Source organism: Uranotaenia lowii, chromosome 3 (assembly GCF_029784155.1).
Source record: "Uranotaenia lowii strain MFRU-FL chromosome 3, ASM2978415v1, whole genome shotgun sequence".
NCBI lineage: Eukaryota > Metazoa > Arthropoda > Insecta > Diptera > Culicidae > Uranotaenia > Uranotaenia lowii.
Window position 1 is genome coordinate 202801635 of NC_073693.1, and position 1153433 is coordinate 203955067.

Consider the following 1153433-nt stretch of genomic DNA (forward strand, 5'->3'; position numbering starts at 1 on the left):
TCAAAGATGGCCAGTCAGTCAGTCGGGATGGTCTTTAACAAATGGTGTCATCAGATGTGTATCTCTCTTTTGAAGGGGGGCTTTTTCCTCCCATCTTCTTCCTCTTCTTCTTCATTTTTATGGAACTGATTTGATGTGTTTGCCTTAATGGCGGTCAGAGCCGTGATTTATATTGCTATTAGTTACGTTTCATTTTTGGCCCGGGCGCATGTCACTGATGGACGAACGAATCTGTTTTTCATGGAACTCATCATCTTATAGACGTTCATGTATGAAAGAGGTTCGCGTTCGATGGATGGGTGTGATGGAGAAAAAAAAATACCCTCACCCAGGGGCACATTCCAAACAGGTGAAACCAATTGGAGATTCGAATTTGTCCATCCGCGTGAACGTTAAGCGAAAAATACAAACCTCACGCTTCCCTTCTCCAGATATGATGAATGCCTGTCCGTGAAATTAAATCGCATCCGTAAAGCTTCTTCTTCTCTCGCTCCAAAAGACCCTTTCTATGAAAATAAACGAAACCGAGTTGGCTTAATAAAGACTCAAAATTATGATTATAATCATTATCCTCATGCGCCCTTCCATTCTAGTCGAGCACAATGCACTTTCCTTACAGATATCATTTGCCACAATTGCTTTCTATACATATTTTTCGGGAAGGCGAAAGAAAACGGGAAAATTGTCTTCATTTCCCTCATTCTTTCATACCCATATTTTGTCATGCTGCAATGTGCGCTTCTTCATGCTCTGGCTGCTGAAGAGAACAGTTAAGTTACACGGCTTTAAACTACACTAGGACCCTGTGCTAGAACAGATAAGCCCTAAAGGCAGCTTGAATTTTTTTTGTCAAATTTTATCACACTTTTTCCTTCCTGGCTTCAGTATCCCATAAGTTGGATCTTCATGAACTCGAGCTGCATTCAAGAGAGGAAAAACTTTGCTCTATTACAGGAGAAAAAAGCGGAAGAAAAAAAACTTACTTGCCTTAACTAGACAGCAGCTATGCAGAATGGGTCAAGTACTCCCGGGAGTACTGTGGGAGGAGGAAGAAATAAGTAAACTGACGGAAGCCGCACTGCAGTTGAAAGCTGTTATTAGTAAATTATCTCAAGTATTCGGCGCTTATGTTTATTCTTTTCTTGAGTTATGGTGCCTGTAGTGCTACAGAAATAGTAATTGGCTCAATTTATTTTGTGCGATTTCCTAAGGCTTTCTTCAATACTCATTTTCAAAGCAAAGTTTTAATATTTTGAAGTGTAAAGGGTGATACGATCAAAATTTGGTCAATATCAACTTGACGTATTTCTTTCAATTTTGCATTTAAAAAACCTGAACACCCCTCATTTTGAAGGTGGGTGTGTGTAGAATGTTGCTCCTATTTTGATTTTGGAATTCACTCTTCAGTTGTCAAAATGCCGTCCAAGGAAGAAGAGCAGAGTATTAAAATTTGCTCGCGCATCGCGAAAATCCGAGCTACTCGCACGCAAAGCTGGCAAAATCGCTAAAAGTTGCCAAATCAACCGTTACAAATGTAATTAAAGTGTTTGGGGAACGTTTGTCGACAGCCAGGAAGTCTGGATCGGGTGGAAATCGTAAACCGGAAGCCGCTGAGACGACAAAGGGAGTTGCCGGTAGTTTCAAGCGAACCCCTAACCTCTCTCTCCGAGATGCTGCAAATAAGCTGGGTGTATCGTCTACAACCGTGCATCGAGCCAAAAAACGAGCCATCTGTATCTGTGGCTTGAAAATCAGCATTTTCATAGCTTCCGGGACTGTCAACCAAGAAATTTACGTGAAAAAGTGTTTGAATAAACGTCTGCTGCTATTCCTGAAGAAACACGGTTGTTCCATACTTTTTTGGCCGGATTTGGCATCTTGCCATTACGGTAAAAAGGCCATGGAGTGGTACGCCGCCAACAACGTGCAGGTGGTTCCTAAGAACAAGAACCCTCCCAACACGCCAGAGCTCCGCCCAATTGAGAAATACTGAGCTATTGTCAAGCGGAACCTAAAGAAGACCAAAAAAACTGCTAAGGACGAGCAGCAGTTCAAGGAAAACTGACTTTCTGCGGCGAAGAAGGTGGACTAGGTGGCTGTACAAAATCTGATGGCAGTGGTTAAGCGTAAGGCCCGGCAATTCGGATTTGGAATAGCGGAAGTCTAACTAAATATTTTTCTTGAATTTAATACTAATTAAACTTGAAAAAGATATTTAATTAGATTTTTCAAATAAACGATTTCACCGATTTACACGCGTTTTTCCTTGACCAAATTTTAACACCCTTTAGTGTAAATGACTTACAACAAACAATAATGATTCAATGGGTAGACTAACCTTATATAATCCTTTTTGAAAGCTTTCGATTCTTGAACTTTGTTGATCTTATTAAAATTATGGGGTGTTTTTTTCGGAAGGTTGAAGATAGATATTATAAGTCAGCTTTTAATTGTGCTCTTGAATTTCTCTAAAGTATAGAAAATTTCGAAACACATATGACGTTTTTTAGAGAGGATATTGAAAAAAATTGTGATTATTTTCTCTTCTTATTGAATTGTGCCTTTATTAGATTTCAAAAATTGTAAGGTACTGTAGGCCTTAAAACAGAAACTGAACAAATAGTATGAGAATATATGCGTTAATTTATTAGAATCACAATTTTGAAACAAAAGTTTTGTCTAGGAACATAAAAGAAGTTGTATGAACATTTCTTTTTCTGATGGCATTTTTGTTCAACTTTGCTACTAGTCACTTTATCTATATATATAAAAAGCAATTATCTGTATGTTTTTTTTTTTTTTTTAATATGTCTTTATTAGTCTTTTAATCATTACATTTAAGTTACATTATTCAAGTTAAATTAAAGTGTTCAGATCAATTATGATCAGTTCAACTCTTTGATACAGTTAATTTTAAACATTGTTTATTTGATTTAAATTTGCTTTAGCAATAAATAATTTGATTTAAAGGAGAATATCCTGTTAAGCAAAAAAAAAATGTATAAACTTAATCCTAAATCCTATAAACTAACTTAATTGTAAAGAGAACGAATCTCTGCGATGGAAGACTGCATCGATTTGCCTCTGAAGTTGGAGATGATTTTGTTGGCCATCTCTTCGATCGATTCTATGCCTGCAATCCGATGAAGATCTTCGGTGCTGTGTCACGGTGGAAGCCGCAAAATCATTTTCAGAACCTTGTTCTGAATCCTCTGAATGGCTTTCTTCCTCGTCGCGCAGCAGCTAGACCAAATCGGAACTGCATACATTATCGCTGGTCGAAAGACCTGTTTGTAGATTAACATCTTGTTTTGCAGACACAACCTGGATTTCCTGTTGATGAGAGAATAAAGAGATTTAGTGTATTTATTGCATTTAGATTGAATATCTTCAATCTGATTTTTAAAAGTAAGATTCCGATCAAGTGTGAGTCCCAAGTACTTCACGTGATCAGACCATTCTAATGAAACCCCATTAAAAGTTATGGAATGATTTTCATTAGGTTTTAAAAAATTTGCTCTTGGCTTATGGGGAAATAAAATAAGTTGAGTTTTGGAAGCGTTAGGAGAAATTTTCCACATTTTCAAGTAATTCAAAAAGGAATTTAAATTTTGTTGCAATCTACTGCGTACCACCCGTAAATTTCGACCTTTGGCTAAAAGCAAAGTATCATCAGCAAATAATCTTCTACCTTTTCCTTCTGGGACATCAGGAAGATCAGAAGTAAAAATATTGTATAAAATTGGCCCAAGTATACTGCCCTGAGGGACCCCAGCTCTAATGGGAGTCCTTTCAGAGCATGAATTTTGATAGCTTACTTGTAAGGTTCGGCTTGTCAAATAATTTTGAATAATTTTGGTGAGATATACAGGAAAATCAAATCGAGCTAATTTAGCTACTAAACCTTTGTGCCAAACACTGTCAAAAGCTTTTTCAATATCAAGAAGAGCAACACCAGTTGAATAACCTTCAGATTTGCTAGCGTTAATCATATTAGTTACACTCAAAAGTTGATGTGTAGTAGAATGTCCATGACGGAAACCAAATTGTTCATCAGGGAAAATAGAATTCTGATTAATGTGAATCATCATTCTATTCAAAATAACTCTCTCAAATAGTTTACTTAAAGAAGGAAGCAAACTAATTGGTCGATAACTTGATGGCTCTGAAGCACTTTTTCCAGGTTTCAAAATTGGAGTTACTTTGGCATTTTTCCATTTATTGGGAAAATAAGCCAAGTGAAAACATTTGTTGAAGATTTCAACTAAAAAATTTAAAGTGCTTTCAGGCAACTTTTTAATAAGAATATAGAAAATCCCATCTTCCCCCGGAGCTTTCATATTTTTAAATTTTTTGAAAATCAATTTAAGTTCATCAATATTTGTCTCACAAGAACTTTCAAACACATTTTGCTTTGAAAGAATATCATCAAATTCTAGGGAAATTTGAGCGTCAATAGGACTAACAACGCTTAAATTAAAATCATGAGCAGACTCAAATTGTTGGGCTAATTTTTGAGCTTTTTCTGAATTAGTTAAAAGAAGTTTATCCCCATCTTTCAAAGTAGGAATTGGCTTCTGGGGCTTTTTCAGAATTTAAGTTAATTTCCAAAATGGCTTTGAGTAGGGTTTTATGTCCTCTACTGCTTTAGCAAAATTTTCATTACGAATGAAATTTAAACGACGTTTGATCTCTTTTTGAAGGTCACAATAAATAAATTTTAAATAAGGATCCCTAGTACGTTGATACTGGCGTCGACGAATGTTTTTCAGTCGTATCAAAAACTGAAGATCATCATCAATTAAAGGTTGATTAAACTTATGTTTAACTTTAGGTATTGAAGCGGCTTTAGCATTGACTATTGAAGTTGTCAAATTTTCTACAGCCAAATCAATATCTTCTATTGAATTCAGTGGAACGTTTACATCTAAATTACGTTCAATAAAATTCATATATCGCTCCCAGTTAGCCTTTTGAAAATTAAAAGTTGATTTTAAAGGGTTTTCAATGGGACTTTGGGATAAAGAGAAAGTTACTGGAAGGTGGTCTGAATCGAGGTCCGCATGAGTAACTAATTGACTGCAATGCTCGCCTAAATCCGTTAGAACCAAATCAATTGTGGAGGGATTTCTAATTGAAGAAAAACAAGTATGCCCATTAGGATATTCAACAGTATAATAACCTGCAGAGCAGTCATTAAACAAAATATTCCCATTTGAATTTGATGAAATATTATTCCAAGATCGGTGTTTTGCATTAAAGTCACCAATAATAAAAAATTTAGATTTATTTCTAGTGAGTTTTTGTAAATCTCCCTTCAAAAAATTTTTCTGTTCACCGCTACATTGAAAAGGCAAATATGCGGCAACAATTATAATTTTCCCCATAGAAGTTTCTAATTCAATTCCAATTGTTTCTAAGACTTTTGTATTGAAAGAAGGAAGAAGTCGAAATTTGAAACGACTATTGATGACAATAGCTACACCCCCGCCTTGTCGATCAAGTCGATCATTTCGCAAAATTTTAAAGAAAGCATTGCTTTTCAAGTTAATGTCTGGCTTTAAAAAAGTTTCAGTGATGGCAGCAATATGTATGTTTTGAGTTTTCAAAAATAAAAAGAATTCATCTTGGTTAGCCAGCAAAGATCTAGCGTTCCAATTCATAATATTTAAACATCTATTTGGATCCATGAGGGAATCGCAAAGTCATAATAATTTTGTTAGCATAATTAAAAGAAGTTTGGAAAGCTTCAAACATTGAATTTGCTTTCAACATAAGTTGCATCATTTCCATTAAATTTTGATGCAAAAATTTTAATTTTTCCTCAGTAATCTCACCCAAATCAACAAAATTGTTAGGATCAGAAAATGAAGGAGAAGAACAAGTATTTGAATTTCGGGGATTTTCCCAAGCCTTCGCATGAACGTTGAGACTTCGTTTTTGCCCATTTTTATTAGTTAAACCTATAGAGGGAATCCCATTTTCAACCACCTCTGAGAACGATAAACAACGAGTCTGGGGCGCAGAATCAGCACAGGTAACATTAAAATCACTTCGGGTATTACCCAGCCGTGATTCCAATGTAGACCGAGGCTGAATGCGAACAGGCAGGTTGTTTGCCGGCCCGACGTGTGAAGACGAAAAAGACGAAGGAGGAGAAGAAACTTTTCTGGAAACTTTGGGATTTTTCCTAGAAGCAATAATTTTTGCCCTGATGGGACAGTCTAGAGAATTCGAGGAATGATTACCTGCGCAATTCGCACACTTAAAAAATTCTGTTTTTGGCTTATCACCACCAAAAAGGCATTTAGATTTTTCATGATCGAATGAGCCGCAAAACATGCATCTGGCATTCATTCTACAATTTTTAGTGCCGTGACAAAAAGCTTGACAACGACGACATTGCGTAATATTTTGTAAAAAATTGGTAGTAGATTTACGAAAAGGTTCAAATTTTACTCGACAATGAAACATAAGACGAGCCTTTTCCAGAATTTTTAAATTATTAACCTGATCCTTTTTAAAATGGATCAAATAAAGTTCAGGAGCAAAACCAACACTACTGGTATTATTCGTGTTGGTTCTTTTCCTCATTTGAATTACTTGAATTGGAGAAAAACCTAACAAAGAATTTAATTCAGTTGTGATCTCATCCGGTGTCTGATCGCCAGTGAGACCACGAAGTACAACTTTAAATGGACGATCACTTCTAGTGTCGTACGTAAAAAATTGGTGTTTTTTATTATTCAAATAATTTAAAACCTTTTGAAAATCATTAAAAGATTCCGCCAATATACGAGCAGTTCCCCTTCGACCGATCTGAAAAGAAATCTTCACATCCTTGACGGAAGTGACGATTTCTTTTCGAAAGGCATTGAAGTCAGGAATCGTGACCGTTATTGGTGGAATCTTTTCGTTTTTAAGAGTATAAGAAGAAGAAGAAGGTTTCTTAGTACTCTTATCAGAATTAAATATGAATATTTCCTCATCACCGATGTTATGAAGGACATCGAATGAATTGGAAATTTCAACTTTTTTGGCAGATGGCCCTGGATTAGGTTCAGCAATCCGTTTTCTTCCGGCCCTTGAGCCGGCCGAAGACTTCCCCATGCTGGAAAGAAAAGAGAAAATATGAATAAAAGAAAATGAAAATAATTTTAGCACTGAAAAGTGCTGATTGAAATACAGGTAAGGAAAAAATAAATAATGTAAAATGTTCCTGCAGGTACACAGCAACGATACGATGCTCCGGCGTACGTGTTGACGGCTCAACGGTACAGATGGAAGTGGATTATCTGTATGTTTGTTTGTTTGTTTGTTTGTTTGTTTGTTTGTTTGTCCTCTATAGACTCAGCCGTCTTAAGAGCTAGAGATCTGAAATTTCGCATGGATGCTCATTAGGACCAGGAATGATGAAAAATGTTTTTAGATTTTTGGACGACCCCTTCTGAAGGGGGTCGTCCATACAAGACAAATATTGTTTTTGCGACATTGGCGTTATTATACACCGGATTGTGATGAAAATTTGCAAATGAGTGTTTTGAGAGACGAGCAATCAGTTACAGTTATCAAATTTAGGGTCAGGGGTCGGCCAAAGGGGTCGTCCATATTCACTGATTAATGTTTTTGCGATATTGGCGTTATTAATCATCGAATTTTGATGAAAATTTGCACATGAGTGTTTCGAGAGACGAGCAATCGATTACAGTTATCAAATTTAGGGCCAAGGGTCGGCCAAAGGGGTCGTCCATATCCACTGATTAATGTTCTTGCGATATTGGCTTTATTTTACATAGGATTGTGATGAAAATTTGCACATGAGTGTTTTGAGAGACGAGCAATCGATTACAGTTATCAAATTTAGGGTTAGGGGTCGGCAAAAGGGGTCGTCCATATCCACTGATTAATGTATTTGCGATATTGGCTTTATTTTGCATTGGATTGTGATGAAAATTTGCACATGAGTGTTTTGAGAGACGAACAATCGATTACAGTTATCAAATTTAGGGTTAAGGGTCGGCCAAAGGGGTCGTCCATATCCACTAATTAATGTTTTTGCGATATTGGCGTTATTATAGATCGTATTGTGATGAAAATTAGCACATGAGTGTTTTGAGGGACGAGCAATCGATTTCAAGTTTCGAATTGCAGATCAGAAGTCGGCTGAAGGAGTCGTCCATACCCAACTTTAATGTTTTTGCGATTTTGACGTTATTCTACATTGGATTGAGATGAAAATTTCCGCAAAGAAGTTTTAAGCTCTTTTGCTTTCAGGTTTCAAATCTTGACTCAGGGCTCGGCAAAAGGGGTTATTATCTGTTCACTGTTTCGACGATATTCGCTTGATTGAGCATAGAATTGTAATGAAAATTGACACATGGGAGTTTAACAAAAAAAAAAAAAAAATGATTGATTTCAGGTGTCAAGTTTTGAATCGTGGTAAAAAAAAGGCCGTCCATGTTAGTTGCTCACTGTTTTCGCGATATTGTCGTGATCATGCATCGGATTGAGATGAAAATGTTCAGATAAGGGTTATAAACTATGAGCAATTGAGTCCAGGTAGCATGTTCCGTGTCAAGGGTCGGCAAAAGGGGCGTCTATATTCACTGTTCACTTTTTTAAACTTCCTGACGATATTTTACATATAATTTGAAAAGAAAAAATGGCACAAGGGAGTTTTGAGGAACATAAAATTGGTTTCAATTATCGAATTTCGGGCCATGGGACAGAAAAAGAGGGTTTCATTGAAAGTTCAGTGTTTTGTGCAATAATTTTGTTGGAGGCAGTTTATTGATACCAATTTAAGTGTGAAGGTCAAGCAAAAGAGTCGTGCACATAAACAAATAGTACATGTTTCTGCCATAATGTCTAGATTTTGCAACCGATCGAAAAGAAAACACTCTCACATAAATTTTAAGAAAAAGCCAATCAACTGTTTAGTTTGAATTTCAAGTAATAGTTATAGTAGCGATTTTTTTCCCAAAATTGTCGAAAGAATGTTTCGAATTCATTTTCTAAACTCATTTTGACGTACCAATGATTTAAAGCGAAACGAGGTTCGTACGGGATCAGCTAGTTATTTATAATTTTTGCAATCTTTTTTATTTTTCTTACTTTTGTATTTTTTGCAATTTTTGTCATTTTTGTAAATTTTGTAATTTTGATAATTTTGGAACTTTTTGCCATGTTTGTCATTTTTGTTATTTATGTTATTTTGTTATTTAGGTCATTTTGGCAAATTTTATCCTTTTTGTCATTTTTGTCATTTTTGTCATTTTTGTCACTTTTGTCATTTTTGTAATTTTTGTCATTTTTGTCATTTATGTCATTTTTATCATTTTTGTCATTTTTGTCGTTTTTGTCATTTTTGTCACTTCTTGTAATTCATTTTTGGCATTTTTGTAATTTTGTAAATTTAAATGCGGAACCAATTGGCTCAATTCGATGCAACTCGGAACAGTTGACCAAGCGTTATGGAAAGGGGTTATATCCGAACGATATTTTTTTCAGTTCAGCGGATAGATCTTGGTTTCTGCTTTCTAATGATGATTTGTAGAATATTTTAGAGTAAACCCTGATAACTCTAGAGCTGTTTTACTGAAGAAAGAACTCTGATCTTGAGCGGAACTATTTTGTACTGTCAACACATCTTTAATAGCTATCATTCCAAATCTTTGTGTAACTGTGAAAACATCAATTAAATTTCATCTTTAAAGATATTTAAGTTCAAAAATTGATGTTTTTACGTAATTAACAAAAACTTTGCCTCACAAAGTTGTTCTCAATATATCCGTTCAAATTTATTTCTTATTTCCTATTTAAAAAAAACAAATTTTCACTTTGATTCACTGTATCTTATTTTGAAAGAATAGATACTCTTGACTCAAATTTTACTTATTTTATCTTAAAAATTAGGTTCGTTAGTATATTTGAGTCATTATTTGAATGTGCGTGTTTAGAGTCATATTGCCCCGAACAACTTTTGAAGGTTACAACAAAATCAGTAGTACAAAAGAAGGTGCATTAAATTACAAATTTTGCAAATAAAACTGTTCATTGCTCTAAATCAAAGTGTTTTGAGAAAAAAAATCTGATTTTTTGTACATTTATCCCAAAATTCAGTGATGGATTTCTGTGATGCTAATTCCTTTAATTTCATTGAAAGTTTATGATAAATTTTAAAAGGTTAAATATTTTTATTATTTTTATTATTATTTTGATAAATTGCTTCATTTATTATATTCTAGTTGGAAAATATCAGTTAACATTGAAATTCTTATCAAACTTTTCTAATTCAAAGTAAGAAACCTAAATTTTATATAGACCAAAAATAATAATTTTGGATAAATATTCAAAATTCAAAAATTCTGTAAAATCTGTGAATATTTCAAATTTCTGTGTTTAATGATACAGATTCTGTTATGAAACTATGCTCAAAATTCTGTGAAATTACAGATTTTTCTTTGATTTCAGTATTCTTGCTCTAAGCAACTTATTCATTGAATAAAGTTTATAATAAATTCCAATTTCTTATGAATGACGATAAAATTAATTTATATTTAAACAATATGGAAACATTAAGCATTTAGCTCAATAGATAAAACACTTATTTCCCAAACCGATTTCCATGAGTTCCAACTCAAGTCTAAACATCAAACAGTAGGGAATCGGATAGGTTTTCAATACCAGGCCACCTATTCAATCGTTAAGTATTTTAAAATAGCTAACCAGGTGTGCTTTGCAACACATTTTAGAACTTGAGGAATTTGTGTTAAAAATACTTTGAATTTTTGTTTATTGGTATGTATATCGTTTTCACAAACACAAACAAAGACTGTGGTTTTAGACGTTTGCTTTGGTTTACGCTCCTCTCAAAAAGCTTTCGATAAAGTTGAAAAACTCACCTGGTGTATCGCTTGTTGTACCCATTTTGGCTGGTAGTCGCTGCAATCTGTCGCCCACCTGGAAACAGCTATCGGACCTGCCGCAGGACTTGGATTTTACCGGATTTCGGTGCAGTATTCGACGAAAAATTTCTTACTCCGTTCTTATTCTATATCGTAAACAAACGATTTCTGTCACCAGTCTATCGCAGAATTCTACCTCATTTGTTGAACCCGTTCCCGGTATCTGACACAGTCGGTTGTTTTTATTTTCGTGTGATACACTGCTGATCAAAAATTTGCGTATAAAGTGAAAATATTACACAATGGAAGATGAAATAAATATTTTCTGCTTCATATGCGAAAGTCTTGTTCAAGATTCAACCAAAGTGATTGAGTGCGTTCACTGTCATCGATCAGTACATTTTCGCTGTAAAAAAATTTATGGAAATAGCATTGCAAAGACGAAAAAAAATCCGTTTTTCTGTTCTCCGGAGTGCATCGACATGTTCACCCGTGTCACCCAAGCAGTGAATCGTGCCGATTCTGTTAGTGACGATATTCGCAAGCTGACGGAGTACGTTCGAGGGATCAAGGAGGACCAGTCATCTGTTCGCAGTGAAGTGCGGGACGAATTACTCAAGACCAGAGCAGTCGTTGATAGTTTGATGGAAACCAATAAGCACATTGAAGAATCTCAAGATTTTCTATCGAGCAAATTTGAAGAGCTCAGAGGGAATTTTAAAAGTATTGGAAAGGCTATCAAGGAAATGCAATACGATAATGAGAAGCTGAAGAACACCGTCAATGTATGGCAACAGAAGCATTACGACTTGGCTAGTAAAGTGGATAAATTAGAAACCGAATTGGATAAAGCCAACAGATCAGCATTGGAGAAAAATGCCATCGTGCTGGGATTACCGACGAGCGCGCAGGAGAATACAATGGATACAGTGAAAAAACTAGCAACTACAATCGGATGTCCACTGAAAGATGGCGATGTCGCCGAGGCGAAAAGGTTATTGAGCAAAAATTCATCGATGAGAACTGCACCAATACTTGTTACGTTTGAGCGTGCACAAACCAAAGAGTTACTTTTTCAAAAGAAACGTGAACACGGAGTTCTGCAGGCATCGCAGATCGATGAGATTTATGCGGGATCTTCGAACAAAGTGACAATTCGAGATGAATTGACTACTCTCGGGAAAGAGTTGCTGTCGGAAGCGAAAAGCATGCAGAGTGAGCTCGGCATAAAGTTTGTTTGGCCTGGACGAGATGGAAAAATCCTGTTCAAGCGCCATGAAGGGGCAAAAATTGAACAAATTGGGAACCGGAATGATATACGCATGCTTGCAAAATCGACACAGAAGCGCTGTTTGAATCACTCACTCGACATGGAAACGTCAAACACCTCACTTCCGGAAATGTCTTCCCCAAAACGTGTTGCTGGGTTAAGAGAAATGTAAAAAATCAACATTGTTCCTATTTGTTCCTGTATAAAATTATAATAATGAATGAACCAAATAAAAATATATTACACGATTCGTTAAATTCTCTATATACTAATAACCGAAACAAAAACAATCGTCACTTCTTAAGAGTTCTGCAACTTAACATCAGAGGCCTAAATGATCCAGATAAGTTGGATTCCTTAAAAATGTTGTTAGAAGAATTCCCTGCGTCTATTGATGTCTTAGTTCTTGGTGAGACTTGGTTGAAAAAGGAGAAAAAATACTTGGTCGCTGTTGATGGATATCGTAGCTTCCTTTCCTGTCGTCCAGATTCTAGCAGTGGTGGACTTGCTGTTCTTGTAAAAGAGTCCCTTATTGTCTCAGAGATCGAAAATTTACATATTGATGGCTTTCATTATATACACATACGTCTCGAACCAGGTTGCTCGCCAATCGACCTCCACGCAGTTTACCGACCTCCTTCTCAAAATGTACAGTTTTTTCTCGACAAACTTGATTCCGTATTTGCATCCTTGAAGTCAAATTCCCATTTTTTGCTGGTAGGTGACATGAACATTCCAGTCAATAAAACGAATTGCCCCGTAGTCGACCAATACGTAGATCTTCTAAGCTGTTACGGATGTCGAGTGTCGAATACGTTTATAACCCGTCCAGCAAGCTGTAACATTCTCGATCACGTTGTTTGCCCAGATTCATTATTCGAACAAATGTTAAATGAAACAGTTTCACTCGATATTAGCGACCACAGCATGGTTTTGACCACCCTGAATCTAAAAAAATCGATAGTTCACAGCAAGTTGGAAAAAGTAGTGGTGCAGCACGAAAAGCTTAACGAAGCGTTCCGTGTAGCGTTTTATAACCTTCAAGCGAACAGCCCTGCCGAGAAACTAGACAAGCTCAGTACATTGTATGGTCAACTAAAAGAAAAATACTCAAAAACGATATCTATCGAAGCCAAGGTCAAAGGATATTGCCCGTGGATGTCGCTAGACGTGTGGAATCTGAGGCGAATAAAAGAAAAAGCTCTTGCACGTAGCAAAAAGTACCCTGCTAACGATGAACTCAAAAATACTTTGATGCTAGTATCGAAAAATCTCATTCGTGCCAAAGCTGAGGCAAAGAAAATTTATTATCAGAAACTATTCCAAAACTCGAATCAGAAAGTTATGTGGAAAAACCTGAATCACTTGATAGGAGCGAATGAATCGAAAAGAGAGATGATAAAGTTAGAGCTAAATGGATTGGTAACGGAGGAAGGAAAACCCGTAGCCAATGCATTCAATAACTATTTCTGTAACATTGGGACTCAGCTCGCGGCCACTATCCCAAGAAATGTCCATAGTAATGAATATCGATACATTGGAAGTGGAAATAGTATCTATCTTCAACCAGCTACAGAGCAAAAAGTTGTTCTGAAAATTAGCAAGCTTGATTCTTCTAAAAGTCCGGGACCAGATGGGATTCCAGTGCACTTTGTCAAAGCAAATCACATCCTTCTGGCTCCTTTGTTAAAGGATATTTTCAACGACTGCATACAGAACGGTGTATTCCCAGAGTTCCTGAAAATGGCACGAGTTCTACCGATCTTTAAAGCAGGAAATAAAACGGATCGTAGTAACTATCGACCAATTTCAATACTATCGGTCTTTAGTAAGATCCTAGAACAGCTTATAGCAGATCGTGTCACGCAATTTCTAAATCACCATAAACTACTGTATAGCTATCAATACGGATTTCGAGAAGGATCGAGTACTCAAACAGCAGCAACCGAATTAGTTGATGCCATTCACAATGCTCTGGATAATCGCAAGTTCATGGGCGTGCTATTCTTGGACCTGAAAAAGGCTTTTGACACCATCGATCACACAATTCTCCTTCGAAAACTGGATGCTCATGGAATCAGGGGTAACGCGAACTCTCTACTTGCTAGTTACCTAGCTAACAGAAGGCAATACGTCCAAGTCAATAAAGCAACAAGTGATCTAGGAGAACTTCCAGTTGGGGTTCCTCAAGGAAGCAACCTAGGGCCTCTCCTGTTTATCATCTATCTTAACGATTTGCATGAGTTAAATTTGTATGGTAAACCCAGACTGTTTGCTGACGATACATCGTTATCATACGAACACGCCGACGTTACGACAATAACTTCCCAAATGTCAACTGATTTGGAAAAGCTGAAAGCATTTTTCGACGCCAATCTTCTCTCGCTGAACCTAGATAAAACCAAATATATGATCTTCAGATCAACAAATCGCCTGTCTGCGGACCACTCTCAGTTAAGAATTGATCAAACCACGATTGAACAAGTTAAAACGTTTAAGTATCTGGGTCTTAACTTTGACGAGCGTATAAGATGGAACGTGCACGTAAATGGCCTTCGAAAAGAATTAAGTTCAATACACAGTATCATCTGGAAAATATCGAGGTTCGTACCAACCAAACAGTTAACTTGTTCATACCATGCTTTTGTGCAAGCCAAGTTGCAATACATGGTTTCGATTTGGGGATCAGCTACGAAAAGTGACATCAAACCACTTCAGGCTATGCAGAACCGTTGCCTGAAAGCTGTGTACAAACGACCCAAACTGTACTCAACCCACAGCCTATTTCAAGAAGCCTCGCAGTCGATACTACCAATAGCCGCATTAAGAGAACTCCAAAGTGTCATTCAGATCCACAACAAGCTACATAATCCGCTTTTCCACCATAACCAACCAATTCAGTATTTGAGGCACAGGTTTCCCACAAGATCAAGGAGAAACCTAGTACACAGAAGAGCCAATACGGAGAAGATGAAGAGATCACCCGAATATTATAGCAAATTGAAGTATAATAACCTCCCAGGATTTTTGAAGCTCGTAACGAACAAACTCAGCTTCAAACGCCAAGTGAAAGCCTACCTAAAAACCAACTTAATGAACTACCTAACTTAAAGTAAACTAAAGCAAAAAAAAAATCAACTGTAATCTAACTCAGCTGTAAAACAAGCTCGCAAGTACCCCCTTAACAGAGAGTAATCTCACTGGGGGCTACGAACAGTCGAAATCCTCACTTGCAATTAATCCGTCACTAATCGCCACCATACCGTATTTTCTCTGTACCCCATCTCTGCTAGCCACCGCCTGCCGCAAACCGCCCCACCAACCGCCTTCACCAATCGCCCACACCAACCGCCAACACCCGCCACCAAACCGCCTCGAACCACAACAAGCAAATGAAAATTTATAATGTGATAGTGAAGAAAAGAAATAATGTTGAAATCCAAATATTGTAAGCATTAAGTAATGAAAAAATTATGAATAAATAGTGAGGAGGTTTTATGCCTACGGGAGCATGATTTTGAAGAAAAAAATCAACTCCCGCGGGCTTTTCCCTGCTCTTGAAAAAAAAAATTGGAATTTCAACATCAAGAACAACCTCTTTAAACGACAACTGCTTCTTAAAGATAGATTAGTAATGGCAATGAAGATTGATTCTTATTCCGGAATAATGACTTTACTTTATTGCCTTCATTAGTTCTCAAATTATGCCAAAAATATTATGAAAGCCTTCCTCCACCTGACCGTCGTCCCTCTGAAAGAAAGAATCGAAAAACATTTCTTGTACCCCAAAACAAACATTTTTAGTGCCTGGTTTGATTCGCTGTGACACCAATTAAAGTTGTTTTTAGTTTTACTCAAACGTTATTTTATATCTTTTCTGTCCCTAAAGCTGATATAATAAGAAACATAAAAAGGTGTTGTCTACATTCAGGGGTAAAACCTGCGTGTGAGACATAAGGTATAAAGCAGCGCACCTAGCGGTTTATTTCGGAAGCTAGTAGTTCCGCTCAAGATCAAAGATGGTTCCACTCAAGATCATATTTTACTTTTAAAAACTAAGCTATTAATCGATATTTTGAAGGAAAACTTGTTACAAAAACCCGAATAATGCTTTTTTAAGAATTTTTCTACCATTTTAGTCATTAAGAATCAGTTTATAAAGGCCAAGGGTTACATAAATTGACGTTCAAAGTCAGCATAGATTGGTCAAAATTGCAGCAGAAATGCGTATGTTTTAAAAACTTTTAATACCATTAATTCATTTAAAAAAAATTAGCAAAAATGACAAAGCTAGTTTGGAAAGATCTTGAAAAAGCGTTTTTTCAACATTTCGATAAAATTTATAAATAATCATTGCCTAGATCTTAGGAAAAGTAAATGGTTCCGCTCAAGATCAGATTTCGACTAGTTCCGCTCAAGATCATTTGCCCTATGTCATTTATGTCATTTTTGTCATTTTTGGCTTTTTTGTCTTTTTTGTCATTTTTGTCATTTTTGTCATTTTTGTCATTTTTGTCATTTTTGTCATTTTTGTCATTTTTGTCATTTTTGTCATTTTTGTCATTTTTGTTATTTTTGTCATTTTTGTCTTTTTTGTCATTTTTATCATTTTTGTCATTTTTGTCATTTTTGTCATTTTTGTCATTTTTGTCATTTTTGTCATTTTTGTCATTTTTGTCATTTTTGTCATTTTTGTCATGTTTGTCATGTTTGTCATTTTTGTCATTTTTGTCATTTTTGTCATTTTTGTCATTTTTGTCATTTTTGTCATTCTTGTCATTTTTGTCATTTTTGTCATTTTTGTCATTTTTGTCATTTTTGTCATTTTTGTCATTTTTGTCATTTTTGTCATTTTTGTCATTTTTGTCATTTTTGTCATTTTTGTCATTTATGTCATTTTTGTCATTTTTGTCATTTTTGTCATTTATGTCATTTTTGTCATTTTTGTCATTTTTGTCATTTTTGTCATTTTTGTCATTTTTGTCATTTTTGTCATTTTTGTCATTTTTGTCATTTTTGTCATTTTTGTCATTTTTGTCATTTTTGTCATTTTTGTCATTTTTGTCATTTTTGTCATTTTTGTCATTTTTGTCATTTTTGTCATTTTTGTCATTTTTGTCATTTTTGTCATTTTTGTCATTTTTGCCATTTTTGTCATTTTTGTCATTTTTGTCATTTTTGTCATTTTTGTCATTTTTGTCATTTTTGTCATTTTTGTCATTTTTGTCATTTTTGTCATTTTTGTCATTTTTGTCATTTTTGTCATTTTTGTCATTTTTGTCATTTTTGTCATTTTTGTCATTTTTGTCATTTTTGTCATTTTTGTCATTTTTGTCATTTTTGTCATTTTTGTCATTTTTGTCATTTTTGTCATTTTTGTCATTTTTGTCATTTTTGTCATTTTTGTCATGTTTATATATGATTTTCATTCATTTTATTCATTTTTATCAATGGTATTTTTTTTCATTATTTTTTTTTGTTATTTATAAACTTTTTTTTATTTTTTTTTTTAACCATTTTTGTCATTTTAGTAATTTTTGTTCATTTTGGTCATTTATGTTATCTTTTTCATCGATGACTATTTCCATTTTTGTAATTTTTATTCATTCATTCTATTGAACGTTTACATTCCCTTATTTCACATCCATTATTTCTCTAAATGTTTTGAATGCAATTGCCGTGAGTTATGTCATTCGCCTCATTTGTTTATTACGAATGCACTGCTAAGCAGCTTTCCAGCTGGCCTCATCATTGATGCGTGCAGTCCGGGGGCCAGAAAAGCCGTTTAAAAAGAACCAAAAATGATCCAAGCTCGACACAGCATCCAAACGGCAAGCTTCCAATAAATTTAATTAATCCGATTAACCGGAAACCGTTAAATCGCCCTTCTATATTCTGAACCGCCGCTTTTGGTTGTTGCCCAGCAGAGTTCGTGCACTTCTGTTGAACTTCAACCAGGCTCACAAGCATCATCAACAGCAGCCGTCGTCGTCACACTTATTTCGGTAGCCAAATAAGCGCAGACATATTATCAAATAGCATAATTTATGAGACAATGAAACGCACAGGCTGTGGCCTCCATTTGACCGCACCGTTCATTCATTTATTCATTCATTCATTCATGCTTGCCGTACACACTGCACTGCACTATAGACACATTCACATACTGGAGGTATAGTTGAGCTCATTCATGGGAAGTCAAAGGGAATTTCGTGCCAATAATGGCGCCTCGGGAAAGTTTTTTTGCACCCTTCCGGCACAACACCACCCTCCAGGGATAAGCGCCCGGCTCCAGTTCGCTATTCGTATGCCTCCGAAAAAGGAACTTTTGTTCAGTCGGATATTACAACACGAAAGACGGCTCAAAGAGGAAAAAAGTGATCTCATGCGGTGTCAATTTATTGCTATACCTACCATTATTATGTGTTTGCACTCTTGGCTGGAACCATCCGTCGAGAACCGCCAAGGATTTCCCTCCTTCCTTTCGCGGCGTCTGACTTGGACGAAACTTTCGCCCGGAGTTAGATGGATGGATAGATGGATCTATAAGAGGAAAACTTCCATCCGGGTGGCTGACTCCCCGTCGTGTTATGTGTGAATATGTGACTGTAAACGGTAACGTACAAAGACACATCCTGGAAGGCTGGAAGCATCCTCGGCAGCATCCCTGCGGCACCACATCAACAGCTCTTGGGCAAAGGGAGATGATGCTGAAGCAGCGGGGAGTGAAAGCCGTAATAAAATTAACCTTAACACGTAAATGTGATTCTAATGGGTGACATTTTTCTCGCGCCACATACTCACAACACCCAAAACGGGGGAAAGGCAGCCGAAAGGTGGCAATCACACTGAAAACAGCTTTCGATAGCAGGATCACTTCCATAACCTACGAATGAAATATTCTATTTTAAACGTGAGAAACCAGTTCTCTGCTTATTTTAAAAAGTGGTTGTTGGAAATTTCCAAAAAATATGATCATAAGGGTTATGTGTAAACAAGAAACAAAAAAACGTTACCCTCAACATGTCTTTTTGTTTGGCAAACTTACATTCGTCCACGAAGATATCTTATAATGGGGATTGTCTTCCAGCTAGACCAACACAAAATAAAACTGGTTCAACACATTCTATTTTTTCTTCGTTCAGAAGTTTTCCAACCTCAATTTTGTCCTATTCGTATCCACTTCGTTCTTTTACAATAGTTAAGTGCTTTTGTATTAAGACGCATCACTTTGTAGAAAAGGTTGCAATTTTTCAGAATTTCTTCAACACTGATCGAATACTTCTTTATATTCGTACACTTTCTGTCGATCGTCTTTCCATATTAAGCATGCTTAAATCATTTGAAATAACAGGTGTATAAATTGACCTTTTGGGTCTGCGGGGATAATACTAGATCTTTTCCGTTGTGATTTTTTGAGAATTAGGCAGAGGAGAGGATAATTTCAGAGCAGAATGGCTTTAAACGCCAAACGAGCTATTTGAGTCGACAGAAGCGAACGTCTCCATCGTGAATCATCCAAATCTTTGCATAAAATCCCGAGCGTGTATTGTGATAAGCATGAGTCAAGTGATATTCGACACTTCAGCTCAGTTAGGTAGATTAACGGTCAGGTCGTACACCTTTGAAACTCAAACGTACGATCTTATTGTTTTGAATGACCAACACAGTGTCAATTACTACTTCGTGATCATATATGAAGAGTAGGCTAGTAGTTTTGGCGTAGTGGTTAGAATTCAAGTAATTTAGGCTTATGTTCATGAGATCAAATCCTAGTCATGCCATAACATAGCACTTTTTCTATAGATTGGTGGTTATAGCATTTAAAAGTTAGTTCATTTAGAAATGGGACAGTTACGAATGCGTGTATCTCAAAAACCATTCATTTCATCGACATACTTTATATGAAGCAAATGAAGGTAATTCATGAACAAATTTGAAAAAAAGTATTTATCGTTTTTTTGTAAGAAAAATTTCTACTTTATTCTTGGTGTCTCCCATCGGCCGGCGAACACTTTTTTCAGTCATGATATTGATTAGTTTTTCCATCTGCATTCTCTTCCCTCAATTTCTGCTATATTTCGGTCCAATACTTCTCTTTTAAAGGAAATGGGAGCATTTAAGTGGATACAGCATTTTAGAAAATAACAAAACTTGATTACTTTTGAGCTACTTAAAAGCGTTTTTAATGGAATTTCTGCTGGGAAAATCTGACAATAACGAAGCTAAATCATCATTAGATTGAACTTAAAGTAAAATCGGTTAGTATAGATCGTAATTTGCGAAGATTACTCGTTTAAGGCTTTTAAAAAATAGCAAAAAAAACAATGTGATGTGATGTGATAATTCATTTGGACTATAATTGTTGTTTTTTCACAGGAGCTGAGTCTTGTCCGTACAGCACGTACCTTGAAATCCAAACAATCAAAAAGTGCACTTTTTCAGTCAGTAAAAATACTACAATTACATCATTCGCTGCAGAAACTAGCCCTTTTTGGAGATCAGTGTTGAAAATATTTATGAATTAAACCTTAGAAATAATCCAATTCATTTTGTATAGAAAGTCCTAAAAACGACGTCAAAAAATTGTCCGTACACTGACGCCTTTGTCAAATATTTGTCAAGTGAACAGTTATGTGTCAGTCTGTCAAACGCAGAAACGTGAGTTGAATCTCAGCAAAGACAGTTTCCAGTGGCCTGAGTGATAAATACGGTTAAATGAACTTTATTTAGCATAAATCAGTAGATTTCAACAATTTGTGGATTAAATTAACAGGAAAATGTCTGCTCCTCACAAAAAAAATATCCGTTTACATCCGGAAACTGATTGTTGACCTGAAGAATGACGGTAAAAGCTTGGCCGAAATTGCAGGTATAGTAAAACGGCCACGATCGTCGATTCAGTATGTCCTTCAGAATTTTAAGAAGACTATCTCCTCGGACTACTTTTCGTATAAGCTGATGGTTGGTTTGATCGTATTTTCGGGTCAGAACCAAACAATCATATTTATATTCCTATGGACGCGTAATATGACTGACAGCAAACCATTACATGGCCACCACCGTGCTTAACTGTCGGTCGCAAATCCAATTCAGTTTTTGAATTACGCCATAGTCTTACATGTCCGTTAGACCCAAAAATATTAAATTTGCTTTCGTCATTGAATATGACGCTCTGCCAGAACTCTTCCGGTTCCAGGACATACTTTTGAGCGTATTCCAGCAGCTTTTTCTTATTTTTAGCAGATATAAACGACTTCTTAAGAAGAACACGACCTCGGTATTTTTTCTCATGAAGTATGTTCCGTACCGTTTGAGGATTAACCTGTATGTTTTCTAAATTCTGCAGGCTGTCTTCAAGTTTCGGGGTACTGATTTTAGGATTCTGACTGATTTCTCTGACAATGATGCGGTGGTGACGATCCGTAAGCTTCAGTTTGCGGCCTCTTCCTGGAGTAGTCTCCATGGAGTTAGTCTTCTTAAAGTTCTGAAGGACATACTGAACCGACGATCGCGGCCGTTTTACTATACCTGCAATTTCGGACAAGCTTTTACTGTCATTCTTCAGGTCAGCAATCAGTTTCCGGATGTCAAAAGGTATTTTTTTGTGAGGAGCAGACATTTTCTTGTTAATTTTTGTGGATTTAATTAACAGGAAAATGTCTGCTTCTCACAGAAAAATACCCGTTGACATCCGGAAACACGAAAATCTACTGATTTATGCTAGGCCACTGGAAACTGTCTTTGCTGAGATTCAACTCACGTTTCTGCGTTTGACAGACTGACATATACCTGTTTACTTGACTAATATTTGTCAAAGACCTCAGTGTACGGACAATTTTTTACGTCGTTTTTTGAACTTTCTATACAAAATGAATTGGATTATTTTTAAGGTTTAATTCATAAACATTTTTGAATACTGATCTACAAAAAGGACTAGTTTCTGCAACGAATGATGTAATTGTAGTATTTTTATTGACTGAAAATGTGCACTTTTCGATTGGAGTGAATGTCGTGTGTTGATCTAGGTATATTTTGGAAGAACGAATCAATCGGGTAGGCTAGGGAGGCGACAAGAAGTGGTCGAGTGCGGTCGGTTTCGATTTTTGCTCGCTCATTTCATTTTATTTTTTCCCGCGTTGTTTGTTTTTTTTGTGTGAAAATTTAAGCGACCAAGCAGATACAAGGCTGGTGAATGTGAGATTGCAGAAAAACGGGAAGTTAATAGTGCGAAGTGTTCCAAAAATTCGAAAATATTGTAAAAATTTGAAATTTTACAAATGGCCGTCAGTGTTTTGGCGATTTGGTTTCTCCTATTAGAACGGAGTAAAATTCACATGCTTCGGCTTGCTTTATGATTGTTAACGTAGTTCAAACTTGGCGAATGTGAATCCTCGATAAATACGTTGGATTGGGCAAAAAGCAGTCGAAATAGTGTGTTGAATTTTTTGTCCAAGTCATTCAACTTTTGGTGATGGGCGCTGGGAGAAAACGGATAGCGGATAGATAGTGCGTGTGTGTGTGTGTGTGAGATGCTATCAATGAAAGTGAAAATATCACACACAAAGAAAGCGCAACTCGAACCGTCCATGACAATCATCATCATCAAATGGAGGAAGTACTAGCACGTTTATCTGCAGCATACAAATGACGAACAGCACCACAGCTAAGTATTATTTTAGATTTTAGATTTTTAAATTTTCACTGTAGCGGAAACATACTGAAAATTACTCCTTTATTGCCATTAATAACAGATGGAAGTTTTCAGATGTCATCATTAAACCTCTCGGTGCACACTCACACAACATAATTTTACGTCGATTGAATGATGACGATGGTAACGTAGGTGACGTTGAAACAGGAAAAGCTCAAATCGGTTTGTTTATTAGCATGGTTCAGTTTCGCACAAATTAGAATTTATCAATATTTATGTTGAATTTAAAGTAATCACGGGAGCAACTATTTTGCCTGTACAAACTGTTTTATGTAACACCATAGATATTAAATTTTTCATATAGTAGTCATATTTAAAGTACTATTTCGTTCATCTTAAGACATTAAGGGCTGTTACTTCGATCAGTTAGTTAGTTGAAATATGTTGGGAGAGAAACTATCTTATTATTGGTCTGTATATTGGTTGAACTGAAAAATTTTTAACCATAATTTCGTTAAATTTTGTATATATATTTTTTTTTTTGGTATGTTCTAATGACGCTTAAGAGAGGAATTTGCCAGAACGGTTGCATTGGCAAGCGGGAGGAAATCACAGGGAAGTGTGGTGTTCATGTAGAAAATTCTTGTGAATATGGGTGCATGCTCGAGTATACGGCGAAATTAGTCAATGGGTACTTGGATGGATCGCTTACTTCTGTTGCGCTTGGCCGGAAGGAGCGTTTTATTCAAGAATATAGTAAATACCGTAGTTTGTTTTTGAATGAAAATCGAAAATTATTTAATTTTTTTTCTCCAAATCATAAAATTAAGGAAAAGCAATGTTTACAATTGTATTCATATTTACTCAGCTATCATTGCTAATGGTTAACCGGCAATGTTACATAAAATTGTATTAACTGGTAAGCATCAACAATTATCCTAAATTCATTGACCAATGACCGACCATTCATCTAATTTGCAATTGTTAAAAGCTTTTGCGGGACGCATTTGGATAACTTGATGATGTTTTTTTATTGTGCCTTTTGTTCAAAGACAAGTAAGCGTAAGTAAACATTCTATACAAATACAGACTTTGTCATCGTGGCGCATTTTCTCGGTTGTTTCTTGTAAATCTGGCAGTTAATTACCTTTTTCTTTCATTTTAAAGCATAATAAATGGTTTTTGAATTGATTGTTAAAGAATTTGAATATTTTTCATTTTTCAGCTTGACGTTGAATCACTGGAGTTGACTTAGCGAATACCTAATCAATTTAAATTCTTTACAGCTTATCATCTTTAGTTCGAAAGCCACAGTTTAATGACACCGCTTACTGTGATCATATTTCTTTAAAAAAAATTCAACTAATCATCTTACTTAATCATATTCTTTTGCAGTAATATGTGAAAAAACAGCGGAATTTCAACGTACGAGTTTGTGCAGAAACATCATTTCAAAAAATCGTATGAAAATTGTAATATACTAACAGAGTGCCAACTTTTAGTATAGCTAACATGTTGAGTGCTGCAACTTACTTCCAAGCATGACTGGCACATGAGGCTAAAAATGTTATAGTTTTTTTTGTGTAATTTAATATTCAATTTCAGCTTTCCAGCAGAAAAATAACAGTCCACAAGTTGTGTGCCGATATATTATGGGTACATTTCCCATCGGTATATCGTCGTTTTCATCCATTTAAAATTGCCAAAAAAAAAAACAAATAATGGTTTTTTTTTCATAATCAAACATGTTAACTAGTTCATTGTAACACTATTTTGTATTAGTTTTTTTTTCATTTACAAACTCTCATTCTGTCATTTATTCTTAAAAATTCATTAAACATGTTTAGTTAGTTTTTATTGCGTTTCAATCTATATACTATTGCAGCTATATTTAAAATTATATTACAAAGATAAAACGTTTATAGGTATAGCTGGATGGCTTCAAAAATATCAAACTATTTTAGAATTTTGCAGATGTTAAAATAAAATCACAAGCCTACTAAGCTATTAAAACTGTATAAATAACCGTTTTACACGAAAATATTATAAGTTTATTATCTAACGATCATTGTATTTCAGCTCCTCTCACCATCAATTAAATATTTCAGTATTAATTTATTTTTTTTTTTCATTTTCAACCCATAGTATTCATAAAATATATTTAAAAAAAATCAATCTTTAAACTAAATACGCGTCCATCTTTTGTTGGACATATTAGGATACTAATTTTATATAATTAATCAATTATGTTCAATTTGTACCCAGATATGTCAACAATAGGAGATGGAAAGTCTAATCATAATTACATGACCCGTTTGGTGATGCGGTTATGATTAGGCGGGGCTTATTGACAAGGAAAGTTACCTCGGAATGTGCAGCTAGGTCTCTGTCATTCTGAAATGGGTTTCTGGAATTTCAATAGAGCTAACACCACCAGCACCCGCAACTGAACAATTTTAGTCCAATGGATTAATATTGAATCTTTTGCATAACATACCTGCCAGCTCAGGGGGTCGTTGGTTGGAACACACACACACACACACACACGAATCAATCGGGTAGGCTAGTATACTTACAGGTATTCCGGCATCCGTGTATATACCTGGCCAGCTGGCAACTGATTGAACATTCCTATTATATAGTCAGTTATAGGATGAAACACATCTTACCTGTCGGCCGCTAATGGGATTCGAACCCAAAAGTTTTCATGCCGGTACCGGGAATCGAACCCAGTACACCTGGCATACCAATACCAGACTCGCGCCAGCCTATCCGCTAGACCACATCGGCGCTTGTTTGGATTTCAAGGTACGTGCTGTACGGACAATTTTTTGATACAGTGTATATACGACGTGTAGACTTTCAGTTCAGTTGTATTCAGTACCGAGAGAAGTAAAGATTGTTAATTTATGAGAAGTATTATTAACCATCATTTGTAGTGTTTTATTATAGTAGCTTTAACATGATATCAGAAGTAGCCGTGTTTTTTAAGTGTTTTCCGGCATCATCAAGTAAAATCGCGGAAAGTTTTGGACCTCTTCGAACTCGCCAGTTAAAAGTCGCGCAGGTACGTTTCGTGTAACGTCGGCGGCCATTTTGGATCGAGTGGAAGAAATTTTTCTCTTTTGTGTTGGTTTAGGAGCACCTCAACAAAATGAATCCTAGCCAATTCCAAGCATTTCTGGAACATTATTCGAAAATGTTCGGGCAGATGCTGAAATATATATCAGTCATCGTTCAGCAGCAGAATAAACATCAGCACCAACAACAACCAACTACGTCCAGCGTCCCAGTGCCCCAGCCATCGCCTTTGTTATTGGAGGGCAATATGGCTGAAAACTTTGACTTTTTAGAGAAAAGCTGGCAGAACTACGAAAGTGCGATGGGGATGGATAAGTGGCCAGTTACAGAACATGCAAGAAAAGTGAATGTGTTACTGTCTGTCATCGGAGAACATCTTTCTCATGTTTCTGTATGTATGTATGTATGTTTGTTATCCACCATGGGTGCACGGATTCACCGCAGTTTCTGCCTAAGTATGTGCGCACATGCATTCTTTAGATAATTAGGTTCGACAAATCTCCAATGCAGCGTACACCATACCCGGACCCCATGGCTTTGTATGAAATGTTATGGATGAATGTAATGTGTTGATGTATGTTTATTTTGGAGTCAATCAGGTGGGCTAGTTTACTCACGGGTATTCCGGCATCCGTGTATATACCTGGCCAGCTGCAACTGATTGAACATTCTTATTATATAGTCAGTTATAAGAGGAAACACATCTTATCAGTCGGCAACTTATGAGATTCGAACCCGAAAGTTTTTTGCCGATACCGGGAATCGAATCCAGTACGCCTGGCATACTAAACCCAGACTCGCTACAGCCTATCCGCTAGACCACATAGCCGCTATTTTTTTTATCCTCACGTTTCTTCAAAATTATCCATTACCTTGAAAAACAAAAAAAAATCTTTTTCATAGCGGCCCACAACATTCCCTTTCATCGTTAACACTCGAAAAGTGGATTTTTTTTGCCATACATCACAGTTATCATTCATTAAGTTCAAAATTATTTCAGAATGCACGAGCTGAATAAGACAGAAGTATCACGAAAACTGTCTTTATCATCCCTATTTAACTGTGTCAGTTGTACTAAAGAAATCACTTAGGCGCTGTAGCGCGTTTCGAAGTATTTGAGATTTAGTGACAAGAAAACCGACATTTTGGCTTGTCAGAAACGTTTAGTAAATGTAACAGTTAGTCCGGTTAATGAAAACTCTTAGTGGTTAGGTACCTATGAAGATAATGTATATATTTAAATATTATTTATTAAGTAATTATTTTAATTTTTTCTCTGTTACCTTTTAAAACCGGGAAAAGCATGACGTGTTTTTCACTATTCCAGGATGCGCCCGTATTTTCATTCGTTTTATTTTTTTTTGCATTTTTTCGAAGGTCGTAAAACAATGGCTTACACCCATATTCAAAGCCATAAAAACGGCACCGTGGGGCAACATCACAAGGAAATGGTTGCCCGAAAAGTTGCAAAAACAACCCAACGTAGGCCACGTTGATGGCGGGAATTCTGCTCCAGGGAGTCACTCTTTCAATTTCGGAAAACGCCACGGAAGCGCTCAGCAGGATATGAGCAACGTGGATTCCTTCTGGTCGCGCGCTGATCCTGTTGGCGTCGTCGTGTTCGAATCTGCTATCCAGCCAGCTAACCAACCAACCTCGAAGATAAAAGATTTTACAACGACACCAAAATTACTTCCGGAAAGAGTCATGAAGACGATCCGAAGTGTGTGTATGGTATTTTTTCTCTCCTTTATAGATGCTGCGGTTGAGCAACAAGCTTCATCATCCAGACAGGACCATGCCGAGAGACGACAAAACGGTAAAGTGAAATAAGATCAAAACTCAACCGAACGGGAGATTTCCAGAAGAAAAGCGCGGCCTGTTGCCCTCGGTTGTCACCGCAGAAATATGTCAAGCACAGGAATATAGTCCCTAAACTTTGGGTTTTTCCGGCTTCTCTCCGTTTCTTCACACCATCAGCTTGGCTGTATGGATAACAAGATCCTATGGAATTATTTTTTTTCTTCTGGAAACCTGGAAACAGGAAATAGAGTTCTCTCAGGGGGATTTGATGAGCCGCATTCGATGTTGACGTTGTTGTTGATGCTGTTCTAAATTAGGTTCCCGTTCGTAAGATTTATGGCGTATAATAACGGCAACCTTTAGTCAGTACTGATTTTATGGGACGCATCAATGACACTTTTGTCTATGAGTCTATAATACACCAGTTCATATATGGAAAGCTAACAAATAGTGTAATGAGAAAAAATACAGTGAGCGAAACAAGAATAGTACCAACATGTATTTTGCTTGTTAAAATATGAATGGATGAAAATCATCAAAATTTTCTTCTAAAGTTTGTTCTAAATTGATCAACGGATAAATCAAGCATAAGTTTACTTTTTTTGGACGAAGCAATTGGCATTAAGGACAAAGCATATGAAAAAAATACAATATAAATACACATTTACGAAAGAAAAGAGTTGTTCTTTCACTTTCAACAACCCGTTTGCATTTAAATGCTTTTTGGTATCATCAGGAGAGCTTTTTGTTTTCGAGCCTTAGAAAACATATATATTTAAGGATTTTGAAATTAAAGTTTTTCTTACAGAAAAAAATGTCATATACAAACCAAATTTTGCCTATTTCATACCTAATAAATAGGTTTTCAAAAGTAGAAAACAGTTTTCGTAAATTCAAACTATAGACTGAGTTATTTATGATAATGTGCAAAAATGTATTATTGATCAAAATTACCCCGGTGATCAAAGTTTCCCCGTTTTACGGTACTATTTTAAATAACAAATTAAGAATAAGAAATTTAGAATTAAAAATTTTGAATTGAGAAGTTTAAATTAAGAACTCAGAAATAAGAAAATGAAATACAAAATTTGGAATTCAGAATTTAGACGTAAGTATTTTCTTTTTAAAATATAGAATTTCGAATTAAGAACTTGGAATAAAGAATTTAGAATTATGCATAGAGAATCTAAAATTTAGAATTGAGAATTTGGAACTTTGAATCTGAAATTTTAATTTTGGTATTCCGAACTTAGAAGTCAGATTGTAAAATTAAGAATATTGAACTCTTAAGAGTATGGACTCAATGTTAAATAATTGTTTTGTTATGAAAAACCCATGGATGATTTTTTTTATTTTGGGAAATACTTATTATTGGAGATAGAAGATCACAGTTATTGAGAATTCTAGGACAGAATTTTGAATTGAAATCTAAGAATCCTGAGTGTGGAATTCAAAATTTTAACATAAGTTATTTAAATTTCAAGCTTAGAATTTCGAATTTGATAATTTGACGTAGGGACTTTAGGGCTTTAAGCAAAGAGATTGTAATGTAGTATTTTAAATAATGAATTCATCGTTTAGCTTTTATTTGATTGAAGTTAATTCTAGTGAAGTGGAAAATTAGATCTAAGTTGACTTAAATAGAACAATCAGAAAAAGGCCCGTTGCACACAGGAGTACGTAGAAGAAAAAGTTGGCCAAAAGTATTTTTTAGTTTTCAAATCAATCAAATAGTTTATTTTGACTTATCGAACGTTTTTAAGATCATTTAAATTTTTTTTTACCGTTTTCGTAATTTTTCATAATTTTCTATTAGAAATTTTCTAACATTTATACCATTTCAAATGAAGTTCAGAGTCTGATTTGTGGGTGTACTTCATGTATCTTCCTACTAACTGATCCGGTATAATCCCGTTAAGATGGCCCGTTAACATTTGGTTCAAAATAAGAGATTGATTTTCTGTCAAATTAAACACCTGCTAGAATGTTTTCATATTGATTGCCTGCATCAGGCTATTATTAAAGAAACCTTCATTTCTTTAAATAGACAACTTCTGTTTACCAAGACTAGTTGGCCTTCACGCTTATTTGATATCAATTATCAATTGACCATTTTATGAAGCTAATATAGACGACCTGTTTTTACGTCCCATGACCCAAAAGTTGTTGCATAAAAGGTTTTGATCATTTTATTCCAATTTATGTTTTTTTTTTTATATTTTTTACTATCCAACCCTCCCACCCTCTTCATGATGTTTGCACTCCAGTATAAAGGATTTGAAATTTGTTCAGGCCTAACGTCAATGGATATATTAAAAACAGTGAACAGTTGATAAGGACAACCTGTTTTTTTTTCAACCCCCGATCAAATATTGGTTACCTGAAAATAATTGTCCGTCACTTAAAAATTTGAATGTAAAAAATTTCATTTCAAGCTTCTGAATAATTCTGAAAATATTGCATCAAAATGGGTCCGGAGAAGTTGACCGATTGCCTACGCCAGTTGTTGGTCCGGATCTGGGACACAGAGCAGCTGCCGGAGAAGTAGAAGGAGCGATCACTGTCCTCAATGGCGCCTACCAAGTGTTGTCCCGAATTCTGCTTTGCCGCCTAACGCCTTAAGCAAACAGATTCGTGGGAAGTCATCAGACCGGCTTCGTGGAGAGATGGTCTACAAAGTACCAGTTCTGCACATTACGGCAAATCCTCCAAAATGCCGTGAACACCGAGTCCTAACGCACAATCTTTTTATCGACTTGAAATCCGCATACGACACAATCGACTGTGACGAGCTATGGAAAATCATGGACGAACACGGGAAGCTGACCAGACTGATCAAGGTGGATGGATGGAACGCAGTGCTGTGTGCGGATTTCGGGTGAATTGTAGAGTTCATTCGAATCGCGCAGGGGACCTCCACAAAGCGATGGTCTATCCTGAATGATGTGTGACATGTGGATTTCACATGTCATTTTCATGCCTTCCAATTCTTACATCCTCAGCAGACCACACCAGTGAGAACATGCTGAGAAATTTATTACTAACCGGCATTGAACCTTCAGTTCAATGCCTGCACAAAATTCAGCATCAGCATTTACTGCGACGAACGAAAGTGTCGCATTTCAAATTTACTGAACCTCGCTGTTACCATGTGTGCAGTCATAGCTTTTCGAGGTTTCTGTCTTTGTCTCTTTCGCATGTACATCGATCACGGATTGGTGATCGTGTACATGGCTTTTACATAGAACGGTGCTTCAGGCGTCTCCAGTAGGAACCTTGTCAAGAACTTATCGAACAATAAAAAATCAATCTGAATCCAACCTTCAACGGAGTAAAATCGTATCAGATGTTCAACGTGGCGCTAGAAGGTGTTATTCGACAAGTGGTGGGGGAAATGCGGGGCACTATTTTCAAAAGATCCAGCCAACTTATCTGCTTCACGGGTGACATTGATATAGTCGACAGATCATCTGCGGCAGTTGGAGAGATCGGTCGCAAACTGAAACACGAAGCAGGAAGGATTGGGTTGATCATTAATACGTCCAAAACAAAGTTTTTGTTGGCCTGCGGATCCAAAACCGAGCTAGTTCGCTTGTCGAGTAACAATAAGGTCACGATCGACGGCGACAAGCTTGAGATAGTCGAAAACGTTGTCTATCTCGGCTCACTAGTGACCGCAGATAATGACACCAGCCTAAATTTTCCGCGGCGAATGATCAGCGGAAGTTGTGCCTACTATGGACTCCACAAGCAACTGCGGTCGAGAAGACTTAGCCCTCGCACGAAGTGTAACCTGTACACGACGCTCGGAGTATTTGAGCGACGAATGTTAAGAACCGTCTGGTGGCATGCAAGAGAACGGATTGTGAAGGCGAAAGATGAACCGCGAGCTTTAGTGGCTTTAAGGCGCACCCAGTATTGTAACTCTCCCTCCTTTCGTTACGCCCGCTCAGTCACAAGAGATTCCCCAAGATTCCCAGGGTCGGCTAAAGCTTGCCTTAATTAAGAAGGTGATAAGAGGAAGAGAAAATCACACTTTAGTTACCGAGTTTCTGGATTTCGGCATTTCGATCCCTATCGTTCCCTAACGTCCCTAGCTAAGTTTTTACAGATTGACTTACGTTTAAAGTGTATGGTGTCAGTGTAGGGACCCGCCGCTGCCGATGACTTGCTCCTTTATCCTCGAGGATCCGATTCGCCGATCGGAAAGCTTTGATTCGCTTAGGTTCGCTCGGATTCGTAACTGAATCCTTCGTATGGAATCACCACCACGAGGCCGTCGGAATATTGGTTTCACCTTCGGAGGGTTGCTTTTCTGTCGGTTGGGCCACCAATGGAGGATTCCACACCAGTCTTTGGTCAGTCCGACCACGAATCTTCCAGAGCGTATGGCGCTTTTCCGGGATTACCGAAAATGAGGTATTCCACCTGAGCCTTCTTCTCGACCAGAGTTCGGATTCGCGCTTTTCCTGGTAGAAATTTTACGCTACCACAGGATTAAGCACAAGCTTTTTGTAAAAGAGGCCACTACAAATTACTAGGCACTCCAGGAACTACGTTTAGTTTAAAGCTTAGATTTCCGAATAAATACTTTTTTTGAAAAGTGAGTGTTGCTTCTTTGCTGGTCCGAAACGAAGTGGAAGATCCAGCAAAAGTCTTCTTTTTTCCAACTCCGTTTGTTCCAGTTTTTGAGGAAGTTTTACCTAGGGCAATTCTATACCACTGAGGTAAAGATCTGTTGTGTTTAGTGGAGAGTGTGGTATTGTTGCTTTTGTCTACAAACCTAGCAGTGTACTGTATTTTTTAATTTGAAAGAGACGTTTTGCCGCAACCTACTCTTTTCTTTTTCTATATTTTTACCTCTGTTTTATTTTTATTTCAATTTTAGTTTGTTGGTTGGCTTTTTATTCTTAAAACTACCCTAAATAGCTTACTCGGTAGAAGTGTGATTTAACCTTATATTTATAAATAATAATTTTAAGATAATTGACAAATTTCAAATAAGCGAGTGAACGTTCAAATATAGATGGTTACAGCTGTGGTTACTGTATCGAGAAGGTGGCAAAGGTTGAACGGATACGCTTGGTAGGACATATTGCGAGAATGCCGCACGACTGTCCTGCAAAACAGGTATTCGCTTAGAATTCGGTAGGAACGAGACGAACAAGGGCGCAACGAACGAAGTAGTGAGACCAAATTGAGCTTGATCTGACGAATGTAGATGTCCGAGAAATTGAAGAACGGTTGCCATGGACCGAGTGATTGTGAGAAATATTGTTCATCAGGTTCTATCATGAGACGGAAAACCATGTAAATAAAATAAAATTTTCGCCAAATAAATTTCAAATAAATTTGTGCTGTTGCTCTTCGGATGACTATATTTTATCTATCTTACAAAATACAGAAAAAACTTAAAAAAAACGTTGTAAACAATACACTATCAGCTACCTTCAGGCAATTTTTCAAGCAAAAATACCAAATGGGTGATTTTCTACACCGTTTTCGAAGTTGTGCAATTTTTCAAGCAAAAAATACCAAATGGGTGATTTTCTACACCGTTTTCGAAGCTATGCAATTTGATGTGGAATACTAGACTGAGTCGATGAGGCGTCTTTTTTGAATTTCTTAAACCCTGGGGTCTGATGCTTTGTTTTGGTTCAAAATTCATCAAAGATTTTTTGCAGAATTTTAAAGTAACGTTTATATGAGTGAATTTGAACATTTATGTTTTATGGATAAACTGAATATTTTGTACGAATTTTCTACGAACGTTCTGAATTGCATTCTTCTACGCTTAATTTTGGAACTTTAAAGTATCCAAGATTTTGAATTTTGGGCTGTTTAAAATGTACATCGGTGCTGATTTAGCTTTAACGGAACTGTTCTAAGGGACTTATGGTTGATTAGACTGGATTTATAACATGATTTTGAATAGTGAATAGAATATTTTTGTCTCTGTTTTTATTCGTAGTTCTTATTATTTTTCTGATTGCTTGCATTCAATTCTGAAATCTGGCATGAATTTTTTATGCCTTTTTTTCTTTTCAGAATTTCAGCTTTCTTGTCATTTTTTCGCAATCGACTACCAAAGTCTAGATTAACCACTTTTCAAGTGAAAAGCAAATTATCATAGCCTGGCGAACATTTCAATTCAATTTTCACCGAATTCTGCCACAATCGGCTAAAAGCTAATACCGAAAAAGATAGACCATTTCCAGGGAGCGATTCGACAACTGGTAGAAACAAATATCTGCCAATCTAAAACAGCAACTGGGGATAAAGTAAAAGTGGAAAAAAAATGAAAGCCATCCAATGAACTTGGGTACTTTAAAAATTTCGATTTTCTGCAAATTGTTCCGAGACGAGCCGCCATTGAAAACATATCGAAAAATAGAATAGCGGTAGCGAATCGAGCAAAAAAAAAAATGCCGTTGCTTCCGAAAGGAAGTGGAAAAATATGACGCAACTCGGGGCACAAAGGGAAAAAATCTCTTGGCTCCCTTAAATGATTCCCCCCGGAGCTCGGAGGTTTAGCTCCGGTGTCTCCGGGAGTGGGGTTGAGGATTTTGAATTTGCTGACAGTATCAAACAGGTCTGTGGAGTTCGGATTCCGGAAAAGCCGTTCTGAATGGAAGTTATTTTACTTCGATCTCTTGTTGCCCGCCAAATTTTGCAAAGGAAGGAACGAATGAGAAGAAGTAGGGAAGTGGGGAGTGGGAAAATGGATGCGTTGCGTATCGATGTGATCAAACAACCGAATCGCTTGAAATGTTTTACATTCTTTCAATTCTTTTCTGGCGATTTTTTTCACTTTATTCGAGTAGGTAGCTTGACGTTAGCGCGATTGAAAAAAAAAAAAAGAATTGAGGGTGGCAAATGGAAATTTGTACCGTGAGGACTCGCCAATCGCCTCGAGTGTCTGGCTGTGGAATGATCCTTTCCGTATGAGTTTTTCTTATCCGAAGTGTACACAACACATGCACACGAAGAAACGGAAGTGCTCCGATACTTGATTGGTTCGGCCACTCTTTTCTTTGTGCTGTCTCACCGAAGTACTTGAAAAATTTGAGGGGTGGAGAAAATCAATCGAGGAATACATGTTCTTATTACTTTCGGAATGTAGCGTAGCAGCGAAAGATGGAAGGGCCTTAGTAATAGGTCGTATCGGTTGCTGATCCTAAGAATTGTTTTCTTCCTCTCTCTCTAGAATTGTATGCAAGCGAGAAGCGAAATTTGCCATTCGGGAATTTAAATGTTCTTGTACTGAACCGTGCAAATAAATAATAAAGTGTGAAACATCACATTTCCATCAAGGGTACCAAACGGAAGCAAACATCAAACACCCAAGCTACGCATCAATTGATTCAGTTTAAAGAAATTGAGTGTGAGTATATTACGACTTCGTGTTCTGGGTGTTAAATTTGAAGATTAAACTAGACTTAGTTAAAAAAACCACACACATTTTCGGCGATTTCACATTTGGATACGAACTACGAATGTACAACAAATCAATCAAAATTCATATAAAAGTTGAAATGATGAAATTTAGAAAATATGCAAAACACAAACAAAAAAAATATAACTTCTTCATTGATATGTGGTCTGAACACTTACCAAGAATCATCTAACATGCAGACGCGGCCAAACAGGACTTAGGGGAACATGCTCTAATATCCCAACCTAAGGAAATCGCTGATTTTCTATGTATTCCACGCACATTTTGTGTTAAAAACGAGTGTACTTGTTGAAGAAAAGTGTTTTCTACAAATGCCTATGATTTTTTTATTACTCAAATTCATAAAGTTGCTTTAAAAACTTGATTTTTAAAAACCATATTCAAAGCCACAGAACAAAACTGTGTTGCAAATACGCGTCGCTATAAATTCAATACGCGCCTAGCAGCCGAACACACCCGAAAGCAGCCGAACCAATCACGGAGTGCAACCATTATGCCATTGGCCAGGAAGGGCCGTAGGTGGAACGTAGTTGATAGCAAGCTCAAGCTCAAGTTATTATTTAAATAAAAAAACATAGAATACATGTTTATGCAAAAAAGAGATTTCAAATTAGTGATATGCAGTCCGAGATAATTCAATCCAATTCCGGTGTTCTAATACTGCTTTTAGATCCGGATTGTGACGCGTATCATCATGAGCACCACCGAGAAGAAACTCCTCAAAAAGGAACAGAAGCGGAAGAACCTACTGGATGCCATCAACCGTGTTGAGGACTTCCTGAAGCGTTACGACGAGGACCGAGATATTCACGAGGTTAAACTACATCTGGACAAGTTGGACAAACTCATGGAAACCTTCGAGGAAATTCAAGGCGAGTATGAAGAAATAGATGATTCCCCACAATTTATTTCAGCAAACTCTATTGTACGGGCAAAGGTAGAGGAACAATATTTTCGGGTTAAAGGTGGTTTGCTGTCGAAGCTTCTTGTGTCGGTTGTTGATCCCCAAAATTCTATTCCCATGCAACCAATTCCCCATGTTTCTAATTTGAGACTTCCAACGATTTCGCTTCCAAGCTTTGAAGGCGACTTGAATGATTAGCTGACTCATTCATTTCCCTCATTCACACATCAGCTGAGATTCATAACATTCAAAAGTTTCAATACTGCCTTGAAAGGGGATGCACTGCAACTTATCGAATCACTCACTATCAGTGCCAACAACTATGTCGTGGCTTGGGAATCGCTTGTTAATCGGTACTCTAATAAATATTTGCTCAAGAAAAAGCATTTGCAAGCAATCACTGGGCAATCTAAAACTTTCGGAAAGAATGCTGGAAATCTTCGAGCCGTGGTAGAAGAGTTTCAGCGTCATGTTGAAATTCTAAAACAACTTGATGAACCTACGGAATCCTGGAGTAGTTTGTTGGTCCAATTACTTTGTTCACGAGTTGATGACCAGACGCAAAGAGATTGGGAGGAATTCGTATCGGGCGGGGAGGAACCCACTTACACAATTCTTATTGAATTTCTTACTCGGAAAATTCGGACACTCGAATCTTTGTCGATTAACACTAGAAAGACCGCACCAGTCAAAATGACTGGTTGGACACTTTGTTTGTTGAATATCTTTTGCATACTTCGCTTTAAAAATTCGTAAAAAATACGACTTTTCATGAATTTTGAATTTCTACAAAACTGTGTATTTTTTATTTCACTAGCTCTTTTAGTAAGCGAAATAAATTTCGCCATGGACACTCGGACCGTGACCAGTCAAAATGACTGGTAAAATTCACAACCCTATAAATCAAACAAGATAAATTTTTTTCGCTTGCTTTTGGTTTCATTTGCAAGCTACATTCAAAACAATGAGTCCTTATTGATTTATGGTGGGCAGAAGTGTGTCATTCGTTATGAAATTATTTATTTTTGATGCGAAGTCGTGAAGATTTGAAGAAAAAGTTCTCGGATTGGCCACTGTGTGGCGCTCCAAGCACTTGACTCCCATTTTTTTTGGTCTGTTTTGTTGCTCAACTATAATAGAACTTTCTGTCAAAATTTGGCGAAATTTCATCAAGATTTGTAAAAGTTATGTTAGATTTAATACATGTCCATTCGAGTAATCGAGTAGTTTTAGGTAATAAATATGTTTTATACTAAACTAGAATGAGTAAAATTATTATGAATTGAGTGCTTATTTCTTCAAATTTGAAGACATCAGCTATGAAACTGAATAATTTAAATGATATTTCAACATGGGTGCACGATATATTCTTATATGTTTGTTATCCACCATGGGTGCACGGATTCACCGCAGTTTCTGCCCAAGTATGTATTCACATGCATTCTTAGATTATTAGGCTCGACAAATTTCCAATGCAAGTTCACTTACAGGTATTCCGGCACCCGTGTATATACCTGGCCAGCTGGCAACTGATTGAACGATCTTATTATTAGAGGAAACACATCTTACCTGTCAGCAACTTATGGGGTTTGAACCCAAGAATTTTCTTGCCGTTACAAGGAATCGAACCCAGTACGCCTGGCATACCTAAACAAGACTCGCGCCAGCCTATCTGATAGACCACATCGGATGCGGAAATTTCAACATGGGTGCACGGAATGGCTGCAAATTCGCCGTTGTATATTATATAGAGTGAAATAGTTTTCAACTTGCTTCAGAACACAACATATTTTTGAGTTAGATATGATAGGTACATATTTGAAATGCAATATTTGTCAATCGAAAAACTTTTAAGGAAAAACAAATCAACGTGTACATTTGACAACGTTGATTCATTATTTTTATTTTCACTGTTTTCCGTCGCACGACATTACTTGATGCATATAATTCCTAAAATTCACTCGGTCCATGGTAACCGTTTTCCAATTTCTTGGATGTTGATCAGATCTTATCAGATAATTATACGATTGCAAAAACCTGTTTTTTAATAATAAATAAATAAATTTATTATTTCAAGATATTAAAGATATTTAAAGATTTTTAAAAATTTGCAAAAAGTCCAATATTTGATTAAAGCGCGGTGAATCCGTGCACTCATAGTGGAAAACCATGTATATAACACACATTTTTATTTGAATCTTTATTCTTTACCTTTAGCATGTAAAAAAATGATTTTGGATGAATAGCGGTGAATCCGTGCACCCATGATAAACTGCTCTACTTATAGAAAAAATATGCTTCAAAACCTACAATATCAGGTATAATTTATAGACAACGTGTTGAAAAATTTCAGAGCGATGGATGCTAGAAAATATCTACTAAAACCAAATTGAAGTGAAACCGTGCACCCATGGTCAATACCCATAGCCATCTAACATGATTTTACAATTAGATTGATAATGTGTTTTAATTTTTTGATAATTATTTGAAATATTCATTTTATGACATACACGCATTCGTCAACTTTGCCAAAATGAGGTGATTCCGTGCACCCATGGTGAAAAAATATTTCCATTTTATAACAAAAATGATATCGAATAAATAACAAAACAATTTCAAAAGAAAAAAGTTAAAAATATAATGATATAAAAAATTTCCCCTTTACCAGTCATTTTGACTGGTCACGGTCCGAATAGGTATATTCAATTTGCCGGTCCTTCTAGTGTTAACTCAGAATAAACAGTTGATAAAAAGGCAAAATTTATTTCGGTAGATAAAAGGCAAAAACACATATCAAATCCACGGATCAACACTTATGCTAGTACGGATGGTTTTCATGCAGGTTGTTTAGCATGCAAACAGTATCATGCACTCTTCCAATGTTCAGTTTTGAAAAAATGTCGCTTTCTGATCGGCTGGATTTGGTCAACAAAAAGAAAATTTGCAGCAACTGTTTCCGCAATGATCACTTTGCACGTAAATGCACGTCCAACTACACATGTCGTATTTGTCGAAAGCGACACCATTCACTCTTGCACCCCGGATTCGAATCACCTGGAACAACGAACACAAATAGTAGCATCCAATATCCTCCAACTTCTAGTGGCCAAACTGCAGCAGTATCCTTGAACTCGGTCGGAATTTTCCAAGCAGCAGACGTTCTCCTATCCACGGTGGTAGTTCACGTACTAGATGGAAATGGCGGTTTGCATTTTGCGCGCGCGCGTTTGGATTCGGGCTCCCAATGTAATATTATGAATGAACAGCTGAGCAACAAGCTTCGGTTACCCAAAAACCCCATCGATAGCCCCATATTCGGTGTGGGTGAGTCCCAAATTCGAGCAGTTTGTTCTGTTTCGACTACAGTCCAATCCAGATTCAATTATTTCTCGTTCCCATTGGACTGTATAGTTTTACGCAATCTTACATCTCATCTCCCATCCACCACTACTCCGAAGACCTCGTGGAAGATCCCAAACAATATTGATCTCGCAGATCCCAACTTCAATGTAAGGCAGAAGGTCGATTTGATTATCGGAGCCGAATATTTTTACTCGTTCCTGAAAGGTGGCCGGATAGAACTCGGAAGTCCATCCGCAGTGTTAGTAGAGACTGTATTTGGTTGGTTAGTCTCGGGAAAATCGACATCGTGAGAAGAAAATCCCAATATTACATGCCACATTTCAACTCTCGAATCTATTTACCACACCCTCCAACAATTTTGGAAAATTGAAAGTCTTGATTCAGTAATATTGTCCCCAGCTCAACAATACTGTGAAAAATTCTACAGCGATACGGTTACCAGAAATGTTTCGGGACGCTATGTCGTCAAATATCCTAAAAGGGAAGGCATTTCAAGAATGTTAGGCAATTAATTTGGAAATGCTACCCGTCGTTTTTTGAACCTTGAAAGAAAACTGGAAAGGAATGTTGACCTCAAACTAAAATACCACACATTTCTGGAGGAATTCCTACTATTAGGCCACATGCGCAAATTAGATTCTAACGACGTTGATCCACTCACTACATTCTATCTTCCTCATCACGCTGTAATGAAGGAATCAAGTACGACGACAAAACTTCGCTGCGTATTCGATGCTTCAGATAAGACAAACACAGGGTTTTCTCTAAATGATACGCTCTTGGTTGGACCTGTGCTCCAAGACGAGCTCATTTGCCTACAAATTCGATTTCGGAAACACAAGATTGCCCTTCTCGCTGATATTGAGAAGATGTATCGGCAGCTTGATATCCACCCCGAAGACCGAGCTCTCCAAAGAATCGTGTGGCGTTTTGATAAACAAGAACCCATATCCAAATTTGAGTTGACCACTGTTACGTATGGTCTAGCCCCATCTTCCTTCCTTGCCACCCGGACTCTCAAGCAACTCGCAGACGACGAAGGCCACTCATTTCCACTTGCTGCTCGAGCCCTCGTTGAAGACATGTATGTACACTGCCGGCCAAAAGTTTGGGATCACCCACTAAAAAACATGCAAATTTTGATCGTTCATATCTCAGCCGTCTTAGGACATATTGAAAATCTTCTGATCTCATTTGAAAGATAATGAGCAATAGCTATCTCGGAGGTATTTTGCCCAAATATAATGTTTTTGTTTTGAACTTAAAACTTAACCTAAAGTTATAACATTTTCAAAAAATCGCACTCAATATTCAAAGCCGATCATCTCGGGATAGGGTGGACCAAATCTCAAAATTTGAGTGGCATTAGAATTCCTGTTCTTTACTTCTCAAAACACAATCAAAAAATTTTTTGAAAAAATTCAAAAACGTATTTTTAATTAATAAAATAGACACTTGAGTTGTCGTCCAAAAGTTTGGGATCACCTCTTTGTATGGTGAGTTTGGGATCATTCTTATAAAAACATGCAAATTTATTTTATTCATATCTTTCTCATCTAACATCGTATTGCAGATCTGAAAGGTTCATTTGGAAGCTAAGAAGTTGTTATTTTTTAATAAATTCATTCAAAAATTATAACAAAAACATTATATTTGCGCAAAATACCTCCGAGATAGCTAATGCTCATTATCTTTCAAATGAGATCAGAAGATTTTCAATATGTCCTAAGACGGCTGAGATATGAACGATCAAAATTTGCATGTTTTTTAGTGGGTGATCCCAAACATTTGGCCGGCAGTGTATATGGACGATTTCATCAGTGGGGCAGCGACCGCCACAAAGGCCAAATATCTGCGTATAGAAATGGATGAGTTAACATCGAGAGGAGGTTTCCCGCTACGAAAATTGTGCTCCAACGCAAATCAAGCCTTGGAAATTTGATCCGGAAGAAACGATTGAAATTTTGGGAATACCTTGGGAACCACTAACTGATAAATTTAGATTTGGTTTTTGCCCTCAAATGAACGAAGGGCCCATCACAAAACGGAACATGCTCTCTGATATCGCTCGATTATACGACCTTCTCGGATTTGTTGCTCCTATAAAAGTTCGAGCAGAGGTTATGCTACAACAAATATGGACTTAGTCTTTAGACTGGGATGATGAAGTGCCTCTTGAATTACAAAATTCCTGGACTAGATATTTGGAAGAATAGCATTTTTTTTATCAAATTTAAGAATTGATCGACATGCATTTTTTGACCAAGGAATTGAACTGCATAGCTTCGCTGATGCATCAGAAACTGCCTATGGTGCATGCGTTTACGGCAGATCAATCGGACCTAATGGAGAGGTGAAAGTTTCGTTACTCGCAGCTAAATCTAGGGTAGCTCCTCTTCAGAAAAGAAGTATCCCCCGACTTGAGCTATGTGCTGCATACGATGCTGCTAAACTACACAAGAAAGTTCACGATGCCCTTAAACTAAATATTTCCTCGTCAAGATTCTGGTCCGATTCAATGGTTGTCCTCCACTGGATTAGATCTCCCGCTAGCTATTGGAAAACGTTTATTGCTAACCGAGTAGCAGAAATCCAACAACTCTCCCATGGCTCGAATTGGTATCACGTTCCTTGTTCAAGTAATACTGCAGATTTGGAGTCCCGAGGAGTTTCGGTCAATCAACTTTTAACAAACGATCTTTGGACAAAGGGACCGTCCTGGTTGCAGCAGGGGGAAGAAAACTGGCCATCACAAAGTTTCTCCATACCCGACTTGTCCGATCAACTTCTAAAACGAAAACTGACTACTCTGGTTGCCCAAGCTCCACCACCACCTAGTCCAATAATCACCCGATTTTCCTCTTATCATCGCATGGTCCGAGTTATTGCCTATTGTTTCCGATTTGCCCAACTTACCCGAGAGAAAACCCGATCCGAATCATTATCATTATCTGTGCAAGAGTTGGAGAGGGCCAAATTTGCACTGATAACAATTGTACAACATGAGTGTTACGATGGAGAGATACGCCGTCTGAAAAAGGGAGAATTTGTATCCAATAAATCCAGCCACAAGTTACTCAACCCATTCCTCGACCCTTCTGGCATTGTTCTAGTGGGTGGCCGGCTCAAGAACTCTCGAGAATCGTTCGAGAAAAAACACCCCATACTTCTACCTGGTTTACACCACTTCAGCCGTTTGCTGATAATGAGTTATCATCGAAGATTAGTCCACGGAGGGATCTCACTCACATTGGCCACAGTTCGATCTGAGTATTGGCCGATAAATGGAAGGAGAGCAGTAAGGAGTGTTCTAAGATCCCCAACCAATGAACCAACCCGTTGGTCAATTACCATCCCCTCGCATTACCACTGGTCGTCCGTTTCTCGCTACTGGTATTGACTACTGTGGACCAGTCTTTATCAAATCTCCAAACCGTCGGGCTGGTCCAACAAAAGGCTACGTAGCTTTATTCGTATGTTTCCGCACCAAGGCGGTGCATATAGAATTAGTGGGAAACTTAACCACCGACAGGCGCGGTCCTATGGGGGGGGTGATCGGGGTGATCACCCCCCCCAAGCGGCAAAAAACCGTTATAAATTACCCTCAAAAGCTCGAATTTCTATAAAAAGTTGGAACTTTTCTTAGTAGATGTGCTTTAAATTTTCAAAATTTTCCACTCCGTGGGGGTGATTATTCAACAAAAAAGTTAATTTATCACTTAAAAGGCTCAATATTAGATAAAGTCGCTCCACCAAACTCAAGCAGCTGTAACTTGCGATTCCCTGGCCTGAATTATACCAAATAACTTTTCTTAATAAGTAACTCAACAAAAGTGTGTTGTTGAGTGTTGATTTTGAATTTTCTATTATTGAAATGTAAGGACTACTTTTCTTTAAATTGTCACTAATTTCCCTCATATGCCTGAATTAACACGAGCGAATCGTAATAAATTTAATATTTGCTTCAAATTCAGAGCTTCTAAATTCGTGATTTTCTTTTGAATTTTAATGAAATTACAAAATGGAAAAATTCACATAGGGGGGTGTGGCTAGAACACTGATGTACTTAATATATTTGTTCTGTTCTCGTCATATATTTGTTGCCTTCAATATGCAGTTTCATTATTATTTGCTCAGATTTAGAAGAAAACAATAAAAAAATCATGAAACTATAAACATACGGAATCATTTTCATTTTCTTTATTTTTAGAAATTTCTACCATATTAAATGGATTAACAGATTTTGGTCGTTCTAAGAAGTTAAAAAAACCCTTTGGTTTTCAAGTGTTAAATGGCCTTTATTGTCAGAAATTTAAATTTTAGTCAAATTATCCATCGGAGTGATCAGTTTTCCAGTAGGCTTTTAAGAAATGTATGACTTCAATTGACTGTCTAACTTTCTAATCTTGTTTTTGTCTTTTAGTCACCAATATTTCACTAAACAAATTCAATCGTAATAAACAACAAGTGTTGATGCCGCATAAAATTCATTTTTGATGAAGTTTTGAGCAGCGAAAAGCTTCCCATTAGGTTTTTTTTGTACTTCAAAATATTTTTTAAATCGATGGAAAATTATCAATTCAGAATCTGGAAAAATCATTACAATAAAACTTTACTTTAAGAATAAAAAGCTAATACATTACGGAAATTTAAATATAATTTGAATTAAAATTTCTTTTGTTAACAGCTGGTTTATTGAGAATTTGTAAACTTCATAAAGTCATATTAGATGTCTAATGCTAACCTCATTTTAAAATCTAAAATAGTGCTATTTTCACTTGGGTTTACAAGGAATTCACGACATATTGCAAAATAAGATTTCAGGCTCTGAATCATAGTAAAGATTCTCTTTCGTGAGTATTTTTCATCCTTAATTTTCCACCATTCAAATATGAACTATAAAATAAAAATTCGTAACCTATATTATGAAATTCAAAACAAAAATTTAAATTTCAGATCTGATTTTTTTAAATTTTGTTTGAAATGTATCACATCAAACATTCATATTATGGATGACCATGAAAAAAATGCAAGTTCTGCCAAAGAGAAATCTAATAAAAATATTCATAGTAAGAGTTTAAATTTAAGGAATCGTCTCAAGGAATTTCAGCAACAATAAATGGGAAAAGAGATTACGTGTTATTACTTTTGCGTTCCCTTTGAGTTTTTAGAACCAAAAAGGAACAAAAAAGTATTTCAATATGAAGGAATTGGTGTTGAGGATAGAGATTGAAATTCATCTCCAGAACCCAAAATCTGCATTCAAAACTATAACACAAGGAAACAAAATTCACATTTTCCGAGGTGCAGAGAATTTGAAAACTGATTTAGATTTATTTAGGAGCACTAAAGGCAAATTTGTATTTGCAATTTTTAGCAAAAGTGTAAAATATCGAAAAGATTTAGAAAAAAGGTTTTACCTTAATGATCAATTTTCATGAAGACTGTGAGTAATTTACCATGTGAAAAAATATAGAAGTAAGTTTGTTTCCCCATTCCCCAATCTGTATTGTCTGTATTTTTAACCAACACTCCTAGATTTCAAGATCTACAGCAATTATGTCACCGATACGGCTTTCAGCTCATCAACACAATAATATTGAAATTTTAAGTTAAAATTAAGCTTAAGGTTTGAAATTCTGGAACTGAAAGCTTGGCTATTTCAATTACAAATGATTGAGTTTCTCCACTAAAGAAAACTTTCAGGATAACCCCTTCATTTTTTTTATCATAATTTAAAATTATTTAAAAAAAAATAGGAATTATGTGCAGGTACCTCCATGAACAATAAAACAGACTAAAGACTTTTTTATAATTTATTTGCTGTAGTTCAATTAAAATTGAAAATATTGAATGATTACTTTAAATTCAAGAGCAAATTAATTTAAATTAGGTTCCAGAAGCTTCATGTTCAGAAACTGATTTTGATAATCGTATTTTCTACTTAATTCATATTTAAAGTGTTGATTTTATATATTGTGTTTCCAAATTTGAAAATAATTATACAATTCAGTGAATTACCCCAATGAAGAATTTAATGCCCGTTTGTTTTGTTTGTTAATTAGTTTATCGGGCTTATCGATGAAAAGAAAAATTATTAAATATCAGAGCGTCAACACTTAGAAGCTCAGGAAAAAAATGAAGATAGCTTGAAATATTTTTTTCTTCAATTTCATCTCTCAACAACCTGTGTATTATTTTTCATTAAAAAAAATACATTCATAACGAGAAATTCTATAAAGAGCTCTTAAAGTGATAATTAAAAAATACCAGATATACCTACAAATTAAAAAAAATATCAAGATTTTCTCGCAGAGGATGTTATAGATTCGCTGGTTGTTTTATAAAAGGATGTGTGTAAGTTGTGTAGAAGGATATTGAAATGAGTTTAAAGAGAAACTTTGATAAAGTTTTCAATATTCATCTCTTGTGTCATACCTTTTTAAAAATACATATTGTTCAGTGAAATTCATGGGGGAAGAAGGAGCAGTGTGCAGCTTATATTGTAGACTCATTAGCAACTGATCATCCCCCCCCCCCCCCCCCTCCGCAACTCCTCCTCCCTCCTTTCGCTCACTCAAATGATCGTTTTTTCACCAGATTCCTTTGTATTGAATGATTTTTGAAAACTGGAAAATCACCCCCCCAAGAGCCAGCTCTAGGACCGCCCCTGACCACCGACGCATTTTTGCAGCCTTACGAAGATTTATGTCCCGTCATGGTTATCCTCAGCACACTTACTCTGATAGTGCGACGAATTTCTGTGGAGCAAAATCCGAATTAAATGCTTTATTTAAAATGTTCCGCAATCGTGCTGACGTCGAAAACATTCAAAGTAGTCTCGCTACAGTTAGGATTGTTTGGCATTTGATACCGCCCAGAGCTCCCAACTTTGGCGGACTTTGGGAGGCTGCGATTAAGGTCGCCAAGAAACATCTTCTACGACAAGTGGGCAGCAGGCTTGCAATTTCTCTAGCGAGAATCACCGTTGTGTTCGGTTTTCGATTCTCGGTAGAGATTCTCTGAAACGCACCGCAGAGATTTTTAGCCGAACCTCTGTAGAGAATCTGTAAATCAACACGACAGAGCTAACACACACTACAGTGAAAAAATGTTTTCACCACGGAGAGCGACAGCGACGGCAGCTGGCTTGGCTTGTTGCGTTTACCAACACATACGAAGCTGAAACACTCGCCCAAAACATTCATCGTTTGTTGATGCTATTATTATGCACACCGTCGTGTTTGTTTTTGTCTTTGCTTTTTGGTGGCTTCAACTAGTCGGTTCTGTATTTTCACCGGGATGCTCTACAGTGACAAATCGTCGCACGCCGGAGCTATTGAAATTAGGTGTGTGTGGCTTTCGAAACCGGGGTGCGAATAATGTGTGGAGAGGATCGAAAAATCTCACCCGGGTGATTTGCAACTATCGCACGGGGGTGTTTTTTTCTCCGTTCTCCGTTTTTCTCGGTAGAGAATGGCATCTCTGGTGGGCAGTTCCTCGTTCTATTACGAAGACTTGGTAACGACGCTGGCTCAGATAGAGACATGTATGAATTCCCGACCACTGTGCCCTCTATCTGATGATCCGAACGATTTTGAGGCTTTGACACCAGGACATTTCCTGATAGGAGCTCCAATGATGACTCTGCCTGATCCTGACTACAAGGAGGTTCCTATAAATCGACTTGGGAGCACTTCCGGAATCGTTGGACCAACGAATATCTGGTGGAATTGCATCGCTACACGACTACGGACCCGAAAAAGGTTACTCAGAAGGTTGGTCAAATAAGTATTCTTCGTGACCAATTGCTGCCGCCTGTACGATCCATGGCCGTTGGCCCGTATTGAAATACTTCATCCGGGAGAAGACGGAATCACGCGAGTTGTGACGATTCGCACTGCAGCTGGAAACTTCAAGCGTTCGGTAGCCATGATATGTCCGCTACCATTCGAAGAAGAGTTTTCATCGAGCGACGATGCAACCAACTAAAAGGATAAAATTGATGAATGAATTTATACAGTGATAGTTATAAGAATGAATTGAAATGTAACATTTCAGGTGGCTGGTTCTATTATGTGTATAGCACCAAACCGAATAGCGACAGTTTTACTAGCGACACTTTTTACTAGCGAAATTCCTGTCACTCGAAGGCTTGTTATTCTTTTTTTCAGTCCAGTAGGCGATTTTCATGTAGTGCATAAACTTTGTTTATGTTATTTACTGTTGATTTTCCTTAGACCATCAATCGCATACTCCAAGTCTCCTTGGAAACTCACTACACGTCGTTATGATTTTCAACGTCGCGACGTATGCGCCGTGTCGCTTGTAAGCAAAGCTGCTATGATTACACTAGTTTACAAAATTTTAAAAAAATCGTGAACTCGATTAACTGACCAACATTTTTAATGTAAAATCGGGCGCTGAATCCGAAAATGAAATTCAAAAAAATCTCAGTAGAACCGTTTTTGAGTTATGCTCCAAATATGAAATTTCGAAAAAAATAAAAAAGTTCTTGTACTTAGATTGAAATATCTCGGACGACATAACAGTAATTTGAAATCTCTTTTTTGCATATTAAAGGTGAGTGAATTTTCTATCGATCATCTGAACACTGTTTTTGCGTTTAACCAACAGTATTGTTGATATTAGTGACTTTATGAGGAAGAAAATTATAAAAAACTAATTTTTTTAGAGAAAATTTTGTTTCAACTAAAGTTTTTGACTCGATGGTAGCATTTAAAAAATCTGATTTTCTTTTGCGCTTAAATGTCAGTTTATAACAAAGATTTCAAGTGGTTATCTATTAAAATCGGTTGAAAATTGAAGAAGTTATGGCTACTTTACCATAACTGTAATTTTTGAAGTTTTTCATAATTTAACGAACCGCAGTACTCTTATCATAGTATAGGAAGAATGAAACATGATAAATCTCACTCGCACCAAGTCAAAATTATTTATTAGCTTATCAGAAGGTCTCATACCAAGTTTCAGGAAGATCTGACCATACGGAGGGGTTGCTTGAGTCTCCAACGTGAATAAAATTTTGAGGTATTTTGCCCGGAAGGAACGAAAAATACTGGTTTTTCATCAATAACTTTTTTCATCACTAGCTGATTGTTTTTTATGGTTGATTTTCTTAAAGCCTAAAATGAGACAAATATTTCACCCGAAGACTGTAACTCGATTGGATTTGAAACAGAAAAGTTATTGCGGTTCAAAGATTGTATTTTGGTCGAAAATTGTCGTATAAAACGCAATGCGTAAAAAGTACTCATTGCGTGTTGGACAAAATTTGCGGCCTTTGAACCGCAATAACTTTTCTGTTTCAAATCCAATCGAGTTACAGTCTTCGGGTGAAATATTTGTCTCATTTTAGGCTTTAAGAAAATCAACCATAAAAAACAATCAGCTAGTGATGAAAAAAGTTATTGATGAAAAACCAGTATTTTTCGTTCCTTCCGGGCAAAATACCTCAAAATTTTATTCACGTTTGAGACTCAAGCAACCCCTCCGTATGGTCAGATCTTCCTGAAACTTGGTATGAGACCTTCTGATAAGCTAATAAATAATTTTGACTTGGTGCGAGTGAGATTTATCATGTTTCATTCTTCCTATACTATGATAAGTGTTCTGCGGTTCGTTAAATTATGAAAAACTTCAAAAATTACAGTTATGGTAAAGTAGCCATAACTTCTTAAATTTTCAACCGATTTCAATAGATAACCACTTGAAATCTTTGTTTTAAATTGACATTTAAGCACAAAAGAAAATCAGATTTTTTAAATGCTACCATCGAGTCAAAAACTTTAGTTGAAACAAAATTTTCTCTAAAAAAATTAGTTTTTTATAATTTTCTTCCTCATAAAGTCACTAATATCAACAATACTGTTGGTCAAACGCAAAAACAGTGTTCAGATGATCGATAGAAAATTTACTCACCTTTAATATGCAAAAAAGAGATTTCAAATTACTGTTATGTCGTCCGAGATATTTCAATCTAAGTACAAGAACTTTTTTAATTTTTTCGAAATTTCATATTTGGAGCATAACTCAAAAACGGTTCTACTGAGATTTTTTTGAATTTCATTTTCGGATTCAGCGCCCGATTTTACATTGGAAATGACCTTCAGTTTACTGAGTTCAAAAATGCTGTAAACTAGTGTTATTAGCGCTCATATTTTGGTTTATATCTGCATGTATAATATGTATCGTACAAGATTTGAATTAGCGCACAACATTTTAGAGTTCAATTTAGAATCCATCTCTTCAACTGTTATTTCCCTCCTGTCAGAAAAAATCTGTTTTCCCGCCTACAATGATAGAGCATTTTTGATTCCTTTTTCTCTTCTCTACCAACCGTCGAACAAACCGGTCACCTAGCCAACCTTTAGTAACCTTAAGTTTCCTAAGATAAAGTATTATTTATTGGTTTAAATCCAAGTGAAGTGAAGTTTCTTTAATTGTGACCGTGATCTATTTCCTGGCGATACAAATATCATGACTGAAAAAACTGTGAAATATTTTATTTTAAAAGAGTCAAAGAGTTCTTTTTTAATTTTCCTTTTTCAAATTGGTGTCATTTTTTAATAATCTAGTTTGTTTGGAACTGCTCGGATAATTAGTTTAACGGAGCCAAAGTCAAGTTTGTGTTTTTACAATGAAATTCTTAGAACTAAGAGTAAAATTGGTGTCTTCTCAGAAATTCTCAGTTTTTTGTGATTATTGTAACTTTGTTATTTTTGTTATCTTTGAGTTTTATTCTTAAGAAAATAAACATCTTTTATGTAGGACGACGGGCGGAAAGGAAGAAGAGAAAGCGATAAATGAGGATGATTATAAAATAGTACACTTCACTGGTTTTAATTTTACTACTTTTTGTCTGCTTATAATTGATGAAACCTTGAATCTATTTTTCAAAAAATCAACACAAAGTCCTGAGGTCAATATGATGAAAACGTAAGTTTTTGAAGCTAATAACCTAGTGACTTGAGTTTTTCATAAATCATAAGATGAGTTATGTCGCAACAAAACAAAATCAAACTCATGTGTTGTTGGATCTCCGACAACAACAATCCTACTGACCAAAATATAGAAAAAGCACTCGAGCAACACCATCCAAATATAGATACAATACTTCCGACAGCCCCCAACCCATGAGAAAGGCATGAAATTAGTACTCAACTTTACGACCCGATTGACACTTTGTGGTCACACCCCGACACCATTCGCAGGAACTAGTCCGAGAAAATGCAACAGAAGCATCAGAAGCAGCGACGGAGTGCGGGAAACAACACAATAGACCCATAAATTTTCGCAGCGAAGGCGTCCGTTTCTCCAGAAAAAAAAAAAAACAAACCCGGAAGTCCCTACTGGAAGAGGTTGTATTAGCGCATATCCCAGGCAGCGGCTGGTCCGGGTTTCCAAACTCCCTGATTGGAGGACATTTAGCGCGAGCGGGATAAATTAGAATTCCAACGGCGTGATCTCGTTTGTATTCGGTGCTTCGGTGGACTAATGAAGGGTTTGTGGTCGGTAGGCAGAACGAAGGGAAGGTTTCATGAATGTTTGCTAGCCGCCACACATATCGCGTCACGATTGCAGAAATGCCTTTTGGTGTTTCTGTTAGAGGATTGTTCGGGTAGTTTGCCGAAAGAGTAGGGAAATAATATAGAAAACGTGTGTCCAATCAGTATTAGGATTGTGTCGGCGGAATAACTTGTTTTTTTTTCTCAACTTCTGTCCTCTCTGGCCGCGGTCGGCGTACTGTCATCGAACATATTTATGGAACGAGCTGTCCTGCCAGAAGCATGCTAATAAGTGTGACCTGTAGGTTATTTGTAGGCGACCGAACCATTCAAGTGTCTCCACAAACGCAAAAGTGCCAATTTTGGAGAGTACGGAATTTTAACTGTGAAATTGTTACCCCGTTACGATTCGATGCACTACCGTTTTGCGTTTTTTGTTGTTGTCGTGTCCGCTGATTTATGAACTTTTACTTTTTGCTACCGTTAGAAATTTTTATCGGTAGGTATTATTTCAATTTCTTAGAGAAGGGATTTCACTTTTTTCTATCATCCTTTTATAAGAAGATTATCACAAGAGTTTGATTAATTATCTAGGTTTTGAGGAAAATAGTTTTCTTTATACAGGTGCCCAGGATTAAGGAACTAATTTAATCTAAGCGTGGTCCACTAAATTTCATTACACTTTTATTTGGATTTTCTCTTATGGCTCCTTATTTCGTAGATTTTATTTCCAAGGCAAGGACAAGCATGTTACATTAGAGTCGAGGCACTCAAAGATCCAATCGCTGTATCTGTATTACCAAAGGCAAACATAAAAGAGAAATGAGAACTCTAGGTAACCTCATAGTTTTCTTTCATACAAAACTTTTGTAAGTTAAACTTCAATTTTTAGGGCTAACTTTGGAAATTAGGATAACCGAGAAATCGCATATTGGACATGTGTGAGATTCAAACTGATCCATTCTGAATGCAGCTCACTCAGTATCTGCCTGACTTATTTTAAAAGCTGTTTTGTCGCAGTACGAGAAAAAATTAAACTTTATAAAACTACTGAAATCAAACATTCGCAGTAGTTTAAACGTAACGGACAACAATTTTACTGTAAAATATCGACACTTAGAATATACCTATTAATACCTCCGGGGGTCAAATGACCCCTAACATTTTTTTCACTAAAACTATCTTATTCCTCAACCAATTTTTACAAAACTCATAGTTTTGGAAAGTTTGTAACTCTACTCAAAAATGATTTTCAGACAATATACAATCATTCATTTTAAAGTTATTCAAGGTCTAAGAAAAAAAAAACCGAATAACATGCTTCGGGAAAAGGACCGTAAGTCAATTATCAAGTGCTCAAAAAATAAATTCACTTAGTGCTTCACTCAATCTGCATTTTCTGAGACAACTCATACACCTAAATTCGGCTTTGCACTGGATTCTGTGTATGATAACGACAAATTTGTAACAATAATTTCTGCTTGGGCAGAATCTATTATATAAAATTCTCTTGTAACGGTGTTTGTAGTACTACTCCTCCGAATTGACCCAAACGATTCGAATGAAATTATTTTTAGAATATTCTGTAGCCATGCGAATCGGTTTATATCGAATAAAAACAACAAAAAGTCGCATCAATTGTGCGTAATAATTAAATTTGTAGTTTTTTGAATGAAATAAAAGTCATGGCTTCCATTTTTTTCTAATTTTTTTTTCTTTGGGCGGTTTGTTTTTCGTCTCCAAGGTCGAGGCGTCGTGAGTAGACGTCGTTAGAAGATAGTAACCATGGCATAGCACACTGATCAGTGAGAATATTTTGGCGCGTATTTCTCAACCAAGCATATTTTCAATGCAAGTGGTGGCGATATGAAGCCTTGATGTGATTTTTTTGTTCTTGATTCCTAGCTCATTTCTACAGCACATGGTTATGAATGATGCCTAGATGTGACTCAGGTTGACATTTTGCTGATCGAATAAAACATATAATATTTGTTTTGCGAAAATCTGAAATGGAAAAGTCAGGCATCCATTTTTAGAGATTTTCATTTCTTCGAGGGGTTGTTTTTCGTCTCCATGGGCGAGGCGTCGCTAGCAAACGTCGTTGCAAGATTATAGTAACCAAAGCATACTGTTTGATTGATCGCTGGAAAAAATTAAAAATTAGGCGCCTATTTCTCAACCAAGTACCTATATTTCTTATGCACGTGGGGGCGATATGCAACCTTGATGTGTTTTTATTCTTGCTTATTTGTACACAGCACATGGTAATAAATGACGCCTAGATGTGACACGGATTGATATTTTATCGATCGAATCAAAACCATATAAACGATTTCAAATATTAAAATCATTTTTAATTCGTGTTAATTTAAGTAGTGAATTGTTGTCCAAAAAATATGAATTTGGTAAAGATAAATATAAAATAATGTTTGACACTTTGCGGACGTTTGAAAATAAGAAATTGGGAAGCTTTACATTCAATTTCGTATAATCCAATACGCCTAGAACGCTAGACACATTAACTGAACGAGAGTCTGTTCTTTGAAATAGATTAGATAGGATTGAAGTTTTTAAAGGCCGAATAAAATTTTCGATTTTTTGCAAACATAAGTTGAAGTTATCAATAAAATAATCTACTTTTCAATAACAAAAAGTGAGGATATGCATTTTCCGGAAGAATTTTCAATTAAGAAAGTAAACTAGAGCAAGTGCAAACTTTCAACTTTGACAAAAAATGTACACATTATTTCTTCACCTAAAAATTGTTGGGCCAGAAAAACTGTCGGATTAAATAAACTCAACCCTTTTTTTATCATTCATCAAAAAACTGTTTACACGTTTACTGTTTGTTTACACACAATTCAAGTACGAACTTAACATGTATAGTATGTTTTTGTTTAATATATTTTGGCTACATAGAAGAGACTTTTGATTCACTTTTTTGTTGACAAGTTTTTTTGTGTTCCAGGGGCAGCAGATTTTTATGATGAACTTTTAATAGGAACTGAAAGTGTTAAAAGTAATATAAATTCCTGTAGGTGGAATAATTAAAAATGCGCCATTTAGCAATGAAACATCTACAATTCAAGAATTTTATCTCCGAAATGGCCAGAAAGGATATTCCGAGTGTTGAATCTGAAACGGATATTCAAAATTATTATAAAGGTCTTTGTAAATCAAGGTCTTTTGGTTGAACAGCATTCAGCGGAATTGAAGTACCAAGCATTGATTTATTCCGGATAAAAACTTAGGATATATCAATGAAAGTTGATAAAACAGACAAACAAGAACAAGTATTTAATTCAGTTCAAAGTCTTTTCACTGACGCATCTAAAAAAGACCTATGTGTTTTCACTTGCCCCAATAAATGGGACGAATGTATACTTCGATATTTCTTTTTGTCAACATAACAAATATTTTTTTTGAAAATATTTTTTTTTTGAGAAAATATGAAAGTTGAACTGTGGTGATATTCGTTTGCATTTGCCCCGGTGTTTCATTTTTTAAATGAACTCACGAAACCATCGAAGCCTGAACAGATTATTTCATTTCGATCTATTACATTTTAAGAAATCTGCTTTTCAATTAAACGTATTAAATTTTAAAAATATTACATAATCCTAAATGAAATCACAGATCACCACCAAAAATGTTCAGGAAATTTTAAAATCAGAACATCCCAATGCTTCAATTAGAATCTTTAAAATAATGGGGGAATACATCTAAACATATGTTTTCCTCTTTTCAAAACCAATCGTTTCGTTGATTGGGTTAAAGTTCAAAGGAATTGATTTGCATTTTTTGCTTGAATAAAAAAAAGGAATTTGCAGTACCTATACAAAATCGTCAGATTTAATGCCATGACAAGTGCTGTTTGGGAACATTTTACGTTGAAATGTATAAAGTCTTCAACTTAAGTATCAGGCGAAACTTTTTGGAAATGATTTTGGTAAAAATATGGATTTTAATTAAAACTGCTTCAAGGCATGAGGGTGGTGAATAAAAAGCTGTTTGAAAATGATAAGTAAAAAATCTTTTCTTATGTGTTTCATTTCTTCAGCTCTAAAAAATACACCATCCAAAGCTAATTGGGAGCTGAAAGCGCTGCGTTAGGCAAATTATTCGGCAAATACTCCAAAAATTGTTCCGATATTCAAAATTCTATTTTAAAAAAGATTCATAAGCAATATATTCCAAAAAATTAGAAACTTTTTATTTCGGTTTAAACCTTAATGTGAAATCGAACAAAACGGAATAAATCTATTAAATGGAATTCAGCAAATGAAACATACAAATTATCAACATACAGTTATTTATGAAACAAGTTACAAAAATTATGACCCGTTGAGTTGAAATTCTTAGGTTTAATTTTGATAGAATTAAGCGGGACGATTCGAGTAAAGGGAAAGAAGGCAAATGTAAAGAAAATTAGGAAAAAATGGAAAATAAACGCCAAGTTGAACATGGTAAGACGAAGTTTACCGGGTCTGCTAGTATACCTAGAAAATCATGCATAAAAAACCATCTTGCAGGATCATAAAATCTCCCAGCCACTGTATCGCTAAAATTGCACCACAATTAAAGTCTGCTTCATTTAATATTGGAACAAATTCTTTTGCTCATTGTGGCGCTCCTAGTGGACGGATTTGGAAACTTTTTTCACCCACGTGTCGAGAAATTCATTACTTTCACCATGTATTTATGTCATAACACCAAACGATAGCATTTTGTAAACAACCGCCATGGAAGCCGAACGGAGAGATCAAATTGTGCACAGTTTTCTTACGAGTACGAGTACGAGAATTTCTTCGAAACAGCAATGAATAATTTTTTTAATTTTTTTTTATGAAAGAGTAAAGAAAATGCTACATTTGTATGAAAAACAAATTATGAATTCGTTAATAAATGACTGAACTACACGCAATTGTTTGTGTTTCAATATTAAATGAAGCAGACTTTACATCCGAACTTGGTCAGCACTTGGTCGTACAGCTTTCGAGCACGGATTCTGGCCACATTTTTCTGCTTCAGCGTCCGATTTGGCTGTTTGCTGGCTCGGAATGACCTTATTCCTTCCCGGAGACGAATTCGTCGCACCGTACTGTGAGCGGCCTGGAACTTATTGGCCAAATCGCGGTCTGAAAGATTGGGATTCCTCTTGACGGCCTTGATGACTTTCCCACGCAATTTCCGGTCGACAGTTTCACTCCGACGCTTCGAATGCGGCTTCCGAGCCGTCGTCAATGTTTCCTTGTACTGCTTGATAACACGCCATACGGTATTTCTGGGCATTTTGAGCTGTTTAGCTAGCTTCGATGCCGACAACAATGGATTTTCAGGAAAACTGTGCACAATTTGATCTCTCCGTTTGGCTTCCATGGCGGTTGTTTACAAAATGCTATCGTTTGGTGTTATGACATAAATACATGGTGAAAGGTAATGAATTTCCCGACACGTGGGTGAAAAAAGTTTCCAAATCCGTCCACTAGGAGCGCCACAATGAGCAAAAGAATTTGTTCCAATATTAAATGAAGCAGACTTTATATACGGCTAAAATCAGTCAAGCCACTCTCATATGCTACGGAACCATCTGTCAAAAGCAGTTCCTGTAGCCTGTGGAAAATTAACAAACCAGTATGTTCCCAGTATCGCTAATGCCTTAAGTGAATAAAAATAGCACCTAAGCGACATCTACGGCAACAACACGGTGTACTGCAATACGAGGCAGTAAGCGTGCCTTGCACGAAGAGTCATTTTGACCACGTATCAGTTCAGCAAGCTTTAGAAGTCAGCAGGCATCACAGCAACCGTTTGTCCGAATACGGGTTCGTATTGGTCAACAACAGGCAGGCAACAGAACTTCCTACATGGTCGACAGTCCTTGCACAGTGAATCGTTTCCGAAGAGAGCCAGGCATTTCGAATCATCCGGGAAAAGCATAAGTTCTCCAAACGAGAAAACACTGTTCATTGGTGGCTCCTGTGGTTATCTCGTCTCACCACGGAAACTGGCATTGGAGAAGCCAGAAGAAAAGTTCCGGGAATAGCATCAGTTTCTAAAAGAGAAAACACCGCTGGTGGCTTCTGTGGTCATCTTATCACACCACACAAGCTGACATTGGTTAAGCCGAAAAGGAAGGTCCAAGCAATCCAAGAAAGGTCCTCATAAAGCTTAGTTCTTTTAGAAATGGGACACTTTCATTTGCTAATAGCTCGTTAACTAGTTATTGGATATTAAAAATTTTGACAGCATTTTGTTGCCTGTAAAAAGTACTATTCGACCTATTTTTTTCAAAATTTAAAATTTACGCGTTTTTGAGATATGTACGATGTAAGAGAAAAAGAAAAAAATAATTTTGCACAGTTTCCTTTAAAGTTCGTCATTATCAAATTGATAGCTGACAAAACCGTTGATTATTCAAAGAATTACTGAGTTTTTGTGGTGGATAAGTATGCAAACACTGTCAATAATGTCCACAAAGTTCAAATCAAGCATTGTAGTGAAGAAAATGATCGGCAACAACGGTTAAGGATCATCAGGGAAGTCAAGTCTCATACCAGCATTTTTAATTTTCAATAAACGAAAAACTAAGGGTAGACCGCTGAAATATCCAAAACAATTTTCTCCGATAAGCTGAAAGTGTTGCCTAGTGATGACTCATAGAAATCCAACCTCAAACAACCATTTTTTGATAGTTCCAAAGCTCTTAAGCTGTAAAACCGGTACCGAAAAAAAAACGTTCAAAAATGTGGTCAAAAATAATCAAATTTGTTCATTTCGAAACAACTGTATCCACTTAAATGCTTCCAGTTTCCAGTTTCCAGAGAAGTATTGGACCAAAAATTATCAGAAATTGAAGAAGGAGGGTGAAGCCACCTAAAATATAGATTTTACGAAGTATAAGTTGGAGAAACTGATCAATACCATGACTGAAAAAAGTGTGCGCCGGCCAATGGGAGATACCAAGAATAAAGTAGAAATTTCTTTAACAAAAAACGGTAAATATTTTTTTTCAAATTTTTTCATGAAATATCATAACATTACCTTCATTTTCTTCATAGAAAGTATTTGGTTCAAAAGAATGGTTTTTGAGATACAGGCATTCGTAACTGTCCCATTTCTAAAAGAACTAAGCTTTAGGAGGGCCTTTCAAAATAGCTGCTGACTGTATTAGAAAACGCTTGAAGGGCGGCAATAGAAATCCTACTTACTGTTACCAAACAGTGTAACAAATGGTTTTTTTGTTGTTGATTGACGTGGTAGTTTTAGTTTTTAGTTTTTTCAGTGTAATTTCCAATCCCTTCCATTATCCCTTTTTGTTTCCCTTTTGCGGCATGGGTCAGTATTGAAAGCTGATGTTGTGAAAACGCATCTAGCAACACTGGGCGGAAAAGAGGGAAAAGAACGTGGAAGAAATTGGGCAGAAAGTTTGAGACCGTCAGCCAAATCGGTCGTAGATACGAACGCGCGCATTTGGGTGTCGTGAACCATCATCACGAACACCTCGTGGTCCGGCAGTTTGATCGGGAGGCCAGGGGCACCGGTCCTCAAGATCCGGAGTTTACCAGCCGTGAGGGCTCAGGTGTCGTTGCTTCGTTGCGGAGTAACTCGGAAGTCTCCTCGAGAACAGCCGACCACGTGTCAGGCATTCCTCCGTCACCACAGGAATCGCCACGCCAAATATCCACTGGTCATCAAATCCAGGAAGAAGTCGATCGCTGCAGCTCAATTCCCGGTCATACGAATCGAGGGTCCGCTAGTCACCCGTCGCCGGAAGTCCCTGTGTTGGTTCGGTATCAGCCATTACCACCGGAAGCAACAGGAAGGCCCACGTGTTCCGAAGTCACTACCAGGTATGATCAACTCAGCACACATTCGTACCCTAACGCCGTATGTTGACCCTTATCCTGCTACACTGAAAACTCCAATATATGTATAAAATGTAAATTTCCCCCTTTATGCACGTCAGTCCGAAATCCCCTTCTATTTGTTCAACCAAAGTCCGCTGTTGAGTGACCGTTATCGTGGTCGAGAGTCCGCCCCAGGCAAGTGAAGCCGATCCTGAGAAGAACAGTCCGGTTGAGCTAGTCGGTTGTTACATTACCCAAGCTAAAGCAACCAGTTGATCAGTTGGAGTAAAATCTCATCGGTGAGAAGAATGCACCTTGAGGACTCGAAAGGACAATACTACCAAGAAATAATACGGAATGCTGGCAAAAGTGGTAGCTGCAGTGGAGCAATACAGTTGTGAAATTGTGAAAGGATGCATGACTGAGAGGGGTGACATACGCAACGGCGGTGGGCAATCTAAACGCGTTTCAAGACGCATTGCTTTTTTCGAACATTGGCCAGCGAGTATGAGTGTGGGCGCTGACATACTAGGGCGACACGGGCGTTTATTTTGTATGCGAGTAGCCAACGATTTTGGAGAGACCGAAGGAGTGTGAGTGCTGTGACGGGACGGATAAGTGCATGGGTCCTTGAATACAGTATCACACTTAATTGCATGGGAGCAGAATGTTTGCATGTTGAGAACGAGTAAATGAGTCCGGGGCCCCGTCGAAATGCAGCTGAGGGAGCAGATTCGATTACAGCGGTACTATACAGACAGGTGCGATTCTAGATATTAATTAGTCATAGGCTTATAGTAGCAATAGAGTTTTATCATGACAATTATTGTTCTACCGTTTGCAAAAATTTTAGAACCACATAATATAAAGTGCTTTATGACGGCCTAACATAATGCTGTCTATGTTGAATTGAATTTCTTATAACTATTTCGATCAACTATTTTAATTTAGAAGTTGTTTCGGAGACTGGCTTGCTAGCAGTCCGATTGCGTGAGGAACCCTTAATCAGGATTAATGAAAGTAGTAACCAATTTTGGAGATAAAACAATGTGCAAAAGAAAGCAAACTTCATACCGGCTCTAGTGATGTGATTACATTGGCGGCAATAAACCAAATTGTCCCTGATATTGTTTCAAAATAAGCGACAATGTCGACAATAACAATGATAACAATGAGAGAACCCATGTTAGAGATAGTACAGAGACACTGGGTGGCGTACGTGGCCATTCTGACCGGTTCCGGAATGTAATATGCCAAAGTTTTCAGATCGAGACTTGCGGCCTTTAGAAGAATGTTCTTGACCTAAACATATAGAAAATTATCTCTATAGTAAAGAAATTGAAAAAAAAAAACATGGAGAAAATCCATAGGAGAATCGATTTGGGGAAAAGGGGTCTTGGCCGTGGCCAATCTGACCGGTTCCGGAACGAAAAATGTCTATGTTATCGGATCGAGATTTGCGGCATATGAGACGCAAGCTCTTGGCCTCAAGATGAAGGGAATTCAAAGGAGAAGCAGTTCGAGGACCCTGGATTGTGGCCATGACCAATCCAACCGGTTCCGGAACGAAATATGTCAAAGTTATTGGATTCAGACTTGTGGCATATGAGAAGAAAGCTTTTGGCCATGAAGAAAATCCATTAGAAAATCGATTCGATTCTTATTTAATTTTTGGCATTTCGGCGAGTTGTGAAAATTCAAGGTAGAATATTTAGAAAGAACATGAAAGTATTATAGGTGGAAAGATCAAAGCTAGAGCGCTTTGGGTAGAAGAAATTGAATGGTTGGTGAAAATGTGAGCAGGGCTTTTGTTTTGTGAACAGCTTTTGAACTACTTGCGTGATTCTTTGCCGCGCGCCGTTTCAATGTTGATAGGAAGCGATGAAGAAACCCAAAGCGCTCTAGCTTTGATCTTTCCACCTATAATACTTTCATGTTCTTTCTGAATATTCTACCTTGAATTTTCACAACTCGCCGAAATGCCAAAAATTAAATAAGAATATATCCCGGCGGCGATTAAAATAAGATAACAAAATCGATTCGAGGACAATGCTTCGAGGAGATGACCAATCTGGCTGGTTCCGGAACGAAATATCTCGCGTGAGCTTTCATTACGTCGTGAACATCTTAAGAATTCACGGAAAACTGCTGCAAAAGTTATCAAAACAGCTTTAAAATTTTTATTTCCCGTATAGAATATGTTGTCCAGGCTACATATATTCTAAATGGAAAGTAGTTGCGACTAGTTTATGTCAATTTTTGAATTTTTTGGTGATAAAACTCTTTGTTTACATTTTGTTTCATATGACGGAATGAAGGTTCGCGCGAGATATGTCAAAGTTATCAGATTGAGACTTGCGACATATAAGAAGGGAATCCATACACGCAGAAAAATAGAAATTGGTTTCAAAGCAAAGTGCCGCAAAACCAAAGGATTTTTTCCTTTGATTTTGGGACAAATAAAAATTCCTTCGTTTCAAATGCATTTTCTTTTGTTTCGAAGAAATGCTTTCCTTTGAATCAAAACATTTTCTTTGTTTCAAAAAACAAAATGCTTTGGATTCAAAAGCCTTTTCGTTTAATTTTATGAACTTTTCGTTTATTCCAACTGTATTTGGGCTTCAATTTCAAAGCATTTATTCTTCAATTCTACTTTTTGTTTCTAAAAATTCTAGTACTACATGTTAATTTTCGTCCTATTGGAAATAAAAAGAAATCAATTATGGTTTAAAACATTTTATTTATTTTAAAAGTTCATGTTTATATTGTCGATTTTTCTATAATTAGAGTTTTGAACCGGTACATCTGTAAATAAAGAGGAGAAAAAAATGAACATATAAAATTTTTACATAGCGCACATATTTGATACTAATTTATGACAAAAATGCTTCTCTTGTTATGAAGCTCACAAAAAAAACGATATTAAGCTAAATAATGCTAACAATAAAAATTTAAAATTTCATGGAAAGTACTTACTGAACGATGTTTGTTGGCGACAGTTCATTTCGAACAATTCATGATTATCCTTGGACCGGATCGGAAGGGATTAGTTGGATGAATGGTTGCCCTGAAAAAGTTTGTTAGGTTGGTTTATTTGAAATTAAATTGTTTTTGAAAGACCTACCTAGGAGTCCACTATCGTTTGCCCTCATAAAGCTGTCAAGACTTTCCTACGCCGGTTCTTGTGATTCCTGTGCTGTCTGGCTGTTGCGCGGAAAAGCTTCTCGCCGTCCCGTTCCCCAAACAGAAGCTTATAAAGATGTGTCGACTGTTTGACGAAAAAATACTTTGATTCAAAAGAAAATTCATCTAAATCAATGAATTTCCACATTGATTCTTAATCAAAAAAAAAATTCTTTGAATTCAAATTAAATACTTTGATTCAAAAATTTGGAACATTGGTTTAATGAAAAAAAAAAATCGGTTCAATATAAAATTTACTTGAATCAAGGAAAATGGATTTTGTTTCAATGTACACGAGGTTTTTGAATCAAAGTAGTATTTTTTTATCTCAATGGTACTACTTTTCGCTGCGTGTAGGAGAAGCATTCTTGAAACGCTAGGTCGTGGCCATGACTAATCTGGACAGTTCCGGAACGGAATTCGTCAATGTTATCAGATACAGACTTGCGGTATAAGTGAAGAAAACTCTTGGCCTCAAGATGAAGGGAATCTAAAGGAGAAGCATTTCGTGGACTCTGGATTGTGGTCATGGCCAATCTGCCGGTTTCGGAACGGACCGACTGGCTCAAACCACGAACAAGCAAATCCAAAAACAAATACGATGGCGTGCATAGTAATAGCATAAACAAACGATGAATGTTTCGGGCGAGTGTTCAGCTTCGTATGTATTGGTAAACGCAATGAGACCAGGCGGCGGCAACGCTATTCAAACCGTATGGAGCACATCTCTCAGATTTCCCCTTTTTTCCCCTCGTTTTGACAAATTTAAGCTTTTGACGTAGAATTACGTCTTACGGCAACACTATAGGGGGGCGAATAGAAATTCGCGAACGGATCTCGCGTCACGAAAAACGCCTCTTTCACGGACATCTTTTCCGAACAACATTTTGGGTCGGCTATGTGTTGGTACACCAATACTAATAACGCGCTAATACAAATTGGTGCACAAAACACCCGAGCGAAAAACCCCGATCGTCGACCCAAACTGCACTAGGCGCGAAGTTATAAAAGAGCAAGGATTGCCCCGACCCGGTTTTATTTGGTTTTTGGTCTTTCTCCCGGTCGGTCGGTTGTTGCGACCAAAAATGTGTGCAATGTTGTTGAGAGAAGGCCGCTTGCTAGGATTGTGCTGTTTGAAGTTCTTCATCAGGACGACGAGGACAACTATGCTCGGCCGAGTAAACCATTTTCACTGAAACCCGGAGCATTCACTATGCTTCACCATCATCATGTTGAACTGGTGCAGCAGTGGCCTGGCATAGGGTTGCCAGAACATAAACATAACCTTGAAACATTCGGTTCCTTTGAGAAAATCAAACTCAAAGGCCAAAAGCCCACCAAACCACATCAGCAGCATCGTCCAGATTCCACATCTGCGGGGTCAGTCAACTAAATGCTTCAGGTTACTTTACAAAGGCATGAGTCACTTGTAAAAAAAAATTCATTTTAATTTTTTTTGTATGGCCACTTGTAATTTTTTCAATATTAAAAAGTTTTACAACATTTGATTAAACGTTCTTCTATAGAGATGAAATTTGAAATAAAATTTTTATTGTGAATGCAAAGATAATTCCACGGTTCCAATCTTAAATCAGAACTTTGATAAAAAATTGAAAAGTAATCCGCGGTCCCGATTTCTGAACAGAAAAAACTCACGAAATTAAAATGTGTAGAAGTTTGAGTATGACACCATTCATTGACATATAATATATATTCAAGCAAAAAATTCCATTGGAAAACCTGAAAAACATTTCACTCTCTAAGTAATTTTGTATTATTGAGAAATACTGTTCAATCCCGAAGAGGAGTCTCAAGGCAAAGGGAAAGGTCGCCAAAGACATCAATCAGATGAAGACCTGGTTGAATAACTTAGCTGAAGCGATGGATGAAGAAGGTGTGCGCCTTCTAATAAACCGTGTTACAGGAACAATTCGAGAATTCCTTCGAACCCGTGTAAAATAATTTTATCCATATTTTTCTTAAAAGTTTAAAGAAAACGCTATATTTATATAAATCAAGATCTTGAATTCAATTATATACAACTGAATGAAATACAGGCATTTGTTTTTGTTCAAATTCTCTCTGAAGCTAGCTTTAATAAAAAGATTTTGGAAGTCTTTTGTAATTGTTTTTTTTTTAGATTTTTACAGTTGAACTTATCAATTCCGTATGATTTTCTATTCATTCCAACAGATAAAAAAAATAATCATATTTACTGCAAAAAAATGGCCTTAAAACCGAGCTGGTTGAAAAACAGTTAAAAGAAATGAGTATCTGAAATGATTAATGTCGAAAAAAAAATAGTAATATTGATTGAAAACTTTCTCGGAAAATGAGAAATTCTAAAGTTAAACAAATTTCCGCTTAGAAAAATGATTCATTTACAATAAAAATATGGCTTTTAATCAGTTTTGATAAGTAAGTAAATTATATTCGATGACAAATCCCGTAAATACCACCATTGCAAAGAATTAATTTGACAATTGAATTTAGTGAAACATAAATTGTCCTAATAGCTATCGACTAGTTGCAAGAAAAATAACGAAAAATATAAACACTTTAAACTCACTAGTGGCTTGAAACAACCCAGACTTGGTACGGCCAATATCCACCGAAAAACGATTTTTTGCGCGGCTTCCCCAGTGTCAAGTTGCTTCCGGTGCAATTTGTGAATAGACGTCGCGACGACGACGTAACAAAACGTTCAAAGAATCTTCGAAGCAACCAACATCAAAGTTGTACTTTTATGTGCGTTTTTATAGTACAGTCGAATATAATTTTTCTGCTGTTTTGCTTTCAACTCTCAAAGTTAAACTTGGCGCACTTGGCCGCTTCAAAGCGTAAAGCAAAAGGCAGAAGCAATCCATAAACAGACTTAAGACGACCAGAACACCTCAACAGACGAAGAAAAATATGCCCCGCCTAAATAGGATGGGAGTTTCTTATTTACGCTAATGAGATAACTTGGGATGTTTCAAATTACTTGTCGTTATGGTGGAAAGAGAGTAAATTTGCCCCAGCCTTGACACAGATATTTATGACACACCGTCTTTTGGAAGCGCGCGAGTACGAAGGGAAAAGTTATGACGGCAGGTGACAAACGTTTTTCGTCAGGATCGCTGTAACATTTTTTTTTCGGTTCCAAAACATCCCAGAACAAAAAAAAAACAACCCACAACTCCACGGAACTTCTTCATACCACATACACGAGGCTTAAAAGTTGAGTGATTTGCCCTGGGGGGAACATTTTTTAACCACGCACATGTCACCGAAATGTGGCCGGCAGGGCGTGGTGAAAACTTACGATTTGGGGACCATTCTGGATCAGTTGTGTGTCATAACTTTTCCGGGGAGTAAACGAAACGTTCGCTGGATTTCGGGAAGGTCGTCCGGGATTAGCGTTGACATTTGTCGAGAGAATGTGTTAGAAAATGGAAACAGGCTGGTAGAACTGGCTTCATGTTTCCAAGGAATCGCAAGCTGTTGATTTTTTATATTTTGAAAATATCACAAGCTCAAAGATGCGACGTGAGTTTTTCGACCACCATGGGGAAAGAAATTAACAGAATAAGAAAATGTATCTAAAGAATAACAACCTTAAACAGTCAGTTAAAATAAATTGACCATACAGTACAAACATTTGCATAAAATTATTTGTATCACGTACCTTTTTTATCAAAAGTCGAAATAACTTAACTTTAGAGAGTTTGGAAAAAAGTTATCTTTTTAGAACAAAAACAATTTTACTCATGACTATACCTTATCCTATGATATGCTTAATATACAACAATGAGTCCAAAAATTACGGTACTCAAAATGTAGTCAACAGGCTCAGAGACTTGAACTATTTACGCTTGAAAATTTAAATCAAACTCGTCCCATGCTAAATAGCTGGGTACACCCTTAGAAAATCGTACATAAAAGTATGTGAAAAGAAGTCAAAGCCACCCGTAAGGGCAGGAAGCCACTAGTATGTAAAAAGGATGATACGAAAAACTATGAATTAAAGCTGCTACGGAGGAATATGTAGAAAGTACTCGAAAATATGTTCTGCTTTTGAACTCAAAAAATATGTTGAAATCACATGCTGTAGGGAAAACTTAAAAATTCTGATTAGAAATTAAAAAGCAAGGATATTCCAAATTCAAGAGATTAAATTTTAATTTGTACACCAATATTTATTTGCTGAAATTATTATAGCATGTCACTGGAAAAAAAACACATTTTCATTGAGATGGAGATGAACGAACATTTTTCCGGAATATCCCCCTGTGGATGACTCATCCCCGTGGTGATGGAGCCACGTAGTGGAATGCAAGATCGAGGCCATTGCGCTGGTTCGTTTGCTCGGGCAATTGCTTATGGGGTAAAAATATTTTACTGCACGCAGATGAAGTTAAGAACCCTACATGTGGAAACGAAAAGATGTTGAATAAAATTGTTAATGTATGCTTTGAAAAAAATAAATTTACCTATGCTTTTGATGGTTTTTGATTTTGGATCGCTCAATTGGGGCCGCGGATTGAATACGAATGCGGATCATCTGATACTGCGCAAACAATAAGCTAACTCCCGTTAACGACAAGCAAACCCATTTTAAGCATTGATGAAAATGTTCCAAATATTCAGAAATTATTGAAAGAGAATAAGTTTGCGGTTCCAATCAGATTTATTATCTACTCTTGTAAAATCAATTGAAATTTAAGATTTAAGTTTAAAATTTTGTTTGTCATTGAAAATTAGTTCGTAATTAAAATAATCAAAGATCGAATTCTTTAAAATGAATCCAGATCTCATTAGATATTTTTTTTCCATTTTTATCTGATTTTTGTTTCCAAACTGACTCTGATTGAAAATAAAATTTTAGGCGTGAATCAAGAGCACAATTATAAAATGGCAATCCCCAGCAATTTTAATCTTTAAAACTATACTCCCATTGATATTTCAACCTATATAAAAAAAACTTAACTTCGAGCTCTGAACCTGAATTTTTAATAGAAAATTTAATTCTCAATTATGAAACTATTCCAGTTTTCTCAATTTCGGATCAACATTATGAAACTTTCTAGTTTTAATTATTAAGAAGATTTAAGGGTAAATATTTCAAAACCAAATCCCAAAAATGGTTTATAGTAAGTTCAAGTTCAAAATATTTTCTTTCCATATTCCGAAACAATAAGAATCGAATATGAAAAATGCATCTTACTTTAGTTTTAATTACAAATCCAAGGCTCGAATCAATATTTTGTCTTAAAGATGATCCAAACTGAAAATCAAGAACAAAAAACTGGATACCGATCTCGAAACATGATCGCAGACCTCGAATATAAATTTTCATTATAAAAATTATAAAATTTGTGACCACAAAATTTGGAATGAATCTAACCTAAGCTTACGAGATATTTTTTTCTCAAATTACCGATCCGAGCCAATCCAAGCTATTATGTTTTGAAACCATGCAAAATCCGTATATTTTTTTCCCAAGATCCTATCAAAAGAAATCTATGTATAGAACACTTGAAATTTATTTGATCGAAACACATCAGTCAATAAGAATTATATTTAAGCTTCCAACAAATTTTCAATGATTATTTCGATAAAATTTTATCGATAAATTTGTTTTGGACGCAAATTTAATAAAAATCCGGCCACAATCCGGACAATCTTACAAATTTAATCATATTAAACTTGATTTTCGGGACCAAATTTCTTTCAACATGTGGAGAATTTTTGAAAAACTGTAGTGACATGGGATAAGTTTTCGAGAATTTGTCTTCTGAGTCGTGATTGTCACTGTTTAGAAACTTAAGACGTTTATCAAAACTTGTTTAAATTTTTTGATGGTTTAACCCCCAAAACGCCCCCCGTTCCTGCGGCCATGGAGGCAAGTTAAAAAAAAGGTTACCAGATTGCTCGGTTTAATCCGAGTTTACCGGATTAAACCCAGCCCAGATTAGGACCCAGCCCAGTTATCCGGATTTTATTGAAACAAGCCAGGATTTTGCCCGGATTTAATCAGTTTATTTCAGTTTAAAGTCAAACAAATAAAAACTTGTTCTTGATTTTTGTTGGGTCAAATCTGGGTTAAGAAGAAAATATACCAGATATAGCCTGAATTTTTGGACGTCTGTTTTAAAATCGAATTCCCGGTTATTGCCAGGATTTTGACGGATTTTCCCGGCCCGGATACGTGCTTAAAAAAAATCTGGCAATCTTATATTAAAATAATCGCAACAGGCCTGTGCGAAGGACCGTTCATTAGGAGATTTTCGCTTGAAAAAAAAAATAGTTCCTTAATTACACAATAAAGAATGAAATTGATTTCTAAGCCATTTTCATTCTTTGACGAACACACGAATTTGAAAAAAATATAACTTATAATAATACGATTCAAATTAAATCAGAATCAAAGTTCCAAATGTAAGTTCCGGTTATTTATAAATGAATTATTCAAAAAGATTATTCATTTTCTGAACTAGAAAATAAATATTTTCGATATTTTCGAAACACCAGAAAACGAATGCGAATAAAAATTTCGAATAAAATCAGAATTTTAAACTTTTGACATGAGATTCAGATAATGGAAATTTGAATGCATGACATATAACATTAGATTTGAAAATAAATTAAACTCAAATTCTAAAAAAAAATTCAGTTCAGGTCAGAAATTAACCACGATTTAATAATTTTAAGTAAAATGATAATAATTATTAATTATTTATCATTAAAAAACATATTTCTTTTCTTTATTAACAATTGAAGAGTTGAATAAAAAATTTTCTGAATAATTTTGATTTTAAAATAACATTCAATTAAGATTTAATATGTGAATTTTCGATAAGGAACAAAAAAAATCCATTTTGAACTTTTGATTATCTATTTAAAACACATAAGATGATGTTCTAGTTTAATTTGATAAAATGGAAAAAAATATTCCAAGAGTGCCAGGTATCAAAGTCAGAGATAAAATTCTTAATTAAATTCAAATTCTTCCAGCAATCAAAATTAAAGGCTTCGAAAGGTTATGTTTGAATGAAGTTTTCAATAATAACTTTATATATTTAAAATAAATCACTGACAGAGTACAGGTTAAAAAATGGGTTATTTCTTGAATGAAAAAATACGAAACCAATAAAAAATAAAATAAGGAATTCCAAGTTTTGTCGTAAATATTAGAAGCACAATGAAAATACAAACTTTGCTTATATTAGACATTGAAATTGAGCTTGAAATTTGCTTCTTCATATCATTTTTCGAAATTTTCATAGATTAATCAAACATTTTAATCGATTCAAAAAAAAATAAAATTAAAAAGAATAAAAATCTGTGAAACGTATTTAATTTTTCCAGTGCTGTTATATTTGCAATTTCTAGCTATAAATATTTTGTCTTCGTCAATTATTATATTGCGTAGGGAAAATTTCAATTTTTTTTAATTAGATTAAATATAAAATTCGGTAAGTTTATTTGAATATTAAAAAAAAACTTTACACTGAAACTTTGTAAATTTATTTGAAAATAAATATAAAATGTCAATTTTATTCACCGGCCTTATCGGTAAAAATTTCAAGATTATGGAAATGATTTTTTTTCCATGAGGAACACTCATTTTCAATATCTATTCAATTCTTCTAACTTTAATTTTTTTTAAATAAATAACGGTGAGTAAATTCTTCATAAATTAAAACATAAAATATAGATGAAAACGATAAGATTTAACATTTAAAATAGATTTTTTTAGATAATCGTCGTAAACTAAGTATATAAATAAAATATCCGAAAACTTTTGAAAGCCTATAAAGTGAGCTACAGTTAAGCTTAATTTCTTTTTTATTATAAGATTTTTGATATAACATAAAATGTTTTATTTTTTAATCTTAAAATGTCTTGTTTTTCGAAGGCTTACAAACAAGCATCTCTCCTGATCAACTTTAAGCATTTAGGAGCAACTTCAACAATGAAATTTAAACTTTTTTCATTGTTAAGGTTTACTTTAAGTGTTATTTATATGGTCATTTGGTGAAAACTTTGTAAATAGAAAAAAAACGGTCAATTTCCATGAAAAAGCCCGTATATAAAAAATGGCTAAAACCCTATCAAATGGTTAAGTTTGAATAAAAAAGAACATAGGACCTAGAGAATTGCATGAACGTAAAATTTCATTTGTTTTTAAGACCAAAAAATATTGAGAAATGTTTATAAATTTTGCCTCTTAATGTATGCAGCATCATTGTCCACCTTTTGAGTTTACGTGTTTTTGAAAGAAAACGTTTGAAAATTCAATTGAGTCCAAACAAAAAAATAATGTTATCGATGTTTTTAGCCTTCTGTGCTAAATGGCATCAAAACAATAAATTTGAAGATGTGGAGATACGTAAAATCCATAGTGATCAAAGCTACCCCGAAACTTGAAATCTGGTTTTGTATCAAACATTTAATTGTATTCACAATGTCTTTTTAATTTAATGCAATCAATGAACATGTTTTATACTCCTCACCTAAGTAAGTGTTTTAAAACTTTTAGGTATTACGAAAAAGCAACTCTTCCATAATATTCAAAAATTAATGAAAAAAGTGATCAAAGTTCCCCCAGCTTACGGTACCTTTTTAAAAACTTACAGAATTAAATTGATGAATCAAGAGACAGCATTTTGTTGCCTTTAGTTTTGGCGTCCTGAACCAAGGTTGCGGAAACCAGAGAAAATGCTGTATTATCATAGAATTTTAATTAAAATTTCATCACAGAATCTGTGTTTCAGATCACAGGTTTTGTTTATTTTAAGAGAGTTTTTAGCTTTCATATTATTTTATTTTATTTATTTACATAGTATTCCGTCTCACGACATAACTTGACGAACATAATTCCTAAAATTCACTCGGTTCATAGCAACCGTTCTCCAATTTCTCGGGCACCCCACGTTCGCCAGATCACGCTCCACTTGGTCCAACCACCTCGCTCGTTGCGCCCCCGCTCGTCTTGTTCCTACCGGATTCGTAGCGAACACCTGTTTTGCAGGACAGTCGTCCGGCATTCTCGCAACATGTCCCGCCCAGCGTATCCGGCCAGCCTTCACCACCTTCTGGATACTGGGTTCGCCGTAGAGGTGCGCGAGCTCGTGTTCATCCTTCTCCTCTACACTCCGTCCTCCTGTACGCCGCCAAAGATGGTTCTTAACATTCGTCGCTCGAATACTCCGAGTGTACGCAGGTCCTCCTCGAGCAATATCCATGTCTCGTGCCCGTAGAGAACAACCGGTCTAATGAGCGTCATATACAGGTTACACTTCGTGCGAGGGCTAAGTCTTCTCGACCGCAGTTGCTTGTGGAGTCCATAGTAGGCACGACTTCCGCTGATAATTCGCCTCCGGATCTCACGGCTGGTGTCATTGTCTGCGGTCACCAGTGAGCCGAGATAGACAAAGTCCTCGACTATCTCCAGCTCGTCGCCGTCGATCGTGACCTTGTTATTACTGGACAAGCGGGTTCGGTCGGTCTCGGATCCGCACGCCAGCATGTACTTCGTCTTGGACGTATTAATCATCAACCCAATCCTTCCTGCTTCGCGTTTTTAGCTTTCAACTGTTACCTTCACACAGATCACTGAATTTTAAATGGTTCACAGGATTCACAGAGATTCTAAATTTTGTTTTGATTTTCAAAATTTTAAACTTTTATCTTCTTTTTATTTCTAACTATAATTCATAAAAGTATGAGACAGGTAATGTAAATTGATTTTTTTTAAATTAAAACTGTGGAAAGATCCCAATTTTTCAATGTTTTACATGAATTTCCAATGAACTGCATAAAAATAGCGTCTAAGAAAACCGTCACAGAATTTGAGGTTTCAATCACAGAATTCGAGATTTTTTTTTGTCAAAAACACAAAATTATTTTCGGCAACCTTGTCCTGAACTCGAATTTATCTCAGATTTAGTTTATCACCTCTTCATTTGGTGAAACGAAGATTGAAAGTTTAAAACTGTATCAGTTTTGAGTGAAATCAATCACTGATGAACATACAAATCTACTTAAAAGAATACAACTGATTTTGAATTTGTTCATTATGCTTTGTTCAATTGAGGAATATAATTTTGATGAATGATGATGACGATGAATGATTTGAAACAGTTAAATTCAGTGTGGAAAATTTTTAAATACATATTTCTGACATTATTGAAGAAAATAAAAAAAAAAGGTTTTATTTCATTAAACCAGTTGGTTGATGTCTATGAAACTAATTGATTCTTGCTTTTAAAACTATCTAAAATTCACTTAAGTTAACACCTCCTTAAAAATTCGTTAAAAATCTACCGTCATTCGGTGCATATTGCAACAGCAAGGTAAGAAGTAACATTTGTCAACCATAATACTTATTAAATTTTTATTTTAAAATAATGTAATAAAAATAATTAAATGATTATAAGATAGTTTCTCACATCGTGAAATAATTTTTGATTCTAATAGAAAATTAAAACAAAAATTGAGCAACGGATGTATTAACATTTTTTGATGCCCAGTTTGACGGATTGGCTTGATGATATCACCTAAAAAACTCATATTGCTTCTATCATCCTATATCAACACTGTTGGTGTAAAAATATGTTTCTGACAATCACCAAAGTATGTTTATAGTTCCGGGATAAAATGCAAACAAATGCAAATCAAAGATTCACCTTTAAAATCTCGTTTCCATGTGCTGGAAAATGATTGAATCTGAGGGCCTCATATATCTACGATATTAAAAAATTGTTGGTACACTCACTAAGAACTACTTATTTGCCAAAATTTATATGAAAGTGAATGGTTGAAGCATCACCTTCCTCTATACAATTTGTTATTTTCCAAAACCATACCACTGTCTTTTGCTTCCTCTGGCAGAATTGTTACCACGAAGAGAGCAACCGAACGTTGTTGGTGAAGTAGGAATAATTGACAGCTCAAAAAAGATTTACTATCCGATCCGTATGAGCCCTTCGATGTAGGTAGTTGGGAAGGACTTTTGCAAGGTGTCCTTCACTCACCAACCGAGAGTTCTACTTTCCACGGGGTTTTCTCAGAAACTCCTCAATCCCTTTTTCTCTAACTTTAAAGGATGACTGACAGGCTGACTCCAGCAGACAGTCAAAGTGCAATAACAGGCAGCAACGGCTCAAGTATCGAACGCTCCATTTTTTCCCCACTATTTTTCCTAAACCGATCGACCGAACGATGAATAGTAAAACCAGGCCGTGATTGATTTAAATGTTTACTTTGCATTAGATTCGTGTACAGTACGGTATTATATCTTACCAGACGGCCAAGGTAGTATATATACTTATAAGCATGTATCGACTGGTAAACAGACGATATTGAAAAGTATTCCCATCCAACTTAACATTTTTCCTTTCATTCATACATCACTTGACGAGCGCCATTCGATAGTTCAGGCCACGCTGCTGCTGCACTTCGGAATCAAGTTTTAAGCGCCGCCCGTCAACCTGGAGTCGATAAAGTCAGATGGAACAGTTCTCGTTTTATTTTTCCTTTATTCAATTCATAAAGCAAATACTACTACTCGGTTTTGAAGTGAATGTTGTGAACTGCAATCTCGTTTGCATAAATTAAGTTGTATTTAAAAACGGGTGAGATACGATCTAATCCACTTAGGACTAGTTTGTCATTATTTGAATATTTTAGCGGCGCGGCGTGCAGTTTGCGTGTTGATGGAAGAGAATCTGGAATTCAATTAGCCCCTTGATCGATTAAGCATCTTAACAGTAACGACCTTTTGAAACCGTATTGTCGGATCTGTGCGAAATATTATCTGATTTAGCCGGCTTAGAGGGTTGCACTTCAGTTAAAAATAATTTATGGAAGATCGAAGATAGTACGTCGTTAAGTGCTACTTGATAACATTTTTGCTGAACAATGATCTCGATCGTAAGTAACGCGATGTAAAGTAAAAGTTTTAAAGATATTTTAACAGAAGGAATCATTTGCGAATGTTCTAGAAAATGCCTGTTAAAAACACGATTTTTTCCGCTTAGAAATCACAGAGTTTAATTTTATAACTTGAAACAAAAATGTTTTTAATTATTATTTTTTGTTATCTTATAATTCAGTAAGTTATCTGAAGTAACATTAAACATAATTCAAATCTGAGTATTTTTTTAAACTTTGTTTCGATACCCTGGAATATAATAATATTGCATCATAGGGGCCGTTCACTAATTACGTAAGCACTATTTTGGAAATTTTCAACCCTCTCTACCCCCTCCCCCCCGGGTAGGACAAAGTAAGATTTTTCGAAGCTCCCCCCCCCCCCCCAGTAAGATCTTACGTTTTTCATTCTATAAGAAATTGACACGTTTTTTTCAAAAACCAGCTTGAAAATATTAAAAATGTGTTATCCACGCTTCAAAGCAGAGCACTTTTTAAGTAAAACGTAATAACTGCATTTGAAAAGCATAATTTATACAAAACGACAGATGTCTTAAACGATTATAGAAAACATTATGTTTTAAGGACATAGCATGTTCGGGGTTACAATAATCTTAAGTAAATTTCCACAATCGAATAAACAATATAAATTCTTAATTCAGATTGGAATACAAGTGAGAGATCAGGTTAGCACAAGGTACCTGTGGTATACAAGAGTTACAAAGAGATTTAGTCAAATTTAACGGCTGCATTAAATATCTTAAATAATATAGATTGGAATTTGAAATTAAGACGTACATTTTATTAGCCGTGTAGGATAGAGTTTATCACAACCCTGCGCTAAAATATGGTTTTACGAGTGAAAGAAAGCGAACTCATATACATGCTTGAATGAGAAAGCGAGAAAGGACGAGTAAAGGATGAGTAACTCATGAGTGACGAGTAGTCAGTTGATTGGAGAATAATGATGAGATCGGACGTGTTTGCTTCATCGTACGGGTTTGCAAACTGCAGGCCAAATATGAACGCCTAATTTCCAGGACCGGTTACGACAGTACCCTAAAAATGTTTTGTTTTTGAACTAAAAATAATAAAAATCTTAAAAAAATACTATTTTATGCTACTAGAATTGGTGCGAAAAAGTTTAATTACGTTGGTAATTAACCTAAAAGCTGAGCAATTCACTTCAGCGATAAGCGATACAGTTTAACAATTTTTTTGGTAAATTGTTTGTAAAATTTAGAGTTGGTAGTGGCTTGGTTGGTATCACTGAAAAAAAACTGTCTAGAAATTTATTATCTAAAAGCCCCCATATCGATTTTTAAAGACTTCTACTTGATGAAGCCATTTTCGAAATAAAATGTTTTCAAATCGTGGTGTCAAAACGCACCATTTCCCTTTTTGTTTCTATAAATTTTTCAATTAAAAAGATTGTTATGATGAAAAGCGAATAGCGACGATCTTTTTAAATAACGTGATTCAGTGTTTCTAGTGACATGCTGGTTTGAATTGGTTCTCTATTAATTTTATAGAACCAGCAATTTTTTTTATTAATTAAAACAGATTAAAAAATTAATAACATGACATCAAAAATTACCAACAAATAGGTAGTGAAAAATTAAAATAAAACCTGAGTAATAAGGTTTCGTCTGGCTTTGACGAATTATCAATGTAACATTTCTTACGTAAGATTTTTGGAAACTCCCCCTGACCCGTAGTAAAAGATCGTAAGCAAATGTGAAACACCCCCCTCGCCCCCCTATGTGCTAACGTTATTAGTGAACGGCCCCATACGTTTGTTGACATCAAATTTTCTTCCATATTTTTATTATTTCTTTTTAGGATTTTTTTTTGTGATACAGACCCTGTTCGTTTTTGCTTCATTCGATTTTGGCACATGGTCCAAAATTGAACAGTTTTTGAAACGACATTACCTTATAGTTTTCGCTATAACAGGACCAAGATAATTTATACAAACACATAAACTTAAAAAAATAATACTCAAAATGCTGAAAATTCATAATATAACAAAACCAATACAAACAAATGACTTAAAAGGACAAAGCTAACTGAAAACGATGAGGAATAACGAAAAAAGCAAATATGACAAAAAAAAAAACATTATAACAAAACAAGAAAGGTGCTAAAGGCATCAAAAACATGATAAGACAAATAAAAAATGACTTAAAATGGTCAAAAATTGACTCAAAATATGTTAATGATAATATCTTCTCGTTTACGGATTGATTTTTCTCGGTATATAAATAAATTAACTGCCGTGTTGTTAAAGTTTCGGATTACTTTATTTCAACTATCCTCAGAAGTAATTATTTTAAAAAAACGGAAAAAACGAAAAGATAACAACACCGATGACTTAAACATTTGAAGAGTTAATGATAAAAATAAAAGTTTTTTATAAGTATTAAGTAAAAAAACCTGTTTAATTTTGGCAACAGGCGATTAAAAGTTTGTTATTTACTCGGTTCAAATAATAACCACATAAAGGGTGATACGGTCAAAATTTGGTCAAGGGAAAATGCGTGTAAATCGGTAAAATCTATTATTTAAAAAATCAAATTAAATTTCTTTTTCAAGTTTAATTTGTATAAAATTCAGCAAAAAAATTCAGTTAGGCTTCCGCTTTTCTAAATCCGAATTGCCGGGCCTTACGCTTAACCCCTGCCATCAGATTTTGTACAGCCACCTTGTCCACCTTCTTCGCCGCAGAAAGCCAGTTCGCCTTGAACTGCTGCTCGTCCTCAGCAGTTTTTTTTGGTCTTCTTTAGATTCCGCTTGACAATAGCCCAGTATTCCTCAATTGGGCGGAGCTCTGGCGTGTTGGGAGGGTTTATGTTCTTGGGAACCACCTGCACGTTGTTGGCGGCGTACCACTCCATGGCCTTTTTACCGTAATGGCAAGATGCCAAATCCGGCCGAAACAGTACGGAACAACCGTGTTCCTTCAGGAAAGGCAGCAGACGTTTATTCAAACACTTTTTCACGTAAATTTTCTTGGTTGACAGTTCCGGAAGCTATGGAAATGCTGCTTTTCAGGCCACAGGTACAGATGGCTTGCCAAACCAGATATTTTCTTCGCGAACTTTGACAGTTTCATGTGCTTCGAAATATCTGCTACCTTTCCCCTTCCTTTTGCCGTATAAAACTCCTGTCCCGGAAGCTGATTGTAGTCTGCTTTGACGTAGGTTTCGTCTTCCATTCCAGCTTATTTGCGGCATCTCGAAGTGAGAGGTCAGGGTTTTGATTGAAACTACCGGCAACTCTCTTTGTCGTCTCAGCGGCTTCCGGTTTTCGATTTCCCCCCGATCTAGACTTCCTGGCTGTTGACAAACGTTCCCCAAACACTTTAATTACATTTGTAACGGTTGATTTGGCAACTTTTAGCGATTTTGCCAGCTTTGCGTGCGAGCAGCTGGGATTTTCACGATGCGCGAGCAAAATTTTGATACGCTGCTCTTCTTCCTTGGCAAATGACAAATGAAGAGTGAATTCCAAACTCAAAATAGGAGCAACATTCTACACACACGCACACCTTCATTTATCTACAGTTTTGAAGTTCGGATAGTGGCCCGTAGTCTCTTCTTGTATATCTTTTAAGTACACAAATCTTCGTATTGTTTTAGTCAGAGTTTGCGAATATACCGTAAATAATTGTAGAAAAGTCCTATATCGTTATTGAAACAATTATTTTGTTCAACAGCGTTCGATAGCTTAGTAAAAGTAACCGTCAGAACTGGCCATACACAGCAAAAAAAAATCTGAATCCATAAAAGCATTGAAAATGAAAACCCCTGATATTACATGACATAGAACGCGATTTCGTAATGTAAATTTACATAATCAAAACAATTGAACCTTTCACGGCACTGAAATTTAAATCAAACAAATTTTACATGACACAGAACACGATTTCGTAATGTAAAATTCCGTCATTTATGACGCTTCTTTTTATTTACATCATATGTGATGTAATTTTAAAACTTTTTTCCGTACTCCCGAAAAAATCTGAATTCTTAAAAGCACTGAATTTCAAAATCAATAATTTTACATGACACGGAAAGCGATTTTGTTATGTAAACTGAAAGCGTTCAATCTTTAGCAGCAATAAAAATGAAATTTTCTAATATTACACGACATGGAATACTACAATAAAACGTAAAATTCATGTAATGTAATTTCAATGATTGAAAATTCCATCAAATAAACTTCGACCAGCATCACATTTTGTTTTACGAAAAAGTTTCTGAAGAATGAGGTGTGGAAATTATTTTGATCAGTGTTTATCGAGTAATCTGCGATTCAAGCATTAATTCGTGGCATCCGTGGCATCCCCGTTCTACACCGTTTACACCGTTACACCGAAAGAAGAAAAAGCGGATGTAAACAAAATCGCAAAAATTCGAGCAAAAATGTTGGACGTTGCTCAACAACTTCAAAATTGAACAGTGTTTTGTCGTGCAACTAGTGAGATTGTCTGTTGAATACAGCTGATTTAGTTATACGGTAAGTTCCGGCGCCAATCTAAAACTAAATTTGTATTGATCCTTTCAGTATCATTGTTACTCTTCGATAGATCCGTCAAGACTGCGAAAATTGAAATCGGGCGGTTTGAGAACCCTTTCAATCAATTTACGATTGCAATGAGATACGCCAATGGCTGGCCCCATCCTCAAGAGCTCGGTAGTTGCCCTGGGAGATGCTGCCGGATCGCTATCGGGAAAACAGACGCCCATGGATGAAGGGCGAATTCATGGCTGGATTTTTCTGGTTTACCGACTTGTTGAACGAAAGGGAATGGAAAACATCCTGTACAATCGTGCATTGCATGCAGGTTGTCTATGCAAGCTATTATAGATTTAGTGCGTCCAAAATCCAAAACCGTCGAACCTTTCTTTTTCATAAAATGCCAGAGGGCAAATATTGAGGATTTGGTTAAACTAACGGCCAATATCTCTACCAACAAATTGAAGGTTAATTGAGAACGGCACGTAGGTAAAGTAAGTCTAATTTCATCGTTTAAATAAACTTTCAGAATACAAATTCATGATTTAGAACTTGGAAATGGAGAAGTTAATATTTAATTTATTAATTTCAAAAAACTTTAATGCTTGACAAATAAATTCAAGTGTATATTAACATTATTTCTTTTGAATTTTAGCAGAAATGGTTTGCATACAGTGGAACTACAGCAACTTTTGAAAAGCAACCTCGATTGACGATGACTGAAGGGCGACGAATAAATCAAAGTGTTAGATCATTTCTAGAGTTTGTTTTGATTAGGTCGTATGAGCCACTTGAGATGTTCCGAGAAAATCACGGTTTAAGTTTTTAATCATCTTTAAAATTCTCATTTTAAGAATATTGCTCAAAATCGCTTGTAGAACCGGTAGTCAATTCAAAGATAGAAGAAGAATATGCTGGACTACTTAAAGATGCATTAGGAACGTTCTTGGTAGTGCACAACAACTTGCGACCTTTTGTATTACTGATTTGGCGTTAACGTCTTTTTGTGAAACGATGAGTTCTATCTTTAAAATCGATTGATTTGATCTAATCCTTCGCAATTTCATTTGGAATTGCTTGTAAAGTAACGCTTAAAGTAAAAGGAAATAGAACGACGAAGAAATACCTGGAGGTAAGCCGCTCAATGAGATCCGACATCGTTGATGGATTGGACTGTCCACTGGAAATGTGGCTTGATATTGCTGGCCACTATCTGTGTTTCCGCCGACCGTTCATTGCGTGCGTGGTACTTACCTATCGCTAGCACCTTCTTGAAATTAGAAAATTGGAATTCCTTTTCACAGTCACAATAAAAACCTATTTATTTTACTTACCAGCAACAATTTATGGTCATCCATCATATTAGGAAATCTAAAATTACTTCAGCAAACGATTTTCTTTTGATATTCTTCAATTTTACTTGTAAATTCAGCACTTTTCACAGAAAATTTTGTAAACATACACAAAGGACGCATAAACCAACTAGCCAAAAAGATATTATGCGTCCTTTGTTTTGCACGACAAACCAGTGCAGTGCAAAACGTCGCAAAAACCAAATTACACTCGAAAATGAAAAAGTCATCATACGTCTTAATTTAAAATCATTTTTCCAAAGTTACTCATTCATTAAATTAAACCAAGTTTTAACCTGACATAGAATGCATGTTTTTTAATCGTTTGCAGCCAATATCCCAATTTTGTTTATATTGGTTTTTACGACCTAATCAAAACAAACTCTAGATTTGAGGTCTCGTCTACAAGACTAACCCGATCAGGATAGCATATCAAAATAATAACTCAAACGTATCTCACCAAGATATTTACATCTGATTCAGTTATAATTAAGTACTCCAAATTTTCGATTTTAAGTTTCTCCAATCTGAATTATATCTTATTCTGATTGACAAACTTGAATGGGGTTGAGCTCATATTCAATGATCAAGATTTTTTTCGGATTGTCCTAAAATAAAATGATTATATCTTATTTTGATATACGTACAACTTTTTCTGAAACACGGACATCAAAGTCAACGGCTCAAACCTTACATTAACGAGTTTCGCTCAACAGATTCATAAAATTGAATCAAATTTTTGGGAAACCAAAAATGGGGCATGGTTTTATCAAATAATGTGGTTAATGACCTCCCGATCAGGAGAGAAAAACAAAATTATATCAAGATGAGATATTTTGATACTATTTTTTTTTCTATCTAAATGAGTTATAATTCAGTACTCGTAGGATGTTAAAATATCTCAAATTATATCAAAAAATCTATACGATCATTATTAAATTATATCAGTTTTTGATATGCTCCTATCAAGATTATATCTGGTTCAGATAGCATAGTTTGATATTGGACAGAACAAATTAGATCAAAATTATAACTTATCAAGATATGAATGCTTCGAGAAAATTTTCTAGTGGAAGGTCAATAAACCACATTATTTGATAAAACCATGCCCCATTTTTGGTTTCCCAAAAATTTGATTCAATTTTATGAATCTGTTGAGCGAAATTCGTTAATGTAAGGTTTGAGCCGTTGACTTCGATGTCCGTGTTCCAGAAAAAGTTGCACGTATATCAAAATAAGATATAATCATTTTATTTTAGGACAATCCGAAAAAAATCTTGATCATTGAATATGAGCTGAACCCCATTCAAGTTTGTCAATCAGAATAAGATATAATTCAGATGAGAGAAACTTAAAATCGAAAATATGGAGTACTTAATTATAACTGAACCAGATGTAAATATCTTGGTGAGATACGTTTGAGTTTTTATTTTGATATGCTCTCCTGATCGGGCTTCCACTAGAAAATTTTCTCGAAGCACTCATATCTTGAAAAGTTATAATTTTGATATTATTTGTTCTGTCCAATATCAAACTATGCTATCTGAACGAGATATAATCTTGAAAGGAGCATATCAAAAACTTAAATAATAATTTAGCTATGATCGTATAGATTTTTTGATATAATTTGAGATATTTTAACATCCTACGAGTGCTGAATTATAACTCATTTAGATAGAAAAAAATAAGTATCAAAATATCTCATTCTGATATAATTTTGTTTTTCCCTCCTGATCGGGAATGCTGCTCTCGGGGCGATTCTATCATGTCCATGGTTATTGGGAAAAAGGATTCGAATTATCTTGCTACTCAACTCAACTCCAACTTTAGATCCAACTGCTGATAATGGTAATGGTAACCCTTAATATCTGAATTATAAAAGTGGAATTTGAAACCCGAACAATACTTAAAATTTTCGAGAAATTTAAACGTGAGAAAATTACTAACTTCAATTTTAACCTATTTAATTTAAGTATATTTATATTTTTATTCCTTCTTTTATAGGAAATTTTCCAATTGATAAGAGGAATCATTCCTGAATAAAAAAGTACAACTTATCAAAAAAAAGGTAATTATTTACCGGAGCCATCTATTGAAGCTAAGCAGTTTTTGCATTCGTGCGCAATTTGCGAAAAGCAGAACAGAGCGATAAATCTAGCTTTAAATTTCATTTAGATCTGCTAGCTTCTTCTAATAACGCATGCTTATATTACAGATTGTCGTAGTGAGTCTGAAGTTGTTTTCCATTTAATTCCGAAACAGTCAGAGCAGTCAATATAAGCCACCAGCTAACCAGATGAGTCGAGTTAATAAAGGCATGAATAAGTTATACAATGTAAGAGGATTCGGTTGCCATGGTGGCGGAAGAAGAAGGAAAAACGATGTCCGACGATGTGATCACCAGGGCCAGCGGAATATGAATTTAAAGAGGATGAAAAAAGACAAAATTGAGAATCAAGTTCAGAAAACGGAAGAAGCAATCTCTTGGAGAAGATTCCTGCGTTCTCATACCAGATCCTGAATTTTGAGGTTCCATCACGCTCTAGTTTGTGGCTTAATCGTAGTGATTTGCTTTCAAACACAACGTAAACAAAAAATAAATTTTGTATTTTTGACATTGTGACGGAATTTTCAGTGCAAATTAAATATTACACGCCTTTAATATTTTACATGCCTTCAAATTTCACACGTCAGTTGAAATTTACAGACGTGTAATATTTAACTCACACTGAAAATTCCGTCATATGTGATGCTTCTTTTTCTTTACATCATATATGATGTAATTTTACAGATTTTATTGGTAGTGTGTAACTTAGTATATATTTTTCTTAAGTTACTTTTAATTTTTAGATTCCAAAGGTACTTTTTTCGAAAATAAATTTTTATTTCTCAATGAGTTATTTAAATTTTTAATATCACAACATCAAAAAACGCTCTGATATGTTGCCGAAAATAATTTTGAATTTACTTACTTATCGAAAACGTAGAAATTATGCTGTTTTAAGCTTATGAAAAGAATTTGAAGTTTCAATTCTTCAAACATAAATTCCATGAGTGTGGATTCCTTATTGAAAGTTTAAGCTGGTCTAGATTTTTAAACGATTACAGCAACTTCACCTGCGAATAAGACATCTAAATTTTTATATAAAAAATGCATAAGATATTTAATTGCAAAAAAAACGTTCCAGCTACGCGTTGTATGAAAATATTTAATATGGGCGTATGTTCAAGCAAAGGCCTGGGAATCTTCTCTCTCAAGTGTCGATTCTCTGAGAACTTCCAACTCTGAGCCTTGAACTTTAATGTCAGAGTCAGAGGCAGGCTTATGTAGCGAAGGTATTCTCCCGATTCAGAAGAGAGAACCTAGTTGAGGACCAAAATGGACACGTCGAGTTATTGTTTTTTAACAAGTTCGTCGCCATGGGACCCATATTCGGGTGACGAGTGTTTTTCCTGGGAGGCTCCGTCACATACGGGTCAAAATACGGGTGACGCTCTCTTACTAATGATAGTCGCTCAGTTGAGCCACACGTTGCAAGGCTCAGTTTAGCCACACGAGATCTCGCCAATGAGGACTCGATGTCCAACTGACAGCAGCCGTGGGACAGCTCAACGAGAGGAAGGTGGACCCATCGTTTGATCCCGCACATCGGGAGCTGGATCAAATGAAGGCACGGTGAAGTGGACTTCTATATGACGCAATTCCTGACTGGTCCTGTATGCTTCATGAAGTACCACTACCGGTTTGGACATGTGGCTCCGCTATATTGCCCAAATTGTGGTGACGAAGAGGAAACATCCGAGCATGTGGTGTTTGTCTGTCCGAGGTTTGCGGCGGTACGTACTTCCATATTTGCCGCCTGTGGGCCCGACACGACAGCAGATAACGTTGTATAGAGGATATGTGCGGATTCCAACACTTGGCATGCGGTCAGCGATGGGTTCACCCGGATCATAACTGCCCTGCATAGGAGTTGGAACCAACGGCAGTCCGCGAACGGTGTAGGATGACTTCATCGACGGGGAGCATCTGAGTAGTGTGCGTCCGATCCCTTGATCGAAGCTACAAAGATAAGGCAACATCTTCTGCGTAGCGGAGGTCAGGGGTGCGCCGCGAACGTGTGTAGGATGCTCCACCTTCGGGGAGTATCCGAGTAGGGCGGTTCTCAACGACAGAAGCTCCGGGGATAAGACTCGACCTTCTTCGCAGTGGAAATCATTGGGAAAGGGTTATTTCACGTTCGGGGAATACCCACGGGTAAAGTGGCTCTCGACGCCGGATGAGCCACTCGAGTCGGAGTAGGATGACGTCTTCGTTGGGAATCATCCGAGTCGTTGCGTTAAGTCCCGCGCGTGTGCCGTGACAGGCGCGAGTCTAGGATAAGCTGCTCTCGATCAGGCACACGACGGGCTAGGTGGCAAACCTCGAACCCTGAAGATAAGAGGTCGGGCCTCGAGTCGTTAGAGGAGAGGTCAGGCCTCAAGCCTTTAGGCGGAGAGGTTTGTGTGGTCAACCCCGAGTCTTTATGATAAGAGGTCGGGTCTCGAGTCGTGAGAGGAGGGCTCTGGCCCCTTATTAACAAGAGGAGGGGTACAAGTGGTCACCTCGAGTCATTACGAGGAGAGGTCAGATTTCATTAGAGGAGAGATCGGGCCTTGAATCGTGCAGAGGTGAGGTAAACCTCGAGTCGATGCGAGGAGGGGTCGGATCTCGAGTCGTTAGAGGAGAGATCAGGCCTCAAGTCGCGAAGAGGAGAGGTTTGTGTAGGAATCTCGAGTCATTGCGAGGAGATGTCGGTTCTCAAGTCGTTAGAGGAGAGTTCAGGCGTCGAGTCGTAAGGATGAGAGGTTTTGCTGAAAGTGGTCTCGTTAATGAGTATTGCCTTGGAGCGCATTAGCGCGAATAGACCTCCCACCGTAGGGGTACTTAGTATCATGAGTCGTCCAATTGCACCCATGGACCCAGAGTAGCATACTGGGGGGACTCGGTCGCTCGCCGTACTTTGGAATGCAATCCGTAAAAAGGATTTACCACTTGGGTGATCAACTAAAAAAAAACACGTTGCAAAGCTGGGAGCTCTCCTCTTTTATTTTTTCGCTCCGAGAATTTCTTTGGATTCGAACGTGTCAATATACAGGATGACAGAAAAGTCCGGTCTCACAGAAAAATCTCTATATTTCAAAGAACAAGAAGAATATCAGAATCTGACTTTCATAGCTTTATTCAGTAACTCATCAAGATACTTCATAGACGATATCTCGGAATTACACCACCTTTCTCTGATCGAACCAGTTTCAGACGTTTCGGAAAGTCGTCGCAAGCGGCGCGCACGTTCGGTCTCGTATAATCTTTTTCAACCTTGGAGTTCTTACAGACCTTGGTCGTCCAGATAGTGTCTCCAGATCGTGTCTCCAGATCGTGTCTCCTCGGAGCCTCTGGTCTCTAGGTATCGATTTATGGACTATCCGGTTGATTACGAGCGGTTTTAGGTGTTTGAATATGTTGAATATGTGTCCGGGTTTGTATCCTCTCACAGATTCAGCGATAACAGCTGCTCTCAACTCTGCCACTCACAACTTAATGTATACAAACTGCGCAGAAACGAAACTCTGCCACTATGGGCAGCAAAGTTAGCCCTTTCATTTGACATATAGATGACACCAGAGAGATACATCGTATAGGCTACAGGCGACCCCAAAAAAAAAGTGTGACAGGATTTTTTTGTCACCCTGTATTAATCTACGTGTCTGAATGAATAAAAAGGTTTTAAATCATTTTAACATCAAGAAAACAATTTTTTAACCTTGATTACAGTTTTTTGCGTTTTTTTATTGATCATATCATACATGATCTTTTATACAAGTTTTTGAGAATGACAACTTTTGTCTTTTATTCGATCAAAGAATTCAAATATGATTCCAAAATATAACAAACTCAGTTCATCGATCTCAATTTGGCTGTAGCAGAATTGATGATGATGAGCATTGCCATTGGATTTCATCTTTTACAAAGCGCGGGAGTCGATTCTGACAGTAAACTTATGCATACGGTAGTCTTTATTTTTAGCAGCTTGAGGAGAGAGTGCGTGAGCTGAGAAAAAACACACAAGATAAGCTGGAAAATCTCATCACGGACCATCAACCACAATAACAGCAAAAACGGGAACCCTGACAAGCACCATACATCCGATTCTTCAAACAAACACAATATCTCCCGGTTGATTGACAGGCACATTCTTCAGAGTTGAAGTTATTAATCATATATTCAATTACCACTGACAGTCAGCGATACAACAGATGATCCTACAAACAAACCTCGCGGAAACGCTGGAATTCTCGTACTGCCTATGGTGTACGGGGGGTCTTTCCCCTTATTTTATTTAATTTTATTTTCTACCCGGCCGGGGAGGCGTCTTAATGAGCTAAGATCAGTGCCACGAACTTGAGAACGAGAAACGGTTGACATTGATTGTCGTGGAACGAGTTTCTCGGGCAGCTCAGTGATAAGCCAATCCGATATGGTTTATCATACAGGTTCAATTCAATTAAAATGGTCGTGGCGACTGTCAACTCTGCTTCGATAATGTTTAGAAGGATGAAATTTTATCTAGATGAAAGAAATATGTGCGCATTAATGTTCTGGAACTTCTATAAACCTACTTCAATGAAGGCAAAAATGTGATCGATATGAGTTTTTCAATTCTTATTTTATCGATTGCCATCCCAAGTAACAATTTTAGCTTTATTATGGTCAGCAAAATTTCTTTTGGACTATCGCATTAATCTTCATAAAAAGCTAAAGCGCATTCTATAACATCACCTGGACTCTAATAAAGCCAAAATCAGGCTATTTGGCCCTACCCTAGAAACGTCATCAAGACGTATCATTGTGTCATCAATGTTGGTCACCAAAGCTTTTAAAAAGCTATTTTTGAATATGTTAGAAATTTTTGTTTTTTTTCGATTCTGTGAGTTCTCGGAGTTTTTTTTTCCAGCAACCATAATGGTTGATGAATGATGATTGCATTATTCCGATATGGTCTGGTAAAATTAATAGCTAAAAACCAATGTTTTAACCATATATTGAGCGTCTTTTCTACTGCCAGTCAAGATTTTAGGTAAAATGTATATGAAATAGTATCTTAAAATAAATGCGCCTCGTCAAATCTGATGGTCAATCATGATGGAATTGTTGAAAAAAAGGCCTGGAAAAATATTTTCCAATGGGGAACATCCATAAATGACGTAGTATTTGAGGGGGAGGGGGGGAGTTTGACTTTGTGTGACGATGTGTGACGAGAGGGGGGGTAGGGGTTCAAGTAAAGCTACGTAGCTTTAATTAAATATCGAAAAAAAAAATCAAAATTGAGCAAAATTATGCCTAATTCAATCTAGTCTGAACATGTAGCTTTTGACTCCTACTGCCCGAATGTTGTCAAGCGTATCAAGGAGCGTACATGTAAGAAATGCAATTTATATTTTGCTTCAAATGTTCTCCAAAAGGAGCATATTACAAAATCCACAAGGTCTCAGCCTCGGATAGAAAGTTTCGTCCAAAGCGAATTGTAGGCAAAAGAGGACACGAAGTGCTGGTCATCACTCCGGAGGACGATAGAGAGTGAGTGGAGGCAGCTGACATCGCAGATGCAATCATTCCAGCCGAACAGATGATGGAGGAAAGCTGCCCAACGATTTCATTGGAACCCCGAATGGAGATAATTTGGACCGACGCTAATGATTGAATACTTTCTAGCTATCCTGTTTGTTGAAAGGTAGCTTGATTTTTTTGACTGATTGATATGCTTTTTTAAACTTCCATTTATAACTTCTTTCCCTTTTTTGTTATTTTTTGTATTATTCTTGCAAAATGCTGATAGGTAAAAAAAGTAAAAATTAAAAAACGATTTTTAAAAATGGGGGGAGGGGGGGGATTATTAAAGCTACGTTATTATCTAGGGGGGTCTTTGACTTTGTGACGAAATGCTACGAGGGGGGAGGGGGGTATAAAAACTCGTAAAAAAAAGCTACGTCATTTATGGATGTTCCCATGCTTGCATTGTGAATCCATCAACATGGCGTCATTTTGTGCCCTTCGATTTTGCAACCAACATGGCGTGAGTCAATTCATAGTTTTATTACGGTTTAATGATGACCCCAAAAAAAGCTATGATTTGACGTTTCTCTCGAAAGCCAACCAATTACACGCTAAGGTTGAGTTCCTCATTTCTGAGTTGTTAATCATTAGTACAGTAAATGAGGACAGACTTTTTGAATGAAAAGGGATTGGTTTTGAATGACCCGTGGAATAAATCATAAGTTGAAGTCAAATTTCGTTATCTGACGCCATCTTGAAATACAAGATGGCGGCTTCCGCTGAACTTTAAAATGGTGTAAATGACTTGAAATCGCATGAAACCCCAACAAAATGGGTATCGGGTGAAAGGGCTAAACGAGTAGAAGTTGAATTTCGCTATCAGACGCCATCTTGAAATCCAAGATGGCGGCATCCGCTCAACTTTTAATGCTTAATGCTGACAAAAAGTCGTATTAAACCACCACTATACGGGTATTGAATGAAAAGGCTAAGTTAGAAGATGTCGACTTTTTTCTTTCCGGCGCCATCTTGGAATCCAAGATGGCAGCTTCCACTGAATTTAAAATGCTGTTAATCAATGAAAATCGCTTGAACACAACTTTTTTTCATGTAATACTACATTAAAACTACTATTTTAAGACAATTTAGATCATTTTAAATCACTTTTATTATTTTTTCATTATGTGTCTAATGCATTTAGAACTTTTCTTATTTTGTTTATAGTTTTTGATTTTTTTTGCCATTTATGTAATTCTATTATTCCTATCATGCTATTATGTCTAAATTGTATTGGTCTTATTCTAGCGAAAACTATAAGGTTATGTTGTTTCTGTTAACCGTCTGATTTAGGCACATGTGCCAAATTCGATGTTGCCAAAAACGAACGGGTCTGTATTGTGGTGGTTTTTGTGGGATTTTCAGTCACTTACAGATTTTCAGAGAAACGCGAAAAGAGATATTTGACTTCTATCATTTAGCCTTAGCACCCAATACAATATATTTGGGAGTTTCATGCTATTTTCATTCATTTACAGTATTTTTAAGTTCAGCTGAAGCCACCATCCTGGATTACAAAATAGCGTCAGAATGCAAAAATAAACTTTTTTTGGCTTATCCCTATTGACAAATACCCACATTTTGGAGGTTTCATCTGATGTTCAATGATTTAGAGCATTTTTAAAGTTTATAGAAAGCTGCCATCTTGGATTTCAAGATGGCGTAAGATAGCAATATTCGACTTCTACCGGTTGATTTCTTTCAACTTTTACCCCTATTATATAGGTTTTCTGCGATTTTCAGTCATTTACAGTATTTTCAAGTTGAGTGGTAGCCGCCATCTTGGATTTAAGATGGCGACGGGCAACGAAATTTGACTTCTACTCGTTTATTACTTTCACCTAATAACCATATTGTGAAGGTTTCACGATATTTTCAGTAATTTACAGCTTTGAAAATAAAAGCGGAAGCCGCCATATTGAATTAATGATGGCGTCAAGCAACATTTTTTTCCTACTATTTGGGCCCTTTCACTCAATACTCATATTGTAAAGATATTCATACCACTTTCGGCGATTTCAAGTTTTCAAAGATGTATTTTTTTAATTTTAACTCAAAACCAACACGCATACTTACCAAAAATGTGTGAAAATGGGAGTTCCAATTCAAATATGTGCTATCTAATCTGAGCGTGTCCTGTTCTGACATCTTGATCGTGAACTGTCACTAAGTTTTATGGCGGTTTAATAATCAGGCACTGAGTGCTATTATAGAACATGCAAAAGAAAGCTTGGAGCAAACTTCTAAGTTTGTGTTTTATTATAGTTTAAAAAGAGCATTCATAACTCTTTCAAAATAACTAAAACAGTATGTTTAATAAAAGTTTTATTAGCGTTTTCAAAACCATCTGAAAACATATGGTCCAAAAAAAAAGCATTCTGCATGACCATAATAAAACCGTAATAAAACGAGCTGCACAAAAAATGCCATAATTAAACCAGAATAAAAATTCCTAATGCTAGTTGGCATAATCTGTGTTACTTGGGATATTACTGGAAGAGTTTCCGTACACAGTATTTAAGATTATATGTCTTTCTACCAATCCTGGTTCAGATCTAAAAGCTGTCTTTAGTTTCTCGGTACGACAACTCGACAACTAGAGGCGCTGTTGAACAAACCTTAATAAGGCTGGAACAAATATCAATTTCTTCTTTTGTCACCCCCCCCACCCCCCCTTTCTACGAAATTTCCAAAAAACCCGAAGGAGGAAATAAATAAAGTTTGAAGTAATTTATGCAAATTTCGATAAAAAATTCCAATATCTGTAAGATTACAAGACCAATAACCAAATTTAAGAAGATGGAAGTTACTTCACCTTTTGTTTTCTTGATTTGATTGAATTATTCGATAAAAAATTACTTGATTTATAGGTTTTGTGCAACGATATAGTATGCAATTTCGTTGCATACAAGCTTCCGTGCAATTTGTTTTGTGTTCCGACTCCGAGTGACAAAAGAAGAATTTGAAATTTGTTCCGGCCTTAATATATTTCCTTCAAAATGTTAACTTTAAAATGCTTTCACTGAGAAAAAATTATGTTCCAATTATTTCAGATTGTTATAACAATAATCGAAATGCAGTTGATTTTTTCGCATTCAACTACTTATATAATAGATTCAACTACAAACTCCTTATTATCCTTACGCAATCAACTATCAATATAATGCATTCAACTGTATGTTTTATTTTATGCATTCAACTATAAATACAATAGATTCAACTACAAACTGCTGATTGACCTTATGCAATCAACTATGAATATTTATAATAGACTCAATTGTAATGATATAATTGATTCAATTGTAATGGTATAACTGATTCAACTGTAGATATGATAGATTCAACTACAATTATATGATTGATTTTAGGCATTCAACTATAAATATAATAGATTCAATTGTAGTGGTATGATTGATTCAACTGTATGTATAATAGATTCAACTGTAGTGGTATAATTGATTCAACTGTAGATATGATAGATTCAACTACAATTGTATCATTGATTTTAGGCATTCAACTTTAAATATAATAGATTCAACTGTAGGGGTAAAATTGATTCAACTGTCAACATGATAGATTCAACTGTAAGGGTATAATTGATTCAATTGTAAATATGATAGATTCAACTCCAAATGTATGATTGATTCTAGGTATTGAACCATAAATATAGTAAATAAAACTATATTGTTATGATAGATTGTGTGTTACTTGAATACTATAGTGTTGATCAGCAAAAACAAAAAAATAGTAAGTGTGGGACTAAATACGTGTTCCCTGTAGCGATCGTATCGCTGTATTAGGGCTCATCCGATAGTTCCTTACATCGGTGGCAAAACGCAAGCGCTCTCCGATGATGGGAAAACATTTTCCTCTACCAATTCCTGGAATTGGGAAAAGTACATACACCTACTCTGGCTGCCCGGGAAACCGACGTGTCGGCGTTCTTTTACATGATCCTGGCAGGATCCCACAGGAAACTAGCATTATGGAAAGTCAGCGAATGATAGATTTATGTCATGATATTGAGTAAATTTCCCCCCCCAGAAGGTCAATCTTCGCCGGGTGCAGAAGCACGGACGTCTTCCGGCACCGATTAGTTAAGACGCACAATTTCCTGGGCAACCATGCATAAAATTGCAAAAAAAAAAACAACAGCGGAGGAACCAGGACGTGGATATCGAAATTTCTGGTCAGGTTTTCTATCATCATGGCGGCTGAAACGAACTAGATGCAAAATGCTGAAATAAAAAATTAATAGAAAATAAATCGTAGCCATAACATTATTCCGAAAAAGTGCTTCAGATATGATAACTTCCAATATAAACAGAAACTATTTGTACAATATTTATAGTTGACCTCAGTGAACTAATCATAGAAATAAATTAAAATCTATCGTATTTCTAATTAAATAAATCATATTTATATAATTAAATATATCATATTCATAATTAAATCAATTAAATTATTATAATTGAATCTTACACATTTATAATTAAATCAATCATATAATTATAGTTGATTCCACTATAATTATTGTTGAATGTATAACATCAATCGTGCATTATAGTTGAATTTATTATATTTATAGTTGAATGCACAAAATTAATCATACAACTATAGTAGAATGTATTATATACATTGATGAATGTACGAAATCAATCAGATTGTCTATTATATGTATTGTTGAAATTTTAATAATTCTAGTTAGCCGAGAAGCAATCAGATATATGATTGAATATAAGTGGATTATTGATCGAAATACTATACTTTTTTCTCCATGTTCTCTTATTCTTCCTTTCGGGAATTCACGATACAATAATCTTATGAATTATCTCTAAGACAACCAATCGAATCAAACAAACATTCGTTTGTTTTATCACATACCTTATTGGTGCCCCAGAGCTGCTGATCCAATTGACTTTCCTCGAATCCACTTTCCTTCTTGGCTTAGCTCTTTGATCCACTCTTCTTGAACATCGCCTATGAAGGTGCCGTCAAACCAGATCTAGATAAAAGTTCTATTTGACGCTACCTGTCCGCGAGCAAGAAATCTCATATTCATTCCTTAGTCTACTTAGCAGCAGCAACGACAAGACATCAAAGATGAGAAACAACATCACATCACATCAGAAAGTCTAGTTCCACTTGAGCGCACCTTCTCCCGGTAAACGGTTGAGCGCCTTAAAGGAAGCTGAAGAACGCGAAGAAGGTGGAGCTGGCTGGGGGTCTTCATAGATGAACTTAGATGGGTTCAGCTTTCAAACCGAACACAAAACACGATTCCCGGCCACTCGGTACATTAATGGGATGTTGTTTATCACACAAAATCCATCACCTGGTGTCATGTGTGAGAGCGACGTTTTCGAGGGGTCCATCGTTGGGGGGCTCGCCCAAGTCCAGGATGCAGTTGTTATCAGTAGCATCGGCAGCAACATCATCAGCCCCATCAGAATCATGCTTTCGTTCAGGGGAATCCTATCTACATAAATTATAATCGCTTTCATTTCGACCGACCACTGCTGGCTGCCCTACTAAGCTGGAACGTCAATGGGCATGGATTGAAGCAGCAAAGTCATTTGGATTTAGATCAAGCTGACCAGGTAGGTGGGCGGGTTGAGGGAAAAGAAATCACATAATTATAAATAGCCATTTTAGGGGAGAAGGTAGCCTATGAACTAGCAATATTAAGCATTGATTGGATGATAATATGAGCGATAATAATAACAATAAGTATTAAACATATTTTGCTTATAATTTTTGAAAATCTTATATAATGGTTCAAAGCAATCAAAGCAACCCATAGAACTGTCAAGACGTGAAGAATGCTCTTCCAAAAATTGCTTAAGTTTTCAAACAAATTGATTTTTTTTTTAAGTTTTTCTGTTAAGTTGGTTTTGAGCAACGGGGAATGAAGCCGGATTCATTGTGATTTGACAGAGGGATTTGTGCTTCTCAGGTTCCTGGTTCCCTAACCTATTAGCGAAGCATCAAATCAGGTGCCCTGGACCTTGGAACTAAAGACTGTTCAAAGATGAAGAAAGTTGGATGCAGGGATTTAACAGTTCTTGGACAGGTATTCAAAGATAAGTAACTTTTTTTTCATTATATTTTCATCACATGTATTGCATTCTAACGGGACGGCCGTAAATTGGTTTTTATATCGTAGCTTTCCTTAATCGTTTAGTGCATGTTAAACCATTTTCAAGAATATTGTATTCGATAAGAATATTTGTATTTGAAAATACCGCATTTATAACTTTACCTTTCTTTTTAAAATATGCGATCGAGTTTATTGAAAAGTAAACGAGTTTAAAGGGGGGGTAGGGTCTAACGGGTAAAAAAAACACCATTTTCACGATTTTTTTCTAGAGCTATCGTCCAAACAAATGTATTCAAATTTCGAACACTTTCGAGGATGCCTTTTAGAAAACAGGATTTGCGGTGGACACTGCATCTCAGCACAGAATCATCTGAAGTCAAAAAATCAGAGCAAAATATTTTTAATAGATGTTTTTCTGGACCCCAACGTTTTCATTTAACTTAAAAAAATTTTTATGAAATTTTTGTGGCTGTTTGAAGTAAAAACTACGATTTTTCACGAAAAATTCCGCCATTTTTCACCTGTATAATCTCCCCAAAGTAAAAAAAAACAAAAAAGAAAAACGTTAGGGTCTGGTATTTTATATGTAGAAAATATGTTCCAAATTTGAAAAGAATCGGATAAGTAGTTTTCAAATAATGATGTCCACGGACTTTAAAAATGTGCTTTCGAGAAAAACGCGTTGGAAGTTTCTGCTCTTGCTTTCTTGCAGTATTAGATAGGAGGAGATAAAGGCCTAAAATTTCTACAGTTTTGCTTCAATTGACTTGAAAATTTGACACAACATTCTTGAAATGTTTTACAATAAGAAAATAAAAAAATAAAAAAATCAATTTTTTGAAAGTGTAAGATCCAACACCCCCCCTCCCCCCCTCTTAATATGTCTCGTTTTTCTCACTATTTTTGTGATTCCTCAAATCCATATTCGTGAATCCTTTTTCAAAAGGACAATAATTTTCACCTAAAATTTTTTCGAAGAAGACCCGGATCACAATTTCTAAGAGGCTGAATTCAGAATCTTTGACCAATTGGTTGAAGATACTATAAGGTTCATCATTACATACATTTGAATGATACTTTGAAGAGGAAGGAAGAATGAGCTGAACTCGGTGAGATTGTTTAATTTGTAGGAATTTATGAAACATATCATTATTATTTTATAAACAAGTCCTACTTGCCATGTAGAATCCCCCATATCTAAAACCCTCCTCAATCCTTTCTGAAACAGGTTCATGGGTCGTATGAGTTCTCTGCACCTAAAGAGTTTATTTCGCTGTTTCAGAACTTCCCTATCATGATTACATTGACTTGCCGCGGTGTGCATTATAGTTCCTCACTGAAAATCAAAGCGGCACTTGGAATAAGTATTGAATCCAGACGCTTATTTTGGCATCTCGTGTTGGCTCTGATTAACAGTTGTACTTTATGTATCAGCCTATGCAATATGTGTGTAGTCACCCTGTGCTATTCTATGCTATGCTATACTACACAGAAAAAAAATCTGAATCCTAAACAGCACTGAAATAGAAAACCTTTATTATTACATGACGTGGAACGCGATTTATTAATGTAAATTTACAAAATAAAAAAAGTTGAATCCTTAACAGCACTGAATTCTAATGACACGAACATAACTTGACACGGAACACGATTATTTGATGTAAATCTACATCACATATGATGTAAATAAAAAGAAGCATCACATATGACGGAATTTTCAATGCGAATTCAATATTACACGTCTCAAATATTTTACATGTCTTTCATATTTTACAGGTCTGTTGAAGTTTATAGACGTGTAATATTCAACTTGCACTGAAAATTCCATTATATGTGATGCTTTTTTTTCGTTACATCATATGTGATGTAATATTACAACATTTTCGGGTCACACAAAATTCTTAACAGCACTGAATTAGAAATTTCTTAAAATTACACGACATGGAATTTTATAGGACATTGAATTTGAATTTAATTAATATTACAATACACTGAACGCGATGATGTCATGTAAAAATACAAACTGTCGAAAACAGGCAGACACAAATGTCAACAAAGTGTTGCGTCAAGTCGTGCCCAACAATATTTTATTGAAGAAGGTTTTCCGCGATTAAGTTAATCAATCTTGCTGGTTCCTGGAGATCTTCGAGAGGCAGGAATAGGAAAAGGACCATACAGAAAAATGTAAACAAACTGTTAGGTCAAGTCGTGCACCAAAGTATTTTGTCTAAGCCTTTTCCTCGCGCGTGAGTAAGCTTTTCGGTTTTGATGGTTCCCGGAGATCTTTGAGCAGCAGGGATGCGGTTCTGGAAGTTGCTGCATGATACCCAAATTTGGATCCGGTACTTAGGGGAAGAAAATAATTGTGTGAATGTGGCTCCTAATTAAATAAAATTGTGAGATGAAAAAATTTTGCCGCTTGATAAAATAAATTATATTTATAATAAAAAGATTTTATTTTCATTAACAGCTGAGAAAATTCCATTATTTAATCATAATAACAATAAATAAAACAAAACAAATTCCAATTGGAATGTTTTTCTTTTAAGATTCAGTGGTTTTATAATTTACATCTTTTTTATTTTACACGTTGCAAAATTTTACATCATTTTTCATTTTACATGTTGCAAAATTTTACTGGCGTGTAATTTCCAACAAGCACTGAAAATTCCGTCATATATGATGCTTCTTTTTATTTACATCACATGTGATGTGATTTTACAGATTTTTTTCGTTGTGTGTATGCTATAATTTTTGGAAAACTTATATAAGAATCAATAAACAATAATGAGAAAAACGATGCCTTAGAAAAAACAAAATCTCAAAATATGTTTATTTAACCTGGAGCAATTGGAAATTGGAATCATGGAATGTTCAGTCCAAATAAATAAGGGATAATTCCCGTGTATTTTTCAGGAACTCATGCAAACCACAGATTTTTGATTGATCGATAGTTTAGTACAGTGCAACGCCCTTTTCTTATTATATGTTCTGATACAGGGTTATGTTAAACCATAGGACGAAATTTAACGGAACAACAAACCTCTTATTGTGGTGCTTCTTCGAATGTTCAACATATTCTCACTGACTGTAAAAGTTACCAGGAATTTCGAAAAAAAAAATTATACATATATCAGGAACTATTTGCGATATTCTGATCAGCGATACGAAAAAAGGACAAAAAAAATGACACAATTGTTAAGAGAACCAAATTAGTTTGAACTGGTTCGATTTGTAGCATACCTTTCTTAATTTTTTTCAAAGACGCGAATACCCCAGGAGCGGTACCCAAGTAACACATATTAAGCTAACTAGCATTTGGATGTTTTATTATGGCATTTTTTCGTGTAGCTCGTTTTATGACGGTTTAATTTGATGAGGGATAGCAACATACATCGGTGAACCCCTCGTGATCTAACAGTGTTCTAAAGCCTACACACAACCAAAAAAATCTGGAAAATTACATCACATATGATGTAAATAAAAAGAAGCATCATATATGACGGAATTTTCAGTGCGAGTTGAATATTACACGCCTGTAAAATTATGCAACGTGTAATATGAAAGTGATGTAAATTTTAAAGCCACTGAATTTAGGAAAAATATCCTATTGGAATTTGTTTTGTTTACTTTTTTATTGATCCGATTCAATGGAGTTTTTTCATCTTTTATGACAAAAACAATCTCTTAATGATGAAATTCATTGTTTTATTTATCGACAAGCAAATTTATGGTTTTGCACAATTTTTTTTAAAGTCATTTTCACTTTCTTCCTAAGTACCGAATCTTATGTATACTTAAGTACTCTATGGAGTAGCGTGGGGCCGCTTTCAGAACCACTTCCGCTGCCGCTTTTTTTCGGAAATACCCGGAACCAACCATATTCACGGACTTAGAAGCTAAGTGCTTCAATAAATGACTTTGGTTCACGACTTGACTGAACACTTTGTTTACATTTTTGTATTCCTGTTTTTGACAGTTTTATTTTTACATGACATTATCACGTTCAGTGTAATTTAATATTAATTTGACTTCATGTCTTTATGATATTCCGTGTCGTGTAATTTTCAGAAATTTCTTATTCAGTGTTGTGAAGAGTTTGTGTGACAAAAAAAATTGTAAAATTACATCATATGTGATGTAACGAAAAAGAAGCATCATAAATGATTGAGTTTTCAGTGCGAGTTGAATATTAAACGTCTGTAAACTTCGAAAGACGTGTAAAATTTGAAAACATGTAAAATATTCAAGTCGTGTAATATTTTATTCGCACTGAAAATTCCGTCATATGTGATGCTTCTTTTTCTTTACATCATATGTGATGTAAATTTACATCAAATAATCGCGTTCTGTGTCAAGTAATGTTTGTGTCATTGGAATTCCGTGCTTTTAAGGATTCAAGTCTGTAAATTTACATTAGTTAATCGCGTTCTACGTCATGTAATATTAAAGGCTTTCAATTTCAGTGTTGTTAAGGATTCAGATTTTTTTTCTGTGTAGTCCACACTGGGCAACTTAAACTGTGATTTTGGTTGCGGAGACTTGTTTTTGTTTACATTTGATGAGATGCTCGTCTCAAGTCTCCCGACAAGTATGGGAGACATTCAGCAACCAAGATGTAAACATAAACAAGTCTCAGCAACCGGAATCGCAGTTCAAGTTGCCGAGTGTGGACTACACAGAAAGAAAATCTGAATCCATAACAACACTGAAATAGAAAACCTTTATCATAACATGACGTGGAACGCGATTTATTAATGTAAATTCACAAAATAAAAAAAAGTTGAATCCTTAACAGCACTGAATTCGTATGACACAAACATTACTTGACATGGAACGCGATTATTTGATGTAAATTTACATCACATATCTAGCGTAACATTTAAAAAGGGCGAAACTAGCAGTTAGCTCGAAACGAGAAAAACGCGTTTTAAAATTCGGAACACCTATTCAAATCCTATTCCTTTACTCGGTAAAGGAATTTTAGATCCTTCTGATTTATTTTCTTTAGGTTCCAATAAGGTTGTTAACTTCATTCGTGTTGTTCTTCCAAATTGGGAAAATGCTGATCAACAAGAAAGTGACACTACTGTGATCAATCAGAGTGATCTATCTTGAGAAGCTACAGTAAATAGGGGACAAACCACAAAAGATCTAACAACTGGTCGCAGTGGTAGGGACCCAACAAAAAAAAAAAAAAAAAATCCTATTTATAAAACCGACCACTTTTTGTCAACAAAATCAAAAAATGTGCATTATATTACCTTATTGTTCGATGGTTATCAAGAACTTTAACTTTTTTCGCGTAATTTCAGAGATTTTCGAGTTTCGCCCTATCATTGTTTTCGATTTCAGTTACGCCTGCAAGTTTCGCCCAATTGATCGGCCGTTTTTGTTTTGGTTTTGAAGTTACGCCCATTCAATCTACACGCAAAAACTAATTAGGCCGTTTTGTCACACACGGTCAACTCAGTTACGCCTTTTGGCTCTACACGAATAGAAAAATTCACTCCATTTTGAATAGGCGTAACTTCACGTTCCAACGAAAATGCATCAACAGGAAGTTTCGCCCAATTGAATTTTATCAATTTTTTGAAAGTTTTAAGTAATTTTAAGATGAAACCGCGTTTGATAGGTAAAAGGCAGTTTCGCCCTTTTGAAATGTTACGCTAGATATGATGTAAATACACACAAAAAAAAGCATAGTAAAACTACTAAATCCGTGGTTTAAATGAACAACAGGCAAACATATTTTTGAGTCAAATATGTTTTGTTGTTTATAATACCTTACGCATAGCTATTTTACCATGTGCTCAATTTGGCTGCGCATAGTAAATTCGACTGCGATTTAGTAAAATTGTCAATGAAATGATGCATTATTTTACTTCGTGCCTAGTAAAATTGATATATTTCATGATGAAACTAGTATGTGTTATGATAAAGATTAGTATGCGCGAGGAGCTTGATTTAAACCGTAAAATTACTATGTTTGTTTGTTTGTTTACTTGCATGCATGCATTATAACATTATTCAAAACATAAAAATTCACACTTCCGACACACGTCGGTCAATTTTAGTGTGTTCTCTCGATGCGCTGGAAAGATTTTCAAAGTTATAAAACTTGAAAGCCGCTCAAAATTTGTTTGTTTACTCACGGGTTTGATGATTAATGATCCTTCATTAGTACAAACAACAAGAATGTTTACCATGGTAAAATTATCATACGCACTGATGTTTTTGAGTCAATAATGTTTTATTCTCAAAAGTACCATGTGCGTAGTATTTTGTTGATAGGAACTGGAGCCACAATGTCTAAATTACTATGTGGACGCTAGTTGTAATAGAAATTATGATGAAATTATCATGACCATAGTATTTTCGACAACAAACATTGTGAGTTGTCGAAAATTACCAGGTATATAGTAATTTCAATAATATTTCATGCGCGCTTTTACAAAATTGATGTTATACTTTGCGTGGTTGAAAATACTATAACGCAGAAATGGTAAAGTTATCATGACAACGTCTTTGGAATACCCATGCAATTTTTTTCCGTGTAAAAAGAAGCGTCATGTATGAAGGAATTTTCAGTGCGAATTAAACATTACATGTCTTAAATATTTTACATGTCTTTCATATTTACACGTCTGTTGAAGTTTACAGACGTGTAACATTCAACGCGCACTGAAAATTCCATCATATTTGACGCTTCTTTTTCGTTACATCATATGTGATGTAATTTTATAACATTTTTCTGGTCACACAAAATTCTTAACAGCACTGAATTCGAAATTTCTTAAAATTACACGACATGGAAAGTTATAGGACATTGAATTTGAATTTAATTAATATTACAATACACTGAACGCGATGATGTCATGTAAAAATACAGACTGTCAAGAACAGAACCATAGACAAATGTAAACAAAGTGTCAAGTCCAGTCGTGCACCAAAGTATTTGTTTTAAGCAGTTTTCCCACGAGTGAGGTTCCCGGAGATCTTCATGATGTAGGGATACGGTTCCGGAAGCGGCTCCATTTTATCACTATGTTGTTCTCTGTGATGTTACTCAAGTTAGGATTCGGGGAAGAAAATGAAAGGTTGAAGTGAATTCTAATAAAAAAATGTGAGCTGAAAAAAAATTTCTGTCGCTAAATAAAATAAATTAATTTACGTATAAAAACGTTTAATTTTTATGAAGAGATGAGAAAATTCCATTATTGAATCATATAAACAAAAAATAAATTCCAATTGGAAAGTTTCTCTTCCAATATTCAATGATTTTAAAATTTACATCATTTTTATTTCACACGTTGCCATTTTTACATCATTTTTTATTTTAGACGTTGCAAAATTTTACTGACGTGTAATTTCCAACTAGAACTGAAAATTCTGTCATATGTGATGCTTCTTTTTATTTACATCATATGTGATGTGATTTTACAGATTTTTTTCGTAGTGTGTAGGCTTAATAAAAATGTTCTTTCTCGCTGCTGAACGCTTTACTGCGATTTTGATTCCATTCCGAAAAGTGTCGTCTTTGCGTTAAGTCGATTAAATAAAGCTTATACCTACATTAAACAATTTAGCGCGTTTTATTATTTCCTGCCGGATCATTGGGTTCCCATCATAATTATGGTCATTTTGAATCAACCTTTTTTTCAGGTAGTTTTGAAAACGCTATCAAAGCTCTTATTAAACATACTGTTTTAGTTGTTTTCAAAGAGCTATGAATGCTCTGTTTAAACTATAATAAAACACAAACTTAGAAGTTTGCTCCAAGCTTTCTTTTGCATGTTTTATAATAGCACTCAGTGCCTGATTATTAAACCGCCATAAAACTCAGTGACAGTTCTCGATCAAGATGTCAAAACAGGACACGCTCAGGTTAGATAGCACATATTTCAATTGAAATTCCCATTTTTACACATTGCTGATAAGTTAAGTGTGATTTTTTAAAGTTAAAATTAAAAAAAAACAAATATAAAAACCTTTGAAAACTTCAAATTACCGGAAGTGGAATGAATTTCTCTACAATATGAGTTTTGAGTGAAAGGCCCAAATAGTAGGAATTTTTTTTTTCGCTTGACGCCATCATTAATCCAAGATGTCCGCTTCCGCTTTTATTTTCAATGCTGTAAATAACTGAAAATATCATGGAACTTCCACAATATGGTTATTAGATGAAAGTAATAAACGAGTGGAATTCGAATTCCGTTGTACGTCGCCATCTCAACTTTAAAATACTGTAAATTGTTATTGTAATTGTGATTTTTATTTACGGGAACCTTCAAGTTACACAATAACTTAGTGACTAGGTCAAGGAAGACACTTAATGGAATGAATGTGTAACTAATGATTTTCAAAATAAAACAAAATTATCTCCTGTCTGGTGCCCTCTTGAATGAGGCCATGGTGGTCGTCGCCTTAGTCGAGAGTGGGATGTGGTTCCAATAAGATGCTCCATAGATTAGTGTACTTCTCTTCATTGTTGTACTGTGACGAGGAATGATGAAGCACTTAGAGCGATCTTGCCGGGTATGTTGCAGATGGTCCAGTATATATGGCGGGTGCAGTTGGTAGTAGGCATTCCACAGAAAACAGCCGATTCGTTGAAGATAGTGTTCAGAAAGATCGTGACCCAGGATGGTGTTCCGGACGTTCACTGTGGTGTCTCTACGTCGTAAGTCGTAAATAAATCGAACCGCTGACTTGAAACAGCGGTGAAGTTGTTCTTTAAGTTGGGCCGACAATCCAGGACAGTATACCACGTCGCAATATGAGAAGAGAGGCATAACTATTGCACGAACAAGCTTCAGTCGTGTGGCGGTAGGTAGTAGCGTTTTACAGTTGCGAAAGGTTCGAAGTAAACTCTGGATACAACTGAGTTTACTTGGTTCTTCCAGTTGAGGTTTTCATCCATCAGGAGCCCGAGGTTTTTCACGTGCTTTTCCAGGGTGATATTTACGCCACAAAACAAGATGTTGTTTGCAGGAGTTACGGAACCGGACTTCGAGAATATAATTGCTTGCGTCTTCTTGGGGTTAGGCTTAAGAAAATTTTGTGTGCTCCATCTCTCTATAGCATGAAGATCGGCGTTGATTTCGTTAATCAGATGATCGACCTCTGACACCGGACCAGATGTATAAATTTGAAGGTCGTCGGCATGAAGGTGATAGTCACATTTGAGGCAGGTTGGCAGACTGTTGATATAAAGCGCAAAAAGGAGAGCGCTTAAGCACGATCCTTGGGGAGTGCCATCGGTTAATGACCTTTCGGATGAAGTTGTTTGTCCGCATTTCACTTTTTGTACTCTGCTTGTGAGGAATGATTTGACCAGGTTTCCAGCTTCGGGAGAGAATCAAAACTCAGAACGAAGCTTAGCGTTCAAGAGTGGATGTTTGACACTGTTGAAGGCCAGGGTAAAATCGATGAGGACCATTACCGTGCATCGAATTCCGTCTAGATTTGAGACGATGTCGTGCTGTTGTGGTGCTGTGGTGTTTTCTGTATCCTGACTGGCAACGGGCCATCTCAGCAGGGTTGCATCCATCGAGATACTCTGCGATTTGGTCCAGCAGGGTTTTTTCCAAGATTTTGGACACAACCTGTAACACGCTAATAGAGTGCTAATAGATCGGAAGTCTTTTGGGTCGACTGGGTGAGTCGTTTTTGGAATGGGGGTCACAATTGTATTTTTCCATACTGTTGGAAAAAGTTCACTGTCAATGATCGCATTGAATACATGACAAAGCAACGGTAGTACAAAAGGACTTTCTGGACTTCTCTGGACTGTTGGACTTCTCTGTGCTATTGGCTAAAGGCTAAACTAAAAGAAGTAAGATTTCGCTATCAGACGCCATCTTGAAATCCAAGATGGAGGCTTATTATCACTGAAAATCGCATGAAACTTCCACAATATGAATATTGAGTGAAGGACCAAACAAATATAAGTCGAATTTCACTATCAGATCCCGATCAGGAGGGAAAAACAAAAAAATATCAAAATGAGATATTTTGATACTTATTTTTTTCTATCTAAATGAGTTATAATTCAGTACTCGTAGGATGTTAAAATATCTCAAATTATATCAAAAAATCTATACGATCATAGCTAAATTATATCAGTTTTTGATATGCTCCTATCAAGATTATATCTCGTTCAGATAGCATAATTTGATATTGGACAGAACAAATTAGATCAAAATTATAACTTATCAAGATATGAGTTCTTCGAGAACATTTTATAGTGGAAGGTCAATAAACCACATTATTTGATAAAATCATGCCCCATTATTGGTTTCCCAAAAATTTGATTCAATTTTATGAATCTGTTGAGCGAAACTCGTTAATGTAAGGTTTGAGCCGTTGACTTCGATGTCCGTGTTTCAGAAAAAGTTGTACGTATATCAAAATAAGATATAATCATTTTATTTAAGGACAATCCGAAAAAAATCTTGTTCATTGAATTTGAGCTCAACCCCATTCAAGTTTGTCAATCAGAATAAGATATAATTCAGATTGGAGAAACTTAAAATCGAAAATTTGGAGTACTCAATAATAATTGAATTAGATGTAAATATCTTGGTGAGATACGATTGAGTTATTATTTTGATATGCTCTTCTGATCGGGATGTCATCTTGAAAATCAAGATGGCGTCACTGATAATCAAATGAAATTTCCACAATATGAGCACTGACCATACTGACTGGACACTCGATTTCGTTTTCTGGATAATTTTTCCAACAGTACGCAATATCGATTCCAGAGTGCGCATCGATCGATTTGAAGAAATGCTATCCCAGTTAGGAAATGCCACCCAACTTTGAAAAAAACAGGCAATTTCTACGATAAAATCGGGCTAAACAGGTCCCTAAAGGGCATTTTTTGTCACATTTTTTAGGTTCGCTACCTGCCGTCGGTATTGCGAACCATAAAATCTGACAAAATAATATGGAAAAATGGAAGAATTTTTGTTCTATGAGAATTGGGTGGAAGAAATAACAAGAAGAAGTTGAATTTCGATATCTGAAGCCATCATCAATCCCAGATGGCGGCTTTCGCTTTTCTTTTAAAAGCTAAAAATTACTTAAAATCTTATGGAACATCCACAATACGAGGTATAAGGTGAAAAGTGCCAAAAACAAACAGTGCCTGGTTCTTCTAGATAAGCCCTTTCATCCATTACCAATTTTGTAAGCCTTTCGAGCGGATTTTAGTCATTTAAAGTTCAGTGAAGGCCGCTATCTTGGATTTCAACATAAAGTCAGAAAGAGGAATTCAACTTCTACTGGTTTTGCCCTTAAACCCCTTATTGTGAGCGTTTCATGCGGTTTTAAGCGATTAACAGTTTTTTAAAGCTAAGCGGAAGCCGCCATCTTGTATTTCAAGATGTAGCGAAATTCGGTTGCTCTTGGTTTAGCCCTTTACCAAATACCCATATTGTGGAGATTTAAGTCATCTACAGCAGCTTTTCGACCACTCTTGATGCTGATAAGGCAGGTGAAAAAACCCCAATTACTGTTCGGGTCACACATAAGAATTGAAGCTTTATGAAAGCTTTATTCAAGCACTAACATGAAGTTTTAGTGGTACAGTTTTAACGCTTGTTAACTTTATATAGTAGCACTATACGAGCATATCGTTTGGCTTCACAGTGTGATGATGTAAACATTTGTACCGTGTTTACCATCTTCAGCTGTCATTATCAATCATCACCGCTATTGTTTCAATTGCGAATTGACTCAAAGCATGCGGAACCAAAACAAACTGTTTTGGTTTCGCCGACGGGTCGGTCGGTTTTACTCTGCTGATTGGAATACTAATTGCGTTCCAAAACCGTTAGTTTCAACATGTAATTTTAAACTTCTTTCGATGTAATATTAGTCTTTTTTCCGAAATTGAATAAAAATTAACGGTTTTCATTTAATTTTACATTGCGTCATGCAATCAACTGGTCAATGAAATTTATATCACAAACAGTGTAAAATTATATCTTCTGTTTGATTTAAAAAAGAATGCAAATATTAAACTTGTGCCGTTTTATATTTCAAGTTAGTTTGCACATCGGGCACAAAGTAAAAAAGTCGGAAAACTATTCGGAAATGAGTCGTTCAAAGGCATAGCTACACGCTACCAAAAAAATCTGTAAAATTACATCACATATGATGTAAATAAAAAGAAGCATCATATATGACGGAATATTCAGTGCTAGTTGGAAATTACACGCCAGTAAAATTTTGAAACGTGTAAAATAAAAAATGATGTAAAATTTAGCAACGTGTAAAATAAAAATGATGTAAATTATAAAATCACTGAATGCTGAAAGAAAAACTTTCCAATTGGAATTTGTTTTGTTTCATTTATTGTCAATATGATTCAATACTGGAATTTTCACGTCTCTTAATAAAAATAAAACTCATCTATAATTAATATGATTCATTTTATTAAGCGGCAAAATTTTTTTTAACACACATTATATTTTATATCTTTTATTTTTTCCGCGAAGTACCGGATCCAATGTTGAACACCGTGGATCCGCTTCCAGAACCGCATCCCTGCTTTTCGGATATCTCCGGGAACCATCAACACCGATTAACTTACTCGCGCGCGGGGAAAATACTTTGGCGCACGACTTGACTTAACAGTTTTTGTCACATTTTTCTGGTCTTGTTCTTCACAGTTTATAATTTTACATGACATTATCACTTTCAGTGTATTGTAATATTTCATGTCTTGTAATTTTGAGAAAATTTCCAATTCAGTGTTGTTGAGAATTTCGTGTGACCAAAAAAAATTGTAAAATTACATCACATATGGTGTAACGAAAAAGAAGCATCACATATGATGGAATTTTCAGTGCGAGTTGAATATTACACGTCTGCAATCTTCAACAGACGTGTAAAATTTGAAAGACATGTAAAATATTAAGACGTGTAATATTTAATTCGCACTGAAAATTCCGTCGTATGTGATGCTTCTTTTTATTTACATCATATGTGATGTAAATTTCCATCAAATAATCGCGTTTCGTGTCAAGTAATATTTATGCCATTAGAATTCAGTGCTGTTAAGGATTCAACAGTTTTTATTTTGTAAATTTACATCAATGAATCGCGTTCCATGTCATGTAATAATAAAGGTATTCAATTTCAGTGTCGTTAAGGATTCAGATTTTTTTTCTGTGTATATCAGGAGCACTTAAAGGCCCTTATTCTGCGCCGCGCGTGACGTGATGATTGTCACCTCACCTCGGAGTCACCGTGAGATTTGTCACCTTATTCCCGTAGTCGATGTGGGTAAAGTGACAGAGGTTCATTCGTAGGTGAGTGACTGAGTGAGCTCATGTGTCAACTAGCTCGGTTTGTTTTGTTTTGCTCGCGTTTCCGAATTTTAAAATTAGTTTTTTAATGAACAACTGCGAATTTAGTTTCGGAAAATACCACAATCCAATTTTAAGGTGTTAGCAAGTCGTCCAGGTCAATGCTGTCAATTTAGTCAGTTTGTTTACTTTTGTAACTTTTTTTTCAATTGATTCCATTTTGCGAAATCTGCCAATATGTATTACAGGGTGGCCAACGAACCGGGAAAATCGGAAAAACGGGAATTTAAAATGAGACCGGGAAAACCGGGAAAAAACCGGGTATTTCAAATCAAAACCGGGAAAATTAATTATGGATTATATTCCCCCATAGATATATAAACCTATTAAATCCTAAAATTCATTCATTTCATCATGATGAAACTTTCTCTCAGAAACTTTAAGATCTATAGTCGTTTATTCCAGGATAGTTAACCATTTGTGAAGAGCAGAAAAAGGTCGGGATTCCATATTAATGATTAAAATGCCTGGAAAAGTCGGGAATATTTGAAAAATTGAGACTTTTGAATATAAAAAAAAGTTTTCAAATTAAATAAACGTTTCACAACTGTGAAATTTGAATACGTTAGGTCTTGGTAGTTAACTTTTACAGCGTTAATTAATTGAAAAATGTCTACGATTTTGCACTTTCTTTGCGAATACCTGGAAAAAATAGAACTTAAAAATCTGAATGAAGAAATAAGTGAAAGGAATTTAACAAATTTCTTAATGCGCCGACATCATAGTTCTGATGTGTATTCATACGTTGAAATCGTTTTCTATTGAATACACATCTCGAAAACTAAGATTTGAGTTTATCTATCTTATAACTGGAATTATTATACACTAGACCAGAATTGATAAAGTTCAAGTCTGCATCAGGAGCTCTTTTTTTCAGAAAAACACGAAAATTTAGAAAACTTGCTGAAACGAACCTTGAAAAAATTATCATATATCTAACAAACACTTTCAAACTGGGGGAGTTATTTTGAAGATTCCGACTAAAATATCGAATTAATTAGATGAAAAAATTTAATTTTAATAGAACGTTAAAAGAGAGATATGAATTCAGTGCTGTTTTGGATTCAACAGTTTTTATTTTGTAAATTTACATCAATGAATCGCGTTCCATGTCATGTAATAATAAAGGTATTCAATTTCAGTGTCGTTAAGGATTCAGATTTTTTTTCTGTGTATATCAGGAGCACTTAAAGGCCCTTATTCTGCACCGCGCGTGACGTGATGATTGTCACCTCACCTCGGAGTCACCGTGAGATTTGTCACCTTATTCCCGTAGTCGATGTGGGTAAAGTGACAGAGGTTCATTCGTAGGTGAGTGACTGAGTGAGCTCATGTGTCAACTAGCTCGGTTTGTTTTGTTTTGCTCGCGTTTCCGAATTTTAAAATTAGTTTTTTAATGAACAACTGCGAATTTAGTTTCGGAAAATACCACAATCCAATTTTAAGGTGTTAGCAAGTCGTCCAGGCCGGATTTGGAGCCGAAATTTGCAGCGGATGAGCCGGTAAGCTGACTGATTGGAGTAAAAAAACTAACCGCAAGTTATTTTCCTACACCGTAGCCACCACAAGGCCGCTGTGGAAAAGCAGTAGTAAGCAACCGAGGAAGGAAAGTTTTCAACTTTTTGTACCAATTGTGCTTGCTTTCCATTTTGCAGTGAGGCGGTGCTCATTTCTGAGGCTACGTGTTGTCGGAAAATGTAATCGTAGAGACAATTTCGCACCAACATCCGGAAATGTCCAATCGCCACGGAAAACCGTAAGTACAGTGAAGGAACTTCAGAGCAACATAAACAAAAATACTAAAAGTGTTCGAATTTCCAGCTGGAAACTACACCGAGCAGCTGCGGAAATCTGCCACAAGCGGAACATGATAGATGGTTTCCAATATGCCGCCTTGCGAAGTAACTGCCCATGATGCTGGATGATTCAACGCAGCTGTCTGAAATGTGGCAGCTCTCTGAAATTTGCAACAGGCAATCCGGGAAGCAAATTAAATTTTTAATAATTTTTGTCGGCTACCTTATAGTCATATTATGCACCGAAAAGGGTGATGTAAAATCTACAAATAAATTTATATATTTGACCATTCAATTCGCAGTACTGGCTCTTTTATGAATTATTCCGAAATACTCAGAATCAGATTTCAAATTTCATATTTTTCCCTAAAAACATTTTAAAAGCTCAAAAATTTTAAAATCGTTTCAATTTTAAGCAATTGTTCTTGCTTGTCCCACTGGATGCAAATTTTTGGTTAAATTATTGCCGAGTCGGTACCTGAATCGGTACCGACAATTGTCACCTAAAATCGTCACCCGAATGCGACGATTCTCACCCACGGTGACTACGAGGATAGGGTAAGAACTCACAAAGTTCATCCGAAGTGACGTTCCTCACCTAAACCGACTACTGGAATAGAGTGACTTGGGTGACTCGACTATCGTCACGTCATGCGCGGCGCAGAATAAGGGCCAAAGAGTCTTAAAGTAGTAATTTTATTAGAGGTGAAATGAAGAATGTGGTTGAAACTGATTAGTTTTCTCTCCATTACAGCAAGGTCAGATTTTTCGCAGTGGCTGGTATCCGGACAGTGATTATCCGGAGAAAGTTTTGTCAGAACAATTCTAGTGTGCAGGAGATGCTGATAGACAAATTATGATGTTCTGGAATCATTCGAGGATGCTGATGTCGCTGATCCGAAAAACACTTCCGTGCTGGAAATCATCGGATGCAACAAGAATTCCTGCCTGAAACTTTTCTTGATGGTTTTTTTATGTTCAGTTTTGAAAATAAATGTGAATTGAAAATTATACATGCGCCGTATCCATTCAAAGACAAAACAAAAACCTGAATATTTAGAAAAAAAAATTCAATATTTACGATAATAAAGTTTATAATTTGCATCCCTGTATATTTTTATACGACGGCTTTTGTGATCCGATCTCGTGCATTGATTTTGATCTAAATTTACATGCCTCATAAATTACATCCTTGAAAAAAATACACCGTGATAGAGTTTTACATCAAAATCGATGTTCCGTTTTCGTGCATCGTTTTAGATCTAAATTTACACGAATTTTTCTTACTGTGTAGAGAAGAGTTATCGTTTATTCACTTTTTCGTCATTCCCTTAAATATCCACTTATTACATAAGCGATAGTTATTTAGAATACTACACTGTATAAATATCCTCACATATTTATGTTCTCAGTTACGTGTGATATTCTGTCCGAGGTAACCACTCAGTATATCTGGCAACCACGAACCTAACTTGAGTACTTTCGCTTTATCGTGTGATGATGTAAACATTTCTACCGTCTTTACACAGAGGTGCCAGATGTCCTGATTTATCAGGATTTGTTATGACTTTCGAGAGACCGTCCTGATTTTTCAAAAAACTCTTAAGTTGTCCTAATTTTTGAAAAATGATCCCTAAAATGTCCTAAATTGTCCTGATTTTCATAAAAGCTTCTCAATTATAATCGAATTTGCAGTTAAACTATGATAAAATCGAATTAAATTATTATAAAATAGTTTAACCCATCAACAGATGGTAATTTTTGGTTCAAATGATATTTAAATAGTGTTTTTCGACATGAACTGCAGACCAGCTGCGTACTTTTTTTTTGCATAAAGTACATGTATTGCGCTTTTATTTATTCAAGCAGCTATGCTTACTATTTCCATGAATCAAGAGGTGTCCTGAAAAATCCTGAACTCTAAATACGAAGAATAAATTGATATCGCTGGACATTTAGTCTCTGTAACTAAACCATAATAGGAGCTAGTCGATAAAGCAGTTCCGAGTTGTGCTAAAAATAGCATCGGCGTGTTGAACAAGAAGAAGAACACTGATAAATCATTTCACACATTTTGCAAAATAGTTTCACACATTATTGGTAAATGTATGGAGCTGTCAAACTGGAGTGAGATTTTTACACACCGCGCAAGTTGTGAATTTACACACTATCCGAATTAGCAGCTTAAGAAGAAAGTGTGTGAAAATTACCTATCCAGCAGTTTGAAAACCATCAAGGAGACAAAACCAGTCGAAAATAAAAATGTTTGAATAAAATTGAAAACTGCGTCGTTAGAAGTAATTTCGGTAAGTTTCCGACATAAGATCAACATATAAAAAAAATCATTAACAATTGATATTAATATTTTTCAGATCGTGTCTATCGAGGTAGCTGCCAACAGCCGCTTGGGGGAATAAATCCTGGACTTCGAAAATATCTGCACTCTCCTCCATGCAGATTTGCAGCGAATTCTTATATTCAGCATAAAGCAAATAAAAATACTTTGAAAAGCATGTCTTTCGAATATTCCATTTAATTTCGAATCATAAATTAATATTGCGAACTCCCGGAACTCATATTTCACACATTTGGCCCGTTATTTTTTACATTTCAACATTTTCTCATTTCAAACGCTTTTCGCATAATGTGTGAAACGCTCACATTTCGTTTGCTTAAGCGATGTTTTACATGAATGTGCAGCAGTACCTTCACACATTTAATGTGTTGGTCTACTTATTTCCAAAATGTGTGAAATTTGACACACTAAAGTGTGAAATGATTTGTCAGTGAAGACAATTATCAATAGTTTCATTGATCGCAATTACAAATTTCACGGAACATGTGGGAATTAAAACAAACAATGTTTGAGAATCTTCTGCTGTATGGAAAACGGGTTTACCGGAGGATCCGAAAACGGTAAGTTCAACAAACACAAACAACCTTATGAACATCAAATACATATATTGTAAACACTGCTTGAACAGTAATCGTACTTAATGTTTAAAATATTCAAGAAAGTTGAAAAATAACAATCGAATGTGCTGTTCAAATTTCCGAAAATTTCTTGTTTTGTCACTTGTTTTAGAACAGATTGATTTCTTTTTATAAAAACGAATTTCACCACAAAGTATTTTTATCTATTTGCTCGATATTCGAACAAATCAATTTTGGGATAAAATACAGTAATTGACTGGAAGGAGAAGTTCGTAATGATTGTCTTCACTTTTTAACATAACTTTTTCGATAGAAAATTGAAAAAAAATATTTAAAAATAAAAATAATCCTTATTTTTGAACTCTATTAAGTAAAAACAATCAAATCTTTCATAGAGACATCTAGGTTTTCTGCTGGAAACTCAACAGTGAGTTCATCTTCTAATCTCTTTCGTGTTAGTGTCAAATCCAATTTCAAACAGATGTCAGTCGTTGTTCACTTCTGATTCCCATCGAAAATTGCTGCTCTTTTGCAGTAGCTTAGCAGCCGTTTCAGTTGACATGATTAGTGAACATAAGCTGTCCACGATCTTGGTATACAGGATGTGTGGGTGTTCAAACACCCAATATCTACGACGCCATCATCTGATTTCAAATTGGAATGTTGAGCAGCTTTCGACCTCAGTCCAACTTATTCCGATTGATGTTCGATGGAGGGATTGATGGCGAGAACATTTAGCAGCAACCGAAAGGAGCAGCGCTTATTTATCAGATTTGTTTTTCCCCCTAGCTGCCTTGATGGTAGGCAGTTAGGAAAACAATTGCGTACCGGAGAAAAAATCCTACCTTTTGTCGTTGACCCGAAATCGGCTTAAATTTCTCACTCTCCCACTGCCCACATCCTTTCTAATGGGCTCTCGTTATGCCGTTTTCGGACTAGCTAGGGCCTCTCCGTTTATGCCCTTATTCATAACAAATTATACCATTAGTTTCAATATTTCAATAGCTCATACACACATGTAGGTACGCATACACAGGATGACAGACAAATGTCGATATATCCAAATTGATATTTGATTTTAATCTCGTTATGTACGACTCGGACTCGTCGCTTGTAAGGCTTTTCTTCGACCACAAATTCCGGCCTTTGTATCTTGGGCACGGCTCAAAGTGTGACACAAAGTAGTTGTCTCGGTAAAAAAGGGCCAATGCGCCACCAGCAGTCGGATGACGATCCGGAATGGGAACGGAAAAGCCGAAGAGTCACGGATCAAAAATAAATCTTTCTTTTCAATTCTCTGACGAGCGCTTTTGCCTTTTTTTTTCTTAAATAAGGGACTGTGTCTCTTTGCCTCACCTTTCTATATGTCTACATTCGAGAATTTCGAGGTCTGATCATTTGTGCGACTTCAACTTGGCTGTTGGACGCCCTCTTGCATGAAATGGAAATCTCAGTGAGCTCTAATTTCTCGAGGCCGGAAGAATTATCGCTGCACGTACGTGAGGTCAATACCATCTGTCCAAGTCGCCGTATATTTGTGTAGCTAAGTACATTTCCCATATCTATCTACCGCGCGTTTACGAAAACGAAAGCTCCAGTGCGTTATTTGTCCGGAGATAATGTGGAATGTGGCACGACGACCGGATGTACCGGAAGCCATTAGCTAAATTGCTTCTCTATCTCTTGCTGTTTCTCTCTCTGACTTTCATTCTGACACCTTTTTAAATGTCTACCGATTATGTTGAATGCTGGCATGCGTAAAAATACAACAACTCAATTGCCCTTTGCCCACCCACTTCACTTACGCTTTGTTGAGGATGGATTTTCATCTTCTCGGCTAGGGCAGTCATCAGAGTAATTTTTTCAAACTCGGATTACATTATTAGAGTTCAGTAAATACATGTTGCTACAGTTTGTGAGCTAACTTTAAAAAAAACTCTTGATAGGAACAAGGGCAAAATATGTGTGGATTAAAAAAAAATCAAAATACGGTGAAACCCCGCTTATCCACGCTCCCCTTATCCGAGCTTCTTAGTTCCACGTTATCCGAGCCACCATTTTCATACTAAATCTAAGTAATTTTGTGTGCTCATCGTCACAGTATATATTTATGATTTTTTTTTATCGACGATATTGGGGATTTTTAAGTATAATTTCAACAAAAACGTCGATTAATTAGCATAAGAAAATCTGTCGAATAGCGCATCATGTACAGCAGGGTTAGATGCAAGATTGCCGAAATCACAGAAAAATCTGTATTATCACAGAATTTTGAGGAAAATTTCGTCACAGAATCTGTATCCCGGGCACCCGGGACATAATAAGCACTCCTCTTTTCTATTCAAGTACGTATTTTTTTTAAATAAACTTTCTATCATCTTTACAGAGATACTTAAAAAAAAGCTAGGTTCTTAAGTGACGAAAATATTATAATTTTTATAATTATTATAATTTTCGGCAACCTTTTTTAGATGCAACATTTGTATACTACAACACTTATTCAATTTTTAATTTTAATACAATGTTATAAAGTTATCACAATGAGCACAAAATTTGAGCAAAAGATGTACAAATTTTTATATTTTTCGATGACGTTAAATACTTTACCCAGTAGGACGGGCTTAATAGGTTAATGATATCATGATATTTATATTGCTTTTATTATCCTACACACTTTTGGTGTAATATTTATATTTTTACAATTCAGCTACCAATCTGGGCTAAAATGCATCAAATTGCATACCAAAAATTCACCTATTAAATCTAGTTTTGATATGCTGTAATATGATTATTTTGCATCATGCGTTTGTTTATTCCGAAATTTTATCCATCCAAATATTAATTTTTATGATTTGATAAATAGTAGAATTTTTTTAGTACTTTTTACTCCTAAATGTATGCAGCAGACTTATGCTTATCTTATATAAAAATGAGTTGGGCTATATATGTTTGTTTGTTTGTAAGCACCTTAAATTTAATTGGGTGGTGCTGATAGCCAAGAGGATTACTCTCGTGTTTCGGCTGTTCGTTGCGCTCAGGAGCTGATCCAAGCACAGACGCCACCAGCGCGGAGGATCGACAGCGAAGAGGCCATGATATGCTCCAGGTCGGCCAGAACGTGTCACTTGAGTTAGAGGTTAGCAGTATGGTTTCATATCCGACGGCTGGGAGGAGGAGGAACGGAGTTAGGAGGAATATACTTTTAGACAGGCGCGGTCCTATGGGGGGGGGGGGGTGATCGGGGTGATCACCCCCCCCCCCCAAGCGACAAAAAACCGTTACAAAATACTCGCAAACGTTGGAATTTCTATAAAAACTTCGAACTTCATTCCTAGTGGGGGTTCTTTCGAATTTTCAAAATTTTCCACTCCGTGGGGGTGATTGTTAAAATAAAAGAATTTAATAATTTCTTAAATTCTTAAAATTGGGTCCGCCAAACTAAAACAGCTGTAACTTGCAATTCCCTAGACCGATTTTCACCAAATTACTTTTGTTGAGGTACTTACAGTGTTTAATTTAATTTGCTGACCATATATGCTTTTTTTATACATTTTTTATACATTCATATCTATTCAATTTTCTAAAAACATCAAAAATTCTACTTCTAAAATTTGAGGTGATAAACAAAATCTGATTAAAAATTGAGTTCAAGAATAAACCTCCAAAAACAGTTTTTCAAACATAGGCTCCGAAAATATGCCTTTGTATCAATTTTTCCCAGATAAGATTAAACCAGTGATAATAATATCCCGTCATCACTCGACTGCTTTCTCGGGAACAAGGTAATCGCTCAAGACATTTTTCTAATTTTTGACCAACACGGCTGGAGTTCCAAATTCACACCAACTATATCGCCGATACTGCAGCTCATCAACACAATCATGATTAAAATTTTGAGCAGGAATTATTATTAAGCTAATATAAGTTGCAAATCCACGCTGAATCTGCGCTCCAATCTGAAAATTCCGTTATTTCAATTGGAATTGATTAGGACTTTTTCTTGGAAAACAGTTTAAGCTTTAAGAAATGAACCCTCTATTATTTTTTTAATTTTAAATTGTACAATAAGTTTGAAATTATTGAGTACATAATAATATACATATTGAGTAAACGAAGCAAAAATACGATTTTTCACTTTTTTACTAAATCATTCGTTTCAAATTTGTAACAATTTCTTTTGATTCAGTTCCAATAAATTTTAAAATCCATGAGAGCTTGAAATTTAAGAGAAAACAAATAAAAATGAAGTACCGAAAGCTGCATACCTAAGAATTTAATTTTAATGATTTTGGTTTAGAATTAAATTTATATTTAGAAATTGAAGCATCGAAACAAGAGTATATATTAATTCGTTTTTTCGATTCAAGATTTAGCAACATACTTTAAAAAAAAAATAAAATATTCAGTTCTAAATTCAAAGCAATTGTTAGCACTTTCTCAAATAAATGTTTGGATTTTCAGAGGTATTGTTGCTAAACGAGAATCACTAAAATATTGGTGAGAGTTATGCGGTGATATATAGATACTCAAGAAAAATATTTTAGATACATTGAGAATTTTTTCATATTTTCTTCTATAAAAATGTGTGTATTTTTTCATTTGTAAAATAACATTTATATCGGAAGGTTCTTTAAAGAGTTCTTAAATTGATAATTTTTTAAACTGCTGAATATACAAATGACGAAAATGATCTTTTTTTATCAACAGTTGTTCGCAGTGAATGTTAGAGATTCACAGATTGTTTTTTAAAGGGATGCATAAGTTGTTTAAAGGATATCAAAATATGTTTGTAGAGAAAGTTTTTTAAATTTCTCTAATTTCAAATTTAATACAAAACTCAAATTTAGTTCAAAGAAATTTGAAGGGAAGAGGAGAAGTAGTGTGCATCATGGTCGTGTAATATTGTTTTTTTTAAAGAAGTGTATCTTATCAAGTTCATCCAACTTTGATGATTAATCATTTAGATTAAAAAAAATGTTTGAATCATTACAAATTTTATGGTGAAATGAAATTTTTTTTTCAAAAACGCATTTTCAGGCACAAGGCCACAGAATCAACATTTGTTTAGATGAAAAGAATGTAAGAGCAAGTTTTGATTTTTGTTGGTGCCTGAAATTATTTTCAAATAGGTTAAAAATTATTTAAGTAAATTCTGCACTTTTCTGAAAAAAAAACTTTTAAACATTACAATTAAAATTCAAAATATGGGTTAATACCTTATTTCTTTCCCCAAGAACGCAAGTAATTTTGACTTCTGTGAAAAAAAATGAATGTTCTTAATTCTGTAAAATAAAAGACTTTTAACGAATGTTTAAAGAATCGTTTTCAGCCTGAAGCATTTTTTTTTAATGATATAAAATCTTTGTTTTTAAAAACATTCTTTAGTAATGTCAGAAATACTTTTCTTTCCGAATTATTAAAAACTGTAGATTTTTCCGAATCAGTTTTTATTCATGTTAACTTGTAAGTTAATCATTTATCGAATGATTGACTTCACTCAAAACTGTTTCATTTAAAAAATTTTAAACTCCATATCACCAAAACAAGAGGTGATAAACAAAATCTAGTTGAAGATTCGAGTTCATCGCAAAAAATCTACTAAATCAATCATTAAAACATAAACACCAAAATGCATTCTCTTGAATTATTTTGGTAAGACGTTTTTATTAGAAAAAAAAATCAAAAATTTTCAAATGTTTAAAACTAATCTTTTTTATCTTCATATTTATGAAGAGTTTAATCACCGTGACTTTAAAAAATTAAAAGAACATAACTAACAACATTTTAAAATTATGAAAATTGTTGGCAAATAGGAAGTTAGAAGAAATGTATGGATGTTGAAAATGAGAGATTAGAATTTTATAAAAAAGCATTTTAATCACATGTCATCCATTTTTTCCTCATGGATCCAAAAAATAAACAAATAAATTAATATGTAAAAATTAACGTTATTATCAATTATTCTGACCTGATCTGATTTTTTGTTAGAATTCAAGTTTAATTTTTTATCAAATCTGGCGTTATATTTGAAGTATTTTTCTTCTGGTTCAAATTATGGCTTCATTCCAAATTTAAATTCGCATTCCGTTTCTGATGTTTTGAAAATACTTGGTTTTTTTAAATACAAAATAAGAACCAACATTTCGAATAATATATTAATGACTAACCAGAAATAAAATTGATTTGTAATTTTGATTCTGATTTATTTTTGAAATTTGAAATTCAAAACCCCCAACCCATGGACGTGTCCTTTGCAGGGGTCTGGTGTGCAGCAAATATTTAAGTCTCATTTGAAACTGTAAACTCAACCCCCCCCCCCCCTTCCCTCCCCCCCCCCCCACTCGCTCTCTCCAAATGAACTTTTTTTCGCCATGTATTTAGATACGTTATTGACTGATTTTTGAAAATTTGGAAAATCACCCCCCCCCCCCCCCCCAAGAGCCAGCTCTAGGACCGCCCCTGCTTTTAGAGAGGGTTACTCTCGGAATGTGGAGCTATGCTGCAGTTAGTAAGCGTGAGCGTATCCAAGCCAGCAGTTTATTTTTCCTGTTGATTTGGGAGCAGGGGTCTCAGGTGTCCTGATTTTTCAGGATTTGTCCTGATTTTCGAGAGCCCGTCCTGATTTTTCAAAAATGCTTGAATTGTCCTGATTTTTGAAAAATGACCCTTAAAATGTCCTGATTTGTCCTGATTTTTAAAAAAATATCTTAGCTATAACTAAATTTATTGTCAATGTTGAGGCAATCAAACAAATCTTTAATAAAATAGTTTAACCAGTTTAACCGATGATAATCTTTGGTTCAAATGATATTTAAGTCGTGTTTTTCGATATTAACTCCAGGCCATCCAAGGTTCTTATCGCTTTAGTTGCATAACTTGAGGCGTCTTCAGCACCTGTATTTCGCCTTTAGTTATGCAATCTAAGCTGAACTGCATGTTATTTTCATAAATTTAGTGGTGTCCTGATAAATCCTGATTTTTTCCATCGCTGTGTCCTGATTTTTGTCAAAACCACCTAGCACCCCTGTTTGGGAGATATTTCAGCAGTGCATCGAAGCCAGATTGGGCGCATGCAACTGAAAGTTTCCTTCCGGCTTTTCAGAGCTTTTCAGAGCAATAAAATCGTTGGAAAAATTGGACAGTCCATAAAGCTGCAAGTCGAGAGAATTGTTCTTTGCACATGTGTTTAACATGCGTGAGCTCTTCTTCAACTTCTTCCTGAACGACGAGTACAGCCTTGATTTGTTGTTGGAGCCTAATCGAGACTATATTGTTCATGAACAGCTGGTCATCGACAATAATGTTCAGATCCCTCCCGAGGCTTTCACATCTGAGCGGTTAGCCGATGTGTTCTGGCTCGTACAACATCCTACACTCGAAAAGTTAGCCGACGTGCACGAAATCGAAATCACATCCGAGTGGTCAGCCGATGTGCCAACAACAAAACACACATCTGAGCGGTTAGCTAATGTGCCTGCTGATCTTAATCATACTGAGAGTATGGTTGTTGATGATCAAGGCGAGAGCGACTACGAGAGTAGTATGGAATTTCCTGAAGATGATGATCATGATTCCGTCAATCCAGTACCGACTCTGAGACGCAGTCAGTGAATCAGAAAAGCCACTAAGCGCTACGTGACTAACGTAGCTGCTGATATTAATAAAGCGCTACCTCAAATCATCAGCGTGCTCCAGCATCGGACAACAGGGTCTTCTGAAAGACAGCTATCGACAAATGGGTGGCAGCCCTGGAGAAGTACGCGACATGGGAGGTGGTCACAGGTTTCGTGACAACTTTTGATGTAGAAAGCTGAACGATAGTGAGGTTATCACCGAGCAACCGTTCAAAAAGTTAGATGATCGTTTTTTTTTCCAATATCTAGCGACTTCAACGACCGAATATTAGTGCTGCGGTTTGTACACTCAGCGAATACCAGGCCAGCCCGATGGGTAGGCGTTGGCAAGGCCTGAAGCGTGTTCTGCGATACCTTCGAACTATGACCGATATAGCGTTGGTATTCCGCAGAAACGCGAAATAAGAACCACTCATCGGATATGCTGATGCAGATTTTGCCAACGACTCCGATGATCGAAGGTCTGCATCAGGCTATGCTTACATGATCTTCGGGAATTTAGTTTCGTGGTCAACGAAACGTCAGCAGGCGGTCAGTCTGTCGTCGACCGAAGTTGAGATAGGAGCTCTTTGCCATGCAGTCAAGGAAGGTTTGTGGTTAACAAACTTCCTTAGTGAATTGAGTGTGGTTAGCTTTCCTTTCACATTAATGGAGGACAACATCCCTTGCATCCAGTATTTGGAAGAGGCGCGGACTCATCAGCGGATGAAACAGCTGAAGTATGCGTTCATCAGGGAGATCGTAAGAAGCGGTCAGCTTTCTTTGAGTCACATCTCTACTAAGGATCAGCCAGCTTCACGAAGACGTTACCGAGGGCGAGGTACGCGAAGCTGTTTAGCATTTTCAATTTACGAATTGAGGGGAGGTGTTGAAACTTACGGTTTCCTCCGGCATCCGGAATAGCTGCAGACTTCTGCTACCACGAGCAGTACAAAAACATTGTTTGTTTTGGGTACTCTTGCTATGTCCAATTCGTAATCGAGAACAATAGATCAACGATTGCATATGACAGGTTATGTTGATAAAAACGACACAAATGTTTACATCATCACATGGTTAAACGAGACTACTTAAATTGGGTTCGTGGTAATACAACAGTGTTGCCAGATATTCTGGGTAAGAGAATCAAAGTACTCATTCAGAAACGAGCACTTCCTTTACTTTATAGATGTTCAATCAAATAATATGTATTTTGAAGTTTTTGACTCATTTTCTAAATTTGTCGTACAAGTAAATTATGACAAAACGGTTTGAGCGCTGAAGTGGTGTAGCGGATAGGCTGGCGCAAGAGTGGTATGGGGCCAGGCGTACTGGGTTCGATTTACGGTACTGACAAGAAAACTTTGGGGTTCGTGAATCCCATAAATGGCCGACAGGTAATATTTGTTTCCTCTTATAACTGCTAGTACGCAAAAATTGAGTTCAGATGATCGATAGCAATCTTTTTCACCTTCAATATGCAATAAAAAATTCAAAGTAATTTACGCAGTCCGAGATATTTAAAACTAAGTACAATTTTTTTTTAATTTTCCAAAATATCATATATGGGCACAGCTCAAAAACTGAACCATTGAGTATTTTTGAGTTCGAAGTTCTTCGAAAGTCTCTGTTTTGTCATTAAACGACGTAACCCTCGTAGCATTTCATATTTCAAGTACTCGCAATCATTTTTTTTACCTCTATGATTATTTATCAATTGAAATTTTCAAACTCGTATTAGAATGAATCGACCATTTTTGGAAAAAAATACAACTTTGACGCGTAGCAACATAAAAATGTTGAAAAAGCACAACAATCCTATCCTATTTATTTGAATAGAAAACGATTATTTGAATGTATCTGAGTATAGATTAAGCTTACTAGATTACCCGTTTCTATCCGGGTTTGTCCGGATATTCAATATAAAATTTGGACAAAAGTTTGGTCCGGCCCGGTGTCTCGGATTTCATTAAAAAAAAAACCTGGAGTATGGCCGGATTTATTCCGTTTATTTGGCAAATCAAACAAAAAAAAAACAAATTGTGTTATAAAAAAATATTTTATAGTTACTTCCAGAACGAAATTGAGCAAGTTGTATGAAAATAATCTTGGAAGGTTTTTCAGAAGACGTAAAAATAAAATCAAATACGAAATAAATTCGCATGCCTTTTTTCGGAATTGAGAGATAAGATTTGAGCGCCACTAATGTGCCTTGGTAAAAATCACTTTTTTTGTTTCTTTTTCAGCTCTTTTCCGAATAAAAATCTGGGAAACTTACTCAATAAACAACGGGTTGAAAAGTGAATAGATACATGAAATTCAAATACAAAATTCCAAAACAAATTGCTAATTACAAATTCAAGTGTTACGCCTGCAGCCAATTTTTACCATTAGCACACAAATTTGGAATGTCTCAGTAAAAGACATATTATTTTTTTCATTTTTTGATTAAGAGTTAATCACCGTTGATTTATTTTTTTATCTTTTTTTTTAATTTATCCTTGAACTAATTTTGTCCATTAAAATAAACTTTTTTCTTAATTTTTTGTCACGAATTTTCAATGTAGGCTACAAAATCACATTATTACAGATTTATAATGATTATTCCGCAGATTTTTTTCTGTAATATAAGCTTTCGCATCAATGAATAATCTACAAAGTATTGAACTTCATTTTTCAATTAATTCGACGACCAAAACTGAAGAATCACATGTGACATAAAATGTGATTTTTGAATTATCCAGATCCATTAAATTCTGAAGCCACGTTCGCTTGATGTCATGAATCGGAAAAAATTTATTTGAAATTGAATTTTTGATGATTAAAATTTTCGACTTCATCAGTTTCAGTTGAATTTAACCTCATTCTTATGAACTTTTAAGAGGATTAGCTAAATCTGGGGAGTGCCAAAATTTCTTGATAATTTTAGTAAAATACATTTCCCTTTACTTTATTTTATAAGCTTTTCTTTGCTGAAAGATTATTCTGCTTATTTTAATATGTTCTTATCTTTTGCATGCAACGTATTAATTTATGCTTGATATGGATTCTAAATTTTCTTGACTCAATATTTGCCAATGCATTGAAATTGATATAAAATCAAACCAACCATGTTAGAAGAATTAACGATCTAGAAGAGAATCCGTTTGCTTAATGAAAAACAGAAACAGATTTAAAGGAAATATTCAGGAAAACTCTAATGGTTTAAAAGCTATTTTCATAAAATTACATTGATCATTTATATTTTTTATATTACAAATAAAAACAATAAATCTTCAATGCGGCTCTTCAAACTCTAAAATTTTGAAAAATTGAAGATTTTGGCTCTTCTGACTCAAAAGGTTGCCGACCACTGCTCTAGGATGATTCATCCCTTTTTAATTTCATAATCCGGATTTTATTCATTCAAAAGCTGTTATATTTTATGTATTCTGTATGTTTGCACTCTCAAGTATGTTCAATATGTCTTTTTAAGCATGTCCAAGTATGTGTTTATTGAAATTTGAATGTGTATTCCGTGTGATTGTGCTTCGGGTATTTGTTAATTTCTTGGAATTTATTTTCAAGCTGATTCCTTATTCAGAATAAGGATCATCGTTTTCAATGATTTTTTAACGACTTGCCGGAAAAGCATTGCTTTGAGCTTTGATACTTATTGATTTTGACTAGTATCAGCTAATTTATTGCTTATTCCAGGTTGTGATTTGGTCAAAAGAAGTAAAATGGTTTTAGAAACATTTTTCCTTATTTATTTTGCATTTTTGGTACTGTGATTATTTCATAGGTAGGTATACCTTTTTTTCAATTTAAGCCTTCTAGCAACACATCAAGGCAAATAATCTCTGTTTTGATAAGAAACCCTTCTAATGACTCGCAGCATTTGACCAGCTGGCCTTCGATTCAGTCACCCTACAAGACTTGCGGGGAAAAACAAATTTCAAGAGCGAATGTGGAGCTTTCCCAAGCTCTCAAGTAATTAATAGCCAGAGTGTTTATATTGCCCATCCGGCGCTTCCTTTCTCGATTGGTTTCGATTTTTTTTGGGGTCACGATCGTGGTTTTCGACCAAAATTCATGTGTGCTCTTTTATGTGCCGGAACTCGGCGCCAATCAAAGGGAAAATTCTCAGAAAAAAAGACAACAACAAACGTTTGCCGGCACGTTGAACGATTCCTGTGTGTGAGGGTGGAATGTTTTCCACCGAGTCATTTAACCATTCACGTTCGCCAAATGCCGGGAGGAAGCATCATTTCCGAAAAGTGCTTCGACCGGTATTGATTTCCGTTGGAACAACCCTTTCCTCCAACGGACATTTCCCTTTTTCGGGAATAAAAGCTGCGTCCTGGAGTGTGGCATGGCGGCCGGCCTTCTGCAAACTCATTCGCCTGAACAAACATGGATAAATTCACTGGTTTTTCAATTGCATCCAATGAGGGAATCGATGTTGAGTGGAGTTGAGTTGAGTTCTCATCGGGCCGCTTTTGCCATTGCTTTTGCCATCGTATCGCTTAGCTGTGTGTCATTGATGTGAAAATTGAACGCTTTTCCGTTGACACAGTTGAGTGGTTGTTGAATCGCTCGTCGAGTGTACACAGCAAAAATTATTTACTGTAGAATTACAGCAAATATCCTGTAACAAAAAGGAGCAGGACATTTACCGCAATTTTACAGGTCGTAAAAAAAATACACGACATTTATTTTTACGTGTGCATATTTTTTACAGGTTGCTTTAAAATTACATGTCGGTAATTTAAAGCCGTGTACACTGTACAGGGTTGTAGTTTCTTCCTTAATCTCAAATATATTAGGTATAATATTAATGAATGAAATGAAATGAGACATGATAAATACCAAAACGCAAATATTTTCAATGCTATGCAAAAGTATTTTATTATTCAATAATCAAAAAATGCTATTCCTCTGTCTAAAAACAGATGGTTATACTATCGTTTTCAATACGACTGGTGTTGCTTAAACAGTTCGGAACTAAACCCGAGGAGGCAATTCCATCCGGTGAATATAGTGGTGGATTTCCGTGAGAATATTCTCCAGGGAATAAACCTTTATTGGATTTCAGCTCTTGTATTTCTTAAACTTAAGCTTGGAAAATTTAGAATCTTCACAGAAACTTTGAAAATGATGGTCATAAACTTTCGAAACTTTCCCGAAAATGTTCAACATTCAGCAACCAATTAACGATGTCGCTTTTCGGCTGGTGGCCCTCGGTTGTCCTTGGTTACAGCTTTGGATGCCATCCAGATACTTGCAAACACGTTCAGAACCTTATAAGGGTTTTCTTTTTCAGAAATTTCAAACTGAAATATAAACTTCGTTTAAGAAAAATATATTGACATTTTATTTAAAAACATATCAACACGTTCGTTGCCAAGCGTCACCCAATATGTCCAACTTCGTTAAGCAAGAAGATCATCTGAAGACATCGTTTTGGCTTCATATTTCGGCTGGAGGACATAGGGAAATTTGGTAATAATTTGAAATAATCTTAAATAAAATCGATAACTCCGAATTGATGGTTTGACTACTTAAAGTAAGACGTCTTCGGTGTGTGTGACGCTTGACGACGTACGTGTTCAATCACTCACTTTAACGACATACTTCAGCCGGGGAAGAATCTGTGCTGCTGCCAGCGGTGCAAACCTGCACCGGGTTCAGCGTGACTGCACAGCCGGTATAATCTTGCTCAGTTATTCCCAGATGATACAGAACCTCATATAGTCGGTATGCTTTCGATGGTCCTCATATAGTCGGTATTCTTTCGAGGTCCGAGGCCGAGGAATTGAGTTCCAGTACCATCTGGTTGAATGATTGGGGCTTGTAGACCTGCCAGGCACATACCATAATGGTATTAGTTTTACCAGTAACAGCAGTATTGGTCTCCTGTTCGTCCTGTTGGAGTTTAAAAAAAACAATTAATGTGCATCATGAAAAAGATTTTGAAGTCTACCTCTCACAAAATATCAATAAATTACCTTATCTGAATCTTTTTTCTTGAAGCCATTGATAGGTGACTTAAGTAAGGTTTAAACTATCCTTTCCCGGTGGCCTCTTTTGAGGAGCTACTGTCCGGTTGCCTGAATTCGAAAAGAATAATATAATATGAATGAGAATGAGTGATCTAGAAAATCTACAAATCTGATTTGAAAGATTGAAATGAGGTGAACCAACCTTTTACAAAACTAATGAACATATTCAATAAACAAAAGAACAATCTTGTGGTTAAACGAATGATGAATGAATGGAAATCCGCTTTGATATGCTTGTTACCTTTTACGGTTCCTTCCGGGAAACCTCCAGCTCCTGGTTGGGTCGGAGTTCTTCTCTGAATTTGCTCCATATAAGTCGTGGTACTAGAATTTAAAAAAAAAATTTTAATAGCGAAACAAAACATTTTCGTTTCACTAAAAGGGCTTACCTGTGGTGCGGATCCCTCTTCCGTGAGCGAAAAGGTCACAGTGAATCCAGGTACCGTATCATTTCGCGAGTGAAAATCATCGGGGATTGTTTCTGGATTTCAATATTCTCGACCAGGGATTTTTTGATTCTGCATCGCAAATTTCTGGTGTTATGTTATTCAGCTAGCATTATAGGGGACACAGTAACTACTTAATTGATATGGCTACCAAGCAAAACACTCCGGTCATTGTGATCGGATTTGTTTCCAATTTTGGCTCCTATTTTCGTGTGATTGTGCCCAAATCAGCAATAGGCACGCAAATGATGATATAATAACTGTAACAATTCATGAAAAATTTAACACTTTCATTTTCATTTGCTAAAAAATTAACTTACCTTTATCTGTTAGACTGGTATTGCAGGATGTTTCGGGATTATATTTTCTTCTGGTTTCATTCGGATTCTCCATGACGGACCACTAAGATGTTTTATTTCTTTCTGTTGCTAGTGTTTCCATTTTTTCCCAGCGGAACAGAGGAATGAGAATTCCGTGGCACTCGGCGACGTTTCACCATTAGATCTGTAAGTGGTAACCAAATAAGCGGTGGTACCGAGCAAAACGGATCCGGTCGGATCTGTTTCTTTGTTTCAATTTTGACTCTTACCTTCGGGGTGATTTTGAAGTGCCGCTGTGCCCATATTCACATCCGGGTCGACGTTCACACTGAATTCACGGAACGTATGCGTATGCTTCATTGAGTGAGAGAAAACACATCAAAATACCTATAATAAAAAGGCCGACCATTCGTTGCACTCGATTGAAAATGAAGATAAACAAGCACTGCAAGTCAGCTGTTAGATTTTCTTATAAGAATTATTACCTGCGTACACCTACACGTTCGTGAAAAAGTAATCAAAAATAATTTCCTTTCATCCAGTTGGACTTTACATGGAACTCATGAGTATGTTAGAAAGTTTTGTGAAGTAATGCTTCACAACTACAAAACACATGTAAAATGGATCACATGCAGAATGATCTTAGTCAACGTGAAATTTCCCGTAAAAGGAATGTCTAAAACTGGTCGAGTTTATATGAACTTAAAATCAAAATTAGGTTCAGTGAGGATCAAACCAAAATTTTCACGGCAGATGATGCATCTGGATGTCCCCGTTCGAATCCACCCGGTGCTAGTAGTCGGTACTGTTGTAGCATCTTCCTGACCGGGAGAGTTACCTCAGCTCGCCAACAAAGCCATTGATCACTGCAATTTTCATAAAAGAGGTTTAGTTTTGATTTCATCAACAATGTGTGAACTGTACCAAATGATATGCATATTCCGCACAACGAACATTATATTAAAACGTTTAAACTGCATTCACAAACACTAGCTACAATCGACCGAATTTTACAGTCCTTAAATTCAAAACCAGCCTGTGAATAATGCTCTCACTTAAAAATAAATGCTACGACCTGTAAAACTACAGTTCATGTCCTGCTCCTTTTTGTTACAGCACATTTGCTGTAATATTATATGATTTAACTTTTTTTATTCAACCTATCAATTGAAAATAAAGTGATTTCGAAATTACAGGATGTATTATTTTAAAGGTGACCATTTTCAATGACACGTAATAGTCCAAATTTTTTTCTGTGTATGACACACATTAAAACGTCCGCCGTCGATATTCTCCGATTGGTAAGGGGGTGGAAACGGCAAGCAATTGAAAGTCATCCGAATATTAATCAACTGTATCGAACCTTGGAATCGTGCCTGTTCGGCACACCTGGATTTCCCCGATGGCAATTTATTTTTCATTCAACCAACAGCCACCAGCTTTTTTTCGTAAAGATTCTACATGTCGTGTTTTTCTCGTTCATTCGAAATTAACTTCCACTTATTGATTTCGAAGATTTTTCTGATTTTGAAGGAAAACAGAGCAAAAATATGATTTACAGATAAGTTTTGATCATATATTTTAATTTGATTTGACTGCAGAAGATCATGAAAACATGCTTCAGAAAAAAAGCTGTAGACCAGCAATAGTATTCCCCTTAGTCCATAAGAATCTGACGTTAGGAAATGTGAGTAATTTAATTATTAACATATACTTATTTATTTTAGGAGCATATCCACAATAAAAAAAAAAAAACCAATCGACAGACAATAGTGTTTCAGTTGAAACGAAGACATTTTTAAAAGTGTTATTCGTAGTTGACGTTATTTGATACATTTTGAATTACTGGATCGGATTGAATGACACAGTGAGAATGATTTGAGAAAATAAAGATTCCCAAAATTAACTTTGAATGAAGTGGGACATAAATGATTATAGAGAAATACTATCCAAATGTTTTTGTGTTTTAATACTTGCTTTGAAAAACCTAAGAATTTAGTACAAATCGTTGGAGAAAAAAATAGAGCAAGCTTTAAAACTCATTTAGCAGTTATTTTTATTATAGACTTACCAGAAATTATAAACAAACGATCCAAATAATCGTTAGTTGTGTCTTACCCAACACTGTACTATAGTTTGATGAAAATCTGTTATCTGTTATGCCAGACTTCGCACTTTTCCTCGAATATTACCCGATCAGAAGAGCATATCAAAATAATAACTCAAACGTATCTCACCAAGATATTTACATCTGATTCAGTTATAATTAAGTACTCCAAATTTTCGATTTTAAGTTTCTCTAATCTGAATTATATCTTATTCTGATTGACAAACTTGAATGGGGTTGAGCTCATATTCCATGATCAAGATTTTTTTCGGATTGTCCTAAAATAAAATGATTATATCTTATTTTGATATACGTACAACTTTTTCTGAAACACGGACATCGAAGTCAACGGCTCAAACCTCACATTAACGAGTTTCGCTCAACAGATTCATAAAATTGAATCAAATTTTTGGGAAACCAAAAATGGGGCATGGTTTTATCAAATAATGTGGTTTATTGACCTTCCACTTGTTCAGTCCGCAGAGCGGTCTGAAGTAAGGACGCGACGCGAAGAAAGAGAGCGGGGAGAAACAACATCAGCCAATCAGCGAGCAGCGCGCGAGGAGCCGAGATTATAAAAAGCGCGGTCCCGTCGGTCGCGCAAGTTCAGTTTATTTTCAACCGCCAACAAGAGAGCATCCCGAGAGAGCAGCGAGAGAGAACCAGCCAGAGAGGAAAAGCAGCTAAGAGGAATAAGCGGCTCGCACCATCGTCGTCGGGCTCGGACAGAGCTGATTACGTCGCGAGAGCGAAATGGTGATCGCTTATGCAGAGTGTTCGAGAAAGTTCCGGAGTGTAAATAAATAAAGTTAGAGAAAGTGAACAGAGAAAAATAAATCAATATGAAGTGCTAAGTAAAAGTGTTTTCTCCGTGCTGCTGCTCCAGGTCCTTGCTTCCGGTTCTCTGTTGCCACACCCCAAAGGGCTCTTTTCAGAGCCGAAAGAGTTTAGTTTCTGTGGCAACCACCGAATTGTATGGCATTCCAGGCAGCCTGTCCACCGACCTGCCTCCACTGGTTTGGCAACCACAGGGGTTGTCAAGTGAGGCCCAATCCCACAAGGGGAGCGGGCAGCCAGTGGTTGTTTTTCATGCCACCCACCGAGATACAGTCCACCCTCTCCACACTAGAAAATTTTCTCGAAGCACTCATATCTTGATAAGTTATAATTTTGATATAATTTGTTCTGTCCAATATCAAACTATGCTATCTGAACCAGATATAATCTTGATAGGAGTATATCAAAAACTGATATAATTTTGCTATGATCGTATAGATTTTTTGATATAATTTGAGATATTTTAACATCCTACGAGTATTGAATTATAACTCATTTAGATAGAAAAAAATAGGTATCAAAATATCTCATTTTGATATAATTTTGTTTTTCCCTTCTGATCGGGTAATCATAAACTTCTGCACAGTTGCATTACCCAGTGTGACCCAGAGTTACTCAGGGTGATATCTCCGCCAAGTTCAAACTCTTTTATGCCGAAAAGTTTGGAAGAAAGTGTTTGATCTGGCAATGTATTTGCAGCTGCGAACGAAAACCCCAGGTTTTTTGTGTCAAACAATACCATGGACTCCAAGATGTACAAGGAGAAGTGCCTGAAATAAATTATCTGTTTCCATTGAAGTTAACAGGTTAACATAAGATAGTAAATGTTCATTTTTTTTTTATTCCACTCCCTTTAAAGGAGGACCGACATTTTTAAAACCATTATGACCGAGGCAACAAGCAAACTAAAGCTTAAGCTAAAGTAAGCGGACGATTTTTTGAAACATAAATGTTTAAAATGTCGCCCTTAGGAATTTTCTAGCAATCGTATGCGTACACTCGGATAGCAAAACAAGACAAACTTTCGCTCACTTTAGCCAGCCTGATAGAAATATATTGCATCTCACTCGTTCGTTTGGGAACTATAGGCAATGGAAGCGAATAGCAAATTCAAAAGCTGGATGAAATAAGGCTGCATCCCACTCGCACTCATGCAAAATCATTACCCGAACTAAGCAGCGCTTCCTACGCACATTCCTTTCCTACAGAGAACAACGTCATCACCTTCTGCTGATGCACAGTGATGTATAATCAAAACAATCTTGGTCAAAATATTATTTTTGATTTCACATGGAAATGAAAACAATAAAAATTCAAGCTCGTTACAACATAGTATTTCAACATAGCATTGCAGTTATTTTTAATTTTAATATTTAGAGTATAATAATTTGAACTTTAAAGCAATTCCTTTCAAAGCGACACATATGCAGCAAATGTTCATCTTCAATACAAATCAAATGAAATCAAAATACGTTAAACCGTATTTTCAAATGTGGATTATTTTAGGCATGGATATAGTAACAACATTGAGATCCAAGATATCAATTCGGATCCGGAACCGGTAAATTAATTTATTGAGAGGTAAATTTTATTGAGAATAAAAGTTCTCGAAATTTACCATGAAAGAGCAGCTCAAATTGTAGTATTATAATTCTAACTAAGATGCCAAAAACGCTTGAGTCGGCTTGAGAGTCCAATATACATTCATGATATTTTTTAAATTAGTTCAATCATTCATTTTACTTTCGACCGGCTTTTCAATTTCCAGACCACTGTGCACCGTCGGCCGACGAACGGCCACCGGCTGCCGACTGGCTGCTATGTCGTTTTCACACATACATACATACTTCTATTTGTGGAATTGCATGCCAAGATTAGGCAAAAAAAATGTTCATATTTTCTTCAATTCTACATAGAAAATGTACTTTGTTTGGAGTAAGGTATGATTTTATATTTTTTGCCATGTTTTTCTGTAACCAGTGGTAATTTTTAGTGATTTTTCCATAGGGAAGTGTGTTTTTAAAATCAATACGAAGACGGCAGATGCACTAGCAAGGTAGGTTCATTTTAGATTTTTTCAGAAGATCATAATTTCATCTGCAGTTTGTCATGCGAAAAAAAAATTATCACGCAGTCATTTGGATTTAATAGTGGACAAATGCTATGCAGAATGTTGCCATATGCGATTTTCTTTTATGTTTGATTTTTATTCCATTTTTAGGCGTATGTTTGAAATGAAAATCACCAAAATGCATTTTGGCATGCCAAGATAAGGAGCATGCCAAGTTAAGGCTCACTTACCCTATAGGTGAAAAAAACCAAAGGCTTGTCAAAGTAGACAGAACCGATTAAGAGTCACTTTGAATTTCTCAGGGCTTGGGGTCTGAAAAGCTTTGTTTAGCTTCATCTATGGTTTTTAGAAGAATTTTTAAATAATGTTCACATAAGTAAATCTCAACTATTTGTGGAAACCGCATAAATGCCAACTCACTATTTGGATTTGTATTGGTAAATTTATTATGTTTTGTTCTCAAAAAACAACATGATTTTTTTTCTTCTGTGGGAACAAGCTTGTTGAAGGTTTGGCGCCAATTTATTAGTTCTTTAAAGTAAATTTTCTGCTCAATGAGGCTGGAACAAATATAAAATTTTTCTTTTACCATCACCCCTTCACTCCTAAAATTTTTCAAATAACCTGAAGGTGGAATGCATTAAGCATGGTTGTCCATTTCTCCCCGAGCGGCTTGAAAAATGCAACTCAGTGAACTTTTCGTTCTGAAACACTTTCTCAGTAGACTGAATCGATTTCATCATTTTCGTCATTTTCGATTTTGTCAAACCCCTGTGTTTTAATAGTTTCGTTTTGGTTCAAAACTCATCCATGATTTTATAAGAATTTTTAAGTAATGTTTACATGAGTAAATTTGAACTTTCAGGTTTGTATGGGAAAATTGAACATTTTGTACTGAAAAAACACCATCGTTTTTGTTTCTTCTGTGGAATCAACCCTGTTAAAAGTGTTTGTTCCAATTTATAAATGCTCCAAAGGAAATTTTTCGCTGAACAACTTTGTTGAAGACCGTATCTATGTATTTTATTAGACAAAAAAAATAATAGCTGTTTAACAGGGATGTCTTTTGGCATTTTTTTCTTTTTTTTATGGTTTTTTTTTCTTTTTTTGCATTGAAAAACAATAAACATCACAACAATTGACATCACTGCTTTGTGCCTAGTGAGGTATTGAAAGGCTTCTTTTCATGCAATACTTTGCGAGGCACATGCAGTGATACCATTTCAATTTGTTGTTTTTCAATGCCAAAAGACATATCCCTGGTAAACAGCTAATAACTTTTCTGCCTAATTAGATACGAAGTTACACACCCAAAATAATCCGCACGTCGTGGCTACGTGAAAATTACATAGTTTTTATCCAATTGATTTTCACGTAGTTTCGACCAATATAAAAGGTGAACGCACCTCAATAAGAATTCGTACTTTATGAAGTTCAGCTACAACTTACGTGAATTTCAAGTGAGATCGATACGATGTGAAGATGAAGAATACATAAAATAATTTTAGTTTTAAAATGAAATTGGGGTTCATTTAGTTAATGGTTTCTCTCTCTCTTTTGATTGTAATAAAATAAATGAAAATTTTTTATTCAATTTAATTTATTTTCACTTCTTCCAAACAAAACACAACCACTATCACTGCACTTGTTTCTATACTGCACTTAATCTAATATATAAAGATGAGTTGGACTATATATGTTTGTTTGTTTGTATGCACCTTATACAAATCCACACCGCTTAACCAATCAGCCTGAAATTTGGTACAGTTATGTGTTTGGACCATGGTAAGGTTTTAGTAATAGTGTTGAGCCCCTCCCACCTAAGAAAAGGGACCCTCCCATACAACTTTTGTTTTTTCTCCCACGAATCAAAAGTCATGGCACCCATTTTGTCGACCGATTTTCGTTTCCTTTGGCGGGGTTATTTTCACCATCACCATGGGCTGGGCATTAGAAACGACCGTCCAGAGAGTTCACGTGTACTGGAAAGCAAATCAAAGCTTGCTCAGCATTGAAGATTTGAAAGAAAAAATTTTGGCGGGTGTTTTTTGTACATTCTACTGTTGAAAGCACGTGGTATTGGTACGAGATTTTTGGATGCAATAATGAGCTTACATTTTGGATTGAAAAGTGCAAAAAGCCTGTTAAGTATTTATTGACTAAAATTGAAGTGGCTTTCAAAGTGCTGGGGGGCTTCGAGAGTCAACAAGAACATACATTGAACTAAACAGTGCATCGACTTCTTCAACTGAATAACTTTTTGGACTGAGTGCTGAACAACTATTTAACAGATTTTCAAAAAATACAGCTTTCAAGAACAAACAGTTTTCGTATTTTTAGAATCCCTCATAGAGAAAGAAAAAATAATAAGATTCAGAGTAAAATTTGAAGGATTCGATTTCAACGCTTTGATAGCCGTCGGGGAATTTAAACGAAGGATAATATATTTAATTGATAGGATAATTGAATCTAAGATTTTTTAGTTTTACATTTCAAATTCATTGGCCAGTTATTTTTTGTTATCAATGTATTCAATTCAACCATCCAATTTTGAGAAGACTTATTGTAGAATCTTTTGGTACTGCGAATTCAAACAAATGATATACAAAAATTTAAAATTGATCACTCTTCACTTTAATTAATGGGATGATTGGGTCCAAGAATAGAAACATTGAATTAAAAGTCAAATAAAATCTTTTTCATAACATTATAATGGTAACTTCGGTTAAGATGATTTGTTGTCGATGACTTAAAAAAGTTATAAGTGGAACTTTCAACATTTGAGAAAAACTATTTGTTTCATCAAACAGTGTTAAATAAAAAAGCTTAAAAAGGAAACATACAATTAAAAACATAAAAAGTGAGTTTTTTTTACATAGTTAGACAAGATTCGGAAGTCTATATAGAAAATTCAAAGAAAATAAAACTTGAATATATCCATAGTACAAAGAACTATCGTGAAAATCAAGAGATTTTTATTAGAGAGGAGGTAAGAAAAAAAAAATTCATCATTTGAAGTTAAAAAAAAAAAGATATAAATTTTGAAAATTTAATCGACTAATTTTGATTTATATTTTATGTGAACCCGAGCAAGACCGGGTAAAATCAGCTAGTAGGTGATAAAAATAATACATTCGATTTCCGCAGGCTCTTGCGGCCCAGCTTATTTGGGCTTCCAAAACCCTGAGAAAGATAAATTCTTATCTCAATAATAACAAAAACAAAATTATAATTGACAAATAACTCACGTGCACTATACCCTCTGGCATTCGTTCCAGCACGCACGAAGCTTTTCCTTCTCGATGAGGCGGAGATTCTCTTATCGTACCACTTTTCGACCTGAGGAAGAAAACATTTTCTCTCAGCGAGGAGAATCAAATTTTTATTGCTTTGACTTACCCTTTTCTTTCGGTATAAATGGACTTAAAAATTTCAGCATCCGCAACGTTGATGAGGTTCAGAAAAACCACGAAATGACCGAAGTAACGGAAAAAACGTCCAACCCAATGTTTACAACTCAAACAAGTTGATTGATCCAAGTTCTTTTTCTTATAAGAATTTACATCCAAACGTTTGAGAAAATTGCTCAATTGATTTCAGAAACCATTCCCTTAAACTTTACGTGAAATTCATGAGGAAAAAAATTAGTTACTCCGGATTCACGTAGAATCGATGGGATGCATCAAAACCTCAGTTTACGTGAAAAATACCGTAAATTTAATTTCCAAATTATTTTGGGTGCGGTTTTCAACAAAGTTGTCAGCGGAAAATTTTCTTTAGAAAATTTATAAATTGGCACAAAAACCATTTGCAGGCTTGGTTCCACTAAGAAACAAAACTGATGATGATTTTTCAGTACAAAGTATTTAATTTTCCCATACAAACCTAAAAGTTCAAAATTACTCATTTCAACGTTACTTACAAATTTAGCAAAAATCATGCGATAGATTTAGACCAAAACGAAGCTTTTAAGACCCCAGGGTTTGAGAAATTCAAAAATGACCCCGAATCGACTCTGTTAATCAGATTATTTAAAAGCATTTATATATCTGTAAACTATGTGTATTGAGTTGTTCATAACCTTAAATAGTGTAATATGAGTCGAAATACTTCGTAAAATGAACCAATTGCGAGAACATCCAAAAGAAAAATTTGGTTGGTTTGAAAAAAACAAATGTTAAAACTTATCAAATCAGATTGAACCGATTTAGAATTACTTTGAATTTATCAGGGCTTAGAGTCTTATAAGCTTCGCTTAACCTTATCCATGATTTTTGAAGAATTTTCAAGTGATGTTCACATAAGTAATTAACAACTTTTAGTTTTCTTTGCCACGGATTGAAACCAATTTTTGATTGTCCGTTTCGATATGCAATTTAATAAACCATTTATATTTAAACTCAAATCTTGACACACAATAGCCCCACATCAATATTAGTTTTTATTCAGAGGTGTTTGTAAAGAAATTCAGTCAATACTCTATTAGGGAAGGTGTTCCTAATTTGGCATGTGTACCTAATGTTAACATACCGTTCGATTTTGACTGTTTTTGACAATATTTTTCACTTATCACAATTATTAAAAAAAAAATGATAATGTCACGGATCATGTGAACTTTCATTTAACAAACAAATTAGTTTTCTAACTCACAGGATTTTTCGTTAAATCCGGATTGTTTCAAAGTATGTCCAAATTGAATGGAACACTATTTTCAATGTGTTCCTAATTATGGACATAGTCAAAGTTTCCCAAACTATTTCAAATTCATAGAATGTATTTGAAATAAATTTGATTGATTGAATTGTGTTTTAACTTTATTTTCAACGATCTGTTAAAATAAACTGTTTTGAGCTAATAAACATGTTTTTTTTTACTTCAGTGTATCTCAAAGCTAAAAATGTTGAAAAAATATTTTCGCCAGATTGTAAAGAAAGCATCTTTTGCGACAGAGAAGGAAACCATCAAGTTACAAAGAGCTTCTCAACGAGAACCGAATTGAGAGAAAAATCTAAAAAAAAACTGAGTAAAATACGTTGTATACCGTCATCTATGGCATCTAGCAACACTTTCAAACTTCAATGGCTTCTGAAAACCTAATGTCCACAGATAATCCTACCGTTTGTACATCAAAAGTTTTAAGGGGGACATAAAATTAACGTAGTCAGAAAAATAATTGGTTCCAACAGTTATTTTTAAATTTGCAAAACATGCGATTTTCACCCTACTAAGAAAAAGGGTAAGTTGCAAAAGCCTTTGTTTTTTAATGAAAAATAAAAAAAAAGTTTGAATAGTTATAGTTTTTGACATATTTGTGATGTCGTTACGCATAAAGCACGATCTGCAGTTATTTTTGATTTTGTTAGAATTAAAGCTTATATTTTTTTCTGTCATAGATTTTTTTAAAAAGAATGTATAAGGGTGCTGTATACATTAAGGGGGAAAAAATACTACAAAAAATTTTACTTCATATTCTAGCATATGGAAACAAGATTTAAACTGTGAATCATTGATTTGCATGTCGATGCATTTTAGCCCAGACTAGTAATGGAATTTTAAAAATATTTTTTTTAATAAATTAAATGATTGACCGGAACATATTTATACACAAACAGTGTTGATCTTATATATTAAAATGGAGGCGTTTTCTTTGTAACAACATCACGTTTAAATGGTCGGTCAGAATGAAGTGAAATTTGGTATTCGAGGGTTTTTGGGGTCAGAGATGGTTTGTATAATAGTTTCAAGAATCTCACTTTTTATGGAAGGTGGTCCCAATACAAATTCAACTTTATTTGTTACGATTTCCATAAGAATCGATTCGCGAGCACGATGAAGATAAGGACGTGTAGATGATTTCAAACATTTATTACGATTACATAAGAAGGTAAAACGAAGTTTACCGGGTCAGCTAGTATAGGATAATAAAATTCGTATAACGTTTGTAGGTAATATCATTAAGCCAATCCGTTACATTGTGTAAAGTTTTTTTCGGCGTCAAAAATGTAAAAATTTCGATTTTTCAAATCTTCTATGAGAATCAAAAACTTCCAAAAACTATCTCACGTTGTGAGACACTATGGCATCATCATTTTGTTATCATTAAATGATAATTTTATTACATTATATTAAAATAAAGGTTAAATATGTGTTGTGGTACACAAATGCTGCATCGAACCCTGCTGTCGCATGATGCTCTGTTTGACTGTACTTATTTGTATCCATTACAATGAATTTTCTACTTTTCGAAATATAATAAATGTATCCATTGGAAAAGTCAGAGTTCGAATTTTAATAAGCTCAACATTCATTACTTCCTTCAAAACCAGCGTTAAGGAATATTGTGTAGAATTCAAATAGTCCTCATTTCTCTATTCATATTTCAAAAACGTTGTAAAATTTATAAAAAGGTGAGTTTTGAAATTTTTCTCATTAAAGTATTAAAAAAAACAAACCCATATGCAAAATCAGGAAATAGTGTAATATTGGGTACGCTGATACATTTTTCATCATATGTTAACATTAGGAACACCCAAATGTTAACATTAGGAACAATTAGTGCCAATTTTGGAACATCGACACACTTTATAAAACATGATATTTTTCGAAAATTAAGGCTTGAAATGATCATTTCAAACAAAAACAGAGTTCATAAAAAAAATTTGGAACTAAGTTACCAAAAAAATGTACATCTAAGTATTAAAGATTCGGCGTAATATTATCATATCTAAAAACCTCTGACAAAATATAGCGAAATTAGGCTCACTTACCCTACTTATCTTTTAGAAAATCGGACATCTAAACAACTTTATTGAGGATAAGTAATATTCTTCAAGAAACCAATTCCAGCCTCAATTTTATTTTGTGATTTCCGTTCTTCAAAATGCTCAAATCCCCTTTCAAAAGGGTTTTGATAAATTATACAAGGCCACATAACATAACACATTTGACATAACTTTAAAATATTGAAAAAAAAATCAAATGAATGGTTTTTTCAGCTTTCCCCAAAACTGCAGGAAATTTTGACTTCAGCGAAAAAAGTTACAGAAATTATCTGTTTTTATAGTTTTCCCAGTTCTGTTAAAAAGCTTGAGCTTAGCTTGTTTGACAACTCACGTCCACCTGAATCATTGAATCTGAAATGCACCTAAGACAAATTTTACAATATTATTATCATAGAAAAACTTCATGCTCCTTTTCATAATCAGTTCATAAAATCATTATTACAAATAATATAAATGCATTTCGAAGCAGACGTGGCTCAGTGAAAATAAGTACACATCGCCAATGGTTGCCACTCCGTGATTGACCGAGGCCATCAATTTTGTACAAAGGTCAAAAGAATGGTACTTGGGATTAGTAGGTCATTTTCATTGTACAAAACTCTCTCTTCGAACATCAATAACGGCGCCGGCCACGTCCTAGTAGTCAAAAGATAGTTAGAAAGTTAGATAGGTAGAAAAGGGGATGAAAGATATAACTTTGCGCTTTAGTACCGAGGTCACCTCTGCATTCTAGCAAACAATTTGGTTTTGGAGTGTGGGTGACAGAATATAATCAGGACCTTCCATGTACCCATGACCCACCATGTATATCCCGCATGTGATCTTTCTCGCTATTGATCTCTCTTGTTTCTCTAACCCCACCCATCGACTCGGGATTTAGCCGAGCGAGCACATGGTCGATTGCTTCGGGTTTGCCGCAACTTACGGTCAGATGAAGAAACAATCAGTGCTGCTCAAGGTTCCGAGCAAACCAGTTACACAGGGAGGTGTTGCTCTGTTGAAATCATTACTAATGTTATGAAATCGCTTTGGTACATCTTTGTACCTGAAAAAAATCACATTTTCGTAGGTGATGGAAAGAATTAAAGAAACATAAGCTATCAAAGAACGAAAGAACAAAAGCCGTAAATATCATGAATTTTTGGTGGTTTGTTTACTTAGTGGTGAAAATTTCATCAAGATTTAAGCAGTCAGTCAAAAGTTATCGACGATATAACGCAAAAGGCGAGACAAAATTCTGCACACTCACGTAGAGAAACCGACGTGGTCAGGGGTAAAGATCGCGAAATTCCTGAAATATCCAAAATCTACTGTAAATTCGGTGCTGCAACGTTACCTGGAGACCCTTACGGTGGATCGAGCAAAACAAACCAGGCGTAAAAGTGGAACATATGACCGGAAGCTGCGAGCAAAAGTAATTCGATCAGTTCACAATAATCCTGGAATCTCCTTGCGTGATTTGGCGAAAAAGTTCAAGACGAACAACATTACAGCTCGACGAATTTGTTTGCGAGAAGGCTTGCGGTCGTATCATGCAAGCAAACACCCCAACAGGACGCTGAAACAAAACCTGGTTGCCAAAACCAGGGCAGAAAAGTTGTACGAGAAAGTGATGACCAAGTACAATGGATGCATTTTGATGGACAACTTACGTCAAAATGGATTTTGGACAAATACCCGGTAACAAATTTTACCTTGCGAAGCGTAAAGGGAATGTTGTGGGTAGATTCAAGTTTGTTTTTGCAGATAAATTTGCTCGTAAGTTGATGATTGGCTGGTAAACGGTGGATAATGTGCAGCACGAGACCCCATAGTGGTCATATCACCTCTTATTCACAACTCCTATCTCTACCTCCCCGCGGTGCCGGCTGGGGTGCGAGTAACCTAAGCGGAGATTGGGTACCCAACCCCGGTGGATGCTTTGGTCGCATGCAGACTGAGAAGGTGGCCGCACGCGTCTGTTCCCCAGGTCAGGGGCGGCGTGCAACAACAACCGAGCGTCTGTTCTCCAGGTCAGGGGCGGCTCAAACAGCGTCTGTCTTGCAGCAAGCGGCTGAATTTATGAAATGCGGCTCCCGCCAGCTAAGTCCAAGATGGCAGCCCCATCGCGGGATAGGGACTTTAGGCTAACAACCTACTGCTCCTGATACCTTGTATTGTTACAGAAACTGAGAGAAGAAATAACCGAATTGGAACTTTGGCAACGACTTTTAGCATGAAAACACGGACTAGAATTGGAACTTGGAATGTTTTGACCCTTGCCCAGCCAGGAAAGCTGGCTCAACTTGCTAGAGAAGCTAGCCGCCTCAAGCTAGAGATATTGGGACTGAGCGAAGTCCGTTGGCCTAACACTGGAGAACACAAGACACAGTCCGGGCAAGTACTGCTTTACTCTGGCATACGAGGAGAACATGCTACTCGGGAACGAGGAGTTGGTTTCCTGTTAAGCCCGCAGGCCCATGCGGCCCTCATAAGATGGGAACCGATAAACGAAAGAATAATCGTAGCCAGATTCAGAACACGGGTTAGAAACCTTACAATGGTCCAGTGTTATGCGCCAACTGACGTTGCCGATTTGCAGGAGAAAGAGCAGTTTTACAGTCAATTGAACAGCGTGGTTGAGAGAATTCCGAAGGGTGACATACAAATCCACTTAGGCGACTTCAACGCAAAGATTGGCTCCGATAATCAGGACTTTGAGCGCATCATGGGGCGCCATAGTCTAGGACAGATGAGCGAAAACGGAGAGCTGTTTGTAGAATTTTGTGGCAACAACAACATGGTGATCGGTGGATCGCTCTTCCCCCATCGACCAGCACATAAGGTCACTTGGGTATCCCGAGATGGCCGAACAGAAAATCATATTGACCACATCTGCATCAGTCGAAAATGGAGAAGGATCCTTCTTGATGTCCGCAACAAACGAAGCGCAGACATTGCATCCGACCATCACCTCGTCCTTGGCGAGATACGACTGAGGGTTGCGCGTGTCCAACGGCGCGAGGAGAAAGTCGGGTGTCGATACGACGTCCGCCGGTTGGAGAATCCAGAGGTGAATAGGGCATACGTTGAACAGCTAGAATCCCGAGCCTCGGAACTGCCGACAGACGGAACAGTCGAAGAACAGTGGTGTGGAATCAAGAATGCCTTTATCACGACGAACCATGGTACTCTCGGTAAAGTTTGTGGAAGACGAAGTGAATGGATGTCGGATGAAACCTGGAGGATGATCGATGATCGGAGAAAGGCGAAAGTTGGAATTGAGCAGGCATGTACCGGGTCAGCCAAAGCAGCCGCCCGCTTACGATATGCGGAGCTGGAAAAGGCAGTTAAACGAGCTTGTAGACGAGACAAGAGAGCCTGGACAAACTCCCTAGCCGAAGAGGGAGAAAGAGCCGCCGCCACTGGAGATATCCGATTATTATATGATATTTCTCGCCGCCTTAGTGGTGCAAGGACTAATGCAAGAATGCCGCTGAAAAACCGAGCAGGTCAGCTGCTGACAGATCGAACAGATCAGCTCAAGCGTTGGACTGAGCATTTTGATCAACTTTTCCGAGTTACAAATTGCAATGGCCAACAGAACCCGCAGCTCGAGGCGCCCACAGTAAGTCGCATTAATGGCGTCAACTCGGAAGCGCCCACGTTGGCTGAAATAGAAGCGGCAATCAAGGACATGAAATCCAACAAAGCGCCTGGAATCGATTGCATTCCTGCTGAAATGCTCAAAGCCGACCCTGCCTTGTCAGCACAAATGTTGCACCGTCTTTTCGCTGACATTTGGGATACTGCAACATTCCCGGCCGACTGGATGCAGGGTATCCTCGTAAAGGTCCCAAAGAAAGGAGACCTAACAGAGTGCGGTAACTGGCGTGGCATAACTTTGATCTGTACAACCCTTAAAGTACTCTGCAAAGTGATCCTGAACAGGATCCAGGAGAAAATCGACGCTACACTCCGACGGCAACAAGCTGGATTCCGATCCGGACGATCATGTGTGGACCACATCACAACGCTACGAATAGTACTGGAACAAATCAACGAATTCCAGGACTCTCTTCTGCTGGTGTTCGTTGATTTCGAAAAAGCATTCGACCGACTGAACCACGAAAACATCTGGGCTGCTCTTAGACGACGAGGGGTCCCAGAGAAACTAGTCCATCTCATCGAAGCACAGTACGAGGCATTTTCGTGCAAGGTCTTGCACGACGGTGTCTTGTCCGAACCAATCCCGGTAACTGCTGGAGTGAGACAAGGATGTATTTTGTCACCGCTGCTTTTTCTCATCGTAATGGATGAGATCTTGACTGGATCGATTGACTGTAGACCAAACCGAGGATTGCCGTGGAATCCTTCAACCATGGAGCAACTGAACGACCTTGACCTGGCAGACGATATTGTTTTGCTCGCCCAAACACAACAAGACATGCAGAGCAAACTCGACGACCTCACCGAAAGCTCCAAGGCAGCAGGTCTCAAAATCAATGTCGGAAAGACCAAGTCGATGGAAATCAATACAGAAAATCGTTCCAATTTCGTGGTAGCTGGACAACAGGTTGAGACAGTGGAGTGCTTCCAGTATCTTGGTAGCCAGATTACGCCTGATGGTGGTACCAAGAAGGACATCGAAACCCGGATCAGAAAAGCCCGATTTGCGTTTGCGAGTCTCCAAAACATCTGGCGGTCACGCCAGATCTCTCTACGAACTAAGATCCGAATCTTCAACTCAAACGTCAAATCCGTATTGCTGTACGGGTGTGAAACTTGGTGCACATATGCGGTGACGACGCGAAAACTGCAAGTTTTTGTAAATCGCTGCCTGCGGAACATCATCCGCGCTTGGTGGCCTGGCAACTAGATCTCAAACGTTGAACTTCATCGCCGGTGTCATCAAAAGGCGCTAGAAATCGAGATTCGGGAACGTAAGTGGAGACGGATTGGGCACACGCTGCGAAGAGATGAAAACGAGATTTGCAGAGAGGCGCTTGACTGGAATCCAGATGGGCATCGAAGAAGAGGCAGGCCCAAAAGCTCGTGGCGGCGAAGTCTAGCCGCTGAAATCCGCACAGTTGACGAGAACCTTGGCTGGCAGCAAGTGAAGACGCTGGCTCCGGATCGCCAGCAGTGGAGATCTTTTATCTCAGCCCTATGCGCCGGTCAATCGGCGCTGGACCCTTAGGTAGGTAGGTAGGTAAGTTGATGATTTGGCAAGGGATCTGTAGTTGTGGGAAGAAGACTAAGATTTTCATCACAGGGAACGCAATGAATGGAAATGTTTACAAAGAAGAACGTCTCCAGAAGAGGGTTTTGCCATTCATTCGGTCCCACAAAGGTCCGGTGAAGTTCTGGCCAGACCTGGTAAGCTGCCACTACAACCGGGATGTCCTCAAGTGGTATAAAGAGAACAAGATCGATTTTATTGAAAAAAGTATCAATCCACCAAACTGTCCGGATTTTCGTCCCATCGAGAAATATTGGGCAATAGTTAAGGGCAAACTGAAGGAATGTGGCAGAACCATGAAAAAACCCGCTCAAATGGAAAAGTGGTGGAACAAGATGGCGAATGAGGTTACCAGCAGTACTGTGCAGAAAATGATGGTATCAATAAAAACTTCAAAAAATCATCCGAAAGCTGATGAATGATTCTTATGTATTTTTTTCCCTTAAAGTGCAATAAAAACCCTACAAAATGACATTTTTACTTTTGTTGTACGTTATTTCTTTGCGGAGGAATGATCTATTTTATCCGACCAGATTCTATGTGAAACAGGCTTTATTTATTTGATTTAGCAAATAATCTGAATATACCCGGGTAAAATCTGAAAAATTTCAAATGAAATCTTGACATCCCAGTTAGATTTTATTTTTACTCGAATTTTATAGGATTTATTGGCAAGCCTGGATATATGAAAACAATCTGCCATAAACGATAATCAAAGTATCAAGCACGAAATATACACGGATACACCATAAGTTTTTGGTGATTTTGTAGTTTTTTCAACATTACTTTCGGATAATTTATAAATTATCCAACATCAGTTGAAAAATTTGACAAGTCGGTTAGAGTATAAAATTTGAAAAATAATTATTCGGCCCATTCGGCCTATTCGGCCGAATACTTGGCTCGGTAAGCCGAATATTCGGCTTAACGGTTTTTTGGCGATATTCGGCGCCGAATATTCGGCCGATCGAATATTCGGTACATCTCTAATCTTTTAGGCTGCTGCTCGGCTGCTATTTATCCTGCCGCTCTGGGTCCCTCGGTTGAGTTGCTCCTTATGACCAAGTCTTAATTTTGGTTTGAGTTAACACCGCTAGATAATAGGAGGACCAAAAAATAGCGTGATCCGAAATCAAACCCTTGGAGGCTGAAATTGTATTAGTCAAGGATTTAAGAAAAACTAAATTCAATAGAAATCGACCGATGATGTGAACGGTTATTGAAGTGTTAGTAGTTTTTCTGGTACAGTTTTGATGAACATACTGTGTTAACACGAAACGTTTAAAATGAATGATAAAGGGTGATACGGTCAAAATTTTGTCAAGGGAAAACGCGCATAAATTGGTAAAATCGTTTATTAAAAAAATCAAATTAAATTTCTTTTTCAAGTTTAATTAGTGTAAAATTCAGAAAAAATATTCAGTTAGGCTTCCGCTTTTCCAAATCCGAATTGCCGGGCCTTAAGCTTAACTCCTGCCATCAGATTTTGTACAGCCACCTTGTCCACCTTCTTCGCCACAGAAAGTCAGTTTGCCTTAAACTGCTGCTCGTTCTTAGCAGTTTTTTTGGTCTTCTTTATGTTCCGCTTGACAATAGCCCAGTATTTCTCAATTGGGCGGAGCTCTAACGTGTTGGGAGGGTTCTTGTCCTTGGGAACCACCTGCACGTTGTTGGCGGCGTACCACTCCATGGCCTTTTTACCGTATTGGCAAGATGCCAAATCCGGCCAAAACAGTACGGAACAACCTTGTTTCTTCAGGGAAGGCAGCAGACGTTTATTCAAACACTCTTTCACGTAAATTTCTTGGTTGACAGTCCCGGAAGCTATGAAAATGCTGCTTTTAAAGCCACAGGTACAGATGGCTTGCCAAACCAGATATTTCTCCGCGAACTTTGACAGTTTCATGTGCTTGAAAATATCTGCAACCTTTCCCCTTTTTTTTGCCGTATAAAACTCCTGTCCCGGAAGCTGCTTGTAGTCGGCTTTGACGTAGGTTTCGTCGTCCATTACCACGCAGTCAAACTTCGTCAGCATCGTCGTGTACAGCCTCCGAGATCGCGCTTTGGCCGTCGTATATTGTTTATCATCGCGATTTGGAGTCACTACCTTCTTGTAAGTCGATAGTCCGGCTCGTTTTTTGGCTCGCTGCACGGTTGTAGACGATACACCCAGCTTATTTGCGGCATCTCGGAAGAGAGGTTAGGGTTTCGCTTGAAACTACCGGTAACTCTCTTTGTCGTCTCAGCGGCTTCCGGTTTTCGATTTCCTCCCGATCCAGACTTCCTGGCTGTCGACAAATGTTCCCCAAAAACTTAAATTAAATTTCTAACGGTTGATTTGGCAACTTTTAGCGATTTTGCCAGCTTTGCGTGCGAGTAGCTCGGATGTTCGCGATGCGCGAGCAAGATTTTGATACGCTACTCTTCTTCCTTGGACGGCATTTTGACAACTGAAGAGTGAATTCCAAAATCAAAATGGGAGCAACATTCCACATACACACACACCTTCAAAATGAGGGGTGTTCAGGGTTTTTTAAATGCAAAATTGAAAGAAATACGTCAAGTTGATATTGACCAAATTTTGACCGTATCACCCTTTACATGGGAATCAATCCATTTTGAAATTGGGATTGGGTTGATATTCATGGGGTAGGGATAGGCTTATTAACGGCATGTTATTCAAACATCCGGGAAAATTGTGCCAAGCCACTATAAGTCATCTGAATGCGTCGTTATTTGTATTGACTGAATTTTTTCTGCAAAATAAGCACAAACAAGACTTTAAAGTTTTCATTAAAAAAAAAGTATAAAATAATAATGTTTTGTGCTTTAAGAACATTTCTTAACAAAAGCAAACTTTATCAAATTTTTTAAACTTATATTTTGTACAATTCAATGTGAGAAAAGTATTTTTTTTTAATTGGTTGTCATCTAGGAAATAAATTGAGGTTAAATAAACCATGCAGAAAAAAAAGGAAAGAACACAATAATTATATGATAATTCATGTCGTATTAAAAGTGTCTCGGTACTTTCCTGTTTGAAATTTCACCCCCTTTATTTTTCGTACCACAAGCTCTAAGAAACGGCAGAAATTCAATCAGCTGGAGTCTTGTTCACTTTTTGCTTCAGATATTCTTCGTTATCAACCAGCCAACAGTTCTCCAAAAGCAAAGATTATAAACAAGAATCTCCAAAATCACTTGCTGCTGGTAGGTTTGGCCAAAAGTCTCCGCCATGTATATCTTCGCTTGCAGGATCCGGAACTAGCCTCGTTCTGCTGCTGCTGCTGCTTATTTGAATATCTTAATAAAGTTACCCGGCTTTGGACGAAAACAGAAACATGGCACAGTGCTAAGAAGGAAATGTATCTTTCACATAGCTCAAGTGGATTGCTCGAATTTCCATGGATGATGGTGTGCTGCTATTTTTCGCTGGTTTGGTTTCATTTTTCTGGTGATGGTTATAATTTAAGGCGGACCGTATTTTCACTCCCACTCTCCAACTGCCAGGAAAACCGACCGTCCTCTGCGATTGAATTTCTTCCCCCCAATCCAAGCCCACCCCCGGTTTGTTGTGTTGTATGACCAAGAGATGGAAAAGTCTTGCCCAACCCAAACCATGTCTCGGAGCAGAGGGAAAGAATTTTCCGCACAATTTGAATAAATTTGTATTAGACTAGGATTTCCGTTTGCCACGCTTCTATCACTCTAGGCCTGACATCGGATTTCTTATATTTCTTGTGGCCGCAAAATTCTGCACTCAGTAGTATCCATCTATCCTTGAAGGAGATATCCATCTTTGTTACCTTGTTTTGGGGAACCACGAGGCATCACTCCCTAACAAGCTAGAGGTAGTGGCAAATTTTCAGGATGAATTCATAAGATTGCAGCGAACAAATTCTCCGGTGAGCAAAAGGAAGAAAAAAAAACAGAACACATATCCAAATGGATGAAATTTGGTTACGTTACCTGCAAATCAGAAGCTGAAAGATATACCTACAACATCAACAGCAGCAAAAAAAAAGAAGAAAAAAAACAGAAATGATGAGTTATTACATTTGCATAGAAAATGTTGAATATGTAGAGTAAATTATGAGATTTGCCCTTGTGTATAGAGCAGACAACAACAATTCCACAGAAAACCCCAATTAGTGTCGGATGGGAGAAAAATTTTCATGCTCAACATACTTTTGATTTATATGAATGATACCCAGTGGCACGGAAGTTAGTTGGATTACAACATCGAGGTAATGCATAAGGTGGTATTCAAGTATCTTTTTTTCTTTTTACTATTTCTTTCATGCGAAAAAAAGTATTTTTAACATATCGTAATATTCCACGCATGAAACGATGATAATTTCGTGCGACTTATCCAGAACAAAGAACTCAATTCTAGTTAATACATATGTATTAAAGTATAGATCATCTTAAATCTGGACGCATTAAAACGGGTCTCTCTCAGAGCAATGTAAACAAAATAAAAATGTTTTGTACTCAAAATGTACATTTTTATTGCACTTCAAAGGAAAAATAATAGAAAAATTATTCCAATGTGGTTTTGATGAAATTTCGCTGACCTAAGCGGCCACTTTGTTTCACCATCTCTTCATCTCTGTTGCACCCCAAGTTGTCCTACCATTCTTCTTTATCTTCTGCCTGACAATTGCCCAATATTTTTCGAAAGGGCGGAATTGAGGGCAGGTGGGTAGGTTGATGTCCTTTTTGATAACTGTTCAAATAAGTCTGTACTGTTTGACTATCAAACAAAGAATGATTTTATTTCCTAATTTTCACACGACATAAATTTCCATGTTACTGCAATCAGACTGCTCACATTTCTCCCTTCTATCTCCAGAACACCAGGTAAGGCTCGAGACGGGAGGGCATCCGGACGGTTCGTTGGGGCCTGACCCGTTCAGGAACGCTTGAAGATTGGTCGTTTGCTTGATGAGTTTCTTCTGCATCTACGAACTCTTCACTGCGAGCAGGGCTTTGTGACTCTAAAGTGTCCTCGAAAACAACAGATGAAGAATCTGATGTACCCTCGGATTGTTGGACTGGATGTTCAACCGGTGTAGTGGAATCGCTGGATCTTGAGCTTCGGTAGTGCAATTCGATGTTGGAGCCACCGATTGAGATGATAGACCAAACATGTCCACCAAATATTTAGTGGAGAGCTTGGATTGGTGGTTTCTTGATGACCGTTGAGCCGAGGTTTCAATTGATTGACATGGGAGCGAATCAGCTTTCGCCGGCCATGCCAGGAATCCAGGAGCACGTTGTAGGTAACGCTGCCGACTGCCTCGATCACATGTCGAGGAACCCATTTCCAGCTGTTGGCTTCGTGAATTTTGGCGTAAACCTCGTCATCAACCTCGAAACGTCGGGAGGGAAGCGTGCCTTCACTGGGATGCGACTGCGGCTTGAGTAGTAAATCCAGTGTAGTGCGCATTTTCTTTCCAATCATCAGTTCTGCCGGAGATTTCCCTTTGAGAATGGGAGTGGAGCGGTAGGTTTGCAGAAAAGTTTGAAGAATTTCTGTAATGTTTCCACCCTTGCCTTCCTCGATTTTGAGCATGGAGCGCTTCATCGTTTCGACAAACCTTTCTGCTTGCCCGTTTGATTGAGGATGGTATGGTGCAGTTCGCAAGTGTTGGATACCATTGGATTTGCAGAGAGCAGCGAACTGTTTGGATGTGAATTGCTTTCCGTTGTCAGTTACGATTGTTTCTGGAACGCCAAACCTTGAGAACAGCTCGTTCAGGAACTCGATAACCGAAAACGTTGTGGGAAAACGGACCGCTTTGGTTTCGGGCCATTTTGAGTGGGCATCGAAGACAATCAAAAAATGTTGGTTGAAGAATGGACCAGCGAAATTGAGATGAATTCGTTCCCAGGAATGTTTGGTTGCTGGCCATGGCTGAGGTGATACCTTTGGTGGGGATTTGGAATGTATGGCACAGCTGCTGCAACGTATGATGTACTCTGTGATGCATTCATCGATTTTGGGCCAGAACACGTAGCTTCGGGCCACAGCTTTCATCCTTTCAATGCCAGGGTGCCCTCGGTGAAGTTGCTTGAGTATTCGTTGACGCAAACTGTTCGGAATCACCAGTCTGTCGGCCATCATCAGGCAGCCTTTCACAACTGCTAGCGATTTACGATTGGAATGAAACTGTTTGACCGTTTCATGCTGGATACTGCTGAGATCGGAAGGCCATCCTTTTTGGGGAACTCGGTAACTTACTGGAGGACAGGACATTTGCTTGTCACACGTTGGACCAATTTGAAGGAAACAGGTAAAGATTCGATGGCTTCATTCAAAAGAACCTCAACGTCTTCTTCGAGTTGGAGGGATGCGATTATGAAATCTTCATCTGGCTTGGCGTGGCAACTGATCAGACGGGATAGAATGTCTGCATATCCGAATTGATTGGTGGATACGTACTTACTTACTTACTTACTTAATGATCCCGCGCCGATCCTCCGGTGCATAGGGCCGTGGTAAAAGACCTCCACTGTTGACGATCCGGAGCCAGCGTCTTCTCTTGGTCCCAGTCAAGATTCTCGTCGACAGTTCGGATTTCAGCGGCTAGGCTTCGCCGCCACGAGTTTCTGGGCCTGCCACTTCTTCGATGACCTTCTGGATTCCAATCTAGCGCCTCTCTGCAAATCTCGTTTTCATCTTTTCGCAGTGTGTGCCCAATCCATCTCCACTTACGTTCCCGAATCTCGATTTCTAGCGCCCTTTGATGACACCGGCGATGTAGTTCCTCATTCGAGATCCAGTTGCCAGGCCACCAAACGCGGATGGTATTCCGCAGGCAGCGGTTTACAAATGCAGTTTTCGCGTCGTCACCGCATATGTGCACCAAGTTTCGCACCCGTACAGCAATACGGATTTGACGTTTGAGTTGAAGATTCGGATTTTCGTTCGAAGAGATATCTGGCGTGACCACCAGATTTTTCGGAGACTCGCAAACGCAAATCGGGCCTTTCTGATCCGGGTTTCGATGTCTTTTCTGGTACCACCATCAGGCGTTATCTGGCTACCAAGATACTGGAAGCACTCCACCTTCTCAACTTGTTGCCCAACTATCATGAAACTGGAGGGATTTCCTGAGTTGATCTCCATCGACTTGGTCTTTCCGACATTGACTTTGAGACCTGCTGCCTTGGAACTTTCGGTGAGGTCGTCGAGTTTGCTCTGCATATCTGGTTGTGTTTGAGCGAGCAAAACAATATCGTCTGCCAGGTCAAGGTCGTTCAGTTGCTCCATTGTTAAAGGATTCCACGGCAATCCTCGGTTCGGTGCACAATCAATCGGTCCAGTCAGAACCTCATCCATTACGATTAGAAAAAGTAGCGGTGAATGCGGTTTGTATGATTTGGTTGAAGGAGGAAAATTTGGCTGTATTGATTTTTTGGCTCTGAATGTATTCAAGCATGGCTCAGAGAAAATGATTGATTTTCGGAACATTGATTCACACGAAAGCCTAATCCTATCACATGGAATTATCGAATATTTGGTATTTTCCTTCAAGGACCTTGGAGTCACTCACGAGTCAGCAGCAATATTCAAGCATATTAGCCAAAGGTAATAAAATTTTCGGAGTTATCACTAGAATTTCTTAAGAATTTAGAGATCCATACTGCCTACGATCTCTGTACTATTCTTTACTATTCTTTAATGAGATCCGGGCTCGAAACAGCTTCAGTTGTTTGGACCAAACGTATTGAGGCAGTTCAATCAAGTTTGTTCAAATATGCGCTGCAATTCCTACCTTGGAACAATCCTGATGCGTTTCTTGATTACAAACACCGTTGCTGCTGATTGGAATGGAAACACTATCTGAAAGACGCCCAAGAGCCATCATCGTGAAACTCATCGACGGTGACATCTATTGTCCAGCGTTGCTGCGGCAAGTTCATATGGACATCAGACCCCGACTCTTGAGAGGAAGTGAATTTCTTAGAATCGATTTTCAGCTATTGATGTTTCTAAAACAAGAATTAGAAAAAGTAGCCAGCTAAGTCGTCCTGCGACTTTTTAATAAACGAAACTTGTTTTATATAACGTAAGGTTAAAACTTGTCCCAAAATTAATGTAGACAATACTGTAAGATGAAGTAAAATACCAAATACAAATACAAATGGATTATTATTTTTATAATGGTTTAATAAAAGCCATATAAAAAGCTAAAATTTGACATTTCTCTCGCACGCTATTAATTTGACGCCTAGGATGAGTTAATAATTTCTGAGTTGTTAATCATTAGTTCAGTAAATGAGGACAGACTTTTAAAAAAAATAGGGATTGGTTGTGAATGACCTGTGGAATAAAACATGAGTTGAAGTCGAATTTCATTGTCTGACGCTATCTTAAACCCCAAGATGGCGGCTTCCGCTGAACTTTAAAATGTTGTAAAAACTTAAAATCGCATGAAACTCCAACAATATTGGTATTGGTTGAAAGGGCTAAACGAGTAAAAGTCTAAATTCCACTGAGCTTAAAAATTATGTAATACACTGAAAATCGCATGACGGCACCACAATATGGGTATTATGGGAAGAAGTCAAATTTTGCTATCGGACGCCATCTTGAAATCCAAGATGGCGGCTTCCAGTGAACTTAAAAATTCTGTAAATGACTAAAAATCACACGACCCCTGTTCAATATCGGTATTGGGTGAAAGGGCTAAACTAGAAGAACCAGACCCTGTTTGTTTTTGGCAACACGTATTAAAATTTATGTGGCCAAAATCGAATGCTGCCAAAAACGAACGGGGTAAAATATATTGTGGTTATTTTATGCGATTGTCGATCCCTTACAGTTTTTCAGAGTAAAGCGAAAAGAGAAATTCGACTTCTACTCGTTTAGCCCTTTCACTCAATACCAATACTGTTGGGGTTTCATGTGATTTTAAGTCACTCACAACATTTCAAAGTTCAGCGGAAGCAGCATCCTTGGGTTTTAAGATGGCGGCAGATAACGAAATTCGACTTCTTATGGTTGATCTCTTTCAAGTAATACCCGTATTGTAAGGGTTTTATGAGATTTTCAGTCATTTACAGTATTTTTAAAATAAGTGTTAGCCACCATCTTGGAATTTGAGATGGCGACGGACAACGAAATTTGTCTTCTACTTGTTTATCACTTCCACCTAATAACCATATTGTGAAGGTTTCATGATATTTTCAGTAATTTACAGCTTTGCAAATAAAAGCGGAAGCCGCCATCTTGGATTAATGAACTTGGAAAAGTTCTAAATTTTTACGAAAATCGTGCGTTTCCGTATATTTTTAACAGGGTTTTCTTGCTTGGGAGGGTAAATCCCGACCCCGGTATTTCATGATGATTTCTTCTTCAAGAATCATCTGAGAAGTTGTGATTGCAGTATGATAAGATTGAGTATTTAAATTTTTGTTTGGTTGGTAAGCTGCACACAGAAAACCATTTGAGTCTTCATATTATTATTCAATCATTTGCTCTGTCCTCTGTACTTTCTTGTTCGGCAAACAAAAATTTTCAACTTTAATTTAATTTTATTGGTTAAAAACAAAGTAATTATAGGACGTCCCAAACAATTTTGAAGTTTTGGTAACTAAATTTGAGGATAATTATTGTTCTAGTTCGAGCGATAAAGTTAAACGGTTTTAGTAGTTCGAATAGCTCAGCCGGAAGAGCTCCAAAAGCTTTTCCCACTAACAGTTTGACCTCGTTTCAAGTGCTTCCCACACAGAGAGTTAGTCATCCGGTTGTCGTCATCATCGAAAAGGTATAATAGTTTCTTGGCACCTCTAGGAAAATAAAACTTTGTCGTACCACCGACTCTCTTGGCTCGGGAAGTATTTTTCCATCCGTTTGAGATGCAATCGTTTTTGCAACAACCAATCATGGACTAAAGTTAAATGGCGTCAGTTTATTGGACTTTTCTCTGTATCCAACTCTATTGGTTGGATAAGCTGGATTGGAAGTGCTTCGGTCTACTTTATAAAAACACACTCCCATACACTCACATTTACACATTTCTTATCAACCGACCGACTAACTGACTGGATGCTGGAGGGCAAAATCATATCAAAACGTAATTGACAGTCTGACCGACTTGATTTGGTTTTGTCGGTAGACTCAAGTCCTATGTTCAGTCTGTGTCTCAGTCCCTTTGATGAACTCTCCTTCTGGTTTTGACCATTCAGTTACACTTCGTATTAACAGGCGGCAAGCGAATGAACGAACAAACGACTGGTGCTGCCTCCAAATGGTAATTTATAAACTTCAACTGATCCGCATCAAATCCAATTTAAATCCACTATGCACACAACGGACTCCGCCACCAGATACATTCTGTGTAGACCTTTGTTGGATTCTACCAAATTATTTTTCTGGGGGAGCTCCGAATGACAACATAAAAATTTATTATTCATAGCTGTCACTTCTGGTCGATCCTAGGGGTTAAATTTTAAAGGACTTCCATTTGCATTTCCGAGTAATATCTAAGACGGAAGTCCTAATCCCACATGCTAATTGATTGTAATCTACTGGGTAGGAAAGCTTCTCGGATCCCTTTTTAAATTTGGCTATTCCTCGAGGGTGGATTCTTACTCTATGTGGAAGTTCAGTAGTCAGCAAGATGAACCTCCCCAAATTGAAACTTTCTCCAGTTGGGATTATCTTATTATATTACGAGACTCTTCTCCATGCATTCACTATAATCAATTTAATCAAGGATGCGTCCATCTTCAAACTCTCCGCAGCGAATGGAATCTGAACTTTATTCATCGTTTTAGGTCAAGTCAAACACTTACAACTGGCTACCGGGTAATGGCCAAAAGATCCGATTCAGGAACTAAAGGAAAGGGAAAGGGACAGGAAGGACGGAGATTCTTCGGGTTTGCCTCGTTATCAAGCTTAATAGAATTAATGGAGAGGCCCCTCTTCAAATCGGGTGAGTGAGTGAGTGAGTGACAGTTGCTTGCACACATGAAGATAGTTGCTTTGAAACGCACAGATTTATTATACGTTAGTAAGAAGGTGGCACAGCGAAATCTTTCCTGCCGACAACGATGAAGGGCAGAAAACGAAAACGTTCCGATTCATTAGAGCAACTGCACCTACCCACCTAGAACTTGTACGAGAAAGGGCTTTCGAACAGAGATGATGCGGAACGTTTCTTGCTTTTTATTTTTCTTCACTTGATGTATCATCGGATCAGCATGAGCGCACCCGGGTGATAAATATTGGAAGTTTTCGAATTAATTGAGCGTTGATTGAATTCAATTACGATGTGGTACAGATAGCTTATACCTAGAACTCCCTTCCATGTTGGTTTATTTAAATACTTTATTCATAAAACTCTACAGGAAATAGAAAATCCATTACGTACTTTTAAGTCTATTTATGATTTATTTTTCACATTCAAGTTCCCTCATTATCTTACCAGCAGCCGAATTCCGGTACTTGAAGAAAATCTCCGAAAATCTCTTCTAGAAAAGAAATTCTAAAATTGTCGTTCTCTTCATAAAAATGTCTTTTCTTCTTGGCTGATTCCGAAAAAGTAAAGAGAAAGAAAAAAAAACCAAATGTAAGAGAAGAAAAAAGTATAGTTCACCTATTCACCGCTAGACGTCTTTGACGTTTGTTGTCGGTGAGACTTTTCAAAACGACTTTTTGTTGGCACCGTGTTTCTCCCATGTTTCCCGATATTTAGCATGGTAATTAGAATAAAATTATATTTGTAATACTGAAAACTATTTATAACAGCAATATTCAATATTGTTAGATAAAATTCTTCAAATCTTGCTCATCGTGCATGCAATTAAATATGAAAAAAACATATCGTTGAGTGTTGAAGGCATAATTGGAAGTTTTGAAAAATGAATCTAGAAAGTTACGTGTTTGTAAACAATCGGATGTGTTGATATGATTAAATATGTTATAGTTGTACATTCGAAAGTGTCATCCTTTAATGGGATAGCGTTCAATTGTTGATCCAGTAAGTTAATAAACTTCTTAGCCAAACATTTTGGCATTCGAAAGAGTTTTTCGAAATTTCCATCCGAAATATCAAATGGATTACTAATATCTCTCAAATAACGACGATGCCGAAGTAGTTCGATTTTTTCTAGGCGTTTATACCACTTTTTTTTACATAGTAATATGATCCAATCATTTGCTCCATTATTTTAAAGTTTTAATAGGTATTAACGTATAATTTAACAAAAATCCTCACTGAAAAGAAATGTCTTTTGAAATTTCCGAAGCAAAAATGCCGAAGAAATTAAAAATCTCGTTTTCTATTTCAAACGTCAAAAATTGTCTTCTTTGAATTGACCGGAATGTCAATCTAAGAAAATTTCGCAACGAAAAAAATCCGAAGAGATTGAAAATTATGTTTTCTTTTTTAAACGTCAAAAAATGTCTTCTTTAAATTCACCGGAATTCCAAGATAAGAAAATTTTGAAAATGTCTTCAATAATTTCTTTTCTTTCACGACATTTTTTGCCCGGAATTCGGCTGCAGGTCCCTTCTCTCAATAGAACACAGACTTTTGTCCTTAGTTCAGATATTCCTCAGACACAGATTTTGCCCAGACTTTCATAACTGAATGTTGAATCAATATTTATGAATCGAATTTGATCCATAAGTGCCAAATTATACTAGAAATCTCACTTGTATGCATTGGTATTTCACCAATCATTCCTTCACGGAGGAAAAACACGACAGCTGTTCCAGTTATTTCAGCTTGTTATACCAATCGTCGAAGTGTAATTGATACACATGCAACCAACTGATGATAAACTATTCATATTCAAATATTTATATAGTTGACTTTTTCATCCAGATAACATTTAACTATATTTTGAGTATCCGTGCATTAGAGTGTAGAGTGTGCGTGGTTTAATTCGACGGGAACGGAACAGCCGGAACACTAACATGAATCGAAGTCGACGGAACAGGGTCAGCGTGAAAAAAATAGATGCGAAGGTGCATAGGGAGACCGCCTGCTACGAATTAACCAAATCCGTGTTTCAATAGCGCATCGGAAAACAATTCTTCGAACGAAAGTTACTCTTCCACCACCTGAAAACAACGGATACCTGAATTTTGCGAAGCGACAACCATGTTTCCTGTATTCTAGGTAGGTAAATGAAAAAAAAAAACGGCAGCATCTACTGGATACTGGATTTTTACGGTAATCCCGTTCAAAATAATCACTCTAAACGATTTACTTTTTTGCAGTCTTTCGTAATGGCGAGATGGTAACCGGAGCAAATGTCGCCAGCATCGAGCAAAGTCTCCAAGGCCTATATGCGCTATCGTTGATACTCTAGAGCACACGCTGGCGGAGGTGATGGCTAAAGTAGCAGGTCCACAAATGGATTCGAAATTCGCGGGAGAAAGCACCAGCGATTCAAGTTAATAGATTGTGTACAGTTGTGAATTATTGTAAATAACTTTTTCAAACATGTCAAGATTAATAAATAAAAAATTGTTGGTGACAAAACCAAAGGAAAGCGAACTGTGAATACAGTTGTTCGAATTAATACGTTTTCGAAACAATCAATCGATTAAGTGAAGTATATTATATTTATAGTAAAACGCAAAAATCAACTAGATGAAAAAATTGAATCTATTATATTTGTTATTCAACGCAAGAAAACAATCATAAAAATATAGTTTATTCAACTATAATTATAGTTGAAAGCAGAAATTCAATGATAGACTATTGTTGTATCAACATTAATTATAGTTGAATACAAAAAATCAATCATTCTTATAAAGTGGAAATTACTATACTTATGGTTCAAAGCAAGAAATCAATTGTAAATATATAGTTGAATGTTTCATATTTATAGCTGGCTGAGAATCAAACATAAATATGATCGAATATAAGTGTAAATTGTTGAAAATACTATACTTTATTTTCCGTGTTAAAACTTATTTTTTATCGTGTTAGAAAACTTGGTTTTAGTACACGGAAAATAAAAAAAAAAGGTTAATTTACTATTTTGCGAGGTGATTTTTTTTTCATTTTTCTCGGTAAATTTTACTTTTTTTCAATTCACCTAGCAAAATGATCTGGGGGATGTACCGGAATGACGTGGAAAACACTTGGAAGCTCTGTTGGCCAATCTGTTACAAAAACAAAGTATTATGTCGAAACCAGCACAACAAAACAAATCTAAGAAAACATTTACCATTCTGTTTCAATTTTCACATATTGGGCACGAAGCAAAACTTGTTCCTCAATGACAAAACAAGTTGTTACCATTTTTCGAGATGATTTCCCAAGCAACCAAAAGGCTCGTTAAAAAGGTCGAACACAGCTTAATCAGCATAATCAATGTGCTGAAGTTCGTTTTATTCAGCCTAAAATTTAAGTTCTTATTGAAACTTTGAGATCCATTACAGATCTGAAAGGCCATCTATTCAGCCCACAAGTAAACGTTTAATCAGCAAAAAAAATTCTCCTCTCCTTATTTACTCTGGACACCACCAGCCCATGTGGTGCTGCCGGTTTCTCGGCATCCATCTTTATTCCTCCCATCACGTCCCTCAATTGATCTTACTTACTTGCTTTGTTTTTAACTTTGTTCGATACATGCCGCAACGCACGCCAGTTCTGCTACACAATTATTTGATTCGCTTACTCCAGCAATCAATAAACCTAATGTAAAACATTAGTCCTGGTACCAGATTTGAACTCGATCCTCTGAGGTGATCGCCAAACACGCTGCCACGACGCCACGCCCAGATGTTGCCTTACCGGCAGCTAAAATTCGAAGTGGTTATAGGCTTCCTAGAAAACCCGCAAGTGCAGCCAGCGGCCAGCAGCAAAGACGCATGTTGATTATTACTAAGAAACATTACGAAACGGCATATAAATCAAGCATCGGTTAAAATAAGATCGGTTTAAAAAACAAAAGAATTCCATGTATATAACTGTTAAGCATAAAATTATACAAATTCTTGAGTATTACTTGATATTTAATTAATGAATTGCTTCAACTGACTTTTTATGAGTGATAAATTCGTGGTAAGTAAATACAGTTGGAAGAAATTTTATAAAGTCAAAATATTTACTCTTTTCAAAAGCAATCATTTGTGAGTTAGCTTCAAGCTGTTCTGATTTGAAGTTTCAAAATAAATTATACATTTCAACAATTTCCAAGCTCCAAAAAATGATTAATTTACTATAAGACCTTTTGTGATGTTCGTTCACATTTCATATTCATGAAATGGCGGACATATCTCAAAAAAGGCTATTAGGAACTTTTTGGAACTTGAAGTTCACAAAAGGCTATTTGAAGAACATCTTTGAACTTAAAGTCTACAGAAAGCTATTTGAGAACTCATTTGTAACTTTTAAACTGTGTGGGTGCGATTGGCATGTCACAAAAAAGCTATTTGAGGAACTTTTTGGAACTTCAAGTCCATAGAAGGCTATTTGTGGAACCTTTTGTAGCTTTCATGCTCACATTCGAGAAAATTCGGTACCAATTTCCTTTGGAACCTTTGTTCAGTGAAATTCGAACTTTGGAGGCACGAGTTTAAGTAGATATGAGACTTTTGGTTACTTGGGTTGTATCGTTTTGTATAGCTCAATCCAGGTCAACATGACCTGATCGCTACAAAGTAACTTTCACCATTTTTCTCGGTAAATCGTACCTTTTTATTCGGTTCACTTCAGGTAAACTTCACCTTTCTACGTGGTTAGATTTACCTTTTGAGAATTCACTTTTTTCTCAGTGAATCGTAATCTTTTGTTCAATCACGAATTTTACCTCGCTGTGAACTGAGTTTCACCTCGAAGAAGTAAAAGTTACCTTCACGAGCGTTCAACTCGCTATCTCGGTAAATTTTACCTTTTTATTATTTTCCGTGTATCATAAATTTTCTGCTTTTACTTGAATATCAGTCCCAAACACTCACCTTTCAACAAAAAATCGGATTTGAATGTCCTTCTGTGAAGCCAAAATATGCAAATCAAAAACACACTTTTCATGTTTAGTACATACTTGAATTCGTGTATTATCAAACAGAGCAGTGTTTTAGTGATTAATTTGAAGAAATTTTGATTTATCTATTTGAGATTGTTTTTAGGTTTAAACATAAATTTCTACCATAAATTTACCAATTATTTTTTGTAATAGAAAAAAGTTGAATGTTTGCACTTGCCCCGGGGTACCTTATTTGATTTCAATCACTTGTTAAGTATGTTAATTATAAAAAAAAACCCGATTTAATACACTTGACGTTGGATTGTAGACTTTCTTACAGCCTGTATATTATATTTGGATACACATGACACAAAATAATAAACATATAAAATAGAAGAGGTCTTAAAATAAAGAAAAGAATTTAAAAAAAGATGCCTAGCCATGTGTTTCAAATAATTCAACCTCTCAAGTGAAGGCAGCATCAATTTTGTCGATTTTTTTTCCATCTTGTCAATTTTATCAATTTTGTCAATTTTAATAATTTTGTCAATTTTGTTAATTTTGTCAATTTTGTCAGTTTTTTCAATTTTGTCATTTTGGTCAATTTTGTCAATTTTGTCAATTTTGTCAATTTTGTCAATTTTGTCAATTTTGTCAATTTTGTCAATTTTGTCAATTTTGTCAATTTTGTCAATTTTGTCAATTTTGTCAATTTTGTCAATTTTGTCAATTTTGTCAATTTTGTCAATTTTGTCAATTTTGTCAATTTTGTCAATTTTGTCAATTTTGTCAATTTTGTCAATTTTGTCAATTTTGTCAATTTTGTCAATTTTGTCATTTTTGTCAATTTGGTCAATTTTGTCAATTTTGTCAATTTTGTCAATTGTGTCAATTTTGTCAATTTTGTCAATTTTGTCAATTTTGTCAATTTTGTCAATTTTGTCAATTTGGTCAATTTGGTCAATTTTGTCGATTTTGTCAATTTTGTCAATTTTGTCAATTTTGTCAATTTTGTCAATTTTGTCAATTTTGTCAATTTTGTCAATTTTGTCAAATTTGTCAATTTTGTCAATTTTGTCAATTTTGTCAATTTTGTCAATTTTGTCAATTGTGTCAATTTCGTCAATTTTGTCAATTTTGTCAATTTTGTCAATTTTGTCAATTTTGTAAATTTTGTCAATTTTGTCAATTTTGTCAATTTTGTCAATTTTGTCAATTTTGTCAATTTTGTCAATTTTGTCAATTTTGTCAATTTTGTCAATTTTGTCAATTTTGTCAATTTTGTCAATTTTGTCAATTTTGTCAATTTTGTCAATTTTGTCAATTTTGTCAATTTTGTCAATTTTGTCAATTTTGTCAATTTTGTCAATTTTGTCAATTTTGTCAATTTTGTCAATTTTGTCAATTTTGTCAATTTTGTCAATTTTGTCATTTTTGTCAATTTTGTCAATTTGGTCAATTTGGTCAATTTTGTCAATTTTGTCAATTTTGTCAATTTTGTCAATTGTGTCAATTTTGTCAATTTTGTCAATTTTGTCAATTTTGTCAATTTTGTCAATTTGGACAATTTGGTCAATTTTGTCAATTTTTTCAATTTTGTCAATTTTGTCAATTTTGTCAATTTTGTCAATTTTGTCAATTTTGTCAATTTTGTCAATTTTGTCAATTTTGTCAATTTTGTCAATTTTGTCAATTTTGTCAATTTTGTCAATTTTGTCAATTTTGTCAATTTTGTCAATTTTGTCAATTTTGTCAATTTTGTCAATTTTGTCAATTTTGTCAATTTTGTCAATTTTGTCAATTTTGTCAATTTTGTCAATTTTGTCAATTTTGTCAATTTTGTCAATTTTATCAATTTTGTCAATTTTGTCAATTTTGTCAATTTTGTCAATTTTGTCAATTTTGTCAATTTTGTCAATTTAGTAAATTTTGTCAATTTTGTCAATTTTGTCAATTTTGTCAATTTTTTCAATTTTGTCAATTTTGTCAATTTTGTCAATTTTTTCAATTTTGTCAATTTTGTCAATTTTGTGAATTTTGTAAATTTTTTCCATTTTGTCGAGTTTGTCAATGTTGTCAAATTTGTCGAATTTGTCAACTTTGTAAATTTTATCAATTTTGTCAATTTTTTAATGATGTCGATTTGGACAGTTTTTTCTGTTTCATCAATTTTGACAATATGTTTTGTCAATTTTGTTAATTTTCTTAATAACAACTTATATTCGACAATATTTAAAATATGTATTTTTGATATTTGTCTTCAACAACTAGTCAGTTTACCTGCTACTATTAGATGAATTGATCCCAGTATGACATTATTTTTTCCAATAAGATTATATTTTCCCTACCCAGCATGAATTGTCAGCTGAGTAAAAAAAACCGTTCGAAGACCTGCATTACAGCTCAATTTCTTCTTTTGTTTCCCTGAAATTTACAAAAAAAACCCGAAGGGGAAGATAAATAAGTTTGAAATATTTTATAAAAACTTTGAAAAAAATCAAAAATCCTAAAGGATACAAGATTCAAAATCAAATTTTGGAAGATGGGAGTTATTTCACCTTTTGAACTCTTGATTTTATTGATTTATTTGATAAAAATTACTCGATTTACAGATTTAGTGCAATTGTGTGATATGCAATTTTGTTGCACACAAACTTTCGGGCTATTTATTACAATTTGTTTGTATTTCACAATTTTTTTTTATTGACCCCCTCTTCCCCATCGATGTTCCAACAAGATTTGATTAAATCTAGAGTTTGTTTTGATTAGGTCGTATGGACCTCCTGAGGTGTTTCGAGTAAATAGCTGCTGAAGTTTTTCACTACATTTTTAATCCAACTGTTTAAAATATTACTCAGAATTGTCTGAAAATTTTGTATGAAATTTAAAAAATGATGCGAAACATGCTAGTGTATTCAACAAATATTTTAATTAAGTTGCTCGTATAATAATGCACTTACAACCTTTTGCATTACGTGTTTGGCGCAAACGTCGTTTTGCAAGTAGATAAAATTTATCTCAAAATTCGATTTATTTTAACTTCAACTTCGCTTATCCCTGCTCCCTAGCTCCAATTACGTAATTTCTAACATAATATTACTTTCTAAAAAGTGCATTATTAGCAAGTGATTTGGGAGGATTCTCCACATGTGACAATTTTCCAAACATCTCAAAAAAGAACATAATAGAAAGAGGACTTACGTTTGAATCCATTAGGTGTTGTCCGGATCCCTGCGGGTGATATGCGCTCTACAAAATCTTCATATGAATTGCACAACAATTGTATAGAGTGGGCTTTGTCCAAATCTCTACCCGCTTCCAGCGAAGCTATCCTTTCTCCATCGATGCTGCATCCTAATATCGGTGCGGCAAGGAACTGTCCATCAGGTTTCTATCCGGATGTAAATTTCTTACCAAAACTCTAACCGTTCAATTGCGAAAACTTTTCCAAATCTGGTTGCCACTGCGGTAACAAAATATCATGTTAAAATTTGTTTAGCCATGAAACTATCGTTCATTCAACTTATCCAGCATAAAAATGGAACCGTTCATCCTCCTAAAATACCTAGAACCACCATTGGTAACTAATTTCATTGAAAATTTCAAACTTTTAAAACTCACCGAAGCATTTTCTGGTGAAAATGCATTATGTCGCAAGAACCAACACGACGAACTGTTTTTTGCGACCTTTGTTTTGCACGCTAATCCAGTGCAGTGCAAAAAGTCGCAAAAACCAAATTGCACTCGAAAATGAGAAAGTCGTCATGCGCCCTAATTTCAAATCATTGTGTAAAAGTTATTTTATGATAAATTGAAACCAATTTTTTACTAAAGATAAAATACATGTTTATGAAACGTTTGCAACAAATAATTCAAAACCTAATCAAAACAAACTCTAGAAATGTTCCGACATGTTCAACGCGTTTTTCTCGTTTCGAGCTAACTGCTAGTTTCGCCCTTATGAAATGTAACGCTAGATCCGTTTACATTTGGCGCGTTCGCCCTTTTCCAAATTTACTACAAAATTATATGACAGATTCTCGCTTGCGTCGTATTGTTACCCTTTAAAATTCTAGCACAAAACGATCGCGGTTTGGGCATAGGCCAAAAGTTTGAGGCAATGCTACTAAATGGAGAAATTTTGTGCGTAAGATTCGGACGATGCACACCAACTCAATTTCTCTAATGCTGAATAGCATGACTACGAACGACATAATAGCTCGAGCGGTATGAGAGAAATTGAGATGGTGTGCTCCGCTCGCGTCCCGCATGTGGTTTCTCCTTCTAAGAGAAACCTTTGTTTGCGAATATAGCGTTGGGCGAAGTATCGAAGCCCGCCATCGCTGCAGAAGAATGGGATGTCGGATGAAAGACCCATCGGTTGGATATGTCGAATTCGGGGTCTTGGGCAGAATGACCGTGTTGTTAAATTCCCGAAAAAAAATGTCAAATTCCGGGTCGTATCCCTTAAAGATATGTGTTTAATTCAAGTGAGAGAAATCTGAATTCTTACCAACTAATTTTTGTCAGGTTATTTTTACATTTATTCCAAACCCTAAAAGAACTCAACTTCAACACCACGTAGACGCAACAGCAGCGCCTGCTTGTTGTAATTCTAGCAGGACGAAAATCTGGTGACTGAGACCAAAAAGTGGTAAGGGCAAAGTAGGCTATATGCGCCTATAGAATACACAAGAATACTGATATTATTAAATATTTTATCAAATATAGGCACAAAGCAGACAAATAATTGCTACACATCGGAATTATTTTAAAGTTGAAAACTTCTTCAGTTTTTTAGAGAACTTAGTACGTAGAAGTTTGTAGAGAACGAAACCGTGCGGTCTTAAAGCGCCTATTTATGTATGAAGCAAAATTTCAGTTTCTCTGGCAATATTATCGTTTAATTGTTTTGAAAATGCTTAAATCTTAAAACTCTCAGACGACAAAGCTGTAATTTTATATAAATATATGTCCTTTATAATTTTATGAAATAATATAAAAGTTTGGGTAAATGAATATAAATTAGAAAAAAATTATCAAATCTTTCTATTAAAATCTTCAATTCTCTCTCAAGGAGCTGATTAGGGCTTAAACTCGAAGAATAAGTTATAAAAAAAAAATCTATTTAACATGTTGTTTTAGGATAGAGACATTTTACAAACATGATGGGGCATACAAAAACACTCTCTTATTCCAATTTCCATTCATTATTAAAATTTCATAAAAGCTTAAATTTGCTGTATTTTTTATGTTTTTCACGATAAGAAACAAAAATAATCCAAGTTTTTGATTTGGACTGCTTTACGTATATCTAATTTTTAAAAGTCAAAATCCTACATCAAGAGGTATCAAAAATTTGATTTTTTTTTTGAGTTTGTAAATTCATAAAATTTATTCATGCTATAAGTTTCAAGCGTATTACCTTCAAAACCCAAGTAACAATTTTAGCTTTATTATGGTCAGCAAAATATCGTTTGGACTATCGCATTAATCTTCATAAAAAGCTAAAGAGCATTCTATAACATCACCTGGACTCTAATAAAGCCAAAATCAGGCTATTTGGCCCTACCCTAGAAACGTCATCAAGACATATAATTGTTGGTCATCAATATTGGTCACCAAAGCTTTTAAAAAGCTATTATAAAACATGTTAGAAATTTTTATTTTTTTTCGGTTCTGTCAGTTCTCGGAATTTTTTTTTATTTTTTCCAGCAACCATAATGGTTGATGAATGATGATTGCATTATTCAGATATGATCTGGTAAAATTAATAGCTAAAAAAACCAATGTTTTAACCATATATTGAGCTTCTTTTCTACTGCCAGTCAAGATTTTAGGTAAAATGTATATGAAATAGTATCTTAAAATAAATGCGCCTCGTTAAATCTGATGGTCAATCATGATGGAATTGATGGAAAAAGGCCTGAAAAAATATTTTCCAATGCTTGCATTGTGAATCCATCAACATGGCGTCATTTTTTGCCCTTCGATTTTGCAACCAACATGGCGTGAGTCAATTCATAGTTTTATTATGGTTTAATGATGACCCCAAAAAAAGCTACGATTTGACGTTTCTCTCGCAAGCCAACCAATTACACGCTAAGGTTGAGTTCCTCATTTCTGAGTTGTTAATCATTAGTACAGTAAATGAGGACAGACTTTTTGAATGAAAAGGGATTGGTTTTGAATGACCCGTGGAATAAATTATGAGTTGAAGTCAAATTTCGTTGTCTGACGCCATCTTGAAATCCAAGATGGCGGCTTCCGCTGAACTTTAAAATGGTGTAAATGACTTGAAATCGCATGAAACCCCAACAAAATGGGTATCGGGTGAAAGGGCTAAACGAGTAGAAGTTGAATTTAGCTATCAGACGCCATCTTGAAATCCAAGATGGCGGCATCCGCTCAACTTTTAATGCTTAATGCTGACAAAAAGTCGCATTAAACCACCACTATACGGGTATTGGGTGAAAGGGCTAAACAAGAAGTCGATTTTTTTCTTTCCGACGCCATCTTGAAATCCAAGATGGCAGCTTCCACTGAATTTAAAATATTGTTAATCAATGAAAATCGCTTGAACACAACTTTTTTCACGTAATACTACATTAAAACTACTATTTTAAGACAATTTAGATAATTTTAAATCACTTTTATTACTTTTTTCATTATGTTTCTAATGCATTTAGCACTTTTCTTGTTTTGTTTATAGTTTTTGATTTTTTTGCCATTTATGTAATTCTATTATTCCTATCATGCTATTATGTTTAAATTGTATTGGTCTTATTCTAGCGAAAACTATAAGTTTATGTTGTTTCTGTTTACCGTCTGATTTAGGCACATGTGCCAAATTCGATGTTGCCAAAATCGAATGTTGCCAAAAACGAATGGGGTCTGTATTGTGGTGGTTTTTGTGTGATTTTCAGTCACTTAGGGGAGAGGCGGGTTATATGCGCATATTAAGGATAGCACTCATTTTCTCCCATATTCCAATAGATAGGAGTCTGAAAACAATATACACATGAGTGGACATCTGTTTTACATACATCAGAGCAATTTTTCTGTTAAAATCTCTTACAGTTTTTGTTAAATTAATTTTATAATAAAAGAAGTCAAATTAGCCGATTTCCGAAACTGGCGGGCTAAATGCGCATATTTATATTTTAAGCTATATTTCATGAACACTTGCAATATTTTTATATTATTTAATTGAAAATGGTAGAAACGGATGTTAAGCATACGTCAAGGCTGAAATTTTGAGGAAATTTTTTGCATCACTAGTTCTTTTGCATGAAACATAGTTAAGTATGCCATATGGCCATATTTCATGGTAATATTTTGTTCATATCGTATTTTAATCGGATCAGTATAAAATTCTTCTTTTTTCGCTGTAAGATCGTTATTTGAGCGTAGATTTAATGTTTAAATGATAAAAAGTAAAAAATTTATAAGACTAATCTATTTTTCTTGATATAGGCATTTAACCTGCCTTGATATGGGCATTAAGAACCAGTCTCTTATTGCAATATCTTATCATCTACAACTTTGCCAAACGCTTCAATTTGTTGATTTTCCGATTTCCAGTTGGATAAGAAAGAAAAACCATTAAAAATTTTGTTCACAGATTCTGTACGCACGATAATTAAAGTTCAATATATTAGAACAAAACTGACAAAAATTTTGTTTGAATTTTTAAATTTTTTCGACTTTATATAACAATTTAATTTTTTCATGCCTTGTGTTAAAAGCGTATTACCCTCAAACTGCACTGATTAGATATGATGAATCTCCAGCCATATCGTCAATCGGCTGTATGCGCATATTACCCAATATGCGCATTTAGGAACACTTCCCCCTACAGATTTTCAGAGAAACGCGAAAAGAGATATTTGACTTCTATCATTTAGCCTTAGCACCCAATACAATATAGTTGGGAGTTTCATGCTATTTTCATTCATTTACAGTATTTTTAAGTTCAGCTGAAGCCACCATCTTGGATTTCAAGATAGCGACAGAATGCAAAAATAAATTTTTTATAGCTTATCCCAATTGACAAACACCCATATTTTGGAGGTTTCATGCGATATTCAATGATTTAGAGCATTTTTAAAGTTTATCGAAAGCTGCCATCTTGGATTTCAAGATGGCGTAAGATAGCAATATTCGACTTCTACTCGTTAAGCCCTCCCACCCACTACCACCTGGGTTTCATGTCATTTTAAGTCATTTATTACATTTCAAGTTTAGCGGAAGCCACCATCTTGGATTTCAAGATGGCGTCAGATAGCGAAATTCAACTTCTCCCGGTTGATTTCTTTCAACTTATACCCCTATAATATAGGTTTTCTGCAATTTTCAGTCATTTACAGTATTTTCAAGTTGAGTGGTAGCCGCCATCTCGGATTTAAGATGGCGACGGGCAACGAAATTTGACTTCTACTCGTTTATTACTTTCACCTAATAACCATATTGTGAAGGTTTCACGATATTAATGATGGCGTCAAGCAACAATTTTTTTCCTACTATTTGGGCCCTTTCACTCAATACTCATATTGTAAAGATATTCATACCACTTTCGGTGATTTCAAGTTTTCAAAGATGTATTTTTTTTTATTTTAACTCAAAACCAACACGCATAACTTACCAAAAATGTGTAAAAATGGGAGTTCCAATTCAAATATGTGCTATCTAATCTGAGCGTGTCCTGTTTTGACATCTTGATCGAGAACTGTCACTAAGTTTTATGGCGGTTTAATAATCATGCACTGAGTGCTATTATAGAACATGCAAAAGAAAGCTTGGAGCAAACTTCTAGGTTTGTGTTTTATTATAGTTTAAAAAAAGCATTCACAACTCTTTCAAAACAACTAAAACAGCATGTTTAATAAAAGTTTTATTAGCGTTTTCAAAACCATCCGAAAACATATGGTCGAAAAAAAATTATAAGCATTCTGCATGACCATAATAAAACCGCCATAAAACGAGCTGCACAAAAAAATGCCATAATTAAACCATAATAAAACTTCCTAATGCTAGTTGGCATAATCTGTGTTACTTGGGAACGCATTGATTTGATATGTTGTTTGGCCAGTCATTTCCCCAAAGGGCCGAAGGCGCATTTAACCCGTTAGGCGCATTTAGGAACACTTTCCCCTACCAAAAATTCCAGTGCGACGAGGAGAAAAAAAAACCTTTTCTCTGTGTGTTTTTCAAGCGTCGGGGTGTGTACTTATTTGCGAAAACTTAGGAGCAGAAAAAAGGGGTCACTCGGAAATCCCGCATCAGTCGAGCCCATTATGATGAAGGGGTGAATGCGACGCGACGCGACTAGTGTTGTTGTGTCCTGCAGCATGCATTGCAAATTCCTCAGTGTCAGCCCAAAACGCTCGGCTATTTCCTTTCGCATTTAACACAAGCCTCACTTTGTTCGTGTGAATAAACATTTGATGAAGGTGCCGGGAATTTTAATTTCTCCCGTATTTATGCAGCAGCCTTTCTTTGGTCCTAGCCTGACCCCGCGCTTTTCGTTTTAGGCGGCACAAAAACAAAATTAAAGTTGAATTGGACTCGCTTGTCGAAAGGCAAAGTCCGCCCTGATGAATGACTTAAAATGCGATCATGACGATGATGGTGGAGAAAAGTTTTTTTTTTCATCCTTAGCTCCTCCGCGTTTGCTTGTTGTTGGAGAAGCCATCACCCTGGAAGGGGTGTGATTGTTGATTCCGGCTCCGTGGAAGTATTTTAATTTCCACGCTATGATTGTGGAAATGACAGTCATCTTTGGTCGGTTGACTTTTCCAATTGGAACGTCACGTAGAACCGGGACAAGTATTCAGAAGTAATTAAACCCGGGAAAGTTGATTTTTTTATTTTTATTATGATAAATTATCGTTCGTTTTTGGTTTGTTTGTGTCACAAATTTCAAGGCAAATTAATTCCCGGTGAATGACTAGAATACGACTGACTTGACTTAGATGTTATCATCATTCCTAGAAACCCTCCGAGCTCCAGTTTGCCTTTCTAAAATTTGTTTGCATTCCTACCGCGCCCAACAAAAAATGCCCCCTGGATTCAAATAAAATTGATTCTGTCTAAAAACAAACAACCGATGCACTTGAATCTAAAACTCTAGCACAATGCAACTAAATGTAACATTGGGGCTACCTCTTGTCGAATCCGCATTTGCTGGCACCCAGTTGGGCTGATCAGATTTAAAGCCACCTTCCAACCTCAACCCCAATAGGTATCCAAGACTGTCATAAAATGCAAAATGACAAATTTATCGGAAGCGTGCTCACATAAATTGGCCCAGGGTGCAATTGAGCCCATGAATTGTCCCTCGCTTTTTGTGTCTGGCTGGAGTGCGGTTTAAAGGCTGGTGAACTGGTAGGTTGTCGTTAGGTGAGCAAAGTGTTCATAGTTTTTGTCATTCGGCCACTAAACAAACCGTTTTTAAAAGTTATGCTTAAAGTTACATTTTTCATAAAATATCAAACTAAGTCACTTAAGTGGTTTCATAAATAAAATCAACAACTAGGTGAACTAAGCGTGTCATTCATATGACCCATTCGAAGTTCAAAATGGAAAATTTGTTTGATTGTATTAAATCTTCCAAACTGGATTTCAAACTTTCTTAAAGTTAAGGCTTCGACGATCTTTTTTTTAATCTTTGTTTAAACCTGTATCTCATACTGTGCGATAGTTTTCGCCTACCTCAATTTAATGCATTAGCTTAAATCTTCACCCAATAAAATGGGTTTTATCTCGGAACTTTGTAAACGAAATAAAATGTTTTGTACTTAAAATGTAGGTTTTTTCTTGCACTTAAAAGGAAAAATAATTTTAATAAATATCCCAGTGTGGTTTTGATGAAATTTCGAATATTTTGTCGAATACCACTCATCATAGTTTGGACACCCTGTTCGCTGACCTCAGCGGCCATTTCTTTCCACCATCTCGTCATCTCTGTTGCATCCCGAGTCGACCTACCATTCTTCTTTATCTTCTGCTTGACAATTGCCCAATATTTTTCGATAGGGCGGAATTGAGGCCAGTTGGGTAGGTTGATGTCCTTTTCGACAAAATCCACCCGTTGTCCCGATACCACTGTAGTATCTCTTTGGTGTAGTGTCAGGCCAAAATTTTACTGGTCTTTTGTACGGAAGAATACGTTTTCTCCTCCTTGTACATCTTGGAGACCATGGTCTTGTTTGTCATAAAAACTGGGCCTTTTCTCCCGCAGCTGCAAATACCTTGCCTGATCAAACACTTTCTTGCAAAATTATCGGCAAAAACGAATTTGAACTTGCCGAGGAAATCACTTCAACCACTGGCACTGGCTTTAAAATATTTTTGGCCAGGAAGCTGTCCCAAATCCATCTTCACGTACGTTTCGTCATCCATGAGGATGCATCCGTCGTACTTCGTTGGAATCTTGTTGTATAACTTCCGGGCACGTCCGGACATTCTGCTTCAATGTCCGGTTTGATTGCTTACTGGCCCGATAGGATCGGATTCCTTCGCGCAGACGAATTCTTCTAACGGTGCACCGTTCGGCATTGAATTTCTTGGCTATGTCATAGTCCGACTGCCCTGAGTTTGCCCTGATCGTTCTTAAAACCTCCAAAGGCAGTTTCCGATTCTTAGTTCAACTATGACGCTTGGTATGAACCTGTCGATCAATAGTATGCATCTCACGGAAACGTTAGAGAACGCTGCACACAGTCGATTTGACTATTTCAAACGATATCGCGATTTTTGAACCCGACCACGTTGGGTTTTTAACGTGGGTGTCCAAAATTTATTTTCGTCTTGCGGCTTCCATCACGTGTAACTTTTTCAAACAAATTGTAGTGAAACTTTCAGCACTGATGGCGGAAACATTCCAAAACAAATTACTGTCAAAGCTCTCCAGATCCGACAACTAGGAGCGCCATGATATAATAAACAGTGCGTCCAGATTTAAGATGATCCATGCTTTAGCTATTTAGTACAGAGCAAAGACATGGGACAATTCATCGGAGCATGTATGTAAAAAAATCACTAGATCAATTTATAACTGAATAAGTAATTCCTCAACATATCCGGATTATCCGAAACTTAGTATTGTTTATTGTATAAAAATCAATGGATCAAATTTAGATCCTAATGATAACTTAATTATAGGTAACAAATAAAAATTAACATAAATCTACGTTTTTCTTGACTTGATCAATATGTTTTAACGGAAAACATTTCTGGGAACGCCAAAGTCAAAGTTTTCCGAAAAACGATTGAAGGTTTTTAGGATGCCTATAAGAGCGCTATTAGTTCCATAGTTATTTAGCCGAACGAGAGCGTAGAGTTGCAGATTCTGGTTTCTCAATCCTCGCAGTCGCTCGTTGAGAGGAATAGCTTCCAGCAGCGAGGGGCAGTGAGTCAATCCTCGATGTAAGGAGATCCGCAACGACCAATGCACATTAGGGTGTCCCAAAATTGCATAACTTCTGGGAATCTGGGGGCTCACCCTCCAAATGGTAGATTAGGATGTGCAGAACAAACTTTTGTATGGGGCCGACTGAAAAAAATATGTTTGGAGGTTCCGCAAGCGCGATCTTTGAAAAAAGTCCACTTTCAAAAGATTTGATTTTAAATAAATTCTGAGTCCAAAAATTTTCATGAAATTTATATATTTTATATTTTTTTAATTTTGTTCGAGTTAAATACTATACGTAAAAAATGAAAAATGAACCACATTTGTATCAAAATGTAAAACAAGCAAGCTATTTCCAAGAAAAAAAAATTGTTCGGTCCAAAAATTTGAATTCAACTGACCAAAATGTGTACCAAGGGTAAAATATTTTTGATACCAATGCCATCAAAAGATGCGGATTTAACTTTGCTAAACAAAGCATGTTGTTTGTATCATCGTGTGAAGAGCTATTTACGGTTCAATGCTTAGTAAAAATCACAATTTAGGATATTTTTTAATTTAATTTATCAAATTTGTCTTAATAAATACCTACTTTAAAATCAAAATACTTGCAAAAATAGACTTGGATGGTTTAAGGAAGTCTTCAGAAGGCCGTATGCCAAATTTGAGCGGAATCGGACAACAGGAAAGGGTTGCACTGATCTCAAGTGTGAAAGGGATTCTGAGACATAGTGTTATAAAGAAGCATAAAAAAACTGGTTTTTCATCATACATTTTTGTCTTTACGAATTTATTGCTTGATTATGTAGATTTTATAAAAATTTCAATCAAGACTAACATTTCACCTGAAGACTGCAACTCGATTAGACTTAAAACAAAAAAGTTATGGCTGTTCAAAGATTGTATTTTGGTTACAAATTGTCGTTTAACACACAATGAGTAAAATGTACTCATTGTGTGTTAAACTACAATTTGCCACAAAAATACAATCTTGGAACAGTGAAGTTTAAGTGCACAAAAATCCGCATCTTTTGATGGGATTGGTATCAAAAATATTTTACGCTTGGTACACATTTTGCTCAGTTGAATCCAAAAATTTTGGATCAAAATTTTTTTTTCTTGGAAATACTCTGCTTGTTTTACATTTTGATACATATTTGGTTCATTATTCATTTTTAACGTGTAGGTATTTATAATTTTGGACTGCTTTGCTGTATTTCAGTGTTTCTGTAATCTTTGAAATTGCCAAGAATAAAACTATCCAACGATGTATAAAAATGAAGGGGTTTGATTTCTCGAAAAAAAAAGCATGCAAGATAAGTCTACATTAGTTTAAAATTTTCAAGTACGAACATACACTTTTTCTGAAAAATTTGAAAACTGTAGAGGAATTGAGGAGAAAACAGCCGTAACTCTAGTTACCGTTACGTTTAGTGGCTGACAGAGCCTTCATTAGATCCACAAGATATGTCTCAAAATTTTCCGGAAAAGCTATTTCTGAATTTATTAAAAAATGTTGGGAAATTGAAGGCGATTTTACGTCATAACAACATTTTCTAATACGTACAGTGACTCAAATAGCCCTCGTTCGATTCCTCAAAAAAAAACCAAACAAGATAAGTCTCATTTGGTTCAAAATGTTCAAATCCGAACTTACTTTTTTCATTATTTATTGAAAAATATGAGGGAATTGAGGGTAAAATCAGCCATAACTCTATTTCGTAATCAACAAAAAATGTCTATTAATTCCAAAATTTTCTATTGTAATTTAGTGTTTTTCTGGATTGTTTACAAAATATAAGGGGGTTGAAAAAGCGTTATATGTATCTCCGTGGACCTGTGGGGTGCCTGAATTCCTCCGGACATTTTCACAAAAGGAAGGTTTATTACCATAAATTTGATTCATGTAGGAAGGAAGATATTGAATTTCCTCGGAGTTTATACACGTTTTTCTCATTTTGCATTTCCATTGTAAAAAGAAATAAATTCTACCATTTTTAGAAATTCCAATAGATATAATTACAATTTCCGACATCATTCAAGAAAATCATTGAATATATAAGACTAAAGATTTAAACTTATTTAACAACTTGGTTGAAGCCTGTAAAATGACTTGAATTATGCTTTTCAAAATTCTAAAAATTCAATTTTGTTTCAATTTCCTTGAAAAAATTTCATCAAAATTCGGTTATTTGTTTATTTGTTTATTCAATCAACGAACCAAGTATAGATCCAAATAACGACTTAAAGTTAAAGTTACATAAAATTTACATCTAATTAACGATTTCTTGATATTCTTAAAACATTTCTTCGGAAAACATTCCGCGAATCGTCGAAGTCGAAGAGCTCGGAAAAGCGGTTGAACATTTTCATGACACCGATGAATGCACTATTGGCTCCATAGTTGTTCAATCAAATGGGGACATACAGTTGAAGGTCCTGGTTTCTCAGTCCATGGGGTCTCACACTAAGAGGAATTGTTTCCAGCAGCGTAGGACAATCGATACGCGATGTCAGTAGATCGGCAACAAAAGAAGCTCGTGTTGCATTTCTTCGGGCTTGAAGAGTATCCATGTCTATAAGACGACATCGATGTTCGTAGCTTGGCATGTGGAACGGGTCTTGCCAGTTAAGGTGTCTGAGGGCATAACGCAAAAAGCGCCTCTGGATAGCCTCGAGCCGCTCATTACCGTTCTGGTAGTAAGGACACCAGACAGCTGAGGCGTATTCGAGGATGGATCGAACTATGCTGCAATACAGGCTCTTCAGGCAATACACGTCCTTGAATTCCTTGGCCACTCGAAATAAAAATCCGAGGCTTCTAGAAGCTTTATCGACGACGTAGTTCGTATGTGTTTTGAATTCCAGCTTACGGTCGAGTATTACGCCCAAATCATTGATGTGGTCCACCCGCGCAATGGACTCATCTCCTAAGAAGTACTCCGCGCAAAAAGGCTGCCGTCTTCGTGAGAAACTGATGACTGCACATTTACTGCGATTCAAAGGCAGGCAGTTGATGTCGAACCACTGTGCGAAAAGATTAAACTGGTTTTGCAGAAAATCAATGTCGTAATGACCGTTTATGGCGTAGAACAGTTTAAGATCATCAGCATAACAAAGTTTCGGGCCGTTAAGGAGTGTGAGCACATCGTTAACATAGATTAAGAAGGATTAGGAAGCAGAGAACTGGCTGGAGAGAGTGTCTCCAGTGCGAACTGTCAATTTACTTCCAGTTAAGTAACTGCGGAACCAGCCAAGTAAAGGTCCGCAGATGGTATACCGTCCGGGCCAGTAGAGAGGGAGTTTTTGAGCTTTGCCGCTGCTTTAGATATGACCGCATCCTCTACAACAATCGTGCTCATGCTGAAGCCGAGTGGCGAAACATTCCTAACAGCACTCTCCACGTGTTCTGGGGATGTTGAAGCAGTAGCAAAGGTACTCGAGAATTTTTTAGCAAAGAGAGCACAGATTCTGCCATCAGAGTTCGCAGTGTTGCCATCCAGAAACATTTGAGTTGGAATACCAGGTTCATTCCGCTGACTTTTGACATGCTTCCAGAACGATTTTGGGTTGGACTTGAGGTTACGTTGTACTCGAAAAAGATAATTGTGGTAACAAAGCTTACTGGCTTTTTTATAAGCGGAGTTCAGTCTTCGATATACATCCTTAGTTTGGGAGGATTTGAGCTTATGGTAATTTCTAAGAGCACATCTCTTCGCCGTCTTCAGTCGACGCAGTTCTTTCGTAAACCAAGGAGTCCGCAAATTCCCGGAAGACGTTCGCTTTGGCACGTGGCGGTCGATAACGTAATTCAAGATATGCGAAAAGGTTTCGGCCGCAGCATTGGTATTCAATAGATTGAGTTCAGATTCCCAGTCGATGGTGACCAGGATATGGGAGATAGCATCGAAATCCGCTTTCTTGAAGTCGAGATAGAAAGGTGCTGATTTTTCGACAGAAGCACGCAATCCAGTGACCTCGAGCGAAACCATTAGAGCTGGATGATGCTGAACTGCCTTAACGAACGGAGCAGGAGCCGATTCAATGGTCGGAACGCGAGACCCATCGCTAGCAAAGCAGAGATCCAACATACGGCCGTTTTCGTTAGTAACTCTGTTAATTTGACGCAAGGTTGCCGTACTCAGGGAGTCTAGTATGATGTTTGAAGGCGCCGAGAATGTAGAGCGCACAGGATGCAGGTACAAAAAGCTACCATGGTTGGAGCACCACTTCAAACCGGGCATATTGAAGTCACCAATGACGAGAATATCGTCTTCGGGGGCGCAGTGAGAACTCACTTTGGATATGCAGCGAGAAAGAGACTCCGCCAGGGTGACATCTCGTGTGCGATCAGGGGGCAGGTACAGCACTGCCCATATTTGATAAACGGTCTAATATGCCATTTTTTAAAAATGGAGAAAATTGTGCCATTTGATAGCTTATACTCTATATAATATCCCTACTTCATTCATTTTTCAAAAAATCCATTGGTAGAGGCATACAACCCTAAAGAAAATTTGTCTAATGTGCAATATATTTGATAAATTGTCTAATGTTGAAACAAGTTGAGCACCACTGCCTCTCAGTGTGTGCTGCACGGCTAACTTTTACCCAAAACACAAACACTCAAAACCCAAAACTTGTAGCAATTTACATTTTTACTTATACGACACATTAAAAACCTAGGCTAGCTTAACACAATTTCTACTCACGGGCCCGTTTCCTACCATAACATCCAAACAATAACAACAATCATATCACAGCTCGGACGGCACAGGTGTATCACAGCTTAATATCTCGGATTTTCTGGCAACCCTGCCTGGTTGCACTGCTCCACGGGCACGCACCACTGCCCGGAGCACTTCCGCTGTCTGCTTCCAGCTGGTTCTGTTGCGACTTGGCCAAACGAGCACTAATAGTGCGTTGTGCTCCCGAACAATGACACTCGGCTCTGCAACAACGGCCCTGTAGAAAACCAAATGTTGTTCCTTTTTCTCAAAAGTTTCATAAGCGCTAATCGTCACTCACCCAGTTGGGGCCGTTGGAATTAAGACTACCAGCACAGTCTACCATCTTCGACGCTGGATGTTGTGGCGAGATGCCTGGGAGTTGAAAAGAATGGATGTTTATCCAATCCGTTTGTTCCGAATTATTTTCGCTCACCTCTCGCCGATGGGAAACGACCGGTTCCTTTATAATTTACGGCTTCGGGATGCAACGGACTGCGCGACACAAACCGAAACGGTGAATTGTTTTGCTGTTCTATGTTGTTTTCTTCTCTTTTTGTTTATGTTTACACATGTGTTTTCGTTTGACAGGTTACACTCTTAATTATAAACATTGAATGTTGGCTTGAATTAACACAATCACTACACGCTCAGAACTAAATAGCCATCAAAAATAAATTACAATGCTACATACACTACCGCAACGGAAGAATTTTTCATGAATCGGAGACAAACGATTCATGAAAAATTCAAAACCTCTATACCTAGGCAACGATCAGAGACATCGGTCTGGCCACCCTAAGGCAACCACGAAACTTCGCAAGCCACAACAATGCTTGCCAGATCGAAACTTAAAGGCCCAAATCGAGAATACTACTCCAGCGACTTCTGGAAGACTTGACCGAACGCCAACGAGTCTTGGCAAATCGTCTCTGACCGTTCCTGTACCAGCTTTCAAATTCTTGCCTCCGCTACGGTTACAGTCACAAAACAGTAGCTTAAACATTACAAATTTGCTCAAAAACACAAAACATTGAACAAATATAAAAATTAAAAAGAGGTTAAAAATATGGTGATTAAAAAGAGGGAAAAGCAGCAAATCCGTGGAAAGGGAGAATTTAGTTCCCTGATCGCCAAGAGCCCGAATGGAGGTTTTACCGCGCCTCCAGATCGCGTTGCTTTTGAATGGAGGGTTTTCTTGGCGACCCCATTTATGCTACTTCCCTTGGAAATGACAATAAGTTCAGCATGCCTTCTCACAAACGGTTTCGCTTAAAGGAGCGATTTGCTGGTTTGTCACGTTCCAGTAACGGCGTGTTTGCATAACGCATGAACACGGTCAGTTTCTCCCGCCCTGACTAACGGCTGACCCGCAGGAGGTCTTACGGGTGCAAAGTGACATCTTTCGGTGCTGTATTGGGATACCTAGCTTTGGCATTCCAATACTATCTCTTGTCGGAATTCTCTGTGAGCTGCGTCCAGTACACAGAGTACGATTTCTCTCGGTTCGTGAACGGCAAGCGCTTCAGCGCTGAAGAGTCGTTTCCAGGTGTTCTTCGGTCTGCATGGTCCTGTTTGTGACCTCCATTTATAAAGGAGCCTGTCCAGACGGCAACCTGCACACTCCGTACTGCTTCAATATGCGTTGTCAATTTTGGGAGGTTACTGCTGTCGCTCAGGGAGCAGATTTGCAGAGTGAGTTCCGCACTGTCGCTGCGGAGGAGCTCAATCCGCTTGCGATGGCGTTATCTAGTGCTCTGGTTGGGCATATTGTCACGTTCGGTGTAGTGTAGTAAGTAACGCTGTGCGTGTTTTGTACGGTCGATGACGATTTCGTTGTTGATCACCCTAGGTGATAGACATAGCTGAAGTGTACATCAAGCGAGGAGGTAGTGAAATATGTTGTTGCTCACTGCGCTTGACGAAAGCTCGAATTTACCCGTTCGGCTTACGGTGTTTCTGGATCGATGACGATGTAGTACACAGACAAGGTTCTGTGGTCATAGCTTTAACAATATCTCACAAAAATGTCGGTCATGAGATGATTTTACGTTGATCATTTTTTGAAAAGCTTCTCAAAGAAAGATTTTCTTATAAAAAAATGATTTAATTGCATGCTGAACTTCATAAAACTTATGCTAAGATTAAAAAAATAATTTGATGTGGGTATCGATAAGAATAAAAAGTAGTATCAAATCCACAAAATTATAAAGATTAGCATTAATCACCAAATACAACATTAATCTCGAATTCAAAACATAAATCACAAATTCAAGACATATTTTAACTTTTGCGGTAGCATAATTTAGTGGGTTTTTGTGTTGGGCGCCAATGAAACAAGTTGAGCACCACTGCCTCTCAGTGTGTGCTGCACGGCTAACTTTTACCCAAAACACAAACACTCAAAACCCAAAACTTGTAGCAATTTACATTTTTACTTATACGACACATTAAAAACCTAGCCTAGCTTAACACAATTTCTACTCACGGGCCCGTTTCCTACCATAACATCCAAACAATAACAACAATCATATCACAGCTCGGACGGCACAGGTGTATCACAGCTTAATATCTCGGATTTTCTGGCAACCCTGCCTGGTTGCACTGCTCCACGGGCACGCACCACTGCCCGGAGCACTTCCGCTGTCTGCTTCCAGCTGGTTCTGTTGCGACTTGGCCAAACGAGCACTAATAGTGCGTTGTGCTCCCGAACAATGACACTCGGCTCTGCAACAACGGCCCTGTAGAAAACCAAATGTTGTTCCTTTTTCTCAAAAGTTTCATAAGCGCTAATCGTCACTCACCCAGTTGGGGCCGTTGGAATTAAGACTACCAGCACAGTCTACCATCTTCGACGCTGGATGTTGTGGCGAGATGCCTGGGAGTTGAAAAGAATGGATGTTTATCCAATCCGTTTGTTCCGAATTATTTTCGCTCACCTCTCGCCGATGGGAAACGACCGGTTCCTTTATAATTTACGGCTTCGGGATGCAACGGACTGCGCGACACAAACCGAAACGGTGAATTGTTTTGCTGTTCTATGTTGTTTTCTTCTCTTTTTGTTTATGTTTACACATGTGTTTTCGTTTGACAGGTTACACTCTTAATTATAAACATTGAATGTTGGCTTGAATTAACACAATCACTACACGCTCAGAACTAAATAGCCATCAAAAATAAATTACAATGCTACAATGTGCATGATGTGTTGGATCATCCATGGCAGCAACCGGTGTCTTTGAATGGAAAGTTTTTCTAATCCCTTCTTGTTGTGATCTTGTGGCTTGGTGGTTATGGGCGTGAGCAATCACAGCAATATTTGAAAACGTATGCACATCAGGCAAATTCAGAGCTATTTGTCAACTTTAGTTCACGTTATATTTGATAAAGTGGCTACTGAGATTGAAATTAATTTTTTTCATAAATTCTTTATCTAAATTTGCGATTTAACTCAACCGCCTATGTCCTACACCTACAATGATTGTTATGCACATTAATCTACTTTATTTTGAGTATCAGGATGCAGAAAAATTATAAAAACATTGATTTTGCGTTTTTCTCGCATTGGTGTTCATGGCACATTAGACCGTTTATCAAATATGGGCAGAGCACGCATACGTAGAGTTTTCGGTTGCCAAGATCGATGCGGGTCCACACAAGTTCCAAGTCGTGCCAGGAGTCATCGTCAATGAGCAGTGCATGGAAATTGGATTTTACAGCAATTAAAACACCACCTCCAGTGTTCTTCTTGCTATTACGGGGACTGCGGTCACAACGAAAAACAACGTAATCTGGTCCAAATATCTGACTCGAGATAGTACGGTCGTTCAGCCATGTTTCCATGAAAGCGAAACTCATCACGCGAGGGAATGGATCTTGAGTTCGAAAGGTACTTGCCTGTAAAGGCGATCTGGGGAGCCTCGTCACCAGTCACCACAGACGAACTCAGGGCCGGGACGACTGATGACGCTGGCTGGAAACGGCGCGACTGCAGATTTGCAGATTTGGAAAAAAATAAACTTAAAGTAAGCTTTTTTCCTCGAAGTCAAAATTATTCGCGGTCTTGGAGAAAGTTGAACATTCAGTTAAGGGGGCATCCATAAATTACGTAACGCTCCTAGGGGGGGGAGGGAGTAAGCTCGAGCGTTACGAATTGTGACATGGGGGAGGGGGGGAGGTATACTTATCGTTACGTAACGATTTTTTCTTACAAATTTCAGTTTCACCGCAGCTATTTTGATGTCATGCAATTTTAGCAGAATGATAAGCAAACCAAAATCAGCTTATAAATTGTGAGCTTCAACATGATTGAAACTGGATTGGAACCTTTTCTCTTTAAAGATTCTTATATAGATTTCTTAAAATGTGTATTGAATATCCGTGAAATAATTGTTGGAAAATCGAATATCTTATCCCCATGAACTCAATTCAACCTTAATACGGAAATAATACTATTTTTTCTATCAATTGATAAAAAAAAATCCAATTTTGGTTGCATAACAAGTTTTGCTCCTTGAACAAAATAAAGTAAACAAGATAGATCATCAGTTAACAAGCACAGAGCAAATCGTAATAAGACATTCAATTTATTTTATCAGAGAATTATCATCAAGCGATATGGATAGATATTGATTTCGTTATGAAGAACGTTAAGAACGTTATGAAGAATTTTATTTTTTTTTTACCATCGAAAATCAGTATTTAAAAATAATGGGGGGGGGGGGGGTAGTTATTAGCGTTACGTAATTTTCATAGGGGGGTACGTCGAAGCGTTACGATTTGTGACATATGGGGGGGAGGGGGTCAAAAAAGTGCAGTTTTTGCGTTACGTAATTTATGGATGCCGCCTAAAACCTTTATTTAAGAAACATTGATAATGTTCTATAGCATTGCCTAAAAAGTGCACAAATCTGTTTAATAAATTTTTACTTATTTTCAAAACTCATCTCGAAAACATAAGCTGATGGAAAAAATACTAAATGAATATGCACACAGTTGGTCACCTCGGAAAATGTGAATTTTGTTGCTTAGTGTTATCATTTTTTTTACCTTGATCCTTTTAAATGTGCTTCAATTTTAAAAATAAATTTCGCTCAAACATTTAGAAAAAAAAATTGAGCCCATTACTCGTATCAATTATGGAACCGACACGGCTTCGCACCGCAACAGCCATCTACTTCAGCGAGGACGCATTTGTGGCATCTGCTAAGAAGGACCTTCAACCCTATCCTAACCTACCTTCTAGGTACAATTCAGTCCATACCACTCTCGAAAATCCTGATTATTCATAAACGTTAATGACGTGTCCGGTGGCGTCCTCATACCCAAATCCTTTAAGGCAAGAGGGGTGGGCAAAACGAAAAAGTTGAACAAAACAGGAGAATTGCATTTCACGGTTCACGTTCACGTTCTCTCAGCGGATTACCTCGGACCTTGTTTTTGTTTGCATACAATCGGTTATTGGCATTTGTTGATGGCCGTTGATGAGCGAGCGAGCGAGGGTGAACTGAAGAATTCGTAGGCCTAGGCCTTCATATATGCGAATCCCTTTGAGAGCGTTGAGAAATTGAATACGCACATACAGTAGGTACCCAGCAATCTTTTCTGATGTTTAACGACCTTTTGGGACGCGACAGGGGAAGTGCGTTCGAAATTAAAACCATTTTTCCTGCAATTAAACGGCATGGAACCGCTGCTGAGTCACACTTTCTGGCATTTGATGACATTAAGCCAAATGGTTTGCAGTGGATGAAAAATGAGTGACGGTTATTAATTTGTCAATTTTCTCTTCTTCACTAGGAAACATATTAGATTTACATTTACGAAATTATTTAATTTGATAAATAACCGGGTCTCACCAGGTCTTAACTTCAAGGCTTCAAGTTGTCTTTATTTTAATATATATTAAGTGAATATATGATGAATTTTAAAGTTTTCACTTCCTCTCCTCTGCAACTTCTAAAAATGTGTGCTCCATACTTTTTGAATCATCATATCCATGCATCGTTGTTATAAATTAGATGATTTGATTCATTGATAACCATGTGCATCGCCTTATAGCTTGTTTTCGAATGACTTTGGGAAATCTAAAATGCATGTTTTTTTTAATGTACACTGTAATTTCAATAGATTTTGTTAAAATTAAGTTAAAGCTAGCTTCAGATAGAATAAGAAAAAAAACAATTGCCTTCATTTCAGTTATTTATTATTGAATTTAAGATTTTTTTATACAAATGTAGCGTTTTCTTCAAACTTTCGATAAAAAATACGGAGAAAATTATTCGTCACGGATTTGAATGAATTCTCGAATTTTTCCTGTAACACGGCCCATCAGGCGGCGCACACCTTCTTCGTCCATTGTTTTAGGCTGAAACATTTAGGCATTTCATGATTGCCCAATATTTCTCTTTAGGGCGGAACTGAGGGCAGTTGGGTGGATTAAGGATATTCGGAGAAAACAGGACCCCTTGCTCTTCATATCATTCTTAAACGACTTTACTGATACAATCTAGTGATGCCCTGAAAAATAAGAGAAAAGTGGCATCACTGAATAATGCACGATTTAACTATATGAGATTTAAATAATCACATTTCAACCCTAAGGAACAGTTTTTCTGTAACAGAGTGTAAAAAACCAAAAAATAAATATCAACAAAAAACAAAACAAATTATAGCAACCAAAATTTATCAAAATCTATCTAAATCTATTTATTTTACCACAATGCATATTATTTTCCTTATAGTTACTCTGGGTATACCTATCTATGCTACGGCCTCATCTGTTTTATAATCTGGCCACCGACGGGGTCTGCCTTTTGAAGTTCATGTAAATACAACAACACGAAAATAATAAAATGATTTGTATTGCTTGTATTTTACTGACTATAACTATAGAAATAAACCGCAAACCGATAGATAATAGAAACAATAAGAATATAATGTATAGAGAAGCACGTGTGCTAAACTGTGTTTTAAGTTAAGTTCAGTGTTTTAACCATTTTACTAAATATCAAGAACAGAAATGATAGTAAGAAATAACAATCATAATGAAAGTTCCAGCAAAAAATTTAAGACTGTGGCTGCAATACTTTGGGCAACAACAAAATGAAAAGAATTTTAACAAATTCTTAAAGGAATCAAATTCATTGCCAACCATCCTTATTGGATCTTATTACTTGTTCTGAAATTAGTATTCAACTTAAACGCTGTTGTAATTAACACGACCGACAACTTTCAATTTTCATGGCAAAGCATCAACTCAAAAATTGAAATTTTTTTTTAAACATCACTTCGCATAACGGCTTTCCGCATCTTGTATTTTAATCGATCAAAGCAACCGAAGTCTGTGGCGATGATGGTGATATCAAATATCAACTACTGGAATTTCGTGTGTGAAAACCACGACCAACCAAATTGCTATTTTGTATTGTATTGTATGAGGAGGAAAGAGAAAGACTAATGTTTACATTACCTAATCGAGACAATGCTGCTCCACTCGATGTGATTTAAGTGATTTAAGAAAAAAAAAGCACAGCAGCCAAATCGATAGGAAAGTGTCCAAGGTATAAAAGGAAATCGGAAAGCTCTCACCGGGTTTTCCTGTTCTTTTTGTCTCCGACTACCGGCCTTTGCATTAAGACATCCGTTTTCGTTCGCATTCTAAACTTTTTCAGCCACAAATCACAAATCACATCATCTCTTCTTGACTCGATAAAACAATTCTTCAATTTCTGTAAATTTCACCTTGAACTAAACTAAAACCACTAGTATTTTATTGAGAAAGAAAAAATGTAGCGCACGAGAAAACTGAAAAACGCGTCCGCACCCGAGCAAGGCCTACTCGGAACCCCAAGGATTGAAAATGTGTTTAGTATGTAAAAAGGAAAAGTCTCTTTCTACCTACGGTTTTCTGGAAAACTATAATTCGATAAGTTTTTGCAATTTTTGTATACAGCTGACTGGCTGAATGGAAGAACTTTAACGCAGCCATTCGAGCCGGATTTTTTTTTTTCATTTCAAGCTGTTCTGTCAGCAGTAGGCGAGGGACATTGTGCTCAAAAAATCAGTTTATATTGAGATCGTGTTGCAGCAAAGACCAGCACATATTTATGTATGCATATTATTTTAAATATTTTATTGATTTATGTGATTTCATAATCTCAAATATCTTAATTTTTAAAGTTAAGTTTACAAAAAGTACAAAATATCCGATCCGAAAAAAAACTCGAAATGCTGAGGTTGCGGTGCGGTTTTTGTGAAATGATATTTTTAGATTTTGTTTCCCAATAAACATTTTGGTTGCTTAAGGACGGTAATTTGCTGAACAAAAGCTGAGCTAAAGCTTTATTGCTGCTTCAGTTTACTGGTTGGATAAAGACAAACTGTAACTATGTTCCAGCATTTAAAGAAGTCTCAGAGCAGCCAATAGGAGAAGTAGAATATTTGCATCTATAACACTTTTTCAGCCTTTGTTTAACTATTCGCTACATAGAAATTTGACAGACTGTGAACTGTGATAAAACTACCCAGAATGATGGTGGCCTGATTGACATGAGAAGAAATTGGTTTTTCCTTACTGGTTTTTTTTGCTTTTTGTTTGAGTTTTTATTGATAAATCGCCTACTTTTAACAAAAAAGTGCAAAGTTTATTATTTCATTGTTCAAAAGTTTTTTCTCGTTTTCATAAATAGTTTAAGGTAAAGTTAACGTAGAAAGTTCGGTACTGGAAGCAGTGCTGGAAGGTTTTAGTTTTTAGATATCCATTAAATAGATAACCAGACATTGCTCTTCTTAAAGTAAGTCAAAGCCAATGGAATAGAAAACACATATACTAGAACCATGAGTATTATAAATTAAGCTTTCGAATGTTTTGATAAAAGAGTCTAAATAATTAAGTTTACTCGAGCTTATTTATACTTTATTTCAAAGACAATTACAATAACAGTTCAAGGCCTACAACGGGTTTGGGACAAACATAAATTAGTTCTATTCAAATCTTGTAACAGCTTGTTGAACAGTATGTTGCACGATATTCGAAAGAAAAATGCAGCTATCATGGATTTTTAACGCTTAAAGTTTACTAACAGTGTCTTAAAAATCATGAATTCTTTTTATTTTGGTCTGCAAAAAAAAAAACGCGCGTTAATTGTAGGACCTTTGGTCAAAATTGAGTGCCTCGGTCAATCACGGAGTAGCAGCCCGAAAATAATTTTGTAAAATTTATTGATAGTACATTTCGGGTTCAATGATTCAGGTGAATGTGAGAAGTCAATCAAGCTAAACTAAGCTAAGCTTGCCAAATCTGACCAGCTTTTTGGTATAGTTCCGACGTCATTGTCTTAATTGTAAAGGAAACTTTCGTTTTTTGCCACAGCTGCAATGCCCTGCCAAATCATAAATTTCCGTGCAAATTTGTCGGCAAATAAAAATTTAAACTTGGCTGGAACATTCCCCTGAGCCGTTGCCAAGTAAAATTTTGGACATGCGATTTGTCCGAAGTCAGTCTTGATACATGTTTCATCGTCCATCAAAAGACACCCGTCGAACTTGGTAAGCACCTGGTCGTTTAGCTTTCGAGCACAGATTTTGGCCACACTATTCTGCTCTTTGGTCCGATTTGGCTGTTTGCTAGCTCGTTACGACTTGATTCCTTCCCGGAGACGAATTCTACCTACAGTACTATGGACAGCATGCCCTTGCGAAGGACCCGTCCATGGAGGGGGAGGGGGGAAGGGGGTTCAAAATTTAATTTAACTAGAAATAAAATAAAACTGGTTTCTAAAACTATTTTAATACTTATGACAATGACACAGACAAATATTCAAACCTATATTTTTTCCCGGAAGTCATTAATTAATTGTTCAAATAGACGTTCCTAACCCTGAATTTGAAATTGGCTTGAAAATAGTTTTTTTGCAATATTATTTACATATTTGAAATCAAAATTGGCGAAACACTAGAAAACGAATACGAATTGAAATTTCAATAAAACAAGATTTTTTGTCTTCGGAAATAAAAATCAGTGCGGAAATAGATATGTTACATTAAAAATGAAACCAGTTTAATAAAGATATTAAATCCATATTTCAAAATAAATTTCAGATCATGTCAGAAATAAAACATGAATTTGGAAAAAATCATTTATTTTCGATTTGAATTTTGAATTCTCCATCAGCAAAAAAAAATCCATTTTGAATTTAAGAGAATTCATTCAAAACACAAACCTAGTTACAAATTAAATTAATTTGAGAAAACGGTGAACATATTAAATTTTGTTTCCAGGAAGCCAGTTCTCAATCTCAGATCTCTGACTTTTTTATTTTTTTTTTTATATTTTATTCTTTCAGTTATCATTATGAAAGGTTATGTCTATGCAGTTCACAATATTGTTTTTATATAATAATGATAAAAAATGTTCAATTCATCATTGAAAACTTATATGAACTGACAAAGTCTAAGTTAAGAACTGATTAATTGAACAATAATTAAGATACTGAAAAAAAAACAATAATATGGAATTCTAGGTACTTGTTCAAATGCTGAAAACAGAAAACAAATGCTTATTTAGTAAAAATTGTGCATTTATACTTAGCTTTAGAATTCGAATTCCTTTTCGAACTTTCCATAGATTAGTTTGAAATCAAGATTGAAAAAAAAATTTAAAAAAAATGGATATGAATATGTTGTCGCCGTCAATTTCACTAATGGGTGAAGGACAAATGATACAAACAATGTTTTTTTATTAAAATTGAAGGGTTCCTAAGAAAATTTTGTTTTCAGTACAAAAAATTCGATTTGAGAAAAAAGGCAAACTTATTTGAAATAAAAAATCAAAAATTTTCATAGTGGGACTGTACAATCGGGAAAATTTGTTTGAAAATTAATAAAGTAAACTTATATGAATTTTGATTTTCTTCAGTTTGTTAATTTAAAAAATTTTGTCCTGTCTATAAAGTTAGCACGTATGACTTTCCGGTCCAAAGTTTTGTTCACCGAACCCGGTTTTCACAGAGATTTTTTTTTGTTCACGAAGCAGTTTCCTCTCCATACTATCAAATCGCATTTCGTACTCTACAATGCTAACTTCTTCCATTTTCGCCAACTTCCCAAGTAACCATAAGCACTAAAACATAGCCCTTAATCAACACTATATTCCCATGTATAACTCTGTATTAATGCTTGTTTTGCACTGTATGCGTATATAATGCAGATTTAATGCTAAAAAGGCGAAATAGCGGGCTGATTAAGTGCTATCACAACAAAGCCTTTAATAAGCATTAAAAATGCTGAATTAGAGCATTAACCATGCATACTTAGAACACCTTTTGTTTATTTAATTATTATTTTTTGAATAATTAAAATGAAAAATAGTTATTATCTACAACAGCAATCCTGCTGAATGAAGGATAATGCCTACTTAATGAATTCTTCTGTGAAATGAGAAGTGATTATAATTGAATTAGGGATTACATTTGATGAGTCTCAAACCGAGGATCCCGCATCAGCCTTTATCTTTCCTTGCGCCTTTACCATTTCGACCAATCTTAATGCTTGTTAACTTTATATAGGAGCTCTATATGTGCATATAGTCGCAGACACCAGATACCCAGACTGATCAGTGGCGCTTGAATCCATACATCTACAAGTCGCCCAGAATCATACGCCATCTGTCGGGGCATCGTGAAACTACTGTGCTTCATCAAGAAAAAAATTACACTTGATAATTAACAAGCCAAATAAAAACCGTCTTGATTGAATCACCTATTAGTATTTAAAATTCTATCTCAAATCTTTTCATTATCGTTTTTGTCTTCAATGTCAATTGTTTAATTTAATTTACTGTATCATAATAAGAGATGAATGCTATACAAACAATGACTGTTGATTGATTGAGATGAAAAACCCAACGTTATAGCGGTCCTTAGTTCAGAGCCAATTAATTTTGAGATTCAGTTTTGATTTCAAAATTAATTTATCCGGCTGAGTAACAGTATGAAAATTATAATGTCTGTTATAAATAATTCATTGAGTTCAGAATTGTTCGTCTAAATCTGAAATGTTGACTGCGACCAAAAAGAAAAACTATATATAACTCCTTGAAAAACTTGAATTCTAATTTATCTTAACTGTCTCTTGGCTCGTACCTAGATAGGTTTGAGGAGTGAAATAAGTTATTGACATATATTGAATAATATTTAAATGTGATGAATGTATTGATAAGATCTTTAATCCTATTTGCCGCTGGAAGTGTTCGTGATATAATTCTGCTAGTTTTACTAAAACTTATAAATTTTTGGAAAAATAACCTCAAAAACGATCGTGTTTGTCGACCGGGTATTTTCCCTGCTCAAATGTGCGTGAGAAATGTCAAAAAACAACTGTAATGACCATTTCGCGTGAGCTTTCATTACATCGTATGAAACATCTTGAAAATTCACAGTAAATTGCTTCAAAAGTTATCAAAATAACTTCAAAAATTTGCATTTCACATATAGAATATGTTGTCTAGGCTACAAATATTCTAATTGGAAAGAAGTTGCTACTAGTTTAAGTCAATTTTCGTTTTTTTTTCGTAATAAAACTGTTTGTTTACATTTTGTTTCATACGACGTAATGAAAGCTCACGCGAGATTTTGGCATAATTCTTGACTGGACTGGAAAATCAACCTTAAAAGCGACCATGTTTTTAGACTTTTTTCCCCATCTTAATCCGTACACGAGAGCAAGTGCGCGTGTGAAATGTCAACTTAAAAATCTTTTATTCAAATAAAATTGTTGAAAAACTGCACTGAATTTGGAATATTTCAAAATGTATGCTTCAAATCCATTTCTCTTTGCTTCCGAAATTTTTTCACCTTTGACATTCAACCAAATTCTTTGATTCAAAGTTTTGTTAAAACCATATTTCGAAAGTAATTAGTTTTCTAAATGAATCCATTCTTCAAAAAGCTTTTGAATAAGGGTCATTTTAATGTTCCATAACCGATGCCAACTAAACTTATACATCGATTTCAATGCCTTTCCACACCACCAAAACGAATTTTGAATGGTAAAAGAACAGTTCTATCTTGATGCAAACGAAAGTCATTTTTATTTTCTTGCGTTTTATGGAATGTCAAATATCGTATTTACAAATTTTGCTAATATTACCTCTACTCTTTTTTTATCCAGTTTTTGTAAACCTCTATAAATGCGACAATTCGGCTAGGCGAAGGGTTTGGAGAAACTCTAACTGAAATGATTATTCAACAAAATTTTGTAAGAATCTCGTCCATTCAACTGATTTACCAGTTCTAAACAGTAATATAATTTAAAGCCACATTCAATATACTGTAGTTTTGCAATATACATCAGTGGAATGTTTTTACGATGTCATTTATCGTTTTCTCAACAAGTTCTAGATCTATTCATAACTATTTACAAATAATTGAGTTGTCACAATATTTTTCTACTTGGGAAACATGAACTTACCCTTGGCGGAGGTTTCGGGGTTAACGAAATCCTGCAGTTGAAAGTAATCTTCACACATGAAGCCAAAGATGTCATAAAATGATTATTTTTCAACCACAATGCAATAAGGAAGTGGTGCAGAAGATCTCAGGTTTTCATTCATTTCTGTCGAAGTCGATGTATTTTTTATAAGCTTTATGGTTGAATTCTAACCACATTTGGCTAATGCGCTCCAATTCAAAAACGGTTCTTCAGTGGTTTTCGAAATATATAGTGTTATTTTTTTTTCTATCAAAAGTAGGTAATCAAAAACGACCGTGTTCATCGCTAGATGTAAAAAAAAAACAAATAGCACAATGCAAATGTGTGTGTGATATATCGAGATTTTTCCTTTTGTGTATGTGGCCGATAGTTTCACGATAACCCGTAGATAGCGCTGCGGAACAAGCGCCAAAATCAGCCTTCAGTGGTCAGTCTGAGTATCTGGTGTCTGTGATATAGTGCTATCATTAGTGCTAATTTTCTTTTTTGCTTCTATGCATTAATAATGCTTATATAAAACTAAAAAGCATTATGAATGTTGATATAATGCCAACTTACATTAGAAATGTTGATTTCATGCTAACTTGCATTAGAAATGTTGATTTAATGCTGATTAAGGGTTTTGGCTTAATGCTTAGGGGCTGTTCATTAATGATGTCACGCAAAATTTGGAGAAAAATTTACCCCCCCTCCCCCCTCTGTCACATATTGTCACAAATTCCGTAACCCCCCTTTTGTATTACGTCACGTTTTCCTAACCCCCCCCCCCCCCCCCTGGATTAAAATTTTCAACCCTTTAGAAATTTGATAAAAAATGTTGCTTTCTTAAATTCATCGGTTTTATTTAAAGAATTGAAAAAAAGGTTACCCACTTTTAATAAGCCTTTAATCATTGCTTAAAACACATTTCAATCATGAGTCCAAGGATTATGTTGATGATTTTCCATATCAATAGCCGGGAAAGTCGAGGCAGTAGCTGCAGTACCAGCGACGATGTTGAAACCATCCAAATCTAGTTCCTCTTCTTCAATCCATTCGCAATCCAAATCTTCTCCACAGGTTAGAATAGCCAAGCACGTTTTGCTTCAATTTTAGTGGAACAGACTTTCCTGAGTGTTGCGTGTTGCAGTGAAAGTGTTCTTGTGAACGTTCTTATGCTCGTAACATTTACCAAAAGTGATAACGTGAATATTATTATTCATTAAATGAATGGTGCAAGTATAGTTTTATTGAGTTCAGGATAAAATTATTTGTTATTGTTTTGCTGAGTTTTTGTAATGATAAGTGATGTCACGCTCAAGCAGACCCCCCATGTCACAAATTGTCACAAAAATCGAAACCCCCCCCTCCCCCCCTAACGCGTGACATCATTTATGGACGGCCCCTTATGGTTACTTGGGTTATTATGCTTAGTGGATAGTAGGCAAAGTCTGGTAAGACGGACACCCTAAGGTAGAATCGCAATAGAAAATCAAATATGAGGCCTTTGGAGCCAAAGGAGTTTAAATGCATAAAAGCTTATTTCGAGAAAACACACTTTCAAATTGTTGTGTTCGGGCATTTTCCATATATTTTTCGAGAATTATCATTTTTCTTTCGAATGTAAAAGTATGAAAATAAAATTCAAAAAATTCGAAAAAAAACAATGTAATATGAAAAATCGCTTGGCATCATTAACTCAAAATCGACCATTTTGTCACTTTTACCTTTTTGGCGCTGAGGGCCTCATATTGCTTTTTTTATCGCAGTTTTCATGCAGATGGGAAGTTCTATTTTATTCTATTTTGTTTATTTATAGAGGATTTTAACCACCTTGGTCATTCTTCCTCTTAGATGGAAAGTTAAGGTTGTTTGCTATCGCATTGATTTGTAAATTTCTTTTATCAAAACTGTTTTATGGCAATCTAAAAAACGCTAACAATTTCAACTTTTCAAGAATGGTCGAGTAGAACGGAAACTGCGTAGAAATGGTACACCGTTCGCCAGCCAAAAAAAAGTTCAGAGAAATGTTCTTTATTTCGTTAAAATATCGTTTTAAAATGACGTTCATAGTTTGGTTTAATGGTGTTTTCTATACAAACATATGAGTTGAAATATAAATTTATCATTTGAAAAATAAATCCAATTATATTATTGTCATGTTGCTTTTTCATCTGTCTGTTGGAATTCGGAATCACTCTTGAATAATCAGGGTCATCATTCAATTTTTCTACAAATTCCCAAATATTTGACCAACATGAGTAATTCATGCTGCCAAATAAAAATCCCAAACATGAAGCATATTTCCACAAGTCATTATTCACGCGCCAATTCCGGACGCGCGAGCCGACAGAATCTTTCCGTCCTCCTTCCGTTGTTGTTCGGAACATTTACAATAATTTGAATTTCGGAATGGAAAAATCATCCGGGCTTAGGCATGAATGGAATTATTTACATATGAATGAACTCCTGGCCCCGTTTGCATTCGTCCGTTGATGATGATGGTGCTCGTGTACTCTGGCTTCCTTCCGCTCGAACATGGGTACGAATTTTTCGAAAAAAAAAAAAATCATGAAGCGGCACCCTTTTCCCTTTCGCTTTCCCATCCCAGCCAGGCAGGGGTGTGTTTATTCACGACAGACCCTAACACTCTACCCTCCAATCCAATAGGACTTGTCCGGGGACTTTCGGCCTACCCATGTGTGTGTTATCTTTCGTTCTGTTCCCAGTCGCTATCTTTCATCAAATTAATAAATGATTCAGCACCCAAACATAAATAACTTTCAATCTCACAAATTAATTCAGAACAAATTCGTTTACATTTGTACTTTTGTGTGTTATTGCTACCCGAACCCGGCTTATATAATGAAGGGTGTTGATATTCAAACTCGAGTTGAGACCCGAAGACTTGAGTCGGTTTTTTTAGGTGTTTTGTTTGAAGCTGGCGAATGAGATGAGAGCCAAGAAAAAAAGTCAACAGGAAAGTTGGCTTAGAGCACACCAGTAATTTAGGAGAGGATAAAAGTGGAAAGATTCTTGGGCGGAAATTAAGAAGAGTAGTACTTATCAGTCTGCAGATTAAGGTACAAACAAATAAACGGAGCTCTTGAAACAGTTGTAAAAGTGAAGGGAACAGGCCCGTGAGAAGGACCCGTCCAAGGAGGAGGGGGCATCGAAATCAAATTTACCTAAAATTAATAACAATACCAAAAATACACAGTGAATAAAGAAATGAATAAGCATAATTATTACTCAAAATAAATAAATTTTACTGATTAAATAAATGAAAAATGTCCTATACAAATCACAATGAAAGTTTCAAATCAATAATATTTTCGGGAGTTATTGATATTTTTTTTTCAAAAAGATGCTCCTTACTCTGAGCTATAAATCTGAGTCAAAATAATTTCTAATGAGTCTATTTATAAAATTTGAAATAAACGTTTCCAAAACACAGATTTCAAACAAAAAAATCTTAGTTTATAAATAAATATCAAACCAGGTAAAAACTTGAGCAATTGATAATTTTTTTTCTTCATTTTCAACTGAAGTATTGATTGAAAAATTCCACTAAAGTGTTTTAAATTTGAAAAACAAAAAACAAATCGTTAAAATGTGAAATTTTGATTACGAAAAAATGGTTTATGTTTTCGAACACAAAAATTAAGAAATCTACGCTCTAATTACAATATCACAGTGAAAATAGAAGAGCTTTATATTGATCGGATGAAAATATGATATGAACAAAATTTTCCCATGGAATGTGGCCATGTGACATCCCTTATTTTGTGTTATGCAAATAAACTGGTGATATCTAGAAATTCGCCAAAACTTCCGTCGAAGTACACTTTTCATCAGTTTCTACCATTTTAAAATAAATTATACAAAAATGTGTCAAGTGGAACTGAACTAACGCTGAAAATATAAATATGCTCATTTAGCCCACCCGGTTTCGGAAATCGGCTATTTTGTGCATTGTTCATTGTTTATTGTTTATTGTTTATTGTTTATTGTTTATTGTTTATTGTTTATTGTTTATTGTTTATTGTTTATTGTTTATTGTTTATTGTTTATTGTTTATTGTTTATTGTTTATTGTTTATTGTTTATTGTTTATTGTTTATTGTTTATTGTTTATTGTTTATTGTTTATTGTTTATTGTTTATTGTTTATTATTTATTGTTTATTGTTTATTGTTTATTGTTTATTGTTTATTGTTTATTGTTTATTGTTTATTGTTTATTGTTTATTGTTTATTGTTTATTGTTTATTGTTTATTGTTTATTGTTTATTGTTTATTGTTTATTGTTTATTGTTTATTGTTTATTGTTTATTGTTTATTGTTTATTGTTTATTGTTTATTGTTTATTGTTTATTGTTTATTGTTTATTGTTTATTGTTTATTGTTTATTGTTTATTGTTTATTGTTTATTGTTTATTGTTTATTGTTTATTGTTTATTGTTTATTGTTTATTGTTTATTGTTTATTGTTTATTGTTTATTGTTTATTGTTTATTGTTTATTGTTTATTGTTTATTGTTTATTGTTTATTGTTTATTGTTTATTGTTTATTGTTTATTGTTTATTGTTTATTGTTTATTGTTTATTGTTTATTGTTTATTGTTTATTGTTTATTGTTTATTGTTTATTGTTTATTGTTTATTGTTTATTGTTTATTGTTTATTGTTTATTGTTTATTGTTTATTGTTTATTGTTTATTGTTTATTGTTTATTGTTTATTGTTTATTGTTTATTGTTTATTGTTTATTGTTTATTGTTTATTGTTTATTGTTTATTGTTTATTGTTTATTGTTTATTGTTTATTGTTTATTGTTTATTGTTTATTGTTTATTGTTTATTGTTTATTGTTTATTGTTTATTGTTTATTGTTTATTGTTTATTGTTTGCGTCCAAGAAAGCTCAAGTTAATGTTAATACATATTTGTAAACTTTTGCAGCGCTTATGTAATTACACCAACAGAATCGGTATGAAATTGTCTTTCTAATCAATATGAATTTAATGCGGAAATATTCCGTTCATTTTCTCAAAATACAGTGCAAAACTGAATTTAAGTGTTGTTGGATAAATATCAATAAAAAAAAGTTTTAAAAATTCGTTAAAAAATCTTTTTTATTTGTTTTGAAAATCTGAAAACGCAAACATGTCACAAATAACTTGAACCTTCTATTCCGCTTTTTAAAATTTGTCTGGTTGAACTCAAATCATATTACCGGTTTTCACACCACTTTTTTTGCATTTTTTGCAGCCAAGATCTTGAAAAATTAAAAAAAATCCTTTGTTCGCAACGTATAGCTTCTTACTTCAGCTTTCTTGGACATAAGGTGTTTTTTTGTTTAGCATTCCGTAGCTGAACTACAGCCTTTTTCCGAAGCATATTTATTCGGAATACTCTCTGAAACAAATTACTTGAGTTCAATTACGAGGTTTCCAAAACTATAAATTTTGTAAAAATCGAATGAAAAACAAGTGAGATATTACAATTTTTAGCGAGGAGAGTCAAATTGCCACTCAAAGTCTGCGTGCACAAAAAAAGTAGTGAAGATTTTTAGACATCATTCAGGGTCTCAGAATTTTTTTTCGGATGCACACGAATAAAATTACAAACCCCCAAACTTCCACTCAAGACCAGATTTGGGTAAAATCGGTTTGCTCAGCGCAAAGGTGTAAAAAGAAAAGGATACAGCTCTTATCAGTTATCTATTAGCTAGTTTTATTCGACAACGTGACCTTCCGACAAAAGTCACTTACAAAACTACATAAATGCCACGAATGGGTTTATCTTTCCACTACAGCATTCAAACTTGTCGAATCAATCGCGCGTGATAAATTCCTCAGGTGCAGAGTTCGCCATTTCATCGAACTCTCCAGTATCACCTGCAGTGGATGAATCTTCTAAAATTACCTCTGATGTGCTTAACATACACACCGTCCATTGCATCAGTTGGGATTGTTGGATTTATGTCCCTCGAGTTGTGTCGAATTCCGATCTTCGAGTAATTTACCATGACCCATCGTGAATAGGGACAGTTGCGAATAAACGCGAAATCCGTGCGCCGCAATCGAGATGAAAATATTTCCTGACCTGGCCGGCCGGGAACGCGGGGATATTAATGGATAATTATTTGTGCGAATTCATCGTTACCAACCGCGTGCTGACATCGGATTGCAAATCCCGTCCGGAGATAATAAACAATAGCGTGCTGCTGCTGCAACCGACGACGACTACGGAATTCGACGTATTTTAACGGACCGAACAACTGAGCGGCCATTCAGCAGTCGAATGGCCATTCCGCGAGAGAGTGGATTATTTTCGAATGAATGCCTCGCGAAGTGGTTATAATTTTGTCAGATTTTTGTTTGCCGACCATAAACATTTCCGATGGGAAAATAATCTTGACAGTTGCCGCTATTTTTGTCATTGCAACCAATACGAATGGGATTGAATATTGGATCGCTAAATAGCCCTTTGCCAAATAAATGGTTCTGTTGACAAACGTTCAATAAATGTTTAACAGATTGCAACCTTAAAATGATACCAAAATCAACATATGTTTGATGTGTATTACGCAGCGAAATAACGTTGAGAAGCTCTCTTTAAAATAAGCAATGAGATAATTCAGTAATGGAAAATTTTACTCACAACTATTCAAAACGTTAAAATCTAATCTTGCAAAAAAATGAATGTCCATAGAAAACAAGCAAAGCTATAATGGATCTAAGCCATATGTTGCAAAAATCCTTGTTGGTGACATGAATATTCCAATTAATAATATAGCTACAAGCTAATGCCTGAAAGTCCAAAAAGTTTTTTTTTGTATACAAGTAATTTTGTATACAAACAACTTCAACTCCACTAGTTTTAGAGTAGAGGAAAAAATACAAATTTTGAAATATTGGCCTTCCTTTCATCATGCAAGTCTTCTCAATTTTCTTTTCTAAGAATCCGACAACAACTGTCAATCAAATCGTTATGAGGGACAAGATTTTTTTAAACGAGAGTGTTTTCCCCTATACAACAACGTCAGTTTTTCTTTTAATTTAATAATTTCGTTTCTGTTTACCTTCTGAAAATTGCGTTTTTGTTTTGATTCACGATTTTCCGCCCCTCGTCCTCAGTTCTAGATTAAAACGAAGTTTTTCAGGCTGCCCAAGTGTTCAAAAATAATGCGCACGTGGCCTCTCCAGCAAGAAGCGGTGCTCTCGTTCTTCGTACTGTTTTCATTTATGTAAGTGGCCGCGGCTATGTTTTAAAATCTCGGTTCCCTCCACATTTTATGATCCATGCCTATAGAGGATAATTCTAGCGCCTCTGCCGCCGCTTTACTTACTCTAATTTCAAAGGTTGGACGTTCGTACACGCATTTTCCCTCTTCAGTTGAAAGAATTAGGAGCGGGTTTTCTCGTCCAGAGGAAAATTCCCTCGCAAGAAAGTTACAACCCATTCACTTATTAATTTACGACCATTTACCGCCACTTCACTCTTGAGCACGAGAATCGTTAAACCCTTTTCGGTACAAAAGTGGGTAATCTAGCAGCAGCAGCAGCAGCGAAGCACTCATGGAAAATCTTAACCAAAACCGAAACGCAATGAAACGGCCGCAACGATGATGATACCCACTCTGATGATGGCGTCGTAGTTCAGTGGCTTTTTGTGGAGAAGGATGCAGAAGAGGAGTCTCAAGAGGCTCCGGGGATAAATCTCGACCGGGACGGGAGTGCCGTTTAAGAACGTAATAACACCGGTAGCAGAAGCAACGGCCGTTTGCCGTCATATTGGTTATTCGCTGGGTGCAATTATACAATGGGCTGAGATGGATTCCAATAGGAGTTTTCAATCAAAGAAAAGCTGATATATTACACAGCAAAAAAATGTAACGATGGACGATGTAATTTCTGGAGATGATGTAGTATTAGGGATTTCTGTTGAAATAATTCATCTAAACAATGTACACAATGTGAATACGTCGTGTGGTGTAATATCACAACTCTCTATGTGATATCGCTTCAAGTAGTCAATGTTTTCTTCAATTGACGTTCAAATATTTTTCATTTCAAAAAATTCGAAACGGATTACGGACCTCAGCTGTATTTGTTTGGCGTGTAAGTTCTACCAAAATAAAATAAAAATGTAAGCAAACCTAGCTTCTAATATAATTTCGTTATTTTTCAATTTAAGGAAATTTGGCCCATTTTTCATCAGCTGTACAATAAGTATCAAATGGTTTCAAACAGCCGGATACATTAATTAGATAACATTTGCGACTCAAGTTATGTGCAGGTATTTGATGTAATTTCACAACACTTTTTTTGCTGTGTATGTTAATAGACGCTTTTCTATGTAATTTTATTTAACGCTTTTCTTTGGAAATGAATAATCGGTCGGTTTTTCATGTCACCTTAATCAGCAAAGAAAAAATTAACACAGATTTTGGTAAATTCAGTTCAATATTTTTTTTCTGTGTAAACATTTTTAATAAGCTATTTATTAAATTTATTAAAACGAATGGTTTGATAAATCGAAGTAATAAAGTTCCACTTGATATTCAATGTTCTTCAATTATTCGCAAGTTATAATTCATTTGAATTCACTGATGTATCACTATAGTAGGATGTCGGCAAAGATACCGTCACTTCAAGATAAAGAAGTGAGCTTTGCCACGAACATTAATTCGACTTTCAACAAGGTTCATGCATCTAGCCATGGTAACCAATATGTGTCTTGGAAAAACAGATCAGCTTTAAAAGTATATCTGTTGGAAGTAAGTACTGCAGAGCCATCTACAATGCTTTAAATGGTGAAAATATATTTTGGTTGATCTTTTAGACGAGCAACCTTATATTGCCATCCGGAAAACACTTGATTTGAATTTGAATTAATCCGAAACTCAGCTTTTCTTATTGTACTTTGTTCAAGAAGAAAATCATCTATTGAAAGCTCAATTGGGAATCTTTTCGCTCATAAAAACAAGCATGTTAAAATTGATACCAACACTGTCTTTAAAGAATAGTAGCTTGCTAAATCGGTTATCCCATAACATAACTTCGAAAAGCGTTCCAACTGTGATAGAAAAGTTTTTCCGCAACTAGAATTGTTAACTGCTTTCTCGAGTTTCAATGAGCAGTTGTGTTATGCAGCAACGAAAATTCCTAAAATAAATTGAAAATTTTCTTGCAAATCCATTTAAATTTTTTATATTATAAAGGAGGTATGATAAAAATAATTTATGCAGCATAGTGTAATGTAATACGTACGCGTCTGTTCTCCATGTCCTGGTGGTGTTCGGGACCCAAAACAGCAACATCACGACAATCCTCCTGCGAGATAGTGGGGTTAGCTGCGGGCCTTGCGAGCCTGTGACTACAAAAGACATAAGCAACGAACAACGAACAACAAATTTCGGATGGAAATCGGCAAAGTGTAATGCAATTAAATAACTACAGACTCCGTTCGATTTTGGCAACACACCCGTACATTTTGTGTTGCCAAAATTGAATGTTGCCAAAATCGAACGGTTTTTTTCTAAACTTTTTTTTCAATTATTTTTACAAAATAACTATTATCATTATCAAACACAATATTTTAAGTCAATTTGTGACCACTTGTAGTCATTTTTTTTATATTTTTTTCATCAAGTTTCTTATGCATTTTGCACTTTTCTTGTTTTGTTTATAGTGTTTGTTTTTATTTGTCATAATTGCTGTTTATGTCATTCTTCATCATTTTTAGTTGTTTTTGTCATTTCCAGTCTTTTGTTTGAATATGTTTTTTAACTTTTTGAATTTTTTATCTTTTTGTCATTTTTGAGTACTTTATAAAATTTTTAAAAAACTTTCGTTTTTATTATTGCATTTTATCAGCATTTCAGAACATAAAAACGCATTTTATCAGCATTTCAGAACATAAAAACGTATTTATGGTATTTGTCTAAATTGAATTGGTCCTATTATAACGAAAACTAAAACGTAATGTTGTTTCTAAAAACCGTTCGATTTTTGCACATGTGCCAAAATCGGATGTTCCCAAAATCGAATGTTGCCAAAAACGAACGGGGTCTGTATTTACCATACAAAGAAAACGGGTTAACCGATTTGCTCCGACGTAGAACTATGACTAAGAGCGATTGGATTCCATCAGGGTATTCGAAAAGTCTTGGTACATTTCCGGGGGATTACATACAGCGAAGATATAATAAATTGCCATTGGATTAAATAACCACACCGATCCAAGTATTATAGCGCCAGCACTAAATTTTACTTCGGAAGTCCGGACGTCCGATCCCGAACTTACTTTCGAACTTTTGACAGTTGTGTTTAAAAAAATAACAGTGTATTACATGCAACGTTGCCACACATAAATTTGTATCCACCAGAGTATCTCTACATACATTAAGCGGGCCACAAACTACACAACATTGGTACAAATGCGATGAAAATCGATGAAATTTTGTCGCTGTGAACACGGTTTGCATCGTGTATGGCACTGCTTGTATGAGCGCCCAACGGTTTGAGTAAAATCGGTCGGGATCGAAATATTTTGTACAAACCACCACCCTCTGCCGGGGTGGAAATGTTATTTTTGGTGCTGTTGCTGTTTTCGCCAGCAATCGTTTGTGTTCGCGTGAAATATACTTTTACGGGCAAGAATGAGATACACAAACGATTCAAATGAATTTGTGGCAACGTTGATTTTATGTAAATTTGAAAACAGAAAATTTTTTGGCGCACGCTTGAATAAAACGACTCAATATGTTTTGGTCGGAAGTCAGCCATGATGCCAGTTCACCAACGACTCATTTTTTTAGAAGCATTTATGATTCTTAAATAACCATTTTATGATTTTTGCTTCAAAACCGCCAGTTTGGTTATTTTTCAATGATATTTCTAGAAAGAATTTTAACCATTTCGGCAGTTCTCGAGCATTAACCACAAAATGGTTGATAAAATTGGTATTTCTTCATCGCCATTTTGGAAATGATTGCCTTTTGCAGCCGGGTGTGAATTAATCTGTTGTGAAAATGGAATTATACGGCAAAAATTCTCTGCTGAAGGTAAGTCTTCAATAAATATAATATGCTATAATGTCTACCGTCTTCCGTTAGTCCGCAAATAATTTTGATCGCTTATTAGATGCATTTACCCCTGTGTGGCATCGTCACGCTGTTGCCTGTAGCATCCTGCTGGAATGCCGCTACACTTGCCTCATAACTGCTCCTAGAGAGCACTATTTTTCCAGAAACTACTGAATCTGCGCTACAAAAATATTTATTTTAGGTGTCAGTTTGAAAACAACAAACATGATGAAAACTTACCGTACTGCTCCAATTACGGTGTGACCTTAATATTTCAGCAAATTTTTGCTTATGGATTAAATTTATCACGATATCATTTATCACTTCTATAAACATTTTCGCCCAACAATAACAAATTTTGAATACAAACAAAAACAATCTTTACTTGGATAAATGCATACTGCATTAAGGTATATGAAAGTTTAACTTTGTTCTTGATTGAATGACGAAATCCTCTTTTCCCAATCTTGATCCGGTTTTATGTGAACGATTTCAATAAATAATTGAAATTTTTTTAATTGCACTCCGGTGCAGGCATAGATTTAACTGGCTCTGACATTTGGTTGGAAAAAGTTACTCCGCACCAGCGATGCCAGGTGTTAAGGATGAAAAATCTGGGCAACTTTGAAAAAAAGTCTGGGAGTGTCTGTGCATAAGGAAGATCACAAATTTTTGTACTAAACAAGAAATTTGGCGATGCGTAAGAGCGTGGGGAGGGGGGGTTTGTTTTGTTGTGGGTTCTTTTTAAGTTGAGAACTATATAACAAACACTGTTTCCTACCACGTACCATGCCGATCTTATTATTAAAAAAAATTGTTAAATGATAATTGGTCAAATACCAATGGATACAACCGAGATTTCAGTCTAATCTGGCACTTACGGATCAAATCCGATACACGAATATTGATTTCATCACCCAATTTTGAAAGTCTGGAAAATCTGGGCACTCTCAGCAAAAATCTGGGCAAAATCTGTGTCTGACCAATATCTGGAAGAAGGGTCAAAAGTCTTGGTTTTACAGACAAATCTGGGCACCTGGCAACCCAGCTCTGCACAAATATTTACATCATTAAAGACTAGTTTTAATGCAGAGACCTAATAATAGATTTGAAAAGATGTAAAATTCGATCATATTCAATAATAGATCAAATATAATTATGGCTCGAAGCGTTTCTGTCACGAGTAATTTTATTAATTTTTTGGTGTGTATGTTATTAAGCTTTTTGGTCCGTTGAAGATTGCATTTTGTCTTTTTTCTTATTTAATTAATGAATGCAACGTCGCCTTTAAGATAAAACGTGCAAAAATTAAGAAAAAATAAACTTTTAAAAGGTCTAGCTAGTAGATATTGAGTGTTCAACTAATTGTCATGATTTTAATTCAACCGGTTTACCATGTACAATTCTTATGTAGAACAATTGACATCAATAAACGATTGTTAAATCAGTTTTCTAAAATGCCAGTAAAAGATTATTGTTTTGTACAAAAATTTGTTTTTGATCACTTTATTGTAATAAAGAGCTTAAACTGCACTGACTTGAACATTTTCATGTAAGACTTTGAAATAATTTTAAAGCTTTGCAAATTTCAATGGGGAAAATGCACCTTTTTTTCTTACTTCGATTCTATATTTTATAGAAAAATCATTCAAAAATGCAACTTTTTTTGTACCGATCTTGAAGAGCAAGAATCCTTCTACGATACCATGTTATCAAAGTGCGGTACTGAAATGACAGTTCGGAAATTTTCTTCTCTTTCAGCCCCTTGGTTATGATCCCTCTTCTCAGAAGGGAGCAGCACTGAGCGTATAGAAATAATTATGGATAAGTTACATGGGTGTGATGTCGGTTTCTAATAAAAGCAATACTTAATAATTTTGATATTGCACTTTAAACGTCTGGAAAATATCTGATTGTTTTATCGAAACAAACTCATGGCCTCCTGATTATATCTGATTCTACAACTCGGCCATTCTGACAGCCACATCGTCCTCGATGTGTCATTCAGAAGTGTCAGGTGTCCTGATTTTTCAGGATTTGTCCTGATTTTCGAGAGACCGTCCTGATTTTATAAAAACTCTTGAATTGTCCTGATTTTCGAAAAATGATCTATAAAATGTCCTGGTACCGTCAACTGGGGCAACATGCAACAATTTTCAACTTCAATGGCTTCTAAAATCTAAATGCTTACAGATAATCGTACCTCTTGTACATCAAAAGTTTTAAGGTTGGTGGGACACCAAATTGACGTAGTTAAAAAAATTATTGGTTTAACCAGTTATTTTTAAATTCACAAAAACATGCGATTTTCACCCTACTAAGAAAAAGGGGTAAGTTGCAACAAACTCTGTAATTTATGAAAAATCAAATGAAAACGATTGAAAATTCATAGTTATTGATACATTTGTGATGTCATAACGCATAAAGCACCAATTGCAGTAAATTTTGGTTTTGTTCGAATTAAATTTTTAATTTTTTCTGACAAAAATGTTTTCAAGAAAAAAGTGTTAATCTTCTGCATACATTTAGGGGTAAAAAATACTCTGAAATATTCTATTAGCTCAAATCATGACAATAAATCTAGGAATGGATGAAATTTTAATGTTAACAAACGCATAATGCAAAACAATCATATCCCAGCATATGGAAACGCGATTTATGAGATTTAGGTCCGATTTGCATTTTGTTGCATTTTACCCCAGACGGGTAACTGAATTATAAAAATATTTATTTTAAAAAATTGAGTGACTGTTCGAAAAATATTTCCACATGATCAATGTTTGTATAAGATGAGGAAACCAGTATAAAGTTTGTAGGTAATATTATCAAGCCAATCCGTCATACTGGGTAAAGTTTTTTACGGCATCGAAAAATGTTAAAAATTGTACATTCATTGTTCGATTTTTCAAATTTTATATGAAAATCAAAAACTTAAAAAAACTATTATAAGATTCAAGAAACTATGTCATCATCATTTTGTAATCATTAAAAGATAGCTTTATCTCATTAAACTAAATTAAAAATTGAATCTGTGTGGTGTTATATAAATGTTGCATTCAACCCCGCTGTTGCATGATGCCCCGTTTGACGGTATGTCCTGATTTTTAAAAAAATTCTAAATTATAATTGAATTTTTATTTAAATGATGAAATCAGTATTGTAATAAAATATTTTAACCGATTATAATCATTGGTTCAGATGATATTTAAACGGTGTTTTTGATATTAACAGCAGACCGACCAAGGTTCTGCTCGCTTCACTTGCATAATTAGAGTCGTCTTCGGTATCTATATTCCGTCTTTATTTGTGCAATCAAGCAGAGTTGCATGTAATATCCACCAATTTAGTGGTGTTCTGAAAAATCCTGATTTTTGTTCATCACAGTGATCTGATTTTTGACAAAACTACCTTGCACCCCTGGTGGCATTTCATAAAATTCCTAACTACAAAATTTAAACTTAAAAACTAACAAATTAAAAAAAAACAGTAAACACCTTTGAAAACAAAATTTAAAAAAATATTGACTGATTAATTTTTAGATCTTCATTTTACCGTCATACAAGCCTAGAACTGCTGTTCCGGGTCAAACCAAACCTATCCAACTCCTCATATGATCTGTAGACTAAATTCCCGCGATCCTCGACTCCAGCGCTTCTTGTCCCACCGACAGCCTTCAGTGCCTGGAAAACTCTCTACCGTCGCATCCGGGACGCTCCTCAATTCATCATTAGCTGTTTTTTCAGCTGGTGAACCCTCGGGACAAATCTTCTCTGTTGTGGTATTCCATGGTGATTTCATGATTCAACCTCACTTCATACTTCAAATCGCTGGAACAACATCAGGATCGGATTCCTCCAACAAATTCATTATATTGCCGCATGTAGGAAAGTTGGATCTCCGGCATTTCTGGCTCCACAATTGCCAGCCATCCTAGCAGTGCCAGTGTCTGGAAAAGCTGGTCCTCAGCTTCTACCGACAGATCCGGAACTATTCACTGTTCCATAAGGACGGAAATTTCTTCCAGAACGAAATCTTCTTAAAGTTGCCAATTGTTGTTGACACCACCATCTTGTTTCTTATCCCACTTTTGATAATAAAGGATGCCGGTTTTCAATGAAAGCAATACTTGATAATTTTGATATGTATGTTCACCTCAGTTTCTTGTTCGCGTGCAATCTTTAGATTATTAAGTCCGACAAATCTCCAATGCAGTGCGTACACCATACCCGGACCCCATGGCTTTGTATGAACTGTTATGAAGGGAATGTATTGTGTTGATGTAAGGTATTATATTGGAAGAACGAGACCATCAGGTGGGCTAGTTTATGTACAGGTATCCCGGCATTCGTGTGTATACCTGGCCAGCTGGTAACTGATTGAACATTCTTATTATACAGTCAGTTAAGAGGAAACACATCTTACCTGATGGCCACTCATGGGATTCGAACACGAAAGTTTTCTTGCCGATACCGGGAATCGAACCCAGTACGCCTGGCATACTAAAACCAGACTAGAGCCAGCCTATCCGCTAAACCACATCGGCGCTTCAGCAATGCTGGATAATTTTGATATTGGACTTTATTATTTGGCGTCTGGAAAATATCTGATCGGATTATCAAACCAAACTCGTGGCCTCCTGATTATCTCTGATTCTTACACTATTTAAAACAAAAACATTGGGAACTTTGAACATTATATTTTTTTAGTTACGGGAATTTCACACGATGTTTCCTTCTTCCAAAAATAATTGTTTTTTAAACTCATTTCTGTTGGAACTTATATTTATACTATCTTTGCTTCTTCCCTACCTACAGCATTCTTTGGATAATAAAGGCACGAAAGAACGAAGGAACTTAAAAAGTTCATGGTTTATCAGTGTAACTTAAATCTTTGTCATCGAAATTGATTATTTTAAATTTTCAGCATTTTACGATCATAGTAGGATGTAGTCTCAAAGAAGAACAACTAACGCTAGTACCGTAAACTGGGAGAACATTGATCACTTTTTTAATAAATTTTCGAATATTTTGGAAGGGGTTGCATTTTTGAAACACAAATAAGGTTTAAATACTAACTAAGGTAAGGAGTATGAAGCATGAACATTGAAAGCAGAATGTTGAACCGACATTAGTGGCTCTAACCAAATGTTTGTAACAAAACCAGATTTGAAATGAAATTTAACCTTCATACAATTCCCTAGGTTGTCCCTTTGTTCCAATGTTCTTTTTTAATTCAAACTAAACCATTTGATAGGATTTTTAGCCACAGAAATAATCGTTTTTTTTAATCCAAAAATTATCATAGAATGATCATATAATTTACTCTAAAACTATACCTATACAAAAGAAAAAAGTTCAACTTTCATATAAAACATCCCAATCCCATTTAGATGCTATCAAAACAGATATCTTAAAACTTTAAATCTACATTTTAAGCAATATAAAAAAAAACCTCCAGCTACAAACCAAATTTAGTATACCTGAAACTCAATTTAAAGACTTTCAAACGTAGCAAACATTTTTCAGATATTTTAACTTCAGACTTAGTTAATAATGATTGTTTGCAAAAATATCATGTTAATCAAAGATATAACGGTAATCAAAGTTTCTCCACTTTACGGTATATATAAAACTCTGAACTCTGAATTTTTTTAAATCAAAGATTTCTGGTTAGGAAGAGCACAAAACAAATCGTGAAAGATGAAATTATTTTTCCTTTGATATTCGCGATTTCATGAAATTTTTTATCAAAGATAACTCAAAGTTTCGATTCTCTTCAAAGTGGAATGTATGCTATTTTATTGCATACAAGGTTTCATTCAATTTATTTCAGTTAATTGGTTTTTTGCCTTATTTTTTATTATCCTCTCCCTCGCGATGTATCAACTTCAAGTGATACAAGAAGGATTTGAAACTTGTTACAGCATAATTAAGGGTTTTTTTTAACAAATAACCGCATGTGAGAAACCATGCCATTGTTGTGAAAGTTTCTGATCAAGTAGATCATGAACTGTAATTTTGCAAGGTTACGCAGTGACTGGAATAATTCTGGTGGTTGATCGATTATTTATTTTTTTACTTTTTTGTGACCATAATCTTGCTATTCAAAAAAATCCTTAAGTACTACAAACAGTTCTTAAAATCAGCTTTCTTATGCACTAAGTGATTTTTTATAGCAATTGATAAGTGATCTCAAGCCTTTTTTCCGAAACATGTTTGAAGATGTTTTACTTCGATTACGAATTACATACAAACGAGTAGTTGTAGCGGAATATTGGCTGTGTATCATATTTGAGTTATGTTACAAGGTTTCCAAATCTATAAAGTATTTATGGGAGTGTGGGGCATCATGGGCCATTTTTTTTCTATGCTCCATAACTTCTTTATTATAAAAGATAAAATTAAAAACATAAATGGTAGGATTTATTTACATTTTTATTGCATCATTAGGCAATTTATTATTATAAGTTATTTTTTCCAAGTTCTGACTGTTTAAAAACAGCAATATATTTTGGATTTTGAAAAATGGTGAAGAATTGTGGGCCACTAAATCCAAATTGACCAAATATCATGCACAGTTTGTGAGCTTAACCTGTAATTTCATAATTCATTTCGTTATTTTTAAAGCAATTTCAGATGATGAAATCAAAAAAGAGTTGTGTATGATAGAATAGTTTCAAAAACCAGGCTCGCGAACGTCTGGCAATATTCCTTATATAATATTTATGTTATATCGCATTGATTAAAATTGACAAAAAATTTTCATAACTCTTCATTTGGCGTAAGAAAATTTTACAGATAGGATTAAAGTACTTTAAGATATGAATGTGTATAAAAGCACCAGAATAAAGGTGGCCCAAGATACCCCACATTATGTGGCTAATGGGTTGTGTTTAAGTGACTTATTGGTTTTTCATGAAAAATTCCTTTTTCATGTAGAGAGCAAGATAACACTTATATAATAAGCATATGAGCATATTTTTGTTATGAACTTTAGGTTCCCCATCGAAGCAATAAGTGGGTGCTTGTTTAATTATGTTAGTAAATTTGTATAAGCTAGTTACATAAAAGAAGCTTATGATGTGTGCTCAAGTTAACAACATAAAGAAATATAGGCTTACGCAAAGCGACGACGATGACAGTTGGATTGAGATTTTTATCTCAAAATACAGCTGAGATATTTAGAATGGTCCACTTTTGAAACATGCCAAAATCGAAAGGGGTCTGTATATACACGCTTTAATAGGTGGCGTTTACATATCATATGTACTATATTTCATTTCTTTCGTTATTTTGTACAGTTTATATTTTTTTATTGTAATATATTTTTATTTGGCACTATAAATAAATACACCGTTTCTATTGCATTTTTCGTTACCACGTGTCAAGTTTCGGGAAAAAACAGTTTAAGAAAAATTAGCGGTTAGAATGATTTGCAGTCATTTTTGAATTTCTCAAACCCTGGGATCTTAAAGGCTTTGTTTTGGTTTAAAACTCATCCATGATTTATTGCAGAATTTTCAAGTAACGTTTACATGAGTAATTTTGAACTTTTAAGTTTGTATGGAAAAATTGAATATTTTGTACTGAAAAATCAACATCATTTTTTTGTCTTCTGTGGAACCGAGCTTGCTGAAGGTACAAAAGAAAAAAATGAAGCTTATTTGTTAGTACAATATATTCAATTTTTCTATACAATCCTAGAAGTTCAAATTTACTCATGTGAACGTTACTTAAAATGTTGCAAAAAAACATGGATAAGTTTTGAACCAAAACGAAGATTTTTAGAGCCCAGGGTTCGAGAAAATTAAAAATGACCTCATATCGACCAAGTCTAGTATATCGTCTTATATTTTAATTCAGTTCTTTTGTGAAAATGTATCCTCCACTGTTTAAATTACATGGTTGAATCAAATCCCCTTCTTCCGACAACAGCCCAGAGTTAAGCATTTGAGTAGAGCACAACAACACACCATTTCTTGGCTACTGGATACACTTTACCCGGGGAAAGCTTCAACTTTAGCAGCTACAACATCACAGAGTTGGAATCTTCTGCTGACGATTGTGTGATGCTGCTTGGCTGCTGCAGTCTCTTCTTCTAGCTGATGGTGTTCATGTTCAATGTTTATCATCGTAAATGCTTTAATAAACAGAGAGGAAAATTACTGTTTAAGCACACTAAATCTAGTCTTGATCACGTTTTCCCGCCAACGTTTTCAATTTCCAGGAGGGATTTCGGATCGAATCTGTCCAACTGGAACTGGAGATGGGTAAGCTGCTGCAGCAGAAACGAGGAGGCTGAAATTAGATACACGCAAGCAGAAGTGATTTAGTTTGGTAGCAGCAGCAGGTCTCTTCTATATAGCTGGTTCCTGCATTCATTCCCTGAGTGAGAAGCTTTCTTCCTAATAGCTAAACCATCCAAATAAGCCACACCGACTAACCCTCGAGTGTTACTTCTAAAATGACCGAACGGGGAGAAGCAAAGAAACCAGATGAGGAAAACGAGGGCTAGCCTAGAACTCTTCCCACTGTAAATGTGTAGGATGAAGAAGAAGTTTTGATAGGATTGATTGCCATCCCCGCAAATTGCTCACGACCCAGCTGAGGAGAGCCCTAAGAGCCAATCGAGCTCTAGCGAGATTTCTTAAGTTTAACGGTATTTCGAAACTTTGATAGCCATTACAGATTGGTTCTGTAAAGGTTTTCGCGAAGAAGACGACTCAAAAGCGGGCTCGAATTGTTTCTCCAGGGGAAAACGGGGAGGGAATGATTTCCAATTCGGAGAAAATTGCTCGTTCTTTATTTTTGATGGATGCTATCTTGACGAGTGGTGATTTGTTTCTAGCCCCTTGTCACTCCACTCCTGGTGGGATGATAAATACTTTTTCCAAAGTTGTGAAAAACAATTTTGAAGTGATTGCACAGATTGTAGTTTATGATTATTTTGATATCTCTAGGTTTTGTTGATATTGATCGAAAAAATACGTTCATATAGATTTCTTTCTGTTACATTTACCTTAAATTTTGATTTAATAATTTTTGCCAATAAATACCAGAAAGATAATTACACTAGTTTACAGCATTTTTGAACTTAGTAAACTGAAGGTCATTTTAAATGTAAAATCGGGCGCTGAATCTGAAATTGAAATTCAAAAAAATCTCAGTAGAACCGTTTTTGTGTTATGCTCCAAATATGAAATTTCGGAAAAATAAAAAAGTACTTGTACTTAGATTCAAATATCTCGGACGGCATAACAGTAATTTGAATTCCCTCTTTTGCATATTGTAGGTGAATAAATTTTCTATCGGTTATCTGAACACTGTTTTTGCGTATGATCAACAGTATTGTTGATATTAGTGACTTTATGATAGAAAAAATTATAAAAAATGCATTTTTTTAGAGAAAATTTTGTTTGAGCGAAAGTTTTAGACTCGATGGTAACATTTAAAAAATCTGATTTTCTTCTATGCTTAAATATAAATTCAAAACAAAGATTTCAAGTGGTTATTTATCAAAATCGGTTGAAAATTGAAGAAGTTATGGCTACTTTACCATAACAGTATTTTTTGTAGTTTTTAATAATTTAACGAACCGCAGTATACTTATCATAGTATAGGAAGAATGAAACATGATAAACCTCACTCGGTCCAAGTCAAAATTATTTATTAGTTACCAAAAGGTCACATGCCAAATTTCAGGAAGATCTGACCATAGGGAGGGGTAGCTTGAGTCTCAAACGTGAATAAAATTTTAAGGTATTTTGCCCGGGAGGAACGAAAAATACTGGTTTTTCATCAATAACTTATTTATCACTAGCCGATTCTTTTTTATGGTTGATTTTCTTAAAGCCTAAGTTTAGACAAATATTTCACTCGAAGACTGTAACTCGATTGGGTTTGAAACAGGAAAGTTCATGACTGTACTTTCGAATAACAGATGCGTGTTAAGATGAATCTTTCTCAGTTGATAACCTCTTACCGTCATTCGCAAAGCGATGAGAGCTCCTGAGTTGGTGCATGACACTGGTTTGAGTTTTGACTGGTTTTTGAATGCTTCAGGAGAGAGTAATATGGTATTTTCAGAAAAAAAATTTGTGTAAAATTTAGTACGAAGTTATACCAAATATCAAAACACATTTATTTACGAATTAAACAATTCATTTGTGTTTGATGTTTCATATTATAATTATAACTTATTATATTATAATCATATTATAATTACTCTTAAAAATTACAAATTTATGTAGATTTCTAATATTTGTTTTTTTATGAAAAAATTTTATATCAATTTTAAGTGTTGAAATTTATACAAACTTATAGGTAAATTAAGGAAGCTTGTCCTTGTGACCGTCAGATAATAAAGTTGTCGATGATACATTCGCAAAAATTTGAAAACATTGATAATCGTTGTCATTATTCTGATATTAAAACAATTCATGTGCACATGTTAATGTAAATGTCATCATGTGTCATCATATCAAAATGTGTCTTCAGTAGGGGAGAGTGGGGTATCGTGGGCCATGGGGAAACGTGGGCCACTTTGATTATCTCAGATGTGTGTTTAGATAAAAATCTCAAACCAACTGTCATCGTCGTCACTTTGCGTGAGCATATATTCCTATATGTTGTTGACTGAAATACGCATCATATGCTTCTTTTATTTATCAAGCTAAAAAAAAGTTAGAAAATTTTACTTACATAATTCAAAAAACACCCGCTAATTTCATCGATGGGGAACCTAAAGTGCATAACAAAAATATGCTCATACGCTTATGATCTTAGTTTTGTCAGAATCTTTCACGTGGAAAAGGAATTTTTGATGAAACATCAAAAACTCACACAAACGCAAACAATTTGCGAATCATAGCTTGTGGGGAATCGTGGGCCACACATCTTGAATCACCTATATGTTTACGTTTTTATACACATTCAGAACTTAAAATGCGTTTTACCTATCTGCAAAGTTTTCTTATGCCAAATGAAGAGTTATGAAAAATATTTTGTCCATCCTATATGAGAAATTTTGCAAAACGTTCGCGAGCCAGGTTTTGGAATCTATGCTATCATACACAGCTCTCTTTTTTATTTCATCATCTGAAATTGCTTTTAAATAACGAAATGAATTAGCAAATCACAGCTTTTGGTCAACTCATAAACTTTGCATGTTATTTGGTCAATTTGGATTTGGTGGCCCACAATTCCCCACCATTTTTCAATATCCAAAAAAATATTGCTTTTTTTCAAACAGTCAGAATTAGGAGAAAATAACTTATTAAAAATTTAAAAAAAAATACCTTATGATACCTTGAAAATGTAGAAAACCGTACCATTTTTTATTTTCATTTTATCTTTTATAATAAAGAAGTTATGGAACAATGAAAAAAAGTGGCCCATGATTCCCCACTCTCCCATACATATCAATATTCGATTTTTGATTTTTTTTAAATTGTTTTTAAACCATGGTTTTTAAATTTGTTCGTATCTGGTTTTCATGAAGGTTTGTACCAAATTCTCGCTTTTTTTTAAAAACATTAATCGTATTCTCACTTTTGATAAGTGGGACTTCTTGATTCAAGGCATTTTTAGAAATCGAGTTAAAACTTTCCAGCTTAAAATCATTCCAGCTTTGCAACTTTGCCGGACAAAAACAATTGCGTTTTTTTTTAGTTCGGACACCTCTTCTTTTGGAGTTTCATCTTCAATCATCAATTTTTATTAAATCTTTGGAAAGTGTCAAATTTTGAAGACAAAAGTTCTTGGAATGTTTCTATAGCTACGGTCACTGTTTGAAAATTCGATTTTAAAGTTATATTTCATTTGAAACTGTAATTTGAATTGTTGAAGTTAGTTCAGTTTTAAAACTACATAATGAAGGCCGAGATTTTCATGGAATTCTGGAATTTGTGACCAAGAAAATTATAAAAATATTTGCATTTATTTATTTATTTATTTATTTACTCTTCATTTCACTATACTTAACCACACATTTAATCACAATAAAATCGACAATCAGCTGTCGATTAAGGGTATTTAAAAATCTGTCAATGAATACTTCAAAACAACCATACTCGCAATTTTCTGGTGTTGTTCCAATTTGTCTGGTTTGTGGGAAAAAAGAGAAACGAAAAGTAAAACAAACACATAAAAGTTACGTCTTACAGAAGTTAGTTGTCCTGGATTTGTACGAATTCCTGAGCATTTTGAAACGAGTTCCTCCGAATTCCGAGAGCAATGGAGAGCTACGAGATTCGGATTGCTTTCTCCCTGTGCCCAGGAAATACTCTACACAGAAAAAAAATTTGACTATTACGTGTCACTGAAACTGCAACCTTTAAAATAAATCAACTTGTAACTAACAAAACCTGTAATTTTCAATTGTTTTCCTTGAAAGTTAACGAAGATTAATTTATTATTACAGCAAATGTCCTGTAAAAAAGTTGTACTCTGATAATTAAATGTCACGTAATTTGTTTTTCGACCTATAAAATTACGGTAAATGTCCTGCTCCTTTTTGTTACAGGACATTTGCGTAATTTTACAGGAAATAATTTTTGCTGTGTAGTTTTTTTGACATTAGACAGTATTTCTGTAGTTCAGAGGGCTATGCAGCGAAATAATTGCAATTTTAGTGTACAAGGTGAAATACGACGACCTTGCTCAGCTTCATGAGTATAATTCTTCTTTGATAACATTGAAGTTTATCAAAGCTACAAATTTGCGTTCGCAAGCCACGTTTCGGTCACCCATGATCTAACTGATAGCTCAAAATGTAATAAAAGCAAAGACGATCGATTTCATACATCCCGAGAAATCCTATCGGTTATAGAAGTGGAAAAGAAGGCCAATTTTTTTCTGGTTTGACCAGCAGAAAGAAAATTACCCTCAAGGTTGTATGGAAATTTGATACCATTTGTTCAAGCAAAACTGTAAAATCCACTTTTTGCTACCGTAAAGCGGGGTAACATTGATCACCGGTGTAGCTTTTTTTTTATACTGTGTTTATTTGAAACGGCTCATACCGAAGGTTTTAAAGAGCCAAAAGGCGCCCGCACAATAGCCCGTCAGACGTCGCGTCGCGTCAGCGTTCCGTTGACATTTCATTTTGGGGATACCATTTTCCGTTTGAGCCACCACAATGGTGCGTCGCGTCATTGACAGCATTGTACTAAAACGCAAAACTTGTTCTAAACAGCAGCGTTTTCCAGCGTCGACGTTTTGGTTTTGAAAAAATCAAAATTGTCTCGCGTGAGCCAGCGTTTTGAATATTCCGCATTTATGTTTTATGTCGAATTTTGATACAAACATACCCAATATTTAAATAATAGCCAACTTTCTCGTTTTTTTTTTCAACATTTAAATGTTCTTTAATACCTTGGGTAAACCAATGGTATGCAGCCGTCACATGAAAATATTGTTTTTGTGCAAATGGATTTTCGGATATTTAATTTTTCTTTAACAATAGTTTAAGTCAATACATTTATTAATCAATTAATATTTATGCCAACCTTTCATGCTGCCTCTCCGTGCAGTTGAGTTGTTGAACTAACCTGGTCCTTTCCAGTTTCATTTTTTCCACCGATTCAAATCGCCCCGCACCCCATCGGCTACCGAATATGCGGCAAATTAGCTGGAGGCGGAATTCCTATGATGTGTGGTTTAACCTGAAACAGAAAAGAAATAACTATTTTGCATTTAAAATAAATTGGTTTTAATATTTCAGATCTCTTACCTTCTGTATCTCTTGATGTAGACCTAGTTTTCCAAGAAGAATCTCCCTTTTGTGAGGCAGTAGCCGTCCTTTAATTAAAGCTGCGTAGATTTCGAAGAAATAAAACAAATCAGACACGAAAACCAACTGAAAGCAAAAGAAGCGAATCAAAACAAACTTTTGGTTGCTATGATTCTTGACGCTGTATTGTGATGCAAAATTTTTCGGTTGCGTCGCGTCGTCGTTTTAGTACTTGACGACGGCGTTGACAGTTGACGTGACGCGACGTTCGACGCGGTATTGTGTGGCTGCCTAAACCCTTGTTTTTGTCTTTACAATTCATTTATACCGGGGTAGCTTTGATCAACATGAAATTTGTCCACATAACCATCAATAACTGAGTCTAAAGTTAAAATATCTTAAAACTTTTTTCTACGTTAAAAAACCTACATGTTGAGTTTCAAATTGGGAAAAACTTGGTACGTTTTTGAAAATTTCAAATGTAATTAAAGGCTCGCAAACAAATACCCTTCCTGATGAAATCAAAGCATTTAGAAGCAGCAGGTTGATTTATGTGACAGTTTAACTTATTTGCTTAGTAAATTTAAGGATTTGGTGTTGTTTTTTTTGTTGTATCTTGAGGTAAATTTTTGATATTTGAAAAATAGGGACGTTTTCCAAAAGTAGGCCAGTCTAGGACCAAAGGCTAGGAACCCTATCAAATGGTAAATTTTGAAAGGAAAAATTAATGAGCAATAGTGCGATAGCCTAGAGAATTGAATAAGGCACAATTTGTTTTTTTGTAGTTAAAATTTTATAAGTAACGCTAAAAAATTTCACCCCTTAATTTATGCAGCATCATAGTCCATCTTTCGATTTGAATTGTTGTTCGGCCTTAACACAAGAACTGCCTTAGTTTATCAATTATTGGCATTTGCAAACATTATGATGAAGGTGTTTTGTTTTGGGACTTGTGATATAGCTCAGTTGGCAAGTCAGTTGCTTTCTGAGCCGATGTCCGTGAGTTTGAGCCCAAGAGTAAACATCGATCACAGTTGTATCGGAAAAGTTTTTCCATGACTGTTCGCCAACTGCATCGCTGAAATAAGTCGCGAATGACATGAAAAAATTCCAAAAAAAAGATGAAATTGATTTTTAAATCAAATTAAAAGTAGTCTAATAAATTTCTGCAACCATGTTTTACGATCATAGGAGTCCAGTGCCGGATTTAAAAATCTTAAACATGCCACATTCCTGTTAACAAAAAAAATCGTTAAGTATTGAAAAAAAGTCATCAATCTTATCCCGTTTTACGGTACTTACTTTTTTGTACTAAATACGCTCACTGAATTAATCAGATTATAACTTGTTTAGTTTGCTTTGTTTTCGGTGGCCCTCAATTCCATAAAAGTTTTAAAATCCAGAAGTTGTTTTTTAAAACAGTCAGAACCTGAAGACAGTCAGAGATTGATGATGTTGCGAACTATTTTCTACCAAATTTTGTTAATCAATTTTTGACTGGACCAAAGTTCGTTTTCTTCAACCCATTAGATAAAATTATCCTTATTTTAGTATTTTTTAAACAAATTATACAAAAGTTTGCAAGCAACAAACTCGCAAACAATCTGCATCGCACAAAATCCGAAAACCGAGCTATTTAAGATCGAAAAAAAAATGATAACATAATTCTCATTTTATACAGTTTGACTAAAGCTATTCCCACTGTTTGAGTTTTCGAAAAATTCATCAAATTTTTCAGCAAAATACCTAAAACTTTATTAATTTAACTTTTCTGGGTCTTTAGCAACATCGAAAGGCGAGGAAAATTATATTTGATCCAGCTTTATTTTAACGATTTTTTTTTACAATATTTTAGATAAAAGATTTTTTTTGGAATTTTATTAACATATTTTTTAATTCCAAAGAAATATACAACTTTTCGAAAAATATATGTAAAATGGCGAATCACAATAATTTAAAAGTGTTTTTTTCTCGAAATAATCTTTGATGCACTTCGGCTCCAAAGGCCTTACCTGTACATAATGTAATAAGTTTGCATTGAAGACAACAGAGTTTCAAAAAAAAAAACAAATTATGTTAGTAGGGTAAGTGAGCCCTATTTTGGCATGGTCCTTTTCTTGGCATGCCAACATGTCTTTTCATGTTTTTCAGGTCCAAATTGAGCTTGAAAAATTTGAATATATTTTCATTGCGAAGAGAATAATTTGTTTCAAATCTGTGCATACCGAATTTTTTGATTCTTTGTACTTTAATAAAGAAGTTATTTTTTTTCGATCTGCATCCGTGGAAATTATGTTGGAAATCATCGTATGAAAATAAGATGGACTCACCTTTCTAGTGCAACTGTTAAATTCACATGCGATTTCAAACGCGGACAATCATTTGAAAAATTTGCAATAAATACTCATGCTTACAGTTAAACTCGGCAAAAAATCAAAAAATACTAGAAAGACCAAAGAGTGAATATTTATTGAGGTTTTGAATAAAAATTTAAAACTAATTTTGTTCCTTTTCTTGGCATGCAACTTCAATCGAAATACACCACCAGTGTTGGAAGCTGGAAAAAATACATGTTAATTAAAGAGGTATTTTTGGGCTGATGTTTTCCCCAAAACTTCATTTAAAACTACGCATGAATGTTTTCATACTAATTGGGTTGTATAATAAGACCGTTTCTATCAACTTAAGCTTTTAAATAAGTTGGAGAACATAAGTAATTCGACTAACTAAAAGTCATATCCAAGCATTGAAAATGCAAAAATCGCTATTTGGGAACCATGAATCGAAGGTACATTGGTATGCGTGCGAACAGCATTTGCATTGCAGTCTGCCGAGCAAAAGCCACGTGGTCTCCTACAGAACACAGTGGTTTGAAATATAAAAAAAAACTAAGTTAAATTAAGCATATCACAAGACTTAAGATGTTTTTCTTATCCAAAAATTGTTAGATCGATGGCAGTTTATGACTTTAGTATATAAAATACACAATTAATTGAGTTTTGGAATCGTTTTCTATTGTTTGGGAACCATATACTCAGAATTTATTTTATAGATTTTTGTTCTAATTTTTTTCTAGCAAACAGAAGCTGGAAGTTCAGGAAAATATCGTTTTCTTTCCAATTATTCCTTAAAATATGTGAGTCGATTTAAAAAATGTTTTAGCAAGGTTTACATTCTAACATCTTTTTGGCGTATCAATCCACTGCGCAACGCCCCGGGCATTCGAGATGGTTCTTGCCAGAAGCTCATAATCTCAGCTAACAAATTCAAAAGGGCAAAGTTTTAAAATACCATTCAAGGAATTTTTCAATTTCTTACTTTATGGAGCCAAACTCCACAATATGAAGACAGTTGTTTGGTAGTTAAAATAACCCTATGTGTCGCAATCGCATTGCGGAATTTCTGGACTTCCGACTTTTTGAAATGAAAGCTTATTTTGTGCTTCCCTTCCAACCAAGTTCATCAATGTTTTCAAAAGTCTTTTGGTTGTATGAGTGGCGCCCGGTGTTCCATCGTCGCATAGAACTTTACGTCCAGCTGACGTCATTCTGTCAGTGGCCTTATATTCAGAATAGCCAACGATTCTGTTAACTGTCAATTGAGCCTTGTTGGTAAAGATCTATTGCACTCTGCTGGTGGCCAAGAATCGGATCATAGAAACGGAAAACAATTGGTACGGCGGCCAAGTAATTGGAGCACCGCAGTGAGTACTTTGCATGCATTTTGCTCACATTAATGAAAGTTCCATAGAGAACACATATTTTTGTTGAACTCTAAGCAAGTTAGCAAGTAAATTCTTCGAAGGATGTTCTATTAGACTGAGTCGATTTGGGGTCATTTTTGAATTTCTCAAACCCTGGGGTCTTAGAAGCTTCGTCTTGGTCCAAAACTCATCCATGATTTTTTACAGAATTTTTAAGTAACGTTTACATGAGTAAATTTGAACTTTTAGGTTTGTATGGGAAAATTGAATATTTTGTACTGAAAAATCAACATCGTTTTTGTTTTGTCTATAGAACCGAGCCAGCTGATGGTTTTTGTGCCAATTTATAAAATTCCTAAGGGAAATTTTCCGCTGAACAACTTTGTCCAAGACCATAACTTCGTATCTTATTAGGCAAAAAAGTTATTAGCAGTTTAATAGGGGTATGTCTTTTCGCATTGATAAACACCAAATTCAATTGACATCACTGTTGGAGCCTCGCGAAGTATGGCATGAAAAGTAGTCATGCAATACCTCGATAGGCACCCTGCAGTGATGTCAATTGAATTTACTGTTTATCAATGCGAAAAGACATACCCCTATTAAACTGCTAATAACTTTTTTGCCTAATAAGATACAAAGTTATGGTCTTCGACAAAGTTGTTCAGCGGAAAATTTCTCTTAGGAATTTTATAAATTGGCACAAAAACCATCAGCTGGCTCGGTTCTATAGACAAAACAAAAACGATGTTGATTTTTCAGTACAAAATATTCAATTTTCCCATACAAACCTAAAAGTTCAAATTTACTCATGTAAACGTTACTTAAAAATTCTGTAAAAAATCATGGATGAGTTTTGGACCAAGACGAAGCTTTTAAGACCCCAGGGTTTGAGAAATTCAAAAATGACCCCAAATCGACTCAGTCTAATGTTCTATGGTACACTCAACAGGAAGGTTGGAATGTCGAAAAAAAGGGTAAACCATGCCTTAGGTGCCAAGGTCGGGTACATTTACCCTAGCAGTATTTCAAAAAAAAAAAAAACCAAACACGCTTATCAATCAAAACAAAGGCTTATCTCGTCACATAGCAGATTGAGTTCTTCCTGCAAACAACCGAATCATAATCTCCTGAAAATGGAATAAATCAACATCGAGCATTGCGCAATAAGCCACTCGCAATGCACGAATCCCGAAAATCAACAACATTCCCCCGTTCTTGATAACAAAGCGCTTGACAAGCGTCACTCAATTATTTCCACGTTGACACTTTTCATTCCCTTTCTTTCCCTCATTCTATTTCTCTCTCTATCTTCTTGATCCATGAAATTCAGACAAACAGCCAGCCATCAGCCGCACTCCAAATCTCGTGACATCTCAATCAATCTGTTTTGACAAATATAGCAGAAATGTAGCGATGGGAATGGTGATATGATTTCCCAATCTATCCAAATATCTGTATGAAGGTACTTGTTGTATGATGCTAACAAGTAGGTACCTATACCTTGATTCAGAATATTTTTGGCTTGTGAATGGAAACCCAATTTGAATAGAAGCCAAATGAAAAATGTAAATTTAGCCAAACGAAACAACTGGGGCGTCTCTACCTGGATGAATGAGGAAAGGGTAGAGTAAGTGGAAGGGTTGAACGCACAGAGCTAACTGGTTTTCCGGATTACCTACCAAAGCACGGGATGCTTCGTCACCGATTAGCGGCTCGAGAAAAGTTATGAGGTTTTTTTTTCTCGGTTGACCAAGTTTGTTGAAACTCTTAGCGATGAACTTTGTAACGTCGAGTGAGTTTTTTGGATGGTTTCCAAAAAAGAGTGGTGAAAAAGCATACCGAACATCTTAATAAAATTGGAATAAAAGAACAAGAACAGCATAAGACTTTTGCTATTTTTTTAAAAAAAGAAAGTTTTGAAACATTTATAACAGATGCCGAAAATCTGTCAGTCACATTTTGTTCAACTTTTAAACCATATTGAATAAATTCTGTTTTTTATTTTTGAAAGTAGCATTCAAAGTTTTTATTACATGCGCCTACTAAATGCGCAGCTGTGGCTCTCTAGAACTATGCTAGAAAATTTTGAAGTTTCTTTATATTTAAAGATAATCAGGCCTCAAATCTACTAACAAAGGATAATGAACAACAATAAATCTCGTCAAAATGAAACTTCCCAAGTAAAATGCCTTAAAAAAGCTTCTTATGATTAAAATGAAAAAAGGCCTCAAACTGTCTTAGTAATGAATTTGGCATTTAACTATGATAGTTTCACTACGGAATTTGGCATTTCAAATACTTTACAGAAACTCATCCAGAGTAGTCCCCCATCGCTAGTTTGAAATTTATTCGAGACTTAGAATTCAGCCCTTGCTTATGAAAGTTCTTGTGTTCCTTCCAAGTCTAATATTGTCTCTGATAGATTCGAAGCAATTTTTTCTCAGTTTGGTAAAATTTTCGTGTATCCTTTTTACAAAAGTTTACTTGGAAATGAAAACGCTCACTGGCTTTTTGAGAAATGTAATTTTCATGAATATTCAAAGGTATAATTTTGAACTTACTTATATATGTTTGACACTAAAAAAAAAAGTTATGAAGGAAATGTGTGAATATTTCCAAGTTACATTAATATTTTTCTACAATTTTTATACGTAAGTTTAAATTTATAAGGAATGATATTTTTTGAATTGATCGTCTATTCATATGCAAGGAATTGAAAAAAAACTGCTATTTATATATAACTCTACCAACACCTGCTGTTTTATATAAAATTCAGGCAAAATCCGGGTATTTGACTTCAAAACTGTCGACCACAGTCCAGGCAAAACCGGCAATTTTAGTCAAAAAATTGCTGATCCAAAATCTAAAAAAAGCTTAAAAACATTTCATGATTAATTTTTTGAAACTTACTGCAAAATTTTTTTTATGTATATGTATAAAAAAATTACAACACATTTTTTTTATTTTATTTAGAGCATGTTCACTGGTGTTGGGAAAAAGTGGTAGAAATTTTGTCACTATTAGCATGTTTTGAAATTTTTTTCATGCAAAAACATTTTCAAGATCTCTGGCCTTCAAGTTTTTTAACAACACGTGTTGTATTTTCGTATGCTGTGACGCAAAAATAATCTATCACGTACGGCTGAAATTGAAACTTGCTCACTTGCTCTTAGAATGAGAATGAGAACAAACCAGGGCTTTTGCAATGAAATCCGAGCAACCGGGTCGACCGGACTTTTAAAAAAAATTTTATTAAATATCCGGGCCAATCCGGTTCAAACCAGGCAAATTGGCAACGTAATCATAGAAACTCAGGTTTAAATATTAAATTTTAGATTAAACCCATTTTGGAGGGTTTGGATCCTTATTCCGATTACCAAAATTGTATTTTTGCATATTTTCGTATTCATGATTATGTATTAAGTTCAGGATGCTTGATTTTCAGTTTGAATAATCATAAGAAAATAGGAATAAAAAGCTGCTTTGAAATCCTGGTTAAAGTTCGGCGTTGCATTTCGTATCAAATTTGAATCATGTTTTTTGAAAATCACATGCATTTTCAATATTTTGATAAAAGTTTTCCGAATATGAATTTTGTTTTATATTCAAATTCGAAATTCTGAAGCTTTAATCTAACACCAAATTTAAACATTTAAAGCTTTTAAGTGGCGATCCAAAATTGAAAACTCAGATTCAGAATTATCATTTGAATTTCACATTTTAATTCAGATTCACAAAACAGATTTAAATAAATAATTGAAATAATGAATTAAGATTAAACCAGCGCAACAAAATTCAAATAATAGATTCATAGATAGAGCTTTAAGAATTAGCTCATTAAATTCTGATCTTATGAAGAGATCTGGAATCAGATTCGAAAATCGTATTTTTTGTACATATCAAGAATCGTATAGAAATTCAACATAAAATAGTTGCGAAATTCAAGAGAAGATGTTATTAAAAATTTGCTTGTCAATTCAATTTCCAGATTTCAAATTTTAAATAAGAATTAGTTAGTACACACAATTTAGCTGAAAATCACAAATAGAGTTGAATTACATTCTTCAAGTTTTTGATTCAAGCAAAATATCCCAAATTATATTTAAAAAAAATCATCCACATATTTTTATTATGGAATTGATTCTTCATGATGAATATGATAAAAATCTGCACAAAATTCTATATTTTCTATACTGAACTAGAATCATAAATTTGGTTCAAGTTTCCATCAAACAAGTTTGACCCGAAAATTTATTATCTTTTACTGTTTTTATTGGAAAATCTTATTTATCTTCATCAAAGGTTAGCGTCGTGAACTTGCAAAAGAGTAAGAAAATTGGGCTTGTTGGCTTTAAATATAGAATAACTTCTTTTTTTTTTAATTGAAGGCTACCCAAAAAAAATCCTATTTTATGCTCAAATCAAATAACTTCTTTTTTTTTAAACGAACACACACACATAGGATCTCAGTGAAACTTCATGTTTCTTTGAAGAGATCTTCTTTCATTAACTCTAAGCGTCCATCTTTTGAAGCTATGATAACTAGCATCTCACAACCGCTTAAACCACCAGATGCACTATGTATACCATGACCGGGATTCGATCTCATGAACTTTGGCGTAGATGACTTAAACTCTAACCACTACGCCAAAGCCGTTGGCTACTTTGGTCTACCAGACTCTTAAACAAGTTCAAAAAATGTAACCATCGATGAAAAACAAAATTATATTTTTTTTCTAGAGGTTTTCTTGAGGAAAATTATTAATTAGTACTTAAAAATAAATAATCATATGATTACGATCATAATTTGTTTATTTTTTTTATTATTCGTGTTTTGTTGGGCAAAAAATCATTGGTAAAACTAAGCCATCAAACCACACCCCCCCCCCCCCCACCCTGAAACAGCATACATTTTTTTGTGAATATTACTTCAACTTTTTTATGAAATTTTTACTTTTGCAAAAATGGCGATTCTGTTCGGTATAAAAAAACGAGTTAAATTGACTTCAAAAACTAATACAAGCAGTACACTTAAATGGAATAAAAAAATTTCTGATCATTATAATCACAAACAAAACACAATAGACAAACTTGTCGAATAAAGACTGTTCGAATCAAAAAGTGGTCAAACTAAATTGCGTGTAAATCAATTTATATGTGTTTATAAAGAAAAATCCAAGTATCACTTTTTGAAGTTAAATAAATATTTTTCGATTGGGCGAAGCTCTGGTGTGTTGGGAGCAGAGCAGACATTTTTCAAGCATCATATTTAGTTGACATGGTTGCTGATTTTCCTTCATCGTCACGTTTCAAATCTCATTTGACTTCTAGTCAAGATTCAAGAGACTGGAAAAGCTTGACTATCGTCACGGATTTCTGTTCACGTGACGGATGTTATTTTTCAAACGACGGTCGTCAAGCAAGTTGACGGCGTCGGTTCAAAGCATTTTATGTATGATTCGAAAAATTTTGTGTATTTGGATTGCTTGTTGGGCGATTTGCCAGTGTCAAAAACAAATAAAATTCGGATTCAAAAAATACTACCAATTGCGGAATTACAATATTGCAAAGGAATTTTTATATAGATAATTATGAAAGGCAATTTTTTGCGCATAGTCGATATTGTCCTTCTAGTCCCTAACGAATTCTCATCGGTCGTGGCAGTTGATGTTACGTTTGAAAATGTCCCGGTCCCGAACTATCCTGGACTGATCTCCAAAAACGGAAACGATGACCGTTGTTTTCCGATTTTTTTTCAGCCACGACCACAACGTAACTTGCGTTTTTCGGCGTCGTCTTAAGATGTTTTTTTTATCTAAACATTATTCCATCACAATCAAAAAGACGATGACGGGCTGAAGGTGACTATGATTATTCCGACGCTTCATTTGCCTGAAGGTTGAGGCGAGATTGTTTGCTTGGTTACTCATTTGAAGGCGTCTGTTGTGAATGCGACTGCTTTAACTTTTTCACAGTCACAGTTTTATGACTGATGACGGCGAATTTTGTATGCTCTGGTTTTTTATTCTTCGGCACAACCTGAATATTGTTAGCGGAATACCACTCCAAGGCCTTTTTCCATTATGGAAGGATGCCAAATCCAGCCAAAACAGCCGGTAAGGCAGTAAACGCTTTTGAAGACACTCTTTTGCGTAAATTTCGTGGTTGACGGTCCCAGCTGCAACGTAAACGTCGCTTTACAAGCCTCAGGTACAAATTGCATCCCAAACGAGAAAATTCTTGGCAAACTTCCCATCCGATTGCTGTATGAAACTTTTGTCCCGGAAGCTGTCTGAAGTCTGCCTTGGCGTGGGTTTTTTTTAAGTCCGAATCGTTTTTAGGCATCATGTACGATTGTAGACGATATTCCAAACATATCGGTGACATCTCGAACGGAGAGATTGGAGTTTCGCTCGGAAGTGCTAGCCACTTTTCTGTTCGTCACTGCGGCTCCCGGATTTCGGATTCGGAACACTTTTATTACTTTGATGACAGTTGATTTAGCCACATTCAACGATTTTGCTATGTCTGCGTGCGTGTAGTTTTGTTGAAAACGCAGGTTTCAGTGGTGCTATAGAGTTATCTTTATTCATGTTTCGTCTGTGAGGTCATTAGAATACAACTTTATTAATTAGCGATAGCTAATTGTCACTTTCCACCTCTTATAATCTCTAACCGGGAAAGTACTCATTTCTCAATGAGTACTTTGATACTCTTACCCAGAATATATCGCAACACTGTTGTGTCACCACAAACCCAATTCGAGTATTCCTGCCTGACCGTGTGATGATGTAAACATTTATACCGCGTTTATCATCATCACCTATCATCAGCAAACATTGACCTATTGTTCTCGATTGCGAATTGGAAATAGCAAGAGGAACCAAAACAAACAATGTTTTGGTTCTGCTGCAATCGGCAGCAATGTGGATCCACCGAAATGGTAAGTATCTACAAGTTAGGATTTTCATGACGCATGTACAAAATTTTGATTCGTAGCTCATCTTGCTTGGACGCCATTTTGATAACTAAATATCTGATGTCAAATTCCAAATAAAAGCATCATTCTACACACGATCATACACCTACAAAATGAAGTGTGTTCAAGTTTTTGTTAATATTAATGGTTAGAAAAAAGACGCCGAATTTCAGTTGACCTTTAAAGTGGTTTCCAAGGAGGTAGGATGAAAAACTGTTTGTATCAAATGAGTTTTTTGTTCGAAACGAAAATAGCGAAGATTTTGATATCAAAGCTATATCTGCATAAGATAGTAACATCTCATTGAGATGAGTTTGAGTAGTAGTTTGGATATGCTCTCTTGATCGGGAATCTAACGAAATTTAAAATGATCAAACAATTTACTCTACAACAAATTGTTAACACGTTCGTCGCCATGGGACCCTCAATCGGGTGACGGTTTTCTTACGCCAGATAGCTGTTCAGTTTTGCCACGCGCTGTAAATCTAGAGCTCTCTCGCTTTACTTTCATGATCCTTATGGATCAAAATTGACGCAATGGTATGGAAGACCCCCGCCAACCCTTTGTTTATCCTGATTTGAAGAGGGTGGAGGCCCAAATAATCATAAATCATTTCTCATACCTAAATAACAACCCATGTCAAATTTTTTTTTTTTTTTTTTTTTTTTTTTAATAATTCGTTTATTTGACACGGCTCAAACCTTTCAGTATTACGGAGCCAAGTTTCCGTTTTGCTTAATACATCAATAGCTTAAATCTATTTTACATAGTATCATTTCACACTATTTTCATTGGGAAGGTTTATACTATTGATTTAAGGATTCTGGTTTTTTTTATCTACAGTTCATTATTTAAAGAAGAAGGAAAGTAGGAAAAAGATACTTAAATACGGAGATCGATAGATTTAAGGTAAAGAAATATTTCGGTCATATAGTCAAGGTCTACCGCAGCCAACACATCTCTCACTGGAACGTTGGGTGGTCTATTTCGGGCCCGAAGGGAGTCTATCAAATTCGCCCTGGCGATAAGATGGTCCTCACAAGACCATACAACATGCTCGATGTCATGGTAACCTTGGCCACAACGACACAAATTGCTGCTAGTGAGATTTACACGATAGAGTAACGCATTTAAGGAACAATGATTGCACATGAGACGGGAAAATGTTTTAATAAATTCCCGACTCAGGTCCAATCTATTGAACCAGGGTTTAAGGCTTACCGTTGGGATAATCGAGTGAAGCCACCGACCGAACTCATCCTCGTTCCATTTGCGTTGCCAGTTGACAAGAGCGTTTTTCCGGACCAAAAAGTAAAATTCGCTAAAGGCGATTTGACGCTGATAAATTTCGCCTTCAACCGCACCCACCTTTGCAAGTGAGTCTGCCTTCTCATTGCCCACTATTGAGCAATGAGAAGGGACCCAAACAAAGGTGATGATAAAGCAGCGTCTCGATAAAGCACTCAACGTTACCCGTATCTTCTCAAGGAAGTACGGCGAGTGCTTTCCTTGCCTTAATGAACGAATAGCCTCAATCGAGCTAAGACTGTCCGTTACGATATAGTAGTGTTCCACGGGTCGTGAGGTTATGTTGTCTAGAGCACAATGAATAGCTGCTAGCTCCGCAGTATACACTGAGCATGGAGATTGGAGGCTGTAGGAGGCACTATAAATTTGGTTGAACACTCCAAATCCGGTACATTCGTTTATCAGGGATCCATCAGTAAAGTACATTTGTTCAGCATTGACGTGTCCATATTTTGCATTAAATGTTCTCGGAATAAAAAGAGCACGATGTTGTTCCGGAACTCCAAGAATTTCATGCTGCATGGACAAGTCAAACTGGACAGAGGAAATGTCGTAATCAGTGTGTAAAACACGAATTGGAGAAAACGATGAAGGATTAATTTGCATAGACATGAATTCATGATATACAGCCATATATCTTGTTTGATGATTTTGCTCAAGTAGCTTCTCGAAATTTGCAATCACCAATGGGTTCATGACCTCACACCTGATGAGGAGCCGTAAAGATAATGAATAAAATCTATCTCTTAGAGGTAGTACGCCTGCCAAAACTTCGAGGCTCATGGTGTGTGTTGAGAGCATACAGCCCAGCGCTATTCGGAGACAACGATATTGAATACGCTCAAGTTTAATGATGTGCGATTTGGCAGCCGATTGAAAACAGAAACTTCCATATTCCATCACTGAAAGAATAGTTGATCGATATAATTTGATAAGATCTTCTGGATGGGCCCCCCACCAGGTGCCGGTAATTGAACGGAGAAAATTTATTCTTCTCTGACATTTTCCTTTCAGATACTCAATGTGAGCTCGCCAGGTGCACTTGGAATCAAACCAAACCCCAAGATACTTAAAACATCTTGATTGAGTGATCGTTCTGCCTAGGAGTTGAAGCTTAGGTTGAGCAGGTCTATGTTTCTTAGAGAAAACAACCATCTCCGTTTTCTGGGGGGAAAACTCAATCCCAAGCCCCAAAGCCCAGGAAGACAATCTGTCTAAAGTATCCTGTAAAGGTCTGTGCAGATGAGACTCAGTAGATCCTGTGACAGACACCACGCCGTCATCCGCAAATTGTCTTAGAGTGCAGCCTTCAGAGAGACAGCTGTCGATATCACTTACGTAAAAGTTGTACAAAAGTGGACTCAAACATGAACCCTGCGGGAGACCCATGTAAGAGGTTCTTCTAACTGCAATATCTCCGTGAGCAAAGTTCAAATGTTTCTCACAAAGCAAGCTGTATAAGATATTGTTCAATAGAGGAGGCAGACCTCTGGAATGCAACTTGTCTGACAACACCTCTATTGAGACTGCATCAAAAGCTCCCTTTATGTCTAGAAACACTGAAGCCATTTGCTCACGTTTTGCGTACGCCATTTGTATCTCTGAAGACAGCAAAGCAAGACAATCGTTTGTCCCTTTACCCCTGCGGAACCCAAATTGAGTATCTGAAAGGAGACTATTTGTTTCCACCCACTTATCTAATCGGAACAAAATCATTTTCTCCATCAATTTCCGTATACAAGACAGCATCGCTATAGGGCGGTACGAGTTGGATTCGGACGCAGGTTTCCCAGGCTTTTGAATAGCAATCACTCTCACTTGTCTCCAATCTTCAGGAACAATGCTATGCTCCAAGAATTGATTAAATAAATTCAACAAGCGAAATTTTCCAACGTCCGGGAGGTTTTTCAACAAGTTGAACTTAATTTGATCCACACCCGGTGCCGAATTGTTACAAGAGAGAAGAGCAAGTGAAAATTCTACCATTGAAAAGCTTGAATCTAGATCGTGTCTATTTGAAGGCGCATTCCGGATGATTTTTTGCACAGGTGCGGAATCTGGGCAAATTTTTCGTGCAAAATTAAAAATCCACTTATGGGTATGTTCTTCGCTTTCATTCGTTGAAGATCGATTACGCATGCGTCGTGCCACCTTCCACAATGTATTTAAGGACGTTTCACGCGACAAACCTCCCACAAAATTACGCCAATACGCCTGTTTTTTACCTTTGATCAATTTTTTGAATTGATTTTCTAGAGATAAATAAGATTGGAACTTGTCAAGTGTCCCATGCTTTCGGAAGACTTTAAATGCTTTCGATTTTTCGGCATGCAATTTGGAACACTGGCTGTCCCACCATACATTGGGAGGTGTTCGACGAATCGATTGATCTGGGATGGGTTTCGTTTGAGATCGAACTGCACTTTCATGTATCAAGCGAGCAAGGAAGTTATATTCCTCTAAAGGAGGTAGGCCATCTACAGAATCTAAAGCTGTCATAATCTCATCCGCATATTTTTTCCAGTCGATGTGCCTTGTAAGGTCATATGTCATATTTGTAGAAATCGAAGTGCTGACCCCATTGGTGATTGTAATTTGAATAGGCAAATGATCACTACCATTGAGATCAGGGATTACCTTCCACTGGCAATCCAATGATAGTGAATTTGAGCAGAGTGAGAGGTCAATTGCACTTTGTCTTGCAGGGGGTTTAGGTACTCGTGTTTTTTCACCCGTGTTCAAAAGTGTTAAACTGAAACTGTCGCAAATGTCATAGATAAGAGTAGAACGACTATCGTCAATTTGTTCTCCCCAGACAGTTCCATGTGAATTGAAGTCACCCAGGATCAACCTTGGCTCAGGCAAAACTGAACACAGGTCCTCCAGGTGATTTCGATCCACTGCAACTCTCGGAGGCCAGTACAAACTGACAACACATAAGTCCTTACCTCTTATAGTTGTATGACATGCAACAGCTTCAATTCCGCCTGATAAAGGAAGGTGGATTCTGTAAAAGGAGTGGCGCTTATTGATCCCCAAAAGCACCCCTCCATAAGAATCGTCACGATCCAGACGGATAATATTAAAATCGTGGAATGAGATGTTAGATTGAGAAGAAAGCCATGTTTCGGACAACGCAAAGATATCGGAATTAGTTTTATGAAGTAAATAATTGAACGCATCCATTTTTGGAATAAGACTACGACAATTCCACTGTAAAACAGTGATATCTCTGACCTCTCGTGCTAAATCAGCCATCGAGAGATATAAACACTGCAAGAAGGGGCCAAGTTTGCATCAGTTGCTGAACAAATGTCTTTACAATGGGAAGCATAGAAGTCACAATACTTCTGACAGAGTCAGAAACATTAAATGATGAAAATAATCCATTTATTATGTCAGACAATTTGAAAATCCCCGAATGGTTTATTGACGATGATGTTTCCACGTTGGATATTGGTGGATTTGATGTTCCTGCGGCTGCTGGGTCATTTTGTGATGATTTTTTTACACGGAAACCAGGAGGAATTCCTCCTTGTTTTTCTGATGTTGCGGTTGATTTATTTCCAAAACTAAACACAGGGGGGACCGGGGGGATTTTTCTTGGGATTTTGGCAGAAGACGCTCTGGTGCGCTTTCTGGAGTTTCCTGTTAAAACAAATGGACGCCCTTCATCGGCCGAATCAAAATCCTCAACATCAACTGGCAGCGCAGCAAAAACATTATTAGATGTTGGCTGGGTCGGGGGAGAAGCGCTCTTCAAAATGGCGGCATACGAACGATTGGATCGTTCTTTCAAAGAGCGCCTCTCCTTATCCCAGCGACTCTTAAATGCCTCGCACAGGGAAATATCATGAGGTGAGCCCCCGCAATAGACACATTTCTGTTCTATTGCTGAGCACGCTCCTTCCTCATGAGTTTCCCCGCAACGAGCGCAGCGTGCCTTGTTGCAGCAATGGGACTCCGTGTGCCCCATTTTGATGCACTTTTTGCAGCTCATTGGGCGAGGCACAAAGAGCCGCACGGGAAGCCTTAACATTCCGTCTAACAAAACATAGTGAGGGAGGGCGGTACCCTCGAAGGTCACCCGAAATGAGCTTGACGCTGAATACTTTTTATCTCCGTTAACAGTGGTGGCAAATGAGAGTTGGCGGCAATCCAGGATTTTGACCGAAGTCGAATCAAGGCCTCTGAATTTGCCTACCCCTTTAGATAATACGTATTCATTCGTCAAGCTCATTTCTGAGATCACGCCCTCTATCTCTACGTTTCGAGAGGGAACAAAAACGTGATACTCTAATCGGAAAAAATCACTAGCAACAATTTCATTTGTGGCCTTACGGTTTGCCACAACGACACGTAATTTATTTGGCCTGACCCGAGACACTTCGGTTACGGAGGGCCATCTTGCCAGATCTTTCATTATCTGAATGACATTCAACGGTTTCAATTTGGGCCGGAAATAGACCACCCACGGACCAGCAAAAGTTGGGTCTTCTGGGTAGGCCCTGAGTCGGGAGGACTTCCCAACAGTTTTGACAGAGTTCTCCGAAACATCCATCAAAACTGCGGGGTTTGACCCCCCGCCTTCGCTCATATTTTACTACGGAGACTAGAAAGTCTGCCGTAATAAAATATGCGCGAAGCTATAAAATATCGAAAAAGATTAAAAAAAGAATGACAGAAATAGGGAAATGAAATATAGATGAGATAAATAATGAACTAATAAATAAAACTAACTTTAATTGCTTCACTTTCTTCCAATGGAGGTCCTTCTATTCTTCTGTTGAAGTAAAGCACAATGGCGGCTACCTCGTGGCGTGTCGGTAGAGATAAGTTTGGCCTTGATCGATTATCCAATGGAGTCGTGGTGTCTAGTGCCTCCGTTACCCGATAACGGCGTCCAAATCCAGATTCACCGGGAGCCCCGACGGTCCTCAAACCCGAATGTAGAGCGAACGAAGAGCACGTTTCTGCAGATTGAGGTGACCTTGGTGCTGGCTATGATGATAAAATCAATTTGCACCAATCGTTTTTTCTTTTCGGCTATTGACGACCGAAGCAGCAAAAAAAAAAACCTCACTCGGTGGAAGAACTGCACCATCCAACTTTGCTCGAAACAAAAGCACTCTTATACTGTGGCGAATAAAGAACGCGTCCGCACAAGCCGAACGACTGCGATCGAATGAACCCATGTCAAATTTGAAGCTTTTTGTTTGATTAGTTCTAGATTCTCGGGAAAAAATGTATGAGAGGCCCCTCACCCTTTTCTATCTCAACACTGGAAAGAGAGAGGAGTCTGAAAACATCTTTAAAGTATTCTTTCTAACCGTATACCCTCGCACGTCAAATTTATTAGTTTTCGAATTGAACGAAAAATTGTATAGGAGCCCCTCTCCCTGCACTCTATTTCCTTATTGGAGAGAGTGGTACCAAACCATTTTATGAATATTCCTCGAAACCAAATACACTCCCATACCAAAATTGGTTCCATTTGCATGATCGGTTCTCGAGTTGTCCAAATAAGCTTCTTTTGTTCTAGAGGCCCCCACTCCTTTTCAAGAGAGTGGGAAGGGTCCCAAATTATTATAAGAACCATTCCCGGTCCTCAAAGACCCCTTCTTACAAATTTCACGCAAATAAGTTTTAGTAGTTCTCGAGTAGGTATATAGAGAACAGACAGAGAGACAGACAGACAAACAGACAGAAATTCATTTTTGTATGAATAGATTTGATTTTTCTTAAATGCACAACAAAGCTGTGGGATTTACCTTTCAAATGGTGTATAAGAATTGTATATGAATAGTGCGAATTTTATATGAATAGTGAAAAGTGTGTGGAATGAGTCGTATATTTCCATACAAAGCTGTGTTTTAAGAACATGATAAAAAAGGGAAAACGTTGTTAAAATCTGAGCATTCAAATAATTGTTCATAATTTAGTGCTGAATTTACCAAAATGTCGCAATGCAATGAGACAAATTTATCAGAACCGATTTTTGACGCCCAACGTCAAAGTGATTGACATAACAATTTATTAAATTGATTCGTTTTTGATTTTGAGGTTTATTTTATTTGAAAACAAAATAAAATGAAGCACTTTCCAACTGGAAAATTTAAAAAAATTCGGCTCTCTCGATACGAAAGACTGCTTGGTTTGAATATTTGAGGTCTTTTAAAATTCTTCACCCCAGTGGAGAATTTTGCTTAATCTTCGTTTCTGAAAAATTTTCCCGACTGATTTAATCGAAATTCCGGATATTTGACTGTCAGCTTACATTAGCTGTAATGTTTCCCCCTCCATAATTTCAAGAAAAGACCATCAAATCTCATTATTCATGTACCTATCACTCAGCCATCAGCTTCAAGTCAATGAAATTCCCACGTTACTGTCTCATCGCCGGCAGGCGAAGCCAGCAATTGATTGGCCATCTCGAAAATGGTGCTCCAAAGTGCCCATCAAGATCACTCACAGTCCTGACCAGATGTCTTCCATCATCTTCGTTCATCTCACCTACACGAACCATGTCGTCCTGCCAGAGTTTATTCATAGCCTGAACATGAACATGAAACATTTTCAATAGTCGAGCGAGCAAGCGAGCGCATATTGTATACAGAGGGAGGCAACGTTACACGTTTTGTCTATGTATCGTGTGACCAACATCTTTTAAATAAGTGGTCGTGAATCTCGTTTTTAAGCTTTTTTTCCTCAGATTTAAGCTTTTTGCCTTTCTAACAGAAAGGTTTGGTTATCGGTCGATTTGAGAGATCATTAATTATGGGTCTTAGACATACCTTTATAGGTACCTATCGACTCAGCTCGACGAGTTCTGTTGATGTCCGTGGATTTGTATGTGCCATTTTAAAAATGTCTAGAACGTTTTTGCGAAACTGGGCTGCACAATTAAAATGATTTTAGTCTCAAAAGAATGCATTTTTTTTTCTACACAACCCTTTCAAAAACGGGAAAAAAACAAAATAGTTGAAACCGTTTTCTTTACCAAATACATATCATACTTATTATGGCATAAAAAAAAGTTGCTAGTGGCGCCTCGAAGCAGCAGCACCAGCAATCATTTATAAATTGAAGATAATCAAAATAAAAAAATAATATTTTTATTAACTCGAGAATTGAACCAAAACCCTTCAGATCCCAAGTTGCAAGCGCTATCCAATAAACCATCGGCACGCTTGATTGAAAGCGGCTCAAACTCAAATAGGTAAAAGGCATTACTAAGACGCACCGTGGTCTGGGCAGTTTCTCAGTCTGCTGGGGCAAATACGGCAACAGTGTTTATATCTTACACTTCTTGCTTTTCAATGCAGCAAATGGCGGATGGGCGTTTCCTTCAGAGTCCGCCATGCCTATAGACATTATAATTTCATTTATGAAATTATAGTGTCTAAAGCCATGCCGGGTGTCAACAAAATGCAGAGCCGTACAGGAAACTGCGTTGGGGGGGAATTTATATGAAGATCTTATGACCCTCGTTTTTTTTACTCGTGTTGAAGAATGAATTTATGTTTTTTTTTTCATTTCTACATACTCATACATAATTTAGATTCAACTTCAGATGCAGAATTCAGATTCAGTTTTCAAATTCAGGATACAGGTTTAGGAATCAGAATTCAGGATTCAAAATTCAGAATTCAAAATTCAGATTCAGAACTCATATTCAGATTCAGAATTTAGATTCAGAATTCAGATTCAGAATTCAGATTAAGAATTCAGATTCAGAATTCAGATTCAGAATTCAGATTCAGAATTCAGATTCAGAATTCAGATTCAGAATTCAGATTCAGAATTCAGATTCAGAATTAAGATTCAGAATTCAGATTCAGAATTCAGATTCAGAATTCAGATTCAGAATTCAGATTCAGAATTCAGATTCAGAATTCAGATTCAGAATTCAGATTCAGAATTCAGATTCAGAATTCAGATTCAGAATTCAGATTCAGAATTCAGATTCAGAATTCAGATTCAGAATTCAGATTCAGAATTCAGATTCAGAATTCAGATTCAGAATTCAGATTCAGAATTCAGATTCAGAATTCAGATTCAGAATTCAGATTCAGAATTCAGATTCAGAATTCAGATTCAGAATTCAGATTCAGAATTCAGATTCAGAATTCAGATTCAGAATTCAGATTCAGAATTCAGATTCAGATTCAGAATTCAGATTCAGAATTCAGATTCAGAATTCAGATTCAGAATTCAGATTCAGAATTCAGATTCAGAATTCAGATTCAGAATTCAGATTCAGAATTCAGATTCAGAATTCAGATTCAGAATTCAGATTCAGAATTCAGATTCAGAATTCAGAATCAGAATTCAGATTCAGAATTCAGATTCAGAATTCAGATTCAGAATTCAGAATCAGAATTCAGATTCAGAATTCAGATTCAGAATTTTTGTAAATTTATTTTCGGCATATCGGTGAAAAATTTAGATTCATGGAGAAAGAATATCAGAATTAAAAATTGATGAAGCTGGATGTTGCGAGGTAAAGTATGGTGTACGTTAATAAATTTTCCTTGCAAAAATGTTCTTTCGCTCTTTTCATCATCCGTAAAATTTCTCCTCACTTTATCAATTTTCAATTCTGGAATTGTTTCTCCAAGAATACCAATTTGCACAGTTTTTGATAAATTTGCGATGACTTAAAGATCATTACGCATGAAAACACGATTTTGTTTTGTGAAAACTTTTTTTCACAATTTTTCTGAAATTAAGTTTGCTGCATACTTTTAGGGGTAAAACCATACTATTAAAAGTTGTAAAATCCGAAATCATAAAAAAAAATTTGGATGAAAGAAATTTCAATGTTGAAAACCGTGTGATGCAAAACAATCAAAATGAGATTTACAAGATTAAGAATTCAGATTCAGAATTCAGATTCAGAACTCAGATTCAGAATTCAGATTCAGAATTCAGATTCAGAATTCAGATTCAGAATTCAGATTCAGAATTCAGATTCAGAATTCAGATTCAGAATTCAGATTCAGAATTCAGATTCAGAATTCAGATTCAGAATTCAGATTCAGAATTCAGATTCAGAATTCAGATTCAGAATTCAGATTCAGAATTCAGATCCAGAATTCAGATTCAGAATTCATATTCAGAATTCAGATTCAGAATTCAGATTCAGAATTCCGATTCAGAATTCAGATTCAGAATTCAGATTCAGAATTCAGATTCAGAATTCAGATTCAGAATTCAGATTCAGAATTCAGATTCAGAATTCAGATTCAGAATTCAGATTCAGAATTCAGATTCAGAATTCAGATTCAGAATTCAGATTCAGAATTTAGATTCAGAATTCAGATTCAGAATTCAGATTCAGAATTCAGATTCAGAATTCAGATTCAGAATTCAGATTCAGAATTCAGATTCAGAATTAAGATTCAGAATTCAGATTCAGAATTCAGAATTCAGATTCAGAATTCAGATTCAGAATTCAGATTCAGAACTCAGATTCAGAATTCAGATTCAGAATTCAGATTCAGAATTCAGATTCAGAATTCAGATTCAGAATTCAGATTCAGAATACAGATTTAGAATTCAAATTCAGAGTTCAGATTCAGAATTCAGATTGAGAATTCAGATTTAGAATTCTGATTAAGAATTTGGATTAAAGATCAACCTGGAATTTGAAATTGGAACTTATATTCAAATATTAGACTAAGTGTTGTAACTCAAAATTCAAACTTTAGAATCAGAATAAGATTTCAGATTTAGTTTACAGAATGAGATTAATCATTTAATAGTCATATTACTTTCCCCTCCTTTTGTGGGAATTTTTCCTCTATGCATGGTTGAGCTCTAAAAAAGGTATCATGCTAGGGCACGCGTCACGGCTATCCATCAATATTGTAGTTGGTTTTACTTATTCAGTAAAAAAAAAGCATAAAAAAACAGTAAGATTCGAACCGTGACCAGCAACGTGAAAGTTCTGGTTGCTACCACGGCACCATTTCAGCGTGTTATAAATCTTGGAAATTCTACTGTTTAAATACCATTCTTTCCATACATAAAATGAGCTCCTTACATACCAGTTCGCTTTTCCCCAAAAAAACGTATCAGGCATCATTTTTTTATATTGAGATTGGAATTTTTCGTGTTTGAATATCTGAAATCATACTTATATGATTCAGAGGGAAGGAATCTATCATGTATATTCTATATTATTTTATATATTTCCAAATATAATTTAAACTCTGTTAGAAAGGCTCCAATCCACTGTTAAGTGTATTAAATCGGGTTTTTTACCTTGAGAAGATAGGAGACGAAAGCTTAAATCCGAGGAAAAAAGCTTAAATCGGTCAAAACGAGGGGAAAAACAGGGGAAATCCAAAAGATGTGCTCCATACGGTTTGAATAGCGTTGCCGCCGCCTGATTGTATATTGGCCCCAGAAGTTGTTATACGGTACTCTTTCACCTACAGAGCACGCTACAACAACAACAGTTTGCGGCATATGACGATTGACGATAAAATTTCAAACATCTGTACTGGAAGGAGAGAGTCAACGACAGAAGGATGAAAAAAAACCTGTAACAGGGAACAGAACAGAAGTTATGCTCCGTAAGCAGCTTCGAGCAGTGCCGCCGTGCTCTTCAATAACGTCAAGTGCAATCGAAAATAAATATATTGTCGATATAATGGTTCTCCCCTTCCTCTCGCACTTTGCTGATCCAAATCTACTGTACGCGGAGAGAAGCAGGGGGTCACCTCAATTCGCATTTTGAACAGAGGGAGGCAACGTTACACGTTTTGTCTATGTATCGTGTGACCAACATCTTTTAAATAAGTGGTCGTGAATCTCGTTTTTAAGCTTTTTTTCCTCAGATTTAAGCTTTTTTTACCTTGAGAAGATAGGAGACGAAAGCTTAAATCCGAGGAAAAAAGCTTAAATCGGTCAAAACGAGGGGAAAAACAGGGGAAATCCAAAAGATGTGCTCCATACGGTTTGAATAGCGTTGCCGCCGCCTGATTTTGAACAGCAGCAGCAGCAGTAGCGACGTTTTTCCAGCACCAAAACGAAGGCAGTAGCAGCAGCAGATGATGGAACAGATAAAGTAGGTATTCGATCATGGCTGATTGTATCGAAACACTCAATAAAATTTTACCTCCCTTCGTGTGCGGGAAATCAGTAGCTAGCTGCTGGTGCTACGTTTCACATCTATTCATATATGAGCATGGTTGGCTACCATATCGTGGGGATGTTATCGAAATCTTTATTTCATTATAACTTATGAAAATAACTGGAAAAATCTGTTCACTTTTCGAAGGTGAATTACTATCTTCATCAACAAACAATGCTTTTCCAACGTGACATTTTCTGTATAAAAGGCAATTTCAATTCTGGCTTATTTGAAACCGAATTTTTTTTTCTAGATAAAATGGCGATGCATAACAATCTATCAACTAAATGAGAGCTAGGACGTAGTTGATATAACTGATCCAATTTGATAGTCCATCATGTAATTGATAAGTTACAGTTATAACTTTCAACCCAACTGTATACATTATGTAGCTACAGTTACAGTCATTAACAAAATCCACGTTTCTGGGAAACGAAAACCATTTTGAGACGTGTATTGACTCCCGTGTCAGTGTGCTGGAGATAAAAGGTTGTTTTTGATATTTTAACTTTCAGATATACCTTTATAGGTACCTATCGAATCAGCTCTACGAGTTCTGACGGTGTTTGTGTATTTGTGTATAAGTGTGAATTTTTGCACTAATTGTTTACGGCGTTTTTGGAAATCTGGGTTGCCTAATGAAATTGATGTTTATCTTTAAAAATTAGATTTTTTTTCCTCTTCAAACTATAAAAGAATGAAAAAAATACAAAATAGTTTGAAAAAAAATCCAAAGTAAATATCATTCAATGATCACTCCAAAAAACGTGTCCATTTGGCTTGCTAGTAACATCCAGCAATCACAACTCAAGATGATCGTGAATATGACCTCAAATTATATATGACGTTATAGACAGCCGATAGGCGATATCCCGCGCTTGAGTAAACGAAGGGGAGCCTTCGACAAAATGACAATTATGCTAAAACCAACATGGTTGAAAAAATTCTGGTTTGTTGTTTTTATTCCAGTTCAGCTTTTGGCCAAACTGGATTCAAAAATTGTAGCTGAAGCCTCGGTTATTATAAATTAATTTAGGATGCATGAACAATATTAAGTGTTCTCACTATAATTATATTCCAGTCCAGCTTTTGGCCGAATCAGTTTTAAAAATTTCGGGACTGTAGCCCCGAAATATAAAAATGAAAGCAAATTGTATTAAGAGGTACCACCCCGAAGTTGAATTGGTCTAAAGTGGGGACTTGACTCTCACATCATATTTTCCGATAGCGATAGTAAGTCCCATCTTTCATCCATCACTAGATTCTCAAGTACAGATTTCTCTACAGGTAAAACGACACGGGAACGCGGAGGATGCACGTACACCAGGCATGTCAAACTGGGGGTTCGCGGGCCGCATGCGGCCCGCGTAGCCCCGTCTTAAATTGTCACAAAAAAACACCACTGATTTTCATGTAAAATATTGTAGCAAAAAAACTAAAGCTGAATGTACCGATTTAACTGATTTTGGCTGCGGCCCTCTTCGTCATAGAAAATTTTTAATGCGGCCCGCACACGCACACCCAAACGAGTTTGACATGCCTGACGTACACCATCCCATCTCACATGCCGTTCGTACTCCGGAACAGTGCTGCAAATAATCAGTGTCAGCTTTCAATTTTCAATTGAATTTACTGCAGTGTACGCTCAGTTCATTTCCATCTGCATTCATCTGATAATGAACAGAAAGCTCACTCCCGAAAGCACTCTGCATACTCATTCACGAATCGGCAACATCGGTGCTCAGTATACATTCAGGCTCTTTGCAGGTTCGTGAGATTATCCAATATTCATTTTCAGTTTCAAGCAAACATTGCTGAAAGTGAAAAAAGCTCAATTCGATTATCATTAAGTTTAGTTGAATGGTGACAAAGCTTGTTCGATGCGCTAGACTTGCGGAAATTGAATAATTACTGCTGAGATTCCTATTTTTTAAGGATTTTGATAAGAAAAAAAAAGTGATAGTGTGTAGAGGTGGGAAAGTTGAGAAATAAGTGTTCGGGTTGGCGAGAAGAACGCTGGCGAGGGAGCGTGTGGCACGAATGTGGGAGACAAAATTACGACAAAAATGTAACAAAATTATGACACAAATAAGAAAAAATTTTGGCAATAAACTTCAAAACATGACAAATGTGGTAAAAGTATGACAAGATTATGACACAAAAAATATTCAAAAATATGACAAATCTGACTTAAATTTTACAATATAAAAAAAAACAACGCAACTCTGTCGAAAATATGACTGTGATAAAAATATAACAACTGACAAAAATGTGACAACTATAACAAAAATATGACGAAATATTGGCAAAAAATTCAAAAATAAGCAAGCGTGGTAAAAATATGACAAATATATAACATTAAAATGACAATATCATGACATAAAATTGTGATAAAAATAAAACAAATTTATGACATAAATAAGACAAATATGATAAATTTATGATTGAAATATTAAAAAAAAAATTGAAGGAACAAAAATGTTGTCAAACTATGTAAAATTATGATAAAGTGATAAAAATTTGACAAATGTCAAATCTTTCAGATTGGTGTCATTTTTTACCAAATTTGATTTTGTTATATTTATCAGATTTATGTTATAATTTGGCTTATTTTTAACACATTTGTTATATTTTTGACTAAGGTTTGTCGAATTTTTGTCATTTTATTGTTTAATCAATGTCATATTTCTGTCTTAATTTTGACATATTTTTGTCATATTTGTCAGATTTTTGTCATAATTTTGCAATTTTTTTGTCATGTTTTGTTATGTCAAAATTTCGCTACATTTTTGTAATATTTTTCATATGTTTTGTAATATTTTTATCACATTTGTCAAATTTTTATCTCATCTGTCAGTTTTTTGTCATGTTATTGTCATTTTATAGTTCATTTTTTGTCATATTTAGGCCATAATTTTGTCATATTTGTCAGATTTTGGTCATACTTAATATTGTTATAATTTTGTCATTTTTTCACCATATTCATTACATTTTGTCATGATTTTGTCATTTTTTGACCACAATTGTCAAATTTTTGTCATATTTGTCAGATATTCGCCATGTCGTCATCAAGAAATTTATATTCATCTCTCTTCCCGTCCCCTCTGAATAATCGTATAGTCTTAGCGAATTTCCAATCGTGTTTTCTTTTCGAATCCCCTTTCATAATTTTTGAAAATGGCAAAAACGAATGCCTACTGAAATTATCAGCAACTTTCGCTGACACTGATTGAATGCTAAAGCTACATTCACTGATCGAATGCAGTGAGTGACAGAAACGCCTAAGCGAAAGACGCTTTCGTAGCAGTCGAGTGAAAAAAGTTAGTTCGGGTTTACGAGTAAGCTTTCTACTGACTGATAGACATACTCGCAAAGCGTGCCGTAAGCACGAAGATGACCGAGCCGATCAGGAGCTTTTATATTCGTTGACTTTTCTATTCCATTCATTTCAGTTCAAGCTTTTTACACTGATAGAAAATCACAGTCAATATCATTCGTGCTTTCAGAAAATTTGTAGCACTGCTCCGGAAGTTTTTTCCTAAGCACGATCGACAGGACAGAATCTCGTTCGTGGAAGCAAATTGAATCCAATCAGATAAATGCTACTCAATGCTCTCGAGCTTTAAACTTTCGGGCTTTTTCCGATCCCCTTCCCCACTTCCTCTCTTCAGATCTTACGTTGCGTGATGAAAGCTTTTTGTTCACATTGAAAAACCTGTGCAACTATTCGGTTGTTGTTGGGGTTGGTGTCTAGAAAAGACGATGACAGGTTGGGAGTCAATCCGAACTCTCACTAGCTGAAGCCAATGGAAGATAATAACCAAACATTAACGCCACCAAGCCCTCCATAGCAGAGCAAAAGCTCCTCATGATATTTTTTAAAATATATATTGGTTAATATTATGTTATTAGAAGGTGCTTCCAAGACAAGCCGACGAAAAAAAAACAAAAATTTACGAAAATGTGCAAATAGTTTTCACATAAAAGCAGACATTTCAGAATATAATTTTCATTAATGAAATATATCTATTAAATAAAATTCTCTTGTAACGGTGTTTGTAGTACTACTCCTCCGAAATGACCCAAACGATTCGAATGAAATTATTTTTAGAATATTCTGTAGCCATGCGAATCGGTTTATATCGATTAAAAACAACAGAAAGTCGCATCTATTGTCCGTAATAATTAAATTTGTAGTTTTTTGAATGAAATAAAAGTCATGGCTTCCATTTTTTCAAGATTTTATTTTCCTTTGGGCTGTTTGTTTTTCGTCTCCAAGGTCGAGGCGTCGCGAGCAGACGTCGTTAGAAGATAGTAACCATGGCATAGCATACTGATCATTGAGAATATTTTGGCGCGTATTTCTCAACCAAGCATATTTTCAATGTAAGTGGTGGCGATATGAAGCGTTGATGTGATTTTTTTTGTTCTTGATTCCTAGCTCATTTCTACAGCACATGGTTATGAATGACGCCTAGATGTGACTCAGGTTGACATTTTGCTGATCGAATAAAACATATAATATTTGTTTGGCCAAAATCCTAAATTGAATAGTCAGGCATTCATTTTTAGAGATTTTCTTTTCTTCGAGGGGTTTGTTTTTCGTCTCCATGGGCGAGGCGTCGCCAGCAAACGTCGTTGCAAGATAATAGTAACCAAAGCATACTGTTCATTGATCGCTGGAAAAATTTAAAAATTAGGCGCCTATTTCTCAACCAAGTACCTATATTTCTTATGCACGTGGGGGCGATATGCAACCTCGATGTGTTTTTTTCTTGCTTAATTGTACACAGCACATGGTAATAAATGACGCCTAGATGTGACACGGATTGATATTTTATCGATCGAATCATAACCATATAAACGATTTCAAATATTAAAGCCATTTTTAATTCGTGTTAATTTAAGTAGTAAATTGTTGTCCAAAAAATATGAATTTGGTAAAGATAAATACGAAATAATGTTATGACACTTTGCGGACGTTTAAAAATAAGAAATTGGGAAGCTTTACATTCAATTTCGTATAATCCAATACGCCTGAAACGCTCGACACATTAACTGAACTGGAGTCTATGACGCATCTGAAAAAGACCTATGTGTTTTCACTTGCCCCAATAAATGGGACAAATGTATACTTCGATATTTCTTTCTGTCAATATAACTTATATTTTTTTGAAAATATAACTTTTTTCGGAGAGTATGAAAGTTGAACTGTGGTGATATTCGTTAGGATTTGACCGGTGTTTCATTTTGGAAAATTAAAATTTACAGTAAAAAAGACACATATTTTTTATTATCTTAACAATATAACATAATCCTAAATGAAATCGCAGATCACCACCAACAATGTTTAGGAAATTTTGAAATCAGAACTGCTTCAATTAAAATCTTTAAAATAATGGGTGAATATATCTAAACATAAGTTTTCCACTTTTCAAAACCAATCGTTTCTTTGATTCATTGAGTTAAAGTTCAAAGGAATTAATTTGCATTTTTTGCTTGAATAAAAATAGGAACTTGCAATACACAAAATCGCCAGATTTAATGCCATGACAAGTGCTGTTTGGGAACACTTTAAGTTGAAATGTGTTAAGTCTATAACTTAAGTATTTGGCGAATCTTTTTGGAAATGACTTTGGTGAAAATATGGTTTTTAATTCAAACTGCTTCGAAGGATGGAATAAAAAGGTGAATAAAAAGCTGTTTGAAAATGGTTAGTAAAAAATCTTTTTTTATGGCTTATGTTCATTCGTTCTTTGATAGGTCATGTCTCTCTAATTTTTTCCATCATCTACGAAAATGTGACTTTTCTTATGCTTTTTATTTCTTCGGCTCTAAAAAAATACACCATCCAAATCTAATTGGGAGCTGAAAGCGCTGCGTTAGGCAAAATATTCGGCAAATACTCCAAAAATTGTCGCGATATTGAAAACAATATAACAAAACGGAATAAATCTACTGAATGGAATACAGCAAATGAAACAGTTACATATTATCAACACACAGTTATTTATTGAACAAGTTACAAAAATTGGGTTTTAAAAGACCCGTTGAGTTAAAATTCTTTGGTTTAATTTGGATAGAATTGAGCGGGATGATTCGAGTTAAGGGAAAGAAGGGAAATATAAAGAAAACTAGGAAAAATTGAAAATGGCTGCCAAGTTGAACATGGTAAGACGAAGTTTACCGGGTCTGCTAGTGTATCTATAATAATCTAAATAATTTTGAACCCTTTTCCACTACCATAAACAAAATTTACAAAGCTTACAAATTTGGAAAAAATGACAAAATTGGCAAAAGTAGCCAAATTGGCAAAAATGAAAAAAATGACAATAATGACAAAAACGTCAAAAATGACAAAATTGATAAACATGGCAAAAATGTCAAAAATGACAAAAATGATAAAATTCATACAAATGACAAAAATGACAAAAAGACAAAAATGATAAAAATTACAAAAATTACAAAAATTACAAAAATTACAAAAATTACAAAAATTACAAAAATTACAAAAATTACAAAAATTACAAAAATTACAAAAATTACAAAAATTACAAAAATGACAAAAATGACAAAAATGGCAAAAATGACAAAAATGACAAAAATGACAAAAATGACAAAAATAACAAAAATGACAAAAATGACAAAAATGACAAAAATGACAAAAATGACAAAAATGACAAAAATGACAAAAATGACAAAAATGACAAAAATGACAAAAATGACAAAAATGACAAAAATGACAAAAATGACAAAAATGACAAAAATGACAAAAATGACAAAAATGACAAAAATGACAAAAATGACAAAAATGACAAAAATGACAAAAATGACAAAAATGACAAAAATGACAAAAATGACAAAAATGACAAAAATGACAAAAATGACAAAAATGACAAAAATGACAAAAATGACAAAAATGACAAAAATGACAAAAATGACAAATATGAAAAAATGACAAAAATGACAAAAATGACAAAAATGACAAAAATGACAAAAATGACAAAAATGACAAAAATGACAAAAACGACAAAAATGACAAAAATGACAAAATTAACAAAAATGTCAAAAATGACAAAAATGACAAAAATGACAAAAATGACAAAAATGACAAAAATGACAAAAATGACAAAAATGACAAAAATGACAAAAATGACAAAAATGACAAAAATGACAAAAATTACAAAAATGACAAAAATGACAAAAATGACAAAAATGACAAAAATGACAAAAATGACAAAAATGACAAAAATGACAAAAATGACAAAAATGACAAAAATGACAAAAATGAAAAAAATGACAAAAATGACAAAAATGACAAAAATAACAAAAATGACAAAAATGACAAAAATGACAAAAATGACAAAATTGACAAAAATGACAAAAATGACAAAAATGACAAAAATGACAAAAATGACAAAAATGACAAAAATGACAAAAATGACAAAAATGACAAAAAATGACAAAAATGACAAAACTGACAAAAATGACAAAAATGACAAAAACGACAAAAATGACAAAAATGACAAAAATGACAAAAATGACAAAAATGACAAAACAGAACAAAAATGACAAAAATGACAAAAATGACAAAAATGACAAAAATGACAAAAATGACAAAAATGACAAAAATGACAAAAATGACAAAAATGACAAAAATGACAAAAATGACAAAAATGACAAAAATGACAAAAATGACAAAAATGAAAAAAAAAGGAAAAAATTACAAAAATTACAAAAATTACAAAAATTACAAAAATGACAAAAATGACAAAAATGACAAAAATGACAAAAATGACAAAAATGACAAAAATGACAAAAATGACAAAAATGACAAAAATGACAAAAATGATAAAAATGACAAAAATGACAAAAATGACAAAAATGACAAAAATGACAAAAATGACAAAAATGACAAAAATGACAAAAATGACAAAAGTGATAAGAATGACAAAAATGACAAGACTGACAAAAATGACAAAAATGACAAAAATGACAAAAATGACAAAAATTACAAAAATTACAAAAATGACAAAAATGACAAAAATGACAAAAATGACAAAAATTACAAAAATGACAAAAATGACAAAAATGACAAAAATGACAAAAATGACAAAAATGACAAAAATGACAAAAATGACAAAAATGACAAAAATGACAAAAATGACAAAAATGACAAAAATGACAAAAATGACAAAAATGACAAAAATGACAAAAATGACAAAAATGACAAAAATGACAAAAATGACAAAAATAACAAAAATGACAAAAATGACAAAAATGACAAAAATGACAAAAATGACAAAAATGACAAAAATGACAAAAATGACAAAAATGACAAAAATGACAAAAATGACAAAAATTAAAAAAATGACAAATTTGAGAAAAATGACAAAACAGAACAAAAATGGCAAAAATGACAAAAATGGCAAAACTAACAAAAATGACAAATATGACGAAATAGACAAAAAATGATAAAAATGACCAGAATGACAAAAATTACAAAAAAGTAGAATTACAAGAACTTGTTAATACACGATTTATAGGGTTTTTGGAATTGTGAATCTGTGATTATATACCCACGTTAAACTGAATATCACCCATAACTTTTAAACAGTAAATCTTAAAAATCATCAAATCTTTCTAAAATCCAATGTTAAGATGTGGTTTCGATCTAAGAATAGAGCCAAAAGTCATCACAAAAAAAGAATCGTAACAGTTTTCATAATTACCCCATGGACAAAGGGGTAATTATGAACAGGCATTTCACGTCCACAAGCTGCAACTTAAAAATATGAAGAAAAAAAACCCTACATTGGAGAAATGAACCAGTCTTTTATTTTTGATAACTTTTTTTTAGAATTTAAACACCGAAGAAATACTTGTTTTAGTTTTTTGTATAAAAAACTGAGATTTAATGTTCATAACTACCTCACTTATCCCTATACAAACATAACATATGATAAATTTTTTAAAAGGTCATTCTATTAAGATCAAATTTTTGATAAAAATTTTGCCGTTGAGAATCTCAACCGTTAAAACAAAAAGTAATGTCGAGAATTTTGGTAATCAAGTAAAGACGGGAACATTAGATCATCAACTGTTTTGCTAACATCTTTATGGCATTCGCAACTTTATATCAATGTCGCAGTTGGCGGACAGTTATTTGAAAAACTTATCCGGTACAACTGTGATCGATGTTTACTTTTAGGCTCGAACTCGCAGACATCGTCTCAGAAGGCAAATGACCCAAGTAACCATAAGCACTAAAATCTAGCACCAATTCTGCTCTAGCGTCAGCTATAGAGCTTGATTCTGTGCATCATTTTAGCTCTGTGAGCCAGGTTTGGCGAAATTAACTGCTGCTTTAGTGCAGAAACTGGTATAACCCTATAAAAGCACTGCTAAAGCATTTTTTATAGCATTGGCGGGCATAATTCTGGGAAAATGCAAATGGCGTTCAAGCCATGCGAAAAAAAAACTTGGATTTTTGTTTGGTTTATTTTTCTGTCATGATACTGAATTTGTAATTATTTTTATTTTCGCTTATGCATATTGAGGAGATCTCTCGGATTGAATTTTCTACATGATATTTTTTTTATTTTTCAGCTGAAAATGACCTGGAATCGATCTCATGGCATGTATGGCTCTCAAATTTGACATTGACTCTGCCTGTGAACCTATCAGGTCCGCGTTAATTCTTTGAACAAAAAGACCTATTTGAATCAAATTTCTAGCAACCGGTGCCCTGAATTTGCATTGATTCAGCATCAATAAATGCTAATGTGCTTTGGCCTAATGCCACTATAGTGATTACACAGTGCTTAAAAGCATTAAAGAAAGCTTGTGTGATGCCAATTTAATGCTTAGAAATGCTTAGCATTTTGTTATTCTGATTTATAGCTATGTTGCATTTCAAAGGCATTGTGCAAAGCTGATAAAATGCAAGTTGCATTTTAAAAGAGTGGTATAATTCTAAAATGATGCAGCATAGCACTCGAAGGGCTGTTGTAATGCAAAATTGCACTAGATGTGCTGATATAGTGTAATTTAGCCCTTGAATGCTGGTGTAAAGCTATAAAAATGCAAAGCTTTAGTGCTTATGGTTACTTGGGGACTTGCCATCTGAGTTATATCTCAAGCCCCTGGCGTTTGGAAACTTAGTAGATAAGTGCTAAGAGAACAAATTTAAAAAAAAACAAATTGCATGTTATATTCAAAAATTTTGCGGTTTGTAAACTCAGCGGGCTTCTTGCTTCAATTAACCACAAACCATTTTTATTTAGAATAGAGCGTAAAACACAGTTCCAAACACGACGAAAGTGCTGCCACAATCAATCTCAGCCCGTGAAGCGATGGATATTTTTCAATTTACGCCAACAAAAAGCTTTCATCCCCTTGGCAGTTTTTGGGGAGCCAACAAGAAATGCCATCTCTCACTACTCCGGAGAACATTTTAACAACTCGCCTGAGGGGTCTCAAGAAAAAAACCAACCCCTGGAAGAACAATGAGAGTTGGCAAACTGGTGGGCTTTTACTTTTCTACCAATAACGTGTTTCGACAAACAAAGTGTCTGACGAACTCCGACGAGCCGAATAAGAAAATGGCAAAATTTTCCATTTTTCCTGTAACAATAAAATTCCGAAAGCCGCGCACATCTAAACCTATGAGAGAAAACTTGAACAATGGAGCGAAAAAGCCGAAGACGGACTTCTTCAGCTCCTTCAATATGTATGTAGAACTCCTACCTATAGTTTCTTCTTTTCATTCGGACGAAAAGGCGCAGCAAGGAACAAATTAAAATACCTGCAGGCCAAAAGTGTGTTTCCGTGTGGAGTCTCTCATTCATTTCCGACCAGATGGTTTAAATCCGTTTGGATTGATATGGGCTAAACTGGGGCCGTACTTTTCTTAAGGAAGATCTTTTATGAATAATTTTGATTGTGAGGAATAGGAAATTAAAAAAGGAGCTTATACTTATACTTATACTTATAATTATACTTATACTTATACTTATACTTATACTTATACTTATACTTATACTTATACTTATACTTATACTTATACATATACTTATACTTATACTTATACTTATACTTATACTTATACTTATACTTATACTTATACTTATACTTATACTTATACTTATACTTATACTTATACTTATACTTATACTTATACTTATACTTATACTTATACTTATACTTATACTTATACTTATACTTATACTTATACTTATACTTATACTTATACTTATACTTATACTTATACTTATACTTATACTTATACTTATACTTATACTTATACTTATACTTATACTTATACTTATACTTATACTTATACTTATACTTATACTTATACTTATACTTATACTTATACTTATACTTATACTTATACTTATACTTATACTTATACTTATACTTATACTTATACTTATACTTATACTTATACTTATACTTATACTTATACTTATACTTATACTTATACTTATACTTATACTTATACTTATACTTATACTTATACTTATACTTATACTTATACTTATACTTATACTTATACTTATATCTATACTTATACTTATACTTATACTTATACTTATACTTATACTTATACTTATACTTATACTTATACTTATACTTATACTTATACTTATACTTATACTTATACTTATACTTATACTTATACTTATACTTATACTTATACTTATACTTATACTTATACTTATACTTATACTTATACTTATACTTATACTTATACTTATACTTATACTTATACTTATACTTATACTTATACTTATACTTATACTTATACTTATACATATACTTGTAGCTATATCACAATCCCGATTAATTTTCTTAAGATATTAAAATTTATATAAGGTCAAGTTTTTTTTTTGTTTTGAATTTGTCGAAGTTCAAGTATGCATGTTTGAATAAATACTTTGTAGGTTAGCCATTGGTTTTTTTTTTCATCCTTGGGCTGTTTAGTCTATATTTATTTATAAGAATAGTGCTCAAAAAGTGTTAAACAATTGCCAATGTTCTTTTATGTTAGGTTACTTTCTTGAGAGATTTTAAACACTCCTCAATTAAGTCTCTTCGCAAATTCCAATGGAGAAACTTACTTCTCTCCTTGTTAAATAAAGTGGATTCACCAATATAAAGGGTCTATGTTTCCACGAATTGTAATTTTTTAAGTGCAAATTGACTTTTTGAAAATTGAAGAATTGAAAAATTTCAGCAAGCTACCAATTTGACCTAACAGTCTTGTCTGAAATTCAATCCAACAGTTTTTTACTTAAGAACGAAAAATTATGGCTATTTTTGCACTCAACTATGACCGCTGACGATATCAGTCCTACTTACCTAATGACATTTCTTGTCTATTTAATGTGTTTTTCTTCCAACTACAATTACATTAATTCAATCTTATCAATGAAAAGCAGGACGCCACTTCACTGTAGCTACACTCGCAATCAGATGACAGTAGCAGGATTTGTGAATGGATTTAGCATTTCTCCCGTCATCGTACCTAGCCGTGGCACAAAAATTCACTGTCTTGGAGTACCTTCGTGTGCTTTTTTTTGGCACTCTTGCGTGAATGATGTTTTTTTCTCATTCCCAGGACTGGACTGGGTGCGAAGCTCAAAGACCTACTAGCGTACGATAATCGCAATTGGGAGAGCAGGGCTGCCGGGAAAAGAAGACAAAGACTGGCGCCGGGATTTCACGTTGGCTTGTGCGGATAATTTATCCGGAATCCTCCGCATGGCCTACGGCTCAGAACCATTAGCCTCGCGTTATCTGAATGGATTCGCTTTCTTATTAATGTTGTTTGCGGAATTCATTAAAAGCGAGCAGCAGAACGCGAGAGCGAAATGTGAAATGCGTTGCTGCTGGATCGTTCTTGTCGTTGTTCGAAAAATTCTTGAAGCAAAACTTTCAGACTGACAGCTCTCATGACACGTTGAGGAGGGTTCGTTCGTGGAGAAAATCTTTTCCCGGCGAGATGAAAATGGGTTGACTCCTGTGGACTGGAAAGAGTTCTGTTTAATGGAGCTTCTGGAATTGGAAAACTTCCATTTCCATCAATCACACACTATCTCCCTGGCAGCGAATACACTACACAGTTACACAGCATCCACGTCTAGCCGAGACTGTCGGAGTCAAGCTGTGAATCTCCATAACCCTTTTCTCTTAAAATCCTCCCAACCACCCCAGAAAATAATGTACGATGCATATTAATTTCACTGTCACCCACTACTGCTCGTAATAACGGCGGGCGCTTTCAGATGGTGGCAGCGGAAAGGGGAAAAACTTCAACTCTCAACTCTCGATCAACTAAAACCATCCGAAGGCTGCACTTGAACATCGAGTTGCACTTTATAATAATTTTTAATACAGTATAACTTTTCCCGTTCCCTGATTATGGGGTACAGCATTTTCTACAGGGCAGCCTACATAGTTGACTTTGCCTGTTATGACTTTAGTTTGTGTTGCTACATCCTACTGCTAAGGAAAAATATGAGCCTTTTTTTTTTTTTTAATACATACATTTTATTTCCAGCAACACAGTTCACACAAAAACGAAGCTCTCCGGGTTTGTTTTGGATAAATAGTTGAGTGTCATATTTCGGTGTCGCCCAAATTATGGTGACGATTACATTTTACAGTTTGCAGTTGAGCGCAGCTGATGGTTCACATTTTAAAGATAATTCAATATAGAATGTTAAAAATCGAATCACACAACGAAATTGATGGAACTCAAAAAGAAAAAAAAATCAAACGCCTTATCATTAAAACCACACGAAACCCCAAATCACTCTTAAAATACACTTAAAGTTTCATATAAAAGTGAAAGTTCAGAGATTTTTTTTCATTTCATGTTTCTCATACATATTTTACTTGCTTCTCACACCGACACTTTGTATATACATATGTAGGGGATAACAGAGATACTTGATCCCCTTTTCTTATTTTTTATCATATCTTTTTGGGGAAATTAAGCAACTCGCCGTCTTTTACTTTGTCTAACAACGTGTGATTTCAAGTTTATATGTATGTATGTATGTATGTATGTATCCACCTTGAGTTTACGGCAGCGCCGCGGTTGAGGCAAAGAAAATAACCCGCGCGTCCACCTTGGTTACCATGCAAAACAATCATAACTACTCAATGAGACTTTCAAGGGAGTAGAATCGTGAGCAGAGGCACTTACGGTATCCAGGGTTGAAAGGGAAAAAGTCTCGAGCATCTATAACCATAATGTTGACTAACCAAGATAGCATGCAAATTATAATCCCGCCCTCAAGGCTTCCGAAAAGAGGGTGCGTCCTTATTTTGCAAAAGGTAAACAAATACTATATTTTCCTCAATTATGCCAACTTCCCTTGACATAAATTGAGGAACGTCCAGTATCCGAAACGGGAACTAGCATACACGGTAACCGCTCCTTTTGTAAAACGAGGATACCCAGATGCCCCTACCCTATATGTTGTAACATAAAATTTTATTTAATGTCATGGTATATAAAGTAATATAATATAATTGTTGTTAAATAAGGCCGGAACAAATTTCAAATCCTTCTTTTGTTACAAACTTCTAGTTCGAACCTCGCGAGTGAGGTGGAGAATAATAAATAATGAAAAAAAAAACAAATAATGCAAAAAACCAACAAAAAAAAATTTAATTATTCCCCCCTTCGGGTTTTTTGGAAATTTCGAAGGGGGGGGGGGGGGGTTGATAAAAGAAGAAAATGATATTTGTTCCAGCCTAATATAATGTAATACAATATGGCCGGGATTCGACCAGACCGAACTGAACGCCAATTTGAAAAAAATTGAGTTATCTATGGTAGCGGATGTGAAACATGATAAACTACCTGTCCAATGAAAATCAGAACATTTTTCCTATTTTTTCTGATTTTATTAGAAAATTTCAATGTTGTAGACAGTGGAAATGGTAAAAACGCGTTGCGCCAAAGTGAACTGAGAGCCACCTTAGAGGTAAAGACAAAAAGTCTGTTTTGGTCATGAAAACTAATTTTGTGCGAAATAATCTTATGTGTGTTGGTTTTTTCGATTCAAAACAGTTCTTCGACTCGCCTCGAACTAATATCTCATAAATTAAATGATAAAAAACGTTCCCGTGGCTAAAAACTTTATATTTCGGATTGTAAGCATTTGTTAAAATTTCGCTCCGCCAGACTGAACCGAATCCCTTGAGTATTGTTTTCCAATTTACTCAAGAGGATGTTAGAATTTTTAACATTTAACGATGAAAGATACTTTATTTTATTGCTTACTGTCGTTCAGAACGCAACCGGTAAGAAACAATCAAAGATATTCCGGACTTCAAAAGTGCGAAATTTGTATGGCTCGGTTCACTCTGGCTGAACGAAAAAAAACATTTTCCAAGCACCACCCATACTCGTTGGGTGCTGTTCGTAAAGCGCCTATTAGTAGGCTCCTACGTTTAGAACAAATTGCCCAGTCAAATGATAGCGCATGGTAATTTTTCAAACATTTTAGTTCGACCAGAATGAACTGGGTGCAAACATAATGCTATAAAAATTCAGTTTACTGCTTATTGAGTAATCAGAAATCGACCAGTATATGCTCGTCGGCTTTATAAAAGTCTAAATGTGATGGTAAAATGATTAAATAAGATATCTAATAAAATGGTATCTATTGGTAGGGCTGTGAACTTTGAACTCGATTTTCTCGAAATCAAGTTTATGGCGTTCAGTTCGGTCTGGTCGAATCGCGACCATATAATGGTATGATATAGTATAATATAAAGAACAATATAATGTTATAATATGGTATAATATAATTCAAATACATTATAAAAATAATTTGATGTATCGCTGAATATAAAATATACGGCTTAATTGAAAATAAGAACTTAAAGAAGAAGAAAATGTGCACGAAAATATTTTTCCCTTTATTGTATCTGCTTATTCTGAAAAGTTGTTATAGTATTAGGATAAAAAATGCATTTTTTTTCTACCGAACCTTGTTCAAAAATAAATAATGACAATTAAAAAAAACTCATTAAAAAAACCTACATCATATGCAACTTATTTGACAAACAAAAAACTGCAATCTGATGCTGAAAATAAAATTTATTAGTAGGTACAATGTACCAAGATTTGATAAAAATTCATTTATGTTATTTTGACAATTTGTGATTGGCTGAAAATGAAGTATGAGAATTAAATTATATTTAAATCAATTTCAACAATCAAACTCTTTATGAGAAATGATGATCTGAAACAGGATGAGATTATATTAAAGTTGGATTAAGTTAAACAAGTTAATTGAAAATATTTAGATAAACATAATAAATGAAGCAGCGAATCTATATTGATTTTTGAATCTTAATTAGAGAACAAACCTTCAACTAGCACTCATGAATCGATCATGAAGTATTGAAACTAAATATTAAAAATCTGTTTTCTGTGAAGCGATCCAGATTTTTCAGGAAGAAAATTATGCTCAGCGATCATCTAGAAGGAAAAAAAGAACAACACATATATTGAAAACTTTTTCCCGGGATTTGTTAATCGCTTCACTCTTCCCCGCTGCATCTCTCCCTTAGATCGACCAAGTTGAAATTCTCTAGAAAATCAATTATGTAACGCTAATAAGTTCAGGAAAATGAAAACGTAACATTAAATAATGATTCAGAATAAAGCCGTTTGTTACAACTAAATCACCTTGACAACCACATGAGTCACAGTTCTACCATCTGTCTCGGAATTCTCGTGTACAAAGAAAAGAGCCGCAACAGCCAGAAAAGCGAAAACACCCGTCGCCCTGTGTGAACTAAGCTTAAGTTAAATAAAAATGCATAAAAGTTGGTATCTGAAACATTGGACTTTTACTGTTACTTCGATTTTTCACTAAATCTTTCAAATTTGTAACAATTGTTCCTGAAATTAAAATGTTATTATAAAATTTTGAAGTATTGAGAAATTTATGTTGATACAATTAAACAAAAAAATTGGAATAATTATGATCATTGACAGTCTTTCATCCATCGTATAACATTCAAGCAGCGCACAAGAGATAGTACAGACCATAAGTTATATCACAACCATCAATATGAAATGAAATAGAAAAAAGGGAATAATTGGAATTTCCTCACCCAGAACATGCTCCTGCAGTCGCGAATGCTGATTCCCTTTGCTTACAAATTCAGGAAACATAATTGATGATGATGATGATGATAACGCGTATTGCGTCCAAGAGACACTGCAAAGGCGCGGACCCAGCAAGCGGGCAGCGCACTAGCCGCAAACTGCCCAAAAGTTTATTGAACAGCACGTTAAGGACGCTCCGTGTGTAGCCCCCGACTCTCTTCACAACATATTCGTTCACTTGCCCAAATAATTTCATTGATTTGTTTGGCACACCACACTCAATAATTTTTTCGCCAGCTTCTCACGTTTTCCATTCCGTTCGATACCGAGCTAGTGTATGTGTGTGCTGGTTTCCACACTACTATGACCCACACTGTCATACTTCCATGCTCCTATCCCCATCCTCCCCATCGCGGGCGAACTTATTTATTAATGCTCTCAAACTCTTGCGTTGCGTGCAGATAAAACATAATCACACTCTCTCTCTCACTCTCACTGAACGTCGTTGTTTCTCAATTTTTACATGAGTTCCCCCGTCAACACACACACATCTTTAGGCCACCATTTCATTGCAGCCGCCATGGGTTTGAATACGCGAATAATTCAAGAATCAAAGGTTTTTAATGATGCAAATCCAGTCACTTAATGTACCCGCGAATATTACGACGAGCCTCACTTTTCACACTTTAAACGCCTTCTGCAACCCAGAATCAAAAACACAACCACCGAATCCCACAGACTTCATCCATTTTGAAGGAAAATACCATCATGTCACCATCTACCGCCCAGTTAAGCGGTTTTTCAACTTCAAACATGTGTAATAAAAAAACGACGGCAGATTTTTATTCGCTTTCTTTTCCAATACATCTCAAAACTGCTCTACTTTAAACAAAAAATTTAGTGGAATGCGAAAAATGTACGCTTTTAAAAATAATTAACTAAACGTTGAGGTGTTCAACTGGCCCTATTACCGCCCACTCGACTTTTTCGGGTATCGATAATGTTTTCTTAAGGAAAAACTATCTAACAACACGGAAACTGTTCTTTTTAATATTGTCCATGTAACGAGCTGTCAAAACCATATTTTGGATCTTGAGAGAATACATTTTGTGAAATCTTTCCCGCAAATTTTGTACAAATTTTAACATAGTGCGTTGACTGACAAAATGATGATTCCCGGCAAACAGCCTCAAGTAATCGGTTACTTTCAGCGATAAAACATCATTTTCTAACGTAATCAAACTAAATGCTTCTTACAATTTACACTTTTGACACAATACATGCGTTAAAAACAAAGAAATTGTGCGTGACCGATAATTAGGAACCCACGCTTTTATTTATACACCAATTACCGCCCATCACTAAACGCTTCAAAAAACAACAACTATTGAAAAAATCGAAAATTTTCCGATGCAAATCTATTCTACAAAAATCAAACTATCGTTTCAAGTCGATTGTAGGACAAATAGGTACTATTTAGTAAACAAAACCCCTTTTTTCCCTAGGAGCACAGTTATGCTTAGTTCGCTAACAGGCGTCGAATTCAATAATTTGACCGGAAACAAAAAACAAAATATTTTATTTCTGGCTATAGTTAGCATAATTAAGTGATGATTTTTCAGTGAAATGGTCGAACAATGATGCCGACACAGAACACAGGTCTTATTTTTGGAGAAAAAATTCCAGTTTTTTCGAAATACACACAAAAGGGTGATTTTGGGCGGTAAATGGTGTCTGGGCGGTGAATGGTGACTTGATGGTACAACAGCGTTGGTTTTTTTCACAACATTTTTCTACATGACAGCACTTATTCAATTTGTACAGAAATACAAATCACTCTCTGTTCAACGACACTTCGAGCATATAAACACTTATTTCTTATTCAATTCTATCGAAATGATTGGTTAATCAGATCTTTTCATTGATGCCATAAATCTACAACCGATTGCCGATGTTCAATAATCGGCTGACGAGAGAAAAAAAACGATGCGCGCACGGCAAGCTCTCTAAGCTGACTGACGTGTGATTTCAAGTTTATATGCTCCAAAAGTTGGAACGATACAAGAGCCGGTAGATAAACTAGAAGCATTTTCGTGAGACTAAAAAAATGTGATATTTTTTAAGTTACAGGAGACTTGATCCTTTACTAAAGATGACTTGATCCTTTAATCAGGGTGCCAAGCCCCCAGGCAAAAATCTAGTAATATCCTAGGATAAAAAGTCAGTTGACTATTTTGTGCATATTAGTTCTCACTTCACAGTTTGTAATATCAGACATAGAGAATTCTAAAAGTTGGTCTACAGCCCTAGATTCATTACATACTTCAAGGCGCAATTTTCTAGTTTTTAGTTAAATACATAATTTTTAGTCCTTTTTAACAGATAATTACTGGATAAACAATAGTTATTGGACAGATATCAGTGATTTCATGATAACCAATGATCACGCTTCATTTATGGGAAAAATATACCTTTTTAGACTCTAAGGATCAATTATACCCATCACGTACCTTTTGGAAAACTTCTTCTTAAATAAAAATGGAAGTTCTACTATTGCTTTGGAAATATGGCATTATGAAGTTTATGTTATACTCTAACGATTGACATATTGGAATAAATATTTTTTATGTAATTTTTTCATGTGAGAAACATTTGAAAGTGGTAAAAAAAGATATTCGTTAAATTTTTCGAACAAAGCTCAATTACTCGAAAAATAAAATTTTAAAAATTGTTGAGATAATAGGTTTGTTGTTTTATTTTATTTGGCTCATTATAATTAAACATAAATAACATAAACATATGAAATTTTAAGAAATTTCTGTTTCGAGATATAGCGAAGGAATCAAATATCCTCAAATAGACGACCGCCATCCGTCCCGCAAAAGCAGGGCATGTCCCACTTTATTGTGAAATGTCCCGTTGCACACAGAGGTAAATGCACCTAATAAGCAATCAAAATTATATGCGGACAAACGGTAAACGATAGACATTTCATGTCTTTACAACATTTTCATATTTTTTGATGATCTATCGAGTTTCTTGAAAGAAAAATTTGATTTTTCCACCACAAAAAAACTATTTCTTAAGATAATTAGTTAAGAGATTTGATTTTTCCATTAAAGTTGAAGATTTTATTATAATAAAAATCTTTGTTGAAGACACCATCGAGAGCATTTTGAAAATAATACTAGTTATATTGAGTTTCTATTTAATATCTTTTTTAGTTTACGATTTACAAACTTGGTATATTTAAGAAAGTTGTTCAAATTGTTAAAGCATTTGTTTTGGATAGATTTTTTGCAAACTAGCAATCAACAATGAGCTGTTTCGTCTAGAAACACTTAAAACTCGAAAAAAAACCCTCAGTTTTTGCTGTTTTAGAGGAAAAAGCTCAAAATCGATTGTTTGTTTGCAAAATATGAATCCAAAATTAATATTCAATTTATGTATCATTTAGTTATTTTATTTTATTTACATAGTAAACCGTCTCACGACATAACTTGACGAACATAATTCCTATAACTCACTCGGTGCATGGCAACCGTTCTCCAATTTCTCGGGCACTCCACGTTCGCCAGATCCCGCTCCACTTGGTCTAACCACCTCGCTCGTTGCGCCCCCGCTCTTTTTGTTCCTACCGGATTCGTAGCGCATACCAGCGTATCCAGCCAGCTTTCACCACCTTCTGGATACTGGGTTCGCCGTAGAGTAGGGTTACCATACGTACTCTTTTAAGAGTACATGTACTCTTTTTCGATCGAAAAATGAACGTACTCTTCTTTTTGTGAAATTTTACCAAATGTACTCTTTTTTTTGTTGAAAGACATTTGATAAGAAAAACCAAACAATTCATTCCATTTTATGTAATTGTTCCACATCTTATACAAAAACAATGAAAGGAATACAGCTTAAAACAAACTACTTTATCTAATTTTTTTTTAATAAACATGCATTTTTAGTCGTTATAAACAATGAGCGCGATAAGCGCCTTTGAGTATGCAAACAGTAATCAAAATGCACAAAATCTAGGTAAGTAGTACAAAAGTACGAAAATATTTTGAAAGAAAGTTTATAATTTTCATTTAAGCCACATAACCTCCAAGACATTAACAGTAGTTGATTAAAATGGAATATCTCGGTGCCATCTCAGAGAGCACGAGATATGTACAGTAGAACTCCGCTCATCCGAGCCACAATTTTCATCCAAAATCCGTGTAAAAATGTGTTTTATCATCGCGATACATTGTTAAGTTTTTAATCTTAACTTGCCGCGATTGTCGATAAAATATTTTTTTTTTTTGTTTCGATTGTAGTCGTTTTATTATCTTTATGGCATTCGCGACTTTATCAACGTTGCAGTTGGCGGATCGTTATTGAAAAACTATCCGGTACAACTGTGTTCGATGTTTACTCTTGGGCTCGAACTCGCGGACATCGGCTCAGGAGACAACAGACTTGCCAACTGAGCTATATCACAAGCCCAAATAAAAAAATAAAATCCATGTAAGAACCGAGCTTTGCGCCTGGATGATATGCCAGACCAGAGCAAAAGCGTTTGTCAATGTGGTTTCACTTATCCGAGGTGGTCCGTCCCCCGACTACCTCGGGTAAGCGGGATTCTACTGTACATCGTTTTGCCTACCATCCGGGCCTGAAGCTTGATAATATATGGACGTTTTCCCTGACGTTTTGAGTAAATTATCTCAATGTACTCTTTTTGGTGTCACGGGATATGGTAACCCTACCGTAGAGTCGCGTGAGCTCGTGGTTCATCCTTCGCCTCCACACTCCGTTCTCCTGTACGCCGCCAAAGATGGTTCTTAACACTCGTCGCTCGAATACTCCGAGTGTACGCAGGTCCTCCTCGAGCAATATCCATGTCTCGTGCCCGTAGAGATCAACCGGTCTAATGAGCGTCGTATACAGGTTACACTTCGTGCGAGGGCTAAGTCTTCTCGACCGTAGTTGCTTATGGAGTCCATAGTAGGCATGACTTTCGCTGATAATTCGCCTCCGGATCTCACGGCTGGTGTCATTGTCTGCCGTCACCAGTGATCTGAGATAGACAAAGTCTTCGGCTATCTCCAGCTCGTCGCCGTTGATCGTGACCTTGTTATTACTGGACAAAATGAGATTTTACTTGTACTTATCGATATCATATCGCACTCTTAACAGTTCTTCCAAGCAAGTGTCGCGGCGAGTCGCTAGTGAACCAAGGCCAACCGCAAATTAGTAAAGGATTGTTAAAACAATGGCCCGGATTTTTCTTAACGATTCTAATGGTTTGCAAACGGCAGTTTTACCGCGTCCAAGGAACAAACGTTTCCGACAATCCAACCCAAGAGTAATCTTGCTCAAACGGTTGGAGTGGAAGCGTGAGCGTCGTTTGTTGGGTCTTGGTTAAAGCCCTATTGGCCACCAGATGGCGCTGTATGTTTACAAACGGTTAAGGTTAGACAAGTGCGATTCTGGCGTCTTATTCTGAATAATGTGGTTCATCATATTTTTATTTTATTTCGACAAACAGCTAGCAAACGGCAGAAGAACACAGTTCGTGAGCTAATTGTGTCCAGAAGTTTTGTATACCGTACAGCTAAAAGATACCTGGAGACCGGAATTGCCAGAAAACGGTATTGGGGGGGGGGGGGACGCCGACCTACTGGGGTGACACCTGCCATGGTGAAGATCGTCAAGAAGCGCCTTAAAAGAAATCCTCGTCTTAGTCCCACTAAATTGGCAGAGGATCTCAACATATCGGATCGAAGTCTCCGTCGGATCCTGAAAGATAAACTTCAGATCGAGCCCTTCAAGATCCAAAAGGTTCAAGACCTTTTGATGAAGCAGAAACAAAAACGGGTTTATTATTTTATTTACATAGTATTCCGTCTCACGACATAACTTGGCGAACATAATTCCTAAAATTCACTCGGTTCATAGCAACCGTTCTCCAATTTCTCGGGCACCCTACGTTCGCCAGATCACGCTCCACTTGATCTAACCACCCCGCTCGTTGCGCCCCCGCTCGTCTTGTTCCTACCGGATTCGTAGCGAACACCTGTTTTGCAGGACAGTCGTCCGGCATTCTCGCAACATGTCCGCCCAGCGTATCCGGCCAGCCTTAACCACCTTCTGGATACTGGGTTCGCCATAGAGTCGCGCAAGCTCGTGGTTCATCCTTCGCCTCCACACTCCGTTCTCCTGTACGCCGCCAAAGATGGTTCTTAACACTCGAATACTCCGAGTGTACGCAGGTCCTCCTCGAGCAATATCCATGTCTCGTGCCCGTACAGAACAACCGGTCTAATGAGCGTCGTATACAGGTTACACTTCGTGCGAGGGCTAAGTCTTCTCGACCGCAGTTGCTTGTGGAGTCCATAGTAGGCACGACTTCCGTTGATAATTCGCCTCCGGATCTCACGGCTGGTGTCATTGTCTGCGGTCACCAGTGAGCCGAGATAGACAAAGTCTTCGACTATCTCCAGCTCGTCGCCGTCGATCGTGACCTTATTATTACTGGACAAGCGGGTTTGGTCGGTCTCGGATCCGCAGGCCAGCATGTACTTCGTCTTGGACGTATTAATCATCAACCCAATCCTTCCTGCTTCGCGTTTCAGTTTGCGGTAGATCTCCCCCACCGCCGCAGATGATCTGCCGACTATATCAATGTCATCGGCAAAGCAGATAAGTTGACTGGATCTGTTGAAAATCGTGCCCCGCATTTTGCCCACCGCTCTTCGAATAACACCTTCTAGCGCCACGTTGAACATCACGTTGAACAAAAACGGGTAAAAAGAGCGAAGACGCTGCTGAAGAGAGCCGCGGAAGGAAGGTTGAAGAATATCGTGTTTACCGACGAGAAACTCTTCACCGTACAGCAGTTCGTGAATAAACAGAACGACAGAGATTGGTTGCCAGACAGATCACGAAGCCATGCCGACTTGCTGACGGCCACCCGGCGACAGAAACCAGCATCGGTGATGGTTTGGGCCGGAATCACCCGTGATGGCCGGACTCCGCTAGTTTTTGTCCCTGAAGGGATGAAGATCAACCAAAATACATATCGGGAACTAGTTCTACAGAATGTCGTCAAACCCTGGGCACGTCGACATTTTGGTTCCAGGTATTGGGTTTTCCAACAGGACACGGTGCCGGCTCACGAAGCGAAGAAAACCCAACTTTGGATTGCGCAATATTTTCCAGGGTTCATTTCGAGTTCCGAGTAGCCGGCGAGTTCGCCAGACCTGAACCCTATGGACTTCGCTGTTTGGAGTATGTTGGAGGCCGAAATCTGCTCTAAGAAACATGAAGGTGTGTCCTTGTGTGTGTGTTCAGTCCTGAAGCGACATCTCGTGGCAGCCTGGGATAAAATACCACAACAACACCTGCGGGCCTCATACGATGCGTTCCTCGACCGTCTGCGGCGAGTGGTTAAACTCAAGGGCGAACAAGTCGAACTTAACCAGTGAATTTTGAAAAAGTAATTTGTTTTCAAGAGAAATTGAATGAATTTGAAATAAAAAGCTTTTGTTTTGATCAATTAATATGTTTATTTCAATGTAGCCCTTCAATTGCTGGACCCTGTATAATGGATTTTCCAAAAAAGTGTGCCCAATTTTTTTCCCTTCTTTCGACTTCCATGTTTATTGTTTACAAAGTACAGTCGATTTGCGGAATGTCAAAAATAGAAACGTGAAGCTGACAAAATTTTAGACACGTGAGCGCCAAGAACTTCCTAATCCGTCCACCAGAAGCGTCACAATATGAGCAAAAGTTTGTTCCAATTCATTAAGAAGAATTTTGGTTTTATCGCCGCGATTGTTTATACTTCGAAGTTATCGACGTTTTTTCGGTGAGTTTTAATAACAATCAAACAAATAACCAGTTGTCCATACGTAGCCAGAGTAGCTCGAAACGTAATTTGTAATTTGTTTGATTATTATTGACACTCACCGATAACCGTCGATAACTTCGAAGTAAAATTCTCAATGAAGCAAGCTTTACATTGGTTAAAGACCTATTGATTAGTGGTATATTTAAATTAAGCTAAACGGTTTTGAAGTGTGTTACTTAGGAAGTGACGTTATTATGTTAAAAAAATGTTTCTTTGATCGAGACCATCCCTACATTCGAAAGGAGAAAGAAAAGATTTCATATATAATGTTTTTGACACATTGGACATATTGGATTAAGAGACAGGTTTTGAATGCCCATATCAGGCAGAAAAAAAACTTAAAACTTTGATATGAAACTGCATTCAATTATTTTAAATTAGTTCAAACTTAGTTCAAGAGACAATTGCTACGGTAATAATAGGATTCCTGCGAATGTGAGGAATAAACAAATATGAAAATTCAATCAGCTAAGAGTTGTTATGCCTCAGAAAGCTTTCTACCCCATAAAATCTGGTTTTTAATCCCGTTTAGACCATTAATAAAATAAAACCAAAAAACAAACTACCTACAAAATGTTTTGATTGTGCAATGCAATTCTTCCTAGAGAAGCTTAACAGCTTCCGGCCCGGTTTTACTTCCGCAACTTGTCAGGAACTCAAATATTAATTTTCCAATCAATAACTTTACAACAAGCTCCTCCCTGTTGCAGGAAGAACGGGAACATATTAGCACAAAATCCACTTCAATGCCTTTCGATTGCACAACCCTGCAAACAAGCAAATATTTGTCGGAATCATTTAAGCCTTTCCTATTTCCACAAATAACATCAGCCCAAAAGCTGGATGCAAAATGAAACACTTCCGAAATGTCGAAAGTTCATTCCATTCCGGGGCAGAAATTTCCTCAATCTCTGCTGTTCGCCTATGCCGAACGTTTTCATTCACGAAATCAGGAGGCATCATCACGGAACACAGCAGAGTTGGTACAGACACAGTAGTATCGAGCTTACAAATATTTGCCGCTGGTTCGGTGCCGATAGTCGGGTTCTGTGTAGATAGAGGCTAATGAAATCTCAGCCACAACATAATCTGATAACGGAGCCAATCATCTCTGGCCCGCCTCGTAAAAACAAAAGACCTCGGAGTCAATGGCGGTGGTTGGTGTTTCGGTGTTGGGGGTGGTGGGTGGCGCAAGGAATGAGGTCGGAATTGCCTTCGCCACATACATTTGTGAAGCATATCTCTGTGTACCCTACATACTTGCAGCGCATCATCTTACAAAGATCAAACAACGCCACTTACAGAGCAATTTATTCAGCTTAATGACTCGAACGTAGCCTAGTAGCAAGCAGCACCATATCTGAGTACATCGAATCACACATATGAACGACCCCCCGAAAGTCACCATCCACGCCTTCACATCCTCAGTATGAGCCAACATTCGATTGAGGAGCAGGAGATTCCTTTTTACTCGGTCGTTTGCCTGAGCTGAACTTTTCCCATTGCCGACGCCGAAAAGTAGGCAACCGAGCGAGTGAGCAAACAAACAATCGAATATGTGCTGTGCAGATTTCGGATCCTAATGGTGGCCACTTAAACACTTCCAAAGAGTGGCCGGAGCCGAAAACCATTGATGGTTGCTGTGTTGATATGAAGAAGACATTCCGGTGCAAAAATAAAATAACAACAAACAAACAAACCATCAGCAGAAGCATTTTGTAACTTTCGTTATGAGGTATTTTTTCGGGGACAAGAAAACATGGAATGATACCTAACACTTGATAAGCTTTGCCTTTGGTCAAAACAGAATAACATAGATAACCGATTCATGGGTTCATTCAAGGCAATATTTTTATATAACTACACAGCAATTTTTTTCTTTGCTGGAAACAAGCAAAATTTTGCTGGTTTTTGTCCCGCTGACTCTCCAGCAAAATTTTCAGCAATTTAAATTGCTGGAAAAAACAGCAAACTTTGATGCTGGTTTCCAGCAATTCAAATTGCTGGAAAATCAGCAATCCAGATTGCTGGAAACCAGCTATTTCTTTCAAAACAACCGGCTGTATTTAGTATTAAATTTATATTTCATTCATAATTAAATATTGAATACTGGCTGTGCATATTATGGGCAATAAGAAACAATAACTTTCTTCCATTTTTTCAATAATGTTTGTATTTATTTCCAAGAACTTTTTCTAAAAATTTTACAACACCGGCTCTAGAGTGGCAGCTTCGTGCCAAAGTGTTGATCATTCGCCACCTGAGAAAAGAATTCTGATTAGTATATTTTATTAAATATCTACATGTTAAATAAAAACTCACCCTTGATTTGATGTCTGGTTGCTAGAATATAGAGGAAAATAAAAATAATTATATTAATCTGACCAAAATTCGTAAAATAGTCTTACCTTGCATCAGCATACGAAAACAAACAGACTTCAATTTGACAACTCGATTGCTGATTTTCCAGCAAACTAGATCAATTGCTGGAAAGTCCAGCAATTTGGAAACAAATTGCTGATTTTTCAGCAAAAATGACAAGAACACAACCGAATGCTGAAAAATCCAGCAATTCGAAAACCGATTGCTGGTTTTCAGCAAAAATTTGGATTGCTGAACGTTTCCAGCAATTTTTTTTGCTGGAAATCGAGGCAAAAATTTACAGTGTAGATAAAGAAACAACCAAAAATGTGATGAATTTATAAATGAATAAGCATAATAATTGAAAAAATTTAAAAATAATCGTGAACTTTGTTGACCGACCGATATTTTTATTGTGAAATCGGGGGCTGAATCCGAAAATTATATTCAAACAAATCTCAGAAGAACAGTTTTTGAGTTATGCTCCAAAAAAGAAATTTTGGAAAAATAAAAAAAAACCTAAAACATAGATTCAAATAACTCACACAGCGTAACATTAATTTGAAATATCTTTTTTGCATATTGCAGATAAACAAATTTTGCATGAATCATTTGTTATTTTTATTTATATTTTTGTAATTTTTGTAATTCTTATAATTTTTGTCATTTTTGTAATTTCTGTAATTTTTGTAATTTTTGCAATATAACAATATTTGTAATTTCTGTCATTTTTATAATTTTTGTAATTTTTGTAATTTTTGTAATTTTTGCAATTTTTGAAATTTTTGTAATTTTTGTAATTTTTGTAATTTTTGTAATTTTTGTAATTTTTGTAATTTTTGTAATTTTTGTAATTTTTGTAATTTTTGTAATTTTTGTAATTTTTGTAATTTTTGTAATTTTTGTAATTTTTGTAATTTTTGTAATTTTTGTAATTTTTGTAATTTTTGTAATTTTTGTAATTTTTGTAATTTTTGTAATTTTTGTAATTTTTGTAATTTTTGTAATTTTTGTAATTTTTGTAATTTTTGTAATTTTTGTAATTTTTGTAATTTTTGTAATTTTTGTAATTTTTGTAATTTTTGTAATTTTTGTAATTTTTGTAATTTTTGTAATTTTTGTAATTTTTGTAATTTTTGTAATTTTTGTAATTTTTGTAATTTTTGTAATTTTTGTAATTTTTGTAATTTTTGTAATTTTTGTAATTTTTGTAATTTTTGTAATTTTTGTAATTTTTGTAATTTTTGTAATTTTTGTAATTTTTGTAATTTTTGTAATTTTTGTAATTTTTGTAATTTTTGTAATTTTTGTAATTTTTGTAATTTTTGTAATTTTTGTAATTTTTGTAATTTTTGTAATTTTTGTAATTTTTGTAATTTTTGTAATTTTTGTAATTTTTGTAATTTTTGTAATTTTTGTAATTTTTGTAATTTTTGTAATTTTTGTAATTTTTGTAATTTTTGTAATTTTTGTAATTTTTGTAATTTTTGTAATTTTTGTAATTTTTGTAATTTTTGTAATTTTTGTAATTTTTGTAATTTTTGTAATTTTTGTAATTTTTGTAATTTTTGTAATTTTTGTAATTTTTGTAATTTTTGTAATTTTTGTAATTTTTGTAATTTTTGTAATTTTTGTAATTTTTGTAATTTTTGTAATTTTTGTAATTTTTGTAATTTTTGTAATTTTTGTAATTTTTGTAATTTTTGTAATTTTTGTAATTTTTGTAATTTTTGTAATTTTTGTAATTTTTGTAATTTTTGTAATTTTTGTAATTTTTGTAATTTTTGTAATTTTTGTAATTTTTGTAATTTTTGTAATTTTTGTAATTTTTGTAATTTTTGTAATTTTTGTAATTTTTGTAATTTTTGTAATTTTTGTAATTTTTGTAATTTTTGTAATTTTTGTAATTTTTGTAATTTTTGTAATTTTTGTAATTTTTGTAATTTTTGTAATTTTTGTAATTTTTGTAATTTTTGTAATTTTTGTAATTTTTGTAATTTTTGTAATTTTTGTAATTTTTGTAATTTTTGTAATTTTTGTAATTTTTGTAATTTTTGTAATTTTTGTAATTTTTGTAATTTTTGTAATTTTTGTAATTTTTGTAATTTTTGTAATTTTTGTAATTTTTGTAATTTTTGTAATTTTTGTAATTTTTGTGATTTTTGTAATTTTTGTAATTTTTGTAATTTTTGTAATTTTTGTAATTTTTGTAATTTTTGTAAATTTTGTGATTTTTGTTATTTTTGTAAATCTTGCAATTTTTGTAATTTTTGTAATTTTTGTAATTTTTGTAATTTTTGTAATTTTTGTAATTTTTGTAATTTTTGTAATTGTTGTAATTTTTGTAATTTTTGTAATTTTTGTAATTTTTGTAATTTTTGTAATTTTTGTAATTTTTGTAATTTTTGTAATTTTTGTAATTTTTGTAATTTTTGTAATTTTTGTAATTTTTGTAATTTTTGTAATTTTTGTAATTTTTGTAATTTTTGTAATTTTTGTAATTTTTGTAATTTTTGTAATTTTTGTAATTTTTGTAATTTTTGTAATTTTTGTAATTTTTGTAATTTTTGTAATTTTTGTAATTTTTGTAATTTTTGTAATTTTTGTAATTTTTGTAATTTTTGTAATTTTTGTAATTTTTGTAATTTTTGTAATTTTTGTAATTTTTGTAATTTTTGTAATTTTTGTAATTTTCGTAATTTTTGTAATTTTTGTAATTTTTGTAATTTTTGTAATTTTTGTAATTTTTGTAATTTTTGTATTTTTTGTAATTTTTGTAATTTTTGTAATTTTTGTAATTTTTGTAATTTTTGTAATTTTTGTAATTTTTGTAATTTTTGTAATTTTTGTAATTTTTGTAATTTTTGTAATTTTTGTAATTTTTGTAATCTTTGTAATTTTTGTAATTTTTGTAATTTTTGTAATTTTTGTAATTTTTGTAATTTTTGTAATTTTTGTAATTTTTGTAATTTTTGTAATTTTTGTAATTTTTGTAATTTTTGTAATTTTTGTAATTTTTGTAATTTTTGTAATTTTTGTAATTTTTGTAATTTTTGTAATTTTTGTAATTTTTGTAATTTTTGTAATTTTTGTAATTTTTGTAATTTTTGTAATTTTTGTAATTTTTGTAATTTTTGTAATTTTTGTAATTTTTGTAATTTTTGTAATTTTTGTAATTTTTGTAATTTTTGTAATTTTTGTAATTTTTGTAATTTTTGTAATTTTTGTAATTTTTGTAATTTTTGTAATTTTTGTAATTTTTGTAATTTTTGTAATTTTTGTAATTTTTGTAATTTTTGTAATTTTTGTAATTTTTGTAATTTTTGTAATTTTTGTAATTTTTGTAATTTTTGTAATTTTTGTAATTTTTGTAATTTTTGTAATTTTTGTAATTTTTGTAATTTTTGTAATTTTTGTAATTTTTGTAATTTTTGTAATTTTGGTGATTTTTGTAATTTTTTTAATTTTTGTAATTTTTGTAATTTTTGTAATTTTTGTAATTTTTGTAATTTTTGTAATTTTTGTAATTTTTGTAATTTTTGTAATTTTTGTAATTTTTGTAATTTTTGTAATTTTTGTAATTTTTGTAATTTTTGTAATTTTTGTAATTTTTGTAATTTTTGTAATTTTTGTAATTTTTGTAATTTTTGTAATTTTTGTAATTTTTGTAATTTTTGTAATTTTTGTAATTTTTGTAATTTTTGTAATTTTTGTAATTTTTGTAATTTTTGTAATTTTTGTAATTTTTGTAATTTTTGTAATTTTTGTAATTTTTGTAATTTTTGTAATTTTTGTAATTTTTGTAATTTTTGTAATTTTTGTAATTTTTGTAATTTTTGTAATTTTTGTAATTTTTGTAATTTTTGTAATTTTTGTAATTTTTGTAATTTTTGTAATTTTTGTAATTTTTGTAATTTTTGTAATTTTTGTAATTTTTGTAATTTTTGTAATTTTTGTAATTTTTGTAATTTTTGTAATTTTTGTAATTTTTGTAATTTTTGTAATTTTTGTAATTTTTGTAATTTTTGTAATTTTTGTAATTTTTGTAATTTTTGTAATTTTTGTAATTTTTGTAATTTTTGTAATTTTTGTAATTTTTGTAATTTTTGTAATTTTTGTAATTTTTGTAATTTTTGTAATTTTTGTAATTTTTGTAATTTTTGTAATTTTTGTAATTTTTGTAATTTTTGTAATTTTTGTAATTTTTGTAATTTTGGTGATTTTTGTAATTTTTGTAATTTTTGTAATTTTTGTAATTTTTGTAATTTTTGTAATTTTTGTAATTTTTGTAATTTTTGTAATTTTTGTAATTTTTGTAATTTTTGTAATTTTTGTAATTTTTGTAATTTTTGTAATTTTTGTAATTTTTGTAATTTTTGTAATTTTTGTAATTTTTGTAATTTTTGTAATTTTTGTAATTTTTGTAATTTTTGTAATTTTTGTAATTTTTGTAATTTTTGTAATTTTTGTAATTTTTGTAATTTTTGTAATTTTTGTAATTTTTGTAATTTTTGTAATTTTTGTAATTTTTGTAATTTTTGTAATTTTTGTAATTTTTGTAATTTTTGTAATTTTTGTAATTTTTGTAATTTTTGTAATTTTTGTAATTTTTGTAATTTTTGTAATTTTTGTAATTTTTGTAATTTTTGTAATTTTTGTAATTTTTGTAATTTTTGTAATTTTTGAAATTTTTGTAATTTTTGTAATTTTTGTAATTTTTGTAATTTTTGTAATTTTTGTAATTTTTGTAATTTTTGTAATTTTTGTAATTTTTGTAATTTTTGTAATTTTTGTAATTTTTGTAATTTTTGTAATTTTTGTAATTTTTGTAATTTTGGTGATTTTTGTAATTTTTTTAATTTTTGTAATTTTTGTAATTTTTGTAATTTTTGTAATTTTTGTAATTTTTGTAATTTTTGTAATTTTTGTAATTTTTGTAATTTTTGTAATTTTTGTAATTTTTGTAATTTTTGTAATTTTTGTAATTTTTGTAATTTTTGTAATTTTTGTAATTTTTGTAATTTTTGTAATTTTTGTAATTTTTGTAATTTTTGTAATTTTTGTAATTTTTGTAATTTTTGTAATTTTTGTAATTTTTGTAATTTTTGTAATTTTTGTAATTTTTGTAATTTTTGTAATTTTTGTAATTTTTGTAATTTTTGTAATTTTTGTAATTTTTGTAATTTTTGTAATTTTTGTAATTTTTGTAATTTTTGTAATTTTTGTAATTTTTGTAATTTTTGTAATTTTTGTAATTTTTGTAATTTTTGTAATTTTTGTAATTTTTGTAATTTTTGTAATTTTTGTAATTTTTGTAATTTTTGTAATTTTTGTAATTTTTGTAATTTTTGTAATTTTTTTAATTTTTGTAATTTTTGTAATTATTGTAATTTTTGTAATTTTTGTAATTTTTGTAATTTTTGTAATTTTTGTAATTTTTGTAATTTTTGTAATTTTTGTAATTTTTGTAATTTTTGTAATTTTTGTAATTTTTGTAATTTTTGTAATTTTTGTAATTTTTGTGATCTTTGTAATTTTTGTAATTTTTGTAATTTTTGTAATTTTTGTAATTTTTGTAATTTTTGTAATTTTTGTAATTTTTGTAATTTTTGTAATTTTTGTAATTTTTGTAATTTTTGTAATTTTTGTAATTTTTGTAATTTTTGTAATTTTTGTAATTTTTGTAATTTTTGAAATTTTTAATTTTTGTAATTTTTTTAATTTTTGTAATTTTTGTAATTTTTGTAATTTTTGTAATTTTTGTAATTTTTGCAATTTTTGTAATTTTGTAATTTTTGTAATTTTTTTAATTTTTTATTTTTGTAATTTTTGTAACTTTTGTAATTTTTGTTATTTTTGTTATTTTTTTAATTTTTGTAATTTTTGTAAATTTTGTAATTTTTGTAATTTTTGTAATTTTTGTAATTTTTGTAATTTTTGCAATTTTTGTAGTTTTTTTTTGTAATTTCTGTAATTTTTGTAATTTTTGTAATTTTTGTAATTTTTGTAATTTTTGTAATTTTTGTAATTTTTGTAATTTTTGTAATTTTTGTAATTTTTGTAATTTTTGTAATTTTTGTAATTTTTGCAATTTTTGCAATTTTTGTAATTTTTGTAATTTTTGTAATTTTTGTAATTTTTGTAATTTTTGTAATTTTTGTAATTTTTGTAATTATTTTTTAATTTTTGTAATTTTTGTAATTTTTGTAATTTTTGAAATTTTTGTAATTTTTGTAATTTTTGTAATTTTTGTAATTTTTGTAATTTTTGTAATTTTTGTAATTTTTGTAATTTTTGTTATTTTTGTAATTTTTGTTATTTTTGTAATTTTTGAAATTTTTGTAATTTTTGTAATTTTTGTAATTTTTGTAATTTTTGTAATTTTTGTAATTTTCGTAATTTTTGTAATTTTTGTAATTTTTGTAATTTTTGTAATTTTTGTAATTTTTGTAATTTTTGTATTTTTTGTAATTTTTGTAATTTTTGTAATTTTTGTAATTTTTGTAATTTTTGTAATTTTTGTAATTTTTGTAATTTTTGTAATTTTTGTAATTTTTGTAATTTTTGTAATTTTTGTAATTTTTGTAATTTTTGTAATTTTTGTAATTTTTGTAATTTTTGTAATTTTTGTAATTTTTGTAATTTTTGTAATTTTTGTAATTTTTGTAATTTTTGTAATTTTTGTAATTTTTGTAATTTTTGTAATTTTTGTAATTTTTGTAATTTTTGTAATTTTTGTAATTTTTGTAATTTTTGTAATTTTTGTAATTTTTGTAATTTTTGTAATTTTTGTAATTTTTGTAATTTTTGTAATATTTGTAATTTTTGTAATTTTTGTAATTTTTGTAATTTTTGTAATTTTTGTAATTTTTGTAATTTTTGTAATTTTTGTAATTTTTGTAATTTTTGTAAATTTTTGTAATTTTTGTAATATTTGTAATTTTTGTAATTTTTGTAATTTTTGTAATTTTTGTAATTTTTGTAATTTTTGTAAATTTTGTAATTTTTGTAATTTTTGAAATTTTTGAAATTTTTGTAATTTTTGTAGTTTTGGTAATTTTTATAATTTTTATAATTTTTGTAATTTTTATAATTTTTGTAATTTTTGTTATTTTAGTTATATTTATAATCTTTGTAATTTTTGTAATTTTTGAAATTTTTGTGATTTTTGTAATTTTTGTTGAGTTTGTTATTTTTGTAACTTTTGTGCTTTTTGTTATTTTTGTAATTTTTGTTATTTTTGTGGTTATTGCAATTTTTGTTGTTTTTGAAATTTTGCGAGCTTTTATCATTTTTAGAATTTTTTTTTAATTTTTTGAGTTTTTCATGGTTTTCTGAATATAAATGTTTTGGCTTGCCAACCGCACGCGTTTTTCTCTTCGTCCGCGAAAATTTTATCTGTTAACTGTTTATCGATATGCAATTGTCAAAAAGTGTTTAAAAGTGATGGATGGGATAAAGTTCAAAATTGTGCACTGGAAGTTCCGTGAATTTCCCGTGAAAAAAGTGAAATTTTATAAAGTTGCTAAACGGGTGGCTACGTGAGCGACGCGATGGAATAGTTTTTTTGCCTGGCTATCTATTTGGGTTCTTAATGAAAGTGTATAAGGAGAGGAGTGTCCGAAAAAGTTGCGTGGAGGTTGCATTCAGAAGAAAATTGATTTAGTGCGATAAAGAAGCTTAATGGAAAATGTGTGCGACCTCTCGTCAAACTCGTAAACAGCTACGTGGCGTAGTTTGGGTTTCACTTGTAGCCATAAGTAAACGAAGAAAGAGTTCGCGAGGGCCGAACTTGTGGTATTACATATCCAGGTTGCTGAGATTTTGTCCAACGTACGGCTCGACAAATCGAAGAAAAAATGAAAATTAAATACATCCGAAGTCTTGTTAAGTGGAGCGGTTCAGCTCTAACGTGAAAATAGGGCGCTCAAAAAAAAGCAAGGGTTTAATGGGATCATGTGCTTGCCATGCAAATGTGGTTTTGTAATTCGTATACGCTTTGAGAATTACCGAGGAATTCTGCCGGAGGAGAAACGGGCACACGATAAGTATTTTTGTAGAAAAAATAATATAAATTTATTTATTGATAATTCCATTCTCCATAAATCCTACTTGCGAAATAGAATTGCCTATCATGAACTTTATTATCGAACATTGTCAAAACACATATTTTTCATTTAAATTATTACATGATTTTTGAAACATTATAACAAAATATAAGAAGTATGTGTGTGAATAACAAAGTATTTGAAAGTTCGAACAGGTAAAAACTGGAAGCTTATGTTCTTTATATGTTAATGAAATCTTTTGAGGTTGTCTTATAAGTAAATTTTTATTTTAAGGGTAAATTAAAAAAAAAAAACCTTTCGAGCTCAAACAGACCTCGAAGGGTTTTATTTTATACTAATATTTTCCGTTTCTCTTTTTTATTTTCAAGAGCGAGTGAAGGCGCTTTATCCTTGGTCGATGACCAGATATGATTGTACACTGAAATCCAAAACAGAAAAAATAAGATTGGAATTTTAAAATCATCATTTTTTATAGCATCGAATTCTTCACGATGTATCTTTTCTCAGGTTTTGTGATTTCTGTGTACTAAATAAATCATTTCCAGCCCCTCTATGATGGTCTTGGTGATTGACGAAATTTCCTCAAATTACGCATGGTTTCTGCATCAAGGAGCATTTTCTTAGCAGGCTTCCAACGATACTGCCCATTTGAAACGTATGGTACTGGTGGTCCACGTTTCTTCCTGTTCCTGTGTTCCAGATGTCTCTGCGTTCTCTGCTCCATGGTAGGCCCAACCACTTTATGTTTTTGATCATTTTAATGTTTTTATGTTAAAATAATCAAAAACATAATCAAAGACAAGAAGAATAAATACACACTTGTATTATTCTTTGGGACTCAGACATAAGTTCTGGCTGTGGAAGTACGATTAGTGATTAGTGATTAGTGATTAGTTTTCTGAATATAAATGTTTTGAAAAATTTACAATTTTCAACTGCTCATATTTATTGTTATTTTGAAAAAAAAAAAACTGCTTTTGTATAGTTTGAAGTTTTTATCGCTTTGAAGTTTTTGTAATTTTGATATTTCAGTCAAATTTTTGGTTTTCCTGTTCTTTTGATACTTAAGAAATTTTTGTCAATTATGCATTTTTGCCATTTTTATATTATTTGTTTTTTTATTTCTTTTATTGTTTTGGAAAAAAATGTTTATACAATTTTTTTTAAGGTTTTCTTTTTTGATATTTTTGTCATTTTTTATTTTTAAATTTGAGTAATTTTTAAAACATGGATTTTCTGAATTTAACCTTAGATTGATAGTCTTAAATCTAAAAAATGATTATTAAGAGAAGATTTTATTTAGGTAATGACAAAATATTCAAAAACAGTCTTTGAAGACTGGCTACAAAGATAGAAGGAATTAGGCTGGAACAAATATCAATTTCTTCTTTTGTCAACACCACCCCCCCCACCCCCCTTTGAAATTTTCAAAAATCCGAAGGGGGAAATAAATAAAGTTTGAAATATATAATGTAAATTTCGAAAAAAAATTTTAAGAATCCAAAAGATTACAAGACGAAACAAACAAATTTTGGAAGATATAAGTTATTTCACCCTCTCTATTCTTGATTTTATTGAATTTTTCGATAAAAAATTACTTGATTTTTAGGTTTTGTGAAATGATATTTTATGTTACTTTGTTGCATACAAGCTTTCGTGAAATTTATTCCAATTTATTTGTTTTTCACATTATTTTTTATTGTTCCCCCCTTCGCGATGTTCCAACTCCGAATGACAAAAGAAGGATTTGAAATTTGTTCCGGCCTTACTGCCTTAGAAAAAACACTACCAAATGCAATTAAATTCAAAAAAAATATTCGGCATGAGACTGTTATGCGGATAGAATTCCCATTAACACAGTCCCGTAGCGGATAAAATGGTGCTCCGAGTCGTAATAAAATCCAAATCTGGGAAATTTTATGTCCTACGATTAATTATGACAACCTAGAAAACATGACAACAAACGATTTTTGATTATGCTGAAAGTTGTGGTCATAATTTAAAAATATATTAAAAAAAAAAAGGCTCATTTTTTCGCATGCTCGTTTTTTTATATGGGACTGTTATACGAGTAGGGGCAGTATAGTTTCTTGAAGTATTTTCTACCCCTAAATGTATGCAACATCCTTGTGCTTTTTCTTTTAAAAGATTTTTTCACAGAAAAATGTAATTTTTTTTATTTGAACAAACCCAAAAACACTGCAATTAGTGCGTTTTGTGCAATGACATCACAAATTTAGAAAAAACTTTAAAATTTCAAACCTATTCATTTGATTTGTCATTAAAAACAAAGTTTGTTTCAACTTACCCCTTTTTCTTAGTAAGGTGAAAATCGCATGTTTTTGAGAAATTAAAAATAACTGGACAAACCAATATTTTTGCTGACTACGTCAATTTGATGTCCCATTAACCTGAAAACATTGATGTACAAGTGGTATGATTATCTGTGGACATTTAGTTTTTTAAGGCATTGAAGTTGAAAAGTATAGCATGATGCCCCAATTGACGGTTTCTAATTCAAAATTGGAACTAAAAAATAAAGAAACCTGAATTATTGAGCGAAGCTTTTTCCCATCTTCAAACGCATTGTGCTAAGTTATTGAGGTTGATGGTTCGATAAGTATCCGAAATAACAACAAAAAACATTCCAGTCTGATAACTTCCCTACCCAAGGGAAAGAATCTGATACTAATTTTGCTTCTATTCCTTGGTGATAATTTGCTTCCTCGCATAGACATAATTTAGGCTAGCTATTTTTTGCCTTCCCTTTTAACAGCAACAACCGAAGGAATCATGTGGGAATGCCTATTTCTGGCATCAGGACGCAAGCTGTGTTTATTGAACCTCACGTCGGAGCTTGCTGGCTGCTACTTTTGGCTGTTGGTGCAGTGTCGGAGAAAGGCAAGCAAAACCTCATCACAGAACAGAAGAACCGAAACGTTTGGCGTTTGTGGACGCGCTTATCAGAAGGCAAACATCGATCGACCGGAAAACAGCAGAAACTCACACCGGGATTCCAAGCGACTAAATATGCGTAGCCTAGCTCTTCATTCGTGTCCCGCGTGAGAGAAAATCCTGGAATGGAAGCGAGCAAGTAATCACGAAAAGTTGCCGAGGAACACGTACTGCAGAGCTCCGGTTGTTTGGGTACCGGAGCATAAGTAGCAAAACACAAAGAATCATGATTTCATCAAGATTTTTGTTTTGCTACCTCTGTCCCATTTCTTTCCTTCTGCCTGTCCCACTAAGGGAAGAGGAACCAAGGGGCGCCTCACTGCCTACCTTGAAGTTCTGGGAATTGCTGCGTCTGCTGATCCAGGCGATGACAACGATGAAGACGGCAGAGTCAGAACAGGCGGGGAGGAGCAATATTGTCTAGCAGGGAGCCAATGCAGGATCGATAATAACGGCGGTTGCCCTAAACTGAGATTGCAGCAGCCAATATGCACCGATGTTGGGTGCATTTTACAACTTGGCTGGTTTACAATCCATGACCTTTCGGAAAAAGTCATTAACAGAGGAAATTCCCATGACTGGGCCCTGCATAATGCGTTTGATTTATTGGCTGCGAAGGAGACAACTGGTTTTTCTTAAAATAAACTCTAAGTTCGTTAAATATGCTTTCAAATGTGAATTTTTGAACGAAAACATTAACTCTGGCTTCATTTTTGAAAATTGTAGATAAAGGGAATTTGATTTGGTGTTTTTATTTCTGAATTTTCAAATTCATTGAAGCATTGTTTTATAATATGTGACAAGGATTGGTCGATATTGGATTGATCTTTGAGAGATTGATCTTTCAACTTAGGTTTTGAATTTTTTAATCAATTCTTGATTCTTTAAGTTGAAATATTTAGATCCAATTACACTATTGTAAGTTTGGTGGCTTGTCAATTTTTTTGTGTGCTTCTAACTAAACAATTTTTTTCTGGACCTTAAAATATATTCTTATAATCTTCAATTTTGCATGATTACTTTTTGATGAACGCACCCTAAAAGCCCAGAAAAAAACTCCCTAATCAGACCTTGAGTGTCAGTTTAGCACTCCTCGCTTAAAACCGCTATATCTCGCTTGTTTCTTAATCGACTTTTACAACAAATGTAGTTTTAGAAAGCTCGTAACTTAACTTTAATATGTTTATCAGACAATATTCACCTATATTATTCAGTTTTCTGTTATTGAAAGTGTGGCGAAAAAAATCCTAAAAAACATGCTTTGAAAATTAAGTTTGTAGATCAGCTACGGAATGCTAAAAAAAATCACTTAATGTTCAAGAAAGCCATGACCAAAATAAATGTAAAAAAGTGGTGTGAAACCCGTACTTTTCAAACAATGAACCATAAGAATTTTTTTAGTGACATCAGATAAATTATGAAAGCTGACGAAATTTTGAAAATTTTCACATCTTTAGATTTTCAATATGCGAAACATAGAATTTTTGACGAATTTTTAAAGGTAGCTATTTTTTATGTTTTTGTCCATTTGATAATTTCTCAGATTTCTAACACTTAAATTCAATTTGTCATTGGATTTTGAGTATATTCACGCAAGATTTCCGCAATAAATTTATATTCATTGGAAAGGCAATTTCATACTGGTTCTTTTGATGTATTCACTTAAGCGCTGCAAATACTTAACAAAAATATGATATGAAATTGACTGTCTAGTAAATTGTTTACTGTTTATTGTAAAAAAAAATCAACGGATCAAATTTAGATCCTAATGATATCTTAGTTATGGGTTACATATAAAGGGTGATACTGTCAAAATTTGGTCAAGGGAAAACGCGTGGAAATCGGTGAAATCGTTTATTTAAAACATCAAATTAAATTTCTTTTTCAAGTTTAACTAGTATAAAATTCAGGAAAAATATTCAGTAGGGCTTCCGCTTTTCCGAATCCGAATTGCCGGGCCTTACGCAGAAAGCCAGTTTGCCTTGAACTGCTGCTCGTTCTTAGCAGTTTTTTTTTTTTTTGGTCTTCTTTAGGTTCCGCTTGACAATAGCCCAGTATTTCTCAATTGGGCGGAGCTCTGGCGTGTTGGGAGGGATCTTTTCCTTGAGAACCACCTGCTCGTTGTTTTTTTTTGTGATGGTCCCACAGGCCCAATTGGGTCCTTTCTCCACCCCATACGCTTCTTTAGAAGTGGGAGGGACAGTTTATCCTATGGATAATTTTGTTTGCATTATTTTATCTAATTCTGTACGACTTGTTTGTCTAACTCCCGCGTATGTCGTATATCACCGTACAAATTTATATCTGGCTTTCGCCAGATCTTCATCACAAGTGGTTGGCGGCGTACCACTCCATGGTCTTTACCGTGATGGTAAGATGCCAAATCCAGCCAAAACAGTACGGAACAACCGGAAAGGCAGCAGACGTTTATAAAAAAACTCTTTCACGTAAATTTCTTGGTTGACAGTCCCAGGAGCTATGAAAATACTGCTTTTCAAGCCACAGGTACAGATGGTTTATCAAACCAGATATTTCCTCGCGAACTTTGACAGTTTGAAAATATCTGCTACCTTTCCCCTTCCTTTTGCCGTATAAAACTCCTGTCCAGGAAGCTGCTTGTAGTCGGCTTTGACGTAGGTTTCGTCGTCCATTACCACGCAGTCAAACTTCATCAGCATCGTCGTGTACAGCCTCCGGGGTCGCGCTTTGGCTGTCGTATTTTGTTTATCATCGCGATTTGGAGTCACTACCTTCTTGTAAGTCGATAGCCCGGCTCATTTTTTGGATCGATGCACGGTTGTAGACGATACACCCAGCTTATTTGCGGCATCTCGAAGAGAGAGGTTAGGGTTTCGCTTGAAACTACCGGCAACTCTCTTTGTCGTCTCAGCGGCTTCCGGTTTTCGATTTCCCCCCGATCCAGACTTCCTGGCTGTCGACAAACGTTCCCCAAACACTTTAACACTAAACATACCAATACCACCAATTTATATACCTATTCATATTGCGAGCGGTCAAATGACGGCAAACATCGTTTTCGCTAAAACTCCCTTGTTTCTCAACCGATTTCTACAAAATTTATAGTTTTAAAAAGCTTATAACTCGACTCAAATATATTTTTCAGACTTGCTTTCTTTTGCATATAGTTTCATTGCCCAAACCTTACGTTAACGTACTCAAAACCCAGTGCATAGCTGAATTTGGGTCTCAGAAAATCCAGATTCATAAAAAGTTCGAAAAAAAACTACATTTGAAAAGCCATCAAAAATTATGTATTCAGTATTTTAAAAATCTAAAGATGCCAAAATGTGCCAAATTATGTCAACTTTTTAATTTATTTTTTCATCATTTTTTCAATTGAAAAGCACGTGTTTTACACAACTTTTTACATTTTTTGTGGCCATGATCTTAGAAAATTTTTAAAATAATGTTTCATATGTGCAACATATAGCTTCTAACTTCAGCTTTCTCAGGCACTAAGTGACATTTTTTTCGAGCTCCTTATAACTGATTTACAGCCATTTTAATGTTTTTTCATAAAAAATTTCTTGAACTTTAAATAACTTAAAAGTTATTGATTGTAGCTTAAAATTGTCTGAGAAATGTATTTGAGTCGAGTTATAAGCTTTTCAAAACTATAAAGTTGGTAGAAATCGGTTGAGAAACAAGGGAGTTTTAGCGAAAACGGTGTTTGCCGTCATTTGACCGCTCGCGGTATGAATAGGTATAGCACATGCGTTATTCGAAAACCACAACACTTATAAAAAAATTAAAAACGCAAAAATACTTGCATTTCAAAAACAAAAATAGTCCTGTCGTTAAATTTGCGAAAAAACATTTATATAAGGAGTAATCATCGTTCAAAGTTCAAAAACCGTCATTGGACCGCCTCCGGTACGTTTAGTGTTAATTACATTTGTAACGGAGATATTTTACCAACATTTGAGTATACCTGCACATGAGTGTACATCATCGGCAAAAAAGAAAAAAAATCTACGAAAAACAACACCGACTACCGTGAAACCGACGATAGTCAGTTTTCCGAGGTCATTTGAAGAAAACAAGAACTACTAAACTGTGATATTCAACGTGAATACTGGCTGCGGTTGTAGTGCTGTTACTAGTGCTCGGCCAGCAGGAACTGTTGAGAATTGAGATGGGAAAACGTAATTCCTTTACCAGTACCTAATAGGTAAAGCGGAATGGTTGCTGAAGTGCGGCCAACAGTTTCCTGTCATCAGTGGAAGAGAATAGCAGCACTCCGGCTGCCTCCGAGAATTATTCAGCGGAATCGACCACGGACTGTTCAAAAAGTAAATTTTGAACTACCACGCAAACAAGGAGGCTCAAAAATAACTAAATAGGGTAAATGTGGCTGAAAGATATGATTGCAAAATGAAAATATTACCTATCACTTCTCTTACACAGATGTCTCGGGTTAAGGGTGTTACCTACATCTTGTTTCACTGATTAAAAATACCAAGTTCATGGATTCCTGTGAACAAAACGTGCTTCTTGAGTATCCGAACTACGTTCCAGATACCGGATAGCTAAGAAAAGGCATATCAATATCAAGCTTCAAAAATAAAAACGCCCGGTTTAAAACTTAACGAACCGATTGCTCAATAATATTCAACAAATCCAATTTTCCGAAAATTCGCCAGTGGTCCGGGGACGAAAAGCGGATCATCATGCAACACGAAATAATGGAAGCGTTAATCAGGTTAACGTGCAGAATAAAATATTCTGTTAAGCAGCCTTCTGCTTAAAGAATGCCTGAGCTACAAACTATCAAATTACCGATTACTGAGACGAGTTTGAATTGGAGAAAATCAAGTCGAACTTCTAGCTGAAGGGTAAGTAAATTTGTTTCTCAAATTTGAATTTTGTTTTTATTGCTCGTTTTTTTTATTAATGTAGGATGCGGTATGGAACTCCGTGTAAGTCGTTTTCAACAAGAAGCTTCCTTTGACAATCGTACGGGAATTTCGGACGTAACTGATTGGACTATCCTGTGATTGATGGAAGGCAATGGCAAAGGCGACAAAATACCTCGATGGGCCACTAAGGGAGGCGGAACACCGAAACCCGCCGAAGGAAGAGCGGCACTGCTCGGCAAAAGTCTCAGCAGGGAACGTCGGAACCTTCGTATAGAAAAAGTCTCCGCGAGAATCTGAGTCTCTGTATTATTCGATTGAAAGAAAGTATCATGACAACCTGGCCATGTAGTTAAGAAAATAAATCATCCCCGAGCAAAATAAATTTAAGAAGCATATTGTAGTTTTTAAAGCAATTTTTCGTCATCAAGTTGTATTGGTGTAGTCCTAATAAGTAACGCCGTTCATTTTGCCCTTGGCTAGAACTACGTCGCATCGCCCGGGCACCAGCTGGAAGATGAAATTTTCACTACGAAACATTATCTTAGCAACGAAAAAACACAGTTGAACGCAAGCAGCGCAGCGGCCAGAAAGCGCAATCCATTGTTAGCATTCTGTCACCGCCTCAACCACCGGGCTTCAAAAACAGAACGCATCCTCCAGCCGGATCGCGTGCGCTTTCATTACGTCGAATGAAATTAACAGTTCAATTACAAAAGAATTAAGAAACTAACAGAAACTAGTCTCAACTTTCCCTTTACAATATTTGTCTGGCCACCGTATTCTAGAAGTAAAATACAAATTTAAATAGGTGTTCTCCTAACATTTGCAGCCGTTTCCTGTGAAACCATAAGATGTTTCCTACGACGTAAATTTAATACATATCATTTTCAGTAATGTTACCTGCTTTTGTAGGAGTATGAGTTTACATCAGTGTTTCCATCGCTCGTGCCATTTTTCCCCTGAAGCACTCAACTAACACAATTTGAGCGCTCGCCCTGTGCTACCGGAGACGATACCTACACGTTCATGCTAACCGCCCCTCTCAAGCAGGATTCGTTCTGAGTGACGATATTCATTTGCTGCGGGGAATGTACATCCCTCAAGCGTTCCTTGCTTCCTGATGGCTCAAGAGGCCGAACGACCGATACTCGCTTACATTATTGAAGATGAATACCTCGGCCTCAAGCTGGTAGTTTTGGTTGAGGCAAACATCTTCAAGCTCGGCGCAAAGGATGAGGCAACAACAAATTTTTAATGCTTCATGCCTTGAACTTAGCACGAGGCGCTGAAAGAATCAGTCATTTGGAAGGGACTATGTTGAATAGTGCAATCCAAAGTGATGTGTGTGGCACAGATGGACAATGACATGACAATATGACATGACAATATGACATGACAATATGACATGACATGACAATATAACATCACAATACGACATGGCAATATGACATGACAATATGACATGACATGACAATATGAAATGACATGACAATATGACATGACATGACAATATGACATGACATGACAATATGACATGACATGACAATATGACATGACATGACAATATGACATGACATGACAATATGACATGACAATATGACATGACAATATGACGTGAGACATGACAATATGACATGACATGACAATATGACATGACATGACATGACAATATGACATGACATGACATGACAATATGACATGACATGACAATATGACATGACATGACAATATGACATGACAATATGACATGACATGACAATATGACATGATAATATGACATAACAATATGACATGACAATATGACATGACATGACAATATGACATGACATGACAATATGACATGATAATATGACATAACAATATGACATGACAATATGACATGACATGACAATATGACATGACATGACAATATGACATGACATGACAGTATGACATGACATGACATGACAATATGACATGACAAAATGACCTGACAATATGACATGACAATATGACATGACAATATGACGTGAGCCATGACAATATGACACGACATGACAATATGACATGACATGACATGACAATATGACATGACATGACAATATGAAATGACATGACGATATGACATGACATGACAATATGACATGAAATGACAGTATGACATAACATGACATGACAATATGACATGACATGACATGACAATATGACATTACATGACAATATGACATGACATGACAGTATGACAGTATGACAGTATGACATGAAAATATGACATGACATGACAATATGAAATGACATGACAATATGACATGACATGACAATATGACATGACATGACAGTATGACATGACATGACATGACAATATGACATGACAATATGACATGACAAAATGACATGATAATATGACATGACAATATGACATGACAATATGACGTGAGCCATGACAATATGACACGACATGACAATATGACATGACATGACATGACAATATGACATGACATGACAATATGAAATGACATGACGATATGACATGACATGACAATATGACATGACATGACATGACAATATGACATGACATGACAATATGACATTACATGACAATATGACATGACATGACAGTATGACATGACATGACATGACAATATGACATGACAAAATGACATGATAATATGACATGAGCCATGACACTATGACGTGAGCCATGACAATATGACATGACATGACAATATGACATGACATGACATGACAATATGACATAACATGACATGACAATATGACATGACATGAAAATATGACATTACATGACAGTATGACATGACAATATGACATGACAATATAACATGACAATATGACATGATAATATGACATGACAATATTACATGACATTATGACATGATAATAAGACATGACAAGATGACATGACAATTTGACATGACAATATGACATGAAAATATGACGTGAGACATGACAAGATGACATGACAGAATGACATGACAAAATGACATGACAATATGACATGTCAATATGACATGACAGTATTTTTTTTTTTTTGTTTCGATTATAGTCGTTTTACCATCTTTATGGCATTCGCGACTTTATCAACGTTACAGTTGGCGGATCGTTATTGAGAAACTTATCCGGTGCAACTGTGTTCGATGTTTACTCTTGGGCTCGAACTCGCGGACATCGGCTCAGGAGACAACAGACTTGCCAACTGAGCTATATCACAAGCCACATGACAGTATGACATGACAATATTACATGACAATATGACATGACAATATGACGTGAGACATGACAATATTACATGACATGACAATATGACATGACAATATGACATGACAATATGACATGACAATATGACATGACAATATGACATGACAATATGACATGACAATATGACATGACAATAGGACATGACAATATGACATGACAATATGACATGACAATATGACATGACAATATGACATGACAATATGACATGACAATATGACATGACAATATGACATGACAATATGACATGACAATATGACATGACAATATAACATGACATAACAATATGACATGACAATATAACATGACATGACAATATGACATGACATAACAATATGACATGACATGACATGACAATATGACATTTGAAACAAATTTCTATAATTTATAAATTTGTTAAATATACTTACAAGTAACAAAAAAAAAATTTATCGTTTAGATTTTAACCTTTTTTTTCCATAAAACATTTTCACCTGAATTTGGCTATCAACAAAAACATGTTTTGAATATTTTGGCTATACATATTAAATTACATTAAATCAAATTACATATTAAAATTTACAAACATTTCTTAAATGCAAATAACGACAAAACAATTTATCAGTGTAGTGATTTGTTTTTCATTTTTTTATGTTCATTTTATAAATTTTTAATCGACAAAAAATGTCAATTATATTCAATAGAAAAAAAAAATTACCGAATTGACTAAAAATTAAAAAAAATGATAATGTTTATGAAATTGACGATATTGGCAAAATTGAAAAAAATGAAATGCAATAACATTACAAAAATTATGTGTTTGATCCAAGTTTTCACGCACAGGTTATAACTATATTTTGCTAATTAAATGGCAGTTTGAAAGTGGAAGTTTTTGATAAGTTTGAAGTTAATCGTGAACAAACTGACTCGAACATCCAGAAAATAGTCCATAATGTGTTTAAATGGTTAAATGCTGTGTTTAACCCATTTGTTTGTCTATGAAATTTAAATTAAAAATAAGAAGTTGAAAGATCGCTGAAAGGAACACCCGTGTTTGAATTTCGTCTTGTTCGGATGCAAAATAACGTAATAAACAAAAAAAAAAAAAGATTTAGAAGTTAACTATCCCATTTCCTGTAGCAACACAATTATTGAAAACATCGAAAAGATTTTGATGAATGTCTAGAACTTTATTGTTGTTTATTATTGTTTTGATAAATTTGTTATCTGAATCCTAAACTTTAAATAAAAATTCAACAAAAATAATGATGATCAATCATGGATAGAAATTCTCATTGAAATATTTTAGTTCTTTAAACTCATCAGAATGTAACAACTTTTAATTAGAAGAAAGGAGAAATAGAAATTAAGAATTGGAATACAACAAAAGAGTACCAAATTTCAAGAGAAAATTTAGAAGTTAATTAAAAAATCATAGCTCTGAACCAAAAAAGAATAATTAAAATTGAATATTGTAATAAAATAAAGCTTTTAAATAACGATTTATGATTTTGAATAACAATAAAAAATTGAAGCTATCAACTTTTTGAATACAAATACATACATAGAATACACATTTAAAATAGAAAAAGAATTATAATTTGCCAATATGCCATAAACTTAAAATAAGAAAAAAAAAAGAAAAAGGAAAAACAAAGATTTGAAGGGTTGATTTGGTTAGATACATAAATTTAGAACATAATTTATGTTGGCTTATGTCGGGTCAGTTTAAACTCAAAATCTTTTCGACAGTCTTTAATAATTGGCAGAACTTAATAACATAAGAACGTAAAATTTTAAACCACAACAAATTCGTGGAAAAGAAAATTAAAAAGTATAATGAATCAGATAAGAAGTTAAACATGTTTGTGTAAGATTGAAATGCCAGCTGATAATTATTAGATCAAAGTCTGTTTTTGTGATTATTTTTTGAATAATTCTAATTGATGATCAAAGACAAATCCGTTTCTATTCCTATTTTTTTTTAATGATTTCAATTTTTGCCAGATTTGAATGATAACGAAACTTTTGTTTTTTGATCAATTGGTTTAAATTATTATCAGTAAAGTATATTTATCAAACATCATTCTCATGGACAGAAGTGAAAAAATAATCATAATCATGTGCTTCAGTAGTGTTCCGATTATTTTACTAGAATTTAAATTTCTAAAAATAAGTTCAGCCAAATGATTGTGAGGTAAATTTAAAATAAAACACATGAAGTGCATATTTGAACCAACAATAAACATATCATTCATCCCCGATTTAGTATTAACTTGTATATTTTGATAACTAAGATTCTATTGTAGAGAAAATTCGCGAAATAAATATAATTTGAGAATATTTTCGCGGGCCGCAACCGGCCCGCGGGACGCATTTTGTTAATTTCTGGTTGATTAATAATATAATGCAATCTGTTGAAAATTTTTAAGGAACGCTCGACAGGCTGCGATTTGTTTTAAAAATTCCGGAAAAAAACTGCGATTTGCTCATCCCTGGTTTGAAGAATTCCAATTGAAGAATGAATTTCAAATTTCGTTTGAAAATATGGAAATATGTTAAAATTCAAATAGTTTATCCAGTAATTTGAATGCCTCATGCCGACAGCTTGTGTTGAGGCGAACATCTTCAAGCTCGGCGATAAGGTTGAAGCAACAACAACGACAACCAAACGAATCGCACAAGTCGTTTGAAGCAAAAGGAAGGCGCCCAACATACGGTGCAAAGAGGGAAAGAAAAAAGAACGAAAAAACGAGCTGCCTGCCTTTGGTAGCAGAGCAATAGCAGAATAATCCTTAAACATTCGATCCACGCGCTAACAAGGCAATTCGACATTATGTGTGCCTTTGAATTCGGTTCCCTCAAGCTTGGAGGTCGTGATGAGTGAGTGCCATTCGTTTCCTTTTTCAATTTTGATTCCTCGAATGCATATTACTTCATGAACACCCGCCAAGTTGAGTGAGTGTCCTTCGTGTTTTTGTTTATTTTCCCCTCTTCAAAGCATCCTTCGCTCGCGAGTGTACCGTTGAACGAGGCATGGATCTTCAATTCAAACTCGTTTTGTTTGAAACACTGGTTTACATTGAACATTTGTGCTCTGTGATATGTAATGTTAGCGTCATTCAAGTTCAACAGCACTGATTTTTTTTTTATTCTGTAATTGTACATCACGAAATCTCGTTCTATGTAATCTAATATTCAAGAGTTTTTTTTAATTTTCAGTGGTTTTATGGATTCTGTCACTGAACAGACCTTCGAAACCGAAAACGGCATTGAACGCATATATCAACTGACAGTTCACGAAGATGAGTTAGAAAGCAGACAGACGAGGAAGCATGAGAAAAGAAAAGGTGAGAAGTGAGCTCTTGTAGTTAGGCGGGAAATTGTAGCGTAGAAACAAAATAAACAACAAACATAGGAAGTGCAATCGAATAGAAAAGTTTGATCAGCTTAGAAATCCTGTAACCGTGAAAGTTTAGTAGTGAATCTACGTTGAAAGGTTATACTAAACCTACGAGATCGGGTCGAAGTGTAGATGCAACTCCAACAGCCCAGCAGTACGCGAATCTAACCAATTAGTTAGAAGAGCCAAGGTAGGAAAGCTAATGTGCGAACTTTGTTTTTAAGTCTAAAGTGGACCTATTTTATTTAGGCTACACTTTTCGGGATTCCGCGGTCAGGGAATACTAAATTTCAACTTTTACCAGGCACAGGTGAGGAATCAAACAGAAGCGAGTTGAACTTAACCTAAACTAGAATAATGTTAAATTTTAGGCAAATAGGTGGCTAGCGGTTGCAAATATCAGAATTCTCACAAAGATCGAGGAGAGAAGACTAAACGTAAGATATTCAAAGTAACCTAAAATATATCCCAACCTAAGAAATTTTGTACCGTAGGAATTTAAAACGCGCCCAACTTCGTGCGAATAAAGGTGTGTTACGAATTTGGAACCTCATCTTTCTTTTTTCACATTGCGATCCGCAAAGATTACAGATTCGTATTTTATTTTTGCTATGTCGAAGCTTTTCAATCGGACAAGTTGAAGTAGAAGTATTGCCACAGAATATTCAATGCCAAGTGGATCAGTCCAGACGAAATACATATGATTAAAAAACGGAATAATAAAAAATTTTGGAAATTTCCTTCTTTTTTAATTCCTTAACAGTTTTCAACGTTCTGTAAATACCGCTAAGGAAAGGAAATGTGCGGAAAATTAGATCTTGAATTGGAATTTAAGTTCTTTCCTCAAACGGAGTTTTGAGTTCAATTTCTACACCTTGAGGCTACACAGAAAGCATCAGTAAGTTAATTTGATTGTAATTCTACAGAAATACTTTTGAACGTACAACAATTGTGTAGAATGTTTCAAGATTAGCGTGTAAAATCAAAACGGAAAATTAAAGCCAAAACAAAACGGAAGAAATTTTCTCTCCTTTACAGATTAACTCTCTTCACTGAGAGAGGGTACTAGTGGCGGCACCAAGCGGTCGTTATGTGCAGGCGCTTGCCGACAAAGCCCATTGACACTCTCAACACTGCTTCTTGTCCTTCGTATTGGCCATTTTGTCTATGTGAAATATTTTCGAAAAACTCCAAAATTTCAATAAGTGCACAAAAAAACTTTTTTGGTATTTTTAGTTGAGTTATTTTCCCCACAGTTCCTCGTCTGTTCAGAAAGTATCTGTGTCACAAACGGCAACAGAGTGGCACCGAAACGACCAGATTTTCGGCACGGAACACACGAATCGGGCAGGATTCCACTTTTCACGGCGCCACAAGATACTGGGTAACACGTACGACACCAAACGGAACGATAGAATAATGAAAAACACGGTAGAACAACGCAAAGAAACGGAGCTCCATAAGAAAACAAATCAACTTATTGTTCGGACTTTTGCAAAGAAATTTATTTCAAAAATTTTGCGTGAATAAACTCAAAATTCAGTGCAAAGTTGAAGTTAAGTATTATAAAATCTGATAATTTAACAAATTGACAAAAACTCAAAAATCAGCTATCTTTGAAAATTCGTCAAAAATTTTGTGTTTTGCATTTTGAAAATCAGAACATCCAAAAATTTGCCAAATTACGTCAACTTTTCAACCCATGTTTCAAAATTCATCTGGTGTGACTTAAATCATGTTGACCATGTTGGTTGAAAAGTACGGTTATTACACCACTTTTGTATATTTTTTGTGGTCATGATTTAAAAAAATTTCAAGATGTTATGGCTTTGGACTTCAGCTTTCTTGGGCGCTAAATGAAAAAAAATTTAGCATTCCGTAGCTGATCTACAGTCTTTTTCCCAAAGCATGTTTTTCAGATTTTTTTCTTTACACTTTGAATAATGGAAAACTGAAGAATTTAAGCTTAACACTTTCTGTGAAACACGTTTGAGTAGCATTACGAGGTTTCTAAAACTATTTTGTTTTATTCAGCTGGGAAGCAAGAGAGATAAAGTGGTATTAGTCAGGAGTCAGGAGTGACAAATGACACCGCAGAAATTCTAAGACTACGATCACTAAGAATCCGGGCAGTTACAAACGTGTGAATTTTAAAAACTATTCGTTTGATCGCAAAACTTTCTAAGGAGGAAATGAAGGTGTTAATGTAAAAAAAAATGTAAATAAAAATATAGAAAAAAATTACTGTTGATTTCTAGAAATACTAAATATAATACTAATAAAATCTCTTTTTTTATCTTTGCACACTTTTTTCAGGCATGTATTGATCTGTTATTTTTACCACAGAACAAAAACCTTTGCAAAATCATGATATTTTGTACAAATTCACCTTGAAAACCCAATTGAAATCTGGTTGAAACCTCTTCATGTGAAGGCATCTCGGAAAATTTGACCTCTTAAATACGGTTTTAACATTAATTTCTTTGTCCATCAGAAAACATCTGTCACATTGCGGAAAAACCGGTGGCACAGATTGCGATCCATGGAACTGCTCATATTCAGTAAGTTTCTGGGTGTCTACTAGACAGGCAACACTTTTTGCCTGCTGAAAACGGATTTACAACATAGTTAAGGGGTCTGCATTCAGTTATCCCCAATAACTATAGACTTATTACCATAGTTGAGATCAAGGGTTCCACTCCGCTTATTAAAAATTTTAAAAATTTGGAATGCGCTTTGACTTCCCTGAGACTCTTAACCGTAGATGCCTTAAGCTCTTAAGTTTACCAGATTTTAACAGCTTGTATCCGGACCGGACAACTCCGGGCTATTTTATTTAAAAAACCTGGCAAAATCTGGCCATTTGATTTTAACAAATTCAACCGAAAATCCGGGCAAATTTGATAAAATCCCAGGAATTAAACAACCAAAATCAAAAATAAAAACATGAAAAATGTTTATTTTTATCAAAAGTCATCTGAAGATTCAAAATCGAGTTTTAGGTTTTACTTTTTATGTTTATTTTTAGAAAACTTGATCAAAAAATTTCATTTTGGACGCATAAATTAAAAAAAAATATACGAAAACTATTTTTTTCTGTTTTATTTGGCAAATAAAGTGATTATTTTTTTTGTTTTTTTTTTGTTAATTTTTGTTTTTTTTTTAAATAAAATCCGGGAAAACGAGGTGGACCGAAATTTCCTAAGTTTCTTAATAAATATCCAGGAAAACCCGGATAAAACCGGACAATCTGGGAACCTTAGCTTCACTTCAACGCATGATTCGAACGTTGTGGACATTTTTGACAGTGCTTGCATACTTTTCCACCACTCGTGTACAGACATTTTTTGAATAATCAACGGGTTTGCCAACTATCGATTATCTCGAAACTATGCAAAATATTTTTTTCCTTTTTCTGTTGCATCGTAATTATCTCGAAAACGCGTTAGGTTTCAATATGTGGAAAACTGGTTGGATTGTACTTTTTACAGGCACAAAAATGCTGTCAAAATTTGTTATGTCCGATAACTAGGAAATTTTCAATCAGCAAAAGAAAGTGTCCCATTCCTTAATGAACTAAGCTTATGAAAAATGGTTTTTAATGAAGGGATCAGGTGTTTTCTGAACTAAAGGAAAAATGTTAGTAGAGAGAAAAAATTTCAGGTGAACTCCAGATGACTTTTTTGTATTTATTCAAAAGTTTAGATGGTAGCTTTATGAGATTAACTTTGGGATTAAAAGAACCATTTTCGAATTTTTCCCTTCTGGCATCCTTTCATAGAACCTTCTCAAAATCCATTCGTTTATCGTGCTATTTTAAAGTTTGGAAATGTCTTCAAATTTCCAGGAAAACGCCTTCTTTCCCGAAATTTCCCCGTCAACTCAATTTTCACCTGTAGCAGGAGCTGGATTTTGAAGATTTCCAACGTATTTACACGCCTCATCGCCTGTCACTAGGTTTAACCTTTCTGGATTTCCAATCGTTTCCATCTGTGTGGCGCGACGCCCATAACCGTCAATTATTCAGCTCCAGAAAATACGCCGGCTCTGTGGAAAAGTTGATTTTTGCTTCGTTCCCCCGCCGCAAGACACAACAAGGCGCAAAAAGCGGAACACCGACGAATCTCGACCTATAAGGCCATGGAGCGAAAAAAGGACTGAAATTTAGTCAACACACGCGAGCTGTTTTATTTTGTCAAATTTTTCAACGCCACCGACCGCCAAGAACGGAGCCTTTTTTTGGTGGGTGGGTGATAAAATATTAAAGTTATGAAAATTAATTCCTCTCCGGTGAGACGGAAGCGATTCGTCGTGTTTTTACTTTTACCTGCTTATTTTTTTCCACTTGGCTGATCCTCGCTATTTGTTTTGGATATGGGTGGAGAAAATTTGTATAACGGCCCCTGAAGATGTATTAATTATTTTGCAAAATGACATCATTATCGGCAGGAAGAATGAAAATTAAAATAAAACACTCCTGTGGCTGGTGCAGTGCAATTTATAAAGCATCAACTTTTTCTTGACAATCATGTTTTTAATAAGTATCAAAATTAGAGTGAGTGGATTAGGGTTCTTTTTCAAATTTCTCAAATAATGTGACTGAAGTCTAATAAAATAAGAGTTTCAAGAATCTTAGTTTTCACTGAAGGGGGGCTCCCATACAAAATCAACTTTAAATGTTGTACAACTCGAACAATTTTAAGGAAAATTTCAAAAAAAATATAATTCACGAATACAAATTGATACAAAAAATTAATTTATTATGCAGATTTAACCCTCTCAGTTTTGGAACGGGAACAATGGTGAGAATTTATCCCTCTTATATAAAATCATCGTTTCATCAATTTTTGAGCAACTCTGGTGTTATTTGGTAAACAACCATGTTTTGTAGCAAAAAGATGATTCACTGTGATGAATGACCTCCCCAAGTTCAGTTAAGGAGGGAGAGAGGGGTGCCCCATTAGACTGAGTCGATTTGGGGTCATTTTTGAATTTCTCAAACCCTGGGATCTTAAAAGCTTCGTTTTGGTCCAAAACTCATCCATGATTTACTTTTAAGTAACGTTTACATGAGTAGATTGAACTTTTAGATTTGTATGGGAAAATTAAATATTTTGTACTGAAAAATCAACATCATTTTTGTTTCTTTTGTGGAACCGAGCCTGCTAATGGGTTTTGTGCCAATTTATAAATTCTCATAAGGAAATTTTCCGCTGAAAAACTTTGTCCAATATCATAACTTCGTATCTTTTTAGTCAAAAAAGTGATTAGCTGTTTAACAAGTGTATGTCTTTTGGCATTGATAAACAATAAATTCAATTGACAATTGACTACTTGTACCCCACGCAGTGTTCCATGAAAAGTTATCATGCAATACCTACCTAGGCACTCAGCAGTGATGTCAGTTAAATTTATTGTTGATCAATGCCAAAAGACATACACCTGTTAAACAGCTAATAACTTTTTTGTCTAAAAAGATACGAAGTTATAGTATTCGACATAGTTGTTCAGTGGAAAATTTTCATTAAGAGAATTTGTAAATTGGCATAAAACCCATTAGCAGGCTCGGTTCCACAAAAGAAACAAAAACGATGTTGATTATCAGTACAAAATATTCAACTTTCCCATACAATCCTTAAAGTTCAAATTTACTCATGTAAACGTTACTTTAAAATTCTGCAAAAAATCATGAATGAGTTTTGAACCAAAACGAAGCTTTTAAGACCCCAGGGTTTGAGAAATTCAAAAATGACCCCAAATCGACTCAGTCTAGTGCCCTATACAAATTCTTATACTTAAAAATTTAGGCGTTTTCTTTGTAATACTAGTAACGGGTGATCATAATGAAGAGTACTTTAAAAATCAAACGAAAATAAAACCGATGAAGTCTTGGGTGAAAAATTGAACGTACATATCCATCAAAGTCGTTACAGTGTCATCCGGTACCAGTTTCTCAGTTTTTTTTTCTTCCATTTAATAAACGTGGCCTTCTCGACTTTGAGTGTCTTTTTGCTCTTCCGTAGTTCCCGCTTCATTATTGCCCAGTACTGCTCCACCGGGCTCAGGTTCGGGCAGTTTAGCAGGTCCATGTCCTTTGGAAAAAAAATTGACAGAATTGACCTCAATCACTCCAGAACACTTTTAAATAGTGGCATGATACCAAATCCCAGCAAACAATTTCGTAACTACATATGGCCGGCCTTTGCCCAGACCGAACTGAGCGCCATCAAAAAATTTTAAAACAACAGAAACTAAATTTCAAGTTATTCATATCCTAGATCGCAAAACCGAATACGAATGATTAAAATGAATTCTGATAACTTTGACATTTTTCGTTCCGGAACTGGCAAGATTGGCCATGGCCTCGACCCAGTGTCCCCGAATCGATTTTCCTATAGATTCCCTCCATGCTGAGGCCAAGAGCTTTCTATCAATATGTCGCAAGTCTCAAACCGATAGCTTTGACATATTTCGTTCCGGGACCTGTCCAGATTGGCCATGGCCACGACTCAGTGTCTCCGAACCGCTTCTTATATCGATTCCTTTCATGCCGAGGCCAAGAGCTATCTTCCAATATCTACCGATCTACCGATACCTTTCAGTAGCTATTTTCGGAACCGCTTATCCTTATATTTTTCAATAGAAACAAAAGAATGGTCTGAAAAAATATTATCGGAATCCATCAGCAATGAAATTTGTCCGAGTGTACGATTTTGTCATGAAAAGTTCAAGTTTGGACAATGTCATTATCATTCAATAGTAGGTGATTTTTGATTCACTGTTGAAGGGAGATCGGTGGCTTTGCTCTCTCATAGTTTAAAGAATTTATATGAGAGTCGAGCTTACCAACAATGATATCACTAATCGCTAGCACAACGGACCTTTGCAAGAAGAGGGTTTATCTGGCGAGACTACAAAACAATGTCACAGATGAAGACGTCGAAGAGCTTGCCATGGAATGCCTTCAATGCGAATCTGCCGAGGTTCATCTCCTGGTTCGCATGGATGTTAACGTCTCCGAGCTTAGGTTCAATCCATTAAAAGTTGGTGTGGATCCTAAGCTCAAGGACGCTGCACTTTCCCCGAGGACTTGGCCAGCAGGGGTTCTATTCCGGGAATTCGAGGATATTGGAACAAAAAAACTCGATAACACAACACTTCTCCGGGGCACAACAAAGCCAGCACTACGGAGACCTCCGAGCCCGTCGACTCAGTCGTGCTGCTTCCCGCCCTTATCTTCAGTCGTTCCGGCCCTGAGTTCGATTGTTGTGACGAGATTCTCCAGTCTGATCTTATTGTTGCCGCATTACGAGTTCCATCACCGGGACGCAACAAATCTGGCCCTTTGGGGACCTCGAAGCCCTTCGTCTCAGCCGCGCCGTTTCCAGCCAGCGTCTTCAGTCGTCCCGGCCCTGAGATCGATCGTGGCAATGAAGTTCTCCAGCCTGCATACTCAGGCAAGTACTCTACATCATCTCGAACATTATTTTTGTGTGATAAATTTCCGCACAACAGTACATCAATCGTTGGTTATCACCAAGCTGTGCTTGCTAGTACTCCAACATGTTCTTCATCGCTCCCCAAGATAATCACAACTGGTACTGCGTTCTCATCACCAGGACACAACGTATCGGGCCTCACGGAGACCCCTGTGCCCTCCGACTCAGTCGAGCTGATTCCTCCAGCGTCGCCCCGGCCCTGAGTTCGTATGTGGCGTAGGGTTTTTCCAGCCTGTTTTACCAGGCAATACGCTGCTCCTGACTGCCTTCCTCTGCGTGATGATATTCTCCGTTTCAGTGACAATGGCTCCAGATCGGCATCAGAACCGCTTGATTTCATCAACATCTACTATCAAAATGTCGGTGGTGTCAATGCCTGCGTGATTGATTATCTGCTCGCTACTTCATGTTCCTGCTACGATATTATCACCTTCACCGAAACATGGTTGAACGATCACACTCTTTCCAACCAGATCTTTGGACCCGATTATTCAGTGTTCCGCTGCGATCGAAGCCTCCGTAACAGCAGAACACAGGTGGTGGGGTGTTACTCGCCGTAAGGTCCAAATTCAGAGCTATGCCAATCGATGATGAATCTTGGCATAATCTTGGGATGGTGTGGTCCCGTATCGAACTCGACGACCAGAAGCTTTACGTTGGCGTACTATATTTGCCTCCTGATCGTTCGAGAGACGTTACCTTAGCTGAATCATTCTCACGATGCATCTCTAAAATAAGCTCCAGAAGATGACATAATCGTCCTAGGTGATTTTAACATGCCAAGTTTAAAGTGGTATTCCAGCCATGCTAGCTTCCTGTATCCTGATCTTGAACGCTCTACTTTTTCGGATTCTTCGAACATTATTCTAGACTCTTCGAGTACAGCAACTTTACTTCAGAGAACACACACAAAATTTTCGAGGCCAGAATTTAGCAAAAATTTGCTCAAATTTGACCAGCTAGAAACTTAGCAAAAAAATTAGCAATATTTTTTAACTATAATTTTAGCAAACGAGAAAAAAAGATAGCCGCCGCAATTTTTACTCAATTTTTTAGCAAAAACCGGAAGAAAAGATCGCCCGGATCTGAAATTTCAAAATTTATTGTTTTTTCTCTGGAGAATCAGGGAGAACGTTTGATTATGAAATAGAATTCACAAATTTACTTCACTTTCAATTTATTTTTAATTTTTTTTTTTAATTTAATTTCACGTTCGATCAACGGAAATTCCGGTTCCAGCGGGCGAAACTTCAAGACATCTTCATCGACGAATGCACCAGAGTGTGTGCCGGATCCAGCTCGTTGAAATTCCAGCTGTGGTCCCCTTTATTTCTGGCCTGATGGGGGTTTTGTGTTGCAGTTGTAACCTGAAAGAAAAACAAACAATTTTGGATTTAAAAATCGGAAAATTTGTACAATTTATAATTCGCCCTTACCTGTACGCATCCGGTGTCGATTTGGTTAGTATTTTGTTGTTGACTTAGCCACCACTAGAACCACTAGCATCGAACTTTCGGAACCGCGCACAATCATGTCTGTTTGTTATTTTTCTGAAAAACCCGCGGCGGCTGTTGTCTGTGCACAAAGCGGCTAGAAAACCTTTGTTTTGCTAAAGTCAAGCAAAATGAACTTTCTAATTGCTAAAATCAAGTAAATTTAGCTTTTTGCTAACTCAACAGTAAAAAAATATTTTTGCTAACGGAAAGTAACAGCGAAATTTTGCTAAGTGGAGCCCCGAAAGTTTTGTGTGCAGTGTTGTAAGCGAGAACGCCCGGATGTTTGATTCGCCAATGACGGTTTCCCTTTCCCATCTATCAAGTCAGCACCTGCACCGCTAGTTATAGTAGTCTCACATCACCCGACTTTACTGGTTACATTTAATATCTCTAGATTGTGTAACCCCGCCGATAAACTCACACCCTTCAACTTGGACTATAAAAAGGCCGATTTCGATATCATTTCTCGCGTACTGGCCACTATTGACTGGGAATCCGAACTCGAACTAGCAAACCCTAATGCTGCAGCCGAAACTTTCTCGCACATCCTCAACTACGTAATCTACCGTCATGTGCCGAAACGCACCGCCAATGCTAATCCTCAGACACCTTGGGCTAAAGCAGCTTTACAACAAGCACAAATCTTCGTATACCAAGGAAGAATGTCACAAACTCAACTCCGCCTATAAAAAAAAGCCTGTCAACGTAGCTATCAAAACCATCTTAGTCGAATTCAGCAAAACCTCAAGACTAGCCCAAAATATTCCTGGAATCACATCAAGAATCAGCGGAATGAACTTGGAACACCGTGCTGCATGTTCCTGGATGGCATCATGGCAAACTCTGACTCCGGAGTCTGCGATCTCTTTGCCAATAAATTCTCGAGCATCTTTGATACATCTTCAATAACCGACGACCAACTGAATTGTGCCATCAGGAGTGTTTCACCACTGGGCTTTTCTTTAAACGGTATTACAGTCGAGGACACAACCATCTCTAAAGCAGCCACTAAGCTCAAAAACTCCTTCTCTACGGGCCCGGATGGGGTACCAGTTACCTTCCTGAAGCGTTTTATGCCTTCTGTGCTGACTCATATCAGGCTTATCTTCCAAGCTTCGCTTGACCAGGCCACCTTCCCTTCATTGTGGAAATAAATGTGAGTTCCCGGTCCATAAAAAGGGAGATAGGAAAGATGTTAATAATTACCGTGGAATTTCAGCTCTGTGTGCTATAGCCAAACTTTTCGAATTGGTGGTTTAAGATCTCATTTTCATGTACTGCAAGCACAACCTCTCCAACGACCAGCATGGATTTAAGCCTCAACGCTCAACTACAACTAACTTACTAACCTTTACCTTGTTTGTGCATGAAAGTTTTGTAAAGAAATCCCAAACTGATGCTATCTATACCGATCTGTCTGCCGCATTCGACAAGGTGAACCATGATATTGCCATTGGAAAGCTCGCGCATTTAGGATTTTGAGGGTCTCTTATTGACTGGTTACGCAGTTATCGCAGTCAGGACGTAAATTGACAGTTCGTACGGGTAACTGTTTTTCCAGGCAGTTCTCAGCTTCATCAGGCGTGCCTCAGGGAAGTTATTTAGGGCCGTTAGTATTTCTAATCTACTTTAATGACGTGCTGCAACTCCTCGATGGACCAAAATTGGCGTATGCCGACGACTTGAAACTGTACTATTCTATCAATGGCCCCGAAGATGTGAACTTCCTGCAGAACTAGTTTAACCTCTTTGCCTCCTGGTGTGAAGCCAATCGCCTACATTTAAACCGTAGTAAGTGCGTAGTAATATTATTTTCCCGAAAACGACGCCCGTTCTCAGCCGTTTATTTTCTTGGAAACGATGCAATATCTCGAGCTCAACACGTGAAAGATCTTGGTGTGATCCTTGATGCGCGGCTGGATTTTAGGAATCACACCAACTATATCGTAGACAAGGCCTCCAGAAGCCTGGGTCTCCTTTTCTGCATGACGAAGGACTTTAAGGACATCTACTGCCTGAAGAGTCTTTACTGCAGTCCGGTTCGATCGATTCTTGAATATGCTTCTGCGGTTTGGTGCCCATTTTACCAAAACGGTTCTGATCGCATCGAAGCCATCCAACGACGTTTTTTTGAGGTATGCCCTTCGACACTTAAACTGGCAAGACCCTTTTCGACTTCCCAGCTACGAAAGCCGCTGCTGCCTGATCGACATCGACACGCTGCAAGCCCGCAGGACCGCCACTAGTGCGTCTTTCGTCGCTTATCTGCTTTCATCAAGAATCGACTCTCCCGCACTTTTGGAAGTTCTTCCACTTAGCGTCCGACCTCGTGGTTGAAGGAATCGGGATCTCCAGCTGTTCGTTCCTGTTGGACTAAACAATTACGGGGCCAACTCTGCAATAATTGGCGTCATCAAGACTTTTAACCGCTTCTCAGAGAATTTTGATTTTGACGTTTCGAAGGTTGTATTCCGAAGAAGAATTCTAAGTGTTCTGACATCAATGAAGTGTGACATCAATCGTAACTCCGTTACTTGACCTCACGCTAATGTCTGGCGACTGAAAACGTTTGTGGCTCACGATTTCTTCCATGTCCTGCAATCGACTATAAATTCTGTCATCGGCAAACTGATACACTCACTCATGCATTGTATGCTACATCTTCTCCAACTTCTCGACCTTTGCTGTTATTCAAGAAACAGTTCCGCATCAGACTGCTGCTGGCAATTAAACGAACTTCTAATTACAGTTTTCGAATGCTTTTCCCCTAACATCTTTTGATAGATCTGTAAACTGTGAACTGTACAAATGATACCAAACTGACCGTAAAGCATGTCCACGCTTTTGGGAAGTCCTCTAAATAACGCCCAGGTCGTCGGGCACCCGCTCACTCGTTCTAACGCTGTAAATTTATTGACATTTTTACGGTGCCTAGGTCTGGCGTCCAATGACCAGACGTCGACGGTGGGTGAAAAAAAAAACGAATTGGAAATCAAAACCAGTGAAAAATCAGTGAAAACAAGCAACATAAATTTCTCCAACATTAATCCCTGCATCCAAACCAAACCCATAAGAAGGCAGCAGAGCATCGGAAGAAATGCCTGACGGCTTGGTTGGACGCTGATCTGTTCAATGTTGAGTTTTTTTTTCGCTTTTTCGTTCTCGCTGTTCCTTTTCTCTTCACCATAATAATGTCTTACAGATGGAATGTTTGCGCTTGTGTGCATGCGTTTGTGTGAGCAAATTCCCGATTCACTAGGCGGGCGGCGGCGAGAAGCATAATCAAAAGAGAACAACCCTCGCTGGTTTCGTGTCGTCTCGTCTCGGCTGCACGTGATTAATTTTTGTTTTGGTTTAGGTCTGCTTTTCTCACGCAATTCACAACTTGCTCCCGGTCGTTTCTCCCGCTCTGTTTTCTTCTCGAGTTCCTTCATTGCCTCTCATTCGCAACAAAATCCAGCGCTCTGGCGCTCCGACACTCTCCGGCTCGAAGGACCGATGTTCTCCCTTTGGTGTAAGGAAAACGGCTGCGGTCCGGTCAGAACAGTCCGGTTCTGAACCGATTCGGTGACGGTTGGTGCGCTATCGGAAGGATAACTCTACGCGGTCGGTCCTTGGTAGTTTACGATATGGCGACGGAACGACGCGACGTCGTGTGTTTGAAAGTGAAGTTTTAATTATTGGTGGTACTACTACGGCAACGACGGCTAGAAGTTGGACCTCCGTGCTTCTTCTGGATAACATTGTCTGCACGGATTCGTGAGAGCACGGCCTGAAGGAAAGTGTTGGCCGGGTGAAGATACGGCAGCTGTAGCAGAATTTCACGTCGGAGGGTGGTAACAGTATTAGCAGATGAATCTGGACACCGCCGTACGGTGTTTCCGAGTGGATGGCAGTGAGTTGTATGTCGGTTGAATTTGGGTAAAAGTGTATATGGAATAAGGTGCACGTGCAAGCTAGCGTGTCCTTGGTCGCTATCTGAAGAGGGTTCTGTGGAGGGCGATCAGGACCGAAGCGTGGTGGTGAAGAAATTGCGGAATTGCCAATGCTAAACACGTGCTGTGAGTGGCGACGAAAAGTGCATCGCTGCGTTATGAAAATTAATTGAATACAGAATTTCCCTGTGTAGCACCGGAATAGAAGCTGTTGTGCAGTAAAAGTGGCTGCTGAAAATTCATAATTAAATTAGTGGATAATAGCGCCGCACGGTTGCAGAACGCTGCAAAAGTTGTAGCAGATTCCAGACCATCATCGTCGTTTACGGGCCAGCTAGCTATCCAGCGATAATGTAATTCATAGGAAAATGGTCCAAACAAATAAAAGCGCGCTAATAAGCTAAAAGTGTGAAAATCACTGGCCCCACGCTCAAGTTTTTACTAGATCCTGATCCGGAAAATGCTCGCGAGTGTTCATAATTGAATGAAATCGGTGTGCAAATATTCAATTACTAGCAATACGTGGAAGGTATTCTGAAGTGTAAAAGTACGGAAGTAAAACAACAGGAGCTTCAGTTTAGTGGTAAACGGGCAGATTTTAATGTGCTCTGGCCGAAAATGGCGAATCCAGCCAAATTGTGGTCCGCATCGGCAGGAGGAATGGGGCGACTTCTAACGGTGTTTATTGTTGTGTTGTTGTTTTGGGGGTTGGCCTCCGGTGAACCATACGGGGGTGGAGGCAGCAATTCGGCAGGTGGAGGAGGACTCTATGGCAGCGAGCTGCGGTGTCCCCGGCTTTGTTCCTGCACCGGCCAAACGGTGGACTGCTCGCATCGAGGATTGACGCAGGTCCCGAGGAAACTCCCGCTGGATACCGATAGACTGTGAGTGTTTCTGCTGTTTGTTGATATTTTTCCGTTCAAATTTCGGTGGGGTCGCGCTAATTGTTACGGAAGGGAAATATTCGGAAACTCACAACTAATGGTTAATGGCCATAATCTCTATGCTGCGGCAGCAAACCAGCCAAACGTTATCAGATTTTTGATTGAATTTATCGTTCGCTAGGCGATAAGAGGTTGATTTATGAAGCCATTAGACGACTACTACCCCAGCTATGGTGGAGTTTAGTGGAAGTCATCTGAGAAAGGTGTTTATGCGGTTGTAGCTTCACTTGTTTACAAATCTGAGTCATGTTTATTCAGGAGTACTTAGTATACATTATCTTTTAGAGTCCAGATATACATTGAGATGGGTGCAGTGACGAATGTTTTGGTTTCTTCAGTGTTTATTTCCGATTTCTCTAAACTCAGTTCAGTGTTAAATAAGGTATAAATCAATGTCTCGTTTTGACAGACTTAGTGGATTATGGTCTGGTTATCAATAGCATCGGTTATTTGGATGAATTTGGGGACTACAATATCCTATCATACGGAGTGTGCGATATCGTGCAGCCGGTTTTATCATAAGAATGACTCTTGGCGGTTATATTTTTCAGTTGTACGCTTTAACCACAGATAAACAGACGGGACACTCTTTTTCCGGTTTTCGCAAACCGGTTCAAAATTTTTGAAAGCTAGGCAATGTCACCACCAGGGTGCACTGGTCTGAAAATTAAAACTTTTTCATCATAGTAGCTGTTTGTTGGAGACACATCAAACTGGAAAGTAAACAAACAACATTGTACCTGAATCAAAAAGTCTGCAAAGTTTTTTAGTTTTAAATATTATAAAAACAACGTAGATACTCCACTTTCTGTGTCCGTGTTCCATTCAAACGGATCGTTTATTCATTTTTCCCCCGAAATCTGGAGAGTTGAAGATGGAATTGGATAGCAGTATGGAATATTTCAACCAAAGAAAAAAAGGCTTATCATGAGATCCGTTTGTTTATATATCTATGCAATTTGGCTGCAACTGTGAGGTTTTTAAAGCAAATGTAAAACGATGTTTCTAGTGCAAATTAAATAAAATTTGTTGAAATAAACTACAATGGAATACCTTTTCTGTAAGGCTGTGTTTATTAACTTTAACGCATATGACTAAACTAGACTTTTATTTGGTTGATGCTGTTGATTTAGCTGCTGCAAAAAAACGAATGTTGAAAAAACAAATGTAGAATCATGGAAAAAGTCCCTTTTAACTTAAAAAGAGATCATTTGAAGGCGATTCAGTGCTCAAAAGTAACGTAGAACATACATTTTGTCATGTTTAGTTTATTCAATCGGAATACCTAATTATCTGATAAGAAGTGCTATGTGTCCATTGGTCGATGTAGTTATTGAAAATTCTTTATGTAGAAAATACCCTGATACCAAAATTGCTTTCAGGGAAAACTGCATGGGGGAACTTTTTTTTCAATTTTCTCCCACTCAGTAAATTTCAAACCGGAGTATCAGTTAATCAAATCCGATATGCATAAAAGATGTTGAATTTGGTGTTATCTAGAGAGTCGCATTTTTGTCAATATGTTATTTATGGCTTCCAGCACAGCGATTTTTTTTATCCGGGCAGCATAAGGAATTCACGCATGTAAAATCACTTCCTTAATTGAACTTAGGATTCTTACAATAATTCAGACCAGTCTGTTTGTTTACAATGGTAAATGAAAAGTTTGATTTCATGGATATCATGATGGTTTTAAATTTTCCTAACCGGTTCATGCCTGCATTTTGTCGTGATAGGCAATGTCGACACCAGATGGCAGTGCAAGCAGTTTTGCGAAAAATGTGATAGTTTTTCTTCGGAGTGTCATGTCTGTTTGTCTGTGCTTTAACCATTGTCCACACTGACGTGACACTTGATTTAGCTTCTCGGATACGCTCAAAATCAACTGGCGATTAAGTTACATTAATATGAATTGGTAGTGCAGGAAAGTTCGGAAGCATAACATCACAAAAGATGTTTGATAATTTATTAGGCTTTGAACAGTTAAGGGTTAACTTGAAATGAAAAAAAGCTCAAACGATACGACAAACATGCATCTTTTCATTGCGTGAATGAATATCATGTTGTGAAAAATTGAACTTTATTGACAAGCAAACGCTTTCAAGTTTATTGTTTTTTTGGTAGTTGAAATTTGTCGATCACGATTAAGATTGAAGGAATTCTTAGGCAAACAGGGGTTGATATTAAAAATTAATTTAATCCTCCCAGTTATAATTTTAAAGTCTATAAATTGAGTTTCAGATGACCCAAGTAACCATAAATAAGCACTAAAACTAGCACAAATTTTACTCTAACGTCAGCTATAGAGTTTGATTCTGTGCTTCATATTAGCGCTGTGAGCCAGGTTTGGCGAAATTAACTGCTGTTTTAGTGCAGAAACTGGTATAACCCTATAAAAGCACTGTATTACTGTAGCACTGTTCAAATGAGGCATGAAATTTTTAATTTTTGTTTGCCTTCATATTTCTGCCATGATACTGAATATGTCTTTTATTGATATTTCGCTTATGCATATTAAGAGGATCTCTCGAGCTGAATTTCCAACAAGATTTTATTTTATTTATCTGCTGGAGATGACCTGGATTTGAACTCTTGACACCAATGGCTTGGACATTGTACAGTGACCCTGCTACTGGACCTATCAGGTCTGCGTTATATCTTTAAAAAAGCCCTATTTGAATCAAATTTCTAGCAATCGGTTCCCTAAAGTTTGTTTCATATAGAATCTGGTCGGATAAAATAGATCATTTCTCCGCAAAGAAATAACTTAAACAAAAGTAAATAACTTGGGAGGAGAGGACAGGAAATGGTCTTCACAACCGTGTGCAACATGGCGTGGCAAATTAAAGTATCACCCCAAATCCATCCTTTACCCTTCCTTTTCCAAACATTTATCCTAAACCCCATCCCCTATTCCTTCCTTCTCTTTCCCTTAGAGGCAGAGGCAGGCAACTTTCTTATTAAACTTAAGTAGTATTTAAGGAAAAGCAAACACACACTGCACTAAAAATGGTATCACCGTTTAAAGACCGTCATCAGTTTTTCAAACTTCTTCGGTCGTTATAAAGTCGAATAAATTAAAAAAAAATGTCATTTTGTAGGGTTTTTATTGCACTTTAAGGAAAAAAATACATAAAAGTCATTCTTCAGCTTTTCGGATGAATTTTAGAACTTTTTTTGTGATACTACCCATCATTTTCTGCACAGTACTGCTGGTAACCTCATTCGCCATCTTGTTCCACCACTTTTCCATTTGAGCGGGTTTTTTCATTGTTCTGCCACATTTCTTCATTTTGCCCTTAACTATTGCCCAATATTTCTCGATGGGACGAAAATCCGGACAGTTTTGTGGATTGATACTTTTTTTACAAAATCGATCTTGTTCTCCTTATACCACTTAATAACATCCCGGCTGTAGTGGCAGAACTTCACCTTTGTGGGACCGATTGAATGGCAAAACCCTCTTCTGGAGACATTCTTCTTTGTTCTCTAATGAAAATCTTAGTCTTCTTCCCACAACTACAGATCCCTTGCCAAATAATCAACTAACGAGCAAATTTATCTGCGAAAACAAACTTGAATCTACCCGCAACATTCCCTTTATGCTTCGCAAGGTATAATTTGTTACCGGGTATTTGTCCAAAATCCATTTTGGCGTAAGTTTCGTCGTCCATCAAATTGCATCCGTTGTACTTGGTCAACAATTTCTCGTACAACTTCCTTGCCCTGGTTTTGGCAACCAGGTTTTGTTTCAGCGTCCTGTTGGGGTGTTTGCTTGCATGATACAACCGCTAACCTTTCTGCAAACAAATTCGTCGAGCTGTACTGTGGTTCGTCTTGAACTTTTTCGCCAAACCACGCAAGGAGATTCCAGAATTATTGTGAACTGATCGAATTACCTTTGCTCGCAGCTTCCGGTCATATGTTCTACTTTTACGTCTGGTTTGTTTACAGTCGATTTAGGATATTTCAGGAATTTCGCGATCTTTACCCCTGACCACGTCGGTTTCTCTACGTGAGTGTGCAGAATTTTCCCTAGCCTTTCGCGTTCTATCGTCGATAACTTTTGACTGACTGCTTCAATCTTGATGAGATTTTCATCACTAAGTAAACAAACTATCCGGATCAAAACACTGTCAATAGATTCGCGATGTGACAACTAGGGGCGCTGCAGTAAATGAAAAGATGCGACCAGATTCTATGTGAAACAGACTTTAAATTTGCATTAATTCTGCATCAATCAATTCTAATGTGCTTTGGCTTAATGTCACTGTAGTGCTTACATAGTGCTTAAAAGCATTGAAGCAAGCTTGTGTAATTCTTAATCAATGCTCAGAAAACATAGCATTTGTTATTCGGATTTAGGGTATGTTACAATTGCAAAAGCATTGTGCAAAGCTGATAAAATGCTAGTTGCATTTGAAAAAGTGGTCTAATCCAATATAATGCAGCATAGCACTCGAAGGGTTGTTATAATGCAAACTTGCACTTGATGTGCTGATATAGTGTAATTTAGCACTTGAATGCTGGTATAAAGCTAGAAAAATGCAAAGCTTTAGTGCTTATGGTTACCTGGGTATGGATCTCCTAAAAAGAAAAAGCTTTTCACCGAGAATTATTCTCAGTTTAGTTTAGTTTACTTGTCCAGTTTTCAAACAAAATCCATGTTAAGGTTTTCAGATTGATAAAATTATTCTCGCGTTAAGGTTTTCTTCTTGTTTGTTGCCGAACATGCTGAGAACAGAAAGCGTCCATTACCAGGGAGCTTATTAGAACTTTTTGGTGTGGAAAAGTGTGTGAAATTTGATTTTGGATAAACATTTTATTGTAACCACTTACGTCCTTTAAATTTTCCGCAACCAATGATCAAGATTTGTACTCCTTTTCTCAGGAAGTGTTTTTAAATTGTAAGGTGTTACGAAAAAGGAACTCCATCCAAAATATTTAAAAATAAAAGCAAAATTGATCAAAGTTCTCTCCGTTTACAGTACTGCAGAGAGCCTTTTACGACTGCATTGCAAGTCATATTGATAGCAACCTATTGGTTTTTCAATGTTTTAATGGATTATTTGCCGGTAGAAAAAAGTTGCTGAAAGCCTTTTAACGCATATCGTTACAGGTTTGATTGAGTGTCTCAACTTGTGAATGTAGTAAAATTTTACCGCAATTGAAGGATGCCAAACTCGTTCTCCAATAAATTACGTGCATTTCCAGATATCCGAAGCTAGCGTACTGTGAGCAGAGACTGTTTGTGTATAACATGAGATGTATAAACATATATGTTTTTTTTTTCTAAACTCTAAACGACTGTTTACCTGAATCTAATAATTTTCTCCTCTAGACATGAGATACTATTTTTGCCAAATTCATCCATTACTTTTTTCTTTTCTCAGCGCTCTATGCAGAAAGTTATTATAACAACGATTTTAATAGTCGGTTGGTTTTGATATGCAAAAATTGGCGAATATTCGGTACAAATTTTTCGAACTTGATAAAGACTTGTTTTGTTAAACTTGGAGGTTCTGAAGGAAGGCTATGATAATTTAATATCCGGGAACCTTGTTCAGGCGATAACTACATTCCTAGAGTTCGGATATGTAAAAGCGTTTTTTTTGCTTGTCCGCAATGGGACTGCTAAGACTAATATGGTCCAACTTGCCAATTTATGGTGTGATGCTTCTTTTGTAGTCGTTACAGGTGATTGTAAATCTGTTGTGCTTAGATTCTTATTCTGATGTCTTTTAGAAATTTCACTAATTCCACCATTGACGTTTCGCAGTTTTCTTTGATGATTTGGGTCAGAAGTTTGTAGTATTCTAGTACGGTATACTTACTCTGGGCGTTGTTTTATTTTGAGCAATCATAAAGTATGTGTTTTAAATCTTCGGTGGTATCGCATAAGTCACATAATTAATCCTTTTCTAACTTCCACTGGAATAGTCTGCTTTTTGTCAGTGCGTGGACAGATCTAATTCGAGAGAGAACTTTTTTCTCTTTGCTGTTAAGGATCAAATTTTTAAACCAAATTGTTTTTGAAGGAATATGTTCAATTTGAGCATAATGAGCTCCCTTGATTAGGCTTGTGTTTCGAAATTGGATCATCCAAGATTCTCAGGCCTCTAGTTTGGCCAAAAGCAGTGCATCTCATGCTGTGAGGGAAGTGAAGTTGAACTGTATGTTTTTTGTTGCTATGACCGCTAACTCGTTGCCTACTTTTCCACAATGGCTCGGAATCCATTGAATTCGAACCTTTGGCCACAGCCCGTGGCGCAGAGGATAGCCTTCAAATCTTCTAAGCCAGCGGGCATGAGATCGAATCCCGGTTGAGGCATACATACATACTTTCTCTGTGGGTTGGTGATTTTAGCATTTGTAAGATGCTAGCCATCTTATCCTCGAAAGATGTACGTTTAGAGTTAATAAAAAAAGGGATCTCTCGAGGAAAAATCAAGTTGCATTGAGATCCTATATGTGTTTGTGTTCGTTTTTTTTCGTTCTTCCTTGAATAATAGTTTAAAAACTTTCCCATGCTCCCATGCAATTCCTTGGTATTATGAGGATTGCGCACGCGCTGGCAGAATCTTTCATGATGACTGTCTCAATATATCCTTTTTCGATAATCCAATTGAAAGCCCTCAGTATGGCATATTATTCCGCGTTAGTGATATCGAAAGTATTATTAATTTTTTCTGCTCTTAGCTGCTTGGACCTTTGATCGTAGAGTGCTATAGCGGTGCCGAATTCGGTTTTGTTTGCATCCGTATAGATAAATTCACAATTTCGATAAATTTTTTAAATTTATTTTTCTTAATTGAAGTTCAAACGCACCAGTTGATGTCAACAAGTGGAGATCTTTGAAGTCTGCTTTCGATTGGTATATTGGGGTCTTTTGTGTGAATTTGGCTAACGAAGTCCAGATTTTGGTCTATTATGTCAGTGAAAAAAGTTCCGTTAGGTTTTCCGTCTAAAACTGTTTTTTCACGAATTCAATCAGTTGATTTCTGTTGTAGACGTTTCTAATTACTTCCCGCTTTGTTGAAAGCTCTATTGTAGTTCTCATAGGAATTTGTCCTGTTTCAGATAAGATTACATGAATTGGAGTTGATTTCAAATACCCCATAGCGATTCTTAGAAAGGCATGTCTTTCTTGCAAATTAGTATCTGCGGCTCCTCCATAGATTATAGATTTGACCTCCATATTCTAATTCACTTCTTATCATTGCGATCCCGATTTTAGGTTTCTGGATTTGGGATCCTGCCAATAGTTTCATAAGCGGAAGCTTGAACATGGCTTTTTCCTGACACTTTCTATTTATGTGTTTTCTGTGGCATAGTCCGTGTATAGAGCGTGTATCAAAGATATTTGTGGATATTGTTTATCAAGGTTTGGTTCCCGTTTATCATGATTCCTAAATTTATGATTTTTTTTTCTAGGAAAATGGAACAGCAGCACATTTTTCGGAATTGACTTCTAAATTTAATTATTTAATTTTATCGACAAGGTTTTTAAGAAATTTGTTGAGCTTAAACTACTCCCCTTTAAGAGAGTCGTCGAAAGCCAACACTGCCATATCATCAGTAAATTGAAGAAAGGTACATTTTTTTTTTATAATTGATGCAATTCCGCGGTGTACATGTTGGAGAGCACTGGTGTCAACATGCAGCCTTGTGGTAGACCTTCAAAAACAGTGTTCGAATTTATTCCTTTGTAGTTATTTAATATTAATTTTCTTTGACTTAGATATTTATGAAGCCTGGATATTATTTTTTTGTGGAATTTCTTATAGTTTTTCGGTTGTGACCTTAGCAAAAGCTCGTCATACATCTAAGAATGCCACATTGCATTCCTGTTCATTAGCTTTAGCTTTTTAATGGAATTGAACAAGAAGTTCACACAAATTTGCGCAGAACAGAATTTGCGAAACCCGAACGAATATTTTGGAATTACACTCATAATTTCGGCAACATCTGCGATTAGATTTTTGACGACTGAGTTAATCAACCAAGCGTTGTGTTAGTCATAAAAAGGACTATGTTGTATATTTTTTTCCAGATTTTAAAATTTATGTGATTTTGAGATATTAGCTGTGCTTGAGGACATGGTCAAAATAATTATGCACAATTATCTCGGAAATCCATCATTATCGACTTGAAATTTCATAAACAGTTGTTTTTTTACCTAAAAATGCTATATCTGGATAATAAAAAAATATGAGAAAAATCTCTAGAATGCTCGCAAAGTTCGAATCAAGCATCAGAGTGGAACCCTTGATCGCAACTATTGCTGAATGATTATTGTTATGATGAATAACTGAATGCAGACCGCCTAACTATACAGCAAATCTGTCTACGGGTGGCAAAAAGTGCAACCGGATTTTGTCGCAAAGAGTAGATGTGTTCTGATGGAAATTTATGGAAACTAAATTTAAGTTAAACATTTTTTACATTCCTATAAGATTCGAATAGGTTTTTCTAGCTGATTTGGAGTGAAATATCATGATTATCGGAGGGTTCTGCTTCTGTGGTAAAAATAACTCTTTGCATGGCTGAAAAAATGTGCAAAGATAAATGAGAGATTTCAAGATAAAGCTGGTGTATATTTTTTAATCACCAGAAAATAATTTTTAAATATATTTTCATTAAATATCATATCCATACCTTCATTTCTTTCGTAGAAAGTTTTTCGCACAAACGGATGGTTTTAAAATACACGCGTTTGTGATTTCCCAGATTCTAAATGATCATAGACTTATTCTTGTCCATTCTGATAACTGACAATTCAACCTTCGAATTAATTCCTCTTTTTCTCTTGAAATTAATATTTTTTCCATGACAGTTTTTTAGTAGACGTACTGTTAGCTTAGCTTAGCTTAGCTTAGTTGACTACTCATGTCCACCTTAAATCATTGAACTTGAAGTGCTTAGATATGATCATTCTTTTAAAACTTCAGATAGTATATTTGATTAGACTTTGCTCAATTGACGCACTTCAAATTCCATGATCGCAGGCGTGGCTAAGCAGAACAAGTTCTACCTCGCCAATGGTTGCTACTCCGTGATTGATCGAGGCCATCAGCTTTGTGCAAGGGCCAAAAGAATGGTGCTTGGGACTAGCAGTTCATTCACAATGCACAAAACTCATGCTCTCACTTTGAAAAATGATCAATAACGGCGCCGGCCACGTCCTAGTAGTCAATGAGGAATGAAGGAAGGAATGTTAGTAGGATACTTTCTAGGATCAATCAACAACCTTTTGTTTCTATATATTCCAAAAACTAATTTTGGAAAAATCAGAAACAAAGGTAAGTCAATATTACCAACTATAGAAGCCGTCTATACGTCTGCGAATCTATATTTAAATATCCAAGGAAAGGGTTGTGTTAGTAGGGGAAAGGTTATATATAGATCAGGATCCATTTTGGTGAATGGTGCGATCGAGTTTTCCTACACCTCCTATGCTCCTAGGTTTTTCTTAAGGAAACTCCTATTTCTATCTTTGAGGCAGTGATAAGAAGTTTAACAGTAAGGTAAATATTAGTTAAAATTTTGTTTTAAATCACTTGTTTTCCTATTTTTTTTTTATTCCTGAAACACTAATGTATTTTCAAAAACGACCTTTAAAGCTTACAAACTTCGAAGAATATTTATAAAGAGATATTTAAATATTAAATTTTTGTTAATTAATGAAGGGATTCTCCTTTTTGTTTCGTTTAATTCGAATTAGATCGTTTTTGGAAACTCATCAATGCAATTCAACTCTTAGCCTCATATTGATTTCGCGATTGCACGGAGAAAACAAATCAACCAAAAAAGTTAGTAATTTTATTCTTGTACGAAGATTTCTGAGCTATCGTTTTTTTTCATTTAATTCTGTGTTAAATTAAGTTGATTTCCACCTGAATCATATGAATCGTTTTCCATAATTTACATATTTTGAAAAAAAAAAAATAAATCTAATGTGCGTTCTCATTTACTAAACTGATTGTTGGAATTATTTTGATCTTGCCAAGTGGTTTTGTTTATCAATCCTACTTAAGACTTTATATCTTTCAGATGTTTGACAAGCTGATGAGAAAAAGTGAGCAAAATTCAAGAGAATCGTATTCTGAACACATTTAAAAACAAAGTTAATGCAGTTTCCCATATGAATAAATGAAATGATGAAACCAAGAGATTCGTTTTTAAGCACTTAACATGTGTGTAAGTCTTATTCATTAAAATGAAAATAGAAACATACTTGGACTGCATTATTTGTTCCTGGAATTTTTTTTTTGAGTATTTTACTCGAGCTAATTGGTGCATTTTTTTTCTGGGAATTTGAAAATCTTAAATCGATTTCCGATCTTATACACGAACCACATTTATCGTTTTGTCTATTCTGTTAACTTTGGGGTTCGAAGCTTTGATTAGAGAAGTATAACTTGCATGCTCTGTTGTTGAAAAACGTTAAACTTTTCATAGGATCTTTTCTTGTTTGAATTTTCAGCAAATTGGAAACGAGCCCTAATTTAATTTCGTTTGGTTTGATAATGATGGATTCAATAGAATTCATACCTGTTTTTCTATAGAAATTATAAAAATGTATACTTATCTTGCTCTATTCTTTTAAAATGAAGACAAACAACTTTTTCCTGGAAGCGATTGTAGTGATTTCAACTTCCACCATTCGAACCTGTACAAACTCCATCTAGTTACATTTTTGGTAAGCTTTTGGCATGTTTTCCACCAGGTCATCGTTTAAACAAATCACAACATGTACTGAAAAAGTTCACTTTTCCACGTTTTAAAACTTAAAACATTTTCCGCGGACGCAGTCTTTATAATTCAGCAAATTTTGTATTCGCGAAAAAAACAAACGGGAAAAAACGCGACGTCGGAAAAAAACACTTCCGTTTTCGAGCACGGATTGCTGTGACCTCCTCAAATAACGCAAGCAAATTTTAAACTAAACTTTTTTAGTAGACGTACTGTTAGTATAATAACTAATTTTAACTTTTGAAGCAGCACATTTGATGATTCTTTCAGCTAATTCAATAAAAAATTCTGGTAACACTGCTCTCGTTTGTTTACATCCCGATTTGTGCTCTTGATGAAAACAAATTTCCAGCTGTAATCCGACCCAAAACCGCTATCATTGCACCGCAAAATCATCTGCCCATAACCCAGAACCCGAAACATACGGAATTAGCCCAGTTGCTGTCGCAAATACAGGTAAAGGTGAAATAAGATTTCTTGCGTGATTGGCTAGAGAGTGGTAGATCACAGCATTTGTCCGCTTCCATTTGCTATCCCACCTCGCCCCGCAACTCTCCTTCCTGATATTGCTATCGCCTGCGCCAAAGCCACCGTCCACTGCTGACACCTGCTGCCCATTATCAAATCGAAAAATACCTCCGAACCATTGAGCCGAACAGTTTGTGACCACCGCTAAATACTCAATCATTGTACGCAACCATATCGAAATAAACCAATCCAGTTTTGCTGTTTTGTTATTTCGACCCGATTACGATCATCACAATAGCCCGTCCCACTTCAACCCCCGAACAGTATTGCATCGCACGCCACAGCAACTGCTGTCTTCGTCACACACCATAGAGGACCGTAGGTATACAACAAACGTCATCGAGTACCGTGGTGCCATCCTGTGCCAATAGATATTTTATCGCATCGTTTTGCCGATCACAGCGCCATCTCTTTGTCACTAAGGTAACGAAAGTAGCATAAGAAATCATTATGGCTAAACATCTGTGTGAAAACGTACACTCGGAGTATTCGAGCGACGAGTGTTAAGAACCATCTTTGGCGGCGTACAGGAGAACGGAGTGTAGAGGCGAAGGATGAACCACGAGCTCGCGCGACTCTACGGCGAACCCAGTATCCAGAAGGTGGTGAAGGCTGGCCGGATACGCTGGGCTGGACATGTTGCGAGAATGCCGGACGACTGTCCTGCAAAACAGGTGTTCGCTACGAATCCGGTAGGAACAAGACGAGCGGGGGCGCAACGAGCGAGGTGGTTAGACCAAGTGGAGCGTGATCTGGCGAACGTGGGGTGCCCGAGAAATTGGAGAACGGTTGCCATGGACCGAGTGAATTTTAGGAATTATGTTCGTCAAGTTATGTCGTAAGACGGAATACTATGTAAATAAATAAATAATCTGTGTGAAAAATGCGGTAAAGAATTCGAAGGTCACTTTACTAGTTGTAACGGGTTTTGTCGAGCCATTTTCTGTCTTCAATGTTCAGGAATGACAGAAAATTATCAGGAAATGATCGACTCTAACACTCATATAACGTGGTTATGCCTGTTCTGTAAAACTCTTCTGTCGAAAGCTAGATTCCAGAATGCGATGGTGTCCTTAAACTCGTCTAATGAGGCTCTTATAGATTCTTTGAAAACAGAAATGCGAGAGAGCATTCTTAAGGAAATTCGCCAGGAAATAAGAACTAGTTTGACTTCTGTGAAGCTTTGCACAACACCGAAACCAAACCTTGAAATTCGTAGGTCGGCTACTCCTTCTTCCACGAGTAAAAGGCGTCGTATAGACAGCATCGTTGACAACCCAGCTAGTTTCCGCCCCACTCGAAAGTTGTGCGCAATTGGCACCAATCCATCTGACCTGGAAATTTCGGTGCGCTCACAGGAGACCCAGGGAGCTACACAAGATTCATCACTTTTCTGGCTGTATCTCTCTGGCATTCTCCCATCAGTTCCTGAAGAACGAGTTTTGGCAATGGTGCGTTCTCATTTGGGGGTTCAGGAAGTTATGCTTGTTAAATTGATACCGAAGGGAAGAGACGTTCGATCATTGTCGTTCATGTCGTACAAAGTTGGTATACCGTTGGACTTGAAACAAAAGGCACTGTCAACCGAAACATGGCCTGCTGGAATTCGATTTCGTGAATTTGTTGACATGAAACCTAGACAGGATTTTTTGAAGTTTTCCCCTCAACTCGCTCCACCCCAGATACAGCTTACAGTACCCCAGAGCCATCGTACAGCTCCACCATCCGCAGCATTACCCCCACTCCGATTTGCCACCGCATTACCCCCACAACAGGAAACTACTCCATATGCCTCCCCGGTCTAAATAATTCACCCGCTTCTACAATTAACGCGACAACTTCCTCACAAGATCCCGTAGACGATGTCCCGAGTAACTCATATCAACAGCAGACGAACCGCCGATATACCGTTTTTTATCAGAACGCAGGGGGAATGCGCACAAAAACCAACGATTTCCTACTTGCACTGATGACTTCTGATTACGACATTATTATGGTGACAGAAACATGGCTGCGCGACGACATTAAGAACTCTGAATTATCCGTTAATTACAATATTTACCGGTGTGACCGCAACCCACGAACAAGTCATTTGCAACGTGGAGGTGGTGTGCTAATTGCCGTGAAGCAAAGCATTGAAGCAACTCTTTTTCCTATTGAAAATTGCGAACGCCTAGAGCAAGTAGTTGTAAAAATCAAACAGAATCAAAGAGATATGTATTTTTGCTGTGTCTATTTCCGTCCCAATACCGACCTGTCTACCTATGCGACGCACTGTACGGCCATTGACGGCATAATGCAAGCCACAGCTGTAAACGATATTGTAGTTGTTGCTGGTGACTATAATTTCCCGAATCTTTCGTGGAATTTCGACGAAACTTCCAATGGATATCTTCCCGTAAATGCATCCACCGAACAAGAATTGGCTGTTATCGAAACCACTCTAGCTGCTGGCCTTTCTCAGATGTGCTCTCGAGAGAACGTCAACGGTAGAGTTCTGGATTTGATTTTTATGAACAAACCAGATGTAACTGACATTGTTGATCCACCTAGTTCAATTTTACCCACTGATCGCCATCACAGACCACATGTTATAATATTTGATTGCTTCGACGATAATGTCTTGATTGACGACGATTACCGTCACGACCTTGATTTTGGAAGATGTAATTATGTCCCAGTAATTGAAACACTAGCATCAATAGATTGGACACACCTTATTGAACATCTCTGCCCTGATGAAGCTGTTTCCGTTTTCTACGATCATCTGCTAAGGATAGTTGCGCTTCACACTCCCAGAAAACGTCCTTCCCGAAAATCATACAAACAGCCGTGGTGGAACACAGAGCTTCGCCTTTCTCGTAATAGATTGCGCAGAATACGTAAACGATATTTTCGGAACAGAACTGCAGCAAACAAAGCTGACCTAGTATCAATGGAAGCCGATTACTCAGCGCTACGTAATACCGTATTCAGACGATATATAAATAATGTGGAACGGGAAATGAAAAATAGGCCATCAGAATTCTGGAAATTCATAAAATCTCGACGTTCCGTCAACAGTTTTCCATCGCGAGTCTCACTTGACGGTCGGTCATCTGAAACTGCCCGTGAATCTGCTGATCTGTTTGCTGAATTCTTCAAGAGTGTATATTCTTCACATAGCCCACCGGCCGTCAACGAGTATTCCGAAGCATTGCCTAGCTTTGACATAAACCTTCCTCAGCCTATTTTAACCAACCGTGAAGTCTTGACAGCCCTCAAATCTGTTGATCCAACAAAAGGACCCGGCCCAGACGGTATTCCACCGTCTTTTATACTAGCGATCGCAGAAACACTCGCCGAACCACTGCGCATTATATTCAATCGATCTCTAAATGATGGTATTTTTCCTAGCATCTGGAAAACCGCTGCCATAACCCCAATCCATAAATCGGGAAATATTCATGGAGTGGAGAATTATAGACCCATTTCGATACTCTGTTGTCTGTCAAAAGTTTTTGAAACACTACTATACGAGCGACTTTATAATGCTGCTAAACCAATTTTATCAGAATATCAACACGGTTTTATGAAGAATAGATCTACGGTTTCAAATCTTATGAGCTATTCCGCTACACTATATACTGCTGTTGGCAAAAAACAACAAGTGGACGCCGTTTATATTGACTTCTCCAAAGCATTTGATAAGGTTCCTCATGAGATCGCAATCCGTAAAATTGTACGCTACGGCTTCCCATCGTGGTCTACAAAGTGGCTGCTCTCGTACCTGACAAACAGACGAGCATTTGTAAATTTACGGGGAATCCAGTCTCAGCCATTTGAAGTTCCCTCCGGCGTCCCTCAGGGAAGCCACTTAGGACCACTCATCTTCATTATTTTTGTGAACGATCTTGCCTGGATACTCAAATCCTCAAAACTAATGTACGCAGACGACCTTAAAATATTCAGAAATATCGAATCACTTATGGACTGTGCAGCACTTCAAGCAGACATCTCGACTCTTCTTAATTGGTGCAGGTGTCATGGAATGGTAGCTAATACTAGTAAATGCAGATGCATTACCTTCTGTAAAACGAGAGAACCGTTACGTTTTAACTATGCAATGGATACAGTGGAAATGGAACGAGTGGATTCGATCAAAGATCTTGGCGTTATATTCGATCGCAAACTAACCTTCTCGGAACACATAGCTGCTACTACTGCAAAAGGTTTTGCTATTTTGGGTTTCATCCGTAGGAACACTGCAGACTTTGAAGATATTTATTGTCTGAAAGCGATTTTCTGTGCTCTGGTGCGTAGCGTTTTAGAATATGCCGTGGCAGTTTGGACCCCTCATCAGGCAGTACAAATCGAACGACTGGAAAGGGTACAAAAGAGGTTCCTACGATTTGCACTCCGTCGATTGCCATGGAATGATGCCGTTCGACTGCCACCATATGCAGAAAGATGCAATCTGATATCTCTTGAAACCCTTCGCTGGAGGCGAACGTACATTCAAAGAATGTTCGTTTTTGACTTGTTAACGAATAATATAGACTGTCCCCAATTGCTGCAAAACATTAACATTCACGCGCCAGCTAGACGACTTCGTCAACAGAACTTTCTGTGGATACCATACAGCCGCACCGTCTTCGCACAAAATCATCCTCTGTATAACTGTTGTCGTGTTTTCAATGAAGTGTCAAACGTTTTTAACTTTAACATTTCCAAAGATATATTTAAGAATAGTATACGTAGTTCTAGAAATTAATACATGTTTAGTTTAAGATATGTTTGTGTGATTACTATCAAAGACATTAATAATAAATAATAATTCCGAAACGTATGGCTGTATTCTGAGAGACTCTCCAAACAGCTCTGGAACTTAAGTTTAAAAGCATCGAGATTTGAGATCCTTTTCATAAAGTTAAGCCTAAATCATTAAAAATGGCTGATTGCAGTTCCTCACACACTCCATAATTGATTCTTTTTTATATGTTAATAATTTTCTACTTCATTTTCCTAAAGAACACTAGGTAAATATAAACCCATAGAAGAGGTTACAAAAATCCAATGCCTATTCAGCAAATCTCTGTGCCTAAAATGCACTGAAAAGTGTACTGTACCAAAGATGATACGATTGGAACAGCACTACTGGCTTAAAACCTCGAGCTCCCAAGCAAAATGATTCATGACCAGTACATTAAAGCGAAACAAGAAAAGCATTTTATGGAATTTTCGTCCTATTGGATCATCCCAAAAAAAAAATAGTGAAAATCGAACTCACTGCAACATTCTCATCTAGGCTTGCCAGTTCGATATCTTACTCAGTGCACCATCTGAGTCGGTTAGCTGTCGAAGGTTTTTTGTTTCTTTTTATCTTTTTTATATATTCTGAAACCCCTAAAAACCACCCTGATATGGAAGCGTAATCAATACAGCTTATTCATCTCAAAAATAGCTTGAAGAATTATTTTGCCTGGTTGAATCTTATAAATAAATGAAGAGATTTATCACCGTTATTACGTTTTTTATTAAATTTATCGGCCTTATCGGTGAAAAGTGATGTCCTATTTAGTAAAAACATCTTTTAAAAAATTAAAAACACAGCATCATAGCATCGGTGAAAGCACATTAAACTATAAACCGTATCGATTCGTAATCAAATCCCAGTTGTATCGTAACGCGATTAAAGCAAATTGAGAAGGCTAGGTACACATCGATAGATCCGTTCTGAGTTTGAGGAAGCTTATCTGAGCGATCACACTAGTCTACAGCATTTTTGAACTTAGTAAACTTGAAATCATTTTTAATGTGAAATCGAGCGCTGAGTACGAAAATAATTTTTTTTAAAATCTCAGTAGAACACTTTTTGAATTATGCTCCAAATAAAATTTTGGAAAAATAAAAAAAAGTACTAGAACTTAGATTCAAAAATCTCGGACTGTGTATCATTAACTTGATATATCTTTTTGCATATTGAAGGTGAATAAATTTGCTATCGTACACTTGAACTTCGTTTTTACATATGATCAAGAGTATTGTTGATATCAGTTACTTTGTGATTGAAAAAATGATATAAAACGCATTCTTTTCGAGAATATTTTGTTTTAGCGAAAGTTTTAGACAAGAAGCTAACATTAAAAAAATCTGATTTTCTTTTGACCTTATATGACATTTCTAAACGCAAATTTAAAGTGGTTATTTATCAAAATCGGTTGAAAATTGTAAAAGTTATGTTTACTTTACCATAACAGTCCCCCTTATTCTGCGCCGCGCGTGAGGTGACGATAGTCGAGTCGAGTCGGAGTCGCGTGAGTCTTGTCACCTTATTCCCGAAACCGATGTGACAGAGCATACGATTTGTCACTCACGGTGACTACTAGATTAGGATAATAACTCAAAAAGTCAATTCTAAAAGACGTTTCTCACCTAAAGCGACTACTGGAATCGGGTGACTCGACTATCGTCACCTCACGCGCGGCGCAGAATAAGGGGGAGTAATTTTTGCATTTTTGAAAATATTTTCTGGATAGGATTTTGAGATAGTTTGCTTGAGAGGAACAGAAAGTACTGGTTTTTAATAAAAAAACTTTTTTTCACAAGCCGATTGCTTTTTATGAATAAACTATTCTTAAAAGCAAAATTGTGACAATTATTTCACTCGAAGACTGAGACCCGATTGGACTTGAAACAAAAAAGGTTTAGTGGTTCAAAAATTATATTTTGGCCAAAAATTCTCTTTAAAAACGCAATGCTTAAAAAGTACTTGTGTGTTACATGTTGTTGATTAAGCGCCCGATTTTACATTAAAAATATAGGTCAGTCAATGATGTTCACGATTTTTTTTTAAATTTAGTAAACTAGTGTCACATACCATATTTTTGTTCGTTCGCTCTGCAAGTTTCCTTTTGTGAAGCGAACCTCACTTGTCCTACTTATGTGTGGTAGTAGATGCAACTTTATGGCTTGTTTTACTTGATTATTAATTTTAGTTCAATAAAATATGACTGATATTAATACCAATAACAAGAAAACCTTAACCGACCTTCGTTAATATCGAATGCTAAACCAATCCCGGGTTGTTGGTTCCGCGTGTCCTTTTAAAATAATGAGCTCACTTAAAACTTCGAATTAAATTGGCGAATTCACTCCTTCCGGTTTTTGGAAACATATAAGGCAATGTCAAGAAACTGAAAGCATCATATTATCAAATAATTTTTTTTTATTTAAATTTACCAACTTTTCCTGGTATATCTATCGGAATATTTTTTGTTTAGATATTTTAGTAGCATGCTTCTTATTTGCAGGAAACATGAAAATCATCTCTCCTGTTTGAAAAGCTTGTCATGAGACTTTTTTTTTGATAGTTTGTTTGCGCTAAAAACTTGCACCTTAATGTATTAATCAGTACAGAATATAATTCCTTCCATTACCTGCCCCTACTATAGACATGAGGCTGCGTAATTTATGGCCATAATTTCTACTTTTATTTATTCAATTGGAATCCAGGCCCCATCGATGAACGACGGCATGGCACCAGCTATCAAATATCGGTGTCCCTAGGGTGGGTCTGGGGCGAATACACTCCGATATGAATGAGATAATTAACGTCGGTCTCGCGGAAAGTAATTATACCCGGTGATTTCAAATTAAAACATTGTATGAACAAGATTTTTGCTGCTCCTCCTCCTTCTCAGTTGGCAATCGTAGGACTAGAGTCAGTCGTAGTCCGATGCCCCCAAGGCAAATAACTGACCACGACTCATTTTCTCATTAGCTTTTACTATTCCTTTGGATGAATCTCCCGGAGCTGTTGCAGTCGTCGTTTTCGTCTCTGGAGCAGCAGAAGCGCAAACCCGCCAGTCATAACAGTCGCGTATCTTTCCCTGTGTCTCATTCCTTCGTTACGATTGCCACCAGTGGATTTCTTTAAATAAAATGAAATCAGTCCAAATGTGGAGGAAGGAGAATGGAAAAAAAAGGTAAATGAATCTGTGAAAGGAGAAAAATCTCACACCATCGATGCAACGGCCAGACCAGTTAGAAGTGAGAAATTGCAAAAAGATATCATCAAACAAATTACCATCAATTAAGATTATTGAAACGCGCTTCAGGAGGGCCCATACTGGCCTCTGGCTGAATGAGAGGAGGATTTTGGAAGGAGGGGAAATCTGGTCTGTTGCAGAAAACAGGATTCCGGTGCAGTGCAACTTGCCCAGTATAATTGCCATTGGGAGCACTGCAGTGTTTTTTCTCCGAGGAAATTTGCCAACGGCAATACTGTAGTGCACTTTTTTAACCCTCGACTCAGTATCTTCTACTCTTGGAGCACTCTCTTACATAGTGCCAGCCTCCGGTGAAATAAATTAGATATTAAATCATCTCGATAATCTACCATTAAACGGAAACGATGCCGGTCTGCCACCATCCATTCGCTTTTCCCAACTTCGACTTGGGATTGAAAAGAAATATTCAACTGATGCCTTAACGATCTCTAGGAGGTTCGTTCGTTTTTTTTATTATTATTTCAAGTTTTACCCTCTAGGGTGAAAAATGTCTGGCAAAGCTAACAAAGATTCTCCTCTCTAGGACTGGCACCCTTCAACGATGGGATATTCATTCTGATGGATTTTTTTCCGCGTTTCCCTCATCTGGGCCCTCGATAGAAAAGCGATTTAATTAAAATCAGTCCGAGTTCGAGTCCATAAATATCCTGGTAGGTTCAATTTTTTTTTATTCTGTTCCGGCTGCTCGCCATACTACTTAACCTCAACCAACAACTATTCTACTAGACTAGTTATTGGGTGGAGTGAACTTCGGGCATCGGGTTCAAATCTAGAGATAGAATGATGCTCGATGCAGCGTATGATTGAATCGCACTTGAGCATATCGTGTCGTACTTTTGGAGAGGTTTTTTTGCCTGCTTACTAGCTTGCTGCAGTGGTTCAACCGTTGGGAAAAACCTTTCAGATGCAGCAGTGCTTTGAGAGATCATTAGGGTTGGAAGTGTTTTTTGTATTTGGTTTTGAAGAATTCATACTTCATTTATCTTAGATTTTTTGAATTTAATTTTATTTATTTTTGCCACAAGAATATGAATTCTTATTCTGAAGCCTGATTCTAGATAAAGATGTAGAGATTTGCAATGTGAATCCTGATTCAGATTATGATTTTGATTCTGAACCCTTACAATTTTGATTATTATTACAGCCTTTTTTTTAGTTTGACCTTATATTTTAAGTTCATATTCCAATGTTCGCTTTTTTAAGGATTGAACTTCGTTTATCTCAACAATTCTTGGATTCTAATAAATTCTATATTCAGCCGTTAAATTCGATTTGTGCTTCCAAAATTATTAGAAATAAAGCTCTCCCAATTAGCACGGGTGGATTCACCGTACATCCAAATCTGAAATTTAGTTTTAAAAATCTATAAATTTTCTTTCAATGTTTTTTAAATTTTCTCAGTTGTTTAACTTCTATTAAGACATTGATCTGTTTAAAATTTGAAGCATAGCAAATAAGATCTCAGAAATCAAGTTCAGATATGAACTTTGCAAATTATGAATTGACGATGCAGAAAAAATAAAAGTAAGTGCCTGTGCCTTTCAATACGTCGAAGTTCGAGACATTTAGATAAATTTCGGCATTTATTGTTAAAATTTAGTTTTGTTTAGTTCATCCGATAAACGGTAGAAGTAGAAAAATTATTAGACCACAAATCAGACAAATGCAATAAGAGCTCCTATAAACATTGTGATCTTTTATATAGGGCACACTGGGGTAAGCTGCATGGTTCGATTAAGTCACATGGTAGATTTTGTTGCATGATTTGATTATGTCACATGATACTATTATGTTGCATGGTCGGAATATGTCACATGGTCAATTATGTTGCATGATCCGATTATGTCACATTGTAGATTATGTTACATGGTCAGATTATGTCATATGATCGATTATGTTGCATGATTCGATTAAGTCACATGGTTGACTTTGTTGCATAATTGGATTATGTCACATGGTCAATTATGTTGCATAGTCAGATTATGTCACATGGTCGATTATTTCACATGATCCGATTATGTTGAATGGTCGGATTATGTCAAATGGTCGATTATATTGCTTGATCGGATAATGTCATACGGTCGATTATGTTGCATGGTTAGATAATGTCACATGCACGGTTATGTTTTATTGTTTGATTATATCACGTCGATTATGTTGCATGGTTAGATTATGTCACATGTTCGATCATGTTGAATGGTCGGATTATGTCATATGGTCGAATATATTGCATGGTTGAATTATGTCACATGGTCGGATTTTGTTACATGGTCTGATTTTGTTGCATGGTCCGATCATATCACATGGACTGATCATAATGCTTGCTCAGATTATGTCTCGTGATAAGATTATGTCTCATGATTAAGTGCCGCCGGTCGTGGCCTAGAGGATTGCGTTTTCTAAGCCAGAGTCCATGAGATCGAATCCCGATCACGGCACATATAGTACTCTTTCTGTGGTCTGGTGGTTTTAGCATTTGTAAGATGCTAGCCATAATATCCTTGAAAGATGTACGCCTTAGAGTTAAGTAAATTAGATCTCTTCAAAGAAACATGAAGTTTCACTGAGATCATATATGTGTGTGTTCGATATGCTTGAAATTTGTCATAGTCAGATATTGCCATTTTGACACTGTCACATGATGACCATTACGTGGATACACCATAAGTTCACTTATTATATACAAGCTATATATTGACAACAACAAAAATTGCGTAATTTTACGTTAAGCGGTCGTAGCTTAATAACAACTTCCTCAACTTTTTAAATATGTCTTGCTTGTAAAAAAAATCAAGCACACGTTTATTTGACTAAATTGAGCTCCCTGCATTCCCTGGAATTGTAACAAGATAATTTTTTCCTTACACATTATGGACCACGAAGAAATCTAAGCCCGAAAACCCCAAAATTTGACATTCTCTATTTCGGAAACGGCTGAACAAAATTCTTCAAATTGAGTATTTTTGAGTTATCGAGAGCGTTGTACACAATTATGTTGAATAAAGTTTCTTTTTATAATATATATCACATATGAGCTATGCTTCTCAGTGAAATGCACTCGCTTAATGCGAAACATTGAGATATCTCGAACTTGGTTCGCAATGTGTTAGACAAATTACACAAGGAATGATGAAAAGAGGGTGTACAAATTTATTATCTTCTTCTAAAATATAATTCCATTAAATACTACCCAAGTTCTTACAAATGAGGCCTTTGGAACCAAAGTGTTAACAGTGCATAAAAGCTTATTTCTAAAAACACGCTTTTAAGTTGTTTTGTTTTGCCATTTTCCATGAATTTTTTTCAAACTAGCTCTGAGGGCCTCAAATTGAATTTTTGAATTTCATTACATTATCTGAATGTTATCTGAAAATTTCAAGTTTGATGCATATAAAATTTTAAATGTGGTAGGGTAAAGTGTCTAGTTTGGAATACTTTGTTAGTTAAATATTTAAAAAAAAAATAGTTTGTGTGTTTTTTGTTGTCTTTTTTATGGGCTAGAGTCGTAATTTGTCAATTTGTGTAAAAACATCAACGCCAATGATCTAGCTTCCAACCTTCAATTTAAGTTTTCGACAGCCAAATTTTCGCTATTGTTTATGGACTGAAAATATGGACGGAAATAAAATTTTTATGTGAACATTCAGCGCTAGTTATTGAAAGTTGATAAACTCTTCAACTAAAAAAAAAAGTAAAAAAGAGGTAACGAATGATTGATATTAATAGATTTCAAATAGCCTATCTTTTGAAATATGTTCAGTAGGCCGCCGCAAGCTTTGTATGAATACTTCAAGTTTATACATTTTAACACATCCCGTAACTTTTTTGGTTGTTTTTACTGCCACAAATAGCATTAAAAATTTTGGAATCAATTCATTCAGTACATTAGTTTAAATTTAGTGTTCAAATTTGTATGGGAAAACAAAATTTTTCATTCAAAAATCGCCAGAGATGTATTGAAAGTTATTAACATATATTTTTGGATTTTGAGTATTCCTTGATTCTTACTGTACAATGTTTACTTCATGTAAGCTAACATTAAAGCTTACTTTTACCCCAGAAAAGATATTCGATGTTATGCAAAAATTTTTTTTTCAAATTTTCATCTTTTGCGTATTGACTTCTCTTTCGAAAGCTGTTTAACCGTAGGATGAATATTAAAAAACGTAAAAAATTGCTTGCATATCCAATGAATTTGTTGACTTATTTAATCTTGACAAAAACCTTTCTTGAAATTTGGGAAAGTACTAGCCAGCAAAACCTGCCATTTTTAAATAGTTTTGACTGAATTGAGATTTTTTATATATGTTGTTTATAACTTTTTCTATGAAAAACTTAGCTTCTTCTGCTGTTAGCAAAAAATTAAGCTTAAAAATAGGCAATACCAAAAATTAAATACAAACTTCATAAAAAACTAATTTGAATTTTTTGGATGAATAATTACGCCAAAATGTCTTTTTCCATACAAATTTCCAAACAAAATTTAATCGCGTTGCGCTAATTCAGGAACCAATCAAATCATTACAAATTTTACACTGATGCTTGGTGACCCAAAAGACATCAAAAACACATATGGCATTTAAAATTTAATTTTTTTTAGCGATTCAATGTTCAGTTTATTCATGTTTAAAAATCTACTATATTTTTTTTTCTTTTCTTTTGCTCCAAAATTTATATTAAAATTTGATACTTTTACTTTTGAGCAACGGAATTAAAAGATTTTGTTTGTTTTATAAAAAAAAATCAAACTCTTTTGAGCAACGGAATTAAAAGATTTTATTTGGTTCATAACAAAATAAAACTCTTGCCAAACCAAACCGAAACTGAAAAACCACCGAAGATAAGCAAATTTGTGTAAATGTAACTACTGTTGAAAACTAGGTGATCTTCACTAGTGATCTTTAGTTTTTGATTTTTGTTTCATTGAATGAGTCATTTTAATTTGAATACACCACTGAAAAGGTTTGAGGCGAATATTTTGAGTGTTATAAAAGTTATCATATACCAAAGGCTTGTTGCTCTTAATCTCTCTAATTGAAATGAAAACAAATCAGTGACAATATAATTGGTTGGAATCGGAGAAGTAGGCGATGTTTCTTGCCAACCGCACGCGTTTTTCTCTTCGTCCGCGAAAATTTTATCTGTTAACTGTTTATCGATATGCAATTGTCAAAAAGTGTTTAAAAGTGATGGATGGGATAAAGTTCAAAATTGTGCACTGGAAGTTCCGTGAATTTCCCGTGAAAAAAGTGAAATTTTATAAAGTTGCTAAACGGGTGGCTACGTGAGCGACGCGATGGAATAGTTTTTTTGCCTGGCTATCTATTTGGGTTCTTAATGAAAGTGTATAAGGAGAGGAGTGTCCGAAAAAGTTGCATGGAGGTTGCATTCAGAAGAAAATTGATTTAGTGCGATAAAGAAGCTTAATGGAAAATGTGTGCGACCTCTCGTCAAACTCGTAAACAGCTACGTGGCGTAGTTTGGGTTTCACTTGTAGCCATAAGTAAACGAAGAAAGAGTTCGCGAGGGCCGAACTTGTGGTATTACATATCCAGGTTGCTGAGATTTTGTCCAACGTACGGCTCGACAAATCGAAGAAAAAATGAAAATTAAATACATCCGAAGTCTTGTTAAGTGGAGCGGTTCAGCTCTAACGTGAAAATAGGGCGCTCAAAAAAAAGCAAGGGTTTAATGGGATCATGTGCTTGCCATGCAAATGTGGTTTTGTAATTCGTATACGCTTTGAGAATTACCGAGGAATTCTGCCGGAGGAGAAACGGGCACACGATAAGTATTTTTGTAGAAAAAATAATATAAATTTATTTATTGATAATTTCATTCTCCATAAATCCTACTTGCGAAATAGAATTGCCTATCATGAACTTTATTATCGAACATTGTCTAAACACATATTTTTCATTTAAATTATTACATGATTTTTGAAACATTATAACAAAATATAAGAAGTATGTGTGTGAATAACAAAGTATTTGAAAGTTCGAACAGGTAAAAACTGGAAGCTTATGTTCTTTATATGTTAATGAAATCTTTTGAGGTTGTCTTATAAGTAAATTTTTATTTTAAGGGTAAATTAAAAAAAAAAAACCTTTCGAGCTCAAACAGACCTCGAAGGGTTTTATTTTATACTAATATTTTCCGTTTCTCTTTTTTATTTTCAAGAGCGAGTGAAGGCGCTTTATCCTTGGTCGATGACCAGATATGATTGTACACTGAAATCCAAAACAGAAAAAATAAGATTGGAATTTTAAAATCATCATTTTTTATAGCATCGAATTCTTCACGATGTATCTTTTCTCAGGTTTTGTGATTTCTGTGTACTAAATAAATCATTTCCAGCCCCTCTATGATGGTCTTGGTGATTGACGAAATTTCCTCAAATTACGCATGGTTTCTGCATCAAGGAGCATTTTCTTAGCAGGCTTCCAACGATACTGCCCATTTGAAACGTATGGTACTGGTGGTCCACGTTTCTTCCTGTTCCTGTGTTCCAGATGTCTCTGCGTTCTCTGCTCCATGGTAGGCCCAACCACTTTATGTTTTTGATCATTTTAATGTTTTTATGTTAAAATAATCAAAAACATAATCAAAGACAAGAAGAATAAATACACACTTGTATTATTCTTTGGGACTCAGACATAAGTTCTGGCTGTGGAAGTACGATTAGTGATTAGTGATTAGTGACAATATAATTGGTTGGAATCAATTACCTACACAGGAATAAGAAATTAACATTTATCATCAAAACTGCTTTTGTGAACTTCGGGGTTGACTTTCATAACTTTTTAAAACATCATTCTGTATTCGGTTTAATGTGGGCATTTTAAAGGTTATAAATTTAACTTAAAATATAGGGGAGAATGAGGATACTTGATCCCTGGGGATACTTGATTCCTTAGCTATATCTCGAAACTGGAATGTCTTACAAAGATCAAATGTTCTAGAAAAATGTGCCAAAATAAGCAAAATAACGATGCTAGTAGTTTTAAAAATTTTAACAACATAATTGTTTGAGTAATTGAACTTGAACGCTATCCTCTAGGCCACGGTCGGCGGCTTTTTTCATCACTTTAAAATGTTCCTTACATGGGAAAATTATGACAAAAATATTTGTTCCAATGTATCAATCGTTCGAACGTTAAATGAATTTCATAATGCCATATTTTCAAAGTAATGGAAAACTCTCAAGTTTTTTTCAGAAAAAGTTTTCTAAAATGTTGATTATGGGTACAATTGATCCCCTAGAGTTGGGTACAATTGATCCCCCTTCCAAACGGCATATCCTTCTTCTGAATTGATCGTTATGATTGCTGATTACGAAATTACTTATATTTATCCAAAAACTAATATTTATCAAACAATTGTCTGAAGAAAAAAATTAATTTTCTCTTCATTATAAAAAATAGCGCCTTTAAGTATGCAATGTTATTAGCGTTGAAACAAAGTTATAGAAGTTTCTTCTTATGTCTGCTATAAATTGTGAAATGATAACAAACATGACCAAAATAGTCAATTAACATTCTATCTCGGGGTTTTGTTTGATTTTTATACAAGGATTAGGGCTTTCTGAATAAAAGATCAAGTCTCCTTCAATAGGGGATCAAGTCTCCCCTAACTTCAGAAAAATCGCAATTTTTTTACTCCTACGAAAATGCTTCTAGTTCATCAACGACTTCAAGTATCGTTCTAATTTTAGAGCATATAAACTTGAAGTTACAAGCTGTCAGAAAATGTCAAAGACGGCGAGTTGCTAAATTTTTCCAAAAAGATATGGTGAAAATAAGAAAAGGGGATCAAGTATCCCCACTCTCCCCTACCATAGACCATAGAAGTACAGTTTTGATTCCTTTTTTAATATTGATGGACCTCATCCGATGTGTGCTTTTAGTTCATTTGATACCCATTTTTTTAACATTTTCAAAAAAGAATCTTTGAAGTGAGAAAATATTTTATCTTAAATGCGCCAAACAATACATTTTTGACAAGAAGTTGTACGTGAAACATAAACTTCAACAAACCAGTACAAGGAATTGCCAATGGGGTTTAAAAAAAGGGTTTTAAACATTTATTTTTAAGAAAAAGAATTTAAAACACTTAGACACGAAAATTGATTTTTACACTTTTTTCAAACCTATCTTAAGATAAAAATGAATAATAATATAATTATAGTTTGTAAGCAAGATTCAATATATAAAAAATCAGAATCCTATCTGTTGAAACTTATCATGGCTTCATGAACTTCTCAATGAAATCCAAGATTTTCTTACACTTTGCCAATAAAAAAATTTAATAGCTCAAATGTAGATCTTAACATCAATATCATTGACATTTGCTTTTATAAATATAATAAGGTAGGTACTGAGTTATTCAGCATAAAAACTTAATTTCAAGGGTTTAAATTCAGAAATTCAATCAAGAACCAACCAAACTCAGAACCAAAAGCAAAGTTTCAATAAACGATAGTTTTTTCAAGCAACTTATAAGTTAAGGTTATCAGAAGTTTTTCAGCACGTATCCGGGGCGGAGAAATTTGGGCAATTTTATATAAAAACCTGGCAAAATCCGGGTATTTGATTTCAAAATTAACGATCAAAAATTCAGTAAAATTTTGTCAAAACCCAGAAATAACAAAAAAAAAATAAAATTATTGAAAAAACAAGAGCATATCGACAGATTTTAAACCGTCTTCAAGGCTTCCAAAAACCATCCATGATCATTTTTGTAAAATTCGCTCAAAAAAATTCGTTTTGGTGGCATAAATAAAAAAAATATTACGAAAGAAGTATTTTTTTTTGCTTAGTTAGCCAAATAAAGTGATAAATACGGGCAAAATCCCGGCTTTTTTAACTATAATCTGGGCAACCGTGTCATGGCGAGACTGTTTCTAAATGTTGTTTTATATATCCAGGCAAACCCGAATAAAACCGTGTAATCTGGCAACCTTATTGTATGTAGGGGAGAGGCGGGCTATATGCGCATATAAAGGAAAGCACTCATTTTCTCCCATATTTCAATAGATAGGAGTCTGAAAACTATATACACATGAGCGGACATCTGTTTTATATACGTTAGAGCAATTTTTCTGTTAAAATCTCTTACAGTTTTTGTGAAAATAATTTTATAACAAAAGAAGTCAAAATAGCCGATTTCCGAAACTGGCGGGCTAGATGCGCATATTTATGTTTTTAGCTATATTTCATTAACACTTGCAATATTTTGATATTATTTAATTGAAAATGATAGAAACGGATGTTTAGCATACGTCAAAGCTGAAATTTTGGTGAAATTTTTACATCACTAGTTCTTTTGCATTAAACATAGTTAAGTATACCATGAGGCCATATTTTATGGTAATATTTTGTTCGTATCGTATTTTTATCGGATCAGTATAAAGTTCTTCGTTTTTTGCTGTAAAATCGTGATTTGAGCGTAGATTTAATGTTTAAATGATAGAAAGTTAAAAATTTATAAGACTAATCTATTTTTCTTGATATAGGCATTTAACCTGCCTTGATATGGGCATTTAGAACCTGTCTCTTATTCTAATATCTTATCATTTACAACTTTGTCAAAAGCATCAATTCGTTTAATTTCCGATTTCCAGATGAATAAGAAAGAAAAACCATTAAAATTTTCGTTCACAGAATCTGTATGCACGATAATTAAAGTTCAATATATTTTAACCAAACTGACAAAAATCTTGCTCGAATTTTTATATTTTTTCGACTTAAAATAACAATTTAATTTTTTCATGCCACGTGCTAAAAGCGTATTACCCTCAAACTGCACTGATCAGATATGATGAATCTCCAACCATATCGTCAATCGTGTGTATGCGCATATTACCCAACATGCGCATTTAGGAACACTTCCCCCTACTGTATTTGGCTTTTGAACCTAAGAGTATAATTACTTCTCGTTGTACTTCAGAACTGTTGAATTTTTACATTTTCAACACTTAGAAACAGAAAATTAACTTTTAAAATTTCTGAAACACAACATTTTATGGATTTAGTCGCTTTACATAGTTTCTTCCATTCTTAATTCAGTTTTATTCTCTAGGTCTAAAATATCAATTTTAATCGGAGTTCATCTACTAAATTTGAATTCAAAATAAAAATTGAAAATTGATACAAATTGGGTACAGTAAAGGTTTGAAATAAAGATTAAAATATTTAGTATCGATAAGTTAAACTATCAAAATAAATTGCATTTTAAATTTTTAATTTTTAATTTAAATAATTTATTTTGAGAACTGCTGATTTGAAAATTCAATGTTTTTATTTGTTTGGTTTTGATCACCGCACTTTATTGTGGTTTTCTTTAATTGATATTTTTCGGTGCTTTAATTTTAGCCATTCCCAGAAAAACTATATTCGAATTATATTAAAACATAGTTTTTCTGAGGATGGCTGAAATTCAGTAAGCCGAAACGTAATAAACAGCAGTTATATTATTCGTCGTAAATCACCGAAAAATATCAAATAAAGAAAACTACAAAACAAAAAGTTTATCAAAGAAATCTATCATTTTATTTCATATCAAATTTATCAGTCTTCATAAGCTGAATCATGAAAATAATTGTGTTGAAGATGCTTTGATTGCTAAAAACTACCTTTTCTAGACTGTGGAGAGTTTTCTACATTTTTAAGGGGCCGTTCACTAATAATGTAAGCACGATTTTGGAAATTTTCAATCAATCACGTTTTCAAGTAACCTAAAAGCTAAGACTCATTCAGCGGTTAGCGATAAAGTTTTAGATTTTTTTTTTGTAAATCGTTTGTAAAATTTAGAGTTGGTAGTGTCTATCACTGAAAAAACTGTCTAGAAATTCATTATTCAAAGTGCCTTATATTGATTTTTAAAGATTTTTCCAGGATGAAGTCATTTTAGAAATATGATGGATTCAAATCGTGATGTCACAACGCGCCATTTTTTTTTTTGTTTTTATAAATTTCTCAATTAAAAAGATTGCTATGATGCTAGCTAGCTTTAAGTTATTATATATGTAGCCTACAATGTTTGGCGAAATAAATAAATTATGGAAAGCGCAAGCGATGATCTGTTTTTAATAATGTGATTTAGCGTATCTGATGGCATGTTGGTTTGAATAGGTTCTCTATAAATTTTATAGAACCTGCATTTTTTTTAATAAATTCATTAAAAGATAAATAACATAACATCAAAATTTACTAACAAATAGGTTGTGAGTAAAAAACCTGGGTAACATGGTTTCGTATGGCTGTGACTGTGATGAATTTTTAATGTAACATTTATTACGTAAGATTTTTGGAAACCCCCCCCCCCCCCCCCCCCCTATGTGCTTACGTAATTAGTGAACAGCCCCTAAGGGTGTCGTCTAAGGAAGAAATGAAATCGCTATGAAAATACTTGAGTTGAAAATATAAATTCGAACATATTGTTCACAAATTGAAAACTTGCAACCCTATTGGCACGGAGATCTATTAGTGTCAAGACGAGGTAGTAAAAAGCACCTCCTACTGCATATAACGCTGCAATTGAGTAGGGGTGAGCGCGTTAATCAAGATTTTAAAAGTCACGTCCGATATCGTTCACCAAATCCGATGCAAGAGCATAGAGCTGCAGCTATAAAGAAGGAACGCAATGAATGGAGTGAGATGAATTGGAGACGTTCGTTAATCGAATTTCGGTTTCTCGTTCGATTTCATGGAATAGAAGAAGAGATTCATTTGACACCGCATCCAATACCTTTGGTTAATGTTTATTTGAGATTTTTGACTGACGTTTCATATTGAAGTGTGGGCAGAATTAAATCAGAATTCCTGAATTTCGATACCTGAAAATGCCTTGGAATTTTTCCTTCAATTGGTATTCCCGTGGTGAAGAATTTGGAGGTTCTGTGGTGTCGACTTCTAGTTGGCAACCAATGCATCACATGAATGGAACCTTCAGATTCCTCAGCTCCAGCAACGAGGTTCTCCCTTTTTATTGTCTGCTGCTGCTGAGTAATGTTCCGAGAGGTGTAATAAAATAAAATAATAGTGAACATGCGCCAGTTAATCGAGGGGAACATAATTTGCTTATTTTCCAGATCGGATCCCCACAATTGAGTCTGAATGAAGGAACGAACGAACGAACGACAAAAAGGGCTTCATATATAGGCACACTGTGGCCCTACAAACGTGTGATGAATGCAAATCGAGATATGCAATATACTTGTTTTCGCTAGAAATATCGTTGTTTTGCAATCGGCATTGTTTTTCGGTGACGAGATTACATTGCAATTCTAGCGTGAGAAAATCGGAATATAAGCAAACGATTGAAAGGTTTCTCGGGTTTTTTTTTCTCTCGATCCCACACTCAAGGAATGCAGGTAGAATGGATAGCAATAAGGCGGAATCTAATCCTTCTGCTCGATATTTGCACTGGTCTTGAAATGAATCCGAAGATTTCAGTTAAAGGGGACCAAATTTCATCGAGTGGTTTGTTTGATAGGAGAACGATCTTTTTTCCTTCTCCCCATGCTCTGACCAGTAATAGCACCTTTTGCACAACTTTTCACCTACGGCTTGCAGCAAAGCGTTTAGAATCTACTCTCAAATTGACTGGCACCAGCCCCGGTAAAAGATGTATTATATTGCCGAAAATTGCCCACTTCTAGTTCGAGTGCCTTTCTTTCTTTTTTTTTTTCTTTCCACCCGGTTGTTACCATCCCAAAAGACGTCCGGTTAGGTAGAATATCCTTATCCGGTTTGCGGAAATGTAAGGTAGCAAGGACATCGCAAATATTAGGATCTCTTTCTCTTCCCGGTGAAATGTGTATTTACCTTGCCTTGCTTTCGGTTTGTCGTCGCCTTGGGCAAGGACTAGGTAGTTGCTGGCTGGCTGGTCGGCTACTTGATCCAAAAAGTGGTGCTTCACCTAACGGCGAGCTGAAAGGGTGTTTTTTGAGGGAAAATATTTTTTGAAGATGTTTTGCTATACAACGCAAAAAATAAAAATAAAAAAAAACATGCACGCATCAAAACAAAGAAAAAAAATGCGCTTTATCACCAAGGTGTCCTCTCAACTTGCTCATCGATGTTTTTTTTAGTTATGTCTTGCTGTCCTCTCAACCTGTTTGATCATCAAGCTGTCCTTTCAACTCCCTTATCGATGTTTAATTTCAATTATGTTAAGCTGTTCTCTCAATTTGCTTATCGATAATTTGTTTTTCCATTTATTTCAAGTTGTCCTCTCAATCCTCTATATCTCAAAGTTGTCCTCTCAATTTACATATCGATGTTTTTTTTTTCATTTATATCAAGTTGTCCTCTCAACTCGCTTATCGGTGATTTCTTTTTCATTTTTATCTCGCTATCCTCTCAATCTGCTTGATCACCAAGCTGTCCTCTCAACTCGCTCACTCGACCTTTTTTCATTTATGTCAAGCTGTCCTCTCAACCAGCTTCATCACCGAGCTGTCCTTTCAATTCGCTCATAGGTGAATATTTCAATTATATCAAGCTGTCCTCTCAACTCGTTTATCGGTTATTTTTTTCCATTTCTATCAAGCCGTCCTCTCAGCCCGCTTGATCTCCAAGGTGTCCCTGAACTAGCTTATCGATGTTTTTTTTTTAAATTTATTTAAAGCTGTTCTCTCAACTCACTTGATCACTTGGCTGTTTTCTCAACACACTTATGTGTTTTTTTTTTTCATTTATGTCAAGCTGTCGTCTCAACCCGCTCGATCACCAATATGTCCATTCTACTTGCTTATCGGTGATTTTCTTCATTTGTTTCAAGTTGTCTTCTCAACTTGCTTATAGGCGATTTTTTTTCTTTTTTGCCAAGCTGTCCTCTCAACCCGCTTGATCACCAAGTTGTTTCTGAACACGTTTGCCGATGATTTTTTTCATTTATTTCAAGCAGTCCTCTCAAATCGCTTGACAACTTTTCGCTTTTTATCACAATTTAATAATTTCAAAATTTCTTAATAGTTATGCAACTATTGGTAAAATTTTCTGAGCGTGTATAAGTTTGACGATTGTTGTTTGGTATCGATTGGATTTCTTTTTAAATTTTGTTACAAATCACATATCGATTTAGTTAAAAAAAAAACCACATATCGATTAAGTATGAAAATATTGGCTAAAAAACTGACTTGTGTAAAATTTCAGCTCTATCAGACTTGATTTGAGGGTACCAAGGGTGGTCAAAATTCCTGTTTTTTTTTTACCCTTAAAAAACACTAAAGAGGTGACAAAGGAAATCGGAAAAATCGAAATTTATTTTTGATTCCAAATGACATAAAAATGCATTATATATCGAAATTCGGTGATATTTCGAAAAAAAAGTTCGGGCCAAAATTCGACTTTCTGGGACGGTTTTCCAAAAAACGGCTCTCAGAAAGTCGACATTTCTCGAGAATACACCAGATCTCGATGCTTCATACATTTTTTAATCTTTTGGCATCAAAATCCTATGATTCTTTGCATGGCTAAATGAATATGGATGAGGATCCAGCAAAAGCAAGCAAAGTATTCTATTCTAAACTTATTATTTGTTATTCCTAATAAAATTTTGATTATGGAGTAAGGTTATTCGGTACTAACAATCTTGACTCAGAACTGATGTCAAAACCTTGAAAATCCTTTCCTCACTGTTTTTGACACTTCGCGATACCTGATTTGATTCCTAATTTTTCCAATTCTACACGACGAGGAAACAAGGCAAACATTTGTGTCCTCATTTATTTCTCATACACACGTTTTTAGCAATAGTTCTCAGCTCAATTTTGAGATAAAACTTAAATTTAAAAGGAAATGAGTTGTTAAGAAATTAGATGTTTTTAGTATCGAATAATAAAAAATCAATCATTTTGTCTGTTAATACAGCTGAAAACAGAAATATTGGATGCCAACTTTAAAGTTTAACAATCCGACGTTATTGTCAATCCTCAAAAATATCATATCGTAAAAAGTTCTAATAGTTCAGCTTTTTCTTGCAGTATATTTACCGGAGAATTTTTCTAAATTTTATTCTTCTGTCCCTGTTGTCCCTGTAATGTTGTCGTACAAGTATGTGCATTTGCTTACAGCTTCCGGTCAAAATTATACAAGAAACTTCCGGAATTATTTAGAAGCTTCCACCTTTGGACATTTGGTGGGATTTTTTTTAAGTAGAAGCGCTGCCCCAGAATATTCAATGCAAAGTGGGTTCGTTCAGAAGAAATGTGTGTAAAGGAGGGTTTTAAAAACATGTTGAAATAAAATGTCTTAACAAACCTCCTTTTTGAAATTTTTAAGAATTTTAAAATTTCTGTTCATTCTCAGAGGGATATTCGTTAAGAAACCAAAAAATGCGCTGAATTTAGTACACAGAATGGCTCTTGGATGTTTGCTATCCTCAAACGGAGTTTTGAGGTAAGTTTCTTGACAGCTTCACGAAAATTTTCGCCGCACTCCATTTTTCGTCGTAAAATTTTGAACACAGGACGTGCGAACTGTCAACGCAAAAGGGAATTAGGTCATCGTGAATCGACCCGTTCCAGGTTCAAAAGTCAGCAACAGTTTTCAAAATTTTTTCATTTATTGATTGGAATTAATTTCTGAATACTTAAAAATAAGAATTGATTCATTTCAGAGATTCTGGTTCCTTATAATCAAAATCGAAAATTTATTTGTGCTTTCATATTCAGGATTATGTTTTCAGTTAAGAATTCTTGATGTTGGGTTCGAAAAATCATTAAAATTTGAAATGGAAAGGTGTGTTTGAAATCGTCGTATGAATTCGGTTTAACATTTCCTTCAAAATATGATTCATAATTTTCAAAACTCATACGCATTTTTTACATTTAGGTTATATTTTTCCGAATATGAGAAAAAAAATATTAAAAATCTTCTCATACACTTCTGAGTGTATGATCCATATTCAGATTCGAAGTTCCAAATAAACGAGTTTCAAATTCAAAGTCAGATTATAAGTTCATGAACTTCATTCTGATGCAAAATTCAAGCATTACATAGTTTCAATACAGCAATATAGATTGAACGTCTCGGTGGTCGAGTATTTAGCGTGGTAAGACGGTAATCGCTGGTCAACTGATGGCATGGGTTCGATTCCCATCTTGGTACTGGGTGTTAAATGTCAATCTTAAGTTGTCCACGTCATTTCTTCAGTCTGTAAAGCCTAAATCGGCTAAGACGGTGTATGTCTTTTTTTTCATCATTCGAGTTTTTTCTTTTAATTTCGATTTGCAAGTGGGACTAGAAATACATTAAAGAAATAAAGTACAATCATTGAAAAATCCGAATCATAGTTTTGCTTTCATTACTGAGGGCTCTGAAAATGGTTTCAATTATTGGCTCATATTTCTGAATTCAGAAACCATTTTAATGTACCAACATTTCAGAAAACGTATTGAAACTCCGAAACAGATTTAAAATTCATATTTTGAATTTAGGCTCAAAATTCACAATCAGATTTAGCGTGTGAATAAGTTCCACAATCAAAATAAAATCAATAGGATGACTTTTTTGGCTAGGAATTTATACTACAAGAAATCGCTGGCTTATAATTCTGATTTTTAGTTCGATTCCAAAATTTTACCAAAATCAGTTTGTTTGCAAAATTCAACTGAAAATGACAAAAATTAAGTAGAATCTGAGTTCATTTTGCTAGTTTTATCTTATGAAAAACTTATTTGAAAAAACCGTCCTCTGCAATTGAATTTTTATGATAAGAAATTTAAGACAAATAAATAAAGATCTTCTCTTTAACAAATATCTGGGATTTCCATATGTTTTGGCGTTTTGTTCAACATAATTAATATTGCAGGTTTTTCAATAACCAAATTTCAAACTACAATCTTGAACATGAATCGAGTTTGCATAACTCCTATTTGAACCGAAAAACTTTAAACTTTTCCTTTTATTTTTGAAAATTATATTTTTTATTGGAATTTTTTTTTCGAAATTGAAGGATTCTTACAAAAAATAAACAACAAGTTAAAATCAAATATATAATATTAAGCAGGTCAAATTACCCGGATTTACCCGTACTTGTCACTATGATATTTGTTTAAAAAAAAAAGTCAGAAAAGGTTCGGCCCGGGTGCCTAAATTTTGTTGAAAAATACCCTGATTTTGTCCTGAATTATTTATATTATTTTAAAAAATCAAACGAAAAATTAAAATTGCATCATTCAAATTTTGAATTTTGATGCTTAAAAATAACATTTTTTAACCAAGGTTTACTAAAATAAACATAAAATATTTTTTGGGAGCCTGAAATACAATTCAAAATCAATTAAATGTTTTTTGATGGAAAAATAATGATTCAAATGTATTTTTTCTTGAATTTCGTTGTATAGTTCCTGGATTTTTGTCAAAATTTAACGGATGTTGCTTGGTTTTCGTAAGAAAATTTGGAAATATAATGCTTGAACTTTGCCAGCCCGGATACGTACGGAGAACATCTAGTAATCTTAAGCTAAGTTCACCAGATTTTGTTGGAAATTTTATGATTTCAACAACCTATGAAAGTAAGTTTCTTATTTTGTTACAGAAGGATTTTTTATACAAATCTTTTTAATCATTTGAAAGATTATAAGATGTTTTTCCAGAAGATTCTATTTAACACAATAAACCAGGGGTGAGCAACCTTTTGAAGCAACGGGTCACTATTGATTAGAAATTCTTTCGACGGGCCGCATTAAACACAACATTAAGTCAAAAATTCTTAGCAGAGCTTTACTTATTTTTTCATAACGACAAATTTTCAACAAAAAATAAACTGAAAAAAGATAAATAAAATGAATTCATGTACTAGCACAAACATTTTTGTGAGTATAAGGTGATTAAATCAGCCAAAATTGAATAACCACTAAATCTTGATTAAAAATTCATAATGTTTAAATAGATTTGAAATGTTAAGTGAAAATTGATTTTGACATTAGGGAAACATCATTTGTTTCCCTGTTTTTTTTAATAAACAACACATTTTGAAAGTCTTTCTATGATTCGTAAAAAGATTTGAATTTTTTTCTGAGAATACCCCGTTTTTGTTCGAAAAAAAAACGATGCCATTTTTCGTCATCACTTCCATTTAAAAGTTCATAGAACTTAAACATAGGGATTTTTTCTGTGCCCATTTTCGAAAAGTTTTTTCACAATTTATATAAATTTTGTCTTGAAGCCTTATTTTTTTCTGTATACCTACGGTGATTATTTTTTAAATTTCTAGTTCAGTATGAATTCATTGCATTGAAATATTGAGCAAGGTTTAAAAATTAAAAAAAAAATAATAAACTCACAGATTTTTAAACAGATTTGTTTGGCAATGTAACGGTTTAAATTTTTGATTCTGGAATTTTGTTTACAGATTTCATTTTTTTTTTTTTGAAAATTTATTTTTAATATCTCAGGTATACCCCGCATAGTAAAATATGATAGGCTAAATCTTCGGTATAATTCCTTTCTGATAACATTAATCTTATCGTTTCACATTAAGTCTTGGCTCAATTTGCTTTTGCTAAAACGGATTCTTGAAAGATAAAATCAATTCATCTTGAGATAAACTGATTATAAAAAAATGTATCTGAAAGACCAGATTAACTATTTTGAAAACAGATTCAGTACTTTTGCAACACGCCTCCAATTTTCTGCTGTCACGTCAAACAGCAACACACGTTATTTTTAGAAAAAAAAAGTTTTTCGGTTATAAGATTTTTTTGGTTCATATGTCTTTTAAGGCTCTATCTAAAATCTCATGGCTTTGGTGATGTGGATTGCTATTTTTCAAGTAAAATTACTCAATTCAAGTGATGTTTGACATGTTTTTCCAATGGAATTTCTGAAAGTAGCATCATAGATAACGCAAGATTCACATTTTTCTGAGAAGCAAGGAATCGCAGGATTGATTTTGACTTTTACGGAGGCACTGAATCTAAATATTCAATGAGTTTTTTTGTCAGCTTTAGTTTTTGAAATAACTTAAAAAAACAGCTGAAAAAAATAAGTGATTCAATTTGTGCACACAATGATTAACTTTCTCATAGACCACAAGTAATTTTGAATTCTGAGAAAAAAGTTATGAAGTTTTGTTTTGTTTTTTTTTCCAAACCTGCAAAATCGGGAGTTTTGACGAAATTTTGAAGAAAAATTGAACTAAATTGAATCATTGACATTTCTAGAACCGCAAGTCAAATCGTTTCGCAATCTTCAACAAAGTTGTTGAATGAGTCAAAATTATTCGATATTCTTGATATTCTTGTATGAGAGTGAATACAAGAATATCTTGGCAATATCTGAGTCCTTGATTGAATGGAGGATAGGTATTAGATTCGAAACCAGCTTTTGGTTTTTAAGAAGGTTTTTTGGTTTATCAGTTATAAAGGATCGATTTTAAAATTTCCACACGCCATATCATTGAAACCAGAAGTGATAGACAAAATTTATGAATTGTTTTGCATTAAGAACGCCAAAATCTAACAAAATCAGGTTTTGAAACATAAGCACCAAAATGGCTGTTTTCCTGAATAATCATTACAGGGGTTTTTGTCTAAAAATCTTACAAAAAAGTCAACAATCTGGATGGTTCTGGGGCAAATGCAACCGCAAATAAGCGACACGTGCATATTTGATCAAGTGATTAACATATAATTTATGGTTCAGTAGGGACTGCTTTTTAATGATAATTAACTTCTTAGAAAGAAATCGTGTAAACAGCGGGTTGCTCATCCCTGCAATAAACTATTTATGTTCAAGATCCTAAAAATATATCATCAAATAGAATTTGTAAAAAGATATTTAAATTTTAAATTTAAATCAAGTTTTTCTTCTGGGGTGATTTATGATATTCTGAAGTTGATTTTTGACAAAAATTGTTTTTGCAATATGAATCCAGATTTCGAAGTTTTATGCATTTTTTTAGCATTTGGCGTAATTTCGATTTCCTGTGGCCCCTGATTCAATCATTTTCAGGTATAAAAAACCGAAAAAAACCGAGGCACCCCTTAATGAAGTTCGATTGAGCTGAAAATTACTCAGGAAAATGCATATTTTTTAGATTTCGGAAACCTTGTTTCAGGGTTGATACCATTAATAGGAGAGATAAGGGCACAACGAGCACCCGAGGCATAATAAGCACTCCTCTTTTCTACAAAAGTACGTATTTTCTGAAATAAATTCTCATGAGGAATTGTTTCGAACTTCCTATCGAATTAATTTTTCATCAAAAAGAAATCTTCTTATTACCTTTACAGAAATATTTTGAAAAAAAAACTGCTCGCTTCTCAAGTGACAAAAATATTATAATGTTTGATCACCACGATGCTGTTGTTTTCTTTTATCCGGGATTTTCATTTTGATCACCACGAAACAAGCTTGACAGACATTAAAATCTAATTTTAGAACTCGTTTTTACTTAAATTTGTTGACTCGGGTCAAACAGAGCACTTTCATTCGGGGCACTATGAGCGTTTTCTGCCGTATAATCTAGCAGCGAATTTAACTTGATGTAGTCAACTTAATTTTAGAGCTACAGCTTGACTAGTTTACATCTGACGATTGGGCCTCTGATTATCTCTCTGACTCCTTCCAATCGGACTTGGGCCTGCTAAAAAAAACTAGCTCTTTACTCTTACATAGATTTCCATAACAATGACAGATAATCGGAGTGAAATCTCAGTGAAGGCTATTAATTTATCTGTTAAACGCATGAGAAATCGTATACCAGGATAGCGAGCGCTCTTATTGGCTCTAGGCCAAATCGTCAGATGAAACAAGTCAAGTTGTAGCTTTATTATTCAGTTGAATTCATCAAGTTGAATTCGCTGCTAGATTTCCCGGCAGAAAACGCTCATCGTGCCCCAATCAATGGTGCTTATTCTGCCCCAGGGGGAGGGGGGTTCTCATTATGCCCCTGCAGTGACGGTTTTCAGCTTTCGACAAAAAATTTCAAAATAAATTTTAAAACGTTTTTATCTACTTTTTCAAGTTTCATCCTCAAAACGTTTCTGAACTCAAAACAATGATGTTATTTACATATCATTCACATTTACATATTATTCATATTGGTGAAATAAGCGTTTTCCTTAAGGTGGCCATTATGCCCTTGTCTCCTTGGAATAGGCATGATGCTTCTTTTTGCATTGCAAAAAAAAAATGTGTCAATTTATTTTGGATTCCGAAGCACACGATGATCTCCAACCATATTTCTGTCAATGACGGGATCATCATATTGTTTCTACATATTGTTTTGGTCGAATGCAAACTGCATTGTGCTTGCATATTATTAAAAAAAAAAACAAAAAATTGTCACAGCTAACATAACCGAAACTCCAATTGAACTAGCATGACATGCGATACAAACATATATTCCATGTCATGCATTGTTTTGTCTGCCTGAACTCTTGATTTGTTTTCAAAACGGGCTCAAATAATAACACAAATCAACCGTTTTCAACCTACCGTTAGATATGTGGGTTTTTTTTTCGTCTGAACTGCCACAAACCGCACCATTCTCATACACCGACCGACTGATGACGACCGGCAATAATAGTAATGCCTGCGGAGACGATAACACAGAATTATGGTTTTTGACAGCACATTTTCCCCCGAGTAGGTCGGTACATTCTGGGATCCTGGCGTCCCCGGGTATGGATTTATCTAATAACGTCGTGTTTGCGAGAATTTCAAAACCGGAAGAGGAAATCTCACCCGGCCGCAGACACACATTCACACACGTGAACATAACGACATTTAGAAAGGAACAGGCATTTTGCAGCAGTTCCATTCCAGGTTATGTTCCAATCCTCACGGGAATTGTCGCCGTCAACGTGTTTGCCTTTTAAGATGATTCGAGGAGCAAAGACTGGCCGTGGCGGTGGGAAGGATCAGGAATGTCGTTTGTGCTCCTGGTTGCATGTGCTGCCTATTATGTGTTGGTTTTTGGCCTTCCCGTGCGTTTCCTCGTCAGATAATCTTTAGGTGGTTAAACCGAGAACAAACCTCCAGGAAGTGAAAACGAGAACGACGCCTATACTGTGTCCTACTGTGTGGCTTGCATTCCCGCAACCGGAAGCGTTTGTTCTCGAAGAAGCAAGCACGTTCCCAGCTCAACTCAGCTAGACGTCTTTCTATATGTATGTAAGGAGCACCCGGAAGAAAATGGACAAGAATTTTGTGCAAGAATTTTTCAGGGATGATCCAAGATTGAATTCTTGGCGTGTTTGCTCGAGCTCATACCCGGAAGGTAAATGCCGGACCCGATGCGATGGTTTCGATGCAGCGGGCACTGTGGGCTTAACGTGATAATTTTGATTCAATCTCACTCGAATTCTAAAGTCTAAAGGCAGAGCTTCAAAGCTAGTATAATTTCAGAGCGGAATGCCTTAGATGTTATAATATTGAGATTTTTTCCCTTAAATTATACTATATCCAACTGTTTGAAAGGAATTTTCTCACTTTCCTTTGATCCAGCTGTGTCCAGGTATAGTTTTGATAGCAAGAAATGGGACCATCACAGAGAAGAGTATGTTGATAGTTGTTTAAGCTATCCGACAAACACCCGGAAAAGTATTTAATGGCACCTCTTTCATCTATACGAATACCTTCCCCCGATTGATCCGAACAATCTTTAGTCAACTTTCCTTTGAAGACGATAGTGATGATGATGGCGATGAAAATGGTTGCGCAAAGCTATCATTCCTGTGTTCCTTCCCAAGTTTCCCACACTTTAAAACCTCATCAAATGCCTTCCCACAAAGCGAAGTGTGAGTGTCGATTTCTTTGACATAATCAGTAGAATTAGCGGTCCAAGATAAACCCAGAGCCCTCATACACGTGATATACGAGCGCATTAAACGATCGCACCGGGTAATAAGCCATAATTCAGCACCAATTTAGGATTCGATGCGATTCGATTCGAAATTGGCTTCCCGCCCAGAGCGATAACGACTTTGAACTGAGTTGAGACAAAATTTCCTTGAATCACGCCAAGGTTGCAATACGGAGGGATGAATGTTGGTGATTCTTCACGGCACACAGCGCCTACCTATTGAGACAAAGTGGCTCAATTTGACGACGAACGCGATGCGACGTCTTGGGGAGAAAATTACCCGGTCACGACGATCATTCACCGTCGATCACATTAGAGACGAGGATTTTTTTTCCTCGAACTTGTCGTTCAACTAAAGAATCGTCTGAGTCCTCCACCGGGTCTCAAGAGTGAGTTGTCTGCCGAGAAGATGGGTGGAAGCTATCGAGGTCATTGAGGGATTATGGATGACAACATCTAAAAGGATCAGTAAGATAGATGTTGCTGATCTATTAAGCTTCTAAGTTTATTTTTGAAAACCATGGTAGATTTTCACAATCAGACGGTTTTTCAACTTGCCTTAAACCACCTTCTCAATTTCGATTTTATCAAGATTATAATTTGATCAAAGAGTTATTTTTTCAAATATAATTAGGCTGAAACAAATTTCAAATCTTTTTTGAACACTCGAAGTTGGAAGATCGCAAGGGCGGGGAGGGTGATATTAAAAATAATGCAAAAAATTAACAAATTGGAATTAATTGAACGAATGCTTGTGTGCAACAAAATTGCAAAATATTCCATTGCACAAAACCTATAAATCAAGTAATTTTGTATCGAAAAATCCAATGAAATCAAGAATACAAAAGGTCACTAAAATCCTATCTTACACAATTTGTTTTTTGCTCTTGGAGTCTTTCGGATATTTGATATTTTTTTTCGAAATTTTCTTAAAATACGTCAAGGTTAACTTATTTCCTTCTACGGGTTTTTAGGAAATTTCGAAGGGGGCGGTGAAGGAGGGGGAGGGGGTTGAGAAAAGAAGAGATTGATATTTCTTCCAGCCTTAGTGTTTAATCTTAATTCAATAGATAAATATTATAGGCAAACTTATAGTGGAAAAAAATGATGGAAAGATTTCAAGGCGGTGGAATACGAGGAAAATGAGACTAATGCCGTCTATTTTATTCCTTAGAAGATGCTCTTCAATTATGTTTTTTTTTTAAATATAAGCACAATTGATAATTTAGCTTTGATAAAAAAACGGCATTAAAAATTGGTCAAAAACAGTAGCACTGAAGTAACTGGACTTTAAATTAAATTATAACTTTTTAAGGCGCAAATCTCAAATTAACGATTAGACCTTATATTCCGCCAGCTGTAACTATAGATAAAATAATAAGAAATTTCAAATTTGCTTAGAAAATGCCCGTCATTTAGATCGTTCTTATATCCTTTCTAATAAACACCACACACCATTATTGTTACGTCAAATTTGATACAAAAACTGAAGTATTACTTTTGACATAAAATAAGATCTAAGACTCCATAATTGTATATATTACCAAAAATACAAACGCTTAAAATCATGCATTTTCCAGGAAATATTTTTTTAGGTGAATGAATTTTTAGAAACGTGAGAAAGGTTACCGAAAACACAGAAAAATATATGATTTCACATAATTTTGAACTAATTTTCATCACAGATTCTGTGTCACAGAACACAGAGTTTTGGTAATACTCTCAAATTTCACAGATTTTTTTTTAATTTTGAACGTTTTTCTAAAATGTATGTTTTAATGTGAACATAAATTATGGATTCTAACTTTTTTCAATTAGATTGGTAATGTTTGTTGATTTTTCTTAAGTAAAATGTAAAAAAGACTCAATTTTCCATAACTTTTAAAAAAAATTATGCTATTTCCATCACAGAAAACCATCACAGATGTTTTGGGCAAAATCACAGAAATTCATATTTTTTTTTTTGCAAAAACACAGTTTTTTCGGCAACCTTGGACGTGAGTTTCCGGAGACATCAATTTCACCTGGGATTAACCTAGTTAAAAAAAAAAAAGAACTAATGGAAAATTGTTTATGCTCGGACAGCAAAATTTAAAATATTTTCTTGTTTGTCGATTCCCGATTAATCAAGCATAACTTTACTTTTGTAATGGATGAAGCAATTTGCATTGAGGACAAAAAATATGAAAAAAAATGTGAAATACGAATAATACCACTTATGTTTTTCTACAAAAATCAAGATTATTCTTTAACATTTTCTATGTGAAAGTTAACCCTTTAATGCATAGTGTTGTTTAAAAATTACACTTATCAAAATCAATATATCTCGGAAACGCGTGGATATTTTTGAGTAATGTTTTGACAAAAAAATGTTCTAGAGATTGAGAGGAATTAGCCCATGGTATTTTCATTACGATATTTCAATGAATGTGTGAGATATCGAACAAAGTATGAGGAAAAATTGCAAAAGTCAAATTTATTAACTTTTTTGGAAAAAGTAGTTTTTGAAAAATCGCTGATATTTCTTCAGATTTGCCAATTCTTTAAAAAAAATTATCCTCAATCAATCACAAACACCTTCCTGCACCCAATTGACAAAATTTGAAAGATATTTAAAAATCGTATTGAAATGAACTAAGAATATCAAAAAATGTTTTTCAACTTTATTGGGCCATAACTATTATAATACTCAAAATAACGACTTTAAACCTATTGAGTCGTGTTATTCGAATTAAAATGTTATTATTTCACTGACTCAATAACTGCTATTCTCAATTAAAAAAGTCATGCATTAAAAGGTTAATAATTTATCTTATACAAACTATTTGAATAGATAACTTCATTGTCAGGTTTTTTTTCCCTCTAGCACTAAGGAGCTAGACATTTCAGCTATGATACTTTATCAAACTGCTTAATTTCTTCATTAACATAGAGTGAAATAATGTTACAAACGTTCTGGGTCAATTTTGATTCAGAAAAAAAAACAGGTTGGAAACTTTGATTTTTTCGTCTATTAACCACACCTTTTCCAGTTTCAAGTCGTAGCACTATCTTGCAGTTAACACCAATTTAAGTCTCAATATTGGGTTATATTTTGAATTAGTTTTCCAACAAAGTTTGGTTGGAAGCCTATTCTGGATTTTCAAAAACTCGCCAGCTTTAGAATTGGCCACCGCCGAAGTTTCTGCTCATCTCAACTTCCGATTCAATTGCAAATTATATCAATGATTCTGATAGCCATCTGATCCATCATGCTCAATCGAAATGTACACCTTTGTTCAGATTATCGGTCTAAGAATTTCACTTTTTAGTATACCTGGAAGCAATTCTAATTATTTAATTTAGTGATCTTAAAATTTCCACTACCATGTACTTATTCCTCGACAAAAATCATCCAGCAAACCTTTATCAATCCCGGATAGTAAAAAAATGGGTCTCAATTCCATTTAACGGCAAGATAGTGCTGCCATCTACGACTTGAAGCTGGAAAAGTTCTGTTTGACTGATTAAAAAACTTAATATTTTTGAACGAAACGCCTGTATTTTGGATTCAATTCAGCCAAGAATCTATTTATTATCATTTCACGTTATAATAATGAAGGAATTAAGAAGTTAGTTTAAGTACTTAAGCTCAAATGGTAAATTCTTTAGTATAAGAGGAAAATCTCTTAAAAACTTCTTTCAAAACCTTTGGATTTACAGAGAACACCTAAAAATGCCGTTATCTCTTCTAATAGTTTGTATAAGCATTATTATTCACTTTTATATGGTGAAAATTGAAATTTTACTTGATTTTTGCAGAAATACTTGAGTGGGGCTACTCTTATTTTGCACTCTTTTTTCATATTTTTGGTCCTCAACGCCAATTGCTTCTTCCAAAAAAAACAAAATAATGCTTGATTGATCCGTTGAACAAATAAAATCCGTTGAACAAATAAATAAGTTGTTGAAGAAAATTTTGATGATTTTTAATCATTCATATTTTACAAACGATAAACATAGTGGTACTATTCTTATTTAGTTCACTGTGGTTTATTCATCTATTCATAAAAGATGAGTTCTCTGTCATTCCTCCTTAAAATACATTTAATATCTAGATCTTTTGATCTTTAGCAGTGTTCTTGAACTAAGTAGCTTAAAGTGTGTTTTTCTTCCATTACTCAATCGGAAATCTTTGTAAACTGCATTTCCAGTGTTCGGCACAAAAGCGCTAATCCGCTATTCGCTAGTTAGTCCGCTAACTTTTAGTTAGCGGTTTAATTTTGCCGCTAAGTTTAGATTGATTTAGCGAATTGAAAAGTTCCGCTATTTTTTGGTTCCGCTAATTGAAGATCGCTAACTCCCATATATTTATATCAATCTCTCGAATTCTTAGTGATAGAATAAACTTTTTTTTTTCATTAATCAAGTCAAAGTGACATTGTGCATCATTCTGATTGCTTAATTGGATTCATTGGAGGAATGCGTGCTAGAGTTAGAGGAAAGATGTATTTAGTATCATTTTTCTCTTTTTAAGCACTTTTTTAGCAACTTTTACAGAAAAAGATAACAATAAAAAATGCTAAAAATTATAGAACTATTTTCAACAAATCTTCATCAGCATTTGTTTTCAAGTGGTTGAGCTATTTACTTTTCACAATACAGTTTTCTAGAGATTTTATAGATCAGTTCATATAAAAATAAGATAAAATCACTATCGTAGCCTTCGTTTTAAGTTCAAATAGAAATTGTATAAACGTTTGACATTGCTCCGGCATATTTGAAAAAGGGGAAAACAGGTTAAAGATTTTTAATGAGGATTATGTAATATAATGCCAAAACAAAAAAAAATGAATTGCACAAAAGATTATTTGCAACACAATTGCATACTATCTACTTTGCATAAAATCAATAAATCGAGTAAATTTTTAACCAAAATTTAAATTAAAAAAAAGAGAGATATAGCTCAAATTTTCCACATTCTGTTCTTTCGCTCTTTCTTTATTTGTTCTAAAATCGTTTGTTTTAATTTTTTGAACACAGAGACTCGTTTAAACTCCTATCTTTGACAGCTTTGGTTTTGCTCATATAATTTTATGAAAATACGATCAATTTATCTAATTTTAAATTAAATACTTGAAACTTCAATAATTCTCCCTCAAACGGTTTAGAACTGCGTCAAATTGGATCCAAATATCATCAGTTTTGGATCAATCCTTATACCAGCTCTAAAAAAAGTTGAGTTGAAACTGGTATAATGGATCACCAGTGCGGTTGCTCGGGTCGGAATTTGGGTTTAAACCGGCTGTTTAGACCACGGATACAGGAGCTCTTAATGTTGGAAAACAGTTAGCGATTAGCGATTAGCGCTTTAAGCTTAAAGCGATAACTTTTTTGGCACATTTAGCGTATTTAATTAGCGATCGCTAACTTTGTATGAGTTATCGATTTAATTAGCGGCGCTAATTTTTCAGTTAGCGATGCCGAACACTGTGCATTTCTATATTTTTACCTATATAGCTTTCTTATGCAAAGTAAGAAGAAAGTCAATAAAATTCAGTGTTTTATTCATTATCTTTCGCTAACCGTTTAAAGGTTCTATAGAGATGAAAAAAAAATTAAAGTTTCATGATGAAATCACGTTGAATTTCGAATATTTCCTGTCATAAATAATGTAGTTTTCCTGTCATAAATAATGTAGTAAAGAAGTGTCATAAAATGTGAAGTTGCACAGTTGCACAGGCAAAATTTATGACGTGCCTAATATAGTCCGATTTTTTCCAATGGTTGCACATTCTAAAAACCTTCTTAATCATCAGCCACCATGTGGTCAATGAGGCTGATATTTTTACGGAAGCTTATTATGAGAACTTCTAGTTCAAAAGAAATCCCATTTGAAGATGGGCCCTTTTGAAGGGTCTTCCAAATAAACCGTCCAATGCACAATGGGAAAATTCTGACCTCAAATCGAAAAAACACGAGAACGCCGGTTTGAGAGTCTGGAATGGCATTATCACACGTGAAATTTCAGCAGAAGTCAAATCTGCCACTGAATTCAACCGGAGCCATCTGAGTGAAGTGTTATTTGACCTTATTTGCCCAGTATTGAGCTTTTTTCTTTATATGTCCTACCAACATAAAACTTTGTGTCATAGAAATTCCATAGATTGATCTGAAAGGTATTTTAAACTTTTTTTTTTAAAGTGCCTATTTAAAGGTGAAAAGTTAAAAGGACGCAATCTGTACTGCCCCAATCTGTTTTATAATATAATTGCTTTAGGACTCCCTTAGAAGTCGATCAATTTTTACATAATAAATATCAATTTAAAGCTTAACAATGGACTTAACCACGCCCAAAGTTTCAGATCGTTCGTCTGATTTGTTGAATACTTATATCTTTTCAAAAATTAATTCATTTTGAATATCTTTTTGTGGGATTGTGGGATTATTTGTAATGAATGTTACATCTGTTGCATTTCATCAATCTTCCAGAGACATTCATTTCACATAGAAATCTTTCTCAATGTTTCCGGCTGAAATACTGTTTTGTTCAAACTAAGTTTCATGAAGGTATTATTTTTCATTTTTCTGAAAAATAAGAGCAGTATACATAAAGCATCACTTAAATGTCTCTTGTCTAGCTCGACGGCGGATTTGAATTTCAAAGAAAACTGCCCATAATTAGTAATATTTCGGATCTTCCAACCTTTGGCTTCAAGTTTTTTGGGATTTAGGATGAAAATTTTCCTACTGTACAAAAAGGGGTTTGCTGATGACATGAAATACAGTTATTTTAGATTTGTCGAAATTGGAGAAACAGGTTTTTTTAAGAACAATCTTTAGATTCTTTGCATGAATCGTTGAGTGAATGGTCGAGTTGTAAGAAATACACACATTTTAAAAAGTATCAAACAGGTTATTAAAAAACGACTGAATTAGCATCGTTGAATAATCGTTCTTAACATATGTATTGTCGAATTTGCCAATTGGGTCACTTATTTCCGTAATTTAAATTTCACCACTGTAAAATTGCAGGCTTTGCTTGCTGGAGCATTCAATTATTTCATGCCTGTTTTGCAAAGGTTTTATAAACCAACAAACTCATTGGCTCTGCAAAGCAGTTAATTGCGATTTTTTTTTCATCCTTTGGATAAATAGCTTTCTAATTTGCGATTATTACTTAAATTTAATTTTTTGTATGATATTGAATATCATTTCTGGGGTACAAATTACATAGGTTTGGTTGTTGTTCACATGAAATGTATTGCAGTAACCAAGATATATTTCAAAAATAAAAATACAGTTTTTTAAACTTTCAGTGCATTTCTAGTGATTTTTTAATCCTGTACTGCCGTTCCAAGCAAGATTGTCCCATGTGGAAAAATGTGCAAACGAGGAAAACGCGATTATTATTAAAACGCGAAATATCAGCTATACTTCCAATTTTTCTCTCAAACTTGAAATTCACCGACAGTTTTTTCGTAGTGAACAGTTCAAGTTAATCATTTTACAATGTTTTCTGCCAAAAAAAAAAAAACATTTTCTACAAAAAAAACCCCAAAAAAGAGCCAAAAATGCTTCGTGTGACATTTTTGCGTAGAATCAGAACGCATACCGATGCTAGTTCTACGAAAAACTGTCACACGGCAACAATTTCTATCATTTTCAAAGCTCGTTTAGTTTATTTATTTGCTAAAAACTCAAGTTTAATCTCAATTTGAGAAATACGTTCCACTTTGTATATACAAAGGTTTAGTTGAGTATGTATCCTGTATGTAGTGCCTACCGAAAAGTGAAAGTTAAATTTCTCTGAATAAAACACTCAAGGCTTTTCGCTCCGCCTCCGCCCTCTATTTTTGTGTTCTTTAAGTGAATAACATTAAATTCAACAGTTTACACGCACCTTAAGAGAATTTTTTGAAAAAAATTGCATTTTTCATAGAATTTTCTCTAGTGTGACATTCTTTCGTAGAACTATCAACATAGAGACAACCACCTTGATGAAAATTCCGTATAAGTTCCGAAAAAAGTATGCTTGTTGGTTTATTTTATTCGAAAGTTAACACTCAAAGTGACCGTTTCCAGCAAAAAAGTGGAAATGACCCAAATGTTACATGGGACAGTTTTGCTTGGAACGGCAATGTACGGCAATGTGCTGTAAAACAACCAAACAAAGTTTTAGGAAGTATACATGTTTTAATAAATTTGAAATTTCCATACAAATCTTGTAGCGGACTTTTTTCGTTATTTTTTCCCATTCCATTTAACTTGATTCCGTATTATTTTTGAGAGAAATTAAAAAAACAGCTGAAATATTGACCATTTAAGTTATTCCATGCAACAATAGCTAAGGGAACAACGATTGGCAAATCACCCCACCAGGTTAAATGGCTTAAAAAAAAATTAAATAACATGTTTGTCAAAAAAAAACTGAAATTTTCAAGATCACCAATCGGCAAATGACATAAAAATTCTTTCTCATCCGAAGTTGAATTAAGGGTCTGGATAAAATCTTTAAAAAAATTGTAAAGCCATCAAAGCAGTTTAACCAATATATTCGTAGAAAATTATCATGATTTCAATTTCCCGTTAAAAATGTTGAAATAGCTCCGAACGCAATTTTCCTTTTCTTCAGTAGGCACCCCTATCTGACAGGCAATTAATTTCCAACCACTTATACTGTCTAACACCGATCCACCCACTATCATCGGAATCTACCGGAAGGCATAATTTACCTGTGATAGGTACCAGGGAGCCCAAGCTTTGATTTGGCCACAATTTGCGGCAATTTCCACCTCGAAAAATAACTTTTTTTTTAATTCGCTTAAGCTTTGCCGTCTCGTTGTCTGCACCTTGTCTGTTTTAGGGATTTTGTTGGTCGAACCTAATCGAAACGATCAGACAATTTGAATACGCTGACTGACTTCTCGTCTTTGCCTTCGTCGTCCTACGTCTCGAACGAAACGTCGCCGTCGTCGTGAGAAACAATGCATAATCGGGTGGGTTTTCAACCAATAAAAAAAACGACGTTAGCATAACACAACAAAGTCATCATCCCCCCTCGCTTGAAAGGGTGTCGAAGAACGGCGCCCACCAAACCATCCCCCCTTCCATTCATCCCCCCTTTCCACAGCGAATCGAGCAGGCCTCAATCGACGCCGCTTTCGGCCGATGCGATACCATGAATGAATCCCGTCGAACAAAAGCCAACAAAAGGGCGCAATTTACACGCAACCCATTTAAGACTATAAATTGTTTTCTTCCCTCATTTTTATGGCTTTTTATTTATTATCGTTATTAAGTTATCGATTTGCATACCTGTTATTCGAGGAGGGCTCAGAGATTCCGCCGACATTTGCAACAACAGCTGGAGATTTTCTCCTTAAATAACCAGCTTGATCGCTAGCTAGTGCTTGCGCCATAACCCCGTAGCCATCGGCAGAAAGAAGGTATCGAGTAAAGGAGACCACATTATATTATATGGGTGCATGGAGAAACAAACATACCAATTTGGCTTTTTGAAAAATGGCTCTCGGGTGGTCCCCGATTGAACTCGTAAACTACCCTGCTCGGCTTAAATAAATCCTCCCTCGAAATTTGTGAACTAGCTTGTTCATTTTTTTCGATTTGGTATTCTTCGTCTTGTTGTTCATTTGTTAGGTCACAATTAAATCGTTTGGCCCCGATTTTCAGAACTGATGCTAAATCGCAGCTGCCGTCGGCTTTTGGAAAGGGTGTTTGATTAGGAAATTATTTTTTGAGTTGTGCTCGCTCAAAGGTGTTTGACGTTCGATCCAACTCCCACACGTGTCAATAAAAGGTGTTAAACTTTGGAGTATCCATTCAAAGATCACGTAATATTTTTACAAAGTCGATTTTATTGGTTTTGTCATTGGGGTAACCCAGTATAGAAATTTCACACAGTTCGTATACATGATTTGCTCTTTAGTACGCATCATATAAAAATATTTAATGAGACGGGAACTGCATTCAAGTTATTTGCATATTGTCAAGTTTGATCTCAAAAATACGCCTTTGCTTACACATGAAGAAATCGAAGAGCATTTTTCTTCAAATCTCTAAAGATAAGATTTGAAGAAACAGTTTGAAGCAGTAAAGAAATTTGCAAACCATTATAGTACCTTGTTTATCATAAAAATAGTAGTTAAGAAATTATGTGCTTGATTTGAATATTTCGGCGAAATAATTGGACAAATTTTTGTTTCCATTGTCCATTTCATTTAGAACTTTTTGGATTGTTCAAGTTGTCGTTGCCTTGAAATAAATTCAAAACTTATAAAAACACAGCTGTCCCATTTAATAGTCACAATAAATTATTCGACTAATGAATTTTGATCCCACTTACTTTTTTTTTTGTTTCGATTATAGTCGTTTTACCATCTTTATGGCATTCGCGACTTTATCAACGTTGCAGTTGGCGGATCGTTATTGAAAAACTATCCGGTACAACTGTGTTCGATGTTTACTCTTTGGCTCGAACTCGCGGACATCGGCTCAGGAGACAACAGACTTGCCAACTGAGCTATATCACAAGCCCTAATCCCACTTACGAAAAGGAGCGTTAGTTAAGCGATGTTTTTCTTCTGAAGGACAAAGTTGATTAGTATAGACAAATTTTGGAGAAAACATCTGGTACTGAAGTAACAACTGGGCTTGGTCTAAATTTACAACAGCTTTTCCGATCGTCTTCTTTATGACAAATTTTTGTTGTGCTTTGCACCAACGAGATGCTAGAAAACAATTTGGAATCGTGCTGCGAATTTGAGTTTTACGATTAAACGTTACCACGCAATTCTAGGGATTTGTAGATATGACTAGGACCCAAAAGCGAGTGAATTCAATTTGAATCCTCCAAAGCTGTTCGCAAAATATCCGTTTCCGGACAATTTGATCTGTAGTTTGCTGGCGTTTTGACGAATTTGACAAAAGTTCGGCCGGTTGCCCAGATTTTATTGAAAAAAGCCTGGCCAAAATAAACAAAAAAAAACAAATTGTGTTGTTAACATTTTTATTTTGCATCTAAAACAAAATTTTTAGCAATTTTTATGAAAATAACCAAGAGGAAATTTTTGAAAGCCTAAAATACGATTTAAAAACTGCTGATGAAATTAAAAAAAAATTTCATGTTTTATTTTTTTTTGTGTTGAGTTATTCCTGAATTTTGACCAAGTTTGCCCAGATATTGTTCGGATTTTTGGTCGACATTTTGGAATCAAATACCCGGATTTTGCCAGGTTTTAGATAAAATTGCCCGGATTTTCCGGCCCGGGTACATGCTGAAAAAAATCTGGTAACCTTATTTTAGATCCATTGTATAGACATTTTCCTTTTGTTTCTTAATATTTTATTAAGGGGGGGGGGTAGGGTCTAACGGGTATAAAAAAACACCATTTTCACGATTTTTTTCTAGAGCTATCGTTCAAACAAATGTATTCAAATTTTTTGCATTATACGAAGCATTGTTAAAAGAACATTTAGTAATTTTTTCGTAGAAAAATATTAAAAAATGAGCCGGTGACGGAGCACTTTCGAGGATGCCTTTTAGAAAACAGGATTTGCGGTGGACACTGTATCTAAGCACAGAATCATCTGAGGTCCAAAAATCAGAGCCAAATATTTTTAATAGATGTTTTTCTTGACCCCAACGTTTTTATTTAACTTAAAAAAAATTTTATGAAATTTTTGTGGCTGTTTGAAGTCAAAACTACGATTTTTCACTTAAAAATCCGCCATTTTTCACCTGTAAAATCTCCCCAAAGTTAAAAAAACAAAAAAGAAAAACGTTGGGGTCTGGTATTTTATATGTAGAAAATATGTTCCAAATTTGGAAAGAATCGGATAAGTAGTTTTCAAATGACGATGTCCACGGACTTTAAAAAAGTGCTTTCGAGAAAAACGCGTTTGAAGTTTCTGCTCTTGCTTTCTTGCAGTATTAGATAGGAGGAGATAAAGGCCTATAATTTCTACAGTTTTGCTCCAATTGACTTGAAAATTTGACACAACATTCTTGAAATGTTTTACAATAAGAAAATAAAAAAATAAAAAAATCGATTTTTTGAAAGTGTTAGACCCTACCCCCCCCTTAAGGAGAAATATTCTACCAACCACATGAAAAATAATTTAATTTTCTTATTAATTATAACTTCTGACAGCTTAGCTGTATTCGAGTGTTTCTTCGACCCCGAATAGCTTTGGAAGGTTTAGTGGAATCTAAATAATTTGCTCATAAACATCCAAACAAAGTTTTGACCAAATTTTTTTCCAATTTTTTTTCTTTGTTTATGATATTTCATCCGGTTAACATTAATTTTTTACAAATATGAGGCCCTCAGGATCAGAGAAGTGTCAAAATCATCCATTTAAAAAAAAAACACATTTTAGAGTCGTCTAAATCGCTCCTGTGTTGTTATGAAATTTGTAAACTTGAAGTGGTATCGAAAAAATCTGAAATTTATACAAAATGGTTTGAAATTATTATTATTTTTTTAGCAATAACCCGATTTACCGTAAACATTGCTTCAAGAAGTTTTTTTGCAGCTGGATTTGTATTCTTTGGTCAGTTAAAAGTCCAAAACAAACTTTAGGGCGGACTTCTGCACCATTTTAACATATTTCTAATCATTCGTTCCACTATTCTAAGGATATCCTGAAGTGAAATAAAGCCAAAGAGGTATTGTAATCAAGAACATGAATTTTCCAAACGCCCCAGACATAAGACTACTTACTTAATGATCCCGCGCCGATCCTCCGGTGCATAGGGCCGTGGTAAAAGACCTCCACTGTTGACGATCCGGAGCCAGCGTCTTCACCTGGTCCCAGTCAAGATTCTCGTCGACAGTTCGGATTTCAGCGGCTAGACTTCGCCGCCACGAATTTCTGGGTCTGCCTCTTCTTCGATGACCTTCTGGATTCCAATCTAGCGCCTCTCTGCAAATCTCGTTTTCATCTCTTCGCAGCGTGTGCCCAATCCATCTCCACTTACGTTCCCGAATCTCGATTTCTAGCGCCTTTTGATGACACCGGCGATGTAGTTCCGATGTAGATCCAGACATAAGACCAAGACGTAATTTTTTTTTTCAAGTAAAATTTTCACCGAAGTAACGTGAAATTATGTGATCTTTAATGGTGTTTGAAAATAAGTGTTAACAAGCTAGTCAAAAAACTTGGCTTGTACTCCGGCGTAGTTCAGTCATAAATTACCCTTGGCTTGAAACATTTCGTTTAACGACTCTGTAAGACGTTCGCAAATTGAAACTAATTTTTAATTGTAAATTTCAATTGCAATTCAATAAACCTTTTGTATTGGAACTCCAAAATTGACATACAAAAACCATACCTTGTCTTTATGATGGATTTTTTTTTCAAGAAGTATAACTAAACATGAACAGAGTTTGAAACGAACCTAATTTCAAAACTAATCTTACCTCTCACGATGGTCAAAATAATAAGCAGTGAAAATCTAAAATCTTATATCCTCTTCTTAATTACTTAAAAAATAATTCAAAAAATAGTTATTGCAATTATAAATGTTGAAATGAAATATTTTCCAAGCAACCAATTTCCGTCTCAATTTTGATTCGTTTTTCTTGTTCTTCTCGATGCCTATCATAAAATTTGAAAAGGTTTTGATTAATTACATAAGGCCAAAAATTTTACATTTTTCTGAGGTGCAACGAATTAAAAAGGTAATTTTGATTAATTTGGGTGTTATGAATCTGAATATGGAAAAATTCTTTCAGATTTTGGTGTTAAAATAACATTTGAAGATAAGTTAAAAAAATTCAAGAATTTTCTCAATTAAAAAGAAAAACCTTTAAAAAAAACAACATTTAAAATAGAAGTTCAAAATCAATTATCTTCTTTCCCCAAAACTTCAGAAACCTTAAGTTCAGAGAAAATAAATTCTTGAAGTTTTATAATTTGTTTATTTTTTTCTCATTTAGAGAGTTTTGGAAAAGTTCAAAACAAATTGAATTAAAATATTTTTTAAGCTGAAATCAAATCGTTTTCAGGTTTCAAAATATTTGTTGAAAAAAATCTAGTTTTTTAAACTTTCAGAAGTAGTGTCAAAAATACTTGCAATGGTATTATTCCAAATTAAAGAAAACTGTTGAATTTTAATTTTTTAAATATTGCATGTTATCATAATATTATTCCTCATTTCAATGCAGTATAATGAACACAGTCAGAATCAGATTTTTTTTAAAAAAAACATAGATTCTACCTTCTGTTCTTACCAGAACTCAATATTTCAGTTCAAAGTGACAAACTTCTTAGAGCTTATAATTTGAAACTTTGAAACCTGCGATTGAAACTTTTTGAACTTTTCAAACTTTTCATTTGGGCCGGAACAAATTCCAAATCCTTCTTTTATCGTTCGGAATTAGAACATCGGGTGGAGAGGGATGATAAAAAATAATGCGAAAAACAAATGAATTGGAAGAAATTGTACGAAAGATCAAGAAAATAAAATGTGATAAAACTCCTATCTTCCGCAATCTGTTTTATAATTTTCCGAATATTTGATAAATTTTCCAATTTTCCTTAAAAAATTTTAAACTTAATTTATTCTTTTCGGATTTTTTGGAAAATTTGGGGGGAAGGGGGGGGGGTGCGTGTGATTAATTTAGAAATTGACATTTGTTCCGGCCTGTTTTTAATTATATAATATCATGTTTATTGAATCGATCATGATTTTTGAATTGATCATTAAAAAGTTCTAAAAAGATTTGTAATAGCAACTTTAGAACTAAATTTTAATGCGCGTTGGTGACAAAATATGTATTTGCTTTGTGCGAGACTTTCATTGAGATTTGTTTTGTAAATTTTGATTTATTTTTCCAATCAAATTTATTATTTTTTGTGTTTGTGTGGTAATCATGAGTAAGACGAGTATTCAACACGGGCCTGCCTAGGACCCATTTATAAATGCTGTGCTATTTTGAAGCTAACATTCAGTGAGAAGTCAACTTAAAGGAAGTATTGACAAAAAAGCTGGTATCTGTAGGTATATAGAAGATGCTGCTTTCATTTGTTATACAGCAAAAAATCTTTTGAGTTGATTTGAGTTTTCTGAACGATTGTTAGCATATACCTACAAAGTATTGAAGTGACATGAAATAATCAAAAACAATTGAATGTTTACTGTCTGAACGTTTGAAAAGAAGGTAATTTTTTCAGCGTTTATCGTGATGCAATTTGTTGTGGAATACCCTCGAATGGGGCATCATGCAACACTTTACAACTTCTAAAACTTCTGACTTCTAAAAACTTAATGTCCACAGATAATCATACAGCTTATTCATCAAAAGTTTTAAGGTTGATTGGACATCAGATTGAAGTAATTACAAAAATTATTGGTTTCACCAGTTGTTTTTAAATTCAACGAAAACATGCGATTTTCACCCGACCAAGAAAAAAGGGTAAGACCAAATTTTTGTTATGAATAATCAAATGAAAACGTTATGATGTCATAACTCATAAAAAACTAATTTTTTTATTGTTCTGTCAAAAATGTTAAAAAGAAAAAGCATGAAGGTGCTGCATACTTTTAGAGGTAAAAAATACTACAAAAAAATGTTACTAGCTGGAATCATAGAATGGATGGATGAAATTTTGAAATTAACACGGTATGCAAATCAATCATATTCCACCATATGGAAACGAGATTCAAAAGGTGATGATTTGCATTTTGATGAATTTTAGCCCAGACTGGTAACTGAATTATACAAAAAATCTTAATTTGAAAAAAATGTTTTTCCGGAAAATATTTTTACACGAATAGTGTTGGAATAGGATAATAAAAGCAATATGAAGTTTGTGAAGATATCATTCATCCAATCCGTCATACTGGGTATATTTTTTTACGGCATCGAAAAATGTAAAAATTTGTTCATCTTTTGCTCGTTTTTTTAATTTTCTGAGTGATCCAAAAACTATACCATCATCATTTTGATATCATTCAAAGATATTTTTGTGTTGTGTTGTGGTAAACACATTTTACATCTAACCATGATGCCTCGTTTGACCGTACCCTTTTATAGCGTTTGTTTTATAAAGGTTTTATAAGTGTAAATATTGCGTGCTAGTCAACCCTTCATTTCAGTTTTTTTTATTTTTTTTTTATTTCAAGTGATGTAATTAAAAGGGAAGAGTTGGTAGACTTTATACGATTTTGATAGTTTCATCATATCTTGTTATTTTTTCAAAACAAAATGATCAATTCCGAATGTTAAATCATCAAAAAACCTACATTACAAATCATATTTCACGTTGTTATTAAAAATGGTTTATGATATCTTCAACGATAGAATCTGTTAAGCATCACATCGGACCTAACCAAACCTTTCTCAGCTTCCTTTTTCCCAATAAAATAGGATTTTACAATATCTTCGATCAATCTAGAAGACTCAGTTCAAACAGATGTCCATTCATCAGTTAACAAAAAGCAACTCGCTGGTTTGGGAAAAACACGATCCCATTTACCATCGGGATGGTAAAAACGGGGCCATAAAACTCACTGATTCATTCGAACCCGAACACCGTGATCCAGTCAGTCAGTCAGCCAGCCAGGAGGAAAAAGGCAATAACTATTTCATAAATTAAAGTGAAATGTGCACTTTAATTGTGCCAGTGCAAATGGCCCGGAGGTGGATTACCGGAGCACGAGTGAGTGTGTAGTGAGTGTGTTTGGCCAAAACGACTCATCTCGGTCGGCACCAAATGGGTTTGGGGAAAGTTTTTCAAAAGGTCCTCTGTGACACAAGTTTTTAAGTTATCAAGATCGGAAACAGAAAATATTAATTTAATGGTCCATCAATTAGTTTACTTTAAGCTAAAATAAACCTGATCTCCGATCACAAACGGAATTAGCATCTAATAGGGGATTAAATTACAACTCCATCAGAAAGCTCCACTTTCGTCACTTAAGACCTTTCGCAAAAAAAGGGGGACGTCGACGTCGTCGTAGGAACGAACCTAATGATGACGATGATGATCACGATAGCGGCCTGGGTGATGATGTTGCGGGCAAGCAAATATAATCTTAAACCGAGAGCAATAAAGGCTTGGCCGTTTTTCTCTTCCACTTATGACGATTATGATGATGGCGATGAAGTGCGGTGCAGAATGTTTCTTTCTGCATTTATTCGCCGCCAATCTTCTCCTGCCCGGAATCATCCCCCCTTTCCCTTTGGAGGATGCATGGTTTGAAAGGAAAAAAAAATCAACGTCTCATTTGATGTTGATCGGCTTGTTGCCGCAGTTGATGTTGGAGAAATTATGGGCGTCGTAAAATGGCTATTTTATGGTCAATTAAATTTTTTGATCATTTTCATCGCCGTCGTGTTTCGTGCAAAATTATGTGGGAAAGTAATTGGATTAAGACTCGAAGAAAAACCTCTGTAAGTAAGACGAACGAAGAAGAAACCAGCTCATATCGAAGTTCTTGCAAGCTGCTGCAATATCCATCAGAATCGACACAATTGAAGTCAGAGAAAGAGCGGGAGGACAAACAGAGACAACGAACGAAAGACAACGAAATCGGACTAAATCTGGTAATTCTTGATTGCTTGGGAGTAAAGCGAAAACAACGAGGTGTACGAGGAGAAGAAAAAAACACAAGCAATCTGTACGATAATCGCGAGAAGGAATTTGTTTTTGCAGTCACGTAAAATGAAAGAATTCATAAATATGCCTTTTAAGTGGCCGCGTGTTACCTGCCTTTTGTTTTGAGAGCAAACTCTTGCCTAACCGTTTTTTTTCGAATTGGGATCACTGAAGGTTTTGTCGATTGATACTATTGCAGCTTACAGACGAATTTGCTTCAAACTAAACGTTGACAAATTTTGAAGAAATGGATAGAATTTACACTTTCAATGACTTCCTTCTTTGGTTTTATATATTTGAGGAAAACATTTCAAATTCCTTTCAATCTACTTTATTTAAATCTTGTTTGTTTAGTCATTTGTATTTTTTGTGATATTTTACTTATAGAATCCCGGGCAACGTTTTTTTTAAATCTGGTAGATAATATTATACGATTATATAAACGATATTACGATATTACGATTAATTAAACTTGAAGGAAAAAAACTCTCTGATTTTAAAAGTTCAGAGAATTTAAAAAGAGCAAATATGAGTTTAAAATACTTACTTTAGAAGTGCAAACTGAGCTAAATCACAGTTTTGGAGTGAAGTTTTTGATTCATTATAAAGAATCACTAATTTTCCACTTGACTTAGGACAAGTTTTAAATTTTTGGACAATAGATTGTTTAACGAAAATCACATCTCTTTATTTTCAAGACTAGCTGACCCGATGTGCAATGCTACCCCTTGCTTGGAAAAATTAGGTGCGTTACATTCTTTTTAATTCAATTTCCACATTATTTAAAGCGAATTTTTTTCATGGCGTCTGAACTTCTAGATTGTTTTGAGTCTAAACATAATTTAATAGGAAGGAGCCACCCTTAAGAAAAAAGAGGAGGGATCTACAATACAACAACACTAAGACACTAAACACTAAAACAGTAAGAAATTGTTTTTGTTCCTAATATGTATGTTACATTTAGAAAATAAAGCTTTTTTTTTGTTTCGATTATAGTCGTTTTACCATCTTTGTGGCATTCGCGGCTTTATCAACGTTCCAGTTGGCGGACAAATATTGAAAAACTTATCCGGTACAACTGTGTTCGATATTTACTCTTGGGCTCGAACTTGCGGACATCGGCTCAGGAAGCAACTGATTTGCCAACTGAGCTATATCACAAGCCCATAAAGCTTAATGCATTTAGAAATGGGTTACGAACGGGTAACGGACTTATTGTGGACCGGGTACATATTTTGGACTACCTTGAGGCTTTTTCCAATATTTCTCTCATAAATCATGCTTATCATGAAAATTTTAAACAAATATAGTTGAACCTACTTACTTTGAATCTAATCATATCTAACATTTCATTTACATGGGCGGATAAGGGAGAGAAGATTTAAAGTAAAGTTTTGATTTTTCACAGTTGGGCCGAATTAAGCTCATTTCAGGAGGATGTGCCATAATTGGAGTCAACTTTCAAGAGGTTTTCTGCATAGCTATGATTAAATTAACAACTAAAAAAACTTGTTTTAATAGCAATTTGTCCCATGTCGAAAATAGGTCCTACCTAATACCTTATGAACTTATTTTGGACCACTCAACTCAACTTAGGTATAAAACGTGCTGTTAAATGTTCATGAACGCAATAAGAAGTTGTACGACGATATAAAAAGAACTATGCTCGCTCACTACTTCAATCCCCTATTATAATTAAATAAAATTTGGAACTTTGGCACTATTATATTTAGACAACTCGCTAAAGCCCAAACCCGCTCTTAGACAGGGTTCACTCAAAACGACATAAAACCAAGCCAATTATTGTTTCAACTAACTTTTTGTTCCCTATTCATCAACTGTTTGGTAAGTAGTTGTCAAAAGCTAAAACTTAAAGAAGTTTTAAAACATGAAAAAACTAGACTTGCACCATTTTTTTATTAAGGCATTTTTTATGCATCTTAAAAAAATTATTGACAGTTTGGTCTAAAAGCTACAACCATTCAGGGTTGATTTTCAAGAGAAAAATATACTTGGTTAGGTAGAAGAGACGAAATATAATCCCCGCCTAAGGGAGGGGTTGGGAAAAAATGACAACAAATCGGCAAATGTGTAACATGTTCAATTTTTGTTACAGTTGAAATTTCTCAGTTAAAAGTATGACAATAATAACAACAAATATATTCAACTACACTAGTTAACAGCATTTTTGAACTCAGTAAACCGAAGAACATTTCCAATGTGAAATCGGGCGCTGAATCCGAAAATGAAAATCAAAAAAATCTCAGTAGAACCGTTTTTGAGTTATGCTCCAAATATGAAATTTCGAAAATATCAAAAAAGTTCTTGTACTTAGATTAAAATATCTCGGAAGGCATAATAGTAATTTGAAATCCCTCTTTTGCATATTGAAGGTGAATAAGTTTTCTATCGACCATCTGAACACTGTTTTTGCTTTTGACTAACAGTATTGCTGATATTAGTGACTTTATGAGAAAAAAAATTATAAAAAACGCATTTTTTTAGAGAAAATTTTGTTTCAACGAAAGTTTTAGACTCGATAGTAGCATTTAAGAAATCTGATTTTTTTTTGCGCTTAAATGTCGATTCAAAACAAAGATTTCAAGTGGTTATTTATCAAAATCGGTGGAAAACTGAAGAAGTTATGGCTACTTTACCATAACTCAAATTTTTGGAATTTTTAATAATTTAACGAACCGCAGTACACTTATCATAGTATAGGAAGAATGAAACATGATAAATCTCACTTGCTCCATGTCGAAATTATTGATTAGCTTACCAGAAGGTCACATGCCAAGTTTCAGGAAGATCTGACCATAGGGAGGAGTTGCTTGAGTCTCAAACGTGAATAAAACTTTGAGGTATTTTGCCCGGAAAGAACGAAAAATACTGGTTTTTCATCAATAACTTTTTTCATCACTAGCTGATTGTTTTTTATGGTTAATTTTCTTAAAGCCTAAGTTACGACAAATATTTCACCCGAATACTGTAACTCGATTGGATTTGGAACAGAAAAGTTATTGAGGTTCAAAGATTGTATTTTGGTCGAAAATTGTCGTATAAAACGCAATGCGTAAAAAGTACTCATTGCGTGTTGGACAAAATTTGCGGCCTTTAAACCTCAATAACTTTTCTGTTTCAAATCCAATCGAGTTACAGTCTTCGGGTGAAATATTTGTCTCAACTTAGGCTTTAAGAAAATTAACCATAAAAAACAATCAGCTAGTGATGAAAAAAGTGATTGATGAAAAACCAGTATTTTTCGTTCCTTCCGGGCAAAATACCTCAAAATTTTATTCACGTTTGAGACTTAAGCAACCCCTCCCTATGGTCAGATCTTCCTGAAACTTGGCATGTGACCTTCTGGTAAGCTAATCAATAATTTCGACATGGAGCAAGTGAGATTTATCATGTTTCATTCTTCCTATACTATGATAAGTGTACTGCGGTTCGTTAAATTATTAAAAACTCCAAAAATTTGAGTTATGGTAAAGTAGCCATAACTTCTTCAGTTTTCCACCGATTTTGATAATTAACCACTTGAAATCTTTGTTTGAATCGACATTTAAGCGCAAAAGAAAATCAAATTTTTTAAATGCTACCATCGAGTCTCAAACTTTCGTTGAAACAAAATTTTCTCTAAAAAAATGCGTTTTTTATAATTTTTTTTCTCATAAAGTCACTAATATCAGCAATACTGTTAGTCAAACGCAAAAACAGTGTTCAGATGGTCGATAGAAAACTTATTCACCTTCAATATGCAAAAGAGGGATTTCAAAATACTGTTATGTCGTCCGAGATATTTTAATCTAAGTACAAGAACTTTTTTAATTTTTTCGAAATTTCATATTTGGAGCATAACTCAAAAACGGTTCTACTGAGATTTTTTTGAATTTCATTTTCGGATTCAGCGCCCGATTTTACATTAAAAATATTGGTCAGTTAATCAAGTTCACGATTTTTTTAAAATTTTGTAAACTAGTGCTATTAGCTGTGAGATAGTCCTATTAAGTTTCAAAACTTAGGAAAAAAGATTTAATGTGTAAAAATTACATGCGAAAAAGAACTACAAATATAGTTTTTTAGCCCCTGTGGTTATGCAATTAAAAAAAACTGTTGATATATTTCCGCGGAAAAATTCTACCTTTAAGATGGTTAAAAAAATCGCATGATTCTCGCATTTTTTTTTTTTTTGAAATCATGTATTGTACAGAACTGAAGCAAAACAAAATCCACTACGATTTTGGAAGTCAAAATGCATCAATTGATGTTGCGAAGTTGATTATGTCAGACTTTCTTAACTTATCATTAGGTCGCCTGAAGGAGATTTGCGTTCTAAACATTGAACCTAAAGATAAGCCAATTGTCCAGTATTTAACACTGAAGAACAAATTTCGTCGAGATTGCAGTGTTCTGTTGGAGTTTTCAAAACAATTGAAACACACTATATAACAGGGGAGTTTTTCTGTTTTTAATCTGTTCTTATAGAAAATTACTATTTTAAAGCATAAAAAGTTGTAAAAAAACAGATGGTTGTAGAAAGAAATATTCAACAAACAAGTGTTTCTAAATTTAAGTTGGAGAAAATTTGAAGAAAGTTAGTTCAGGAATGAATTAACACGAACTCACAAAAGTTGACTACAAGAATAAGAAAAGAAATAATTAACTGAATTATTCGCATAATTTCGCATTTATCGCTGCCGTACATATAGCAAAATTCTTATTCTGTATAAGGGTGGTCCAAAATAGGTCCATAGGCTAGTCTAAAATAGAAACCTGGTGGTCTAAAATACCGACCAGTGTAATGATCGATGAAACGAGTTTATAGGCTTAAATCTTGCTACATTGCAAAAAACGACGATAGAAAAAGCCATGATCTTCATAATGAACGGATATAGCAGTCAAAAACTGTAACATGTACTTTTTTATTTCAGAAAATAGCATTGCCACTTCCCAAAGCGGTCCGAAAAAGGTCCGTTACCCTATCTTAAAAACTAGTCGTTTGATCGAAATACTTTCTATGATGCAAATAAAGATAATCTTATGATAATTCATGAAAAAAATTCAAAAAAATTATTCATCAGTTTTTGTGTGCAAAATGTCTACTTTATTCATGGTATCTCCCATCGGCCGGCACACACTTTTTTTTCGTCTTGATATTGATCAGTTTTTCTAACTTAGACTTTGTCTCATCTGTTTTTAGGTGTCTGTATTCTCGTCCTTTAATTTCTGCTAGTTTTTGATCCAATTCTTCTCTTTTTGGAGAAACTAAAGGCAATTTAGTGGGTACAGCTGTTTCAAAACTAACGAAACTCGATTATTTTTGAGCCATTTAAAAGCGTTTCAAATTGAATTTCTGCTAGAAAAATCTGTCAATTACGAAGTAGAACCATCATGAGATTGGACTTAAATAATAATCGGTAAGTATAGATCATAAGATTACTCTTTTTTGGCTTTTAAAAATAGCGAAAACCTAAGCTTTCGTTTTCAAAATTGTTTTACTTTTCCACAGGAGCAGAATTTTGGCAAATCACTATATTTTATATAAAACTACCTGTAAATACAAACTTGATTCTGCTAAGGACCTTACCACAAGCAGACAGGGTTTTTCAAAAGTTTTGTCGTCCATCAGAAATCATCTGTCCCATAGCCTCGGTTCCGTTTATTCAGCTTACGAGCTCTGGAATGAGAAAAAACTTGTTGTTTGAGGTAAGATTTGAATGATTCATAGCTAGGCAACACTTTCGGGTTATTGGAGAAATTTTTCTTTTACATTTCTGCGATCTACACTTAGTTTTTTGCTTTTTAAAAATTGAAAATTCTGGAATGAACATTGACTTTCCTGATGACCCTAAATCGTAATTTCCGATCATGTTTTTGTCTTCAATGCTTGATTTGAACTAATTGGACATTTTTGACAGTGTTTGCATACTTTTCCACTACTTTTAATTCTTTGAATAATCAATGGTTTTGTCAGCTATCAATTCAAAAATGATGGATTTTAAAGGAAACTGTGCAAAGTTTTTTTTTCTTTTTCTCTTGCATCGTAAATTTCTCAGAAACGCATAAATTTAAAATTTTGAAAAAAAAGTAGGTCTGGTAGTACTTTCAACAGGCAACAAAATGCTCTCAAAATTTGGAATATGCGATAACTTATAAATGAGATATAACAATAATATAACATCTAATTATGTAAAAACTTGTTTGTAACCTCAAAAGGTCGTCTCATTGAGTAAAAACGCCAAAAAATTTTCAATTTTTAACAAAAATCCTTCGAGGATTGTTGAAATTTTGTCAATTTTTTTTTTATAAATTTGGTATGAAAGCCGCCCTTTTGGATTTGGGAGGGGGGGGGGGGGGGGGGTTTGAAACTATTATAAAAACCATTCTTAGTCTTGAAACCGGCTACTCACGAAGCTTGACGGTAATCGGTTCAGAAGTTTCCGAAAGTTGTTCGAATTGTGTTAAATTTCTGGTAATTCTGCAAGGAAGCCTCTTTTTAAGGATTCGGAAGGGGTTTGAAAGTCTTATAGAGACCATTCCCGATCTCGAAAAAGGCTACACATCAAATTTCTCGTTGATCGGTTCAGTAGTTTACGAAAATTGTTCGAATTGTGTCAAATGTTTGTTAATTTTGTATGGGAAACCCCCCTTTTTGGATTTGGAGGGATTTTAAAGTATTATAGAAACTACTCCCGGTCTTAAAAATGGCTATACATTATATTTTACGTTGATTGTTTCATTAGTTTACAGAAATTGTCCGAATTGTTTAGAATTTTTGTTAATTTTGCATCGGAGGCCCCCTTTTTTTGGATTTGAAGGGGTTTGATAGTATTTTGAAAAACATTTCCAGTCTTGAAAACGGCTACACACCAACTTTCACGTTGATCGGTTGAGTTGTTTCTGAAAACTGTTCGAATTATGCCATATTTTTATTATTTTGTATAGAAGCCTCCCTGGATCGGACGTTTGAAAGTATTTAAGGAACCATCTCTGGCCCCAAAACCTGTACATACTTATTTTCACAATGAATGGTTCACTAATTTCCGAGTCTATAGGGAACAGAAAGACAGACAAACATTCATTTATTATATAGGGATGTTACAATAAATATTTTAATGCTGAAATTTGAAAAAAAACATAGCTTTTCTTCTTACTTCATCCAAAAGCTGAAATCTTTTTTTTTTCCTGAAGTTTGTTTGCTCTTTTCATCTCAGAATATACAAAACATTTACTTTACGCCTTTAAGTTTCCACAAAAATAAGTAAAAACAAATTCATGACTAGGCATGTTAAAATCGCGAGTCACATACTCGCACATAGCCAGGGTTGCCAACATATCTTTTTTTCAAAAAATCACTCAACTGGTGAAATAAAAATCAGGCAAAATCAGGCTACGATAAAGTAATAGAAATTTCGATGACCTTTTTTTTGGTCACCGCTCCTAATTTTCTTTCTAATATGTGTTGTGAGCCTACTTGGTTGAATAATTCAACTGAATCAAAGCATCAAAGCAATCTAAAGATTCCCTTTAATTCCCTTTTTTAAATAAAAATTCAAGAGAATCTTTCGATGGCTTTGATTCAGCCACATTTCCACTATTTCACTTCAGCAATGGTACCTAATCCAGTTTCTTATTACCCATTTTTCATCACATTCGCAAAAATCAGGCAAAATCAGCCATATTTTAGAAAATCAGACAAATTCAATGGCTTATCAGGTTGACAGGCAGAGCCTCAAACAATCAGCAAAACCTGAAAAAACAGACACATTGACATCTCTGCACATAGCCTTATTTACAGATGGATTTTAATTCGTTAAACTCAAACTGCAATGATGCTATCGGTTGGTTCAATTCGGAAGGCAAGAGTCATAGAGCTTTGGATAAACTCGGTCTTTTTTTTTATTTGGATGGATTTTAACTTCTAAAAGTCATTCATCCCTTATAAACTCGGTCGAGTTTACTGCAATCAAAGGAAACATCAGCAAAACGAACGTACAGTTCTGTGTGGATTCAAAATTCAAACTCGTGTTTCTTCGGCAGCCGAACACATCAATCGGACAACGAGGAAATGAACGAGAGAGTGGTGTTCGCTCGGTCGTCGAGCCACGATCGTTCGTGCGCATTTTGTGTTCGGTAAACTTCGTTCTATTGTTTCGTTGTATGATTTTATTCCTCCGATGCTTCTAAATCATCAATGCATAACTATTCTCTTCGTTTTGTGTGCATAGCCGTTGGAGCGGTGCCGAATTTGGGTGATGGTTTTCCACTAATGCAAGTGGGATGCAGCCAAAATTTCATCCAACTTTTGACAGATCATACGGGTTTTTCTTAAGGAGAGAAAAAATAACTATTCGCTTCCATCGTCTATTGACGTAGATGATTGGAACGAAGATAAAATCAATCTGCACATAACGCATTAAACTCGGAAGAAATCAGCAGAACGATTTTTTTCTGAAGCGAGTTTACGCATGTCTGTTCGTGACTGATAAAACTTGTGCTGTTTAACGTCAATATATTTTTATTTCATTCAGACACTTAATCTTTAGGGAGTTCGATTGAAAATGAGGAGTATAACCTCCGGCCTAAACATTCAATCATTTCCTATTCATAATTTTTTTTATCTAAACTTTAAACAAACTTTTACTACCAGTTATAAACTTCTAGATTCAGAGATTATTTAAAAGCGAAATGAATAGTTTTGAGACCCCAGGATTCAAAATCAAAGATATATTTCAATTCGTCAATCTTTTGTCACAGTAAAGTATTCAAAACACCAAGTTTGCGCCACACCAGTAAGTAGTTCAGTAACAAAATCAAAAGGTCCAACCTCGCTCTGTTTATCGGATTTAATTCGGACCTCACTTTGTTCCATCACGCATCGCCACGACACGCACTAGTTAGGAACAGTATTCAACGGTTACGGGGACGCGTGAAAATATTCAAAAAAAAAAAGTTCGTATGAAACAATCCGGAAATCCTAGTTTAATGATTTGAGAAGCGTATCTCACATGTACGGCATGCAGCGCTTGATTGGTTCGTGCTAGGTACACTATTTTCAGGATTTGATTCAGCAGGCAATCGCTCGAACACAAGCACACCGGGATGGGAACACGTAGCAAGAATTAAAAACTAGGCTTTCTGTCCTCGGGCCGGATGCATGGGAGCGCCATGTCCGCGCATTAATGAGTTTTATGTTCCGTTTGCTGTGAGCTGGTTCATGGGTGGGTATCTAACGGCTGCCCTCAGGGATGAAAGCGATAAAATGTGTGTGTGTGTGTGGAAACCGGAGGAAGACTGCGAATGGAGAATTGGAATCATAAAGTGTCCGGTAGCATCATACGGTTGGGTTCGGTTTGCGATCCCATTCGCCATGGGGTACATTTTCCAACTTTGGATATTCTGGTCAAACGGGTGGAACAACATTGATGGTAAGGGTTGGGTTTTGAAGCGAAGAATTACTCAATTACTTTATTTGCATCACTTAAGAGCTGGACCCGAGAGTTTGCTTGAGAGCAGTTGAATGTTTCACTTTTGAAATTTAACTACCAGTTATCCGAAATCAAAATTAGATGATTGGATTGTAGAACTTCAAAATAAAAGAGTTTCTTACATTCATTCGAAAAGTAACAACCATTTCGTTTGAAAACAAACAAACAAACGGATTTGAACCGCTCCCGTCTCCAAAGCGTGCGATAATTGAAAGTGAACGCTCTACAATAATTACAATAAACTTTCGTTTAATGAATGACTACTGGCCGGGTACGACACGGGAACACTAATGAATTCCATTTCACACATTCCGGCACCGGGACGTCGTCGTCGTCGTCATCCATTGACGGGCGTCCTACTCATTCCAATCAGGACCAGGACGACTGCGAGAGTTAACAACGTGCTGCCGGTTTGACAAACAGAGAAAATCGTAAATGGAAGCGCGTGTTTTTCTAATTAGCGTATTCATTGGATCAACAAGAGCGCGCCCCGTGATATGCTGTGCTGAGTTGAGGACTACTATTGGTGCAATTGATATTCATGAGATAAATGCAATTCGGTCCAGGAAAATATCATTTGCATGTTTAATTATAACTATTGCTTCACGTTGCTGATATGGTTACCGGAATCACATCTGGATCGGTTCAGTGGAAGTGGGAGCACAACTTTCAGTTACCCAGGATAGGTGGACCGGCCGTTAAAACATTGTCACACCAATTTAAAACAGAATTGTAATTTGACGTTAATCAAAATAAGTTCTACATGTACTGTACATACACTTTATATTTGCTTAGAGTATGGCTCTAACACGTTGGTTTTGCAATGGTTGAAGAGAGATTAACTAGAAAAAAAAATCTATCAATTCAATGTCCATTTTAAAGATTCAATGATTTTTTTTACCCTGAAATTTGAAAATTGGCAATTTTATTTTTGGAAACTCCTTCGATAGTTATTTCCTTAAAATGCCTCTAATGGATGCTTCAAATATACTCAGAGCTCATATCTAAGATTTTTCAGGGTAATTGTAACACTGATCCCATTTATACAACAATTGGATCACCGAAATAAGATCCAATTTATCGAAAAAAAAATTACAATCCCACTGTCAAATGTCAGAATAACGTGACATTGGGTAATTTTTTGTACCACTTCTTGAAAATATCGATTCAAAACTGCTATAAAACATAATTTGGAACACCACCGATACACTTGCACACTGTATGGTCTGAATCTGGGTTCAAACAAACCATTTGACCAATGGCATAATGTTAAAAAAAATTAGTATGCTAACAAGCAACGAAGCCAACATTTTGACAGCTGGATGCTGACGTGACAAACAAAGTTTAATTGTAGTATTTAATAGTGCGTTACTGTTACTGTTCCCGATGTGTTCTAGGCATCAGTTTCGACATTATCCGTTTCATATATTTTACGATGTTTCTCTCTGTTTGAGTCAGCTGTCAATCCTTTTTTAAAAAAAAAACTGGTAGAATGTACGATTCAACAGTTAAGATCACCTCACTCAACTTGCCTTGTTTATATGTTCGAATATAGAGTGACCTGCACCACTAAAAATCCATTTCTCTTTTAGATCTTTAAATGCAGATTTTTCATTTTCTAAAAATCTCTTCGAATTTCAATGCCTGGAGACCCATTTCTCACTTTCTTAACAGTAACTTCTTTTTAATCTCGATCCTGTACTTTTGTTTTAATTTTTAGATATTTAACCAGAAAAAAAGAAGCTCTAAGGAATTGGTGATAAAATCAATGAGATCCCTAAAACTATATTAAAAAAAATGCAACACTTTAATTTGTGAATAATTTTTGAACGGATGGATGAAATTTGATAAAATACTACCTGATAACGTAATGTTTACATGCTCAAAACTTTGTGGTGAGTAAGTTTATTGACCAAAATATTTGGGCAACATCTATATTGCACACCTTGAACTACCGTTTTTCTGAATCAAGACTATTTTAGTTGATGTTCTTCATTTCCTGGTGAATGACCTTCAAAATAACTCAAATTTTTTTTCCAACCTATGACAAGTCTAACAGATTGTCCATCATCTGCAAGAAAAAAAACATTATTAACTTTTTATCACTCCATCACAGTTTTCGTGTAATGGGAGGAATCCAGATCCAACCAAAAAAGAGTATTAGCTTTAAGAAACCTTTGAAAGTACCATGGAAGGAAAACGGTTGCTTTTGTAGGTACATATATTTGGCCGTTAATTTGGCTAATCGTTATCTACCGCTTTTCGATTTGCATCTTCACCAGATCGTCAGCCAAATTTAAAACTAGAAATACTTTATTTTTATTGGTCCTCTTGTTTTTCACTGGAACATTCAAACGAGGCTTCTCAATGAGAAATTTCTGCCAGGACATCTACCAGGTAGGGCTAGGTAGGGTAATTATGAACAAAATTTCTTCATTTGGCACACTTACAGCCACCATATGTTAATTTCTTATCGCAAACTTTGAGAAGCTACCATCAATGAATGTTTCCGTGCTCTTCATCATTCTGTAGAACAACTTTTGTTTTTTGGTCGCAACCTCTGTCCTTGGGACGTCTGTTCATAATTACCCCGTCTGTTCATATTTACCCCACTCTCTAGGGGGTAATTATGAACACGGATTACGAACTTGGTATAAATTTTTTAAAAAGTAACAGTAGTTATACGTTACATTTATCCATAGTAAGAAGTGTATGGTGATTTTTTACTTAAAAAATTATGTTCATAATTACCCCAAACTCTGTTCATATTTACCCCGAGACTTGTCCAATATGATTCATATATTGTCAGAAAATCTCAATTCAACACCAAATAATGAAAATAATTAGCAGTAACAAGAAAATGGGTTGTTTTATAAAAACTCAAATTCATGTAAAAAACTTGCAAAATAAACAAATTTAATCAAAATTAAATTATAAAACAATAGAAAAATAACTATTTAGTGTTCTTTTTAATTGATATTTTTCTATCTTTAGTTTCGAGAGTTTAATTTCTTTGTTGCATCTTTTACGTTTTGGTTGGTTTTTTCCGTTTCTTTACGTCTTTACAGAACATTTTATTTGATAGGACCTCTCAATTCGTGTGAAATTTTAGACGAGTTAGGCTACTCGATAGTTTTTACATCCGTTTAAAATGTCCTGCGCAGCAAACATCATATCTTCACCAAAATGTCGTGGGATAGGCTTTTCACGTACGTGCGAGGTATCATGAAATTGCAACCTATACATATACAGGAAATTCGAAAATATTTTAAAAGGGTTGTTTCACAAAAACACTTATTAAAATCTTCTTGGATCAGTGAACAGTCATTTTTACAATTCTTCTCAGTTCTATATGATCGAAAGTTTTGAAAAATATTTACACTTATAAATTTTTTTTATCAACTATCTGAAAGTTCACATAAGTAGTTCTATTCTTTCAAAAAAAAAATTGAAGTACTACCGAAGTTTTCCTCAACAAACTTAACGAGAAAATCTTCAACCAAAACAGGTTCATTTTGCACCAAATTAAAAAAAAAATATTTGAACAAATTAACATTGAAAAAAGTACCTAACAGGTATCAGAAAAGGGGTAGGCTTAAATTAATATTGAAAAAAGTATCTAAGTAAAAAATTAGACTGCAAGAAAATAGATTTTTCCGGATTTAACACATAAAAAAATATTTTTTGCTGTAATTCTAATGTTCTGAATAGCAGCACGTTGTCCAAACCTTCAGGAAAATTGATCTTCGCTTTGTGGATTTATTCACCTATTGAATTTATCAAAGTTTTTCATATATTTTACTGTTGCCACAGAGATTTAAGGTTCATAGTAATGTTAAATTTCACACAGTTATGAATAAAAGCTCTATCAGCAAACCTTTTGTAAACAAAGGGGAATTTAATTTTTAGTTAAATTAAACATTTTTGGTTTATAACCTTATTGTTTATCAATTATCAAAAAACCTGGTTTTGAAAGTACGTAAAACCTGTACTCGGTATAAGAGAACTATTTCTGGGATACAGGTTTTCGGTTTTGGTATTACCAGTAAAACTATTGACTGCCTTTTTTTTATCAACGAAAATCGAGTTTTCATCACTATTTATTTAAACAAAATTAATACTTGTTTAAATTTAGTTACAGATTGAGCTTTTTTCAAAATTTCTGTTCTATTCACTTTTTTCCACTTTTGAAACTTTATTTTCAGTTGAAAAAAAAAAATTGGGCTCAAAAGTTTTTGCAAAGACTGAAAAGAACTGGTAGAGCTTTTTTCTAAATCCGAATCTCAATTTTGGAAAAAAAATCAATTTCTCAAAAATTCAAAACTCTACACATTGTAGACCTAATTTAATTATGAAATTTATTGAATTTCGTCCAGTGGATTCTGTGGTATAAATGCCGAGTGTTTATGTTTCCCGGCTAAGATTTCTTCACGGTCGTTAATACGTTAAGATGTTATAGAAAGGGGACGGGAGGAGTAGTTTTTTAAGAAATTTCTTACAAGGGGAGGAGGGGGAAAGGGGTCTGGAAATGCTTGGATAATTAGTGAATGGCCCCCTAAGTTGATGAACAAATCATTTGACCATTAAAAAGCATTAGAAATGTCAGGAAAGGCATAAGAAGATGTGTTCATAATTACCCCATAGGACGGAAACTATGGGGTAAATATGAACACTCATCTGTGAACCAGTGCGAATAAAATTTTTCAAAATTTCTTCAAAATCCAGACAAAGCATCATAAACTGCATGTAAAACAGTGGATATCAATATTCTAGCAGGATTTCCTATGATCTGATATTCAAAACATTGAACACTGTCCGAAACGATTTCCGTTTCACGAGGTAATAGTTTTTTAAAACATCTGAAATGATATCATTATGATTTGAAAACAGATCGGAAACACCTTACAGCTATCAATCGGATGTTAAACTACCACTTTTGGAACTTTTGGTGTTCATTCATCCCCCACAGCAACGCGTATGGCACTTGTTCGGAATTACCCCGTGTTCATAATTACCCCACTTGACCCTACTCGCTAGAAAGTTCGGATCACTTTACATCACGATGTATTTTTTTTTTCAAAATTTCCCCCCGCTAACGGGTTTACCATTTTGCTCACGATTTAACTGTCGTATTTTCTTTTTTTTTATCGGTGCAAAGCTATTTTTGATCATTTAGACACTGTGTTTGTTTGTTTTGTTTGTTGGGAGAATCAGACTGATAAATTGACTTGCTTTACCACTTCACCAAGTGGAAGGTTCGGATGACGCTTTGTTAAATCCCTCACTTCCCATACCTTCATGGAGTAATCATTCTAAACTTTATTCAAATTTTGGCTCACTGTTAAATCCTCGAGGACTTCTAGAACGATTAACCACATGAATTTTGATCACATAGTTGATTTGCAGCTGTTTTGGAGTCTCTCAATAAGACTTCCCTAAATTTTTCACGATCTTGCCCAAAAATGTTGGTCAATGAATTTATTCAATAGACGCTATCTCAAAAACAACTTGACAGATCGCCACATAATTTTGCGCATGTCAAGATTATATTACTTGTTAAATCCAAAAATTATCCACAAATGAAAGTGTTGCATTTTATTCGAATACACACCTTACTTGAAAAAGACTCTGGTTGAAAATAATCGACACTAAACATAAGAGGTATTTTAATGCAAGAAATAGAAGAAAAATAAAACAATCGCTTTCGGTTTTTTCCATTAAAAACTCAATGTAATACTAATAATCGTCCGAATATTCGTTTGGTCGAAAAGTTGAAAAAGGTCCGTTGGTCGAATACTATTATTTGGTACTTCTCTAGTCCAAGCAAATCGGGGGGCCATCCTTAGCATTAAAAATCAATTTTATTGATAGTTTGTGCACGTTTTTTGAATAAAAACGTAAATAAAACTTAAACTCTATATATCTGTCTAATATATAGAGTTTTAAAAACTATTTTACTGATTTTGGGTCTTTCTGGATCCCCAGTCCCCGAAATAATCCTAATGGAAAAAAATGTCTCGAAATTAACTGAAATGATTTTGAGAAACAGAAAATATCAGCATTTTCATAATTAAAAGTTGGGTGCATTTTTATTCCCCCTTTAATGCCCCCATTCCCCCTTTAATGCATGACTTTTTTAAATATGAAAATTGCAGTATATATTCAGTGAAATAATAACATTTTAATTCGAATAGCAAAATTAAGCTAGTTTGAAGTCGCTATTTCAAGTATTATTGAAGTTATGGCCAACCAACTTTTTTTTTTTTTTTTTTTATACGGGATTTTCATCCTCTGGGATGATTCATCCCTAAGACCCCATGGCCAACCAACTTTGATATCAGAGTTTTTAATTACGAAAAAATGCGATCCCTTCCTCCATCCAGCTTTTGAGGATGGGAAGGGGAGAGGGGCACTTTAAACAAGTTTTTTTTTAATAAACCGAGCACTTACGATACCAACAAAAAAAAAACAAATTGAAATAGTTTCTTAAAAATGAATTTATTTTTGGAAGGTGTTGCAACGCACAACGGGTCAGCTAGTGATCTGATAAAAATATGATATGATCAAAATATAACTATGAAATATCTAAAATTACGCCTATATGTTAACATAACGTATGCTTAAAACCAATTTCTACTATTTTTAATCTAATTATATGATAATATTGCAAGTGGAACTCAAACATAGTTGAAACCTAAATATGCGCTTTAGCGCGCTCGGTTTCGGAAATCGGCTATTTTGATTACTTTTATAATCAAATCTTTTCTCAAAAACTGTAAGAGATTTAAACAAAAAAGTTGCTCTAACATATAAAAAACAGTTGCTTGCTCTTGTTCAAATAGTTTTTCGACTTCTATCTATTGAGATATGGGAGAAAATGATTATTCCCCTTAGTATGCGCATTTAGCGGTTTAGAACGGTTTCGGCGCGGAATCCAGGCATTTTCACCCAAAAATCAGGTAAAGCCCGGATAAATCTGGCAAAATTCTAAAATTTCTCAAAAAAAAAAAAATGGTGAGAGATATACACATAAAAATTATTTTCCATGGAGCGCAAAAACGATATTGAAAACAAATTTTCAGTTGGAAAATATTTTATTGGAAATTTATTCGAAAAAAAAACAATTTTAAAAGCTTAGTCTTTTGGCGCGAAAACAATAAAAAACAATGTAAACTAGGCTTAAGATTTTGGTACGCATTTTTCGAATATTATGGATAAATCTGGAGAAATTTTAGTTTTTGCCTCCATATTCGGGAAATTAAAAATTTGATTTTTTATTTTGAAAATCCGGGAAATTCTGGGTAAAACTTGTCAATCTGGAATGCTCAAGCTATGTATTTCAAATTAAACCTTATTCTATCTTTTGAAATGATATGCTATTCCCTTACAGTCCAACAAGGATTATTTTAAGCATTTTGGGGTATCAGAAAATTCTTGTTCGAATGGATAAATTTAGTGATTTTTTTGTCACGTTTGACTGGTAAAAAATCGCCCTGAAAATTTGAAAAAAAAATCGTAAGGTTTAGTGAAAAAATTAATAATTTTTGAAATGTTATGAAATAAAAGAAGTTTTAAATACTTTAGTTAACAATATCAAAACTTTCAACAGAACGGATCAATAACCATGAAAGTATTTAATTTTCAAAAACAAAAAATGGAACAAAAAATAATAAAAGTACATTATTTTTATCATTGACCCAAAAATAGTAAACTTTTGAATGTTATTGAATTTATAAAAAAGAATTTTTAATCGTTTCTCGTAATTTCTTTTCAAAATTTTAAAATTGACCATAGATTTCACCGGTATTTGAGTTTTGAAGCATTGAAAGTTTTTTTTTCATATCGTAGGAAGGATTTGTGAAAAAGTTTATGTTTTGTGTGATCTATATTTTGCACATTAAATAACTAAAAACTAGATGAGAACGATATGCTATGTTTAACTCAAACTTCAAAATACTTGCCCTAAAACTTGTTTGTCTCCAGATTAAAGCCCTTTCATTGCATTTTAATTTGTCAAAAAGCGATCTTCTCATCTGAGTATTTTAAAAATAAGGAATAAATTGCATTGATTTTTTCCAAACAAATTTTGTACTTTGAGATATAATATCTGTTTGAAAAAAATCCTTATATAATAATTAAAAATCTTCAAAATATTCTTATAAAGTTAATCGTCTCATTTTACAGAGAAAAAAAATTATTTTATCATCAACAAATATGTAAATTGTGTCAATTTTAATAACTTTGGATATTATGTCAATTTTAACAGTTTTTCAATAACGTTAATTTTGTCAAATATGTTCATTTTGTCAGTTTTGGCAATCTTGTCAAATTTGTTAATTTTGTCAATTTTGTAAATTTTGCTAATTTAATCAATTTCGTCAATTTTGTCAATTTTGTCAATTTTGTCAATTTTGTCAATTTTGTCAATTTTGTCAATTTTGTCAATTTTGTCAATTTTGTCAATTTTGTCAATTTTGTCAATTTTGTCAATTTTGTCAATTTTGTCAATTTTGTCAATTTTGTCAATTTTGTCAATTTTGTCAATTTTGTCAATTTTGTCAATTTTGAAAATTTTGTCAATTTTGTCAATTTTGTCAATTTTGTCAATTTTGTCAATTTTGTCAATTTTGTCAATTTTGTCCATTTTGTCCATTTTGTCAATTTTGTCTCAAATTTGTCAATTTTGTCCATTTTGTCCACTTTGTCAATTTTGTCAATTTTGTCAAATTTGTCAACTTGGTCGATTTTGTCAATTTTGTCAATTTTGTCAATTTTGTCAATTTTGTCAATTTTGTCAATTTTGTCAATTTTGTCAATTTTGTCAATTTTGTCAATTTTGTCAATTTTGTCAATTTTGTCAATTTTGTCAATTTTGTCAATTTTGTCAATTTTGTCGATTTTGTCAATTTTGTCAATTTTGTCAATTTTGTCAATTTTGTCGATTTTGTCAATTTTGTCAATTTTGTCAATTTTGTCAATTTTGTCAATTTTGTCAATTTTGTCAATTTTGTCAATTTTGTAAATTTTGTAAATTTTGTCAATTTTGTCAATTTTGTCAATTTTGTCAATTTTGTCAATTTTGTCAATTTTGTCAATTTTGTCAATTTTGTCAATTTTGTCAATTTTGTCAATTTTGTCAATTTTGTCAATTTTGTCAATTTTGTCAATTTTGTCAATTTTGTCAATTTTGTCAATTTTGTCAATTTTGTCAATTTTGTCAATTTTGTCAATTTTGTCAATTTTGTCAATTTTGTCAATTTTGTCAATTTTGTCAATTTTGTCAATTTTGTCAATTTTGTCAATTTTGTCAATTTTATCAATTTTGTCAATTTTGTCAATTTTGTCAACTTGGTCGATTTTGTCAATTTTGTCAATTTTGTCAATTTTGTCAATTTTGTCAATTTTGTCAATTTTGTCAATTTTGTCAATTTTGTCAATTTTGTCAATTTTGTCAATTTTGTCAATTTTGTCAATTTTGTCAATTTTGTCAATTTTGTCAATTTTGTCAATTTTGTCAATTTTGTCAATTTTGTCAATTTTGTCAATTTTGTCAATTTTGTCAATTTTGTCAATTTTGTCAATTTTGTCAATTTTGTCAATTTTGTCAATTTTGTCAATTTTGTCAATTTTGTCAATTTTGTCAATTTTGTCAATTTTGTCAATTTTGTCAATTTGTCAATTTTGTCAATTTTGTCAGTTTTGGCAGTTTTGTCAATTTGGTCAATTTTGTCAATTTTTGTTCATTTCCTCAATTTTCTCAATTTTGTCAATTTTTTCAATTTTGTCAGTTATGGAAATTTTGTCAATTGAAAAGTTTTTGTATTTTTCGAAATTTTTGTAATTTTTGTATTTTTTGTAATTTATGTAATTTTTGTAATTTTTGTAATTTTTGTAATTTTTGTTATTTTTGGATTTTTTGTAATTTTTGTAATTTTTGTAATTTTTGTAATTTTTGTAATTTTTGTAATTTTTGTAATTTTGTAATTTTTTAATTTTTGTAATTTTTGTAATATTTGTAATTTTTGTAATTTTTGTAATTTTTGTAATTTTTGTAATTTTTGTCATTTTTGTAATTTTTAATTTTTGTAATTTTTGTCATTTTTGTTATTTTTGTAATTTTTGTAATTTTTGTAATTTTTGTAATTTTTGTAATTTTTGTAATTTTTGTAATTTTTGTAATTTTTGTAATTTTTGTAATTTTTGTAATTTTTGTAATTTTTGTAATTTTTGTAATTTTTGTAATTTTTGTTATTTTTGGATTTTTTGTAATTTTTAATACTTTTTGTTATTTGTTGTTATTTCCATAATTGTTAATTTTTCTGTGATTTATTTTTTTTTTGTATGTTTTTAAATGTTGTTGTTTTCATCTTTTTTTATGATATTTGATTCTATGTTGCCATTCTTGTCTTTTTGTCATTTTTGTCAATTAATGTCATTTTTGTCAGTTTTGTAATTTTTTTTAATTTTTGTCATTTTTGTCATTTTTTGTCATTTTTGCCTAACAAAACTGAAACTGCCTTTCCTGTGTGGTATTGTTTAAAAGAAGAAAAAAATTTACACCAGTTTAAAAAAATCCTCTTGGTTTGCAGAATGGGATAAAACAAGCAACTGGCAGTTCAATTACAGCCGAATACTATCATTGGCAGACCACAGGCCAACTTCATCAACGCAGCACCTAACTAAATGAGTTATTCCTCCAGGGTACATGATTAATTTGTCACGATAAGGGGCAGTTCGATTTGAAATGCAAATTCGCGCCTCCCAACCGAAAACAGAACTGAGCAGAACAGAAAAAACAGCACAGAAGAACCAACAATCAAGGATTGCTTATTAAAATGGCTTCGATTAGGGCTTTGATCTTCTATTTTCTTCTTCTCAGTCCTCTGACCCTTTCGTTGGAGCAGGAAAAAATGTGTACACGTTCTCTGTCGAACCGAGAACATCATTGGACGGAACATGTTAGGAACCTACCAGAGTTGGTACTCGAAGCCTGTTTGATAGCCTCTAAGTGACCGTTCAGAGCAAAGCCGAAGCCTCTGCCGTGACGCGTGATGTCGTGATTCATGACCATCCTCGAATCGGAACTCGTGTTTCGCTTCCAGTGAGAGAGCTGGAAGAGTTGTCGGTGCAAAAACACGACAGGCAGAAAAAGGAAAAGAAATTGGTCCGTAATCGGAACTAATCATCTTCTTCGCCCGTTGGCAGTTTGGCCTTGTTTTTCTGCCCTCGCGATGGGATGCCTGGAAGGCTTCGTTTTTCCGGATGAAGCCAAGGCAAGGAGAGGAGTCATGGGATCGACCATGTTGACGGACACGTTCTTCGACAGTTTTATTGGACAGAAAGGGCGCACGACGACGAGGTGAGGTTAGGCTGCTAATGGCGAAATGGGAAATTGCAATCAACCAGGCAGCAACGACGACGAATCGTTCCTACAAAGTTCGGTGCTCACAGGAACGGATCTAGGAGAAAAACAAGCATATTCTAAAGCAAGGCTTAGTAGTCAAAACTACCAAATCAGGTAGTTAATAACCCTCAATAAAAACTAAAAACAGATTTTGAATCAATTTATCATCCTTCATTCAATCACTAAATACACTTTTTGATATCCATTTAATAACGCCTAAAGGTAGGCAATTAAATTCACTTTCTTGGCTGATTTCGTGGCAAATATGGTTTCGAATCGAGATTGGTGGACCTTTCAAACTTGAAAAAGGGTGAAATTTGTATAAACTAAACATTTTTATCGTAATTTGGTAGTTAGCATATAAAAAAATGACATTTCGTTGTGATTTTTGATATTTCTAAAAAGTTAACAGCAAAATTGAGCGTAAAACAAGTGGTCTTGCGTGCATGTTGCCCCAATTTTGAATTGATTGTTTTTAGTGAAAAATGTTAGGAAGTTAGTGGAATATAACAAAATATTAAAAGCTATCCGAAAGTTCATTCGTGTGGAGAAATGGAAAGCTGCAGTTTTATCAGACTGCGATGGCTGATTTACTGTAAAACCTTACATGTTTATCATGAAAGTTAACAAGTTTTAAGCAAAATCGCTTAATTATTCTGTTCTAATAATGAAAGTCGTAAAAATGAACTTTTCACCTAAGAAATGATGGAAAAGCTTGTCATTCTCAACTTATTTTGAGAAATAATTATATGGGCCATCAACCCCGTTGCTGGAGTGTCTTGTACAATTTTCCCCTAGTTCGCCCGTGCTGAACAAAAAATTGGTGTGTGATATATTTCTAACTTTCTATTCGTCTATAAATTTTAAAATTCTAAAGATGTTCTAACTAAAAAGGACATAACTTTTCACCGATAAGACCGAAAAATCAAGTAAAAAACATTAATAACGATAATTTATCTGTTCCTAATATTTTTACGTTTTTTTATATTTAAAATAAACAGAACAAACCATTTTTTTTTTGCTAGACTGTAATAAACTTTGTATCATGTTTAAACCTGAAAATAGCAAATTCTTGGGTCAGAATTTCTGGAGTCAGAACACAAAATTGACAATATTGACGAAATGTACAAAATTTGCAAAATTGACTAAATTGACAAAATTGACAAAATTGACAAAATTGACATTGATAACATTGACAAATTGACAAAATTGACAAAACTGACAAATTTGTCAAAATTGACAAAATAACAATATTGACAAAATTGACAAAATTAACAAAATTGGCAAAATTGGCAAAATAGACAAAACTGACAAAATTGACAAAATTGACAAAACTGAAAAAAATGACAAAATTGACAAAATGGACAAAATTGACAAAATTGACAAAATTGACAAAATTGACGAAATTGACAAAATCGACAAAATCGACAAAATTGACAAAATTGACAAAATTGACAAAATTGACAAAATTTAAAAAATTGACAAAATTGACAAAATTGACAAAATTGACAAAATTGACAAAATTGACGAAATTGGCAAAATTGACAAAATTGACAAAATTTACAAAATTTACAAAATTGACAAAATTGACAAAATTGACAAAATTGACAAAATTGACAAAATTGACAAAATTGACAAAATTGACAAAATTGACAAAATTGACAAAATTGACAAAATTGACAAAATTGACAAAATTGACAAAATTGACAAAATTGACAAAATTGACAAAATTGACAAAATTGACAAAATTGACAAAATTGACAAAATTGACAAAATTGACAAAATTGACAAAATTGACAAAATTGACAAAATTGACAAAATTGACAAAATTGACAAAATTGACAAAATTGACAAAATTGACAAAATTGACAAAACTGAAAAAATGACAAAATTGACAAAATTGAAAAAAATGACAAAATTGACAAAATTGACAAAATTGACAAAATCGACAAAATTGACAAAATTGACAAAATTGACAAAATTGACAAAATTGACAAAATTGACAAAAGCGACAAAATTGACAAAATTGACAAAATTGACAAAATTGACAAAATTGACAAAATTGACAAAATTGACAAAATGGACAAAATTGACAAAATGGACAAAATTGACTAAATTGACAAAATTGACAAAATTGACAAAATTGACAAAATTGACAAAATTGACAAAATTGACAAAATTGACAAAATTGACAAAATTGACAAAATTGACAAAATTGACAAAATTGACAAAATTGACAAAATTGACAAAATTGACAAAATTGACAAAATTGACAAAATTGACAAAATTGACAAAATTGACAAAATTGACAAAATTGACAAAATTGACAAAATTGACAAAATTGACAAAATTGACAAAATTGACAAAATTGACAAAATTGACAAAATTGACAAAATTGACAAAATTGATAAAATTGACAAAATTGACAAAATTGACAAAATTGACAAAATTGACAAAATTGACAAAATTGACAAAATTGACAAAATTGACAAAATTGACAAAATTGACAAAATTGACAAAATTGACAAAATTGACAAAATTGACAAAATTGACAAAATTGACAAAATTGACAAAATTGACAAAATTGACAAAATTGACAAAATTGACAAAATTGACAAAATTGACAAAATTGACAAAATTGACAAAATTGACAAAATTGACAAAATTGACAAAATTGACAAAATTGACGAAATTGACAAAATTGATAAAATTAACAAAATTGACAAAATCGACAAAATCGACAAAATTGACAAAATTGACAAAATTTACAAAATTGACTCGCTTATTATTTAAAATATTTTGAAATGTTATTGCTATTTAATCTGCGAAAAAAAGCAAATCTATCAAACCATCAAACTCCCGGAGTAGAAAAAGAATTTGTTTTAACAAGCATAAATAGTAAAATTTCATAATACAGGTCCTATCAAAACGTCACTTTCGACTTTAGGTTAAAATAAGCCTTTCGGTATTTCAGAGAAGCCCCCCGGATGCTAAGCCCGACCCTGGGTCCTTGAATTTACTGGTTGGATAGTTGAAGCCTCGTGATGAGGCCAAAGGTGACCCATTTCGATTCCTCGAAGCCATACTCGGGCCAGATTCTTGCGAGGCAAGTTTTTCCGATGTGGTGCCAAAGAGTTGAGTGGCACTTTCCGTGGAGGAAAAACAAAACACAACAACGGGCAAAAAACATTGAGCGAATTGCTAATTGGTAACGAGTTTTTTCCCACCTGGAGGAAGGTGCCGATACCTATTTAACTTGTTCCTTTGCCATCAAGTGCTCTGAACAGGCCAGGTGAAGGTGTTCTGGTGCCTGAGAATGTGGTCCAAGAAATGGATTCTTTCCATGAAACTGCGATGGCCTGTGTGATTCGCTGTGATTGAGCAAAGCGAGCGAATGAACATTTCGTGCTAGGAATAAATTGTGCAAATTGCCGCTTGATTAGTTCTAATGGTGACTGAAATGTTTCGGCATGGAAACGAACGCGTGGTATAGATAATTATGCAGTAATGGAGCGATTTCAGGAGAATTGAAGCCCAACACTCTGTGATGTGCATAATTCATGAGATTGGGCGAATAAAACATCCAAATCCTACACCAAAGCCTAGAACAAATATCTAAAATAATACTCTTCAAATACAATATTATTCGTAAAATTAGTACCTTTCAGCATTTTTTTAAAATAAAAATGCATAAACATTTTTCCTCAAAAGAAAAACTTGCATCACTAACCCATTTTTGCCCAACCACCACTCGCTCATTTGAATATGAGCCAGTGAGTGAACCATTTCAAAAGTGAAGCCATTTGTCAATTCCATTCAATTTTTCAAGTGCAATTCAATGCAGCAGCCATCAGCACTGAAACGTCCATTCAATGCAGTGTGGAAAGTGTGAAAGCAAATTTTGAACGCTACCATATAGAAGAGCAGCTCGAGTTTATCTATTGAAAGTATGCATTTGTCACCATTCTGAACACTTTCCATCGCCACCAGAATGCAGCGGTCAGAGTTGGATATTGGCGATGCAAATTTTTACGACTGATACTTTTAAAAAGTTAGACTGTGATTTAAACTTAACTGTTCTATATTAATTTATTTTTTACGTTTTTTTTTGGAATTTTAAGATGATTTTTCAGAACGCAGTTATTACATTTGATTTAAAAAGTCTAATTTTCTCCTTAGAGTTAATTTCTTTAAAAAAAAAACATGGCCCGGTGTTTCATTCCAACCAAGTGCAGATTTTCCCAGAGTGAGTGGTGAGGAATAACGATAAGTGAGAAAATCCGCCGGAGTGAAGAGTGATTTGTGTGTTTGCGTGAGTGTGCGCGTGTTCGAAAATATACAGCACACTTCAGCAGTTTAAATAAAATCCTTTCCCCCAGCGCATTTCCTCTTCACCTTCAACAAGCGTGCGGAAAAGTGATGATGGAGCGAATCGAGCCATAGCGAAAGAAAAGTGCACTCCAAATGCAAACTAGTTTCCATATCCGAGCCTGAAGGAGAGAGTAATCCAAATTGGACCAAAAGCGAACGAGATGCAGAAAAAAATAGAGGGATTCTACAAGCTGGCCCAATTTTTTTCAGCTTCCGCTTCGGCTTCGATTGAATGGATGTTCCAAACTTCCAATCATTCTGATTGTGCAACGAATCATTCATTCATTCATTCATTCATTCATTCATTTGGGATTGGAAATCACCCCGGCATTGATTGGTGCCGTCCAATTTCTCCTAATGGTGCCTGGCTGCCGCGCAGTTTGTTTGTTGATTTTGTGAAGCGGAAGTTGTCAAAATAGACTAGCTAAATGGGTGTTTGAGCGTTGCTTTTAACTTTAAACAACTTAAGATTGATTGTTCCTTCATTTGCTATTAAACGTTGAACATGAAACACAACAAAAATCATTTAGTATTCAAAAATATTATTGTTTGATTTTCTAGAAAAATATTTGTCCCTTCAAAAAATTGACAAAATTGACAAAAATTGACAAAAATTGACAAAATTTACAAAATTGACAAAATTGACAAAATTGACAAAATTGACAAAATTGACAAAATTGACAAAATTGACAAAATTGACAAAATTGACAGAATTGACAAAATTGACAAAATTGACAAAATTGACAAAATTGACAAAATTGACAAAATTGACAAAATTGACAAAATTGACAAAATTGACAAAATTGACAAAATTGACAAAATTGACAAAATTGACAAAATTGACAAAATTGACAAAATTGACAAAATTGACAAAATTGACAAAATTGACAAAATTGACAAAATTGACAAAATTGACAAAATTGACAAAATTGACAAAATTGACAAAATTGACAAAATTGTCAAAATTGACAAAATTGACAAAATTGACAAAATTGACAAAATTGACAAAATTGACAAAATTGACAAAATTGACACAATTGACAAAATTGACAAAATTGACAAAATTGACAAATTTGACAAATTTGACAAATTTGACAAATTTGACAAATTTGACAAAATTGACAAAATTGACAAAATAGATAAAATTGACAAAATTGACAAAATTGACAAAATTGACAAAATTGAAAAAATTGACAAAATTGACAAAATTGACAAAATTGACAAAATTGACAAAATTGACAAAATTGACAAAATTGACAAAATTGACAAAATTGACAAAATTGACAAAATTGACAAAATTGACAAAATTGACAAAATTTACAAAATTGACAAAATTGACAAAATTGACAAAATTGACAAAATTGACAAAATTGACAAAATTGACAAAATTGACAAAATTGACAAAATTGTCAAAATTGACAAAATTGACAAAATTGACAAAATTTACAAAATTGACAAAATTGACAAAATCGATAAAATTGACAAAATTGACAAAATTGACAAAATTGACTAAATTGACAAAATTGACTAAATTGACAAAATCTTCTGTGTTCGAAATTCTTGATTCATAATTCAGAATTTACAAATCAATCATTTTTTTTCGTTATTCTGTGTCATATGTATCCAAATATAATTCACAGGCTTTAAAAAAGGTTACAATCCACCGTCAAGTGTATTAAAACGGTGTTTTTTTTATACAAGATAACATTTCTAGCAGAAAGTGAAAAAAAAGAAAATACAAATATTTTCTTCTCAACTGTTACTTAAACTATCTAAAATGAAATTTCGTCAATCTCAATAGTATTTTTGTAAAATATGGTTATTCATGATTTTGGAATAGACAGACATTTTATTAGTTATGCAATCTTTTTTCTTTAATCCTTATTTGCATCTAGTCAAAACAAGATTAACTCTTCTAATGTTTGATTTTTTTTTTTTCCTTTTCAGGTAAGTGCCACCAAGCGAACAATGACGGCCACAATAGATCCACGATCTACATAAGTATAACAATACGTATCTATATATTTATAACAATTTTTTTTCACTTAAAGTTTCCCATCTTAAAGCTTATTCTAAACTGTAGAATGTGAGATTTCCAAGAATAAAAAAAATCGTTCTGTTTTACATTCCCAAAAATTATAAAAATTCGTTGGATTCGAATATTTGCCACAAAAACTATGTCAATTTTCATGAGTGATTTTTTGCAGTGATCTTCAATCATCGAATTATTTAACCCTCATCCGTCCCTTATTTGTTCGTCTACTTTAGGTCCCAGAATAGTATCTCAGTATATCTCTTTTCAAACCAACTGGTCTATCACCCGTACCTTTTGCAACTTTTTTTTGCAGAAAATATGCCAATCCTTCTTTTTATTTATCTCATGGTTAGCTCTTCCTTTCCCTTGAAGGGAATCAATAAATCTTTCTATAGAATTTGCAAATGAAAACATCGGTGTAATAGATCTTCACCATGAAAGGGCCTCAGAGCCAGCGTGGCCAGATCTATGGATTTTGAGCACTTCTACGGATCTACTGATCGATGCTCGAAATCTACGGATTTTCAGAATTTCCTATGGAAAAAAAAAAAAAAATTAAAAAATTAAAAATTTAAACATTTTTGTTTCTCGTCGAATCTACGGATTTGGGTGGTTTGCAATCTGGCAAAGGGAACATGCGAAAGAGCAATTTATCACTATTTTGAAAGAATAGGAGAGCACAAAGAATCAGAGTGAAAGCTTATTGCAGAGGTACTCACAGAAGAAGTTATTATTTACACATGATAATCGCTAAGTGTTGAACAAGTGATAAACCAGCAATCTTTATCAGTATAGCGAAACAAGTGAAGCGAAATAAGAAATAAATTGGATGGGATTTTCATCCTATTGGATAATTAATCCCAAAAAAATATAGTGAGAATCGAACTCACTGCAACATGCCATCTTGGCTTGCCAGTCCGATATCTTACTTTGTACACCATCTGAATCGGTTAGCAATCGAAAGCTTATTGTAATAGCCTTTCTGCCAACGCCGATAACCAAAAAAACGCACTGCATTGGCCGTTTGCCGTTTGGCCGGAGTATTTTTTTCATTTCCGGTCGGTTTACATCCATCTAATGCCGTTTTACATACACACACAGAGCTTGATATACCATTTGAAAATATCTGTGGTGGCTAATTGTTTACATCCTGCTTTGTTTTATGATAGGATATGGGATAAAGTCTATTTCACATAGATTCTTGTCGGATAAAATAGATTATTTCTCCTTAAAGAAATACGTACAACAAAAGTAAAAATATCATTTTGTAGGGTTTTTATTGCACTTTAAGGAAAAATACATAAAAATCATTCGTCAGCTTTTCGGATGAATTTTCGAACTTTTTTTGTGATACCACCCATCATTTTCTGCACATTACTGCTGGTAACCTCATTCGCCATCGTGTTCCACCACTTTTCCATTTGAGCGGGTTTTTTCATGGTTCTGCCACATTGCTTCAGTTTGCCCTTAACTATTGCCCAATATTTCTCGATGGGACGAAAATCCGGAAAGTTTGGTGAATTGAAACTTTTTTCAACAAAATCGATCTTGTTCTCCTTATACCACTTAACGACATCCCGGCTGTAGTGGCAGCTTGCCAGATCCGGCCAGAACTTCACCAGACCTTTGTGGGGCCAAATGAATGGCAAAACCCTCTTCTGGAGACATTCTTCTTTGTAAAAATTTCCATTCATTGTGTCCCCAGTGATGAAAATCTTAGTCTTCTTCCCACAACTACAGATCCCTTGCCAAATCATCAACTTACGAGCAAATTTATTTGCGGAAACAAACTTGAATCTACCCGCAACATTCCCTTTACGCTTCGCAATGTAAAATTTGTTACCGGGTATTTGTCCAAAATCCATTTTGACGTAAGTTTCGTCGTCCATCAAAATGCATCCATTGTACTTGGTCAACACTTTCTCGTACAACTCCCTTGCCCTGGTTTTGGCAACCAGATTTTGTTTCAGCGTCCTGTTGGGGTGTTTGCTTACATGATACGACCGCAAGCCTTCTCGCAAACAAATTCGTCGTGCTGTAGGGGAGGAGCGGGCTATATGCGCCTACTAAGCAGAACACTGATTTAATCAAATATCACATCGAATATGTGTACAAAAACCATAAACACGTGTGCAAGCATCTGTTTTCTATACATTAGAGTAATTTTTATGTTAAAATTTTCTTTTGTTTCCAAGAAAATGTTTTTATTTTAAGTGTTGTCTAAAATGCCGAACCTCAAACCGTGCGGGCTAAATGCGCCTATTTATGTTTTGACAAAATTTCTGTTTTTTGGGCAATATTTCCGTATAGTTTCATTGAAACTGCTAGAAAGTAATAATTTCCGTACGACAAAGCTGAAGTTTAATAAAAATCTATGTATATTAAAATTTTATGGAATAAAACAAAAGTTAGGATTGCCATACTATGGAGGCAGTTTATCCATGAGAAAAACTTTATCAAATCTGTTTTAGATCGTCAATTCTCTCTTAAGATGTAATTCAGAGCTTAGATTTGAAGTTTCGATGATAAAAATCATTTATTTATCCTATTTAACCTGTTATTTTAGGATGGAGGCATTTTACAAACATGATGGGGGCATACAAAAACATTCTATTATTCCACTATATAATCATTATTAAACTTCCACAAAAGCTGAAATATGTTTAATTTCTTAAGATCATTTGAGTAAGTTACAAAAACCATCCTAGTTTTTGTTTTAAGCTTCTTTACGAATAATTTTTAAAAGTCGAAATATTACATAAAAATGTATCAAAACCTTGTACGATTTTTTAAATTTTTTAGAATTTGTAAATTCATAAAATTCTTTCATGCCTTACGTTCTGCGTATCACCCACAAAATGCATTGGTCAGATAAGCTGTCTAGTCAGCCATTTCATCAAACAGCCGTAGGGCCATTTAACCCGATAGGCCCATTTAGGAAACCTTTCCCCTACTGTGGTTCGTCTTGAACTTTTTCGCCAAATCACGCAAGGAGATTCCAGGATTATTGTGAACTGATCGAATTACCTTTGCTCGCAGCTTCCGGTCATATGTTCCACTTATGCGCCTGGTTTGTTTTGCTCGATCCACCGTAAGGGTCTCCCGGTAACGTTGCAGCACCGAATTTACAGTAGATTTTGGATATTTCAGGAATTTCGCGATCTTTACCCCTGACCACATCGGTTTCTCAACGTGAGTGTGCAGAATTTTCTCTCGCCCTTCGCGGTTCATCGTCGATAACTTTTGACTGACTGCTTCAATATTGATGAAATTTTCACCACTAAGTAAACAAACCATCCGGATCCAAACACTGTCAATAGATTCGCGTTATGACAACTAGGGGCACTGTAGTAAAAGAAAAGATTTGGCCAGATTCTATGCGAAACAGACTTTATGTTCTATTTGGTTACTTTCAGACATATGCAATGCGGTTGCGCTGGGAGGACAAGCTATATAAAAGATTGTTAATGCCGGTCCGGCATAGAATCTTATACCGATAATTCCACCTCCAAGGAAGTTTTTTATGGGAGTTGAGTCTGATTTGCGGGTGTATGCCGAAACCGAGATTCGATATAATGACCGTTGGCATAGAAAACGCATTGTTGGCGTAGAACGCTACCCTCTACGCAACAGACTGTGGTTGAACATTCTTATACATATGTATATACATCGATTACAAGATTTCTTAAAAAGATATATGAATTTTATGAGTGGTTGAACCTTCAGTTTTTGAATACAAACGGAATAAATTTTTCGAACAACTTCCAAAATCCATGTCGGTGGGCTAGCATCCGTATGGCAGATATTATTTTTCCACAAAGCTAAACCAAAGGCAAACCATAACCAACTAATGGATGTTTGAACACACAAATATGCAAAACCATATTCAGTGGAAGTCGAACTTTCGTTTGCTTTTTATTTGAGCGAAAACGCGTTTTCTGCTTCTACCATTGCTTCTCGGAGGTGGCGCGCGTTAGTTAGTCGGATAAAATGCTGCAATATTTATCTTGCAGGTGCTCTGAAATTTTCCTTCATTAAATTCCGTTCCCATAGAATTTATAAACGTGTGTTTCGCGCTTGACATATCGCCGTTCATTTTTTTTTTTTTGTCGAATTCGTCTTGAGCTAGAAATTTTTTCCTGTCGACCGCGAGCCGCGAGCCGATCCGCGCGTGGATCAAAACCGCGAAACGCACCTCCCCAGGGGTGGATGTGGAGGGTGGAAGGTGGTTTTCCTACAGCACCGAGAAAGACGGTAGGAAGGTAGCCTAGATAAATCAGCAAGATTTATTCGCCATCCCGGCAAGTAAAAAGAGAACTGGTACGAACGAATTGCTCCTTCTCGGTTAGTTATCCAAGCAAGGCAGCAGTCAGCTTCGGATTGGTTTTGAGGTTATGTGGTATAAATCCTGTCCTGTGCGACGACGACGACGACGACGACGACGTCAAGAGCATTGCAAGAGTTAGGGGAAGCGAGAAGGGATGTACGCAAACGTTGACGTTCGCCGGATTTACTTAGCGGCTTTCGGTGTTGTCTAAAGATTACGACGCCTCGATGAGAAGGTGTCAAGTAGCAACAGCGAAATAAAATCGTACGGGACTTCACATAGCCCCCGATATACTACTACTTGCTTGTGCTGCCGGTAGGTATGTGAACCGTAGAACGTTATGCATCTTTCCGATGCAATCGAACCCTAAACCAACCTGTTTGACTAGTCAGTGTACTGTACACTTCTTTTGCTGCAACCGTATATTCTTAGATATTGGTAGCATATCTAATGGAAGTGATGGCTAGTTTGTGAAAAAAAACACGAGTTAAATAACAGAGATAATGGCATGGCAGCTTTTCTAAATAATTTCCTCCCAAAAGTTCATGGTACCGTTTTTCAAAAATAAATCTCCTAAAAATATCAAACTTAACTGGGATGAAATATGAATCAAGTTTGATCCGAGATATTTCAACTCTGCAGTATTTGAACCTTGTGGCTGAAAAACAAGAGCACCAATATCCTTTTAAGATTTTGGTTCGATGTTTGTTTAAAGGTGCAAAAATTTGTGTTGAATCTCAACAATATTGGTCACTCTAGAAGCTAATGTTAAACAATATTGTATTCAAGCTTGCGAAGAAGTTATGTTTAAGACATTTGCTGAATGTTGCCAGTTTCATGTTTTGAATGTGTAATTGTTCCATATATGCGCGGGAAAAAGTGTAATGAAGAGTTATGTTACAATAAACGGTCTTTTTACAGTCAGACGATCACGAGACAAGTTGTCTTTTTTTGTATCCGCAATGGTCATCACACAACAATTTGTTTAGCGGTGTAGTAAAAATGTTCTCATATCGAACGCCATTTCCTTGTTATAACTATTTTGGAATTGGTCTAGATGAGGAGAAAAATAAATAACATGAAGTCTGAGATTGTCTTGCACATATCGTACTGGATTATCCGTGCATCCTTTTTTTCCAGCACGGATACACGAATAAATTGCATTAAAAATGTCATCAAAAAGGTTTCTACGAATCGTAATTCCAACTAACGCAAGTAAAAGGTCGTAAACATCGTTACTCGAAGTCGGATTAAATGGTTTAAATCGGATATGATAAAAAGTCCGCCATGTTTGCAGATTCTGAGGACGATTTCGTTCCTTTGCTTTCTCCCGCGTGGATCAAGTGAGAGAACAGCTCTGTTGTTCTCTCTGAGACCAGCAGTGCAACCAGATGGCTAAAAATCAGATGGTGTATTTGCAAGAATTGCTCAATGACAGAGGCAGCAAATATTGTCACTGGTAACGGTTCGCATGCGTTGAGAGTAAAAAAAACTTGTGCTTTCTTGCATTCTTTCAGTATGTATGAATATAGTGTCGAACATCGTCCAAATCGTATACTCTTAGCGCTTTGGTCAGAAATTGAAAATATGTATGTATATTGCCTCCACTTGGTGGGTAAATGCTGTTTTTTCGATTTTCATACGATCATTCCATAACGTATATGAGACGTATAACAAAGTTGTTGAAAAATATAACTACAAAAATGTTTGCTGGGTATATCCCAAGCAACCAAAAGTCTTGTTGAAAAGGTCAAACACAGCTTAATCAGCATAAACAATGTGATAAAGCTCGTTTTATTCAGCCCTAAATATAAGTCCTGATAGAAACTTTGAAGTTCCATTACGGATTTAAACGGCCTTCTGTTCAGCTCACAAATCAGCAAAAATCAAGAAAAAAATATCTCCACTGCTCAATTGCTTCTTTCCTACATTTCCTACATATATGTATCGCTCACTACATGGTCACTCAATTACCAAATAACTTATTGAAAAAAAACTTTCCCGGCATATGGATCGAACCCCGACCCGGAACTCGAAGTGGTGATTTAATTTTAAAAGCACATCAATGCACTTTTTGTGTCTTACCAAATCCCGTTTTGAGCACTATTATGCTCTTTATGTGACTTACCAAATCCCGTTCTGAGCACTTTTGTGTCCTTTATGTGACTTAATTCCCATATAACGTACGTATAAATCACTTTTGCAACTTTCAAGTTCGTTAATGAGTACGAATAGATCACTCATGGGAATTGGGCAAAACAAGTCACATACAACGTTCATATTGATTACTTTAGCAAATTTCAAGTTCATTAATGAGTACGTAATGTTCACTAAAGGGAATTGGGCGGTTGATTCTCGTTGTCAGCCAATATGTTACTTTCAATGCCTTCATTCAAGTAAATATGTGACTTTTAGTTGCTTGGGATGTCACAAAGAAGGCTATTTGAGGATTTTTTTGGAACTTCATGTCTAAAGAAGGCTATTTGAGGCCCAATTTGTAACTTTTATACTTTTTTCACACTCTTTGACATTCACACGTTTTCCAATCAAGATAAAAATAATATGATAACGCACTTTTCAACTGATAGTCATCTGAAGACAAGGCCGTATAAACGGAGGGAGAAGGTTTGAGGGTTAACTCTCCCCTCTCCTATGAAGGCCCAGAAAAAGGGAACGAAGTATTCTAAGCCACACCCAAAATTTTCAATTACTAAGTAAATTTGAATGTTTGTGTTAGGTTATTCAAGTGCAATAATCTTTTTTCAGAACTGATGCCAAAACCTCGAAAAGTAATGCTAGGTTCAGAATTCTGTTACAGTTTTTCAAAAAAAAAAAGAAGAAATTTTTCTTTATTCTAGAGTTTAGTTCCAAATTTGCTGAATGGAAATTGTAATTCTATTTTCAATTTTAAGATTATGCTTCCAGTTTGGGATCTTCGATTTTGTACACATTTGATCTTGCATCTCATTGAAAATAAGATTCTTAATTTTCAAAACTCAAATGCATTTTCGATAATAATATAACATTTTTCTGGATACATAAGAGAATTTCTCCCCATTTACATGCGAATTTCTAAAAACTTAATTCTTATGAAGAATGTAAACTTAACAGAGCTGCTTACTAACAATACAGAAATCCATTAAAACTCAGAATCATATTGATCGTTCTAAATTGTTTTTTAAAATTTGTATTTACAAGTCGAATGAACTATTTAAACAACGAATTGAGATTCAAACTTACAACATGATAATCTAAATGGAATATTCAAGATTCAGGACCCGGAACCAAATATCACTTCTTAGCTCAAATTTAAAATTCTAACCTTCAATTTTGTTACAGAAATCGTTTTTCTTTTGTACATTTCAGAAATCGTTTTGAAATTCGAAAACAGGATCAAAATTTTGATGTTGAATGCATGTTCAAAATTCAGATTCGGAATTATTATTCAAAATTAGGATTCAGCGTAAGCTCAGAAATGAGTTTAATTATGAAAAGATTACTATTTCGTAAAGGATTGCAAATAGCAGATGATCGTTGACTTATGATTTTGATTGTTAGAAAAAAAAAAAACAATTTAAAAATTTCATGTTTGAATTAAAATAAATTTACTTACACAATTCAGCAGAAAATAACAGACATTTGAGTTTATTTGCACATTTTGTTTAAAAAATAATTTTTATTTTTCATGAATAATTCACAAAACTTTGTTAACGAAATCGATTTGAAAAGTATTCGCAATGAAGAAAAAAAAAATATGTTGGAAAATCTGAAAATAATGTTATAATTTCTTAGTGGTTTGATAAAATTTTCAAATAATTTTTTTTCAAGAGCCAAATTTCGAGCCAAAATTTAAACTCGAATTGAGTTTGCATGAATCAAATTTGAACTTTAAAATTTTTATCTCTTTTATTTTTGAAAATTTTATGTACAATTTTTTTTAACCAAAGAGTTTGGTAGATTTGACTTGCTTGATTTAAGCAAAGAATAAGTTTTTTTTTCCCAGAAAATTTTTGAGCTTTCTTAGAAGAACTATTTTCTTGCCCAAATCAAATAACCTAAATCTCCTCATTTTTTTAAGCCAATTCAAATATTTTTACGATCGATGATTAACCTATTTTGTGACTGAAAGTTTCATTTTACAAATTGAACTTACAATTTTAAAAATTTTATATCGTTTTTTCAATAAATACTATTTGATATGAAAAGCTATTGCACGATGTCTTTTTGAGAAAATTTTATTTTTCGAAAATGAACATCGCTAATTTTTACATCATTCGAAAGCTGGGACTTGCTTCTTTAATTTGAGCCCAAATTTGAAATAATCCTTCGGGTGGTGTAGAACAATTTATTTTTTTGAATGTTTTTTTAACCTTTTTAATGGTTTATCAAAAACAAAATCATGCTAATCACTGTGAGGTCGCTCGTCTTACCTTTAGCGTAAGTCCAACTCCATATGTCAACAACATGATTTAATAGGAAATTTCTCTGATCAGAGTTTTTTGAATGCATCAAAATGATAAAAATTAAGAGAAAAGAGTTAGAATGTTACAAACAAAATGATTGCTATTTTATTTGAAAAATCTTAAAAACTTCTTCATTACTAATTGAACCAAGACCAGAAATAGTATTCTACGAGCTTTATTATTGATTGTAAAGTGTTAAAATGTATAATATGGTTTGTTAATATTAAAAAAATCAATCTTTCATCTTTAATGTTCGGGATAATCTGAAGTAAAGAGCATCTGTAGGATTTTTTTCTGAAAAAAATGTCTCCCGCTTTTCTTGAAAAATTAGTTATTTCTATTTTGAGCTTTGTTAGTGTGAGAACTTCATGAACAAATATTTGGGACTAGGAAACAAATTGGACTTACTTCTTACATTTAAGCCCAAATTTTCAAAAATCCACCTGGATTTCAAAACCAAAGGTCTTTGTTGAAAATCTTCCATCCTTTTTGATTATGTCTGAAGGTTTTCATATTCTTCACTTTTAATTGATTGTAAAAAAGCATTCAACCTATTGTTTATGTTTCATTGCATGAATAAACTTTTTGTGAGGCATTCGTGTATATACAAATGTGGTCGAATTTGAGTTTTCAAGCGAAAATTCAAGATTGTTAATTTTTGTCAAAAAGTACACGTACTGAACCTAATGTAATTGATTTTTTTCGATAAAAAAGAAAAAGAAGATTACAAAACCTCAACATCAACTTTGTTTTCAACAATTTTAAGTGGTTGATTTAATGTAATACTTTGATCCGAAAATATTCGCCCAATTCACTTTGGGTTGTCAGATCATAAGTCATAAGATTTTTCGTAAATTTTAAATTTCGTTCGCTAAAAATTTTGCATTTGTTCTAATTTAGGATTTTATTTTCAAATTTCCAAGATAAAATTTAAAAAAAAATGGGTTTTCATATGGTAGCATGGAACACTGCAAACATTTGTTTGTGTATTTCTGCATTTTTTGCTTTCCCCTGGAGCCTGGAATGTTATTTTCTTACTTCAATGAAAACAAAATATAACATTGTGTCATGAACAGAATTGAAGGCGGAGACTTGAGATGATTGGAATAATTTTTCAATATTTATTAGTCCAGTTTATGCACATACTTAAAATGTTACATTCCTCAAAGTATGAAATAAGTAACAAAATTTTCAAGTAAAGCAGGTGCCATCTTTTTTCATATGGCTAGAACAAATTTGAAAGCCATCTTTTGTCACTTGGAGTTGAAGTATCCTGAAGAGGGGAGGGGTGTTTATAATAAAAATAAATTCAAATTTTCAATTAATTGGGCAAAAGCTGGCTTGCAACAAACTTGTATACAACCTACATACCACAAATAAAAAAAAATCGAGAAAATTTAGATCGAACTTTTGAAAAAATTTCGTTAACAACTGGTGATATCACTACTCCCATCTTCCAGGGCTTGTGATATAGCTCAGTTGGCAAGTCTGTTGTCTCCTGAGCCGATGTCCACGAGTTCGAGCCCAAGAGTAAACATCGAACACAGTTGTACCGGATAAGTTTTTCAATAACGATCCGCCATCTACAACGTTGATAAAGTCGCGAATGCCATAAAGATGGTAAAACGACTATAATCGAAACAAAAAAAAAAAAACTACTCCCATCTTCTACAGTTTGGCTTTCGCTCTTTCAATGTATCAATTTTTTTTTCTCAAAATGCCTTACACTTTATTTATTCACTACCTCGGAATTTTTGGAAAAATCAGAGTTGCGAAAAATATTTGACTTTTGTTTCGGAATAATAAAACCCCATAAATGCTCATTTCTCCAAAAAATTCTTATCAAATTGAATTTTAAGATTGGTTTCTTATGTAAATAAACCATTTTGAACATTTATACGCTCTATCATCAATAACTAAGCTTGTAAACTACTATTTCTGGTCTTGGTGCAATCAGTGATGAGAAGTATTATTAGATTTTTCAAATGAAATAATAATCACTGTGTTTGAGACATTCTTACTCTTTTCTGTTAATTTGTATCACTTTGATGTCTTCTACAAATTTGTTGCCAGGGAAATTTCCTATAAAATCATGTTTCAGACATATGGAGTTGGATTAACGCTAAAGATAAGACGAGCGTTCTCACAGTGATAAGTATGATTTTGTCTTCGAAAAACCATTAAAAAGGTAAAAAAAAACATTCAAAAATATTAATTTTTCTTCACCCCCCGATGGATTATTTCAAATTTGATCTCAATTGAAAGGGGAAAGTCCCAGCTTTCGAATGGCTTCGCGATGCCTATTTTCAATAAATAAATGGTTCCATCAGAGACACCGTGTATTGACGTAAAAATATTAAAAATAATTGATCAATATATTAAAAACTTTTTTTTCAGTTCATGCTCTGATTGAGCAAATATACTATAGAAATAAATCAGTCATCATAACTCAGGCTGGGTAGTTTCAGATTTTTTTTTTATTTAAAACTACAACCGTAAGAACAAAAAAAAATGAAATTTCAATTCATGTCTGGACGAAGTCAAAATTTCAGACTTCTCTGCGGTGAAAGCTGTCGAAAAACCACTCCACTCCATCATCACGCTAGGCTTGAAACGCTCGGCTCTCGCAATTTATAATTATAATACGAGTATAACAGGTCGTCATGCAAAGCCAACCAAACATAAAATATTCATCCAATTGAAAGACATGTTTTAATTTATTCAACAAATTCCTGGATCCTTTCTGTTCGCTTCCGATTCTATAGAAGCATAAATTAATTTAAAAGAACGGAATCTCATTCGAAACGAAAATCAGTTTTCGTTTTATAGTGATGAACCAATTTGCGCAGAGATTACCATACCCGGGCTTCTGATAAGAAATAATAACATCGTGAAGCCCCTCCGTGAAGGCACTCCCGGTTTTAGTCTCTGAGCTCCCGGTGTGTGATTGTTTAGGAAACGATTTTCGTTGTAACGTCAAACCGCAGGAGAGCAAGAAAACGGTTTTGCATCGTTTGTTTGTGATTTTTTTTTGTTGCCATTCGCTCTCTATCCCATGGTAAGATCCCATTTCCCCCGAGAGTTGATGTTGGTGCTTCCGCCGTACATGTGTTTCAATTTCCTTTCGTTTTCAATTTTCCATGTTTATGTGCCGCCGCCCGCCGGATTGGTGGGGCGCTCAAAAACCATTTTCCAGTAGCAGTAGCAGCAAAATGCTTTCTCCATTTATATATTTTTTTCTGGCGCCTCTTTCCTGTGCCTTTGTGGCTTTCAGTTAGCTAGAAGCTAGCTGATTCACTTCTCCAAGGTGGCGGCAAGGATGCTGTGCTGAGTGCCTTCGGTGATGAGAAATGCCAGCCAAGGGTTCTGCTTCCTTAGCCCTCAGGGGGGAAGGTTTTACTGGCTCAAAGGTTGTGGGGGATGAATCATCATCAAGCTGTGCTCCAACAGGAAAATTCACGATTTTCTTGTACTAACATGATGCCGAGAAAAACATAGCGAAAGAACGACGCCGATGACTGACTCCTTTCCTTTATCTTGGTCCTGGTCTAGAGGAATCTCTCTCTCTAGAGTAAGGAAGAATTGATGATCGCAGGGTTGAAACAGGCAAGCTCCGCAAATATATGACCGAAGATAGAGTACAGATAATATTCAAATAAAGTTATTATTTATTCCGCTCGGTGCCGTACATATCTGTACTGAATCTTTCATGACAGCAAACAGCAGCTTCTTCGACATGAATTGAAGCGAAAGAACCGACGAGTGTCTCTATAGTCTACACTTTACACAGGCAGGATGATGATGGCTTCGCGGATGCCATTCAGTGGAGTGTAAAAAAGTCGTTCGTCGTCGAAGAAGGTAGAAGTCAACCAACCCCCAACCTTTTCGAGAAAAAATATTAGCTACAGTTGGTCCGGAAGCAACAAAAAAAATCGTTGTGTAGGTGTTTCAACGTGAAGTTACCTCTTAAATTGGAAGCTCATATTATTTTCTAAAATTCAGATGCCATAGTCTTACATTCGATTCATAAACTTAATAAAGTATGGTGAAACCCAATGCATCACAGAATATCCCCATTCTGAATTTTATGCTCGTTAGCCAGCAGGCATTTTGTCTTTTTCAGCTAAATTTATGATCATCTAAGGACTTTTAAGTTTGTGTAAGAGTCTGGCAGCATATGCTTAAGCCAAAGTTTTCCTATAGTAAAAACTGAACTTTATTTCAAAATTTTTTAGATTTTCAGATTTTTAGAGCGAAACCAAAACATTTTTTTTTTGTTCTCCACTTGCCCAAAGCAATTCGCAATCGATGATTGCCGAACAACAGGATGGTGATGATGATGGCAGTATAAATGTTTACATCATTACACGGTTAAGTCGAACTACTCAAATTAGGTTCGTGGTAACACAGCAGTGATGCCAGATATTCTGAGTGGTTAGCTCAGAATATCACATATAATTGAGAAAATTAATAAGTGAGGATTTCACTTCAGTGTAGTAATGTTATCAGCTATCGCTTATGTTATAAGAAGTTACTTAAAGACTTGACGAATGACGAATGAAACAAATATAGATTAACTCTTTTCCAAATGTACATATCTCAAATTTTATAGCAAATCAAAATAACCGCCAATGGTCTCATGTTGAAAAGAGCACAATATTTGAGCACTCTTCCATGTCAGGAAAGATTTCTGTTATTAGCACAAGAATCAAATCCAGAATTTCTATAATGTAATTATTTACGATTTTCCAAGAAATATTTAAATGTGCATGGACCAACTATCCAAATTTCTAAGCAAAACTTGTTTGTTGAATCAAATTTTAAAGCAAGTGTATTATCGATTATTTTTTGTTATTGCTCTCAAGTCAAGGCAAGAAGTTTCTAATCGAAAAATCATTCAAAAGTTTTCTTCTGTTTGAAAATTACACATAAAGTATCAGTTGGTACAAATCAGCTTTTTTTTTACTAATAATTTTTCTTTCACCTTTCAAAAGAAAGCTTGACTATCTCTATTAAGTTTTTCAGATTTAAGACAAGAAATTGAGGATCATAATTAAAGGAATTTAAAAAAAAATCAGACACATTTCTTTAAACTTTTAATTGGTTTTAACAGTGAAATTCACTGAAAACTGAGTGCAAACTTAGAGAAGATTAGGAAAGTAAAAATAACATTTCAAATTCCAAAATATGACCGCAAAATAGCCTTTGAAAATTTGTAGAAAAAAAAATCAAAAAGCAATTTTTGAATAAGCATTTTTGATTTATGGTAGTTTTATTCAAAGATGTTTTTTCGTATTTTTTATTTTTAAAGTTAAATTGTGAGGAAGCAAAGGAATAAACCTAAATAAATGTTCAGAACATTTTTTACTGACGCTAAAATATTTCTATTGATGAATATTTAAAAAAAAAATTGATAGCAAAGGAAACGATTTAGAACTATTTTACTTTAAGAGTGTCAAATTGACACTCAAAGTCTCATTAGGAAGTTTTGTTTCTAGGCTTTCAGGAAGCGTCCATAAAAAAACTAATGATGCAAAATGAAAGATTTCTTGAATTCATTAGGGCCCCCAAAGAAACTTTTGTGTTTCAACGCGCCTGAAAAGATTTCTAGCCTTTAAATTTTCAATAGTGTCATATTGACACTCAAGAGCGGGTTAAAGTTATGGATTCCTAACACCATTATAAGAATTCTCAATTCTAAACACCATTTTAAGGAGTCAAAAAAAGCGTTGATTTTCATTTTTAAGATTGAAAATAAATAAAATGAGAATTGAAAATTTGAATTGAAATTAATTATCTAATTAAAATTTTAAATCATCGACATGCAATTCATACTCAAATTCGGACACAGATTTAAAATTAAAAAAAAAAAGTTGACTGTTTCTCCATTGACTCCATTATTAAGTTTTTGATTCGATTATAGTCGTTTTACCATCTTTGTGGCGTTCGCGACTTTATCAACTTTGCTGTTGGCGGACAGTTATTGAAAAACTTATCCGGTACAACTGTGTTCGATGTTTACTCTTGGGCTCGAACTCGCGGACATCGGCTCAGGAAGCAATTGACTTGCCAACTGAGCTAAATCAAAAGCCCTCCATTATTAAGTAAATTTCAACAGCCCGAATGAAAATTTAAATTTTGCATTTACTACTTTTTGGAAAAAGTAATTTAAATTTCGACACATTATTCAGATTTAAAAAGACAATTGAAATGAATTATTTCCATTTTTTCATCGATTTGATATTCTTACCAAAAAAATGTTATCAACCTTATCAATAAGATCTAAAATTATTGTTCAGGATTCAGTTAAATAAATTATCCAAATTCAAATAATTATGAACAAAATTGTATTTGTGAGACATTATATTTATTTTCTTAATTTGATGGAAATGTTGTTGAAAAGCTTCCAACTAGATAAATTGCATGTCAGTTCGATTTTTTTTGCTTAAAAAAGATTCCTTTTTCTCTTATCAAAAAATCCCTTTGAATTTCTTTCTTAAACTTTTTTTTTTATTAAAATAGAACCGAAAGATATTTTCAAAAAGACTATCAATCTTTGTATTGATTGTTAGAACTTGACGACTAATTTAAGATAGATTTTTAGATTTTTAGACTACACAGGCCTGTGCAAAGGACTCATCCAATGGAGTGGGGCGGGGGGTATTGTTTGAAATTCGAATTAAGCTCGAAATAATAACAGTGCCAAAAATGCACAATAAATCCAGCAAGTCTTTACAAAATAATATTCAAAATTATGTTCCTTTTCGTGCACTAGTAATTTTGTTGAGTTTTAAGCTTCGGACATAAGAATCAATGTACAGAAATGTTATACAAAAATATAACAGCAAATTTCAAAAGAATTTAAATCTGAATTCTAAAATGATCAAATCGAAAATTGCCCAGGCTTAAAGATGGTTTAGCAAAATGTTATACAAACCCCGTTCGATTTTGGCAACACGCCCGAACATTTTGTTGTGTAGCAAAAATTGAACGTTTTTTTTATGAATTTTTATTCCTTTATTTCTACAAAAAATATTTATTTGAACTATCATGAACATAATTTTTAGTCCATCTTTGACCATTTGAAATAATTTTTTTTATTTTCTTATCAGATTTTGAAGCATTTTGCACTTTTATTGTTTTGTTAAAAATGTTTGTAGTTTTTTTTTTGTCATTTTCGATATCCTTGTCATTGTCCATTATTTCATAATTTTTGTCATTTTTGAGTACTTAAATTTTTTATATTTTTTTTTGTTGAATTTGAACAATATTTAAGAGCGCAAATTTAAATTTATGGTGTTTGTCCAGTTTATATATTTTCCATGTTAAAGTCTTATATAATGTCGTTTCAAAAAACCATCCGATTTTAGCACATGCGCCAAAAATATTCATTTTGAACTTGAGAGACTTTATTGAAAATACATAGTTGATGATTGAATTTAATTTTATTTTAAAAATTCAAAATTTATTTCGAGATTGCCAATAATGAATGTCAGAAAGTACTCTTTTTTAATTCTTCCTATAGAAGTTGATTTTTGGATTTCACAATTAAAGCTTTATGTATAAAAGTTCAATTCATCATTTAACGCTTGTAGAGACATTGTTCAGATTGGGAAATGAGTGATTTCTTAAATAATCAATAAGAAACTTATGGAGACAGAAAAAAGTAATTCCTTGTATTGTTGTAAACATTGAAAACTTCATAAGCGTTGAATTTTAGCTTTCAAGTTGCTGCTTGTAAACATTATTAGAAGTGTTGATTTTTTAGTTTTCGACTGTATGTTTTGGTACTTTAAATTAACGGCAAATCAGTCCAATTTATTGAATCCAAAAACATTTATTTTTGATCCAACGTTTCGGTGTTGGTTAACACCTTCATCAGGGATCCTGTGAGTAATGTGTAGTTTATTTTTAACAATTTGTAAAGTGTATAATGTGTGTTGATTTCTTAATTTCTAGCGTTACTTACAAAATGGTTGATTCTGAATTGCTTTAGTAAAAGCGTATTGTCCGGATGTGTTGTGGTGGAGATTCACTGTGAATTTGTAAAATTATGTTTTTGGTTGCCTTATATGATAAAACGATAGACTTACATTCAAATTTGAAATTTTAAATTTTCTAACACTAAACACAAATTAGGACATTTACGTAGAATTGTTTAGAATAGTTTCCTCTAGCGTTGTTTTTTGAATATCGATATTTTTGACAAGTTTTTTATCGGTCTTTTTGTAATTGTGTTTGTGTAAGATGTCTAAAACTGATGCAAAGATGGAATTGAGATTTTGAACATCAGTTCTCTGGTTGACTGTTTTCTTAGTATTGAATATATGGCACATCTCGAGGAAATTGAGAGTGTATTTGTTGAAACTTGAGTCTAAGATATTTGTTTTCTCTATGTTAAAAGTGTGTCCTGTCTCTATTGTGTGTTCAACTAGAGCTGTGTTGTCCTTCTCTTTCTGTTTTTCTGTAGATATTGTTTTGTTTGTATTATTGTCTTGTTTTTTTGTTTACCGAACGACTCATCCAATGCCTGAAGAAAGACTACCCCAATGTCAAGATCGCCACCAGACGGAACCTAACAGTGGGAGATCTATATAGCAGAGTGAAGGACCCAAAGAGTATTGGTGAGAAGTCCAATGTAATATATCAGATCCCATGTGAGGATCCATGCCCCTATGTTTACATTGGACTCACTAAAAATACTCTCGATCAACGTCTCGCAGGCCACCGGAGTAACATCAAGTTACTAAAGAAAAAACAAGACAATAATACAAACAAAACAATATCTACAGAAAAACAGAAAGAGAAGGACAACACAGCTCTAGTTGAACACACAATAGAGACAGGACACACTTTTAACATAGAGAAAACAAATATCTTAGACTCAAGTTTCAACAAATACACTCTCAATTTCCTCGAGATGTGCCATATATTCAATACTAAGAAAACAGTCAACCAGAGAACTGATGTTCAAAATCTCAATTCCATCTTTGCATCAGTTTTAGACATCTTACACAAACACAATTACAAAAAGACCGATAAAAAACTTGTCAAAAATATCGATATTCAAAAAACAACGCTAGAGGAAACTATTCTAAACAATTCTACGTAAATGTCCTAATTTGTGTTTAGTGTTAGAAAATTTAAAATTTCAAATTTGAATGTAAGTCTATCGTTTTATCATATAAGGCAACCAAAAACATAATTTTACAAATTCACAGTGAATCTCCACCACAACACATCCGGACAATACGCTTTTACTAAAGCAATTCAGAATCAACCATTTTGTAAGTAACGCTAGAAATTAAGAAATCAACACACATTATACACTTTACAAATTGTTAAAAATAAACTACACATTACTCACAGGATCCCTGATGAAGGTGTTAACCAACACCGAAACGTTGGATCAAAAATAAATGTTTTTGGATTCAATAAATTGGACTGATTTGCCGTTAATTTAAAGTATTATTAGAAGTTTTCATAGATTTACTTAAAAGTCAGGATCGATTCAGAAAAAAGATGGCTCAAAATTTTATAAAATGTTAAGCGTTTTTTAAATTTTGAGTGCAAATTTTATTTTATAGAATATCTTACTCAGAATATTTTTTCGCCGTCAATTGAAATATTAGGTCCTGATAAAGACAAAGGGCCGAAACTGAGGTTTTCTTATGAAAATTTGAAATTATGTTTCAGAACACAAAAAATCCAGAATTATTTTGGATTTTTTGTTTTTAAATATTTCAATTAATTTAAATAGTTTGACTTTGAAATGTTAATAAAAATTTAATTAAAAATCTAAAGAAAAAAATGTGCTAAAACTTCCATAAATTGATTTGAACATACAAGCAAAATATGAAGATCAAAAAAATAAATTATTTATAACATTTATAAGAGTTTTTTTCCATTAAAACTTCTTACCATTTTTAGAAATAATATTCAAAAAAATTAAACTGATCACTTGAGAAAACAGCATTTCCATGCCTTTGTTAATTTGGTAGGTTTAGGCGTTCTGAACTCGAATCTTTCCAGGGATTTTGTCTATCGGTTTTAGTTTTGGTGATAAAATGTTTGAAAGTTTAAAAATGAATCAATGTTAAGTGAAATCAATCAGTGATAACTTATAAACTTACAAATCTTAATGAAAGAAAAAATCGGATTCAGAATTTGTTTATAATATATAATTAAATATGGGAAAATATTTTGATCATGATGAAAAATGAAAGATGATATAAAAAAATCAATTTTACAGTTTTGAAAAATTGGAAAGATATCGTAAAAAGTACTTCTGAAATTACTGAAAAAAGTTTTAAAAAAGGTTTTATTTAATTAACCAATTTGTTGATTTGCTTTTGCTTTTTAAAATATTGAAAAGATGGGGACGATTTTAGATCACCGCTAATTGTTATTATCGATTTTGGTTGATATTTTTCGGTGAAAATTAAGTCAAATCCAAACAACTTCTTTACGTTTCGGCTTACTGTTTTGTTTCGGCCATCTTCAGAAAAACTGTATTACATAAAATTTCAAAAATAGAATATAATACAAAAAAATGTTTTGTTAGAATAATCACACAATTTTCCGTCACTTTTAACTACACTAGAAGCACTTACAATTGTTTTGCCGTGTGCTTTCCTAACGGCTGTCTAACTTACTTTGAGTCAGATTTTGAATCGCTTCTAGTAGCTTGCGTTTTGCGTTCTTGGTGACGTCATGCAGTCGGTTGTTGTCGTCGTGGTTGGGGTCGTCGTTTTCGAATTCTTTCTTGAGAACTGTGGCGTCGCTCTTAGTTTTTTGATTATTGAGCTGTATATTTTAGAGATCTCGATAGGGGCCGTTCACTAATTACGTAAGCACATAGGGGGGGTGGGGGGTTTTCACATTTACTTACGATCTCTTACTAGGGGGGTAGGGGGGGTTACCAAAAATCTTACGTAAGAAATGTTTCATCGATAATTCGTCATAGCCATACGAATCCATATTGCTCAGGTTTAATTTTTTTCTTACTACCATTCTGTTGGTTACTTTTGATGTTATGTTATTAATCTTTTGATATCTTTGAATTAATAAAAAACAATGCTGGTTCTATAAAATTTATAGAGAACCAATTCAAACCAACATGCCACCAAAAACACTAAATCACATTTTTAAAGATCGTCGCTTTTCGCTTTTCATCATAACAATCTTTTTAATTGAGTATTTTATAGAAACAAAAAAATAGTGGCGCGTTGTGACACCACTATTTGAATTCACTATATATCAAAAATGACTTAAATAAAAAAAAAATCTTAAAAAAAAATTTGAGGCATTTTAGATAATGAATTTCTAGACAGTTTTTTCAGTTTCAGGTCAAAGACTTAACATTTTTTAATGGTTTTGTGCTAACCTGATCTTTCACTCTTTTTTTTTTTTAATCGGAATTTAAATTTTATATTGTCTATTCGATTGTGGAAATTTATTGAAGGTTATTGTTACCCCGAAATCGCTGCTACCTAAGTCTTAAATAATCTTTTATGACATTTCATCTGTTGTTTTGTATAAATTGATCTTTTCAAATGCAAGTTTTACTTAAAAGATGCTCTGCTCAGAAGCATGACTGTCACATTTTAAATATTCTCAGGCAATTAAAAAAAACATGTAAATTTTTCCAAGAGTAAAAAACGTAAGATCTTACTAAGGGGGAGGGGGGAGGGAGGGTTTTGAAAAATCTTACTTTGTCTTACAAGGGGGGGAGGGAGGGTTAAAAATTTCCAAAATCATGCTTACGTAATTAGTGAACGGCCCCATAGCGTCTTGTTTTATGTTTACTGTATTTCCTTTTTTCAGTTTTATTTGTAATGTTTCAGCAGTCCTTCTTTTTCCTTCTTGGTTCACTCTCTCTAAAATATAAGCCTTTTCAAAATCAAATTTGTGGTTTTGCTCAAGAGCATGTTGTGTCAATCCTGTGGCCCTGGAGTTTTGTTTAAGACTTGTTTTATGGTTTTTTATACGTTTTTCTACTGTTTGCGATGTTTGACCACAGTATTCCTTTCCACAATCACAGGGAATCGAGTTAACTACATTTGTTTGTTTAAGTTTTTGGATCTGGTTCTTCGTTTTGGTGAACAAACAGTTTTTTATTTTATTTATTGGTTTTGAAGATGCAATGATATCATGTTTTCTCAATAGTTTACTGACTTTTTCGCTTAGCTCTGGGATATATGTTAGTGAGACATATTTGCCGTTATTTTCAGTGGGTTTGTTACTTAGCGAATTGTAAATGACATCTACCCTCTTTTTTAGAACGTAGTTGATGAATTCATCCGGGTAATTATTTTGGTGCAATATTCTTTTAACTTTTTTGATGCTCATTTGCCGTTTGTCTATGTCACTAAGTTTAAGCGCTCGATCAATTAGCGCAATTGCGGTGTTCTTTTTATGTACGTATGGACTTTCTGAGTAAAAATCTAAGTATCTCCCATTTTCTCGTTTTGTGTACCAATTTTTCTCAACTTTTCCTTGATTTCTAAAGAGTTTGAGATCTAAGAATCGCATAGTATAATCTATTTCTTTTTCAAGAGTGAATTTTATGCTGCTGCATTGGTTGTTGAATTCAGCCAGCACGTGATCTATGTCACACACCTTGCCAATGATCAGGCAGTCATCAACATAACGTTTGTACATATAGTGAACCAAGAAGGAAAAAGAAAGACTGCTGAAACATTACAAATAAAACTGAAAAAAGGAAATACAGTAAACATAAAACAAGACACTATCGAGAGCTCTAAAATATACAGCTCAATAATCAAAAAACTAAGAGCGACGCCACAGTTCTCAAGAAAGAATTCGAAAACGACGACCCCAAACACTACGACAACAACCGACTGCACGGCGTCACCAAGAACGGAAAACGCAAGCTACTAGAAGCGATTCAAAATCTGACTCAAAGTAAGTTAGACAGCCGTTAGGAAAGCACACGGCAAAACAATTGTAAGTGCTTCTAGTGTAGTTAACCCTCCAAAGCCGTTCGGGTCAATATGACCCGAAGCGCACATTTCAAACATCTTAATCATCATTCCAATATACTGATGAACTGGTAGTTTTGACAGACCAAGTATGTTCTATGAAAACAATGATCAAATTAACGCCAAAAAACTAAAATTTGAGTTTTTAAAATCGGTTCATTGAGGAATGAAATATAGCTAAGCAAAGCAAAAACTGGATGTCGTTTTTTTAAAGTAAGACTTTTTTCTACCGGAAGATCTGTCATAGCGATAAAAACTTTCATTGGACCCCAACATATTTATACATTGTCGGATAGATGGATTCTTGACAATTTCAAACATCAATGAAATAATTAAATATGAAAAGCTGTCAGAAGTTATGAGTATTTTAAAAATAAAATTGATTTTTCGGACTTTTAACTTTCTGAACCAGTTTCTGAAATCCTGGTAATACATATCGACTTTATTTTGAAATGTTGAGTAATTATAATAAATTACCTACACAATGAATATAATATCATCAAAATCGGTTAACATTTACAGCCAGGAGAACGAAATCAAATTACAACGCATATTTCCAGGAAACGGATATTTAGCGAACGGCTTTGGAAGGTTAAAAGTGACGGAAAATTGTGTGATTATTCTAACAAAACATTTTTTGTATTATATTCTATTTTTGAAATTTTATTAAATACAGTTTTTTCTGAAGATGGCCGAAACAAAACAGTAAGCCGAAACGTAAAGAAGTTGTTTGGATTTAACTTAATTTTCACCGAAAAATATCAACCAAAATCGATAATAAAAATATTGAAAAGTTACTTCTTTGAATATTGGTGAAATTTCCTTATTTGAAATAAGGAAAAGTAATCAAAAAGAAAACTTTTTGTGTAAAGATTTGAGTTTCTTTTCAAAAGGTTTATTTGATTGCAAACCGAAATGACCAAAGAAAATTAGTATCAATATGGAAACGTCATACAGTCTCTTTAAATGAAATGTCTTAGGCCTTGAATGAAGCCTATAATTAGAACTAATTAGGACTAAGTTCTGCTGGAAGCTAGATAATTTTCTGACATGTTTACTTACACTTTTTTTAAACACCTTTTGGGATCAATTAACTACACATTACTACGGTAAATTCATTAATTGAACTGAAAAATTCTACAGCCTTGGGACTACATGGTTTAACTTAAACAAACACAGGATTTAGGCTGAAAAATAAAACATGAAGCTTTCTTCCACCAATTTTTTTTTTATCGAACAAAGTTGAAAATCAATTTGAAATTCTGGTAAGGAATGAAAAACACACTATTTTAATACGTTTATTTGAATTGTTTAACAATTTACTTTTAAAATAAAAGTACCTATTTATTGGTATTTTGTATCTGGAAATAAAATAACATCAAATTATTTCAAAATTTTTTGTAAAAAATTTTATGATTTTTCATACTTGTGCAATGAACTTTATCGAATGAAAAAAAAAGATGCAACAAAGTTGATTCGGAATTTTGTCTGAAAGTTCAAAGCTCCATTTTTTAGAAGAAATGGTAAAAAAGTTATCCCCTTTATTTATACAGCATCATTGTCCATCATTTGATTTTTATTGTTGTTCGACGTTAACGCATAAGGAAGGTGTTTTGTTCAATTTTGTAGAATTTCATGATTTTTTTAAATCATTTTAGTTTGTTCCAAACTGCCTCTGCAATTAATAAACTATAATATGTAAATACTATGAAAGTATTTGTATCCTTTATGATCCAGAAATCTCGTTAAAACCTTCAAATTATAGACTGATCGATGTTGCCCCAAAGCGTCAATTCCTTAACAAAGACGAAATCGATTTTTAAATAACATTAAAAGTAGTCTAATAAATTTCTGCAACCATAATTTACGTTCAAAAGAGTCCAGTATTGGTTTTAAAAATATGAAACGTGCCACATTGCCCTAACCACAGAAGTTATTTAAAAATACTTAAAAAAGTGATCAATCTTACCCTGGATTACGGTATGTTTGAATTAGACTTGTAAGCTTAAAAATAATTCCAAATTTATTTCTGGAGATTGGTTTGTAAAGGAGTTAATGAATAATTTTCCTCCTATGAGTAAAAAAAGTAAGATATTTTTCTCAAATGTTAGTCCCAGACCACAGAGGAAGCGAATGGAAACGACGTGAAAATCGTAAGTTTTCATTTTTTTTAATCGTGTTGAAATGAATTTTAAAAAATGATTCAACCTTCGTTTTTGTGAACTTGCATTAGTGATATTATTGGCCTCAGATTAATTTAAGATTTTGAAGATTGATTTTTTTGTTTTCAATTTAATCAATATTCTTTTCATTTATCGATTCAATCAATCAAACTTCTTACCATGATTTGTTTTGGGATTCTATGATATGTATTCCATACTTAGTATCGTAATCATGATACTTTTGGATTACAAATATAACTTTGTATTTTTCTCGATTATCAAATCAAAATTGTAACTGTTATTGGGATAAGTCTGATATATTTTTCAAATATAATTCAGTTTTTTTCGTGAGTTAAAACTTGTATAATTTATTTTCAAATCCTTTATTAAGTGTTAAGGTTCGAGAGTAGAAAAAATTAGATTCAAGACTACAGGTGCAAATGATGCTATGTTTAATTTATCTGTTTTTTTTTCAACTATCTTGTTTACTTTTATAGTTTGCAGAAATGTGTGTGAGTAACATGAATTTTTTGGTTTAATTGCTCTGAAACAATCTTTGTATTCAAAAAAATCAACTGATTTTGTTTAAAAAAATATCTCACATTGATTGACACGATTCCTTCGAAGCTTTGTAAAATTTAAAGCTAAATACTATCCAGTACATTAGCCTCAAAAAAGTACTCCTTCACCATGACACTGTCAACGTTTCGGTAAAGCTGTCAGTACAAAACACCGCACGTGTAATTGTATCATGCAATATTATCTACCGGTAATGGTAAGAAGCCATGCATTTATATTCATTCATGGAAATGATCCAAACATCAAACTAACATCAAACCATGGCAATTTTTTGCTACCTTCTCAATTCCGCATCAACACAAGCAAGTCATCAGCAAAACGTCACTCCCTCGTAAGGTCTCGAGGATAGGACATCGTATAGCTACACCTTTTTCGCGCTGATCTGATGGATCTTCCGGCCGCCCTGGAGCCACATCCGGTAGCAACATAGACACATACCTCCTATACTGCACAAAAAGCTTCGCTATTGTAACAAACGATGAAATAATAAAGAGATAGTGTAATGGGGGAATGGCTGCCTGTCGTTCGTTCATTTGGTCGTTGAAGCTTTTCTGAAAAGTGCTTCCTTTAAAGACGTAACATATGGTAGATTTCTTCATTTTAACTTCCTTTTGCTAAATAAAAGATGTTTAAAATCCCAGAACGTATTCCTTGGAGTCCCCCTGGCGCCAAACGGGTTGTACACCTACTATCATAAACCTGTACGTTTCCATATTCAAGAGCTAGACGCGCTACCCAACAGCAACCAATTCTCGGGAAAATCGGATAACTTGGGGAGGGCGAAGGATGAGTCTAGATTAAACAAAACAAAAACGTGAAGAAATACACGGGCGCCATCAGCCAAACGGCGACGAAGTCATGGCACTTTTCTTTATTTGCAAATGGAGACAAAGACTAGCTCTAGTAGCAGTAGCTGAGCTTTGCCAGTGGGGTTGGCTGCAGGAGTAGCAGTTTTCCGTGATCTTTTTTTTTTGTTTCTGCGAATTTTTAAGAAAGGATTGAAGGGAAACGTAGCAAGGTGCTTCCTGCAATGAAATATACACCGGACTCACCCACAGTTGGCGAGAAGTTGGAGAAACTTTGTCCCTCGAATCACATTGTCAAATAAAAAATGGAGGGAGAAAAATTTCGATTCCCAATCATTTTAAAATTGAAACGAGAAAAATGTCTATTTAGATTAAAAACTTTCAACACTCTTGAATTACACATCTTCTTAAAAAGAGTTTTCTTTAATTATGATTATCCGAATGAATTTGTGCAAAGCATCAATTTTCATTCTGGCATGAGAATTTTTTTTAAGATTTTATGAAATTGTTTTCAAATTTTGACTCGTTGGTAGTGAAAAGGACTCGTAGAAATTCTTTCAATCGTTGAAAAGCCCATGTAGCCTAAAAATTTCACTCGAACTTCAGAAATTGCTCCACTAAGTACCACTAACATTTTTCAAATAAACTAATTTTTTTTTATTCATACACCTTCTGTTAAACTTTCTTGCAGAAGTCAAAATCATATGTTTCACAATTTCTGCTATTTAAGAGTTTTTTCCTCATACTTTTCAGTATGGTTTTGAATTGAGCTCTGAGTAAACTAGATATAATGCAAACTTAGACAACATCGGTGAAACCTGTCATGTAAATATACTTAAAATTAATCTGAACTTTTCACGGAAGTAAAAAAAAAACATTATCTTGATGCATCACATGTTAAATTATGCCCTTTATTTTGATCGAACAAAAGAAAGACCCCATTAGATCGCAGCACGGTGTCTCTGATGGAACAATTTTATTTATCCAAAATTTGCATCGCTTATTTTTGCCCCAGCTAGCATTTTCCCCTTTCATTTGAGCCCAAATTTTAAATAATCCATCGAGGGGTCTAGAACATTTCTTTTATTTGAAGAATTTTTAACCTTTCCAATGGTTTTTTAAAGACAAAATCATACTACTCACTGTGAAAACGCTTCTCTTACCTCTAGCGTTAACTCAATTCCATGGTTTAATAGAAAAATTTTCTGGCTACAACTTTGTACAAGGCATAAAAGTGATAACAATTGATAGAAAAGAGTTGGAATGGCACAAACAGAATGATTATAATTTCATTTGAAAAATCTAATAAATATTCTCATCACTGATTGTACCGAGCCCAAATATTAATATTCTAGTAACTTAGTTATTGATTGTAGGGTGTTTGAATGTTCAGGATGGTTTATTAACATTAAAAAATCAATCTTTAACATAAATTTGATCAGGATGATCTAAAGTAATGAGCATTTTGTGTGGTTTTATTATTCCGGAATAAATATAATTTTTTTTGTCACTCCGATTTTTACCAAAAAAAATTTTTTTAAGTTTTAGGTATTTTGAACAAAAATTTGATAAATTAATTGAGAATTTAAACAGTTGAAAGAGCCCCCCCCCCCCCTCTCCCTTGTGTTGTTCGCACTCCAAATGACAAAGGAGAGATTTCAAATTTGTTCCGCCCATATGAAAAATGACACCAGCCTAACTTCAAAATTGTGTTACTCATTTCATACTTTGAGCAGTATGTGCAATATATGCATAATTTGGGCAAATAACTGTAGAAACATTATTGTCAGCATTTCAAGCAACTGCTAAAAATTCTGTTCATGACAAGATGTTATGACAAGATGTTATATTTTGTTTTCATAAAAGTAAGAAAATAACATTCCAGGGGAAAGCCAAAAAAGCAGAAATTCACAGACAAATGTTTGCAGTGTTCCACACTACCAGATAAAAACCCGTGTTTTTTTATTTCATCTAGGAAATTCGAAAACATAAATCGTTAATTTGAACAAATGTAAAACTTTTAGAATATGAAACAGAAACATTTGTAAAAAATCTGATGACTTATGATCTGACTACTCAAAGTGAATTGAGAGAACATTTTCCGTCAAAAAAAAATCTGCATATATTTTTACCAAGAATGTGACGTTTTCTGTGGTACTATTTTGTGCATTATATTCGTCAATGCTATATCAAATACAAAAAAAAAAATTGATTAAATTTTGTTTTGTTTTTCTAAGTAAGAAACATTCAGCTAAAATAATCTAACATACATAAAAAGCATGCTACGTATTAAGCAAAAAATAAAATTTAGCCGGAACAAATTTCAAATCCTTCTTTTGTCACTCGGAGTTGTAACATCGCGCGGAGAGGATAATAAAAAATAATGCGGATAATAATAATGTTTTTTAGTCTTGTAATCTTTCGCACATTAGAATTTTTTTTTTCGAAATTTACATAAAATTCTTCAAACTTTATTTATTTCGGGTTTTGAAAATGGTAGGGGGGGGGGGGGGTATCAACAAAAGAAGAAATTGATATTTTTCCAGCCATATTGAAATTTAAATTTCTATAGAATTATACAAAATATTGGCAATTTGGCTTGCCTCCGGCGGAATTTAGTCCTATTAAACTAAGAATTGCCCGATTTTTCCCTGATATTTGGTTAAAATTTCATGACAACTTTGCCCCAGTCAAAATGTCCTGTTTTCGTGGAAACTGCCTGGATATTGTGAGATTTTATTGCAAAACTAAGCAAGAAACTTAAATAAAGTGAAGGCAACTTTTGAAGTTTGTTTTTTAGATTTTTTTAACACATTACAGTCTATCAAGAAATAAAAGCCAAGAAAAGCCAAAATTCGGAAGACTTTATCTTAAACCCCACTGGGAGAAAGTTTACTAATTTAGTATATTTGAGCTAGCGAACGTGTTGTGTTCATTTTTGTAGAATAGAGCTTTACCATAAAATTTAAAACATTTAGGTTATGTTTCTAAAAGTGCCACATTCGCGGCAAGCAAAAAAAACGAGATTTTTCGTATTCGGTCCGCTATATGTTTTTTCTGTATGAAAAAAAAATATAAAAAAAATTAAAAATAATATAAAAATAAAAAAAAAATACAAAAAGAAATGAATGAATAAAAAAAATTAAATAAAAAAAGTCAAAAAATCAAAAACAATAAAAAAATAAAAGAAATGAAAAAAAAATAATAAATTAAAGAAAAATAAAAAATAAAAAAAAAATTATAAAAAAAATTAAGCAAAAGTAAAAAAATATTTTTATTCATTCATTTGGACGGCGAAATTTGTTAAGCATCATGTCATGACCGAAATATTGGAGATCTCAATGATCAATGACATAATGGAAGAATCTTTCTTCGCAAAAACAATCATTCATAGCATGCATAGCATAGCATAGTCTGTTGTCTCCTGAGCAGATGTCCGCGAGTTCGAGCCCAAGAGTAAATATCGAACACAGTTGTACCGGATAAGTTTCTCAATAACGATCCGCCAACTTCAACGTTGATAAAGTCGCGAATGCCATAACGATGGTAAAACGACTATAATCGCAACAAAAAAAAAAAAATAAAAAAAAAATAATAAAAAAAATAGCATGCCTTCATTAAAAAAAAAAATTAAATAACGACATGTGAGCAAAAGAATCGGCCACTAGTTACAAATTTTGGCTCAAAATACCACCATCTTACTGGCCTTCATCTTCAAATCCGCAATATGTTGACTTTAAAAAAAAAAAGAATAATAACAAAATATTGAGAAATAAAATGAAAAGGGAGCTCAAGTGCATCGAAAACAAAATTAAGATTGAAATGATTTTTTTACATGTTTCTCTTATCATTTCTTCGAATAGTGCTCAGATTTGCTCGGATATTGCTTGTTTTTTGGATTGAAAAATTTGAAATCAAATTCGGTTTATTTAAAGTTTTTCTGCCCGGTAAAGTTTGGCCCGGATACGTGCAAAAAATCTGGAATGGTTTATACAACTCTAGGCCAAACAAGGCCGCTCAAAAATCATCACCCGCCTCTGTTATTTTTTTTTTAGAAGTGTATCTTATCCTGGTAAGAGTTTAGAATTAACCATTTTAATTTAAAAATTCAGCCATCAAATACTTATTTAACACATCAACAAGCTGATAGCCTCGTGACAGTTGTTTACTACTGAAGATACTCAACCAAATAAACAAGCTCAGTTATTTAAATGATAAGACCTTTGAAATTGAAAAAAATTCTTTAAAAATGTTAAAAATCTTATCTTTTTTATCTTCATACTTTGTAATAGCTTAAATCAAATCAAAAATTACAAAGAAATATAAGGTAAAAAATAAAAAATCGAAAAAAATATTTCAAGACACATCAGCTTGAACGCTGAATCTTATCTTACAATTTCAAAAACTGTATGCAATTCAATGCAAAATACGTTAAATGAAATAATTGATGCAATAATCATAAATTGCGTGAACTAAATTTAGGTTTAAGGTATTTTAAAATTTTTTAAAATAGATTGCTTAAAATTAATTTTCTAGAAAATTTCTCACTCACAGTATGGAAAATCATTTTTATGATTGACTTACCAGAAAACTCAATGATTTGGAAATTTTGTACATTTTTCTTTCGAGTTTGTGTGATGGTTATAATCAGAAAAATTATTTTAGAAATCAATTTTCATATGTATTGAGAATTTTTGGTATTTTTATTATTTCTAGTTGAATTTCGAATACTCTTCCCATGGCGAATCGTTCGAACGGGTTTGTCTAAAGGTATTCTTTTTTTTACTTCATTGGCGAAAAAACTGACACTAGAACTCCTAGGTACAACATTCTAAATTATTCTCAAGCTAGCAAATTGATTGAAAATTCAACTAGCTAATATTTTTTTCCAAAGAAATCTTGAACCGTCTCCTATTCTAGCTCATTTTTCATATTATTGTTGAGGTCATTCAATGTACATCTAGATCAGCAGAAAGAAGATAAATAATTATCTTTGCTCATGAAACTGAATTGGCGCCGTAAAATGGGGTGACTCGAATCAATTTTTGAACTATTTTTGTAATATTTCTGTCATATTATGATGAGTAAAGTAAAGTGTCTTTAATTAGAGAAAAAAATTGTAAAGCGAACCTTAAAAACTTACATCATCTTGAACGTGGATTAGTGCGTTGTTTTTAGCATCGAACATATTTTATTGCAATTTAACCCATAAAGGCCAAGCTTCAACCTATTTTTTTTTGTTTATTCTAATTCTCCGTATTAACCTTTTCGCCTACCAATTTTACTTGAAGAAATGGAAGAAAGAAGTAGGATTTTCAGCCAAAGTTGAAAGCGAATATTTTCTGGGATGATTTTAAAAGTAAATTATCTTCCGAATTGCATTTTTTTTTTCATTCACAGAGGATCCTAGACACTGAAATGGTTATTTTCAATTAATCCCAAGATAAGTGCCAAATGAATCTTTTGTTGAAACGTGTCGTCATTTTAAGCAGTTTCAATCAATTGTTTTTCTTTTTTCGCCAAAACCCTGTTAGAAGTGTTCTTTACTGTAATCCAAATTTGCAGACATGATCCATCATTATTTGCAGTGTTTTCGAACAACACTTATCATGGTATGAAATTTCTTGACTTTTCATGCTGCAAACATTATTTTATTACAGTAATATCGTAGAATATTATTTTCCTTGTGTAATATGACATTCTTTAATATGGCTGGAAAATTAACAACACAAAATATCGAGAATATCAGCATATTTTCCGCACGTAAACGGTCCAGGAAAATCCAGTTAATTTTACTAAAAACCTTACAAATTTTCAATCCAACATCAGTGTTATACCAATTAAATTAGTGCTTAGTTTAGGAACTACTTAACAAAAAATAAAAAATGCACTTGAATCATTTTTTTTCCTTGGAACACGACTTTGACTCGTAATTTAAGCATCCAGAAACCTTTCAGGATTATTATGTTAAAAGTTGCTCAAATTTGTTTCTTTTTTCAATGAGCAAAACAAAAAAAAATATATTGAATTTGAGATTTTAGTTTGATTTTACAAATAAAGTGGCTTGGCTTTTTTTCATCAAAATCCAGACAACCGTGCCCTTTTTTATCAAATATCCGGGCAATCTGGCAAGCTTTGAACAAATCAGCTTAGAATATGTTCAAATTGTCTTGATTTTTAAGCAAAAATGACTATTTTCGGAAACATACTCCTTTTTTCACCCCATTCGGAAGCTGAACAATCATATCCAAGTATCCATTTTACCGGTGCCACGTGAAAAGTACATTTGGCTATGAAAATAGGCGCCAAAACATCCTTCACAAAGCATCAGTAAGCCTTGATTGCTTTTGAAGCCTTTCTGCTTTGGGTGATTTGAATGGAAAAAATTGGAAAATTAGGTGCCATGACTTTTATTTAATACGAATAAAAACTAAAAATCGATTATCAAATTTCACAAAAACATTTTCGAATTTATCTCTCCGTTGTGTTCTGCTCAGCGCAAAAACGAACTCAACAAAAAAAAGCATACAAATCGGATGAACCCTGCAAGAGTACCCAAGTAACCATAAGCACTAAAGCTTTGCATTTTTATAGCTTTACACCAGCATTCAAAGGCTAAATTACACTATATCAGCACGTCAAGTGCAATTTTGCATTACAACAGCCCTTCGAGTGCTATGCTGCATCATTTTAGAATTATACCACCGTTTTAAAATGCAACTAGCATTTTATCAGCTTTGCACAATGCTTTTGAAATGCAACATTGCTCTAAATCAGAATAACAAATGCTATATTTTCTAAGCATTAAATTGGCATCACACAAGCTTGTTTTAATGCTTTTAAGCACTATGTAAGCACTACAGTGGCATTAGGCCAAAGCACATAAGCATTGATTGATGCTGAATCAATGCAAATTTAGGGCACCGGTTGCTAGAAATTTGATTCAAATAGGTCTTTTTTTTTCATAGATTAAACGCGGACCTGATAGGTTCACAGGCAAAGTCAATGTCAAATGTCAGAGCCATATATGTCATGAGTTCGATTCCAGATTATCAGCTGAAAAATAAAAAAAAAATATCATGTAGAAAATTCAATCCGAGAGATCTTCTCAATATGCATAAGCGAATATAAAAATAATTACAAATTAAGTATCATGGCAGAAAAATGGAACCAAACAAAAATCCGAAAAATATTTTTTTCCGCATGGTCGAACCTCATTTGAACGCCATTTGCATTTTCCCAGCATTTTGCCCGCCAACGCTATAGCATCAACCAATGCTATAACAGTGCTTTTATATGGTTATACCAGTTTCTGCACTAAAGCAGCAGTTAATTTCGCCAAACCTGGCTCACAGTGCTAAAATGATGCACAGAATCAAGCTATATAGCTGACGCTAGAGCAGAATTGGTGCTAGATTTTAGTGCTTATGGTTACTTGGGTAGTTCGTGTACGTACATATTTGCGTCTCCATTTTGATATAGGGGAAAGTCGGGAAAGACGGACACTCTCAATATTTCGAAAATTACGCACAAATCTAATGATGGGAATATGTTTGCCTTAGTGTATCAACACTTTCGAGACCTTTTGTTTATTTTCATCAAGCAAGGTCTTATAAAAGTAAACAAAACAAACAAAAATATTGAAGATTCATTATTCGATGTAATTTTGCTAGTCAGAAAAAAGTTCATAATTCACAACATTTTCGAAATTTTAAACCATTTTCAAAGGTGGAGTGTTTATTAGGCTTCTCTTTAACTACCTGCAGGAAAATCAGCGAATTTCGGTCAAAGGGCTTGAGCAACAAGCGTTTTGAAAAAAAGTTGCTTAAGCGGGTAAGACGGACACCTCATGGTCGGGTAAAACGGACACATCATTTTCTCCAGGTATTTCAAATTTCTCATCGGTTTGATCCTCCATAAGCTTTCAAAATACCTTGGCAAGAGCAATCGTCAGTCGAAAATACTTTCCATCTCAAACACCCCATAAAAACTGTAAAAACTGGCCTAAAATACGAAATTCCGAAAATCCACTGTTTTGCTTCTGGACTCAGGCCAGTTGGTTCCATTTTTGTTAAAAAACGTTTTCAAATACGTAACTCACCAAACTATCTAATTTTACAGCAATTTTTCCGGCATAATGTACTTTTTCTACGCAGTATCCGTTTTACCCGACCATTTTAAAAAAGTGTAATTTACAAACATGTTTTAGATTGCTATAGAATCAGTCTCAATGGAGGAAATTTACTTATTCCAATGGTTAATACGATAGCAAACAATCTAAACTGCCCACCAGCTCTAGAACAGCGATCAGATAAGCAATATCTGATTCTCTATTGCGATTCTACCTTAGGGTGTCCGTCTTACCCGACTTTCCCCTTTAAGATTTGCATAACTACATTCAACTGTCGTTGGAAGCTAAATTGCGGAAAAAACAGGAACAAATATTGGAAATTTCACACACACATATTTGCTTAATAACGGATGACAGAGCTTGTTAATCGATTTTTAGTGAAAATCGAAATTATATCGTGGCGCAAGAATAGTTCAAACATTTATCATGATTTTTGTTGTACTTTACTAAAGATATTTCATTAGAAAGTTGATTTAAATTTGAAATATTTTTATAGTAGTTACGTAAACCGTACAAATTGGTAAATCAATGATAAATTATTCTAAGGAACAGCATTTTTGGTCTATGTTTTAATAGCTGTATTTTGGAAGATTTTGACGTCCTGAGGGAATTGTTTGCAATGCTATGTCTATCATCTCTTGTGTTAGCAATTTATTTTGAATTTATTTTGTATCCTGCGTTTATGATCCGGATTTTGCCAAGATATCATAGATAAAGAGATATGAAGCTTTAAAAAAAAATAATTTTACAATTTTTAGAAATTTAAATATTTAACATTACAGTCATGTGTGACACCTCTGAATATACATATATACAGTGAGCGAAATAAGAATAGCACCACTATGTGTTTTGCTTGTTAAAATATGAATGATTGAAAATCACCAAAACTTTGTTCTATAAATTGTTTTGAATTGTTTAACGGATAAATCAAGCATAAGTTTACTTTTTTTGGACGTAGCAATTGGCGTTGAGGACCAAAAATGTGGAAAAGGGTGCGAAATAAGAATAGAACCACTTGAGTTTTTCCATCAAAAACTAGATTATTTTCAAAAATTTACTGTGTAAAAGTGAATAATAATGCTTCTACGAGTTATTTGAATAGATAACTGCATTTTAGGAGTTTTCCAGCATTCCGAAGGTTTTCAACGGTTTTAAAATGGGGTTTTTAATAGATGCTCCTCTAGCCTTAAGGAACTAGATATTTGAGCTATAAAACTTTATCAAACTGCTTGATTTCTTCATTAACATTCATAAGTATGATGCAAAATGATGAAACATAGATTTGAGGCTAAATTTGAATCCAAAAAAACAGGTTGGAATTCAAGAATACTAATGTTTTTTAATAATCAAACACTATTTCTCTAGTTTTAAGTAATAGATGGCAGCACTATATTGCCATTAAACCAAATTCATGCTTATTTTCGAATATCTGGGATTAATTAGGGAGTGCTAGACGATTTTGGTTCAGAAATAAATACATGTACCGTGTGAACGCTTTGGAAATTCTAAGATCACTAAATCAAAAAAAAAAATAGAATTGCATCAAGGTCACTAAAAGTGAATTTTTTGGACCGATTATCAGAATAAAGTTTTGCTTTGCGATGGAGCTTGATGGACCAGACGACTAGCAGTATTATTGGTATGATTTGCAATTGAATTGGAAGTTGAGATGAGCAGGAATTTTGGCGGTTGTACATTTTTGTGCTGGTTATTCTTTTGCAAATCCGGAAAAGCTTTCTGCAGCGTGAACTTCCACAAAACTGTAATGGGAAAATACCTCAAAATGATGAATATGGGCCTAAATAAACCTGGAAAATCAATATTGAGACAAAATTTGGTGTTAACTGCAAGATAGTGCTGCCATCTACGACTTGTAACTGGAAAAAAGTGTGGTTTACTGAACAAAACCGAAGTTTTTGATTTCCAACCTATTTTTTCTGATTAAAATTAATCCCGAATGTTTGTTTCATCATTTCACGTCATTTTAATGAAGAAAGTTAGTAATTTGATAAAGAATTACAACTCAAATATTTAATTCCTTAACGCTAGAGGAGCATCTCTTAAAACCCCCATTTTAAAGCCTTTGAAATCCTTTGGAATCCTGGAAAACTCCTAAAATGCAGTTATCTATTCAAATAACTCGTGGAAGCATTATTATTCACTTTTACACAGTAAATTTTTGAAAATAATAATAACTTTGATGGAAAAACTCAAGTGGTTCTATTCTTGTTTCGCACCCTTTTTCACATTATTGGTCCTCAACGCCAATTGCTACGTCCGAAAAAAGTAAACTTATGCTTGATTTATCCGTTAAGCAATTCAGAACAATCTGTGGAAGAAAATTTTCGCAATTTTCAATCATTCATATTTTAACAAGCAAAACACATAGTGGTGCTATTCTTATTTCGCTCACTGTAGTCTTGGCGTATTTGGTATTGAAGATTTTTACTCATTTAAGAACTTTGTTGAAGACTGCAAAACAGCTAGACGTAAGGTATAAGAATAATCTAAGGTGGAATTTGGATTATAATTTCATGAAAACTTCGTGGCCGTATTTTGCCAAATTGGGAAAAAAGAACAATAAGAAAACTTCTATATCTCTTTTCTAAAAAATAAAAATTACTCGTGGTTTTTGGAAAAGTTGTTCTTGAATTAAATCTTTAAATTACAAATCTTAGCAGTCTCATAACATGTTGTGAAAAAAAAACAAATTGATTAAATGATTTTATACCCTTTTACAAAATATATCTAAAATAAAAGCTACTGGAAAAGAAAGTATTGCATATTATGAATCAGCGCCCACAAAATTAGTCTAAATCAGTTGTTAAGTTATTTGCACCTCGTAATTTTGTTTCCTTGTGTTATCTTCATATAAAATCTAAACTTGTTACTACCTTGATAGACCAGATGAAATTACAAAAAAAAACTTCTAAAATATAGATAACCTTTTGTTCGAAAGTTAATTTGCAACACTGTGCATCCGCCGTGGACCCACATCAGCTACAAGGTGGAATATTTAACACGACAAATAGAGACAACGATCCCCCCCTAACTAAACCAAATGAATGAACGAATGAATGAATGAATACATGGTAAATGAATGAACGAATGGGAATGGGAATAAATGGATATAAAACTCAACAGCAACATCTAGCTGAAGCTGGGTTATATTAGCAGGTTAGAAGTTAGCGGCGATACGTGAGCTGAAAGGCCGGGCAGCTCAAATAAAATGGGAAGATGAAAAAAATATCCTGAAACGGAAATGTGTGTTTGCAAGGATATGAAAGATAGTGTTCATTTGGCTGATAAAAGGATCTCTTTTTTGTTGCTGTGATGTCGTTTGTTGGCATTTGTTGAAAGGTGCAAAGGATGATGTTGCATGGATGAGTGGTTTGATTTGCTTTGTATGTTATATGTCTTTTTTGAGTTTTTCCTTTTTTTTTTAAGTCTCAGATCTGATGATCTAAGCAAAGCTTCACCGTGGAGAGGGATAGCCAGCACGAGCTGTACTATTAGGATATGCTTCACAATCCTTGGCATGATATCAGAAGGTGCAGCAGATCGTGCAAATACAGCAAAGGTAAAGGTGTTGTTGAACCGACAAACAGTGATAAAAAATAGTAGGAAAAAACTGTGTTTTCTATATTCTAGCAGCAGAGATGTAGACAACTTACACTTTTTGTCAACGGGAGTCTTCGTAGGAAGCAAGATATGGCTGTAGCGACATTTTTCTGCTCATTTGGCAAATTGTTCGGTCGAGATAGTCGCATAGTGATATGACTTTCGAGAAAAGGTAAATGAAATGTTTTATTCGAGAGCTAGAAAAAAGGCAGGTAAGGGCAAGGAAACGCTTCCCTGCACGTGGAATATGTAATGCCACATTCATTGCATCAGAAAGATGGCAAAAGCATAATGCAGGGAGCTGTCTGTCCCGGGTGATGGACCAAATAAGTAGTGGCGACGACGAACGACGGTTATGAATAAGTTTTATGTTTGCCCAAGTGGTTTGGTTTTGCGGTGTTTGTCAAACTGTTGGACCAACAAACAAGCTTTCAACTCTGGAGCAGTTGCTGCTGCTGCTTTTCGAGTGTTTGGCGAGGAACTTTAGTTATGAATGTCTAATTGAAGTTATATTGGCTTGACGTTCGTCGTCTACAGTAGAAGGTTGTAAGCTCTTGCAGCATACCACGAGCAATGGTTGCAAAAGCTTTGGAGGCTCAACTTGAACTCGAAGCCACACAGCTGAGTTGAAGTGTATGAACTTGGGTTGGGGAAAATATAAAAAAAATAGAAAAAATGCTGTCGAAACAGAAGCGCAACGCATTTTAATGCAATGAGTGACGCTAGAGAGAAAAACAAAAATATTTGTTCCAATGACAATTCTGTGTACAATTTTTATCTTTCACTGAAATTATATCTCTGAAATTTTGCATCTCATGAAAATTAAAAATATTTTAAGTCAAAATAGTATTTTCATAATCGTTAAATCCTGGATTCGATGTAAGAGGACTTGATAAAATTATGAGCTAAAAAAAATTTGTTCTGGATTGAGTTTGTACGATCGTTAATAAATGCAGCTTCTCTTTAACTAACGTTCCACATGGAAAATATCAATTGTTGATAAGTTACTAGCTTTTAAATATTTCGAAATTTAGTAGATCTGCAGTTAATATTTCTAAATCATGGAAGACCAAGTGGATCCCTAGAAATTTAAAAAAAAATTCTGAAAAAACGAGCTTAGATAAGCAACAGATTTTTCTGATGTTATGACAATTAACAAAGTTGTGAAAAATTTCAATCTTTAGATGCACAAAAAAACTGTTGCTTTCTTTTTCTATTATCATTTGCTTTTTATATAAACTTAAATATCTCTTTCCTTTTTATCAATTTTTGCTTAAAGCATAGCTGAATCTTTTTGTTTTCTTACGTAGAATTTTTCTTCACGACTTTTAGTCTCAGATAGATTATCCGAATCATTTTCCTAAACTGGATTTTGAGTCTCTTCCAGGACTGTTTACATCAATCTGAATAATTTTAATTTTATTTTAAAATGTGGTATTTTTATGCTGGTTCTCAAAAAAAATTGAACATTATTTTAAACAAAATGAATTCGAAAGTTGTTTTGTCACTTGTTACTTAGATATTGAATCTAAATTATTCGTCAGAATTGAAGAAAATTATTTCAAACATCCTACCGACGAAGAAACACAATCTTCTGTTCTTTTGTTCAAGATTCCTGTGAAAAAATTTGTCGTTATTTGAATAATGATCGAAACGTTGGAATCAGAAAAGTTGGTGTTTTGAATCCACAAATCGAATGAAAAAATTTTCAGACTCTCTTATTCTCTAGCTCTGTTATTTTCTCTATTCTATTCTATTCTATTCTATTCTATTCTATTTTTATTTATTTAAAGTGGATTTAAACCTTCGTGGTCATTCACCCTGTGTATCGAAGAATTGGTTACATTGGTACAATTTTTAAAGCAAATTTTTTGATAATAAATTTGCACTTTGTAAAAATTTTACTAGCTTTTCTTCATTGACTGGATGCAAAGCTTCTTCTATCCTATGTCCAATGCCGCTGGATTGTCTGTATGTTGCATATGCTCTGAATTCTTCGATGATGTGTGAGACGATGAGTGGTTCGTTACAAGTGCCGCAGGTTAGGATGCCTTTGGTGAAAAATTCGGCGTGGGTAATCGCTGTGTGACCGATACGCAGTCTCGTCAGAGCTCTTTGTTCCGATGAATTTTTCCTGTCCTTCCAAGCAAGCGTCGAGGTTTTGATTCGTCGGAGAAACAGCTGAACATTTTCTTCCCAATCTGACTCCCATTTTACCCTTATTTCACTTCTCACCCAACTGATGATGTCTTGTGCTGGAACATTCGTTGTAATTTTGGGACCACTTCTTCCTTCTGCAGCTAGTCTATCGGCTTTAGTATTCCCATCAATCCCAACATGACCAGGTATCCAGCATAAAGTGCCTTTAAGTTTACGCAATTCTTATTCGATGCCCTGTATCCATGCTGCCGTGATATGACAAAGTGACGAACATCCATTTTTAACGGTTTTTATTTTAAAACGTCATTTTATTCAGTTTTCTAAAAGCTTTCAAATGCTCTGAAATTTTTTTTGATATTCCATATAGTTCTCGAGTAAATTTAGAAAAACGAAGTGACGAATGTGCCATTTTGACGCAAATGTGACTAATATCCATTAATCCATGGGAGAGATACGGAAAACTCTAGAAGTTCTAATAAATTAGAAGCGATTTTCATAAAATTTAAGACATATACCTATCTTGACATGATGATATTTTAAAAGAAAAGACACCCCTCCTACCTTAATAAATGGGGGGGGGGTCCCATATAATTATTTTTTCATTTTTTTTAAGGCGATCATTTTTTATTTTATCAAATTTGATATGTAAATTTATACAAATTTATATGTTTTCAGAAATAGTTTTTTACATTTTCCAGCAAATCAATTTCACGCAGAAATACTTCGAGTGTGAAGTTGTTTGATGATGGAATAAAAGAAGCAAATTTGCAAAACTCAATACATGTTTCAAGTATTATTTTCTCAATGAGTTTTTATATGGAAAATATAAAATATAATGAAATGAAGGGTTAACATTATTCATTAGTGCGCAATGATCTCATATAGAAAACATTGTCAGTTTTAAATGAAAATGAAATTGAGTGCATTTATTACGATCAATTTGTTTATTGAATAAAAGTCAATTTTAATAAGTTAAAATTCTTCAAAATACATTCTTTTGTCGAGCATCTCCCAAAATTCTTTGTAGTTAAGTGGAGGACCCATCATCTTAGCATATTTTGTTCGCGCTTTTGCAGCCTGTTTTATTTTGTTGGTTTAGGTACGTTCGCAGATGCTGGAAATTCGAACAAATTTTAAGTAGGTATAGTTATTTTGTTCTTATCGATTAAATATTTCATTTTTCATTTATTGTTCCCAACATCTCTTCAAACTCTCCGATATCTTCAAAAATACCCACCTTCTCGGTCAAATATGCTTGAATAAGTTCCAACACGCTGGCTATTTTAATGAAATAGCTAAACATTGTTCAACTTCTTTGATTCGGAAGTTTGCACAAGCCTACTAACTACCATAGTCAGTAGGACATTAGTCACTTCGGCGTATAATCGTTTAAACAAAACTTACGTTTTTACGCTGAAGTGACTAATGTGTTTTAAAAACTTATGTAGGCAAAATAAGGATTTGTAATCCGAAAGGCTATATTTAAGATACATTTTAGAACAGATTGAACAGATTATATTTCGTTAAATGTCTTGGAGTAATGAATATTAAGCTAAAAGAGAAAATCGCTTTTATTGAAGAAAACACAAAATGGTCTATTCGTCACTTCGTCATATCACGGCAGCATGGATGTGTAGATTTCCCCGATTCAACTGCTGCCAATACGCTTGCCGAGTCCGAAAGATTACAGTTTTGTACCTTGACTTATTTGAAACGTTTTTCAGAGTATACAATATCGCCAGCTTCTGCCGAGAAGATGCTGCATTCATCCGGGAGTTGGAAGGATATATCTCTCGAATTGTTAGTGATGCCGAAACCTACATGCCCATTTGCAACAGAACCATCCGTGTATACAGCCAGATGATTTTGATACCGTGCTTCCAGGTAAAATTTGTATCGCCTTGTTGTTGTTTTCTCCGACTTTGAACTGTTTTTTAATAGTCCAATCGATATTAGGGGCTTCTATGTTCCAAGGGCTAGTACCCACGATGTAAGATCGGCAAACGGTTGGAATTGATTTTCCTGTGTGCGATTGAAAGATCTGTAGGGATCTCTCTGTGGCTCGCATGTGGTTTTTCTAAAAGTCGTATCGCATGGCAGGTTAGACGCTCGGTGAAACTAAACTCTCAAGGCAGAGTACCGCTTTCAGCATGGATGGAAAGTACTGGGATGCTACGCATTGCCCCAGAAGATATACGCACGCCTGCGTTGTAACATGGCTTAAGTGGGATCCTTGGGGAACGCCGTTTTGTTGCCGTTTCTCGTCGGACAGGGTTTCACCTACAAGGACTTTGAAGGACCTGTTTGTGAGAAAGTCTTGTAGAAATTTGTAAGGTTCGCCATTGATCCCCCACTTTGCAAGCGTTTCGAGAATCGGCGCTTTTTGGGCTGTATCGTAAGCTTTGCTGAGGTCAAGTAGGGCTAGTTCTGAGTGTTGTTTTTTCTTCAATGAGTCTTCCAGCGTTGCCTCAAGTTCTGTTAGGTATTGATCTACGCCTCTGCCCTTCCGGAATGCGTATTGCTGTGAGCTCCATAATTTGCGACTTTCTATCCACTGAACTAAACTACGGACCATGCGTTCCATTGTTTTTCCTAAGCAGCTTGTTAAAAAAAGGTCTCTGGTTTCCAACGATTTTCAAATTTTTTCCTATTTTTGGGATTAGTATAATAGTTGCTTCCTTAGAGTGCGAAGTAAATGTGCCGCTATCCCACAGATCATTGAAACACTTTGAAAGCTGTGTTTTTGTAACTATAGGTAGACGGCGTATCATTTCGTTGGTAATCATGTCAGGACCGAATGCTTTTCCTTTTTTTGTTTCAGTGGCAACAAAAAATTCTTGGATAGAAATTTTTTGTTCCATTTCTGAGATAGCGTTTTGACCTCGCCGGCTGGTTTTGGGAATATGTGGAAGGGGAAGCTAAGGTTAGTCAGAGATGGACTGAAAATAGTCTCCTAGACAGTCTGCGATTTTCTTGGGGTCGTTAGTGATACCACTACTAGTTTCGAGATTAATTCTTGACGATTTTCTTTTTCCGGAGAAACGGTTGAAATTTTGCCACATGACTGAGATTGGAGTTTCGGGGTTAAACGAATTAACAAAGCTTTCCCAACTCAATTTCTTTGCTTCGGCAATTTTCAATCGGGAGATGTTACGAGCTTCTTGAAAATTTTTCAACGCTTCGTCGTGCTTAGGATTACCAGGTGTGAGTTTGCGTAAGCGTCTTAACTTTTTTCGTCGATCGTAAACAGCTTTCTCTATTTCTTCGCTTTACCAGGGCACTGATCTGCGATGATAGTTACCACTGGTGAGCGGGATACTAGCATTTGCTGCTTTTACAATTGCTTCTGTTATGGAATTAAGAGATGGTGCTGCGTTATTGAGGATCTCCTCGAGTATGGTGTTTTCAAAAACCTGCCAGTCGGCTCTGGTCTCCAGCCAACGAGGGCGACGATTGCAGATTGTTGGGGGTGCGTTTAACGTTATTCTTATTGGGAAATGATCGCTCCCACACAAATCATCTTCGACTTGCCAGCAAAAGCGATGGCAGATCGATACAATGGTCATGGAGAGATCAATAGCGCTAATTGTGACGTTGGGTAGATGGAAGTAAGTGTGGTCGTTGGAGTTTAACAATATTAGTGCATTATCACCGAGAAATTTCTCGACGAAACGCCCTCGATGGTCAGTGCGATTTCCGCCCCAGGTGTTGCTGTGAGAATTGAAGTCTCCAACAATCAGGAAAGGGTGAGAGATGAGGAAATAACATTTTCGAGCTCTGCTTTGAAAGATGGAAGTGTTTCGCCATGAGGGATGTAGACGGATAGAATGGTGACTCTGATCGGAATTTCCGATGGTGACGGCGCAGACAGGGAGGTTTGTATTTAGCGTGATTTGGCAGTGCGAGATGTCGTTTCGGATACCGAGGCCAGCACTTGATGTGTGGGGATATTGACTGGGTGTTGAGTACCAATTAAAATTGTTTACATACCCTTGAAGATTTGGTGTGCGTAGCTCTTGTAGTGCAAGTGCAATCGGGTCGTAGCGACTTACTAGGTTTTGCAGCTCGGCTTTACGGGGGCGTGCACCGCACACGTTCCAGTGAAGTACAAGCGTTTCTATCTTAGGGTGGTGTTGATTCCTGTTCGTACTCCGTTGGTTGCGATGATGGTTTGTTGACGGCATTTGGTTTGTTGGGTTTGGTATTGTGCTATTTTGGGGATTGGTCATAACGATAAGTTTAGTGTTGTGAGGACATGTCCTGGCTGTAATCCGTGGTATAAATTTCAGTTTCTAGTCCGGTATCCGTTGGGCCATCGTGTTCTGCGTCGATGTGTGGTTTTGCGTATTTCTCTGGGGGGGGGGGGTAAGTACGTATGGGTGATTCACTTTGCATCCTTTTTGTAGGTGTTACGGATCGGTCGACTTGCATTTGGGATGGTGCCAAGGATCTACTTTGATGATCGGTAGGTTTTGAGTGATTATTTGAAGGTGTAGGCGGATTCATTTCTATTGATTTTGGAGGGTGGACGGCTATTTTGATGGTGTTGGATGACTTGTTGTGGTTTCGATCCTGGCTTTGATTTCTTTCTTGGCTCTGAGATCTTTGGATCCACGATTTTGCGTTTTGGAAATTGTTCTGGAGTGTTCTACAAGTGGCCTTGAGCTTAGAGATCTCATTCTGCAGTTTCTGGATCAGCAGGTCCTTCTCAATGATTTCTTTTTGGGAAAGTTGTTGGGTTGAACTAATTTCTGCGTATGTATGATGCTTTTGTCTAGATTCGTAGATTCGCTGCGCTTCTGGAATGCTGATTTTCAGCTCGACTGTCATTCTGCAAATGTTTTCTTCCCTTTCGTACCGTGAACATTTTCGGTTTGCTGCAGAGTGACCACTCTTGCAGTGCCCGCAGTACGAAGGGTTTCCGCATTCTACGTCGTGTTCCTGCGACAGTTTTTGCAAACTTCCTTTTCAGAGCTGCATCTGGCTTTGGTATGACCGTATATAAGGCATTTATAACAGAGCATTGGAGAAAAGTACTAGGGCCTTGTTGGTATGCGAAGTAGTCCAAATTTGATATATTCTGGTTTTTCAGTCCCAGCAACTGTCAAAACTAGAGTCGCGGTTTTGACTAACTGGTTGTTGATTTTTCTGGAGATTCGTCGAACGTTGGTTACGTTTCCTTCTTCAGTTCCTCTAACAGTTCATCCTCCTCAAGTTCGATAGCATCTTGACAGGATACAACGCAGCGCACGAAGTTCAATTGTGGGTGAGGGGTTATCAGTGTTGGTGTACCATCAATGAGTTTCTCTAACTTCATTAGTTTTTCAGTTAATCTCCTGCCTCGTACTTTGATTACATATTTTTTGCCTCTAGCTTCAGTCTTAGCAAACTCAATATCACCACCATCAAGTTGTAAAGATTTGCTGACGGTAAACGGATTCTTTGGGAGATTGCTGCCTTCAATTGGGCTCAGTTGCAAAATATTAAAATCATTTTGGGGACCGAACCAATCAGGTAAATTTCGGTTGAATTGAACTACCGGAGGAGGTGGCTTCGGAGGCCCCCCGAGTCTTCTGAATTGGCCATCGGGCCAACGAAATACCGAATTGTTCTTAAGAGACCATCAATGTGTCTAAATTCACTTTAATTAAATATGCCTTTTAACCTAGGTGTCGCAAATCGTAATAGCAAGAGGCTAAGGTGCACACACTCCTACACTCTTTCTTACTTTCCTACTCTCTTATTCTCTTACTCTCTTAATATCTTACTTTCTTACTCTACTCTTAGACTCTTTTACTCCTTTACTCTCTTACTATCTTACTCTCTTATTCTTTTACTCTTTTACTATCTTACTCTCTTACTCCCTACTTTCTCATTCTCTTACTGTCTTACAGTACTACACTCCTACTCTCTTACTCTCTTATTCTCTTACATTCTTTATATCTTACTCTCTTACTCTTTGACTCTTTTACTCTCTTACTCTCTTACTCTCTTACTCTCTTACTCTCTTACTCTCTTACTCTCTTACTCTCTTACTCTCTTACTCTCTTACTCTCTTTCTCTCTTACTCTCTTACTCTCTTACTCTCTTACTCTCTTACTCTCTTACTCTCTTACTCTCTTACTCTCTTACTCTCTTATTCTCCTACTTTATTATTCTCTTACTCTCTTACACTCCTACACTCTTACTCTCCTACTCTCTTACTCTCTAACTCTCTTACACTCCTATACTATTACTCTCCTACTAGAACGTAAAACGGATTTTTTTCCGTTAGTGAGAACTTTCCTACTTTCTTACTCTTTTATTCTCTTGTTCTCTTAATATCTTACTCTCTCACTCTTTGACTATCTTACTCTCTCACTCTTTTTCTATCTTTCTCTTTTACTCTCTAACTTTCTTACTCTCTTCCTCTCTTACTCTTTACTCTCTTACTCCCTACTCTCTCACTCTCAAAAAGAATGAGAGATGAAGAGAGTATGAAAGAAAGAGAGAGTTAAAGATGAAGAAAGTAAGAGATAAAGCTAGTAAGAGAGTTTGGAAGTAGGCGTGTAAAAGAAAGAGCGAGTTCCTAATTTTGGAAAAAAATCCGTTTGACGCTTAGAGTGTAAGACTAAGAGAGTAAGACAGTAAGAAAGTAAAAGAGTAGAAAGTTAGAGATTATGAAAGTAAGAGAGTTCTTACTTTCGGGAAAAAATATCAGTTTTACGCTCTTATTCTCCCACTCTTTAACTCTCTTTATCTCTTCCTCACATACCCTCTTACTCTTTTGCAAAAGAGAGTAAGAGAGTGGGAGAATAAGGGCGCAACAAGGATATTTTTTCCGAAAGTAAGAACTCTCTTACTTGTTTACTCTTTAACTCTCTACTCTCTTACTGTCTTACTCTCTTACTCTCTTACTCCCTTACTCATTTACATCCTAACTCTTTTACATTCTAACTTTTTTATACTCTTACTCTCTTACTGTCCTATTTCCTTACTCGTTGTTGCTCTTTCAACCAATCTAACTATTTAAGAATAGCCTCGACTGATTGAGTAAAAAAACATACTTGAAAAAAACCTGTTTAGGTTATTTTTCGATTTTGTTCAGAATCGTGTTATATTCAGATCGTTAACTTAAATAAAAAATACAGCACGTATCCTGCATATTTATTTTCAACTTCCTCGCTCCACAAAAAATGGCACACGATTGATATTTTAATCAAACAATAAACGGACAGCCGGAACGTGTCCACCGCCAAAATCTAGGGACATTATCCATATCCGTGCAGCTGCCATTCAGAAGCAAAATCCAGCAAAAAAGACATTCCGTTCATCCGCTGCTGCCTGTCACCGAATTTCAGCACTAGCAGCGGCAAAACAATAGCAATTAAACCACAGCCCTCGTATGTACCTACCTAGAAACTTTGACAGTCGCTTGGTGTGGGTGTTTTGTGAATGTGTGTGTGTCTTTGTATTTCATTGAGCAAAACTGTTTACAAATTACAAGTTTTTATGTGTAATCTTTTTTGCTTTTTTCACGTTGGTCGACAATGATTCCACATTGTCATTGGTTTTGTGTGAATTGGGCAGCTAGGCGAGATTTTTTTTCTCAATCTCATTGTTGCTGTTTCCATATTTGTTGACCGGCTGGCGCTCACATTATGACCATTGTACAGATGTTTTGAATGGTGTGTGCTCACTCCTGATTTTTCGACGGGCTCGCTGCCTCGACAAGTTATTGTCGGTTCATGATGGCAAAGTTGTGATTAAAATTGAGGATACACAATGTTGTTTTGTTTCATGTTTATTTTTCGATTACAGTTTTTTCTGCTGTTTTTTTGTCTTCTTTTTAACGTTGGAACCGCAAATGTTAATCAACTTTTTTTTTTTTCTTTCTCCCATTTTTCTCTTTTAACAGGTAAGTCCTTTCATCGTGCGCTTGTTTTCGACATCATCATCAAGAACGGATATTGCCGAAGAATGGTCCCTCAATTTGGGCACAACGAACCGTGGAAATTTGCACGACTCCCGAGGGAATTCAACTTTGATAGTAAACCATTGAATCCCTTTTATCATAAAATTTAACACAATTAGAAAACCCTTCTAGCGATGAATAAAAGTTTGATTCCCGCTCGGATGCACACAACGAAAATGTACTTTTGTGTTGAACAAGCTCCTGTGGTGGCAGGAAAATCTGAGGGGAAAACGGATGAACTCTGCGCGCTTTCGGATCAGAAAAAGAGGAAAAATATCACTCTCGGAGAAAGTTTCTGCAGCAAAACGCCATGAAGCAGAAGAAGTAGCAACAAACATATACACTCGACGACACAAAATGGAAAAAGTTAGTTATGCTAATTATATTATGTATACAACCGGGAATAAACCTTTTCCTTGTTGCAGAACGCGTTCATCGCTTTTTGGCGAACAATCCCCCCACACTTCATCGGATTCTGGACGTTCTTTTGCTCTCCATCTCACCAATCATCCCCCCTTATTTCATCACATCCTCTCACTTAGTCAACACATTCCAAAATATTCTAGGTATCTCTAGGAGGTTGAATAAGGTAGCATTTCACGAGTTATCACAGACTATCGGATGAATAACAACCAACACAAACGCATTTGACCTGTATCATCCCCCCTTACTGCTTGATGTTTTGCCTGGAAAAAAAATCGTCCAGTGATGGTCGAAAAAGTGCAAACTTCCGCACCCCCATCAGATGCAGAAGCAGTTTCCATGTAAAAGAGTTTTTTTTTATTCTATCCTTTGGCCTTTCCTGCTATCAACTAGACGTTTATCAGGTCCTCACACACCCACACTTTTTCAGTACCGAAAGGCACAAATTGGGTGGCAAAAAGCGGTGGCTGAACTGTGTTTTTTTTTCTAAACCTTCTCCATGTGCCGGCATGCGCGCGTGTTTGAGTATGAAGTCATAAAATGCCTAATTTTGTTTATTATGGTATCACTTCTTTTTTTTATCCCGGAATCTCGACCGTTCTCATCCTTCCTAACATCTACATATCAGTTCATACGAAGCCGAAAAAAAACGAGTAAAACTTTTCGCAATGGAGCAAGTTTTCCCCTTGGGGGCTTTTGGTGATTTACATACTACTGGTGCTGTTGGTCGCCACAATTCCTTTTTTTTCTCCTATTTTACTATACGTTTTGTTGCTTTACTACTGGCACTCGACATGCCCGGGTTAGAACGTGTGTAGTTTTGTTGTGTGACAAGAAAAAGTTTGTTTTTGTATTCTTTCCAATTCATCCTGAAACTAGGAAGGGGAGGGCAATAATGGCGGAAAAAACTTTACCAGTTATGCAAATGAAGAACGGAGGGGTTTTTTCTTGCTTTTTTCTTCGTTTTTCGGTTGGCTCTGGTAAAAGTTATGTGTGATCAAAGTATATTAACAGTACATTGTTCGGCGGAAACTGTTTTTGAACCCAAGCTTGTTACCCGAGCCGGGAGTCGAATTTGTTTTTCAAATCAAAACTATGGTAATGGCCTACACGTGAATATAAGAAAGTTTTATCTTTTGTTGATGGTGATTTTCATAAAAAATGGATTTCTAGATTTCCATATTTGTTGCTATCAGTTCCACTTATTGCCATACAGTGTAGTTTCAGTAAAATTTTAGCAATCCCTTAAACATATAAGATAATTTAGAGTTTTAACAAATTTAACCTCCAAATAAAAGATTTTGATGTAAATGACAAAAATCGTTAGCGACACATCTTGAATAATTTGTTCACAGAAAACATGCAATTTGTAAAAAAAAAATATTAGGCTGAGTGCTACATGGTCTAAAAACTATTAAAATGTGATAGTCTATCACAGGGCCGTAGGAAGAACTGGCTCTGGGTGTTTGGTGATTTTGTTTTACTATCACATGCATACACACAGAATAGTTAAGAAATGGTCTAATCGATCAGGTTAAAATTATTTAACATTAAAAGTTATTTAATGTTTTGCTGGACGCGCTGCTTGTGGTTCTTAAAATTCAGGAATGATTTTACATTTTCATATGTTATGAAAGAAGTTAGAGAAACATGAACTATCAAAGAACGAAATAACATAAGCCGTAAATATCATGAAAATTTCGAAAAAGATCCAACGGCTCACCGACAGGACTTGAACCTGCAATCTCCGCTTCGGTACAACGGCGCGTTAGCCAATTCCACCACGGTGAACGTGATGGAACCGGCGAACACGAGCAATCGAGCTCTGCCGATCAACTGCTGGACCTTCTATCGAAACACCATGTATATCCCGCATGTGATCTTTCCCTCTATTGATCTCTCTTGTTTCTCTAACCCCACCCATCGACTCGGGATTTTAGCCGAGCGAGCACATGGTCGATTGCTTCGGGTTGGCTAACGCGCCGTTGTACCGAAGCGGAGATTGCAGGTTCAAGTCCTGTCGGTGAGCCGTTGTATCTTTTTCGAAATTTTCATGATATTTACGGCTTATGTTATTTCGTTCTTTGATAGTTCATGTTTCTCTAACTTCTTTCATCACATATGAAAATGTGATCATTTTCAGGTACAAAGATGTACCAAGCGATTTCATAACATCAGTATTGAATGATTTTACGTCAATAATTTTCATATTTTTATGAAATCTCACAGCGTAAATTGTGGCACCTCACTAGAATGTAGATTAAATTTGTTTTCCAATGAATATACTTTTGATTGGTCCAAACAAAGTGAAAGCACTGAAAATCCGGGTACAATCTGACGGTGGACTACAAAAACAGATGAAATTTCAATTTTTAAAAAAATCACGCTAAGTAGTCAACTTAGGAAAATTCCCGTAAACTCAATTTTTTTGCATCAAAAATCTAAAGACAACAAAATGTCAGAATAGAATAAAATTTGTAGTCATATTTTTTAAAAACTCTACCATCACTCAAACAGTTTTTACTAGCAATCGAATGGAAAGAAGGTTTTTCAGACCACTTTTTTTTAACTTTTTGTAACCCTTTCATTAAAAAAAATTTAGAAAAATAATTCTTCCATGATGTAGGCATTGACTTCAGCTTTCATATGCATAAGACAAATATTTTATTGGACGTGTAACATATGAACTACAGCAGTTTTCCTGAGGCACGTTTTTTCGGTTTTTTTTATTTCATGCTGAATAACGAGAAAACTAGTAGCTTTAGCAATATATAATGTTCTAAAAATATTTTACTGACATTACAAGGTTTCTATGGATATAAGTTTTGTTTAGATCGGTTGAACACGCCCAAAATTATAACGATTTGAGCTTGTAGTGTCAAATTGACACTCCTAGTGCTGATTAGGGTAACTAAATCTAATGCGGATTAAGATTAAACTGCGATCTTCTTCAATTTGAATCTTTAATGAAATTCATATACCTATTGATATTATATTCTTGATTATAAAACTTTACTTTGAGCTGATTTTGAACACGAGTCTTAAATTTTATTTCCGAGTTTAAATTCTGCATTTTGATCCTAAACTCTTTTTTTTCTTGGTATTTTTTTGTGACCGACATATTTTTGGTTCTTTCCTTTTCTAATAGGCATTTCAATTTTTGGGAAGCAAATGACAGAGTTCTACAATTTTCCCTTAAATCCCAAATTGTAACACTTTGTAGTTTGCTTCCGAAAGACTGAAATGCCAATTAAAAAAATAAATGATCCTTAATTCAGAATTCCTACGAATTTAAAACCAAAACGAAAAATTTTATCAGAATCCTCAACCAGAAATCTTTTTCATCATTCTAAATGCTGAACTCATAAAATTTCCTTATGCATATGAACTGTAAATACAAATTTCAAGTCAAAATCTGATGATTTGAATTTTAAATATTTTCTTTCAAATTCCGAAATTTTGAGTTTCGAACATAAAAGTACATCATATTTTAGTTTGAAATGCAAAACCAAGATTCGGATCAGGATTCTATCCTAATGATGATCCAAACAGGAAATCAAGAACAATAAACTGGGTACCTACTAGAATGTTTTCTGCAAGTATCCGGGCCGGGCAAATCCGGGCTACTTTAGGGTAAAACCTTGCATAAATTGGGCAAACTTTTTCAAATTTTCTCCAGAACTCAGCCAATATCTAGTATAAATTTTGAAGTTGTTCCAATAAAATCAAGAATAAAAACACTTGAAAAATTATCGTTGCTAATCGGCCAATTAAAATCATATTTTAGGCTTCGAAAAATTTATTCTTGTTTATTTTGACCAAATTAGTTCAAATTTTTTTTTGGACGCAGGAAACATAATTCAAAGGTCTCAATTAGAATTGTTGATTGATACTGAATGTAAAGTGAAAAATCTGCGCAAAATCAAGGCAATCTGCAAGCTTAGTCTAACTATTTAGAGTTTGCAATACTTTGTGGAGTCTTACTTTTGAAATTCAATATTCAGGACTAAACAACTATCATAAAGTGACAATTCTTTTGAAAAACTTTTGAAAAATTTGGGATTTTGGATAAGATTTCGTTTTGGACTAAGTTCTGAATCAAGATTGTTTCTTTTTTCTTGGTTTAATTGTTCATAAAAATTGGATTAAGAACTAAAAATTTTAAGTTTAGCGAAAAACATTTCGCTTGTCATTTTTGGACCCTCATGGACGAAGGTTTTACCTCCAAAAACCATCCCCAGAGTTTCAGGTTCAGTAAATTATGCTCCATACACAGCAAGAAAAAATCGTGTAAATTTAGATCGAAAACGATGCACGAAAACGGAACATCGATTTTGATATAAAATTCTACCACGGTGTATTTTTCTCAACAATGTAATTTTTAAGGCGTGTAAATTTAGACCGAGAACAATGCACGAAAACGGATGACATAAACCGTCGTGTAAAAATACACAATGATGTAAATTTCAAAACATATTACCGTTAATATTACAAATCTTTTTGAAATAATCAGATTTTGGGTGTTGTTTATGGATAAATACGCCACATGTGTCATTTTATTTAAGATATATTTCCGATACACTGCAAACTCAAAAAACATCCACCATCACTGGCAGCTGGAATTGTGATTGTGTCCGATGATCCCCAGCAGGGCGATGTTTTGTCGATCAGCTTCAGGCATTCTTGAATCCTTCCGGAACAGCATAGTAATCGGAATTCCCTAAACATCAGAAACATTCAACATTGATTCGGCCTTTGATCCATTTATAAAACTGCAATTCCTGCAATCGAAAGCGAATTTGAAGATCCATTTTTTTCAATTCGTCTAAAACTATAACCTACCATTTTTTAATTCTATTTTGAAAGAATTTGGTTCGGTTTTAATACAAAATTAACAGCGGAAGCGATTTTTTTTTCTTTTCACACAATAAACCACTATCTCGGATAAAAACAGAACAATTTATGCCGCAAAAAAAAACAATGGATCTGTCGTGTTTTACATTGTTTTTGATGTAATTTTATATTGAGATATATTTTTTAGATCAGGACGTGTAAACATACATCATACAAAATTAAGTTTATACCAACGATTCAAAAATAGATCAAAAAGAGTGTAAAATTACATCAGTTTTGAATTACACTGGTCGAAAAGTAGATCACTCGTATTTTAGATTGCGTATACTTTTAGAAATTTTTTGCTGTGTAGAATGTATTATGATTTTTAAGATACGGGAAAATTATGATCAAATGTTTCCTTGAATTGGTTGTTGATTCAAATTAGTCAAAACTCGCTGATCCGGTGCACTTTGCTAAACCTTCCTTAAATAAATTCCATTTCAATAAATTATTTGAATTTGGATTTTTTTTGTAGGCATTATTTTAAATAAAATCTGAAAATAATTCATAACCAGCAACTTTAAATTGAAATTTGCTGGAATTTGAATTTTAATAAAAAAAAATTCATATTATTAACTGAAAACTGATCTTCAAATATGTTTTTCAAGGTCTGAATTTTTTACTCTGTTTTAAACTTCATGAAGTCTTTTAGTATACCAAAAGGTATAAGTTACTTGTATGTATTCTCTAAACTCGCCCTTTTCCAAAGTGCTTCAGCTTCAACACTTCAGTTTTCCGTTATTCAAAGTCTAAGAAAAAAATCCGATAGAACATGCTTCGGAAAAAAGACTGTAGATCAGCTACAGAATGCTCAGAAAAAATTTTTCACTTGGTGTTCAAGAAAGCTAAAGTTAGAAGCTATACGTATAGCTAAGTATATGATTTTCTTTGATTTTTTTTAAGATCATAACCACAAAAAAATGTAAAAAAAAGTTTTTCAATCCGAACTTTTTAATCAATGAACTGTCAAAATTGTTTAAGTCACATCAGATAAATTTTGAAGAAAATTTGAAAAGTTGGAGTATTTTGGATTTCTAGATTGTCAAAATACGAAACACAGGTTAATTTATGAGTTTTCAAAGGAAGCTGTTATCAAACTAATTGTCAATTTGCAATTTCTCAAATTTTCTAGCACTTGAATTCAACATTGTATTGGATTTTGATTGGAATTTCAATCTTATCCTAGTAGTGTAATTACACAAGCGCTGCAAAATTTATCAAATTTTTGTAAAGTACGGTTTTCCGCCACTTTTTTACATTTTTTGTGGTCATGAGATTAATTTTTTTTCAAATCAATATGTAGGTACTTATATGCGGCATTTAGCTTCTAACTTCAGCTTTCTTAGACACTAAGTCAATTTTTTTTAGTATTCCATAGCTGATCTAAAGTTTTTTTTGTAAATGAAAAATGTCTGATGATAATACATTTGAATTAGATTACAAGGTTTCCAAAAATATAAACTTTGTAAAAATCGGTTGAGAAATCAATGAGATATAGCGGTTTTAAGCTAGGAGTGTCAAATTGACACTCCAGGTCTGATCAGGGAGTTTTTTCGTGGATTTTTAGGATGGATCCATTTAAAAGATATTGATGCAAATTCATTGAGGGTCCCCGAGGAAATTGAATTATTTGTATGCTAATCAACTTAATTTTTAATAGAAAGTTGTATGCTAATCAACTTAATTTTTAATAGAAAGTAGACACACTGTTCAAGAAGAGTAAAAATTTCAGAACTCTCTCATTCTTAAGGTATTGAAAAATGTAGAAAAATATAAACAAAATATATGTTAAATAAAAAAAACAGAACTAAAAAAGCTAAATTTGAAACACTGATGATAACAATTTTTAAATACAATTCAGTGTTGAAAACGTTAATTTTAATTTAAAAAAACAGTTTTGAGTGGCTTTCTAGTCTCTTATGACAATATGAAGCATGAGAAAATGTAGAAAATTAGAATAATCAAAAATCAAAGTTTTAGGATGAGATCATTAATATCCAGCCGATTTTGTTCGAATTTTACGAGGATATTCTAACAAGTTCTGGAGAGTTCAGTTCCTATCTAGATATTTGTATCTTTTTGAGAATTGCACCATGTCAGTTTTTTGGACCTACCCTCTATGAAAAGTAAAATAGAAACAAGCAGATCGACATTTCAAGTAGGATAATCTTTACCATACCTTTATCATAATTATATATCAGACACACAAAATAAAACAAAATAGGTAGTGGCTAGGAGGAAAAAAACATTTCAAGTAGTGTTAATCATTTTGATATCCATTTTCATTTTTCAAAACATTCAAATTGAAGAAGAATGACCTCAATGGGTTGAATTCCTATAAAAAAAGAAGAAAAAAAACATTCAAAGTGTTATTTCCAACTCAACCAGACCAATAGTAAGAAGAACAGATTCCAAGGAAGAGTGCATGCAAGTGGAAAGCTTAACTTTGAATATTTTTGTTATATGCCACAGACAACTGGTCTTATATTTCCCGATTAGACAGTTTAGTAGATGCGAAAAATTTTTTGGACAATTGAAACCAGAAATTTCAGTAAGTACACCATATATTGTTACACCTTTTTCAGCACTTTATTAATTATGTCATATTAATAGACTCATTGAAAAAGGCATAATAAATGCCGAAACGTCGGATGAAGAAATTAAAATCATTTTAAGATTTCTCTTGACTGAAATTGCCGAAAATCAATTTATTCATTACCCAACCACTCGATAGATTTTCACAATTCAGTTTAAAAATAATTATCTGATCGAGATTTTTTATATGTGTGGTGCCAAAACGATATGATTCTATACTAAGCATTCCAGAAATTGTCCATCATATTTCCGAGCTGATAATTCCGAGCAATTAAAAAGTACTTTACAAAACCCGGAACATCATTTTAAAATAATAAAAAAACCAACAGGCAATACTCGGACAAATAAAAAAATATTATCCATAATTCGAACAAAATCAAGAAAAAGAGGAGAAATCTCTTGAAACTTTCTAAAGTATTAGAAATTCTGAGAAATTGCAAGTTCACAAGAAGTTCGAAAAACATCTACTTTTGAAAATTCGTCGAAAATTCTGTGGTTCATATTTCTTTGAATGTGCCATATTTCGTCAACTTCTCAATCCTCTTTTCAATATTTGTTTTGAGTGCCTTGAAAAAAATCGGTTCATTGATTGAAAAGTACGGATTTTACTCAACTTGTGGTCTTGATCTTAAAAAAACGTCGAAAAAATATTTCCTTCTTTTCAACGTATAGCTTCTTACTTCAGCTTTTGTGGACACTAAGTGATTCTTTTTGAGCATTCCATAGCTGATTTTCAGTCTTTTTTCCGAAGCATGTTTTTCGGATTTTTTCTCAGACTTTGAATACCGGAAAACTGAAGCATTGTAGGTGATTAATGTTTGAGAAATATATTTGAGTTACGTTACGAGGTTTTTAAAACTATAACTTTGGTTAAAATCGGTTGAGAATGAAGAGAGACTTATAGGTTTTTGTCTGGGAATATAACGGGTAAAACTTTCAGGGACGGAAGAGGGTTAAAAAAAAATTCCATAAAAATGCGACAGATGGCAGATTTGTATTTCTCTAGTGGAAAACTGTTTAATAGGTGCTTATATTGATCCATTAAGAACATGCATTTTGTACCCACAAACTGCAACCTAAAAAAAAGAAGAAAATGCTTTTCGGATTTTTAACATTGAAGAGATATTTATGTAAGCTGACTGTATAAAAATCGAGCAATTTTGTTCTACCTATATCTATATTTATTTTTATTTTATTTATTTAGAAAGAATTTCAACCAACATAGTCACTCTATATCAGTTATTCGACCATAAAAGTAGAAAATGAATGAAGTTGAATAAGCTAGGAACATAACAAACTCCAGGTTTAAAGTCTAAAAAGAAATATTTTCTCCTGAAAAGATCGTGATCATTGCTTAGCACGAAGTTATTAATATTAGTCCAAAAACTAACACGAATCTAGTAATTACCTGAAAAAAATGACTCACAAAACTGTTTTGATATTAAAATTAGAAAACTGCGCATTTAAGTATGCAATGACTATAGGGTAGAAGACAAACTTTTAGAATTCTTTTTGTCTTACACTTACGAACTTTGAAATGAGAAATAACGTGGCCAAAATGTACCAAAATTTTTGCTTCATTTAGGACAATGCTTAGGACTCCTTGAATAAAAAATCAAGTCTCTTTTTGTAAAGGGTCAAGTCTTCTATAACTTTAAAATATCACAATTTTTTCATTCTCATAAAAACGCTCCTATTTCATCTATGTGCTCATATATCGTACTTAATTTAGGGCAGACAAACTTGAAATTACAAATTGTATGCAAATGTAGAAGACGGAGGGTTGCAATTTTTTTCAAATAAATATGATGAATTTTAAAAAGAAGATTAAGTATCCCTATTCTCCCCTGATGTTTTATAAAGTGTATATGAATGATTTGATTTTAATAGTAGAAGTAAGTTTAAAGCATTCTGACACATGCTTAAACAAAAAAAAAAACAAAATGAAAAGGTTTTTCCTCTTGTGCTTAATATCTATGTGAAGTTAAAATTCAGAAATGAAAGTTTACATTTCAAAACCAGAATTCTGAAGTTAGAAAAATAAAATAAGTGTTTCGGTTCCTGATACTATTCTCAAAATGCGCCTAAAATATTTGTTTTCGTTTGTTCACTTAGCAAATCTTCCACTTAAAATCTTCAAAGTGCTTTCGTTAAAAATACATCAAAATAGCTTATCATCATTTCCGCCGTCCAATAAAAAGGCGCTTTGCTCGGAAAAATTCCAACGAACAGCCCCATCGACGACCCCCTATTGATTGGCTTCGTTAGAATCACTTTGCCCAACAATTTAAACAGCTTGCCCGAGCTTAGAGGAAACTTTGACCCAAAAAATGTGATCCGCTTTCCACTTCAAGCGCGGCGCCACCGCTAAAAGTTCCGCGCTAACGAGAGGCTCATTCTTGCGAATCGACCGACATGATGCGATGGTGGAAAACATCTCGGTGAATCGGCTTGTCTTGTCTCAGTTCCTTAGGAATGGCAAACGAGGAGAAAAACTTCCAAAAGAGGATCTCCGTTCGCGCCCCCGTGTTGTTGTCGCTTTTAATTTGCCATCTTTTATTCAACAGTTAATTATCACTTTGTCATCATATTCCTTATCAGAGCGGCATTCCAATCCTGGTTGTCCTGCTGCTGCTTCCATCATCGTTTGGCTTTCTTCATTCATTAAACATTGAGCCCACGACCCGAAGAATGTGACAGTTCGAGTGATGTTTTGTGTATTCTATATTATTTGTTCTGAGTAGCAATTCTGCTTCCTCTGAATGGGGTATCACTTTTTCTAGGCGAGAATCCCTTTGGCCCCGGACCGAAAAGCATCTCCAAGCCGAGTGACACAATAATAATGGCTTTTCCGTTTGTTACGTTCATCCGTCGTCGTCGTCCCTAACTCATTCAAGGCTTGATTGTGGTTCGAAACACTTTCTGAATGGGGTGGCACGTCGTCATCCCCCCTTACCGCAAAACTTTTTCCATTCTATTCATCTTTCTCTTGAAGATGGTGGCTAGAAGAAAGCTTTCAGCAGAACGACAAGTCAACCGCGGCGAGAGTTGATGGAAACTTCTGTGAGGCATCAAATTGAAGACACCTCCATCCTCCTTTCTTTGCCTATTTTACAGCTTCTTTACGTTCCGCCATCAACCGGTGAAATTAGTTTTAGAATTTATTTCCAAACAAGGACTCATCCTAGGGCCAGGTTCTGTTTACCTGCATACGTAAACAAATGTTTACCAATCGTGCTGTTCTGTTGATTTTTTAAGACCTGGTTAAATCAACCAGCGGGTCAGGTTTCCGGAGACAATTCTATCATAAATCTCGTCAAGTATGCGTCTACACGGATGCAATTTGTTTGGTGATGCTTAACGGAAGTGTGTGTGCTACACTATCCAGTGGAGTCGCAAGCCAAAGGTTCAGGCTTGTTTCAGGAAGCTGAAACCTTCTCTCTTAGTTGTTCCCTCCATTAATATATGGACTTTACAAAATTTCTGGTTCGAAAAAAAATAGACAATAAAAGTTACTTAGTAAAAGAAAAACATAAATTTTGTTTGCTTGAGCGAATAGAAAAGAAAACTGGAGAAAATCCAACTCATCCACCACCTATTCAACAGATTCATCAAGGCTTGTTTTTATCATTCAAACAAAATGAAAAATGAAGCTAAGTTTCAGTTGAAAAAAAAAACGTGTTTTTTTCTACTAAACTAAATTTTAAACAATTTTTGTTCATTGAGCTATCTAGGAGTGCGATTCTCAAAAAGCAAATTACAGAGTATTTATTATTTTGGAATTGTTTTAGTTTATTGTGACTTTGGGAACGATTTTCGTACTGCTTCAAAAGAATTTGCTTGTTTGGACACCACCCTATTACTAAAAGAGGTAATCTCAGAATCCAAAAACAGTTTGCAATATTTCTGCTTAAACTGAGCTTTCAGAGCTGAAATTTAGCTCTAGGTCTCTAGCCTAAGTTTGACAGATTTTTTTCAGCACGTATCCGGGCTGGACATATTAGGCAAATTGTATATAGAAACCTGGCACAATCCGAGCATTTAATATCTAAACTGACGATCAAAAATCCGGGCAATATCCGGGCAAATTAGGTCAAAACCCAGAAATTACTCAACAAAAATCAAGATGAAAAAATTTAAAATGAAATATTTTTCATCAAAATTTATAGACAGATTTCAAATCTTATTTAAGGCTTCCAAAAAACTTTCCATGATTATTTTTGCAAAACATGCTCAGAAAATTTTGTTTGGGAGGCATAAATAAAAAATATTATTACACAACTTGATTTTCTTGTTTGATTTGCCAAATAAAGTGAAGAATCTCGGCAAATTCCGATCTTTTTCAATGAATGCCGAGCAAATAGGCCGGGCCGGACTGTTCCCAAAATTTTGTATCAAATATTTGGCAATTCCGGACAAAACCAGGTAATCTGGCAACCTTACTCTAGCAAAGGTGATTTCTCAAATGTGCATCACCATTGATTTTTTATGTTGTTCAAGGAATATACTTAAGAAAACTATCAGTTAGAGTGTCAATTTCCCGGTCATTTTCCTGTTCTCGGGAATTGGGAAATCAGTTGGCCTATTTTCCGGGAATATCCGGGATTCCGGGGCGGGGAGTATTCAAAAAAATTGTAAAATATATGCACTTCGGTTGAAATATACATAAATGCAGAGCAAAGGCGGGAGCAATTCATGGGAGCTTTTCATCAACATGCCCTCTAGCCTAAAATTTCAACACCTATCAAGCTTTCTCCTATTGGCGCACTAATGCCTGTCTATCCACCTTTCTTTCAAATTCTATAAAATAAATTCTCTCTAGTTTTCATTACGCTGCACATCCCATTAAAATTATAATCATACAAATTACGGCGATTAAAATCATATAACAAATATACATAACTTATCGAACCTTTTGTGCATACAAACCCATATATGTCAAATAAAGAGTTCATTCATGCAATTAGGGGTTAATTTAAAAAAAATCTCTTTATTTGTTCGGTTATTCCAATCTTTTTTCGTTTTTCTGAACATTTTACATATTTGCTCTTCATATGAAAAAAAATCGATGTATTCTTTATTTTTAGGTTTTGAAATTCATCTGGTTTCAAAGCTAAAGGGAAACAAATGCATAAATGTTATATTCGATAAAACACAATCTTCCTACCTGTTGCACGATTTTTCATAAGTGTTGTGGGTTTTCGTTCAATGCAAACGATGTGGAAATACATAATCTGTTTAACCTTATCTATTTGAATAAAAAAAATGCACCAAACGGCTGCAAAATTTCTACTGCACAGGAATCGAAATATTCTCAATGAGTTTTGTGTGACAATATTTTCAAAAAAACAATAACAATGGTTTCGGAGACTATCAGGCTTTTCCAGAGAAATAATTTCACTGTCGGGATTTCCAAGGAATGAAACGATGATTCCCGAATTTTGGGAAATCCCGGGACGAACACTCTACTATCAATTGATTAAAAACTGCTGTAAATTGTTGTTCTATGTGAAACTAAAAATTCATTAAACTTTAAACATTCAATCAATATGCACTCATCAAATTCAAAACAAATCGGCATCCTTTTGAAATTCCTAGTGTTCAGTAAAATCTAAGTAAAAACACTTATTTTACTATAGATTTTGAGGTACAGATTTTATAAGGGACCGATTACACAAAAATTATGATCAGAATTGACCGACCAAAATTTTTAAATGTTAATTCGGGCACTGAGTCCGAAAATGATATTCCAAAATCTCAGTAGAAGAGTTTTTGAGTTCTGTAATGGTAATAAATATATGAAATTTAATAAAAATAAAAAAGGTACTTGTACTTAGATACGTATATCTCGAACTACGTAACAATAATTTGAAACCTTTTTCTGCATACTGTAGGTGAGTGAATTTCCTATCGATCATTTGAACTTAATTTTTTCGTTTGATAAAAAGTAATCTTGATATAAGTGAATCAATGATAGGAAAAAGGATGAAAAATGCTTTTTTTGTGAAAAGTTGACTCGATGGTAACATTAAAAAAAACTTTCTTACCCTTTGTTCCAATTCCATGCAATCATTTCAAGTGATTTTTTTGTTATCAAAATCGGTTGAAAGTTTGAATAAGTTCTGGTTATTCTACTAAAACAGTAACTAGTTTTTGCATTTTTGAAAACTTCAACATAATAAATCTTACTTGCTCCAAGCTAAAAGCGATCACTAGCTTACCAGTAGCTCACAAACAAAATTTCAGTATGATCGATAGCAAATTTACCCATTTTCAAATTAATGTTACGTAGTCCAAAGTATTTGAATCTAAGTACAAGTACTTTTTTTATTTTTTTCAAAATTTCATTTTTTGAGCATAACTGTTCTACTGCCATTTTTTTTTTTTAAATTTTATCCTCAGAATCAGCGCTCGATTTCTCAAAAACATGCACTGAAAATCGAATCGGTTCATAAAATTTTTCGTCACCAGCAACAGAAAAATTTGGTTTAAAAACACACAATAATTTCTATATAATGAATCATTTTTTATTGAAAAATAGTTGAAAATCACTCGGTTTGATGTGTAGATAATTTTTTTTAAAGAAAATCTCTGGGGTTTTTCCAGATATATTTAAAGAATAATTTTTTTTCCATGTGAACATTAGGGTGGCTATTCGTTATTTTAAAGTTTTTAAAGGCGATAGTTTTAATGCTTCAACCCCAATATTGATTTCTTTTTATCAAAATAGCTGACTGTGCATAATTTATTTTCGATTAGAAAACTTTGAGGCTACCCTGAAACAGTTGTTTTTGTTGAGAACTAATTTTTACTGAAATCAAATCATCTTAATTTTTTTTGTTGATTCATCAGCTACAGCTCGTGACGTAGAGTCTTCTAAGCCAGCGGGCATGAGATCGAATTCCGGTCACGGCATATATAGTACACTTTCTGTGGGTTGATGGTTTTAGCATTTGTAAGATGCTAGCCATATCCGTGAAAGATGACCGATTACAGTTAAGAAAAAAGGAATTGCTTCGAAGAAACATCAAGTTTCATTGAGATCCTGTATGTGTTTATGTTCGTTAAAGAAAAAAATAATGAAAGATGAAATGGAGTTCTGACATATGCAGTAACATATTTATTTGTTGTTCGTACGTGAACATTTTGTATGGGTTTTTGGTAAATCGCTGTTTAATCTAACAATACTTTACTTTAACATTTTTTATACCCATGTTCTCTTTGAAAAAGGATGATTTGAAATAAACTAGAATATTTTAGTACAACTAGATATGATTCTAAATCCTCATCAGTTTACTTTAAAAGGAATTATTTTACAGGACCAGATTTAGAAAAGAACCTTGTGTCGACACTCTTGAACAATAGACTGAGTCGATTTGGGGACATTTTTGAATTTCTCAAACCCTGGGGTCTAAAAAGTTTCATCTTGGTCCAAAACTCATCCATGATTTTTTGTAGAATTTTTAAGTAACGTTTACATGAGTAAATTTGAATATTTTGTACGATTTTTATGCCAATTTATAACGCTCCTAAAGGAAATTTTCCGCTGAACAACTTTGTCCAAGATCGTAATATCGTTTCTTATTAGGCAAAAAAGTTATTACCTGTTTAACAGAGGTACATGTGTCTTTTCGCATTGAAAAACAATAAATTAAATTGATATCACTGCTGGAGCTTCGCGAAGTATTGCATTAAAAGAAGCCATGCAATACCTCACTAGGCACCCTGCAGGGATGTCAATTGAATTTATTGTTTATCAATGCGAAAAGACATACCTCTGTTAAACACCTAATAACTTTTTTGACTAACAAGATACGAAGTTACGGTCTTGGACAAAGTTGTTCAGCAGAAAATTTACTTTAGGAATTTTATAAATTGGCACAAAAATCGTCAGCTGGCTCGGTTCCACAGAAGAAACGAAAATGAAGTGGATTTTTCAGAACAAAATATTCAATTTCCCCATACAAACCTAAAAGTTCAAATTTACTCATGTAAACGTTACTTAAAATTTCTACAAAAAATCATGAATGAGTTTTGGATCGAGACGAAGCTTATTAGACCCTAAGGATTGAGAAATTCAAAAATGACACCAATTCGACGCTGTCTACTTGAACAAGTGTGTTGCTATGGATTTAACGTTATTCTAGGAATCACGATTGTCACTGATACAACCTCTTCAACTTTTTTTTTCTACATTAAATTATCAACATCCATCAAGTGATAAATGATTCTATGCAGTTTTTTTTACACTGCCAATAGATTGATCATGTCAAAGAAGAAGATTCCTCTCGTCAAGATCGAACCCTGATTAGCAAGATTAACGACTCGTCGCGTTAGGTCACAAAATTTAACTAGAACCTCCATAAAACACCCACCTGCATGAGGATTTTTTTCCGTGCTTTTGCTGTGACCGATTGACCATCTCAAACATTCGTGGCATCATTTCTTGGAACGTGGGCAGATGTCAAACTGATCTGAACCTTCGATGACTTTCAGCTAGTCAGGAGTATCTCATTCCAATCACGCGGTGAGGTCAGACTTTAATGCCAATTACGCGGGCACAAAGGCAGAAGAGCCTCCACCTTTCGTTCGGATCAATCAAATCGACAAAACCTCAGCTCGCACGCGAAAACATGTTGTAAAACACGATTTTCATCCGGACCATAAATCTCGACACATACTCCTCGAGTGCAGGAGGGGATTTTCAATCAATCTTGTCACAGCTCATTTGCGACGATTTATGCCGCAGAAGGCTCCGTTTTCGTTCGTCCATCGATCCATTGCGAGCCGGTAGCCTTCCTTTGAAGCGGACCGGACCCCAGACGGATTGTCCTTAACTTGAGAATGGTGGTTGATTTTAGCCTGTCTTTCAACCTACTATTTTTCGACCAATATGGCCCGGCTTGTGGGTACAATTTGTTTAATCCGGCATCGAAAAGTACCCCCCGGATTTGATGCCCCTTCCTTTACTGCATATGCTTTCGGGTTGACACTGATAAAATGCCACGTTAAAGTTGCATGAAAAATCAATTGAACCCTTCAAAGGTGATAATTTTCTCATAGATTGAAAGGTAAACACGAAAACGAGACATCTTCCAAAAACACTTCAAACTTTGGTAAAATTTTCTACGGGTGCAACCCCCTCCTAACAAAACGCACGCAAACGGATAGGTACTTATTCAAATAACAACAAATCTCGGAGATTTCCGAAGGGGGAAAATGATTGATTGAGCACCTGTGCGTGCGTAAAACTCGGTGGATAAAGTTGGCAAATGGAAGCTTGTCTAAAAGACTGTTTCCTTCGACGTAGTACCAACATATTTACGTATATTTATATAGCGACATGTAGAGTAGACAAACTCCTGTGTGCCACCCCGCTGCACTCCTTCCTTCCTTCCTTTTCATTCAACGAACCAGCAAGCGCACTGCCACAGAGTATGTTAATTGATGATGTTGGCGAAACTTGGAAACATTGAAAGACGTAGAAGAGGACGACGAAGACTAGTTACGACTTGAAAGGAAGGTTGGCTGGGGTTGACGAGGAAAATTCGATTCAGACTGGCGTTATCCAATCTGGCTGGAAGTGGTTTAGTGAAAATAATCCATCCAAGCCTGACGGTGCTTTGTCCCAGTCAATCATCCGGATATGATAGATGATCGGCTAATGTCTGTTTATGAATTTAAGGAAGGTATAATTCTTGGAACAATTGAGAGTTGTAAGGCTAGATGTACTTAAATCTTCAAAACAACTGTTTACAAAGTTGACATATTTTGTTGGAAAAAAATCTAGTTTGCTCTCATACACATGATAAATTCCGATGAAACTTACTTATGTTCTAAATTTCAATAATTTGAAAAGTGGGAAGAGATTTCAATACAATAAATGACTTCACACCGTAAAAAAGCGAAATTGAACATTATTGCATGTACCTCACATAACCCTTCATTTCATGATTTTTTATTTTCCCTTAAAAATCATTTTAAATAGTTTGAAATGATGTGTACATCAAGAAAGAAATTTTAAATAAAATACGATTTTTCACTTTTTTCATACATTAATTGTTGCAAATTTGTTACTTAATGAAACGAAGGGATAAGACCTATTCAAGTTGTGTTGAATTTGATTGAGATTGAGGTGTGTTATTATATTGACATTAATTTTGTATGGTGATTCGTCTTCTATTTAGAGAGTGGGGAGCGTTCTTCATTACAGAATATCAGCTCGCTATGTTAAACTTGAAATATGTGCCTAGTTTAATGAAAATAAGTTAAATTAATTAAGCTTAATTTTAAAGTGGGAGATGTTTCTCAACTCGCATCCGTCCCTCAAATTTTTATTCGTTACAGTCCCTGGAGTGTCTATTTGTGTCTGATAATTAAAACCAATAAATCTCTCTTGTTTCTAAACTGATTTTTTACAAAACTTATAGTTTTAGTAACTTTGTAATGGAACTCAAATCTAATTCTCAAACAATATTCAGCTACAACTCTTCAGTTTTCCGTTATTCAAAGAAATAAAAAACATCCGAAAAAACATGCTTTTGAAAAAAAACTGTGGGTCAGCTACGAAATGCTCAAAAAAATTTCACTTACTGTCCAAGAAAGATGAAGCTACAAGCTATATGTTGCACATAACGATATATTTTTTTGATTTTTTTTAAGATCATGACTGCAGGTAATGTGAAAAAGTGGTGTGAAAACCGTACTTTTCTATCAATAAAATGTCAAAATTGTTTAGGTCACACCAGATGAATTTTGAAAAAAAGATGAAAAAGTTGACGTAATTTAACACATTTTTGCACCTTTAGATTTTCAAAATAACAAACACAGATTTTTTGACAAATTTTCAAGGTAGCTGTTTTTCGAACCTTTTGTCAATAAGCAATTTCTCTGAATTTAAAGTTCTAAATTAAACTTTGCACTGGATTTTGAGCAAATTGACGCTTGATTTTTGTAATAAATTTATATGCACGATAAAAAAAACGCCATCATGTTTTTTCTGTTGCGATAAACTCAGCCGCCCTAAGAGCAAGTTCACTCGTGTTGGAAAAAAGTGGTAGAAATTATGACACTTTTAGCACATTTTGACAACTTTACCATGCAAAAACATTTTCAAGATCTGCGGTCTTCAAGTATTTTTACAACACGTGTTTTTTTCGCATGCTGTGATACAAAAATAGCAATATTTCTATCACATACGGCTGAAATAGAAACAGTGCTGAAAAAAAATACATCGCCCAAAGATCTTGAAAACATTTTTGCACGGTAAAATTTTCAAAATGTCAAAATTTCTACAACTTTTTCCCAACACCAGTGAACTTGCTCTAAGGCCTAGAGAGCTAAAATTTGTTATTAAAGTTCATGGATTATCTGATTATTCCTTTGAGCAAGTTCACTGGTGTTGAGAAAAAGTGGTAAAAACTTTGACATTTTGAAAATTTTACCGTGCATTAATGTTTTCAAGATCTTTGGGCGTTGTATTTTTTACACAGCACTGTTTAAATTTCAGCCGTATGTGATAGAAATATTGCTATTTTTGCATCACAGCATGCGAAACTACAACACGTTTTGTTAAAAAACTTGAAGGCCACAGATCTTGAAAATGTTTTTGCATGGCAAAATTTTCAAAATGTGCAAAAAGTTTCAACTTTAAAATTTCTGCCACTTTTTCCCAACAATCAGTGATTCGTAACTCAACGTAACTTGAATATTTAAGGTGCCATCTTTTACAAAAAAATAGGAGGAAAACCTTTGAAATCAAAAAAACGCCCAGCCGGAGGAGTATTTAGATACAGGCAAATTTTTACATAATCAAAAATGTGAAAAACTGGATGAAAACAATAAGACGATGTTTTTGTTCATACAGTGAGCATTCTATACAAGCAACTAATCTGAACCAATTTTTTGAAAAAAGTTTCTTTTGTAGAAAAAGTTGCTTATATAGAAAAAAGGAGTATAAATTTTAAGAAAAATCAGTTTTGTGATTTATAGATAAATAAGCAGTTTTATATGTTATTACATAGTTAAAATAATACTAATTAAGTCTTTTAAGAACTGCTTTTTCTCGAATTCATCGCAGAAACAATATGTTTAATACATTTATTGAATATGAAAGTCTTCATTCATTGCAATGGAAATCGTCTATCAAAACTATATATCATCTAATTTTACAAAAACGTATTTGTCAATTAAATCATCTAATTTTGTCATAACGCTTACGTTCATCAATTTTTAACAAAAATTCTTCGAGGATTATTAAAATTTTGTCAATTTTTGTTAGCTTTTGGAAGAGGTTGAAAGTGTTATGGAAACATTTCCCTGTCTTGAAAACGGCTCCACACCAAATTTTAAGTCAATCAGTTCTGTAGTTTCTGAAAGTTGTTTGAATTGTGTCAATTTTTTGCTAAATTTTGTATGGGAGCCCCTCTTTCTTAGATTCGGAGGGGTTGAAAGCATTATAAAAACTATTACCGGTCTTGAAAACGACTACACTTCAAATTTCACATTGATTGGTTATGCAGCTTCTGAAAATTATTCGAATTTTATCAAATTTTAGATAATTTTGTATGGGAGCCTCTCTTTTTTTTTTTAATTTGAAGGGTGTTGAAAGCATTATAGAAACTATTCCTGGTCTTGAAAATGGCTACACACAAAATTTCACGTTGATCGGTTCTGTAGTTTTTTTAAATTGTTCAAATTGTGTCAATTTTTTGTTAGTTTTGTATGGGAGCCCCCCATTCTGAATTTGGTGCTGTTTGATAGTATTTAGAAACTGTTCCCGGTCTTGAAAACGACTATACACGAAATTCCCCGTTGATCGGTTCTGTAATTTCTGAAAATTGATAGAATTTTTTCGAAGTTTTAAGTTATGTTTATTTTGTATTGTAGCTTCTTCTTTTTGGATTCGGAGGGTTTGGAAAGAATTATTGAAACCATTTTCGACCTTGAAAACAGCTACACACCAAATTTAACGTTAATCGGTTTAATAATTTCCGAAAATTGTTCAAATTGTGTCATATTTTTTTTATTTTGTATGGGAGCCCCCCCCCCCCTCTCTTTTAACTCGGAGTAGTTTGAAAATATTTTAGGAACTATCTCCGACCCCAAAAACTCTTCCATATCAAATTTAACAATGATCGATTCAGTACTTTTCGAGTCTATACGGAACAGACAAACTTCCATTTTAATACATATACATATATCCATATTAAAAAAAACCATAAAACGTAAATATTTGCAGGCACGAAATATTTCGTTCGGAATTCCAGAAACATTTCAAAACTTGGCTTGCATATAAACTTTTATGCTAGTCGAGATGAAAGTTCTATAGGAACTAATTGCTAAAATAAATTTAATATTCCCCCTCAGTCCCACGCTCAAATAATGGCATAATCGTTGTTGTTTTGTACGAAAATTATTATGAAATGTGAACCAAGAAGTTCAATAATGAAAGTTGATCGACCTTAATATGAAAAGGTACGAACAGAAAACAGAATGCGTTCTGTACATTCCAGTACCAGAATGGTAGTAGAACAAACAAATCAGACATTATTCAGGCGTTTTTTGAATTACTGAAAAGTTAGACAAAAAAAAAATAAAAACAAATCATTGAGTTTTTTTAAAAGACATTATTCGGCATTAAGCCTATATCATCTAACACATTTTCCTGATAATCTTCTGTAATTGCGCTCTTCAGAAAATAAAAAAAAGCGAAAATAATTCCGCTTTTAATTAATTTATTTAACGAACGCAATGCTTTTCAATACCACCAGTACAAATTTTGAAAGATAGTAAACATTGCTATCTAGATGCGAATCCAGTTATTTTTTTTCCTGTCGTTGCTTGGAAGGTCAAATATCGTATGCCTTTGTGAGTGACTTCGTTTATTTGTTTTGATTTTAATGTGGAGGCATGCCTCAAAGAGGACTGAACATATGGTTTACATAAATATTGGCGACTAGTGACCCCAAGATTAAGCACAATCGTTTCCTGTGAACCGGCTTTCACTGCCGGAGAACAGTACTGTGTAAAGTACCATATTCTTGTAAATTGAGAATGTGGTTATTTTTCAACCACACCGGAAATGTTCGAAAATGGTTATTTTTCAAACAAATCGCAGTCCTTGGCTATTGCTGGAAAAACTTTATGTTTCTTAGGGTAAACCACAATAACCAGTAAGCAAATTTACTAATCAAAATTTCAATCAAAGAATATTATGCGTCTTTGCTCGCCCAAACACAACCGGATATGCAAAGCAAACTCGACGACCTCACCGAAAGTTCCAAGGCAGCAGGTCTCAAAGTCAATGTCGGAAAGACTAAGTCGATGGAGATCAACACAGGAAATCCCTCCATGTTCATGGTAGCTGGGCAACAGGTTGAGAAAGTGGAGTGCTTCCAGTATCTTGGTAGCCAGATAACGCCTGATGGTGGTACCAGGAAAGACATCGAAACCCGGATCAGAAAGGCCCGATTTGCGTTCGCGAGTCTCCGAAACATCTGGCGGTCACGCCAGATCTCTCTACGAACAACAATCCGTATCTTCAACTCAAACGTCAAATCCGTATTGCTGTACGGGTGCGAAACTTGGTGCACATATGCGGTGACGACGCGAAAACTTCAAGTATTTGTAAACCGCTGCCTGCGGAATATCATCCGCGCTTGGTGGCCTGGCAGCTGGATCTCGAATGAGGAACTACATCACCGGTGTCATCAAAGGGTGCTAGAAATCGAGATTCGGGAACGTAGGTGGAGATGGATTGAGCACACCCTGCGAAAAGAGAGGCGATAGATTGGAATCCAGAAGGACACCGAAGAAGAGGCAGACCCAGGAACTCGTGGCGGCGAAGCCTAGCCGCTGAAATCCGAACTGTCGACGAGAATCTTGGCTGGGACCAGGTGAAGTTGCTGGCTCCGGATCGTCAACAGTGGAAGTATTTTACCACGGCCCTATGCACCAGAGGATCGGCGCGGGATCATTAAGTAAGTAAGTAAGTAAGAATATTATGCGCCATTTAGTTCTGTATTCAATCCAATCGATAATTTCTGGTATTTTTTCAAATTATCGTATTTTAATCACAGCTATCAAAATGTGTAGAAAAATTATTCATAAAAAGCGTTTTCATCGATTTAAATCGTACAAAATAAGTTCCATAAAACTACGCGTTCTTTATTTTAAAAAATGGCTCTATTTTGGTTTTCAAATCATATGTCTATTTTTTTTCTACCAGAAATAGCTAATACAACACGAGCGTGTTCACAAATAACACATTACAAATGTGTGTGTGATAAACCAAGTGCTCTTATTATTTTTGTGTACATATTAATGTACACAAAAAAAGTTATGATTGCGTAAAATTTGTTCTTTTGTCTAACTGCCCGTTCGTTTCACGATAGCGCTGCGGGACGGCCGCCAAAATCAGCTTTCAGTGGTCTATCGGGGTATCTGGTTTCTGCGCCCCAATCTTAAAAGAATAATTGAAATTTGTTATTAAATTATTTTTTATTCAAATCATAGTTTTTTTTTTGACAATATCTAGTCCAGAATGTTCATCCATTTCTTTAACTTTTTTCGTATAAAGCTTATATTGGCCTTAAAAAATCTTCGTAAAGCCATACATATGAGCACAACTTTGCAAATTAAAAATAAAACCATTTTGTCCAAACTTGTTCTATACCTCATTTCCCAAACAAGTTTCGATGACTTGTTTGGTGTCATACTGTCATACAATTATGATGACTGGTTTTAACTCGAGACTCTCATTAGAATTTATTAATTCTAAGCTATTTGAAGGACGACTAACTAATACATGATTTATATTCGACTCGGTATGTTGTAGGCTCTCAATGCGATCAAATTATTCCATTAGAGCTCCCATTAACCGGGAGCTAGTTTTGCAATTATGCCGTCCAAATTGCACCCGAATAACGATTTGCAGCACTAATGTCAAGTAGGTAGATAGGAATGTAGGCCTACCCATCTAAGCCCGAGGCTGCGGTTGGCACTCGAATCGTCGTCGTTGTCGCATCACTATCATCGCGAATGGATCCGAAGCTGACAGCCTAACCGAGCGACCGACCGACCGACAACCGATCCGTTCTGCGTGCTTGCGATGGATGACAAAGACAAGAGACAAGGTTGAGCGCTTCGTCGTCGTTCCCTTCATAACCGAATCGTGTCTGCTGTCTTGTTCGGATCGGTTGGTTTGTTTGGGGTTTATGTTGGGGGAACTCCAGTCTCCAGTAGGTATCCTCCTAAACTTGAAACAACAATGTTTTCATGTCAAACTCGAGGCACTTCACGCAGCGTCGAAGCGTGGAGTGAGAGTAACTAACAAGCAAATGGCGAAGGGGAGCCGCCGAAGGGGAATCGTGGATCAAATTTCAGACAAGGCACTTGAAATCTCAACCAACCGACAGCATCCGAAAATGAACCCTGAAAATAATTGTGTATACACAGAAGGGAAGAATGGGTAGCTCGAAGCAGCCGACCACGTGATGTGTGTGATGGGTCGATCTTAGTTGGATGCTCTGTCTGTTTGCCAGAAATCGCTACTGGTTTGAAAGTTCAATTCCCACAGCAATCAGACTCATCTGCTGCACCACAACCAACAACAGACAGGCACAATAAGGCAGCCAGGGTTTCCAACATCACAAAACCACCTACGGTTTGTATCTTCCGGTGTATGTCTGTTACTTCGTCTGTTCCCAAAACATCCACCCACCCATCTAGGCCTTTCCCGCAGCGCTATCAGGGCCCACATAATTGGGGAGAAAGCATTGCAGAATCGCGACGAGTTGAGCCCCGCAATCATAAATTTTCGCATCCCCGAAGAGCTAATTAATCTCGAAATAATTGACATCAGCCAGAGCGATATGACGAAGAGGTTTCGTATCCTCTGATGACGATGATGATGATGACGACATTGATGATGAAACACTGATAAGGAAATCTCTTCCATAGAGACAGCAAGCGGCTGTCGCGACATTAGCCTGGCGAAAGATGCGCTTCAAGTGGTATCCTGATGGGTTTTGTATTAAAACATACATGTACGTATGAACGTTCATATTTGCGTAGAGTTTATGGCGCTGAGCTTTGTTAAAACCAGTCATTGGCAAAGTTTGTCAAAAGTGAGCGTCACGGTTCCATGACAGCGAAATTTTTGTGGGGAGCCACAATCTTTGAGTGGAGCCATTTTTGTCACACTTCAGTGACATTTATTGTGCGGCAATTCAAGGCTTAATTTCAATCCCATGTATTTTTTATTGAAAAAAAAAAATTGAAATCAAACGTCCTGTTTTCATTGAAATAGGTATAAAATTGTCAACCTTCTAACAAATATCACAATTTTAACAATTTTCACAATTTTGAAGATTTTGACAATTTTAAAAATTTCGACAATCCTGAAAATTTTGAATTGACAATTTTGACCATTTCGACAATTTTGTCAATTTTGATAATTTTAACAATTTGGACAATTTCGATAATTTAAACAATTTTGACAATTTTGACAATTTTGAACATTTTGACAATTTTGACAATTTTGACAGTTATGACAATTTTGTCAATTTTGTCAATTTTGTCAATTTTGTCAATTTTGTCAATTTTGTCAATTTTGTCAATTTTGTCAATTTTGTCAATTTTGTCAATTTTATCATTTTTTTCAATTTTGACAAGTTTTGTAATCTGGACAATTTTTAACCATTTTGAAAATTTAATCAATTTTAACAGTTGTGATAATTTTGACAATTTTGTCAAAGTCGTCAATTTGGTCAATTTTGTCAATTTTGTCAATTTTGTCAATTTTGTCAATTTTGTCAATTTTGTCAATTTTGTCAATTTTGTCAATTTTGTCAATTTTGTCAATTTTGTCAATTTTGTCAATTTTGTCAATTTTGTCAATTTTGTAAATTTTGTAAATTTTGTCAATTTTGTCAATTTTGTCAATTTTGTCAATTTTGTCAATTTTGTCAATTTTGTCAATTTTGTCAATTTTGTCAATTTTGTCAATTTTGTCAATTTTGTCAATTTTGTCAATTTTGTCAATTTTGTCAATTTTGTCAATTTTGTCAATTTTGTCAATTTTGTCAATTTTGTCAATTTTGTCAATTTTGTCAATTTTGTCAATTTTGTCAATTTTGTCAATTTTGTCAATTTTGTCAATTTTGTCAATTTTGTCAATTTTGTCAATTTTGTCAATTTTGTCAATTTTGTCAATTTTGTCAATTATGTCAATTTTGTCTATTTTGTCAATTTTGTCAATTGTGTCAATTTTGTCAATTTTGTCAATTTTGTCAATTTTGTCAATTTTGTCAATTTTGTCAATTTTGTCAATTTTGTCAATTTTTATCAATTTCGTCAGTTTTGTCAATTTTGTCAATTTTGTCAATTTTGTCAATTTTGTCAATTTTGTCAATTTTGTCAATTTTGTCAATTTTGTCAATTTTGTCAATTTTGTCAATTTTGTCAATTTTGTCAATTTTGTCAATTTTGTCAATTTTGTCAATTTTGTCAATTTTGTCAATTTTGTCAATTTTGTCAATTTTGTCAATTTTGTCAATTTTGTCAATTTTGTCAATTTTGTCAATTTTGTCAATTTTGTCAATTTTGTCAATTTTGTCAATTTTGTCAATTTTGTCAATTTTGTCAATTTTGTCAATTTTGTCAATTTTGTCAATTTTGTCAATTTTGTCAATTTTGTCAATTTTGTCAATTTTGTCAATTTTGTCAATTTTGTCAATTTTGTCAATTTTGTCAATTTTGTCAATTTTGTCAATTTTGTCAATTTTGTCAATTTTGTCAATTTTGTCAATTTTGTCAATTTTGTCAATTTTGTCAATTTTGTCAATTTTGTCAATTTTGTCAATTTTGTCAATTTTGTCAATTTTGTCAATTTTGTCAATTTTGTCGATTTTGTCAATTTTGTCAATTTTGTCAATTTTGTCAATTTTGTCAATTTTGTCAATCTTGTCAATTTTGTCAATTTTGTCAATTTTGTCAATTTTGTCAATTTTGTCAATTTTGTCAATATGGCCATTTTGTCAATTTTGTCAATTTTGTCAATTTTGTCAATTTTGTCAATTTTGTCAATTTTGTCAATTTTGTCAATTTTGTCAATTTTGTCAATTTTGTCAATTTTGTCAATTTTGTCAATTTTGTCAATTTTGTCAATTTTGTCAATTTTGTCAATTTTGTCAATTTTGTCAATTTTGTCAATTTTGTCAATTTTGTCAATTTTGTCAATTTTGTCAATTTTGTCAATTTTGTCAATTTTGTCAATTTTGTCAATTTTGTCAATTTTGTCAATTTTGTCAATTTTGTCAATTTTGTCAATTTTGTCAATTTTGTCAATTTTGTCAATTTTGTCAATTTTGTCAATTTTGTCAATTTTGTCAATTTTGTCAATTTTGTCAATTTTGTCAATTTTGTCAATTTTGTCAATTTTGTCAATTTTGTCAATTTTGTCAATTTTGTCAATTTTGTCAATTTTGTCAATTTTGTCAATTTTGTCAATATGGTCAATTTTGTCAATTTTGTCAATTTTGTCAATTTTGTCAATTTTGTCAATTTTGTCAATTTTGTCAATTTTGTCAATTTTGTCAATTTTGTCAATTTTGTCAATTTTGTCAATTTTGTCAATTTTGTCAATTTTGTCAATTTTGTCAATTTTGTCAATTTTGTCAATTTTGTCAATTTTGTCAATTTTGTCAATTTTGTCAATTTTGTCAATTTTGTCAATTTTGTCAATTTTGTCAATTTTGTCAATTTTGTCAATTTTGTCAATTTTGTCAATTTTGTCAATTTTGTCAATTTTGTCAATTTTGTCAATTTTGTCAATTTTGTCAATTTTGTCACTTTTGTCAATTTTGTCAATTTTTATCAATTTCGTCAGTTTTGTCAATTTTGTCAATTTTGTCAATTTTGTCAATTTTGTCAATTTTGTCAATTTTGACAATTTTGACAATTTTGACAATTTTGACAATTTTGACAATTTTGACAATTTTGACAATTTTGACAATTTTGACAATTTTGACCATTTTGACAATTTTGACAATTTTGACAATTTTGACAATTTTGACAATTTTGACAATTTTGACAATTGTGACAATTTGTCAATTTTGTCAATTTTGTCAATTTTGTCAATTTTGTCAATTTTGTCAATTTTGTCAATTTTGTCAATTTTGTCAATTTTATCAATTTTGTCAATTTTGTCAATTTTGTCAATTTTGTCAATTTTGTCAATTTTGTCAATTTTGTCAATTTTGTCAATTTTGTCAATTTTGTCAATTTTGTCAATTTTGTCAATTTTGTCAATTTTGACAATTTTGTCAATTTTGTCAATTTTGTCAATTTTGTCAATTTTGTCAAATTTGTCAATTTTGTCAATTTTGTCAATTTTGTCAATTTTGTCAATTTTGTCAATTTTGTCAATTTTGTCAATTTTGTCAATTTTGTCAATTTTGTCAATTTTGTCAATTTTGTCAATTTTGTCAATTTTGTCAATTTTGTCAATTTTGTCAATTTTGTCAATTTTGTCAATTTTGTCAATTTTGTCAATTTTGTCAATTTTGTCAATTTTGTCAATTTTGTCAATTTTGTCAATTTTGTCAATTTTGTCAATTTTGTCAATTTTGTCAATTTTGTCAATTTTGTCAATTTTGTCAATTTTGTCAATTTTGTCAATTTTGTCAATTTTGTCAATTTTGTCAATTTTGTCAATTTTGTCATTTTGTCAATTTTGTCAATTTTTTCAATTTTTTCAATTTTGTCAATTTTGTCAATTTTGTCAATTTTGTCAATTTTGTCAATTTTGTCAATTTTGTCAATTTTGTCAATTTTTATCAATTTTGTCAGTTTTTTCAATTTTGTCAATTTTGTCAATTTTGTCAATTTTGTCAATTTTGTCAATTTTGTCAATTTTGTCAATTTTGTCAATTTTGTCAATTTTGTCAATTTTGTCAATTTTGTCAATTTTGTCAATTTTGTCAATTTTGTCAATTTTGTCAATTTTGTCAATTTTGTCAATTTTGTCAATTTTGTCAATTTTTTCAATTTTGTCAATTTTGTCAATTTTGTCAATTTTGTCAATTTTGTCAATTTTGTCAATTTTGTCAATTTTGTCAATTTTGTCAATTTTGTCAATTTTGCAATTTTGTCAATTTTGTCAATTTTGTCAATTTTGTCAATTTTGTCTATTTTGTCTATTTTGTCAATTTTGTCAATTTTGTCAATTTTGTCAATTTTGTCAATTTTGTCAATTTTGTCAATTTTGTCAAGTTTGTCAATTTTTTTTTCAATTTTGTCAATTTTGTCAATTTTGTCAATTTTGTCAATTTTGTCAATTTTGTCAATTTTGTCATTTTTGTCAATTTTGTCAATTTTGTCAATTTTGTTTATTTATTTTTTTGAGGATTTTTACAATATAGTAATAAGGGTTCATTTTTCGGATTGTTTGTTATTTAGTTGTTTGTTGTTTTTGTTGGTCATGCTGCTTTTGAACTTTCATCGAAGTAGGAATGAATGCTCTGTATGTTATTTAAAATACCTCTTCCATTTTTCTATCCACAAGGAACTTTACCTGTTTAATTCTTTTAGAGCAAATTGAACCACACCCGCAGGAGACAAATTTTTAATCCAACTAGGAAATTGCACCTGAAAACCCTAACCCCAATCACGTACCTCCCAACAGAAATGACAAAAGAAAACCAAATGGTTTGCAAATTAGTTTCGAGCTGCCATTCGGATCTTTATTTGCCGGATATCAAAGTGAAGTGCACAGGTTTTTCCGGCCCGGGAAAAACTGTGCAACAAATCTTGGAGGAAAAAATATCTGAAAACGAGCCTTTTTTATATCGTTGCCAACTCTTTTCACCTCCGGTCTAATCAAATTGTCTCCCTAGAGGGTCGTATACTTGGCCCGGCCGAAATGAAGGCACAATATGTATGTATATCCATATAAAAAAGGCAGCTGCTGCACCAAACCTGGAAAAGAACCTGTGGACAAAAGTTCTCGATGCAGCATTTTTTGGACGTGCCTCTTCTCCGACCGAATGGACGAATGATGAGGGCAAGAACTGCGGATGAACAAAAAGGATACAGCAAAGCTAGGACCCAGGACAAAGTGCAACATGAAAGGTCCTTCCGATGGGATGCGCTAGTGCAATTTTCTTTTCAACACTTGGCTGAAAAGCTTGAGCAAACGAGCGAAATCTGGGTTTGGTTTACGTGTTGTGCCATTTTGAGTTGTGTCTCGGGTTTGGAATTTTCTTTCCCACTGCTCGTTTCTGCATGTTTGATTGAGGTTATCCCACCGAGAGGCAGAACGAAATCCAACTTTTGTTTGTCGGCGCAAGAAAGCACCGCACGTTCCCAGACCATCCGTAGGCTTCACACGGAATTCCCATCCGAGTCGAGAAGAAGCAAAAGAAAACGATGAACGGAAAAGTCGCAAAGAGCCCATCTTCGGCAAGTGGCGCCCAAAATTGGAAATCGTGGTTGAACATAAATTTTCGATTAGACACACATACGCCCGAGCTGTTTTCCTTCATACCAACCTACTCACTCTACGCCTAGCAGTTCTTATCTCGTAGTTGACACTTTTTTCCCTCGCTTTTGGTTGCCGTCAGCTTTTCGACTTCGCCTGTATGCATCGGAATTTCTTTTGGGAATGCTTCTAGGCAAGGAGGGCTCTTCCACCTCCAGCCAGACCACATCATGTGAGATCGCAACCACATGGTTGTCATGGGCGAGACGTTTGGTTTTTATGATCGGTCTATTGAACATATGACTCCCGAGAGATGGAGAAAATAACAGTTGGTTCCGGAAATGGCATCGACGTTGGCACCGTGGAACGTTCTGTTGCTGTTTGGGATTCGGAATGAAACAATCGGCTTGTTAGAAGAATTTAGATTTAAATTTGATTAATTTACGTTTTGAGCTATGAATTTATGATTTAACTATATCATCGAAACCTTAAAAATTACTGATAAAGACATTATGTGAATATCTTAACAAAATTAGTAAAATGTTACTAATTAAAAACATTAGAAAATAATGCAAAAGAATGGAATATTTAAGATTGCTATATTAAGTGTTTTTGGTACAGTTCATTCATATTTTGATTCATCGCAAGGAATATTTTAGTAGTGCCGAGGCAGCTCTGCTCTAGTAATGTTTTAGACTGAGACGTCACAATCACGAGAAAATTGTTCATTTACAAGGTAAGGTGCGGAGATTTTTTTTCTTATCTGACAATTTGCGCCGGAGGTCTCTAGATCTTCCCCAAAATTGAAAATTTTATTCATTTTTACTACTTAAAAACAAATGTTCTTTTTCAGACTTCTAACATTTTTATTATTATTTATTGTATGTTGCTTTAATATCCTGGTCATATACTGAGTACATTAACTCTTCGAACAAAGGTTATTGTAAAGCATTGGTAAATTTTTGATGCAGGCGGTACTTTTAGACACAATATAAAGCTTTTTTTACAACTTTTTATGTTCAGGGTCATAACTTAAATTTTTTAATATTTTTATTTGAAAAGCTGACAAATTAACCGAATCTAACTCAAAAAATAAAAATTTAAGAAACCTGGAAAAATACATGTGTTTTAAAATTGTAAAAAAAATTAATTAAATTGTCAATTTTGGGGAAGACCTAAAGACCCCCTGCGCAAACCTGCAAGAGAATAAAAAAAATCCCCGTGCCTTTTTCGATGATAATTTGAAGAATTTTGGCGCATATTATTCTAGAAAGATCCATTTTATTGATGATCGTTGCTAAAAAAGTTGTATTTTCGAGTTTTTTTTTCTAAAAAATAGACAGTTGAAATTTGAAAAATATGTTGGTGTTTCTCAATTCAAATAAGCAAAATTTTAGAATATTTTCATAATTTTCCTTGAAAATGTTCAAGTCAGCTAATTTTTAGCTTCTTATTACAATAAAATTATCGAAAACAAAATTTTAACAAATCCACAATCTGTTATTGGCTTTTTAGTAAATAAAGTTAACATTCATTTATTGTTGATATTTTTTTTTAAATAAGAACCGGTCAAAAATCAAGACAATCATTTGAACACCCAATAGCTAATAACTTATGCTGATTTTTTTACGTTTTAGCGTTTTAGCGAGATTACATTGCATTCATTAATAAATTTAGAAAAAAATACATGAAGCAATCTTTTAAGGACCAACAAGCATTTTTGAAGCTGCTGATGCGGATTGATTGTTTTGATTTCGCGTTCTGTTGGAAAAAGACGGATTTGATTTGGCCTACCGGTGGAGAAAAACAGTTTGGCTTAGGAAATAGAAATTTTAAAGAATGCTGCTGCTGGTTGTTTGCTATGATTTGGCGATCTGGTGGAAAAACGGATTTGATTTGGCCTTCCTGTAAAAAAAGATGGATTAGCTTAGGAAGCGCAGATTTTTAAGGCTGCTACTGATAGATTGATTCGAATTGGCCTTCCGGTGGAAAAAACGGATTGGCTTAGGAAACGCAGATGTTAAAGGCTGCTGATGCTGATTGTTGATTATAATTTGGCCTTCCGGTGGAACAAGACAGATTTGATTTAGCCTTCCAGTGGAAAAATAGGAATCTGGCTTAGGAAGCGCAGATTTGTAAGGCTGCTGCTGTTGATTCTTTGTTTTGATTTAGCATTCCGGTGGAAAAAGACGAATTGGCTTAGGAAGCGCAGTATTTTAAGGCTGCTAGTGATTGAATGATTTGATTTGGCCTTCCGTTGGAAAAATATTGAATTGGCATAGGAAGCGAAGATTTTTAAGGTGACTGACGGATCGACTTGGGAAGCGCAGATTTTAAGGCTGCTGCTGCGAATTGTTGTTTTGATTTGGCCTTCCGGTGGAAAGATACGGATTGTCTTTGAAAGCGCAGATTTTTAAGGCTGCTGCTGTGGATTCTTTGTTTTGATTTAGCCTTCCGGTGGAAAAAGGCGGATTGGCTTAGGAAGCGCAAATTTGTAAGGCCGCTGCTGCTGATTGTTTTATATGAATCGACGATCCGGATTATACGGCTGCTATCGACTGATTGATTTGATTTGGCCTTCCGGTTGAAAAATATGGAATTGGCTTAGGAAGCGCAGATGTTAAAGGCTGCTGATGCTGATTGTTTGTTTTGATTTGGTCTTCCGGTGGAAAAAGACGGATTTGATTTGGCCTTCCGTTGGAAAAATATTGAATTGGCATAGGAAGCGAAGATTTTTAAGGTGGCTGACGGATCGACTTGGGAAGCGCAGATTTTAAGGCTGCTGCTGCGAATTGTTGTTTTGATTTGGCCTTCCGGTGGTAAGATACGGATTGTCTTTGGAAGCGCAGATTTTTAAGGCTGCTACTGATTGATTGATTTGATTTGGCCTTTCAGTGGCAAGTTACGGTTTGTCTTGGGAAACGAAAATTTTAAAGACTACTGCTGTAGATTGTTTGTATTGATTTGGCTTTCCGGTGGAAAAAGACGAAATGGCTTGAGAAGCGCAGATTTTTGAAGCTGCTACTGATGGATTGATTTGATTTGGCCATCCAGTGGGAAAAAATGACACTGGCTTACACAGCAAAAATTATTTCCTGTAAAATTACGCAAATGTCCTGTAACAAAAAGGAGCAGCACATTTACCGTAATTTTACAGGTCGAAAAACAAATTACGTGACATTTAATTTTCAGTGTATAACTTTTTTACAGGACATTTGCTGTAATAATAAATAAATCTTCGTTAACTTTCAAGGAAAACAATTTAAAATTACAGGTTTTGTTAATTACAGGTTGATTTATTTTAAAGAGTTGCAGTTTCAGTGACACGTAAAAGTCTGAATCAAAGCAATCAAGAGATTCCATTTCATTGAACCACGGTAAATGAAAAGTTCATATACCATTATTTCGGTAGCAACTTACTACCTTCTTCAGTGAACGTTTTCGATTTCGATCGATTGAGTTTTCGAAAACGTTCACTGAAGAAGGTAGTAAGTTGCTACCGAAATACTGGTATATGAACTTTTCATTTACCGTGGTTGAATTAAAAGGAATCTCTCGATTGCTTTGATTCAGTTGAATCATTCAACCAAGTAGGCTCACAACACAACAGAGGACGTAATAGTCGAAAAAATTTTCTGTGTAGAAAGTGTAGATTTTTAAGGCTTAGAAAGCGTAGATTTCTAAGGCTGCTGTAGCTGATTGTTTATGATTCAACGATCCTGTGGAAAAAGATGGATTGGCTTTGGAAGCGCAGATTTTTCAGGCTGCTGCTGCTAGTTGTTTGTTATAATTTGGCCTTTCGCTGAAAAAGACTGATTTAATTTGGCCTTCCGGTTGAAAAAGACGGATTGACTTAGGAAGCGCAGATTTTTAAGGCTGTTTCTGATTGATTTATTTGATTTGGCCTTCCGGTGGAACAATATGGAGCTGGCTTAGGAAGCAAAGATTTGTTATGATTTGACGTTCTGGTGGAAAAAGATAGATTTGATTTGGCCTTCCGATAGAAAGATACGGATTGGCTTGGAAAGCGCAGATTTTAGGGGTTCCGCTGCTGTGGATTGTTTGTTCTGGTTTGGCCTTCCGCTGGAGAAAGACAAATTGGCTTAGAAAGCGTAGATTTTTGAAGCTACTACTGATTAATTGATTTGATTAGGCCTTCCGGTGGAAAAAGACGGATTGGCTTGGGAAGCGCAGATTTAAAGGCTGCTGCTGTGGACTGTTTGTTTTGATTTGGCCTTCCGGTGCAAAGATACGGATTGGCTTAGGATTCGCAGATTTTAAATGCAGCTGCTGCTGATTGTTTGTTAAGATTTGGTCTTCCGGTGGAAAAGACGGATTGGCTTGGGAAGCGCAGATTTTAGGGCTGCTGCTGTGGATTATTTGTTTTGATTTGGTCATCCGGTGCAAAAATGTGTATTGGCTAAGGAAGCGCCGATTCTAAATACTTCAGCTGTGTACTGTTTGATTTGATTTGACCTTCCGGTGGAAAGATACGAATTGGCTTGGGAAACGTAAATTTTTTAGGCTTTTGCTGCAGAATTACTTGCCGAATTTAGAAATTCAATCATTTATGTTGTAGTAAAGAAACCGCAACTTCTACAATTTTTAACGGAGTTTGATAAATAACCACTTGAAATTTTTGTTTAAAATTTCAATTTAAGGTTAATAGAAAATTGGATTAACAAAATGTTACCATCGTGTCTTATACCACCAATAAAAAAAATTCCTTGAAAATGTTCGTTTTTCACCGTTTTTTTGAACATTTATTTACAAATATTATCAAAACAATTAATCATTCACAAAAATTAAGGTTAGATGGTCGAAAGCAAAAATTCTTCACCTTCAATATTAAAAAAAAAATTCAATTTGATGTAAAGCAATTCAAAATTTTTAATTAAAGCTTCTTTTTTTCTTTTTAAAAAATTTCATATTTGCAGCATACTTTGAAAACTGTTCTACTGAGATTTTTTTTAACTTCATTTTCGAATTTAGTACCCAATTTAATATAAAAAATGATTTACAGTTTACTTAGTTTAAAAGTGCTGTAAAATAGTGTAATTTTTTTTTTTTCATAATAAGAATCCTGTGAAATTCAAAAATAATATCTAGGTTTCTCAAAAATCAAAATCTAATTTTGTAATTGTGATTTCTTCTGGTTTGTATTCAAAACTGACTATAATTGAATAAGAAATTTTTAATCCAGAATCAAAATTATGACATTACGATTTTTTTTGTTTTGAATCCTTAATGAAATTTTTACATTGATATTTAAATCTTGAATTTAAGCTTAACTTTTGTGCTGAATCTGATTTTTTTTAAAATTTTGATTTCGAATATAAGTACTACTTTTTGAACATGAGTTCGAAATCTCAATGAAAAATTTTAGAACGATTTTTTAATCTAAGTTCCAAATAAATATTGCGAAATTTGGATTAGAATTGTAAGCCAGAAATCTCTTATTTGATTTCTAAATTTTTGGGTCTCAATGTGATTTTTTTTTTCAGTTATTTATTCGAAATTTAACTTGTGTATCTGAAAAAAAATTATAAATGTTTGTAATTTTCAGATTTTTAAATTTTTTATCACCTTTATGAAACTTTCTCAAGTTCCAATTCTGCATAAGAAATAAAAGTAAAAATTTCAAATCTTCAAAATGATTTGCAATTTTAAATATTTTCTTTCCATATTCCGAAATTTGGAGTTTCGAAAATAGAAGTTTGTAATGAAATACCAAGATTCGAATCAGATTTTGCTGCTCAATGATGGTCCAAACAGAAATTCATTATCAATCAACTGGATACAGAATCCGAATTCTTTATAATACATGAAATTTTGATGTTTGTAAGCAAATTTTTAACCACAAAATCCGGAATTTCTCTAACCTAAGCTTTCCAGATATTTTTCTGCAAGTATCCGGGCTATGCAAATCTGGAATACTTTCTCCAATATCCTCGAATATTAAAATTATTAAATTAAAATCATGAAAAAATCCACTTAATTTTTGTCCATTGGAACACATCAGTCAATTTCAAATCATATTTTAAGCTTCCAAAAAATCGTTCACATTAATTTTGAAAACATTTACTCTAAAAATGTAAATGCAAAATACATCATTTAATTTATTTGATTTTTCAATTAATGTACAAAACTTTGGTCAAAATCTGGGCGATATGAAAGCTCAATCTAATCTATTTGAAATTTGATATTTAAGGCTTAAGGCAGAAACACAATACAGCGTCGGTCGTCGCGTCACGTCAGCGGTCAACGCTGTCGATAAGTACTAAAACGCGGACGCGACGCACCCGACGATTTTTGCATCACAATTCAGCGTCAAGAGACATCTAAAATGTCTCTTGACGCTGAATTGTGATGCAAAAATCGTCGGGTGCGTCGCGTCCGCGTTTTAGTACTTATCGACAGCGTTGACCGCTGACGTGACGCGACGACCGACGCTGTATTGTGTTTCTGCCTTTAATTTGTATAAACAAGTGAGAAATGTTTTTGAAAAACTTGTTTGATTATGAATTTGATATTTTGAGTTAAGAGAAGAACATTTTGCTTGGCCTTTTTGGACGCTCATGGGAGAGTTCAACCTTCCCGACGTCTCCCCGTCCCTACGGCTATGTTCGGAGACAAGTGTTTATAATGTGATATTTATGTCTCAAATTGGAATCAGAAATATCTGTGCAAACAATATCTGAGATTTTTTTTTAAATTTTGAGTTTTAAAACATGCAAAACAAAATCGAAACCGATATGTGGATCAAAATTCAAATTATAAATAAGAGCCTGAGCCTGGATATGATTTTTCACTCTTGAAGTCTTATCTAATATAACAATTTGAGATTTTTATATTCAATCCAATTAATATTCTAAACATGAAGTCAGATTGCTTTATTTAATCTTAAATATGGATTATGGGAATACACATTAACTTAAGTCTAAGATCATTCAAACATTTATATCCGAAAAGTTATTTCAATGTCTGAAATCAACTTTAAATCTTGTCTGGATATATTCAAAAAGAATAATGATACCAAAATCGTTACTTCCTTGACGCTTGACTCCAATTAACAGTCTCACCAAAAAAGCTCTTTTTTACTGGCTGTCATAAAGCGATAGACAGTTTTTTTTTATGGAATACTTAAATTTACGATGACATCCAGCTCGCGATTATTATTACCTTCGAACCAATCCACTCAACTTCCGAAAAGCCAACGAAAATTGTTTTTCGACATGCTGCAATCAAGATAAGAGCCTAACTCAAACCACATGCCGAGCTGCTGGCAATTTGATTCAAACTACTCATCGTTTTCTTTATCCGCTTCAAATCAAATATTCGCAAATTGAGAGCTGTTTTTTTTTTGTTCGTCTATCGACGAACAAAATATCCTTTTTCGGTCCATGGGGCAAAGTTTACATTCCCACTTTTTTCCAGTTTTATTTTTTGCGTGCGGTTCTTCCTATCATATTACCATTTTCTTCAGCTCAAAGTCGCTCATCTTTAAGTTTGAGTTGAGGTTGTGAGAAGAAGAGGACGCAAAAAAAGCAACCCAACCATCGCATCAGTAGCGACTTAGCCTCTTTAAAGTTACAAGGCTTTCAACACCCGCCCTTAATATTGAAGGGGACATTCTTGGAGCGGAAAGTTTTGCGGCTGCCACAACCCTGCCAGCCAAGCAGTGTTTCAAAGTGTTGCTCCTATAAGGAATCATCCCCCCTTTCCTTCGAAACCTCCATCCAACCACCCACTCAATCCCCTCACGACTTCTGCTGTTTGTGGTTGGATGCTGCAAAATAGGGCCTTCATCAATTCTCCTTCAACCATTCGATCTCCGGGAAAAAGGGTCTCCCATCAACATCAACTTCATTCTCCTTTTGCTAGTTCTGCAAACGAAGGAACGACCTCAAGGTCCAACTTTCCTTCACAACCGCAGGAGCCGCAGCACCCGACTCAACCCGGCGACAGATAGTTTATATGTAAATGTTTTGATTTGAGGTTTTTCCTTCGGTCGTTTCTACGGTAGCTGGGAAGAGTTGATAGAACAGAAGAAGAAAAAATACTAAAAACGAACAGGGTGAAACGATGGGGACATGATTGTTACGACCAAGAGGACCACAAATTCTTGGATCAGTGGAATACTTTTCCTGATTTATGTAAACAGGCACCGGGCTTGGATGGGGAACATTTTATTTTGTTTTCCAGAAAAGTTACTTTTTAGTTTTGATTCAGATAAAAAAAAACAACTACTTCAAACCAACAAAGAGCTCGAAGAAACTATAAAAAATCCAATATATGAATTTAAAATTTTCTAAAGCTTCAAAAAAAAAGTAAAAGATGTATAGTATGAATCATAATGTGAATGCGACATTTTTTTCCAATTATTTCATCAACAAACTATCATTCAATACCTGATCATTCTCTGAAATGTTGTAAACATCTGATCGATTGGTATTCCAGATAAAAATACAGCGAAACTACGTGCACCTTGCACCAACCCTGAGTACTTGCTGTTTTCAGAGCTTTGATTTAAGTATACAATTGAAATTGAATACATATTAGCAGATCTTTCGTGCTTTCAATTAAATATTATGTATCTACATAGGGTATTTTTTTCAAATCTGGCATGAACTAGACAGGGACTGCATGAAGGCATGAATTTGTTCAAGCGCAATAAGCTGAACAATTGTACGAAAGAAATGTAATTTGAACAAGTAAAAAGACAGCTCCACCGAATTTTAGTTATTTTTTTTCACAACCATTGCTTCTGGTGCTCTAAATTACTGGTCACCCCAACTTTGCAAATGATAGAGAATCTAATACGTATAACTAGCATTTTAAAGTGATTTCAGCAAACTTCTGGACTAAAAAAAAACAGTTTGCAAAAAATCGGTTTATAGTTTTGGATCCATCTGCAAAATTATTGAACCGATTTTAATCTTTCCTTTCTTTCTTTATTTTTATTTTTCCTTTTCTAATTTCCATTTTTCTTTAATTTTGAATCGCTACTAGATTGTTTCCATGTTTGGGGGAATTGTGAATTTTAAAATAAATTCAAAATGGAACGATATTGATGTTTGTTTTTAACAAAAACTCGATTTACTGTAAATATGACTTCTTAAGCTCTCTGCAGCTGTATTTGCATTCTTTGATCATTTGAAAGTTCAAAATAAACTGCGAGGTGATCTTCTGCAAAGTTTCGACTTTTTTTTATTCGTTTCACTAATCAAAAGATGCCCTGAAGTGAAATGAAGCAAAAACAAGTAACTTTTGTACCCAACATCATAAATTCCTGGATAAAAACGTCACATTGAAAATTTTTGTGTTATTTTGAAGCAGGCATTTAGTGAGCGTCTCAAAGAGGTTAATTTTGAAGAAAAAGTGGTGAAAAAGTAGGTTTCTGTATCAAATAAGCTGCTTTCAGATGTTGTAATTTTTTTTTGGGTAAAGTTGGACCTAACGAACGATATTAGGAATATGGCATTGAAAAATAAAAAAAAATCAAGAAAAATACAAAAAGATCTCAAATAGTTTAATGTACGAAAATTTTGAAAAAATCGTTAAACTAGGTAATTTTTACAGCGCTTTTACTAACATGCAATTTGATGTGGGACACCTTTTAGTTGAAAAATCTCAGAAAAAGTGGCCTCGCCCCCCTGAAAGCTTAACCCGTATAGGAAGTTAGGTGTTTTACTATGATAACATAAATAATTTGAAAAAAAAATTTAATAATATTTTAGTTATTGCTCACTTGAAAAGTAATTTATAGGGTAGGGGGTTATATTATGAAAGATACTTAAAATAAGCGATTCCTTTTTTTTGCTCTTCTCCATGGGGTAGTATCAATCAAAACAATTTTTTTTGGGACAATAATTCAAAATGTTTCTTAGATGCTGCTCTATCATGCTTGATAACGCTAATGGTGGAGGCGACTTTTTTCAACTCAAATTCTAAGTAATCAGATCATTTTGATGTTCAAATAGCACTTTTAGGAACAGTTAAAACAAAGAATTTTTTTTGCCACTAAATTTCTTTGAAAGTTTGAAAGTTATCAAGCATATTTGATTTATCAACTGAAATTTTAATTTTAATTTTATTACCAAGTCCCAAAACGAAACTGACCCCTTGAAAATCGAGCTGTCGTGAGACATATTGTGTGAAATTTAAACAATTTTGAACAAAATCTATCAGTGATATTCGATGAAAAAATTCTGGCATCACGTTTGAGTTTTTAAATCGGAGATTTAAAGTTTTTTGAAGATCGCCACATTTTAAGTTGTTGGCGCAGATCGCAACATTTTTCCACAAAAAAATTTTTGGTTAAAAATCTAGTTTGAACCGAAATAGTTCTTAAAACACGAAAAACTTAATTTTAAAAATTCCTGAGATTCGTAGAAGTCAAACCTGTGCTTTATGTATGAAGTAGTTGGTTTTTGATTTAAGACAGGCCCCCAAAGTCAAAGCGATAATTGTACAAAAATGCTCAACTTCTTATTTTTGAGTCAAACAACACGATTTTTTTTGATTGAAACTATATTTGAAGAAATTTCCAAATTGTGGAGATTTTAATCTCGTTTTTTAATTCGTTCAAAAGTTTCAACTTTCCAAAAAAACATATGAAAAATTTCAAACAAGTTTTCTCAGAGCAGCATTTTCGCACTAATACCAACTTGCCTCTGAGAATCTTACAAACTTTATTTCAAATAAGAAAATCCTTTTGATATTGCCAAAAATGTTATACTTATACAATTTATACTCTTTATACTCTTAATTATACTAAGAAACTACCTACTGATAGAAAAATAAAAAGAGATGTGAGTAAAACAGTAATCACACATTTAAACTCAGTGTGCGATAAAATGATTATTTCAACTAAATTTTTTTTATCTTTGTAGCTACACAAATTGTCTTCTTTTTTGTGCTTCTTTGATTTTGATCATTCGTGATGATCATCCATAAGTTTTCGGTTGAATCGTAGTTAAAATTTTTCATTTTTCGCCAATTTGGCTCTCCCTAAGTTTAATAATAATAATGTGAGAAACACTTGAAGGCATTTGTAAGATGATTATTCGAATTATTTTTGTAAAGAAAAAGCTGTTGTACAAATACACATGGTTTAACCCTTCACTTCATGATTTTTTATTTTCCCTTAAAAATTATTGTAAACAGTTCATCAAGAAAAAAAATTAAAATAAAATACGACTTTTTAACTTTTTTCATACAGAAATCGATGCAAATTTGTTACTTTATGAAACGAAGGGTTAATAATACAAATAAAAGACTGACTAATCACGATGAATTTTAACGTGAGTCACATAAGAAATCAAAGAAAATCATTTTTGAATACTTTTGCCATTATTACGTTCTTCAACTCTTAGATATAAATTGATATATGTATATATATTAAAGCTGCCGGATAGTCCGGTTTTATCCGGGTTTACTCGCATATTTAATTAGGAAAAGTCCGGTCCGGTCCGGTTGCCCGGATTTCGTTAAAAACAGCCCGGATTTTGTCCGGATTTATTCACTGTATTTGCAAAATCAAAATAAACAAAACCAATTGTTTTGCACTTTTTGCGTCGAAATAAAAAATTTCTGAGTTATTTTCAAAAAAAATAATATGGACAGATTTTTTGAAAGTCAAAAAAACGATATTCAATAAACTGATGAGTTTCAATGAAGTATAAAAATATTTAAAGTTTTTTTCCTTGATTTTTGTGGAATAATTCCTGAGTTTTGAAAAAAAATGATCGGATATTTCCTGGATTTTTGGTCAACAATTTCAAAACAAATGCCCGGATTTTGTCAGGTTTTTAGATGGAATTGCCAGGTTTTATCCGGCCCATATAAGTGCTGAAAAAATTCTGGCAACTTTAATCTATATGAAGGCTTATTTCAGAAAAAAAATCATTTTGTAAACATCATTTTCGCACTATCTACTATTTCACATTTTAACTGTGACTCAGTAAAAGACAAGCTGACCCGGTGTGCTTTACTATACTGTTCGAAAGCTGTTAAAACTTGTTTTAAATATTATGATTTGATAAAACAAAATTAAATGGAAGCTGAGCTTTTATTTGAATATTTAAACTATAATGACAAATAAATTTAGTTTTGGGTTTATTAACACCTGATTCGGAATTGGTTATGTTAAGATTGTCTTTAATCAAAATTTTGTCTTTTCACTTTCAAAGCTAGTTTATGACAATCATCTAGAAAAATGCACTATTTGCACTATGGAAATAACATTTTGATTTTTTTTAAATTATTGATGATTGTTCAATTCTTGATTGTAAGAATTCTCAGTGAAGAAATCGAAATTCGATTATTTAAAATTTCAAGGGCTGTCTTTTTCTTCGCATGGCCTCACTTGTAAACAATTTTCAGGTTATTTAAATTATCTTGAAATATCAGAAAAAGCTTTTTTATGTTAAAATGCGATGAAGCATTGAATCTCGTAATGTGTTATCGCATTTTTTTCGGAAATTAAATAAATCGGTTATATTTTGATTTATTTGTTACCAGCAGGGTGGCCACAGAACCGGGAAGACCGGGAAAACCGGGGAAAAACCGGGTATTGAAAATCGAACCGGGAAAACCGGAAAAAAACCGGGAATTCAGATCCAAAACCGGGAAAATTTACAGAAGGAAACCAAATTCAGTTTTGGTTCTAAGATCAAAATTCAATTTCCAAGTCAGGTTTCATCAGTCCAAAAATGTGTAAGAAGAATATCATAAGTTTGGAAATTTTGAAACTACTTTCTGATTTTTTTTCAACTACCTCTAAATTTAAAAAAAAAACTCACTAACTTTACCGGAATCTAGAGTTCAAAACTGCCTCGAAGAATTAGATGAGAAATTCTAAAAGCCTCTTAAAATTTGTTCAAGTATCGCACATCATTAAAATAATTTTTAAAAAACTATAAATCATGTTAAAGCAAGCAAATTAAAGTTAAATTTTTAATGGAAATGTAAAAAGATGCTAATGTCATAATTTTACAGTGATAGCGTTAAATTTAAATTAAATACAATATCATCTTTATGCAGGACTCAGTGCTTTTATGCAGCTTAATAATAATAAATTTGACATCGCCGAAAATTTGCTTAGTTAAAAAGGAAACCATCTCCTATCAAACGCACTGTTTGAAAAATTAACTTTTTTCGATCACTGGTTATAATTAATCCAGAAAATTTCAAATTAAGCTTGAATATGTTAAGATTAAATTACGAATTACGAAAATTACGAATGAACTCATTTCTAACCTGATCTGTGACGAAAATAGAATTAAATTTTAATTCAATTTTCGTCACAGATCAGGTTAGAAATGAGTTCATTCGTAATTTTCGTAATTCGTAATTTCTTGGGGCGTAACACTATGTAATTTCTTCCAAATTCTTAAAATGTTTCAACATTGCATGGTGCTTTCGCTTTTAAGAAAAAACCTTTAGTTTGAATGTAAAAAAGACCCATGTCAAAATATCAAAATAATTGCAATAAAATTGATTATTTTTAGTTTATTTCTTTTCGATAGCATAAGTCAACAAAATTTACGTTCTTCCGTTTGCCCGGAGGGTTGAGAGCTAATTTGACTAATTTGAGCGCGACGTTTCCAAATATGCAGTTTGGTTTTTTTTCTGTTAGCTCCAGTTTTGTAGATTCAAGGGTTAAATTAAGATATTTTTAGTCACAATTTTGAATTTTTTAAGATTCTCAAATCGTAGATTTCGAATCAATGATAAACTTTTACGAAGACCGCGAATAGTTGAAACTTTTGAGAAAACTCAAACGTCCTTCAAGTTTATTTTTCACAGTCTGATGAGAATTTCGAAAAAAAATTTAAGTCTTCAACAAGGTTATAAAGAATTTAAATCTTTGTTATCGAAAGCTCATAAATGTTCTTCAATCATGCCACAAGAAGTTACAATTTTTGTATTAAACTTAAGGATTTATTCAAGCATTGTTTCTTTGAATCTAGAATAGCTAGGTTATATCTTAATCCTCTATAATATGGAGGGTAATAAATAAATTCGAATTCTGTTTTTGTATTTTTTCAATAGGGTTGTCGGTTTATTAGTTATCAATGATGTATTTTGTTCAAAACTCAGTATTTTTTAAATTTATTATTTTTAAAATTTAAAAACCCATAATCACCAGAACTAGATTTGACAGAATGATTCAAATTCAGGACGGTACAATCAATTTGTGAAACAATGGCTTTACAGAGTTGAAAACATTTTTGTACATATCATGTTTTTATCTGCCTTGTAAAACATAGCTCATAGTTTCTGAAAATTTTATGTGCACTGTTGAGTCTCTTTTATTTTTGAAACCTGGGTTTCCCCAATGTTACTTGTTTTTTGCTCATACCCTTAAAGTTAGTTTTAGCTTTATAAGATTTGTTTTTCTGATACAGGGGTTGTTTCCAAACAATCATTGCAAAAAACGTTATAAGTCTATTATTAACCGGAACAGTTATCTAATTTGCATAGCTTTACCCCGAGCAATTGACTCAACATAAAATGTATGTTGTGTAATCAACAGTTACTTTTTTTTACTGAAATCCACATTTTTCTGCATAACAAAGCTGAAAAAAATTACATTGTTCCTTTTTTATTTTTTCTCAGGATTTTCAATTTCAATGTATTAAAATGTTGTTATATTGAACTCAAAATCCATGAGTCCTCAAGTTCAGTTTTTCAAATAGTATAGGTTGTTTAATTTTGATACACTTTGAAAATAAAAAATAAATATTTCAATGGATGAATCTGAATTGCATATATGTTTTAAATTTTGTCTACTGATTTGCTGTTGAATAATCCAAAAATCTGTTTAATAAAGACTCTGTCTCTTGTTGCCCATATTTTTTTTTAACTTTTGAAGTCAGATTTCAAAATGCAAAAACAATGTTTGGTGAATGGTTTATGATTAGTTATTCCTTGCAACAAATTACAAAATTTTATTTTTTAAGCACGAGTCGTATTTTATGAAAATTTGGAAAATCCTTCGAAAATCCATTAATTGAACTACAAGAAGTGCATCTTACAAATAACCATATGTCAATGACTATGCCAAATGACTGAAAATTTGTGATGAAGTAGATCGTGGACTGTAATTTTATCGCTTTTCGATAATGTTTTCAGTGTTTAAAAGTTAATTTTTAAGCACTGAATTGCATAAAATACATTCAAAAATTAAAAAAGATTTTTTTTGCAAATATTACCTTTTTTAATATATATAAAATTTGTACTGAATTCTAAAGAATTTATTTTTTAAACTTAGCTTAAACAGAAGACAAGTTTTTCGGAAAGTGGTATGGTCAACAAAAGTTATCATAAACAAAGATCTTATTTTTAGGTCCTATATTTGTTCATAATTATCCAGGTTAATATGGGGTAGTAATGAACACTTTTAAGATTCATGTTACGTCAAACATTTTATTGTTGGAAATATTTCTAGAGCAATCTAAACACTGCGTTTAGATACGATGTATGGTCTTTAAAAATTTACCCTAAATTGGTCATGGGGAATTTTTGTGTTCACGAACGAGCAAGAAATCTTGTCCATACAATCACATGTTCACAGATTTTAGAAAATGATAAAGTTTATTTTCAAGATCTTGAAGGTTATTGATATTTTAAACATTAAAGATAAGTTTAGATAATCACACAATGCCTAGAAACAAGTGTTTTTAAACATGGGCAATTATAAACAACCCTCTATGAATCAGTATGATAAATGTTTAGCAGAAATTTATATTACACTTGAAGATGCATTTATTACTGACTGTAAAACATTTGAAAACAACATTTATACTAAATTTACTGTGACAAGGGAGTTACATGATAGAACGCCCTCAGAACAATTTTTAATTCTAGAAACGTGGATTTTGTGAGCTGTATTAACACAATAGATATCTGTTCCACATCAAATAATTTGTAAACATGCTTTAAACCCCTATAACGATTATGTGTAGGATGTTTTTTCTATCATTGATATAAATGTGATGAAAACGTTAGAATCGAATCGATTTCGTCTAAGTGTTCAATTATTTGAGTGTTAAGAAACAACCAAATCAATGAAATAAGTTGCAAATTTTTCTATATGCCGACGAAAAAAGACAATCAAAATCTGGAAAACCTTGAATTTTTGTCCGGGAAAACCGGGAAAAACCGGGAATTTCAAAATGAAAAAGTTGTGGCCACCCTGTACCAGCTAACCCGGTGTGCTTTGCTACACCGTCCTAAATTGATGAAAATTTAACAAAATTCTTTCAAATTTTAATTCTTGTTTTCCTAAATAATCTTTTCTGTTTTCAGAACCTGTCCTAATTTTTTTTCCAATGTTTATTTTGTATCTTAAATTAAGACTCTGTAATTATTTATTCATAATTTCCTAAATTCTGTAACAGTAAACGTTACTTGTATAAAATTCCTCTGCCGAGACAAAATTGGTTCCATTTTCTCGATCACTTACCAAGCCATTTAATTAATAATTGAGAAAACTTTTCTCGTACCCCAATCCCTTCTACGCTAAATTTTCTCAATAATTTCTGGACATATTATGAAAAATACGGGTGCACCCCTCTCTCTTTCCAAGCTTCCCACTGAAAAGAAAGGAGGAGCATTAAATTTTCATTTCCATAAACTTTCGAAGACAAACTTGACCCCATTTGCCTCAAATGTTATTGAGATAGACAGAAAATGCATGAGAGTTCCTCTCTCCCTTATTCATCCTCAAGTGGAGGGTTCCTGAATAAGCAAACAAACATTTCTTAATCCCAAAACCCTCCCCTATTCAAGTTGATTTCTTTTATATGACTAATTCTATAGATTCGCACAAAAATGTGTGAGGCTCCCGTTTCCTCTTCCTATCTTACCCAATGGAAGAAGTGAAAGGGTCCATATGATTATAGAAACACTACTCGCATAAAAAGATCCCATACCAAATTTGGTGTCTTCGACTGATTAACCCTCTACATTCTTTTAAAAAAACGGTGGCCCCCCTCATCTTTTTCTATTTGTTTACTGGGATAAGGGAGGAGTCTCAAACAACCATAGAGTCTTTTTCCGTATCCAAATATTCTCCCATGCCAAATTTAGTTCCATTTGGTCAGTTATTTCACCAGTCATGCAAAAATTGTATAGAAGTTCCCTCTCCTTTTATGTTTTTCTAATGAAAGGTGGGGAGAGCTTCAAACCATCTTGGGAACTTTTACTTCATACAAATACCCTCGCTTGATCGGTTATCGGATATCTCAAAAAAATTTTTTATGGAACCCTTCCCTCTTCCTATCCTTCCAATGCAAATCGAGCGGAATTTCAAACCATCATAGAACTTTTTCCCATATCCAAATATCCTTCCAAGCCAAATTGGTTCCATTTGCTCGAATAGTTTTCGAACTTTGCAATAAAAATTGTATGGAAGCCCCCTCCCCATTTCTATCATTCTAGTGGTAAAGAGAGGGGTCTCTAGTAATCATTGAAACATTTCTCGTATCCAAATACCCTCACATTTCAAATCTGGATCCATTTGCTTAAATAATTCTCGAATTATATTAAAATTTCTAAGAGAGCTCCCTTCCTCCTTTCTATTTCCCCTCTAAAAAAAATCAGGGATACCAAACATTCATAGAAATATTTCTCGTAGCCAAATCATCTCCTATGCCGAATTTGGTACCATTTGCCTGAATGGTTTCCAAGTTATGCAAATATTTCGTTTTTGCTTTGGAGACCTCCTTCCAGTAAGAGGGAAGGATCTCTAACAATGATAGGAACCTTCCCTGGCCTCAAAAACACCCACCTGAAAAGTTTCATGAAAATCTATTTAGTGGGTTCCGTGACTATAGGAAACAGACAGACAGACAGACAGATACAAATTCATTTTTATTTCTATAGATTTGCTTAGTAATCTATTCATACTTAACTAAAATTAAGCAATTGTGGAAAACTGGATGCTTCTTAAAGCTTAATTGTTTCTGGTTCCCGATTCACTTCCTTTAAAGGTTTTTCCAAATTGTTTCCAACGCCTCCCCCATCCTCTTGCTTGTGCCAATTGAGTTTTCAATGTAACGCAGAAGCGTTTAATTAAGACCGGAAGCGATAATACCAGCGAGCGCCTCTTCCGTTATATCGTATCAGATTGGTACATCAGGTAGATTGTTAACCTACAACTAAAGCTTCAAAATCACGTTTAAATTTTGGCACACGCCAGACCGGAAGGGAGAGAATGGAACGCAAAATGCTCGGTTGGTTAAAGGGAGGAGGGTTAGAAAAATTCAATGAAACTTGCCTAGTCACAGCTTTTTTTCCAGAAGGTAGCAAAGTTTATATCAGCAAGCAATTAACGGGAGCGATTGTAATGCGTTTGAGTTTGTAGCATACGGTTTGTTATTTAGCAGAAGATTTCTATGCCCGAATAACGTAATTTAATCGAGATAATAGCTACACCATTGAGCAGAAGATGGTTTGATAAGAAGTTTTATCCACATTACTGGAATGAATTGCCCCAGCTTATGTTTTGATATGGAGATTTCACTTTTGAAGGTGTTTTCTCGAGTACCCTCCCGTTGTCATTGGATAAAAGAACATTGTCGATGAGATTCGAGCGTTGGGTGAAGAATGTGGTTCCGAAACCAAATCACACAACGTTGACGTCAGTCAGACACAAGAAGCAGCACGAAAAACCGGGAGAAAAACCCTCGAGGGGTGCTACTTTGGCACGTTTATTTGAAATTGCTTGTTTAGATCTCGAATTTAGATCAGTAAAACTGGGACAAAGCGATAACAACGCCCCTGCTCCAAGCTGCTGATGCTATCTATCTCTCGGGTGCAAATCGAGGGGTGTCGTGTTCTTTCTTTGTGAAACAGGAGCATTGAGCAGCAGAAAGAAGCCGGAGGAAAAAAAATCATAACTAGGTCACAATGCAAATTTCTACGAATTGACATTACTACTGGGCGGGAATGTTGAAAGAAATTGTACTTTGTTCTTGTCCCTTATCTGCTGCCTGTTTTTAGTATTTGAGCCAAGGAGAAGTGAGGAAAACATGGATCCTGAATTACAAGTTTCGGCAGTAGCTCTCCGATGGATATTTCGATCTGGTGATCTGGTTTAAGAAGTTGACACCGATGTCGGCATCACTTTTGAAGAACACATTTCGGTTTATTAATGCTTTAGATGCTGCCACGTTGCCTCGCTCGGGAGCAATTAACAACTTGTTCTCGCAAATGTCTTGTAAATTAGACAGCTCCCTGCCAGACAAGGCGAAGCAAACCTACCTCTTCAGGCCAAAGTCAGACTGAACACATCACTCCAAAGCCAGGCGCCGGACCATTAATCACTTACACTTTACCGCTCCATAAATTTGCATTTTCTCGCATTATTAATTTCACTCTGTTCCTCTGGCTTCTTTTCTATCTGTTTGTATGTTTCCCCAAAGAGACACGCACCAGCGTTACTCTTCCTAGTGCCTCTGGTCCAGAAAAAAGCGAAGCTGTCAGTTTTTGCCCTTTAGGCAATGTGTATTAATCCTTGCGGGGCCTCTGAAATAAATGTCGTCAGCATCTCCTCCGGATTTGTTCTACAGAGTAGCAACTTTAAAGTTTGGCGACTCAACCCGGAAACTCATCTGGGATTTTCTAAGACAGGGAAACACAATCAACAACAAAAACAGAAAATCTTAAAAGGGATTCCGGAGCAGCAGCGAAGACAAATTTTCCAACCTCCTCCGGATGATGAAAATTGAAATATATTGAATTGGATGGCGACTGCTTAACAGTTCTTAACAAGCGAGCGAGAGGATGGAGCTTGTCTTTCTTTGGTCCTAATTTTAAGTAGCAATGTGCCAAAAATTAAAAAAATGATCTACACTTTCCACGTCCTATGTTGATAATTGTCAACATAGGTGTTGGCGTTTTTGAAAGATTTACAAAGATAAAAAAAAACAGTTTAAAATAGTTGCTGTATTAGACCTCTGCAAGCTTTGTATGGAAATTTCAAATTCTAAAATTTGTACACCTCCCATAACTTTTTTGATGGTTTTTGCTGCTAGAAATAGAGGCAGGAATTTTGGAAGCGATCCATCCAGTCCTTAATTAGCGCAAAAAGATTCAATTTTGTATGAAATTTAGTTTGAGAAAACAAAATTTGTCATTCAAAAATCGTCAGAAATATACTGAAAGTTCCAAACAATATAGCTCTGGATGAAAAATGTTCCTTGATTCTTGCAGTAAAATTCATATGAAAGAATCACAAAACTAACTTGTACCCCAGAAAAGATATTCGTAGTTATACATTTTTTTTTCAAATTTTTATTTTTTATTTTTGCGTATTTGAAAGCTGTGCAACCGTAGGATGAGAATAAAAATCTCAAAAAACTGCTTTCCACAGCCAGGAAATTTATTAATTTACTTAAATTACCTTTGAAAAAACATTTCATGAAATTCTTAAAAGCTGTAGAAAGCTGAAAGCAATATCAGCCATTTTAAAATACTTCTCAATAAATTAAGAATTTTTATTTTGAGATGGTTATAACTTTTTTCATGAAATACTTAGCTTGTTGACACGTTAGCAAAAAATAAAGCTTAAGAATAGTTAAACCAAAAATCAAAGACCAACTTCATTTCAAGCTTATCTAAATTTTCATGATGATTTTAAGTGCAAAAATTTCTTCTACCATACAAATTTTGTATGAAAAATTGAAACGTGTTGCGCTTATTCAGGAATCAATCAAATCATTCTAAATTTAACACTTATGCTTGGTGACCATATGGGAAAACCAGAAAAAAACATATGGGAGCAAAAATTCATTTTATGCTGCGGTTGATTGCTGCATATTGTGATTGGATTTGAAATAAATCAAAGTTATTTTGAAAACTTTTAAAAATAAGAAAAGTGTAGTAAAAACTTTGGTCAAATTTTCTCAATATGCTGGATTTGATATTCTTCTAAACAACTTCAATATGGGAATCTAGCTCAAGGTTGTCGAAAAAAATTCTGTGTTTTCGACAAAAAAAAAACTGTGATTCTCTGATTTGATTCCAAAATTCTGTGACAAGATTCCGTGATTTTTTAATTAAATTTTCACTGAAAAAACATGTCAAGTATGCTTATTTTTCCAATAAACATGACAGAAATCAAGAAGCAGTGTTAATTTTATAACATATTTATGATTTTTAGTCAAAAATCTATAGTAAATACGAACATTAAAATTTATTAGTTTGAAAAAGTGTACAAAGTTTCAAAACCTGTGAAATCTGTGAAAAATTTGAAATTATGTGTTCTGTGTCACAGATTCTTTGACGAAAATGTGCTCAAAATTTTGTGAAAATATAAATTTTTCTGTGATTTGGACAACCTTGATCTAACTTGTGTTGCTGAGAGATTAAAAAAAACATTTCTCGTGGAGAGAAGAAAATATAGAACATATTCATAAAGTAATCAACTCATTGTTTCCTGGGCTGCTGCATATAAGCAAACATTTGAGATGAGCTGAGAATGAGAATGAGTATTTAATATTATAGATTTTGATTCATTGTACAAACGATTGTTGTGTACGTGCAAAAAAAGAAATCGTGTAAAAAAAGTTCAAAACAACCGTTCAACCGGTCATTTCCAGCCAGGTAGACTATTCTGAGATTATTTGAGGGAAATTGGGAAGCTCAAAGATTTGTTTTGGATTGATTCGATTTGGGTTTCAAGCCACGGTTGTTCCGGAACTTCCGCAGAGTCTCTAAGTGGCCATTCCGGCCCATGTTTCTGTCAGGAAGCAACGTCCGAATCAATTTACCATTCAAGAGTGGTTTGGAAAAAAGCGGGAATGTCTAGAACCTGTTTTTGACATGTTCGATAATCGTCTTATTTCGAAAAAAAAATCGTTCAAAAAAAATCGTTCAAAAAAAATCGTTGAAATAAAACCGTGTAAAATAAGATTGTGTAAAATAAGATCATTTAGAAAAAGAATCCAGTTTGCAACAATGTTAGAGACTTAAAACGATTTGACTTATGCTTTCGAAATATCCAAGATTGCTTATGTTTTGAAACTTCTTTGAAATTTCGTCATTCGAGAATTATTTTTTGGAGAATTGGGAAACTTGAAAAAAACAAACATCTATAACATTTTTCTACAAAATCATAATTATGCGTGGTCTTGAGGGACTTAGGTCATGCAATGCATTTTTTAATGTTTGCATTGTTCTATTTTTTGGTCAAAAAGAGAACAATGCAAAATTCTTCGAATTTGGAAGGAAGATCAGAAATTCCAGATTTGAAATCAGCGCTCCTAAAGTACTCAAAATTAGTTCGTTGATTCTGAATTTTGTTGCATTGTGTAATGATTGCTATGGATTTAGAACTGATTGTATAACTCTTAATTATTGATTTTATCGTTAATTGAAATTAAAGAATTTTTATTATCAATTCTGTAATACAATTCTAATTCCGATTTCGATTCTTCAATTTCTAAATATGAACTGAATTTTTAATCAAATTTTCAAAATCAGATTTCGATATGTGAAGCTTTTCGAATTTTATTTTCATTCTTTTGATCTCAAATTTCAAGCAAGCATATATATGTGTTAAATTGTAACAAATTGGCAACTAATGGTTCATATAAAAAAAAAACTTTTTTAAAAGTACCCACTGATTTTTTTCCAATGTTTAAAATAATTTCCAAATATAATAAAAAATCATTCAATGAAGATTTAATTTCCGATAAGTAAACTATTTTTTATGAAGATTCTAAATAACTTATTGATAAACAAAATCAAACTTTCAGATTTAAAGTGTCCGTGGAGTGAATCTTGAAATCCAGCCATGTTGGAAAAAAAAATCATCCGAATGTTCAACTTGAGTGATTGCCGAGGAAATATTCGCCTGATAACGGGATCGTTTAAACTCACAAGGCACATTTTTGGTGTCTATGTTTCAAAAACTGATTTTGGAAGATTTTTGCCTCATGAACTCAAATTTTTTGTCATACTTTGTCTATCATCATTAATTTTGGTAATATGGCTTTAAGAAATTTTAAATTTTATCAGTTTTGAGTGAAATCAATTATTTATATCTAACGAACTCTCCAACCTACATGGAAAATAAAAAAATGATTTTGAATCATTCTCTGAAGATAATACAGATTTTGCCTAAATTTTCTTGAGATGTAACGCATCTACATTTTAGAAAAACAAAAACTGATTTTCAATCTATTTACTATCCTCAATTCAGCCAAGGATTCAGGTTTTGCCTAACTATTCTAGGTTCAGAGATATATTGCTTAAAAAATAATAAATTCAACAATTTTTGAAATTTTTAAAAACATAAAATTACAACTATTTATGACACTGCTAAAGAAAGCCGTTGGGTATTAAAATTAAAGATTTTAATCCATTCAAGAATTTTGTTGAAGACTGCAAACGATTGGACTCATGGTTTAAGAAATATGTTAGATTAATTTTGCGTTGAAATTTCTTTAAAGTTCTATGAAATTATTTTATCGGCTTTGAGAAAGAATGTTTAAGAATTTAAAGATTATAGACGTATAGAAGATAAGAATGACGGGAAAGATGTTGAAACTGAGAGGAAGGGTAATTTTAATTTTTTTTTATTTTAAATTTTAATTTGGAATACTTTTTTTTCATCACATTTCTTTTTTTTTCCTCGCGGGTCTACTACTTTGCAAAATTTCATCAGAATTGCCGTATTCTGCCAAATTCGGAAAAATAGACAATATAAACTTCTGTAACTTTTCTCTCAGAGGTCAAAAGTACTCCCGATCTTCGAAAAAGTCAATCATTGAGTTAACACCTTTAATTTTGAAATCTTTGTAACCTTCTACAGTTTAGCCAAAAAAAGTACACAAATTGATGTAATGAATTTATACCAATTTTCCAATTCCAATGATATTGAAGATGTTATAAAAAACTAATAGCATGTTTGGAATCTGCACCCCCTAGTAAGCGTAAATCTGTTCTTAAGTTTTTTGCACCTTGGAAAAATGTTTCTTTTTTGCCTTGTGTTATTTATATCCACTTTGAGAAACATAATACAAAGGCCAGCACCATGAAAAAATTGAAAAAATTATTACAAAAAGGCACTTAAGGCACAATCAAAATAGTGCAAAATTTAAAAAATCTATTTAAAAATAATCGTGCACGCTCTAGAGAACAGATGAGTAAAGAGTACGATTATGAGTTGAATATTTTTTGATAAACCTTTATGAGTTGTGTTGCGAAAGCTGAAAGAGTAGAATAGAGCAAGTTGAAAAGATGAACTGTTAACCCAGACATTCAGTTTTAAATAAATAAATAATTTAAATAAAAAAAAATCTCAAACTACTGTTGAAATGTGCACTTATTAATGAAATTTAGAACTTAGTTTTTGTTTTTTTTTTTGAAAAACTTTACTTTCACCACAAAGAACAGGTGTTTCCTTTTTTCATGAAAACTCTATAGTTGTCAACTGTCTTTAATAGAGCCATAGGAAGAACTGCCACCCGGATGGATGATGACTGATTTTTTCTTTGATATTTATTCTATTTAAAAAAAATGGTAGTATTTAATTATTCACTTGAAAGTTCTTTTACATTAAAATATTTTGAATGAACTAGTTACTTTTGAAAATACGTCCTTAAGTCTTTGAAATGGAATACTCAATCCGTACAATGAAACTGTTAATAACAACAAAATGAGAAAAACTTTCATCGATGATTAAAATAATTGAATTTGCTCTAAAGTCTGGTAAATTAAGTTTATTTGATTTGAGTGTAGAATAAAGTTTGTACGAAAGCGTTGAATTTTTCAAATAAAAACTCATAAACGGGAAAATACAGTTTTACCAGTCGAGAACAATTATCTACCCATATAAAAACTTATTCTATGCTCAAATCAAATAATCTAAATCTAACAAAATCTTGATCAAATTCATAGATTGTAGCCATCGACCAAAGTAAATAAAAAAAACAAAAGTAAAAGCAAGAGATGATAATTTTGCGGTTCAAATCTGATTCTTGCAAACTCGATCCAAATTTAAGATTTGAGTTTGAAATTTTACTTTTAAAAAAGTAAATATTAGTTCAAAATTAAATTCCCTGCATTTTTTTAACCCGATTTTTTTTTTGTTTCTTGGTCAGCAATTTTTTTTTCACTTAAATCCCATTGATTTTGTTTTTACAAGAATTTTTTTCATTACTAAAAACTTGCAAAATTATTCTCAAGCTTCATTTTTGTGATTTTCAGCTGACTTTAATATGTAAATAACCTGACTTTAAAAGATAATTAAAAATTTTGAAATTGAATCAATAAAAATTGTAAGTTAGTGAACTTTTGCGATTTGACCGAAATATTCATCTTGATATTTCAAACCCTGATCCTCTCTTTGAATTTTGAATATTTATTCTGAATCTGAAATCCGAACCTGAGTTCAAAATATAGATAAACTTTCGGAGCAGATTTATACCACATGAATTTCTATAAAAAAGGAAAAAAAGTTTAATTTTTTTCCAAATTTTAAAACAACTTTTATAATGTGCAGAAAAAAAATGATTTCTTAATCTACATAACAGATAGGAATTTCAAATGAAAGCAAAGCAGTGAAATTTGTTTCAGTGCCCTCAAACATGAATCAATCATTTGAATTCTGATGTTTGGGCTTTAATCTTAGTTTATAATTTCAGTTATTAATTTTTAATCCGGCTTCTGACTATGAATTACTTAATGAATTTCAAAAGCTGAATCTGATTTTACAATTCTTGATCGCCATTTCGAAGCTTTGTTGTGTTTGAATTTTGCATAGGAATTAAATTTAAAAATTTCATATCTGAATGTTAAACAAAATATGAAGCTGGTTTCTAATTTTCTTTTTTAATGTACGGAAAATTATTATATTAATATTGAAATTCATATGAGTTTCGAAAATCATTAAAAAAAAATTAATGCATTTTTTCATTTCCTCATTTCTATTGATGATTTGAACTTAAAATCAGAAGTGAATACAGAATCCGACATATGAAAGCAGAAATACAATATTTATTTTGATAATATGAAATCAGAACCTCCGAATTGAGTTAAATTTCAAATAAAGTTTTATTCAAGATCTGAATGTCTATAAACAAGTGAGAATATTTTGTAAAACTGTAGCAAAACTCTGAAAATTGAGGTTTCTCCTTCAGTTCTGAGCTAAGTTTCCGATGTTTCTAAAAAAAATCTAACTTTTTGCGATTTTAGAATTCTGTGATGGTTTTCTGTGATGCTATTAAAATTTTTTTAATAATAAAAATGACAAATTGGGATTTTTTGAATTTTAATTGAGAAAATCAATGTTTTTTATTTATCAGATTCAAAGTTATAAATCCAAAAAAAAAATTCTACCTCAAAAAATTGTAAATTAAAAATTCAGATGAAATTCGAAAAATCTGTGGAATTAGTGAAAATTTCCAAAATTCTATATTTGTTACACAGATACTGTGATGAAAAAATGCCCAGAACTCTGTAAAATTATATGTGATTTGAGTGTTTAGTGGTATTCTTCGCGTACTTTTCGTCCTTAGGCCCAATGGATGGATGGCTGGATTATGAAATTAGGCAGAAGACCGGGAAAAATCCAAGACCGGAAAAAGTACCAAGATTAGATTATCTACAATGATAAGTGCAGTCCCATTTTTAGTGACAACAAATCCATCATGTGCATGTTTCATTCGAAAATCCTCTTCTTGACTAACCATCCAAATGTGTTAAGCGCTGTAAAACAAAATCGGATTGTGTCAGTCTACTTTCCTAATAAGGCCGGAGCAAATATCAGTTTCTTCTGTTGTCAAATCCCCCCCCCCCCCCCCCTCCTTCGAAATTTCAAAAAAATCATTAAGAAGGGAATAAATATGGTTTGAAGTATAATATGAAAATTCCAAAAAATAATCGAATATCTGAAAGATAATAAGCACTAAATGCAAATTCTGAAAGATGTGCGATTGAATTTTTCGATTAAAATAACCTGATTCAAAGGTTTTGTGTCATACACATTGAGCAGTATACAATTTTGATGCATAAAAGCTTTCGTGCAACTTATTCCAATTTATTAGTTTTTTGCATTATTTGTTATTTTCCCTCCTCATCCTCCTCACCTTGTTCCAACCCCGAGAGACAATAAATAGATGGATTTGAAATTTGTTCTGGCCTTATATGATGTTGAAAAATGCCTTCAAAATTTGTAGTTATAAAAAAAATATGAAAATTCTGTAAACAATGCACGCTTTCAATTCAAGATCGCTAGCTTTGACTTGATAAATAGGTTTTTTTCAGCTTTCGCTAACATTGACCGTCTACAAAATTTAATTGGTTCATCAATCTTTCCAGGAAGCGAGACCAAACACTGTTCATTATAGTTCAAATGCCGTATTTTATTCATTTGACACCTTTCTTGAATGCTTCCCTATGAATTAGTAGAAACTTTTTCCGTCACTAATGATTATCGAACGAATCTCTTTGGGTAAACTTAATCGTACCAATTTGAACCCTCTGTAACATTTCTCCCTATTTCAATATGTGTCAGTTCATTAAAGCGTAACTAATTCAACATCGAAATCAATCTATCGCTTTTGCACAAACATATCAGTACGTAGTGGCTAGATTGAAAAGCAATTTCTACATTTCCGGATTACCGATTCCAATCCAAAAAGCGCCCTAGAAACAGCTAGATAATACCTTTCCATCGTCATCGTCAGCGTCTACCATCGACCCTCGTCCAAATGGCTAGTTTATTTTTCTAATCAATAAACTGCTACGCAATATTCATAACAATTCCAGTAATTACTCTGCACAACTCACCAGTCAGCTCAGCAGCAACAGCACTCGAGGGAATTGATTTGGCTTCGATGTTTTCAACATTAGCTAGCTACTGAAGTCCTTCCGGATGTTACTGGAGCTCATTGGGACGTTAGAATGATTTCCCCCAAAGAACGGTGGAAAAGTGCGAGGTAAGTTTGCTTCATCCGGCACAAGAAAAACCGATTCAAATTAATTTCTGAACCATTTCGAACACTTGCTTACTTCTGGCATTGCATTGGAACCCTTTAAAACCGGAAAGCATACTGGTTTGAGTGTACATTTTAATGTAGCACTGGAAAATAATATTAAATTTAAAAGTCAGAGAAGGATTCTTTAAAAAAAATATTGAAAACTTTTGAAATTTTTTTATTTCAATTTTCCAATTGTTTCTTTCAAACTTGAACGTCTACCTTCATAACCAGAAAAATAAATTCCATCTCAATTTGAAGGAAAAATAATGGCATATTTATATTAGTGACAGGTTCCTCTAAATAACAATCAGATTATGCAAAAAGAAAACAAACGAAAAACACCGAAGATCCCACCGACGACAATGCAGCTCGACAGCTACCGGGACAAAATCCTTACGCGGATCAGGTAAAACAAACAGAGAACAAACAGCACAAAAAAAGCGATCCGACAAATCTGCTCCGACATTGACAAATTCATATTAAATTACATTTCGCAGATATTCTTTTTTGCTGCTCATCTCCGTTTTCTTTCCAAGCGCAATTTTTCGCTGCCGCTGGATCTTTGTCTCGTGTCTTCGCGTACTCCTCGATGCTACCGAAAGTCAAATAAAAACCACATTTTCTATCATCATCGTCATGTTGGTGGTTCCAGAAAAAAAAGAATAAGTTAGCGGTAGAAAAAGCCAAGGAAAAAGTTGGCTCCCCCTTCTTGATCCAATTTTACCACTAGTACGTAACTGTCGCTGGCACTTGTCGAACGAGAGCAGCAATTCGAGATGAGAACGGAAAGTGATGGAAAAATATTCAAATGAATCGTTCGGTGATGCAGCAGAAAAAAAACGGAACCCTGAACCGCAACCAATCAAGGACTAACTTCATCTCCGCCGCCGCCGACCGGGCAAATATGTACGTAGAAGTAGGAAGTAGTGACTGACTGACGAACTTTGGCGAACCATCCGATCATCTGACAGCCAAATGTCGGCAGCTAAGAGTGTAATGCAATTGGGAAACTTTTGGCCCCCTTTTGCTTTTCCGTCTGGAGCTGGCTGACCAAACGGATAAGTGGAATGGCCTTTGGATACTATTCTCCGTCCATTTAAAATTTCCCTGAAAGGAAAATGGTGCACTGTTCACTTCATCATTGGCGTTGTCATTTCCTTCTCAAAGCGAATTTCTAAGAGCTTATAACAATTCTTAATTTAAGGTCAACAACTAGGTAGGGATACTGTGAATTAGAATAGGATAAGCACTTGTTTTCAACATTAGCTAGCTACTGAAGTCCTTCCGGACTTTTATCTTTCCGAACGGCGACCGTGAAAAATTACGCATCCTCCAAGAGCTCAAACGAGAAAAAAATGATCAAAAATATAAATTTTTATTATAAGATGTAGCCATTCGATAATACGGAAGATACATTATATCAAGCAACTTCAGCTTTAAGCTTTTAACATTTGAAAGCCCAAGGTTGATAAAAAGTCGGTCCTCCAAACACAAACAGTAGTATTTTTTGCTGAATTACTTAAAATGTTCAAATTGAATTTTTTGACTATTTATCTACTAACATTTCAGAAGCCATCTAATGGAATGCAGGTACCATTTTTTTGCAAAATTGTTACTACTTTGCCCTTGATTGTCTACATTTATTACGAGCATATGGTTATGAATTTTCTATTATGACAAGTTTGAAAAAAAGTGACCAAAGTAATGAAACTGAATTTTAAATATTATGAATTTTAAAAATTTCTTTTCTGCGACGATAAACCATCCATTCGCCCTGCAGTATCATTTTTATTCGCTTAGATAAAAGAAAAAAGAAAATTGCTATGAACTATACAAATTTTACAATTTTCAGAAAAGTGTACTATGTTAAGAAAATCAACAGATCTTCCAAAAAGTGAAAAAGATTTGATTCATATCATAGAAAGATAAGAAATTAAAAAAAATCTCAAAATCAGGTTTGCTAGCGAACCGGGAAAACTGGGAATCATGACCGTAGGAACGGGGGGGGGGGGGGGGGGGTTGGTGGTTGAACTCCCCCTCCCCCCCAGGAAGGTCCGAGAATGTCAAGTGTTTTTTTTTAATAAACATAGAATTTAAAATTTCTGATGAAATTTAGATGAACGACTAAAATGAATCAAGAGAAACAATAGTGTACAATTTCGACTCCAAAACCTCGAAATCTCATTTCAGAACCATAATTCGTCAACAAATTTTCAAAAAATTTCTCATTTTTTGATAGCAGTTGAGTCCCAAATATTGAATCAAATAAAGATTGTCCGGATTATGATATTCTCACTCTATTTGCAAACACAAACGAAAATTTCAATTGAGTCCTTGGAATTATATATCTTGCGTCCAAATATTTTTTTCAAACACATTTTGTCAAAATATTTTTGGAAGCCTTAAATATAAAGCTGAATCGGCTAATGTGTTCCTTTTTTTAAAAAAAAAAACAGTTTTCTAAATGTTTGTCTTCTTGATTTTATTGGAATGATTCCGAAATTTGGCTGCATATAGGCCGAATTTTTGAGAAAATTTTGAAACAGGATAAAATTCTCTGGATTTGCCCAGCCCAGATATTTGGTGAACCTTAGTGTTGCTGACCTAAAAATTTTATCCTTAACTTAGATATACGCAGAGTTGAAACATTAGAAAGTTTCATGAGTCCAGAATAAAAAATGTGAAACAGTTTCATGCTTCACAATTTTATTCAAATTTTTGGTTTCAAATTCATAGGATTTCTAATCTGGAATTGAGATTCAGGTTTCGAATTCGGGTTCAAAATGCAGAATTCAAGCTTAGAACTATACTCCAAAGTTTGTATTCAAATTTAGCTTAAATTTAAGTTTCATGATCAATATTAAAATATCAATGTTAAAAAGTATCCAATTGAAGGAAATTTCAGTTTCATAAAATTGATTCTTGATTCAAAATTAAAATTTTGAAATATATCAAATTCAGTTTAGAAACACAAACCAGGTGAAAATCACATATTAAAAATAAAGTTGTAAAGAAATCAACTACCCACAATTTGACGTACGTAACTTCTCGATTGAACAACAATGAACGAAGTTATGCTTATTTGAAGTTGTGACGTGAATTCACTCAGTTCAAACAGAACAGGGTAGTTGACCGAATTCACGTCACGAATATAAAGTTATACCTGTGGTTATACAAATCCATTCTTTAAAGCCTTCAAATTTTATGTACAATTTCAAAAACGATATTCTGTTGTTCCAACTTTTACAATCATAAATTTTCAGTATCTGCACCTAACTTTTTCCTTATTTTGATTGGCACTTGAATAGCAACATATTGAGGGATCATATGTTAAAATTACTACTGTCTTCATTTAAAGATTCACAAAAAAAATTATATTTTTTTTTCAATATTTTTGTAATGTTATTTGAAAATAATGAACTTATTAAAAAAATCAACTAAATTATGCTCGATTTGTAAAAATCCGACTATCTGGAGGGTGAAACAGCTTTCAGAGCATATTTTTCATATAAAATTTAACAAAAAATCAAATTTTGTGACGTGAATTCACTCATTCGCGCTGTTGTAACTCAGCTAGATTCCAACCGATTTTTATAAATTTTAGAGTTTTAGAATCGTCTTATCATTTTCAAAGAAAATCTAATTTTTTTATTTTAAAAAATGTCATAGTTTTCTCGTAAAGTTAAAAAGTTCCCTTATTTTGTTACTTGAATTCATTCATTTGCGACTGTTTTTATTCGCTGTTCAAACCAACTACATTGGATATAAACAAATTCTTTTTTCCTACAAAATAAAGATAGATTGTTGGCTTCAAAACATTCTAAAAATATTTCCAAAAAAATGCATCCATATTTTTAAATGAATCATTTTGTAAAAGTTGTCAAAATAACCACTTTTTACAAAAAAAAAATTGATTTTCAAAATCATCTAAAACATGTGTAAAAAAACTTTTTTCTCTTTTTTCCGTTGGTTTTGTGTGATTTGAATTATCAGAATTATAGACAATTTTGAGATTTTTTGGCACGCAAACGGATAAAAATCACTTTTAAGCGGTACAAGCGCCTGGAATGTGTCTTAGGTCCTTACGTTGATACAAATATTATCTTACATTCAAACGATTAAAGTTCAGCCCTTGCTTATACACGATTTTTAATATTTTTACTAATCTTTAGTTTAAATGACTAGAGCTGTACTTAAGTTATTTATTGTTTTGTATTGGAAAGATAAGCATTTTTTTTCTAAATCATGTCTTTGGGTTTATACAAAAAATATAACTGCATTCACCAAATAACTGAATAATTTCCTACAATCTTGATGATTTTATGTTTAGTTAGACAAATCCTCATTCAAGTTGACATTTGATATTATGTTTCGATGGATTTTTTTTCATATTTCCATACAAACTAAACAATTGTTATCTAGAACTTTATAAAAATTCTAGAAAATTTCACAGTGGCTGAAAAGCACATCTAAATTATAGTTTCAAGATCAATTTAACCGGAATTATTTCTACAAAATTGTTGAAATTGTGGAGCAAACCAACGAGAAGATGCCTATTTCGTTAGATTCGTTTGAAAAAAATCATGAAAACCTGCCAATTTGGTTCGAAAAGAGTACGTGTTAAAAAACGCCGATGTATTTGTCATGATTTTTAACGGGCTAGCAATTTTTGGGATACAAATGAAAAAAATTTGAAACCTTTTACATTGAATTTTTTTTTTCATCATGATTTTATATTAGAGAACGAGTATAATAATTGGAAAAATCATCATTTATAACCGGGAAAAACCGGCAAAAACCGGGAAAAACTTTGGAATTTCATAACGAAAAATCCCAAGCAGCCCTGTCAGAATGTGAAAATTTAACGAATTTTTGGTTTGATCTGAGTAATTTTAACTGTATTTCTATGCAGTAATAATTAATTCCCCTTGAATTTGCATCATTTTGACAAAATAAGTGAACTAACGCTCTTCACACTTTATACAGTGGAAATTGATTTCATAACCCATTAATTAATCTTAGAACATCAAGATACAAAAATAATTGGCTACTTTTTTTCTGAGATTTTCCTCCTTTTGGGTGTGTCTGGTATTTAAGTTTCTGTAAAATTAAGTTTCGTTTAAATTTTTGTTATATCAATAAAGTTTATTGCTCAAACCAAATGCAAATAATAAAAATAACAACTTATTCAAAGGTAAAATATTATTTAATATATGTCAAGGTATTCTTAACTTATTTTTTAACGAGTTGATAATTCTGATGATTCTTTTTCAAATCGAAGCTATTTTTGATAACATTTTCTGTTTCTTGGAGCTTGACATGTTATGACAAATTTAGGTGATTGTCCTCCTTCGTCACAAAAACAACATATTTGACTTTTTATCACTACACCACAGTTTTCGTGTAATGGCACGATTTTAGAACCAACTTAAACACAGTATAAACTTGAAGGAACCAGTTGAAGGGCTTTGCAGAGAAAATGGTCGCATTTGAAGGCAGTCTTCTTTGTATTGTTAGCCATTCATCGTGTCAATCGTTTTAAAACACTAAGTGATTTGCAGTTTCCACAGATCGTTAGCGTCCTCAAGTACTAGACATTATTTTTTTTCAATTTTTCTTCTTGTTCATCTCCGGGAAATACATGCAAGACTTGTCAACGAAATGCTTCTTTTTGGAAACCAGCTAAGTGACCGCAAAAGAGTTCGTTTTGCTGCTCATTGCGAAGTTTTGAAAATATCTTCACACTAGCAGTCCAAATATTTTGCGCACGACTTTACCACTGTATTTTGTTGATTTTATATTTGGGCAGCTTTTCTACCTTTTAGAAAAAAAATCAGTACTATTTATTAGTCAACTAGAAGAACCAGTCAGCATAATTTATATTTTTTATCACTTCCTTTATTGGTATTTTCGGATTGAAAAAACCTTCTACATTCCTTAACTTCATGGAATCTATCAATTTCAATTGTATTCAAATTTTAGCTCACTACTGGGATCTCCAGGACTTCTCAAACTATTTATCATGCAAATTTCGGTCAAATAGTAAATTTCCAGCTGTGTTTGGTCTACCAATGAGACTTTTCTGGATTTTTCTCGATCCTGTCCAAAAAACATTATCAATTATTTTCAGTATTGGACGCTATCTCAAAAACCTCCTAAGATTGTCACAAAATTTTGTAGACGTTCACATTACATTTCTAGATAGCTTCACTAAAAAAAATCATGGAAGCATTCAAAATTTATGCACAAAACAAAGTGTTGCAATTTTTTTTCAAATACACTTTCTAACTAATACGAGGAATAACTAAAAATCGGATCTGCAAACTGCGAAATCTATTATTACCAAAATCAAGTTCACTTATTCCTATAAAATTATTTAAAGCTCGCAATTATATTTTTTCGCAAAAAAATTCAAATTCATAAAATTGTTTCGTTTATTATAAAACTAAATGCTACACTGAGTCTTTATTATAGTCCAAAATTATTACTTCTTATTTTAATAAATTTAATTCAAGGCAGGTACATTTCAAGAGGGATACAATTCTTAAATTCCGTTAATGATAAAGAAGTACAAATGGAGTGAAAAATTTAGACTATTATTTAATTTTAAAAAGTGCTTGGGTCTAGAAAGTCATATTCTGATAAAACTTACGGACTACTTTTTTATTTAAATTTTTAAAACGAGTTTTAGGCTCGTGGGTTTAAATCTAAATTTTAAAACTCACTTTTTCATTTTGAAATATGCATTTCAAATGCAACTTCAATACATGGGATTTATTGGAAAATTTCCCGCTTCAGCTTTGTTGAAGACCACAAAACAATAGTAATAGTAAGAAGAAAAAAAATCCCAAACAGAGCTGCCATTTTTATAGAAAAAATCTAACAACACTGTCAGAGCAAAATGCACAATGTTTGCAAATATTGCTTCAGTAATAACGTGGAAGTTTTTTTTTATAAATAAATGTAAAAAAAAATTTTTTTGGAAAAACTCATTTTTTCATTTTTGCAACTGCAAATGCAACTTCAATACGTGGGATTTATTGGAAAATTTCCCGCTTCAGCTTTGTTGAAGACCACAAAACAATAGTAATAATAAGAAGAAAAAAAATCCCAAACAAAGCTGTCTTTTTTATAAATAAAATCTAGCAACACTGTCAGAGCAAAATGCACAATTTTTGCAAATATTGCTTCAGTAATAACGTGGAAGTTTTCAACTTCAGTCAGAGTAAAAAAAAAATTTTACAAAAAAATTATTTAAAATTACCAGAAATTTACAAAAAAGATAGGGTCAAGGGTGATACGGTCAAAATTAGATCAATATCAACTTGACGTATTTCTTTCAATTTTGCATTTAAAAAACCTGAACACCCCTCATTTTGAAGGTGTGTGTAGAGTGTTGCTCCTATTTTGATTTTGGAATTCACTCTTCAGTTGTCAAAATGCCGTCCAAGGAAGAAGAGCAGCGTATCAAAATTTTGCTCGCGCATCTAGAAAATCCGAGCTACTCGCACGCAAAGCTGGCAAAAACGCTAAAAGTTTCCAAATCAACCGTTACAAATGTAATTAAAGTGTTTGGGGAACGTTTGTCGACAGCCAAGAAAGCTGGATCGGGGGGAAATCAAAAAACGGGAGGCGCTGAGACGACAAAGAGAATTGGCGGTAGTTTCAAGCGAAACCCTAACCTCTTTCTCCGAGATGCCGCAAATAAGCTGAGTGTATCGTCTACAACCGTGCATCGAGCCAAAAAACGAGCCGGACTATCGACTTACAAGAAGGTACTAACTCCAAATCACGATGATAAACAAAATACGACGGCCAAAGCGCGATCCCGGAGGCTGTACACGACGATGCTGACGAAGTTTGACTACGTGGTAATGGACGACGAAACCTACGTCAAAGCCGACTACAAGCAGCTTCCGGGACAGGAGTTTTATACGGCAAAAGGAAGGGGAAAGGTAGCAGATATTTTCAAGCACATGAAACTGTCATAGTTCGCGAAGAAATATTTGGTTTGGCAAGCCATCTGTACCTGTGGCTTGAAAAGCAGCATTTTCATAGCTTCCGGGACTGTCAACCAATAAAGTTACTTGAAAAAGTGTTTGAATAAACGTCTGCTGCCTTTTCTGAAGAAACACGGTTGTTCCGTACTGTTTTGGCCGGATTTGGCATCTTGCCATTACGGTAAAAAGGCCATGGAGTGGTACGCCGCCAACAACGTGCAGGTGATTCCCAAGGACAAGAACCCTTCCAACACGCCAGAGCTCCGCCCAATTGAGAAATACTAGGCTATTGTCAATCGGAACCTAAAGAAGACCGAAAAAAAACTGCTAAGGACGAGCAGCAGTTCAAGGCAAACTGGCTTTCTACGGCGAAGAAAGTGGACAAGATGGCTGTACAAAATCTGATGGCAGGGGTTAAGCGTATGGCCCGGCAATTTGGATTTGGAAAAGCGGAAGCGTAACTGAATATTTTTCCTGAATTTTATACTTATTAAACTTGAAAAAGAAATTTAATTTGATTTTTTAAATAAACGATTTCACCGATTTACACGCGTTTTCCCTTGACCAAATTTTGACCTTATCACCCTTTCAGTGTTCTTTATGTTGCTTGCTTGAGATTCTATTATTATTTTTATACCATGTGATTTAGAGTGTTTGTGACGTAATTATTACTATTATTTTGATTTATATTTCTATTATTATTTAAACATACAAATTAGTTCTCAATTTTGTAAGAATTTTCGTAAAAATATGATAAATTGAAATTCCATCTTAACCCTTTAATGCATGACTTTTTTTTAAATTATAAAAGCAATTATTGATTCAGTGAAATAATATCATCTTAATTCTTAAAATATCACTGAACAGGTTTAGAGCCTTTATTTTGAGTATTATCAAAGTTATGGCCCATCAAAGATGAAGAATAATTCATGAAATTTTGGGTTTTTTTTAACGATTTTGAAAATTCCTTCCAACATTTGTTCATTAAATTTTTAAAAATACTTTCCGAGGTAAGGTGTATAAAGCATGATCATTGATGGCTTGTGATATAGCTCAGTTGGCAAGTCTGTTGTCTCCTTGAGCAGATGTCCGCGAGTTCGAGCCCAAGAGTAAACATCGAACACAGTTGTACCGGATAAGTTTTTCAATAACGATCCGCCAACTGTAACGTTGATAAAGTCGCGAATGCCATAATGATGGTAAAACGACTATAATCGAAACAAAAAAAAAAAAAAATGATCATTGATAGCAGAATATTCAAATGACATTGGAAGCTATAACTCAAAGTTTGTTACAAAACCAGATTTCATGTTTCGAGGTAACTTTGATCACTATGGTTTTAACGTATCTCAACAACTTCATAATTATTGTTTTGATGCCAATAGCACAGAAGGCTCAAAACATTAGTAACAGTAATTTTTTGTTCGGACTCAATTGAATTTTTCAACGTTTTCTTTCAAAAACAAATATCCCCCATTGATGGACAATGTTGCTGCTTGCATTTAGGAGCTAAAATAATAAACATTTCTTAATATTTTTTGGCCTCAAATACAAATGAAATTTAACCATCATGCAACTCCCTAGGTCCTCCCACTGTTTCTGTGTTCCTTTTTTTTTTTTTATTGAAACTTAACCATTTGATAGGGTTTTAGTCATTTATTTGTTACAGGCTTTCACATTGAAAATGTCCGTTTATTAAATATCCAAAAATTATCATATATTGACCATAAAATGAGCTCTAAATCTATACTTATACAACCGAAAAAAGATCAATTTTCCTATAAAACAACCCATTTGCTTCTATCATTTTATCAGGAGAGGTGTTTGTTAGTGAGTCTTCGAAAAAACAGGTATTTTAAAACTTTAAAACAACAATAAATCTCCAACTTCAAACAAAATTTAGCACATTTGAAACTCAATTTATAGGCTTTAAATCGTAGAGAACAGTTTTCATTTATTTTAACTTCAGGTTTAGTAAATAATGATTATCTGCAAAAAATTCATGTTGATTAAAGTTCCCCTGAAGTACGTTAGTTTTCCAAAACCTGCTTTTTTCAAAAAAATAAATTAAATCGATTTTTGCATTTTTGCTTACTATTTTCAAAATATCGAATTAAAAATACTATGAGTTTATTTCATCAAATCTGTTTATTTTATTTTGTGCGTGGTATTTGGACTTAAATTAGTGTCGTTTTGAAACAACACTATGCATTAAAGGGTTGATTAAAAAGGAACATAAACACGTACAGAATTTCAATGATATTGGATTTTTCCTCGAGGAGATTCTTTTTACTTAACTCTAAGCGTACATCTTTCCAAGATATGATGGCTAGAATCTTACAAATGCCAAAACCACCAACCCATATAAAGTCTACTATGCATGCGGTGACTGGGATTCGATCTCAAGATCGTTGGCTTAGACGACTTGAAGGCTATCCTCAAAGCCACGGTATTCTTAGCATTTTTATTAAAAGACTGCCTCACAAAAATGGAAGATTTGAGGTCCGATTTGCGATTTGATTTATTTCTTATTTTTTGTAAAATATTTTATCGACACGACTTTGGTAATAAGAATTTTTAAAAGAAGGGTTGATAAAATTAGGAACACCTTTTGAAATGAGTTCCTAAAGTTCTAACAAAGTCATAGCATGTTTCGATTGGAATTTTCGATTTTCAAACTAACGACTTGTCAAGCTGAACATTTTACCATAGGCAAAATTATAAACATAACCATATGCAAAAAGATTAAGATTTGCAAAATAAGCTGATCCGATGCTCACTTACGCTGAGGCTCACTTACCCTACCATTGTTTTTAAATAATTTTGTTTTTAAAGATAAAACCATGTTCAACCAAATTCAACAAAGATATATATAAAATTTAACGTAGCTTTTCAAATCGACAAATCAAATTTATGATCAGTGTCGTAACTTTCTCGCTGCCTACATTTATGAATACTGCGGGATTGATTCCGGCAGTGTTACTAAATTAAGGTTGCCAGATTGCCCGGTTTTATCCGAGTTTGCCCGGATTTCATTGAAAAGTGCTCTGAATTTGGCCGGATGTTTTCACTTTATTTGCTAAAACAAAAAAAAAATTGTGTGGTAAATTTTTCATTTATGCGTCCAAAATAAAAAATTTCTGAGCAAGTTTTATAAAAATAATCATAAAAAGGTTTTTGGAAGCCTCAAATACGATTTAGAAACTGCTGATGAAAGAGACATTTTTTCAAGTTTTTTTTCTTGATTTTCTTGGTTTAGAAATTTGCCCAGATATTGTCTGGATTGAGAGTCAAAATTTTGGAATTTCGCCAGGTTTTTTCAATAAAATAGCCTGGATCCTTGTTCTTCTCTGTTTTGTTTTCTTTGCGACCTTCAAGAAAATTGTAGCAAAAGAGTATTTCAATATTCTACTGGTTGTTCATATATGTACGTCACCTGAAAAAAAAAATCCAAGAAGAACAACAATAAACGGACAGCAAAAACTAAACATAGTCCTTCACATTTTCTGCCATAGTTGTATTTCAAAAAATTAGGCAACTATCTAGGTACAATATTCTCGTTGGCTGATTTTTTTTATCCTGCTTTGACTTGTGATAGGATATGATTTATTTATTTTTTTTTTTCAGACATATGCAATGCGGTTGCGCTAGAAGGACAATGTCAGTAATTAGAAAGCTTGTTAATTCCGGTCTGGCATTGAATCTTATACCGATAATTCCACCTCCAAGGAAGTTCATTATTGGAGTAGAGTCTGATTTGTAGGTATACTCAGTAGAGTTTTCAATTTTCGTTTCGTTTGTTTCCTTTTGTATCACGTTTCATTGTGTGTGTTCATTTTAGCGTACGTGAACTCAAAAAAAATTCCTCGCCCTAGTTAGAAGCGGTGAGATTTGATTCCCGATCGTCTAGTTTGAAATCAAACATGCATGCAATTAGGTTATACACTCTTGTAGGCTCCTGAAAATTTTCGGAACATAAAATAAACACGTTTCATATTTTGATTAAAATCTGGGTTTATTCTTAAGTGACTAGAAAATGGATTTAAAAAAAAAGGAACTGTTTCGCTCTTAGTAATTATTCTTTAAAGGTTGTGTAGCCACACTACCGGACATGAGGCGTTTCTGAACTATCACGTGATCGAACCAAAGCGCCTGCATAAACTTCTTCTTAACTAAGCTTCGGTTTTGATCTTGGAGTCAATAGCTCCTATAGTCTCAAGGCAATTTTTTCATTGTTATATAAATTTTGAATATAAACTTTTTTTAATAACAACGTTTTTTTCCACTCTCCTTTCAGGTAAGTTGATGATTAACTGCTCCAGCAAATTGCAAACTAAGAATCGCATCAATCGACGCCAAAAGGAGCTAAGTAGACGACTGCAATAAATTACTTTTTTCCCAAAAAATATATACTTAAATCCACCCACAACGACAGCCAATCCACCAATCCATCATAAGCAAGCTCATTTGCTAGTCGCCCGTCTGACTAGCTCCAGCTGAACTTTCTAACTTTCCCACTCAATAAATTTTCCCATATCTCGATCGAACTGCTGGGATGCTAATTTTCCTCTTCATCGTCGTCGTCGTCGTTGTTCAAATCCCATCAGCAGCACCATCATCTTCATCATTTTCATCTTCTGTTGCTGCTTAGGGCTTGACCCAGTGAGCCTATATAATCTAACTACGTTTGACTAAACGCGCCGCCTGACTCAGTCTTAGTCGGTCAGCTTTTTAAGTACTTTTCCCACACATAAAAAATTGTGATCGTATAATGGACTTTTTCCCGAAATGGTTTTTCTTCCGCGGGAGAGCTTCTTCTGCAGTGCAGATATCGTGAGTTAGAATTTTGATGATTTTCACGATCATTGATTTTTTCCGTGGGAATAAATTCTTCCTGATGTTAAATTTTCTTTTTGAAATTAAGAAATTATGTGTATAGTAGGAACAACCCTAATTTTATGGTTGACTTCACTATAATAGTTGTAGGAGATATTTTTTAAAAATTCAACTGAATTTCAAGCACCTTCAAGGGTTACCGAGTACTTAATCTGTACGGGAACTTTCCTGCTGAGAATCCCAATCATGAAGATGATGACGACGACGATGAAGACCGGCAGTGAAGACAGATGCAATAAAAATGATTTACATCCCGGTTCGGATATAGCCAGCGTCTTTCATCTCGACTTAACATTTCTGATTTATGCGTTAAGGCATCATTCTTCTCTCGCCTCTAGGGTTATGGACTTAGCTCGGTGCTTATTCTCGCCTCAAATCATCTTGAATTTTGAATGCATTTGCTCGCACACTTCTTGACTTTGTATGGTGAATTAGTACCTAGTCTAAGAAGAAGGCGTATGGGACTTGTTGCGATACTGGGATACCTCTAAACTAGTTTGTGCGAATTTGCGGCAGCTCATATGAGGTCGGATGGACAATTTTCATGGGCGATTAAATTTTCCCAGGGTGTCAACAAAACGGTCGATTAATCCCAAATAATGCACCCATCAAGACAACAACGAGTGCTTTAACCCGAACTCTTAATGGAAGTAGATTCGTAGAGACGTCCTTATATCAGAAATAAGGAGGGTTCAAATAGAATACATTTCATCAATGCAATTGTCCCCGTTTCAGTTTCTTAAGAGAGTTCACCCTCGGTATCTTTTGAGACACATCGGAACAAAATCCCTCTAGCATTCTTGTTCCCTCGTATCATTAATAATGTGAGAAAAGAGATAATCACCAAAGAGAGTACGAATGTTCTTCTATAGAGTCCCCAGAGAGCCCTAAATGTCACGAGTAATAAGGTAGAAACCACCCTTAACAACAGCTAGAAGTGGCACTTACCATTCAAAGATTATTCCAAAATTATTCCACCCTTGAAGCATTGGCATGATGCAGTGCCAAAATTGAAAGAAACAGAGAAAAAATTCGAAGACACTTCTCTCGAAGTTGATTTATGAGATTTTTTGGTTGACTTTGAAATACTGCTGAATTCTTACAATAAAACTATACTCCTCAAGTTTCAAGCATGAATTTCATCGTTCAACTCACCTTGTTTCATCAATTTTGCATTTTCAATTATGTTTTCCCCCTTTCTCAAATCCGGATTTCCACCCACACGACGACGTTACGAATTCCAATTGTGGGCTGCCAAAAAGCCACCGAATCATCCCCTCGTAATTTGTCATTCGATCCACGCGTGTCGCGTCGTCCTTCGGCTTCTGAATCCTAACCCAGAAAAGCAACGACAGAAAGAAAAAAATCAATTGCAAAACGACTACAAAACGAGAACCCACACACACGAGCAGTGCTTGATCCTGTGTGTGCACTTTGAGCGCACGAAAACGATTAAAGACGCGAATTTACCCCCAAACGACATTTTAGAGGGCAAACCACGTCGAAACTTCCTGGCGAAAAGAGGACGAGGACGACGCGACGCTAAGACGATTATAAAGAGACGAGACGAGAGACGAGTCCTGTTACTTGCAGAGGAAGGAGACAATCATGCCAAATTACAACCACTAATGCATATGTGTCGTTGGTGTGACTGGGGTATTTTTCTTTCCGCCCCGTCGTCGTCTTTTGTTGTAGGAGGATGGTAGGTGGGTGGAAAATGTAATGCAACCACCACCCCCTTAAGCGATACTGTGGGTTAAAGACTGATTTTTTCCAATATCTATTTAAATTTTTTTCTCAAAATATCAAGACCTTCTGAGGGTTGATGTTTAATCACAAAAAGCAGATTTTGTTCAAACTTTTTTTTATTGACTGCAGAGGATTTTTTCTCCCTTTGGCCCACTGTAAGACCGGTGACATATTTCAATATTCCTCACCGTTTCACATTTCAATCTTCGCCGTTGCTCATTTGAATTTGTTGTATGCTTTATTAAGCTTGTCTGATTTTGGTATGCTTTTGTTTTTGCCAGAAAAGAAACAAAACGCGGGCCTTTTTTTAACTTTGGCTTTTTTTTATTTAATCGGTGTGCATTAGTGAAAAACGTTACAGGAAATTTATTTATCTATCATTTAATTTTTAATGATTATTGAATCTTTTAAGAGTTTTCCGACCATATTGCGAAGAAAAATCTTAGTCTTTATTCCGAACCGCTTACTAAAACATTTTCAACTATAGTATAAGATTGCTAAAATTTTTCAGCATTTATCTGGGCTAGACAAATTCAGTATACTTTACATAGAAACCTTGCAAAATCCGGTCATTTGATATGAAAATATTCGATAAAAAACGGGAGTTTCTTAACAAAATCAAGAAAAAAAACTAAAAAAAAACTTATCAGCAGATTTTAAATTGTATTTTAGGAATCCATAAAACCTTTCATGATTATGTTTTAAAAAATTGCTCGAAAAATCTCGTTTGGACGCAAAAATGGAAAAATTTTATGACACAATTTGTTTATTTAGTTCGATTTAGGAAAAAAGGTGAATAAATCCTTACAAAATCTGGACTTTTTCGATAAAATCCGGGCAACCGGGAAAAACTACACTTTACCCAAATTTTGAATAAAATTCCCGGACAAACTCGGTTAAACAATAAAATTTCCTACAATCTAAATCTTTTTATATACAAAAAAATCGAAACAACCAAATCATAGTAACATTCTTTGGAAACTTGGCGACAATAATGAACTGAAAAACAACAAGAACAGCTCAAAATACCTTCTGTAGACTTCCATAGATTTTTTCCTATAGTTCCTCGCTACTAAAACTCTTCACTGTGTTGCTTCACCAAGGCCAAGATTTTTACAATTGAGCTACTTCACTACCACCAATTGCCCAAGGAAGGTCAGCAGAAGCGTTTAAGACCGAAAACCTGGAACGATCTTTTTTCAGTGTTTAGAGAGTAAAACCAATACTGATAACCACTGAGCACTGGATCCTTTGTAACTAACTGAATCCGCATGCATGCTATACTAGGCAGAACGTCAGTGAATGATGTCACATTCGCGAGCCCATCGCTTAAAACAATACCTATATGAACTGGAATGTGTAAGAAGACTACAACCACATCGATCACCAAGCGATACGCTATAGCGTAGGATGCCGAAATCATGGATTGTATCCCATTTACCCGAAAACCATTGCCCAGAATGAATTTTTCCCAGAATGACAAATACCCGAAATCAAACCCCAGAATGAACCATTTCCCAGAAAAAAATTCCCCAGAATGCACCATTTACCAGAATTTTTTTTCCCAGAACGGACCATTTCCCAGAATTTTTTTCCCCAGAATGAAACATTTACCAGAATGGCACAAATCCCAGATTTTTTCCCCTAGTATTTTTATTTGTTTTTTTTTCTAATGAATTCTTGAATATTTCATATGATTCGAAATTAATTTTTTCAAAATGATTTTTTAAATGAAACTACGACTTTGAAATTTTCCAACGATATTTATTTTATAACCAATACTGTGCATTGTTTATGGTTTGGGTACTTTAATTGATTCAATGCTTATCATGGTCCTTTAAAAACTGTTTTGGTATTCGACTCCTCAAGCTGCGCGTTCGAACTTGAAAGACGTTTTGTCCTTCACGCTGTCGCATGGCGGACGGGGCTAAGGGATCACCCCTAGCTTTCACGCAGACCTAGGAAGCCCCGGCAGACCTAGACCAATGTCTTAGGGCCGCCGCTTTCGACGGCGGGTCGGCGGCCTCCTCGGACTTGGGAGCTTCGGCGGCTTTGTGCCGCCTCAGCCCCTTCATCCTCGTTGGTTGCGGCTTTGCCGCAAAAGAATAAAGTTATGAAACCCCATTGTAACAATTCTTTTTTTTTTAAATAATTTCTAGTAAGGATAAATGTTTTCAATTTTCTGGGAAATGGTTCTTCTGGCGAAAAAATTTCTGGTACATGGTTCATTCTGGTGAAAAAAATTCTGGGAAATGGTACATTCTGGCGAAATTTTTTCTGGGGAATGGTTCGTCTGGGGAAAAAAATTCTGGGGAATGGTTCTTTCTGGCGATTGGAATTCTGGGGATTTTTCATTCTGGGCAATGGTTTTCGGGTAAATGGAGTACAACCCGAAATCATGTGGTTGCGAGGCAACCGCGCGCCTATCCAAGAGCGGAGATGGAAGACTAAAGCTTTAGATGAGGAAGTCTGAGTCGAAGCTATAAACACGCAGGGAGCATCGCAAAAGCAAATGCAGATCAACTTACAAAAATGATAGTAGCGTTGTGTGACACGACTATGTCCAGAAGAAGTATACCCTAGTGATTGCGACTACCTGGTGGACTGATGGACATCAGAAGTTCGGCGGAGAGCTCAACGGCCGAGAAACGATTCCGACAGAGAATCGAAAGGTGTCGTTTATCGAGCAGTCAGGGTAGCACACAAGTGAGCTATTAGGACGAGCAAGGAGAACTGCTATAGCGCACTGTGCCATAACGTAGACGACAACCTCTGGGGCCGAGCTTATAAAGTTGCACTAGGGAGATTCGGTGGCCCGAGGTCGTCAAGCGAAAATTTCCGGAAAAATTGCAAAAGATCGTTGCGCATCTTTTCCCACAGCAAGACGTGACGCAGTAGCCACTAGCTACGTACGACGTGACGCGACGCGGGGGTCAACGACATCGAACCAGTAACGAACGAGGAACTTGTGGCCATCACAAGGAAACTTGCGGTGTACAAGGCCCAGGACCCGGACGGAATAGCGAATTCAGTTGTGAAGGTGGCGGTATAGACCATTCCAGCTACTTTCAGAGTGGTGTTACAAAAGTGTATCGACGAGGGTTCTTTTCCCAACCTGTGGAAAACTGCGAAGCTGGTGTTCCTACCGAAATCGGGAAAATCCCCAGTGCATCCATCATCGTACAGTCCTCATTGTCTATTGGATACCCTAGGTCAGTGTTCCGAAAATCACTCATTTTGAATGAATGTTTCTGATTGCACTTCGCATCTGAACGTACAGCGGTCGGCTTTCGTTATTGATTGCTACTGGACCTACCCGATCATCGATCGTTCTATTCATCGCTAATATACAGATCACCTCGCACGATACTTGCTGTCAAAACAGTGCAGCACCATCATCAAATTGGAATCTCGCCAATGCGCAATGCATATGACGAATCATGTTGGTCTTCGATCAGGAGTGAATGGATCAAACAGTGAGTGAGTGATACATGAAATCGATCGTTAGCGTATTTTGTTTGATTTGAAACATAGCAAATTAATAAGTTTATTTGTTGTTATAACGTTTTTTAACATCAGTATGATCAAAATCAAATTGTAGTTGTGTTTGTGAGGGAAATGTTCACTTTCGCCGGGTTTTTAAATTTTTACAAGTTATCTTATTAAACTGTCGTCCATTATGTTAAAATTACTGAGAATTTATGGTGTCCCGCACAACTGTTTGATTTTTCTCGTCCTGCAAAAAATAATTTTGAATTTCATACAATTAAGGCAGATACTGAGTGAGCTACATTCAGAATGGATAAGTTTGTATCTCACTCGTCTCCGATATGCGATGTTTGCTAAACCGATGATTCTGAATGATGCGACTCGGTTTGCATAGCTGATTGAAGCGCTGATCGAGATAGCATACCAGCCAGGCGAAGCAGTGAAAGGCGCTATCCCTTTATACAATCAAAATGTTTCCAACAGAAAACGCATCCCAAGTGTTTGTTTTGATTGATTTTCGGAACACTGTCCTTGGTAAACTACTTGAGAGAATAATCTACAATAGACTAACTATCTGCACATAGGGTGAATCCACAGTGGACGCCAAAAGAAGAGGAAAGGTGTTCGTCATTGGGCTATTGTGACGATCGATGTTAAAAAATGCCTTCAACAATGTTACTGCCAACGCGCTTCTCAGAATGCGTGCTCCCAATATCCTCTCCAAGATAATAGCAAACACTTTTGAAAATTGCGTCTTGACCTACGAAACCAAAACCGGGTTACAAACTACCGCCCTAACAGCGGGTGTTCCACAGAGTTCCATACTTGGAGCTTTGCTTTGGAATGCTATGTAAAACGAGGTGCTAACGCTGAATCCACCCGCAGACGCGCAGATAGTCGGATTTGCAGACGATATTGTGCTAATGATCACCGGCAGAACAATCGAGAAGGTAAAAGACCTTGCAACGGTATCTGTAGAAAGGGTTGGCATCTAGATGGAAGGAGTCAAGCTCTAGGTAGCCCACCATAAAACCAACAAATTGTGCCGCACATGGAGATAACTGTTGGAGAACACGCCACATCTTCGAAACATGAAATACCTCGGAGTAATGTTCGACAGCTTCTTAAGTTTCGGTACATATGTTAAATATTGATAGGCCGAACTGCCTTGGTCCAACGAGTAGCAAAATACGTCTCCTTGCGAGTATTGCACTATCGAAACTACGATACTACGGAGCGGCCTGAGGTTCTTCCCTAGAGTTGCAACGCAACAGATCCAAATTACGGAGTACACATCGGCTGATAGCCATGAGAGTTTGCTGTGCATACAGGACCATTTCAGCAGATGCAGCTTTTGAAATCGCGGGCATGATTCTCATCGACATCAATCTGGCGGAAGATATGGAGTGTTACGAAGCAAGAGTTGTTAAAAGAGTGCGTAAAGCTCAACGAGCAGCATCAATGCTCAAGAGGCAGGCGCAATGAGACGCACCAAGCAATGCAAGATGGACCCATAGGCTAATCCCGCGGCTTTCCGACAGAGTAAATTGGAAATATGGAGAGGTCGACTTTAACCTGACGTAGTTCCTTTCGAGTCGTGGGTGCGTCGAGCAATACCTTCATCGGTTAAAGCTCATCAGCTCGCCATATTGCCCGGAATGCGTAAATACGGAGGAATCGGCAGAACATGCAATATCTTTCTGTCCCAGGTTCATGTCGAGGCGTAGGCAACTTTTAACTGTGAACGCTGACTTCCCCCTACGCTGACAACAGGAATATTCCTTGGGTTCTTGGGTAGGTTCAACTTACGCACCAAGGATTCCGTCAGTAGAATGATATAAGAGCCAAAGTCCAATAACGCTCGCACATTGTGAATTTGGCCTTCTTTCGATTGAAGATTATCCAACACAGGCATCAGGAATATCTGCTTGTTAGGCTGACGATTAACGCTGAAACACGACGCGTTGACAGGTCGCTCTGTTATGTCGGGCTCCAGTTGCACCTCGATTGACTTTGAAGATTCGTTCTTCATAGCTGGAGTTTCATCTCGAACAAAATGTAGAAGATTGTGATGTTTCCTAGAACACTTTCCCCAAACACCTTTGCTGGGACAAGTATTTATTTGATGCCCATTCTGAAGACAGTTGTAGCACAATTTCATGTCTCTGAGCTTGCTTTGCCGTTGCTGAATATTCAGAACATTCAGAAGTCGCATGCATTTCCGATGTTGCTGTTGCTGCCTGCGATGATTTCGAGGCTCCTCCTTTTAATGGTGCCATTTTTGAAGTTTTAGATGTTCCAGCTGTTGTTGCGGTCTCGCAGCGCTCCAATATCACAACTCGCAGTCTCAGGAACTCTATCATGCTATCATATTGTGGAAGCTCCGTTTGATGAAATGAGGCCTCCCTCCCACAATTCGCGGGTTTGATCATCACGTGTCAGTAGGGTCACCACGAACAGTTGCGACATTCCAGTCAGAGGTTGGTCTAGCTTGACTAGGTTTTCGATGTGTCGAGTGCATTCGTCCACCAGATTCCGCAGCTCCTTGGAACTTTTTCTTTGAACCTTCGTCATGTTCAGGAGGCCCAGAATGTGACATTCCAATATAAGGCGCTTGATTCCAAATCGTTGTAGCGTCTCAATGTCTATAACCCCTGCAGCTTCTTCCTTGAGCGAATTTACCAGATGGTATAGCTTAACAGCATTTGAATCATTAGTTCGCTGTATAAGGTCCTGAACCATGGCCTTGAAGCGTAGCCATGCTTCATAACGGCCATCAAATGTGGGTAACGGCGCACGGTAGGATTGGGTGTTAACTATCACTTGGCCTGGCAGGGGCATCGAGGCGGCAACAGGGTGGGCTGGGGCTCGCTGATTGCCTCTTTGCAGCAATCATCTATCTATCTATCTATACATCTATCAGGATATAGTTAGATTGAAGCCTCGTTGTAGGTTTCTTCAAAGTCGATAAATTTCTCCTTCTGTGCTTCGACATCTTCGGGTACGGCTTCAATGATGGAATTATGAATCTCATCACATTCATCGTACGTGGCCTGAAGGTTTCTGGCATGAACCCTCAGAGCTGGCAAGGGAAGTGTTCCTTCATCCGAATCCAAAGCATTCAGTATTCGGGTCACTTTTGCCTTGACCCGACCACGTCGGAGGCTGAGCTTCGAAATTTCTTCGGGCCTTTCCATTTTCTGGTTGGGAGTGCGAGGTAGCATCTCCACAAGCGCAGAATCCTTTCCAATCAATCACGATTGTGTTCTATGTTCGTCACAGTAAAACACGTAAGCATTCGCTGGCGCACGATATCACGGGGGCGGGGTAAATCGCGAATGTCACGCTGTCCGAGCCACGTGACACGCTCGGTCCGCGTTGTCTGCCACGCGAAACGCTCCTTCACAAGTCCCGTTCCGAAATCCTATGGACCAATGACCAATTCGAAGGACCAATGTTTTGGGGTGGTTCAGACTAGATATTTGCGTACCTGGTGAGAAACGACCGTGGTCTGAGATGCCATTGTATCTGATTTTTCAAGGCTCCGCCTGACAACCTGATAAGCCTTTGGATTTTCCTGATTTTTGAAAATATGCCTGATTTTGCCTGATTTTTGCGAATGTGATGAAAAATGGGCAGTAAGGAACTGGATTAGGTACCATTGCTGAAGGGAAAAAGTAAAAATATGGCTGAATCAAAGCAGTCGAAAGATTTCCTTTAACTCTTATTTAAAAGAAAGAAATAAAGGGAATCTTTCGATTGCTTTGATTCAGTAGAATTATTCAACCAATTAGGCGCAAAACACATATTTGAGTGAAAATGTCGAGCGATGACTAAAAAAAAGGTCAGCAAAATTTTCGTTACTTTAACGTAGCCTGATTTTGCCTGATTTGATTTCACCAGTTCTCTGATTTCTGAAAAAAAATGTTGGTAGCCCTGACCATGGCAGGCACGCCAACTCTTATTCAACGTCCAGGGAAGAAAACAGGTACGAACTGCGAACGCATTGCGAACTGCACATTGGCATCTCTGCTGACAACTTGTTTTTTCACTAACTAACTTCTCGAACGAACTGGAATCTTCCAGATGTTTAACGATTTCTCTCTCCCGGTGTTTCTTTCTCTCGTCTCCCTTTTCGATTTCGCCTCGGTCACTCGGTCACGGTCACTCATTAGCGTTGGTTCAAAGCATGGTTGCCACATGCAACATTTTTTTTCGGTTGCTTGCTGCTACTGGGTGCGTTTGTTGCGAATGATTACCAACAGAGATGCAAATATGCCTGATTTTTCAAGGGTTGCCTGATTTTTCGAGGCTCTGCCTGACAACTTGAAAAGCCATTGAATTTCCCTGATTTTTCAAAAAATGCCTGATTTTGCCTGATTTTTGCGAATGTGATGAAAAATGGGTAGTAAGGAACTAAATTAGGTACCATTGCTGAAGTTAAAAAGCGAAAATGTGGCTGAATGAAACCAAACGAAAGATTCCCATTAATTCATATCTTAAAAAGGGAATGAAAAGGAAGCTTTCGGCTTTGATTCAGTAGAATTATGCAACCAAGTAGGCCCACAACACAGTGAAAATGTAGAGTGATGGCCAAAAAAAAAAAAAGGTAATCACTTTTAGAGGAATTTCCGTTATTATGTAGCCTGATTTTGCCTGATTTTTATTTCACCAGTTCCCTGATTATTGAAAATATATGTTGGCAACCCTGATTACCAAGGTAAACAAAAGCAACTGTCAATCTACTTGATTCGATCCGTTTCGACTAGACTTCATTGAACAGACTTATCATTGATCATCATTAACTGTCAACCGCTATTAATCTCAAAATGCGATTTGACGAAAGAGAACGAAACCAAAACAATCGGTTTTGGTTTTGTTGAAACATGGCCGCGAAAGATTGGGTCCAGGAATTTCTCCGGAAGAAACAGTCTGTATCAACAAATCTTGTTTTGCAGCGGTCTACTTAACCAAAGTTTTAAGACTCCAGGCCCTGATAAATTCAAAGTTCTTCGAAATCGGCTCTATCTTCTTTGACAAGTTTTTACTTTTTTTAAACCTGAGGAAAATTTTCCTTTTGGATATTCTCACGATTTGTTCATCTTACGAAGCATTTTGACTCATAGTTTCTGAGTACGCTTGTTTAGGTTACTAACAACTCAATACTCCAAAACTCAATTTTGAAAATATTCTGAACTTTTTTTAAACTGCGACCCAGAGATGGGTCTTAACTCAAACGGTCAGTCAGCGAAACTTTTTTGTAGTGAAATGAATCCCTCTGTGTAAGTTGAAATTTCAGGGACTACCTAGATAAGCTGAAAATTGATGTTTTTCAACATCAATTTTCATATTATCTAGCCCCTGAAATTTCAGCTTACACAGAGGGATTCATTTGACTACAATATTCTGAACTTTTGACAGCTTTGTTGTATTTAAGTGTTCTATTAATTTTTGGATTTTTTTTTGCCTAGAACATACTAAGTCATCTGTATAGATCATACTTAGTTTCCCAAATATCTCAGTATATTGGAATGATGGATATGATGATGGAAATTTGCACTTCGGCTCATATTGACTTGCGGCGAAGGTTAAAAAGATTGACAGTGTGACACAAATCACATTTTTTTTATAAGCATATTTTCACACTTTCATGTAGATGGGAAGTTTCATGAAAATATTCCAAATTTTTTAACTTTAAAATACCTTACTCCTAAACTAAAATTTCAATGTAAATAACTCACTTCGTCATGCCTCGTGTATGGCTTAAATTTATGTTTCACTTTATATTATTCCGGAACAGTGGCAAATGTGAAATTGCCTCCACTTCCGGGCGGGAAAACTCCTTACGGTAACCCGTCATTCTAGGTTATGTTGCTGCTTACATTCATACATAACGCGGGCTGCAGGCGACAACGATTGGATGGTAGACAGTAGGTAGTTGGTAGTTGCATTGGTCACGATGAGTTCAGCGCCTGTTGTAGCCATCGGGTGTCGCCAGGAGTTCGTTCAACGCCGCCATACTACGACTACGAGACAACTGTTGAGTTGAGGAGGTTCATTTATTATGTATGCAAATAACCTTTCGTGTGCCACCGAGGAGCAGCGATGGAATATGTATGTTATGTACGGAAAATAGTACCAAGTGTGCCTTTGGAGTTTATCGTGGAGGTTCCAGAACCGTGTGTGGCTGACTGGCAGTGGTGATCTTCGGTATGAGGTTAGAGGTTAAAGGGCTTCAGCTGCTTGACGATTTGGAAAAAAAGTAAATCAGGCACTTTAAAGTGACATTTTAGGCGTTTTTTCAGAGACAAACATTATTTCTACCATTCATCGATCCACCATCCATTCATGGTCTCCAGAGAGCGAGAGGACTCGAAGCGTAGGAAAGTCATGACGAATCGATATCCTACAAAAGTGATTGCTCATTTACTAATTAGGCAAGAATCCTTGGGACTTATTTGGCTGTCCATTTGTTGATCTTACAGATTTTGGCTTCCCAGCTCGCCCAACAGACTAGCAGTGACACAACGATTCGTTTCTCGGGCCCCTTGGCTTTTGGCTCGTTGTTGGAGCCAAACGAGTCTAGTGGAAGGCGTTGTCGGTAACATCCAAATCAGCCAAAATCGTGTGTGTCCAACCTCTCGTCTTCTTCTTTTTCTTCTTCCCAATCAAATGAATGGATCGGATCGGAGTCAAGAGGTCGTGCATGGTCATGAATCCATTGAAGCTGACCACAACTCACAGAGGCCCACAGCAATTAACCGTCTCTCTGGAGTGAAGCTCTAGAAATGCTCTAGCTGCTCAAATGCTGATGCTACAAGTTTGCTGCTCAAGCACGGCTTCAGTTAGCAGCGGAGGAGAAATGAAGCGATTGTAACAAATTTAGCATCGGAGAGGTTGTTGCTTCTGATTCTCTAGCGTGCGGTGCCAAATGGGCGTAATTAATGGTTTCCTTCTTCAGAAGGTTACGTAAACCCCACAATCCGAATGCACACGCCCGTATTTTGTTACATTTGTGTTTGCACTTCTCCATCTCGTTACAAGCAATTCCGAGCATGCTCAATTAAGTGAATTTGTAATTAACACCTTCTTCCCAGGCAGAAGAAGCCAGTTCTTCATTCACATTTTCACAATTCCTTCGTTTGAAAGAGATAAATCTGTTGTTAGCATTTTTTAAGGCTAACGATCCAATTAATTCGTCTTCCTCTATGAGCCAGTTATTCGCAGAATCACTCTGTAGGCCACAAATGCTTATGCCGTACTTAGACGAAACGTTTTACGGCCACAAAGTCGGCAGACTTTAAAACAGACCAAAACAGAAGCCGGCCACAGCCGTTGAAGGTAGCCAGTCCAGACCAGTAAGTGGCCGCCCCGAAAGCTGAATTTTCAGCGGTTTTTTTTTCGTTATTGGGTATTCCTCACTTTCTGTGGTGTTTGTTTACAAGCATGACTTTTAGGAAAAGAGCAGAAAAAAAATCAAACAATCATCATTTAACAGGGCGGGAACACCAATCTCGGTGGGAAAATGAACCGATGATTGGTTCTCGTGGGGTTTCAATCCGGTGGACTGTCGGGGCCTTTGGACTTTGTTTCTGGTTGATAGAAAATGAGTTGGGCTTTGGAACAACATTATTGACCGTTTCGGAATTGTTATTTGATATCGATTTTTTCGGTTAGTAATTTGGCTGTCGTTTCCAAAGTAATGTGGGTTTCCAGTAGCTAAACTTTCTAATGTTTGAAATGAAACAAAATAAATCTAAGATGATTGAATTTGTGCACCAAACGGCTAGCAAATCAAAGAATCTGAAAACTTTCATACTTGGTCAATATTTCTGAACATAAAATGACTTGCTTCGACAATGTTGCTTGACTCCACTACTTTTTTTCTCTATATTTTGATCGGTTTTTCCGGTTTCAGAAAATTTAAGTCAGAGATTTTTACAATAACTACTTTCTATATATCGTCAAAAAAAACACCCTGGATGCTTTCGTGGAATGCAAGGCCGGATTAAGGGGGGGGGGCAAAAGGGGCAATTGCCCCGGGCCCCCCGGCTCAAGAGGGCCCCCCGAGGGAAAAAAGTTTTACATTACTTAAATCATACTACTTCAATCAAAATTAGAACTAGAAATCAAAACTAGAAAATCGGAATGAAAACTTGAAATACAACAACTCCATGAAATAATATCTAGAAAAGTTTTTCAAATAAAGGGGGCCCCCTAGAGTAAATAATGTAGAAGTTCTCCCACATTTTTCAGGCTGAGAATATCAAAATTTTGGTATTGAATTTTAAAATTTTGAACTCAAAATCTGGACAAAAACATTGTAAACCAAATTAGAAAAAATTAAGAAGAATATGAGGCAAAACAGCTCCAATTTTCATTTTTTTTATCGAAACATGTTAGCTCACAGTGCTATGAGAGAACAGAGAAGCTTTAGATAAACAATTCAGAATTTTACCCGGGCAGTATCCGGGTTAATACCGGGTATTATTATAAATTTTTACTTTTGAATCATTATTATTGAATTTTCCGTTGGTTTATAAATTCTAAACCGTTTCCCTTTCTATTTTTGAAAATAAATGCTTAAAAACTGTAGTTGCTTTAATTGGACCGATCGACAGCACAGAGTTTCTTTATTAAATTTCCATCCCAAATTCTGCCTTAGACTTAAAATTCGTATTGGAACATTTTAAACTGATTGAACCCAAAATTTTATCAGCTACTGAAGTAAACATCCTGAATTCAGTATATCATTTTTTAAATGATCATTTAAAATAATCATAAAAACGATCTAATAGTTGAGTTGCCAATATCATTGACTAATTTTCTTATTTAATATGAATGTTTCTATGTTTTTAATAATATCTTTATCCAGATTCAATTCATTGAAATTTTCAAGTCTTGTATTGTCTTTCAGTTACTGAAGTTCAGTTTCATGGTTTTTCTGAATTTGAGAACTCAAGATCTTTTTTCAATGATAACTGATTTTGTGATTTAAACATTTAATCTTTATTCCGATTTTATTTTCAATCGATCATTTTTGCACTTATACCCAAGGTTGCCGAAAAAAATTCTGTGTTTGTGCAAAATAAAATTCTGACTTTTTGTGATTTTACCCGAAAATTCTGTGATGGTTTTCTGTGATGGAAACAGCATAAATTTCTTTGAAAGTTCATAAAGAAACGGGACTTTTTCACATTTTACTTAAGAAAAATTTACTAACATTATCAATCTTAGCATGGTTTGGCCAAAACTAAGTTGAAAATCTAAAATTTATGTTGACATAAAATTTGTAATTTTGGAAATTCATACAATTTTCAGAAAATCTGTGAATATTTTCAAAAATCTGTGTTCTGTGACACGGATTCTGTCATGAAAATTTTCTCCAAATGCTTTGGAATTATTGATTTGAGGGCATCCAATTAAACTTTTGCCACATTTAGAATAACAGTTTGATAATTTTTTTATTATCTGATGAGAATTATACAGTCCTCCCACAATCATTAGTCACTTAACGTATCATTTCACCACAAAATGTTCGTTCATTCGTGTGTTAGTGGGCCAAACATCAAGCATTGCATGAATTTCAGTCATTAAATATTCCCTCTTGGATTTCAAACATGGTTTTGTTTCCAATTTTGTTGAAAAATAAAATAATTTACCGAAACAATCAACGATTTTCAAAACCACAATTATGGGTCAAAATTGAAGCTTGTAACAATTATTAGTCACATAGAAGTCAATGGCAACACCCGAATATCAACATGAAAATCAACAAGTTTCTGGCAAACATTCAGGGGCATTCTTTGCTAGTATACGTTCAAGGGGCAATGGCGTATGATTTTTGACACCCTAGTTCACTATTCACTAACAGGTAGCGCTGATCAAATTGGTTCTTTTTGGTAAAACTTTGTATGGAAAAAAATCTACTTGCATTTTTTTAATTTTTTTGGTGAGGGTGGCACACTTTTTGAAGAGTTCTAAAGATTTCCATTAACCTGTCGCATCATTTGCGCTCGGTGTTGATGCCGAATGAGGTGGTGAAAATGGTTAAAATCGCGAAAAACTTTTCGAATTTTTCCCGGTTTGTTTACTTTTTGGGCGGTGGCAAAGTTGCCAGTTGCAGTATGTTTAATTTATTTTCGTAAAATTTTTGCCACAATTAATAATTCCTTGAACTATTATTTTTTTAATTCTAAATATTATTATAACTGAATAGAAACTAACAAACGCTGGGAGCTGGAAAACCGAATTTTATCTATATCTAGCATCTACATTGAAAAAATGACAAAATTTTACAACCGAACTGTGTTAAACTTATTGAATTTTCATATAGAGATACGTCGATTCCTAATTTACTAGAAATACTTTCGAAAACAAAGTTTTTCTAATTTTATAAACAAAAATATCTCAGAAAGATTGAATATTAATTAATTCAAATTAACCAAAAATTTCAGCTTATAGACGGAATAATTGTGATTAATCATTGAAAAGATTTTATTATTTGAAATTTATTCTTATCAAATTATTTTTTTTAATATAGTTTTTGTTTGGCTTTTAAATGACACTTCAACCCAGCTTACACTCAGAAATAAATCGAATACAAAAACAATTTTTATTTATCTATCCTGTGATTTCTAGATGATTAATTACTCCAGTCATTAAAAAGTAACTGTCGCGATAATTATTTTTTATGCACTGGAAACATTTCACATTGAGAAATCATCCGGTGCATAAATTTTATCACCGAAACATTTCAGCTGTCAGTTTGTTCTTCTTTTTTGCAAATGTCTTCTTTTGTTTACTTTTGAGTTAGGAATTATTGTATCGGTGTTCACTCGAGAATTTTTAAACTTTTATCGGCTCTGGCGACATAAGGAAATATTAAACGCGCCTAAACTGGAGTGTCGCCGTTGGAAGACGTGTGTGGCAGTGTTGTGTCGATGTTCGAGGCAAGGATTGGCCGTCCACTTAAACAAAAAATGTGGATTTTTTCGACTAAAGTTCTTTGAAAATTCCAACCAAAAGCCGAATTATGTAGGTGAACAGGATGGTGGAGAAAAAAAATGAGAAGAGTCTTGCATGGATCCTGTTTAAAGTTTTTTTTTTGTTTTTTTGTGTGCAAATTTTGTTTTGTTTTAATTCAAAGTTTAAAATAAAGAACATTTTAAAACTCTCATTTCATTTTTATTTGTTCCGAAACTTTCTTTATTGTGCAAAAAATATTTTTTATGTCCGCCACCAGATGTCACTGCTGCCCATTTCTCAATGCATAAATTTTAATCGCAGAAATATTTCTCAGTGAGAAATAACCCGGTAATTACACCATGAGAAATATTCTTGTTCGTAAAGAGGGAGAAACGTGAAAATACCTAAAAAATAATTGTTTGATATTTTATTTATTTCTGAGTGTACATGAAATCGTAGTAGAAATGGTTATCCAAACTTACTTTTAAGACTTATTTGATCACAATCGCAAACATGATAGTAGTGTATTTAGTTTTTGTTGGAAAATTATAGAAATTTTGTCTCTACTTTTGTAGCTATTTGTTAAGTATAGTTTTGTTGTTCCTACGATAAACCTTGAGGGTAAATGATTGTGAAATCTTATAGAGTTTTTGGATATATTCAGGACAGTGACAAAATCCAAAATGTCACATGATTAACCTTTCCAGAACGTATCCAGGCCGCACCAACCTGGACATATTGACCAAAAATCTTTGCAAAATCCGCTCATTGGAACTCAAAATTTTCAAATTAAAACCGGGCTAATCAGTCCAAATCCCAATATTTTTATAGAATTTCAGGAATTGCGAAATTTAAACATGAAAAATTATATTTTCTCGAGACACCTGAGTGGCATTGATCTTATTTATTTTTATAAAATGGTTATAAGTTCAATTGGATTAAGCAAAAATTGTTATTTGACGTAAAAATCATATATCGTTAGTTTTATAGGAGCTCGCCAAAATTGTGGATATATCCTGGGTAAAAATCGAGCTTTTTTCCTTTAAATACATACCACCCCCAAACCTCGCTTTCTTAATTTTTTTTCTTTGAAAATCCGCGTAAAACCAGCCTATCCGGTATCATTACACTAGATACCATTTCTTTAGAGGAATTATCCCAAAGTAATGTAAATCGAACTGTGGCCCAAGATTTTTAAGGAATAATGCAATTTTCATCAAATTGGCATCCCTGATAATGTTTTGAATTTTCGTCGCCACGTGGTCGAAAATTGTTGTTTACATATAAACACACGCTCCAATTTTCTCACTCATTTTGATTTATTAACTAGTTCTACATTTTACTCAGATAATATGTTATTGTAGGAATCATTCATGTAATTTGTAATTTATTAACGCAGTTTGTCGGTTACAATTAACTATTAGTTCAGGTTAAGGAAATCGAAAAATAGTTGGATAGATTTTGAATGGTTTGAATCCTGAAACTCAAATGAGTGTTTTATCAGTTCAAATAATACAATCATTCAATCAATCATTCAATAGTTGTTTTTGAATTCTGTTTATAACTTACACAGCAAACATAATTTTTGTTTCCTACGACTCAAAACAAATTTTCAAGTGTCTGGAATTCTGAATTCTAATATTTTGGCGCTTGAAAATGCTTAAATGCATTAGTTTCTAGTCAATTAATCATAAGTAACCAGTCTTCAAAGAGCAACCCATGTGCGATGTGTAAAGAAGTTCATATACACACTTGTACAGTACCATTGAAGTACGTGTTGAACTTTCTTATGGGTAAACATAGTTGAAACATAGTGTACCTAGTGTGCAAGTTGAAGTTCATGTTCAAAAATGTTTGGAACAGTTTGAAATTAATCGCAGCAGTCAAGTTTAGAAGATCAAGTAGGAAGACGGGTGGAAATTTGGTGCTGTTTTTTTTATTGATAACGAAAAGTGTTCAAATCCATCAAAAGTTCACCCGGGAAGAGTTTAGATAAAGAATGGTGATTATATAAAAAAAATAAATACCTGAAATTTTATCATTTGCGCTTGCTTCTATTTCTTCATCAGGGCCACGAAAATTTACAAGGGCACATCTATAACCAAGGTAACATATCAAAAGTCTGCGTCCTAGGTTGCGGCGGCCTCAGTAATCTCCAGACAGATAACGGACAAACGAAATGGCTGTCTTTTCACCGTCTCCGGTGATGAAACAACTATGCATTCGGACCGCTGGATTTGGAAATATTTGAAATTGGCGAACGCGGTCAATGCAAACTAAGGCGGAGGAACAAATTGACATCGATATTCTGATTCGCTGCATTTAGAATGTTACCTCAAAGCGATTTTAATGTGTGTCATTTGAGTCTGAGGGATTTCAATGGCATGTAAATGGGAAAGGTTTCAACAGCTTCGCGTTCGCCAATTTTCGCGTTCACTATGTCATCGTCCTGATGATAGCGCAGGCGAGTGCGCTATTTTAGGCGAGATCTGAGTAATCCATAGCTAGCGAGAAAAGTTATCTACTTTTTACACCGATTATTCCACACATAATTAGCGAATATATAGCTGTCAAACTGGAATGAGATTTTTAATAACCATACAAACTCTAAATTATCAGAATTAGAGGATTAAGTTAAACGTGAGTGAAATCAAAATAATTGTGTTTGTTTTGTCTCCAACAGTCATCGATCCAAAGTTCGAACCATCCCCATCGTCGTCTCAAGTCATGAGAAAATCATGATACGTATGCAGCGCACGTAACCATGACTCAAACTAACACTACTAGAATTTGATTAGATGCTATCATATTTTACCCAAGTTTCATTGTTTTAAAAAAATTTTACTTAAAAAACTAAGTGGAAGAAAGTTGGCAAGTTGGAGAAATGGCTGCAACTGCACAACAATTCACAAAATTCAACTATGCAACGGACAATTTCTCAATTATTTGAATTTTCTGATTTTTCTGATTTTTTCTGATCGAGGATCTTGAAACTTAATGTTGAGGATGTCGAATACAAAAAGATATCAAATTCATTATTAACATTGCTTTTAATAAATGGTTACATTTGTAATTCAAAAATTAATCTGCAACGATCAGTTATTAAAAACTTATATTTCCATTCCATTCTAAATATTTGTAAACTGCATAATGTGTAAAGTTTTATAAATTTAAGTGTGTGTTTTAGATTAAAAAAAAAAGTCAGCGTGTATCGTTTTGAGTATACTGAAGTGAGCGTGCACTGAGAGTGGCGACTCCAAGCGGTCGCTAGTTTAGGGCGCTTCCCGACAAGCCTCATTGGGTTGAGCTAGCAACCAAAAAATGTTTTGTTTTGCTTGCGAAAAAGTGACCCATGATTGTGTGGAACTTGGTGGATTCTATAACAATTATGGGTCACTTTTATTTTGCTAAATATTATTGAATTTTCGCATTTCATTCGCTCAGTTTTATTTAAAAAATGTAAACTCTTCTTTTGTGCTTATATGGGACCAATTCATTTGGTTGGAATCTTTGAAATACCCGCATAAGGGGCTTAACGGTTTAAGATGTCACCTTATAACATTGGAATTTTATGCGATAATTCCACAGCTTATAGTTCACCTTTGATAAAAAATATTAAAACAGCAATTTTACTGTTATCAAACGCACAAATTATATTTTCAAGGCATTTTTATGATATTGTCGATTAACTAAAAATAATAATATGATATAATTTCTTTTGGTTTAGTAGATATCACCAGTTCTAATGATCGGTGACTAATAATTGTGTGTGACCCATGATTGTGGGGGGACTGTAGTCATAAAAATATTCCTAAACGTTTTTTTGTGTTTCAAAGATATAATATTGAAGTTCACATGTGGTGAAAATTCTGCTTTGGCTCTGCTTGTATCTTTGAATCTTTTTTTTCAAACTTAATTCATACATTTTTCTCAAAACTTTATTTAAAATTATGATTTAGATTTGAGACACTGAATTGTGGTTCGAAATATAATCTGATTTTTATTCTTGAATTCTTAAACTCTTATATTTGTATCTCTCCGGAATTTGAGTTTAATTATTTTGTTTATTTTTTGAATTTTGTCTTTTATGTTTTAAATCTTCATTATGCTTCCCAATTATCATGAGGTAAATATTTCCCGATGAAACAAAAATGAGATATGTATAAATTTTGCATTTTCAGCTAATATCAGAGCATTCAATTTTTAAATTTCTAAACTCTTCCACGATGTTTGCACGTGATTAATTACAACTTTTATTTGAAGGTACAAAAAACTATCTTCAAGGCAGACAAAATGGCTATTTGAAGACAGTATACTGAACTCATCTCCAGTTCTTTTACACATTTGAAATTTTTTGTATTTTCTGGGATAACATTTGAAAAAAAAAAATAGGGGCCCCCCCGAGAAAAATTGCCCCGGGCCCCCCGATGGCTTAATCGGGCCCTGGTGGAATGGGAAATTAAGCCGGTTCATTTTGACCTAAAAAGCTAACATTTTATGTTTATTTTTTTTGTAGAGAAATGAATCCAAACTTAGATGAAATTTCAGGGACTAGATAAAAGAAAATCGATGTTGAAAAACATGCGAAAAAAATTCGCCTTGTCTCCCGGTGAGACTTGAACCCACATCTTACGCCTCTCCGGGGCCCATGTATTAACATTCTACTACAGGAGACCAACCTGGCGTATGAATATTATACTGGTTGAGTGTCGATGTCTATCGGAATGAAGGGAATAGTTCTCCCATGTGATCATAATCATTTTTCTTGGTCTATTTCTATTCCCATCATTTCATCTTACGGTAGTTGGAATCAAGTTTGATGTGGGTTCAAGTCTCACCGGGAGACAAGGCGAATTTTTTTCGCATGTTTTTCAACATCGATTTTCTCTTATCTAGTCCCTGAAATTTCATCTAAGTTGGATTCATTTCTCTACAAAAAAAGTTTCGCTGACTGAATGTTTGAGTCAAGACCCATCTCTGGGTCGCAATTTAAAAATTTTATGTTTATTTTCAAAATTCAAAAAGGCAAAAACTGAACACACCGACCTTGATACACATACAATCTGCCGTCCTACAGCATCGGAAATCGGTTTCAAGCAAGTTCATTTGAACTCAGGATAACCAATGTGCATGATTTTTCAGGATTTACCTGATTTCTTGAGGCCCATATTTATAACCTGATAGACTCAATTTTTTCCTAATTTTTGGAAATAAGCCGGATCTTGTCTGATTTAGTATTTTCATGGAAAACTATATATCTCAAAAACAAAATGACTGTACATTTTCAACCATAATCCGTCATAGATTATAAACATGACACTATTGCAAGTTTGAAGGCTTGTATTTTTTTTTCAGGCGGCCCCAAATAAAAAAAAAATCTTTTGGAATCTCCCCCAAACTCATAACCCACTCCCTGGAAAGCCTGAATAAAAAAAAACACCTTTTAGGGCTCTAGAGTGTTAATTTAACACTCTTCACTTAAAATCGCTGTATCTCGTTTGTTTCTATTCCTTACAAATAGTAGTATAAAATAGTAGTATAAAATTGGAAACCTTGTAACGTAATTCAGCTACAACCACTCATTTTTATGTTATTCAAGGTTGAAGAGAAACATCATCAAAACATGCTTCGGAAAACAGGCTCTAGATCGCTTTTCAATTGTTAAAAAAAACTCACCTATGCCTAAGAAAGCTGATGTTGCAAACTGTATGTTGTGAATATACTGAGATATGGGCTTGTGATATAGCTCAGTTGGCAAGTCTGTTGTCTCCTGAGCCGATGTCCACGAGTTCGAGCCCAAGAGTAAACATCGAACACAGTTGTACCGGATAAGTTTTTCAATAACGATCCGCCAACTGTAACGTTGATAAAGTCGCGAATGCCATAAAGATGGTAAAACGACTATAATCGAAACAAACAAAAAAAAAAAAAAAAAAAAAAACAAAAAAAAAAAAAAAACTGAGATATCCACTCAGAACATCTGGCAACACTGCTAAGTTACCACGAACTCAGTTTGAGTCGTTCAGGTTAACCGTGTGATGATGTAAACATTTGTACCGTGTTTATCATCATCACCTGTCATCAAAAGTCATCGATCTATTGTTCAATTGTGAATTGACCAAAGTAGGTGGGAAAAAAGTGCATGTTTTAGAACATAGGTGGCCAACATTTTCAACAGGCGGGCCAAATTTCAGAAATGAGATTGGCTGGCTGGCCAAAAAAAAACAAAATGTTCTAGAGTATAAAAAAAACATATTTTTAAAAACACTGTAAAAACATTTGCCTCCGGATTTGGCCGGATAATTAATACAAAATTTGGAAAAAAGTTCGGTCCAACTCGAGCATCGGGAATTTTTGAGCAAATTTAAGAAAAAATAATCATGAAAGGTTTTATGGAAGCCTAAAATACGATTTAAAATTGCTGATAACTTTGATTGGACAGCAATTTTACTAGGATTTTACCAGGTTATTAGATGGAAACAGTCCGGATTTTTCCGACCCAGATACGGACTGAAAAAAATCTGGTAACCTTAGTATAGATTCATCTTAATAAGTCGTTTTTGTTAATTGCATATTTTAACAAAACTTTGCTCCATTTGAAAAATAGTATAAATATTACGCAATACGAAATAAATAATCCCTCCCAACTTTTGTATGTATGTACGTCAATCTTTTCAAGGCATTTAAAATTCATTCCAGAAAGGTCAAATGGCGTGACTACATACAATGGACATAAAGTCAATTTTATGGTCTCCAAATATAAAAAATGTCCGCGCATTTTCCACAGTTTCCAAGTCTACCGTTTTCTTAAGAAAAATTTGATAGACAAATAAAAAAAACAGCAGAATGGAAGTGTTGAAAAAATAGCGTTCAAAAGCTTTCAAAAGAATAATTTTTCCATCCAAGTATAGTTATATCATAAAAAATAACTCAATCCAGCTCTTTGCAAATTTTTCAATATCTCGATTTGACAAGAAAAGCCTTCTATCAAAAGGATGAATACGGATTTGAGTCTTTCTTAACAATTGCACCTTTTTCAAGTCAAAATTCTGCTTATAAAAAGTCGCTCTTCTGAGAGATTTTTCTGTACCAAATCGGTTCTAGTTGACCCCTCCCCCCTCGAAATTTCCAAAAAACCCGAGGAGGGAAATAAATGAAGTTTTAAACTCCCCCCCCCCACCACCCCTCCCTCCCGGAAATTGTTAAACTCCCAATGAAAAAGAAGGATTTGAAATTTGTACCGGCCTCACAAAACAGCAATATTTACAAATTTTGAAATGAAATTATGTTTATTTTTCAGGATTTAAATACTTAGTAAAGAAAGTGATCAGATACAGCATAATTAGGAATTGATTCTACTTTCTGAGAGTTTATATGTGAGTTTCTCAAAACGGAGGTTTTTTTACAAATTGGCCATATTCAATTTTTTTAACCGATTGTTTTGATTATATTGCTTCAAAAAAAGACGATAGTTAGCTTCCGGATTTTTTTAGTATCATTCCAAGCTGGTCTGATTCAAAACGTTGGGTGCGTTTATTAATTTTCCAATGTAGATACTCTGACACAGATTGGCATTCGAAGAGAATTTTTTTTATGCATATTTTATTGGCTCATCTACCGTCAACTGGGGCATCAAGCAACACTTTTCAACTTCAATGGCTTTAAAAATCTTAATGATCAGATAATCATACCACTTGTACATCATAAGTTTAAGGGTGGATGTGACATCAAATAGACTTAGTCAGAAAAATTATTGGATTTGCCGGTTATTTCTTTTTACAAAAACATGCTATTTTCCCACAACTAGGAACCCCTGTAAATTGCAACCAACTTTGTTTTCAATGAAAAATCATATGAAAACGTTTGAAAATTTATAATATTCTTTCAAAAATGTGTTTAAAGAAAAAACGTAAGGATATTGCATACATTTAGGGGTAAAAATACTACAAAAGTTATATTAAATTTTATGAAGGATTAATCACCGTAATTTATATTTGTAGAAAAAATTTAAAATCTACAGTTATATCTTATAACTAAAATTTAAAAATTAATATTTGGATGGATGAAATTTTGAAATTAACAAACGCGTGGGTGTAAAACAATAATATTTCAACATATGGTAACGAAATTTAAAAGGCGAATCTTTAATTTGCATTTGATCCTTTATAGCCCAGACTTTTAATTGAATTATAAAAATATTTATTTAAAAAAAATTGTTGATTGTCCGAAAAATATTTTTACACCAACAGTGTTAGTATTGTATAATAAAGGCAATTCGAAGTTTGTAGGTGATATGATTAAGCCAATCCGTCATACTGGATAAAGTTTTTAAGGCTTCGAAAATGTTAAAATGTGTGCTCGATTTTCAAAATTTTCTTTGAGAATCAAAAACTTTCAAAAACTATCTCACGTTGTGAGAACATCATCATTTTGTTATTCTTCGATGATTTTATTAAAATAAAAATTCAATAAGAGTTGTGGTATGCAAATGTTTCATCTAATCCTGCTGTTGCATGATGCCCCCACAGATGCCCCATTTGACAGTATTTAAAATTCCTCATCGAAAATTCTCTGGACGTTTAGTCTCTATAGAGACACATCCAAACACTTGGAAAAGTTGTGCCTTGTGCCACACACGGTCGATACGTTAAGCAACAGCTCAAAAAGACTTCATCATCAAAATATTTTTGTTTCGCCCTGTTTAAAAAAAAACAACATTTATCAAATCGCTTTCCATTGAAAGAGGAGACTTAAGCATTCATAAAGGCTGTCCCCAGTTCAGCACTCTTGGTTCGCAATTAGAATCCTCCGGCGAGTTATTCCATAAAAGCAGCACACACTTCATACGAACCTAAGTATAAGTGGAAACATATTTCAAAGTGATTCACCGGAAGGTACAAGAAATGCACCTGAACTGATGCTTCTATACTGCCATACATTTCCAAGAGTCGGTCGGTTGAAAAAAAACGCGTCTAGAATCTCCGCTTCCTTCAGAGCTTCAGAACTCAATTTTCAATTTGTTTCAGACACTTGTGCGAGCACAGAGCGAGTAAAAAGTGTGTACCTACTACAGGTGTGCATGTTAAGCTTCTGGAGCCCCTGAATGTATGCTATCGTCATATCGTCTCGTCGTCGCCAAGCCAAGTCCTTCAGATGCTGGCGGGGCGTGAAAAGTGAAGATGGTGGCCTGGTTGTTGGGTCTGCTTTCGTAGTTGTAAAGTGCAATTATACTGTTGCTTACCGAGCTAACTGAACGCTTAGTAAGTCATCAAAGCTGGAGAGCTGTTTCTAGTTTGAATTCGTAGATTAAAAAATGGGAAGAGAGTTTTGCAAATATTAACGTTTTTCCAAAGGTTGAAACTCGCATTAGGAGAAACGAAATAATCAATTGATCTCATACGGGGCACATATGCTTCTGAAGTTCAAACAAGTCCAAATTGAAAATCTGTTCTCCGGTTCACGGAACACAATCAAGGTGAATGTTTCGATGAGATTGCTTTTTTCTCTCTCGAATGTACTTTGACGATTTGTGAAAGCCTCGGAAAATATGAATCCACGTTTCGTTTTAATGTCATTTCTGTAATTGAATAAACGTGACCTATCGCATCGGATGTGGCAGTGTGTCAAAAGGATTTCCTCCTCGCATCCAGCCGAGCCCAATCAAAGGACTTTTGCCTCCGTTCCCTGTCTTCCTTCGGCTTTCTCACTACAATATCCGGGGATCAAGGTATGAAAAGTCCTGCACAGATATCCACATGTATAACCAACCGGGTATCGCGGTATGTGGTGATGAGGTTGTGGGAAAAAACCTTCCGACATAAGCTACTTGACGTGTCATCATTGTCGTCGTCCTCATCCTTAGGCACTAGAGTAGTCGTCATGTCGTCGTCGTCCTCATCCGTTCGTTCGATATCCAATTTCGCTGATGTGTTGAAAGATACACACATTTTGTAGTCAAGCAAATGATGTTCGGTTCGCTTCAATTCGGTTCGGGGGGCCTTAACACGGTTCAAGGATATTGGGAAAATAGATCGAACACCGGGTCCGTCCGGGGCACTTTGACTTTGACACCGGGACGCCGCCGAATATGTTGCCTCTCAATGGCTGGATGAGCTGTCATATGGAAATTGTTAAATTTCCGCTGATGCGTGTTTGTGACGGGTGTGTTCGAAGCTTATAGGAAAGTAACAACACACACGGGACTGCTTCAACAACACAACCGCCCACACCTTTCGGGTTTGGTGAATCCCTTTACAGGGAAAAAAAATATGGAAAGATTCATCAGGGCGTATGATGAGGGTACGGCCTAATATGAAACCGATGAAAGGGAGCCTAAAAAAATTGAGGGATGAACATGCTGCCACGTTTAGCTGAGGGTCGAAAACTGTTCGATTGTTTTTGCCAATTTTGGGGACCTGAAATATTGATTTCTGTTAGAATGGACACAAACAAACAATGCCTAATTGAGGTGCGAAAAATGATCCAAATAAATAAATCCTTGATATTCATTTTTTTTTCCTGTTTCGAATAAAGTTTTACAACTTTTCAAAAAAAAAAATCCTTTATATCATATTTGTTTTCAACTACTTTAAATACTATTCAAACCTTAAAACTGTTGTTTGAAAAACAAAGAGCTTCCAGCATGTTTGTTTTTTGGTACCAATTTAATGAATATTTGAATGGTCTTCGGAATACTGAATCTCTATTTAACGATAAATAATTGTTGCCGGGATTCTGAAGATGATGTTATTTTTAACAACATTTTCTATCTTAAATCGACATTTTATAATCATTTTCACTTTAAAATTATATTAGTTGAGCCTGAAAAAAAGGCATATCCGATATTTTTTAATGTAACAAGTTGCAAAAAGTGAATTTTTTCAGAACAAGTCGTAAATTTATCCAACGAGACTTGCCGTCATCTAAATTGGAAAGCTCTAATTTTTCTATATATGTAACTTTCCATGTTCCAAAATTTATGTTGACATTACTGCCGTTCCACGCAAGAAAGAATCATGTGACTTTAAGGTAATTTTAACTTTGGTTTAACTATGGTGGAATCTTTATAGAAAATCAAGTTTTTTTTTTCATTGCAGTCTTTGTGTAGATGGACAGTTTAGGTTGATTGCTACCGCATTAATCATTGGCATTTACAAATTTATTCCATCAAGGCTATTTTAAAGTAATCTAAAACGAGCTTGTAAATAACATTTTTTTTAATGTTCGGGTAAAACGGATACAACGTAGATAAAAAGGATATCCCCGGAAAAATGAATGCTCAAATACATCTTTTTTGTGAATTATGCGTTTGAGAATGTTTCGGAGCAAAAATTGGTCCGAATACATCAGCGAAACAGCGTGGTTTTCAGAATCCCGTATTTTTTAGGCGATTTTTTCACCGGGATCCACTTTTAACAGCTGTTATGACCTGTTTCCGATGCTGAGTGCTTTTCGACCAACAATTGCTCTTGCCAAGGTCTTTCGAAGGCACATGAAGGATCAAACCGATGAAAAGTTGAACGTCGACCGAAATTCGCTGCTTTTCTCTAGGTGGTGAATAAAAATCAGCATCGTTGAAAACGGTTGAAATTTTCGAATAATTTTCGTGCTATGGATTATTTTCTGAGTTGAGAAAATGACATCAAATGGTGCATCCTCTGAGCTTTTGTTTGTTTTGGTTAATTTTATCAGATCTTGCTTACTGTAGGGCAGCGGACATATTTTGCATATTTTGGACCACCTTGCAACTATTTTCCAATATTTTACCAATAAACCAAGGTAATCATGAGACAATTCAACAAATATAGTTTAAACTCCTTCCTATCATTCAAATCATATCTTGAACTGCATTTAAATAAGCTGATAAGGGATAGAAAATTGAAAATAAAGTTTTGATTTTTCACAGTTAGACGGAATCAGGCCCATTTCAGGAGGACGTGCTTCTATTGAGTCTACTTTCAAAAGGTTTTCTGCATAAATGTTTTTACTACTCGAAAAACAAAAAAAAAACTTGTTAAATTAGCAATCTGACCCACGTCGAATATAGATCCATTGTTTTTTTTTATTCCTCAGGGACTTATTTTGAAACACTCACCAAAACCAAGGTATTAAAATTGGTGTTAAATTTAAATTATTGCAATAAGAAGTGGAACGATTATATGAATAGAATAGTGAATACTATTTCATTCGCTGATGAAGTTATAGTATTTTTGTATTTCATTAACCCTCTTAAACCCAACCACGAATATAGTCAGGGTTTTCTATAACCGTCATAAATCCGAAGCCAATCACTATTTTCACTTTGTTTTGAAGCAGAATTATTTTTAAACATGTAAATCTCACTATCCGTACTAATAACAGCTGTTTGACGAGCAATTCACAAAAGCTACAGCTTAGAAAAACTAAAAGAATGAGAAATCTGGTTATAGACAAGTTTTTTTGAAAACTATTATTTTGGTAGCTTCAAAAAAACTATTGATATTTAGGTCTAAGAGTAACAACTATTCAGGTTTGAGTTTTTCAGTAAAATATCATCCTAAGTTAGATTAAAGTGATGAAATACAAACCCCGTCTATTGGCTGGGTTGCCAAAAATGACAACAAATCGTCAAATATGTTTTAATATTTGTATAAGTTGAAATATCGAAGTTATTCATGGAAAAATTTTAACAAAAATCATATAATAATTTTATATGAGGTTATAATAAAAAAATTATGCGAAAAACAAATTGCATAAATCAAATATTTTTTTTCGAAAAATACATTTATCGGTTTAGTTAACAATTGGTTTTAAAAATTTTGATAATTATGACAATTTCGTTGTTTTGACATTCTTCGCAATTTAGTTTAGTTTTCAATTTCGTAATTTTTGCCAACTTTTTATTACTGACAATTTTGTCAATTTTAAATTTTTACTTACTGACCAGGTGTGTTTTGCTACATCTTCCAAAAAATAATGGAATTTGTGATAGCTATTTAACTTTTCATTTGCACAACATTTTAAAATCAATTCCAAAATCATTAAGATGTTTATCCAAAATAAAATTGCGACTTTTCTTTCTATTTTTTAGATTTAGTGAATATTGTTTTTTATAAGCATTGTTTTAATTCTTTTTAAGACTCTGGATTTTTTTTTATTCTGATATTTATTGCTTATAGAATCATTTTTTTTTTTAATATATAGAATTCTCCCCCTCCTTTTCCATTGTAGAGAGGGTCTCCCTGCCCTGTCTATTTCCCCTCTGGAAAGAAGGAGGAGACTAAATATTCATAAAAAAACATTCTTCGTACACACCCTCCCATGCCCAGTTTGGTAGCATTTGCTTGATCGGTTCCCGAGTCATGCAAACATTTGTCTTTTAATTTGAAAGACCCCTCCCCTCTTCTCGTTAGAGGGAGCAACTTGGCAAGTTTCACGAAAATCGGTTCAGTAGCTTCTGAGTCTATAGGGAAAAAAGGCAGACAGACAGACAAACAGACAGAAATTCATTTTCATATATTTATTATATAGATTAATGTATGGATTTTTGTTAAAATTTTACAAATTTGAGAAAATTAAGAGCAAAACAACAAAAATCGGCCAAATTAGCAAAACTAGCAAAACTCGAAAAATTTACATAATTAACAAAAAAACATAAAAAATTACAGGGTTGGGGGTGGATAAACCAACTGGTGTAAAATCCCAAAAAAAAATAATAAAAATCTACAAAAATAACATTAATGATAAAGTTGACAAAATAAAGCTGACGAAATTGACAAAAACCGACATAGACAGAATTAACCAAAATTGAAAAATTGAAAAAAAGACAAAATTTACAAGAACGAAAAAACAAGGACAAAACTGTCAAAAGACAAAAAAGTGTTTAAAATAACCAAATTGACAAAATTTGAATAAATTTGGCAAAATTTACATCAGTGATAGAATTAATCAATTTGAAAAAAACCACCAAAATTAACAAAATCGAAAAAAATTATAAAACTAACAAAATAAAATTACTTGACCAAAATTTTAAATTGAAGAAAGGCAAAAGGTTTATTAAATTATATGCGTAAATAAATTGCTGTAAAACAATCATCATTCTCTGATAGATTTTTTTCAAATTTGCTGATTTATTGAATTTCATGGATCAAGGTAATATCAATGTTTCAAGAGACTAAATTACGAATGGAGCATAATCAAGAAAATCATTTTTCAAAAATTATAAAATTCTCAATATACACCGTGCTTAGACTCGCTCATATAGATCACACTCAAAACACTCAATATTAATGTTTTCGTAAGTCCCTTTAACATTAAATTTTTTACTTTTAATCCTAAATGCTGCCAGTGCGTCATTGTTTTGTAATCATGTAATTATGAGTTTTAAGGAAATAAACTGCCTCTTTGAAGTTTTTTGCGATCAAGAGAGGATTGTTTCATTCCGAAGACCTGCTCAAATACACCGCTTCTATCATTTGATGTTATTTTGTTTAAAAAAATGTTGCCCACTCAAAAATTAGTGACATCGATAAAGCAAACATTTGATTTTTCTGTTGAAAAACTTGCTATATTTTTATTCACATATTTTAAAATATAGCATGGTTTGAAGAGCGTGAAGCATGCGTTGGGTGGCAAGAACGTGAACATTTTTCATCTCGTGTCAAAATTAAAAATTGTTATTTTCATTTTTGATATGAAATTGAATGTAAAGTGCTTTTGAATGATTGTGCAGTTTTGTAGTTAGATCTCCAAGGTCGGGAATATCTTAAACACGGTCGATTTCCCGGAAAAATTCTGATAGAAAAATAGAAGTACACAGCCAAGTTAACTTCAATTTTCAATTTATTCCTAGAAGTTATTAATTCATAAGTTGCAATCAGAAAACCGACACGTACAGTATGGGATTGAGGTACAGAAACAATTTTTTCAAATGATCAGTGGGCAACTTTCACGTTGTTTTATCGGTATTAAGCTTCTCAATCGATTTTCTATTCATTGATGTGATTTTGATAATGCCCTTGATTCACTCCTTCTCCAAATGATTTACTTTCATTTACATACCAACGTTTATATGTGTTTCGGAAAATTAAAAAAAAAACATGCCAAAACACGAATTTCGCTTGAATTTCAATCTATGCATGATCATAAATAATAAAATTCTACAGTATAAAATTATGATGAAATATAAAAACACATTAAAATTAGTCAATCACAAAAATGTAAAAAAAAGGTTTAAAATTATAAAAAGTAATTATATAACATTATTTATGAAAAATTCAATGTTACGGATAACTGGTATAAAAAATGCTATCAACTGAATCTATATGTTTGACTTTGCAATAGTTTTCATCGGTTTCTTTAAGACGTAACTTATTTAACTCTTAGCATGACAAATTTTCTGCATCGTTTGAGTTTCATAAGAAAAAATCAGGAAAGCTTGATATAACAATTTTTATTTCAACATCGTTACACTAGTCAAAAGTGTATCTCAATCGAATCCTTCTCCCCAATTCCACCAACCAATTTATTTGGTAGGATGCAGAAGTAACCTCGATCTTAAAGCACTACATTATTCTCTCATTCCTTTTCAAATCTATCATTTGACCTGGCCGGCGCCATTATTGGTGTTCAAAGAGAGATCATCAGTTTTAAGCATTGTGAATTGAGATTGACAGCACAATCTATTCTTTTGACATTTGACAAAATTGATGGCCTCGGTCAATCACGGAATAGCAACCATTGGCGATGTGGTTGTTCTAGTTGTTCTACTGAGTGTAATAATTTAGATTTATTATGATGATGACATTTTGAAATGCATTTCGGGTTTGATGAAACCAGGTGGATGTGAGAAGTCAACCAAGCTAAGCTAAGCTGTATATTAAAATGTAAAATGGCTTGAAATTGATTTCAAACTCAACCGCAATCATATATCTATGCTACTTGTGTTAACTTAAGTTTGTTTTGACATTAAAACTATTAAAAGGCGTCATTAATGAAGATTAAAACCATATAAAATACTCTCAAAGAACATCCAAAATAATGCGAAACCATAACAAAAAGTCCATCAAGTAGTACAGTGGCCTCTGTTACAGTTCTACAATATATGAGAATTTGAGATCAAACACGCTGGGGAGAAAGAAAGCGCCATATAAAATCCAGCCCCAGACAAAACGACACATATACGATTTTAATTGGCCCAATAAAAATGTTCACTTTGAAAGAGCTTGTAAACGGCGCAGAGACTAACAAGTTTGCGCCCGTTGTTTGAGGACTCTCTGGCCGTCTGTCTCATCAGAAGTTGTAAGCGGAGATTGCATGTAGCACGCGATCCACCATCTCATGAAGGTAGTTGTACCAAACATTTGCTGGATCCGAAGGAAGAACTACAAAAAGGTGTCACCGGATAGAGATGCCGGTGGAGGGCAATGAAAATAAAACTATACTCTTGTCTCGTGTATCGTATGTGACCAACCTCTAAAACCCACGAGCCAGGGATTCCTGCTAATGATGAAAGAACAAGTGCATATTGAGACTGTTTAAGGTGCTCGAGGTTTGTGTGCAGAAGCAGGCTAATTAAAATCCCAAAGGCGCTACTGACAAAGAAAAAAAAGAGCTACTGAAATTGTGGTTGGTGGCACTTTTAAGGCGCTATAACGGGCTGGAACATCAACCATCCGGCACTTTAATTGTCGGGCGGCTTTTGTCGCTTGAGAAACACGAATTCCGCGGGGGCCGGTTCCTTATTCCGAAAATATCTCAGCTGTCATCTCAATCGAAAACCACAATGCTTCAACGACGACGGGATTGCTGAATGAAGGAAGAAGAACTTCCGTTTCCTCTCTACAGAAAAACCTATCGATGATGGGAAGAAGTCAAATCCCCGGGAGAGCTCCTCGAAAGCCGCAAAAAGTAATTAGATGTATATTAATGAGAAAATAATTAAAATTTCAATTTGAAATCTGCATAAAAATAGTACACCGCACTTTCGGCGACACAAGAGCGAAATTAATATCCGGGTGCTTCCGTGTCCGGGAGCTGTCATCCTGGCTGTGAGTAGGAGTTAAACAGAAGGAAAAGGAGTTCCTCTAATGGTTTTAAAAGGTTGAGGACATTTCGGGGTGGAATAAAAGAGATTAATCAATTTTACCGTAATCGTTCTTCAAAAAGAACCGAGGGAATTCTTCTCGAGCTTTTTTGTTAGTGGTAAACAACTGAAATTCAATTGATCCAAGTATGAAAAAAAATAAGTAGAACGTACGGTGCAGATAACGTTTTAGTACATTGCATTTCAGCTTAAAAATAAAAACATGACCATACCTACGATTAGGTGCAATTTTGAATGTTGAAAATTTTGAATGAGAGACCTTTTAATGAAATAAAGAATTTGTTATAACTACCTTTAACAGATCAATGGATAGTAACCAATGAAATATAAAAAAAAATAGCACAATGAATGCCTCATCTGTTCACAATTGATCGATTCAAACACATTTCCTTCGCCATTGTTTTAAACGACGTCACTAATGGGCTTTTATCGTTTTTCACTCCGACTCCGATTCCGAGTGTAGAGTATGATGAAAATCCTAGCTCAAACTCAAGTGAACTCAACGGCACTTGCTCTTATTTTAAGCTTCCAGTTGAGAGGGCACTTTGGAGTTTTGCATATTTTATGGACCTTGGCTTGGCTGTTTTCAGCTGAATTGAGAAAATTCAGCGAAAAAAAAAACACTCGCAGAAAGGGGTGGCACACTCAAACTCACACGAACGACGACGTGTAATGCCCCTGGAGCAGCAAAAGTGCGGGATTTATTTACATGCTTAACACGTGCGACCTCTTTTCCTCCTTCATCCACAACAGCCTCCCAATCCATTCAACGATTCACTGATGGCGTGAAATGTGCACGCAATTTTCGCTAAACAAGGACACGCTCACACACTCGGGGCAGGATTCGTTTTGAATTCATGGGAGTTCGGCGTTTTTATGGTCTCTCAATTATGGCGTTCATATATGAAGCACCCAGTCAGGCTTTTTGTATTGCCCATCGATTATTGAAAAGCGTGAAATAGATTTCTGGTACAGTAAGCCGCCTTATGTGTGAATGATTGATTGAAACGAGCAATAATTTCGATATTTTTTTTGCTTCGGTTTTTTTTTGCAAAGCCAAAGATACAGTTGGAAAATCAAGTCACGTGACCGGGATCACCGGTTTATTTTTTTACATCCCATATAGGTTGCGGTCAAAGCACCACGTTAGGAGATATTTACAGACGATTTAACTAAAGTAGTTTGGATAGAACGGTTTAGAAATTATTTATTCCACGAGTAACCAACAGAAGAACAGACCATGAGTGAGCAAAAGAGGAGAATCATCATTAATCAAACACACGATTCATCCCGTCTCGTCGAAACGCTGCTTCAGAAGCAGATTCTGCCAAACCATAAGGCGAATAGCATCTTTGAAACGCTCTGCTCGATTTCTTCGTCTGGTCACCTATATATGTACCAACCTACTACCGGTTGATATATTACGAAATAATCTCGCTTTGGAGTGACTGGTATGAAATTCGAAGATCCACACTAGCCTTTCGGTAGCTTATCCCTTTGCTAGATCGTTTGTATTTTCTTTCCAGTCATTTTGCATTCAAGTTGCCACTATCGCATCTTGAATGGTCCTTTTCACTCTAGACGTTGTTTTACAAGCATATGAAAACCTCAAAAAAGTAAACACTTTAACAAATGAAACACGACAGTTTTAATATAAGTAGGGCAAATGATCTTGAACGGAAGAACTTTTTACTTTTCCTAAGATCTTGGCAATTATTGTTTATGAATCTTATCGAAATGTTGAAAAAAAAAACACTTTTTCAAGATCTTTTCATACAATCTTTGCCACTTTTTCTAAAATTGATTAAATGAAATAATGTAATTAGAAGCTTCAAAACATACGCCTTTTCTGCTACAATTTTCACCAATCTCTGCTGACTTTGAACGTCAATTTTTGTAACCCTTGAATATAATGAACTGATTTTAAAGACTAAAATGATAGAAAAACTCAAAAAAGCAATGTTCAGGTTTTTGTATCAAAATATCAATTTTCCATCAAAATATCAATTAATTAAACTATTGATGATGTCAACAAAATACGCAGTGAGGTTAATACGTTACGTGACGATTTGTTCATTTCAAATGAAGCTATTGAAAGGATTAAGAAATCACCGCAACTCGTTATCTCTGGGATACCTTTCACTCACAACGAAGATCTCAACAAGGTATTTGAAAAAATTGCCAGTGAATTGGGTGTGCCATCGCCTATTGTTGATTTACGTCGTCTAGCTAAGTCGCCAATGTCAGTAGGATCTAAGCTGCTAATTCTATGTGAATTTGCCATGAAGCAACGAAGAGACGTTTTTTTTAGTGCTTATCTAAGCCGAAGATCCCTTACACTACGCACCGTGGGCTTTTCTAGTGACGATCGAATTTTCATCAACGAAAACCGTACTGTACATGCCAGAAACCTGCGATCAGAGGCCTTGAAACTCAAGAAATCGGGACACCTTACGAAAGTGGTTTCAAAGGACGGGCTCATCTTCATTCAACGTAATCCTAACCTTGGAATGGAACCGATCTACACCGCAAAACAACTCAATCAAAACCTATCCTAAATTGCCATTCTAATCCTTCCAAATTTTCCTTTCGCTTCCTATCCTTCGTTCCCTTGAATCCTTCCCCTCCTGAACAGTGTCATCCACTGTTCTCGTTGCTGCTGTGCTGTTAGCTGCTGTGCTGTTTGCTGCTGTGCTGTTTGCTGCTGATTCGAATGGGATTTAGATAATTTCAATGCAATACTAAGTAGTTTTCCTTTGCATCGAAAAGTTATAAACATTCATTTACATGAGGTGTAGTTTTTGTTACTTTTTTCTTCTTTCTGAATTTTCTTTTTATTTGCTTCAGGTATTTTTCTTATGAATCGATTGAATCACGTGATTGAGTTTTTGGACTATCACAATGTCATATAAGAAGTTATCAGGTGAGTTGCTAGAATTAGTTTCCTTGTTGGGTTTATGCTGGGTATCTTTCTTGAATTTGCAATTCTTTTTGTGTGATAATGGCTAGACGTATCCATAGTAATGCCTCCTCTATGAATATACCAAGTGCAGTACTACATGCTGCGCTGAGTCCAAATAAGTTGAACATTTGTCATTTGAATGTCCAAAGTTTGTGTGCTCGTAACCTAACAAAATTTGAAGAATTAAAAACTTTATTCCGGGGTAGTAGACTTGACCTGATATGCTTTTCGGAAAGTTGGCTTGATCAAACTATTTCCAATTCAATAATCGAAATACAAAACTATAATATTCTAAGAAATGATCGGAATCGCCATGGAGGAGGAATTTGTATCTATTATAAAAAAGATTTGAAATGTCGTATAGTTTCAATTTCTGATAACAATATACCTTATCAAACCGAGTTTATGCTACTAGAGCTTTTCGTTGGAATAAGCTCAATGTTGATAGGCGTTTATTACAATCCACCTAATGTTGACTGTTCGGACGTATTAGTCAATCATTTTGAAGATTTTGCTCTTAATTATGATAGTACATTCATCATCGGTGACTTTAATACAGACCCGAATAGGCATTCTAGAAGGTTGACCGATTTTTTGAATATCTTAGAAAGTTCTTCTTTTCATATAGTTAATTCTGAACCGACTTTTTTCCATCGTAATGGGTGCTCTTTACTGGACTTATTTATTACCAATTCGCTACAGAACATCATTAAATTCAACCAAATTTCTCTGTCAGGTATAACTCCCCATGATTTGATTTTTACGACTTTAAATTATTCTCGGACTGATTTATCTGTAGGATTTTGGCGTCGTGACTATGCACGTTTCGACGTTGAATTATTTTTACAAACTTCACAGAATTTTGAATGGTATGATTTCTGTTCTATGAATGATCCGAACCGACTTCTGGAAATTTTGAATTCAAATTTAAGCCTACTTCATGAACGCTGTTTTCCCTTGAGATTTATTAAAACCCGAAGAAGCCCCTGGTTCAATCGAGACATAAAGTTGGCGATGGTCAACAGGGATTTAGCCTATAAAAATTGGATACGAAATAGAAATCACGAAAATAGGACAACATTTAAAATGCTACGCAATAAAGTTACTTCACTTATTATGAAATCAAAAATAAACCATGATAAAAAGACCATTAACTTTGAACTTCCTCCCAAACAATTATGGAAAAATGTAAAGAGGCTGGGAATAACCAAAGATAACAATATTGGTACCATTTGTAATAACACCGCTGATGAAATTAATGATTTTTTCGTTTCAAATTTCTCAACTAATGACCAGTTTGAACCAAATAATTCATATCTTTCCAGTTCATTCAGTTTCCATGCTGTCGTAGACTACGAAATTGTAAATGCCATTCACTCAATTAAATCTAATGCTATGAGCTTTGAAAATATACCAATTAAACTGTTACAGCTAGCTTTACCATTTATACTGCCTTTTGTCATGCACCTTTTTAATACAATCATAAAAACTTCACAGTATCCGTTGGAATGGAAACTTACTAAAATAATTCCCATACTCAAAAAACCTAAATCTACTGCCATATCGAATTTACGTCCTATAAGTATTCTCAGCGCTCTATCTAAAGTGTTCGAAAAACTCATTAAACACCAAATCACTGACTTCTGTCATAATCTTAATTTAATTCATGACTACCAATCAGGATTCCGTGAAAATCATAGTACTGAAACCGCGCTTATAAAAGTTCATAATGATATAGCTAAAACAATTGATAAAAAAGGTATTGCTGTTCTAGTTCTTATTGACTTTTCGAAAGCATTCGATAGAGTTTCTCATCAAAAGCTCTTATTCAAATTAAGTGAGAAATTCGGATTCTCGAAACCTGCAATTGAACTAATAAACTCCTATTTAACGGGTAGAAGTCAATCTGTTTCATACGGTGATACATTTTCTAATTTTAAACCTATAGCCTCAGGAGTTCCCCAGGGATCAGTTTTGGGTCCAATACTATTCTCCTTGTTTATCAACGATCTACCGACAATATTTGAAAACTGTTCGATTCATATTTTTGCTGATGATGTTCAGTTATATTTATGTGTTGACGAGACTTATGACCCCATCGAGGTTTCTCTTAGAATCAATAGTGATCTTGAAAAGCTTTGCATCTGGTCTAATAACAATTCTCTTCCCATCAACTCAGAAAAAACTAAAGCTATGTTTATATCGAAACTGAAGATAAGACCTCCTGCTCCAAGATTATCAATCAATGGAGCCAGCCTAGTTTTTGTTAAAAAAGCTAATAACTTAGGTTTGATGATGGAAAATAATTTTGTTTGGAGATCTCAAATAAACAATCAGTGTTCTAAAATTTATTTTACGCTAAAACAGTTAAATTTAACCACTCGTCATCTTGATGTCAATATCAAAATAAGACTGTTCAAAACCTATTTACTTCCCCATTTAATGTATTGTGATTTTATTTATTTCAATGCCAGTTCAGAATCACTTTCAAGGATGCGGGTAGCATTAAATGCTTGCGTTAGATACGTTTTCAACTTAAATCGTTATGCCAATGTTTCTCAATTTCATTTACAATTAATAGGATGCTCTTTCGAAAATTTTTTAAAGTATCGATCCCTAACGATTTTACATAAGATAATTTCTTCCAAAAAGCCTAACTACCTTCACACTTTGTTGGTACCTTTACGCAGTGAACGAATATCAAGCTTTGCCATCCCGACGCACCGATCGGCTTATTATGGTAATTCTTTTATGGTGAGAGGCATTGCTAATTGGAACCGTTTACCCATTGAAAGCAAACTTATAAAAACTAAATTTATGTTCAAGAAGGATATTCTGGCTAGACTTAACAGGGGAATTAATTAAAATGCAACTCAACCGTCTTAGTATAGTTAGTGTAATTTTTTTTTCTCTATCAAACGCCTCAGAAACGAAACCAGATTTGTAACTCAAATTGTAACGATACTCCATATTACCGAAACTAAAAGCGCGAAGAAGAATGACCCTAACGGGTTAGACTCCTATCAAAAAGAGAAAAAAACGAAACTAGAAGTGATAACCAAGTTGTGATATATTATGTTTTTGGTTTAGTAGGGCGACTGCTATTTTATGATAATTAAAAATCTGTTACAGAAATAAATCGTGAAATAAATTAAATTTGAGATAAGCTTCGCGGGCCGCACAAACATGTCTCGAGGGCCGCGGGTTGCTCACTTCTGCACTAAGGCATTGTTTTTGTTAACAAAACTTACTTACTACTAAAAACTAAGACTATCCTATATTAAAACAAATTATAGAGAGAACGAATCTCTGCGATGGAAGACTGCATCGATTTGCCTCTGAAGTTGGAGATGATTTTGTTGGCCATCTCTTCGATCGATTCAATGCCCGCAATCCGATGAAGATCTTCGGTGCTGTGCCAAGGTGGAAGCCGCAAAATCATTTTCAGAACCTTGTTCTGAATCCTCTGGATGGCTTTTTTCCTCGTCGCGCAGCAGCTAGACCAAATCGGAACTGCATACATTATCGCTGGTCGGAATACCTGTTTGTAGATCAACATCTTATTTCGCAGACACAACCTGGATTTCCTGTTGATGAGAGAATAAAGAGATTTAGTATATTTATTACACTTAGATTGAATATCTTCAATGTGATTTTTAAAAGTAAGATTCCGATCAAGTGTGAGTCCCAAGTACTTCACGTGATCAGACCATTCTAATGAAACCCCATTAAAAGTTATGGAATGATTTTCATTAGGTTTTAAAAATTGAGCTCTTGGCTTATGGGGAAATAAAATAAGTTGAGTTTTGGAAGCGTTAGGAGAAATTTTCCACATTTTCAAGTAATTCAAAAAGGAATTTAAATTTTGTTGCAATCTACTGCGTACCACCCGTAAATTTCGACCTTTGGCTGAAAGCAAAGTATCATCAGCAAATAGTCTTCTACCTTTTCCTTCTGGTACATCAGGAAGATCAGAAGTAAAAATATTGTATAAAATTGGCCCAAGTATACTGCCCTGAGGGACACCAGCTCTAATGGGTGTCCTTTCAGAGCATGCATTTTGATAGCTTACTTGTAAGGTTCGGCTAGTCAAATAATTTTGAATAATTTTGGTGAGATATACAGGAAAATCAAATCGAGCTAATTTAGCTACTAAACCTTTGTGCCAAACACTGTCAAAAGCTTTTTCAATATCAAGAAGAGCAACACCAGTTGAATATCCTTCAGATTTGCTAGCGTTAATCATATTAGTTACACTCAAAAGTTGATGTGTAGTAGAATGTCCATGACGAAAACCAAATTGTTCATCAGGGAAAATAGAATTCTGATTAATGTGAATCATCATTCTATTCAAAATAACTCTCTCAAATAGTTTACTTAAAGAAGGGAGCAAACTAATTGGTCGATAACTCGAAGGCTCTGAAGCATTTTTTCCAGGTTTCAAAATTGGAGTTACTTTGGCATTTTTCCATTTGTTTGGAAAATAAGCCAAGTGAAAACATTTATTGAAGATTTTAACTAAAAAATTTAAAGTGCTTTCAGGCAACTTTTTAATAAGAATATAGAAAATCCCATCTTCCCCTGGGATTTCATATTTTTAATTTTTTTGCAAATCAATTTAAGTTCATCAATATTTGTCTCATGAGAACTTTCAAATACATTTTGTTTAGAAAGAATATCATCAAATTCAAGGGAAATTTGAGCATCAATTGGACTTACAACGTTTAAATTAAAATCATGAGCAGACTCAAATTGTTGGGCTAATTTTTGAGCTTTTTCTGCATTCGTTAAAAGAAGTTTATCCCCGTCTTTCAAAGTAGGAATTGGCTTCTGGGGCTTTTTCAGAATTTTAGTTAATTTCCAAAAAGGCTTTGAGTAGGGTTTTATGTCCTCTACTGCTTTGGCAAAGTTTTCATTACGAATGAAATTTAAACGACGTTTGATCTCTTTTTGAAGGTCGCAATAAATAAATTTCAAATAAGGATCCCTAGTACGTTGATATTGGCGTCGACGAATGTTTTTCAGTCGTATCAAAAACTGAAGATCATCATCAATTAAAGGTTGATTAAATTTATGTTTAACTTTAGGTATTGAAGCGGCTTTAGCATTGACTATTGAAATTGTCAAATTTTCTACAGCCAAATCAATATCTTCTATTGAATTAAGTGGAACGTTTACATTCAAATTACGTTCAATAAAATTCATATATCGCTCCCAGTTAGCCTTTTGAAAGTTAAAAGCTGATTTTAAAGGGTTTTCAATGGGACTTTGGGATAAAGAAAATGTTACTGGAAGGTGGTCTGAATCGAGGTCCGCATGAGTAACTAATTGACTACAATGCTCGCCTAAATCCGTTAGAACCAAATCAATTGTGGAGGGATTTCTAATTGAAGAAAAACAAGTATGCCCATTAGGATATTCAACAGTATAATAACCTGCAGAGCAGTCGTTAAATAAAATATTCCCATTTGAATTTGATGAAATATTATTCCAAGATCGGTGTTTTGCATTAAAGTCACCAATAAAAAAAAATTTAGATTTATTTCTGGTGAGTTTTTGTAAATCTCCCTTCAAAAAATTTTTCTGTTCACCGCTGCATTGGAAAGGCAAATATGCGGCAACAATTATAATTTTCCCCATAGAAGTTTCTAATTCAATTCCAATTGTTTCTAAGACTTTTGTATTGAAAGAAGGAAGAAGTCTAAATTTGAGACGACTATTGATGACAATAGCTACACCCCCACCTTGTCGATCAAGTCGATCATTTCGTAAAATTTTAAAGAAAGCATTGGTTTTCAAGTTATTGTCTGGCTTTAAAAAAGTTTCAGTGATGGCAGCAATATGTATGTTTTGAGTTTTCAAAAATAAAAAGAACTCGTCTTGGTTAGCCAGCAAAGATCTAGCGTTCCAATTCATAATATTTAAACATCTATTTGGATCCATGAGGGAATCGTAAAGTCATAATAATTTTGTTAGCATAATTAAAAGAAGTTTGGAAAGCTTCAAACATTGAATGTGCTTTCAACATAAGTTGCATCATTTCCATTAAATTTTGATGCAAAAATTTTAATTTTTCCTCAGTAATCTCACCCAAATCAACAAAATTGTTAGGATCAGAAAAGGAAGGAGAAGAAAAAGTATTTGAATTTCGGGGATTTTCCCAAGCCTTCGCATGAACGTTGAGACTTGGTTTTTTCCCATTTTTATTAGTTAAACCTGAAGAAGGCAACCCATTTTCAACCACCTCTGAGAACGATAAACAACGAGTCTGTGGCGCAGAATCAGCCCAGGTAACATTAAAATCACTTCGGGTATTACCCAGCCGTGATTCCAATGTAGGCCGAGGCTGACTGCGAACAGGCAGGTTGTTTGCCGGCCCGACGTGTGAAGACGAAAAAGAGGAAGGAGGAGACGAAATTTTTCTGGAAACTTTGGGATTTTTCCTAGAAGCAATAATTTTTGCCCTGATGGGACAGTCTAGCGAATGCGAGGAATGATTACCTGCGCAATTTGCACACTTAAAAAATTCTGTTTTTGGCTTATCACCACCAAAAAGGCATTTAGATTTTTCATGATCGAATGAGCCGCAAAACATGCATCTGGCATTCATTCTACAATTTTTAGTGCCATGACAAAAAGCTTGACAACGACGACATTGCGTAATATTTTGAAGAAAATTGGTAGAAGATTTACGAAAAGGTTCGAATTTGACTCGACAATGAAACATAAGACGAGCCTTTTCAAGAATTTGCAAATTATTAACCTGATCCTTTTTAAAATGGATCAAATAAAGTTCAGGAGCAAAACCAACACTACTGGTATTATTCGTGTTGGTTCTTTTCCTCATTTGAATTACTTGAATTGGAGAAAAACCTAACAAAGAATTTAATTCAGTTGTGATCTCATCCGGTGTCTGATCGCCAGTGAGACCACGAAGTACAACTTTAAATGGACGATCACTTCTAGTGTCGTACGTAAAAAATTGGTGTTTTTTATTATTCAAATAATTTAAAACCTTTTGAAAATCATTAAAAGATTCCGCCAATATACGAGCAGTTCCCCTTCGACCGATCTGAAAAGAAATCTTCACATCCTTGACGGAAGTGACGATTTCTTTTCGAAAGGCATTGAAGTCGGGAATCGTGACCGTTATTGGTGGAATCTTTTCGTTTTTAAGAGTATAAGAAGAAGAAGGTTTCTTAGTACTCTTATCAGAATTAAATATGAATATTTCCTCATCACCGATGTTATGAAGGACATCGAATGAATTGGAAATTTCAACTTTTTTGGGCGATGGACCTGAATTGGGTTCGGCAATCCGTTTTCTACCGGCCCTTGAGCCGGCCGAAGACTTCCCCATGCTGGAAAGAAAAGAGAAAATATGAATAAAAGAAAATGAAAATAATTTAGCACTGAAAAGTGCTGATTGAAAAACAGGTAAGCAAAAAATAAATAATGTAAAAATGTTCCTGCAGGTACACAGCAACGATACGATGCTCCGGCGTACGTGTTGACGGCTCAACGGTACAGATGGAAGTGATTGTTAATAAAGCTTAGTTCTTTTTGAAATGGGATAGTTACGAATGCGTGTATCTCAAAAACCATTCGGTTGATCGAAATACTTTCCATGGAAGAAATGAAGGTAATCTTATGATAATTCAAGAAAAAAATTTAAAAAATCATTTATCGCTTTTTGCAAGAAAAATTTCTACTTTATTCATGGTGTCTCCCATCGACCGGCGCAGACCTTTTTCAGCCATGATATTGTTCAGTTTTTTCAACTTTTACTTCGTCCAATCTGTATTCTAGGTGGATGCATCCTCCTTCAATTTCTATTTCTTTTTAGTCCAATACTTCACTTTTTGAAGAAATTAAGGGCAATTTAGTGGATAAAGCTGTTTCAAAATCAACAAAACTTGATTACTTTTGAGCCACTTATAAGCGTTTTTAATGGAATTTCTTCTAGCAAATTCTGACAATAACGAAGCAAAACCATCATGAGATAAATATTAAAGTATAATCGGTTAGTATAGATCGTAGGTTGCGAAGGGTACATAAAAGATTGATCTTTATAGGCTTTTAAAAACAGTAAAAAACAATGTTTTCGTTTTGAAAATTGTGTTTTTTTTATAGGAGCAGAAACTAAGCAAATCATTGTATTTTAAACAAAACAACCAGAAAATACATACTTTAATATGCTAGGGACCTTACCACGAGCAGACATGTTATGGGATTCAAACTCTAGAATTTATTTGATATTGGGTATTTCACAAGTTTTGTCGTCCATCAGAAACCACCAGTCCCATTACCTTAGAACCAGCTTAACAGCTTACAAACTCTGGAATCAGCAAAAAATTTTTGTTTGAGGCTAGATTTTAATGACTCATAATAAGGCAACACTGTCAGTTTATCAGAGCAAAAAAATTGTTGCAAATTTCACCCCTTTCATGGTTTTTTAAGGAAACTGTGCAAGATTTTTTTTTTCTGTTTCTCTTGCATCGTGAATATCTTAAAAACGCATGAATTTAAAATTTTGAAAATCGATTAGTAATTTTTACAGGCAACAAAATGCTGTCAAAATTTTGAATGTCCGATTACTAGTAAACGAGCTATTAGCAAAAGAAAGTGTCCCATTTCTAGAAGAACTAAGCTTTAATATGTTGGTTACATTTATTGATTATGAGATTCTACTTTCATTCAAATCGGAAGCGTTCATCAGTACAATATATCATTCAATTTGATTAAAACTGTAAATTATTAATTCAATAGTTAACCTCATAAAAACAAAACGCTTATGTTTATCAATTTTTAACAATTTTCCTTCAAGGTTTATTGTTTTTAATATTTTGGATTACAGCCCCACCTTTTTGGTTTTCAAATTTTTATAAAAACCACTCTCGGTCTTAAACACACAAAATTCGACGTTGGTTGGTTCAGAAAATTCCGAAAAAATTTCGAATTTTGTAAAATTTCTGTAAATTTTGTACGGGAGCCCCTCTTTTTTGGATTCGGAGGGGTTTGAAAGAATTATAAAGAATCATCTCGAAAAAGGCTACACATCAAACATCACGATGATCGGTTCAGTAGTTTAAGATAATTGTTCGAATGGTGTCAATTTTTTGTTACTTTTGTTAATTTTGTATATAAGCAGCCCCCCCCCCCCCTTTTTGGATCCGAAGGGGTAACAAAGTATTTTAAAAACCATTCTTGAAAACGGATACACCTAAAGTTTCACGTTGATCGGTTCAGTTGTTTCTGAAAATTGTTCGAATTATGTCAGATTTTTAATAATTTTGTATGGGACACCCCTTTCATTAAGTCGGAGCCGTTTGAAAGTATTTTAGGAACCATCTCCGGCCCCAGAAACCCTTCTTTTCCAGCAAAAGTAATTTTTAATACAATTACTCATCCAAATATATCAAATCCGGCTAAATATCATAACGAATCATTTAATTGTCTCAAAGTAAACATGTGTAGTAAATTTGATGGAAAACACTTGTAAATTCATCAGATTGTGTTATATTTTAGGTGAATTTTGTATGGGGGCCTCCCTCCCTTAGGTCGGAGTGTTTTGTAAGTATTATAGAAAACATCTCCGGCCCCAAAAATCCTCAGATACCGAGTTTCACGGTGATCTGTTCAGAATTTTCCGAGTCTATAGGGAACAGCCTGACAGACAAATATTCATTTTTATATGAATAGATAAATTTTATCATGAATCATAGGAAACTGGAATTATTATAAACTTTATTCTATGAGTTTTCAAACTTTAATTACGAGATCTGTGTTACAGAACATAGATTTTTGAAAATTCACAGATTTCACAGAATTTTTAAATTTTGAATGGATTGCCAATATTATAATTTTTTGGTCAATATTAAATTTAGGTTTCTTGCTTTAAATTGGAAAGTATGATAACATTATGAATTTAAACTGATTTTTCCCAACTAAAATATAACATAGAAAAAAATTACCTTGAGTTTTCAATGAAAACTCTATCACATTTTTTTTGGACCAAAACAAAAAAAAATCGAATTTCGTTTCTCAAAAACCCCATGACTTAGGGCAATGTACAATTTTATTTGCAAAATCTGTAATTTAAGGCATCTTCTTTTGAATTACTGATCTTGTCGTTACATTCAAAAGTGGTTCGAGGCAATATGACCCTAAACGCGCTCATTTAAATAATCAAGAATAAGATACAATGAATCAATGTGAAAATTGGATATCTTTTTTTAAATAAAAAATAAATTTAAACGGTGTTTTGAGAACCACTTTGGAAGGCTAAGTTTCTGTTATTTACGTAAAAAAACATCAATTTTTGAACTTAAAATTCTTAAAAGATAAAATTTAATTTAGTTTTACAGTTTTACAGTTACACAAAGATAAGGAATATGAGTTATTAAAGATGGTGACAGTTCAAAATGGTTCCGCTCAAGATCAGAATCCTTTCTTCAGTAAAACAGCTCTAGAGTTATTCAGGTATCAGGTATCAGAATGGGGGTAGGCTTAATAGCGGCACGTTATCCAAACATACGGGAAAATTGTGCCTAGCCTTTTTTTTATCCAAGATTTCATCATTTACCTGAGAAACCTGAAAAACCTATAAAAGGAAGAAATAAATTCAATCTATTTAAGATGGCATAAAGCCTTTCCATTAGGGATTATTAGCATTAAAGCTCTTTTCTACATTCGGTAAGGAATGATAGAATGTTTTTTAAGTTTAATTTCTTAAACTCAGATTCGCTTAAAGCGTAAGATCCCAGAGTACGAAAACGTAGTCTGGCAAATGAGGGACAGTTACATATAAGATGGAAGGGATCTTCCACATCTGATTCACAACTACCACATACTGGAGATTCAGCACGCTGAATGTTGTGCATGTGATAGTTGAGTTTACAATGACCGGTGAGTGCTCTGATCAAGATGCTGCAATTTTTTTTTTTTTTTTTTTTTTTTTTTTTTTTTTTTTTTTTCCGGCTGTACAATGCGCTTTATTGCTGAATACTGTTAACCATATCTATAGCCGGTTGCTAGGAACCATATCCAATTCGGTGGAGTATCTTCCCTTGCTTTATCAATCGTAGAATCCTGCATTCCTCAGCCGCATGGTGTGATCAAACTTGGCATGCCGGAAGACGAAGCTGTAGGTGACAGCCGGGATCGGTTGACTCAACGGTTCACAGTGCACCGGCCCCGGACAGGGACTACAGCAGGGACCACACGGGGCAATACCACCGGAACAGGTTCCGCCACAGGTACAGGCACCACATCCTACTTGTCCACAGCACGGTTTTTTGCAGGGCATTTTTTGTCGGATTTCCGGAGGAACAAGTCACGGGAGATTTGGTTAATTTTTTTGGTTTAGTTTTTCGTGTTTTCTAGGTCAAAATTTTTTATTGAATGAGATGCTGCAATGAGATTTATTTGAAGTTAATAAGTAATCCGATATGATTGGAGATGGTTTTTCTAAAAATAATTTAGTTTGACGACAAGTGTCCAACTCTTCCCAGCATCGTTCATGCTGGTTAGAGGACCAAGTTTGAATTTGGTTTCTGAACCAACATGGTGATATTGGGACAGCCGGCTCTGGTCCGTAAAATTCCTTTTCCGACCCAGCTCTAGCGAGTTCGTCGGCGCATTCGTTTCCAAAAATTCCCTTATGTCCGGGTACCCATAGAAGGTTTAATCCATTGCCTTCAGCAAGTTCTTCGATTGCTTTCCGGCATGCGATTACCAGTTTTGATCTAGAACTGGAAGCACTGAGTGATTTGATAGCTGCTTGGCTATCTGAACAGAAATAAATTGTTCTGAATATAATCTTCTTTTGAAGTGCAATTTGCACTCCATACATAATAGCATATAGCTCAGCCTGAAAGACTGTACAAAATTTTCCTAGAGGTTGAGCATGTTCTATGTTCAACTCGTGACAGTAAATACCTGCACCTGCACGGCCGTTTGATAATGAACCGTCAGTATAGAATACAATATGAGAGGACATTTGGTCCTCTACGAAACCTGATAACCATTCTTGAGGAGAAGGAAATTTGACTTTGAACCCCATGTAGGGAAAACTACTCGAGAGTGTTAAATCGTTTGGCGCTAGATTAAACTTGTTTAATCTAACTAATTCAGGCCACACATTTGTATGACTCGATGATCTTTCGATATTTCCTGACAGCCAGAGACCAACTGCCTGTAGACGAAAAGCACATGAGAAGGCTTCCTGTTTTAGGAACAAGTGTAGAGGTTTGATAGAAAACAGAGCCTCTAGTGCTGCAGTAGGAGTTGTAGTGAACGATCCGGACATCCCCAAAAGACACATTCTTTGAAGGTGATTTAGTTTAGTCCGAACTGTTGCAACTTCTCCTTTCTGCCACCACACTAGACACCCATAGGCCAGAATTGGTCTTACTATTGTGGAGTAAATCCAGTGAATATGTTTGGGTTTGAGTCCCCAGTTTTTTCCGATTGCACGTCGGCAATGTCCGAAGGCCATGCATGCTTTTTTGATTCTGAATTCGATGTGATCAGACCAGTTTAATTTGGAGTCAAGAATGACACCCAAATATTTAACTTGATCAGACACGGTGATTTCGGAACCATAAAACAGCAGAGGGCGCACCCCGCGGGTGATACGTTTTTTAGTAAATAAAACAATATTAGTTTTTAGAGGATTAACTGAAAGTTCTACATGAGAACACCATCGTTCAACAGAGCGCAGAGCTTGTTGCATTATATCAAATAATGTGCTTATGCACAAACCTCTTACCAGCAGAAGATAATCATCTGCGAATCCATAGGTTGGTATTCCACGGTCATTGAGTTTTCTCAACAAGCCGTCTGCAACTAGGTTCCACAAAAGAGGTGAGAGTACACCTCCCTGTGGGCAACCACGTGTGCTAACTTTTATTATTGAAGCCTGTCTTAAAGACGAATGAAGATTCCTGTTACTTAGCATTGCACTAATCCAGTTAGTTATAACACTAGGCACTCCATGAAGTAGTGCCGCATCCATTATTGATGTAAACGAGACATTATCAAATGCTCCTTCTATGTCTAGAAATGCTCCTAGACAGGATTCTTTCTGTGAAAAACTATTTTCAATATTATGTACTACGTTGTGCAGAAGAGTTAATGTTGATTTTCCTGTTTGGTATGCATGTTGTGTCGCATTAAGCGGATGTTGGACAAGGCATTCTTGCCTGATATGATGATCAATTAAACGTTCAAGTGCTTTTAATAGAAATGAACTTAGACTAATAGGACGAAAGCTTTTGGCTTCGTCGTATGATGATCGTCCCCCTTTAGGGATGAATTTCACGGCTATCTGCCGCCAAAGTTTAGGAATATATCCATGAGCAAAACTGCTTATCATTATTTTTCTTAATATGTGTTTGAAATGATCGAAACCTTTTTGAAGCAAAACTGGAAATAAACCGTCACTTCCAGGAGATTTGTATTGAGCAAAACCATCGATTGCCCATTTGATCGATTCTGTAGTAACTATTTTCCGAGCAAAATGCAAGGAATCTAGACTTCCAGAAAAGAACTCAGGCTCTATCGATGAATCTTGATCAACACATCCTGGAAAGTGAGTATTGAATAGACAACTTAATGTTTCTTCGTCGTTTGATGTATAATCACCACTAGGGGTTTTAAGGTATGAAACCTGATAATCTTTTGATTTGGCTAAGACTTTATTTAACCTACTTGCTTCGTGCAAGCCTGAAATGTTTGTGCAGTAGCTCTGCCAACTTGAGCGTTCGGCAGCCCTTGTTGCTTTCCGGTAAGCTCTGCGAGCCAACTTGAAAGCATCAAAACCTTCCGTGCGCCTTCGGTTCCAAGAGCGTCTGCAGTTTTTTCGTAATTTACTGAGATTTGAGTTCCACCATGGTGTACTGTTTTCGTTGAATTTCAGCGTTCGTAAGGGACGTATTTTCTATCAGGCAGCGAAACCTGAACGACGCAAATATCTCTTGTTGTTAGATTGGGTATAAGTGTTGCATTTAAAGAATTGTTTATCAATATACATGCACGAGGCATTATTCGGGCATTAGTCATTCCAATTACACTGAACACAGTAAAGTTTGGTTTGAGCAAATTCCCTAAGTAAAAAGTTCCATTTCGGAAATAGGGTTCTTGGACCAAAGCGATTGATGCAGTTCCATTAAGGATTAAACGACATAAGTTAAGTGTAGCGGTTCTTTTGTGCTGCAGATTTATCTGTGCAACCTTAATAGAAAGCATTTCTATCAAAGAATTCCACACATATTTCCATCACACACAAGAACCTCTGCACCTTCATATCGACGCATGAAGCGGGGTATCCCATACAGGATGAAAATTTTAAAATCGTGTGTATAATCTGAATCCCACGAGTTGCCAGGAAAAATACGGCCCTTTGCACCAGTGCCTGGCTATAGTGCAGACCTTAACAACGTTCTGCTTAAGATAGGATTATTATACACCCTCCTACCCCCACTTTGGGGCCCGCAGGCACAGAACCACCTTGAAGCGGGTGTTTACAAAATTTAGGAGAATACAACTCGTGCATGCGCATTAATAGCAATAAGCACAATTGGTGAATCCTCCCTGAAGAAACTTGGCTTGGAACCAAGCCAAGGTTCCCCCCTCCCAATGTGATAGTCGCATTTGAAGAATGACTAACGCATATGGGAAGTACTGGATAAGTCGCCTTTTACGACGTGGACCAGTATCCCAGTGGTAGTATTCTATAAGCCGCCACCACACAGCAGTTTTCAAACTTTAATTACGAGATCTGTGTTACAGAACATAGATTTTTGAAAATTCACAGATTTCACAGAATTTTTAAATTTTGAATGGATTGCCAATATTATAATTTTTTGGTCAATATTAAATTTAGGTTTCTTGCTTTAAATTGGAAAGTATGATAACATTATGAATTTAAACTGATTTTTCCCAACTAAAATATAACATAGAAAAAAATTACCTTGAGTTTTCAATGAAAACTCTATCACATTTTTTTTGGACAAAAACAAAAAAAAATCGAATTTCGTTTCTCAAAAACCCCATGACTTAGGGCAATGTACAATTTTATTTGCAAAATCTGTAATTTAAGGCATCTTCTTTTGAATTACTGATCTTGTCGTTACATTCAAAAGTGGTTCGAGGCAATATGACCCTAAACGCGCTCATTTAAATAATCAAGAATAAGATACAATGAATCAATGTGAAAATTGGATATCTTTTTTTAAATAAAAAATAAATTTAAACGGTGTTTTGAGAACCACTTTGAAAGGCTAAGTTTCTGTTATTTACGTAAAAAAACATCAATTTTTGAACTTAAAATTCTTAAAAGATAAAATTTAATTTAGTTTTACAGTTTTACAGTTACACAAAGATAAGGAATATGAGTTATTAAAGATGGTGACAGTTCAAAATGGTTCCGCTCAAGATCAGAATCCTTTCTTCAGTAAAACAGCTCTAGAGTTATTACGATTTACTCTAAAAAATTCTACAAAGACACTGAAGACTATTTAGTTTTATTAACTTTAAACGAGGAGCCATTAGATGTACAACATCCATTTTCTATGTTGAACGCTCCTAAAGCTAATTTCCTTAAGCTGCTTTGGATCATTTCAGTCTTTTTATCATTTCCTTTATTCTTTCATGAATTTTCAAAGCGCTCTACGCATCAGAAGTTGAAACATGAAACCAGTTGAAGTTTCATTTCTAGAATATACAGAACATTGCCGAACAAATCAATGCATGAAATTGGCCGATTCTGCATATTTCAAACTACATTTGGTGATTTTTTCTGAATTTTCGAATTTTATGTTCATACTTTTACGTTCAAGAACAGAATACAAATTCTCGAAAAATATACGAAAAATGGCCAAGCACAACAACTTTAAAGCGTGTTTTCTCGAAATAAACTCTTATGCACTTATACCCCTTTGGCTTCAAGGGCTTCATTTGATTTTAGCATTGAACAAGTTTTTTTTTCAAGAAACCTTTCAAAATAAAACAAATTTTCAAAAGTAAAAGTAATAGATTAAATTAAAACTTGTGGGTTCAAATCTGATTCCTGTAAACTCATCCAAGTTTTAGATTTAAGTTTGAAATTTGGCTTATGAAAATAAAACAGCAAATGCAAATGTTAAATAATACACAATAAATATGCAATTTGTTTACAGGAAGATAACAGAAAATATTTTTCATCGAAAATCAGTTCCACAATTAAAACCCTGTCGATGATTTTAAGAAAAATAAAAAAAACACTTTTTCCTTAAAAATGGCAAAACTAACTCGAATTCTACTTTAAATTTGTAATTTTTAGCTGAATGATGTATTCAAAATGATTTGTTGAAGAACTTGAAATTTTGAAATTCAACTTACAATCAAAATTAAAAGTATTCGTTCTCTTACCAGAAAAATTCCTCAACGAAAAAGTCATCTTGATTATATTATTTTGATTGTGAAAATTATCTACGAGCTGAATCTGAATCCACAATTCAAATTTTAATTTTATATCTTAATTCTGCTTGAACTCACAATTCAAATTTAACTTTTTTTTTTAATTTCAATGCGATTTCTGAAATATAAAAAAAAAACTTTACCTGAGTTTTGATACAAAATCAGCGTTGTAAACCCCCAAAATTCCCCTCCGTTCCTACGGCCATGGGTCACATAACATTTGACATCTAACTCAACTTACTCAACAACGATTTTAAAAAGAACAATTTATGTGTTTGATAATTTGCATTTGTCAAACAGTGGTCATTCTCATTCTCATTCTCATCATTTAGTACGCAACTTCAACTTTACGTGGCTATAGTCGAATTTCCATAAGTGTAACCAAATTTAACGTCTTGCCTGAAGATATAAATAATTCAACGGATAGAAACTATTTCCAGACCGAACTAATACATTATTTAAAAAAAAATCAAGCCTGTGATAATCTAAATTATTTATTATTAGTTTTGTGTTTTTCATAGCTGTAAATTTAGTATAATTAAATTTTGCTTATTTTTTTTTGGTATTTCTAATTTAATGTTATTTGTATACATAATTAGTATCTAATAAATGGACCTTTTAATATAAAATCTTCTTTTCATGTTGTAATTAAGTTTATGTAACGTAACAACTCCTCGCACTAAGTAATTATATCATTTATGTTCTCAGTATGAGTAAATTTTTTTCGCGTTATTTGTTTTTTTTTTCTTTTTTACATGCCTAGATCAGGTTAGAGATGCTCACGTTGAGCGTCAAGCTTTAAGGAATTTAATTTCTCTAGTTCTCCAAACAACCATCTTTTCAGATACCCCGCTCTCGAATGGATATTGAAAATAGCAGAAAATGCATAGAACCACCATCCCGAACAGGTTATTTTCAATAAATATTTATGATGAATGAAAAATATACACGCGGAGGTTGGTCGGGAGATCGGAAACAGGAACAGGAACATCAGTACAAAGTTTCCAATTTCAAAATGTAGATACCTCTCCCTTTCCTATAGCTTCCATCCAGGAGCGCCTTTTGCAAATGACAGATACCTATACCCTCGCTCAGAATCCGACTGTTTCAGGAAGGAAGAGGAACTGACTGGTCGGAACTGCTCTAGCAAATACATATCGGAAGAAGGACGTTCGGCAGAGTAGCTGCATATTTACCTACCTTTCTCTGGAAGCTGACACGTGTGCACGTCACTCTTCGATTCTGCCCGAATTGGATTCATCTCTCAGACTGATTTTTTTCCAATTGCCGTCCAATGTCATCGATGCTGATAGCTACTGATGATGACGACGATGATACAATGTTGTATTTGTGATATTTGCTTTCCCTTCCTCAGCTTCCCCAAGAATTTCCAATCGAAACCATAGCGATGCTTGGTGGTGATCTTCGCACTTTTCGATAGATATGGTGACAGAAGAAAAAAGTCGGCATCATTTTCCCCTTTTCGCAAATATGTCAATTTTTTGGTCGAGCTTTCCTACTTCGTCGTAACAATGGACCAAAAATGTGTCGGAATGGGGGGATGAAATGCAAAAGCAATTTTCCGGTTTAATATTTGCCTTGCCTATGGTTGGCTTCATCGTTCATCTACTGGTTAGCTTGTGGTGGAAAAAGTTTTTCTTCTGAACTGATTTTCTGTTGCTTCATCTGCTGCTGTTGGCTTGTTTATAGAAAAGATTGAAGTTTTGTGAATGGTAACAGCGTTTTTTCTTCTTTTTTTCTTTTTTCAGGTAAGTTCCCTGCTACAATCTGCTCTAGTTTGCACTCGAAAGGAGAATCGGAAGGAGCTTTGTGAGTAACAGTACTCAACCGAATGTAAACAAAGTTGAGGGTGATTCATCATTTCAATCTTCCTTGAATAATATCAGCATTTTGTAAACTAGAAACATCTTCGGAATTGAAATCGCTTCAATTGCGATGGAAATAAGATTGATTGTGAGGTTTTTCGTAAGTATGAAAGCCAAGTCTTATGCAATATTAACACATCTTATTAATTTTTGTTCACCGATAGAGTTTTTTTCTTCGAGTTTTTAAGTGGCCACTCTTTGCAAAAAAGATTAAAAATAACTCTTCCATTCAAAAGGTTTTTTTTTCTTTATGCACCAAACGATAATGCTTTTTCCCACTCAAAGATTAGTGCTCGAATCATTCGTTGTTGTTGAAAAAATCTAGAACAAGAAAAAAACCAATCTGTTTGCTTCTGTCCATAAAAGATGTCCCATTCAAAGGACCTAGAGCTCAAAGTAGGTTTATTATTTGTGAACTAAAACGTACAACACTCATCGAGTCTTACTCAAACCAACTTCTTATTTTTCCAACTTATTTTTGAAGATTCTCTCCAAGGCTATTGTCCGAAGAAAACCCGAAATTTCAAAACCAACGGCTAGAAAAAAAAAACTGCACCCGATGAAGAACGATGCGATTTTTCTCATCTCTCAAGAATGAGGGGACCAAAATAAGAGTTGTTGGGGAAAAGTTCAAACATGCACTGCCACAAATAATTTCCAGTCTGCTGAATCTTTTTTCCCTCGCCTGGATGTGTGTTTTTGCCACTGTCGACCAACAACGAGTACAAATGACCCTTTGCCGTTTTGGCTTTTAAAACTTCCAGCTTCGGATCGTTTGCTTCAAACGGAGCTTTATTACGAAAAATTTAGCTGGTAAAAACAAATTTCCAGAAATTTTGCTTCAATTATTTAAGTAAATTTTGTTTCTGATATTTGATTCGGAACTCTGAATTCTGATTCTGAATTCTGATTCTGAATTCTGATTCTGAATTCTGATTCTGAATTCTGATTCTGAATTCTGATTCTGAATTCGGATTCTAAATTCTGATTCTAAATTCTGATTCTGAATTCTGATTCTGAATTCTGATTCTGAATTCTGATTCTGAATTCTGATTCTGAATTCTGATTCTGAATTCTGATTCTGAATTCTGATTCTGAATTCTGATTCTGAATTCTGATTCTGAATTCTGATTCTGAATTCTGATTCTGAATTCTGATTCTGAATTCTGATTCTGAATTCTGATTCTGAATTCTGATTCTGAATTCTGATTCTGAATTCTGATTCTGAATTCTGATTCTGAATTCTGATTCTGAATTCTGATTCTGAATTCTGATTCTGAATTCTGATTCTGAATTCTGATTCTGAATTCTGATTCTGAATTCTGATTCTGAATTCTGATTCTGAATTCTGATTCTGAATTCTGATTCTGAATTCTGATTCTGAATTCTGATTCTGAATTCTGATTCTGAATTCTGATTCTGAATTCTGATTCTGAATTCTGATTCTGAATTCTGATTCTGAATTCTGATTCTGAATTCTGATTCTGAATTCTGATTCTGAATTCTGATTCTGAATTCTGATTCTGAATTCTGATTCTGAATTCTGATTCTGAATTCTGATTCTGAATTCTGATTCTGAATTCTGATTCTGAATTCTGATTCTGAATTCTGATTCTGAATTCTGATTCTGAATTCTGATTCTGAATTCTGATTCTGAATTCTGATTCTGAATTCTGATTCTGAATTCTGATTCTGAATTCTGATTCTGAATTCTGATTCTGAATTCTGATTCTGAATTCTGATTCTGAATTCTGATTCTGAATTCTGATTCTGAATTCTGATTCTGAATTCTGATTCTGAATTCTGATTCTGAATTCTGATTCTGAATTCTGATTCTGAATTCTGATTCTGAATTCTGATTCTGAATTCTGATTCTGAATTCTGATTCTGAATTCTGATTCTGAATTCTGATTCTGAATTCTGATTCTGAATTCTGATTCTGAATTCTGATTCTGAATTCTGATTCTGAATTCTGATTCTGAATTCTGATTCTGAATTCTGATTCTGAATTCTGATTCTGAATTCTGATTCTGAATTCTGATTCTGAATTCTGATTCTGAATTCTGATTCTGAATTCTGATTCTGAATTCTGATTCTGAATTCTGATTCTGAATTCTGATTCTGAATTCTGATTCTGAATTCTGATTCTGAATTCTGATTCTGAATTCTGATTCTGAATTCTGATTCTGAAATCTGATTCTGAATTCTGATTCCGAATTCTGATTCTGAATTCTGATTCTGAATTCTGATTCTGAATTCTGATTCTGAATTCTGATTCTGAATTCTGATTCTGAATTCTGATTCTGAATTCGGATTCTAAATTCTGATTCTAAATTCTGATTCTGAATTCTGATTCTGAATTCTGATTCTGAATTCTGATTCTGAATTCTGATTCTGAATTCTGATTCTGAATTCTGATTCTGAATTCTGATTCTGAATTCTGATTCTGAATTCTGATTCTGAATTCTGATTCTGAATTCTGATTCTGAATTCTGATTCTGAATTCGGATTCTAAATTCTGATTCTAAATTCTGATTCTGAATTCTGATTCTGAATTCTGATTCTGAATTCTGATTCTGAATTCTGATTCTGAATTCTGATTCTGAATTCTGATTCTGAATTCTGATTCTGAATTCTGATTCTGAATTCTGATTCTGAATTCTGATTCTGAATTCTGATTCTGAATTCTGATTCTGAATTCTGATTCTGAATTCTGATTCTGAATTCTGATTCTGAATTCTGATTCTGAATTCTGATTCTGAATTCTGATTCTGAATTCTGATTCTGAATTCTGATTCTGATTTCTGATTCTGATTTCTGATTCTGAATTCTGATTCTGAATTCTGATTCTGAATTCTGATTCTGAATTCTGATTCTGAATTCTGATTCTGAATTCTGATTCTGAATTCTGATTCTGAATTCTGATTCTGAATTCTGATTCTGAATTCTGATTCTGAATTCTGATTCTGAATTCTGATTCTGAATTCGGATTCTAAATTCTGATTCTAAATTCTGATTCTGAATTCTGATTCTGAATTCTGATTCTGAATTCTGATTCTGAATTCTGATTCTGAATTCTGATTCTGAATTCTGATTCTGAATTCTGATTCTGAATTCTGATTCTGAATTCTGATTCTGAATTCTGATTCTGAATTCTGATTCTGAATTCTGATTCTGAACTCTGATTCTGAATTCTGATTCTGAATTCTGATTCTGAATTCTGATTCTGAATTCTGATTCTGAATTCTGATTCTGAATTCTGATTCTGAATTCTGATTCTGAATTCTGATTCTGAATTCTGATTCTGAATTCTGATTCTGAATTCTGATTCTGAATTCTGATTCTGAATTCTGATTCTGAATTCTGATTCTGAATTCTGATTCTGAATTCTGATTCTGAATTCTGATTCTGAATTCTGATTCTGAATTCTGATTCTGAATTCTGATTCTGAATTCTGATTCTGAATTCTGATTCTGAATTCTGATTCTGAATTCTGATTCTGAATTCTGATTCTGAATTCTGATTCTGAATTCTGATTCTGAATTCTGATTCTGAATTCTGATTCTGAATTCTGATTCTGAATTCTGATTCTGAATTCGGATTCTAAATTCTGATTCTGAATTCTGATTCTGAATTCTGAATTCTGAATTCTGATTCTGAATTCTGATTCTGAATTCTGATTCTGAATTCTGATTCTGAATTCTGATTCTGAATTCTGATTCTGAATTCTGATTCTGAATTCTGATTCTGAATTCTGATTCTGAATTCTGATTCTGAATTCTGATTCTGAATTCTGATTCTGAATTCTGATTCTGAATTCTGATTCTGAATTCTGATTCTGAATTCTGATTCTGAATTCTGATTCTGAATTCTGATTCTGAATTCTGATTCTGAATTCTGATTCTGAATTCTGATTCTGAATTCTGATTCTGAATTCTGATTCTGAATTCTGATTCTGAATTCTGATTCTGAATTCTGATTCTGAATTCTGATTCTGAATTCTGATTCTGAATTCTGATTCTGAATTCTGATTCTGAATTCTGATTCTGAATTCTGATTCTGAATTCTGATTCTGAATTCTGATTCTGAATTCTGATTCTGGATTCTGATTCTGAATTCTGATTCTGAATTCTGATTCTGAATTCTGATTCTGAATTCTGATTCTGAATTCTGATTCTGAATTCTGATTCTGAATTCTGATTCTGAATTCTGATTCTGAATTCTGATTCTGAATTCTGATTCTGAATTCTGATTCTGAATTCTGATTCTGAATTCTGATTCTGAATTCTGATTCTGAATTCGGATTCTGAATTCTGATTCTGAATTCTGATTCTGAATTCTGATTCTGAATTCTGATTCTGAATTCTGATTCTGAATTCTGATTCTGAATTCTGATTCTGAATTCTGATTCTGAATTCTGATTCTGAATTCTGATTCTGAATTCTGATTCTGAATTCTGATTCTGAATTCTGATTCTGAATTCTGATTCTGAATTCTGATTCTGAATTCTGATTCTGAATTCTGATTCTGAATTCTGATTCTGAATTCTGATTCTGAATTCTGATTCTGAATTCTGATTCTGAATTCTGATTCTGAATTCTGATTCTGAATTCTGATTCTGAATTCTGATTCTGAATTCTGATTCTGAATTCTGATTCTGAATTCTGATTCTGAATTCTGATTCTGAATTCTGATTCTGAATTCTGATTCTGAATTCTGATTCTGAATTCTGATTCTGAATTCTGATTCTGAATTCTGATTCTGAATTCTGAATTCTGATTCTGAATTCTGATTCTGAATTCTGATTCTGAATTCTGATTCTGAATTCTGATTCTGAATTCTGATTCTGAATTCTGATTCAGAATTCTGATTCTGAATTCTGATTCTGAATTCTGATTCTGAATTCTGATTCTGAATTCTGATTCTGAATTCTGATTCTGAATTCTGATTCTGAATTCTGATTCTGAATTCTGATTCTGAATTCTGATTCTGAATTCTGATTCTGAATTCTGATTCTAAATTCTGATTCTGAATTCTGATTCTGAATTCTGATTCTGATTTCTGATTCTGATTTCTGATTCTGAATTCTGATTCTGAATTCTGATTCTGAATTCTGATTCTGAATTCTGATTCTGAATTCTGATTCTGAATTCTGATTCTGAATTCTGATTCTGAATTCTGATTCTGAATTCTGATTCTGAATTCTGATTCTGAATTCTGATTCTGAATTCTGATTCTGAATTCTGATTCTGAATTCTGATTCTGAATTCTGATTCTGAATTCTGATTCTGAATTCTGATTCTGAATTCTGATTCTAAATTCTGATTCTGAATTCTGATTCTGAATTCTGATTCTGAATTCTGATTCTGAATTCTGATTCTGAATTCTGATTCTGAATTCTGATTCTGAATTCTGATTCTGAATTCTGATTCTGAATTCTGATTCTGAATTCTGATTCTGAATTCTGATTCTGAATTCTGATTCTGAATTCTGATTCTGAATTCTGATTCTGAATTCTGATTCTGAATTCTGATTCTGAATTCTGATTCTGAATTCTGATTCTGAATTCTGATTCTGAATTCTGATTCTGAATTCTGATTCTGAATTCTGATTCTGAATTCTGATTCTGAATTCTGATTCTGAATTCTGATTCTGAATTCTGATTCTGAATTCTGATTCTGAATTCTGATTCTGAATTCTGATTCTGAATTCTGATTCTGAATTCTGATTCTGAATTCGGATTCTAAATTCTGATTCTAAATTCTGATTCTGAATTCTGATTCTGAATTCTGATTCTGAATTCTGATTCTGAATTCTGATTCTGAATTCTGATTCTGAATTCTGATTCTGAATTCTGATTCTGAATTCTGATTCTGAATTCTGATTCTGAATTCTGATTCTGAATTCTGATTCTGAATTCTGATTCTGAATTCTGATTCTGAATTCTGATTCTGAATTCTGATTCTGAATTCTGATTCTGAATTCTGATTCTGAATTCTGATTCTGAATTCTGATTCTGAATTCTGATTCTGAATTCTGATTCTGAATTCTGATTCTGATTTCTGATTCTGAATTCTGATTCTGAATTCTGATTCTGAATTCTGATTCTGAATTCTGATTCTGAATTCTGATTCTGAATTCTGATTCTGAATTCTGATTCTGAATTCTGATTCTGAATTCTGATTCTGATTTCTGATTCTGAATTCTGATTCTGAATTCTGATTCTGAATTCTGATTCTGAATTCTGATTCTGAATTCTGATTCTGAATTCTGATTCTGAATTCTGATTCTGAATTCTGATTCTGAATTCTGATTCTGAATTCTGATTCTGAATTCTGATTCTGAATTCTGATTCTGAATTCTGATTCTGAATTCTGATTCTGAATTCTGATTCTGAATTCTGATTCTGAATTCTGATTCTGAATTCTGATTCTGAATTCTGATTCTGAATTCTGATTCTGAATTTTGAATTCTGATTCTAAATCATGATTGGAATTTATTTGAGGTTAATTTATTCAATTTATCTTTTAACATTCTTAATCGAAGGTTTCAATAACTATTTGAATACGCATTAAAAGTTTCTTTTTTTCAAATTATTCTTTGAATATTTTTCAAACGTTTTTAAAAGCTTTTATGAATTTTAATGTGGTTTGCTTTTAGTATTGGAGCCTAAAATCTAGGTGTGAAATTTTTAGCAGAGCTAGCAATCAGAGTTTTGAAAACTGAAATTATCTTTCTGAATTGTGAGTTAAGAGTCATTTTCGTGGGCTTGTACTGATTCTTCTGAAGGATATAGTAAAATTTTTTGTTGAATGTTTTATTATATTTTGATACTTAAGGGCATTTTTCTGATTTTTATTGTCAGGGCTTAAAATCAGATAAGAAGATTTTTTGTAGAAAAATAATTATTCAATTGATATTACACGATATATTTACAAATTAAACTGGACTTGAATGTTCATTCGCGATTCCAACATGAAGACAAAAAATATGAAATGTCATCTGTTTGAATTAAGGTATTGGTATTTTATTGATTTTATAAACGAATCGTTAAACATTTAAAATTTTTAAGTTTTAAAGTTTTAGAATATAAAAAAATTCATACTTTTCAAAAAAATTTTGAATTTTTCCAAATTCTTAAAATTTTCTTATTTCTTGAAATTTATAGAAGGTTAGTATTTTTCTCATCCATTGAGTATTTTTACTTCATTAGATAAAATTTTTTATTATCCCACGGAAATTTCTTATTTCTTAAAGGAAATAAGTTGCTCGTGATCTGAATTTATTTAATTGATTTAATTCTGCTGCTTGATAATAATGATAAAGGTTTCGTAATTTTTTATATTAAATTTGGAATTCTGGTTTAAAGATTGAATTTTCTTTCTTTATCCGATGATTTTTGTGAATCTAAAGATCTTTATCAAATTCTGATGGAAGACTAAAGTGAACCAAGAGTAACAATCTCTACACAGAACTAAGACCAAAACCTCGAAATCTCATCCCAGATCCACAATTCTACTACAGTTTTTCAAAACTTTCTCAATTGTTCATTGATATTTCTAAATAGTACCTACTTGAAAAACGCTATCAAAATTTATTCAAAAAAAATTAGGTGAATGAGTTTTGGGTGCAGTCTTTAGTCCCTAATATCGAATTTGAATAAAAAGATTAACTCACAAAGGTTGACAGATTGTCTGGAATTTGCCCAAATATTTTAACTTTTTTCGCAAAATCCAAGGAAATTTGAATTGCGTGATCACAATTCTGTATTTTGCGTCCAAAACACTTTTTGATTAAATTTTGTCCAAATAAATTGGTTGATGTGCTTCGATGAAAAAAAAACACAATGTTTTGTTTTTTTCTTCTCCTTGATTTTGATTGAAGAAATTTAAAATTTGCCTTGATATTGCCCAGATTTTTAGTTGTAAGCTTTGAGAGCGAACATCAAGATTTTACAAGTTTTTAAGATAAAATAGATGGGTTGGTCCTGCCCGGATAAGTTCGGAAATATATTTGGTAAGCTTAGGTTTGAATCATGTTCTGGCTTTAAATTTGTTATGAAAATCAAAATTTGTTTCCTGTGATCGGATTCTGGAATCTATACCCAGTTTATTTATCTTGAATTTCATCTAAAATTAGATTCGTTTTGCATTTACAAAACTTATTATAACGGAATATTGAAAAATAATATTGAAAATTACAAAGCATTTTTAATATTTTGAGTCGGATTTTTACTCCTAATTCTTATCAAGAACTGAAATTTAAAAAGTTTCATAATGGTGATCCAAAATTGAAATATCAGACTTATATCATTTAGAATATTCATTCAGATTCACAAGTTAAATTACGAATAAATATTTGAAGAATGAATTCATATCACGAATCTCCATTTCTTAATTCAAATAAGAGATTTTTGGTAAAGGATTCTGTTATAAATTTTTTTTGGTTCAGAATAACAATTTTTGTGTGGAATTTAGATTCAGAAATCGATTCCATAGAAGGAAATCAAAAATTTCATTCAGGTTTAATTGCAGAATTCAGATTCGGAATTCAAATTCAAAATGGTTTAAAAAACGCAAAACAGGAGAAAACTACTTTTATTAAAAAAATATCTAAATTAGTTTCCAAGATAGCGTTCTTTAAAAAATATAATTTAAATTTTGTTTCACATGGTTCTAATAATCAAAAAAATTAGACAAGTTTACAACAGTTTTGAACTATCAGAATGGAGGGATGCTTAATAGCATTACGTTATCCAAACATACGGGAAAATTGTGCCAATAGAAAATAAGATTTTTAAATGTCATCTTCGAGACTAAAACATTTTCTTTGAAAGATTGCATTTCTTTTAATTTATTTTATCATAAAGTCACTAATATCATGAATGCTGTTGATCATATGCAGAATTGAAGCTGCTATTGTTGATAGCAAATTTATTCACCTTTGATATGCAAAAAGAGATTTCAAATTAATGTTATGCTTTCAGAGATATTTAAATCTGAGTACAAGCACTTTTTAAATTTATTCAATATTTCATGTTTGGAGCATATCTGAAAACCTGTTCTACTGCGGTTTTTTTTTTTAATTTTATTTTCGGATTCAGCGCCCGATTTCACATTTAAAATATAGGTTGGCCAATTAAGTTCACGATTTTTTTTAAAATTTTGTGAACTGGTGTTATTAATGCAAATTTTTTGTGTTAAATTCATCTGGAAATATATTTTATGGGTTTGTTGTTTGACATTTTTTATATTGAATATACTTAAAACACAAAGATTTAAACTAAAATCCGAATGTATCGAGTTTACAAGAGCTGGAAATAAATCTTTTGAGCCCCAAACCTAATCTTTTTCAATTACTCCTTCACCAAAGTTTTTCTTTCAAATTAAGCCCTCAAGATTAATCATTAATTTTAAAAGCTTAAAAAAACTAGAAACTTTTAAGACTTATTTTCGAAAGTAATATAAAAGAACTCAAACCGAAAAATGAGATACTCTTATTATTACCTGTTTTTTACTAAACTTTATGTATGCATTTTTTAAACAAAAATGTTGTAAGAAAAATTTTGCCACCAAAACTAAACTTTAAAAATCGCAATTTTCTCAAATTGATTCTTTTTTATTCATAAAAAAAGGAACAAATATCTATTCACATTAACCAAAATGGACTCTTAAACGAATTCCAATCTGGTTTTCGTAAAAAGCACTGCACTGAAACTGCATTAATAAAAGTACACGACGATATATCCAAATGCATTGATAGAAAAGGGATAGCCATTCTACTCTTGATTGATTTTTCAAAGGCCTTCGACCGCGTGTCCCATGTGAAATTGTATAACAAAATAGTTTCGTGTTTTTTATTCAGTTCATCTGCAGCAAATTTAATCAGATCATACCTGGATGATCGGAAACAAGCAGTTTTTCATCAGAATAATCTATCTGGATTTGAAAATATTAAATCAGGTGTTCCCCAAGGATCGGTACTCGGTCCCATCTTATTTTCAATGTTTATAAATGATCTACCACACGTTCTTACACATTGCTCGGTCCATTTGTTTGCCGATGATGTACAATTGTATTTTTTCAACTATAGCAAATATAATCGCACTGATTTGACTCTCAAAATTAATCAGGACCTTCTTAGCTTATACAGATGGTCAGAAAATAACTTGTTACCTATAAATGCATCCAAAACCCAAGCCATCCTGATTGATAAATCGAATCGTTCCTATGTACCACCTGATTTAGTTCTGAATTGCGAAACACTGACTTTTGTTGACAAAATTAACAACCTTGGTGTAATTTTCGATCGTAGTTTTAATTGGGGAATGCAAATTAAACATCAATGTGCTAAAATTTATTGTACTCTCAAGCAGTTGAACATCACAACTAGATTCTTAGATGTTCAATCTAAACTCAAGCTCTTTAAAACATTCATCTTACCCCACTTCACATACGGAGTTTTTGTTATATCCAATGCCTCAGCTTCTTCACTGGCAAGACTCAAAGTGGCTTTGAATGCCTGTGTCAGATATGTATTCAGACTTTCAAGATTTTCCAGAGTAACTTACTTACAGAAGCATCTTCTAGGCTGTTGTTTTGATAAGTTTTATCATTTCCGTTCTTGTATGGTCATACACAACTTGATTACTAGTGGCACTCCTCCGTATTTAAGATCTCTACTTATACCACTTCGAAACTCACGCTCTTCCAGCTTTCAAATACCAAACCATAGCTCCAGTTACTATAACTGCTCATTCATGGTAAGGGGTATCGTTAACTGGAATCAACTACCCAACGCTATCAAGAATATCACAAACAGAGGAAGTTTCAGAGAGAGTTTATTGGCAAAACTGAATAGTTAAAGTTAGGGTATTTTTACATTTATAATAGGTACATTTTCAGAAACAGTTATTTCTAAGTTTTTTCTTTTCATATCAAACGAATTATTATTCACAATGTAACAAATTAAAAGATTATCAATCTTACGTTGCATTAATAAAGAATAAATAAAAAAAAAAATGTAAACATTTATTACTTGTCAGCAGATCACAAAACATTTAGTAAGCTTCCCATTTCCATGAACTTTCTCTAAATTCGTGATCTTTTGAGATCTTTCTAAGTAGTTTTTAGATAAATATAACACATTTCATGTTATCAAATTGTGCAAAATATAATACCATAAAACGGGGTAAGTTTGATCAACATGTAATTTTCTACATAATCATCATTAACTAAGTCTAACTTTAAAATATCTCTAAAATTTTTTCTACTCCTATAAGTTGAATTACAAATTGGGAAAAGCTTGGTTTGTTTTTAAAAAATTCAAATGTAAGTAAAAATATATTTTCAAAATCTTGAAATATCTATTTTTTCGAAGGCTTGTGAACAAGCATCTTTCCTGATAAAATCAAAGCGTTTAGAAGCAGAAGGTTGATTTATGTGAGGGTTCAACTTTTTTCCTTAGTAAAAGTATAGTTTTGGTGTAGTTTATTATTGTTTTATAGTAAAATTTTGTTATTTAAAATATAGGAACATTTTTCAAGAGTAAGCTTGCCAGAACAAAAGGGTACAAACCCTATAAAATGGTAAATTTTGAAAGAACAAATAAAAGGAGAATAGTGCGAGGGCCTAGGGAATTGGATGAAGGCAAAATTTCATTTTTTTTAAATCATAATTATATTAGTAATGCTTAAAAATGTAACGTCTTAATTCAAATTCGCGATGTTGTTTTTTTTGGACCCCGAAGAAATCTTAACCCAGAAACACCGAAATTCAGCATTGTATATCTCAGAATTCACTGGACCAAAAGTTACAAATTTAGTATCTTTGAGCCTCAGAAAGAATTGTGTTTAATTTTGTAGAGCTTCATGATTAATTTTATCTCATTTCTGTTTGTTTCAAACTGCCTTATCAATTGATAAACTAGCATTTGCCAATTTTATGAAGGTATTTTGTATCCTTTATGATCAAGAAAACTCGTTAAAACCGTCAAAATAGGGGCTGATCAATGTTAGCCCAATGCATCATATTCAAAACAAGGACAAAAACGATTTTGGCATCAATTTGCAGGTAGTCTAGTAGTAGTTCAATTTCTGCAACCATGCTTTACGATCATAGGAGAACAGAACTGGTTTTAAAAATATGAAAAATGTCACATTCCCCTTAACAGAAAAAAATAATCGAAAAATATTGAAAAAAGTTTGCCAAGTTACCAAGTGTTTTTCGTTAATATTATACGAGAGCTCTCCTTTCTGAATGTGTCTCTCTAAACATACATTGGTCATTTTTTATGTTTGAAAAATCAAGTTTCTCAAATTGATGAAAATCTTTGAAAATTCCCCAAACAGGTTTGAAAACTTGCAAAATGGAAATTTCAAATGATAAATAAGAGAACCAGAATCAAATGAAGATCCATCTTAATTTTATAGTCACACTAGCTGATTTTATCCGGCCTTGCTCGGGTTCACATAAAATATAAATCGAAATGAGTCGTTTGACTTTTTGAAATTTTGAAAACTTTTTGTACATCATTAAAACAAATTGGACCATGTTTGGCCATGTGAGCTTAGTAAGTTTTGTTAGTCTTCTTAAAGTTTTAATTTGGATTATTAGCAAAATTTATCGTTTTCATATTATTGAATAACTAATAGTTTTTAGGTTTGCTAATAGAAAATTGAAATAATTTCCCTTAAATGCTTATCCATTCTATCACGAAAAATATTTCAATGTAAGGTTGCCAAGTTGCCCGGATATATCCGGATTTGCTAGACCATTTGAATCAAAATTTGAGGTAAGTCCGGTCTGGCCCGGTTTCCGGAATTTCATTGCAAAAAGCCCGGATTTTGCCCGGATTTACGCGCATCACTTTTAAAACGTAACATAAACTGAGATCTTATAATTATTATAATTTTTCATTTTTATGTTCAAAAAGAAGTTTTAAATGGCAAGTTTTTGTTTGGAAGCTTGATATACAATTTAAAATCTGCTGATGTGGTTTGTTGAAAAAATATATTGCAAGTTTATTTTTCGTTATTTTACTGAATAATTCCGCGGTTTTGACCAATTTTGCCCGGATATTGCCAGGATATCGGTTTGAACATTTTGAAATTAAATGCTGGCCAGGTTTTTTGATAAAATTGGCTGCATTTGTCCGGTCCCGACACGGCAATTCTGACAACTTTATTTTACCATTTTTAGGAAGCTCGAATTGAATTACCCTTTTTATATCAAATGATAACATATTTTTATCTTTTCCATGGGTTATCTAGTGAAAATCCCATGTATTAAGCTTGTAATCAAATGTTAACGACCTCTATTCAAGATCTCCCCGTAGAATGGAATACCCATTTAAGTTTTATTTTGTACTTAGAAATTTCTAAATAGATTTCCGCTGAAACCTCTGCATGTTTTCAATGTGCTTTTTAAGTTTTCTTTTAATTGGATGGTAGAATCATCGATGATACATAATAACTTTAAATTTAAAAAATTATAAATGAAATGGAATTGTACAAAACTAAAAACTTCAGATTAAATTACTTAAAGTCTCGTGCGTTGGATTTGGTATTAATTCCTGTTGTCAATTAAATTCCTACACGGCAATCAAAGTGTTGAGATCGCAGCTTTGAACTTACAACCCTCAGTTTTATTAATTGTTTCCCTATGAGGAGTTCCGAAAATGGATGGTTCCTAAAAAAGCTGGAAAATTAGTTTTCAGTCCAAATAGTTATTCAACTGAAGAAGTCAATTCATTATAAACATGAATTAATGTATCCATACTTTACACACTGCATATTCAGTAGATTTTCAACCACTTTTCTTCTCAATATACATATTTCTAACAGGCGAGTAGTTTTTTTGTCCTAAATGAAGGCTCATTATTGCAATCAAATGCCTCGCACCGGTAGGTACCACGTTCTTTGAACAGTAGAAGGAAAAAACACCCGCCAAAATTTCTCCATTCAATTTTTTTTGCTCAGCAAGCTTTGATTTGCTTTCCAGTACACGTGAACTTTGGATGGTCGTTTCTAATGCCTGGCCCATGATGATGGTGAAAACAATCCCGCCAAAGGAAACGAAAATCGGTTGACAAAATGGGTGCCATGACTTTTGGTTTGTGGGTATTAAAACGTAAGTTGTATGGGAGGGTCCTTTTTCTTAGGTGGGAGGGGCTTGAAACTATTACCTCGACCTTTCTCATGTCCGTTTACATCACTGTATCAAATTTCAAGCTGATCGGTTAAGCGGTGTGGATTTGTATAAGGTGCATATATATATACAAACATATATAGCCCAACTCATCTTTATATATTAGAAAGATATTTGCTGAATAATTACTTACAGTATTTAGACAGGTGGTAGTAGACTGAGACGATTTGGGGTCATTTTTGAATTTCTCAAACCCTGGGGTATAAAAATCTTCGTTTTGGTTGAAAACTTTTTAAAACAATACTTTGCAGAATTTCCAAATACTTATATGTTTGTATGAGAAAATTCAATACTTTGATTTGAAAATTCAAAACCATTTCTGTTCCTTCTGTGGAATCGAGCCTGCTTGAAATTTTTGTGCCAATTAAAAAATTACTTAATGGACATTTTTCGCTGAACAATTTCGTCGAAAGTTTTTGGCTATTGAAAGGGGGTATGTCTTTTAGCATTGAAAAACAATCAATTCAACTTACAACACTCCTGGTGCCTCGCAAGTTCAATAACTTTTCACTCATGATCGATAAAAACTAGGTTAGGAGAAAGAAAAAATATTTAAAATATGATCGTGTACGTTCTCTACAACTTACGTAAAACGTAAAGTAGGCCTTTTTTCAAAAATTAGTCGAAAGCTAGCTACTGTCGAAATATGTATAAAATGTGTGTGTTTAAACTATGAATCTGACAAAAATCCCCTGAAACTATAAAAATTACACCAGTATGAAGTTGTTAATAGCGAGCTACCCCATAAAGACTCAGTTCTGAAACAATATTTTTTCAATATCCTTAAAAAGTGAGGAAAAAAAGCTCTCGTTTATAAATGTTTTACATTCTTATTAATAAAGGATTAGAGTGAAAAAAATCTGTGAATGATTTCTCTCTTTTAAAGGGGTTTCTTCCTTAACAAATTCCTGCTTATCCAGGATCGTTGGAAACTTAAAAAAGATAGAAGAATTAGCAATTTGTTTTTTTTTTGTAAATAAACAAAGATAAGGACTTTTCTTGTCTGGAATTATCGAGGGTTTCGGATGAAATAATCTTGTTTGAAATCTTTTGAATAAAGTTACAAACCATCGAAAGAAATTCGGATGAGAGTTGAGCAGCTTGGAACATTTTCAAAACATCTTCCATAAAACACACCGCAAACGCACCGATCCGGTCACAAAGACTTTGTAGCAAAACTTAACGACTTTTGGCACCCCCGTCGGATGCATTTTTCCGAATCGGATGTACATACGTATCTCTCCATACATTCGAACATACCACGCCGATATGTGCTCCCATTCTTTAGCTCCCCAAAAGAAAGAGTCAGAAGCAATTCCGGTTCGGCCAGCCGGTGAACCATGAAAAGAACTGATCCCGAACAAACTCGAACAGGAATGGCGGCACGGAGCGTCTTCATTCCAGTCTTTGTTATTCATTTTTCGTCGACAAGAAGTTGGAGAAAAATTTTATGTTGAAAGTCGATAGTGCACCTCGGTATTGAAAGTCGTAGTATTTCCAAATAAATCAACACACATTTTATGGGATACTTGACTGGGCGCCCGATGATGGGGTCACATTCGTTCACGAGCAGCCAATTGGAAAAATAAATATTAAAACAGCCCGCGCTCCCGATAATCTATCATCGATTGAATACGAGCTGCCTAAAGTATCCTCCATTAATGGCGGCGATAAACCTCAAATTTCAAGCTGACAGCTCAAATATGTCACCCGGGCCTGCCTGGCGTCCGAACGATAATTCTGTCAGATTAATTGACTCGGGAACATGTCGCTCAAATTCGAATTGATGTCAGTTTGTCAGCCACCGCACGCTCCCATTTATGAATAAATGCATAACAACACCCGAACTGACTGCTCGCTGCCATCATGTGCTCATATTTGATCAAATTTATATGCTTATGAAATTGTAGGGAGCATCAGTCTATATGAGATAGTAAATCTGCGCGTCGTCCATAGAGATACAATTTACACACAGTAGCATATACAAACATCCATTGGCCGTTGTTATCTAATTCAATTCAGTTTGCTCAGCCAGCAGCAGTCAGTCAGTCTGGTTCTGTGATGAGCGACAGATTTACAAAAATTGAATTAAAGTGTGTAATTCGATACGGAAGACGGGAAAGAAATGTGCACTAGCGAGAGATAACCCGCATTCGGGTGAACTTTTGCGCTGCAAGAGGTCTCGATCATAGCGGGGATAAATTTTCATTTTGGATTTGAAATTTTAATTGATATCAATTTTAGATGATGTCTACGGGATCTCATGGGACAATTAGAAAAATATACCATTAAGAAACCCTCTACTCCTGAGACAATTTTTATGATTTGTCGGCTAACCTTTATTGGGATATCTATACAAAAAAATTTTGCACACTTTTTTGTTTGTGCAGTTGATTGACTAAAATCTATACTTTTTATACAAAAATATCAATTCCACTTCCAAAAACTTCGGAACATCCAAAATAAAGGGTGTCCACGATGAAATAGCCACACACAAAATTGATTCGCAAAATTCGAATTTTCATCCGATTGCCATCAAATTTTCAGGGATTGAAAAATAACTATTGAACTCCATTTAACCATTTGAATCAACCGTTTTTTGCATGTAAACCCATACTTACCTCAGTTCCGCGACTGAGGAAAGATAACCTTAGGTCGTTTAAGAAGTTGTTGCTTCATAATCGCCCAGCACTTCTCGATGAGGCGGAGCTCCGGAGTGTTGGGAGGGTTGAACTTTTTCGGCACGAAATTGACCTTATTGTCCGCATACCACTTCAGTAGGTCCTTGGAGTAGTGGCATGAGGCCAACTCCGACCAGAAGATTGTTGGGACGTTGTAGGCCTTCAGGAGAGGAAGCAGCCGCTTCTGAAGGCACTCTTTCATGTACACCTGTCCGTTCATCGAGTCCTGGAATCCAGGATCCAGGAATTTATTCGCAATTTGGACATCTTCTGAGTGCGGACATGTTCCGGAACGCTGAACTTATTCTTGGCCTTGAAAAACAGGTTGCCGGGGATCTGGTTGGAGTCGGCTTTCACATATGTTTCGACATCCATCATGCAGCATTCAACTTTCGTCAGCATGTTGAGGTACAACTTGCTGGCACGGGCTTTGGCGCACTTGTTCTGCTTCTCGTCGCGATTAGGGGCCTTTTGTACGTTGAACGTTCGAAGCCCAGCCTTAGTTTTGGCCTTCTGGACAAACCCAACTATACTTTTTCCTTCACTTCTGGGCTTCCGATCGGTGGTCAATCATTCCTGGAACCGCCTAATCACTCGCGTCCCATTGGGATTCGCAATTCCCAACGTTTTAGCGATGGAACGATGCGAGAGATCCTTGTTCTCGTGATAAATACGCAAGTTTTTATCACGCACGAGCTGCTCTTTTGACTTCAGTTCCGCGAGTTTTGATCACAGGACTTTTAAACTAGCAGGTTGTAAACAATGCACTATGAACTAAATCCACCCAAATTTTCATTAAATTATATCCAACGGTTAAAAAGTAAGAGCAATTTCATAGATTGGCAATTTCATCGTGGATACCCTTTATGACAAACATCTGACTTTGACAAACTGATCATTGCCAAAGATTTCAATCATCATCATCATCATCATCATCATCAAAGGCCTAGAGCAAGGCGTCATTTGATAACTTAACGAATGATCGGATTGGTATATTGCACCCCTGAAGGCTAAAGATGTACCAGATAATGTGGAATTCAAATTTACTACCAAGCATTCCACTATAGTCATGAGATTTGGAACGTGTAACAGCCGACTAGCTCAACCGGACTGTACCTCTCAGGATCGGCTACACTTGTCTGGGGCGGACTCTCGACCACGATAACGGTCACTCAACAGCGGACTTTGGTAGAACAGAAATAGACTGGGATTTCGGATTGACGTGCATAAAGGGGAAAAATTTACATTTTATACATATATTGGGGTTTTCAGTGTAGAAGGATAAGGGTCAACATACGGCGTTAGGGTACGGATGTGTGCTGAGTTGATCATACCTGGTAGTGACTTCGGAACACGTGGGCCTTCCTGTTGCTTCCGGTGGTAATGGCGGACACCGAAACAACACAGGGACTTCCGGCGACGGGTGACTGGCGGACCCTCGTTTCGTATGACCGGGAATTGAGCTGCAGCGATCGACTTCTTCCGCGATTTGATGACCAGTGGTTATTTGGCGTGGCGATTCCTGTGGTGACGGAGGAATGCCTGACACGTGGTCGGCTGTTCTCGAGGGGACTTCTGGGTTACTCCGCAACGGAGCAACGACACCTGAGCCCTCACGGCTGGTAAACTCCGGATCTTGTCCCTAGCCTCCTGATCAATCTGCCGGACCACGAGGTGTTCGTGATGATGGTTCACGACACCTCGATGCGCGCGTTCGTATCTACGACCGATTTGGCTGACGGTCTCAAACTTTCTCTCCGAATTCCTTCTTCCGTGTTGTTTTCCCTCTTTTCTGCCCAGTGTTGCTAGATGCGTTTTCACAACAACAGCCTTCAATACTGACCCATGCCGCAAAAGGGAAACAAAAAGGGATAATGGAAGGGATTGGAGAATACACTGAAAAAAAAACTAAAAACTAAAACTACCAAACACGTCAATTAACAACAAAAAAACCCATTTGTTACACTGTTTGGTAAAAAACTTCGAATGGATTAAAGATGCCTCCTGTTTTCATAAATGCAGGAGTTAAACTTAATACTGAAGTCTCAAAGGAAAATTTGAAAAATCAGGTAGATACTTCCGTAGATTAGGACAATCTTCGGTGAACCAAAGAATGTTGTTTTCCATCAATATGGAGCCCTTACCATACATCAAAAAGGACCCAAACCTGGCTGGAAGAGAATATGAAGATTAAACCAAAGGATCTTAGGCCTCCCAATAGTCCGAATTTGAATCCCCTCGACATTTTCATATGGGCATATGTTTAAGCGAAGGCCTGTGGACATTGAATCAAAAATGACCCACTATCAAATGATAATGATGTCTCAACTTGAACTTTTCATGACAATATAAAATGTATCTTTGTCGTTGTCCCACGCTCAAAACGATTTTGACAAATTTTGTTACTGATGGATCCCGACATTGTTTTATCTTAACATTCGTTTGTTGCTATTGAAAACTAACACTGATAAGTAGTTCCGCAAATACCAAATTAAAATTATCAATTCGAGACTTGCGGCATATTGCAGAAAATCTTTTAGCCTCCTCATGAAGGGAATCGATTGGAGAAGCAACTCGAGGACACTGGGTCGTGACTATGATCAATCTGGTCGGTTCCGAAACTCGTCAAACTTATCGGATCGAAACTTGCGGCTTATTAATAGGAAGTTCTTAACCTCAACATGAAGGGAATCCATAGGAAAATCGATCGGAAACACTGGGTTGAGGTCATGGTCTATCATGCCGGTTCCGGTACGAAATATATCAAAGTTATCATATCATGGCTTGCGGCGTATTGAAGGAAAGCTTTTGACCTCAATATGACGGAAAGTGAGAAGTGAAACGTAAGAAATGAAGAGTGAGATGTGAAATGTGAGATGTGAAATGTGAAATGTGAAATATGGACATTTCATATCTCACATTTCACATCTCACATTTCACATCAGTGAGAGATGTGCAATGACACATGAAAATTAAGACATGTAGAGTGAGAAGAAAGAAGTTAGACATGAGAAATAAATAGTGAGAAGTTAGCCATGAGAAATTGGACGTGATAAATGAGAAGCTCTTTACCTCCCACTTCTCAAGTCTTCCTTTTCACTTCTCTTGCCTTTCTCCTCGTGTAGAACTTTTCATTTCTCACTTCTCAATTCTAAAAGTCTCACGTCTCATGACTCATGACTTCTCACTTTTCATTTCTCATTTCTCACGTTTTGCTTCTCATGTCAAACTTCTCACTTCTAACTTTCACTTTCTAACTTCTCACGTGCCACTTCAAAAGTCTCACTTTTCATTCCTCACTCCTCGCTCCTTCATTTTTATCATGTTGAGACCAATAGCTTTCCTCCAAAATGCCTAAAGTTACTTACGATCCGATAACTTTGGTTATGTCGTTCAGGAACCAGACATAGAGAGAGGCCTCGGGTTTTTCAAAGGGTCGAGACAAATTTTGTCCTAGGCTCGATCTCTTTTCCCAACCAACCACCAGCTAAGATAGATCACGGTAACACTATCAGCGGGCCCGTGTGGCCAGAGTCAGAGGCCCGAGCGGTCAAGTCAGAGGTCGGAATAGCCATTGTCAGAAGTCCATAAGGGACAAGTTTTGTGTCAAAATAAGTCTTAAATGTAATTAGTACTAAGTCGTAATATACAGTCCACTAGAAGTTTGTAATGCTGAACGAAAGAGTGGGTACAGTTTTTTTATTAATCAAAGAAAATTATGATGCCATCGTCTTTACCATCAGGGGCGATCCTGAACACTCGTGATTTTAACATGCCTGTTCAAAGCCACAGAACAAAACTGTTTTGCAAACAGTGATGTCAAGTGATTTTCAGAAATGTCTGTTGTCTGTTGTCAAAAAATTCATGTCGAAACAGAAAAGTCTGGTAATGTCTAGAAGAAATGACAAAAGTCTGGAAGTTTGGAAACCTGAGAAAATGCCTGGCAAAAGTCCAAAGCGTCTAGAAGATCCAGACAAAATCTGGAAAGTTGGCATCACTGATTGCAAATACGCGCCTAGCACGAACAAACCCGAAGGCAGCCGAACAGGCCCGAAAGCGACCGAAGACCGAAAACACACTAATACGTACTTTGATTGGAAAAAAATCAAAACGGATATATGTAAATTTAAAAAAAAGAAAAGTAGATTTTTTGGGGCTGAATTAACGCTCAAAAATGTTTTTTAACTATGTGTTAACTTTCAATGAACATTGGCGTTTGGCAAAATTTAAAACTTTTTCAGCATATTAAGATTGACATGTTTAACGAGCGTATAAAGCCATGATAAAACATACCCATAAAATGCATATGTTAGCGAGTTCAGTGTGACTTTTTAGCATAAAATCATAGTTTAGATTCTCCTCTACCGATGTGTCAGAAAATATTGTCGTATTAAATTTTCTCTGCCTGGTGACACCTTATTGAAAGTGTTTTTAAATTTAGATAGAAATGAAGAAAACCATAAATCGTGAAGGCTTGTGATATAGCTCAGTTGGCAAGTCAGTTGCTTCCTGAGCCGATGTCCGTGAGTTCGAGCCCAAGATAAATATCGATCACAGTTGTACCGGATAAGATTTTCAATAACTGTCCGCCAACTGCATCGTTGATAATGACATCAACATGTTAAAACGACTATAATTGAAACAAAAAAAAATGGTGAAATTTCTACGAAACTGGGGTATTTTAAGGGAAAATTCATACTTGCAATGGCCAATTACGGCATTTAACACAAATTGGTAATATTTTGCTGGCTTAAAATGTTACAGATTCTTAAACACGAGTGGTGCTTATAAGCCACTTAGGACATTATATGAACTTCCTCCCTACATCAACCTCCGGAATTCCAACGATTCTAAGCAGATGCAATAGCTGAATTGACATAGAAACGGGCCCACGTGTTTCGATGAACGCCACTATGAAGATATCATCAGCAGAAGCACACGCCACTTGCAGTAACGTTAGAATCACGAGTCAGAAGGGGGAAAACGATTCATCATACAGGAATGGAAATGAAAGAATAATGAGTGGAAAATGTCAACTGAAAATGGGACTCAGGCTTTTCCCTCGTCCACCTTTTCTAGCTTCTCCCGTTCTGTTCGAATTGAAGCAGAAGGATAGTACAGTGACACACCTTTCGACTGCCGGAAACAACTGTTCCAGCCGGCGAAAGTTTGTACCGGGTGCTGTTGATTCTATCAGATATCAGAATTTAATTAAACTAAGGCAGGTGAATCGGTTGTTTCCTCTTTCTCGCTCTGGGTGCGGAACCTGATGCCTTCGCTGACCGGAAGGAAGGAAGCCAATTTGTTCGCCCGGCGAGGAAGATGTGCTACAATTTATAACCTTTCTTTGATGCTGAAATTTACAACAAACACCAACGACGGGAAAGTATCTTCTTTTATTACGCTGCTCTGGAGTAATTTTCTGCCAACTCTGGCTGTAACGAACTGGCTCGAAGGACCACAACAGGTTCTCGTCCGGCTTCAAAGTGGCAGGCTGTGGGGGTTTCAAAGTAGCGCACCTACGTTCCGAGAAATAACACTTGGCCGCATCGTCACGAAGGATCACGGTGGCCATTCAACTGTTCAACTGCGAAATTTCGCAAGGGTGGCTCTGGAATTCCAGTTTTAATGAAATGGAGTTGCAATAAAGCACAAATGTTTCTCTAATGAACCACCCTAGATTCCAAGACAAGACGTTAAGCTCCATCTTCCGAAAAACATGCAAGTACGTGAGAGCGTGTTTGGAATATATTTCAACGCTGTTTTTATTCGCTCTCCAGGTTCATATTTAATTCAATCGAACAGCACTTGTGGGTCCTGCATGACTTGATGTCGAAATTGGGGAGGTACCTGAGCTCGGGTGCTCGGGACAAAAAGGAGAGGGGTCCAGCAAAGGTAGTAGAACAACCCTCTCGATTGCTTGTTTTCAATAATTAATGCTGTATTGTTCATTAACTCGGAAAAGCACGGGCCTACCGAACATGACCGAACGAGTGAGAGTAAGAGAATGGGAGTGTGAGGTTACGTGAAGTTTATTGTTGCTTTCTGGAAGTTCCTGATGGACTCGACGAAGCAGGATTCCTACAACAAGTGTGTAAGTTTTTGTGCGGGTAATTTATTGCATTGTAGCATGAAAGATATTTTGTGAAGCAGAGTGTTTTTGACCATTCCTGGGATACAAAACTGTCATTAAGTTTCTCTTTGTTATGAGATGCGAAAACTACTTTTTGGCGTAGAATCACGCCTCACAGAAACACGAAACAGAGAAGTACGGATATGACTCCCGAAGAAATTTTCTATCCACGAAAATGTGTCACAGTTCAGTTTAGTTTAGTTTAATTTATTTATCAAAAGCGGCGTAAGACAATTGTCTTTTTTTTTAATGCCACAATGGCTTTAAAGTATTGACGGAATTCACTATCAAATTTACAATGGTTTGCTTCTCTATTTTCGAATGTTCGTTGAATTTTTCAGATTGTTCTTTCATTTAACTAAATAGTTTTGAACATCGCTTAGTGAATGCGCTAAAATTTAGAATATTTTTCGTTGAAGTTGAAAGTGAATTCCAAAGAACTACACCTCTGATAAAAAATGTACAATTACAATATGTGCTTGCATGATTGGGTATGACATAATTTCTCACCCTAGTCCCACTAAAGGGTTGAAGAATGTTAAACAGGTATAAAGGACATTTAGTGTTGACGATTTTTTGGAACATTAAACATGATCTAACTTTGATAAAATTATAAAAAGAATAACCCAGCAACTTATATTGTAAATGAGCAACTCGACCTAAGAGATTTAAGCTAAAAACAAAACGGACGCATGAATTAAGTGCAATTCTCATTCTGTCGAGTGCTCTGGCTGATAATGTAGGTAGCAGGAAATCACACGCGATGAAATATGGCAAAATAAATATCATAAAAAAATTCAATTTAATGTTCTGGTTGAGTAAACAAGACTTGAGCTTTAAATTTCCAAGCATTCCGTAAATTTTACTACACTGATTTAAAACATGACAATCCCAATCAAATTTGTTGTTTCCACAAATCCTAAACTGGTAGCTTTTTCCACGAAAACTATTTCATTTCCAGGGTTGGCATTATTCAACGTCATTAGTCAAATGACTGTGACTGTTGAGCCTCTTGGTCCGTCAAACTCATTTGACTGTTCCTTAACGACCAGTCACTTCGTGTGCCAGTCATTCATTCCCCAGTCATTTGAAGCTAAAATGATAACCTAGTCAAGCAATCGCATTCAAACGACCGATGACGAAAAAGAAACGCATTTATTATTATTGTTGCTCCTGCCAGCAAGCCGAAGACGACCGAAGACGAACAAGAAAAGCATTTATTATTATTGTTGCTTCTGCCAGCAAGTCGTTCAATTAGTTGTACCTGCCGCCTGCAGCCGATCCAAGTGTGAAGAGGTTTGTCAGTCTCTCTCAGGGGAAATTTGACCATGTGTAGGAGCTTCGCCAGTCGCATGATGGAGAAATGTTGATTGTTGTCGTGCTTTATCCGTCATGCGGGTAGTAAGGCTCCGTCAATTGAGAACAGTGCCAGTCGTTTGATGAAACAAAACTAGTCGGGTCAAGCGTGACGGGCGAAATTTACCAACCCTGCATTTCCTCTTAACTTCAAATACGGCGTTTCTGTGCAAGCAGTTCGAGTTACCAGAAGGGCATTCGATTTACATGCGTTCAACGTCAACAGATTGTTCTTCGCCCATTCATTAATTGATTCTAAATCAAGGTTTACTAACCGACAGGTTTCGACAATATTACGTTCTTTACTGTTTAAATACAGATGGATATCGTCAGCAAACAAGTGAAGTGTACAATGATTTACAACACTTGGTAGATCGTTCATATACATTGTGAACAATTTTGGCTCTAAAATGGATCCTTGTGGCACTCCAGAATTCACGGGTAGAAATCTCGAAAATTCTTCGTTGCTGTAAACTGTTTGTTGTCTGTCCTCCAAGTACGAAAGAATTAAGTCAACGGCGACTGGCTTGAATTTGAAATTTCTGTTTAGTTTTTTACAAAGTGTTCTGTGAGAAACTGTATCAAACGCTTTTGAAAAATCGAGAAGAACTAAAATGACTTTACAACCTTCGTCAATAGATTTTGATATATCATTACCTATTTTAAGCATGGATGTTTTAGTGCTATGATCTGTTTGATTTCCAGATTGATGTTCTGTAATCAAATTGTATGCATTCAAATATGTATTGATTTGCTTTTTCATTATTCGTTCGAATACTTTTGATAGAACACATAAGAAGCTGATTGGACGGAGATTTGAAAGTTATGTTAAATTTGTTGTTTTCTTTAAAGGAACTATTTTTGAATGTTTCCAAGCTTTTGGGTATTGAGTTGTTTCGATTATGTTGTTGAAAATTTGTGATAAATGTTTATGATAAGTGGCAGAATTTGCTTGATAAATTTTAAGGGTATTTCGTCTAGTCCTACGGCATTTGATGTTACTTCGTACAAAGCATTGATAATTTCATATTCTTGAATGTAGTTGAATTCAAACCCTGATGAATTTGCACGATAATAATCATAAGATCCCACATGGTCTACAGTAAAACTTTCATGAAACTTTTAATTGATTATACCTGGTTGAAAATCATTTTCCGTACTAGATTTACGCTTTGTTAAGCCAATATTTTGAAGCTTTTTCCAAAACTCTTTCGGTGTCATATCCTGACTAAATTCACTATTGTAGTAGTCGCATTTTGCTTTGAAAATTTTCTTGTTTGCTAGATTTCTTAGTTTTTTTTTTTATTAGATTGATCTTCACTGGTTTTAGTAATTTCCCATTTAGCGTAAGCTCGGTCGGGGTCTATCAGTGTCATCTGTAAATTAAAAAGTTAAGTTAAATTAGTTATAAGATATTCTCACTAAAAGTCATCTTTCAAAATCACAAACATACTTATGAAGCATTTTGTATGTGTTGCCTGAATAATATATAAAAAATGTAACTTTCGATACAAAATTATATAAAAAGGCCAAAAAATTGGCCATGATCAACTTTCTGAGACTTAGTGGATTTTCGCACCAGAGGGCCGGTTTCCCGCAAAACGAGCAAATCCCAGACAGTCTAAACCAGAATTCAATGTTTAATGCATTTTCAGCTGAAATTTTGCACAGTTTTTTGAGCCAATCTACAAAATATATAGGGTGAGTGCTCTTAGTTTCTACCCAAAGCCTACTTAGGGTCTGAAATTCAGAAAATCTTAAATAACTCATTTCGTTGACAAAGATTTAAGAGACTCTTACATAATAATGAACGCTTATTCTTCGTTTATCCTATCACGCCGCTATATACCATAAACAATAATTCTAATTCTTTTCAACGATATAAAAAAGTACTTTCTCTTCAGTGGTAAAACAGACAGCTCAATAAGTTTATTCAAAATGAAATATTTACTTAGTTTTTTTATGTCTTTAGATAAATTTAACCATTTAAAGTCTGCTTCATTTAATATTGGAACACAAATAATTGCGTGTAGTTCAGTCATTTCAGCATTTTCTTTACCCTTTCATAAAAAAAAATTAAAAAAATTATTCATTGCTGTTTCGAAGAAATTCTCGTACTTTTCCCGTAATACGGCACATTAGGCGGCGCACACCTTTTTCGTCCACCGTTTTGGCGATTTGATTCCACCAGTTCTTCATTTGAGTCATGTTCCTAACAAGTTTTCCCTTTGCCTTAAGCCTCCGCTTCGTGATTGCCCAGTATTTCTCTATCGGCCGGAACTGGGGGCAGTTTGGGGGGTTGAGGTCCTTCGGTATTACGCTGACCCCGTTCGTTGCGTACCATTCCATAACCGTTTTGCTGTAATGGCAGCTTGCGAGGTCCGGCCAAAACATTACTGGACGGTCGTGGGCACGAATAAACGGCAGAATCCGTTTCTGTAGGCACTCTTTTTTGTAGACTTCTGATGTCATTGTCTTGTCAGTGAGAAAGACTTTGGTTTTCTGTCCACAACTGCATATCCCCTGCCAAATCATGTACTTGCGGGCGAATTTATCCGCAAACACGAACTTAAATTTTGCAGGTACATCCCCCAGAGCCGTCGCCAAATAAAATTTTTGACATGGGATTTGCCCAAAGTCCGCCTTCACGTAGGTCTCATCGTCCATCAGAATACATCCGTCGAACTTGGTCAGCACTTGGTCGTACAGCTTTCGAGCACGGATTCTGGCCACATTGTTCTGCTTCAGCGTCCGATTTGGCTGTTTGCTGGCTCGGAATGACCTTATTCCTTTCCGGAGACGAATTCGTCGCACCGAACTGTGAGCGGCCTGGAACTTATTGGCCAAATCGCGGTCTGAAAGATTGGGATTCCTCTTGACGGCCTTGATGACTTTCCCACGCAGTTTCCGGTCGAAAGTTCCACTCCGACGCTTCGAATGCGGCTTCCGAGCCGTCGTCAATGTTTCCTTGTACTGCTTGATAATACGCCATACGGTATTTCTGGGCATTTTAAGCTGTTTAGCTAGCTTCGATGCCGACAACAATGGATTTTCAAGAAAACTGTGCACAATTTGATCTCTCCGTTCGGCTTCCATGGCGGTTGTTTACAAAATGCTATCGTTTGGTGTTATGACATAAATACATGGTGAAAGGTAATGAATTTCCCGACACGTAGGTGAAAAAAGTTTCCAAATCCGTCCACTAGGAGCGCCACAATGAGCAAAAGAATTTGTTCCAATATTAAATGAAGCAGACTTTACAGACATTCTAGATCTAGGTCCTATGAAGGGTACTCGTCCAGTACCAAAGCAGGAACAGCAAGTTCAAAGTAGTAAATTTTGATCATCCATAATTTTATAAATCTATCTTAAACGGCAAACCAAGGATAAAAATTCCTATCGAAACTGCTTGAAGGGTCCAAAATAGGGCCACTAGCCCTATAGTCGGTTTTTAAAATACGACCACAAAATTTCCCATCCATCCATTGCACCCCCACATGAGGGTCTAAAAATGCCTAGATCAATGTTATCCTCTATATTCAAAATTTAAATTCCTTATCAAATTTTGATGAAAGACCAAAATTATATAAGAGTAACAATCACAACTCAGAACTAAAGCCAAAACCTCGAAATATTATCCCAAATTTACAATTTACAACTTTTTTTTAAATTTGCTTGCTTGTTGAAATTTAGTCCCGAATATCGAATTCAAATGACATAAGAATTAGTTTGTCAGATTTCCTAGATTTTGCCCGATTTGTTTCCACAGTTTTACTAAATTCACGAAAATTAGATTGGTATGTATGATAGAGTGCGGTAGCTGAAATTGGTGGATGTTCATGTTGACAATAACATTAATACATTTTAGAATAGTTCACTAATAATGCTCAAAATTAATTATATTAAAATAAACTTCCAGTTTCCTTGATAAAGACCACAAGAAATGGTCGAAACGTCGGGTATTTCTAATAAAAAGTTGTTTTTCAAAATCTCAGACCGTAAAAAGCCAAAAACGATTATCCAAATTAATCAAAAATTTGTAAAATTTGCAATCTCATTTAAAAAATTAATCAAGGTATTTCTTGAGAAAGGCCTAAGGCCAAAAAGTCGATCTTATTGTGAATTTTGTATTTGCTTCCTTTTGACAGCAAGGCAAATAAAAATTAAAAAAAAAGTCTTTAGATTTATGTATTTTCGGCCAAATAACATAAACGTTTTTTTTGGCAGTTTTAAATATGATTGAATGATGTGGATTTGGATTTTTTCTTTTATTTCTTATGCAAAATCGGAACTCAGGAAAGTTTCATAGCTCGCATTTTTCACAAGTCGAATTTCGAGTTGATAACTGAAGTACGAGTTCATATTAAAAGCTTAAAATTCAGAATTCGAATTACAGATTTTCGGTTGAGAGTTCTGATACTAATTTCGATATTTAGTTCATATTCATTAGAAAGTCTTATCTGAAACCAAGATTCAAAAATAGTTTTAAAATTTGGATTCGAAATAAAAAATTTAGATTCTAATTCAGCACGAAGTTTAAATTCATAATAAAGATTTAAAAATGAATGTAAGAATTTCATAAAGGATATAAATTGCAGGAGGTTGTAGTTTCAAAATTTTGTTTCTCTAAAATAAAAATGTAATATTCATTCAGAGTCAATTTGGAAACACAAACCAGAAGAAATCACCAATATGTATGTGTATGTTTAAAAAAAAAAGGATTCATTTCAAAGATTTTGTTTTTTGAAAAATATAGATTTTAATTTCAGAAGAATATTTACAGGATTCTTATTATGCAATTATTCATTAGTGCTATATTTTCGTTGGTCAAAGAACTTGTACTTTATCTTCAAGTTAAAATTCAGCTCGAAATTTATTACATTCGTTTGATGTTAAACATTATTTAAATTGCGAATTCTTCAAATATAAATTTTCAAAATAAAGTCCATAATTTCAATCGATTTACAGGAGTGGAAAATAAATCTGGTTTGAACCACGAATTAAACTGCTTATTTCATAATAGATAAATTTTCACCAATGCTCAAAATGGTTATGCTTGTGGTTGAAAAGAATTAACTTATTACTTTCTATTTGAGTTGATACAATATTTTTCTTTAAAATTAAACTTTCAAGATCCCTTTTTTATTTTTTCAAAATTGTATAAAAAATTGACAATTTTCAGGGATTATGGACCGGTTCTTCCTACGGCCCTGTACAAGATTATGATAAAAATCAGGCTTCAAAATCAGAATCAGAATCCAGGACCCAGATTCAATATCAGAATGAGAAATCATTATCAAGGATCCATTAGCAGGAAAATCAGAATCAAGTGACCGGTGCCTTGATTAGGATTCGTGATTCAAGAAACAGGTTGCAATTCGAGATCAGAATCAAAATCATCAAAGTCTAAGATCAAAATCCTAAACCAGGTTCAGGATTAGGATCGAAATTCAAGATAATAATCGAGATCAATATAAGGATCAGGAAACGTTCTGAGATCAGGATTAAAATAAGGACCAGAATCAAAATTCAAAATCAAGATTCAGGAACCGGAATCAAATTTAAGGATCAGAATTGGAATCAGAATCAGGATTTAGAAGAGTATCAGGATGTAGAATCTAGAATTTGAGATCAATTCGTGACCTGGGTTGAGGATCAGAATTCAGAATAAAAGTTATCCAGAATGAGGATCTAGGATCACACTCCAGAATCAGAAACGGATCCCAGCATTTAGGGTACGGAACGGTTCATTATTCATATTATGAAGATCTGGATCCGGAATTCAGGATCCAGGATCAGAATCAATGTCTAAATCAAGGATCATAGACCAGGATAAAGATAAAGATTAGCATGAGGTTGCCATATTGCACGGTTTTATCCGGGTTTTCCCGGATATTCAATACAAAATTTCTGACAAGTCTGTTCTAGCCCGGTTGCCCGGATTTCACTGAAAAAGTCCGAATTTTGCCCGGTTTTGTACACTTTATTTGAAAAATCCAACCAAAAAATAAATTGTTTAAGCAAAAATTTATGAAATAATCATAAACAATTTTTGGAAGCCTGCTGACAAATTTTGATGGAAAAAAATGTTTTCCAAGTTTTTTTTCTTGATTTTTGTTGAGTATTTCCTGGGTTTTGACCAAATTTATCTTGATATTGCCCGGATTTTTGGTCGACAATTTTGAAATCAAATGCCCGGATTTTGCCAGGTTTTCAGATAAAATAGGTTGTCCGGCCCGGATAAGTGCTGAAAAAATTCTGGCAACCTTGGATCAGCATCAGGATCGGGTTCAGAATCAGAACTAAAATCGATCAAGGACAATTGGGATCAATCTCTTGATCTCGTTTTCGATCAGAGTCAAGATTAGCTTTAGTATCAGGGTGGGAATCGAAGTCGTTTTCAAATTATGATGAAAATTTAGGATCCTTACTCTTGTTGTAATTGAAATTGTGTTGTGGTGTGACGAAGAAAGTTGTATCGAAAAGTAAATGAAACTGTGTGATAAATATAACCACAAAGTTAAAGGAAAATAAAAACTGAAACTGAAACTGAACTATGAAAAAATAATTAAATTCTGATAGAAACATACGTCAATTTAACTGTCAATCTTGTAAATTCTTCCGGAGACATAAATTTGACAGCTGAAATCCCTCTCTCGTTCCTGTCCATATCATGTGGTCGACACACAGATAGTGAAAAAATCCCGCACGATTGAGCCGTTTTCCGAGAAAAACCGCGACGATGTTCAGGAAATAAAAGTTAATTGAATTGGTCGTCACTTAATTAAGTCACCTCCCTCTGAAAGGAAAAATAAAAAAACGAACTCAAATCGACCTGTTGTTCGGTTTTCAATGTTTCTACCGTTCTGTGTTGTGTCAGTTCTACTTTTGGTTAAACTGTCGTTAGAAGAACATGCTTCTACTGTCAAACGGTTCCACTTAACTTGTGCCTTTGAGAATATTTTTACCCACTAACGAACGAACCTAACCGACAAAAGTCAATAGTTAGGCAATAAAATATTGTTCATAGAGTTAACCCGTCCCGGGGATGATTTTTTCGCATACACGGCGAATGGTTGTAGTTTTCACATTGCTAACAAACCCGGACCAAATTTAGAATCAATCAATTAGTGATCGTTTATTGGCGCGCAAAAATGTCGAGTGTCAATTGTTGTAACGGCCTCAAAATTGGACCCGGGCCAATTGCCGATTGGCAATTTACTCGAGTTTTTACGGTTATTGCCAGTCTGATTTACAAATTGAGCGATGGCAGCGATGGTTTTATGGAGCAGGTTTCGGTTATTAGGTTATTATTTATGGCTGCCAATTGAGAGTTCTTGGTTAAGTTCGGAACGGAGAGATGGGTTGCATTGAAATGATTATATAGAAAACTTATTGAAGTGTGGAAAATGTAAAAATGTTGTCTAAAAAATCATTAAAAACAATCTCAAACTTCGACCTATCTGTATAGACGAAATGTTAAATTTGAAATCAAATATTTCTCTTGAAAAACTGGTTCTTCCAATTTTTATAATTGTATACAGTACACAGCAAAAATTATTTCCTGTAAAATTACGCAAATGTCCTGTAACAAAAAAGAGCGGGACATTTGCCGTAACTTTACAGGTCGAAAACATGATTACTTGACATTTAATTTCTAGTGTACAACTTTTTTACAGGACATTTGCTGTAATAGGAAATGAATCTTCGTTAACTTTCAAGGAAAACAATTTGAAATTACAGTTTTTGTTAATTACAGGTGGTTTATTTTAAAGGCTGCAGTTTTCAGTGACACTTAATAGTCAATTTTTTTTCTGTGTAGAAGAGATTGGATGTGTTCCAGCTCAAATTTCTGTTTGAGATTATGTCAAATTTTAATAAAGGATTTGAATCAACTATTTAAATTTTGCATTGGAAACAAAATACAAAAATAGCATTTAGAATGTTAACAGCATTATGCATTTAAGATTATCTAGGAGCGATACGATAAATTCCGTTAAAAGCAAAAAATTTTTTACTACGGTCTTCCAAGCGTTGATTGAGCTATCATACGAATTTTCAGAAAAGCCAAAGCGTATTCTATGCTATATTAGAACTGAAATGAAAGCCATTTTACTTTAAATGTCATTATTTCACATACATCACTGATCAAAACTGTAAAAAATGGGAAAGACGCGACTTTGAACATCTATTACGTTTTACTCTGACGATATTTTTGATCAAATTTTCCGCTTAAAATGCATCAACTATCACACTAATATGTCAGAAAATTTGAGCTTTCTAAAATTTGTGTGACCTGAAATACAGAAACTTTATGAAAATCGCACTTTTTGAACATTTTGGATAAGCATATCTGATTTTTTTTTAAAGTTCTATCGATGGCATACGCATGGCACAATATTTCAGGTTCTAACAAAAAGATGTGATTTTATAGAATTTTGCAATTGGCAACGAAATATTTTTCCCCTGAAAAAAAAAACTAATTTTAAGATTCAAAATGTAAAACAATTATTGTAACATTTCATTCATAAATGAAATGTTTTTAACATTTTTTAAAGTTGAGCAAAATAGGTCATTTTAATACAAAAACGAGTATTTTCAATCATTCAAAACCCAGCTAGTTCAACCGATTTCCATGCTAATTTCAAATGCAAAATGCTCCATTTACCATCAATAATAATGGTTGTGATACGATAATGTGCACTTTTCGCTTCAACGCACACTAACTGCTCTCTAAAGAGCTTCATCAATTTATTAAATCATCATAATGTTTGAAAAAATTGGAGATCTTGGCTTTTACAGCTTAATTTTGAAGACATTTTATTCAATCTACAACGTTTCAGTTTAAAACAACTGTATTTTCAAGGTATTTTTTTACTTTCACTGTAATTTCTGAAGGTAATGTAAAAAAACATTGACATATTCCAAAAATATATGTGTTTTGGCCTGATAAACAATTTTGTTGAATTTCGACCCCTAATTTGAATAACAATGAAATTAGTACTTTATCTCGCTGCTGGTGGATCCCTCAGCAATATTTTTTACCAAATATACTGAGCAATGTTATTGAGGACACCAAATGTCTAACTCATTAATTCCTGGACGCTTTTAATTTAGTACAGCAAGATTGATGTTCTGCACCACTGTGCTATGGGAAGACTCGTGATATACTCCGTGTATATCTCCTACTCTCTAAACTACACCTGGAGCCTCTTACTTAGTTCCCACCTCGAACTTTTTAACACACCATCCTTCAATAGTGGGAGGTCTATTCACGTTAGTGTGCTCCAAGGCACTCCAAGGCAAAACTCTTAGACGTGACCACTTTTAGCAATACCTCTTACCATTACGTTTCGGAGCCTGAACTCTCTTTTAACGACTCGAGAATCGACATCCCCTCGAATTGAATCGAGGTTCTCACATAAACCTCCCCTCTTCGCGATGCAAAGTCTAATCTCTCTTCTTACGACTAGAGATCAGACTCCTGCTTGCAGCCCCAATCTCTCCTCTAGCGACTCGAGATCTGGCCTCTTCTCGTAATGACTCGAGGTTTACAGGTATATTCCTCCTTTTGTTAACTGAAGACCTGATCTCTCCTCTTCGGACTCGAGTTCTGTAACGATTCGAGGCCTGGCCTTTTATCCCCAGGATTTGCGAGAAAGGTTTTGTCTTATGACTCCACTACGCAAAAGATGATGCCTTATCTTTGTACCTTCGATCAAAGGATCGGATGCACACTACTCAGATGCTCTACGACGACGGACCCCCCAGCTCATCTGTAGGGCAGTTATGACCCGGATTAACCTATCGCTGACCGCATGCCAAGTGTAGGAATCCGTACATATCCTCTGCACCACGTGGTCTACTGTCGTGTCGGGTACACAGACGGCAAGTATGTTGGTAGGTACCGCCTCAAACCTCGGACAGGCGTCATCACAATCTGGGCAATACGGCGAATCTACATGTCCAAACCCGTAGTGATACTTCATGAAGCTTGCAAGACCAGTCAGGAATTGCGATATTCACGATAGTCCACTACACCGTGTCTTCTCCCGAATCAGCTCCCGATGTGCGGGATCAGACGATGGGCCAGTTGAACCTCTAGTCCTCATTGGCGAGATCTCGTAGGTAAGGCGTGTCTTGTTGTCGTAACAATAGACATCCTTCTCAAACAAAACGAGATGGGCATAAAGCCCGTCAATAAGGAGGCGGCTTCGGAAGAGATTATCCGGTATCCAGTGATAACCCGCAGGTTCATCAGCCGCTGAATCTGCTTGAAAGTGTTCTCCTCGTGCTACTTTGGATTGCCGTTTAGTTTGACATCATCCGTGTGATTACGGCCATGGCCATTGCCGCTCTCTTACACGCGTAATCGACATGACTCGTGAAGTTGAATCTGTAGTCATTTTGCGCGTTAGAACACGTTATCATGCGGTCCAACTGATACCCGTTTGGGGTGAGATCACATTAATGATCAGCACCATCTCGGTTTTGTGGTGAGCTAGACGCAGGCACTTGGAGTGTATCCAGAAGTACATCGTCCTCAAATCATACGAGTTCAGCTCTCGATGGGAGGCTCATCCGTAGGATCTCTTCGTACGTAATGCTTCTCAGGACCGAGCCAAGTATTGACCCCTGTGGCCCACCCGCCGGGCCTCTTATGTTCGTTTGCCCTCACCGGTCATATATAGTGTAATTGGCGATTGTGGAAATATGGATATGCCGGGACCCTCATTCGGATGAACGCCGACGCAATCGCTGTCCAACTAACACTGTTGTAGGCGTTCTTCACGTCCAGAGTTACAACCATATAAAAGGGAAGCCCTCTCCTCTCGGTTAGCGTGGCGCTGTCCGCTGTCTCAATGACAGGGTGGTGGTGTCTTCCAGAGGCAGGCGTGCTCCTGTTGTCATACCTCCTTGTACTTGTGCTCACTCGATACCAAATCGCAAAGTGGTCACTATCGGTGAACACATCGCTTACCCTCCAGTCGCTCGTCCAGCCCGGACTACTGAAGGTGACGTCAATGATGGACTCGCTTCCATTCCTGTGGTAGGTCCTTGTATCGCCTACATTCCCCAGGTCTACGTTCAGCCTTGCCAGGGCTTCCAGTAGATGCTGTCCCCTGGGGTATGTAAGGTGACTACCCCATTCTATGGCCCACACGTTGAAGTCCCCGCCTATGACAACGGGGCTCCTGCCCGTGAGACCTTCGACGATTTTGTCCATCATGACGCCGAACCTCTCCAGAGACCACCTCGGGAGGGCGTAGCAGCTACAGACGAAGATCCCGTTAACCTTGGCTATCACGAAGCCTTCCCCTCCAGCAGACACCACCTCTTGTATGGGGTATCTTCCTGTAACCCATATTGCGGCCAGTTTGGCTTTATCGGTTACCCAATTGCTGCCATCCGATGTCCTGCGATACTTACGCCAAATCCAGCTTTTTCTCAAATGCAATCTGCCGCAACAGCTGATGTGCTGAGCGGCAGTGGTTGAGAATGAGCTGGACCACTACTATCCCTGCGAAGGTGCAGCCGTCGCCTTTTGAAAGGCGGGCACCTAGGGTTGCCAGCTCTGTGTTCAACGTCACTTTGGTTCAACTAGCCGCCTGATGGCCGGTTTCACCGCACCGCCAACACAAGCCACTCCTATCAGCGCCCTTGCAAGCGAATGATTTGTGCCCATACTCCACGCAACGGAAACATCTTTCCGATTACTGGGGAATGGCTATCTGGCAGATAGAATAGCCCACATTTAGCCGCCCTCACTTGAGTGCTCCGTTTGCTGCCGCAACCGGAAGTTTCTCGAAATCCACCTGTGTCCCGGATTTGGGAGGACCTTCCCGTGTCCTGGCTGAAATCTGGTCCGTTTCGATCTGACACAGATCCTTCAGCGCATCCTTAACCTCAACATCCATGGCTATCTCGTCGAGGTTTTTAACCCTGACGGTAACCGTGGTGCTAAGGGCTCGGATTTTCGCAGCTTCGCCATGTATCTCCTGGGTAAGCGCACTATACTCCGCGCTTTTCACCATTGAGCCACGTCGGATTTCGAATGTGTTCGATTGATTCTCCTGACATCCCCTCCTAGACCCACCAGCCTATCGCTTGTCATCATTTGGCGGAGGACATCGGCGTAGGTTCCCTCCGGTGCTTTCACCACCAACGCCTCCCCCTTGTCCCTGACCCGGTTAGGTTTGGGCTTGGACTTGGGTTTGGCTTTGGCCATTTTCCTTTTGCGCAAAACCAAATTGGCGCTTCGGGAACTTAGCATTTCCCTTCATCCTCTTTTACGCCCGGATCCTGCCAGACCTTAGGATCCGGGGCATGATTTTTTAGGGCTCCTGGTCTCCTCTCTTCTGGAGACCCTCTTTTCCGCTTGCCGTTTCCGCCGAACTCCTCTTCGCCGCCCGTCTGCACGCAGACGCTAACCTCCTTCGGTCGAATTGTATCTGCCCGCAGAGGGGTTACCACATCCTTACGTGCCTTTTTCCTGCACTCCGGTGCATTGTGCAGGCTCACCTGCACGCCTTGACCAACATCGCCATCACGTTGGTGAGTTTTTCTCGCACTTCCTTGTGGATATTAGACTTCTTTCTAACACAATCAACAAGGCCCTGCATACCCACCATTGCCACCGCTAGCTCCGCAGGGGTCTTAGAGCCCTGATGCTCCGGGGAGCTTAGGAGTTCCTCGACTTCCTGCTGGACTCTGACGAAGAGGTCTTTTCCCTCCTCAATATCTGCTGGCGTCTTCACCGGCTCGGGGTTGCCTAACCGGCGAGCACCTTAATCCAACCATGCCTATTGGATTGGGACAGTCGTCCTTCTCCGCCTCACTCACTTCCTTCCGCGTTTTATTTCTTCAACAAATGGAGTCGGTCTCCAATAGCTGTTACATGTCCATAGTCTGAATTCATTTGCTAGGGTCTTCATGAGAGGGGGGGGTTCTCTCAGCCGTACATCTGCACTAACGCAGACACGTTTCCACTCTGCACCACGGAGAGGTGGAACTACTTCGCAGAGCAGCGCTTTGTGTGCAGGATAGAGTTGAATGCATAGTTGCCAAATAAGTAAACTACATTGATTGTAGATATGAAGGTTTTAAAAAGTATGTATAATACGACCTTAGTTCTTCAGGCCGTATTCATAAACATGTTAGAAAACAGCTAATTTAAATGAATGGGGATGGGGGGTTAAAACACAAAGCCACACACCCCTCTCTTTTCCTACGGCAATGCTTAGTCATGTCAAGCTACAAGATCGTCCATAGTCAGGAAATTGATCATCTCTCTGGGCGGAAGATGACGAAACATGTGTTACGTCTCGATGAAATGCAATTATTGCCCCTGTAGGCATCGACAACCAATCTCTTAAGAAGAGGGGAGGAAGACAGAGGGAGCAAGCTGATTCTTGCATAAACCATCAACCTGCTGAACACAAATAGGCACGTAAATCGGAAAAGTATTAAATCAGATAAGACATTGCGTTAAACTGCATCCCCCCGGTTCAAGAGATTCGATCCCGACCAACCATTCAGACCAACGACGATGAACTGAGGCCACAGCTTGTCCCATTTGCGTTACAGCAATTGGACAAGTTGCACTCCCCAGTCTGCTCCCCTCTTCAATGGTCCATGTTTCTCATTCAACATTCTTCTATTGTGGTGGGTATTGATTTTCAAGTGGATATCACGCAGAGCAGCCAGCTCTTCAACTTCGACTTCGACTGATATCTTGTAGTAAAGAGCCATTTCACTTTGTATACTTGGAGTAGGGAGACGATAGGCTCTCCAATAGCGAGCTGCATGGAAAGAGGAAAGTCCGAGTCCGAGAATTTATAACCCGACATGACACTTGAATGAGCAAGCAAAAGTCGTTGGTCACGCTACAAATCAAACGGCCCTCGGGGGCTTTTGGGAGGGGTTCGTTCCTTTCGTATATGTTTATGCTTGTCGGATGTTTTTTGTTATTTTTCCCCTATGTCTCACAAAGGAAAATCAAATTAAAAAGGGAGAAAACATCCTCTAACCCGGAAGAAATGCTTCTCACCCACGCATCGATATCTCCGGTCTCAAATATGTATGAACCAGACGAAAAAAAAAACAAAATATCAAAAGGCTGCACCCACCGGAGGGCGAAAAAAAATCCACTCTAAACAATGTATCGCAATTTGACCTGATTTTTTCGGTCCGAATATTTAGGCTTGGAACTGGAACTGCCACCCAGGACGCATCGAATCGGGCTACCCGTCCTTTGACTCCAAAAAAAAAGAACAGCAGCAAAAACCAAACATACCATAAGAAAAACAAATAATTGCCTGACAAAACAGCCACTCGCGGTAGTCATAACACAGAGGGCACACCAATAATAAACCGAATATTAACATTCATTTCATTCTCGACCGGGGTAGCCCCGAGTAGAAGTTTTAACTGCCACACTTTCGGACTCAAGCGAAACTTTCCAGCCAAAAACCGAGGAATTGGCGCGCGCTTTTTTTTTCTGTTTCTGCTTTTTTACTTTTGGTTTCATCTTTTTTCGGGGGCAGTTGTTGCCTTTTTTACGACTCCAATGTGTACCATTTTGAGCCCTCTCGTCACCATTTCGGCAGCAAACCATGGCAGCAGCGCACAGGACATTGTTGTAGAAACGAGCGCCGCCGCACGCTCATAAACATAAATTTAATTACCAATTTTCCATTTCGGTAGAATTTCCTGGGAGCTACCTACCTACCTACCTAAGGGTCCAGCGCCGATTGACCGGCGCATAGGGCTGAGATAAAAGATCTCCACTGCTGGCGATCCGGAGCCAGCGTCTTCACTTGCTGCCAGCCAAGGTTCTCGTCAACTGTGCGGATTTCAGCGGCTAGACTTCGCCGCCACGAGCTTTTGGACCTGCCTCTTCTTCGATGCCCATCTGGATTCCAGTCCTGGGAGCTACCTACTGCCCATTATTGCTTCGTGAGTGGTGACGATACTTCTTTGCCGCCAAAGTCTGGCAAATTGCAATTTGCTGTCTGAATGGTTCTTTTTTGGCGTTGGGTAAAGTTGGGCTGACTTTGCTTGGAACTTAAGCTTGAACAATACCTACAGTTTGGTTTCGCTCTGTTGAAGATTCTTTGGGCTTAATAATAGCGGTGATTTGTGGAATGACACCTATTACAGATCACCCGATCAGGAGACCGCATCAAAACTACTCCTCAAACCAATTCCAAAGATATATGATTAACTTATTCAGATATAGCTTTGATATCAAAATTTTCCTTTGTGTCGTTTCGGAAAATTGGTCATTTCTCCTTTGATACAAACAGTTGTTTTTTCTGTTACAATTTACCTGCTTCGAAAGCTTTTATTGGAAGTTTGAATCTCTTATTCCTATGCACCAGGCATGGTTCTGTGGTAGAATGCGTGCCTCTCGAGCCGTCTGGCCGAGGTTCGAATCTCCTGGCTGATACCTACCTTTCTCAAAGTAGTGCAAATTTGAAACATTTCAAGTTTGAGTACAAGGCAGAAGACATTGCAACTTTGCATACCAGTACAATAAGTCCAAAGCGCAAACATTGCATGAAAGCTTGTGTATGCGCAAGGCTTAGATTTTTGTCTTTTTTTTTTTTATAAATATCCTATCTGATTAAGTGGTAATCTTATTTTAATGCTATCACAAACAAACATACAAACAAACAAATATACAGAAATTGCTTTTTATATATATAGATAACTTCCCTTTCTTTTTTCCCTTAACACGTTTGTCGCCACGCTCATTTTGGTAGTTTTATTAGCCGGGCCCAAAGAAATTTCCAGAGAGAGAGAGAATGCAAAGAGGGAGAACTCCCATATTTGAAACGTGTGGCAAAGCTGAGCGGTAAACTCAAGTAAGAGAGCGTCACACGCTTTTTGATGTGACGGGGCCCTCCAGGAAATACACCCGTCACCCGAATATGGGTGCCGTGGCGACGAACGTGTTAATTTTAAGATATCTTATTTTCAATGGGATTAGAATTAAAACTCACAATATCTTTTTTTCTTTCCTTGCAGGTAAGTTCTCAACGACCGGGTTTGTCGGTAGAGATTGTTTACCGGAGAAAACCCGTCCACGAATGGAAGCTACACAGATCCTAAAGCCCGTATATCCCTTTCTAAGTTTGCCGGACCAGATGAAAGAAGGCGTAGCTGGAACAGAGTCCTCGGGCCGATCGGCAGCAGCAGCACCAGGACAATGAAATTTGATTGCTCCATTTGCTCCATTGCCACTGACTGGTAGGCAAGGGGAGAAAATCGTTTATTCTTTTCCCCGGAACCGGATCCCGGCCGGAAGTTATGAAAGGATTGCAGCCCAATTTTTACCAGCTTTACCAGGCTTTGAAACGTGTCGAACATGACGGGACGAACGGCCCTTTCTGTGGGCCTAGTGTAGTGTGGCTTCTGGATGAGTCCTCTGAGGAATGGGTGAAAAGCTTTGAAAGAAAACTTTTCATCTTGAACTTTGTTTGACCCACATAGAGCGTAGCGTTCATAAAAGTGTGGGAAAAAAGTCACCACAACGCTCCAGGGAAAAAAAAGGTTTCTCAAAGCGGTCGAATGAAAAATCCAAAGAAAAGGCCTGCGGGTGTTGAGAAAAAGAAACAGGTCTGACTCCACTCACATTGGCACAAAGTACATGACAAATTCATGAACATCTTGGCGAACCCGGAACTCCGGACGATGGACGCCCGTGTTGTTATACTTTCTGATACAAAGCAAGCACACAAATCGAGCAGGAAGTTGGAGAAGAATAAGAAAAAATAATACAGCGGAAACAAACGGAGCATAAGTTCGAAAATGGCACACCGGGGACTTGGACTTTCCGGCCAGCCCGTTGTGTGGGTTGGGGTTGGCTGCATAAAATAATTTGCGGAAAGTTCAAACCCTTTCTCTTTTTGCAGTTTTTTGGCCCGAACTTTTCCTACCAGCAGAACGGGAAAAAGAATGGTCCCCAAGCTGGGTCCAAAACAAATGAGAGCGCTACATCGAAAGGTTTCGCCGTTTTGGCTCCCGGTGACGGTAGAACGTATTTTCGAATGTCCTTTTGTGTTGTCGGAAAACCCAAAAGAGCCAAAGGAAGGGACAACGCCAGGGCCGGAAAACTTTGTTTAAGAAACCCATTTTCAGCTGCGGTAAACGATTCAAACGTAGGATGACGATTCGGCTCATTACGCAAATTGAAAAGAGTTTATTTTACGACTATGCTAACGTTGCTGTGCCGGAGAAATCACAAATTGAAACACTGATGAAGTTTGGAACGATTTATCGAAAGTTGTTACGAAACAAGCGGAACTTGTTACGAGGGGGAAGGACTAACTATAAACTATTCGGGATTGGAAATTTACCGTTCACTGTTTATAAGGATGCTCATTTTACTTTTATATTATCTTGTATAATTTTAAGCTACCAAAAATAAACCGTTTGGTTTCTAGATAAAAACACCTTACACAAGTTCAATAATTCTAATCTTTCTATTTAAGAAAGAAGGCGTCAACAAAGGTGGTGTTTAACTAAGCTTACCAGATTGCCCGATTTCATCTGGATTTGCTCGGATATTTAATATACAAATTTGGGAAAAGTCCGGTCTGGCATGATTGTCCGTATTTCATTGAAAAAAAGCCCGGATTTGGCCCGGATTTATTCACTTGATCTTGTTGTAATTTTTTGTCTCAAAACCTTGTTGTATTTTTTTTTTATTAATGCGTCCAAATCGAAAATTTTTGAGGAAGTTTTATACGACGAAGAAGGAGGGAAATATGGGAGAGGCTCTCATATTCCAATAGATAGGAGCCTGAAAACTATATGCACATGAGCCGATATTTGTTTTACATACGTTAGGGCAGTTTTTCTGTTAAAATCTTTTTTTTTTTAAATCAGTTTTTGTGAAAATAATTTTATAGTTAGGAATCAATCGATTGATAAGGATTGCGCAAGCGCATTGAATGAAACATTTGCCCATATTTAATGTTATTTGATTTTAAGGAATTATGTCCAAGTTACAGAAAATTGGTAAATCGGTAATTGTTGTAAGCTATCCATTTTTCTTAATCGTATCATTTTTCTTTTTTTTTTTGTAATCAAAATACAAAATCTTTAATGTTTATTGTAAGGAGTACGTGAATCTGTCAGTTATAAACTAAATGTCAGGTTAAGGATATGGAAACATACAGTTCATTATTATAAAGTCGAAGTTGGGAGTAAGAACAACGAGGTAAGCGAAATGTAGTTGGTTGAAAGGTAAGATGGAAAAATATATAACTTTTTACTCATTATATATTTAAAATAGCTTAACTCTATTCTTGGGGATGAGAGGGGGGTAGGACAGGGCATCAAACGAGCGGAAAACTGATTTACAATGGATTGTGGGTTTAAGCCAGCCGGAGTATCTCGGCAAATTTGGAATCATGAATAGACTTCGGTATTTACTAGGTATTTATCTTTTCAGAATTCTTTATTTGTTTCGAACAGTTGGAAGGGAGTAAGATGAGTCAAACCTGTCCCAAGCCAGTGGTAACGGACCCCTTGGTTGTGCTGCAAATATTTTTGATGAGTTAAGTATGAATAATATTTGAATGTGCGATCGAGACTTCCCGTACCGACTCGGGTCGAAAGACCTACCAGCCACTGGTGGGTCAAACATACATACATACATTTTGTGAAAATAATTTTACAGTAAAAGTAGTCAAAATAGTCAATTCCCGAAACCGGCGGGAAAAATGCGCATTTTTATGTTTTTAGTTAAATTTCAGTTACCCTTGCAATATTTTGATATGAATCAATTGAGAATAATAGAAACTGAGGATTAGCATACGTCAAGGTAGAAATTTTGGCGTAATTTTAGATATCATTTGTTCTTTTGCATAAAACATAGTTAGGGATGCCATATGGTCGTATTTCATAATAATATTTCGTTTATATCATATTTTTATTAGCTCAGTTTAAAGCAGGGATGAGCAAGCTGCGGCCCGCGGGCCGCCTGCGGTCTTTGAAACATGTTATCTCAAATCAAATTTATTTTTCGATTTTTTTTTTACGATAGATTTTTAATTATCATAAAATAGCAGTCTTTACTAAACCAAAAATATACCGTAAACTGTGGGAACTTTGATTACTTTTTTCTTTAATTTTTCAATATGTTGGAAGGGGTTGCTTTTTCGTAATACCTAAAAGCTTTAAACCCCTTACTGAGATGAGGAGTATAAAACATGATCATTGATTGCAGTAAATTCAAACGACATTGGTGGTTATAATTAATTGTTTATAACAAAACCAGATTTCGAGTTTCGCGGTAACTTTGATCATTATGGTTTTTACGTATCTCAACATCTTGAAAATTTATTATTTTGATGGCATTTAGCACAGAAGGCTCAAAACATCGATAACAGTAATTTTTTCTTTGGACTTAATTGAATTTTCTTTCAAAAACAAATATACTCGAGAGATGGACAATGTTGCTGCATACATTTAGGAACAAAAATTATAAATATTTTTCAATATTTTTTGGCTTCAAAAACAAATGAAATTTTACCTTCGTGCAATTCCCTAAGTCCTCGTACTGTTCCCATGTTCTATTTTTCTTCAAACTTAACCATATGATAAGGTTTTTAGCCATTTTTTCTATTCGGGCTTTTTCATGGAAAATGATCGATTTTTTATCAATATCCAAAAATTATCATCAAATGACCATGAAAACAACACTTTAACCAAAACTAAACCAAGAAAGAAGTTGAACTTTCAATTCAAACAACCTATTTGCTCCTAAATGCTTACATTTGATCGAGAGAGATGTTTGTTTGTGAGCCTTAAAAAAAACAGATATTTTAAGATTTTAAAATTATATTTTAAGTAATATAAAAAATCTCCTTAAACAAACCAAATTTAGCTAATTTGTAACTCAATTTACAGGCTTTCAAACGTAGTAAACAGTTTTCAGATATTTTAACTTTATACTTAGTTAATGATGATTATCTGCAAAAATTTCATGTTGATCAAAGTTACCCCGCTGATCAAAGTTCCCCTAGTTTACGGTATATGTGTTCATCAATTACTTGATCAAATATGCACTTCACTTGTTGGAGGTTGCATTTGTCCCATAATCTTCCAGATTGTTGACTTTTTTGTGGGATTTATGCTTTTTATTGAGTTCTTTTGAAGGCATGGGTGCAATTCTATTAATTAAAAGAACGTAATATAGGAGTTAGTTGAGTCGTAATTTTTCGTTTCAAGCAAAGTTAAATTGAATGATGAAGTGAAATATTGATGTTCTTGATTAACGACAGAAAAAATGGAAGTTTTATAACAAAGACTGGGTGAACGATTATAGATTTCTTATCGATATGACTCAGAAAAATTCTGATTTCTCAACTAAAACATTATCTGTAATTCTGTGTTTCAACCTAAAAAGTTTGAAACGATTACACAGGGGGACAGCATTTTTGGTGCTTATGTTTCAATAACTGAATTTGTAAGATTTTGGCGTCCTGAATTAAAAACATTTATTAGATTTTTTCTATCACTTTCGTGTGATTTTTTTTTAAATTGATCAGGTTTAGGTAAAATCGATCTTTCTTAACTGACAAACCAATAAACCTAAATAAAAACCAAAAGCTGATTTTCAAAAAATTACAAACCATCATTCAAACATATATTCAGATATTGCACAAATATTCTTGTATCAGAGATACAACGCATTTAAAAAATTGAATTCTGTAATATATGGATATTCTAAAAAATAAGATTGACACTTCTTCTGACATCATTGTAGAAAATCATTGAATATTTGATATTTAAAATTTGAATTCATTCAACAACTCTGTAGAAAACTGCAAAATGATTTGACTAATGGTTTTAAAAATATAAAAAAAATCAATTAAATTTAATATAAAATAATTTTTTTTCAAAATTCTTGTTTTTTTTCTGATTTGGAAATAAATAACAAAATGAAAAGTTTCATAACATTTTGTAATCAGAATTCAAAACAACTCGCAGTCTTTTGGATAGTTGATCATTGAGTCAATAAGTATTTTTATTTTACAGTTTTGTCAAAAAAGTACACATATTAAATAACTAATTTTTACCTATTTCTAAATGTTATCTCGAAAACTAGAGTTTACCAAAAACATTGAATACCGTAAAACGGGGTAACATTGATCACCGGAGTAGCTTTGATCAACATGAAATTTTTCCAAATGATCACCAATAACTTAGTCTGAAGTAAAAATATCTTAAAACTTTTTTCTATGTATAAAAACCTACACGTTGAGTTTCAAATTGGGAAAAACTTGGTTTGTTTTTGAAAAAATCAAAGCGTTAAGAAGCAGCAGTAGACCGCTGCAAGCTTTGTATGGAAATTTCAAATTCTTAAATTTTTACACCTCCCATACCTTTTTTCGGTTGTTTTTGCTGCCAGAAATAGCAATTAAAATATTGGAAGCGATCCATTCAGCCCTGAATAAGCACAACGAGTTTTAATTTTGTATGGAAATTTGTATGGGAAAACAAAATTTTTCATTCAAAAATCGCCAGAGATGTATTGAAAGTTTCAAAAAACTTTACTTTGGATGAAAAATATTCCTTGATTCTTGCAATACTATTCATGTGAACAAAGCTTATACCCCAGAAAAGTTATTCGATGTTATAAAAAAATATTTTTCAAAATAATTTCTTTTAGTTTGTGCGTTTTTTCTGCTTATTTGCAAGCTGTATAACCGTAGGGTGGAAATAAAAAATTCTTAAAAAACTGCTTTGCATTGCCAAAGAATTTATTGATTTATATAACCTTTGCAAAAACATCACATGCTATCATTAACGGCTCAAGCAAGCAAACTCGGCAATTTTTAAATACTTTTCAATGGATTCTGATTTTTTATTTTGGAATGGTTATAACTTTTTTCATGAATTTCTTAGCTGCTTGTCATGGTAGCAAAAAACTAAGCTTGAGAATAGTCAAAACCAAAAATTAAAGATCGACTTCATTTCAAGCTTATTTGAATTTTCTGAACGATTGTGCAAAAATTTCTTCTTCCATACAAAATTAAACGCGTTGCGCTAACTCAGGAATCAACCAAATCATCTCAAATTTTACACTGATGCTTGGTGACCCAAAAGGCATCGAAAAAACATATGGGAGCAAAAAGTAATTTTTTGCAGCGGTCTAAGCAGCAGGTTGATTTATGTGACAGTTCAACTTTTTTCCTTAGTAAATTTTAAGTTTTGGTGTAGTTTCTGTTATGTTTTGAGGAAATTTTTTGATATTTAAAAAAAATACTGACGTTTTCCAAGAGTAAGCCAGTCTAAGACAAAAGGCTAGAAACCCTGTCAAATAATAAAGTTTGAATGAAAAAATTAAAGGGGAATAGTGTGAGGGCATAGATAATTGAATGAAGGCAAAATTTATTTTTTTCTTTGGGGTTAAAATTTTAAAAGTAATGTTAAAAAATGTTGCCCCTTGATTTATGCAGCATCATTGCCCAGCTTTAGAATTTAATTGTTGTTCGGCTTTAACATACGAACTGCCTTAGTTAATCGATTACTAGCTTTCGTAAATATTATGAAGGTGTTTTGCAACCTTTATGATCGAGAAAGCTCGTTAAAACTGTCAAAATAGAGACTGATTAATGTTACCCAAAGCATTCTAATTAAACAGGAAATCGATTTTTAAATCAAATTTAAAGTATTCTAATAAATTTCTGCAACCCTGTTTCACGTTGATAGCACTCCAGCACTGGTTTTAAAAATATGATACATGCCACATTCCCCTAAACAGAAAACATAATTGAAAAATATTAAAAAAGTGATCAATTTTATCCCATTTTACGGTATTTGTATTCAGCGCCCCCGAATAAGTTCAACTCAGTTTTATGATTCCTTGCACCTTCGAAAAAGGTGAATGCTGTTGTATTGTGTAATGTTATTTTCAGAAATTTAATGGGCAAATCATGCCAAACCTTGATTAAATTGAGTCATTTTACTTCAAAATTTGCAATCACATCACATTATTAAAGTCGTAAGGTTTGCATGATTCAGTCTTTGAAAACCTATCCCAGAGGTGTTGGAGGTATTTATGAAATCTGTAATAAATTTCTAGAATCAAAAATTTAAACTGTAACATTGTCAAATCTGATTAAAATTCCGTGAAATTATGATTTTTTGATGGTTTTGAAACCATGCTCACCATCTCAATGCAATGATCTCATTCGAAACTTCAAACAAATAAAACATTTAATAGGAAAATCGACAAAATTAAAATAAACTGTGAAAATACTTTGCGGAAATGGGCACAGAAAATTATCGCTATGGTTTAGCTCCATACAACTTTTAAACGGAAGTGATGACAAAAAATACCATCGCATCTGTTTAAACACAAAAAGGGTTTTTCTCAGAAAACGGTTCAAATCTTTTTACAAACCATAGAAAAACTTCCGATAATTTTCGTTTTTTATAAATAAAAGGGAAGCAAATGATGTTTCCTTTATGTAAAAAATAATATTCGCTTTTTTGTTCATCCTTTTTCAGTTTTATTACCTAAATTTTTTTAATGCGGCCCTCCTAAATAATTTCAAATTTAAAGTTGCCTGTTGCTGCAAAAGGTTGCTCACCCTTATTATAAAGTTCTTCTATTTTCACTGTTAGATTGTAATTAGAGCGTAGATTTAATGTTTAAATGATAAAAACTTAAACAATATAAAGCTATTCTTTTATTTCTTGACACAGGCATTCAACCTGCCTGATATGGGAATTCAAAACCTACCTACTATTCCAATATCTCATAATTTATAATTTTGCTAAAAACTAAAATTTGCTGAATTTCCGATTTCCAGATGAATTAAAAAAAATCCATTAGATTTTTTGTTTGCAGATTATATACGCACGAGTATTCAAGTTCAATATATTTTAACAAAACTGACAAAAATCTTGTTTGAGTTTTTAATTTAAATCTCACATTCCCACGGCACTGTGTATTTTTTTTTCTTGTATCTGGGATGAGTTATCTAAAAGGAAGGAAATCCCATAATTTTTTTTTTGTTTCGCTTGAATGTAGTGATCATGCATCAATTTGGTTGGGAGCTCGAGTTCCTGTGCCAGTACTGCTTTTTTAAACATATCATCTTTGGCACAGCGCACATTTCAGCGCAGTTTCGGTACAGAGATTTGCTAAATAGGCATTGGATTTTTGCAAACTCTTCTATGGGTGTAGTGTACACGTACAACTTTTTTTTTTTTCGAAATACACAACCTAAACTTCACATTTCGGTCGAAGTGTTTGAAAAAAAAGGGAAGTAAAATTGTTCTGCTACATATATGGGAATGTGATCATAAAAGTAACGACGAACAGGAAACAGCAAACGTTTCGACTAATAACGATAATTAGCTGGGATGCATTCCTATTTCGGAAAATAGGTCAACTCCATTGCAAACAACATTAAATCGACAGCTAATATGGCTAATTGTAAGAGTGCGATTCTCTGTTTCATTATTTCAAAACTGCACTTCACAGAAGTGTCCCCATTCACGGTAGTACATTGGGTATGCAAATTGGCTTTATTCTGTGCTATTCGAGAGGGAGACAGAGAGTGAGAAACAGATCCCATCTGGTGGTCCAAATCGAAGTCTGAAATAATCGATTCAACTTCTGATTGCTGATTACAGACGGGGATACGGGGAATGTCAATTGATGGGAAATATCTTCCACATTGCAGCCATTGCCAATCGTTATGGCCTTTCGAGGAAAGCTGCGAAACCAACAAAAAACATAAACGCTAGTTGAAATTGAGGATAAATAAAGGAAGCCCATACCCAGTAAATAAAAAGTTCTTCAGTCCAGCTAATGAACTTGGCTAAGCAATTTATTTCTGCTCGCAATACTCTCCAAACGGTTGAAGCTGCTGCTGCTGTTAAGCCGCAACATTTCCAGACTAAGATGGAGTTAATCCGCAGCCTCTGTCGAGCTCCCTGGCTTTATACGGTAGTCGAGTCGGTATATCTTATCTAAGATGGGACTCGCGCGCGCCTCGTCTTCAGGATAAACATCCCAAAACCCTCGGAATCCCAATCCGAGTACAAGTAAGGAGAGAACCAAACCCAATCCAGGAAGGAGGACGGCGACACCGGGTAGGTAACTGAATACAACTCATTAAATTTAAATTTTTATTATCTCAACAAGCCACCAGCATCGTCGTCGTTGCCGTCGTTCGGTGGTTGTTGGGAAAAGTTTCATTGCTTGAAGTTTAAAGGTTGATTCAGCAGCTTGAAGCTGCTGGTAGCCGTCTGAGCCTAGACCCAGGATTTTGGGACTCCCTCAGGATCTTACCGGTGTGCTTCAAAGTTCGCCTCTAGCGAAAAAGTTCCCGGAAGCTGTCCATATCGTGCTCAGCTCAGATTGTAAACCAGAGAACGAAACACAATTTAATTTTAAAGCTCCCTTTAAACACTTGGAACTCATTGTCGGGATTTTGGTTTCCTAGTCTGGAAGCAGAAAAAAAGAAGAATCCCTCGAATAAGGCACAGCTGAAAGATGTGGGCTTAGTTTAAATAGCGAATCTTCGTAAGTAGTTCGTCTGCCAATTAATTTGTGTGTTTCGGGATGGACCACCACCATTTTGCTCCGGGAATTCATTTCGCGAATTGCATTTGAATGAATTTCGACCAAAGTTGGACCAATACGATAGAAGCAGTGGATAGCAGTTGGTCAAAGCAGTGTTGAAGCATCCCGCGTAATGCTTTTGAATATTTTTTCGTTGTGCGTTTTTTTCTTTAGAATGTCTAAAGGAAAGAATACAAAAACATGAAAAATACACTGAGCGAAAAAAAATACCTAGTACTACTCTGATCAAATGTTTTAACGGATAGTTGAAGATAAGATTACTTTTTTTCTATGAACTTTTCTATTCTTTTTGGTTGGTTGATAATGATAAAGGCATTATTGAGATATGATCTGGTAAAATTAAAAGACAAAACACCAATGTTTTAACCATATAATGAGCATGTTTTCTACTGCCAGTCAAGATGTTAGGCAAAATGTGTATGAAATAGTATTTTCAAATAAATGCGCCTTGTCAAATCTGATGGTCAATCATGAAGGAATTGAGAAAATAGGCCTGAAAAAATATTTTCAAATACTTGCATTGTGAATCCAGCAACATGGCGTCATTTTGGGCCATTCGATTATGCTACCAACATAGCGTTAGTCAATTCAATGCTTTGAAGCTTTTTTGTGGTCAGATAAATGGCTTATTAGTTTTATAATAGTTTAATGATGACCACAAAAAAGCTTAAATCTGACACGTCTCTCGCAAGCCAACCAATTACACGCTTAGGGTGAGTTTCTCATATCTGAGTTGTAAATCATGAGTACAGTAAATGAGGACAGACTTTATGGAGGGATTGGTTGTAAATGACCCGTGGAATAAACCAAGAGTTGAAGTCAAATTTCGTTGTCTGACGCCATTTTGAAATCCAAGATTATAGCTTCCTCTGAACTTTAAAACATTGTAAATGACTTCAAATCGCATGAAATCCTAACAATATTGGTATTAGGTCAAAGAGCTAAACGAGTAGAAGTGGAATTTCGCTATCTGACGCCATCTTGAAGTCCAAAATGGTGGCTTCCACTGGACTTTGAAATGTTGTTAATTACTGAAAACCGCATGAAACTCCCACAATATTGATATAAGTTGAAAAGGATCAACGAGTAGAAGACAAATTTTGCTATCAGGTGTCATCTTTAAATTAAAGATGGCGGCTTCCACTGAACATTAAATTAATTTAAAAACCACTTGAAATTCCCACTGTATGGTCATTGGATAAAATGGCCTAATCAGTTTAAGTCGAATTTCTCTATCCGACGCCATCTTGAAATCCATGATGGCGACTTTCGCTGAACCTTAAATTGCTGAAAATAACTAAAAATCGCATGAAACCCCACAATATGGATGTTGGCTAAAGGGCTAAACTAGAAGAAGTCAAATTTCACAATCAGGTAAATCTCGAAATCCAAGAACACGGCTTCCACTGAACTTTAAAATGCTGTTAAATACTGAAAATCGCATGAAACTCCAACAATACGGCTATTGGATGAATGGGCTAAATGAGTAGAAGTCGAAGTTTGCTGTCAAACGACATCTTAAAATCCAAGATGGCGGCTTCCACTGATCTTTAAAAATATTTTGTTCACTGAAAATCGCATAAATTATCCACATTGTGGGTATTGAGTGAATGGACTAAACTATAATAATTCGAATTTCGCTATCTGATGCCATCATCAATCCAAGATGGTGGCTTTCGCTATCCTTTTCAAAGCTGTAAATTACTGAAAATCTCACGATACATCCACAATACGGGGTATTGGATGAAAAGGCTTAGGGGAGAGGCGGGCTATATGCGCATATTAAGGAAAGCACTCATTTTCTCCCATATTCCAAAAGATAGGAGTCTGAAAACTATATACACATGAGCGGACATCTGTTTTATATACGTAAGAGCAATTTTTCTGTTAAAATCTCTTTCAGTTTTTGTGAAAATAATTTTATAATAAAAGAAGTCAAAATAGCCGATTTCCGAAACTGGCGGGCTAAATGCGCATATTTATGATTTTAGCTATATTTCATTAACACTTGCAATATTTTGATATTATTTAATTGAAAATGGTAGAAACGGATGTTAAGCATACGTCAAGGCTGAAAGTTTGGTGAATTTTTTTACGTCACTAGTTCTTTTGCATGAAACATAGTTAAGTGTGCCATATGGCCTTATTTCATGGTAGGAGAGGAGCGGGCTATATGCGCCTATTAAGAAGAATACTGATTTTCTCAAATATTGCATCGAATATGTGTACAAAAACTATATACACATAAGAAAGCATCTATTTTTTAAACATTGGAGTAATTTTTATGTTGAAATTTCCTTCAGTTTTTGAGAAATCGATTTTATCATAACTGTTGTCAAAATTGCCGAACCTCAAACCGTGCGGGCTAAATGCGCCTAATTATGTTTTAGGCAAAATTTCTGTTTTTTGGCAATATTTCCGTAGAATTTCATTGGGAATGCTAGGAACTAATAACTTTCATACGACAAGGCTAAAGTTTTATAAAAATATATTTCTTCTAATATTTTATAGAATAAAACAGAAGTTAGGGTTTCCATACTATGGAGGCACTTCATCCATAAGAAAAACTTTATCAAATCTGTTTTGAGATCTTCAATTCTCTCTGAAGGTGTTAATAAGAGCTTGAATGCGAAGTTTTAATAATAAAAATCATATGTTTATTCTATTTAACCTGTTATTTAAGGGTAGTGGCGTTTTACAAACATGATGGGGGCATACAAAAACACTCTCTTATTCCACTTTACAATCATTATGAAACCATTATAATAGCTTAAATTCGTTTTACTTCTAAGGTTCATTTGAGTAAGAAACAAAAACCACCCAAATTTTTGTTTTGAGCTTCTTTACGTATAATTTTCAAAAGTCAATATATTACATCAAAAGGTATCAAAACCTTGTATGAATTTTTAAATTTTTTTGAGTTGGTTTATTCATAAAATTCTTTCTTGCCTTGTGTTCAAAGCGTATCACCTTCAAAATGCATTGATTAGATATGTTGTCTTGTTAGCCATTTCGTCAAACGGCCGTAGGGTCATTTAACCCGATAGGCCCATTTAGGAAACCTTTCCCCTAATATTTTGTTCATATCGTATTTTTATCGGATCAGTATGAAGTTCTTCTTTTTCCGCTCTAAGATCGTGATTTGAGCGTAGATTTATTGTTTGAATGTTAAAAAGTAAAAAATGTATAAGACTAATCTATTTTTCTTGATATAGGCATTTAACCTGCCTTGATATGGGCATTCAGAACCTGTCTCTTATTCCAATATCTTACCATTTACAACGTTGCCAAAAGCTTCAATTTGTTGAATTTCCGATTTCCAGATGAATAAGAAAGAAAAACCATTAAAATTTTTGTTCACAAAATCTATACGCACGATAATTAAAGTTCAATATATTATAACAAAACTGACAAAAATCTTGTTTGATTTTTTTAATTTTTTTTACTTAATATAAGTAGGTTTAATTTTTTCATGCCATGTGTTAAAAGCGTACTACCCTCAAACTGCACTGATTAGGTATGATGAATCTCCAGCCATATCGTCAATCGGCTGTATGCGCATTTTACCCAATATGCGCATTTAGGAACACTTCCCCCTAACTGGAAGAAATCGAATTTAGCTATCTGACGCTATCTTGAAATCCAAGATGGAGGCTGCCGTTCAACTTGAAAATATTATAAATGACTTCATAAAACTTCATAGCGGTCGAATTTGGCTATTAGACGCCATCTTGAATTCGAATATTGCGGCTTCCGCTGAACTTTAAAATGCTGTAGTTGACTTCCAATCTCCACAATATGTGTATTGGGTAAAGCGCTAAACCAAGAGAAACCGAATTTCGCAACCAGACGTAATCTTGAAATACAAGATGGCGGCTTCCGCTTAGCTTTAAAAACTGTCAATCGCTTAAAATCACATGAATCTCCCACAATATTATTGTTGGGTACAAAAACAAAACCAGTAGAAGTTGAATTACTCTTTCAGACTTTATCTTAAAATCCAAGATGGCGGCTTCCACAAAACTGTAAATGAGTAAAAATCGCCCGAAAGCTTAACAATATAGTTATTGGGTGAAAGGGCTTAACTAGAAGAAACAAACCCTGTTTGTTTTTGGATCCTTTCACCTCATACCCCGTATTGTGGATGATTCATCTTGGATTTCAATATGGCGTCTGATAGCTAAATTTGACTTCTTTTACTTCAGCCCATATTGTGGGAGTTCCTTGCAATTTTCAGTCATTTCAGCATTTGAAAGTTCAGTGGAAGCCGCCATCTTGGATTTCATAATGGCGTCGGATAGTGAAATTTGACTTCTACTAGTTTAGATATTTCTCTCAATACTCAATACTCAATTGTGGGGGTTTCATTTGATTTCCAGTGATCAACAGCATTTCAAAGTTCAGCGGAAACCGCCATATTGGATTTTAAGATGGCGTCGGAAAGAAAAAAAAATCGACTTCTTCTTGTTCAGCTTTTCAACCCATGTAACTCTTACACCCATATAGTGACGGTTCAATGCGATTTTTTGTCATTTACAGCATTTAAAATTCAGCGGAAGCCGCCATCTTGGATTTTAAGATGGCGTCAAATAACGAAATTCGACTTCTACGCGTTGATCTCTTTCAACTAATAAGGGTTTTATGCGATTTTCAGTCATTCAAAGAATAAACAAGTTGAGTGGTAGCCGCCATCTTGGAATTTAAGATGGCGACGGACAACGAAATTCCTACTCGTTTATAACTTTCACCTAATTACCATATTGTGAAGGTTTTGTGATATTTTCAGTTATTTACTGCTTTGAAAATAAAAGCGGAAGCCGCCATCTTGGATTAATGATGGCGTCAAGCAACATTTTTTTTTTCTACTACCCTTTCACTCAATACTCATTTTGTAGAGATATTCATTCCACTTCCGGTAATACAGTGTCGGATAATAGAATAGGATCACTGCTCAATCCAAAACAGAAAGTGACAAAACTTTGAGAAAAAAATAAGCGTTTTCAAAACTATCTGAAAACATATCGTCGATTCAAGAATATAAGCATTTGGCATGACCATAATTAAATTGTCATAAAACGAGCTGCACAAATAATATAAAACCATAATAAAACATCCAAAAGCTAGTAAGCTTAATCTGTGTTACTCGGGTTGCCACCGACTTGAGTCACGGAATTTGCCTCTAAGAATTCATTCGAGAAACTCTCAGTTTTATTTTCGCTGAATGTTGAGTTTGATTAGGAAACCTTTTTTAATTTCAATGGCGACCAAAAATATTGTTTAATTGAAAGTCACACTTTAGTTTTGAGTGTATCATATTTTCGTAGAAAAGACTATGGTTTTGAAAATCTGCCCTCCATTGCACCAAAGACTTAACGCTGCTTGAAAAAACTTTGACATTAGACGTACCAAGAAAATTGGGCATCATAAACAAAAAAAGCATTTTTGGATGACTTCAACATTTCCCTTATACCTTTACAATAAAGAATTCAAGTTTTTTTTTTCAAATACCAGTTTAAAAAAACAATAACTTGAAGGCCGCCATATAAGCTCTTAGTTCGACAACTTTTTCGAAACTCGTAGTTAATTTATTCAAGTTTCAACAAACAGGCAGTTATTTCAATTTCAATTCATCAATGACCTCTAGAGAAAGGTTGCCGAAAAAAAGTGTATGTGTTTTGCCAACAAAAAACCTGACTTTCTGTGATTTTACCAGAAAATTTTGTGATGGTTTTCTGTGGCGCAATTTCCTTAAGTTTAATTGAATTGAGTCTTTTTACAATTGACTTGACAAAATCAATTAACCTTACAAATCATATAATATTGTTACCATGTAAACCATGAAGTCCGAAATTTATATTGACATCAAAAATTTTAAAAAATGGAAACACGTACAAAGTTGAATAAAATTTATGACATCATTCAATATTCCCAAAATTCTGTTTTCTGTGACATAGATTTTGGATAAAAATGTGCTAAAAATTAGTGAAATAAGAGATTTTTCTGTGATTTCGGCAACTTTGCTCTAGAGTTTTGACAATCACAAAAAACCATACGGACTTACTTTTTTATTCCTATTTTTAATCAACATACAACATCAACAACATAAAGTAAATTCATTCATCTATTTTTATTCATCAGATATATGAAATTTATTAAGAATTTTTCATGTCTACATAAGTCTCATGTACATTGAAAAAATATTGTTGATATCACTAAACAAATGTTGATATGTACATCATGGTTTTTTTGACGAATGCGTGATTATAGATTAGAAATAAAAAATCCTAGAGATTGTGTGAAAAAGAATTTCCAATGAGAAAACAATTCTTCTAAAAAATGTCCCATTAAAAGAAAAAAAAATAAACAAATACCAAATGTGTTAAATAATTGTAGCCCCTGTTTCCCCACAGATGTAATTTTAGCATTTCCCGAAAGTTGTAAATTCCGGAATTCCTGTGGCAATCCGACTTCCTAAATGACTTGTATAGTTTTTATAGCATGCGACAATCTCCCTGCTCAGCCGTCTTCCAACAACACCCCGCCAATGGCCACCCAGGAAGTAAACGATTCCCTCTGACCCAACCCGGCAAAGTTTATTGGCGCTGGGAGTCAAAATATCCGACCGGAACCCCACCAGGCAGCAGCATCCCCGCCGAAAAACGTGCGATAAATAATTAATCAACTTCACGGCAAAACTGTTTTACGATTATAGGCATTTTCCAGCTCAAGCCGACCATGTTAGAGGTGGCCCCCTTAGCAGATGGATGCTGGAAAAAACCTAAAAATTCAAGGAAGCAATTTATCTCGTCCCTACCGGAGTTTTTTTTTTCTGAGTCCCTCTGATCCCGGATTTAGGGAACGAGGCAGAACGATACTCCCAGGTTCACGTGCAGCACGTTTACCTCCCCCGGTGTGTGTTGGTCCACCAAACTCCGCTCCCATTCCCGGAATCAAACGTAGCAGGAAGAGAAATCATCCCCCCTTACCGGTGCTGTTTGGTGCAATCGTCGCGAGGCGGAAGTGGAGAATTTCAGGCACCAGTCGCAACTACCAAACCAACCAGTCTGTAGTCGCGTCGTTTCCGGCTTCATATTGGATTCTGAGCTTCGAAGAAGTATTTTACATCTCTGTTATCCGGAAAGCACCCTGTACATGAAGAGAGCCTAGTAGTAGCACAAGAATGGGTCTTTTCACGGGCGGGTGGGGAAATTGTAACGTACGTTTACGTTTTCTTAGCTTTATTTTGCCCAGGTTTCTCCCAACAGAGCGTACGACATTTCGATTCCGGATGCCGGTCACGTAACGTACTTTTTAAAACGAAATTTGTGCAGTTTGTGTCCGGTGAGGCCGATGGAAGGAGGATTTCTGACGAAGGAGAACGATCTTTTTTTTTTTGGTTTTTCCTCCGTTGACGGAAGCGCGCGTTTCTTCCTATGCAGGGCGCAAATATTCACGTTTATGGCTGGTGGAACGTGTATAAAAATGATATTACAGGGTGAAATATCTGTCATTCTACAGACGAAATGAAACGAAGGTTTACCGTTTCGTAATATCTGTTCGTACGTTTTTTCGTACGTCTCGGTCGGAAGTGCACAATAAAATCAATTTAGCGCTGTTAATATCTGAGTGCTGGTTTAGGGTGAGGATGTTTATATCTAAAAATAAACACTCATATGGATAGCAATTAGGGAAATAAACCATATGAATTAACTTTTATTTCAAACATATTTCAAGTAAGAACTATCGTATAAAAGTCACTTATTCGACATTCAATGTAATCATTTACAATTATCATACGACTTTTTGGTTTTTTAAATGGCACTATTAAACAAATCAATTTCAAATCAAAATTGCTGTTTACATTCCAAAAAAAACGTGAATAACATTCTAATTTATTTTCTTTTTTCTCTTTCCAGGTAAGCTTTGCCAATCATAAACTCATACTCTAGTTAAATGACAAAGGATTATGTTCAATTTCAAGTAAGATCACTCTGACGAATAACTGTCTCAATCAAGGAGACAAATTGATTGATGTTTTCATAAACTTGAAGTAGTCTGGCTTATTTAATTTGGTTTTCGCACTCTTCAGATTCCAGCTAGCTACAAGCTCAAGGAAAAAGTATGAAAATTACATAAAATTTAGTAGCATATCGTCAAAAGGGGCAGCATGTAGGATTAGATGCAAAATTTGTATCCCACAACATTTGATTAATTTTTATTCTAACAGAATGTAATAAAGTTATCATTTAACGATAACTTAATGATGATGATATAGTTTCTCATATCGTGGGATCGTTTTTTAAAATTTTTGATTCTCATAGAAAATTTAAAAAAAAATGAGCAAATTTTTACACTTTTCGATGCCGTAAAAATCATTATCCGGAATGACGGATTGGCTTAATGATATCACCTACAAACTTTATATTGCTTTTATTCTTCTTTACCAACACTGTTGGCGTTAAAATATTTTTCTGACAATAACTAATTTTTTTTAATAAATTTTTTTTTATTCAGTTACCAGTCTAGACTAAAATGCATCAACTTGCAAATCAAAGATTCACCTTATAAATCTCGTTATCATGTGTTGGAATTCGATTGTTTTTCAACTCGCGTTTGTTTTTTAAGATGACGATAATTAAATTAATTTAATTAATTAATTAAAAATGCCCCACCACCTCTAATAAGATCGCATTTAACTGTAACAGAGGTATTTTGAAAAATTTCTAAATGGAAAAGAAATTAAACTTACCCATTTAAAAAAAAACTAATTTAAATATATTCGATAATTTTCGTGGCAAGAAAATGTTGATGACAAGATGTAGACATTTTGAAACATCAACTAATGAGCTCAATAAAGAATCTCTAAAATCTCTTATTATAAATGTTATTTTTTTTGTCTTCTAAAATTAATATTTTTTTAAGTAATCATCAAAAAATGTTAATTGAAGAATAAATGTAATTTTACGAATGGAAATATTACACTTGTTGTTGAATTATTCAAAATTAATAGAAGAAAATTTACTAAAACTTCCAAGAATCTATTATTCTTTAGCTTCCTAATATTAGCGCAAGGTTAACAAACTGAAATTAAACAAATGCTCAATTTGCACCTAGATTTCTGAAAAACAATATTTGAGATGAGTTTTTGAAAATATCGGCTATGAATTTTATACTGATTTTGAAACTCCGATATTTTTTATATTATTCTGATGATTTTTCCTTGAATAGTGATATGGGCGTATCGTGTTGTTTTTATCGATTCTGAAAATATCTAATTGTGAATTGTGGCTGAATAATTTAAATTTTTAATCTAAATTTAACTCTGTATTACGATAATGAAGTCAATAGTCTGGAGCTTTTGGAATTCCACCTTCATTGAATTTCTATTGAATATCTAGCTCCCCTCTATGATTATAACTTTATTCAATCTTAAACGAATTAAATGAAAATTCAACCCATCGTTTCGAATAGTATTAAATTGGCACCAAAAAACGAAAGAATGGTTGAGTAACATAAAAAAAAGGTTTTTTTTTATTTCTTGGAAGACATTAAATTTTTTATTATTTAAGGTAAAAAGTTACTGATAATCAAAACAAAAAGATATTGAAAAACAAAGGTTTGAAATCAAAGATCAACTTTCTCAATGACTGCGAGTGGTTTTGACTTCTGAGAAAGATTCATAAAGGTTTTTTTAAGTTTTTTTTTCAATTCATTAAAAAATTAAAAATTTACGGTAGTTAAAAAATATTAACCAAAATTAATTTTAGACCTTTTTCAATGCAAAATGATTAGCAGTTCTCAACTAGGTTTTTAAATCAAATAAAATTCTTGTATGTATGTATGTATGGTAGCCACCTTGGGTGCACGGTTGTACCGCAGTTGTGGCTAAGGCTTCATCAACAAGTCACCGTAAGTTACCATCTATCCAGTTAATAACTGCTGGGTGAGACGTTCAAGGGAATGGACTCGTAAGTAGAGTAACTTACGATATCCGAAGGGTAAGGATAGTTTGGTCTCGAGAAGTTATTGTCGAATACACAACTAAGGAGAACTTAATACGAGTAGGACTGCCACAGATCCATACCCATGCGCTCAATCCCTTTGTTTGATGCCCTGATGCATCCCACCAATCCCAGCAATAAAATAAACAATGAATATATAATACATTAAAAATCAATAACTTGTCTAAAAAATTAAATAAATAAAGAATATGTATTTATGTATCATATAATGAATGTAATATAATAGATGATATAAATATAAATATGAATATTTACTACTAATGCATCGTAAATATTTACTTTAATAAATATTTAGTATGAATTATAATATATAACGATTTGTTTTTATACTTTGAATGAATTAATGAGATAAAAAAATTATACATATTAAATACAAATAATGGGTTGAATAACAAACTTTAAAATATAATAATTTCATGTGGTCACTTGCTGTTTGTATCCTGAAAAAAATTATAGTAAATTCACAACACTTAAAAAAATATTATGAAGTAGTATTATATAATGTTCTCCGTTCTGCATCATCTTCATGGATATGAAATATTTTCCTAAAGAAATTTGAGAAATAAGTTATGAATCAAATCAATCAAAAAAGTACATATAGAAATGTTTTGAAGGAATCCTCCGTTTTTTCACAGTATATTACTCTCAATAGAATAGACTGAAAATAAAATTTCCAATTAGACATACACAAAACAGCAGAATATTTTTTTTTATCTATAATACCTGTGTATCGAAAATTTTCTCAAAAAATTGTATGGTTACTGAATAGATAAAAACAAACAATTTTAGTCATTTCGCTAAAATATAATCATACCAATCACTTAAAAAACTAACAATATAAAAGTATATTTCATAGAATGATAAGGGTTGGCTTTAAAATAATAAATTGATGAATGCACGATTTATTACACGTTATATCTTTCCACAACTGAGAATATATCTGCATTGCATCTGCATCAATATTCTGGAAGAATTACATGGCTAGTAATTATTTTATTATACAGTAGAGTGAACATCTATTTTTCAATTTCTAGTTAAAATCTACAATTATGAAACAATGGTTCTCTGATAATATTTTAACTGAAACATGTAAGAAAGAAAAAGGTCAATAAGTATTCGATAGTTTTCAAATAATGGAATAGTATGATATTGTTTTGTAAATAAGTAAAAATGGCAATCACAAAATAAGATAAAGTTATTTTTAAAATGTCATATAAAAAGGAATTATAATTATACTATAAAAAGTAAGTAGGTTAACTTTAAGTAAATGACTCAACGAAATTCAGGATCAAGCGTATCGCAACCGATGTATACGTGTACAATTGTCAATTTTATCGAAAATTTCTACTCATTTTCAAACATATTCCAGCGATAAAATCATCAAAATTAATCAAAGGCTAAAATAATTAGATTTGAGAAAAGAGAAATAGATAAGATTGAATTAAAACTAATAAAATCATCACAGTTGAAAAATCGAAAAATCATTTCATTCGCAATGATTCTTCGACAATAAGTTAATATCTTGTGTATAGCCTTTCTCGCATGTATATTATCGAAGAATGAACATAAATCTATTTTTGAAATGTTAATCAAAAATAATGAAACTCTTTTTCACAATACTCTCACAAATAATTAAAAAGACATTCCTTCGACAGTTCGCTATATTTTGAGAAATTAATTTTTCAAAGTGTTTTAAGCAGTATTGGTTAACTTAGATAATCGTTAGTTAAAAAAAAATATATTCGATTTTGATTGTTTTTATATTATTTTTCCTGTGTTGCGTTTTGTAGGCGATTAAGCCATCTATAACATACAGCCAATGTGTAGGTATTTCTTGAAATAAACTGATGTTAAATAGTAATCAAATAATAAACAAAATAACTCATTTGACAAATCAAAAGTAATAGTTATGTAAAATAATCTAACTCATGTAACTATTAGGTCGTTGAACGCATCAAATGAAAGGGTTTCGTTGTTTTTGTCAACTTTGGAAGTGTTGATATCCATAAAATTGTTAATTTTCAAATTGTGATTCAATACCAATCGTCGAAACTTATTAAAAAAAAAAAAAAATTAATGAATTTAAATAAAAACATTCTTAGTTTTATCTAAGTGCGCGAACATTGAAAATTGAGCTGAAACCTAAATATAGTTAAATTAATTCCAAATTGAATCGATCGATAACTATTATCTCCTCGTAGAAGCTGAAAAATGTAAACTGCAACAATACATTTAAATGTTGAAGTTTCTAATACAACTGAACATAAGCTGAAAATAATAACACAAATTTCATTAAACACTGTGTTGATTGAAAATAGTAAATGAAATGTTCATAACCGCTAGCTTTAACGTATACAAAAATGAAAACAAATATTTGATAAGGTATGGGGATTCTTTTAAAAATTTTAAGATAAACAATTATGTTTAGAAAAAATCTGAAAAAAAACGTAACGTTTATTTGCTATGTGATGAAACAACTACGGAAATTATGCATCACTACATATTTGAAATTATACGCTTGTTCTAACGGCGTCATGAAAACGCCTGTAAGGCTGCAAAAAAAGCTTCCTAAAACTACGGCTAGAAAGGTGCGTTGCAAAATTTACTTGAACCGCAACTTGCATTCAAGTTCGTACCCTGAAATATTTCTCTTTTGAAATATTTCCTGCCTTCCGAAAAAATGGCTGCCGTCAATTTTCTCTTTAATCAACCCGAATTCATCATTCACTGATATTACCAGCATAAAAAGATTAACTGATACTATGTAACAACATTCAATGGCAATACAATTAAAAGAAATCAAACAACTTATCTTGTGAATCGCTGGTTAACTTCGGTAGTCCGTCCACTAAACGAAACTCCTATGTTAGTTCGGAGGGCGTAGCACCGTAGCGTCGTCTCGGTGATTTACGGAAAAAAACACTATTTGCCAACTAATCTGATGATTCCCCACTTTCTCGCGCTTAAATAAACCCAAAAACTGAGGTCCAACAAAACACAATAAATTTTACACCGTATTTACGAACAAATTTAAAAAAAAAACTACTGCACAAAACCTATTTGATCCTCCACACCGCCAGTGTTCCCAACTCGTTAAATCAAATAAAATTCTTGATATCAAAAATTTAAAAATGGTCTTTTTTGATGTCATAAAAAGTGATTTCTTTTTAATTAAATTTTCTAAAACTTGGGTAATTTTTTTTCTCAAACAATTTATGCCCAAAACGCGGAAATCCAGCAAAGTAGTGATCCTTCGTTAAATAAACGATAACGAAAAGATTTATTTTTTTATAGAAATTTTACCCATTAGGTTTACCAGGGACTGATTTCATTAAAATTGCTACATTTTTCATTTCCATGAGCCTCTCACGATTTGTGATTCACGAAAACTAGACGTGATATTCAAAATCAGACAAAGTATCCGAATTCATTCCTCCAAAATATTTCATAATCATTCAATAAAACATATAAACCAAACATTTTGTTCATTTACGTTGTTAAAACTGCTCAATTACATTTTGAATAGTTACTTTTTTGTTAAATCTGTTACTGAATCATAATTTTCAATTTAATTTTTCATTGTGTCAATGATGTGGAAACAAGACGGACGATATGATGGGTGTGAATCTTGAAACCCAACCGTGTTAGTAAAAAATCACTCCAAAATCTATCTAGTGGAAAAACAATTTTGAAATGATCGTTTTTACACGGTTTTATTTTAAAACGATTTGTTTTAAACTATTCTTTTCAAATTAAGATTCTCGAATATGTCAAAAACAGGTCCTAGATCCAGCATTTTTTAACAAGTTCACAATAATCGTTTAAAAACGAAACCAGTGTATTTTGTATTTAATTTTCGTATAGCAATTGTTTTTTTTTTCATTAGGACGACCTTCATGAAAATACATTTAGTGAAAGATTTAAAACGTAAAATTTTAATCCAAACAAAATTTTTAATAATGATTTGAGTGGCTCTTGGTTAAATGAAGATTTTTCAAAGCCAACATTTTACTGCTCCCACCCCATAACTTTGATCCTTTTATCAAGACAACAATCTGTGCAAAATTTCATTTTGAAAGGACTATTTACTCAAGGCGACCCTCATTGATTTTGGCAACACATTTAAAATCATAAAACTTAATTGAAATGGAGTTTTTAATTAGTTTTAGACTAAGCTAAAAGAAATTAGACCTTTCTGTTTATATTTTTCCTTCCCTGTTCAATGGGAATATGAGAAATACAAAAATAAACATCAGTATCTGCATGTTTTTTTTGTCGAAATTTTGATTATGTTTTTACTTCGAACAACTTTCTTCTGAACTTAGAATCTTGAAAATGAACCATTCAGGAATGTTTTAAGTGTTTCAAAAAATATTTTTAAGGAAAAGTTCATATTCGATGAATTCACTAGGGTCAAATAAAGCCTTGCTGCTGCACTAGGATTGGTCGATCTTGGATCGATCCTGGGAAGATCGATCTTTTCAACTTCGATTTTCGATTTTTTGGATCGATTCCTCGGCCAGGAAAAAATCGATTAAATCGGTTTATATTCGATTCGATCTTTCGATCTTTTTTTCTTATTTAGGGGAAATAAAAGATAAAGGCTACCTTAAGGAGGATGCTTACTAAACCTTAGAAAACAGCTATAATATGTGAGTTGCATCATTGTTTCGTATTCAGACACTAAAAAAGTCAATTTCCTAACTGGCTGAAACTTGAATAAAGTAGATAAAAACGTTTAAAAATGTATTTTAGTTTTTTTTTTGTAGAAATCTGAAATTCAGTCACTGTAGGGGCATAATATGAACCCCCCTAGGCCAGTAAAAGCACTATCAATCGGGGGACGATGAGCGTTTTTTGCCGTACAATCTAGCAGCGATTTTTTTTCGATAAAGTCAACTGAATTATAGAGTCACAGCTTGTCTAGTTTCCATCTGACGATTTCTCTATTGGTATCGGAGAGATAATCAGAAAATTCGAGTTCAATTCCTGGTCGAGGTGATTTTTTTCCCCTTCTGCATTCATGATTCATGATTTTCAATTCATTTCAAAACGATTCTACAAATTATTTCCAAAAGTTGTAGATTGGGTGCAAGGAAGTGTTTGTGTTTGATTGAGATTAAAAAATTTGCTACAATTTGCAAATCTTTTGAAATAACAGCGATTTTCCAAAAAACTACTTTTTTCATATAAATAAATAAATTTTATTTTTAAATTTTTATGCATACTTTGTTTGGTATCTCTCATACTTACATTAAAGAAACTTTAAAAAAATACCATGAACTAATTTCTTTCAATTTCTAGAATATTTCTTGTCAATACATTACATACTTAAAAATATCAAAGCGTTTCCGAGATATTTGGATTTTGATTAGAGTTGTTTTCAAACACTAACCTTACATAAAAGCGCTTGAAATATTTTTCATTTCATATGTAGAAGGCTTATACAACTTTAAAATATTGTGTCTTTTTTGCACATTTTTAGTAAAAAGCAGTTCCCTCTAGTTACAAATGGAAAAGATCGATTAATCGGAGATCGATCTTCAAGCTTGGATTTTTTAGATAGATCGATCCTAGGACCGTTCATCTGAATCGATCTTGAAGATCGATCTTTGCCTGAAGATCGAACAATCCTATGCTGCACACATCCTATGCTGATTTTAAAGTGATTGATTGGGTTTGCTCTGTTGCGTTTTTTTTTTAATTTCATTTTCACCACGATCTGAGCTCTGTTTTTCATGTGTATTTTTTCTAAAAATCATTCTTTTTTTTTATTTTTGACTGAACGAGTTCAAAACCTGTTTGTATTATTTTGTTTACAACTATCTTATACAAAAAACATTTAGTCGTTTATGTATCCGTCTTCGTTTTCCAAATTCTTGAGTTTTTTCGAGGAATCAGATCCGAAAGAAAATATCTAAAACAAATTTGTAACGTTACAAATGATGTGAAATCGTTGCTTGTTTAGATATAAAAAAAATCCTGTTGATGATTACTTTTCTAATGATTTTTTATTCATTATTTCTAGTTTGCAGCTCTCCAACCATCATTTCTCCTCTAACTACCTCTAACTGTCTAACTCCTCTAACTGTGTTTGTGGTTGGAACATAACCTTCCAATAACTGTTTCAAGTGTGTTAGGAGCCAAATATTTGATATAGTAGGATTAAAGCTACTCCAAGAGCAGTTTTTTTTGGGTAAACCCTATTGAACTTCTGATTTCAGAAGCCATCTTGTCAAGTTTTCTGGCTTTCAATTTATTTATAGTGGTTTGAGATACCAAGTACTAAGGTACTAAGGTACTAAGTTATGACCTTTAATCTAGTTGAAAAGTTGTTATTTAATGAAAATTTTTAATTTTAATATGTTATTAAACAGAAATATTTTTATTACCTGACATCATTGCAGAATTTAAGTTTTTATTTTCAAAAGGTAAACGAGTATCATAAAATAAAAAATGAAGATACCGAACAATTGAAAAAAGTTATGAAATTGTTTCCGAAATTATGATTTTGCTGTAACCTTCCAATTGATTTATATGAAAATATATGAAGAGGTTAAAGCTTACTTATAATCTCCGTTAATTTTTTCAAATAGTATCGTCAAGTTTGTGTTGTTCTGCAGTGTAGCCAGATTTAATTACAATTTTTTTTTTCAAATTTTGACTGTTTCCAAACATTTTTTTAAACTTTTGATACACAATTTAAGATCATTAAGGGTCGCCTTGGAGTTATTCGAATGAGCAAAAACTTTGCCAGAATTGTTTTTTCGTTTAGATACAGATTGGGTGTGAGTGATAATTTTCAAAAAAGTTTGAAACTAAGGGCCACCCTAATAATGATTTTTATAATTTAAACGAACACATATAAATGAATTTAATTTTCCAGTTTTATAAAAAAAAATGATTGCTGATTATGAATCAAAAATCTGAGCTATGAAACTGAAATCTTGTAAATTTATTTTTCGGCATATCGGTGAAAAGTAGTTATGAAATTGATAAAGATGGATAGAGAAGTGAGAAGAAAATTTACAGATGTTGAAAAGAGCGAAAGAGCATTTTTTTTGCGAGGAAACTTATTAACGTACACCATACTTTACCCTGCAACATTTCATTATTTAGGAGAAGTAGTACCGGGATAGAGGTGGCACTACCTTAACCTATACAATGAAATCTGGTTGGTCCGAAGTCTACATGTAGACTTCGGACCAACCAGATTTCATTGTATAGGTTAAGGTAGTGCCACCTCTATCCCGGTACTACTTCTCCTAAATAATGAAATGTTGCAGGGTAAAGTATGGTGTACGTTAATAAGTTTCCTCGCAAAAAAAATGCTCTTTCGCTCTTTTCAACATCTGTAAATTTTCTTCTCACTTCTCTATCCATCTTTATCAATTTCATAACTACTTTTCACCGATATGCCGAAAAATAAATTTACAAAATTAATTAACGGTGGTTAAGTTATCTTAGAAACTGAAATCCGAATTCTGTTTTTTTTTTCAAATACATACAGTACCGTTCATAATTTTATAGAAATTGGAAGCACGCGCACTGCCCCTTCGACTTTGAACTTTCATAACTTTTAACATAAGGTTGCCAGAATTTTTTCAGCACGTACCCGGGCCGGAAAATTCGGGCTATTTTATCTAAAAAAAACCTGAAAAAGTCCGGTCATTTGATTCCATAATGTTGACCAAAAATCCGGGCAATATCCGGGAAAATTTGGTCAAAATTCAGAAATTACTGAACACAAATCAAGAAAAAATACATGAAAAAATAATTTTGCCATCAGCAGTTTTTAAATCGTTTTTTAGGCTTTCAAAAAAACTTCTCATGGTTATTTTCATAAAACTTGCTAAAAAAAAAATACGCTTAAGATGCATAAATGACACTTTTCACAACACAATTTGTCTTTTTTTTTTTTTGACAAATGAAATGAATAAATCCAGGCTTTTCTAACGCAATCCGGGCAACCGGGCCGGGCCGGACTTTTGTAAAATTTTGTTTTAAATATCCCGGAAAACCTGGATAAAACCGGGCAATCTGGCAACCTTATTTTAACTCTAATAATTTTTTTTGATCAAACTTACTGCGAAAAATAGATCAACTGTACACTAATATATTACATATATTGGGTAGAAGAAATCGAATAATATGTGGGTTTTTGTATTGTGAACATCTTAAGACTAATTGTGTTTCAAATTTAAAATTTTAAATACCAAAATCTTTTTAATTGAAACTGTTTAGTAAGTTTTATTGTTTTTAATTTAGAGTAATAATAGGGGATTGAGATGCTTCCTGTCTTAATCTGGAACTTTCAGTGAAAAGTGTATCAAGAAATCAAAAATTGAATTCTATTTATCCTCATCAAGTTTTCAAAAGCTACATCTTAAAAAAGCTTAAAACATGAAAAATCTAGAAATGAAAATATTTTACAGAATATTGTCATTTTGGAAGCGTCCGAAATCTTTGGCCAATGTGTTTATCGATATTAAATAGCTATTAACAGTTAAGTGTTGAACTTACCATTATTGTGGGTTTATTTTTAAAAAATGATCCTATATTATGACGAAATGAAGACATATAACCCCTGTGTAAAGGTGGGTTTGCAAAAATAACAACGAATCTTCAAATAGGTTCAATATTTACAACCGAAAAATAACTGAAAATAAGTTCTTTGATTTTGACAAGTTAAAAAATTTAGAAAATGTTTTCTAAACGATAAAGTTTTTTGTAGAGCAAAAGTTTTAAGTGATTAACTTCTGTGAATTTTTCGGCGAATGAATAAAATGGGGTTTAGAGGTTCAACGTTAAATAACCAATGTTAAAATAAAGATCAAAATATTGATTTGATGTTGCCCAATGTAATCAAGAAAAGTTTTTAAACAGGTTTTCAAAACTTAACTCAAATCAAGGTTTAATTGATTTGTTTTCAACTGTTTAGTTTTTTTTACAATTAAATGAAAGATTTTATTATGTAAAACTAAGTTTAAAAAATGGTTTAGGATCGTGTGTTATTGTACAAGAAATGAAATCCCTTCAAAAGCTACACCAGTCATTTATGGAACTGTAACACTTTTTCCATCAGGAGAAAAGAAAAACCATCACGACACTAGTCGAGATTCCGCAAGCTCGGCTAGGATGTAAGGTTCACATCCACGTAAAGACCAGAGGACACTGTTACGTCCTACTCTCGGTATCGTACGCATTCCGGCCGGCCAGCCGTCCAGAACATCCCTGCAGGGCTCAGAACCGGATGACATCCGTCAGCTGAAGGGAACATACCACTTGTCATCCTGACGCAACAGCAAACTGACACTTTTGGCATATCAATCTTGTTTGTACGGTAGGACGCTAGGTCTGACTGTTTCTCTTCATGAGAGCCCATGAATGGATGCGTTGGATTTAGAAAAATCGTGCTTCTCCACTGCAGTGTTGATGATTGCAGTCATTTGTTTATCTGAACTCCTTGAAGATACATGATGGACGATTTCATTGTGTACTACATGCTTTGAATTTGTTACTTTCTGCTTCAAGGTATTCAAATTCTCCTGTCTTAAAAATGCCTTTAAAGCTTTTTAAAGACTATGTTACCACAACATCCATTCAAAAGATAGTGAAACAACACATTTTTCACCATCGATACGCTGTCTATCGATGTCTGGCGCGTGATCCTCAAACACTCCACTTCCTTCTTAATACTTAGAGTAGGTAGATGGTTGCACGTAACCACTCATCGATTGAGTATGACTTACTGCGAAATACAGTGTGTCACAATTATTGATGATGACAGACAGAAATAAAGTGTCTGCCCGTCTGTCAGTTAGTGGGCTCCCCATCTCCTCCGTCTCATCCTTCTCACGTAAAATGGCGACGGATCTCCCCATTCGTCGTGTTAAGAGCCTTTTTTTTCTTTCTTCGTCTACTTCAAGCAGACAGCTCCATTGATCAACCGGATGAATCGATTCCGAGCAGAGCAAACGGATGGACGCAATTCATTGGGCTGCCTGCCTCTGCCTGGTCGGTTGTGTGGGGAATGGGATTCGAAAAAGCTTTCAACTCCTCCACCACCGTTCATTGATTGAGGCCCTCCCCGGAAAAGGACGGAGGAAGAATATGGCCACAGAGAGACCAAAACCCTCGGCTGCACAGGATGTGACAACAGTATGGTAATTCAATAAAAAGCTGATGCCGAAGAGTCGAACTCGAACTCCAACTCAAACCGGAGCGTCGAGGGATGCAATCAAAATGATGATGGCGGAACAATTGCTTCGGACTTATTGGCTTTTGTACAGCTTTCAATAAAAGTTTGTCTTTCTGCAGGGAACGAACTTCAGAGTCGGTGGCCAATCGAATGGGCTGCCTGATTGGGATTGAGATTGATGATTTTTGTGTCTCGTTGCAATGCAATAAAAATGATAAACTGTCGGGTTTTCGTGAATGGCGTTTAACCGCTGTGCTGCCTGTTTGAGTCATGTTGCCTATTGAATGGGAATGTGGGAGACCTACCGCAGTGATGTCGCGGGACGAATAAACAACACGAAGAATGCTTCCAATACTAGTTAGTATCGGTTGCGGTTAATTCGATTTCAAGGACTCGATCTCATCCTTGATTGATGAAGAGTTCTATTGAGAGTTTTGCTGGCATTGATTGCAATTGTTCTACAATTGGATTTGCTAACTACTTACTTTGAGTTGTCAAGGAATTGTAATGTTCGTGACGACAATTGAATATTTGTACAAATAACTGTAAACTGGGGGAACTTCGACCATCATGACGTTTTTCCAGATAATCTTATATATAAAAATTGAGGCATTTTCTTTGTAACAACATCACGTATGAATGGTCGGTCGGAATGAAGTGAAATTTGGTATCCGAGGGTTTTTTGGGTCAGAGATGGTTTGTATAATAGTTTCAAGAATCTCACTTTTTATGAAAGGGGGGTCCCAATACAAATTCAATATTATTTGTTACGATATCCATAAGATTGCAGTAAGGGACGTGTAGATGAAATTAAACATTTATTGCGATTTATACTTTAGAAGGTAAAACGAAGTTTACCGGGTCAGCTAGTCTATGCCTAAAGTTAAAATATTTCAGAACTTTAAACGTTTAAAACCCTCAAAATTAGATTTCAAAAAGGGTTTTTTTATTTCATTGCAGTTATTTGTAAAAATGTGATTACAAAATTGAAAAAATATCTGTTTTTTAAGACTCACAAAAAACACCTCTTCTGATAAAATTTAATCATTCCGAACTAAAAGATTTGCTTTATGTGAAAGTTCCACTTTAGTTTATATGTGTCTGTATGATAGGGTGGCAATTGAATGGGTCATGTCAAATTTCGAAAATCGACCATATAAATTTCATAGATTGGCCCAAAAAATTTACATGTACCAAATTTAAGACCAATCGGATTTGATTTAGGAGTGCGCTCAAAGCTTTGGGTTTTTTACCTTCAAAAATCACCAAAAGGAGGACCAAAGGAAATTTGGAAAATCGAAATTTGACTTTTGATGCCAAATGACTTAAAAATGCATGAAGTCGAGAGCTGATGTTCCCTCGAAAAAAAAATTGTTCAAACATCGACTTTCTGTAACTAGGAGTCGTTGGCTTCAACATTAAAATTTAGATTTTCCGGATTTCTTTTAGCCCCTCTTAGGTGATTTTTCAAATTTTATAGTCGATTTTTGACATGAATTTTTTTTTCAGGTAAAATCAGATTTCACCTTTAAGTCATATAGCATCAAAATTAAACTTTCGATTTTCTGGATTCCTTTTGCTTTGAGAGTCAAAAATAACCGAAACTTTGAGTGCATTAAGGCACCCCTAAATCAAGTTCGATGAGCTGAAATTTTACACTGATCAGTTTTTTTGGGCCAATCTTCAAAAATTATATGGTCGGTTTTCGAAATTCGATCTTTAGTTTTTTTTTCTCCATACATCCATTGCCAACCTAATGTATAAATTCATCCTTATTTGTGTGGTAGGGGAGATGAGGGCATAACGAGCACCCAGGGCATAATGAGCACTCCTTTTTTCTACATAAGTACGTATTTTCTTAAACAAATTTTCATAAGGACTTGTTTCGTACTACCCATAGTATTAATTTTTCACCAAAAAAGAAATATCCTTTTCATCTTTACAGAAATATTAAATAATAACCAGCTAGGTTCTCAAGTGACGAAAATATTATAATTTGTTTGTGTTTTCTGAAAAAGCAAAGTAAAGTGAATTCCGTGTAATTTAGAATTTCAACGATTTTGGCTGAAAAAAGTGATTTTGTGCTTATGGTTTAGTTGCATTTGATGGGAGACAACAGTGTGCGTTCGTTCTTTCGGTCATATACGGGAAAAGTTAAAAAAAAAGGTTGCGATCATTAGTGGGTTTGAAAAGATGGATAAATCGGTTGAAGTGGTTGAGAAAGAAATGTTTGAAAAACGAAGAAAATTGTTACCTAGAAGTGTTTCGCAAATTGGTCCGAAAAGAGGGCTGCAATTATTTTAATGTTCTAGAATCGGTGACCGCGATGACGTGTTCAAACATGTTTCCCATCCAAGCCGCCGCGTCATTCGTTTTTCGATCAAAGCAAGCGGTGCGTGGGAGCGGCTGTATATCGCGGTTAAAGCTCACCCCAAATTCCGGCGAGAAGTTTCCATATTGTTTATTATTTATATTTTAGTTATTTTTTTATCATTCTGTTCGGTGGAAACCAGGATTGCATGGGCTTGAATTTTTTTTTATTGTTTTAGTGATTTACAGTTCTGATTGAATAATTGCTGTTGAAAATATTTCATAATTGCTAAAAAAAAAACAAATTCTTAACAACGACAGTAAAACGTAACTTTTCACGGGTTCCTGTAAGAAGCAAAGAAGAATGTTTAATTTTGTTTTGACCTTTTAACGTTATTTATTAATTTCTCTAATATTCATGGCATCAGAGTACGATTGTTTCTTCATGCTAGGTGATAGCACAGACTGTGATGATAGTTCGTTGGAAATTATGAGTTCAGATTATTCTATAAATCTTCAAGCGTAATCGTTTGAGTTGGATGAGGTAGTGCTCGAAATATCATGTAACGCAGTATTAAATATTTCATTTAAGCCGTTTGGCTTGGTTTGTAATAGTATATTATTATTATTATATTATCATTATTATTTTCATGAAATGTATTAAAGGTCGGATGGAGCTATAGGTAAGATTAAAGGTTTTCTTTGGTTAAAGGTAAGTTTATGACGAAAAGGTAAGATAATTTTATTGCATAACTATTCCTTTTATTTCTTAAAATAAATAATCATTTAAAAACGACCAATCATTTCCCAGCTGGGCAGGTATGTACACGGATGCGGGATACCTGTCATAGATTCATAACCTTGAAAACGTTATGATTTTTTTACGGCTGAAAAGTGATTGCCTCGTTTTACAAAATAAACCTATCACTTACACGTAAAACATTCCTTACATAACAGTTCACACGAAGCCATGGTGTCGGGTATGTGTTACATTGCATTGAAGATATGCCGAACTATTAATCTAAAGAATGCAAATAACGCATGCGTTGGCGAAACTGCGGTGAATCCGTGCACCCATGGTGGATTATCTACATACATACATACTAGAAGCGAACAGAGCACTATCAATGAAGGCATAATGAGCATTTTCTGCTGTATAATCTAGCAGCGGATTCAATTCGATGAAGTCAACTGAATTATAGAGCAACACTTGTGACTTGTTTCGTCCGCGATTTGGCCTATTGGTAAGGTGTCGGAGAGGTAATCAGTAGACTCGAGTTCGATTCCTGTTCGAGGGGATTTTTTTTTTTTGCACATACCATTCATGATTGATTTTTTTTTATTGTTACATTATACGGCTAATAGCATCAAAGCATCATCCGTCAAACAAAACACCAGAAACATAATGTATGAGCATGTGTTAATTCTTTGAATTCTACAAACAGACCTAGATTATTTTGTTATTGCTTTGTTTGATGAATCTACGCCTCATCGTTTGGCGTTTAGTGCAATCATGATCATGACAAAAAAATAAATAAATGAAAAAAAAATCACCTCAACCAGGAATAGAACTCAAGCCTACTGATTACCTCTCCGACATCTTACCAATAGGCCTAATCGTCAGACGATACAAGTCAAGCTGTAGCTCTATTACTCAGTTGACTTCATCGAGTCGAATTTGCTTCTAGAATGCCCGGCAGAAAACGCTCGTTATGCCTTCATTAATGGTGCTCATACTGCCTCAGGGGGTTTCTCATTATGCCTCTACAGTGACTGGTTTTCAGCATTCGGCAAAAATTTTTAAAATGCATTTTTAAACGTTTTTAATCTACTTTTTCAAGTTTCACCCAATTAGGCAATAGACTATTTGAGTGTCTAAACACGAAACAATGATGTAATTCACATATTACAGCTGTTCTCTATGATTAAATAAGCGGTTTCCTTTAGGTGGCCATTATGCCCCCATCTCCCCTATGCAATAATTTTTCGGAAACAAAAACGGGATAATTTGATAATAATCACGCCAGGTTTTTATAATAAAATTATATCCACCAGAGAGGCAATTTCATTACAGTTCTGTTGAACTTACGGTTTTTGGGAGAAGTATTCCGGCAGCAGATGATTCTGCTGCAACGTCGACGAACCAAAACAGTTTGTTTTGGTTATCTGTTTGTTTTGGTCAATTCGCCAACATGAATAAAGATAACTCTATTCCACCACTGAAACCTGCGTTTTCAACAAGTTCTAGTTGAGTAATTATTTTATGTGCTATATAAAAATATGATAGATAAATATATGAATTATTGTTTGTAAATATCAATCATTCCAATTTACTGAAAATCTGTATATTTTTGGATGAAATAGACTTAGAATAGAATGCATGTATCCGACATTGATTTTTTCTTCAAATTTGTTTATTTATCAAATTGAGTTTATGATGGTAATGATTGTACAGATTTAAGTAGCTTTTTTATTTCTTTTAGTGTTATTCACAACTTATACTTTAGGGTGGCAATGGATGAATGGGAAAAAATTCAAAATTAAATTTTGAAAATCGACCAGAAAATTTTGTAAATTAGCTCAAAAACTGGCCTTTGCAAAATTTCTTCTCAATCGGACTTGATTCAAGGTTGCCTCAAAGCGCTCAAAGTTTCGGTTTTTTACCTTTAAAAATCACCAAGATAATCGAAAAAATCTAAATGTTAATTCTTATGCCAAATGCTTTCAAAATGCATCAAACGTCAAAATATAATGCTATCACGAAATTTTCTTCTGTCAAAAATCAACTTTTTTCCATAAATCATGTTAGTCTGCCAAGGAAATCCGGAAAATCTAAATTTTAATTTTGAAGTCAAATTACTTAGAAATTTATGAAACATCTTTTTTTTCGAAAACAAACATTTTGTCGAAAATTGACTTCATGAGATGTCCCAGAATGTCAATTTTTGGCTAACATTTTTTTTTCTATATATCACCACATTTTGACGTTCTACAGTCCGTTGACCAGTGGCCAAAAGTCGAAAAATTCACCTCATAATTTCTCACTGTTCTAAGATGTTTGTGCAACCTCCTGCTATTGAATGGGTGTATTTTTCAAATTTCTGATGTATCAGACACGCGTTTCAAGTGGAAACAGAAGCAAAAGTAAGAGCTTTTAAAAACAGACTTAAAAAAAAATAAATTGGCACTCTCAGTTTTCTCTGTATAGCACAGAAAATGCAGGATATTTATACGAAATTTTGTTTAAGTTATGTTTTTGAAGATTAGTATATTGTATTTCAATATAATTAAGGGTAACTGATAAACAAAGTTGCCGAAATCCCAGAAAAATCTGTAATTTCATAGAGATTTGAGTAATTTTTCAACACAGAATCTGTGCCCCAGAGCACAGAATTTTTGAATACTCACAGATTTCACAGAACTTTTGATTTAAAAAGGATTTCCAAATATAAGATTTCTATGTCCAATATAAAATTTAGGTTGCCTTCTTTGAATTAGAAAAGTATGATAAGATTGGTACTGTTTATTGATTTTTCTCAACTAAAATGTAAAAAAAAAATATGATGAATTTTGAATGAAATCAAAGGAAATGGCATCACAGAACTATTTGATGAAATCACAGAAAGTCAGAATCTTTTTTTCAAAATCACAGAATTTTTTTTCGGCAACCTTGCTGATGAAGACGCTAGCGATCGACGAAGTCAATCAGTTGATAGACAAAACAATGATAAAGTTTAGAAAAACGGGAAAAAAAAATAAAAATTTTCAATCGAGCCAAATACCAAATTCTACCACTCTCACACTTTCATTAAAAGTTTTGTCTAAAAGCAAAAAAACTGGTTTAGTAAGTTTTACTTGATAATCTGAGCTATTTTTTATGATTTTTGAGATTTTGTAGATCTTTTCGAATAGTTGTGAAGGAATTTTGAAAATACTCCAATTATTTTGATATCCTTATACTGAATACCACAGGGAATTTTGTTTTTCTGTTTGTGATAAAATTGTGCACTAAGATAAAAAAATAAACTGTAGAACAATTATGTTCTGAAAAATTGCATCTGTTAGCAGAATTTTACTTAAATATTTATCAAAAGTTTATCAAAAAAAAATTTTTTTTAACATTTTTGTATTTCTTGACAGTGGTCGATGATTTTTCAAATCGCATTTCTCTGAGTTTTTATTTAAGATAATTTCATCCAAAACTTTTCAGAAGACATGAAAATGAAATCTATAACTGCGACCGAAATATGAACTTCTTATAAATTGTTCCTTAATTTAAGCACCATACTTCTGTGAACATTTTGGGAGGAACAAAAAACTACCTTGTTGAAAAAATCGAGCATTAACCTTAAAAAGTTCTACAATTTTTTCTTTTTTTTTCTTTTCGCTTGACCCCAAAAGTGTTGACAAGTGTACACAAAAGCAATTGCGGAAGGTTGAAAGTTTAAAAATCTTGTTCAGATAGGCCAAAAATGGCCTCATTCAAAATTGATCGTGGGCCAACTACATCACTTGATAGTAAATAATTAGATTATCAAAATGAATATTATATCAGTTATGATACGAGAACAAGTTATTAATCGATTGCATACGTACAATAAAAGCAGTTACGAAATAGTTCTATTCGAACTCCTCTTGAGAAAAAGTTTTGTGATAGGACACATATTTTACAAATATTTTAAATGGAAATGGTACATTTTTTCATCGTGTTTAACATAAATAAGTGGTTTGAATAGAAATTCAGCAGAAAACTAAATTCTTCACAAAGATATTTACTTCCGTTTGAATTCTCCATATATTCAACACACTGGGCGTTCTATGCATTTTTAAGTCATTGGGTATCAACATTAAAACTTCGATTTTTCCTTTTTCCTTTGGTTCCCCTTCTGGTGATTTTAAAGGGTAAAAAACTGTAACTTTGAACGCTTTGAAACCCTTAAGTCAAGTACAAACAAAACAACAATGCTGTTCTCTCATCAAATTGAAAAAAAAAATTTCTAGGTATTGAACTTAGTTTGAAAAATTTAACATAATTTGATTTGAAGACCTATTTTCATCAGTTTAAACTGTTAATCACCTGAAAAAATTACAATAAAAATGCTTTTTTCAATACGTCGATAGTTGAAATATAATATGTATAAACTTCATAATGCCATATTTTCAAAGCAATAGTAGACTATCATTTTTTTTTTAAGATGAAGTTTTCCAAAATGTATGTTATGGGTAAAATTTATCTCTATAGTCCAAAAAGATATATTTTTCTTCTGAATGGACCGTGATCATTGGTAATCATGAAATTACTAATATCTGTCTAATGTAATTAACTGATAAAAAAAACACTGTATTTATCTAAAAACAACATAATTGCGCCATAAAGTATGCAATGACTTTTGGGTTGTAGACAAACTTTAAGAATTCTCTTTGTCTTATACTTACAAACTATGAAATGAGAACTAATATGTCAAAAAATAGTCAACGGACCTTTTATTTTCGGATTTTACTAGATTTTTTCCTAGGGTCAGGGCACCCTGAATTAAGATTCAAGTCTCCTTTAGTGAAGGATCAAGTCTCCTGAAACTTATAAAATACCACAATTTCTTTAGTCTTACGAAAATGCTGCTAGTTCACTTATGAGTTCGTATATCGTTCCAACTTTTGGAGCATATAAACTTGAAGTTACACGCTGTCAGAAAATGCAACAGACGGCGAGATGCTACTTTTTCCTAAAAAGATACGTTGAAAATTAGAAAAGGGGATCAAGTATCCCCATTCTCCCCTATATAGTCGGTTTGCGAAATTCGATATAACCGATTTTTCTTCCACCCTTAAGCGATGATCATTTAGTATTCTGGCACTGAACTTTGGCAGCGTTCTGTTAGTCATGAAAAAGAATATCTTGTCAATTTTTATCAGATTTTAAGTTTTCGTGTTTCTGATAAATTGGCGATGCAAGGGAACATAGAAATCTAATTTTGCACAATTTCTTCTGAAATCCACCATTAACGACTTGAAACTCGTGAACATAAGATTTTTTTTCTTTAACTTCCTTGCCCGAGTGGTCAGAAATTATTGGGAGACTCTCAGAAATGCTCGCGGAGTTCTAACCAAGCACCAAATCGGAATTATGGTCAAATGGTTATGGTCAAGGTGAATAACTAAATGCAGACCCCTTAACTATTAAGCAGATCCATCTCCGTCTGGCAAAAATTGTTACCTTACAAGAAGACAAAAAGCAAATAACAAACACTGGGCAGTTCCATAAATCGAAATCTATAGGGGAGAGTTGGGTAACGTGGGCCACTCGCAATATCTCAGCTGTGTGTAAAGATAAAAATCTCAATCCAACTGTCATCGTCGTCGCTTTGAGTAAGCATGTTTTACTATATATTGTTGACTTATGTACGTATCATATGCCCTTTTTTATTTAACTGGCCTAGAAAAATGTACTTACATAATTAAACAAGCACCCGTAAAATTGAATCCGTGGGAGTCCTAAAGTACATAACAAAAATATGCTCATACGCTTATGATCTTAGTGTCATGTTCTTTCACGTAGAAAAGGAATTTTTGATGAAACATCAATAAGTCACATAAACGCAACCAATTTGCAAATCATGGCTTGTGGGGAATCGTGGCCACATTTTGTGGGGTATCTTGGGCCACCTATATTTTGGTGTTTTAATACACATGATGAACTTAAAATACGTTTTTACTTTCTGCAAAGTTTCTTATGCCAAATAAAGAGTTGTGAAAAATATTTTGGTATTTTTTTACAATGCGATAGAGACGAACAAAAATCCTATAGGAGGGATTTTGCCGAAATGTTCACGAGCTAGGAATTGGGAACTGTTCGATCATACACAACTCTCTTTTTTATTTTCTCATCTGAAATTGCTTGAAAATAACTAAATGAATTAAGGAATTTCAGTTTTGGTTCAAATCATGAACTTTGCATGTTATCTTGTCAATTTGGATTTGGTGGCCCACGTTTCCCCACAGTTTTTTAAAATCCCCAAAAAAAAAAATACTTTTTTTTAAACAGTCAGAACTCGGAAAGTCCATGTATTTAAAAAATAAACAAAAATGCCTAATGATACCTTAAAAATGTAGAAAACCTTTCCATACGATTTATTTTTTATCTTTTATAATAAAGAAGTTATGAAGCAAAGAAAAAAAGGTGGCCCAAGATACTCCACTCTCCCCTACTACTGGGTTATGACGCATAGGATAAATGTGTTCAGACGAACGAGGAAATTTATGTAAAAACCTTATTTATGATATCGAATTAATAGAGATTCCTGTGTGTGGCTAGATTTCTCTCTGATTACATGAGGCCTTTCAAGCGAATTTGTGTTAATTATCATGATTTTGTAAGGATTTTGCATCTGTTGTAAAAAAAAGTTGCACAGTACATGACTGATAAAAGTGTGCAAAGATAAAGAAAAGATTTTAAGATAAAACAAGAGAATTCCGGTTAATTATTTTTCAAAAAATATTTTTTCATTAAATATTATTCCTTCATTTCCTTCTTGGAAAGTTTTTCGATCAAACGAATGGTTTTTAAATACACGCGTTTGTTATTGCCCGAATCTAAATGGTCGTTGCCTTAATATGCGTATATGAGAAAAATTCTCCGTATTGTCTCCGTACCTTTGGATGTAAGAAAATAGTCTATTTAGGGGAAAACTGTACAAGACGCACCAGTTAAGCAAAATTGCTATTTACAGCGATTCCAATCATTTAAGAACCAAATTGAAAGTTGACGACGATTCAGGGATCAGTGTTCCGTAATATCGAAAAGAAAAAATATGATAAAAACACGATTTTGACTATATTTTTGTAAAAAACTAAAACAGCCAGAAAACCACGGGGTAGAACGCCAAAGCTAGTGGACAGAACGCACCAAACATGAAGGGTGGTAAGAAATAGAACAACGATTATACGGAATGTAATTTTTGAATTATCAAATGTTTGATTACATATCATCGTATTTTCTTAAACTAACCAGTTTTTGGCTAAAAATCATTTAGTATTGCTAAACTCATTCAAAATTTCGCTTTTCAAAACACACTTTTTTTCATCCTTATATGTAAAACGCCTTCAAGTAGGCAATGAATAACATTTTTTTGACTGATGTAGTGATATCGCGGCAAACATGGCGACCGATAATTTTTTCGAATCGAATATTGGTGCACCGTTTTAGCTCGAACAAGGACGAAATTTGTTATAATTATGCATTGTTATCGTAATTTGGGAGTCAGCAAATAAAAAGAAATTTTGTTTTGATATTCGGGTTTTCTCAAAAGTTAACAGCATTCAAAATTTGAGCGTAAAACACGTGGTCTTGTGGGCATTCTGCCCCAATTTTCATATGATTGATTTTTGATAAAATTTTGAGGAAGTTAATAAAATACAACAAAAATTTCATAGTCTTCCGAAAGAGCACATGAGTGGAAAAACGATAAGCTGAAGTTTCATCAGATTGCGCAGGCTGTTTTACCATAAAACCTTATATGTTACTTATGAAAAATAACAAGTTCCACGCTGATTCCATTAATTCTTCTGTTTCTAAGAGCTTACGTAGTTTTTGTGAACTTTTTATATATTGAATGATGAAAAAGCTTGTTTGCTATAATAAAAATAAAGAAAAACAACATTCGAAGCCGTTGGTTGGTGTATATTTGAGAAATAATGGCATGGGCCATCTTACCCCGCTGGTGCGTCTTGTACAGTTTTCCCCTACTAAAAAGTTGACTCGTATTTCACTAGATGAGTTTTTCAAGATTTCTTGGCATACCAAATTGCCTTGCCACTCGACGATGCTACGAAGATTAGACAACAGACCAAATGCAACATATTTCCGATATATTGGCCCAAGGAAGATACCCAAGCATATGCATCGTCTCAATGGAACACCTCCAAACTGACTAACTATGTATAAATATGCATAGTTACGGCGAAAAAGAGGATAGACAGGAGTTCGTCTGTCTGGTGGCTACATTATTGGAAGCTCCGGAATCCAGAGACCAGAGACTATCGGCTAGCCCAGAAGGAAGCTCGTTAAACATAAATCGATTTGAGCATCGAATTACGACCAAAGTGGTGTGAAATTATATTGAACCGCGCCACCGTCGTCCTCAGATGGCAGCCAGACACTCTTCTCGTATGAGGGTAGGTTGGAACACGCTTCACTTTCTGAGACGTCACGTCGTCAATTTGGCAGATTCTTTCCACGGAGAGCTTTAGAAATGTGTAATAAGAGAAGGAGTAGTTTCAATTTTACCTAAATTGTTACAATTTCAGAACGTTAACTGTTGCTTCTAAATGGTTCAATAAACATTTAATCATTGCTGTTTTAGTAACATCTTACTTCCACAGTTTTTTTTTAAGAATTCGTCCGATGTTTCCGCTTAATCATTTCTGTCGGATGTCAAGAGTGTTTGGAAGCATCCAGCTCTCAGGGGGTATAAATCAAAGAGGTTCCGGGGAACGGTCGGTTGGAAATTTTTGCTTTTGCTTTAAAAGCTAGTTACTTTCTTCTTCCTGCGAGGATCTTCTTTGGCTCGCTTTAATGTGCTGCAAGTAGATCGAAACCGTAGGACCGATGTTTATCTGTACCTATACTGTAAACTTCTCCCGAACACTTTACTTCTACGTTTTCTGGAAAATGGCATGACACAAGCAGTGGGAGTCGACTCTCTTTAGCTGGCTCTTTGCCATTGAAGCGCAAATCTACTGGAAATCACGCGTTGATCATGTCGGTTTTGTACCATCAGCAGTGCACAGCACTTGACGTTCGATTCATTTATGCAGTTGGAGGAATATTGGAACTTTAGGAAAGTTCATCTCCTTATATTTCGTACAGGATTTTTAACATTGTTCCAATACTTTCTAACGAATTCGAAACACTCAAGTTTAAGTTTCGTAGAAAACATAATTCATGATCAAAGTATGGTATGGTCCTCGATGAACCACCTTAAGGTGTGGCGACTTCGCTAAATAGAATGTTCGAAATCAAAAACCGGGAAGGGTAGACACCCAAACATGAGCTGTACCAGTGTTTATGCCAATCCTTTCTCCAAACTAGATAGGTCTGTAGGTGGTTTCCCATCAGCTGGAAGCACAATTTCCCAGTTGCCGATAGCTCTGGGAGGAATGTTACCCGGTACTATCTACTTAACAAGTACGCTGAAGAAGTTTAACACAAACAACATGCTTCTCAACGTCGTCGTTTGGGAAGCGTGGCACGCTCTTTAGCGGTGGAAAACACGCGGGAAACCTCGCTAACCATCGTCGTCGAAAGAAAACCATAGAAGTTTGTCAAACTGTTAGCGAATATTCCGTTTCCCTGTCGTGGATGTCAGTCGAGTGATTTCAAAAAGGGGGGAAGACATCGGACGTAGGGCTGACATTTTTATTGAGAAGAAGGGTTGTGAATAGTAATTTTTTGTATTTCTTTGCTATTTCAATCTAAAAATTAAAACTTGTACTTTTTTACATTTTGGTTTTCTTTGAAATTCATTACGGCAACGTTGATGAACGAATAGTTTCAAAACAGAACATATGGCTATCAATCGATGTCAATTATACTGACTGACTCACTTTTATCGGATGCCATTTGGCAGCAAGACTAATGATAGAAAAGTTGCTTATCCACATCCAAAGCGTAATCAACAAAACCGTCAACTGCTGTTCCTAAACTTTCCCAAATGACGACGTCCAACTGCCTCATTTACGTCACGCTGATTTGCTTCTCGGAATGAATGTTGTTGGACATATTCACATCACACACCCACAAATTCTGACGGACACGGGCCAGACAGCATGAGGTTTTCCACCGTTATTTCGAAAATCATTCGGATCTGATGGATACAAATTACTTCGATAGGGAAAACAAATTCAGATCTCCCCCATCCGAGGCGGAAAAAGACACGAGTGAACCTCCAAAAATGGGCCAGCTCACAGAACAAACGATCCGGTAATTAGTAAAATGGTCCTACATATTTATTTAAGCAAAAGAAGAGGGGAGACTCTTGAATACAGAACTCCACACCACAGGAGGGAACGTTTTGATATATTTTCTAGTGTAACTAATTGACATCTTCCGGCAGAACTGCCAACTCTCAGTCACACAAGGAAGGCATTTGGGGTTTGAAAGCAAAAAAAAAAATACACACTTCAACACCAAACGAATGACGGACAGTTGCTTGCGGATGCATCCGACATGCAACGTTTCGAAAAAACCAAAGAAAAAACGGCTTGGGGGCCGTTCACTAATTACGTAAGCACGATTTTGGAAATTTTCAACCGTCCCTCCCCCCCTAGTAAGAAAAAGTAAGATTTTTCGAAACCCCCCCTCCCCCCCTAGTAAGATCTTACGTTTTTAATTCTATAAGAAATTGACACGTTTTTTCAAAAACCAGCTTGAAAATATTAAAAATATGTCATCTATGCTTTAAAGCAGTGCACTTTTTGAGGTAAAATTTAATAACTGCATTTCAAAAGCATAATTTATACAAAACAACAGATGAAATGTCTTGAACGATTATAGTAAACATAAAGTTTTAAGGACATAGCATGTTCGGGGTTACAATAATCTTCAATAAATTAACACAATCGAATAAACAATATAAAATCTAAATTCCGATTCAAAAACAAGTGAGAGATCAGGTTAGCACAAGATACCATGAAAAATGTTTTGTTTTTGAACTAAAAATCATAAAAATCTTTTATGCTACTAGAATTGGTGCGAAAATGTTTAACGACAATTACGTTGTTAATAAACCTTAAAACTGAGATTCACTTCAGCGATAAGCGATAAAGTTTTACGATTTTTTTTTGGTAAATAGTTTGTAAAATTTAGAGTTGGTAGTGGCTTGGTTGATATCACTGAAAAAACTGTCTAGAAATTTATTATCTAAAAGCCCCCATATCGATTTTTAAAGACTTCTACTTGATGAAGTCACTTTCGAAATAATATATTTTCAAATCATGGTGTCAGAACGCACCAATTCCCTTTTTGTTTCTATAAATTTCTCAATTAAAAAGATCTTTATGATGAAAAGCGAATAGCGACGATCTTTTTAAATAATGTGATTCAGTTTTTTTGGTGACATGTTGGTTTGAATTAGTTCTCTATTAATTTTATAGAATCAGCTACTTTTTTTAAATTAAAACAGATTAAATGATTAATAACATAACATCAAAAATTACCAACAAATAGGTAGTGAGAAATAAAAATAAAACCTGAGTAATATGGTTTCGTATGGCTGTGACTAATTATCAATGTAACATTTCTTACGTAAGATTTTTGGAAACCTCCCCTACCCCCCTAGTAAGAGATCGTAAGCAAATGTGAAACCCCCCCACCCCCCCTGTGTGCTTACGTAATTAGTGAACGGCCCCTTGGCCCACAAATCCACCTCCTCAAACCGCCGCGGCTGACAGAAGTTCTTGAAAGTTGATATGCATCAATTCTGGTGTTGAGGTTGCGTGAGCTGGTGTTGTTTGGAATTCTTCCACTGCACTCCCCAATGGTTTTCGGGGCCATAAAACTCTTGGAGGGACTTTTACTAAATGATACACTCTGCAAACATCGGGAAATTCATTCACATGTCGTTCTGATAGTTTGTTTTAATAAATTCACACATAAACGACAAATTTATGACATATTCTCGATGGAAACTTTTAAATTGACCATTTGCTGATGCTTATGATACATATACAGCCAGATCTTGTCAGCATCCCGGTCAGTAGTAAAAGTGCACAAACACAAAACCTGATTTTCAGTGATCTAATCCTTAAATTCTGTGACGGTTTTCTGTGAAGGGAATAGCAGTTATTTCCTTAAAAACCACCGAAAATTGGGGTTCTTGGGGTTCACCGGGAGACAAGGCGAATTTTTTTCGCATGTTTTTCAACATCGATTTTCTCTTTTCTAGTCCCTGAAATTTCATCTAAGTTGGATTCATTTCTCTACAAAAAAAGTTTCGCTGACTGAATGTTTGAGTCAAGACCCATCTCTGGGTCGCAATTTAAAAAAAAAGTTCTTGACAATTTTCATGGGAAAAATCAATTAACATTACCAATCTCATGATCTTTTTACAAGGCAAAGTAAAAAAAAAATTTTACAGAAAAAAAATAATATTAAAATTTATTATTTCAGAAACAAATAAATGCCCAAATATTTTTTTCTGGAATTTCCGATAACCTTTCTGCTCGGTTAGAGTCTGAAACTTTGACCCAAACCTTCTCGATCAGATTCGTCAGGAATAGATGAAGCTAAATACTTACATGGATTTTTTTGGCTTTGCTTTCTTCATTTTAGTAAGGTACCGTTAACTAGGGCATCATGCAAAACTTTTTAAATTCAATGGCAACTAAAAACTTAATGTCCCCAGATATCCTTGTGTATCAAAAGTTTTAAGATTGATGGAACATCAAATAGACACAGTCAGAAGAATCATTAGCTTCACCATTTATTTTTAATAGCTGATCCCGTACGAACTTCGTTTCGATTTAAATCATTGGTACGTCAAAATGAGTTTAGAAAATGAATTCGAAACATTTTTTCGACAATTTTGGGGAAAAAATTCAACAGTGTTTAAATTTGCTACTATTACTATTACTTGAAATTCAAATTAAACGGTTGATTGGCTTTTAATTAAAATTTATGTAAGAGTATTTTCTTCTCGATCGGTTGCAAAATCTAGACATTATGGCAGAAACATGTACTATTTCTTTATGTGCACGACTCTTTTGCTTGACTTTCACACTTAAATTGGTATCAATTAACTGCTTCCAACAAAATTATTGATCAAAACACTGAACTTTCAATGAAACCCTCTTTTTCTGTCCCATGACCCGAAATTCGATAATTGAAACCAACTTTACGTTCCTCAAAACTCCCTTGTGCCATTTTTTCTTTTCAAATTATGTGTAAAATAACGTCAGGAACTTGAAAACAGTGAACAGTGAAAATAGACGCCCTTTTCGCCGACCCTTGACACGGAACATGCTACCTGGAGTCAATTGCTCATAGTTTATAACCCTCATCTGAACATTTTCATCTCAATCCGATGCATGATCATGACAATATCGCAAAAACAGTGAGCAACTGACATGGACGGCCTTTTTTTGACCACGATTCAAAACTTGACACCTGAAATCAATTATCTTTTCTGTTAAACTCCCATGTGTCAATTTTCATTACAATTCTATGCTCAATCAAGAGAATATCGTAAAAACAGTGAACAGATAATAACCACTTTTGCCGACCCCTGAGTCAAGATTTGAAACCTGAAAGCAAAAGAGCGTCCCTCAAAACTCCTATGCGGAAATTTTCATCTCAATCCAATGTCAAATAACGTCAAAATCGCTAAAACATTAATCAGTGAATATGGACGACCCCTTTAGCCGACCCTTGACCCTAAATTTTATAACTGTAATCGATTGTTCGTCTCTCAAAACACTCATGTGCAAATTTTCATCACAATCCAATGTAAAATAAAGCCAATATCGCAAAAACATTAATCAGTTGATATGGACGACCCCTTTTGCCGACCCCTAACCCTAAATTTGATAACTGTAATCGATTGCTCGTCTCTCAAAACACTTATGTGCAAATTTTCATCACAATCCGATGTACAATAACGCCAATATCGCAAAAACAATAATCAGTGAATATGGACGACCCCTTTGGCCGACCCTTGACCCTAAATTTTATAACTGTAATTGATTGCTCGTCTCTCAAAACACTCATGTGCAAATTTTCATCACAATCCAATGTAAAATAAAGCCAATATCGCAAAAACATTCATCAGTTGATATGGACGACCCCTTTGGCCGACCCCTGACCCTAAATTTGATAACTGCAATCGATTTCTCGTCTTTCAAAATACTCAAGTGCAAATTTTCAACACGATCCGACAAAAAATAACGTCAATATCGCGAAAACCATATTTGTGTTGTATGGACGACCCCCTTCAGAAGGGGTCATCCAAAAATCTGAAAACATTTTTCATCCTTCCTGGACCTAATGAGCATCCATGCCAAATTTCAGACCTCTAGCTCTTAAGACGGCTGAGTCTATAGAGGACAAACAAACAAACAAACAAACAAACAAACATACAGATAATTACTTTTTATATATATAGATATATAGATTTTACATAATTATGCTATTTTCATTCTAATGGAAAAAGGGGTAAGTTGCAAAAAACTTTGTTTTTAATGAGAAATAAAATTAAAACGTTTGAAAACATTAATTTTTTTTGCATATTCATGATATTTTTATGCATAAAGCACTAATTGCAGTAACTTTTGGTTTTGTTCAAATTAAATTGTCTGTAAAAAATGTTTTAAAGAAAATGCATAAGGGTACTGCATACATATAGGTGTAAAAAATACTACAAAAATTTCTACTAGCTGAAATCATAAAAAATAATGTTTGGATGGATAAAATTTTGATATTAAAAAATACGTGATGCGAAACAATCATATTTCAGCATACGGAAACGAGATTGAAAATGTGAATCTGTGATTTGCATTTGGATGTATTTTAGCCCCAACTGGTAACTAAATTACAAAAATATTTGTTAAAAAATTGTGATTGCCATAAAAATATGTTTACAATAACAGTGTTGGTAGAGGATAGTAAAAGTAATATATAGTTTGTAGGTCTGCCATACTGGGTAAAATATTTTACAGCATCGAAAAATGTGCTCTATTTTTTAAATTTTCTATGAGAATCAAAAACTTTGAAAACCTATAGCACGTTGTGAGAAACTATGTCATTATCATTTTGCTTTCATAAAATGATAACTTTATCACATTAAGCTGGAACAAATATCAATTTCTTCCTTTGTCACCCTCCCCTCCACCCCCCCCCCCCCCTTTTGAAATTTCCATATCTATCCATATCTAAATTTCCATAAGCTATCAAAGAACGAAAGAACATAAGCCGTAAATATCATGAATTTTTCGAAAAAGATAAAACGGCTCACCGGCAGGACTTGAACCTGCAATCTCCGCTTCAGTACAACGGCGCGTTAGCCAATTTCAACACGGTGAACGTGATGAAACCAGCAAACCCGAGCAATCGAGCTCTGCCGATCAACTGCTGGACCTTCTATCTATATTTTCTGTCATCTACGAAAATGTGATTATTTTTCAAGTACAAAGATGTACCAAATGATTTCATTACATCAGTATTGAAGAATTTTATGTTAATTTCAATAAAAAATCATATATTCTAAATATTACAAGACCAAAAACAAATTGTGGAATATGGAATAACTTGATTTATAAGTTTTGTGTTATGATTTAGTATGTAATTTTGTTGCAAACCAACTTTCGTGCAATTTATTCCAGTTTATTTTTTTTTCATATTATTTTTTATTATCCCCCCACGCGATAAAATTGAATAAGTGTTATGGTATAAAAAAGTTGCATCTAACCCTTCTTTGGCATTATGCCATGTTTGGTGATACCTATCTCAAAAAAAAAATCTTGTGAAAGGATCTAAAATACATAATTGACCAAAGCCGTGCGAATGAGAAGGGGCGGGGTTTGAGGTTTAAACCTCCCCTCCCAATGTAGATTTTTTTTAAGTCAAATTTTCAGTTCAGGAAATGAATATGCTGTTGTAACGTGAAATAATTTGATCCCTAATGTTATCTAAGCTAATGTTATCAAACATTTCAGAAGTTAACGCTGAATCACTTAAAGCCTAAGACATTTCATTTGACAACACTAGATTGAAACTATTGATTGTAAATTTTTAATTGCAATTCCACGTAGCTTTTGTTCTGAAGCTCAAATCTTGACACTTGGAATGGGTATAACCAAACAGTTTAAGAATTTGTAACCAACCATTTTAACTTAAAAATTCATAAATCCAAAACTTAATTAACCCATAAATGAGCTGGTAGCTTTGTGACCTGTTTTTACTATTCACGATAGTCGACTGAATGAGCAAAAAATCTTAAACATAATATCCATCACTTTATCACTTATCACTTTGATCATTTTAAAAAAGCGTTTATGTCTTTAAAAATTTTGTGCTATCAGAAACATTCTTCAAAAAACCAATTGTGATTCTGGTTCTTCTATATGCTCAACTTCATAGCAAAAGAGTTTTGATAAATAACACAAGGTAACAAAATTCAAATTTTTTCGAAGGTGCATTGTATTTATGAGATAATTTTTGGTTGATTTGGGTATCCTGAATCCGAAAATTTCATGTTTTTTTTCTATCAGCTTAAGTTTTTAAAGTAATTTTTGATAAAAGGTAAAAATCTAATCTCTTTTCTATAATATACGAGAATTTGAAACGAATTTTTTAAAAGGTTTGAACCAAATTGAATTTTTGATATTTTTAAAGCAGAAATAAAATTGATTTGCTGTCTTCAAAAATTTGTGATTGAAACAAAACCTTTTATTTGAAAACAAAACTGTCTTAAATAATGTCAGAAATATTTGTAATGATACCTTTTCACAGATTAGAAAAAAAGTAGAATTTTCCATTTTTCATTGTAAATCAGAATTATCTAGACCTAAATTTATTCTTTGACAGAATTCAGATAAACAAACAAATTCAGAATCCGTTTTCGTTTTTCATGTAGTTTTTTATTGGTTCATAAGTTTGATTTCACTCTTACCTGATCCATTTATAAACGCTATTTTACCAGAACTAGAGGTGATGGACAAAATTTGACAAAATATTCGAGCTTAGAAAGCTTTATACTTCTAAATCATTTTTATAAATTTATTTTTCAAGAAATTCATCAAATTTCTTAGGTCCAATTTTCAAGGAAAATTTTTCAATTTTTTATTCAACTATTAAAATTTTTTATTTTTTTTGTCTTATGTCTTTATTTTTCAATTCTGAATTCTGGTGTTCAGAAAACATAATTTTCTTGTAAGCCTTCAAATTTTTTAAATTAGAAAAACAATTGACGGTGACAAAATTTTCAGAGCTTGAAATTTTAAATAATACAATTTGCGCTTAACAATTTATAAACAATTCACTTATTCTTATTTATCTTTATCTCTAACTTTTTAAATCGATTATAATTGTTTTTATTGTTCTATGAATGAACAATTCGAAAAATGATTAGAAGAGGAAACTTCAAAATTATATTTTAATGCGCAATTTTAACTAAATTATTATTACTTTGTGCTTTATATATTTACTACAAACTTTCGTCATTCCCTTTTTTGTTTTTATCAGTTTTATTTTATTTAATTTTTTTTTTTGGCTCGTAAGCTATATCAGATGGTAAGTCACTTGCCTCCTGAGCCGCTGTCTTTTAGTTCGAGCCCAAGAGTAATCATCGCACACAGTTGTACATTTTTTAATTAATCAATCAAGAAAAGAAATTTGCTTACCTCTACTTTGTAAGTTGTTTCGATGATGAATTGAACATATTGTATTATAAATTTTTAATTTTATTCTTATGAGTTTCAAAAATACGCTTTGTCAGCTCTTTAATTTGATAACCAGAAAAAAAAAGAAAATATTCTCGCGTGAGCTTTCATTAATTACTACGTATGAAACAAAATACAACCAAACAGTTTTATGTATGTATGTATGTATGTATGTATGTATGTATGTATGTTTGACCCACCAGTGGCTGGTAGGTCTTTCGACCCGAGTCGGTACGGGAAGTCTCGATCGCACATTCAAATATTGTTCATGCTTAACTCATCAACAATCATTGCAGCACAACCAAGGGGTCCGTTACCACTGGCTTGGGACAGGTTTGACTCATCTTACTCTCTTCCAACTGTTCGAAACAAATAAAGAATCCTGAAAAGTTACTTAAGTAGGTAACCTACTCATGATTCTAAATTTGCCGAGATACTCCGGCTGGCTTGAACCCACAATCCATTGTATATTAGTTTTCAGATCGTTCGATGCCCTGTCCAACCCCCCACCAATCCCCTTGAATAGAGTTAAGCTGTTTTGATTATTGAAATATAAATATAAGTAATTTGCACATTTTTATATCTTACCTAGTACCATTTTAAAAGGATACTAGAATTTATTAAATGAAAAAATACTTATCTGTATTCATAAAAGGCCTCGTAAATTTTGAAAGAGTCCAACATTTTGAACTAATAATTAATAATACTTGGTCCATCTCAAAATACTTTTTCTGTAGGCTTTCCATCTGCTGGCTAACCACAACACGTTGCATTGCAATCCACATTTAAATCGTAGCAAGCCGTAACTCAAAAATACGAAACGCAGTTCAAAAAAAGCAAAACGAAAAATTGGTGGCGTTAAGTTAAACTTTTAGGAAAAACAAATTTCTTCCCCCATCTTGTTAAAAATTCTTTCTTTTTTTCATCCAACACTATTTTTTCCATTTTTTGTAACGAAACAACCTGATATTCACTTTTTCTTGGAATTGGATTGATTCTATCAACCGCACTTTTGGAAACACAACACAAATCACCGACTTTTTAACGGTATTGATGAAAGAATCAAACACTTCACAAATTCGGTTCAATTATTGAACATTTTCAAAACTAAAACCATTTTCATAAGTCACCAAAAACACTTCCTCAAACCATTTTATTTCCCGTTTTAAAAGATAACTCCTCATTGAATAAATAAAAAACACTCCCACATATTTCAAGAAAAACACCCAGCCTGACGTATTTCCAGGAGAGGCAGCCTTCCGTATTTCTATTCACTATCACAAAATACAACCAAACAGTTTTATTATGAAAAAATACAAAAACTGACATAAACTAGTCGCAACTTCTTTTCATTTAGAAAATTTGTAGCCTGGGCAACATATTCTATATGTGAAATGCAAATTTTTAAGTAGTTTTGATCAATTTGACAGCAGATATATTATGAATATTTTCTCTCTGAGCTTTATCACTTGAAATTGAATGAATAAAATTTTTATCAAAATAATGTTTTGTATAAATTCTCTTTAGTTGAACAATGTTTTTTTTTTAATCGAGAATTCCTAGTTAAAATCGTAATTTAGCATTGGTTTAAATTCAAGTTTATTTATCGCGGATTTTTTCAATCAACGCTGACATTGAGCATGATGAAAGGAAACGTAACTTAACTCGATAAAAAATTAACAACATTTTGCCAATGCATTTTTGATCTGGTGTTTCATTTAAGGTATTCTTTTTCTTTAATAGCTCTGTTTCTTATGTGCGGAGCTTCAAATTTTAGTTTTAATGGAAATATTATTTCGTGTTCGGTTTCTGGTGCATCAAAATTATTGTTTTGAAATATTTAGTCAAGTTGACAGCTTAAATTTTTCAACAAATTTAGTCTTAAGCAGGAAATTGGTTTTAGAAATTAATATTCATATTTATTGTGCATTTTTGATTTTATTATTAATTCTAGGTTGATTTGAATTTCGAAAAGCCCTCCCCATGACAGGTCCGTTGCACGGGTCTGTAATTGGCCGTTAAGCTTATGTCTCAAAAAGTAAGGTTTCAATTTTCCAGAATATTGCGATATTAGAAGCAGTCGAACCTTCATACCTGGAACCTTGCAAGTCTGGCAACAGAACTATTTTTAAAATATTTTAAATTTCAAGTTCGTCTCAGCACGCGCTGTCGTTCAGGCGTGTTTCCAGGCTGCTCGGTATATAGCATTAGGAATCGTGTTTCAGGTTGATTGAACTAACTTTCGATTTGTGTGAAACGATGTCTTGGAAAAATGGATCTTCAACGAGAAAATACTATCCAAATTCGATTTGGAGAGCACACAAGGAATCCAACGAACTCTGAGGTTTTCGAGTTCTTTAAAAAACAAGGATGGAAATGCGATTATTTGAGTGCGATGTATCGTGAAGAGTACAGTATTTTTGTGCGTTTTCAACAGGAGACATTTATGAACAGTGCTCTAGCTCAGCTAGGTTCCCAAACTTCTTTTATTTATGCCGATGGAACTAGAATCAACGTGAGTGTGTCTCAAGTAAACGGAATGGTCAAATATGTCCGAATATTTGGATTGCCCCCGGAAGTTGAAGATTGCCAAATAACAACGGTTATGTGCAAATATGGAAAAATTCAACAGTTGGTCCGAGAAAGATATCCAATCGAATCAGGTTTCCCTATTTGGAGTGTGGTGAGGGGAGTCTATATAGAGGTAACATCTGAAATTCCAGCAATGATACCCATACAGCACATCAAAGCAAGAATTTTTTATAAGGGAATTCGGAACAAGTGCTTCGTGTGTGGTTCATCGGACCACATCAAGGTCAACTGCCCGAGGAGTAGCAATGTCGGTGAAAGATTATCGGCCAATAGGAACGCTATGACAACTTTTGCTAGTGTGGTCACGGGAAGTTTCAATATTTCAGCTAAGCCGTCATGTGATGCCGTAGTTCTTCACTCGGCAAATAGCCGAACGGAATCTACTTCGGATCTCAACCACGATCGCGAAAACAACAGTAACTCGGCAAGTGTGGATTCCTACGATAAAACAGCAGAGCAAAGTACGATACCAAACTCTATTGATAGCGAAGGAGAGGATAAACATTGCCAGCGGATTGATAAGGGAAAAAAACGGGAAAGGAAATCTTTGCGTGCTACCCTGGCAGAAAACTCTTCGGAAAATGAAGTGAGAGGAGCAAAGCAGGTTGTTGTTCCAACACCTGATGATTTGCCCTGTGTGGAGATTATGCGGAGACCGTGGCCATCACGTAATGCAAGAAGCAGATCATGTAGGGTAAATGATCTTGAGCGGAACTAGTCAAAATCTGATCTTGAGCGGAACCATTTACTTTTTCTAAGTTCTAGGCAATGATTGTTTATGAATCTTACCAAACTGTTGAAAAAACACTTTTTCAAGATCTTTCCATACAAGCATTGACATTTTTGCTAAAATTTATTAACTCAAATAATGTTATTAGAAGATTTAAAAACATACGCTTTTTTGCTGCAATTTTCATCAATCTACGCTGACTTTGAACGTCAATTTATGTCACCTTTGACCGTTGTAAACTAATTCTCAATGATTAAAATGGTAGAAAAACTCATAAAAAAGCATTATTCGGGTTTTTGTAGCAAGTTTTTCATCAGAATATCAATTAATAGCGTAGTTTTTAAAAGTAAAATATGATCTTGAGTGGAACCATCTTCGATCTTGAGCGGAACTACTAGCTTCCGAAATAAACCGCTAGGTGCGCTGCCTTATGCCTAATGTCTCACCCGCAGTTTATACCCCTGAATATATGCAGCACATTTGTATATTTCTTATTCTATCAAAATTAAGTTCGAATGGAACAAAAACTAATTAGGATAATACTAATAATACTTCACGATTCAATTGGTGGCCTGGTATTGAAAACCTATCAGATTTCCTTGTGTTTGACTTTACACTTGAGCTCGAACTGGAAATTGGTTTGAGAAATAATTGTGTTATCAATTGAGATAAATAATTAATGTTTCAATAAATTTTGAATATAAATAAATGTCAACGTGATTCATGAGAAACTGGAATTTATTTTAAACTTTATTCTATGAATAAGTTGCTTACAGCAAGGTTGCCGAAAAAACAGTGAAATCTGTTATTTCACAAAATTTTGAGGAAATTTTTATCACAGAATCTGTGTCACAGAACACGATATTTTGAAATATTTACAGATTACACAGATTTTTTTAATTGCGAATGGATTTCCATAATTAAAATTTTGTTTTGGTCAATATAAAATTAAGGTTTCTACTTTAAATTAAAAAAGTATGAAAAGATTTTCAACGTAAACTGATTTTTCCCAACTAAAATTTAAAAACGACACAAGTTATCATGATTTTCCAATAAAGATAAAGGAAATAAGGGAATAAGGATTAAAAAAAATAAGAGTTTTTTCTCAAAAACATTGATTTTGAGCAATGTACCGTTTTTTTTTGCCAAATCTGTAATTTAAAGTATCTTCTTTTTTATTACTAATTTTGTCGTTACCTTCAAAAGTTGTTCGGGGCAGTATGATCCTAAACACGCACATTCAAAAAATCAATGAAATATACTAACCAATTTAATTTTTGTGATTAAAAAAACTAAAATTTGAGTTTAGAGAAACGATTCTTTCAAAATAGGATACAGTGCATCAAAGGGAAAATTGGACTTTTTTTAAGCAAGAAATAGATTTGAACGGATATTTTGAGAACACCTTTGGAACGCTAAGTTTCTTTTTTTCACGTAAAAAGATTAATTTTTTAACTTTAAAATCTTCAAAGATGGAATTTAATTGAAGTTTTCACAGTTACACAAGTATTAGGAATAAGAGCTATTAAAGATGTTGACAGAAGAAAATGGTTCCGCTCAAGATCATATTTTGGTTCCGCTCAAGATCAGCGTGGTTCCGCTCAAGATCAGAATTCTTACTTCAGTAAAACAGCTCTAGAGTTATAAGGATTCACTCTAAAATATTCTAAAAATCATCATTAGAAAGCAGAAACCAAGATCTATCCGCTGAACTGAAAAAATATTTGTTGGGATATAGCCCAAAGCCATACCGCTTGATCAACTGTTCCGAGTTGCGTCGAATTGAGCCAATTGGTTCCGCTCAAGATCATTTACCCTAACTCGAATAAACAAAATAAGTAAATCAGGAAAGAGCCACCTGTAAGGGAAAAAAATATTTATAGGAGAGCGAAAATAGGTAGCCCGTACTCAAGGCCTTTGTGCATATTAACAAAATCCATCGAGTTCATATAGCTTAAAATATAATGTAATCAGAACAACCAACTGTAATATCAAAACATGTATAAATAAACGTATTTTTAATTTAAAAAAAAAAAAAAGAGGTTTCTCATTTACCCAGGCTCTCTATTATAGGGCAGAGGCGAGCTATATGCGCATACTAAGGAGAATTCTTATTTACACCTATGTTCCAAATTTCCAACAGATAGGAGCTCAAAAACTATAAATACATGAGCGGACATCTGTTTATATACGTTAGAGCAATTTTCACGTTAAAATCTCTTTCAGTTTTTGTGAAAGTAATTTTATAGTAAAAGAAGTCAAAATAGTCGATTTCTGAAACCGGCAGGCTCTATGCGCATATTTATATTTTTTGCTATAATTCAGTTCCACTTGCAATATTTTCGTCAAATGCAATTGAAAATTATTGAAATTGGTGTTAAAGCTTAGATACGAATGCCACAAGGTGGTTAGGTTTCATAAATAAACCTTAAAAAATACGTCAAAGCTAAAATTATGGTGAAATTTTACAAATCACTAGTTCTTTTGCAAAAAAAACATATTTAGGAACGCCATATGACAATATTTCATGGTAATATTTTATTTGTATCATATTTTCATCAGATTAGTACTAAGCGCTTCTATTTGCATTGTAAAGTTGTAATTTGAGCGTAGATTTAATATTTCAATGATAAAAAGTTAAAAAAATATTGCTAATCCATCTTTTCTTTATAGAGGCATTCTCCCTACCTGATATTGGCATACACAACCTGTCTCTTATTCTTATAATTCATAACTTTTCTGAAAGCTTCAATTTGTTGAATTTCTATTTCCAGATGGATTGGGAAGAAAAACCATTAACATTCTAGTTTACAGTTTCTGTACGCACGAGTATTGAAGTCCAATAAATATTAACAGAACTGTTGAAAATCTTGCATGAATTTTTTTTTTTTTTTGACTTTATTTAACAATGAAATTTTTTCACGCCATGGAACAAAAGCGGATTTTCCTCAAACTTCACTGACTAGATATGTTGATCTATCAACCATTTCGTCAATCGGCTGTATGCTTATATTACCCAATATGCGCATTTGGGAACACTTTCCCCTATAGGTTCAGATTCATCTTTTAAGGAGAGACTAGGTGAGATTTATTTCAAGATGTATGGATCAATTGGTACCGGAAAGTTAGTTGGGCAGTGCTTATCTCTTTAATGTTTTTTGGGCTCTTCAGCCACTTGACTCTCGCTATGATAGAGGTTATTGGCAATAAAAATGACGGGTCCCAACGAACCCTCTCACTTATAGAGGTCTCTTGCTTATCCTATTCTCACTTTTCCAAATTCGTATTTTTCGTGTCGTTGGATTCCATTTTTCGTGGATGTAATTCTTATTTCTTCCAGAACTAGTAGATTGCCGACAATATTTCGCACCTTCGAGAGATACCGGCTAGCTTAAGACAATTCTCGAACGTTATCGTCCTCCCCATCTGGTGCCTAATGTTGAAACTCATAAGCAGCCCGAGCCACACTTCATCAAGTGCCCATTAGTGACATATTATCGCTGCTAAACATCTTCAGCTTCAGCCAGCACTGCTCACAACCACACAGCCAGATGGCGTTGATGGGCCACAACACTTCATGAATGAGGAAGCAACTGACTTCTGGCAATAGGACCCACACACTATCCCTGGCGGTTTGAATCGGGAGGATGTTGCGGTTTTGATCCGACTGCGGATCTTAGCTGAAAGATGTCGTCTCTCAAGTTGAATCTCAAGACAGTCGCTGCAAGAGGTCGACAGCAAAAACCGCCAAGAAGCTTTGAGCCGAGTGTGTAACTCAAAAGCTTGAGCACACGACCAAACAAACGACGGCAACGACGATCCAGCAAGTGGATGTGACTTTTAGTTAATTATCGGGAAAATATATTCCATTCATAAAATTTAATTAGCGCCATAAATTAGAGGACACAGCAGCAGCGCGACACCAAACCACATTGCCGACTGCTGGCTGTCGTTTGGGCCTTTAGCGCTAAGCTGCCCCATTCGAAGACGTGTCTCGAATTACCTCCGGCTCCCTTCCAAGTCGAGTCCGAAGGGAGAGTTCAAAAACAAAATAGGGGAGCTTTTTCAAGACTAGCGAATGGTTTCAAAATTTATACCAGGGTAACCTGGATCCTACTGTACGTGTAACTGGTCAGATCCTATCATAAATTATTCAATCAGCTGTGTTGTGCAGCAGGGAGCTCGATTTTGAATGTTCACTGACTTAATTTGAAAATTATAAAATTTAAACGAAGCTGAGACACATGACGGGTGTACATTTCTACCCCTTTCAGAAGGGACACGCTTCTCAAGTTTACTTGTAAAGACTTGTGTCGATTGAAAACACTAACTTCAATCTTTAATAGGCTAAACATTGCTACCGGGTATTCTTATTCACACGTTCTGAAATGACATCTTGCGCAGAACACCTTACAGCAGCATTGTTGCATAAAATAAACAAAAATCGTGAGATTCAAGTTTCGCAATACACTCAACTATGAAGATACGTAAGATGTTGGCGTTTTCTTCTACCGGGAGGTCTATTTCGAAAGTTTTCATGCGACGGGTGCGAAATTTGATCAACGGTTGTCAAGTTAATGAATAAGCACTAACTATTTACATTTGAACGTTTTAAGTCCTGAGATCAGTTACATAGAGTTTAATGTTATGGAATCATGTTTCGAGACGCATTTTTGAAATCATTTTCGAATTTTGGGAAAATATTCAGACGGTCTTGTTTCCATGAGAACATTCGTTACTTTCCATGTTAACGACCCATTTGAGAGTATCGTTGGCTATGAGGGAACGTAGGCTACTCTTAATATATCGGATGTGTTAAGTAAAAAATCTCAACCCAACTGCCATCGTCGTCGTTCTGCGTGAGCATACATTTCCAGAAGCATCATATGCTTCTGTTATTTAACAAGCTCAAAAAGGCACCCGCAAATTGCATCTTCATGGTAAACCTTAAGTTTATAACAAAACTTTTCCCCTATGCTTCTCCTATTTTTGTTGGTCATAGTTTTGTCTTACTCTTTCAAATGAAAATGGAATTTTCCATGAAATAGTAATAAGGAGGTTTGTGAATAACTCTTGAATGCATGTATGTAAATTGATGAAAATTTTAACGAAGCTACCTGGTGATGTACACTAAGGTTTTTTTTTACACGGTATGAAATCCGTCGGTAACGCATAGGACTTGGAATATTTTCGCTAAAAAACGTGTTGATTCTCAAGAGCGGTGTAGAAGAATCGTGCTCATGGCAAAAAATCGGGTAAAAAGAAGCCGTGTTAGGAAAACTGAGCAAAAACAACCGCATAAAAAAACCTTAGTGTAATGTTTACATGTCCAAATTTTTGTGATATTCTGTCAAGTGGTTTTAGAGATAGCGTCCATCCAAGAAGTTTTTCGACTTTAATTTTTGGGTAACGCGCGCGCCATCTATAATGCAAACTTTGAACTAATCTTTTTTTTTTTAAATCAAGGCTGTTTTTGATTACGTTTCCTGAAACTTGACCTTCAAAATAACTTTAAATTTTGAATTTGGTCGAAGTTATAACAAATTTAGCCCATTGCCCTCCTTCGGTGCAAAAACAACATATTTAACTTTTTATCACTCCACCACCATCCAATTTAAGCAGAGTATAAACTTTGTGGGACCTATTGAAGTACTTTGAAGCGAAAACGGTCGCATTTGGAGGCAGTGTATTTTTAGCCGTTCTTCGTGTCAATCGTTATGAAACACTGAGTGATTTACAGTTTCCAAGGATCGTTAGCCTCTTCAAGTAGTAGACATTGAATTTGTCAATTATGTTCTCTTTGTTTATCTCCGGGGAATACAGGCTAGAGTCGTCAACGATAAGTTTCTGGCTGGAAACCTGCCAGGTGACTGCTAAAGAGTTGCTGTCCATTGCGGTTTTTTTTTTAATATCTTCTCACTAGCAGTTCTAATATTTTGCTAACGATTTGACCACCGTATTTTGCTTATTTTATCAGTTGGCAGCTTTTCTTCCTTGAAGAAAAGTCAGGACTGCTTATTAGTCAGATAGATGAACTAGTCAGAAAAATTTATCTTTTTTATCTCTTCCTCTATTCATATTTTCGGATTGAACTTGAAAAAAAAATTTAACATTTCTAAACTTTATGGAATCAATCATCTTCACTTTTATCCAATCTTTAGCTAACAATTGGATCCTCTAGGACTTCTTCAATGGGTTACCATGTGAACTTTGGTTGAATAGTATAATTCCACCTTTTTTTTGGGTCTCGCACTGGGGCTTTTAAGGATTTTTTCGATCCTGCCCAACTAAAATTGTCAATGAATTCCTGTATTGGACGCTATCTCAAAAACCTAACTTGTGAAAAGGGTATAAAAGTAAACAAAACCCGTTTTCAGTGGATTCAAATAGCCCAATATAAGCACTAACCGTTTTTAGTTTTTCAGTTTTCGTTAGATTTATAATGCAGCTTGAGCAAAGGATCTAAAAATTTAGAGCCATAAAATGACATTATCTTCACACACATTGTTTTATACACCCTTTACTCCACAACAGAGTAAACGGTCTAGATGCGAAATATTAAAAGGAAAGCGGAAAGCTATTCACTCACTCCTATAGCGAGAACCATAAGCCTTTGTCAAAAAATTGGGGAAAAAAAATTTCCATATCGCTTACACATCTAAGTCATACAGTACAAAGCGAAGGGTGTATAAAACATTTAGACGAATTTTATACTCCATCTAGGGCCTATAAACAATTACGAGCTATTTTTTTAATGATAACTCCGTTGTATCGATATTGACATATTTAGAATAATCCTACGCACCGTTATGACCATATAGACTTGCAAGATTCCTCATGAAATTTAATTAGCGATTCAAAAAAGATTGCAAAATTTTCAAACGCATTTTTCTCGAAACGTCATAAATGAACATAGACCCTTTTCACGTATTGGTGCTGAATCGACAGATTGTGACAAAATTTTGTTCACATACACATTACATTACTAGGTAGCTCCACTGAAAATTTCATAAATTTCCTTCCATACATACATAACTTCACGAAACAAAGTGTTGCTTGTTTTTAAATACACTCCTTAAGTTACTTAAACGCAATTAATTTGCAAATCATAGTTTGTGGCGGTATCATGGGCTACTTAGTGAGGGATATCATGGGCCACTTATATTTTAATGTTTTTCAACACATTCATGACTTAAACGCATTTTCTCTATCTGTGAAGTTTTCTTATGCCAGAGGAAATTTACACAAGGTCTTTGGGAATATGGATTATTTCGTTGGAATGTTTAGTATTAATCTTACTAATATTTGCCAAAAAATGCACAAAGTTTTGGATTATTTCAAAAGGCATACCGAAAACTAGAGCTAATAGAAAAAAAAATTAATTTGGAATCAGCGCCTTAAAAAAAGTCAAAATCAGGCTTCAAATTTATGCACCTCGGAATAACCTGATATAACTAAGAGCCTGAAAGTTGAGTTCTGGTGATAAGTTTAAATATTTATCGCTAAAACACTTATTCCTTCATATAGAAAAAGCATTTATAAATACTTACTATCCCATGTTGGCCTTGTAAATTCTTGATGAACATAATTTCCTTCTTTGATTTATTGTTGCTGCAATCTCTTAGGTTTTAACGCTCTTACTTGAATTAAGAAATTTGTAAAAGATTTTTAAAACTTTACACCATAATATTACCTATTGGATATCTGTAGTATCTATGTATATTTTTCATGATCATCCACAAAATGAATATTTGATGTGATTGATTCAAAATGGAATAAAATTAAATCGGATCCAAAAGTTTAATTATGATTTAAGATTAAAATAACGCAATTCATATTGGACTGTTGATTAATTGGGTGTCAAATAAAATCATGCAAGAGAATCTAGATTTTGATTCATTTTCTCATCATTTTAAAAAAAATTAAAAATTCTCAATAAACCAACTCTAAACAAAAGTATGCTGGATTTCAACTTTTAGTTTTTATTTAAATTTAATGTGTTTATTATCTGTTTATTATTAAATAAAAGTTTTGTAATGATATTTTGATTGCGGTTCTGACTTCATGATTTTCCTTCGATTTGAAAATATCTTAAAATACAAAAAATATCCTAATAGTGAACCTTCCGTTCCCCAAAACTTCAATATGACATCATTATTTGTTGTATATTACGATTAAACTTTTAATTATAGAAAATTCATTTTAATTAATTATAGAGTTATGAAAAATATTCATTAAATTTTATTAAATAGGTAAGAGACAAAAAAAATTCTCTATAAGGAAGTTTGTAAAATCGTTCGCGAGTCAAATTTTTGAAATTTTTCGATCATACACACTTTTCTTTTGTATTTCCACAACTGATTTTGTTTTTTGAATTTCATTACCGTTTTAACAAAAAGGATTCATTCAAAGTCTCACTCACCTGAAATTCCTTTAATACAACTAAATTAATGATCAAATTACCTTTCTGGATCAACTCATAAACTTTACATGTTGTTTGGTCATTTCGTGTTTGAAAACCCTCAGCTCCCCAGAATTTTTAAAATGGAAAAATAACATTTTTTAAAACAGTCAGAACTGGAGGAAAAAATGTTTTAAAAAAATAAATAAAAATGCAAAAGATGCGTTTGAATCGTTGAAAACCATACTATAATTAAGAAGTTATGAGATACAATTGGGTCTTATAGTTTCACACGCTTTAGGTTGACGTAGAAAAGTTCATTTAACTTTCAAATGGTTTAAAAATGATCAACACTGCGGTAGAAATTCCTATAAGCGTACACACATTTTTGGGGTTTATTTTCATCTGGAATTTAATATCACAAAATAATATACCACTTGAATTCACACAAAAAATTACTTACTTTACCATAACAGAACTAAATCTATTGTATAAAAGATCAGAAAAAAAAAATTGTGAGAAGGGGGAAATTCTTATAAGCGCAATCGATGTTTTGTAATGATTATGTTTGGGCAGCCTACCTGTTATCGGAAAAGGTTAAAATATTTGATTTGGTATTCAGTCCATTTTATTATCCAAAGTTTTTAAGGCTTTTTAGGCCCCTGACTTAATTGTAGATCTTAATGTTCCTTCGTTTATTTCGCATGTTTGCAGCTAATTTTTGGTTTTTTAATCAGTAATTCCGATGTTTTAATAAGAAAACATCTATAGGAATTTTCATCCTAAAACGAGTTTTTTTTTTGCTTTTTCTTAGCTTTTCTACAATAGATTTGAGCAAGGATCCGAAATTGGATCATTTCTCCTTATCGTCAAGCGAGAGAATTCTCCGCCGAAACAAACATGGTGTATTTGGTCTCTGCTACAATCCCGCGTGACATTTTATCAGCCTAGAGAGAGTTCCTGCAAAGAATCTTGTTTCATTGTATCCTACGGGCAGACGAATGCAACAGATCACCTATCTATAATGAATCAACTCAACGATGATAAGCGACATTGAAAATACAAGTTGTCGCTTATCACCTCTGAATGCTATCTGTGTAGAGCGACTCAAGAGACAACTCTGAGCGATGTATTATCCTTCGTTTGTTTCCGAGCTGGTTTGGTTGTAGCGTTCAGCAGAAGGATGGAGCATTTTTCCTAACAGGAGAATCGGCGTATACAAATCGTATGCCTACACGTATTTTGACTTATTTGGAATTCGAAATTGTTCTGGAATTTTTAATATCCACCTACATAATTTTTGAATTACTTGTTTTTACTTAATGGAAAACATTAGCTTGCTCCTGGTGGTATCGTTCCAGTCGAATTTATTTGACTGAAAAATATACATTTCCCATCCAAATAACTACTTTTCTGCACTTTTCATGGTTGAATAGAAATAAATTTTGCTTTGATGTTAAATTTGAAAATTAAAACTCACCTCAGATATTTGGTTATGCAATGTATTTTTTTAAATAAAATGATAAATGATGCCTTCTGGAAAAAATGTTCTGATGAATAGTTAATTCTGGGGTTTGATTTTGGGAATTTGTCATTTTGGGCATTGCCGTGGAATGGGAGGAAGGGGGAGTTGGCTTTACCCCCCCCCCCCCCCCCCCTCTCCCATGAGGGTCTAGGAAAAGTGAGCGGATGCTTTACTCTAAACAAAACAAGTTTAATTATTATTTATTGAATTTTGATAATTGAATGAGGTTATACAAGAGTGACAATCCTGAGTCAAAGCTGATGAAAAAAACCCCTAAATCTAATCCGAATCCTCAGAATGGGGGTAAGCTTCCGAATCCTGCTACAAATTATAAAAATGGTAGAAATTCATATCTGAATATTGAATTTGAAATCAGATTAAAACTCATTTCAGAGGATCCCTATTATCAAAATGGAAATTGTATTTCTGTTTTCATATTTCAAATTCCGTATCTAGTTTAGTATTCTTGGTATTCTATTCACATCGTCAATAGAAAATAGAAATTAAATGGTGTTTCGAAATCGTTATCCTAATTTGGTTTTGTATTTCATTCAAAAAAATTTCCATAAATTTTTTCTTCAACTCATATTTTATGCATATGAGTTGAAACTTCAGGGAAAGGTGGATAATTATTATATGATTATGTTCATCATTTGGACTTCATATTTTAATTCAGATTTGCAAGTTGTATTGAAAATAAAAAAAAAAAAATAATTCAGATTGAATAAAAAAAAACTTTAAATTAAAATACTATTAAATTAACGATTGAGGGCTCTGAAAGAAATTTCAATTCTGTGCAGTAAAGTCGCTAATGCCATAAAGATGGTAAAACGACTATAATCGCAGCAAAAAAAATCTGTGCTGGTATTGGAAATCTGATCAGGAATCTAAATTTGGAAGTGCAGATCCCGTTCGTTTTTGGCAACATGCACAAACATTTTGTGTTGCCAAAATTGAACGGTTTTTTTCTGAGGTTTTTTTCTTTTATTTTTACAAATTTATGTTTTTTATTATCAATCACGTTATTTTAAGTCAATTTCCGACCATTTTAAGAATTTTTATATTTTTTTTCTTATGTTTTCGATCATTTTGCACTATTTGTTTTGTTTATAATCATTGTTTTTTTGTCATTTTTACTGTTTTTGTCATTTTTCATCATTTTTAAGTAGATTTTGTCATTTTTAGTCAATTGTTTGTATTTATTTTTGATTTATTTTTTTAATTTTTCATCTTTTTGTAATGTTTGAGTACTTAATTTTTTTTTTTGATTTTGTTATTGTATTATGTCACCATTTCTGAACGTTAAAACGTATTTTCGGTGTTTGTCTAAATTATATTGGTTCTGTTATTGAGGAAACTAATTGGTAATGTCGCTTCTAAAAACCGTTCAATTTTGGCACATGTGTCAAAATCGAATGTTGCCAAAATCGAACGGGGTGTGCAGTATTTTTTGTACACTTTATCAAAAGTATTGAAAATGTTTGAATGTCACTCTGAAAAACTGAAAAAAAAAACACTGAAGAAAGCTTCGAGTTCCTCGCAAGCCCGCAACTCAAATAAACTCCTTCTCAGATAACTTACCATTATCAACAATGCATCAAACTGAGAATAAATTGTGAATAACGAAACTAATAAAAATTAATATAAAATGTTCATTAAGTGTAGGATAATGTTTGTGATCGATTAAGATTTAAAAGTTGTTTGAATCCTCAAACCTTTCGATGGAAAATTACTTTTTTTCTTAGAAATAATGATAACTAATTAAGCAATTTTTTCAATATCCTCACCAGTTTCTCACACTTTGCGGAACAAATAGTAACGAAAATGTCATAAGTAAGTTCCTTTTAATTCTTAGAATATTTTTTGTCAAAACATGACTCAAAAATATCCACGCGTTTTCGAGATATTTTGATTTTAGTTTATGTTATACATTATTCTGCCACCGCCCGACGTATGTGATAAACGTACGAGCGATCCATGTGATCCAACTCAGAGCCGAGTTTGTCACTGCTGTTAAATGCTACGAACCTATCGCAAGCGAGTGCGACAAATTAAAATTTCCCCCCTGTCGTTTTGTTCTGCAGCTATACAAGGAACGGGGAATTATCTTGTTAGCGAACTTCCAATGGGTGTTGACGAGATAGAATTCCACTCCGCCGCGAACAAGACAAGCAACGTATGCTCTCCGATAATACAGGAATAAGTGTCGCGCAACATGTTCTCTGCTCACATAGTAATTGAAGGCGGTTCTTTTCACTACCTGAGAGAGCTTTGGAAACAGCGTTCAGAGATCAGCTATCCTGAGCGAATATCGGAAGCTTGGATTTGAGTTTTGTTTTAGTAAAATAAGTGTAATTTTTTTAGAGATCATATCGAGTGATATAATTTTTTTGATGATATTAAATTCCAGATGAAAAACCTTGTGTGCGATTATACAGAAAAAACTATGTGTGCAATTATAGCAATTTCCTCCAGTGTAACTCAACTTCTATCAAATGTCAAGAAAAAACAGAAAAAAATGTGATATTCATGTTTCTCATAAATCGTCACTGATTATTGCAACCACACTTTGAGGGTAATAATCATTGCAGAAAAAAAAAGGTTACAGTACAGATCAGGGCAGTAGGAATAACCGACCAATGGGGGGATTTTGGTGACTGATTTTTTCCTATATTTTTTGTCCAAAAAGCACATATTTATAAAAAATTAAAACAAATTATGATTATTCATTTTAAAGTATGTACTCACTAATAGTTTTCGAATTGAATCGTAACTTTAGAAATGTGGTCCTTAAACTAAGGGTGGCTTTTTTTTATAATGAAACCTTAAGAAACTAAATATTTGCTTTCATCGATGATTAAAACCTTTGAATTTGTTTAAGAGTCTGGTAAATAAAACTTTTTTGATTTGAACATAAAATAAGTTCTATAATAGCCATAAGTAGCCATCAAATTCTTAAAAAAAACTTATTCTATACTCAAATCAAACAAACCCACTCTACCAAACTCTTTTGCGAAATCCATAATTCTTCCCTTTGAAGAAAATAAACAAAAATTTCCAGTATGCGATTGACATTTTTCGGATCAAATTTGCTTGATGCAATCTGGAACCAAGTTCATGATTTTAGTTTGAAATATGGCTTCAAAAAACTGCAATATTAAAAATTTTAATCAATTAGGATATATTGACAGTTCTACACGAACACCACCTTAACAGGAGGCCTCAGCCCTAACCTCAAACCATGGGAGAACAGAATCGATTTTTGAGAAGGGCGCACGCTAAACGCGATTTTTCGGTACTAATATCGACAAATTCGCCCTGTGCAAAAGCGATACACAGGTGTTTGTGTTTTGATTTTTTTAATGTCCAGGGCTGCCAAGTGCATTGATATTTGGAAAACGATGATTATGCAATTAAAAGCATTGTTATTGAAAAACCTTTTCATGAGTACTGAGAATTTGCATCTTTCCCGTAGATTTATATTCGAATGTGAAATTAAACGCATCATTTATCTGAACGAAAGAACAACTTTACTGTATCGCACACTCAAACGAAGAAGCAAATTATGTGGATATGTTTAAAATAGTCAGAGCATGCAGGAGATTGTTTTCAAATTTAACATAGACGGGGCTTTCACTTGTTTGTAACAGTGAGTGATTTTGCATTCGTTTAGAAGTTAGAAAAAACTCTTTTTTAATCTACCGAGCAAGACATGAAAATATATTTGAGATGGTGAATTAAAACACCTTGAAAATTCATTAGCAAAAGATAGCTTATCTTAATCCATTTAGGAACGTCCCGTAATGAATTCAAACGAATAGCTGTTGATAGTTAAAAAATTAAATCAATTCAGAAATATTATAATAAGTTTAAATCCAGCAAATATTGATTTTAGTAACGCACCTAGCATCACTGGTGAGGCCGCCAGCAAATCAAAATTTGAGGTTATGGCTGAGGCCAATTTTTCGTCAATACTATCGTCCGTATATACCCTTATACACCGAGAAAATAAAGAATTACGTGTAGATTTTTTAGGTGAAGATCAGGTACAAATATTTTTGATAAAGTATCAATTCAATAACAAAAATCTTGTGGATGATTGTTTTTTGAATAAAATTTGGGATTTTTTGCATAAAACAAAACGTAGAAAATTAACTCAAATTCTACTTTATATTTGTGATTTTCAACTAAATTATGAGTATAAAGTAATTAATTTTGTAAAATTTTGATTGAAAAATTTTAAATTTGGAAAATAAATTGATAAGCTCATGTTTAGGACTGAAAAATTCATTTACAAGCTAATTTTTTTCTGAATTTTGAATCTGCATTCTGAATCTGAGTGATATGTTTTAAGTTAAGGAGACTTGATCCTTTTCTAAAGGAGACTTGATCCTAACTTCAGAGTGTCCTGACCCTAGGCAAAAACTGGTAAAATGCGAAGATAAATTTATCTTTATAAAAGGTCCGTTGACTATTTCTTGCCATATTAGTTCTCATTTCACAGTTTGTAAGTATCAGACAAAGATAATCTTAAAATTTTGTCTACTACGCTATAGTCATTGCATATTCGAATTGCATTGCGCAATTTTCTAGTTTTTAGATAAATTCAGTATTTTTAGTCCATTTTAATAAATAATTGCTGGATAAACATTTGTTATTGGACAGATATCAATCATTTCATGAAAAAAAATGATCACGATCCATTCAGAAGAAAAGAATATCTTTTCGGACTTTAGGGATCAATTTTACCCAGAACATACATTTTGGAAAACTACTTCTTAAAAATAACGAAAGTTCACTATTGCTTCGAATATTTGGCATTATGAAGTTCATATTATACTTAGACGATTCACATATTGGAATAATTAATTTTAAAATTATTTTTTCATGTGAGAAACATTTTAAAGTTATAAACAAAAAACTTCAAATCACATTTTATTGAATTTTTCAAACAAGGTTCAATAACTCGAAAAATGATATTTTTAAAATTTGCTGAAAGCATTGTAGTTTCTTTTTATTTGGCTCATTTTTCTATAGCATTTGATATTTTTAAGACATTCTTGCTTCGAGATATAGCGGAGTTATCAAGTATCCTCACTCTCCCCTACTTATTCCAATGGAAAAAAATTAAGAGGTTGTTAAGGTTGTATTGAATTAGAAATTGCATTTGAATGCGACCTTTCTGGTTTTGGATCTTCGAAGCAATCCTTATTCTTGTCGCGTAGTTTAACCCACAAAAGTGAAATTTAAAATTAAGACTATTCGATTATTTCTTATCACAAAAATGGAATTACCCCGTGAACTCTTTTTTAAAGGATTTTGTATGCTTTGATGAGCCTCTATGCAAAAGCTCTTCAAACTTCACGAAGGCCTTTTCTTTTTTGCTTGCATTTAGCATATTTCCCTTTGGAAAAACTGCATCGCATGCCACTAAGTGCTAGCTCATCATCAGATGAAAATTGTTACCGCATAAGTTTGACACACCACGAGAGGGTAAGTAGTTTTCATAAAGCTGTCTGAGAAGGAACAATAACAACAAAAAGAGTGAGAAAAATTGCCAAATACCTCTGCCGAAGGAATTCTGTGCGTTTAACGTTACCGTCACGAAAAATAAACATCAGTTAAGATGTCGCTCATGAGGGTGAGTGTTACTTTTCTGGCTTGACTCAATAGTTCAAAACGGGATACAAGCCCCTCATGAAAAATATCATCTTTTTTTGAAGCCACAAATTTTTCAATTTAAAAAAAACAAAATAATAATTTTAAAATCTTTTAACGGCTGGTTGGATCTCTGGGATGATACCTTTGAATAATAAACAGTACAGAGCACATAAGAATCAGAAGCACGAGGAAAGCATTCCTTGGACTTCAGAGCGATAGAGTAAACCCTAGAGACATTGACTAAATTTTTCAAAACACCAACTGATCGGAAGGAGGGCAAGGAGGCAGAGGCAGTAAGAAAAATAAATATGTGGGGCAAAATTCACACGCTTCGGGAGGCGCAAAATTTTAGCGCCAGCCAGTGCGGAATTTTTATGCATTAAGGTTCTGGCTTCTGTGTAAACACATTTACGAGTTGAGAAATGAGATGAGCTAAGCGGCGGAAATTTAAACGCCTCCGAAAAGGTCGTGAGGTTTCATGTTTTGATTTGCTTTTTATTCGGCAGCTCAATGATGTAGACGACGCGATGGTGACGAAAATCGGTCTGAATTGTTGCAGCCCCCAGATTCGTGGCATCCCATTGAAGACGTCGCATCGTCTGTCATTCAATGGAAGCTGTTAATTGAGTGATGGAAAAATCTTGATTGCCAGAACCGCCCACACTGTTTCAATTTGCATAAACATTTTATAGATCGTTATGGGGGAACCTTCTTGGTGGTCATGCAGTAGGATTAATCTTAGCGTCTCAATTATAATATCCACATTGACTTGGGATTCCATTTGGATTTTGTATATTGAATACCTACCTCATCTAAAATATGATTTTTAACAAAAAAATCTAAATTTATTGAGGAACTTAGGAATCGGGCTGTGTGATCTGTCATATATGATTGAAATTGAGTTACTTCAAAATTTAATTTTGGAAGTCCATTGATGAGATGTAATGATGCAAAATGAATCTTAATTTAGCCCTGATTCATAGAATCGAAATCTCGAAAAAACATTCTAAACGCAAAAAAAAAACGTTTCCCATCTTCCGAGAAGAGAATCCCATCCAACTCAAAGCGCGTTGATGCGAACAGTTTCGTCACTCACCAAACTGACCGTCCCAAGGCGCAAGTGAGGGAAAAAATTGACCAGATCTGGTGTGTTGATGAACCGGTGGTCGTCTGATCCAAGCAATGGATGCCAATGGATGAAGGTACGAAGCTCCCATTTCGTTCCGGACCGTCCCGCCGTAAGCCCACCTCGTGGATTAAGGTGAAAATTCAAAACACCGTAACAGACCGACCGATTTTCCACCTTCCGCCTCAATGATACCTGAACCTGAAGCAGAAATTCCCGGAGGAGGTTTTACGTTTAACGTTTGTTTTTGCTGCTCAGCCAGCTCAGTTCCACCCAAGATTACCGGCTACCGGAATTGCTGGTTTTTCACATCATCGCCTTCGCGTTTGTTGGTGTGTGTGTGTGAGTGTGTTTTAGTCGCCAGCAGACCGTTCATCGGTCAATTTGACCCTCCCTTCCCTTGGGGGGGAGGAGGAGGTGAAGTTAGATGACGATGAAAGAGACGACGACGGCGAATTGCGATGGAACTGCTCATCACCACACCACCACGTAAGCTAAGGTTTATCTGGCATGCAAAGTCCATTAATGCCGCGTTTTAGAACAACACACCAGCACACCGGATGCCTTGGACTTTATACGGACGTCTAATCCTCAATCTCTGGCACATTGAACTAGATGGAGTTTTTTTTTTGTAGACGGTGTGAAGGTTTCTTCAGGTGAACTTCAAAGCAAAATGTTACAGTAATGTTCTCTACTTGGACCCAGAAGCTTCGAAAAATTTCAGATTAAAATCAACATTTAGCCTACAACTCGTAGAGACATTGTCCTTAGAGCAGCAGGGGTTGAAGAAAAGGAATTTTTATTAAGCTTTCTGTGCCAATGAATAAATGAATGAAAAACCACAATGTAGCTTTTCCCATTCAAATCTATGCATCTATTAATTTAAAAAATGAGAATTAACCCAGTACTGCAGGGATGAGCAAAACGCGGCCCTCGAGGAATGTTTCTGTGTTCAGCGATGCTTTTCTCAAATTGTATTTATTTCATGATTTATTTAAAAGTTTTTCATTTTAAAAAAATATGTCGAAATCGCTAGTTTTGTTGTCTAGATGAAATATGAATGATGAAATACTTCACTTGTTTGCAGTTGCATATTACATATTGGCAAAAAGAAACTTTGAAGTTTTTTTTGTTCAAATTACATTTTCGCTAATTATTCAACTACCATTTCAAGATGCAAATTCAAGAAAACTGGTAAGGAGAGCAAACAAACAATCGGAATGGAACAAATCAGATTAACGTACATATATGTACATGTACATTTTTGTTCTTGAATTATGACGTAAATGAGGAAAGTTCTATAATGAAGACTGGGTGAAAATTTTTGGATTTCTTATCAACATGACTCAGCATCAAAGTCTTCGATAAAAACTCTGAAATATCAACAAATACAATATCTTAAGGTTGCCAGAATTTTTTTAGCACGTATCTGGGCCGGACAATCCGGGCATTTTTTTTTATAAAAAACCTGGCAAAATCCGGGCATTTCACTTCTAAATCGAGACAAAAATCCGGGCAAATTTCGTCAAAACCCATAAATTACTCAACAAAAATCAAGATAAAAAAAATGAAAAAAAATAATTTTTTCATTCAAATTCAAAAACAATTTTGAAATCGAATTTTAGTCTTCGAAAAATCATTCATGATTATTTTTGCAAAATCTGCACAAAATTTTTTGTTTTGGTGGCTAAATAAAAAAAAATTACAACATAATTTTTTTTTTGTTTTATAAAGTGAAAAAATCCAGGCCAAATCCGGGTATTTTTCAATGAAATCCGGGCAACCGGGCTGGGCTGAACTATTCTAAAATTTTGAATCAAATATCCGGGCAAACCCAGATAAAACCGGGCAATCTGGCAACTTTACAATATCTTAAATTCTTTGATTCGTCCTAAAACCTTTGTGACGATTATCTGTGATGCATTTTCAGAAAATTCATAGAAGAATTATGCCAATCGTTGATCAATCGAGTCATTTTATTTGAAAATTTGCTATCCACATTACTAAAATGATATGGTTTTCATTAATCATGGATCTCAGTTGTGTAAATCCATGAAATCTGTAAAAAAAATATGGGATAAAACTTTCACAAAATTTTCTATTAAAATTTTTGAAATTATAATTTTTTGATCTGATGATGATTCTGCGACTTTGACTTTTTCCAACATGCAACAATGCAATGATCTTATACGGAATATCAAACATCAGTTTTTTTCATAATTTGTCCAAAAAATGAGGTCTTCAAGGGAATAAAATGAATTGTGAAAAACTTTCCGAAAATGCGCACAGAAAAAAGGATTTTTTGTCAATAAATTTCAACTACGATTAAACGTTAAACGCTGAGAGACAGTGATTTCCTAAAAATATACTTTTCTCACTTTTAGTTAACCTGTGAGCTAGCTCCACAAGACTTTTAAATTGAATTGTTGACGAATAGTAATATTAGTTAAAATATATTTACGAACCATAGAAAGCCCTTCAAATATTGACGTTTTTTTTTATAAAAAAGAGAAAGCGAATAATTTTTCTGTTTGAAATAAATAAAACTAGCAAAAAGGTTCAAATGTTCCGGCTTGTATAATCAACTTCGTTTAAAAAAATGATGTTGAATTTCTGTTTTCGTTAAGCACATGAATTCGTTTGATTTTTCCTTTTTCAATTGTGTTTTCGTCAAAAATTTGTCGCTTGAAAATATGTGTGACATAATGCTGCTAACGTTTATAGTTATTATTATATTTTGAGAAAGGACCGCCGAAAAGATTTCAAAATAAAATTGGTCCATTGCTTCAAAAAGTTGCTCACCTCTGTTTTACTACCGACGAGCCCGTCTAAATGTTTCCTCTTTGTGTTTTTAACATTTTTAACCATTTAAATGCATTGAATATTCAATCAAAAATTATAAAAGTCCAAATCTTAAAAAAATATTATCTTATTTCTGACGCTGTTGAAACAATGAATACTTATACAGAGACAATATTTTTTTTGGCATAAATTGCCTAATTAGAGGTCAATTAAGTTATTTTCGTCGACGATTTTTTTACCTCAATGAATTCATAGTCCATGCAGTAGAAGGTTAAGTAGCAAGTAACAATTTTTAATTCGATATTTTGTCGTATGGCACTAGAAACGATTCCCTGAGATATTTTGCTATCGATAGTTTGCACCTAGAGTATGAAGATAAAATATGCGTTACGAAGCTATTTGAGAAGCTTTTCGAAAAAAAATTCTGCTTCTACTGATAACGCCGGACAAATGTGGGCTATTTGTTATAAAAACCTGGAAAAATCCTAATATTTCACTTCTCAACTGTTTACAAAAATGCGGACAATATCCGGCCAAATTTTGTCAAAAACCCATGAATTACTCAACAAAGATCAAGATTAAACATCAAAATAAAAAAGAATTCATCAAACATCATAAACAAATTTTTAAATGTATCATAAGCTTGCATAAAACCTTATTCACGGTCGTTTTTATAAAACTTGCTCAAAAAATTACGTTTTGGAGGCCTAAATTTAAAAAAAAATATTACACAATTTTTTTTTCTGTTTTTGTTTGATTTGCCAGATAATGTGAATAGATCCAGGCTTTTTTCAATGAAATCCGGGCAACTAGGCTAGGTCAGACTTTTCCCAAATTTTATATTAAATGTCCGGGCGAACCCTGATAAAAGAGGGTAGAAGATTAAGCCTGAAAACCCTCTTTAAATAAACATACAACAACAACACCAACCCGGATAAAACCGGGCAATCTGGCAACCTGGTTTTCAATATACCACTCTCGAACGCAGAAAATAATTAAACAAAAAATGTGAAGATGAAAATGCCAAAAATACACTGTACAAAGAAAATCTTTCGATGGTATTGCTATTATTTGCATCTTTCTTTTTTTTCCTACCCAACGGCTCAACCGTGCACTGTATAAGAGCCCTAGTGAAACTTTTATCCTGAATATAGCTCTAGTTTAAAAATATGAGCCGAATTATAAGCACATGGTCCAGAAGTGTACCACCTTTTTAAAAAAAAACTCTTAAATGAAGTGATGATTATTTTCTATCTTCTATATTTTTTCGTATCTCAATGAAACTTGATGTTTCCTCGAAAAGATTCCTTTCGTGATCGGGATTTGATCACATATACGTTGGCTTCGAAGACTTGAAGGTTCCTATAAGCCACAGGCTGCAGCATTAAATAGAAAAAAAATCATGGATAATTTTCAATGAAGCTACCTAGTAATGTAATTTGTACGTGTTCAAAATTTGGTGACGGTTTATCAAGTGGTTTTTGAGAGAGCGTCCAATACAGAAGCTTTTAGACAAAATGTTGTGAGCAGGATCGAGGAAAAATTCGAGGAAATCACAGTGGGATACCCAAAAAAGCTGGAAATCAACAATTCGACCAAAGTTCATACAGTAAATCGTTGAACACGTTCGTCGTCTAGCTCATTTTAGTAGTTTTACTAGCCGGGCCAGATGAAATTCTCGGAGCGAGAAAGTAAAGAGGAAGAACTCCAAGCTTTGCAACGTGTGTCTAAACTGAGCATCTTACTCGAGTATGAGAGCGTCACCCGTTTTTTATGTGACAGGGCCTCATAAGAAATACACCTGTCACCCAAATATGGGTCCCATGGCGACGCACGTGTTAAGGAACCCTAGAGAATCTAACAGTGAGCTAAAATTTGAATCAAAGTGACGATGATATTTAATGAAGTTAAGGAATGTGAGAGATTTTACCAAGCGCAATTTGAAAATTTCAATGAAGGAAGTGATAACTTCTAAAAGCTGCCCACCGCCCAAGCAACCAAAAGTCACAAATTTACTTGAATGAAGGCATTGAATGAAGGCTGACAAAGAGAATCAACTGCCCAATTCCCTTCAGTGAATTTTATGAACTCATGAATGAACTTGAAAGTTGCAAAGTGATCAATATGTACGTTGTATGTGACTTGTTTTGCCCAATTCCCATGAGTGAACTATATGAACTTATTAACGAACTAGAAAGTTGCAAAAGTGATTTATACGTACGTTATACGGGACTTAAGTCACATAAAGGGCACCAAAGCGCTCAAAACGGGATTTGGTAAGTCACATAAAGGGCACAAAAGTGCTCAAAACGGGAGTGCATTGATGTGCTTTCAAAATTAAATCGCCACTTCGAGTTTTAGTTTCAGTTTGAACAACATCTAGGCGTGGTCTTGTGGTAGCGTGTTCGATTCTCACCACAAAGGTTGGGGTTCAATCCCCAAGCCGGGTAAGTTTTTTTCAATAAGTAATTGGGTAATTGAGTGACCATTCTGATGCGATTTATGTAGAAAATGTAGGATAGAAGCAATTGAGCAATTTGTCTAGTCTGGAATCCAGCGCGTGGCATCATGGCGGCACCATGTATAGAACATAGTAAATAATCAAGAGAAGGTGATATGAACAGAAGCCAAAGGTGCAGTTGAGATTGAAAGAGATTTTTGGCTCATTTTGCGATTTTTTGGAAGCTGAATTAAAAGGCCGTTGGAAGCTGAATAGAAGATCATTAAGACTTTTTTTGGAACTTGAAGGTAACGAACTCGGGAACCTGACAGGTTTCCAGCTAGCAACTTTTTGTTGAAGTGTCCCCTACTGAATGTTCCGGAGATAAACAAAGAGAAAGAATTGAAAATTTTGATGTCTAGCATACGAGGAGGTTGATGTGTTGAAGATGAAATTCAGTCTGTGTTTCATAACGATTGATACAATGAATTTTTTTTTCAAATTCATTCCATATTTAATTTTTTTTTTCTGAATCGGCAATTTTCTCAACAGATGAAACGGTTGTCAAAAATGTTCATTCACATAAAATTTAACTTTTAACTTTTAACAGAAGAGTATTCGAAAATACCCAATTTACACACAATTTGTTGTTTTTCTTCAGCAATTTTTTTTTTAGAGGATTTTGATCCGTTTGGATGATTCATCCCGAAGCTTTTCTTCAGCAAATGAAGAAGAAAAAAGCCAAAAAATAGTTGCCCAGCCAGATAAAAATTGGCATATTTTCCCAACAAACACTTTTTGTTGAAAAAAAGCTGAAAAAATATCGTGGTTCAATTTTTAATCAGTAATCAAAAATTTACTAAATCACATGTATTCAGCCTTTAATCATCTTGATCTGGAAAATTTATTCAGCAAACGTCATTAGATGTCAATTGACGCATCAACCCAAAAACAACAAAAAAGGACCAATGCTGTCCGATGTTTGGTACCCACTTTTTCCCCTATGTGTTGTTTTTTTTTCGATTCAACTGGCCCGACTTTTAAACCTCCGGCTTGTTGATCGTATGCTGCAGTACGCCGAACCAATCAAGAAGTCTGCGGCGGAATGATAATTTGTCGGTCTTAAGCGACCAAAATGTCTCTCAACCGAATTTTTTTGTTTTTAAATAAGTGTGAGAGAAATGATTTTTTTTTCAGTTTTGGGCACAAAAAATCCAATTTTTGAGAAAATCCTCTCTTTCAAAATCAAGCTAAATACAAGATCATAAAAAATGTCATTGCATAAGGCAAACAAAAATTCCCCTCTCATTCTAATCAATCAGCCATCATGTAGGGCAGTTTTACCACAGTTCACAGCCTGTCAAATTCCAATAGTAGGCTGAAAAAGTGTTATAGAAGCAACTCTTCAACTCCCATTGGCTGCACTGAGACTTCTTTAAACGCTGAAACATTGTTACAGTTTGTCATTATTCAACCAGTAAGCTGAAGCAGCAATAACGCCAACGAAATAAAAATGTTTTGTTCTTAAAATGTAGGGTTTTTATTGCACTTTAAAAAAAATAATAAAAAAAATATTCCGATGTTGTTTTGATGAAACTTTGAACTTTTTTTTCGTCGAGTACCACTCATCATAGTTTGGACAGTGGACACCCTATTCGCTGATGCGTGAATCACCTCCTGTTCAGTGTAAATAAACAAACGTAGGTACTGAACGAAAGCATTTTCGATTTATCGACAATGTTCTCGCTTATTTTGAAATACTCAGAGCCCGGCTCCATTTTTTCGGATATGGCCTTTTGTATGGCGCAGCCGTCGCTTGATCTAAAACGACTCAGTTTTCCCGAGTGAAGACTACTCAGACGACACGAAAATTGGCACTCAGCGAGTTTGTTTGCATGGAGGCGACAACTGAACTTTACCATCAGTTTGCTAGCCACTAGACTCTTTTTGTGTTCCCTCACAAAAATTTTTGAAAAATCAAATGCTAATTCAACAGTTTTGTTTGTAACTTAAGAATAATCACGCATATTTCATTCTATTACAGGATATATTGGTGAAAATTACCCACACAATCCTTCGGCTGTCCCATTCAGGTGCATTGAAAAACATCTGTGGGAGCGTTTCAAATAGATGGTCTAGGAAGTTTCAACCTACTGTTTTTTTTTAAATAAAAGTTTATGAGCAATATTTGGGCTGCTTTATCATCATTATCTACAAATCCATCCTTTCCCTTGTTCATCTTACTTGTTTTAATAATTCTACCACGAAAAACCGGTCAAAACCTGCTTCGAAATCATTCGCGTATTCTGAGTAACCCCGACTCAGTTGTCGCGAAAATGGCGTTTAGTCAGTTCTGAGTAAAGGCCGTTTAGTCAAATCTGAGTAGGTGCGGTTTTAGCGACAACTGAGTAACTGTCACTCTGAACTGAGAAGCAGAAAGTTAGCGAGTTGGCAACAGTTTTGCCTGTCAGCTGACACACTTCCGGAAAGAACCAATCAGTAAAAAGGTGCGTACAAGTGGTTAACGAAACTCCAGCAAGCTCCGCTTGTTGGGAATTCGCTGATGGTAAGCGGAACGCTAAAATGCCTTAAATCATCCATCTGATCATCGATCCCACCACCAGGAGCCGGAACGACTGGAGCAGAGACGACAGTGTTTGAATTGCATGACCAAGCCGGAAATCGACGTGCCTTAACCAACAATCGGCGTACACTCACACTGGAAACTGACGTGTGTGAGTAACACACAAATTCACGAAACAGTTCGTTTTCTATGGAAAACGTAACCCCTTTTTGGCCTTACCGTAACACAATTACGACACGTTTTGGTGCTGGAGCAACTCGCACACATCGCAGAACCGGAGCAGTGGGAAATCTTCCAGGAGCGGCATTGTGGAGGCCGAATCGCCTCATTTGACCATGGACACTGATGACAGTCCATCATTTTAGGAGCAATCGGGGGCATCTTTGGTTACTAGGGCTTGATACCGATACCGGGACAGTTGTCGGAGTTCTCGTCACGAAAAAGTGGTACAAGAGCACATAAAAGTTGTGTGCTTCTACTGCTTATTCTTCGTAACATTGGAAGAATCTTTCGTGGATCAGGTGCTCGACTACATCCAAGCGTCGGACCCAGGTGTACAGGCAGCAGAAAGAAAAGCGATTTATGCAGGAATACGTTACAGCTGTGGATCGGCGAACATAGTATTGGTTTACCAATATGCAACCAATCGAAAATATTCGTCGGAAAAGATGTCCTTTGATTGAAAAGTTTCCAACACGTGAGATTTGTTCCCGAATTTCAATTTGCACCCCTATAGTGTTGTCGTAAACGTAAATCTGAAGTGACTACTGCAAGCGGAGTGGATTACCAACCATTGTAGGTCTCTGAAGGTTGGATGCCTTTTCTCGACGAACCATCGACCGTGCAAGCCTGAGAAGCAATTCTCGAAGGCCAAGCCACACAAACATAGGCTGGAACTTGCTACCGATGGGGGAACCATACATACCTACATACATACATACAATAATGTTCAATTTGAAATCTGGAAAGTACTATACAAACAGCTGTTCCAATCGAATACATTTATAGAAGTGTTCGAAATTCGAATGTTTTTCTATACAGTTGCGAGTATTGATCACTGATGATGTTGGTATTTGCAGTTGAAATCCAGTAAGTTAAAATGTATGTGCTGAAACGAAATGTCGTAGGAGAACCATCCTGATCATACATCTTTAACTTTAACAGCAATGGAAATCCATGATCTTCTCTCGAGAAGTTTCTAATGACCACTTTTGAAACTCCGAATTCAGAACTTAGAAACCTCCTTCAAATGTGATAAAATACGTCAGCTCACATTTTGACCAAAATTCCAGAACGAACCCGTTGTGGATCGAATCTTCAGACCCCGCCGTTCATCGAGTTGACCACCAACCAGCCTATCGTACTGGAAGATGAACAACACCATGGAGACCGGGACCGTGTGGCCATGTGGCTCTCCTCGCATACAGTATAGCAACGAGAATCGCATTATCTCAATCAATCATTGCCGTGTGACTGTTTTACGCAGCCCATATAGTCTGACTGGAAGATACGAGTTCGCTTAAATAGTAAAGACACAATATAGGCCGTGCTTGTTTGTCGGTCATCCTGTTGGGCAGTTTTGCCAGGATTGGACCATGAACGAGCGATACCATCAATGCATGATGTTGGGAACCAAAGGCCTCTACATGGACCATCTGTGTGTGTTCGGTTTTGTCCGGTGCCGTTGATCCGTGCCCGTGTCATGAATCGATAGCGCTCCGGGACTTGCTTGCTGTCGTTCGTTGTTTTTACGATAGGTGGACATAAGAAGGCTTTGAGGGAAAGGGTTGATCATTTACTGGATAATGGTGTGCTGCTTTCTTCCGTGGAAATTACTATTTATCAATGAGGGAGTCCCTCCGTTTCAGCCTACGGGGGTAAGATTCATTGAGATCGATTAGATCGATTGGTGGTCGACTCAAAACATGATTCGATATAAAGTTGTTAGTTGAATGAACAAGGATCGAAGGCTTGTTGGGGACCCTCTCATTGGAGTAGAGTAATTACTTTAAAAATAAATTGACCTTAGAAGCTGGCTCAGAATGAGTGGCTTCTGCACGATTTACAAATTGGATTCATTTCGATGTCAGAAATTTTCTGCCGGAAATTTACACATTATAGGTAGTGATGAGCAATATTACTAATCTTTATTTAGTAACTGCACATGAGTCCAAAAAAAACCTTGTATGGTTGAGCCATTAGAAATTAATGTTTACACTATTCAAGAGATGATTGCAATTTGTGATATTTTCTAGAAAAGAAAATCCTGTGTGATGTTCGTTCCCTATCAATAAAAATCCATTTGCACCAATTTCATAATGGAAACAAATCATAAAAATCGGGTTTTATTGATCATTTGTTCGCCGATTAAAAGGCTTCCGTCGGAATGCATTTCATTTTTTATTGGAGCAATTATCGCCGGTCTGTTGAACTTCCCATTCGAAATTTCGAATTAAGTGCAATTGTCAAATCTTTTTTTTTTCTTCCTCCCTTGTTTGACTGAAAGCCACCTATCAACGACGGAGGAAAGCTGTCCAATCACTTTCGACGCTCGAATCATTCGCTTCAGTCCCTCAGAGCTCTCGGGCATTCGGCAGCCTTATCTAACAAGCATAAATCTGCTTTTGCTGCTGCCGTACATGCTAATTAGTAACGGGACCTGAGACTTCCCATCAACCACATTGGCCACTTTGAAGGAATCGGACCCCAGCACCCGACTCCAGATTGGCTTTTAAGGTTTGGTGTTAATTTCCAGTCCGGGTGGCGGTTTCCGTCATTCGCCGCATAGATGGCGACGATGTGCTTACACTAATTTGATTCCAGATTAGAAACCGTGTTCTCTCCCGTTTCAGCCGTTGTCCGTCTTGTGTGTGCAGTTTTGATGGAATCTCTTCGCCACACACGACGGATTTGGTTTTAGGACAGGAAGTTTGCTCTGGAAGATTGCCCGATATTCGGGTTTTATTTGCTCAACACAGACTAGGGGGGAATTTCTTCTGACCGTCCCACCTTTGAACGAAAATGAATGAAAGACAGGTGGGGACAGGTGTGCGTGCTACTGTTTGCCTTTTTCTGGGAACTCCCGCTGAGATAAAATTAGAGATGGATTTTGTTTGAACTTCTAATTTGTAGTGGCACACCGGATGGAGACAGTTTGTTGGAAACGTGTTTCTTGAACTGAGGGATCTCGAATTTGCACGAACCCTATGGGGTAATTATTTATTCCATAAAGTTCTGAAAAGCAATTATATTCATAGGCAGTGACAGGTTGCCAGCCACGCATCGGCCCACAACAGTCAGAGTTGTGTCGCATCGGATGAATCAGAAATAATGTGAATCTTTTCCTTCTTCGACTTCGAATGGGGAAATCCACTACCAAGTAGGGACGACGAAATCATTTCCTGCCTCATCCAGCCAGACCAAGGAAGATACAGGAAGTTGCAACTGTATCGCCAGTTTGTGTGGTGGCTCATCATCATTCCACCCCTTGCAAAATTTAATGAATAATTTATAGGGTGCTACTATCCTTATCTTGCGTTGCCTTATTTTGCCGGGCAGAGGCGTGGCGCTATGTTTGTTGCTATGTTTTTGTTATGGCGTTTTAATTGCAGTTTTAATCAACAGATTTCCTGGAAGAAATCAAAAGCGTAAACCCATCTTTGATTATGTAAACAAGATCAAAATAAGTTGTCAAAACGAGTTTTCTTCGCCGAATTTGTCATTTTACGAGCTTGAAATTTTAAAAACGTTTTAGTTTCTATAATGTTTTAACAATTTATTAAGACACTAGTAAGTTAACAGGAGATTGTTTTGTCAAAAACCCTCAGTGAAAATACGAAATGGATTGACAACTGGTTATATTGGACCAAAACGTTTGCGGTTTGAATATGTTTAGCTCTTTTTTTCTGTAATCTTGAGAAGTGTGTTCGAAAAAATGTAACAGTTTGTTTTGTTAATAACTTTTGAATGCATGGATTGAAATTCATAAAATTTGCAGTGGAGCTACCTTGTAATGTATTGTATACGTGTAAAAAATTCGGTAACAGTCTTTTAAGTGTTTTTTTTATCGAGGGGGATCCTGGGAACCTGGGATCGAGAAAAACCCAGGATAGTCCCAGTGAGAGACCAAAAAACAACTGGAAATCAATTATTCCACCAAATTTCATATAGTTAAATGTTTAAGAAGTTCTAGAGGATCTAACAGTGAGTGAAAATTTGAATACAGACCCCGTTCGATTTTGGCAACACGCCCGTACATTTTGTGTTGCCAAAATCGAATGTTGCCAAAATCGAACGGTTTTTTTTTCAAAACTTTTTTTTAAGTTTTTTTTTAAAAATAACTATTACCTATTATTATCAAAAATGTTATTTTTAGTAAATTTTCGATCTTTTTTAGTCATTTTTTATTTTTTTAATCATGTTTTTGATGCATTTTACACTTTACTTAATTTGTTTATAAGGTTTGTTTTAATTTGTCATATTTGCTGTTTTTGTCATTCTTCATCATTTTTTAGTTGTTTTTTTGTCAATTTCAGTTTTTGTTTGAATTTGTTTTTTAACTTTTTGAATTTTTCACCTTTCAGTAATTTTTGAGTACTTTATAAAATTTTTGAAAAATTTTTGTTTTCATTGTTGCATTTTATAACCATTTCAGAACATAAAAACCTATTTATGTTACTTGTCTAAATTCAATTGGTCCTAACTCGAAAACTAAAAGGTAATGTTGTTTCTAAAAACCGTTCGATTTTGGCACATGTGCCAAAATCGGATGTTGCCAAAATCGAACGGGGTCTGTATAAGTATATATGATTGATCCCATGAAGTTAAGGAATGTGGGAGGTTCCATCAAACGTATTTCGAAAATTTCAAAAGGGGGAGTCATAAAAAAAAGATCAATTATAGCTAATAACAGGCCTGACTTAAATTCTACAAGGAAAAAAGCTGTCCATCGGTAATAAATACAAAATACGGTGGTCAAATCGTGCGCAAAATATTTGGACCGCTAGCTAGGAGAAATTTTGAAGAATTTCGTAATAGACAGCAAAAGACAGAAAAATATTTTCGCTGATAAGACTCGCCTGGATGTTCCAGAGATAGACAAGGAGAGAAAAATGAAAAATTTAGATGTCCAGTACTTAAAGAGGCTGATAATCTGTTGAATCTGTAATAAAGTCGGTGTTTCATAATGATTGACATGATGAGTGTCTAAATAGGTCTCACAAAGTTTGTATTCTGTTTCGGATGGATCTGGAATCGTGCAATTACGCAAAAACTGTGGTGGAGTGATAAAAAATCAAATATGTTGTTTTTGTGCCGAAGGAGGACAATCGGATAAATTTGTCATTACTTCTACTAAATTCAAAATTTTGAGCTTTTTTGAACGTAAAGATTCAGAAAACATGAAATTTTATCAAAATGAGCCTTCATTTGAATCTCAATTTTATTAATAAGTTGAATCCTAAATGCCTATTCAAAAATCATAATGATGGGCTATTGATTTTGAATAAATATCGCTAGGTATGGTAAGACCGGAACAAATTTTAAGTCCTACTTTTGTCACTTGGAGTTGTAACATCACAAGGAGGGAATAAAGCTTAGTCCTTTTAGAAATGGGACACTTTCATTTGCCAATAGCTCGTTAACTAGTTATTGGATATTAAAAATTTTGACAGCATTTTGTTGCCTGTAAAAAGTACTATTTGACCTATTTTTTTCAAAATTTAAAATTTACGCGTTTTTTAGATATGTACGATGCAAGAGAAAAAGAAAAAAATAATTTTGCACAGTTTCCTATAAAATTCGTCATTATCAAATTGATAGCTGACAAAACCGTCGATTATTCAAAGAATTACTGAGCTTTTGTGGTGGATAAGCATGCAAACACTGTCAATAATGTCCACAAAGTTCAAATCAAGCATTGAAGTGAAGCAAATGATCGGCAACAACGGTTAAGGATCATCAAAGAAGTCAAGTCTCATACCAGCATTTTTAATTTTCAATAAACGAAAAACTAAGGGTAGATCGCTGAAATGTCCAAAACAATTTTCTGCGATTAACTGAAAGTGTTGCGTAGTGATGACTCATTGAAATCCAACCTCAAACAACCATTTTTTGATGGTTCCAAAGCTCTTAAGCTGTGAAACCGGTATCGAAAAAAAACGTTCAAAAATGTGGTCAAAAATAATCAAATTTGTTCATTTCGAAACAACTGTATCCACTAAAATGGTTCCAGTTTCCAGTTTCCAGAGAAGTATTGAACCAAAAAGTATCAGAAATTGAAGAAAGAGGGTGAAGCCACCTAAAATATAGATTTTACGAAGTATAAGTTGGAGAAACTGATCAATACCATGACTAAAAAAAGTGTGCGCCGGCCAATGGGAGATACCAAGAATAAAGTAGAAATTTCTTTAACAAAAAACGGTAAATATTTTTTTTCAAATTTTTTCATGAAAGATCATAACATTACCTTCTTTTTCTTCATAGAAAGTATTTGGTTCAAACGAATGGTTTTTGAGATACAGGCATTCGTAACTGTCCCATTTCTAAAAGAACTAAGCTTTAGTAAAAAAAATCCATATTTCCAAAAGTTTCAACGAATTAGAAAAAAATCTTGCATGTAACAAACGGGCGTACAAACTTCGTTGTAAAAACTGAAAAATCGAGTTATTTTAGACCGAAAAGTTTATAAAATCTCAAATTCCAAAGGTGATAAAATTCTCACACTCTAGAGCAGGCATGTCAAACTGGGGGTTTGCGGGCCGCATGCGGCCCGCGTAGCTCCGTCTTAAATTGTCACAAAAAAACACCACTGATTTTTATGTGAAATATTACTGCAAAAAACTAAGGTTTGGTTTGTTTTGGAGATTTCAGTTTAGAAAAATACATATTACAAGTGATTGAAATGCATCCAAATAATTGAAATAGATGCTTTTCATTTCTAAATTTGGTGATCTGTTGTGCTTGGCGAATCGTGCGTGAAAAAAATCAATCGTTGGTTATAGAAAAAGGAATTCTATTTCCGGTCGTCGTGCTTTTCATACTTGAAATCAAATTAGTTAAGTATCGGTTGGAGGGATATTTATGATCTTGTGATTGTGCATCAATCGGTGAGTGTACTTCCGTTAAACTTTTTGTTCTCGTAAAATGGTCATGTAGATTTTTCCGAGTAGAAGAACGGAAAAAAACCAACTGGAGTTCTGAGCAACATTTACTTTCGGCTCGTATTTGCTTTTTTTGAGTACTTGACAGAGCCTAAGGTAAACGCGAACAATCAATGGGCGGTTGATGTTAGGCGGATGAAACTGAGGGAACAGTGATGTTGAGAACATGTGAATGCAACCAATTTTAAGATGACCGAAACCAGGAAAAATAGGAAGATAGCACCAGCAGGAACCTTTGGAGATTGGTGAGATCGTTTCTTTTTAAAATAACTCCTTTAACTCCAATTCTTCCCAGATTTTTCCCAATTAGCAATCAATCAATAATGTTAAATTTTAGCAAAATATCATATGAAGCGTTTGGCAGGGAACTCCACGCTTCATTCCTCCCTTGTTCCTGTATCTTTCGCGGTTTTCATCACATGGTTGGCCTGGCCGTAGTAGAATCTGCAATGCATGATAATATGGAACAGATAATGTAACAGATAGAGCATGAGTTGCCATATGTTACCCACAATTGCCATATTGTAAGGTTAGGTTAATGTTATCGACCGTTTTTGATGTTTATTCTTTTATTTTTTGGCTATTTTTCGGACTTCAATCAAACAACTGTTATTTGTGAAATGCCCGACGTTTCGATTATTTTTGGTGGTCTTCCTCAAGGATACTGGAATTATATTAGTTTCAAAAATTGCCATATTTTTAAGCAAGGAGACAGCAGAAATTGAATTTGTTTATGAAAAATCCTCATCATGGATCCGTCTGTGGGCTTTTTATGTATGGGAGAGTGGGGAATCATAGGCCACTTTTTTTCGTTGTTCCATAACTTCTTTATTATAAAAGATAAAATGAAAATGAAAAATGGTATGGTTTTCTACGTTTTCAAGGTATCATAAGGTATTTTTTTAATTTTTTTAGTAAGTTATTTTCTCCAAGTTCTGGTCGTTTGAAAAAAAGCAATATTTTTTGGATTTTGAAAAATGGTGGGGAATCGTAGGCCAGCAAATCCAAATTGACCAAATAACATGCAAAGTATATGAGTTGACCCAAAACTTTGATTTCCTAATTCATTTCGTTATTTAAAAGCAATTTCAGATGATGAAATAAAAAAGAGAGCTGTGTATGATCGCATAAATTCCAAAACCTGGCTCGCGAACGTTTTGGCAAAATTTTCTATATAGGATGGTCCAAATATGTTTCATTACTCTTCATTTGGCTAAAAAAAACTTTGCAGATTGGTAAAACGTTTTTTAAGTTCTGAATGTGTATAAAAACATAAAAAGCTATGATTTGCAAATTGGTTGCGTTTGTGTGACTTATTGATGATTCATCAAACATTCCTTTTCCACGTGAAAGATCATGACAAAACTAAGATCATAAGCGTATGAGCATATTTTTGTTATGCACTTTAGGTTCCCCATCGATGAAATTAGCGGGTGCTTTTTTAATTATATAAGTAAATTTTTCTAACTTTTTTTAGCTTGATAAATAAAAGAAGCATATGATGCGTATTTCAGTCAATAACATATAGGAATACATGCTCACGCAAAGCGACGCCGATGACAGTTGGTTTGAGATTTTTATCTCAACACATATCGGAGATATTAAAAGTGGCCCACGTTTCCCCATGGCCCACGATACCCCACTCTCCCCTACATTGAAGTTAAAAAAGGTTTGAATTTATTCGGGGGTCTTTGGGTTTTGAAAAATTTAAGGCCCGAGGTTCAAATGGTTTCTGACTATAAAAGACTCCGCATTTATGCAAACGTTTTTTTCTGCTGAAGTACATACAAAACCCATGATCCAATGGTTATAACGATATTCCGTGTCAGTATTTTGAAAGAATTTATAAAATTAAAAAAAAAACCTCAAGCTTTATTTATTCCACCATTCGGGATTTGTAGAAAAATTATATGTTTGGATGCGAAAATTTAATAAAAATATGTTTAAAAAAACTGGCGAATGCCATACATTTTAATGTTTCTTTGCAATTTCAGAAACTTATTCTTAGCCAAAATTAATAGCTTCAAAATAAGAAATTGGAGTTACTGGCATACTTCGTTTGGAGACCTATTTTTTATGACATTTTTACTAAAACAATGCAAGAAATATAAAAATAGAATTTTGTGACTTATTGTTTTTAAATACTTGTTATTCATTTTTGAGTTCGTTTTTCTAGTTAAATACAAACTAGTTTTTTCGTGTAAAATAGAAATCTGGCAAAATTCCTTCATTCTATTTGGAAATTTTCAAACCAAAATCCTGCCAATATTCGGGAAAATTTGACAAAAATCCTGCAAACTCGATCCTTGTAAAGATTTCAGTTTGAAATTTCGTTCTTGAAAATTTTGCAATAAAGTAATATTCAATACGCCAAAAAATATTGAATTTCCTGCCGTTTCGTGCAGAGAAGATACATGTTTCTTTATTATCAATTAATTTCCCTGTGGATGGGTTTTTTTTTGCTAAAAAAAACTATAACTCTACATAATTACTGTTATTTTCAGATGAATTGTGCACACGAACTGATTATGGTTAAATTTTAAAACTGAACTAACAATCAGAATTATAAGTCTGCTATCTTTTGCAATTTAAGTCCTTAACAAAGTAGTCAACTTCATAATTTAATTTTGATTGTGGAACTCATTTACAAGTTAAATCTGAATTTTGAAATCTGAATTAAAAATATAAGATTTAAAATTTATTTCGGAATTTCAATACGTTTTCTATATATCTACATCGCTATTTTGAAGCATTGTTGTGTTTAAATTTAGCATAAAAATTGAGCTCATGAACTTCGAATCTAAATATGACATAAAAAACTCTAAATTTAGCTGGAAATAAAAAAAGGTTTTTATTTCAATTTTTAAAGACGATTCGAACCGAAAATTTGGTAAAAAGAATTAAAGAGAATTAAAAGAATTAAAATTAAAGTTTGGTAAAAAAATTAAAATTCTGAGTGTAGAGTAGAATACCTCGCTTGTTTTTGATGTAAACTCACGGGGGGGGGGGGGGGGGTTAGTAACCAACAACCCCCCCCCCTCCTCTCCCGTTCCTTCGTACCGTGAATCCACTTATTCTCACCAACTTTTGATTGATTCTCGATCAACTTTTAATACTAACCTTTAAATTTCATATAGGTATAATTTATTATCCGTTCGTTTTTTTGCGTTCAATGATACATATAATACATTCAACTGTATTTGTATGATTTATTTTATGCATTCAACAGTAAATAAATTGGATTCAACTATAATCGTATGCTTGATCTTTTGCATTCAACAATAAATATAGTCCATTCAACTATAAGGGTATCGTTGTCGTTACTATAAATATGACAGATTCAATTATATTTTAATGGTTGATTTCATGAGGCCAACTATTAGACTACTGCATGATTCATTCAAAATAAAAATTTTATTTTATCACACAATTTGTTAACATTTTCACTTTCCCATATTTTTAGTTGTTTTTGGTGATGATCATGTCAGCAGCTTGAAGACGGTCATCGATTCGGTTTTGCCTGAGTGATTTTTTGTCACCGCCATGATCCTCAAAATCGAAAATCACAATCAATAATCACCGGAGCCATCGAAGCTTTTGCTTATCTTTTTTTTCTGCTGCTGCTGGACTTGCCTAACAATTAGTTTATTTTTTTTTGTTTTGCTGCTTCTGTGACGGAAACTGCACAGATCTTAACAGCAGAATTAGACAGAACAAGAAAAAGCTGTTGCACCCGGCGGGGATAGACCTAAAGGGTCGAAAAAAAGATAATAAATTACCCCGTAGAAAGATTCCTGAAGATAAAAACATCAATCATTACTGGTTGAATCTATTATATATATATAGTTGAATGCATACAATCAATCATAGAATGGAAGTTCAATTTATCATATTTACAGTTAAATCAATTATACTATTTTAGCCGAATCTATTATATTTATAATTGATTGCATGATGTCAATCCGCAGCTTATAGTTGAATCTATCACATTTATAGTTGAATCAGTTAAACCATTACAGTAGAATCTATTAAATTTATGATTGATTACAGAAGGTCAAGCAACAGTCAGTAGTTGGATCTATTATATTTATTGTTGAATGCGTAGAATCAATCATACAATGGAAGTTCAATCTATCATATTTAACGTTTAATCAACTATACTTTTAAAGTTGAATCTATATATGTATAAAAGATTCAACTTAAAAGTATTATTGATTAAACGTTAAATGTGATAGATTGAACTTCCATTGTATGATAAGTTCTACGCTATCAACTATAAATATAATAGATTCAACTACAAACTGCTGATTGACCTTTTGCAATCAATCATAAATATAATAGATTCAACTTTGATGATTGATATTAATAACTGAAATAACTGGAACAACTGTCATCTCTTTTCTCTTTTTTCATGATTAAATTTTGTTGACTTAATGATTTTTTTTTAAAGTCTGTGATATGAATTCAACTTTGTGAGAAGATTGAACCAACACCGGCTCATTCGCTTTGAGTGTGCACGTCAGTCAATCAGCTGGTGAGCAATCAAGCGAATCAAAAGTAGCGTATGTCGCCACCCTTTCCCCTCCCCTCCTCCTGGCTGTTCGTGATCCGGGGGACTCTCCAGTGCTGCTTCCAAGCTCCGGAACTCCGGACAGGTAATTGAATCAAGCATAGGTAAACAAAAAGGCGATTAACGATTCACGTTGCCTTAATTATCTTCAAACTTGCTTAAGGGGGGGGTAGGGTCTAACGGGTAAAAAAAACACCATTTTCACGATTTTTTTCTAGAGCTATCGTTCAAACAAATGTTTTCAATTTTTTTGCATTATACAAAGCATTGTTAAAAGAACATTTAGTAATTTTTTCGTAGAAAAATATTGAAAAATGAGCCGGTGACGGAGCATTTTCGAGGATGCCTTTAAGAAAACAGGATTTGCGGTGGACACTGTATCTCAGCACAGAATTATCTGAAGTCAAAAAATCAGAGCAAAATATTTTTATTAGATGTTTTTCTGGACCCCAACGTTTTTATTTAACTTAAAAATATTTATATGAAATTTTTGTGGCTGTTTGAAGTAAAAACTACAATTTTTCACTTAAAAATCCGCAATTTTTCACTTCTAAAATCTCCCCAAAGTAAAAAAATCAAAAAAGAAAAACGTTGGGGTCTGGTATTTTATATGTAGAAAATATGTTCCAAATTTGAAAAGAATCGGATAAGTAGTTTTCAAATGACGATGTCCACGGACTTTAAAAATGTGCTTTCGAGAAAAACGCGTTTGAAGTTTCTGCTCTTGCTTTCTTGCAGTATTAGATAGGAGGAGATAAAGGCCTATAACTTCTACAGTTTTGCTTCAATTGACTTGAAAATTTGACACAACATTCTTGAAATGTTTTACAATAAGAAAATAAAAAAATAAAAAAATCGATTTTTTAAAAGTGTTAGACCCTACCCCCCCCCTTAAAAATCAAGCAGTTTATTAATCACCCAAAACGAACAAAATTAAACATATAGAGAAAATCACGTGAAATGTAAATTGTGAAAAATATAAAAAAAAAATGCAAAACTGAGAAAATTGAGCATGGAAATGATCCAAATGAGCGGGTTATGAAATAATGCTGAAACTGGAACTGAAGAATAAAAACAATGACCTTATTCAGTAAAATTAAATTTCGTTGAGAACACAACATGCATCATGAACATGAACATGAAAATCAACTGGAGAGTTTGAAATAAGCGCCGATGTGGTATAGTGGATAGGCTGGTGAGAGTTCATACGAAGCCATGGGGTCCGGGTATCAGCAAAAACTATTAGCAGGCTTGGTTCCACAGAAGAAATCATAATGATGTTGATTTTTCAGTACAAAATATTCAATTTTCCCATACAAACCTAAAAGTTCAAATTTACTCATGTAAACGTAACTTAAAAAATCTGCAAAAAATCACGGATACGTTTCGGACCAAAACGTGGCTTGCAAGACCCCAGGGTTTGAGAAATTTAAAAATGACCCCTTTTCGACTCAGTCTAATGCCTCATTTCTCATGTCTCATGTTCATGTCTCATGTCTCATGTCTTTGTATTTCAAATTGTTTTGTATTTCAAATCAATTTTCCAGCGCTAACCAATTTTAACGATTTTCTCGAACTCCGTTTCTTGAACGGGAAAAGTGTATTATTTCAATAAATCAATATTAAATTTGACACTTTCCTACGCCCCTGGCTCGATTCTCTACGTTTACTTTTCCGAATTCCCAAGTCGGTTATCATGAACCCTCCCGTAAACCTGTAGCAGGCCTTAAAGACGCATCCATCCACCTTAGGATGGACATAGGCCACCCGTCGAAAGATGTGAAATAATTTGCTCGCAATAGGACGAAAATTCGTCTTTCCCCTCAACCTTGCCCGAAATTTACCCAACCCTTATTAAAAGTTCTCCCCTCGGTGTTCCAATAACAACCTCCACCAGGAAGACTGGCTATTACGCCCTTTTCATTCGGTGTATACTATTTTGATAAATATTATTTCTAGCAGAGAGTTGAAATGCCTTCTCTACCCGACACCTTCGCCTTAAGAGACAGAAGGTTGTGCCAAAAGTCTGCCACAAGAAACTTTATTCCTTCGAATTAAGTCAAGGAAGTCGTTATTCCCCCTTGACTTTTTTCGCCTGCCTGCACCCTCCCGACAAATACAGTATTACGACGATATTCCGCTTCCCAGTGACGAATCCGAAGCCAGTTTTCTCATTTCAACCTCTCTGTTACGACGATACAGACCGCATTTTTCACGTTGTTTTCCCTGACGTTTACTTTTTTCGATCTCCCCCTTACCCCATCCCTAGAAAAAAACCGCGTGCCAAATATGTTCAAACATTTTGGGTGGAAAAAGGGACACGGAAACCCTCATTATTTTCATACGCCTTTTTTATGATTTCCTCGCCCGTTGCCTCGCTCATTCAATCCGACACCATCCACCATTACCAAGAATTGCAGGCAAAACTAAAAGCATTTTCCATTCACAAAAGTCTTTACCCACAAATTTTAAGGGAGAAGGAAACAAACCTCGTCTGAAGCGTCGGATTTTCTCTGGGAGCGCGTGATCTTGCCACAACGCATCAATCCTGATGCTGGATTTGGCTGGAAACACACTCATAAAATCACTTTTTATTAAATTTCCTAACCTCAAACGGCTCAACTCAACTCTAAAAAGGTTGAACTGGGGAGGAAATCAGTGAGTAGCCTTTTGCATCATCGGTTGGACCAATAGACGCCAACCTACGGATGGACAAAACGTCTTTGATGATCGCATTTTGTTTCTTGGGGAGTAGTTTTTTCCTTCTTTCCTCCTCTCGCAATGATGCGTCTGCTTTTAATGGAACAGGCAGGAAATATTGCTTTATTGAATTTAGGAGCCGACCATTGGACTGGACTGTCTAAAGAAGTGCATTAGTGGACCTGCCTAAGTAAGGATTGGCTCTTGGTTGTGAGGGGAAAAAAAGTCGGGACAATTTATAACTCAATCGATATCTTACCTTTTTAATAAATGTCTTGTTTCGGGTCTGTCTTGGTACATTATGGTTCATGCGACGCAGAGTGGTAGAAAATTAAGATAAATATCTAATGTAGAACTATATTAAACAAACTTTATTTTTCTACAAGTTGCAGCAAAATTTTTCGATATTCTTTCAGTATCTGTTCAGGACATTGAACTTCAAAATTAGATTCAACTTAAAATAAAAAAAAATATTCTGTTTCACATCAATTATTTTCGGTTATTTTATTGATTAATCCTGATTTTACCAATACATATTACAAACCAAGATCTTAATTACATTTTTTAAACCAGCTTAATAAATGATGAATTAAATCCATCACTAACCAATTTGTTTTGCTTTTTCTTTCAGGTAAGTTTCAACCAATCAACTTCGAGCACTTAATTCAAAATTGAAGTTTACAGATGCAAAACTGTAAGTATCAGTTAAATGCTGAGAGGAGTTTCGATGACAACGCCTGCGTGCAGTTATATCGTACTTGTACGTAAGTTAGAATTATTTGAAGACAGTTTTAAGGTTATACAAAGGTTGCCAGATTGCCTAGTTTTTTGGAAAAATCAGGTCCAGCCCGGTTGCCCGAATTTCACTGGACATTCCGGATTTTGCTCGAGTTTATTATCATTCTTATTCTCAAATCAAACTTTAAAAAAAAACAAATTATGTTGTAAATTTTTTTTTTATTAATGCTTTCAAAACGATTTTTTTAACAAGTTCAATAAAAATAATCATAGATGGTTTTGAGGGCATAATACACAATTAAAAGTCTTCTTATATGTGATGAAATTATAATTTTTTATTTTTTTTTCATGATTTTTGATGAGTAATTCCTAGATTTTGACCAAATCTTTCAGAATTTTGTTCGACAATTTTGAAGTCAAATGCCCTTGTTTTACTTAGTTTTTAGATAAAACAGCCCGGATTTATCTGGCCCGCATATATGCTGAAGAAAAATGGCAACCTTTGGTTATACCTTCGTGTTTTCAGTCATCATGAAAACATACAGCTTATTACAAAATTTTATTTTTATGTACATTCTTCAAATATTCGAAAAGCTTTGGAAACTCCTCCCAGACTAAAAGATCTTGATCTTTTAATTCGCTTGCATTTTTTTATCTTTTCTTTTACTATATGGTGTTAAATAGTACACTTTACAAATTCAAAATATCTAGATGATTGATTGAAAGTGTGAAGTCAAAACTAGCAGAATTTCATCTGAATTTCTAGTAGTAAGGAGTGTATTCGAAAAAAAAAATACAGCACTTTGATTTGTGAATGACTTTTGATTGCATGGATGTGAATTCTTGAAATTATCAGTGAGTTTACCTGGTAATGTAAAGTTTATATTTTCAAATTTTTGTGATGTTCTGTCAAGTGGTTTTTGAGATAGCGTCCAATGAAATTTTTCCACTTAAATGTTTGGTGCGCCATTTATAATCCGTACTATGAACCTTCCTTTTTCAGATCAAGGTTTTTATTATAACGTTTTCTGTTTCGCTTCAAGCTTTAGGCTTGACTTTCAAAACAACTTAAAATTATAAATTTGCAGCACAAAAAACATATTTCACCTTTCATCACTCCACCACCGTTTGTGAGTAATGGCAAGATTTCAGATCCAATATAAACAGAGGATGAACTTTGTGGGACCTATTGAAGTGCTTTTCAGAAAAAAACGGTCGCATTTGGAGGCTGTAATTTTTGTATATTTAGTCATTCATCGTGTCAATCGTTATGAAAAACTGAGTAATTGGCAGTTTCCACAGATTGTCTGCCTCCTTAAGTACTAGACTTAATTTTTTTCTCCTTATTTATCTCCGGAAAATATAGGCTAGGCTGTCAACGCAAAGTTTCTGGTGAGAAACCTGCCAGGTGACCGCTAAAGAGTTCGTTTTGCTGTCCATAACGTTTTTTTTTTAATTTCTGCCCACGAGCAGTTCAAATATTTTGCGTACAATTTGACCACCGTATTTTGTTTATTTTATCGGTGGGCAGCTTTCCTACTTTTTAGAAATGAAGTCAGATCTTTTCATAAGTAAGCTAGACGAACCAGTCAGAAAAATTTTAGCCTTTTATCACTTCCTTTATTCAAATTTTCGAATTGAACTTTAAAAAACCTTTTATACATCCCTCTCATTTCATGGAATAAATTATCTTCACTTTTATTCAAATTTTACCTCACTGTTGGATCCTCTAGTACTTCTTAAACGATTTACCATGTGAATTTTGGTCAAATAGTTGATTTCCAGCTGGTTTTGGGTCTCCCACTGGAACACTTCCAAAATTTTTATCGATTCTGCTCAAAAAAATGTGTCAATGAACATCAGTATTGGACGCTATTTCAAAACTCACTTGATAGATTGTCACCAAATTTTGTACACGTACACATTACGTTACTATATAGCTACACTGAAAATTTCATCAATTTTCAATCATGCATTTGAAAGTTATTTACAAAACAAAGTGTTGCATTTTTTTCGAATACACCCCTTATTACTGAAAAAAGAATTGTTTTCTGAAATACTCTGCCATACAGAAGAATAATTTTCACTGCTTAGACCATTCATGTTTCAGAATACTAATTTTTTTTTATTGTAGATGCAAGAAAAAATACATCTTTTTATCGGATAATTTTTAATTTTTAATAATCTTACAATTTGTGCCAGAGGTCTTGCGATTTTCCCCTAAATTCGGTTCATTTTTAAATTTTGAATACATTTGATTTTTTTTAGCAGATTATATTTTTTTAAATTTTTTGAAGTATTAAAAGTTTAAAGTTTTTCGTAGAAAAAAATTAACCCATATTTCGAATGTATGTATGTATGTAGTTAAACCCACCAGTGAAAATTAATCCATATTTCAAATGAGCATAAATTATTCATTTTTAAACGAAAATCATGAAATAGTTTTTCCAAGTTAATTTTTTGTAGGTGATGCTTTAAAAATCTGTTAAAGCTTTTTTTTATATTGCTTTTTTAATTTGAAAGCTTTTAAAATTTGTTTTGTTATTGTTTGACTTTTGTGAAGCAATGTCAGAGTTATGAGCATTTCAAATATGATTTTTTCCATTTAAAATTCTAACCTGATATATCTCATTTTTTTTAATTTGCAAAACTACACAAAATTTGAAATGCTGGGAACGCATTATTTGATCTGAATACATTTTTTTCAGTTTACAATAAAAATGTTTAAAAAATTTCATTTGAAAACAAGTGATTTCTTGATTTTGAAGAAATGTTTATTCATCTAAAAATGCCCAAGATCATCCTTGAGAAATATTAAACTAACAACTACACAATATCAGGGTATTTTTCTTGATGAAATAACGAAAAAGAATACATAAATCGTGAAAATTTTAAGATGCTCCAGGGGGGGGGGGGGGGCGGTTTTTATGATCCACCGATAAAAGCTTTCTTGAAGCTTAAAGCTTAACTGGATTGCTTTCAATGCCAGCAACAGATTAAAGCTAGATTTTCCGAAGAGATACCAAGTTACAGTCTTCGACAAAATTGTTCAACAAAAAAATTCTCAATATTTAAATTGAAAAAAAATCACATCGTTCGTTTACAGAGTTGACAGAAAAACTATGTTCGTTTATCAGTACAAAGTATTCCATTTTACCATACAAACCTAAAGGTTTAAATTCACTCATGTTAACGTTACTTTAAAACTATGCAAAAAGTATGGATGAGTTTTGATCCAAACCAACGCACAATTGGGAAAAAATTGTATCAACCGAATCGAATGAAGGCTGTTCGAGCAACTGCACGCTTCGGAAAATAGAGGTATGGCTGATTTTACCCTTGATTCCTCTAATTTTCAATTAATTATGGAAAAAGTAAGCTCAGACTTAAAAAATTTGAAGTAAACGAAACCTATCTTGTGTGAGTTTTCACCGAGGAATCGAATGGAGGTTTTTTGAGCCACCGCACGCATGGAAAAATTGAGTGTTGGCTGTTTAACATTCTAAATATTCCCCAACATTTTTCAATTAATTCAAAAATTAACATGTTGGGAGTTTTAAACAAAAAAAAACTTATCTAGTGAGATTTTTTTTTCAGATAAATCAAATGAAGACTGTTTGTGCCACCACACGCTTTGAAAAATGAAGTTATGGTTCATTTTACCCTCGATTTCTCCATATTTATCAATTCAGTACAGACTTGAAAATTTTGAACCAAACGAGTCTTATCGTCTGAGATTTTTCAGCGAGGAATCGAACAAAGGTTATTTGAGCCATCGCACATATCGGTAACTGGAGTAATGACCGATTAACCCTCAATTTACTATCACTTTTCAAATAGTTAAACCAAGGGTAAGGGAATTGAGGGTAAAAACAGCCGTAACTCAATTTTCCGAGGCGTGCGGTGGCTAAAATAACTTTCATGCACTCTATTGTGTTGTGAATCTACTTGGTTGTATGATTCAACTGAATCAAAGCAATCGAATGACCAACCACGGTAAATGAAAAGTTCGAACTTACTTTTTTTTAGAATTTACTGAAAAATATAGGGGAATCGAGGGTTCATTCGATTCCTCCGAAAAAAAAACCCCACAAGATAGATCTTTTTTTTTAAATTTTCTAGTTCAAATTAGTCAAAATTCCCAGCATAACTTTTGATTATATTTTGTGCCGAGGGTTTTCTGATTTCTCTTAAATTACAAATTTGATCCATAGTTGCGGTTGAAAACGACATACATTTTTGCAGTTTTCTTTTATTTCTATTCAACGAGGTATGGTAAGATATCTTCGTGAAATATTTAATCTGTATTTGAAAAATAAATAATTTTCAACAGCAATCATAAAATACCACATAAAAACGCATTGAAGTTTTACCAGCTACCCAAATACAAACCATTGACCATGATCAACTATTTTGCAAAAACTACTACTTTGTAGCTCATTTGATTTTGCAACTTTCATCTGATGACTCCAAAATGTGCCATTCACACCCTTGAGAATTTTGAAAGAAATAAATTTTAAAAAACCTCTTATTTTAGATCGAGAAAAACAATCCCTGATAAACTGCACTAATCATATGATGGTAGCGGGTGTTTCTAGCATTAGAGCTAAAGTACTTAATATCAAACCAGGTAACTAACACTATATATTGAGTATTGTTCGGGTTGTTCAGCAAAACTGATTACAAGTTCCTATCAATTATCTAAGTATTATATTTTGGACGCAATACCATCAATCTTAACTAATTTGCTTTAGACTGGTTTGCCTCCAAACTGATTGCATTTTTATGCAAAGCCTCACATCTTTAAAATGTAAGCCATAGGCAAGTTAAAGAATGATAAGAAATATCGTTAAGATGCTTAATCATGTACCAAGAGACATCTGTTAAATCTTTTTGGGAACCGAAAATATTTTAACACATTCAATGATAATTTCTATTTTTAATTAAATGAGGTTCCCACTTTTTTGTTAATTTTTTTTCAATAAAGTTCAACTTTCAATGATCATTTCCTTATTCTGAGGACCCTTCTTTCTCAATTTTTAAATGCAACCCTCTCCCTAGACCGTTCTACATGGAAAAATCAAACGAAAGCAATCGAAATCCAATTCAGGTCATTACTATGCGGTTTATGTTATGGAAGGGAAAAAAAATCAGAAACCCAGTGCTACAAAACCATAAATACAACCCACGAAGAGATGTTATTTTATCGGTCGGCAGTTATAAGGAGTGGGAGAAAAAACACACGCCCAGACTTAAAGATCCGTACCTCTATATACGGCGTATACAAACATAATCACGCCTCATTAACAAATTTAATTACTGTTCTGTGCCTGTTTTATTTCTGCTGCAGCTCTTAAATGGTCATTTCACATTTGCTTTTGTCCCTGCCTTACGAGGAGGCGCCCATTATTCAACAAGTTCTCCGCAGGAGTGCTAAAGCTGCACTTCCCAATCGATTCTCGAGCTTCTCATTCATTGGCATCGCCATTGGTAAGAAGGTACCAACATCTCCATTCCACGTTTCTTCTACAATTCGAATGTGTTCCAATCGATTCCGTCCGTTCGATAAGAGACTGTGAAGCATTAATTTTACTTCCCGTATCAAACACTCCGTTTGCTCCATTCTCTAGGAGGAAAAAAATACGAGCACGCCATCAGACAATTTCCAAACCTATCGAAAAGTTCCTTTCGGGTTCAATTGTCGGCTGCTGCAAGAATTTGTTCATTAATTTGTTCGACCAGCCAGAAATTGCTGCCGTAAATCTCAATCGGCTTCTTTCGGGGTTTTTTTGTCTTCGTTTTCTGAATGGAACCGTTACCACATCACAGTTTTTGGGCAGCCGCCCCGTGGATCATTTATTCGCTTCCATCATCAGCTCCCATGCAGGAGAACCCATGCGGTTGATAACTGTTAATGAAAATTTATTGATTTGGTCGACGTCGTCTTCGTCATTGGTTCCGCGTATTTCACCCAAAATCATCAACTCTCTCGGTTGGTCGTGAAGAAAACGAAACAAAAATACAACCATACCATACAACCATTCCCGAAATGATCCTTCCGGTCTAATGGCCCAACGCTTAAAACGGAGAAAGGGTTCGCTCATTGATAGAAACAGGGAAAAGTAAATTCTCTGCCACTGTCTATAGTTACTGTATCAAAATACAATTATCCAATAATTAATGGAATTCGAGTCTCCCGAGGGATCTTACAACTGCGGTGCAGACAGAAAATGGGAAGGAGATGCACTTGAAGGAGCTTATCGCTAATGAGTTTTCGGTGATTTATTTAAAAAGTAAAGAAATAATCTCAAACGGTGTAAAAAAGTATTGCTTAACATTATTTCTCATTATTTCTAAGAGAAGAGAAAAATTTTCAACTTTGAAATCTAAACCTTTATATTTGAAATTTGAAATTCATTGACTTAATTTGAAAGATAGCGAAACAACATTTGTTTAATGCTCTTCGTCATGCTTTGAACACCGTATTAAATTTAAAAAAAAATTATTTTTCATATCACAAACCTGCAAGAATATTTACAACACGCACCCAGGCGGGTCAATTTCGATCAAATTTATATTTTAACCAGGCGAATTCCGGGAAAAACATTTCCATCCAAAAATCCTTATCACATCAGCCGATTTGAATCGTATTTTAGGGTTTTAAAACAGCGTTCATGTATATTTAGATACTAGCTGATCCCGTACGAACTTCATTTCGCTTTAAATCATTGGTACGTCAAAATGAGTTTAGAAAATGAATTCGAAACATTCTATCGACAATTTTGGGGAAAAAAATTCAACAGTGCTTAAAGTCGCTACTATTACTATTACTTGAAATTCAAATTAAACGGTTGATTGGCTTTTTATTAAAATTTATGTGAGAGTGTTTTCTTCTCGAACGGTTGCAAAATCTAGACATTATGGCAGAAACATGTACTATTTGTTTATGTGCACGACTCTTTTGCTTGATCTTCACACTTAAATTGGTATCAATTAACTGCCTCCAACAAAATTATTGCACAAAACACTGAACTTTCAATGAAACCCTCTTTTTCTGTCCCATGGCCCGAAATTCGATAATTGAAACCAATTTAACGTTCCTCAAAACTCCCTTGTGCCATTTTTTCTTTGCAAATTATATGTAAAATAACGTCAGGAACTTGAAAACAGAGAACAGTGAATATAGACGCCCCTTTCGCCGACCCTTTACACGGAACATGCTACCTGGAGTCAATTGCTCATAGTTTATAACCCTCATCTGAACATTTTCATCTCAATCCGATGCATGATCACGACAATATCGCGAAAACAGTGAGCAACTGACATGGAAGGCCTTTTTTTACCACGATTCAAAACTTGACACCTGAAATCAATTATCTTTTCTGTTAAACTCCCATGTGTCAATTTTAATTACAATTCTATGCTCAATCAAGAGAATATCGTAAAAACAGTGAACAGATAATAACCCCTTTTGCCGACCCCTGAGTCAAGATTTGAAACCTGAAAGCAAAAGAGCGTCCCTGAAAACTCCTATGCGGAAATTTTCATCTCAATCCAATGTAGAATAACGTCAAAATAGCAAAAACATTAGAGTAGGGTATGGACGACTCCTTCAGCCGACTTCTGATCCACAATTCAAAACTTGAAATCGATTGCTCGTCCCTCAAAACACTCATGTGCAAATTTTCATCACAATCTGGTGTATAATAACGCCAATATCGCAAAAATATTAATCAGTTGATATGGACGACCCCTTTAGCCGACCCCTGACCCTAAATTTGATAACTGCAATCGATTGCATGAATTGTCATTTAAAACTCTCATGTGCAAATTTTCAACACAATCAGACGAAAAATAACGTCAATATCGCGAAAACACTATTTGTCTTGTATGGACGACCCCTTTCAGAAGGGGTCATCCAAAAATCTGAAAACATTTTTCATCCTTCCTGGACCTAATGAGTATCCATGCCAAATTTCAGACCTCTAGCTCTTAAGACGGCTGAGTCTATAGAGGACAAACAAACATACAGATAATTGCTTTTTATATATGACCCATTCCAAGCACCCCTCGACTGGAGAACTGATTTTTATTTTTCATTATCCAAAAATAAATAACATAGCGTTAGAAAGGTTATTTCTTGAGTGTCATTTTCCATTAAAAGATTTTCAGCTACCTTTTTCTAGAATTGAGTATATTAACGTTGAAATTTAAAAATTTTAGTATGAAATTAAATTGATTTTTGCAAATATTCTTTATTTATATCATAACTTTGTCAAAAATCTAGCTATGTCAAAAAAAATTACTGCAAAATGATGGTAGAAAAGCCATCTTTTAAGCATGATATAAGATAAATAACAGTTACTGCAAGTTTACGCTCTAGAATCGTTGATAAAGGTATCTATTTTAAGCGTTGTGACGTCACGAAAATTCTACTGTTTTTAAATTTATGATTTACTGAAATTTCACATATTGTTAAAAATTGGAGGTCTATTAAAACTTTTTGAGTGGAATTTAATGCAACTTTTAGATTGAAAATCGGTTTAGCAGGTTGTGAGTTGCACCCGGGTAAAGAATGCGTTGTGACGTCACGATAATTTATTTAGTTTTTTTTCGAAAACGTTCAAGACTTTTTATTTCAACACTATGATAGTATTTCTTCAATACAAGTTAAACAAAACAATGTCCTTCAATAAACGAATTCTATTATCAAGTTTTTAAAGAAACTAATTTTTTTTTGCATTAACTTAGTTGTTTTTAAACATTTCTAATAAAACATATAAAACAGCGCTTAAAAACGCTTGATTCAAGAATAAACAAACTATCAAACAAATGAAATCTTTATCGATTTTGTAAAAGAACATTTGTGAATCATAAAGCAGGTAGTTATCTGTGATTTGACTAAAAATCATGCATAAGATCAAGTTCTTCATATATCTATGTTTGAATGAAAAACACTGCTAGTAGCTTCTATTTCTTTCTGGCATTATGTTCAAACAAAAAAAGTTCCATGAAATAAATGTAATGAAATTCAAAAAATCTTTGAATAGATTAACTTTTTTATTAAAAAAATCACAAGATTTTCATAGAATATTAATTGATAAAATTAATCAAATTATTTTAATAGAAAACTGCCCTTATTGAAATTTCCACCTCAAAGAATGTCAGATTATTCTAAGGGAAGGGGTTGCGCAACGCACCTGAAATTTGTATGGAATTATGTTTTTCGTCAATGATTAAGGTCTTTATCAACCAATTTTTCTTATAATTTGAGTATTTTAAAGCTTTGATTATGACAAAATTTCATCTGAGGAACGCGTTTCGATTAGAGTTATCATAAAACAGCTATTACGTTCAAAATTAGCGTCGATTAACGATCATTCAGATACTTTATGTATTTGACCCATCAGAAGCCAATTTTTGAAACTCAAAAACCTTTTTAACTAAACCATTGTCGAAATGTGATCTTGAGATAAACTATTTGTCATAATGAAAGTTTTGTGAATGATATAATTAAAACAAATCAGCCGATAGGGACTTCAGAAACTGCTGCATAACTTGGTTTTAATGTCCTTCCAAACCCAATTTCTCATAATTCCGTACAAATTTTAGCCTCATTGTGCCCTCTATTTCCTTGGGCCAATCCCCAAATTTGGCACTGAACTTTGTGTTAGGCCTAGGATCTGTTTAAGCTTGCAACTTATAAGACTTTCATTAGATGGCTGATTTAGACACTCTAGAAGGCATAGAAATTATCATTTATTTTTCTTTTCCTTTGCAATTAAAGATTAAAAAGATTCAGAAACACATTTCAACGCTTTAACGAATAAATATTTCCTAGTTTTAGTTTCGTTCGAAATAATATTCACATTATCGCACAAAAAAATCGAATAAAATTGATGTGCGCAGTGTTGCAAACCTTATCTGCTTATATGGGCCTTTGAGATTTATTTCTTTTTAATTTTTAGGAGTAAATGGATCGATTTCATCGCCAAATCTCATTATTTATTAAGTTTTTAAGCATTTTAAGTAAATTTAGCATTCATTTTAAGATTACACTTTGATTTATTTCATGTAGCTAACGTTAACATTTCGTGACGTCTCAACGCATTGCAAAATCCTGCTTTCAAAAAATGGTGCGTTGTGACGTCACAAAACTGAATCGCTCTAAAATAAATTGAAATCAAAATTTGAAAAAAATCAAAAACAGCGATTTGTTGGTTGTAATGAATCGATACTTTCCTGAAATTTTCATAAAATTTGATCAAATAGAAGAGCAGAAAATTGCGGCGTCGTAAAAAAAACTGAAAAGTGGGAAAAGAGGCGCGTTGTGACGTCACGATTCATTTTGCTTATATTTTGTTAACTATTTATTCTATATAAATACTTTTGGTTTCAAATTGTAGAGAATTTAATTTTGACCTTATAATGTACAGTTTTTAACAATGTGCGATATGACCTGTAAAACTTACATAGGGGAGAGGCGGGATATATGCGCATATTAAGGAAAGCACTCATTTTCTCCCATAATCCAATAGTAGGAGTCTGAAAACTATATACACATGAGCGGACATCTGTTTTCTATACGTAAGAGCATTTTTTCTGTTAAAATCTCTTACAGTTTTTGAGAAAATAATTTTATAATAAAAAAAGTCAAAATAGCCGATTTCCGAAACTGGCGGGCTAAATGCGCATATTTATGTTTTTAGCTATATTTCATTAACACTTGCAATATTTTGAAATTATTTAATTGAAAATAGTAGAAACGGATGTTAAGCATACGTCAAGGCTGAAATTTTGGTGAAATTTTTTACCTCACTAGTTCTTTTGCATGAAACATAGTTAGGTATGCCATATGGCCATATTTCATGGTAATATTTTGTTAATATCGTATTTTCATCGGAACAGTATGAAGTTCTTCTTTTTTCGCTGTAAGATCATGATTTGAGCGTAGATTCAATGTTTAAATAATACAAAGTAAAACATTTTTAAGACTAATCTATTTTTCTTGATATAGGCATTTTACCTGCCTTGATATGGGCATTCGGAACCTATCTCTTATTCCAATATCTGATCATTTACAACTTTGCCAAAAGCTTCAACTTGTTGAATTTCCGATTTTCAGATGAATAAGAAAAAAACCCCATTAAAATTTTTGTTCACAGAATCTGTACGCACGATAATTAAAGTTCAATATATTATAACAAAACTGACAAAAATCTTGTTTGAATTTTTAAATTTGTTTGGCTTTATATAACAATCAAATTTCTTCATGCCATGTTTCAATAGCGTATTACCTTCAAACTGCACTGATTAGATACGTTAAATCTCCAGCCATATCGCCAATCGGCTGTATGCGCATATTACCCAACATGCGCATTTAGGAACACTTCCCCCTACAATATACCAAAAAATTGTTTTGGAAACGTTGTGACGTCACGCTGGAATGGGTCATATAAATAATTTGCTCAAAAACTACGTTGTTGGACGCCATATTTAAAAGTTTAATTAACTCAATTTGAGTGATTTATATGATAAATAAAGTGAATAAATCCGGGTATCCGAGCTTTCAACGTAATCCGGACAACTGGGCCGGACTGGAACTTTCCCAAATTTTGTATTTAATATTCGGATAGGACATGACTAAGTAAAATCGGACAATTCGACAAGTTAACGATACCATATTCATAGAAAAAAAATCCGAGTCAATATACGTGCTTAAAAAACGACTTTTGCATCGGGTTGCATTTACAATTTTTGCAATGTATGTATGTTGCTTATCCACGATGGGTGCACGAATTCACCGCAGTTTCTGCCTAATTATGTGTTCACGTGCATTCTTTTGATTTTAAGTTCGACAAATGCAAATGCAAACGCAAAAAATGCAACGCATACATTATACATGGACCCCATGGCTTCGTATGCACTGTTATGGAGTGAATGTATTTGTGTTGATGTAGGTGTATTTAGTTTACTTAAAGGTACTCCGGCATCCGTGTATATACCTGGCCAGCTGGCAACTGATTAAACATTCTTATTATATAGTCAGTTATAAGGGGAAACACATCTTACCAGTCGGCCACTAGCGGGATTCGAACCCAAAAGTTTTCTTGACGGTACCGAGAATCGAACCCAGTACGCCAGGCATACCAAAGCAGACTCGCGTCAACCTATCCATTAGACCACATCGGCCCTATAGATGCACACACAATTTTCACAATAAAGCTTAGTTCTTTTAGAAATGTGACAGTTACGAATGCGTGTATCTCAAAAACCTTTCGTTTGATCTAAATGAAGATATTCTTATGATAATTCATGAAGAAATTTTAAGAAAATTATTTATTGTTTTTTTTGTAAGAACAAATTCTACTTTATTCCTATACCTCCCTTCGGCCAACACTTTCAAAAAATCGATTTTTTTATTTTTTTATTTTCTTATTGTAAAACATTTCAAGAATGTTGTGTCAAATTTTCATGTCAATTGAAGCAAAACTGTAGAAATTATAGGCCTTTATCTCCTCCTATCTAATACTGCAAGAAAGCAGGAGCAGAAAATTCAAACGCGTTTTTCTCGAAAGCACATTTTTAAAGTCCGTGGACATCGTCATTTGAAAACTACTTATCCGATTCTTTTCAAATTTGGAACATATTTTCTACATATAAAATAACAGACCCCAACGTTTTCCTTTTTGGTTTTTTTTTACTTTGAGGAGATTTTACAGATAAAAAATGGCGGATTTTTTCGTGAAAAATCGTAGTTCTTACTTCAAACAGCCACAAAAATTTCATAAATTTTTTTTTAAGTTAAATAAAAACGTTGGGGTCCAGAAAAACATCTATTAAAAATATTTTGCTCTGATTTTTTGACTTCAGATGATTCTGTGCTGAGATACAGTGTCCACCTAAAATCCTGTTTTCTAAAAGGCATCCTCGAAAGGCATCCTCGAAAGTTTTAATTTTGATTCAATTTGAGCCATCAGAGCCTTATATAATATGTAAAATAAGTTAACTTTTCGGCTTTTTTCTCTGATCACAACGGAACTTACAGGGATTGATCCTCATCAGTTTCTTTCTGTGTATTTATTTAATCGGGAAAAAAGTGTTTGCGAATCACTTTGAGGAATTTGATAAAATTCTTGCTGATTTCATTTCAACATATAAAATTTCATCAAAATAATCCCATATAACGTTTTTGATATTTTTTTTTTAATTTAATTCTTCCTCTGGTTCATAAACCGTTGATTTACTCATAGTATGTACTTCTTGAATATCTGATTGATATGAACAGGTTTTCACTTACATAATTACATAACCTCAATGCATCGTTAAAGCTTCTCGCTGCGGTAACTTTAGGTAGTTAATTCACATTTTATTGTGTTAATTTCATAGTTCGCCTATCTGCTGAACTATAGTTGAACTTTCCTGGTCAATGTTCATTGAGTCACGATTTTCCATCGCTGCATCAACTTTTCGCGCGAATGGAATCCTCGACCCGGGCAACCTCTCTCCTGGACTCAAGTAGATACCATGACGGTTGGTAGTTGATGCAGTTTTCGCTGACATGGTCCAATCCAATCCAATCCTTGTCCGAAAGTTCGATAGTTCAAGTGAATGCGCTGTGTTCTGCCTCTCGATTTCCCGCATCCCAGCTGCATTCGTGAGCCGAGGACGGCGGCAGGAGAAAATAAATATTCATCGATATTTTATAATTCCCCAATCGCCCGGCCAAGCAACAACACGGTGTGGTCGCCGCCAATTGTCCTCAGCACGAATGAATCCTTCCACCGCGGCACCATTCAGCTTGGTCCCGCCGAATCAATTGCATTGCACCTCTCAATAAACAACGGCCGCACGGAGTCCATTGTGACCGGTTTTTCTGGTCCAAACAATTCGAAATGGCACACGAAACAAGTCCTCTCGTTGTTTTTTATCGCTGTCTCGCTCTCTGTCGACCTCCCGAGCCCCCTTCGTTTGCAATGTGTTTATACGCCGATGCCGACAATCGAGGGACCTCTCCTTGACCGTAGTCAATTTCTCATCGGGTAATGATTGTGTGGCATATTACCCCAACATGTTGTCTTCTTTTGTACCGCACACTACTGGCCGATGATATCCGCGCAGTATCCAAACTACCCTATTGAAAGTGGATTGTTTTTATAAATATTTTTTTCAATCTAGAAAATCTCCGACTGTTTTCCGATGCAACATGGTCACAAATTATGTATCTAAATTTTACGAGCTCCAAATTGAACAGCGCAGAACAAGATGATTGACATAGATAAAGGCCGCCTAATCGGATGGTCATGGAACTCATGGCCTGGCAGCTCATCTTGAATGATAGTTTAGAAAGAAATTTGATATCGTCATTCCGAAAACGGTCCCACTTTTGGTGAGTTTCGGGCTAGTCGGGCGGCCAGATTCAAACCAGATCGTCGACGGAGTTTCTCGATTTCAACATTCCATGTGGGAGGTCCACTGGATCGTATATACGATACATTTTGTCTAAACAGCCATTGAGGAGACTGCACCAAAGTCCGGGGATGCTTTTGTTTTCGGGTTATAGATAGATAATCTGGAAACTATAACGCGATGGTGCTTAGGATAGCATGCTGGTTATCTCTTGCTCACAACATGGCACTTGCTTTTCATTTGGTGCAACAAACTGTGTAGCTGCTGGCTGTTTGGAGATAAAATATAACAAAACTGATGATCAAATTTCAATATTTTAATGTGCCTCCGCCGGAAATTGCCTAACTGGGTCCAAGTTGTCGAACAATACAATAATAGTTACATTTAAATATTTCAGCATACTCATAATGTTATTATTGAAGCTTGTTGATACTACGGTTTCTTATCGGTTCCTCCGGCATCCGGTAACAGCAGAACCAAAAAAATTTTGTTTTGATGTTTGTTTTGATTCCTCTTGCTATGTCCAATTCGCAATCGAGAACAACGGATCAATGATTGCTGATGACAGGCGATAATGATAAACGCGGTACAAATCAGTAGCGAATTTTGAATACGGCGCCAACATCTCTGTTTCGAGAAAAACGCGTTCAAAGTTTGACAGCTCCATAGCTCCCAGGAAAAATATTATTTTATTTTTTCAATTTCTCGAAAACCAAATATCATTCAGATTACTTTGTAAAATCTAGATATCCGAACATACCTTTTGACCTAGCTGATAACTCAATTTGTTTACATTTGGCGCTTTCGCCCTTTTCAAAATTCACTATCGAAATGATTACATCATCACACGGTTAAGTGAGACTGCCTAAATTGGTTTCGTGGTAACACAACAGGGTAGCCAGATATTCTGGGTAAAAATATTAAAGTACTCATTGAGAAATGAGTACTTTCATGGTTATGGAATATGAGAAGTGGAAAGTGACAAATAGCTATCGCTAATGTAATAGGTAGTTGTTTAAGAACTTGACGACCACTATGCCCTTTATCACAAAAGGCTCACTCCTCAGTCTTTACTCCTCAGATGGTCTGCCAAACGAGATGTTTGGAGGCGAACTTCAAATTTGCTCTTGCCGATGAAAAACTCCAACCCCGGAATTTGTTTGAAATCGGCTTTTATATACGTTTCGTCGTCCATCACACATATTTTGTCAGAATCTTCGAGTAGAGCTTCAGAGCCAAAGTTTTAGCAGCCGATTGTTGCCGTTCATCGCGGTTTGGGAAGTTCTGTACCTTGTAGTGCTTTCCAGCTCTCTTCTTTGCATTCTGGACGTAGCTCTGTGAATTATCGATCTTTTTACCCAAATCACGGCTTGAGACGTCGGGATTTGCTTTCATCATCCATTCACTTCCGTCTTTTTGTTCTACGGTCCCGGTTTTCTTCCAGCTTCTTTGCCGTGGTCCAACGTCAACCGCTCCTGGAACCAGTGATGTCAACCTTCCAGATTTTGTCTGGATCTTTCAGACTTTTTGAACTTTTGCAAAACATTTTTTAGGTTTCCAGACTTCCAGCCTTTTTTCATTTCTCCCAGACATTTCCAGAATTTTGAGATTCGACGTAAATGTTCTGAAAATACAATCAAAATTCGAATTTGTAATTGAAAAGTGAGGAGTGCCACGAAGATGGTAGTAAAACAGGAAGTAAAGCATAAAACGTAGTTTTGCCGACATCATCACAATAGTATCAGGCATTGATAGTATGTATAGTATTCAGAGAAGATAGAAATTTTCAAATGACACAGAAAAAGTCAGGTGGCTAAGTTCTTATAGCCATTTCTAATAGCTTTAATTCTGAAATAATTCCAATCCAAAAATTCAATGAATTTGAGCAGGTTTTGGGTGAAGGCACACATAGCAGGTGAAACACACGTGTTTGCCTCAGTGTATTTTCCACCAGACCATGCTCATAAAAACGCTTATGAAAAATTCCTCATCACTGCAGAAGAGGTAATATCCCATCTATCTGCTGAGGTCAAAATTCATATCTACGGGGATTTCAATCAACGCCACGCTGACTTCATCGAGGACTCTGAAAATGAAAGCATATTACTCTCAGTCGTTGGGGACAATGAAACTTTGCAGTACATGTTTGACAAAATTGCTAATTTGGGATTGAATCAAATAAATCACATAAAAAACCAGCAAAATTACTATTTGGACCTCTTACTAACAAACATTTATGAAGATTTTTGCGTAATTGAAGCGCAAAACCCCTTATGGCAAAACGAGGCTTTTCATACGGCGGTTGAATATTCCATATTTATATATGAACATCAAAGACCCAACGACTGCGTATATGAAGAAGTCTTTGAATACCAATCGGCAAATTATGAAAACATTAAGAATAGATTAAACAGTGTCAATTGGCAAGAAATTTTTAGGAATGAAGGAAATGTCGAAACTGCTGCTGACGTCTTTTACAAAATTTTATTTAGAATTATATCACAAGATACACCATTGAAGAAAAGAAGACGCCACTCTAGTACCCGGTCTGGTTCAACAGATAAATCATGAACTTAAAGAATCGGAAACAAAAAGCACAGAAATTTTACAAAAAGTACAATACTTATGAAAATTTAGCATCGTATTTGAAACTATGCGATCAACTGAACTTGGCCATCAGCAATGCACTTGAAGAATACAATGCTAAAACTGAACTTGAAATAAAGACTTGTCCAAAGAACTGTCGACTACGTGAAACAAAGTTGAAAACTATGAATTTTCCGTCAAAAATGCACTTTGACGAACATGTCGGTGATAACTCGGAGCAAATTTGCAATCTTTTTGCAAATTTCTTTCAAAAATGTATACGACATTTAATTAAGAAGATCGTGATCGCGATTATTTTTCATTTTTCCCAGAATTCTCAAGGGACATTAGCATTAATCAAGTTCATGTGCAGGATATTCTGCAAGGACTAAAAAATTTAGACGCTTCGAAAGGTCCAGGACCAGACGGAATTCTTCCTGTATTCATGAAAAGTTTGGCAATGGAACTGACAGCTCCATTGTTTTGGCTTTTCAATATGTCATTGGAATCAGAAAATTTTCCTAAAATTTGGAAAAGCTCATTTTTAGTGCCTATATTCAAATCTGGTCGAAAGTCTGACATTCGAAATTATCGCGGAATAGCCAAATTACAAAAAGTTGGCATAAAATCTCAACTCCTAAAATGGCTTGAATCATACCTAACGAATCGCCAACAAATATATAAATTTCAATGGAAAGAAATCGCTCCCTATTCATGTCACTTCAGGAGTTCCGCATGGATCTTATTTAGGACCCCTACTTTTCATACTATATGTAAATGACATTTCCTTTATTCTCAAAAATCTCAAAATGCTCATTTATGCCGACGACATGAAGCTCTATTTGGAAATAAGAAATGAAGAAGACATCAGCATATTCCAGAATGAAATTCAGATACTCTACCTGTGTATGTATGTATGTACATATGTATTTCTACCACCCAGGTAGCAAGGCACAGCGAGTAGCAGCGAGCAACTTTTACTCTGTAACTTGTTCAAGATTCGTCAACTCCATAAAGCAAAATGTCTTTGAATGAACTGTTCCAAGGGAGAAGAAATGTAAACAGAGGCATTTACATTTCTAAATAGAGATAGGATTGAATTGTCTCCATCGAAAGAACACATCAAATTTATCGAGCGTCTGAGTCAAGCCGTTACAACGCAAAGCGCTCAGCTGGGTGGGGTGACGGACCCGTCCTCAACCCACGATCCCTTGCTGGTGAGGTAGCCCAATGCTCTCCTCAAGAATCGCTTCAATCGGATGCCCGGATGGCCCAGCCCAAAACCCCGAACAATGTTTATATACAAAATATGGTAATAAAATTAACATTTTTTCATTTCCATTTGAGTTGTTTTTGTGCTTTTCAATTATTGAATAAAACTAAACTTCTACTATTCAAACTTGAAATGTAATTTTAACTTTATGTAACTTTTATTAATATAGCTTTACGCATCTTAACTCAAATGAGAAGAAAAAATACAATGAAATAATGTAAAAAAAATAAATGGAACATACCATACCTTAGTTTTATTTTTTTTTAATAATAGGTCCCCAACACGTATAAAAACCAAAATAACTCAGGTTTAACTCGCCGGGAGTGTGCTAGGAGCATTAAATCAAATGCCATAAGTATTATAATGGAAACATATTTGACAGAATTTAACACAACATTTGCGGGAGCTCACAAATTCGAAATTTATAGAATTTTGTCAAGGTGTTTCTGATAAATGTATCTATAGAATGCAAAGTTTTATTGTTTTTGCAGCTTAGATTTATTCGCGGTGTGTTTAAAATTTTGTTTATTCAAGAATGTTTCTGAAAAATATCAACTTCCGGCGACAAAAGTAAATCTTTTGCGTTTTTCTGTTCATAAATACACACGAAAAGTATGTTTGGCAAAAAAAAATATAATTGCCATATGCTGCCTCGCGGTTTATGTTCCCAAAAGCCGGCCCCCAAAGGATGTATCGTTGAAACAACCGGGAAAATGACTCCGCAAGTGAGTAGGTTCCTAAAGACGACGACGACGATGAAATTGAACAATTCACTTCCGTGATTATCGCGTGATGGCCCCGGTAATGGGAAACCGATAATCAGCAGTACACGAAAACGTGCCAATGAATGCCCCAAATGTGCCCTCTGCCTATTACTTATTCGCTCTTTCTCTCTCTGTAGGCTTTCCTATAGGATGTTGTATAGGAGACACGTCTCAATGGAGGCTTTTCTGTTTTCACGTACGTTTGTGAATTGTTTTGTGGACTCCCAAGCCTGGCGAAGCCCATTCAACGCGAACGTGGCGTGATGTTGCCACACATATGCTCGGAACAACAACAATAAACACACCTCACAAAGTGTAAGATTATAGCAATTGAATACATTTGCTCGGTTTCGGTTCGGAAATTGAGTTCGACTAGCAGCAAAGCAAGTCGAACATCGGAAGCTGGGGGTGGTCCCTATGGCGAATTGCCAATGCCCGACTGCCAGCGGGAATCTCCGTGGGATTTGGAAGAAAGGGGATCGGTACAGGGGAAGGGAACCGACGACGAAGACGACGACGCGATGAGTGAGAAAGGAGCAGATCAATGAGAAATTGTTATTGTACTAAATACAGAGACTCAATAAAGGTACTGTTCGCACGCTACGGCACATAATAATCAACTCACTCCCCTTGCCTCGACAACATCAACAGAAACAACTGCTGTGGACCCTCTGGGGACTGACTGACTGACTGAACTGGCCCTTGCCTTGCCTTATTGGTTTCTTTTGCTTTCTCATTGTGTCGTTGAGGGTCTCGGTGACTGGGGATCATACTGCACTCTCTGTGGCCCTCCGTCATATCGATCCAAGCGAGAATTGCCGATCACGACTTTTCGCCAGTTGGCACTCACAGGTATCGTTGAGGTTACCAAACTGGAGTATTGTCTTTAGGATAAAAAGTTGAATGCTTTTATAAATATCTTTTGAAAATATTGAGAATTCGTTTTAAAATTTTGAGAGTACTGAAAAGTCCATCATGTACAGAATCCTGGGCATATTTATGTATTAAGCTATATTTCAATTACACTTGCAATATTTTGATATCATCCTATTGGAAATGGTAGAAACTGATATTAAGCATCATGGCTGAAATTTTGGTGAAATTTTAAATATCACGAGTTCTTGTATGTATGTATGTATGTAGTTAAACCCACCAGTGCAGTGGCTGGTAGATCTTTCGACCCGAGTCGGTACGGGAAGTCTCGATCGCACATTCAAATATTGTTCATTCCTAACTCATCAACAATAATTGCAGCACAACCAAGGGGTCCGTTACCACTGGTGTGGGACAGGTTTGGCTCATCTCACTACCTTCCAACTGTTCGACACAAATAAAGAATTCTGAAAAGTATTCGAGTATACTTCTCAAGATTCAAAATTGGCCGAGATACTCCGGCTGGCTTAATTCCACAATCCATCGTATATCAGTTTTCTTATCGTTCGATGTCCTGTCCAACCGCCCATCAACCCCCTTTAATAGAGTTAAGCTATTTGAATTTATATGAATATAATAATGAAAATATTATAAATAAAATTAATTACACGTTCTAAACATCTTACCTCGTACCATTTGAAAAGGATACTAGAATTCATTAAATGAAAGGATAATTATCTTCATCCCATAAAAGGCTTCGTGAACTTATAAACGGTCCAAAAATTTGTGCTAATAATTAATTTATACTCGGTTCATCTCAAAATACTTCCTCTGTAGGCTTTCCGTCTGCTGGCTAATCACAACACGTTGCAATCCGCATTTGAATCATACAGTGAGCGACGTAGCAATTGGCGTTGAGGACCAAAAATGTGAAAAAAGGGTGCGAAATAAGAATAGAACCACTTGAGTTTTTCTAACAAAAACAAGATTATTTTTAAAAATTTACTGGGTTAAAGTGAATAATAATGCTTCTACGAGTTATTTGAATACATAACTGCATTTTAGGAGTTTTCCAGAATTCCAAAGGTTTTCAAAGGTTTAGCAAGCCAAAATCCAAACATACGAAGCGCAGTTCATAGCAAGCAAAACAAAACAAAAATTGTTGCGTTAAACAAGGAAAAACAAATTTCTCCCCCTCATTCTGCTGACTATTCTATCCTATTCTTCTATTCTATCATTTTTCAATTTCACTATTATCACTGTTTTATTTTCCAATTTTGTACCATGCCAACCTGATATTCTTTTTTTTTCTTGTGGTTGGGTTGAATCTAGCAAACATGCATTAAAAATTATGGTTCTACACAATACAGTTTCCCGCAACCACACTTTTAGAAACACAACTGAAACCACAAATCACTGGCTTTTAACGGTATTGAACAGCAATTGCAGGACGTTCGCTTTATTGCAACAAAATCACGAACACCTAATACCCGCTTCCACATCTCTTTAGATATTTTTTTCAGCTGCCTTCAAAATACGACTTGCTCTACACCCCCTGTATTCTTTACTGCAAACTTTTCCTTCTTTGGACAGTTTCAATGAGTAGGTAAATATTGCTCTGATAAAAACAACTTGAAGGAAAATCCCACAATTCCTTAATTTTTCTTCATGGTCTCGTCTAGAGGCTTCAAAACCACTCTTAAACGCTCATTTCCAACTCAAACAGAGATGAAACATCCACGAGCTATCCGGTTATTAGCTTCTGTTGAAAATTTCAATCAATTTCCAGTATTTAAAACAATTTGCCAAACACGATTTTTACGGACGAAGAAAAAAACACGCGCACTGCCATCAAGTCAACGCCTACCTCTCATTTTAGATATCACGAGTTCTCTAACGGGTCTAACGGGTATAAAAACACCATTTTCACGATTTTTTTTTAGAGCTATCGTTCCAACAAATGTTTTCAAATTTCTTGCATTATACAAAGCATTGTTAAAAGAACATTTAGTAATTTTTTCGTAGAAAAATATTGAAAAATGAGCCGGTGACGGAGCACTTTCGAGGATGCCTTTTAAAAAACAGGATTTGCGGTGGACACTGTATCTCAGCACAGAATCATCTGAAGTAAAAAAATCAGAGCAAAATATTTTTAATAGTTGTTTTTCTAGACCCCAACGTTTTTATTTAACTTAAAAAAAATTATGAAATTTTTTTGGCTGTTTGAGGTAAAAACTACGATTTTTCACGGAAAAATCCGCCATTTTCACCTGTAAAATGTCCCCAAAGTAAAAAAAAAAACAAAAAAGAAAAACGTTGGGGTCTGGTATTTTATATGTAGAAAATATGTTCCAAATTTGAAAAGAATCGGATAAGTAGTTTTCAAATGACGATGTCCACGGACTTTAAAAATGTGCTTTCGAGAAAAACGCGTTTGAAGTTTCTGCTCTTGCTTTCTTGCAGTATTAGATAGGAGAAGATAAAGGCCTATAATTTCTACAGTTTTACTTCAATTAACTTGAAAATTTGACACAACATTCTTGAAATGTTTTACAATAAGAAAATAAAAAAATAAAAAAATCGATTTTTTGAAAGTGTTAGAACCTACCCCCCCCCCCCTTAAAGCCTGAAAATTTTGAAATTAGATTGTTAAATGAAACGGAAGATTAATGAAAGAATTTGCCTATTTTTCAACGAAGATGGAGGTTCTCAATGTTAATAAATGTCATATATCACAACAGGATCGATAAAAAAGGGTCTCAATGGGAGGGGGATTTAGTAACTGATTTTTTTTCTACAGTATTTTTACTCAAACACACAAAAAATATTTTTGCCAGTAGGGTAAGTGAGCCTAATTTCGCTATATTATGTCAGAGGTTTTTAGCTTTGATATTAGTAAGCCAAATCATTAATTCTTAGATATACAATTTTCTGGTAACTAAGTTCCAAATTTTTTATTTGTTTCTGATTTTGCATATGGGTCTGTTTTTTAATACTTCAACAAGAACAATCTCAAATCTCGCCTTTTTATAAATTTTACAACGTTTTTGGAATATGAATAGAGAAGTAAGGACTGTTAAAATCCTACACAATATTCCCTTACGCTAGTTTTCAAGAAAGTAGTGGATGTTGAGCTTATTAAAATTCAAACTTTACCTTTTCCAATGAGTACATTTATTATATTTCAAAAAGTAGAAAATTCATTGTAATGGACACAAATAAGATACAGTCAAACACAGTATCATGCATCAGCATGGTTAGATGCAACATTTGTGTATCACAAAATGTATTTAAATTTTTTTTAGTATAGTGTAATAAAACTAACATTCAATCTTAACAAAACGATGATGTCGTAGTTTCTCACGTCGTGAGATAGTTTTTTAAAGTTTTTGATTCGTATAGAAAATTTGAAAAATCGAAATTTTTCACATTTTTTGATTCCGTAAAAACTATAACACAGTATGACGGATTGCCTTAATGATATCACCTACAAACTTTATATTGATTTTATTATCCTATATTATCACTGTTGGTGTATAAATATTTTTCGGACAATCCTTTTTTAAATAAATATTTTTAAAATTCCGATAGCAGTCCGGGCTAAAATGCATCGACATGCATATCAGGTTAAATCTTGTTTCCATATGCTGGAATATCATTTTAAATTTTGTGGTAGTATTTTTAATCCCTAAATGTATACAGCACCCTTATGCTTTCTTTTTAAAAAAATCTTTGACTGAAAAAATATCAAATCTAATTCGAACAAAATCAAAAATAACTGCAGATCGTGCTTTATGCGTAACGAAATCACAAATATATGAAAAATTATTCCTTTTCACACTTTTTCATTAAAAACAAAGGGTTTTGCAACTTACCCCTTTTTCTTACTAGGGTGAAAAACACATGTTTTGTAAATTTAAAAATTACTGGTGAAACCAATTATTTTTTTGACTACGTTAATTTGATGTCCCATTAACCTAAAAACTTTTGGTGTACAACCGGTATGATTATCTGTGGACATTAGGTTTTTAGAAGCCATTGAAATGGAAAAGTGTTGCATAATGCCCCAGGTGGCGGTATACAACTTATTTTATTTAGATTTTTTTTTAATTTTCCTTTCGATTCTGTTATCGTTGAAAAGCTCTCTGTAACTTAATAGTTTTCTTTTTCGGTCGCGTAGGGTGCGTTCTTTACAACCTGGCGAAAATATTTTTTCAACATTTTTAGCTTTGAGATACACTGAAATAAAAAAAAAATCATGTTTTATCAACTCAACACAGTATATTTTAACAGATCGTTGAAAATTAACTTAAAACACAATTAAACCAACCAAATTTATTTTAAATATATTCTATGATTTTGATATAGTTTGGAAAACTTTGACTATGTCCATAATTAGGAACACATTGAAAATAGTGTTCCTAATTGTGGACATAAGCTTTTTTTGGTTTTTACACGAAAAAAACATGGTTCTTACATACTTATTACTAAAATCATGATAAAAAACAACCAGACAAAAAATTTCAAAAAATTCGGATGACAAATTCAGGTTTAATCGTCCGTTTCTAAATAGGAGTCTTTTTAAGAAATTTGCTAACCACTCCTTTTCATTTGGACATACTTTCAAACAAACCGGATTTTACGAAAAATCCTGTGAGTTAGAAAACTAATTTGTTTGTAAAATGAAAGTTCACATGATCCGTTTCATTATCATTTTTTTATAATTGTGAAAAGTGAAAAATAACGTCAAAAACAGTCAAAATCGAACTGTATGTTAACATTAGGTACACATGCCAAATTAGGAACACTTACCCTACCTGATTTTTTATTTTTAAGTTTTTTAACATAAATAGTATTTCGAATTAAATCGTAACTTCAGAAAATATGTCTTTCAATCTTTAAACGGTGAGCTTCAAGGTTTCATTATAGTTTTATGTCACAAAATATGGAACTTACTAATAGAGTCTTGTAGATTAACGTTATTTGATTTAAGCAAAGAATAAGTTATTTAAGGAAGTCTTCAATTTCTTTTAAAAAGAGAAGATACGCAAATGAAAAAAGCTTTATTTTCCAAACACTTGAGCGAATTCAATGAATTAAACCATCGGTTCAAATAAATAAAATTTGTTAAAATAAAAGTAAATGTTTAAAATGTTTCTATTCAAATATGATTCATGTGAACTTGATAGTAATTTTTGTTATCAGTTTAAAATTTGGCTTTAGAAAAAAATCAATATTGATAATGTTTATCGAAACACCATGGAAATAAACCATTTTTTGCAAATGTTTTAGATGAAGTTCAGGGAGAATTTGATCACATTTTTCATTCAATTTTGAATATTTTGGAAGGGGCTACTTTTTCGTAATACCTAAAAGCTTTAAAACACTTACTGAGGTGGGGAGTATTAATCATGATTATTGATTGCAGTAAATTCAAACCACATTGGTGGTTATAATTAAATGATTGTTACTAAACCAGACTTCGAGTTTCGGGGTAACTTTGATCACTATGATTTTGAAGTATCTCAATATCTTCAAATTTATTGTTTTAATGCCATTCAGCTCAGAAGGCTCAAAACAACGATAACAGTTATTTTTTGTTCGGACACAATTGAATTTTTCAACGTTTTCTTTCAAAAACAAATATACTCAAAAGATGGACAATGTTGCTGCATACATTTAGGGGCAAAAATTATAAACATTTCTCAATATTTTTTGGCCTCAAAAACAAATGAAAATATCCAAATCCCTAAATCCTCGCACTATTTCCATGTTTTTTTCTTCTTCAAACTTAACCATTTGACAGGGTTCTTAGCCATTTTTTCCATACGGGCTTTTTCATGGAAAATGACGGTTTTTTTTAATATCCCAAAATTATCATCAAATGACCATAAAAATAACACTTAAACTAACCCTTAACCAAGAATAAAAGTTGAACTTTCACATTAACATACCATTTGCTTCTAAATGTTTAAATTTGATTTTATATCTTTGATGTCTTCAACGAAGTGGTAAATAGGAAAATTTTATATTAAATTATGTTACTGGCATATCGAGTTGGATTAACGCTAAAGGTAAGACGAGCGTTTTCACAGTGATTATTAGGATTTTGTCTTTGAAAAAACCATTAAAAATCATTGACCTTTATAACAGTTTTAAATTTTTATTTTGATAAAATCTGCGTATATTACCGCACTTTGACAGCCCAGAGCTTTTTTTTTCATCTTTACGAAAAAAAATCTTCAGAAACTTTTTAAATTGGAAATGATTTTCTTTTTGTATTCAGCTTAATAAATCCGGATCAATAGTTTTTTTTTTTTTCAAAATAATAAAACCCTTCACAATAAATCCCCTAATGGCGAAGTTAATCTAACTCTGTTATTTTCTTGTTTACTTTCAGGTAAGTTCTAGAGAAACGAAGCTTTATACTGCACAGCTGCAAATATGAAATTAATCAAGAGTGCGCACGCGTCAAGGTAACTCAATCCATCCTGAAATCGCATATTCGATCGGAAATTTTTAGGTACACAAGAACATGCTCAACATTTGCGTTTCTCTGTGTGAGCCTATAAAAATAGCGAAATTCTGTCCCTGACCACCCTAGAAACGGTGTGAACCGCCCAAGTTGCCGGCTTGAAGTGAACCTTCTTGTGTCGTCGGCAAAACCACCTAATCCCTGCGCCTGCGACCGTCGTCGTCGCTGGAGTGGAGTGTCTATGTCCAAATCAAGCACCCTGATGACCATTCACCCGGCCGCGCCGTTCCGTACTACCATTGAATTGCAACGGAACCTTCTCCAAGAGACATCCGCCAAAGATGTTATCACATCTAGGGTATCCTACACTCAAGTCTGGCTTAGACCCTCCTAGGGATGGTCAAATTCCGGTGGAGATCAGCTGGAGGAGGGCCTCGAAAGGTGGAGTGTGTTTTATTTGTTTCTATTTCGAAATGAGAGTTTAGCCAAGTTTTGCATTATAATGAGAACTGAAGATTCAATAAATATTCAAACATATTTTTGTTCCCTTCAAAAAAGGAAAAAAAAGCGGGTGAAAGCATATTTCGAAAGAGATTGTTATTGAAGAAATGATGGTTGTAGCTTTTCAATCGTGATGCATTGTCCGATACAACTTGTACCTACTTGTACCCATTCCGGGGTCCAAAACGGGGTCATCGTTCATCATCATATTCAATTCTATGGTCATTGAACGAGAGATCTTAAAAGCTGGCTTCAATAAATTGTTGCGGACGCGACTTTCCAAAGATGCAGTAAACATCGTCGATTTTATCTTAAACTTAACAGCGCCTTTATATCTCGCAATGATGAAACTGAAAAACAAAATCGATCGAATAAATGCCTGCCTGCAGAGGAAGCTATAAAATTATTTCGTTACTTAAGGATCTTATCTGTCATGAACATCGCATGTGAATTTTATTAATTTCAACGACTCACCAGAGCAATTTACCACCAGCCGTCACACACGTTATCTATAACCCCTAAAAAGACATACAGAACTGTTCGGGCTCCCCTTTCGAAAAAAAGAGGCAGATAAAAAAAATCCCGCTGCAGAAACAACTAAATTACCATACGCACAATCTGTTCAGTTGCCTTGGCTGAATCGGCAAATCGCTCGTGGGCGGATTATCTGACAGCCCAGACAAGAAATCCAAATCGTATAGCGGCGGTGAAAGGAAAAGCACAAACAAATGCCACTTGGGATGAATGGCGGAAAGAGAGAAAATACAAACGAGAAGAACGAAAAAATCGACAAAATCAAGAAAACTGCATTTCAATTTCAGACCCGCCAATCCAACCGAAAATTTTGAACCTTGTTTCAATCCCTTCCCTGCCTCCACCAGATGTGCCTTCAAGACAAAAATTCCTTCCCCCGCGGCTGACAGGATCGCCCAAACGTGATAGGGAGAAAGAATAAACCAAAACAACAACGAACGGGGGAGATTTATCAGCCAAAAGCCCCAAGCAAAGGCGGCAAATCTGCAGAAAAGATTTATCGCAGCTCGTCGCCGTCCTACGCACTAAATTAATGTCAAAACGGTTAAACATCGGTCGTTACAAATTTGAATAAAGTACAAGCAAGCAACCACAAGAAGCGAGCACCCCCGCAATGTGTGGCTTAAATCTTGTGGGTTTAGCGGATTTGACGCTAATTTGTGTCCACTCGGTGACCATCGATGGCTATCGACTTCGGGACAGTTGTTGTAAGTTGCAACATTTGGTTTTGGACTGACATTACAGGTGACGGAGATAAGGAGATGAAATGTTGCCCTTGTCCAAGTTTGTTCGATGTCTGAGGCTGTTGACATCGATTGTCTTGAGTAACTTTTTTTGGGAGGAAAATATTGCTTGGATTGGCTTAACACTATTCTTTGGAGTAAATATTAAAAATCTTCCAAGGAATTACTAAAAAAAGAAAAAAGTGGAAAATTTCCGAACTTCATAAAAAAACTTGAAATATTCTTTTTGTTGATGTAATTTGAATATCAGTTAAAGATCTTGCAATTTCCTAGTTAACATTTTTTGGTGGATGAACTTAATTAAAATCAACAATAACATTAACATTAACACCAACATAATTAACATCACTTCTCCGTGAAGTCAACAGAACTCTGACGTTCGCTGAGTCCACAGAAAATGTCATCCGGCTGGAAAAGGGTCCCAGATGGCATGGATGTATCTGCGTCGAGCTTCGGATTTTTTGGTAATTTTTGTTCCTTCTTTCTTTTTCATTAATGAAAACTATGAGGCGTTTGGCAGGGAACTCCACGTTTCATTCCTCCCCTCGAGGCTGTATCTTTCGCGATTTTCATCACATGGTTGGTCTGGCCATTGTTGTATCTGCAATGCATTCAATATGTAACAGATACAACGGTGACAAAAAAAATGAACGACGAAGGTTTTGGTCTTATTGATGTTAGAATATGTAGAATTACCCAATAAACAATTAAGAAAATAGAGGGAGAGAGAGAAGATTTGAAGATTTTAACCGTCGTATTTAATTATAGGGGAGAGTGGGGTGTGGGGAAACGTGGGCCACTTTTAATATCTTAGATGTGTGTTGAGATAAAAATATCAAACCAACTGTCATCGTCGTTGCTTTGCGTGAGCATGTATTCCTATATGTTGTTGACTGAAATACGCATCATATGCTCCTTTCATTTATCAAGCGAAAAAAAGTTAGGAAAATTTACTTACATAATTAAAAAACACCCACTAATTTCATCGATGGGGAACCTAAAGTGCATAAAAAAATATGCTCATACGCTTATGATTTTAGTTTTGTCATGATCTTTCACGTGGAAAAGGAATTTTTGATGAAACATCAATAAGTCATACAAACGCAACCAATTTGCAAATCATAGCTTGTGGGGAATCGTGGGCCACACATCTTGAATCACCTATATTTTTAAGTTTTTATACACATTCAGAACTCAAAACACGTTTTACCTATCTGTAAGATATTTTTATGCCAAATGAAGAGTTATGAAAAATATTTTGTCCATCCTATACAAGAAATTTTGCTAAAATTTTCGCCAGCCAGGTTTTGATAGCTATGCGATCATACACAGTTCTCTTTATTATTTCATCATCTGAAATTGCTTTTAAATAACGAAATGTATTAGGAAATCACAGTTCTGGGTCAACTCATAAACTTTGCATGTCATTTGGTCAATTTGGATTTGGTGGCCCACGATTCCCCACCATTTTTCAAAATCCAAAACATATTGCTATTTTTCAAAACGTCAGAATTTGGAGAAAATAACTTACTAAAAAATTTAAAAAAATACCTTATGATACCTTGAAAATGTAGAAAACCATTTTTTATTTTCATTTTATCTTTTATAATAAAGAAGTTATGAAACAACGAAAACAAATGGCCCATGATTCCCCACTCTCCCATACTCATTTTATTAAGTGTGTGCGTAAAAACACGCTCTTTAACCACCAGGCTCTATATAAATGAGACTCGTATTTCTCAGTTTCTCCTGCATAGGTTGCTTGTGTAGAGCAAAAACGTTAGAATCCATGGAAGCTTTTCATCAACATGCCCCCAGCCTCAACTTTAAACACTTATCAAGCTTTCTTCTATTGGCGCGCTTATGCCTGTCTATCTAATGCCACCTTTCTTTCACACTCTGTACAGTAAATTTTTTAAAAAATCTCTCTAGATTTTCATATCACTGAGCATGCATTAAAAATTTTAATCATAAAAACATTGCACTATTTTTATGGCATTCGTCCCTTATTTTTTATTTTTTTTTTTTTGTTTTTTTGCTCTTGGGCTCGAACTCCCGGACATCGGCTCAGGAGGCAAATGACCAGCCAACTGAACCTCATCACAAGCCACATTTTTTATATTTCTGTTAAATTGAGATTTTAGTAATTTTGTTGCATACAAGGTTTAACTTGTTTCAATTTATTGGTTTATTTATTTTTTGTTTATTTTTATCTCACCCCTTTGTGATGTTTCAACTTCAAGTGACAAAAGAAGGAATGAATATACGTTAATTACATATATTCTCATTATAACTGCCATCCCGTACAGTTTATGGAAAAGCAAAGCAGATCCTACTGGGCTTAAAACCGCGGTTCGTGTGTCTAGGCTGAAATTCTAAGTAAACACATTAAGTTTTCATAATCAAAACAACAAATACTCCGCTTTTACCTAAGATTGGCTTCAAAGTAATCTCAACAATCCAATCTTGAAAATCTTGAAAATCTTCCAAGAAGCTCATGATGAATCGTAAAAAAAGATATATTTCAAGAGACTGAAAGGATTGAAAGGAAAGGAATAAACGAAAAGGTGTTAAAAATAAATTATTTATGATTTACTCTAAGCATTTAAATATTTTGGTATCTAAGAAAAAAGCCGAGCGTTGCTCAAAACTTTTTTGTCTATTAAACATAGCCAAAGGTCTAAATAATCGGAAAAGTTCAACAGATAATAGTTAACATAGGATAAAAACTATTCAAATACCATTTTAACTGTTTTCTAGTGCATCCCAAATATTTTCAATGCATTTTGACAATAATATCGACAATCTAAAAATAATAATATGAATTAATTTAATTTTGTTCAGCAGATATCAGCGGTTCATATGTTCGGTGACTAATAGTTGTGTGTGACCCATGATTGTGGGAATTGAAGGTTTAGTAGCTAAATGATTTCCAATTAATCTGTTTTTGAATTATTAAAAATATTACCAAGTAGCGGGTTCCCTATGTGGATAATTTTGACGATCTAATGTTTGCATCGGTGCGTGCGTGGTACTTGAATTATTGTTTCGTAAATAAAGCAACAAACTATTTTAGTTTTTTTTATTTCTATATCGACATCAATAGGTCAATTCACGCACTGCCTGACCTCACTGTATTTTATATTTCACAGTTCCCGTTTTGATTCATGGAAAATATTAAAAAGGTAAAATTTACCAAGTTTTTCTCCACCCCTCTTTGGAGGTAAATTTTACCTTTTTTTTATTCACCTTGCAAAAAGGTACCGTTGTATTCACCTAAAAAAAAGGAAATTTTACCTTTTTAGGATTCACTGAGCAAAAAAGTACATTCTACCGGTTTCCCATTTACTGTCTAGAAGGGTTTTCTCACTGTTCTGGTTATTCACCAAATAAAATTAACAAAGACGCAAATTCGTTATTTTTATTTTTTCCAGCTGGGGGACAATATTGGCTGTTCCGGAATTATGAGGAAAACACTTCGTAGCTCAGTAGGCCAATCTTTATTATAGTTTTATGATGAGAAAGCACAACAAAATGAAATTTTTTGCTGAAGTTACCTTTCTGTTTGTTTTTTCACGTATTGCGTAAAAAACCAATCTTATTCCTGAATGACAAAACAATTTAACCTCAATAAACAGTTTCGAAAAATAGTTACCTGTATTTCGAGGTGATTTGTACTGTTTCGTTCAGCGTAATCTAGGTCAACTTCACCTCGCTACGAGGTAAGCTGTACCTCAAAGAGGTAGAAAGTACGTTTTTTTGGATTTATCTTTTTTTCTGGATGAATGCTGCCTTTTTGTCAGCTCGATTCAGGTAAACTTTACCTCGTTGTGAAGTGAGTTTCACCTCGGTTAGCTAAAAGTTACCTTTTTGAATTTCACAAGCATTTACCTTTTTATCTCGGTAACTTTTACCTTTTTATTAATTTCCGTGTTCCTTGTTTTCTAATATTTCACGCTGAAGAAACAAAGCAAACATTTGGGTCTTCATTTAATATCCACTTACACATTTTTAGTAAAGGACCTGAGCTCAATTTTGGGTTTAAAAAAAACATTGAAAAAAATAGTTGTAATGAAATAGATGTTTTTAGTATCACATATGAAAAATGAATCATTTTGTTAGTTGATCTAGCTGAAAACAGAAATGTTGGAATAAATGGATTTAAACTTAAGAGTTAAACCACATTAAACTAACCTTACTCGGTTAACCTTGGAACCTCGGAAATATAATATCGTTAAAATTTAGAATAGTTCAGCAAGTAGGTTTACCTGAGAATTTTCTTACCATGAATTCTTCTGTCCTTGAAATAGTGTCGTCGTACAAGTATGTGCATATATTTCCGTTCAAAATGACGCAGGAAGCTTCCGGACATTCGATTCCGCACCTTGGAAAATGCTACCACATTGGGACATAAACTGCTGCAGAATGGATTAAAAAAGTTGAAAGTTGGGTTAAAAAACATGGAAACTGAACTTTGAAACTAAAATTTACCTTTAGAACACTTTCATGCGATTTTTTTTTTAATCAGATTAACTTTATGTTTCGGAATCAATCAGGATATTTCAGCAATACTTTCACTCATTTAAAATGAATATTTAAACTGCACATGGTTTCAAATTTTAATTCAACGATCGTTTTGATTGGAGTATTGTTTACCTAAAGTACTTTGGTAAACTTGGTTTTAAAAGAATGCAGAGTTAGTTCCGAATTGTTTTTCTTCGTACATGAAATGAAATCTACTAAAAGCCATTGATATCTACCAAAACAACGGTTGAAGAATCTTGAGAGATAAACTTCCTTTCGGATGACTTGCAGAAATAGACTGAAAAATGCATGCTAGTATGCAACCTTTAAGATTTAATAGTATTTTTACATGTTTATTTTAAGATTTTGAAATTGTTTTGTGAAAAAAAAAATTAAGCCGCAAATTAACTATTTAAATATTCAAATATGAAGTAAAAACTAACTATTTACATGTCAAACAGCTTTTCTTCAAATCGCCATTCGACTCAACCAAACAAATATTGTTCATCGTTTAGGAACTGACAACGGAACACATATTTCCGGCAATAAACAGGACCTGCGAACTGGCACGACAAAAATGGGAATTATGTCATCGTGAATCTACCCATATCAATTACGCAGTTTCCTTTCATCACCAAAAAGTAAGATGTTCCCGAAAGAAGTCTCTTTTCTTTGTCTAGGAATCCAGATAAATCTTTGTCGAAACTGTCCACGTATCCAAAACACACACTAAATTAAATTGAAGTTTGGTATAAGGAGTGTTCATTTTATAAAACGGACACATGTTATGATAGAAAGTTGACGTTTAACCCAAATTGGATGAAACTGGTTTCACCGTGTATACAAGTTTGTTGACAAAGCACTGACATATTTTTTGTGAGAAAGCGACTGGATTTCGTGAAATGGGATAAATTGATAAAGAAACCCGCGTTTTAAGAATTCAAAAGTACTGCTCAGATGGACTATCGTGTAGAAATTTTGCAGAGCTGGTGAAACGATCGAAGTCTGCGGTTTATCAAATCATCAGGTAGTTTGGAGAGCACCATACTCTTGAAGATTTGCCAAGATCCGTAACCAGAAGAGGCACAGTGAATCCACAAATCGAGAAGAAATGTGTTAAGCTTTTGTTGTCACATGAACACAACTTTGTTCGAAGACCGGGGGGGGGGGGGGACCGTCCAAAACATAAAACGAAGGAACCACATTAAGACCTACAGGAAGCAGAGACATCCTAAACGGAGCGCGGAACAGCACGAACGAGCGAAGCAGACTGGATACGATTTTAAAGAAGCAAAGTATCGATGAAACTTATTGCAAGCTGGACACAGCCGCTCTTCCTGGGCCGCAATTTTTCAACGTAATTGTTGGTTGGTACTTCAAGATAAGCGATCCATTGAAATCGAAAAGTTTGGCAAAAAAGTGCTTGTTTGACAAGCTATCTGCTCTTGCGGAGAAAGAAGTTCACAACAGGTACCATCAATGGTGAAAATGATCGTAAGGAATGCATCGAAAAACTCCTTGTTTCTCTTTATCGTCATCATACAAGCCTACCATTGTTTTGGCCTGACCTTGCTTCCGCACACTACGCTTCAGCTACTCTCAAACTACTGAAATCCTTCAAGATATGTTTTGTTGAGAAAGAGGACAATCCGCCAAAATGTACTGAGCTGCGCCCGGTAGAGCGTTACTAAGAAATCATCAAGCACAATCTTCGGGAGGATGGTAGAGAAGCACAGTCCATCGACGAGTTCAAGAAAATGTGGACAAAAGCCAGCCGAAAAGTCAAGCCGGAAACTGTAAAGAGACTTATGAGAGGAGTTCAAGGAAAAGTGCACTAATTTTATCGATTAAAACTTTTGGTCAAATTTCTGACTTTCTTCTTGTTCTGGATTAGTTTTGCAATGTTTTACAGAAAACACTAAGTAATTTGGTCAATAAATGATCATCATCATATCATCAAAATAAAGTGTCCGTTTTATAAAATGAACACTCCTTATTCGCAAGAATTTTACACGAATGAAAACAACGTATTTGAAAACATCGGGAAATACATCCCACTCGACTAAAAACATCGATTGAAATCAGATTTTAATAAGAATCTTTCGAAAACTTACTTCTATATGATAAGCAATATTTTTTCACTTGCCATTTCAAACACAAAGTATTCGATTGTTGATTTTCAAAACTTGCTTGCTAAAAACTGAAGCCTTTAACGACATTAAAAGGACAAATACAAAACACGAAAGATCAATCATAACTAGAGTCAATTTTATGTGCACCCTAATCAAACCGATCCACCAAACGTTACGCTATTTATAACAAGCATCCCTGAACTGAACACAACGAAGAATGAGTGAATCGGTCCAATCAAAGTGTAATTTCACCTAGTAGTCAGCTCAATAAATGGCACCCATAAAATATACCATCACAGCTCTCCGGCAACCAATCTATCAGCTCACATTTATCAATCCAAACGCCACCGAATCACGCCAAAAGCCGGTGGCAAAATCGATGGTCCTCGTCCGTCGTCATACTTGGGCTGAAAACTGCGAGAGCTCTCGTCTTATATATTTTTTCTAGCTGCTTCTATGCTACGTTCCCGAACATGGCGTTCCATTATGTTTCTCCCTACAAGGTATAGGACCTACTACTAGTAGATGCTGTCCATTTTCCCGGTCTATCTTTCTTCGTTTCTTCCACCTTTTTTTATCCTATTGGCAAAATGTGTATGATTCAACCGTTTTATGCACGATGGAACCACCATAATTTAGGCGATCAATCATCAAACCTCAAGCCGGCCGTTCCGTCCGAGGAAACTCACATATGCATGCACATTTCGGTGCTCGACTTCCTTTTTTTTTCTTCGTCTTCTATTTAGGACTACCGTTGATCATAAGTTGTGGAAAGGTGAAGATTTGTCTGAAGAAGCCCATCAGGCCGAGAGGTGGTTGGTTATACATATTATGCTTCGATCGAGAAACGCGTTCGTTGGTCGGTTTTGTTTTATGTAGCACCCCGGGCGGATGAAAATCATTCGACAATCATAATCAATTTAATGGAAATCATTTTCATCATCCCCCCTTACCGCGCTGCTGCTTTGAACTTGTGGTTTCCCCACCAAAACCTTAACCCATTCGGAACTTGAGCTCAGCACAAGCAATCGAATCGGTTATTATTGAGCGATCATACTGGGGGAGATACAAATTGACGATTCTCTGTTCCATTTCCAAGAGGTCGTTGAGATTTATGGTTTGGCCAACCTTATGAAGAGACGACCTCGGTGGGTCCCTCCCCGTGTGGTTGGAACATATTGCAAGCCGTTTCATTTCTTCTTTTGGTTTGTAGTTATCAGTCGTAATCGAGAGTCTTTAAATAAGAATCCAATCCAACGCGATATGGTTGCAGCAACTCACTCCACCCTGATCTTTTTCATTTGCACTTTTTTTTTCAACCGCACTCCCAACATAATCAATGAAGACGTAATGACGCTCTCCTGAAATGAGAAAATCGATTTATTAGCGGAGATGTTATCTCGGAAATTCATGCCCATTAAGATCGATTAACTTAGCGGGAAGTCGACTCAGGAAGGCCAACAAGTTGATAGCCCTACGATGAAAGCAAGAGAAGAACTGTGTGGCTGCCACCCAGTAGCAAAATAACAAAAAGTTCATGCAGGCATTCAACAAAAAATCCGGAAAAGGGGTTTTTAGACTTTTAATTCAAATGGAGAATCATGTGATTGAGTTAAGATTAATGAAAAAACTTCTGGAACTTAAAAAAGACACATTTTGGTGCAGCGAAACAACAGATTTTGAAATTAAAGACTGAGTCGTTTTGGGGTCATTTTTGAATTTCTCAAACATGGGGTCTAAAAAGCTTCTTTTTGGTTCAAAACTCATTCGACTATTTTTTTTCTTAAGTTACGTTTTCATGAATAAATTTGAACTTTAAAAATTGTTGGGAAAATTGAATATTTTGTTCTGAAAAATCAACATCATTTTTGCTTTTTCTTTGGAATCTAGCCTGTTCGTGGTTTTTGTGCCAATTAAAAAAATCTCTTAAGCAAATTTTCCGCTGAATATCAAGTTTTTAATTGATACCTTTTTACTGTTTTTCAATGCCAAGAGACATGCCCTATTAAACAGCTGATAATATTTTTGCCTAATAAGATACAAAAGTAAAAGTCTTCCACGAAGTTGTTCAGCTGAAAATTATCATTAAAAATTTATAAATTGGCACAAAAATCATTGAGAATATCTTAGTAAAATGTAAAGATACGAACTGGGATGTGATAAGTACAATAACATAGAAGCTAATTTTTGGCTTTTTTACCGCCTCAAACCCCATAGTGGATTGTAGCCTCTAGCGCTGAATTTTAGTCATGGGACTCATATGCGAGTTTTTTCACATAAAACAAACCAGGAGTCATATTTTTTTTTTAAATTTGTGAAACAAACTTCCAACATAAAATAGTTTTCGACGTAGGTAATTTGGAAGCATTTTCCAATCTATAATTCGAATATAATGAAAGTGCATATGCGATAAGAGGCAATATATGTCTGTGTAAAACCTTAAATTCTATACGAGGCACAAACAATTAAAAGCATTTTCGTGTTTATCCCATTTGATTTTTTTAAGCTCCCAAAAATGTGAAATTTTAACAAAATTACTTTATCAGGTAAACATATTTTTTCATTCCAATACTTTTGATAGAAGAAATTTAACAAATTTTATAACATTCAAAGATGTTCATAATTTTACAACCTTGTTGAAGACAGCAACATGTTTCGACTTATGCTTTGAAAATAACTTAAAATCTTCTCAAATTGAATTTCTTTGAAATTTCATTAAAATTCTCGCATTTAACAATAGGAAAAACTTAAACTCAAAGATAACTTTTGGTACTGTTTTCTGTCAAAGTTACTCGAAGTCTTCGAAGCAATCGATCAATGATTTAAGCCTTCATCTAAGAAATCCTTGTTATATATTCTGAAGTTTCGCCAAAAAAAAAGAGCAGCAAACTTCTCATTCTCTGATTAAATGAAGCATCCAAATTTTCAAAAAGCTTATTTATCTTTCATTTATTTCTCTTTATTTCCATAACGTTCTGGAAAAAATGAATTCAATTTATTTGAAAATAAAAACAATATTTACAACAATTTAATATTCGACAACTTCTGAAAAAAACATAAGCTTATCAAGTCAAAATGTTGCATTAAAGGCAAAATTGAGCTCTGAAACAATCAGTAAGAACAATAAAAATATCATTTGATTTTTCAAGTTGAAAACTCTATCCTTTTGAAATAATCTTTTTTCGTCTGTTAATTATTTTGATAATTTTGGTTATTTTAATAACTTTTGAATTTTTGGGAGTTTTGAAATTTCTGGATGTTTTTGTTATTCTTGTAATTTTTGTAGTTTTTGTAACAATTGTCATTTTTGTCATATTTGTCATTTTCGTAATGTTTGTATTTTTTGTAGTTTTTGTAAAACTTGTGATTTTGAAAATTTTAAAATTTTTGTAATTTTTGTAGTTTTGTAATTTCTGTAATAATTGTAATTTTTGTTATTTTTGTAATTTTTGTAATTTTTATAATTTTTGTAATTTTTGTAATTTTTGTAATTTTTGTAATTTTTGTAATTTTTGTAATTTTTGTAAATATTGTATTTTTGTAATTTTGTAATTTTTAAAATTTTTGTATTTTTTGTAATTTTGGTCTTATTTGTAATTTTTGTAATTTTTGTAATTTTGGTCATTTTTGTTTTTTTTTTATTTTTGAAATTTTTTAATTTTTGTATTTTTGTAGTTTTAGTATTTTTTGTAATTTTTCTAATTTTTGTTATTTTTTTAGTTTTTGTAGTTTTTGTATATTTGTAGTTTTTGTAATTTTTGTCATTTTTGTAATTTCAAATTTTTGTATATTTTGTTATTTTTGAAATTTGTGTACATTTTGTTATTTTTTATAAATTTTTGTTATTTTTGTAATTTTTGAAATTTTTGTAATTTTGGTCATTTTTGTATTTTTTTAAATTTTTGATATTTTTAAATTTTTGTATTTTTTGTAGTTTTCGTATTTTTTGTATTTTTTCTTATTTTTGTAATTTTGTAATTTTATGCATATTTGTAATTTTGGTGATTTTTGTAATTGTTGAAATTTTTGTCATTTTTGTAATTTTTGTAATTTTTATAATTTTTGTAATTTTTGTAATTTTTTTAATTTTTGTTATTTTTGTAGTGTTTGTAATTTTTGTCATTTTTGTCATTTTTTGTAATTTTTGGAAATTTTGTAATTTTTGTAATTTTCTTAATTTTTGTAAGTTTTGTTATTTTTGTAATTTTGTTATTTTTAAAATTTTTGTCATTTTTGTCATTTTTGTCATTTTTGTTATTATTGTCATTTTTGTCATTTTTGTCATTTTTGTCATTTTTGTCTTTTTTTTCATTTTTGTCATTTTTGTCATTTTTGTCATTTTTGTCATTTTTGTCATTTTTGTCATTTTTGTCATTTTTGTCATTTTTGTAATTTTTGTAATTTTTGTCATTTTTGTCAATTTTGTTATTTTTGTCATTTTTGTCATTTTTGTCATTTTTGTCATTTTTTTTTCATTTTTGTCATTTTTGTAATTTTTGTCATTTTTGTCATTTTTGTCATTTTTGTCATTTTGTCATTTTTGTCATTTTTGTCATTTTTGTCATTTTTGTCATTTTTGTCATTTTTGTCATTTTTGTCATTTTTGTCATTTTTGTCATTTTTGTCATTTTTGTCATTTTTGTCATTTTTGTCATTTTTGCCATTTTTGTCATTTTTGTCATTTTTGTCATTTTTGTCATTTTTGTCATTTTTGTCATTTTTGTCATTTTTGTCATTTTTGTCATTTTTGTCATTTTTGTCATTTTTGTCATTTTTGTCATTTTTGTCATTTTTGTCATTTTTGTCATTTTTGTCATTTTTGTCATTTTTGTCATTTTTGTCATTTTTGTCATTTTTGTCATTTTTGTCATTTTTGTCATTTTTGTCATTTTTGTCATTTTTGTCATTTTTGTCATTTTTGTCATTTTTGTCATTTTTGTCATTTTTGTCATTTTTGTCATTTTTGTCAGTTTTGTCATTTTTGTCATTTTTGTCATTTTTGTCATTTTTGTCATTTTTGTCATTTTTGTCATTTTTGTCATTTTTGTCATTTTTGTCATTTTTGTCATTTTTGTCATTTTTGTCATTTTTGTCATTTTTGTCATTTTTGTCATTTTTGTCATTTTTGTCATTTTTGTCATTTTTGTCATTTTTGTCATTTTTGTCATTTTTGTCATTTTTGTCATTTTTGTCATTTTTGTCATTTTTTGTCATTTTTGTCATTTTTGTCATTTTTGTCATTTTTGTCATTTTTGTCATTTTTGTCATTTTTGTCATTTTTGTCATTTTTGTCATTTTTGTCATTTTTGTCATTTTTGTCATTTTTGTCATTTTTGTCATTTTTGTCATTTTTGTCATTTTTGTCATTTTTGTCATTTTTGTCATTTTTGTCATTTTTGTCATTTTTGTCATTTTTGTCATTTTTGTCATTTTTGTCATTTTTGTCATTTTTGTCATTTTTGTCATTTTTGTCATTTTTGTCATTTTTGTCATTTTTGTCATTTTTGTCATTTTTGTCATTTTTGTCATTTTTGTCATTTTTGTCATTTTTGTCATTTTTGTCATTTTTGTCATTTTTGTCATTTTTGTCATTTTTGTCATTTTTGTCATTTTTGTCATTTTTGTCATTATTGTCATTTTTGTCATTTTTGTCATTTTTGTCATTTTTGTCATTTTTGTCATTTTTGTCATTTTTGTCATTTTTGTCATTTTTGTCATTTTTGTCATTTTTGTCATTTTTGTCATTTTTGTCATTTTTGTCAGTTTTGTCATTTTTGTCATTTTTGTCATTTTTGTCATTTTTGTCATTTTTGTCATTTTTGTCATTTTTGTCATTTTTGTCATTTTTGTCATTTTTGTCATTTTTGTCATTTTTGTCATTTTTGTCATTTTTGTCATTTTTGTCATTTTTTGTCATTTTTGTCATTTTTGTCATTTTTGTCATTTTTGTCATTTTTGTCATTTTTGTCATTTTTGTCATTTTTGTCATTTTTGTCATTTTTGTCATTTTTGTCATTTTTGTCATTTTTCTCATTTTTGTCATTTTTGTCATTTTTGTCATTTTTGTCATTTTTGTCATTTTTGTCATTTTTGTCATTTTTGTCATTTTTGTCATTTTTGTCATTTTTGTCATTTTTGTCATTTTTGTCATTTTTGTCATTTTTGTCATTTTTGTCATTTTTGTCATTTTTGTCATTTTTGTCATTTTTGTCATTTTTGTCATTTTTGTCATTTTTGTCATTTTTGTCATTTTTGTCATTTTTGTCATTTTTGTCATTTTTGTCATTTTTGTCATTTTTGTCATTTTTGTCATTTTTGTCATTTTTGTCATTTTTGTCATTTTTGTCATTTTTGTCATTTTTGTCATTTTTGTCATTTTTGTCATTTTTGTCATTTTTGTCATTTTTGTCATTTTTGTCATTTTTGTCATTTTTGTCATTTTTGTCATTTTTGTCATTTTTGTCATTTTTGTCATTTTTGTCATTTTTGTCATTTTTGTCATTTTTGTCATTTTTGTCATTTTTGTCATTTTTGTCATTTTTGTCATTTTTGTCATTTTTGTCATTTTTGTCATTTTTGTCATTTTTGTCATTTTTGTCATTTTTGTCATTTTTGTCATTTTTGTCATTTTTGTCATTTTTGTCATTTTTGTCATTTTTGTCATTTTTGTCATTTTTGTCATTTTTGTCATTTTTGTCATTTTTGTCATTTTTGTCATTTTTGTCATTTTTGTCATTTTTGTCATTTTTGTCATTTTTGTCATTTTTGTCATTTTTGTCATTTTTGTCATTTTTGTCATTTTTGTCATTTTTGTCATTTTTGTCATTTTTGTCATTTTTGTCATTTTTGTCATTTTTGTCATTTTTGTCATTTTTGTCATTTTTGTCATTTTTGTCATTTTTGTCATTTTTGTCATTTTTGTCATTTTTGTCATTTTTGTCATTTTTGTCATTTTTGTCATTTTTGTCATTTTTGTCATTTTTGTCATTTTTGTCATTTTTGTCATTTTTGTCAGTTTTGTCATTTTTGTCATTTTTGTCATTTTTGTCATTTTTGTCATTTTTGTCATTTTTGTCATTTTTGTCATTTTTGTCATTTTTGTCATTTTTGTCATTTTTGTCATTTTTGTCATTTTTGTCATTTTTGTCATTTTTGTCATTTTTGTCATTTTTGTCATTTTTGTCATTTTTGTCATTTTTGTCATTTTTGTCATTTTTGTCATTTTTGTCATTTTTGTCATTTTTATCATTTTTGTCATTTTTGTCATTTTTGTCATTTTTGTCATTTTTGTCATTTTTGTCATTTTTGTCATTTTTGTCATTTTTGTCATTTTTGTCATTTTTGTCATTTTTGTCATTTTTGTCATTTTTGTCATTTTTGTCATTTTTGTCATTTTTGTCATTTTTGTCATTTTTGTCATTTTTGTCATTTTTGTCATTTTTGTCATTTTTGTCATTTTTGTCAGTTTTGTCATTTTTGTCATTTTTGTCATTTTTGTCATTTTTGTCATTTTTGTCATTTTTGTCATTTTTGTCATTTTTGTCATTTTTGTCATTTTTGTCATTTTTGTCATTTTTGTCATTTTTGTCATTTTTGTCATTTTTGTCATTTTTGTCATTTTTGTCATTTTTGTCATTTTTGTCATTTTTGTCATTTTTGTCATTTTTGTCAGTCTTGTTATTTTTTGGCATTTTGTCATGTAATGGAACAAAATTGAAATATAACTAAAGTTAAGCAAATTTTAAATCCAAACATGAAAAAATATTATGAAAGAAGCTTGGAAGCTGAACGTTTCTTCGTTGCCTCCCAGGAGATAATAACCATGTCGGGCTCACAAGTACACATTAAGCATCAAGCTCGACGCCGAAAACGCAGCCTTTAAATTATAAGGGCCTTAATTAATGATGACAGGTTGATTGTGCACATATCAATAACGCCCTGAGCTCAGAGAGCAGTAGGTTGAAAGATTTTTTCCAATCTTGTTTTGGTACCTCTAGCCTACACAGAAAGAAAAATGTAAATTTACTTTACACATTTTCGCATCGTCACCGACAGAATATGAAAAAGACTATAGCATCTTGACGACTGCAAAGAAATTCTCTTGCAATTTCATGTAAATCTCAGCGTTGGCAACGTTCGTCCGTTCTTTTTTGTACTTGTTCGTGTGCTGTTTGCTTCTGTTCGAATTGGAGGTGGTGCGTACAAGATTTTCAGCCAGCAACGTTCTTGAAAAACTTAATAATTCCATTTAAGAAGGTATGTGTGTGGAAACGTGGATGTTACAACAACTTTTATTAATTGTGAATTTGTTATGTTGCAGAAAATCACTACAATGGATTCAATTTTCTCCGGCACCTGACGTCGTTTCCCTCGCTGGGGGAATTGAAAAGCACCGACTGGCGTTTGTGTCAAGTCGAAATGATCATTGAAGTGTATGCAAACAAACTGAATAAAGGTTCTTTATTAATGATTATCGCTGATTTATTTATTAATTTCAAACACTCCTTTAAACAAAACATCAATAAAACAAGGTTTAGCATGTAAATCTACAGTAAACAATCAATATCATCGGGACTGGGAATTTACATGTAACGAACAGTATTGGCACATGTAATAACGCGATTCCCTTCTACCCATGCAGTTGCATGTAATTCTACGTGGATTTTTCTAACTGTGTAAGAAAGCAACCAAACTTCGATATCCTACACCAAATCAATTCAGAATTTTTATCGGCGGACCTCATTCTGTTTCGTGTTTTCTCAGCCTACAACGAGAAGCCAATCGCCCAAAAGACCTACAAAACGCTTCTTAATGGTGCCAATGATTGTTGTATACTTACTGTTGCTGCCGTGTGGCAAATGGAGAACCTCAAAAGAAGGAAAACAAAAACGAACATCCACCAAACGTCGCAAATTAATTAACATAAATCTTAGAGCTACACGACGACGACCTTCTGATTTTGGGACGACCGCCTGAAGGTTTTGCGTGATGTTTTTCGAGAAAAGGAGAATTTGAATTTGTACCTTCGCCTTTCCGAGGTGTTGTTAATTCCTGGGGATGTTAATCGCCCGAAATTGGCAGTTTGAGGAGGAGATTATGACTGTTGTTTACCGTTCTGATGAATTGTTGGGTGTTTTTTTTTAAATAAAGTTTCCCAAAAAAAAACTATGGAAAGAATGAAAGTTTTAAAATTTATAGGAATTTTTTTTCTAAATAAAGTTTCTTTGATCAACTGAACTTTGATCAACAAAAACGCATTTGTTGAATCGATAAAGCCACTGATTACATCGAGCATTATACCGTCGATGCCTCTCAAAATAATCCACGATCCCTTCTCTGCAATAAATTGCAATTCCCCACGCAGAATCGACAATCACGGCTGACATTTATCACTAATTCGATGTTCTTTTTCCGTTCTCTCTTCCAACTCGTTTCATTTCAGGTGAGTACCAACATTGCTTGAGATTAAAACACAAGAGGATTCTACAGCATGTGTCTCGAAGCTCCAGATGGTTGGTATGGATGAATATGTTAACGTGCAATTTACTTCAGAAAAAGGTACTTTTCGTTTAGGTTCATACATTATCAGAAAAAACTTCTCAATGATTAACAAAAAAAACGGATTGAACTATTAGCCGATTTAGCAGTTAAAATAAATAAGAAACTAACCAGCGATTATTGGCCCTATAATATAAAAAACGAATATTTTCCAAGAATATATCGTTTTTAAGGTAAACAATTAAGAAAAAGGTTCGAGGAGATAAAATTAAAACATCTATTAAAAACCTAAATACTAAAAACTAAGTGACGAAAATTATTTCATATTTACGTGTTGAACAAATAAGAAGGATTGCAAAGCAAAAAAAAACAATTTAAGTTATCTAATGGAAACTTTCAATGAAACATTATTTTGATCCTTGAAACGTGTACCTCATTCAGGTGCCCATTAACACCACCTTAATCCTCCTGGTACTTTTGCACCTTCTTATCCGGAAGTTTTTTTTAGAGAACCTGCCAAGAATGCAACGGTCCCAGGGAATTAAGAACGTAATCTTGTTTAAAGGTGTTGACATTTATTTCAACATTCCACACCGAGTTGTTGTATGTAAGAAACTGCTGCACTTGAATATATCCACCTTGACACTCTGATGCGTGTATGGATGGTTACTTCACAATCAACGTGTCGAGTCCTCGGCGTTAAGCTCGTCTGCAAATCTTCCAAAATGGCAGATAACTGGTGGTAAAACTTGATATAAGCTCCCCCATTAAGCAAACGACTACATTATTACACCGCGCAAGTTTTTCAGTGTAGCTTCTCCGAAAAGAGGCTGTAAGGTGTAGCAAGTAGGATCCAGTTGATGAGACGACGGTGAATCGTTCCCGAGGCCATGTTCCCTATTTATGCGAGATATGGAAAGACGCACAACAACACAACACAAAAAAGAACGGGAATTTAATGCGATGAAATCTGGTGCTATTCTTTGCGCCATTGTAAGATGATGCTGTTTCTTCTTGGAACATTTTTTTCACCTTCTATCCATGATACGCGCTCGTACCTAAGCCTTTATTTGCTGTGTGCACTTTATTATGAAAGCGTATTTTGAATGAAAGTCGCGTTTCGACTCCTGTCGAGGTGTTGGAATCACAACACTTTTCTTCGTGTGAGATTCTAACAAAGAAATCTTATTTTGACTAACAGGATCAAGAAAGATTATATAATGTTTTTTTTTGAAGTAGTGTTTTCCTTCTGAATGATGTGTTGATATTTAAATATATTCAACTAGCTGATCCCATACGAACTCCGTTTCGCTTTGAACTTGGAATATGTCATGAACAATTTGTATGAATGTCAATTGCCGAACATTTTCCAGATGCACTTCCGAATTCATTGTTAAGTAATAATTGCAAAATATTGGACGATTACTTTTTCTGTCGTCTGCTACTAATTTTGAAATCAGGATTCAATTGACCGTGCCAAAAAAACTCCCGTGTATAAATTTCGACTCAATCGTTGCATAACAACGCAACTATTGCCAAAAAGTTAAACCACTTTCGGTGGCCTCTTTTACGATCTTTGATATCTGAAATTGATTGCTTTCCCTCAAAACTCCCGAGTACAAATTTTCAAAGCAATCCATTGCATAAGAACGTTAAAATTGCTAAAAACAGTGAAAAATTATTATTATGAACGACCCCTTTCGTCGACCTCTGGCAAAACATTTGACATCAGAAATCGATTGCCCGTCCCCGATTCGATGTCAAATAACGACGATAGTGCAAAAATATTGAAAGGTTAATGGACGACCCCCTTTGCCGGCCCCTTACACTGAATTTAATATCTAAAATCTATTGCTCGTCCCTCAAAACTCTCGTGTACCAATTTTCATCTGAATCCTGTGTATAATAACGACAATATCGCATTAACAGTGAATAGTTAATATGGACGACCCCTTTGGCCAATCCTGTTTTTAATTTGTTTGCCGCAGCCCGTGGCTTAGAGGATAGCCTTCCAGTCTTCTAAGCCAGCGGGTATGAGATCGAGTCCCGGTCACGTCACACATAGTACACTTTCTGTGGTTTGGTGGTTTTAGCATTTGTAAGATGCTAGCCATCATATCCTTGAAAGATGTACGCTTAGAATTAAGAAAAAGGGAATCTCTTCGAGGAAACATCAAGTTTCATTGAGATCCTGTATGTGTTTGTGTTCGTTTGTTTTTAATAATTTGGACAAGTGAAATCAATTGTTTGTCCCTAATAACTCCTATGTGCAAATTTTCATCCCAATCCGATGTACACTAACTTCAATATCACAAAAATATTTAAAAGCTAATAGAAGCTATTTGGATATCTTATATATAAAAATGGAGGCGTTTTTTTTGTAACACCATCACGTATAAACGGACGGTCGGAATGAAGTGAAATTTGGTATCCGAGGGTTTTTCGGGTCAGAGATAGTTCGTATTGTGGGAGAAATCATCGACCACTACACATCACACATTCTTGTCGTACCTTGTGTACTGTTTACATCTTCACATGAAACGGTTACTCTTTTGTTATACCAGTCGCCTGTGATACTTTGACGAATAAAGATATTATTTCTACTCGAAAGTTCCTTCTTAGTCCGTGTAACTCGCGTGTTTCTCTGGGGATTTACGTATCTGCCTTTAGGTTGTGGGCCCAGATCGCGGAAAGTTATGGAAAGAAGTGAACTTTAAAAAGAAATCGGGCGATTGCGCGAGAGCGGTGCCATTTAATTTCTCGGTGAAAATTTTCCACGTGGAGAAATTTATTAGCAATGGCGGAAGCTGCAAAAGTGTCTATTCCATAACTCAATCAAGAGAATTGGGGCTCGTGGCGGCAGCGGATGGAATGGCTGCTAGAACGAGAGGATCTTTGGGATGTGATTCGTTTTATGAAACCATAACCTGAAACGGAAAACTGGGTGAAGCGAGACCGCAAGGCTCGGGCTCCCATCGGTCTCTTCTTGGAAGATAGCCAATTTAAAGTGGTCAGAGGTTGTGATAGTGCGCGTGCAATGTGGAACACATTGAAAGACCACCACGAAAAAGTGTCTATGTCAAATATGGTTGTATGGAAACCCATCTAGAGAACATGGAAGATTTGTTCTACAAATTAGCAGCAGCCGGACAAAATCTCGAAGAATCGTTGCGGATCGCGATCGTGTTTCGAAGTGTGCCTCAGTCCTCTTTGAACTTAGTTCAAGGGCTGCAGAGACAGCTAACAGCTGATTGGACAGTGTTGCGTGTGAAAAATTGCCTCTTGGAAGAGTTTAGAAACCGAGAAGTGATGGCAAAGATAAGGGCCCAAAAGCCAAACAAGCTGATGGTTCGAGTGGAAACTCGGGAGGTGCTGTTTGTTTTGTGGCGGGGGTTGCTGGGTGATGGACAGTGATGCAACGTGTCACATGACAAGTGAAAGATCGCAACGGGGATCGGTGAAAGTGCGCGTGGTGAGAGAGTGGAAGTCACTCTGAAGAACGTATTTTTTGTGCCGGAACTGGATGGTGGACTTATATCCATTGGAGTGTTAACTGCGAATGAATTTACTGCGAACTTTGGGCAGTCCGGATGTGAAATAAAGGACTCTACAGGTGAAGTGAAAGTGATTGGTGATAAAGTGGGCAGCTTGTATAGGCTGCGGATCCAGGAAAGTTCGCTGAAAGCTGCGGGTGATCACCACCTGTGGTGCCAGCACACGTGGCATCGTCGGCTCGGGCACCGGGCACCCAAATATTCTGCGCAGGATGACATCGGAGGATCTGGTAAGTGCCTTTAAGATTATTAATTGCGGAATCCGTGTTACATGTGAGAGTTGTCTGAAAGGGAAGATGGCGCGTTTGCCATTCCCTGCCTTGGCCGTGCGGAAGACAACAAAGCCCCTGGAACTAATTCACACGGATCTCTGCGGACCCATGCGAACCGTAACGCCATCAGGTAACCGCTACATCATAACTTTGATTGACGACTACAGTCGATATGCGGTGGCCCACCTGCTCAGAAGCAAGGATGAAGCAGCTGGTAGAATTAAACAATACGTACGGTTGGTCGAAAACATGTTTGGGAGAAAGCCACTTGCCATTCGCTCAGACGGGGGCGGTGAATATGTGAACCGTGAGCTGCGGGTGTTCTACGAATCGGAAGGGATCAAGGCAGAGTACACAAGGCCTTATTCGCCACAGCAAAATAGGATGGCCGAACGCAAAAACAGGTCATTGCAGGAGATGGCCCTCTCTATGCTAGCGGATGTGGATATGCCGAAGATGTTTTGGGGCGAGGCGGTGGTCACGGCGGCACAACTCCAGAATATTTTGCCATCACGGGTTGTGAGCAAGACTCCATTTGAACTATGGACCAGTAAGAAGCCGGATGTTGCTCATGTTCGAGTATTCGGTTGCGATGCATACGTCAAGATACCCGATCAGAAGCGCACCAAGTATGACTACAAATCCGAAAAGCTTACATTTGTAGGGTACACAGAGGATCGCAAAGGTTATCGTTTCGTCGATCGGTTCACGAACAAGCTGACAGTAAGTCGGGACGCCAGGTTTATTGAGCTGGGAGACGGTTCGGAGCAGTCGGCGAAGATAGATAAGTCCGAGGAAGGAAATGAATCGTTGGGGGAACTCCCGGTCCCGGTGCCCGCAGAGGAGGAGGTTCCTGATTAAGCGGATTGTGTTCGTGATGTTAGTGCTAGTTCTCCGTCTGTATTCGAAGGTTGGTCCGATGCAGTATCGGGGTCCAACGAAGAACAGATTCAGGAGGAGCAGACACCGCAGCGTCCAGTGAGAGCAAACAGCGAAGTTTTACCAGCTCGTTATGGCGACTTTGTCGTTGGTGTTGCTAGGGACAAAATTGAAGAACCTTCGGATTATCGAGAAGCGCTGCAGTGCCCTGAATGGAAAGCAGCGATGGATTCGGAGCTGGAATCTCATGCATCGAACAAACCATGGGATTTGGTTCAGCTACCGGAAGGCAAGAAGACTGTTGGGTCGCGCTGGGTGTTTAAGTTAAAACTGACCGAGGCCGGTGACATCGTTAAACATAAAGCCAGACTTGTAGCCCAGGGCTACAATCCGTAGCCAGCGCTACGGAGTGGACTAAATGGACGTATTTGCGCCAGTTACGAGGCTGGAAACATTTCGAGCGTTTCTAGCCGTAGCTGGTAAACGTGGGATGCTGATCAAACACTTCGATGTGAAGACCGCTTATCTACACGGCACAGTCGAAGAGGTGATATTCATGCGGCAGCCTCCCGGATACGCCAACCCCGAGCAAGAGAAGCTGGTCTGCAAACTCCGCAAGTCCATCTACGGGTTAAAACAGTCGGCGCGCTGCTGGAATCAAGCGCTCCACAAGGTTCTAGTTACTATTGGATTCAACCAGTACCAATCGGATATGTGCCTATACATTCGAAGAAACTATAGGGGTGTCATCATGTTGTTGATATACGTTGATGATATCTTGATTGGCTGCACGAAGGTAGAATTAATCAACAAAGTGTTCGATTCGATGCGAAAGGAGTTTGAAGTGATAAATCTCGGTACGGTGAAGCATTTTGTGGGGCACGAAGTTCATCTAGAGAACGGTTACTACAGTCTGCAATTGACGGGCTATATCAAGACCATGATCAAGAAATTCGGTCTTGAAGACTGCAAGCCATCGAATTCCCAATGGATCCTGGATATGTAGCCTCAGATCACCCAAGCCCGCTCTTTGCGGATACGTATCGAAACAGAAGTCTTATCGGTGCCCTATTGTACGTTGCAGCAGACGCTAGGCCAGATGTTGCGGCCAAAGTTTCTCTTTTGGGCCGAAAGGTTAGTGCACCGACTGAAATGGACTGGACAGCCGCAAAGCGCGTAGTTCGTTATTTGAAAGGCACGATGGAACTACGGTTGAGATTCGAGCCTCGTAAAGAATGGGGGCTCATCGGTTATTCAGACTCAGATTGGGCGGGAGACCATGCAAGTCGAAGATCCACTACTGGTTTCCTGTTCTTTTACGGAAGTGGTCCTATCGCCTGGGCAAGCCGCCGCCAATCCTGTGTGAGCTTGTCATCTATGGAAGCTGAGTATATGGCGCTAAGCGAAACGTGCCAGGAACTCCTGTGGCTTCGACGTTTGAAGGCAGACTTCGGCGAAGATGTCTCGAAAGCAACAACGATCTTCGAAGACAACCAAAGTTGCCTATCTTTTGTACGAGCGGAACGGACGAGCAAACGGTCGAAGCATATAGACACGAGGCAGCACTTCGTCAAGGATATGGTAGATCGAGGAGAAGTTGTCTTGGTCTATTGTCCATCGGAACAGATGCTAGACGACACCGTTACGAAGCCGTTGAGTGCTACGAAGTTCCGAATGCTGATGGAGATGATCGAACTGACATGCTAAGAGCTGTGGTCGCTGAGCAGGAGTGTGGGAGAAATCATCGACCACTAAACATCACACATTCTTGTCGTACCTTGTGTACTGTTTGCATCTTCACATGAAACGGTTACTCTTTTGTTATACCAGTCGCCTTTGATACTTTGACGAATAAAGACGTCTTATACTTTTTCGCTAACGAGTGTTGGGAGTATTATTTCTACTCGAAAGTTCCTTCTTAGTCCGTGTAACTCGCGTGTTTCTCTGGGGTTTTCCGTATCTGCCTTTACGTATAATAGTTTCAAGAATCCTACTTTTTATGGAAGGGGGTTCCCCTTACAAAATCAATTTCAAGTGGAACACCAGCCGTACAATTTCGTTACGATTTTCATAAAAATCAATTCGCGAGCACGATGAAGTTGAGGACGTGTAGATGAAATAAACCATTTATTACGATTTATTTATTTAAAGGTAAAACGAAGTTTACCGGGTCAGCTAGTTTACTATATGTTTCAGTAGGCATACATCATCTTCAAATTTGGGTATATGGTTTAGCTTGGTTAACTTTTCGAAAACACTAAATGACTTAAAAGTAGATTGTTTCGTTCAGGATTGCATTTGATCATTAATCACAGAAAGGAAAATTTTTATGATGAATTTGTTTTGATTAAGTGATTTATTTTCCCATATCAATTAGATTTCGTAGGGAAAAAATCAGCGGATGTTATCTGGATCCTTATTTCAACATGTATCCAGCAAATCCGAACATCAATCTTACTTCTTTGAGAGGTCTGTATAATTGCAGCAAGCACCTCGATGCAGAAACAGTTTCAATCATTAAGATCACTACGTAACTGCACTGTCCTAGCCAGACCACAGCTGGACCGCAATCCGGCAATCCACCGTGTCTGATGAGGATTTAATCAACCGCAGTAAGTATTTCTTCATGGCGTGGCGGCAAGTTCTCTCGTTGCACTAACTACTGTTTTGGCCGGCTTTACTCGACTCAACCCGGCAACATCCGGCAAATCAGTCATTCCCCGCAAATCGTGTCTCTTTTCTCATGGAGGATAATTAAATTGCACCGCCTGGCCGCCGCAGCCAAATCGAATTCAATCAACCACGCTGATTAATTTTCGCCAGTCATCGAGCTGCCAGTTCTGCTTGTTGAGTGATTTCCACACTCGGGCAGTTTCGCAGATTAATTGCCGCGTCATGCAAACACCACACTTTGACCGGTGCAGTCAGTCAGTGAAATTTTGCGCATTTCGCCAGAATCGCCAGCCGCAATCCAATTCGCGCGATGAATTCTAATTGGAACCACGCCTTGTCCCGGACGCCCATCTTTCAAAATCAACAGAAGCCTCTTGGCGCGTAAGACGCGAAATGGATCCTCTTTGCTCGCTTCTCAGTTAGCAAGATTAATTGGATACGATAAAATATTCATAAACGGGCATTCAAATTAACCTGTTGACTTCCGAGGGGCGTAAAGTTCTGGGCAGGTCGTAAAAATGATCCTGGGGACTTGTGGCGAAATTTGCTTGAGTTCTTCCCATTCATGCCTTTAAGTGTTTATATGTGTTTATATTTATGTGGCTTCTATCTTAAGGTTAACGAATAGGAAAATGGTGAAGGCCATGTATTGTATTTCGTCAGCAAAATAAAATATTTTAAGTATTTTAGTCTTATAACCTTATACACTTTTTTTTTTAATTTGTCAGAATTTGAAACAAATACAAATGCATAATGAATTTAGGAAAACGATAGCCAAGAAGGGACTCTTTATTTTGTGAATAAAAGTTGCATCTAACTACATTTCATTCCGTAGCAAGGCCGGATTAAAGGGGGGCAAAAGGGGCAATTGCCCCGGGCCCCCCGGCTAAAGGGGGCCCCCCGAGGGAAAAAAGTTTTAACATGGCTTAAATCATACTACCTAAATTTCTACAAATAAATAAAAAGTTATCAAAACTAGAAAATCGGAATGAAAACTTGAAATATAACAACTAAAGGGGACCCCGTGAATTAATATCTAGAATAGTTTTCCTCTCACATAAATTAAGGGGGGCCCTTAGGGTAAACAATGAAGAATTTCTCCCGCATTTTTCGAACATCAAAATCTTGGTATTGAAGTTCAAAATATTCAAAATCTGGGAAAAAAATGTAAACCGAATTCAAAAAAAATATGAGGAAAAATACCTCAAATATTCGGGTTAATACCGGGTATTATTAAAACTTTTCACTTTCAATCATTTTGATTGAAATAACAGTTGGTTGATAAATTCTTTTTTCCTCTCTATTTTTGAAAACATAATCAATAAAAAAAACTGTAGTTGCGTAAATTGCACCAATCGACAGTACTGAGTTTCTTTATTGAATTTCCATTCCAGTTTCTGTCATAGGTTTGAAATTCGTATTTAAACAATTTCAACTGATTTAACCAACATTTTCCCATCTACTGAAGTTATTATCCTGAATCATTTTTAAACCATCATTCTCAAATTATCATTAAAACGATCTCATAGTTGAGTTACTAATATCATTGAGTGATTCTCTTAACATGAATATTTCTTTGATTTATCCATCTTATATTTTTCCAGATTCAATTCATTGAGATTTTCAAGTCTTGTGTTGTTTCTTCAGTTATTGAAGTTCAGTTTTATGGTTTTTCTGAATTTTGAGAACTTACAATATTTGTTTAAGGTACTAAACTCATTTGGATTTCTTATCTGATTTTTTTCAATGATAACTGATACTGTATTTTAAACATTTAATCTCTATTCTGTTTTTTTTTTCACTTCTACCCTTTTGGCTTTGGGGGCTTCGAATGAAACTATTTGATATCATTTTTTTAATCTGATGAGAATCATATTCATAAATATCTCATGAAACGCTTTTTGTGGTTCAATGATATAAGATTGAAATATAAATTTTGAGCAATTTCTGCTATGATTGTAACTTTAAATCTCCATTTTTTATATTAAATTAATATTTCGTTTCTCAAAACTTGATTTGAAATTCTGATTTAGATATGAGACACTGAGTTGTGGTGGTGAAAATTAGAGTTTTGAATTTTTCGACCCTTATATCCGTATCTCTACAAAATTTGAATTTAATTTTTTTTTAAATTTTGTGTTCAATGTTTCAAATCTTCATAATACTTTCCATTTGTCATAAGGTGAAAATTCCTCGACGGTCAATGATGAAATGAAAAACATTTAAAATATCTATTCGGTCATTATTCTGAATTAGAGAATTTTAGTGGGTGATAAGAGTATTAAAAAATTGAGAATAAAATTTTGCATTTGGAAGCTCCAATCAGACCTTCATTTTTGAGAAATTTTTAAACTCTTCCGCAATGTTTTCACTTGATAAATGAACAATTGTTATTTGAAGATACTAGAAACAAATTTCTACAACGAAAACATGGCTATTTGAACAGAATATATTGAACACATCTTCAGTTCTTTTACACGTTTAACATGGTTTGTATTCTCTGGGATAGCATTTGAAAAAAAAATTACGAATCATAGGGGCCCCCCGAGAAAAATTTCCCCGGGCCCCCCGATGGCTTAATCCGGCCCTGTTCTGTAGTTCAAAATTCTGAAATGAAAAGTGAAAGTTCGATTGGAATCGAAAACGCTTACTGAAGAAGATAGTAAGTTGTTATCCAAATACTGGTATCTGAACTTTTCTCAAACCGTGGTTGAACTAAAGGGAATCTTTGGGTAAATTTGATTCAGAATCCAACTGCGATGACAAAGACAAGAGAATCGTTGGTAGCATCGTTAAAGTATTATTATTTCCTGGTAATAAATCGAAATTTTATAATAGTTCTAATTCAAAGCCCTGGGGTGAAATTATGAATCCTTTTCGATTAGAGTTACCCGTTTCGAGTTGAACTCGAATCGAATTAGAATCAGTATTACGAATCTCGTTCGAGTTCTAAATTTTAAAGTACTAGATTTCGAGTAAATCGGGTAGTAGATCATCGCGAAACGTTCCATTCGAATCGAGATCGGCAATGCCAAAGTTGGTCGAATCGAACGAAACTCGATTGTTTCGAGTTCCATAATCCCGCCCCTTTTCTGAATTGTAACATTTCTTCCAATCCTATTCATTCAACGGCGTGTTTTATTTAATGCTCTCAGCAACACTCACGAACAAGGTTAACGCTTCCAAAGGTGACCCCAGAAGATTATAAAGACCGCAGATAATTTGAAAAATTAAACATAACAACAAACGTTCATCTCATTCGACCGCACAGATATACAGAAGCCGGACCCGGGGCGAAAGAAATCGGTGGAAATAAAAGCATCCCAAAGTGGTGAGAAAAGCGCCAAAACTAATCATCATTACCGGAGCATATAATTTTTTATTCAATCTCTCGGTGTTAGGCAAGCCCGACCGATAGAAAAGAGTTTGCCCACCCATTAACCTAGCCTAAGATCGCTGATCTGTTTTGTTTCAACCTGTTTCGAGCTGTTTATTTTCTAATCGCTTCGAAATACAATCAATTATCATTACCACTCGTGTGGCACGAATCGTGAAATGGTTCTAAGCTGGGCGGATGTCTTTGCTCCCTTTTTTCCACAACAAATCCAAAGACTTAGGAATAGGAAGGGAGGGATTTAACGCAAGAAGGAATTAAGGTGGTGGAAAATGAGCAATCGTTCCAGTAGTGAATGTCTTGCTTGTGCCAAGAGGTGAAGAAGCGGAACGTTGTGGCTTTTATGGGAAGATTATCGAAGTGGCACGAATTCGGGATTGTTGCCCATTTGTGGTCATTTGGAGTCTAGTATTGCGGTGAACCGTGATGCAGTTTATTACTACCTGTTTCTAGTGACATTGTAGCTAGTCGAATAACAAGGAAAAAGTTGTGATTCCATCCGAATCCAAAAAAATAACTAACAGGCGCAAAATTTTTCATTCGAATGATAACCATACTTGCGCTTTCTCAAATCCAAAATTTTAAATTTGGTAAGACTTTTGCTCGATTGGAATGACGTTTCGTCGCTTTGTTGACTATAGGCTCGTTAACAACGAAACAAACAGTTGCTAGCGAGATTCACACGAATGTATAACGCGTCTAAGGAATGCGATTTGCAATGGTGTACAAGTGTGCGTGAAAAATGTCAAACTTTGAGCTTGAATGACAACCAGTGGTGTCAACCTTCAGGATTTTGTATGAATCTTCCAGACTGTTTGATCTTGCGTCAGACAATTTTTCAGGTTTTTAGACTTCCAGACTTCAAGACTTTTGACTTTCTTCTGGAAAATTCCAGAATTTTGAGATATGATTTGAATTGTTCTACAAAAAGATGAAAATGCAAAATAAGGCCGGAAAAAATTTCAAATCCTTCTTTTGTCACTCGGAATTGGAACATCGCGAAGAGGTAAGAGGTGCAACAATATTGCATACTATATCATTGTACAAAACCTACAAATCAAGTATTTTTTTATAGAAAAATTCAATAAAATCGAGAATACAAAAGGTTAAATAACTCTTATCTTTCAAAAATTTGTTTTTGGGTCTTGTAATCTTTCGGATACTTGAATTTTTTTTTCGAAATTTACATAAAATATTTCAAACTTTATTTATTTCCCCCTTCGGGTTTTTTAAAAATTTCGAAGGGAGGAGGGGGGGGTGACAAAATAATAAATTGATATGTGTTCCATCCTAATCATGGTGAAATAAGGCAGAAAATGTGAAGATATATATTCTAATGAGCGTACACCCAGTTTTAACTTATTTTTACCGAAATATTCTCTTCCGACGGCACGACAGTTCTCCATTAAAATATTTTTGGATAAATATGATAAATAAAACAGTTGGCATATTTCAGTTAAAAACTTTATTATATCATAATTATACTTTTACAGGCCTTCTAAATTGGTCAATGCAAATACTTCTTGGGTTATGAAGTTTTGTTCACCAAACGATACCCTTCAAATTAAGGTTTTGAATATAATCCGCACCTATCCGGGCTATTTTATTTAAAAACTAGCTGACCCGGCAAACTTTATTGAGCCTATATTTTTTTTTATATTTTAGCACTGTTCCTTAGTCAGCTTTCCTTTTGAGTGGATAAAAGCAAGTGGATAGCCTTGTGTCAGAAAAAAATCCAGAATTAATTCAATATACAAATAAGTTACGCTAACTTTTGGTTAGCGAACTTATTTTCTTCAGGCAACTTAAGAACCCTTAATCTATCAAGTTTCAATTTAGTTTGGCCATCATTCCTATTCAAAAACTCCTATCTGATCAAGTATTTTAAAATTGTTGAATATTGATTTGAACAGAAAATGGATCTTTTTTGCTGGAGTCGTCATAAACTGAGTTTTTTTTTCGATTTGTGTTTACCTCTGTATTTAAATACATTGAAGTTTTCTTTAACCATGATCGTCAGAATAGAAAAATTAAAAAATGAATTGGAAAAACCAGAACATTAAAAAAATAATGAAAATTAACTTAATTTTGATTTTTTTTTTCATTTTTCAAATGTCGTTTTTTCGCACTGCACTAATCGAATCTTATTGTGAATTGACAGAGCTGATTTTGACAAATATTTAACAATTCAGGAAAAGTCACTATTCATCTCATTTTACAGCAACACTCTTCTTATCAATATAATGTTTTAAAATGTCTTTAAAATTTGTGTCATCATTATCTTTTTTCAATTTTCAGTTAGGGATTGGCAAATTGCACTATAAATTAGGAAAAAAAAAGAATTGAAACTGTCATGTTTTTGGATTACTTTTCTCTTAGCATTTGAAACCTTGAATGAAGTCAAATCTATTTTAAGTATTTGGAATATAAATTCAAAACAATCACAAATTTTAGTTTAAGATGGTAAGATAAGAAACTGTAATCCAAACAGTCAAATTCAATTCTGAATATTATTGTTAATTTTTATCAATACTCCTAATTTGGCTTTATGAATCTGGATTTTCTGTTTTATTTGAACGTAAATTTAAAAGCTGATTTTCTTTGATCTTGATTCAATTTTTGCTGATCCAGTTCAAGTGTTTATATTCTTAATTTCACTTGTGCTTGATAGATTGTTTTTTCGATCTGATATCTAATACGAAACTTTTTTTTGTATTTTAATGTATTGGTTCAGATTTTTCTCTATACTTAAATGTTTCCAAATTTTAGGTGGCACGCTTTTTACTTAAATGTTAAATTTTCATTTTCTTTCAAGTTTGAGGATATTTATGATAACGATCCTATTTTCTGACTTTTGAAACTCAAAGTTGAATCTAATATCAAGTTAAAGTCCTATATAGCTAAACTTTGGAAAAATTCCTTTTAACCACTGAGCATAAAAGGTAGTGTGTATTTTTCAATGTTTCCTGGTCCTCCAATCCGTTCTTTTGATAGTGATGCAATTTACTTGAAATCACAAAATTGATAACATTTAATTCTCAAACTGACTGGATAAACTCCTAACATTTTCTAAAAATCAATCAAAAATAAATAAAGGTGATTTTTTATCAGTTGTATGACTTTCTATTGGTGTTATCAAAATTCATCAAAAGTGATTTTGTTTATTGTTTATTGTTTATTGAAAATAATATCATCTGACATAGGTGTCTTAATGATCTTAATACTATTTGTACATAACAAGATTCTTAGTTTCGTAATTGTTCGCTCAAATCAGATTCAATCCGACGTCTAAAGATTGAAATGGATACATTAAAGTCAAAGTGTGTAAAATGGCGTAAAAAGCAAGTTATTGCGGAACGTAGAGGATCATTGCTGCCATAGCGCGTGCTTCTTGATTCCACAGAGAGCCAGTTTCGATTGCGAAGAGTTCGTTCTGGTGCGTAGATGTTACATCGGGAAAGCAGCCATGCGCAATCGATTTCGTTTCGTAAAATCTTTGCCACGAATAGAAATTGGGCGATGGAATGGCGATCTGATAGCGTTTGAAGACCAAGCAGAGCACAACGATGAGCATATGGTGGCAAGTTTAACGGGTTTTCCCAGGGTAGCTCACGAAGAGCATAACGCACAAATCGTCGTTGAATTGCCTCAAAACGCGTAATCCAAGCAGCTTCGAAAGGCCACCATACCAGGTTCACCGATTCCAGAATTGATCGAACCAGGCAGCAATACAAAGCTCGCAAGCAGATCGGATCGGTGAATTGTTTACTCAAACATATGATGAATCCCAGCATGCGGTTTGCCTTCTCGAGTACCACAGAGTAATGACGTTTAAAAGTCATACGACTGTCCAATAAAACGCCAAGATCCTTTATCTCCTCTACACGATGCATTTGCACGCCCAGTATATTGTAATTATACAAGAACGGGTGTTTCCTGCGCCCAAATGTGATAATACAGCACTTAGAAACGCTCAAAACCAGTAAATTATAGGCACACCAGCTCGCTACTATGTCCAGGAAACGTTGTAACGCGTAAAAATCAGCTAGGCTGTTTATAACTAAATATATTTTTAGGTCGTCCGCATACTGGAGAACTCCACATCCAATGAGGAGCAAATTTATATCATTACAGAACAGCGTAAACAATAATGGACCCAGATTGCTGCCTTGCGGTACGCCAGATTTTGGAATAAAATCAAAGGATTCAGCAGAACCAATTTTAACAGCTAGTCGGCGATTCGTTAGGTAACTGTTAATCCACGCACACAGGCGATGCAATTTTTTCAGGAGGATTTCATGGTTCACTGAATCGAATGCAGCTGATATATCTGTGTAAATAGCATCGATTTGTTTGCCACCATCCATTTTCGATATACAGAATGATGTAAAAACTGTTAGGTTTGAAGTTACCGATCGTTTTGGGAAAAATCCATGCTGATTCTCAGAGATCCAGTTCCGACAAGCTGAGAACATAACATCGTTGACGATTCTCTCCAATACCTTCGAGCATGCAGCTAGCGATGTGACACCTCTGTAATTGTGAACATCTTGTTTGTCACCTTTTTTGTGGACTGGACTCATACACGATTTTTTCCAGATGGAAGGGAATTTCTGTTGTACTAGGGACTGATTAAAGATGTGAGTAAGAGGTTTTATCAGTGAATTGCGACATTTTTTCAATACGCAGGCCGGTATTCCATCTTGTCCGAACGAAGTGGAATACTTCAGATTAATGATAGCCTCTGAGACCAATTCCTCACTAATAGCAAAAACGTCCAGATCCAGAACATCAGTGGGTAGTCGCGTGACGGCAGCGTTTATTTGATCGGCAGTTGGCGATTCGACTGAAAAAACACTGGAGAAATGCGTTGCAAAAAGGTTGCATTTTTCAGCTGGTGACGTGGCAAATCTGTTATTTAAATAGAGTATCGCAGGAATACCGGATTCTTTCCGTTTGGAGTTCACAAATTTCCAGAACTTTTTTGGATTGCGTCGAAGTTCACTCTGAGTACGATTTACATAACGGCGATAGCAAAGTCGATTGTATATCCTATATCATTTCGTAGCATCATTCAGTTTTATAGGGCTTGTGATATAGCTCAGTTGGCAAGTCTGTTGTCTCCTGAGCCGATGTCCGCGAGTTCGAGCCCAAGAGTAAACATCGAACACAGTTGTACCGGATAGTTTTTCAATAACGATCCGCCAACTGCAACGTTGATAAAGTCGCGAATGTCATAAAGATGGTAAAACGACTATAATCGAAACAAAAAAAAAAATTCAGTTTTATTTTGGTAAATGGACACCTGGAATTACAAAAGCATTGACCTGGATTGGTCAAAAGCATCATCCAAAATTGCGCAAAAAGTACTAACAGCCATATCAAGGTCAGCTATGGAAGTCAGACCAATCATATTCAGAAAGAACACGGTTGATTGTATCGAAATCCACACGACAAAAGTCACGAACAGATGTATCGAAAACCTCTACGAACGCAATGGGACTCGGAAACGAAATGTCAAATTGTAAAGGAGGATGATACATGTCTATTGGGACGACGACATCGGTGGCCTCGATTATGGAACTGATCATAATAGATTCATCCAAAAAGACCAAATCCAACGTTCGATTTTGGAAGTTACATATCCCGTTTCTTTGATTCATTCCATTCAATGTTGTTCCATCCAAGAGCAGGGCACTAGCTGTGTTTAATATAGAGGAATAATCTAACCTCATATTGTTACTTTGTCCAGGAACCCACAACAATTGCGGTTGATTAAAGTCACCAAGAAAAATAATACCACTTGAAGGGTGTTGTAGTCTAGCTTCTGATAACGCACCAACATGTGAATCGATAATTGAGCTATCCTGACTTTTTTCCGGTGGTATGTATGCTAATCCAATCAAAAATGAGTTACTTCCATTGGACACTTTCACCCACAAATTTTCAATGCTATCGTCGTTAAATGTAACGATTGATGAGCTGAGCTTGCTTGAAACCGCTATCAGAACCCCGCCACCTCGACTACGACGACTATTGGCACAACTCCTGTCACAGCGAAAAACATTATACTCAGAACCAAATAGTTGACTAGAAGGTACTGAAGAATCAAGCCAGGTTTCGGTAAATGTGTAGATGTCGAAGCTGAGCTCAGATGCGGAAATAAAGCATTCAGAAATTTTGGATTTCAAACCACGCACGTTCTGGTAATACAGGTGCAGACTGTTCATAGATGGCTCAATAATGTTTTGCGACGTTTTCTGAAGATAGACAGGATGGCTTTTGCAAGACGAGGACGGGTCACTGAACGCAGCGGAAGATATAAGTGGGTACTTGCCTGATTGCACAGGCTGGAGAGCCCCGTTGCCATCTTCGAACACAGGGCCGGGACGACTGTTGTCGCTGGCTGGAATCTGCGCGACTGTGACGAAGGGCTCGGGGGCCTCCACCGTGCTTAATTCGATTTGGTAATGGTAATGTTTTGAGTCTTTCTAAAATTTTACATCCATATTGCTTGAGTTGCTAAAAGAATATGACATTTCAAAAAAAAAAAATTAACGGTGCACGAACAATCATCTAAGAAAATATTAGAAGTGCCTAAATTCTGATGCAACGGAAACACATTTCGTAAATATGCTTCTTACCGGCTAGTTGCAGCACCCCATAGGGACTATCATATCCAAGTATCCATTTTACTGGTGCCATGTGAAAAGTACACTGGCAATGAAAATGGGCGCCAAAACTTCCTATAGATAGATGGATGAACATTAGTAAGCCTTGATTGCTTTTGACGCCTTCCTCTCTGGGTGATTCGAATGAAAAAAAATGGAAATTGGGTGCCATGACTTTTATTTGATACGAATAAAAATTAAAAATTAATTTTCAAATTCCAAAAAACCATTTTCGAAATTATCTCTCCGTTGTGTTTTTCTTCACTTGAAGACGAACACATCAAAAAAATCGCATGCAAATCGGATGATCCAGTGATTTTTTTTTCGTTTTCTCGGGATTTTCATCCCGGAGGATGATTCATCCCTCGGATGATCCAGTGAAGAGTTTTGCGTGTTCGTACATTCTGCCTCTCTCCCTGTTTTTTATATATAGATTCTGTGTTCAGCTTTTCAAAACTCTTATGATGATAAAATATATCAAATACTGTCATTTTGCATTCTTCAAATATTTTTATTACATCGAAAAATGAAAAGAAAACAATAGCAGAATACTGTCTACCAATAATATTTCACCATTCAATAAATTTTGACCAGATGGGTTGACAATTGGAAGACATTGAGTAAATTTATCCTGTCATGTCAAATTGACAACATATCAGATAAGAGTGGCGAATCTGATCTGGAAAGGATTATTAATATAAATATCAAAGAAGAAACATCTACCGGTTTTATTTTCCTGCAAATACCTAAGGCTTTTGAAACAATTTGAACGGTACCAAACCACTTGAGTTTAAATGCATCAGTATTTATCTATATCTAATCAATGTTACCTGTTTGAATAAGCTAGTCTTAAACATTTCAACCGTCTTCAGTTGTCCATCAACGTGCATCGGTAATTGTAACATTTCCCCCACACCTTTTAACTATAATGAACGGTGCAGTCAGTGACATTTACGATGCTCCATCATTATTCATCCGGAGCTTCTGCTACCTAAAAACTCCTCCACTTGGCATGGTAAACAGAAGGTGAAATTTTCATACGAGAAGGTACAACTTTTACTATCATTCTTAACCGACCTACTGCATGGGCCATTCATTAGCTGCTCGGGTTCCGTTTTTGTACGACAAATTAAACACAACCAAGTGCAGAAGTTCGGGTGAAGGTGCAGCATTGACTCGACTAAACAATAAATGACTGAAATGAAGAGTCTAGTCCACGTGAAGTAAGTGCCATCAACATGCCAAGGATGGGAACAGCAGCACTACTGGGTACATTACTGACTCTACAACTGCATCAGCATCTCTCGCCCGTTTCGGATCGCTCGTTGTTTTACTGTCCGTGTGCATCTAATTTAGAATTTACGACGAGCTGGAGACAGTGACCAAACACCAACAACCAACACCATCATTGCCTCGAAACTCGAAACAGAACCGTTTCTAGCAAAGATACACTCTCCCTCACTCCGTCCCTCTTGTTCCTTTTTTCGTCGTATTTTGTTCCTCACATTTTCATAAATGACTGTTTTTCTGAGTCGTTTGAGTTTTTCAACCGATACGCGGCGCGGCGATGTCTCCGAAAACACAAACGACACAAACAAACGAACAAGGAGCGAATCCACACTTTGCATGGAGAAAATTTATGGAGAGTGGACGCCAAGATTTATGATGTTTACGGGAATAATTTGATCCGTGTTTGTAAAAGTTTTAATTTATTCAAATGGCAGAATTAAGCGCGGACTCGTTGATTGCTTCATTTATTTGGTTCAATGGTTAATTTTTCACTTTTATGATCGCTTGGTGTTCTAATGGGTTTCTGCTGTTAGATATTAGGTTTTATTTTTCGATGCGCTCCTAGGAAAAAAGACCGGGGATACCCATCCCAGCCAGTCGAAAAACTATATCAATAACTTTCACAACTCGCGGAGCGCGAGCGAAGAACAGAAAGATAAACGAATCATAAAAACTAAGAACATCATTACCTCAGCCTCAAAACCGGGCAATTGCCACTCAACCTTTCTGGAAATTCATTTTCCCAAACAGTCGAGGAGCCAAACCAAACCAGGTCCACTTTAGGGAGCAGAACTGTTTTTTTCCTCATCACTGCTGATTTGAAGATGTCTGCTGAGGCTAGCTGCTTACACAACTTTCCATCAGAACAACTACAACGAAACTTAAACCCCGAAACCCCTCGAAAAAAAAAGTTGAATGAGGAGGAAAACGAAATCGTCCGCTTGGACTGGCCCCAAGTCATAAATTTCATCATCGCATAAATCAGCGCCGCCGCCGTGCCGCAACGCGAATAATAAACGCATCCTTCAACCGCCATAATTCCCGCGCATTTTCATCTTGACGACGCACCACCTCATTTCCTCAACTCGGGGCTGGATGCTTTCAACAGCATCTTCCTACAAACAACATCCGCAACCCATCGTGAGTTTAACCTCCCATTCGCCTAATGGTATGTTGTGACCTTTCCTTGGTGAGATTTGATGGAAATGTTTTAACCTCATTTCCAAATTTTGCAATACCTGACAAATTGTGCTCAAATGGATTCAATACCATTGGATTTATGAGTGGAAGGTGGACTTTATGCCTGCTTACTAAAAAAAACATCTTTGTTGGCGATCAAAAATTAGGAAATAACTATAACTACTCGATTCCAGATGGATAAAGAGGATTGCAGAGAAGATTTCTCATATATGAAAATGAGCATTTTCTTTGTTATTTTAATATCATCTTAGTCGAAGATTACCATTGACTACTGAAATAGGTTTAACTATTTTACTGTAGTTTTTTTTTTCGATTTTCTCTAAATTTAACTTTTAATTCTAATAATTTTAAATCAGACCATTTCCGGACATGTTAAAGACCAATTTTCAAAAATCAGAACAATTCGAGACATTTTCAAAAATCAGGACGGTGTCTCGAAATCAGGACAAATCTTGAAAAATGTGGACACCTGGCACCACTGTTCTGGCAGCTGAATAAGTGATTCTGTGCTCACGCAGTAATCGTATCATTTTAAACATGATTGTCTTCAGACAAACATACAAGAAATTGTAATATCCCTCGGAGTATAAACGCAAAAACAATATTCGAACATCGCCCGTACAACCCTGAAGAACAAACATAGAAAAATTCAAAATTAAGAAAAATGTGACGCCACTGAGTACATTGATCACATTAAATTGATCACCAAGATGGGTACAAGAGTGCCCCAAATGAGCCGACATTTGAAAAAGTTATGCGATGCCGGCTTAAATTGATTCTTGGCCTAGTACTAGGTCTCATGCCAAATTTGGGCCAGATCGGATTACGGGAAGGGGTCGCTCTACGAGCCTAAAGTTTGTATGGGATGTTGAGACATTTTGTTCGGTATGAACATGAAAATCCAGTATACTATGTTAATAAATAATGAAAATCCCGGTTTTTATGAGTAACTTTGGTCCCCTTTGGCCGATTTCTTTTGAAAACGGTTTTTCTTAAAGCCTAAACTATGACAAATATTTCATCCGAAGACTGCATTCGATTCAAGTTAAGATACAAAAGTTATTAAACTTCAAAAAATAGCTATCTTTTTTAAGGGTGATATTCATCACTATTAATAAGAGACACTAATTCGAAATTCTTTACGCAGCCTTAAATTATTCTGTAATCGATACCGAAACCCATTCAAACAAAAGTTGTATTACTATAATACACTATTAAGAAAACGTAAAGGTAGTGTTGAGCCAAGTTGTGTAATATAGACACGACCAATAGATATAAAATAATTGAAGAAAAAAATTAATATTTCAGCGAGCTTGGAGTTTTTCAATATTTTCAGACTTTTTTAATTTATTGAAAAAGATCGCTTAAAAATATCCTTATCAATTCAATAGATTAGAGAACTACAGCCACTTTGTGGTAAATTTCTGAAAAAAACATATAAGTAAGGGTTCTTACTTCAATTTGAGATTCCATCCGTTCAATTTATTTGAGCGCATCAAACAACAAATTTCCAGCCGATCTCTTTTGATCATAAAGTTCATATGGACATTAGGGTTGCCCGTATTTCCCAACTTTGTGGAAACCAAGCTCCCTCCCCCTCCCCTAAAAATATCGATCCAATCAACGATCAAACAATCCTCGCAAAGTTTCAGCTCATTCGGAATTTTCTAAGGCGACCCTCAAAGACCTTCAAATTTGTATGAAACTGTCCATGAAAAAAAGTTAAACTTAAAAAAAAAACTTATAAATTCTGACAACACACACTACTGAACCACACACGAAATAAAGTCTGCTTCATTTAATATTGGAACAAGTTCTTTTGCTCATTGTGGCGCTCCTAGTGGACGGATTTGGAAACTTTTTTCACCCACGTGTCGGGAAATTCATTACCTTTCACCATGTATTTATGTCATAACACCAAACGATAGCATTTTGTAAACAACCGCCATGGAAGCCAAACGGAGAGATCAAATTGTGCACAGTTTTCTTGAAAATCCATTGTTGTCGGCATCGAAGCTAGCTAAACAGCTTAAAATGCCCAGAAATACCGTATGGCGTGTTATCAAGCAGTACAAGGAAACATTGACGACGGCTCGGAAGCCGCATTTGAAGCGTCGGAGTGGAACTGTCGACCGGAAACTGCGTGGGAAAGTCATCAAGGCCGTCAAGAGGAATCCCAATCTTTTAGACCGCGATTTGGCCAATAAGTTCCAGGCCGCTCACAGTACGGTGCGACGAATTCGTCTCCGGGAAGGAATAAGGTCATTCCGAGCCAGCAAACAGCCAAATCGGACGCTGAAGCAGAACAATGTGGACAGAATCCGTGCTCGAAAGCTGTACGACCAAGTGCTGACCAAGTTCGACGGATGTAAAGTCTGCTTCATTTAATATTGGAACACAAACAATTGCGTGTAGTTCAGTCATTTATTAACGAATTCATAATTTGTTTTTCATACAAATGTAGCATTTTCTTTACTCTTTCATAAAAAAAAATTAAAAAAATTATTCATTGCTGTTTCGAAGAAATTCTCGTACTCGTACTCGTAAGAAAACTGTGCACAATTTGATCTCTCCGTTCGGCTTCCATGGCGGTTGTTTACAAAATGCTATCGTTTGGTGTTATGACATAAATACATGGTGAAAGGTAATGAATTTCCCGACACGTGGGTGAAAAAAGTTTCCAAATCCGTCCACTAGGAGCGCCACAATGAGCAAAAGAATTTGTTCCAATATTAAATGAAGCAGACTTTAATGTTACATGATGATTTTAATGTGAGGAATTACTATGTAGAACATTTTCAATCTTATAAGCGCTCGTCAAAAATGTTCAGGAATTTAAAGTTATAAAATAAAGTCCTACAAAGCTGTCAGATATTGAATATTACAGTTACAATACTAACAGTTTAACATAACAATTGTTATAAAACAACACTAATTACAATCCAAACATCTCGGGAACGCTTGGATATTCTCAAGTGGTGTACTGACAAAATATATTCCAGAGATTAAAAGAAATTAACTTATGGTATTTTTATTTCGATGTTTCAATTGATGTGTGAAATATCGAACAAAGTATGAGGAAAAATTTCAAATTCAATTTTTTTTTCAAAGAAATTTTTATACAACCGTTCTTATTTCCTCAGATTCACAAATTCTAAAATATTTTTTATCTCAATTAATCACAAACACCTTCCTGAACCCAATTAACAAGGTTTGGGAGACATTTGCAAAATCTTATTGAAATGAATTTAGAATTTCTAAAATTATTTTTCAGCTCTGATGGGCCATAACTTTTATAATGCTGAAAATAACGACTTCAAACCTGCTCAGTTGTGTTATTTGAATTGAAATCTTGTTGTTTGACTGAATCAATAACTGTTATTCTCATTTAAAAAAAAAGCATTGAAGGGTTAAGTTACAATTTAATAGTAAAAATGAACATTAAAACATGAAATTTTTACAATGTTAAAGTGTTGGTCATAATTCAGTACCCACTACATGTAGTAGCTCGAACCAATATAAATTAATTGAAAACTGGCAGCCTTTGCAAGCTTAGCTTCCAAAATCAGAAAATATACAAAAATAAAACACATAATGCTGCGCTTGAAGCATTTTCTGGTATTTTGTTCCAGACTCTCCTGAAATTTTTATTAGATAGGAATGTTCAAATCATGAACACAGGCCAAATTATGATTTTAAAGCTACAAATTAGGCCAGAACAAATTTAAAATCATTTCCTTTGGATGTGGTGGGGTGGGGGTGTTGTTGCAATAAAAAAAAAAAAATTAAAAAACAAATCTGTACCAACACGTGAAAAGGATCTATCTCCAAAAGTAAACAAAAACCATTTTCAATACCTCGAGATAGGCCAACATTAGCACTACTTAACGGTAAAACCCTTTTGAGAAAATAATATTCCGTTACATTAAAAACTCTATTTGAGTAAAGGATCTATAAACATTCTAAAGCCAGAACTGCCAGAACTTGGATATACACCCTTTACTCCGGAACCATTTTTCGCTACTTCTCCGCAAACAAACTCGAAATAATCAATTTAACTCTTTATTCAACATAAAAACAAAGTTTCAAATGAATGCGAGCTTGCAACTAAAGCTAAAAATAAGAAAATAGCAAAGGGTGTATAAACAAGTTAGACAAAATGTTACGTGAAGTTAGGTGCGATTTTTTTCATGAAAATTGATATTCCTCTATTCTACGATATAGAGGATGCTTCTAAAAATCGTTTGTCTTTCATAAAAATCAAAAATTTCAAATGATGTTTAATTAGCGATTTGAAATAGGTTGTACTTTTTTCAAACGCGTTTTTATCGATACGTCATCATGGATATAGATCCTTTTTGTGTGTTGGTAAATATTTGACACTTTATTCAACATAAAAACATAGTTGCAAATGAACGCGAGCTTAAACTAAAGCTAGAAATGAGAAAATAGCAAAGGGTGTATAAACAAGGGAGATAAAATATTACGTGAGTTAGGTTCTATCTACGATAGCGCGTTGTTTTTTCATGAAAATTGATATTCCTCTATTCTAACATATAGAGGCTGCTTCTAAAAATAGTTTATCTTTCAAAAAAAATTTAAATTTCAAGTAATTTTTAATAAGCGATTTAAAATAGGTTGTATTTTTTTCAAACGCGTTTTTCTCGATTCGCCAAATATGGAGATAGATCCTTTTCACGTGTTTGTACAGAAATAAAGTTGAATTTATTGCACGAAACCTTGTATGCAACAAAATTTCCTATCATAAACAATGTACACTATCTATGAATCAAGTCAAGTTTTATGGAAAATTTAATACAATCAGGAATGCAAAAGGTGATAATTAAAACTCCCATGATACACAGTTTATTTTTAATTTTACAGATATTTGATAAACTTATCAAAAATTCCATAAAACACTTCAAACTTTATTTATTACCCCTCTTTGGGTTTTTCTGGGGGAGGGGGAGTGACAAAAGAAGTTCACTGAGGTTTTTTACGCGGGTTTTTTACGCGGCTGTTTTTATGCGGATTTTCGAATTAACGTGGTTTTTTACGCGGTACGAAACCCCCGCGTAAAAAAACTCAGTGTATTTATTTGTTCCGGCCTTAGTACATATTGATAAAAGAAGAATCAAAAAAGAGAAATCAAAGACAAAGAGTATCATCTTTGTAACGTTACACAATTTCTTTTCGTTAATGTCCTTTCGGATCTGATTTCACTTAAAAAAAATTGAAACCAAACCATAATTGTTTAGGACAGTTGTTAGGAAAAAAGCAGAATTTATTGAGGAAAAAATAGATACAATTCTTAATAAAGATACACAGGAAAAACCGCAGTGAAACAGGGAAAATAGATAAAAAAAAAATCAAACAGAGCAAAACCATAAGGCATTTGAAAGAGATTCCTTTTTTGCGTCTTGAAGCAATGTTCAAGTTGTGTGTGGCGATAAGGCTAAACTAAGCCTCAGTCAAGTCATTTTCGAAGTTTTCACAAACTAAGTATGAGATAATTTTTACTTAAATAACCAACATTCTTGGAAATCCTTTTTAATGGTTTTGAATGTACTATTTTATTGTTTTTAAGTTCAGGAGAAAAAATTTCGAAGAAGGAAACAAATCGAAGCAAAAAAACAGATATTTTCGTTTTATTTTTTTTTTTCACATATCCCCATACAAAATGATTGGAAATATTTATGTGAACAAAAAGGTCTTTATTTGTCTAAATCCAAATCTGCTTGTTGTTCTAAAAAGTTATTCCTAGGCTGAAAATCTGAACTTTAATCAAGTTTTAATATTATTACAGTGTTCTTTGAAATTAAAGATTTTCCTGTATTTTCGGAAACCTAGGGTGGGAGTAGTGAAATTTTGACTTTTCAAATCTTTCATATAGCTAGGGGCCACCCCAATGGACATTCAAGAGGATGAAGTGAGATAAAAATGCAAATAAACGTGAAAATGTTTCTCAAAATACTGCTTAGCATTCCTCAGTGATTCAAATTGCAGCTCTTTTCAGTTGACAAAATCACTTACCTATCTATAAACACAGGCAAGTTTGCTTATGTTATCTAAACTCAAATTTAAATTTTTACTCATTTCTTTTAGGTTTTATTTTTGACACTTTACCAGCATTATAAATTTTTATTCATTGATTATACAATGGTACATTAGACCACTGCAAGCTTTGTATGTAAATTTAAAATTTGTAAAATTTTCCACCTCCCATGACTTATTTTGGTTGTTTTGACTACTCAAAATAGCAATAAAAAAATTTGGAAGGGATTCGTTGAGTCCTGAATTAGCGCAACGAGTTTTAATTTTGTATGGAAATATGTATGGGAAAACCAAATTTTTCATACAAAAATCACCAAAGATGTACTGGAAGTTTAAAAAAAAATATAACTTTGGATGCTTAATATTTCTTGAAACTTGCAGGACATTTCATGTAAACAAACTACAAAACCTAACATGTACCCTAAACAAGATGTTCGATGTAGTACCAAAAAAAAAATGTTTTTCAAAATGTAAAATTTTTTAATTGGCCGTTTATTACTGCTTATTTGAAAGCTGCTTTACTGTAGGATGAAAATAAAAAATTAAAAATACAAGAAACTGCTTTACATTGTTGATTTGCAAAAATATTTCATGAAATTACTGAAATCCCTAGAAAGCAAAGACTGCTATTTTCGAACACATTTCATTGGTTTCAATTTTTTTAATTTTATTATGGTTATAACTTTTATCATGAATTACTTGGCTTCTATCAAGGACGTGCGAACAAGAAAGTTAGAAATTTTTCTCGCCATCATCCCAGACTTGAGACATTTAATTGTACGACATAATTTACATATATGCCGTTCACGAATTGAAACTAATTTTTAATTGTAAATTTCGATTTGAAATTAATCAACCTTTTGTATTTAAACTCTAAACTTGACATACAAAAACCAAACAAATTCAGAATTTGAATCCAACCTTTCTAATTTCGATATAAATTCATCGAATGCTTATTTTATACATCATCGCCATGTTTCATAACTTACGATGGTCATCAGAATTAGCAAATCAAAATCTAAAACCTAGTATCCTCTACATTATTACTAAAAAATTTTATTTACAAAAAAATGTTCGGCTATGAAATATTCTTCTTCAAAGTTTGAAGTTCAAAAAAATTTCAGCCTCAATTTTATTTTGTGTTTCTTGTTTTTCTAAATGCTCAACTTTACATTCGAAAACGTTTTGAAAAATTATACAAGGCCAAAAAATAAACAACCTTCGAGGTGCAAAGAATAAGAAAGCGAATTTTGACTTTTGTTTTTTTAAAGCTTTTGCAAATATTTTAAAATCATTTAAGAAATTTTGTTTTGACAAAACTTTAAAACAAAAACACATCAATAAAAAAATTAAGGTATACATCAATTCTCAACTTTTCTCAAGACTTCAAGTAATTTTACGAAAAAGTTACAGAAGTTTTCATTAGGTGTACTTTTTCCCATTTCTAATGAAGTTTCAAACCATATTTAATTTTATATATTTTCATAGCGAAAATCTAATCGTTTTGCAAGTTTGAAAAATTGTGTTTCAAGTGAATTCAATTTTCTCTTAAACTATACTCAGTAATGCCAGAAATACTTGTAATGTCATTTTTCCAAATGTTTATAAACTGTAGATTTTAACTTTTTTAGATCATGCATCATAATCATTGAAATGGTATGCCTTAATTGAATGGGTTTAATGAACTAATTTAGAATCAGTTTTTTTTTCCTGTAACCGTAAATTTGTTACTTTATCAGTTATCGATGATACATAGATTTCACTTTCAACTGATACATTTTATAGCTTATAAACTCAATATCACCAAAACGCAAGGTGATAGACAAAGACGAGTTCAGGACGCTTAAATCTACCAAATCAATCATTCAATCATAAGTACCAAAAAGCTCTTCCTTTAGATAAGTTATCAATCAATTTCTTTTTTTGATTTTTTTTTAAATAATCAGACGAATTTAAAGAAAATTCTGCAAAAATTTTAAAAGAAAACTTATCTTTTTCTTGATGATATTTCGTTTTAATTTTCAAAAAAAAATCCGAATATAAATCGTTTTTTTAAATTACATGAAGTTTGTCTTTGATTTTCAATTCTGAATTTCTGTGTTCTAGAAAACATAATTTTCTAAACTAAATTTTAAATAAGTAAAACATAGTTTCCACCTTCTTTGCTTTTCAGAACCGAATATTCCAATTGATTGCGACAAAATATTCATATCTCGAAATTTTAAACTTTAAAATCTTCGATTAAAAATTTATAAACATTACTCTAATTGTCATGATTTAAAATCATGTTTTTAAATCGATAATTATTTAATCTGTAATTGATTTGATTCGGAGTAACAACTTTAAAGTTAAATTGCAATGCGCAATGTCAACTAAATTTGAATTATCTTTGTACTTTCTACATTAACAACAAAACTTGGGATTCATTAATTTTATTTTGGTTTTATCAGCCTATTTGCCAATCTGTAATTTGTCAGTGTAATTGAAAATGTTGTATTATAAATAGATATATAAAGTTATTATTTCGAATATCAGAACTTTTTCAGCCTTTTATTTTAGTAACTGAATGAATTTTAATACAGAAAAGGGTTTTATGTTTGACTTTGGTCACTGTCAGTCTTGAAATAAAATTAAATATTTTCGTCTTTTATTCAAATAAAATTCAATTATCAACTATTAAATTTCTAAACGTGATGATTGTTTTCCAAATCAAGACTACAGCGATTTTTTTTTAAATAAAAGACAAACCTTATTTTAAGTTAATTTGAATGTTCTGGATGAATTTAGGTGCAAAAATTTATTCTCCCATACAAATGTTCAAACAAAATTGGAACGTGTTGCGCTAATTCAGGAATCAACTAAATCATCTCAAATTGTACACTGATACCTGGGACCCAAAAGGCATCGAAATTAATTATACATCTTTAGTACCTCAAAAATCACAGTTCATCGGTATATTAGAATGAACCATCATATAACCAAAACCTGAAACAAAAGCTTCAAGTTGTGGCACATTATCGATCAAAACTTACAATTCGGCAGTACCAAATAGGTTTTGAATAATTACAGAACTTATCCAAGAAAAAGCAAAAGATAACTCATCAAAAAAAGCTCCCGCCCTGCCCAAAGTTGTTTGCAATTGTCGAAGAAGTACTCGTCCTTTTTTTGCTTTTTTGCTTTTTTGCGATTGTTGTAGGGAAAAAACGAATTCCGTTCTGATGGTGATTTCAAGTTCGTTGGAGTAATTTTGGCTGCAGCTTTTTCTGCGTTTTTTTTTTCACTTTTGTCCTTCTTACTCCAACTGAAGCTGCTGTTGATGGTTCGGTACACTTTTTCGCGAACTTTTCACCACTTCTTGCAGTTTTTGATTCGCCGAGGAGTCGAGTGCAAATAACAACAACCATCATCACTTTTTGAAAGAGTTTCTTCTGATGATTTTGCTGCTGGGAGCAAAACAAGAAAGGAATTCTACCAGTACACCACTCTGTTAGATGTCTGGCGGTGTGGCGAAATGAGAAATGTTTGTTTCGATATTTCAGCAACTGCGGGCAAGTCTTTAACCCTTTTGTGCCATTTTTCCCGGGTGCTGATGTCTGATGTCGGAATGACCTGAGGGCGTTGATGGTGTCCTATCAGTTTTCGAGGGCGAAGTTATTAAATATTGTTCTGGATTCATTGAGAAACTTGTGTCTCTCGCTTGAGCAGCCTCATTTTAAATTTTTCAATTTAATTCTAATATCTTACTTATTCGTATTTCGATTTTATGATATATAGAAGTAGTTTTCTGTTTCCTGTAAGGATTCATTGAGGAGGCTTTTTGCTGGTTACTATAACTTTTAAAGCAAAATTTTCAAATTTACATATTGGTGCTGCATAATACTCGGGAAAAACAAACAAGCTGAAAATTGGACAAACTCTATCTACGACCCATTTGAGCGAATAAATAACCAATCCACCCTGGGGAATCAAGATGTTCCTATTTGGGAAATTGACCACGTACGAAAGAACGAACAACTCCCAAACGCGGCTCTCAGAAGTCGACGTGTGAGGTCTTTTGGACGCGTTCCTGTTATTTCAATATTGCAAACGACGGCCATCAACATCATCATCATCTCCTTCGTGTGGAAATACCGCTTGGCCCCCTTCGAAAATGTTCCGCCGGTCATCAATAAACATAAACATGGCCCCGGTTAAAGTCGGAAATCGAGCAACTAAAACTCGATCGATCATTTTGTCGAAGTTGTTCGAAAGGAGGAAATCGTTTTCGCGTGTGGTGTGGCCCGAAAATTTCTTAAGCAAACACGCCACATGGCAGAACTTCAGCCGTTAGTTGGTTCTGGTCTTTTTGGCTGGGCAACTATTGGACATCAGCACTCTCGGCAACGGAACAACGGAATTTTTCGCTTTACGACCACTTGTTTTTTTTTCGGACAACGAACAAGTCGGGAAGCAAACTCTCTAATCGATGCGCATAATTTTGCAATCGATTTGCCCAAAGTTCTTGGAAGTGGCCGCCGTAGCCATAGTTTGGCAATAGTTTCTGTGAAATTCATTACTATTCCTCCTTTCGGAACATTGCCGGCGAAATCTGGACAATATCTATGGGGCCATAAAGATATGTCTAAACACGACTTCACGCTGTTTCTGGGCAATCGATCAACGTGGTTGCCACCTCATTGGGCCGCTCCTAGCCATAACTCTACGCAAGCTACGAGAACCGCCAAATTAACCCCAGTCGATGATAACTTTTGGATCGCGACCGCGCAACGCACACCGTACAATTAATCTGGCAAATTTTTGGAGCTTCCTGCTCATAAATATGGTGATTATAAAGATAGCAGCAAACGTCCTCCTGGCTGATGAACTTACTAGTCGATCAGATACCAAAATGAATGGAAAAATCGAAGGAGGGCCCAGTCGTATTGTCTATAAAATATTTTATTGCTTCAATTTGCATTCAAGTGCCTCAATACGGTGTCGGTGTGCGTTGGAAGGAAAGTGTTAATGATTTCTCGATGTCTCTATCGTCTTGCGCCTTCCAAAGTGTTAAAGGCATGACGTTTCTCCTTGTCTTTGCAGAGGAGCTTCTCCTCAAACGCAAACTCCCGAGTTTAGTCGTCGATGAACACATAAAGCAAGTTTTATGGCCGCGATAATTTACATTCCACAACAGCACGCAGAGGCATCCATATAGCAACGATTCCATAACTCAGTGATATATTACCGATAGGTCGCCGCGGCAAACTGACCACAGAATCTAAGGCGCGATGACTATTGGTAGTTATTGGTTTCGTCATATTTTCTTCTTTTAAACCGAGTGAGATTGGATTTATGGGTGTGAAGTCATCAAATTAAGCTTCAGTAGGGGAAGATTTGTTTTAGAAGAATACTTACTTTGAACAGGTTTCTTGCTTTAAAAATTATGAAATTCAAATCTATTTGTCAGATAGCTGCGCTACAAAGTTCGAATCTGTTAGAGTTTAAGCAAAATAAACGATGATGGTTTTGTAAAGTCTATTTCACATAGAATCTGGTCGGATAAAATAGATCATTTCTCCGCAAAGAAATAACGTACAACAAAAGTAAAAATTTCATTTTGTAGGGTTTTTATTGCACTTTAAGGAAAAAAAATACATAAAAATCATTCGTCAGCTTTTCGGGTGAATTTTCGAACTTTTTTTGTGATACCACCCATCATTTTCTGCACTGTACTGCTGGTAACCTCATTCGCCATCTTGTTCCACCACTTTTCTATTTGAGCGGGTTTTTCATGGTTCTGCCACATTTCTTTAGTTTGCCCTTAACTATTGCACAATATTTCTCGATGGGACGAAAATCCGGACAGTTTGGTGGGTTGATACTTTTTTAACAAAATCTATTTTGTTCTTCTTATACCACTTAACAACATCCCGGCTGTAGTGGCAGCTTGCCAGGTCCGGCCAGAACTTCACCGGACCTTTGGGGGACCGAATGAATGGCAAAACCCTCTTCTGGAGACATTCTTCTTTGTAAACATTTCCATTCATTGTGTCCCCAGTGATGAAAATCTTAGTCTTCTTCCCACAACTACAGATCCCTTGCCAAATCATCAACTTACGAGCAAATTTATCTGCGAAAACAATCTTGAATCTATTCGCAACATTCCCTTTACGCTTCGCAAGGTAAAATTTGTTACCGAGTATTTGTCCAAAATCCATTTTGACGTAAGTTTCGTCGTCCATCAAAATGCATCCGTTGTACTTGGTCAACACTTTCTCGTACTGCTTCCTTGCCCTGGTTTTGGCAACCAGGTTTTGTTTCAGCGTCATGTTGGGGTGTTTGCTTGCATGATACTATCCAAGCCTTCTCGCAAACAAATTCGTCGAGCTGTACTGTGTTTCTTCTTGAACTTTTTGCCAAATCACGCAAGAAGTTTCCAGGATTATTGTGAACTGATCGAATTACCTTTGCTCGCAGCTTCCGGTCATATGTTCCACTTTTAAGCCTGGTTTGTTTTGTTCGATTCACCGTAAGGGTCTCCCGGTAACGTTGCAGCACCGAACTTACAGTCGATTTTGGATATTTCAGGAATTTCGCGATCTTTACCCCTGACCACGTCGGTTTCTCTACGTGAGTGTGCAGAATTTTCTCTCACCTTTCGCGTTCCATCGTCGATAACTTTTGACTGACTCGAATTGAAAGTCTTCAGCTTCCATTGAAAATACAGGGAGAATGTGTAACATCATCTCAAAAGAGAAGGTGGTACAATTTAAAAAAACTGTTATTTCATAAAACGGAGAGTTGCTGAGTAGCGCCAGCCGAAGTTTTAGGCGACTGGCGAATGCGAATGGAATCGGCAATTGTCTAAAAAATATGAATTTAATACTGACGCATATGAAATATTGGTATGACTTCTTCCCGTGTTTGAAAAAATAAAGTGGAAAGATTAACATACCATTGTAGAATGCAATACGCCTAGAAGGTTAGTTTTGATTCATATCGATAACAGAAAAAATAGATGTTTTCGACAGAAATAGATCGAAAATATTTTTTGATCATGTACGAATGTACTTAACTGAAGATGTATCAAGCACCTTTAAATTTTCAGAACAACAGCAAAATTAGATGGAAATGCATAGCTACATGAACTCAACAAGAGCCTGCCCTCTAAAGTAGATTATAGAGGATTGATGTAGTTAAAGGCCGAATGCAAAGAATTCTTTTTATTTTTTGCAAGTATAAGAGAAGGTTATCTATAAAATGAACCAATTATTCATAACAAAAAGTGAGGATTTTCCGGAAGAATTTTCAGTAGAAAGTACACTAGAACAGTACTTTCAACATTTATGAAAAAAATGTATAAATTATTTCTTCATCTATAAATTGCTGGGCTCAAAAAAACAATCACACTAAATAAACTCAACATAACATGAAAAGTGAGTTTTTGTATTACATATTTTTACTAAATAGAAGAGACTTTTGATCCGTTTTTTTGTTATTGATCTTCCAGTTGAAGCAGAATTTTTAATATGTCCTGAAAGTGTTGAAAATAATATTAACTCCTCTCCACGAAACATTTACCTTTTAAGAATTTGTTCTCCAAAGTGATTCAGCATTTTGTGAGAAAGGTCAGAAAGGGTGTTGAATAAAGGTCTAATGCTTCAAACAGCATTCAGTAAAAGTGAAGTGTAGATATATCATTGACATTTTAAACAAAGCCTTTACATTATGTTTCGAATCTATGAAAAACTTCAGAAAAAGCATTGAGTTTTCATTTACCTTAATATACGAAAAAAAGTTAACCTTATATCTCATTATCAACATTTTTGCATATTTTACTTTCAACAAGAGTTTGTTGAGAGCTAATTTAGTTAAGCAACAAACGAAAAATGAATTGTTTCAAAGATTTACATATTTTTCTTGGGTTTTATAAAAGTTCAACTATGGTATCTGAATTGAAATTGAGATTGAAATTTTAAAAAATAGAATCAAATGAAACTTTGATGACCGTTACCCTTCTCGGTGCAAAAATCATCCTTTTTAGGTTTTGAATGAAGTTTACATGAATATTTTTAGAATGTAATCATGTCACCGTCGAAGCATGAACAAATTTTTACCCATCCATGCAATTGTTGAAAGTCTGCTTTTCAATCGATTGTTAACGGTCAGTAAGTTTAAATCATGAAAATTCTTAAAAAGGATTCAAAGCAAAAAAAAAATTGAAAAAAGAAAATTTATGTTATTTAGTCGAATAACACAATTTAAACATATATTTTCTCTTTTAAAATCCATTCTTTCCCATGAGTCATTAGGTTACAGCTTATCCATATGAATTTATTTTGCACTTTTTGCTTCAACAAATAGAAAATATATAGTAATTCTCAATATGAAAGTCGCCAGATTTCATACCATGACAAGTGCTGTTTGGCATCACCTCGAGTTATAATGTGTCCTCTCTACAAGTTTGAAAAAATTATTAACATGATTTTAACGTGAGAAGGTATTTGGGTACTAAATATGTTTTTATGATTTTTACGAACCTTCATACATTACAGCGTGAAGAAGGGAGAGAAAAAGAGATTTTCAAAAAAAAATTGCATTGTATAGCTTGAAAACTTATTAACCAATCAGGGCTTCCATACAAGTCTGTTGGCATTAATCGAGAATATATCAAGCAAAAGGAAGAGAGATTGTTTGCGTTCAAATAATTTGAGACCCTTGCATTTTCTGGGTGGAGTCGTAAAAAAGGAGGCAAGTCTTTATTCATATTATATTTGGCATAATTTGAAACCTTATCAGACAAATAAAGCGAAATTTAGCGTCATTTAAATACTTTAAAATGATTTTATAGTACTTCGTGAGCACTTCTTGCATTGGAAGAGGAAAAGGGCTGGGAAGTCTATATCATTAAATCATCTTTGTATTGAACTTCGAAACTCCAGTTGTAGCCTTCTTTTTGAAGTGTTTACTTCTAAATTATGTTAAAATTTGGTTGGAAATACTGTCTAGGAAATAAATCTATATTTCAATTATTTAAACAAATATTATTTATTTTTGGACGGTGTAGCAAAGCACACCGGGGCAGCTAGTCTATATATATAAAAATGAATTTCTGTCTGTCTGTCTGTTCCCTATAGACTCAGAAACTACTGAACCGATTTACGTGAAACTTGGCAGGTGGGGGTATTGGAGGCCGAAAAAGGTTCCTATTATAGTTTGGGATCCTTCCCCCTAACATGAAGGGGGGGAGGGGCCTCCCTAACAAAAGACAATTTTTTGCATAACTCGAGAACCAATCAAGCAAATGGTATCAAATTTGGCATGGGGTGGTATTTGGAAATGGAGAATATTTCAATGAATATAAGGTACCCCTCCCTGTGGGGTGTTAGAAAGGGGGGAGGGGGGCTACCTTACAATTTTTAATGTAAATCGAAAACTATTTAAGATATTGGATCCAAATTTGGCATGGGAAGGTATTTTGATACGAAAAATATATCAATGATTATTTGAGACCCCTCCCTTTTTGCAGTTGAAAGGGGGAGGGGCCTCTTTAATATTTTTTTACATAACTCAAAAACTTATAAAGCAAATGGAACCAAATTTGTCATGGGAAGGTATTTGGATACGAAAAATATTTCTATGATTAATTGAAACCGCTCCCTCTTTTCAGTAGGGAGATATAAAGGGGAGAGGGGCCCTCTTTTTAATTTTAAAATAACTCAAATACTAATCAAGCAAATGGAATCAAATTGGGCATGGGCGGATATTTGGGAACGTGACATGTTCTAATGATTGTTTGAGACCCCTTCCTTCTTCCAGCGGGGAGAAAGGAAAGAGGGATGGAAGTACCAAACAATTTTTATTGCACAACTCAAGAACTACAACAACAAATGGAACCAAATTTGGCATGGAACAATATTTGGGTACTAGAAATGCTCCTTTGAATATTTGGTATCCCTTAATCCTTCAAAAAGGTGGATGAAAAGGGGGAGGTGAGGTCTCCCTTACAATTTTCAGTATAACTGGAGATCTGATCGAGTAAATTTGAACCATGTTTGGCATGTGAGGGTTGGATACGAGAAATGTTTCTATTATAAATTGAAGCCCCACCTTTTTTCAGCGGACAGATATAAAGGAGAAAGGAGGGCTACCATACATTTTTGAGTACAAAAAATCTTCTTATCTTATATATAAAAATGGAAGCGTTTTCTTTGTAATTACATCACGTATAAACGGTTGGTCGGAATGAAGTAAAATTTGGTATCCGCGGGTTTTTTGGGTCAGAGATGGTTTGTATAATAGTTTCAAGAATCTCACTTTTTATGGAAAGGGGTCCTCATACTAAATCAACTTTAAATGGGAAAGCCGTACAATTTAGTACGATTTTCAAAAAATTCGATTCGCGAGCACGATAAAGTTAAGGACGTGTGGATGAAACAAAACATTTATTACGATTTATTTATTTAAAGGTAAAACGAAGTTTACCGGGTCAGCTAGTATACACTGCCGGCCAAAAGTTTGGGATCACCCACTAAAAAACATGCAAATTTTGATCGTTCATATCTCAGCCGTCTTAGGACATATTGAAAATCTTCTGATCTCATTTGAAAGATAATGAGCAATAGCTATCTCGGAGGTATTTTGCCCAAATATAATGTTTTAGTTTTGAACTTAAAACTTAACCTAAAGTTATAACATTTTTAAAAAATCGCACTCAATATTCAAAGCCGATCATCTCGGGATAGGGTGGACCAAATCTCAAAATTTGAGTGGCATTAGAATTCCTGTTCTTTACTTCTCAAAACACAATCAAAAAATTTTGTGAAAAAATTCAAAAACGTATTTTTAATTAATAAAATAGACACTTGAGTTATCGTCCAAAAGTTTGGGATCACCTCTTTGTATGGTGAGTTTGGGATCATTCTTATAAAAACATGCAAATTTATTTTATTCATATCTTTCTCATCTAACATCGTATTGCAGATCTTAAGGGTTCATTTGGAAGCTTAGGAATTGTTGTTTTTTAATAAATTCATTCAAAAATTATATTTTAAGGTGAGAACTATAAAAAAATCTGGGAACTTTCAAAAAAACAATTAATTTCAGGTGATTTTTTTATGGTTTTCACTTCAAAATATAATTTTTGAATGAATTTATTAAAAAACAACAGTTCCTTAGCTTCCAAATGAACCTTTCAAATCTGCAATACGATGTTAGATGAGAAAGATATGAATAAAATAAATTTGCATGTTTTTATAAGAATGATCCCAAACTCACCATACAAAGAGGTGATCCCAAACTTTTGGACGATAACTCAAGTGTCTATTTTATTAATAAAAAATACGTTTTTGAATTTTTTCACAAAATTTTTTGATTGTGTTTTGAGAAGTGAAGAACAGGAATTCTAATGCCAATCAAATTTTGAGATTTGGTCCACCCTATCCCGAGATGATCGGCTTTGAATATTGAGTGCGATTTTTTGAAAATGTTATAACTTTAGGTTAAGTTTAAAGTTCAAAACTAAAACATTATATTTGGGCAAAATACCTTTGAGATAGCTATTGCTCATTGTCTTTCAAATGAGATCAGAAGATTTTCAATATGTCCTAAGACGGCTGAGATATGAACGATCAAAATTTGCATGTTTTTTAGTGGGTGATCCCAAACTTTTGGCCGGCAGTGTATATATATAGATGTTCAATCAGTTGCCAGTTGGCCAGGTATATACACGGATGCCGGAATACCTGTAAGTAAATTAGCCACTTGATTGACTTGTTCTTCCAAAAATATACCTACATCAATACGCACAATACACTCACTCCATAACGGTTCATACGAAGCCATGGGGTCCGGGTACGCTGCGTTGGAGATTTGTTGAACTTATTATAGATTAATGTAGATTATTTAGACTTTTTAGATAATGAAGCATGTGACAGAAGCTGCGGTGAATCCGTGCACCCCTGATGGATAACAAACATAAAAAAAAATCCCGTTTTTTTTTTCATGGAAAACTGAGCATAACGAAAAAAAATCTCAAAGTTTAAGAAGGGTTTTTTTACTGAGACTACAAAGTATTTTTAATCAATTTGATCATGATTATTATATCATTATCTTATTATTGAAGGAATAAGATTTTTCACTTTTTCTTTTAATATTTTTTCACGATCTTTTTCACTTAAACTGAAAATGGACCCTGAATTCATTTACACAGTGAATGCAATTATGCTACACAATTAACGATAAGTTTGGTCGAATTTTACATCCGAAATGAACATTTTTTGCGTCGCGTCACGTAATCGCGTGTGCTGTATTTCCAAGGGTTAAACGAAGGTTTATAATGAGATACTTAAATGCCCAACAAACTTCAGAAAACATTGAGTTTACGAAGGAATATGTGTTTGAGAAAATACATTACTAAATTAATAAAATTAATTTTAAACCTAAAACGATTAATAAGAATAAACCTTCATTATTTTTTTTTCTTAATAATTTCAACTATTTTAAAATCAATTCAATCTAATCCATACCTTGTTCACAAAAATCTTAGAAAAGACTACAGAGAAATTAATTCCATCCACATTCCACGCGATATTGTAATTTGCAACTCCATTAGGCAGCAATAAACCATCCTTTGTTATGTTTGCAGACCAATCGTTTTGCCGAGAGAGGCGTGAAAAATCTGCATAAAACATTCCGTGGAACCGAGCAATCCGAAATTTATTGATGATTTAAAAATCAATTCTAAGCCCAGATTGATTGTCGGATCTCCGCTCTAGCCGAATTGTGTCGTGAAACATCTCACTCTATAGTGTTGCTTCACCTGATTTTCGATGATTTTATTCACGCCCGCAGAATCCGAGAGGGTTATCCGGTTAAGCCGAAAAATTCCTCCTAGCTGGGGCCGATGTCTTCAAGGTTCAAATGCGTTAGCGAAATTTAATGAATCGTAAAAATCGCTGTTTACTCGAAAAATATGCACATCACAAGCGCACGGCTTTTAGTGTAAACTTCTTTTTCATCTGTAGGATTCTCAATTCTAGCCCCAAATCCGTTTGATTTCGATCTGAGGTGGTTTACCCAAAAGATGAGCGAGCATCAAAAACACACGCCAATCGGGCAATTATGCTTTGTTTGGATTCCGGCTTGATGGTTCCGGGCCATTTAGGGCCCAAATTTATGACACTGGAAGTTGATTTAGCTCGGAATCGGTCATTTCTAGCGATCGAATTATGGGTTCGGTTTCGCGTCGGGTGTTTCTATTTTGGAAGAAAAATATGTGCGTGTGGAACGAAACACCGGCAGGTGCTTTCGATAAAAGCTTCTGGCAAATTTATTAGTGATAGAATTTTTAATGGAATCATAAAAATATTGACAAATCTATACGGAATCAATTTACATGTTTTTCACTATCAGAAAACATCAATATTTTTACAAATAGTCGATCATTCCATATCAAGACATTAAGACAGGATAGGATGATAACTTGGGATAATGTCTTAACCCTTATATTATTATTAATGTATCCTTAGCGAATCTGCGAATATAATTATTTCTAACGCATTACACAATTCATAAAACATGAGTTCCATAGAGTTTTGATTAAATAAGAAGCTCAAAATTTTCAAAGGAGTAAATTAAGCTCTAAATAATTTTAAGTTTAGTTTTCCAAAGAATTCTGGAATCGAAATCTTAAGAGCTAAAGAATGTTTTACCCATTTTACTTCGATAAAAAAAATAAAATCTAGATAAAAACAAGCAACGTTTTGGGCTTTAAATAGCTATAATCATTTCACTTCTTTCTTCACTACATTTTCCTAAACCTCAAAATCCCCCCGTAAATTTGTATCCAACCATCGTCTTCAACCACTTTACAACTCTGCTGACTGAAGGAGGCCAATCGTCACTGTTTTGGGCTAACAGTTTTCGTGACATTGAGTCATAAGCTCTCATTCTCATATCACTTGTAACGTTGGATAACAAACGTGTGCCACAAACTCTCGAATCGAGTGCTAGTTTGAGGTTTTTTTTTGTGCAATTTTGCACAATCGTTAGATCTCATCTAGCTTTAGTCCTCAGCAGAACATATCGCATGTCATATATTTCCATTATCCTCATGACTGGTTGTGGTTAGTTGGTCTAGATACATAGATGTTGACTTACCCCTGCCCCAACTCAGCTCGTAAGAGAGAAATAGACCGAAAGCGCGCACATTATCTCAAAGGACGTGCTCTCTATGAGTTCAAGCATTCGGAATTTTTGGGTTCAAGTTGCTCTGGAAGATATTTCTTCCCTTTGCCTCCACTTCTGTGTGTAGTCCCCGTGTCTCTTGTCATGAAACTTTTTTGTTATCTACTGTACACCATCACGAAGGGCTATAAATTTCCCATTTTGGGTAGCTACTGCTTTTTTTGCGGACCAAGAACAGCTACCACGTGCCAGATTTCAATGGAGAGTAAAAGGACATCCCCTCCTGGTGTTTTGGAAGGTTCACTTAATTTCGTTCCAACATTGCATTGTCGTCGTGAGGCGTCGTCGTTGTCCAGCTCAGCTCATTTCGTGTACATTGCACAATTCACAAGATAATGTAAAAGCTGGGTATAATCTGAAATTTTTGAGTTTAATTGACACCACGATTGGCAGCCGCACACACGCTGCCTGGTTGCATCAGAAAGTGCACGATTATAATTTGCATTGTAAATTGCACGTGGGAAAATGATTCACTTTCCTGCCAACCATCCTGAGAAGAGTACAGAGATCTACACATTTATACGAAAGCCTTCCCCGTAAATCGTAAACTAATTTATGCCATCCTTTTCCTGTTCTTCATTTTCAGAGACCTGCAGGGCAACAACATCACCGTGATATACGAATCCGATTTCCAGAGCCTGTCAAAGTTGCGAATACTGTAAGTAGTTCTCGGTACTATTAAATATGAGCGGATATCACTTAAAACTGATTAAATTTGCGGGAAGTAGTTCCATTTCATACACGGCACGATGCGGTGCACTGAATAGGAGTGCTGTGTCAAACAACGAAAAGAAAAAAAAACAATTGGAACTGAGATATGGAAAACTTTTCAATTTATTCATCACTGTCACTTTAATTTATAGGAATTTGCAGTTCAAACTAATGTTGCTGAAATCACAGAAAAATCTTTGATTTTACGGAATTTTGAGCAAATTTTCATCACAGAATCTGTGATACAAAACACAGAATTTTGGAAATATTTATTGACAGAATTCAAAGCTTTTATAAATTCCGTACGTTTTTTTTAAATTACAATGTTAAAGTCAATGAAAATTTTAGCTACAAACTACAAAAATTTCCAAAAATGACTAAAATCACAAAAATGACCAAAATGACAAAAATGACAAAAATGACAAAAATGACAAAAATGACAAAAATGACAAAAATGACAAAAATGACGAAAATGACAAAATTGACAAAAATGACAAAAATGACAAAAATGACAAAAATGACAAAAATGACAAAAATGACAAAAATGACAAAAATGACAAAAATGACAAAAATGACAAAAATGACAAAAATGACAAAAATGACAAAAATGACAAAAATGACAAAATAGACAAAAATGACAAAAATGACAAAAATGACAAAAATGACAAAAATGAGAAAAAATTACAAAAATTACAAAAATGACAAAAATGACAAAAATGACAAAAATGACAAAAATGACAAAAATGACAAAAATGACAAAAATGACAAAAATGACAAAAATGACAAAAATGACAAAAATGACAAAAATGACAAAAATGACAAAAATGACAAAAATGACAAAATGACAAAAATGACAAAAATGACAAAAATGACAAAAATGACAAAAATGACAAAAATGACAAAAATGACAAAAATGACAAAAATGACAAAAATGACAAAAATGACAAAAATGACAAAAATGACAAAAATGACAAAAATGACAAAAATGACAAAAATGACAAAAATGACAAAAATGACAAAAATGACAAAAATGACAAAAATGACAAAAATGACAAAATGACAAAATGACAAAAATGACAAAAATGCCAAAAATTACAAAAATTACAAAAATGACCAAAATAACCAAGAAACAAAATCGACAAGAATGACAAAAATGACAAAAATGACAAAAATGACAAAAATGACAAAAATGACAAAAATTACAAAAATTACAAAAATGACAAAAATGACAAAAATTAAAAAAATTACAAAAATTACAAAAATTACAAAAATTACAAAAATTACAAAAATTACAAAAATTACAAAAATTACAAAAATTACAAAAATTACAAAAATTACAAAAATTACAAAAATTACAAAATTTACAAAAATGACAAAAATGACAAAAATTACAAAAATTACAAAAATTACAAAAATTACAAAAATTACAAAAATTACAAAAATTACAAAAATTACAAAAATTACAAAAATTACAAAAATTACAAAAATTACAAAATTTACAAAAATGACAAAAATGACAAAAATTACAAAAATTACAAAAATTACAAAAATTACAAAAATTAAAAAAATTAAAAATTTAAACAATTACAAAAATAACAAAACTTAAGAAAAAACAAAAATTACAAAAATGTCAGAAATTTACAAATATTACAAAAATTACAAAAATTACAAAAATTACAAAAATTACAAAAATTACAAAAATTACAAAAATTACAAAAATTACAAAAATTACAAAAATTACAAAAATTACAAAAATTACAAAAATTACAAAAATTACAAAAATTACAAAAATTACAAAAATTACAAAAATTACAAAAATTACAAAAATTATAAAAATTACAAAAATTACAAAAATTACAAAAATTACAAAAATTACAAAAATTACAAAAATTACAAAAATTACAAAAATTACAAAAATTACAAAAATTACAAAAATTACAAAAATTACAAAAATTACAAAAATTACAAAAATTACAAAAATTACAAAAATTACAAAAACTACAAAAATTACAAAAATTACAAAAATTACAAAAATTACAAAAATTACAAAAATGACAAAAATAACAAAAATGACAAAAATTACAAAAACTACAAAAATTACAAAAATGACAAAATTTACGAAAATGACCAAAAATTACAAAATTTAAAAAATTACAAAAATGAGAAAAAAAAGAAAAATACAAAAATTATAAATAATTCAAGAATTACAAAAATTACAAAAATGGCAAAAATAACAAAAATTACAAAAATAACGAAAATTTAAAAAAAAAAGCAAAAATTAGAAAAATAACAAAAATAAAAAAATTAAAAAATTACAAAAATTACAAAACTTACAAAAATGACAAAAATTACAAAAATTTAAAAAATTTCAAAAATTATTAAATTTAAAATCACAAAAATTACAAAAATTACAAAAAATACCAAAATACAAAAATAACAAAAATAACGAAAATTTAAAGAAAAACAAAAATTAAAAAATTACAAAAATTACAAAAATTACAAAAATTACATAAAATACAAAAATTACAAAAATTACGAAAATAACAAAAATTACAAAAATTACAAAAATAACAAAAATTTCAAAATTACAAACATAACGAAAATCACAAGAAAATCACAAAAGTTACAGAAATACAAAAAGACTTAAATCACTAAAATAACAAAAATAACTTAAACTACAAAAGTTCCAAAAATATCAAAAATTACAAAAGTTCCAAAAATATCAAAAATTACAAAAATGACAAAAATTACAAAAATTACAAAAAATAAAAAATTTCAAAATAACAAAAATTACAAAAATTACAAAAATTACAAAAATTACAAAAATTACAAGAATTACAAGAATTACAAAAATTTCAAAAATTACAAAAATTACAAAAATTACAAAAATTACAAAAATTACAAAAATTACAAAAATTACAAAAATTACAAAAATTACAAAAATTACAAAAATTACGAAAATTACAAAAATTACAAAAATTACAAAAATTTAAAAAAAAACAAAAATTTAAAAAAATACAAAAATTTAAAAAAATACAAAAATTTAAAAAAATACAAAAATTACAAAAATTACAAAAATTACAAAAATTATAAAAGTTGCAAAAATTACAAATAATACAAAAATTACAAAAATGACAAAAATTTCAAAAATAACAAAAACTACAAAAATTACAAAAATTACAAAAATTACTTTTTTTTTTGTTTCGATTATAGTCGTTTTACCAACTTTGTGGCATTCGCGACTTACAAAAATTACAGAAATTACAAAAATTACAAAAATTACAAAAATTACAGAAATTACAAAAATAACAAAAATTCAAAAATTACAGAAATTACAAAAATTTCAAAAACTACCAAAAACCATTATAAAAAATGACAAAAATAACAAGAAATGACAATATTGTTAAAATCGAAAACATTAACAAAATTGAAAAAAATGACAAGAATTGACAATATTGATAAAATCGAAAAAAAATGACAAAATTCACAAAATTCACAAAATCGACAAAACTGACAAAATTTAAAAAATTGATGAAATTGACAAAATTGACAAAATTTAAAAAATTGATGAAATTGACAAAATTGACAAAATTGACAAATTTGACAAAATTGACAAAATTGACAAAATTGACAAAATTGACAAAATTGACAAAATTAACAAAATTGACTAAGTTGACAATATTGACAAAATTGAAAAATTGACTAAATTGAAAAAAGTTACAAAATTGACAAAATTGACAAAATTCACAAAATTGACAAAATTAACAAAATTGACAATGTTGACAAAATTGACAAAATTGACTAAATTGAAAAAAATTACAAAATTGACAAAATTGACAATGTTGACAAAATTGACAAAATTGACAAAATTGAAAAAAATTACAAAATTGACAAAATTAACAAAATTAACAAAATTGACAAATTTGACAAAATTGACAAAATTGACAAAATTGACAAAATTGACAAAATTGAAAAAAATTGAAAAAATTGACAAAATTGACAAAATTGACAAAATTGACAAAATTGACAAAATTGACAAAATTGACAAAATTGACAAAATTGACAAAATTGACAAAATTGACAAAATTGACAAAATTAACAAAATTGACAAAGTTGACAATATTGACAAAATTGAAAAATTGACTAAATTGAAAAAAATTACAAAATTGACAAAATTGACAAAATTCACAAAATTGACAAAATTAACAAAATTGACAATGTTGACAAAATTGACAAAATTGACTAAATTGAAAAAAATTACAAAATTGACAAAATTGACAATGTTGACAAAATTGACAAAATTGACAAAATTGAAAAAAATTACAAAATTGACAAAATTAACAAAATTTACAAAATTGACAAATTTGACAAAATTGACATAATTGACAAAATTGATAAAATTGACAAAATTGACAAAATTGACAAAATTGAAAAAAATTGAAAAAATTGACAAAATCGACAAAATTGAAAAAATTGCCAAAATTGACAAAATTAAAAAATTGACAAAATCGACAAAAAATTCAGATATGAGATTAATTTTACAGTTCCAGATTTGCAATTGAAATCGAAATTTGAGGCATGCTATAAACAATAGCTTTCTTCCAAAAACCTTTTTTCAAAGAGAAAAATAATTATTCAGCAACTTTGAAATTATTCTTTTTTTTTCTTCTTGCGGATGCGAATAGATAAAGCGTCGCCGAAATTCAGTTTTATTATGTGTGCATGAAAACGACCTGAAGCGTCAGTTTTCTTCAGCCTGATGAAGATCGTAAAACATCGCCGTGGAATGGCACCAACGAAAAAAAAGGTCCCAGCGCATTTAACAGCGAATAAATTAATGGTGCTGTATTGTTTTCTGTTCGACAGAAGTTTATTAATTATGGATAGGGTTTGACCATTTTTTTTAGGCTTTGGGAAAGTTTTTCGATATTTATGGGGACACCCCGCCGTGTTCAGCATAGATCATCCGAGACCCCTTGATGCATAGTGAGAGAAATGTGATATTTTGATGAAGGTTTTTTTTTCTATTTTTGGATAGGAAATTTGATTCGATAAGTTTTCTTTTATCGAAGAAGGGTTAAAAACTTTGGGTGACCCTTTAGCAGTTTTCTCAATGAATGTTTCTGCAACCGTTGTTCCAATATGAAATAGGAAGTTTGATGGAAACCTACAACCTAGCTAGATCATCGTTCGAAGAAAGGAGAAAAAGGAACCCCTGTGGGTCAATTTATTATCACTCGGAAACTATCACTTCATCACCCGAGATCCCAAAGCAAAAAAGAGGCCCCCTCATTTGATTTAGCGCAGGTAGCTTTATTTAACGAGCTCATTATTCAAATAACACGTGTAATTTAATTCCTTTTCGCTCACACGGATGTGGCAGCCGTCGTTGATGATGATCTTTGAGCTCTTTTGCTAATGAATTTCTCTTAATCGATTCTCAACGATATTGCTGGGGCTAGTCGTATGGGGTTGTTTGGGGCAAAAATTTCCTATGATGCCAACCAAAAAAACAAGAGAAAAAACACCATGTGTGAGTGCTTTTTGATCGGGCGTTAACGAGCAAACATCCATTTCATCAAAAGGCAAACCAGAGAGGTCCAATCATTGGAATCTCCCTGAGAAAGCTTCAAGGTTGAGTTTCGAATTGGCATCCAGCTGAGTGTTAAAAGAAAGACTTCTGCGAGAAAACAAAGGGGCGTCTTGTTCGGACTTGAATTGATTGGATGACATTTGCGATGATGATTTTACTAATAGATACTAATTGTTCTCATTATGTTTGAATAAATCAATACTTGGGAAAAAATGTTGTTCAAAAATTCATCAAACGCATTGAAGAAGTGGAGAACATTATGGCATGGCAACTATTTTAATTGAAAACTAGTTGATTAGCTACACTTTTTTTAAAAACTATTTGAATTTGTAAAATCGGTGAAAATCTATGTTTTGCCTTTCTAAAAAAAAAGGTATAGTTATCGGTCGATTTGGGAGATCATTAATTACACTAGTTTACAAAATTTTGAAAAAATCGTGAACTTGATTCACTGACCAACATTTTTAATGTAAAATCGGGCGCTGAATCCGAAAATGAAATTCAAAAAAATCTCAGTAGAACCGTTTTTGAGTTATGCTCCAAATATGAAATTTCGGAAAAATTAAAAAAGTTCTTGTACTTAGATTAAAATATCTCTGACGGCATAACAGTAATTTGAAATCTCTTTTTTGCATATTGAAGGTGAATAAATTTTCTATCGATCATCTGAACACTGTTTTTGCGTTTGATTAACAGTATAGTTGATATTAGTGACTTTATGAGGAAAAAAATTATAAAAAACGCATTTTTTTAGAGAAAATTTTGTTTCAACGAAAGTTTTTGACTCGATGGTAGCATTTAAAAAATCTTTCTTCTGCGCTTAAATGTTAATTTTAAACAAAGATTTCAAGTGGTTATTTATCAAAATCGGTTGAAAATTGAAGAAGTTATGGCTACTTTACCATAACTGTGATTTTTGCAGTTTTTAATAATTTAACGAACCGCAGTACACTTATCATAGTATAGGAAGAACGAAACATGATAAATCTCACTCGCTCCAAGTCAAAATTATTTATTAACTTACCAGAAGGTCTCATGCCAAGTTTCAGGAAGATCTGACCATAGGGAGGGGTTGCTTGAGTCTCAAACGTGAATAAAAATTTGAGGTATTTTGCCCGGAAGGAACGAAAAATACTGGTTTTTCATCAATCACTTTTTTCATCACTAGCTGATTGATTTTCATGGTTGATTTTCTTAAAGCCTTAAATGAGACAAATATTTCACCCGAAGACTGTAGGGGAACATGCCCTATTATGCGCCACCTAAGCGAATCGCTGATTTTCTATGTATTCCACGTACAAATTGTGTTAAAAATGGGTGCAATCGTTGGAGAAAATTGTTTTCTACAAATGCGTATGATTTTTTATTACTCAAATTGCTATAGTTGCTGCAAAAACTTGATTTTTTAAAACCTTATTCAAAGCCACAGAACAAAACTGTGTTGCAAATACGCGCCGCTGTGTATTCAATACGCGCCTAGCAGCCGAACACACCCGAAAGCAGTCGAAGACCGAAAACACACCAATACTTACAGACACTTTGACTGAAAAGAAAATCAAAATGGACTAATCAAAATTAAAAAAAAAAAAATAAAAGTAGATTTTTTTGGCTGAATTAACGCTCAAAATATGGTTTTAGACTTTTTTTTCGTTTTCAATGAAAATTGGCCTTTTTGAAAAAATAATGCTATTTTCAGCCTACTGCAATTGGCGCGTTATAACGAGCGCATGGGCCATGATAGAACATACCCAAAGAAAGCATACCTTAGCGAGTTTAGTATGATTTTTTAGCATTAAATCATAGTTTAGATTCTCCTCTATCGATGTGTCAGAAAATATTGTCTTATTCGTTTTTCTCTGCTTGGTGACACCTTATTGAAAGTGTTTTAAAATTTAGATCAAAATGAAGAAAAACCTAAATTGTGAAATTATCACGACACAGGGGCATTTTAAGGAAAAATTCATTCTTGCCATGACCAATAACAGCATTTAAAACAAATTGGTAATATTTTGCAGGCTTAAAATCTTTCAGATTCTTCAAAACAAGGGTGGCGCGTATTAGCCACATGGGGCGTTATATGAACTTTTCCCCTAACTCGATTGGATTTGAAACAAAAAAGTTATTGCGGTTCAAAGGCCGCAAATTTTGTCCAACACGCAATGAGTACTTTTTACGCATTGCGTTTTATACGACAATTTTCGACCAAAATACAATCTTTGAACCGCAATAACTTTTCTGTTTCAAATCCAATCGAGTTACAGTCTTCGGGTGCAATATTTGTCTCATTTAAGGCTTTAAGAAAATCAACCATGAAAATCAATCAGCTAGTGATGAAAAAAGTGATTGATGAAAAACCAGTATTTTTCGTTCCTTCCGGGCAAAATACCTCAAATTTTTATTCACGTTTGAGACTCAAGCAACCCCTCCCTATGGTCAGATCTTCCTGAAACTTGGCATGAGACCTTCTGGTAAGTTAATAAATAATTTTGACTTGGAGCGAGTGAGATTTATCATGTTTCGTTCTTCCTATACTATGATAAGTGTACTGCGGTTCGTTAAATTATTAAAAACTGCAAAAATTACAGTTATGGTAAAGTAGCCATAACTTCTTCAATTTTCAACCGATTTTGATAAATAACCACTCGCAATCTTTGTTTAAAATTAACATTTAAGTGCAAAAGAAAATCAGATTTTTTAAATGCTACCATCGAGTCAAAAACTTTCGTTGAAACAAAATTTTCTCTAAAAAAAATGCGTTTTTTATAATTTTTTTCCTCATAAAGTCACTAATATCAACTATACTGTTAATCAAACGCAAGAACAGTGTTCAGATGATCGATAGAAAATTTATTCACCTTCAATATGCAAAAAAGAGATTTCAAATTACTGTTTTGCCGTCAGAGATATTTTAATCTAAGTACAAGAACTTTTTTAATTTTTCCGAAATTTCATATTTGGAGCATAACTCAAAAACGGTTCTACTGAGATTTTTTTTGAATTTCATTTTCGGATTCAGCGCCCGATTTTACATTGGAAATGACCTTCAGTTTACTGAGTTCAAAAATGCTGTAAACTAGTGTTATAGGTCTTAGATATACCTATCTAATCAGCTCGACGAGTTCAGACGATGTCAGTGTATTTGTGTGTATTGGTGTGATTTTTTGTAAACTTTGTTCCACACGTTTTTGCGAAACTGGGCAATATAATAAAAATGATTTTAATAAAAAAAAATGATTTTTTTTCCATGTATAAAAAGAAGAAAAACAAACAAAATAGTTTGAAAAAAAAATTTCATAGTAAATATCATAAAATCATCACTTCAAAAAACGTGTCAATTTGGCTTGCTAGCCACAACAAGCAATCACTAAAATCAAGATTATCGTATATATGACGTAAAATTATACATGACGTCATACACACGATGGGCGTGTTTTTTTTTTAGTTGGTAACCACAGGTGGTAAATCCCGGTTTACGGATTGTATTCCAAGGCACGGCGAGCCACCGCGTCCCCCCAGTTTGCTACTCTGGGTCCATGGGTACAATGGGCAGACTCATGATATACTCCGTGTATACCCCCTACTCCCTAAACTCCACCTGGGGCCGCATACCTGGTTCCCACCTCGAACTGTTTAGTACACTATGCTTCAATAGTGGGAGGTCTATTCGCGCTAATGCGCTCAAAGGCAATACTCATTAACGAGACCACTTTCAGCAAAACCTCTCATCCTTACGACTCGACGCCTGAACTCTCCTCTAACGACTTGAGAACCGACATCTCCTCGCAATGACTCGAGATTCCCACACAAACCTCTCCTCTTCGCGACTTGAGGCCTGATCTCTCCTCTAACGACTCGAGATTCGACCCCTCCTCGCATCGACTCGAGGTTAACCTCTCCTCTGCACGATTCAAGGCCCGATCTCTCCTCTAATGAAATCTGACCTCTCCTCGTAATGACTCGAGGTGACCACTTGTACCCCTCCTCTTGTTGGTAAGGGGCCTGATCCCTCCTCTTACGACTCGGGACCCGACCTCCTATCATAAAGACTCGGGGTTGACCACACAAACCTCTCCGCCTGAAGGTTTGAGGCCTGACCTCTCCTCTAACGACTCGAAGCCCGACCTCTTATCTTCAGGGTTCGAAGTTTGCACCTTGCCCGTCGTGTGCCAGATCGAGAGCAGCTTATCCTGGACTCACGCCTGTCACGGCACACGCGCGGGACTTAACGCAACGACTCGGATGATTCCCGACGAAGACGTCATCCTACACCGACTCGAATGGCTCGCCCGGCGTCGAGAGCCACTCTACCCGTGGGTATTCCCCGAACGTGGAATAACCCTTTCCCAACGATTTCCACTGCGAAGAAGGTCAAGTCTTATCCCCGCAGCTTCTGTCGTTGAGAACCGCTCTACTCGGATACTCCCCGAAGGTGGAGCATCCTACACACGAACGCGGCGCACCCACGGCATCCGCTACGCAGAAGGTATTGTCTTATCTTTGTAACTTCAAACCGTGGGGTCGGACGCACTCTACTCGACAGCCCCCCGTCGATGGGGTCAGTCTACTCCGACCGTTGTCCGGTCTTCTTTATCCCCCTTGGTTGGCAACCCTAGGATTTTTGGCCCGCGGATTTTCCTGCCCGTTGTGTGCCAAATCGAGAGCAGCTTATCCTAGACTCGCGCCTGTCACGGCACACATTCGGGACTTGGAACGCTACGACTCGGATGTTTCCCGACGGTGACGACATCCTACACCGACTCGAGAGGCTCGCCCGGCGTCGAGAGCCTCTCTACCCGTGGGTATCCCCCGACAGTGGTTAACCCTCTTCCCTCGAGATCCGCTACGAGGAAGGTAAAGTCTTATCCCCGCAGTTTCCCTCTTAGGAAGCGGAACTACTCGGATACCCCCCGACATTGGGGTATCCTACACACGTTCGCGGCGCACCCCTGACCTCCGCTACGCAGAAGATGTTGCCTTATCTTTGTAGCTTCGATCAAGGGATCGGACGCACACTACTCAGATGCTCCCCGCCGATGGAGTCATCCTACACCGTTCGCGGACTGCCGTTGGTTCCAGCTCCTCTGCAGGGCAGTCATGATCCGGGTGAACCCATCGCTGACCGCGTGCCAAGTGTTGGAATCCGCACACATCCTCTGTACAACGTTATCTGCTGTCGTGTCAGGCCCACAGGCGGCAAATATGGAAGTACGTACCGCCGTAAACCTCGGACAGACAAACACCACATGTTCGGGTGTTTCCTCTACGTCACCACAATCTGGGCAATATGGCGAAGCCACATGTCCAAACCGGTAGTGGTACTTCATGAAGCATCCATGACCAGTCAGGAATTGCGTCATATAGAAGTCCACTTCACCGTGCCTTCTTCCGATCCAGCTCCCGATGTGCGGGATCAGACGATGGGTCCACCTTCCTCTCGTTGAGCTGTCCCACAGCTGCTGCCAGTTGGACATCGAGTCCTCATTGGCGAGATCTCGAACGTTGGGCGTGTCTCTGTTGTCGTAGCAATAGACATCCTCCTCTAGCAAAACCGAGATGGGCATAACACCCGCTACTACACAGGCGGCTTCGGACGACATGGTCCGGTATCCGCTGATAACCCGCAGGTTCATCAGCCGCTGAACGCTGCTAAGTCGCTGCAGGTTACAGCTTCCTCCCAGGGCCTGCCTCCAGGCCGCTGCTCCGTACCGCAAGATCGAAGTGGTCACACTTGCAATAATCCGCCTTTTGCTGCTTTGGATAGCCGAGGAGTTCGGCATCATTCGTGTGAGTGCGGCCGTGGCCATTGCCGCTCTCTTGCACACGTGTTCGACATGGCTCGTGAAGCTGAGCCTGTCGTCAATCATCACCCCTAGGTACTTAATTGCGCGTTTAGACACGATGTTGCACGGTCCAACGGCAATGGTACCTGTTTGGGGTGATTTCAGGTTGGTGATAAGCACCATCTCGATTTTGTGGTGGGCTAGACGCAGGCACTTGGAGTGCATCCAGCGTTCCACTTCCTGGATAGCTACCGTGGCCAGTAGCTCAACCTCCGCTGTTGAGGAGCCCCTCGCCAAGAGGACTACATCATCTGCAAATCCTACGAGTTCGGCTCCCGATGGGAGGCTCGTTCGTAGGAGTTCGTCGTAAGTGATGTTCCACAGAACCGGGCCGAGAATTGACCCCTGTGGAACACCCGCCGAAACCTGTAGTGTTCGCAAACCCTCGCCGGTCATATACTGCAGTTGGCGATTGTGGAAGTAACTTTCCACAAGCCTATACAGATATGCCGGGATCCTCATTTGGATGAGCGACGACGCAATCGCTGTCCAACTGACACTGTTGAAGGCGTTCTTCACATCCAGAGTGACAACCGCGCAAAAGCGGAGCCCTCTCCTCTTGGTCAGCCTGGCTCTGTCCGCTACCTCGATGACCGAGCGGATGGCATCTACGGTGCTGCGACCTCGACGGAAACCAAACTGTTTCCCCGAGAGTCCGCCCTCACTTTCAGTGTATCTCTGAAGTCGGTTCTGAATCACCTTCTCCAGGACCTTACCCGCTGTATCCAGTAGACAGATCGGCCGATATGCCGATGGGTCTCCTGGACGCTTACCCGGCTTTGGCAGAAGAACAAGTTTCTGCCGTTTCCACGTGTCAGGAAATACCCGTTCCGTCACGTATCGTTGCAACGATGTTCGGAACATATCGGGGAATTCCCTGATCGCGGCCTTCACCGCGACGTTCGGAATGCCGTCCGGTCCGGGGGCCTTCCTCGGTTGGAGAGACTTGGCGATCTCGCGAAGTTCTTCCACCGTTATCCTCTCTTCGGCGCTGGTGTCCCAGTCATACGGGACTGTTGGCCAGCGGGTAACATCGTGCTGTGGGAACAGCTCATTGATGATGACTCTCAGTTTATCGGGGCACGTTTCAGGTGGTGCACCCCCACTTTTAGTTCTGCCCATGACTATCCGATAGGCATCACCCCATGGACAGTCATTGGCGTCACGGCATAACTGTTTGAAACGTGCCCTCTTGCTTGCGTTGATGGCCCTGCGGAGGGCCGATCTCGCGCTTGTGAAGAGTGGCCTACGCTCCGTTCGCTCTTCTTGGGTCCTTGCGTTCTGCATCCTGCGCCTTGCCCTATGGCAGTCGGCACGCAGACCCGCAATTTCCTCCGTCCACCAGTAGACGGGTGGCCTAGTGCTTTTATGCTTGGCCCTTCTCGGCATCGCAGCATCGCAAGCGCGAGCTAGAACCCTCGTCAGTTCTTCCGCGGACAGGTTGTCCAGGTTCCTCTCCCAGTGCAACGCTTCGACAAAGACGTTCTGGTCGAACTGCGTTGTCTTCCAGAGGCGTTCTCCTGTACGAGACTCGCGTCTACCTGTCCGCGTACTTGAGCCTAGCCGATAGCGAATTGCGAAGTGATCGCTATTCGTGTAGGCCCCGCTCACCATCCAATCGCTTACCAACCCCGGGCTACCGAAGGTGACATCTATGGTTGACTCGCTCCCGTTCCAACTTTGGTAGGTACTGGTATTCCCTACGTTGGCCAGATCCACATTAAGCCTCGCCAGGGCTTCTAAAAGAGTTTGACCTCTGGGGTTTGTGAGGCGGCTACCCCATTCAGCGGCCCACGCGTTAAAGTCGCCAGCAATAACGATGGGGCTTTTCCCCATTAGCACATCCACCATCTTGTCAACCATAGTGCCAAACCTCTCCAAGGACCACCTTGGGGGAGCATAGCAGCTACAGAAGTAGATCCCGTTAACTTTGGCCACCACCATGCCTTCGTTTTCCGTCGCCACAACTTCTTGTATGGGGAAACTACCTGTAACCCATATCGTGGCCAGTTTGGCATCATCAGTCGCCCAATTAATGCCATTCGCAGCTCTGCGATATGGGTCTGCCACTAGCGCGATGTCCAACTTTTCCTCAACTGTCATCTGCCGCAACAGCTGGTGTGCTGTGTAGCAGTGGTTGAGGTTAAGTTGGACGACCTCTATGCTCTTGGCGCCCGGGGTGGTACCGCCTGCGCCTTTGTGTAGGCGGGGCACCTAGGGTTGCCAACAGCGTGGTCTCCAGCGCAGACAGGGCATTTAGCAGGCTTTTTGCAGTTAGCCGACTTGTGGCCGGTTTCGCTGCAGCGCCAGCATATGCCACTTCTGTCTGGCCCAGTGCAGTCGAACGACTTGTGACCGTTCAACAGGCACTTGAAGCACCGGTCCGGTTGCTGGGGGATGGATATCTGACAGATAGACCATCCCACCTTTAGCCGCCCACACCTAAGTGCGGCGTTTGCTGCTGCAACCGGAAGTTTGACCAGCCCAATCTGCATACCAGATTTGGGAGGGCCATTCCGCAGACGAACCGTCATCTGGTCGGAGCAGATTTTGCACTGCTCGACCAGTGCCACCCGCAGCTCGTCTTCCGTTGTGACTTCATCCAGGTTTTTAACCCGGATGGTCACCTCCTTACAGAGGGCACGCACCTCAGCCTTGTCGCCAAGAGCTTCGGCTGCCTTGGCCGTAAGGGTCCCGCTGGAGTTTCCAGCACCACGCTTCAGTTCGAGGATCATCTCGCCGGTGCGTGTCCGACGGATCCTCCGAACTTTCTCGCCTAAATCGGCGAGATCCTCGTTCGTACGCATCTGTCGCAAGACATCTGCGTACGTGCCCTCAGGTGCTTTGACGACAATCGCCTCGCCCCTCTCCCTGACGCGACGTTTGCGTCGTTGAGGTTGGGGTTTGGCTTTTCCCGTCTCCGTACCTTTGGGCCTTCCCCTTTTGCGCGATACCGTCCGCCATCCGGTATTTGCGCTCGTCGGCTCGTCTGCCTTATCGGCAGGGCCTTCCACCCGCTGGGAAGCGCTGGCCGCAGGATCCTGCCGGACAGACGGATCCTCCGCTCTTTTCTTAGGGTCCCCGGGTCTGAGTTCCCCGGGAGACCCTCTCTTACGCTTGCTGTTGCCAGCAAACGCAAGGCTGCCCTCTGTTTGGGCAAAGGCATTGACCTTCTTTGGGCGGATGGTGTCCGCCCTCAGAGGGGTCTCTGCCGGCCCTCGCTCTTTTGGTCTGGCGGCCTCGGGCTCCGCAAGCCGTTCCACCACAGCTTTGTTGGCTGCGATGAAGAGCTGCATCACCCTGGCTAGCTTCTCGCGTATTTCCTTGTGGATGTTGGACTTCCCCTTCACACATTCCACAAGGTCAGCGATGCCAGCCATGGCCGTGACCAACTCTACTGGAGCTCCCGGATCTTGGAGTTCCGGGGAGCTCAGTAGGTCTTCCAGCGCTTCTTGTACTTGTTCGTACGGGTCCGCTCGCTCATCGCACGGTGTTTCCACCGGCGTTGCCGTCGGGTCCACCGGTTTGGCAGATTGCCTAACCGGTGAACGCCTAAGGCTACTCCCGCCGAACGGATTCGGGCTTTCGCCTTTATCCGTTCCGTCCTTTTTCGTTTCTTTTTGATTTTTTGGCATATTTGATCCCACGAGTAATCAGGTAACAAACGGTCCACTGCGCCAGTGACCTTCTTAGCGCAGCAAGGACTGGGATACTGTGGGGTGTGTCCCGGTGCCCCACAGGCAACCGTTAGAGACTGGCGTGACTTAACGACCCGCCAGCCTTCCAGGTACATCGGCACGGTTAGCTTCACACCTTCACCAATGGAGTCGGTTTCCGATAGAAATTCCATTGTCGTAATCCAAACTCGTTAGCGAGGGTCTTCATAAGGGGGGGGGGGGTGTAGTTCTCTCGGCCGTACATCTGCATAAAGCAGACACGTTTCCACTCTGCACCACGGGGAGGTGGAACTACGTCGCAGAGTAATGGGCGATGTATATGGCTCGCTGTGTATAGTGGTTAAAATTAGAGCCTCCACTCCCACTCATGATGTCATCATGACGACAAAACGAGCGGGAGGAAGGAATTGGAGAAGTGAAATAAATTCTAACTGTTAATTAAAATTTAATTTTGTACCAGTTCTGTAGTACCTGAACCCAGGGCCGGATTAAGCCGTTGGGGGGCCCGGGGCAATTTTTCTCGGGGGGCCCCTATGATTCGATTTTTTTTCAAATGCTATCCCAGAGAATACAAAACATATTGAAAGTGTTAAATAACTGGAGGTGAGATAAGTATACTGTCTTCAAATAGCCATGTTGTCTGCGTAGAAGATAGTTTCTGGTATCTACAAACAAAAATTGTTAATTAATCACATGGAAACATGGCGGAAGAGTTAAGAAATTTAAGAAAATTTGAACAGTTTGTCTGGTTATGAAATATTCATTCAATGATGAATTTTTCGGAAAATGAGGTCTACATGAAATTACGTTCCATCGATTCATCCAAAAGAGCAGGTCCAAACGATATTCCGCCTTCGGAATTCAATTCTCTTGTCCGGACCGTGTTAGAATACTGTGTTCAAGTGTGGGCCCCCTACCATGACGTCCATGCTAACCGCATCGAGCGAGTCCAGAAAAGCTTTTTACGTTACGCACTTCGAACGCTAGGTTGGAACGATCCTGTCAACTTACATACGAGCCATACGAGCAGCAGTGCAGGCTCATTGGACTGCCGACACTCGCTGAAAGGAGAATTCTTCTACAACGTTTGTCCATTTATGACCTTCTGATGAGCAACATAGATAGCAGGGAGTTGCTCGAGAAACTACAGATCAGTGCGCCGTCTAGAACATTACGCCATTACTATTTCCTAAGACTCCCAACCCATCATACACAATATGGCCTTAATAACCCTCTGGAAAATTCATGTCGGCATTTTAATAACGTTTACCACCTTTTCGACTTTAATTTAAGCAAGTGTTTTTTTAGATTAAGGATTAGTTAATAAGTACACATCTGTGCGACATAGTCGAAGGTGAAATAATAAATAAAAATAAATAAATAAAAATTCTCAAAAATGAAAGCTTTGATTCGAGCTCCAAATAAAAAAATTAATTCTCATTTTTTAATACCCTTATCACCAACTAAAATTCTCTGATTTAGAAAAATGACCAGATAGATATTTTAAAGTATTTTCATTTCATCATTGATTGTCTGGTTTGTGCTTCATCGAGAAATATTTACCAAATGCCAACTGGGAAGTATCATGATGGTTGCTTTCAAATTCCATAGAAAAGTAAGAGTTTAAGAATTCAAAAATAAAAGTTAGGTTATATTCGAAACCACAATTCAGTGTCTCAAATCTAAATCATAATTTCAAATGAAGTTTTAAGAAATAAAATATGAATTAAATAAAAAAAAAAGAGATTCAAAGTTACAATCAGAGCCAAAGCAGGAATTGCACCAAAGATGAATTTCAATTTTATATCTTTGAAACACAAAAAAAACCATTTCATGAGATGTTTTTTTGAATAAGATTCTCATCAAATAAAAAAAATTGTTTTGATTTTGTTATTCTAAATGTGACAAAAGTTTGTCCTCAAAGCCAAAAAGGTATAAGTGCAAAAATGATCAATTGAAAAAAAATAAACTCAGAAAAGAGATTATACACAGAATGACTTTAGTACCTTAAACAAAGATCCCGAGTCCTCAAAATTCAGAAAAACCATAAAACTGTACTTCAGTAGCTGAAGAAACAAAATAACACTTGAAAATCTCAATGAATTGAACCTGGAAAAACATAAAACTAAAAACATAGAAATATTCACGTTAAGAGAATCACTCAAACTATGGGATCGTTTTTATTATAATTTTTGAATTATGATTTGCATGATTATGCTGAATTCAAGATATTCACTTTTGGTAGTTGAAAATGTTTCAATACGAATTTCAAGTCTAAGACAGAAATTGGGATGGTGCTGTCGATTGGTCCAATTTAAGCAACTACAGTTGTTTTTTTTTAAGATTTTATTTACAAAAATACCTAGAAAAAAGTTTTTAGAATTTATAAACCAACGGAAATTTCAATAGCTATTATTGAAAAGTGGAAAGTTATAATAATACCCGGTATTAACCCGCATACTGCTCGGGTAAAATTCTTAGATGTTTATCATAAAGCTTCTCTGTTCTCTCTTAGCACTGCAGTGTACTGTGAGCCAGTTTTGGCAAAATTAGCTGCTTTTTCAGTGCAGTGAATGGGTTTTATTCTTCTTCAACTAAAAATGTGTTTGGTAGGCTTAAAGTATGATTCGAGTAATGGGTATTCGATGAATGTTTAAGGTGGTTTAAGTTTTAAGGTGTTCGGCGTTTGGGTTGCTTCAAAGGGGGCGGAAGAGCTGAGCCGGGGAATTTGTCTAGGAAAAAAATAAAACTTACATATAACCTTGTCCATCCCCAGCGGTGGGGGGTGGTTCTGAGCTCTTCGTTGATAAAATGATTTGAAAAAGGCTTAAGTGTGGTGATGAATAGAGAGGATGAAAAGAAGAGAAAGTTATGCAAGATTTTTCAATGGCTGACCACAAGTTTCGAAAAATCAATTTCTGAAGAAGTTTGTAGTAGGAGGGAAATAAAATGGGCACGGGAAAAGGAAAAAAAAAGGAAAGTGAGAAGATTTGCGTGGCCCTTCGGGGCATGGCAAACTATGTTTCGATAAAGTTAGCCGATCTGAATGGTCTATCGGCGGGGACAAGTGTTCCAGAAGCAGAAAAAAATCATACCAGAAATTTGAAAAGGAAGAGATGAAAAGAGGGTAGAAAAATTGCGCGGTCGTCAAAGCGACGCATGGTTTGTTGTGTCGTTTAATGCAGTCGGTAGTGAAACGTGCGGTGGTACGGAAATTTTTTAAGAAAGAGGGATTCCAAATGAAAACCATTCAAGAAATTGATCGCAAATGATGATCAAACGTATCTAGAATCCAGGTAGCCTAGGTGTATTGGTGTAAAACTCCGTTATCGGCATGATTTTTAAGGTTTGAAATCTAATATCGACCGATAGATCAGATGGAAATAAATATGATTATGATACTGAATAAGGTATGTTACAGATAAAGGTAAGCTTAGGGTGTCTTGAGGTAAGTTGGGTATAAAGGTAAGGTTATTCTGTTGTATAACTATTTCATTTATTGATTATATTGTATAAGAACGTTCAACCAGTTGCCAGCTGGGCAGGTATCTACACGCATGCGGAATACCTGTCGTAGATTCATAACACTGAGAATGTTATGAATTTTATACGGTTGCGAAACTGTTTGCTCGTTCTACAAATAAGACATACACATACACGAAATACATTCATTACATGACAGTTCACACGAAGCCATGGTGTCGGGTATGTGGTAATTTGCATTGAAGATTGGCCGAACTTATAATCTAAAGAATGCAATTTAGCGCATACGTTGGCGAAACTGCGGTGAATCCGTGCACCCATGGTGGATTATCTACATACATACATACATACATTAGCTGCTTTTTCAGTGCAGTGACCATTACCAGGAAAGTGAACGTGATAATAATCATTATTATTGTGTAAGACGTCTGAATGTTATGAAAACGTGAAGATGTTTTTCTTTATATTACCTGTTCTGTACAAAATATCTTGACTGACATGTTTCGAAGTGAAAATTTGATATGTTTGCCTCATATTCTTCAACATTTATGTCGATTTTTTTTTCGAATTCAGATAACATTATTTTTGTCCAGATTTTGGGTTGAAAAATTTTGAAATACCAATACCAAGATTTTGATATTCTTAGCCCACAAAATGCGGGAGAACTCTTTCATTGCTTACTCTAGGGGTCCCCTTAACTTATGTAGGAGAAGAACTTTTAAATATATTGTTTCACAGGAGCCCCTTTAGATGTTATAATTCAAGTTTTCATTTCATTTCATTTCTAGTTTTTAATTTTTTTCATGGATTTGTAAAAATTGAAGTAGTATGATTAAAGTAATGTTAAAACTTTTTTTCCCTCGGGGGGCCCCCCTGAGCCGGCGGGCCCGGGGCAATTGCCCCTTTTGCCCCCCCCTTAATCCGGCCTTGCCTGAACCGGTTTCAAAAATTTTGAAGCCGAAGCTCCAAACCATATAATGTTAATATGGATTTTCATAAAAAAAAAATGCATCAACAAAAAGTTTCACCCAATTGAATTTTATCAACTGTTTTAAAGTTTAAAGTGTTTTTTTTTTTGTACAGACGCGTTAATTTCAAGATGTTGAATTCCCTGGACTTTAAAGTATTTCAGATTTTGAACTTAATTTAAAAAAAAATCGGGTCCAATAGTGAGTTTCAAAATTAAGATTAAAATCCGAAAATTCAGATACAATCCAGCGCTAAACGATTTACAAAACAAATTTACAAAACCGACTTAAATGACAAAAATGTCAAAATAGTCAATTAATACAAAAATGACATAATTGTTTAAATTTTCTTAAATTACTAAGTGGACAAAATTTACATAATTGACAAAATTGATAAAAATTACAAAATAGACAACATTCACAAACTTTTATCAAGTTTTAACAAACCAGACAAATTTCGCAAATATGGCAAAAATTGACAAAAATTTACCAAATTTGACCAATTTGAATGGATTGACATAAATGATAACATTTATAAAATTGGCAAAACTGGATAGATAAAATGAATATGCAAAATTGACAGAATAAATATAGAAAAAAAATTATACAAATTTACAAAACTAACATAATTTACAAAAAATTCAAAATAGTCTATAATTAGAATAATTACATAATAGTTAAAATCGTCAAAAATTACAAATTGGAACAAATTTGCATAGTTGACAAAATTAATAAAAAAAAACAAAAATGATAACTTTCACAAACTTAATAAATTTTACAAACCTGACAAATTTTGCAAATATGGCAAAAATGTGCCCTTTTCATAAATCTACCTTACGTTGCGCGTCATTCGTTGGCACAATCGCATAGTTTAGTCGCATGTGGTTTTGTCATAAATCAGGACATAACAGATTTCATTTCATTTTAAAATTTTTTTAGCAAAATCAAGACAACCTCTCGAAAGTCAGGACAAGTCCTGAAAAATCAGGACACCTAGCACCTCTGACGTGCATTACAATTGTTTAGTTGTTGTTGTTGTTTCTCTTGTGCTCAGAGGTGCCAGGTATCCTGATTTATCAGGATTTGTCCTGATTTTCGAGGTCAGCTGGGTGAAAAAGTACCGTTTGAAGACCTAAATTTTAAACCTAATTACTTTCAACGCGATTTTTTCGAAACAGCTTTTGCCCTCTACTAAAATGAATCAACAAAGAAATCAAAGTTCTTAGCATACCTTTCAGGGGCATTCTTACTAGTATACATTTTAAGGGTAATTGGGTTGAGCTAGTAGTTAAGAAATTTTATGTTTGGCTTGCATAAAAAGTGATCCGTGATTCAAACAGTAATTTCACTGTTATCGAGCGCACACATAATATTTTAATTTATTTTGATGATTATTGATTTACATTTAACATTTTCGTTATTTTTGTCATTTCTGTCATTTTTATCAGTTTTGCCAATTTTGTCAATTTTGTCAATTTTTTTTCAATTTTGTATTTTTTTGCCAATTTTGTATAATCAATTTTTCAAATTTACTGTTTCATCAATATTGACAATTCAATTTTGTCAAGTTTGTTTATTCAATTTTGTCAATGTGGCCAAAATGGTCAATTTGGACAGTTTTTTTTATGTTTTATCAATTTTACTCAATTGACAAAATTGAAATTAATTGACAAAGTTGAGAAAATTGAAAAATTTACATAATTGAAAAAATTGAGGTAATTTAAAAAAAAAATACCAAATTGGCAGAACATGCAGGTCAAATTGATGAAACAGAAAAATCTGTCCAAATTTACCATTTTGGCCAAATTGACAAGATTGATAAAATTGAGTAAACAAAATTGATAAAACATATTGTCAATATTGATGAAACAGAAAATTGGAAATATTAATTTAACAAAATTGGCAAAAAATAAAAAAAAAACAAAATTGAAAAAAAATGACAAAATTGACAAAAATTATAAAAAATTACAGAAATGACAAAAATAACGAAAATGTAAATCAATAATCATCAAAATGCAAAAACATATTATGTGTACACTCGATAACAGTGAAATTTCCGTTTGAATCACGGTTCACTTTTAATGCAAGCCAAACAAAAATTTCTTGATTACCAGTTCATTCCAATTGCCCTTTAAATGTATACTAGTAAGAATGCCCCTGAAAGGTATGCTAAGAACTTTGATTTCTTTGTTGATTCATTTTAATAAAGGGCGAAAGCAGTTTCGAGAAAATTGCGTTGAAAGTAATTAGGTTTAAAATTTAGGTCTTCAAACGGTACTTTTTTAAAAAATTATACTCTTCATTTTAAGAGCTCTTCTATTTTATAGATATACGATCATAATGTCATAGAAACGGGATCATACAAGATATTCCAGAATTCAATCATTCAAAAAATTTCAATTAGTTTACAATTATGTTATTATTTATGTGAAAATTATAATTATTTCAAAATACTTTTAACCTATAAAAAATTTTGAATCTTAATTTCTAAAATTCATTTAGGAATTACTACGTTCGAAATACTTTAATCATTACTCAGAATTTACAAATCTATCATTTATTTATTACTTTGTGTCATGTGTATTCAAATATAATTTATAGACTGTAAGAAAGGCTACAGTCCACTGTTAAGTGAATTAAATCGGGTTCTTTAATATTTTAGCATAGACGTGCTAAAGCGGCCCCGCTTTTGTGTGACGAGTGGCAACCAAAAGCTTTACCAAAAAAGTTTCTAGAAAATAGGTTCAAAACAATTAATGAAATTAATTCAAAAGCTGAGATCTAAATCAAAGACAATTTTCGGAATGATGACCTCCTCTTATCTCTGACCAAATCAACCAAATTAGATACTATTTTAATGCAGTTAGTTATTCATCTTTCGCTCTCATAATTGGTTTAAAGTTCCCGGCAGCTTCTGAAGGCATTTTCGTACGAAGAGTTCCCATAAAACATCCCAACACATCGCATCGCAACCTCAACTTTCACACTAGAGCGGGATTTGTCTCTCTTTTATAGTGGTGAATAATTAAATTTCATGCGAATCTATCCGGGCGCTTCTGGCTGTTCTCTTGTTGCAACGCTTCTTCTTTCTCGCTGAACCAGAGGCGGCACTTTTAACGACGTTAGCGAAACTATTTAGCTAGCGAAAAAGCTCTCTAGCCTTCCCCAGCTTCGTCGATGGCACTTTTTAGTGGAGTGGAGCTTTTAAACTAATTACATTCACTTAATTTCCGTTTCATTAGGCAAGCCGTGGCGAAGAGGCGCACATTTAGCATAGCGCCGCATCCTGACAAAGTATCTATACCCAGTGTAGTGAGACCGAGATTGTTCAGACCAACTTCGTCGAGGCTTCACTGTTTGTCAGTTCGAAGGATTTTTCCACCATCAATGACGACGACGTTCAATGAAGGCGTCGCTCAATGAGGGGGTGAAGTTTTTCGTTCAATAATTGAGTAGTTCATTAATTTGAACGATGTGTCGTACAACTATGATAATGTTTTGCTTAATCTAATTAAGTCGCAATGGGCTCATATTTCCAAGTTTCGGTTGAAAATTGGAAATTAGTCTTGACATCATATCGCTCTGGTTTGCCATCGAAGAAATTGTAATTAACCAAATAAAACTGAAAGTTCTAGAACACATGAAATTCTAACTGACTTGATTGCTTACCTTACTTATTCTAAAAAATACTGACTATGTACCACCGATCATTACTCAAGTAAACGAGATTATTTTACTGAACACCTTCCATACCCCTTTAATTATACGACACCGACCCAGCATCACCCATCGAATGTCGAATCCGGATGGATCCGAATGGAAGACCCGTAATTAAATGATGCAATCACGTGCTGCCCCTTTCAGTTAAATTGCATCACGTTCTTATAATTACCTGTTTAATTAAATACCATTTCGGGAATTATTCTTTCTGTTTTTAATTTTCGTCCACGCTCATTTTTTCTCTCTCTTTTTCCCCCTTAACAGGCAACTGACCGATAACCAAATCTACACGATAGAGAAGGATGCCCTGATCGATCTCATCTCGCTGGAGCGATTGTAAGTTGATAATCGATTTGATTAATTTATGCTTCACATTTCACTTTATTGAGCTGAATGGTGTGTGCGACTTGCATGATGCTGCTATTAACTCGTTTGTTTTTCTTTTTTTTCGACAGCAAAGTTTAACAGAATATTTTTTACATTTAAGCTTTTTAATTTGATTTAAAAAAAACACAAAATTTCTCGGTTGTACTTTTATTTTATATTTGAACCTGAAAATTATTTCTAATTTCTTATAGAAAATTCTGTCCCTTCCAATTGTTTTGTTTGTCTTTCCAAAATGAACCCCTGTGATTCTAAATTGCATTCTTTATATTTTTCACATGTTATTTGTCCGAATAATGTAGATTTTTGAAAAAAAAAATTGATTATTACAGAACTTCTTTCACAGAAACATTTTTAATGGATTAAAACAAAAACGATCTTCTCTGATAACAATTAAAGTATTGCATAACTTTCTTCAAGCGTTATGTGTTGTAAACTCTATTAAGACTCGAAAAGCTAGCTATTAGTGCTTTGAAAGTTTGACTAGAATCACATATAACTCAAAAAACCTTTGGTACTTATTTAACCTTCCAAAGCTGTTCTCAAAATATCTGTTACGGCAAAATTTAAAAAAAAAGTAATTTATTCTAGTTTATAAATATTTCAAAATGAGGTGAATTTGTTTTACCAGGTCAGGTGTCTAAAAGTTAGGTTTGCAATTTGCTCACATGAAATGTACTGCAAAAATCAAAAAATATTTTTCATCCAAAGTTTTTTTTTACTTTTTTTTTACATATCTGGGAATTTTTGAATGAAATTTTCCCATACAAATTTCCATAAAAAATTAAAACTTGTTTCGCTAATTCAGGACTGGATTAATCGCTTCCAAAACTTCCATTGCTATTTCTGGAGGCTCCAATATGTTCAACCGCCCCGACTCACTAACAGTGATGAATACCATCCTTTAAAAAGTTAGCCCATTTTTGAAGACTAATAACTTTTTTATCATAACTCTAATCGAAATGCAGTCTTGGGATGAAATATTTTTCATAATTCAGGCTGAGAAAAACCGTTTTTGAAAGAAATCGGCCGACAGGATCAAAAGTTATTGATGAAAAACTGGTTATTATGTTTCTCCCGAACAAAATGTCTCAAAATCCCATAAAAACTTCAGGCTCGTTGAGCGACCCCTTCCGATCTGGCCCAAATTTCGCATGAGATCTTGTACTAGGACTAGGATCAATTTTAGCCTGCTGCGCATAACATTTCACAGGTTTTGAATTTCCCATACAAATTTGGGGCAGTCTAATGCACATACTAAGGAGAATACTCATTTTCTCCCATATTCCAATAGAAAGGAGTCTGAAAACTGAATGCAAAAGAGCGAAAATCTATTTTATATACGTAGAAGCAAACAATAAAAATAATTAAAAAAATTTATTGCAGTATGACCCACAGAAAATGTTAACATTTTTAGGAGTCTGTTTAAGGTCGTTTTTGACAATTTTCGAGGAAATTTTTCTGGGTGTATTAGCTCTAAACTTCAGTACACAGTGCACTATGGGGCAGCTCCATACAATGGCGCGGCAAAAACAATAATGTTTCCGACTTTTTTGTAAATGTCGAACATTTTGTACGAAAAATACTATTTAAACTTATTTGAGATGTTTCAAAGACAAATTGTTGATATATGGTATGATATAAAAATGAATGTTTGTCTGTCTGTCCTATAGACTCGAAAACTTCTAAACCGATCAATGTAAAATTAGGTATGTACCTAGAAGTTTTTGGGGTCGGAGATGGTTTCTGAAATATTTCAAACCGCTCCGATATAAAGGAAGGGAGGATCCCATACAAAATTGATAAAATTATGTCACAATTCGAACAATTTCCGGAAGTTACTGAACCGATCAACGTGAAATTTGGTGTGCAGCCGCTTTCAAGATCAGAAACTGTTTCTATAATACTTTTAAACCTCTCCGAATCCAAAACAGGGGGCAAAATTCGAACAATTTTGGGAAACTTCTGGACCGATCAACGTGAAATGGAGTGTGTAGGTGCAAGACCGGTAATGAGTTTGAGAATACTTTTACACCCTTCCGAATCGAAGAAGGGGCGGGGGCTCCCATACAAAAATGATAAAAATATGATAAAATTTTACCAATTATTGGAAACTACTGAACCGATGAACGTGAAATTTGGTGTGTAACCGTTTTCAGGATTAGTTTCTATAAACCTTTCAAACCCTTCCAAATCCAAAAAGGAAGAGCTCCCATACAATATGAACAAAAATGTACAAAACTTCAACATTCGTCGTAATATTTTTATTAAAAATTGATAAACGTAAGCATTTCAGTTGAATGAGATGATTTTTTTAATTGACAAACAATTTTTAACAAAATATGATGGTATACAGTATTAATCGACGCTTCCCAGTTTCATGAATGAAGACTCTCATATTCAATAAATGTAACATTCATAACATATATGTATCAACAAAAACCCATGCCTCAGTGTTTTCATGATGTTTGGCACATTTTGATTATGCACAAATTACCTGAATTTAAATACTCCTCCCGCTTCCAAAAGGGCCGATTTTTTTTTCAAGGTTTATTTGTTGTATTGAAGATCCACCTACTTTTTTAAAGGGTGGCTCCTTCAACCTTCAAACCTTCAAGTTACGTTGAGACTCCAGACAATCTTGAACAGTGGTTTTCAAAGTGGTCCCTACCGCCCCCTTGGGGGGGGGGGGGGGGGGTTGAGAGTTTCCAGGGGGGGACGCCCCCCGCAAATTCGACGAAAATTCGACTTTTCTACGAGAAATACGGAAGTTTTCTTCGAAAAAGGTCTATTAATATGTGAATTTGAATTGAAAATTAATAAACTTTATTAAATCATATGGCAAGGAACCCACGAGAACCCACCGACATTTTTTACATGCATTTAGATCATAATCACAACTGTCACTTCTCGAAAAATGAGGTGCGCCAAACTGCTCGCAAGCAAGTTACTGCAATTTGAAAAATGTATAATTTTAACCTATTTTTTGCGGTTTTGACTGAACAAATCTGCGAAACGAATAAGTTTTCCACTAGAATATCTCATTTGAGTCTATTCCAATCGAATACTGTGGAAATTTGAGGTACCTATTATATAGCTAAAAACGAAAATAGGTGATAAAAACCATTTTTGCAAGGTTTTCTAAAATTATTAGTTTTGCAAGGTAAGTACACAACATAGAGCTAAACAATGTTCTAAAAAGTTTATGTGAAAGGTATAATTAACAACTTTGTAGAAGAAACCATGCCTGAATATTGCTTGTGTAAAAAGTTACATTTTGGCGCCACCTTGCGGAGAAAAATAAAACTAATTCAAAACCATCAACAGATAGCGCAAATATAGTCGAGTAACTTTGTTGAAGACACCGATGAGCTACAACAAACCCTCTAGCCTTCAGTCAATTCTGACCGCAAAAGTATGGTTTCTGGCCCACTGCACAGTGGGGATTTTCGAGCCAAAAAAGGTACCCAATTCAGGCAAGAACGTCTTGCATGAAAAAACAACCATTCTTTATGTAAAAAAAACACGAGAAAGCGAATGGTCTACACCGCTTTCTGATAAAATGACTCTTAACATCTGATTTTGCCCGATTTCCCCTATTTTTTTGGGTGCAAAGTTATAATTCTGATTGTAGCCATCTACCTTGCAACCAAAAAAGTCATACAAACCATACTTATTTATTTAAAAATGTCAGCTGAATCGATTGATGTACTCCAATTCTTGTTTCTACACGACAAGTGGCTCATTTTGCCTCTTTTCCCCTAAATTTAAGAATTGTTTTCAAAGAAATGCAGTCAAACAAAGTGTAATCCAACAATTTTTCATCATGAATGATCATTTTTGGTAGATTTATTCATATTCTAGCTAATCGCGTCATTTTTTTGTACTAGAATGATTATAAATGACTAAATATCCCCAACTTCCTCTAGCTTTTTGAAATTTATGCATAAATCTCACTGTAACAATCGAGCGATTCACATACCAAATGCAAAAACCAAGTGATTTAGTGTCGCTGAATCGAATGGTGTACACCGCTTAGTGCTCAGCTTACGAGAATGGCCGCAATTATCCCAATTTCTCCTAAAATCGAGCGATATGTGGAAAAAAAATCATTATAACAAATGACAATGTATCATAAAATGCACAAAAATGATTGAAACAGGTGTAAAACTTATTGCTGAATCGAATGATATACACCGCTTAGCGTTCAGTTGACGAGAAGAGCCTCAATCATCCCGATTTCCCCTAAATTCATTAAGTTTCTTTGAAAATACATTGTTACAAACGAGAATTTAATTTAACAGATACAAAAAACATTGAATCCGGTGTAAAACTTATTGCTGAATCAAATGATGTACAACGCTAAGCGTGAAGTTGACGAGAAGAGTCACAACCACCCCAATTTCCCCTAAATTTATGCAGTTTCTTGGAAAAAACATTGTAACAAACGAAAATGCAAATGAACATATGAGAAAAACATTGAATCAGGTGGATAACTTATCGCTGAATCGAATGAAGAACAACGCTTAGCACTGAGTTGACAAGAAAAGTCTCATTTTCCCCAATTTATCTTAAATTCATTCATAAACTCATACAATATGAACCAAAAAATCGTAGTAACAAATGAGAAAGCATCGAAAAAGGTACAAAAACATTAAATCATATGTGAAACTAACTGTTGAATAAAATAATGGACACCGCTTAAATTCTGTTGATGAATAAAGTCCTATTTGACTCAATTTCCCCTAAATACTTGCAATTTAAGAAAAAAAAAATCTTGTAATTTTCGAGAATGCGTCAGAAAGTGCACAGAAATAACTGAACCATAAGAAAAACTAATTGTTGAACAGAAAGATGTACACTGCTGAACGTTTAGATTAAGAAAAAAGCCTGGATCACCCCCTTTTCCCCTAAATTTGAAAAATATTTTGTTGAATTGATAATTAATATTGGTTTAAACATGATGAGGCTCTTCTCATCGATTTGACAGTAATACTCACATTCACTCGTTTGTTACAATTTATTCTCGAAGAAATTATATGAACTTAAGGGAAATTGGGGTGGTTGTGACTCTTCTCGTCAACTTCACCATAGCGGTGTAAATTTTTCTCAAAAACACAGAATTTATTTCGGCAACCTAGGGTATAAGTGCATTTACGCTAATTTCAAGAAAACGCTTATGTTATGTATGGAGGCCTCATATAAATTTGAATGAATTTCGAGCTAAGTCTTACAACAACATATAGCCAAAAACTAATGAGTTTTCAACGATCAAGATAATCTTTTTTTTTAATTTTCTAAAATTTTTACTCGATTTTTTTTCAAAAGGGGACGGTGAATGAAAAAAGTTTGAAGACCACTTATTTAGGAGCTGCCATGAAAATTAGTTCAGCTTGTAACAGTAAGATGATTGGTGTTATTTTAACCCTTTTTCCGATTCCTATTGAAATCCGTCTATTGGTGTTGTTGATAATTGAATGATAGACATAATCAAAGCATTTCATTAAAATCAAGAGCAGAATGTGTTTAATGATTGATAAATCATGCGGAAAAATAATTTCTAGACAAAACCGCTACTACCTTTTATACTCATTAATTGGTAAAAATTACCAATATGCATGGTTTTTCAGCTGTGTCTATATATATAAAAAGCAATTTCTGTATGTTTGTTTGTTTGTTTGTTTGTTTGTTTGTCCTCTATAGACTCAGCCGTCTTAAGAGCTAGAGGTCTGAAAGTTGGCATGGATGCTCATTAGGATCAGGAAGGATGAAAAATGTTTTCAGATTTTCGGACGATCCCTTCTGAAGGGGGTCGTCCATACAAGACAAATATTGTTTTCGCGATATTGACGTTACTTTTCGTCGGATCGTGTTGAAAATTTGCACATGAGTGTTTTGAAAGACGAGAAATCGATTTCTGGTGTCAAGGTGTATGTAAGGGGTCAGCCAAAGGGGTCGTCCATATTAAATGTTCGCTGTTTTTGCGATATTGACGTTATTATACATCGTATTCAGCTGAAAATTGATACACGTTAGTTTTAAGTGACGTGCAATCGATTCGAGGTATCAAATTCAGTGTAAGGGGCCGGCTAAAGGGGTCGTCCATATCAAATTTTCAATATCTTAGTGATATTGACGTTTTTATACATCGGATTGGGATGAAAATTTGCACAAAGCAATTATTAGGGACAAAAAATTGAATTCACTTATCCAAATTAAAAACAGGGGTCGACCAAAGGGGTCGTCCATATTAACTATTCACTGTTTATGTGATATTTTCGTTATTATACATAGGATTCAGATGAAATTTGGTACACGAGAGTTTTGAGGGACGAGCAATGGATTTCAGGTATTAAATTCAGTATAAGGGGCCGGCAAAGGGGGTCGTCCATATTAACCATTCAATATTTTTGCAATATCGTCGTTATTTGACATCGGATTGTAATGAAAATTAGCACACGGTATGTTTCGGGGACGGGCAATCGATTTCAGATGTCAAATGTTTTGCCATGGGTCGACGAAAGGGGTCGTCCATATTAATTAATTTACACTGTTTTTAGCAATATTGACGTAATTATGCAATAGATTGCCTTGAAAATTTGCACACGGGAGTTTTGATTCTTGATTTTAAAATAAGTAGCAGACGACAGAAAAAGTAATCGTCCAATATTTTAGCAATTATTACTTAACAATGAATTCGGAAGAGCATCTGGAAAATTTTCGACAATTGACTTTCATACAAGCTGTTCATGACATATTCCAAGTTCAAAAGCGAAACGGAGTTCGTATGGGATCAGCTAGTTTCATATAAATTCTGAAAACGGTTGCTTGGAAACTCTTTCATTTAATTTGTAAGATTCAGAACTGTATATGTATCTGTATCTCTATATCTCTATGTATATTGTGATTTACTAAGTTTTATCATGGATCAATTAAGTGTGTAAACAATTTGTACGGCTCAAATGAAAGGTTTTTGAATAAGTTTTCAATTGCTGTCCTTTGATTTAAAAATTTGTTTTTATAGAAGTGTTTTTTTACCATTTTTTCTTCATATTATAAATTTTCCAGTTTTTTAAAGTCTGATGCCTGGTGTGCGTTAAGTTTTTGACTTTTTGACGCCTCAAACGCCATAGAACCACTATCGACCCAATACTTTTCAACTTCAATGCCTTCACTGAAAATCAAAAGTTCCCAAACTTGAGAACTTCCACCCCCAAACCTGAGTTCAATATTGACAACTCAAGTTTGTGAAGAAATCACAGCTTGTCAATATGCAAAACTTGCCCTTCAAGCGAAGGACTGTTTTTTTGGGGGATTTTTTAATGTTGTTAAATCTGCTTCTACTACCTCCATCGTTGCAGATCTACGTTCGGGTGGTCAGTTCAAAGCGAGGAACTGTTTTTTTTTTTGGGGGATAATTTTATTCCTGCTTCCTTCATAGAAAGCTTTACATATACGTTGCTGTAGCAGTCAATCTCAACAGCTCTTCGGTGGTCGAGCGGTTAGCATCCTTTGATGATAATAGCAGCGCCACTGCCGGTATGGGTTTGATTCCCGTACACGCATCGTTTTATTTTTTGTTTTTGGTTTCCATTTTATTGCAGTATCAGATTTTGGGGGATAAGTTCTCTTTCAAGAGCTTAACTTTGGGCTAAGCCGTCAATAGCCAAATCTGTAGGGAGGGAGTTTCATTCGAGATGGTGGGGAAAGTTCTAAAGTTGGGGTATTTTCGAGGTTCAGTGTTCTTAAAAAGTTATATCGACGAATAATCATACCGCTTATGCATCAAAAATTTGAATTAACGTAGTCTGAAATATTATTGGTGTCTTCAGCTATTTCTATTTTTTCTAAACTTTCGAGTTTAGGCTTACGAAGAAAACTGTGTAACTTGCAACAAACTTTTATTTTATTGAACAATCTAATGAAAAGGTATGAATATTGAAAGTTTTCTTTAAAATTGTGATGCCATACCGCATAAAACATCAATTGAAATAATTGTGATTGTTTTTCGAATTCAATTTAACTTTTTCCTGCAAAAATGCTTTTATAAGAAAAAGCATATGAATGCTGCATACATTTAGGGGTAAAAAATACTACAAAAAACTGTACTAACTGAAACCATAAAAACACACATTTGGATGGTTGAATTTTGATTTGAACAAACGCCTGATGCAAAACAATCATATTCCGGCAAATGGAAACGAGATTTGCTAGGTGTCAATTTGATTTGCATTTTGTTGTATCATACCCCAGACTGGTGACTGAATTATAGAAAAAAATTTCTTTAAAAAAATTAAAACACAGTGTTGGTATTAAATAAAAAATACCATTATAAAGTTTGTTGGGGATATCATTAAGCCTATCTGTCAGACTGGGTAAAGTTTTTCACAGCGAAAATTGTTAAAAATTGTATATCTTTTGTTCGATTTCTTCAATTTTTCACTAAAATCAAAAACTTTTAAAAATTAACCAAAGATGTGAAAATCATGTCATCTTCATTTTGTAATCATTACATTTAAATTTCATTAAATTGAATCAATGTTATGATATACAAATGTTGCATCTAACCCCGTTGCTGCTTGATGCTCCGTTTCACGGTAATCGGTAAAGATTATTAGTAAGAATAATTGTTAAATCCCAAATCCCGAATAAACCCCAAATTATCTAAATATTGTTTACAGGGAATTTTGAGCGATTTGTTATTCTCTCTGTTGTCGATTAGGGAAGAATTTTTACACAGGGACGCTGATCTAATGTTCACATTTAACTATCCTTAACAGTTGTGATAATTTTGAAACCTAACAATATTCTGAACCTGAGTTTGGTTTTTTTTTAATTTTTATGTGAATTATTGACACAAGAATCATCTCAGCTGTATATTTAACAAAATTTTATATCAATTTCGTAAGCTCCAGGAAAGAATAGAACATCTTTCGAGGTGAACATTAACCTTCAAGGGAGGGGGGACTTATTTTCTGTTTATACTATAATTTTTAGCATGCTCTTCAGGTAATCGTATGCATTTTTACTAATTTTATGTTAATTGAGCACATGCATTCACACACACACACATTCTTTCACAAACAAAGAAAAATCACCATCAGCTTTACACATACACCACTGTTTGTTTTTTTCTTTCTTTTTTATACTTTCAGACGACTTAATAGCAATCGCTTAAAATCAATACCAGATAATTTTTTATCGAGCGCTGCTAATTTATTACGATTGTAAGTAGTATTTGGATCCAGAGTCTGAAATTTGATTTATCGTTTTATAGCCTTTCTTCCTCCTGTTTTCATGCTTTGTACTTCTCGCCGGATTTGTTTTTTTCTACTCTTTTCCTACTTCGCTGCCTTCTTTCATCCGAAAATTCCCGGATCCCATTTTGGCTACTCCACGTTGTTGCGGTGCGCTACTGATGATGATGATGATGATGTTGATGATGATGATGATGGCGGCAGCGATTTTTAACTGCCTTTTCAGATAAGACAACAAATAAAATTGCCGCAACTCGGCACCCGATGATCGGGGGGCTGCAGCTTAAATTTACTTTTTACTCCCAATTTTCGCCCGAAAACCTCTGAAATCGATTTTATCGGTTTTGATAGTTTAATTAATTTGCACCGCCGCCGAGCAGATTCTTCCTCTATGTGAAGCAAACATGAAAGCAGTCAACACACAAAAACAAAACTCCTCCAATGGCCGTAAAATAGCCGCTTTGTGGCCGATGGTTTTTGAATTAATGCTCTGATTTATTGGTTTATGCTGCTGGTGGGGTTTTTCGATATTCTTTCCGGTTTTTGGCTGCTAGCTTTTTTGGTGCGGGACGTCGCTTCCTATTTTATCCGGGCTTTGTACTTTTGTTCCAAATATTTATCCACTTGGTGGTTCATCGAAACGGAAGCTGTAAATCGTGATTCCAGACAAAATTTGATATTGGTTTTTAATTGTCAAAAAATTTCAATTTATCGTGTGAACCAGAACTATGTAGGTATATAAACAGTGGAAAAGTTTGAATTCTCCTTTCAGAGCTTTCTGTGTTGCTTGACAAAATTGCTGTTTGAAAAAATCACAAAATAAAGTTTTTGCTTTCAAACAAAATTGCAGAACATGAAAGGAAATGTCAATGAATGTTAGTTTCCTAAGTTCGGCAAAACATCCTAAACTATCTGCTTATTTAGTTAAAGTAGAAATGGAACTTAATTTTTATTCAAATCGAGTGCCAAATTAGACGCTAAAAAGTCATTTCGGAATCATCCTACCCAAAATGCGAAACGATATCAATTTTCACCCAACTTCTATCCTGCTTCGGTCAAACGTCTGCACAAGTACCATCGACTGGAGTAGCCACAATGTTGTTGTCCTGTGAAAGACAGATTAAAATGTTTCGGTCTAATTCACCCTCTTCTGAAATATTATGAATGTCCTCTCACAAAGTTTAGAGTCCTTATCTAATGTGAAGTTTTCTCGTGATTGTTAAAATTCCCCCATTCCAGGGACCTTTCGCACAATGGCCTCTCGGCAATTCCAAAGCGAGCCTTCAAGGGGGCCACTTCATTGCGGAGTTTGCAGCTGGACAACAATCAGATCACCTGTCTGGACGAACAGGCCGTCAAGGGGCTGGCGGAGCTGGAAATTCTGTAAGTATCATCAGCTTTAAGTTTCCAATTGTTGACCAATCAATGAAACTTTGTCCATGTCGTCAATTGGTTCCACTTTATCGAAAGTACCCATATCATACCGCCATAAACAGTTCATTGACTCGAAATCATATTTGTTCTCTTTTTCTTCCCCCGGAAAACCAACCAAAACCAGGACACTAAATAACAACAACATCACCACCCTGCCCCGGGACATGTTCACCGGAATGCCCCGACTTCGGGCCCTGCGCCTTTCGGAGAATCCGTTCGCCTGCGATTGTCATCTGTCCTGGTTGGCTCGGTATCTGAAGAATTCGCCCCGCCTCGCACCTTATACCCGGTGTCATTCACCGAGCCAGCTCAAGGGCCAGAACGTTGCCGACCTGCACGACCACGAGTTCAAGTGTTCAGGTAAGTGACAGGACACATGCCATGCCGGCTAGAAAAATGTCTGGCATACGTCTTATCTGCTTCGATTTAAAAAAAAAAAAAAGGGTTGCCATTGAAGGTGTTGACAAGTGAAAAGATTTCGTCACATGTTCCTCGGTCACTACAAGCTCTGTATTTTTCAAGTTTTGCTTGCTATGAGGTAAAAAATTTAATGAGCACACTTAAGAAACTTCAGAACTGTTATTTTGGTGTGTTCTATTGGTTTTAAATTACTATCAATATTCCTGTATCCAGAACAAGAGTGAAAAAACTAAGTTTCGAAGAACTTTCGACGGATATCCGAATGAACATAAAAAAGTAACTCTCTGAAGCCACTACTTCATTGAATTGGTATAAGAATGCAAAATGCAATCTTTTGTTATAAAAAATTGACCACGTTCCATTGATTATTCTTCTCCACTTTAGCACAGTTCATATATACCTCTAGCTTTGAACACTCCGACCCAATGTGTGTTTCGTTGCATAGACTGTTCCAGAAATAAGCATACTTTCACTTTCAAAATAATAAAAAAAAAGTATTTAAATAAATTTTATTTATTTCATTTAGCACACTGTATCATTATTTGTGTCCTATCCAACACTGTCCTCTTTTTTGATGAACATCTTTGATCATAAGCCAGACTCCGTACATTTTCTCGAATATGACTCATAAGCTTCTGCACAGTTGCATTACCCACCACGATTCGGGGATATCCTTGTCCTTGCGTTCAGTGAAGTATTGTGTCCCAGGAAGGGTTTTATAGTCCAATTTCACATACGTTTCATCGTCCATGATAATGCACCCAGAACTTTTGCAAAATATTGAATCATACAATTACCGGGCTCTTGGTTTGACAGAAGCGGCTTGATTTGGGTTCCTTTTAGGTTTTTTTCTGTTTCCGGTACGTCTTGAGCCCAAGTCGCTCTTTAGCACGCATCTCGTTAGACGTCAAATTTTCTCAATGAGATTCCACTCACAGTACTCCACTTGTGCACGATACTTTTTCTCTTTCCCGGAGTAAGACTGCGCATTTCGAAATGTAATCACAAATTAAATAATTGTTGTACAGAAATGTGTAAACAAAAGGACGCAGCCAGCAGAATTCGGAAAAATATTTGATTCAAAATGACTGTGAACATTAGGTGTGCTTATAATATCCGGAACATGAACGAGCGAGGGACTGTGAGCAAATCCTAATTTGATAGTTTGTTAAGATGTGTTCTGTGATTTGGTTGCTCCTTAGCATGAACCATATTTTCACATGCATTGGTAATTGAGGCAGTTTATAACTCCACAGAATAAAAAATTCATTTTTTTGGTATTTTTAAACGAACATCGGTGCAGATTTTATCACGGATAACTAATACATATTTGTGCTTAAAATTGAGCTTCCAAACATCTAATTTGGCTTCCTAAGTACAATTTTAGTTTTATTATGGTCAGCACAACTTCGTTAGGTTTCTATAGGAAAAGGTTGCCATATGGGCCGATTTTATCCGGGTTTCCCGGATATTCAATATAAAATTTTGCAAAATCCGGCCCGGCCCGGTTGCCCGGATTTCATTGGGAAAGCCCATATTTAGCCCATATTTATGCGTCCAACACGATTTTTTTTGTAAGTTTTATAAAAATAAACATGAAAGGATTTTTGAAAGCCTTAAATACGATTAAAAAACGGCTGATAAACTTTGAAGAGAATATTTTTTTTTCTATTGTTTTCTTTATTATGATGAGTAATTCCTAGGTTTTGGTAAAATTTGCTTGGATATTGCCCGGATTTTGATAGAAAATTTTAAAATCCCATACCTGGATTTTTCCAGGTTTTCAGATAACATAGCCGGGATTTGTCCGACTCGGATATGTGCTGAATAAATTCTGGCAACCTTACTATGTGACTATAAAAATAAACCAAAGATAAGCACATTCCATGTTTCACCAGAACTTTTATAATGCTTAAATCTGGCTATTGGGCCCTTGTCTAAAAGCGTCATCATGACCAATTTTTTAGTCTTCCTTAAAATCATTATGCTGTAAAATTTCACCAAATGGTCACAAAAGCTTTTATAAAGCTTTCATGGAACAACATGGGTATTGGGTGAAAGGGCTAAACTAGAAGAAGTCAAATTTCTCTATCTGACGCCAACATTAAATCCAAAAGGGCGGCTTCCGCTAACCTTTTAAATGCTAAGAATGGCTTAAAATCTAAAACGATCACTGAGGAATATAGCAAGTTGTTATCGAAATACCGGTATCTTAACTTTTCTTGTGCCGTGGTTGAATTAGAAAGAATTTTTCAATTACCCCGAATGCTCAATCGATGCAGTAGAATTATTCAACAAAGTAGGCTCACAACACAGATTAGAGACTGTAAATCGCATGAAAGCCCCACAATATTTGTATTGAGTGAAAGGGCTGAACTAAGGTTGGCAGATTGACCGGTTTTATCCGGGTTTGCCCGGCTATTTAATACAAAATTTGGAAACAGTCCGGACCGGCCCGGGTGCCTGGATTTAATTGGAAAAAGCCTGGATTTTGCCCGGATTTATTCACTTTATTTGGCAAATCAAACAAAAAACTTTTTATGCGTCCAAAACGAATTTTTTAAGCATGTTCTACAAAATAATCATGCAAGTTTTTTTTTGAAGCCTAAAATATGATTTGAAATCTGTCGATAAAAAATTTATCTTTAATTTTTTTTTCTTGAATTTTGTTGAGTAATTTTTGAGTTTTGACTAAATTTGCCGGTATTAAGTAGTAAGGTATTGCCGGACTTTTGGTTGTCAATTTTGAAAACAAATGCCTGGATTTTGCCAGGTTTTTAAATAAAATGCGGGGATTTGCCCGGCCCGGTTACGAGCTGAAAAAATTCTGGCAATCCTAAGCTAAACCAGTAGAAGTTGAATTTTGCTATCCAAGTTTCAGCTGAACTTCAAAATTCTATAAGATACTTAAAATCACATGAAAGCCCCACAATATTGTTATTGAGTAAAAAGGCTAAACTAGAAGAAGTCGAATTTCGTTATCTGATGCCATCTTGAAATCCAAAATGGCGGCTACCGCTGAATTTTAACCTTCCTAGGCCGTTCGCAAAATTTTGAACAAATTATTTTTCGCTTGTTTTGACTAGTAAATTGATTTCGTTCCACTGGTCACATTTCTTGACCGATATTTATGAATTTAGATTCATTGTTTAGGTAATTTATTCAAGATTTTAAATATATAAAATTTAAATCGATTTGACTTAGCAGATGACCTATAGAACGCTTTGAACAGAAAAAAGACATCATTTTAAAATTTTTATATCTGCAGTACAGGTTGGTGTAATAATTTTTTTTATATGTTTTGAAATTGTGAAAAATAAATCTTTTTAAACATATATAAAAATTTTAGAGTCCCATGGGAGTTTTGGACGCGATCTTGGAATTACCGGAAAAAAAAATTCTCACTTTTCAAAAGAGGTAACATTTTTTCTTAGCAGCGCTGTATCTCATTCATAATTGGACCGATTTTCAAAATTTAAATTATAGTTTTATTTTGATAACATGATAATCATTTTCACTGAATACACTTAGTATCTCAAATATTACTGTTGTTCGTAGTACGACAATGAAAACAAGAAAAAAATCGTGATTTTCGAACCCGTCTGTTATGATGCGCACATTTCTCATTTTGTTATCGTGATTTCTTAAAACTTTTCATCTAACCTGCCCATTTTTTATACACCCAATGATAGATTTTAATCTCTACAATCGATTGATATGCTGTTTATGTGGTTTTTCAAAAATTTGTAGCAACGTTTTCCGAATTTACTAAAAGATATCGGAATTCGTCCAGATTTTCAAAAGTTTTGTAGCAAGCAAGCACAACCCCCCGGGAGAGCGTAAATCGAACAAAATCCATGGCTCTCCCAGTCGTGCTCTCGAAATCTGCCGTCCTGTGGCAGACTGAAGGAATCGCCCGCATGGTTACGTAGGGTGGTTTGTGCTGATACGTATGAATATTTTTACGTACCTAATTCATAGCTAAGTCATTGTCTTCATCATTTTGATTGTTTTTCAGCTTTTCAAAGATACAGAGACCTAGTTCAGAAATGTTTTTAGAATTCTCATTTGGCAAAATAATTTCGGTGGCATCTTCTTTGATTTTTATTTGTAACATAAAATTTACATACATACGACTTTTACACAAGTGTGAATGATTTCGATATTAATTTTTGAATTATGTCAAAACAATACGTATTAAAATAAGATTTGCTGTTTATATTTCAGATTACAAATCTGAACTTTAAATCCGAATGAAGAATAAAATTTTAGAATAAATAATTCAATATTCATGATTCATTTTTCTATGTTCACAATTTATTTTTTCTTAATTCAAAACTCCTAAATCGAAATTATAAAATTGTTCACAATACTAAGCTTCCAATGGTGAATTTTGAATTAAAAGTCCACAATTTTCAATTCTTTTTTAAACCCTTATTTAAAAAATAAAACAAACTCTCAATCGTGATTTTATATTATATTATAAACTCGTACTCAAAAATTGTAAGTTTCATATTTATGATACTAAAATCGAAACTATCAAATTGAAATTTGAATTCTGATTTTTGTTGGGTTATGAATTTGAAATTAAGAATAAGCAATTCTTTTGTCTTAGTTTTTAATTACTAATTTATTCATTATAAATTCCAATTCTGAACTCTTAGAAAAATGTTAATTTGAATTGCAAAATTCATATTTGGAAATTCAAAAATTAAAATAATAAAATCCGAAAAACTAGTTTAGATCTCACAATTCGAAGCACAGCATTATGAATCCATAAAGTTATTTCTGAAGTTTTAATCATAAATTAATAAATTAATTAATTAATTTATTTATTTATTTATTTGGAGTTTTTTTTATTTTTTTTTTTTAATTCTGATAATAAGTTAAATCTTTTTGAAGAGAACATGAGTAAAATCATAAAAATCACACTTATGTAAATGAAGAATGTCTATTTCAAATAATATCACTGAAACAAAAGATGTCGATGACAATTTTCTGGAACATAATGTCTTAACCTTTTTAAACACGACTTTTTTTAAAATTGATATGGCAATCACTAATTCATTCAAAGCTTTTTTTAATTCTCATAACACCACGAAGAGTTCAAATTATGATTGAAATTACTTTTATGCTTATTTTGTCTTATATTTCACATGTAAAATAAAACTCGATATTTCTAGAGTTTGTTTTGATTAGGTCATATGAACCAATGTAAACAAATTTGAGTTATTGGCTGCAAACGATTGATAAAAAAGTGTTCTAAGTTATGTAGAAATTTTGTTTTATTTGAACAATGAATAACTTAATAAAATTGATTTGAATTTAAGACGTATAATGACTTAATTATTTTTGCGTGCGATTTGGTTTTAACGACGTTTTGCGCTGCATTGAATTGTCGTGTAACCAAAGGTCGCAAAAACACTTTTCGGCGAAGTGGTTTTTACGACGATATGCATTTGCGCAGAAAGTACGTCGCCGAGTGTCCAAAAGTTGGAAAATTTGTTCGAAAATGGTTTGTGAGAGTGCTTAAAGTTAAACTTCTTCGTTGCTGATGCAAGGTAAGTTCAAAAAACGTTTCTATCATGGTTGGACAAACTTTCAGACTCGTATTTTCAGGCAGATTTAGATACTTAAGCAAGACCCGCTCCATAATTGTTGTGCAATTCAAATATTCTGCAGAGAGCATATCACCGCGGGGATCCTGATAACACTCCAGGTGTTCAAAAGTAAGTCCTGTTTCTTTTATTCTTTATATTGAGGTACTTTGAAAATTGTCACATCAAAAGTTCCTTCTAATCACATGTCAGTAATTGTGCAGATCTCCATAAGAATGTTTATCGTGGTATTCAGTAGTACGTGAAGATAGTTAGCAGGAATAAGTGAAGTTTTAGACAAATGAAATCGAATTTTAAGAGAAAATTCATCAACATGCAAAACGACGTTTCAACCAAATACGCAACGCAAAAGGTTGTATGTGCATGTTTACAGAAACAACCAAATCTATGCCTGTATTAAATACAAGAGCGTATTTCCCATCTTTTTCTGCATCGCATACGAAATTTTGAAACAATTCTGAGCGATATTTTTAATAACAGAATTAAATATGTTTAGCAAATCTTCAACAGCGATTTTCTCGAAACACGGCACGTGGCTCATACGACCTAATCAAGACAAACTCTAGATTTATAGTATTATAAACTTAAAGATTTTAATCGTTGTAATATTGGTTGTGATTGTTTTTCATATAACAATATCCACGCGCTTCCGAAATAATTTAAATTAAGTGTCGTTTTGAAACCACACCATGCATTAAAGATAAAATAAATTCTGCACTAGGTCTCTGTAACTTTGAAAAGCTGAAAAACAATCAATGAAGACAATGACTTAGCTATGAAATAGGTACGTAAAAATATTCATACGTATCAGCACAAACCACCCTACGTAACCATGCGGGCGATTCCTTCAGTCTGCCATAGGACGGCAGATTTCGAGAGCACGACTGGGAGAGCCATGGATTTTGTTCGATTTACGCTCTCCCGGGGGGTTGTGCTTGCTTGCTACAAAACTTTTGAAAATCTGGACGAATTCCGATATCTTTTAGTAAATTCGGAAAACGTTGCTACAAATTTTTGAAAAATCACATAAACAGCATATCAATCGATTGTAGAGATTAAAATCTATCATTGGGTGTATAAAAAATGGGCAGGTTAGATGAAAAGTTTTAAGAAATCACGATAACAAAATGAGAAATGTGCGCATCATAACAGACGGGTTCGAAAATCACGATTTTTTTCTTGTTTTCATTGTCGTACTACGAACAACAGTAATATTTGAGATACTAAGTGTATTCAGTGAAAATGATTATCATGTTATCAAAATAAAACTAAAATTTAAATTTTGGAAATCGGTTCAGTTAAGAATGAGACACAACACTGCAAAGCAAAAGTTCATGAAAAAAACCTTTTTTTCAGAAATTCCACGCTAGCGACTAAAAATTTCATATGACCATCAATTTTTCTATATGTTTAAAAAGATTTATTTTTCATAAATTCAAAACTTATTAAATAATTTCAATACGTCAAAGCAATTAGAAGATATGGGAATTCTGAGAAGTCATTATTTTCGGGGGTTTTTTCCATTGGGAGCAGAATCCAGACGTTCGGATATGTAACATCAACTGAAATTTTATACATTCAGAAACTAGAATAAATTTCCTAACTAATGAATGTAAAATCATGAAAATCGGTTAACATATATCATCAGGGGAACGCGCGCAAACTCTCGGGTCATATTGACCCGAACGGCTTTTGTGTAACTTTTTTTTTTCGGCTTGCCAGTTGTGGCATTTCCGGTGGTCACAGGAAGTTGCTTTTTCTACAGGTTATGTATCTCGTGGTTTTAGTAATATGTTCCAAATTTCATATTTTTCCGATTTTTTTCAAAAGAGTTATGACAATTTTAAAGTTCGCTTCGGGTCATATTGACCCGAACGGCCTAGGAAGGTTAAAATGATTTTAATCGCTGAAAATAACATGATACCTTCATAATATGGGCATTGGGTGAATGGGCTAAACTATAAGTTGTAAAATTTCGCTATCTGACACCATTCTTAAATCCAAGATGGCGGCATCCGATGAGTTTTAAAAGCTGTAAATGACTGAAAATTACTTGAATTCTCGCAATATTGGTAGTGAGTGAAAGCGCTGAATAAGAAGTGGAATTTCGTCATCTGACGCCATTCTGAAATCCAAGATGTCGGCTTTTGCTGAATATTAAAATGCTGTAAATGACTAAAAATCACATGGAACTCCCACAATATTGAAGTGGGTTAAAGGTCTTAACTAGAAAAAGTCGAATTTCGGCCTTTGGCGGCTTTTGCTCAGCTTTAAAATGCAATAAATAACTGAAAATCGCATAAAAGCACCACAATATTGGAATTGAGTGAAAAAGCTGTACACATTAAAGTCAAATTTCGCTATTTGACGCTACTCAAAATAATGACTTCTGTTGATCTTCAAAATGCTGTAAAGGGTCGAAAATCTCTTAAATATGAAATAAACTATTTGGAAAATGTAAAACAAAGTAAAACAAATAAAACTACACATACTAAAATAATTGAGAAACATACCAAACTAAATAAAATTGGGAAAAACGAGGAACAACGAACATTAAAATTTAACGAGGTAAATTTAAATTCAAATTATCAAAAACAAGACTACATTAAATTAATAGGATTAAGATTCGTTTGAATGTAACTGAAGTTATTAAGCAGAACTCTGCTTTTACCAAATATTCCATCAAATATGTGTATAAAATCTGTACAGCATATTGTTTGAAAATTCGCTGTTTCAGTTTTCCACGATGGTTTCCATATCTTGACATACATTTTGATTTTCAGTCTGAATAGATAGAATAACAAAAACAAAACCAACATTAAACTTGAAAAATAAATTACCTTAATTCGAAATTCTATACCGTTTGCATATAAATTGTCAAAAAATATCATTCCATTTAAATGTCACATTCTGATTATCTTGAACAGCTATATCGCTTGTCCGGTTCTTGTTCTTTTTTGCGGTTAGCCACATATTATTTAGTTTTTTTTTTTATCTTCCTGCAGATCTTCAGCTTCGATTTTATGACGGCGTAATCTGCCCAAGATTCTGCTAGCAAATCCGCCACTTCCCGAAACGATTTTTTTCTTGTCAAAATTCTAGATTCTTTGCTAATTATTCCACTATATTTGTAGGTATTCCAGAAATTGCAGGACTTCACGGCCTGACGGAAGAAATCCTCTTTGGAATCTTTTTTTGGCAACGCCAACGAGCCAGATTTTTTTGGGAACGACATTATCAACCTTATGAAAACAACTGCGTTAAACTAGGCTTTCCAGGCTACCAATCAGAAATTTTAACAAATATACGTGTTATTCTAGGATTGAGGCATTTTACAAACATGGTGGAGGCATACAGAAACACTCTCTAATTTCAATTTTTTTTAACCATAATTAAAACTTTATAAAATCTTAAATTTGCTGTATTTTTATGTTCATATGCATAACGAACAAAAATCACCCAAGTTGACGTATAATTTTTAAAAGTCAAAATATAACATCAAAAGATATTAAAATCTTAAATGAGTTTTTAAATTATCATGAGATTGTAAATTCATAAAATTCTTTCATGCCTCAACTTCAAAGCGCATTACCTAAAAATGCAATGGTTGGATATGTCGATTTACCAGCCGTTTCACCAAACGGCTGTAGGTGCATTTGGGTACACTTTACCCTGTAGATGTAGACGATACATCATGACAAATCAAACCAAAATAAGATAAGTCAATCTATATATATAAAAATGAATGTTTGTCTGTCTGTCTGTTCCCTATAGACTCGGAAACTACAGAACCGATCATCGTCAAAATTGGCATCTGAGGGTTTTTGAGGCCGGGGATGGTTTCTGTAATAGTCAAAACTCCATCCGACTTAAGGGAAAGGGGGCTTCCATACTAAATTTGTAGTTTTTCGGAACAAATTAAAGTCATGACATACATTTTCTCGAGATTTTTCTTCCTTTGGGCGGTTTGTTTTTCGTCTCCAAGGTCGAGGCGTCGAGCCAACGTCGCAAAAGGATAGTAACGATGGCATAGCATACTGATCAGTGGGAATATTTTGGCGCGTATTTCTCAACCAAGCATATTTTCAATGCAAGGGGTGGCGATATGAAGCCTTGATGTATTTTTTTTCTACTCAATTTCAAGCTCATTTGTACAGCACATGGTTATGAATGACGCCTAGATGAGACCCAGGTTGACATTTTGCCGATCGATTAAAACATATACCTACATTTTGTTTTGTCAAAACTGTAATTGAAAAGTCATGGCATCCATTTTGTGAGATTTTCTTTTATTTGAGGGGTTTGTTTTTCGTCTCTATGGTCAAGCAAACGTCGTCGTCGCAAGTGGATAGTAACTAAAGCATACTGTTCATTGATCGCTGGAAAAATTCAACAATCAGGCGCCGTTTTCTCAACCAAGTACCTTTATTTCTTATGCACGTGGGAGCGATATGCAACCTAGATGTGTTTTTTTCTTGCTTAATTGCACGTGGTAATAAATGACGCCTAGATGTGACACGGATTGGTATTTTATGAATCGAATCAAAACCAATTGAAAGATTTGCAAAAATACTTCCATATTTAGTTCGTGTTAATGTATGCAGCATTCGACTTTTCATTTAAGGAACATTAGAACATGTTCAAACGTTCAACTTTTTCTGTTAAAAAAAAATAAAAATTATGTTTTCTTCTAGAAATTGTTACTTCAGCCAAAAAACACATCTGAAACGAATTTAGAAATGAAAATGGGAGCTTTTTATTTTAAATAATTCTGAAAAAAACCATCGTACTTTTTGCTTACATACCAATTCAAGTACGTACTTAACATGAAAAGTGTTTTTTTGTTACATGGCTGCATAAAAGAGACTTTTTATCCGCTTCGTTTTTGAAAAGCGAGACTTTAGAACTGATATTCAACTGGAAGCAAAATTTTTACGAAAATTTTTTAGTATACCGTTAAAGTGGTCAAAACAATATTTCCTCCTGTAAACTTACACGGTGGGACAAAGGTAAACGTCGAAATTTTAAGAAATTCATCTTCAAAATTATTCAATATGTTGGAAAGATCAGAAAGGGTATTCCGAATGTTGGAGCTGAAGCGAATATTGAAAATTCTTAAATGTCTTTGTAAATTAAGGTCATTCCCTTTGAACAGCATTCGTTAAAAGTGGAGTAACAAACATAAATTTATTCTGCAGGAATACTGCAGATATATCAGTGAAACTTGATAGAACAAAAAACAGGAATTCGTATTAAATCCATTTTAAGCCATTACTCTGACGCATCTGTAAATGAGCATTGCATTGACACTTGCCCAATATATGGGACAAAAGTAAATTAAGAAATTTGTTTTTGCCAACATTTTTGAATATTTGACTTTCAAAGAGAAAATAAAAAAACGCTGAGAACTTATTAAGTGAATGCAACTGATATTTTTTTAAATATTCATATTTTTGCCGCAGTAAATTTATTTAAAAAATAAAGAAATTTACACTGTATCTAATACATAACTAATTTAATATATTTTTCATTACCATGATAAGTGCTGCTTGGGTCTCAAGCCGGTTAAATTTGCCTACCATCTTCAAGCAGTGGGGGACAAAATTGGAAAAGATGGGAGAGCTCCCATGGAAATTTAAGATAAAGAGCTTTTCAAAGAAGGGACCATATTTAAAAAGGTTTTTTTTTTGGGTACAGAGTACAAATTTCAAATCTTGAAAAACGAGTTTAGAGATCAAGTTTCAGTAAATAATATATAACATCTTTGAATTGCAATTCAGAACTACAACTGCAGCTGTCATTTCAAAGTTGTTGGTTCTGAAGTATGATGAGGTTTGATTTAAAAAAATGCTCTCTAAAATCTAAATTTGAATAAGTTTTTACAAATTAAATTTATTTCCGGAAGGTGTAGCAAAGCACAACGGGTCAGCTAGTATCAAATAATGTGAGAAAAATAGATAAATTTGACAAAATTAAACGAAACAAATAAAAAAAGGGTAGAATAAGATCAAATAAAAAGAAACAAAATAAAACAAGATCCCGGCAAAAGCTGCTATATGACTTAATCTTGTTTGTCCCCTACAGCTTGTGAAAAAAAATTAAATGGAGGTCCTTTGGAAAACTTTCAATCTATTTCAATAAATGTGATTGAAACGCCTGTACAAAATTTCTAGCTGACTTTGTCAACACGTTCACATGTCTAAATGCAGAATCATCCATCTCATCCTTCACTGAAAAAAAAAAGCATTCAAACAAATAAAGATTGCATCACGTTTGAATATTGAACTGTTTTTAAGTTTTTTCTGTTCCTGTATTGAAATATTTTGCTGGAGATATAGGAAATTATATGAAAAGAGTTGCTTATTGCATTTTTACTTTGTTTAACTTTCGAAAGGATGGTTTACAAACTTGAAACAGTGCATTTTGCAGCCTTTTAATGTTTTTTAAAGGAACATCTTACTGTTATACTAAAGTTGCCATCCGTCCCGCAAAAGCGGGACATGTCCCGCCGTCCCGCTTTTTAATCAAAATGTCCCGCCTATTAATGGAAAACTTTTACAAAGTTTTCTGGAAAAAAATCAAACTTCAGTATCAATTTCAATGCATTGGTTTAACACAAAAAGAGTAGATACATGGAGATCATTTTTCAAAAGAGTAAGGAACAGTGTTATAAAAATCGGATATTTTAGGCCTTTCAAATACTAACAATTTATTGCAAGTTATTTCACTTACATCACATGTAAGTTTTGATTTTATCTTTGAAATACTTACATTTTTTACATAAATCCTACTCAAGTTTTTGTCCATTTCTTTGTTATTAAATGTTATATTCAACAATGTTTTACCAAACAGAGAAAAGCCAGAGGCTCAATATTTCCAATTTGACTATTCTAAGGGACAGTAGTTCATGATTTTATGCTTAAAACATCACTAAATATGAAAAGTATTTCGTTCAAAAAGAATGGCCTTCCTAACCAGGCAAAACAAACTTTCAGGTAATGCCTTTAATTTTTCTACAAATACTATACTTATAAGCAGTTATTGGCTTCTGGAAGATTCCTTAATGAAAGCTGGATATTTAAGTAGATACGCTGTTAAGTTTAACTGATTGAAAAGTATTGCAAAGAAGGAGTTGTAAATATGCGGAGCACAATTTTCATGAACTGAAATAAGTTCCTTCGCTGCTTAATGGCTTTGAATAAAAAAGAGAGTTTATTTCGTGAAATTTCTCAAAAAGGAGAGTACATCCGTTTCTTAATCGAAAAAGTACATGTACTCTTGTTCTTGGAGCTCGTTCAACCAAAGGAAAGAAAATTATTTTGATGTGAAGAAAATATTGTTTAGGTTGCTTCCAAATGATTAAAGACCTTAATTTTGACTTTTTTTTAACTCGATTATCAAAAGTATACAATTATGGAAGTTGTTTAGAGTTTTCAAAGTTTTAAACAATTTTGAAATCTATTTATTACTACACAAAGGTTTTTAACGTGATGTCAAATCCGATGTTCACAAGTAGGACTTGAAAAATTTCTCCCAAACACGTCTTAATTAGCAAGAACCGTGGAAAATAACCGTGTTTATGGCAAAAAAAAATCCGTGTAAATAGAAGTTATGTAAGGAAAACATTAAAAAATCAACCCGTGTTAAAAAAAACCTTTTTGTACTTTCTACGAATAACTTTGTATGATGGTATTCGTATGAGTTTGAAAATAAAATTAAGCTTTTTGAGAGTTTCTAAAATGTTTCGCTTTTTCGGCTGTATCCCGCTTTTTTGTCGTGAAATGTCCCGCTTTTTCTGAAAGTATCTGGCAAGCCTATGTTATAAACTCATCCAACTTTCTCTCTTTTTGTTTAATTTCCTACGATTATAGAAATTTGAACTCAACAGCACAGATTAACAGATATATGAGCTAAGCCTAGTATCTATCTTGTGTAAAAATATCAACGACAGTTTTGAATCAATTTTTGTTCTTTGGCTGAGCAACCGGATGTCTTCAAGAACATCAGGGAAAACTGGCAAGAAAAAAATGTAATGATGAACAAAAAATAACAAAAAGCCCATCATCAGTATAGCTGCGAGTAGATTATAAATTCATTAAGATAAAATTTATTTGTTCCTCTGGCTTGTACAAAACAGTAGTTATCCCGGAGGCCCTTGAACAATAAAAAAAGGAGGTAAAATTTTATGAAAATAAAGAAAACTCAACCAAGTTTTCCAGTTTACATGTAGCTGTTATTGTAAAAACAAACCTAGCTAGAAATGGTAGCCGTTTATTCTTTAGTTCTCAAACGTTAGCGGCCTTTCGACAATGTGTTACTCCAAAAGTTGATTCGCAAATATTCAACGGCGTCACAATTTTCAAAGACTTGTTAAAATGATTTTACCTATTTAAAATTTTACTCAGATTTCTGGATTTTTATTTTTCGAGCTTGTATTTAAAATTAAATTCAAGATATATTATCAGAAATAACTGTGTCAATTGGGTGCATTATTTGAATTTTCAAATGCCTGTTTTTTTTTTAATGCTAACTCAAGGCCCAACATGACCGGAAATATTATAATATTACACGCTTAAAAACACGCTCTCAAACCAAATTGGGCTGGCTATACATGAGAATTCTGCTTCTCAGGTGTAACAATTCATAGGAGCTTTTCATCAACATGCCCTCTACCCTAAAAATTTCAACATCTATCAAACAACAAGCTTTCTTTTTTAATTTCGAATAATATTTTTGAAATGGAATGAAAAAATGGGCATTTGTTTGGAGCTGAGTATGGAAAATATTAAAAATTTGATAGTGTATAATTTTCTCTTATTTTGTGGTTGTCATGAGAGACAAAAATGTTCTAATATAAATATCGAACAGGTAAAATCAAGGCTAGAATTCGGTCCAAGCATCGAGTTAAACAAAATCAAAGGAAACTTGAAAAAGGGTTAGTTGCCCTACTTTGGACCCATTAAGCGATGTTTTTTTTAAATTATGTTTTTCTCATAAACGGGCAAGAGGCGCTTATTTTTCAGGAAATTTATTTATAGTTCATGATCTAATCTGCAAGTTTCAATGAGAATTTTCAACAGAGGTTTCGCTGTTATCGAAAGATTCGCAAAGATATGGATGATCAGAATTTCCATCTTTGAACCTACTGTTCCTATTTTGGTACTGAACTGGTACCTTTCATTGGACCTAGAATTGAAATTCCTATAAAAAGCATTAACTTTTGAAAATAAATAAACAAATTCATTTAAAATGCAATCTTTAATCAAATATGATAATAAAAACATACTACAGTTTTTTAATGATTAAATACTCATGAATTTCTGTTATGAATATCTCAAACACTTTCACTCTCCATTAGCTCTATCAGCAGAACAATAACTGAACTTTTTTGGTGTGTGCTTACTTGTAGTTTATTCGCGTGAAGCTGACAAAAAATGTAAGAAATGTTGAATATTGGTTCTGAGTTATGCTCCAATTAAAAATTCGCACCTTTGTGGATTTGTTGGTATTGACACAAAGTTTTGGTAATGTCAGGTCTAAAAATGAAACATAAAAGTCAAAATTCTCCTATATTTGGACCCTTTACAAATTTTCCGGATTTTCCATTGATTTTCATTTATTTTAGTAAAAATAGGTAGTACTGTTCATATTCTTCACAGTGAAAGTAATTTTACTTTTAACTTTGTCATTGACAGTAAAAAAACGTGATGTTTCCTTATTCACTCTGGTTTCTCCAAAGACGCCCCACTAATTGAGCTGTCTAATTTACCATTTATTAGGAAGCACATTTTTAAAAACATTGAAAATTTTATCGGAAAGACTTTTTATGGCAAAAAGTGGTATGGTAGGATTCAGGAAGAATAGGAGTTCATTGTGTGCATAGAAGTATCTTAATCCTACGCTTACAAAATCAATAATTTACAATTTTCGGCATTTTGGGACTAAAGAAGGCTCTAGGTCCAAAGTAGGAGCACTCACCCTAATCACTTTCTACTAGCTGACCCGGTGTGCTTTGCTACGCCTTCCATGAAAAAAATATTCGTTTAAATTCTTATAGCTAAAATTCAATTCCTTTTAAATTAAATTTCAACATTATTCAGAAGCGAACTTTTTTCATGGATCTGAGCTTCTACCTAGATTGTCTTGAGTTTCAACGTAACTTAGAGGTTTGAAGGTTGAAGGCGCCATTCTATAGAAAAAAAATAGGAGAGATCTTCAATACAATAAATAAAACCTTGAAATATATAAAATCGCCTCTTTTCGAAGCGGGAGGAATATTAAGACACAGGCAAATTTGTACATAATCAAAAAGTGTGTTCAACTTTTTATCTCATCATGTCAAAACTCTCACGTTTATCAATTTTTAACAAAAATGCTTCAAGAAATGTTGAAATTTTGTTTATTTTTTGTTAATTTTGTATTGGAGCCCCCCCCCCTCCCCTCTTTTAGATTCGGAGGGGTTTGAAAGTATCATAGAAACCATCCCCGGTCTTTAAAACGGCTACACACCAAATTTTACGTTAATCGGTTCAGTAAATTCCGAAAATTGTTCGAATTGTGTCATATTTTTATTAATTTTGTATGGGAGCCCCCCTATCTTAAGACGGAGTGGTTTGAATTTTTTTTTTGAGAAATCTAGTCTTGAAAACGGCTTCATACCAAATTTCACGTTTATCGGTTCAGTAGTTTCCGAAAATTGTTCAAATTGAGTCAAATATTTTTCAATTTTGTATAGGAGCCCCCCTTTTTGGATTTGAGGGGTTTGAAAGTTTTAGTTTTACAACGCTGATGCTGTCATAAAAAAGCATTTAAATGACTAACCTAATGATTGTAGATTAATATCTCTGGAGCCATCATTTGGGAAATTACCTATAGTTAACTTTGACACGAACGTTGAAAAATTAGATCACATAACAAATGTTTCTGATTGCAATTCTTTAGTCAATATTACCCCCAACTCGTTTTCGAAAACATTTTACGGCTTTAGTATAAAAATTTATTTATTTATTTTTGGTAATAAAAACATCATGCATTTTGGCATTTCAATACAGATGACCATCGTTTTGTTAGTTTTACCTAAAAGCTACAATTTGATCCTTCGTGTAACATACTTTTTTGAGAGTTATGGGGCTTCAACCACGAAAATTAAACTTAACTCCAGAAGTTCAAATTCAACAGAGGAAAATAAAGTTTTCTTCTTCAAATGACTTTGGAATGACAGGTTTCAGTCAAGTACAATATATTTATTGAAGTATGATTTTAAAAGTGTCGGGAGCCACCAATCAATCTTAATCCATTAAAAAAAAAATATGTGTCTTTCAATCTACACCCCATTTCTGAAAAAAAATAATTGAATTCGAATCTTGAGTGGAAGTTTTTCTATAAAAATTTGAACTTGAATTTTGGTTCTTCCATTTGAATCTTTGGAAAAATTATTTGTTTAGATGTATATAAAACTGAGGGTAAACCATTCTCGAAGCTCAAATTATGTTTTCAAATATTGAGTTACTTTGAAAACTGTGTTATTTACTACAATTCCACCTTGAAATATCTCTCCACTGGATTATAAGAGAGATCAATTTCATCAGAATCCCCCCAGACAGTGAATTCATCACTCAGATTTGACTTGTTCCCACCTGAAAGGAAAATATTTTCAAACCCATCATGCGGACCCACTCCACGCCACCCACGAATGTTTGTTATCGTAGGCTTAACACTTGGTGAGCAAAATTAAAGCCACACAGAACGGCGTTTTTTTTTCATTGTTTTTCATCCAACCAAACAAAATCCACCGCCCATTGCGCAACAGGGGCAAACAAACAACGGCGAAAAATATGTCCATGATTGAAACGCATCACTGATTCATATCCCCATTGTGGGCAAAGTTTGCGGTCCGGAATCCTGGCAAGTCCGAATCGTTCCGGTGGTGGTTTATGCATGACCACGTGCGTGTGACCTCTGCTCCGCTTTAAGCCATGGGATGGGGTGGGGCTTTCAGTGGCTCTGGTCAGACAGATTTATAGCCATTGAAATTTTGAGCGTCGCCAAACTATTTTGTGAGTCGATTAACGGTGATGTTTTGGGTTTGGGACTTTGCCTGTCGATGACACCGGTTTAGACTAGTATGAATTTAACAGTTGGTTTTAAGAAAATAACCTTCATTTATAGTAGAATTATTTTTTCAAAGGTTTCTCCAGAGAGTCAACTATGAGAATTAACTTCTTTGAGCAATTTTGTTAAACAAATGATGCAAAAAAGCGTACTGTTAACGCCTATGCAAAAATAAAAAGTTTTTAAAAATCTGGTATTAAAAGTGGCTCCAGAGAGTGTTTCAAAAGTGATAATTTTACTTGAAGTTCTTAAAAACTTTAAAATTTCAACTTTCAACATTGCGTTCTGTTAAATGAGTCATCAACATGTTGAAACTTTCATCATATGGTTGATTGTCGAAACAAGTTTTTTTTTTAATCTCAAGCATCGGATAAATTATTCATTCAACTTTTGCGAAAACACGATTGCCGTGGAATTTGTGCTGTTCATTATAGTACAGATGTACATTAAAATTAAATAATTCATCATGCGTGAGCACAAACAACAACCAAACTGATCAAGTAATTTGACTGCACTCAGTAATCGGATACGGAAGTGGGGTTGGGGTAACGCAGAATTTCAGTGCCTATTCTAGTGTGTAATGCTGACCGGCTCATTCCCCTCGAATCTCGAATGGCAGTTAATTATTCACACCCACAAACCACATCCTGACCGTGTCTCATCGTTGCGTTGATGAAACCCATCAGAACGCGACGCACATCACTCTCACCGGTTCACGAGACCGGAATTTGGGTAACGCGTTTTACAGTTCCTACCTATTGTAAACCGAAATCGCCAAATATTCCACGTTCCTACTTCAAAGTGTCAACCCGGGTGTGAGGTGCAGTGTGGAAGCAATTATGTTCGGCCAATTCGGTGCAGTGAAAATCATCAACTGATGGCATCGTGGCCTCCTCCCACACTTGTTTCCGATTGTTTGTTGTAAGCCTTTTCCCAGAAATGGTCATCGAAATGAAAAACAACGGGAGCAGTGGTGATTTCGGAGTAAGTGAAGAAAATCCCATCAAAATAAGTGACAGGGATCGTTCCAATTTTGGTTATTCCACGGTTATTGACTTTTTGTGCTGGCATCGGCAGAAACAGGAAAAACCGAGCTATCATTCAACCTTACCCTGGTAGGTAATTCGATATTATTGACCCAGCAGGACGTGCGAATGAATTGGGTTCAATTTGTTTTTTTAACTCGTTTCAAGTTATATCGATATGTAGGACTTCATTACCAAAGCTGGATTTGTTTACGAAAACAGTTGAAGCTTTTAAAGTTTTGATCAAATTTTAAGTAAATCAAAACATGTTGAAAAAATAATTGTTTCAATAAAAAACACTGCATAACATTTCCAATAGGTCAGTGGTTTTCAAAGTGGTCCCTACCACCCTCTTGGGGGCGTTGAGAGCTTCCAGGAGGACGGTGAACTCAATTTTGAAATTTGGTGGGCGTTGGTAGGGCTCAGGGGGGCAGTGAGGTTTTAATCCAATTTTTTCACAAATCAAGAAACAACCTAGATTTGAAATAACAACTAGTAAGTTTGATGCAAAACAATGAAATTACGTTACAGAACTAAACTTCAGTTTCGATATCAAAATATCTATAATTTCACAGAGCCGCAAGTAGATTTTTGTTCCAGTAACTCAATTTTTTTTCTATAAATGAATCTTAAAGTTCAACACAGTTTAGCTCAGTAACCGCCATAGATAACTGGACGAAATTTACCTCTCTTGTTAAAATTCACAAACGAATAACGAATTATGTTTTTTTCAATGGTTTTTTGTTTCTGAAAGAATTTTTTTAAAATTGTCACAGATTTCGTATACGCTCTCCATGTTGATCTTGTTTTGTAGGACCTTGTTCTGGTTAAAATAATAATGATTAATTTCTGATGGCAATGCTTGATAATCTTTAAAATGTATTGTCTCAAAAAATCTGCTAAACAGAAAAAACCTTAAAAAAATTTGTGTTTAAAGCTGCATCAGTTATTTTGTGAAAGATTGTTTTGGACGGGAGAATTCTTATTTTAAGTTCTTATTTTATCGTTTTCATTTTGAACGATTCAATAAATCAATAGCGCCATTTGCTATGGATAAACTTTTAATCTATTCGGTATATTACAGGAATCAGTTATTAGAATCTTATTCAAACTTTAAGACCCTGCTGCATAACTTGAATAGGACTGAAATTCAGATTTAAAAAATAAAACTATTTTTTAAGTTATTTCATCGGCTTAACATAAGTTAATTTGTATTTAATAATGCAAATTTATAGTGAATAAAGAATTTTGTTTAGCAAAATTTAAGATAAGATACACCCGGGTAAGTGAGGACGATGGCTATCAAAACAATACTGTGAACTATTTTTTCATTATTTTTGATGCAAAATGTTAAATTTACTAGTAATCTCCCCCATAACTGTGAAAAAGATACGATTTCAACAGTAACGGATGTTTACAGTGACTTTTTAAGAATTTTCTATTTTCAACTACGATGTCGAGTTGATGTGCATCTTTTTCAATTGCAAATTTCTCGTAAACTAGCTGGCTCTTGACAAAAAACTCTACATTGAAACAACCCTTACATTTGAAACAACCAGTTAGGAAAGGAAACGATGGTTAAAAATGATGAAAAATGAGTTTATTCACAAAAGTCTAAAATTTTGTCTCTAAACCCTACCAAGGGTAAGTGGGGACGGCTTTATACATATTTGATGATTACACATTTTTTCAATTTTCTCTCCTTCATGCTATACAATTTAGCTTTATTTGGCATTCGGATTATGAACAGTTGGGAAAAGTACCTGTTTGTTCTAGAATGAGTATATATTTCCGATAAAATCGGATCTCCAATAATCATTGAAAGATGCTACCATGAGCTTTTTTCAAAATTTTGGACGGTTCGAGCAATATAGTAACGTATTCAGTCAAGAAAACACAAATTTGTTGAAAATTTCCTGAGAAATCAAAGGGAAAATCTACCGTCCCCACTTACCCCATAAGATGGGGTAAGTGAAGACACCAGCAGTCCATATTAGTTTACGTGATAACTTTTTTTGCTTTGCGTCTCTCAAGCTCATCTCTTCAGCATTTGTGAACAACATTGAATGTAATTTTATCAAAATTGATCCACTGCTGATTTTTTAATGTTTTTTTTTTTTAATTTGAACTATAAGAAAAACCGTCCCACTTACCCCGATGTACCTTAAATGATCGGCTATTAACACTAACAAATCAGCCAGTTTTAGTTATTGTCCAGGAAACTTTACATAGAATTAAATGTCTAGTGGAGGTTTGGAACAATATGAAGCGAAAAAGGTATAAGTGCATAAAAGCTTATTTCACTAATAATATTTAAATAAAATTTTAAAAATCTCAAAAATCCCGAAATAGATATAGTTTGAAATATGAAGAATCGTTTGACATTATTAAATTTGACATTAAAATTTGAATAAATTTTAAGTTAAATCTCATAACAACATAATGCCAAAAATTTATGGTTTTTCAACGATTCAGATTATATTTTTTTTTTAGACTAAAAAAAATCCCAGGGGGGGCGTTGAGCTCGAAAATGTTGTAAAAGGAGACGGTGAGTGAAAAAAGTTTGAAAACCACTGCAATAAGTGATATGAGAAAAAAGCAACCGATTACTAAAACCCGTATCATCCGTCAAAATTTAAGTGATATTGACTCTCTAGAACCAAATTTCTTTCTTCGCAGAAATGTTCACAGAAGCTTAGTTTTATGGTTACAAACAACTTATGTTCTATGAAAAACTTTATAAATGAGGAAAAACTTTTGACAAATTTTCCAAAAATTGCATAACTACAGGGGCAAACGAGCTTAACTTTCAGTACTTTTTCGATTGAAGTTTTTTCAAACTTAAACCGTGTTTACCTTAATTTGGAAACATAGATCTAGGATTTCTTCCATTTGCTGTTTTCTCATGTTTTAAGATGTAGTTTTTGACAACAGCTTATCAAATAGTTTTAATTAGTAGTAATTGATAGACTAACATTTATTTAAACAATCTACTCAAAAAGTAAGCAAATAATGATAATGATAATAATGATAGACTATGGTTTTATGCCGATTTTAGTATACCCCGTCTAAGGGCAAGTATGGACAATGAAGGGTTAAATCTACATCTCTCTTGCTGTTATGCAAAACCAAAAATTGAAAGTTCTGTAATCCCTAATTTCGGGATTTTTGTACCGGAAGACTTATGTTGATATAATGAAAACTACCGAACCGCTTTTCGTAACATAAACCATTTAAAAATTGCCCAGATGTCTGCTATCAGAGGTTGAATATGGCTTTGTCGTCTTCAAAGTGTCCTAAAAAATCAGTGTTTAGCAACTGAGATAAGATTTTGCTGAAGTATTATTGGTAAACTTTGGATTGAAATTTAAAAAAAAGCAGCTGCCCTTGGCGTAAAGGATCGGATTAGAAGCTTAGAAGAGCCAACGGTCATGAGATCGAATCCCGATCGAGGTATACATAGTACATTTTCTGTGAGTTGATGGTTTTGGCATTTGTGGGATACTAGCCGTTACATCCTCGAAAAATGGACGCTTAGTGTTAAGTTGATGGAATCTCATTGAGGAAACATCAAGCATCATTGAGATTCTATTTGTGTTTGTGTTTGCTGAAAAAAATCAGAAAGGATTGATAAGAGCGCATAGTGAAACAATAATGAAAATGCGTGGTTTTTCAGACCACAGCAGGTTGATTGAATAAAAATATGTTTATCTAACCAAAAATTATCCTAAAAACTATAAACTATAAATTAAATCCTAAAATATCATGAACTCAAATACACTCCGACTTTCTTAGAAATATAAAATCTGCACATTTGGAACATTTTTTGGCGAAAAAGAATACATCGAATTCCAGAAATCGAATTCCAGAATCCATTCTTTGTCATTTGCGGCTTTTAAAGTGTGAAAAAAACACAAAAATTGTTCTGTTGAAAGTTTTCATTGGTTTTAAAGTTTTTATAAATAAAAAATATTTTTTAGCCAAGGTTTATTAATATAAGTTGATAATCCATACTAAAAATATCAATGGGTTTCGAAAAAAAAAATCAATGTTTTTTTTTCGACTTTCTTAAAATCCTATTAACAAAAGCTTGCCAGATGGTAAAAAAGCGTAAAATTTTGGCAAAAAAGCGAGCATAGCCGAAAGAAGCAAGAGATTTCGAAATATGTTCAAAAATGTCAAGATATTTATGTTTGCATATTTTTGGTTGACACTTTGGGTATAAAAAGAGACCTTATATACTTCAATATAAAATTAAGAAAAATCACATAATAAAATGGAAAAAACAAAAACAAAAACTTGAAAATTTTTACATCAAATCAATTTTTTTTAAATAACATTAAGTTTTGCATACAACTTCAAAAGCAATATCTTAGCCCATAAAGTTTGATTGGATTGATATCTGCCATCAGTTTGTCCAATGACGCTCATTTTTTACCTTCTTGAAGAATGATATGAAATAGGTGTTCATTTTAAATTACTAAACTAGTAGATTCTTCTGATATGTACACTCAGAAATAAATAAAATATCAAACAATTATTTTTTAGGTATTTTCACGTTTCTCCCTCTTTACGCACAAGAATATTTCTCATGGTGTAATTACTGGGTTATTTCTCCCTGAGAAATATTTCTGCGATTAAAATTTATGCATTGATAGAAATGGGCAGCAGTGACATCTGGTGGTGGACATAAAAAATATTATTTTCACAATAAAGAAAGTTTCGGAGCAAATAAAAATAAAATGATTTTTAAAATGTTCTTTATTTTAAACTTTAAATAAAAACAAAAAAAAAAATTGCACACAAAAAAACCTTTAAACAGAATCCAGGCTAGACATCGATTTGTCATTTTGTTTTACCATCCTGTTCACTTAGACGATTCGGCTCTTGGTTGGAATTTTCAAGTAACTTTTGTCGAAAAAACCCACTTTTTTTAAATTTTGACGACCAATGCTTGCCTCGAACATCGACACAACACTGCCACACAGGTCTTCCAACGGCGACAGTCCAGTTTAGGCGCGTTTAATGTTTTGTTATGTCGCCAGAGCCGATAAAAGTTTTAAATTTCTCGAGTGAACACCGATTACTATTCAATAATTCCAAACTCAAAAAGTTAACAAAAGAAGACACCTGCCAAAAAGAAGAACAAAATGACAGCTGAAATGTTTCGGTGATAAAATTTATGCACCGGATGATTTCTTGATGTGAAATGTTTCCAGTGCATAAAAAATAATTATTGCGGCAGTTACTTTTTAATGACTGGAGTAATTAATCATCTAGAAATCACTGGATAGATAAATAAAAATTGTTTTTGTATTGGATTTATTTCTGAGTGTATAGATAAGATGAGATGCATTCTTTAAGAATTTATAATTCATTCAAAATAAAATCCCATGGGGGCTCGTGACATGTATAGATGAAACAAAATGCTCAGTAACTTGCATAGAAAAATTTAAGAATATTATTTTCTTGAAAACAAGTGATCGAAGAAAAAACCGGCATAATATTTTTGTAAAGCCATTCGATCAAATTAATAATTTAATAAGGCCGGAACAAATTTCAAACCCTCCTTTTGTCACTCGGAGTTGGAACATCGCGAGGGGGGGGCATAATAAAAAATAATGCGAAAAACAAATAAATTGGAATAAATTGCAAGAATGCTTGTATGCAATAAAATTACATACTATATCATTGCACAAAACATGTAAATCAAGTAATTTTTTTTTTTGAAAAAAATCAATAGAATCAAGAATTTAAAAGGTCAAATAACTCCCATCTTCAAATATTTGAATTTTGGTGTTGTCAGATATTTTAATATTTTTTCGAAACTTACATAAAATACTTCAAAATTTATTTATTTCCCCCTTCGGGGTTTTGGAAATTTCGAAGAGGAAGTGACAAAAGAAGAAATTTATATTTGTTTCAGCCTAATAAAGACAAAAAAGAAAAACTTTTAAAAATATTTGTAACTTTGTTGAAAACGCGAGACATTTCGAATAAAGAGCGGGACGACGGGACATTTTCAAAAAAGCTAGAAATGTCATCATTCGGGTCTAAATGACCCTTACTACTTTATTGATACCAAGAAGAAAGACAAAAGATCCAATCCTAAGATAATACAAACCATAATCATAAACCAAGAAGAAAAATTCTGCTATTAGTCCAAAAAAGGTTTAATGTTTCATTAAACTCAGGTTCAAGATTCAGATTCAAGAATCGGATTCTAGATTCAGGTTCAAGAATCAGATACAAGGATCAGATTCTAGATTCATATTCTAGGTTCAATCTCAAAATTTAGCTTTGAAATTCAAAACCAGGATTCAGATCCACAATTTGAATTCAAAATTAAGATTCTAGATTCAAATTCTTGATAAAGATTCTAGACTCAGATTCAAGATTCAGATTCTAGATTCAGATTCAAGATTCAGATTCTAGATTCAGATTCTAGATTCAGATTCTAGATTCAGATTCTAGATTCAGATTCTAGATTCAGATTCTAGATTCAGATTCTAGATTCAGATTCTAGATTCAGATTCTAGATTCAGATTCTAGATTCAGATTCTAGATTCAGATTCTAGATTCAGATTCTAGATTCAGATTCTAGATTCAGATTCTAGATTCAGATTCTAGATTCAGATTCTAGATTCAGATTCTAGTTTCAGATTCTAGATTCAGATTCTAGATTCAGATTCTAGATTCAGATTCTAAAATTAGATTCTCGATTCAGATTCAAGATTCAGATTCTAGATTCAGATTCTAGATTCAGATTCTAGATTCAGATTCTAGATTCAAATTTTAGATTCAGGTTGAGATACTAGATTTTTTTTTCAAATGAAATTTTTTCCAAATATATTAGTATAATATATCAGAATTCTGCATAAAAAATAGATCAACTCAATTCTAATCTTCAATATGCATAGATATTTAAAAGGTGGTTTTGAGCAAAATAATAAAATTACCAAAAATTTACAATCCATTCAAATCATATCTTCTTATTAAAGTTTCCTTATCAATATTGGCAATATGATCAGACATATCGGCATAGCTCTCGCCCATCTTGTTCCATTATTAATAGAGCCTATTTTATTGACGGAATCAATTTTAATGTCTTTCCAACAGGTCTCACCGAAAATGCCCCAATGGAGTGTGGCGGCCGGAGCCTCTGCCCTCATCCTTGCCGGTGTGCCGACGGGATCGTGGACTGCCGGGAGAAAAGCCTAACCAGCGTTCCCACGATGCTACCGGAGGACACAACCGAACTGTAAGTATAACCGCTTCTGGGGATTCCTTTTTTTTGGGGGGAGCCATAAAATTCACTCAAATGACCACCCCGAACCGGGCTTTTTCCCTTTTTTATCCAAATATTTTTCCAGCCGTTTGGAGCAAAATTACATCACCGAAATCCCACCGAAGGCTTTCGCCAACCATCGGAGGCTGAAGCGGATAGATCTGTCCAACAACAACATCTCCCGGGTGGCTTACGATGCCTTCAGTGGCCTCAAATCGCTCACTTCGCTGTAAGTCGGCCCTCCCAGCTTTTTCCCATCATTATCATAAATAAATAACTTTATTATCTCCTTTTTTTCCCGCAACCGGACGTATACTTTCGCTCTCCGGCCATTTTCTGCTCCTGCAGGGTCCTTTATGGCAATAAAATCAAGGATCTGCCGGCGAGTGTGTTCAAGGGATTAGCATCCCTCCAGTTGCTGCTGCTCAATGCCAACGAAATCACGTGCGTGCGGAAGGATGCCTTCAAGGATTTGCAGAATCTCAGTTTGCTGTCGCTGTATGACAACAACATTCAGTCGTTGGCCAACGGGACGTTCGATGCTCTCAAAAGCATCCAAACGCTGTAAGTATTTCGCTAGAATTGGGCTGGGACATTGCTATGGAATTGACATCAGTGTGACCGTGTTCAACTATTTTTATTTTTATACTAACTGATCCGGTGTCCTTTGCTACACCAAAATTTTGAGAAATTTATTAAATTTGATTTTTAAGGAAGATTAAAATAATGTTGAATAGAGTTGATAAAAATGTAAATTTTCTTGCTAAATATTCAATGTTATATGTTAAATTAATCTCCATTCATGTCAATACTTTTTTGTAGCTTTTGAAAGTTTAATTTGAAATTCCGAAGGCAGTTTCTTCCCAACACCTATGATTGAAAAAATTGTTAAGATCTTAATTTTGAAACGATTAAAAAGGGCGATATTCGCAAATCCATAGTTCATTTGGAAAACTTTAACCTATTGGTGAAAGTATTGAAAAAAATGCTGTTCATTTGAAAAATGAATGATCTTTTTTTTGTTGATGAAACCTCTTGTTGTTTTGTTAAACATCATTTTTTTATATTTTTTCCTTCCAATTTGAAGTTTTAAAAAAATATACTGCAAGATATTGACTGTTCCATTTTTTAATCATTTTGATTGTTGAAAGAAAATCACAGCTCAAAGTTGAAAATATAGCCGCACTTACCGTCGCTGGTTTATGTTTATGTTAACCAAAGCTCTTTCAGAATTGTTATCACAGTTTATCACAGTTTATCAACAGGCAGATCACTCTCGGCGAGTGCCTAAGCCAAAGTTATGATTCTATTAGCAAGAGGGAAAATTTAACACCACTTTTCCCCCGGATAGCGGCTTATGCAAATGACCATCCGATAGAACATTCAACTATGTACCGCTATTTGTAAGCGGAAAGTCAAATTGGGGTTCCATCCGCAAAATGAACTGTCCCTTCCGGTACCCAGTTGCTAACTCACTGAAGAGGGGAACCATTTTCTTAAAACCATTGTTTGTTTCTTGTGTCGTTTCCCCCCAAAATCAACACAGACACTTGGCTCGTAATCCCTTCATTTGCGATTGTAATCTTCGATGGCTCGGCGACTATCTGCACCAGAACCCGATCGAAACGAGTGGAGCCCGCTGTGATGCGCCCAAACGTATGCAAAGACGCCGCATCGAGGCGCTGAAGGATGAGAAATTCAAATGTAAGTATACATCCCGGGGATGGAAAGTTTATTTGAAGGCTCTATCTTAATACATATTGCATGAATTTGTTTATTTCTTCCAGGCAACGAAGATTACAGCAAGGTTAAGTACGCCGCCGAGTGCCGGATGGATCAGGAATGTCCAGCTGCTTGTCACTGTGACCGTACGACGGTGGATTGCTCTGCCCGAGGGTTGAAGGAAATTCCCAGAGACATTCCACTGTACACAACTGAACTGTGAGTACTAATTTTAAAAACTTCAAGCCAAAACTTAAGTCGTTGAACTGAAATTGAATTTCCCTTCCAACAGTCTCTTAAACGACAACGAGCTAACCCGAATCCGTTCTGATGGGCTTTTCGGCCGACTGCCCAACTTGGTTAAGCTGGACCTGCGCCGCAATCAGATCTCCAATATCGAACCGAATGCCTTCGAGGGAGCCACCAAAATTCAAGAGCTGTTCATCAGCGAGAATAAAATCCCAGAAGTGCACAACAAGATGTTCCTGGGTCTTCACCAACTGAAGACGCTGTAAGTTAAAAATCAAGAAGTAAATAACCAGATTTGTTGACGAAAACCTTCCTTATAATTTGACAGATCATTGTACGACAATTTGGTGACCTGCGTCATGCCCGGATCCTTCGAATTCCTCTCGTCACTCTCTCAGCTGTAAGTTGATAGTTCCAAAAGTGTTTTCACCTAAAATTAACATAAACACTCTACGTTACAGAAACCTTGCGTCGAACCCGTTCCGTTGCAACTGTCACCTGGGATGGTTCTCCGATTGGCTTCGCAAGAAGCAACTGGGAGGACCACCAGCACGTTGCGCTTCGCCGTCCAAGGTGCGGGACGTTCCAGTCAAAGATCTACCACACTTCGAGTTTAAGTGTACCTCGGACGCAGATATGGGATGCCTTGGTGAAGGTTACTGTCCGCCGTCGTGTACCTGCACCGGTACAGTGGTCCGCTGCTCCAGGAGTAAGTTGAAGGAAATTCCCAAATCTATCCCCTCGGAAACTACGGAGCTGTACCTGGAATCGAACGAGATCTCCATGATCCATACCAGCAGGATCAGCCACCTCAAGTCGTTGACTCGATTGTAAGTTTGGATTAGTCAGAAATTGCTTTAAAGATCGATATAATCAAATATTTGGATTTTAGGGATCTGAGCAACAACCGAATTGGGATCTTGTCGAACCACACCTTTGCCAACTTGACTCGTCTCTCAACGCTGATCATAAGCTACAACAACCTGCAGTGCATCCAGCAACATTCGTTAGCTGGATTGAAGAACTTGAAGGTACTCTCGTTACATGGAAACCACATTTCGATGATTCCGGATGGGACGTTCACTGATCTTCAATCTATCACTCACATGTAAGTATCATCAAACTAATCCACAGTTGAAGATGTTTTAAATGTATAACCTCTTGCAGTGCCTTGGGAAGCAATCCGCTGTATTGCGACTGCTCGTTGAAGTGGCTTTCGGAATGGGTCAAGAGGGACTACGTCGAACCGGGAATCGCTCGCTGTGCTGAGCCGGACTTGATGAAGGACAAATTAATCCTGTCGACACCGGCAGCGCAGTTCACCTGCAAAGGCAAGATCAGCAACGAGATTCTGTCCAAATGTGACGCTTGTTACACCTTCCCCTGTAAGAACAATGCTGTGTGCAAAGCGTTGCCAGAACGACAGTACGAATGCCAGTGTCCTCCGGGATATCACGGAGATCACTGCGAGTTCATGATCGATGCTTGCTATGGAAACCCATGTAGAAACAATGGAACCTGTACAGTGATGGAAGAAGGCCGCTTCAGTTGTCAATGCTTGTCTGGATATTCGGGAGCACGCTGTGAGATAAATATCGACGATTGTACAGATCATAAGTGTCTGAACAACGGAACATGTGTCGATGGGGTGAATTCCTACAGCTGCGCTTGCATCCCGGGTTACACTGGAGAGTTTTGCGAGGCAAAGATCGAGTTCTGTAGCAACGACTACAATCCTTGCCAGAACGGTGCTAAATGTGTCGATCATTCAACTCACTACACCTGTGAATGTTCTCCAGGATATCGAGGAATCAACTGTAGCGAGAACATTGATGATTGTATCAACCATTTATGTCAAAATGGAGGAAGCTGCGTCGATGGAATCAACGATTACGTCTGCAAGTGTCCGCCAGAGTTTACTGGAAAGTTTTGCGAGGGAACACCAATGGTGGCTATGCTGTACCCTCAAACTTCACCTTGTCAACATCACGAGTGCAAGTTTGGAGTCTGCTTCCAACCCAATCCTTCCAGTGCTGATTACATCTGTAAATGCGCTCCGGGTTACTCCGGAAAACGTTGTGAATACCTCACGAGCCTAACATTCCTCCACAACAACTCTTTCGTTGAGCTTGAGCCGTTGAGAACCAAACCTGAAGCGAATGTAACGATCGTCTTCAGCAGTACTCAGCAAAATGGCGTCCTCATGTACGACGGTAACAACGAACATCTTGCTGTCGAGCTCTTCAACGGTCGCATTCGTGTTAGCTACGACGTTGGCAACTATCCAGTATCTACGATGTACAGCTTCGAAGTGGTCGCCGATGGCAAGTACCACATGCTGGAGCTGCTGGCTATCAAGAAAAACTTCACCCTTCGTGTCGATCGCGGCCTAGCGCGATCAATCATCAATGAAGGAAACAAGGATTACCTGAAACTGACTACCCCTATGTATCTCGGAGGACTACCCACAGAACCCGGTCAGCAAGCGTTCAAACAGTGGCACCTCCGGAACCTAACCAGCTTCAAGGGTTGCATGAAAGAGGTTTGGATCAACCACAAGCAGGTAGACTTCCTCAACGCAGCCCGGCAACAAAAAGTAACTCCCGGTTGCGCTCTCCTTGATTCGGAAAGTGAAGGCGAAGTTGAGGAGGACTTTATGCAGGAGACTCCAATGATCTTCAAGGAGGTTTGTACCCCTATAATCCACTTGTTTAATCCCAAAATTGATTAACACTGGTTTTCTCGCATTCCACAGTTCGATCCGTGCGAAAATCACCAGTGCAAACGGGGCGGCAAGTGCATCCCCAACGGCAAAAACGGGGGCTACTCGTGCCGGTGCAAAAACGGCGCCAAGGGCAAGTTCTGTGACCAAGGTGAGGGCTCGGTCTCGGTCGTCGTCGACGAGGATCCCTTCAAAGTTCCCCCATCTTCCGGTATATAAAAACTTGGTTTCAAAATTATTTTCTTCTGCATTCTAGTTAATATTTGGTTTTGTGTTAAGTTTTGTTATGAGTGATTTTGGTCCATGGACACTTGATATCTGTGATCTTTACTCATCTCTCTTTGAAAACACATTTAAATGAACTTGTCAACTCGACGACAAGGTATCAGACAACGCATTTTATCATCATTCATGAAAACAGATTGAGTGTTTATGGGCCGAGGATTCGAGTAGTAAATCGATGAAAGTTATGTTTCTCATAGATTTAAAACACGCATGAGTTGATGACTTTGTGAAGTTTGAAAAAAAACAATCGGAACGAAAAAAAAAAGCATGAGTAGAGTAGATTTCCCTTATTACATCTTCTCAATCAATGACCATTCATTTTACTAATGATGTCAATCTTTGTGCGCCACAGGCTCATCCTGCCGGAAGGAACAGGTACGAGAGTACTACACCGAGAATGATTGCCGATCCCGGCAGCCGCTCAAGTACGCCAAGTGCGTCGGAGGCTGCGGAAACCAGTGCTGCGCCGCCAAAGTCGTACGACGAAGAAAAGTAAGTTCACAAGGTTTATTTTCAGCTATTTAAGTCCCATTCTGAAGTGTTCAATCAAAAAAATTCAATCGGTTGTCAATCATCACACCCATTTGAATACCTCCGCAAATTCTCTGGAATATTTATTTCCTGTCCTATAAGTTTTTTTTACATCAACTTATTGTGCGCGTTTGAGTGATTCCTCTTCTTCACTCGTGTCTCTTTTCATTCTGATCTGTACATCCATAGAAGAGATTGCAAAAATCCAATGCCTATGTTGAAACCATTTGCGTCGAAAGCATAATGAATTTATGATCGATTTCACATTTTGTTAGAACTTGCCTAACTCTGACAAACAGAGTACGACGTTTGTTCAAACAAACAGCACAAATCAGGGCATTGAGCATGTACACTATTATTTAGACCATTCTTCCGAAACCTTCTATATTTACATTTCAAAGAACTCGGGTGTACAGTTTATACCGAACAGTTGTCTCGTTAAACGGAACAACTTTTTATTTTGGACATCCTTTCCAGAACTTTCTACATTTACCTTTGGAAGAACTCGAATGTACAGTTTACACCGAACGCCAGCCTCCTTAAAAGGAACACCCTTTTATTTTCTCTACATTTACCTTCGGAAGAATTCGGGTGTACAGTTTATACCGAACGGCAGTCTCCTCAAAACGGAAGAACCTTTTATTTTGACATCTTTTCCACAACTATCTACGTTTACCTTTGAAAGAACTCGGGTATACAGTTTACACCGAACGACAGTCTCCTAGAACGGAACAACCTTTTATTTTGGACATTCTATCCAGAACTCTCTACATTTCCTTTCGAAGAATTCGGGTGTACAGTTTATACCAAACGGCAGTCTCGTAAAACGGAACACCCTTTTATTTTGGACATTCTTTCCAGAACCTTCCACATTTACCTTTGCAAGTATTTGGGTGTACAGCTTACACCGAACAGCAGTATCCTCAAAACGTAGCACCCTTTTGTTTCGACAATATCTCCAGAACCTTCTACATTTACCTTTGATAGAATTCGGTTGTACAATTTATACCGAACGGCAGTCTTGTAAAACGGAACAACCTTTTAGTTTGGACTTTCTTTCCAGAACCTTCTACATTTACCTTTGAAAGAATTCGGGTGTACAATTTATACCGAACGGCAATCTTGTAAAACGGAACAACCTTTTAGTTTGGACATTCTTTCCAGAACCGTCTACATTTACCTTTGAAAGAAGTCGGGTTTACAGTTTATACCGAACAGCAATCTCGTAAAACGAAACACCCCACTTCCTGCCATGAAAGTCGTGCTCTTTTGGGATTCCTTACTAAGTTCTCAGTTCAAAGGAGTATCCAAAAAAATTCTCTTTGAATCCCTTCGTGAAAAGCTTTCATATTTATAACAAGTACAAACTATTTTTTTTTGATTTTTCACTGCAGCTAACATTCCACTTGTGTAAGTTTCTCGAAATCCATTCTTTCCTTAGCCTCCAGAACTTATGAAGGAGCGTCTGTTTCTTCATGCTTTGCTGCTTGTACAATCTCATTTGTACTTCTGTTCAACAATCAGGCTGAACTAGTCCTGGAAAGTGCGCGTTTGATTATGTTGAACTGCCATCCTTTCAAGATCACTGTTCAAAATTAATTGCAATTGTGTCCAGTAGACAGCTAAGTGCTGATTGGAACATTTCGCAGAATTTCATGATTGTGGTCTTCACTTCATACCATCTGGATCTGATATTGTCGCGATGTTCCTCTGCTGATATCGCCTTCTTCATCTTGTTCACATTCACGGAAATTTTTTAGAGCATGTTTCAGGTTTTCCACCATTGTTTTTGTTTCTCCCATGACTTATACGTTTTATTATCAATATAAATAACTTTTTTTCTTGTTTTTTTCTTCCCTCACAGGTACGCATGGTGTGCAGCAACAATACCAAATACATCAAGCACCTAGACGTTGTGCGCAAATGCCATTGTACAAAGAAATGCTACTGACTGCAAGACGCGACTACCCGAACAACATCAATAACACCAACAACAATAATACCAACAGCAGCAGTGCAAGTAGCAGCATTCGATAGTTTAGGTTTAGATTCGATGATTAGTAGTTTAAGTGCCACTGATGATAGTAGTTTAAGGAAGCAGCCACAGCCGGCTGATAACACTAGTAGTAGTAGTGACGATAAGTGGGTCAATTTCGAGACCGACTTCGACGAGGAAGATATGATGCAGAACGATGATCCCACTATGGTGATGGATCAGGTGATACCGCAAAGCGTAGGTGTCACCGAAGGGGGGGAACGGTTGGACGATTTTCAGAAGCTGATGAGACAGCTAGAGGAAATGAAGACCAAACCGATGTTCACTCAAGAGGAGGAAGAGGAAGTCAGAGAAGATGATGACATATTCGAAGATGACGACTACGAAGATGCAGGATCTTCGAAACAGAAACAACAGAAGGAGGACGCGAAAACGAAAAAAGCTTTCGATGAAGACGATGATTATTACGACGATTACAGCGATGAAGAGCTGGAAACAAGAAAAGACAGCAAATCACCGTCAGCGTCGAGTGCGTCGACGGACAAAGCAAATGTGATGCAGGACTACATCAAAGGTAAAACTGCGTCACATCGTTTCAAGTCTCGCTTCGACGACTTCGCCGATGACGGAGATGAGGATGATCTGTTTTCAGCGGGAAATCGGAAGTTACGTAAAAACGATTCTATAAAGGTAATCTCAACGCCGAATGGAAAGGTCGGAATTGTATATAAGGTAGAACCCAAGGCTACAGATGAAGACAAATCGAAGAAGGTAAGTGAAAGCCAAAGCGGGTCCGGAGGAGAGGTTCAGCAAAAGATAACGCCCGTCATAACGGCCGATGGAAAGGTAGCATTGCTCTACCGGGGTGCTTCGGACAACAGTGAAACGTTCCGAAACAAATACGAACCCATCACCAACAAGGAGATTCTCACACAACTGATCGACAATAATAATTTCAGCAACAACAACAACAAAAGTACTACTAGTAGCAGTAGCAGTAACAATGCTAACAACAGTATTACAAATATTACCACAAAAAATAGTATTTATAATAGTAATTACGATAGTAGTTATGATAGTTTTAATAGAAACAGCAACAATGTGATCATAAGCCAGATCCCGGTCGAATCTGATTCGATCGAGAGCTCGCTAAACCATGGACAACCGCAAACAACGGTGTCTCCGATGCAAACAGAGACAACTTACAGAACTTTTACTTCTACTGCCACTACGAATACTTCAACAACGATACCACTTTTACCGCCCGCTCTTGACGAGAGCGAGTTTGGTTCCGAAAACACGAACGAAGAACTTCCCCAGGAGAAGCAAGAGAACACTCTTCTCATCAATCGGCCCTTGTCGGAGGTTTTAGGCATTAAGAAAAACCTGTACCTAGACACTAGTGTAAAGATACCAAATATCGAAACGTCGACTCACAAAATGAGAATTACCAATAGCAACAATCTGCTGTCTTCGATACTGAGCAGCATCAATGGAAGCAGCAATAGCACCTCCAACAACAGAATCATCAGTAACTACGTAAGCAAGAACTTTAGAAACAACGCTAATGTAGAATACGACGATCGACTATCCTTGGGAGATCGAAGCGGTTACAGCGTGAACGGTTTCAGTCGATCGCGGTTCTACATCAACAGGCGAACTACGCCAGCCCTTCCAACTCGGGCCATCAAGGAGGACAGTGAGGAGGAATGGTCCAACTCGGACGACAACTCAGTCCCAGAGGTAATCAACCTGGCCATCGTTCCGGCGTTTGACCACGAGATTGACGAAAAGTATCATCCGAAAAATCGGCATCAGTACCACAATGTTGCCCCCGGTCATCCAGCCGTTCACTGTGCCATGCAAGTTGTGATTGCATGCGTCGTGATGGGGACATTTTTCGGTATGGCGGGGGCTTTGTTCCGATCCAGAGTGTTTGATCAAATCCGAATCCTGTACTGGTAGAATTTAGTTGGTATTCGATCGAATCGACAGTCTGATCTGGCCGATCGAAGTCAGAAATACAGAAACTACTTCTACCATCTGTATCGCTTTTTCCTAGATCGGTAGCCAAAACTTCAATCTGATCGAATACCAATGCTCTCATGCAGTGCTGAGCTTACTCCTTATTCAATAAACAACACACAATTATTGGCTGTCTGGTAAACGTACTGTGTGTTCTATGTCGTAGCTCCATCAGAAAGCGTACATCCAAACAGACTTCAAGAGATGTTGTTAGACTGGACCCTCCCCTAGACCCATTGGCAAAATCGTCCCAGCCTAAGTGTAAATTGTATGATATAAACTGACAATGTCTGCATCATTTAATACATGTGAAGAACACGCATCGATTTCCATCACGCCGAGGCGAAACTCCTGCTTCTGTTATTTCATTGTCGGAAACCATCGGTTGATTTACCGAGAGAAAAAAAAACAATTGTTATATAGTTAGTATTTAAAGAAAGCTAATTTATTGGAGCAAAACCGATTGTCACTTCTGTCTATAGTTGTAAAAAAAAATTTGTATATCATATGACTTGCCATTCAATTCGATGCTGCATTTTTTAAACATAAGTCAAACTCACTCATCCGATTCAGAATCTCCACAAAGTGAGAAATAGAGCATATCGATAGATTGGTTTAATCAGAACAAACTGAAACAATGACGATATGGACAAACAATGCAAAACAAAACTAAAAAAGGGTAGTCGCGAAAACAACATTATTTTCTAAACCAATCAAAGTCAATGAACCGCAATTGGACGAGCATTTATTTAACTAATAATAGGAATAGAGAAGGAAAGCTGTTTTTCTGAAGGATAGTGAACCATGAACAACCATGGAATAGCAGAAACTTGGAGGGAATATCGCTGTGCAGAAATGTTTTCCGTTCGAAGCTAAACTCCATTACGAAGCTTGAAATGGGAAAATCGAACGAACCAAAAAAAAAATGTAAATCTTGCCTTTGTAAAACGAAAGTAAATTGATAGAAATGAAATTCATTTCAGTAAAACCAGTAAACAGAAAGTAAACCAACATTATCAAACCAGATATTTTTTTTTAAATTGCTGGAAAATTACAACGCTAGAGTACGAATTGGAGGATATATTTTATAAACTCAGTACGAAATCGTAGCTAAAGAAGGAACCTGTTGATTAGTTTTGGCAGAGAGTATTTACCGAAATAATCTTGGTTTTGCGTTTTTTCAACTCCTATACTCAATCCATTAATGAAAACTACAGTGGTGTTTCCAAAATGTAACCCATAGACTCCACTAACTCTATGATGTACGAAGCTAGAAGCTGTAACACGGCAACATTTAATCGGTTATACTCAGATGTATTTCTAACAATGGGCATACTATTCAAATTAAACCACAAACACCCACACACACACTCAACACTATTCTTGTATCCTTTGTAAGAAAATTGTCATAATCATTTTCCCCGTAGGAGAAACAAAACGTAACTTACTAAAAAAACAAACCATAGAACAAAAACCAGTCAAACGAGCAGTATGTGAACTTTAAAAAAGAACAAAAAATCGAATCACAAAAAAATGCTAATGATTTGTCGGCGAGATTTCATTCAAACTAGAACAACCAACCATCAATCATCGATTTGACTGCTGAGAAAATTGCATAACAAAAAAAAATCTATATACATTATAATTATTGATGTTGCCATTGAACATTATTCCTTTGAATTTCATGATTGAGCTTTATGTTAACCTGTGTATTGTTATACAAAAGAAAAAATGTATGAGATAACTAAATTTTGTCTTTTTTAAATTATCAAAAACAAAACTGATTTTTATTTTATTTACTCATGTATTATAGGAAATAGCAGCTAAATATACTGTCTTATATAGAAATTTTATTCATCATTCGTTCGTTCGTTGTAATCCGAAATCTATCCCCATATGTGTACCTGACCACGTGGTTTTCCCTAACCGTGGTGATACCGGATAAGTTTTTCGTGTTCTTTCTTGGTTGGTTCATTTATTATTTATTTTGCAAAATGTCGTCGTGAGATCGTGAGATAGATCAGTGTGCGATCCATCAGGTCATGAGGCGTGAAGCTGTTACTGTGAAGACATATGGTTCGCCAAGCTCATTTGACTGTTCCTCAAATGCTTCCTATGCCGGTCACACATCCCCCAGTCGTGTGAAGCTAAAAGAATTTCAAAGTCAAGTATCCACCAATCACATTCAGACGACCGAGGAAAAGCATTTATTGTTATTGTTGATCCTGCCAGCAAGTCCGTTTTCAGTTTTTTTATTGCTAATGTTGCAGCCGAACTGGATTTTTTTTGTTTGTTTGTTTGCTTTCAAGGTCCTTCCTTCCTTCCTTTATTCGATGTGTGTCCAGCTTAGGTTTTCTTTCTCTTTACGATTTGTTTTGTCCTTCGACTCGGTTTATGGATTATTTCGCTTTTTTTTAACTGTCCTCTCAACCCGCTTGATCACCAAGCTGTCCTCTTAAATCTCTCTTTGCAATTTCAAGTTGTCCCCTCAATCCGCTTGAAATGCACACGTGTATTGTTAAGCTGTCCTCTCAACTTGTTTCTTGCAATTTCAAAAAGTCCCCTCAACCCGCTTGAAATGTACAAAATACATTGTTAAGCGGTCCTCTCAATTTGCTTCTTGCAATTTCAAGAATTCCTCTCAACCCAATTAAGGTGCACAAATGCTTTATAACGCGGTCCTCCCAACCCGCTTCTTGCAATTTCTAGCTGTTCTCTCAACCCGCTTGAGGTACACACATGCATATTTTTCTCATTTCTTTTGACTAATATTTTTTCTTCAATAGTCATTTTTTTCTATTTCCAGTATCTTAAGAGAATTCTCTCAACGCACTTCAAAAAACTTTCGGTTTTTTTTTGCAAAAATCGACGTAAAATCCAACAAAATTACTCTTGCTTTCCTTCTTCATTTTGAGAAGTTTTTTTTTGTTTTTATTTACCCCGTTTAATCATAATTTGGTCTAAAAATTATTCATTGGCGGTATTAGTTTAATACCTGATCAAAATTGATGAACATTACTTTGCATATTTTTCGTTTCTTTATTCGTATATATTAGACTGGCCCATAACAAAAAAAATCCTTATATTCCACGCGGCACCCCCGAGTTTGGTGCCTTTAGGTGAAAAAATGACTTTCCGAAAATTTCAGGTCATTTGGCATAAGCTCGAGCTGGCGCAAATGACTTGAAATTTGTATGGAGATTTTCTGCAAAATGTATGAAAAACCAACATAATTTCACTTTTTCTGTTATAAAATATGTTTCCAGTATGCTAAATAGCTCAAAATTTCAGGAATTGTAGATCAAACAATGACAAACAAGTTTATAGAAGATTCTGATGCGATACGAGTTGACTGTGATGAGTTATCCACAATTGAATGTGCGATTTTTTTCGCATTACTATGATTTATCGTGAACGTAGAATGGGCTATTAATCGCACTAACTTGATCACATCGTCACACAATGATAATAACTGATAGAAAGTTTGTTTGTTCGTTTTTTTTTGCAAAAATATTTGTTATAGAATAAGCTACAACTTTGCCGAGAACACGAACTTTCTATCTGTTCTTCTCATTGTGTGACAATGCGATCAAGTAAGTACTAATAATCCGCCTATACACCGTTCACGATATACCGAGGAAATGCGAAAAAATCACACATTCAATTGCGGAAAACTCATCACAGTCAACTCGTATAGCTTTACAATCTTCTACAAACTTGTTTGTCATTGTTTGAACTACAATTCCTGAAATTCTGAGCATTCTAGCATACTGGAAACATATTTTAATTCATAAGAGTGAAAGTATTTCGATTTTTCATACATTTTGCCGAAAATCTCCATACAAGTTTCAAGTCATTTGCGCCAGCTCGTGCTTCAGCCAAGTGACCTGAAACTTTCAGAAAGTCATTTCTTCACCTAAATGCACCAATCTGGGGGGGGGGTGCCGCGTTGAAAAAAATGTTGTAAAAATAATCCCATACTAATTTGGGCCAGTCTAGTATATATCCGCTCTGTTTCAAAATTTCTTTCGCTATTCAACTTTTCTATACCTGGCAGGGTCGCCAAATTGTGCAGACTTGTCCGTTTTTCGGATATTACGTCGTTGAGCCACTTGACTGTAACACTCAATCAGCCGGGGCAAATACACGCTGTCCCACTTTGGCTCGTAATCAACATGGCTAAAGTAAGGTGTAACCATTTTGGCAAAAAGTAGACGAGCGGTGAAACGCAGCCGAAATGTTGACCGCTGGCTGTTGGATGGCTGCCGGCTGGCTGGGATATCCGATGCCCGGATTAGTTTGTAAAACATAGACTATTACCAGATAGACAGATTATCGATAAATGATTGAAGCCATTATCTTCAGTTACAAATTTGAATAGATCCTCTTCATCCAGATGCATTTCTGATACGATGATTTCCTGTTGAATGTTCGTTGTGTCCTTTACAGATGCATCTCGACTCTCTTTTTTCCGCGTTCTCAATACTTCGATTCATGAACATCCCGCATACGAAAAAACTCTACCTAAAACAATCAAAACGATATTCGAACCTCTCCTGCAAGTGTGACTGTTTATATAAGCATAGCTATTGAGTAAAACTATTTAAAACGATTTAATCAATTTCAAATAAAACGATTCAAACCAATCCCCCACGTTTATGTGAAAAGTCACGATATAGATTAGTTCAGCCTAACGGTTTGAACTATTAACGAACATTTTTTATTAATCGTTAAAATCATCTTGAACGATTACTTCTAACGTCCATGCACACAATTTGACACTTCTTAAATTTCTGAATGAAAACCAGGGGTGCTAGGTGGTTTCGTCAAAAATCAGGACAACGCAAAGCTAAAAATGATGATTTTTCAGGACACCTTATGATTCATAAAAATAATGCGCAGTTCTACTTAGATTGCACAAATAAAGGCGCAATACAGGTGCTGTGAACGCCTTGGTTTATGCAACAGCAGTACACAGTTTCTTCGCTGGCCTGCAGTTCATATCGAAAAACACCATCATCATATCAACTGAACAGAAAATCAGGACAAATCCTGATAAATCAGGTCACCTGGCACCTCTGGACAACTGTTATGACTGGCTAGCAAAAGAAGAAAAATAAGAATAATAAATTTATAAGTTGCTTCTGGTGGTGAAATTGCTGTTTACATCAATTTCGCCAGAAAATTTTCATAGTTTAGACATCTAGCTGCCGCAATGAACTAGATAGTCGGCGCACCGAGAGCTGGAGCCAGTTGATCCCAATGGCAGACCAAAAGATTTAAGTATTTCAGGTGAGTGGATCTGTATTTCTTTTTCTGCGCTTGCTGCTTAAGGAGTATCCCAATATTTAACATTTCCAATTTCCTATGCGTGTCTGACTGTTTTGTTCTACATTTCTTTCTAGTGTCGGCGAATGCTGCTTTTTTATGCACCCGGGAGACTTCCCTGGCCCTGCAGTGAGATTTCGGACCTCATTTGGCAATGTACAGCCCACTTCATTTACCATTGATAAGTTTCGCAAGCTGGATCAGGGAAGGAGTAATTAAAAAAAAATCCCGAATGCACAAAATGTAAGTTAAAATATAAAAATGAAATATATAGTGAAATATAAATTCAATGACTTTATGTGATATCCGAAAATTCCGAAAAATATTCCCTTTTGGTGCGTCCGCCATTAATGCGTACGGTTCGCATAACCTTCAGTATATCGTTTGAAGAACAATTTGTATAATCGTATCATGACTATTACTGTAAATGTTCAGTTAAAAGCGTACTTCAAGAATAACAATTATGATTACTGTTCGAAGTTCTAAATATGTTTCCATAAGCGGTTTTGGGACGTTATGTTAACTGTTTGTATTGAGGTTCTTCCATATAAATGTTTTAACAGTTTTTAACAGTTACATAACCTAACAACATATTTAAAATACAGTCAATTTGGAATTCACGATTCAAGCAATGTATTTTACAATTCCAATAACCGTCTGCTTAACTTTTATTTATGCCTCGCCAAATCGTCGTTAGACTATTTCAGAAATCGTTCGGTTACAATTCTCATTTATGCGGGATTCTTCTTCTTCGTTTCGGTCATATGTATACTGGCAACTTGTTACATGTGTTAAACTTTTCCCGAGAATAATAGCTTTCAATCTACGAAGCGATTGCAGGAGTGAAGGATGATCGTCTTCACGTCCTCTTGTACTTACCAAACCAAACAACCCCTCAAGCACATTTTGATTAAGTTTGGCTGTCATTATGTATTTAATATCAAACCTTCGCTGCCTGTTTTCGAACACGTTTTTAAGCGATCGCTCTAGCATATAATACAACGCTCCGTTCTGCTATCCCAACCAAAGACCAGTTTTTTAGCTTCTGTGCTTCGTCTGGAAACCAGAAATATCGAACCAATTATTTATAACCATTAGCATATTTGTGACGGAGGCTTGCTGTGGTCGATGCCACAAAACGAAAATAACCAAAATAGCAAACATATTGTGAGCAAATTCTACATTGTTGCATTTTAGAATGAACCCATTTTAGTGTCCCCCCATAAAATTTTAGATTTTAGCGACTTACGTGTACTTGTATTGTGCCACCGACGAAGAGTCCTCCGATGTGATTTGCAACTTCCGGGCTGTGCGACACGATTCGGGAAAGACCTCACCCGTGCCGCACCCAGCGCTCGTTTCTTGGGTCCTTGCCAAAATTTGCACAAAGCTGGTACACCAATCCTAAACCGTGCCACAATTCCGGACCGAACCTCCTTCTGTCTTCGCGCCTGTTTGCGCTTTGCCGACCTCTTCGCATCGGACAATCCCGTCATAGCACCTTGCTGGTGACTTGTCATCAGTGCCAAAAGGAGTGCTGAGACCATGCGTACTTCCCGGAACTGCCGCACGATGGGCTGGAAAATCGATGGGCGTGCCCTCCGGTTGGCGGAGAAGACAAATGTGAGCCGCTATCTGAAAGGCTCCTCCCTCCGAACGATGATGAATGTTGGCTGGGGCAAAAAACGTGCGAGTTAAAATTCGATTTCCAGACGCGGACGACACTCCTGCCCTGAGATGGTTGAAATCACCGAGGATTCACCGAGGATTCACCGGGGTACCACCCAATTTTCCGGGGATCGACGAATGAGCAACCACTCTTGCGAACTTTTTTTTCCCGGAAGCCTCCTCCCGTGTTGACAAGTAAAACAATGCTGCCAAATTTTCGGTGCCAATTTGTTTATTGACTTTTGACAAGACCTTCAAGACCAGGTTGTTCTATGCCGGGCCGATTTTTCCGTAGTTATCCAGTGTTTTACGGTTTGATTATTGCAAATATGAATTATCTGCTTGCTTTTATAAAAGAAAAGATTAAATGTATAACATATTTGCCAGTGCATGTGTTCCGGTATTCCAACTCGAAGTTGTAACACATTACGGACCGATTACGAGATATCTTAGTTTTTTCACTCGATGCAATTTTTCTATATTTTAATATTGACCTGTATTTCAAGGGATATTTAAATAAGGTAGGACCGAGAGCCATATTGGATTTTTTTTGTGACGTCACAAAAACGATTGTATCGAAAAATCATGTGAGAATGGTAGGAATTACAAAGAAAAGCACGTTTAAGAACGGAATCGAATTCCAATTTCATTTTGATTTTGTTGTACACACTTAATCTTTTCTCCTGTGGTCGGGACGATTTCGTCCTGTATTTTCAACAGCTGAAATTACAGGACGATTTCAGGACAACAAAACAGCTCAGGAAAACAACTGTCAAATTCGCCTGTATCTTCGAAACGGTTTTCTCCTGTGACTTGCAGGGACTTTGGAAATTTTCCTGTGAGCTCGAAACGGTTTCCTACTGTGAAGTGTATTCCGCTACCCTTACCCCTGGTTCGATTTTTTTTTCAATTTAAAATAAATTTCAATGCATTGTTTAAAAAAAATTAAACACAGTTGTTGTTTAAACAAGTCCAATATATTTCAAGCAACTTTTTCTTCTTTATAAGTACATTTCACATTTTTTGCACATTTCACCATTATTCACAATCAAAACACACAAACAAATTTCTTTTCTGTAGCTGGAAAAAGAAAAGATTTTCATTATTTTCATTACCCAAAGTTGAATGGTAAAGAAACTTACCGATGCGCCTTTCGATCCATGGAATTTAAATCCTTGCGCTCCTGTTCCATTTCTAGGTCAGCAAATATCTTAATAGATCGACCAAAGCCAACCGGGGCGAAAGAATACCACACCAGCCGAAGAGTTTTTCCACGCAGTTCTTTGATTTTAAAGGTAAAAAGTTCACCAGAACCTAGTTCCGGTTGGACATGATGAAGAGTCGTTCTCAGCAGCCAACAAAATAAAAACTTCTAAAATTCACCAACAAGCGTACGGTAACCGCAAAAAATGACAAGTTGAAACGTTTGGCGGTTCTAATTTTCATGCCCATGTGGAAAAGAGAGAAAAAAACTTGTTGTTTTTTGCACGGGAGAGCAAGAGAAAGAAAATTTGACAAGAATTGGATGTCCCGTGATTCTGGAGAACACTGTCCTGCATTCACGGGGATACATTAAGTTTCTGTGCTCTCGTAGCGAGTTTGTCTTTGATTTCAGGAGAGATGAAGCGTCCTGAGATTCGGGTGAGTTTCCTTTCGAACTTCGTTTAAATTGAGCAACTTTCCCGTGACACAGAGATTCATGGTCCCGAGCGAGATAAATGCAATCTTAGTGTGTAAGGCCTCGATTTCACTATGTTAGAGCAAACGCACCAATACGGGAGTATACGCGGCCCGGTTTTGCTCATTTCAGCGGACCGGTTTTGGTATACACACTCTTTCGCGCACCGGGCGTTAGCAAATTTATTTTTAAATTTAGCATAGCACTGAGAAATTTTTTGCAGAAAATCTTGTTCAAAAATTTAAGCGACTGATTTAATTTTCTGAGCCGTGAGTTTTTTCGCTTATAAATTTCGGTTGATGGCACTTTGGTAGTGGATCGAAAGGGTTTGGCTCGTTTAGCTGCTTTAACAGATATATCGCCATAGTCGACATCCTGGAGGAACTTGCCGTACAGCACCAGCAGGGCCCAGCAGCTTCGAGCGACTAGCAACCGGGTCTGGTGGCGAATGTAGCCGGAACTTCCTGGCAGCAGCAGCCGGAATCAAAGTCAGCGGAACCTGCGCAAATTATGCTAGCATGCTGTGGAGATCCAGCATCAAGCAGGAGATTTTCCGCCGCTGGTCACAGCCTCCGGCTTCAGTGGGCCGGAACCGTCCGCCCTGGTGCAGCGAGATGGAGGACCAGCTTGACCTAACATTGCCCCGGTTCAAGCTTATCTGCGGCTATCTGAAAACATCCTCGATTTAATTCACCTCATCAGGAAGCGATCCACTCGCCATTAGGATCTGCGGTTGAACCCAATCTTCACCGAGGGAGTCATCCGTGCTGGCTCTGATTGACCAGGTAATAATTCTACCTCATTGGAAGAGTAATAACTGTAATAACCCATAATAGAACCAGATTTCAAAAAAATCTAAACAAATCTCTTCAATAACAGGCTGGACATAAGCTGCGTCGATCGACGAGAACATGGCAAGTATGTATCTGCTAATGGCACTGCGGTTCAACAACCTTCAGCTGATAGATTTCTTGTCGAACAAGCTGGGTCTGTCGCTGATCCAATCCCGCATACTAAAAAACTATAACTTAAACAGTCTAAACGATACATCTACGGCTTCAGAAATAGTGACTGTCTCTGCAAACGCAGCTGTTCTATTAAACTTTACTTTGACATCGATCAGAACGAAACATAAACGTTCCTGTGGAAGAGTGATGGTATCAGGAAAGGTGATAGAATGGTATGGACGATTTCCTTCAATTTATATTTAATCGTTCAAATGATTTCGAACCATTTTCCTTACCGTTCATTTCTTCTGTCATTCGCACGTCAAAAATGAAAAGAACACCGGTCAGGGCTGCCAAATGATTTAGCACAGAAATCAGTACACATTTATGAGAATATCTTCGAAATTTCCTACGACTCTAGAGTAGTTTCAACGACTGCAGTGATTTGATTTCCATGTCTTCGAAATTTGTCCATTTCTAAAAGTCATTAAGTCAGTAAGTAGGTCTAAAAGCATTCGATCTAAGCTAATAAATCTCTTTTTAATATTCACATTTTAATCTCATATTGGTACAATTTTGAAAAACTGGTCTAGTTGGCATCACTGCCGAGTGCTGTCAACTAAAAGAGAAGAAGAATACAAAAAATAAATTATTTCGTTTTTCGCGTTCGCTTAGACTAAAGTAAAACTAAAGTTCCAGCAGCAACAAGTCCTCCAAGATTGTGGTCCGGCGGACGGACAGACTTTTAGGACAAGCCGGAGGACATCAGCGCAAAAGGTAAATTTCATTAATATTATAGAATCGATTCGAATGTACGAAAAAGGATTGTTTTATTTTACCAACAGGAGCTGAGAGAGATATGTCCCATACGATGGATGGATTTCAACCACCAACCACCAGCTACGCCAACGACTCGCCCGTGAATCCGAAATTAGGCCTCTTCAATGGTAGAGGATTGGAAGGAAGGCTCCTGGTAGCGCAGCAACCGTTCGCTATGCCTGTGGCCGGATGGGACCGTTATTAGCGATCCCTGACAAATTGAAATTCTCGTTGGATGGTTTTGTAGCCGATTGATGTTCAAAATGTAAGTCTACTAAATATATAAAAATCGAATAAATAATTGAAATCAATCAATAATCATGAAAATCATGAAAAGATCCGAAACCCCTGTATAAAAATTTGCACATGTGTGCGTGCCACATTCACGTATGATTCCAATAAACGTAGGCATACCTTCGGAAGAAACGTTTTGACAAATCGTATCAGAACTATCACTGCAAATGTTCAGTTACAAGAGAACTCTAAGAATAACTGTAGTGAAAACAGTTTGATGACCAAAAGACGTTTTCCACAAGCGGTTTTTCGACGTTATCTCAACTGTTCACAAAACAGTGTCTCCATATAGAAGTTTTAACAGTTTTAAACAGTAACATAACTTAACGCCATATTCAACAGACCGTCGTTTTGGAATTCAAGATAAGTGCAATGTTTTTTATGGTTTCAGATATCATTTTCTTAACGTTTTTTTACGCTGTTTCTAATCGTTTTATAACTACAACAGGAACTGTTATGTTACAATATTTTCGTATTCGGGATGGGTTGGGCGGAACAAAACGCTGTAGCGGTTCGATCTCCGGAACACGGATACCTCGGCGGACGTTTGGGCCACCATCGACGAGCTGATCATGGAGAATCGGGATCCACACGTTTGAGGAAAAGGTAGTCGATGGGTGGTTTTATATTTTATTTATATTTTGAGCTGTAGTGTATATCAGAATGACTTATTGGGCAGTTTTACCATGATTACGAATACGAGAAGAGATATAACAAATGTAAATAAACTTTGTAAAATAATCCATTGCGTGATTTCTAAATGGTGTCCAAGAAAAACCTTGTAATCAGCATTCATATTTTAAAGAGCATAGGTAAATCTCAGTCATATCAGGACCACGCTATAAAGTCCAAATTTTGTTTTCTTGAACAAGGGAAAAAGGCCTTGGAAAAAAACCAATAAAAAATTACATTTCTAATCTGGTCCAACTGTAAAAAATATCTATGTTAGCAATCATTATGATGGCGAAATAAAATTGTAGCTGGGCTGGGAGTAAGATTCATAGAAATAACTCTACCTTACAATCGCTTGCCATAAATTCTCATTTTTTATTCACAATAAATTATCCTTATAAATATCTGTATTACACTTGCTGTGTTTTTCGTAATTGAAGCAAATAATAACAAAAATAAAATACAATTTTGATTTTCCGGAAGTTTCCATTCCATAGCACCAGCCAAAGGTAGTTATCGACATGCATTCTGAAATATAAAAAATATGAATTAAAATGGGGCTAATTTTTGAAGCCTCCAGTAGATCTTACATTTTATAAAATTCATAATCAAGTTGTTAGATCAAAAATATTAAACGGAGGTACGGAAATAGACGATGCAAAAAATATCCAACTTCAAATTCGATGTTTTCTTGTTAATCAATACCAAAAGCAACAGCCCCATTTTAAAGTCGCTGAAATGAAAACATGGAATTAAGAATGTTCATAATATTTTAGCTTCAAGAATTTTACCGGTACATTCTCGTTGGGTAGTCTGGAAATTTTTGGTTATGATTTGAGAATTTTCGGATTCATTCCAATCGCTTCTTCGTGCATCTTGTCATCGTTCCCAAATCGACTCCCATGAATAATCTAAAATTACTTTTTTAGATATTGTAAACATCTTTTCAAGTCAGCCTGCACCATTCAATTTCTTTTTTATCGTCTCTGAAATGAAAAAATAGAAAAGTCCAAAACTACCATGAAATTGGAAAAAAAAAATTTCTTACGAATATTGGATCAATTTCGGAAATAAGTCTGAATGCCTGCTTTAGCCTTGTTTCCATCTTGCTTGCGACAAATTTGGCTTGCGGTCTTACGTTGGATTCCAAATGCAAACTCTGGACAAACAAAAAAAGTTTGATGATCAACACCAATGGAAGCTCCAGCAGCATGGTTGATGAAACAGTGGGATGCGACGAGATGGTGCATGGTAGTCGTTGAACGGTTGTTAACGTTTTATTGAGGGCAGAAAATCTAATTTCCGAGAAACTTGTGGAACGCTGCAATTTGCATAGCTTTGAATAGTCTCTCAATTGGAATTTTGATTGGATTAAATTCTATTCAAATAAATTTCAGCCAAAAATTGATTTTCATATTTCTGGCCTCATTAGACGCAAGAGTAATTGTTACAATCTAAAATGAAATTGAAAAAAAGAATAGATTTTAATGTTATAACCTAGGGGATTTCCGTACACTTACGCTTTTAAGATTTGAAATAATCCACATGCAGACGTTGACCAACATTGATCCACACTATTTTTAGCTGCCCATACCCGATTCGTTGCCGGAAATAGCATCTTGACTCTTGATGTTAAAACCTACGTACGAAGGGGGAATAAATGTATTGTTACAAGAACTGTCCTGTATCTTTGTGGACCATTTGCGCAGCTCAGATTAACTGGAATTTCTGTCGTGCTCTTATAGGACAATCACTTTATCTGCCACTTACCTTTATAGCCGCTGACCAATAGCCAATGTGCCAAATCACCACAAAGATTCTTCTGCGATTCGATTTTCGCTCACGAACAACTATTCTTTTCCAGCTGCAGGCTGCCGTTGTACCTTTCGGGGCCCTACACGCTCATTTATGTTTAACCATTTGTGGTTCACAAATAACCATTTTATCGTTTTTGCCCCCAAACGGCCAATATGGTTATTTTTTAAGAATTTTTCAAGCGACAAAATCAACCATTTTTGAAGTTTTTGCGCATTAACCAAATAAGGTTAAAAATTCGATAGCCAAAGCTTCGCCATTTTATTTTGGAAGTGAAAAATGACGAAGTTGTACGCGTTACATTCGTTTTTAACCCAAGTTCAATCTAGGCTTGGATTCCACCGGATTTGTTCAAACTTCTTCGACTGGAAGATCCCATTCTGCCAAAAGGTAATTTTAATTGAGTGCTTAGGAAAGATGATTTTTTAAATTTCATTACAAATTTCTTTGCAGAAAAACAAAACGAATCTTCCGTATCGTCATCGGCTCCGTCGTCAGCTTACCACGGGTTGGCCGGACACCCTATCTGGGCTGCAAAAAAAAACATTTTCAGATACGGAACGGGCACGCATCGATAAACAACCGGCAGCAATCCCTCCGTCAATCCGCGCTAATCGCACATAACTGCGGTAAACAGAAACCACCGGAATCCGCGGTCGTCGTTATCAAAGTCTCCGGAACCAAGTTCAACGGCAGAGGTGGTGGTTTTTTGATCGAGCAAACGCACCTTCCCGTATCGCAGGGAAGAGGAAATGCGGGTCGATTAGAAGAAAGTTGAACCGGGAGCTGTTCCGGTTTCGTTAGAGTACGACGGATTAAAGTACAACATGAACAGAAATAATGGTATCGATTCATATTCCCGAGAAACTCCGTGCATAGTACCATGGTAAGTTAAAACCTATATATAGTAAGACTACAACAATGCTTATACCATTTTTAAATACCTCTTGTAGGAATTCCGGTACTGCCCACGGAGAAAAAGATAAAATCAAGATTGACGAGCCGGTCGACCAGCTGATATGTTTGCCTGGCGCATGATTGAGTGATGATGCCCATCGTCGTCAGCGACCCTCGGATTAGTGCTTCCCAGCCATGACTTCACTCTGATACCCGTTTGCCACCCGCTACTACTCAACGTCAGCAGAAACATTTAAAATGGGTCTACCAATTCCGGCAACATATGTAATGCAAATAAACAATTTGGAAAATGAAGATTTTTTTTATTTATTTCCTAATTTGAAGTTCGTAAAATCGTGCTAAGCTGCTTTTGGACATTCGGTTCAAAAGTAACCATTTTCCTACTTCTTTAATGTTATCCCTTACGGTTGAAAAATAACCATATTTCAACTTCTCCCCGAAAAGTCATTTTATGGGTTCTCATGGAGAACTCATAAAATGGCATTTCCCGGGAAAAGGTCAAAAATGGTTATTTTTTAATTATAAATGGTTTAATAGTTTCTAGCGTGTATGGCTGCTGTTGCTGTTGGTGCGAAGAATGATTGTGTTGTCGGTGCGGACCTCTATTCTGGTTCGGATTTGCGGTTAAAGAAATACCGACAGCAAACGAATCTGCCGGTTCCACCACGGCTATGGTGTTCTGTGGGCAGTTGGACGGTTCGACCAATGCGCAAAATGAAATGTAAATAAACTCTACACGCTGAACGTCGTTTGTTTAACTCAGCATTAAACGGTAGAATTTTTTCAGTGTATGTTTGCTCTCGCCCCTTTCTTGTGAGCAAATTTGGTGATTTTGTCGGTCCCGACGGCAACGGCCCTATTTTGCTCACCTTCATACTAACCCCCGGTGCGGTATAAAAGTGATTAAACTCGTGAGCATTTTCACTTTACTCGCGATTGCTGCGGATGCCCTTATGAAGTTTTTTGGTCCTTTGAAGATTGCAGGATTGAATTATGTTTTTTTTTCTTAATTTATTAATGAATGCAATGCCGCCTTGAAGCTAAAACGTGCATAAATGAAGAAAATATCAGCTTCAAAAAAGTCTAGCTGGTAGATATTGAGTGTTCAACTGATTATCATGATTTTAATCCAACCAGTTTCCCATATACAATTATGTAGATCAATTAAATAACATCACTTCATGATTGTTAACTCAGTTTACTACAATGCCAATATAAGATTGTGGTTTTGTATACAAAATTGTGTTTAGATCATTTTTTTGTAATAAGGAGCCTTGAACATTTTCATGGAAGACTTCGAACTAATTTTAAATTATTGCAAATTTCAGTGGTGAAAATCCACCATTTTTTCGAATTACAATGGTCTATTTTATAGAAAAATATTCGAAAATGCAACTTTTTTTGTACCCATCTTGAAGAGCAAGAATGCTTCTACAGAAACATGTTTTCGAAGTGGAAATTTCCAGCAGATTCTTCGAATTATCATTGAAAAAGAAAAGTTTTCCAGTAAATTAACAGATTGTTCGTGATTAGGACGTCTCAGCCTTTACCAATACTAGAGCAGGGCTGCCTCGGCACTACCGTTTTTAAATATTCCTTGCCTGTATTTGACAAAATTGAACACAATTCTAGCGTAACATTTCAAAAGGGCGAAACTGCCAAATGTAAACAAATCGAGTTAACGGTCATTCCGGATGCACGCGGTTGCACTTTACCTATCAAACGCGGTTTCATCTTAAAATTCCTTAAAACTTTCAAAAAATTAATAAAATTCAATTGGGCGAAACTTCCTGTTGATGCATTTTCGTTGGAACGTGAAGTTACGCCTATTCAAAATGGAGTGAATTTTTCTATTCGTGTAGAGCCAAAAGGCGTAACTGAGTTGACCGTGTGTGACAAAATGGCCTAATTAGTTTTTGCGTGTAGGATGAATGGGCGTAACTTCAAAACCAAAACAAAAACGGCCGATCAATTGGGCGAAACTTGCAGGCGTAACTGAAATCGAAATCAACAATAGGGCGAATCTCGAAAATCTCTGGAATTACGTGAAAAAAGTTAAAGTTCTTGATAACCATCGAACAATAAGTGAATATAATGCACATTTTTTGATTTTGTTGAACAAAAAGTAATCGATTTTATAAATAGGATTTGAATAGGTGTTCCGAATTTTCAAACGTGTTTTTCTCGTTTCGAGCTAACTGCTAGTTTCGCCCTTTTTAAATGTTACGCTAGAATTGTTAACACATGCCGCAACTCAATGAAGTTAAATTTGTGGAATTTGGTTCAATCAATTTTGAGATAGAGAATGCCAAATTTTTTTCCGGTCCTTGATGAGTTAAAAGCGTGTTTTCTAGAAATAAGCTTGTATACCCCTGTGGCTTCAAGGACCTCATATTTATGTTATCTTGGTGCTGTTTAATTTCGATCGTAATTCAATGTTATAATATGATTTTTTCGTTTCTGTTATCTTCAATAGATTAAAATTTGAGTTATTTATATGTTTTTGATTTTAATCAATTTTGTGACCTATGTAATTTTTTTTATAAGTTTTGAGATTTTTTTTAATTTGTTTTTTTTAATTTTTGCCGTCTGCGTCATTTAAGTTTTTTTTTGTAAGTTTTGAGATTTTTGTAATCTTTTGTATTTTTTTTTTCAATTTTCGTTATATTTTTATTTATGCAGATTTTGTCATTAATTTTTTTTAAATTTTTTTGCTCTTTTTGTAGTTTTTGTCATTTGTGTAATTTTTTTTATTTTTTGTAATTTTTATTTTTAAGTTTTTTTTCAATTTCTCTATATTATCACATTTTTTTTGTATTTTTATATTTTTTTTGTATTTTTATATTTGTTTTATTTTAGTCCTTTTTTAAGTTTTGTATTTTTAGTAACATTTGTAGTTTTTGTAATATTTGTATTTATTTATTTTTAAGATTTTTTTGTTTTATTGTATAAATTATTAGTATTTTTTGTATTTTTCGAAATTTATGTAATTTTTTTTATTAATTTTTATCATTTTCATTTTTTGTAATTTTAGTAACTATTGTGATTGTTGTATTTTTATATTTCTGTTGTTTTCCGATCTCTTTTCATCATTTTTTTATTATATTTTAACGTTTGTCAAAATTTAAACAAAATATGTGGGTTTAAAATTAATAATTATTATTAAATTTTTTGTTTTGAAAAATACGCAATATGCAATCAGCAAAAATAAATTCTCGGTGTGCATAATTGCACGCAAATGGTTTCCTTTGTTTGCAACTTTCGGTATCAAATATTGCGTGCAAGTACTGGTATAATTTTGTTTATATTTTTATCGCAGCGAGTACTTGAAAATTTTTAAGCGGTGGATTTCGCAGAATATTTACGATTTTCTTCACTACCTACATTGTTTAAAAATTATGAAAAGGCCGCGGATTGGCAAATAAATATATTAAGTCTATTACTGAGTTATTGGATATCATGGCTGCTAAAGTGAAAAATGTTCTGAACAAAAAACCTCAGAAAACAGTAAGAAATGTGTTGGTCCAGCCGTTTAAAACGAAATGGTGAGTTGCTTTTGGGTTGATAACAAGTATAAATTTTCAAAGTGAATGATTCCCAACTATTGGCACTATGTTTAAACTTTAAACTACCGAAATAACGTGATATAAATTTAAAAAAAAAGTATTAAAATCGTTACTGATTCATTTTCGACGTTTTGTACGCTGCTCGCAACAATGGTAATTACCTACAACAAATAAAATTACAGGCCTCAAATAACGAAGGAAGAAACAATCAACGTTATTGGATTGCTTCAAAGACTGCCACAGTAAGTCTATTTGTTTTCTAAGAATCTTTGGTTTTTTTATAACCTTAATTCAAAGCCAATCTTCCCAACTTTACTTTTTTGTTTACCAATTCTCAGACAGTTCGTTGTCCATGGGTCAAATGACGTCTTCCAGCTGCTGCACGATGGCCAGGCATGTGCACTATTGCTGAGTTCCGACTTTCATCCACAAATCTTTGGCAAACAGATTATACGAATGGCCCGACGAAATCTGCCTTCCATCCAAATACTCGCTATTGACGACTTGAAGTGGCAGGGAAAGCTGGAAAAACTAGTAGCGATTCGCAAATCAGGTAACAAAAATGAAAATGTTGCTCAATTGTTGGTATCTATGGATGAAATCATCAAAGTACATGATTTCGAAGATGATTTAAGTCAACCTTCTTTACCTATTAAAAAGAAGGAACGGATAGCTAAGACAAGGACAAATATTAATATCGAGGATTTGTCTAAACTTTATCTTAAACGTAGTAGCAATGCAGCTCGAGAATTTATCCCTCCAGTTTCTGAGTACAGCGTAAAATTGACTAAAAAGGAAAAATCCGATTTTTCGGGTGATTTCATTAGTTTTAAAAGGCCTCGATCGGATGATGATCTTTTGTCAACAAATGTTTCTGCACCTCACAATCAAACCAATTTGAAGTCTAGCAAAAAGCTGCAAATCAAATATATGTCACTAACTGTAAATAGAATAGTTGGAAATCCCGAGAGAAAACATAACAAAAAGAAATGAATTAATAAGAAAAAAAAGAATCACTTTTATTTAACATCTCACAGTGCCCAAACTTTTACATAATCGATTTGGAAGGAAGCATCTTTGCCATCGTTTTCGTCGATGTTCCATGATGGCAACCAGTCATCTCTCTTGTCCCAAAATGCCTTCATTGCCTCTCCAACTGGGGTCCAATTGCGCCATGGCTTTGGTTTCGGATTGCTGTATTTCTCATCTGGGAAGTAACCTTGAGTGCCGCCAATGGCCAGATTGATGATAATGAAGAATTCTTGATCGAAAGGAGCCATTTTGGTACCCGATATCCAGGGATTTCGAGTTCCCGGTGCAAGTTCATCAAAATTTCCCCTTTTCCAAAAATTGCCTTCAACCAGCATTAGCTGTTCATTGTCCACACTTATCTTCATGAAATCCGGTGTCCATTCCATTTGGTAAAGGTGGAAGTCCTTATCGAAACCTTGGCCGCTGGCCGAGTTCCTTGGTTCCGTTGACGTGTAGTAGGCATTAGTCCATGCGTTGGGGCCAAAATGCAACGTTGTTAGGACCTGCTCCGTTCCAATGTGGACTCCGCTTTCGTCGAAATAATTGGGATTGCAACGGGCCTCCATTATATCGATTTCTCCTGAAGCTGGCCAGGTACCATATTGGTTGACCCGAGGCATAAGCCACAATGCTGGCCACATCCAATCGCCCGAGGGCAGCTTTGCTCGGATTTCCAACTTTCCATACTTGAAGCTAAACGAATTGGCCGTTCGAATTCGTGCGCTTTTGACAGGATTCAGAATACTTTCGGGAGTGCCGGTCCGGACGCACCCATTCCAAGATGGATTTGTGCAACTGGAATTGGAAGATGGTTTTATAATAAATTTGGATTAAGTTTTTTGAAAACCGCTTTCAAATGTTTCAGGCATCTTCAACAATCAATTTATTACAGAATTCGAACCTATTTAATGTTTTTTTTTTCGTATTTTAACTTATATTGTTATAAAATCATTTCCAAAGTATCTTTCTGTTGAGAGAACCCCCCAGCCCGACGACCTCCACTTGGCATTGCGGTCCGACGACCTTCCATGGTACCGGCTTGACGACCTTCCGTGGTACCCCGCTCGTAAGTCCTCCAGTGGCTCCTGACCCGACGATCACCACCTGGTTCCTGACTTGACGACGTTCTATGATACCGGCCCGCCTACCTTCCATGACTTCCGGTTCGATGACCTACCAGTGGCTCTGGCCCGACGACCGCATTCGTGGTCCCAGCCCTGAGACCTTCCATGGCACCGGTCCGACGACCACCCAGTGGCTCCGGCCCGACGACCTTGTTTGGTTCCGGCTCGACGCTCTCCTACTGGCTCGACGCCTCACCAATGGCACGACGACCTTCCTCTGGCTCCCGGCTCGCTGACCTTCCTATGGATTCCGATCAGCCCGCAATGGATTCGCCCCAACGACCTCCCTTGGCACCTGTCCAACGACCACCGTTTTTCCTGGCTTGTCGACCTACACCTGGCGTCCCGGTCCGACAACCTTCCAGATGGCTCCTGGTCCTACAACCTTCCACGGTTCCCGGCTCGTTGACTTCCTTGGCTTCGGCTCGTTGTCCTTCCATCGGCTTCCTGGCTGGATGACTGTTCACTGTTGATTCCGCTTCCTCTCCTCCTTTCCACTAGTGCTCGGCCCATAACCTGTTGTGACAGGGAGCACTAGTGGAAAGGAGGAGAGGAAGCGGAATCAACAGTGAACAGTCATCCAGCCAGGAAGCCGATGGAAGGACAACGAGCCGAAGCCAAGGAAGTCAACGAGCCGGGAATCCGTTCGGAGGCGTCGAGCCGGGAATCCATTTGGAGGTGATATGCCTGGAATCCGATGGAAGGTGGTCGTGCCTGGAATCCGTTCGGAGGTGATCGACCTGGGAATCCTTTCGGTGGCGTCGAAACGGGAAACCAAGCCGGAAATCCATGTGGTGGCTTCGATCCGGGAATCCATGCGGAGGCGTTGAACCGGGAATCCGTTCGGAGGTGTCGAGCCAGGGATCCAATTGGAAGGTGGTTTAGCCTGGTATCCAATTGGAAGGCAGTCGAATCGGAAATCCGTCCGAAAGTGTCTCCTTTCCACTGCCCAAAGTGCTGCCACAACAAGAAACGTCAACTTACTGAAAGTCATTCCACACCTTGCTTAGAGTCGAATCACACATCCTTTTAAAGTTTTTTAAAGTATTTGTATGTTCGGAATAAAGTTATTTTAATTTGTTTGTTGCTAAGAAGCTGTTTATATTGCAACACTTTCAAAAGTGTATTTTTAGCCGCCGAACTGTAACACCTCTAACTGTAACTTATAACTTTAACTTCATTCCATCCTAGTGGCTCGCACAGTACGGACGCGTTTTTGCTCACTGCAGAGCCGGGGTGTTTTTTTTTTTTAATTTTGTCTCTCGCTAAGTTAAAGTGAGTTTTTCACGCAGAGTGATTTGTTGTGGCTGATTCGGTCGTTAATTGCCGGATTTCCTTATAAGGACGATAGACAAAAGTGTGAAGTTTTGGCGTTGGAAGCAGCATTTTGTCACCATCAACATCAACCGGGCCATAATCGCTAACAGGCGCCAACCTGTCCGCCCTGGAAATCCGGGTTTTCAACACCGTCAGGGCGGTGACTCGACGGGTTCGGTTGTGGTTTGCCGTAGCCGAGTGGACTTGGAGCGGTCCAGCGGTCGTTTGGTTGGGTTCTTCGCCATCTTGGAAGATCAACGGAGGACCACGTGGTTTTAGAAACCAATAGACACTGGAAAAATACCTTTTAAAAAAGTGCTGAAAAAAAATTGTGAGTTCTTTTTCATTCTTTTTATTCTCTTTTCTTTTTCTATCTTATTTCCCTTTTATATATATATTTTGACAATTTTGTGCTTCGCTTATATTTTCAACACGGAGGGCATTCGTGTTCCCGTTGAGAAATATGAGCGAAGGCGGGGGGTTATACCCTCCAACTGGGGGTGATGCGAATTGCACCTATGAAGATGAGGAGCATCTGGAGGAATCAGCTGATGCTGGTCCTTCAGATGCAAATTGTTCTCGGATGGATGACAATGTCGCTTCATCCCCAGTGGAGAGTAGAGTCACCCGGCTCCGACAATATACAGAGGGCTCATCTTCCTCTGGGCCATGGGTGGTTTTCATCCGGCCCAAAGCGAACGGTAAACAGCTAAATGTGGTTCAGATCACCAAAGATCTGGCGAGGTGGCCCTCTGTAACCAGTGTTACGAAACTGCGTCCGAACAAGCTGCGCGTTGTGGTGGCTAACTGGAAAGCCGCAAATGAGATTGTGGCCAGCAAGTTCATAAACCTAGAATATCACGTCTACATCCCGTCTCGAAACGTAGAGATCGAGGGCGTGATCACTGAAATGAGCCTACAGGCGGAGTACGTTAAATCCAACGGCGTTGGTAAGTTTAGGAGCCTTGATTCGACTTCGGTCGATATCTTGGATTGTCGCCAACTCCAAACTGCCACCGTCGTGAATGGAGTTAAAAAGTACTCCCCTTCGGCCTCATTCCGTGTGACCTTTGCGGGTACCGCCCTCCCTCACTACGTTTTGATTGACGGAGTTTTAAGATTACCCGTGCGACTCTTTGTGCCTCGCCCAATGGATTGCAAAAATTGCATTAAGTTGGGGCACACTGCGTCGCACTGCTGCAACAAGCCGCGGTGCCCCAAATGCGGGGAGAATCATGGGGATGGAGCGTGCTCAGCAATAGAACAGAAATGTGTCTATTGCGGGGGCTCACCCCATGAAATCTCTTCGTGTGAGGCATTTAAGAGTCGCTGGGATAACCAAAAGCGCTCTTTAAAGGAACAGTCAAGGCGGTCTTATGCCGCCATTTTAAAGGGCGCGGTGCCTCCGATCCAAACTCATTCGAGTAATATTTTTGCTGTATTGCCAGTTGACAATGTAGACACGGACACAGCCGACGAAGAACTTCCAGTTGTGTTTACTGCTAATTCCCGGAAACGTCCAAAACCAGCTCCTAAGAACACCAGAATCCCCAAAAAAATAGTCACGTTGAACCCTCCAGTCGTCGAAAGACAAAAAGCGCCAACTGTACAGAAAGAAAAACCATCTCCTCCTGGATTCCAAATGAATATTACACCTCAGTATAAACCCGAAGTAGCGGGAACTTCTAGTAGCTTCAACCCCAACGTAGTTTCACCAGAATCAACCTCCCAACCTGGACTTTTCAAGTTGTCGGATATCCTGAATGGGGTTTTTTCGTTTTTCAACGTATCAGAATCAATAAGAGGCATTGTAATCACAATGCTTCCTATAGTAAAGACATTTTTAAAGCAATTGATGCAAACTTGGCCCCTCATTTCAGTGTTTATCTCTCTCGATGGCTAATTTACGCCCAGAGGTCGGAGATATCACTGTTTTACAGTGGAATTGTCGTAGTCTCATTCCTAAACTGGATCCGTTCAAATTTCTTCTTCATGAAACTTGTTAGAATCGTTTAGACCCTACTTCCCTGCGCTAGCTCAACAGGGGAACTTTGGATGATCACCGGAGAAATTGGACACTAATAACAATTAAATTTGTGATTCTTGGGCGGACTTTTAAAACCAATTTGAACTTTACAGAAACAAACAACAAGAAAGAATAATTTTGAATTTTAGGGAATGCACTTTTAATTAAGACGCAACAATTTGGATGAAGAAAGACCATACATAACTTTTATTTTAAAAACTTTTCAATTCACTTTTCTTTGTGAGTGTTCTTCAATTTTAGGGGTTAATGAACCAAGAGAAAATGTGGTAAGATTTTGGGGTTTAATTTTGTACTTGCGCATTTATTTTTCAAACTCGACGAACTCGTTGCGGCCGTTTCTCGGTGGTCGACTCGTTGGGGGACTACTGCAGGAACGACGTAACGGGATCCGGATGAAAACAGGAACAGGGCAGTTTCAGGAACAGGTCGGATTGCACTTCGGGCAATCCGAGCAACTACTCGGCCTGTTGGGCGTAGGCCTGTCGTTCACTACACGGTCCGGGGAGCTATAGAGTTCGTGCACGATAAAACCACGCGAGTGTCTCACGACTATCGAGGGGCTTGTAACGGTTGGTCGGCACTGGAACTCCCAGAGGGAATTCCCACCAGGTCTCACCACAGCCTAAAGTGCCCCTTGGGGGTTGTAACGTAGTCGGGGCACTGTCACTTGCACGACCTAAAGCACTCACGGGTCACCGGTGTTCTTTAACAAAGGGCTGATGGTGATTAGCGACACTGGGGGAAAACTAATGTACTGGGGCTCCCTTCACTAAGCCACCTCGACCGACCAGTTGGGGAAAAACGGCGTGAAGTCTTCCAACTGGCCGTTGAAAAAACTATCCAGATCACAACTGGATCTAATGTAACGTGGGAAGGGGGTCAGAGCCACCCAATTGCGGATACGAACGATTGTCACGTTTTGGTGTGTGACCGCGCAGTTGCTGCTCCACCTCGGACCGGAACTTGCATAAAAAGCCTCGCGTCTTGCGAGCTCCTTCTATTTATGCATTTTCGGCCTCTCATTTCAGCCTTGTTCCCATTTCCCGTCTGTGATGTTCTCGTCCCCTTCGATGACAGCAACATGACAGGAACAATACAGGAACTGACATATAGAGGGCTGGTGTCTTATTTTCTAACATCTCTTTTTATGGCGTGCATTCCATAACATAATATATTAAATAAACAAACAAATACCTAACAAATAACTATAAACTAAATGAATAAATAATAAACGCGAAAATGAATAAATATGCAAATGAATAAATAAATAAATAAATAAATAACGAAAAATTAAAAATTAAACAAATAAATAAATAAACAAAAACTAAATCCCTAAGTGACACCAGCCGATTGCTATTAAAACTAGGACAAGACACCACACAAACATGTAGATATCTTATCCTAATTTTAGACATTTACGAACAATAATTTTTATTTACAATATTTACAAAGTTTTCATCCAAACTGGCCCAAAAATCACAATTTTTATTGTAACCATTAAATGAATGGTTACAAACTAGTTGCGATATTTTTGCCCTTTCTGAAACATGGCTTTCTTCTCAATCAAACATCACTTTCCACGATTTTAATATTATCCGTTTGGATCGCAACGATTCTTATGGAGGGGTGCTTTTGGGGATCAATAAGCGCCACTCCTTTTATAGAATCCACCTCCCTTTATCAGGAGGAATTGAAGCTGTTGCATGTCATATAACTATAAGAGGTAAGGACTTATGCGTTGTCAGTTTGTACTGGCCTCATAGAGTTGCAGTGGATCAAAGTCACCTAGAGAACCTGTGCTCAGTGCTTCCTGAGCCAAGGTTGATCCTGGGTGACTTCAATTCACATGGAACTGTCTGGGGAGAACAAATTGACGATAGTCGTTCTACTCTTATATATGACATTTGTGACAGTTTCAATTTAACAATTTTGAACACGGGTGAAAAAACACGAGTACCTAAACCTCCTGCAAGACCAAGTGCAATTGACCTCTCACTCTGCTCAAATTCACTATCATTGGATTGCCAGTGGAAGGTAATCTCTGATCCCAATGGTAGTGACCACTTACCAATCAAAATTACAATCACCAATGGGGCCAGCACTTCGAATCAAACAAATATGGCATATGACCTTACAAGACACATCGACTGGAAAAAATATGCGAACACGATTACAACAGCCATCAATTCTATGAATGTTCTTCCTCCTTTGGAAGAGTATAACTTCCTAGCTTGTTTGATACATGAAAGCGCAGTCTGTGCTCAAACGAAACCCATCCCAAATTCATCTGTACGTCGAAGGCCTCCTAACCCATGGTGGGACAACCAGTGCTCCAAGCTTTATAAGGACAAATCAAAAGCATTCAAAGATTTTAGAAAATATGGAACCCTCGATCATTTTCAAGCATATCTGTCCCTTGAAAATCAATTCAAAAAATTGATTAAAGGGAAAAAACTAGCACATTGGCGTACATTCGTGGAAGGGTTATCACGAGAAACGTCCTTGAATACCTTGTGGAAAGTAGCACGAAACATGCGTAATCGATCTTCAACAAATGAAAGCGAGGAACATTCACATAGATGGATATTCAACTTTGCACGAAAAGTCTGTCCCGATTCCACACCGAACCGAAAAGTTGTCCGGAATGTGTCCCTAGACAGGTGCGATCTGGATTCCAGCTTTTCGATGGTCGAATTCTCACTTGCCCTCCTCTCTTGCAACAATTCAGCTCCGGGAATTGATAAAATCAAGTTTAACTTGTTGAAAAACCTTCCGGATGCCGCAAAATTTCGCTTGTTAAATTTATTTAATCAATTCTTGGAGCACAACATTGTCCCCCAAGAGTGGAGACAAGTGAGAGTCATTGCTATCCAAAAGCCCGGAAAACCAGCGTCTGATCCCAATTCGTACCGTCCAATAGCGATGTTGTCTTGCCCAAGTAACACCGTTTGTTTTGTAAGACTCTTGAAGCCTCTTATAAAACCTAAACTTTGTCTAGAAGCTTGCTATAAAACTTTTAATGCTACTTGGGTTGTATACGCAAATTGATGGAGAAAATGATATTGTTTCGTTTGGACAAATGGGTGGAAACAAATGGTCTCCTTTCAGATACTCAATTTGGGTTTCGAAGGGGCAAAGGAACAAACGATTGTCTTGCTTTGCTGTCTTCAGAGATACAAATGGCGTACGCAAAACGTGAGCAAATGGCTTCAGTGTTTCTAGACATAAAGGGAGCTTTTGATGCAGTCTCAATAGAGGTTTTGTCAGACAAGTTGCACTCCCGGGGTCTGCCTCCTCTATTGAACAACATCTTATACAGCTTGCTTTGTGAGAAACATCTGAACTTTGCTCACGGAGATATTGCAGTTAGAAGAATCTCCTACATGGGCCTTCCACAGGGTTCATGTTTGAGTCCACTTTTGTACAACTTTTATGTAAGTGACATCGACAGTTGTCTCTCTGAAGGCTGCACTCTAAGACAACTTGCAGATGACGGCGTGGTGTCTGTCACAGGATCTTCCGAGTCTCATCTGCACAGACCTTTACAAGATACTTTAGACAGATTGTCTTCCTGGGCTTTGGGGCTTGGGATTGAGTTTTCCCCTCAGAAAACGGAGATGGTTGTTTTCTCTAAGAAACATAGACCTGCTCAACCTAAGCTTCAACTCCTAGGCAGGACGATCACTCAATCGAGGTGTTTTAAGTATCTTGGGGTTTGGTTTGATTCCAAATGTACTTGGAGAGCCCATATTGAGTATCTGAAAGGAAAATGCCAACAAAGAATCAATTTTCTCCGATCAATCACTGGCACCTGGTGGGGAGCCCATCCAGAAGATCTTTTAAAATTGTATCGAACAACCATTCTCTCAGTGATGGAATATGGTAGCTTCTGCTTCCAGTCAGCTGCCAAATCTCACCTCATCAAACTCGAGCGTATCCAATACCGCTGTCTTCGCATCGCTCTGGGCTGTATGCCCTCAAAGCATAACATGAGTCTCGAAGTTTTGGCAGGAATACTTCCTCTTAAAGATAGATTCAATCTACTATCACTTCGGTTCCTCATCAGGTGTGAGGTCATGAACCCATTGGTGATTGTGAATTTTGAAAGGTTACTTGAGCAAAATCTTCGAACTAGATTTATGTCTATATACTATGTCCTCATGTCAATGCCGGTAAACCCTTCTTCGTATTCTCCAACTCGTGTTTGTAGCCCAGACTACGATCATTCTTCTGTCCAGTTTGATTTGTCTATGCAGCAGGAAATTCGTGCAATCCCGGTCTCGCATCGCCCTCTTCTGATTCCAAGAATTTTCGAAGCTAAATATAGACACGTCGATGCTGATAAAATGTACTTTACCGATGGATCACTTATAGAGGAATCAACAGGATTTGGAGTGTTCAACGAAATATATAGCGCCTCTCACAGTCTTCAGTCACCATGCTCTGTATATGTAGCGGAGTTAGCAGCTATTCACTGGGCTTTGGACAGTATCGCATCACGGCCAGATGGACACTTCTATATTGTAACGGATAGTCTGAGCTCTGTTGAAGCAATCCATTCGATAAAACCGGGAAAGCACTCGCCGTACTTCCTCGAGAAGATACGAAATAATTTGAGTGCTTTATCAAAACGTCGCTTTACCATCACCTTTGTTTGGGTTCCCTCTCATTGCTCGATAGTGGGCAATGAGAAGGCAGACTCTCTGGCAAAGGTGGGAGCGATGGAAGGCGACACGTATCAACGTGAAATCGCCTTCAACGAATTTTACTTTATAGTTCGAAAAAACTCTCTTGTCAACTGGCAGCGCAAATGGGACGAGGATGACAAGGGTCGGTGGTTCCACTCGATTATCCCAAAGGTAAGCCTTAAACCATGGTTCAATAGATTGAACTTGAGTCGGGATTTTATTCGTATATTTTCCCGTCTCATGTCCAATCATTGTTCCTTAGACGCGGTACTCTATCGTTTTGATATTGCTGGCAGCAATCTATGTGGTTGCGGCCAAGGTTACCATGACATCGAGCACATTGTTTGGTCGTGCGAGGTCCATCTTGTCGCTAGAACGAATTTAATAGACTCCCTAAGGGCCCGAAGAAAACCACCCTATGTTCCAGTGAGAGATGTGCTGGCTGTGATAGACTTGGATTACATGTTCGAAATATATCTTTTCCTAAAAGCTATTGATCTTCGTCTATAATTCTTTTTATTTTCACATTTCCCTATCTATCTTCTATCTTTTCTTAAAAAAGTGAACTAGATATAAGCACACAATTGTAATCAAACAAAATGAGTTTGGCTCCTTAAAGCCTAAAGGTATGAGCCGTTTCAAATAAAGAATTTACAAAAAAAAAAAAACTTTAACTTCAAATCGATTTATAATTTCAAAATTTCAATTAAGCATTATTGATAGATGCTAAATTAGCTTGTTAATAATACAAATAATCATCTTTTCTCCTTTTTTTTCGTTGTTCGATTTGACCTTCGTAATCCTTCTTTTTGCGGTAAAATATAATCTTCTTCGTTCTCGGTACTCCATTCAGGATCCGACAGGATCCGCTTCCTCAAAAATAAATGAGTCCGCTGCGAACCCGTAAAAATCTGAACTCGATTCCGAAAAATACGCCATCTCTTCTTCTTCGCTTCGCCTTCTTTTCCGTATGGTGGACTCCTGTTGACCAGACCAAGTAAAACGTCGCCGCCTTCTTCATTGAAAACAAAATGTAAAGCTGTGTTCCGTTGAGGGGCTGGCGCTGACTTCAACTGGCGTTTATGCGCCAACACAATCCTTCCTCCAAGCAGTACTCATGACCTCCTGAATTATGTGCTCCTCTTGTAGCAAATGAACGCTCGCCTCAGGGACAGCCACCTTAGTGAACGAATTTCGCCAACCATTGCAGAAAACATACAACCAAGTCCAGCCCATCAATGGTACGAATGCGTTGCCACATTGGAGTACCACTATTAATGCCTTCACTCCGTTCAGCTTGCAGAAACACTAAATTTGCCCAAAACATTCAATCTCTTTCCATCAATTTCCACCAACCGTTTGTTGCAATCTAACAATTCAAAATTTTTAAAAGCTCGTTTGAAGAATTCTTCCGATATAACAGTTTCCGCCGATCCAGAATCTACCTCCATAGTGAAATTACGCTTATCAATCACCACCTCTACATAACACGGCTCATTCAGCTTCTTAATTGAGGAAATCATTAGACAAGATTCTTCTTCTGTTTCCGAATCAGAATTCATATCAATTTTCAACCTTTTAAATAAAGCCGAAGTAGATCCGCTTGGTTTAGGAGAATCAACAAATCGAACCGCTGACTGCTGCCTTGAATGGTATTTTCTGGGTGTATTATTGCGGAAATTGCACCTATTTAGACTTCTGTGCAAATAATTTCCTCGCAGAAATATTTTCGCACTGACGCACACATAGACAACCCGTGTCAGTTTTTCAAATCAGCCGTTGCTCGCTTCTGATTTTCGAATCACATTTCCAAACGGCATAATCATTATTGTTTTGGCGAAAATTATTATGAAATGCATGCGAACCAAGAAGTTGAATAACGAAAATTTACCGATCAACAAATGAAAAGAAACGAACAGAAAACAGAATGCATTCTGTACATTCGGGTACAAGAATGTACAGAACAAATAAATCATGCATTATTCGGGCGTTTTTCGAATTACTGAAAAATAAGCCAAAAAATTATGGATTCACTTACAATTTTTACTGAAACACCAGTTGCAATTGTTTTTAATTCAATTTTATCCAAAGATGTAAAGAATATCGATATGTGTCATTGTCTATGTATAGGTCTGTGAGCAGATTTTACTACGCGCAAATTATTTGCACGGGGGTCTAAATAGGTGCAATCTGCGCAGTTTGTTGAAGAAGGCAACGGTGCATATGAAAGTTGATTTTTTGGTAGAAATAATTTGAAGTAACTAAACTCTGATGTTGGTCCTTTTTTCATAAAGTCCCTTTCCAACTTTTAGCTCATGATAGTTTATATAAAGAATGTGATGGTGTTAGTGAGTGCGGAATTGTTACCTGTCAAATCAGATTTTCTCAATAGTCTAAAAATTCATGCAATAGACAATATTATTACGCTTACGTTGATAGCAATAATCTCTAGTATGCCCCTTCTTATCACAATACGAGCATATGTACACCAGGGGCGGTCCTAGAGATGGCTCTTGGGGGGGGGGGTGATTTTCCAAATTTTCAAAATTCGGTCAGTATAAAGGAACGTTAATATCTGGTGAAAAAACAAACATTTCAGTAAGCGAAAGGAGATGGAGGAGTACCGGGGGGGGGGGGGGGGGGGAGTTTTGAATTTTGGTTTTGTTTTTTTAATTTCTTAATATATAAAATCAGCACTTATGTAAATATAAATTATGTGGAAAATACGGTTATCTAAATCAGTTTCTGAACTATGAAGCTTCTGGAACTAAATTTTATTTGATTTGCTCATGAATTTAAAGTTATCATACAAAATATCCAATTTTTATTGTACTAAAACGAATGAAATAGTCACAAATGCAACAAAACATTATAAAAAAAAGTGATTAATTCTTTCTTATTCTTCATGTAGGTACCTACACATAATTCCAAATTTTTTAAATGATTTTGAATTATAAAAAAAAATGAAATGAAGGGTTAGTTCTAAAAATTAATACTATTCTTAAGGGGGGGGTAGGGTCTAACACTTTCAAAAAATCGATTTTTTTATTTTTTTATTTTCTTATTGTAAAACATTTCAAGAATGTTGTGTCAAATTTTCAAGTCAATTGAAGCAAAACTGTAGAAGTTATAGGCCTTTATCTCCTCCTATCTAATACTGCAAGAAAGCAACAGCAGAAACTTCAAACGCGTTTTTCTCGAAAGCACATTTTTAAAGTCCGTGGACATCGTCATTTGAAAACTACTTATCCGATTCTATTCAAATTTGGAACATATTTTCTACATATAAAATACCAGACCCCAACGTTTTTCTTTTTTGATTTTTTTACTTTGGGGAGATTTTACAGGTAAAAAATGGCGGATTTTTAAGTGAAAAATCGTAGTTTTTACTTCAAACAGCCACAAAAATTTCATTAAAATATTTTTAAGTTAAATAAAAACGTTGGGGTCCAGAAAAACATCTATTAATAATATTTTGCTCTGATTTTTTGACTTCAGATGATTCTGTGCTGAGATACAGTGTCCACCGCAAATCCTGTTTTCTAAAAGGCATCCTCGAAAATGCTCCGTCACCGGCTCATTTTTCAATATTTTTCTACGAAAAAATTACTAAATGTTCTTTTAACAATGCATTGTATAATGCAAAAAATTTGAATACATTTGTTTGAACGATAGCTCTAGAAAAAAAATCGTGAAAATGGTGTTTTTTTATACCCGTTAGACCCTACCCCCCCCTTAAGGGAACAGCCTCAATCATTTCCAATCGAAATAGCTAAGCTTTCAGATTCAGAATATCAAACCTTAAGCTAAATTTGGACTTAAAATTTCAATATTGTTGTTAGATGAGCTGAAAGCAATATCGGCGACATAATTGGTGTAGATCTTGAAATCCAGTAGTTTTTGTCAAAAATCACTAAAAGATCTTCCGACTGTTCAGCATGATAAATTGCCTTGTTGCCGAAAAAATAGTCGACTGATAACGGGATAGTTTTAATTCACAAGGGAAAAATTAAAACAGTGGTAATCTGATTTTGGAAGATTTTTGCGTCCCAAACTCGATTTTTATGTCAGATTTTTTTTCTCTCACTTCTTATTTTTTGGCAATTGGTAATTTTAAAACTTAGCAGTTTAGACGGAAATCGATCAATGATAATTGATAAAGTAACTAACCTACATGAACAAAAAAAAACATGTGTTAAATCTTTTCATTATCCTTTCCATTTTCATTATTCATTCAACGATACAGATTATAGGGAGGAATGCTACAAAGTGGCCAATTCCCGGAAAAAAAACAATACAGATTTTTTCTTGATAATCTTGTTCCGAAGATACAAAACATTTTTTTCACAACTTTGTTGAACGCTAAAAAGCATTTTCATTTGTTCATTATCATAAAAATATCCAAGATCGATTTTGGATCAAAATGTTTTTAAAATCCCGTATTTTACAAAATGGGGGAAAATACTTACTTCTATAATTTTTGTCTCCCAGAAGTCATGGTAAATTACTCACAATCTTCATGGATATTGATCATTTTGCTGGAAAGTGCACAAATCTTTTCAATGAATTTTTAACTTTTATTTTCAAAACTTATACCGGAAACAAGAGCTGTTAAAACAAAATCCAAATTGTCATTTAGTGCTCCTAAATAAGTCGAAATCAGTTTTCAAATTCTTTGCACCTCGGAAAATGTGAATTTGGTTTCCTTGTGTTATAGTTTTAAATGTAGATTTTTGGGTTCTGGAGATGGATTTGCATCTCTATCGCGAACACCAATTCTTTCATATTGAAACAGCTTTAATAAATACTTTTTTGTTCCTTTTGGGCTCTAAAAACCCATAGGGAACGCAAAAGTTATAACACGTAATCTCTTCTTTTCATTTTTTGTTGCTGGATCCTTGTGTTTCAACGCATTAGGTTGAATTAAGAAATCTTGAGAAGATTTTTTAAAATTTAAACTCTTACTGCGAATACTTTACCTTCGATTTATGTTTGGCAGTACTTGCATTTTTTCCATGGTCATCCGTAATAGGAATGTTTCATATGATACATTTCAAACAAAATTAAATTAAATCGGATATAAAACTTAAATTTTTGTTTTTGAATTTCATAACATAGGTTATTAATTTTAAGTTTATAATTAATATTAGAATGATGGAAAATTGAGGGTGAATAAACTCGCGAAAGACAATCTTTGCTGTGATTCAGAAACTGAATTTTTATTTGCAATAAGTCATAAATTTCTTGTAAACGCAAATGAAAAAAGCACTGCTTTAGATTTATAAATTAAGTTAGCATTAGACATCTGATATGACTTTATAAAGTTTAAAAATTCTCAATAAACCAGCTGTAAATAAAAAAAAACAAAAAGAATTTTAAATTCAAATTTATATTTCAATTTCAGATACGTATAAGCTTTTTTATCTTTAAGTTAAGTTTTATTAGAATGAATTGTCCTGATTCTGAATTGATAATTTTCCATCGATTTAGAAAAATATTTTTAAATTAAAAAACAACCTAAAACGCTTAAAACTTTATCTGAAATAAATTTCATGCGGTTTTAACACTTGTTATTGATAACGATAGAATTTTTTTAGTGAAATATTGGTGAAAAACATAAAGATAGATAAGAAAGTTAGATTTTAAGTCATACGTTTCTTAACCGCCTACTGGAAAATGCTGCTGGCGATGGAGAATTTGACTACAATTTAAATTTCTTACTTTAAAGGCAATTTATCACTTGAAACATGGTAGAACATGGTAGAAATTTCTAAAAATTAAAGAAAATTGAAAGTCACAAGGTTCCGTACGTTTATAGTTTAATGTTTTTTTTAAATTGTTTTCTGCTAAATTTTAGCGAATGGAAAAGGAGTTGCATATTGAAGGCAATAATTTTATGACGACAGCAGAACAAATATTTCAGTCTTTCAATCATAATCACCCCCTGATATGGCTTTTTCAAATTTGTCATTTCATTAAAATTCAAAACAAAACTGAGAATTAGGAAGCTCTGAATTTAAAGCAAATACAAAATTTATTACGATTTGCTCGTGTTAATTTAGGCATATGAGGGAAATTAGTGGCAATAAAAAAAAGCTGTCCCTACATTTCATTAACAGCAAATACAAAATCAACTCTCTAAGTAACTCAACAAAAGTTTTTGGTTAAAAAGAAAACGAGTTTGGCTCCTTCAAACCTAATCGTATGAGCCGTTTCAAATAAATCAGTTAAAAAAAAAAGTTTTTTGGTATAATTCAGTCCAGGGAATTGCAAGTTACAGCTGCTTGAGTTTGATGGACCGACTTTTTTCAATACTGAGCAATATTTGAAAAATGATAAATAAACTTTTTTTGTTGAACAAAAACCCCCACGGAGTGGAAAATTTTGAAAATTCAAAAGCACATCTACTAAAAAAAGTTCCAAGTTTTTATAGAAATTCAAGTATTTGCGGGTATTTTGTAACGGTTTTTTGCCGCTTGGGGGGGGTGATCACCCCGATCACCCCCCCCATAGGACCGCGCCTGAGTTACACTCGTTTGTATGGCTTTCTTCTTTCCCAGCTATCACTCCTATTCCTGTATCTTGGTGACCTCTCCCTGCTATCGCTCCTGCTACGCTGTCTAAAATTCGGTTTAACTGAAATCCTTTCTTCCCTTCTACCCAAACGCGCTATAATTCCTCCACGATTTTCTTCCCCATTCAATTTCCTCGATTTTTCCAAAGCCAACTCGTTGCTCAACAACATCTTTTCAGCTTTCGCTGCCGTTAAATTATCCTCGTTGAACATCCTGCTCTGTAACTGTTTGTCAAAGGTACCAATAACTAACAAATCCCTGATAAATCTTTCTTTCAAAGTTCAAAAATTGCATTCTTCCGCCGCCAGTTTCACGGCTAGAATGAAATCAATCGCCTTTTCGTCATATCGTTGTCTCCTTGTCCAAAATTCATTGCTAATTATGACCTCAGAATCGGTCTTGTCATAGTTAGTGGTATGAATAAGGTTTAGCAATTGCTTCGATAGCTTTTACTTAGCTCGAAATCAATCAAAGCAAAAGTCCAAAGCATTTGCTTAGTTTGGTATGAATAAACATTTGCTTAGCGGATGTGTACTAAAGTCTTAGAACATAGCTTTTGCTTCGAAAAATAGAGCTATCCAACCAGCAGAATCTGAAGTTTTCTAAAGTAAAATGAAAGAAGACGATCAGAAAATTGAAAAGTACGGCTAAAGTAGCCTTGAAGTCGACGAAGCGGTTGGTGGGTGTAAGAACGACCGGAATTTTTGGTTAAATGCGTGCTCGTATGTTGATGTTTAAAGAAAAATGAAAACATATTCGAATATTTTCAAACAAAAAATTGCCTAACTTAAATTTTTATCATAAGCTCTTCCACATGTATTCGGATCGGGATAATCCGATGTATAAAAAAATGGCAAAAGGCGCGCATTTTAATTTAGATTTTTTTTAAATCTTAGGATTATAACAAAATTATATAAAAATGATAGATCTGTATAATATTTTAAATTATTACAATTTATTTCTTACTTTGAGCCAATTGGCACTTCTTCCACTATAGCCGGATTATTTTTTTAATTTGAAATATTTACTAATTGATTTGTTTAATTTTATCTTAGACGAATGATTTTATACAACGCAAGAAATATGAAAAAAAGTTGGGTTATCACTTCGAATTTTCTTCATCCATGTTGAAAATGCCTTTTTGAATTGTTTTGAAGTGAAATATTGCTAATTTGATAAATTCATGACGTTATTAAAGAATTTTTTATTGGAAAAGTCTGCTACCGAGCATGCTTAGAAAATAAAGCAATTGCTAGGAGATTTGTCGAGCAATTGCTTCAGATTTGAGCTTTATTCATACCAAACTAGCTTGTTCTAAAAGTAAAAGCTCCTGACTGAGAAAACAGCTGTCAAAAAAACTTTATTCATAACAACCGAAGCAATTGCTTTAAGCGACTGCTCGACTGCTCGATTTAGTTTAGCAAAAGCAATTACTAGGTTTTTTTCATACCACCCAGTATTTCTTTAAAGCTTCAATAATATCCTGATAGGGAATGTCCTTGACATCCCTACCCGGAAAAAGTAATTTTACCCGTGAATAAACCTCGGTTCCACAAACAGCCAGAAAAGATGATTTGTACTTGGCTTCTGCGTAATTGTTGTGTTTGAATATCCATTCCAGCTGCTCAACATGTAACGGGTACATCAAATCGAAACAATTTATTCATAATTTGCTAAATATACTTAAACCAATTGAAGAATTCATTCATTTTAATTACTTAAATAAATAAGCCTTATCTTAATGTAACAATAATTTATATTAATATTCAAATACATATGCCAATAGAAATTTCGCCGTAATTAAAATAATTAAAGACAAGAACGAAACAAACACCCATTACCATATGAAGCACCACCCCAAATGAACAATCATCAATCATTAACACATCTGAGTGACCGACACAATTCTGGCGGCAAGCACGTGACTCTAGATGCTATCTTCTGTAGGCCACCGACCACTTTCTTATTTTGGCGTCAGGTGAATGACCTCTTTCGGGGGCTTTTGTGCACTTATTTTGGCAGAGCAAAAGTTGGGCCTCTATTTTCGGGTTCAGAAGGGGAAGACGAGGACTACTCGAAGAATTCGCGAATTGGGATTTAATTGTTTGATTTCGCGATTAGACTCGTTCGTATCGGGTAGTTCCGGTTGCGAAGTCAAGCTAGATCAGGTCGATCAGCGGACGATTGAGACTCCAAGCTCACTTACGTCCGGTGATTAGTAGAGTCAGGATCAATTAGTGTTCTTTTACTTAGGTTCGACAGGTAACTAAGTTCAGTGTGTGATTCCGAGACTAGGTTCCCTTATCTAAAAACCCTCTTTTTCGCATTAGTCGGTGTCAGGAAAACTAAAGGGCAGCTTAGGGAAGTGCAGTGCAAAAAGTGGTGCATTTGACTAATAGGTAGGTGGAGACCCGAATGGGCTAAATTTACAACCCGTACCGCCAAAATGTGCAACCCCGACATGTGTTTAACCACCAGCCACAGATACGCACACCCGCCGCAGCTTCCATCCTAGAGGAAGGACACCGGGCCGGTCGCGAACCACCGCGGGGTCCCGCAACAACAACTCCCGCCAGTTTCGCCACCACCACCCAGCCACATTGAAACGCGGCACCACAGCCGTTTGCACCACGAGGGGCCGACAGCAAGCGGGTTGGCAGCTGACAGACGTACCAACATTCGCCGAACGTTTCACCCAGCCAAACCGAAACCGAATTCGACCAAGCTTCCAGCGGGCCACACTGCATAGCTGCGCAAATGCTATGCGGTGACCGGCCGAACAAAAAAGGTTCTAATCGCCCCGTCTTAGCTACCTGCATAGCCCTCGACCAGCAAACATCCGCCGGGAGAGCGATAGGTAGCCGCAAAGGAGCGACTGAACGCGCCGAGACAAACATAAAGTCCCGCCAACAGCTAGCAGTTCGAGTGAGTACTCATAGTAAACCCACCCATATTCTTTAGCGATTGTTATACCTGGTATGTTTTCGCAGCTTTTACCGTCTCTTTTAAGCCGGATAAATAAAGTGTTTTTCACACTTTCTGGCGGAGAAATTACGTTTTTCGGACTGGCGAGCCGACGAAAGTAGCCTTTTCACCACCCACGCGGTGGAAAAACCGAAAAATTAAATGAAAATCAAATGATTTTCCCAAGCAAAATCGCTAAGTGATTTAGCGAAAACCAAGCGTCTCCACCAATATGCACTGCTAGGTAGAAGTAGAAAGAGGGAAAAAATCGTTTAGGCCTAAACAGTATGATGTAAACACTACACGACACACATCAAAATCAATAAAACGAAATCAATTATTGTAATGGAAAAGCGAATATTTTTGTAATGATCGACTGATTGGGATAACTGGGAAGGGAGTCACACGCTGTTCGTTGTTCGGGATTTATTTTGTATCTTTACTGCGGAGATTGGCCGTGAATCCAATCGATTTCTGTCTCTTCTGATCCAGGTAAGGGGTTTGGTCTTGTCCGATGATTAGCGCCCCTAGCTTGCTTTCGTAACGAACAGCTAACTCTCTTTTCCACGGATTTCTCCCGGGTTTTGTCTCGACTTCGGGGCGGCCCTTAGGGGTCGAAGTACGGATCCCTTTTTAGAGTCCCTTCCGCTTCTTTCCCAAAATCGGGAATCAAAAGGAACTCGCGACCGAGTCTCATCAGCTGGGCAAGATAAGAAAGGGTAGGTGGTCTTCCAAACGGAAGTGGCGCTTAAGCCACCTGCTTAAAACCGGAAGCGTGTCGGGCCTCTCGTTATATTTGGCGCCCAACAAGAAAAGGCATTTTTTGAATTTGAAGTCACGTAATATTGGAATCAAAATACATTTGTAAAGTATCTTCAAGTAGTCGTGAATCGCCGCATTTACCCTCTTTATAGAAACTGGGTTGCTTCAAAAAAGATTGTTCGGATATTGCTATTGCATTGAAAAATTTTGCATTCATTTGGGTTATTAAAAATTTTATTGTTTCGTTCGTAAAAATACATATTGAAACCATTTTATATTGTTATTGCTAGATAAGGCCTAAAATTAATTTGTATTTCTTTTCTCACCATATATAATTTATTCTCTTTTTTTGTTTATAATTATACACATAGTAGTCGAAACTCTTATACATTTTTTTTCGCCATAAGTTCGTTTTTTTATTTACTTTATTTTTTTTTTACCCGATTATTAAAAACATTTTCTTTGAATTACAATTTGAATTCATATTTAATTATATTGGTTTAAAATATCCATTAGTTCTCATAAATTGTTTCGCCTTCATTTAATAATTTCCGCCGTAATATCTCTCGTCCTAACATTTCTCGATCCGCATACGTCACCGGAACGGTTGTTCCGAAAACCTTTTGAAGATGATCCGTTATTTCCCAAGACCGGAAGATCTAAACGAGGAAGAAGTAAACTATGAATTAGTCATTAGGAATCAAGCAGAGTCGGTGATGAGATTAGATTTGTGCGGCAAGCAAAGGCGTTTGCGAAAATTATTCCATGATGATAAAAAAGAAAAAGCAGACTACGCTTCTGGGGTAAATATTACCGATGAGGCACCCCACATAGAGGGGAGGATTGAAAATCTAAAAAAATCTTTAGACAAGAAAGTCGAAGCTAAATATGAATCAAGGGTCCTACATTATTGGATGAGGGTGAATCGTTCAGTTACTCTGAACGAGGAACAGGATTCAATGAAATCTAGTCTTTTGGACAAAATAGAGAAATTGATATCCGTTTACAGATTAGGAAGCAACTCCGTAGAAAAAGAACAAGAGAAAGGGCAGGAGGAAACCGAGGGGGCAACAGGTCCACTTAATAAAGAATCGATGACGAAAGCGTGGAGGCCTCGGGAACAACATCAGGTTGAGCATCCTTGGGAACTCAAACAGCACCATGACTTAGGACCAAAAGATCACATCAACACCAGAACAGGTACCAAGAAAAAACTCATAGAGCAACCAGGAGGGGAAATACTAACACGTCAAGAATTTGACCAGATGTGGCAGGTAAATAGCAGGAAACTGCAAGAATCATTCGAGCGGGAAGTACACTCCTTAAAGAAAAGTCTTGAGGAGAAAGACGAGCTTATTTCTCATTTGTACAAAGCAAATGCAGAGAAAGCTTATCGAAGCGCACATAAAACCCGCCAACCAAATCATGGGTCAGGGTCAGATTCCGAAAGTGAAACTTTTGGGGTACATAAAAGGCCACTGAACAGACCGGGGGTCAGAAGTCAATCGTCAGACAGTTCTTTGGATAGGAACAGCGCTAGAAACTACCGAACTCCTTTCCAACAAACCAGACGTAGTTTAGAGTCGTCAGGATCCGCTTTGCTCAGAGACGAGCATGCCTACTCCGCTTACAGATACCGCCGAGAACATATTGGTAGGGTCGAAAAGTGGAAGCTTCGTTTCAACGGAGATGCGAAAGCGATGTCAGTCGAAAATTTCTTATACAAAATTAATAAACTAGCAGAACGAGAGGGCGTTCCAAAGCAGTCGGTTCTCAGAGACATCCATATGCTGTTGGAAGGCACAGCAGCAGACTGGTTTTTCACTTATGTGGACGATCTGAACACATGGGAGGTTTTCCAACAGAAAATAACTCACCGTTTTGGTAATCCAAATATGGATAAAGGAATCAAAGATAAAATTCAAGATCGGAAACAACTCAGAGGGGAGACTTTCGTGGCTTTCGTTTCAGAAATCGAGAAGTTGGAACGGATGTTATCCCGACCACTCTCGAGGAGGGAAAAATTCGAGACAATCTGGAAAAACAGGCGTCCACAGTATCTTTCCAGACTTTCGACTATTCGAGTCAAGGATCTAGATCATCTGATGATCTTGAACCATCGAATAGACGCCACTAATCTCCAACTCCAAAGCCATATATCGGAACATCCTAACCGTAGATGGGTCAACAACATTGAAGTAGACGATTACGATGATTATGAGTATCTGTCAGGCGATCCCTTACCGGTGAACGCAATTCGAGGACCATCTACACAAACACCTACTTACGGAACACATCAAACGTACAGGGAAAATATACCAAATCGTTCAAATTTCAAAAACCAGCAAACTCCGCAACATCAGAACAACACTCCGAAACAAGATATAAATTCCCAAAATCAAAGGCAACATTTTAGAAACACTCCATTCAATACGCCTACAGGCAGTCGGGTAGACGATCATACCAGTAGTCCACAGTATGTAGATCGAAGGCCTAACGGACGCAGTGAAGAACGACCAGCTCATTCCGCGGGTTGTTGGAACTGTAAAGGCGAGGACCATACCTGGAGACAGTGTACGAGGCCGCGAGTCATATTTTGTTTTCAATGCGGGAATCTGGGAAGAACATTGAGAACGTGTGAGAGATGCCCAAGGACGTCACAGACTCGCACAGTCAATAACATCCAGGGAAACGAGTAGAAGGGTGTGAGCGGGGGATAGCTAACACTCTGCAACCGAAAAGCGTTCCCACTAATCTCAATCCAAGAAACTACGACCCTTTTTCCCAAATTTACCATATCAGAATAAATTCAAAAAAATGCCCTCACATCAAAATAAAAGTTTTCGATACTGAAATTGAAGCTCTCCTGGACTCGGGTGCAGGAATCAGTATTTTAAACTCGGTTGAACTTGTAGAAAAATACGGCCTTAAGGTTCAACCAGCGAACTATCAAGTATCCACGGCAGACGGGACTAAATATAAATGTCTGGGCTACATTAACATACCTTTCTCATACAAAGGCCACACAAAAGTTGTGCCCACGATTATCGTTCCGGAAATCTCCAGGAAACTGATCCTAGGGGCAGACTTTTGGGATTCGTTCAAAATTAAACCGATGATCGACTTAGGACACGGTCTCGAAGAGTTAGAAATTACAGAGGAACAGGCAGAACCACTTTGCTTTGCGATTGAACCAATTCACAACCTTCCAAAAATAGAGGATCAGGAAGAAGACGATACCTTAGACATACCGATTTATGAGGGACCAACAGACTCGACACCGGATCCAGAGGGAATTGAAACCGAGCACGAACTATCTTTCGAGGACAGAAAACGACTCACGAGTATCATCAAAAACTTCGAGTTAACATCAACAGGAAATCTAGGGAAAACCCACCTGATAGAGCATGAGATAATTTTAAAAGAGGGGGCAGTTCTAAAAAATCCACCTATGTACCGATGCTCGCCTTACATGCAGGATGCGATCAAAGCGGAAGTGGAAAGGTTTAAAAAATTAGATGCTATTGAAGAATGTTTTAGCGAGTGGACCAATCCTTTGGTACCAGTCCTAAAAAAGAACGGGAAGGTGAGGGTATGCCTTGACTCTCGGAAGCTTAACAAGTTGACCGTTAAGGACTCATTTCCTATGAGGAATATGCAGGACATCTTCTGCCGTCTAGGGAAAGCCAAGTTCTTTTCGGTGATTGATTTAAAGGATGCCTACTTCCAAATCCCGTTGAAAGAGAGCAGTAGGAATTTCACCGCTTTTCGAACGCCCGAAGGGGTCTGGAGATTCAAGGTTCTCCCATTCGGAATCCAAAACGCATCCTTTAGCATGCAGCGGCTTATGGCGAGGGCATTAGGTTTCGACTTGGAACCTAACGTCTTCGTCTACCTCGATGACATAGTCATCGCTTCCAGTACGTTCGAAGAACATCTAAAGTTGTTGGAAGAAGTTGCAAAAAGGTTAAGATTCGCGAAACTAACAATTTCATTAGAGAAATCTAGATTCTGCAGGAAACAAGTAGTATATCTAGGTTACTTACTGAACGAGTCAGGAGTGGCCATAGACACTACTCGCATACAACCGATCCTCGACTACGCGCAACCGAAAAATCAAGAGGACATAAGACGACTTTTAGGATTAGCAGGATTTTACCAAAAATTTATTAAAAATTATAGCAAAATCACTGCACCTATCACCGATCTCCTATCGAAAGAACACAAAAAGATGACCTGGACGAAAGAAGCTGAAGAAGCTTTCAGGGAGCTTAAATCCGTGTTAACATCGGCACCAATTTTAGGGAATCCAGACTTTTCGAAAATCTTTACTATAGAGTCTGATGCGTCCGATAGAGCGGTAGGGGCAGCACTTGTCCAGGAACAAGACGGTGCAACAAGAATTATTTCGTATTTCAGTAAAAAACTAAACCGTACACAAAGGCGTTACTCCGCGGTGGAGAAAGAATGCCTTGGGGTGTTATTAGCCATCCAGCATTTCCGCCACTACGTGGAGGGTGTGAAATTTCGGGTTATTACGGACGCTAGGAGCCTTTTATGGCTGTTCAATATGGGCACCGAAACCGGCAATGCCAAATTGCTCCGTTGGGCATTGAGGATTCAGGCCTACGATTTCGATCTGGAATACCGAAAGGGCAAAGCCAACATTACCGCCGACTGTCTTTCGAGATCAATACCAATAGAGTGCATTTCGATAACAGCAATAGACGTTGTACAGGATCAGCTAACGGAACAAATTCGTTTACACCCAAGCAGATACCCAAACTATCGAATTATAGACGGAATTCTCTATCGTTACGTAACGACCAAGTCCAAACTGCAAGACCCTAGATTCGATTGGAAATGTGTCCCTAAAACCGCGGAAATAACTGGAATCATCAAGCTTATACACGAAAAAGCGCATTTCGGCATCGAGAAAACTCTCGCCGCGGTGAAGGAAAAATTCTACTGGGCCAACATGAATAACGACGTAAAAAAATTCTGCCGAGAATGCCTAACCTGCCAGGTGAGCAAGTCAGGCAACTCGAACATAACACCGCCAATGGGATCGCAAAAGCCAGCAGAGCACCCTTGGCAATTCGTTACGTTAGACTACATTGGTCCTCTACCACCCTCAGGGAAAAACCGCAACACCTGCCTTCTGGTGGCTACGGACGTCTTCACGAAATTTGTCATGGTACAACCGTTCAGGGAAGCCAAAGCCCATTCGTTAGTCGAATTCGTCGAAAACAACATTTTTCATTTGTTTGGAGTACCCGAAATTGTGCTAACTGACAACGGCTCACAATTTATTTCCAAATCCTTCAAAACATTACTGGACACCTACAACGTATCACACTGGCTCACGCCAGCGTACCATCCACAGGTAAACAATACCGAAAGGGTCAACCGAGTGATCGTGACGGCGATTCGAGCAACGTTAAAAAAAGCACACTCCCATTGGGCGGACAACTTGCAATCTATTGCCAGCGCGATTCGCGACGCGGTTCACGTTTCCACGAAATACAGTCCATATTTCATCATGTTCGGTAGGAACAGGATTTCGGACGGAAGTGAATACGCCACGATGAGAGAAATGCAACAAGCACCAGAAACAAATCCGAAATCACAGGCGGAGAGAACAGACTCACTATTCCAGCAGGTGAGAGAAAATTTAAAACACGCCTACGACAAACACGCAAAGACATACAATCTCCGTTCTAACACCAACTATCCGAAGTACGAAGTAGGAGAAAAGGTCTTAAAGCACACATTCGACCTTTCAGATAAAGGCAAAGGTTTTTGCAAAAAACTAGCTCCGAAATACGAGCAGGCGGTTATAAGAAAAGTGCTTGGAACAAACACCTACGAACTTGAGGATGACTGTGGAAAGCGCCTCGGAGTATTCCACAGTACAAACCTTAAACGCCTACACACAAACAACAACAAAACCTAACATAATGATATTTTTTCAGCTACGCACCTTTTAAAGAGACCAGTAACAAAAAACAAACCGATCCAGGGTATATTTTAAATTTCGAAGGACTCGCGAGGAAAGACTGGGTTCGATCCAAGCTGAGGGAACCGAAACAATCTTCATTCAAAGACAAAATAAGAGTTTGTCAACAACAGAAAACTCTTCCAGAAGATGTTCTTTCGTCAGCAAAATGAAAGACGACTAACATTTCCTTTAGCTATGTAATTAACGACTATTCCACGAAAACACCGGAGGGGAACTAACCATTTCGACGGACTCGCGAAGGGTACCTAACTATCTAAGCTGAGGGTACCGGAAAAGCAAACAACAAGAGCAACTTTCAAGCGCGGAAAGAAACCTCTTCTCAAACGAGAAAACCCTAAAATCGGGCGGAACCGATTGCGCACTTGTAAAATAGTAATTAGTAGTATTAATTTCCTAATTCCCTAATCATTAACTCTAAAATTAGTCGTAGGATAGGTTAATAACAAAATTAAAAACAAACTCACGGTTTTCCTTTGGAGATTTTCCTGTGTGTTGCATTCTTCAGCGTCGGGCGACGATAAGCTCATTCCCCGCGGGAACCGGGTGGAAATCCTCATCCTGTCCACATCTTCGGTACAAAACCAACATCTCCAATGGGATCCAATTTCGAAGCCTCTATAATTTCCGAGATCGCTGAAGTGGGCATATTTTACGTCGCCGGAGTTTGTCACCTGTAAGATTAAAAAAACAACACTTTACTATCCGTTAATTTACATACTTACCTGCTTCGATACAAGAAAAAAACTTTTTGGGAACGCCACCAGACTACGTCCACCCAGTCATGACCTCTACCAAGGATGGCCACTGCTTCCAGGATAACCGTCAGCGAGACCCCTCTGAAAGTAAACATAAACAAACCTTACTAATGTTGACTTTGACGAAGCAGCAATTTCACCATACTCGTCACGTAAGAACACTCCCGGACAACGGATGCTCCTTTCTCGGCAGAAACCGGGCGGTTATGCTTTGCAGATGCACCGGAACGAACGAGTTTTCGAAACCAGCGATACTTTCTATCCATTCCACGCGTCCTGCGTCGAACTTTTTCGGGTTTGTTTTGATTTCGTTTGACGTTTTAAAGTTGTGGTTGCCAGTTTGAATGAATTTTGTCGGAATGCATGTCGGAGTCCACGGAGGTGGATTCTGATGTATAAATGTTTGCTGAATGGAACAAGATTTATGAATGAGTTAATTGTAGATTTAGGTGATACTTCAGAATCTCAGGAGAGAATTATTTTCGAATGAGTTCTGTTTTTAAGAGTGGACTCCCTGTGAGAATAAAGGAACAGGTTTACTTGTGGAAACAAACAGGGAGAAAATTCGGTTTTTTTTCGTTTAAGAGGAATGTTCAACTATCCGTTTTCTCGCCAAAGGTAGGGGTAGGATATTTTGCTCAAACCTCGGAGTTCGTTTTTAAAAGGGAGCATTTACATTCCGTTATCGGTGCAACCAGGTGAGGGAGCAAATGCAACCAGACGTTTTCAGCCAGCAGTGGTGATACTTTAGGTTATAAATGCAGCAAATTTAGGTAGTTTTTTTTTGTACGAAAGGGGTGGCCACAACTACTGGACGTCAACCGGAATCGAAACAACCTTTTGAAAACTTCTTTGCTTTTGTTCAAATCATCTCTCATTCACCAAATCAATAGTTTCAGACAGTTTTTTTTTTGTTTTAATCTTGTATATTTCATATTCCTTTAATAGTTGATAGTTGTAAATATTTTTTTTTCCTTCCTCATAGTTTAGTGTAAACTTCCTGGAGTATTTTTTTTTATTTTAAACGGTTTTGTAGCAAGTAGCAAAGATTTTTGTTTTGAATCTAAAGCTTACTTATTGTTTTTTTCTCTTTTTCTGGTTTTTTTTTAGATAGTAGTTGTAAATATTTTTTTTTTCATTTCCTATTTCATTTTCCTTTTAGTCATTTTATTTTTTTTTCTTCTCTTGTTAGTTTTACATCGGTGGTAAATAAGTTTGTGGGTTTTAGTTTTCACTTTTTGAACTAATTTTGCGATTTTCGCTGGAGACCGGAGACTCACGTCGTTGATGGTCAGTGACAGGCCCTTTTAGGAGCTCCTGTAAATAGCGAGGAGTTATTAAGTTAACGCTGAATCCATATGACCCCGAAATCAATAACTTAGTTCAAACTGACAAAAACGAACCTACGAAAAATTTGATTGACTTTGAACCTTCGATTCAAGCCAATCAAATTTTTCGTAACTTTAGCACGGAATGATGTAACGGGTACATCAAATCGAAACAATTTATTCATAGTTTGCTAAATATACTTAAACCAATTGAAGAATTCATTCATTTTAATTACTTAAATAAATAAGCCTTATCTTAATGTAACAATAATTTATATTAATATTCAAATACATATGCCAATAGAAATTTCGCCGTAATTAAAATAATTAAAGACAAGAACGAAACAAACACCCATTACCATATGAAGCACCACCCCAAATGAACAATCATCAATCATTAACACATCTGAGTGACCGACACAATTCTGGCGGCAAGCACGTGACTCTAGATGCTATCTTCTGTAGGCCACCGACCACTTTCTTATTTTGGCGTCAGGTGAATGACCTCTTTCGGGGGCTTTTGTGCACTTATTTTGGCAGAGCAAAAGTTGGGCCTCTATTTTCGGGTTCAGAAGGGGAAGACGAGGACTACTCGAAGAATTCGCGAATTGGGATTTAATTGTTTGACTTCGCGATTAGACTCGTTCGTATCGGGTAGTTCCGGTTGCGAAGTCAAGCTAGATCAGGTCGATCAGCGGACGATTGAGACTCCAAGCTCACTTACGTCCGGTGATTAGTAGAGTCAGGATCAATTAGTGTTCTTTTACTTAGGTTCGACAGGTAACTAAGTTCAGTGTGTGATTCCGAGACTAGGTTCCCTTATCTAAAAACCCTCTTTTTCGCATTAGTCGGTGTCAGGAAAACTAAAGGGCAGCTTAGGGAAGTGCAGTGCAAAAAGTGGTGCATTTGACTAATAGGTAGGTGGAGACCCGAATGGGCTAAATTTACAACCCGTACCGCCAAAATGTGCAACCCCGACATGTGTTTAACCACCAGCCACAGATACGCACACCCGCCGCAGCTTCCATCCTAGAGGAAGGACACCGGGCCGGTCGCGAACCACCGCGGGGTCCCGCAACAACAACTCCCGCCAGTTTCGCCACCACCACCCAGCCACATTGAAACGCGGCACCACAGCCGTTTGCACCACGAGGGGCCGACAGCAAGCGGGTTGGCAGCTGACAGACGTACCAACATTCGCCGAACGTTTCACCCAGCCAAACCGAAACCGAATTCGACCAAGCTTCCAGCGGGCCACACTGCATAGCTGCGCAAATGCTATGCGGTGACCGGCCGAACAAAAAAGGTTCTAATCGCCCCGTCTTAGCTACCTGCATAGCCCTCGACCAGCAAACATCCGCCGGGAGAGCGATAGGTAGCCGCAAAGGAGCGACTGAACGCGACGAGACAAACATAAAGTCCCGCCAACAGCTAGCAGTTCGAGTGAGTACTCATAGTAAACCCACCCATATTCTTTAGCGATTGTTATACCTGGTATGTTTTCGCAGCTTTTACCGTCTCTTTTAAGCCGGATAAATAAAGTGTTTTTCACACTTTCTGGCGGAGAAATTACGTTTTTCGGACTGGCGAGCCGACGAAAGTAGCCTTTTCACCACCCACGCGGTGGAAAAACCGAAAAATTAAATGAAAATCAAATGATTTTCCCAAGCAAAATCGCTAAGTGATTTAGCGAAAACCAAGCGTCTCCACCAATATGCACTGCTAGGTAGAAGTAGAAAGAGGGAAAAAATCGTTTAGGCCTAAACAGTATGATGTAAACACTACACGACACACATCAAAATCAATAAAACGAAATCAATTATTGTAATGGAAAAGCGAATATTTTTGTAATGATCGACTGATTGGGATAACTGGGAAGGGAGTCACACGCTGTTCGTTGTTCGGGATTTATTTTGTATCTTTACTGCGGAGATTGGCCGTGAATCCAATCGATTTCTGTCTCTTCTGATCCAGGTAAGGGGTTTGGTCTTGTCCGATGATTAGCGCCCCTAGCTTGCTTTCGTAACGAACAGCTAACTCTCTTTTCCACGGATTTCTCCCGGGTTTTGTCTCGACTTCGGGGCGGCCCTTAGGGGTCGAAGTACGGATCCCTTTTTAGAGTCCCTTCCGCTTCTTTCCCAAAATCGGGAATCAAAAGGAACTCGCGACCGAGTCTCATCAGCTGGGCAAGATAAGAAAGGGTAGGTGGTCTTCCAAACGGAAGTGGCGCTTAAGCCACCTGCTTAAAACCGGAAGCGTGTCGGGCCTCTCGTTATAAACATACTGACAAAAGGATATTGAACCCGGAATGAATTGCTCGGTCGTGGTAGAAAGAGCCATACTTGTTCAAAATGAACAATATAGATATTCAAAAATAAATAAATATATATGTATAGAATAAATTTCAATAAATAACACAAAAGACGTCCACAAAAATAAACAATGAAAAGAAAAAAAATATTCCGATAAAAAAAAATAAATATAAAAATATAAATAATATTTTTAGTCAATATGAAAAATCACGATATAAAATTTTATCTAAATGCACATACCTGAAATCAGATGTAGACCAAACCGGACACAATTCTATGAATAAATTATCAGTTCGAAAAAAAACTGATTCAAGAAAAAAAAATAGCAATCAAATCCAAATATCCGTCACACAGCAACAGCCAGCACTTCGAAGCAAAAAGCAACCTAGAATGCTCTTCACCAAAACTTTTTTTTCCTTCCTGTTTGAACCACACTAATGAAATCGAGCACGTTTTTGTTTTCACTTTTACAAAATGGCGGTTTTGTGAATTACCAACCGAACGCTTGCAATAATTTTTATCAAAATGGCCTCAAAATGATGCTTCAGCAAAACTACCATGTAGAATCACTATGATCAAAGTAGAAAAAAAAAACGATAGGCTAAATTTCCTTTGTCCTCGTCGCCACTATTTTATCTTCACAATTGGGGTTCAAAGAAAAAGGGGTTTCTTCGGAGATGTAAATAAGTACGTCCTTACTGGTTGCTGGTCAAAATCCAAGAGACTGTATTAAACCTTTTCATAACTTTTCTAGGTTCCCTTATGTCACAAAGCCTTTTGTTTTCGAGATCTCCTGGGAGAAGAACTCTCCTACTCTCGAGAGGGTTTGGCCCATTTGATCGAAAGTCGAAAACACTCTTATTGTAAACACAACACATTGTAAGACAAAAATGCTAGCCAAACTTTGAGAGATATCTCTACGAACGAAAATTCGAATCTTTAACTCAAACGTCAAATCCGTATTGCTGTACGGGTTCGAAACTTGGTGCACATATGCGTTAACGACGCGAACACTGCAAGTATTTGTAAACTGCTGTCTGCGGGATATTATTCGCGCTTGGTGGCCTGGCAACTGGATCTCAAATGAGGAACTACATCGCCAGTGCCATCAAAAGGCGATAGAAATCGAGACTCTGGAACGTTAGTGGAGATGGATTGGGTACAAGCTGCGAGGAGATTTGCACAGATGTGCTTTAATGGCTTTAATGAAATCCAATAGAAAATCGAAGAAGAGGCAGACCCAGAAACTCGTGGCGGCGAGCCTAGCCGCCGAAATACGAACTGTCGACGAGAGTCTTGACTACGACCAAGTAAAGACTCTGGCTCCGGATCGTCAACAGTGGAGGTCTTTTCCAGGGCCCTATACCCCTGTGAGACTCATCTTTCAAGCTACTCTTGACAGAGCCACCTACCCTTCACTGTGGATGGAAGCTTACATGTTTCCAGTTCATAAAAGGGGGATCGGATAGATATCAACAACTAAAAAAGAATTTCTGCTTTATGTGGAATCTCCAAATTATTCGAATTAGTCGTCATGGATCCGACTTTCTCGTACTTTATGCAAAATTTTTCAATCAATCAGCACGGTTTTATGCCCAAACGTTCCACGACAACTAACCTGTTGACCTTCACCTCCAATGTACACGAAAGTTTTGCTGCTAAGCAGTGATGGTAAATTTCGCCCGTCACACTTGACCCGACTAGTTTTGTTTCATCAAACGACTGGCACTGTTCTCAATTGACGGAGCCTCACTACTCGCATGACGGATAAAGCACGACAACAATCAACATTTCTACATCATCGACTGGCGAAGCTCCTACACATGGTCAAAATTTCTCCTGACAGTGACTGGCAAATCTCTTCACACTTCGACCGGCTGCTGACGGCAGGTACAACTAATTGAACGACTTGCTGGCAGAATGCAACAATAGCAATAAAAAACTGAAAACGAGCTTGCTGGCAGAAGCAACAATAATAATAAATGCTTTTCTTGTTCCTCTTCGGTCGTCTTCGGCTTGCTGGCAGGAGCAACAATAATAATAAATGCGTTTCTTTTTCGTCATCGGTCGGTTGAATGCGATTGCTTGACTAGGTTAATATTTTAGCTTCAAATGACTGGGGAATGAATTACGGGCAAACGAAGTGACTGGTCGTTAAGGAACAGTCAAATGAGTTTGACGGACCAAGAGGCTCAACAGCCACAGTCATTTGACTAATGACGTTGAATTATGCCAACCCTGCTGCTAGGTTTCAGACTGATACCATTAATATCGATTTGTCAGCAGCGTTTGATAAGATGAACCACGATATTGCCATTGGTGAGCTTGGGCGCTTAGCTTTCTGCGGACCTTTACTTGGCTGGTTCCGCTGTTAGCTTAACTGGACGTTTTGACAGTTCGCTCTGGAGACACTCTCTTTAGCCAGTTCTCTGCCTCCTCCGGTGTGCCCCAAGGTAGTCACTTAGGACCGATTATCTTCTTAATCTATTTTAACGATGTGCTCTCACTCCTCGATGGCCCAAAACTTTGTTATGCTGATGATCTTAAACATTTCCACGCCATAAACGGTCAGGACGACATTTATTTTCTGCAAAACCAGTTCAAATTTTTCGCGACATCAACTGCCTGCCTTTGAATCGCAGTAAATGTGCAGTCATCAGTTGCTCTCGAAGACGGCAGTCTTCTTGCGCGGAGTACTTCTTAGGAGATGAGTTCATTGCGTGGGTGGACCACATCAATGATTTGGGCGTAATAGTCGACCGTAAGCGGATTTTTATTTCGAGTGGCAAAGGAATTCAGGGACGTGGACTGCCTGAAGAGCCTGTATTGCAGCATAGTTCGATCCATCCTCGAATACGCATCAGCTGTCTGATTTCCCTGCTACCAGAACGGTAAAGAGCGGCTCGGGGCTATCCAGAGGCGATTTTTGCGTTATGCCCTCAGACACCTTAACTGGCAAGACCCGTTCCACATGCCAAACTACGATCATCGATATAGTCTTATACAGGGTGGCCACAGAACCGGGAAAACCGGGAAAAACCGGGAATTCAAAATCGAACCGGGAAAACCTGGAAAAAACCGGGAATTTAGATCAAAAACCGGGAAAAATGACAAAAGGAAACCGAAATTCAGTTTTGGTTCCAAGATCAGAGATTCAACCCAAAATTAAAAATTCAGAATTATAATTTAAATTTCCAAGACAGAATTGAACAGTTAAAAAATTGTGTAAGAGGAATATAAGAAGTTTTTAAATTCACTAACTACTCTGATCTCTCTTCAATTACCTCTCTAAATTGAAAAAAAATTACAAATTTAACCGAAAACCACAGTTCAAAACTGCCTCGAAAAACGAGATGAGAAATTCAAAAAGTCTCCTAATTTTTTTTCAAGTATCGCACATTATCGCACAAATTTTTGTTTCAAATTTGGAAATTTTAAAAAGATGCTAATATTCTTATTTTCGAGTGATAATGTTTATTTCGAAAGTTAAACACAAGACAATCATCTCTACACACGGTACGGTGTTTTTGTAGCGTACTAATAATAAATTTGATATTGCTGAGTTGAAAACCAGTTAGTTAGTTAGAAATCATCTTATATCGGACTGTTTAAAAAAATACTATCACGGGGTCAAATCAATTTTTTTAGTTGTGCTTTTAAAATAAACATTTTTCGAAAACTGGTAATAATTTATCCAGAAAATTTCGAATTACACCGAAATAGTCATATGTAATTTTAGTAACACTCTTCAGAATTTTTCGAGCTATAAATATACATATTTGTGTTTCGAGTAAAGTATTTGAACAAAATATCAAAATATTGCGATAAATAGATTATTTTTACTTATTTCTTTTCGATGGGTCAAGGCGACAAAATTTACGTTTTTCCGTTTGAAAAGGGTTTAAGAGCTGATTTTTACCGATTTGAGGGCGACATATTCAAATATGCAGTTTGGCCTTTTTTTCTGATAACTCTGAATTCTGAATCTGAATTCTGAATTATGAAATTCAAGGGTAAATTTTTATATTTTTTTTAACAACATTTTAGAACTTTTCTCAGATACTTAAATCGAAAGTTTCGAATTATCAACTTTTTCGCGTCCGCGAGTAGTTTAAAATTCTGAGAAAACTGTGGCGTCCTTAAAGTTTATTCATCACAGTATGGTGAAATATGAGAATTAAAGGATGTTTTAGATTTTTTTTAAATCAAAATAAATCAAATATTGATACCTGATACCTGACCCCAACGATTTTATTTAAATTTAAAAAAAATTTATGAAATATTTGTGTCTGTTTGAAGTAAAAACTACGATTTTTCACGAAAAAAATCCGCCATTTTTTATCTGTAAAATCTCCCCAAAGTAAAAAAAAAGAACATCGTTGGGGTTTGGTATTTTATATGTAGAAAATATGTTCCAAATTTGAAAAGAATCGGTGAAGTAGATTTCAAATGACGATGTCCACGGACTTTAAAAATGTGCTTTCGAGAAAAACGCGTTTGAAGTTTCTGCTCTCTCTCTCTCTTGCAGTATCAGATAAGAGGAGATAAAGGCCTATAATTTCTACAGTTTTGCTTCAATTGACTTGAAAATTTTACACAACATTCTTGAAATGTTTTACAATAAGAAAAAAAAATTTAAAAAAATCGATTTTTTGAAAGTGTTAGACCCTACTCCCCCCTTGAACACTTCAGGTTTTTTTTTTTTCAAGAATTAATTATAAATATATTTTTTAATTATTTACAGAACTGAATCATGCTAAAAATATTTTTAAAGAAGTTCGCTACTACAAAAATTACATTGTTCCTTTTTAAATTTATTTCGAAAATGCAGTTTCAATTATAAATCAAAATTTTATCTCAAACTTAAAATTCGTGGGTTCTAAAGTTAATTTTTTTTTAAATATAGTATAGCTAGTTTAATTCAAGTTTTAATCAATTTAAACTGCAAAATTTTAAACTACAATTTTACTACGCTATGAAAAAACAATGGGCGAATCACAATTGAATAGTTTTTCTTTATATCAAACTATGATATGCTGTTAAAAAATCCCTAAAACTGTTAAATCAAAACGATGCAACTCGATGTCCATATTTCTTTAAAACTTTTTAAGTCAGAATTCCAAATAGGGATCATTTTTTTAGGTTTTATTTTTGACACTTTATCAGCATTATGGCGTTCGTGTCTAAAAATAGAGATCATGATTTTCATGTTCTGCATTCAGAACTTCGAAACGATGCAAAAACAATGCTAAATGGTTTCTCATTAGTAATTTATTACAATGAGTTGCAAAAAATGATTTCCTTGTTTGATTGACTTACAAGAATTGCATCTTTACAAATAACCACATGTTGACGGCAAAACTAAAAATTTCTGATCAAGTAGATCGTGGACTGCAGGCAAAAAACAGTGGGTATCGATAATTATCGCTTTTCGATACAGTTTTCAGTGTCTGAAAGTTAACTGTGCTTAAACTCAATTGTATAAACAACAATTTTAACAACGATTCAAAAATTTAGTTAGTTTTTTTTTTCCAATTATTGGTCTTTTCAATACAAATAATCTTTTTAAAACTTGGCTGAAAACAGAAGACAAGTTTTTCGGAAAACGGTAGGGTCAACTGAGGTGATTATTTCTGATTTCTGGTTTTTGTTCATAATCAGAAGTTATTCTTTTTTGGTCATATCTGTTCTTAATCGTTAAGGGTGCTTAATCGGAATAGCGCGCGGCACCCAAATTAACGAATTTCAAATCAAAATCTGTTCCTAATTATTCAGATGAATTTGGGATAATAATGAACGATGTTAAGATTCTTGTTACGTAACAATTTTTAGTGTTGGCAATGTTTAGATAAATCTAAACACTGCGTCTAGATAGGATTGATAGTTATTCAATATTTACCCTTAATTAGTCATAGGCAATTTTTAGGTTCACAAGTTAACAGGGAATCATGTCCTACAATCTCATATTTACAGATTTTTAGAAACTGATAAAGTTATGTATAAGTATAAAGGTTTATTTTCAAGATCCTTATGATTATTACATATTTAAGCATTGAAGATAAGTTCATATAATCAAACAATGCCTAAAAAAAGTTTTCATAATCCCCCTGTATTTAAAAAAAAACATGGGGATTTTATAAACAATTCTCTGTGAGATAAATCTTTAGTAAAAATTTATATAACACTTGAAGATGAATTCATTACTGAATGTTAATCCTCTGGAAACAACATTTTAACTGAATCTACTGTGACGAGAGAGTTACAAGATTGAACGCCCTCAGAACAGTTTTGAATATTCTCAGAGAAAGTCCTGCCACACAATTTTTTAATTTTTTTTTGTAAACATGACTTAAAAACCCATAACGATTTTGTGTAGGATGTTTTTTTGACGTAGAATTACGTCTTACGGCAACACTATAGGGGGGCAAATTGAAATTTGCGAACAGATCTCGCGTCACGAAAACTTTCCATCTCACAGACATCCTATCTAAAGGATTATGACGTCATCACCAACGCCTGCTTTGATGGGTTTTGTTTTTCCCTACCTACGAAAGGTATAAAACAAAGGGCCCGTCGATCGACTCGGTTTCTGGTGGGTCTGGTGAGAATGAATACTCCAACCCGACCCACTGCAACAATTGCCTAGGCAGTCACTCCACCACCAACAGAACTTGTCCTCGATACCTGGAAGAACAAAGTATTATCCGGATCCGAACTGATCTCAGCCTCAGCCACCCTGAGGCCATCAAGGAATACAAATCCCGCTTGAATTCCCAATCTAAACTTCAAGCCCGTATGGACAACGCCAAAACTGCTCCTTCTGATAATAGCCTACAAATCAAAACCCTGGAAAAACAAATCGCCCAACTGCTTAAAACGAACCTTGAACTACAAGCCAAGATAGCCCGCCTGGAAAATCGAAATAGTCGAGAAAGTGATGACTCAGACTCAACTCTAACCGATACCAACAGCACCACATCGATGGACACAACCGACTCCTCTCCAATCCACCCATCCACCCCAAAACGCGGCAGAGGTACCGAATCTCCCGAATCCATATCACCGACCAACAAGAAACTAACCATCCGTCCGGACCAGAAGCCTGTTATGCCCGGGTATGCCAGTCAGTCCAGAACAACTCTTCCAGTCAAGGTATCGATCTCCCCCATTCCCCCCTCAACTAATCGGTAAGTTACTTTTAGTCTATCTTTTAATTTTTTCCACTGTTTGCAATATTTTGTACGAGATTCCCTCATCCTATAGCCATGGCCACCTACAACCAAAACAATCGCAATAGTCCCACCCATAAAAACTCAACCATTTTCGCCATTCAGTGGAATATTCTTGGTCTTAAAACCCGATTGCCCGAAATTCAGCTTTTAATCTCCAATTATTCGCCCATCATAATCGCCCTTCAAGAAACTCTTATTCCACATACTACCATCAACCCTAATATAATAAACGGTTACCAATTCCTATCTCTAAAAAGTCCATCTAATCCATACAGCAGAGGCGTTGGTCTTGGAATTAAAAAAGGCTATCCATTCACACAAGTCACAATTCAATCAACCCTGAACGTTCTCTGTGTTCGATTAGAAGCTCCAATTAAAATATCTATCGTTTCTCTGTACGCCTCACCTTCACTCCCCTTCCAAGATTATTCAAAAGGTTTTGAAGATTTGATTCCACAGATTCCTACTCCCTTCATTATACTTGGAGACTTTAATGCCCACTCTACAGAATGGGGAAGTAAAAACATCGACCGGAGAGGCAACTTTATCGGCGATTTTGCTCAAACCAACTTCCTCACCATATTGAATGACGGCTCACCTACTCGCTTATGTCCACATACAGGTAACACCTCCGCCATTGATCTTAGTTTAACATCTTGTGCATTAGCATCCAAATTCAAATGGAGGGCCCTCGCTGATTGCGGTGGAAGTGACCACTTTCCTATCATGATTAGTTTAGAACACCCTTCACCAATTGCCGCTACGCGCCCCCGTTGGCGATACCAGGAAGCCGACTGGTCAGAATATCAAAACCACGTCGATCATCTCATTTCCTTAAACCATACTATATCCATTCATCAGTTCAATGATATCCTATTAGAAGCTGGCTCTAAATTCATTCCCCGTACTACCGGTATCCCTGGGAAAACAGCTGTCCCTTGGTGGGGGCCTGAGGTTCGAGATGCTATAAAACAACGAAGAAAAACACTTAGAACCCTAAGACGTTTACCCCAAGACCACCCTGATAAACTCTCTGCACTTACTGCCTTTAAAAATGCCAGATCCCTTGCTAGATCTGCTGTTCGGACTGCCAAAAACAACTGTTGGTTGAAGTTTACAGAGGAAATCCATCCCAACACCCCCTCAAAAATCCTCTGGAGCAAAATAAAAATTCTAAACGGTGAACCTCGGAAAAACCAATACCATCTACTTCTCAACCGACAATTTACAAACGATCCCTCCCTCCTTGCCGAAGCCTTTTGTTCACACTTTTCCAATACCTGCCCCCTTCCCAACCAGAACCATCTGTCTACCAATCCTAACCCAACCTCGAATTCAACTCCTCCCATCCATTGTCCATACAACTCCGATTTTACTCCCCAAGAACTTTTCTCAACCCTTCACAAAGTCCATGGTCTCTCCTCCGGACTTGACGACATAGGTTACCCATTCCTAAAAAACTTGTCCCTCTCGGCCAAAACAGTACTACTAGATATCATTAATAATATATGGGACCAGGGGTCCATCCCCGACATCTGGAAACGAGCTCTAGTCATTCCAATCCCCAAACCCCAGAAAGATCCCAACAACATTGATAGCTACCGCCCTATAACTCTGCTGGACTGTACGGGTAAAATCATGGAAAGATTAGTCAACCATCGCCTGAATACCATCCTTGATGAAAACCATTTATTGGACGATCGACAGTTCGCTTTCAGGCCCGGCCGATCCACAGACGACTACCTATGCCACCTCGAAACCATCCTAGACGAAGCTTTGACTCGTAGCCAACACATCGAACTTTTGTCTCTAGATTTGTCTAAGGCCTTCGACCGTGTTGATAGAACTGCAATACTTCGCACCTTACACGATTGGGGTATTGAAAATCGACTATTCAGTTACATTCAAAGCTTTCTTACTAATCGCTCTATCCAAGTTCTTGTTAATGCCACTCTTTCCGGCTCGAATTCCGTACCCACTGGTGTTCCCCAAGGTTCTGTAATATCCCCTACCCTCTTCCTAATTGCAATAAACTCCATATTCAAAATTATCCCTGAAAACATAAAAATCTAAGTATACGCCGACGATATTCTTTTAATATCCATCTCCCCTTTTGCCCGTCTTACTCGCCAGAGATTACAAACAGCCGTAAATAAGGTAGCTAGTTGGGCCCCAACCATTGGTTTCCAGTTCTCCCCGGAAAAATCAAAACTCCTACATCTTGGCCCTCACAGGAAAAAGGTCAATAAATTACCCCCCTTAACAATGAATGGTCAAACCATCCCGCGAGTGCGCTGCACTCGACTGTTGGGTGTTTGGATTGATGATAAGTTGAACTTCCTTACGCATCTCAATCAAATCAGGAAAAATACAAACAACAAAATCAACATACTTCGTCTTCTAAGTAAAACCCCTAGCCACGCCAATCGCGATTCCCTTTACCGATTCCTACACGGCTGGCTACTCCCTTCAACCCTATACGGTTTGGGCCTTGTTAGTAGATGTGGTCCTTCTCTATATCAAAAGCTTGAACCTCTGTACAACAGATGTATTCGTATCATTGGCTCAGCATTTGTTACCAGTCCTATCGTTTCTATCATGGCCGAAAGTGGACAACATCCATTCAAATATCTTATCGCAAAATCTCTAACCTCTAAATCGCTACGATGGCTCGCCATTGGTGGCAGCGATGAAGCTCCATTAATTTCTCGCACAAACTCCTTACTCTTCGAAATGTCTAACACCTCCCTTCCGAACACTTGTCCTAGGAGAAAGACTCCGTTTCGATATTGGACTGAAAAAGTCCCCCGCATTGACTTGTCCCTTTCCCTCAATATTAAAGCTGGACAGCACCCACTTACTGTTCTACCATTTTACTACAGTCTTGTCCAGAACAAATACTCATCAACACCACATATCTTCACCGATGGCTCGAAAACCGCGGACGGACGGGTCGGGTGTGGTATTATCGACCCTCACGACCAACGCAGCATCGCTCTGCCGACACAATGCTCTGTTTTCAGCGCCGAGGCCTATGCTTTACTCAACGCCTTACTAAACATTACTAATCTTTCCCCTCCCACAACTATTTTCACAGATTCCGCCAGCGTACTGAAAGCAGTTCAATCCGGTAACATCAAACATCCGTGGATATCCTCGATTGCCGACGAAGCCCTGAACAAGAAAGCTACCCTCGTCTGGATACCTGGTCATGCAGGCATACCAGGCAACGAGGCTGCCGACCGACTCGCCTCGATTGCTACAAATCTCGATCCCCTACCTACTCCTATACCGCAACAAGACGCATATCGCTATATTAGCAATAGACTGTCCCTCGCCTGGGAAGAAAACTGGGCAATAAACCGAACAGCCAAGCTAAGGGAAGTCAAAAACACCACTCAAAAATGGGCCGACAGACCCAACCCCAAAGAAAGGACCGCACTCACCCGGCTCCGTATCGGGCATACCCGAATTACCCAATCTTACCTTCTCGATAGAGAGGACCCCCCTATTTGCCCCGCGTGCAACTGTCCAGTTACAGTTAAACACATTTTGGTTAACTGCCAAATTTATGAAAATCAAAGATCTCTTTGCGAGTTGGCAGACAACTTGCGCGAAATTTTATCTAATTGCCCTGACGAAGAGAAAAAGTTAATTACCTTTCTCAAAAATACCAAACTTCTATCCCAAATCTAGTCGTTGTCCGATCCGGACCTGCGTACCGTCACCCGAATTTGTTTCTCAACAAAACCGCACATGCGTTCGGACAAAATGTTTCCTTAAATCCGGTCTTTTATGCCACCAGGACTTTTTGTTTCCCTATAGAGACGGACCTGATTACCGTTAGAACAACCAGTTTCCTGATACATCTGGTCTTTATTACCGTTAAAACAATTAAATCCGGTCTTTTATGCCACCAGGACTTTTTGTTTCCCTATAGAGACGGACCTGATTACCGTTAGAACAATCAGTTTCCGGACCTGCGTGCCGTCCCTGGAAACAATTTCGAAATAAAACAAGAAACGACAGGACTAGGGAAGAATGCCACCTAGTGGTAAATTCCTGGCAAAAAAAAAAAAAAAAAAAAAAAAAAATCGACTCGGTTTCTTTCTCTGTTTGCCGTCAAGCTGAACAGACCGTTGCTGCGCTTCGATCTGAGTGTGGACCCCACCAGTGGTAATCCGACTCAGATATCGATTTGCAGTAGTTCAGTGGCAACCGTGGACCAGTGAGCAACGATGACGGTGAGCAGCGATGACGGCCACCACACCAGCGTAGACAGCCAGCGGCGGAGGCGTTCAGTGGCGGAGGACTCCAGTGGCAGTGGCAGGGATCCTACAGGTCATCGCAAGTGGCGTTGCATGGTCGAATTATGTCACATGGTCAATTTATGTTGCATGGGCGATTATGTTGCATGGGCGATTATGTTGCATAGTGGATGGATTTTGTTACATGGTCGGATTATGTTGCATGGTCGGATTATGTCACATGGTCGATGGTTGGATTTCGTCACATGGTCGGATTATGTTGCATGGTCGGATTATGTCACATGGTCGATTATGTCACATAGTCCGATTATGTTGCATGGTTAGATTTCGTCACATGGTCGATTTATATTGCATGGTCGGATTGTGTAATGGTCCGATTATGTTGCGTGATCGATTTATGTCACATGGTCGATAATGTTGCATGGTCGGATTATGTCACATGGTCCGATTATGTTGCATGGTCGGATTATGTCACATGGTCTGATTATGTTGCATGATCGATTATGCTGCATGGTTGGATTATGTTGCATGGTCGGATTATGTCACATTGTCCATTTATGTTGCATGGGCGATTATGTCACATGGTCCGATTACGTTGCATGATCGATTTATGTCACATGGTCGATAATGTTGCATGGTCAGATTATGTCACAGGGTCCATTTAAGTTGCATGGGCGATTATGTCACATAGCCCGATTATGTTGCATGATCGGATTATGTCTCATGGTCGGATTATGTCACATGGTCCGATTATGTTGCATGATCGATTTATGTCACATGGTCGATAATGTTGTATGAGCGATTATGTCACATGGTCCGATTATGTCGCATGGTTTAATTTTGTCACATGGTCCGATTATGTTGCATGGTCGATTATGTCACATGGTACAATTATGTTGCATGGTTAGAATTCGTCACATGGTCGGATTATGTTACATGGTCAAATTGTCACATGGTCCGATTATGTTGCATGGTCGGATTATGTCACATGGTCAATTTATGTTGCATGGGAGATTATGTTGCATAGATAGATTTTGTTACATGGTCGGGTTATGTTGCATGGTCGGATTATGTTGCATGATTGATTTATGTCACGTGGTTGATAATGTTGCATGGTCAGATTTTGCCACAGGGTCTATTTATGTTGCATGGGCGATTATGTCACATGGTCCGATGATGTTGCATGATCGGATTATGTCTCATGGTCGGATTATGTTGTATGATCGGATTATGTCACATGGTCCGATTATGTTGCATGATTCGATTATGTTGCATGATCGATTTATGTCACATGATCGATAATGTTGCATGGTCGGATTTTGGCACAGGGTCCATTTATGTTGCATGATCGATTATGTCACATAGTTCGATGATGTTGCATGATCGGATTATGTCATGGTCGGATTATGTTGCATGATCGGATTATGTCACATGGTCCGATTATTTTGCATGATCGATTTATGTCACATGGTCGATAATGTTGCATGGGCGATTATGTCACATTGTCTGATTCTGTTGCATAGTTTAATTTTGTCACATGGTCGGATTATGTTGCATGGTCGGATTATGTCACATGGTCTGATTATGTTGCATGGTCGGATTATGTCACATGGTCGATTATGTCACATGGTCCCATTATGTTAAATGGTTGGATTTCGTCACATGGTCGGATTATGTTGCATGGTCGGATTATGTCACATGGTCTATTTCTGTTGCATGGGCAATTATGTCACATGGTCTGATTATGTTGCATGATCCGATTATGTTGCATGGTTAGATTTTGTCACATGGTCAGATTATGTTGCATGGTCGGATTATGTCACATGTTGAATGGTCGGATTATATCAAATGGTCCGATTTTGTCGCATGGTCGGATTATGTTGCATGATCAGATTCTGTCACATGGTCCGATTATGTTGCATGGTCCGATTATGTTGCATGGTCGGATTATGTTGCATGATTCGATTATGTCACATGGTCGATTTTGTTGCATGATCGAATTATGTCACATGGTCGATTATGTTCATGGTCGGATTATTTCACATGGTCGATAATGTTGCATGGTTGGATTTTGTCACATGGTCCGATTTTGTTACATAATCGGATTATGTCACATGGTCTGGTTATCTTGCATGCTCCGATTATGTCACATGGTCCGATTATGTCACATGGTCGGATTATGTCACATATTTGTTGCATGGTCGATTTTGTCACAGGATCGGATTATGTCACATGGTCCGATTATGTTGCATGATTCGATTATGTTGAATGGTTGGATTTTGTCACATGGTCGGATTATGTTGCATGATCGAGTTATGTAGCATGGTCGGATTTTGTCACATGATCAAAATATGTTGCATGGTCGAAAATGTTGCATGATCAGATAATGTCACATCTTCGATTTAACTGCATGATCGGATATTGTCACATGGTTGATTATATTGCATAATCAGATTGTGCCACATGGTCGATTATGTTGCATGGTCGGATTATCTCAGATGGTCGATTTTATTGCATAGTTGAATTAGGTCACCTGGTCGAATTATGTTACATGATCTGATTATGTTGCATGATCCGATTATGTCACATGTACTGCATGCTCAGATTATTTCTGGCGATAGGTTTATGTCACATGGTTAAATTCTGTTAAATGATTGAAATTTGTCACGTCATATTGCCATTTTGACACTCATATGTTGGTCCTTTCAAAAATGCACTATAAGTTCTGTTATTCTATACATTGACAAAAAACAATTGCGTAATTCTACGTTTAGCGGTCGTAGCCAAATTACTACCTCCCCCACTTTTTTTTATCATTTTAAGAAAATGTTATGAATACCTTTTTTTGAACGATGTTTTGTAATTGATTTTTTTTATAGCCGAATTATTTTTATCATTTAAGAAGAGAAATCACCGTGAATTTGTTTTATGAAATTAATTTGCGGCTTTATCGGTGAGGGTTAAAGACTTGAAATGAAAGACGGATTGAATATCAGAAGAAAATTCTAAGGTGGTGAAAAGAGCGAAGAGCATTTGAAATAGAAGCTTGACCACATACTAAAATTAAAACCTAAAAATAGAATCGAGTTCGTTTAAGTGTTCAATGATTTGAGTGTTATGAAACAACGAAGTCAATGAAATATGCCTAAAATTTTGCTATATTCCAAAGAAAATGGGCAATAAAAGTCTGGAAAACCTTGTTTTTTTAACCGGGAAAACCGGGAAAAAAGCGGGAATTTCAAAATGAAAATGTTGTGGCCACCCTGATACCTTTGTATCAGAAAAAAATCCAGAATTATGGTTCGTTATTCGAATTTCATTATTTTAAGTTCATTCAAAAAACCGCTAATGGAATGGAAAATATCATACATGAATTTATATTCAAAACCGGCAGTTCGTGACACAAAAACGCTCATACGATTTGCTCTAATAAGTTCGCTAACTTTTGTTTAGCGAACTTATTTTCTTGTTGAGGTAGCGTATAATAAACTTCTGCTAATGATCAGTTCCGGTAACTTAAGAACGCTTAATCTATCAAGTTTCAATTTAGTTTAGTCATTCCTATTCAAAAACTCCTATCTGATAAAGTATTTTAAAAATGTTGAAGATTGATTTCAACTGAAAATTGATCTTTTTTGCTGAAGTTGTCATAAATTGAGTTGTATTTTCGATTTGTGTTAACCTCTGTATTTAAATACATTACAGTTTTCTTTAAACATGGTCGTCAGAATAGAAAAATAAAAAAATGGACCCGGAACATTTAAAGAATAATGAATATAAAATTAATTTTTAATTTTTTTTAATTATTTCAAATGTCTTTTTTCGGACTTGGCACTAAATACACTAATTGAATCTTATTGTGAATTTACAGAGCTGAGTTTGACAAATATTTAACAATTCAGAAAAACTCACTATTCATTTCATTTTATAGCAACACTTTTCTAATCAATATAATGTTTGAAAATGTCTTCGAAATTTGATCATTACCTTTTTTTCAATTTTCAGTTAGGGATTGGCAACTTGCACTTAGAATTAAAGAATTGAGAAAAAAAAGAATTGAAACTTTCTTGTATTTAGATTATTTTTCTCTTAATAGGCAACCCTGAATGAAAGCAAATCTATTTTGAGTATTTGGAATAAAAATTCAAAATATTCACAAATTACTTAAATTTATAGTTTATGATCGTAAGATGAGAAACTATAATCCAGACAATTAAATTTAATTCTGAATTTTATAGTTTATTTGAATCAATATTCTAAATTTGGCGTTATGAATCTGGATTTTCAGTTATATTAAAACGTTAATTTAAAAGCTGGATTTTCGTTGATCTTGATTTTATTTTTTGGTCGAATTTAAGTGTTTATAATCTTTAATTTACTTATGCTTGACAGATTGTTTTTTTAGATCTTATATCTGGTACGAAACTTTTTTTGTATTTTTATGTATTGGTTCAGATTTTTCTCTATACTTAAATGTTCGAAATTTTAGGTGGCATGCTTTTTACTTAACATTAAATTTTTATATTCTTTCAAGTTTTTAATAATTGATGATTTTATTGATTACGATCCTTTTTTCTGACTTTTGAAACTGATAATTGGATCTAATATCAAGATAAAGTCCTATATAGCTAAAATTTTCAAAAGTTCCGATTAACCACTGAGCATGAAAGGTAGTGTGGATTTTCCAATGTTTCCTGATCCTCCAATCCGTTTTTATGATAATGATTCAATTTACTTGAAATCACAAAATTGACAACCTTTAATTCTCAAACTAACTGGATAAAATCAACAAAAAATAAATTAAGGTGATCTTTTAACAGTTATATGACTTTCCATTGGTGTTACCAAAACTCATAAAAAATGATTTGATAATTAAATGTTTCAATTCAATCTCATTAGGTTGTTTTGAGTCTATTGGAAAATGTACAGCCATATTGCTTGAGTTGCTAAAAGAATATCTAAAAAAAATCTTAGAATTGCCTTGATTCTGATGCAAAAAAATTACAAATTTTGTCAATATTCTTCGTACAGGCTTTGCTATGCTTCGTAGTTGCGGAACCCCATAGGGAAAATCACATCCAAGTATCCATTTTACTGGTGCCACGTGAAAAGACACTGGCAATAAAAATGGGCGCCAAAACTTCCTATAGATAGATGGATGTGTAAGGTGTGAGTTCCCAGTACATTGGTTACTCATCAAATATTGAAATAAGCATTCACCTACCCCTCGGCACAGTGTGAGAGGTTTCCGGTTTCACTATTTGTCTCTCTCTGCCGCTCATCATCTCTTTCCCATTCATACGACTTCGCAGCGCCATTTTGTGAATCGTCATTCAGTTTCCAGGCGTCCGTTTGAATCGATAGGCATAGACATCCGGTAAAGATTGAAACAGTGAAAGATTTGATGACCGGAAATTTTCCCGATAGTCCCGAACCGAAGTTTTGCAGGATGCACATCAGTAAGTCTTGATTGCTTTTGGCGCCTTCCTACTCTGGGTGATTCGAGTGAAACAAAAATGGAAATTGGGTGCCATGACTTTTATTTGATACAAATAAAAACTAAAAATTAATTTCAAATTCCACAAAAACATTTTCGAAATTATCTCTCCATTGAGTTACTCTTCGCGTGAAGACGAACACAACAAAAAAAAAATCGCATGCAAATCGCATGATCCAGTGAAGAGTTTTACGTGTTCGTACATTTCTGTATGGTCTGTCTCTCTCTCCCTGTTTTGTATATATAGATTAAGAAATAGCTATAATTAGATGTTTTGTGTAACATTAACTTTAAGTCATCACTTGGACCTATACTTGGTCTGTTGATTGAATAAATAAATAAACATGCTTTTTTCGCAAATTACGATACAATTATATATTAAGACTAGCTAATAACTATTTTAAAGTAAAAAATGTTCCAGCAATAGCTGAGCTTTTTTCACTTTCTTATACGAAAAGTGAATACACAGGGAACCCTAAATAACATTTGCAAATTGAATTGAACTTTTCAAAAGAAGAAAGCCGAAGCTTTTTATGAAAAATGGTATAATTTAACTAGACCAATCTTAAAATTCCTATACAGTGACACTTACTAGTTTCCAGGATCTCCACCATTGATATCGAGCGTGCCGCTTTTCAAATACTCCTCACCACCAGGCTCCAATCCAATAAAACTGGGTTTGATATACAAGATGCCGTCCTCAACGAACGAGTTATCACGATGATTCAAATAGTACTGAAACTCTCCATTCTGAAAAATAGATTTTTTTTCCTTGTAATTATTTTATAAAAACTATCACTTACACATACAGTTTAACATTTTCAATTCCGTTTATGCATAATTTTTGTTCTAAGGGCATCTGTATTCGTGGTCTATTCTTGGGTCTAATTTATACAAGTATTGAACCAAAAAAATTAGATCCGATCCAATGAAAAAACTGGCAACTGCACTCGTGTTCTATTAACTGTCAAACGGTTTAGAACTGCGTCAAATTGGATCCAAATCTCATCAGTTTTGGATCAATCCTTATACCAGCTCTACAAAAAGTTGGATTGAAACTGGTATAATAGATCACCAGTGCGGTTGCTCGGGTCGGAATTTGGGTCTAAACCGGCTGTTTGGACCACGGATACAGGTGCTCTAATCGATCCCAATCTCTGTAGGTACTTACTCCTCCACCTCCGAGAGTATGCTCGTGTTGCCATTTGTCCATATTGAGTTCATCGAAGTTGTCTTCGAATATCAGCTCCCCGGGACAGAATGCCTTACGATCCACAAAACTTCCGGTAGCCGTTGTTACCGATGCCTTTTCACAGTTCAATTTCTGTGCATCCGTTTTCGGATTTCCGGTATCGTTAGTTCCTCCTCCGTATGCGTCGATACAAACGGCAATCAGGGCCACCGATAAAGCCACTATAAGGGTCAAGTAAATGATACTTTTTCGATCCAGGAAACCCATCCTGGCTGGTTCAGGTGCTACTAGTCTATAAATTCAGGTTTTCATCTCTTTAGGTTAATTGGAAGATTTCGCCCATTTTAGGAAGTTATCTGTCTTGGACCTGATTATTCTCCCTATCTATTTTCAATGATTATGATGGCATTGTTCGACTTAGGGGAGCACATCAATTGATAATAATTATCTATTTCACATATGTTCGTTTGTTGAAAATTTATTCAAAACTGGTACATATTATCAGACATTCACTCCGTTTTCAATCACTTTCTCCGTAATATTTTTCTTTAAACTTTGAATTTTGTCGTAGAATTACATCTTGTCGCAACACTATAAGCTTTATCCGTTCGCATAATTCCGTTCTTTTTTAGAATTTTTAGAATCGGTAGGAGTAGGCTTAATCTGTACATAATTCACAGATATTCCTACAATTTGGTTGTATCTGCACAGAAAAAAATAATGACTATTACGTGTGATTGAAAATTGTTACCTATAAAATAAAACTGACTGTAATCGAAAAAGCATGCAAATTTAAGTTGATTTGTTTAAAATAATATGAAAAATCATTCAAATTTACAGCAAATGTTCTGTAACGAAATGGAGCATGACATTCGCGGTAGTTTTACAGTTCAAAGGCAACCATTTTCAGTGAGCAGACTTTTTACAGGCTGGTTTGAAATTCCAGGACAGTGATAATTAAGGTTGTCAATCAAAATCACAAAAGCTGTTAGTAACTGTTCGACTGTCAACATTTTCACTATTCAGGAGATTACACAAGTCAGCTAAGCGAAAGTGACAATTACTCCGAAAACAGCGGTGCGATCAATTTGCAGAACCAAGGAGGAGGAAGAAGAGGTAACTTTTTTTTCACTTGAGATCCAGAACAGATTTTTAACTTTTAATTTTTTTTTAGCTCAAATTAAACCGGATACACGATACAAACTCGCTGATTTGGCTAAATTAAAGCGATATTTGACGTGGCAACCTGTATGGAGATGGGTTCGTTTAAAATGAAATTCCATCCAAGCGTTTCCGTTCCCAGGCGTAGTGTGTAGGAGAAAGTATACACATGAGGAGATAAAATAATTATAAATAGTGCTTATTGCAAATAAATTGTTTTTATTTAGAAATGAAAAAATTTAATCAGGTTTCTAAAATGTAAACAAAACAAATTCCAATAGGAACGTTCTTTCCAAATTTTCAGTCTGTAATTTTAGAGCAGCCTGTAAAAAAATCTGATCACGTAAAAATAAACGTCACGTGATTTTTTTTCGACCTGTAAAATTGCGGTAAAAGTCCTGCTCCTTTTTGTTACAGGACATTTACCGTAATTTTACAGCAATTAATTTTTGCTGTGTGTATTAAGGTGGCAATGGATGTATGGGATGTATTTATTGATCGAGTTTTGAAAAACGACCATATACATTTACGACCTGTGCAAATTTCAGCTCAATCGGGCTTGATTTAGGGGTGCCTCAAAGCGCTCAAAGTTTCGGATTTTTTACCCTCTAAAATCACCTTAGGGGAGGTCAAAGGAAATCGGAAAATTCGAAATTTTAATTTTGATGCTGAATGCCTTTAAAAAAAAATCTTTATTTGTACCAATTCATCATTACATTTATAATACATTATTATATTGAATTATGTGTTCAGATCAATCATGAACTGTTCAGAGCCCTACAATTAACTAAATACTAAAAAAAAATATTAATTCAATTTAAATTTGCTGAGCACAATGAAGTATTTTAATGTAGGAAATGGCCAAAAAAATTAAAGGATGTTATGCCAAAAATATTTATTACTTAAAACTGAAAACTACAATAAAATTTAACTTATTATGTGTTGGTGAGTGCGGCCCTGTGCGATATTCTTGACAGCAGATTGACAATCACTGCTACCAACAGTGCCAGCAGTGACAGAGAGAGAATCTTATATTTCCTTTTTAACCACATGTGTTAGTCCTTATCGATCGCTTGAATAAACCACATCATTCGGTAGCTCGCTCTATATTATTTACTCGCCACGCGAATCCGGAATATCCGTCGGGTTTGGGACATTGTCTGCTCCGCTTGTGAGGTCCGAATTCCCACAGCCCAGACAACCATTTGGTGGGTATTACAAATTTGCAACGCAAATATACATGCAAATATACCTGTAAACATATCGTATATAATGTAGCAAAACCAGTATATACGTATCATTTTGGAGGCCATATACACAGCAAAAATTAATTGCTGTAAAATTACGGCAAATATCCTGTAACAAAAAGGAGCAGGACATTTACCGTAATTTTACAGGTCGAAAAAAAATCGCATGACACTTATTTTTACGTGAGCTGATTTTTTACAGGCTGCTTTGAAATTACAGGCCTGTAAAATGTAATGCCTAGGTTCGATTCTTGTTGGAAAATGATTCAAATTTCGAATACAATTATTTTGCAAAAGTAAAAGAAAATAATGAGATCTGATAATTTTATTCAACGTCATGATTAACACAGCCAGAACATACACTTTTCCTAACTTTTTCACAGTTATATAGTTTAAAGTTTCATGTTATAATTTGGCTTATTTCATGTAAATATCCGATTTTTGCAATATAACGGTTTGACGAGAATCGTGTTTCTACAAGTAATTATATAATATTAATCATGTAAATATCCGTATGCATCATTTACAGTAGAATTTCATTAAAAACCAATAATAATTACAATATGAATAACAATAATGAGCATTTTATCTTAACTTTAACTTATAAATTTGTAAACTATTTTCTCTATAAATTCTCTTTAAATTTTACAACAAAAAATTAAACTTAGTCACAAACCAGACGTGTAGTGTTTTCTCTTGTATTCAACACTATTTATCCATCAGCCAACGTTTTGAACTCAACCGCTCAGCCCGGGACTACTTGCTTGAATGTTGCTTTTTGGGAGGCTCCTCGACCGAAACCTGTCAATAATGTAATCTATATATATAAAAATGGATTTCTGTCTGTCTGTCTGTCTGTCTGTCTGTCTGTCTGTCTGTCTGTTCCCTATAGACTCGGAAACTACTGAACCGATTTGCGTGAAACTTGGCAGGTGAGGGTATTGGAGGCCGGGGAAGGTTCCTATTGTGGTTTGAGACCCCTCCCTCTCTCATGAAGGGGGGGAGGGGCCTCTCGAACAAAAGACAATTTTTCGCATAACTCGAGAACCAATCAAGCAAATGGTATCAAATTTGGCATGGGATGGTATTTGGAAACGAGGAATATTTCTATGAATACGAGGTACCCCTCCCTCCTCTCAGTGGGATGATATGAAGGGGAGAGGGGGGCTACCTTACATTTTTTCATATAACTCGAAAACTAATCAAGATATCGAAACCAAATTTGGCATGGGAAGGTAATTGGATACGTAAAATATTTCTATGATTATTTGAGACCCCTCCCTCTATCCAGTAGGCAGATATAAAAGGGGGGTGGGCTCTTTTATACATTTTTACACAACTCAAAAACTAATTAAGCAAATGGAACCGAATTTGGCACGGGCGGATATTTGGGAACGAGACATGTTTTAATGTTTGTTTGAGACCCCTTCCTTCTTCCAGCGAGGAGAAAGGAAAGAGGGAGGGGAGTTTCATACAATTTTCATTGCATAACTCAAGAACTACAAGAGCAAATGAAACCAAATTTGGCATGGAAAGATATTTGGGTACGAGAAATGCTTCTATGAATGTTTGGTATCCCTCACTCCTTCAAAAAGGTGGATGGAAAGGGAGAGAAGAGGTCTCCCTTACAATTTTCAGTATAACTGGTGAGCTGATCGAGCAAATTGGACCAAATTTGGCATATGAGGGTATTTGGATACGAGAAATGATTCTATTATTAATTGAAGCCCCACTTTTTTCAGCGGAAAGATATAAAGAGGGAAAGGGGGGCTTCCATACAATTTTTTTGCATAACTCGAAAATTAATAGAGCAAATGAAATAAAATTTGGTATCAAAAAGTATTTGAGTACAAAAAATACTTTTGTGAATATTTAGTTCTAACCCCTCCATTAAATGGGGAGAACGGAGGGGGATGGTACTTCCTTTCAAATTTATGCATAGCTCAAGAATTTACAACGCAAATAAAACCAAATTTGGCATGGGATGGTAGTTCAATACGAAAATATTTTTTATGTCATACAATTCCTTTCTTGCAATGGGATGATAAAATTGGGAATATAGGAAGGGAAGAAGAAAGCTTTCATCTAACTTATTTTTTTACAAAATTCAAGAAATGGACAAATCTGAGATACCATCCTCCTTTCAGTGAGTAGGTACATAGGAGGAGGGAGATGAGCCCAATACAATTTTGTTAGCATAAGTTCTCAATTTATGCTAACGAAGCCAACAAATGGAAACAAATATGGCATGGAAAGGTACTTGGTTACGCTTTACAGTGTAGAGAGGAGAAGAAAGGAAGGGGTTCCATATTTGTTGTGAAGCTTAAAAACTTAACAACCAATGGAACAAAATTTGATACAAGAAGATTTTTTGGAACGATAAAAATCGATATGATTATTAAAAATCCCGATCTCCATTCAGAATGGGGGGAAGGGAAGGAAAGCGGGGAGCTCTCTTATCATTTTTTTAACATAAATCCAGAACATATCAAGCAAAAACAACCATATTTTATCAGTTGGATTGTTTGCGTACGATAATTTGAGACCCGGCGAAGCTTAAAGAAACAGATTAAAATTATCAGATCTTTAACACCAATTTATAGATCAGGTATTAGAATATTATTTTAAGTTATATTTGTGTTGCAATCCGAAACTCCAGCTGCAGCTCTCATTTTATAGCGGTTTCTTATGTTATAATTTGATTTAAAATAATGCCAACAAAACGATAGAAAATTTATTAAATTCTGAAAATATCATACGATTTTGAAAGGTGTAGCAAAGCACACCGGGTCAGCTAGTGGTTTATAAAATTTAGGAGAAAAAGTATAAAATTTATCGCTGTCTTACCAACTTTCATCCGGGTCTCGATTTCAGTGCAATCCATCTCATCTCCAACCCGTTAATGTCGGCATCCTAAACCGGGTCTACTTTGGCCTTGAACGCAGAGACGATGAATTATAGCGTAGAAGAAACTCCCAGAGGAAATGTTGTCCTGTAACATTTGTCCGCGTCAACAGATAGGAAGTATTCCGCAACGGAAACTGTGTTTGCAAGAAAATTTAAAGAAGTACGTTTTAGAAGAAAGGTTGATGAGATAAATGTCAATCTCCAAATAATTACATAAATTTAAACGATTCAAACGGAACTTACCAGACAGAGAATTCGATGACTTCGGATTGTACACCAGCAGCCGGAAGTCGTGCCTAAGGACCTCATTCTTGTTTTCTTTAACGGCTTATTTCGTGTTGGCTTGAAGTAAAAAAATAAAATTATTAGTGCAAATATGGCAAATTTTTGATTGGATTAGATACCGAATGGAGCGAATTCCTTAAATTCCAATTGAAATTCCATCGAAAACAATTTCAAAATAATGACATACACCCCAAGCAACCAGAATTCCCTTAAAAAGGTTCCATAGAAGCTTAATCAGCTCTCGTTTGTGTCTGAAGAGAATGCTAATCAGCCCAAAATTTAAGTTCTTAAAGCTACTTTCAAGTTCATTTAGGGGGCTGTAGAGAACGCTATTCAGCTTCTAAGAGAATGTCAAGAAACTTCTACGCGCCGAAAATAAAATCCAATTGACAGATTGCTCTGACAACCACATGTCAGATTGCTAGGTTGCCGGTCTATCATGGTCTATCTCATTGATTTTAATTATATTGTTTTGATTAAAAAAGCTGCTTACACGCCTAGAGAATTGAACCGCTGCTCTCTAGGTTGCAATGAAACTCACCAGCCTCTCGGCCAATCCAGCAATAGCGAATTGCCATTGTAATGATAAGTATTTAAACTTAATGTCATTTGGTGGGGGGTAGTCAATAGAAGGTACCTTATTTCGTTCAAAGGACTTTCAGTACACAATATGAATCATAACAAAAATTCGCATCATCAAAAATTTATTCGAATATCTTATTTAACATTTAAGAGAAAAATTCGAAAAAATCTTGAATTCCATTTGTAAATATCAGTACAGATATAAACAAAACAAATACCATGACAAGAAATTGACAGACATTTTTGACATGTCGCTTAGAATTCCCATATAGGTTCTTTAAAACACCTTCAAGTATCTTAATGGTGCGCTTTAGAATGTTACGCGAACGTTATCGACCTTTTTGAAAAACACTTTTGACATGTCGTCTAGATTTCCCATATAGGTTCTTTAAAACGCCTTCAAGTATCTTAATGGTGCGTTTTGGAATGTAGCGCGAACGTTATCGACCTTCTTGAAAGAAGTTCCATTAAAAGCGCTTAGAAGTTCCATTATCGATAGTTTAACCTTTCAAAGGGCGATGGAAGTTCCTGAGTAACTTTTACGCGACAAGAGTCACCTGAGGTTCCCGTAATACATTTTTTCAGCCAAATGTGAACTTCGGAGTTCGGACTTAAGTAAAAACGCGACTTTTGGTTGCTTGGGACGCTAGTAATTTTGAGTTTTATAAAAGGAGTGTGCAATTATATCGATATATCGATTTAAAAAAATTGAATCCTTTTAAAATGTTATGCTAGATATTTTGATCGATGATTCAAACGAATTTGATTTTGAACTTGAACATTTTTCTCCCTTTGAGGTGAACTTGTGGATTATCTTTTTTATTCTTGAAAATTTAACATTTTCAGTATCAGTGTTTCGACCAGTTACGGATATTCTCCTACGATTCATTGAAGAAAAAAATCATCAAGGATGGAGGTAATTATGCAAACAATTCTTTGGAAATGAAAACTTCTAAGAAATCCTTGTGCATTGTTTTCAGCATAACTTAAATAAAATAAGAACAAACCTTGGAGAACAATCTTCTGGATTGTCAAAATATGTTCCGAGGATTTGTGCATGGCATCGTGAAGCCTTTTTTACAAGTAAAGTTGCCGGTTATCATTTGGCCTAAGCCTGAAAAAATGCCGTAGATACCCTTCATTCGGCTCACTTGGCTTTTATTTTTCGCGAAGCATTTATCACAGGGAGTAAGGCGATCAAATTACCTGGAAAAAATGTTCGTAAGTACTGAGGAATATGAGCTTTAATGCTTGCCAAAACAGAGTTATAATGTCACTGAACTTCAGTGCCCCTTTATCGTAGTCATAAATGTCACACTAGTTGCACTTAACCATGGTACTTTCATATTAGAAGTACTCGAGCGATGGTTGGCATTGCATGAATTGGTTTGAAGCTAAAATAAAAATTGAGTTGAATGTTGAACAAATAGAATTCTAAATTTGTATTCAAACAACCTTCTCAGAAATTGGTATATGTATTAGGTATATCAAATTTTTAAAAGCACTACTGTGACTGTATTGTTACCTGAATTTCAGCAAAAGAAAGTTTCTTTTACTTTCAAAACATGAATTTTAAACAAATGGTGTGTTTACCTGCAAAATATTTTCCTCCAAAGCAAATGCCCACTGCAAGGGTCACATCGAAAGTCATGTTCTTGGAGGCTGATTAAAGCTACTGAAAATTAAATTTCATTGGTCATTTTAAAAACTTTTAAAAATATATTTTTCCTTCAAAACACTTACCTTTCCGTTTTATACCCGTATTGCTGCAAACAAAACAACTAATGAATGAAGTGCATATGCTATACTGAATGAAGTGCATATGCATATGCATAATGAGGTTATATAAAAGCTAATTGGAGTAAACAACTAACTGCTGCGACAAACAAGTCCTCGCTTGCTGATTTTGACTGTTTAGCTAACTGAGATGCCAAATACACTTGAATTTTCTTATGTGCAATTGAAAATTATTGAACACCGTATTATTTTATGACACGTAATTTGGTTTGAACCTGTAAAATCACTGTCAATGTCATGCTCCTTTTTGTTACAGGACATTTACTGTAATTTTAAATGTCTGTTTATTTATTTTTAGATGAATTCATTGAAAATTACTTTAATTAGGAATTACAGGTTGTATTTTTTTACAGGCAATCATTTTCCATGACACGTAATAGTCATAATTTTTTTCTGTGCACAGATAAAAAAATGTAATGTTACGTTGCATGTAATTTTGAGTTTTTGAAACAGAAAACAAAAATCGCTAGAAACAACATGTAAAAAACACAAACAAACATTCAAAGTATAGAAAATCCATGTAACTTTACATGTAAGAACATGGGTAGAAAGGAATCGGGTGTTTTCATGTAAATATAAGCTTGTTCATGTAAATCTCTGTTCACATTCTGTTTCATTGTGTATTGTAAATCTACAATGTTAAACAAATGTAATACCACATTGCATGTGAAGTTAAATATGATTTTGCACCGAAGTTGTGTTGCACTACATATCATGTAAAATTTCATGTCATAAATTGGTCGAATGTATTTTCATGTAACAACACAATTCATTACAAGAAATTTCATATGCCCTTCACGTGATCTCATTTACACGTCATTTGCAGTAAACCAATGTTTTCCAACAGGTCCTCCATTTGTAATCGAATCAAGTCGCGAAAAATATCTCTCTACAAAATCGATGTTAAGTTACTGTTATCAAGTACAATGTGTACATTTTTTTCTTGTGTAATGTAACGAGTGTATAAGGAGAAAGAATATATATACGGAGGTACACTCAGAAATAAATAAAATATCAAACAGTTATATTTTAGGTATTTTCACATATCTCCCTCTTTACGCACACGGATATTTCTCATGGTGTAATTACTGGGATATTTCTCACTGGGAAATATTTCTGCGATTAAAATTTATGCATTGAGAAATGTTATGGAACGACATCTGGTGGTCAGAAATAAAAGTTTGAGCCGTAACGTAAAGGCAAACGCTTAAAGCAGAAATAAACAGAAAAACCAAACGAAAATCGTTTGATTTTCGTCCATGTTCTATGGTCAATGTGCATAATTGACCATAGCATAAAAACATGTGCATTTCGCTGGTAATATTACATGCTGCAATTGAGTCCATCCTTTTTAAATACGATTCAGATAAATATTTAAAGAGAATGGAATCTGCATGCAGTCAAGTTGAAAGGCATTTAGCAACTGAAGAATCTAGCATGTGCTCATACCCGTTTAGTTGGGACTCAAACGCACAAAGCGTTTGTTTGAACAAAATAATATATAATTTCTCGGTTATTAAATTTTATGCATTGGATCATTACACGCCAAGAAATTATTCGGATGCATAAATTTAAATATCTGAAATAGTTATTTTTTAATATTTCTGGATATTAATGTCAGAGAAATATCGGAGTTATTGAAATATAATAATTTTCATATTTTTTTCATTTCTGAGTGTACTATTTAAAGAGTAGTGTTTTTAATTATAATTTACTTCATAGGGATGAATCATCTGCTAAGATGAATATCCCGGTCAAAATAAAAACAAAATATTGCAACTTACTTAATTTTGTTATTGTGCAAAAACGGTAATGCACTTGGTTTCCAAATAGTTGAAAACATTTCAAAAGTTAGCACCAAGATGAAAAGCATAATTCAAAATCTTTGAGTTTGGGACCGCAAATGAAGTTGGAACGTTTTGTACAGTGAGCAGTAGGCAATATTGTAAAATATTAAAGTGGCAATAACTTTGAATGCAAATTAATTTAATTCTTTTTTAGTTCGACAGTCTAGTCATCAAATTGAAACGGATACATACTTACCTTCTCAAAATTGGTCCTGGTCATATTGGTCCATCCTTTAGTTGCTGGTTGGATGGTAATGTTTGAAATTGCAATAAAGATGGTATGTTTAAGATCAGCATTCTACGAATAATCCAATCGACCGTGGCTTCTTCAGGCTCCCCATGCATCCTCGTTTCTTTATTGAATTTGCAAAGAGCATTATGAAATTGTGTCCTATCTTGTGGATATGTTGTAGAATGTTGCGTTTACCTAAACATAAAAAAATACATGCAGTCGAAGAACGTTCTCTTGTAGTAAAGCCCATTAGACAATGTAAGCCTGGAGTACATTTTGAAAATTTTCTTACCTTGAAAACGAAGTTTAAAGTTAGTTGTGAGCAAACTGCATGCACTTTTTAATTTTTCGCTTTTGAACAGCAAAACGTTTGTATGACAGGGACAGGTATGTACCTACACTGAACGAAATCGGGCTATGAACAATATCGTAAATTCTAGTGTTATTGCACTAATAGAAAATCTAATACTTTTTACGAGTTTGCTCATCGAATACAATTGCATGGTTTTAGTTTTTAATGAAATTCATCAGAAAATCCAATGAACGTTATAGAACGTCAAGTTTATAATAATTACAGTTCAAAATGATGGAATATAAATTGATGGGGTGTTGTGTTATGGTTTTACTTTTTATGATTTCTTTTCGTATTTTCTTTCCGAAAAAAGTGGGATACAGCTAACTTTTGTTTTTTTTTTGAAAATTTTATTGTTTCTTTCATAGCCGCTATCAAATTTAGAATAATTAAACACTTCACTATGGCACAGGCAAGGTGTTTAGCACTGGTGTTAGAATGGTGATGATCCGAAGCCCGAACTTCCGGCTTGACGGGGTCCTCGGTTTAGAAAAGTTGGTAATAACAAAAATAAACCTGAAATCAAGAGGAATGATTTAATTTCAGATATTGAAAACAAAGTTTCACATCATCTCACCATTCTTCTCGTTAGCACAGACCCTTCTAAAGGGAATTCTGGATGCTTGGGCAGAGACTCGAAATTCCACGGCCAATATATGCCATTGATGGGTGAGTTGATGCCGTGAATTCCAATTTCCGGAAACGAAAAAACCATTTGGGGATCTAAGGCGTCCATTTTCATATTGGTACTGCTCGCTTTTAATTGTATATTCTGAAAAAAAGAAATTAGAAAATGTTACTTGAATAGAAACTGTTCTGATCATTAGAAAAATTCGCAGACATCTTTTAAAAATACACAAAATACATACCGTTCTATTTGTTGATCTTCACTTTTTTGTACGGATGGGCTGAAATTAATAAACTTCAATTTCAGTTGAACAGCGACACAAAAAACGATCAAAACCTCTGAGCAAACTTAAAATGTATTATTAATCGAAACTGTATAATTTATTAGATTTTCTTTTACATTCTACCGATCGAGTGTGGCTCGCAAGATTCATTGGATTTTCCTATAAATTTTAATAGGTCAATCTCTTTTAGGACCTAACTGTAAAATTTATTGTATTTCCCGGTCATTTTTAGTGAATAAATCGTTAGCTTGTATGCGGACCATAAATTATAACAAGTATTGTAATGACCCTATAAAATTAATCGCCCGATTTCGTTCAGTGTATACGATTTTATAATATTGAAAAAATAACAATCAACGTGGAGTGTATAAAAGGTAGGATAAAATAACAATATGGATTGTATTTGCACAAAGTGATTACGACGAATTTCCAAAGTTTTGTAAAAAAATTCATTATATTGACATTGTTAATTATATTCTGAAGAAATTGTAGTATTTTAAATAAATAAGCGATTAAAGAAGATTTTTTACAGATCTAGAAACCATATTAAAAATCTAACCAACACATAAGAAGAAAGGGTAATGACATACCTGTTACAATGCTCCGTTCATATCTTTACACGCTCGAACCGGCTTTCTCAAAAAAGGTGTAATCGTTCTCAATTTTTATCTTGATCACAATCAACTAAGTTTTCAAATGGTCGCCAACAATCAAAAATATTTTCAATTTTTTTTTTCTCTAAAAGTTTTTAATTTTTTCCTGAAGCTTGAGAAAATTTTTGTCAGAAGTTTCCAATTTGAATCTGAAAATAAAATCGAATTCAAGATGATGAAATTTTTAAACATTCAAATATTTTCAGAAGGTATGATTTAAGATATGTAGTAGATTATTATTTGCAACTTTATTACAATATAAGTTGAAAATGTATTTTAATAAGAACGCTTTCCAAATGTTCTTTCTTTTTCATTCTTATTTTGTTCTTTGTTTAATGTTTCTTTTTTATCCGTTTTTTATGTTAAATATGCAGCATTTGTCAAGATTTATTAATCACATTTAAATCATCCGAAATCATCAGCATCATTCCCAAGGTACGAATCCCATCCATCATTAATCTTTTTTTAAAATTTTAGTTCATTTTTTTTTTACTAAATATTGAGTTAACTAACTATAACGCTATAACTATACCCGAATAGAAAAACATTGTGAAAAAACCATGAATTTCATTCTCACACTACCTTGGATTTCATAGTGGATACTATTATTATCATCGTACATTAAACCATGAACACACTGTCAAATTCATCATTTTTGACAGTGAACTTTATGGTTTTAACCAAATTTACCATGAAAAAAGGGGGTTGTTAAGCAACTTAACAATGAAAAAATTAACTTTTTCCCATACATTTTCAAACACAAAACTATAAAATGTATGGTTATTACAGCTTCCAGTTTTTCTCAACGACATGATGGAATTCATTGTTTTTTCATAGAATATTCATTGTTTTTAGGAAGATGAAAGTCAATGTAATGATATATTATTGATCATGGAATAAAAATTCAATATTTATTTTTCATTGTTTAGATAAAAATAAAATTTATTTATTATTTATATTTAACATTTGACATTGTATATCACTTTTATTTATATTTAAAATCACTCGAAACTTATATAAAAAATTGTAAGTCTTGTTCACCGCACCACCAGGTATTCCTACAGCAGAGTTGAACCTATCTTGGGACGTTGCCTACATTTCGTTGTTCCGAACTGGGTACCTACCAGGCGGTTTGCAACAAGAGAATCGTGGAATTGGGCCTTCGGATGGAATTTCCCCGGTCTTTCCAAGCTTGTAGGACGTCTTCGCTTGACTGCTGCACCCTGAATCTCGCCCCAGCTCATGTTTGTGCATTTGTGTCGCTGGAAAAAAAAAGTTATATAGTAAAGTAGTTTTTCACTACATTAACATACCACTTACCATTTGGAACCAAAAAAACTATGGAACTACCTAATAAACTCGACCGTCGACCGAAATTTTTACGTCCGAGAAAAATCACAAACGTTTTGCGACGTAAAATTTTTCTTACACGAAAAATTGGAAATGTGTAAAATCAGCAAAAGCTTACCAACTTTACTATGAAATACCATGAACTAACAATAAATTTCACAGTAACCTTGAAATTTATAATGATTTCATAATTTAAAGCTGTTGATAAAGATTTAGATATTAGGATGAACTTGATTGTTAAATTGAAAATCATTGTTCAGTTATATTTATATCATGGTCTTGGCTATTCGGGTAAGCTAATTAGCACTTCCTCATCAGATCGTTTAATTTGCTCAATATGAGTTTAAATAACTCAATTGCTACTAATTTTAGCACTTTCTGTATAGCATGGACGCAAACCGCTGTCGGTTTGTCAGATAAAATTTGTGTTAGTTCTTTTTTCCGGGTTGAAAATAAAAGTGCGAGATTGCAGTGTCCGCTTTCTCTGTTTCGGATGGTAGGTAAGTTAATTTAAAGTAAATAATAATATTTGAACATAAAAGAACAATTATTTGGTTCTTTCAGACTTTGCAGTTGCTCGGACAAAAATTACAGAAAAATGTTCAATGGGAGATGGACCTTGAAATGGCTGCTCAACCGCAACAACAGTTGGACAACTTTCGACGGTTTCCGCTCGAACTGCCCGCCACCCAGGGAAAACAATTCGCCCGCAAACCCGGGGGCCAGATCGAAGTTCTCTCCGCTACTTGGACTATCAAATCCTGGTCTCCAATTGGATATTGAAAGTGGCTCAGGCGATGTGCATCTAGAAAGATCCGCCCCACTTCCACCAAAAGGATTGAGTCGCTTAGAATGGAATCACATCCGGATTCCAATGCCCGTCGGGAGCAAAAAGCTGTCAGGCACATAACATGTTGCCGAGTGTGCTTCGATCACACGGATAGTGTACTGAAAACTGAGGTAAGTTATCAAGTTTTGTTCCTTTCGATTATAAAATTAAGGTACTTTTATCAGACAGCTGTTATTGTTTTTTTTTTTTGTTAAAACTGAGAGACATCTTTTTGAAAACTTGAAACATAATCAGATTGGGCTTGGCATAGTGACTAAGGAAGCAACGAGAAATTAATTTTAAATAATCTCAAACACTTTTTTTTATCCATTTTCAGCTCAGAAGAGTTTTTTTTATTTTGATCATTGTTGAATGAGTCACCAAATACAATGACATAGCTCTGATTGAGGGAATCATAAAAAAGTTCACGCATGTTGTTCTGGAAAAACACAATAATACTTCATAAATTAGAGTGACCATGAACTAACACGCAATATTGCTCTAAATTGATTTTTTTTTCAGCTTTTTGTGGTAAACATTTATCTAACCGTCAGGTCTTCGGAAGCTGTCAATTGGTTCAACGAGGTCAGGTACCACAAAACGAGCGCAATTAAATGGACGGTGTCATTAAAGAAAAGCCTTTGCGTTCAGGAGGTTCTGCTGGCTCACACTCTACATGTAACTATCAACGACTTCAACCAAACGGAACAACCAGAAGATGATGTAGGAAAAGTGCGTTGGATTATTTTTATTGTTCTATTAGTGTTTTTTTAACAATTTAGTAGTTTTATTGCCTTCTTCCGTTCCAGAATCCGAATGCTCTTACTCGTTGCTGCAATGTGCTAAGTGGCGCTTGAACAACAACAAAAAAGGGGGACATTGATCAAGCAGTTCTGATACAAACCTGATTATCTTACGTGGTTTTGAAGATGATGGGCATCTACTGACTAAACGTTAGGTCAAAAACAGTTTTATTTGGCGGTATGTATTGTATTGATTATAATTTTAAATCTTTTGTTTTTTGGTTAATTTATACCTACTGTTTTTTCATCGGTTAATTGAAACCCGGTTCTTGAATTATTTTAACTTAAAAAGTTTCTACTTAGATTTTATTTGACTTTTTTAATTATTAATTTCGGTAGGAGAAAATAGTATTTTTCTATGTTCAATATTTTGCACTTTATTTGAATAAACCTTAAATTCATGTAGGTATACGACACTCCAAATTAAAATCTTGTTAAAATTGAATACTCATTTCAATAGCGGTGAAATCATTGAAATCATTTTAAACATTGTAAAGTTCTAAATTTAATCTTCTTATACGATTTAAACATAATCAATAGGGAACACAAATCATGTACATGTAAATTACTTACAAAGCAAACCAATTTCTTAATTTTCAGATCTGGAAGGAATCTGCTTCATGCTCATATTGAGCAGTTGTCCATAAGTCAACAACAATGGTTCAACGAAGGGCTGCGTCCTTCGAGGATTACGGCGTGGTGCTCTGTACCTCTTCCAATAGCCGGCTCTCCGGCATATCCATTTACTCCGACGTGGCTAGGATGGCGCGATATTTTGTCAAATTCTTCATGGATTTTGCTATAAACGGAGAAGCAACAACAGTGTTGGGCACCGTGTCAACCTTGCACCGATAACAAGCGTGACTTATCGACGGAATGGGACGTGATTCTTCCACGGAGAAAAAAGGACCGGTTATTTAATGTGCAAGACCATTCCGAAACTCTATAAGGATCTGGATGTTTTGTAACGGATGAACAGGATGTATTGAGAATTAGTTCAAAGAAAAGTTTAATTTATCATCGTTCAAAATATTATTCCACTATGCAATAAACAATCACTTAGGTTCTAAGCATAAATAGTTTTGGTGTTTTTCCTTAGATTTGATACAGCCTTTTGTTTTTAATATTGATACACGAAATGTGACTGAACATGTAAACTTACTGTAAACAAAAGACATGTAAATCTACTTTTCATGATAGAGATGTATTTTTTAAAGCTCAAGTAGGATTACATGAAATGACCAGTGTAGTCGCTTGTAAACCGCAGATTCCTTTCTTCAAATGCAGTTACACGTAAAAATACGTAGGTTTTTATTTTTAAAACTCAAGTAGGATTACATGAAATGACTAGCATAATCGCTTGTAAATGGCCGATTCCCTTCTACCCATGCAGTAACATGTAAAGTTCCGTGGATTTTTCTAAGTGTGTACGATTGCATGCACATTATTACGAATCAATGTAGTTATATACGTTTTTTATTTCGAATTATTTTATGCATAGCACGACAAAATCTCTCAGTCACGACTGATCACCGTCTATCGGTCGTTTCACGGATTTTTTGCGAATTGTCGTACTTTTTTTTTTTTTTTTTTTTGGGATTTTAAACCAGTTGGTTTATTCATCCCCAGAATTGTCGTACACAAAGGTCGAGTTCATATGTACATAAATACGAGTCTCTCTTCTTGTCATAATAAAATCATGCAATGCTTTTAAATACGATAAAGAATATGCATGGACCGCACATTGTAGGTGTAGATATACGAAAATGAGTATAAATAACATTCTATACGGTGTAATCTGTAAAAGAAAATACGACTTCTGGTTGTCTGGGAGGTTATGGGCCCAGACGAGTAAAGGAAGTGTTTATCAGAGTTGTTTTTTCGCGAATAATAGTACACGGGTGGACGCTTAGCAGTGAAGCAATTTTTCGACCGGCCATTTTGTTTGGCGTCGATGTTCATTGCTTGATCGATTGACTGAATAGTGAAAATCGATGAAAGTTGATTAGTGTCAGAAGCTACCTGTTTATGGTTTTATGTGTACAACTGGTGTTTCGCGAAACTGTGACTGTGAGTGCGTGTTTTCGTACTGAATAGAAGTAAAATGGCTGAGAAACTGCTGTTTCCACGGCTCAATGACCAGAACTATAGTGTCTGGAAGACGAGGATGGAAATGTTTCTTCGTCGAGAAAATTGGTGGTTTGCGGTTAATCAACCAAAACCAGAGAATCCTGATGAGATCTGGGTACTGGCAGATGAAAAAGCTTTAACAACGATTGTGTTAATGGTTGATGACGATCAGTTGAACTTGATCAAAAATGCTGAATCAGCAAGTGTTGCGTGGATTAAATTAAAACAATTCCACGAAAAATCGGATATGTCATCGCGTGTGTCTCTCCTTCGGAAGATAAATAGTTTCGATATGGTTGAAGGTGGAGATATGGAAAAGCATCTGTTTGAACTTGAAAATTTGTTTGAGCGTTTACAATGTACGGGCCAAGAACTAGATGACGCGATGAAAGTTTCAATGATTTATCGTAGTCTCCCCGAGTCGTACAATTCTTGGCGAACGGCTCTCGAAACAAGGCCAGATGCAGATCAAACTGTACCGTTTGTTAAGCAGAAGCTTGTGGATGAATTCCAACGTCGAATAGATCGGGACGGTCCTACTGCTAGTGAAGATGAGAAGGCGATGAAAATTTTCGGAAGGCAGAAGAAGACAAAGGCCTGTTATAATTGTGGCAGTGTCAAGCACTTTCGCCGAAATTGTCCTGCACTTCAAGAGAAGAGAAGTGTACGAGATTCTAAGAAAAGTGATGACGAAGAAGCAACAGTGAAGCAAGTAGCGGAATGTAGCTATCCAGTAGGCTGGGCAAGCCCGTTCCCGGGGTTTTTGGTACATCGATAGTGGTTGTTCGACACACATGACGTGTGATAAGTCGTTCTTCAGTGAACTGAATGAACTCGTGAACATTGATGTTATACTAGCAGACGGTTCGGTGACCAAATCCGCCGGGATGGGTAACGGGGTAGTGAAGTGCATTGATGGGGATGGGAAAGTGAGAGATGTGTTAGTGTTGGATGTACTCTACATACCAAACCTGGACAGTGGACTGATCTCAGTGAGAAAAATGACCCAAAAAGGATTGAAAGTAGTGTTCAGTGGTTCACAGTGTACAATTGAAAATCCGGATGGAGAAATTTTGGCTAGAGGAGATCTTCGTGGGAATCTGTACGTGCTTCGAGTAGCTGAAACCGGCTGCCGGAGCGAAGAAATTCGGCACTCGCAGAATTGCCAGCATACTTGGCACCGGCGACTCGGTCATCGAGATCCAGCAGTACTGAAACGAATCCAGGAGGAGCAACTTGGAACGGATTTTGAAGTTACGGACTGTGGGCTGAGGCAAGGTTGCGAACACTGCTTGGCAGGTAAAATTACAAGAAATTCCTTTCCTAAAGCTTCACTAAATCGGTCCTCACGGATTCTCGACTTACTCCATACAGACGTTTGCGGCCCAATGCAAAATTTGACTCCCAGTGGTTTTCGTTATTTTATGACCATAATAGATGATCATAGCCGCTATACTGCTGTTTGCTTGTTGAAACAAAAGTCCGATGTAGTCGGATGCATTAAGAAATATGTTGCCCTTGTAAAGAATCAATTCGGAAGAGCACCCTGCGTAATTCGATCCGATGGAGGCGGGGAATACGTTAATAAAGAACTTTTAGAATTCTATGCAACCGAAGGGATTCAAAGTCAGCTGACAACCGCGTATTCCCCCCAACAGAATGGCGTTGCAGAACGTAAGAACAGGACCCTTCAAGAGATGGCAACGTGCATGTTGATAGATTCTGGTCTTCACAAGAAATTTTGGGGCGAAGCGATCGTGACGGCTGATTACCTCCAAAATCGGCTGCCCTCACGTTCCGTAGATACTACACCATTCGAGAAGTGGCACGATCGTAAACCGTCACTTAAACATTTGCGGGTGTTTGGCTCAAGTGCATACCATCGTATCCCGGACGTAAAGCTTGGAAAATTTGATGCACGTGGGCGCAAGTTGGTGTTCGTTGGGTATTGTGAAAATCGCAAAGCGTACCGCCTACTGGATCCAAAAACAAATAAAATCGTTTTGAGTAACGACGTCCGATTCTTGGAACTCGAAGATGGTTCACTCACAGAAGGAGGATTCAACGAAGCCTGTGAAAACTTTGTTGAAATAGGTACAACACCAACCGGTGAGAAGATTAGTAAGCAGGAGGAAACGCCTTGTGAGCAGCCCACTAGTCCGAAATCATGTGTTCAGCCGCCTGATCAAGAAGAGTCCGAGGACGAATTTTACGGTTGGGATAATGACGACCAAATAGAAAACCAACCGACCCCGTATGTTGAAAAGAGACCAGCTCGAAGTACCAGAGGAAATCTGCCAAAGCGTTTTGATGAGTTTGTTGTTGACGTGGCGTTGATGGTTAGTGTAGACCCTAGTAGTTTTGACGAGGCGATAAGCAGTCCGGAAAACCAGTTGTGGCAATCGGCAATGCAGGAGGAGTTCGATTCCCATCAGAAAAACGTCACTTGGAGACTGGTCGAGCTCCCCACAGGTCGTAAACCCATTGGTTGTAAATGGGTGTTTAAGCGAAAGGAGGACAGCACTGGAAAAGTTTCGCATTTTAAAGCACGCCTTGTAGCGCAGGGGTTTTCACAACGGTTCGGTGTCGATTATGACGCCGTCTTTGCTCCAGTAGCTACGCAAAGTACTTTGAGGATCCTGCTAACGATTGCTGGTCAAAAGCGAATGACAGTGCGACACGTTGACGTTAAAACGGCTTACCTCCATGGACGGTTGCAGGAAGAAATATACATGCAGCAACCAAAAGGATTCATTGAACCGGGAAAAGAGCACCTCGTTTGTAAACTTGAAAGAAGTCTTTATGGTTTGAAGCAGGGAGCTAAAGTTTGGAACGATACTATCAATGGAATTCTTGTTACTCTTGGCTTCAGTCGATCAAGTTCGGATCCCTGTTTGTATACTATGAAAATCGACGGTTTCCTTGTTTATTTGGTAATATACGTGGACGACATGATAATTGCTTGTTCAAGTGAGTCTGCGATACTTCAATTGGAAGATAAGCTGAGCAAGAAGATTAATCTTTCATCGTTGGGACAAGTTAGTAGTTTCTTGGGTCTACGTATTTCGCTGGATACAGATGGTTATTTCTCGATTGATCAAGAAGCATACATCAAAAAGGTCGCTGAACGTTTCAGCCTTAGTGACTCGAAAGGCTCAAATGTACCTATGGACCCTGGCTACTATCGTGCTCGCGAAGGAAGTAAGGAGTTGGCAAACAATCAAGATTATCACAGTTTGATCGGAGCGCTCTTATACGTGGCGGTCAACTCACGACCTGACGTCGCTGTTAGCGTCTCTATCTTAAGTCGCCGTGTTAGTCATCCTACCGACGCTGATTGGACAGAATTAAAAAGAGTTGTCCGGTATTTGTTGAAAACAATGGATTTTAAACTGAAGCTGTCCGCAAACCGAAACGAACCGTTGATACTGATTGGCTATAGTGATTCTGACTGGAGTGGAGATGTTTCCGACCGTAAATCTGTCACCGGATACTTATTCCAGCTGGGACAGGCAACAGTCTGTTGGGCCAGCAGAAAACAGAGTAGCGTTTCACTATCGAGCATGGAATCTGAATATATAGCATTGTCGGAGGCGTGTCGTGAACTTGTTTGGCTGCGTCGAGTATTGGATGATATGTGCATCAATCAACAAGAAGCTACTGTAGTTTACGAAGACAACATGGGTTGCATCGATTTCGTTATGAACGAAAGGCAGTCAAGGCGGTCAAAACATATTGACACAAAGATGCACTTCACCAAGGACTTAGTTGAACGAAGCATTGTTCGACTCCAATATTGCCCTTCGGAGATTATGAAAGCGGACGTGTTGACTAAACCCTTGGGAGCTGTGAAGCAGAAGCTGTTTTCGGACAGTATTGGTTTGGTTGGCACGAAGAAGTAGGCGAATATCGAGGAGGAGTGTTGGTGAGTGCGGCCCTGTGCGATATTCTTGACAGCAGATTGACAATCACTGCTACCAACAGTGCCAGCAGTGACAGAGAGAGAATCTTATATTTCCTTTTTAACCACATGTGTTAGTCCTTATCGATCGCTTGAATAAACCATATCATTCGGTAGCTCGCTCTATATTATTTACTCGCCACGCGAATCCGGAATATCCGTCGGGTTTGGGACATTGTCTGCTCCGCTTGTGAGGTCCGAATTCCCACATTATGAAGAAAATGAATCTCTGCGATGGAGGACTGCATCGATTTGCCTCTGAAGTTAGAGATGATTTTGTTGACCACTGCTTGGGCGCAGGAACTACATCGACGTACGAGGTCCTCGATGTCATCATCGATGTTCGGCCAATAGACTTGCTATTGGCTTCATCCGCTCCATTCCAGGGTGTCCACGGTGTTGCTGATGTAGTTGTCATGTCTGGAGAAAAACTGTCGTACTGTCGGATCGGCAATTGTTTTCGCAGATTCGGGCCACCCGTTCTGGATATAGTTGACTACTTCTTGAAACGTTGGATCCTCTGCTGATTGTTTGGAGATCATGTCCGATGTAACCAGCAGGTTGGAAATAGTTTTCACGTCTGTATCCATCTGTATCGCTGCGATGACATATTTATCGCCCGATTTCTTTTGGAAATCCATCAAACGAGAGAGATGATCGGCGTGTCCAAAGCTTGCGGTTGGAACGAACTGGAAGTCGAAGTTGTAAAACAACTAAAGCAACGCTCAGCGTTTGAGTCAATTTGCTGTGAACACCGGAATCTCTTTCTTGCTGCCGAAAACCTTCAGGAGGGGCTTGTGGTCGGTTTGAAGTGCGAACCTGCGACCATAAACCATTTTGTGGAATCGCGTGACAGCAAAGATGAGTGTCAAAGCTTCCTTCTCGATTTGGTCGTAGTTCACCTCAGCAGGTGTGAACGATCTTGAAGCGTAAGCGATGGGTTTGATAGAACCGTTGGGGAATCGATGAATTATAACGGCACCTAAGCCGTGTTTGGATGCATCACCAGCCACGATGATTTCCTTCCGAGGGTCGAAGTGTGTCAAAAGGAGGTCAGACTGCAGAATGGATTTAAAGCGGTCGAACGAGCTTTAGCATTCTGGAGTCCATTCCCAGCGGGCGTCCTTGTTCAATAACCGGTCGAGCGGCGCACGGAGTTCCTTGATTTGACCTACAATCCGTCCATAATAGTTTATAGCGCCAAGATAGGGTCGAAGCTGTGACACATTCGTGGGGGCCGGCCTTTCAGAGATCGCACGAGTCTTGGCTGGATCTGGGCGAAGACCTTCCTTGTCGATGATGTGAGCAAGAAATTTTATCTGAAGAATAGAAAAACGGCATTTTTCGATGCGTATATGAAACCCATAATCACGAATCCTTCCAAGGGTCGCGTCCAGATTGCAATCTGCAATCGGGTTTCTCTTAAGTTCGTCCGGATACCAGAATGTCGTCGAGATACTTTTTTACACCCAGGATGCCAGCTACCATGCAGTCGATTATGCGTTGAAAAGCTCCAGGTGCCGATTTTATTCCTGGAGCAAGACGGTTGTACTGGAACAGGCCTCGGTGGGTGTTAACCGTTAACAGCTTGCGTGATTCTTTCTCCACATCCACCTGGAGGTATGCGTCCGACAGATCGATTTGGAAGAAAATGCGTGCCTCAGCCAGGGCAGTAAAGATATCGTCGGGATGAGGCAGAGCATGCCGGTCGGATTCTAGAGCTGCGTTGAGTTCAGTTGAGTAATCGCGCCAATCCGAACAGAGACGTTGTCCGATTCGCGAATCACGACTATGGGGGGCAGCCTAATTGGAGAACTGCACTGGAGAAATTTTGCCGCATTCTTGTAACCTTTGGAGTTCAGCATCCACCTTCGGGAGAGCGGCACCGGGCGCTTGGGGTAGTATACTGGTCGGGAATCCGATTTAAGGTAGAGTGTAACCTGTGCTTTGGTACACAGCCCAAGGGAACTCTGGAACACTTCGGGAAACTTAACCTTCAGTCGTTGTGCCACGTCTTCGGATTTCTGGATGGAGTTCACAAACGAGTCGAAGGGGACCGACCAAAGGTTGAACAACTCGATGAGGTCGATACCCAGCACGTCGAGATAGGAATGGTTGGCCACGTAGATGCACCCTTGTTTGGAGACATTCCGGATGGCTACTTCGGTGATAAACTCTCCTTTCAAGTCGAGCTTGTCACCGGAAGCGCTGACAGCAACGATGTCCGTAGAGTAAACTGTAAACCACACACGAAACGCAGAGCTTTGAACTGGTCACCAGTAAGCCGGTTGAGTTGAAAAGCCTCGCAGTTTTTGTTGATGGAAGCTGCTTATGCGGTGAAATCATCTGCGTCGTCCTTCCTGTACTGCAAGCACTGGTGCCGTGCGTTGAACAGCAATTTTTGTCGACCGAAGAGACGCTTGAGCTTCGTCACTGTTGTTTCAAAGTCAAAGTCCCGGAGGTGACTCGGCAAAATGCTGTTCAGATACCGTTCGTTGAACTGTGTATCGACTTTCCGGAGGAGCAGCCTGACCTTGGCAGCGTCGTCCAAATGTTGTCCATTTTGCCTGAAGACGTCTTCATACCGAGCGATACAGGAGTCGAAAAAAAATTCCACCGTCTGGGTCGAACCGAAATTCTTAAATTCCCGTCGCGAGCGACTCGATAATCTTCCAGCCTGAGGAACTGCGTTGTTCTGCAGGAGAACTGCAATCTGCTGCTGCTGGTTGGCCAGGATATCGGTGAGCCGGTGGATAGCGTTTTTGATATCCATTTCGGTCATCTTCTGATCGGAATTCTTCGAGGTTTCATTGCCAATTTGTCGTATTCCCAAAAGAATGAAAAGCAAGACTAAACTAGAAATATAGCGATATGTTTATTCAAGCAAGTGCGACAACTGGATGAATCAGCTTTCACATAGGTGGCGGTATTTATAGGCCAGTATCAGAATCCTAAATCAGGATACGGGATTAGGATCAGAGTCCAGGATTTGACTCAGAATCAAGGAGCAGGGTTCAGGATAAAGATCAGAATTCATGTTCAGAATGCGGGATCAGAATGCGTAAGAAGAGGAGCATAGTCGAGAATAAAGATCAGGATCCTAATCAAGGATAAGGAATCTAAAATGTACCGCAATAGATACATTGACAAAAGACAATCTACTGCAGCTGCCAATAGTTTCAGGCTAATCAGCGAGGAGACCACTGTAAGACAAGACTTTACGATGAGGAAAATGAGGAGGAAGCATAGGTGCTGAAAGCCTTCATAGAGGAAAATTCTTTCCCGTTCAAGTCTTGGACGATGTCAATGTCAATGTGTAATATACTACTGACATGGGTTTCCCTGCTTTCTACAAGAGGAAGTATTTTTCTCACTAATTATTTGAATTTAAGCTCAAACTTATAATTTTTCGTTTTTATTAACTCGAAAGGCTTAAAATCTATTTTGTTGAAAATAAAACAATTAAAATGACCTACAGTGCCCAGACTCGCACATAATCCACCTGTAACGAGGCGTCCTTGCTGCGGTTTTCCTCCAGCTTCCATGTTGGGAGCCATGCATTCTTGGCGTTCCAGAATTCTCTGATGGCCGAGGGCGAATTATTTGGCCATGGTTTTGGGTTGCCAGCATTCACAGCGGGCGCATCCGGGAAGTACCCCAAAGTTCCACCGACAGCCAGATTCATGATGATGTAAAACTCTTCATCGAATGGTGCCATCTTACCTCCACTGACCCATGGATTTTCCGTTCCTGGAGCACGTTCCTCGAAATTTCCACGTTCCCAGAAATTTCCTTCAACCATCATAACCTGTTCGTCATCGATGCTGAATTTCATAAAGTCCGGCGTCCATTCCAGCTGGTATCGGTGGAAATCTTTGTTGAAACCATTTCCGGCGGGAGTATTCTTAGCTCCGGTGGCCATCTCGTATCCGTTCAGGTTTGGATTCGGTCCAAAGTGCAACGTAGATCCAACCTGTTCTACGCCGATGTGGGTTCCGGAGCCATCCCTGTAGTCCAAATTACCACGTGATTCCATCAGATCGATTTCACCGGAGCTTGGCCAGGATCCGTATTGGTTCATCTTGGGCATCAACCAGAGGGCTGGCCAAAGCCAATCTCCGGTTGGGAGCTTAGCACGGATTTCCAGCTTGCCGTATTTGAAGTTGAACGAGTTGACCGTTCGCAGACGGGCGCTTTTAATCGGATTTAGATAGTTCACGGCATTTCCGGTGCGCTCACATCCGTACCAGGCAGGGTTTGTGCAGCTGAACAAAGAAAAAGTTATGTTATCAGTTTGGCGGTTAAAACTCCAGAGCTGGTAAAAGGTTTTAAAATATGTTAAGACAAATTTGTATACATTAGGATGGCAATGGAAGTATGGGAAAATTTTAAATTTGATATTTTTAAACCGATCATATATATTTTGTAAATTGGACCTGTGCACAATTTCAGCACAATCGGACTTAATGTCGCGGTGCGTCAAACGCTTGAAGTTTAGTTTATTTACCCTGAATAATCACCAAGGGTAATCAGAAAAATCGAAATTTAAAAGTTTATGTCAAATGATTTAGAAATGCATGCAACAAATCTTTAGAACTGTTGAAGATCGAGTTGGCTTCTTAGCACTTTTTTATGAAATCGATGTGGTTTCATCCTGGTGTAAAAATCAGAATGGAGGTAAACACAGAAGAAAGTTCTTCAAGTTCATTTACTCGCTAAAAAAAAACACCTGAATACATCTAATACGCCATGGATGAGAGAACAGTTATATGAGTTTCTTTTATGATGTACTGGACAGTAGATTGGTCTTCAACGAACACCCTCTACATCGATTAGAAAAGCCAACATGACACTTGATTTTATAAGAATGAACAAGCAGGTTTTCAAAGAAAGCTTTGAGGTGGTCTAGCAGATAGGCTGGCCTGAGTTTGGAAACCCCGGCACACTGGGTTAGATTCCAGATATCGGCAAGAAAAATTTTGGGTTCGAATCCTATAAGTTACCGACAGGCAAGATACGTATGCCTCCGTGTATCACTAATCATAAACTAAATATTTCAGAGGTAATGCATTAGGGGTTAATCTGAAGAGACGGAGGCAAGCGGAGTGGATTGCCGACAATTATTCCACTGAAGATTCGTAACAACAAATAAATCATAAAAAAGTATGTTTCCCTTGCATTCCACCGTTTTGTCACCGTTTTGTTAGGGTACTCACTAATCACCCGGAGCTCCTCCATGAATGTTAAGTGTTCCTGTCCACAAAAATTCCTCTCCAGTTTCATCCGCGAGTAGCGTTGGTCTGATGAAAAGTTTTCCATCTTCCACATAAGAGTTTCGTCGACTGTTCAAATAGTACTGGAACTCCCAATTCTAGAACACAGAAAGTCACGTGATTAACACAACGCGGAATAGTTAAAACAACTTTCTCTCAATCGATTACGTACACCGCCCCCACCCAAAGTGTGCTCGTGCTGCCAAGCATCCAGATTAAGACGATCGAAGTTATCCTCGAAGATCAGATCACCGGGGCAGAAGGCCTGTTGCTTAACCAACGACCCACTTGCGGTCGTTACAGAGGCTTTTTCACAGTTTAACTTCTGGTCTGGTGTTGGATCGCCGCCATCTTCACTGGACACTGCGTAGGCGTCGATGCAGACTGCTATCAGGGCCGCCGATAAGGCCACTATGATGACCAAGAAAATGATACTTTTACGATCGAAGAAGCCCATGCTGTATTTCGGATGGCTTAGACTTGAATGACTGCCAATTGGGATTATGGTGCTTTATAGCCAACCTATAATACGAAACGGGGTGGATTTGTTTGCTTATCAAACGATATAACCAATCTGGTCGCTATTCTTATTTTTGATAAGGTTTCAAAGTACGCAAGTCTCATTAGGTAACGGTTTGACCTGATGAATCAACAATATCTACGCCTTTTCAATTCAAACAAAATACTCTGGCTTGATGTTTACTATGCGATGCTAAGTTTCGGAGCATTCATCCACACTTGGGTCTTGTCACTCGTACTGGAATGATGTTTTATAGAGAGTTTTATAGTACAGCTATAAAAAAATTGCAAGTTCGGAGCACTTTAGGATTTTATGATAAGAACTCTTATTTTTCCCATCCAGTATGTACAAATGTGTAACTTTTTATTCATTATATATTTAAAATAGCTTAACTCTATTCTTGGGGATTAGAGGGGGGTAGGACAGGGCATCAAACGAGCGGAAAACTGATATACAATGGATTGTGGGTTTAAGCCAGCCGGAGTATCTCGGAAAATTTGGAATCATGAATAGACTACTTAGGACACTTATCTTTTCAGAATTCTTTATTTGTTTCGAACAGTTTGAAGGGAGCGAGATGAGTCAAACCTGTCCCAAGCCAGTGGTAACAGACCCCTTGGTTGTGCTGCAAATATTGTTGATGAGTTAAGTATGAACAATATTTGAATGTGCGATCGAGACTTCCCGTACCGACTAGGGTCGAAAGACCTACCAGCCACTGGTGGGTCAAACATACATATATACATACATAGAACTCTTATTTTTCCTATCCATTTGCAGTTCATAAGCGATTAAATTGTGCCTTACGTACACTTCTTTTCATATTTAAGTACAATGCAGCAAACTGGCATACGTCACACCCTCAATGGAACAATGGGCCAGTACATGCCAAAATGTACAAAGATTTTTAGTGCTACTGTTTCACTCAAAGTTCTGCATGTGACCGTCTACAGATGTACCCAAGCACCTGATGTCTCAGTGAATTTACTTGATTGACAATGATATTTCGGTGGAATTAATCCTCAGAACCATGCACGTCTGGTCCTGGTAGTGACAAATATAGAGCGCTCTACACGGGAATTTAACCCCCAATCGTTTCATCTCCACGAAATTTACCTATTTACCATTCTTTTTTTAGTTGGTAGCCACAGGTGGTACTTAAATCCCGATTTACGGATTGTATTCCAAGCCACAGCGAGCCACCGCGTCCCCTCAGTTTGCTACTCTGGGTCCGTGGGTACAATGGGAAGACTCATGATATACTCCGTGTATACCTCCTACTCCCTAAACTTCACCTGGGGCCGCAGACCTAGTTTCCACCTCGAACTGTTCAACACATTGTACTTCAATAGTGAGAGGTCTATTCGCGCTAGTGCGCTCCATTAACGAGACCACTTTCAGCAAAACCTCTCATCCTTACGACTCGACGCCTGAGCTCTCCTCTCCTCGCAATGACTCGAGATTCCCATACAAACTTCTCCACTTCGCGACTCGAAGCCTGATCTCTCCTCTAACGACTCGAGATCCGACCCCTCCTCGCAAAGACTCGAGGTTTACCTCTCCTATGCACAATTCAATGCCCGATCTCTCCTCTAGCGACTCGACTGACCACTTATACCCCTCCTCTTGTTGATTAAGGGCCTGATCCCTCCTCTTACGACTCAAGACCCGACAGCTTATCATAAAGACTCGGGGTTTACCACGCAAGCCTCTCCGCCTAGAGGTTCGAGGCCTGATCTCTCCTCTAACGACTCGAAGCCCGACCTCTTATCACCAGGATTCAAAGTTTGTCACCTTGCCCGTCGTGTGCCAGATCGGGGCAGCTTATCCAAGACTCACGCCTGTCACGGCACACGCGCGGGACTTAACGCCGTTCCCACCTTAGGTTACAGCTCCTCTGCAGGGCAGGCATGATCCGGATGAACCCATCGCTGACCGCATGCGAAGTGTTGGAATCCGCACACATCTTCTATACCACGTTGTCTGCTGTCGTATCGGGCCCACAGGCGGCAAGAATGTTGGTACGCACGCCGCAAACCTCGGTCAGGCAAACACCACATGTTCGGGTGTTACCTCTACGTCCCCACAATCTGGGCAATATTGCGAAGCCACATGTCCAATACGGTAGTGGTACTTCATGAAGCATCCATGGCCAGTCAGGAATTGCATAATATGACAGTCCAATTCACCGTGCCTTCTTCCGTTCCAGCTCCCGATGTGCGGGATCAGACGATGGTTCCACCTTCCTCTCGCTGAGCTGTCCCACAGCTGCTGCCAGTTGGACATCGAGTCCTCATTGGCAAGATCTCGTACGTTGGGCGTGTGTTTGTTGTCATAGCAATAGATATCCTCCTCTAGCAAAACCGAGATGGGCATGACACCCGCCACTAAACAGGCGGCTTCGGACGACATGGTCCGGTATCCGCTGATAATCCGCAGGTTCATCAGCTGCTGCACACTGCTAAGTCGCTGCAGGTTACATTGTCTTCCCAGGGCCTGCCTCCAGGCTGCTGCTCCGTACCGCAAGATTGACGAGGTCACACTTGCCAGGATCCTCCTTTTACTACTGTGGTTTGCCGAGGAGTTCGGCATCATCCGTGTGAGTGCGGCCGTGGCAATTGCCGCTCTCTTGCACACGTAGTCGACGTGACTCGTACAGCTGAGTCTGTCATCTATCATCACCCCTAGGTACTTGATTGCGCGTTTCGACACGATATTGCACGGTTCAGCTGCAATGGTACCGGTTTAGGGTGAGATCAGGTTGGTGAATAGCACCATCTCGGTTTTGTGGTGGGCTAGACGCAAGCACTGGGAGTGCATCCAGCTTTCCACTGCCTGGATAGCTACCGTGGCCAGTAACTCAACCTCCACTGTTGAGGAGCCTCTTGTCAAAAGGACTACATCATCCGCAAATCCTACGAGTTCAGCTCCCGATGGGAGGCTCGTTCGTAGGAGCTCGTCGTATGTGATGTTCCACAAAACCGGGCCGAGTATTGACCTCTGTGGAACACCCGCCGAAACCTCTTGTGTTCGTAATCCCTCACCGGTTATATGGCGATTGTGGAAGTAGCTTTCCACAAGCCTATACAGGTATGCCGGGATCCTCATTTGGATGGGCGACGACGCAATCGCTATCCAACTGACACTGTTGAAGGCGTTCTTCACGTCCAGAATGACCACCGCGCAAAAGGGAAGCCCTTTCCTCTTTGTTAAACTAGCTCTGTCCGCTACCTCGATGACCGAGCGGATAGCATCTACAGTGCTACGTCCTCTACGGAACCAAAATATTTTTCCGAGAGTCCGCCCTCGCTTTCAGTGTATCTCTGAAGTCGGTTCTAAATCACCTTCTCCAGGACCTTACCCGCTGTATCCAGTAGACAGATCAGCCGATACGCCGAAGGGTCTCCGGGAGGCTTACCCGGTTTGAAAGAAGGACGAATTTCTGCCGCTTCCACGTGTCAGGGAACACCCATTCCTCTCTATCTACCATTCTGTAGCTTATAAGCCGTATGCAGTGTATTGACACAAGACAGTGATCATATTCACCGGCCGAAAAATTAAATACCCTTTTATCAACGAGGCCCATTGTGAAAAATTTCGTGGTTTGTTCCCGAATGAATATCGTAATGAATTGCATCACTAACACTAGGATACTTATTCACCTTTTACTTTTTCTCTCTGAGCTGTCAAACTCCCCCTTTAGCAAAGTTTAGATGGGCATTCCCGTATTAGCTTATAACCCTCAGGTTCATTAGTCTCTTACTGCCCGCTGTTGAGTTTACTCGGCTGGAAGTTTTCATAATTTAAATTAAAGTCTGTAGTGTAAAATAGACACTCCAAGAAATGATAAGGTCGGGATTAGGGTTTTACACCTGAGCTACTTTTATGTGAAACCAATTTCATAGACTTTGCCGGCATCATAATTGGATCATTCTTAGTCCACTGGTTTCAAAAATGCCTACAATGATAACGTTCCGCCAGTTTAAAGCTGCACCTCTGATTATCTCGAACCTACACCATAGTCAAATAAGTATTCCAATAATCAGCAGATACCGTCTAGAATGATAGTACCAGTTGACAACATATTTCTTATCATGTGGTCCACAGTCATAAAATTGTCAATTTCGGAAACAAAGAGATTAAATAAAGTACCAGACGACATCTCAATTTATCTGCGCTATTGGAATGATAAAAAAGAGGACTGTTTATCAAGGAACCATTTGATACCGGCTCACATCTTGGTAATAAAACACCTCAACTCGGAGCTTAGTCGATTTAGTATAGGTCAAGATGAGTTCGTCGAGAGCACTGGCTAGTGTGCTTCTATTAGTTAGCGTGTCTGGAGTGTGCTGTCGAAGCCAAGAATTCAGATCATGCAAGGAACCATCAGTTACTACTGCAAGTGGATCATCCGTTAAAAAAAGTTCTTTCTGTCCTGGAGAGCTGATTTTCGAAGACAATTTTGATCGCCTGAATCTGGAAAATTGGCAACATGAGCACACCCTGCACAGCAGGTTGAAAGTTCCGAGTGCGGTAAATTGATTTTTTTACTAGTGGATTGAGTGTAGTATTCGTCATATATGTCGGGTCAAATTTAGGTTAAAGTACTGAAAATTGAAAGCAATATATAAAAGATTATCGGTTATCGAGATATTCAACAACCAATTTTATGTTATTTTACCGAAAAAAATGACAGTCATGACAGAACATTAAGAACAGTTTGCTTCATAAGAAAAGTACGATTCAATGTAAAATAATCAAATAACCGGTAGAAAACTGCCGATTTTTTTTCTATTAGTTGCGTTGACCGGAACGTTAATAGTTTAGTGTTAAAGTTTAGTGTTAAAGGTTAAAGTTTAGTGAAATACTTTTTCACCGTTACCTTTTTTCACAGCATGGAGAGTTTCAGTATTATCTTAACAGCAGAAGAAATTCTTATGTCGAAGATGGAATCCTCTACCTCCGTCCAACTCTCATTGCGGATGAATTTGGAGAAGAATTCTTGAAGTCCGGGACCATAAGTGCTCATGGTGGAACTCCTTATGATTTGTAGGATGAAAGTATAGGTAACTTTTGAACATACCAATTCATGCTCGACCAATTTCAGCTGTACCAACCCTTCCTGGAATGGATGTGAAAGAACGGGCACAGCTGAGCATTATTTGAACCCTATAAAAAGTGCCCGCCTAAGAACCGTCAATTCGTTCAACTTCAAATACGGTAAACTGGAAATCCGTGCCAAGCTTCCGGCCGGTGATTGGCTATGGCCAGCTCTGTGGTTGTTGCCAAAGCTAAATCAGTATGGAACCTGGCCCATTTCGGGAGAAATTGATGTGATGGAGTCACGTGGAAATTTAAATTACAGCACTCCTTCCGGTGTCCAAGTTGGAGTGGAACAGATTGAATCTACTTTGCATTTTGGACCAACCGCTCAATCTAATGCTTGGAAAACTTCGACAGCAGCTAAACATACAGAACGTTACAATGGGTTCAATAAAGATTTTCACCTCTATCAATTGGAATGGACCCCTGAATATATGAGCTTCAGCATCGATGGCGAACAGCATCTATTCGTAGATGGAAATTTCTGGGAGCGAGGAAATTTCGAAGAAACTGCTCCAGGTGAGGATAACCCCTGGAAAAGTGGTGGAAAAATGGCTCCATTCGATGAGGAATTTTATATTACCATGAATTTAGCGATTGGAGGCACCAATGGTTTCTTCCCAGACCCACCAGTTCTCAACAACGGTAAACCAAAGCCATGGCTTAACTCGTCACCAACACCTGTAAAAGATTTCTGGGAGGCTAAAGACGAATGGCTTCCGACATGGAAGTTAGATGAAAACAACAGCAAAGAAGCTTCTTTGCAGGTGGACTACGTAAGAGTGTGGGCATTATAATGTTTGTCAATATTTTTTTAAATTTTACTTAAAATATTTTTTTAAATTTTTGAATAAAATTCCATTAAAATTTATAAAGAAAAAAATTTATTTAAATTTTTGAACGACTGATATTGAAAAACTTAAAAAAGATAAATACTAACTTAAAAGAAAAGATACTAACTTACTTAATGTTTCCGCACTGATCTTAGGGTGCATAGGGTCGTGGCAAAAGACCTCCACTGTCGACGATCCGGAGCCAGCGCCTTCACTTGGTTCCAGTCAAGATTCTTGTCGAAAGTTTAGATTTGGGCGTCAAAAATTTGCATGTCCTTCTGGATTCCAGTCAAGCGCCTCTCGACAAATCTCGTTTACATTTTTGCGCAGAGTATGGATTTCACTTAAGCTCTCGAATTACGATTTCTAGCGCCTTTTGATGGCACCGGCGATGTAGTTCTACGTTTGAGATCCAATTGCCAGGCCACCAAGCTCAGATGATATTCCGCAGACAGCAATTTAGAATTACGTGCAGTTGCAGACACTAAATAAATACTCGTAAAAACAAGCCGAGATGTGTTCTTCTACCTAAAAGATAAGTTTCAATATATCCAATGGTCGCCGAATCCTTCCTGATTTTAAAATAAAGACATGGATGTCGTAACCAGGGCCCCGTCTTCAATATCTTTGTCGTTAGTATCCCCGAAAAGCTCCCTCTCGAACAGCTTGCGGGAGGCCATCGTTTTCATCGGCTGGCTGGAACCCGGACGGTTGGGACCCGGATGGCTAAAAACCGGCTTCAGCCGCCTTGCTGGAACCCATTTTGCTGATCATCTTGCTGGCTTGCCACTAACCCTCGAGCTCGGTTTTTCCATCCTGCACCTTAACTTTTATAATAACAGTTCAACTGTTACAAGAATGTCTTTCTTGGTCGCTCCCTGCTCCCTGGAATTTGATTAGTTATTTCGAACGTTTTCTCTAAATTTATTCTGATACAAAGCTTAATTAGTGTATTTTAAATTATCAAAGGAAAAGCTCGAACTGTTAGGCTACATACAAACCAAAATTAGCTTAACATACCGAATAAAGTCTGTTTCACATAGAATCTGGTCGCATCTTTTCATTTACTGCAGCGCCCCTAGTTGTCACATTGCAAATCTATTGACAGTGTTTTGATTCGGATGATTTGTTTACCTATTGGTAAAAATTTCATCAAGATTGAAGCAGTCAGTCAAAAGTTATCGACGATGGAACGCGAAAGGCGAGAGAAAATACTGCACACTCACGTAGAGAAACCGACGTGGTCAGGGGTAAAGATCACGAAATTCCTGAAATATCCAAAATCGACTGTAAATTCGGTGCTGCAACGTTACCGGGAGACCCCTGCGGTGGATCGAGCAAAACAAACCAGGCGTAAAAGTGGAACATAGTGGAACCGGAAGCTGCGAGCAAAGGTAATTCGATCAGTTCACAATAATCCTGGAATCTCCTTGCGTGATTTGGCGAAAAAGTTCAAGACGAACCACAGTACAGCTCGACGAATTTGTTTGCGAGAGGCTTGCGGTAGTATCATGCAAGCAAACACCCCAACAGGACGCTGAAACAAAACCTGGTTGCCAAAACCAGGGCAAGGAAGTTGTACGAGAGAGTGTTGACCAAGTACAACGGATGCATTTTGATGGACGACGAAACTTACGTCAAAATGGATTCTGGACAAATACCCGGTAACAAATTTTACCTTGCGAAGCGTAAAGGGAATTTTGCGGGTAGATTCAAGTTTGTTTTCGCAGATAAATTTGCTCGTAAGTTGATGATTTGGCAAGGGATCTGTAGTTATGGGAATAAGACTAGGATTTTCATAACTGGGGACACAATGAATGTAAATGTTTACAAAGAAGAATGTCTCCAGAAGAGGGTTTTGCCCGGCAAGCTGCCACTACAGCCGGGATGTCGTTAAGGGGTATAAGGAGAGCAAGGTCGATTTTGTTGTAAAAAGTATCAATCCACCAAACTGTCCGGATTTTCGTCCCATCGAGAAATATTGGGCAATAGTTGAGGGCAAACTGAAGAAATGTGGCTGAACCATGAAAAAAACCCGCTCAAATGGAAAAGTGGTGGAACAAGATGGCGAATGAGGTTACCAGCAGTACTGTGCAAAAACAGATGGGTGGTATCACAAAAAAAGTTCGAAAATTCATCCGAAAAGCTGACGAATGATTTTTATGTATTTTTTTTCCTTGAATTGCTATAAAAACCATACAAAATGACATTTTTACTTTTGTTGTACGTTATTTCTTTGCGGAGAAATGATCTATTTTATTCGACCAGATTCTATGTGAAACAGACTTTAATACAGCGGATATAGGTGGAAACTTGTAAAATTTTGGTCGGATTTCTAATTCATTGATTCCTATTAACTTTTTATTTCCAATTCATTCAATTTCTGTTGAAAACAAATTACTTTTTCAAAATTCACTGGTGAAGTTCGACTTGTTCGCCCTTGAGTTTAACCACTCGCCGCAGATGGTCGAGAAACGCATCGTATGAGGCCCGCAGGTGTTCTTGTGGTATTTTATCCCAGGCTGCCACGAGATGTCGCTTCAGGACTTCCACACCTGCGACGTAGTTCCACCTCCCCGTGGTGCATAGTGGAAACTTGTCTACAGACTTGTCACCTGTAGGCGTACGGCCAAGAGAACTACCCTTTTTTTTTTTCTTTATTAGTGACACTTTACACCTATGAGAAGAGAACTACACGTCACACTTGGTGCAGCCAGCTGCCGACGAGCTGTGTGCCGAGTGTGGCAAAAACGTGGTGCGACTGGGCACCTTGGTACCAGTGCTCAGTTGCAAGAGGGAGGGGTCGTAACGTGTATCGGGTAGTCGCGACCCCGATATGCGGAACGAATTTAAAAAACCTGAACACCCCTCATTTTGAAGGTGTGTGTGTGTGTGTGTGTGTGTGTGTTTTTTTTTTAGTTGGTAACCACAGGTGGTAAATCCCGGTTTACGGATTGTATTCCAAGGCACGGCGAGCCACCGCGTCCCCCCAGTTTGCTACTCTGGGTCCATGGGTACAATGGGCAGACTCATGATATACTCCGTGTATACCCCCTACTCCCTAAACTCCACCTGGGGCCGCAGACCTGGTTCCCACCTCGAACTGTTTAGTACACTATGCTTCAATAGTGGGAGGTCTATTCGCGCTAATGCGCTCAAAGGCAATACTCATTAACGAGACCACTTTCAGCAAAACCTCTCATCCTTACGACTCGACGCCTGAACTCTCCTCTAACGACTTGAGAACCGGCATCTCCTCGCAATGACTCGAGATTCCCACACAAACCTCTCCTCTTCGCGACTTGAGGCCTGATCTCTCCTCTAACGACTTGAGATCCGACCCCTCCTCGCATCGACTCGAGGTTTACCTCTCCTCTGCACGATTCAAGGCCGATCTCTCCTCTAACGACTTGAAATCTGACCTCTCCTCGTAATGACTCGAGGTGACCACTTGTACCCCTCCTCTTGTTGGTAAGGGGCCTGATCCCTCCTCTTACGACTCGGGACCCGACCTCCTATCATAAAGACTCGGGGTTGACCACACAAACCTCTCCGCCTGAAGGTTTGAGGCCTGACCTCTCCTCTAACGACTCGAAGCCCGACCTCTTATCTTCAGGGTTCGAAGTTTGCCACCTTGCCCGTCGTGTGCCAGATCGAGAGCAGCTTATCCTGGACTCGCGCCTGTCACGGCACACGCGCGGGACTTAACGCAACGACTCGGATGATTCCCGACGAAGACGTCATCCTACACCGACTCGAATGGCTCGCCCGGCGTCGAGAGCCACTCTACCCGTGGGTATTCCCCGAACGTGGAATAACCCTTTCCCAACGATTTCCACTGCGAAGAAGGTCAAGTCTTATCCCCGCAGCTTCTGTCGTTGAGAACCGCTCTACTCGGATACTCCCCGAAGGTGGAGCATCCTACACACGAACGCGGCGCACCCACGGCATCCGCTACGCAGAAGGTATTGTCTTATCTTTGTAACTTCAAACCGTGGGGTCGGACGCACTCTACTCGACAGCCCCCCGTCGATGGGGTCAGTCTACTCCGACCGTTGTCCGGTCTTCTTTATCCCCCTTGGTTGGCAACCCTAGGATTTTTGGCCCGCGGATGTTCCTGCCCGTTGTGTGCCAAATCGAGAGCAGCTTATCCTAGACTCGCGCCTGTCACGGCACACATTCGGGACTTGGAACGCTACGACTCGGATGTTTCCCGACGGTGACGACATCCTACACCGACTCGAGAGGCTCGCCCGGCGTCGAGAGCCTCTCTACCCGTGGGTATCCCCCGACAGTGGTTAACCCTCTTCCCTCGAGATCCGCTACGAGGAAGGTAAAGTCTTATCCCCGCAGTTTCCCTCTTAGGAAGCGGAACTACTCGGATACCCCCCGACATTGGGGTATCCTACACACGTTCGCGGCGCACCCCTGACCTCCGCTACGCAGAAGATGTTGCCTTATCTTTGTAGCTTCGATCAAGGGATCGGACGCACACTACTCAGATGCTCCCCGCCGATGGAGTCATCCTACACCGTTCGCGGACTGCCGTTGGTTCCAGCTCCTCTGCAGGGCAGTCATGATCCGGGTGAACCCATCGCTGACCGCGTGCCAAGTGTTGGAATCCGCACACATCCTCTGTACAACGTTATCTGCTGTCGTGTCAGGCCCACAGGCGGCAAATATGGAAGTACGTACCGCCGCAAACCTCGGACAGACAAACACCACATGTTCGGGTGTTTCCTCTACGTCACCACAATCTGGGCAATATGGCGAAGCCACATGTCCAAACCGGTAGTGGTACTTCATGAAGCATCCATGACCAGTCAGGAATTGCGTCATATAGAAGTCCACTTCACCGTGCCTTCTTCCGATCCAGCTCCCGATGTGCGGGATCAGACGATGGGTCCACCTTCCTCTCGTTGAGCTGTCCCACAGCTGCTGCCAGTTGGACATCGAGTCCTCATTGGCGAGATCTCGAACGTTGGGCGTGTCTCTGTTGTCGTAGCAATAGACATCCTCCTCTAGCAAAACCGAGATGGGCATAACACCCGCTACTACACAGGCGGCTTCGGACGACATGGTCCGGTATCCGCTGATAACCCGCAGGTTCATCAGCCGCTGAACGCTGCTAAGTCGCTGCAGGTTACAGCTTCCTCCCAGGGCCTGCCTCCAGGCCGCTGCTCCGTACCGCAAGATCGAAGTGGTCACACTTGCAATGATCCGCCTTTTGCTGCTTTGGATAGCCGAGGAGTTCGGCATCATTCGTGTGAGTGCGGCCGTGGCCATTGCCGCTCTCTTGCACACGTGTTCGACATGACTCGTGAAGCTGAGCCTGTCGTCAATCATCACCCCTAGGTACTTAATTGCGCGTTTAGACACGATGTTGCACGGTCCAACGGCAATGGTACCTGTTTGGGGTGATTTCAGGTTGGTGATAAGCACCATCTCGGTTTTGTGGTGGGCTAGACGCAGGCACTTGGAGTGCATCCAGCGTTCCACTTCCTGGATAGCTACCGTGGCCAGTAGCTCAACCTCCGCTGTTGAGGAGCCCCTCGCCAAGAGGACTACATCATCTGCAAATCCTACGAGTTCGGCTCCCGATGGGAGGCTCGTTCGTAGGAGTTCGTCGTAAGTGATGTTCCACAGAACCGGGCCGAGAATTGACCCCTGTGGAACACCCGCCGAAACCTCTTGTGTTCGCAAACCCTCGCCGGTCATATACTGCAGTTGGCGATTGTGGAAGTAACTTTCCACAAGCCTATACAGGTATGCCGGGATCCTCATTTGGATGAGCGACGACGCAATCGCTGTCCAACTGACACTGTTGAAGGCGTTCTTCACATCCAGAGTGACAACCGCGCAAAAGCGGAGCCCTCTCCTCTTGGTCAGCCTGGCTCTGTCCGCTACCTCGATGACCGAGCGGATGGCATCTACGGTGCTGCGACCTCGACGGAAACCAAACTGTTTCCCCGAGAGTCCGCCCTCACTTTCCGTGTATCTCTGAAGTCGGTTCTGAATCACCTTCTCCAGGACCTTACCCGCTGTATCCAGTAGACAGATCGGCCGATATGCCGATGGGTCTCCTGGACGCTTACCCGGCTTTGGCAGAAGAACAAGTTTCTGCCGTTTCCACGTGTCAGGAAACACCCGTTCCGTCACGTATCGTTGCAACGATGTTCGGAACATATCGGGGAATTCCCTGATCGCGGCCTTCACCGCGACGTTCGGAATGCCGTCCGGTCCGGGGGCCTTCCTCGGTTGGAGAGACTTGGCGATCTCGCGAAGTTCTTCCACCGTTATCCTCTCTTCGGCGCTGGTGTCCCACTCATACGGGACTGTTGGCCAGCGGGTAACATCGTGCTGTGGGAACAGCTCATTGATGATGACTCTCAGTTTATCGGGGCACGTTTCAGGTGGTGCACCCCCACTTTTAGTTCTGCCCATGACTATCCGATAGGCATCACCCCATGGACAGTCGTTGGCGTCACGGCATAACTGTTTGAAACGTGCCCTCTTGCTTGCGTTGATGGCCCTGCGGAGGGCCGATCTCGCGCTTGTGAAGAGTGGCCTACGCTCCGTTCGCTCTTCTTGGGTCCTTGCGTTCTGCATCCTGCGCCTTGCCCTATGGCAGTCGGCACGCAGACCCGCAATTTCCTCCGTCCACCAGTAGACGGGTGGCCTAGTGCTTTTATGCTTGGCCCTTCTCGGCATCGCAGCATCGCAAGCGCGAGCTAGAACCCTCGTCAGTTCTTCCGCGGACAGGTTGTCCAGGTTCCTCTCCCAGTGCAACGCTTCGACAAAGACGTTCTGGTCGAACTGCGTTGTCTTCCAGAGGCGTTCTCCTGTACGAGACTCGCGTCTACCTGTCCGCGTACTTGAGCCTAGCCGATAGCGAATTGCGAAGTGATCGCTATTCGTGTAGGCCCCGCTCACCATCCAATCGCTTACCAACCCCGGGCTACCGAAGGTGACATCTATGGTTGACTCGCTCCCGTTCCAACTTTGGTAGGTACTGGTATTCCCTACGTTGGCCAGATCCACATTAAGCCTCGCCAGGGCTTCTAAAAGAGTTTGACCTCTGGGGTTTGTGAGGCGGCTACCCCATTCAACGGCCCACGCGTTAAAGTCGCCAGCAATAACGATGGGGCTTTTCCCCATTAGCACATCCACCATCTTGTCAACCATAGTGCCAAACCTCTCCAAGGACCACCTTGGGGGAGCATAGCAGCTACAGAAGTAGATCCCGTTAACTTTGGCCACCACCATGCCTTCGTTTTCCGTCGCCACAACTTCTTGTATGGGGAAACTACCTGTAACCCATATCGCGGCCAGTTTGGCATCATCAGTCGCCCAATTAATGCCATTCGCAGCTCTGCGATATGGGTCTGCCACTAGCGCGATGTCCAACTTTTCCTCAACTGTCATCTGCCGCAACAGCTGGTGTGCTGTGTAGCAGTGGTTGAGGTTAAGTTGGACGACCTCTATGCTCTTGGCGCCCGGGGTGGTACCGCCTGCGCCTTTGTGTAGGCGGGGCACCTAGGGTTGCCAACAGCGTGGTCTCCAGCGCAGACAGGGCATTTAGCAGGCTTTTTGCAGTTAGCCGACTTGTGGCCGGTTTCGCTGCAGCGCCAGCATATGCCACTTCTGTCTGGCCCAGTGCAGTCGAACGACTTGTGACCGTTCAACAGGCACTTGAAGCACCGGTCCGGTTGCTGGGGGATGGATATCTGACAGATAGACCATCCCACCTTTAGCCGCCCACACCTAAGTGCGGCGTTTGCTGCTGCAACCGGAAGTTTGACCAGCCCAATCTGCATACCAGATTTGGGAGGGCCATTCCGCAGACGAACCGTCATCTGGTCAGAGCAGATTTTGCACTGCTCGACCAGTGCCACCCGCAGTTCGTCTTCCGTCGTGACTTCATCCAGGTTTTTAACCCGGATGGTCACTTCCTTACAGAGGGCACGCACCTCAGCCTTGTCACCAAGGGCTTCGGCGGCCTTAGCCGTAAGGGTCCCGCTGGAGTTTCCAGCACCACGCTTCAGTTCGAGGATCATCTCGCCGGTGCGTGTCCGACGGATCCTCCGAACTTTCTCGCCTAAATCGGCGAGATCTTCGTTCGTACGCATCTGTCGCAAGACATCTGCGTACGTGCCCTCAGGTGCTTTGACGACAATCGCCTCGCCCCTCTCCCTGACGCGACGTTTGCGTCGTTGGGGTTGGGGTTTGGCTTTTCCCGTCTCCGTACCTTTGGGCCTTCCCCTTTTGCGCGATACCGTCCGCCATCCGGTATTTGCGCTCGTCGGCTCATCTGCCTTTTCAGCAGGGCCTTCCGCCCGCTTGGAAGCGCTGGCCGCAGGATCCTGCCGGACAGACGGATCCTCCGCTCTTTTCTTAGGGTCACCGGGTCTGAGTTCCCCGGGAGACCCTCTCTTACGTTTGCTGTTGCCAGCAAACGCAAGGCTGCCCTCTGTTTGGGCAAAGGCATTGACCTTCTTTGGGCGGATGGTGTCCGCCCTCAGAGGGGTCTCTGCCGGTCCTCGCTCTTTTGGTCTGGCGGCCTCGGGCTCCGCAAGCCGTTCCACCACAGCTTTGTTGGCTGCGATGAAGAGCTGCATCACCCTGGCTAGCTTCTCGCGTATTTCCTTGTGGATGTTGGACTTCCCCTTCACACATTCCACAAGGTCAGCGATGCCAGCCATGGCCGTGACCAACTCTACTGGAGCTCCCGGATCTTGGAGTTCCGGGGAGCTCAGTAGGTCTTCCAGCGCTTCTTGTACTTGTTCGTACGGGTCCGCTCGCTCATCGCACGGTGTTTCCACCGGCGTTGCCGTCGGGTCAACCGGTTTGGCAGATTGCCTAACCGATGAACGCCTAAGGCTACTTCCGCCGAACGGATTCGGCGTGTAGTATGTGTGTGTGTGTGTGTGTGTGTGTGTGTGTGTGTGTGTGTGTGTGTGTGTGTGTGTGTGTGTGTGTGTGTGTGTGTGTGTGTGTGTGTGTGTGTGTGTGTGTGTGTGTGTGTGTGTGTGTGTGTGTGTGTGTGTGTGTGTGTGTGTGTGTGTGTGTGTGTGTGTGTGTGTGTGTGTGTGTGTGTGTGTGTGTGTGTGTGTGTGTGTGTGTGTGTGTGTGTGTGTGTGTGTGTGTGTGTGTGTGTGTGTGTGTGTGTGTGTGTGTGTGTGTGTGTGTGTGTGTGTGTGTGTGTGTGTGTGTGTGTGTGTGTGTGTGTGTGTGTGTGTGTGTGTGTGTGTGTGTGTGTGTGTGTGTGAGAGTGTGTGTGTGAGTGTGTGTGTGTGTGTGTGTGAGTGTGTGTGTGTGTGTGTGTGTGTGTGTGTGTGTGTGTGTGTGTGTGTGTGTGTGTGTGTGTGTGTGTGTGTGTGTGTGTGTGTGTGTGTGTGTGTGTGTGTGTGTGTGTGTGTGTGTGTGTGTGTGTGTGTGTGTGTGTGTGTGTGTGTGTGTGTGTGTGTGTGTGTGTGTGTGTGTGTGTGTGTGTGTGTGTGTGTGTGTGTGTGTGTGTGTGTGTGTGTGTGTGTGTGTGTGTGTGTGTGTGTGTGTGTGTGTGTGTGTGTGTGTGTGTGTGTGTGTGTGTGTGTGTGTGTGTGTGTGTGTGTGTGTGTGTGTGTGTGTGTGTGTGTGTGTGTAGAATGTTGCTCCTATTTTGATTTTGGAATTCACTCTTCAGTTGTCAAAATGCCTTCCAAGGAAGAAGAGCAGCGTATCGAAATTTTGCTCGCGCATCGCGAATATCGCATGCAAAGCTGGCAAAATTGCTAAAAGTTGCCAAATCAACCGTTACAAATGTAATTGAAGTGTTTGGGGAACGTTTGTCGACAGCCAGGAAGACTGGATCGGGGGGAAATCGAAACCGGAAGGCGCTGAGAAGACAAAGAGAGTTACCGGTAGTTTCAAGCGAAACCCTAACTTCTCTCTCCGAGATGTCGCATATAAGCTGGGTGTATCATCTACAACCGTGCATCAAGCCCAAAAACGAGCCGGACTATCGACTTACAAGAAGGTAGTGACTCCAAATCGCGATGATAAACAAAATACGACGGCCAAAGCGCGATCCCAGAGGCTGTACACGACGATGCTGACGAAGTTTGACTGCGTGGTAATGGACGACGAAACCTACGTCAAAGCCGACTACAAGCAGCTTTCGGGACAGGAGTTTTATACGGCAAAAGGAAGGGGAAAGGTAGCAGATGTTTTCAAGCACATGAAACTGTCAAAGTTCGCAAAGAAATATCTGATTTGGCAAGCCATCTGTACTTGTGGCTTGAAAAGCAGGATTTTCATAGCTTCCGGGACTGTCAACAAAGAAATTTACGTGAAAGAGTGTTTGAATAAACGTCTGCTGCCTTTCATGAAGAAACACGGTTGTTCCGAACTGTTTTGACCGGATTTGGCATCTTGCCATTACGGTAAAAAGGCCATGGAGTGGTACGCCGCCAACAACGTGTAGGTGGTTCCCAAGGACAAGAAACCTCCCAACACGCCAGAGCACCGCCCAATTGAGAAATACTGGGCTGTTGCCAAGCGGAGCCTAAAGAAGACCAAAAAACTGCTAAGGTCGAGCAGCAGTTCAAGGCAAACTGACTTTCTGCGGCGAAGAAGGTGGACAAGGTGGCTGTACAAAATCTGATGGCAGGGGTTAAACGTAAGGCCCGGCAATTCGGATTTGGAAAAGCGGAAGCCTAACTGAATATTTTTCCTGAATTTTATACTAATTAAACTAATTAAAATTTCACCGATTTACACGCGTTTTCCCTTGACCAAATTTTGACCGTTTCACCCTTTAGGCCTAGGACCAATTCGAGCCTGCAGTGCATTACATTTCACAAGCTTGAAATTTCCCATACAAATTTAAGGCAGTCTATGGGACACTTTATGAATTTTGATGAACTCACAGTTTTCAAAGAAATGAATGCCTAAGTATTGTTACGTTGAGATCATTTTCGAAAATAATTTAATGATGTTAATATTTTGGAGCTCCTTTGTAAACTATAAAATGAGCAAATTAAATTTGAAAGAAACTTTTAGGGGAAGTTTTTATACAAGATTAAAGTTTTTCTAACGAATGAGCGGCATTTATAGCACTGTTGAAAGGGAAAAAATCTATATATATAAAAAGCAATTTCTGTATGTTTGTTTGTTTGTTTGTTTGTTTGTCCTCTATAGACTCAGCCGTCTTAAAAGCTAGAGGTCTGAAATTTGGCATGGATGCTCATTAGGGCCAGGAAGGATGAAAAATGTTTTCAGATTTTCGGATGACCCCTTCTGAAGGGGGTCGTCCATACAAGACAAATAATGTTTTCGCGATATTGACGTTATTTTTTGTCGGATTGTGTTGAAAATTTGCACATGAATGTTTTAAAAGATAGGCAATTGATTTCAGGTGTCAAGGTGTGTGTAAGGGGTCAGCTAAAGGGGTCGTCCATATTAAATGTTCGCTGTTTTTGCGATATTGACGTTATTATACATCGTATTCAGCTGAAAATTTGTACACGATAGTTTTAAGTGACGTGCAATCGATTTGAGGTATTAAATTCAGTGTAAGGGGCCAACAAAAGAGGTCGTCCATATCAACTTTTCAATATCTCAGTGATATTGACGTTTTTATACATCGGATTGGGATGAAAATTTGCACATAGGAATTATTAGGGACAAATAATTGATTTTACTAATCCAAATTAAAAACAGGGGTCGGCCAAGGGGGTCGTCCATATTAACTAATCACTGTTAATGAGAGTTTTGAGGGACGAGCAATGGATTTCAGGTATTACATTCAGCGTAAGGGGCCGGCAAAGGGGGTCGTCTATATTAACCTTGCAATATTTTTGCAATATCGTCGTTATTTGACATTTGACGGATTGGGATGAAAATTTGCACTAGGTAGATTTCGGGGTCGGGCAATCGATTTCAGATGTCAAATGTTTTGCCAGGGGTCAACGAAAGGGGTCGTCCATACTAATTGAATTGTCACAGTTTTTAGCTAAATTGACGTTATTATGCAATGGATTGCTTTGAAAATTTGCACACGGGAGTTTTGAGGGAAGGGCGATCAATTTCAGATATCAAAGATTGTATAGGAGGCTACCGAAAGGGGTTTAACTGTTTGGAAATAATTGTGTTGTTATGCAACGATCGAGTCAAAGTTTATACACGGGGTTTTTTTGGCACGGTCAATTGATTTCTTATTTCATATTTAGTAGCAGACGACAGAAAAAGTAATCGTCCAATATTTTTGCAATTATTACTTAACAATTCAATCGGAAGTGCATCTGGAAAATTTTCGGCAACTGACTTTCATACAAACTGTTTATGACATATTCCAAGTTCAAAGCGAAACGGAGTTCGTATGGGATCAGCTAGTATTACATAAAAAAATCAAAAACAGAAAACAACCGCGACTAGCTTTAAAAAATTTCCAATCTAATCCAACCAGCTCAATCTATCAAATTGAGTGACTTGCTTCGCGCGCGATGCATGCGCCCGCTCTTATCTGAACAGAAATTTAACTGGTTTAATCAATTCTCTACTAGAGGTGTATCATGCTTTCCAAACCTGATTTGTCGATTGGGGGTCACTGGTTCTTTTTTCTTGTTCGAATTAATAATTATTAATTATAATTTACTGTTTCAAAATGATACATTTATTGATGTTATGAATGGATTAATGTGATAATCACAATGCCCACACTCTCACATAGTCCACTTGTAAAGAAGCTTCTTTGCTGTTGTTTTCATCCAACTTCCATGTCGGAAGCCATTCGTCCTTAGCCTCCCAGAAGTCCTTTATTGGCGTTGAAGACCAGTTAATCCATGGCTTCGGTTTCCCATTATTCAAGACCGGTTGATCCGGGAAATACCCATTGGTACCTCCGACCGCCAGATTCATGATTATGTAAAACTCTTGATCAAATGGAGCCATCTTTCCTCCACTTTTCCACGGATTTTCTACACCTGGAGCGCGTTCCTCGAAATTGCCTCGCTCCCAGAAGTTTCCATCGATGAATAGGAGTTGTTCATTATCAATGCTAAATCTCAAATAATCGGGGGTCCATTCCAATTGATAAAGATGAAAATCTTTTCCGAATCCATTATTAGGCTCGGTGTTCTTAGCTGCTGTTGACGTATCATAAGCATTGAACGCCGGAGTGGGTCCGAAATGCAATGTAGATCCAACTTGTTCTACTCCAATTTGAGTCCCATCAGGGGTGCTGTAGTTCAAATTTCCTCGTGACTCCATCAAATCAATTTCACCAGAAGTTGGCCAAGTTCCATATTGATTTAGCTTTGGCATCAGCCACAAAGCTGGCCACAGCCAATCACCCGTTGGAAGCTTAGCACGAATTTCCAGTTTACCGTATTTAAAGTTGAACGAATTAACGGTTCTAAGACGGGCACTTTTGATTGGGTTCAAATAGTGCTCGGCTGTGCCCGTTCGTTCGCATCCATTCCAGGAAGGGTTTGTGCAGCTGAAATTAGTTAAAGATTGATAAAAGGTTTTTTAAAGTTACCGTTACGTTCATCTTACAAATCATGAGGTGAACCACCATGAGCACTAATGGTTCCAGACTTCAAAAACTCTTCCCCAGCTTCGTCCGCAATTAGAGTCGGACGAAGATAGAGAACTCCATCCTCGACATAAGAATTTTTCCGACTGTTTAAATAATACTGAAACTCTCCATTCTGGAAAACAATGAAGTAGATTGAGGTATGCCATTCAAACACCTTTCAAACAACTACTCACACCACCACCACCTAAGGTGTGCTCATGTTGCCAATTTTCCAGATTCAAATAATCGAAATTATCTTCGAAAATTAATTCTCCGGGACAGAATGAACTTTTCTTAACCGAAAATCCGCTGGCAGTAGTAACAGATTTACCCTTACATGTTTTGTACTCTTGACTTCGACAGAACACCCCAGTAGCACCAACTAATAGAAGCACACTTACTACTGCCCTCAACGAACTCATCGTGAGCAATACTGAATTGGTGAAGCTGTAGGTGCCATTTATGATCGAGAATCGGAACGGTATGAAAATCTTTCGTGTGATTTTCCATCTTTTCATTTTGTCATTTGAATACAAGATAAAGCAAAAGTATCTTTTGAGATGTCACCAGGTGTTTGATTTAATCTTCATGTTTCCGAAATTGTCAATTCTTGTTGCGATAAGATGACACGTGAAAAAGTGAACCAGTTGATAAGGAAAATGCTTTCGACCTGTATCATTCAAATACTCATGAATATGAAATGAGCTTGAACTTGGTATCATCAACGTTTAGTTTAATAGGTACTCGTCGTGGCGAGAAGACTAACTACTGGTTAAGCTCAGAATATATCAAATAATTGACTATTATCAACTGATATTGCACACAAACTACAATGAAAGTTCCTGAAAACCAGCTAAAGAATATCTGTGCTTTTCAGAGAATCTCCTACTTATTTTTATTTTGAACTAGCTGATCCCATACGAACTCCGTTTCGCTTTCAACTTGGAATATGTCATGAACAGTTAGTATGAAAGTTGATTACCAAGCATTTTCCAGATTCATTGAAGTAATGATTGCAAATATATTGGACGATCACTTCGTCTGTCGTCTGCTACTTAATTTGAAATCAGGAATCAAAAACCACGTGTATAAATTTCAACTAAATCATTGCATAACAACGCAATTATTGCCAAAAAGCTAAACCCTTTTCGGGGGCTCTTATATAATCTTTGATATTTGAACTCGATTGCGCTTCCCTCAAAACTCCCGTGTGCAAATTTTCAAAGCAATCCATTGTATATTAACATCAATATTGCTAAAACAGTAAAAAATTAATTTATATGGACGACCCCTTTCGTCGACCCCTGGCAAAATATTTGACATCTGAAATCGATTGCCCGTCCCTGAAAACTACTGTGTGCAAATTTTCATCCCAATCCGATCAATAATAACGACGATATTGCAAAAATATTGAAAGGTTTATATGGACGACCCCCTTTGCCGACCCCTTAAACTGAATTGAATACCTGAAATCCATTGCTCATCTCTCAAAACGCTCGTGTACAAATTTTCGTCTGAATCTGATGTATAATAACGACAATATCGCATCAACAGTGAATAGTTAACATGGACGACCCCTTTGGCCGACCCCTGATTTTAGTTTGGATAAGTGAAATCGGTTCATTGTCCCTAATAACTCCTATGTGCAAATTTTCATCCCAATCTGATGTATAAAAACGTCAATATCACTTAGATACTGAAAATTTAATATGGACGACCCCTTTTGCCGGTCCCTTACACTAAATGTGATATCTTTAATCGATTGTACGTCACTCAAAACTATCGTGTACCAATTTTCATCTGAATACGATGTATAATAACGTCAATATCGCAAAAACAGCGAACAGTTAATATGGACGACCCCTTTGGCAGTCCCCTTACAAAAAATTTGACACCGGAAATCGATTGCTCGTCTTTTAACACACTCATGTGCAAAAAATAACATCAATATCGCGAAATCAATATGTCTTGTATGGACGACCCCCTTCAGAAGGGTTCATCCAAAAATCTGAAAACATTTTTCATCCTTCCTGGTCCTAATGAGTATCCATGCCAAATTTCAGCTCTCTAGCTCTTAAGACGGCTGAGTCTATAGAGGACAAACAAACAAACAAACAAACAAACAAACAAACAAACATACAGAAATTGCTTTTTATATATATAGATATGATAAAAAAGTTATAAGACTTAAAAAATGAGGCAACTTTTTGCAGGGTTATATCCATCACTATTAATGAGAGACACTGCTTCGAACATTTTGAAGCAGCATTAACAGTGATGAATATCACCCTGAAAAAAGTTTCTCCATTTTTTAAGTCTTATAACTGTAGCAGTCATCAACTATCATCATGACTTGCGATACTCAATGATTGCTGCATCCGTGGTGAATTGCACACGCTAGAATTTTGGTTCGCGGCTAGTGGAATCGGGTCGGCTCATGAACGAGGAGGTATAACATCGTTATGGCCCAGGTTCCGCCCGAAAAACGATCTTCGACCTATTTATTATAGAAAGCGTCCCGCCCGTCGAGATGTTTCAATACATCAAGACAAAGCTAACCGCCCATTTTGCCGACAGTCAGCAGAAGAGATTACAGCGCGTGTTGTCTGATATGCCGCTCGGAGACCTGAGGCCTACCTAAGTAACACACAAAATTCAGATTGGTTTTATAATTTTCGAACGCTAGTTTATAAAGGACGTATAATATCTGTTATTGGTTTAAAAATCATTTAATAATAACCTTTTTACAACTAGTCTCTAGGACATCTACACGCCCATTCTATATCCAACTTATATAACAACATTAAACTTTTGAGATTTGATTTTTATTAGGCACTTTGAGTGTCCTATAAAACATTTTTATATTTGAAAAGATAAAGGATTTGAAAATGTTCAATTATACCTTCCTATGAACCTGTTCAGATTTATAAAAGCCCTTTCAAACCAATTCCTAGTATTCGTGTTCTTATACGGTCATTACAAGTGGCTTAGGTTTTTAACATGCAAATAAATAACTTTTTGTGGCGTCTATAAACCGTTTATAAGGAACTAAAACTTCTATACGCTGTAAAAGTTTTATAAAAGTTATTCGGTCGAATAATTGGCTTACAACAGTCAGTCGTCTCTCAATCGACCATAATGTCAACACTGGAAGGTTTTCTGTGGAAAAATCTGCAATTTCGCATCATCTGGGAACAATAAAGGGCGAAATTCATCTTCCCAATCACCAGGAACGTCATCCAGCATAATTTATTATCTGATAAGAGTGCGTTATGTTGTGAAGGAATCTCAGGTGTAAGTGAAGTATTTTCTTTGTTCCCAGTCGCAGATTTGTTTTATTTTTTCGTGAAATTAATCGAAAGATGATCCTAATAATTTTAAAGTGTGCTATAAGAAAAACATATGGTGCATTTTGTTATATTTTTCAACTCAATAAAAAAATTGTAAATGATTTAAAAATTTGTCTTTAAATTATCCGCCAAACATATTCAAATCGAAAAGGTTTTATAAATGCTTCAAAGAAACTCATTAAGCCTGACTCAGTTTTGAAGGAAAGACTTACAGAATGTTATATAACTTTGTCGGTTTATAGAATACCGTTCAAGCTTCCTTTTCAAATTTCACACACGTTTATAAGACAAAAAGGTTATTTAAAAGAAAAATAGTTTTACTAGTAGTTTTCAGAAAGCAATATAGTTTTTTAAGAGTTCAATAACGACTTTTATTAATTTCATATATTAGCGCCATTTGTTAGACAAATAATGGTGAATTTCTTTCTATTTTAAAGATTAACCCTTATCCCCTAACCCACGCATTATAAATTTGGATATGCCTATTGCTGAGATAATGTTTTAGAATTTATTTACAAACCAAAAGATGATTCAATAGTTGAAAGCAATATTTATTCGATCTATTTAATCGGTTTTTTATTGTTTAAAAGAACGATTTACAGCAGGCCCACAATTTTTCCCAAATTTTCTCATACCTATTTGCGGTTAATTTGAAAGCGCAAGTAAATAATTAGCAGGTATTGAGCATTCCGGCTTAGAAGATAGCATTAAATTACCTAAAGAATTAAGATATCCTTTGTGCTTTGTTTTTTTTTTTCATTTTTGATTTGAATAAGATTCAATTGTTTTGTAAATTATTATTGAAAACCCAATTCCGGAGCAGAATTATTTGAAGATGAAAGTAATATAATAAATAGGTTTATAAGCGAAATTCACACAGAGCTCTGAAAGTTGATTTGGATTAGCAAGGTTTTATTATTTGCTCTGCAGAACCTACTGCAGAAGAGCCTTTTTGTGCTACTAAGCGTTGTATTGCAGTTTTATAGATCCTTACATAACCGGACGAGGTTTTATAGCTTTAATTTATAGTTGGTATGGAGTCCCTCATAAAACCTAAATTGTTACTTGGGTAGTCAACTATTTAACGACATGCGGCGAGCTGCAGGAACTGCACTTTCGGAAACAATTCTTCTGGATTTCTGGGCCACGAGATTACCACCGTATATTCAGGCGGCAGTTATCGCCTCTCAAGGAAGTGCAAATGAAAAACGTCGGATCGCCGACGATATCCTGGAATCAATGGGCCTACGCAACATTAGCGCAACACAACCCAGTTCTTCCACCGTTTCATCCGAAATAGTGAGCATTGAATCACTGCAGTTCGAAATTGCTCAACTTTCTAAAAGGCTAGGCCAAGGATTTTCCACATGCTTTCGATCTCGTTCTCGCAATCGATCGAGATTTACGTACCAACAAATTGAGTCATCCGATGGAATTTGCTGGTATCATCAGAAATTTGATCGTGACGCACGTATTTGTCGCCAACGGACGAGGCCTGATAATCAATGACATTATCAGGCTGATGCTGTGTCAACCTGTGACGGTACTTCAGACACAGGCGAAATCTTTCGTTTGAAAATTTCAGACTCGTCCTCAAATATGAAATTTTTGATCGATATTGGGGCCGATGCTTCCGTGATACCGAAAGATTTTAAATCAGCCAACCTTAAGCCAACAACACTTTTTGCCGCCAACGGATCGCCGATCAAAGTCTACGGAGAAGTTCTACTCAAAGTCAATCATGGCCTACGACGAGAGTTTCTTTGGAATTTCCTGATAGCAGACGTAAATTCAGGAATAATTGGAGCAGATTTTATATGCCACTTCGATTTATTGATTGATCTTAAGCGAAAACGATTAATCGATAACACGACACAGCTTGAATCATCTGGATTTCTGGAACAGACTAGTGAGTACTCTATTAAATCCTTTGCACCCGATCACCTTATGCAGAGTTGCTCGCAGAATTTCCATCGATAACGAGGATCGCACCGCCTGGAACCGTGAGTGAATCTTCAATATTTTATCGTATAGAAACGACAGGTCAGCCGGTTTTTGCTCGGCCAAGACGGCTACCACCCGACAAGTAAGCCGCCGCCCGAGCTGAATTCGAGCTGTTGATGAAGCTCGGCATCTGTCGCCCGTCTAGCAGCAACTGGTCTAACCCTCTGCATGGTTCGTGGCGTCCTTGCGGCGACTACCGCGCACTGAATAGCCAAACAATCCTGGATCGCTATCCATTACCATACCTCCAAGACTTCACCTCCAACTTGCAAGGTAAAACCATTTTTTCGAAAATTGATCTACAAAAAGCGTTTCACCAGGTTCCCATCCATCCGGAAGATGTTCCGAAGACGGCCATCACGACGCCGTTCGGCCTTTTTTTTCAAACAACCGTCTACTGTCAATGAATTAAAAAGTTTTTTAGCCATGCTGAACTTATATAGCCGCTTAATTCCGAATGCAATTAAAGCTCAAGCTCCACTGTTAACAATGATTCCGGGAAACAAGCGGAATGATAGATCTTAACTAAAATGGTTTTCCGAAGCTACTTCAGGATTCGAACTATGCAAACAACAACTAGCCAATGCCACGCTTCTAGCCCACCCGGCCAGACGATGCATCAAACACGGCAGCCGGAGCCGTGCTTCATCAAGTCGTGAAAGGAGCACTTCAGCCTTTGGGTTTTTTTCTCAAAAAAGTTTAATAATACCCAACAACGATACAGTACCTATGACCGGGAACTCACTGCAATCTACGTAGACGGTTCGGCATCTTAAGTTCATGCTGGAAGGACGACAATGCCACATCTACACGGATCACAAACCAATTACCTTTGCCTTCAACCAAAAACTAGATAAGGCAACGAATCGTCAAGCTCGACAGCTGGATTACATCGGGCAAATTACTACTGACATCCGTCATGTACATGGTACGAAAAATGTAACGGCGGACTTACTTTCAAGAATCGAGGCGATTGGCGCTATCTCGATTGATTTTGATGCTTTGGCGAAAGATCAAAAAACCGACTCAGGTTTGCAACAGCTGATTAAAGGTAAATTAACATCATCTTTGAATTTAAAACCTTATATCGTTTTAGGCAGTGCAAAAAACTTTTCTATGACTGCTCAACTGTTCGTGTTAGACCATTTGTAACACATTAGTTCCGCGAGAAAGTCTTGCAAGTAACACACAATCTTTTCTCATCCGGGAACACAAGCGACGGCCAAGTTGATCACAGAGCGTTTCGTTTGGCCCAACGTGCGAAGAGACAGCATATAGTTTGCCAAAAGCTGCTTGGACTGTCAGGAGGCTAAGGTTACCCGCCACACACAAGCACTTTTAGTCAAATTTTCTGTTCCCGCTAGTCGCTTCAGTCACCTTAATATCGACATCGTTGGACCGTTCCCACCCAGCAACGGGCAAAGATACTGTCTCACAATAATCGACCGGTTCACGAGGTGGCCCGAAGCAATTCCATTGCCAGACATGACGGCCCCCACTGTAGCGCAGGCACTCATATCTGGATGGATATCAAGGTTTGGTGTTCCAACACGGATAACTACTGACAGACAAGGGACGTCAGTTCGAATCAACATTAGCTTCGTTCAATCGTTAGTAAAAATCGGTTTCAACTGGTTTCTGTCAACTGAAAGATGTTCAACGAGCCAATGTTTTGGTCGAAACTAGTCAGGTCGTTGTTCAATGGAGCAAGTTGAAACTAGTCGAAACCAATCCAGCTCGGCAGCAGGATTAGTTTCGACTTGGTAGAAATCGGTCGAAATCAATTGGAAAGAGACAGATGATCAACTGTCAATCCATTTCTACTTGTTTCGACCCGTTTCGACTAGACTTCATTGAACAGGCATATTGTTTTCTGAGCTCTGCACTCTAATTCTCATTAACTCAGATTTGAAGGAAAACAATTCAAAATGCGCCAAAACTAGGAAAACTCAAATTTTGATTAGAGCGGCAAAACTCAAAACTGAATTGTAGGGGTTTTCGCGAATTCTGAGTTGTTTTCAATCAGGCATTTTAAAGAAGCGTTTGAACGGTCTGAGCCAAAATAACTCAGAATTTTATAAATTTTTGACACGGTTTCGAAAGGGATAATATTTTTTTGAAAAAAAAAAGTGAAATTTTGGATGAATGATAACAAATTTAAAAACATAAAAAACGTTTATTTCTCGTCGCTTTTGTTTTTCGCTGGAGTCGGCGAGAGGCAACCACCATTTTTTGTGTTGGCATATCGTTCCTCTCCTGCAAACAAAGGAATTTACCGATGGAAAAGGATTGGGAACAGCAGAAATTGGCCAACGTTTATCTCGGAATGGCTGTTGCTGAAATGAAAAAAAAACTGATTCAAACTACGTACCTATTGGAAAAAATATTTTCGGTAACTTATTTTTACTTACTTGAATAAGGAGGATGGTTTAGCTGGAGCCGCTGGTGCTTCAGCCATCGGTGCAAGAGATGATCTTGGCAGCTGCGACTTCGTCGCCGTTGGTTCCGATTTTCGCTCGTTTTATCACAAAACTTTTCCTCCTTCTCATCGCCCCCGGTTTCGACGGTTGTTGTTCCTCGGTGGGAATAGACTTCATGATTAGCCGGTACTTCCTCCTATTCCAGTTGCGAAAAGCTGTTCCGCATCTAGTGGAAACCAACCTAGAGGGGATTAAAATATTTATATATAAATAAATAAAAAAAAAGTTTAAAATTTTACCCGTCGCCGTCCGACTAACAACTTTTGTTTTCAAACGCTCTGAGTTGTTTTCATCTATTTTACTCGAGAAAGTGTGCGTCTTTGCTAAGTACCAGGATTTGAAACTCGCTAGATGAAAACAACTCAAAATTTTGAAGGTTTCTCACTCAGTTGTTTTCTTCTTCATATATGATGCGACTCCTGAACAAAAACAAATCAGTCTCTGAATAATTTGAAATTACCGTGTGCCGAACGCTAGGAGTGAACCATCTTCGCACCACATCGTATCATCCTCAATCTAATGGATTGATTGAACGGTGGCATCGCACACTTAAGGCAGCTATCCTGTGTCACAAAACTGATTGTTGGACGGAAAGTCTTCCAATAATTTTACTCGGGCTGCGAACGACTCATAAGGAGGACTTGAAATCGTTGCCAGCCGAAATGGTTTATGGTACTACGCTTCGGATTCCGTCTGAATTCTTTTCGGAGCTTCCCGGTAACAGAAGTGAAGCTGAGGTTCTCAAAACATTACGTGAAACTATGACCAGACACCGTTTGGCATGGAAACCGCAGCGTTTTTGTTCATCCTGACCTTAACAACAGCAAATTTGTATTTGTGAGAAACGATTCCATTCGACCGTCTCTCTCTTGCCCCTATGATGGTCCCTATGAGGTTGGATGGAAAAGTTTTTGAAAGAAATCGGCCGAAGGGGACCAAAGTAATTCATGAAAAATTGGATTTTTATGTTCCTCCCGAACAAAATGTCTCAAAATTAAACTTTAGGCTCCTTGAGCGACCCCTTCCCGTGATCTGATCTGGCTCAAATTTGGCATTTGAACTTGTACTAGACCTAGGATCAATTTAAGCCTGCAGCATATCACTTTTTCAAATGTCGGGTCATTTTGGGCACTCTAGTGTCCCATTATGTCTAAGCGAGATTTGATACAACCCTGCTCATTCCGGTGGATGTTGATTTTTCAGTACAAAATATTCATTTGTTTTTTCATACAAACCTAAATGTTCGAATTTACTCATGTAAACTTTATTGAAAAATTCTGAAACAAATCATGGATGAGTTTTGAACCAAAACGAAGCTTTTTAGACCAGGATTTAAGAATTTCAAAAATGACCTCGACCTAGTCTAATGAACAGTCTATACCTACGTCGGCGACATCGGCTATTAAAACGAGTTGAGGATCATCTAGTACTAAAGTTTTCTAAAGGTCAATCGGTGACTTCTCCCATCCCATGGCGACCGTCAAAAATGTGTTGAACGACTTTCAAAGTGGTTGATATTCGATGATCTTATTCTATTTTAAGAATTAATGTTTAAAAAAATATTACCACAGACAAAATTTATGAACATCCCGACGAACAGCTGATTGCAGACACGCGAAAAACGTAACGGTAACAACAACAAAAATCAAAAACTGGAATCCTGATTGAAATTATTTTGTTTATAAAAAAAATTCTGATTCTAAAAAAATTCTCCGATATCTGTTGTTTTTTTTTCTTTTGGGGGTTTCTCAAGAATTCTGGAAGCTGTCAATAGCATCTACAACATTTTTCATGAAAAAAGGTTTCATTTCAGTTATGAACTGTTATAAACTTTTAAATGCAGCGGTTATCCATAATCATTCTAAATATACATACCTACTATAGAATAAATCCATATCATTAAAAAAACATGTTAAACTGAATGATATGAATGAATAATTTCCAAGATCATTATGTCTATCATTATCTGGTCTTGACCTATAATGTAATGATTCCGTTCCATCGGGGATAAAATGCCTAAGATTATTACGATCCTTCATTCTGGGAAGGTCTTTCGTGATATCGATAATGATTCCCCTGCAATGTCATAAAAATGATTACGTTCTGCCGATAATACGCCAGTACAAGCTGATTCCCACGCGATAAGTTCATTTCTTTTCTGCGTCGTAAGTCATCACGTTGATTGAGACTGATCCAGAAGAATCTTGTTAACTTCGGGCAATTCCCCAGGGGTCTTTTTTTTATCATTAGGGTGATCCATGGAATGTAATAGGATTAATATAACGGAGTTTTAATGGCAGAAATTTTTCAAGCTAATCAATAACGTTTTCAAGGAATAGGAGTTCCCCGACTAAGGTCTGTTTATTACACTAGTTGCTTAAGCAGTAATGAGGCCAACGACTTCACATGACTTGACATTTAAAGTTTTTTCTGCATAAAATTTGTTCATTTCTGAAACTTTCCGACTTGAACTTCCCCAATAAACACGGCATGAACCAGTGCTAGTCGACCAAAGGTCAAATGTTTGTGGTACCCAAAAATTTCGTCAGGAAAGTTCTCAACCTACGTTGATTATGATAAGAACTGGCTTACGATAAGACTGCTCAATCGGTAAAAGACTATTTAAAAGCCACCCGGTTCGCGTTTGCACTCAAACAGTAAATAGGTGGCCAAATTAGGTAAGAATGAAGATTGTTATAGCAGTCGCGTGCCTTCTGGTGGCGCTTTGCTCCGCTGAGGAGGCGTCTTCTCGTTGCGACGCTTCGCTGACTACAGCTAGTGGATCGAAGGCCTTACCCGGTCCGTACTGTTCCGGGGACTTGATCTTCGAGGACAATTTCAACGAATTCAACTTGGAAACCTGGGAACACGAACGAACTCTTGGAGGTGGTGGGGTAAAAATTTCCGTGTATTAACTTTGATTCAAATTTTAATAAATTTTCCTTCAAATCGCAGAATTGGGAGTTCCAGGCGTACGAAAACAACCGGGCCAACTCTTTCTGCGAGAATGGAATTCTGAACATTCGACCGACCTATTTGGCGGACGACACTGGAGACGCTTTCCTGAGCAGTGGAACATGGAGTCTGCATGGTGCCCAACCTGCCGATGTCTGCACCGGACAAAGCTTTTTCGGTTGTGAACGTGTCGGAAATGCTAACAACTTCTTGAACCCAATCAGAAGTGCTCGTATTCGTACAGTAGACTCGTTCAACTTCAAATACGGCCGCATGGAGGTTCGTGCCAGAATGCCAACTGGAGATTGGCTGTGGCCCGCCGTTTGGCTTCTGCCGAAAGTTCAGGCCTACGGAACTTGGCCAGCTTCCGGTGAAATCGATTTAGTAGAATCTCGTGGCAACCTGGACCTTCGTCTTGATGGTGTTCACATTGGTAACCAACAAGTAGGATCAACCCTTCACTTTGGACCGAACCCTAATCAAAATGGTTACGCAACCACCGTCAGCTATACCAATAATAATTCCGGTTTCAACAATGCTTTCCACAATTATGGCCTGGAATGGACTCCTGATCATATTACGTTCACTGTAGATGGGCAAGTTCTACGCCGAATTGATGCCGGTTCTGGATTCTGGGACAGAGGTAACTTCCAGACAAGCAGTCCCAGATCGGAAAATCCTTGGGTCAATCGACCTGCTATGGCACCGTTCGATCAAGAATTCTACATTCTCATAAACTTGGCCGTTGGAGGAACCAATGGTTTCTTCCCGGATGCTGCAATCAATGGAAACCGCGGCAAACCCTGGTCTAATACCTCACCAACTGCTGCTCGTGACTTCTGGAATGGAAGAGGATTCTGGCAACCGACATGGAACACCAGCAGGGGAGGATCATCTTCATTCCTGGTTGACTACGTCAGGGTATGGGCTTTGTAAAATGGGCATGTTTTGTTTTTATAATAAAATTCTAAGTAACTCTCAATTTTTTTTGAAGACTGCTTTATACGATAAAGAAATTTCTTAAACCGGTCAGTTTCAAACACTTCAAAGCAATAGTGGTATGGTTACCAAATTGCAAAGTGGTTCGATAACTGTCACTTAGCTGCAGCGGGGAATTTTCTAGAGCGTCAAAATGTATTCCTTTTTACTCAACCAGGTCTAAAGGTTGGTGATAAGAAGATTCAGAGATCATTCATCCTGATGTGACCAAATAAACTGAAAATCATACCTTACCATCATAGATACCTTAGGTATACTACTCCGCTGCTTGCATATGTATAAGTAGGCCAACCAAAGAATATCTATGACTATGAACTCTTCAGAAATGTATAGATTTTTTTAAAAATTATTTTTTAGAAAAACCTTCTCTCCTTTCCCTCCTTCAATTGGGGAAGTAGGAAGGGTGGAGGGGGCCTACCTTACAATTTTTTTACATAACTGGAGAATTAATCAAGCAAACGTAACCAAATTTGGCATGGAAGGGTAGTCGAATACGAGAAAAGGTTCTTTGATTATTTCAGACCCCTCCCTCCTTTAAGTGGAGATACAGGAAGGAGGGGGGGCCTTCAACCCATTTTTTAATGCATAACTTAAAAAAAACTATTTGAGCAAATGTAACCAAGTTTGGCTTGGAAGGGTATTTGGGTACCATAGATAGTTCTATGAATAATTGGAACACTTCCCTCCTTCCTGTGAGGAGCTAGAAAGTAGGGAGGGGCTCCTTTACAATTTTCAGCATTACTGGAAAAATAATCAAGCAAATTTGGCGTGGGAAGCTATTTGATTACTGTTGTATTTTATCCAAAACCAAGATTTGTTACATCACCTTGTAATCGACGAAAAGAAAAAGAGATAATCTGAAAAGGGAACTTCAAGCCCTTGCTTTAATCCGATAAATATATGCTGGTTCATTAGTATCTGGATCGTAAAGCTAAACACACTGTCTTTTATTCGACCTCTTAAATCCGACCGCCGTCACTATATTTTTTCACCATTTGGTTAATTTATAACAATTTGGCGACGAGGATTAAGTTCTTTGTAAAAAGTTGATCTTTTTAAAACAGTTTTTTTTACGCGTGTGGTGATCATAAACGGCAAGTTCCGTGAATTTCCAAGCAAATTATTTTTGGAAATACTTTTGGTCGGCGAAGGAGATCGGATTTTTGTGGCTTTAACGAAAACCACGTTTTTTTGAACAAAAGGCTATTGTTCGGCGCAGGTATTGTACCATCTTTGAAACCATGTTTGTTCTGTGATTTTTTTTTCAAGCGACATTACCTGCAAAAGGTTTTTTTTATCACGAACATACAATAAGCGAAAGCATTTTGCGACAATATTTCGTAAAAAGGTGATTTTTTTAGACAATTTTAGAAAAAGTTACATTTCATTGTCACCACCATTTTGTTTGCCACGAGGTGAAATTTTGCGTGTGGATACCATTTTGTTGCTATTTCTCTTTTCTTCGTTTCAACTTTTGGAACACCCTATCTTTTGACGACTGTTACTAACACAGTGACAGATACAGAAAATCAACTGTGGTAAAATTTGTCAGCGTCATCGTCTTCATTTTGTTTGCAAAAAGTTACAGAGTGCTAAATGTTGCAATTTTAATCGCCCGGAAATTACCGAAAAACTGTGATTTCGTTTATTTCACACCCAGAGAGGATTCTCCTGGTTGTGGTTGCTGCTGTTTTGTGGATCCAGTTGGTTGTTGCTCGCGCTCGGAAGACGTGTGTCGGCGGAATTAATTTCTTGCTGCTGCCGCACGGAAGGCGTTGGTTGGTGGATTTGGTTGTTGTGCTGCTGCCAGTAAAACCGATTTATTGCTGCTGTTTGAAGGTTTTGGTTGCCCGCTGCTGTCGGGAGGAAGTTTTTTTGCTGCTTCCAGGAGGAAGTTTTGCTGCTTCCAGGTGGAAGTTTGTTGCTGCTGTTGGGGACGTAAGTTGTTGCTGTTGTTTTTGGCTGGAAGAAATATTAAGCCATTTGAACCGATACCAGGTTTCTGTTGAGGATCGTTGTTGCTGCCGGAAGAAGTTTGTAGTGATAAATTCACACTTTGGGAAACATCCTTTTTGCGACACGAGCGGATCGGTGCGAGGTTTTTAGATCAGGTATGTGATTTTGTTTTGATTGAATTTCTATCACTGTGGAACATATCCGAAGCATATTTTAAACAATTTTTATTTTATTAACGATTTTATTTTTTTTAATTTTTTCCACATTTTGGAATTTTACCTGTATTTTTCAGCAATTTTTATTGCTTTTTATTTATTATGGCTCTGACTGCGACCATGGAACCGTACATTCCCGGTTCGGTCCCTTTTTCCCAATATTTAGAACAATTAGAGTTCATTTTTGAGCATAACGAATACACGGAAGCCAGATATAAGGTTTCGTTTTTGGCAGTATGTGGCCAAGAGGTGTATTCAGAATTGAAAAAGTTGTTTCCAGGACGCAATTTTAGGGATCTTACATATAAAGAAATAACTGAGGCTCTCAAAAAGCGATTTGATAAGTCAGACACAGAGATTTTACAGAGTGAAGAATTTTGGACTAGGCGTCAAGGTGATCATGAGAAGGCGGAAGATTTTATTTTAGCAGTTAAAGTACTAGCAGAAAAATGTAATTTGGGAGAACTAAAGCAAAGAGGAATTCGGGATGTTTTGGCTATAGGTGTGAACGACGAAGAATTACAAAAGCAATTATTTAACGAAAAAGATTTAACAGCCGAAAGGGCTGAGCAGTTAATTTTAAATTATGAACATGCAATGAGCCGTACCCGATTTTTGAACAGGAAAAAGGAGAAAAATATTAACATAATTTCACGTCTTGGTTCTCGCCCGCAAAGTAGTTTTAACAATCGCGCCTATTCTTCGAAGTTTTCTGGAGGTTTTAGAGGAAGAGATCGTAGCCTGGAAAGAAACAACTTTAGAAATCGTTCGTTTTCTTCATGCAGTAGGAGTGGAGACCGGTTTTCTAATAGAAAACGTTTTAATAATGAAAAGAAAGTTTTCATTTGTTCCTTCTGTAAAAAAAAGGGACATACCAGAAAATTTTGCTATCAGTTGAAACAAAACAACAAAATTTATACGAAAAATCAAAATAGTGTAAAATTTTTGGATACTCCAAAATCACCTATTCCTTCTACATCTTCTTCAATTTTCAAGCGTTTAAAAGCAGACTTGGAGTCTGATAGTGAAGACGAATTGTCGTGTCTCATGATTGCATCGGGAATTGGGTCTAAGCCTAGATCAAATGGTCCTTGTTATGTTGAAACCCTAATTGAAAACAAGCGTTTAACCATGGAAGTCGATTGCGGTTCGGCTGAAAGCGTGATTTCGGAGGAGTTATTCTTCAGAAATTTTAAAAACCATAGTTTGAGTCCGTGCCATAAAAGATTGGTCGTGATTGATGGGAAAAGGTTAAAAATTTCAGGAATGTTTTCAGTAACGGTAGAAAATTTGGGGATTCAACATAAACTGAATCTCATAGTGCTGCGATGCGACAACGAGTTTACTCCATTAATGGGACGCACATGGTTGGACGTACTATATCCGGAATGGAGGAACATTTTTGCAAGGCACCATTTGTTTAGCGGAAGCGTACATTTGTTGAAAGAAGATCAAGCGGTAGAAGAGATAAGGAGTAAGTTTAAGAACGTTTTCAACAAAGATTTTTCTAGTCCAATTAAAGGTTTTGAGGGGGACTTAGTTCTGAAGGAGGACCGACCTATTTTCAAAAAAGCGTATCAAGTTCCTTTACGTTTGAGGCCAAGAGTGTTGGAGTATTTGGATAACTTGGAGAAAGAAGGGGTGATTACACCTGTGGAAGCCAGTGAGTGGGCTTCCCCGGTGGTAATTGTGGTTAAAAAAGATAAAGACATACGTTTAGTCATCGACTGTAAGGTGTCTATCAATAACAACCCCCTGGCAACTTGACAGTTTAGTCGAGTTTGCTGTGCCGTCTTCAAAATTGTAGATGTCGCACTAGTCACGTTTATTTTCATGCATCCTGGGTCGTCCCTAGCAGCGGCAACGATCATTTTCCATTGAAACCACTTGATTTTGTTTCGGCATCCTTGGATGCAATTCAACTGACGAAATACCATTTTAAAAGGGCACATAATCAAAAGTGATGCAAAAAAAGAAAAATAAATAACTTTATAATTAAATTTTAAAATAGTTGTCAATGAAATTAGTAATTTTATTTCAATCTATTTGTGTTCCATTCTCGGTTCCAACTTAATAAAATTTCTGTTTATAGCAAAGATTACAAAATGGCCATCTTTCATCCGAATCCGTTGTGTTTTTGTTACAAGGCGTCACCAGATAGAGTAATGAGTTTCTTTCGTTAAACATAACGCGGTTTGAAATAGTTCCGCTATTTCCTTAAGTTTATTACGGTAAAATTTTATCCAGCTGAATGTTATGAAATATTAGTTTAACAAATATGTTGAGATAGTAAACACTGAGAATGAAAGCGGAAACGAGTTGAGGTGATGGCTTTGCATTTGCACAAGTGACGTACAGATGAACTTTCGGCAAGTTTAATTTAAAAAAAAATAGTTCGTACCATCAAATGGGAAGATTGCAGAAATGAACTTTTCAATAGTTTTATTGGCAGATTAAAAGTTAATGCCGATGTGTTAAAGGTGTGCAGAATAACCGAGTTGGAGGTAAAAATTGTAGAACAAAATCATCAAAGTATAAACTTAGCATACTATTATGGTATCATAATGAATCGAACTCTGACACGGGTTTCAAATGATGCACGGGATGTTTTAGAGGATTAGCCGAACAGGATCAAGATGCTTTAGTTAACCATCGAAACTTGTTGTTGAAATTATGTGTTGGTTTTTATTTGAAGTTTCGGATGGAATCCTTCGCTAAGCAATATAATGATTCTAAAGAATCTCTTCGAAAAAAAAACTAACAAAGTAAATATTGTTTAGAAATGAATAAAATGTTGTTTTTAAAATTTACTATGCAATAAGCCAATTACAAAGATTTTTGAATTAAAATTTGCTTGTGTATTTCATAAATAACCCAACAAACATTTTTTGCTGAACAACCGCTGAAACATTGTTTATTTAGTTCTAATTTTAAATCAGCTATCTTGCTCGAAGAAGGCAACCCAAATTCAGAGAGAAGCTGCTGTTCAGCCCTTAAACATCGAGATCTGGAGAAATTAATCAGCGAAGATGACATGAAACCACATGAAACGTCAATTGACGGAGCAACAAAAAAAAAACAAAAAGAATGTTGACCGATGTATGTCCGATGTTTGCCAGCTTATTTTCCCCTCCCGTGTTATATTTTCTTCATTTGAACTTGTCTCGAACTCAACCTACGACTTGTTGGTCTCATGCCGCAGAAGGCAGAACCAACCATGCATTCTGAGAAGAAGCAGAAAGTGTCGCTCTTAAGCGACCAAAATATTTCTCAACCAAGGTCAATTTCATATGAAAAAATTGAAATTGCTACGAGAATAAAATGTAAATTTCCCGGCAAGGCCATTTTATCATGCAAAATGAGAAATTTCGAATCATTAGAACGATTCAAAAGATAATTATTTTGATTCATCATGAATAACAAAAAGTTTGATATTGCTGAAAGACGTTTTCGAAGCTATCCTGACGGCTGTCAAATTTGAAGGTGTCAAAAATGGTTGGACAAAGGCTGAACGAGTTATTCTTCAGCCAATTTTCCCCTACTTTCTATTGGCTGAAATAAAACTTCCTTATACGCTGAAACAACGCTGAAATATTTCTTTCTTCAGCCAGAAAGCTGAAACAGCAATCAGCACCTCAAAACAGTATACGATCAGAGAATTGGCGTTTTTAATCAGCAAAAATGTTTGTTGGGAAAAGCCATTTGAAACGCTGACATTCATCAACTCCTTTTCCGCTTAATAGGTGATTCTTTATCATTGTTTTCAAAAACTTTTTTTTTCTATAAAAAAAATATTTTTGAAACCTTAATTTATCGAACATTTCATTATCCACCCTTTCGATATGTTTGTTGTGTGAAAATGAGATTTTGACAGAACCAGAGAACCAGAAAAACTGGCACACGCGATTAGTATGGGAAACGTCAAGTTGCCAGGGGGTTGATCAATAAAGTGATAGTACCTAATACTTACCCTTTACCTCTTGCCCAAGATTTATTCGCCGCTCTGGCTGGGTCTAAAATGTTTTGCTCTTTGGATTTGTCTGGAGCTTATACACAGCTTAGTTTATCATAAAATTCTAGGAAGTTTATGATAATTAACACAATAAACGGACTTTATGCGTATAACAGACTTCCTCAGGGTGTATCTTCATCGGCTTCAATTTTCCAAAAGGTTATGGATAGAATTTTACAAGGATTGGACAAGGTTTTTTGTTATCTGGACGACATTTTGGTTGCGGGAATAGTTTTTGAGGACTGCAAGCGAAAGCTATATTTAGTCTTGGAAAGACTTGCTAAGGCTAATATAAAAGTAAGCTGGAAGAAGTGCAAGTTTTTTGTAAATAAATTAAGATATTTGGGACACATCTTAACAGATCGAGGTTTACTTCAATGTCAGGAGAAAATTCAGACCATTCGGGAAGATAAACCTCCTACCAATGTATCTGAATTAAAAGCTTTTTTGGGTTTAGTTACTTACTATGCCAAATTCATCCCAAATTTATCTTCCCGCATCCATTGTCTTTATAATTTATTAAAGAAAAACGTTAGATATGTCTGGACAGAAAATTGTGACAAGGTGTTCAACGATTGCAAGCAGTTTTTAATGAATCCAAACCTTTTAGAATTTTTTGATCCTGCTAAGCCTTTGATAATAGTTACTGATGCGTGTAACTACGGCTTAGGAGGTGTTTTAGCGCACGAAATTGATGGCGTTGAGAGACCAATAAGTTTTACATCATTTTCGCTGAATAATGCGCAGAAAAATTACCCTATCCTACATTTAGAGGCTTTGGCGGTTATAAGTACGGTGAAGAAATTTCACAAGTTTCTCTACGGACAGAAATTTAAGATTTTTACTGATCACAAGCCTTTGATCGGTATTTTTGGTAAAGAAGGAAAACATGCTATTACAGTTACTCGTTTACAAAGGTACATCATGGAATTATCGATTTACGATTATGAGATAATATATCGACCGTCATCCCGTATGGGGAACGCGGATTTTTGTTCTCGATTTCCGATTCAACAAGAAGTACCGAAGGAATTGGCAAGAGAATACATTAAGAGTTTGAACTTTACTGATGAATTTCCTTTAGATTGTAAATTAGTTGCTAAAGAAACATCTAAAGATGAATTTTTGTTGAAAATCATGCAATTTCTAAGGAAAGGTTGGCCTGAGCGTTTGAACAAAGTTTTCAAAAATATTTATACAAATCATCATGACTTAGAGGAATTTGAAGGCTGTTTGTTGTTCCAAGGACGAGTAATGATTCCATCGTCTTTGAGAAATAAAATTTTTAAAATGCTACATAAAAATCATTCAGGAATGAGTAAAATCAAACAGATGGCTAGGAGAACTGTTTTCTGGAATGGAATCAACGACGACATTGAGGATTTTGTGAAAGCCTGTCAAATCTGTCATCAAACTACAGCAATTAGAAAAACTGTTCCTTATTCGTCATGGCAACAAACCAACAAGCCATTTAGTCGTTTACATGCAGATTTCTTTCACTTTCAAAAGAAAACGTTTCTGGTGGTAGTCGACAGTCATAGTTAATGGCTTGAGCTCGAGTATATGAGGTTCGGTACAGACTGCAGAAAGGTGTTGAAGGTGTTTCTAAGTATCTTCGCTAGGTTCGGGTTATCAGACGTAATCGTGACTGATGGAGGCCCACCGTTCAATTCCGAATATTTCAAAGTGTTTCTGGAGAAACAAGGAATTCGAGTCATGAAGAGCCCTGCCTACCATCCAGAAAGCAACGGACAGGCAGAACGAATAGTCAGACTGGTGAAGGACGTTTGGAAAAAGTTTCTTTTGGATCCGGAAATGAACAAATTGGATACCGACGAGCAAATAAGCTTTTTTCTTTTTAACTATAGGAACACTAGTTTAGATTCAGCTGGTCAATTTCCTTCAGAACGCCTCTTAGCTTTTAAACCAAAAACTTTATTGGACTTAATTAACCCTAAACATAATTTTAAACCAAATTTTACTAAAAACATTGACGATGATGATAAATCTATAACCGTGGAAAACAAGGTATTACCTAATCCTTTTAATAAGCTTAAAAATGGTGATCTGATCTACTATAAAAATCCTAATCCGACTGATGTTAGAATTTGGTTACCTGCAAAGTTTCTAACACATGTTTCGAATAATATTTCACAGATCTCGCTCGGTGGTCGTATTCTTCAGGCGCACAGACGTCAATTGAAGATTTTGCCCGTTTCTCGCAGAGGAAGGAAATTGGTACTGCATCCCAACAATTTTGATCGACGTAGCGACTTACAGCAAACCAACATTACGCAACAGCATACAAAAAGGAGAAGAGAAGATCTCGATGATGTCTGTTCCGACTCAGAAACTGAAGGTTTTTTTGGGTTTTCCAGCCGATTCATTTTTATATGAGCAAGAAGCTCTCTCAGATTTGGTTCCAATGGAGACGGAACTCGTGCCGGAAGCTCATCAAGAAGCTGTTCCAGAACAGCGTTCGATTCGACGTTCAGAAAGAAGAACAAAGAAAAGAAGAAGAAGTGATTATCTATATTATTAATTGATTTCATAATTTGTTATCAAGACACAAATGCCACAAAGATGGTAAAGTGTCATTAATAAAACCTTAAAAAAAAAAAAAAATAATTTGTTATCGAATCTTTGTAGAAATGTTCAATTTTTTCGAGCTTTTGAATTGCTTTTATTATTAAATTTACCATGATTGTTTTACAAATTCAACACTTGTTTGTATTCGATATTAATAACAAATTTAAGGGAAAAGGAATTGTTGTATTTTACCCAAAACCAAGATTTGTTACATCACCTTGTAATCGACGAAAAGAAAAAGAGATAATCTGAAAAGGGAACTTCAAGCCCTTGCTTTAATCCGATAAATATATGCTGGTTCATTAGTATCTGGATCGTAAAGCTAAACACACTGTCTTTTATTCGACCTCTTAAATCCGACCGCCGTCACTATATTTTTTCACCATTTGGTTAATTTATAACAATTACGATAAATGTTTCTATGATATTTTGAGAACCCTCCGTTCTTCAAGTTGGAAAATCTTAACGGAAGATATACATTTTTACATCACTCGGGAACTTACCCAGTAAATGGAACGAAATTAGGCTCGGGAGGGTATTTTGGCACAAGGAATGTTTCTGTGAATGTTTGGTACCGTTATCCGGGGTAAGATTAATCACTTTTTTCAATATTTATCGAATATTTTTTCTATTAAGGAGAATGTGGCATGTTTTTTAAAACCAGTACTGGACTCCTATAAACGTATAACATGGATGCAGAAATTTATTAGGCTACTTTAAATTTGATTTGAAAATCGATTTCGTCTCAGTTCAGAATTTGATGCTTTGGGGTTACATTGATCAGTCTCTATTTTGACGGTTTTAAGGAGTTTTCTTGATCCTTTATACAAAACACCTTCATAATATTAAAATATGCTTTAGTTTATCAATTTTACTTTGCATTTAACGTTTTTGTTAAAAAATATTTATAATCGAAAAAAGTACAATGATGCTGCATACATTTAGGGGCAAAAATTATAACAATTGCTAAATAGTTTTAGCTTCAAAATACAAATGAAATTTTACCATCACACATTCTCCAAGGCCCTCCCACTATTTCCTTTTTCTTTTTTTCTTCAAAGTAAATCATTCGATAGGGTTCCTATCCGTTTTTCAAATATGGGCTTACTCTTGGAAAATGTTCTTATTTTCATATATGAAAACATTACTTTGAATAACTTTAAAAATAGCACTATAACTATAAATTTATAAAGAAAAAAAGTTGCTCTTCCACATTCAACTACCCATTTGCTCCTAAATGATTTTTGCTATCATCAGGAGAGCTGGTTGTTTGCGATCCTTGCAAATAATAAATATTTTGAAATTATATTTTTAACTACAGAAAAAAAATACAAACCATATTTTTCCTTTTTGATACTCAATTTATAGGCTTTCAAACGTAGGAAACAGTTTTCAAAAACTTAAACAATAGACTGAGTTATTGATGAAAATGTGGAAAAATGTGTGGTTGGTCAAAGCTACTCCGGTGATCAAAGTTACCCCGTTTTACGGTACTACTATCTGTGGGGTGAAAGGAAGAAGAGAAGAGGGCTCCTCTACAACTTTTCGCATAACTCGAGAACTAATCGAGCAAACAACTTTGGCATGATAAAGAATGTGGATACGTTAAATGGTTATTTGCTTATTTGAGACTTCTACAGTTAGGGAAGACGGGAACTCACATACGATTGTTTTGTATAAACCTAGAACTTATCTTACAAATTTAACCAAATATGATATGGGAACAATCATACAATCTAGCTAATGGAACAGAATTGGGCATGGGGGTGTATTTGAATACACGGAATGTTTGGTCTTGATCCCTCCTTCCAGGTATGGGATAGGTAGGAAGAGAGGCTCTGATACAAATTTTATAGCATAACTCAAAAACTAATCCATATCCAACGCATACACCATCACTCCGCGACGCGGTGCCTCGCCGTGCCTTGGAATGCAATCCGTAAAATGGATTAACAACCAGGGTTAACAACTAATAAAAAAAATTATATCAGCTCTTGTTTAAGAGATAACTTTTGAAAATTTCATTAAATAAATTGGTTTGACATAGGTACCTAAAACATCGAAAAGGATTTGAAAATAAGAATTATAACTTAACGACCGACTTATCGGAAAACCGTGTTTAATTTTTACTTCTTAGTTATGGAAGATTTCTTTTTGTTTATTGTTTTTCAATTTTGCAAACATGTGAATTTGGACGAAATTTTAAAAAGATTTAAACCAAATTGAATTTTTATAATTCTTGAAAAAAATTCCGTTGTGCAGTCTTCAACAAATTTGTAAATAAGTTACAATCTTTCATATTGAAACATTCAACGATTTTCTCGAATTATGTCAGAAATAGTTGTTTTTGTATTTTTTTGTAGAAACGAAAGAAAATAATCATAAAATCAAAATAATTTGTCAATAAAGGAAAATTTAAAACATCAAACGAAAATGCTATAAAAAGATTCAAAGGGATTTGAGATTTTGACTCAAAGTACATTTTTTTATTCAAAAGAGAACATTTTTTCGATGCTAAGGAAAATGTATTTGAATCAAAGTAATTTGTTTGTGCGGCACTTTCCTTTTAAATAAAAAATCTTTTCGCTGCTTGCGTATGGAACCAATGGAACTGGAACATATGACCACAAATAAGAAGGGGTCTGTCTGTCAGAACAAACCCTGGACTATCAGATAATGACACTGCATAAACCAAACACACGCTGCTGCTCGCAGTACCGTCCCAATAATTTTTTGTAAGAAGGATATCGTTCTCACCATGATAGAGCTGTCACCATCATCCAGAAAATAACATTGAGTAGTCTAACGAAATTTAATTTCATCAAAAGTTCGTCTGAACACATTTAATCTCAATAATTTTTTTTTTAATTTTAGAAAAACTCAATACTTTCTGGATTAAACATCCCTTGCAGTTTCTTCATTTCAGAGGAAATAAATGAAGTTAAAGGATATCGTTTGTTCCCACAAAAACCGTTAAAATCATCCATATCCAACGCATACACCATCACTCCGCCCAATTGTTTACTTCTGACCAAGTCAACCTTTTCTCTTAGAGATTCAACATCGTCGTATCCAATCCACTGATCGTTTGCAGTAATGTAGGGTACGGTTCCTTCTGGACCACGACGCACTTTCCAACCTGCCAAAATACGTTGGCATACCTGAAAAGATGTTCATAGCTCAAATTAGAGTGGAAAAATAAAACTAGACGAATCTTCACACTACGGGTTTTAGTTAAACAGAAACCTTCCAAAAGATGACACTCAAAATTATATTTAAACGGAAGTGTCAATTACTTTCGATATTTGGTATACTTGAGCCACTCTGAATTCAATTGTATCTTAAGTTTTTAGACTTACCTCATAATACGCCATGAAACCTTTATATTGTGTAAATTCTCCCGAAGTACCAGCACCGATAGTTGGGGAGTATGGTGTGTTCATAAAGGAATATTTCAGCGTGAATGATCTGCCTAATGTAGCAACACCCAGAATTATTTTTTCTGACGGGCATCCGCCGTTGAGCCAATTATCAACACCACCGTTCTATAGAAGGGGGAAAATGTAAATCTTAACTTATTTATGCAAATAAAATATACATTCTTCTTTACCACATTCAATGTTGCAAAAGTACTTGGTTCGAAAGACCTTCTTGTCATTGGAGTGTGCACATCGGCAACCTTATTCCAGAATCCTCTTAGATCGTATGTGTTCAGGAACACGTGGTTCACATGGCTATCGAAAATTTGCTGTTTGATTCAAATAAATTCGGAGAAAACCTATTACAACTTCCTGCAAACTTCATCGATATCGTATCCTTCGTTCAGCCTAAACTCTTCAACTGGTGCAATAACAGAAAGGTGCTTGTTTCGGCCATTTTGTCCGAATGCAATGCGCATTTCTTTGAGCAGTTTTGGGAAATTTTTCTTGTCACGTGATGATCCTCCGCGCTCCCGATGTCCTGGCCAGAGCCATTGAAAATTGAACCCATCTAACTGAAACGAATCCAACAGTTTGACCACACTTCTGATAAAATTCGCACGAGCTGATTTTGTGGCCATCATGGTGGAAAATACGGTTGAGTTTTCATTCCATCCACCCACGCTAACCAAAAGTTTTGCATCTGGAATGCGAGATCGTAGCTCGGAGAATTTACGCAGTCCATTGTTACCGGTATCGTCCTGAAAATTGGAATGGAAATTTTAATCATTCACAATTTATTCTCACATGTAAGTGTAGAAACCATAATAAAAGAATTTGAATATAATAATTGTACTCTCCATATATGATTCGATTTGAGTTTTATAAAATTCCTTTAGTGTTCTTCAAATCCATTCCATCCAAACCTTAACATGGACTGATGTAGTTTGGACAGAAACAATTTAAAAAATAGTCCCTACACCTAAAATTCAGTCTCTACTACAATCTTGAGTAATCAATATCACAGCGCAATTGGCATAAGAAAAGAACGCGAGCCTGGATTATTCGATTTGCGATCGCCGGCATCAAACTCCCAGCGCAACCACATTGCGTATCGTATGCGTATCGTAATCATTATGCTCTGAATTCTTTCGAAAATTGACTTGTAGTTAAGGTCACAATTTTAGCAAAACTTGGTATTACTTTGCTATCCGAGTTTGAAAATTTGTGCTCTCATTTTTGCTTTGTACTACCTTATGTCAAGCAAAATTAGAGGAAATTTGGCTCTCAGGGCGTGATATCAAATTATACTCGGATGGGTTTGCAGCGTTTTGTAAAACATTATGATTCTGATTTGATGTTCGATTAAAATCCCATTTTATAGTTCGCATAAATTTTCAAATTTGGTTTTGTAAATACAATGCTGTTCTAATTCAAAAATAAAATCATAGTCTATCTCAAGGCGTTTAAAATGTGCTAGGTAAAAAAAATGAAATGTTATGACCTAAATAAAAAATTTGTGTGTTGAATATTGTAAGTCTAAGGCATTTTTGTGTTGGGAAGCATGATAGTGTGGTGTTACGCCTTTGCCGTATAACAGACTACACTGTATAGGAAGCGTTATCGACTTTTGATTCCTCATTCCTAAACATTGCCAGTTGAATTGTGTACTGCGTGAATACACAATCGGGTATAAACATTAACATTATGCTAACGATACCCTGAAATAAAATATTTTTTTTCGTTTCCAGTCAAATTATTTAAATTGACACCTGTTAGCAAACTAAGCATTACTGTGTTTAGTGCATAGAGGGTTTTTGTTTACTAGGTAGGTAGTACATATTTTACCCAAAATCGACTTAAAACGATACTTTTAGTTGATTGAAGCACTTGTTTGAAGTTGAAAAACCGCTTAATGGGGAAGAAGATTGTCTTGCTGGTATGAGTGGTCAAATTTGTATCAAAATAAAAATTGATAAATGTCACGTGTTTTAGACTAAAATTGATAATTGGAATCAATAGTTTCCCATGCTTCTATAAAAAAAGTCTCAAAATTTCTTCACAAATTCCAGGCTATTTGTGCGACCTCTTTGCTATTCGCTATCAGATCATCCAGAAAATGTTGGTATTGGTACGCCAATTTTTGCCTGAAGCGCGTAGAATTTTCAATAGTCGACTTATTTGGGACACTATAATGTATATTTCAATTGTATGAAGAGTTCATACTTACTGCCGGTTTCATATCAGTAATTTCCAACGGAGCTGTCTTTGAAAATCCAACGAAAGCGTACAAAATGTGAGTACACAAGCCTTCCGGAATATCGTCCACTGAGTATCTACCCATACCTTTGCGATAAACTGCCCAATTGCTGAAATAGCAAACTGTTAGGGCACTATCGCTTTCAGAACTTTCGGTATAGAAGCTAGCGTAAGCTTCTGTGTGAAAAACACTTAGAACAAATAGAACTCCACACAGACGCATCTTGAACCGAGGAAAGCAAGAATTAAACTGATGAGAAGAAAACGTTGTGAACGCAACTTCACACATAATAACATTAAGCGTAATATTTTAAGCACAGAACACCACCCTTTTTCCAATTTTAAAGAAGGAATTTTCATTATGGATTGCTTCGAAAAGTTGAGAAAGTTTTTCAAAGCTGTATGTATCAGGTTTTAAAAATTTGTGGTTAGGGGACTTAAAACATGCTGGCGCTTTTTTTTGGACAGCTGACGAATCTTCTTGATAACTGAAAACACTACGATTGCTCATTGTTAAAGGTCAATAATCGTCAAAGATAATGTAGGCTTTTAAACATGACGCTGTTATTTTTTTCCTCTGCTGACAGACAAAACGTACAAAACGTTTTTGTTACTGGTAAGTGCAATAAATAAAAAAATTTCATTCGAATATTTCCTTTTGGCCGATTGAAGTATATACGAAACACGTACTTCAATCCAGATGGATCAACGTAGTAATATTGCAACAATCGACTATGTCGATTTGTGTTTTTTTGTACTTCTCAAAACCTGGGTCTAAAATGTTTCGTTTTGGTCCAAAACTCATCCATGATATTTTGTAGAATTTTTAGGTAACGTTTTGATGAGCAAGTTTCAATTTTTATTTAAGGTACACCGGGGTAAGTGGGGATGGTTTTCCGTATAGTTCAACTTTCAAAAATCATTAAAAAATCAGCAGTGGATCAATTTTGATAAAATTACTTCCAATGTGATGCAGAACATGTTGTTTACAAACGCTGAATAGATGAGCTTGATAGAAGCAAAGCGAGAAAATTTATCACGTAAATTATTATGGACTGCTTGTGGGGACAGTAGACTTTTCTTTGATTTCTTAGGAAATTTTTCAACAAAATTGAGTTTCATTGGTTATTTTTGTGCTCGAACAATCGGGGACACAAACGGGGAAAGAGAGGGGAGGTGGGTTGATGATTAAACTCCTCCCTCATGAGGGTCCAGAAAAGCAAACGAGGTATTCTACTCTACACCCCTGATTTAAAATTCTTGATCAAATTTTGATCATTGAGTAAGTTTATTCATGAGTAACAATCTTAACTCAGAGATAATTCTAAATCTTCGAAAACTTATCAGGTTCATAATTCCGCTACAGTTTTTCAAAATGTTCATGCTTGTGGATAGAAATTCGATTCTGAACATCAAATTTTAGATGAGATTTTACCTGGTTCCATTTTACAAAAATCTTAATTACATTTCTTTTATTATATTTCGGATTCATTATCCAGATTGAGATTCTTGGTTTTCGGATGGCGTCATATGCGTTATCAATATTAAGATAATAATTTCCCGAATATTCAAAAATTGAAACCATTCTGGGTTTTGTTTGATTTTATTTCGAAGTTCTTAAACACAATTCTTCAAAATTCCACCTGAAAAAAAGTTTTAGTATTATAGTATTGTCAAGTATTCAAATTATTTCTTTTGAACAATCCAAAAAATTTAAAGCTTCAAAATGGATATCCAGAATTGAAAGTTAGAGTCAGGTTCTTCATTTTTTTTTTAAATTTTATTGACTTTTTTGTATCAAATTCGCTAAGAAAAAAAAAGTCGTATGAAAAGTTATGATAAAAATAATAAATTCAGATTGAAACCCAAAACATCTGATTTAAAATTATTGTTTAATGGTTAGCATCTTATACAAGTTTCAATTTTTGGCTTGTTATGAAAATGCTGATTTGGAATCTAAATTCCGGAATTTTCAGAAATCGCATTTAAATTCTAAAACAAACCTCAAATTCAAATTTTAAGTTCAGGGGCAGAAATAAGATTTAGAATAAATATTCATAATTTAGATTCAGATTCAGCTCGTAAAGAGTTTCACAATCATGATAAAATTGGGGATTTTTTTTTATTATCTGACAATTTGCGCCGGGGGTCTTCAGATTTTCTCCAAAATTGAAATTTTGGTTCATTTTTGCGACTTAAAATACATGTATTTTTTCAGATTTCTAACATTTTTATTTTTTGAGTTAGCTTCGGTTAGATTTTTTCGTAAATAAAAAATAACCATTTTTCAAAGCTACATAACTCTGTTGTTTCTCAACGGAAATTATAAAATAGCACATCAAAATGCATTGAAATTTTATCAGCTTTCCAAATAGAATAGTTGAAAAAAATTAAATAATGACCTTCAACATGAAAAGTTGTAAATAAACTTTAAATGGCGTCTAAAAGTACCGTCTGCACCACCGAATATTTTGCAAAAAATACCATTGTATAGCTCGATTCATGATGCAACTTTCATCTGAAGACACCAAAGTGGGCCATTAACACCTTGAAGAGTTATGAAAGAAATAATGACAATAAATCTCTTTTTTTGCATCGAAAACAAACAATGGTGGAACAACTGCACTCACATATGGAGATAGCAAGCACTTCTAACAACATGGAAACAAAAAAACTTACCAAAGCAGGTAAAAAACACTACTTTTTCGTGCTTTGTTGTGTGTTTACAGCAAAACTGACTTTAAATTTTAACTAAAATTCTGAGTATCGTATTGTTTAAGTGATATAACTAATAATGGGAATGTTGCTTTACAACCTGGTCATATACTATGTAACTTATTAATTTTTCGAGCAAAGATCATTGTGAAGCTTAATCAATGCCAATAGTAGAAGGTCCAGTCCCTGTGTTTGGGATCATAAAAATGTGATTAAAAAAATGAAATATAGACGTGCTTTACATAGTGTTTATATCGGGAGCTAAGCACTGGACACCAAAATCCTTTCCCTTTGATCAAAAAAGTATGAGAAAGTGGCACAAATGTTGTAGAAATAATCAAAGAGCTCAGTATAGCCAGCCCAGGCTGTAAAATGATGAAAATATGATACTTTTACCGTATTCGTTTTCTACATTCGCCCAGTTTTAAGGTTTATCATACTAAAACGAACATAATTCGTCGTCAGTGTTTTGCTACCTCGATCGCTCACACAAGAATCTTCAGTGTTCCACCGTCCATTTTAAATCAAATCTGGGGAATTACGGATGCAAAACTTAGCGCATAAACTTCTAAAAATGACAGTAAAATGTGCATAACTTGTTGTGACCTGGTGCAAAACTGGGTATAAACGCATACGTTAATAGACTTTTGGATATAACATGAAGTCAGTTGAGCTGCAACAATCTACCGCCCCTTCTTTCATAACAGTCCCATATACAAAAATAAGCAAGCGAGACAATCAGCTTTTTCAGCATAAACGAAAATCGTTTCTAGGTTGTCATAATAAATCGTTAGGCCTGAAATTTTCGAAATTGGGTTATTGGTAAGGTCGAGAGCACCATTTTTATTCATTATGGGACTGTTAATCGACCATATTTGAAACCTTTTTCGAATCTACTAGCATAACAGTCCCATACAAAATATATTTTTATCACCAAGCTACTTTCTAAGACTTAAATTTGATCATTTTTGAACTTCTAAATGCAATTGTCATAAAAAGAAACATACTTTTGCAAAAAAATATCATGAATTCCACATTGTAAGTTGAATATTTTTACGATTTTTGATTGCATCCAATAGTTTTTCGCTCAGGAAGTCATTCCTAAGAAAGTCAGACCTGCCTTCGAAAACTAGTGTGCATCATTCGACATCAAGTGAGTTGAAAAATGTTTAAATGATTCAAAGCAATAAACCAAAGACTATTTCGCCGAAAGAAACATTGAAAAGTAACCAAATCCGTGGTATTTCACATATGGGACTGTTATTCAGGTATATTGCATATAGGACAGCCACGAATTGTTATTTTTTTTCGAAATTTCTAGAACAAAACCTCTTTTCTTAGTCTTTTATGTTGAAGCCTTATGTTGACCTAAAATGACGAAAATTCATATGGGACTGTTATGCGTGTAGGGGCAGTCTGAAAATGACGAAAACATAGTGTTTTTTACCTGCTTTGGTAAGTTTTTTTGTTTCCATGTTGTTAGAAGTGCTTGCTATCTCCATATGTGAGTGCAGTTGTTCCACCATTGTTTGTTTTCGATGCAAAAAAAGAGATTTATTGTCATTATTTCTTTCATAACTCTTCAAGGTGTTAATGGCCCACTTTGGTGTCTTCAGATGAAAGTTGCATCATGAATCGAGCTATACAATGGTATTTTTTGCAAAATATTCGGTGGTGCAGACGGTACTTTTAGACGCCATTTAAAGTTTATTTACAACTTTTCATGTTGAAGGTCATTATTTAATTTTTTTCAACTATTCTATTTGGAAAGCTGATAAAATTTCAATGCATTTTGATGTGCTATTTTATAATTTCCGTTGAGAAACAACAGAGTTATGTAGCTTTGAAAAATGGTTATTTTTTATTTACAAAAAAATCTAACCGAAGCTAACTCAAAAAATAAAAATGTTAGAAATCTGAAAAAATACATGTGTTTTTAAGTCGCAAAAATGAACCAAAATTTCAATTTTGGGGAAAATCTGAAGACCCCCGGCGCAAACCCGTCAGATAATAAAAAAAAATCCCCAATTGTCAAGTCAATTTCAAATTCTTCAACAAGTCTTTTTGAATAAATAATTCAGCTAAAAACTACAAACTTAAAGTAAAATTTTAGTTTTTTATCATTTATTTTAATGAAAAACCATGATTTTTTAAAATCATGTAAAGGATTTTAATTATGGAATTTTTTTTCGATAAAAAATATTTTCTATAATCTTCCTTTAAAAAAATTGCAGAAAATTCAATTTGTAGTGTATTGTTTGACATTTGCAGATTTTTAAAAAGAAAAATTCCAAACTAAAATCTAAAATTTGGAATCAATTTGCAAGAATCAGATTTGAACCACAAAATTTCAATCTTTTACTTTTACTATTGAAAATTTTATCTGTCGGGTATGGGTTTCTTTAAAAAAAAAAACTTATTCTGTGTTCAAATTAAATAAGCTAAGTTTACTCGATTTTTTTTAGCAAATTCAAAGATTTCATTTAGTTACTAAAAAAAAAAAGATTCTGTTTTATTCGAAAAACTGTTAATGTGAAAGAACTTAAAATTGAATATTCTAATAGTTGTTGAAAATAGTTTTCATTTGTATTATTCATACATTGTTTGAGCAAAACTATTATAGTAAAAAGATGGTCACCAAAACCCCGTTCATGAGGCGGTTCTTCCCACGGCCCTGAGTAAGTCATCTTTTAATGATAATTGCGTGTAATTTATGTTGCACCACATGAGATCCGATTTTATCGAAAATATATTCTCATTCCCTGGAAGGCTACACGATTAGAAGTATTATTTCGTTGACCGACGCCATTTTAAAATTCAAAATGGCGGCTTCAGCTCAACTTAAAAATACTGTAAATGACTGATAATCAGTCTTCACGAAAACATGTACCGAGTTCAACTTGAGTGCGGAAATCCAGGCGCAAGTTTTCTCTGAACTTGCACACAAGCTTGTACTTGGGTTTAGTTCGAACCTGAACTCGAGCTCATTTATTGTACCCGAGTGCGCGCCCCGATGTTCGTACCCTAGTTCGCTTCGGGTTCGTACCGAGTTTTGTACTCATAGTGGCTGGCTGAACAGAGATTGAATGTGTCTGCCAGTGTATGCCTGAGAGTTGAATGCGGTATGAATTATTTTCTTCAGTTAGATTTTCTATCGTTTGTGCGTATGTTATTTAATTTCACTGCTGTTTTTTGAGCATTTTTGGGGTTATGTATGGGGTGGTAAAACCGATACATATATATGGTTGGTTTTTGAAAATGGTTGATGAAATTTTTTTGTATGTTGGCCAAAAAACCGAATAAAAAGTTCGGCCGAAAATTTGTTTGTTTTAAACTAGATAGTTCCCAAATATTCCCAAATATTTCATAAAATCACCGGTTGATGATTTTATGAAACATTTGGGAATTGCCGTTTCAGCTCTCGCTCCGCAAATCTCATGAAACAATGTTTATATTTATGAGGCATTAAAAAATGCAAACATAAAATTGATAAATAATCGCATGGCGAGTAGAAAACATGTAAAATTTTACATAATTTGAATGATTTAAAATTATAAAAAAAAGATCCAATTGACACAAATGGAAAAACGGTCAAATATTCAAAATGTCAACAATGACAAAAATATAAAAAATGGCTCTAGTGACAAAAAAGAAGAAAATGGCAAAAATATCACAAATGGCAAAAATAAGCACATGCTTAAAAGGCAAATGATGGTGTTCCCCTGGCCGTATATGTTATCCGATTTTTATGATATTATATTATTGTGTAGATTATTTATTCAAGCTACTCAATATTTCAAAATTTGGTTGATATGTATTACCAGCTTTTTAGAAACTGGTTCAGACAGAAAATAGTAAAAATAAAATACAATTATATTTTCAAAATACCTTCTGACAGCTTTGCTGTATTTGAATGTTTCATTGATGTTAAGAATTGTCAAGAATACATCCATCCGACGATGTTTAGATTTTTTGGAATCCAATGAAAGTTTTGACCGCTTTTTCGGATCTTCCACTAGAGAAAAAGTCTTAGGTACTTTAAAAACGACATCTAATTTTGGCTTTGCTTAGCTATATTTCATTTCTCTATGAGCCGATTTTTTTAAAATTAAACTTTAATTTTCTGTAGTTAATTTGATTATCGTTTTGAATGAATAAGACACGAATGCCACAAAGATGGTAAAGTGTCATTAATAAAACCTTAAAAAAAAAGTTTTGAATGAACATACTAGATCTTATCATATTGACCCGAACAATGTTGAAGGGTTAGAAATGACAACAAATATTTTGACTATGAAACTGGCAAAAATGGGAAAAAATAATAAATAATAATAAAATAATAATTTGGAAGATTTGTAGTGGTAGCTTTCCACTGGTAAGATGTTGAAAAAATTTCATGCCTCATTTTATTGTACACCTATCAAATTGAGAATTTTATATAATTTCTTTTATTTGTTCTACAATTAATTCGTTATATGAGCGCTGTTAATACCGGGACAGTAAATTGTTTTACAATTGTATTTCGCATCATCTATTTATTTAATTGTTTTTTACACAATTACTTCATAGAAAGATTTTGTTCATCATTCTTAAAAGTTCATAACATGCCGTACTAGATATCGGGCTCTGAATCGGAGAATGAAATTTAAAAAAATATCAGTAGAACAGTTTTTAAGTTATGCTCGAAATATGATATTTTAAAAAAAATTAAAAAGTACTTGTACTGAAATTCAAATATCTCTGAAAACATGACGTGAATTCGAAATCTCTTATTTGTATATAAAAGGTGAATAAATTTTCTATCGATCATGCAAACTTTATTTTTGAGTATGATTAACAGTACATATTGTTGATATTAGTGACTTTATGATAGTTTAAAAATTTAAAAATCGCATTTTTATAGAGAAAATTTTGTTTCAGCTTTAGTTTCAGACTCGAAGGTAATATGTTAAAAATCCAATTTTCTTTTGTACTTAAATATCAATTCGAAATAAAGATTTCAAGTGATTGTTCACCAAAATCGCTTGAAAATTGAAAAAAAAAATATGGTTACTTTACCATAACAGGAATTTTTGCATTTTTGAATAATTTGCCAGAAGGCCAAATGCCAAATTTCAGATTGATCTGACCTTGTGAAGGGCTGCTTGAGTCTCAAACGTGAATAGGATTTTAAGGTATTTTGCTCGAGAGGAACAAAAAATACTGGTTTTTCTTTAAATACTTTTTTCTTCACTGGCCGGTTGCTTTAATAAATAATTTTCTTAAAGCCTGAATTTAGAAAAATATTTCACTCGAAGATTGTAATCCGATTGGACTTAAAACAGAAATTTTATTGCGATGGTAACATTCTAATATTATTTGTTTTATACGGAACTTGGAACGGAAACGTGGAACTGTTGATATAAAACAAAGATTTTAAGTTCTTATTTATCAAAAATCGGTTGAAAGTTGTAGAAGCTATGTTCAAGGTTGCTGAAATCACAGAATAATCCGTAATTTTATAGAATTTCGAGCATATTTTCGTCACAGATTTTATGTCATAGATCAAAATATTCACAGATTTTGGAAATTTTGTATACTTTTCCAAACTAATAAATTCTCATACCAATACTTACTTTGGATTTCTGAATCAAATTCACGAAAATGTTATAAAGTTGACACTGTATATTGATACAGTGTTGTAATTGTAATGTTGTAAAAATAACCATATGCGAAATGTTTCTCAGTGAAAATCGTATTAAACATCACACAATCTTGTCACAGAATTTTGGAGCCAAATCAAAGAAATATAAAACTTTTTCTTCAAAAACACACAGTTTTTTTTCGGTTATGGTTACTTTAAGTAAGTAATATTAGCATAGGAAGAATAAAACATGATAAATCTAACCAGCTGCAAGCTAAAATTAAACATTGCCTAACCAGAAGTTCACAAGCCTAATTAAGCAAAATCTGACCATCGGAAGGGGTTGCAATTGAGCCTCAAGCGTGAAAGGGATTACGAAATATTGTGCTCGGGAGATTCACAAAAAACAGATTTTTTATTGATAACTATTTTATCCACTAGCCGATTGATTTTTTTAAATAATTTTAAAAGCCTAAATCAAGACAAACATTTTACCCGAAGACAGCATCACGATTGGAATTGAAACAAAAAAGTTACCTAAGATGCGTTTACACTTTCTGCATTTGATTCCGTTTCCTGGATTTTGAACATGGATGCGCGCACACGGGTTTGCACCCGAGTTCGAACACGAGCTCGAACTTGCACCCTACACTTTGAGTGCGGTGAGTTTAAATGGGTGCGTGTTGAACTTGCGCCTCAAAAGTTGTGTGCAAGTAAGTACAAAAACTTGCGTGCACTTCGCACCCAAGTTGTACCGTGAAGACTGCTGATAATCGCATAAAATCCCCATAACATGGGTACTGAGTGAAAGGGCTAAACTAGAAAAAGTCAAACATCGTTAACGGATGCCATCTTAAAATCCAAGATGGCGGCTTCTACTAAAATTTAAAATGCTGTTTTTACCTGAAAATCGCATGAAACATCCACAACATGGGTATTGGGTGAGAGGGCTAAATGAGTAGAAGTCGAATTTTACTCTCAGACGCCATCTTGAATTCCAAGATGGCGGCTTTCACTGATGAAGACTAATTTTTAGCTATTTCTTGTAAAGTTTGATCTTTGGTTTGTTTTTGTTTTTCAATTTAATGAAATTTTCATCTTGTTGTCATTTATGAGTACTTTTTAAATTTTAAAGATATTATTTTTGTAGTTGTATTAACCCTATTATAGTGATGTATTGGTCCTATTATAGCGAGAACTATAAGGTAACCTTGTTTCTGAAAACCGTTAGATTTTGGAACATGTGCCAAAAACGTGTGTTGCTAAAATCGGATGTTGCCAAAATCGTATATTGCCAAAATCAATTATTGTCAAAACGAACGGGGTCCGTATTGTGGTTATCTTATGCGATTTTCAGTCATTTACAGCATTTTAGAGTAAAGCTAAAACCACCATTTCAAGATGGCGTCTGATAGAAAAATTCGACATCTACTCGTTTAGTCCTTTCACCCAATACCAATATTTTGGGGGTTCATGCGATTTTCAGTCATTTAGAGCATTTTTAGTCCAGCGGAAACCGCCATCTTGGATTTAAAGATGGCGTCAGATAGCGAAATTCGACTTCTTATTCTAGCTTATCCCACTCTACTAATACTCAAATTTTGGAGGTTTCGTGCGATATTAAATGATGTATAGCATTTTCAAAGTTAATCGAAAGCCGCCATCTTGTATTTCTAGATGGCGTCAGATAGAGAAATTCGACTTCTATTCGTTGACCCCTTTCACTTAATATCCCTTATTGTGGATGTTTCATGAGATTTTCAGTTATTTACAGCATTGAAAAAAAAAAGTGAAAACTTCCATCTTGGATTTATGATGGCTTCAGATAGTTAAATTCGACTTCTTCTAGTTAAGCCCTTTCACTAAATACCAATATTGTGGGAGTTTCATGCAATTTTCAGTTATTAACAGTTTTTTAAAATTCAGCGGATGTCGCCATCTTGGATAACAAGATGGCTTCGGAAAGGAAAAACTTCACTTTTTCTAGTTTAGCCCTTCCACTCAATACCGATATAGTGCCGCATTAGTGTGATTTTTTATCATTTACAGCATATAAAGTTAAGCGAAAGCCGCCATCTTGAATTTCAAGATGACGTCAGATAGCGAAATTCGAGTTCTACTCGTTTAGCCCTTTCATCAAATACCAATATTGTAGGGGTTCCATGCGAGTTTAATTCATTTACAACATTTTAAAGTTAGTGGAAGCCGCTATCTTGAAATTCAAGATAGCGGCGGACAGCGGAATTCGACTTCTACTCGTTTAGCCCTTTCACCTAATACCCCTTATTGTGGATGTTTCATGAGATTTTGAGTAATTTATAGCTCTGAAAATAAATGCAGAAGCCGCCATCTTAGAATAATGATGACGTCTAGCAACAATTTTGTTCCTACTAGTTGGGCCCTTTCACTCAATACTCATATTGTAGTATATTCATACCACTTCCGATAATTTGAAGTTTTTCAAAAAATTAAAATTTTGTTTTTTATTTATTTATTTATTTATTGGTCACTGTCTACGGCAATTTAATGTCATACAGACTGATAACTTAATCTTATCTTAAAACTATCCTTACTTACATTGAAATCAAAATATAGGTACATACACTTGGTTGAACAATTTACAAGATATGTCAAACGGGTTATAAAATTCGTTCCTACCATAGTTGTTCAGTCTCAGAGGCTCAAAACCCCGTAAGGAACGAGAGGGGACATGAAACGGTATCATTTCCATGAGGCTAGCACTATCAATATTACCGGATAAGACGTCGAATATAAACAGACGACGAAGTATACTATAATACGTGAACCAATCGGTTCGATGTTTAAGATTCCACATCGAGCATGGTAATGTGGAAGGCGTTGAGGTTCGTTCCATGGTAGGTTAGGCAGTGCGTATCTCAGGAATCGCTTTTGAACTGACTCGAGTAGCTTCAATCCTCCGATCGTGTTTGGTGCCCAGACTTGAATATTGTACTCCAATCCACAGCGAACAAGCGAGCAATATAAAGCTTTGAGAGTTGTAGTGTCATTGAATCCTTTGGTATTCCTGACCAAAAATCCTAGGACTGTTTTTGCTTTTGCTACCGTTACAGCTAAATGTTCCTTGAATGATAGGGACTTATCTACAATAACACCGAGATCTCGAATAGACTCAACTTTTTCAATAGCCACGTTATCAGCTGTGTATTGATGCGAAATTACAACCCTACTTCTGGTGAACGTAATAATCTTACATTTTTTAAGATTCACTTCCATCGTATTCACTTTGCACCAAAGCATAAGCTTATCGAGGTCCTGCTGTAGTGACAGTCTGTGTAGTGAGCTATTAAACGGTACATTTTGAGATCGTCTGCATAGAAAACTAATTCGGAATCGATAAGTTCACAAAGGTCGTTCATGAAGAGGTTGAACAAAAGTGGGCCCAGATGGCTGCCTTGAGGAACACCGGATGGAACCATAATGTTTCGGGATTTGATGTGACCTTGTCTGACGAAAGCAGTTCTGCCTTGAAGATAAATATGATTCAAGCCATTTCACCAGCCAAGTAGGGAATCCCATTTTGTCCAGTTTATCAATCAGGTGCTTGTGGGGTAGTCGATCGAAAGCCTTTGAGAAGTCCACGTAGATTGCATCCACTTGCGTCTTATTTGCCAAAGAACTGCTAACGACGGGGACATAAACCATCAGGTTTGACAATGTTGATCTCTTTTTTCTTAAACCGTGTTGACATTCCTCAATGATATGAGATGCAGCTGTGCTCATTGCGTTAAAGATCAACAGTTCGAAAACCTTTGCCAAGCAATTTAATATAGAAATTCCACGGTAATTCTCTACGAGGTGAATGTTCCCAGATTTATGGATAGGTGTTATTGCAGCAGTTTTCCAGGCTTTTGGGAAGGTTGATGATTCCAAGGATTTATTAAAAATGATGCTTACTGGGAGTGCCAAAGAGTTACAGCATCGTTTAATAAATAGCGGGGGCAGACCATCAGGTCCAGCTCCCTTACACTCGTTTAATTCTTTAAAAGCCTTTGTCACGTCGCTTGGGGTAACTTTTATTTCAGGAATGCTGATATTGAACGATTTTACTGCAGTCAAATGTTGAGTGCTAACGATATTGTTGTGGTCAACGAAAGTGGTTTTAAATAACTCTGTGCACAGTTCGACTGCCCCAGTCATGTCAGTTGATTGACGATTTCCATACGACAGATTCAGAGGAAGACCAGAATTACCTTGTTTGTTTCTTACATAGCTCCAAAAAGATGAAGGATCATTTTTGAATTTACGTTGGATATCGGCTAGGTAACGATGGTAACTGGTATCCTTAAGTTTTAAGTACTCTAACTCTGTTGCTCTCACATGTTGCTTTGACACGTCCGTGGGGTTGCGTCTATCTAGCTTTTTAGCTTTTCTCAGGCGATTTTTAAATATGGATAAATCCCGATTCCACCAATCCCGATTTTATTTTAACTCAAAACCAACACACATAGCTAATAAAAAATGTGTTGAAATGGGAATCCCTACTCAAATATGTGCAATAGACTGAGTCGATTTGGGGTCGTTTTTGAATTTCTCAAACCCTGGGGTCTTAAAAGCTTCGTTCTGGTCCAAAACTCATCCATGATTTTTTGCAGAATTTTTAAGACACGTTTACATTAGTAAATTTGAACTTTTAGGTTTGTATGGGAAAATTGAATATTTTGTACTGAAAAATCAACATCATTTTTGTTTCTTCTGTAAAACCGAGCTTGCTAATGGGTTTTGTGCCAATTTATATATTTCTTACAGGAAATTTTCCGCTGAACAACTTTGTCGAATATCATAACTTCGTACCTTTTTAGACAAAAAAGTTATTAGCTGTTAAACAGGTGTATGTCTTTTTGGATTGATAAACAAGAAAAAAAAAAAAAAAAATTCGGCACCGCTTCCATTGCCTGTTATTGACTGGGTCACAAAAAACCCAAAATCTAAAATCACATACAATGCAGGTGTAAGCGCCGACCGGTCTATCACATATCAGGTGAAATACGACCTACTAGAAAAAAGGTGAAAAAGCTTCACACGTTTTCCCGACGCGTCTTTCCAAGAGTCTGAAAAAAGCTTATTAAGGATCTGTAGTCCACAGCGGACAATCCGCCAACACTCCGAAAATCGGGTAGGTGGACGAGCAATAAAAAAAAATTCTTTTTAAATGGAGATTCCGTTCTTCATTCTCGAAAGAAGGATAAAACATTCCGAAGTTACTTTGACGGAATGTTTTCATACTAACCACAACTATCTTACGGTTCTACGCCGGAATTTCGGATATAGCTTCGGGAAAGGATCCCTTTGGAATCCTAAGCGGACCAGCCTTGAAGATCCGACGAGAACCACAAAAACAGGCCTTGAGGGAGCTGTTCACCTCGACCACGTGCGTCGAAAAGTGAACTGTGATGACCCTCAGTGAGTTGTGGCCAACACCGCTGAAAAAACGCTCCATTGATGCTATTTTCGCCGGATTTTTACAGTTACTTCAGGCATTATGCCCAGTGTATGTTCTTCCCCGGCCACTAGTGCCGCAGGGGAAATCACCCGGAGAACAAAACCGGGTTAGCGGTTGTTCGTGTTCCGGCCACGAGCGCCGAAGGGAGTTTAATGTCGGGTATCGTCTGCTCGGGGAGCAATAAATCGCTTGAAAGTTCTAAATAAGCTCTTCACAATACTTAGGGCATCTGTATTCGTGGTCTTTTCTTGGGTCTAATTTATACAAGAATTGAACCAAAGAAATTAGATCCGATCCAATGAAAATACTGGCAACTGCACTCGTGTTCCATTAACTGTCAAACGGTTTAGAACTGCGTCAAATTGGATCCAAATCTCATCAGTTTTGGATCAATCCTTATACCAGCTCTAAAAAAAGTTGGGTTGAAACTGGTATAATAGATCACCAGTGCGGTTGTTCGGGTTGGAATTTGGGTCTAAACCGGCTGTTTGGACCACGGATACAGGTGCTCTTATGGCTTGATTTGCATCTGACGCATACTTTTATTTCACGTACAGATTGCAAGGCAGCAGGATTGCTGCAATTTAAAAAATTCGGAAGGAGATCTGCTACATCTCTCATCATATTCTATATAAATGACTATTTTTTCAATGGTGTGTGGTGTCTATTGAAAATAATCTTTTATTGAAAATTTGACTCAACTGTAAACGCGTCTAGCATCAATTAGTTTAATGCTTTAAAAAAATTCTATAATATCAGAACTGGAACCTCCATGTGACTTCTTCATCTCAGCGGAAATAAATGATGTTAACGGGTATCTTTTGTTTCCACAAACACCTTTGAAATCGTCCATATCAAGCGCATATACCATCACTCCGCCTAATTTTTTGCCTTTGACTAGCTTGACTTTATCCTTAAGAGATTCGACATCGTCGTATCCAACCCACTGGTCGTTTTTCGTAGCGTAAGGTATTTTTCCCTCCGGATCGCGACCCATTTTCCATCCATCCGACAGACGTCTGCAAATCTGAAAAATGGAATAGTATCAAAGTTGGGAATAAAGATCAGAAATTAATATATATTTTTTTAAACATTGTATGTTCATGAGCTTGGAAATTACATGACATACATACCTCATAATACGCCATGTAACCGTCAGATGCCGTAAATTCTCCTGGAGATCCAGCACCGATGGCTGGAGCGCCTAGTCCGTTATAAAAGGAATTTTGAAGCTTATACGATCTACCCAACGTAGCGACACCCAGAATTATTTTTTCTGACGGGCACCCGCCATTGAGCCAAAAATCAACACCAGCGTTCTGTTGAAAGATAAAAAAACAATTACTAAATCTAAAACTAAAAAAAAAAATTATTCTGAATTACGTACCACATTGAATGTTTCAAATGTACTTGGTTCAAAGGTCCGTTTTGTCATTGGAGTATGGACATCGGTAAAGTTGTTCCAAGATCCTCTTAGATCGTACGTGCTAAGGAACACGTGATTCACACGACTGGTGGGAAAAAACTGATTAATTCGGACAAATTCGTAACAAAAATTGTATAACTTGCCTGCAAACTTCATCGATATCGTATCCTTCGTTCAGCCTGAACTCTTCAACCGGTGCAATAACAGAAAGGTGTCTGTTTCGGCCATTCTGCCGGAAGGCGGTGCGCATTTCTTTGAGCAGTTTTGGGAAATTTTCCAAGTCATCTGGTGTTCCTCCACGCTCCACGTTCCCTGGCCAGAGCCAATGAAAATTGAACCCATCTAACTGAAACGAATCCAACAATTTGACCACACTTCTAGCGAACTTCACGCGAGTAGGTTTCGAGGCCATCATCGTGGAGAACACTGTTGAGTTTTCGTTCCATCCGCCTACGCTAACCAGAAGTTTTGCGTCTGGAATGCGAGATCGAAGTTCGGAAAATTTACGCAGACCATTGCTATCGGTATCATCCTGGAAGCAGAGTTAAAAGTTCATAACAATATGAAATAATTTCCGAAACTCTAAGAACACTTCTCAGGAAAAAACCAAAACTACGAATAATAAACCTGCAATTTACTGTCACACTTTAAAGCAGCTTATAATCTAGATTCTAAAACAAAATCTAACCAGAATCCTATCATCTGAATTTAAATTTTCAAACTTAAATCTGTAAACTATATATGAAATTTGGATTTACCATCTTCAAGATTTTATTTTACTTTTCAAAATTGAATATAGGATATTGGATTAAAATTCATACTTACAGCCGGCGTCATTCCAGTGATCTCTAACGGGGATGTTTTAGAAAACCCAACGAAAGCGTACAAAATGTGAGTACACAAGCCCTCCGGAATATCGTCCACAGAATATCTACCCAAACCTTGGCGATAAACTGCCCAATTGCTGAAATAGCAAACCGTCAGGGCGCTATCGCTTTCAGCGTTTCCTGCATAATAGATTTGTTTTAGTCATTATATCGATCAATGAAAATTTGAAGTGAAGTTACCTTCCAACGAAAAAGCGCTTAACGCAAATACAATCCCTACTAGGAGACGCATCTTGAACCGTAGAAAGTGTGAATCAAACTGGTGAGAAGAAAACACATTCATCGATTACACAGGGGAACAAAATTTTTGAAGCATGTGCTATGAAAACTGGTTTTGAAGGAATATGTAAATCTGAATTCAAATATTTGTCGTTTGATTCTGTCTATCACTTCTAGTTGAGGGAATATAGCGGTACAAATTCATCCATTTTGGCGAATATCAATCGTTGGCAACTTGAAGAAAACAGTGGAGCCGAGTCATATCAATCATCTAGGATTTTGGCTTCAAGAATTGGATGGTTTTCATAAACGCAATTTTCTACCAGTGAAAAAAGGGCGAACAAATCTCAAATCCTTCGAAAACTGTTCTGATTAGCTTGTTCCTCTCGACACTGGGACGCAGACCAAATCTTATTTATGTTGGAATTTTAGAAAACCATAATAAGTGTTAGTTTGAAAAAAATACAATAAAAATCGAAACGTCAAATTTTGAGCTATCTTTGGCAGCAACGACTTGAGATGAACTGGACTCTGTCTTGCTGCCATCTACGATTTGAAACTGGAAAAAGTGTGGTTTACTGAACAAAATCTAAGATTTTGATTTCCAATCTATTTTTTCTGATTCAAATTAATCGGGATTGTTTGTTTCATCATTTCACGTCATTTAAATGAAGAAAGTAAGTAATTTGGTAAAGAATTATAGCTTAAATATCAAATTCCTTAACGCTAGAGGAGCATCTCTTGAAACTCTATTTTAAAACCTTTGACAACCTTTGGAATTATGGAAAACTCCTTAAAATGCAGTTATCTATTCGAATAATTCGTAGAAGCATTATTATTCACTTTTAAACAGTAAATTTTTAAAAATAATCATGTTTTTGTTGAAAAACTCAAGTGGTTCTATTCTTATTTCGCACCCTTTTTTCACATTTTTGGTCCTCAACGCCAATTGCTACGTCCAAAAAAAGTAAACTTTTGCTTGATTTATCCGTTAAGCAATTCAGAACAAACTATGGAAGAAAATTTTCGTAAATTTCAATCATTCATACTTCAACAAGCGAAACACATAGTGGTGCTATTCTTATTTCGCTCACTGTATAAATAGACTTTTTGCACTTATCTCCCAGCGCACACACGCTCTTTTTTTTAAACTCAAAATTAAGTAGTTTTGGTTCAAAACAGCACTTCGGTGGCATCCCTCAACTTTGAGTTTAACTGGGCAATAGCAAAACTAAGTTCTGATAGGCATACTCAATACTAAATAAGTTCGGCAGCCGAACTCGAATTTATCCTTTTTTTTCGAGGGTAGCTTATTTTCAGGGAATTAAAGGATAATTAAAATTTGTTGTACCCGGATGTTGCTGTTCCGGTACAGAGCGGTGGAAAGTTTTGACACTCCCGGTCAAAGTAAACTTCCCACGGGAAGTAAACAACATCCGGAAGTTTCCGGACATGCCAAGCCGCTCACCATATGATGACAATGACGGACAGAATTTTACGCTGACACGGTGAACATGCATTTCATTATAAAGTTCCTTCATAGTCTTCCGGTAATTGTTCCGGAGCGACAAAATTTTGCGACGTGTTCGTTGGTTGCTGTTCCGGTTCGAACTGAACTCGCTAAGTGTTTTCAGTCCAACAAAGAGAGTTCAATTTTTAGTTCATAAGGTCGAACTCAGCTTTGATCCCTCGCCGAAGGAAAAAAAAGGGGTCAATTTTGAGTTCGCAGTTCGAACTCCGTTTTGATCCATCGCAAGGAGGAAAAAGGGTACTTAACTTTAAGTTCATAGAATCGAACTATGTTTTGAACCTCGGTCATACTTAATTTTGAGTTAAAAAAAAAGAGCGTGCAAGTTACTAGCCTCAAAATAAACAAAATAACTGTATTGTGTTGTGATTACTGGGAAAACCATTATTTTCATTCTCTATGAGTCCGACTGTGTTCAGCAAAAAATAGTAAAAATTAACCGGTCTAATTCCAATCCTTGCAAAACGGTTTCCTATTCCTGTCGCAAAATTACGACGAATTATGGGGCCCGAGCGATTCGAATTCAATCGAATATTGACAAATTTATATAGTTCAGATTAGTTTGAAATAATTTTTCTAATTTTATTTCAACACTTTTCTGTCGAATTTTATGATTTTGATCGTTATATGCATTGACAGCAAGCGATAAAACAAAGAAACACGTTAGGGGGATCACTAAGTTCGTTTTGCAATATGGCGGAGTGCGTCAATAATTCAATTCACTTCGCGATTTCAATATCAAATAAATAAAGAAATAGTTTTATAAGGGACAAATTTGTGATAGAAAATAAATTCACAAGCTTAAGTTTATCATGTGAAGTAGCCAATTAAAGTGGAAAGTGATTTTTCGGCTCTAAAACATGCATTCATGAATTGCGACGAATCAGAGGGATACGACGGAGGAGGGTACACCTACCCTAACTCTTACCCGTGAAACGCTTGCGCCAATGAAAAAAGTATACCTACCTAGAATCAGAACTAATCCGTCATGTTTCTGATTCATCTAAAAACGGCCAATTCAATAGTCCGCAAAAATGTTTTGGTCTTCGTTTAAGCCATCATAACCAAAAGTTGTGAAATCGTAGGAAGAAAATCTATCAGCAAGCCTTAAAATAGAACTCTACTGAGAATTTCTGGATAAAACACCAATAAAGTAAACACAAATAAGTTCGGTTTAGGACAACGACCTATTTATAAAAATTATGGTCGCTGTGGCATCCTAAAGGTTCTTGCAGGAATTAGCTGTTCTAGAAAAACCGTCAGCTTCACATATCACCACTTGTTCTATGCTCTAGGCAAGCTGTTGTTCCAGATTTGCACAACCGTCAGAAATGATGGTGGAAGCTCTCAAGCTCCAGTTCGGTAACAAAGTTTTAAAATTTCAACTACAGTGAGTATGTGTATACAATTAAATCTGGCCAGGAGAACATATTTATCCACATTTTTACCCAAACTAATTTCAACGATATATCATTATCTAGCTTCAGATAAAGCTTATTAGTCGACCAGAAGGGCCAACTTCAATAGTCTGTGAAATGCCAAAGAGCCCGTTTGCAGGGTTTTTTTAGCGGCCCGCCACACTCCTCCACGCCAAAAAGCTCGATTTGAGCCCCCTGGTAATGGACGCTAACTTTTCCCAGCATGTCTGGTAGCAAAACAAGATAAAACTTAATATGCACCTACTTGAAAACGCGAGCAAAGGTTAATAATGCTGAGAACTTTTAAATTGGTTATTAAATGCGAGGAAATGTTATGAGAGAATATAACAATATTTGTTTGAAATGAAATGGAAGAATATTCCTTTTAAAAGATCCATTATTGATCTTATGGAAAAAAACTAATATTTAAAAGAATTATTTATATATAAAAAGAGTAACTAAGAATACGACTTAAACTACATAATATCAATTAAACTGATCGGTGAGAAAATTAAAAGAAAGGACTGAAATAAGTGGTTGGTTGATCATCGGTTTAGGATATCTTTGTAGTACTGCATAAGTTTGGTCTTGTATTGTGTATTGTGATACCGCATACCCGCATTGAATCTTATTTACATAGTATTCCGTCTCACGACATAACTTGACGAACATAATTCCTAAAATTCACTGAGTTCATAGCAACCGTTCTCCAATTTCTCGGACACCCCACGTTCGCCAGATCACGCTCCACTTGGTCGCCACTTCCATCTGTACCGTTGAGTCGTCAACACGTACGCCGGAGCATCGTATCGTTGCTGTGTACCTGCAGGAACATTTTACATTATTTATTTTTTCCTTACCTGTATTTCAATCAGCACTTTTCAGTGCTAAAAATATTTTCATTTTCTTTTATTCATATTTTCTCTTTTCTTTCCAGCATGGGGAAGTCTTCGTCCGGCTCAAGGGCCGGAAGAAAACGGATTGCTGAACCTAATCCAGGGCCATCTGCCAAAAAAGTTGAAATTTCCAATTCATTCGATGTCCTTCATAACATCGGTGATGAGGAAATATTCATATTTAATTCTGATAAGAGTACTAAGAAACCTTCTTCTTCTTCTTATACTCTTAAAAACGAAAAGATTCCACCAATAACGGTCACGATTCCTGACTTCAATGCCTTTCGAAAAGAAATCGTCACTTCCGTCAAGGATGTGAAGATTTCTTTTCAGATCGGTCGAAGGGGAACTGCTCGTATATTGGCGGAATCTTTTAATGATTTTCAAAAAATTTTAAATTATTTGAATAATAAAAAACACCAATTTTTTACGTACGACACTAGAGGTGATCGTCCTTTTAAAGTTGTACTTCGTGGTCTCACCGGCGATCAGACACCGGATGAGATCACAAATGAATTAAATTCTTTGTTAGGTTTTTCTCCAATTCAAGTAATTCAAATGAGGAAAAGAACCAACACGAATAACACCAGTAGTGTTGGTTTTGCTCCTGAACTTTATTTGATCCATTTTAAAAAGGATCAGGTTAATAATTTGAAAATTTTGGAAAAGGCTCGTCTTATGTTTCACTGTCGAGTAAAATTTGAACCTTTTCGTAAATCCCATACCAATTTTTTACAAAATATTACGCAATGTCGACGTTGTCAAGCTTTTTGTCATGGCACTAAAAATTGTAGAATGAATGCCAGATGCATGTTTTGCGGCTTATTCGATCATGAAAAATCTAAATGCCTTTTTGGTGGTGATAAGCCAAAAACAGAATTTTTTAAGTGTGCGAATTGCGCAGGTAATCATTCCTCGAATTCTCTAGATTGTCCCGTTAGGGCAAAAATTGTTGCTTCTAGGAAAAACCCCAAAGTTTCCAGAAAAGTTTCTTCTCCTCCTTCCTCTTTTTCGTCTTCACACGTCAAACCGGCAAACAACCTGCCTGTTCGCAGTCAGCCTCGGCCTACATTGGAATCACGGCTGGGTAATACCCGAAGTGATTTTAATGTTACCTGGGCTGATTCTGCGCCACAGACTCGTTGTTTATCGTTCTCAGAGGTGGTTGAAAATGGGTTGCCCTCTTCAGGTTTAACTAATAAAAATGGGAAAAAACCAAGTCTCAACGTTCATGCGAAGGCTTGGGAAAATCCCCGAATTTCAAATACTTTTTCTTCTCCTTCCTCTTCTGATTCTAACAATTTTGTTGATTTTGGTGAGATTACTGAGGAAAAATTAAAATTTTTGCATCAAAATTTAATGGAAATGATGCAACTTATGTTGAAAGCAAATTCAATGTTTGAAGCTTTCCAAACTTTTTTTAATTATGCTAACAAAATTATTATGACTTTACGATTCCCTCATGGATCCAAATAGATGTTTAAATATTATGAATTGGAACGCTAGATCTTTGCTGGCTAACCAAGACGAGTTCTTTTTATTTTTGAAAACTCAAAACATACATATTGCTGCCATCACTGAAACTTTTTTAAAGCCAGACAATAACTTGAAAAGCAATGCTTTCTTTAAAATTTTACGAAATGATCGACTTGATCGACAAGGTGGGGGTGTAGCTATTGTCATCAATAGTCGTCTCAAATTTAGACTTCTTCCTTCTTTCAATACAAAAGTCTTAGAAACAATTGGAATTGAATTAGAAACTTCTATGGGGAAAATTATAATTGTTGCCGCATATTTGCCTTTTCAATGTAGCGGTGAACAGAAAAATTTTTTGAATGGAGATTTACAAAAACTCACCAGAAATAAATCTAAATTTTTTATTATTGGTGACTATAATGCAAAACACCGATCTTGGAATAATATTTCATCAAATTCAAATGGGAATATTTTGTTTAATGACTGCTCTGCAGGTTATTATACTGTTGAATATCCTAATGGGCATACTTGTTTTTCTTCAATTAGAAATCCCTCCACAATTGATTTGGTTCTAACGGATTTAGGCGAGCATTGTAGTCAATTAGTTACTCATGTGGACCTCGATTCAGACCACCTTCCAGTAACATTTTCTTTATCCCAAAGTCCCATCGAAAACCCTTTAAAATCAACTTTTAATTTTCAAAAGGCTAACTGGGAGCGATAAATGAATTTTATTGAACGTAATTTAGATGTAAACGTTCCATTGAATTCAATAGAAGATATTGATTTGGCTGTAGAAAATTTGACAACTTCAATAGTCAATGCTAGAGCCGCTTCAATACCTAAAGTTAAACATAAATTTAATCAACCTTTAATTGATAATGATCTTCAGTTTTTGATACGACTGAAAAACATTCGTCGACGCCAATTTCAACGAACCAGGGATCCTTATTTGAAATTAATTTATTGCGACCTTCAAAAAGAGATCAAATGTCGTTTAAATTTCATTCGTAATGAAAATTTTGCTAAAGCAGTAGAGGACATAAAACCCTACTCAAAGCCATTTTGGAAATTAACTAAAATTCTAAAAAAGCCCCAGAAGCCAATTCCTACTTTGAAAGATGGGGATAAACTTCTTTTAACTAATTCAGAAAAAGCTCAAAAATTAGCCCAACAATTTGAGTCTGCTCATGATTTTAATTTAAACGTTGTAAGTCCAATTGATGCTCAAATTTCCCTAGAATTTGATGATATTCTTTCTAAGCAAATTGTGTTTGAAAGTTCTTGTGAGACAAATATTGATGAACTTAAATTGATTTTCAAAAAATTTAAAAATATGAAAGCCCCGGGGGAAGATGGGATTTTCTATATTCTTATTAAAAAGTTGCCTGAAAGCACTTTAAATTTTTTAGTTAAAATCTTCAATAAATGTTTTCACTTGGCTTATTTTCCCAATAAATGGAAAAATGCCAAAGTAACTCCAATTTTGAAACCTGGAAAAAGTGCTTCAGAGCCTTCAAGTTATCGACCAATTAGTTTGCTTCCTTCTTTAAGTAAACTATTTGAGAGAGTTATTTTGAATAGAATGATGATTCACATTAATCAGAATTCTATTTTCCCTGATGAACAATTTGGTTTTCGTCATGGACATTCTACTACACATCAACTTTTGAGTGTAACTAATATGATTAACGCTAGCAAATCTGAGGGTTATTCAACTGGTGTTGCTCTTCTTGATATAGAAAAAGCTTTTGACAGTGTTTGGCACAAAGGTTTAGTAGCTAAATTAGCTCGATTTGATTTTCCTGTATATCTCACCAAAATTATTCAAAATTATTTGACTAGCCGAACTTCGCAAGTAAGCTATCAAAATTCATGCTCTGAAAGGATACCCATTAGAGCTGGTGTCCCTCAGGGTAGTATACTTGGGCCTATTTTATACAATATTTTTACTTCTGATCTTCCTGATGTCCCAGAAGGAAAAGGTAGAAGATTATTTGCTGACGATACTTTGCTTTCAGCCAAAGGTCGAAATTTACGGGTGGTACGCAGTAGATTGCAACAAAATTTAAATTCCTTTTTGAATTACTTGAAAATGTGGAAAATTTCTCCTAACGCTTCCAAAACTCAACTTATTTTATTTCCCCATAAGCCAAGAGCAAATTTTTTAAAACCTAATGAAAATCATTCCATAACTTTTAATGGGGTTTCTTTAGAATGGTCTGATCACGTGAAGTACTTGGGACTCACACTTGATCGGAATCTTTCTTTTAAGAATCACATTCAAGATATTCAATCTAAATGTAATAAATACACTAAATCTCTTTATTCTCTCATCAACAGGAAATCCCGACTTTGCCTGAAGAATAAGATGCTTATTTACAAGCAAGTCTTCCGACCAGCGATAATGTATGCAGTTCCGATTTGGTCTAGCTGCTGCACGACGAGGAAGAAAGCCATCCAGAGGATTCAGAACAAGGTTCTGAAAATGATTTTGCGGCTTCCACCTTGGCACAGCACCGAAGATCTTCATCGGATTGCGGGCATTGAATCTATCGAAGAGATGGCCAACAAAATCATCTCCAACTTCAGATGCAAATCGATGCAGTCTTCCATCGCAGAGATTCGCTCTCTCTACAATTAGATTAATTTTAGGATAGCTTTAGTTTTTAGTTTAAAATATTTTTTTTTTTTTCACTACAGGATGTTCTCCTTTATAAAAATGCTTGATTGTGCTCAGCAAATTTAAGTCGAATAAATAAATTTTAGTGATTATTAAACTATAGGGCTCTGAAAGTTCATTATTGAACTGAACACCTAATTTAATGTATTAATGTAATATAAATGTAATGATGAATTGGTACTAATAAAGATATATTCAAAAAAAAAAAAAAACGCTCCACTTGGTCTAACCACCTCGCTCGTTCCCCCCCCCCCCCCCCCCCGCTCGTCTTGTTTCTTCCGGATTGGTGGCGAACACCTGTTTTGAAGGACAGTCGTCCGGCATTCTCGCAACGTGTCCTGCCCAGCGTATCTGGCCAGCCTTCACCACCTTCTGGATACTGGGTTCGCCGTAGAGTCGCGCGAGCTCGTGGTTCATACTTCGCCTCCACACTCCGTTCTCCTGTACGCCGCCAAAGATGGTTCTTAACACTCGTCGCTGGAATACTCCGAGTGTACGCAGGTCCACCTCGAGCAATATCCATGTCTCAGGGAATCTTAAGTTTTGATTATTGTTTGGAGAGTTTAAGGGGGGGGTAGGGTCTAACACTTTCAAAAAATCGTTTTTTTTTATTTTTTTATTTTCTTATTGTAAAACATCTCAAGAATGTTGTGTCAAATTTTCAAGTCAATTGAAGCAAAACTGTAGAAAATATAGGACTTTATCTCCTCCTATCTAATACTGCAAGAAAGCAAGAGCAGAAACTTCAAACGCGTTTTTCTCGAAAGCACATTTTTAAAGTCCGTGGACATCGTCATTTGAAAACTACTTATCCGATTCTTTTCAAACTTGGAACATGTTTTCTACATATAAAATACCAGACCCCAACGTTTTTCTTTTTTTGATTTTTTTACTTTGGGAAGATTTTAGAGGTGAAAAATGGCGGATTTTTAAGTGAAAAATCGTAGTTTTTACTTCAAACAGCCACAAAAATTTTATAAAAATATTTTTAAGTTAAAAAAAAACGTTGGGGTCCAGAAAAACATCTTTTAAAAATATTTTGCTCTGATTTTTTGACTTCAGATGATTCTGTGCTGAGATCCAGTGTCCACCGCAAATCCTGTTTTCTAAAAGGCATCCTCGAAAATGCTCCGTCACCGGCTCATTTTTCAATATTTTTCTACGAAAAAATTACTCAATGTTCTTTTAACAATGCTTTGTATAATGCAAAAAAATTGAATACATTTGTTTGAGCGATAGCTCTAGAAAAAAATCGTGAAAATGGTGTTTTTTTATACGCGTTAGACCCTACCCCCCCTTAAGTTATCAGAAACATAGGTCATTGTTTGTAGATCACATAGTATGGAGAAAGGTAATATATTATGAGAACGATTAGAATAAAGTAAATTGGTTGGATAGAGAAATGGAAATTAAATATGGTTTTCAGACAACGGTTTTGAAGCGTTTGTAGACGAGAAACAAGGGATAACTACGCTCTGCCCCAAACAGCTATTAAATAGTAAAAACGGGAGTGTACAAAAGCAAAATAAAATTTTAGTAAAATATGACGTGGAGGAAAAGCTTTCACCCTCCATAAGATTCCGCTCAGGGATGTTTTTTTTATTGTTGTTGAACAATGTGACAGAGCCATGACAGAGTTTCGTCTAGAATTATTTCTAGATATTTGAAGTTGGTAACCCTCTCTATAGTTGTATTGTTAAGTATACGTCGGTAAAATATTGATGATCGATTCGTTTTTAAGATTGAGGGGTGTCCACGATGAAATTGCTACACACAAAATTGATTCGCGAAATTCGAGTTCTCATCCGATTGCCACCAAATTTTCAGAGATTGAAAAATAACTATTAAACTTAATTTTAAAGTTTTACTCGTATTTTATTTACAGTCCATTTGCAAATGCCCGCACCTTGGCCTTATTCCCGGCCATAAAAAATTCTGCACAACCTGTTAATCAACCGTTTTTTGCATGTAAACCCATATTCTTCAGTTTCTCAACTGTCTTCACTACCTTAGGTCGTTTAAGAAGGTGCTGCTTATAATCATTCAGTTCCAGAAAGCCAAAACTAAGGGGACTTTGCGTAGGGACTGTAAATAAAATACGAGTAAAAATTTTAAATCAAGTTTTATAGTTATTTTTCAATCCCTGAAAATTTGGTGGCAATCGAATGAAAATTCAAATTTTTCGAATCAGTTTTGTGTGTTGCAATTCCATCGTGGACACCCTTTATTTTTTACATACATGCTACACCGCCAGTTGGTTGACTGCGGCATGAGAAAAAAGGAAGTGTACCCACGAATCTTGTATAGGGAACCATTTTCGTTCAAAAGCCAATTTTAAACCTTCTTGCGCTTGGAGGACGGAGTATCCTTTCCAGTTAGACCTAAGTATTTATGCATAACACGACTGACTTCTCGTTTTAACTATGTCTGGATTTGAATTTTCTTCCTTCTTAACCAAAATTACACCCCCACTACCAGGCAAAATGTATTTCACTCCAAGGATGTCTTGTGATTCGCGTAGTTCATTCAATAGTTCAAGTGCAAAAGGAGTTTACTCATCTATAAAAACAATGTTGCCACTTTTCCCGTTTACTAAAAGAAAAACCCGATTTAATACACTTAACAGTGGATTGGAGCCTTTCTAACAGAGTGTAAGTTATATTTGGAAATATATAAAATAATATAGAATACACATGATAGATTCCTTCCCTCTGCATCATATAAGTATGATTTCAGATATTCAAACAAGAAAAATTCCGATCTCAATATAAAAAAATGATGCATAGTACGTTTTTTGGGGGAAAGCGAACTGGTATGTAAGGAGTTCATTTTATGTATAGAAAGAATGGTATTTAAACAGTTGAATTTCCAAGTCTTATACGCTGAAATGGTGCCGTGGTAGCAACCAGAACTTTCACGATGCTGGTCACGGTTCGAATCTTACTGTTTTTTTATGCTTTTTTTTACAGAATAAGTAAAACCAACTACAATATTGATGGATAGCCGTGACACGTGGCCTAGCATGATACCTTTTTTAGAGCTCAACCATGCATAAAAGAAAAAATTCTCACAAAAGCAGGGGAAAGTAATATGACTATTAAATGATTAATCTCATTCTGAAAACTAAATCTGAAATCTTATTCTGATTCTAAAGTTTGAATTTTGAGTTACAGCACTTAGTCTAATATTTGAATATAATTTCCAATTTCAAATTCCAGGTTGATCTTTAATCCGAATTCTTAATCAGAATTCTAAATCTGAATTCTCAATCTGAATTCTGAATCTGAACTCAGAATTTGAATTATGAATCTGAATTCTGAATTCAAATTCAGAATTAAGATTTTAGAATTAAGAATTTAGAATTCAGAATTCAGAATTCAGAATTCAGAATTCAGAATTCAGAATTCAGAATTCAGAATTCTGGATTCTGAATTCTCAATTCAAAATTTTGAATTTTGAATTCTTAATTTTAATTCTGAATCTAAATTCTAAATCTGTATTCTGTATCTGAATTCTGTATCTGAATCTGGAATCTGGATTCTAAATCTGAATCTGAATTCTAATTCTGGATTCTGAATTCTGAATCTGATAAAGATGGATAGAAAAATGAAGAGAAAAGAGCAAAAGAACATTTTTGCAAGGAAAACTTATAAACGCACACCATACTTTACCACGCAACATCAATCATTATAAATTTTCAATTCCGATATTCTTTCTCCAAGAATCTAAATTTTCACCGATATGCTGAAAATAAATTTACAAAAATCTGAATTCTGAATCAGAATTCTAAATCTTAATTCTGATTGTGAATTCTGAATTTGAATTCTGAATCTGAATTCTGAATCTGAATCTGGATTCTGAATCTGAATTCAGAATCTGAAATCTGAATCTGAATTCTGAATCTGAATTCTGAATCTGAATTCTGAATCTGAATTCTGAATCTGAATCTGAATTCTCTTTTTGGGGCGACTGTTTAGTTTACTTTTAATGGGTTGATTCTCGGCTTTCAGTCTCAACTGAGACTGAAAGCCGAGAATCAACCCATTAAAAGAATCTGAATTCTGAATCTGAATTCTGAATCTGAATTCTGAATCTGAATCTGAATTCTGAATCTGAATTCTGAATCTGAATTCTGAATCTGAATTCTGAATCTGAATTCTGAATCTGAATCTGAATTCTGAATCTGAATTCTGAATCTGAATTCTGAATCTGAATTCTGAATCTGAATTCTGAATCTGAATTCTGAATCTGAATTCTGAATCTGAATTCTGAATCTGAATTCTGAATCTGAATTCTGAATCTGAATTCTGAATCTGAATTCTGAATCTGAATTCTGAATCTGAATTCTGAATCTGAATTCTGAATCTGAATTCTGAATCTGAATTCTGAATCTGAATTCTGAATCTGAATTCTGAATCTGAATTCTGAATCTGAATTCTGAATCTGAATTCTGAATCTGAATTCTCTTTTTGGGGCGACTGTTTAGTTTACTTTTAATGGGTTGATTCTCGTCTTTCAGTCTCAACTGAGACTGAAAGCCGAGAATCAACCCATTAAAAGAATCTGAATTCTGAATCTGAATTCTGAATCTGAATTCTGAATCTGAATCTGAATTCTGAATCTGAATTCTGAATCTGAATTCTGAATCTGAATTCTGAATCTGAATTCTGAATCTGAATTCTGAATCTGAATTCTGAATCTGAATTCTGAATCTGAATTCTGAATCTGAATTCTGAATCTGAGTTCTGAATCTGAGTTCTGAATCTGAATTCTGAATCTGAATTCTGAATCTGAATTCTGAATCTGAATTCTGAATCTGAATTCTGAATCTGAATTCTGAATCTGAATTCTGAATCTGAATTCTGAATCTGAATTCTGAATCTGAATTCTGAATCTGAATTCTGAATCTGAATTCTGAATCTGAATTCTGAATCTGAATTCTGAATCTGAATTCTGAATCTGAATTCTGAATCTGAATTCTGAATCTGAATTCTGAATCTGAATTCTGAATCTGAATTCTGAATTCTGAATCTGAATTCTGAATCTGAATTCTGAATCTGAATTCTGAATCTGAATTCTGAATCTGAATTCTGAATCTGAATTCTGAATCTGAATTCTGAATCTGAATTCTGAATCTGAATTCTGAATCTGAATTCTGAATCTGAATTCTGAATCTGAATTCTGAATCTGAATTCTGAATCTGAATTCTGAATCTGAATTCTGAATCTGAATTCTGAATCTGAATTCTGAATCTGAATTCTGAATCTGAATTCTGAATCTGAATTCTGAATCTGAATTCTGAATCTGAATTCTGAATCTGAATTCTGAATCTGAATTCTGAATCTGAATTCTGAATCTGAATTCTGAATCTGAATTCTGAATCTGAATTCTGAATCTGAATTCTGAATCTGAATTCTGAATCTGAATTCTGAATCTGAATTCTGAATCTGAATTCTGAATCTGAATTCTGAATCTGAATTCTGAATCTGAATTCTGAATCTGAATTCTGAATCTGAATTCTGAATCTGAATTCTGAATCTGAATTCTGAATCTGAATTCTGAATCTGAATTCTGAATCTGAATTCTGAATTCTGAATCTGAATTCTGAATCCGAATTCTGAATCTGAATTCTGAATCTGAATTCTTAATCTGAATTCTGAATCTGAATTCTAAATCTGAATTCTGAATGTGAATATGAGTTCTGAATCTGAATTTTGAATTCTGAATCCTGAATTCTGATTCCTAAACCTGTATTCTGAATTTGAAAACTGAATCTGAATTCTGCATCTGAAATTGAATCTAAATTATGTATGAGTATGTAGAAATGAAAAAAAAAACATAAATTCATTCTTCAACACGGGTAAAAAAAACGAATGTCATAAAATCTTCATATAAATTCCCCCCCCCCCCCCCCCCCCAACGCAGTTTTCTGTACGGCTCTGCATTTTGTTGACACCCGGCATGGCTATAGACACTATAATTTCATATATGAAATTATAGTGTCTAACAGGCATGGCGGACTCTGAAGGAAACGCCCATTCGCCATTTGCTGCATTGAAAAGCAAGAAGTGTAAGATATAAACACTGTTGCCGTATTTGCCCCAGCAGACTGAGAAACTGCCCAGACCACGGTGCGTCTTAGTAATGCCTTTTACGTATTTGAGTTTTAGCCACTCTTTGTCAAGCGTGCTGATGGTTTATTGGATAGCGTTTGCGCCTTGGGATATGAAGGTTTTTGGTTCGATTCCCGAGTCAATAAATTTTTATTTTTTTTTGATTATCTCTAATTTATAAATGATTGCTGGTGCTGCTGCTTCGAGGCGCCACTAGCAACTATTTTTTATGCCATAATAAGTATGATATGTATTTCGTAAAGAAAACGGTTTCAACTATTTTGTTTTTTCCCGTTTTTGAAAGGGTTGTGTAGAAAAAAAATGCATTCTTTTGAGACTAAAATCATTTTAATTGTGCAGCCCAGTTTCGCAAAAACGTTCTTGACATTTTTAAAATGGCACATACAAATCCACGGACATCAACAGAACTCGCAGAGCTGAGTCGATAGGTACCTATAAAGGTATGTCTAAGACCCATAATTAATGATCTCTCAAATCTACCGATAACCAAACCTTTCTGTTAGAAAGGCAAAAAATCAAGAGCAGCAGAGTTCAATTTGCCATAAGCCCGTTTTAGCAAAGATTTCTTCCTTAACCGAAACATCTTTAAATGAAATTTTAATTGGAGCAAAAGGATCAACTTTTTTTTTAGCTAAGAACAATCTGTTCGCGGTGACCAATTGATCAGATTTTTTCTTGTTTGGGGTTCTCTCGAGATTGATTCTCAACTAGCATCATCGATCACTAAATACTTCAAAGCTCAGTTATGCTAGCGATTGCTATCGCTGATGTTAAGAGCTTGCCTCTTATACTCTTAAATGCAGAGGCATCTGGCACGAACATAGCGTTTACAGTTTTATTGTATTTTTGATGAACGACGCAACATCCGGCAGACAGGAATATCACTGATTCAGTAGCTCCTTTTTTTAGCTCCAGAAAGTGGGCGGTAGGAGGATGTTCCATCCGATAGAAAGAAATACAAATTTGGCTGTAACGTAACACGACAACGGAACAAGCACACTAAAGGGCGAACACGAAATACCTACTTGCGATACCGAAAATGTCATGCCCGTTTTTTTAGATGTTTGAAATCAAACTAAAATTTCAAGGCAGATTTATACATATTTTTACTTCAAAAATCAAAAGAACAGTTAATCGATAAAGCCTTGAGTGTAAAATTGAACGCATTTTCGCTTGATGCCCCCTCCAAAGTCTTTGACAGTGTCATCCGGTACCCATTTCTCAGTTTTTTTTTCATTTTATTATAATTATTTATTTATTTTTTTAAAGAAATAATAATAATAAAATGAAAAAAAAACTGAGAAATGGGTACCGGATGACACTGTCAAAGACTTTGATGGGGGCATCAATTTTTATTTTATTAACAAGTCCTTCTCGTCTTTGACGGTCTTCTTGCACTTCCAGCTTCCCGGGCTCATGTTCTTTGGAACCAGATGGGCAGAATTGGCCTTATTCCACTCCAGGACACTTTTAGAATGGTGGCATCATGCCAAATCTTGGCAAAATAGCGGAGTTTTGTCAAAAAGGCGCTCCTCGAGGCACTCAGATTTGTACATCTCGCCATTTATTGTGCCCTTTGTCACGAAAGGTGCACTCCTCAGTTCGCAAGAGCAGCGGCCTGACAAACGACTTTCGACATTTTTTTCTTCTTAAATTTGTGATCCACATCAAACTTGCTATTGCCGGTGAAAAAGTTCAACTCCGGAATTTGCTTAAAGTCGGCTTTTATATACGTTTCGTCGTCCATCACACAGCAGCCATATTTGGTCAGCATCTTCTCGTAAAGCTTTCGTGCCCGAGTTCTAGCCGTCGATTGTTGCCGCTCATCGCGGTTTTGGGAAGTTCTGTACCTTGTATGTATGTAGTCCGGCTCTCTTCGTTGCATTCTGGACGTAGCTCTGCAACATGCCGATCTTTTTAGCCAAATCGCGGCTTGAGACGATGGGATTTTCTTTTATCATTCACTTTACCTTTCCCTCCGTCTTTTTGTTCTCTGGTTCCGGTTTTCTTCTCGCTCCTTTTCATGGTCCAACGTCAACCGCTCCCGGAACCGCTTCAACATTCTGGAGGCGGTTGAATGGTGAATGTTCAACAGTTTATCTCAACTGCCGGTGCGGCTGGTCAGGAAATTCCCGATGTTTGGAAAGAATGTGTTCTCTCGACTCGCGTTGATTCACCTCCATTGTGATAATCCTTTTAAAATTAATTCCACTCGCTCACTTTCACCATCTTTCATTTCTTCTAACTTTCTATCCGTCTATAAATTTTCATATTCTTAAGATGTTATTACTAGAACAGACACCGATAGGGCCGATAAATTAAGTTATTTACTAACATAAATTACGGTTGGTTGGTACGTGCCTTACCACACAAAAAAAAAGTAATTTTTGTAGACCTGTGTTGTTGGGTGTGTTTATTCAAAGTTAAAAATATTTTCAAAGGCACTGTAAATACTCTAAAACCGCCAACCCACGTATGAAAATGCAAATGAAATGAATATAAGATTGATAATCGAGCCACAACGGCTAGAAAAACCCCGATCACTCATCGTTAAAGGTCAATCATAGCCAGAGATAAAGTCGGCTCGCAAGACTGATGCTGTGATTTGTTTGCCTCTAACGATAGAGGTTTCATTTGCTGATCGAGCAGGAAGATGCAGTAATACGTCAGCTTCGACGATACTCTTCAAGCGACTGCTAAGCTGTCCTCCGGTGATTTTGGCAAACAATTTGCCACCTCTGGAAATAACTGAAGCTCTAGCGTATTCCGGCCGTGGATCTAAATTGTAACTTTCATTGAGTAGCTGAAAAGAAAATGAATTGAAACCATCATCGTTCGAAGACTCAATAGTAATAAATTACCTCAACGCTTATTTTCGGAAGCAGAAGTTTGCTTGGCATGATCGTCGTCCCATTGAACGTCGAAATATACTTTCTCAGAGCTGGCAGAGCAAACAGGTGAAATGTGACGAATGCCGAAACTGGATTTCCCGGCAGACCGAAGAACTTTGTTGCTCCATTTGTAGCAAACGTACATGGTTTTCCAGGTTTCATGTTAATTCGTCCGAATTTAAGATCGTAACCCAAATCCTGCAGAACCGGTTTGACAAAATCTTTATCGCCCATTGAGACGCCACCGGTGCTTATAATGAAATTTGTTGAGCCGGTCAGTGATTGGAGTTTTTGCTTCAGGGCGTCATATCTGAAAAAAAATTAGCATCTTATTGCAGGTTTCCAAATTCCGGTTTAAAGACAGAATAACTTTCTCATAGAAGGATACAACTTCGAAAAGCATCAAGTCAGGAAACAGTTTCATGCCATTTAAGAGCAATTCTGCGAGGCTAAAAAAAAAAAGGTCATAACAAAAATTAATCCAAATTTTCAATAAATCGGAACAAATTGGCCAAAAACTGGCATGCAAAAAACTTATACCTCTTTCCGCTCTTTCAACTGTTTGAGTTTTCGAAGAATTAAAAAAAAATCAATAGAATACCATCAACTTTATTTATACTTCCCGTTAAGATTTTCAGAAAATCGAAATGAAGGGGTGACAAAAGAAGAATTTGATATTTGTTATGGCCATATTGAGTTAAAAAAATACAGATTTGAAATTCTGCTTTAATGTTGCAACTTCTAATCATATTTTGCACTCTTACATAATTCAAAAACATCATCAATTGATGAAAACATTCAAAATAACAAAAGTCAGTAAAACGATTTCATAGTTTTCCTAGTTGTATATTGAAAACATTTAATATTTTGTCGCAATTAATTGAAATATTGGGTCCTATTAGGAAAGAAAGCTCTATATTTTGAAATAACATGTTTTGAAAACATTTTTATTGAAAACTATTTTTAGGTTAATTAGAGAGTTGTGACAATTGTTTCATTGAATTCTAAGGTACACCCAAAATAATCTAGAAATTATTTTTACGGGATTTTTCACATAAACCAACATTTGTTTGCATCATATCGATTCTAGTGAATCTTGTAGTAACCACAGTGTTTCAAGTGCTCCCTCGTAATAACTAATTTACTTCAACATAATTGCCTCATGAATTTCACGTAAAATCTAAGTGGATGCTTTAAATCGGTTTCGAATATTTTTTCTCAAATTTTTATAAGAAAATGTCATGCTGCTGACTTTGTTCGTTCTGGAAAAAGCAGTTGAGAAAGTTGTGTTTTGTTTTCGCTAGTATTACACCGAAAACTGCTACTTCTGCCAGTTGTCTCAGGATTATTTATAAGGTAAGTTGACACAATATTTGGGATTCGTGGCCGAATAGATTTACCGTTGATTTGGACATAGTGAAATTAACATTTTTAACCAACGAAATTATTTTATTTTTCCAGACCACGAAACATCCCTTTGCGGAAGATTGGCGTTAGGTTTGCGGACTTCCTAACGGATCAAGTAAATTCGAGTGCCTTCCAGAAATTATAAGAAAACGAATATTCGACTGATCCGGTAAAGGAAACCTATTTACTATTCAGAAAATTCATTTTTATTTGCTCAACTTTTTATTTTATTTCTACAGGATAACACAATCGAACCAGGCACAGAATGGGAATTGTTGCTGTTTTTTAGTGATTAAGTGTTGGTGTAAATTCGGTTTGTGTTGTGCAAAATTAAAATTTTGAATAAAGTTCTTTTTGAAGAAACTTCTTGTTTTTTTTAAAATGAACATAAAAAGAAAAACAAAAGAAACGAGCGAATCCATATTAATTACATTTCAATACTAAACGAATTTCACGAATCTTTGATTATCACATCGTGTCGTACTTACTAAAAATTCACGTAAATTTTATTTGATGTTCATTATGCGCCGATTCTTATAGCAACGCGTTTACATGTTTCTACCGTAGCATCTTCGTAAAAATCAATTGTATAAAAACTATGTAGTTTTTCACGTAGCCGCTACGTGCAGATTATTTTGGGTGTAGAAATTTAAGATAAGGTTGCCAGATTACCTGGTTTTATCCGGGTTTGCCCGGACATTTAATACAAATTTTAAGGAAAAGTCCGGTCCGGCCCGGTTGCTCGGATTTAATTGAAAACAGCCCGGATTTATTCACTTTATTTGCCAAATCAAACAACAAAAAAACCAATTGTTTTGCACTTTTATTTTATTTATGCGTAAAAATCATTTTGAAATATTTTTGGAAGCCTCAAATTCGATATTAACTAAACTAATGAATTTTAATGAAACAAAATATTTCAAGTTTTATTTCTTGATTTTTGTTGAGTAATTACCTACTGAGTTTTGAACAAATTTGCCCGGATTTTTGGTCGAAAATTTCGAAATTAATGCCCGGGTGTTGCCAGGTGTTTAGATAAAATTGCCAAAATTTATCCTGCCCGTATGGGTGCTGAAAAATGCTGGCAACCTTAATTTAAGACATTTCAAAATGCACAACTTCATTGAAGTTGTCAAGTTTTTCGTTTGAAGTTTAGTGATCCTTTTTGAGTGATTGCATTTTTAAACAGCATGTTTTAAATCTTCAATATGTCTGAAGGTTGCAAACATTGGAAAACAAAAACGTATGCATTTTAAAAGGTACACCCAAAATAATCTGCACGTTGCTGCTACGTGAAAAACTACATAATTTTTATCCAATTGATTTTCACGTAATTTGTACGAATAAAATAAGTAAATGCTTCCCTAATAGGAATTTGGTTCTATGAACATCACATGCAAGTTTTTTTTGTTTCTATTTCTGGTATTAAAAAAAGAAAACAAATTTAATTTCATCAAACATAACATTTATTTTCACTTTCATTCGTTACACTGTCACTACACTTTAATTCATTATTTAATCACAATTCTGGAACTTCTTTCCATCGAGTTGGTTTGTTGAATCATGTAAAAAATAGAAAATATTTAACAATTAAAAAAGAATCAACAAATTGATAATTAATTTACCTTGTTAGGATCAGTACAAACAAACTTCCATCCGGGCCGATTTGGTGCTAAGGCTTCTTCTCACAGCCCTTTCTCGTCTTCTCGAATTTCTTTGAGCTTTTTTTTTAAGCTGGAAAAAACACAAACCACAGCCTAAATTTAATTAAATTTCGACAGGGAAAACAATTCAAACTTACCACCTTGCTCCCGAGGCTCGGTTTTGTATTTCTCGTGTTTGGGACCCGCAGGACGTCCTTTGTGGTGTACTGCTCGTCTTCCGACGCTGAATGCTTCTGAGCTGGCGCATGCAGACAAAATCAGGTTAGCTAAATGACAACAATTCCTTTCTCCAATAGGAAAACACTGCCACATGCTTCAGAAAATTGCGAAAAAAGTATTCAAACCCATCCACATAGACTTTACGTGAAATTCATGTGATAGTTATTTGGAAGTACAGTAGTTACTACAAAGCATTTGTAGAAGCTATGTGATGCCACAGAACCTTAGTTTACGTGAAAAATCCCGTATAAATAATTTCTAAATTATTTTGAGTGTAATAAAAAGTAGGACTCAAAACTCACTTCGAAAAAAGTTAAATGATTTTTTAGGTTTTTGAAGTTCGTTAAAAAAATGTTTTCAAAACAAGTTACGTAAGGAATGTTACATTGATAATTCGTCACAGCCATACGAAACCATATTACTCAGGTTTCATTTTTTTTCACTACCTATTTGTAGGTTATTTTTGATGCTACATGTTATTTATCTTTTAATGTCTTTAGATTAATAAAAAAATTGCTTGTTCTTTAAAATTAATAGAGAACCAATTCTAACCAATATGCCGTCAAAACACTTCTAGTAGTATAGATTTTTGTAACCCCGAACACGCTATTTTTTAAATAATGTTTTCTATAATCGTTCATGACATTTCATCTGGTGTTTCGTATAAATTGTGCTTTTCAAATGTAGTTATTAAATTTTACTTATAATGTCCTATGCTTTGAAGCATGGATGTAACATTTTTAATATGTTCAAGCTATTTTTGAAAAAAAAACTTATCAATTTCTCAAAGAATAAAAAAAACGTAAGATATAACTAGGGGGGTAGGGGATTTTGAAAAATCTTACTTTAGATATAAAATAATGTATCTCTTGACTTCGGGCAGAAATGTGGAATTTTGAATGATCGTACTTTTACAACATCATTCGAACTTTTGCCCCAGAAGTGGGGTTAGAGTACGTGTCGATAGCAGTTGGGCATTTTGACTACTGCTATCAAATGCGTCGATCGATTATCTTCGTATTTTTTAGAAGGTCTTAGAAGGTTTTAGAAATTCTAAGGAATCAAATCCTGCTCTTGGTTTTTTTTGGAAAAACAACTGGAAAATTTTCTAATAATTGGATACCGCCAAGGACTATAAAAATCGCTCACTCCTCGAAACGCACACGAAAATGCTTCGCCACCGGCTCGCTATTCGTTTGTGTTCAATACAATCACGAACAGCAACAAAAACGATTCTACGACGCGGTTTCTATGCTGCTCGTATTAAAAAACATTCATGAGCGAGTCTGAGAAACGGGATCACGAGAGACTCGAATTTGCTTCATGAGAATTTTGATACCGAGCTTGCTGCCTGTATAAGGAAGGAAGTACGCCAATTCAGAAGAAAAAAGTAGGTAGGAAGAAAAAAAAAATAGAAAGGAATCTTTCAGCTCGTCCTTCTCAGAGACAAACCGTCCGTACCGTCCGGGTACCGATCGTTTAAAGATTGGCTTGGCCTACACAAGTGCACACTGTTGCTGTTGATGTTATTGATGTTCCTTCAAGCTCGTAGCTTCAAAAAGTGACGCACATTCTTTCGTTGGAAGCAATAATAACAGCTCTAGCAAGAAACAAAACAATTCTTTTGGCTCGGCATATTTGCCTGAAAAGAATAATAACATCACTAAAATGGATTGGATGTGCCGGCCGTATGCACACTGTTCTTCTTATTTTCCAATCCTTTTGGCCAACGCGTGTTTACAGCCAACACGGCTTGGCGTCATCTTTGTTGCTGTTAGTGTTTGGTCAAGCTCAATCTTTGCAAAGGGACGAACATTTTTCCACGGGCAAGAATAATACCATTACTAACACGTCTCATGAGCGGGTTGGTAAAAAGTTTCATGAATCGGCTCGCTGCTACGCAACGGTCGGGATGATGCTAGATTTTGTGTGTGGAGAAGGAAGCAAGGCAAAAAGGAATCAGGAGCAGCGATACCACAAAACAATCTGTATCATGAGTGTGTCTTATTCTCTCCCATAAGAGTCCCAATGTAACAGAAAGAGATACACTGATGATACAGATCAAAATGTGGCATCGTTGATCAGGAGCCTTGGTCGTGTTTTCGTTTTGGTTGGGCTTGATTCGTGAGAACAGGAGATTCTCGCTCACACCTCATTCGCATTCCAGGGCATTTTTATGAGCAAAAATCGCAGCGATGCAGGTTCCGTCACTCGTTTGAATGAGTTTTTCAATCCTTGGATACCGCTAAGGTCGTACTTTTACCCCACCATACTTTATATTACCAGAGAGGTGAGGAAGGTTAAAAATCTCCAAAATCATGCTGTGACATTCTTCGAACAAATTTTCCCCTTTTTCCCTACAAAACTCCAAATCAAAACTTCGGGTACCATAAAGGGTGATACGGTCAAAATTTGGTCAAGGGAAAACGCGTGTAAATCGAGGGAATCGTTTATTTAAAAAATCAAATTAAATTTCTTTTTCAAGTTTAATAAGTATAAAATTCAGGAAAGATATTCAGTTAGGCTTCCGCTTTTCCAATTCCGAGTTGCCGGGCCCTACGCTTAACCCCTGCCATCAGATTTTGTACAGCCACCTTGTCCACCTTCTTCGCCGCAGAAAGCCAGTTTGCCTTGAACTGCTGCTCGTCCTTAGCAGTTTTTTTGGTCTTCTTCAGGTTCCGCCAAATCCAGTTTCGTCGTCCATTACCACGCAAGCAAACTTCGTCAGCATCGTCGTGTACAGCCTCCGGGATCGCGCTTTGGCCGTCGTATTTTGTTTATCATCGCGATTTGGAGTCACTACCTTCTCGTAAGTCGATGATCTGGCTCGTTTTTTGGCTCGATGCACGGTTGTAGACGATACACCCAGCTTATTTGCGGCATTTCGGAGAGAGAGGTTAGGGTTTCGCTTGAAACTACCGGCAACTCCCTTTGTCGTCTCAGCGGCTTCCGGTTTTCGATTTCCCCCCGATCCAGACTTCCTGACTGTCGACAAACGTTTCCGAACACTTTATTTACATTTGTAACGGTTGATTTGGCAACTTTTAGCGATTTTGCCAGCTTTGCGTGCGAGTAGCTTGGATTTTCGCGATGCGCAAGCAAAATTTTGATACGCTGCTCTTGTTCCTTGGACGGCATTTTGACAACTGAAGAGTGAATTCCAAAATCAAAATAGGAGCAACATTCTACACACACACACCTTCAAAATGAGGGGTGTTCAGGTTTTTTAAATGCAAAATTGAAAGAAATACGTCAAGTTGATATTGACCAAATTTTGACCGTATTACCCTTTAATCGCATTTTAAAGATCTGCAAAATTCTATCATTATAAAAGAACACTTTTTAGACTACGAGAGATATGAAATGTGAAAAAATTGATGCGTGGATTAAAACTCTTAAGCTTATGTTTATAAGGATGCTCGTTATGCCTAACGGGGTGATTGGTGAACCGAGTGAAATGTGTGACTACATTTCAACTGCTGCATTCATCACTGTTAATGCTGTTAATGTTTCTCTCATTAATAGTGATGAATATCACCCATAAAAAAAGATAACTATTTTTTTTGGAGCTTAATAACTTTTTTGTCTTAACTTGAATCAAAATACAGTCTTCCGATGAAATATTTTTCATAGTTTAGGTTCCAGAAAAACCGTTTTTGAAAGAAATCGCCCCAAGAAGACCAAAGTAAGTCATGGAAAACTGGATTTTCATGTTCCTCCCGAACAAAATGTCCCAAAATCTCATACAAACTTTAGGCTTGTTGAGCGACCACTTCCCGTGATCCGATCTGGCGCAAATTTGGCATGAGACCTTGTACTAGGCCTAGGATTAAATTAAGCCTGCAGCGCATAACTTTTTCAAATGTCGGGTCATTTGGGGCACTCTAACCAACACACACTTATAAAAATATCAAGGTCGATTGAGCTGAAACTTTTTACAAGTAAAAATTTAAGCCAATCTCAGTATAACCATAGCTGTTTAAAACTGCAAAAAAAAAACATCCACACCGCAACATTTTTGGATTCATTTTAGTACCATCTCTGAAAAGTTTATTTGTACTGGTAAACATAATTTGGTTGCTTCCAACAATTGACAGTCCGCAAATTTAACACTCTAGTGTATGTATAGTAAAAACATTCAAAAATTGTAAAAGCTGCAAAAAAAAGCCACAAAAAGGAGTTTAAAATCTGCCTCCAGGGCCCTGCAGGGATCAATCTCAGTAAGACAAACGATCACGAGATAAAGAAAATGAAATTTCTCTCTGGAGCCACGACTACTTTTTACAAAATAGGAATGAATGCTTGGCGTTATCAATGAACTCAGAACGAAGGAAGTATAACAGAAATATTGGTGAGCAGGATTTACAAGATGGCCAAAAAAATGTTTCAGACTTAGTGAATTTTATGAGATTTGTCTCATCATAGCAATCAATGAGACAAATAACAACAAGCACATAATTAATAAACAAGTCTCTCCTTCCACTTTTTTTTGCCAGGAATTTACCACATCGTAGCATTCTTCCCTACCTCCATCCACTGCCCAAGTGCTTGCTGTACAACAGGTTATGGGCTCAGCTCTAGTGGAAAGGAGAAGTGGGGGAATCAAGAGTGGACAGTCATTCAGCCAGGAAGCCGAATGGAAGGACAATGAGCCGAAACCAAGGAAAGTCAACGAGCCGGGAACCATGAAAGGTTGTAGGACCATGAGCCATCTGGAAGGTCGTCGGACCGTGAAGCCAGAAAAAACGGTGGTCGTTGGACACGTGCCAAGGAAGGTCGTTGGGCCGAATCCACTGCGAGATGACCGGAATCCATAGAAAGGTCGGCGAGCCGGGAGCCAGAGGAAGATCGTCGTGCCATTGGTGAGGCGTCTGGCCAATAAACGAGCGTCGAGCCGGAACCAAACAAGGTCGTTCGACCGGTGCCATGGAAAGTTGTAGGGCTGGGACCACTAATGCGATCGTCGACCAGAGCCATCGGTAGGTCGTCGAACAGAAAGCCATGAAAGGTAGGCTGGTCGGTATCATGGAACGTCGTCAAGTCAAGAACCAGGTGGTGTTCGTCGAACCAGGAGTCACTGGTGGACTTGCGAGCGGGGTACCACGGAAGGTCGTCAAACCGGTACCATGGAAGGTCGTCGGACCGGAAAGCCAAGTAGAGGTCGTCGAGCTGGAAGACCTGGGAGGCGCATGCCTCAGGAAAGGCGTCGAGGCGAAGGAGAAAACTTCGAGCAGCGCAAGGGAATCGAGACCAGAAGTCAGAAGGTCGTCGGATCGGAGCCAGATGGAGTTCGTTGGACCAGGAGCTAATTGGAAGGTCGTCGAGCCAGGAATCCTGGAAGATCGATGGGCTGGAGCCACTGGTAGATCGTCGAGTCGGAAGCCAGAAGTAAGGTTGTTGAGCTGCAACAGTCGTGCAATGAATGCGACGAATGAGGTCCGGAGCGTGCGTTGAAGAGGAGCAGTCCCGTTTTCGGAAGGAGCCGCCGAATGTGTATGTTGAGGAGGAGTATTGAGATTTGTCTCATCGTAGCAATCGATGAGACAAATAACAACATACACATAATTAATAATCAAGTCTCTCCTTTCCACTGCCCAAGTGCTGTACAACAGAATTGACGCAACAAATCGAGTACTGTAAAAATTATGTACATTACTTTGAAATGAACCAGAGCTAGGAATTCAATATCATTATGTGACGATTAGTAGAGCTTTTATAAAGCATGGATCACCCTCAATCTGGACGCATTAAAAGTGGTCTATCTCAGAGCTATGTAAACGAAATGAAAATATTTTGTACTCAAAGTGTCAAAATATAGGTTATTTATTGCACTTTAAAGGAAAAAGAATAAAAAAATTATTCCGATGTGGTTTGATAAAATTTAGAACTAGGCGCTAGGAGCGCTTTGGTATAATAAAAAGTGCGTCCAGATTTAGGATGATCCATGCTTTATAAGTATTTTCATGGAAGAAACTCTGTTGTGTCAACACCGAGACGTTAGTTAGTGGCTTCCCGTTTGATGTTTGGGAATCTTTCCGTAAAACCTTTAAGGTTTACAAGAAACTTGCCTGCCTAAGATGTTTTGTTAGAATTGTTTGTGTTAGTAAAGATATTTTAATTGATATTTAGTCGCTTATTTTAGCAATACAAGTTAACTTACTCATCTTTCACAACGAATTGCTCGATTTCGCAGTGCTCATCGCCAAATCCAAACTGTTTCAGCAGTTCAACCAACATCGTTGTGTTCGAGTCAAATATTTTTCCTTCTACAAGACTATCGCCAGCGGATTCATAAGGATGCACGAGCTCGTCCCCTGTCGATATGATAGCGATCCTTAACTTTTTGATGGTTGGCTTTTCTCCAATCGATGCCAACAGTGACTTTTGGGCTGCGTTCAATGGGAAACGGTACTCAAAAACTTCTTCGCCCACTTGCAGATCCGTTCCGATAGGACGAATGTCCAAATTTGGAGTAGGATCAACCAGTATCTCCACAACTTCTTCACTGCCATTTTTCGATGAAATAAGTTTGGTATCTTCAATTTGAACAATCGCATCTGCTTGGTCGGGAACAGGTCCACCTAGAAAAAAGCAAAGGTAAAGTATGATGCTTCAAAATGCAGATTCAAGTGTCAAGTTTCTTACCAGTGTTAATTTTGTAACACTCGTCGGGAGTGAATGAATTCATTATTATTCCATCGCCAGCAGAAACACTTCCTACAACATGTTTAGTTCCTCGACCACCGATGGACTTCACAGCATATCCATCTTTGATCGATGCTCTGAAGGGTGGAATGTTGACCCGACTTGTCTGCTTGCTTGGCTCTGCTACATTCTCTATCGTAGAAAGAATAATCCTCAAAGCCTCGTCCACTTCTATCATCGGAAACGGAGAGTTCCTGTCATCTCCACCTTTGCCAGTAGCATGTGGACAAACATGAACCGAGCCTTCACCAGCTCCAGATTGAACTTTCTTATGCGTTTCCTTAACTTTGGAGACATCATCGTTCAGCAGTTGCAGCAAATGAGGCACAACGTCGACAATCGATAGAAAGCATTCTTCAACCGCCTTTTTACTTCCCGGAAAGTTAACGATCAACGTTTTGTTCCGTACTCCACAGACTGCACGAGATAAAACTGCAAATTTGGTTTTCTGTAGGCTCGTTAGTGTCATGGCCAGTGAAAGCTGCGGAGCTTCTTTTGTGAGGACGGCTTTTGTTGCCTCTGGAGTGACATCCCGAGGGGCGAATCCGGTTCCTCCTGTCGTAAAGATTGCATTAACTCCTAGCTCATCGGAGCACTTGACGAGGGAGTCCTGAAAGTCAAAAATGAACAATGTTTAACTCACCAAATTATCATTAGTTAATGAAACCTAAATACGTACTCTTATAAGGTCCAGTTCATCTGGAACAAGTTGATAGTTGATATCTGTTGCATTAAACTTTTCGGCGATCAGTTGGATTAAGTGAGGACCACTGGTATCTGTCGCTGTCTTATTAAAGCACGTGTCGCTGACTGCAAGAAGGGATTATTTTTGTTCAAACACGAATTATTGGGAGTTGGGAGTTTGATTGTAGATTATGTATTTGATTTTTTAACACGCAAAGTTCAACGAATATAGAAAGAATTTAATAACTGATCTTTAAAGGGGTCACCAGGGCAATGACGCAATATGTCACGAAGGAGGCAACACTACAGGTGTGTCTGTGTAAATTGAAATTCGGTAACGAATTTCGCTTCACGGAAATGGCTTACTTTAAAAGACATCCACAACGATGAGTAGCTGAACAAGCTGCCCTCAAAGGCGACCTTCACCTTGAGGGGTATACAGGGGACTGAGATAAACGAAGAATCATCGTCAATGATCAAACAAATTTTGCTGCCAATGATTGAATTTGTGGTAATTTGTGGCAATATGTTAGAGAGAATTAGAAGGTTTAAGTTAAAATGAGAGAAACCGGTGCTCAGAGAGCTTGAAAATGTGCTATTTGTTGCAATTTGTTAAGCAGTTATGGAATTTTGATCATTACCATTCCAAATGCAAAGAATTCTCTCTCCACTGCAATCCACTTGGGGGTACACTGACACGTATCCAGACTATCAAATCTCCCCAAAAATAAATACAAATATGGACTCAAAACCTCTTTCTGATCGCTTAACATAAACCGCCTAGTATTCATGTTGCGAAAGAGTTTTGCTTATACTTGTGGAATCCCGGTATTTTACCTTTTAGGGGTTATATTCCAGGCTCCCGCACAGTTTACCTGATAGCTGCCTAGACTCTGGGAGGGTCAGTTTTGCTAGCGATGTTTCAACATCTTTGGTTGAGATTGGCTCTCATATATTGTCTGTATGGTGGGAGCGCAAGGACGATTAATATCAAGATACCACAATACTGAGGTACGTGAACAGATTTGTTTATTTACCCTTGGTAACATATTAACGGATCACATGTTGATCCCTGTTGTGATACGTAATCAAAAAGGCCGCGTCGTACACAACAATACTTAAAAACTTTATTACTTTACGTGAATATAAAAAATAGTGTGTTAATACTTTGGCGGACAATTATAAAAGAGTATTATTCTATGGCTTCTTATTATAACTTCCGTTTTAGGAACATCAGGCATCTGACAGTTCGTCAGTCGATGAGCCCCACTGATACCTTGAATGTGATTGGAAGAAATTCTAGAGATTGCTGGCAATTTGTGTGCGATTTGGGCTCCTATACCGTATTGCGATGCATCCGCCGACACGATTATTTCCAGGTCTGGATTGTAGTGCATGAGTGCCAGGGGGGATCGAAGAATTTCTCGGAACCGGTTAAACGCTTGTTGATATTCATGGGACCATTCCCACAGCGTTCCGGAATTCAACAGTTGATCCATTGTGTACCGTAACTTGCGTATTTCGGGGACATACTTGACTTAGTAGTTTACCGCCCCACGGTAAGAACGAAGAGTGGGTACATCGTGGGGAGCGGGCATAGAAGCAATTGTTGCATTTTTCCGGTCGGATACCATCTCCGTCTAAGATCTGTCCGAGGTACTTCACTTGGCGCATTTTGAAATTACACTTTTCGATGCGCACAGTGAATCCAAATTCCTCCAGCTTGCCCAAAATACGGTCCACGTTGCGGTTGTGCTTCTCCACGGTTCGTCCACCTACAATCAGATAGTCGAGATAACCGCAGCAGAGTTCCAAGTTGGCAATTATGGTGTCGATTATTTTCTGGAACGCACTTGGAGCCGATTTTGCTCCAGGACTTAGCCGGGTATATCGGACAATCCGAGATGGGTATTGATGGTGAGCAATTGTTGGTCCCGCTGGTCCACCTCGACCTGCAGATACGCGTCTGACAAATCGATGTGGTTGAAGAATTTGCATCCGGACATTTTAGCGAAGATGTCTTCCGGGCGCGGCAACGGGTACTGATTGGGTTCGAGAACGGCGTTCAAACCCGTCGAAAAGTTAGCACATATACGGATTTTGCCTGTCGGTTTCAGCACTGCCACTATTGGTGCCGCCCATTTCGAATGATCGAACGCTTGGAGGATGCCCAGACTTTCGAGCAGATGAAGTTCGTCTTCTAATGCAGCCTGCATGCTGTACGAAACCGGACGCTTAGGACGGAATACTGCTTTCGGGTTGCCCTTTAGCGTCAGTTGAGCCTTAACCTTGGTACACAGGCCCATACTCTTAGTGAAAACCTTTGGGAATTTCGTTTGCCAAAAGTGCTTGGGTGATTGCGATGTCGTGTTTACTTGGTTGTAGTAAGCATTTATTGGCACGTCCCACAAGCCGAAAAGGTCTAACCAATCTGAGTCTTAAATATTCAGATTAAGATTAGCAGAAGCAATACGACACAAACCTGATTTTGTCGCGTCGCCGATTTGTGCCTCGACCCAGAACTCCAGAGCGAGATCGAGTGGTTCTCCGGAAGCTGTTCTCGCGTCGCACGGTGCTAGTCCCAGCGGTTGTCCGAGTTGCCGCCAGTTTTTTTTTTGTTTTTTACCAATTCTTTATTTGAAACGGCTCATACCTTTAGGCTTTAATGAGCCAAAATCGATTTTGGTTGTTTACAATTGTTTTCTTAACTTAACACTTTGTGAGAGAAGAAAGGAAAATAGAAAGGGAAATATGAAAATAAAAAAGAAATTATAGACGAAGGTCGATAGCTTTTAGAAAAAGGTAGATTTCGAACATGTAGTCCAAATCTAGCAAAGCTAGTACATCTCTCACTGGAACATTAGGTGGTTTTCCTCGGGCCCTAAGGAAGTCTATTAAATTCGTTCTGGCGACAAGATGGACCTCACACGACCAAACAATATGCTCGATGTCATGGTAACCTTGGCCGCAACTACACAAATTGCTGCCAGCAATGTCAAAACGATAGAGTACCGCGTCTAAGGAACAATGATTGGACATCAGAAATGCCGCCGTTGGTGTCCGAAATAATAGTAAAATCGGTCGCCGAATCTATCTGCAACCGGACTGGACAGTTGACAGTTGTTGATCAGAACTTCCGCATACTTTGTTTTGTTTTTCGGTCGAAAATTCTTCTTCCCGGGGGTCTTCTTGAGGAGGCAGGACCAATACCCTTCCTTGTGCCCCTTCTTCCGGCAATCACGGCACTGATGCTCTCGGTACGGGCAATCTCGGTTGAAATGCATTTCCTCGCATGACCAGCGGGGGGTTTTCGGGTGGTTGTTGGCAGACTTGGATGAGGGTTGTTTATAGTTTGGTTTGGAAAAACTATGCTGTTGAACTGCGTTCACCGATGTTGATGAATGTTGTTTTTCAACCAAACTGTTGTCCTGTTTAAGGTTCTCTAAACTTTTGCACTCTTCAACCACTTTTTGCAGAGTAATATCCACGGTGTCGGTGATCTTGTTGATCAAGCGCATACGGATGTCGGAATCTCTAGGCGACTTCAATCCGCTGACAAAGATCAAGCACTTGAATTGTTCGTCGGTCATCTCCCTGATCTTCGCATCCACGCATGCTTTGTTTACCTTGCAGGAGTAGGAAACAAAGTCTTCGCCGTCTTCCTCGAAAGCTGCGGTAAGATGAAGCTCGTGAACCGATCATGTGCGGCCGGGTTCAATTTTCGCATGAGTAGTCTGACCTTCGCTCGAATCGTCCAACTTCCCGGCGTCCTTGTCGAAAAGGTCCTCGTACCTTGAAAACCAGGCGTCGAAGGTGTTACCGTGTTCCGGATCTTTGGTGAACTCCGTGATGTTGCTAGAGAGCGAGTCGAGAGCTATTTCGTCTCTGTTCAACTCCGAAATTGCTCGATGCGTCGCTGGTCGGACAGTTTTGCCATAAGCTGCTGACAGACAGGATCTGGAGCAACAGACTGGAACTCGTCTGTTCCCCGGTGTTTGGTGATGCTGGAACGGGTCGGGCATGGTACCTAACCTCCAAACAACTATCTGTCCAAAAACGGTTTCCCGGCGAGTTTTTTTTGGCAATTCGCGAAAGCGTTACTACGAACTTCGGCGGTTGTGATACGTAATTAAAAAGGCCGCGTCGTACACAAAAATACTTAAAATCTTTATTAATTTACGTGGATATAAAAATAGCGTGCTAATACTTTGGCGGACAATTATAAAAGAGTACTTTTCTATGGCTTCTTATTATCACTTCCGTTTTAGGAAGATCAGGCTTCTGACAGTTCGTCAGTCGATGAGCCCCACTGATGATGATGATGATGGTTGATGATTGTGTCGTCTCCCAACAATCACAATATTAATTGTATAAGGCAAAGTCTATTAAAATTAAATATAAAAAGACTACACAAACTAACACTGTTCGAAACGCAATTTAATTTTTTCTTCAGAATAAATTCCTCGATCGATCGATACATCATAATCAAAGTGTTCAGAATAACGGTTGAACTGTTGATAGCCATCAGCAGGCAGCACTTTCGGACGGAGTGGAAAGGACAGAAACAAACAACCGACACGATCTGTGGTTAAAACTGGAATGACTTTATTTCAAATAAACACTTTTTTATACATACACTTGGCGTTTTACTTTTACCTGCGTGTATTGCTCACATTCGCTGAAATGGGGCGAATGCCAACACTCCTCCTCAACACACGCTGTTCTCAGTTATCCAACTGCAATCTATCCGGTGGCTCTTCCTGAAGTGTGTTGCTCACATTCGCCGAAATCTGGCGAATGCCAACATGAACGTCCTGATAACGCCAATCAGTGCACTATAAGCGCCGTTGTTGTTCTGACGAAGAGGACTGTAGAGCTGTAAATTTCGGTTTCGTAGTCCTTTGGGTCGAACACTTAGGTTAACTGATTCCAAAAGTGGAGGACAGTCAATTCTCGATGCCAAGATATCGGAGATAAATAAATATCGCATAAAACGTCGTGTTATAAAGCTTCAATCCGATCAGCGCCATTCTGATAGAAGGGGCTCCAAACAGCCGACGCGTACTCCAGAATGGAGCGAACTAATCTGCAGTAGCGGCTTTTCAGGCTGTACACTAGACTGAGTCGATTTGGAGTCATTTTTGAATTTCTCAAACCCTGGGGTCTTAAAAGCTTCGTTTTGGTCCAAAACTCATCCATGATTTTTTGCAGAATTTTTAAGTAACGTTTACATGAGTAAATTTGAACTTTTAGGTTTGTATGGGAAAATTGAATATTTTGTACTGGAAAATCAACATCATTTTTGTTTCTTCTGTGCAACCGAGCCTGCTTATGGTTTTTGTGCCAATTTATAAATTTCTTACAGGAAATTTTCCGATGAACAATCTTGTCGAATATCATAACTTCGTATCTTTTTAGACAAAAAAGTTATTAGCTGTTTAACAGGTGTATGTCTTTTTGGATTGATAAATCATGAATTCAATTGACACCACTGCTTGTGCCCCACGAAGTATGGCATGAAAAGTGGTCTTGCAATACTTCGCTAGGCACCCAGCAGTGGTGTCAATTGAATTTCTTGCTTATCAATGCCAAAAGACATACACCTGGTAAAGAGCTAATAACTTTTTTGTCTAAAAAGATACGAAGTTATGATATTCGACAAAGTTGTTCAGCGGAAAATTTCCTGTAGGAAATTTATAAATTGGCACAAAAACCATAAGCAGGCTCGGTTGCACAGAAGAAAAAAAAATGATGTTGATTTTTCAGTACAAAATATTCAATTTTCCCATACAAACCTAAAAGTCCAAATTTACTCATGTAAACGTTACTTAAAAATTCTGCAAAAAATCATGGATGAGTTTTGGACCAAAACGAAGCTTTTGAGACCCCAGGGTTTGAGAAATTCGAAAATGACCCCAAATCGACTCAGTCTACTGTACACGTCTCTAAAATCCTTCGTCACGCGGAATATAAAGCCCTAACATCGGGAGACTTTATCAACTTCATAGTTATATGTGTCTTTAAGTCACGTTTTTGATCAAGAATCGCACCTAAATCCTTTATGTGGTCCACACAAGTGATTAAATGGTCCGAAAGGAAATAATCGGCGAGGATGGGATGCCGTTTGCGCGAAAATGTTATGACGTAACATTTACTGCGGTTCAACGCCAGGTAGTTGTTGTTGCACCAGGTAGTAAAAAAACTGAATTGTCTTTGCAGAGAAACTCTGCAATCTTCAAGCACTTTGATTGCGTTAAAAAATTTCAAAACATCAGCGTAGGTGAGTTTTGGTCCGTTAAGCAATAGGAAAGCGTCATTGACATAAATGAGAAACACAATCCGTTCTAGGTGGCTCCTTTGCAGAACTCCGGATGTAGCAGGGAGGTGTCTGTCTGTTTTCAATTTTGATATTCTTCGCCAAGAATATTCATTTGCACCGATATGCCGAAAATAAAATTGCAGAATATTAAGGGATCTTACATCAGCATTGCCATCTTATCAAGTGGAGCTCGTAGAGGAAGGTAGAGGACTGCCGAGACATAACAACGTTCAACACACATAAGGGTCTGTATCGATTCAAGCGGCTGATGTTTGGCGTGAGCTACGCGCCCGAAATGTTTCAGAAGACATTACAGCACGCAGACACGCAGAGAAAACTAGTGCATTGAATTAAAAGAAATACATTTTCAAGGTTCAATAGCTTGCTGTATAGCATAGCAATAGCATTCTTTGATTCTTTTTTTACCTTAGCCAAACTACTGTACCCCCTTATCAGATACTATGTTAAGAGACGACCTTGATGGTTGATATAAAATTTTTGTATGAAGAGCATTTGAACCAGGAACTAAAAGTTTTTCAACAAACAGTAAGTTTTTCGTATGTATTTCTTACTTGTTAGAACTGCAAACTTCATGCTCGATATCCAGAAATGATAAATTTCTACAATAGCTTGACTCGAATCACTTCAATTGTACAATAACACTAGCACTGCAGCATAAAAACACCGCACTGATAAGAAACATATGACGTAAGGCTAAGTCGATTTTCGTGTTAGTTTTATTTAGCGAACTATTTACCCACTTATCTCAAGTTTAAAGTTAACTTTACTATCCTTCTGGAAAATATGATTACTACATGTTAATTCAATTTTCAGTAGCAATTCATATTCTCTGATTCATTTTATGGTAAATGGTAGTTAATGAATTTTTCTAATTCTAAAGCCTAGTCCACACTAGGCAACTTGGACTGCAATTTCGGTTGCTGAGACTTGTTTTTGTTTACATTTGATGAGATGCTCGTCTCAAGTCTCCCGACTAGTATGGGAGACATTCAGCAACCAAGATGTAAACATAAACAGTCTCAGCAACCGAAATCGCAGTTCAAGTTGCTGAGTGTGGACTAGGCTTAAGAGGTTTTATTTTTTTTTGTAAATAGCTCCAGCCTAATGCAAAAAATTAAAAACAAACCTGACCTTTCTGTTCAATTGCATGCAAGTGGTTTATGTCCGAGCTAAACCGCTGGTATAATTTTTTGACATTTTCTTGCACACACTTCTATTTTGGTTGGTGTCTGGGAAAAGGTAAGACGCGCGTGGAGAAAAATAAATAAACAAGATCGAAAATCTGCGTTCGTGTGCAGTTTTGCCGAAATTTGTTCACATCAGCGATCATCTCCGAGAGATCATAAGTTGTGTGAAGCAACGTGCCCGTAAGAAAATGTAAAATTAATCGCGTGTAAAACACTCGCCTGATCCCAGTGCAGCTTCCCCGTCCACAAATATACTGTGTGTGATTTAGTCAGCAGCAGTCTGCGAATAGTTTAATTCAAACCCTCATTAAATTTCCAACTTGGAGGCCCTGTGTTTTTTTTTGGAATCTGACTTTCGGACGGCTACAGAGCCAGTTCAATCATGAACCAGGAAATACGCATCAAGACCAAACACTTCTATGCAGTTCTCGTGATCGTCGGATTTCTTCTCATCTACAGCCTGAGCTTCAACCGAGGATGTGAGGAGGAAATCGGAAACGGATTCAATGATCCGTCGGAACTGGGGGGCGTTCGGGATGCGTTCCATCTGAGCCCGAAAGGACCCACTATCTACGCCATTACGCCTACGTATGCGCGACCCGTGCAAAAGGCAGAACTGACCAGGTATGTATTGGTTCCTACTGAAGGAGATTTTAAAAATTATTAAGAAATTTTCTTTAAATAACACATGAAATGATTTAACATTTTCTTCCATTATGAACTTCTCATTTTATTTTTATTCATTCGTAGAAACTGATATGGTTGTCTTATGAAGAATGTTGCTTTTTTTCTGCATTCTACCTCCCACTACAGATAAGCTTATCGAAAAGCAAATTTTAAACCTAATGAATAGGTAGCTAATTAGTCATAATTCATATGTGGTCAAAAGCAACACAAAACAAAATATTAAAGAGCATAGATCATTCAAGATAAGCTTCCGTATTATGTTAACGCAGCAGGCAACCCTGTAGCCGCGCCTATCGATGATTAATGAGAAACGTCATCATCAGAATCATAAGAACAATGACAGAAATAAGATATACGTCACTTCCGCTAACGAGTCATTATATTTATAAAAACCTGCCACGTTTATTATAAGAGTTACAGTTGTCAAGCTCAGTTCCATTCGGTTTGTTGAATAAGCATAAATTGTTAAATCAGATAATTAATAACTACTTTCAATTACCTACAGTTAGGACGAATAGTTGCGACTATAGCTAGAAAGGTAGTGCGAACATTTTGGCAATATTTATCGTTCATCTAACAAACAGGTAACCAATGTTCTTATGATCACACGTGGTTTTATAATTGATTCATGAAATTATCTAGCTAGGGCAAACACCGTGTTCCTCGATCGATAACCACTAATACCGCGAAGCGAAATAATTCTGCACTAAATTGTAAGTGACAGTCAACTTTAACAAATCCAAGAAAACTAATTTGTTTGTTACTTTCTAGATTTGAAGCGAATAAAATTCGATCTGCAAAATTTAGTGCTGCAAGTTCTTTGCCTCAACAAACTTCAAAGAATTTAAACGAGATGGTCCCGATGAATAACTTCGATCAGGGAAATAGTGCCCCGGCTGCTGAGGAGCGTATAGATGAAACGAATAATCAAAACTGCCAAGCTTGTGACCACAATGACACATTTGACGATATGGTTCAATGTGATCGTTGCCTAACCTGGTGGCACTTCCACTGCGTGGGAGTTAACGCGTCGATTTCTAGTCAAAACTGGATTTGCCGGATCTGCATCGACTCTACTAACAGTCATCGATCAGTGTCAAGCTCTGGCTCTGCACTTCAGCGCCTGAGGGAACGACAAGAGCTCGAACGCCAGCGTGTTGACATTGAATTACGACAAAAATTCCTCGACGAACAGTACGCACTTATTAACGCCGAGGAATTCCAGAGCTTCCAAAGTAGACCCAGTGCGAGTGCCAGTATTATCGCTGCTGATAAACGTACGAAAGAGTGGGTCGAAAGTATCCACAGCGACGAAGGGAATAGCGGGAAAGAACCTGCTTCTTCAACAACGTTGTCTAACGAGCCACTACATATAGCTACCAGCAAGGAACTGACGGAACTTAACCACCGGCTCGAGCAGTATCAAGGGAAGGCGATAACTGAAAATCGGCTCGTCGAGTTTCAACAACAACTGCAGCAATGCCAAGAAATGCTGGCTGCTCTTTCTTCGATGGAACACGACGCCGAATCAACGCGAATGATTCTTACGGGAAAACATTGTGCAAAGCTAACCGGTGCTACTCCCAAGACGGTCAACGTTGGAAATACAGTAGCCAAACAACCTACGGACGCGAACGAATTCGCGAAGAGGAAAGCGGCTCCAGCTGCACAAATCGGCGTGGAAAGTACGGTTCCCCCATTTAATTGTCAAGCCTATCCAACAATGAAACAATTGGCCCAAAATAATCGCCCCACAATCAATAATATCTATGAATCTGGGCAGCTGCGTCAAGAACCCGCGCGCCCACCATACCCAAATGTTATGCGTAATACAAGGATGAGTAATCAGTCTCGGCAGCCACAGGCTGTTCACTGCTCGACGACCTTACCCGATCCCTCGTGGTCTCGCTATGCTCAACCAACCAATCAGCCCATATGTCATTCACAATTTCCCCAGTCAACTTCCCGTGTCAGAATTCGTTCGAATCAACTTAATCAGCACGGAAATGCTACGTCGAGTGACTTTATGAACGCAGTGCAATTAACGCCCCAACAATTGGCGGCCCGCCAATCGTTTGCACGTGAGTTGCCACCTTTCACAGGCGATCCTGCAGAGTGGCCTATCTTCATCGGAAATTTTGAATACACGACTGCCGTGTGCGGATATACTAATGGAGAGAATATGCTCAGGTTACAGCGAAGCCTGAAAGGATACGCCCTGGAAACAGTGAGAAGCCGTTTAGTCATCCCTGCGGCTGTTCCACAAGTTATTGAAGCGCTTCGCGCTAAGTTCGGGCGACCCGATTTTCTTATTAACTCTCTCTTACAAAAGGTGCGCGCCATACCGGTCCAAAAATCCGTCAAGTTAGAAGGTCTCATCGAGTTCGGGGAGGCTGTTCAGGAGTTATGTGATCACATCGAAGCCGCCAATGAACATGCCCACCTCTACAATCCTCAACTTATCCAAGAACTTATTGAAAAGCTGCCGGATGATCAAAAAATGAAGTGGGCTGAGTATCGCCGACAATTTAAAGACATTGATCTACGAATTTTTGGGGATTACATGGCAATAATTGCTCGAGACGCCTCAAGTGTAGTCAGCTTTAAACCATATCCCAGAAGCGCAAATCGAGAGAAACCTAATTCAAAGGGATTCGTAAATTCACACACTGAGCTAGTTGAAGATTACGATCCTTCAGACTTACAAGATCAACAAAAGCTGAAAACTGTTACTTGCATGTTCTGCAACAAGATCGGCCACAAATTGAAGGAGTGCTACAAATTCAAAGGTTTATCAGTTGAAGAAAGGTGGACACAGGTCCGCTTACTTAATGTGTGTTTTTGCTGCTTGAGCAGTCATGGAAGACGCGCATGCAGAAGCGGAATAAGGTGCAACATCCAAGGCTGTGATTATCGGCATCATCCTCTCCTACATTCCAGTAACGATAACCAGAAAAATACAAGGCAAGTGGCAGAGATACACACACACCGAGTTCTCAATTCTGCAACAATCTTTCGAGTTATCCCGGTAACTCTTCACGGCCCAAGCGGCTCAGTAGAAACGTACGCCTTTTTAGATGAAGGCTCTGATTTGACGCTAATTGAAAACGATATTGTAGAGCAATTAGGACTCAAAGGTAGCTTACACCCTCTTTGCCTCCGCTGGACGGCCAATACTATTCGAACTGAAAAGAAATCTCGAATAGTCAATCTTGAAATTTCCGATGTGGGACTAAAAAAGCGATTTACTATAGTAAATGCCAGAACCGTTAACTGTCTAAATCTTCCAACGCAAAACTTTAACGCAGAACATGCAGCCGCACAGAACGAGCACCTACGAGGTATTCCAATTAGAAGCTACACCAACGCCAAACCAAGCCTGCTGATAGGAATCGACAATCTGCGTTTAGCTGTCCCCCTAAAGGTCAGAGAAGGAATGGAATCCAGCATTACTGCGGTGAAAACTAGATTGGGCTGGTGCGTTTATGGGACGTCTTCACACGAAGCCAACGTCTCTCATAGTTTCACGTCTGCGAAAGTACCACAGACTATAAACTTCACGAATTAGTCAAACTTAGTTTCAACATTGACAACATCAGTTCTACAGTTAGCAAACCTCTGTCTCAGCAAGAGCAACGCGCTATGTCAATCCTTAAGCAAACCACAAAACGGGTAGGTGATCGCTTTGAGACCGGTCTTTTATGGACCCACGACGAGGTCGCTCTTCCAAATGCCTACAACATGGCTCTAAGAAGGCTCGAATGTCTCGAACGCAAAATGAATCGCAATAAAAAGCTGAAGGATAATTTGCACCGACAGATTGCAGAATACGTTTCTAAAAAGTACATCCATAAGGCAACAGATGATGAGCTAGAACAGGCGGACACTAATCGTGTATGGTACCTTCCGTTGGGGGCCGTAATTAACCCAAAAAAGCCGGAAAAGATACGCATTATCTGGGATGCAGCCGCAGAGGTTTCAGGAGTGTCTTTAAATAAAAATCTGCTTAAGGGACCAGACCTACTTTCATCCCTCCCCGGCATCCTGTTTCAATTCCGTCTTTTTCGCGTGGCCGTAAGCTCAGATATTCAGCAAATGTTTCACCAAATTCAGATCCGACCGGAAGACCGAAATGCGCAACGATTTCTGTGGAGATCAGATCCGTCAAAAACGCCAGATATCTACCTGATGGATGTAGCAACATTTGGGTCGACTTGTTCACCGGCGTCGGCACAATTTGTTAAAAACCTAAATGCAGAGCAACATTCAACGAAGTATCCCGATGCAGCAAAGTCTATAATCAGCCGATATTATGTTGATGACTATTTTGAAAGTTTTGACGACGAAAATGAGGCTAGAAGGATTGTTGCAGACATCCGGACAATACAGGAAAATGCCGGCTTCACTCTCCATAACTGGAGGTCAAACAGCATCGGAGTGCTAAATCACATTCAAGTATTGCCGAATTCAACCACGCAAGAACTCAAATTCGAGAACGACGAAAAACTAGAACGAGTCTTAGGAATGCTGTGGAATCCAAGCACTGACGAGTTAGGATTCTCTACGCACATGAGTGATGACGTTAAAGACCTACTACAATCCGGAAACAGACCGACGAAGCGACAGATCTTGCGATGCGTTATGTCGCTATTCGATCCGTTAGGCCTCTTGGCCCCATTTCTCATTCATGGGAAAGTACTGATCCAGGATCTGTGGCGTTCAGGAATCAGCTGGGATGAGGAAGTGGGAGATTTATTATTTACAAGATGGAGCGAGTGGATCAAAATGATCGAACACATCGAGTCTGTACGTATATCTCGCTGCTATTTCGCTGAAGCCACGAAACTCACTTATACCAACACCGAACTTCACATATTCGTGGATGCATCTGAGGTCGCGTACTCGTGCGTTGCCTACATACGTATCGTAAGAGCTGACGGATCTGTTGACCTTAGTCTTGTGTCGGGAAAATCAAAAGTCGCCCCTTTAAAACCCATGTCCATTCCAAGATTGGAACTCCAGAGCTGTTTCCTAGGAGCACAACTGATGAGCTTTATTAAAAACAACCATGACATTCTCATTTCTCGAACCGTTCTCTGGACCGATTCACGGACTGCGCTCTCATGGATACACTCGGACCCTCGAAACTATCGCCCGTTTGTTGCACATCGAGTTGGAGAAATATTAGAGCACACCACTCCGGCGAACTGGCGATGGGTGCCTTCTAAATCAAACCCCGCCGATGAAGCCACTAAATGGGGTAAAGGACCCTATTTCACAAATAATTCATGCTGGTTCATCGGGCCAGACTTTCTCCGTTTGCCAGAACCAGACTGGCCTGCTCCAATAGATCGAATTCTAACAACTGAAGAGGAACTACGTGCCTCTGTTTTCCTTCATGCAGAATATAAACCCGTTATTGTGTACGAAAGATTTTCACGTTGGGAGCGACTTTACCGTGCCATAGCCTACGTTTTACGATTCTTGAAATACTACCCAAAGCATATAGACAAACTGTCAGACCCCTTGGAACAATCAGATTTAGCGACCGCAATCCAGCAGATATTAAAACAAGTTCAACTAGAAACCTTTCCTCAAGAACTCACCACCTTGAAACAAAATAGCAAAGAAACTCTCAACTCAGGCAGTACCATCCGAAAGTATGCACCGTTTCTAGCTGAAGATGGATTGCTCAGAGAGAACAGCCGTATTCGAAATTCCAAATCAGTAGCGTTTGGAACTCGCTTCCCGATAATATTACCAACCAAACATCGTGTGACATTCCTTGTCGTGGATTGGTACCACCGTCATTACAAGCATGCAAATTTTGAAACTGTGGTAAACGAAGTGCGTCAACTCTATACAATCCCGGGACTTCGCTCACTAGCTAAAAGGGTGAGCCGAGGATGCCAAATGTGCAGACTACGCAACGCTAAACCTGCTCCTCCTCCAATAGCACCATTGCCACCATGCAGACTAGCTGACCGACAACGACCGTTCACGTTCACTGGGCTGGATTATTTCGGTCCGCTTCTTGTTATAGTTGGCCGCTCCAGAGTGAAAAGGTGGATCGCACTCTTTACATGCCTCACCACACGGGCAATTCATCTAGAGGTAGTTTACTCTCTATCTGCCGCTTCGTGTATCTTCGCCGTTCGAAGATTCGTTAGCCGACGAGGGGCTCCGGCTGAGTTCTATTCCGATAACGGCACGAATTTTGTAGGTGCATCGAACATATTGCGAGAACAAATACGTCTAAAAATGATAAACACCTTTACCAACTGTTCCACAAAATGGCATTTCAATCCACCGGGAGCGCCCCATATGGGAGGCGTTTGGGAAAGACTTGTACGGTCTGTAAAAGTAGCTTTGAATGACGGGTATAGCGAGGGCAAGTTAAATGATGAAGGACTCATTACTTTGATTGTGGAGGCCGAGGGAATAGTTAACTCAAGGCCTCTGACATACCTTCCCTTAGATTCTGAAGAGTTCGAAGCTCTCACCCCGAATCACTTTTTGTTGGGGAGCTCCAACGGGGTTAAGCAGCCACCGGTCCCTATCGAGGAACGTCGAAGTCTAAGAGACTCTTGGGACCTTATCCAACACGAGTTGAACATATTCTGGGACCGCTGGGTCAAGGAATACCTTCCAGTTATCCGACGACAAACCAAATGGTTCGCACCTACGAGACAGGTTGAGGTGGGAGACCTGGTATTGGTAATCGACTCCAAGACCCGCAATGGATGGATCCGTGGTAAAGTTCGAGAAACGATAGTTGCACCTGATGGGAATGTCCGTAGGGTGGTCGTAGATACGGCTAATGGCCCTATTCGTCGTGCCGTACACTACCTGGCGCTATTGGATGTTTCAAACGACAGTGTAGTCTCCGTGTCCACCGAGATACACCCGGGGGAGGATGTTAACGCAGCAGGCAACCCTGTAGCCGCGCCTATCGATGATTAATGAGAAACGTCATCATCAGAATCATAAGAACAATGACAGAAATAAGATATACGTCACTTCCGCTAACGAGTCATTATATTTATAAAAACCTGCCACGTTTATTATAAGAGTTACAGTTGTCAAGCTCAGTTCCATTCGGTTTGTTGAATAAGCATAAATTGTTAAATCAGATAATTAATAACTACTTTCAATTACCTACAGTTAGGACGAATAGTTGCGACTATAGCTAGAAAGGTAGTGCGAACATTTTGGCAATATTTATCGTTCATCTAACAAACAGGTAACCAATGTTCTTATGATCACACGTGGTTTTATAATTGATTCATGAAATTATCTAGCTAGGGCAAACACCGTGTTCCTCGATCGATAACCACTAATACCGCGAAGCGAAATAATTCTGCACTAAATTGTAAGTGACAGTCAACTTTAACAAATCCAAGAAAACTAATTTGTTTGTTACTTTCTAGATTTGAAGCGAATAAAATTCGATCTGCAAAATTTAGTGCTGCAAGTTCTTTGCCTCAACATATTATGTTCAAATTTTGTTTGAAATCAGAATAGGGGAGGAGCGGGCTATATGCGCCTATTAAGCAGAACACTGATTTTATCAAATATCAGATCGAATATGTGTACAAAAACTATATACACGTGTGCAGGCATCTGTTTACTATAAATTGGAGAAATTTTTATGTTAAAATTTTCTTCTGTTTCCAAGAAAACGATTTTATTATAAGTGTTGTCTAAAATGCCGAACCACAAACCGTGCGGGCTAAATGCGCCTAATAATGTTTTGAACAAAATTTCTGTTTTTTGGGCCATATTTTCGTATAATTTCATTGAAAGTGCTAGAAAGCAATAATTTTCGTGCGACAAAGATGAACTTTTATAAAAATCTATGTTTATTATAATTTTATGGAATAAAACAAAAGTTCGGGTTCCCATACTATGGGGGCAGTTCATCCATGAGAAAAACTTTATCAAATCTGTTTTTAGATCTTCAATTCTCTCTTAAGATGTTATTCAGAGCTTAGATTTGAAGGTTCAATGATAAAAATCATTTATTTATTCTATTTAACCTGTTATTTTAGGATGGAGGCATTTTGCAAACATGATGGGGGCATACAAAAACACTCTATTATTCCACTATTTAATCATTATTAAACCTCCACAAAAGCTGAAATATGTTTAATTTCTAAAGTTTATTTGAGTAAGAAACAAAAACCATCCTAGTTTTTGTTTTAAGCTTCTTTACGTATAATTTATAAAAGTCGAAATATTACATCAAAATGTATCAAAACCTTGTATGATTTTTTAAATTTTTTTGAGTTTGTAAATTCATAAAATTTTTCCGTGCCTTATGTTCTAAGCGTATCACCCTCAAAAGGCATTGGTCAGATTAGCTGTCTAGTCAGCCATTTCATCAAACAGCCGTAGGGTCATTTAACCCGATAGGCCCATTTAGGAAACCTTTCCCCTACGCGATGTCTTGATAGTTAAGAAATTGAAAGAAATCACCATAAATACCCTTCAAATCAAAAACTTCAAGACCATACATTCTATCGGATTTCATGTCGTAAAAAGAGAATTATCTTCAAGTATAAGTATAGAAATATTACAAAAAAAGTACGATTTTAGAATACTTGAAGTATAAAGTAGAAAAATACACATTTCTAAATTAAAATCATGTCCACATTTTCAGCTATTTGACAAACTCATTAATCAATAAAACTCCTATTTAAAAAGAAATGTGATTAAAAACAGTTCTCTGTTATTTGAATAATCATATTAACCAGTTCGAAATTTTGTTGCTCTAAAAAAAAACTCGTGAGCAATAGAATTAGAATGTGTGGAACTTTTTTGTATCATTCCATCTTACAGGTTATCTCAAGTGATTCGCCTGTCGCCGAACGTGTTCTGGGTGCTGGTCGAGGACGCCGAACACATTTCCAAGCTCGTTACTAACCTGCTGGAGCGAAGTGGCCTTCAGGATCGCAGCGTTCAGTTGGCAGCAAAAACACCCAAAGATTTCAAACTCCAGGGCAAGGATCCGAACTGGTTGAAGCCACGAGGGGTGGAGCAACGAAACAAAGCCCTCGAGTGGGTTCGGCAGCACATGGCCGACAACGGTGGACGGGAACGGCATTCTGTGGTCTACTTCATGGACGACGATAACACTTACAGTTCTGATCTGTTTGCGGAAATGGCCAAAATCGAGAGGAACAAGGCAAGAATTTGTTTTTAAAGACAATTTTATAATAACCGTTTTTAAAATCCCTTTTAATCTTAGGTTGGAGTTTGGCCCGTTGGATTGGTCGGTGGCCTGATGGTTGAAAAACCGGTCCTCAATCGGGATGGAATAGTGCTAGGATTCAACAGTGCCTGGCGTCCGGAACGACCATTTCCTCTCGATATGGCCGGATTTGCAATCAGCTCAGATCTGCTGCTCGATAATCCGCAGGCACAGTTCAGCTACGAGGTTGAACGAGGCTACCAGGAGAGCGAAATCCTTCGCCATCTAACGATCGTACATGAAATGCAACCTCTTGCCAACAAGTGCACCGACGTTTTGGTCTGGCACACACGAACGGAAACGCCGAAGCTGGACGCCGAAAAGTCACTTGTAAAATCTGGGAAACGATCCGATGCTGGATTGGAAGTTTAAAACTGTCCCTGGTGGTGGAAGTTAGTTAGAATCTACCGCAAGAGGCCTAAACGTGCAGCCTAAAATGTGATTGAAATCTACCTATAAGTATGTCTCATTGACGCTAAATTTGCCGAAAATCGCTAGAGTAGACTTAACGTAATTTTAAAAACAGTATTATTTGACCAACGATAAAAACATACTCATTGTTTCGGGTCCTCATTTCCATTGTCTTCCGAAAAATTACACGAACAATGCAATCGAAGGCTATGCAGTAATGCATCACAATAGTTTACCGTAATTTGTTTCTTTTCGGGCCCCTCAAATTCGATTTTCCTAAAATACGCAACAACCTTCACATCTACATATTATAGTATACGCACAGAAAAGATAAAGCTTAACATTTGATATGAACGAAACACAATTGTAAAGCCATGTACCTAAGGTTAAAATCACATTTATTATATTTCAATGTTCCTTTGTTGCTCAATAAGTAAACTTTTAACTCTTGAAAGAAAAAATGTAAAGCGTTCCTAAAGGCAAACCAATGTTTCAAACTTCTCACAAAATATTAAAATTGATGATACTTGGACCAAAACTTTCAAAATAAAAACAACTGAATACTGATTAGCTTTGATAGCGAAGAGATGATAGCAAATTCGAGATTGTGCGGATTTCTCCCTAAGCAAACATTCATTAGACATAGCAGAAATAATTTATAAACAAACAACACCTATGATTGCATTTGAACTTATCCCAGAAACTAGCTAGGATAACAATCTCTTTTAAAACCACTGTTGAAAAATAAATACTTATATAAAATTATCTGTGTTTTTAATACTCCTATTTTTTAATGACCTTTTGGGGAATTTGAGAATCTCTAAAATTTAATCCGATTGAGCTGAAATTTTGCGAACGTTGCAATTTATCTCGAGCATCTCAACGATTTAAAGCAACAGTGAGTAAATAAAAAGGTTGTAAATCAAAGTCTATACTTCAAACGGTGGCTCCAGAGAGTCCCAATTAGTCAAAATGCATCGCACTGAAACATGGCTGTCGCAAATCAGATTTTATTCAAGCTGCATATATTTTTAACTCAAGGGCAACATATACCCTCTAAAACCCAAATTTCTTTTCACTGAAAAATTAAGAGGAGCTTGGTTTTGTGTTTTTGCTTGAGGAATTCAACAAATGTTCAAAAATCGACCAATAACTGTAATATCTAGTGTAAAAACGTTCATTTTAAAAAAGTTATGGGAGATGCTGCGCACTTCCCCGTTTCCAGTTTTATATCATTGAACTATTTAATTTAGAGATATTTTAAAAAATTTCAAAATAAGAGAATAGTTTAAAACTATAAAACTTCCTATGAAAGAAAACGTTGAGAAAAATATGATTTTTGTATTTAGTATTACTAGCGAGTTTAAAAAATATCGACTTTCGAGCTCATTAAGGAATCTTTCGATAAAAATGCCATTTTATGAATGAGCTATCAGAAAATTTCAAGAAATTTTTCAATTACGTTACATCTATTTTCCCTTCTTTATATCAGCAAAGGTTGACACAACAAAATTTTTATAATTATTTTCTCATTTAGCAACTAAACTAGAATTGTTACGGAATCTGAAAGAAATGACCTACCTGGCACGTTGGCGACGACTTTTAGCATGAAAACACGGACACGAATTGGAACTTGGAACGTTTTAACCCTCGCCCAACAAGGCAAACTGGCACAACTTGCTAGAGAGGCTAGCCGCCTCAAGCTAAAAATTCTGGGACTGAGCGAAATCCGTTGGCCTAATACTGGAGGACACAAGACACAATCCGGGCAAGTCCTGCTTTACTCTTGGATACGAGGAGAACATGCTACTCGGGAACGAGGAGTTGGCTTCCTATTAAGCCCGCAGGCTCGTGCAGCCCTCATAAGATGGGAACCGATAAACGAAAGAATAATCGTAGCCAGGTTTAGAACACGGGTTAGAAACCTTACAATGGTCCAGTGTTATGCGCTAACTGACGTTGCCGATTTGCAGGAGAAAGAGCAGTTTTATAGTCAACTGAACAGCGTGGTAGAGAGAATTCCGAAGGGTGAGATTCAAATCCATTTGGGCGACTTTAACGCAAAGATTGGCTTCGACAATCAGGACCTTGAACGCATCATGGGGCGCCATGGCCTAGGACAGATGAGCGAAAACAGAGAGCTGTTTGTAGAATTTTGTGGCAACAACAACATGGTGATCGGTGGATCGCTCTTCCCCCATCGACCAGCACATAAGGTCACTTGGGTATCCCGAGATGGCCGAACAGAAAATCAAATTGACCACATCTGCATCAGCCGAAAATGGAGAAGGAGCCTTCATGATGTCCGCAACAAACGAAGCGCAGACATTGCATCTGACGATCAACTTGTCCTTGGCGAGATACGACTGAGAGTTGCGCGTGTCCAACGGCGCGAGGAGAAAGTCGGGTGTCGATACGACGTCCGCCGGTTGGAGAATCCAGAGGTGAAAAGGGAATACGTTGAACAGCTAGAATCCCGAGCCTCGGAGCTGCCGACAGACGGAACAGTCGAAGAACAGTGGTGTGGAATCAAGAATGCCTTTATCACGACGAGCCATGGTACTCTCGGTAAACTTTGTGGAAGCAGAAGTGAATGGATGTCGGATGAAATTTGGAGGATGGTCGATGATTGGAGAAAGGCGAAAGTCGGAATTGAGCAGGCATGTACCGGATCAGCCAAAACAGCGGCCCGCTTACGATATGCGGGGCTGGAAAAGGCAGTTAAACGAGCTTGTAGACGAGACAGGAGAGCCTGGACAAACTCCCTAGCCGAAGAGGGAGAAAGAGCCGCCGCCAATGGAGATATCTGATCACTTTATGACATTTCTCGCTGCCTTAGTGGTGCAACTTGCTGATACTGCTCGGTGATCGCCTTATATCCTTCCTTGAATCCTCCCCGACCGCCTCCGCAACAATCTTCTTAGCACGATCGTAATCTGCAATCTTAATCAGATGTAGAGGCCCGGTCAATCTACTTGATATCATCACTCACAAAAACTTCGAACGTCGCAGTGCATTGGAAGTTCATTGTAAATAGTCAAATTCCAAACAAATACTGTGGACAGGATATTTTATACTAATGCTTGACTGCTGTGATTGCATTCTAAACATGCGAGTGCGTACCCATTTTGAACATAAACTCGATCTTGCACACTACACTTGAGTTCAAATATGTTTACAAATGAGAAAGTTCAACACGTACTATGATGGTAGAGTTCAAGTGTGTTTATAAACTTATCTACACATCGCACATGGGTTGCTCTTTGAAGACTGGGTGCAAGGAATAATACAAGAATGCCGCTGAAAGACCGAGCAGGCCAGTTTTTGATCGATCGAACAGATCAGCTCAAACAATGTTCTGAGCATTTCGAACAACTCTTCCGAGTCACGAATAGCGATGGCCAACAAAACCCGCAGCTCGAAGCGCCAACAGTAAGTCGCATAAATGGCGTCAACTCGGAAGCGCCCTCGCTGGCTGAAATAGAAGCGACAATCAAAAACATGAAACCCAGCAAAGCACCTGGGATCGACTGCATCCTTGCTGAAAGCCGACCCTGCCTTGTCAGCACAAATGTTGCACCGTCTTTTCGCTGACATCTGAGATACTGCAACATTCCCGGCCGACTGGATGCAGGGTATCCTCGTAAAGGTCCCGAAGAAAGGAGACCTGACAGAGTGCGGTAACTGGCGAGGCATAACGTTGATCTGTACAAGCGTCAACGTACTCTGCAAAGTGATCCTGAACAGGATCCAGGAGAAAATCGACGCTACACTCCGACGGCAACAAGCTGGATTCCGATCCGAACGATCATGTGTGGACCACATCACAACGCTACGAATCATACTCGAACAGATCAACGAATTCCAGGACTCTCTTCTGCTGGTGTTCGTTGATTTCGAAAAAATCGAGGATTGCCGTGGAATCCTTCAACAATGGAGCAACTGAACGACCTTGACCTGGCTGACGATATTGTTTTGCTCGCCCAAACACAACCGGATATGCAGAGCAAACTCGATGACCTCACCGAAAGCTCCATGGCAGCAGATCTCAAAGTCAATGTCGGAAAGACAAAGTCGATGAAGATCAACACAGGAAATCCTTCCAGTTTCATGGTAGCTGGGCAACAAGTTGAGAAAGTGGAGTGCTTCCAGTATCTTGGTAGCAAGATAACGCCTGATGATGGTACCAAGAAAGACATCGAAACCCGGATCAGAAAGGCCCGATTTGCATTTGCGTATCTTCGCAACACCTTGTCCACCTTCTTCGCCACAGAAAGCCAGTTTGCCTTGAACTGCTGCTCGTCCTTAGCAGTTTTTTTGGTCTTCTTTAGGTTTCGCTTGACGATAGCCCAGTTTTTCTCAATTGGGTGGAACTCTGGCGTGTTGGGAGGGTTCTTGTCCTTGGGAACCACCTGCACGTTGTTGGCGGCGTACCACTCCATGGCCTTTTTTCCGTAATGGCAAGATGCCAAATCCGGCCGAAACAGTACGGAACAACCGTGTTTCTTCAGGAAAGGCAGCAGACGTTTATGTAACCAGTAGGTTACAAAATTTAAATTTATTTTTGAATCGGCACATTGATAATCGACAATTCACTTCCCCATAATTAAAACACCAGTATTGAACACACCTGGGCTACTGGGTGCACTCTGCGAACACGCGTACCAAGCATCATGGCTGCTCACGTGGGAGCAACTACGCTTGGAAGGAGCAAGACGCATGAGCGGGGAAAAGCTGTTGAAAAGCAAGAAAATTTTAATAGGGCTGAATTCTTAAAGAAAAGCCCAACAATCGATCAGTGGTGCGCCATCGATCATTAGTTGTTTGAACAGGCAAGCGTGTGCATCTTTGTGGAGTGTGAAATGTACCCACCGTTAGGGACACTTCGAATACTTGGAATTTTTCTTGTTGTCGGTTACGATCGTTCGACCGCACACGCCCGGCCTAGGTGGCCTCAGGGATTCACCTACAGTTGCGTTCAAAAAAGAATGAAATCGCGTGAAGCTGCGCACCCACTTCCAACTTTGACAAGCTGCCATTTCTCTCTCGGTTGATATTTTTTCATGAAAAGTTCACAAAATCTAGTTCAACTATTCAACTAACACTCTACGAAATTTGAAGTCTTTACATTAACGGGAAACAAAGATAAAGCTATTTCCGTAAAAAAAAGGAAATTTGGAGTTGCTTCACTAAACTTGCTGTATCTTCGACAATTTTCATTGAAAAATCTTGAAATTTAATTCAAAGATGTAAAAATGTTTTATCTAATACCAGGCCAAGTTTCGTCAAAATCAATGAACGTGATCAAAAATGGCGCCGAGTAGAAAATCAGGTTCATTATCGCCCAGCAGACGATTTCATTCTTTTTTGAACGGATATTTGTATGGAAAACATCGTACCTAATCCATGTATTCTTGGTTTTTTTTTAACAAAATCAAAATTTATCACAAAGAATGTTGTAAATTGATAAAAACTTCATACGTGCTTTGTTTCGGAAGAGAAAATATATCAACAGAGTTCAAAAGAAGAAGACCAGAGATTCAGAAATGACCTGCTAATTATTCCGATTAACAAATTTGATACACAATTAAAGCACAGAGAACAGAAGTACAAGCTAGCCCACGAAACTTGTGTAAAAATCCCAACACCCTTTTTGAACCAATTTTTGATTTTTGGTTGGACCACCAGATGTCTCCAAACACACCAAAGAGAACTTTCAAAACAAAGCTGACTAAGTTTCAGTCAGTGTTCTATAGGTCGTATGAGCTGCTTAGCATGCTTCAAGAAAATCGCTATTGAAGTTTCGTAATACGTTCATCATGTTGCATAAAAAAATAATCATAAAAGTTATTATCTTTTTCCATCAAATTTGTTAGAAATACAAAGTTTAAAACAGCTGGATGCAAAAGTTATATGTGAAAGTAACCCAAGGGGATGAAAGAGAAGGAAATTTCCGAACTGACATTTCAGTACCGCACTGACGTGTTGGTACCAAAATGCCATTGAAATCAAAGGAGAACTGACGTTCTGGTTCCAAAAAGTCGGTACGGCCCGTTTGTATGTGATTTGACAGTTGCTTCAGTCCTTTGAAGTAACCCGCTTTGAGATGCCTAGAATCAGTACTGCTGGGTGAGACTGATCGTTAAGAATGTTCTTGTATTTGACTGGACATAGGAGATGCATTTTCTAACATAAATTATTGTTCAAGAAGTGAGGAATCTCATACCAAAGCTGTTAGTTATCTTTACTGTCATAGTAGTACAAAAATAAAGAAAGTGAAATTCCTCCCAGTTAAAAGTAACTCTGATTTAATTCACTTAGTGATAAAATAAAGCCGTCCATTTTACTGAGACATTGAATTCATTTTTTGTGAGTTCATATACGATTACGTCTTTTCGAAAACTGGGCACTTTAAAGTTGATTTGTAACTTTTGAACGGCGCAATAGATGGCACTGTTTGTAGTCAATTTCTAACGTATTTTTTTGGTGATAGCCCTTTGACGTAAAAGATTAGTAGGACCACTAGAAAGATTAGTAGAAATCCTACTAGCCGCCTACTAGCCGTCCCATTGTTTTCTAGTGGAAAATGGCCCAACCTGATGAATTTTAATGACTAGAAATGATTTTTCAGAATGACAGCTCGGTTAACATCTGTGCTTATGTGTGAGTGCGTTGCATTGAAAAGTGTGCATGTATGTGTAATGCAATAGGATGGTCCGGTTTCAAAAGGAATATTAATGTAAATTTCAAATAAAAAATTTTCTTTTTAGTTTTATTTTCAATTTTATTAATTAATATTTATTTATTTATTTTGTACATAATATACATAATAAAACTATACTTAAAAGAAACCGAAACCCATGTCGTCATTCTCGGGCCCCGACATTTTTTCTTTTCTTCCTTCTGCTTGACGGAGCAGCTCCACCACCAGCAGCTAAGGCACCACCGTCACCGGCTGGCATCAAAGACAGCATCTCGCGACCGGAAACGATGATACCGACTGAGCTCAGGATTTTCTCGATGCCGGCATTGGAGTGCGAGGCATTTTCGCCGAGAACAGCCAGAAGATATATGCAGCCACTTAACGCAATTTTAAGGCCTTTAGGCGAGTAACTGCTGCTGCTTGCTGCTGCACCAACATGGCGAAAGCTGCAATTATAGACAAAACGAAATAATTAGAATTGTAAAAGTTTTACCAAATTAGCACTTACCTCTTGACCTGGTGACTTTCTCTTTGAGAATGATCATGGATAACTCCATGCAGCAAAGTATAAGCACAAGGTGAACAATCAGTATTGTCATGAGGATGGTTCATCTTGTCTGTGTAGCATAAGCATGAACATCACCAATACTATGAATGTTGAAACTTTTGGGATTTGGCGCCAAGCTAAACATGCACGGTTAACGAGAATTACCGAATTCATCTGGAATTTGACAGTTGTTACACTGTGAATAATCTCTTCTACAAATCATCACAGTGAATGGGAGCATTTGGAATTTTACACACTATTTTGACGATTTTTGTTCGTTCCTGTATGTCTGTTCTCTGTGATTAAAGCAAGTATTCAATTCGCTCTTGTGAACAATTTCTATTTCTTAACAAAGCACGAATGAAATTTCTATCAATTTATTACATTCTTCGTAATAAATTTCGATTTTGTGAAAGAAAAAACCAAGAATACATGGATTAGGAAAAAAGAATGAAATCGTCTGCTGGGCGATAATGAACCTGGTTTTCTACTCGGCACCATTTTTGATCACGTTCATCGATTTTGACGAAACTTGGCCTGGTATTAGATAAAACATTTTTACATCTTTGAATTAAATTTCAAGATTTTTCAATGAAAATTGTCGAAGATACAGCAAGTTTAGTGAAGCAACTCCAAATTTCCTTTTTTTTACGGAAATCTTTGTTTCTCGTTATTGTAAAGACTTCAAATTTCGTAGAGTGTTAGTTGAATAGTTGAACTAGATTGTGTGAAATTTTTATAAAAAAATATCAACCGAGAGAGAAATGGCATCTGGTCGAAGTTGGAAGTAGGTGCGCAGCTTCAAGCGATTTCATTCCTTTTTGAACGCAACTGTACGTCTAACCGTAAAAGATCAGCGTTTTGTCCTCTGGCGTGCGCCCCATAACCATCAAGGAGGACGTCTCGGGTCATAGATTGACTCTAAATATAAAGGAGACCTTACCCTTCTCGGGCTGGCAACTACCGGTACCGTCCGGAGTCAACCGATATCGCCAACGAAGGATGGGCCTGTAATCTATACTCCACGCAGCTCGGAATCGCCATTTTCCGAGCTGTTAAGCCAAGAAACCCAGGACTTACCCCGCCATTTTGTGCTGCTGCGTCCAGCCGAGGTCCGCTCACCAGACGAGCTCTGCCTTCATCTTGGCCAATCCTGGTGGCCTGGTGAAGATCGTCATCATCGGAAAACATCACCGAGAAAACCATCGATGGTATGTACTCAGAAAAGCCCAAAGAGAACGTACACACTACACACCCACACCCAATTAATTGTAACAATTAAAATCCCTGAGAACAAATCAAGTTTTTTACTAAACAGACTAAACTTTACCAAGGCACTTCCTGGTAAAGTGAAAGGTTGGTCCGCCCTTTTCCCGCGTAGCCCCTCCAGTTTGCTCAGTAGCGCGCCGACTCTGAGACCCAGGTCAAAGAGTCTCGTGTTACTGAGTTTTGTCGGGTAAACTCATTAGTTTCATTTATTCAAACACTCTTTCACGTAAATTTCTCGGTTGACAGTCCCGGAAGCTATGAAAATGCTGCTTTTCAAGCCACAGGTACAGATGGCTTGCCAGTTTGACCTTCCTTTTGCCGTATAAAACTCCTGTCCCGGAAGCTTCTTGTAGTCGGCTTTGACGTAGGTTTCGTCGTCCATTACCACGCAGTCAAACTTCGTCAGCATCGTCGTATACAGCCTCCGGGATCGCGCTTTGGCCGTCGTATTGTGTTTATCATCGCGATTTGGAGTCACTACCTTCTTGTAAGTCGATAGTCCGGCTCGTTTTTTGGCTCGATGCACGGTTGTAGACGATACACCCAGCTTATTTGCAACATCTCGGAGAGAGAGGTTAGGGTTACGCTTGAAACTACCGGCAACTCTCTTTGTCGTCTCAGCGGCTTCCGGTTTTCGATTTCCCCCCGATCCAGACTTCCTGGCTGTCGACAAACGTTCCCCAAACACTTTAATTACATTTGTAACTGTTAATTTGGCAACTTTTAGCGATTTTGCCAGCTTTGCGTGCGAGTAGCACGGTTTTTCGCGATGCGCTAGCAAAATTTTGATACGCTGCTCTTCTTCCTTGGACGGCATTTTGACAACTGAAGAGTGAATTCCAAAATCAAAATAGGAGCAACATTCTACACACACACCTTCAAAATGTGGGGTGTTCAGGGTTTTTAAATGCAAAATTGAAAGAAATACAGTCAAGTTGATTTTGACCAAATTTTGACCGTATCACCCTTTATAATAGAGATACATAAAAAACAAACATTTTTTATTTTAATACATAGTCTTGACAGTGGAAAAATGACAAAATCAAACAAATTAAACTTTGTTGATGTATATTTGTTGAAAACACAATCCCTTATTATGAATTTAAATGTTTTGAATATCTTGATGATTTATCTGAATGATGACGCTCTAAGCCTGTTTAATCTTTGAAAATGAATGTTTAAAACGTTTTTAAAATCTCGAAATACCGATACTTCATTATATTCTCCTTTCGAACAGTTCTTTCATTGAATTTTTAAACTGAATGTAACAAGTGAAGTCTGAATTCTTATTTAGAATTTTGAATCTTAGTTTTGATTTTGATTTTCTATTTAAGTTCTGAATCTGTTTTGAAAATTTGTATTTGAGTCACAATTTAATTTCAATTCTGATTTTAAATAACTTACACGATTTTTTCACGTTACCAACAACATATTCCCATAACGAAAATGTACCTATAACAAGAAGCACTAGAAGTGATGTAATACTTCGAACAAATTTAATCCTGTGTATCTAGGCTGTACCCCTATACACACATCAATTTTGAAGGTATTCGAGCGATTATAGGGGGCATTAAATTAAACTGTGTCACACCAGATGCTCTGCTATCGGAAAGTTTTGATAACCGTTCAGATTGCGGCTACGCCCAAAGTTTCTTGATATAAGAACAAAAGAGGCGAACCACATTACTTTATCGACACTCCCGGCCAAAAGAATCCAACTATGTAATTTTTACAGATATTTTTTCATAGTGAATGTATTATAGTGGTGGTCATAATTGTAGCAGACATGTCATAGACCTCGTTTATTTTGAAGGTATAGAAATTTACAAGTCAATCAAACTTAAAAATTCCTTTATATAATATGACTGCCGATTAGGTCAAAGCTCTCTAAATAAGCTTTGAATAACGAAAGTTCAATCCAAGAAGCTAAATAAATTTGACATTGGAAATATTTGAAGTCACCAAAAAAAACTTAATGCATAGAGTATTAACACAATTTTCAAATGGTGGCTCCAGAGAGTGCCATTGATTAAAACTAATCAACTGAACAATTTCTTACGCTAATTGGCCTTAGAGATCATCATCTCTACTGAAGTTTTGAAGAAAGTTAGCTACACGGCTGCTAACTTTCTTCAAAACTTCAGTAGAGAAGAAGAAAATGTCAAAAATAAAAAAAGAATCAAAAGATGAAGAAAGATGTACAATGTGCTACATGAGCTAGTTAAATATTGAAAATATTGCTGTGGAAAGTGTTTGAGGCTGTTTTGTGACGGTTGCCAAACTGATGATTTTTTTACTTAACTTCTCAATTTACTTAATTGCTAAAAATTTTGATTTAAATTATTATCGATTTTGTACATGGAAATAATTTTGAATGAAAGCAATAGAAATAGTTTCAATCAACACACTGTGACTACTAAGGAACAGAATTTCCCAATTATGAGTTTGCTTTTGAATATAAATAAATATGTATTTCAATAAAAAAAATCTCATTGGAAGTCCGAAACTTTTGAGCCAGATTGTGAAACGCTTCTCAACCACTTTCGTTCACTAAAAGCTTGCGGTAACCATTCAATGGATCGAACAAATAATAAACAAGTAATCTAAGCCCACAACTTATCTGACCACTTCGGTTAACCAAAGGCAGGACCATCGATGAGATAGTTACTGGCGAAAAGCGGATTGTCCAGGAATTTTCCCGAGTATAAAAACTTTCCAACGATCTACGTTGAACAGAAAAAAAAATACCCGAAACTATGCAAGCTCACACATGGAACCGTTTTGTGCCAAAGGGAGTGACAAATTTATACGATGGAACCGTCAGTTGGTGTGCCATTTTTTGTTGGGTGCTTCTTTTGAAATTTCTTCCCGATACATAGGTAAAGGAAGGATTTCGAAAACCGAAGGAAAAGTTTCTATACTGAAATAGTTTGCCAGACAAATTGTTACTGCTTTATTGGAACTGGATCGTACACTCGAAACAAAGTTTCCGGGAATTGATGGCGTCGTCGGCTGTTTCTAGTGCTTCTGCTCTCTTGCGAATGCAGTCGAATTTTCGCAGTTGAAAACATTTAACTCTCCGAATGTTGTTTCCGGTTCGGGCGCCTTCGAATTACACAATCACTTATGTTGCAAACGAACGCGGGCAGATTTCAATTGAGTGGTTAGAGAGCTTAACTGTGGTGTAAAGTTTCATTCAAATTCAGGCCACTCTAATTAACACTTATTGTAATAAGAAATTATAATATTATAATATTATAATATACTAGCTGATCCCATACGAACTCCGTTTCGCTTTCAACTTGGAATATGTCATGAACAATTTGTATAAAAGTCAAGCATATTCCAGATGCACTTCAAAATTCATTGTTGTCTGCTAATAAATTTGAAATCCGGAATCAATTAACCGTGCAAAAAAAAACCCGTGTATAAATTTCGATTCGATCGTTGCATAACATCGCAATTATTGCCAAAAAGTTAAACCCCTTTCGGTGGCCTTTTATACAATCTTTGATATCTGAAATCGATTGCCCTTCACTCAAAACTCCCGTGTGCAAATTTTCAGAGCAATCCATTGCATAATAACGTCAATATTGTTAACGACAGAGAAAAAAAAAATTATATGGACGACCCCTTTCGTCGACACCTGGCAAAACATTTGACATCTGAAATCGATTGCCCGTCCCTGAAAACTACCGTGTGCAAATTTCCATCCCAATCCGATTTATAATAATGATGATATTGCAAAAATATTGAAAGGTTAATATGGACGACCCCCTTTGCCGGCCCCTTACACTGAATTCAATACCTTAACTCGGTTGCTCGTTCCTCAAAACTCTCGTGTACCAATTTTCATCTGAATCCGATGTATAATAACGACAATATCGCATTAACAGTGAATAGTTGATATGGACGACCCCTTTGGCCGACCCCTGTTTTTAATTTGGATAAGTGAAATCAATTGTTTGTCTCTAATAATTCCTTTGTGCAAATTTTCATCCCAATCCAATGTATAAAAACGTCAATATCACTAAGATATCGAAAAGTTAATATGGATGACCCTTTTTTGCCGGCCCCTTACACTAAATTTTATTCATCAAATCGATTGCACGTCACTCATAACTATCGAGTACCAACTTTCATCTGAATACAATGTATAATAACGTCAATATTGCAAAAACAGCGAACAGTTAATATGGACGACCCATCTGGATGACCCCTTACAAAAAATTTGGCACCTGATATCGATTGCTCGTCTTTCAAAACTCTCACGTACAAATTTTCAACAGGATCCGACGAAAAGTAACGTCAATATCGCGAAAACAATATTTGTCTTCTATGGACGACCCCCTTCAGAAGGGGTCATCCGAAAATCTGAAAACATTTTTCATCCTTCCTGGTCCAAATGCAAATCCATGCCAAATTTCAGACCTCTAGCTCTTAAGACGGCTGAGTCTATAGAGGACAAACAAACAAACAAACAAACAAACAAACATACAGAAATTGCTTTTTATATATATAGATAAAGCATGGATCACTACAAATCTGGACAGGGCTTGTGATATAGCTCAGTTGGCAAGTCTGTTGCCTCCTGAGCCGATGTCCGCGAGTTCAAGCCCAAGAGTAAACATCGGACGCAGTTGTACCGGATAGTTTTTCAATAACGATCCGCAAACTGCAACGTTGATAAAGTCGCGAATGCCATAATGATGGTAAAACGACTATAATCGAAAAAAAAAACTACAAATCTGGACGCGTTAAAACGGGTCTATCTCGGAGCTATGAAACGAAAAAAAAAAGTTTTATAATCAAAATGTAGGGTTTTTATTGCACTTCAAAGGAAAAATAAGAAAAAAAATATTTCGATGTTTTCTTGATAAAATTTCGAACTTTTCGTCTAGAACCACTCATCAAAGTTTGGACACCCTATTCACTGACCTCAGCGGCCATTTTGTTCCACAATCTTTTCATCTCTGTTGCTTCCCGAGTCGTCCTACCATTCTTCTTCATCTTCTGCTTGACAATTGCCCAAAATTTTTCGATAGGGCGGAATTGAGAGCAGTTGAGTGGGTTGATGTCCTTTTCAACAAAATCCACCCGTTGGCCGAATACCACTGTAGTACCTCCTAGCTGTAGTGGCAGCATGCCAAATCTGGCGAAAACTTTACTGGTCTTTTGTGAGATCTATTGTACGAAAAAAAAAAAACATTTTTTAAGGCACTCCTCCTTGTACATTTCGGAGTCCATGGTCCTGTTTTTCACAAAAATCGGGGTTTTTCGTCCGCAGCTGCAAATACCTTGCCAGATCAAACACTTTCTTGCCAACTTATCGGCAAAAACGAATTTGAACTTGGCGGGGACATCACCCCGACCAGTGCAGTGCACCACTGCAGTGGCTTTATAAAATTTTTGGCCAGGAAGCTGCCCAAAATCCATCTTCGCGTACGTTTCGTCATCCATGAGGATGCATCCGTCGTACTTCGTTTGAATCTTGTTGTATAACTTCCGGGCACGTCCTTTGGCTACTAAATTTTGCTTCAATGTCCAGTTTGGTTACTTACTGGCCCGATAGGATCGTATTCCTTCGCGGAGACTAATCCTTCCGACGGCGCACCGGTCGACGTTGAATTTCTTGGCGATGTCGTAGTCCGACTACCCTGTGTTTGCTTTGATCGTTCTCAACACCTTCAAATGCAGTTTCTGATTCTTAGGTCCACTATAACGCTTGGTATGAACCTGCCGATCGATAGTATCTCACGGAAACGTTTGAGAACGCTGCACACGGTTGATTTAAGCATTTTTAACGATTTCGCGATTTTTTTAACCCAACCACGTCGGTTTTTAACGTGAGTGTCCAAAATTTATTTTCGTCTCGCGGCTTCCATCACGTGTAACTTTTTTGGAACAAAACGAATCGTAATGAAATTTTCAGCACTGATAGAGAAAACATTTCCGAACAAAGTACTGTCAAAACATTCCAGATCCAACAACTAGGAGCGCAATGGTATAATAAACAGTGCGTCCAGATTCATGGTGATCCATGCTTTACTTGTATGAAACATTAAAAACTTGAAAGCCCAAAATTAGAAAAAAAAGTCGACCTTATTCCCAGTAACCCCAATTTCAATTCCATATCGGGCATGGTAAGGAGGAAGTCGCTGAGGTACAGTACGACTAAAAGTAAATAAACTTAAAACATTGATAATTATTGATTGAATAACCTAGTAGTTACATATGCACACTGATGGACTAAGTATTCGGCATAAGCTATTCCGTCGAATTTATTTATATTTAAAGTTACTCTCCTAATAGTTCATGATATTCACATTTTTATGTGAATAGATTCTATGAAAGTTCTCCACTTTTTCCAATAACAAGGAGAGAACATGATAAAACAACGAAAACTTTAACAAAACACTAAAAATATGGAATACTTTTTAATTTTGATACCAATCATGATGAGAATGTTTTTAAGATACTTAGATCGTAGTTGTTTTAAATGTAATTTTAAAAAATGTAAAAATTGTTTGAAATTTTATTTGAAACATAAATTTTTGGAAACCTATTGGAATTTTTTATTGTTGGTTTAAAATTGTTTAAAACTGTTAGAAAAGTTTATTGATTTAGTTTAAAATAGTTGAAAGCCCTTTATAATATTGTGAATCCAAAATCATAATGCTGTAAAACTCAAAATCATTGTTAAAACGAGCATATATGCTTTAACCCTAAAGGGCAAACACGAAATTATTGCGACACATTCAACAGGCCATAACTTTTTTACCATTGGGTAAAAATCAACCAAATTTTGCACACTTTCTCATTGATGTGTATTGTTTACATGCTGTCAAACTCGAAGTCGTGTTTTACGATTCAACGAAAATGGAGGTTAAACAACGCGAGTCGAGGGAACAAATTCTTTCCAAACACCAGGAATTTCCTGACCTGTCGCACCGGCAGTTGCGAAAAATGTTGAAAATTCATAATTCAACCGTCTCCAGAGTGTTAAAGCGGTTCCAGCAAAGTGGATGATTAAAGCAAATCGCAACGTCTCAAGCCGTGATTTCGCTTAAAAGATCGGCATGTCGCAGAGCAACGTCCAAAATGCAAAGAAGAGAGCTGGGCTACATATATACAAGGTACAGAATTACCCAAACCGCGATGAGCGGCAACAATCGACTGCTAAAGCTCGGCACGGAAGCTCTACGAGAAGATGCTGACAAAATATCACGGAGAAAAAAGACGACAGTTGTTCCAATTATTTCAGCTTGTTATACCAATAATCGAAATGCAGTTGATTTTTTCGCATTCAACTACTATTATAATAGATTCAACTACAAACTTCTAATTGTCCTTACGCAATCAACTATCAATATAATGAATTCAACTGTATGATTTGTTTTATGCATTCAACTATAAATACAATAGATTTAACTACAAGTTGCTGATTGACCTTATGCAATCAACTATGAATATATTTGATTCAATTGTAATGGTATAATTGATTCAACTGTAGATATGATAGATTCAACTACAATGGTATGATTGATTATAGGCATTCAACTATAAATATAATTGATTCAACTGTAAATATGATTGATTCAACTGTAGTGGTATAATTGATTCAATCGTAAATATGATAGATTCAACTACAAATGTATGATTGATTCTAGGTATTGAACCATAAATATAGTAAATAAAACTATATTGTTATGATAGATTCTGTGTTACTTGAATACTATAGTGTTCATCAGAAAAAATAGTAAGTGTGGGACCCAACACGTGTTCCCTGTTGCGATCGTATCGCTGTTTTTAGGGCTCAGCCGATAATTCCTGACATCGGTGGGAAAACGCAAGCGCTCTCCGGTGATGGGAAAACATTTTCCTCTACCAGTTCCTGGCAACGGTCGTGTAGAAGGACGACAGTTCCTGGAATTGGGAAAAATACACCTACTCTGGCTGCCCAGGAAATCGACGTGGGTCTCGATGTTCTTTTACACGATCCTGGCAGGATCCCACAGGAAACTTGCATTATGGTAAGTCAACGTATGATAGATTTATGTCATGATATTGAGTAAATTTTCCCCCCACAAGGTCAATCTTCGCCGGGTACAGAAGCACGGACGTCTTCCGGGACCGATTAGTTAAGACGCACAATTTCCTGGGCAACCATGCATCATGGTCCAAAAAGAAAAACAACGGAGGAACCAAGACGTGGATATCGGCATTTCTGGTCAGGTTTTCTAGCATCATGGCGGCTAAAACGAACTAAATGCAAAATGCTGAAATAATAAATTAAAAGAAATTAAAACGTAGCCATAAAATTATTCCAAAAAAGTGCTTCAGATATAACAACCTCCAAAATAAACAGAAATTTAATGTACAATATTTATAGTTGACCTCAGTGAATCAATCATAGAAATAAAATTGAATCTATCATATTTATAATCAAATCAATCATATTATTATGATTGAATCTATCATATTTATAATTAAATCAATCTTATAATTATAATTGATTCCACTATAATTATTGTTGAATGTACAACACCAATCGTGCATTATAGTTGAATCTATTATATTTATAGTTGAATGCACAAAATCAATCATACAACTATAGTTGAATGTATTATATACATTGTTGACTGTACGAAATCAATTAGATTGTCTATTATATGTATTGTTGAAAATTTAATAATTATAGTTAGCCGAGAAGCAATCAGATATATGATTGAATATAAGTGGATTATTGTTGGAAATACTATACCTTTTTCTTCGTGATGGTCGATGTGTGATGGACGACGAAACTTATATCAAAGCCGATTTTAAGCAAACTCCGGGGTTGACTGGGTTGAAGTTTTTCACCGGTAAGCAACATTAATCGGGGCATGATGAGCGTTTTCTGCCGTGAATCTAGCAGCGATTTTCACTCGATGAAGTCAACTGAATTATTGAAATACAGCTTGACTTGTTTCGTCTGATGATTTGGTCTATTGGATACACTCAGAGGAAATCTTATTATAAATTAAGTAAGATACATCTTATGAACCACTTTTTTGCGTCCAAACTAATTTTTCATAACAGTATTATGAAATTCTTTCAATTTTCATACGATGTTCTTATGAAAAATAGAAGAATCGGCATTGTGAAAAAATGATGAACACATCATTCATAGCATCAGTTTTTTTTCATCATCTAATAGTACGAAGCAATCGCCAGTTCATAGTTATTATATATATAATATAATATAGTTTTCCTTGGACACGAAATCGAAATTTGCGTGAATTTCATCTGGCCATTATCATCGGTGCGAGTGTTGTCGCCATCGGGGAAGTGTTAATTATTCCCCCGACAAACCCGAGTGTGGATAACGTGGTAGCTGTTGCCGTTGGTTCCGGTGCTGTTTGCCGTGGGTAGCAGGATACAGGACGTCTCGGTCTCGGTCGATTACGTTCAAGAGCGTTATCAGCAGCAAAGAGTCAACTAGGTCGCCATCTTCTTCCAAAGAGGACCACGTGGTTGCTGAACAATACAATACATGCAATTGAAAAGTACAAGAACCTTTGTAAGTCTCTTTTTTCATTTTTTCTCTATTCTATTATCTATTATTTTCCCTGTACATATTTTGAACATTGATTGCTTCGGTTATATTTTAAACACGGGCGACATTCGTGTTCCCGTGCAAAAATATGAACGAAGGCGGGGGGTTAAACTCGTCATCGTTGGACGAAGAGGAAGCCATGTACGAGAATGAAGAGCATTTGGAGGATTCAGATGATGCTGGTCCCTCAAGTGCTAATCATTCTCGTACGTCTAATAATTCTTCATCACCCACAGTTGACAGTGTAGCTCCTCGACTCCGAACCTACACAGATGGTTTGTCTTTTTCTGGGCCATGGGTGGTTTTCATCCGGCCCAAAGCTAACGGCAAACAGCTCAATGTAGTGCAGATCACTAAAGATCTGGCGAGGTGGCCCTCCGTAACCTGCGTAACGAAGGTGCGACCAAATAAGTTGCGCGTTGTCGTGGACAATCATAAATCCGCTAATGAAATTGTTGCCAGCAAATTCATTAACTTAGAGTACCACGTCTACGTTCCGTCTCGAAACGTAGAGATAGAGGGCGTGATCTCAGAAATTAGTTGGGAGGCCGGGTACGTTAAATCCCACGGCGTTGGTAAATTTAAGAGCCTTGATTCGACTTCGGTCGAAATCTTGGATTGCCGCCAACTCAACACTACCACCGTCGTGGAAGGAGTTAAAAAGTACTCGCCTTCATCCTCATTTCGAGTGACCTTTGCGGGTACCGCCCTCCCTCACTACGTCTTGATTGAAGGAGTTTTGAGGTTTCCTGTACGGCTCTTCGTGCCTCGCCCAATGGAATGCAAAAATTGCATTAAATTGGGGCATACAGCTTCTCATTGTTGCAGCAAGAAGCGTTGCCCCAAATGCGGGGAGGTTCATGGGGAAGGAGCGTGCTCAGCAATAGAACAGAAATGTGTCTATTGCGGGGGCTCACCCCATGACATCTCCTTGTGCGAGGCATTTAAGAGCCGCTGGGATAGTCAAAAGCGCTCTTTGAAGGAACGTTCAAAACGTTCCTATGCCGCTATACTGAAGGGCGCGGTGCCTCCGACTCAACCGCAGTCCAGTAACATTTTCACGGTGCTGCCAGTTGATAACGAGGATACAACAGATGAGGAGAATCCATTTATTTTTGTAGCGAACTCACGAAAGCGTGCTAAAACAAATACCAAGACCCCCAAGATTCCGAATAAAATCCCATCAATCAGCCCTCCAACCAACATCACCAAGAAAGCGTTTGCTGCAGAAAAGAAGAAACAAATTCCTCTTGGATTCCGAGCGACCTTTTCACCACATAATAAATCAACAGCAGCGGTGACTCCAAACGCACCCATTATTGATGCGGTTTTACCAGAATCAACTCCTCAACCGGGACTATTCAAGTTTTCTGACATCCTTAATGGAATTTTTTCGTTTCTCAACGTATCTGAATCCATAAAAAGCATTGTTAGTGCAATGCTTCCTTTTGTAAAGACACTTTTGAAGCAATTGATGCAAACTTGGCCCCTTCTTTCAGTGTTTATCTCTCTCGATGGCTAATTTACGCCGAGAGGTCGGAGATATCACTGTTCTACAATGGAATTGTCGTAGTTTAATCCCCAAACTGGATCCGTTCAAATTTCTTCTTCATGAAACTAGTTGCGATATTTTTGCCCTTTCCGAAACATGGCTTTCTTCTCAATCAAACATCTCCTTCCACGATTTTAATATTATCCGTTTGGATCGCAACGATTCTTATGGAGGGGTGCTTTTGGGGATCAATAAGCACCACTCCTTCTATAGAATCCACCTCCCTTTATCAGGAGGAATTGAAGCTGTTGCTTGTCATACAACTATAAGAGGTAAGGACTTATGCAATGTCAGTTTGTACTGGCCTCATAGAGTTGCAGTGGATCGAAGTCACCTAGAGGACCTGTGTTCAGTTTTGCCTGAGCCAAGGTTGATCCTGGGTGATTTCAATTCACATGGAACTGTCTGGGGAGAACAAATTGACGATAGTCGTTCTACTTTTATCTATGACATTTGTGACAGTTTCAATTTAACAATTTTGAACACGGGTGAAAAAACACGGGTACCTAAACCTCCTGCAAGACAAAGTGCAATTGACCTCTCACTCTGCTCAAACTCACTATCATTGGATTGCCAGTGGAAGGTAATCTCTGATCCCAATGGTAGTGATCACTTGCCAATCAAAATTACAATCACCAATGGGGCCAGTACTTCAAATCCAACAAATATGGCATATGACCTTACAAGACACATCGACTGGAAAAAGTACTCGGACGAAATAACAAATGCCATTGATTCTATGAATGTTTTACCTCCTTTGGAGGAGTACCACTTTCTTTCACGTTTGATCCATGAAAGTGCACTTTCCGCTCAAACAAAACCCATCCCAGATTCATCTGTTTTTCGAAGGCCTCCAAATCCATGGTGGGACCAGCAGTGTTCCAAGCTTTATAAGGACAAATCAAAAGCTTTCAAAGATTTTCGAAAACATGGAACCCTCGTCCTTTTTGAGTCATATGTTTCCCTTGAAAATCAGTTCAAAAAACTAATCAAAGGGAAAAAAAAGGCGTATTGGCGAAATTTTGTGGGTGGTTTATCACGGGCACGGGAAACATCCTTGAGTACCTTATGGAAAGTTGCACGAAGCATGCGTAATCGATCATCTACAAATGAAAGTGAAGAATATACACATAGATGGATATTCAACTTCGCACGGAAAGTCTGTCCAGACTCTACACCTGTATAAAAAATAATCCGGAACGTGCCTTCGGATAGGTGTGGTCTAGATTCCAGCTTTTCGATGGTCGAATTTTCACTTGCCCTCCTCTCTTGCAACAATTCAGCTCCGGGAATTGATCAAATCAAATTCAACTTGTTGAAAAACCTTCCGGACGCCGCTAAATTTCGCTTGTTGAATTTATTTAATCAATTCTTGGAGAACAACATTGTTCCCCAAGAGTGGAGACAAGTAAGAGTTATCGCTATCCAAAAGCCCGGAAAACCAGCGTCTGATGCGAACTCGTACCGTCCAATAGCTATGTTGTCTTGTATACGCAAATTGATGGAGAAAATGATTTTGTTTCGTTTGGATAAATGGGTAGAAGCAAATGGCCTCCTTTCAGATACTCAATTTGGGTTTCGAAGGGGCAAAGGGACAAACGATTGTCTTGCTTTGCTGTCTTCAGAGATACAAATGGCGTACGCAAAACGTGAGCAAATGGCTTCAGTGTTTCTAGACATAAAGGGAGCTTTTGATGCAGTCTCAATAGAGGTGTTGTCAGACAAATTGCACTCCCGGGGTCTGCCTCCTCTTTTGAACAACATCTTATACAGCTTGCTTTGTGAGAAACATCTGAACTTTGCTCACGGAGATATTGCAGTTAGAAGAACCTCTTACATGGGCCTCCCGCAGGGTTCATGTTTGAGTCCACTTTTGTACAACTTTTACGTAAGTGACATCGACAGCTGTCTCTCTGAAGGCTGCACTTTAAGACAACTTGCAGATGATGGCGTAGTATCTGTAACAGGTGATACTGAGCCACATCTGCACAGACCTTTACAAGATACTTTAAACAGATTGTCTTTCTGGGCTTTGGGGCTTGGGATCGAGTTCTCTCCAGAGAAAACGGAGTTGGTAGTTTTCTCTAAAAAACATAGACCAGCTCAACCACAGCTCCAATTTCTTGGCAGAACGATCACTCAATCGAGATGTTTTAAGTATCTTGGGGTTTGGTTTGATTCCAAATGTACCTGGAGAGCACACATTGAGTATCTGAAAGGAAAATGCCAACAGAGAATCAATTTTCTCCGATCAATCACTGGCACCTGGTGGGGAGCCCATCCAGAAGATCTTTTAAAATTGTATCGAACAACTATTCTTTCAGTGATGGAATATGGTAGCTTCTGTTTCCAGTCGGCTGCTAAAACTCACCTCATCAAACTCGAGCGTATCCAATACCGTTGTCTTCGCATCGCTTTGGGCTGTATGTCCACAACGCACAACATGAGTCTTGAAGTTTTGGCAGGAATACTTCCTTTGAAAGATCGATACAATCTACTATCACTTCGGTTCCTCATCAGGTGTGAGGTCATGAACCCATTGGTGATCGTTAATTTTGAAAGGTTACTCGAACAAAATCTTCATACTAGATTTATGTCTATATACCATGACCTCATGTCAATGCAGGTAAACCCTTCTTCGTACTCTCCAACTCGTGTTTTCAGCCCAGACTACGATAATTCTTCTGTCCAGTTTGATTTGTCTATGCAGCAGGAAATTCATGGAATCCCGGTCTCGCATCGCCCACTTCTGATTCCAAGAATTTTCGAAGCTAAATATAGGACGTGTCTATGCTGACAAAATGTACTTTACCGATGGGTCTCTGATTGAGGAATCAACGGGATTTGGAGTTTTCAACGAAACAACTAGCGCCTCTTATAACCTCCAGTCACCATGCTCTGTATATATAGCAGAGTTAGCTGCTATTCACTGGGCCTTGGACAGCATCGCCTCACGGCCTGTTGGGCACTACTACATTGTAACGGATAGTCTAAGCTCAGTTGACGCAATACACTCAATGAGACCGGGAAAGCACTCGCCGTTCTTCCTAGAGAAGATACGGGATATTTTGAGTGCTTTAACAAGACGTCGCTTTTCCATCACCTTTGTTTGGGTTCCCTCGCATTGCTCGATAGTGGGCAATGAGAAGGCAGACTCTCTGGCAAAGGTGGGGGCGACGGAAGGCGACACGTATCCACGTGAAATCGTCTTCAACGAATTCTACTTCTTGGTACGAGGGAACTCTCTTGTCAACTGGCAGCGCAAATGGGACGAGGATGAGCAGGATCGGTGGCTCCACTCGATTATCCCAAAGGTAAGCCTTAAACCCTGGTTTAATAGGTTGGACCTGAGTCGGGATTTTATTCGTATATTTTCCCGTCTCATGTCCAATCATTGTTCCTTAGACGCGGTACTCTATCGTTTTGACATTGCTGGCAGCAATTTGTGTAGTTGCGGCCAAGGTTACCATGACATCGAGCATATTGTTTGGTCGTGTGAGGTCCATCTTGTCGCCAGAACGAATTTAATAGACTCCCTTAGGGCCCGAGGGAAACCACCTAATGTTCCAGTGAGAGATGTACTAGCTGTGTTAGATTTGGACTACATGTTCGAAATCTACCTTTTTCTAAAAGCTATCGATCTTCGTCTATAATTTCTTTTTTATTTTAATATTTCCCTTTCTAGCTTCCTTTCTCCTCTCACAAAGTGTTAAGTTAAGAAAACAATTGTAAACAACCAAAATCGATTTTGGCTCCTTAAAGCCTGAAGGTATGAGCCGTTTCAAATAAAGAATTGATAAAAAAAAAATAGTTTTCCTTCAATGTTAAATGTTATTTTTATCTCCGGAATGGTAAGTTCGATTTGATGTTTTTGGTGTGAACGTTGAATATATTAGTAAACTAAAATACATTATTTGTTTACTTTTCAGCAAGCTGATCGGCAAAAAACGAAAGGTCGAAGATTAAAATGCGGCAAAAAAAAAAACTTTGATGGAGCCGTCTGTTGATGCGCTGCTGGTGGTGACCATGAAGGATTTAATTTTAAACAAATTTGGCAAACAATAAAGTGAATGTTTTCAGCATGAAATATCGAGAATTTTTCTTATTAGAAAGTGATTTACTGTTTCCATAAGAATCTCTTATGAAAAGCAACAACCTCTCATTGAAGTAGGCGTTCATCTTCAGAATTCATTCGCGTCATAAGACAATCTTATGAATTTCATTAATTTTTCTTATGGCGCCACTTCATAAGAGAATCTTATGGCATACATAATAGTATTTTTCTGAGTGTAGAAGTCGGAGAGGTAATCAGTAGGCTTGAATTTGATACCTGTTCGAGGTGATTTTTGTTCATTTACCATTCATGATCGAATCATTTTACACTAAACAGTGAGGCGTAGATCGATCAAACAAAGCAATATTGTAAGGTTACCAGATTATCCGGGTTTGCCCGGATATTTGATATTAAATTTGGGAACAGTTTGGCCTGGCCCAGTTGCCCGGATTTCATCGAAAAATGCCCGGATTTATTCACTTTATTTGACAAATCAAACTAAAAGAACAAATTGTGTTGTAAAAAATGTTTATTCATGCCTCCAAAACTTAATGTCTCAAGCAAGTTCAATAAAAATAATCATGAAAGATTTTTTGGTAGCATAATATAAGGTTTTAAATTTGTCGGTGAATTTTGACGATTTTTTTTTAAGTTTTTTCTTGATTTTTGTTGAGTAATTTCTGGGTTATGACAAAATTTGCCCGGATACTGCTTGGATTTTGTCAGGTAGCCCCCCCTCCCTTTGAAATTTACAAAACACTCGGGGAAATAAATAAAATTTGAAGTATTTTATGTAAATTTAGAAAAAAAAAATCAAATTTATTTTTTTTTTTTATTTTTTATTTTTTTTTGTAGCGGCCCACCACACTCCCCCACACCAAAAGGCTCAATTGAGCCCCCTGGTAATGGACGCTACTGTTCTCAGCATGTCTGGCAGCAATGAATAATAAAAGTTAACGCGAGCAAATTTTAATCATGCTGAGAACACAAAATTGTTTAATGTCGTGCGAGGAAATGTATTATTTAACTAAATTGACAACAATATGAATCTCAATGGAAAATAATTTCCTTTGAAGAGATTCATTATACTATATTTACTATTACACTAATTATATTTACTAATTTTATCAAGTTATGTTCAATAATTTAATAAGATAAAAATACAAACTACAATTTTTTAAAGAATAATAATATTAGAAATTAACGCTACAAATATGCAAAAGGTAAGCAAAACAAAGACTGGTTGATGATCGACTGTTTTAATGGTTCAATTTTTCTTTCAAAAGCTGTATCACTTTGGTTTTGAACATGGAACGATTGGTTATGTTTTTAATATCAGTTGGTAAGGTGTTGTATTTAGTAGGTCCAATAAACGAAATTCTTTTTTGCCCTAATGATGTTGTGGATCGGCTTCGTTGCAAGAAATCTGACTGGCGAGTGTTATGAGTTCGCAACCCCGTAGTAAAATGGAGGTTTTGAATATTTTCAGTTGAGTGTAGATTATCATAGATATATATAACAGTTTGCAAATCACAGAGTTCAGATATTGGAAGAACGTTATGCGTTCTTAAAGAGTATAGCTGAAAGGTAGGGAATAACAAAGGGAGTTTTAAGATGTTTTTCAAGCATCTATTCTGGAGCGTTTGAAGTTTCTGTAAGTGAGACAAAGAAGCTCTTCCCCATATCATAACAAGGTAGTTCAAATGAGAGTGAATAAACGCAAAATAAAATTTAAAGAGAACATGTTGGGGAACAAAATTTCTCAGTTTCCAAAGAACACCGCAAAGAGGAGTAATTTTTTTTTCCAGGTGTTCAATTTGACGATTCCATGAAAGAGTTTCATCTAAGTAAATTCCTAAGTATTTGAAACAACTAACTCTCTCAATCGTATTACCATTCATAGCTGGGTCATTAGTACGAGGCAGTTTTTTATGTGAAGAACGAAACAACATGTATTTGGTTTTTGTATAATTAAGTGAAAGTAGGTTTGAATTGAAATATTTTGAAAGCAGTTTTAGGTCGTCTTCAATGTGCTGAATTATAATATCAGGTGAAGTTTCTGAATAAAAAATTGCTGTATCATCGGCAAATAAACGTGCTGTGCCTTTAAGTTGAAGGTTACATAAATCATTTACATATAAGAGGAAAAGTAATGGCCCGATATTACTCCCTTGTGGTACACCGATATCAATATTTCTTAATTCGCTTCTTGTATTTTCAATAGCCACAAACTGCTTGCGATCTTCTAGGTAGCTACGAAGGATATTATTTGCTGTTCCTCTTATCCCGTATTTATGCAATTTGGACAGTAATATGTCATGATTTAGAGTGTCGAAAGCTTTTTTGAGATCCAGAAACAATGCCCCAACAACATTTTTTGACTCTATTTTACATATGATAGATTCCACTAATTCTGAGATGGCAATTTGAGTGCTCGAGCCTGATCTAAATCCATATTGCAGTTTATAGAGTATATTGTTCTGATTTAGAAAGTCTACAATCCTATTAACAAGAAGCTTCTCGAACACTTTACTAAAAACGCTTAAGGTCGAGATAGGACGATAGTTATTGACGTCAAGCGAATCGCCAGCCTTAAAAACAGGGATAACTTTCGCAATTTTTAGACAGTTCGGGAAAACTCCTGACTCTAATATTTGGTTAAAATATTGTGTGAGTATGTGCGAGAATGTTTCATGGTTGTTTTTTAGGACATTAACAGGGAAGCCATCTGGTCCATGACCCTTTTTATTTTTAAGTGAAAAAATAACTAATCGAACCTCGTTTACATTAGCGGGTCGTAAGAAGATTGTATTTTCTACCTGTGCGATATGAGACAAATGATCATTTTCAGTGTCTATTGGAATCTCTTTAGCCAGGTTCTTTCCAATTGTGGAAAAATGTTTGTTAAATTTCTCACAAATCTGTGTACTATTGGTTATAACACCTCTTTCATCTGAAAGGTTGATTGAGGAAGTCGTTTTAGATTTACCTAAGAGCGTATTTATGTTTTTCCAGAGCTTAGAATGCGGAGAATTATTTAATAAGCGCTCGTAATAGAGCCTTTTACATTCTTGTTTTTTTGCACTCACTTTTTTATTTAAATGAATTAACATCTCTTTCAAATTGTTATCATTAGGATGCTTTTTTGATCGTTTTAAATAATTATCTTTTATTTTGATGAGTGTCCACAGGTCAAATGTCATCCACGGACAGCAATTACCTTTAAGTTTTACCCTTTTATTAAGTGTACGAGTAGAAACTTTCACAAAGCGATTGTAAGTTGATGTGATTTCTTGTAGGCCTTCATCAACACTTTCTGGTAGTTGAATACTGTTTAAATAATTCACAAATAAGCTGTTTAGTTTAGCGTAGTCAACTATCTCTTTTCTTAGAATTGTTACATTTTTATCACCTAATAAATTGAAGGACGTGAGTATTTGTAGATGGTCACTAACATCAGAAAAGATTGTATCATTTTTCAATCGATCTAAGTCAATTTGCTTCGATATTACGTGATCTAGAATATTCCGAGTTGTTGGCCTAGTAGGAAATGTGTTTGTACAAACGTATCCAAAAGATTCTAAGATAGATCTATATTTTGCTACGGTATTCAAATTAACCAGATTCACAGGAACGTTTAAATCACCTACAATAAAGCAGGAGTGATTATCAGCAACAAACGTTAGAAGAGATTCAATTTGATCACAAAACTTGTTAAACGAAAATGCAGGGGGTCTATATACGCCATGAACACAAATTACTTGACCACTTGTACAGATTTCGACACTTATTCGGTGAAAGCCATCAAAAGTTATATTTTCAGTAGTTTTAAAATTCAAATTTGTTTTTATATACATAGCTAGGCCTCCATATGGTTGATCACGGCAAGAGAAAATAGATGTATATCCCGGAATGTTGTAAATACAACAGTTATCTTTACCAAGCCAAGTTTCACAAATAACAATAACATCGATACAAACATTAAAATGATCAATAGTTTGTAATATGCAATCAAATTTATCTAAATTATTCATACTACGTACATTCCATTGCAAAATTCTAAAGGATCTTGAATCATTATTAAAACTACTTAAATTAAAATCTTCTACATTTTCGTGGTATCTATTAATTAAACTATCCATTGAATAAAATATATAAAAGTTTCAAACAGTTGTAGATTTAAGATCTTATTTTGATCGTGGATCAGCATTGTTCCTTTTTCGTTTGGGTGAAGGACTTTCATTTGGAATCGTAGATGTGTTATTTCCTTGCTGAGTGACATGCATGCTCATATAACGATTCATTTCGAGTTTAGTTTTAATTATATCAGGTTTTGAATTTTCTGTTTGTTTGACCAGAATGGCACCATTTCTTCCGGGCCAGATGTATTTGGCTCCAATTAAATCTTGATATTCGCGCAATTCAGTTAGAATTTCCATAGATAAGGGCGTCAATTCATCCCTTATTGTGACGTTAAGCGCTTTACCATCAACTACTAATAAAGGATCTATTGAAGAAGAGGCAAGTTTCCCAAAAAAATTTTTTTTACTAAAAATTTCTTCTTTTATGACTGTATCTTTTAATAAAACTTTGATCGGTGGACACTTTTCATTGGGTTTGTTCGAGGATATTAACCTAACAGCGTTTAAAATGGACTCAGTTTTAAGCTCGTAGCCAAAAGTGCCACATGTTTTGCGTACAAGTTCTTGTGTATTTTCTCCATTTTTGTATGGCATTCCGAAGATCATGAGGTTTTTAGAAACAGCTTCCCGGTTAAATCGGTCGAGGTTTACTTCTAATTTAAGGACCTGATTAGAAAGATTTGAATGCTTAGATTTGAGGTCAGTTACTTCTTTTTCAAGAGCATCGTTTCGGAGTTTTATGTCTTTGAAATCAGTCTGAATTTCATCGAATTTCGTGGACAAAAATTCCTGCGAAGCCTCTATCGCAGTAGTAACTGATCTCATATCTGTTTTGATTGAGGTCAATTCATGTGAAACCACATTATAAACGGTCGTTTCAATTTTAGTATGGATATTTTCGATAATAGTTTCATGATCTTTCCGTAAACTTATTATTTTGGCGTAAATACATGCACAGTTGGCATCGCAAAAGTATTGCTGCGCTTTCATTTTGCGAGCTGCACTGCCAATCAAATTTTTGCACCGAAGATGAACGCTCTTGAAACAATATGCACAAGTAAGTATTTTATCAAGATTATTTTCAGTATTATTACACTCTATACAGATAACTTCGTCATCACATTCCATGTTCGCCATCGCCATAATACAACGATTAAAAGCTAAAAGGAACTAACTCGTTTGATGAAACGCACAACTAAAGCTAGAAATTATTAAAACTAAGAAATAAGAGACTTATAAATTTATTTTTAATAAATGCACAACTAAAACTAGGATTATTTAAGAAAACAACACAATAAATATTAAAAAGGAAAGACTGTTATGAAAAGAGGAACAAAAATTTAATTAAAAAAACCCTAAGCTATCTTAAATTATATGTATGTACGGAGATGAGAACTATTTAATTAAAAGCGTTATTTAAAAGGGTTCAATGTCAAAATCGCAACTCAAATTAAATTTTAAGGACAAAGACAAACCTAAATAATGTGTGTGTACGAAATTAAAGATAATGTAATTTAAAGCGCTTGAAATAAAAAAAAAAATTGATTACATAATATTAAACGCACAAAAAAAAAAATCTAATAAAAATCTAATTTTAAAACAAAAGAAAAATCATTGCTTTCCAAAAAGAACAATTTTCAAGTTTATGTTGCACTGTGTACGACTATCAAGAATACAAGTGACGAGTCACCATTAAAACCAGCACACGCTAGTTCCAACAATGTGTGCTACTGACGGAAGCAACAATACTTTCGTACCTACTCATGTGCGCTGGCTGCGTTTGCCTAATCTTCACCGCTAGCGATCGAGATTGACTAACAAGCTAGCAAGTGTAAGAAACACAACCCTTTGAAGTGCGCTAATAACAGAGACACACACTTTCGCACTACTTGCAAGTGCCCCGAGGTTGGCCAAATACTACACCGCTCAGCGACGAGATTTACTAACAGCTGAGCAAATGATAGAACCACAAGAAGTTGAACAGCGGCAGTTTTTTTTACTCAGATAGACCGACAAACGGTGGACGCATGCAGATACGGTTGAGATATATGCTTGGTCAACGATTTGTTGCTGTGCAATATACTCTTGAGAATGTTAGTTGTGAAAAGTAATAAGAAAGAAAGTTCACTTTACTCACCAACCTAGAGGAGTGACTTTCAATACACAGCTCACTACACGAATGCTTGGGGTATGTTTTTTTTTTACGTGTTACGGCACAAAGGAAAACTCAATTTTAACACATTTAGGACAATTTAAAGTAGAAAATCATAGTACGGTTTTGCACACTGAACACTAAATAACGCCACTTAAACTCATCACAGATTAAAAAATACGTATTTCTAGTAAATATTTCAATAAAACTGCGGGACAATAAAACAAGACGGTCGATCAAAAACCAGCGCTGCCAAATATCCGAAAGATTACAAGACCAAAAAACAAATTTTGGGAGATAGGAGTTATTTCACCATTTGCATTCGTGATTTTATTGAATTTTTAGATAACAAATGACTTGCTTTATAGGTTTTGTGCAATGATATAGTATGAAATTTTGTTGCATACGAGCTTTCGTGCAATTTATTTAAATTTATTTGTGTTTCACATTATATTTTGTTATTTTCCCCCTCGACATGTTTCAACTCCAAGTGACAAAAGAAGGATTTGAAATTTGTTCGGATTTATCCGGTCCGGAAGAGTGCTGAAACAATCTGGAAACCTTGGTGTATTGTGAAAATAAGTGTGAATGGTTCACTAATCTGCATGATTTTTTGAAATTTTATAAAAAAAAACATCTTATTGTTTTCCCTGAAATTCAATAATAGGGGGAGGAAGGATGTGCACCAATTCGAACTATTGGGGTACACCAAAGCTCAAAAACACCTAAATGTAACAAAAATCTTTGGTTGCGGTTTCATCGCAAACATTTCCCATGCTATTTTCTCGAATAGGATTGCACCATGAAAAGACCATGAATACAATAAGGCATTTCCCCACTTGTCAGACGAACAGCTGATTACTCATGTTTACATTTTCTCGGCATATCGTGGTAGGGTAAACATAACAACAACATTACGTATGTTCAATGACCAGATAGTAACGATATGAAATTGGCAATGCAATTGTAGTGGTTTTGCAAGCGCACCTTGGTGAGGAGCATATAAATTCTTTATTTAATGATTTGTTAATTCATAACAAGTTAAGACATGAAGGTTTGTTGATGCTTTTAATTAAAGAATTTTTTTAAAGAAAGCATTGAACAGTGCTTATCATCAAAGATCAAAATGGCGACCAGTTGGTGTTTACATTTTTCAAAACAAAAACAAAAAGTTACCCTACCACAATCTGTCTCAGGAAATACTCTATATTCACAGACCATAAATTGAAGTGTTGCGATACCGGTTGTCACTGTTGACAATAGTCGACTGTTTGGAGGGCCATCCAGAATCGACGAAACGAGTAATTTGTTGAAGAATGTCATCGTTGTGGGTTTCTACCTTCACCGCTGTCGAATCCGCCGGTAATTTTGTCTTCATAAAGCACACTGCTTCAGATACCAAGCATCTGTACTTTACAATGGTCGCGAAACAACTGGCTCTTCTTTGTACACTCTGAAATTTCTTGCACGTTTTCTGTTTACACGATAAATTTGCAAACCTTATTAGATGTTATATTATAAACTGTTTGAACATAAATGTGTTTTCTTTAATCGCTATTTTTTTCTTTTCTTTCGCCTATCCTCTTTTTTTTCTTTTATTTCATCTATCCTCTACAACCGCCTTGAATGATAACGGTAAAGCATAAAACGTTTGGTTCATGACACTCCTGACGGTGTGCTCCAGTTCCAGGGAAGCAACGACGAAATTTTCTTCTGGTCGAACATGTCGGTTGATTAGGCGTGACAAAACATCAGCGTGACCAAAAGAATCCGTAGAAATGTAACGGATTTCAAAATCGTAAAGCAGCAACGTTAAGGCCCATCTTTGTAGCCGGTTGGGAACCGAAGATCGATAATAAGGGTTTATAATCGGTTTCAAGAATGAACCGTCGACCAAAAACCATGCGGTGGAATCGAGTCACCGCGAACACCAAGGCCAATCCTTCCTTTTCTATCTGGCTGTAGTTACTTTCAGCCGCAGTCAGACTGCGGGATACGTGGCAAATAGCTCTGATAGTGCCATCAGGGAAACAATGGGCAATTCGGCCTCCGATTCCAACGTTCGAAGCATCTGCCGACACGATGAGTTCCGACTTGGGGTTGTAATGTGTCAACAAAAGCGGTGATTGTAGAATCTCCCGAAATCGGTCGAAAGAAGCCTGACATGCTTTCGACCAAACAAACTTGGTGCCACTTTTCAGTAACTGGTCCATCGGATGTCGAAGCTGGCGCATTTTTTTGACGTGTTTGCCGTAATAGTTTACCGCGCCTAGGTACGAACGCAGTGTTGGGATGTTGTGTGGGGGCGGCATGTTCACGATGGGTGCTTTCTTGTCTGGATCTGGGCGTATGCTGTTGCCATCCAGAATCTGGCCGAGATATTTCACTTCCCGCATGAATAAAGAGCATTTTTCTATGCGGACCGTGAATCCAAAACTTTTCATCCGCTGGAGGACCAGATCAACGTTGGTTTGGAGTTCCTGTTCAGTTCGACCACCCACTAAGATGTCGTCTAAGTAGCCGATAGCGTAACGAAGATCTGCTAGCATAGTGTCGATCAGCTTTTGAAATGCACCGGGCGCCGCTTTGATTCCCGGTAAAATCCTGGTGAATTAAAATAGGCCTTTGTGGGTCTTAATAGTTAGCAGCGGTTGACTATCCTCATCCACCAACACCTGAAGGTAGGCATCGGATAAGTCGATATGACTGTAGAATCGACATCCGGACATCTCAGCAAAAATATCCTCGGGTAAGGGTAGTGGATATTGGTTTGGCTCGAGAACATCGTTCAAGCCAGTCGAAAAATCGGCGCATATCCGTACGGATCCGTTCGGCTTCCGGACCACCACGACAGGAGCGGCCCAATCGGAAAAGTTTACCAGCTTTATGATTTCTAGCTCCTGCAGGCGATGGAGCTCGTCTTCTACCAATGCCTCTGTGCTGTACGCAACAGGTCGTTTCGGGCGAAAGATCGGTTTGGGATTGCCTTTGAGTACCAACCGAACAGGCGATTTGTTGCAGAGGCCCATTACGGAAGTAAACACTTCGGGGAACCGTGCTTGCAAAGCCGACACACTCGGCGTAGATGGAGCGTCAACTTTGTTGCATAAGGCACTGATTGGGCGATCCCACAAATCAAATAACTCAAGCCAGTCAATCCCTAAAATGTCGAGATCAACGTTAGGATAAGCTATGGAGCACTTACCGCTTTTTGTGCAGCCGTTGATGGTGATCTGGCACTGCAGTTCCGCCGTGAGATCTAGCGGCTCGCCAGAAGCTGTTTTCGCCCGACATCTTACTGAACACAATTTGGGTTTTCCTAGTTTGACCCAAGATCGATGCGATAGGATCGAAATATCCGACCCGGTGTCCAGTTGCAGTCGAAGAGGGACGTTGGTGATGTTTACATCCACAAATTTTCTTCCATCTCCAACTTTGTGTACGGCCAGTGTTTTTGTTGATGTTTTGCGCTTTTTTTTCTCGTGTTCTTCGCACCGCTGTTGATCTTGTTGTGTTGCATGGACTTAGAGAAACAAGCGCAATAGCCTTCACGGTGACCAACTTTGCCGCAAGACTGGCATTTGTGATCATGGAACCGACAGTCTTTATTGAAGTGCATCCCACCGCACGACCAACAGGGAGTTTTTGGTTCGCGGTGTGGACTGCTGCTTCTGGATTGATGAAACGGTTGCTTAGCCTTTGGCGGTCTGGTCACCATATTCAACACCGAGGATGTCGACCCACCAGTACCGTATCCTGCTTCAGGTTTACCAAACTGTTGCACTGCTCTACGACCTGCTCCAGAGTCGGTGAGGTAAGGTGAGGTCTGCAGATTCGTTGAGCTTGTTGATCAACCGCATCCTAATTTCCGCATCCTGATTTGACTTTAGACCACAGACGAAGGTAAGACATTTAAACTGCTCCTCGGTTAGCTCGGGGAGTTTAAAATCGACACATGCCTTGTTGACCCTGCATGGATAGGCCAGGTAATCTTCTCCAGGGTCCTTCGTTGTCTGGAAACAGTTATAACGCCGACGGAAAGTTGAGACAGTAGGACCGAAAAGTGCTTTGAGTTTGCTTACTGTCTCATCGAACGTGAAGTCCCGTGACGTTCTGGGAAGAATGAAGCTATGGTAGCGTTCGTGGTCTGGTGGGCTCAATTATCTTAGGAGGAGCCGCACTTTCGCCGGATTGTCCAGCTTGGTTACGTCGCGTTCAAACAGGTCACTATAGCGGGAAAACCATACGTCAAAGGTGTGTCCACTGACCTTATTGTAGGCAAACTCCGCCATGTTGCTCGATAAAGAGTCTAGCACGGTTTCGTCCCTGGACAAACTCTTGATGGCCTGCTGTGTAGAGGCCAACTGCTCCGACATCCGTGTCATGAGGGCTTGCTGATTGGTCAGGAGTCGCAGAAATGCTTCCGAGAAGTTCTGTGGTAGTGGTACCTGTGCTCCTGCACCTGCTGCAGCCACATCTTTGTTGGTGTCCGGCATAACGTGGTTTTTTTGGTAACCAAATTCGGCGAACTGTTTTTAATAAAAACGCGCGCTTTATGTACGCACTCGCTCCGGCCTCGTCGCCACTGTTGCGATACCGGTTGTATACGAATTAAAAGACGCGGAATAACAGTTTAAAATAATGTTGTATATTGACGTTAAAATGGACTTGTACAATAACGTGTAAACTGGTAATCGCACATGAATATAATGAGATTGAAGTTCTGATGACGTTTCGTGGTTTCCGTTCATCACCGTTACGGAGCTGCGGCATCTGTCAGGCTGACGGTTGTCAACCGGGAGAGCCAGGTGTTACGTTGATGAACGAGGGATCCAACATGAAGGGTATATATGTACCTACAATGATTTTAGTCGTCCTCGATACTTTGAATGCACATTAGAATTCATGGATTTTGACCATACCTTTCATTGTTTTTACGAAAATAACCATGAAAAAGGGTTATTGTTATGCAGCGTGACCATGAAAAAAATTGCTTCCCATACACTGGAAAGCTCAAAAATATAAAGTTCATGGTGATAACAGCTTCCATTTTTTCATGGTAAAACCATGAAAACCCTTTTATTTGCATTGTTTGCCCGCTGAAATAAAAATCCTTGTTCAGGGTTTGTAGATGATGGTAATCATTTTTATAGATTGCTTTTGCAGAACAAATGGATTTATTCATGTATATTATTTATTAAAAAAAAATCTCAACACTTACACACTTTATCACTCGTCACTAATGACTTAAATTCCCATAAAATGGCAAAAAGAAAGAATCAAAATGCATCGAACTTGTGAAAAGTTATTAAGCTGGAAAATACGAGGAAACTGATACGCGATAGGCGTATTTCACCATCTTATCTTTTGGTGTGAAATGGTTTATAAACATGCATCCATCACCAATGACCAATTTCACTATTATGAAACAATCACACTAAAAGTATGGTCAAACAATAGCAGATCAAAAGCCTCGTAGGCCAAACAAAATTGTAAACATTTAAGATGTCCTCACACCAACAACAATCAGGCAGAACACATCCCAGCCAAAATCAAAAGGTTGTGATACCATTTTCCAGATAACGATGCTCAGCCCAGCAAAAGCGTATAAATTTTTATTGTTTATTGTTTGCCTTTATTTTTCCTCATATCTTTAACACGCTTTCAAAATCAAATAATAAAAAGAGGCCCAGTATACAAACAGACTAACCGACTGGAAATATACGAAAACATCCCCTGGCTTACTGGTTGGCTCTCCTCCGCATTAGGTTCTACCCCTTGTGTTGCGGCTGCAGGACTTTCGGGCGAAAGGGGAAGGAAAAACTGTTGCAAACTAATCCCGGAAAGTGCGCCAGATTGAGGATGGATGCGAAAGGCACTGAACATTGAACATAGAACAACATCTGCAACGATGGGGAAAAAATAAAAAAGGGATCTCCACTTGTGGTGCTTCTTCTGAAATTGCGTTGAAATTGTTTGACGCCCGACGATGGGTCAGATTCATAGATGCCCACCAATTGTTTGTGGATGTTGGGAGTTTGTCTCTATGAAAATTTCCGACTCGGTCTGCATCCTTCGAGATTGGAGCGGAAGTTTTGTGTAAGTAATAATTTTGAAACAGTAAGAGATGCAATCTTTGGGAGTTTTTTTTGTAAATCGTTGTTTAGAAATCTTTTTCCAGGCTATTGAATGGAGCAACTTTTGAACTTGTTTTTCACGTGTCCATGTCTCGAAACAGGACTTGACTGCCCTTTCAGTTATTATCAAAACAACTAGAATAAATCTTATATTGCAGCTGTGGCTGCTAGAAAACAAACTCTTCAGGCATCAATTTTTCACGATCGTCAAACTACCGCAGTAATGAATGAATTTTGGAAAGTCCAAGCTGATTCTCTGTCTTTGGTAAGAACATATTTTTTTTTTTACACATATAAAGCGGCCCACCACACTCCCCCACACCAAAAAGCTCATATGAGCCCCCTGGTAATGGCACTTCCCGGCAATGTTATTCAAACCGTGTGGAGCACATCTCTCAGATTTCCCCTTTTTTCCCCTCGTTTTGACAGATTTAAGCTTTTTTCCTCAGATTTAAACTTTCGTCTCCTATGCTCTCAAGGCAAAAAAAGCTTAAATCTGAGGAAAAAAAGCTTAAAAACGAGATTCACGAGCACATGTTTAAAAGATGTTGGTCACACGATACATAGACAAATCGTGTAACGTTGCAGGGATCTGGGTAATGGACGCTTTCTGTTCTCAGCATGTCTGGCAGCAAACAAAAAAACAAAAACGCGAGCAAAATTTATTCATGCTGAGAACTTTAACAAAAATGTTTTTTTTACTTAATGCGAGGGAATGAAGCTAGACAAGTAAACTAAACTAAACTAAGAATGAATCTCAGTGGAAAGAGTATTCCTTTGAAGAGATCCATTTTTACAAATAATTAATACAAAAGAAACAAATTAAAAATTAATTGATAAAGCTAATATACTAACTAGGAAAAAATATTTACAAAAAAAATGTTAACGTTACTTTAGAAAAAAAAAATTAGTTAAAATATATGTGTAACAAAAAATAAAAAATTAAAAAATACTGGCATGATGATAAGGTTTACGACTGAAGTTCCTTGAGGTGACGTATCACTTTCGATTTGAAAATGTTGCGGTTGTTAGCATTTTTGACAACTTCTGGAAGGCAATTGTAAGAAGCAGGTCCAATGTAAGAAATTCTGCGTTGACCAAAAGATGTTAAGCAACGGCTTCGAAGCAAATGATGTGATTGACGAGTATGGCGAGAACGAGTGCCTGAGTTAAACAATAAATTTCTTGTGTTGTCTAATGAGTTCAAATTGTCGAAGACATACAATAATGTTTGCAGACTACACAAGTGGGTAAGAGGTAAAATATTGTAAGTTGTATTCGAGTACAGTAAAGACGTAGGATAGAGATAAGGAAGTTTGAATATGGTTTTTATGCAACGATTTTGTAATGTCTGCAATCGCCCGAGGATAGACAGGGAAGCCCTGCCCCATACCGCGATGAGATAGTTCAACTGAGAGTGAATGAAAGCAAAATAAAATTTAATTAAAACATGACGCGGCAAAAAAATTCTAATTCGCCAAAGAATACCACTAAAGGACGATGTTTTCTTAATAAGGTTGTTGACATGAAAACTCCACGAAAGTGTTTCATCAAGCGTGAGCCCCAAATATTTAAAGTTATCCACCTTTTCGATTATAGTATTATCATAAGAAAGGTCATTGCTGCAATAAATTCTTCTTCTTGCTGAACGAAATATCATGTATTTGGTCTTAGAAAGGTTTAGGGTCAGCAGATTGCTATTAAAGTATTTGCCAAGAATCTCTAAGTCTTTTTGCATTTTTCCGATTATGACATTGGGACAATTCTCTGGATTAAATAAAGCTGTGTCATCTGCAAATAATCTGGGGGTACCATGTAATGGCAGGTTGCATAAGTCATTGATGTATAGTAGAAAAAGTAGTGGCCCAATGTTACTACCTTGAGGCACACCCACTTCTATTTGTCCCAACGAGCTATTTATTTTATCAATAGAAACATACTGTTTCCGTCCTGTAAGATAGCTACGAAAGATGTTATTAGCAACTCCTCTTATTCCATAGCAATCCAGTTTTCTAAGGAGAACGTCATGATCAAGCGTGTCAAAGGCTTTTCTTAAGTCCAGAAACAATCCTCCTACAATTTTTTTTGTGTCTATGTTTTCAATTACCGAATCTATCAATTCACACATTGCAATAAGCGTACTAGACCCAGCTTTGAAACCGAATTGCAGGTAATATAAGATGTTATTTTCTTTGATAAAGTTATTGAGTCGACTTACCAGAAGTTTTTCGAATATTTTGCTAAACACACTAAGTGTTGAAATTGGACGCTAATTATTTATATCCGTTTCATCGCCTGCCTTAAAAACGGGAACCACTCTAGCGACTTTTAGACTTTCGGGATAGACCCCCGATACCAAAATAGAATTAAAGCATGCAGTTAAAATACGTGCCATTTCTAAGCAGTTAGATTTTAATAAGCTGCAGGGAAAGTTATCAGGACCACAGCTTTTTTTATTTTTCAAAGATCCTATAGTTTGAATAACTTCATTGACTGTAGCAGGTCGTAAGAAAATGGTGTTAGGAACTCTGTTTATGAAAGATAAGTTGTCGAAAGATGGGTCGACTACAATATTATTTGCCAAATTTCTACCAATACTGGTAAAATAGGAGTTGAAAAGTTCACAAATTTCTTTCTTATTACTAGTACTTCGATTATTAACAGTCAGGTTGATCTCAGCTCTAGAATTTTCTCTGGAGTTCCCTAAGACAGAATTTATATTCTTCCAAAGTTTCGAATGGGGAGAATTGTTAAGAAGGTTTTCGAAATAATCTTTTTTGCATTTTCGTTTACATTTTTCAACTTTCTTTGAGACATGTTTCAGAAGTTCTTTTAAATAGGTATCTCCAGGGTTGTGTTTAACTCTCTTAATGTAGTTGTTTTTTAATTTAATAAGAGTTATGAGGTCGAGAGTCATCCAGGGACAAAAATTACCCTTAACCGTTACTTGTTTACTTATTTTTTTCGTACATTGCAGGAGCAATGAGCTATAAACGGTCGAAATATTAGTCAAACAGACATTCGCGTCATCCACAGTTTGAATTTGTCTGAGATAATCACTGAATAGTTGATGTAATTTTGTATAATTAATGGTGGTTTTTTCAAGATCGACTTTTTTCTTTGTAGTTTGGAGTTCAAATGTTGATATTATCTGACAATGATCGCTAATGTCACTATATATAGTGTCGTTCGTGATCCGAGGCGAATCAATTAGTTTGGTAACTACATGATCTAGGATGTTTTGGCTTGATGGTCTCGTTGGGAAAGTGTTAGTACAGATGTAACCAAGCGATTCAAGAATTAATTTATACCTGATAACTGTGTTGTTGGATTCTATATTAATCGGAATATTCAAATCTCCGACAACAAAACACGTATGATTATCTGGAACCGATGACAGTATGCCTTCAAGTTTTTCGCAAAAAGTATTAAAACCAAAGGAAGGTGGTCTATAAATTCCATGAACGTCAATGATTTGGCTATTGATGAACAGTTCAATGCTTATATTGTGAAACCCATCGATTTCAATATTGTTAGTGACCTTGAATTTTAAATTACTATTCACATACATTGCTAAGCCGCCATTGGATTGAGATCTACATGAAAAAATTGATGAGAACCCAGGTATGTTGTAGAGTCTACAGTTATCTTTCAGCAGCCAAGTCTCACAAATCACGATCACATCAAACACTACTTTGGAGAGTTGAATTATTTGTAAAATATTATCAAACTTTTGCAAGTCATTCATACTACGAATGTTCCATTGGAAAATCCGCAGAGTTTTATTACTAACATTACTTATTGCTAAATTAAAATCTTCTATGCTATCGTTATATCTATTTTTTAGAGTATCCATTATAAAAATAAAGAGAAAACTAGACTAAATTTATTTGCTATTTTGTATATGTTCTCAGACCCTCTTACGCTTAGGCGAAGGTGTTGAGTTTAAAACGGAATGGTTTACATTGTTTGGTGGGAACATTAACTTTGTCATTATGTGGTCAAGATCTTCTCTGTTTTTAACATATTCTGGTTTAGAATTATCATCTTTTTTTAAAAGTATAACGCCATTTCTGCCAGGCCAGATATATTTCATACCCAGCAAATCCTGAGACTCTCGGAGTTCAGTGAGAAGTTCTAATGATAAAGGAGTTAGTTCATCGCGAATCATAATATTTGAAGATCTACCATTTATGACAAAAGAAGGGTCAACAGCTGTGGAGCAGAGTTTTCCAAAGGCACGCTTTTTGAAAAATAATTCCTCCTTGACCGAGGTTTCTTTGAAGATCACTTTAATTGGTACAAGGGGATCCACTTTATTTTTATTAGAAAATAATCTACAAGCGAACTCGATCTGGTTTTCATGAAGGTTACAATCAAGTTTTTGAGCGATTTTGCAAATGACATTAATCGTATTTTCATTTTGTACAAATGGGACACCTAAAATCATGGCATTTTTAGAGATCGAACTTTTACTTACTTTGTCCAACTGATTTTCCAGCTTTGCAACTTTGCCAGAAAGAAAGGATTGTGTTTGTTTTAGTTCAGACACCTCTACTTTAAGAGTTTCATTTTCAGTTTTCAAATTTTTAAAATCTGTTTGGATAGTGTCAAATTTTGATGACAAGAATTCTTGGGATGTTTCTATAGCCGCGGTCACTGTTTGAAATTCCGATTTTATTGCTCGCATTTCATTTGAGACTGCATTTTGAATTGTTGAGGTAAGTTCAGTTTTGAAACTATCAATGATGGAAGTTTGGTTAATTTTTGAATTAATAATTTTAAAATAAATTTCTGAACAACTCGGTTTGCAAAAGAATAACTGATCTTTCATTTTTCGAGCAGCGCTTCCGATTAAATTACGGCAACGGAAATGGGCATTTGTGAAGCAGTACGCACATGTTAGAAGTGAGTTGACATTTTTTTCAGGACGCTCGCAATCGATACATATCATCACATCATTTTCTTTGTCCATTTTATTTAAAAGGAAAACGTTAGACAACTCAACAGAAAGCAAAAGTCGAGAATCAAGTTTTGGAGCTCTCAATAAGAAAAAAGCACAAACACTCTTGCATAAATTTAAGATAAAAAGTAACTACTTATGATTATCGGTTTAAAATGTGTAATTCAAATAAATCGTACGATGTTATCAATAGAGAATATAAAAAAAAACACCTATTATTTTTAGAATTTAAAAAAAAAATCTACTTAAAGTTGTGTGATAATGTTAACAAATACAAATACAAAAATTTCAATAAATAAGACACAAGACAAATTTTAATTAAGAAAGGATTAAAAAAAACAAAACAATTGAGAGCGGTCTTTGGTAATGCTGGTTAAAAAAAAATAAATATATATATAAGGGAACACCAATTTGAGCTTACAGTTATCTAATTATTTTTTATCCTAGTAGTCATTCGAACTGGACAACTTTACGCTTTCAAACAATCTACGCGGGATACGCAATATCCTTTCAGCGCCATATTTATTTCGAAACTGGAAATATTTAAGCTGAAGAGATTGTGAACAACAAGATTCTCAACAAATAAGTAGCTTCACGATTAGAATTGAACACTTTGGCTGCTGCGGTAAATCTCAGTATTTACTCCACATTTTTATTCTGCTACCAGTTGTTCGATCTTTTGAAGCATTACCTCGCGTAAAATTTTAACTAAATGTTTCCAGATACACTGCCACTATTGATAAATACCAGGTTCATACTGGTTGAGCATTAAATCCACTTTATTTTAAACTCGCTATCACTTCACATGTATTCAAAGTGTTTTGTTCTCGGATTTTGACCTGTAGTCTGATCTTGATTTTGATCCTGAATTCTAGATCTGCACGGAGAAAAAAGTATGGTATAATCCACTTATTAATCATGTATTTGATTGATTCTCGACCAACTATTATTAACAAAATTTCAACAAAACATATAATATTGTTATCTTATTTAGATCGCCGCTGGGATATATCTATTCTCATATAAATTTATGGCATATCGGCAAATTTTAATTCAAGCAGTTTAAAAAGCTGTCGATAACACAAAAGCCCTTAGCTCACATTTTCACCATCTATTCATTTCTTCTACCCGCTCTAGCTTTGACCTTTCCACCTATCAATTTTCATTTCTGTTTGAATTGCTCTAATAAGAATCAGAATTTGTCGATATACCATAAATTTAGATAAGAACGCATATACACCGCACCTACACCGCTATACATCAACTCACTAGCGAACATAATGATAGTCGACTAGCTGCAGGAGTAGAAGCCGAGAGTACCCGACGATTTTGGCGCGATCGCCCGAAGCAGTTGATCTTCGTCCACTATAAGCCAACCATCGCTTGGTATCGGAAATACTCGTGAACACACTAATTCGTTAAGTTAGATTGTAAAATAAGAATAAATAAAAAGTTAAAATATTATTCGTTTTAATAAACGCGCCTTTTGCAACTAAAATTGAGATAAAGCGTGATACGGTCAAAATTTGGTCAAGGGAAAACGCGTGTAAATCGGGGAAATCGTTCATTTAAAAAATCTAATTAAATTTCTTTTTCAAGTTTAATTAGTATAAAATTCAGGAAAAAATATTCAGTTCAGTTAGGCTTCTGCTTTTCCAAATCCGAATTGCCGGGCCTTACGCTTAACCCCTGTGTGCAGACTGGCTAAGTCCTCCGAAGCGACGCCGTCGGTGCACTTGACTGCCCCAGCCGGGGAAACTACGCAATGTCCCGCTTGGCACGCTTTCCCGCTCACACTCGCTCACCGACTGACTGGGAACGCGTACACGCTCGCGTCGGATGACCAAGTGTCGGTTTCATACATACACACATCCCCCTCCTGTCCTGTCAAAATGTAAAAGAATTTTTACAAAAAAAATGTTGTTCGCTATATAACAACAGAACCATAAAGTACCTTCAAGCACAAGAAAGGTGAGCAAGTAAAATTTAAGAATAAACACACTTCATAGTATAATCGGGCCACAATGGTCTTAAGCTTTGTTTCCCAATGATTGTTAACATTTTTTTAATGTTTTTGATGGCGTTTTATGAGCTTTAAACTTGGTTAGCGTAATCTATAAAACTGTAATAAAATTTAATGATTACACATTTACACCCTGTGTTACAATGATTTGAATTGGGAAATCCAATTTTTTAACTTGATTTTTTTTTAACCGCATTTTTAAGAAACTCCGAGAAGGGAAAAATTATCAACGAATATCTGCGGTTTCTTTTGTATTTTGAAAAATTTTGCTTATGTTATTGTGGTGAACCTTCCATTTCTTGCTTTCTTCAATTTCACAGTCTTTTTTAAATTTTTAAATTCCACTTTCCTAAATTTCCACTCCGAACTTATTCCGTTAAAAGTAGCCAAAAGAATAACCGTCCTTTTTCAGTTCGACTAGCTTTTCACTCACACTTGCAGTTTTTCATCTTTTTACCCAACATTTTTCACACGCAAACAATCACACAACGTATCACCGAATCACGTCCCACTGCTAAAGCGCAAGCAGTGCTGCCAAGTTTTTCTTTTAATATTCTATTATTATTATTATTTTCATTATTAATTATACATGTAGATTTATGGAAGAAGTTCAACTTCTTAGATTTTTGTTTATTTTCTGTTATTTATTATCATGTCTACCCTTTACCACAGTTATTTGAGACTCAATCATTTTATGAAATTTATAACTCATTTCTCGTTCCGAATTCTCACTTTCTTCACATGAACAATAACTTACATTTATTGACTCGCTATCAAGACATATTGTATTCGTCATCATAGAAAAACATTCCTGCTTTTTAATTTCAAGTTGTTCTATGAATCTCCCAAACTATTTTAACAATTCGCATGACTTAGATTCGTCACACTGCTCCTGCAATCCTCTCTTTTTTATTTTTAAATTTTCGAGTTGTCCTTTCAATTCAACTAGAATTCAAAACAATGTATCCAAGTAATTCTCTCGATTTACATCATAATTCACTCATCCCAAGCTGTCTCCTCACCTTGCTTGGTTATAATTTCTATGAGATACCAAAGCTGATCTGTGAACGCCAAGTTGAAGTTTCAGGTTGTGTATTTGAACTCGCTTGGAATTCGTATCATCCATATCGTTTAGCTGTATTCCCAACAAACATGACAATTTCAAAGGATTAGTGCAAGCTGTTCCTCGACTTATTCAAAGCTTACTTTTCCATCTGCTTCTTTATGAATTTGTGTAGATTCCAAAACTGATCACAATACGTTTAAGATTTCAAGTTGTTATCTAAATTCATATGAAATTTGATTAATCTGTTCAAACTGTTCTCTCGACACGATCCATAAATTTTTCTTATCTTAAGCTGTTATTTCAACTCTTTCAGGCTTCCTTTTCAATTCGCCTATAAGTTTTCAAGCTGTGCTTTCAATTCACTTAAGTTGGAATTCCAAGCTGTCTCCTCAAATCTTTTCAATAGTTTTTTTTTATTTTTACCTTGTTTCAAAATGACTTCAATTTTCTCGAGTTTCCATTCTCACCTAAAAGTCCTTATAATTCATTTCACGATTCTAAGGGATATTTTTTTCATTTCTGTAAAACCCTCCTAATAGTGTTTTTTAATATATTTTAAGCAGTCTTTCTACTCGCTTGATTAACAAGCTGTCTTCTGAACATGTTTGATTTTTATTCTATCAATACGTTTAGGCTGTCCTCTCAACTCGCCTTTCAATTTCAAGCTGTCCTCTCAACCCGCTGGATCACCAAGCTGTCCTCTCAACTTGCTTATTGGTGTTTTTTATTTATTTCAAGCTGTCCTCTCAACCCTTTTGATCACCAAGCTGTCCTCTCAACTCACTTATTGGTGTATTTTTTTTATTTCTTTCAAACTATCCTCTCAACCCGTTTGATCACCAAGCTGTCCTCTCAACTCGCTTATTGGTGTTATTTTCAAATGTATTTCAAGCTGTCCTCTCAACTCGCTTGATTTTTTTCAATAAGTTCAGGCTGTCCTCTCAACTCGCCTTCCAATTTCACGCTGTCCTCTCAACCCGCTTGATCACCAAGCTGTCCTCTCAACTCGCTTATTGGTGTATTTTTTGGGTTTATTTCTTTCAAGCTGTCCTCTCAACCCGCTTGATCACCAAGCTGTCCTCTCAACTCGCTTATTGGTGTTATTTTCATATGTATTTCAAGCTGTCCTCTCAACTCGCTTGATTTTTTTCAATAAGTTCAGGCTGTCCTCTCAACTCACCTTCCAATTTCAAGCTGTCCTCACGACTCGCTTACTATTTCATTATCATTCCTATTTCGGCACTATTTCATAAAACACTTTATGCCCATTTGCTAAAACACTAGTTATCTATCACATAATCCACTGTGTTTTCTTTTTTTTTTCTACTTTACATGAAATAGCTTCCGAAAATCATCCGACTGTGTTACTTTTTTACTTAAACTGAGAACTACCCATTTTTCCGCAGTTTTTTTTTTAAATGGGTAATTCAGAAAGTGTCTGAATTTTAAGCAACTAGGCTGAAAATTTGTTTAACGTGAATCGTTGATCGCTTTTGTTTACTTTTCTGATTCGATTTTATAATTTCTCGTTCGATTATGTTTACGAGAAATTACCTGTCACGGTCGCCAAATGTGCAGACTGGCTAAGTCCTCCGAAGCGATGCCGTCGATGCACTTGACTGCCCCAGCCAGGGAAACTACGCAATGTCCCGCTTGGCGCGCTTTCCCGCTCACACTCGCTCACCGACTGACTGGGACCGCGTACACGCTCGCGTCGGATGACCAAGTGTCGGTTTCATACATACACACACCCTGCTATCAGATTTTGTACAGCCATCTTGTCCACCTTCTTCGCCGCAGAAAGCCAGTTTGCCTTGAACTGCTGCTCGTCCTTAGCAGTTTTTTTGGCCTTCTTTAGATTCCGCTTGGCAATAGCCCAGTATCTCTCAATTGGGCGGAGCTCTGGCGTGTTGGGAGGGTTCTTGTGCTTGGGAACCGCCTGCACGTTGTTGACGGCGTGCCACTCCATGGCCTTTTTTCCGTAATGGCAAGATGCCAAATCCGGCCAAAACAGTACGGAACAACCGTGTTTCTTCAGGAAAAGCAGCATACGTTTATTCAAACACTCTTTCACGTAAATTTCTTGGTTGACAGTCCCGGAAGCTATGAAAAGGCTGCTTTTTCAAGCCACAGGTACAGATGGCTTGCCAAACCAGATATTTCTTCGCGAACTTTGACAGTTTCATGTGCTTGAAAATATCTGCTACGTTTCCCCTTCCTTTTGCCGTATAAAACTCCTGTCCCGGAAGCTGCTTGTAGTCGGCTTTGACGTAGGTTTCGTCGTCCATTACCACGCAATCAAACTTCGTCAGCATCGTCGTGTACAGCCTCTGGGATCGCGCTTGGGCCGTCGTATTTTGTTTATCATCGCGATTTGGAGTCACTACCTTCTTGTAAGTCGATAGTCCGGCTAGTTTTTTGGTTCGATGCACGGTTGTAGACGATATACCCAGCTTATTTGCGGCATCTCGGAGAGAGAGAGGTTAGAATTTCGCTACCGGCAACTCTCTTTGTCGTCTCAGCGGCTTCTGGTTTTCGATTTCCCCCCGATCCATACTTCCTGGCTGTCGACAAACGTTCCCCAAATACTTTAATTACATTTGTAACGGTTGATTTGGCAACTTTTAGCGATTTTGCCAGCTTTGCGTGCGAGTAGCTCGGATTTTCGTGATGCGCCAACAAAATTTTGTTACGCTGCTCTTCTTCCTTGGACGACATTTTGACAACTGAAGAGTGAATTCCAAATTCAAAATAGGAGCAACATTCTACACACACACACCTTCAAAATGAGGGATGTTCAGATTTTTTAAATGCAAAATTGAAAGAAATACGTCAAGTTGATATTGATCAAGTTTTGAACATATCATCCTTTAGTGTGATTCAGTGGACTCTCTGGAATCGGAAAAACACAACTTTACACGGAAATTCACCAAAAAACAATTCGTTGGACGGTAGGATTTGCAATTCCGGTAACCATATACCCTGAGGTAACTTCCAATCCAATCCAATCCATCTTTTCCAATTCCAGGAACTACTACACGACAGTTCCTGGAATTGGGAAAGGTACACTTACTCTGGCTGCCCGCGAAATCAACGTGGGTCTCGACGTTCCTTTACGTGATCCTGGCAAGATCTCACAGGAAACTAGCATTGGTAAGTCAGTGTATGATAGATCGATCGCTGCCAGGACCTAGTAAAAATGTTTCCGCATCGCCGGAGAGCACTTGCGCTTTGCCACCGACGTCAGTATTCAAGTACACTCAGAGGAAATCTTATTATAAATTTCATGAGATACATCTTATGAACCACTTTTTTGCGTCCAAACTAATTTTTCATAAGAGTCTTATGAAATTCTTCCAATTTTCATACGATGTTCTTATGAAAAATAGAAGAAACGGCATTGTGAAAAAAATGATGAACACATTCATTTATAGCATCAGTTTTTTTTCATCATCTAACAGTACGAAGCAATCGCCAGTTCATAGTTATTATAGTTTTCCTTCAATATTAAATGTTAATGTTATCTCCGGAATGGTAAGTTCGATTTGATGTTTTTGGTATGAACGTTGAATATATTAGTAAACTAAAATACATTATTTGTTTACTTTTCAGCAAGCTGATCGGCAAAAAACGAATGGTCGAAGATTAAGATGCGGCAAATAAAACTTTGATGGAGCCGTCTGTTGATGAGCTGCTGATGGTGACCATGAAGGATTTAATTTTAAACAAATTTGGCAAACAATAAAGTGAATGTTTTCAGCATGAAATATCGAGAATTTTTCTTATAAGGAAGTGATTTACTGTTTCCATAAGAATCTCTTATGAAAAGCAACAACTTCTCATTGAAGTAGGCGTTCATCTTCAGAATTCATTCGCGTCATAAGACAATCTTATGAATTTATTAATTTTTCTTATGGCGCCACTTCATAAGAGAATCTTATGGCATACATAATAGTATTTTTCTGAGTGTAGCACACAATCAATCATAAAAATACAGTTTAATTCACTATATTTATAGTTCAATACCTAGAATGAATCATACGTTTGTAGTTGAACTTATCATATTTATGGTTGAATCAATTATACCACTACAGTTGAATCTATCATATTTATAGGTAAATGTTAGAGGTCAAAAACCACGAAATCTGTAAAGATGGTCAATGAGATGTATACTATCGATGGCAGGTTCATACCAAGCGTCATAGTGGACCTAAGGATCGGAAATTGCATTTGAAGGTGTTGAGAACGATCAAGATAAACCCAGGGCAGTCGGACTATGACATCGCCAAGAAATTCAATGCCGACCGGTGCACTGCCAGAAGGATTCATCTGCACGAAGGAATACGATCTTATCGGGCCAGTAAGAAACCAAACCTGACATTGAAGAAGAAGGTAGAAGCCAAACGACGTGCTCGGAAGTTATACAACAAGATTCAAACGAAGTACGACGGATGCATCCTCATGGATGACGAAACGTACGTGAAGATTGATTTTGGGCGGCTTCCTGGCCAAAAATTTTACATAGCCACTGGTCGGGGTGATGTCCCCGCCAAGTTCAAATTCGTTTTTGCCGATAAGTTGGCAAGAAAGGGTTTGATCTGGCAAGGTATTGGCAGCTACGCTTAGCTTAGCTTAGCTTGATTGACTACTCACATCCACCTTTAAACATTGAGCCCGAAATGCTTTATTATAAATTTTTAGTTATAAGTTAATATTGAACAATTCCGTAGAATTTCCTTAATATGCTTTTCAACTCTTTATTGGTACAACAATGATATTGAATCAAATGCATTTCGAATCCCATGGTCGCAGGCGTGGCTCAGTAGAGAATTCTACATCGCCAATGGTTGCTACTCCGTGATTGACCGAGGCCACCAATTTTGTTCAAAGGTCAAATGAATGGTGTCTGGGACTGACAATACATTCACAATGCCCAAAACTGATGCTCTCTCTTTTATCATCAATAACGGCGCCGGCCACGTCCTAGTTGTCAATAGATAGTTTGAAAAGAGGAGAAAGGGATGAAAGAAATAATTCGTGCCTTAGGACCGAGGTCACCTCTGCATCCTAGCAAATAATTTTGTTCTGGGGAGTGGGTAAAAGGATGTAATCTGGAGACACTATTGACTAGTGTGATCTGATTATTAGCATTATATTCTGCTATTCTCCTATTTTCCTAAAGACAAAATAACTTACTGTTACAATTCAAGTAACTTAAAAGTGAATTTAAAAAATAACCTAACTTAAATCCCTCATTATCAAGCTCGTATCCTATAATAGAATTTCTATCTTGTCAATGAGTGGGCTCTTCATTTTAAGTAACCTCAAACAACAGAAAACCAACCTGTTACTTTTCTTTCAAAATTTAAAACAGAGCAGTTGAAAATAAATAACTGTCAAGCATGCATCTTTTTATTCAAATATGCCTATTCATACACCACGTTCGCATATCCATGTCGTATCAAAAACTGTCATGCTGATTTTCAAAGATTCATGAAGAAAAATGTTGAGCTTTGAAAGATAAATTACTAATGTTCTTTGGAACAGTAATACAAAATTTCTTCAATCTATATTATTGAGCTGAAAGCTAATCTATTTTCGATACTCTACCATAGTTTCGCCCATTTGTGTAGCATTCTAATATCTGTTCACTCTAAAAAACTTGACAATACATTTATTTGTGTGCCCTTCGATGATCTTTAACACGGGCTAGATAGAAACATGGCTCCAAAACAAATAAAAAAAAAAAAAAAATTGCTTGAGTCTTTTTAAAGAAAAAAAAGTAGTAATACCGTTTTGAACGATTTGTTAATGATAAACACAATCAGGCGATATTTATAAAATTAATTTGTTTGACTGTATAAATTATAAGAACTCTACGAAAGCAAAATTGAATTTATGCATGCTTCGCTAGATTTTCATTGTAAACAATTGCACCATTGAAAACCATTAATGATTCATTAAAACTTTAAGGTTGAACAAAGCAATTTAATCCAGATCAACCAAATAAAATCATATCAAAATCATAAGTATCTGTATATATCTGAAGCTTGGAAATTTCAATATCAATTTTTTTTTTGAATTAGAAGGTTTTTCATACAAATACTTAGCTTAGATCGGTGTTGTTTTGATGTTTCCGTACTTCTTAAAGATCTAGAAGAAAATCTCTCTTCGGTCGCCGGTAGGTCATTTAAATTGCGCAGAAAAAAAACGGTCCAAACCACTTGCTGCTCTTACAATCAACCACCAAACTCGTTCAAAACACTCCGGTGGTAGGTCTTCCAGTAGACATCCCGTCTCTCAAACTAAGGAACGTGTTTTCGATTATTTAAACAATAAAAATTCTTTCAAAAACAATGAAATCAGAAAAATTTTCGCGGACCCGAAAAAAAGACACTTCCGTTGCCATCCCTGGCAAGGTATTGGCAGCTACGGACGAAAAACCCCGGTTTTTGTGAAAAGCGAGACCATGGACTCCGAAATGTACAAGGAGGAGTGCCTGAAACACGTTTTTTTCCGTACATTAGATCTAACAAAGGACCAGTAAATTTTTCTCCAGGTTTGGCAAGCTACAGCAAAGAGGTACTACAGTGGTATCGGGAAAACGGGTGGATTTTGTCGAAAAGGACATCAACCCACCCAACTGCCCTCCATTCCACCCTATCGAAAAATTTTGGGCAATTGTCAAGCAGAAGATGAAGAAGAATGGTAGGACGACTCAGGATGCAACAGAGATGAAGAGATTGTGGTACAAAATGGCCGCTGAGATCAGCGAATAGGGTGTCCAAACTATGATGAGTGGTACTCGACGAAAAGTTCGAAATTTCATCAAAACTACATCGAAATAATTTTTTTTTGTCATTTTTTCCTTTTAAGTGGAATAATAGATCTACATTTCGATTACAAAACGTTTTTAATTTGTTTACTTAGCTTCGAGATAGATCCAGATTTAAGATGAACTATGCTTTAATTTCTACAAGATAAAAAGCTGCCCAACAAATAGGTAATCAAATCGTGCGCAAAATATTTGGATCGCCAGGGGGGAGATATGTTCAACAACTTCGTAATGAACAGCCAAATGAACTCTTCAGTGGGCACTTGGGAGGTTTTCAGCCAGAAATTTTCTGTTGAGAACTTTCGCCTGGATGTTCTGAAGATAAACAAGGAAAAAATAATGTCTAGTACTTGAGGTGGCTGACGATCTGTGAAAGCTGTAAATCAATCAGTGTTACATAATGAATTACACAGCAAATTGTTGAATATCTAAACAAGACTACTTCCATATTCAACCAAATATGGAAAAAAAATTCAAATGGTGATTGAAAATATTTTTGACACTTTTAAGCGACCTTGAAAAATTGAAAATGGCGGACAGAAATAATCGTTTTGGCATGTTTTGGAGGTCTATCTTTATTTTCTTCATCAATTCATCTTCAAATTTAGCAAAACAATATGAAAAATGTTATTTTTATTGTAAAGCTTTGTTTTATTGCTTTTTCGGCGGAGCAACCGATAATAGTTATGGGAAGGGTAAAAAAATATGAATTTGATATTTCTATGCAAAGCACGCAGCGTTCTTTCGACAATATTTATAACTGAATTAACGAGTTTTCCAACCGATTTTGCCATATGTTCTCATCCGTTAAGACTTTACCATGAATATATTGCTGATCGACTCTTTTTTTCTATTTCTGCGATAGCTGATTTGGGCTCCCGTAGGGTACCACTGTAAAAAAATAACAGTATTCAAGAAAAAAAAATGAGCATTGTTCTACATAAGGATTATTTATCGACTGAAATTAAATCGGATGAACAAGCGGAAAACATTGAAAGATGATTTAATAGAAAGTTGTCAAACAAACATGTTTACCAAATATTATTATCGGATTATCTATTGTTTATAGAAGCTTGGTCAATCAGCGGTTATAATCACGGAAAAATGAATAATAAAAAAACCTGTTTGCGATGGAGTCAATCAGCGAACAAATTCATGAAAAAAATGAAAAACTGTAGTTGTTTAAATAAGTTTAGAGTTCGACGACACGGTAGCGATCATTCATTGATTGTTGGATTTCGTGCTATGTTTTGCAGTCGGAGTCATCCGTATAAAGTTTAACTGAAAAGCGGTTAGCGTGTAGAAAACCGTCAGATTTTATACTGATTTGACAGATCGCAGAAAATCCGCTGTTATGAGTGCGCAGTCCAATTTTTTGCGATGCGAATGGTATTATTTCCTATAAAAGATTATTCACCGTACACAACTCCTTTTTTTATTTTTTTTTGTTTCGATTATAGTCGTTTTACCATCTTTATGGCATTCGCGACTTTATCAACGTTGCAGTTGGCGGATCGTTATTGAAAAACTATCCGGTACAACTGTATTCGATGTTTACTCTTGGGCTCGAACTCGCAGACATCGGCTCAGGAGACAACAGACTTGCCAACTGAGCTATATCACAAGCCAGATCCTTTTTTTAACTTCTCATATACGATTTGTTACATTTTAACGACAACATAATTGAATTCAACCAGCATATAAAGTATCAAAGACGCATTTATCGCATCAAAAATCTTCGTCATGCCAAATTCGTTAATTCTCAGGCTATGGAAAAATGTGTTTTCAATAATGTAGATTGTTTTTTGTTTTGTCTGGGATTTTAACGATCGTAACTAATTCAATCTCAATGAATACTAAGAATAATAATATTTCATTCCGATGACTTCATGTTTTGTCCTCTCTTGCAAAATAATGATTTGAAGATTGATTCAAGAATTTACTTCTTAACTTTTCAATGAAATTAGTGAGTAAGAGTGATTTTTTTTAACTGTGTTTACTGCTCCGGCTAGCCTACCGCACGGAAGGCTACCGTCGCGCGATTAGATATTGCGCCAGTAACCGCAATATCTTCACAGCCCCAGTTTCAAAAGCCATGCAATTAAATTCAAATTGGCACAACTAACTAGCAGAATCGAGTTTTAGCAATTCGTTTGCATCTGGGTTCCTTTTGCAGAAAACTTATCAAACCATTCTGATTTTGTTTGCAAATTTTGACATGACCAAAATCTGCGCGCCTCCCGGGAAATTGTATTCGTAACGATATTGATGCATTTGGCATTTTGAAACGGAATCAATCAAGCATATTTCGCCAAGCAAGATTCAATTTATTAATCCGTCCATACTACTACGTTGGCTGCCACCGAAACGTCATGCTGGAAAACTCAGTAGCAATACCAACTGAAATCGAACGGTAGTTGCAGATGGGTAATATTGAACTTGTAAAAAAAGAAACTACAAAAATATATACGAACGAACGGTTGAAATCGAACTGTTGTTCCTTGCTCGTCTTTTCCCGCCGAATGATTCTGAAAACAAAGTTTTGACTTCGATCGTTTTCCCGCCTTTATATTTTTTGCTGGTTTATACAAAAATACGAGGTCAGGACTTTTCATGAGATGTGGCACGTGCGTTTGCTTTCTAAACAAATATGAGTTTTTTTTATTGCGCTCGGTAGTTTTGAGATCGATTATTTGCAGATGAATATAAATCGTAAGTGAGTTTAGGTTGCTTTTGGTTTGCTCTTGCTCTTGAGTTAAATTTGATGTACTGGTGGATTAATGAATAAATTTCAAACCTGGTGATAAATTGACATTTCAATTTTCCTGAAAAGAAAAAGATATATAAATGAATCACAAATGAATAAAGAACATTACACAGCTTTTCCAAAGGTCGATATGATTTTCCGACTAGACCTTTCTTTTGCGTGTTTAAAAAAGTATTCAATACTAGAAACTCAACACGGAAAATAATAAAAAGGTAAAATTTACCGAGATAGCAAAGGTGAACGCTCGTGAAAGCCAAAAAGGTAACTTCTACCTCTTCGAGGTGAAACTCACCTCACAGTGAGGTAAAATTTACCTGAATCGAGGTTGGAAAAAAGGTACAATTCACCGAGAAAAAAGGTGAATCCAAAAAAGGTAAATCTTACCGCGTAGCGAGGTGAAGTTCACCTGAATTGAGCTCGATAAAAAAGTATAATTCACCTAGAGAAAAAGGTAAATCCAAATAAGGTAAAACTTACCTCGTAGCGAGGTGTAATTGACCTGGATTGAGCTAAACAAAACGGTACAGTTCTTCTAAAAAAAAAGTAACTATTCGCCGAACCCGTTCATTGAGGTTAAGCTGTTTTGTCATTCTAGGAACAAGTTTTGCTTTGTGCCTAATATGTGAAAATCGGAATAGAATGGTAAGTGTTCTTAAATATCATTAAGTTGTGCTGGTTCTCGTCATAATACTATTGATTTTGTTTCAGATCGGCCCATAGAGCTTTGAGGTGTATTCCACGTCATCCTCCAGCCGGAAAAGCCGAACCTGACCGGATTAGTCGAACGGAGGAGGCCATGAATGTACGCAACGCAGGTGGATTCAGCGGCCATAGCGGCTCAGAAGAACACGAAGCCGAATTACCAGTCCCTATTTATCTCCAATAAATATCATTTTTGAAGAATTTAGTGTTTTTTTAATTCTTATTGAAGAAAACAATCAAATCAATCAGCATTTACCTTTTAAATCAGTAAATGGGAAAACGGTATTATTTACTATTTTGCTAGGTGAATGCGAAAAAGGTAAAATTTACCTTTTTGCTAGGTGAATGAAAAAAAGGTAAAATTTACCTCAAAAGAGGGGTGGAAAAAATTCACCTCGCAAAAAGGTAAATTTTACCTTTTTTTATTTTCCGTGCAATGATTGTTGTGAAATGTCTTAGTCTTAGAAGGAACACTCACTCATCCTTAAGTAACAAAATCAGCAAACACAACACGAAGCGCTGATACCGAGCACATTCGAGGCAACCCCCAGACGAAAATGAACAAACACCATCCCATCAGTAGGCATATTCTCGACTTTGAGCCGCAACATCCGGAGAACGAAACACAAGAGAGAGAAAACGATGATGAAACAAAAGAATTTTCATTTTCCAAGGCTCGAGTATCCTGGGTAATTGTAGTCGAAATGCTAATAATAGCTTAAGCAAAGAGGATCCTGTGGCGAAAAGTGGAAACACTATCATTCCAGCCGAACACGATAAAAGTCATTCGAGAGAATGCGGTGAAGAAGGAGGAGTAAGGGAAGAACAAATGCATGATGACGGCTTAGTTTCATAGACAAGTGGAATTTTTCTCGACTTCCGGGTGAAAGGATGAAGGAACACGCCAGGAACGGCAAACTTCCTTCGAGTCTAACAACCTACAACAGGAAAAGCCTAGGGAAAGTATCCTAGCTAGCCTCTTAATTGATAGGTATTGGCAAGGGAAAGCCGTCTGGAGAGAAAACCGAACCGGAGAACCCTTCCTGTGTTTTCGAGGCTGCAACGGATGTATCTTGTTCTAGGCAATTACATCGATCCCCTGTTATCAATTAGAGACGGTAATTTTAACCATGCTTTAACAATTTCCGGATGGAAGTAAAGATTTCCGAAAGGTTTACAAGATACTTTTAACATTTATTTTAATTCAAACGGAAAAGAGAAAATAAATCGTGACTTTTGTGTTTGTTATCGTTTCTGGAGTGATGAAGATGGCCGTGGTGCCAAATCCGTAGATATGACAAAGTAGAATCGACGTGTTATGGTTTTTTAAAGGAAAATTTCCAAAATGAATCAATTAGAGATTCTCAAAGGCATCCTTTGCACATATAAACAATACATGCATAACTTGCTAACTTGGCTGTAAACTCATCAAATTCCATTCACGCAATAAAAAATTATTCACCAGATAAAATAGTGCTGTTCTATAAGTACAAGCGTTCTTCGAATACTATGGCTTCTATCATGTAAGATTAAAATTTGGTTTTTAATCTTATAATTTTGTAAAGTACTGAAACATATGATCGCTGGTCATGAACCTTCGTGGGAGAAGGTGCGGGTGATGTCTGTGGTTTGGTCCCAAAAGTTACACAGCGTTCAAGCAATTGCTATAGATCTGTCAACGCTCTGGTGACGGTTCATCATGAATAAGAGAATAAGAGTGCACTTCATGATTTATCTGTTTCTATCTTAATTTCGGAAGTTTAACTCCCTTCAAATCTTCAAAAATTATGAAAAACTAGATGACCCCCCCCTGGAGATTTTTTTCCTAATAAAATTTTCAGTTCAAGGAATGAATTTACCATATATAGTAACGTGAAATAACTTGATGCCAACAGGTATAAAAATAAGTCTTATCAAACATGATAGAAAATTGGCTTGTCTCCGACGGTAAGTAGTCTTATAATCACTCTAGGCCTGAGACATTTCATTCTACGACACTACATGACGTTCATGGAAAGAATTTAATTTTTAATTGTTAATTTCGATTTGCTATTTATAAATCTTTCATATAGAAACTCAAATCTTGACACACAAAAACTATACCTTGTCATAAAAATTAGTTCTTAGAAAGAAGTGTATCTTAATAAGTTAATCCATTACTTTGTTACTAATCATTACAAATTTTAAGCTATTGTGAAATATTCTTCAAGAATTTCAGCCTCAATTTTATGTTGTGTTTCTCGTTTTTCAAAATGCTTAACACCTCATTCTAAAGGGTTTTGATAAAAAAAACAAAAGACCACAAAATTCACATTATTCAGATGTTCAAGAAATTTAAGAGCTAATTTTGATTAATGTTGGTCCCTTAAAACTTTTTAAAATAGTGGATAATGATTTAAGAAAATTCGGCACATTTCTAACATAGCTTTCAGCACATTGCATTGATTTTATCAACTTTTCTCAAGATCGCGGGTAATTTTGACTTCTGCGAAAAAAAAATAAAAGAAATTTATTATTTGTTCAACTTTTTTTTTTACAGAAGTATTAAATAAACAGATTTTTTTAAATTTTAATGCAAAAATTATTTGCAGATTCCAACAAATTTGTTAAAAAAAAACATATTTTTTTAAACTTTCTCCAGTAATGTCAAAAATACTTATTGTTCCTTAATTTTAAAAACTTTAAAATTTAACTTTAGTAGATAATTCATCATCATCATCATCATCATCATCATCATCATCATCATCATCATCATCATCATCATCATCATATTATTATTCCTGAATTAAATGAAATAATTTGTCCCTCATGGAACCAATTTTCTTTTTCATTATCTTGAAATATTCTGACCGAATATTAACTAGGCCGAATGGCCATTATGCCGAATGACCTTTTGACCGAATGGACGTACGACCGAATCGTCGTAAGGCCGAATGGTCACTAGGCCGGATGGTCGTAAGGCTGAATGTTCGTAAGGCCGAATGGATGCTAGGCCGAAAGGTCGTAAGGCCGAATGGTCATTAGGCTGAATGATCGTCATGAATGGTTGCTAAGGTTAATAAAAAACCTTTTACAAAAGGCGGCATGCTAGGACGAATGGTCATGAGGCCAAATGGCTGTTAGACCGAATGGACAATAGGCCGAATGTTAATAAGCCGAATGGTCACCGAATATCTACTACAGACTGGTAAAATTTTTCAAATGACTTTGGATAATAAATGAAATATTCAAAACTAATGTTGTAAAAGCTACACAATCATTAAAAACTTATGGTTTTAGCAAAACATCTAAGGTAAGCTTGCCAGATTGCCCGGTTTTGCCCGGATATTTGATGCAAAATTTCGAAAAAGTGCGGTCCGGCCCGGTTGCCCGGATATCGTGAAAAAAGTCCAGATATTGCCAGGATTTTTTCACAATTTTCACAAAAAAACCAAAAAAAAAAAAAACGAAGTTTTTGAGTAAGTTTCAGCAAAATCAATTAACGGTATGGAAATTTTCAACGGTTGTTTCAAATAATTTCTCTGATTTACTTTTATAAACCTTTAAATATTTAAATGTTCCAAAGAGTTTTTGGAAGTCTGCAATTACATTAATAAAATATTAATTTCATTTTTTTGCATAATTTCTTTGCTTTTATATATAATAACACCTAAATTTTGCCCGGTTTTTGCCCGGATATTAGATTTGAAAAATTTAAATCCATGCCCGGATTTTGCCAGGCATTTTTGAAAAAATGCCCGGAATTGCTAGGCCCGGATGGGATTGGAAAAAATTCTGGCAACCTTAATCTAAGGTATATCCGCGTATCTTTCACTGCAGATCGTACAGGAGAATGCTGACAAGTATCGCTTTATACTTTGATTTTAGCAGCGGTGTTTAAACTCGCCTCGGAAAGAATCGTTCGGCTGATTTTTTCCGAGTTTAACTTGTTGTGTGCAGATTGATTTTATCTTCGTTCCAATCATGACTTGATTGCACACAAAACGAAGAGAACAGTTCCGAATTGATGTTTTCCATGCCTCGCAGGAATAAAATCACACCAATGAAACAACAGAACGAAGCTTACCGTACACGAATGCTCACGAGCGATCGTTGCCCGACGGACCGAGTTAACATTCCTCGCACCCTTCTCTCGCTCGTTTCCCGTTCCCTTGTATCTATCACTTTTAGCCACGCCCCCATGCGTTGTCCGATTGATGTGTTCGGCTGCCGAACGAAAACGATTTTTTCTTTAATTCGCAGAACTGTTCGTTTGCTTCGCTGATGTTTCCCCCGATTGCTGTTTACTCCTGCCGAGTTTACCCGAAGCTTACTTCCTGATGCTTTCCGAGTTGAACTTTAGATAGCATCATTGCAGATTGAGTTTAACGAAATAAAATCGTTCTGCAAAGAAGGGCAAAGTGCGAGTATGTAGACTCGCGATTTTAACATCTCTGGATTTTAGTTTATTGCAGATTTTCTGGATATATTCAGGCTTGGCCATAAATCCAGTAGAGATTTCAGATAAGTCAAATCTGTCCGGGATGTCCAGATATTGTTTAAAACTTCCTAAATTTTGTCAGATTATTGGCTAAATTAAACAAAAAACTTAAATTTCTTTATAAAACGTTCAGTAGTTCAGTATTCAATAAAGATTTTTGAAAAAAATTTAAAATAAACATAAATTTTGCCCTTTTTTAATTTTTTTTTTCAAAAATCGTCCTGAATGCCTGATCGTGTTGTTGAAAGTATGGTATGCTAAAGGTTAAAAATTATTTTTCTTTTCAACAACTATTTTGAAGATATCTTGCTCAAATTCGACTTTCATCTAATTCAATATCATTCAAATAGCTTGGCACCTGTTTTGACAGGATTTCACAGGAACGCAATCTCATTGAAGATAAACGCCCTATAAGCGACTAATCATCTGATGTCTTTTCAGTTTTTGATGGCATTTTAAAATCAGAAAGACCCCTACTTAAAAATATCTTGTGATACATCATCCGATAATATCATCTGGTTGAAAATAATCGACTAAAAACATGGGAGGCACTAATATGGAAAATATTGAAAGCATTGAAATAATCGTCAAAGTTTTTTTTCATTTAAATTTCAATAGGATATTCGAAGGAATATTCGGCCGAATATTCGTTTGGCCGAATAGTTGAAAAGGTTAATATTCGGTATTCAGCCGTTCGCTGAATACCACTATTCGGTAAATCTCTAGTACAAACACATATAAGCATTGCAGGACCTGGGTTGCCATGTGCCCAGATTTGTCTGTAAAACACAGTATTTTGACCCTTCGTCCAGATATTAGTCAGACACAGATTTTGCCCAGATTTTTGCTCAGAGTGATTTTACAGACTTTCAAAATTGATTGACGAAATTAATATTAATGTACCGGATATGATCCGCAAGTGCCTGATTATACTAGAAATCTCGCTTGGATGCACTGGTATGACAGCAAATTTGTGATCTTCCTTGTGCATAGACATACAGATTTTTTTTTCGAAATTGCCCAGATTTTTTATCCTCAACACCTGGCATCCCTAAGCAGGACACATGACTCCACGTGGATTTATACAGTGAGCGCTCCTACTTTGGACCTAGAGGCTACTTCAGTCCTAAAACACCGAAAATTGTAAATAAATATTTCCCTACCATGGGATTAAGATACTCCTATACAAACAATGAACTCTTATTCTTTCTGAATCCTACCATACCATAACATTCTTTCAACCAAATGTGCACTTCGGAGTTCCATATTTAAGTAAGAATGCTACTTTTGGTTGCTTCGGTGAGGATTGTTCTTCGAAATAATTCCCTCGAAACGTCAAAATCAAAATGATCGGAGAAGCTGTTGAATGTCCTTATTGCACCAATTAATACTAATACAGCTCCGTAGTTGTTCTGTCGGAGAGGAGCAAAGTCGTACGCTAAGTTGGCGTGCTTCTTACAGAGCGGGGTTCTTGACGAAAGCAGATCGGCGAAGATAGGAGCCTGTTTTGCGGTCCGTTGAGCTTGCAGCGTGTCTATGTCGATTAGGTGGCAGCCGTTTTAGTAGCTGGGAAGTACACGTAGAAAAAAGACCACAGTTGTTCTAATTATTTCAGCTGGTTATACCAATTATCAAAGCGTAGTTGATTTTTTCGCATCCAACTATAAATAAAATAAAATCAACAACAAACTGATGACCTTACGCAATCGACTATGAATATAATGGGTTCAACTGTAATGGTATAATTGATTCAATTATTAATATGATAGATTCAACTACATTTGTATGATTCATTTTAGGCATTCAACAATAAATATAATAGATTCAACTATACATTCCTGGTTGACGTCTCAAATTTATCTATAAATACGATAGATTCAACTGTAGTGGTATAATTGATTCAACTATAAATATGATAGATTCAACTACAAATGTATGATTGGTTCTAGGTATTGAACTAAGAAATTAGTTAACTTAACTATATTTTTATGATTGATTGTGTGATACTTAAATAGGGAAGAGTGGGGTATCATGGGCCACTTTTTTTCTTTGCTTCATAACTTTTTTATTAAAAAAGATTAAAAAAAAAATAAATGGAAAGGTTTTCTACACTTTTAAGGCATCATTAGGCATTTTTTTATTTTTTAAATACATTTATTTCCCGAGTTCTGATTGTTTCAAAAATGTAGATATTTTTATAGGATTTTGAAAAACTGCGGGGAAACGTGGGCCTCCAAATCTAAATTGACTAGATAACGTGCAAAATTTATTAGTTGACCCAAAACTGAAATTTCATAACTCATTTAGTTATTTTAAAACAATTTCAGATGAGGAATTAAAAAAGAGAGTTGGGTATGATTGAATAGTTCCTAATTACTGGCTCGCGAACGTTTTGGCAAAATTCCTTATAATGGATTTATGTTCGTCCATTTCTGAAAAAAATTTCAACGGTTTAATAATGTACTTTCTCATCAGTGATGATAAATCAGGAAGCTCAATTAGTGGGGCGCGTTTTGAGAAATTAGAGTGAATAAGAAAACATCACGTTTTATTACTGTCACAGTCAAAGTTTTAAGGGAAAATACTTTCACTGTGAAGAATATGAACCATACAACCTATTTTTTCTAAAATAAAAAAATCACTGGAAAAAACCCGAAAAATTTGTAAATTGTCCAAACATGAGAGACTTTCGACTTAGATGTTCCATATTTAGATCTGATATCACCAAAACATTGTGTCAATACCAACAAACCAACAAAGATGCAAATCTTTAATTGAGGCACATTGCAGAACCAAAATTGAACGTTTATAACAATTTTTGTCAGCTTTATGCAAAAAAACTTTAGTAAGTTAAAACAAAAAAAAAGTTCCAGCTATTGTTATGTTGATGGAGCTTACGGGAAGTGAAAGTGTTTGAGGTATTAAAAATAGAAATTTAAGTATTTTCAATCGTTAAAAAGCTGTAATACTTTATTATGATAATATTAGATTAAAAGTTACATTTTTAATGATTTTGTTTATTCATTTCCAGAAAAACATACTTTTTATAGGAATTTTAGATCTAAGTCCAATCGAAGGTACCAGTTTAGTACCAAAATTTGAACAGTGGGAACATACCCAAGCTGGAAATTTTGATCATCCATATCTTTGCAAATATTTCAATAACTGAGTCAACTATGATGAAAATTCTCATTGAATTTTGCAGACAAAATCATAAACTATTAATAAATTTCTTGAAAGATATACACCTCCTGTCCAATTGAAACGACTCATACCAAAACACACACAAAGATCGTTTTCATACTTAATTACTCAATAAACTTTTCTAGAAGAGGCAGGGGTTTCTTACTTCTAAGGAACAATTCCCGGCTCCATGCCCGTTTTCATGACTAACTGTCCGGTATTTTCTGTGTTCATTTAGGACATACAGACTAATCAAGCTTTTCGTATATTAGATAACAGAAGATTAGAACGAAATAAGGCGCTTGGTAAAAAAATCCCAAGGATTATTCATTTTACCAAAAGCACTAAAATGGTTCTGAAATGCCAAATTTATTCTCTTCCAGCACACTTTCCGTTCGATTCAATTTGATTGATTTTGTACGAAAAAAGCTTACCGTCAGAATATCCCCAGAGTCAATATTAACAATTTATCGGTTCCATCGCATTCTTGTAGTTCTATATGTATGGCAGTGCGTGTGGGACGTACGGGAATTCGATTCGGCAAACATATCACCTGTATTAGAAAACCGTAACGTTCTTCGGTTCCGGCAGGTCCTGACCTGGGAGCGAACAGAATCTCCCATGCACGGTTTACAGTCATTGTTTGTGACAACACAGAGCAGATCTGTTGAACCATGCCAGGAGGAGAGTCCCTTTCCGTGTTGCTCCCGGGGGTACAATAAAAATCCGGGTGCATCCGGGATCCGAACGGTTGGTCAATAGTTTGCACATTGTCCCCCAATGGAGTAGTGCATTTTCCACTATCTAAATATACCAGGAATAGGTTGCGCTTGTTCGATTTCCCTTCACAAAATACGCTCCGAACCGGAACCATTGGCGGGTGCCACCAGGATCAAGCGGATTCGCTTCTCTATTCCGGTCAACGATAGATAGATAGATTTGTGTATGTTTTGTGAATATCCAACTCTAACTGGGGCAAAAGTGGAAAAACACAACACCCGTTGAACCGAAAGTCGAAAGGCTAATCGAGGTGGCAGTTAATTGTTTTTGAATGTAAATTGAAACTAGTTTTTGCACCCTGGAGCAACAATGGCTCAGACTAAGAAACAAATCGATTGAAAAACTATCAAATGAATTGTGCATTAGAACTGGCACCGAATGTGAACAATTGAACAGCAAGTGTTTCGATTACTATCATTTTGGTTCTAGCCACCTTTGAAACGTATAAATTTTATTCTCTACTGAGTTCATCCTGCGATTTTCTTCAGTAAAAATTGATAAATGCGTTTAGGGAAACAAATTTTTTCTTAAAACTTAAAATCAAGGTTCATGTTGTTTGGATTTTTCAGCTCTTTAATCTGTAGTATTGATGGATAGACATTCTATCCGCCAAATTTGAAGCTTTTGCATTTATTTGGTTAGGTTTTGGTGAGAAAATTAACGAAATACTGATAGCAGACAGATATTGCTTGCAGAGAACTTCTGTTAATTGAGCGAGGTTGAACCCTGCAACATAAATTCTCTGGTAAGATCAATTCTCCATTCAATACTTAGTTGATTTTCAATTGTTTCATGATCAATTCGCTTAACTTTCTTAGATGTTCTCTAATACAATTCACCAAAATAAGCATAAATGAGCATTATGTGTATTACTTGCTGTAGCATTTTTTTTGCAGAAAATAGCATCTATTATTTTCACACTAAACAGTTATTCGCAAAAGATAGAGTAGCTTTTTTTCGGGTACAGTCTTTAGACATTACACAGAAAAAAATATTGGCTATCACGTGTCACTGAAAACTGCAACCTTTAAAATAAATCACATGTAATTAACAAAACCTGTAATTTTAAATTGTTTTCCTTGTAAGTTAACGAAGATTCATTTATTATTACAGCAAATGTCCTGTAAAAAGTTTTACACTAAAAATTAAATGTCACGTAATTATGTTTTCGACCTGTAAAATTACGGTAAATGCCCTGCTCCTTTTTGTTACAGGACATTTGCGTTATTTTACAGGAAATAATTTTTGCTCTGTATGCCTGTAAGTATTAATGTAAACGGGATGATTTTATTCACGAAACTGTGAACCCGCCAGCTGTACAAAATGTGGCGTGGATTTTCAAACAGTTTAGCGTACTGCGAAATGTTTAAAATAAACTTTTCATCGACAAGTTTTTAACATAGGTTTTCCTCATTTGATCAATTCCCGAAATCACTATAATCGTGTCCAGCAATCGCATTGAAAAGTTACTATTTCAATCGAACTAATCAGATCTCTTTTCCTATAGAAAACAAATTCTCAGTGAAAGTAAAATCAGGAACAAGCTGCTAGGAAAAGGTTTACATGACTTTTCTTTTGTCATCACCCACCCACTCAACAGCAGATTTACGACGATACGTGTGCCCTGCAACGGAACAAATTAGATTCAGTGTGCTCCGGTGAACAGCAAAGCGGAAAAGTGCACTTGCATCGAATATTTTCCTCTTGTAGCTACCACTTTTTGTTCGATCCCATTGACAAATTTCCGGATCGGAAGCAGAAGGTTAGAAGGAAGCTCCTTTCGTCGTTCAGATGGGCGACATCCGGGTTTTTGGGCAAGTTTGTCCTCTGGCTTCCTGGCGCTCTGCCTGGTATGATTTCCAACCCAGCCAGTGAACATGTTCTCGATATTGTTAGGAGAGTGCTTGGGATTGCTCTTGTGTGACTGCATTTATTTTTGCATATCTGAGCATGTAGGAGATTATGTCTGATGAAGAAAGGACATTATAGATTGCGATCCGATTGTGTGTTTCTGTGTCTTTGATTGAAGCTTCTTTGAGCAGAAGATGAGAGAACAAACAGTTAATGTTTTTTGCCAATTTACTCAGCTCGGTATATGAAAAGAACATGCCTTTATGAAGGTTTTTATCGTTTCTTTTGATTGGCCAGTTTATTGTTGTGAAATCTTGATCTAATCAAATGAATTTGGTAGTGTTGGACTAAGTTTCATGGAAGATTTGAATAACATTGTTAAAACCGATTAAACTTTATTTGCAGCAATATGCAAAGCTTACAGGTGATTGACGAACAGGTGTGAATATATTTTAATGAACAAATCCAGCTTTTTACATCCGAATGGATTTCTGTTGAACAAAAATTGATTCCAATCACAAAATCAAGGCTTTGTGAATTTATCATCGAAAAAATGGCTTTAGAAAGTTAATTGAGCACATTAAGAGCGTAAAAATTGTATTAATCAGAGGAAAGCGTAATACGAGATACCCTCATGATGTAAACGTGTTAAAATGCTTTTCCTCAATATTCCCTACGAAGATCCTAATTTAGGATTCGTTCATGTGTTAAAAAAATAGATTTAAACTCTCAAAATGAAACATTTTAAGCTTTTAATACATGACCAAAAGGATAACTTAGAATAACTACATCATGTCTTTTGTCAGTGTATTTCTATTAAAGAATCAGAATAAATGTCCTGATCTTGACCCTGATTCTGATCGAAATGGCTTACATATATATGTTCTACTTTAGAAGGAAATTCCAGTCCTTACTACCCTTTTTCCTAGCGTCCTATTTCGCGCTCAAAAAGGCCTACTTTTCTTGTCTGATGTTGCGACAGTTAAATTTAGTTTCATTTCATAAACAAACATAATGTTTTGTATTACTCCAAAGTTGTTTTTACATGGCATGAAACCCGTCGTTCGTACATGGGACCTAAATTTTTTTTCTGTTGTAGAGTCGATATCAAATGTTATTATATTGTTTATTGTTTATAAAAAAAAGACCATCTGACGTAAGTATCTTAATGGTTTACTTAAATCTAGGTCCATCTTAACTTACATTTTGAGTTTTCTAATTAGCTGTTTCTTAACTGGTCACTTATGTTAGATTCGATCAAGCGTTCAAATGTTGCAGTTGAGACATTGAAGTCAAGGAGAGCATAGGGGAAAAGTTTATATAACGCCCCATGTGGCTAAAACGCGCCACCCTTGTTTTCAAGAATCTGAAACATTTTAAGCCTGCTAAATATTACCAATTTGTTCTAAATGCTGTGATTGGTCATGGCAAGTATGAATTTTTCATTAATATGCTTCTGTGTCGTGATAATTTCACAATTTAGGTTTTTCTTCATTTCGATCTAAATTTTAAAACACTTTCAATAAGGTGTCACCAAGCAGAGAAAAACGAATAAGAGAATATTTTCTGACACATCGATAGAGGAGAATCTAAACTACGATTTAATGCTAAAAAATTAAACCGAACTCGCTATGGTATGCTTTTTATGGGTATGTTTTATCACGGCCCATGTGCTCGTTATAACGCGCCAATCGTAGGAGGCTGAAAAAAGGATTAATTTTTCAAAAAAGCCAATTTTTTTTTAAAATAAACAATAAGTCTAAAACCTTATTTTGAGCGTTAATTCAGCCCAAAAAATCTACTTTTATTTTTTTTTAAATTTTGATTAGTCCATTTTGATTTTATTTTCATTCAAAGTGTCTGTAAGTATTGGTGTGTTTTCGGTCTTCGGCTGCTTTCGGGTGTGTTCGGCTGCTAGGCGCGTATTGAATACACGGCGGCGCGTATTTGCAACACAGTTTTGTTCTGTGGCTTTGAATAAGGTTTTTAAAAATCATGTTTTTGAAGCAACTATAGCAATTTGAGTAATAAAAAATCATAGGCATTTGTAGAAAACAATTTTCTTCAAAGATTGCACCCAATTTTAACACAATTTGTACGTGGAATACATAGAAAATCAGCGATTCGCTTAGGTGGCGCATAATAGGGCATGTTCCCCTATCCAAGAACAATCGATTTCGTTTCGGAGAATTTTCACCACAAATAGTGATTGACCGATGGAATGGCGATGTTATGCGAGACTTTGTTTTTTACAGCTCGCAGTGGCGAGCAATACGAAGTATAAGAGGATTTGGTTAACAAAAGAGAGTGAAAAATTAGGCAGGAGGGTATTTCGGGGAAATACACGTACCGTAAAACGGGGTAACTTTGATCACCGGGGTAAATTTTACCAAGAATAAACTTTTCCACATTATAATCAATAACTCAGTCTATAGTTTGAATTTTTGAAAACTGTTTTCTACGTTTGAGAGCTTATTAATTGAGTATCAAATAGGCAAAATTTGGTTTGTATTTGACTTTTTTTCTGTTAGTAAAGAATCTAATTTCAAAATCTTAAAATATCTATTTTTCCAAGGCTCGCAAACAAACAGCTCTCCTGATGATACCAAAAAGCATTTAGAAGCAAACGGGTTGTTTAATATGAAAGATTTTTTTTTCTTTGTATATGAACACAGTTATAGTGCTATTTTTATAGTCGTTTAATGGTAATTTTTTGAAATTTAAAAATAAAGACATTTTCCAAGAGAAAGCCCGTATTGGACAAATGGATAGGAACCCTATCAAATCGTTACTTTGAAGACAAAATGAAAATGGAAATAGTGGGAGGGTCTAGGGGAATGTGTGATGGTACAATTTCATTTGTATTTTGAAGCTCAAACTATTTAGCAATTATAATTATTTGTGCCCCTAAATGTAGGCAGCATAATAGTTCTTTTTTCGATTATAAATATTTTTAAAATAAAACGTTAAAAATCAAGGTTAAATTGATAAACTAGCTTTGTAAATATTATGAAGGTATTAAGTATCCTTTATGATAAAGAAAACTCGTTAAAACCGCCAAAATTGAGACTGATCAATGTCACCCCAAAGCATCAAATTCTGAACAGAGACGAAAACGATTTTTAAATCAAATTTAACGAGGTGTAATAACTTTCTGCCTCGATGTTTTACATTCATAGGAGTCCAGTACTGGTTTTAAAAATACAAAACATGCCACATTCCCCTTAACAGTAAAAAGAATCGAAATATATTGAAAAAAAAAAATGATCAATATTACCCCGGATTACGGTACCTGCTAAAGGAAACGACCGAGTACGCGGAAAACATAAGCTAGTATGGGAGGGTACTAAAGTTCCCCCAAATGACCCGACTTTAGGAAAAGTAATGCGCTGCAGGCTAAAATTGATCCTAGGTCTACCACTAGTTCTCATGCCAAATTTGGGCCAGATCGGATCACGGGAAGGGGTCGCTCAACGAGCCGGAATATGAGATTTTGAGACATTTTGTTCGGGAGAAATACGAAAACAGTTTTTCATCTGGTTCGGCCGATTTCTTTTGAATATGGTTTTTCTTAAAGCCCAAAAATATGACAAATATTTTATTCATAGACTGCATTTCGATTAGAGTTAAGATAAAAAGTTACTACCCAAGGGCCAATGACCGAGCCGGAACTTTTCTGTGCAGTATCAACTTGTGCACTTAACAAAGAACTAAAAACTTGGGAAAATTTAAAAATACAATTCAAATGGCTTGTAGCTATTGGTGCTAGGCAATCAAAAAGATTCATAAAGCCCGATCCAAAGAAAACTCGCGACCTTTTGAGCCTGTCGAAAAGTGATCTGAAAACATTTACAGCCCTTTTAACAGGGCATTGTCCATGCAATTACCACCTTAAAAAAATTGGCAAACTTAGTAATGATATGTGCCGGTTCTGTAAAACTGAAGTAGAAACTGCAGAGCACTTAATGTGTGACTGTGGATATCTTATGACACATCGACTAAAAGTTCTTGGTAAGCGAATCCTAACGCCCGATGATATTTGGAAGATGAAGCCAGTAAGGTGGTGGGATTCATAAGAAACACCATCCCAAACTGGAATTATGTCTTGACTTCGTCTACAACTGCCATCTCAATTAATGATGACAGTACGACGTAATCAGACAAATAGTAAATTGGGTTACTCCACAATAGATCAAATAAATTGGTCGCAGTGGATTTGCTCATACAAAAAAAATACTACCCAAGTAACAATTTAAGTTTTATGCCAACCTTCACAGCTCGCTTAAGACTATTTCCAAAAGCTTCTTTAGCCAAAAAGCATTCTATGCTTTAGCACAACTACTTTAAATCTAACATATGCACTAGTTGGTCCTGATTTGACAACGTCTTTAAGGGGAGGTAGGGTCTAACACTTTCAAAAAATCGATTTTTTTATTTTTTTATTTTCTTATTGTAAAACATTTCAAGAATTTTTTTTTTTGTAGAGAAATGAATCCAACTTAGATGAAATTTCAGGGACTAGATATGGGAAAATTGATGTTGAAAAACATGCGAAAAAAATTCGCCTTGTCTCCCGGTGAGACTTGAACCCACATCTTGCGCCTCTCCGGGGCCCATGTATTAACATTCTACTACAGGAGACCAACCTGGCGTATGAATATTATACTGGTTGAGTGTCGATGTCTATCGGAATGAAGGGAATAGTTCTCCCATGTGATCATAATCATTTTTCTTGGTCTATATCTATTCCCATCTTTTCATCTTACGGTAGTTGGACTCAAATTTGGATATTTTAGGCACGGCAAGGTTTGCATTGCCTTCTCATATACTGCCTAAAATATCCAAATTTGAGTCCAACTACCGTAAGATGAAAAGATGGGAATAGATATAGACCAAGAAAAATGATTATGATCACATGGGAGAACTATTCCCTTCATTCTCTCTTCTCTCAACCAGTATAATATTCATACGCCAGGTTGGTCTCCTGTAGTAGAATGTTAATACATGGGCCCCGGAGAGGCGCAAGATGTGGGTTCAAGTCTCACCGGGAGACAAGGCGAATTTTTTTCGCATGTTTTTCAACATCAATTTTCCCATATCTAGTCCCTGAAATTTCATCTAAGTTGGATTCATTTCTCTACAAAAAAAGTTTCGCTGACTGAATGTTTGAGTCAAGACCCATCTTTGGGTCACAGTTTAAAAATAGAAAATAAGGCGGTGCCAAACACCGAATTTGGTTGGATATCCAAATACGGCAAACGCATCATTTCTCATCATAACTGACAACCCGTGCAGTATATGAGAAGGCAATGCAAACCTTGCCGTGCCTAAAATATCCAAATTTGAGTCCAACTACCGTAAGATGAAAAGATGGGAATAGATATAGACCAAGAAAAATGATTATGATCACATGGGAGAACTATTCCCTTCATTCCGATAGACATCGACACTCAACCAGTATAATATTCATACGCCAGGTTGGTCTCCTATAGTAGAATGTTAATACATGGGCCCCGGAGAGGCGCAAGATGTGGGTTCAAGTCTCACCGGGAGACAAGGCGAATTTTTTTCGCATGTTTTTCAACATCAATTTTCCCATATCTAGTCCCTGAAATTTCATCTAAGTTGGATTCATTTCTCTACAAAAAAAAAAGTTTCGCTGACTGAATGTTTGAGTCAAGACCCATCTTTGGGTCACAGTTTAAAAAACATTTCAAGAATGTTGTGTCAAATTTTAAAGTCAATTGAAGCAAAACTGTAGAAATTATAGGCCTTTATCTCCTCCTATCTAATACTACAAGAAAGCAAGAGCAGAAACTTCAAACGCGTTTTTCTCGAAAGCACATTTTTAAAGTCCGTGGACATCGTCATTTGAAAACTACTTATCCGATTCTTTTCAAATTTGGAACATATTTTCTACATACAAAATACCAGACCCTAACGTTTTTCTTTTTTTTTGCTTTGGGGAGATTTTACAGATAAAAAATGGAGGATTCTTTCCTGTTTTCTTAAAGGCATCCTCGAAAGTGTTCCGTCACCGGCTCATTTTTCAATATTTTTCTACGAAAAAATTACTAAATGTTCTTTTAACAATGCTTTGTATAATGCAAAAAATTTGAATACATTTGTTTGAACGATAGCTCTAGAAAAAAATCATGAAAATGGTGTTTTTTTACCCGTTAGACCCTACCCCCCCTCCCTTAACACGTTCGTCGCCACGTCACCCATATATGGGTGACGGCTCTCTTAAGCAAGGTTGCCGCTCAGTTCTGCCACGCGTTGTAAATCTGAAGCTCTCTCGCTTTACTTTCATGCTCTGAGATTTTTTTTGGGCGACGAACGTGTTAAAGCTACTTCTATAAGCTTTAATAAAACATCCAACAGAATAGTTTTATTCGACCTCATAGACATAGCTTTAAGAAACCCTTCATAGCTCTCTTAAAAGCTCGTTAAACACTACGTCCTGGAATCGGGTAGAATTTTATTGTCAGAGCTTTCTGTTGCGTCATGCGTGTTTTTTTTCTAGTGTATCACATACTCACCCATTGGTGATTGGTGGTTAAATAAATTTAAAAATATTTTCATTTATTTATATCTTTGTATGAAACTTCCTGCAACCTTAGATTTCTGGTGAAATATATACGAAATAGCATCAAAACAAAGAAAATCAAGTTTGATCACATTTAAGCATTTTTAATTAAAATGTAATAATTTAAGGAACATATAAATTTGCCATGATGCCATTTTTTGCATTGAAATTTGTTACCTATACAACAAAAAGTACCGCAATCGTTGTCAAATTTGTTGAAAATGGGTAATTTTTAGTAATATAATATTATTTCCAGCAAGATGGCTTCAGTAACTTCGATTTAGTTTCACAATCAACATGGCGTTTAGTTAATCAATAATAAAAATCTGAAAGCATCTCAAAGCAAAATATTCAGGATTCGTATTTTCATCTTTCTGAAAAGATTTACCTTAGTCAGTGTTAGTATTTGCTTTTAATTTATTAATAATAAATGAGTACGGGTCTGAGTTTATTTTCTTGATTCGAAAAAAGTCAGATATTTAATGTTTTTCAACATAAAATGTAACGAATCTTAGCAAATAATTTAAATACAGACCCCGTTCGTTCTTGGCAACATTCGATTTTGGCAACATCCGATTTTGGCACATGTGCTAAAATCGAACGGTTTTTAGAAACAACCATTCCTTTTAGTTTTCGTTATAACAGGACCCAGTTAATTTAGACAAACACCATAAATACATTTTTATGTTCTGAAATAGTGATAAAATGCAACAATAAAAACAAAAGTTTTCAAAAAAAATTATAAAGTACTCAAAAAATGACAAAAAGATGAAAAATTCAAAAAGTTAAAAAAAATCAAACAAAAGACTGAAATGATAAGAAACAACTGAAAAATGATGAAGAATGACAAAACAACAAATACAACAAATGAAAACAAACATTCTTAACAAAATAAGAAAAGTGCAAAATGCATCAAAAACATGATGAAAAATATTATAAATGACTTCAAATGGTCGGAAATTGACTAAAAATAACGTTTTTGATAATAATAATAGCTATTTTGTAAAAATAACTAAAAAAAAAGTTGAGAAAAAAAACCGTTCGATTTTGGCAACACAAAATATACGGGCGTGTTGCCAAAATCGAACGAGGTCTGTATATAAACAAAAAAAATCAATCAGTATAAGTTGTATATCCCAATACTCAAAAGAAGATACAATCCATTAGGCCTCAAGACTTCCGTTTATTCAGCAATGGTGCAATTAAAAAGTGTTTTCGTTGCGTATGTCACCTGAGCTTTTTTATCGCTATTGTAAGAAAAATAACCTTACAAAGCAATAGCACCTCAACCACGCTGATTTTGTTTATATTCGTTGAATGAATTAATAACGATTGCTTTTTTGCAAAGTTTTTAATTTCAATGAAAGGTTGTAGTGATATAAATTACATAAAAACAGGACTTATAATGTATTCTTTCAATTTTTATACACTCATAGCTTTATTTTATTTGGACCATTCTAATTGATATTCAGAATGTTGCATTAAAAAATAACAATTTAATATTACAAGCAGGTTGAGGAAAAATAATTTTACTAAATAATGATCAATTTACATTGAAATTCTTTGTTTTAATGATCAGGTAATTTTAATCACACTTTTCGTAACACTGTCATCCTTTCAACATTTTCGTGTTGACCATCGGAAAAAAACTTGTTTCTTTGTCGTTGTCCTCTATGTGAGGACTGCTGGAGCCTGTAATGACCCAACAAGTGCACATTGTAGTATCGTAGTTAAGGTTAATATGACATTTTATACCATATTTCCCTTCTTACTATTCATGTTGAATTTATGTAGAAAAGCATGCCTTGAAAACGAACATTGGTTGTTGGACAATCAGGAGTACCAGACAGCACGGCGTGTGGTTAAGGACAATTGGACTATCAGCAAGAGATAACGGTTTAGTTCCAGATCAGACCCTTTTCTCCGATACTACATTTGGCGACGAGGAGAAAAATGGCTAGTTTGTTGGGTGAGTTATTTTAAAAGCGTTTTGACTCTGTGAGATTAAGTCTTACGGATTTGGAAGATTATATGTACTAAAAACGAACCAGTTGCTTAAATGCGAAAAGAAAAGTCTGGTTTCGTTTTGCAACAGCAGAAGTAGAAATGGATCAGGCGCTTAAATGCGCAGTTAGAGGTCTGATTCCATTCTGCCGAAGGGCAGGTTGAAATGAGCCAGTCGCTTAAATGCGGAGATTGAAGTCTGGTATCATTCTGCGAAAGAGCAGGTAAAAGTAATAAGAATCAGTAGCTTAAATGCTGTTAAATGAAAGTCTGTTTCCATTTCATTGAGTGCATGAGTTTTAAATTGCTTAAATGCAGAGCCAAATGATTGCTAAAAATGTCTCCTAGTGGAAAATTATGTTGAATTGGTCGGTTGGTATAGTTAATGACAGCAAGAAGGTATCATGGAAATTTTGATCACCTACTTTGATTTGGTTGGTTACTAACTGAGCACTATAGTTAGAGAAATACAGTTAAATGATTGCGTGGGGAATTTTGGTTCCAAGAGGTACCATTGAGTGTTACAAATGATGAATGCTACTGACTGTAAACCTTGATATATGTATAGCAACAGTGACAAAATAAAAATATTTGAGAGACACCTGCTTATTTAGCCAAAAATGTCAGTCAGCTCGCCGAGATGCATTTTAAATATGCAAATGAATCTGAAACCCCTAATTGTTTTAGAACATGTGTGAGGGAATAGATTCCGGATCGCAAGTTTGAAAAAAATGTGAAAAGGTTCTTCATATATGAAGGCGTACGCTATGCTTCATTTGAGTGATATCTCACTAGTATATGGAGTGTATCACACATCTGAACTGTTTGAAAAAAGTAGCTTGGCGAAGAAGGAGGATGAATTTTTGGTTGAATTCATGAGAACCGTTTTCTACAAGGTTAAGTTTAACTAGAATGGTCCTATTTTAATTCGAGTTGAACATCATTTTTTGGAAAGAATATTAAAGGAGGAAACTGATCTTTATGAGAAAAAAGTTTCAGTGATCAGTACGACAACAAGATTAGGAAATATATCTTTAGTTTACGAAAAAACAGTATTCGTCTCATTTCATACGAGGATGGTAAACAGTATCCTATGCTGGCGAGGCCTCAGTTATTGGGAAGAAAACTGTAGAACGATTTACGACATCCAAAGAAGATAAATTTTTGGTGATGATAATATTTATAACACAGAGAATTTATAATAAAGGATGACTTCAACAGAAGAAAAGTGTTAAGTGTAAGATCCTTGCCCGGATCTTGCATCATAGCCTAATGTTGAAAAAAATATCGATATTCAAGAAAACAGAAATTTCAGGCAGTTAGATCTCAGAGTTGTACTATTAGTAATCATGTTGTACTAATTTACGAACGAACCAGTTAACGATGATACAGTTCTACAGTGAAATGTTGATCGATACAGACATACGAAGTTAACTGATAGAAATTTAAAAAAATATATGAATGGTGAATGTATTACGATGAGAGAATACGCCGAACAGCGTTCTTTTAGAAGGAGATAATTCATCTCTAAGTATAAGGAGAAGATGTTTTGTTGGAACAAGTGTGTACTAGAATCAGACCCTGAGGTGATCAAAGTGATTGGGCAAGGGTGTGTTGGTGTTTTGTGTATTATCTTTAGAGAATCCACACGGATGAAAAAAAGTGAAATAACAAGATTTATAGCAATGTTTAAAAACATAAAAAAACGAAAAATAGAAAAGTAAAAGCTAAAACATACTTAAAATTAAAGATACTTCACTGCAGTAAACCATAGTGCTAGTGTAGAGTTAAGTTAGTGGTATTCTGGAGAGCAACCGGAAACGACGTGTTTGAATCGACACTACACAAACAGCGGACTCATGAAGAGTGGCGATGCTTAGGTTACAAAACGGTTGTGATATCCATTTAATAATAATAAAAAAAAGGAAAGTAAATGTAGTATCGTAGTTAAGGTTAATATGGCATTTTATACCATATTTCCCTTCTTACTATTCATGTTGAATTTATGTAGAAAAGCATGCCTTGAAAACGAACATTGGTTGTTGGACAATCAGGAGTACCAGACAGCACGGCGTGTGGTTAAGGACAATTGGACTATCAGCAAGAGATAACGGTTTAGTTCCAGATCAGACACTTTTCTCCGATACTACACACATGAAAGAACTTATTCGTTGCCACTCATCTAAAAATAATTAGATTTTTGTCGGAACTGTAAATCTCATCATGCTGTATTGGACAATGGAAGAAAATCATCAAAATGTTGTTTTTTCTGTTCTAAACTTTCAAAATACATACATCAGACTTGGTACAATTTCTTCAACACTATTAGGCTATGTTGAGGCTTGAAAAGAGGCCTTAGTCCGACTGAACTTCAAAACACGATCTAAAAAACCTAATTTTTAAAAGGGCGCACCTTAAATGAGGTTTTTATAAGAATAATATCGGTAATTCTTCTTTTTCAAGGATCGGCCAATGCTTCTGGTCTTCATGCTGACTATATCATATGAAACTTGTTGAAACTGATGTAAGCTTTCATGAATGAGCATTTTGGCTTGAGATGAAGCTCCATTTCTCCGTTTTTGCTGAGGAGGAGCCGGTGGTTAAAGTCTTCTAGAGATTTTTAAGAGCGGATATTTCTGGATTGGATAACGTAAATATAGATTAACTGCGCAGTGAGAAACAAAGATTGATGAAAAAAAAGTACTTTATTTAGCGACGAATGAAGCTTTTTCTGAGGACTATGTTTTAAGGATTAAACTTCATCCGCACTGGATTCAATTACAATTGTTAGTCTATGGATACTGTCGTTACATGAATTACAAATACTTATTTTTTAATTAACTGAAAGAGTATACTTAGAATTACAAATAAATATTATCCAATCAAGAATAAATTAATTGTCTTGTACATTTATTTTTATCTCATCACAAAAAGTCGTTTATTCACAGTTAATGTTTTTATTCCAACCCTAAGAATTCAGCGATCAATGATGTGGACTGATTTGCAATTCTTCTGAAATTTGAATATGGATGCAACAAAGTTGGTTTTATTTTACATATTTTTCAGATGAATTTAGCTGTGTTAATTTATATCATTTTGAGAGTCCGTTTTTCTCAAAGCCATCACTCAAAATCCTTTCAAAAGATGTTATGCTATCTAAAAAAAAAGAAAATAAGATTAAGCGTGTATACGTTCTTCTCGATTATCAAATCATTTGTCACTTAGTTTTTTCATGCCTACATCCACTGTTCCAATAAAACAGTTTTTTTTTAACTTGGCTTGAACGCTTGTTTTAAAAAGCATTGAACAGGTACCGAAGGCCTAATAAAAACAGGAAAGTAGGTGTTTTATTGAAGCTTGAACTATACTTTTGCAGCTTTTTGTTGTACACTCTCAAGATACTGCTTTATTCAAGTTTAAGCAAAACTTTAAGGGCTCTTTTGAAACACACTATAGATTAAGCGTTTTCTATGTTACAATAAAACAGTTTTAAATAATTGGATGCTATGGAAAAGTCTTCATAAAACAATAATGAAACTTAAAAAAGCCCATTTGCTTAATCTGTGTTACTTGGCTTAAAAATGGATTTTAAGGGTGGTATTTATCAATGAGTCGTCAATAAGTTTGGCCGCCCGACTCTTTACCAGTGATGAATACCACCCTTGAAAAAGTATATAGTCCAATGTTGAAGCCTAATAAATTCTTTATCTTAACTTTTATCGGAATGCAGTTTTCGGATGAATTATTAGACATTTTTCAGGCTTTAAGAAAAACCACTTTGAAAAGAAATCGGTACAAGGGAACCAAAGTTATTGATGAAAAACTTGTTTTAAATGTTTCTCCCGAACAAAATGTCTCAAAATCTCATAGAAATTTTCAACTCGTTGAGCGACCCCTTCCCGTGATCCGATCTGGCCCAAATTTGGCATGAGAACTTGTGATAGGCCTAGGATCAATTTTAGCCTGCAGCGCATAATATTTCCAAGATTTTAAATTTTCCATACAAATTTGTTGCAGTCTAGAGGGTACTTGGGCATGAGAAATTTCTCTATGATGGTTTGAAGTCCCTCCATCTTTCCAGTAGGAAGATGGAAAGTGGAGGAGATGGGCTCCAATAAACTCTTTTCATAGAAAAGAAATCGATCAAATGGAACCAATTTTATCATGGGAGAATATTTGAACACAAGAAATCTTTCTATGATTGATGAATCTTTTCTATGACGGGTTGAGACTCCTTTTTTCCATCAGTGGGATGACAGGGGAGCTTATACAATTGTTTGCAGGTGAGAAGAAATGTGTGAAAATTCAGAATAACATTTAAAAATTAAGGATTTTGTAGTAGACAATAATTTTAATCTTTTACTTAGTGAATGATTTATTATAACATGCGGAAACGTACAGTGCTCCAATGTGAACTTTAATTTTCCATTCCATCATCAACAAACGTAAATTCATGGGAAGGTTGCAAAAAGTTGTTTGTGTAACCCTGGAGTACACATTTTAAAGTTTTTTTTTCTTACATTATTAAATTAGCATGGAAATATTATTCAACCTTACTTTTATCTTATCAATTTAGATCAACAAAAGACAATATTTTTTTGAGAACATGATTTTGCGAATTGAAAACCGTCTCTTTTGGAATTTGAAGTTGTAATGACTGGTTATGATACACCTAATGAACTCGTTTCGCTTACATTAAGTTCATCGAGATATTTTCAAATAAAATATTCAAAAGCTTTAAACGCCCACATGGGGAACTAAATTGGTCTCTAAATCAGCCCAAATGAGCTACATCTGCACCTGTACCTGTACCCGAGAAAAGTCGTATTCGAACAAAAACACATCCTACATCCATACGTTTCCCGGCATCAGGAGGAATAACATTATGCTAAGCTAATTAAACCAGTGCCTGTGTGAGTTACCGCGTTTCACATTACCCTGCCTAACGTGAATGTGGATACATTATTCAAAATTAGGGTGAATGAAAAGGAAGAGGGAAGGGCAGCTCTCGTGAAAATAAGCTCAAGAAGTTCATGTAGCGCCAGGTTTCATTTGCTCCCGGCAATTTCATTTGTAATTTAAAGGATAGACAGAGGATTCGTGGCAAGCGCAATCATGATGTACTCAATGAGATTAACTTAGTTTTGGAGATTCTTCTTTTTGAACCATATGATGAAAAAATAGCGCATAGAAATAAATCAGGAATGGATATATTTCGTAAATGGATGTTTTCAAATTACAGATTGTTTTTTTTTTGGCAGCAAAACTTCCTTTTTTATTTATCTTGATTCAATATCCTCAAGTTATAGAAAATTGAAATTGATTTGACTCTCCGCATCATTCGAATAGGTAGGTGGTATCTCTTCGATTGCTGTTCTAAAATCCCACCTCAAAAAGGTCTGCATAAAATTCCAGAGCACTGGGGCCACTTGCAGACACTTTTAAAACCACATTGCCAGACGTTGAATTACAACCGGAACTATTTATTATGCACCTGATAGTGGAATCTTGCTCCGGGAAAAGAGAAATTATGGTTTTGCTATCGCCACATTGTCCACATTCCTCTGCTACATAGATTTTGCTTGGATCCAGGCAGGGGATGCAGCTCTCGAGTTTCCAAGTTAGTCTGTAAATTTTCCAACTGGATGAGCTTTCCAAAAGCTGAACTAGGAGAAGAGGATGAGATGAGATCGGATGGGCAAATGGTGGCAATGCTTTTGGTGCAGCAATCCATAGTTGTGGTCTTTACGATGAATAAATAGAGCCGATAGCAAAATCGAATCGGTTAGCCAATTGTATGTTTATTCAATCGAACCAATCCCGTAACCGGAATCTGGACTTTTGAAAATGGAATGTCTTCACCTGATCCAGTGATTCAGTTATTGGCATTCAACTTTCTGGGGTGGGGATGAGGCGTAAAAATTTGTCAGAAAAAAGGTAACGATTCAATTGGTGCGTGCTTTGAATGAATATTTCAGATTGGTTTTTGGATTATGCATGGCACGTGCTAGGCGAATCTATCGAAACATTTATGAATTTGAATTAAGCAAATGAATATCGAGTTAAATGGTAGAGTTTTAAAACTAATTTGCATACATTTATCAGCACGGATCCAGCTTTCCGAATGGATTAACTACAATTCCTTAGACTTTTATGCTATTTGGATGTTTATTGGAAGCCTACCTATTTATTCGTACCCAAGTAACCATAAGCACTGAAAACTAGCACCAGTTCTGCTCTAACGTAAGCTATTTATTTATATATTTATTTATTTCTTTATACCAGCATTCGAGAGCTAAATTACATTATATCTGCACACCAAGTGCATTATATCAGCCCTTCGAGTGCTAAAGCATGGATCATCCAAAATCTGGACGCATTAAAAAGGGTCTATCTCAGAGCAATGTAAACGAAGTAAAAATGTTTTGTACTCAAAATGTAGGGTTTTTATTACACTTTAAAGGAAAAAAAAATATTCCGATGTTGTTTTGATGAAATTTCGAACTTTTCATTGAGTACCATTTATCATAGATTGGACACCCTATTCGCTGACCTCAGCGGCCATTTCGTTCCACAATCTCTTCATCTCTGTTGCATCCCGAGTCGTCCTACCATTCTTCTTCATCTTCTGCTTGAAAATTGCCCAAAATTTTTCGATAGGGTGGAATTGAGGGCAGTTGGGTGGGTTGATGTCCTTTTCAACAAAATCCACCCGTTGGGCCGATACCACAGTAGTATCAGCTTGCCAAATCTGGCGAAAACCTTACTGGTCCTTTGTGAGATCTAATGTACGGAAAAAACGTTTTTCAGGCGCTCCTCTTTGTACATTTCGAAGTCCATGCCCAAGTGACAATTTTAGCTTTATTATGGTCAGCAAAATTTCGTTTGGACTATAGCATTAATCTTCATAAAAAGCTAAAGCGCATTCTCTAACATCACCTGGACTCTAATAAAGCCAAAATTAGGCCTAATTAGGGGCTATTTGGCCCTATCCTAGAAACGTCATCATGACATATCATTGTTGGTCATCAATGTTGGTCACCAAAGCTTTTAAAAAGCTATTATTAAACATATTTGGAATTTTTTTTTCGATTCTTTGAGTTCTCGGAGTTTTATTTTAATTTTTTCCAGCAACAATAATGGTTGATGAATGATGATTGCATTATTGAGAAATGATCTGGTAAAATTAATAGCCAAAATACCAATGTTTTAACCTTATTATGAGCCTCTTTTGTACTGTCAGTCAAGATTTTAGGTAAAATGTATATGACATAGTATCTTAAAATAAATGCGCCTCGTCAAATCTGATGGTCAATCATGATGGAATTGATGGAAAATGGGCCTGAAAAAATATTTCCCAATGCTTGCATTGTGAATCCATCAACATGGCGTCATTTTGTGCCCTTCGATTTTGCAACCAACATGGCGTTAGTCAATTCGATTTGACGTTTCTTTCGCAAGCCAACCAATTACTCGCTTAGGATGAGTTCCTCATTTCTGAGTTGTTAATCCTTAGTACAGTAAATATGGACAGACATTTTAAATAAAAACGGATTGGTTGTTAATCACCCGTGGAATAAATCCTGAGTTGAAGTCAAATTTCGTTGTCTGACGCCATCTTGAAATCCAAGATGGCGACTTTCGCTGAACCTTAAAATGCTGTAAATAACTAAAAATCGCATGAAACCCCCACAATATGGGTATTGGCTAGAAGGGCTAACCTAGAAGAAGTCAAATTTCGCTATCAGGTGTATCTCGAAATCCAAGATGGCGGCTTTCACTGAACTTTGAAATGCTGTTAAACACTGAAAATCGCATGAAACTCCCACAATATAGGCATTGTGTGAAAGGACCAAACGAGTAGAAGTCGAAGTTTTCTATCAAACGACATCTTGAAATGCAAGATGGCGGCTTCCATTAAGCTTTAAAATTCTGCAAATGACTAACAACCGCTCGAAAGCTTTACAATATTGGTATTCGTTGAAAGGGATGAACTAGAAGAACCAGACCCTGATTGTTTTTGGCAATCCGCTCGAACATGTTGCCAAATCGAACGATTTTTTTCCCAACTTTGTTTTTACTTAGTACTACATGTTTTATCATGTTTTTGATGCATCTAGCACTTTTCGTGTTTTGTCGATAGTTTTATTTTGGTCATATTTGCCATTTATGTCTGATATGTCTAAATTGTATTGGTCTTATTAAAGCGAAAACTATAAGGTTATGTTGTTTCTGTTATTTGTTTGATTTAGAGACATGTGCCAAAATCGGATGTTTCCAAAATCGAATGTTGCCAAAAACGATCGGGGTCTGTATTGTGGTTGCTTTGTGCGATTTTGGGTCACTTACAGCATTTCAAAGTAAAGCGAAAATAGAAAATCGACTACTACTCGTTTAGCCCTTTTACCCAATACCAATATTGTTGGGGTTTCATACGATTATAAGTCATATACAACATTTTAAAGTTCAGCGGAAACCGACATCTTGAATTTGGATGGCGTCAAATAACGAACTTCGACTTTTACTGGTTCATCTCTTTCAACTCATACCCATATTGTAAGGGTTTGAGGTGATTTTCAGTCATTTAAAGTGTTTGCAAGTTGAGTGATAGCCGCCATCTTGGAATTTAAAATGGCGACGGACAACGAAATTCGACTTCTACTCGTTTATTACTTTCACCTAATAGCAATATTAAGAATGTTCATGATATATTCAGTAATTTACAGCTTTGAAAATATCAGCGGAAGTCGCCATCGTGTATTAATGATTGCGTCAAGCATCAAATTTTGTTCCTCCTATCTGAATGCTTTCACTCAATACTCATATTGTAGAGTTATTTATTCCACTTCCGGTAATTCGAAGTTTTCATAGATTTTTTTATAATTTTAACTCAAAATCAACACATAGAACTTATCAAAAATGTGTAAAAATGGGAATTTCAATTCAAATATGTTCTATCTAATCTGAGCGTGTCCTGTTTTGACATCTTGATTGAAAACTGCCACTAAGTTTTATGGCGGTTTAATAATCAGGCACTGAGTGCTATTATAGAACATGCAAAAGAAAGCTTGGAGCAAACTTCTAAGTTTGTGTTTTATTATAGTTTAAACATAGCATTCCTAACTCTTTCTAAATAACTAAAACAGTATGTTTAATGGAAGATTTATGAGCGTTTTCAAAACCATCTGAAAACAGATGGTCGATTCAAGAATTTTACATGACTATAATAAAACCATCATGAAACGAGCTGCATAAAAAAACCATAATAAAACCATAATAAAACATCGAAATGCTAGTTAGCTTGATCTGTGTTACTTGGGTGGTCTTGCTTTTCACAAAAAACTGGGGTTTTTCGTCCGCAGCTGCAAACACCTTGCGAGATCAAACACTTTCTTGCAAATTTATCGGCAAAAACGAATTTAATCTGGGCGGGGATACCACCCCGACCACTGGCTTTGTAAAATTTTTGGCCAGGAAGCTACCCAAAGTCCATCTTCACGTGGCGGAAAATGCAAATGGCGGACAGATTAGGTAAGACTTATTTGAATTTTGTTTTGCTGCATTTTTCTACCATGATACTGAATTTGTCTTTTGTTGATATTCGCTTATGAATATAACGGGGATCACTCGAGTTGAATTTCCTACACGATTTTTTTTGTCTGCTGAAGATGACCTGGAATCGAACTCATGACATGTATGGCTCGAACATTTTTCAGTGACTCTGCTTGTGGACCTATCAGGTCCACGTTAAATCTTGGAAAAAAGCCATATTTGATTTTGCATAAATTCAGCATCAATCAATGCTGATGTACTTTGGCCTAATGCCACTTGTAACGGGTACATGAAGTCGAATCTATATTAATTCTTTATTTTTCTACCTTTACATAAATTCAATCATACGATGCAATCAAATTCTGTCAACATTAATAACAAGCCTAATATAAATTTAATAATAACAAAACAACATTTTCAAACATTCCAATAACAATTTTGCCCTAATCAAAACAATCAAGGAAAAGAACGAAACAAACACTCAATATCATTTGAAGCACCACCCCAAATGAACAATCATCAATCATTAATAACACATCCGAGTGACCGACACAATTCTGGCGGCAAGCACATGACTCTAGATCAGGCATGTCAAACTCGTTTAGCTGTGCGGGCCGCATTGAAAAATTTCTATGACGTAGAGGGCCGCATCCAAAATCAGTTAGAAAACATAACAAATAAGTTTCGCGGATATTAAATACAATACAATGGAATATAGTTATTATGGGTAAACTTGAAATAAAATTCTACGTTTAATTTTTATTAAAGCCTTTTTCTGTAAATTCTTTATTTGAAACGGCTCATACCTTTAGGCTTTCAGGAGCCAAACTCGTAATTATTAAAGCCTCTAATGATTAACATTCTTATATTATAATGCATTATATCTATTGTCCTGATGCTTGACATCTTTTCTGAGATATTAATATTAGATTGAAGTTTATTTGTCACTGACACTTTCATTATTGATATTAACGATGAGAAGTTTTTGTAGCTTTCATTAAAAAACAGGAAAAAGCTGTTCACATAGATATGTACCTACTTGCAAACATAGAAGAATTCTGGCAACAAATTTCCGTAACTCAACGTAGTGTTCAAGACTAGCTGTAAAATTTTGTTACAGCCATTCAATGTATTTATCTTTTAATAAAGAATCGCACTGCAGCTCTATCAACTGTAGTTGCAAATTATCAGCAGCATTTTCAGGAGCAAGCGAAAATGGAGATACAAACAACGAAAATTCTTGCTCGTATGAATTGAAGTCACGAAAACGGCTTTTGAATGCATCTGGTAACGATTCTTGGTGAAGTACGTATTTACCAAATGATGCAGCATCATTTGATCTTTTCAGTTCTTGACACGGCAAGGTTAACTTTGTAAATTTGATTGATCCATAACCGTTACTTTGCTTGAAAGTTTTTTACATCATCACAAGCAGTTATGATATTTTTTTTCTTTTCCTTGAAGTTTTAAGTTCAAATCTTGCAGGTGGCCAGTGAGATCAACGGCAAATGACAAATCCTGAAGCCAGTCGTCTGCTTGAAAATGTTCAACAGGTTCACCTTTCATTTCCATAAATAGTAATATTTCCTCTCGTAGCAAAAAAATCTTTTTAATATATTGTGGCAGGAAAGCCAGCGTACTTCTGTGTAGTAGGGAACACAATCGAATTCATGTCCAATGTCTTCCAAAAATGTCGAAAATTGGCGATAATTCAAGCCACGGGAACGGATAAAATTTATTTTTTACAGTGAAAAATGTTGATATTCACGCTTACGTACATCTTAAATTTGAAAATTATTGTGAATTTAAATAAAATTTTTAGAAACGTCGCTGGTGAACTGGCAACAAAACACAGACTTCCGACAATCTAGTACTTCACTTTTCTTTGTCAGAAGTCTTTCGGAAGTCGGAAGTCCGGACTTCCGAAGTAAAATTTAGTGCTGGCGCTATTATATCACAATATGTCTGTTGTTTCTTCGGTAAAACAAAAATAATAGAACCAAAATACTTGGAAGATATTTATGTTGTTTACGCTATGAATGTACACACCATCTTACACGGAAGCGGGAATCACCTTAAACTGTGGTTCAGAGCAACAATGCTACGAGTGTTTTTCTGAGAAGAAATTTAAACATCGAAAAACATTTGCATTAAGTTGAAAACTTTACATTCAACTTTACTTTTTTGCAGTAATATTTTACATAAAAATCAAAGGTGTTTTTTTGTGACAATTTAAGGCGGGGCTACGCGGGCCGCATTGACAAAGGCCGCGGGCCGTTTGACATGCCTGCTCTAGATGCTATCTTCTGTAGGCCACCGATCACTTTCTCATTTTGGCGTCAGGTGAATGACCTCTTTCGGGGGCTTTTGTGCACTTATTTTGGCAAAGCAAAAGTTGGGCCTCTATTTTCGGTTCCAGAAGGGGAAGACGAGGACTACTCGAAGAATTCGCGAATTGGGATTTAATTGTTTGACTTCGTGATTAGACTCGTTCGTATCGGGTAGTTCCGGTTGCGATGTCAGGCTAGATCAGGTCGATCAGCGGACAATTGAGACTCCAAGCTCACTTACGTCCGGTGATTAGTAGAGTCAGGATCAATTAGTGTGCTTTTACTTAAATTCTCATAAAAGAATTTAAATTACTCCACTATTGAGAAGCTTTTAGGGGTTCATTTTACAACATTATTTGGGGTTTATTAATAACTATTTTCCCTAGCGACGTCACATGCTATTGTTTTTATACTTGCGGTAAACTTTGTGCACTGATAGGATAGGATTTTCGGCTCTCGATGACCTCCATGTACAGCAGATGTAGATGATTCCGATCTGGAACGGCCGGGCAGGTTATTGCCGGCAAGACTATCATTGGCTCCTTACCGGCATCCCGGAAGGGCCCACGACAAGCACCGAGATGTCAACGGCTTCGTCGTCCTTGTACCCATGAACAAACGGGTAATTTGATGAATTCGTGGATCGATCGGTATCGGTCGTGTGCTGTGCAACAAGCAAATAAGCAAACAAAAAAGGCCCTCTTGGACCTTCCAAAGAGGTTATGATATCTGGTGACGTCATACAATATGCACGTGTTTTACATTATACATGTTTTTTTAGATTTCAGTAAATTTACCTTTTTTTGTGTCGTATTCGTACAGAGTTGTTCTTTTCACTAAATGTTGAGTGAATTTTAACCGCTTGGAAATGCGCTTGCATCGAGGACCCTTCTTTCATCCGCAGGCGAGCCAACTGCTTCCGGAGCAACGCTTGACTCGTTACTGATCTTGTAGCGAAGGTTTCCTCCAGGGCTTTCCACATAGCCCTAGCCGTTTCCTTCTCCCGTACAATACCCAGGCATTCAACGGACACGAACGACACCAACAGGGATTTCGCCTTCCGATCCGCCTGCCGCCACTTGGTCCGCGCTGCTCCGGAAGCAGTTGGCTCGCCTGCGGATGAAAGAAGGGTCCTCGATGCAAGCGCATTTCCAAGCTTTCGACGATTTGGTCCGGCAGTTGAAGTCTGCTGGGGCGAAATTGGAAACAAGCGATCTGGTGTCTCAACTTTTTCTGACTCTATCAGACAGCTTCTGGTGACAGCCTCTGGTGACGGCCCTCGAGAATCTGGACGAGAAGGATCTTTCGATGGAAATGGTTAAACAGCGACTGTTGGCGGAAGTATCCAAACGAGAAGACCGGATGGAGGAATCAAACGAGGACAAGAGCACGGTGTTCGTCGGACGGATTCCAGTTTTAACCTTCAAACAGTTAGTTTGTTCTCTCCTTTCCACTCCGAAATTACTCCCTGCTCTCAACAGGTTATGGACCCAGCACTAGTGGAAAGGAGGAGAGAAGTGGAATCATCAGCGGCAGGAGGACGACCTGGTAGCCGTTTGGAAGTGCATCGAACCTGGTAACCGTTTGGTAGTGCGTCGAGCCTGGAAACTGATTGGAAGTGCATCGAGCCTGGGACCGTTTGGAGGCGTCGAGCCGGGAATCCATTCGGAGGTTATAATGCGTGGAATCCGATGGAAGGTGGTCGTGCCGGAAATCCTTTCGGAGGTGATCGAGCTGGGAATTCTTTCGGTGGCGTCGAGCCGGGAAAACCATTCGGTGGCTTCGAGCCGGGAATCCATGCGGTGGCATCGAGCCGGGAAACCATTCGGAGGCGTAGAACCGGGAATCCGTTCGGAGGTGTCGAACCAGGGATCCAATTGGAAGGTGGTTTAGCCTGGTATCCAATTGGAAGGCAGTCGAACCGGAAATCCGTGCGGAGGTGTCGAACCTGGAATCCGTTGGAGTTGGTCGAGCCGGGAATCCGAAGAGGGTCGTCAGGCCGCTGGGAAGGCGTAAAGCCTTGAGAATGGGCTACAGACTGTAAGGAGCGTCAAGCTGACGGGAAGTTGTCGTCGAGCGAACCGAAGGCAGGTTGTCGTCGAGTGAGCCAGGAAATGGTCGTCGGGCGAAACCGGTGGAAGATCGTCGAGCGAAACCTAGTCGTGCTGAAGGCGATAAGGTTCGGTGTGTGTCGAGGAGGAGTAGCCACTTCAGGAGGAGCCACCGGAGAGATTGCAGTTGGATAACTGTTAACAACGTGTGTTGAGGAGGAGTGTTGAGATTCGTCTCATCGAAGTAATGGATGAGATGAATAACAACACACGCATGTTGGTGTTATCATTAACAAACAAATTATTGTAATTATTCCCTATGAATCTCTAGGGAACAGACTAGTATAAATAGAACGCAAAGTTGAATATAAAGTCATTCCAGTTTCTACCACCAAGTAGTAAAGTGTCTTCTTCCCACTGCCCAAGTGCTGCACAACATATTTATATAAATACAAAATTTTAACGTGTTTTCTTACAAATGTAACATTTTACAACTAACCGTACTACTTTTTATACTTTTTTTTAACGAAACCGCACACTTTTAAAGGGGTTTAACTTTTTTTTATTGATTCTTACAGGTAATTTTGGCTTTTTAAACCTGTAAATAGAAGGAAGTAATTTTAAACATTCTTACACCACATTTCACAAAAAAAAAACAACATACTCTAACAACGACGTGCACTTCCGACTTCTAAAACGGTCACGAACAGAAAGAACTTCCTCTGCGATGCCGATTTGTAAAAAAGACGTCGGCAAGATTTGAGAGAATTAAAAGATGCGTCGCTCTCCGGGTGGTGACACTTCCCCGTCCCGCCAATGGATGACCGACGCCCATGGATATCCCAGAAAGAGAGTGACTGTGCGCGATGACAGATAGGTGGGATGTCTGCCGTTCTATTTTCGAACGACTGTTGTAGCGTTCTCCATAAAGGACAGGGATTATTGGATTTTGTGACGGAGTCCACAATAAAAACAGTAACAACGGTTACAGAACCATTTTGGAGATGAATTTTCTGAAATGGCTGATGTTACATGGCTTGAAGCTGCGTTTGCATTTAACCTGGTAGTGTCGTTCCAAATCCAACTGAAACTAATTTTTGCAGATACATATCATAATATCAGAGACATATGTATATATATAGATATTCCAAAACAAAAAAACTACATACCCACAAAATTTCTGAGGCCAGATTTCAGCAAAACTTTGCTCAAATTTGACCAGCTAGAAATTGAGCAATCAATTTAGCAATTTTTTTCTGCTCAAATTTTAGCAAACAAGGGCAAAATAAGCCGCCGGAAAATTTTACTGAAATTATAGCAAAACATGCGTGAAAAATACCGGGCAGACTTTTATTTACAAAATTTATTTATTTTTTCTTTCGAAACGCAGAGAGGGCATCAGATTTTACACAAAAAACACAAATTTCCGCTTAATTTAACAACAAAACACTTTCAGTACTCAGTGCGGATTTCAAGTTTAGAAAAGTAAGAACGGGTTCATCAGCTTGTAGTGAATTAGGACTGCGGTCCTCTAACTAAAATCTTGACCAAAAAGTTGTGATATCATATAGATATAGATGAATAACTTAAAACATTTTTTTTTCTTTAAAAACGTTTATTTTCTTGTTTTTTCTGAGTTACATTCCGTTTTGTAGTTTACATAAGTATGTGTCCATCAACACGTTAGTTTTTTCTTCTCTCAATTCTGTTGCACCGAAAAAAAGAACCGGCGCATTTTATTGTTACAATAAAAGTAATAATAATTCCAGCTGCTGTTGAATGGTTTTCCTCTGAACTGGATAGATCGTTTGCCATGCAGCGAAAACTAAAAAAAAAAAAAAACTATTGATACGGTACCTAATTAAATTAAATTCGAATATCCTAGAAGACACTTAAATTAGTAGTACACATTGAAGTTTTCAACATTTCTTCTTCTTCGCTCTAAATTAAGTTCTGGTTTTGCATTCGGGTGAGATCTAATAGAAGGTGTTTTTTTTTATTTGGAAAATAATCCTACTTTTAAGCAGCCAATATAATGGAAACTTACTGTTACAGTTATGTTTTGGAGGAAATTTTATTGTTGAACAAACTTTTTTATACTGTTTTTTTTTTCTTAAGAGCGCTTGCTTTTGCTTGGTTAGTCATGTTAGATTTTATTTCTCATTTGTCGCACGGATAAATACAATATTGTTGTTTGGTCATTTCTGCTGAAGCTGAGCACAGGGTTTGTTTTTTGATAGAGCAGAAGCATTTCTGAGTTATTGGTTAAGAGATGTGTAGAGTGTAGTAGTTTCTTCAGTTTCAGGTAAAGATTTACATAAATGGGGGGGATACATCTGGCTGTTGAAGCGAAAATAATCTTCCTTTAATTGTTTGAGTTGAGTTAGTTTGTTCTGCTGCATCTTGTTCTAGCTTCTTACTTAGTCGGTAAGATTTGGCTTCTCGTAATGGGGCTTCTTTGTAAATTATTGGTAATCTATTGGTGGCTTCTTAATCTCTAGCTAGGTATGGATGTTTCAGTTTCCGGTTCCGGTTTCAGGCTCAGGCATTTCGAAACCCACTGGATCGGACACAAAGAATATTGACATCAAATATCGACATGTACAGAACTGAAAGCACATCGTCCATCGAATTAAGGCAGAAGCACTTTGGATTCATAGAGGTTCGTTTTTTCCCTTTCTCAATTGTTTGTGTATTGTTGTTTTGGCTTGCCAAACAATTGTGTTGGCAATTATTTCTACGGACTTTTGATTTGTTTGTTTCGAAAACGGAAAACGGAAACATCTATCGATTGGCTCATTCAAGCCTAGACTAATCTCAACTTTGTTCAATGACTTAAAGTTCCATTCGTTTCCGGAACTTGCCATTCATCCACAATCAGGTCGTTTTAAGCTGAAGCACACAATTTAGCATCCGATTTTCTTCTTCTCCTACATTTTTTTTATCAGTGGCATGTTAATAGAATGAATTATATAAACGATTGGTTATATAGGCTGGGATGATAAAAATAAGTTCTTACCTATGTGGTTCGATTTATAAATTATGCTTCCACTAATGTATGTCATATATGGCATTGAAAAAGTACTTACGACACAACTTTACCCTGCGAATCTTTAACTAAGTCAATGATGCTTCGAAAACGAATGTTCATTTGTTTGCTATTGGATTTTTATCAGATGAATGAAAAAACGGAACATTCACTATACGGTCTTCAAAATTTTATAGAGTTTCATCTTAAACACTAGGAAATCGCCAGATATACACAAAATGTTGCGAAATAAACCGCTCTCTATCAGTTGCAAAATCTCTCGTTCCCTCACAATCATAACGTCGTCCATTCAGTGCAACACTGTTGTTGTTTTAGCAGTGACGACGTCCTTCCACAATTTTCTCAATCATTCAATCAGCGCAGAAAGCAATCAGCATCCAATCGCTCGATCAATCAATCATTCAATCAATCAGACCGCTGCACACGGAAGAACAAAATTCATTCCGAAATGCATCGATTTTTCTGTTTGTTCTCTGTTTTTGTTGTCGTCCGTGTGGACATTTGAGCCGGATGACCGGGTCAATATTTCAACTTTTTTCTTCCTCATTTTTCATAGGTATAATTTTGTGCCGAACAGTTTTGCAGCTGCCCTGGCACTTATACTGATGAATTTTTGCCGATAATTTCCCCGCTTCGAATCTGGACGCCTCTGCCGTCGAACTCCACCGAACTGTTGACTTTGATATCGCTGGCCACGACCGAATTGGAGCCGGTTCCGGAATTGAGCGGTTGCTTTTCGTCCTCTCTGTTGTTTGTGAATTTTAGTTGATTTTTTAACGAGATTTTCAAAGCAGGAGGAAAGAAAATAGGAAAAAGTGCATTAGTTTGGATGACAAATTTGTCGTCTGTAGTTTTCAGTGCTATTTTTTTCCTGTGAAGCGAAATGAAAATGATGCGCAAATGATGATGAAAATGTTTCATGCGTTTAGATTTCGATGAGGAATTGACTATAAATTCTATACAGAAAACGATGAGGTTCATTTAAAAAAAATGGAGAAAAGCCCATTTATCACTTTTAATAAGAACAATTTAAATTCTTTTTTTGTATTTATAGACAATTCCTTCAGTAAACAAGTAGTAGTCGAAAATAAAAAAAAAATCATGCATATAAGGGAATATAATATAAATATAAGAGATATTGATTATCCCTAGGGTTAATCTTCATCCTGGTCCTGAACCTGTTTTAGATCCTAACCTTGATCTTGATCGTGATTTTGAAAATATTCAAGAATTATTTCGTGATTCCGACCGTGGTCCTGACCATGGTTCTTATAATAATTCTTATAATGATCCAAATCCAGATCTTTATCTTGATTCTGAAACTGAATCTGTTTCTGATTCTGATCCTGATCCAAATCCAGATACTAAACAAGAACGTGATTCTAATTCTGACTCCAATTCCGATACAGATCATATTCTAATCCTTACTGTGATCCAGACTAGGATTGGTCGATTTTGTATCGATCTTTGCCAGATCAATCTTTTGAACTAAAATTTCTGATTTTTGGATCGATTGTTTAGCCTTGAAAAAATCGATTGAATTGACATTTTTTTTCGTACCGATCTTTCGATCTCTGCAAATTGTTTTTTTTTCTAGTTATTCCGAATACTTTGAGATTCAGTTTCGTGCTGAATTTTTAATCCTGCACCATCCTTAAGGCTGCTTTTCATTATTGGTGCTTCCATGCCAATAAAATCGAGGCCGACTTAATATTTATGTAGCGTTTTTTACCTCTACACTTTTCAAGAAAACCTATAGTATGTTACTCAGTTCAAGATTTAACTTCTTATCTAAACTTTCGAGTATAGTAAAAACTCAGTGGAATGCTGTTCAGTGTTAAAAAAATGAGTCGACAATAAACAAGTATTTCTAGAAAAATAAAGCGTTCATTTTGAATTAACATATGAATTTTTACATTCCCCAAATTAATGTTTTAATTTTGCTTCTACTCTTAATGAAGATTTTACTTGAAAAATTTGGATACTTGATGAATTGAACTTGAGCTCTATCAGTGTAAATAAAAATACGTAGCCTATGTAAAATAAGCATTTCACCAAGTGAACTAACATAAAATATGTTAAAATGGTTGAATTGTTCAATCAGTCACTTTACAATATTTAAACGAACACACACATATAGGATCTCAGTGAAACTTTATGCTTGAAGAGATCTAAATTCTACTTAAGACTAAGCGTACGTCTTTCAAGGATATAATAGCTAGCATTTTACTAATGCTGACACCATCAACCCACAGAAAGAGTACTATGTTTGCCGTGACCAAGACTTGATCCCATGACCTCTGGCTTAGAAGACTTGAACGCTATCCTCTAGGCCACTGTCGGCGGCAAACTTATTCCTATCTAACGCGCTTATATTTGAGCTTGAAAGTACTCGTATGGAGAAATACGTATATTATATATTATGTTTATGCTATGGCATTCTGATGATGAATTTGATTTTTTTTTCAATAGTCATACAAATGTTTGAGCTTTCCTGTCGTTTTTCAATATTTATTTCAGCATGCAGCCCTCATGCAGCACTCCCTACAAAAATTTAAAAGATCGATCTTGCAGAGATCTTTGCTTCGATTTTTTAGGTGGATCGATCCTGAAACCATTCAGATGAATCGATCTATGGAATCGATCTTTTCCAAAGGATCGACCAATCCTTATCCAGACCCATATCCTGATCTTAGTTTTGATTTCGACCCTAACTCTGTCTCTTTTCTTTGTAGATTGAGGTTGCCAGATTGCCCGGTTTTATCTGGCGTTTCCCGAATATTTAATACAAAATTTTAATTTATTTGGCAAATCAATCATAAAAATACAAATTGTGTTGAAATTTTTTTTATTCATGTATCCAAAACGAAATTTTTGAGTAAGTTTTATAAAAACAAACATAAAAGGTCTGTCGATAGATTTTGATTAAAAAAATTTTTTTTTGATTTTTTTTTTCAGTAGTTTCACACCCATAGAAGAGGTTGCAAAAATCCAATGCCTATTTAGCACATCTCTGTGCCGATAATGCGCTGAAATGTGCACTGTGCCGAAGATGATATGTTTGAAAAACCGTAACTGGCATAAGGACTCGGCTCCCAACTAAAATGATGCATGACCACTACATTCAAGCGAAACAAGAAAAACATTTTATGGGATTTCGTTCCTATTGGATAATTAATCCCAGAAACAAGAAAATAAAAACATAAACCACAGCGCCCGTAGGGAGAATCGAACTCAAATCACTGACCAAATGGTCTTGCCAGACCGACATCTTAACCAGTGTACTATTTGAGCTTCATGCAGGGAGAGGGATATTTGTCATAGGCATTCTGCCACCGATCAATCACAAAAGAAACGCACGACAGTGGCTTCCCGGCGTTTGGCCTCCTTTCAAGGTATTCATTTGTCTTGCGATGGAAACGGGAAAGGGAACGGGAGTGGAGGAAACGGGAAACCCATTGAATGAGAACTGTGCTTTGCTTACTGCCTGCTATTACATACACACGCTACATATACACAGCTGCTAAAGCCGGGCAGCTTGGCCGGTGCTTGTTATTTCTTGTTGCTTTTGCTACATACACACGCACAGCTTAGCCGTGGTTGTTTGCCGGCGAATTGAATTGAAGGAATGTTGTTTTTGTTGTTGCTTTTACTGCATACACACGCACAGCTCGGCCGTGGTTGTTTGCCGGGATTGAAGGGATTGAATTAGAAGGATGTTTTTGTTGTTGCTTTTGCTACATTCACACGCACAGTGCTCGGTTCGCTGGCTGCCTGGTGTTGGCCGGTATATATTTCCATTCTTCTTCGTCTTGTGATGCGATAGGGAGGGACGTGAAAGCGTTTTTATTTTGTTTCTTTCAGACATACGCAATTCGGTTAACTTGGGAGATTAATGCCGGTGGGAGCAAATCGAATCAGCACCGATCGCGTTATCTTCTTGTACCTATGATGCTATGTAATTGACTACACGCCATTGGCACAGAGGCTGAATTTTGGGTGCAGGGTTTTGTCAAAATTTGCCCGAATATAACCTGAAATTTTTGTCGTTTATGTTGAAATCAAATGCCCGGATTTTTCCAGACTTTTATATAAAATTGCCACGAATCGAGATTCACATCTTGGTTCAGATTCAGACACTTCTGCATATTTTGTACTTGATCGTGATTCCGATTTCAACACGTATCCAGATCCATACGCTGATCCCGATTATAATTATGACCCTGGCCCAGATTCTGATCATGACTCTGTTTGATCCTAAACTTTATCCTGACTCTCATCCTAATCCGGATGCGGATCTTGATCCTCAGCTAGAACCAGACAGGGGAAAATCGAGAACTCGATGTTGGAGGTGGGGAACTTTTATTTTATAAACTTTTTAGATAAATCTGTTGAAACTACCCGCAATGGGAGGGATCGAAGCAATCTAGAGACCTGAAAAGGTGCTTAAAATTTTTCTCTTCGGGAAAATTCCATTATTTGGATCAATTCATTTTAAATTAGAAGTGTTGATTAAGTTCTAATTTTTTTTAAAAGTGGTGATTGACTCTTAGTGCAGTGTTTTTTAGTTCCATGCCTTGGGAAAGTAATTTCTGGTGCAATACCGCTAAAAGTGTTTTTTTTATACTGAGTGAAAAGGGATAATGCTATGCCCTCCGGACAAACTCCTGAGTAGTCCAGATAATGCTGATGGTAGCCGAGCCAGAGACTCGAAGATGGCGGTTTCTTAAACACTCAAAGCTAAGTGGACTATTTACTTTAGATACACATATATTTTATATTTCGCTAAATTTTATTACAATTCGTAAATGTCTTCTATAGAGTTCATAATCTCAACGTTCGGTAGCGCAGCTTAAAATATTTTCATAAAAAATTTCAGCTCATCAAATTCTGTAAAAGCTTGCGTGGTTTGACATGTTTTGCAATGCTCACTTGAAAAATCTCATTTGAAAAAATAGATAAAAAATTCCCTGTGTCATCATTTTCCTTCTACTGGGCTATGTAGACGATGACTAGGTACGAAACAGTAAAAAGAGTCGTGAAATGTCGTATCGTGCTTAAAAAAACTTAAACAGGTTATAAGAGTATTGAGTATTCTATTGTCAAAAAAATCTAACTAAAATTATCGATTGGTACAAAACCTTCCAAAAATATATTCACTGTGGAAGAATTCATTCTAAAATAATTGTTTTCATTTTGCTTTTTGTTGGCTAGGACCATCCAAAATATTAAATAATCTGTTATTTATTCACTTAACTTAAATGATTTTATTTTTGTTTTGAAGAGATTTAATGTAAAAGTTGAAACTGAAATAAAAGATGCCTTGTTTCAAATTAAAAAAAAAAAATAAAAGTTGGAAATCTAGACTGAACTGTAAAGTTGAGAGTTTATATTCGAACCAGATATACAGAAAGTTATTAGAAATGCAATTCTAAGTGATCGCACTAGTCAAAAGTGCCTCCTGATCACATCCTTTCACCCATACTCCAAAAAAAAACAAGTTTTTTGCTAGGATGCAGAGGTGACCTCGGTCCTAAGGCACAATATTATTCTTTCATCCCTTTCTCTCATTTCCAAACTATCTTTTGACTACTAGGACGTGGCCGGCGCCGTTATTGATGTTCAAAGAGAGAGCATTAGTTTTGTGCAATGATGAATGAGCTGCTATTCTCAAGCACCATTCTTTTGACCTTTGCAAAAAATTGATGGCCTCGGTCAATCACGTAATACATGTAAACATATCGTATCTAATGCAGCAAAACCAGTATATACGTATCATTTTGGAGGCCATATAGGTACATAAGCACACATATTCTTGATTTGGATTATACTGTAAAATCATGCAATGTGTTCAAATTCGATAAAAAATATGCATGGGCCGCTCATTGTAAGTGCAGATATATGAAAATGAGTTTAAAAAAGCATTCTGTACGATATGCCCGTAGGAACGGGGGGAGGGGGGGGGGGTTGGGGTTTAAACCCCTCCCATGAGGGTCCAGGAAAAGCAAGCGAGGTATTCTACTCTGCACTCAAAATTTCAAAATCTTAATCAAATTTTTATGATTGAGTATGGTTATACAACAATTAACAATTTGAACTCAGAACTTATGTCAAAACCTCGAAAACTAATCCCACGTTCAGTATTCTGTAACACTTTTTCAAAATTTTCTCCCTTTTTGATGAGATTGATCTCATTTCGGAAGTTCTGGTTCCATATTATCAAAATCTAAATTGTCTTTCTGATTTCATATTTCGGACTCTGTGTTTCGATTAGGATTCTTTATTTTCAGTAAGAAATCATGGTTCCAATCCGGTTTTTCATTGAATTCCGAATTTGAATCATGCTTTTTGAACCTATCATATGAGCCCTTGAGAAAAAGAGTTATAAGTGCATAAAAGCCTTTTTCGTGAAAACACGCTTTTAAGCTGTTGTGTTTAATCATTTTTCATATTTTTTAAAAAGTTCATCATCAAATATAGTTGGAAATACGAAGAATCATTTGGCATTATTCACTCAAAATCGACAATATTTGCACTCATAGTCGGCTCTGAGGGCCTCATCTGCATTTTCAACATTAAGGTTAAATTTCCCTTAATATTCATACTCAGATTCAAAATTCTTAAGCTGAACTCTAATGCAGATTTAACATAGCACATAACAAAGGTTTAAAATGGCGATTCAGAATTGAGAACTCAGAATCAGATGCATTATTTCAAATTCATAAAATGTTTTTTTCCCCGAATGATGAATCTGATTCAGATTCACATAACAGATTGAATGAATTAAGTCAAACTGAAATCCATAACATCAGAATTTAAATTGATTCATGGTGAAGGGATCTGAATCACATTTAACTTATTGGCTCATATTTTAAACCATATTGATCTGGAATTTAAATTCAGAAATCGTATTGAAATTCGCAAATAGATTCAAAATTCAAGTTTTAAATTCAATTTCTGAATTCTTTATCAAAATTCTTATTCAGAATTAATGTTCAAAATTCAGATTCAGATGACTATTTCGTTGAGGTATTAACACATTACGCACCAACTACGAGATATCTCGTTTTATTTTCGCATGACGCGAGTGCGTATTGCTGAGGAGCATAACTCAAATGCTATACATTTTATAAAGAAACTTCATTCTATAAAATTGTACACAACACTTTTCATAACTCAAAGACACTAAATTTGCAGAATTAGGTCCAGTGATTTCTGAGATAGATGTAGTAAAATTTTGGTGTTTTCGGGCTTAGATTTCTTTGCTATCTTTAATGTGTTACAATTGCACTGACCTCAGACTTATAATTTTGTCTAAATTTCGTCTTAATTTAACATTTTCAATCATAATAAAATTTTTAAACACAATTCAGCTGAAAATCACAAATAAATAGAATAATTTATGTTTTTTGCGTGTTTTTTTTATGGAAAAATCTGATTTTTTTTTAATTCTACATAGGAAATTAATTATGGAATTGATTTTAATAAAAAAATATGTGTTGATAGAGAAAAATGTATCTTATATTCATGAAAAAAAAAATCAGGTAATGCCATATTTTCTTGGTGCATTGTCGAACATTAAGTTTATTGCAAATTTTCAAGAGCCAATTAACAAACTGTAATCTTATCTTGGGATTGAGTTCGCAAGATTAGGATTTGAATCGAAAATGCAGTATCTTACTTATACTTTTGAAAATTTGATTTACTTTTATCGATGATTCAAATATTTCAATTTGTTCAAAAGTTTGGTAGATTTCACTTACTTGAAAAAAAAAACAACTTATTCTATGCTCAAATCAAATAAACAAAATCTACCAGACTCTTGAACAAATTCCAAGCCTGTAACCACTGATAGAAGTAAGTTCCTTTTATTTGTTACTAGAGGCTTCATTTACAAATTTTGCTAACCGTTTCCAGGATTTTGAGATGTGTCTTCAAAAATTACTACTACAATACAATAAAAAACTTTTATCTAAAAAAACCCTAAAAAATAATCAAATGGTAGGTACTGAACTGTTTTTTTTGTTCCTACATTTTTGGAGCAAACATTACGTAGAAAAAAAAACAGTCCCCAAAATCCCACCTCCCCATGAGACGGTTCTTCCTACGGCCCTGCTGTACGACATAATCTGTAAAATAAAATACGACTTCTGTCTGGGATTCAATCAAACTAAAAACCGGTAAAGATAAAAAGTGTGAAGTTGAATTATTTATCTTGGATATAAATGAATGCTCAAGCGATCGAATCCAAAATTGAAGCAAATTTAGAGTAAATCTTCAACTATATTCAAAATTGAAGCAAATTTAGAGTAAATCTTCAACTATATTCTTTTTGATTGCCCTAAGAAAGGAATATATTTCAACCATTCCTACAATATTTTTCATCAAATATTAATCGAATCCAAAATTGAAGCAAATTTAGAGTAAATCTTCAACTATATTCAAAATTGAAGCAAATTTAGAGTAAATCTTCAACTACATTCTTTTTGATTGCCCTAAGAAAGGAATATATTTCAACCATTCCTACAATATTTTTCATCAAATATTAAAATATTGTAGGTAGCAATGAAAAATATTTAAAAAAAACTTTTTTTTTAATATAGAAACACGGTACTGCTTTGTGAAATAACTTCCTTAACCCTCGAAAACTCAACTTTTTCCAATTGAATATTTGACTGTAGCTTTATGATAACAAACTGCTTTTGTTCTACGAAAAACGTTGTGAAAATAATGTTTATTTTCTTCAAAAATTGCATAACCAAAGGGACATAATCCTTAGGGACATAATACCAACATTTTTTAGATTGAAAAACATATAAACCTCAGACGCTACAAAAATGATAATTTTTCTAAAAGTTGGTTTTATGAACATTTGAGTAAACCCTGTCTCAAGTTGGAGTTGTATTCCATAGTAAGCTTTGTCAGAATTTTTCTCGCTTTGGGTCGGGAAAATTAGGGGCAAAATCCGTACATTTGAATTAAAATTTTTCGATAAAAAATCCGGCAAATTTCCGGCCAAATTTCGTCAAAACTCTACAATAATGAAGAACTTGAAACTTGAAACATCTTTCTCTCGTCGATACACATCTGCAGATTTAGATAAATTAGTGTTACATCTGAATCAAAATCCATCTTGAAACCTGAGGGCTTAAATTTCACCTTTCAGGTATTACCGATCCGGCTCGAAGGACCAAAATTTATAAATGAATTGTAAACACTGAGTCAATCATAAAATAACATTTGAAAAGGTTTCAACTCAGAAAAGAGCGATGGTACCGTATGATAACTAGAACATAACGTCACTGCAAACTCTCACAAGTTCAACAGTGAAACTTAGTTAAATATGAAGTTGCTTTTATTATATTTGAACGGCACCCACTAAATGGTTCAAATTTATAGTTTTTAATGACATAACAATGTTTGAAAAAATGTCTTGAAACACTAAAAGTGTTGCTTACTTAATTCCTAGAAACTTATGATGATTTAATAATCTTGACTGTTCTAACTTTTTAAAATGACGCCAATATATGTAGCTATGTTTTAACCTAAAGGCCACTGACCAGCTATGATTAAGTCTGTTTCACATAGAATCTGGTCGCATCTTTTCATTTACTGCAGCGCCCCTAGCTGTCACATCGCGAATCTATTGACAGTGTTTTGATCCGGATGGTTTGTTTACTTAGTGGTGAAAATTTCATCAAGATTTAAGCAGTCAGTCAAAAGTTATCGACGATGGAACGCGAAAGGCGAGAGAAAATTCTGCACACTCACGTAGAGAAACCGACGTGGTCAGGGGTAAAGATCGCGAAATTCCTGAAATATCCAAAATCGACTGTAAATTCGATGCTGCAACGTTACCGGGAGACCCTTACGGTGGATCGAGCAAAACAAACCAGGCGTAAAAGTGGAACATATGACCGGAAGCTGCGAGCAAAGGTAATTCGACCAGTTCACAATAATCCTGGAATCTCCTTGCGCGATTTGGCGAAAACGTTCAAGACGAACCACAGTACAGCTCGACGAATTTGTTTGCGAGAAGGCTTGCGGTCGTATCATGTAAGCAAACACCCCAACAGAACGCTGATACAAAACCTGGTTGCCAAAATCAAGGCAAGGAAGTTGTGCGAAAAATTGTTGACCAAGTACAACGGATGCATTTTGATGGATGACGAAACTTACGTCAAAATGGATTTTGGACAAATACCCGGTAACAAATTTTACCTTGCGAAGCGTAAAGGGAATGTTGCGGGTAGATTCAAGTTTGTTTTCGCAGATAAATGTGTTCGTAAGTTGATGATTTGGCAAGGGATCTGTAGTTGTGGGAAGAAGACTAAGATTTTCATTACTGGGGACACAATGAATGGAAATGTTTACAAAGAAGAATGTCTCCAGAAGAGGGTTTTGCCATTAATTCGGTCCCACAAAGGTACGGTGAAGTTCTGGCTGGACCCGGCAAGCTGCCACTACAGCCGAGATGTCGTTAAGTGGTATAAGGAGAACAAGATCGATTTTGTTGAAAAAAGTATTAATCCACCAAATTGTCCGGATTTTCTTCCCATCGAGAAATATTGAGCA

General features: G+C 35.7%; 16 protein-coding genes and 9 long non-coding RNA genes across 38 annotated transcripts in view; 11 read left to right on the plus strand and 14 right to left on the minus strand.

Annotated features, from left to right (window-relative positions):
* Positions 1-108179: 108179 nt before the first annotated feature.
* LOC129758760 (uncharacterized) lies at positions 108180-108931 on the plus strand. The gene is made up of 3 exons (XR_008740062.1): positions 108180-108513; positions 108580-108680; positions 108746-108931. It is a non-coding gene; the product is annotated as an uncharacterized LOC129758760 (long non-coding RNA).
* Positions 108932-124889: 15958 nt separating this feature from the next.
* On the minus strand, positions 124890-126197 carry LOC129750810 (uncharacterized). The gene is made up of 5 exons (XR_008738497.1): positions 126078-126197; positions 125701-126017; positions 125553-125635; positions 125258-125359; positions 124890-125174 (listed from the first exon to the last, which is right to left on the minus strand). It is a non-coding gene; the product is annotated as an uncharacterized LOC129750810 (long non-coding RNA).
* Positions 126198-148160: 21963 nt separating this feature from the next.
* On the minus strand, positions 148161-149357 carry LOC129753012 (uncharacterized protein K02A2.6-like). The gene has a single exon (XM_055748805.1). The coding sequence runs from the start codon at positions 149355-149357 to the stop codon at positions 148161-148163; it is 1197 nt and encodes a 398-aa protein (XP_055604780.1).
* Positions 149358-300098: 150741 nt separating this feature from the next.
* On the plus strand, positions 300099-849135 carry LOC129757426 (protein slit). Of its 4 annotated transcripts, none has more exons than XM_055754647.1 (19): positions 300099-301357; positions 780680-780751; positions 804350-804421; positions 813625-813696; positions 814966-815109; positions 815285-815520; positions 841454-841595; positions 841708-841851; positions 841971-842186; positions 843169-843326; positions 843410-843563; positions 843637-843855; positions 843922-843993; positions 844055-844423; positions 844486-844701; positions 844761-846279; positions 846349-846526; positions 846953-847092; positions 848996-849135. In XM_055754647.1, exons 1-19 carry the CDS (start codon positions 301092-301094, stop codon positions 849080-849082), a joined length of 4476 nt encoding a protein of 1491 aa, XP_055610622.1. In that variant the 5' UTR covers positions 300099-301091; the 3' UTR covers positions 849083-849135. The 4 variants fall into 4 exon arrangements, with proteins under 4 accessions (XP_055610622.1, XP_055610623.1, XP_055610624.1 ...); XM_055754648.1 differs by having other exon boundaries at positions 846349-846466; XM_055754649.1 differs by lacking the exon at positions 813625-813696.
* Positions 849136-855660: 6525 nt separating this feature from the next.
* Positions 855661-856765, plus strand: LOC129757214 (uncharacterized). Its single transcript, XR_008739647.1, has 2 exons — positions 855661-856444; positions 856558-856765. It is a non-coding gene; the product is annotated as an uncharacterized LOC129757214 (long non-coding RNA).
* Positions 856766-861411: 4646 nt separating this feature from the next.
* Positions 861412-861893, plus strand: LOC129751180 (uncharacterized). Its single transcript, XR_008738638.1, has 2 exons — positions 861412-861550; positions 861619-861893. It is a non-coding gene; the product is annotated as an uncharacterized LOC129751180 (long non-coding RNA).
* A 1016-nt stretch (positions 861894-862909) lies between these two features.
* LOC129757463 (uncharacterized) lies at positions 862910-864450 on the minus strand. The gene is made up of 6 exons (XR_008739713.1): positions 864329-864450; positions 864079-864197; positions 863607-864012; positions 863350-863544; positions 863149-863291; positions 862910-863086 (listed from the first exon to the last, which is right to left on the minus strand). It is a non-coding gene; the product is annotated as an uncharacterized LOC129757463 (long non-coding RNA).
* A 114-nt stretch (positions 864451-864564) lies between these two features.
* LOC129757782 (uncharacterized) lies at positions 864565-865742 on the plus strand. Its single transcript, XR_008739804.1, has 3 exons — positions 864565-864763; positions 864827-865259; positions 865327-865742. It is a non-coding gene; the product is annotated as an uncharacterized LOC129757782 (long non-coding RNA).
* A 2879-nt stretch (positions 865743-868621) lies between these two features.
* Positions 868622-869850, plus strand: LOC129757055 (uncharacterized). The gene is made up of 3 exons (XM_055754151.1): positions 868622-868836; positions 869040-869099; positions 869196-869850. Exons 1-3 carry the CDS (start codon positions 868751-868753, stop codon positions 869848-869850), a joined length of 801 nt encoding a protein of 266 aa, XP_055610126.1. The 5' UTR covers positions 868622-868750.
* Positions 869851-869888: 38 nt separating this feature from the next.
* LOC129755015 (beta-1,3-glucan-binding protein-like) lies at positions 869889-918271 on the minus strand. The gene is made up of 3 exons (XM_055751315.1): positions 917952-918271; positions 917373-917530; positions 869889-870684 (listed from the first exon to the last, which is right to left on the minus strand). Exons 1-3 carry the CDS (start codon positions 918237-918239, stop codon positions 869889-869891), a joined length of 1242 nt encoding a protein of 413 aa, XP_055607290.1. The 5' UTR covers positions 918240-918271.
* LOC129755016 (uncharacterized) lies at positions 889641-897488 on the minus strand. Its single transcript, XR_008739145.1, has 3 exons — positions 896289-897488; positions 895853-896224; positions 889641-890025 (listed from the first exon to the last, which is right to left on the minus strand). It is a non-coding gene; the product is annotated as an uncharacterized LOC129755016 (long non-coding RNA).
* A 2693-nt stretch (positions 918272-920964) lies between the features above and the next one.
* Positions 920965-923632, minus strand: LOC129751683 (uncharacterized). The gene is made up of 3 exons (XR_008738778.1): positions 923531-923632; positions 923228-923421; positions 920965-921181 (listed from the first exon to the last, which is right to left on the minus strand). It is a non-coding gene; the product is annotated as an uncharacterized LOC129751683 (long non-coding RNA).
* An 18786-nt stretch (positions 923633-942418) lies between these two features.
* On the minus strand, positions 942419-944762 carry LOC129751623 (beta-1,3-glucan-binding protein-like). The gene is made up of 3 exons (XM_055747229.1): positions 944465-944762; positions 944236-944390; positions 942419-943284 (listed from the first exon to the last, which is right to left on the minus strand). Exons 1-3 carry the CDS (start codon positions 944747-944749, stop codon positions 942492-942494), a joined length of 1233 nt encoding a protein of 410 aa, XP_055603204.1. The 5' UTR covers positions 944750-944762; the 3' UTR covers positions 942419-942491.
* A 4340-nt stretch (positions 944763-949102) lies between these two features.
* Positions 949103-950766, plus strand: LOC129755707 (beta-1,3-glucan-binding protein-like). Its single transcript, XM_055752322.1, has 3 exons — positions 949103-949345; positions 949707-949861; positions 949920-950766. The coding sequence occupies exons 1-3, from the start codon at positions 949103-949105 to the stop codon at positions 950710-950712; spliced, it is 1191 nt and encodes a 396-aa protein (XP_055608297.1). The 3' UTR covers positions 950713-950766.
* A 12626-nt stretch (positions 950767-963392) lies between these two features.
* On the minus strand, positions 963393-964768 carry LOC129754797 (beta-1,3-glucan-binding protein-like). Its single transcript, XM_055751040.1, has 3 exons — positions 964501-964768; positions 964285-964439; positions 963393-964225 (listed from the first exon to the last, which is right to left on the minus strand). The coding sequence occupies exons 1-3, from the start codon at positions 964726-964728 to the stop codon at positions 963433-963435; spliced, it is 1176 nt and encodes a 391-aa protein (XP_055607015.1). The 5' UTR covers positions 964729-964768; the 3' UTR covers positions 963393-963432.
* A 7091-nt stretch (positions 964769-971859) lies between these two features.
* On the minus strand, positions 971860-972541 carry LOC129750954 (uncharacterized). Its single transcript, XR_008738538.1, has 3 exons — positions 972380-972541; positions 972072-972321; positions 971860-971996 (listed from the first exon to the last, which is right to left on the minus strand). It is a non-coding gene; the product is annotated as an uncharacterized LOC129750954 (long non-coding RNA).
* A 2265-nt stretch (positions 972542-974806) lies between these two features.
* Positions 974807-976031, plus strand: LOC129754549 (beta-1,3-glucan-binding protein-like). Its single transcript, XM_055750687.1, has 2 exons — positions 974807-975034; positions 975096-976031. The coding sequence occupies exons 1-2, from the start codon at positions 974825-974827 to the stop codon at positions 976029-976031; spliced, it is 1146 nt and encodes a 381-aa protein (XP_055606662.1). The 5' UTR covers positions 974807-974824.
* Positions 976032-987729: 11698 nt separating this feature from the next.
* On the minus strand, positions 987730-990746 carry LOC129757890 (endochitinase-like). The gene is made up of 5 exons (XM_055755263.1): positions 990516-990746; positions 988658-989046; positions 988477-988600; positions 988226-988411; positions 987730-988027 (listed from the first exon to the last, which is right to left on the minus strand). Exons 1-5 carry the CDS (start codon positions 990627-990629, stop codon positions 987737-987739), a joined length of 1104 nt encoding a protein of 367 aa, XP_055611238.1. The 5' UTR covers positions 990630-990746; the 3' UTR covers positions 987730-987736.
* A 14274-nt stretch (positions 990747-1005020) lies between these two features.
* LOC129755028 (endochitinase-like) lies at positions 1005021-1007972 on the minus strand. The gene is made up of 6 exons (XM_055751325.1): positions 1006858-1007972; positions 1006616-1006797; positions 1005934-1006322; positions 1005752-1005875; positions 1005498-1005683; positions 1005021-1005391 (listed from the first exon to the last, which is right to left on the minus strand). The coding sequence occupies exons 1-6, from the start codon at positions 1006958-1006960 to the stop codon at positions 1005101-1005103; spliced, it is 1275 nt and encodes a 424-aa protein (XP_055607300.1). The 5' UTR covers positions 1006961-1007972; the 3' UTR covers positions 1005021-1005100.
* Positions 1007973-1022408: 14436 nt separating this feature from the next.
* LOC129757276 (molybdenum cofactor synthesis protein cinnamon) lies at positions 1022409-1041626 on the minus strand. Its single transcript, XM_055754439.1, has 6 exons — positions 1041493-1041626; positions 1034597-1034727; positions 1033858-1034527; positions 1033373-1033793; positions 1023893-1024232; positions 1022409-1023834 (listed from the first exon to the last, which is right to left on the minus strand). The coding sequence occupies exons 1-6, from the start codon at positions 1041512-1041514 to the stop codon at positions 1023589-1023591; spliced, it is 1830 nt and encodes a 609-aa protein (XP_055610414.1). The 5' UTR covers positions 1041515-1041626; the 3' UTR covers positions 1022409-1023588.
* A 562-nt stretch (positions 1041627-1042188) lies between these two features.
* Positions 1042189-1053244, plus strand: LOC129754141 (galactosylgalactosylxylosylprotein 3-beta-glucuronosyltransferase I). Its single transcript, XM_055750022.1, has 3 exons — positions 1042189-1042752; positions 1051657-1052002; positions 1052066-1053244. The coding sequence occupies exons 1-3, from the start codon at positions 1042511-1042513 to the stop codon at positions 1052438-1052440; spliced, it is 963 nt and encodes a 320-aa protein (XP_055605997.1). The 5' UTR covers positions 1042189-1042510; the 3' UTR covers positions 1052441-1053244.
* LOC129754139 (uncharacterized) lies at positions 1042824-1046383 on the plus strand. Of its 3 annotated transcripts, none has more exons than XM_055750020.1 (3): positions 1042824-1043399; positions 1043458-1043528; positions 1043587-1046383. In XM_055750020.1, the coding sequence occupies exon 3, from the start codon at positions 1043669-1043671 to the stop codon at positions 1046381-1046383; it is 2715 nt and encodes a 904-aa protein (XP_055605995.1). In that variant the 5' UTR covers positions 1042824-1043399; positions 1043458-1043528; positions 1043587-1043668. The 3 variants fall into 3 exon arrangements, with proteins under 3 accessions (XP_055605995.1, XP_055605996.1, XP_055605994.1); XM_055750021.1 differs by having other exon boundaries at positions 1042824-1043257; positions 1043321-1043399; positions 1043458-1046383; XM_055750019.1 differs by having other exon boundaries at positions 1042824-1043528.
* Positions 1046458-1050140, plus strand: LOC129754138 (uncharacterized). The gene is made up of 3 exons (XM_055750018.1): positions 1046458-1049916; positions 1049980-1050058; positions 1050117-1050140. Exon 1 carries the CDS (start codon positions 1046458-1046460, stop codon positions 1049776-1049778), a length of 3321 nt encoding a protein of 1106 aa, XP_055605993.1. The 3' UTR covers positions 1049779-1049916; positions 1049980-1050058; positions 1050117-1050140.
* A 31864-nt stretch (positions 1053245-1085108) lies between the features above and the next one.
* Positions 1085109-1086992, minus strand: LOC129753013 (uncharacterized protein K02A2.6-like). Its single transcript, XM_055748807.1, has 5 exons — positions 1086678-1086992; positions 1086396-1086509; positions 1086049-1086322; positions 1085702-1086001; positions 1085109-1085656 (listed from the first exon to the last, which is right to left on the minus strand). Exons 1-5 carry the CDS (start codon positions 1086990-1086992, stop codon positions 1085109-1085111), a joined length of 1551 nt encoding a protein of 516 aa, XP_055604782.1.
* A 54439-nt stretch (positions 1086993-1141431) lies between these two features.
* LOC129751889 (fasciclin-2) overlaps positions 1141432-1153433 on the minus strand; it is a 489480-nt gene continuing 477478 nt past the window's right edge. For all 9 annotated transcript variants that reach the window (XM_055747656.1, XM_055747653.1, XM_055747652.1 and 6 more), the window contains one exon: positions 1141432-1143603. In XM_055747656.1, coding sequence (XP_055603631.1) covers positions 1143456-1143603 — 148 coding nt within the window. In that variant the 3' untranslated portion in view covers positions 1141432-1143455. The remainder of the gene's footprint in view (positions 1143604-1153433) is intronic.

Bases quoted from the DNA above. Each gene is read 5' to 3' on its own strand.
- LOC129753012 (XM_055748805.1), bottom strand. From the start codon at position 149,357: ATGTCCTGTCCTCCAGTAAGTTACCGAGTTCCCCAAAAAGGATGGCCT.
- LOC129757426 (XM_055754647.1), top strand. From the start codon at position 301,092: ATGGCGAATCCAGCCAAATTGTGGTCCGCATCGGCAGGAGGAATGGGG. The intron at 843,327-843,409 runs GTAAGTATACAT...TATTTCTTCCAG, and splicing joins GAAGGATGAGAAATTCAAAT to GCAACGAAGATTACAGCAAG. The intron at 843,564-843,636 runs GTGAGTACTAAT...CCCTTCCAACAG, and splicing joins CCACTGTACACAACTGAACT to TCTCTTAAACGACAACGAGC.
- LOC129757055 (XM_055754151.1), top strand. From the start codon at position 868,751: ATGGCTGCTAAAGTGAAAAATGTTCTGAACAAAAAACCTCAGAAAACA. The intron at 868,837-869,039 runs GTGAGTTGCTTT...ATAAAATTACAG, and splicing joins CAGCCGTTTAAAACGAAATG to GCCTCAAATAACGAAGGAAG. The intron at 869,100-869,195 runs GTAAGTCTATTT...ACCAATTCTCAG, and splicing joins TTGCTTCAAAGACTGCCACA to ACAGTTCGTTGTCCATGGGT.
- LOC129755015 (XM_055751315.1), bottom strand. From the start codon at position 918,239: ATGGGTTTCCTGGATCGAAAAAGTATCATTTACTTGACCCTTATAGTG. The intron at 917,531-917,951 runs GTAAGTACCTAC...TCTATTTTTCAG, and splicing joins ATACTCTCGGAGGTGGAGGA to AATGGAGAGTTTCAGTACTA. The intron at 870,685-917,372 runs GTAAGTGTCACT...TTCCAATTCCAG, and splicing joins GGTGGAGATCCTGGAAACTA to TTGCACAAATCCATCTTGGA.
- LOC129751623 (XM_055747229.1), bottom strand. From the start codon at position 944,749: ATGGGCTTCTTCGATCGTAAAAGTATCATTTTCTTGGTCATCATAGTG. The intron at 944,391-944,464 runs GTACGTAATCGA...TCTGTGTTCTAG, and splicing joins ACACTTTGGGTGGGGGCGGT to AATTGGGAGTTCCAGTACTA. The intron at 943,285-944,235 runs GTGAGTACCCTA...TTCTTTGTTCAG, and splicing joins GGAGGAGCTCCGGGTGATTA to CTGCACAAACCCTGCCTGGT.
- LOC129755707 (XM_055752322.1), top strand. From the start codon at position 949,103: ATGAGTTCGTCGAGAGCACTGGCTAGTGTGCTTCTATTAGTTAGCGTG. The intron at 949,346-949,706 runs GTAAATTGATTT...CTTTTTTCACAG, and splicing joins GGTTGAAAGTTCCGAGTGCG to CATGGAGAGTTTCAGTATTA. The intron at 949,862-949,919 runs GTAGGATGAAAG...GACCAATTTCAG, and splicing joins GGTGGAACTCCTTATGATTT to CTGTACCAACCCTTCCTGGA.
- LOC129754797 (XM_055751040.1), bottom strand. From the start codon at position 964,728: ATGAGTTCGTTGAGGGCAGTAGTAAGTGTGCTTCTATTAGTTGGTGCT. The intron at 964,440-964,500 runs GTGAGTAGTTGT...ATTGTTTTCCAG, and splicing joins ACACCTTAGGTGGTGGTGGT to AATGGAGAGTTTCAGTATTA. The intron at 964,226-964,284 runs GTAAGATGAACG...AACTAATTTCAG, and splicing joins GGTGGTTCACCTCATGATTT to CTGCACAAACCCTTCCTGGA.
- LOC129754549 (XM_055750687.1), top strand. From the start codon at position 974,825: ATGAAGATTGTTATAGCAGTCGCGTGCCTTCTGGTGGCGCTTTGCTCC. The intron at 975,035-975,095 runs GTAAAAATTTCC...TTCAAATCGCAG, and splicing joins GAACTCTTGGAGGTGGTGGG to AATTGGGAGTTCCAGGCGTA.
- LOC129757890 (XM_055755263.1), bottom strand. From the start codon at position 990,629: ATGGGTAGATACTCAGTGGACGATATTCCGGAAGGCTTGTGTACTCAC. The intron at 988,601-988,657 runs GAAGTTGTAATA...AATTTTCGATAG, and splicing joins GATATCGATGAAGTTTGCAG to CCATGTGAACCACGTGTTCC. The intron at 988,028-988,225 runs GTAAGTCTAAAA...ACATCTTTTCAG, and splicing joins GTTTCATGGCGTATTATGAG to GTATGCCAACGTATTTTGGC.
- LOC129755028 (XM_055751325.1), bottom strand. From the start codon at position 1,006,960: ATGAATGTGTTTTCTTCTCACCAGTTTGATTCACACTTTCTACGGTTC. The intron at 1,006,798-1,006,857 runs GTAACTTCACTT...TCTATTATGCAG, and splicing joins AAGCGCTTTTTCGTTGGAAG to GAAACGCTGAAAGCGATAGC. The intron at 1,006,323-1,006,615 runs GTAAGTATGAAT...CTCTGCTTCCAG, and splicing joins TCACTGGAATGACGCCGGCT to GATGATACCGATAGCAATGG.
- LOC129757276 (XM_055754439.1), bottom strand. From the start codon at position 1,041,514: ATGAAGTTTGCAGTTCTAACAA. The intron at 1,034,528-1,034,596 runs GTACGTATTTAG...TTTGACTTTCAG, and splicing joins ATGAACTGGACCTTATAAGA to GACTCCCTCGTCAAGTGCTC. The intron at 1,023,835-1,023,892 runs GTAATTTATTAC...TTTTCTTTTCAG, and splicing joins TTCCGAAAATAAGCGTTGAG to CTACTCAATGAAAGTTACAA.
- LOC129754141 (XM_055750022.1), top strand. From the start codon at position 1,042,511: ATGAACCAGGAAATACGCATCAAGACCAAACACTTCTATGCAGTTCTC. The intron at 1,042,753-1,051,656 runs GTATGTATTGGT...TCCATCTTACAG, and splicing joins CAAAAGGCAGAACTGACCAG to GTTATCTCAAGTGATTCGCC. The intron at 1,052,003-1,052,065 runs GCAAGAATTTGT...TTTTAATCTTAG, and splicing joins CCAAAATCGAGAGGAACAAG to GTTGGAGTTTGGCCCGTTGG.
- LOC129754139 (XM_055750019.1), top strand. From the start codon at position 1,043,669: ATGGTCCCGATGAATAACTTCGATCAGGGAAATAGTGCCCCGGCTGCT.
- LOC129754138 (XM_055750018.1), top strand. From the start codon at position 1,046,458: ATGTCAATCCTTAAGCAAACCACAAAACGGGTAGGTGATCGCTTTGAG.
- LOC129753013 (XM_055748807.1), bottom strand. From the start codon at position 1,086,992: ATGCCGGACACCAACAAAGATGTGGCTGCAGCAGGTGCAGGAGCACAG. The intron at 1,086,510-1,086,677 runs GTGCGGCTCCTC...AACTGTTTCCAG, and splicing joins AGCTGGACAATCCGGCGAAA to ACAACGAAGGACCCTGGAGA. The intron at 1,086,002-1,086,048 runs GTGAAGGCTATT...CAACACAACAAG, and splicing joins TTGCGGCAAAGTTGGTCACC to ATCAACAGCGGTGCGAAGAA.